Here is a 1,153,433-nt window from a genome sequence, read left to right as displayed (position 1 = left end):
CAACACTCCTACCACCTCCTGCCACTTCTAGCTGCCTCCTTTCCCACTCCATTTGCCATACAGCTTTTGCTCCAACAATTCTGAACTATGTTTTGTTTCCCAAACACATAGTTGAAGACTCCAAGAGGCTCAAATATACCACCCTTCTTCCTTATGAGCTGTGAGAAAATAAATTTCTGTTGCTCAAGCCACCCATTCTGTGGTACATTATGGCAATCCAAGCAAAAGTAAAACATTGAATATGTCCCTCCTCAGTACTACCTCCTTACCATCACAAGTTTTGCAACATAATCATACAACTCCAAATGCTATTTTCCATATAGCTCCATCATTAATCAGTTCAATTTTTGTTTCTGTTCCTGTTATCATATTTTTGATGCTCATGAGTTTTATACCATTCTCCTAATATTCCATCTTTTTAAAATATTTTGGGGAAATAATTATATTTAAGAAAAATGTTGCTAGGTGTGGTGATACATCCCTGTAATCTCAGCTACCCCAGAAGCTGAGGCTGGGCCACATAGCAAGATCCTAAATTTAAGAAAAAAAAAATCATTAAACCTAATTGAATGTAGGAATTTGTTTTACATTCCCAGTAGATTTGTATTTGTTTTATTTTTATTAGTACATATTTGTAGTAGCTAATGCTTACATTCCTTGTGTGGAGCTGGTACATGCACCTAACACTCTTAACTTTTTTATCCCCTTCCCTTCCCCTTTCTCCCCTTCTCTCCAACTCTTGATCTCCTTCTCATTTGAGAAACATCTCCCTGCTTCCTACCATTTATTTTGCTCTTTACTTATAATTTGGATTTCTCACATAAGAGAAACCATAAGATATTTAACCTTATGTATCTGATTTATTTCACTTAACATACAGTTCCAAGATGCATCCATTTTTCTACAAATGACTTAAGTTTATCTTTATGGCAGAGTAGTACTCCATTATGTATAAATACCACATTTTCATCATATAATATGATATCTATAACTCTCTGGGGAAGATACCTAGAAGGAGAATAGGTGGGTCAAATGGAATTTACAGTTTTAGTTTCTTGAGGACTCCCTATACTGTACTGATTTCCATAGTGTTTGTGCTAGTTTACATTCTCACCAACAAGCCCTCCCTCCCCCACAGCCTTGCCAACCTTTATTATTACTGTATTTGATTCATTGATCATGGCCATTGTTTCTGGGGTAAGTTGGAATCTCAGGGTTGTTTTCTTCATATGGCAAACTTCTTAGTTTAGGGATGCTTTTCTTCTCCAAGGCTATTAACTATAGGATTTTTGTTTGTTGTTTTCTCTGTTTCTCTTTGCTGTTTATTTTGATATCTATTTTCCATGATAAAACCTTTCTCAACTGATTGCAGACACTTGGCCATTCTGTAAACCTTAGTGTTGATCAAGGCTCCATGTGCATGGAGGGAGGTGCTGTGTGTGCGCGCGTGTGTGTGTGTGTGTGTGTGTGTCTGTGTGTGTCTGTGTGTCTGTATGTGTAAGGTGGAGCTTGTAGTGTGATTCAGGAAGACTTGGCTTTTTCTTTCTTTCTTTTTTTCCAGAAGCCCCACTGTCACTGTCAGAGTGACTTCTCTCTGGGGCTGTTCACTTTCTCTAGAGAGAACCCATCAGCCTCCTGCCTGAGGGCTCTAGTCCGATGTCTGCCTCCTATGAGTGGGAATGAAGAGGGATGGGTGTCTCCTAATGTGTATGTCAATATTCACTCTAAGAATAGACTGTGCCCCCTCTTTTGAGGCTGCACCCTCCTTCTGGGTCTTGCTTTCCAAGAATACATCTCCTCCTTGAGTAGGTAAGGGAGGCCCCTTAGATGCTCCAGATGGGCAAGTAACCTAGGATCTAATTTCTCCTTAAGAAGAATTTCTATCAAATCCCGTTTTTTACCTCATGTCCAGCACCATCTCCCGCAGATCAGTGTCTGATCTTCCACCCTTGCCATGGCTCTGTGAAGCCAGTTCTTTGATCCAAATGACCTCTGCAGGCATTTGCAGACAGGTTGTCAGATTTCTCGGGTCCTCTACTTCCTCTGTTTTCCATTCTACCAAAATCAGTAATTGATCTCGTTTGTTGTGGTTTCTTCCCCAATTCTGTCCATCCTTTTGGGTTTGTGCATATTTATTTTTATTCCTTTATCTCATTTTGGTGTGGGTTCAGGAGGGATCAAGAATGAGCAGCCATGTCCAAGTTGCCATGTTTAATCAGAAGGTCATTCCTTGTACCCTCCTGAGCTTCCACATGCTCTGTGCTCCATCTAGTCTTCTGGGACTCATCTACTCCTCAGGTGTGCCTGGGGACAATGATCTACTGGCATCCCAGCCCTAGTGTAGATCCACAACAGGCAATAATTATTGATTCAGTTGAATGGAATGTCCTTTGGAAAATGTACCACTTCTCTCGTTTTATGCTTCTCTTTTAAGCATAGCCCTACTGAGAGGAGTTTTTTAAAGACTGATCAGAAATAGCAAACTCCTACTCATATAGTGGCATGTTTACAGTGCATACATCTTTTCCTGGCTCTTTCAGAGATGTGCTTTTTTACTTAGAAGTAATTGCTTTTCAAAGGTTGGAAACTCTCCTTAGTTACCAGGTGAGTGAAGCTAATAAGCAAGGTCTTCTGACTGACCTAGCAAAAGCTACAGAACAAAGTGCATAGTGCCCCCCACACCACAACCAAACAGTCCTGTGTTCACAGAATTGAAAGAAAATTGACATGTATTATCTAAAATGCACTTCTCCCCTGCACACAGTGAACCAGACACTGGGGGAGTCCTTTGAGGTTGAGGAGAGAACTGTGCTAAGAAAACTTACCTCTTCCAGAGATGTAATGGGGCACTGTCCCACGCTTCTGGGGAAACCTTTTGAAATGGCCTGTATCTGGCTCCTAGGGCTTCTGCACTAAATTATTACAAAATGGGTGGCTTAGGATAATTACTTCTCTCACAGCCCAGGAAGCTACATCATGGTGTGAGCAGGGCTGGTCCTTCTGGAGGCACAGCAGGAAAATCCACTCCATACCTGTGTCCCATCCTGGTGGTGACAGGTGATCCCTGGAAGTCCTTGGCTTTGAAAGAGAGAAAATATAATTTCTTTTCTCAGCCCTCACAGCTTCTTAGCTGAAACAGATTTTTGTTGATAGAAGGCAAATTAACACAGAAAGACAGGTAGTTTTAATAACACATGCTCTGTCATCCGAAAGAGAAGCAGCTCTCTCCAGAACTTAACCTTCTCTCAAACAGGTGGTTCAGGTCTTGGTCTTAATGTACTTTAACAAAGAGCAGTAAATATTAGGGTGACAAGATAGAGGAGCAAGAAAGTTGCAGCTTTAAGGCAGGAGAACTATTGGGAGATCATCCAGTCTGCTCTCAGATTCCTCTGGCATCTGCTGGGACCAGCTTGCGCCAGGAGGATAGATTTACATCCCTTTCCCTGCGAAAGGAAAGCCAGGGAAAGCAGGGAAAGACAGGGAGGGGTAGTAGGACCTTTTATCTGTGTGAATCTTCCTCCATGCTGCCATCAGGCCAACAGGGAGAAAGGGCAATGAGACCTCCTGCTTGCTGCTATTTTTAGCTTGATAATCCTTGATATTTTAGGGCGAAATACTTTAGATTCCTTTAGCTTGCAACTGTCTCACTCTAGTTTCTGCCTCCATCTTCACACAGTTTTCTTCCCACAGTGTGTTAGGGTCTCTCCAATTCTTCCTCTCATTGTAAGGACACCACTGTAAGGGATTTAGGGCCCGTTCTAATCTACAGCATGATTTCACTCTAGCTTGATTACGTGCAAAGACCCTAATTTCAACATTCTAAGGTTCTGAGTAGACATGACTTTTGGGGGGATATTATTCAATCTAGTACACTGCCTAAAACCTATATCTTCCTGCTCCTACTTCTTATAGTTTTTGAGACATTCATAGTCCAATACTTTTGGACAATTAATGTGGGAGAAGATCCTTTAATAGGGAGAAAGTGCTGGAAGCTGGGCTTGCAGGTGAGGCACCCTCTTGGACAGAGGTTCCTAACCCTGGCTGCATGTTGCAATCACTCCTGCTGCCCAGACATGGGTAGTTTTTGGAGAATGCCAGGTGGATACAGATCACACTCCAGGGACTCTTCCCAATACCTTTCCCGATAAGGCTGCCTTTCCTGAGCTCCTCTGGACTCTGCTGATGTGATGATGTGATGATGCACATGTGTGCTCTTGCTGACTGTGGAGAAGTTAGCACCAGCACTTTATGTCTGCTCCTTCATTTGCTTTGAAGGAGAGAGACTCTATCAGTACTGCAAACTCAAGTTAATAAGGACAAAGAATATTTGTCTAAGGGGGTGTGAGTAACATACCCACATTCGATTTTTATATTACAGAAAACAATTTGTATTTATCACAATAACATGCTTGTCATAAAAATTTCAAAAGCCCACAAAGCATAGGGAAGAAATCACCTATGATTCTAGCCAAATGTTTTTGTCTTGATAAATGTTCTTCTAATGATTTTTTTTGTGCCTCTTTAAATACAGTCTGTTGTTCACAAATGTGGAGTGAAATGGTTTCGGTGCCTAAGTTCTCTGTTTAGCAATATATCATTAATATATGCTAATAGTGCATATAAATAAATATTCTCCATTAAGTAGTCCTCGTATTTTGAAAGGATACATTTAAATCCTCCATAGAGAACATCCTTTAATTATTTAACCAATCACCATAAGAGAATGAAGGAAATTTTCCCACTATCAAATCATTGAGACTAAAAGACAAAGAGCAAAGGAGCAAAAGCCCTGCCCATCTTCCATCCCTTGCAAAGATATCGTCTAAGAACTCTGCCACTTCTATGTCTGTCCCCACCTCCGGCTCCACTCCAGTCTCTATATGCCAAGATAATGGAAGCTGGAGGAGGCATTGGAGAGGGAGCTCCTGACCTGGGGGGAATTGTTCCTGGGCTCCCATACAAATGAATCACAGGGTTTGAAAATGTCTGCAAGGAGAGTCAGGCATCTTGTTCCCTCATCATCTGCTTAAAGAATGAAATTGATGATTTGCATTCTGTACTGAATGAACAGGAAAAAAGAACTAGATAGAGAACTGCAAAGAGGAGGACCTGTTGCTGCCCCCACCCACCTCCTTTGTAGGCCAGGGATGAGTGAGAAGCCAGGCTTGTGCTGCCTTGTTGGCACCCTGCCCACAGGACAACCGCTTGCAGGGAGATGGGCTCAGCAGCAAGAGCCTGTGGGGTTTTCTAGTATAGACTGGATGTAAGGGGGATGGAGGGGCACAGAAGCACACCTCCCCTTTGAAGGAACTGTCCTGAGGGGAGAATCTTACCTAAGTGCTCATGAGAGACTGAGCATCCGATGCCTAATACTCAGAGGACATGGATCTCAAGAAAGGGCCACACCAGGCAGACTTTTGTCCCTTTCCTACCTCTTCCAGTCCCTGACACATACCCCCAGGACCTGGAAGCAGCAGAGTGAGAGAGGAAGGACAAAGAGCAGCCCATATCCCATCCCAGAGCTGGTCCCCTGCCTGGGCAAAGGGAGGACACTGAGTTAGAGGACAGAGATGACCACTTGGTTACGTGAATCAATGGCCTTTAATGTCAGCATCCCATGAACCCAGCAGATCCACCTCTAGGGATTTATCTAGGGAATAATCAAAGGTATGTTTATGTAGTGAAACAATTGTCATACACCAAAAATATTTTGCTGCATCCTCAAAAGCTGTAATTTTTATGTTAAAAAGTACACATTCTTTCAAAGTTCATAGTATTTTGAAGATCTAATTTTTACACGCATTTGTGGCATAATAACCTCTATAGTATACAGGAGCATTCAAAATAAAGAAAAGAAGTTTTAAATAGTTGGTCATTATACAGTGTTGAGGACACCATGTTCCCAGGTACTACAGCTGGGAGGAAAAACTATCTCAAAAAAGTGGTGTAAAATTATAGCTGTGGATTATGCTCAGGGGTTCTGTGGGCCATGCATTTGGATGTGGCATAGCAGAGATGGTATGTCTTGCCTTCAGCATTGTGGGGCCTCAGGTGGAAAATCAAACAGAGTATCTCAAATGTTTATAGGCAGAAACATCTGGGGCTTCATTTATATGGCTGGCACCTGTCACGGATGACTGATTGTTAGACTCATTTGGGTCAGTTGACCAAGGAACCTCCATATGGCCCTGCCTGATAGATGGAGTATCTCACAGTATGGCATCTTGGTTCTTAAGGGATCCCCAGAGAGAGAATTCCAAGAGAGACCCAGATGGCAGATGCATGAGTTTTGTGACTCAGCTTTGGAGGTAAATGGTGTCACTTCCACCATAGCATACTGGTTGAAGCACTTATAAATACCTGCCCATATAGAGGGAAGGGGCCATGGCCCTATTTTTCAAAAGAAATAGCATTAAATTACCATAGACAGAATTCTTAATGTGTAACAAAATTGGCGTACAGTGTTCTAATACCAAGCAATTCTCCAATTCTCTATACCAACTAGGTATCCAACAATTCAACTCTGACACTAAGTACGTGCAGCTAGTACAGACCCCCAAAATTATAGGCTCAGCCCCACAAGACCACCTGCACTTTAGACCCCAGTCACAAGTGCCTGATCCACAGCCCACAGCCTACTTGCACTTTTGTCTGATTTGACTATAAATGTGAGGATTCATATGACTGTCCCTTCAGATTTGACAATTTGTTAGAATGATTCAGTACTCAAGAAAGCATTTAGCTTACAACCACCAATTTATTACAAAGGATACAACTCAGGAACAGTCAAATGTAAGAGACTCATAGGGCAAGGGAAGCAGGATCTGCCCACCAACCTGACACTCTCTAGCCTCACGGTTTGTGAATCGTAACCAAACCTCATTACCTAGACATGATTGACTGAATCATCAACCATTGGTGATTGAACTTCATCTCCAGTTTCTCTGCCCTCTTGAGGACGAGGGGCTAAACATTTTAGCCCTCTAATCACATGATTAATTTTTCTGGTGGCCCAGCCCCCAGTCAGTTTTTTAGGCAAGAGACATTCCAATCACTCAGAAAATCCCAAGAACTTTAGGAGCTCTGTACCAGTAACCAGGGACAAATACTAAATATACTGTACATGTATTTTTTATTATACCACAGCAGAATACTCATTATTTATATGCAAAGCATGGGGCTGGAGGCTGGAAATCTAACAAAGAGGAAGCTCCCATACCTACTCTTGAGGATCTCTAAACCTTGTAGGGGAGACAGGAACATAAACAAATTTCAGCAAAGACTGCAAAATAAGCACCTATGGGGACTCAGAGGAAGAGTGACTAATTGCACAGTGAAACGTGCTTTTAAATATTTTTCCAGTAATGAAGGAATTATTTGCGTGTTCACGTTCCCTTGACTGTTCAATACTGCCATGGGAGTATTGTTCACAAAGTGACTGTTTTCATCAAAGTGTCATGTGACTGGCAGGATATATGCATTTCCAAGTCAAGCAGTGAAAAACTCGACAGGGATGAAAAGTGAGTGTTACTTGGCCAATAGCAATGGTCTATACCAGTTATGGCAAACCTTTTTAGAGCTTTCAATGATAACAAAGACCCGCCACACCCTACCAAGGTTTCCAGTCTGAGCGGAACACACGCCCAATCAGCCCGCTGCAGACAGGCAGGTCTGTGCACACCCTGCTGAGGTCCTAAGTCCCACAGAAGACACCAAATCACCCCGCTGCAGACAGGCAGCCACCTGATTCCACACTACAAAGACGCAGAGGACACCAGACCACCAGACCAAGGTACTGAGTCCCACTGTTCCCGGCCCAGAGGTAGGGGCTTCTGCGCTGTCGCCCCACTGCTCCCGGTCCAGAGGAAGGAGCTTCCCAGTCACCATCCCTCCCGCTGCTCCAAGCACAGAGGATAGGGCTTTTGGGCCACCTTCTGTCCCACTGCTCCTGGCCCAGAGGAAGGGGTTTCCAGGCCACCATCCCTCCCACCTAAATGAAACAATTCATTTGGAGCAAGAAGAGACCCAGAATAGCAAAAGTAATTCTAGGTAACAGAGACATGGCAGGGGGTAGCACAATCCCCAACCTGCAACTATGCTACAAAGCTACTGTGATAAAAACAGCATGGTACTGGCAAAGAAACAGACCTGAGGACCAGTGGAACAGATTAGAAGATGCAGAAACAATGCCAGACACACTCAACCATCTCATCTTTGATAAAGGAGCCAAACACCCTCACTGGAAGAAAGATAGCCTCTTTAATAAATGGTGCTGGAAAAATTGGGCTTCAACTTGCCAAAGATTAAAACTACACCTATATCTCTCACCATGCACTAAACTAAAATCAAAATGGATTAAAGATCTAAATATTAAAATAGAAACTCTGAACCAGTTGGAACAGAGGTTAGGTAGAACCCTTGAAGACATCGGTGTAGGAAAAGATTTTATGAACAAAACCTCAGTTGCCCGTGAACTAGCACAAACAATCAACAAATGGGATCTCTTCTCATTAAAAGGCTTCTGCACAGCAAGAGAAACCACCAGCAGTGTGAAGAGACAATCCACAATGTGGGACAAAATCTTCACCTGCTCTTCCTCAGACAAAGGTCTACTATCTTGAATCTATAAAGAACTTCAAAAGATCAGACCTCCCAAATTTAAAGGCCCAATCCAAAAATGGGCATCTGAAATGAACAGACATTTCTCACACAAAGAAGTAGAAATCGCAAATAAATACATGAAAAAATGTTTAATGGCACTGGTCATTCGAGAGATGCAAATGAAAACAACACTGAGATTCCACTTCACTCCAGAAAGAACAGCTGCTATCATGAAATCAACCAATAACAAGTGCTGGTGGGGCTGTGGGGAAAGAGGAACCCTGCTCCACTGCTGGTGGGAGTGTAGACTGGTGCAACCACTGTGAAAATCAGTATGGAGATACCTCAAAGAACTAGGACTGGAAGTCCCATTTGACCTCGCTATTCCACTGCTGGGGATCTTCCCCAAAGAATTAAAAGAATCATACCACAGTGATATATGTGCACCCATGTTCATAGCAGCACAGTTTGTAATAGCTAAAACTTGGAAACAGCCCAAATGCCTATCAACTGGAGACTGGATAAAGAAAGTGTGGTTTTTTTATAAAATGGAGTACTACTCAGCCATAAAAAATGAGAAATTCGAGACATTTATAGCTAAGTGGATGCACATTGAGGCAATACTCTTAAGTAAAATAAATAGGACACACGTGTATAAATACCGAATAGTTTCTCTGGTGTGCGAAACTGAAAGTGTAAATAAGGACTAAATGTATAATAGGTAATGTGAAATAGGAAGAAAGGGGGCAAAGGGGAAGGAAGTGGGAGGGCTAGGGGAAAGGATAGAAGGGAATGGGATTAATATGAGAAAATGGAAAAATAGGAACAAAATCTTTGTAAATAGGGAGGACTGGAGGGGTTGAAGGGAGGGCTGGGCAAGGGTGAAAAACAAGAACCAAGAGAGACTATGTAAAGGTGCAAATTTCCAATGATGAATGTCATTATATTGTATACCTAAAATGTACCAATGATTAGAATGAATAATCGGTAATGCACAATAGGAATAAAAGGTCCAAAGGGGTAGGGGTAGTGGGAGGGGCAGGGGAAAGGAAGGAAGGGAAAGGAAAAATGATGAGAAATGGAAAAAATGGAAATAAAGTCTTTGTAAATAGGGAAGGGTGGAGGGGGTGAAGGGAGGGCTAGGAATGGGGAAAAAATAAGAACCAAGATGCATTATGTAAAGGTACAATTCCCAATGAGAAATGTAATTGTGTTGTATACCTACAATGTACCAATAAAAGAATGTAATACAAAAAAAAAAGAAATCAAGGCCCCATTCTCTCTGAACACTACCTCCCAGCCAACTTGCTATTTAGTACTGTGACTGAAACTTTTCTTGAGAGCAGCAGTTCTCCTTGGCTTCTCACCACCTCTGCTCTGAGCTTCTTCTACTCTTTTACTTTAAACCAGAGAGGAACTAAGTGCTAGGATATAAAGGATGTCTAACTTGTGTAGACTTCTCACATTTTCAGCAAGGTTTCCCTAGCTGGAGAATCTCAATTGCCCTGTATTTTCTTAGCAATAATATTGACACATTAAAATGCTTGCTATGGGCCAGGAATTCTTCTAAACTCTTTTTATGAAATGTCTCATTTAATTCCTCAAAATAATGCCATGAAACTCATATCATTTGAAAAGCCATATCCTTGGTCATTGAATAGAAATAAATAATAAAGCAGACAGAGGTTGAGCATTTTCAAAGTCCCTTGTTTGCTAAGTGCTGGACAAAAGACTTGAACCCAGTTTCTCTAACTCTACCTCATGCATCTTAATCAATTATTTGACACAGATCTGAGTTGGCACTGAATCTGGACAGTCAATGTGTCCTTATACCCCTGCTAGAGGGCTCAGCTAGGTCTGGTGATGAATGGAGTCCAGGCCATACTCTTACTCACTATGCCCTGCTGGGTCTGTGGTGGTCGTTTCCCCAGAGTGAGCTTATAATTGGATACAGTTGTCCCACAATATCCATGGGGGAGTGATTCTAGCATTGCCCCACAGACGCCAACATCTGTGGGTGCTCAGTGCCTTATACAAAATTGTGTAATATTTGTCTATAATCTACTCACATCCTCCCAGGTACTTTTAAATCTTCTCTAGATTACTTATAATGCCCAACAACATATAAAGTATATGTAAGAAGTTACTATACTGTCTTGTTTAAGGAACAATGACAAGAAATAAGGTCAGTAAATGTTAGTACAGATGCAATTTCTTTAACTCTCAGGTGCAGAACACATGGATTAGAAGGGTGTGCTGTACTTCAGTTGTAGTCAACTAGAGAGAGCTTGGATCTTAAATGTCCCTCAAAGGCCTACACATTAAAGGACTGGTTCCCAGCTTCATGCTATCATGATGTGGTAGAAACTCCAAGAGGTGGGGCCTATTGGGAGGCCTTTGGATCACTGGAGGTGTGCACTTCAGGGGGATTGTAGAAGCCCAACCCCCTCCTTGCTCTCTTTTGCTTCTTGCCCATAAGGTGAGTGGTTTTTGCTCCCCTACAGGCTGACCCGTCACATGCCCAAAGCAATGGAGTTAAGCAGTCATGAACTGAAACTTCCTGAGCTGTGAGTCAAAATAATCCTTTTCTCTTTGTAAGTTGATTTATCTGAGGTATTTATTATAGTGCTGGAAAGCTAACACACCCACATCAGGTCCTTGAATTATGGGTTAAGAATGAGAAAGGCCAACTGAAAACCTTTGAAATTGCTTCCTCCCCTGAAACAAAATGGTGAATCAAAAAATAGCATGTTCTAGGGCATACAGAGTTTAGTGCCACTATTAAAGGAAAAAGAAGTTTTCAAATAGCACTGGATTGGTCTTAACCCCTAGGGGGATATCAGTCTCCCACATTAGTGCCAGTGTAAGGCATTTCCACTTGCAGCTGGTTCTGACACGAGGAGAGCCAGAGGAGCCCCCACACCATGGTGGTCAACCCCCAGTTAGTTGATTTTATAGAAAAAACAAACCCACCCTGATAAGAATATAAAATAGGAGCCCTTCATACAGATAATATTTGAGTTTCCTGAATAAACAGTCATAATTTTTTAAGGGCAGAAGACTCTCAGAGGGTTTATAAAGACATCTGAATTAATTCTATCTTCCAGGATTTCATGAGGAAAAGCTAAAATATATTTTTACACAAGCCTAATTGACCTGAAATGATGATTAGAAAGGTCATATACTTCCATTTACTAAATGTTTTCTGTGAACAAGCTGACCTGTGAATTTCTTTCTCTGAAAATACCGACAAAATTAAATGTTTTATTGAACTGAGTTAAAGATGACTCCATAATTAGAGAAGAGAGATTCATAAAGGAGTTTTTTTAATCACACGTGATTTGCCAACACGTGGTATCTTTTCTCAAATTATGTTTCAGAGGCATTGGATTTTATTGAGACAAAACCAAACTAAGCAAAATTGTTATTCTTGTTCTCTTGGACAAAATCAAATCTTTGTGGCTAGTTTGTCAAGTAACTAGTTTAACAAAAGAAATAAAGAAAAAAAAAGCACATTAATATGATCTCTAGCTGACCTTCTCCTACTAAAAAGTCATCATATGTAAATAAAGATGTAAAAAGACATCATTAAGAATTTTCAGCACTGTCAACACAATTTTTATTACATTTCAATGATCAAATCCAAAGAAATTAAAGTTCTGGACTTGCTAAATCTTTTGATGTGATAAATAAAAGCAAATTCTATACTCACATAAATGTCTTTTCTCAACAAAGACATGGCACTCAGTCTGGGTCACAATAGCTGATAGAGGTGTGCAACAGGCTAGAATGTAAACAGTCACATCTCCTGGAGAGGTCTTTTAAAACAGGAATGAGTTAACATCTTTCTAAATAGATTAGTTAAAGTCAAGAGGATGATTTACATCCCCTGCTGGGTCTGAGACTCCAGAGTCGCCATGCTTCAAGAACGGTCCCAGAGCATTCAATGAGCAGCATTTATTGAGTGAGAGCCAGGAGGGCTCTGGGCTTGGGAGAAAGAAACAAGTATGAAGTAGTCCCTGCTCTCTGATGCTCTGTCTTCTCAAGAGACAACACAAACACAGGCAGAGTACCCTGATTAGTGCATGAGCACCCAGAGGACAGTGTATTCAACTGAGGCATGCCTTCAAGAGCTGCGATGTGCCCAATTGTCAGCATGTTAATACCAGAAGTCAGTGATCCCTGAGCAGTAGGTACTCACAATGTGGACCTTACACCCATGGGAGTTCCTGAGACCCACCCAGGAGATCTACCAGCTCAAAGCTACTTTTGAAATGGTATGAAGATATTATTTGCCCTCTTTTCACTGTATGGTTATTGGCATTGATGGTTAAAAGTAATGAAGGTAAAACTGTTGGGAGTCTTAGCACAAATGAAGGTAGGGACACTGAGCTATATGGGCAGGTGCTGTGGTTTGCATCTAGAATGTCCCCCAAAGCCTCATGTTTCAGTAGATGGGGTTTGGGGATGCTGATTGGATGGATCACTGCGGTGCTGTACTCATCAGTAGACAGCTGACTGTGCTGTTAGGAGTTGGGGCCTGGTTGGAAGAGGTGGGTCACTGAGGGTGTGATCCAGAAAGGTGTCTCTCCCTCCACAGCTCTTCCCTTCACCCTCTGCTTTCTGCACGCCATGGGTCAGGCACCTTCTCCTCTGTCATGCCCCTCTGCTACCCTTCTTCTGCCTTGGAGTTAGCCATCCATGGACTGAAATTTTGAGCCAAAATAAACCTTTCTTCTTTTAAATTTTGGGTGTCAGGTGTGTTGTGCCCCAAACAGGAAGGTAACTAAAACAGCAGGATACTGTGCTTCACCACCACATGCTCCTGGAACAAATTAATAGACTTTGAATATGGTTTTTTGAAAGTATTCTGTGGGCTGGAATGAGTAGTTTGCCTAAAGCAGTTCAGCGGCAGATCCAGGCACAACAGTTGCCTTAAGGCAACTGTTGCTGTTGTTTGATTCATCCAAGGAATTAGCCATTTGTTCATAGAATTATATTTTTACATGAAAGAACAATTGCCAGACAAACTATAGTTATTCAAACCAAGGTATTTGGCAGACTTTTTCTTGAAAATGAACAAAGTGAATCTGCCTATCATTGGAAGGAAAATGGGCAGTATTTATTGCTAATGATAAAAATTGAGCTTTCAAGTAAACATTAGAATTTTGAAAAACTTGTATTCATCACTATGAGCCTAGCAGCTTCCCAGTACTTAAAAGCTTTTCTAGAAGATTGGTTGGCTATGAATGAATATATCAACCTATGGAAGATATGCCTGATTCAGTGAACTAAGTATTTTTCAAATGATCAATGTATGTTACAAAATCATGCACGGGTAAAAGATCTAAGTTCAAATAGACCAATGGATTTTAATGTCTCTGCTGCCTTCATCTGTCAAGTTTCTACTCATTGTCTTCAAACCAAATTGTGTAAAATTTCCCCTCAGTACCCTATTAAGTTACACTCTCCTTGGGGTGCAGGGAGTTTGTGCAGAGTCAGTGATCTTGAGAATTTGTTATGTGTGAGACTGCTTTCACATCTATCTTCCCTCTGTCCTGTAGGATCCCTGGAGTGAGGAAAGGTCTTCCTCAACCTTAAAGGATTAAATTCCAGCCGCTAATCTGGCTCCTAGTACACTGCTGTTGCTCAACAAATTCAAAACAAAGGAGAGGAAATTTTATCTCATTCACCTGCCCTGACACAATGAATCTGTCAGAGGGAGGGATCATGTTGCATGGGGTAGAGAAGAGGGGACATGATAGAATGGTGGACACATACTTGAACCCTTACCTGCCCAGCAGTCACATAAGCCTTCTTCCTTTCCCACACAATTCCAGGCATGCCTTCTTTCAACATAAACAAAAGATGCCCCCACACAAATTTAGTTATATATCCTCCACTCCAGAGGAAACCACTGGGAGACCTACCCTGCTATTGTAGCCACATGTGACATTACAATGCCATTGTTCTGTAAGTGCACGATTTGGGGCATGCATTTGTCTTAGATATTCTGCCACCCTGGGACCATGGTAAATTTAACTAGCAGCCCATCTTTAAGTCTTTAAGGTTAAATGACTCAGGGATGGAGACTGGAAAAAGGGAAGAAAAGACAACTTTAAGTTTTTAAGTTCTAATTTCCCTTTTCAAAGGAAAAATTATAACGTTAGGGAGTAATGGAATTTGCTTCATATTCTTAGCAGCAAAGAAAATGCCAAAAGAAGCACTTTTCTTTTTTTTTCCATTAAGTTTATTGGTACATTTTACGTATAAAATACAGTTACATTCATCATTGGGATCTCGTACCATTACATGAGTCTCTTGGTTCTTATTTTTTCCCCTTCCCCTGCCCTCCCTTCACCCCCTCCATACTTCTCTATTTCCAAAGACTTTGTTTCCATTTTTTTTCTTTTCCATTCTTTCCTTTCCCCTACCCTTCCCACTTTCCCTGCTCCTTTAGACCTCTTCTTTCTATTACACAATATCAATTATATATTTTTTAAATTACAATATCAAAATTTAGAGGACATTACCACAGATTTAACAGAATTTAAAAGGATATAGAAAGCATATTACAAAAATCTGTTTTGAAATAAATTTGACAACTTCTATGAAGTACCTTGGAAGACAAATTAATGAAACTGACTCTGGAGAAAATATAAAATTTGAATAGCACCTATTAAAGAAAGTATATTCCTAGCTTGAAAACCCACCTATATGACCACAACAGGCTCATGTACATTTTAACTGATAAATTATATCAAACATTTAAAGCAGAAAAAAGAAGGAACACTTCTCCCCTCATTTTAGGAAATCAACATTGTGCTAATCCAAAAACTGGATAAAGATAATAGAAGAAAAAAGTATGAACATACATAGAAATTTGTTTAACAAAACAAACTATTAGAAGTCAGATCTGGCAGTATGTAGAAGGTGGTTTTGTTATAGGGATGGCAGTGTTGGTTCATCATTGGAAGATCCACTCCCATAAGTTATCATTTTAATAGAGGAAAGGAAAAAGCCATATGATCCTGTCAGTAGTTGCAGAAAAACTATTGGACTAAATTCTACAGCTGTTCGTGGTAAAAGCTATCAGGAGACTAGAAGTAGAACAGAACCTTCTCAACAGATAAGCCATGTGCTCCATACTTCCAGCAAAATTGCCTTATATGAATGGAGAAGATACAATGCTTTCTTCCTAAGGTGGGGAACAAGGGCAGATATGCTTACTCTTTATCTGTCCATTAAACTTAGAAACATAGGCCCAAACTAAAATAGTCTGGCAATAAAATGACACAATTAGGATAGGATTGGCATGGCAGAAGCAAAATCTTTCTATGTAGATGAAATGATCATCTACAGAGAAAATACTAAGAAATCTCTAGAAGCCCCTAGAACTTGTATTTGAATTTAGCAGGATTAAAAAACACAAGGTATATATAAAAATTCAGGTCTATGTATACTTGCTATAAATGAAGAATTGGATATTGAAATTTAAAAGTTATGTAGGAGTACAAAGGACCTAGAAAAGTAAAAAAAAAAAACAGTGTTGGAAGACATTTAGTACCTAATTTTAAGACTTCCTCTAAAGCTACAGTAATCAAGGTAATGTTGGTGTAAGGAAAGACATACAGATCATTGTAATAAAACAGAGAATCTAGAAAAAAAACCACACATATATGGTCCACTGAGTTTTGAAAGATTATTTAACATTGACATTTTATAGAACATAAACTCAATTCAAGAGCAGAGGACTAAAAAATAAAGAGCAGAGGAAAAGATAGTGCTTTCAGCAAACGGCACTAGAACACCTGGTATCCATATATAAAAAATTAACCTCAACCCTTTATTTCCATACATAAAAATAACTTGAAAGGATCTGTGAACCTAAATATGAAAGACTAAAACTATAAAACTTTAAGAAGAAATTATAAGGGAAAATGTTCATGAATTTAGGGTAGGCAAGAATTTCCTAGGATACAAAAAACATGATGTATAAAAGAAAGAAATTGATAAATGAGATTCCATCAAAATTTAGAACTTTAAATGACATCATTAAGAAAAAGTAGTCCTTAAACAGACCATATTTATAATACATATAACCTAAGACCAGAATATATAAAGAACTCTTACAGCTCATTAATAGACAACCCAATTAAAAAGTAGACACAAGATGATAAATAGCCAGTACAGATATGTATCGACTTATCATTGTTATGCTTTTTCTTTTTGTTGGGTTCTCCCCCTTTACATTTAATTTCTTGTCATGCCCATTGGATTCATTCTGCTGGGCTTCCTGGGGTTGTGATCCTCAATGTCTGTTCCTAGGATATTGGCTAAAATTTTTTGGAGTGCTGGTTTGGTATTCATGAAGTTCCTAAGGTGCTCTTTGTCAGGAAAGTATCTTTTTTCTCCATCAATTTTGAAAGATAGTTTTGCAGGGTACATCAATGTGGGTTGGAGGCTGTTTTCTTTTAGGCCTTGGAATATGTCACTCCACGCTCTTCTTGCCTTGATGGTTTGCATTGAGAAGTCTGCTGTGATTCTGATGGGCTTTCCTTTGTATGTGATTTGTTTCTTTTCTCTCACTGCTTGTAGAGCTTTGTTCTTCTGTTGTGTTTCTGGAATCTTAACAATTATATGCCTATGTGTAGATTTTTTTTGATCAAGGCTATTTGGAGTCCTATATGCCTCACTTATCTGTATGTCAGGCTCTTTTTCCCTGCTTGGGAAGTTTTCCGCCTCACTTCTGTGAACAGTTTATGTCGTCTGCACTCTCTCCTGTTTCTTCATTGACTCCAGTCAATCTTATGTTATTCTTCTTTGCATCGTCTAATAGCTGCTGGATTGATTTCTCATGGTCCCTTACAATTTTAAAGCAATTTTTCTTTTCCTGGTCACTAATTGCAATCTTATCTTCTATGTCTGAAATTCTTTCCTCACCTTGGTTCATTCTGCTGCATAAGCTTTCAATGGAGTTTTTAATCTCCTGGAAATCTGTTTGAATCTGTTTTATGAATTCCATTTGTTTCCTATGTTGGGATTCCATCATGTTCCTCAGATCCTCTATTTTTTTTATCTGTGTCTTCTCTAGATTTATTAAGCATGTCTTGCACTATGGGCACAATCTGCTGTTATCTGAGAACTTATTTATGATTTTATTTTTACCAGATCCTCTTTTGTTGCCAGTTCAGGGAGTCCAGGTGGTTGAGTATCAGAGTGTTCCATCATATTTCCCTTTGGGGTTGCTTTAGGTAATCTTGAAGTCTGGTTTTAAGACTTGTTTACATGTCTTCTTGTTTTTACGGGGCAGGGGGTGTTGCTGGCACCTCCTGAAGAGGCACTTTTTTTGATTCTGTAACTAACCTTGTGGCAAGTGATTGTGATTCTTCTCCCCCATTACCCACAGCATGTTTCCCTTGCTTTTGACTGGAATCTTGGCTGCTGCCTAGTTTAGCAATCCTATTTTCCAGGCCTTCTCCTTCTCTATAAACAAATGCAAGTGGTTTCATTCTGTAATTTTATGAAAAAGTTTCTTCAACCACTGAGTATCAATTCAGATTATAATTTTTCTTTACCAATTGAGTGACAATTACATTGGAGTCCACTCAAATGAATGCACTGAAGAAATGAACACATAAAAATATTTTGTGTGTGGGTAGTAAGAGTTAAGTGACAGCTTAATGTTCTGTATTAGTAAATGACACTCCTGGCTCTAAAATGGAAAGGGAACTCAAGAGTCTATCGAAAGAAGCTGCCCACGTGCAGACCAAGAAACCAGGCCCATGCTAGGAGCACATCAGAACACATGTATTTTCCAAAATAATCTATCTCTTCTTCCAAAGGGAGGGCAATAAGCCTCAAGAAGCAAAAGAGACCATGCTTTCTTCAATAAAAATTCATTTAACAATAACAATCATCAGTTAGTTCTATTGTTTTATAGGACCAAGAAGTGGTTCTTAGAAGAAATAAAAAATGCTAGGGGGGCAAACTAGAAAAAAAAGAATCCATCTTTAAATTGATTTTCAAAGAACAAAATGTGCTTTCAAGAAAAAACATGTTTGGGACATTAGGACAACTTTACCTTCTCTGGTCACTCTAAGCAATTTCATTCTGATGTGTTAACTTCACAGGCATGCATTGAGGACAACCAAGAGGCGTATTATTTTCCAAAAGAAGAAAACATCTCTAGGCCAGGGATTTAGCTCAGTGGTGCCACCACCTGCCTCACAAGTAGAAGGTCCTGAGTTCAATCCCTGGTACCAATAAAAAAGAAAAAAGAAAAGAAAAAAAGACACTCCTGACTCAGCACTTGGCAAATTCTAGGAAGGAGAAAACTCACAGATTTAGGGAAAAAAGTTTTACTGTGAAACATGTAGTAAGATATGGGATTTTTAAAAAAACTAAAATAGGAATCTCATTTTCAAGTGAAGGGCAAAGTGAGAGGAGTCACTTTTCAATAGAGAAGTGGAGCTCACATACAGTAGTTTCAGTTTGGATCCACAAAATCTAAGATTAAAGTTAAATTCTTCTGAGAATAGAGCACAGTCACATAAGTTTTGCCTCTTGATAAAAGATGACTTCTCATGCCAAAATCAATTGTGAGCCCATTCCCCGCCTCAGCCCGACGCCCCAGCTCTGTGAAACGCGGACCCCACCAGTCCTGACGGGCAGAACTAACGTGCTCCAGACCGCACGCCCCGGAAGCCACGCGCAGATTCCTTGCGATCCCGGCCAATACCTGCAGCCTTCCTCGGATCCAGAGAAAACAGTGCTACAGCTCACGTGGAGCCGAAAGAGACCCAGAATAGCCAAAGCAGCTCTGGGCAGCAAAGGCCAGGCGGGGGCACACAGCCCGGCGCTGACATGGTCTCAATGACCAAACAGCGGCCCAGGCGCGCTCAGCCACCTCATCTTCCACAAAAGGCCCAACGCCCTCACTGGAGGAAGGAAGAAAAGCCTCTTTAATAAATGGCGCTGGGAAAACCGGCTTTCTGCACGCTGAAGACTAAAACTAGACCCATGTCTCTCAACACGCCCTGAACTAAAATCAAAATGGATCAAAGATCTGAATGTTAAAACAGAAACAAGCTGCTGGAAGATAAACTAGGTAAAACTCCTGAGGACACAGACATAGGCAAGAACATTCTGAATAGAACCTTAATGGCACAAGAAAAAGTACGGAGAATCAACGAGTGGGATCATGACAAACTGAAAAGCTCCACACAGCACAGGAAACAACCGAGTGAAGAGACGGCCTACAGGTGGGGAAACATTTTTGGCAACTACTCATTGGACAAAGGACTAACATCTAGAACATATAAAGAACTAAAAAAATTAGACCCCCCCCCAAAATAAAAGATTCAATCAAAACATGGGCAGATGAAATGAATGGACACTACATACGCGAAGAAATGTTCAGCATCAGAACTGGCCATTAGAGAAATGCAAATTAAAACAACACCGAGATTCCATCTTACCCCACAACCATTGGCCATCATCAAGAAATCCGATAATAACAAATGCTGGAGAGGCTGCAGGGAAAAACGAACCCTTCTGCATTGTTTGTTGATGGGAATATAAGCTAGTACCAACCACTATGGAAATCAGTATGAGGATTCCTCAAAAACTAAATCTAGAAATTCTACTTTCCTTCTAGGCATCTTCCCAAAAGAGTTAGACGTCATATCACAGTGATCCATGCACACCCATGTTTGTAGCAGCACAATTCATTATAGCTAAGTCTTGGTAGTGGCCTCTATGTCCATCAACAGATGAATGGATAAAGACAATGTGAAATTTACACACAATGGAGTACTACTTTGCCATAAAAAGGATAAACTTGAGTCATGTGTAGGAAAATGGATGCACTTTGAGACCATAATATTAAGTGAAATAAATCAGAGACACGAGGTTAAATATCACACAGTTTCTCTTATATGAGAAACCCAAAATATAAAGACCAAAATAAAAGATAGACAATAGGAAATAAGGAGGTCTTTTTCAAATGGGGAGTGGATCAAGAGATGGAGGGAAGAGAGAGGGAGAGAAGGGAAAGGATGAAAAAAGAATTGAGGAAACAGGAATAGAGCTTTTGCAAACAGGCAGAGGACCAAGGGTGGGAGCAGGGTGGGGGGGAGGAAAGGGGACACAAGAATGGGGCCATGTCCTGTCCATGCTCCCATGGCCCATGAGGAACGTGATCATTACGTACCGCAACACGGACTAATAAAAATAAATTTAAAACAAACAAACAAAAAACAAAATCAGTTGTGAATAAATGTGCCCAACAACCCAAGTGCCCATCAACTGGAAACTGGATAAAGAACATGTGGTTTTTTTATAAAATGGAGTACTACTCAGCCATAAAGAACGAGAAACTGGAGTCATTTATAGCTAAATGGATGCATATTGAGGCCACACTTTTAAGTGAAATAAATAGGACACACGGGTAAATACCGAATAGTATCTCTAGTGTGAGAAACTGAAAGTGTAAATAAGGATGAAAATGATTAAAACGAATAACTGATAATTTGAAATAGGAAAACGTCCAAAGGGGTAGGGGTGGCAGGAGGGAAAGGGGAAAGGGAAGAAGGGAAGGGAAAAATTATGAGAAAGGAAAAAAAAAAGGAAACAAAGTCTATGTAAATATGGAAGGCTGGTGAGGGTGAAGGGTGCATAGGTAATGGGGGAAAAATAAGAACTAAGATACATCATGTTCAGGTACAAACACCCAATGATAAATGTAAATGCATTGTATACCTAAAATGTACCAATTAATATATAAATAAAAAATAAATAAATATACAATAGCAAAAAAGAAAGCTGAGATAGTGTTCTCTGTGAGATGGAAGGAGAGAGGGCTGCATTAAAGAAAGCAAAGTGACAGGCCTCGGGGAGCTGTGGTCTAGAAGCATACAACCTGGAACGAGCCAGCTGCATTCCCCTAGTGGGTGGCTTCCTCCTCAGCAGGGCAGGACCCTCTGTGTCCCCAGCCTGTGTGAACTGATGTCTGCACCCCATCTGCCTCCCCATGATTCTGGGACTGTACCCACGGTTAGCTCTTTTTCCTCAGCACTTGGTGAGTACCCAGGGGCTCATCAGGGAAGACTGAAAAGGAATCACTCAAGGAGAGGACCCTAATAAATCCTACCTCCCACGGATGTTGAGAGGAGTAATGAGTTTGTATCAGTAAAGTGCTTGCTTGGCACAGTGCCTGGCACACTGCAAGTGCTCAGTAAGTATGAACAATTGTTAATGATTACAGGTACATAATTTCTTATCCACAATTTTGAAATCCTAAAAGCTTTAACAACCAAAAGTTACTTTGCCTGCGAGACCCAACCCAGACAAAACTCACTAGTGCCCCATCCTAATCTCAATTAACAATATTCAGCCCTTTCATGTGAATATTAATGTCACCTATTGGACATGGCTTCAGATCTCGTTGGGGGTGTTGTGATGAGGTACACATACTGCTTCTTAATTCTGTAACACATCTGGCACCAGGCTTTGGGTGAGGAAGTGTAGAGCTGTAACAGACAGCTTCCACCTTTTCTGGGGTGATTTGAAAAGCATCCAAGAATCTTGCTATTAAAAAATCTCTCTCCATTCCCACCCACTCATGCTACCATAGTGCTTGAAATTTCCACCCATCCCTTGGGTGCAATGCAATGTCTCTACAAAGGCCTCATCAAAATGCAGCTTGGCATCTGACACATCCTCAACTTATCAACTCCAGCACCCACTGGTTGTTACATTCTTAGCTGAGGGCAATCCACAAGGGATGAGTCAACTAACAAGTCAGGTGTGATGCAGAGTGCATGTGTGTAAGTAGTGTGTGCTTACTTGGCCAAAGGTCAAGGAAAGGCCACTGATGGGGGAAGGATGGTAAACTAAAAAGACATCGTGAGGGGGTAGGGTCATGATGTGAACATCCTTCATCATCTGCCCTAGGGCTGGCCCAGTAGAGGGGGATGGTTCTCTATACCAGGGCACCCAGAATAACAAACCGAGAGAGAAAACTTGCTCATGTGCACCTTATCAAAGGCATCCTGTTTGCTCACTTATTTGGTTAGCTGGGATATCTATAGAGCTGGGGGAGATTCTCCACAGCCAGAGCAGAACTGGACCTCAAAGCCAGCAGCATCTGTTCCTGCTTGGCATGTTAACATTTCGCTGGACTCTAGAGGGGCAGTGCCACATCCAGGAAGAAGGAAATAGTACATTAAAACACCTCAAAGGACTTTATCTTTATAGGATGTAACACAATTAAATGGGACTTTTTCTTACTTTCCCAGAAGACTATCATGGTAGCTCAGTGTACTTTACCTTTATCTATAACACTCGCACTGTCCTGGGGTTGCCAGAGACTATATTATATTGCATCAAAATAAAATAAAACCTGAAATAGGATAGTCTTTCTGGAAACCAAACACAATTATTTCACTTCAGGGTAATATACTTCAATTCAAATTTGGTATATTATTTATGAAATATATGCCCTCTCTTAAAGCACTAATAATTTCACATAATCTTAGGATACATCCTTACTGAAGTAGACAAAAACCAAAGGGTAAAGTGACTTAAATTTCCAAAAATTGAAAATAAATAAGACTGAGTTGAAAACAACTCAAGAAGTCTGAATCTCAAAGTAACACTTACTCTAGTATATTACTACAGGAATATTTACTAGTATAACTAGTAATAGTTATCTGTGGCTAATATATTATAATGGTGAGTGGCTGGGACGATTAACATTCAAACTCTTTTTCTCAATTTTCCCTCAGAAATATATAGCAACTCCACAGTCACTTACATAATTCAAGGAGAGATGCCAGAATTCTTTAATGATTGATAATTTCAGGGCCAAACCATTTTTACCAGGCCCTTTAGGAAGGTGACTCCATTAGCAACCACAGAGCAGCAGCTGCAGTGACACCTCCTGCACCACACTGTCTACACCCGTGTAGCACCCACCATTTCTCAAAGCCCTCTTGCATATATTTATCTTCACATCCACTTTGGGGGCAAGAAGCACAGGGGTTATAACATCCATTTGACAGATGAGATGCTTAAAGTCTATTAGTACAATAGGACTAATAGCCTCTGTCCTGTCTTTGAAGTCACACCTTTGCACAGAACCCCATGTGCATTACAAAATGTTTCTGGAAAGAATCATGTCAGACATCCCATGGATGTTCAGATACCTTTGGGCAACTAAATACGCAGCTGAGAAAGAGAATACTAAAGAACCAAGTTGTTACTTTATCCTTTATGGCTCCTGTCCTAGAAGCCTCACCTGAACACATACCAGGCAGGCAGTGTGGCAACAGGACCAGAGCCCATTAATGACCCATAGAATAGGGTTAGGACAACAACCAATGTGACCTCATGCCAGTCACCTCCACCCAGAGCTTTGGATTCTTGTCAGGAGTCCTCATACTGCTTCTCCTAAATGACTTCAAGGTCATTGGGAGTAATGGGAAATGTTTACAAACAATGTAATTGTAAAAACCCAAATGGTTTCAGACTGAGTGGCAGGTGGGTTTAGGGTCTTGACACCACCTCACTATAGTCTCCAACCCATTTCTGAGGAGAGTCAGAAAATACAACTATTCCCTTTGTCCTTTTTGCTCTGCTACATAAAAGACATTGAAAAGGACCAGGAAAAATGGATTCATAAAGAAACATTTGTTTCAATATGAAGCCAGTCATAGTGAGTTCTTTACCTGCCATCGCTATTCTCTTGCCCAGTGGCTACTCTGTAAGACAGGTAAGGTGCGGATAGGCTGACTTGATCTCTAGTTTTCAAGGTTATTTTCTGGTGAGGTCTTATTTTCAGGGAAACCCGGTAGTCTTAATACAGTGGTTCTCAAAGTGTGGCCCCTGTACCATCAGCATTAGTCAGACCCTGGGACTTGTCAGAGCAGCTCCCATTCCAGATCTACTGAGGCAGGAACTCTGAGGGTGATGTCCAATAAAAGTATTTTAACAAGTCTTCCAGGTGATTGTGAAGCTGGAGAGCCTCTGGCCTAAGGCATCTACAGCCTATGGGTGAGCTATGTAACATTCTAAATAAGACCTTATTTATATGTGGTCAATGCAATATTGCACATTTTTGAAGAATAAGCTTTCCAAGGGCTGGGGATTTAGCTCAGTGCTGCCACCGCCTGCCTCGCAAGTGCAAGGTCCTAAATTCAATCCCTGGTACCAAAATAGGTGCAACAACAGAAAGTAAGCTTTCTTTGTAAATGATATCATACTACTAATCCTACATTGGGCAGGCATCATTTAACAATTACAAAGATAGGAGCAGCAACATTAGATTCACCACACCTTTTCTAATGAGGAAACACTTGATTTCGTTGTTGACTTATGTATTCCCAAAGTAGAAAAGAAATACAACTACCTCCAAGACCCGCACCAGGGTCTCTGCCTTGTCTCTGACAGTACTGGAAAGAAATGACAGTAACCTCAGTAATGCTTCCAGTACTGCTCAGAACAGTCTTTTTATTAGCCTAGATGCATCTGTTTTTGGATGAAAGACCAATATTTAAACATCAAATGATGTAGAAATTGTGAGACTACTTTCTCTTATTTATTCCAGTGGAAAAGACCTATTGTTCCTCATTCAAATGCCACCAGTATTTTTGGAGATAAAATATTATAATTACAACATTTCAGGCTCATTTCTTTTTATTTATAAAACCTAATTCCATCTTCAAGGAGAGTTCTGTGTTTTCCCTCAAGGGATAACATTAGTCTTATTTAGGATAATATACTTGTTTTCTCATTTATGGGCTACTTAACACTTTGTTTGGTGCCTCCAATGCTGAGCACGATGACACTTAGCTTTAACTGCACTTCCCATGCACACAAGAGAAGCACTTTGGGCAGAAATTCATTAGACATACCAGATGTTTTCAAAGAAAATCCTCATTGGTGCCCTTTTATGCTCTTAAAGAGTATTACTCACTTGGATGATTATAATATGACCATTTCTGATAATAACTGTGTCTTATACTTAAAGGCAGAACTAATGTTTGAGTACCTTTATAGTTCAATTCTTATTGAGCTTTTTTTTGACTTGCACATATTGAACAACAAATAAACATATGCTGGTTTGACAAGAAAATATTTCAGTGGTCTGAGTGAAATGTTTCTGAAATTGTCATGTCATGATCATTTATAGTTGTTGACTGAAATACTAAGCAATATTTGCATAATTTCAAATAATTTTATATGTGGTACTTTGTATATATTAAAATCATATGCTTTTTCAATGGTTAGCATTTTGGCATATATCAAACTGTAGTTAGCCTTTCCAGATGGTTTAGCAATAGTTCTAATTGCAGAATACACTTCCTTTCCTAGTGACTTTTGTGTTGCGACCACAAAGGGTTCCCACCTATATTGTTATATTCACAACACCAAATGACTCTCTACTGGTCACAACAGGGTCACAGAATCAAAAGAATATTCTAGCTGAAGACCTACCAGAAGACCTTGGCCTTGACAGTTCATTTTCAGCCAATGGTCATCATTAGGTCATTCTCTCATTATTTCCCCTGGTTTCTGGGAAAAAACTATAATTAGGGCAAAACTATAATTTTGCTTCCCTAAGACATTTCAGTCCTAATAGACCAAAACCTCAGTAAATGCCTTTGTACTATTGTCTTCCTGCTGCTTTTGTAATTTCTATTAGGAAATAATAGCTCTTCTCACTTGACCTGGATGTATATGCTATGATATACATTGCCATGAAATGATTCTATCTTCAATGTTGCCCTGTGGTTTTAGCCTTTGTGGATGTTCTAACATTGTTTTTGTCAGTTTCCAATGCTTCTCTCATCAGACTGCTTATTTCTTTCCAACAAGGCGCTCACACTTGGAAGCCTAGTTTTGTAAATAAATAGAGTCTATTTACCAAGATTATACAGTCAGAATGTTTTCTTCTTCATATTAAAAACCCAAGCTACTACTACATGTTACCCACATTCTGCAAACCAGTATATAGACACTCAAGTCCAAAATGTAGTTCTTAGACTATACTTGTCCAATATGGTAGCCATCAGCCACGTGTGGTTACATTTAAATTAATTAAAAGTAAATTTAAAACAATTCTTTAGTTGCACTAGCCACATGTCAAGTGCTTGATAGTCACATGTGGCCAATGGCTACTTTACTGGACAATGCAGGCATGGGACATTTCCATTACTGTAGAAAGTTCTATTGGAGAGCACTGTTCTACAATGTCTTTCCAGTTATTTTTTCCCTCAGAAATTCTGAGTATCTTTGTCTTTCTAAGACCATTATCTTAACATATCTCTGCACAGAATTTATCACTATTTAACCCTTTAATTATATTTATAGACACTTCATGTCTTATTTGGTCATCCAATGGTTCAGTGCACATGAAATCAAAGAATCATATATTTGATCTTTCTCTTTGCCAGTTTTCCAAATAGTTGAATGGTTCCCTATTATTCTTCTGATGTGTCCAGATTTTTAAATTATCATCACAAACATAACTTTAAACATACTTGAATTTTATTCTACCACAATTATTATTCTATTGAAGTTCAAATTCTCCTATCTTTGTCCAGTGGGAGCTTCTTCAAGTTAACTCCTGGGTTCTCTTGATATGAACCTAGTAAGCTTTGATAGCTTTCTTGCTATCTGGACTGCAAGAAGTTCCAGGTTTATTTTTGTGTGTTTACCAACACAGACCTGGTATCAGCCACGTAAGCCTAGAAGTTCTGGTTCCTTTTAGTGGGGAATTGGCATTTTAATATCACAATGTGGGTACTAGGAATTCTCATCATTATATAGGACCACTGTATGTGAGCATGCATGTGTATATAACTGTTTGTGTGCATTCCACATAAGGGAGAATCTTGTTTCTCAAGGACAAAGAAGAGACAGAATTAAAATACTCCATGATTGTTTATTTGCTTTCCCATATTAGTTATACAACACCTTCAGAATAACAATACTAATATTACCACCATCAATGTGATTTCTGAAAACAGACTTTGTATTTCCATATTCTTCCTTATTGTCTTTGTAATTTGTTTCAGTTATACTATGTTACACACTGTAAGCATATAACCACAGTACATTCCCTCTCTCTTCTAACACTCATTTTAATTCTACAGGTAACTATACCTTCAAGCTGGACTTCATGTCAATGTTTGTATTCATCAACTTTGTGTCATTGTGACAAAATATCTGAGATAATCAGCTATAGAAAGGAGAGGTTGATTTTGGCTCATAGTCTTAGAGGTTTCAGTCCACAGTCAGTTGGCCATTGCTTCTGGGTCTGCAGCAAGGCAGTACATCAAGGCAGCTGTTCACCTCATGGCAGCTGGAAAGTAAAGAGAGAGGGGAAGAGGAAGGGCCAGAGTCCCAACATCCCCACTGAAGGCCGCAACTCCCAGTGACCTCACTACCTTGCCCTGGGCCCTATCTCGTAAAGGTTCTGTCACCTCCAGGAGCAAAATGAACTGGTGACCAATCCCTTAACACGTGTGCCCCTGGGGGGTCTCCTATCCAACCCATAGCAGTGTCTGCAGTCACTCTGATTGTACATAGCTCATTCCCCACAAGACTCCCCGAGGAGGGCTCACAGGAGCAATACTTTCAGTTTTTACTTACTGGTAACAAACAGGCTCTGCTTTTATACTGAAAAGCTTGGAAAATAACATCCTCAACTCACATTTTCTTTTCTTGAAAGTCTGAAATATGTTACTTTGCTCTTTTTTTCTGGCCTACAGTATTGCATCCAAAAAGCCTTATGGTGATCTGTTTTTCTTCCCCTTTAAAGTCATTTGATCTTTTTGTCTGGAAGTCTAAATAATTTTTTCCCTTTAAAGTATAGTTCACTTATACTACATACTGATGTTACTCATTCTGGGTCAGTATTCTCAGGTATGTGGTATGCTCTTTCAAGATGCAGTTTTAAGTAGTTTTTTTAGTTCCAGAAAACTTTTTTTCTTTGGATTACTGTTTTTAGATTTTTTTTCATTCCTTTGCTTTGCCTTACTTTTTCAAAACTTTTACTATCCATGTTTAATCTTCTTTGTCTATTATCAGTATTTTACAATTTCTCCTAAACTTTTTTTTTTTTCTTGGTACTGGGGATCTAAGTCAGCACCTCATGCTTGCCAGCCAGGGTCTGTGCCACGGAGCTACATACCTGGGTTTTTCAATTTCTTTTTGAATTTAAACTTTTACATTTATTTTTAGATAATATGTTGCACTTCTTGGCAAGACTCTTGGCTTGTCTGTCTGTCATGATTTCATTGGCTGTTGGGCTGTTATTTTGCTCTGTGCTCTGTTGTTCTTCTGACAACTTTATATGGGATTGGCTCTTGGTGCTCTTCCGTTGCTCAGTAAGCAAACTTTAAAACTGTACAGCTTGCTTGCTGAGACTCTCTCCACATTCCTTTCTCCCACATTCATATTTGTTGTCAATGTCCTATTCTTTGACTTCACTGTCAGCAGGTGGGTTCCTGTGCTGGAAGGGACTTTGGCCACTTGATGTCAAGAGTTTATGTGGTCCAAATGGCCTTAGTCCCTGTCAGGACTCACTAAGAATCCCAGCACTCACCTGGTGTTCAGTTGGAGAACCCTTCCCCGGGTCAGTTGAGGGTTTGTTAGCTACTCCGTGTCCTCTTAGACTCTGGCTGTCAGAGGCCCCACTGCTCTCTCCTCACCTCTTCCTTTTGCACCAACACTGATACCATGCAGGACTGTGTCTTCTGGTGGCTTTCTCCGCCACCTTCAGATAGTTTGAGATTTGGAGGGTACCTTGTGCAGTTCTGAGGTAAGTTTGTCCATGGATATTTGGTTTTTTCTCTTAGAAGTTCTACTTTTGTGTGTAGATTTAGAGAGGTTTTTAAAAACAAGGCTGCTGTTATATTCTTCTCAGAACCCACCAGACATTATCACCATTAAAAATAATATTTTTCACTCATCCCTAAACTGACCCCTACATTTTATGGACTGTGGCCTGAATGGTTCCACTTCCTCTGCTGCTGGGAGGCATTGCCACATTCTCTCCTCGTCCAGGGCTGCGCTCTCAGAAGCTCTTTTCCAGTTCAATTCCCACTTGTCCTCTGGTGGGCCTTGCCCACTGCAGATGTCCAGATGCAGCAGCTCTCTTATCTCCCCTTCTAAGAGTTTTTATCTTCCTTTGCCACCAATGAATCTAGGAGGAAATAGGCAATTTCTATGTTTATAGGTCATAAGGTTATGAGAAGCCTCATGCAGCCCTGATGATGAGAGCTGCACACGCTCAGAGATCTTGGACTTTCAAGTTCTACTATAACAAGAAGAGAAGGCACAGTTAGCAGGGTGGTTGGAGGGACAGAGTGTGCCAGATAACACAGATTCTATTCTTCTATTTCCACTTGAACTCTCCCTCCAGTGTACAAACGGTGAAAAGCAAATACTAATATTCCAGACCCCTTTGAAATTTGGGTTCAAAATGGGACTCAGGATCTATCTACAGCTCTTATCTACAATATGCTTTGTTTTGAAACAGAATCACATGGAGAGAAGCGGGATATAGGTACCTGTTTTTGCAGACTGTGGCAAAGGCAACACATTCTTCAGTTGGCCAGCTCAGTGGCAGCTTTTTGAATACAGCTGAGGTGGCTGGTTTTGAAGCCAGCAGCTGCTGTGCTAGCTTCCTGATCAAGGCAGATCCAGTAGTTACTCTGATGGCTCATCATATGGTTTGGGGAACATTCCTGAAGGCCCTGTCAACAGTCTGTTTCTTCAGCCTCGAGTGGTTCTGAAAGCCACCTAAAGTCCTAGAATCAATCACTTTCTGTTTACTTTGCCAAGAGTGGATTATGCTTTCTACAACTGACCTCGACCAACACAGCCAGTTAAAACACATATAGCACACCCAGCTCCAGCGCTCTGTTCCTGGATGGCTCTGGCAGGGAGGAAGTAGTTCCAGATACTGGCAGAGAAGAGATACTTCCAGCAGTTGAACACACATTTGTAGCCACCCAAGGAGACAGACAGGCAGTGTACACAGGCACATGTATGAGTAGCAATAGCAGTCTTTTTTATGTTTTAGCCATAGTCATTAAAATTTTTATTAGTCCAGGTATAGCAGAAAATACTTTTTTACATTCTTCCTGAGAACTATAAAATAAAATTGTCATTTATGTTCTTTTATAAAACTTTTAGTTTTACAGAAATGAAACATGATGATTTTTCTGACCTGAAATAGGCAAAATGTTCTCAATTTAGGATGTAATTCATAAGTTATATGATTTCTCTCCCATTTGTAGGACACATTATCTACCTAAGGATAAAAAGACATTCAGTTTTTTTACGTTTCAGCTGTGTTATTACAAACTGTTGGAGGGGCCACTGACATTTGGCTGTATTGTTTTGCAGGCTTGAACTTGAACATTCAACTGCTGTGTAATGAGCGTGCCCTCAGCTTTGAGATGCAGCAACAGAAATCAGGACCCAGTTATCTCGCAGAGCATGGGGTCTGTTCTGAGAAGGCATTTCTCCCAGTAGAGGAAGCAAACAACAGCTGGCACAGGAAGCACATAACAGCTATTTCCAAAGGGCAAAGAAGACAACTGCTCTTTATATAGCCTTCCTTTCTACCTGCCTGTACACAGGGCCAGACACCCCCTCAAGGTAATTGGTCATCTATGAGGTATTCACAAAGTAACCTTTGAGAGCTGTGTCCCTTCTGTCCTCATATTTCCTGGAACAGCAGCAGCCATGGCCTGTCATTCCTACAAGCTCAAACCAATGAGATGTAGTAATTGCCATGTGTCTTATCTCTCACGTGCAGGTGATGACACCCTGCTTATATTCTTCATGCCCATTCTGGAAGACCCACAATTTCCTGGTAATTTAAGAAGTGTTACCATTGAGCCTCTCATGTCATATCATTACATCTCTTGCAATCTGGATCTTTTTTCTAATAACTTTTAATATAGAACCATTTTAACTTCATTAAATTACTGTGCAGAGTATACAGTTCTCACATGCCATACAATCAGGTTCCTATATTATTAACATCTTCCATTAGTGTGGCACAGTTTTGCAATTAATAGACTGATACTAATACATTATTCTTTTTTTTTTTTTGTACCAGGGATCAAACTTGGGTCCTTGCACTTGCAAGGCAGGTGGGGGAAGCACTGAGCTAAATCCCTGGCCCCAGATACATTATTCTTAGCTGAGGTCCACATTTAGTTGTTAGCTAATGTCCTTTTCCTATTCTTGAGCCCCATCCAAGACATACTACATTTAGTCATCATGTCTCCCTTAGCTCCTCTTGGCAGTGACAGTTTTTCTGACTTTACTTGCATTGATGAGCTTGACAGTTCTGAGGAGTACTTAACTTGCATCTTTTCAAAGGTTTCCTTCATTTCACTAACAATAAGAATCAGAAAAACTGTCTTTTGGCAAAGGGTGTTAGCAGGCTTCTGAGTCTTCAAAATAACATCTATCTCTCCTGAGTTTTCAGAAAGATGCTTGCATGGCTTCCTGGGTCACTGTTACTCTGTGAAGGATTGCTGGGTGCTCTCCCACTGGGTATTCAGACAGCTGTGTGCCACAGGCCTGGAAGGGTCCAAAGGGGCAATGGCTCCGACTGGCAGATCACTACATTCAAATGGAGAATTTTATAAGGTATGCATTTCCAGGCTCAACCCAAGAGTACTGGATCAGAATCTCTAGCAATAAGGCTTTGAATTCTGTTTCCCTCTTTAAAAAAATAAGAATGATGCTAATTGTGTTTTTTATACTGAAAATCATAAATAAAAGATAGTCTATAATCTGTTAGTACTATTAAGATAAAGGCAGATGTATAGAGATTTTAAGGAGTCCAAAAGTGTGAAATGAAAACTGAGCCCCCCCACACACCCAGTTACTTAATTATTTTCTAGGGACACTTTGGTTGCTCCTATTTTTATTATTGTTATTTTTTTTCTCCCACCCCCCTCACTTGCTTTGGAATTTGTATTTCAACAAGCTTTTCAAGATATTTCAGTATAACTAGAAATCTGAAACCCAGACTACAGAAGAAATTAAAAATTCAGCTGTAGGGGAACAGAATGCCCCCTTCAGTGCTGACATCCATTACATAATTATCAAGCCCTGTCCCTCCCCTTCCTCCTGCACAAGCCAGTCCTAAAGCTATAAGACAAGAAGACATCTGCTCAAGGATGGAGTCTGTGACAACCTGGGGCATGTCAGAGTTCACATGGTATGAGAAGGGCCTCCATCTGGGATAGGAGGCACCTGGAGTGGGAGCCAGAGGCCAAGCAAGGCAAAGAGGACATCCCTGCAGAGGGTAAACCCAGAGTGGGAAGTTAAAGCCTGAATGGCATGAAGGGGGACCCATGTGTAGGGGTGGCAGGAAGAAGACATGAGAGCCTATGTAGACAGAGGGAGCCATGGGATTCTACATGGAGGGTGTGGTGGAGGCTGATGAGGAGGGCATCCTTGAAAGCTCTGACCCCACAACAGAAGCCAGAGCCTGAATGGAGGGCACCCATGTGGCAGAAGGGGGTGGACACAGGGCAACAGGAGATTGGTTACATTAGGGGGTTAACCAAATAAGTAAATATAATAAGGTAATCAGAGCCAAGTTTATCACTGTTGGAGAAGATGGTTACTAAAATGGAAAGAAAGTGAGAAGGATGGAATAAACCTGGATACCCTATAATTATAGGTATCAGTATAAATTTATGGGTTTAAATATGTAATCTACATATTACTTATATTTATTAAAGTATTAACATATTTATATATAATATATAAAATAGATACGTATGTATATACTTATATATACCTTTATACATACATACATATATATACATGTAAATATGTATATTTCTTTTAATGGGCCTGGGAACAGTGACCCTCCAGTGACAGGCACACCTAGTGCCCAGATCGTAGCTTTAATACTATTTTCCATTAAAAAGAATCAGGGATTCTTGGAGAACTGACTGATTTCAGGGCTAGGACAAAGAACATGATGAGCCTAAAACATCTTGTGCCAGAAATCAGGGAAGTGCTCTAAGAATGATGAGGACATGTCCAAAGGACACAGGAGCAGGCTTGAGGGGACTGGTAAAATTGGGAACAATTTGAACATCAAAATAAATAATGTCAGTAACAGATTATAGTCCACTGATAATAAATAAATATCCCATTGATTTAATAGTAAATCAAGATCTCATACTAGGGAGAAAATGGAAACAAAGTCTTTGTAAATAGAAAGGGATGGAGGGGTTGAAGGGAGGGCAGGCGAATGGGGAAAAAATAAGAACCAAGAGAGATTATGTAAATGTGTAAATTCCCAATGATGAATGTCATTATAATGTATACCTAAAATGTACCAATAAAATTAATTTTTAAAAAGATCTCATACTGGGAAAATTACATGAAAAGATGAAAAGTTTGGTGAAGAACGGATATTTACATAGTTTTGAAATACCTTTCATATTCATTAATTAAAAGAAAAAGAAGGGCCAGGGATTTAGCTCAGTGGTTTCGTTGCCTGCTGTGCAAGTGCAAAGACCTAAGTTCAATCCCCGGTACCCAAAAAAAAAGAATAACTTCACAAAAGAAAAACTCAGAAGATACCATATTAATCAACAGATCAAATAAACATCATCAATAATAGGACAGATTGAAATGTGTGCTACCTGATAGGATAAAATGGAAAGAACTCACCATTCATCTATGATACTCCTGTGTGTATTTATTATGTATCTTAAACCAACAAACATTTATTATGCCATCAGTTTGTGAGGCTCACTAATCTGGGAGAGGCTTAGCTTGATGATCCTGGTTCAAAGTCTCTCACAAGGTTGCAATCGACTTGTTGCCTACTACCACCACCTACTTAAGGGTTACCTGGGCTGGAGAACCCACTGCCAAACTCATTCACTTGGTGGACAAGCCTCAGTTTCCCACTGGGTATAGGCTCCATGCTTCAGGGTCTATCAGTAGGGGTGTTCTCAACAGGGAAGCTTTGTCTCCCTCTAAGCAAGCCATCAAGGAGACCACTTTATACCAAATCACTTCTGCCATATGTTCTTTACTATAGCTTAGATCGTGTGTCCCTCAAGTTCCATGTGTTAAAAGCTTGGGTTCCCAGCTGGTGGCAATATTGGGAAGTAGTGGAACCTAGTAGAAGGCCCTTAGGCCACTTCGGGGGTGTCTCTCAAAGGAGTTTACGGGACTCCAGCCTCTTCCACTTCCATTTTTGCTCCCTGGCTTGTAATGTAAGCAGGTTCACTCTGTCCCATGCTCCCACCATGATGTGGCATCTCAACACAGGCTCACAGCCACGGGGACAACTGATCATGGACAGGAACCTCCAAACTCTGAGCCAAAATAAACCTTTTTTTATAAAGTAATTATCTCAGGTATTTTGTTGTAGTGACAGAAAGCTGACTAGTACAGTCTTGGTCACTAAAATCAACCAGGCTACAAAGTCATAAGGGTATGAAAGTCAGGAGATGGGGCCAGTGGAAGCCTGACAACCACACTGTCATAACCTGATTTCTAATATGAAGATACTCATGACAAACTGAATCAATGGCTGTTCTACAAAACAATGCCTGCATCCACTGCATGCCTCGCAAGCACAAGGTCTTGAGTTCGATCTCCAGTACCAAAAAGAAAACCAATGTCCTGCATTCCTCAAAGTGTCAACGTCATGACAATCAAGGAAAAGTGTGGAACAGTTTGGGAATAAAGGAGACTAAGAAGACATAACAACTAAATGCAAAATGAGATTCTGCACTGGATCCTCTTGCAGTTAAAGATGTTATTGAAACAAGTGGGAAAAAATGAGTTCTGAGGATTAGATAGTTGCCATATATTGATATTAATTTCCTGTTTTAATATTATAAGGTGATTTTGTAGGGGAATATTCTTATTTGCATAAATAAGGAAATATTCACTAAAGTGTAAGGGAAAGAGGATTATCAGGTATGTAATTTATCCTCAAATGATTGAGAGTGGGGAGTCACTGTTCTATAGTTGCAACTTACTATTGAGATTATTTTTAAATTTAAAAATAAATTCTAAAGATCTGTGAAAGAAATTTAAAACTAAGTTAAATTATTACATAGAATTATATGAAATTGCTGTTTTATAGTTAAGAAATATGTGAATATTGGTAATTACATATGATTTAACTTAACACAAGAAAATTCCGACAAATTAATCAACACCAAAGATAATGAAATATTGGTTTTCAATAAAAAGGCAACCAAATGTCCTTTTAAGGGTCTTCCTCCTGCAATGCTCACTCTTTGTCCAGCATCTGGCCCTCTGCAGAGTCCTTTCCATCAGCGCAGAGAGCATCTGCTGCAATAATTCATATCTTAGAAATGATACCTTGAATTCATAGTCTCCTCCAGATCTACTCCTGCTTCTTTGGACCCCTTTATAGCAGCATTTTCTGAAAGAATGGTTTCAACTCCCCATGTCATTTTAGTCACTTCCTATTTTTTTCCTAAATTCCCTCCAGGTGGGCTTACAAGGCTACCACTCATAGAAATTCACCCATCAAGGCCATAGATAACCTCCTTATTGCCTAAACCAATAATCATTTCTCCATATTTAGCACTGTTGCCCACTCTTTCCTTATAGAAACACTTTTTCTCTGGGTTGCTGTGAACCCACACTCTTTTTGAGTTTCCTATTTCACTTCTTGCTTACATCCTTGCCTCCTGCAATTCCTCTTCCAGAAAGCACCTGTAGACATCTTATAGTGATATAAATCAGAGAATGCCACTCTACATGTAGTCTCCCAGCAGCTTCCCACTGGGTGGGTTCAGAATTACAACTAAGCTCCAGGAAGAGATCCTTTGTCATCTGGTCCCTACCAAACCTTACTCCATCCCACAGCACATTCCTCAGTGCCTCTCATCCCGTATTCCACTTGCTTCCCAAATGTGCTAAGCTTGTTCCTGCCCTGGCCTTTTGCTCTGCCCTCCTCTCTGTTTTGAACACTCTTTTCCAGCCACCTCATGAAAGATTCCCCCTTCCCATTCAGATCTCAACTTAAATGTTAACTCTCTAAGAGACCTGCCCTCAAACTTAATCTAAAACAGCACCTGATTCTTACTTGCCCCAATCACTCATTTCCCTGATTTGGGTTCCTCAAGGAAACTGAGGAACATATGAAACTGTTGTATTTATGTGTTTATTAGTTCAATGCCTGTATGCCTACCCTAGTACAGAGGAGCCCTGGAGGACTTCGTCAGTCTTGTTCTTTATTATATCAGTGTCTAGAACAGTCCTTGACACATATACCAGTCGGTACTTAGTAAATATCTGAGGTATAAATCAATTGCCTACTTTCTGTTTCAAAGTATTATTGATCCTAGCTACTAGGTGACTTGTGGTTATGATTATGACAATTATAGAATCTTAGAAATGACCTTCACTCCAAATCACCTTGGCCAATCTCAGACCAAATGAGGAAACTCCACAACATTGTTGTAGGAGGTAATTCAGCCTCTGCTTGAATACTCTCAATGGCAGGAAGGTTACATACCATTGTGTACACTTCTAATTGTTGGAAAGACTTTCCCTTCAGCAACCCCAAGTTTTCTCCTGATATATTCTATTTACAGGTCCCAAAAGCAACTCAAAAAGTTCGGTCTCACTTGTCTACTATGAGCAAAGGCCCATGTTTGATCCCCAGCACCACAAAAGAAGGAAGAGGAGAAAGAAAGAGAGGGAGAGAGGGAGAAAGATGCAGAGATGAAGAGGGAGAGAGAGAGAGACAGACAGACAGACAGACAGAGAGGAAGGAAGTCCTCAATGTCTAGTCTTTCATGTTTGGAATCCCCATAACAATGGAATAGAATAGAATCTTTTTCTCTTCAAATTATTGTTTCTTGAATTTTTCTAGGTAACATGTATGAATTTCATGCAAAATTCAAAAGAACTGCATCTTTGGCATAAATGGGTTAAGAAAAAAAAAGAGAACAATCTCTGCTTCTCTTGACAGTGATTCAAATATTACTCAAAGGAATGATCATGACTCCTAATCCTCTTCTCAGGCATCAATACTCCCAGCTATTTCAACACTTCACATGACATGAAAAATTAATTAACACTGCAGATGGGAAAGCACTGTAACATTTTGGCAGCCTGATTTAAATACATAGACCTTCCTAAGCATCGTGTCTGAGGGCCACAGCATGAGGGCATCCATGGATATTCAGGGCAGCCATCTCAGTTCTGTGGCTCTCTCTGCTCTCCTAGCAGCCTGCTTCCCTGCACTGCTCTGTCTGATACCGAGGGAACCAAACAGTCACAGCCAGGCGGGCCCATAAACATATTTCCAAGACAAACACTTATCTTTTTCAGAAGACGTTTAAAGCCCTGTTTTCATTTCTGAATAAATTTTGCATTTTAATAAGATGAAAAAAAAATCCTGTAATGTAACTGTTTGCTGATGAGCTTTGTGGCGAGGACACTTTGCCGAGGGCACTAAACTATCCATTCCACAGCCTCCTATCAATGAAAGAACAGTTTGGCTTTCACTGCCATTGGCCCCAATTAACAGGATAGCTAACTCCACTGGCTCAAATAATAAGACAGTTATTATCTTCCTGGAAAGATGGTAGGTAGGACAGTCTCACTGTGTGTCCTTCCTGTCCTCTGCTGTGACTTATACTAGAAAGTAAGTATTCAATAAATATCATTAAGGGGTGAGCAAGTGAATAAATCAACTAGTAAGCCAGAGATCATACAACAATGCTGTCATTCAAGCCCTCATTTTGCAGACAACAGAAGCACAGCCCAGACAGGCAGGACTGGGCTCAACAGGGCCAATGTGGGACCAGATTCCAGGATTTCCAGGTCTCAGGCCTAGAATTCTGTCTCAGGCTTAGACGTTTTTCCACAGAATTCTTTCCTTTCTTATTGGGCTCTTATGCAAATCTCTTATGCAATTCTCAGTGAATTGGGAAACCATGAAGCATTTTTTAATTTTACTTTTAATAACGGGTCATTGTGGTTGCTTTTATACATCTATATACTACAAATGATCATTTTAAGTCACTCACAATAAACGAATGGTAGTAACATGCTTAGCAGGTGGGTTTGAACCAATCCTGCTGAGGATGGGACGACAGAGCCCTGGAAAGAACCTGAGAACCAAATGATGACAGGAAGCTCCTGAATCAGCTCAAGCTGGAGACTGTCCTACCTACCATCTTTCCAGGAAGATAATAACCTGTCTTTTTATTTGAGCCAATGTAGTTAGCTATCCTGTTATTTGGAGCTAAAAGTATCCTAAAAGGGTCATCTCATTTTTTGAGAGGAATTTTAGAGCAAAATAAAAGGCAGATAATAGGAAGTAGGAAGATAGATCTTTTTCAAATAGAAAGGGGACCAAGTGATGGAGGGAGGGGAAGAAAAAGGGATGAAAAAAGAATTGAGATGTGATACGTACATGTACCAACTCCTCACAGGGAATGTAATCATTATGTGGTACAAACATGTACTAATAAAAATAAAAACTGAAAAAAAAGAGAACATTGTGTTAAAGTTTAAATTTAAAATGTCACCCCAAAGTCTCATATGTTTAGAGGAAGGGCTTTTGGAAGGTGATTGGATCATAGTAGTGCTATATTCACCTGTGAATTAATCCACTGAGGAGTTCATAGCTGAATATGCTGTGCAGAAGTGAGAACTGGTGGGTGAAGGTGGGTCACTTTGGGCTGACCTGGAAGGGTGTATTCTTGTCCACAGCTCCTGCCTGTGTCTCTGCTTCCTGGCTACCATGGGTTGAGTATCTTTCCTCTGTCTGGCCCTTCTACCACGCTGTTTCTGTCTTGGAGCCAGGTGACCATGAACTGAAACCTCTGAAACCTTGAGACAATAAAGCTCTCCATCTTAAATTGTGGGTGTCAGGTAGTTCATTCCAGTGACAGGAAAGTGACTAACACAACTTGTTTCTTTAATTCCTTAAACAACAGAAAATAAGTATTTCTTCAACGAGTCAAGGATATCATTCTGCTGGCAAACACTGAGCAAGGCTATAATGTAATAATGCTCTTAGTAAACTCAAAGCTGCATGTTGACATAAATGGCCAAATACTCTGTGCCAACTAGTTCTCAAATTGGTTAGTCACAAGATCCCTTTAGAAACATTACTGAGGACCCCAGTAAGGTTTGGGTTATGTGAATTATACTTACTGATATTTACCATATATCATTACCATAAATATTTTTATGTAAAATAACAAACCCAATAAACATTGCCACAAACATATTTTAATAAAAATTAACTATATTTTCTAAAATAAAATATAGTGATGAAATAAGCAATGTTTTAGAAGTTTGCAAGTCTTTTCTATATTAATGGAAGACAACTACATTCTCAAATGCTTCCAAATCAAATGCTTTGGTTGAAGGATATAAAGAAAAGCTGGCCTCACAGAGATACACAGTTGGAAAAGGGAAGAGGGATTTTAATGGGCTTTCAGATAATTATAGATATTTTTGTTTGATACTATCTGACAAGTCTCTTAGTTTAGTTGCTATGTAGAACTGAAACCTTATCAATGAACTTGTTGTACTATATTATCTTAAAATCAGTTGGTCTATCTCACACGTAGAATAGATTTCTTTATTCACATATGATTTATAATGGCATGTATCAGTCATTTGAAAAATATTCATTCACCAAGTTAAGATCTTCCAAATGGTAACATATTTCATTATAGATGGTGAAAACATCACATTTGTTAAGGCTGCTTCTGATCTTATCCAGAAAAGCTGTAAGTAGTACTCATGGTGGTAGATAAATGTTTTTAAAAATTCTAATCTTCCCTTGAAAGATTTATCATTGGTAACAAATGCTGTCAATTGTTTTCCTTGATGTGACAGACTTGCTATGTTCATTTTTTTTTTCATTCTTGCTATGTTCACTTTTAAGAAAGTGTCTGCCAGATGCCAAATCTGGAGAACTGTGATGAACAGCTGTCAGTCATTATTTCAGTTGGCATTTTGTGAAAGTAGTGACAAGTTTGGCTCCCAGTTTACACAATCACACAAGTCCTTTTCCTCAAGACAACCACAGTACTTTGATATCAACATAGGTGTTTTACATATACTGTATCTCTCATTTTTCACAAAGAATATTTAAAAAATGAGCATTCAAGGGTTACTTAATTTATTACTGCTCCATCAGACTCACTTAAACATAACTGGCTGTCTGTCTGTCTGTCTGTCATACAAGACTCACTGAAACAGTCTTGGAACCTTCAGGAACACACTTTGAGGACTGTTGCTATATGCTTTGCATTTTTCTTATTTTATTTCTTTGGTGACAAGCTGCTTGCTCTCTGCTAGCAGGGCTATTTGCTACCCTGCATCCCATAGGTACTCCCCTACTTTTAGCTACACTCAGGTCAATTCCGTCTGCTGGACTCTGGAGATAATGTTACTGGACTTTAGTTTGAATGTGAAAGAAATAAATTTGAGTCTCAGCTTTACCTCTTAAAACTTCTGCAACTCTCAATGAGCTTCTGACCCTCTTGAGGCCTTCTTTTCTTATGAGATCAGAAAAATGAATCTCGTGATCTCTAAACATTTTCTAGAAAATCTCACGGTGCTGTCATCACACACACAGGCACACACAGACACACACACACACTCTACAAGTGCCATCTCACACCTCTCCACACAAGTCTGATTGTATCTGTGTATCTAGAGAACCCATAGACAAGCTTGGAGAAGGAACAGTATGTAAAGAATTCAGATAACACTAATTGATTTTCTCATTATGAGGCTGTTGGGAAACACATCCAAGGTATAAAAACAAAACTTAAAGGCTAAAAGAAAACAATAAACTTAGTAAAAATATATAAAATAATTATATTAGAGTTAATACCAATTTTTTAAAAACTAGGCAAAAACAAAATCTTTGGGTTAACAGTAATAACAATGAATAGAAAAAAAGCGTACAACACTAACTTACTGGTCTGAGAAGCTTCAAATATCATTTTATGTAGAGTTGCCAAAAGACACCTAAAATTACATTTTTTTGCCCTTTTTCTATTTGTTAAATATTTCCTGATGCTTCCAAGATTAGCTCTGTTCTATTATAAAAAAAAATGTATTTGAGCATACTAATTCTAGTTAACTTTTAAATTTTAACTACATGATAAAGGAGCTATTTGCCTTTTGAAATAAGCCTAAAAAGGTTTATTTTTAGAAAAGAAATACACTACTCTGAAGTACAATGCTTCCAAAGCACTGATTTTATCTTGACATTAAGTAATGAATTTCTAGCATAATTATAAAAAGTAAAACAAAGTAGTTAAGAAAGTCAAGATAGTCTCAATTACTTTTTTCTTCTGGATAAGGATAGGATACATTTTATTCAGACATTTTTGGATCTAGTTGGTATTTTGAAGACATCACAATACAGAAGAGAAATTGTGACCCTTTAGTAATAAATATGAACCACTTCATAAAGAATGTTTTTCACGTGAATGAAAAGTAGGTTTGAGGGGGAAGATTTTAAAAGAAAAATTTCCACTCTTAGGTAAATGCAAAAGCAAAGCAATCTTTTTTTAAAGAGCTCTTTGTATTTGGAAGCAACAGGCAAAGGCAAATCAGGAAATCCTGGTTTTAGGCATGTTGATCAAGGGATTTCAAGAACTAGTTACATAAGGAAGCACATTCTTTCAAGGGCTTGGAAGCAGGAGGGAAGCAATCAGAAAAATCACGGTCCATAGTAGTCTGTCTTACTAACAATGTATAAGTTAACTAGTAAGGTAGTTTATTAAGCAATTTCTCAATTAAGAAAATCATGCCTGCCAGGAACTCTGAGTTGCTACATCTAAAACAGAAGATAAACAATAATAAAATTAAAACTTGACAAGTATTTACTATTTGCTTCAGTTTGTTAATTCTGGCAGTTCTCCCCCACACTTAATTATTACATAATATTCCTGAAAGATGTAAAACTATTCAATGCCAAATATTGCTCATTCATATTTTATTTAACACTCACTATGTACCAAGTATCACGATAGTGACTGGGGTTACAAACACAGATGCACCCCGCCCTCAAGTAACTCATGGTCCCTTTTTTAAAATCAGTACTGTGTCCCTCAATTGATTTTTTTATTACATGTTTTCAGTAAAGATTATATTTATCATGGAGAGTTTGTACGTGTACTCAACACATCTTAATTCTTTTTTTCTACCCTTCCCCTCTCATCTCTTCCTGCTCTTTCCAATTCTTGTTTCCCTTCCCATTTGCAAAAGCTCTTTTTCCATTTTTTTCTTCAATTACCTTTTCATATCCTTTTTCCCTTCCCTACTCCCCACTTCCTCCATCTCTTCTTCCCCTTCCCATTTGAAAAAGCTCTCCCTACTTCCTATTATCTGTCTTTTATTTTGCTCTTTATTTATATTCTAGGTTTCTCATATAAGAGAACCCATGTGACATTTAAACATGTGTATCTGTTTGATTTTTTCTACTTAATATTACAATGTTGAGGTGCATCCATTCACCTACAAATGCCTCAAGTTTATCCTTTTTGTGGCCAAGTAATACTCCATTGACTCATAGTCTTTTAAGATTACAGTGGTACTTTGGTTCAAACTCAATTCTTTCCATGATTCTGCTCAAAAACTGAACTGGACAAGAACCAAATCAAATTTCCTCAGAAGGTCAAGATTGAACCTAACCACTGAATTTTATTCTGTTCTCATCCAAGTTGGCTTGAGACCAGAATCATGGAAAGAATGAAGTTCATGAACCAAGGTACTAGTTAATCCATAAATTGAACCCATAGTTAGTTCAATTTACTGAGGACTTTCTGTTCCCAACAAAAAAGGAGAGAGGCTAGAAGTATGTTTATAAAATATGAGCAGGGCCAGGGATTTAGCTCAGTGGTTCCGGCGCCTGCCTCGCAAGCACAAGGTCCCGAGTTCGATCCCCGGTACCAAAAAAAAAAATATGAGCAAACTTTCAACTATGAAAACATTGTGTAATTGATTTTCATGGTCTTATGCATCAAATTTCTTCCTAAGACCATAAGGAAAATGAACAACATTAAAATATTAAACATAAAAAAAAAATTAAACATAGGAGGTTGCTTATATAATAATGAGATACTTGTTGGTGAACCTGAAACATAATTAAGACTTACTAGGTTTTATACCCCTTAAAATTCATGTGTAAAAGCCCCAAGGTGTTCTGGATCACACATAGGACAATATAGCTCTATTTACATGTAAAACTCAACTGCCAATATCGCACTTCCATGGCTCTCCTGTCCTGATGTTTCTAACAGCTATATTGCTTATCACCCTGACTCCAATCCATTCTTCACACTATTTCCAGTGTGACCACTCTACAATGCAAATATCAGCCAATCACTTCCCTGACTGAGGCGTAGCTTTGAGGAGAAGGGTGACACACTCTCACTCAGCACCTCTCCCTCATCCTGTTGTTCCCCATCTGTCTCTTGCTGTCCCACTGACTATTCTCTCACACTAGATGCATAAAATTACTTCTGGGTCTTCTTGTGGTCTGGATGTGGTTTGTCCCCCACTCTTCTTGTGCTGGGCCCTAGATCCCCAGTATGGCAAGGTTCAGCTGAGGAACTTAAGGTAGGGGTAATGGGTCTCCTACAGCTCCTAGTGGGAGTTGACTAGGACGGGATGAAGAGGGATGAAGGCTTTTCTTAGTGTTTTGTTTCTCCCTCTCCCCTCCCTCCCTTCTTTCCTTCCTATGTGTCTTTTCTTTGTGGTTCTGGGGATTGAGCCCAGATCTTTCACACTGAGCTAGAGCTCAAGACATTTTTTTTTTTAAATTTTGAGACAAGTTCTTGCTAAGTCATTAAGCTGCCCAAGCTGGGCTTGAACTTCCAATTCTCCTGCCTCAGCCTCCCAGGGTGCTGCGATGACAGGTGTGTGTCACCAGGGTTGGCTTTGGTGGGTTTTTATAGAGTGAGCATGGCTCTTTCCAGTCTGGCTATGTAACATCTCTCCCTCTTCCTCGTGTTCTCCTGTCCTCGTGTATGATACCATCCACCACGATCCCCTTACCACAGCTGCGCAGATGCTGGCACATCCTCTTGAATCTCTAGAACTCTTTATATTCTGTTATAGCAACACAAAGCAGATCAAGACAGGTTTGTAATAAAAGTGGAACACGCGATTCTCTGCACGCTGGTCTGCTGGAAGCACTTTCCTGGAGCAACGCCCTGCGCCCCCGGGGAAATTCTCCTGGAGTCCATCTTTTCCTACCCAGCAGTAGAGGATCCTTTACATTGATTCCAAAAACCGCCCACTCTAGGCAGCCCTTACCCCTTCTTGTTTATGTAGCCTTAGTTCAGCTCCACAAAGGAAGAGTGAGCAACCAAATCTGTATCACACAGCAGTGAGTCCTTCAGTCCATAGTCCTGAGAATAGTTCTTTTTCCTCCCTGGTCGTAACTCCTCACTATGCAGGTCCCATGAACAGTTAGCAATCCCTTTAACCCTACTGCTTGACTACTTCCCATTAATGCGCCTCAGGACAGGCAAGGGTCCACTTCTAGACACCATTCTCCTTTGCCTTTCTCAAAATAGGCATTCCCCTGACCTAGAGAATTCTTACATCTGCTTCTGCATGCATTCTAATACACAGGCATCCATTGTGTGCCCAGCATTGTGCTCAAGCTAAGATGGTGATCTCAGTTGAAATGGTGAATGTGCTTACAAGCCCCCTTAGAAAACCTTATTTACAAATGTGCTTCCTCTAATCCTTGCTATTAAAATCCCTTCCTGGGCCGGGGACTTAGCTCAGTGGTGCCGGCACCTGCCTCACAAGCACAAGGTCCTGATCTCCATACCAAAAGGGGGGCGGGGCACACAGGGCAGAGGCCCAAGACCATGCACTCATGTGAAGAGGGGTACTTAACACTTCACAAGAACCTGTGAGAACTCCAATAAGTGGCATTTTGTGCTCACCAAAATGAAACAGCCATGGCACTGAGTTTCTATTAAATTCATTTTGGATACACTGTCAGTAATATGAGGAACTACAATTACATTTCATTTATTATTTCTTATATGGCAGAAACCTTTCAAGAGAGCCATCTCTAAAGTTTTAACAAATTCATCCTGTTTCAATAAATTTGTCTCAATAATAACAGGTAATATTCAAATGAAAGGCGTTCTCTTTTCCCTCTTTGTCTGATGCCTTTTTCATTGTGACTTTCAGCTGTGGCTTCTTGCTACCTAATTCTTTGACATGCTCATCCAACTCCCCATTTTCTGGAAATAACAGCAGTGTCTTTTCCCAGGCCTGCATTTTTTATCTACTGTAGCTGTACCACAGAAACCTCTCTTGTCCCTGCCTTTTCATTTCCTAATTATCCCCACAGGAATGATTCATATATATGTTCATTCATTCAAAAAATGTTTAAGAGCCTAGATGCCAGGAACAGAGGTCAGTTTTTAAATTCATGTGGTTCCAGAACAAGTGCATTTATACAAATCCAAACTATGATCACCACCCAAAATAAGAAATGCACTTTACAGAGCAAACCAGAACACGCATACTATACTTATGCATCAAAACAAAGTTTCCTGAAACAAGATTTGCCCCTACTATGAGCCCTGCACTGATACTTCCTATTATATTCAGTTCAGCTCTATTGCATTTTGTTGCATGGATACCCACTAAATTAATTTCATAACTCACTACAGAATCAAGAATTGTAGTCCCCAAAACACTGACTTAGGACATTCGAAAGGAACTGCATTTGGCAATATTATTGTATTTTTTTAAAGCTAAAGATATCCTGAAGGTAATGGAGAGAGGATGGAGGAGAAAGATGGAAACCAGAGGAGGGTAAAAATAAAAGGAATGATAGAGGCCAGAAAGAGATGATTACTGAAAAATTAAAGATGGTAAAGAAAAGAAGAGGGGGAAAAAGTAGAGTCCAAAACGAAGAGGAGAAAAGCCTAGCGTGGTCATTTCTGGGGTGAGGGAGAGATGGCACCTAATGTCCTTGAGCTGTGGAGCTGTTGTCCCTGTTATCTCCCACCTGTGGAGGGGATTCGCTGACTAATCACTGATCACCGAGCACTCTCAACTGCTCTAACTCTTACACCTTTAAAAATGGGAATAAGGGATCTGGGAAAGATAACAAGAGCATCAATTAAGATAGAAATACTTATTCTTTTTTTTTTGGTATTCACTTTTTTCTGATTTATGAAAAAATAATTTCATAACAAAATAGTAAGAGAACAATACTTATTTCCTATGAAGCATAGAGACCAGAACATGATCTATGGAGGACCAGTCAAAACTGATGGAAGGGTGCTGGCCCATGGGTGACTTGTAGAAGAGAACTAGTGAAAATCCTCATGAAAAGTAAATGGAGTTGAGTCAATCCTGGCCATGTGCCATGCTCATCTCAGCAGTGTGAGGGCCCTAACTCTAACTGGGTAAGACCAAGCTCTGATTTATGGAACATGTCCATTCCCAGGGGCATTCACTCTAATGTCAATAAATACCACTTATGAGGACCTATTAGTAGAGAATCAATGCCACCTTATGGCCCTAACACACTTGTCTATACTGAATTATACCTCACCTTATCCTGTGTTAGAAGAATCCTAAATTAGACAGTATTTGTACAAACTCTGCATGTTATATTTTGAACCATATCTTAGAGGCAATCTTTAAGGGAATGAGAGATAAGGTAAGTCACAGAAGAGCAGGTACTAATAATATGAGTGTTCATGTCTTTAAGCCTACTACTGATTGGCATTTGTTGCTTAAAAACTCCCAGAGAACTTGTGTGACTATAAAATGAGAACATGCTGGCCTTGCACAAACACAAGATGACACCATCCAGCCTACAGCACTCTACCCACCAGGCACAGCAGCCAGCACTCGAGTCCTTCTGCTTAACTATGGTCCCAGGTACTGTGGAAACAGGAGAAAGGTTAAATTCTAAAAGCTTGGCATGTTTACTTTTTTCTCCTGTTAGAAGGTAACAAGGAACAAAGGAAAAGGAGCAGGCAGAGAGCAGATGTAGAAGAAACAGAATGAAGAGATGGGATGCTCCAGGATGGGAGGAAAAGGAGGTGGCATGTAACTAGTGGTGAGCTAAAGGGTATTTTAGGACACTCAGGGGGCCTCATACATATTTTGATAGTAACAGGTGGAATGGGAGTGAGGTTCAGTACATTTTTAAAAAAATTTACTGGGGCCGGGGATTTAGCTCAGTGGTTCCACCACTGGCCCCACAAGTGCAAGGACCCGAGTTTAATCCCTGGTACCAAAAAAATTTACTGAGCACTCAATTTAAGGTCTGTTCAGGGGACAGCAGGAGATACAAAGGTGGGATGCTCTCTCAAAATGAGTAGCCTGGTAGGACTGCAACAATTCAAAATATCAGCAACATTGCTCTAGTAGTGGCTGAACAACTCCTACACCATGTTACCAAATCATTCAAGCAAGGTACACCTTCCTAGGAAGTTTCAGTCTGCCTATGTGAGGGACAATATTCTCTCTGGATAAAAAATAAAGTACATTCTCTTTAAATTATTATATACAGTAATTCAAGATCATAGAGCAAAGATATATGCAGGTATCTACAAACACCAGCCACGTCAGAGGAGAAAAGTAAGCTGTTAATGCTAATAACCCAGCATTTCTACCCCAGGGGTTATAAAAGCAGTGGGTAGCACTAGGCAGTTATAGCTTAGAATTAGAGAGCATGGGCTCTGGAGCCAGCCCGTCTGAGTTTGCATTCTGGTTCCTCCACTTGTCTGCTGTTTGAGCCTGGGCAAATTACATAATTTCTCCATGTTTCAATTTCCCACCTGTAAAGTGGGGATGATGATAAGAACTACTTCCTAGGGTTATTGTGGGAATTGAGTTAAGCCAGGTTAATGTACACAGAACAGCGCCTATCACAAGCTGACTGGCTGATGTCATTTCTCCCAGATCTCGTGTGCTCCCAAAGTGGTGCCATACATATTCCTCTCAGGTTACAACCAGACCAAATACAGCTCTGGCATCTGAGCTGACAAAGTAGACACTGACCAGTTGTGGGTTTAACATCCACTTCTAGGCACCCTCCTGCATGACCCTGGGTGAGTGTCTAGCTTCCCTGCATAGGTTTCTGTACCCCAATTCAGGAGCTCCCATTCCATGGGCTTTTAAGCAGTTATTTACTGTCAATAATTTAGATATTTGTGTTGGAAATACCTCCTGTTTAGAAAAGGAAAATTGGTATGCCTCATAATTCCAAGAAAAATTGGTCAGATGATGAACTATCCGGAGATAAGTAGATACAGATGTATATGAACTTAAAATAAGATTACTGCCATTTTAAAATATAGTAGAACCTAAAATATACGAAGAAAATTTCAAAAGTCTCATATAAACCTAATTTCTGTGGGTTCGGGCATAGCTTTATAAATCTAAAAATGAACAGCTGACATTTTAAGAACCTGGTCGCAGAATTCCAATTTAAAGGATGTGTGCGCACACACACACACCAAAAACACTCTTGGGCAGTTGCCATGACAACATAAGATGGAGCCTACCAAGCTCTTTGTTATCCTGCTGAAGATGCTGTACAAAAACACACTTATGATAGCTTCTTTACTAATTAAGTGGAAAAGGTTAAAAAATTCTAGATCCACGATTTTGTTTGTGCAAGGATTCAGAAAAGCAAATACTACATATTTCAAGAAAAAATGTGAAAGCAATAACCATAAGACCAATTACAGATCAAAGTAGAAATAATGCTGAAGAAAATGGGAGAAATCTTTAACTTTCATTTCATTATCATCTCCAAATAAGTCATATCATACCATTTTAAAAGAACAATCAATTTGTAAAATACAATTTGCCTAACAGAGTCTCTTATTTTACTAATGCATTTACATACTTTCTTTCTCTGGCTACACAATTTCAACTCATTTGGGTACCATACTTCCATATGAGAAATAGCTATCACAAAGAAAAATGGTCTCTAAATTAAGAGGAATTTATATGCCCCAAAAGAAAGGAAAAATACAGTGACAGAGGAGAGAAAGAAGGGTTAAACAAGCACTTTTGGGGCTGTGATAAAATGTCTCCTTTTCCTTCCACTTCTCTGATTGGCCATCTCAGTCTTCCTTGGAGGTTTCTCCCTCTGTCTCAACTTTTAGTCCCAGATCCCTACTAGGATTAACTATGAAGTCTCCTTCTTGTCTCATTAGGTGGTCTTAACCTTAACCAGTGGCTTTATGATCACTCATGAACATCTACATCCCCATGCCAGCCTCTCTTTTAAGCTCCACATCAGTTGGTCCAATTACTTCCTAAACCCTTCCACTTTGATGATATTTCACAGGCACATTGGGTCCTGCTGCAATGCTCTTTACTTCAGTAAATGACAGCTTTAAATGCTCCCAACACAGACATACTCAACTATCTGCTGAATGAACACACAAATGAATTAAGCAAACCTGTTATACAAACTCAGAAACCTAAGGGTCATCTTTGATGATGCCTTTTTATCCCCCCTTCATGTACCAGGCTCTAAATCCTATCAACTTTGCCTCCTAAATATTACCCATATCCATCTTTTGTCAAAATACTTACAGCCACTACTTGATGCCCCAGTCTTTGCCTGGGTTGCTATAATAGCCTCTGAACCATCCATCAGGAATGTACAGATATAGGACACAAAGAAGTTAGGCAATCAGTACCTATCAAATAAGCAATTCATGGAACAAACTGATAAAGCTGGTCTAAGAGACAGGAAGTGAACATTTACTAGCAAGGATGTGCCAAGTCCTGATCTAGACACCTTACATATATCAGTGACCCATTTTACGCAAAAAACTCAACTGAGTACTTGGCATCAGGGCTCCTTTCCTGGTCACCACCTTTTGCTATCTTTGGTCCAAACAAGCAGAGAGGATGAATGTGAAGATGATAATCATGATGACAGCTTACTGAGAACTTCTTCCAGACACTGTTCAAAGCACTCTGAATGTATTATTTCACTTAAGTCTCACCATCCTCCTTTAAAGGAGGTGCTATTATTATCCTCCTTTTGCAGATAAGGAAACTGAGCCACATAGTGCTTAAGTTACTTGTTCAAGGTAATAAACCAGGAAGTGGCATGATTTGGACACAGTTGTTTTTAAGAACTTACTAAACATTGTTTAACTAGCAGCAAGTTTTTGTTTTTGGTACCAGGGATCAAACTCAGGACCTTGTGCTTGCCGCACGCAGGTGAGGTGCCACTGAGCTACATCCCCGGCCTTTTGCAGCAAGTTATTAGAACTAATGGGGACAGAGAGCTAGATGAGATCATTCTATCCATGCTTTCAAAGTACATGAAGGGAAGCCTCTGCCAACTCCAATCCCAAGTCTAGTCAAGGCTGCCATCTCTTTCCCATCCCCCCCAGAAACCAAATTTTCCTTGAATATAGTACCAGAAGATGTGGTAGTGTATCTAATTATACTAACTTGGGGTCAAGAGTGGATAGTTTTCTTAAAAAGTGATCAAAAAGCACTATAAATACTATCAATGTAAAGATTTTTTAAAGGTCTAATATAGCACTTACAATTTTATAATTCCACCAGAGTCCTGTAACAGAGCAGCTGATTGCTCTTGTCTTGTTTATGCTGACTCTGTCCCAGCTAAGCAAATCTACAAATTACAACAGATAAAGATAAGCCAAAGACAGAAGTAGTTGCAGTTAACTTAGGTGCTCACACAAAATGCTGTACATGTCCAAATGACTAGGACACTTATTTCAGAAAAGCATAAAGGAGTGCTTATGTAACACAAGACTTTGCCTGACTTTTCAGGGAGTTTGTTAGAAGTAAAAGAGATAGGACTCTGGCTCAACATTTAAGTCATAAACACAGATATAAGAATGAAACCACATGTGTACTTTATTGCATTTCTATGAACTTAAATGTGATGCAGAACTTGAACAGAAATTGTCCTAACAGCAGATGCCTTACAGGGCTTCCCACACCTGAGGGTGACACAATCTAATGCATGGAGTGCATGAAGCATAGGGAAGCATGGGGGTGGTGCTTGCAGTGAAACAAATGACCTGGAGAGGTTGAGATCAGGCTAGGAATCCACCTCCTGAAAGCAGGGATGCTGCCGAGAACTCCAGACGTGGATTCAGTTTCCTTAGGACCATAAGGACAAAGCCCCACTCCCAAGTACACTCCAGCCCTTCCTAAGAGGAGCACCTTCAACCAAGCTGGATGGGCCAGCTGAAGAGCATTACTGCCACACTACCCTCCCAGGAGAAGACTTGAATAGCTTTAATCCAGGCTCTAGGGTAAGAACTAATGAGACCAGGCCACACCAGTCTGGAGCACCACTCATGCCATACGCATCCATCTTCGCTCAGGTACACCATTTTGTTCAAATGTGCCCTTAGAAGCTTCCAGGGCAGGATTAAATAACAGGTTTTCTATTTTTCTACTATTTAAAAAATACCTCCTTGATGACTATGGATTTTTCATAAGCTTTTTTAAAGGTCAAGGCAAGTGCCTCAGATGCTACCAATCACAAAATTACAATGCTACTGAAAAACTTTCATTGAGCTTACTTTTATCTTTAGCAAGAGAAAAAGTTTGATCCATTTTTGGGGAAGAATGTCACATAATATTGATGATTTGTATAGATCTCTGAACTTCCTAAGTCACGTACAGAATCACTGTCAGAATGTTTTTTAAAAATTGTGGCAAGTATATAAGACTTCAAGGAAGTAAGCAGGAAACTTCTAGGTCTGGTCAAGATAACAAATCAAGGACAGTAGAAAACATGTGGGAACAGAAAGACAGAGAGAGCAGGGCTCAGAGATTTGAACAAAACCATAAGACTGAGAAAGCTCAGGACCCTAGAGGCGACCAAGGCCCAGTGTAGAGAAATAGGCAGGAGATCAGGAAGTTGGAAGATGGGCTGTGGGAACCAGGTCCGGCTGCATGGCTCCTTTCCCTAAGGTATTCTGGGGTGGCCCAGCAGGAGCTGTGATCTGCAAGTCAGCCAGGGCACTACTCTACACACAAACTTCAGTGAGTACAAGCTGACTGCTTGTAGAACTAGGGTGGGAGGGGCACCTGCCAACTCTCTCCACAGCCTCAGGGTCAGAAGAGGCACTAACACATCTCCAGTGCCCAGCTGGAACCAGAGTGGGTGCCAGGCAGCTCCTGAACATCCCTTCACTATTCCCAGGCACAGATAACTAACACCAAAGCTGAAAGATCTGCCTACAGCAATGCCCATTGTTGAGAAGCAGCATCTCAGGCATTAGGACCTTAAACTCCTAATATAAATTAATGTTCCAGATTTTGACTTCTTAAATGCTACTATCATGTCCCAAGTAGAAATTAATTTCTTTCTGTCACTATTATCACTTTTTAAAAGTTATAGATGTTATTATAATAATAAATGTTCATGTTTTCCCTTCTTCTATATATGAGAGTATTTTACCTTGAATAAATGCAGAAATCTTCTGAGAGGCCATCTGAGAAGTTAATTCCATATACCTCTTTCATGGGCTGCACCATATTCTGGGATTTTTTAAAAAGCCAGTTAGAGTTTTTAGACACTCCGTATATTAGTAATTTCCAAAGACAAAGAAAACAAGCCTGTGAACTTTTCCACAGAAGCAGTCACAATGTTTCTTCAACCTATTCATTAAACTCAGTTAACGATTTTTAAAAACCTGATTTCCATTTCTCACTAAAATATGTTAGGGTAAAAAAACCAGTAAATATCATAAGTTGCTTTTCTATAATGCAGGCATTGGCTAACTTTTTCTATAAAAGGCTATATAATAAATAGTTTAGGCTCTTTGGGTTATATCATGTCTATTGTGGCTATTCAGCTCTGCTGATATAAAAGCAGCCACACACAATACCTAAACAAGTAGGCATGGCTGGGTTCCAATAAACTTTATTTACAAAAACAGGCAGCAGGCTGGATTTGGCTGATTAATCATAGTTTGCCAACTCCTTGAATAATGAATCCAATTCTTATCACATTTTATTTGCCTTATCCATCTCAAAATGACTTTTAGCTATTTCTAGATGATAAATTACTCTAAATCTAGGTTTATTTCTTTTGTTGTTAACTTCTATTTTTTCCTTTAATATGTTAGTAATACTGAATTGAATAGTATGAATTTCCCACTGGGGCTATTCAAAGACTGTGAGGGCCAAGTTGAACCCCTGCATAGCCACAAAGTGCAGAGAGAGGGAACAAATGGACCTCAAGAGGATGGGCTGCTCAAAGAGGAACAGGATTCTCTTTAAAATTCTGAAGTGGTAAGAAATTTGCTATTATGTAGGGGAGCAAAACCACCCACCTTATTTCAAAATGGAACCATTTTCAAGGCCTATGCTAAATGTATTCATCCTCTGTAGTGCCTTAGGCACCAAACATTAAAATGGTGTGAGCGAGATAATGTGACATTTTCTTACTTTCAGCTTTTTAACTGAAAGCAGAATTTTAACATTATACTCCAGGCCCTCATGCTGGATCACGTAAGCCTCCATTCCCTGGCACCTTGGTCACTTTGGCACTGTCTTCCATGTCCATCATCTTCACAGGGATGGAGCACTGAGACACAGAGCCCTGCTCTTCACAGTATCCCAGAGATGCTACACACAGTCTCTTCACTGGGAGATGGCAAGGTATTGGCTGCTGTATTTAATGTGGCTTCTTCTCTATTGCTCTGGTTTCTTTAAAAAGATGAATATAGACCCCGCTGCAGACAGGCAGCCACCTGGTTCCACACTATAAAGATGTAGAGGACACGAGACCACCAGACCACGGTACTGAGTCCTGCTGCTCCCGGCCCAGAGGGAGGGGCTTTGGAGCCACCGTCCCACTGCTCCTGGTTCAGAGGAAGGGGCTTCCCAGACACCATCCCTCCCGCTGCTCCCAGCCAGAGGAAAGGGCTTTTGGGCCACCTTCTGTCCCGCTGCTCCTGGCCCAGAGGAAGGGGCTTGCGGGACACAAACCCTCCCACCGCTCCTGGCCTAGGGGGAGGGGCTTCTGAACCGCCATCCCACTGCTCCTGGTCCACAGGAAGGGGCTTCCTGGTGACCATCCTCCCGCTGCTCCCAGTCCACAGGAAATGGCTTTTGGGCCACCATCCCTACCGCTGCTCCCGGCCCCTGTCCCACTTCTCCCAGTTCAGAGGAGGGAATCCATGCAGGCGCTAACAGCTCCCCGCCCCGGGAGAAATGAGAAAACATGTAAATAAGTCTCAAAACCAGACTTCCAGATCACCTACAGCAACCCCAAAGGGAAATGAGATGGAACACTCTGATACTCAACCACCTGGACCCACTGAACTGGCAACAAAAGGGGATCTGGAAAAAATGAAATCAGAAATAATTTCTCAGATAACAGGAGAAATTGTGCCCCTAGTGCAAGACATGATTAATAAATCTAGAGAGGAGCTGAGGAACATGATGGAATAACAACATAGGAAACAAATGGAATCCATAAAACAGATGCAAATAGATTTCCAGGAGATCAAAAACTCCATTGAAAGTCTACACAGCAGAATGAGCCAATGTGAGGACAGAATTTCAGATATAGAAGATAAGATTGCAATTAGTGACCAGGAAAAGAAAAATTGCTTCAAAATTATAAGGGAACATGAGAAATCAATCCAGCAGCTGCTAGATGATGCAAAGAAGAATAACATAAGACTGATTGGGCTCAGTGAAGAAACAGGTGAGAGTGGAGATGACATAAAAATCTCTTCACAGAAATAATGGCAGAACACTTCCCAAGCAGGGGAAAAGAGCTTGACATACAGATAAGTGAAGCATATAGGACTCCAAATAGCATAGGCATGTAATTGTTAAGATTCCAGAAACACAACAGAAGAACAAAGTTCTACAAGCAGTTAGAGAAAAGAAACAAATCACATACAAAGGAAAGCCCATCAGAATGACAGCAGACTTCTCAACACAAACCATCAAGGCAAGAAGAGCTTGGAGTGACATATTCCAAGCCCTGAAAGAAAACAGCCTCCAACCCAGATTGATGTACCCTGCAAAACTCTCTTTCAAAATGGATGGAGAAATAAGATACTTTCATGACAAAGAGCACCTTAGGAACTTCATGAATACCAAACCAGCACTCCAAAGAATTTTACACAATATCCTAGGAACAGACATTGAGGATCACAAGCCCAGGAAGCAAAGCAAAATGAACCCATCTGGCATGATAAGAAATTAAATGGAAAGGGGGAGAACCCAACAAAAAGAAAAAGTCATGGCAATGACAAGTCAATACGTTTCAGTTATAACCATCAATGTTAATGATCTCAATTCACCAATCAAAAGAAATAGACTGGCAGAATGGGTCAAGAAGCAAAATCCAACAATATGCTGCATACAAGAAACACACTTAATTCAAAAGGAAACTCATAGACTGAAAGTTAAAGGGTGGAAAACAATACTCCATGCAACAGGAACCCGATAAAAAGCAGGAGTAGCCATCCTCTTGGCAGATCAAGTAGATTTCAAACCAACACTAATGAAGAGAGATGAAGAAGGACACTACATCCTTGTAAAGGAAACAATCCAAGAGGAAGAGATGACAATCATAAATATCTATGCACTAAACACTAGTGCACCCAACTATATAAAACAAATACTAATGGACATGAAAAGTCATATATGCACTAATACAATGGTAGTGGGAGACCTCAACACCCCACTGTCACAAATAGATAGATCAACTAGACTAAAAATAAGTAATGAAATACAAGAACTCAATCGAACTCTTGAACAAATGAACTTAACAGATGTTTACAGAGTCTTCCACCCCACAAAATCAGAATACACATTCTTCTCAGCTGCACATGGCTCATTCTCCAAAATAGACCACATACTCACACATAGAACATGTTTAAGTAAGTGCAAAGGAATTGAAGTTATCCCCTGTATATTATCAGACCATAGTGCGATGAAATTGGAGATCCATAGCAAAAGAAACTCAAAAAATTTCATAAACACGTGGAAATTGAACAACACACTTCTGAATAACCAATGGGTCACAGAGGAAATTAAAGAAGAAATCAGACAGTTCCTTCAATTAAATGACAATGACAATACAACATATCGGAATCTATGGGAAACAATGAAAGCAGTCTTACGAGGGAAATTCATAGCAGTGAATACACATATTAGGAAAACAGAACGAGCCCAATTAAACAACCTGATGCTGAACCTCAAGCTTCTAGAAAAAGAAGAGCAGGACAACCCCAAAGCTCATACAAGGGAGGAAATTATAAAGATCAGAGGAGAAATCAATGCAATGGAGACTAAAAGAACGATACAAAAAATCAATGAAGCCAAGAGTTGGTTCTTTGAAAGAATCAACAAAATTGACAAACCCTTAGCCAACCTTGTCAGAAAAAGGAAAGAAAAGGCCCAAATCCATGCAATTAGGAATGAAAAGGGTGAAATGACAACAGACCCAGCAGAAATCCAGAGGATCATTAATACCTACTTCCAGAACCTATACGCCAATAAGATGGACAACACAGAAGAAATGGGCAGATTCCTAGATACATATGAATTCCCAAAGTTGAACGAAGAAGACCTAAAAATTCTGAACAACCCAATATCAACCAATGAAATTGAAAATGTAATTAAAAACTTATCAACTAAGAAAATCTCGGGCCCTGATGGCTTCACTGCTGAATTCTACAAGACATTTAGAGAGGAACTGCTGCCACTACTGTTTAAACTCATCAATGAAATTGAAAGGGAAGAAATACTCCCAAATTCATTCTTGGAAGCAAACATCACCTTGATCCCCAAAGCAGAGAAAGACCCAACTGAAAAAGAGAACTATAGGCCAATCTCACTAACAAACATAGATGCAAAAATCCTTAATAAGATAATGGCAACCAGAATGCAGAAGATCATCAAGAAGATCATACACCCTGATCAAGTGGGATTCATCCCAGGGATGCAGGGATGGTTCAATATATGAAAATCAATCAATGTAATACACTATATCAATAGAGCCAAGGACAAAAACCATATGATCATCTCCATAGATGCAGAAAAAGCATTTGACAAAATCCAACATGCATTTATGATAAAAACCCTACAAAAAATTGGAATAGATGGTCTCTACCTCAAATTGATAGAAGCCATCTATGAAAAACCAACAGCCAATATCATACTAAATGGTCAAAAACTGAAATCCTTCACCCTCAAATCAGGAACAAGACAAGGATGTCCACTATCACCACTCTTGTTCAACATAGTTCTGGAAACATTAGCCACGGCAATTAGACAAGAGAAAGAAATAAAAGGAAAAAAGATAGGAAATGAAGAAGTCAAATTGTCAGTATTTGCAGCTGACATGATACTGTATATAGAAGACCCCAAGAATTCCACCAAAAGTCTTTGAGACTTAATAACCAAATTCAGACAAGTAGCTGGTTACAAGGTCAACACACAAAAATCAATAGCTTTCCTCTACATGAATGACAGACTCACTGAGAGAGAAATAGGGCAAATAATTCCTTTCACAATAGCATCCAACAAACTGAAATACCTAGGAATCATCCTAACGAAAGAAATCAAAGACCTCTTCTCTGAAAACTATGGCACTCTGAAAAGAGAGATTGAAGATGATATCAGAAAATGGACAGACATCCCGTGCCCCTGGGTAGGAAGGATTAATATAGTGAAAATGGCCATACTTCCAAAACTGCTATATAGATTTAATGCAATTCCAATTGAGATCCCAGCAGCATACCTCATAGACCTCAAGAAAACAATCCAAAAATTCATTTGGAACAAGAAGAGACCCAGAATAGCCAAAGCAATTCTAGGTAACAGAGACATGGCAGGAGGTATCACAATCCCCAACCTGCAACTCTACTACAAAGCTACTGTGATAAAAATAGCATGGTACTGGCAAAGAAACAGACCTGAGGACCAGTGGAACAGATTAGAAGATGCAGAAACAATGCCAAACACACTCAGCCATCTGATCTTTGACAAAGGAGCCAAACACCCTCACTGGAGGAAAGATAGCCTCTTTAATAAATGGTGCTGGAAAAATTGGGCTTCAACTTGCCAACATTAAAACTAGACCTGTATCTCTCACCATGCACTAAACTAAAATCAAAATGGATTAAAGATCTAAATATTAAAATAGAAACTCTGAACCAGTTGGAACAGAGGTTAGGTAGAACCCTTGAAGACATCGGTGTAGGAAAAGATTTTATGAACAAAACCTCAGTTGCCCGTGAACTAGCACAAACAATCAACAAGTGGGATCTCTTCTTATTAAAAGGCTTCTGCACAGCAAGAGAAACCACCAGCAGTGTGAAGAGACAACCCACAATGTGGGACAAAATCTTCACCTGCTCTTCCTCAGACAAAGGTCTACTATCTCAAATCTATAAAGAACTTCAAAAGATCAGACCTCCCAAATTTAAAGACCCAATCCAAAAATGGGCATCTGAAATGAACAGACATTTCTCACACAAAGAAGTAGAAATAGCAAATTAATACATGAAAAAATGTTCAACATCACTGGTCATTCAAGAGATGCAAATGAAAACAACGCTGAGATTCCACTTCACTCCAGAAAGAATGGCTGCTATCATGAAATCAACCAATAACAAATGCTGGCGGGGCTGTGGGGAAAGAGGAACCCTGCTCCACTGCTGGTGGGAGTGTAGACTGATGCAAGCACTGTGGAAATCAGTATGGAGATACCTCAAAGAACTAGGACTGCAAGTCCCATTTGACCCCACTAGTCCACTGGTGGGGATCTTCCCCAAAGAATTAAAAGAATCATACCACAGTGATATATGTGCACCCATGTTCATAGCAGCACAGTTTGTGATAGCTAAAACTTGGAAACAGCCCAAATGCCCATCAACTGGAGACTGGAAAAAGAAAATGTGGTTTTTTATAAAATGGAGTACTACTCAGCCATAAAAAATGAGAAATTAGAGACATTTATAGCTAAGTGGATGCACATTGAGGCAATACTCTTAAGTGAAATAAATAGGACATACATGTATAAATACCGAATAGTTTCTCTGGTGTGAGAAACTGAAAGTGTAAATAAGGACTAAATGTACAATAGGTAATGTGAAATAGGAAGAAAAGGGGCAAAGGAGAAGGAAGTGAGAGGGCTAGGGGAAAGGATAGAAGGGAATGGGATTAATATGAGAAAATGGAAAAATAGGAACAAAATCTTTGTAAATAGGGAGGACTGGAGGGGTTGAAGGGAGGGCTGGGCAAGGGTGAAAAATAAGAACCAAGAGAGACTATGTAAAGGTGCAAATTTCCAATGATGAATGTCATTATATTGTATACCTAAAATGTACCAATGATTAGAATGAATAATCAAAAATGTAAAATAGGAAGAAAAGGTCCAAAGGGGTAGGGGTAGTGGGAGGGGCAGGGGAAAGGAAGGAAGGGAAAGGAAAAATGATGAGAAATGGAAAGAAAGGAAATAAAGTTTTGTAAATAGGGAAGGGTGGAGGGGGTGAAGGGAGGGCTAGGAATGGGGAAAAAATAAGAACCAAGATGCATTATATAAAGGTACAATTCCCAATGAGAAATGTAATTGTGTTGTATACCTACAATGTACCAATAAAAGAACTTAATAAAAAAAAAGATGAATATGGATGGAACCATCTTTAAATTGAAGCTTCAACACTCAGTATGTATCCCTCTGTCTCAAAGTCTGTGTGCTAGCGAAGCCTAAGAAAATGACTGAGAAATCAGTTTCTGGATTCAAGCTGTGCTAAAAGGAAAAGCTTATCATCTCGCCACACATATGTACAGATCTTGTATGATTTCAAGCCCTGTTGTAAATTCAAACAGTAAACCAAAATGTACTTGCAGAGTAAAGGAAAGTCTTCTTACCTCTTGGCTTTGGTAACTAAAATCAGTATTTCAAAATTTATGGTACAATAATAGATTGGGGGCTGGGGATTTAGTTCAGTGACAACATGCCTGCCTCACAAGCACAAGGTCCAGAGTTCGATCCCTGGGACCAAAAAAAAAAAAAATACAAGTGGACCGGGATTTAGCTCAGTGGTTCCACCACCTGCCTCGAAAGCTCAAGGTCCCGAGTTCGATACCCGGTACCAAAAAAAAAGATTACATGGTTGAAATACGAGTAAAATTACTTATAACTTATAAAAGCTTCAACAAGAGGTCAAGAAGCAGAGCAGTTTAGTCATTTGTTAGAAGAGCATCTTGGTGACTGGGACTCTTGCTTAGCCAATGGTACAGTAGCCAGAGTAGCCTAAGACTTCTGTGTTGGGTAAAAAAAAAATGGTCCAAACCAAGCAGATTTCTTGTAAGTCCACTTGTGGGAAGCAAAGTTCCACCCAAACAGCCAGCACTCAAGGTTCCAGGAAAGGTGCTTCCTCTACTGGCGGGGTAGAGAAACCTCATTGGTATAAACCCAGGATGTGACTCTTTTCAAGAGATTCCTCATTACCAGAAATCAAGCCAATTTCTCATCCAGAAGTTGCCTTCCCAGAAGTTAGCAAGAGAGATCACCTGGAACTTCAAAATGGTCTTGAAATTTCAGAGTGCAGTCACTGGTGTGCTTCAGGAGGCTGGTGAAGTGTACCTGGGAGTTATTTGAAGATGCTAATCTGTGTGCTGTCCATGCTAAGATAATCACTGTTGTGCCCAGAGACATCCTGTTGGCTTGCCCACATGTGGGAAAAGAGATTAAATGAAGTCAATTTTATGGCATTTTGTAGTAAAATCTTTTGGTTTAGTTTATGGCTCTTTTTGTAAGAAATTGTTTATAATATGTTATATTTGTACTTAAGCCATTCCATCTTTCACTCAAGATGAATTTGAAAAGTGACTGCACAGACTCCAGTTGCTCAGGAGTTACAGTTGCTAATATGCAGAAGGGATATTTCTTCTTCTCATGTTGCGTGATTCTGTCTGTCTGACTTGTTGCGTAGTTAAGGTACTAGAATTGATAAATGTGTACAGGGTCCTTTGCAATAAAACTGGATATGACCTGAGACAAATTTTTAACAATTGGAGCTATTAAGTCTCACCATCTATCACTGTAATAGAACGTGAGCTTTTTCAAGGGTGAAGATATAAGTCTTAACCACAGTATAACTTACGGTTTCCAGGAGAAGAAGGGGAAGGGGGGGAGGGGGAGGGAGAGAGAGAAGGAGAAGAAAACTTGGAAGCCATAGAGTATACTATGTGCATTTATAATAACTCATATATTATAGTATAAGCATTTTTAATTAAATGTTTACATTCATAAGTGGTGGAGAGTCTTGTAATTAAGGTATGTGTGATATAAAGTCCAGTTGGTTTTCTCTTAACTAGACTGGACTTGTTTTCACAGCAGTAAAATGCTCTGCGTATACCTTGCATAAGTCCCCATTCTACTATGCTAACTAACCCTCTGGCTGATAATGCAAACACTAACTGGGAAATTTTATTAAAGGGGCACTAGGATAACAAGTTACTCATACCATCTCTATTACTAGTATTATAGTTAATGCAGCTTGTCATTGAATTGTAGTTGATCTCATAACTAGGATTTTTCTTCTTTACTAAGAGGAAACAACTTCAAAGTTTGTTCTTTTTCTTTTGGAATTTAGTAAATTTGCCATGGGGGGGGATCATACTGCTCCTCTGCAAATTAAGATGGTGATGGGTAGGGCTGAGGATTTAGCTCAGTGGTTCCAGCATCTGCCTTGCAGGTGCAAGGTCCTGAGTTCAATCCCCGGAACAAAAAAAAAAAAAAAAAAAAAAGATGGTGATGGGTTAGTTCACATCTGATTATTGTCCTGGAAAACCCCTTTTATAGAGATGGCCCTTCAAGTGTTTTTTAAATTCATCCTATTGAAGTTTTTAGGTCAATTATGCATGTTGACCAAACTTACAAATAAACTTATCAAAAGAAAGAGTCCAGAGTCAAATCTACATTTCCCTTCCTATGAATTTTACATTTTTAAGTAATATTCATAGCATGTTTCCCTCCCTCCTATGAATTTTTATAAATCATCATAGTGTACCAAAATAACAAGCAACCATGACTATAAACTAAATTTTAAATTTTACTTTGTTATTAATAAATAAGTACATTTGTTACAAGTTCCCTCCAATAATAAAAAAGAGATGAGGTAGAAAAAAACAGGGAAAAAGCCTCCATACTTATAAAACTATTCACTTTTATTTTTAAAGTCAAATTTGAGAGTAATAAGAATATTGTAGTTTTTATTGAGAAAGTATTTTATAGTAATACCTTGCTTTTATAAAAACTACTTAATATTTTACCCTTGACTGAAATAGAATTCTCTATAAGGTTTTGCAACTGAAAATTAAATTTGATAGAATTTCTGTGCTACACACTAATAAGCTATTCATTTACTTATTTGTCTTGGGAACTTCCTGAATTCTAAACTCTGAGGACTTTCCTTGTTTTAAATGTCCATTAATATCAGGGCTTAACATCAAGCTATTTGGAAAATATAAGTATATATTCCATTGTATAAATTACATGTAGCTAGACTCCAATTAAGATTCCATACGCATGCCCAAATACAATTAGAATGGTGTATTTACAGTCTCACCAGGGTTTCTGGTCAGAGACTGGAAGAAATCATATCACTGGGACTAGGCAGGTCCGTGAAGGGGAAAGAAGTTCTCAGGCCAGAACACAACACAGTTCACTCCAGTCTCTATGCATCAAGAGGCAAACATGGGGTGTCTTCTTTATAGTGTTAGATTTAATCATAACAGTATCTCCCCAAATAATGTTAAAGTAATAAACAGAAAATTTAGTAAGTTCTCTATCAGAGTATATTTGCTTTTATATTCCTCAGAAGACCAACAAAAATAAATACAAATATAAATTTTTATTTAAATATTTTATGTTGGGGAAAAAAAGAATGCTGAGTTATTTACAGGACATAAAACATAATACCTGCTACCTGTCTTTATGCCATCTGTTATACTACCAATTTAAAATAAAATATTCCATGTTGCTGAAATTCTCATAAATTCTACTTTTAATATTGGACAGTTTAACGATCTCGGTGCTATAAATGAACTACCTGTATAGATGCAATAAATGGTCTATACCCCAAACTATGCGACTTGAAGTTATTAGTTTTTGGTGGAGATTCTATTGCAAGTGCTATTATTTTACATGAATCTTTAAAATTTCATTCTATATGCAAATCTTACCCAATACTGATTTTCCAGTTTCATCTGATTTCTACACAGTAAATGGACTTGGATCGATGCCAACAGTCTTAGGTAAAAAGTCACTACAAAGAGATGAAAAAAGGCAAAATACCATATGAATCACTGTCCATCAGATGATACTGGCTCTCATCTCAATTTGCACTCATAATATTCCTTCTTAACCTTTGGAACTGCACATATTCTGAGTCAAATTTTAGGGGAGCTCCAGGTGACCTGGGCCATAAAAACCCATGAGTTATCGGCACTAGGTAACTTCAGTATTATCAGTTTTCACCGTGAATTCTCTATGATTCTGGGGCCTAATAGTTTGAATGTTAGGTTTTGCTTAGTGGAACAGAGCTTATAATTTAAGCTATGGCTAGGATGTACGCCATCTGATTATATATCACAGTTACTTCTCAGGTCAAATTACTCATAAAAACCAATTGCAAAGCACTAAACTGTTTAGTTGTATAGACATTTTTTAAACTATACCAGTGAAGGAGGTAGACATAATAATCAAAACAGTGGTATGAATTGAAATTTCAATGTCTCCCTCATTAGGCTGAAGTTAATTCATTAAAAAACGGTTGGAACACTTTACATAGAAGCAGTTTTAATTTACCACTGACTGAGATATGCTAAAGCTTCTTCCTCATTATGCAAGGGCTACCTCGCTGTTACCATGGAGGTGGACCAGTTTCCCACCAGATGCCAAGGCAGAAGCAGTTCCATGAGTTATGCCAGGACTCAGGCTTGTGGCAAGGATATCGCACCCAGAGTGTGCCTGAATGAAGGTGCACTTTGTTTGAAGGAAGAGAAATTAATATTGAGTCTGGCTCCAAATATCTATTTTAACAGTTTGAAAGTATTTTAACAATGTGATTGGTTAATTCTTTTTCTTTCGTTTTGAATACATGCAGGTGATCCTCATCACTGACAGGTCCTGTGTTTTTTAATTTACATACTTGCTAAAATTTATTTGTAACCCCAAGTCAACACTTTCAGCTCTCATATAGTCAGTCTCAGCCGGTATAGGCAGATCATGAAAAAACTGGAGTCAACCCAAAGTTTGTGCTGCCAGCTGAGGGTGAAGAAAGTGCATGCTGTGGCTTTTTAGCTGTGCTCTTATGCTGTCAACGAGTAGCTTTTTAGCCATCTATTTAATGCTCCTTTTTCACACAGTTTTTGTGCTTTCTGTTAGTAAACTTGCTGTTCAATATGATCCCAAACACAATACTGAGGCTGTCTAGAGTTCTTAAGCATAAGAAAACTGTGATGTGTCTTATGGAGAAAATATGTGTGGTAGATAAGCTTCGTCAAGTGTAAGTTACAGCACTACTGGCTGTGAGTGAAATGTTCTCTAAGGTTTCTTTGTGTGTGTGTGGTATTGGGGATCAAACCCAGGGCCTTCACACAGAGCTATCCCCACCTACCACACCCCTTTTCATTTTTTGAGAGAGGGTCTCACTAAATCACTAAGCTGCCCAGGTTGGGCTTGAACCTGTGATCCTCCTGCATTAGCTTCCCATAGTGCTGGGATTACAGGCATGTGCCACTACATCCAGCTTGTCAGTGCAGTGTTAATGAATCAATAATATATATTAAACAAGGTGTCTTAAATAGGAACATGCATGAAACTAGGTTATGTACTGACTGGTTGATAAAAATGTTGTGATCAGAGGCTCATAGGAACATACTCCTGTACTTCCCATAGTAGCAATTGTTTAGTATTTACCAACTCAGTGTTTGCAATGACTTTATGGGACAAAACTATCATAAATAAAATCAATTATATATCTATATAAACATATATACATAATGTAATTTATTCCTTGCTAAGTTGAAAAATTCTAGAAATGACAAAGATATTACAAGAAAAACTCCAAAACTTTAATAAGTTTAAGTGAAAAATCAAGTAAATAAAAATTTCAAACTTTTCCTCACCATCTAAACCTGAAGCAAAATGTGGATTTCTAGGGAAAAAAAATCACAAAATATGTTACTATATTTACCACACAATGTTTAAGCATACTTGTATCACATCTGAAGAAAATGCAAAATATAGACTTCTGCCATTTGCTCCACGTGCTAGTCTTTTAAAATCTAGTCTGGAGCACAGAGGAAGGGGTTTCCGGGCTGCCTTACCACCACTCCCAGTGCAGAGGTAGAGACTTCCAGGCTGTTGTTCCACTGCTCCCAGCACAGAGGAAGGGGCTTCTGGCCCACCATACCACCGCTCCCAGCACAGAGGAAGGGGCCTCCCGGCCACCATTCCACTGCTCCCATCCCAGAGGAAGGAGCTTCCAAGCCATCATTCTACCACTCCCAGTGAAGAGGAAGGGGCTTCCAGGCTGCCATTCCACCACTGCCAGCACAGAGGAGGTCAGCCATGTGGGCGTGAACAGCACTCCTCCACACCCATCAAAATGAGAAGGTATGTAAACAGGTCTCAAAATGAGACTTCCAGATCACCTACAGCAACCTCAAAGGGAATCCAGATGGAACAATCTGATACTCAACCACCTGGACTCCCTGAACTGGCAATAAAAGAGGATCTGGAAAAAATGAAATCAGAAATAATTTCTCACATAACAGCAGAGATTGGGCTCATAGTGCAAGACGTAATTGATAAATCTAGAGAGGAGCTCAGCAACATGATGGAATCCCAACATAGGAAACAAATGGAATCCATAAAACAGATGCAAACAGATTTCCAGGAGATTAAAAACTCCATTGAAAGTCTACAGCGCAGAATGAGCCAATGTGAGGACAGAATCTCAGACATAGAAGATAAGATTGCAATTAGTGACCAGGAAAAGAAAAATTGCTTTAAAATTGTAAGGGAACATGAGAAATCAATCCAGCAGCTGCTAGATGATGCAAAGAAGAATAACATAAGACAGACTGGAGTCAATGAAGAAACAGGAGAGAGTGCAGATGACATAAAAAAAATTGTTCACAGAAGTGATGGCAGAAAACTTCCCAACCAGGGGAAAAGAACTTGACATACAGATAAGGGAGGCATATAGGACTCCAACTAGCCTTGATCAAAAAAAAATCTACACATAGGCATATAATTGTTAAGATTCAAGAAACCAAACAGAAGAACAGAGTTCTACAAGCAGTTAGAGAAAAGAAAAAAATCAAATACAAAGGAAAGCAATCAGAATCACAGCAGACTTCTCAATGCAAACACTCAAGGCAAGAAGAGCTTGGAGTGATATACTCCAAGCCCTAAAGGAAAACAGCCTCCAACCCAGATTGATGTACCCTGCAAAACCATCTTTCAAAATTGATGGAAAAATAATTTCATGACAAAGAGCAACTTAGGAACTTCATGAATACCAAACCAGCACTCCAAAAAATTTTGGACAATATCCTAGGAAAAGACAATGAGGATCGCAACCCCAGGAAGCCCAGAAGAATGAATCTGTCAGGCGCAACAAGAATTTAAATGCAAAGGGGGAGAATACAACAAAAAGAAAAAGTCATGACAATGATAAGTCAATACAGATCAGTTGTAACTATCAATGTTAATGGTCTCAACTCACCAATCACAACAAATAGACTGGCAGAATGGGTCAAGAAGCAAGATCCAACAATATGCTGCATACAAGAAACACATTTAATTCAAAAAGAAACTCATAGACTGAACGTTGAAAGGTGGAAAACAATACTCCATGTGCCGGGAAACTGAAAAAAAGCAGGAGTACCTATCCTCTTTGCAGATCAAGTAGATTTCAAACCAACACTGATTAAGACAGACAAAAGAGAACAGTACATACTTGCAAAGGGAAAAATCCAAGAGGAAGAGATGACAATCATAAATATATATGCACCAAATGCTAGTGCACCCAACTATATAAAACTAATACTAACAGACATGAAAAGTTATATATGCACGAATTCAATAGTAGTGGGAGACCTCAATACCCCACTGTCACAAATTGATAGATCAACTAGACAAAAAATAAGTAATGAAATACTAGAACTCAATTGAACTCTTCAACAAATGAACTTAACAGATGTTTACAGAGTCTTCCACCCCACAAAATGAGAATACACATTCTTTCCACCTGCACATGGGTCATTCTCAAAAACAGACCACATACTTGCTCATGGAACATGTCTAAGTAAGTGCAAAGGAATTGAAGTTATCCCTTATATATTATCAGACCTTAATGCAATGAAATTGGAGATCAATAACAGCTGAATAAACTGCAAGACTTTCATAAACACATGGAAATTGAACAGCACAATTCTGAATAACGAATGGGTCACATTGGAAATTAAAGAAGTCAGACAGTTCCTTCAATTAAATGACAATGACAATATAACATATCAGAATCTATGGGACACAACAAGCCCAATTAAACATCCTGATGCTGAACCTCAAACTTCTAGAAAAAGAAGAAGAGCAGGACAAACCCAAAGCTCATATAAAGGAAGAAATTATAAGGATCAGAGCAGTAATCAATGCAATGGAGACTAAGAAAACAATACAAAAAATTAATGAAGCCAAGAGTTGGTTCTTCGAAAGAATAAACAAAATTGACAAAGCCTTAGCCAACCTTATCAGAAAAAGGAAAGAAAAGGTCCAAATCCATGCAATTAGGAATGAAAAGGGTGAAATTACAACGGACCCAGAAGAAATCCAGAGGATCATCAATACCTACTTCCAGAACCTACCTGCCAATAAGATGGAAAACACAGAAGAAATGGACAGATTCCTAGATACATATGAATTACCAAAGTTGAAAGAAGAAGACCTAAAAATTCTAAACAACCCAATATCAACCAATGAAATTGAAAATGTAATTAAAAACTTAACAACTAAGAGAAGCCCAGGTCCTGATGGCTTCACTACAAGACATTTAGAGAGGAACTGCTGCCACTACTGTTTAAACTTTTCAATGAAATTGAAAGGGAAGCAATACTCCCAAATTCATTCCTGGAAGCAAGCATTACCTTGATCTCCTAAGCAGAGAAAGACCCAACTGAAAAAGAGAACTATAGGCCAATCTCACTAACAAACATAGATGCAAAAATCCTTAATAAGATACTGGCAAATGCAATGCAGATCATCAAGAAGATCAGACACCCTGATCAAGTGGGATTCATCCCAGGGATGCAGGGATGGTTTAACATATGCAAATCAATCAATGTAATACACTATATCAATAGAGCCAGGGACAAAAACCATATGATCATCTCAACAGATGCAGAAAAAGCATTCAACAAAATCCAACACAAATTTATGATAAAAACCCTACAAAAAATTGGAATAGATGGTCTCTACCTCAATCTGATAAAAGCCATCTATGGAAAAACCATTAGCCAATAGCATACTAAATGGTCAAAAACTGAAATCCTTCACACTCAAGTCAGGAACAAGACAAGGATATACAGTACCACCACTCTTGTTCAACATAGTTTTGGAAACATTAGCCACAGCAATTAGACAAGAGAAAGAAATAAAAGGAATAAAGATAGGAATTGAAGAAGTCAAATTGTCATTATTCGCAGATGACATGATACTCTATACAGAAGACCCCAATAACACCACCAAAAGTCTTCTAGACTTAATAACCAAATTCAGTAAAGGAACTGGATATAAGGTCAACACACAAAAATCAACAGCTTTCCTCTACACGAACAATAGACTCACTGAGACAGAAATACGGCAAATAATTCCTTTCACAATAGCATCCAAGAAACTGAAATACCTAGGAATCAACCTAACGAAATCAAAGACCTCTTCTCTGAAAACTATAGCACTCTGAGAAGAGAGATTGAAGAGGATATCAAGAAATGGAAAGACATCCCCTGCTCCTGGGTAGGAAGGATTAATATAGTGAAAATGGCCATACTTCCAAAACTGCTATATAGAGTCAATGCAATCCCAATTGAAATCCCAGCACCATATTTCATGGACCTTGAGAAAAAAATCCAAAAATTCATTTGGAACAAGAAGAGAGCCAGAATAGCAAAAGCAATTCTAGGTAACAGAGACATGGCAGAGGGTATCACAACCCCCAACTTGAAGCTATACTACAAAGCTACTGTGATAAAAACAGCATGGTACTGAGAAAGAAATAGAACTGAAGACCAGTGGAACAGATTAGAAGATGCAGAAACAACTCCAGACACACTCAGCCATCTCATCTTTGATAAAGGAGCCAAACACCGTCACTGGAGGAAAGATAGCCTCTTTAATAAATGGTGCTGGAAAAATTGGGCTTCAACTTCTCAAAGATTAAAACTAGACCTATTATCTCTCACTGTGCACTAAAGTAAAATTGAAATGGATTAAAGATCTAAATATTAAAATAGAAACTCTGAACCAGTTGGAACAGAGGTTAGGTAGAACTCTTGAAGACATCAGTGTAGGAAAAGATTTTATGGACAAAACCTCAGTTGCCCGTGAACTAGCACAAACAATCAACAAGTGGGATCTCTTCTTATTAAAAAGGTTCTGCACAGCAAGAGAAACCACCAGCAGTGTGAAGAGGCAATGCACAATGTGGGAAAAAAATCTTCACCTGCTCTTCCTCAGACAAATGTCTACTATTTTGAATCTATAAAGAACTTAAAAAAAAAATCAAACCTCCCAAATTTAAAGACCCAATCCAAAAATGGGCATCTGAAATGAACAGACATTTCTCACACAAAGAAGTAGAAATAGCAAATAAACACATGAAAACATGTTCGATATCACTGGTCATTTGAGAGATGCAAATGAAAACAACACTGAGATTCCACTTCACTCCAGAAAGAATGGCTGCTATCATGAAATCAACCAATAACAAATGCTGGCAGGACTGTTGGGAAAGAGGAACCCTGCTCCACTGATGGTAGGAGTGTAGACTGGTGCAAGCACTGTGGAAATCAGTATGGAGATACCTCAGAGAACTAGGACTGGAAGTCCCATTTGACCCAGCTATTCCCCTGTTGGGTATCTTCCCCAAAGAATTAAAAGAATCATACCACAGTGATATATGTGCACCCATGTTCATAGCAGCACAGTTTGTGATAGCTAAAACTTGGAAACAGCCCAAATGCCCATCAACTGGAGACTGGATCAAGAAAATGTGTTTTTTAATAAAATGGAATACTACTCAGCCATAAAAAATGAGAAATTAGAGACATTTATAGCTAAATGGATGCACATTGAGGCCATACTCTTAAGTGAAATAAATAGGACACATATGTGTAAATACCAGTTTCTCTAGTGTGAGAAATTGAAAGTGTAAATAAGGACTAAAAGGTATAAGAGATAATGTGACATAGGAAGAAAAGGGGCAAAGGGGAAGGGGAAGTGGAAGTGGTAGGGGGAAGGAAAGAATGGAATGGAATTAATATGAGAAAATGGAAAAATGGAAACAAAGTCTTTGTAAATTGGGAGGGATGGAGGGGTTGAAGGGACGGCAGGGGAAGGGGGAAAAATAAGAACCAAGAGAGATTATGTAAAGGTGCAAATTTCCAATGATGAATGTAAATATATTGTAAACCTAAAATGTACCAATAAAATAAAATTTTTTAAAAGAAAATGCAAAATATAAACACTTATAAGTTTATTATAAAATATAGTCTAAAAGTGATTTGCTTTGCCCAGTTTTCTTATTCTGGTCCCATCATTTTTCCTAAAATGTCTCATCAAATTCTAAGAGAGACACAGGAAAAGAATGCATGTCCAAAGGTGACAGACCAGGAAAGAATCTAATAGCCATGTCACATGAGTTATGAAAGAAAAAATAAAGACTACTTGCCCTGAAAAGAAAAGTACGGCTCAAAAAGTTGAACAGCATTCTCAAGATCATGCAGTTAGGCACTGGCTGATGTAAGACGCCTATCCCAGCCTCTCTAGTATGGAAGACAATGCTTTTCCACTCTTATGTTGGCTTTCAACTTCTACATTAAACAAAAAGAGCTTAGTTTATTCAAAATGGCAAACTAGGCTGAGGATGAGTCGGACGCAGACTTCAACTTCTCAGCAAGGAGAAATGAACAGGAGTTCACTAACAAGAGAAGAGACTGCATCATGAAGCAGCAGGCTCCTCGACACAGGAGCTATTCAGACTGACTGAGTACTGAGCAGGCTTGCAGAATGGATTTCTGGTAAAGTAAGACACCTATATGAAGTAGGAAAACTACGGTTCCCAAATGCCTACAGCAGGTGATAACTCACAACATACTGTGCTAAACTTTTTGTAGCCAAGCACAAGTTATCACCAAAACTTCTCAATTCATACTGCCAAAAGAATCTGCTGCAGATATCAATCCCTTCTTCATATCCATGAAATTTCTTCACTATCAACTTCCTTACATTCACAGCACAGATAACTAAGAGAAATGCTGCCTGTTACTCAAAAGTCTTTAGATTGCATCTTACAGACATTTATTTAATATCAACTGTGCTCACATAGAGTGCTAGGAACATCATTCTAGTGTATATTACACATTTGAGGGTTTTCTGTTAATAAAAAATTTTTTTGCTTCTGACAAGTTGATAAAATTTAATTTAAATGTGACTAAAATGTACTTTTATGCACACATATGTACCTCTCATCACTTTCTTTACTAATTAGATATAGGAAAGGCATGTTTAATTTCTCCTTGTGAATGAGCACTCAGTTCCTCCCCATTTCCTGAAACATGTAGGAATATAATCAGCACTAGTTTAAAATGATTAATTAATATATTGGCTAAATGTTTGAGACACATACATAATTAATGTAAGGCACAATTCAAAGTATAGACATATTTACATAAAAAGCATAACACAATCCTTGCCCTTTAAGAAGCTAACAGATGATACAATCCTCTATCAAAAAGCAACATCAAGCTGAATAACAATTCATTTCTCTCTAATAAAATATAATATACAAAGAAAGAATTGCATGATTCAAGTTCATTTAGGTATAATTGAAAAATATGCCCATTTAAAAACTGAAAGAGAACCTTCATCTGACAGCTGTGGTAAATGCTTTACTACCTCTGGTGTCTACCAGTAAGTGTAACGATATAATTAAAAACAAAAAATCAAAAAACAAAAATGCATGAGATGGACCAAATGTAAAGGTTAATTTTTCTGCAATTCATCAGACAAAAGGAGTTGTATGGTCTTTTATGGTCTGTGTTAAGATGTTACCTCAAAGATTTCTCTTTTTAAAATATGTTTTGACACAGTAGGTCTTCCACATGTTAATTTCCTTCACAACCTCCATGTCTCAACTACATAACAATATTTGCAAAACTGCCAAAAATATACCTAAAAGTCAAAATGCTTTGATATTACTTTCTTTTAGCAAAAAAAAAAAAAAAAAAAAAGAGTAAGAATGGGTAGCTGGGGATTTAGCTCAGTGGTTCTGCCACCGGCCTTGTAAGCACAAGGTCCCAAGTTCGATCCCCAGTACAAAAAAAAAGAAGAAGAAGGGGGAGGGGCAGGGGGAAGGAGAAGAGAAAGAGAAGGGAGTAGAAGGAGAAAAGATAAACACCCAACTGTGTAGTTTACTTCTCCCAGGGCCTCTGATTCCAGGTGAGCAGTGGGATCCTGAGTCTTACAACCACAACTCCTTTGCACTTAGTCATCTGACAGTTAGATTACTTTTCTACTCTACCACATGTCTGTATGTACAGTTAATTAAAACAGTTCAGCAAAATCATCAAGGAGAAAATTGGATAGTTCTAATGAACATGATCCCTCAGAAAACAGTATGGGCCCTGTTAGTCTCTAACTGTAAATATTCACCACTCAATTACGAAGGCCAATAAGAGTACCGGCAGGGAATTTCTATTATTGCATTTCTTCTGGAAGATTCATCTGGCTCAACCACAGCATCTGAAAGAATTCTGAACTGCATTATCTCAGACCAATGGATTTAATTCTAAATCAAATTCTGATGACAGATATTTAAGAGAAAAGTGCTGTATCAAAGTTCACAAGAGCAAAGAAGGGAAATAATACAAAATAGTATATCAGAACACACACACACAACCAGATTTCCAAAGGTTAAAAAACAAAAGCCTATTATGGTTTATATTGAGAATGTCCCCCCAAATGCCTCATGCCCTCACAGGCAGGGCTTGTGGAAGGCAAGTGGACCATGCGGGCACCGTACTCATGAGTGGACTCATCCACTGGAGAGCTCAGCATCTGAGTGTGCTGTGGGGTGGTGTGGCCTGGGCAGAAGAGGTGAGGCACTAGTGAGAATATCTCCCCTCCTGGCCCATTCCTTCTCTCTCTGCTTCCTGCCCACCAAAACATGAGCAGTTTTTTCTCCTCTATGCCCCTCCACCATGTCACTCTGCCTTGGAGCCAGCTGACCATGGGCTATAATCTGCAGCCCAAATAAATCTCTCCTCCTTTAGTTGAGCATGTTGGATATTTGTCCCAGAAATGAGGAAATTGACTAAAACAGAGCATAAGGCCAAAAATGCTATGTGTATAGATATATATATATATACATACATACACACACACACACATACATGCACACATATACACACACACATATGAGAAAGGCTTTCTCAAAATAAAATGCTGAAACTGCAAATCTTGAATAATCCTAATTATGCAGAATTGGAGGAGCACCCAAGTGAAACTGGCAACACAAGGAACTCTCCTAGAGATGACAGAATGTATCAAGGGTGATGAAAAACAGAACAGGAAGCCTAATGAATTGTGGGGTGGGAACAGTGCTGCGATAACAAGAAAGGCTTCCAAATTTCTGTTTTTGTCTGAAGTTATGCTTTTGAGTAGTGCTTGTCAAAATTCCCTGTGCTTAGGAATCACTTGAGGAGATTGTTAAAAGGCAGGTTCTGATTCAGTGGATGGGATGTAAGAGACTACATTTACAAGAAGCTCTGAGGTGAAGCTGAAGGACTGGCTTGCAAACCACTTTTTCAATAGCAAGGTCTCAGAGCATGAAAATAACAGAGAAGGATAAGTTTGCTGCTTGCAAAGAATTCATTCAGTTATTCAACATTTATTAATCACCTAGTGTGCATCACACACTGCTGTAAGTGTTGGAAGTGCCATGTTGAAATAATGACAAGAAAGTAGAGCTATTTAATTCCAGTATTGTTTTTATCTTCAGCAGCCATGACAAGTTTCATGCTTGAAAGAAGGATACACAGCAGGGAACTGTGTGCAGTCAAGACAGAGAAAGCAGCAGGACATCGCTAAAGGTGTTCAAGTGTCTTGGTGCAGCTAGGATCACTAATCTTTTAGGAATAGTGATGAACAAAACTACACTGGAAATAGGCAAATGCAGCCTTGACTTCAAAAGTGAAATAGTGAGCAATTCTAGGTAACAGGGTCATGGCAGGGAATATCACAATTCCCAACTTGAAACTGTACTACAAAGCCACTGTGATAAAAACAGCACGGTACTGGCAAAGAAACAGGCCCAAGGACCAGTACAATAGATTAGAACATGCAGAAACAACTCCAGACATACTCAGCTACCTCATCTTTGACAAAGGAGCCAAACACCCTCACTGGAGGAAAGATAGCCTCTTTAATAAATGGTGTTGGAAAAACTGGATTTCAATTTGCCAAAAATTAAAACTAGACCCCTATCTTTCACCACACACTAAACTAAAATCGAAGTGGATTATGGGGCTGGGGATTTAGCTCAGTAGTTCCAGAGCCTGCCTTGAAAGCGCAAGGTCCTGAGTTCGATCCCTGTTACCAAAAAAACCCAACAAAGTGGATTAAAGATCTAAATATTATGGCTGGGGATTTAGCTCAGTGGTTCTGTCGCCTGCCTTGCAAGCCCAAGGTTCTGAGTTCAATCCCCGTTACCAAAAAAATTTTTAAAATCTAAATATTAAAACAGAAACACTAAACTTGCTGGAAGATAAGTTAGGTAGAACTCTCAAAGACATTGGTATAGGAAAGGACTTTATGAACAAATCCTCAATAGCATGGGAACTAGCACAAAGAATCAACAATTGGGATCTCATCTTATTAAAAAGCTTCTGCACTGCAAGAGAAACTACCAACAGAGCTAAGAGACAACCTCAATGTGGGAAAAAATTTTTACCAGCTGTTCCTCAGACAAAGGTCTACTATCTAGAATATATAATGAACTAAAAAAATCAAACTCTCCCCAAATATAAAGATCCAATTTAAAAATGGGCATCTGAAATGAACAGACATTTCTCAGGCAAAGAAGTAAAAGCAGCAAATAAATATATGAAAAAATGTTCAACATCACTGGTCATTCAAGAGATGCAGATGAAAACAACACTGAGATTCCATCTCACCCCAGAAAGAATGGATGCTATCAAGAAATCAACCAATAACAAATGCTAGAGGGGGTGTGGGGAGAAAGGTACCCTTCTCCATTGTTGGTGGGAGTGCAGACTGGTGCAACCACTGTGGAAATCAGCATGGAGATACCTCAATGAACTAGGGCTAGAGGTCCCATTTGACCCAGCTATTCCCCTGCGGGGTATCTTCCCAAAAGAATTAAAAGAATCACACCACAGTGATATATATGCACCCATGTTTATAGCGGCATAGTTTGTAATAGCTAAAACTTGGAAACAGCCCAATTGCCCATCAACTGGAGACTGGTAAAGAAAATGTGGCTTTTTATAAAATGGAGTACTACTCAGCCATAAAGAATGAGAAGCTAGAGACATTTATAGCTAAGTGGATGCACATTTAGGCCATACTCTTAAGTGAAATAAATAGGACACACATTTGTAAGTACCAAATAGTTTCTCTGGTGTGAAAAACTAAAAGTGTAAATAAGAATCAAAATATGTAACTGCTATTGTGAAATAGGAAGAAAATGTCTAAAGGAGTAGGGGAAGTGGTAGGGGTAGGGAAAAGGAAAGAAAGAAAGAAAAAGAAAAAATATGAGAAAAGGAAAAACATGGAAACAAAGTCTTTGTAAATAGGGAAGGGTGGAGGGGGTGAAGGGAGCGCAGGGGAATGGGGAAAAAATAAGAACCAAGATACTCATGTAATGGTACAAGATCCCAATGATGAATGTAACTGTACTGTATACCTAAAATGTATCAATAAAATAAATGGAAAAAAAAGTGAGATGGTGATAGATTCTAAAAGCTATACATTAATGAGGGTGATGTCAATCCCAGCAAAAACAAGAAAAACAGAACCAAGTAATTATAGAGACTTGCTATGAGTGAGCTAAAAAGATGACCAGCAAATTCTGTGAATTCAAATAGTCACTAATATAAAGTATAGCAGGATACTCTCATTTGTTTTACTGCTTGGAGAATCAGGCTGTAAGATCAAGAGAATGAAAAAGATATAAAGTTATTGTTTAAGAAGGTTGTATGTATGTGTGTGTGTGTGTGTGTGTGTGTGTGTGTGTGTATGAATACCAGTGAGTAACTTGTGTTCTGTGATAACCTAACTTGGGTAGAGGAAGAAAACAGAGCAAGTATCAGCTAGTGCATAAAGCCTTCATTTGCAAGAATAATTTATTCTGCTTGTAATCCAAAGCCCTTGTACATCAAAGCAGAGAGACAGAGAGAGGAATCAGTGGTGATCATGTGACATTCAGAGTAACATACTATTCATATTGCAAGACATCGCTCTTCATTAAGTTAAAATTTCTTAGAAATGTTTGCTTATCTTACAGAACACTCGCATACCAAGTTACTCGCAATCCAAGGTTTGATTGTATATGGAAAATGTTGCTTACAATTAACTTGCTTAGGAAAAAGAAGTGTACAGTGTAAAAAATGTGTTTTAACTCAGAATGCCCTATGCAGAAAACAAAAATTAAGAGATAACCTTGTATTAGTTATTTGAGACCAAGCCATTAACTTTTAAAATATATTACTCATCTTAATTTTTCTAAGCAATTTAACAATACTTTTTGAAAAGTCAGAGTCCTCTGAGTGAGTCTCAGAAGCACAGAAGCCCATGAGAAATACCTGCATTGGGGAGGATGAGCTGAGATGGACAGAGGATGAGAGGACTAAGTGCACAATAAGGGTAACCTGCATCACTTCCATCACTTCTACTACCAGGCACAGGTACTCAGAAAAAAAGAAAAACACCTGCATCAAAACAGAAACCTGCTTTGGGACAAGGGGTCAGAGAATGGGCGATTGATTGCATATTGGTGCCACTTTCTCCTTTTTACATAATACCCATAATCCCCTAGAAGTCAGATTCTTTTCTTTTCAGTGCCTAGTAAAAACAGTGTCGAGTTTCATTAGATTTCTTAGAAAGGTTAGGGAGAATTTGTCCCTAATAACTTAGAAGCCCTCTAAAACATTATGAATATAAGCAAAGCATTCAGTTTTTGTAAACAAGATCAAGAAATATGGGCAAATTAATAGTATAGGTGGGTGGGCTTATAGTTGTTTAAATAATTCCAACCAGAAGGCACTAAACAATATTAGATGAAAGTTTATCAGACGGTACACTTCAGGGTTCTGCCATCTAGTCCATTCTAGCCAACATTTTTCATACAAGACTTGTATTGGGATCAAGATAGCCAGCTGATTAAATCTGAAGAAACTACAAAGTTAGAAGTAGTTGTCAGTAAAAAGAATGCATACTTAAATACTTTTCTTGGAATTAGGCAAAGCATACATGAGTAGAATGGGAGCAGTGCAGATACGACATGGCAGCAGGATATGTTAAAAAGACTTGGAGGTTCTAATGGACAGAGATCTCAGAAAGATTGTAACAACAATGTTGAAAATAGCTAATGTGATATTATGCTTAATGAACAAAGCAGGATACCCAGGAAAGGGGAATGGTAGTTCTAGGGGCCCCATAGACTCACCCTTGTGGAGCCCGGATATGAACAAGAGTCTTAACACTGACACTGATTAAAATACATACAGAGAAGATCCACCAAATGCTGGAGGGACTTCAAACCACAGACTGAGGGACAGCTAAAGAAACAGGGGCTAGTTAATCTGGAGAAGAAGACATTTTGAGAATGTATGAATGAATGAATTCATCTTCAAATATGTAAAAGAGACTATCAAATGGATGAGGAAATCATGTTCTGAAGGGCTTAGCAGGCTAGATTAGGATTAGTTGGTAAGATTATAGGGAAGCAGATCTCAGTAGGATGAGAGGAGGAATTTGAACTGTCCACAACAGCGGATGTCCCAACAACAAACCCAGGTTTGTCAAGCATAAGCCAGAGGGTCTTATCCCAGAGAGAGAGAGAAAGAGAACTCACATATCAGATAGGGAGTAGGGACAGAAAATCTCACAACTGTAAGAGTCAATGAAATAATTAAAAATATCTAAAAACAGCCTGTGGCCATTATAAACATTTAAATATATAATAGGTGATATATGACATTAATCAAATTTTGGACAAATGTTCAATGAATACTTTTGAACAGATCAATAAATGTGGGATTTGGGGTAATAGAAGTACTTAACCTCAAGAAGTCCTATTTTAGATGAATGCTAGGTAGAGTTAAGCTTATCCTCCTTTCCTTATTATTCAATAAAAACGTTATTTCAGAGTAAATCATTTGCAAACACAGTGTAAAATAAGGAGGGGTTCCAAGTTTGACAACACAGAATGCAAGACAAAGTGTTTAATGATATTGTATTATTATTCCACATTTTATGGGCATCCTGTATGTGTTTTAGTGAATATTAAAAACTAGGGACTATAATCTCCTTAAAGAATAACAATACGAATATTTATTGGCCTTCCTATGTACAAAGCATTTATATGATCTCATGATTCTCAGAGAAAACTTATTTTTACTGATGTGGAAACACAATTAGGCCAATTGAATGACTTTGCCCAAGGTCACCCAGGTATTAACTGGAGTCAGGCACTCCCTGGTCTGCCTGTTAGGACTGTGTTTATTCTTGTTAGTTGCAGTACTAAGTATTTTCCACATCTCATTTAAGCCTCAAAAGGACCTTGAGAGTATGAAGAGTCATTTCCAACATACAGACAGAAGACGAGGGGTTGAGAGCTTAAGTGAGGTTCTCAAGTGACAAACCCTGTAGAAATTTTGACTCAGCTTTACCTGAACCTGAACTCCATACTGACCTATGACTCTCAGCAGCCAAACTGAGTGACGGGGGTGACAGGTTATATGCCATTAGTGTCACTGCTCTGTGTCCTGTCTTTGCCAGCATCACCCAGAGGTGATTATGTTTTCTGGAGTCTAGTATACACTAGACTTACAGTTTATACTGCTTATTTGCTAGACTTGAAAAACTGAAGGTCGGCGCTTTAAATGTTAGAGATCATAAGGGTTTCTCTCACATTTTGTAGGAAACACTAAAAAATGATGCTGCCAGTTTGCTTCAGTGGAGCTGTCTTTATGCTCAATGATGAGTTCTGAAGCTTTATCTGTACTTAAGGAATGTGCAAAACACCAGTTGCTAACTACAATTTCCCCAGCTGACTATCAGGACATTGACAATACTAAACACGTGGCAGACATGTGGTAAGACTAATTTAGCATACATAATTACTTCTCGAGAAGAAAAAAAATCATTCAGAGTAACAACATATCTGAGTCAACATACTAGACTAGAAAGAAAATACCTTTTTCTTGTTGGTAAAAGTTTCATAGGTTTTTTTGTGATATGGACAAAACTCTGTTTGAGTTCCCAGAATGGAAGTTTCCTTCGGGAGGATGGAAAACTCCCAGGAAGAGATTAATGGAATCTTGACGATCTGCATCTAAAAAGCAGAAAGACATATTTCAGAAAATACATTACATGCATGGACCACTTAGGAGAACATCTCAGAAGGATAGTGGTATGCATGTGACTTCATAATACAGGTCTTGAAAAATAAAAGTGGCATTTAAATTTCAAACTTAACACAATATACACAATCTAAAACAGTCACCAAAGAATTGAGCAGAATTAAAACCTTGCTTCAAAATGTTTCCTTTTTGTTCATACCTCCCATAATATAAAGGATAGCAAATATAAATGCCTCTTGAATATAGAAAGACTCAAAATCTTTACGAATTACTCATAATACCTCAGAGACATATTTTTCTTTAAAATAAAAACATATTCTCACATTTTCAGTTTGCCTATGATAAAGACAAGCAGAGTTGTCAAAAACAAATAAAACAACCCAATTCCTACCCATATTCTGTTGCACAACCTTGAATGAGTCAGTTGCACAGTTTCCACTTTCAACCCTTCAAAAGATATTCTTCCTTTCTTTAACAGAGACAATGTTCACATTTTCTGTACCTCTCTGCTGTGAGCCTGGCCCGTTCTCTTTTGTGGTTGATATCAAGATAGCAAGTGCTCATTCTAACTATTCATACTCCAAAATTTCTTTTCAAACTATACTGTGAACTAATACAACTGACTCAACATTTATTCTTCTTCTTTCTTTTCCTGCCTATATTTTGGTATAAGTGATAATTAACACTGACGTAGCCTCACGACCACCTTTTCCATTCTACCATTCTCCTTCCCAGAACCCTCTGTTTATTTCCCTCATTTTCTTCTTCCCACTTTTGAGCTCTGCATGTTTAAACCCAAAATAAATAATAACCTCTTCCCAAAAATCAGTGTAGGACTAAACAGCACAGAAGAAATGACTACTTTGGGAATAAGATAACATTATCATAAAATCAATTTTCTTTCAACAGTATAACTGTTGCATACATCTGAACTTAATAGTGGATTATTTGATCATTTCAGCAAAAGCAAATAAATGAAATATAGTAGACCAAACATGTATTCCTGTTATTAGTATTTTGATAGGAAGAATCCCATTAAGATAGCACTTACCTTTCAGGCTAAAAGTAATATATGAAAGAGATGTGTTTATGTGCTGAACATATTTGGGGCCTTTTGTCCACTTGTTGAGAGAAAACATCAAGTATTAGATGATGCAGACATTACTGCCCCAATTTGCACCTCTGTGTACAATACAAAAGTAAACATGCCGCTCTTATAGTAATTATATTCTTTATGCTCTTTGAATGGCCTTAACAGCACTTAATAGTTCATCCCATGTAATGACTCAAAATATCTCAATACCATCTAAAGAAGCTTTCCATTTGCAGTCATGTTTTCAAGGGTTTCTTTCATCCTTTAAAACCTAATAGCAACTTCCTTTAAATTTTAGCAGGTATGGTGTATCGTAAGATGTGAGAAGCATAACCAAGAAAAGGATATTCCTTCAAAGGATCACAAGGAAGATTTCTTGAATGCACTGCTGTTATTGTAACTTAAAATACATCTGTGATATTATGGTCACGTACTGAGTTTACCCTCTAAGGCCACTCTTAAGACCAAGGATCTTCTTGCTACTTTTGACTGGAAATAAGACAACCTTCTCCAGGAATATGGTAGTACCTTCAAAGTGGGAAAAAGCTTTAAAAGGTAGGTTCTCTGTATTTGTGGATAACAAGTGGGTAAAATGATTACCTGCTTTTAGGCACAAAGGATACAAACCATCATATGCCATTTGAACAGTTAGGTATTAACCAGTTTTATTATTAACAATACTTAAATAGATCAGATATGAATACAAACTTTAATTAGACAAAAAATTGTTTTCATCTCAAATTTTTTGCTCTAACATTAAGTTTGTGACAAAGCATGCTCTGAAAGCAGTAATACAAGGAAATACTATTCAGGAAATGGCACTGTTGAACCATTAGGGAGAAAGAACAATGACATTAGATTTCTGCCTTATATCATACATTGAAATACATACTAGTCTAACATAAGAAGGACACAGATCAGGGCTGGGGATTTAGCTCAGTGGTTTCGCCACCTGCTGCGCAAGCGCAAGGACCTGAGTTCGATCCCCAGTACCAAAAAAAAAAAAAGAAGGGCACAGATCAACTCTTGATAGAAAAACAGGTACACATAACTTTCAAAAGAAGCAAAAATAGCCAGTGAATATACAAAATCCAACTTCACTAGTTATCAAACAAATCCAAACTTTCTACATAAATTGGCTTTTTTCTACCTAATAAGTTGGCAAATATTTTTCAAAATGGGCACTTCCACATGCTACTGATGGAAGCATTAGTTGTTTAATTCTTCCTGAAAGGTAATTTGGCTATATATACATATATAAAAGCCCTAAAAAATATTTGTACCTCTGACCTAATAAATATGCTTCTATAATTTTCATAAGATCAAAGATATGCAAAAAAGACCTCTGCTCAAAGATGTTTACTTAGAAGGACTCTAGATGCACAATAACAACTAAATTATGATGCTTCCAAAGGGTAGAGTACCAAAAGGTCACTAAAAAGTCGTGCTGTAGAGGAATATTTAAGGCCATAAAGATTATTCACATTATATAGAAGGGCAAAAGCAGCCTATAAGTATAAATTTCATATATAGCAAAAGCAGCGATCATGTTCTCCTAAATTTGAACAAGTGACTATCTCGAAAATGGCAATTTTATGATTTAGTTGCAAGCTATTCTGTACTTTCTATAATTAATATGTATTGCTTTAGTATTTGAAAAATATATAATTCATCCATTCAAGAACTTACAATGTCCCTTGGGAATACAAGGCTGACTAGGGGCTTACAATTCACAGAAGGAAACAAAAATATACAGAAGTAAATAATGGACAAAGTCATTTCAGAGAATGAAGTTCAAAAGAGAAAACAAAACAGTGACACGAGAGTGCTGAGAGAAGAGAAGGAGATTTAGGTCAAGCAGAGGCTGAAGCATCTGAAGAAAGAACATTTGAACTGTAAGGATACAAAGAAGGTGGTCACACAGAGCTCCAAGGGCTATGCCTTGCCCAAGGAGAAGGACAAACTGCAGAGGCCTGAAGGGGGAACAAGGAAGGCTGGAGGACAGTGGAAATGGGAAAGAGCAGAGTTTTAGAGACAGATGGAGTGGGATCACAGGAAGCCTTATGGGTTGTGTAAGGAATTTTATTTTAAACGCAGTGGGGAAACCTGGAAAGGCTTTTAAAAAAAGAATCAGGTCAGGAGGGATTTTAATTTTTTTTTTAAACCCACTCTGGTTGCTGTGAAGAGTTAGAGATGAATCTGGCCAGGCAAGAAGTGATGATTGTGTAGACCAGTGTGGCAACAAAAGGGGTGAAAAGCAGTGGAAGGATTTGGGATACATTTTGGAGGTAGTACCAACAAGATTTGTTGACATTTGGGACTACAGATGACACCAATGTGTCTGAATCAAAGAACTGGTGTGGTAAAAACAATAGGAAAAACAAGTCTAAGGAAGTTAAGAATTTTTTGTCTCAGGAACCTAAGTTTGAGATTCTTATTAGGTATCTATATGGTAGGAAGAAATTTGGCCCCCATAACCTTTGCTCCCTAATGTCATCTCCATGAATATTTTATATTATCTGGCAAAAGGGACTTTGCAGTTGTAGCTAAGGTTACCAATCACCAACTTCAAGATAAGGAAATTATCCTTGATTATCTGTAATCAGGTGAATCTTTAAAAGGCAGAAGAGGAAGGCAGAGGAAAGCAGAGAGATTCAAACCATACAATGGATTTGACCAACCACTCCTGGTTTAAAAATAGAACAAGCCACAAGACAACAAGTGCAGCAAGTCTCTTGAAACTGGGAGCAACCCCTAGCCAAATTTCTAGGGAGGCCATGGAACACCATCTCACAACAGCATGGAATCCTATCAACAAGCTGAATGAGCCAGGAGTTCTCCAAATAAGAGCCCAGGTTGACATTTTGACTCTTTATTTTTAATGCATTTTGACTTCAGTCTTGTGAGATCTTAAGCAGAAAACACAGCTGAGTAATTCTGTGCCCAGTTACTATGGAAAACTAATACAATATTCAAGAGGAGATGCTAGATAAGCATTTGGATAGGTCTGGAGTTCATGGAGAAGTCAACGATAGAGATAAAAATCTGAATGCCAAATGCATGGTGCTTAAAAGCTAGACAAGATGTCCTAAGAGTAAAAATGTACAGAGAGATTAGAGGGAAGAGGATTTAGAGATAGAGCAGGAGAAAGTCAACAGAGAAACAGTGATGTCACAGAGAGCTATATGAAAGAGGGAGTGGTGAGCTATGACAAAAGTTGTTGAAAGAGTAAAATGAAGACAGAAAGGTGACCACTGGATATGGCACAGTGGAGACTACTGGAACTTTGATAGGCACAGTTTCAGTGTCATGATAGAGCAGATGCCTGGTGGAGCAAGTGGAGACAGCAGGAACACACATGTATGTGGCTCTTTCGAGAGGTTTTGCTCAGGAGAGCAGAGCCATAGACAGCACCTGGAAGGGGATGTGGGATTAGAGAGATGGAACATTGGATGGAAAACACTAAGATGTGTCTTTATGTTAATGGAAGTGATGGAGTCGAGAGGAAGAAACTAATGGTGTACATTAGATGGGAAAGCAAGAAAGTACGGTCCAAAACACAGGAGGGCTTGGCTTAAGGTGGAGGAGGAACACTACAGGTACTGTTACACGATGTAAGGCATAAACTCTGCGTGCAGATATGGATACGGACAGTTGGTAGTAAGAGGGAGTTCTCCTCCAATGACCTTTATTTCCTAAGTGAAGTATGAAACAAAGTCAGCAACTGAGACTGCTGTAGAATTGAAGAGAGACGACAAGGCATAAGACAGTCATTTTGGAGAGCAGGAGAATCAACATACTAGGGAAATGTAGTAGGACAGTCTGGCTGTTTTGACTGACATTTGGAGAACTGTAATCAGTCAGAACTGAGAGTAGTAACATGTAACCTTTCTCTTATGATGTTTAACTGCTTTGGCTGTAGGAGAGGTAAAGAGAGTTGTTGGGTTTTAACCAGTTATCAATGTTATTTTTTTTTAATTTTTTCAACTTTCAATTACAGGTTGTTCACAAAAATCTACTGTGGGAAGGATGACATTAGAAGGCCATCTTATTATTCTTAGTAAGTTGAAATGTTCTCAGCACACTCTCTTACATCCCCTCTTTCAGTGGTGGCAAAAAGGGAAAGAACTATTGAGGTGTCTCAGACCACTTCATAATGCTAGGTGAAACCAGCTCAGCACCATCTTCTATGAGCGTTTCTTTCTAGAAAGCTTAGAAGTCTTTACCTTATGAGCTTTTTTTTATTTTTTAAATCTCTGAGGACAGAGTCCCACTGGCATACACACGCACATTTACTACATTTAACACACACTTGTGAGGCATGTATGTATATGTAGCAAATCTATTATATATTCTACCTATGTTACCAACATATATATATACCTATTAATTCCTAGAAGTAACTTATCTTTTCTTCTCATAATAGAATTTAAATTCAATGAGCTTCAGTAGGAAAATCCAGACTTATAAAATTTGAATGCAAAAAAGAATTAAGAAGAGCTTAACAAGGTCATTAAGGGAATTAAAAGTTCTTTCTAACCTCTGAGAAGTGTGCCTAGCTAGGTACCTATGCTTTTCTGGTAAGCCACCTTCTAACTGTCTATGTAACCAATTATACTAAAAACCAAAAGATTTCTCTGAAGAAAGACAATTTAACATGCTAGTATGTGAAGCCTCAAAAACATGGTTTGTTTGGTTTTTGGTTTTTTGAGGTGAGTTCTCATAGTGTTACCAAGGCTGGCATCAAATCTGTGGGCTCAGTGATCCTCCTGCCTCAGTCTCCCAAGTAGCTGAGACTACAGACTGCACTGCTGAGCCTGCCTTTAAGAAAAAATTTTTAAATGACCCAGAAAAAGGGTTAGGTGAGTTGCCTACATATCATCTATGTATACAAATTAAGAGTAAAATTCCTAACCACCTAATTTTATTATTTTGGTTTCTTAATCAGTATCTTCCTGCCCAGCCCAGAGACATAAAAGGAGACACATTAAGTTTTACAAAGTTATCTTGAGAACTTTAAAGAAAACTGTTATATACTATCATCATTATATAATGCTCACTGTGATTTTAAAATAAGTTGTACATCCTAATGACACCATGCTTCTTAAAATAACGAAGTCTGCTTTCGCTGCATTATTCATAGTACCTTTCAGAGTAGTTCATCTTCCAGTAGTGCAAAATTTTGCCTTACCTTTGCATGGATGCACACCATTTCTCATGACCATCATTATCTTTCAATATTATGCCTTCTTCTTTAATCATGTATAGCTACACATTCATTGTTTTCTAGTCTTATTTAAAAAAACCTTGGTCCTAGCCGGGCATGGTAATGCACATCTCTAATTCCAGTACTTGAGAGGCCAAGGCAGGTGGATCGCTGTCAGTTTGAGGCCAGCCCTGAGCTACATAGTGAGTTCAAGAACTACATAGCAAGAACACCCTGTCTCAAAAAAAACAAAACAAAAAAGCCTTGGTTCTTAAGTGTCAATGGTGATCTTCATTACAGGACAATGATGACAGGAAAAGAGTAGAATGGCTACCCCTTCCATAAGGGCAGTCCTAAATCTTTCTTAGGGTGACATACATCCACAGAGAACCAAAATTGCTGGCACATGACTTATAATTACACCCAGAGCTTCCTCCTCCCCACAGCTTTCACACATTGAATTGTGTCTCCCAAAGAGCCACCTTGAAGTTAGCCTGTGAATGTGACCTTATTTGGAAATACTATCTTTGCTGATATAATCAAATTCAGATGTGATTACACTGAGGTACAGCAGGCCCTGAATTCAGTATGACTGGTGTCCTCCTAAGAAAAGGACAGAGAGACAGTGAAAGTGAATGCATCAGGGGAACATCTAACTAGGGAGACAGAGGTTGATGTGTTGCCATTGCAAGTCAAGGAACACCAAGCATTCCCAACAACCACCAGAAGCTAGAAAGGAGCAGGATCCTCTATGAGTTTCAGAGAAACATCGCCCTTCTGATAGTTTGATTTTTCTTTTTTGCATTTTTTATATTAGTACATGTTTGCAGTACATACTGTTTACATTCCTTCTGTTGAGTTGATTTTAGACTTCTAGCTTCCAGAACTGAGACAATAAATTCAAGCCATCAGTTGGCATTATTTTGTTACAGCAGCCCTCAAAACCTACTACAGACTTCCCTGAATGCATTTGGGGCCTGTGATTGCTTCTAGCCAGTGGGATATGGCAAAGATAATGGGATATCACTTCATGATTACATGACCTCACGTAAGACTCTTGCCTTTTTAGTAGCCTCATTCTGTAGATTCCCTTTCCCATGCCTGCTGTGAGGAAGCAAGCTGCTATGAGTCCTATATCCACAAGGAACTGAATTCTGCCAACAAACACATGATCCAGGAGGAGGATCCTTTTCTATCCAGCCCTTCAGATGAGATGACAGCCTGGCTAATACATTAACAGCAGTCTTGTAAGAGAGTAAGCAGATGATCCAGCTAGGCTGTACTTAGACTTCTGACTTGGAAGCTGTGAGATAACAAAAACTGTGTGCTATTTTAATCTGCTAAATTTAAGTAACTTGTTACACAGCATAGAAAACTAATATATACAAAGGGGGGGCATAGCAGTCTGACGTGCATTCACTCTGGGCCAGAAACTGTTGACAGCCCACTCTTAATGGATGCATCTGAGGCTCCCACCACAAGGGGCTCTTGCAGTTCTCTTGGTATGAGTATATGCATCTTTTTTATCGGGCAGTTTCTTGCAACTCCTTCTTTAGCTCCTTAGGTTCCCAGTGTTTATCTTCTGACTCTTACTACTAAGGTCTCTGTCCCTCAAAGGATCTTACTGACTAGGACTCAGGCCAACCTCATGCTTATGGCTTCCCCTGGTTATCAGCAAACAGTCACATTTTCTTTGGCCCAACTAACTCAGGAAGTGCAGGCAGCTCCTTTAACCTGTGATTTGTTGAATAGCGACACAAGGCCAACCCAAGACACCACATCAGGCTCATCCAAAATCCTGCTGAAGCTTCTCGCTTTTTCCTGAGGTGAAGGAGTGAGAGTGGGTGACAGTGATTGCAAGCAACAGTTCAAACCAACTCCTTTACCAATCATCTTTTTCACATTCTCTAAAATTTGTTTACCCTTACTGCTGTTTAAGAGATTAAGACTCATGGAACTGATCATTGAGCACTTCCTTTGTAAATTCTGTGCACAGGGATTTGTCTCACAGTCATGGTCTGTGATATGATTCTACGGCAATGCTATGGAATGTTGGCAAGAAAAGTACTACTATAACAACCTATCACATATGGTATTCACAAGTCATAAAAAGTATAATTTAATGAGTTTAATTTAATGCTAACATTACTATTCATTTCTAGTTGACAGATAAGAAAATCACTAATATTTACATTTTAAGACAACTATCAAGCTGTTAATCTCTATTTGAAAAAAAATAATTAATAATAACACCCTCAATTAAATTTATATATATATACAGTGCAAACAGAAATATAGGAGGGATCCCTGGTACCAGAAAAAAAAATTTTTTAATGTAAAAGAAATATAGGGGCCAGGGATTTAGCTCAGTGGCACCACCACCTGCCTTGCAAGCACAAGGTCCTGAGTTCAATCCCCACTACCACAAAAAAATGAAAAAAGAAAGAAATATAGGATACAGAAGCCAAGAAATCAAACCATGGTGCATTATATAAAAGCTCCAACTGAGCCCGCTTCACAAAGACAGGTCTGTGCACACCCTACCGAGGTCCTGAGTCACGTGGAAGACGCCGAATCATCCCGCTGCAGACAGGCAGGTCTGCCTATGTCCTACCGAGGTCCTGAGTCACACAAAACACACCGAATCAGCCTGCTGCAGAGAGGCAGGTCTGTGCACGCCCTACCAAGGTCCTGAATCGAACAGAACATGCCAAATCAGCCCGCTGCAGACAGGCAGGTCTGCCCATGCCCTACCAAGGTCCCCAGTCATGCAAAATATGGCGAATCAGCCCGCTGCACACAGGAAGGTCTGTGCACGCCCCACCGAGGTCCTGAGTCACGCGGAAGACACCAAATCACCCCACTGCAGACAGGCAGCCACCTGATTCCACATTACCAAGGCGCAGAGGACACCAGAGCACCAGACCAAGGTACTGAGTTCCACTGTTCCCGGCTCAGAGGTAGGGGCTTCTGAGCCATCGTCCCACTGCTCCTGGTCCAGAGGAAGGGGCTTCCCGGTCACCATCCCTCCCGCTGCTCCCAGCCCAGAGGAAAGGGCTTTTGGGCCACCTTCTGTCCCGCTGTTCCTGGCCCAGAGGAAGGGGCTTCTGAGCCACCATCCCTCCGGCTGCTCCCAGCCCACAGGAAAGGGCTTTTGGGTCACCATCCCTACTGCTGCTCCCTGCCCCTGGCCCACCTCACCCAGCTCAGAGGAGGTGATCCGTGCAGGCGCTAACAGCCCCCCACCACAGTCGAAATGAGAAAACACATAAATAAGTCTCAAAACCAGACTTCCAGATCACCTACAGCAACCCCAAAGGGAAATGAGATGGAACCCTCTGATACTCAACCACCTGGACCCACTGAACTGGCAACAAAAGGGGATCTGGAAAAAATGAAATCAGAAATAATTTCTCAGATAACAGGAGAAATTGTGCCCTTAATGCAAGACATGATTAATAAATCTAGAGAGGAGCTGAGGAACATGATGGAATCCCAACATAAGAAACAAATGGAACCCATAAAACACATGCAAATAGATTTCCAGGACATGAAAAACTCCATTGAAAGTCTACACAGCAGAATGAGCCAGTGTGAGGACAGAATTTCAGATACAGAAGATAAGATTGCAATTAGTGACCAGGAAAAGAAAAATTGCTTCAAAATTATAAGGGAACATGAAAAATCAATCCAGTAGCTGCTAGATGATGCAAAAAAGAATAACATAAGACTGATTGGAGTCAGTGAAGAAACAGGAGAGAGTGCAGATGACATAAAAAATCTCTTCACAGAAATAATGGCAGAAAGCTTTCCAAGCAGGGGAAAAGAGCTTGACATACAGATAAGTGAGGCATATAGGACTCCAAATAGCCTTGATCAAAAAAAAAATCTACACATAGGCATATAACTGTTAAGATTCCAGAAACACAACAGAAGAACAAAATTCTCCAAGCAGTCAGAGAAAAGAAACAAATCACATACAAAGGAAAGCCCATCAGAATCACAGCAGACTTCTCAACACAAACCATCAAGGCAAGAAGAGCTTGGAGTGACACATTCCAAGCCCTAAAAGAAAACAGCCTCCAACCCAGATTGATGGACCCTGCAAAACTATCTTTCAAAATGGATGGAGAAATAAGAGACTTTCCTGACAAAGAGCACCTTAGGAACTTCATGAATACCAAACCAGCACTCCAAAGAATTTTACACAATATCCTAGGAACAGACATTGAGGATCACAACCCAGGAAGCAAAGCAGAATGAACCCATCTGGCATGATAAGAAATTAAATGGAAAGGGGGAGAGCCCAACAAAAAGAAAAAGTCATGGCAATGACAAGTCAATACATTTCAGTTATAACCATCAATGATAATGGTCTCAATTCACCAATCAAAAGAAGTAGACTGGCAGAATGGGTCAAGAAGCAAAATCCAACAATATGCTGCATACAAGAAACACACTTCATTCAAAAGGAAACACATAGACTGAAAGTTAAAGGGTGGAAAACAATACTCCATGCGACAGGAACCCGAAAAAAAGCAGGAGTAGCTATCCTCTTGGCACATCAAGGAGATTTCAAACCAACACTAATGAAGAGAGATGAAGAAGGACACTACATCCTTGTAAAGGAAACAATCCAAGAGGAAGAGATGACAATCATAAATATCTATGCACCAAACACTAGTGCACCCAACTATATAAAACAAATACTAATGGACATGAAAAGCCATATATGCACTAATACAATTGTAGTGGGGGACCTCAACACCCCACTGTCACAAATAGATAGATCAACTAGACTAAAAATAAGTAATGAAATACTAGAACTCAATCGAACTCTTGAACAAATGAACTTAACAGATGTTTACAGAGTATTCCACCCCACAAAATCAGAATACACATTGTTCTCAGCTGCACATGGCTCATTCTCCAAAATAGACCACATACTCACACATAGAACACGTTTAAGTAAGTGCAAAGGAATTGAAGTTATCCCCTGTATATTATCAGACCATAGTGCGATGAAATTGGACATCCATAGCAAAAGAAACTCAAAAAATTTCATAAGCACGTGGAAATTGAACAACACACTTCTGAATAACCAATGGGTCACAGAGGAAATTAAAGAAGAAATCAGACAGTTCCTTCAATTAAATGACAGTGACAGGACAACATATCGGGATCTATGGGACACAATGAAAGCAGTCTTACGAGGGAAATTCATAGCAGTGAATACGCATATTAGGAAAACAGAACAAGCTCAATTAAACAACCTGATGCTGAACCTCAAGCTTCTAGAAAAAGAAGAGGAAGACAACCCCAAAGCTCATACAAGGGCAGAAATGATAAAGATCAGAGGAGAAATCAATGCAATGGAGACTAAGAGAACGATACAAAAAAATCAATGAAGCCAAGAGTTGGTTCTTTGAAAGAATCAACAAAATTGATAAACCTTTAGTCAAACTTGTCAGAAAAGGTCCAAATCCATGCAATTAGGAATGAAAAGGGTGAAATTACAACAGACCCAGCAGAAATCCAGATGATCATCAATACCTACTTCCAGAACCTATACACCAATAAGATGGACAACACAGAAGAAATGGACAGATTCCTAGATACATAGGAATTACCAAAGTTGAATGAAGAAGACCTAAAAATTCTGAACAACCCAATATCAACCAATGAAATTGAAAACATAACTAAAAACTTATCACCTAAGAAAAGCCCGGGCCCTGATGGCTTCACTGCTGAATTCTACAAGACATTTAGAGAGGAACTGCAGCCATTACTATATAAATTCTTCAATGAAACTGAAAGGGAAGCAATACTCCCAAATTCATTCCTGGAAGCAAGCATCACCTTGATCCTCAAAGCAGAGAAAGACCCAACTGAAAAAGAGAACTATAGGCCAATCTCACTAATGAACATAGATGCAAAAATCCTTAATAAGATACTGGCAACCAGAATGCAGAAGACTGTCAAGAAGATCATACACCCTGATCAAGTGGGATTCATGCCAGGGATGCAGGGATGGTTCAATATACGAAAATCAATTAATGTAATACACTATATCAATAGAGCCAAGGACAAACACCATGTGAAGATCTCCGTAGATGCAGAAAAAGCATTTGACAAAATCCAACATGCATTTATGATAAAAACCCTACAAAAAATTGGAATAGATGGTCTCTACCTCAAACTGATAGAAGCCATCTATGAAAAACCAACAGCCAATATCATACTAAATGGTCAAAAACTGAAATCCTTCACCCTCAAATCAGGAACAAGACAAGGATGTCCACTATCACCACTCTTGTTCAATATAGTTCTGGAAACATTAGTCACAGCAATTAGACAAGAGAAAGAAATAAAAGGAATAAAGATAGGAAATGAAGAAGTCAAATTGTCAGTATTTGCAGATGACATGATACTCTATATAGAAGACCCCAAGAACTCCACCAAAAGTCTTCTAGACTTAATAACCAAATTCAGTCAAGTAGCTGGTTACAAGGTCAACACACAAAAATCAATAGCTCTCCTCTACACGAATGACAGACTCACTGAGAGAGAAATAGGGCAAATAATTCCTTTCACAATAGCATCCAAAAAACTGAAATACCTAGGAATCAACCTAACGAAAGAAATCAAAGACCTCTTCTCTGAAAACTATGGCACTCTGAAAAGAGAGATTGAAGATGATATCAGAAAATGGACAGACATCCCCTGCTCCTGGGTAAGAAGGATTAATATAGTGAAAATGGCCATACTTCCAAAACTGCTATATAGATTTAATGCAATTCCAATTGAGATCCCAGCAGCATACTTCATAGACCTCGAGAAAACAATCCAAAAATTCTTTTGGAACAGGAAGAGACCCAGAATAGCAAAAGCAATTCTAGGTAACAGAGACATGGCAGGGGGTATCACAATCCCCAACCCGCAACTATATTACAAAGCTACTGTGATAAGAACAGCATGGTACCGGCAAAGAAACAGGCTTGAGGACCAGTGGAACAGATTAGAAGATGCAGAAACAATGCCAGACACACTCAGCCATCTGATCTTCGACAAAGGAGCCAAACACCCTCACTGGAGGAAAGATAGCCTCTTTAATAAATGGTGCTGGAAAAATTGGGCTTCAACTTGCCAAAGATTAAAACTAGACCTGTATCTCTCACCATGCACTAAACTAAAATCAAAATGGATTAAAGATCTAAATAAAATTATTTTATTTATTATATCTAATTAAAATAGAAACTCTGAACCAGTTGGAACAGAGGTTAGGTAGAACCCTTGAAGACATCAGTGTAGGAAAAGATTTTATGAACAAAACCTCAGTTGCCCGTGAACTAGCACAAACAAACAACAAATGGGATCTCTTCTTATTAAAAAGGTTCTGCACAGCAAGAGAAACCACCAGCAGTGTGAAGAGACAATCCACAATGTGGGAAAAAATCTTCACCTGCTCTTCCTCAGACAAAGGTCTACTATCTCGAATCTATAAAGAACTTAAAAAGATCAGATCTCCCAAATTTAAAGACCCAATCCAAAAATGGGCATCTGAAATGAACAGACATTTCTCACACAAAGAAGTAGAAATAGCAAATTAATACATGAAAAAATGTTCAACATCACTGGTCATTCGAGAGATGCAAATGAAAACAACACTGAGATTCCACTTCACTCCAGAAAGAATGGCTGCTATCATGAAATCAACCAATAACAAATGCTGGCAGGGCTGTGGGGAAAGAGGAACCCTGCTCCACTGCTGGTGGGACTGTAGGCTGGTGCAAGCACTGTGGAAATCAGTATGGAGATACCTCAAATAACTGGGACTGGAAATCCCATTTGACCCCGCTATTCCACTGCTGGGGATCTTCCCCAAAGAATTAAAAGAATCATACCACAGTGATATATGTGTGCCCATGTTCAGAGCAGCGCAGTTTGTAATAGCTAAACCTTGGAAACAGCCTAAATGCCCATCAACAGGAGACTGGATAAAGAAAATGTGGTTTTTTAATAAAATGGAGTACTACTCAGCCATAAAAAATGAGAAATTAGAGACATTTATAGCTAAGTGGATGCACATTGAGGTGATACTCTTAAGTGAAATAAATAGGACACATGTGTAAATACCGAATAGTTTCTCTGGTGTGAGAAACTGAAAATGTAAATAAAGACTAAATGTATAATAGGTAATGTGAAATAGGAAGAAAAGGGGCAAAGGGGAAGGAAGTGGGAGGGCTAGGGGAAAGGATAGAAGGGAATGGGATTAATATGAGAAAATGGAAAAATAGGAACAAAATCTTTGTAAATAGGGAGGACTGGAGGGGTTTAAGGGAGGGCTGGGCAAGGGTGAAAAATAAGAACCAAGAGAGACTATGTAAAGGTGCAAATTTCCAATGATGAATGTCATTATATTGTATACCTAAAATGTACCAATGATTAGAATAAATAATCAATAATGTAAAATAGGAAGAAAAGGTCCAAAGGGGTAGGGGTAGTGAGAGGGGCAGGGGAGAGGAAAGAAGGGAAAGGAAAAATGATGAGAAATGGAAAAAATGAAAATAAAGTCTTTGTAAATAGGGAAGGGTGGAGGGTGTGAAGGGAGGGCTAGGAATGGGGAAAAAATAAGAACCAGGATACATTATGTAAAGGTACGATTCCCAATGAGAAATGTAATTGTGTTGTATACCTACAAAGTACCAATAAAAGAATTTAATACAAAAAAAAAAAGCTCCAACTATGGACACCAAAAATGTTAAAGTACCTTCTTTAAAATATGAAATATTTATTCATTCATTTACTGAACAAGTATTTATTTTTTTATTGTTTTATTCATTAAGTTTATTGGTACATTTTAAGTATACAATATGATGACATTCACCACTGGGAATTTGTACCTTTACATGATATATCTTGGTTATTTTTTTCCCTATTGAGCACTTTCTATGTGACAACCTGTTTTGCTTAAAATTTTAAAATGTTTAATTTTAACCAGTAGCTTGAAAATTTAGGGTGTTAGAAATAACTATTATTTCAAAATTACCTGCAAATCATTGCTGCTATATCTAGACAGAGTCTCCATGATGTCTTTTGAGTGCTGAGCCCATAGCTCTATCTTCTTTTAGGTTTTACCAGATGAACAAGTTGAGAACCACCATATTAAAGGGACATGGTATATAGACTCCCTCAAACATAAGCATAAGAAAAACCCACATTAAAGAACTGTTACCAAAAATATTATTGCACAAGTTACTCACTTGGCCAAAGACTCAGAACAAATCTTTTAGTTTATGAATTCATAGGAGCTTTGTCTTTCAAGTAGACTCAACACAATAAAAATATATGCAAGTACAAGCTGGGTGTTATGGTGCACACCTGTAATCCCAGCACTGAGGAGGCTGATGTAGGAAGATCTCTGTGAATTCTAGGCCAGCCAAAAACAAAAAACAAATGTGGTGTGTGCGTGTGTGTGTGTGGGTGTGTATGTGTGTGTGTGTGTGTGTATGCAAGTACAAGATCTCAGACTAATTGTCTCTTTTGGGGCAGTTTTGGCAGTGCTGGATATTGAACCCAGGGCCTTCCACTAAGCTACATCTCCAGCCCTTTATATTTTTTACTTCGAGGCAGGGTCTCACCAAGTTTCACAGGCTGGCCTTGAACTTGCAATCCTTCTGCCTCCTGAGTATCTGGGGTTACAGGCATACACCAATGTACCTGGAAAAAATATATTATACAATGGTACCTCAGTTCAAAAACTTAATTTGTTCAATGATTCTGGGAAAGATGGCTTCATTTGTGTTTGTAGTGTTTGCGTAGGGAAGATTGCCATGCTTGTGTTCATCACCTGATGTGGAGTTTGTGAACAGAAACAAAATTTTACCAAATGCTTCTGTTTGCAAACCAAATTGTTTGCAAACAGAAGCATTTTTGAACTGAGGAACTACTGTATTTTATGATATTCTAATAAACAACAGAAAACACTACAAAGAAAGCAGAGGCATCAAAAACGTAACCCATCAAACCCAGACCAAGCTGTTTTCTAACTCTATTAAGACTCGTAACACTGCAGCCTGCAAGATCAATTCCCCTCCCAGGATAGAATTCTGTTCCTTCTGAGCTGCCTTTGAAACAAGATGTGCTCTTGTAATAGACCATACTTTATTCTACTGGGGCTGACATAACAAAATATCATAAACTAGGTGGCTTTATATCTTATATTTTTTGGTTCAAAATGTATGAAGGCATAATACTTTTGGTTACTGCCACATGGATATTTTTAACCTACTAGTTTATCTAAGTGTGGGGGTACTGGCCAGAGGCATATGTGAGATGGATATACAGAGATAAAAGGACCTTTGGAGCCACAAGCGCCGACCTCCTAGAATGCATGATTAAAGATTCAAAGATAGCCTACAGGGCCACAGTCCAAATAGGATCAAAACACACTGCCTTAAGGAATGTATGTTCTGGTCCTTGTCCTCCCCATATTCTGACTGATTACTTAGATTAGCCCTAAGGTTAGTCACATGACAGACTACCCTGTCCTTCCCCTGTCCCCTACATGAATTCTTGCACAGGTGTCCTTCTTCTGTCCTTTATCCTTGCTTCCTGGTTCTATCAATAAAAAGCCACAAAGCTTCAGTTTGGGGCTGTTTTTTACTGAGTCTCTCTCATGCTGAGGGGTCCAAGTAAAAAGCAGTTCCTCTGGGCCTTCTTGAAGGTTAAGCTGAACATGGACTCTGAGTAATCTTTCATCCTTTGTGCTGCCACAGACATGAACTATGACACTAAGTACTAAGTACTTCTCCAGAAAAGTGTTTACTAATAAAACAAATACAGTGAACCCTTAACTTATGAACTCAATTCATTCACAAGATCTGGTTATAACTCAAGTTGGTCAATTGAAGGCTCAGGCTCCTCTACACAGCCTTCAAAGTCTCCCTCCTGTATACTGGCAGATCTCAGTGTCCTTAGAGAGACATTGGCCCAGGATTTCTCAACCCCACCCAGGAAAGGATGCTGTAATGTTCCTTCCAGAACTCTTTAAAAGGGTTAAATCTGTATCTGAGACCATCTGAAATTACATGTGACCAGCATTCAGGTCATAACTCAAGACTCTGTTAATAAGTTAAAACTAAAATTCTAGTCATCACCCAAGTTGTTCATATGTCAGGCCAGTCGTAACTTGAGGGTCCATGTAAAATAATTAAAACCAAAACCATGATGACAACACAAATCTTTAATAGAAATATTCATTACAATATTAATTTGAATACTATCTTCTAACAACATCGTCTTTGAGAAGCTATAAATAAGAATGAGTTCATAGGCTGGGGATTTAGCTCAATGGTTCCACTGCCTGTGCTGTAAGCACAGCTACCCAAGTTTGATCCCCAGTACAAAAAAAAAAAAATGAGTTCATAAAATCCTTATTATTAATCATGTTTCTGTCATGCTGGCATTTAAAGAACAGAAATGAGGCTTACCTATCTGTATCAAACTATAGATTAGTCTATCAAGTCCAAGGAATATGGCTGATTAACCATGAACTACACTGTGTTGGTGCAATCTAAACAGCCCACACAGTCCATCTAAAGAATGACAGTCTAAAGAGGAATACCTTAAGATTTTTCAGTCATTATGCAGTTGCCAGGTATTTCCATACTACATGAGGATTTTTTTCTTAAAGAAACAGAAAAAAGACTGTGGGCAAATGTTATTCCTCAACAAATATTAATTACAGTGGTACTTCAGTTCACAAACTTAATTTGTTCTACGATTTTTGGAAAAGATGCCCACATTTTTATTTGTGTGGGAAAGAAGGCTGTATCTGTGTTCGTAAACTGATGCAGTTTGCAAACAAAACCAAAGTTTTGCAAAACACTTCTGTTTGCAAACCAAAGTGTTCATGAAACAAGGTACCACTGTACTCAATAAAGTGAAAGGTTAACATAATGAAGAACATTTTGAAAAATCATACCACATCAAATTTGCTGCTCCCTATTGTCATAACAGCATCATTAAACCTAGTATCTATGCATAACTTTATTTCTTTGAAAGTTTAACAAGATAAAACAAATAGCTAACATTTCTACATGTACCAGTTGTACAAGATAGACTTTCTCTGATATATTTCCTTTCTGGTACAAAGCAAATATTCAATGGTTGAAGCCACAGCCACATCATTCCTTTTTTTTTTAAGATAATCCTGTGGTAATAGAAGGATAGTTTAATACTTCATTCTTCTTACTGGATAGAACAGACAGAAAATCAATAGGGAAATACAGAACTTGAATAACCCTATAGACCAATTGGACCTTAGATGTATAGAGAACACACTGCACAATACAACAGAATATTCATCTTCCCAAGTCCATGTGAAACATTCTCTAGGATGAACAATATATCAGGTTATAGAATAAATCAATATGTGTGAAAAAACTGAAGTCACATAAAATATCTTTTTAAACACAATTGAATAAAACTAGGAAATAAGAGGAAACTAGAATGTTCACAAGTATGTGTAAATTACACAGCATATTTCTTTTTTTAATTTTTTATTAGCATATGTTTATGATACATAATAAGTACATTCATTGTGGGGAACTGGTACATATACATATTACATCTGGATCCTTTTTATTTCCCCTTTCCCTTCCTCCCTCTTGTCTCCCCAACCACATCATTCTTAAAGCATCACTAACAAATATAATATATACAAATATAATGCCTGTTTTCCAAAGTCACTGTTACGGCTTGTGTTTAGATGTCCCCTCCAAAGCCCCATGCAAATCAGGTGGGGCTATTTCGGAGGTGGCTGAATCTAAAGTGTGTGGTTCATGGTATAATGCTAGTTACTAGAGCACTAGGATTAAGGGTGTGAGTGCTACCTACCCTAAGTAGTCTGAATAAAATGAAAGGGACAGGAAGACGCTGTTAAGGTCTCTTGTTACTTTGCTACTGTCTGTCTGCCATAAACTGTAGCCCTCTGCCACCCTGCCATGGAGCCAGCTGATTATGGACTGAAACCTCTATAAGGCAAATAAACCTTTCCCCCTTTTAACTCTGTGTACTGGGTATTTTGTCTCAGCAACAAGAAAAGTTAACTAATACAGTCACTCTAATTTATTCTTTTCACATTTCTATTTGTGTTTCTATTAAGTTTCCAATAATGAAACTTTATAGAAAAATTCATAGGCCGTATTATTTTGGCTATACATCCTTCCATAAGACTTAAATAGCAGCAGAAGGGCTTTTAAAAATCATTCTCAAGTGATTAATAATTTTACATTAAATAAGATGTATCTCTTTCCACAGCTGCTCTTAGAAAGCACAAGCTGTGGATACAAGTTTTATTCATTATAAATATATAAATATCTATACCTGCCAGCAACAAGTGGGAATCACAAATCCTCCTCGTTCACTCTATTTGGGTGTAAAATTAAATACTTTAAAAGAAAATTTGTTCTTCTGCTGGTGATTGAGCCTGGGGCCTTGAGCATAGTGTGTGCTGTACTACTGAGCTACACTCCCAGCCCTATGTTTTTTAAAAAACAATTTTAACAATATAATATGTATTTATTTTTGCTACTACTCTTTGTTTAGAATTTACAGAATCAAAGTAATAGAGCTGAAGGCACATGAAGCTAATTCTACCTGCTCTCATTCTTTTGGGTAAGTGAATAGACAAATAACTGAGATGAGCTCGTCACTATGTTATTCTCAAAGAAAGCTCGGGAAAGGTACATCTGAACTCATCCCACTGCCCTCTACTCTGGCACTTTGTCACTCATGTTCAGCCAAAATCTCCTTTCCTTTCACTTAAACCCATTTCCTGCTAGGTCTCTATAGATAATGTGTAACTGCAGGGAATCTGTCTATAAATCTCCCATGTCTTAGCCATCTCCACTCAACACAAGGATTCTCTACCTCCTGTAGCTTTTCCTCAGAAAGCTTTTGTTACATTGTATGGTTGTTTTTGCAGTTTCTTTTACAAACTATTTCCTTCATATGCTAATGAATGCTTGGGAATCTTTTCTGTTATGAAATACTATGTTATGACATTAACATTTTATTTTAATTATTTAAAAGAAGGTGCAAAAAAAAAAAAAGACTCAATTGTTTGGGCCACAGATTTAGCTCAGTAGTTTCGCTGCCTGCTGCGCAAGCACAAGGACCTGAGTTCGATCCCTGGTACAAAAAAAAGAAGGTGCTAGGCAGGTCAGAGCTAACACAATAGGTGTTAACTATCCTTAGAAAGGCGGGCTTACAAGGTTGGTACTTGACTGGCATCTGGACCCTGGATTTTAGGAGAGTTCCCAAATGCCCAGATCTGATAAGAGCAGTTCACTGTGCCTATTGCCTAAACTATTTGTAAAAACAATATGGCTTCTGCTGAATATATGCTTTCCTTCAGGGAGTCAGGAATTCTGGTGCATGGCAGACTGAAATCGCCTTTGTGACCAACCTCTAGTAAAAAACCCTGAATCTCTAACAAGCTTCCCTGGCTGGTAATGCTGTAAACCTGCTGTCACACACAACTTGCTGGTGGTGGGGAGGGGAGGGGGTTGGTGTGAATTCTCTGGAAGAAGGCTCAGGAATTTATGCCTGGTTTCCTTAAATCCTGAATAATAGAATTCACTATAGAAAATTTTACTTTATGGAGATACCTTATGTAACGTTTATGCTAAAAAGCAAGAAGTAAGACCCCTTTGCTTCTTTCTCAATGTATATAACCACCAGAGAGATTCCCAGGGCCACAGTCCTCAAAGAACTAAATTCATGCATCTTCCAATTAGCACAAACTGTTCACAGAATATTTTTGTCCATAAGAAGAAAAATCTTGATTTATTTTAAGTTTTTAAATGCCATGCATACTTTTCATCTGGCTGTAAAATGCTACAGTAAGAATTAGGGAAGTTTACAAAGAAACCTGTTTTCTTCACCATACTTTGGGCAGTCACATTCAGTTGGTCAAGAACATTGCACAGCTTACTGGGGAGAGAAGAATGGAAAAGTGAGAAGAACCCAAATTCATATTTACCCTGATATCTAAAAAATTTCTATTACAATGATATTTAGGGATTTTTTTTTAAATCTGTTGCTTTGTACTTATAGAAACATTATAATGCCAGGAATATCATGTGTACTCAGTAACTAACAAAATTCCATGTTACTGAAGGATGTGTAACTTATTATCAAGTATTATCATTCTTTAATCTTGGCACAGGCCATTCTCAGAAGAGCTTTCTCAGAGCCTTTCACTCCTTAGGAGTTGTCAGGTCAATATGCATCATAAAATGACTATGCCAAGAGCACAACACACAGCACAGCTGGCGGAAGAAGAAAAACTTGGAAAATAAGTTGATATGAATTGGAACAACCAAAATCAACTTATACTCTGGGAAAGCGTGTGTGCACATGTGTGTCTAACTACATAAAATTCTTTAGAAAAAAATTACAAGAGTTAAGTACAAAACAATATGGTAACATCTTTTAAAACCTTAAAATAAACCTTGTGCTTATACAATGCATAGTAAGACAATGCAAGGTTTAATGGAAGTTCCTTAGAGGACATGAGTTTGAATCACACCTTGAAAAATAAAGAGGGTGAACAATAGGAACTAAGGTTCAAGGATTGGATCGTGGCTGCTACATTTGGGACAGAGGATAAAGATTTGGTTTTCTGAAACAGAAAATCCCTGAGAATAAATAAAAAGTTACTTCATTCTGGAAGCAGCCAGCTGACAAGGCTTTAACATTGCCCTAAGGAGCCCGGATGACAGACCACAATCAGGGTCTAGTAGGGGTTCTTCCACAAGGGAAACAGGCTGCAAGTGGAATCTGAGAAGGAGGCTAAAAAGTGAGATAAAATGAAACAGAATAAAAGGAAACAAAAGCCTTAAGAATAGTAGATTTAAAAAAAAAAAAGAATAGTAGAGTAGAGATGTTCTGAAATGAATTCACAAATGGTATAAATGATAGGCAAAAATAGAGTTTGGTCAATTCATTTAAGGACTCAAAAGAGCCCCTCAACAGGTTCATGAAGGAAATTAAGAGAGAAACATTCATTTAACCACAGAGACCAGCTCCTGTTATTTGTTACAACAAGAAAAGGAAACCATTACAACCAGACACCCCAGTGTCATTCACCTTTTGGTGTAGTAGTTGGCCATATTAACAAGGAATATAGACAACAGAGCACAGAGGAGACCAAGACAGATTAAGATAGGTCACAGCCACAACTAGTACTTCACTCAGAAGGCTTTCATGCTTTCCTTTGTGAAAAAAAAATTTTTAATTTTTAAAAAATTTAAATTAAATTACAGCATTATAATTACCTTAAATCAGAAAAAGTCTTTAAGCATTTTTACTTCTCAGCTAAAGTAGGACAAAAAAGCCCAAATCTCAAATAAAACCTATCTACTAAAATGAAAATACCGTAAATGCTAAATAAGCCCTTCATTGAATTAAAGTCAACAGATAATGTGCTTTCAAGAGCTAAGGAGATCAGTTTTCTCCCTGCTAATCTCCCTGCATCCCCAAGAAGCCAAGCTCGCCCCACCCAGGCCCAGCTCACACACTCCACAGCCCATCCAGGTGAAGGAAACACTCCATCCACCAAGGACCAGACGAAGGGAGTCCCAACTGCAGCCAGCCGTGGGCCTATGAGAAATCAACTGGGTCTGTGTACACAATCCCCAAACTGGACTTGCAGAGAACACTTGCACAGCCTTCATATGCTTTTGAATTTGACACACAAAACATCCTGTGAGAGAGCGAAGGCAGACATTCCTTCCCGTTAAACATGGCAGCAGATGAACTGAGACTGAGAGCTCCCTGGGACTAAGCCTTGCCATCTGCCTCCCACATCTGCAGACTCTCCTCAGCTGTTAGAATGCTTTATTATGTGGCTCTTCAGGGAATGCAGGTCTGATAATTACTATTCTTGGGCCAGGATGTCAATTCCCTTGGTCTCTACTTTGTCATCTATAAAGTGGGCAACCAGAGTATCTCCATTAATGCCTTAATGTGAGATCTAAGTGAGTCAAAGGATGGTAGGCTCTTATCAGAGTATCTGGCACACGGTAAGTACTCAATAAATATTAGCTATTTTTATTGTTATCTTGATCAGGCCTTTATTGAGAAAAACAATTACTTCTGTGACAGCGAAACTAAAAAAGTGTTAAGGCACTACTATTGGCATCAAAGTAGCTCTGTGCTATTTTCAATCATGGAGATTACTTTTTAATTGCCATGAATTTAATTACATAACCACTGTGGAAACAAGCCAGGGTATCTGTTCTGCAAAGCTGAATTAATCAAATGGGCAAACTCAAATTATCTATCTGGAATTTTTCTCATAAGCACTTCATATCAACTAAAGAAAAAACATTTGAAATTGTATTAAATCTGCCATTTTATGGAGAGAAAAGTTTATTTAATCAAACCTCAATTGGCTCAATGTAAAGAATCTGCTTTATATAGTTTTCAGAGAGGATTAGTGTTAAATCAATGGATTATTTAATCAATCTCCATAGGGCCATAGAGCCCTTTAACAACCAAGTGAAAACTTCATATACACAAGTAAAAGGGCTCAGAGACATCCCTGTGGCCACCAGGGCCCCCCAAGTTAAACTCCTCTGATGTAAGGCTTAAGCTGATCTCAGGTTGGCTTCCTAGTGCTACACTGAAGGCATAGGGATTGCCACCGAATGTCTTCTGCCATGCTTCAAACTTCCATAACTATGGAGAAGTTCACAACACAGGGTGAAGAGAAAAGAAATCAAGAGAAGTATTTCACTTTAATAACTTCCTATGGTGGTAGAATACAAAATTAACATGCCTCAATATCACTCCATATATACATGCATTCTTTGACTCTTTGATCACAAGTTACTAAGGTCTTCAAAGTGAACAAAATAAATAGCTTGGCCAGGGATTTAGCTCAGTGGTTTCGCCACCTGCTGCGCAAGCGCAAGGACCCGAGTTTGATCCCCAGTACCAAAAAAAAATTAAAAATTAAAAAATAAAATAAAATAAAATAAATAGCTTATGAACAAAACAACCAATAACAAAAACAACAGAATTTTTTTCTATTCCATTAGACAACAACAATCTCCAACTCACTCTCTAGTTAAAATCCAGTTACATTCAAAGGAATTTTTTTCACAGTGAAATAATAAATAAGTATAATTTTAAAATCTGGGCTTAAGTACCTTTGAGAATCTGGGAAGGAATGACACTGAGAAAAAACCTGAATGAACCCTCTAGTGTTACTTGGTTTTTAGTTACTAGCCATTACCACTAATTTTAGAGGCCATGGAGATAACCAATATATTCCCATTAGCTTTGTAACAGATAAAACCTCTGAGGTATGGGCCACGATCACAGCTGCCTACATTGTTTTTTAGGAACTTGGAGGCTGTTTTTGTCTATCTCAAATGAGTTGAAACTATCAACTCTTCACTTGGGCCTGCACAAGTGTCTAATGAGTGACTTTTTGATGTTAGGGGCCCAAAATCCCACCCTCAGAACATGCTAATGCTGCCATTTTCTAAACATAAATCCTATAAAGAGCTATGAAGAGGCTTCTGGGCCACTGTACCATCCCTGCCAGCATAGAGGAGGTGAGCCACTCCCAGCACACAAGAGGAGGCTTCCAGGCCACCGTACCACCCCTGCCAGCAGAGAGGAGGTGAGCTGCTCCCAGCACACAAGAGGAGGCTTCCAGGCCACCGTACCACCCCTGCCAGCGGAGAGGAGGTAAGCCACACAGGTGCCAGCCACACACACTGCTGCCCCCCCCACCATCAAAATGAGAAGACATATAAACAAGTCTAAAAACCAGACTTCCAGATCACCTACAGCAACCCCAAAGGGAAACAAGATGGAACACTGATACTCAACCACCTGGACTCCCTGAACTGGCAATGAAAGAGGATCTGGAAAAAATGAAATCAGAAATAATTTCTCACATAACAGCAGAGACTGGACTCATAGTGCAAGACATCATTAATAAATCTAGAGAGGAACTCAGGAACACGATGGAATCCCAACACAGAAAACAAATGGAATCCATAAAACAGATGCAAATAGATTTCCAAGAGATTAAAAACTCTACAGAAAGTCTACACAGCAGAATGAGCAAATGTGAGGATAGAATTTCAGATATAGAAGACAAGATTGCAATTAGTGATGAGGAAGAGAAAAATTGCTTCAAAATTGTAAGGGAACATGAGAAATCAATCCAGCAGCTGCTAGACGATGCAAAGAAGAATAACATAAGACTGACTGGAGTCAATGAAGAAACAGGAGAGAGTGCAGATGACATTAAAAAACTGTTCACAGAAGTGATGGCAGAAAACTTCCCAACCAGGGGAAAAGAACTTGACATACAGATAAGTGAGGCATATAGGACTCCAAATAGCCTTGATCAAAAAAAAAATCTACACATAGGCATATAATAGGATTCCAGACACCCAACAGAAGAACAAAATTCTACAAGCAATGAGAGAAAAGGAACAAATTACATACAAAGGAAAGCCCATCAGAATCACAGCAGACTTCTCAATGCATACCCTCAAGGCAAGAAGAGCTTGGAGTGATGTATTTAAAGCCCTAAAAGAAAACAGCCTCCAACCCAGATTGATGTACCCTGCAAAACTATCTTTCAAAATTGATGGAGAAGTAAGATACTTTCATGACAAAGAGCAACTTAGGAACTTCATGAATACCAAACCAGCACTCCAAAATATTTGAGATAATATCCTAGCAAAAGACAATGAGGATGACGACCCCAGGAAGCCCAGCAGAATGAATCTGTCGGGCACGACAAGAAATTAAACCCAAAGGGGGAGAATCCAACAAACAGAAAAAGTCATGACAATGATAAGTCATTATGTATGAGTTATAACCATCAATGTTAATGGTCTCAATTCACCAATCAAAAGAAATAGACTGGCAGAATGGGGCAAGAAGCAAGATCCAACAATATGCTGCATACAAGAAACACATTTAATTCAAAAAGAAACTCACAGTCTGAACGTTAAAGGGTGGAAAACAATACTCCATGTGACAGGAACCTGAAAGAAAAAAAGCAGGAGTAGCTATCCTCTTCACAGATCAATTGGATTTCAAAGGAAAATCTGAAACACTCTTGCCCCAAGAATTTCAGATAAGGGATACTCAACTTGTATGTACAAATCTATTGTGAACATGTGTTTTCACTCCTCTCTAGTAAAAACTTAAGAACAGGACTGTTGGTTCTTAACAGTAATACAAGAAATTTCTATATTGTTTTCCAAAATGGTTTTATCATTTTTCATTTACATTAGCAGTATTAGAAAGTTCTAACTGGTTCACAGCTAAACTGACATTTGTTCTTTTAAAACTTTTAAGTTCATCTCCCTAATGAGTGTATAATTCAATCTTGTTATTGTACTGATTAGTATTTTTCTGATTCTAGTGTTGCACACATTTCCTTGTGCAGTACTGGCTATTTATCATCTTCTTATGTCTACTTTTTAATTGGGTTGTCTATTAATGAGCTGTAAGAGTTCTTTATATATTCTGGTCATAGGTTATATGCATTATAAATATGGTCTAAGGACTACTTTTCATTTTGTTAACGATGTCATTTAAAGTTCTAAATTTTGATGGAAACTCATTTATCAATTTTTTTCTTTTATATATCATGTTTTTTATATCCTAGGAAATTCTTGCCTACCCTAAATTCATAAACATTTTTCCTTATAATTTCTTCTTAAAGTTTTATAATTTTAGTCTTTCATATTTAGGTTCATAGATCCTTTCAAGTTATTTTTACATATAGAAATAAAGGGTTGAGGTTAATTTTTTATATACATATACCAGGTGTTCTAGTGCCATTTGCTGAAAACACTATCTTTTTCACTGCTCTTGAATTGAGGTTATATTCTATAAAATGTTAATGTTAAATAATCTTTCAAAACTCAGTGGCCCAGGCCGGGGATTTAGCTCAGTGGTTCCGCCACATGTCTAGCAAGTGCAAGGACCCGAGTTTGAGGCCCGGTACCAAAAAAAAAAAAAATTAAATTTTAAAATACTCAGTGGACCATATATGTGTGATTCTATTTGTAGATTCTTTCTTTTATTCCAATGATCTATATGTCTTTCCTTACACCAACACTGCCTTGATTACTGTAGCTTTAGAGGAAGTCTTAAAATTAGGTACTAAATGTCTTCCAACACTGTTTTTTTTTCTTTTTATTTTTTACTTTTCTAGGCCTTTGTATTCCTATATAACTTTTAAATTTCAATATCCAATTCTTCATTTATAGCAAGTATACATACACCTGAATTTTTATATATACCTTGTGTTTTCTAATCCTGCTAAATTCAAACACAAGTTCTAGGGGCTCCTAGAGATTTCTTAGTATTTTCTCTGTAGATGATCATTTCATCTACATATAAAGATTTTACTTCTACCTTGCCAATCCTATCCTAATTGGGTCATTTTATTGCCAGACTGTTTTGGTTTGGGCCTATGTTTCAAAGTTTAATGGACAGATGAAGAGTAGGCATATCTGCCCTTGTTCCCCACCTTAGGGAGAAAGCATTGTATCTTCTCCATTCATATAAGGTGTTTTTGCTGGAAGTATGGAGTACATGTCTTTGATCTGTTCAGAAGGTTTTGTTCTAGTCTCCTGATAGATTTTACCATGAACAGCTTTAGAATTTAGTCCAATTACTTTTTCTGCAACTATTGACAGAATCATATGGCTTTTTCCTTTCCTCAGTTAAAATGATGACTTTTGGGGGTGGATATTCCAATGCTGAACCAACACTGCCATCCCTATAATAAAAACACTTTCTAGGGGCCGGGGATTTAGCTCAGTGGTTCTGGCGCCTGTCTCGCAAGTGCAAGGGCCCGAGTTCAATCCCCAGTGACCCAAAATAAAAAATAAAAAAAAATTTAAAAATCACTTTCTACATACTGCCAGATCTGACTTCTAATAGTTTGTTTTATTAAACAAATTTCTATCTATGTTCATATTTTTTCTTCTATTATCTTTATCCAGTTTTAGGATTAGCACAATGTTGAGTTCCTAAAATGAGGGGAGAAGTGTTCCTTTTTTCTGCTTTTAATGTTTGATATAATTTTTCAGTTAAAATGTATATGTACCTGTTGTTTTCATACAGGTAGGTTTTCAAGCTAGGAATATACTTTCTTTAATAGGTGATATTCAAATTTTATATTTCCTCCAGAGTTAGTTTCATTAATTTGTCTTCCAAGGTACTTCTTAGAAGTTGTCAAATTTATTTCAAAAAAGATTTTTGTAATATGCTTTCCATATCCTTTTAAATTCTGTAAAATCTGTGGTAATGTTTCCCAGATCTTGATATTGTAATTTTAAAAATGTATAATTGATATTGTGTAATAGGAAGAAAAGTTCTAAAGTAATAGGGGAAGTGGGAGGGGTAGGGGAAAGGGAAGAAGGGAAAAGAAAAAATATGAGAGAAGGAAAAAATGGAAACAAAGTCTTTGCAAATACGGAAGGGTGGAGGGGTTGAAGGGAGGACCGGGTAAGGGGGAAAAAATAAGAACCAAGAGACTCATGCAAAGGTCCAAGATCACAATGATGAATGCAACTGTATTTTATACCTAAAATGTACCTATAAACTTAATGAGAAAAAAAAAGAGCTATGAAGGTTGATTATCCTAAGTACAGAATAGCAATGACTTTTCCTTATTACCAATCACCTTGTCTCAGCCTTAGACGACCAGGTTTCTTTATCCCATTCATAACCCTAAACTCTTGGCTGAAGATGCAGATTTGAGGCAAGCTCTCCTATTTCCACACAAATGAACACTTCACAAATAAACTCTGTCACTTTCACAAAATTTCTTGCTACAGCGGTTGACATACTATGGGGTGGGCAAAACAAGCCTGGTTTGGTAACAGGAATATTTTACAATCACATGTGTACATGATAGTATTTTTTGAATGTGCATAATTAATTGAAAATTGTTTCAAGTACTGCAGACCTGAATCTCCAATAACAGAGCTTTTCAACCACACTCTAAGGACTCTGTAAGACATGAACAAGATCCACTAATTTAGCTGTAGATTTATATTTCAGTAATGCTTTGACTTACAAAGCACTTATTTCTATACTAATAGCATCTTATTTTCTATATAGTTGCTGCAAAAGAGTTCATTAGTGTTTTCATTATGAAAATTTTCTTCCCTTAATTCTCCAATTATATTAGATACTGTTCGATACTAAGTTAAAGTTAGACTATCTATTATTCTGAGTTGACAGGGAGAGATATGAATGTGAAACTTCTGATTTAATGTGAGTAAATATCTAGAAAATGTTTTTAATATCTGAATGATTTATTTTATAAAGTCCCTGGTAGAATGTAATTGTATAAACCAAAGACCAACAAAGAAAGAAATGGAACAAAAACCATATGATCATCTCAATAGATGCAGAAAAAGCATTCAACAAAATCCAACTTGCATTTATGATAAAAACCCTACAAAAAATTGGAATAGATGGTCTCTACCTAAATCTGATAAAAGCCATCTATGAAAGACCAACAGCCAATATTGTACTAAATGGTCAAAAACTGAAATCCTTCACACTAAAATCAAGAACAAGACAAAGATGTCCACTATCACCACTCCTGTTTAATACAGTTTTGGAAACTGCTATATAGATTTAAGGCAATTCCAATTGAGATCCCACCAGAATACTTCATAGACCTCGAGAAAACAATCCAAAAATTCATTTGGAATAAGAAGAGACCCAGAATAGCAAAAGCAATTCTAGGTAACAGAGACATGGCAGGGGGTATCACAATCCCCAACCTGCAACTATACTACAAAGCTACTGTGACAAAAAACAGCATGGTACTGGCAAAGAAACAGACCTGAGGACCAGTGGAACAGATTAGAAGATGCAGAAACAACGCCAGACACACTCACCCATCTCATCTTCGATAAAGGAGCCAAACACCCTCACTGGAGGAAAGATAGCCTCTTTAATAAATGGTGCTGGAAAAATTGGGCTTCAACTTGCCAAAGATTAAAACTAAACCTGTATCTCTCACCATGCACTAAACTAAAATCAAAATGGATTAAAGATCTAAATATTAAAATAGAAACTCTGAACCAGTTGGAACAGAGGTTAGGTAGCACCCTTGAAGACATCAGTGTAGGAAAAGATTTTATGAACAAAACCTCAGTTGCCCATGAACTAGCACAAACAATCAACAAATGGGATGTCTTCTTATTAAAAAGCTTCTGCACAGCAAGAGAAACCACCAGCAGTGTGAAGAGACAATCCACAATGTGGGAAAAAATCTTCACCTGCTCCTCCTCAGACAAAGGTCTACTATCTTGAATCTATAAAGAACTTCAAAAGATCAGACCTCCCAAATTTAAAGACCCAACCCAAAAACGGGCATCTGAAATGAACAGACATTTCTCACACAAAGAAGTAGAAATAGCAAATAAACACATGAAAAAATGTTCAACATCACTGGTCATTCGAGAGATGCAAATGAAAACAACACTGAGATTTCACTTCACTCCAGAAAGAATGGCTGCTATCATGAAATCAACCAATAACAAATGCTGGCGGGGCTGTGGGGAAAGAGGAACCCTGCTCCACTGCTGGTGGGCATGTAGACTGGTGCAAGCACTGTGGAAATCAGTATGGAGATACCTCAAAGAACTAGGACTGGAAATCCCATTTGACCCTACTATTCCACTGCTGGGGATCTTCCCCAAAGAATTAAAAGAATCATACCACAGTGATATATGTGCACCCATGTTCATAGCAGTGCAGTTTGTAATAGCTAAAACTTGGAAACAGCACAAATGCACATCAACTGGAGACTGGATAAAGAAAATGTGGTTTTTTTATAAAATGGAGTACTACTCAGCCATAAAAAATGAGAACTTAGAGACATTTATAGCTAAGTGGATGCACATTGAGGTGATACTCTTAAGTGAAATAAATCGGACACAGATGTGTAAATACTGAATAGTTTCTCTGGTGTGAGAAACTGAAAGTGTAAATAAGGACTAAATGTATAATAGGTCATGTGAAATAGGAGAAAAGGGGCAAAGGGGAAGGAAGTGGGAGGGCTAAGGGAAAGGATAGAAGGGAATGGCATTAATATGAGAAAATGGAAAAATAGGAACAAAATCTTTGTAAATAGGGAGGACTGGAGGGGTTGAAGGGAGGGCTGGGAAAAGGTGAAAAACAAGAACCAAGAGAGACTATGTAAAGGTGCAAATTTCCAATGATGAATGTCATTATATTGTATACCCAAAATGTACCAATGATTAGAATGAATAATCGAAAATGTAAAATAGGAAGAATAGGTGCAAAGGGGTAGGGGTAGTGGGAGGGGCAGGGGAAAGGAAGGAAGGGAAAGGAAAACATGATGAGAAATGGAAAAAATGGAAATAAAGTCTTTGTAAATAGGGAAGGGTGGAGGGTGTGAAGGGAGGGCTAGGAATGGGGAAAAAATATGAACCAAGATACATTATATAAAGGTACAATTCCCAATGAGAAATGTAATTGTGTTGTATACCTACAATGTACCAATAAAAGAATTTAATACAAAATATATATATATAGTTTTGGAAACATTAGCCACAGCAATTAGACAAGACAAAGAAAAGGAATAAAGATAGGAAATGAAGAAGTCAAATTGTCATTATTTGCAGATGACATGATACTCTACATAGAAGACCCCAAGAACTCCACCAAAAGTCTTCTAAAAACAAAATTCAGTAAAGTAGCTGGATACAAGGTCAACACACAAAAATCAATAGCTTTCCTCTACATGAACAAAAGACTCACTGAGACAGAAATAGGGCAAACAATTCCTTTCACAATAGCATCCAAACTAGGAATCAACCTAACAAAAGAAATCAAAGACCTCTTCTCTGAAAACTATAGCACTTTGAAAAAAGATACTGAAGGGGATATCAGAAAATGGAAAGACATCCCCTGCTCCAGGGTAGGAAGGATCAAGATAGTGAAAATGGCTATACTTCCAAAATTGCTATATAGATTCAATGCAATCCCAATTGAAATCCCAGCACCATACTTTATAGACCTTGAGAAACAATTCCAAAAATTCATTTGGAACAAGAAGAGACCCAGAATAGCAAAAGTAATTTTAGGTAACAGAGACATGGCAGGGGGTATCACAATCCCCAACCCGCAACTATACTACAAAGCTACTGTGACAAAAAACAGCATGGTACTGGCAAAGAAACAGACCTGAGGACCAGTGGAACAGATTAGAAGATGCAGAAACAAATTCAGACACACTTAGCCATCTCATCTTCGATAAAGGAGCCAAACACCCTCACTGGAGGAAAGATAGCCTCTTTAATAAATGGTGCTGGAAAAATTGGGCTTCAACTTGCCAAAGATTAAAACTAAACCTGTATCTCTCACCATGCACTAAACTAAAATCAAAATGGATTAAAGATCTAAATATTAAAATAGAAACTCTGAACCAGTTGGAACAGAGGTTAGGTAGCACCCTTGAAGCCATCGGTGTAGGAAAAGATTTTATGAACAAAACCTCAGTTGCCCGTGAACTAGCACAAACAATCAACAAGTGGGATCTCTTCTTATTAAAAGGCTTCTGCACAGCAAGAGAAACCACCAGCAGTGTGAAGAGACAACCCACAATATGGGAAAAAATCTTCACCAGCAGTCCCTCAGACAAAGGTCTACTATCTCGAATCTATAAAGAACTTAAAAAAATCAGACCTCCCAAATTTAAAGACCCAATCCAAAAACGGGCATCTGAAATGAACAGACATTTCTATCACAAAGAATTAGAAATGGCAAATAAACATATGAAAAAATGTTCAACATCACTGGTCATACGAGAGATGTAAATGAAAACAACACTGAGATTCCACTTCACTCCAGAAAGAATGGCTACAGTCATGAAATCAACCAACAACAAATGCTGGCGGGCTGTGGGGAAAGAGGAACACTGAGTCACTGCTGGTGGGAGTGTAGACTGGTGCAACCACTGTAGAAATCAGTATGGAGATACCTCAGAGAACTAGGACTGGAAGTCCCATTTGACAGAGAACTAGGACTGGAAGTCCCATTTGACCCAGCTATTCCACTGCTGCGTATCTTCCCCAAAGAATTAAAAGAATCATACCACAGTGATATATGTACACCCATGTTCATAGCAGCACAGTTTGTAATAGCTAAAACTTGGAAACAGCCCCAATGCCCATCAACTGGAGACTGGATAAAGAAAATGTGGGGTTTTTATAAAATGGAGTACTACTCAACCATCAAAAATGAGAAATTAGAAACATTTATTGCTAAATGGATGTACATTAAGGTGATACTCTTAAGTGAAATAAATAGGACACATATGTGTAAATACCGAATAGTTTCTCTAGTGTGAGAAACTGAAAGTGTAAATAAGGACTAAAAGGTATAATAGATAATGTGAAATAGGAAGAAAAGGGGCAAAGGGGAGGGGGAAGTGGGAGGAGTAGGGGAAAGGAAAGAAGGGAATGGAATTAATATGAGAAAATGAAAAAATGGAAAGAAAGTCTTTGTAAATCGGGAGGAATGGAGGAGTTGAAGGGAGGGCAGTGGAAGGGGGAAAAAGTAAGAACCAAGAGAGTATGTAAAGGTGCATATCTCCAATGATGAATGTCATTATATTGTACACCTAAAATGTACCAATAAAAGGATATACAAAAAAAAAGAGAAAGAAATGGAGCTGACTGCTTCACTGTCTCCCTCCTTTCCCAACCCTTGCTACTTTGGAACCATATGCATCCATCTTCTTAAACATACACACACACACACACACACACACACACACACACACACAGAGTTCCTTTGAGCCTATGCACTAAGTTATACTGCACAGTCTACATGGGAACTGTTATCTTACTTTCCCAAGATTTCTCTCCATCCTGGATGACTTCAAGCACCTCTAGCTTCTGTTGTACTCTAGCTGTATCAGTCAGATTTCCTGTTTCTGGACACAAAACCTAACACCACAACTTAAAGGTGGGGAGGTTTAATTTGGCTCATGGTTTCAGTCTATGGTTGGCTGGCTCCAAGGCAGAAACATCATGGCAGAAGGGCACAGTGGACCAAAGCTGCTAGGTTCATGGCAGTCAAGAAACAGAACAGTGCTAGAGAGGAATGAGTGAGGGACCATCTACAGTAACCAAGGTCACACCTGTAGGACCCACTCAGATACATGAAGGGTGTGCATAAAATCTGATATGCATTTCTTAATCCAATGGAGTAGACAAATTATGATTAATGGTCACATTTGTTAATCCCTATTCCCACCTTCATGGATCAGGTCATCATCACAGGGAACTGCTCTATCTTCAACATTTGTCTAGAACCTCTTTTATTTGCAGATTGCTTTTGCTTTAAGTGCCCCCACTTCACAAGGACCTCGATCCACTGACAGTTCTACTTTCCAGCAGCCCCTTCCTTTACACACCTCCTTACCAGTTCAGCTTTCATGGCCCACTTCAATCATGCTATTGCCAATGTCCAAAATGCCTTTGATCCTGCCTTTTTAGGTCATACCTGTCAGGAAAAAACAAATGGGCCTAATTAAGTAACTCTTTTATCTGTGCTTATACCCACACACAAGCCCCGCTGGAAAAGGGAGGTAAGAGCAGAATGGTAACAGTGAAGAAATCATAATAACCACTTTGAAATTGGCTTTTAGTACTGCCTGGATGTTTCTAGACAACTTCTACTCTCGTGTACATGAGACTGTTAAACCTTCTCCACTATCTTTCAACCTCCACTCTCAGCAGATGACACAGGCTTTTTTTATTGAATTGACTTATATTTATTAACAAACCTCTAAGAATAACCTTAGATATCACCGTGTTGTCAGCTACTCCTACAACCATAACATAACAAAGTTTTTGTTTTTCATAGTCTCAGGGTCTTCTTGGCTGCTGGCTGAGATTCTTTCAATTCACTTGACTGCAATCAATGCAGACAAAGTCCTAGGCCTGTGACTTGTATGCCACTCATGAACACTAGATATGTTGACCAGTCAGGGTACTCTAACAAGGAAGCAGAAAACTATGAGGCAAAGGATAACACCTTTTCTGAGTTTCTCCCACAATTGTGGAGTCACAAAAGAATTCCAACTTCTGAACCTAGCCTTTTGATTCTATTACTGCATATTAATTTCTTCATGGATTCATTCTTACAGATTGTCAAAGGAGATGGCTATATGAAGGCAAGACTGTGACAGTTTGATCTTCAAGCTTCCTTCTCCGTGTTGTCCTGGAAACTAAGGCAGAAACCTTTCATACACCTAACTCACACAAGAAAATCAAGAGCTTGATATACCGAATCACTCTTTTCCCTCAGAAATTACTATTGATTCTTCCAGGTACATAAGGAAGAGGCCACATGGAACCCAAGGCCAAATACAGTAGTGCAGATGACTCAGACACAGTGAGTTGTCACAGCATGATGATCTACAAGTTTCACTTATAGAAAGGTAAGTGTAACTGCTTGTTACATGTCTGTGTTCTCAGAAAAGGGCTTGCTAGTGTGTTTGATGAGCACATCATACCTTCACTAAATTCAAGATTATGACAGGGGAACCAGACCTCTGAAGTATCTGGCCAAAGCACACAACAGCCACATGGTGGATTGACTTGGTCCACTGAGGAGGAAAAAGGGTGGATAAATATCTGAATGAAAATTATAAAGCAGAAATAAAGAAAATGTAATGTTTTAAAATATTTATAGAAATAAAATTCAACTAATCTAGCAGTTTTACTTCTCAAATCCTTCTCAAAGAGCTGACATTCATTCATCATGTATTTATTAAATATAAATGTTTCTTACATTTTTGAAGTGAAATATAAATAATTTACAAATCAAAAGTAAGTATAAATTTATTACATAAATGGGCAACCCATTTTCTGGTTCCCTTTCTCTCCCCCTTAGACAGAATCTATCTTTCTCTCAAATTTTTCCTACTCTTAACCTCCATTGTTCCTAGAATTCTTCAATTTTAGAGAACACAAACTCAAATTTTGAATATCTAGCAGGTTTGGGAGCTACATGTACTCCCCCTATATCATTTTGGAGATCCCACTGAGATTACTGGTCAGACACAGTCAGAAGACTGATCCACCTTCAATATTTGGTCCCCAACATGGGAGCAAGCAGGCCTGAGAGGGAAGTTCCACTCAAGTGAAGGAAAGGATGCATGATATGTTAGGTGGTAAGCGGACTCCATGGGTGATCTTAGAAGACTTAAAGCACTTAGTGCCATGTGGAAAGTTTCTGTAGCTGGGATAATGGGGAAGAATCAGTCTAGAGCAGCAGAATTACATCCAACTCTTGCATAAGCTGCTTAAACAGGCTGGAGCTCAAGTTAGTGCTGGCACTTTAACCAGAATGGTGCATGAGATGAAGTTCACAAAGGCAGGAAGCTTACATTTAGAAAATTGGAATATGATTGGTAAGAATTTAAAAAAAGATCACAGCAGAGGAGAGCCTATCTCTCCTAAAACCTTTTCAGCTTGGGGCCTAGTAAAATCAGTTTTGGGTCCTGTAAACACTACCCCTCCCAAGGCTCCTGTCCTCAGTCAGGATGAGGAAGAAAAATGTACTAAGGAAGAAAAGTCACCTAACCTTCTGGATCCTGGGAAAGATCCAGAATCAGATGAGGCTTATAAAGGGACTCTTTTGCCTACACCACCAGGCTACTTAAATATGAAACACTCTGCACCTTGTATGTCTAAACATCAACAGATAGTTAAGGAAGCAGCTATGCATGGGGATGTTCATGGGCCTTGTTGCTTCCCAGTAACAGGCCATCTAAACAATGAAAATCAATTTATTCCTGAACACCAGGTGTTTGACTTCAAACTGGTTAAGGAATTAAAACAAAGTGTTATTAATGGAGCTTAGGGACCATCTACTTGGGTATTTTGGGTTCTGTGCTGGGTACTTACTATCTCACCCCATGTGATGTTAGATAACTTGCTCATTCTTGTTTCTCAATACTTAATACCTTTATTTTAACGTGTAATAGCAGGAGTTTGCAATAGACCAAGCCAGAGGTCTCTCTAATTGACCTATAAAAGTTCCATTTATACTTACAAACCTAAAAATTACAAAAGGGTTATTATAATTCAACTTGGCCAAATACATCAGAGTGCACTCTGGATTATAAACAAGTCATTTTACGTGCGTGTTTGTCTGTCTGGCTATTCAATTTGTTACAACACATACAGCACTTTTCTTTGAGCTCAATGACTTTTTTTCCCCTTTTGGATTTTTTTAAAGGACATTTGCCTGTAACTTAAGTTGGCTTATAGATAAGTGTCATTAAAGATATGCTTCCCTTATGTTGCCCAATGATCAAAATGATGTCAAGACTGGTTTTACAAATACAGTACATATTGTTGTCGGTGTATAATAACTCGGGAATCATTCACTGATTAAATAATGTGTTAATTGTTAGGAAAACTACTAGCCAAGACTCTCTTTGGTAAATACAGGAGCCTAGAAAATTTTGTTCCAGCCTTTGTTCACAAAGGAAACCCCAACAATTTCCATATCCTTTTGGGAAATACATTCTAAACATTATTGTGATATATATACATTAGTCATGGTCAAATGGCCAAGTTTTCTGTGGGAAAACAAGGTTTTAATATAAATGCTCTTGATACGAAACTAAATTTAGGGACAAAGGGTCTCATATAACTATGATACTCAGTGTCATTTCATGGTGTACTAAATACCATTCATGCATTCTGGGTGTACAAATCTTCTACGATAATGTTTATGGTAATGATCTTTTTTTTGATTCAGGAATCTGCCTTTTTCTTATGCTCCAACTACTTGTGATAAGAGATACATGTCAAGCCTGCATGAGATAACCAGTCAAATAGTTTCTCTCAAGAATTTATGTGATGTATATGTTATATGTGTCACCACACTTTTAGCTCAGATGCCAAACAGTCCAAACAAGGTTACACTAAAATTAGAGGCTAGACATTATGAACTTCTAAGGTACATTTATAGGCTAATATGTATGTTTTCTTTAAATGGCATCCCATTGAATGATAACAAATAAGAGTTTTCTTTATGTCATTTAATGTCTTGTGATCAGATGGAGGTATTTGACTAAAAGACTATTCCATACTAAGATGGACATGTAAGTGTTATAAAGATAATGTCATCATGATTGTCATGCTAAATAAAATACTATGTGTGGTTCTTTTTTTTGTTGTTTTGTTTTGTTTTTACTTATTAAATTCTTTTATTGGTATATTGTAGGTATACAACACAATTACATTTCTCATTGGGAATCGTACCTTTATATAATGCATCTTGGTTCATATTTTTTCCCCATTCCTAGCCCTCCCTTCACCCCCTCCACCCTTCCCTATTTACAAAGACTTTATTTCCATTTTTTCCATTTCTCATCATTTTTCCTTTTCCTTCCTTCCTCTCCCCTGCCCCTCCCACTACCCCTACCCCTTTGGACCTTTTCTTCCTATTTTGCATTATTGATTATTCATTCTAATCATTGGTACATTTTAGGTATACAATATAATGACATTCATCATTGGAAATTTGCACCTTTACATAGTCTCTCTTGGTTCTTATTTTTCACCCTTGCCCAGCCCTCCCTTCAACCCCTCCAGTCCTCCCTATTTACAAAGATTTTGTTCCTATTTTTCTATTTTCTCATATTAATCCCATTCCCTTCTATCCTTTCCCCTAGCCCTCCCACTTCCTTCCCCTTTGCCCCTTTTCTTCCTATTTCACATGACCTATTATACATTTAGTCCTTATTTACACTTTCAGTTTCTCACACCAGAGAAACTATTCGGTATTTATACATGTGTGTCCTATTTATTTTACTTAAGAGTATTGCCTCAATGTGCATCCACTTAGCTATAAATGTCTCTAATTTCTCATTTTTTATGGCTTGAGTAGTACTCCATTTTATAAAAAACCACATTTTCTTTATCCAGTCTTCAGTTGATGGGCATTTGGGCTGTTTCCAAGTTTTCACTACCACAAACTGTGCTGCTATGAACATGGGTGCACATATATCACTGTGGTATGATTCTTTTAATTCTTTGGGGAAGATCCCCAGCAGTGGAATAGCAGGGTCAAATGGGACTTCCAGTCCTAGTTTTTGAGGTATCTCCATACTGATTTCCACAGTGTTTGCACCAGTCTACACTCCCACCAGCAGTGGAGCAGGGTTCCTCTTTCGCCACAGCCCCACCAGCATTTGTTGTTGGTTTATTTCATGATAGCAGCCATTCTTTCTGGAGTGAAGTGGAATCTCAGTGTTGTTTTCATTTGCATCTCTCAAATGACCAGTGATATCGAACATGTTTTCATGTGTTTATTTGCTATTTCTACTACTTCGTCTGAGGAAGCAAAGCAGAATGAACCCATCTGGCACAATAAGAAATTAAATGTAAAGGGGGAGAACCCAACAAAAAGAAAAAGTCATGGCAATGACAAGTCAATACGTTTCAGTTATAACCATCAATGTTAATGGCCTCAATTCACCAATCAAAAGAAACAGACTGGCAGAATGGGTCAAGAAGCAAAATCCAACAATATGCTGCATACAAGAAACACACTTCATTCAAAAGGAAACACATAGACTGAAAGTTAAAGGGTGGAAAACAATACTGCATGTGACAGAAACCCGAAAAAAGGCAGGAGTAGCTATCCTCTTGGCAGATCAAGTAGATTTCAAACCAACACTGATTAAGAGAGATGAAGAAGGACACTACATCCTTGTAAAGGAAACAATCCAAGAGGAAGAGGTGACGATCATAAATATCTATGCACCAAACACTAGTGCACCCAACTATATAAAACAAATACTAACGGACATGAAAAGTCATATATGCACTAATACAATTGTAGTGGGGGACCTCAACACCCCACTGTCACAAATAGATAGATCAACTAGACTAAAAATAGGTAATGAAATACTAGAACTCAATCAAACTCTTGAACAAATGAACTTAACAGATGTTTACAGAGTCTTCCACCCCACAAAATCAGAATACACATTCTTCTCAGCTGCACATGGCTCATTCTCCAAAATAGACCACATACTCAGACACAGAACATGTTTAAGTAAGTGCAAAGGAATTGAAGTTATCCCCTGTATATTATCAGACCATAGTGCGATGAAATTGGACATCCATAGCAAAAGAAACTCAAAAAATTTCATAAACATGTGGAAATTGAACAACATACTTCTGAATAACCAATGGGTCACAGAGGAAATTAAAGAAGAAATCAAGACAGTTCCTTCAATTAAATGACAATGACAATACAACATATCGGAATCTATGGGACACAATGAAAGCAGTCTTATGAGGGAAATTCATAGCAGTGTGGTTCTTGATCTTAAGTTTCTCTATATAATGTATAACTACTGTCTGTTAACATTCTGCAGGGATTCAACTACTAAAACAACCATGGTTAGTAAGAAATAACAGAGTCGCGCAGAACATGCCAAATCAGCCTGCTTCAGACAGGCAGGTCTGCACACGCCCTACCGAGCTCCCGAGTCATGCGGAGCATGCCAAATCAGCCCGCTGCAGACAGGCAGGTCTGCACATGCCCTACAGAGGTCACGAGTAGCGTGGAACACGCCGAATCAGCCCGCGCCCCAGCAACAATCCACTGGACACCCCCTGCCCCATCCTCTGTACAGCCACCTGGTTACACATTACAAAGATGCAGAGGACACTGGACCACCAGACCATGGTACTGAGTCCCGCCACTCTCAGCCCAGAGGGCAGAGAAGCTCAGCCGGTCCCAGAACCAGGAAGGAAGCTCCCCGCCCCCATCCCAGGCTCCTAGGGCAGAGAAGGTGAGCTGGTCCCAGCACCTGGAAGGAAGCTCCCTCGGGAAGGTGAGCCGCATGGGCATCAGAAGCAAACCCCCCCACACCCGTGGAAATGAGAACACACATAAGCAATCCTCAAAAACAGAGTTCCAAATCACCTACAGCAACCCCAAAGGGAAACAAGATGGAACAATCTGATACTCAACCACCTGGACTCTCTGAACTGGCAACAAAAGAGGATCTGGGAAAAATGAAATCAGAAATAATTACTCAGATAACAGCAAAGATTTTGCTCATGGTGCAAAACATGATTAATAAATCTAGAGAGGACACAGATAAAAAAAATAGAGGATCTGAGGAACATGATGGAATCCCAACATAGGAAACAAATGGAATCCATAAAACAGATACAAACAGATTTCCAAGAGATTAAAAACTCCATCAAAAGTCTGTGCAGCAGAATGAACCAATTTGAGGATAGAATTTCACATATAGAAGATAAGATTGCAATTAGTGAAGAGGAAAAGAAAAATTGCTTTAAAATTGTAAGGGAACATGAGAAATCAATCCAGCAACTGCCAGACAATGCAAAGAAGAATAACATAAGACTGATTGGAGTCAACGAAGAAACAGGAGAAAGTGCAGATGACATAAAAAATCTGTTCACAGAAATGATGGCAGAAAACTTCCCAAGGAAGGGAAAAGAGCCTGACATACAGATAAGTGAGGCATATAGGACTCCAGCTAGCCTTAATCAAAAAAAAAATCTACACATAGGCATATAATAGTTAGGATTCCAGAAATACAACAGAAGAACAAAATTCTGAAAGCAGTGAGAGAAAAGAAACAAATCACATACAAAGGAAAGCCCATCAGAATCACAGCAGACTTCTCAATGCAAACCCTCAAGGCAAGAAGAGCGTGGAGTGATGTATTTCAAGCCCTAAAGGAAAACAGCCTCCAACCCAGATTGATGTACCCTGCAAAACTATCTTTCAAAATTGATGGTGAAATAAGATACTTTCATGATAAAGAGCACCTCAGGAACTTCATGAATACCAAACTGGCACTCCAAAAAATTTTAGACAATACCCTAGGAGAAGACAATGAGGATCACAACCCCAGGAAACCCAGCAGAATGAATCCACTGGGCGTGACAAAGTAAACGCTAAGGGGAAGAATCCACCAAAAAGAAAAAGTCATGACAAGGCTTTTAAAACTTTTAACTTCATCGCCCTAATGAGTGTATAATTCAATCTTATTATTGTACTGATTGGTATTTTTCTGATTCTAGAATTGCACACCATTCCTTGTGCTATACTGGCTATTTATCATCTTCTTATGTCTACATTTTAATTGGGTTGTCTATTAATGAGCTCTAAGAATTCTTTATATATTCTGCTCATAGGTTATATGCATTGTAAATACAGTCTGTTTAAGGACCACTTTTCATTTTAATGATGTCATTTAAAGTTCTAAATTTTGATGGAATCTCATTTATCAATTTTTTTCTTTTATACATCAGGTTTTTTGTATCCTAGGTAGTTCTTGCCTACCCTGAATTCATAAATATTTTCCCTTATAATTTCTTCTTAAAGTTTTATACTTTTAGGCTTTCTTATTTAGGTTCACAGATCCCTTCAAGTTATTTTCATGTATGGAAAAAAAGAGTTGAGGTTAATTTTTTATATAGCAATACCAGGTATTCTAGTGTCGTTTGCTGAAAACACTGTCTCTTCCTCGGCTCTTGAATTGAGTTTATATTCTATAAAATGCTAATATTAAATAATCTTTCAAAACTCAGTGGACCATATATGTGTGGTTCTATTTCTAGATTCTGTTTTATTCCAATGATCTATATGTCTTTCCTTACACCAACACTGCCTTGATTACTGTAGCTTTAAAAGAAGTCTTAAAATTAGGTACTAAACGTCTTCCAACACTGTTTTTGTTTTTTTAAACTTTTCTAGGTCCTTTGTACTCACACATAACTTTTAAATTTCAATATCCAATTCTTCATTTATAGCAAGTATACACAGACCTGAAGTTTTATATATTCCTTGTGTTTTCTAATCTTGCTAAATTCAAGTACAAGTTCTAGGGGCTCCTAGAAATTTCTTAGTATTTTCTCTGTAGATGATCATTTCATCTACCTATAAAGATTTTGCTTCTGCCATGCCAATCCTATCCTAGTTGTGTCATTTTATTGCCAGACTATTTCGGTGGGGACTAGGTTTCAAAGTTTAATGGACAGATGAAGAGTAAGCATATCTGCCCTTGTTCCCCACCTTAAGGAGAAAGCATTGTATCTTCTCCATTTATATAAGGCATTCTTGCTGGAAGTATGGAGTACATGTCTTTAATCTGTTGAGAAGTTTCTGTTCTACTTCTAGGCTCCTGATAGCTTTTACCACGAAACAGCTGTAGAATTTAGTCCAATACTTTTTCTGCAACTAGTGACAGGATCATATGGCTTTTTCCTTTCCTCTGTTTAAATGATGACTTTTGGGGGTGGATATTCCAATGCTGAACCAACACTGCCATCCCTATATCAAAACCACTTTCTACATCCTGCCACATCTGACTTCCAATAGTTTGTTTTGTTAAACAAATTTCTATCTATGTTCATATTTTTTTCTTCTATTATCTTTATCTAGTTTTAGGATTAGCACAATGTTGAGTTCCTAAAATGAGGAGAGAAGTGTTCCTTTTTTCTACTTTAATTGTTTGATATAATTTATCAGTTAAAATGTATATAAGCCTGCTGTTGTCATATAGGTAAGTTTTCAAGCTAGGAATATACTTTCTTTAATAGGTGATATTCAAATTTTATATTTCCTCCAGAGTTAGTTTCATTAATTTGTCTTCCAAGGTACTTCTTAGAAGTTGTCAAATTTATTTCAAAAAAGATTTTTGTAATATGCTTTCTATATCCTTTTAAATTCTGTAAAATCTGTGGTAATGTCTCCTAGATCTTGATATTGTAATTTTAAAAATGTATAACTGATGTTGTGTAACAGGAAGAAAAGGTCTAAAAGAGCAGGAAAATTGGGAGGGGTAGGGGAAGGGAAAAAAGAGAAAGGAAAAAATTTGAGAAGAGGATAAAAAATGGAAACAAGGTCTTTGCAAATAGGGAAGCGTGGAGGGGGTGAAGAGAGGGCAAGGGAAGGGGAAAAAAAAATAAGAACCAAGAGACTCATGTAATGGTACAAGATCCCAATGATGAATATATTGTATACCGAAAATGTACCAATAAACTTAATGGGGGGGGGAGAAATAACAGCCCTCTACCTATGCTCTTTATTTCAAAAGTGCTTAATGTCCAGACAAAATTATAAAAGTCAAACTCACTGCTCCTACTGCACTACTTATGACACTGATCTTCTCTTTTGGGTGTTCAACAACTAAAGTTTGAAGACCAAAACTAATAAGGTAATGGAGCTAAGAAGACAACTAATACTTTGGCCCTGTCCCCTCAAAGTCAACAACATTTTCCTCCAGGAAATAAGGGAACCCTTTCTATAGGATCCTACATCTTTGGTAAGTCACCCAAGCTCTTCAACAGGGAGATTGCTGGACACCAGAAGACAAATGTACCATGTGCCAAAGGTGGGTCACCAAGAGAGAAAAGTCTCCCATGCTTTCACTGAAAGCAACATGGTCAAGTAAGGCCATGACCCATGCTGACGGCTCACACTGATGGAGGAGTGGAGAGGCTCTATGCATGGTTCCAAAGTAATGCCTAAAGAGACTTAACAGACCTTGATAGACAGCAAGAGGTTAATTTTGATTGACACAGGTCTCACTTTAACTTGGTCTTAAACACACCACAGAAAAGAATAACCAAAAGAAGTATAATAATAATGCCATAGTAATAAAGTGAGATATACAAAGGGCTCCAATTGATGACCCCTTCTGGCAGTTTCCAGCTACAAACCAGGAGCTGACCACGGTTATGCATCATTAGGAAAAATCTACAGTAGAATCTATAAGAGCTCAGCTAGTTTTTAAATCTCTTAGCTAAAATTGTTCTTCAAATTGTCTCTATCATGGGCTGGGGATGTAGCTTAGTGATGCCACACCTGCCTGCCAAGTGCAAGGTCCTGAGTTCAATCCCTGGTACCAGAAAAAAAAAAAGTGAAAACAAATTGCCTCTATCTTTTTTACAGCTAAAACTAGAGAGACTTATGACAAAATATCAGACTTAAGAGCTAACAGGTTACAATCACTATTTCAGTTTCTAAGTATGACTCTTTCTCCAGCCTGTCCTTTCATTCCAGTGCTCATGCTTAGATTATGTATGCTCTAATTTCTTTAAAATTTTGTTTATTCTTGACTAGAGGCTGCCAAACTCCAAGTGGTCATACAAATGGAACCAATGACAAATGTGCTAGACTTCTTTTACCAGGATCCACCAGGTCAACCTTGTCAACTGCTAAACTACAGTATGAATTCTATGTTGGATTCTTAAGTCCCCTGGACCTTCTCCTTACCCTCTTTGTGGGAGGCTATTGTTGGCTATATTCATATCAATCCTGCTATTATTTGGCCCATGACTTCTTTTTTTTTTTTGGTACTGGGGATCGAACTTGGGTCCTTCCACTTGTGGAGCAGGCAGTGGAACCACTGAACTAAATCCCCAGCCCTGGCCCATGTATTCTTAACCATTTCTTTGGCTTTGTCTCTTTCAGACTTAAAGCTATACATCTACACAAGACAACAATGCCTGGCACCTATGGTGGGCATTAGATAGACCCTCTGGAGAGTAATGCTGACTGATGATCCCAACTACAACCATCTTCTACCAGAAGTAGCCAGACGGTCTTTGCCCCTTGCCAGCTCACTGCAGTTAGGAGTACTTCTTCAGAGGGGAGAATACTGTAGAGTAGGTAAGTTAATTAAGGATCTTTTCTGGAAGGGAGAGGTAAGATTTTGGTCCCCCATCCAGGTGGTACCTATTTAGAGTATCAATCACTTACCACAGAGATATATGCACACCCATGTTTATAGCAGCACAGTTTGTAATAGCTAAAGCTTGGAAACAGCCCAACTGCCCATCAACTGGAGACTGGATAAAGAAGATGTGGCTTTTTAATAAAATGGAATACTACTCAGCCATAAAGAATAAGAAACTAGAGACATTTATAGCTAAATGGATGCATATTGAAGCCATACTCTTAAGTGAAATAAATAAGACACACATGTGTAAATACCCAATAGTTATCTGATGTGAGAAACTAAAAGTGTAAATAAGGATCAAAATGTATAATTGATAATATGAAATAGGAAGCAAAGGTCTAAAGGGACAGGGGAAGTGGGAGGAGTAGGTGAAAGGAAAGAAGGAAAAGGAAAAAATATGAGAAAAGGAAAAAATGGAAATAAAGTCTCTGTAAATAGAGAGGGGTGGAGGGGTTGAAGGGAGGGCAGGGGAATGGGAAAAAAATAAGAACCAAGATACATCATGTAAAGGCACAAATTCCCAATGAGGAATGTCATCATACTGTATACCTAAAATGTACCAATATACTCAATGATTTTTTTTTAAGTATATAAGGATATGACCAAGAATAATGTTAGAGGGCCAGGGATTTAGCTCAGTGGTTTCTTCGCCTGCTGCGCAAGCACAAGGACTCGAGTTTGATCCCAGGTACCAAAAAAAAAAAAAAAAGAATAATGTTAGAGGCATCAATAACAAGACTGTTTGATCATTCTTTGAATATTCAAAAGTAAATCATATTGCTGCAAAATTCTGATTTTTCTTAAGGAAACAATACAGCTTTCAGTGTGGACATTATTTTAAGAACAATGTTGCTATTTTAAACTAGAATCAAAACCCAATGCCTCATTCAATCTGTCTAGTCAATTACACATTTGCTCAAGATTAAACTGCCCAAGAAGAGATGGGTGGATTTGCTGTTTTTGTTGTTATTGTTGTTATTTTCCAGGTGTGAACATAAAAGAAGTCTGGGGGGAAAAGGAGGAAAAGGCAAAGGGTTTCCCATGTTCTACTCTATTTTGCCTTCTCATGGTGAATGTAGTTCCAACATTGAAAGCTGTTTTCTACTTAATCCTTGACTGGTAGTGCTTTGCTGTTTTGTTTTGTTTTGTTTTTTTCTATACAAATCATATATTACATTTTTTCCTATATTTCAAATATGTCTCACCCTCCAAAACATTCCATAACTACATTGCATAATTCAGATAGCTGATTTTTTCATAACGTGTATATTAGTCATATTTCTCACATGTTTCACCTACTCTGGAGAATTATTCTTTTGATAACATTCAAAACTAAGAAATTCCACTTTTTAAAATTCCACTTTGCTTCACCTATGGCATTGTTATGGCTTGTGTTTAGATATCCACCCCCCCAAAGTCTCCTGTGGTCTTAGGTGGGGCTTTTTCAGAGGTGGCTGGATCTAGAGTGTGAGAGGCTGAGATCAATTCATGGTGCAAGGTTAGGCTCAAGGGCACTAGGATTAAGGATATGAGTGCTACCTACTCTACATAGTCTGAATAAGATAAAAGGGGCAGACCAGTGCCTATCTCGCAAGCGCAAGGTCCCAAGTTTGATCCCCGGCACACAAAAAAAAAAAAAGATAAAGATAAAAGGGGCAGAAAGACACTATTAAGGTCTCTTGTTGCTTTGCTCCTGTCTGTCTGCCATGAACTGTAGCCCTCTGCCACCCTGCCTTGGAGCCAGCTAATTATGGACTGAAAACTCTATGAACTATAAGCCAAATAAACCTTTCCCCCTTTTAATTATGAGTGTTCGGTATTTTGTCTCAGCAACAAGAAAAGTAACTAACACAGTCACCAAAGCTGGTGTAACAGGTTAAAATGTCAGGAGTAATGCTGTCTAATATGCCTCACAGTTTGCAACTCTCTTGAGAAAATGTGTTCCAGCAAACTTACCGGATTTTGTAGCTATTAGAATGACATACACTGCTCACCCATAGATCAACAGCTCTTAGAAATTAAGTTAAAGTTGTTCATCATTTATGACAGTCACACAAAACCAAAAGAATCATACCTTAAGTATGCACTTAAATACATCTTGGCTGAAGACACCAATAGCTCCACCTGAGAATGGAACAGTACTGGGTCTACCAATTCTTCAGAATTGTGCAGGTATGATGGCCAACCAAACCTGCCTACTAAGTGTTTTCTATGAGTTTCAGAGGAAATGGTAACCAAGTACAGTGTTTCTGGCCAGGGGAAGCCCTACCTCTCCTAGTAGCCAAGTGAAGGATGTAAACAAGTACAATAAATCCATCATTACTCTTCAGTCATAACCTCAGCAGAGGGGATGTCTCATTTAATGGGACACTTAAATTATAAAGCAATACCTTTTTTTTTATTCTTCCCTCCATTAAGTTTATTGGTACATTTTAGGTATAAAATACATTTACATACATCACTGGGATCTTGTAACATTACATGAGTATCTTGGTTCTTATTTTTTTTCCCCTTACCCTGCCCTCCCTTCACCCCCTCCATGCTTCCCTATTTGCAAAGATTTTCTTTCATTTTTTTCCTTTTCTCATATTTTTCTTTTCCCTTCTTTCCTTTCCTCTACCCCTCCCACTTCTCCTGCTCCTTTAGACCTTTACTTCCTATTACACTATATCAATTATACATTTTTAAAATTAAAATATCAAGACCTAGGAGACATTACCACAGATTTTACAAAATTTAAAAAGGATACAGAAAGCATATTTCAAAACTCTGTTTTGAAATAAATTTGACAACTTCTAAGAAGTACCTTGGAAGACAAATTAATGAAACTAACTCTGGAGGAAATATAAAATTTGAATAGCACCTATTAAAGAAAGTATATTCCTAGCTTGAAAATCTACCTATATGACAATAACAGGCTCGTACACATTTTAACTGATAAATTATACCAAACATTTAAACCAGAAAAAAAAGGAACACTTCTCCCCCGATTTTAGGAAATCAACATTGTGCTAATCCTAAAACTGGATAAAGATAATAGAAGAAAAAAGTATGAACATAGATAGAAATTTGTTTAACAAAACAAACTATTAGAAGTCAAATCTGGCAGTATGTAGAAAGTGGTTTTGATATAGGGATGGCAGTGTTGGTTCAGCATTGGAATATCCACCCCCAAAAGTCATCATTTTAAAACAGTAAAGGAAAAAGCCATATGATCCTGTCACTAGTTGCAGAAAAAGTATTGGACTAAATTCTACAGCTGTTCATGTGAAAGCTATCAGGAGACTAGAAGTAGAACAGAACCTTCTCAACAGATTAAAGACATGTACTCCATACTTCCAGCAAAAATCCCTTATATGAATGGAAAAGATACAATGCTTTCTCCTTAAGGTGGGGAACAAGGGCAGATATGCTTACTCTTTATCTGTCCATTAAACTTTGAAACATAGACCCAAACCAAAACAGTCTGGCAATAAAATGACACAACTAGGATAGAATTGGCAAGGTAGAAGCAAAATCTTTATAGGTAGATGAAATGATCATCTACAGAAAAATACTAAGAAATCTCTAGGAGCCCCTAGAACTTGTATTTGAATTTAGCAGGGTTAGAAAACACAAATTATATATAAAAATTCAGGTCTGTTTATACTTGCTATAAATGAAGAACTGGATATTGAAATTTAAAAGTTATGTAGGATTACAAAGGACCTAGAAAAGTAAAAAGAAAAAGAGAGAAAAAAACAGTGTTGGAAGACGTTTAGTACCTAATTTTAAGACTTCTTTTAAAGCTACAGTAATCAAGGCAGTGTTGGTGTAAGGAAAGACATACAGATCATTGGAATAAAACAGAGAATCTAGAAATAAAACCACACATATATGGTCAACTGAGTTTTGAAAGATTATTTAACATTAACATTTTATAGAATATAAACTCAATGCAAGAGCCAAGGAAAAGATAGTGTTTTCAGCAAACGGCACTAGAACACCTGGTATCGCTATATAAAAAATTAACCTCAACCCTTTATTTCCCTACATAAAAATAACTTGAAAGGATCTATGAACCTAAATATGAAAGACTAAAAGTATAAAACTTTAAGAAGAAATTATAAGGGAAAATGTTTATGAATTTAGGGTAGGCAAGAACTGCCTAGGATACAAAAAACCTGATGTATAAAAGAAAAGAATTGATAAATGAGATTCCATCAAAATTTAGAGCTTTAAATGACATCATTAAAATGAAAAGTAGTCCTTAAACAGACCATATTTACAATGCATATAACCTATGACCAGAATATATAAAGGACTCTTACAGCTCACTGACACCCCAATTAAAAAGTAGACACAAGAAGATAATAGCCAGTACAGCACAAGGAAAGGTGTGCAACTCTAGAATCAGAAAACTACTAATCAGTACAATAACAAGATTGAATTATACACTCATTAGGGAGATGAAATTAAAAGTTTTAAAAACTTTGTCATGACTTTTTCTTTTCGTTGGATTCTCCCCCTTTGCATTTGTCACGCCCAATGGATTCATTCTGCTGGGCTTCCTGGGGTTGTTATCCTCATTGTCTTTTCCTAGGGTATCGTCTAAAATTTTTTGGAGTGCTGGTTTGGTATTCATGAAGTTCCTAAGGTGCCCTTTGTCATGAAAGTATCTTATTTCTCCATCAGTTTTGAAAGATAGTTTTGCAGGGTACATCAATCTGGGTTCGAGGCTGTTTACCTTTAGGGCTTGAAATGCATTACCCTAAGCTCTTCTTGCCTTGAGGGTTTGCATTGAGAAGTCTGCTGTGATTCTGATGGGCTTTCCTTTGTATGTGATTTGTTTCTTTTCTCTCACTGCTTGCAGAATTTTGTTCTTCTGTTGGGTTTCTGGAATCCTAACTATTATATGCCTATGTGTAGATTTTTTTTTAATCAAGGCTAGTTGGAGTCCTACATGCCTCACTTATCTGTATGTCAACTTCTTTTCCCCTGCTTGGAAACTTTTCTGCCATCACTTCTGTGAACAGTTTTTTAATGTCATCTGCACTCTCTCCTCTTTCTTCATTGACTCCAATCAGTCTTATGTTATTCTTCTTTGCATCGTCTGGCAGCTGCTGGATTGATTTCTCATGTTCCATTACAATTTTAAAGCAATTTTTCTTTTCCTCTTCACTAATTGCAATCTTATCGTCTATATCTGAAATTCTATCCTCACATTGGTTCATGCTGCTGTGCAGACTTTCGATGGAGTTTTTAATCTCCTGGAAATCTGTTTGTATCTGTTTTATGGATTCCATTTGTTTCCTATGTTGGGATTCCATCATGTTCCTCAGATCCTCTATTTTTTTATCTGTGTCCTCTCTAAATTTATTAATCATGTCTTGCACTATAAGCACAACCTCTGCTGTTATCTGAGAAATTATTTCTGATTTCATTTTTCCCAGATCCTCTTTAGCTGCCAGTTCAGGGAGTTCAGATGGTTGAGTATCAGGTTGTTCCATCTCGTTTCCCTTTGGGGTTGCTGTAGGTGATCTGGAAGTCTGTTTTTGAGGCTTGTCTATGTGTCTTCTCTTTCCACGGGGGGGCACCTGCATGGCTCACCTTCTCTGCCCTAGGAGCGAGGAATGGTGGTGGGCGAGCCTCCTCCCAGGTGCTGGGGCTGGCTCATCTTCTCTGCCATAGGAGTGATGAATGAAGGTGGGGGAGCTTCCTTCTAGGTGCTAGGACTGGCTCACCTTCTCTGCCCTAGGAGAGTGGAATGGTGGCGGGCAAGCCTCCTCCTGGGCACTGGGACTGGCTCACCTTCTCTTCCCTAGAAGTGTGGAATGGCGGCAGGTGAGCCTCCTCACAGGTGCTGGGACTGGCTCACCTTCTCTGCCCTAGGAGCATGGAATGGCAGCGGGCGAGCCTCCTCCCGGGTGCTGGGACTGGCTCACCTTCTCTGCCCTAGGAGTGTGGAATGGCGACCTACAGAGCAATATCTAATACTGAGTGAGTGGGGTATAATACTATAAAAGCAGCCCAAAACCTGAACACTGAATGAATTACTGTGAACTGCTTACCCAACATACAACTCTGTGCTTTACCACTTTAACTTTATGAGCCACAATCTCATCTGCTATTTTTAAAAAAGGAAGTGGGGAGAGCAATTAAAGAGTAGATATAGGTTGAATAATCCTAATTCAAAAATCTAAAATCTAAAATGCTGCAAAATCTGAAATTTTTGAGCACCAACATGAGCCACAAGTAGAGGGCTGGGGATTTCACTCAGTGGTGCCACCTGCCTCACAAGCACAAGGTCCTGAGTTTGATTCCCGGTACCGAAAAAAAAAAAAGGGGGAGGCCAGGAATTTAGCTCACTGGCACCACACCTGCCTTGCAAGCACAAGGTCATGAGTTCAATCCCCAGTACTGGGGGAAAAAAAAAACAAAAACATGAGCCACAAGTAGAAAATAATTCCATATCCAACTTCATATAATAAGTCACAGCCAAAATGCAGGTGTTCTAAAAAATATTGCATAAGATTACTTTCAGGACAAGTGTTTAAGGTGTATATGAAAAATAAATGAAGTTCATGTTTAGATGGGTCTCATTCCCAAGATGTCACATTATGTTTATACAATTATTCTAAAGTCTGAAAAATTAAAACCTGTGGTCCTGAGCATTACAGGTAAAGGATATTCAACTTGTACTTTTGCTAGGTGGTTAAGAAGGTGAGGTAATGTGTAAAACTCCTCGTACCTAGCCTGTAGTAAATGTTCAATAAATAGCAATTACTTTCATCATCATATAGACTTCCAAAATTCATTAAATGCTTGACAGCCAGGAGATTAGATTCATCATTTAAACTAATGAGCTTTAAAATGATAATCTATGATGCTGTTCATTTACTACTTTAGAAAACAAACATTTACATGCCAGGCCCTGAGCTAAGTCTTGAAAATACAAAACACTAGCACTAGCTTTTAGAAATTACCTTTAGAAACTGTAGCACATTCTCTTTGGTATCTCTGATAGTGAAAATTTTGAGTTCTTCCCAGGTAGACTTTATTTTTGGAAACAGACAAAAGTGATTTAGGGCCAAATCTTGTTATGCAGTGAATGATCAAGCAGATAATACCACTTACTGTTGAAAACGATTATAAAGTAATGAGCCTGATTCCTAAGTGCAGCACATCAATCTCATTCATCTCCATTTCAAAGTCTCTGTGTCTGAATCTAGTCTTTCCTCTCCCTACTTGCCACAAAAGCAGGACTGCCACTCTTTGAGGCCACCTCTCTGCATTCCTCAGTTTCTCTCTATACTCCTCCCAAATGCTCAGCGGAAGCAAATGATGGCCAGTCACATGGCTTTTTCCACTTCTTCCTTCATGGTGCTTCCCATAATCTCTCTCTCTGCCCACTGCTAAGGCCTGACTTTTGTTTAGTTCCCAGGTCAACTTCTGTTCCCATGAGTCTGTCCCATCTTCTCCTCCTGCTGGGGACGCTGCTCTGTCTCCCAGATAGGCATGGTCCTTATTATCTATTTCACTTACTATGCACATAGCATATTCTTCCTGCTTATTTATTAAGCTTTGTGTACACAGCACAGCTCTGTTCAAATTATTTTCTTTCTCTTTTGTATGTATGGCATGGTGGGTGAGTTTTCCTATTGGGATTCATGGAGAAATAAAATCTTATACTTCATATATAGCTTTCTACAAATTGGTACAACATTATACAAAAAGGATACTTCACTGCCCACAGAACCTATGACTAATATACAACAGCTACAGGATTTTAATAATATTTAACTATATTTTAATTATATGTATGTTGACCATTCTGTACATGCTTACTGTAAGATTCACTAGAGATGCCAAAAACACCTGAAAAATAAAACTTTGTAACAGAAAGATAAAAAATGAATTGGCAATCAACTCACTTATAAGTTCTTCCACTTCTGTTTTTAGCTTCAAAAATAAGACATATTGCCACTTTCAGTGGACATCATTCTTATCAGCATCCACAGCCTGTGCCAATTCCATACAAATCAAAGAAGAAACATATTTTCTGGTCTGTGAGAGTTTCTGCTTAAGAGACAAGAAAACAAGAGGGAAGTTAAGGGCACATGTACTGTCCCGGCCCACGGGTAAGTCAACGGAGACCCTAGAGGGGGAGTGAGAATGACAAGGGACAAGAGACACAAGAGATGGAGACAAGACAGGTTTCTGATCAAGTCTCGTTTATTGTGGAAGCTGCTACAGCATATATACCGTAAGGCTAGAGGGGAGGAGCAAGGGGAGGGTACTGGGGCTACTTCCTTGTTGCCGGGTAGACTTGCTGCAGGCCCAGACATGCCCGTAAAAGGCACTCAAGAGTTCTAGCGGGGGGGGGCCAAGGCCCCCCACAGGTCCTCCCTTTAAAATTATAACTATAGTAGAAAGGCGTCAGGAGAGCCAAGCCTGTGGGGGCTGAGCCTGTCTTGGGTCAGAGCGACATACATGTCTGCACCGTGCACCTTACCCGTCATCAGTTAACCAGAGAATCAAGGCTCTGGCACCTGTCTTAGGCAGTGCACGAGGGCTCTCTCATTGCATGGCACGCTTGCTCAGTTGCCCGTCATTGGCTTGCCAGCCCACTCACCAGGTGGGGCGAGAACACTTCGCCACGGCAAGGGCCTAATCGACGGTCCGGCATTCGTTCTGGTCAGCCATTGCCAACCTATGATAGTGGACCTGTATGGGCGCTGTTTTTATTGCCTCTATCTGGGCTCTAAGAAAGGCCATGATTTTGTTGTATATTACGGGCCCCAAAGAAATGAGCAGAAGTAGGCCCAATAAGGGTCCCAGCAAAGGGAGAAGATAAGGGAGGAAACCATTGAGGCCAGTCCAGAGGGGATTTTGAGCGAATTCTTGTCGTCGTCTGTTTAGATCTTCCTGAAGTTCGTGAATTTTTCCCCTGATGATCCCAGATTTATTGGCATAGAAACAGCAATGTTCTTTTAGGGCTATGCAAATCCCCCCTTGTTCCACCATGAGGAGGTCCAGGCCCCTTCTATTTTGAAGGACCACCTCAGCCAAAGAATCAATCTGATCTTGTAAATCTGTAAGAGTGTTGGAGAGAGCTTGAACATCATTAATCAACTGGTTGGATAATTTGGCATAGGAGTGTAACACCACTCCGATGCCAGCAGAGCCAGTGGCAAGGGCGCCGGATACCCCTAGCCCCACAAGCAAGGGGACCAGTGAGACGGCCCTTTTATGTCGCCCAGCGATATAGTCAAAGCTGGGCAAGGGCACTGGCTCATCTCCAGGAATGAGGGCGATGTCCGGGAGGACAGTTGCCACCACACACAGCCCAGTCCAATTAGTGGGGAGGGAGGTGAATGCCAAGCTCCCTCCACAGATGAGCACATGACCCGGGGCAGGGCAAATGGCGGCAGAGCCATTAAGCGTTACAGAGCAGAGAGAGAAATTTTGGACTTCGACAGGTATATCGAAGCTATCGTTGTGGCCCGAACTTAGATAACAAACTGAGGCATTGAACTGTACTGGCTGGACCCTGAAGGGCAGAGAAAAACTGCAATTGTAACTAGAACTGTTGGCATAGTCAGTTTGGTCAACAACTGGCAAGGCGAGGGGCAGGGGTGTGCCAAGCGTCAGGCATAGCCAACAATCCGCAACAAAGGCTGGGTTGGATGTATTGATCAATTGATAAGTGGCCTCTAAGACACTCAGGGTTTGGACATCAAGGTCTGGGCCTTGAGGTTTGGGAAGGGCCAGTGGATGATAATTTAGGGAGGGGTACATCTCTTGGATAGTCTTGAGCTGTTTTTGTACTCGCCCTTCCCTGAGCTGATCTGAAGGCCAGCCACCATCAGATATATGAATTGGGGCCTGTGGCGGCCAGCAGACATCTTTGCCAGGACTGCCGCTGCAGGAGGCTTGGCCAAATTTAGGATATCCAGTGGGACTGGAAAAGTCCCAGTCACCCCCGACGGAGCCCCTGTAAGTTCTTTGTAGAACAGTAGTTAGATATATTTTTCCATCGGAATGTGCACATTGTTGGACTTCAGTGTAACAGGTAGAATGCAACTCTGTGGCCATGGCACAGCCGGTAGGGCATGGCCCTGGTTTGCCATTGATTGTTGATATGACTTTAGGCTTAGTGACACAATCCCATTTTTGGTTATATCCTCCCATTATCGAGGCCTCATAAACCAAGTAGGCAGTCTTGCTGCCGCAATCAGTACTACGGGTGTAACTTGTGGGTACGGGCCCGCCAGAACCCCCGGCACAGTCACAGGGGTTACCATACAGGGCAATGAGCAGTTGTTCCTTGTTAACTGGTTGAAATCTGCTTTCTGCTGTCGGTGCCAGGAGCAGCAACAGGCCATGTAACAGAATCAGGGATGTCATCTTTTTAACCTGGAAGCAAAATTTCGTCCTGCGATGTAAGCAAGGCTGGGCTGTAGATAAGAGAATTAGGCTAACCTGATTAAGCTTTTGAAGATAACCAATGTGAACATATTACAATAACATATTTAGAACTTAACCAATGTAAACATTTTGTAATAACATATTCAGTGCTTAAATATCAAGGATAACCAATGTAATCAATTTATAACATATTTAGACAATATTCGTTGTGATGTGTCTCCCATAAGATTATAATATAAAATTTACTAGGGGGTCCCTTTAATGAATTAAGACCAGAATAATCATTTTCTGGGTGGCCACTTCTATATTCATCAAAGGGAGTCCCCATAGTCTCTAATCATTTTGACAAGCAATTAAGAATATATATATCTTTTTATTTTACAACTGTTTATTGCAATTTGATTATTGCATGTAGGTGACAATACACATTACTTTTATAAAATAAATCTCAGTGGCACTTTGATCAATTAGCAGCCTGGGAAGGAAGGCATGCCTTTAATTTAATAACATTTATCTGTAAGCCAATTTAACAATAGGTGAATATCTTTTGAAAAGGAAGGAAAAGAAATATTGAGCTCAACTGTACAAACACAAACAACAGACAACAGACAAACATATGAGACAGTTTATAAAATTAGGGTGCACTCAAATATATCTGGCCAAATTGAATTATACTATTCTCTTTATGATTATTAGATTATAATTGTAGGCGCCATTGTTAACTGGTTGAAATTGGACAATATTAGGTCATCGGTGTCATCAATACGCTTATCAACTTGTTTCACTAAGCGTTCTGGAAGCCACCTGGCCGACTTCATTTCCTTGGAGTAAACACACACTGACCCTCGGCTCCAGATGAGTACGGGGTCAGGCCCATGCCATGAGTGGTCCAGGGGGTCTCTCCACATCACAGAGGCAAATTGTTTTTGCATCTCTGGTTGCCAGAAACGGTTAGCTGCGGATAATCCCTTAGCATCCAAATTTAAAAAGTTAAGAATAAATAGTGCATGTGATATTAGGTTTCTGGGTGACCCCTTGATAGGGTACCATTCCCCCCTTTTTATTTTATCTAATGTAATTTTGAATGTGAGGTTGGCTCTTTCTATAATGCCTTGTCCTTGTGGATTATATGGGATTCCTGTTATGTGTGTTATATCTAATTGTTTGCAAAACTTCGAGAAGCCAGAGGTGGTATAGCCTGGACCATTGTCTGTTTTAATTTGTTGTGGACATCCAAGTACTGAGAAGGCAACTAGAAGGTGGGCAATTACATGTTTAGTAGCCTCCCCGGATTGTAGGGTGGCAAATATAAATCCACTATATGTATCAATGTTGACATGTATATATTTAAGATTTCCAAATTCAGGGTAATATGTGACGTCCATTTGCCATAGGGCATTTGGAATTAAGCCACGAGGATTAACTCCCAGATGAGGTGTGGGAAGATGGAGGGTGCACGTAGGACAGGTTTTAACAATTTGTCTAGCTTGTTCCCTAGTAAGTTTATACATGAGGCAAAGTGTGTGGGCACTAAGATGATGTAACTGGTGCGCCTTCTGTGCCTGGTCAATCTGAATGGGGGCATCAATATTTAGTGAGTAGGCAGAAGCCTGAGGTCTTGTGGCCAGGTCTGCTAGTCGATTACCCTCTGTAAGCGGCCCAGGTAGGTTAGAGTGGGCACGAAGATGTCCAATAAAAAAGGGCTTAGATCTTTTTCTAATTAGACCTTGTAATTGGATAAAAAGGTTACCTGTCTGGGAAACGTTTTTTATCTGTCCACATGTTTCTAACAGAGGTACCGATTGGGCAATGTAAGCACTGTCTGTAAAAAGATTAAAGGCCTCTTCAGGGAAGGCCAAAAAAACCGCTGCAACCGCATGTAACTCGGTCATTTGGGTGGAGGAACAACTGGTCTGGAATTGGACGGTGTTAGTGTCCCACACATAGGCAGCCATCCCTGTGGAGGAACCATCTGTGAAGATCAACAGGGCCTCAGTTAATGGAGTAGGCGAGGTGACCTTTGGAAAAATAAAATCATGTCTATTGGCAAAATCAATAAGTTTATCTGGAGGATAATGATTATCTATAAGGCCTGCATAAGAGGCGAGGGCAATTGGCCAAAAGTCAGTAACTTGCATAAGCCAGTCAATTTGTTCTTTACTGTAAGGTTGGAGGATAATGTCAGGCTCCTTCCCAAAATGGCACTTTCCAAGGTGTCTGCCCCGGGCAATAAGGTCAGAAACGACCTTATAATAGGGGGTGATGATCCATTTGGGCAAAACGGGAAGGTGCACCCACATGAGGGGTGCGGTCTGCCAAAAAACAGCAGTGGGGGAAAGCGTGGTCTTGCAGATAATATATTGTAGCAGTAAGCCATCATCCATAAAGGTAACAGTTTGACGAAGAATTGCTTGCTCTACCAAGGTGATGGCCTCGTGACCGGCGGGGGTGAGCTCCCGAGGTGAGGCGGGGTGACTATCCCCTTGTAGGATATCATAAAGGGGCCTTAGTTCCCCTTTAGCAAATTTAAGATAGGGCATAAGCCAATTTATATCTCCAAGCAATTTTTGAAAATCATGAAGAGTTTTTAGGGTATCAAGGTGAAGGGTAAGTCTTTGGGGCGAAATGTGGGGTCCAGCCATTTGGAAACCTAAAAAGGTATAAGGTTCCTTTAACTGTACCTTATCGGGGGCAACCTGGAGGCCACGAGCCTCAAGGGCTTGGCGGAGCTCGGCATAACAGGTTAAAACCTCATTGCTATGTTGTCCAGCAAGCAGAATATCATCCATATAGTGTATAACATACATTTGGGCCCAAGATTCACGTACGGCCTGAATAGCTGAAGCTACAAAGGACTGGCAGAGCGTGGGGCTATTTGCCATGCCTTGAGGGAGCACCCACCATTGGAAGCGTTGCATTGGAGCACAGAAATTGGTCGCCGGAAGGCTAAATGCGAAGCGTTTTTGATCAGCAGGGTGTAAGGGAATGGTGAAAAAACAGTCTTTTAAATCAATGACAACCTTATAATATCCAAGGGGGACGGCTACCGGTGAGGGAAGACCGGGTTGTAAAGCTCCCATAAATACCATGGTCTTATTGACTGCTCTAAGATCTTATAAAAGTCTCCATTTTCCTGACTTTTTCTTAATGACAAAGATGGGAGTATTCCATGGGGAATTGCTGGGGATGATATGGCCAGCGTGAAGCTGTTCCTGCACCAGCTGCTGAGCCGCTAATAACTTATCTTAGGAAAGGGGCCATTGATCGACCCATACCGGATCATCTGAGAGCCGGGTGATCTTTTCAGCATGGTCTGCAGGAGTGTCAATGACCCCTATGGAAAATGGCCTAACCCTGCTCAGGGGGGTTGAAGGACCAGCTCAATGGGCTGTATAATACCTGCAGAGTTTTTACCTAGCCCTTTTCCTGGAATGTACCCATTTTTAAACATCTGCATAGTGACGACTTCATTAGGGCTAGAGATAATTATCCCCATTTGTGATAATAGGTCTCTCCCCCATAGATTAATGGGTAACCCTGAGATGATATAAGGTTGAATGGTGCCCTGATTGCCATCTTGGTCTTTCCAGGTCAGATCTTTGGCACTTTGTTTAGGGTTTTGACTCTGACCTATACCCTTGAGGTGGGTGAGGGTGTCTTTTAATGGCCACGCCTGAGGCCAATCTTCTCCTTTGATGATGGTTACATCAGCACCGGTGTCTACCAATCCAGAAAACTGTCTCCCATCTAACCATAAGGTCATGAGAGGCTTCTGGGCTGAGAGTATTTCCAACCAGTAGACATCGGATGAGCCGAATCCCTGGCTGCCTCTGACGTTGCAAAGTTGAGTGCCCTGTAAATTTGTTTGGGTCTGGGGGCCCGGGGCTGGCTCCCTCTCCCGTTTCCCTGGTCCGGGTTATGGGCAAGCAGGAGGGGCTGGCCCTGAGCGTCCGTCTTGGACCTGCACTCATTCGCCCAATGTCTCCCTTTATTGCATCGAGGGCAAGGCCCCGGAGGTGTGGCCCTAGAGCCCTTCGCGGATTTTGTTCACCGCCTGCTCACAGCAGCGGGTCGGATTTTTGGGAGCACAGAAACAAGGACAGATTTTGTTAAACAGCTTGCTTTTGAAAATGCCAATGCTGCTTGCCAGGCCACCATCCACCCTTATAAAAAGAAAACTGATCTCTCAGGTTACATTCGCCTTTGCTCAGAAATTGGGACTGCCTACCAACAGGGGCTTGCTATGGCTGCCGCCATGCAGGGTTACACGGTCAGACAGTTTTTGTCGTGCCGCCCGGGTAACAAGTGTTTCCGGTGCAACGTTGTTAAGAGCCTTATTAGAGGTAGGGTGAAGGGGAAGGAGCAACAGTTGAGCAAATCTTTGGCCTGACTGAATGGTGTTAATGGCTTTGGGGGAAGAAACCATAACTTTAATCTCTCCGGAGTAATCACTATCAATCACCCCAGGGTAGATCAGCAGCCCATCCATAATGCTAGGGGCCGATGCCCTAGGGGCCTGACATTCCTTGGCAAAGTGACCCACTGCCCCTCACCGGAAGGGCTCATCAGGCCCCTGTCGGATATTGGTAAGAGAAGCACTCACATCTCCTTTAGAAGGGAGCTTTCTCCAGGCTCTAGTGGCCACAGTCTGAATCTAGGCATACAACCCCACATCAAATTGCATCTGTTGATCGCTGGCGGCATAGGCTCCATCCCCCAGAAGCATATCGAGTATCCAACCATTACCCGCCTGAGCATTGCGTCTAGCAGTATCTCGGCAATTTTCCACATATTCAGATTTCCATAGTAAATAGTCACCTCCTGTAAGGGTGGCGCAGGCCAGAGTCTGCCAATCGATTGGGGTGAGCCAATTTTCTGCCACCGATTCTAAAATGGCCATTGTGTAAGGCACAGTGGCCCCGTATTGAGCTGCAGCCGTTTTAAGTTCTTTAATGACCTTAAAATCGAAACCACTGTGGTGTCTCCATGCCTGTCCCTGCGCGTCAGTAGTTTCAGTTACGGGAAAGGCTTCCACATTTTCAAGTTCTAGGGATACTCCTGACCCGGATGGCACCCTAGGGGCCGCCCCTCTAACGGGGGGTCATGGCTTAGGTTTCTCCTCTCTATGGACATTTTCATGGGTTTTGCCTGTTCTTAAGCCCTCGAGCTGGATAATAAGTTCCTGGCATTCCTTTTCTAATCTTATTTGTTCTTTTAGAAATTCTATCTTGTCCCGGAGTTCCTTTTGGGGATCAACAGCAGGGCATGCCAAAGCGGGCACACTGGGAGTGTTGGGTACCAGAACATAAGGAGGCGGACATTGGACTACGGGCGGCCAGTCAGGATTATGATATCTGGCTGCCTCCTCCTCAAGATTGGCCCAGTCAGCCTCCCCTGGATCATTCTGTGGCAACGGGGGGTGTCTGAGGTGGCGGAGGGAAGGGTACAAGGTCGGTTCCTCTTTCACTGGCGGGGCGGGGTTAGAGGCAGGGGCTGAAAGGGCGAAGGCAGAAGCTGAGGAGCGCCGAAGCTTTTCCTTAAAAGGCTTGGATGGGGCAGAGCCCGCCTGTAAACCCTCATCGGTTGCATTTTTTTTGTCTGACTCATCGTCACTATCAAAAGACATCAAGTCTTCTTCCTCATTCTTTGAGGAAGTCCCATCCCGCAGGGGCTCGGGCCTCTGTGCCATCTTGGCATCTCAGGGGGTATTTACACACTCCTCACTCTGAGGGAGAGTGACCGACCCTTCCTCTGATCGGAGAGCTGTCTCCCCAACCTGGATGGCTTGAGCCACCACTGGATCTTTGGTTTTTTGGGAGATAATTTCATCAATAAGATTCCAATAAGAAAATGCAGTAATCGGGACCTTTCCTGGTCCACAAGTAGCATAATAATCTTTAAGGGCCTCCCCTACTCTTTTCCATCTCCTCTCGTCGATGGTACCCTCGGCAGGAAACCAAGGGCAGAGATCTCTAATATGATCAAAATATTTTAACAACTGTTTGACTGTAACCTTTACCCCTCGTGCCTGTAAAGTTTTTTTAAGACCTTCTACAAACAACTCATGTTGGCTAATCTCCTGTCCCATAATCGCTGCTCAACTCACCGAGGTGCAGGAAAGATGGCAGGTTCACGTCAAACACAATCCTCTTTTTTCTATTTTATTTGTCTCTTCTATTTTATTGGGCCCCCGAGCAGCGTTCTTCACTGGATCCCCCGTTCTCGGGCCCCACGTTGGGCGCCACTTGTCCTGGCCCGCGGGTAAGTCAACAGAGACCCTAGAGGGGGAGTGAGAATGACAAGGGACAAGAGACACAAGAGATGAAGACAAGACAGGTTTCTGATCAAGTCTCGTTTATTGCAGAAGCTGCTACAGCATATATACCGTAAGGCTAGAGGGGAGGAGCAAGGGGAGGGTACTGGGGCTACTTCCTTGTTGCCGGGTAGACTTGCTGCAGGCCCAGACATGCCCGTAAAAGGCACTCAAGAGTTCTAGCAGGGGGGGCCAAGGCCCCCCACAATGTACAACTACATGAACAAAGCCAAGGGATGGCACAGCGCAGCAGCTGAGAATCCAGTGTGGAGTCAGAGTGCTTGGTCCAGGGCACCCTGGCTCTGTCCTTTTTCACCGGTGTGACCAGCATGATCAAGAGTGTTAATACCTATCTCAGTGCTTCTATTTCCTCATCTGTACCTGCATCGTGTGGTTGTTGTAAGGATGAAATACATTAATAATGTCCATAACTTGCTTAGAACAAGCCTGATGTGTTACTCATACTTGCATTAGTGCTACTTCTTATTGCATCAGGTTTTTTCCATACAAGGGAGTTAATTTCATCAAAAATGATTTCAGCATTTTCAAATAAATTTATTAAATAGCAATGAGTTTCACAAAACTTACTACAAAGTAAAATATAAGGAGTAAAGATATGTATACATTATCATTTTTCCCTCAAAACATGATTTGTCAAATACACACACACACACACAAACAGACTTCTAGGTTCATTTTATATTGGATACTGCCTCTACACGCACATCTTCATTATCAGTTGCATGGAGCAAGGGGGTACAAAGACCCTGTTGAGTTAAGACTGTTTCCAGAGTTCATCCAAATCAGCTAAGGTACCTTAAGTTTGAAATTATTCCTTCACAGCACTCACATTAGCAATGCCTCCAGCTTTAGAGTTGTAGAGAGACCCAAGAATCTGGCAATGAAGGTACTGATAAAGATTGATAAAGGTATTGTGTGTCTGGTTTAGTGCAGGATTTCCAGAGGCACCTGGACTAGTGTCACCCAGTGGTGCTACTGTAATCCAACAGTGGTCCTGAAAAGAAACTGATCTTAGGAAAGACTGATGGGTCAAATTAGGAGCAATTAAAGTAATCACAGTCTCTGGCCTATTCCACTGATTCCCCTGGACACTGGCCATATGATTTTCATCTCTGTGCCTCAGTTTTTCTTTCTTTTTTCTTTTTGGTACCAGGATCAAACTCAGGACCTTGCACTTTTGAGGCAGGTGTGGTGCCACTGAGCTAAATCCCCAGCCCTGTGCCTCAGTTTCTTAGTCTTTATTTTTATAAAACTGGTATTATACCTACTGAGCAGAATTTTAAATGAGACTTAGAGATATTATACATGAATATCTAACATACATTAGGCAACTCGTGATAACTTTTTCCCAAAACTCAGCCCACATTGAACTGGTCCCCAAGGAAGCAAAGTAAGATCATGTGCATTCTCCAATATTCAAAAAAACAGTTCTCCCTTAAACTTCACCAAAAGTGTAGAGCTGAATGTATCCATTAAAAGTACATGAATGACTGCTAGAAAATGTCAGCATGCAATTTTCTGCCTACAAGTGAAAGCACGTGATTAATGACCTCCATGAAAATGAATTGGTGAAGGGGCCAGGGATGTAGCTCAGCGGCACCCCCGCCTGCCTAGCAAGTGCAAGATCCTGTGTTCGATCCCAGGTACCGGGGGGGGGGGGAGAGAAAAGAAAATGAATTGGTCAAGTTCATGTATTCAAAACAACCCCATGTTAGGATGAAGAACACTGGGGAAGGGGAAATGTAAGTGAATTTAATGAGATGCCATCTCATGGATGCTGCATTAACATACACTAAACATGCTGAAACCACTGACTGCTTTCAACCTGTATAATTAATCCTTCCCCATCAAAGATATCAAAACACCCCTGGTGAGTCTGATCTGTTTCTGATTTTAACATGGCCACGGGCATTCACAAGACAGTAAGATCATTCTGAAGTGGGACAAATCATAACCATAACTGAGAAGAGAATTAAAACTTCAGAATTACAAAAACAAAACATATTTCACAGTATTAGTTCCCATATGGAATTAAAACGTGTGAACTAAATTACTTACCACCTGTTACTTCGAAGCAATACTGTTTAAAGAGGCACTGTAAAACACAACAAAATATGAACATGACTGGAAATAAAAAACTGACAGACTTAGGAATTTACAATACAAGGTGAGCAATGTATATTTATTGATGTGTATGACATGCATTTTTTGCTTCATGCTAAAATTGACTGCAGTTCAACTGAAGTTGGAGGAGACAGACAGACAGACATCTGAACAGAACTCTATAGATATCACAATAGCCACTGCAGCAGTACATGGTTCTGTAGCCTGGTTTATTCATGTGCAAAAATAATTCCACTACTGATTAACAGTGGTATCATAAATAGCTTCATATTAAATAGGAATAAGCAAAAAAAAAGCTATTACAGTAAAACTCATTTTAGGAGAGTAAAAGCCATATTGAAGTTGTAAGTTTCTGTGCAAATAAAATTTGGCCTTTAGGTCAAACGAAACCTGTTACAATTCTGATTTCACATAATTAATAACTTTTAAGTAGCTGTAACTATATACTTTAGCATAGAATTTTAGAAGGTGTCCTGAATACTTTGGGCTTATATATTTGTTTTTTAAGTATTTTAGTAATATCTTCAGATGGTTACAGTCCTGTCTATAGTCACACCTTAATTAACATTTCTTCTTTAATTTACTTAATCTACTTAATTTACCTATGTAATTTAATTGAAACTGATTTCAGTTTCATCTGTGAAATTCAATTTTACCATATTTGTTTGATGGATCCATTCATTTTAGTAGCATTAATCCCAAAGGGATAAAAGCTATATTAAGAAGTTGGTTTCTTTTAACAGTCAATTCCTCCTATTTAAAACAATTGTTGTAGAGCCAGGGATTTACCTCAGTGGTTCTGCTGCCTGCCCCGCAACCACAAGGACCCAAGTTTGATCCCCGGTACAAAAAAAAAAAATTGTTGTATTCTAGCTGAGTCTTAAGAATGTAGTGTAACTTTAACAGCTTATTTATGAGACACAACTTTAACCTACATATTTTTACTTTTGGAATACCCAGTTTGTGGAGAGCGGTGTTAGCCATAGAGGCTCCATATTAAATCTTACCCTCCACTGCATAGAGCAAGGAGACTGTGTTATGAGGAACCGCGTCCCTGCCAACCTAAATGTTTACCTTCAGAAATTGTCCTGGAAACATGATGAACGTTCTGTAACCCCGAGAAACAAAGAAGCCCATGAGGGTGGGGAATTTCCAAAGAACTAGAGAACAGGGAAGTAGGTGTCTCTGGATAAGGGTCATGATTAATGACCAAACTCACCAAGTGTATAAAAGAAAGGTGAAAAATAAACTTGGGCACTCGATCTCTGGGAGCCCTCCCGGCTCTATCTCTTTGTCTTTATTTTTCTTCATCCTCATTCCCCCATTCAGGTACTGTTCGACAGGTGACGGCGGGCTCCGTCACGGGTGGCACCCGAACAGGGACCTGAATACGGGGGACCATAGTGAAGGACACCGCGGATTGTGAGCTCGGATAAGTCAAGGGCGGTGAATACACTCGGGAGTAGCAAGATGGGTAATAGCAGTAGCCCAATGCTTTTTGCGCAAATACTTAAGAATATGCTTCGGTCTCGTGGAGCAAAGGTAGGGCATCAACAATTATGTAATTTTTTAAAATTTGTAAAAAAAGTTTGTCCTTGGTTCCCTGAAAAAGGCACAGTAGATTTAGAAATATGGACTAAGGTGGGAAAACAACTTCAGGACTATTATGATGGTCATGGACCCACTAAAGCCCCTATAGATACTTTTAGTTTATGGGCTTTAATTAGAGATAGTTTGGATCCTCGGTATGAGGGAGAGAGGGTTGAAAGACCCTCCTCAAGTCCTTCCTCTGAGGAGCCTGGCAAGGCTGATGTTCCCGAGCTTGTCCCTCCGCCTCCTACAAAAAGTGAAACTAAGCCATCTGCTCCGCCAGTGTATGCTGATGCGAAGCCTGCATTAAGGAAGGGTCTTCTTCCAGATGAGGGTCCCTTAGATCCGGGAGATGCTGATGCTTTGGAAAAAGAGGCTGCTAGATATAACAATGAGGACTGGCCCTCCCTCCCTATTGTAGCTGTGGCCAGAAAAACCGGAAAATCCAGACAACCAACAAAGGAGGACGTGACTGAAAAGATTACTAGGTTAGAAAAGACATTGGAGTTTCTTTGCCAGCAGTGGCAGACAGGCTTAAAGGTGGAAGAGGAGGGCCAGAAGGCTCAGGGCGAGGGAGGCATAATTCCTAGTATAATTGCTGGTCTTGATCCCCCGCCGGTTGCAGGTCCAAGATTAATAATAAAAAAAACTGACCCTCTTATAGCCATGATCAAACATCCCCCAGGATCCAGACCTTTGTCTGTCAATTCTTGGTCTCTGTCGCCACTACAAACTGTTCTGCAACATGCGGTTGACAGAGGGAAAGATACCCAGGGCTAAAAATGCTCTTTTTATATTTACAGGTATAAAAGCGCTTTTGTTCCTTCTGATTCTAATCTCAAGAGATCTCTGTTAATTGACTATTCCAAAGTTTTTGTCCAGTCATACAATTATAAATCTAATAATCATAAAGAGGATATTAGAATTCAATTTGGCCAAATATATTTGAGTGCACTCTAATTTTATAAATTGTCTTATATGTTTGTCTGTTGTCTGTTTGTACAGTTGAGCTCAATTTTTTTTTTCCTTTTCACCTTTAGGAAAAAAAAAAAAGATATTCACCTATTGTTAAATTGGCTTACAGATAAATGTTATTAAATTAAAGACATGTCCTCCTTCCCAGGTTGCTAATTGGTCAAAATTTCACTGAGATTTATTTTATAAAACTAGTGTATATTATCACCTACATACAATAATCATATTACAATAAACAGTTGTAAAATAAAAAGATATATATATTCATATTATTTGTTCGTCAAAGTAAATAGGGACTATGGGGACTCCCTTTGATAAATAAAAAAATGGCCACCCAAAAAATAATTATTCTGGTCTTAATTCACTAAAGGGACCCCCTAGTAAGTTTCATAATCTTATGGGAGACAGACTACAATAAACATTGTCTCAATATGTTATTATAAATTGGTTATATTGGTTATCCTTAAAGTTTAAATTCTAAATATGTTACTGATAGGTCTTCAAATGACATTGCGGCATATGTTATTCAGGGTGAGCCACAGATTGTTCATACAGCCCCCGCCTCCGCTCAGATTGCTGAGCTTCACGCCGTCGCTACGGTGTTTAAACTCATGGCCCATTATTCTTTCAATCTGTATACAGATAGTCATTATATTGTTAAAGCTTTACAGGTACTTGAAACAGTTGCTTATATTGATACTGCCAATAATCAAATACAGAAAATCTTTGCTCAGATACAGCAGTACATACATGCCCGGACCTGTCCTTGTTATGTAGGTCACATTAGGGCTCATTCTGGGCTTCCCGGACCCCTGGCAAAGAAAAATGATCTTGCGGATCTAGCTACACAGCTGGTAGCTTTCAGTCAATTAGAATTAGCTCAACAGTCTCATGCTCTACATCATCAAAATAGCCAAAGCTTAAAAAAACAATTCCATATAACTTGAGAAGCCGCTCGACAAATAGTTAAACAATGTTCTGCCTGTCTTACACATTATTCTGTCCCTCATTATGGGGTAAATCCCCGCGGCCTTAAACCTAATCAGCTATGACAAATAGATGTTACCCATATTGCTAAATTTAAAAAACAAAAATACATACATGTAAATATTGATACCTTTTCAGGATTTATTGTGGCCACTACACAAACTGGAAAAGCTACAAAACATGTAATAGCCCATTGCTTAAAATGCTTTGCCACAATTGGAGTACCTACCATTCTTAAAACTGACAATGACACAGGATATACTAATAAAGCTTTTCAAATCTTTTACAGACAGATGGGTATCGCCCATAAGACGGGTATTCCTTATAACCCACAAGGCCAAAAAATTGTAAAAAGAGCCCATGGTGCTCTAAAAAATCAACTGCGAAAAATAAAAAAGGGGGAGTTATACCCTTTATCCCCACAGAATTATTTACATCACGCTCTCTTCATCTTGAACTTTCTGATTGTCGATGCTCATGGATTGACTGCAGCAGAACGGTTATGGCATCCTAAAACTAAATCATCATATGCTCAAGTGAGGTGGAAAGATTCCCCTCACGGGTGTATGGAATGGCCCCGACCCGGTATTAATATGGGGTTGAGGGCATGTTTGTGTTTTTCCACAGGACGCTGAAGGCACCAGGTGGCTGCCTGAAAGATTGGTCTGTTTCACGGGGAATTCTCTTGCCCCTCAGGATGATTCTGACAACTGTCCTGCTGATGAATCTAATGATGATGCTTAATGGGGAAGTTTATTGGACTTATGTACCTGATCCACCTGTGGCGGCCCCTGACAAGAACGAGGTTCGATCGTTCAACTATACGGGATCACTGGAGTCCATCTACATCTACCTGTGGGTATGGAGACCACTGGAATGCTCCAATAAGACTATTCCATGAAAGAGACGTGCAGCGGATGCCCCTGTGAAATATAATATTACTGGGCTTGATACTTATGTTTTGGACTGGTCTAAATCTCAGGATTATGCCTCTACCCAGATGTATAATTCTCTCTTTCCTAGTCCCCCATAGTTAAGTGAAATAGCACTCTCTATAGGGTTATGGTGGAGTGACAAAGGATATGCTCAAACATATATTTGGAAATTGGCTGCAGCCTTAGATAAGGCTAAGGCCCAATCTGAAAATTCTTATCATCACCCCCAAAAAAATGTCATTGCATGTGTAATGTGCTCTTATATATTGCTTGTAGAAAATATTAGCCTTCAGATAGGTAATGATTATTATGATGTAATTTGCTTTGTCAAATAAGTAATTGTGTCACCCGGACAGAAAATCAGGTGATGGTTTTGCAAATGTGTCCTTAGATTTAGTACAGCTTCATAAGGATATTACAGATCTCCAAAATGCAAAATTCCTAAAATTTGATGCAGCCTAGGCTGCACAAGATTTTATTGGACAAATTTAAAAAGTTCTGCCATCTACGTCTGCATTTACGCGGTAACTCATTTCTATAGTAATCATTGGAGGAGGGCTACTTCTTGGATGCATGATCCTTTCAGTGCTACTACAGATGTTTCTGCATTCTTTGACGAGAATGGCTGGAAGTATTCATGGTCCACAATTACATGCTATACCGCCTAAGCCTAAGGTGTTATCCTCTGCAGAGGCTAGTAGTCAATGATGGGTAAGAGGAGTACAGGAAATCACCAACCTAAGACAGAGCAAGAGTACTGTGACGCTCTTGACTCGATGACGGGTAAGAGATTTCTTTATATTCCTCGCCTAAGACAGGCACAGTCTATCTGCGTGATCAAGGGACCTTGGTCATAATATATAAAACGGGGAGATGTGGAGAGCGGTGTTAGCCATAGAGGCTCCATATTAAATCTTACCCTCCATTGCATAGAGCAAGGAGACTGTGTTATGAGGAACCGCGTCCCTGCCAACCTAAATGTTTACCTTCAGAAATTGTCCTGGAAACACGATGAACGTTCTATAACCCCGAGAAACAAAGAAGCCCATGAGGGTGGGGAATTTCCAAAGAACTAGAGAACAGGGAAGTAGGTGTCTCTGGATAAGGGTCATGATTAATGACCAAACTCACCAAGTGTATAAAAGAAAGGTGAAAAATAAACTTGGGCACTCGATCTCTGGGAGCCCTCCCGGCTCTATCTCTTTGTCTTTTTCTTCATCCTCACTCCCCCATTCAGGTACTGTTCAACAGGTGACGGCGGGCTCCGTCACCAGTTTGAATCTAGTATAAGAAAGCAGATAAAACTGAGAAACATTAAGCAAAATACCATTTCAAACTGTATCACAGAGCCTCGTAATAATTCAGACATGCAAGAAACATAAAAGTAAGCGATAAAGACCAGCAAGTAGAGACAAAAACAATGGAAAAAAAAGTTCGATAAACATTTGTGGAAGTGAGAATTACTTTATTATTTGTCTCTGGATTGACTGGTTTGCTTGTTGGGCTACCATAAACAAACATCCATAAAATTTTCCATACTAATAGGAATTTATATTTTCTCTCCTGATATGTTTTCTCAGATTATATTTTTAAATACACTACTGCATTCCTCTCTGGAACAATTATTAATTTACAATGCCACCAGCAACATATTGGTATTACAAATATTAGATTTTTTAAAGGAGTAAATACCTGTATTTTAATGCTTTTAGGTGAAATAATTCTGCTGCTAGAAAAAAAGTAATACAGGAAGTACTACTATGTACTACTCCAATTCTGTTTTTAGGCTCTGAAAAATAATATAAAAGTTTAAGTTACTGTTGGAACAAGACTGAGCCCAAACTTACCTAAAGTAAAAATTTATATTCTGGTCACGTTATATGCATTGTAAGTATGGTCTGTTTAAGCACTACTTTTCATTATAACGATGTCATTTAAAGTTCTAAATTTTGATGGAATCTCATTTATCAACTTTTTTTTATATATCACGTTTTTTGTACACTAGGAAGTTCTTGCCTACCCTAAATTCATAAATATTTTCCCTTATAATTTCTTCTTAAAGTTTTATAGTTTTAATCGTTCATATTTAGGTTCATAGATCCTTTCAAGTTATTTTTATGTAGGGAAATAAAGGGTTGAGGTTAATTTTTTGTATACAGATACCAGGTGTTCTAGAGCCATTTCCTGAAAACACTATCTTTTCCTCTGCTCTTGAATTGAGTTTATATTCTGTAAAATGTTAATGTTAAATAATCTTTCAAAACTCAGTGGACCATATATGTGTGGTTCTATTTGTAGATTCTCTGTTTTATTCCAATGATCTGTATGTCTTTCCTTATACCAACACTGCCTTGATTACTGTAGCTTTAGAGGAAGTCTTAAAATTAGGTACTAAATGTCTTCCAACACTTTTTTCTTTTTACTTTTCTAGGTCCTTTGTACTCCTATATAACTTTAAATTTCAATATCTAATTCTTCATTTACAGCAAGTATACATACACCTGAATTTTTATATATACCTTGTGTTTTCTAATCCTGCTAAATTCAAATACAAGTTCTAGGGGCTCCTAGAGATTTCTTAGTATTTCTCTGTAGATGATCATTTCATCTACCTATAAAGATTTTGCTTCTACCTTGCCATTCCTATCCTAATTGGGTCATTTTATTGCCAGACTATTTTGCTTTAGGCCTATGTTTCAAAGTTTAATGGACAGATGAAGAGTAGGCATATCTGCCCTTGTTCCCCACCTTAAGGAGAAAGCATTGTATCTTCTCCAATCATATAAGGCATTTTTGCTGCAAGTATGGAGTACATGTCTTTAATCTGTTGAGAAGGTTCCGTTCTACTTCTAGTTTCCTGATAGCTTTTACCATGAACAGCTGTAGAATTTAGTCCAATACTTTTTCTGCAACTAGTGACAGGATCATATGGCTTTTTCCTTTACTGTTTTAAAATGATGACTTTTGGGGGTGGATATTCCAATGCTGAACCAACACTGTCATCCCTATAATAAAACCACTTTCTACATACTGCCAGATTTGACTTCTAATAGTTTGTTTTATAAAACAAATTTCTATCTATGTTTATACTTTTTTCTTCTATTATCTTTATCCAGTTTTAGGATTAGCACAATGTTGATATCCTAAAATGAGGGGAGAAGTGTTCCTTTTTTCTGCTTTTAATGTTTGATATAATTCATCAGTTAAAATGTATATGAGCCTGTTGTTTTCATATAGGTAGGTTTTCAAGCTAGGAATATACTTTCTTTAATAGGTGACATTCAAATTTTATATTTCCTCCAGAGTTAGTTTCATTAATTTGTCTTCCAAGGTACTTCTTAGAAGTTGTCAAATTTATTTCAAATAAGATTTTGTAGTATGCTCTCTATATCCTTTTAAATTCTGTAAAATCTGTGGTAATGTTTCCTAGATCTTGATATTGTAATTTTAAAAATGTATAATTGATATTGTATAATAGGAAGAAAAGGTCTAAAGGAGCAGGGGAAGTGGGAGGGGTAGGGGAAAGGGAAGAAGGGAAAAGAAAAAATATGAGGGAAGGAAAAAATGGAAACAAAGTCTTTGCAAATAGGGAAGGGTGGAGGAGTTGAAGGGAGGGCAGGGGAAGGGGGAAAAAATAAGAACCAAGATACTCATGCAAAGGTCCAAGATCACAATGATGAATGTAACTGTATTTTATACCTAAAATATACCAATAAACTTAATGGGAAAAAAATAAATAAAGTAAAAATTGCTAGATAGGTCTACACTTTGAAATATTCATAAATACCATTAAGGGCTGGGGATTTAGCTCAGTGGTTTCGCTGCCTGCTGTGCAAGCGCCAGGACCTAGTTCAATCCCCGGTACAAAAAGAAAAAAAAACCCACAAAAGAAATTTGTACATAAATACCTTTAAAAGGGCATATTACATTCATATAATACTATTACTTTGCACAGTTTAACACACTGTACACTAGCAAATACACTCCTTAAACTGAGGAAGTAAAGTCAGCCTGGAATAAAGGCCTCAGCTGATGCAGATCTGAGTCTGCTGATCACCCCCCACAGACTCCTCACTGCAGCAAAGCCATGAGCCTCCGCTGTGGGGCACTTAGACAGAGTGCATGACAGAATTGAACACTGTTTTCATGTTTACAATGTACTTTATAATACTTTGAGGACAGAAGACAGAAACAAAATGTTTATGGGTCACCAAAATTTTAAATTGGAAATTATTTTTAACTGAAAAAAACCATATAGAATAAAATATCCATATGTCCACCACTCAGGAATATTAAATGGTCACATTTTTTTCATATTCATTTCAACTTTTTAAAGATCAAATAACTAAAAGATATTTTAAAAAGTTAAAATGCCCTTCAGTCCTCTCCAGTCCTGTGCTCTCCAGAGTTGACCACATTCCTGTTATCAATAAGCTCCTCTGCCCACGTGCCCCTTCACTTTCATAACACTGCAGACATCTTTAAATGACATGCAGTGTTATCTTGTGTTGAATCTATTTACACAAATAGCTTCAAATTTTGTATATTGTTTTGCAACTCTTCTTCATCCACTTTTAAAATATAGCTATGTTTAAAGGATTTGATTTGCTCACTTCATCATATAATACATATTTTATTTATCCATTCTTCAACTGATGGACCCTCATGTTCTTTCTAGTTTTTCACTATAAGTTACAATGTGCCAATCACATCTGATTTTCCTGTACACATGAGTAAGGGTTGCTGTAGAGCAGGGGTGGCAAACCTATGGCACTCGTGCCACAGTGAGCTATTATCATTCAAAGTTCTAAAAGGTTCGCCATCACTGGTCTAGAGTAATGTACAGGAGCAGAATCACTGAGCTGTATAGTGTGGATTTCACTTTTTCAGTTTTACTAGAATATGTCAAATTATCCCCTTAGGGTCTAAAATAATGTCACTCCAACTCATAATGTGTTACTCATTTATATACTCATGGTGTACAGCTCCTAATATAAATTGTCTTCTCATATCTCAAATTTGATGACATTTTAATTATTTCCAACCTGACTAATGAGAATGAAATGGTACCTCTTAAATTAGCAATTTCAAAATTGCTAGCTAGCAAGATTCATCGTCTCTTCTGTGAGTTTGTTAATAACTTTTAACCATCTCTCAGGTTATATTTTTCCCACTGATTTGTAGAAATTCTTCAGATATACTAAATATGAATTCTTGTTATTTGTTGTAAATATCCAGCTTCAGACAGCTGCTTGTTTACTAAAGTCAGCCTTGGTTGTAACGATAATTTTAAATTTTACTTTTATTTTTTCTTTTTTCTGTGCTTGGCATCAAATCCAGGGCCTTGCGCATGCTAGGCAAGCACTCTGCTACTGACCTATATCTTCAGCCATGATATTTTTAACATTAGAAGCATAAAATATATCATTGCTTTCTTTACAGTTTGTACTTTTGCATTTTATTTATGAAATCCTTCACCATGCCAGATCACAAAAATATTTACCTTTACTTTCTTAAAGTTGTCTTTGTACTTCTGGTATAGCTTTTTGAATACTGCCAGAGATTGGAATCTAATTTTGTCCAAATTGAAATCTAATTTTAAATTTTCTTTAATAGCACTACTTAGCCTGTGTTTTCCCCAGCGGTTTGTAGTGTTCACTCTCTCATATGCCTAAGGTCATATAACAAACAGAAATATTTATTCATGAAAATCTACTAAATCTTGGTAAGAACAGCATGTCTGTGGCATTTAAATCATGGCCTGTTTCCACACCCTCCTCCCAGTTACAAGTGGCTGGTACCTACTTCAGCAGGTACAGCCAAGAAAATAGGGCTCCTTCCTCTCTCCTCAATTTCCAGTCGAGGACCATGGCTTCTGCTCAGGAGGGACAGGTCACCAGCATTTCTCCTGCCCTCCAGTTCCATGTCTCGGAAGCTCCATCGCAGGCAGGTGTGGCTGCAGTCTGAGATCTTTTATTCTCCCCGGGTCCCACTTGCAGGAGAGAGGCTCTACCCTGGGCAGAACAAGCCCAGAACCCTTGGTCTCAGCAGCCTTTCCCTCAGCTCACTCACAGGTAAATCAGATAAATCATATACACCTGACTTCTCATCAGCAGCAATGGAGGCCAGCAGGCACGGGTGACATATTCAAAGTATTGAAAGAAAAAGCTGTCTACCAAGAGCCTTACGCATAGCATAACTATCTTTTCAAACTAATTTGCACACATTCTCTTCTTTCACTCCTCTCCAGCTCTTCCTCTCCTTCCTCTCTCATTTTCTCATCCTCTCTCTCCCATATTCTATAAAGTCTAAGCTAGGATCCCAGTGCTACAATATTTTTTTTTCTTTTTTTTTTTGGTACCGGGGATCAAACTCAGGACCTTGTGCTTGCAAGGCAGGCGGCAGAACCACTGAGCTAAATCCCCAGCCCCAGTGCTACCAATTTTTGTTCTAAAATAGAAAATACCTATTGTCTATACCTTATTATCCTCAACTGACAAAAAAGGGAAATTATTAGTTGAATATATTAACATAAAAGAACTGAAATCTATAATGGAAAGATGGATCTTATGAGCCATGCTTCTGAGGAAAAAAATGGTATTAAAACAATAAAAAAAGTATATATCTTACATATCAACAAAGCACAAAGAACTTTTTAACAAATGCCCACTCCTTCCCTTAGAACTCCCCTTAGAAACTAGCTAAAACTTTCCTTACTAAAGCCTGAGGGAATGAAAGGGGGAAAATCTAGTGATCATCTCATTAAAAGCAGGCTTAGGAAGTAGTAATTCTTTTAGAAAGATGAAAGATATAAAAGTAAGGCTCTTGGAAGCAGCATAAAAAAGCTCCAGAAGAGAATCTAATTGGATATAAGTAATAAATTTTTCCAAAATAAATTATTTTCCTTTTTTCTTGTTATATACTTACTTTTTACACAAAAAATTCTCTGTAACAATTTCTCTCAACCTGAATTCTGACTAAACTTTAACTTTATGGTTTTAGCTCCAGCCTATTTATATCATTCTCTATCTCCCTTCATAACTGTACAAAGGAAACTAAATATATTGCACAAATGAGACTTTTCTAGCACAAATGTCTTTAAGTGAATTATTTTCCTCTTCCTCTTTACTGTCAATTGGGAATGTCTCTCATTTTAAGAAGATTCCTGTCAAACACAGCCAACAATTAAAGACTTTAGTTTGGCACAGACATGTACCAAGAATGGGCCTGTTCAACACACTGACACAATGAACAAGTTCTTTCATCTTCATTCCAAGTACTCTGACTCCAGACTGATTGCACAATACCATCTGCAAGACACGATGATGATCCTCACAGAAAAGTGACTTTGCTCTCTCTCTCTCTCCAGAGTGCAGAAGACTGTGTCACTGAAGAGGGACACCAAGCAAAGTCTGAGTGGATGGAATGGTGGGGACCTCTGGGGGCTGCAGGGAACCCCAGGAGCCCACTAATGGCAGAATGCAATGTCCTGCTGGGGTGACCCTGCCAGCCAGCTGTTATCCCACATCCTTCAGTGAGAACAGCACTCTAGCAGAGAAATGAGAAAAAGCTCTCTAAGGTACCTCAGGCCTCATCTAACAGACTCTCAGGAACCAAAGTGATAACATCAAATCATACTGATCACTAACTGTCCTGAGGCCCTCACTACCTTGTTTTCACTTGTTACCTTGAATCTGTGATCTACACTTAAGAGTGTCAATTTAAGGACCAGCTTAGTCCATCACTTAGTTTAGCATTCCCCTCCAGTGCACTAGCAGCTTCAAAGAGAATCCTCTGACAGGTGACAGGGCAAAAAAGGACACAGACCTAAAGATGTGTATCAAAAAAGAAGCTGGGATGGTTGCAGAGTTGATAATAGTAAGAAATCCAGGCCACCAGCCACCTCCTCTATTCACCTGTACCAGGACCAGAAAAAAACAACTTTGTGATAGATGCACATAATCCCACCCAGAGGTTTTCCAAACTTCTTGCTGGACACTGGATATCAATGGCACAACTCAGGAACTGGTAAGACTGCTATAGGATTGAATCAATCCATGCTTATAGCAAAGAAAGTCCTCTAGGTCAATAACACTTAAAATAGAGTCTAGGGCCCAGTGCTGCTCCATACAATGTACTTTCAGCACCATGTAAAGACAAATAAACAAATTGAGAATAAGGATTTAGAAACTTTGGAGCAATTTGAGATCATAACATCTTTGTGTATGGTCAATAAATTTACCTCAAATACAACACAGACTAGTTGGAGTGTGACCTGCATACAAGTTATGCATCATAGATTAGTCTGTGACATACAGGGGTGGAGGGAGAATTAGTCCTTCACTACAAAGAGTTGAGAAGTACTGCTCCAGATAGATAGACAGACAGACAGACAGACAGATATAATTTTTGTGGTGGTACTAGGAATTGAACTGAGGGTCTTTGTACTGAGCTACACTCTCAGCCCTTTTCATTTTTTAAATTTTGATACAGGGTCTCACTAAGTTACTAAGTTGCCCAGGGTGGGATCAAACTTGTAACCTTTCTGCCTCAGACTCCCAGAGTGCTGGGTCTAGCTTCATATAAAAATATAATAAGAAGGTAATAGTTCAAAATATTCCAGTAAAAATGTCCACAAATTAAGCATGCTGAAAGTTAGTAAACAGAGGCAGAAGAGAAGACAACCAGTGTAGTCATTCTGTGTCATTTTGACAACTTGCTGATGCATTTTCAAAGTGTTTTGTGTTTTGTAATTTCAGTGCCCTTCATTACAAGTGTATTTCTAAGATAGTACTAGAAATATCACAGACATTTATTAACTCTGTTACTCTTCACTGATCTACACTTTACTTACATGGCTAAGGTAAACTACAAAAAGTGCATCTCCACAAAAATATCTGTTGCTCTATCTGTAGGTGGGGCTTTCAACGATTCACCACCCGGCAGTCTCAAACCAGAACGGATTCCAAGTATAAGAGAGGTAGCTAAGAAGGTCACCTTTAAGAGGAACATGGAGGCACCTTCAGCTCTCAACCAGAGTTCATTAACTAATAATTGTGTATAAATTTCTGGCTATAAACTTGGCTATCAATTGGTTCAAATAAGGCTTATAGTTTTGTAAGCTTGGTTATCAATAGATTAAAAATTAGAATAATTAAAGAATAATGCTAAAAGCACATTTGTCAAGAACAATGAAAAATAACCAAGATGCCATATAAACAAACAGTATAGCAATCTAGGGGCCACTGAATGTAAAAGCAAACACCCCAGTACTGCCCCTGAATACCCAAGGGTCACTACTTCTACAAAGTTCTTTAATTGATCTTCATCTGCTACACTTAATCATCAAGGAAATTTTGGGGGGGTTCCCCTGGTACTGGGGATTGAACCCAGGAGGATTGAACTCAGCTACATCCTCAGCCCTTTTTTATTATTTGTTCTTTATTTTGGGGCAGGATCTCACTAAATTTTCCAGATTGGGCTTGAACTTGCGATCCTTCTGCCTCAGCCTACCAAAGTGCTGGAATTATAGGCATGTACCACAACACCCAGCTGAAATTTCAACTATGAGTAATAGAACCTGGCTAATATAGGCATTCATTAAAAAAATTTAAAAAATATATAGGCATTCATTGTTACACCTTATGAAATTTTCATCCAAAAGCTGTAATAAAATATCAACATTTAAAAAATTAAACTAAGGGTCGAGGATTTGGCTCAGTGGTTTCGCCGCCTGCCATGCAAGCGCAAGGGCCCAAGTTCAATCCCCAGTACCAAAAAAAAAAAAAAATTAAACTATTAAGTAGCTAATATTTAAATTAAAGCCTACTTAAGACATTATTTTCTTAAATTTAGACTTTTTAAATTTAAAATATAACCATGATTTAGGATAGAATTTGATATATATGGAAGTTATGGAATTTAAACACAGAACTCACATGACATAAACAGACATCCAGACAACACACAGTCCCAAGGGCCTGGGACAGACTGAGCAGGAGGCCTATCACAAGGGCCAGGCCTATGGAGGAGCACTTCCTGCCCTGTCTGCCACTGTAACCTTCCCTGACAGTCACCAAAGACCCAAAATAGACTTACAAGGGTTACCTAGAAGCCTTGTAAGCATTGTAAGAAAAACAATTCCAAATATGGCAGAATATAATCAGTTTTGGCAAATACAGTCAAAACAGGCAGTGCTGATCAGAAAACCTAATGAAAGAATTTGGAACTACATAGTCAAGTCCATATTAATTGTTGATATCTGGATAAAGTATTTAGTCAATATGATTGATGCATAGTACAGTGGATTTAAGAAACAGAGATAGTTTTATAAGTATTAGAAAAACCCCTGAAAAAGGTTCAGGCAGCAGAGATGCTGAGATGCCACTGCCCTCCCTCTACTTCGGTTCCATGTTTTCCAAGGCCCTGAGCAATCTGGCCTCCCTGACCACTCACCAGTATTCCAGACCCCAGGCATCTTCATACCTGCATCTCTGCTGTCACTCCTCCCAGGGTCTGCTCGTTTCTTCCCTATACCTACCCACATCCTACTCCACCCTCAGGTTCTAGCTAGTCTCCAGTACTCTAGGAATTCTTTCCTGCCTATTTCAGGTCCAAGTAGCCCACCCCTTATGTAATTTCCAACACAGTTTCACTTACACAGCTTGACTCTTATTTATAATCTTGGAACTGCTTTATGTGTACTGATTTTTGTCCTCATCCCAGCCCTACCCCACAATACAGTAAACATAGGTTTACTGCCACACCACAATGAGGGTACTGCAGGATGTCTCCCTAAAGAAAAGGAAAGGGAGGCAAAGGTTAGGTGAAATTTAAATGAAGAGGCACAAACCAAAGCAGACTGTATTTTAAAAGATCCATACCAAGTCTGGACTACAAAGTAGACCTAGGGTTCTGTTTCCTTGAAAACAAGTTAGTATAACTATGGAACATAGTGTCCAAAAACTTTTTTAAATTAATTTTATTGGTACATTTTAGGTATACAATATAATTACATTCATCATTGGAAATCTGCACCTTTACATAATCTCTCTTGGTTCTTATTTTTTCCCCATTCCCCTGCTCTCCCTTCAATCCCTCCATCCCTCCCTATTTACAAAGACTTTGTTTCCATTTCTCCATTTTCTCATATTAATTCCATTCCCTTCTTTCCTTTCCCCTACCCCTCCCATTTCCCCTTCCCCTTTGCCCCTTTTCTTCCTATTTCACATTATCTATTATACTTTTTAGTCCTTATTTACACTTTCAGTTCCACACACTAGAGAAACTATTCGGTATTTACACATGCGTGTCCTATTTATTTCACTTAAGAGTATAGCCTCAATGTACATCCATTTAGCTATAAATGTCTCTAATTTCACATTTTTTATGGCTGAGTAGTACTCCATTTTATTTTTTAAAAACCACATTTTCTTTGTCCAGTCCCCAGTTGATGGACAATTGGGCTGTTTCCAAGTTTTAGCTATTGCAAATTGTGCTGCTATGAACATGGGTGCACATGTCCAGAAACTCTTATCTGAAATTCTATACCTGAGTTGTAAGTCAAAACCACTTTTCTCTGTCAAGTGAATTAGACCATACAAGTAAGAATGGTATGTTTTATCTTCCTGTGCAATATCAAACTGCAAAGTTTCTGATGGTTGGAAATTTTCAAGGAAGTTTTTTCAGTGAAGCCAGACGTAGTGGTGCACACCTTCAATTCCAGCACTTTGGAGCTGAGGCAGGAGGATCATCATGAGTTCAAGGCCAGCCTGGACTACATACTAAGCTCAAGGCCACTCTTGAAACCCTGTCTCAAAAAGAAAAAGTCTGTCAATGAATAAGAAAGAAAGCAGTCATCCAAAGATAGAGGTTATGATATTAATTTTAAAGCTAGCTTTACCATATCTGTTATCCCAGCTAATAAATGCCAAGAGCAGATGTTTACAAACCAAGTCAGTTTTTACTTCTTCATTCCACAGCAAGCCAGACATCAGACTTCTCAAAAGCCCCCAAAACATTTCTATATTTGTTATATCCTATATAAAACTGAGTAGTGCTAAGGTCACAATCAGATGATGTATAGATTTAATTTGACATCTAATTGATAATGAAGCTTTAAACAACCAAAGCTACAGGTGCTACATTATAACTATAAAGCTATATAGCCTTATAAATTCTTGTCAAGTACTCTACATGGGAGGGGGCATCAGATGGAAGCACGCTTCCTACCTGCAACACCAAAAGCTAAGGCAGCTCAAAATAACCCAGAGGATCCTTTCTATTCCATCTTCTGTTCCATTTCCAAGATCCAAGCAGCCAAGAACTTCCCACCCTTCTGGTTGAGTATACACATGCTTTTTAAAAAGGCATAAGTAATCTGTGAGGCATTTACCCCAGAAAATTAAGTTTCCTACAAGAATCATTAGCTATTTCATAAGCAACTATATAATAATGTGTGATTAGCTATAATTTTTAAAAGTCAACAAGTCCTTTAACGGTAGCAATTAAAGTTGGTTATCAGATCATTTTGGTCTACTAAAAAATCTTGTCAAAACCTCATACTCTGAACTACAGATTCAGAAATTTAAGGGTTCTGCAGACATATCTCAATAAGTCTGTGAATTCCTTAAAACTAAATGCAGAATTTCAGATAGATATACTTTTTTTATTTTTTCATTTTCTTTTGGTACCGGGGATTGAACTCGGGTCCTCGCGCTTGCGCAACAGGCGGCGAAATCTAGATGTGCTTTTATATGTGAAGCTCCTTAGCTGTTAGCTTCTCAAAAGGCTCCCTTATCAATCATTCCCACCCCCAAATAAAGCCAAGAACCATGCATTCAATTAGTAAAAACTCCCAGAAAGATGGGGGACAGAGAATGGACTCCCAGGAGTAATGCAGGAAATCATAATAAAGAATTTACTCAAAGTTTTTGCAACACAAAAAATAGTTTTTTAAAGAATTTAATGAAAATGAGTTCCAAATTATAGCTACTACTATACTTGAAAAACCACGATTCCATGTGGATGCAGAAATATTCATTGGCAGGAACTTTAATCCAAAGGGTAAATTAAGTTCTTTCATTTGAAAAAGCCAAAATTAACCTTTCAATACCGCTATGTTGTATTTCACCTTTGACTAACAGCTTCATGGTTTTTTTGCTACCTGAATTAAGCCTCTGTACCCTTGACTATGGATACTATATCTGGATAAGACATTTCATTAACATCTCAGAAGAGGACCTAGTGGTAATTTTTAGCAGCGTAATAAAACGTTTGTAGTAGTTTTCTCTGACTTCAAGCAACTATACATTAAAACACAGTAATAGATAATCTCTTTGGTAGATGCAATGTTGTTACGCTGAATGCTTGAAAATGTCAATTCTTTCAGAAAATACATTCTTTATCTGAACAGAGTGCTTTCACAAACCAATCAAATTGAGGAACAAAGTATAATTCTGGCATACTTCTCAACATCAGTAATTTCTAGAAGCCACATTAGAGATTCAAATTTTAGCCAACAAAGAAAAATACTGTAACTTTTAGATGCCTAAAAAATATTAGTATGTACTAAAAGCTGTAAGGTATTTCATATTCTTTTTTTTTTTTTTGGTACCAGAGATCAAACTCAGGACCTTGTGCTTGTGAGACAGGTGTGGTACCACTGAGATAAATCCCCAACCCATATTTCATACTCTTTAGACAACATATGTGAAAGTTTCTGTTTGGAAGATACCCTGTCATCAATTATGACCAAATCCTGTGGTTCTATTCTATCAATTTTCATGACATGCTATTTCCTGTCTGCATGATTGCTCCCAACTAGAAAGTAGCTCTATAAATAAAAAGAAATGTCATTAATTTTTAAAGGCATTTTGACCTATCCACATTTTATAACCACTTTAGGTTTTGAAAATACATTGATAAAGTCAGGTTACTTTTTAAAGAATATTTTGTTAAGTGAAACCGGCAGATTAAAGAAATACTGATTCTAAAAGGTCAATTTTAAAATTGAAATATTCTTAGTGGCCTCCTGATAAGTATCAGTCTGATGTCTGAAATACTCCCAGTAATCAGGTCAGATGAATTTAATTATATTATAAAATTTGGGATTAACCTAACTGATTGGAGACTGATATTTAAGCTTTGCCAGGAAGAATCAGCTCTGCTAAGAATTAGAAAGCTCAACATATAATTAGAAAGCTTAAAGAACTATAGCTATTAAAATGTTGATAGTTCATCAGATAAATCTTCAAACATTTTCTATAGAAATATGAAAATGACTTTAATACAGGAACTACAGAATATCCACCCCAAAGTCCTCTAAAAGATTAAAGTGGTTGTACTTTCCCACATGGCCTTTTATAGATAAGCTATAAGAAGTACTGTGATTATTTCTTTCCACAAATACTACCTTGGAACATTATACCTGAACACTAACATTAGTCTTAAGTGAATACTGAGAATGAAATGAATAAAAATGTGGAAAAATAATAATCATATATTTAAATAAAACTGCTTTTAAGAAAAACTAAGTGAGACCTTTGTGTGTGTGATGCTGGGGACTGAACCCAGTGCTTCCCACATGCTAAGCGACACTCTACTACTGAGCTACAAGCCCAGCCCCCAGATAAATCATTTTAAATTATTTTTAAGAAGATCCCATTAACAAAATAAATTATTTAAAGAAGTTTTGCTTTAAATATGTCCTTCAAAAAATGACACTTTTTAAACACTGCAAAAATTGAGAAGATGCTGCCACACTCAACTGGTATTTTACCATCTCACTGTCATATAAAGAACAGAAACACAAAGCAATTAAATAACAAATACAACTTTCTAGATTAATGGCCAAACTGAAGAATGTAGGCCATAGGCAATCAGGTCAGAAAAGATTAGTGTGGGGGCCAGGGATTTAGCTCAGTGGTGCTGCTGCCTGCCTCACCTGAGTGCGACCCCCAGTACCAAAAAGCAAAAAAAAAAAAAATTAATGTGGGTTACCATAGATATAGAAAGTAACAGTAGAGTCAAGACTAGAATTGAGACTTCAAAAATGGGTAAGTGGGCCGGGGATTTAGCTCAGTGGTTTTGCCGCCTGCTGCGCAAGCGCAAGGACCTGTGTTCAATCCCTGGTACCAAAAAAAAAAAAAAAAAAGGGTAAAATTTTAATATATATCAGAATATGAATACTTGGTTTTACTGTCTTAGCTATAAATCTGTAGAACTAGATGGGGTTTATTAAGTATACATACAGCCATATGACATATAATGTCATTTTGATCAAGGGCATACACATACAATGGTGGATCTGTAAGATTTTATCATCCAATAATGTCACAGCTGTCAGTTTGTGTACATTATACTCTATAACATTTGTGCAATGATGAAACTGTCAAATGACACATTTTCAGAACATGTCCCTGTTGTTAAGTGACTTTAAATCTGTTTAGAAATTAGGTCTAATCTACTTATAAGTAATGAAGAGCAAAGCTCTGTTAAGAGATGATTGGTTAGTGTAGTCTCAAGAGGAAGATGAACCAAAACACTCAATCCTTCACTTAGAAGAGGTCGGATATACATGGCACTAGTTATAATGATGTAGAGATAAACCAATTCTAGTAATAATTAGGAAAATAAGTTGGGACATGTAGTAACAGGTCTTAATTACTGGAGGAGCAGCAAGAAGGGCAGGGAAAGAGGGAGAAGGAAGTCAAAGAATCTCAGTGAGGCCTCAGCTCATTCCTTGCTCTTGCCCAACCCACAGCCGAGAGGTTAGGGTTAACCAACCTACTAAAGCCAAGAAGAACAATTTATAAACGTTTCATATTTGTTAACAGAAAAGGGAGTCCTTCCTTGAGGGCTTGAAGAACAGCTCCCAGAAGGGAACATAGCAAGAATAAAAACCAGAATTGGGAAGAAACTTGCTGTGTTTGCTACAGGAACAAGATTAAAGGAGAAAGTGCTCCTAAAGCATCTAACACAGTGAGTGGAGTGTTCAGCAAGAAGCAGGCACTCAATGGGTGTTAGTTCCTTTTCACTACTCTTTAAAGGCGTCACGAAGTCCATGCCATTGTATTTGACTGTGTACTGAGCCAAAACAGGACAAGCAACAGCCTCCATTTCTACCTGCAACAATCTTCACTCAGCGCTGTCTCCCTCCAAAGCATTTTTGTTCCTATCTCCAAAGGCCCTGTCTAAATTTGTTTGGGGCATGCACTCCCCCTTTGTCTAATTTTAAGTGTGTCAGGTGCCCTAGTTAACTCTAATAACCTCTGTAGATTTTAATTCCTAGTCTGCTAGGAATTGTGCAAGTGTTAGGAAAAAGAACCACCACATAATTTTCTAGTTTGTTGAGTAATTTTCTACAACATTTATACTAATCCTTCTTTTCTGGTATAAGTACACAGAAAGAGGGCTCTTGTAAGTCAACTATTCAGTCAGACAGCAATGTTAAGGAAAGTAAAATCCCCAAATTAAAATTCTAGAATTTTTACAGATCCTAAGATATGCAAAGATCAACTGCAATAAGAGTATGATTTTCTAATTTGTAACAAGAAAAAAACCAGACATAAATCCTGACATGCTGTTGGACAAATGTGTTACTGGCCTCTGAAGTACACACGAAAAAGTCCACCTCTCACATCAGATCCTTCCAAAGATTCCATGAATCACAGCAGTGAAAAGCTTAAATCCACAGAATTTAGAAACAGATCCGAGTGGGGAGAAAGAAACGGGAAGCAGCAGAACTATCCACTCTTTCTCTCTTCTAAAATGGTCTAAGCGGGGCCGGGGATTTAGCTCAGTGGTTCCCCTGACTGTCCCACAAGCGCAAGGACCCGAGTTTGATCCCCGGTACCAAAAAAAAAAAAAAAAGTCTAAGGGATGTAAGAATCCCAAAATGGTTTTGTGCAGAGAACAGCGGCCTCACGTGGTCTTTGGGTGGGCCTGCGTGGACGCAGAATCACTGTCTGCACTGCCCTCTGGTGGGGAGAGGAAGTCGACTTTCGCATCCTTTTTTTTTTTTTTTTTTTTAAATAAAACTTGGGTATACAGGACCTCAGCGGTGTCATCACATATACTGGATTTCAAGGCAGGACTTATCTCCAAAAAAAAACTAGACTGAGTGCCTTTTATTATCTACAGGCTGGATATAGAGAAGCCAGCTGGGACACTAGGAGGAATGGCCATTTGTTTTTCAAGGGGCTCGGGAAAAGGGGAAAGACATCATTAATCAAAGGAGGCAGCAGGCACGGTCACATAATCAGCCGCTGAAAGTCAAGCAGAATGAGGACAGAGACGTGCCGGAACATCTGGCAACAGGAGCTTGTGATGGGTGGCCTTGCTGTGGCAGTCTTGGGATGGGTAGGGGCAAAATCCACAGCACAGCTGCCTGAAGAGTAAATAAGTAGCATTCTGAATAAAGATGGAATAGTGAACACTTCTGTTTCCAAAACATCTCACCAAAGCCATAGTAAGTTTTTTTAATGTTTGTTATTAGGTATAATCCCCAAGAGTAAAGGGAAGCACGAAGGAGATAGCTGCAAAAATACTGCTAATAATAATAACATTAACTTAAAACTTTGTGCTTTCGTGGCAGGCGCCAGAACCACTGAGCTAAATCCCCAGCCCATAAGGACATTTTTAGATGTGCACAGGCTCAAAAACATTATGAATCCATGAATTATTTTTCATGAAGCAGCTGAAAGAGGTGCTCCATCAAAATGAGGGAACAAATCAAGAAACAAGGAAATTTACCACAAAGAGAAATGAGAATGATGGTAAAGAGAGAACCCAGAATGCGTCATGCTGCAGGGCTTGGGAATAGCCGATCCGGATTTGAGACAATGCTTTAAGATGAAACCTCTAGAGCAGTGATGGTGAGCCTTTCAGGGCTTTCGATGATATAAACAGCCTACTGCAGCACACATGCCATAGATTCGCCACCACTGCTCTAAGGTATCTATGAAGCGTGAATGTGTTGAGAAGAGAATTACATATCTGGGGAAAGTTGGGATTACACTTACTATGAATTCAGAGGTAGAGCTAGAGATTATAGGAAGAAGGAAAGGTCATGTCAAATATTGGCAGTCTCATGTAGTGAAAGGCCTATAGTTTATGTAGTAAAGGCAAAAAAGATAAATAAAATCCCCAAGAGCACCAGGGAAAGAAGGAGAACAGTAACCGGAGAACAGTAACCGGAGAACAGGAGGTTTCCATACATCAAGTATGCATCAGCCTGAATGTACATACCATGCAAATTGGGGCATGTGCAGTCAACACTGCTGGGGAAAATGTTTCTATGTTTGTTTATATATTAGGGGATGGGGGATTGGCAGCAGCTGAGCTGGAGAACTGGGATAGTAAAAAATGCTATATTAAAATACTCTTTAAGATTGAAGATAATCAAGCTGGCTCTCGTATAAAAGTTAACTTTCACTGTGCAAGAAAAGCTTAAAATTTTAGTATGTAACATTAACAGTGGCAACTTGATATAAAGATGAATGTGTTTCTGAAATATATACATGAAATCCAAATGGAATATAACAGATAATCCATTTAACAGGAAATTTGGTATCTACTAACATTATTATCTCCTTTTACAATGACAGGCTAATTAATCATTCACTTTTCATCTGAGGGAGAAAAGCAGCCTTATTCAAAAGGAAAAAATTTTAGGTTGTATCACAGCTTCAATTAATGTTAAACTTCACCTGAACTTTCAGATTAAATATATTTTTTAAAGTACATCTGCCTGCCTCTTTTCTTACTCTAGCAATCCCAATTAATTGGTAAAGTAGTTCAGAAAAGAGAAGTGAGTTTCACTGTCTAAAGAGATGTCCAAGTCCACTTGCTGGAGCTTCAGGAAAATGTAAATGCCCTGCAGAAACAAACGTGAAATTTATCACTTCCAACCACACCTTTTAAACTCACTGTAATCACCATGCTTCTCACACACTGTACATACTCTGGTCCCCTGCTCCAGTCCCTCAGCCAACACTCTTTGTACTGTTCTCTCTTGTTCCATAAATTAAGACTAATTAATTAAGGTGTATTCCTCATGAGGTGGCTCTCATTTTATTCTATTTTGTGTGATGGTGGGTAAGTTTCCTTAAACACTTTTAGAACAAGACAAGAAATAAATACATACATAAATAAATACATACACAAACTAACAATTTTGAGCCAGAGACTAAGATTATACTAACATCTTTCATCCCTATAAAACAACATGCATGAGACATAGCTCCTGTTTAGCTACCAATTTTTAAACCAACCCCTATATGTCAATGTCGTTAAGAAATAGTCATTTCTTGTGGTGCTAAGACCCCTTGGGCATCACATATTAAGCAAGGGTACCTATAAACTGAAACCTACCTCAGGTAAACTGCAATTTTATCCAGAATAACTTCAAGTTGCTAAATTATCTGTGAACAGCTCTTAGCTGCAGTAAACAGTATGGCTGTTAGGGCTGGATTAGGCCTGAGCCACAGGGCAGATACAGCCTAGAGCAGCGTCTCAGGAGCCAAGCCAGGTGCCAGAGAGAACAGGTAAATTTGGGAGGAGGCTGACCCTTCACGGACCACAACTGTACCTCCTGCATGCCCTCTACCACCCCACCTCCCTTTCCTCTCCAAAGACTGGTAACAACAACAACCTGAAATTGATCTCTGAAACAAAGGTACTCAATTATCCTCCTAGATGAAGACTCGGGATGAGAAACAGCCACGCCATCTTACTGTCATCTCTTTTGTTTCTTTCTGTATCCTGAAATTAAATTCCTTCATAATCATGGCACTCTTACCAACCAAAACAAGAATACCCATTTCTTTCAAATACTTGTCAATAATGATTTTGAACAATCTTTCCCTTTATAACAGCTTTAAAAAATGTGAACCCATTTTCATTTTATAGTTTTACTAGCAAGTGGAACTTTTCCTATTCATACTTCTTTCTTGGTGAATTATCTATTCATCATTTTGTGCTCTTTACTGAGTGTTCTTGTGATTTATATGTAGATGTCCCTCAAGGCCTCATATACTCAGATGGGGGGCTTTTAAAGGTAATGAATTGTGAAGGTGTTACAGCCGGGACTACTGTTACAAGGTGGGGTTCAGTGGGAAGAGGGGTCACTCAGGCATGACCGGGAAGGGTTTATCTCCCTTCACTGTGCCTCCCTTTTCTCTCTGCTGCCTGGCTGCCATGATTTGAGCAGCTTTCCTCCACCCAGGTCCTTCCACCAGGGTGTGTGCCTAAGCCCGCTGAGCACAGCTGGAAACTTCTGGACTATGAGCCAAAATAAATCGCTCCTCCTTTAAGTTAGGTGTCAGACATTTTATCCCAGAAACAGGGCAACTGACTAAGCCAAGGGTTTAAATATCTATTTATGAAACTAGAAAAAGATGAACTGATAGCTAGTCTAAATGTTAGTGTCCCCATTTTTAATTTTAGTGTTAATTTAATGAACAATTTAGGAATAATGCAAAACTAACTTCTGTCCACTGATGAGAACAGCAGTATGATTGGAAAATTTGCTGATTGGGCTTTAAATGAGTGATTGTTTTATCTTCTTTAGTATTTCATAGACTTTACATGATACAATTATGCATTCTTTGGTTTCCAAATCTTAACATATGACACCATGTTGTTGGTAGCAGAAGAACTTTTTAGCCTGTTTCTCTCACATACACACACTTTGTTTTATGAATTATGCAACTATAAATGCTGTTTTTCATTACTCTGAATGAAGTAAAACCTCTTTTAAACAGCACGCTTAACTCTATACTCACACAAATGACCATTAGGGATAATTTCCTCACCCTGCTCCACTGCTGGTGGGAGTATAGACTGGTGCAACCACTGTGGAAATCAGTATGGAGATACCTCAAAGAACTAGGGCTGGAAGTCCCATTTGACCCTGCTATTCCACTGCTGGGGATCTTCCCCAAAGAATTAAAAGAATCATACCACAGTGATATATGTGCACCCATGTTCATAGCAGCGCAGTTTGTAATAGCTAAAACTTGGAAACAGCACAAATGCCCATCAACTGGAGACTGAATAAAGAAAATGTGTTTTTTTTAAAAAATGGAGTACTACTCAGCCATAAAAAATGAGAAATTAGAGACATTTATAGCTAAGTGGATGCACATTGAGGCGATACTCTTAAGTGAAATAAATAGGACACACGTGTATAAATACCGAATAGTTTCTCTGGTGTGAGAAACTGAACGTGTAAATAAGGACTAAATGTATAATAGGTAATGTGAAATAGGAAGAAAAGGGGCAAAGGGGAAGGAAGTGGGAGGGCTAGGGGAAAGGATAGAAGGGAATGGGATTAATATGAGAAAATGGAAAAATAGGAACAAAATCTTTGTAAATAGGGAGGACTGGAGGGGTTGAAGGGAGGGCTGGGCAAGGGTGAAAAACAAGACCCAAGAGAGACTATGTAAAGGTGCAAATTTCCAATGATGAATGTCATTATATTGTATACCTAAAATGTACCAATGATTAGAATGAATAATTGATAATGCAAAATAGGAAGAAAAGGTCCAAAGGGGTAGGGGTAGTGGGAGGGGCAGGGGAAAGGAAAGAAGGGAAAGGAAAAATGATGAGAAATGGAAAAAATGGAAATAAAGTCTTTGTAAATAGGGAAGGGTGGAGGGGGTGAAGGGAGGGCTAGGAATGGGGAAAAAATAAGAACCAAGATGCATTATGTAAAGGTACAGTTCCCAATGAGAAATGTCATTGTGTTGTATACCTACAATGTACCAATAAAAGAATTTAATAAAGTGCAAAAAAAAAAATACTGAACAGAAAAAAGAAAAAAAAAGGATAATTTCCTCTAAACCAGGCATGGTGGCGCACTCCTGTGGTCCCGACATTCAGGAGGTTGAGGCAGGAAGATCTCTGCAAGTTGGAGGCCAACATGGGCTGCATGGTGGGCTCAAAGCCAGCCTGAACTACATAGTAAGACCCTGTGTTAGTTACTTTTCTCTCATTCCTGAGACAAAATACCCCACACCCGAAGTTGGGAGGGGAAGGGGTTTATTTGACTTACAGTTTGTAGAGATTTCAGTCCATAGTCGCCGGCTCCAAGACAGGAATGGCAAACAGGCATCACAGAGGAGAAACAACATGGAGCCCACAAGGTAGCAAAGGCAACAAGAGAGAGTTTAACAGCATATTTCTCCCCCTTTTATCTTACTCAGGCTACCAGGATTAGGGTGGTGCCAAACTAATCACTCACAGGTAGTGATTTAGTAATCACACACCCTTAGCCCCACTATCACACATTCCAGATTCAACTACCTCTGAAAAAGAAAGTCCCACCTCATCTTCATGAGGCTTTGGGGGGGCATCTAAACACAAACCATAACAGAGCCTTTCTCAGAAAAAAAAAAAAAAAAAAAGAATATTTCATCCAAAGTCTGAGGCAGGATGATTGCAGGGTTGAGGCCAAACTAGGTGCAATTTAGTAAGACCCTATCTCAAAAATAAAAATGGTAGGAGATGTAGCTCAGTGCTCCCTGGGTTCAATCTCCAGTACTGCCCCCCACCCCGGGAATATTTCAGAGCTTACGGGCTATGGGCTGCTGGTGCTTCCCTATAGTTTGTACTCTCAGCTACCAAGAGTTTGAGACCAGCCTGGGCAACATAACAAGATTCTGTCTCAAAAAAACAAAACAAAACACAAAAACTCCACAAAAGTAAAATTATTTAATGAGAAATCATAAATCTAGTTTACCAATAGTAAGTGCTTAATATGGGGCTTACTTTGGGGAAAACTTTAAATTGGTCCTCTTAAACTTATTATAATCCGCTTTAAAGAAAGAAATTATTTTAGCTAGTGAAAGCTGAAGACACTTTCATAAAAGGAAATCTTTGAGAGCATTTTTTCTTCCAAAAATGAGAGGATGTTATGTCAAGATTTATACTCTCAGATATCAGCAAGCATAAAAAAAATTTAAATCCCTGACTTTTATAGGATTCTCTCTGTAAAATTCTGAGTGTGTGAGAAAAGTAATCTTTGGCATGAATTCTGATGGAAGAGTTGAAGACCTTTCAAACAATATGAAAAATTCATTGGAAAGTGTAATGTACACACATTTCAGAGACTCTCAGTTACCAAGATTAAGGCACTGTTCACATACGGTACTCCCAGATAACAGGAGTATTCTTTCATCCTATATTTTAAATCCAAGACATCACTTAAGTATTAATGTTGTGTGTACAGAATTTTGTTTTGGGATGGGGGCCTAAATAAATGGTACAAATTTTATGCCAACAAACAAACAAATAAATAAATGTTAGTGTCCCTCAAAATTCCTTTTGAAATTTAATCCCCAATGCAACAGTATTAAGAAGCGGGGCCTTCCAGGGTGACTAGGTCACAAAGGTGGAGCCCTTCTGAACAAGATTAGTGCCCTTATTTTAAAAAGGTGCCTTCTGTGCAACCACAAGGACCCGAGTTCAAGCCCCAGTACCAAAAAAAAAAAAAAAAGGCTGGAGGGAGCTTATCTGCCCCTTCACCCATACTGGGACACTGCAGGTCTTGACCAGACACTGAACTTGTTTGTACTTTGGTCTTGAACTTCCCAGCCTGGAGAACTGTGAAGAATACATGTTTATGGAATTTTATTAATGCAATCCAAACATATTAAGATATTGAATGATTCCAAATAAATAAGGGGAAGTAAACAATAAGTCTAAGAGAAAAGAAATTGATTAAACAGAAAACAATAAAAAATTAACTCAATTATTTAGTTCTTTCAAATGATTAACAAAATTCATTATGTCCCCAGGAGATGGCTCAAAGAAAATAAGAACAAAAAATATCAATGTCAGGAGTGAAACAGGGAATTTTACTACAAATATCAAAAGGATAAATAAGGAAATAATTATGAACAACTTGATGCCAATAAATGCAACAACTGAGATAAATGGACAAATTTCTTGAAATATACAGTGTATCAAAACTGAAGATCCACTGAACACCTGTTTAGCTCTACGTCTGATACAGAAATTGGTTCATTATCAAAATTCATCCCACAGAGCAACTTCAACCACAAATGTTCCACTATTGTATTTTAGCAAACATTTTTTTAAAAAGTCAATCTTACACAATCAGTTTCAGAAAATAGAACATTTCTCAACTCATTTTATGAGCCTAGAAGTATCCTGGTATCAAAATGAGAAAAAGATGTTAAAGGAAATGATAGATCAATATCGTAAACATAAAGGCAGAAATTCTTAGCAGGATATTAACACACAGAATCTATCAAGATATAAAAACAATAACATAGCATGACTAAATAGGATATATTCCCAAAATTCAAGGTTTGTTCAACATTTGAAAATGAATTAATGTAATTGGCCATTGTAAGCAAATAAAGGAAAAGGTATATGCAGATGTGGGGTGAGGGGGACAGTTGACAAAATTCAACATCTATTCATAATTTTTTTTTTTGTACTGAGGATCGAATTCAGGTCCTTGCGCTTGCGCAGCAGGCAGTGAAACCACTAAGCTAAATCCCCGGCCCCTATTTATAACTTTTTTAAAATCTTAGCAAACTAGGAATAGAAAGGAATCTTCCTCAACCTTAAGAAAGCATCTATGAAAACCAACAGCTTACATTACACTTGACAGTGAAAGACTCCTCCTAAGATCAAGAACAATGTCTATTCTGTCCACTTTATTCAACTTTGTCCTAGCAAGTGCCATAAGGCAAGAAAAAGAAACAAAACACATCCAGATTGGGAAGGAAGAAGTAGTCCTCATTCTGAATAATATGATCTCAATTATTCCCAAATTGATCTGGTGAATTTGTGAAATCCAATACACAATCACAACAGGCTTTTTAGTAAAAGCTAACAAGCCTACTGTAAAAAGTCATAAGGAAAAACAAAGGCTCTAGACTAGCCACAACAACTTGGAAAAAAGAATAAGTCTTATTTCAAGACTTATGATAAAGCTACAAATCATTTAAAAGGTGGTAATGATATAAGAAAACAAAGTTATCAACGGAACAAAATAGTAGTCAAAATAGACTTTCACTGGTTAAGCCAACTAATTATTCATAAGGGTGCCCAAAAGATCCAATAGAGAAAGACCAGTGTTTTCAACAAATGATACCAGACATTGATGTATGGAGAGAAGAAAGTGGCTTCCAAGGATCCTTCATGATTCCCATGTCCTGATATCCATGCCCTTGTGCAAGCCCTTGCATCAAACAGGGCTCTAGGTAACCAACAGGGTAGTGTAGAAATGATGGCAGGTAACTTCTGAAGCTAGGACACAAAAGGCACTGCAGCTTTCTCATTTCTCTAAGATCACTCTCTGTATGAAGCCAGTTACCACATCATAAGTACACTCAAGGAGTCTTATGGAAATGTCCACCAGGTAAAGAGCCAAAGTCTTTTGTTCAACAATGACTTCACTTTACATGCAAGTGAGCAATCTTGGAACAAGTCCTGCAATCCAACCAAGTCTTCATATGACTGCGTCCCAGGTGACATCCTGACTGCAAGTTCATGAGATTCTGAGCCACAACCCTGACCTACTGAAACTGAAATATTAAATGCTTATTCTTGTTTAAACCCACTAAGTTTTAGGTTAACGTGCTATAATAAATAAGAGATGTAATTCCTGTATCATGCCACACATAAATTAATATAATATGAAATATAGATCTCAACATAAAAGTTAAAGCTATAAATCTTTTAGAGGAAACATTAAAATATCTTTGTGATCTGAGTAAACAAAGATACAATATGGAAAGCAATATCCACAAAATAAAAAGTGGATAAGCTAAACTTAATCAAAATTAAAACTCCTATTCATTAAAATATCATTTAAAAATGATTTGAAAAGCCATTAACTGAAATATTTATAAAACATGTGACAGAGGACTTGATTACAGAATATATAAAGAATTCCTACAAATCAATAATAAAAAACAACTCAACTTCAAGAAGGAGGCAAATGACTTGAACAGACACTTCACAAAGAAAGACCAAAATGATCAATAACCACATGAAAATTAGTCATTAGGGGAATACAAGTGAAAAGCACAATGAGATACTACTATATGCCACTAAAAGGACTAACAACAATAAGTGTTGGAAAAGATATGGAATAATTAAAATTTATACACATTGCTGGTGGGAGTTAAAATGGTAGAACTACTTCACAAAAACAACCTAACAGTTCTTCAAAGTGCATGAATCCTATGGCACATTTATATGTATTTACCCAAAAGAAATGAAAACATATGCCCACTAATATACTTGTTCAAGTATGTTCATAGCTGGCTTATTCACAACAGTCCAAATCAACAGGAAAAATATAGATAAGCAAATTGTGGAACATGGTCAGTAAAAAGGAACACACTACTGAGCCAGACAACAACATGGATAAACCTCAAAGACATTATGCTGAGAAAAAGAAGCCAGACCTAAGACAGTGTATATTGCACAACTCCATTATATGAAATTCTTGAATAAACATATCTAAGGTGAAAAAAATTTTAAAACATTAGCTGCCAATAAGGGAATGGGGCAGTTAAGTGGGTGGAGACACAAGGAAATGTCCTGGAGCTATAGAGATGTCTCATAACCTGACAGCAATATGGACAACACATGTATATTTCTGCCAAATTCTACAACTTAGATTTGTTGCATTTCAATTTATGTCCTTTTTGCCTAAAAAAAAAGAACTTTGAAAAATGACAAGTGGTAGATGGGGAGTGGGATGAGTCATAACCCACAAAGAATGACAGACATGTTAGTACTTTGAGAGATGTTACATGGGACTTTTTATACTATCCTGTTTACTTTGTATATTTTTGAAAGTTCCACAATAAAAAGACAAAAATAAAACAGCAAAGGTATTCAAATTCAAGCCTAATTTTCTAAATTATCTGATTCATGAGAAATAAAGCTGTCAAACTAATATTAGAAGTTCTAATCATTTAATCTCAGTATCTACATGTAATTTGTCTTAGTTCAGTTATAAAGATCTATTCCAGGAACCAGGTAGCACTATACTAAAGTATAATTTAAGTAGCACTATACTAAACTCTTTCTGCCTCAATTTTTCTTCACCAAATAATAGGAACAGTGGTAGTAACATTAGTAATATTATTGACTTCTAGGAAGTTTTATGAGGGTTAAATAATAAAATATATGTAGAGAACTTTGAACAATCCCAATGCCTGGCCTAGAAGTACTCTCCAAGTAGTTGAGTGTGGCAGCATATGCCTGTAATCCCAGCACTCAGGAGGCTGAGGCAGGAAGATTGCCCTAAGTTTGAAGTCAGCCTTGGACACATAATGAGTTATAGGCCAATCTGAACTATATAGTGAGACCCTGTCTAAAAAAACTAAAAGAATTACTGTGTAAGTACTAGCTATTATTCTCATTGTTATAGTCTACTATACATTATTTTTAATTCCTAAAATGTATTTGTTGCCAGCAATTATATGGCTTTTTCTGAGTCATGTTCTTCAGCTCTGAAAGTATAACTCAAATCTTTTTTGCTTATATCTTTTTTTTCAGTCAAAAATATGTGTATTTTTTAAAGTATCTACATAACCAGTAAGGAAATGGGTTTAGGGATTCAGTGCAACATACATGTCTCCAGGAGGCTACCCTGCCCAGCCTTCCCTGTGAGGAACATGGTCCCACAGCCATGTCATCACTGCTAGACTGTCTTTGGCCATGATGACTGTCCACTCAGCTCTGTTAGACTCTTTTTCTCCCAGCACCTATGCTGCTTCTGGCGGCACTCTGAGATGGTTCTCAAACTCGTTTCTTGTTCCTGCTTTTTCAGAGGCTACAGCTTCCCTGCATCCTTCTGATGAACTTAACCTTTTATCTCTTAGCTGACCAGAATTAATGCCCACTACTAAGGGGCAGAGAGGAGTCACTGGTGAGTTCTAGGGCACACATCTCTTTGTGTTAACCCTCTTAACCAGCATCTATTGAGAACCCACTGTTTCAAGGTATATACCAGATCTGCGCCATGAAGAACAGCAAGACTGGACAGGAAAAGAAGCGGAGAGATTTTACAAGAGAGTACAGCAGAAAAACATGGAAGCTGCAAGGAATGGGATGCAATATAATTTTCCTGCAAAATAAAGCACAAAAGGCTCACAACCACCCCTCACTAAATGTTGGCTGGATTGATATTAAATTAGATGTAAGACTAGACAGACAAGTTGAGACCCAATCATACATGGCTTTGAATGCCAATCTAAGAGATACAGGGTACACTCTCCTTAGAATGAGGGCCACTGCAGGTTTCTGGGCAGAAAAGCTTGGAAAGAACATGACTCAGTCAGGCTTCAGGAATACTCAGCTTATTAATTAGCTGAAATTTCTATGCTTTATTTATGTTTCTAACCAGCAACGTGTACTAGCACATTTTACAGAAAGTACAAAGTTTTCTTTCAATGGCAAAGTGATATTTTGGTATGACTCTTCCAAGAACTGAAGATACTTGCAAATAGAGTACATTGGATAATTTCATCTATTGGTCTGGATTTAAACAAATGACGGTGTCAGCAAAATTAATTTAGAATCAAAGATTCTACACTTGTGACTTGAAGCAGACACACTATTAGACCTGTGTTACAAATGAGAAAAATGTCAAAATAAGTTACCTTCTTGTACTCATCTAATGGAGACAACCCAAGTTTCATTGAATGTGCCTTGTAAGACACTCTACAGAGCACAGCAGGGTGCTAAGTATTCAGTATATGCAGTACTATGATCATGAAGTAAGGAACCTTAAACATAGACCCCAATATCACTGTGGTACCCCAATTTAGCAAAAGCTATATTCTATCAACTTTGCTTTCCAACCACAGAAATGCCAAAGTATGAAGTTCTATAAACACCACTCCCTAAACTATGGAATTAGTAACTTAATCATAACTGATCCGCTTATTTACTATTTCTATGGCTATCTGAAGTAATATTGTAATCTTCTTAAATTTTTAATTAAACATTCACTGAAAAAAGTAAAAAAAAAAGATATTATCCAAACAAACTAGCACATACAGTTTTTCTTTCATCTGAATAAGGAAAAAAGAGAACGAAAAAAATCGGCAATAAAAGTGCACATAATAAACATCAATCACAATGATGGCATACCGTGGAGTGGGAAAATGAAGTTTGTCGGATCCTCCTGTAACGGTGAACTCTTTCAAGAGTTTCTGCCAGCTGAAAAGAATCCAGAACTGCGTACAGACCTCGTGAAGTTACTGAAGTATCTCCGGCACCTGTTTGCAGGTGTTCCGCCCAAGACTTGCAAGTGAAGTACGTACCTACAATCACAGCGCTCCCTGAGGGCGAAAACAGGGTGAAGACCCGCGGGCACAGCCCAGGAGGGCTAGCTTCCTCCAAGGCTGTGTTTGATTAGGGTCGGGGAACGGCGGAGAGAGGGAGGAGAGGCGGGGGTGGACACCCCTGTGGACACCGGCTAGGAAAATTACTGCCCGCGAACTCTGTAGAGAACACGCCTCAACTCAGACGTTTCCACAGTACAGAGCCCCGCCTCCAGTCAAACCCCGCCCAGGGCATGGAGGGGGCGGAGCTGGCGGATATACCATAGAGATGTTGTGTAGAAGCTCCCGGGATCTGCGTACTGCTTAGAAAGGAGGCCAAGAGCGCCATCATTTGTGAGGGCAAGAGAAAAAGTGGGCGCGGGGAAAATCTGAATTCTTGGAGTCTTTTTTATTGAGAAAGAGGATCTGGGTTTGGGTTGCTTTTTTCTTTTTGTACCGAGGACAGAACTCGAGACCTTGCACTTGCGAGGGAGGCGGCGGCACCACTGAGCTAAATCCGCAGCCCCTGGGTTGCTTTTTTGAAGCAGCTTCTCCAATTTGCAGGATAGACCCATATCCAAACTGGCCTTTTTTTCCTGCCTCCACTATTTCAGGCTTATTTTCCTAATTTAAAAAATTTTATTTAAATCACTTCAGGAGATGAAGTATATGCAAAAATTTTAGATTAAAATAAACATAGGGTTTGCTCCTCATTTTTAATGGAAAAAAAATTAGTGTATTAGTAAATATCAGTAGAATAATTAAAAATTGTTGTATCTGTTTCATGATTAAATGACTGGGTTCTAAGTAACATTTCTCTTTTTAAAAGGTTAGGAAAGGGGCTGTGGATTTAGCTCAGTGGTTCCACTTCTTGCCTTACAAGCTCAAGGACCCAAGTTCGATCCCTGGCACCAAAAAACAAAAAACAAAAAAAGGTTGGGAAGACCTCATTGGCCCACCAGTTAGCATAGGTATAGAGATGCATTTGTATTGAAGGTAAGTTTTACGCCCCCCCCATATTTTATTGTGAAAACTTTCAAATGTGCATAAAATGGAAATAACTGTACCATGAGCACTCATCTACCCACTATCTAGAGCCTATAATTAACACTTTGCCATACTGTATTTTCTATGTCATATATCTGTCCATCTATGACCTAGTGAATATTAGCTTCATTGTATCATTAATCCAATTGTATTTTGCTCTTCTGTTAATCCTAGCTTTGTTCATAGAATTTAGAACAATTTGTGATATGTGCCTCCAATTCTCTAATTTCATAGTTTAGAAGTATTTGTGATATGTGTATTTTGAGGATGTCTTTTTATGAGAGATGAAAAAGGAAGGAACTCTCCCAGTCTTTTGGAAACATTTTTCAGAACTTAATTATTTGATGATAAACTTTATTTTTTGCTTACAAAATTTCTTAGATTTTTATAAGATATAAGACAATAGGTTGATACATATGAGTACTTACATACATACACACATATATAATCATTCTTTTTCTTTTTTTTTTTTTTTGGTACAGGAAATCAAACTCGACCTTGTGCTTTCGGGGCAGGCGCCGGAACCACTGAGCTAAATCCCTGGCCCTATAATCATTCTTTTAAGCAGTACTACTATGTATGTCCCAATAGAAAAATAAAGAAAAACAAATAAGAAATTCATAAAAGTACACATAAAAATAGATACCATAAAAAAATGGAATTTAACCTCACTGTTATTTTTAAAAGTTAGTTAAAATAACACCGATCCATATTTGCCTGTCAAATTGGCAGTATATTTTTTAAATTACCACAATACTGTTGACAAGGATGCTAATAACTGGGTATTTCACGTTACTAAAATTAAGATCTAGTACAATTCTTTTTGGAGAACAGTTTGGTAGCATGTAACAGAGAACTCTAAAATTTTCCTCTTTTTTGATTAAAAAAATCATTTTTTGAACTCTAAAAGAATGCCAAACATTTCACAGACTGTTAACAACTACTGACACAGCTGAGCTCCTGACTCTTCCTCCTAGATCATGCCCTTGTCATTCCTATCCCAGAATGTCTTCCATCAAAAGATGACATGTTTCTGCTAACAAAGGAAACAAATCATTGGAACTTCAGGCTCAGAATGCCTCTTTTGAATCTGAGTTGATACATTTTAACATTTCTTGATGCATACTTTTCTTTTATACAATGTGTGCAAAATTAATGGGTTCTGAACATAACCATATGGTTATAAAAGGATCTGTAAGATTATAAACAGATCTGGTCTAATAATACTGAGCCTGAAGAAAAGTGCCTGACTTTCATTTTTCCCCTGCAAGCTGGAGGAAAATGTGGCTTGGCCAGAGGCTGGCATGCCCCGCCTCTCACCACCCCACCCCATGGACTAGGACAATTTGCTTCATTGTCCTCCCCTGGCTATCAAGCTGCTACTTTCCACTCCAACATGAGACCAGTCCACTCTGACACTTCAGATGATACTATTGTCTTTTTGAAGGGAGGTAGCACCCTGGTGTGGCTAAAATCAGGAAGGGAGGAATCTGGGCCCCTTATTTGCATATACAACACCTTCAGCAAGATTTCAGCCCTGCCCCTCACTGATATAAGCTTGCAGTTGCTATATTAACAGCACAGCCCAGCTACTGCTTGAGTTTTAGTTTAGGAGGGCTCTTTCCAGTGTACTGACTCACTTCTATGACACCCCAGGCCCTGTTAAAATACACTCACCTTGCTGTTCCTGTAAACCTGCTTGTGATTTATTTCTTGGGTAGTGTGAGCTTTAAAAATCCTGCAAATCTACTTGGGATTCTTATCCTTAATAGTGTGGACAAAGTGGTCATGTCAAAAGAAAGAGCAATAAGCACTGTTTCAGTTACTTTTCTTGTTGCTGAGACAAAATACCCAACACCAAAAGTTAAAAAAGAAGAGGTTTATTTTGGTTCACAGTTTGTAAAAGTTTCAGTCCATAGTTGGCTGCCTCCAAAGCAGGGTGGCGTGGCAGAAGGGCATCAGAGGAAAAACAACAGTTCATGCTGTGGGAGGTGGGAGGCAGCAAAAGCAACAAGCAGAAGAAGCAGCAGCAGCCTGCTGCTTCCTTTTATCCCTTCCAGGCTACCTGCATTTTGAGTGGTTCCACCCATTCCCAGGATGGCCCTTCCTATTATCCACACCCAAACCTATGCTAAACCAATCAGTGGACTAATTTAGTAATCACACACACCCTTAATCCGAGCATCACACACCCTAGATCCAGCCATCTCCAAAAAGCCCCACCTATGACTGACCACATGAGGCTTTGGTGGGGGGACATCTAGATACTGCACAAGCTGTAACAAACACTAAGAGCTGTTAGCACCAAAGAGTTCCAGAGACCATCAGCCAACAAAAAGCAGCATCTGAGAGTCAACCTGTGTACACTATCCAGCAAAAACCTGCATTGGATGATGACAGCCAGCCGCAGCAAAAACCAGCAAGTGCCTGTGTCAGCTGTTGGCACACAGCATTATCTAGTGTCATTTGGTGACATCAGGACTGCTAGCAGAGCTGCACTTTGCTAATTCACGAATTCAATCTGAATCAACGAGAACCCTACTGGCAACAATACTAGTCTTTACTATTGTATGATATGTTAAGATTTACAAATCACTGTCATATACACCCCTAATTTCATCTTCACACATTCTTCTGTAATGTACAGGGCACATGCATTCAAGGTACAGAAGTATTTTAGGGAGTTATCTCCCCCATGTTTCTTCAGCTAGTGAGTGGCTGAGACAAGTTCTCTATGGAATAATTCTGCTGCCTCTACTTTGATTAGGTTTAAATGACGAAATATATGGAAATATCTTTTGTGAATTTTAAAGTGACAAATAAATGTTCATCTTTGCTACCAGTTTCAAGACACTCAAATGTGTTTCTTATATTACAATCCTAATACCAAGTTGGGCTAACATTGTAGATTCATGTTTTAGTTTTACCAGTTTTAGAAAACAGATTGCTGCTGAGATTGAACTAGGAGCTATGATAAATCTAAATTTCAAAGTTATGATGATTACCAAAAAAGCTCTGAATCACAGGTATATTATACAGTATTGTACAATATCTTTGCTTCTTATCAGTTGCAGTCTATGCTGATCAGTCATCACAGCACTCCAAACAAGCTTGTCAAAAAACTAATGCTGGAGAAGCTCACCTCCTCAGAAATTGCTCGCTTTGGTATGTTTGTTCTCATACATCTACAGTGAGGCACATACAGTTTCTAGGGTTCCTCTTCCTTTTGCATTGGCAAAGGAATCTAAGTGTCTGTATTGGGTTGAGCAGCTCGGATAGTTTTGTGCATTTTTTTTTATTTTCCACTTGTTAAAAAAAATACATTTATGTGGCACAGTCTTATTTAGTATGGTGTTAGCCAACAAAATCATTTTAAAATGTGCTGAGAGCAGAGCCTTGCAGTGCCTCTGGCCTCTGCTGACTGCTTCTCTCTCACCCTGAGTGTTTTCACTAAGTCCTGTCAATGGTTCAGTTTCTCTGCACAAATCCACTCATAAGGCAGGAATGGGATGTGGAATGACACCAATTGTCCTCCAGCTCCAAATGTTGACAGGCTTCGGTCTGTTTATCCAGTCTGCTCTCTGACTCTGGACTCGAAAAGCCTCCCTCTACTCAAATGGATGCTAAGCAAGGACTTTGGGTCTAGAATTTCTCAAAAATCATTGAAGCTCAGAATGACCAAAAAAAAAAAAAGAAGAGTAAACTAAGACATTTGCAAAAGAAGGAAAAAGAATAAAAGGATAGAAGAACATTATCTACCTAAAATAAATTTCTTAAATGAAGGAAGAGAGGAAAGAAGAAAGGAAGGAAGGGAAGGAGGGAGGGAGGAAAATTTAGAAAACTGTTTTTTATATTCTCAGTAAGTTAAGAGAGGACATTATAGCTTTAAAAATAGAGGGATAATAGTAAAGCAAAAACCACATGTGCCAAAGCAAATCAATAATGTGTCAGGAGCAATGCTACATAATTTTAGGGAAAAATCACTTGGTTAGCCTAGTTCTCTTGCCTACAGCCCAGCTATGGAATTCCAAGACATAATTCCATTTTGGCCTCCGGTCACAACTGAGACAACAATGATCCGGTGATGGTGTGATTCTCCAGGACAAGAAACATCCTGGGAGCTGAAAACATCCTGGGAGGAACAAGCATCTACTCAGTTCCTCATTGTTCTTGGACTGTTACCATCTTGTTTAAGTGGATGTACTGAACTCTCTGCAAGTTATTTGTTACATTTGTTTCTCCCGATGTACTCAGTACTGAATAAAAGGTGCGGTAAGGTGAGGGCTTTCGTCTTTGCGGCCCAGAGCAGCACTGATCAGAATCAAAGCTCAGCTTCTTCTCAGTCTCATTTTTCTACCTTTCCTGTAATTCGCCGTGTACTGCCATGGCTCGCAGGAGACTAGCATTTACTGCAGAGGTTCTAGTAACGTTCCGTTTCCCTGTTGCCTACAATAATGGAAACAGCAAAGCCAACTTGTGAAGGCAAACTACATCTCTAAGAAGTCACTCTACATAGATGACATGTATATGCAGATGAGGCACAGCATGAACTGTATCCCAACATAGATTAGATCTCTATATATCATACGATGAGCACATAATTTTTAATTTTATATTATAGGTGTTATAAATGCATTTGTAATGTATATATGAATAAATTATAGTATAAATAGTTACAATTCATCTTTATATCTGTATCTGTTTATGTGCTCATCAATGATGAGGATAAACTTGGAGATTGCAAGAGGTTACAGAAGTGGCAAAAAAGACACCACAGAATTCCAAATTACTCAATAAACGACCTCAAAAACCATAACAATTGAAACTGAAATGTGTAGATGGGCACATAAGTAATGAGGTATATAAATAATTACTCCTTTAAAGACTTGTAGTGATAATGGTTACAAAAAGATGGCAAGAAAATTTGAAGAATTGCCAAAGGAGAAAGGGGAAAAACATGAAAAAAAAACCTTATTTGTGCCATTCACAGTTCATAAACATTTTAAATTCTTAATAGGGAGGAATTCAAACAAATATCAACAGGGATTTATATAAAGATCACACACACATCCATCACCCAGTTTCAACAATGACAACTCTTGACTAATCTTACATCTATAAATCTACCTACTTTACTCTCTGAACCTATTTTATTTTGAAGCTAATCAATACAGTATTAGTTCATTTGTAGGTTTTCAGTATATATCTCTTGAAGATAGGTACAATTAAATCTATTATCACATTACCATCTATTAGCACACCTGAAAAACTAATAATATTTTATTAACCAGTCTGTGGTCAGATTTCACTAATTGTCTCATAGATTTTTGGGGGGTTTTTTTGCTATTTTTTTTGGTTTAGTTGGAGTTTTTGGGGGGTGTGTGTGTGTGTGTGTGTGTGTGTGTGTTTTGGTTTGTTTGTTTTGTTTTGTTTTGTTTTTTCAGACACAGTTTTGCTATGTAGTTCAGACTGGCCTTGAACTCACTATGTAACCCAGGCTGGCAGCTGGCCTCAAACTCACAGCAATCTTCCTACCTCAGCCTCCCAAGTGCTGGAATTACAGGCATGCATGCACTATTTGTTTGTTTTGAAGCAGGATCTGATCAAGGTTTCACATATTGATTGATATGTTTCAAATATGTTACTCTAAAAATTTCCCTTACCTCTTTCTATCTTTTGATATTTTCTTTGTTAAAGAAACTGATTATTTGCTTGGTAGAGTTTCTCACATTCTAGATTTGACTGATTCCATTCCCCTGGTGTGGTTCAATGCATTCCTCTGTCCCCAGTACTTCCATACACTGGTACATGTCCTGGGAGCTAACAGAGAAAAAGTAGTATGAGTGATTTCTTGAGTCTGATTATCATTTGCTTGCATGGCCACTTTCTAGGCATGCACAACCAGCTCTGGAACTTGTTTTAGAAGGGGGCTGGGATGTCCAGACTTGTCAGTATTTATTGATCACACAAAATAGCAGGAGGTGTAAAGGCAGATGTAAGGAACAGTGGGACAAAGGCGCAAATGAGCCAGGCCTGTAAAAGGGAGGAAAGGACATTCTTGTAAAGGACAGGTTATAGTTAACAAGCCACCTGTGTTATCTTTAACTAGTGTGTGATCTGGGAGAGCAGCTGCACAAGACTCATAAATCCTCAGCTGTAGTATCATCTTGCCATTAGAGACGCTACAATATCATCAGTCATTGAGATCTCAATTGTGACTGTTGGCATAGGGAGTTCTATTTCTGAATGCTAGCCAAAGGCTCATCTGGAAAGTCACATAGGCCTTGGATTGACTCACAATTTAATCAATAGCCAATTGATAAGCCAATTCCATGATATTTTATAGCCTGCTCAGTGGGATTTCAATCTGGTCTTCCACAGGAAAACAGTGCTGGAAAAGAATAGGTCAGGGACCATAAACATCTATAGTACCCAAGGTCATCCATCCTTGACCCACCCAGACACACCCATGAACGTGCTTTTCCTAATCCAGTGAAGTTGACAAATCAAGATTAGTGGCAACAATCCACCCCCTGTCAACTTCACACCCAAACATATCTCCTTAAATAAATATCTCCTTCAAATAAAGACAATAGTAAATTCATATTCTGCCTAACATAATACAGCTATCCAGAATACAATAAAAATGCAATAATCCCTTTACTTTACAATCTTCTAGGCTTTTTTTAATCTGATGACATTGACAAACCAGGATTAATTGGCCTGGATGTCCAGGCATTGATTTTACCTTTTTCTCTTGCATCAGGAGCTGGCTGAGGCCAGCAAGTCATGAAATTGAAGAATCCAAAATCCCTGAGAAGAGATGTATACTGCCAGGGACAGTAAACAGTAGAGTATTAATTCTTCTTCTGAACCAGAGCTCTTTTTTATATTTGGAGCTTCCATCACTAAAAAGGAACTACACACTCTATAATTACAATCTTTTCATTCACAACACATCATACTGTTGGTCTTTAACCAAAAATAGCTTTGAGAACCACATACTCATGCAAGAGCTCCTTTTCCTCAGTGAATAATGAACAGCCCCAAACTGGGCACTTGTGCCCCAAGTGTATCACATTGTGGATGATCTTGCAAATTATTGTCACCAATGTGTCCACCCACGTAAGCCTGTTCTGAGGTCTGACGGATGGCAGGGCTGATTGGACACAAAGCTACCTGATGTTTCTGAATCTCTCACTTCTATCTGAAATCAGTAGCCTCCTTCTTCCCATTGTGCCAAGAAATGCGGGCAAAGTAAGAGTATGGACCTGGACCCATCAACTTGCCACAGGCAGTGGTCTGGACTGTCCGTTTTCTATTGGTTGGGATGACACAAGCTAGGAAGTTACCTACAAAGTGCCTATAGGAAGCTATGTTAACACGTGCAGAAACTTCTAGCAAGAAGTGGCATGGGACCCCCCTTCTTCCATCCTCAGCACAGGAGGGCAGGGTTTTGGTCATGGTCTCAGGGAGCAGTGATGAAGGGAGTTCCTTGTCTATGCTTCCAGAGACGGACATGTCTCTGGGGTTAGAGGAATTAGCAATGGGCTCATCAGCTCTGCTTATTTGCTAAGCAAAGTCCCCGAGATCTTCCTAGAATTGGGTTTAGAGGACTTGGCAATTTCACACTAAGTCTGCATTAGTTAGACAAACTTAAATCCCACACCCTCCCTATAACTATATTGCTTTCATTGAGGTACGTAAAAAAGATCTGGATTCACAGATACATAGCTACAAAAGGGAAGAATAGTTTAATAGACTTTGAAATAACTGTAGATATTCTTAAAACTATATCAAAACTCACAAGTGGAAGGTTTTTTAAGAGTTAGTTGCATTGTGCCATCAGAAACCACATCAGTGAACTTTTCAAACTCTTCCACAAAAATCCATTGGTCTCCCTTGCACTTGGAATGAGTCTCCTTCCTGCGCATGATGTTGTGATGCTTTGTACTGGTCATTTTCAATATATTTGTTCACAGAATTATCAAAATCTTCCAATTATAATATTCAATATAAAATGTCAAAAATCACACTTGTTAATTTTTATTATCTACCTTAACAGGAAAAGCTTTAAGAATTAAGAAGCTGTTGGGCCAGGGATTTAACTCAGAGGCACCACACCTGCCTCACGAGTGCAAAGTCCTGTGTTTCATCCCCGGTACCAAAAAAAGCCAAAATAAGAATCTGTTAAGTTTATGGCAATGGATCACGCAGAAGACGCCGAATCACCCCACTGCACACAGGCAGGTCTGCCCACACCCTGCCGAGGTCCCCAGTCGCGCGGAACACACGCCAAATCAGCCCGCTGCAGACAGGCAGGTCTGTGCACGCCCTACCGAGGTCCTGAGTCACGCGGAAGACACCGAATCACCCCACTGCAGACAGGCAGCCACCTGATTCCACATCACCAAGGCGCAGAGGACACCAGACCACCAGACCAAGGTACTGAGTCCCACTGTTCCCGGCCCAGAGGTAGGGGCTTCTGAGCCATCATCCCACTGCTCCTGGTCCAGAGGAAGGGGCTTCCCGGTCACCATCCCTCCCGCTGCTCGCAGCCCAGAGGAAAGGGCTTTTGGGCCACCTTCTGTCCCCCTGCTCCTGGCCCAGAGGAAGGGGCTTCTGAGCCACCATCCCACTGCTCCTGGTCCAGAGGAAGGGGTTTCCCGGCTACCATCCCTCCGGCTGCTCCCAGCCCACAGGAAAAGGCTTTTGGGTCACCATCCCTACCGCTGCTCCCGGCCCCTGGCCCACCTCACCCAGCTCAGAGGAGGTAATCTGTGCAGGCACTAACAGCCCCCCACCCCAGTCGAAATGAGAAAACACATAAATAAGTCTCAAAACCAGACTTCTAGATCACCTACAGCAACCCCAAAGGGAAATGAGATGGAACCCTCTGATACTCAACCACCTGGACCCACTGAACTGGCAACAAAAGGGGATCTGGAAAAAATGAAATCAGAAATAATTTCTCAGATAACAGGAGAAATTGTGCTCCTAGTGCAAGACATGATTAATAAATCTAGAGAGGAGCTGAGGAACATGATGGAATCCCAACATAAGAAACACATGGAATCCATAAAACACATGCAAATAGATTTCCAGGACATGAAAAACTCCATTGAAAGTCTACACAGCAGAATTAGCCAATGTGAGGACAGAATTTCAGATACAGAAGATAACATTGCAATTAGTGACCAGGAAAAGAAAAATTGCTTCAAAATTATGAGGGAACATGAGAAATCAATCCAGTAGCTGGTAGATAATGCAAAAAAGAATAACATAAGACTGATTGGGCTCAATGAAGAAACAGGAGAGAATGCAGATGACATAAAAAATCTCTTCACAGAAATAATGGCAGAAAACTTCCCAAGCAGGGGAAAAGAGCTTGACATACAGATAAGTGAGGCATATAGGACTCCAAATAGCCTTGATCAAAAAAAATCTACACATAGGCATATAATTGTTAAGATTCCAGAAACACAAGAGAAGAACAAAGTTCTCCAAGCAGTCAGAGAAAAGAAACAAATCACATACAAAGGAAAGCCCATCAGAATGACAGCAGACTTCTCAACACAAACCATCAAGGCAAGAAGAGCCTGGAGTGACATATTCCAAGCCCTAAAAGAAAACAGCCTCCAACCCAGATTGATGTACCCTGCAAAACTATCTTTCAAAATGGATGGAGAAATAAGATACTTTCATGACAAAGAGCACCTTAGGAACTTCGTGAATACCAAACCAGCACTCCAAAGAATTTTACACAATATCCTAGGAACAGACGTTGAGGATCACAACCCCAGGAAGCAAAGCAGAATGAACCCATGTGGCATGACAAGAAATTAAATGGAAAGGGGGAGAACCCAACAAAAAGAAAAAGTCATGGCAATGACAAGTCAATACGTTTCAGTTATAACCATTAATGTTAATGGTCTCAATTCAACAATCAAAAGAAATAGACTGGCAGAATGGGTCAAGAAGCAAAATCCAACAATATGCTGCATACAAGAAACACACTTCATTCAAAAGGAATCTCATAGACTGAAAGTTAAAGGGTGGAAAACAATACTTCATGTGACAGGAACCCGAAAAAAAGCAGGAGTAGCTATCCTCTTGGCAGATCAAGGAGATTTCAAACCAACACTGATTAAGAGAGATGAAGAAGGACATTACATCCTTGTAAAGGGAAGAATCCAAGAGGAAGAGATGACAATCATAAATATCTATGCACCAAACACTAGTGTACCCAACTATATAAAACAAATACTAACGGACATGAAAATTCATATATGCACTAATACAATTGTAGTGGGGGACCTCAACACGCCACTGTCACAAATAGATAGATCAACTAGACTAAAAATAGGTAATGAAATACTAGAACTCAATCAAACTCTTGAACAAATGAACTTAACAGATATTTACAGAGTCTTCCACCCCACAAAATCAGAATACACATTCTTCTCAGCTGCACATGGCTCATTCTCCAAAATAGACCACATACTCACACATAGAACATGTTTAAGTAAGTGCAAAGGAATTGAAGTTATCCCCTGTATATTATCAGACCATAGTGCGATGAAATTGGACATCCATAGCAAAAGAAACTCAAAAAATTTCATAAACACGTGGAAATTGAACAACACACTTCTGAATAACCAGTGGGTCACAGAGGAAATTAAAGAAGAAATCAGACAGTTCCTTCAATTAAATGACAATGACAATACAACATATCGGAATCTATGGAACACAATGAAAGCAGTCTTACGAGGGAAATTCATAGCAGTGAATACGCATATTAGGAAAACAGAATGAGCCCAATTAAACAACCTGATGCTGAACCTCAAGCTTCTAGAAAAAGAAGAGCAGGACAACCACAAAGCTCATACAAGGGAAGAAATTATAAGATCAGAGGGGAAATCAATGCAATGGAGACTAAGAGAACGATACAAAAAATCAATGAAGCCAAGAGTTGGTTCTTTGAAAGAATCAACAAAATTGATAAACCTTTAGCCAACCTTGTCAGAAAAAGGAAAGAAAAGGCCCAAATCCATGCAATTAGGAATGAAAAGGGTGAAACTACAACAGACCCAGAAGAAATCCAGAGGATCATCAATACCTACTTCCAGAACCTATATGCCAATAAGATGGACAACACAGAAGAAATGGACAGATTCCTAGATACATAGGAATTACCAAAGTTGAACGAAGAAGACCTAAAAATTCTGAACAACCCAATATCAACCAATGAAATTGAAAATGTAATTAAAAACTTATCACCTAAGAAAAGCCCAGGGCCTGATGGCTTCACTGCTGAATGCTACAAGACATTTAGAGAGGAACTGCTGCCACTACTGTTTCAACTCTTCAATGAAATTGAAAGGGAAGCAATACTCCCAAGTTCATTCCTGGAAGCAAGCATCACCTTGATCCCCAAAGCAGAGAAAGACCCAACTGAAAAGGAGAACTATAGGCCAATCTCACTAATGAACATAGACGCAAAAATCCTTAATAAGATACTGGCAACTAGAATGCAGAAGATCATCAAGAAGATCATACACCCTGATCAAGTGGGATTCATCCCAGGGATGCAGGGATGGTTCAATATACGAAAATCAATTACTGTAATACACTATATCAATAGAGCCAAGGACAAAAACCATATGATTATCTCCATAGATGCAGAAAAAGCATTTGACAAAATCCAACATGCATTTATGATAAAAACCCTACAAAAAATTGGAATAGATGGTCTCTATCTCAAACTGATAGAAGCCATCTATGAAAAACCAACAGCCAATATCATACTAAATGGTCAAAAACTGAAATCCTTCACACTAAATTCAGGAACAAGACAAGGATCTCCACTATCACCACTCTTGTTCAATATAGTTCTGGAAACATTAGCCACAGCAATTAGACAAGAGAAAGAAATAAAAGAAATAAAGATAGGAAATGAAGAAGTCAAATTGTCAGTATTTGCAGATGACATGATACTCTATATAGAAGACCCCGAGAACTCCACCAAAAGTCTTCTAGACTTAATAACCAAATTCAGTCAAGTAGCTGGTTACAAGGTCAACACACAAGAATCAATAGCTTTCCTCTACACCAATGACAGACTCACTGAGAGAGAAATAGGGCAAATAATTCCTTTCAAAATAGCATCCAAAAAACTGAAATACCTAGGAATCATCCTAACAAAAGAAATCAAAGACCACTTCTCTGAAAACTATAGCACTCTGAAAAGAGAGATTGAAGATGATATCCGAAAATGGACACACATCCCCTGCTCCTGGGTAGGAAGGATTAATATAGTGAAAATGGCCATACTTCCAAAACTGCTATATAGATTTAATGCAATTCCAATTGAGATCCCAGCAGCATACTTCATAGACCTCGAGAAAACAATCCAAAAATTCATTTGGAGCAAGAAGAGACCCAGAATAGCAAAAGCAATTCTAGGTAACAGAGACATGGCAGGGGGTATCACAATCCCCAACCTGCAACTATACTACAAAGCTACTGTGACAAAAAACAGCATGGTACTGGCAAAGAAACAGACTTGAGGACCAGTGGGACAGATTAGAAGATGCAGAAACAACGCCAGACACACTCAGCCATCTCATCTTCGACAAAGGAGCCAAACACCCTCACTGGAGGAAAGATAGCCTCTTTAATAAATGGTGCTGGAAAAATTGGGCTTCAACTTGCCAAAGATTAAAACTAGACCTGTATCTCTCACCATGCACTAAACTAAAATCAAAATGGATTAAAGATCTAAATATTAAAATAGAAACTCTGAACCAGTTGGAACAGAGGTTAGGTAGAACCCTTGAAGACATTGGTATAGGAAAAGATTTTATGAACAAAACCTCAGTTGCCCATGAACTAGCACAAACAATCAACAAATGGGATCTCTTCTTATTAAAAAGCTTCTGCACAGCAAGAGAAACCACCAGCAGTGTGAAGAGACAATCCACAATGTGGGAAAAAATCTTCACCTGCTCCTCCTCAGACAAAGGTCTACTATCTCGAATCTATAAAGAACTTCAAAAGATCAGATCTCCCAAATTTGAAGAACCAATCCAAAAATGGGCATCTGAAATGAACAGACATTTCTCACACAAAGAAGTAGAAATAGCAAATAAATACATGAAAAAATGTTCAACGTCACTGGTCATTTGAGAGATGCAAATGAAAACAATGCTGAGATTCCACTTCACTCCAGAAAGAATGGCTGCTATCATCAAATCAACCAATAACAAATGCTGATGGGGCTGTGGGGAAAGAGGAACCCTGCTCCACTGCTGGTGGGAGTGTAGACTGGTGCAACCACTATGGAAATCAGTATGGAGATACCCCAAAGAACTAGGACTGGAAGTCCCATTTGACCCTGCTATTCCACTGCTGGGGATCTTCCCCAAAGAATTAAAAGAATCATACCACAGTGATATATGTGCACCCATGTTCATAGCAGCGCAGTTTGTAATAGCTAAAACTTGGAAACAGCACAAATGCACATCAACTGGAGACTGGATAAAGAAAATGTGGTTTTTTTATAAAATGGAGTACTACTCAGCCATAAAAAATGAGAAATTAGAGACATTTATAGCTAAGTGGATGCACATTGAGGCAATACTCTTAAGTGAAATAAATCGGACACAGATGTGTAAATACCGAATAGTTTCTCTGGTGTGAGAAACTGAAAGTATAAATAAGGACTAAATATATAATAGGTAATGTGAAATGGGAAGAAAAGGGGCAAAGGGGAAGGAAGTGGGAGGGCTAGGGGAAAGGATAGAAGGGAATGGGATTAATATGAGAAAATGGAAAAATAGGAACAAAATTTTTGTAAATAGGGAGGGCTGGAGGGGTTGAAGGGAGGGCTGGGCAAGGGTGAAAAATTAGAACCAAGAGAGACTATGTAAAGGTGCAAATTTCCAATGATGAATGTCATTATATTGTATACCTAAAATGTACCAATGATTAGAATGAATAATCGATAATGTAAAATAGGAAGAAAAGGTCCAAAGGGGTAGGGGTAGTGGGAGGCACAGGGGAAAGGAAAGAAGGGAAAGGAAAAAATGATGAGAAATGGAAAAAATGGAAATAAAGTCTTTGTAAATAGGGAAGGGTGGAGGGGGTGAAGGGAGGGCTAGGAATGGGGAAAAAATAAGAAACAAGATGCATTATATAAAGGTACAATTCCCAATGAGAAATGTAATTGTGTTGTATACCTACAATGTACCAATAAAAGAATTTAATACAAAAAAAAAAGTTTATGGCAGTGAATTCAAGTTTTCCAAAATTCAAAATTTTATATGAATCTTTTAAATGGCAAATACTGTCAGCTGTTTTCCTTAAAGTGACAGATTCAAAAAAAAAAAGTGACAGATTCACTTCATTTATTTTTTACAAAATTTTTGCCAAACACTCAAGGCTGAGACATAGTTTGTCAGTTGTTCCACCAAGAAAAACAGCAGAAAAATAGTTTGAGTTCCCACTGAGGGAACTGGGCCTTTTTAATGAAAGTTTCTTGAGGAAAAAGGTGACATAATTAAAGAAATATATTAAAGAAATTAATGCAATGGTAACATAGTTTACCAATCCTCTTGTAAATGTCCCTATGATTGACAGTTTCTGTTGAGGCTTAGACTCTGGGAAGTCAAGTACTGTACATGGTAATCATTTGTCCAGTAGAAAAAATAGCCCCCAAAAGCCACAATTTTATTGTCACCTAAGACATTCAGCAGCATTGTATCCAACTTAGCAGTCTTATCTCTGTGATTATAAATACTTTTGCTTTATCACCTTGCTGGTTCCCTCACTAATGAGTTGAATAAATCTTTGACATCATTCTTACATTTTAAAAATGTTAACATAATAAAGCCTGTATATAAAATAGGGCTGAAGATGTAGCTCAATGGTAGAGCACTTGCCTAACATGTCCACAAGGCCCTGGGTTTAATCCTCAGCACTGCAAAAAACACAAAACAACCAGAAAACAGTTTCATCTGTGAAAATAAGGCATTAGACAATTATCAGCATCTATTCTAGATTTTTACAAGGAAAACTTCATAGCAGAAAGGAATAAAATGCATCATTTTAGCATGAATAAAGCATATCATCTTTAAACCAACATGAGCACTTAGATAATGAGATACAAGGGTCACAACTCAGTTCCAGGGGCCAGATCCGTTATGACAACTGGTGACGTCAGCCAGGGATACAACTGGAAAGAGTGGGAAAGGGTAACTAGGGATTCCCTGTCCAACATGGTAGCTACTGGTCTATGTGGCTATTTAAATTAAAATCAATTAAAAATTACATAATCAAGGGCCAGAGATTTAGCTCAGTGGTTTCGCCTCCTGCTGCACAAGTGCAAGGACCTGAGTTTGATCCCTGGTACCCCCCCAAAAATTACATAATCAAATAAAAATTAATTCCCCAGTAATACTAGCTCCATTTCAAATGCTTAGTGGCCAAATATGTCTGTCCTCCTAACGGGACGGCACAGACACAGAACATTTCCATTACTACAGAAAGCTTCGTTGGGCAACTAGAGAACAATCACCCCTCTTTAGAGTGCAGCTGCTTCTCAACGCTAGCCCAGCAAGCTCTTGCCATGTGAAATGCCAACCTACATTCACCAGAGAGCGGGCAGGAAGGAAGAGAGAAGCCAGGGTAGAGATCAGAGGGTCTGGGTCCATAGCTTTATGAGCCATGTGAAGATTTGGGGGTTTTAATCTAAAGGTAATGGAAATTTACTGAAAAAAAAATACATATATATATATATATATATATATATATATATATATATATATATATAAAATGTTAATGGGTCCAGCTTCTCTAAAGAATGGAATAGTATGGGGAGAAGAGTGGAAGCGAAGAGAAAATTTACAAAACTATTGCAGCAATTCAGAGAGATAGTTTAGATTTGGGAAACCTAAAAATGTTTTATTCAACTAGTGTTCATAGACCTGGGTGGGCAGCAGGTTGCCTCATCTAACTTCTAGATCTGGCTGTGTCGAAAGTCAAGGATCACAGCAAAAGGTCCTCAGAAGTTGAATCTAGTTCAAGCACACAAGTTGACTACTTCCCACAGCACTGATCCACATTGTATTTGAAATATTTTGGATTTATTGCCAACTACTTTTATTTTGAAATCCTGCCCACTATATTCCAGCCACATCAGCCTTCTAGCTACTCTTCAGCTGTGCTGAGCTCAGTCCAAACTTCAAGTCTTTGCATTTACTGTTTCATCTCCCGTCTGCCTGCAACACTGTTCCCAGAGCTTCTTCACAGGACCACTGTTCTCCTCAGCCTGGCCTCCTCCTAGGCATCACATACTCAGAGGCCATCGAGCAAATGACTCTAACCCAGAGCCATGCAATAGAAATATAATGTGAGCCATGTGTGATTTCAAATGTGTTAGTAGCCACCATGCTTTCAAAAAGTGAAAAGAAAAAAGTGAAAATAATTTCATAATACATTTTGTTTAATCCAATATATCCAAAATTTTATTTGAACCTAACAAGCATACAAATTGTACATTTTATTTTCATACTAAGTTCTTAAAATCTGGTAAATATTTCACACTTAGAGCACATTCCAATTTGATTTTTGTCAAATATTCACTGTTAAATAGGTACATGTGGCTAATAGCTCCCGTGCTGGACAAAACAAATCTCATCCACTTACCCTGCTTACTTTCTCATAGCACTTATCACTTCCTGAAATTACATTTTCACTTGCTTCTGAGTTATTCCACTGAGTGTAAGCTCTGTAAAGCATGACTATAACTCCAGTGTCTGTAACAGAGCTTGCCAGATAGTAGGTGATTAATCTGAAGTTATGCAATGACTGAATGAGTGAATTCCAGCAGCTAGCAACATCCACTGCTGGAAAGAGAATGGACGTGTCTTTTGGGGGATGGTGAGCCACTTTGAGATATTTAATCTTTGGTACAGCAATTCTAATTTTAGGAGCTAGTCTAGGGGAAATGTTGGCAGTGTAAAGGTTAATCTGCAAAGCTGTTCATTGCATTATTTATAATTGTAAAAACCTAAAATAGTCTTCTTTCCCAGCTATAATGATTAAATAATAGTATATTCAAGGAAATTAATATACTGTTAGACCATTAAAATAATATTTAAGGGCCAGGGATTTAGCTCAGTGGTGCCGTACCTGCCTGGTAAGTACCAGTCCTGAGTTCAATTCCTGGTTCTGGGTAAAAAATAAAATAAAATAATATTTAAGACAAATTATAAAATGCCTTATATAGATAATGTGATCCAAATTGTATAAAGTATGTATATGCCTAAATTGCTAAAAAACTGGAGAGTGACTAATAATTCTAAATATGATATAGAACACTTACCATGTGCCAGGCCTTGGGCTGAGAACTTTTCCAAGTTCTGTTCCCTCTGTCTTGAACTATTCTTTCTCTAAAAAATCTGTTTGGCTCTCTCCTTTCCTTCTGGGTTCAACTCAAACACCACCCCATCAGAGAGCCTCTCAAGACCACCTGATATAAATGGTACTTTCTTCTGTTACTCTCTGCTTTATTTTTCTTCCTAACGCTTACCACCACCTAATGTTATATATTTATTTCCTTACTTGTTTATGCTGTCTTTCCCAATTGCAATGTGAGCTTTATGAGCTCAGAGTGTTAAATGATTTTGTTCATGGTGTATCTCAAGCTCCTAGAACAGTGCTTGAAATATAGTAGTCACTCAATAAATGTTTCTGAATGAAGGTATAAATGAATGGATGAAATACAGTCTCAGGTATTCAGAGAAATACCAGTTTCTCTATTTTGTCTTTAAAACCCTGACATTTTCCCCCTACTCTTCCTTATTTGTTGAGGAGCAAAAAAAGAAATTAGTAAATATCTGGTAGATACTTAACACATTTTTTTGAGAGAGGGTCTTGCTAATGTAGTCCAGGCTGGACTTGAACTCACTATGTAGCCCAGGCTGACCTCAAACTCATGGTGGTCCTCCTGCCTCAGCCATCAAGTGCTGGGATTACAGGCATGCATCACCATGCCTGGATAGTATTCAAGTCATTTTAGAGATTTAATCTTAGGTCTCTAGTCTTCCCTTGCAGCAGGAAACTTTGGGGGAATCCCAGACAGAGCACTCAAATATGGAGTTAGGAGCAAAAAGCAGCTTTGATAATGCTGGTGGCTCAATGTGTACCCCAAATAGAAGTTTGTTTTTCTTTATATCCCTCTTTTTACATCTATGAGGCTTACTTTCATTGGAGTTTCCCTGGGAATATAGCAAGCAAGATTTACACAAAGCAGAGCAGTGGATATGGGGGAGGGGAGTGCAAAGAGTTTTGGCAGGACTTTCTGAGTCCATTATGCTCCTTTGGTGACAGATTACAGAAGTTGTCATGGTTACTCAGATACATTCCACAAACAGCATAGTTACCCTAGTTAATCCATAGTTGCCTAAATAACACGTTAACCCATAATTGCCCAATTCCATATGGAGGGGTTGTTTCCTTTTTCATCCTTTCCCCCTTCTTTTCACCCTAAAATGGCATAAAAGATGGGTCTTATAAATTGGATAATCACTGATCAAAAGATAGTTAAAATCTCTTCTTTTCCATTTAGCCATATGTTGCTGAAATGCAGATGGTAGCTAAAATTCTTTATCATCTAGTTCAGAGGCCTGAGGATTATTAGAAAAACATTGAAAATGCTATTAAACTTTATAGGGAAATAGTTCTTCATGGTTTACAAGTAAGAACAAGATATACTGCTAAAAATGAGATGATATATGTTTTGGCTCTGGTTAAATAGCTTTCACATCTTTATCTCTGCTTAAAACTGTAAATTCACATTCTGTTTTGATTCACCTCTTGAAGTTTGTAGAAAGCTATTAGGAAAAGGGCTCCTTCCCAAAAGCTATTTCCACAATCTTACCTGTTACTGAAAAGTGACAAGTGAACTGCACTTTCAAGTTTCTAGTGGGACTCATTTATGGATTGGGGGCTGGAAAATTCATGTTAAGAGACTATTTTGTAGAAAATATTTTTAATCCATAATGTATGGGTTCATCAAAACAATTGCATATTTAAAATGCACATTTTGTTCTAAAGGGAATTGTTACTTTAATTAAATTGCAAACTAAAAAGTTGTTAGCCCTAGATTGGTTTCTGTGGTTACCTCATGCAAAGTTGATTATATGTCAACATGATAAAATCATTATATATTGTAATTAGGAGAGTTTTAATTAAAATAATTAGTATATTAAAGCATGATTACTGAGATTGCAATTAAGTGAGAAGCTTGTTTTTCATGTTTAAAATCCAAGGAAAACGTTGCCAAATATAATTACTTGTACTGGAGATTTAGTCAACAAACATTTATTGATTTAGGATATTTCAGCAAATATTATGCTAAACAACAGAACTATAATGACAAATTTTTTTTAAAACGGTCCTAAGAATATCTCCTCCCATATGACAGAGAAACTAGAATAATTTGTTTCATGCTCTTTTATATTTATTTTTAAAGACAAATTAACATTTTCATTTATATCTAACCCACAAAATGTGAACCAAATTTAATTCTCCTCTTAGGCATGGCTTTTATTACTCTCTATTTCTTCTATCACTGGCCTTTAAACATAGCTCCTTAAGAGTAAGTTTTATGGCTATTAATTCTTTCTTTCTTCCTATCTTGAGTATTCTTCAATTGGTGAACACTGAATAAAAAGAAATGCATAACCGGAATCAGATTCAGAACATTGGAAAATGATATTCATATGGGGAAAAATACAAAGGTAGTCTCTTCAAGGACAGGGACCAAGTCATGCATCCTCAAATTGCTCACCATTGGTGCAATACTAGAAACTTGGAAATTGTAAATGCCCAAAAGATGTTCAGCTGAACAAATCAGACCATAAAGGAAAAGAAAATAACATCAATCTCATTAAATATAAAACTTCTGAAAAATGAATACACAGATTAAAAACTCATTCAAATTAAGGGGCAACAAACTGAAAAATCATGGTGCCTACAATATAATACAAGATTTAAAACTTTGCTATACAAAATGTCATAGATTTTTAAATTTTTATTGGTACATCCTTGCGGTACATATTGAATACATTCATTGTGGGGAGTTGGAACATACATATATATATATATATATATATATATATATATATATATATGTCTTAATTCTTTTTACAACCCCTTCCCCTCTCCTAGCTCCTTCCTCCTTTGAAGATCTTGCAATGTTAAAATTGAGGAAGAAAATGCGAAGGAGGGTGAAGGGAGGGCTGGAGAATGGGGAAAAAAATAAGAACCAAGATACATCAGGTAAAGGTACAAGATCCCAATGATGAACGTAACTGTATTGTATACATAAAATGTACCAATAAACTTAATGGGGGAAAAAAAAGAAAATGCAAAGAAGCAGATAATCCTATTAATCTCTATGCAGATAGTTGTACTTATTGGTGTTACCTTGGATAAGTGGCATCAAAGTAGTCTAAAACTCTAAAAAGTTCTTAAGAAGGGTGAAAAAATATAAAATATAATATAATATAAAAGGGTGAAAAATATAAAACTCACTTAAAGGGTTGGGGTTGTAGCGGTGAACGCCTGTAATCCCAGTACTTGAGAGGCTGAGGCAGGAGGACTGCTGTGAGTTGGAGGCCAGTTTGGGCTACATAGTGTGTTCAAGGCCAGCCTGGAAAACATAGCAAGATCCTGTCTCAAGAGACAAAAAAAATAAAATAAAGGGCTAGAGTATAGCCCAGTGGTAGAGCACTTACCTAGCATGTGCGAGGCCCTGGGTTTGATCCCCAGCACTCGTAAAAATAATTCATTTCAAAGTCATCTTCCCCAATGTTAAATGCAGATCTTATAGCTCATCTAGAATATGAAATACTGAATTGTATTTGGCTGCAATAAAAATTGAAAAGCCTTCCTTGACAAGACTGTCATATGGCATTTATTTAAGACTATATTATTTGCTATGTCTGACCTAGACTACAAAGTTTTTCCGCTATTGCATCCTGTTTTTTATCAAATAGCCTAAAAATATGCCTCAGTGGCAATGGAAATCTCAAAACATTGATCTATCAGGTTGTCTAATAGGAAATTTTTTGTGTATCTCTTAGTTTCTATCAAGAGCTATAAAAAAAAAGAGCTATAAAAAAAAGAGCTGTAAAAATTCTAATTTAATTCTAATTCATTTGTTTAAGCATTTCTGATGTAGGTAAGCTATTTTTTCTCAAGTGAGCCACCATAAGTGGACCCAGGTACAGTTATATGGTATCGTATAGGTAACGTGTCACACTTTCAAACATATTCTTTAAATGTTTTCCACCTATATTTAGTTGAGCCAGGAAGAAACTGATATTCTATTGATGTTAAAAATGTATATTGATCCAGATTTTTTTAATTTAACAAGTCTAGATTTTTAAATGGAACAAAATATTTCCTGCTCTTTGATGGTTCTTTCATTTGCTGTTTTCTGAATCACTTAACTTCCCAGGAGGCATATTAAGGAAGGTTATTTTTAGATAATAAAGTTAGATCCTATTTCCTGGTAAGTAGCAATTTGTCATACCTTGCTCATTCTCAAGATTTTGGGTAACAAAAGGACCTAACAAAAATAGTTTCATTCCAGTAAGAACTATTTTTTTCACTATCCATTCAAGGGTAATCTTACTTCAGAAAGAGTTAACAAGTTAATTATCACAATATTGTCTATCCATTATCATGATGTTGCAATCCCCTTACCCACTGTATTTCAGATGGCTGCCTGGTTGCCCCATCTGCTAGGTTGAAGAAATTACTACCATGTAAATATAGAATAGATGACAAAAATTAGTTAAAGCCAGGCTGGGGATGTAGCTCAGTGGTGCCAAGCCTGCCTCTCAAGAGCAAGGTCCTGCGTTCAATCTCTGGTACCAAGAAAATAAAAATCAGTTAAGCCTTATAGGTATGTAAGGTAAATTGAACAAAGTTTTAGCAAAAACAGTAGTTATGGCCTTGAGACCATTTATAAAAGTCAATCATGTTATCACTAGTAATTCCTTGTAGCTACAGGAGATACTATTTATAACATTAGTACAAAAAAAAGCTCAAATTTTAAAACATTTACAAGCAACAGTATAAAAAGTGACCTCAGAGAAAATATAGGTCCCATCCTAATCAATGATGTAATACAGTATTTTTTATTAATATGGTGGTGTTTTTTACTTTGTTTTGTTGTTATTATTTTGTTTGCTTTTGAGGGTCTCACTAGGGTCTCACTATGTCTTGAACTCCTGGGCTCGAGTGGTCGTCCTACCTTAGCCTCCCAAATGCTGAGATCACAGGCATGAACCACCATGCCTGGCTAGACTTTTAAAATTTGTTTTATTTTCTGATTTTTGTCTTTGCAGAAATACAACTTACAGAATAAGAAGAAACAATCAAATCAAGTCTAATAGAAAATAACCCACTGCCTTCCAAAATTCTTGAAGTAATTTTTTCTGAGTCAGAGGTAAAGAATCAATATGGCATCCTAATTTATGTAGGATTATGATTTATTTATTTTCATTTGCTTTATTCTTTCTTTCTTTCTTTCTTTCTTTCTTTGATAAGGATCTCTCTAGGTTTTTCAGGCTGGCCTTGAACTCACTGTGTAGCCCAGGCTGACCTTGAACTGGCAGCAGTCCTCCTGCTTCAGTTTCTCCAGTACTGTGATGACAGGCATGTGCCATCATGCCCTGCTATTTGTTTTATTCTTAAAGGTAAAAATGTAGTACAATGTAAATTTAATAATTTTGTCTTTTGCATTCATGTAAACTAGTGATTCTCACTCTCCTCATTAAACACATCTGTGGAGTTTTTGAAATATAATGATGCCAGCATCCCATTTCAAAACAAATCAGAATTTGTCAAAGTTTGAGGCTGGGACCCAGACACCAGCATTTTCGTGTACTCCCCAGGTGAATCTAAATGCACAGATGTAGCTAAGAACCTGTATTCTAAGTCCATGTGTCGTGATATGCTGAACACGTTCTCCCGAGGCCATTTAATAATCACAGTTAAGACCACTTAATATTCATCCACAGTGTGGTCCCTTTACCAAACATCAGGAACAGTACTGACCCCAGACAGCACAAATCTCCGGTTCACTAGAGCTTTAGACTTCACCCCAGTTTCCTGACCAAAATGCTTGCCTCAGTATCCCAGAAGAGCATGAAATGCTTCCAGCACTATTACAGCATACACAGATTTGCAGCTTACTTGCAGGAGTACTGTTCAACTGTGTTTTATTCAAATTAGTTTATTTGATTCTTAGAATAATCCTACAAGATAGGAACTTTTATTATCTCACTTAAGAAAGGAAATTGAAAAAAAAGCTAGATTATATTATCTATAATATTTCAGTCCTCCACAAGCCAAATAAATGTATCAATGTTACTAGTATTTCAAAGAAGAAAAAAAAAAAAAAAAGAAAGGAAGAAAGAAAGAAAGAAAGGAAATTGAATCAGGGAATATAGATAACTGGCTAGTTCCCGTGCACCTCCTCAGTTTCTGGGGACTCTCTTTCACCTAGTCAGTCCCTGGCCAAAATGAATGAGTGGGATTATTAGTCATTAACTTTTTTAAAAAATTTCTTGTTCCTTCATTCTATGAATAGTTGTAAGAAATTTAGCTTTCCTGCATCTGTATAATCATGGGTTATTCTTCATTAACTTAGCTCCTGACCTCCCACTATACATTAAAATATATATCTAAATAGAGATATGAAGAATTTAAAGAGTGAAATTATAAAAGATTAAATAAAACATCTGAGGGCCGGGGATTTAGCTCAGTGGTTTTGCCGCCTGCTGTGCAAGCTCAAGGACCCGAGTTCGATCCCCGGTACCAAAAAAAATAAAAATAAGAATAAATAAAACAGCTGAATATTATGCAACCATTAAAATTTATTCCAATGAATAATTTGCAATAGCATGTGAAATATTATGTTCCTATGATATTAAATTTTAAAAAGACAATCCAGAATTACTTATAATATGATAGATGGGCACATGAAGAACCACTGTAAAGGTGTAAAACAAAATGACAGTAATCTCTGGGATATGAGATTATGGATAATTTTGTATTTTTTCATCCTTTTCCCAATTTTTCAACTTTTCTGCAGTGAGATTTGATGCTTTGTGATCTCAAGAAAACAATATGCTCTAAAAGGCATTCATCCTGAAGAGAGGTACCAAGGGCCACACTAAGGTGTGGTACAGAAATGGCAGTGTGAGTACAGAGGAGGCACACCCAGATTAGGCTAGTATTTGTGAGAAGCAAGAGGAAGTTGAGAGAGAAGTTCATACCTCTCTTTAATTTGGACTGAGGACTGGTGAGTCTGAGGAACCTCAGTTAGAAGGACGGCAGCATGATTTTTGACAGTGTTATGTATATACCTTTCCTGAAGGGCATTCAGAATGAGAGACTAAGCGGCTTTTTGAAAATTCCAAATCATAGCCAGGTATGGTGGCACACACCTGTAATGTCAGCACTCTGGAAGGCTGATACAGGAGGACAGCAAGATCAAGACCAGCCTGGGCAACTTAGTGATTAGCAAGACCCTCTCTCAAAAAAAAAAAAAAAAAAAAAATTCCAAATCAAAACTCAAAAGAATAATTGAGTTTAGTCTTAGGAGCTTGGAAGTCATTGACAAAAAAGTGACAGCTGTAACTCTAAGAATGAAATTGTTCCTTCTAGTAAAGGAATCTCTGAATAAAAAGGACACACATTAAGACCAATATATGAAAATTTGCATACTTAATAAGAAAGGAAAATTAACATTTTAGATTTGACATCTTTGAAGGATGAAACTATCAAATGTTCATAAAAGTGCTGTTGTATTAAGAAGAAAAAAAACGTTTAAATTTAAATACCTAACCCAAATTTTAAGTGAGTGAGATAAACTCATGCAAAGGGGGACTGATATTGCCTCTGTAATTTTCCACCTAATTCCACAGGCTTTTTACTAGATAGTTTCAAGGTATCCAGAAGAGGCCCAGCCGGGAATTTAGCTCAGTGGTTTCGCTGCCTGCTGTGCAAGCACAAGGACCTGAGTTTGATCCCCGGTACAAAAAACAAAAACAGAAGAGGGCCCATTGCTGAGAGGCCATGAATTTTTCCCAGATGCTACTGTTTTTATACAAATTGATGATCAAGATACTTCTGATTGTCTCCTCTTCCAAACTGAAAAGGGGAAATTGAAACAGAATTAGGAAAGAAAAAACTCAAAAAAGCCATGAAGGCAAAAATCAAGGTACATATCCAGTACAAATGTGAATGAATCTGCTTAGCATTTATTTAAGTTATAAAGTGGTCTCCACGAGAATGTAGTTTTTCAATATTAGTACCACAGCGAACATGAAAACATTTTCCCTCAAATATTAAAAATCTTTGTAATAAACATTAAGAACTATTTGAGGCTTATTGATAGTCATTATGTTACTGCCTCTCTGCCTAAGGCAAACCAAAGACAGTGCAAAAAAACCAAACCATTGAGGTTTCCCTCTGCCAGAGCCAGCCGAGTGGAGGAGGCAGCCTCCACATCCCATGCTGAGACCTAGGGACCAGAGCAGGAAAGCAGAGATTCCTGGAGCTAGTTCACAACCTCATGCATTCACGCCTTCCTTTGCATGCCCCATAACTCTACCCTGCTTCAGACCCTTCTTGATTCACACTGGCTCTCCTAGTGACCTTCCTGTTAGCCTTTCTGGCTTCATCTCTGCCAAGCTAGCCTTCGGGATAAATCCAGACTAATTTTTCTACAACTCTGTCTTGGACAAGTCACCCCAATAAGGTCTGAACTCCCAAAGTGCTTCCAAACTCTCTTCCTAACTGCAGTTTTCAGCTGAGACAAATGCAACTCCTTCTCTTTAGCAACCTCTAAACCATATGCTTCTCCATTCCCCCATCTGGGAGTTTCTTAAACCATCTTCACACACTGTGTGACATGTGACATTATATGAGTTAAACCTCTGAATTTCTATTAACTCACCTTTAGAGTGGGCTAATACTGTCTGATTTGCTGATGTATTTTGAGCAGAAGATAAAAGAATGTAGATTATAATGCTCAAGATATTTCTGGCATCTGGTAGACACATAGTAATTAGTTATACTTCACAGCCTGGGTATTTGAACAACAGAAGGAAAGGAAAAGCAGATTCAGAACATGCATGTTAAGATTAAATATTTTGAAAAGGACTCCAGGTTGGACAGTTCTGAGCCAACCAGCACTAAAACTGAGGGGAGCTGATTAGTTTTCACTCAAACCTTGGGGGCATATCAGAATCCATTGCATTAATTTTAGAGAATCCTAGAAAAACTGGAGGACTAACATTCCAAAACTGTACAAAATTTTAGGCAGTTATATTTCAATGAGACAAAAGATTACCGAACATTTTCAGCCCATCACCTCCAAGTATATTTATACCTCTTCATGTCTGAAATCCATTTTTATCAAAAAACAAAAAAGTGTATAATAAATTTTAAAAAGAACTACTAACATTTGTGGGAGGAGTGACTGATCCCAATTGCTGTTTCAAGGGAAATAACTGATTGTGAGCCCCAGGAGGACAAGGATGCGGACAACGTAATTACCACCAGCACATGCTTTCCTCAGAAGTCTCCTATCCTTCCTTCCACCCACATCTCCGCTTTGGAAAAAAGACATTAATATGTGGAAAGTAATTTTTATCATTTTCTATCAAAGATTTTAATGTTTCTTTAGTGGGAATATATGATTACTAAAAGAAGAGCTGAATTTATTTTAATGAAAGAGAAAAAAGAAGAGAAAAGGAGAGATAAGTAAAATTACTGTTTTTTTAAAAAAAGTAAAACGTGGCACAAGGTCCCAAGTTCAATCCCCGGTACCAAAAACAAAAAAAGCAAAACGTTCTCCATGATCTCAACAGTGTAAATAAAAAGATGCATTTAGAAATCTTAAAGGAACTGAATAGGTTTATACAGGATTGGTGAAATTGCACGTCATTTTTTATTGTCTTTTTGTATTTCTCAACTATTTAAATGACTTTTTATTACATTTATAATTGAAAAAATAAATAGTCCTTAAAGAAAAGAAGACAATGAAACATGTTTAAATAATTTAATACAAAATATAATATGCACTGGCCTGTGCTTCTGTAGGATTTTCATCTTTGCTTTTCACATTTCCATCAAGTCAGTGTCACAGGGAGACAAGCTGGCAGCTTGGGAGTAGGAGAGACAGACTGTGGTTCTGAGCAGGAACTAAACTATCGGTTATCTCGTGTTGACGAATGAGATAGGAGAAACCCTATGAACCCCCACTGGCAGACACCTGTGCAAGATGTATAGTTCCTTCTCTCCATCTACTGATATTTTTAAGGAGAAACCTTAATGATCATGAATTTTGTTTTATTGAGAGAGCACCTATTGCCAAGTCAACCCAAATACTATAGCCAAGCAACTCAAGGATGTAGAAGTCAAAGAGGAGGTGAAACTAGACAAGCTGGTCTATAAAAGAACTGAGACTCAGGTTTACACAATCCATCTACACGTAATACTTGTGTCCAAGGCAAATGATAGGATAGATCCTGCCTTCTTTTTTTTTCCTTCTGGTTTAAGACACCCTTGTAATATCTTTTCAAGTGTGACTCTCCCATAATGTGATTTACATCTATATAAAAAATGCTCAACCAAACAAGGCAAAGGAGAAAAGAGAAATAGCAGGGATGTGCAACCACACAGTACCCTGGTGTGGATGTGCTGGGCTTCTGTGCAGATGACTGATGACATAATGCACCTGTAACTGTGGGCAGGAAGCCTTGCAGGAGACAGCCAGGACAATGGTTGCCTTATAAGGCAACAAAGTGTGCACAACCAAAAGAAGACTTAAAGCCTTCAGACTGAGAAAGCTATGGCACCATCTAAAAACAAAAAGCCTCCTCTTTCTTATTTGCCTTGATCTTCCCTCTCCCTTCCCCATTAAGCTTATCTTCCTTCTTTTCTTCTTTCTTTCCATTAACAATCATTAATGTAGTTTTGTACCTGATATTGTTTTAGACTGGGGCAAATTAGCCACAAACAGAAGTGACAGTAAAATCTGGTCTCCTTCCAATGCCCACTCCCTTGTTAAACATGTTCTGAAAGCCTACCCTGTTCAGGGTGACTTGCTAATATTGACAGTGGAAAAGACAGATGGCCTAACCTGGAATCAAGTGCAGTGAACTACTTCAAGTCCTTGGGACTCTCTAGTGGTCTGATGCAGAATCACTTTAAATGGCTCAGCAATGAGTAAACAGGAGTCAAACTTTAGCATTGAGCAGACCTGAACTGGCCTCCTCTCTCCAGTTCTTGCTGACTTTCTTCCCTGCTAGCCTAACATATTGAACTATGTAGGCACTCAACTTGTAGTTCTTTTGTTGTAGTAATATAGCATTGAGTAAGTCACTTAACTTCTCTGAGCTTAGGTTTTTCATTGTAAAATGGGAAAATAATAATTTTTTGTTTCACTAATCAATAATACTTTGATGTCCTTTCTTTGCTGCTCTGTAGTAAAACTTTTTCTCAAGAATTAGTTTTCAGAATAAATCTCTGAAGTTCTTAATTTATGATTTTTCTACTTGTTAGAGTGGTACATTGCACTCAAATATCCAAATATTTATAGGCTAAATAAGAATTTGTAAGTCATTTCTTCTAAGGCATATTCTTTTATAAAATTGGCTATGTGTCTAGATGTGGCGGTGCATATCTGTAATCTCAGCATCCTGAGAGGCTGGGGCAGGAGGATTGCAAGTTTGAACACAACCTGGGCAACTTAGTAAGACTCTGTTTCAAAATTTTAAAAAATATTGGGCCGCAGATTTAGCTCAGTGGTTCCGGCACCTGCTTTGCAAGCGCAAGGGCCCAAGTTCGATCCCCAGTACCAAAAAAAAATTTTTTTTAATGTTTAAAAGGACTGGGAATGTAACTTAGTACAAAGACCCTGGGTATCTCTCCCCACCAAAACAAAAAATTGACCATATATCTCACAGAATTTATATAACAAGTTTTTAAATTAAAACTCCTGAGATTTTTGATGAATTCAAGATTAAAACTATGTATTTACTTTTTTCCAATATCTCTTATGGAAATTTCATAGATTATGTTCTGCTACTACCTGGATAAGAAAACACCGAACAAATTCAGCACCTACAGGACCACTCAGTGTGATGGTCATAACTAATGTGACACCTGAGTTGAATCCATCCCGACTCCACATATACCCTGGAGCTTGCTGTCATGGACAGAGGCAAGAGATTTCTCATTCTTCCCTTCTGTGTGCAGAACATGTGGCTCCAGGACTCACCATTTTAAATCAGTGAGGGAATCACATGCAGCCAAAGCCCTTCCCATATTTGTCCTCTTGCTCTAAATCAAAAGCATTGCCTTTACCTTCTGATTTTTTTAGCAGCAAATAAAACATTTTAACATTAGAAACCACTTCAACATCACACTGACTGCTTGCATTAATTTTATAGGAAAATGTTGCCATCTTGTGGACTTCCAGCCTCACTGTGACTAAAGAGTGTTGTATCTATCAATCCCTGGCCTTGGTTCTATTCTGTTCCTCTCTCCACACTCTCAGCTGTCTTCCTGTCCACTGGTGGTGGGTCTTTTCTATCATGTGCTGAATAGCCACTGTAAGGAGAAAGCTAGGAAGACCCAGGACAAGGAGCCAGAGAATTGTTACACTATACCTAAGATGCATGTCTCAAGTACCAAGGAAAAGTCAAAGTCAGGGTCCAAATGAGGTTGAAACAAGGTTCAGGATCAAGTACTAGGCCAACACCATCTGATATATTCTGAGGAGAAGGCAGAGAGTTTAGGCCCAAAGATTAACATATGCAGAAGGTATTCTGGGATGAACCAGCAAGCAAAAGAGTGCAGAAATAAACTGGAGATTGTGACTCAAGACATTGGAAACCAAATAGGTTTCAATAGTATCTCAAAATCAAGAATTAGAAGACAATCTCATTCACTGCACAGTGCAATAAGGAATCTGGAGATCTGAATAATATGCATCTGTGTCTGGAAACCCTTAGAACCCAGACGGGTCTTTTACTTCTATGTATTGTTTTCCTCTTCATCCTTTTCCTAAACATAAGCATTCTGGCTATAATCTCTACCACTGTCCTGCATAACCACCTACATTTCCCTACTGATAGGAAATTATGACACAGCTTATCCCAAACCTAGTCCTTTTCTCTGAAACCATGAATTTTATTTGTTTTTTGTTAATCCCGTCCAAAGATTTCTCTCTTTACCCTTGCCAGCCTTCTTTTGATTGTTTGAGTAAATTTTAGAAATCCATTTTAACTATCCATTGGATTTTTAATTATACATGTACACTTTATTTCTTTTAGTGGTCATTCTAGAATTACATATACATCTGTTGTTTTCCACATTCTTCTTAAAATCAGCCTCTATTCCAGTTAATATTGTAGAAGCCTTGTAACTGTAAAGGTCCACCTGCCCCACCCCACCCAATCGCCTGTCAGCATCCTCTATGTTCCAGTTTTCATGTGTTTTATGACTTAACATATTATAAACCATTCAAGAAAAGGCTATAGTTTTATTTTTAATACTAATAAGTATTTCTAATTAAGAAGTAAATAAGCCCACTTTTACATTTATCCAGACACTTTCCATTTCTCGTGTTCTTTGTTTCTTCCTCTGATATCTGAATTATTGTTCCCTTGCATTGTTTTTTCCTGGCTTTTTTCAAGAATTTTCTCTGTATTTTTGCTTTTCAACAGTTTAATTATGACATGCCCACATGCGACTTTCTTTATATTTTATTTACTTCAGGTTTTACCAAATTTTTTAATTTGTAAGTTTATATCTTTCACTAAATTTGAGGACATTATTTCATCAGATACTTTTTCTGCCTCAGTTGCTCTTTGTCTTAGCCTTCTGAAGTGGTAATCAACAAAATTGATTAGACCTATCTCATTGTTCCACATGTCTCTGGAACTGTTAACTTTTTTCTCTTTTTTTCTCTCTTTTCTTTAAATTAGATAATTTCTCTTGATCTATCTTCAAATTCACTAATTATTCTTTCTGTAATCTCCACTATTAACCCACCCAATGCTATTTTTTATTTCAAATATTATAATTTTTTGTTCTAAAATTTCTAATTGGCCTATTTTTATATTTTCCACTTACTCCCTGAGATTTTCTGTTAATTTAGTGGAAGGGTTCTTTCCTTTTCTTCATGGATTATGGTGATTACAATGGTTTTGAAGTTCTTGTTCAGTAATTCCAACACCTAGGGTGAGTATTTGATTATTATCTTCTTCATGTGAATGGGTCACAGTTTTATGATCCTTCATATTTTAAGTAATTTTGTATTATATCCTAGAATTATAAGTATTGTATGTAGGGATTCTGGAATCTGTTATTTGCCTCCAAAAAAAACTGATGTTTTTGTTTTAGCAGGCAGTTAATGTGGTGAGACTATGAAAACTGCCATGCTTGCAATGGGTGGCAGCTGAGTTGATACTCTTCTTGGGTTAGTATACATGACTGGTTCACTGGCTAGCCAGACACTTGGACACATTTAAACACTGAATTTGGCATCCCTTCCTCTGGCTCCCTCGTGGCTGGGGCTTGGCCTGCTGTCCAGTGGCCCTGTTTATGACTCCTGCCACAAAGAGGTTGCTTTCTGGTTTCTTCAGCCAGAAAGAGAGTAGACTTTCTGTCCAAATTTTAGTGATCTGAACCACCAGTATTCTAATTTACACAAATGTACAAAATCAGGCTTTCCATTAACTAATTTAACACTCCCTAAATCCCTGTAAGCTACCTTACTTTTATTATTCCTATCTTATAACTAACTTCACTGATCTTGTTTTAGTTAATACACCCAGTGCTGAGGCAGGGTAAGAGACCATAGCAGAGCATGCTCACCTTTCAGTTACTGGAAGCCTCGCTTAGGAAAAGTCCATGTAAATCCTCTTTTGCCCAAAGATAACATCTATGTAACCTTGGACAAATCATTCTATTCTAGTGGGATTTGGTTTCCATCATTTATAAAATTAGAATTCCAATATACATTCCACTCAGGTGATGGAATCTTTGAAAATTTCAGTAAGGTTGAAGATGAAAAATTGCCTCGTCAGCTATAAATCACTATTAAATTGTTAGGTATGCCATTATAATTTTTAAAAAATTATTTCCTAGAAGACTAAATGAGATCTAACCATATAGGCAATGCTATACTGATTGCAGCATGCAATTCATATATGGCCAGACAGGAAAACGGTGTGCCGTTATTTTGCATATAGTGCCAAATGTTAAGAGTACACATAGGACTATTGCAAAGCTCTCAAAATATTGCCACTTCTTGCAGGAGAAAAAAAGACATTTAAATATTGTTTTGGTCATGAAAACACACACACACATACACAAACACACACACACACACACACAGTTGGCTTATTAACCAGATCCATCAGCCATGAACCTGAAGTACTAATAATAAATGATCTTTGATAATTATTAATTCAGTAATATGTGGCAATTTTATTTGCAGAATATTTTTTGAAGAATACAAAGATTAGCTTGCTGTTAATATAATTAACCAGAGTCTGAAAGTCAGCTGATGAATATGTGAAATAAAATAAGTTTAATGTTTTATGCTTCACAGTTGCCAAAAAACTTCCAAGTGAACATGGCTTAAAACATTTATCAGTAGAAGCTTTGAATACTCTATTGAACCACCACCCAGCAACAGAGCTGGCACTTATATTAAACTGGTGTCATCATAAAGAGATGAGAATGCCTAATGAGCTGACTGTCCCAGCCGAGAGCTTTCTCTAATGGAAAGAATATGCAATACTGCGCAGTAGATGAGCAGGGCAGGAGGAGGGGGCCCTCACCAGTAATTTAAAATACCCTAAACAGGGTTTAAAGCTCTTGTAAAGGACATAAGCTACTTTTCAAACTTTTGAGCACCTATGTGGTTACATCATGGTTATATTTTATCCTGTCAAGGTAAATTTTGACTTGAATACTAACATGCCATGAGAAAACAGGACACTGCACTCTCTGCAGTAGTGTGAGCCATGCAAAAGCCTCCAGACCTACACAGTCCACAAAGAGGTCAATGTGACATCCACACCTGAGGAGTGCATCTCTCCCTTGTCCCTCAGATGGGGCTGGTCTCAGAGGCATGTTCTCTCTCTCTATCCCAGCTACCTGCGTGGGTACAGTGGCCTTGCCCTTTGTGCCACATTTTGACAAGAGAGCTACGTTCTTGGGCTGTCCTTGACGTTTTCCCTCCTCTGCTTCACCATGCTCTTCCAGCACAGCCACTGACCAGCTGCAGCCGGTAGTAAAAGCTCTCCCCAGTGAGGTCTAAAGCCCTGGTCACTGACTTAGAATCCCCTGATTTTCTCAAGGGCCTCTTGGTCCTTCCTTGCCAATGGCCCTGTGTCAAGTCTTCAAACAGTTGTCCTAAATTTAGTTATGGACAGCAGATTCTGGGGTGCTAGACTTTTCACCCAGAGAAGGCCCTTTGGGACATGTTCACAGTGAGTTCCCTCCTCCCTGGTGTTTAAGGTTGCATTGGACAAACCTTGGTGAAGGCCACCCTAATTGAGTCACAAAGGTTTTATTTCACTTTAATGCCAGGATAAAGATTGCTGATCCACACCAGACTTCCCTAATGCTGATGGCCACTCAAGTGACCCTTCATAGGACAAGGAACTATAGCTTCTCTTTCTCAAGAAAAAAAAAGGAATGGACCCTCATACATTCTCTGCTACAGTAGCCTCGCTATGCTCATTTGCAAACCTCTACACCATGAGACTTTTCTGGAGACCACTGGGGAGCACATCCAGTGACTCAGGACAGACAAACCCCTACTGGTACCTGTCAACCTGCATGCCCAGCTTGCCCCCACCTCCCAGTGAGTTGCCTGACTTCTGAGTCCACTCTTCCCAGAATTTATGAATGGGTCTTCTCTGAAGATGAAAGGTTATCTGCAGAAGCTTCATCAGAAAGCACTCTGAGGAGTAGAGTTAGCCAGATTTAGCAAATAAAATTTCAGGCCCAGACAAGTGTGAGGTGCACAGCTATAATCCCAGCTACTCAGGAGGCTGAAGCAGGAGGATCACAAGTTTGAAGCCAGCCTGGGCAATTTAGCGAGACCCTGTCTCAAAATAAAAAATAAAAAGGCTGGGGACATATCTCAGTGGTAGTGATAGAAAAGTGCTATACAATAAGACAGGCCCTTGCCTTGCCTCCATTTTTTTTCCACAGAATGTTTTGTTTTGGAAATGTAAGTTTGTATTGCTGGGCTCCTGCCCAATGTATCAAAATGGTTTGTGACCTTTCAGGAATGTTCTGTTAAACTCTGCCCCATCATAAGAAGGTTCTGTTAAGCTCCACCCCATCTCAGGAATGTTCTGTAACTCCGCCCCTCTGCTTCAGTAATGTTCTGTAACTCCACTCCCCTGCTTCATTGAGCATGCTTGCCTACCATGTCAATCCCTGTATAAGGAGGTTCTCATTTCTGGAAGAACACTCAGACTCCTCTGAGTCCACCCAGGGCTTGTGGGCATAATAAAGGTTTTTTTCTCCACCTCTTCAACTGACCATCAGGTTCTTGAGTTTTCAAATTCTGAGAGCTGAGTTCCAGAGCTGCCACACTGAGCTGTAAAGCTCATCTATGCCTCAGAGCTGTGGCACTTGGCTGCAACACTGAGCTGTGACACTTGGCTATAGCACTGAGCTGCTCTCCTCTGCTGCAACAGTAGAACACCCCTGGGTGTTAAGTAAAAAATACACAGTTAAGTCTGATTTTCAGATAATAATGATTTCCTTTATAAGTAATATCTTTTGAGGCTTTAGCTCATGAGATTGTAAATTACACTGTCACTAAACCTGTTGAGATTAATGAGGTTCTGAGCTAAAGAGCAGCTATTAATGTTATAATACTACATCATATAATACACTATGATGCATTATGATGCAATATGACGCATTTATATATTGTGTTAGTCAGCTTTTCATCACTGGCACAAAATACTTGACATACTCAGTTTAAAGGAGGAAAGATTTATTGTGACTCACAGTTTCAGTGTTTTCAGCCCGTGGTTGGCTTGCTCCTAGACAGAAATGTCATGGCAGAAGGGCCTAGCAGAGGACAGATACTCACCTCATAGCAGCCGGGAAGCAGAGAGCAGAAGGAAGAGCCAGAGAGCGAGAAGGGGACATTTTTACCTTCTGTTATGGCTTGCGTCTAGATGTCCCCTCAAAGCCTCATGCAGTCTTAGATGGTGGCTGAATCTAGGGTGTGTGATGCTAGGATTAAGGATGTGTGATTGCTAAATCACTCCCTTTGATTGGTTTGGAACTGCCCTAATCCTAGTAGCCTAGATAGAGTATAAAAGGGGCAGAAAGACCCTGTTAAGGTCCCTTGTTGCTTTTGCTGTCTTTGCCTGCAGTGAGCTGCTTCTCCACTGCAAAGCCCCTCTGTTGTGTGCCACTCTGCCTTGGAGCCAGCCAACTATGCACTGAAACCTCTACAAACTGTAAGCCAAATAAACCTCTCCTCCCTTAAATTGTAGGTGTTGGGTATTTTGTCTCAGCAACAAGAGAAAAGTAACTAAGACACCCTCTAATGTTGTGAGTTTGGTAATCCTTGAATATTTTATAACTGGTTTTTTATGGAAAGCCCTAACAAATCAGAAGTCTGTAAGGTCAAAAATCAAAATTTAAAAAGAGGCTGGGGATTTAGCTCAGTACTTCCACTGCCTGCCTTGTAAGCGCAAGGTCCTGAGTTTGATCCCAGGTACCAAAAAAAAAAAATTAAAAAAGAAAATTGATATGAGCTCAAATGTTTTAAATGAAGCAGCTGCAGGTACTTTAACCAATTATTAAAAACATAGACTAGCAGACAAGCAAAACATGTGTAACACAAAACAATTACATTATTTAGATGCATTAGCCATGCTGAATTATAGTCAATCTGAATTTTTCTTTGTTGTAGGTTTATAACTATAAATAGACTAGTCAGAATTTCTCAAGGAGGTATCAGTTGCCACTTCTTTTTCTCTTATGTAAGTCATAACAGTATTTTCTTTAACACTCTAAGCTACGCTGAGTACTTTATTTTTTTTCTGTTACATAACACTACACGCAACCAATAAGACCCTGAAGATAAAGAATGAGAAATTAGGGACATTTATAGCTAAATGGATGCACATTGCGGAGATGCTCTTATATGAAATAAATAGGACACACATGTATAAATACCAAATAGTTTCTCTCGTGTGAGAAACTGAAAGTGTAAATAAGGACTAAAAGGTATAATAGATAATGTGAAATAGGAAGAAAAGGGGCAAAGGGGAAGGGGACGTGGGAGGGGCAGGGGAAAGGAAAGAAGGGAATGGAATTAATATGAGAAAATGAAAACAAAGCCTTTGTAAATAGGGAGGGATGGAGGGATTGAAGGGAGGGCAGGGGAATGAGGGAAAAAAAAGAACCAAGAGAGATTATGTAAAGGTACAAATTTACAATGATGATTGTCATTATATTGTATACCTAAAATGTGCCAATACAATTAACTTTTAAAAAGACTCTGAAGAGGGAAAGAAATAAAAGCTATAAATTGTTAAATAGCATCTTTATTTTCTCTATTATAAAACCAAGTTTGAGGCCATGTCTTTTTACTCTTTAACTTACACTTCAAGAAAATATAGAGAAGTCAATCCATTTTAAATCTTATTTTAAATCAGTCCTAAGTTTATAAAATATAATCTAAAGGTATTATTTGTTAGGGGTAGACATTGGGTACCCGTAATCATTTTAAATGCTCTACATGCCTTTAAGAGTTTCCTTGTGTACTTTTGGAAAAAGAGCAAGAGAGTAAGGGGAAAAAAAAGAAAAAAGAAATATCCCCAGGTTAGATTCTCTAAGTGCAAGTCTGCTGTCTCCCAGGGTTGGAGCTGCCCAGGGAGGCAGTTCTGCTTTGTTTCTTGCCATGACTAGTCCAGGTGCCCCTGGCAATCATGCTGAAATCTGTTGCTGTCATGATCAGGACAAGTGTCCTTCTTTTTGGCACACAGCTCTGCTAATCTCCATTAACAGATCAGAAAAGACAAGAAGAGGAAGTCATACACAACAGCAGGGCTGTACTCTAAAAATCACCCGGAAGGTCTTTTTAGCTAGTGTCTTAGGTACTTTCTCATGGCTGAAACACAACACCCGACACCCACAACTTTAAGGAGGAAAGGTTTTATTTGGGCTCAGTTTGTATAGGTTTCAGTCCATAGTTGGCTGACTCCCAGGTAGGGTCCCATGGAGAGGGACATGGCAGAGGAGAACTGCTCAAGGCATGCCTTCTGCCTCTCTCCAAGAGGTCTCTTCCACTGAGTAAATCTTTGCAACAGAGTGCAGCAATGGTAGGAGCTGTGGGTGGTGTATGGGAAATTGAATTTCCCAAAGTACCGTAATTTATAGCTCTAGAAATTGCAGGTCCATGACACTCACGTGCAAATACAGTTAGTTACATATAAGTTCTCCTTTAGAAAAACTATAGGCAGGGATACCATTTCCAGGCCATTTGCTATGTGTCAGTGTATTATTGACTTGACAGATAATCTTAGATAATCTAATCTTACACATTGCATTTATACACATGAGAAGAGATGCTTACCCAAGATCACAAAGTAATAGAATCCAGATTCAGACCCTGATCAGCCTGACTCCAGAGACTTGCTCTTACTTTTATCCTGTAAGTGCATTCTGCAATCCAACTGAACAATCCAGTGTACTGAAGGTGTGTCATTGCTCAGGATGTTCGGAGAGCCTCAGCATATGTGTGCACATTAGAGTACAAAAAATATTATGGAAAACCCTTGAGGAAATCTCCTTGGAGTCTACAATTCTCTCCCAGGCCTACCCCACAGAAGCACTTACACCCACCTATAATGTTTGCTTGCCTTCTTGGGGGACCAAGTTGTACTTTCTTTAGTAAGTAATGGCAAGGGTGTCGTGTCATTAACAAGGGAGGGTGACGTTTCTCCCATGAGAAAGAACACATATCATTTAAAATCCTCTTGTTGGAAATCCCCTTCTGTTTTCAGGTTATGTTTGCATGTTATTACAAATAAGCCATTAACTAGTGTCCCAAACCTTACGTAAAAATATCCTGACTGGGTGTCCAAGGACCCTTAACATCTTCCCTGGAATGAAATCATCAGCCTGGGTGGTCAGCCCAGGGCGCTGGCTGGGGCTCAGGGAGTTTGCAGGGTCCACCCCCAGCCAAGCTACTACCCTGGCTCCATCCGCAGGAAGAGGCTGAAGTGCAGCAGCTAGCCTGTGCTCACCTTGGCTTGTCCAGATGTCATTTTCACTGCTACTAAAAGGATGTTTAATTCCACCCAAGGAGATGTAATCCTTGTTTAACAATCCCTAAGATGAAGAGTAATATAACCACAGTAAAGAATGTGGACAAGTAGGGGAAATATTTAGGAATACTTCTTGCCTTTTTTTTTTACATGGTTACATGCAAATCTTTAGAGTAGATATACTATATTTGACCGTTCCTATTGCTGGATATGGTCTATTGCCCTAAAAATATTAAAAAGTACTGTGATTAACCCTCCCTCATTTTTGTGATTATTAGCCTGATACAAATTCTAGGAAATAAAATTGTTGGGTCAAATGTCACGAATTCACAGTTCATATTACCCAAACTACTTTCCGCAAGATTGTAGAAATTCATACTGCTTCCAGGAGTGCCCAAGAGCACCAGTTTTATTTCCCTTTTTTTCTATCATTTGGTATTACCCTCTTAGTTTTTGTTTTGTTTTCCTTAATGAGTGTAAAACAGAACCCTGTTGTTTTCATCTGAATTAAGTGAGATTGAACATTATTCTATACGTTGGTCACCAGCTGCATTTTCTCTTTTGTGAATTATTTCCTTTGCCCTCTGATTCATTGTCATTTTAAAAATCGTTTCATTAATTCTTTATGTAACTTTGTAGTAAATAAATTCTATACATTCGGTACCAGAGTAAAACCTATTAATCATTCCTCATTCTGGTGACGAGGATGATCAAGATAGAGGTGATTTTGTTTTTTGTTTTTGTTTTTTTGTACCGGGGATCGAACTGGGGTCCTTGCGCTTGCGGGGCAGGCGTCGGCACCACTCAGCTAAATCCCCCAAGGCAGAGGTGATTTCATTCGTTCACTACGCATTCGAGACCTTATCGTCAGATTCAGCGTCTGGGGAGAGATAAAACTAAGGGACGGACCCATGAAGAGCCCTAACATGACAAAAATCCCCTCAAGTGCAGGGTTACAAGGCACTTGTGATCCGTTGCCTTCACTGTGTGGCAAACACCATACTTGGGACTCAGGGGCAAACGCCGGGCTCCGGGCCCCACCCCTTCTCGCCCCAAACCACGCCCTCATCCCGCCCCTCCATTCAACACGGCCAGCCAACCACAAGGCTCCCTCCGCGGGCCACGTGGTCTGGCGTCAGCGCGCCGGGGCTCGCGCCGTCGCGCTTCCGGGTTGGCGGCCGCGGCGGTGGACCCCCAGCGGCGGGGCTAGGCCAGGTTGGGCTTGCCGTTACCGGTAACCCGCCCGGCGCCGCCGAGAGGTAGGTTCGCCGCGAGCCGCCGTCCGTGGGCTTGGCTCTGGTGGCCGCGCCGACCTTTTCCCGGCCGTGCCCTCCCCCGGCGGCCCGCGGATCCAGCCTGAGGTGAGGCCTCCCGCGGGCCACTCCTTGCTTGGGGTGCGGACCGAGGGAATGGAGCTCCCCGGGCTCCTCACCGCGCGCTGCCTGGTGCTCGCCAGGCCCTGCTGCGCCGCCCAGCAGTGCGAGGTTCCACGCGGCTTACGTTATGCTTCCCCAGATTCAGTTTGCGCATATGCATTTTTTTCGCCTTTTAAAATATTTGTTCCTACAGATGAAATAGTTAATAATGTGTGAGATCAAGGCAGTATAGTTATCACTCAATAATTGTGCAGGCCTAAAAGTTAGTGCGGGAAGGGCTTTACAGATGATTTGATCCATTCCTTCGTTTCCAGATGAGAAAGCTGAGAGGTTACATGGATAATGGGAATTAGCCCAGCTGTGTTATGTGCAGTAGGAATGAGAACCCAGAGCTAAGCTTCTAAGTAGACTTTAGAAAATGGTAATATTAAAATTCAGGGAAAAAATTCACTTAGCAATATAAAGGCTATAGCACGTTTCTGTAGGTGGAGGTTAACCTTGTTAAACAGTGCTTAATCCCGTTTATACATTGTCTTCTTATTTCAGATTTAAGCCTTCTTGGCTTGTGAAGAAAATGGCAGAAGTGGGGCCAGGGACATAGCTCATTGGTGCAGCCCCTACCTGGCAAGCATGAGGCCTTGAGTTCAATTCCCGGTACCAAAAAAAGAAAAAAGAAAATGGCAGAAGCACCACCAGAGCTTTCTGAAGGGAAGCTTGTTGTACACTCAGACACTCACAGTGCCACTGTCCTAGCCAGTTTTGAGGATCAAAGAAAGAAAGGTTTTCTCTGTGACATTACTTTAATTGTAGAGAATGTGCATTTCCGGGCTCACAAAGCCTTACTTGCTGCCAGTAGTGAGTATTTCTCCATGATGTTTGCAGAAGAGGGGGAGATTGGACAGTCCATTTATATGCTGGAAGGGATGGTTGCAGATATTTTTGCTATCCTCCTGGAATTTATCTACACGGGTTATCTCCACACTAGTGAGAAAAGCACAGAACAAGTCCTGGCTACTGCTCAATTCTTAAAAGTCTATGACCTGGTAAAGACTTACACAGACTTCCAGAATAATCATAGCTCCCCAAAGCCAGCGACTTTGAGCAGTGCTGGTGCTCCCGTGGTTGTTATTTCTAATAAGAAAAATGATCCTCCAAAGCGCAAACGGGGCAGACCAAGAAAAGTCAATAGTTTGCAAGAAGGAAAATCAGAACTGGCTGCAGAGGAGGAAATACAGCTAAGAGTGAACAATTCAGTTCAGAATAGACAAAACTTCGTGGTTAAAGAAGGAGACAATGGAGTACAGAATGAACAGATTCCCGCAAAAGAAAAGGAAGAATCTGAACCTGCTTGTGAGGCAGGTGGAGTGGAGCAGATGGCAGCTGAAAAAGATGAGAACTGTGATCCCAAGACCCAGGATGGGCAGGACTTCGAGAGTCGGTACAGCAAGCGGAGGATTCGGAGGTCCATCAAACTTAAAGATTACAAACTTCTTGGGGATGACAATGACCAGGGTTCAGCCAAGAGGGTGTGTGGAAAGAGAAAACGCCCCACTGGTCCTGAGGCCCATTGTAAAGACTGTGGCAAAGTTTTTAAGTACAGTCACTTTTTAGCAATCCATCAGAGGAGCCACACGGGTAATTACATTTTCAAAACTTACTGCGCTGCATTTTGGAATTTGAAATGGTAATGATATAGCTCTCGTTACCGCGCAGCCTCTATGTGACAGCCTTTGTACAGATTATTGCATTTAGTTTTTAGGATAGTCTTACAGGGTAGATAGTAGTATCCTTATTGTACAGATAAACTCAGTCCTAGAGAGCTTAAATAACTTGCCCAGGAGTACCCATTCTGTGGTAGAGCTAGGATTTGAACCCAACTGGCCTCATTCCAGATTTGGAGTTGTTGGTTAGCAGCTTTAGCCTTGTCTAGTTATCAATTGTTAGTCCAGTTTACTCTGCTTTCTGATTGTTGAACATTCTTTGTCTTAACCATGGCATTCTTTTGCCCAACGCTCTGGCATAGCTTTATAACCCAGCCCTCTAGCTGCAGATGCTTTTCTCCTTTTTGGACCCCCTGGCACAGCACACTGTCCAGTAGACCCTTTTGTGATGATGGAAATATTCTCTGTTCATATTGTCCAACGCAGTGGCCACTAGCCACATGTGCATTTTGAATGCTTGAATTGTGGCTAGTGTGACTGAGAAACTGAATTTTTAATTTTGTTTTTGTTAATTTAAATTCCAATGACCATGTGCAGCTGGCTGATAGCTAACACTTATTATTGCAGCACTAGCCATGGGGATTTCCACAGAAATCTCTTGAGCCCTCTCTCAAGCATTTAACTCACTCCTCTTTGGGTCAGGTTGTAGTTGCCACTTATATATGCCTCAACTGAACATAAGCTTCCATAGGAGCTGGTACTGTACTGAAGTTTTCTCCTGTCAGCAGCTTGCTGTCATGTGACCCATAGCATCTAGTGCAGTGGTTCTCAGCCTGCGTATTAGAATCACCTGGAAAACTTCTAGAACTTCCTGTGCCCGGCCCCGCACTCAGGCTTCTGATTTAACTGTCTCAAACCTTGGTGTTTAAAAAGGGAAAGTGAATATACATATAGGATGAAAACTCTGAATTCTGGTACTTTGTCACACTTCTCCCACCCTGTCTCTTTCCCCTACCCTAAAAGTCCCTCTTCTTTCAAATCATCTTTTTTCCCCCCCAATTTCCACATACAAGAACAAATGTGATACTTGTCTTTCTGTATCTGGTTTATTGCACTTAACATGATCTCCAGTTTCATTTACTTTTCAGCAAATGACAGGATTTCATTCTTTATGACTGACCAGCATCCCATTGTGTATATGTGCTATACTTTGTTTAAACATTCATCTCTCACCAGGCATGTAGATGGTTCCATGTGTTGTGAATAGCCCCACAATAAACTTGGGTATGCAGCTATCTTTTTTGTACGGTGACTTCATTTCTTTTGAATATAGTACAGTATTCTCAAAAATGGGTAGCTGGATCATATATTCTATTTTTAGGTTTTTGAGAAACCTCTGGCCTGTTCTCCATTACGGCTGTACTAATTTACATTCCCACTGTACATAAGAGTTCCCCTTTCTCTGCATCCTCGCCAGCATTTGTCTTTTCAATTGTAGGCATTCTGAGATGAGTTGATATCTAATTATGGTTCTGATTTGCATTTCCATTTGAATGTCCAGTGTTGGTTGAGATTTTATATAATATATATATATATATATATATATATTTGCCATTTGTATACTTTTTTCTTTTTTCTTTCTTTTTTTTTTTTTTTTTGGTACCAGGGATCAAACTGGACCTTGCGCTTGCAAGGCAGCCGTTGGAACCACTGAGCTAAATCCCTGGCCCACTTTTTTCATATATTTTTTAGAAAATGTCCCATTCATGTCATTTGCAAATTTTTAAATTGAATTATTTTGTGTTGAATTCTTTATATGTTCTGGATATTAATCCTCTGTCAGTGAATAGTTTGCAAAGATTTTTTTTTCCCATTCGTTGGGTTATTTTCTTCACTCTGATGATGGTTTTTGGTTTTTGGTTTGGTTTGGTTTGGTTTGGTTTGGTTTGGTTTTTGCTGTACAGAACCTTTTCAATTTGATCTAATCCCATTTGTCAATTCTTTTGTTTCCTGAGCTACTGGAGTCCTATCTAAGAAATTCTTGCCTGAACTAGTACCTTCAAGTGTTTCCGATATGTTTTCTTCTAATAGTTTCAAAGGTCTTACAGTAAAGTCTTTAACCATTTTGAGTTGTGTAGAGTGAGTTAGGAATCTAGTTTCAGTCTTCTAAATGTGGATGTCTAGTTTTCCCTCTTTGATAAAGAGTCTGTCCTTTCTCCAGTGTATGTTTTTGATATCTTTGTCAAGAATCAGTTAGCTGAAGATGCACGGACTTCTTCCTGGATCCTCTGTTTTGTTCTGTTGGTCTAAATGTCTGAGTTTCTCTCATGACCACACTTTTTATTACTGTGGCTCTGTAGTATGTTTTTAAATTCAGTACTATTGTGCTTCCAGCTTAGGATTGTTTGGGCCATTTGGAGGTTTTTGGGCTTCCATATGAAAGGATTGTTTTTTTCTAGTTCTGTGAAAATTAGTATTGGTATTTTGGTGGGTGTTGCATTGGCTGTATAGATGGCTTTGGGTAGTGTGGCCATTTTACCAATATTAATTCTCTAAATCCATAAACACGGAAGATCATTCTGCCTTCTAGAGTCTTCTTCAATTTCTTTTTTCAGTGTTTGATAATTTTCTTTTCCTTTCTTTGTTTTTGTTTTTGGGTGTTTGTTTCCAGTACTGGAGATTGAACCAGGCATTTTGTGTGCTAGGCAAGCATTCTACCACTGACCCACATCCCCAGTCCAGAGTTTAGTAGTTTTCATTGTAGAGGTCTTTCACATCCTTAGACAGGTTTGTTTCTAGGATTTGGGGGAGGACGGGCTACTCTGAATAGAATTAGTTTCCTGGTTTCTTTCTCACCGAGTTCAATTGATGTATAGAAGTGCTACTTATTTTTATATGTTGATTGATTTTGTGTCCTCCTGCATTACTGAATTAGTTTATTAGTTCTAAAGTCTTTTGGTGGAGTCTTTAGGATTTTCTTTGTATTGAGTCATATTATTTATAAAAAGGAACAGGGCCGGGGATTTAGCTCAGTGGTTCCAACACCTGCCTTGCAAGCGCAAGGTCCAGTTTGATCCCCGGTACCAAAAATAAAAAAAAAACACACACAGGAACAATTTGCCTTCCTTCTTTCCTGTTTGCGTATCTTTTTTCTTTCTTTCTTTTTTTCTCTTGCCTAATTACTCTGGCTAAAATTTCAGATCATCTAGTCCAATTTCTCCCATTTGACCCATATCAGGTACAAATAGGTTAGAACATTGATTAGTTCCAGAAAACTCTCTTGAATTACTTCATAGATGATTTCTTCCCATCTGTTTTCTGTTCTTCCTTTCCAGAACTCCTGCTGTTTGGATGTTGAACCTCGTGGACTCCACTTCCAACTTCCTTATCTTTTCATTCATATTTTCCATTTTGTTTGTTTTCCTTCTGGCACATTCCTGCTGTATCTTTTTGGGGGAGTTTTGTTTTGTTTTGTTTGAGTCAGAGTCTCACTGTGTAATTCAGGCTGTCCTTGAACTCACTGTGAAGCCCAAATTGGCCTCGAGCTCACTGATCCTCCTGCTTCAGTCTCCTGAATGCGCCACCAAGCACAGCTTTCCTGCTTTATCTTTTGGCCCTTAGATTTTCTATTTCTACTCTTTTTTTCCCCTTTACTTTAGAAGCTCATTTTGTTCTCTAAATTATTTTTAAAAATTAGAATATTTTTTGTATTTTTATTGTTTTTTATTTTTATTTTGAGATACAGTCTCAACTAAGTTGCTCAGTTGCCTAGGCTGGCCTCAGACTTGTGATCCTCCTGCCTCAGAGGCATGTGCCACTGTGCTCAGCTATTTTTATTTTATAATGTAATATCTTGTGTGAGAATGTTAATAATAACAATTACTTCATCTTGAGCAGTCTCTTTTCTGCACATTGCTTTTTCTCTTCTTGTTTCTCTTGGCATGTTATTACTACTAAAGATTTTCCTTAAATGCTGATGCCTTTTGTTTTTTGAGACAGAGTCTCGCTGTGTAGTCCAGGCTAGCCTTGAACTCACTGTGTATCCCAGGCTGGCCTTGAACTCATGGTGATCTTGCAGCCTCAGCCTCCAAAATGCTGGGATTACAGGTGTGTGCCAACATGCCTGGCCGAGAATGCTGATCTTTTTTTTTTTTTTGCTGATGATTTTTTTAAATTCATACTTGATTATATGTAAGAGTGTGTCACTGAAAGCTACTGATAGCTCTGAGGATATGAGGAGAGACTATAAAACAGTGGCCTCATTGGAGTTGTGGCTGCACCTCACTTCCTTGCTGATGCCTGTGTGGGCATCTGCAGCTCTCTTACCTCACACCCATTACCTTCCAGGAAATGTGCTTCTACTCTTCTACCTGGTGGCAATAGGCCTGGCTACCAGTGTCTGAGCAGAAGGGAAGATCTCTCATGTAGACTTTGACCATGTCTCCCTGTAATAGGCCAACTCACCTGTGCCTGGCAACCTCAAATCTAGAGACCCTTTCTTTTACCTTCTTTGGAGAATAAGCTCCATCTTCTGTTGGAAGAGGGCCAGGCTCTTGGCTGTGTGGAATAAGGAACTGGTTCTGGAGGTCTTAACTACCTTTGAAACAAAACTGGTCTTTACTTCTCTCCCATATTTTCAGAGGTTGTAGCTGCTGCCAATTCCTTTTGGAGGCTCTGTCTTAGAAATTAGGTTATATCTCATTGTTCCTCACTGCTGGTTTTGAATTAATCTGTTTTAGCTCCCAAATTTTTGTTGCTGATGTTCTGTCCTCCTATTCCTTGACCTTTGGATGTGGGCTCTTTAAAATGAATTCCTTTACTGTTATTTTAGTTTGTGCTTAACCCTGCTTCTGGACCTCTCATTCTAGGGGAACGACCCTTCAAGTGTAATGAGTGTGGAAAAGGCTTTGCCCAAAAGCACTCCTTGCAGGTCCACACCAGGATGCACACAGGCGAGCGGCCGTACACCTGCACCGTGTGTAGCAAGGCTCTGACCACCAAGCACTCGCTGCTGGAGCACATGAGCCTGCACTCAGGTAGCTGGCCTGCACCAGAGGGCCACCTGTCACCACATTCCCACTGCCCAGGGTGGGCATTTCTGGGATCTGAGTGGTGTTTTCTTAGCCTAGTATCATTTTCTACATGGTGTCTTTTGAAAGATAGTTCTAGACCTCTCTTGGAATGCGAGTTCAGTGTGCAAAGGTGCTTTAACTACCAGAATTGAAATTATTTTAATTTGAGTGCCTTTGGAGGAGACTTGAATTCTTCAGTTGTACCCCAGTTTCCACCAGTCCTATTGCTTTCCATACCTTTGCACATTACTGTGTCCGCAGTTGACTGAAGGCTTCCGGGAGTGTAGAAAGTCACTTGTATCCTTTGTAGTGAATAGAAATCTGGGCCCACTGTGTTATTTACCTCTTTAGTGAGTATTCTAGATATCTACAGTTTTATGCATGGTTTAAGTATTTTATTTTTTATTTGGCAGGACAGAAATCTTTTACCTGTGATCAGTGTGGAAAATATTTCAGCCAGAAAAGACAACTAAAGAGCCATTACCGAGTTCATACAGGTACAAGAATCATAAAGTGAGAGAAAATTTGGATTGGTGGAAAAAAATGCAAATATGAATTGTTTTGGAAATATTCGGTTCATATTCTAGAAGATAAATGGATATTTTGGGAAAATATTCTTAAAGTCGTGTAAATTAGGGGTTGTCATGTCTTGTACTACCATGTGACTTCAATTTTTATGCCACTTGCCCAAGAGGGCTTTGTCAGATTGGTTGGTAGTGATGCCTAGACAGAGGCACCATTGCCATGGTGATCAGTCCAGGGTTCAGCGTGGTCAACCGCATGTTCTTTTCTCCTTCCTGCCAAATGAGTAAAGAATGAAAAGAGGTGGGGTGCATCACTTGAGATCAACTAGGCAGTCACACCAGTGCTTCAAGGATAGGGATCCATTTATGACCACTGGGAGGGTCCCAGCTCCCTCAGGGAGGCAGTGAGCTGAAGTACATAAGGGAATAGCAACTGTTACTGAATTGATAAAAGAATTGTGTTGTTGTTAAAGTACCATATTTAAAGTGATTATTTTTCAGGGAAGTGCTTTAACACAAATCACTGAAGAAATGCAGGGAGAGCATATATGCACTGACACTTTTTTTATTGTTGCGACAAGGCCACTCATTACCGGAATGTAACCACTGCCATCGAAAATTCATGGATGTGTCTCAGCTAAAGAAACACCTCCGAACACACACAGGTGATGTGCCATCTATTACCCCTCCTAGCATGCGTGATGTTTGCAGCAAAAGGATGTAAATAGGATTCGAGTTTTATAAGTAGATCATTGGGAAGCCCAAGGGAGAGTGTGGTCAGCACTGTTCTGTGGGGACATCATGTCTCTCTGTAGGCTAGCAAAACAGGGCACTTACTGACCACTGCTCATATATGAAAATTCATTTCATGCTGAAGAATAGTACAACTCTTGAGTCTGGTTCCGTGTTTCACTTTTAATTTACCTCAGCACCGAAGGTGACAAAAGTACTTTGTGTGAAGACACAAAGGCAGCATAGACAGTTGGAATTCCCCATGTTTTTCCCTTAGAACCAGCAACTACCACCTAAACATTACCACCTCCAGAAAAACCAGCCACAAGACTAAAGAAGAGACAGGATTTGTTAGGACATGTTGTATTTTTTCACCAAAGATCAAAAAACTAAAACCATGATCCTCTTGTACGTTTTGGTAAGAGGTGCATGTTATAAGTAAGCATGTTAGATTTTCTAAAAAAAGCTTTCCAATGTAGATTGATCAATGATTTTGTTAAATAGTTTACAAAAGTTTGTCAAAGTGGTTTAGAGTATTTTGGACTTTGTGTTTTAAATGCAGGTTGAATATCTCTAATTCAAAATCCAAAGCGTTTTGAGTGGTGATATGATGCCACAGGTGGAGAATTCCATTCCTGGCCTCATATGGTGCCTCACACTCAAAACTCAGATGTACTAGAAACATTGGGGTAGAAAGCTTCGGGCTATGTGGATGAGGTTTGTATGAATAGAAATGAATTTTGTGCTTAGACTTGGGTCCCATCCCCTAGATGTCTCATGCATATGCAAATATTCCAAAATATTTTTTAAAAATCCAAAACACATAATGGACACTCAGCCTGTACCAGTTTTTCTTAAATTATCTCAGAGGGTATGGATTTTATGAAAAAGTTCTCTCTATACTCTTTCTGTAGACATTCTCGTAATAAGTTCTGTGAAATTTATCCATTGAGTACATGTTTCCTGAGCAGTTAATGGTACCAAGTCCCAAGGACACAATGGTGAATGAGAGGGACAGAGTCCCTGCATTTGAACAGGGAGACAGAATAAGTGAGTGTATAACATGTTAGATGTTGTGAGGGCCATGAAGCATGAAAGGCAGGAAACAGTGCAGGGACTATTCTGGGAGTGACACCGATGTGTGGCATCTTGGACGGAGATCAGAGTATGGTGGGGCACAGCCAGTCACTGTGGATATCCAAGTGAGAGTGTCCAAGGTAGGGGAGCGTTCTGACATGCTAGAGAAGTGCCAGGAGGCAGCCATGGCCAACACAGAGCTGGGAGGAGGAGGAGGTGGTGTAGGTGGACCTCAGGGACAACTGGAGTACATGTCATGCAGGGGTTCTCACTTTTTTTTTCTTTTTGGCTTTTTTGAGACAGGGTCTTGCTGTGTAGTTCAGGCTGGCCTTGAACTCACAGCTATCCTCCTGCCTCAGCCTTCCAAGTGCTGGGATTACAGGTGTGTGCCACCACACCCAGCTCGCTTCTGACTTTCAGACACAAACTGTACCCACAAAACTGGGTTCAACCCTAGAGGTTCTGATTCCATGGCCTGGGCAGAGCCTCACAGTACCCCTCTGTAATTCGCAAATGGATGCAGACTTAAGCACTTGGAGCAACAGTGAGACTCGGGTTTTATTTTGAATGAGATGGCTTCACCAAGAGGAGGGCCATGACTCGACTGTTTTTGTAGGATCACTCCTGCTACCTTGTGGGCTGGGATGGGGCAAAGGTGCAGCAGACACATTAGGAGGCTGTTGCAGTGACAAGGGCTTGCAGTAGTGGTGGCAGATGGGCTAGGTCTGAACAGATTCTGAGGAAAAGTCAGTGTGGTTTGCTCATAATTACATGTGAGGGTGAAGAGGAAGAAGCAACTGGAGGGAAGAAAAACCTGGGAAACAAACTAGGAGTTAGATTTTGGTCACTTGGACTGGGCCTGCTTGGCACCAGGTGCAGATACAGAGTAGTCAGTTGACTACTTGAGTGTGGAGTTTGGGAGATGCTGGGAGAGCTGTAAACATGCACACCTACTCATGTGCTTGTAAATAGTGTGTGAGACCTCGAGGAGCTCCCCAGGGAGATGGTCCACTCATACTGCTTGTCCCCACCTTTCTGAGGTGTGAGGCTCCTTATGGAGTCTGCACGCCATCACTTAAGAATTTCAGGATGGGGGTGATTGCTGTGGCCTCACTCTTTCCGAACCTGTGTTTCAATGCTCCCATCTGCAATGAGCTTCCTCAGAAGTTTTCCTGCCGCCGGGGTCAGCCAAGGGGCTCCGACACCGGCAGCCAGATACCGAGGCTGTGTTGAATGAGAAGAGCCTTGGCACTGGCACCCTTTACATCGCGGAGAGCCGCCTGTCTTGGTTAGATGGTTCCGGATTAGGATTCTCACTGGAATACCCCACCATTAGTTTACATGCTGTTTCCAGGGACCTAAATGCCTATCCACGAGAGCATTTGTATGTTATGGTGAATGCTAAATTTGGAGAAGAAATAAAAGAATCTCTTGATGATGAAGAAGAGGAAGACAGTGATGATGATATTGAACCTATTACTGAATTTAGATTTGTGCCTAGTGATAAATCAGCATTGGAGGCGATGTTCACTACAATGTGTGAATGCCAGGCCTTGCACCCAGATCCTGAGGATGAAGACTCAGATGATTATGATGGAGAAGAATATGATGTGGAAGCGCATGAACAAGGACGGGGGATATCCCACATTTTATACCTATGAAGAAGGATTATCCCATTTAACAGCAGAAGGGCAAGCCACATTGGAGAGACTAGAAGGAATGCTTTCCCAGTCTCTGAGCAGCCAGTATAACATGGCAGGGGTGCGGACAGAAGACTCAATAAGAGATTATGAAGATGGCAAGGAAGTAGATACTATACCAGCAGTTGCAGGACAGTTTGAGGATGCAGATGTTGATCACTGAAAATGATTTATGTTGCTTTAAGGTTCTGCTTGTAACTGTAGGAGAGAACTTGGTGCCTCTTCCCTCTAAAGAGAGGCTGATGAAAGTCTTTTTCCTTCTCCAAAACTCACTTAAACCAGTTCTTCCTCAAGATAAACTATACTGAGACAGCAAGTTGTCACCAGCGGAAGACACTGTGACCTTTATTAACAAAGGTGAATTAGCTTAACCAAGGGGTATTTGTAGTTTATCATTTACCCTAAAACTTTATGTCTAGGTAACCTGCTGACTAGGCCTGTAATTCCTGCCTTTGCTGTATGCATTGTCTATGCTAGCAGGCCAGTGTGGTAGAAATGCACAGGAATTGGGCAAGAAATAGGATAAAGTTAAGATGGGCTGGGGCGGCTAGAGATATCCTTATCCTTATCCCTAAAAGAAAAGGCAGAGGTCTCGGAAGGATCAGTCTCTGTCATTCTCCACAGGGGCAAGAGTCTCACTAATTTGGGGCCCAGATTAATTCACACCCGTCTAGGCGGTCTCTTGGGAAACATCCCAATTGCAAATCCTACCCTACCATAAAAAAGTGCTTCTGGGTAGCTTCCGTCCTTTCCACCCTGTTTTTTCCAGTCTGCTTTGTTATAGCCTCTGAGGTTATATCCTTTGATTTCTGCCTTCTTAGGTTTTCTGTAACAGAACAAGCGAACTGGGATAAGGTCCTTAAAGTACTCCTGATGATAATTGTTTTGTCTTTGTAATAGTTTAACAAATAAATCTAGATTTTCTATTAAAAAAAAAAAAGAATTTCAGGATGGGAACAAAGAGAGGGGATGGGTCTTATTCCCAGAAGGTCTGGGAAAGCATTCAGAGGACAGACCTGATCAGAAGCCAGAACACATGCTAGCTGACACAGGAAGCCAGAAGAGGCGACCCAAACAGGAGCAGGGAGTGTGAAGCTTGAGGGAATGAGGTCTAGTATCCAAGACTGCATTGGGAATTCCATGTAGACAGGTGGCTGGGGGCTTTGAGATGGCAGGGCAGAGCACTGTGAAGGCAGGCCCCACTTTCAGACAAAGAGAAGGAATGTTTTAATTTGTGTCTTGAAAAGGTCTCAGGCCAGCCCCAGGAGGATGAGCAGAGAGGGAAGGACCTGGATGTGCCTGTTAGCAGACCTTTAGGGAAGGGAGATAAAGGCCATCAGGTCAAGAGCGTGGAATGAAGAGATGAATTGAGATTCTTCACCTGGGGGGCAGGAATTGTTGCTGCATACGTGACAAACTTCTAGTATCCCAAATAAGAAAAGGTGTACCCCAGGAAGAAACCTGGCAGAAAACAATAGGAATGGCAGGTAGTCAGCTATAAGACCATGGTAACAGCATTGGTCATTGAAAAGGAGTGTGCATGGTTTTTGTCCATTAGATTTGCAAACACATAAGGAAACGGACATCATTATGTACTGTTGATGGAAATATAATATGGAAACTCTGTGGGAAGAAACTTCGACAGTATTTATCAGGTATCTTTCCGTTTGTAGAAAGATGTTTGCATAAGGCTGTTCATCATAGGTAGGACTGATTATAATGTCACAAGCTTAGAAACAACCTAATGTCCCTCAGTGAGGGATTCAGCTGGTAAGTTTTGGCCAATATACATGATGGAACACAGAAGCAGCCTTTTTTTTGTTGTTTTTTGTTTTTTGTTTTTGTTTTTGTTTTCGTTTTCGTTTTTTGTTTTTGAGATGGGGTCTTACTCTGCATTCCAGGCTGGCCTTTAACTCACTATGTAGCCTAGGCTGGCCTCAAACTCACAGGGATGCTTGTGACAATCCTGCCTCAGCCTCCTAAGTGCTGGGATTACAATCTTATGTCACAGTGCCCGGAAGCACAGCCTTTTAAAATGGTGGTATGGCTTGAGATGATGGCAGCATGCTCTGGTGCTCTCATGTGTGAGCTGCACACTCCCATGTCCACAGGGTACCAACAGATTGGTCTGTAAAGATGTTCATCACCTAAAATGTTAGGTGGTTATCTTAGGAGACTGAGGAACAGTTGATACATTCTTTATGCTTTTCTGTTTCTTAAGGAACATGAGTCATTTTTTAAAGGACAGGGCTGTGCCTTGCAGTGGAGGCAGGGTTCTTTGGCATGAAAGTATATGGAACTGATTAAAACTAGAGGGTCACTGTGGGGCCAGGGCTGAGCGCCATGCCGTTAACCAAGACAGCCACCCCAGGATTAAGCAGATGGAGAACAAATCCTGCCACTTGCTGTGCTGCTAAATAAGCAGACGCATGAGCCTGGATTTTCAAAGCATCTGGTGGGGGGTGGGGGTGGGGGGGGTGGGGGGTGGTCTGAGAAGAGGCCCCAGCACACCGTGAAGCAGGGTAATACTCTGTGGCCACACCCCGGGGGAGCCTCTATCCTTACCTTAATCTATGTGGCCTGCTTCTGTAGCAGACTGCCTGCTGGTCCCTTTGCCACTCTGCTCCTGTCATCTCACCCTTTTGTCCATCTGCCTCCTGCCACCTCCCAGTCTGGGCCTCAGCACCTTGTGTGTCTGTTGCAGGAGCGCTGGCCTCCAGCCCACTGTCCCCTCCATTCCCAGGCTCACTTTCTTGTACTTCTGGAGGCTCATCCTTCAGCTAAAAACCTCAAGGGGTTCTCAGCCTGGCATTTATAGCTCCTGGAGGTGTGGCCTCATCTTTGATTTCTGCCGCTGCTCAGAGCAAATCCCTGCCCCTCCTAGGCTATAGTACATGGACATTTCCTACACAGGCCAAACAGCTTGTGCTGTTTGTAGCAGTCCCCAGTCCAAGTTTCTCTCCAGTCTAGCCCAGTCCTGCCTCTGCACACTTCACTGTCCTACTGCCACTCAGCAGTGTTGCTGTCACTCTTTCAACACTTAGCCGAGGGCAGCCCTACTTATCTCTCAAGTAGCCATACCTCCTTTTTTGAGATACATCGTGCCCTTGTTTTTCTGTTTCTTTTCTCTTTTGTTGACAGTCTATATATATTTCAGAACTTGAATAAATTTAAAGAGGAATGGGTAACTCAGTTGAAGATTGCAGGCGTGTACACGGGGAAGCAAATAAAAAACCAGGGAGTTAGAAGACCTTTGTCAGTACTGTAGTTTGAATATGTCCCCCTAATCCATGTGCTAGAAATTTCAGGGGCTGGGGAATGTATCTTAATGGTAGGCAGCTTGCCTAGTATCCGTGAGACCCGGGGTTCACTCCCCAGTGCTGCAAAAAAATGAGAAAAGAAACCAGAAACTTCACAGCTAATTAGTCTGGGCATGGTGATGCACAACTGTAATCTCAGCACACAGGAGGCTGAGGTGTAAGGATCACCTGGAGTTTGAGGCCACCCTGGGCTACTTAGCAGGATCCTGTCTCAGAAAAATAAGAAACAACAGCTGATGAAACTGTTGAGGGGTGGGCCCCTCCTCATGAGTGGGATGACGGTATCCCTGGAATGGATTCCTGATGGGGGAAGTGACAGCCTCACTGGAAACGCAGCAGGTGAGCAGAGACTGGGAGACAAGGCAAGTGAGTCCCCTGGGAGACACCTTGTGATGGGGCCAGGAAGTTGGGGTGGGGAGCATGAGCCTCTGTGATCCCTTGTAGGCCTAGAGTTTTGACTGTAGTCAGGGGCTGAGGAGCCATCAGCGTTTAAAGCCAGTGTGAAGTGATCCGACCATATCAGGACACTTCCGATTGCCACACTGACAGTGCATGGCAGAGAAGCTGCCCTTTGGGGAGCTGCCAGTGTCCAGGAGGGAAGGTGGTGGTGTAAACCAGGAGAATGGGCAGCAAGAAGTGGTAGATATATTCAGATTCTGAATATATTTGGAAGATAAATGTGAGAAGTACATAAATCTCCCTGGTGCACACGAGTCCTTTTGAAGGTCAAGTGAGCCACCTAACCAGGTGGTACGGCAGAAGCACAGAAGTCACTGTCATACCAAAGCGTGGAAGATGCGGGAGTAAATATATTGACTTCCTTTTGTTTCCCTCATATAGATGCTACCTTCTTATAAGAGTTTAAGGGAGGCCAGGCATGGTGATGCATGCTTATAATCTAAGCACTGTGGGAGGCTGAGGCCTTAGGATGGATCACAAGTTCAAGCCACCCTAAGCAATTTAATGACTTACTTAGTAAGGCCTTGTCTCCAAAAAAAATGATGAAGATGTAGATCAGTGCAAAGGCCCTGGTTCAATCCCCAGTCCCAGACAGAGACAGACTGTCAGTTGAAGGGAGAGACCCACACCTGCTTCTCTGTCTCTGGGCTCCTCATGATGCTCCTTAGCCTTGGGGTAGTGCAGGGCAGCTGCCTGGTTTGTTTGTTTCCAAATGTATATTTCTAAATGTGTTCCCTTTTTTTAGGTGAAAAGCCATTTACTTGTGAAATTTGTGGCAAATCTTTCACAGCAAAGAGTTCTCTTCAGACCCACATCAGAATTCATCGGTAAAGTTTTGCAGATATTTCAATGTTTTAGAGGCTGCGTTTAACTCTGGGTGTTCCATGGGGTGACATGTTACCTATATACTCTTCACCTAAATTATTACTGTGGTATTTTTCTATGTAGTTTGTTATCTTGTTTTATTTTTTCTATAATAAAATTCCTTACACAAAATTAACAACTGATTCTGGCCAGTAAGAATGTACATTGTTGATTTCATTTATTGAATTTTTATTTTGTGTTGGGAGCTGGCCCAAAGCTTAAACTGTCAATCAAAAATAACCATTAAGGTATGCTGGCACATGCCAATAATTCCAACAGTTGGGAGGCTGGAGACTGAGCTGGGAGGATCACTAGTTTGAGGCTAGACTGGGCTATATATTGAGCTTGAGGCCAGCTTGGACTATATAGGGAGACCCAATAAAAGGCATTAAATTTAATTTTCTCTGAATGAATGTTTTGTCCACAAAATTATTCCCAGGTTGGATTTAGGTGTATTTCTAACAACTTCACAAATTTTTAATATTTATATTAATTATATATATTTATTTGGCCATTAGAGTCTAAAAATTGGCTGTAAAAACTAAAACAAAACTGGGCTGGGGATGTAGCTCAGTGGCACTGTGCCTGCCTCAGAAGTGCAAGGTCCTGAGTTCGATTCCTGGTACCAAAAAAAAAAAAACCTAAAAAGAACTACATATGTAGTGTATAAATATTTACTTTCTTATCTGAAATATATTCTATGAATCATAAAATTTTATCACATCTAGCCCAACCCCAACTGTTGTCCTTCCTCAAATACCACTCTACCCTTTGTTATATTTTATTTTTTAACCAGCCCCCCTTGTTTTTTTTGGTACTGGGAATTGAACTTGGGACCTTGCACTTGTGGGGCAGGCAGCAGAACCATTTATTAACCCTTTTTTTTTTTTTTTTTTTAAGATTAGAAACTGAAGCCCATAGAAGTGTGACTCAATGTAAGTCCTTAAGTTAGTACGGGAACCCATGACTATGACTCACAGTCTAGTCTAATTTGTGTTTAGCAGTTCCTCTATTTTTGATTGCTCCTCCCAGATAAACAGGAAGTGATAAATAGGTATTTTGGGGGGGTTGTTTTGTTTTTTTATTTTAAGAGTAGGAAAAAATTATTGGGATAAAGAAAGCTTCTGCCTAAGAGAGACAGAAGGGGGACCAGAAAGTGGGTTGTCCCTCTGGGTTCTTTTTTGGTTATTTTTGCAGTACTGGGAATTGAACCCAGGGCCTTTGTGGTGAGCTACATCCCAAGCCCCCTTTCTTTTTTTTGTTTTGAGATAGATAGGGTCTTGCTACATTACCAGGTTGTTCAGATTGTGCCTAAACTTTTGATCCTCCTGCCTTAGCCTCCCAGAGTACTAGGATTATAGGCATGCACCAGCATATCTGGCTTCTGCATTTAAAATAAAACGTATTTTCTTGTAGAGGAGAAAAGCCATACTCCTGCAGCATATGTGGCAAGTCCTTTTCTGACTCCAGTGCCAAGAGGAGACACTGCATTCTCCACACCGGCAAAAAGCCTTTCTCCTGCTCAGAGTGTAACTTACAGTTTGCTCGCTTAGACAACTTGAAGGCTCACCTGAAAATCCACAGCAAAGAGAAGCACACACCAGAAGCCAGCAGCATTTCCAGCAGTAGTAATGCCGAAGAGATCAGGAATATTCTTCAGCTACAACCCTACCAGCTCTCTGCCTCAGGAGAGCAGGAGATTCAGCTTCTCGTGACCGATTCTGTACACAACATCAATTTTATGCCAGGTCCTAGCCAGGGCATCAGCATTGTGGCCTCTGAGAGCTCCCAGAACATGACCGAAGACCAGGCTGCTAATCTCACTCTGCTCACACAGCAGCCAGAGCAACTGCAGAATTTAATTCTTTCAGCTCAGCAGGAGCAAACCGAACACATTGAGAGCCTCAACATGATCGAAAGCCAGATGGAACCTTCCCAGACGGAGCCAGTACATGTAATCACGCTATCCAAGGAAACTCTGGAGCATCTTCATGCCCATCAAGAGCAAACCCGGGGGCTCCACTTAGCAGCAAGTACTTCAGACCCTGCCCAGCACCTGGAGCTGACGCAGGAGCCTGAGGTGCCACCACCTGCTCACCATGGGCCCCAGCCCCCACCACTTGGCCAGGAGCAGAGCTGACCTGAGCGAGTGTTGACTGCTCCCCGGGCCCTGCCCATAAACCAGCTCTAACCAGGTGGGAAAGGTGCCCTGTCTGAGATGCCGGATTACAGATCTCTGGAGAGATGTGCTGGCCAGAAGATAGATATAACTCGCTATATCTGGGCGAGGGCATGTGTGTCTGAGCTATAGTAATGATTTGTATTTAGCACTTCAGTATCAATGAATGCTTTTCATTTTCATCTACCATGTCTCTTAAAGACTGGGGCAGTTTTTCTTTGGGGTCACTGATTTAGAGTTTTCTGTAAGTATTTAATGTTCGCAGCCATATGTGTGGTCTTGCAGACCTAGGTATATTTTTTATTTTTGGGAGGCAGAGGAAGTCATATAGGTTGTTTTGGATAGAGTTCCCCTTCTTTCTTTCTCTGAAGCAGCACAATTGCCAGTGCAGACAAGTCAGAGCTGAGTTTAGGAAATGTGTCCATTAAATAACTTCCAGTCCCCTAGGACAGAGCAACTTGACATTTAATCTTTGTGGGGCACCATAGAGTAATTGTGTCACACTGAAGGCAGATTCAAACTCATTAAAACTATATTTGTAATTCAATAATTATATACCAGGAAAACCAAAAGTATACTTTTTTTTAAAAAATTATGAATTCAAGTTTCCTGTAAAACCCTTTATCTATTTTAATAGCAAGCTGTTAAATTTTTAATTATTAAAATATGAAATTGGATCAAAACATTTATTCCAAATGAACTGTGAATTTTGTCAAAAATGATATTTGAATTTCATGATGAAGTTAAAGGCTTCTTAATTATCCTGGGACATAAAACTATTCAATGTAATTTAAGTGTTTAATATACTCTACCGAATTCTAATTGATCTCTGAAGATACTGATCTGTTTGTGTGTGTCTTGGGTCTGATAACTTTCTGGATGTGGAAACTTACAATCTATTTTTATTTCAGGTTGCCAAATCCTATAAAAATGGATCCATCATTTTTAAAAGTAAATATCTTTTTTTAACATTAAAAATAATTTTAAGCCTCAGAGACTTAGTGGCCAGCATGTGTCTATAACCATGCAATTTTTAAAATAATTCTCAAAATATTATATTTGGGTTAGGTTGCCCAGTACACTGTATTTAATTGAATTTTGACCATTTTTCTCTTCTAAACTGGTAGGGGACTTTTGAGAAAAGAAGGTCCCCAGTATATGAAAGTTAACACGGGTGCTGAAAGTAGGTTTAAAATTAATAGAATCTTGGGCCAGGGATTTAGCTCAGTGGTTTCACTGCCTGCTGCGTAAGCGCAAGGACCCGAGTTTGACCCCCAGTACCAAAAAAAAACAAAACAAAAATTAATAGAATCTGGGACCAGGGATTTAGCTCAGTGGTGCTGTGCCTGTTTCGCAAGCACAAGGTCCTGAGTTCGATCCCCGGTACCAGAAAAAAGAAAAAATTAATAGAATCTTCACATCCGTTGTTTTCTTGTTTTAGGCATCTTTTTATTTCCACCTGAATAAGATGAAAATATTTTTGTATTTGAATATTGCGTATTTTCCCAGTTACATTTTATTATATGTAATTCACAAAATTTCTAAAATAATATATGTCTTATATACATCAACCAAAGAAATATTAAATCAGGCCTGACTGGAACAAAGGTGTAATTTTTACAAATACTGTTATACCTCAGTATTATTCAGGTTCTTGATTTAGTTATTTAAGCTATTGAACTTTAGAACTAAAGTTTTTACCAGCTTTTCAAAGCTTCCTGATCCACATTTTCTTCAGGACATACATCTTATTAGAATAAGTGAATTTTTACTCACTTTAGATAGTTAGGTGCTTATCCAGAAAGCATGGTGATAGGGCTGTTTATTTTGGTGCTGGAGATTGAGCCTAAGACTTTGCGAATGTTAAGCATGAGCTGTACTGCTGAGCTGCACCTCCCATCCCATAAAGTGTTATTTTTTTCTTTCCTTCCTTTCTTTCCCATTTTCTTTCTTCTTTTCTTCTTCTTCTTTTTTTTTTTTGGTTTGTTTGTTTGAGAGAGGGACTCACTATTCGAGGCTGGCCTTGAACTCGCTACATAGCCCAGGCTGGCCTCAAAACATGCTGCAATCCTCCTGCCTCGGCCTCCCGAGTGCTGGGATTACAGGTTTACGCCACCACACCTACCTCTTTCTGTCTCTTGACAGTTGTCTATCTGTATTGTCCAAGCTGATGTCTAACCCCTGGCCTCAAGTGATTGTTGTGCATCAGCCTCTAGTGGCTAGGATTGTAGGCATGTGCCACCGTACCTGACCTACGAGGCTGTTTGTAAGACAAGATTAAGCAGAATTATAAAAGCCTCCCGCTGAACGAAGAGAAATATAACATGAGTCACATTGCTAATTTTAATTTCCTAGTAGCTACATTTAAAAATGCAGAAAGAGGAGGGCCAGGGATTTAGCTCAGTGGTTTTGCCGCCTGCTACACAAGCACAAGGACCCGAGTTTGATCCCTGGTACCAAAAAAAAATGCAGAAAGAGGTAGGTGAAATTAATTTTAAGTTTATTTAATCTACTACAGTACTTCCCAAATATTTCAACATGTAATACAAATGCATTACTGATATTTTACGTCTTCTTTTTCATATGATGTCCTCAAAATCGGGTGTATATTTTACACTAGTTGCACATCTTAAATTTATATGCTAATGTTCATCTGTATTTAGATTTCGTACAATTTACAGTTGAAAATGTAGATTTATGTAGCATACTTTTTTAACAAGTAAAACATGAATCAGTTTCTCAGGGCCCAGGGATTTAGCTCAGTGGTGGCACTGTGCCTGTCTCTCAAGTGAAAGGTCCTGAGTTCGATCCCTGGTACAAAAGAAAAAAAGAATCAGGGCTAGGGGTTTAGCTCAGTCTCATAGCACCTGCCTGGCAAGTGTGAGGTCCTGAGTCTGATCCCCGGTACCCCCCCAAAAAATCAGTTTTTCATATTTAAGTTAATTAAAGGTGAAATCCAGTTGCTGAGTTGCACTGCCCACGTCACAAGTGTGAGTGGTGCAGGCAGCCAAGTGCTCCCTCGGGACAGCACAAGCCCTGTATCTCGTGTGGGCTCCGGTACAGCCATAACCGGCTGATCAGACCAGTCATCGGAGCAAAGCAAGCAATAGCTTTGCATTCTAGCCTCCCTTTGTGCCCCTTGAATGAAGTCACTTCCATAAAGTTCAGTGACTTCTATTTCTGTAGGAAATGTACATAAAAATGCTTTTCTTTAGGTTCTTGAATAATCTTTTGGTTAGTGCAATGCTTCACAATTCATTTTGTACAATTTACAGAATGAATTTAAAAATTTACAGTTTACAGTCTTAAAAATTCTTTTAACAAGCACAGAAATACGAAGTATTTTGTAGGAAATACAGCATGTTTTTGAGCTACCTAGATTCAAATTGCTTTGAAGGTGGATGTTTGGTCTTTTAGCAACTTGGCCCTGGAAAGGCTCAAGCTCCATCATGAAACACATTATTCACATGCTTGCCCAGGGTTTCTTGAAAGTACTCTTTTTTTTCATCAACGCTGTACTTTATCCATTTGGTTTTTGTGTTGTGAGCAACAGGTTCATTGATGGTGAGGAATAAAGGGAGGTTCTTATAGCTGCTTACATTCTGGTTTTCATAAATTAGAGTATGATGTTGCTACACATGGACTTTTTTTTTTTTTTTTTTAGTACTGGGGATCAAACTTAGGATCTTGCACTTGTGAGACAGACACAGTGCCAGTGAGCTAAATCCCCTGGCCTTTTTTTTTTTTTTTTTTTTTCATGAAATGAGGTCTTGTTAAGTTTCCCAGGCTAGTTTCAGATTTTCAGCCCTCCTACCTCAGCCTCCTCCTGAGCATCTGGGGTTATAGGCATGCACCACCAAGCCTGCTCACATGGAGTCTTTAGGCCAGCAGTGAAGCTGTGTGTTAGGTCTGTATTCTTAGTGCTTCTTAGACCTTCCCCGTCAGGTGTGTCACACGGAGAGCAAGATCTTTTAAGGTACCCTGTAGCCAGGAAACTCCAGTCTCCTCTGGCTGTGATGTATTAGTAATTTATGCGGCCATAATGAGTAGCACAGACGAGTCAGTTTAAACAGATTTCTTATTCTGAAGGTTAGAAATCTGAGAGCAGAGTGGCAGCAGGGCTGGGTTTTCCTGTGGCCTCTGCTGGGCTTAGAGCCCACTTGCTGTCTTCTTCCTGTGCATGCACACTCTTCTGGCCTGTCTGTGGCCTCATTTTGTAAGGAGGGCCCATCCTAATGACTTTATTTGTAACTTAATTACCTCTTTAAAGGCCCTGTCTCCAAATACAGCCCCATGCTGAGGTATGAGGATTAGGGCTTCAACATGAATAGGGAGGGAGGATGATTCAGCCCAGAACAGTCAGCATCTGGAGTAAGGAGGGGAGCCTGGGCCAGGACACAACTGTAACTCGTTGAAGTAGGTCTTCATTTTCCTGACATTCCTGTGAAGTAGGTGCCATTATGATCATTATCCCATTTTACAGATGAGAACATTGAGGCCCAAAGAGATGAGGCCTGTTGCTGAAGGTCACATGATGAGTGGCAGAGCCAGAACTGGGGCACAAGCCTGGTTGAGCTCACTGCTGCTTCTAGCAGATGGCTTGAGGCTAGAGCATCTGTGTCTGAAATGTCAGCATGCAGTCAAAGTCTTAACATAAAACAGATGAATGTTACAGTTTCCAGAAATGGGTCATGACTGCTACTGATTGACTTCAAGCATAATCAAACTTTACTGAATGAATAAAAGTTACTACTAAGGTGAAAGTGACTTAGCTGAGCTTGTCTAAGTGAGTCCTTTTTTCTAGGGCTCAGTAAAACAAATTTTTTTTTCAGTACTGGGGATCAAAACTCAGAACCTTGTGCTTGCCTGGCAGGTGCAGTGCCACTGGGCTACATCCCCAACCCAGTAAAACAAAATTTTAAGCTTAGGGCAGATTTGTTTTGTAAGTATTAACATAAAGTTTTTGTTTGTTTTGTGAGACAAGGTCTCATCTTTTAGCTGGGTTGGGCTCAAATTTGAGATCCTCCTGCCTCAGCCTCCAGTGGACTGGGGTCACAGACATGTGCCACCATGCCCAGCTTATGATAAATTTTTTTTTCTGGCTTTTTGAGATGGTCTTACTATGTAGTTCAGGCTGGCCTTGAGTCACTTGTTGCTCAGGCTGGCCTCAAACTCATGGCAATCCTGCCTCAGCCTCCCGAGTGCTGGAATTACAGGTGTGTGCTACTGTGCCCCGGCACTTTATGATAAATTTTTATCTGTTTCCAAATTTAGGCCTAGATTCTTATAAACGAAAAGAAAACCCTTTGTCTTTCGTAAATAGGAATTATTTATGAAATAAATACAATTTGGGGAGGTGTGACCCATAAAACATTTCCCTTGCCTGCCTTTTGTACATGACATGTATCAGGAGTGACCTCTAAATGAAGCCAGGATGTCATTGTGAGTTTTATCCTGCCTTATACACAAGTAAGTAGCAAAGACTTTAGTTGACTGTACTATATGTGTCATTCTCACTTGAAATGTACCACTTTAGGAGAGTGTATCTATCACATATAAATCTCAGTTGTGTTTTCAACATAAAATGTGGGAACTTTAGGTAACAGCAAGGAATCTTAACTTTTAAAAAAATGAGTCTGAGAAGTGGTGCTATTTTCAACGTGAAGTATGGAAAGGAAAAAATTTGAACGGATATCTAAGGGAAATTGCTGAGTTCTGAAACATGACTTTTTTTTTGTTTTTGAGATAGGGTTTCACTATGTAATTCAGGCTGACCTCAGACTCACAGCAATCCTCCTTCCTCAGCCTCCCAAGTGCTGGGATTACAGGTGTGCACTACCCACCTTTAAATTCTTAATATCCATAATATATCACCCTAAACATGAATTTGAAGATGATTTTCCAAAAGACTAGTTGGGCTCTTAGTTCTAGTTCACTCCTAACTTTTATCTTATTAAATGCAAAGTTATACTGAAGCTCCCTTAGGCTAATTAGATTTAAAAACAAAATAGTGTTTAAAAGATTTTTATTAGTACATTCATCATGGGGAGTTGGTACATGCATATGACACATAATTCTTTTTAAATCCCCTTCTCAAAATTGCATTTTAAAAATCCACGTCAGATAACTTTTGTTAGGTTTAAGTTGCTGTTGGACAAATTCTTCCTAATCTTAATATTCATAATGAAGTATGAGAAAGTAAACTCGCCAGGGATTTAGCTCAGTGGTGCTGCCGCCCTCTGCAAGCGCAAAGACTCGAGTTTGAGCCCCAGTACCAAAAAAAACCCAAACAAAACAACAAAAAAGTAAACTGACCTAAGCCTCTGAGAGTTTAACCTGTGCAGCCTCTCAGGGTAGACTTCCCTGGTGTATGTAGGCTTGGAGGCTTTGAGGTCATGCTTTGACTTTGGAAAATGCATTAAGTAAAAAGCAGCAACTGAGGGATGAGATTGGAGGAGAGAATAAGAGAATGAAGGGCTAAAATGTGTGTATGATTCATCTAATCTAAACCCAGAGAGAAAGCGGGAGTCATTCTTGACAGGCTGACATCATGCCCCACCAAAAACCCATCACCAAGTTCAGATACCTTTTGAAGCCACCCCTTTCTCCCACCCATGGTGGACACTGTGCATCTTGCCTGGATCCCTGCCTGTTCTATCTAGTCCAGCCCCCTCACCCCTTTCTCCACTGGAGGTGAGATCTGTCCATTGGCGCTCACCACTGTCCCCTTAGCAATAAACAGGATGGCTCGATAGATGAGCGGATTTGCATCATTTACCAAAGCGCACACATGGGATCACGTGGCTGCTCTGCGGTTCCAAACTGCACAAAGTCCCCAGCCCTGCTTCCTCCTGGGTTCCTCTTCCCCATTCTCATTCTGGCCACTCTGGCTTCCTGACTTTTGCCCAGTAGACACACCCAGCTACTTCTTGCCTGCGGGCTTTGGGGCAGGTGTTTCTCAGCTTTGAAAATTCTCTGCCCTGACTCAGGACTGCTCATCTAGAATTAGGGGAGTCCCTCTCTGAGCCTTTAATCTTAAGCAAGCCACCCTGTCATAATCCTCCAAGCACTCTCTACACCTCTGTAGAAAGTTGGCTCAGGTTGTAGTTACATGTACATCAGGAGCTGCATCTCCCTGGGCCATTCTGTCCTAGACCAGAACCATGGTTCATTGTCTGAAGGCACTTATGTGCTGGTGCAAGGCCATACTGGCAGCTTAAACACTATCATCTGCAATGTTAGGAATCTAGTTTCTGGCTCCAGGGCCAGGAGATGAAATGCTATATAAGGATGGCAGTCCAGAAAGATAGATGACATAGGACAGAGCAAAAGCAATACTGTCTCAGGTTTTTAACATGGGCCACTGGTGTGATTATTTGCAAAAAAAAAATTAGAACAGGATGCTTTTAAAGCTGACTTTTAACTTACCTGATCCAATATGAACTGGCAGGTGTAACTGTGCCAGTATTTTTAGTACTATATAAAAGCATGCAAGGTGGACCATGACTCGAGACTCTACAGAGAGAAATGCCTAAGACTTAGTGTGAAGCCAAGCTGGAATCCAACAAGACCTTCTGGATTCCAGCCCCAAGTGTCCCCTACAGCTTTATGCTCTGGGGTAAGTCTTCAATTAGCATAAGCAAAAACTCCACTCCAAGTTAGCAGGATTTCTAGCACTGATGAACACGTTACTCTTCTGTGATCTTATTAGAGTCAAATTTTACATTCATTGTTGAGAGCCACATAACCCCATTTGGTTGCAACTGAACGTCAGGCTAGACAGACCCTGTTTGCCTTTACAAACAATTGAGTTGGAGAAGCTAGCTGCTATCTGCTAGTGCAGGGAAATGAGTTAATTTTAAAAGCCGGGTAAACCATTTATAGTGGACTTCACAGAGTTTTTACACTATGTATTCAAACATGGGTGTGTCTGATATTTGGTAAATTAATTTCAAGCCAGATGATGTGTCACACTGGTGTAGAACGGGCCCAGCTCTACACCAGTGAGGCTGCCCTAGTTTCCTGAGTGTGGCCCAATGAGTCGCCTGGCCTTTTCTTGTAGAGAGCTAGCATTTCCGCCTGCTTCCCTCTCCTGCTGGCTTCTCCAGCTCTCGCCAGGGCACTTCAGCTGTCACTTTCTCTGAGGTCCTCCTGACAAAATGCAAAGTGAGAATAAAGACAAAGGGAGAGCACCTGGAACCCCCAGCCTTTTCTGGTCCCTTCATTTATTCCTGTTACATTAGTGTCTCTTCCTGTAAACAGGAAACGCCTTCTCAAAATTCCAGCCTCTCATCTCATCCATTATATTGGGTCAACATTGGTGTGTCTGAGCCCTGATAGTCTCGGGCAGGATATCAGCTCTGCCACTTGCTGTGTAACTTGTGCTGCTCATGGAGCCTCTGTGACCTTCAGTTTCCTTTTCGGTAAAGTTAAGACTGGTAAACACTGAGATTAAGGCAATATTCACAGTATTGTGTTCAGTATGAGAATTGATGTTTTATTAACTAACTGAACGATTTTTGGACGACTGCTTTTACTGCGGGTACTGTTTTCTTATTGGGAATAGGAAGAAGTAGATCCCAAGGGTCTTTTCAGCACTGCCAGTTTCGTGAGCCCTCATTTTAAGGCATTCCTGAATGGTGGAGACCTCCCCCCCCCCGCCCCATTCCACCTAACACTACCTCTCAGGATCCCAGGTCCCTTCTGCCCAGCTGGAAGCCACGGATTGCTGGGTTCCCAGGACTTTAATCCGCGCACTTTGTCCTTGGCCCGTACAAAGGAGCAAAGCTGTCGCAGGGGAGGCCGACCTCGCAATGGGATCCACTGTGGGGCGCCAGTGTTTTGGATCTGCTGGTGGGAATGGGGAAGAGCGCGCAAGAGGCCCGCGCCACCCTGGACCCGCCAGCTTCATCAAACTTCTTTCTGGGCCCAAGGGCGCTCTGGACCGCGGCCCCGAGGCCGCTCGCGAAGCTGGCACCGCAGGGGGCTGGGGATCCTCCGCCCGCCCGCGGAAGAAGGGAGCCGGGTCTGCGCAGACAGCGGGTAAGCGGCGAAGCAACGCGCGCCCCGGCGCCCCCCGCCTCCTCAGGCCCGCAGGGCCGACTTGCTCGGGGGCCCCAGAGCCAGCGCCCCGCCCTCAGACGCCACCCTGCAGGCGTGGGCAGGCCGGGGCTGTCCCGAGCGGGGGAGCGCAGGGTAATGACTTGCTAAATAGGCTCGGATAAAGCCTCAGAGGGGCCAGCGCTGCGCGCCCGAGCCCACACCTCTTGGTCCTCTGCCCGGCCCGCCTGGGCGCCCAGCATCTCGGCTGCGGCCCCCGCCTCCTCCTCCCCCCGCCCCGCGCCCGCCCGCCCGCAGGGAGCGGCCCCTCCGCCTTGGCCCCAGGTAAGCTGTGCCAGCGCCGGGGTGGGGCGGGCGCTTCCGGGAAAGGCGTCGCTGGTGCTCGGGGACCTCGCCCGGCCGGGCCAAGGCTACCCCGAGCCCCTCTGCATCCTGGCCGCTGACCGTCCAGCGCTCCATCCCTTCGGACCACTCCACCCTTCGCAATTCTTTGTCCCAGCGTTTCCAGGCTGCGTTGCCCTTTTCTTACCCTTCGTGGGGAACTTAGCCCCGGCAACCCCTCTTCCGAGAGGAACCATGGCCTTTCGCCTCCTTCTCCTGCCTCAGCGCCGCCGGCTGACAACAGAAGGGGCATCTGGGGCTGGGGACTCAGGCCACGGACCGGTCCCCACTGCAGTTCCACCCTCCCTGACTCAGCCGCGGGCAGCCCTGCCCCCCCAACCCCGGACCCTTCCTTTCGCAGCAGGACAAAGCCCCTCCAGCGCCCCGCTCGCGGCGTGTGGGTGGAGTGGGGAGAGGGGACAAGGGAAGTCTTGTCTCTCGAGATTCCTGGGAGAGCGTGCCCCGGAGGGCGCACTGGGAACGGGGCTGAGCTGGATTGGGGTGGGAGGAACCGAGGAGGGGCCAACCCAGCTGCCCTCGCCCCAGCTCTTCCCCACGGCCCCCTGGAGCAGCGGCGAGATCACAGAGGAAATGTTTTGACCGAGGTCGGAAATAGACTCGCGCCTGGTTCACACAGTCCCAACAGTTACTCCGGCTGTTTGCGTGGGGAGTTTGGGTGGTGGGAAGTGGAACCTACACAGGCAGTGTGTCTCCCTATGTCAAGAGGTAGGTACGAGTGCCGAGGAGGAAAACTTTGTCCTTGGCATGTGATACATTCCACATCCAGCGTGGCGCTGAGGCCACCAAGGGGCAGCTGCACAGCGAAGCTTCGGGTGAGACGGATGAGATGGGACAGTATTCGTGTCAGGCGGTCGCGCTATCACGTCTGTCCCTATCTACCGGAAGTTAGATGTAGACAGCCTGGCAGTCTGCCCTCGTCACATCTGAGAAATTGCCGCGCTCCCTGCTTCCAACGCCCGGGGGAAGGCAGACACAATTCCTGCCCCATGGGCTCCAGGAATCCCACAACAGAGAGGGTGGGCTGGAGACCCCCATAATTTCCTGTGCCAGGGACTGCTGCTTTTTCATTTCCAAGTTTGGCAAATTTCACTTGAACTGGACTATAGTTGTATCTGGAGCAAATCCCGGCAGGAGAGTGGGCTGGGAGGAGGAACAGAGCCAATCAGAGGAGGACCTACAGCTCCCGAGGGAAACCAGCCTGCTCTCTCCTCCTCCCCTTCCTTTTCTCTTCCTCCCTTCTAAGGCTCCTCCCCTGCTTTTCCTTCTTTTCTCTCCGGTAGCCAGGGGCTCTGCCCAGCTGCTCCCCCCCCCCCCGGAGCCCCAGGGGAACCTCCATGGCTTCTCCCACCTCCATCAATCCAGCGCATGCCCACTTTGAGAGCTTCCTGCAGGCCCAACTGTGCCAGGATGTGCTCAGCAGCTTTCAGAAGCTGTGTGAGGCCTTGAGGGTGGAGTCTGGTGGTGGGCTGCCCCAGTACCACAAGATCAAGGCCCAGCTCAACTACTGGAGTGCCAAGTCGCTGTGGGCCAAGTTGGACAAGCGAGCCAGCCAGCCTGTGTACCATCAGGGCCAGGCCTGCACCAGCACCAAGGTGGATACATGGAATCTGGGAGGGAGGGTGGAGAGCAGGGAGTCAGAGGACGGAGACAGGATGCCATGCCTGCCCTGTCCTGTGTGTTTGCAGTGCCTGGTAGTGGGTGCTGGACCGTGTGGGCTTCGGGCTGCTGTGGAGCTGGCACTGCTGGGGGCCCAAGTGGTCCTGGTGGAAAAGCGCACCAAGTTCTCTCGCCACAACGTACTCCACCTCTGGCCCTTCACCATCCATGACCTTCGGGCACTTGGCGCCAAAAAGTTCTACGGGCGCTTCTGCACTGGCACCCTGGACCACATCAGTGAGTGGAGTGTGGAGGCCTGGAGGGGTGGGTGCACTGGGCCTAGAGGCAGGCCAGCGGGGGCTGCTGGGTCAGCCAAGACGCGGAGTAGACAAGATTCACTTTGCCAGGTGACCCTGAATACCCCATCCATCATCTGCAGAATGGGGAGTTGGCAGATTGGCCTCTGAGACCTTCTTCCCCTCTGGCCAGGCACACACTGGTACTTGGGGAGGCTGTGCAGCCCTGGGTGCCCCCCCCCCCATTCCTAACGTCCTCATCCTTTCAGGCATCCGGCAACTACAGCTGCTTCTACTGAAGGTGGCATTGCTCCTAGGGGTGGAAATTCACTGGAGTGTCACTTTCACTGGCCTCCAGCCTCCTTCTGGAAAAGGTAAGTAATTCTGTGTTCTGTGAGCCACACCCACCAAGGAGACCTTGGCCAGTGGATGAAAAAGTGAAGGGCAGGAGTCAGTTAAGTCTCCCTCTCTCAACGTCAGCATGGTACAAAATGGCAACAGCATTTCTTTCCTTACTGACATTACTTGGCTGCTGTGAAGATATGGTCTGATGGATAGTGAGTGTATCACTGCTTATAAACCATGGAGTCCCTCACACATTTATTTTAAATCATTTCATTAGCTTGACCTGGCAAGGTCAAGGTTGCTCTGAGTTCTACACCTTTGTGCCTCTCATACCCTCTGCCGCAGGCAGCAGCTGGCGTGCCCAGCTCCAGCCCAATCCCCCAGACCAACTGGCCAACTATGAATTCGATGTCCTTATCTCTGCTGCAGGAGGTAAATTTGTTCCTGAAGGTGAGTGACCTCTTCCCTCAAAAATGCCAGCGTTTTGGGCTGTTCTGGGGCCTTTCTAGGAAGTGATACTCTTGGTCCTTCTGCCATACCCACATGTCCCTACCACTAGGCTTCACAGTTCGAGAAATGCGGGGCAAATTGGCCATTGGCATCACAGCCAACTTTGTGAACCGTCGTACGGTAGAGGAGACACAGGTGCCCGAGATCAGTGGTGTGGCCCGGATCTACAACCAGAAATTCTTCCAGAGTCTGCTCAAAGCCACAGGTTAGACCCTCTCTTGCTGGATTTCTCTTCCCCTAGCTTAACAGTGAACTGGTTCCCACCTCTCCCTCCCAGACCTGTCCTTCATCCAGGGAATCCCACACTTGACCATCATTGTGGTCTGGGAAGGGAAAAGAACCATCCTCCCAAGGGACCAAGCGACCACAGCCCCACTTGGCCATCCAGCTTGAAATCTCACAAAATACCTGAGAATTTTACTTTGTACTCCTTTATGTTTTAATGTGAAAATGATGTCAAATGAAAACAAAAGTGGCACTTCAAAGGGATCCTGTTCTTACTTTGGCTTCCTACTGTGATGTGACCATGTGATACAAGTCTCCCAGCTGCCACTCATCTGAGTTTCCCTGTTTGTTCCAAACCATCAGGCCTCCTGGGCCTGGGACAGATGGTCCCTTGTGTCACCAGGACTCCTGGGGCTCTATCCATGGCTTAGCCCTGCAGCCTAAGCTAGGATCCCAGCTCTGAGAGGTCAGCCATGGCGGGAGTGTTTGTAGAGGTGATGCAAAATCAGGAGGGGCTCATCTGTCCCCTGCTCTATCTCCCCAGGGATTGATCTGGAGAACATTGTGTACTACAAAGATGACACCCACTACTTTGTGATGACAGCTAAGAAGCAGTGCCTGCTGAGGCTAGGAGTACTCCGCCAGGTGGGGCCTGGGCCCAGGTAGGGAGAGCTAGGCCTGAACAGTCTTCCCTTGGGTGTGGAGGGACCCCATGCTGTCCTGCCTCTATCCTGGCATTAACTCTGTCGCTACCAGCCCTGCTCCCTGGGATTAGAATGGCGATGTGAATCATACTCTTATACCAGCCATAGTACTATAGAGCTCCACAAGGGCAGAGATTATTTTCTCTGCTTCTTGCTGCTAATTCCCAGGGCCTAGAAAGGTGCCTGTTATGTGTCAAGCACCCAGTACATCTCTGCTGAGTGAATGAACTACTTGGGTGCCCAGAGTGTCCTAAGTGCTGAGAACTTATTTTGCATTTTCTCTAATTTTCCTAAGTACCTTATAAGTCAGATATGTTGTCTCTAGATGATACATAAGCTGAGGCTCTGACAAGTTCATGTCAAGTGTGTGACAGTAATGATACTGAGATTCATGGGCAGAGCAGAGCCTAGGACTCCCAGCAGCAGTGAGAGGCAGGCTGAAGTCTAGTCTTACTTCAGCTATTGACCACGCCATGAGGTCTGGGCAGCGTCTTCCCTCCTCTGAGCTTTAGTAGATGTACCTTCTACAGCCAAGGTTCTCATCTGTTGGTCCCTAGGACTGGCCGGAGACTGATCGGCTGCTGGGCAGTGCCAATGTGGTGTCTGAGGCTCTGCAGCGCTTTGCTCGGGCAGCTGCTGACTTCGCCACCAATGGCAAGCTGGGGAAACTAGAGTTTGCTCAGGACGCTCATGGGCAGCCTGATGTCTCTGCCTTTGACTTCACAACCATGATGCGGGCAGAGTGTTCCGCTCGTGTGCAAGAGAAGCATGGTGCTCGCCTGCTGCTTGGACTGGTGGGGGACTGCCTGGTGGAGGTGAGGGCTTCCGGAGGCCCTGAGATCTGGTTGGGATAGGAAATCACCTATTGATGGGGGGTGGGAGGGCGGTATTTGCCTGTTGAGGGAGGAGCTAAAGGCTGCTTGGTGGAGGTGAAAGCTGCCCAGTATAGGGATCATTCCCACCCACCCCCACCCCTGCCCCTGATGACCTTGGGAAGCTCCCACTGGATTGTCATTGAGCTGTTTCCTGTTCCTCTGACCCTGTAGCCCTTCTGGCCCCTGGGCACTGGAGTGGCCCGGGGCTTCTTAGCAGCCTTTGATGCAGCCTGGATGGTGAAGCGGTGGGCAGAAGGGACTGAGCCCCTGGAGGTGTTGGCTGAGCGGTGAGGCCTAAGTTGGAAGAGTAGTACAGGCTAGGTGGGATATGGGGAAAGGAGCCAAGGGTGCTGCAGGAACAGATAAGGGAACGGGCAAAAGGAAGTACAGACAAGGGCTGGCGGTTCTTGAGGGGCAAGTGCTAATGGGTGCTCTCCTTTTCATGCCCACACCCCACAGTGAGAGTCTATACCAGCTTCTGTCACAGACATCCCCGGAAAACATGCACCGCAACGTGGCCCAGTATGGGCTGGACCCAGCTAGCCGCTACCCCAACCTGAACCTCCAGGCTGTGACCCCCAACCAGGTCAGACCCCCCAACACACCCTCACTCGCTTCCTAAGGAAGTCCCCTTCCTCTAGGCCAGCCCTTTCCTGCCCAGTCACAGTCCCCTGGGCAGGGGTCAGTCCTACCCAAGGCAGGTCCCTCCCCCATGGACACAGTTTGTGCAGTCAGCTGTCTGGAGAACTGAGAGGGGCTGGGCTGTCTTAGGTGCGAGACCTGTATGATGTGGTGGCCAAGCAGCCTGTGCCAAAGAAGAGTGACAAGCCTGACACAGGGAATCTGACCACTGGTGAGCAGGCCTTCCTCCTGGGGGATGTCCAAAATATTCACCGACCTGAATGCTGCAGCGTAGAGACACTCAGCCTGCTGGAACATTTATTGTTTGCTGAGGCAGTTGGGCCTTGGGGGAGTGAAAGGGCAGTGACACAACTTTATGGAAGTATTTCAGTATGTTATCAACTACCATACCAGCAGTGGGGCTTAGCATTAGCTGTTCTGCCAACTTCTGGCCTTGCAAACTCAAAACTGCCTTTATTTGAGCCTTCAAGCCTGTTCATAGCCTTCTGCCTTCTGTGTGGCTAATAGTGATTTCATTCTACCTTATGCATTCCCTCACCTTATGCCAAAAGGGATTTTTTAAAGAATGGAGATGAAGGAGGTGCTTCTGGCTGTGAGCATTAGGCTGATGCCCCAGAACAGATGGGTGGGTCCCTGATGCTAGCTCAAATATCCAACAACTAGGCTACACGCCAGGGGTGGGGCAGAGGCGGCCTTGGGCACAGCACAGCCTTGCTTCCCAGGGCCAGCAGGCACCCAAGAGGAGCTGCTATGCTGGTGCCAGGAAAAGACGGCTGGGTACCCAGGAGTCCACGTCACCAACTTGTCTTCCTCCTGGGCCGATGGGCTTGCTTTGTGTGCCCTGGTGCACCGGCTGCAGCCCAGCCTGCTGTGAGTCAGGGAGCAGTACAGGGGTCCCCTGGAGATTTTGCCTCTCGTGTGCCCCTGCCATTCCTCTTACTTCATGGTAGGGACAGCACTATGGAGAATCAGCACACCCAGAGTCCTAGCCCCACCCCCGCCACCCACCTCTCTTCATGTCTGTGGAGAGGGCATCCTCGCCTGACTCTGCCTGCCCCAAGTCTTGACAGAATCAAAGGCAGGGGGAAGAACTGTGAGTAGGTCAGGGGCTTCCAAGGCCAGAAGGGTTTGTCATTGGGAGGGAGCAGAGAACAAATAAACCATGCCCTGGCCTTCCTACTGGGTCCCCCAGTTCCTGCCTGCTGCTTCTCTCACCCTGCCCCTTTTCCCCTTCAGTGAACCCAGGTTCTTGCCTCCCATTGGCTTCTCTCCCTCACACCCTATAGGGAACCCTCAGAGCTGCAGGGCTTGGGGGCTCTGGAAGCAACTGCCTGGGCACTGAAGGTAGCTGAGCATGAGCTGGGCATCACACCAGTGGTGTCTGCACAAGCAGTGGTGACAGGCAGTGACCCCCTGGGTCTCATTGCCTACCTCAGCCACTTCCACAGTGCTTTCAAGAACACACCCAGCAGCCCAGGTGACCTGAAGGGTAGGTGGGTGGGACTGGGTACTGGGGGATGAGAGGGGAGAAGGTGCCTGCTGCAGGCCTGCTTGGGCTGGAGAATGGCCCTCCTACACTGACCCAGACCCGACCTGCAGGTCCGGTCAGCCAGGCCTCTCCTGGGACTTCCAGTGCGGTATTATTCCTTGGCAAACTCCAGAGGACACTGCAACGCACCCGGGCCAAGGTGCAGTCTGGACAGGGTTGGGGCTAGGGGAGGGAGGTACCCAGTGAGGTCCATGGAGGGATGGCAGACATTCAGAATGGGAGATGGGGAGGCTGAGGCTGACAGCCTTGTGCTCACAGCTGTAGGACTTGTTGCAGGAAAACAGGGAGGATGCTGGTGGCAAGAAGCCTCGCTTGGAGGTAAGTGTAGGCAGGGGCAGATGGTTTACTTCCCCAAGTTCTACTCTTCTTCCCTGTTTTGCTCCCTATCTTGCTCTCCACCCCAGATCTTACAGCCACCCCTACCCCGTCCTCACTCCCTTCTCTTCGAGCCCTTTCTGTAGATTTGCAGTATCCTCTCAGGTGACCCTGCCTGCTGTGCACTTACCTTCTTAGGTAGAGGCTGACCCCCCAAGTACTGAGGAGCCACCTGCACTGGGGCCCAGTGTACCCCTGAAACCCCCATCCCAACAGCAGAAGGTGAGAGCACTGCTTGTAGCAGAGACCTGGGAAAGGCAAGGATGAGGGGCTTTTGGGAAGAACTGCAACTGGCCTCGGTTCTGGTTCTAGGAATTGGTGCAGGCTGGTGCCAGGGACCTGTGTGCCCTTTGTGGGGAGCGCCTCTACATCCTGGAACGCTTCTGTGTAGATGGCCATTTCTTCCACCGGAGCTGCTTCCACTGCCATGCTTGTGAGGCTACATTGTGGCCAGGTGGCTATGGGCAGCACCCAGGAGATGGTGAGCAGGCGTAGGAGGGATTTTGCGCATGGGTCTGCCTGGGGGCAAGGAGCTTGAGGGTGGAGAGAAAGAGGGGTCCTGGACATGAGGTGGAAACAGGCCCAAGCTGGCACCTTCTTCCTGAATTCTGGGCCTTCTATCCCCTCTAAAACCCTAGTTCTAAAGACCAGGGCTGCCAGAAATGTACCTGTAAGTCCATCGTCCTGTGGCACCCCCCTTCCTGGAGAAACTGAGCGTCTGGCATTAGGTTGCCGTAACAAATGCTTTCACGCCCTCCCCGCTCCCCAGGACATTTCTACTGCCTCCAACACCTGCCCAAGACAGGCCACAAAGAGGATATCATGGATGGAGGCCCCGATAGCCCAGTAAGGACTGTGAAAGTGGTGTGTTAAGGCATGGGAAGGAGGGTAAGGGGTCTCTCTAGTGCAGCATTTTGCTGGGGCTAAAGGAAAGCTGTACTCCTCTGGATTAGTAAACTGCCTGAAGGCTGAGATACTTGTCTAGCTTCACTTAATGCTGTAACCCAGTATCCAGAACACTGCCTGGGACAATATCCACTAGATGGTGTTAAGTGAACGAATGCCAGAGCAGAGCCCATATTGGCCTCAATCCCCACATTGGGCAGATCCCTAACCAGACCATGTGGTGGCTTTTCCAGGAACTCCCTTTACCAGATGAGAATAGTGTGCCACCAGACCCCTTGACTCCCACAGCCCCAAAGGAGGCCAGTCCTATCCCATGCCCCAGCCAGCCTGCCCGTCGGCTGATCCGTCTCTCCAGCCTGGAACGCCAGCGACTGTCTTCCCTCAACATTAACCCTAGCCCAGAAATGGAGCCTCCACCGAAGCCTCCCCGTAGCTGCTCGGCCTTGGCACGCCAGGCCCTGGAGGGCAGCTTCGTGGGCTGGGGTGTGCCAGTCCAGAGTCCGCCTGGTAACTACTCTTCCCACAGATGTGTTGACCCAGGCTGTGGACAGGGTGGGGGTCCTAAGACTCCTTGAGATCATGGGGATACCAGGTTGTGTCTCCCTCTTATCTGTTCAGTTTTTGAGGCCATGGAGGAGGAAAAGAGTCCCTCCTCTAGTGAAGAGGAAGAAGAGGAAGACGAGCCTTTGGACTCAGACTTGGAGCAGGTGACTGGCAGGAATCTGGCCACCTACATGGCTGTGGCCAGCATCTATCCCTTGGGTATTGTCCGCCCCCACCACAGGAGAAACTTTAGCCCACACCTTCCTCTGGGAAAGTTCTCACCCAGTATGACTTTTATGCCTTTGAGCCTCCATCTTGCCTATCAGAACTTATCCCACTTCCAGCCTAGATACTTTTCTGCCCCTCCAAACAGAGCTTCCCCCACTCATTGCCAGGCCCTATCCCTGACTGGCCCAACGCTCCCACAGGCTCTGCTGACCTTGGCTAAGAACGCAAGGACCATGAATAAATACCCAACATGGCGCCGGACTCTGCTGCGCCATGCTAAGGAGGAGGAGATGAAGAGGTTCTGCAAGGCCCAGGTGAGGCTCTGGGGTTGTCAGATGTTCTGACAGGGGTCACACTTTTGATCCGTGTATCAGAGCTCCTCTAGTGCTCTGTTCTCAAGGGAGCAAAGACTCTAGGGTCTCCTGTCTTGTACCCCTCAGGCCATCCAGCGGCGACTAAATGAGATTGAGGTTGCGCTGAGGGAGCTGGAGGCTGAGGGCATGAAGCTGGAGCTGGCCTTGAGGAGCCAGAACAGTGAGTAGACAGGAAAGGGACAAGCTAAGACACCCCCACCCCCCTGTTCAGCCATTAGCAATCCCCTGACCCACCAAGCTCTGGTCCACAGCAGGGCCCATGGCCACACTACATAGCTCTGACACGCATACCCACAATACCCTCTTTTCCCCAAGCCTGTTCCCCAATATACTCCTGTGACCTGTCCCCTAACTCCTCTTCCTTCCTGTCAGGTTCCCCGGAACAGCAAAAGAAACTGTGGTTAGAACAGCTGCTGCAGCTGGTCCAGAAGAAAAACAGCCTGGTAGCTGAGGAGGCAGAGCTCATGATCACGTAAGCCAGGGGGATGGTGACAGTGGCACGAGACAGGCCCCAGCACGCTTCACAGCTGTGCCTCTTCAATCCCTGACCTCCACAGAGTACAGGAACTGGATCTAGAGGAGAAGCAGTGGCAGCTGGACCATGAGCTCCGGGGCTACATGAACCGAGAAGGTAAGTGGGATGCCTGTGACCTTGGATACTGACCAAGCAACAGTCTTCTAGTCCATGTACTTGGCAGTTCAGAAGAAAGCCACCGGATGTAACTCCACAGCCCCTATTCTCCTTTCCCTTCAATCAGAGCTGCACAGTTAGGGGTCAGCATGGTGCCTACCTGGTGTGGACGTCTTCTCATATTGCAGGCTAGGAAACAAAGCCTGGTTATGGAAATCACACAGGCTGGGATTAGATTGAGCCTCTCCTGCCTCCCTGCTCTCTAAGCTTTGCCTTCTCCTTTTAGAAACCCTGAAGACAGCTGCGGATCGGCAGGCTGAGGACCAGGTCCTCAGGAAGCTGGTGGATATAGTGAACCAGCGGGATGCCCTCATCCGCTTCCGGGAGGAGTGCAGGCTCAATGAGCTGGCCTCAGGGACAGGGGCCCTGGGCTAGAAGAGGCTGGGCTGCCTGCCTTCTTCCCTACAAAGAAGATGGGCTCATGCCAGGACAGTGCCACCCCGACTCATTTGGGCTGCCTGGAAGGGGGCCTCATTGTTTACAATAAAAAATGTTTCTGTCACAAACAGGGTTTAGGCTGCATGGAGGTGGGAGCCCTAAGCTGATCAATGCAAAAGTCACACTAAACCTTGGCTTCTATTACTGGCTCTACAAGGAAGAAGGCAGACCACTGAAGTGTCAAGCTTTATTATTCCTCAGCTCTGTCCTCCTCCTGCTGGGCCAGGAGTGGGGCTAGCTGAGGCTCTGGGCCCAAGTCCTGGGCCTCCTTTGCCTTTCCCAGCACATGCTGGAGCTCACCCTGGACCCTACATAAGCCATTGGCTTCCTGCATGTGGAAGAGGGAGACTGCGCCTGCCCCTAGCACCAATCCTACACTGGGGCTCCAGAGCAGTATGGCCACTTCCCTGGCCCCTTCCCCTGCTACCAGGACACACAGTAACACCAGGAGAAGCAGCCCCAGACCAACCACATAGCCAGCGAAGGCAGTCCACCAGCGAGCTCGAGCTATGCCCAGCTCCAGCTCTATCCAGGTGTCCCTTAGCACTCTGATCAGTGATGACTTCTCTGCTGGTCCTAGACAAGAAAGGGCAGTGGGCAAGACAAGGTCAGAGTGGAGGGGCTGCCTTGAGGTGAGGAAGAGTCAGGGAAGAGGGCAGGGTGACTCACCGTGGGAAGGGCTGTGGTCCTGCTCAGGGGGACCATGCCTTATACACAAAGTTGTCATGAGGGCCTCATGATCAGAGAGTGGAGTGCCACTGTGAGGGTGATGGCCAGTAGTGGTCTTGAGCGTCTTACAGGAGATGTAGAACCCAGAAACCACCTAGGAAAAGTGAGTACTAGAGAGCTTACACTGGAGGGCATCTGTCCACAGAAGGCCCTCCCAGCATTCCATTCTCAGTCATCAGTGGCCTGACAAGACTAGGTGAACGAGGGATCAGCATAGGCTGCTGACAAAGAGACAGTGGGTGAAGGCATGTTGGGGGAATGATCCTGACCTTGTAAAGCACATAGTCAATTCGAATGCCAAAAGGAAATTGCCCCAGGTCCTGCTGGCTGACGTAGCAGTTCTGCTTTATCATGGTGTAGCCTTCTTCAGGGCCCTAAGGGAACACAGCCAGCTAGCAGTAGGACTTGGGGGCAGGAAAGGGGTGAGAAGCTAGGGACATGGGCAGGAAATAGGCAGGGTCTCACCTTGAAGTCTTGGGTCTTGAGGTAGGCATCATGTAGGCCTGTGTACTCGTTAAGCAGGCAGCAGCCCAGGTCTCCTGGGTGCATGTTGAGGTCCCCACACAACAGAACCACATCTGCCTTCTTGGATGTATGGCTAGGGGAGCCAGGATGGTGAGAAAGGAAATCTCCCCTCTCCACCTCTACAATATAAGTGGAGCCCTGGCCACCCCTCAGGTCCTGGGTCCCATCCCACTTCCCCTGTCAAGCCCAGGCTCACACACTGGATGAACTGGGCCAGTTCCCAAGCTTGGGCCACACGATGTGTTAGGTAGATGTCCTTCTGTCGACTGTATTCAGCATGCAGCTGAGTGAGACAGATGAGATTACAGCAGATAGGAGGACTAAGGGTCCCAGGGCTTGCCTGAATCAGTCACTTGCCATGGTGTCTGAGACAGGCTGCTGCTACCTTAGGAAATCTGGATCCCACACCTCACCCTCACGCAGCATAGCTAGAGGAATCCAGTCCCTTTGGGCACTGCTGGCTTCACTCACATGGGTCACGTAAGCATTCAGCACCAGTCCACTGAGATGGAGCACCAGCAGCCCCACAGCTTTCCCACAGAACCAGTCACCATGATGGATCTGCAGGGAGGAGGAATCAGGAACTCAAGGCACTGCCACCTTCCTGCCCAACCCCTGCAACACTAGGAGGGCTGTCTCTTCTGCCTTGTGTTAACAGGGTGAAAGAGGGAAGGCTTACCATGTAGGGGTAGCCATTGAGGGTATAGACGTGCTGGCAGATTTCCTGGATTGGGTGTTTGGAGAAGACACAGAGGCCACTGCCAATGATTCCGCTGAAAGCCAAGCCCTGCTTAATAACCAGAACAGCAAGGAGGGAAATTCCCAGCCCTCTGCTCCTCTCTTTTCTCCACCTGAGATCAGCTGCTTTTCTCTTTCTACTCCTGGGACCAGCCCCAGAACAAAACAGAGACAATAGCCTTTGCAGGGGATGAGGGGCCACCTGCTAATAGGCTGGGAAGGGTTGACTAGAAAGGACCTCCCTGGTTCAGCCTCTCCTGCTCCCACAAGCAGAGGATTGGAAGGGTGCAGGCAGAATAGGAAGGGCTGGCAGGACCAAGAGCCTCCTGGTTGAAAACAGGCTCAGGCCTGCAGGCTTCTCACCTCCTGAAGTAGTGTGCAGCTGGGTATGTCACAACCAGCTTCTGCCTCAGGTATTGGAAGTCCTGCTCACTCCACACCTGAGGGAAGCGTGAGGATGTCCGCCTGGCCTCTCTTCCTGCGGGCCCTGCTGCCCTCCTCCCAGCCTGGGATCCCCACCAGGGCCTCACAACCCCACCTCCTCCAAGAGGGCCAGGTCGAAGCTCTCCATGTTCAGAAAGTCTCCCAGGCGCTTAATGCGGTCAGCCCGGTGCTTGCTCACGTAGGGAATGTCCCTAAGGAAAAGGGCAGGGCCAGGAGAGGTGACTGCTGGCACCATCAGAGCTGGGGCCAAGGTGGGAAGGGGCGGTTGGGGCTCGCCCCGCACCCCAAGATCACAGGACGGGATAGGGTTGTGGCCCGGCAGGAGGAAGGCCGGCCTCCTTCCTCTGGATGTGCAGGTGCGAAGGGAAGAAGCCCTCAGGCCGCACCCGCGGGCGCACTCACCAGCAGTTGAGGTTGAAGACCCTCAGTTGGAGCGAGAAGTTGGGCTTCATGGCGCTCAGGGACCGGACCGTCGACCTCCCCAGCCACGCTGCGGAGGCGGCTCGCACAGGTGGCCGGCGGTGCGCACAGGTGGCCGGCCGCGCTCCGCCCCGCCCAAGTCCGGGCGGCTGCGGCGTGGGGCTGCCCCGCGTCACCCGGACCCCGGCGCGCTCGCTGGCCCAGCTCAGGCGGATCACCAACCCGGAAAGGAGAGCTGCTGTAAAGTTCCGGCGCCGCGGGTCAACGAGGGCGGCGCGCGAAGCCCCTGGAGGTCCCAAGAGGGGTCCCAAGCTGCCGCTCTCGTTTTCTCCGGCCCGAAGCGCACCCCTGGCCGCCGCCGCCCGCGAGACCCTCACAGGCCCCTCGCCCCGCTCTCTAGCAACAGACGACCAGGGAAGAGAGGCCCCGCCCATGCCGCCCGCCCCTGTGGGCGCTGGGGGTGGTGCCGCGCGGTTGCCGTGGCGACACGCTGTGTTTGGCCTCCGGGCGATCTCCGAGCGTCTCGATGGCGGGCGTTCAGCAGTGCCTGTCCCAACTTGCCGCGTGCAGCTCGCCGTCGGCGCCCGAGCGGCCGCTGCAGGTGAAGGTGGTGGGACTCTTCAAAAGCTCCAGCTTTCAGATCGCGAAGATCATGGCCGAGGTAACCGCGGAGAAGCCCCAAGAGTGTTGTCCCCGTCGCCCCCCAGCTAGGGCAGCTAGGACCGCATTCTTGGTTCCTCGGTGTCGTCAGGGGTCGCTGTTCTATGGAAAGAAGGGGAGGGATGGACTGGCTCTGCTGGATCACGCCGAGGAGTGTGTGGGAACAAGTGCCGGTCTGGAGAGGCTTTGACTTAGAAAGGCGCACCCTATAAAAGGAGATCTGGGGCCAGGGATTTAGCTCAGTGGTTTCGCCGCCTGCCTCGCAAGCGGTAGGTCTCAAGTTCGATCCCCGGTTCCAAAAAAAAAAAAAGGAAAAGGAGATCTGAGCGAAGGAAGCATTCAGAACCATCCTGGGAAAAATGTTAATTCCCACCCCTGTGTGTCCAAACGTTTCATTCCTTATCAACACCATCATCATCATAACCATTATTATTTGGGGGTTTGGGGGGGGGGTTGTACCAGGGACTGAACTCGGGTCCTTGCTCTTGCGAGGCAGGCGGCAGAACCACTGAGCTAAACCCTCGGCCTATTATTTGGGTTTTTAAAAGATAGGTCTGAGGTACTTGCTATGTAGTTCAAACGGGCCTTCAATTCACTTTATAGGTCAGGCTGACCTCGAACTCTTGGCAGACCTCCTGCCTCAGCCTCCCAAGTGCTGGGATTACAGGTGTGCACCACCACTCCTGGCTCCACATTAATTTTTAAAATTGAATTATAGATTTTTAAAAGTCATGAAAAATTGAAGGGAAATGTTACTGTGTAACAGGCTGATTTTACAAACTCCTTCCCTAACTATTCATTTGAGAAGGTTCTTTACTTTAAATTTTCTTTAGTAGTCATTGCATTTCAACAGAATTAGCTGTTTCACAGATTTCTTAATAGCCCACCAGTGCTTTGAGATCCACATATTTCTTTGTAAACATGCAGAACGATTTAAAAGGAAAACTCTCGAAGAAACTGAAGAATTTGGCCAGGTCTGTAATGCTGCAGCACACCTTCAACCCTAATGCAGGAGAACAGTAGCAATGTATGAAATGTTGAAATATAGAATCAGCTGATCTTTGGGGTTTTCTCCTAGGCCAGAAATGCTGCCTAGGCCAGGCTTCTCTCCAGAGCCTCACTAGACATAGTCATCCCTTATTCATGTATCTTACGAAGTACTCAGCTGGATACTGCACAACAAAATGTTCCCTTCAGAAATCCCTGCCTTCTTGCCTGCTCCAGGGTCCACAAAATAAAAGAAGAGTTTTTAACTATGTGAAATGAGAAAAATAATTTACAAAATAGGTAAAATTTGTGTCAAGATTGAAAAACAAGTGTTTAGAAGTCCATTAAAATGATACAGGGATCATCAAAAGAAGTAGAAATCAGAGATTATGTTGACCGGGCAGATAGGACCAAGAATGTTTTATGACAAAAGTTGTATTTAATAAATTTAAGATTTTGTTGTTTTATTTTGGTTTTTTTGGTACCAGGGATTGAACTCAGGACCTTGAGCTTGTGAGGCAGGCGCAGCACCACTGAGCTAAATCCCCGGCCCAAGATTTTTTTTTTTTCCTTGTTTTTCTTGTCTCCTTTTCTGAAGACACATTTTCTCTGCCTGCCCCACACTGTAAGAAAAGTGTTGGTATTTTTTTTTTTGTTCTGTGAAGTGCAGATAATCTTCTGGGCCATAGGAACTCAAGTCACAACTATTCATCTTCATCCTTGTATTGCAAAAGCAGCCAAAAACATGTCAATGAATGTGGTATTACAATTAAACTATTTTATAGACACTAATTTTCAACTTGCATATATTCTTCACATAACATGAAATATTAATCTTTTAATTTTTTGTCAATAATTTAATAAAAATCTAAAAATTAGGTCTGTGGCTGTAGCTCAGTGGTAGAACACTTGTCTAGCATGCACAAGGCTCTGAAATTGATCCCCAACACCACAAAAACAAAACAGAATCTAGAAATTAACCTTGGCTTTTTGGCCTTATAAAACAAGCAAAATCACTGGCCACAGTTTGCCAACCTCTGCTGTAAAATACACTAGGCCATCGCTTCTCGGCCTTTTGGCTAAGATCAAGTGTAGTAAAATACACTAGGCCAAGAAAACAATATCTTGGGCCGGGGATTTAGCTCAGTGGTTCCTTTGCTTGCTTTGCAAGCGCAAGGACCTGAGTTCGATCCCTGGTACCAAAAAAAAAAAAAAAAAAAGAAAAGAAAACAATATCTTTAATATATTAATAATATAATTTCCCCTGTTACTCTATTCTAATATGAAAACATATCAATGTAAATTCAGTTTGTTCTCTTTTTTTTTTTTGTGGTACTGGAGATCAAAGTTTGTTCTATCTTAATAGAGAGTATTTGAACATATTCCCAACACGATCATTTGTGAGCAATCCCAGATGCCTGATTCACTGATAAAGATTTAGATCTGTAAACAGTAAATGTTAAGTATGTATTACAGGTATTTTAATTTGAATGTACTGTAGTTCATTCCAGAACAAATACTAAATTATAAGAAAATAGGAAGTGCTTAATTTGAAAACTGCTAGGCTTATTAGTTTTTCCGGATAGTTCCTCAGAAATAACAGCAGAGTTGTGTCAAACTGAGCACACAGGAACCAGAGAAACAGCGCACACCATATTTGTTGGGTGCAGTAGTTTAGGAAGGAAATGGGCCAATTGCTTTCTCCTTCTTCTGCTACCCCTCATCATAAAACAGGACACATTCACATCCTGGCTCGCTTGTGCTCAACAGGCTTACTTCTGATGAAGTGTGCTCGGCCAGTGCCATGTCAGACCATGACAGGGCCTCCAAGCCATCTCTTGGCATCGAAGATACCAGTTGGAGCAGCTGACCTTTCCCTGTTGACCCATTAGTTTCTCATATCCACTCAGAAAACTCAGGTCTAGTTGTTACTGCTTCAGCTGCCTTCTCTTCCTTTTTCAAGGGAGGCAAATTGAAACTAATATCCTCAAACAAAAAAAAAATTTTTTTGACAGGGATTTCTAACAAGTAAGAGTTTTCTCTGATTCAAATGAAACAATGTATGTTCAACCAAAACACTCAATACCAAACCTTAACTCTAAACCTAAACTTATTTAGTATTTACTTCTCTTCTTCCTAAGGAATATAACTATAATATCCTTTTTGCTCATTTTCCTTAAATCAGTGAATGAAAGCAATAGCATTTATTTATTTTCACTACAAGTATGGCACCTAGATCCACTGAACTTTAGCAGGAATTTAATTTAGGGAAAGGCAAGTCCAGAAGAACATAGCAGATCACAAAACTGTTGACAAAAACTTATTTAAGTTGCTACATGTGGGTGGTCCACGATGTATCAGAAGCAGTGAGAGGTGGACTATAGGAAGAGGAAGGCAATCGTTGCCCTCAGGAGCTTAGAGACAAATAAGCCAGAGCCCCAGTGTGACTTGGAGGGGTCTCTGGGACCAGGCAGGTGGCATCTCAGACTGTGTGGCCTGGGTATGTATTGCATAAGGCTCCCTGGAGACCCCAAAAAGAGAACGTACTCAACTAATTGTTTTATTTTGAAACCTAGAGTCTGAAGAATACTTATCCATCAAAATTTGAAGATTCTATAATAATTCCTCTTCAAGAATTTTCCTGGGATCAGTATCTACAGGAGAAAAAAAGGGTAAATGATATTTGGGGTGTGGGGCATGCTGACAACAAGCAAAATCTGCCTGAATTTTTTGTTTATGGATTTTTGGGGGAAAATACAATAATTTTAATGGAATGAGATTTCCATCCCTCCATCCCCACATCCCCACTCAGCTACATCCCCAGTCTCGCTCTCACTCTCTCCACTGAGCTGCAACCCCCATCTCTATCTCTCGCTCTCACTTGGTAAGTGTCACTTGGAGGGCTGCGGCTTGAGCTCATGCCAGAAGATTCGTATCAGGTGCAGGGCTTCACTTGATCTCGTGAAGTTCCAGAAGAATAGAAGGCAGGATCCCCTGATTGGTATTAGGTGGAGGGCATGGCTCAATCACACTTTTCCTTAATTAGTTCTGTTATTTGACCAGGCTGATTTTTTTTGTTTTTTGGTACTGGGGATCGAACTCAGGTCCTTGTGCTTGCACAGCAGGTGGCGAAAGCACTGAGTTAAATCCCTGGCCCCAGGCTGATTTTTTTTTAAACTGCAAAATATTTCCAGAATTTTCCCTTGGAAAGCATGTGATAAAGGTAATCTCAGTGGTGCTGTCTACCCATGCTGAGGTTACCCCTCTCTCCCTGCCTGTCACTCTTCCTGTGACACCCTGGCTGGTTCCTGTGACCTGGCCTTTACTCTGGGAAGTAGGGGTGGTGTAGAGCCCAGAGATCACAAGGGGTTTGTGTTGGCTGTTTCCCCGAGGAGCTCTAGTGATAGTCACACGGCTCCTACAGGGCAGCTTGTCCCAGTTGATGCTTCCTGCTCCCAGTTCTCCCTCTAACGGTGCCTTTGGGAAACCCCAGAGCTCAGTGCTATCACAGCATGTCCTGGGATGGTAGATAGGTTTGTTACTGGGCACTGCTCTGATCAGATGGTACTGCTGCCTGGAGCATGTGCTAAAGAGGAAGTAAAGTGGCATTTGCTTGTCTTTCCTGGTGCAGTCTTAGTCGTCATTTCTCTGCCCTACCTCATCTCTCCAGTGGTTGATGAAATTTCCATTTCCCTGATCAGAACAGTTTTTATTCCTCAGTGTTGGTTGCACAAGGATGTGTTGTGACCCTGTGATTAAGTAACATATATATGGTATTGCTTTATGAAACCATTTCACTCAGTCACATGAATGGTGTAAAACTGAGTCAAGAATACCCTTTGCTAAGTCTCATACTTTCAAAGCCATAAATATTTCCATAGGAATTTAAAAAGAACCATAGGAAAAATAAAATAAAATAAAAAGAACCATAGAAAACACTTAATATATGGTGCTTATTTTATGCCAGGCACTATGCTAATTGCTAAAACTAGGACAGTCCTAGCCAAACAGGGACAATTGGTTAACCTAACATAAAACAATACATTTTAAAATTGTTATCATCAAGCTTATGATGACTGCCTATCAGTCTTGTGTTCTCTGCCTACAGAAAAGCCATGATCTCATAGTCTGTGGATTGCAGTGGCTCCTCTTGCATATTCCCACTGTCCTCTTAAAGACTCCTGTAGATTCGATCCCCCCACTTTCCTCCCTGCAAGCCTGGGCTACCTGGAGATGTCTTGAGTGCTCTTTCTCCTGCCTTTCAGGAATCCTGCATGAGACCTTCTAATTAATCATTGTTACTTCTTGCTTCCTATTCTTCATTCTTTATCTTTCCTTTCTTTCATCTCTGTCTTCATCCTCTGAAAATTTGTCAACTTAACCTTTTCTCCCTTTTCAGGCCAATTTTTTTGGTCCTTCAACATAAGCTTTTGTGTCTTGTGTGTCAGTGAATTAGTTCATTAGATCTGGCTGGGCTTGTGCCTCTGCAGAATGTAATGCCACTCATAAGAGAAGGGCTTTAGGGTATTTAGGAAGAACTTTCTATCCCCTCCAAAAGAGACAGCCTCATAGGTCTCAGTGATGGAAGGCCCTAGAAACCATCTGGTCCAGCCTGTTTTCTTGAGGCAGAAGAGTTCTCCTTATGTATAGAAGAGTCAGAGACACGCCTCAATATAATGTCTCTTCCCATTTCTTCCATCAGGCTGACTAAAGTGTCCACAATTACATTTTTTTTTTCCTTTTTAGATTGGGGTCTTGTGAAATATAGCACTGATAAATTTGACCACTTCATGGAGTATTGACACATTGGGATTTATCGGTGGTTTATGATTAAGCACAAACAAGTTTATTCTCTGCCAGGAAGCAGGTTTTGAGAAGGGCACAGAAAGCAAACAACAGGATATTAAATCTGAGAGGAGCTGGGAATGGAGGAAGTCACAAATTGGATGCAGACTGTACCCCTCACTTGTATTTCTCCAAGTGTGGTCTCCAGGCCGGCAGCATCCCCATCTCCTGAGAGGTTGTTAGCAATGCACATTCTTAGACCCCATCCCGTGGTAGGAAGTCTGGTGGGCTCAGGACTTTGTGATTCTGACTACCCGCTGAGGTCTGAGAATGGTGGCACCAAGTAGTAATAAACCAGGTCTCCTCAGAGGGGACCTTGCTCCATGTCCACACACTGGGATTTAAGAGATGATCATCAGCATTGCATGGATGAAAATACTAACTTCATTTTTTTTTTTTTTGGTACCAGGGATCGAACTGGGGACCTTGCGCTTTTGAGGCAGGTGGCAGAACCACTGAGCTAAATCCCCAGCCCTACTAACTTCATTTTTGAGGGGACTTAAAGTGTTAAAGATGAGTTTTCTTCCTCATTACCCCTGACTGTTCTGGAAATCCCTGCTAGCCCTTGAGGAGATGCCCTAAATATGACCCTACAAGCACACATATAATAAAATCTTCTCAATCCTTTACATTGAAAACCATCTCTTAAAAAAAAAAAAAGAAAACCATCTCTTACCCGGAATCCCTGACACTTCAACGTATACATGCAGTAAAATGTGCTTCATAAATAAAGACAGGAACTGTGTTTTCTTTGCAAGTTAATACAAGTATGCTATGCACAGAGTGATTTTTTATTATCAGATTACCATCTGTCTTCTATGATTGTAACTTTTTTAAGATTGCTTTTTAAATCATTCTGGTATTTCAATGATGTTAGACTCTCTAAAATAGTCTTAAATTCTTTTTGACAGCAGAATTCTGAAAGAAGGTTAAAAAAAAAACATTTAAAAAATATTCAACCCTAGGGCCAGGGATTTAGCTCAGTGGTTTTGCTGCCTGCTGTGTAAGTGCAAGGACCCGAGTTCAATCCCTGGTACCAAAAAAATTAAAAAAAAAAAAAAATCAACCCTAGAGTTGACAAATTCAGACCTAGAGTTTATCCCAAGCTCTGATTTATGGGTTTAGCAAATTGTTATTTTTACTTTTTTCCTTTTTTTTTTTTTTTGGGTCCTTTTCCTTTATAGGAACTCAAGGGTGAAATCTGGGAGTATTCTTCCCATGTGATGTGTTTCCTCAATGACCAACTCCTGGGGGATGCACTTGACCTACAGAGATGGGCCCAGAAGGTGTGGGATGTTGTGGATGTGAAGCCCACTGCACTATATGAGGCACTTACTTTGGATTATTCCACTAAATTCTTAAGAGACACCAAGGCAAGTTACACTGATTTTTAAAAATAATAGGGGAAACTGATCAATTCTACTGATTCAGTATTAATTTTCTATATCCTAACTAAAGGGGTAGAAAAGGTAGGAGATTAGGTTGTAAGTCCTCAGATTATAGCACAGCAAGGTTTGGTTGGTAGTGTGTAAAGCAAGTATATCTCACCCCAGGTAGGCTGCACAAGGAGAATATCCCTGTTCAAATAGTTTATATTCCCCTTTAGAAATTTGTGTGTATGAATCATTCATTTTAAAATATAAAGACTCCTTGGTGTGCACCTATAGCCCCAGCTACTCAGGAGGCTGGGGCAAGAGGATTGCTTTAGCCCAGGAGTTCAAGGCCAACCTGGGCAACATGGTGAACACAAAACAAAACAAAAAATATATAAAGACCTCCCTCCAGAGCAGGTTGAGCCCAGTGTTCATTAATCTGTAGTATGACAATTTTAAATCAATACGTTTTAACACCTGAGTACTAATGCACTGAGAAACAGAAAATTTGATTGGAAAGAAAGGGGACATTTTAAAGCATGTCAGATAGATGGCAAGAGCAGGCTGGGACACGCTATGGGAATTTTCAGTGGCAGAGGATAGTAAGAAACATGAGGTCTAGGGGGTGTTCAGATGGTAAAAAACAGGGAGAAAACTAGAAAAGATCCTTAAAAAAGATTGAGACCAGATTTTGAGACAGTCACTACGTTTGTATGGCAATCAAAGTAAAAGTATGTTGCTCAGAAACAACATCTGTCACCTGCTAAAAGTTGTTCTGTGTCTTTGGTGTCCTGTGTCCATAGAATGACCCAGTTCTGGGATCTGAGCAAAGGCAAGGAACGGAAATGAAACATAGTAGGTGATCTGTGAATGCTTGTTTGAATAAACAGTGCATTTTGAAAATGCTAGAAACTCTGGAGAATGGAGAAGAATTTAATGTTCATAGTTGATTCACAAAGGGACAGGAGTTTAGAAGTACATAATATATTCTGGGAGTGTCAGGGGACAGCAAGGAGGCCAGAATTAGCAGGAAATAAATGAGACTGTAAAAATGAAAAATCAGCTCAGGATTCTTGGTGCCAACAGTACTGAAGGAGAAAAGATATGTATTGAAACGATATTGGCCGTCTCACAATTGACAGGAAACCTGGAGAGCCAGCTTTGGAAAACAGATGGGAACCAAGGGAGGCCAGACAGTGGGAAAACATGGCCAGAGTCAGGCCACAGGAATGTGTGGCAGGATGTACTGCTGGCCCAGAGTCCACTGTGCCACAATGAGAGTAACTTTTCAATTCTCCTTGTGTCTCTGCATTATTCCCTAGATCTCCAAGGCCCCGGGCAGGAGCGCCTCTGGCAAGCCTGCATCATATTCTGCACCCTGGCTGTCACAGGGAGGGAAAAGGAGAATCTGGCCCCTTTAGGTTCTAGAAAATGTGGCTGGCAGGACCCTATGGGAGATCCCAAAAGGAAGAGGATTCAAATGTTAAGAAGGGAGGAGAAAACTACGAAAGATCCTAAAGAAAGGCTGAGAGTGGATTCTGATTTACTGTTCACTCTGAGCCAAAGAGTTAGATTTTATCCAGAAGAAAATAAAGCCAACAGGGCCTTTTAGAAAGAATCTGATACATAATCCTCTTTATTGTTTTTGGGAAAAGAATTTAGTACTGTGCCAAAGCAGGCTGGTAGCAGGGTGGCCCCTTGCTAAGCTGCTGTAGCGGCATGGGTGAGGGATAACAGAAGCTTGAATTCATCGGTGGCGGTAAGGATGTGGGACCTGGATTCTAGAGAAAAGCCTGAGATGGACTTTGCTTGCAGAGTCCAACCCAGGGACTTGTTCACTTGGAGGCTAGAACCATATGCTAGCTAAGTACGGTTGTGTGTTTGGCAGCGAGTGACTGTGATGTTACCTTGTGGTGCATTTGCTTGATCTCTCTTCATCAGCACTTTCAGGACTGTCTACTCTGGATAACTCCGTAACAATAATCGGTTGATGTGCAGGGAAAGTTCATCATGTCTGGATGGACCTGTGTCCTCAGTCAACTGCAATTTCCAGTACAGCCCCCTTTCCTTCCTATGGCTGTGAGATTTACTATAGTATGCTTCCTGTTGTTCAGTTATAATAGTCTCTTTTTATAAACTTGTAGTACAGAAACTAAAAGACCCAAACGGATTAATTATAATTAGTATGGATGTGATACTTCCTTATTGGATGCCAGATAGCAAATATTATTTTAATCTTTTGATTTAAAGAAAGGTTAGAATAATATAAAATAATGACATGATACATTTAAAGTCAGATTGTTTATGTTTCCCAGACCCTTAAGAAAGAGGGCAGGGCACACTGAGCCAGAAGTCACCAGTGGCTGTCCCAGTTCTGCAGCAGGTCCCTGGCTCAGGTCTAGGGCAGGCTCAAGGTCCCATTTACACTTGCGTGGAGGTGGGCTGTCCGAAGCTTTGGGAGAGTGCAGAGGGTGGGCCGGCTCCTCCCCATGCCTACACCCATTCCTGCCTTGTGTGGTGTGCATGCAGCTTCCTCCTGGCTGGCAGCTCCTGCATGCACCTGAGAGTGAGAACGCTGATGCTGTAAGATTTGGGAGCTTTTGCTTCCCTAGGCCGTGGGAATCACTTAGGAATCCACTCATAAATGTCCAGCTCCTTGCTGGTGGCCCTGGCCTGTTTCCTTCCCAAACCTCTTCCCTGCTGTGCTTGGCCCACCTGTCCTCAGTGCCTCAGAAAAAAAGCAGGAGTGCCCACCCAGTACTCCAGTGCTAGTAAAATACACTCTTCTCTTTAAACCAGCCCAATTTGAATGGAGCAAGGTTGCCCAAATGAAACCTTCCTCACCATCAGGAACGAGCCTCCTCACTGGGACTCGCTGGGGACAGGGAGGCTGGCCTGACCATCATTGCAGTTCACTGCAGCAAGCCGGGTTGCCTGCAGAACACTGATCTTGACAGAGGATGTTAATGTCTGAATTCAGATGTTATGTCCGAATTCAGGTGGAGCCACCAATATTGCACGAAGGAGACAGATCATACCATTTGCTGTTGACCTCTTTTGCGATGAACTCCACCATGGGACCTGCCAGACAGCACTGAGGCATGGAGGAAATTCAGACAGAAGATGGTTCACCCTGATAGGGAAAGAGTGACTGTGTTTTAAATTAGACTTGCTTTCTCCAAAAAAAAGAGGGCAGAGCAAGTTATGCACCTCATTAAGTAAGGTGGCATTTGGACATGTGGGAATGGTGTCCAGGACTTAAAGTGCATTCCATGACATGTGCTCTGGTCCCCAACTGAGTGCCAGTGTGGTGAAAACCAGTGTTTTCATTTTGGATCTAGACAAGGGTTTACAAATGGCTACCTCTGCCAGAAAGGATAGCAAGTGAAAAACAAGGGCTGGGCATATCTGTGAATTAAGGGCATTATTGAAGATGTGCTAAAAGCACAGTATCCTTCTCTTCCCTACTCCTGGTGTTGTACTTCATATAGCTATCGCGGCCTTATTTTCCCACTGAGAGAGGATGTGGCCTGTTTCTGGCTAACTAATCTGTGCTGTCTCTAAAAATCCAGCATACCAAAAGCCATGGCACTCGCAGTGGATCTTTTCCCAAAACTACTCAGGACAGAAAAGAGAAGTAGAAATTCCCAGTCTATTTCCCCAAGAGGAATTGACCAGTGTTCCTTTCTACATTGAGTTTGTGGGGAGTGGACATCTAGACCATGTGTTCTCACTCCTGTGTGGTAAATTAACAACCTTCAAAGCTTTACTACTGAAGGATTTTTAAAATATATAATGAAAAAAAATTCTTAATGTAATGTAGGTTGTAAAGACTTGGTGAAATATACTCGTTTAAATCATTCATTTAATTTTGCTATTACATTATTAATTGGTAATTCTGTTCAAATCTAATCACCAAAAACAGAATATCTGTCATATTTTTAGTCACTTCTAGAACTTTCTTGAAAGTTCTAAAACTAGAGCTGGGAATTTAGCTCAGTGGCACTGCGCCTGCCTCGTAAGTGCAAGGTCCTGAATTCGATTCCCGGTACTAGAAAAAAAAAGTTCTAAAACTTTCTTGTGAGATATTGACCCATATTATCTTTTTCTCCCTAATTTTAATAGCATGATTTTGTGTTCTTGGACATTGGTATCGATTTTTTTCCAATTGGAAGATTGATTTTTGAGGTAAGAGGATTTTTTAAAAAGAGGATTTTGATGTTTTTATTTTAATAAGTTAGGAGTCATCTATACTTGTTGAAATATTAAAATTTAATCTTTGAAACCTTTCATCTTTATTTTGTAGCTGTACTGTGATACATGTCCCAAAACATGTAGAAATTTTCAGACGTTGTGTACGGGAAAAGCAGGGTTTTCCCAAAGAGGCATAAGGCTACATTACAAAGGGTCAATTTTTCATCGAGTAGTACAGAATGGCTGGATACAAGGAGGAGGTGAGTTTAAAATTTTATATAAGCCTCATTGCAGCGTCAAATCAGAATGTCAAAAATTTCATTTATCTACCTTTATAAAATGAATATTAATTATATATTTAATATTTAATATATAGAATGTTTTATATGGCCAGATGATAATTAAGATGTTCATATTCTTTCTTTTATTCCAGGTCTTTGTAATCGTCCCACTCAGCTTTCTGAATTCTTGAGATTATAAGTATGTGCCAGTATGCCTGGTTTATTTGTATTCGTTTTTTCTTTTTTGTTTTGTTTTGGTACCAGGGATCGAACTCAGGTCCTTGCGCTTACGAGGCAGGCAGCATAATCACTGAGCTAAATCCCAGCCCTATTTGTATTCATTTTTTAAAAATATATAATTATTAAAGTAAATAAATTTAACTGGGCATAGTGGCACATGCCTGTAATCCCAGCACTCTCGGAGGCTGAGGCAGAAGCATTACAAATTTGAGCCCAGGGCCGGGGATTTAGCTCAGTGGTTCTGCCTGCCTCGCAAGCACAAGGTCCTGAGTTTGATCCCTGGTACCAAAATAAAATTGAGCCCAGCCTGGGCAATTTAGCAACTTAAGTTAGACCTCATCTCAAAATAAAAAATGAGCTGGTGATGTAGCTCAGTACAAAGGCCCTAGATTCAATTCCCAGTACTGCAAATAAATAACTAAATAAATACATTTAAGTTAGGTTACCAGGAGCATTCCAAATTAAAAATTGACATAAGAGGGCCAGGATTTAGCTCAGTGGCACCGCACCTGCCTTGCAAATGCAAGGTCCTGAGTTCGAGCCCCAGTACAGCCAAAAAAAAAACAACAACCCCGAAACAAAAATTGACATAAGAGAGTAAAGTGATGTTTTTAAAATCAAAAAGTAATTTTAAATGCTCAACTAAATACATAAAAGTATCTGGAAATACAGTACTTTTAAGAAACACTCTATGGATGAGAATTTGAAAATAGAAGAAATGGAAACCATTTCTTGCCATAGATGTTACATTATTACTAATGAAAAGTATTATCTGAAGGACTTTGGTCTTCATTTTTGCTTTCTTTTCAGATCAGTAATTTGGCTATGCAGACAGGGTGCCTGATTAACAGCACAAAATTAAATTCTGGAGGGCTGCTGGGAGAAAATCCATAGGGAGCAATCAGGCAGCAATTTAAAAATAATTGGCTTAGTGTGGTAGATTTGCTTGAATTTGATGACATACACAGAAGCTTAAATTGATATTTAATTTTTTAGAATTATCTGGAACATTCTGAGGCTGATGAGGGAGAAAATGTAGATCCATTTCAGGTATCTTGTATGGGAAGGAGCTGTTTTTCCCTTAGTCTTTCCAAAATGAGATCAGCCACAAATACTGTTATCTAACCTCATTGTTTTTCCACTTAATATGTGGTATTTATCTTCCTGTGTCAATAAACATACAATATTTTTGTAATCTTTTCTAGTTTTTTGTAACATTGCTAAACCAATTTAATTACCCACTGATGAACATTTTTCAATTTTTGTTGGTTTATAACAGTCCTCAAGGGGCCAATGTTAAAGGCTTCTATTTTTGTTGTTGTTTTGTTTCATTTTGTTTTTTGAGACAGTGTCTCACTATGTAGTTCAGGCTGCCCTTGAACTCACTATGTAGCCCAGGCTGGCCTTGAACTCATGGCAATCCTCCTGCCTCAGCTGCCTGAGTGCTGGGATCTCAAGGCAAGCGGCACCACACCTGGCCCAGAGGCTTCTAATTCTGAGTCCAGTGATGATTCCAGAGCTAAGATCTCAGCTGCTGTATTCTTTTCTGTTTTGGTTTTGGTTAAATTCTCCCAGAGCAATGCGTGGAAAAAGTAGGTCATGTTATTTGTTTGTTTATTTCTTTGAGGTAAAATTTCCTAATAGTAAAGTGCACAGATTTTGAAACATTTTTTCAGACAGGCAGCAATGTCAAGGGCAATTTGGAAAAAATGAGATTGTTAGATTCAAACCCAAACTCTGACACATATAAGTTGGCTATGGCACATAGCATCTCTGAATTGATTTCTTAATCCTAAAGTAAGGACTATTATAATAGTATGACAGAATGTGGCAAGGATTCAGTGACAGAGTGTCCTTTAAGTACCATGCTCTGGAAGCTGTCTTTTCCCTTGAGGTGCTCCATCCCCTCAGGGCAGAGGAGAATTTGGAGCATAGGAGTTAAATGTCATTTTGTACACAATTTAGGATTCTTCGGGCACTGTTGCTTGCCCTTTAGGACCAACCAGCCCCACACAGTCCTCACTGCCCCATATCTTTTCTATACCATCTCCCTCTTGTTCACTCTGCCCCACACATGGGCCTCCTTGCTGTTCCTTAAGCACATCAAGCATGAGGTCTTTTATCCTTTACTAGGTATCCACTTATCTGTCTGATTTTTGCCCAAAGTGAATCTCGGCAAGGACTCACCTAACTCTTTAAAACTACTACTTTCCTGTCCATATTTCTCTCCTAACCTGTCTCTTGCTACTGTCTTATTCCTTTACCTTGCTTTATTTCTCTTTATACCGCTTTTCACTATTGGAATTGCTGTTGTGTATTTATAGGACATATTGTTATATGGACCTAGTATTATAAGATACTTGTTTGTTGTCTTTTTCTCTTCACTAGAATATAAATTTCATGAGGATGGGGATTTTTATTTATTTTTTTAGTGTTGCATCCTTTGTTCTAGAACAGTGTCTGGCATATAGCAGATGCTTAATAAACATTTGTTGAAAGCACTGATGAATAAATAAGAGATAGTTGAAAAGGAAGTGTATATTCTCTTAATTTTGAAAGGGAATTTGAAGATGGCTTCCTATGTAGTGACAGCAAGGTCACAGGTTTCAAACCAATTAAATTGAATATGTTGAAGTGGTAAACAATATCACAAAAATATTCCAAACAGAAATCCTAGAGATAAAGAATTCCATTGCAAGCATAAAGTCCCGAGTTTGATCTCTGGTACAAAAAAAAAAACAAAAACAAAAAACAATTCCATATAATTCATAAAAGGCAGAAACAACTAGTGTGAGGATAGGGTTTCAGAAGTTGAGGACAACATGGTAATCCATGATGAATTGCTCAGAGAAGCTTTAAAAATGATAGGAGAGCAAGAAAAATTTATCCAACAGCTACTAGATGTAAGAAGTCTAAGAAGAGTAACCTAAGGCTAATTGTAGTGAGAAATTAGAAGACAGCACACATGGAATAAAAATCTGTTTACAGAAATAGCAAAAAACTTACCAACTGTGAGGAAAGAACTCAACATACAGGTAAATAGAGCTTACAGGATGCCAAATAAGTGATGAAAAAAAGAAGCTTCTCACAACACATCATATTAAAATCCCAGATGTCCAACAAAAATTCAAAATCTTAAAAGCTGTCAGAAAAAAGCAAAAACCAATTAGGATATGCCAGACTTCTCAACGTAAAGTTTAAAGGCTAGGAGAGCTTGAGAATAAAGTGTTTTAAGCCTTAAAAAAAAACAACTTCCAATCCAGACTACCTTTCAAAATTGATGGAGAAATAAGAACATTCCACAACAAAGAACAGGTTAAGAGATACATTAATACCAAACTAGGACTCCAAAGAAAATACTCCAGAATATTTTAGACAAAGACAGTGAATCCAACAAAACCAAAAAGTCAGATGGCATGAATACATCAAGCAAGGCGAATAGTTAAACAAAAAAGGAAACAAAGGAGTCAACAACAGAAAAAAAAAACATAATGATGGGAATAAGTCAGTACCTTTCAGTGATAATTCTCGATGTAAATATCCTCAAAGCCCCAATTAGAAAACATAGATTGGCAGACTGGATCAAAAAGCAAAACTTAAGAGTCTGTTGCATTAAATAAATACATCTAATTCAAAAAGAAATTCATAAATGACATATCAAAGGATATGTAACAGTATTCCATTTACTAGGATGGTGAAAGCAAACAGGAATAGCAGTGTTACTCTAAGATAAAGTAAACTTCAAGCTAAAAGTGATCAGAAGAGGAAAAGAAGGTCACTACATATTAAAGGAACAATTTGGCAGGAAGAGATAACAATTGTAAATGTATTTGCACTCAATATTGGGGCACCTAACTTCATAAAACAAATAGGTGGTCATAAAAAAATCAAATAAACACCAACACGATCATAGTGGTGACCTCAATACCCCACTTTCAAAACTAACCAAACAAAAAATTAACAAAGAAATAGCAGAGTTGAATCACATCTTGAACAAATGAATTCAATGGGTATCTACAGACTGTTCTCCTCTACTACAACGGTTTACATTCTCAGCAGCACATGGAACTTTTTCCAAAATAGACCACATAGTAGTTCACAAAGTTTCCTTAAATAAACACAAAAGAATCAAAAGCATCCTATGTATACCATCAGATCATAGTATACTAAAGCTAGAAATCAATAATAAAATAAACCACAAAAAATTTACAAACATTAAATAATACATTCCTGAACACTCAGTGGATCACAGAAATCAAGGAAGAAATGAAACAATTCCTAGAATCAAATGATGATGCCAGTGGAACAAATCAGAACCTGTGGGACACAATGAAAGCAGTCCTAAGAGGGAAATTATTGCTGTGAAGGCTCACATTAGAAAAAAAAAGAATGAGCTCAAATGAATAATCTAGTGATACACCTCAAGAAACTAGAACAGTCCAAACCCAAACCTAGTACAAGGAGGGAAATCATAAAGATCAGAGCAGAAGTTAATGAAAATGAAACTAAAATGCAAAGAATCAATGAATCAAAGATCTGGTATTTTGAAAGGATAAACAATGAAAACTTGAACCTGAATTCTTTTTAGAGCACCTGTTCATGTTGTGAACAGAACTTAATTACTGGGTGTGGTGGTACATGCCTATAATATCAATACTTGAGAGGCTGAGGCTGGAGGAACTCAGATTTGGGCCCACCCTGGGCTGCTCAGTGAGTTCAAGTGCAGCCAGAGCTACACAGGAAAACCCTGTCTCAAAACAAAACAAATTCAAAGAACTTACTCTTCCTATTTCACTTCCTCAATTTAATCTTTCTGTTTTTCTGAAAAGCAAGATAGCCTGTAGAATAACTTGTACAGTAAGCAGTATCTATGTGAACACTTACTTTAAATTGTGACCCCAATGATAATTTAATACTTCAGTATTTCAAAAGTTTGCATTAGGATTGAAGCTACCTCTAAGAGAAGACAAAATGGAATCATGAAAGTAAAACCTATTGACAAAATACAGCTGAAGCTATTATAGTAATATTTTCACAGTATGGATATTAAACAAATAGGTGACTTACTGTAGTCATTGGGGTACAAGTGGAATCATAATTTAAAGCATCTTTCCCCCATGACTATGGTACTCTCATCTTTTTTGGCCTCAGAATCCTGTTTATTTATTTCTCAGATATAGTAGCTGGAAAAGGAAATGACGGAGAGTCTATTTATGGACCAACATTTGAAGGTATGTATCTTTACATTTTGTCCTATATTAGTGGATTATTCAAATTTAAGAGGAGTGAATTTTTCACAATTCCAATAAGATGGTGTTGTGGTTAAATATTTAGTAAAAGTGGGAGTTTAAAATGATGGGAGGAAGGCACCCTGGTCCAATCCAGAACACGGATTAATTGAGCTTCAAAAGGAATACCTGGGGACTTAACTCAGTGGTGCCGCTGCCTGTCTTGCAGGCATCAAGGTCCTGAGTTTGATCCCCGGTACCAAAAAAAAAAGGGGGGGGGAATAGGAATTTAAATTGATCAGAGCCCAACCAATTTTAAATCCATGAGTTCATAATAATAAAATAAAGTAAAACCTAGTTGGCTATCTTTGGTGGAATGATAGGAAAATAATTCATTATCTTAAACCTGATAAATATAGGGAAAGAATCAAGCATTTATCCTGCCTTTCCTATGTGAACCATCCCAAATTGTAGAAGACAAACATCTCTTTATAAAAGTATTCCAATTAATAAACAAAAAGGAAGGGCTGGGGATATAGCTCAGTGGTTTTGCCGCCTGCTGCGCAAGCACAAGGACCCATGTTTGATCCCCGGTAACAAAAAAAAAAAAAAAAGAAAAAAGAAAGAAAGAAACAAAAAGGAAATAGTAAGACTAGCATGTGTGTTGCTGCCCATGGTGAAATCATAGGTATAGGCATTGGCTGCATTAATATCTACTAATTTTACAAGAACAGAGACGACAGATATTCTGTGGCTTCTGTGGAGAGAATGCACCACCTCAGGGATAGAACACCCATCTGATGAGGGGAATCAAAGCCAGGCCCTTGTGCATGCTGAGCAAGTGCTTGGCCACTGAACTATACCCCAGCCTGGCATGTCTTTTAAAATAGGAATGGCCAAACTCTAGTGCTGAGGGATGCACAGCTGGATGATAATACTCTTGTAGAAGGAAACGTGTGTGATTCTATAAAAGCCTATAGAATTGTTATGTTGAGTGAGAAAGGGGCTTGAACTAAAATTTAGGGTTTATAAGTCAGGAATGGTGGCAATGCTTGTAATCCCAACACTTGGGAGGCTAGGGCAGGAGGATCGCTGCAAGTTCGAGGCCAGCCTGGGCTGTGCAGTCAGTTCAAGGCCAGCCTGAACTGCAGAGCAAGACCTTGTCTCAAACAAAACAAAACAGAAAAACCAATAAAATAAAATAAAATTTAGGGCTTGATAACCACAACTGCTAAGCTCATTCTAATTAAGTTTAAGTCAGTGAATTAAAATGAATGAACTAAATAATATATAATTTAATTAGATTATTCTATAAACTGGTTCATTTATTTTAACTTGAGGAAAGGCTGTTTTGCTTTATTGTGAATCAAAACTTTTAAAGCCATAAATAAATAGCTTCTCTTTCTGCTCAAGCACATTTCACCTGTTGGGTTATGTCTGACGGTTCCCACTTACTCTCTGTCTCTGGCAGAAATATTCAGGGAGAACAGGCTCAAGTCAGGCCTTTCTGTCATAGTGGTTTAGTGCTCACCAACCAGAGAGTAAAAACCCCTCTGCTTGGGCTACATCTATTTAGATGAATCTAAGGAGGCTCAGACCCCTCAGCAATGCTGTGGAGGCCACAGGGTCCTTTGTTGTTGTTATAGGAGTGAAAAACAACTTAATTTAGTGTTGAAGTGATAAATATACCAACAATTGGCTATTTATAATCAGGATAAAAGCCAGGGAACTTTATATCAATAGTTTTAAAAAAAATGTATGTTGAAGTTTAGACCTTCCTGGGAGCTTTTAGTGAACTATAAAGAGGTGGAAGGAAAGAAGAGGAGTTGGTAAAATCAAGAAATACAGGGAAATAGGTAGATCAGAGAACCAGTCTGAGAAACAAGATAAAACAAGAGAACATTGATCTCTCTCCTGTAAAGCTAGCTAGAGTAGAATTTTTTTATACATAATTTTTTTTTTTTTTAATTTAAGGGCCGGGGATTTAGCTCAGTGGTTTTGTTGCCTGCTGTGCAAGCGCAAGGACCAGAGTTCAATCCCCGGTACCAAAAAAAAATTAAAACATCTTTTATTTTCTTGCTGTGTTGCCCAGTTTCGACTTGAATTCATGGGTTCACGTGATCCTCCCCAGTCAGCTCCCCAGTACTGGGACTGAGGGACGCGCCACCGTGCCCCACTCTTACACAGTACTTCATCAGCTCCCTCAGAATGACCCACAGAAGGCCTGATTTGGTCCACCACCGAGCAGCTGTCTTCACCCCTGCTGTCACTGCCCATGTGGGAGCAGCACGGCTTCAGGTCCCTAAGATCACATTTTTTGCTTCACATTGTATATTTGAAATTTTTAATCAAGAACTACCTACACTTTTAAAAACACACTTTCTTTGGTTCCCTTATATCAGTGGGGGTTTTTTGTTTTTTTTTTTTTTAAAGACAGGGTCTTGCAGTGTAGTCCAGGCTGGTCTCAAACTCACAGCAATTCTTCTGCCTCAGCCTCCTGAGTGCTGGGATTACAGACATGTGCCACCATCCCCAGCTATATCAGTGGTTTTCAAATTGTCCACTAAGGAGTTCCACTGGGGTCCTGAAGAAGAGGTATCTGCAGGCTGTGAGCAGACGGTATCCCTTTTTTAAAAACTTTTAGCCAAGTATGATGGCGCCTGCCTGTAATCTCAGCATGCTGGGAGGCTGAGGCAAAAAGATTGAAAATTTGAGCCCAGCCTGAGTAACTTAGTGACTTAGTGAGACCCTGTCTCAAAATAAAACATAAGATGTGGCTGAGGATATAGTTCAGTGCAAAAGCCCTGAATTCAATTGCCAGTAACACACACAAAAAATCTATTTTATATATGGACTCTCATACAGGTAGCATTTATTTTATGATAGATATTACAACTACTTTTAAAGTTCTTCCAAAATCACAGAATTTTTGGTAAAAATGTTATAATGCTATAGATTCTTTCCTATTGCTTATAGAATTTAAGAAAAATCAAGCATATTATAGCAATGATAAATACTATTTTTCAAAAACTCTTTGAATTTTTGCATTGGGCAGATTTCTGTTCCATAAATGGATTTATTTCTATATTCCACTGAAATGACTATGGAGCATTGATATAATTATATAGACTCATTGATGTAAAAAATGTCTTTGTTGCATTTTATAGGATTTCAGAGGTCTTTATTCAGCTTATAATTTTTTTGGTACCGGGGATCAAACTTGGAACCTTGTGCTTATGAGGCAGGCACTGGAACCACTGAGCTAAATCCCTGGCCCTTATTCAGCTTACAATTTAACAGACTAAAAGTAACTACCACCAATATGGCTTCACTGTTTAGTGTGCTTTGTTTTGAAACTTAAAATGATAGGAACAGTCAGCAAGTGCAGTTAAATAAAATCTTATTAACAGTATTCATATTTCTCAATTATTCTCTGAACTTTATAAAGTTGCTAAGTAAAAACTCTTCCTGAATTTCTAACCCATCACTTCTTTCCGTGCATTTGAACTTAGGGGAAAAACTGGAAGTGATATTTCCACCAGAAATGATATTTCTGGAAAATGGTAGCTTGATCACCACTGTACAATTCTTTTTACTTGTTAACTTTACACTGAAAGAAAACTTGCTTGCCACAAAATCTTGGCCAGTCTACTTGAGGTTTGAGAGTAAAATTTATTGAAGATTGTAACAATAAGCATAAATGATTTTCATTATCATCAATTATGTAGGGTCACAACTAAGCAAGTCAATGTGTTAGGAGGCTTGGAGCAAGATCTATAGGGGTCATGGTTCCTGCCTTCCCACACAAGGGAGGAAACAATGTAAACCAGTGATTCCACATGAACAGGACTGTCAGAGTTAAATGGAAGATGCTACTAGGCAAGGGGAAGACCTAGCAAACACTTCTCAGGGGAATTTTTTTGTTGTTGTTGTTACTGGGGATCAAACTCAGGACCTTGTGCTTGCCAGACAGGTGGCAGTCAGGGGAATTTTTTTTTTAATTGCCTTTATTTTTAAAATTATTGGTATATGTTTAAGATTCAGAAGAAGTGTTTTTAATGCTTACTTTGGTAGTTTGAATGAGATTCTGCGGCCAAAACAGCAACAAGTTTTTCTGACATTTATTAGTAAGCTGAGTATATGATTTTTACATTATTTTCTTAGCACTTATTTTTAGTTATGGTAAAGATAAACTAGAACCAAATGCTCAAATAGTTCTAAGATTTTACAACATGTCTTTTCACAGTCCATGTGAACGTCTGCAAGTAATGTGAAAAAATAGTATATTTACAATTTGAAGTATATTAATATGTGTGATTGAGGGCCGGGGATTTAGCTCAGTGGTTTCTCTGCCTGCTGCGCAAGCACAAGGACCCAAGTTTGATCCCCGGTACCAAAAAAAAAAAAAATGTGTGATTGAGATTATTACTGAAGTCCTATTTCTTCCTCACTGTTAAAATCAGTTGAGAAATATTTTATTGATCTACTGATTATTGTCTTTTCTAGATGAAAACTTTTCAATTCCTCATAATAAAAGAGGAGTTCTTGGAATGGTCAACAAAGGCTGTCACAGCAACGGGTCACAATTCTATATTACACTACAAGCAACTCCCTACCTAGATAGGAAATATGTGGCATTTGGGTATGTACTTTGTATGTGTGTGTGTACCTCATTCGCAAAAAGTTCAAAATGGTTTGGATGAGTGGTTCCAGCGCCGGCCTCACAAGCGCAAGGTCCCAAGTTTGATCCCCTGTACCAAAAAAAAAGAAAACAAAATGGTTTGGATGGCATTGCACACAGTCTCAGAGCAGCCTATGATAGAGTAGAAAAACAAAAGTAGTACAAATATAGACAACCATATTTACAAATATTCTGCAAGATTAGCTTAGTATGCATAAAACCGCAGAGACCATTTAGACACAGCCATGGTGATGCTGTGTTTATCTATCCAGGTACCGGTCTATCCCTCTATCTATCATTAGCCCCAAGAACATTACCAATTCTGAATTACTACAAGTCATACTACAGCGCTTCCCAGCGTAGGAGTATTTACATGCAGAAGTGAGAGATAATTGCCCATGAACACTGCAGAGATTGATGGAAACTATCAGTGTTAACACATAGCTTTCTTTTACTGAACAATTTTAAATACAGAATTTGCGAACAGTTATTATTATGTGAATATTATTAGCCAAATATTTATAGGCATGTGCCCTGAGATTAGCGATAGATATACCTTTTACCTTTCCAGTGTTTCATATTTGTTTAATTACTGAAGTGAATATGAGATAGAACTTACTTTTCCTTCCTTGAAGTAATATAAAGTGTTAGATTTTTCTGGTAACAGATTACTTCAGTCACTCCATAGGGATATTCACTCTTCACCTCAAAAAGGAATTTCATGTCCACATTAGGGTGTGTGTACGTGTGTGTGTGTGTGTGTGTGTGTGTGTGTGTGTGTGTGGCCAACAACTACACCTAGGGTCTCGTGCTTCATGTGCTCTACTAGTAAGCTACAACCTGAGCCCTTTTTATTTTTTATTTTGAGACATGGTCTCACTAAATTAATCAGGCTGACCTTGAACTTGAAGCCCTCCTGCCTCAGCCTCCTGAGTAGCTGGGATTATAGGCATGTGCCACTGTACCCAGCACCAGTGTTAATTTTAACCACAGTAACTCCTTTAGTGAATGGTTTCTGTGGTATTTCCAGGTTGAAAAAGTAGAAAGTAGATTTCTATCCAAAAGGTAATCTTTAAAGGGTTACTTTACCTTCATAAATTCATAACCTAAAGTAATGAATTGTCTTCAGTTTCCCCTCATACTAAATTTACTGTATTCTGATTTTGAAAATGCTTTCTTGAATTAAATGTAAATCCAAATAACCCTTATCTTTTCTTAGATCATTTAAATCTTATTTCTGTCTTATTGCTGACAATCTACCCTTTCTACCAATAGCTTGGTAAACCTTTTCATATCATTATAGTTACCCTTCCCAAACACACACAAACATGACTGCTCTAAAACTTATAATGCCTCCGTTACCACCCTCTCCTGCAGGCATCTAGAGCCCCCAATCTAATGTGACATTCCATGTCTCCCACTTCCTGGCCCTGCATCTTTTTTCCAGCTGCCATTTCTGATACCTTCCTAATCCATTCAACCAAAATTTTTTTAGATATCTATAATCTTCCAGTCCTGGTGCTCAGTGCTGGGGAGAGAAAGATGAGGCACAGCTCTTTCTCTTCAGGGAGCTTAGAATACATTAGGGAAGACAGATTTAAAACAAAACAAAACAGAGCAATTATATGACAGTGAGCCATCAGCCATGCAGGCTCAGCAAAGTGTGCACTGGGAATGTTTGAGGCCAAGGTAATACAACACTCAAACCTTCTTTAGTAAAAACAAATGTGGATCCTTACAGGATGGCAGTGGAGTGAAAGAGTGCTTGGGTTTGTTTTCCATGATTCCTAGTCTCTGTGATTCACTTTTTGAGGAAATATATAATTTTTGCTGTCATCACCACTCTGGCCTGAGGGAGGCACTGCACTCTTTCAAGTGCTCTGGCCCAAGAATGGTCTCAATTGAATCTCCAAGCCACAGTTGAAGCTGAGCTGGAATACTTAAGACATTACAGAACACTAAGGGAGATGCAGAAAGGTAATAGGATAATAGTCAGACAATCTAGTTAAACCAGGTGAAATATAATTCCTTCGGGATCCAGTTGTGCTGCCTGCCTCTTCTCTGTCATCTCTTAGCTTCCCTATGTGTATCTCAGCTTCTGGAAGCCCAGATGTGGCTAGCAAGATCCAGAGAGATACAGAAGTTTCTTCTTCATCTATGACAGGCCCTTTTTCTAAGCTCTAGCTTCTGGCAGATGAATCTGTCACTTCTTCAGATGGATGGTTTGGGGAATACCCTTCCATAGAGGATGGCTTTTCGCCCATGGCCTCATAGGGGAAGGATTTTAAAACTTGTAAGATGTTTCTCCCTTCATATATATAAGGTAGAAATGGGTGTACGCTGGGGAAATAATTTCATGTTAAGATGGACTTAAGGTGGGAGGGAATCACAGAAAGCTTCATAAGAAGGTAAGCTGAGTAGGGAAAGTAACACAGAAGGATGTAAGTCACATTTAGTCAAATCATTTAATGAAAAATGAAGGAGTACTTGCAGAAAGGCCTTGAGCAGTAAGAGAGAACCTCGTCTACAAGTCTTCTGGTCTAGTTTCAGCTTGCTGCTCCATGGGGGCCTCTCCCAAAGGTGATAGGGAGCCACAAAAGAACTTTGTATCTAAAGGCACAAGATCCCAATGATGAATGTAACTGTATTGCATACCTAAAATGTACCAATAAACTTAATGGAATTAAAAAAAAAGAACTTTGTATCATGGGCAACATGACCAGCATCCCATTTTGAAAAGATCTTTTAACAGAAATGAAGAGTGAAATTAAAAAACCGTGAAAACAAAGAGAATCCAGTTAAGAAGCTCTCAGTCATAACAGGCTGTAATTGAAGTCCTGATCTAGGGCCCTGGCAGTACAGATGAGCTGGGATGAGTGGACAAATACAAGTGGTATTGAGAAGTTAGAGTCACAGGTGTAGATGTTGAGAGGGAGGACATGGCAGGAGTCCAGATCAGTGCTATTCAGTACAATCTTCTTTGCTGATGCAAGTGTCCTATAATCTATACTGTCCAGTATGATAGCCACTGGCCACACATGGCCACTGAGCTCTTGAAATGTGGCTCATACAATGAAGGAACCCATATTTTATTTGATTCTAAGTAAATTTAAATAGTCACATGTGGCTAGTGGCTACTATACTGGCCAGTGCAGGTCCATAGCAACTCTTAGGACTTGGGAAGTGAACGGTTAGGTACCATTCACCAAAATAGACAATAAAAAGGAGCATTGGGGAGAGAAGGTCAGGAGTTCAGGCTGGACAGGTTGTATCTCAGATTAAGATATCTATAGGACAGGGCCAGGGATTTAGCTCAGTGGTTTCACCGCCTGCTGCGCAAGCACAAGGACCCGAGTTCGATCCCCAGTACCAAAAAAAAAAAAGATATCTATAGGACAGCCAGTAGGCAGCATCCCAGGCTGGGTCAGAATTAGAGATATAAATTTGGATATAATTTGTAGACAGTCAGCTGCATGGCAGCCAGATCATAATGCTGTCACTTCTAGAACAGTCTCTAGGCTTTGTTTATCTTGTTCCTTTCTGCCTCTCTCCAGTTGGCTGAAATACTGTTCTAGATTTAGTTCAGAAACCTTTCTAATTACCAAAAACAGATGATTTCTTTGTTGTCTCTGGCACACTATGAACAACTCAAATCAGGGACTACATCTCACACATCTTATACCCTGACACCTGTTACAGTGGACAGGTACACATAGTGAGTACTTATTCAATATTTGCAAAATCTATTTGGAGAATAGGCTTCATGCCCTCTTCGGACAAGAGCACATCTGTCCATTTCTCCTTTGCTTTTCAGCCTTGGAATGTACCTTGTGCTACCGTTAGTGCAGGGGTCCCCAACCCATGGGGGTAACCAGGCCACACAGCAGGAGGTGAGCAGCAAGAAAATGAACAAAATTTCATCTGTATTGCTTGCATGATCACCTGAGCATCAGAACACTGGTAGCATTAGATTCTCATAGCACAAAACCTGTCAACTGCACATGCGAGGGATCTAGATTGTATGCTCCTTATCAGAATATAAGCCAGAAACCATCACCATTATCATCATCATCCATCCATCTCCACTCCTACTCTGCTCTGAAATAAGGGGGACATATGTAGAGTGACTTAAGACATTTATGACTGCAGTTAATTGAATGTGTAACAGCCTCAGCTATTTGGGAATGTAAGGTAAATATGGAAATTGATGACTGACTCTATGTTTTGCTCTTTCTCCTATGTAGGCAATTGATTGAAGGAACAGAAGTTCTTAAACAACTAGAATTAGTTCCAACAGAGAATGAAAGACCAGTACAAATATGTAGCATTACTGACAGTGGAGATCTTTATGCCTGATTTTCATATCAATATTTTCTGTGATGATTTACTACTTTCCATCTGATTAGCTGCTTCTAGATTTAATTAAAGAAGTGCTTAATAACATTTGACTTGAAAACTGTGGCTGACGCTGTAGTTTGGCTTATTTGACTCCAATCCCTCCCCTCTTTCCTTTCCTACCTCAATCCCAGAAGACTGTAAAAGGAAAATACTCAATTTCCCTGACTCTTTTGCAGCCAGAGGTGGCCATGAGATAGCAGTCTGGGGAATAGAACACCTGTCCCTTCCCCTTCATCCAATCTTGAATGCAGGCTGGCTGGAGCTGCACCTGTTACCTTGTGACCACAAAGGAAAGGCCAAGGGGATTGCTGAGATATCAACTCCACCCTCCCGAGCTATGGGACTGATACCAACCACACCTGCCTGTTTCTGGACTTCTTACTACAAGAGACAAATAGACTCTCCTGTTATTTGTGTTACTTACTAATCTTTTTTTTTTTTTTACTCACAGCCACAAAAAAAAGAGAAGTTTTTAGTTTAGCAGTGTACCTAATGGTCTTTGAATTCTAAAACATACGTAATAGAATTATGTTCTTTTTATAATTAAAAAAAAATTTTTTGGTACCAGGGATCAAACTCAGGACCTTACACTTGCAAGGCAAGTGGTGGAACCACTGAGCTAAATCCCCGGCCCCTAGAATTATGTTATTTATAAGTACCATAAGAAATTAACCAAGTAGCAGTAATGCAAGAGAAAAAACAATTTAGTGTAATGTTTAATTGTTTATTCATAGCATTCAGCAAGGGTTTATATACTTTGGGTGCTTTTCTATGGCATAAATATAATCCGTGGCTCTCAGCCACACCAGCCATATAAAAATCAAGGGCTTGGGGGCTTGGGATTTAGCTCAGTGGTTCTGCCGGCTGCCTCACAAGCACAAGGTCCCGAGTTCAATCCCCGGTACCAAAAAACCCAAAAAAAATCAAGGACTTGGGTTACAGTCTCTGTGGTGGTTGACCCATGTGACATCATCAGAGATCTACTTTATCAGCTGCTCCTTAATATAAGGTTCTCAAACTCACACATCACTTGGGGAGCTTTTAAAATACAGACTGCTGAACCCTGTCCTTGACCTACTGAGTCAGAGTTTGTAGGTGTGGGAATCTCTAGTTATAGCCCAAGGGTTCTTGTGTTCATTTAATGCTCTGCCTTGTGGTGTTGCGTTTGGTTTGGGTTTTTGTTCTTTTTTTCTTCTTTTGCTGTATAGTTCAGGCTGGCCTCGAACTTGTGGTGATCTTGCCACAGTGCCTCAGCCTCTCAAAGGCTGGGATTATACTCAACCACTACACTTGGCTTCCCAGTGTTTCTCATGTGGACAGCTGGGCACTAGTCCATTGGGAATCACTACAAGTCAGAAGTATTACGTCTGGTTCCAGCCCCCTTGGAGCAGTCAGTGAACAGCTTGACTCTCACTGGTGAGGTTGCTCAACGCCTCTACCACCCCTACCCATGTGCCCCTGCCCTCCCTAAAGCCACTGTGCTCTGCTTGCCCTGAGCAGAAGTTATATGGCCTTCAAGGATAATCTCTCTTTAAGCCAATCTTTTTTTTTTTTTTTTTTTTTTTGGTACGGAGATCAAACTCAGGACCTTGTGCTTTCGAGGCAGGCAGTGGCACCACTGAGCTAAATCCCCAGTCCATCTTTAAGCCAATCTTAAAGGGTGGTATCTGTGGTGACAGAAGAGTTTAAAGTTTAAAGTTCTGGCACCCATGTTTCTCTGCTAACACAGTCCTGCCTATCATGTGGGCAGTTATGAAGCACTGCACTGATACTAGAAACAGCACAAGATAAAGGTAAATATAAGAATTGTTCTTTCCTTCCACTGGTCTAATGACCCATCTTTCTCCCAACAAAAAGTTAATGCATACAGATATCCTTATCTGAGTCTGAAGGGTCTTTTGTGAAGCCTAAACACAAGGCCTTGACAGTTTGCAACTTTTGTGTGCAACTTTAGAGACAGTGATGATGTTCCTGAAGGATCAGCAGAAACTGGGCAACCCAGAAAAAACATTCCTGAGATTTCTTGATCTGCTGTCCAGATCCCTTTTCCCACATGTTACCCCTTACAAAAACCTCAATTATCCTGACTGCATGATTCCTCGTTTTGGGGGGGGGGGGGGTTTGGCACCGGAGATCAAACTCAGGACCTTGCGCTTGGGAGGCGGGAGGCAAAACCACTGAGCTAAATCCCAGGCCCTGCTGCGTCCTCTTGGCAGTGCACTCTGACCTTGTTTTCTCTATATTCCTTGATTGTTGGTAAATTTTTTTACCATCCACATCACCAGTCTCCCATACACCATCTGGCACAACAGTATCTACCTAACGGACATTATAAGAATTCAGGGAACTAAGTTGTATATGGGACTAGTGAAGGGCCTGGTGTACTGTTAGTGCTCAATAGATGTGTGTTCAGTAAATTTAATACTCAAGAAATCATTAATATATTACCTTCAGGGTGTGGCCTCAGAACTTGCACTTTTTAAAATGCTCTTCAGTGACTGACAAATAGCCAGATTTGGGAACTACTGAAGCAGAGCCTTTGCCTCTTCCTACATTCATAGAGTTCTGGGCAACCTGATAACCCAGGCCATTGTATGACCTTCTCTCCGGGCCTTTGGTCAGTTCTCGGGTCACCCTGTGAACATCTCAAACACAAGGAAGTGGGACTTGCCACCACTACTGAAGCAATCGAATGAAAACCAATGTTTTGCAGGGATTCTAGTTGAAACACTTTACAGGTGTTAATCATGTAGTACAAGTAGCAGAGAAGTTCTCACTGGTGTTGAAGCTGTATATTAATGGACATAAGCATTTTATCTGATCTTATGAAAGAACTGGGATATTTGCATGAGTGTAAGACAATGATTATAGGTCCCTTTGTGTAGCAATGTAAAGGTAGGACTGGCAATCTTCTCAAAGATGGGCAGTTCATGGTCCCTTTGTTGTTGCTAACTTTCCACTTCTCAGCTCTGGAAACTTCAACCATAAGTCTACATGTGCAGACTGTACATGTAGTTTTACTGTACATACTAGTTTTACTGACCACCATTTAAAAGTTCACGGTGATGCTTCTGTTAGAATGATTTGTATGTTTCACTGTATAGTTTCAAGTAATTGATTGTTACAGAGGACTCACAATTAAATTATCCAATTAAATATGATTTCAACTTAATGAAATTCATATGTTGCTTTAAAGAATTCTAGGTTTTTTTTCTGAACCTAGGAATAAGAGTAAAGACATTGTGATAATTTATACAAAATATTCATTTTGCGATAATTCTTGCCCAATCTGCTGATGTGACAAGTCACATATATATACTATATCTTACAGTAGACCATGTGAATAATGGAATGCAGTGCCCCAACTGCAAACAGTGCCAATTATTTATTTGTTGGTGAACGGATAGTCTTGCAACCTAAGGATTCCAGACTCTGAATTTTTATACTTTATATATATTTTAAGTTAAACATACATGTTTTAGAACCACCTATGCAGCACTGTACTGATCAAATCACTTGACTTTTCACCGTTTTCATTTGTAAAAATAATGGAAATAAGTTCTTAGCCATCTTCTGGCCCTAAAAATGTAGTGACCAAGTAAATTTATAAAATCAAGAACTACACTATCATTTATTTCTGGGCTTCAATTTTATTAGTTTAGCGAGGCACATCTATTCCATAGAGTTTTGAGGACTGAAACAACCAGTAAAGACACTTCCAGTGATGCCTGGAACATAGCAAATATCTAATAAAAATTAGTTTCCTTTCTAAAATGTCTCTCCACAAAAATCAGGCCAGCTCCCACTGACAGAATATCATTTTAAAAAACATCAAGTCCCTGTTTTGCTCAGTGTTAGCTATTCTAAGATCATGAACTTTCAATTGACTGAGCTAATTAAAAAGCATATCTCTAGCATTAAATTGTTCTCTGCTACAGCCAGCAATACTTGCACCCTTATGGAAACCCTTTTTTTCCCTGGTACCAGGGAACTCAGGACCTTGCACTTGCCAGGCAGGCACCAGTACCACTGAGCTAAATGCCCAGCCCCTGGAAACCCATTTTTTAAAACTGTATTGATCACTGGGTGTAGTAGCGAATGCCTGTAATACCAGCCCTCGGGGGACTGAGGCAAGAGGATTGCTGTGAGTTCAGGGCCAGCCTGAACTACATAGTGAGACCCTGCCTCAAAAACAAAACAAAACAAAACAAAAAACTATATTGATTGTATTGTCCTCTACCCCTCCCAAAATGGAAATACCACTTCTTAAATCTGACAAATCTTGGGCAGGGGATTTAGCTCAGTGGTTTTGCCGCCTGCTGTGCAAGCGCAGGCGCAAGGACCCAAGTTCGATCCCCGGTACACACACAAAAAAAACCTGACATCTTAAATCCCTATCAAATATTATATATTATACAAATATTGGTAACCAACTCAGTACCATATAAACATAAATCACAAACCTGAGTATTATTAGATCAGGCCTTTGTAAATGTAATGAATCACAGGTTCTCTTTAGTGTTCATTGCAGCATTTGGACCTCTCAAACAGATTCCTTGGTCTCACAGAACTTGTGACTCAGAGACTGCTTTACACTATAACCTACAGAAAATATGCATTTTTAACAAGTTCAAGGCTGACACTGCTGGTCTGGAGACCACAATTTAAGAATCCCTAAATTGGGTGTGATAGCACATGTCTGTGATCCCAACTACTCAAGAGACTACAGGAAGATTGCAAGCTTAAGGTCAACCTATACAACTTAGCAAGACTCTTGCAAAATTTTTAAAAAGGGCTAGGAATATAGTTCAGTGGTGGAGTGAATGCTTTGTATGCACAAGGCTGTCATTACACAGCATGGAAAAACAAAACAACAAATGCAGCATTGGGATATGTTAAGAGACGTGAAACTATGAGAAAGTTGTAGCACACAAGGAGATAGAAGAAAGAGAAAAGTTGTAACACACCAAAGTGTGACCTACAAAGGAAAAGAAAGAACAGCGAGGGCCAGGAATGTAGCTTGTTTGAAGAGTGCTTGCATATGCTCCCCTTGGGTTTGACTGTGCGGGGGGGCAGGGGGGGGATAATGGAACAAAACTTCAAAAATTTGAAGTAAAGTATGTAAATATTGACTGCTCAGAAGAGATAAGGTCCCGAAGTTCTTGGCTGGGCAGGATGTGATCCCTGAGCTGCTGTTCAGTGGCAACAGGGCAATCTCAGATCTTGGGGGGAGAAGTGGAAACACTTGGACTTCCCAGGGCATGCTCTTTACTATTCGGTACAGAATTACTTGAATATTTTAATCACCACAGTGACAACTTTGGTGTGTCTGGCTGAACATTAGTTATCCAAGACAGGATGATGAAGAGAACCATGGATGCCTGGGTACAGAGGGATTTCATAGGTAATATAAGACCTCAGAAAGCTGTTTGGGATAGGAAGAGACAGGAGGTCAGTAGCTATTTCTACTTCTTTGTCTGAGAAATGTCTGTTCATTTCAGATGCCCATTTTTGGATCGGGTCTTTAAATTTGGGAGGTCTGATCTTTTGAAGTTCTTTATAGATTCGAGATAGTAGACCTTTGTCTGAGGAAGAGCAGGTGAAGATTTTTTCCCACATTGTGGGTTGTCTCTTCATACTGCTGGTGGTTTCTCTTGCTGTGCAGAAGCCTTTTAATAACAAGAGATCCCATTTGTTGATTGTTTGTGCTAGTTCACAGGCAACTGAGGTTTTGTTCATAAAATCTTTTCCTACACTGATGTCTTCAAGGGTTCTACCTAACCTCTGTTCCAACTGGCTCAGAGTTTCTATTTTAATATTTAGATCTTTAATCCATTTTGATTTTAGTTTAGTGCATGGTGAGAGATACAGGTCTGGTTTTAATCTTTGGCAAGTTGAAGCCCAATTTTTCCAGCACCATTTATTAAAGAGGCTATCTTTCCTCCAGTGAGGGTATTTGGCTCCTTTGTCGAAGATGAGATGGCTGAGGGTGTCTGGTGTTGTTTCTGCATCTTCTAATCTGTTCCACTGGTCCTCAAGTCTGTTTCATTGCCAGTACCATGCTGTTTTTATCACAGTAGCTTTGTAGAAGAGTTGCAGGTTGGGGATTGTGATAACCCCTGCCATGTCTCTGTTACCTAGAATTGCTTTTGCTATTCTGGGTTTCTTCTTGTTCCAAATGAATTTTTGGATTGTTTTCTCGAGGTCTATGAAGTATGTTGCTGGGATCTCAACTGGAATTGCATTAAATCTATATAGCAGTTTTGGAAGTATGGCCATTTTCACTATATTAATCCTTCCTACCCAGGAGCAGGGGATGTCTGTCCATTTTCTGATATCATCTTCAATCTCTCTTTTCAGAGTGCCATAGTTTTCAGAGAAGAGGTCTTTGATTTCTTTCATTAGGATGATTCCCAGGTATTTCAGTTTTTTGGATGCTATTGTGAAAGGAATTATTTGCCCTATTTCTCTCTCAGTGAGTCTGTCATTCGTGTAGAGGAAAGCTATTGATTTTTGTGTGCTGACCTTGTAACCAGCTACTTGACTGAATTTGGTTATGAAGCCTAGAAGACTTTTGGTGGAGTTCTTGGGGTCTTCTATATAGAGTATCATGTCATCTGCAAATACTGACAATTTGACTTCTTCATTTCCTATCTTTATTCCTTTTATTTCTTTCTCTTGTCTAATTGCCATGGCTAATGTTTCCAGAACTATATTGAACAAGAGTGGTGATAGTGGACATCCTTGTCTTATTCCTGATTTGAGTGTGAAGGATTTCAGTTTTTGACCATTTAGTATGATATTGGCTGTTGGTTTTTCACAGATGGCTTCTATCAGTTTGAGGTAGAGACCATCTATTCCAATTTTTTGTAGGGTTTTTATCATAAATGCATGTTGGATTTTGTCAAATGCTTTTTCTGCATCTATGGAGATAATCATATGGTTTTTGTCCTTGGCTCTATTGATATAGTGTATTACATTAATGGATTTTTGTATATTGAACCATCCCTGCATCCCTGGGATGAATCCCACTTGATCAGGGTGTATGATCTTCTTGATGATCTGCATTCTGTTTGCCATTATCTTACTAAGGATTTTTGCATCTATGTTCATTAGTGAGATTGGCCTATAGTTCTCTTTTTCAGTTGGGTCTTTCTCTGCTTTGGGGATCAAGGTGATGCTTGCTTCCAGGAATGAATTTGGGAGTATTGCTTCCCTTTCAATTTCACTGAAGAGTTTAAACAGTAGTGCCAGCAGTTCCTCTCTAAATGTGTTGTAGAATTCAGCAGTGAAGCCATCAGGGCCTGGGCTTTTCTTAGGTGATAAGTTTTTAATTACATGTTCAATTTCATTGGTTGATATTGGGTTGTTCAGGATTTTTAGGTCTTCTTCTTACAACTTTGGTAATTCATATGTATCTAGGAATCTGTCCATTTCTTCTGTGTTGTCCATCTTATTGGCGTATAGGTTCTGGAAGTAGGTATTGATGATCCTCTGGATTTCTGCTATGTCTGTTCTAGTTTCACCCTTTTCATTCCTAATTGCATGGATTTGGGCCTTTTCTTTCCTTTTTCTGACAAGGTTGACTAAAGGTTTATCAATTTTGTTGATTCTTTCAAAGAACCAACTCTTGGCTTCATTGATTTTTTGTATCGTTGTCTTAGTCTCCATTGCATTGATTTCTCCTCTGATCTTTATCATTTCTTCCCTTGTATGAGCTTTGGGGTTGTCTTGCTCTTCTTTTTCTAAAAGCTTGAGGTTCAGCATGAGGTTGTTTAATTGGGCTCGTTCTGTTTTCCTAATATGCGTATTCACTGCTATGAATTTCCCTCATAAGACTGCTTTCATTGTGTCCCATAGATTCCAATATGTTGTATTGTCATTGTCATTTAATTGAAGGAACTGTCTGATTTCTTCTTTAATTTCCTCTGTGACCCATTGGTTATTCAGAAGTGTGTTGTTCAATTTCCATGTGCTTATGAAATGTTTTGAGTTTCTTTTGCTATGAATGTCCAATTTCATCGCACTATGGTCTGATAATATACAGGGGATAACTTCAATTCCTTTGCACTTACTTAAACATGTTCTATGTGTGAGTATGTGGTCTATTTTGGAGAATGACCCATGTGCAGCTGAGAAGAATGTGTATTCTGATTTTGTGGGGTGGAAGACTCTGTAAACATCTGTTAAGTTCATTTGTTCAAGAGTTTGATTGAGTTCTAGTATTTCAGTACTTATTTTTAGTCTAGTTGATCTATCTATTTGGGACAGTGGGGTGTTGAGGTCCCCCACTACAATTGTATTAGTGCATATATGACTTTTCATGTCCATTAGTATTTGTTTTATATAGTTGGGTGCACTAGTGTTTGGTGCATAGATATTTATGATTGTCATCTCTTCCTCTTGGATTCTTCCCTTTACAAGGATGTAGTGTCCTTCTTTATCTCCCTTAATCAGTGTTGGTTTGAAATCTACTTGATCTGCCAAGAGGATAGCTACTCCTGCTTTTTTTTCGGGTTCCTGTCGCATGCAATATTGTTTTCCACCCTTTAACTTTCAATCTATGAGTTTCCTTTTGAATGAAGTGTGTTTCTTGTATGCAGCATATTGTTGGATTGTGCTTCTTGACCCATTTTGCCAGTCTATTTCTTTTGATTGGTGAATTGAGACCATTAACGTTGATGGTTATAACTGAAACGTATTGACTTGTCATTGCCATGACTTTTTCTTTTTGTTGGGTTCTCCCCCTTTCCATTTAATTTCTTGTCATGCCAGATGGGTTCATTCTGCTTTGCTTCCTGGGCTTGTGATCCTCAATGTCTGTTCCTAGGCTATTGTGTAAAATTCTTTGGAGTGCTGGTTTGGTATTCATGAAGTTCCTAAGGTGCTCTTTGTCATGAAAGTATCTTATTTCTCCATCCATTTTGAAAGATAGCTTTGCAGGGTACATCAATCTGGGTTGGAGGCTGTTTTCTTTTAGGGCTTGGAATATGTCACTCCAAGCTCTTCTTGCCTTGATGGTTTGTGTTGAGAAGTCTGCTGTCATTCTGATGGGCTTTCCTTTGTATGTGATTTGTTTCTTTTCTCTGACTGCTTGGAGAACTTTGTTCTTCTGTTGTTTTTCTGGAATCTTAACAATTATATGCCTATGTGTAGATTTTTTTTGATCAAGGCTATTTGGAGTCCTATATGCCTCACTTATCTGTATGTCAAGCTCTTTTCCCCTGCTTGGGAAGTTTTCTGCCATTATTTCTGTGAAGAGATTTTTTACATCATCTGCATTCTCTCCTGTTTCTTCATTGAGCCCAATCAGTCTTATGTTATTCTTTTTTGCATCATCTAGCAGCTGCTGGATTGATTTCTCATGTTCCCTTATAATTTTGAAGCAATTTTTCTTTTCCTGGTCACTAATTGCAATCTTATCTTCTGTACCTGAAATTCTGTCCTCACATTGGCTCATTCTGCTGTGTAGACTTTCAATGGAGTTTTTCATGTCCTGGAAATCTATTTGCATGTGTTTTGTGGATTCCATTTGCTTCTTATGTTGGGATTCCATCATGTTCCTGAGCTCCTCTCTAGATTTATTAATCATGTCTTGCACTAGGAGCACAATTTCTCCTGTTATCTGAGAAATTATTTCTGATTTCATTTTTTCCAGATCCCCTTTTGTTGCCAGTTCAGTGGGTCCAGGTGGTTGAGTATCAGAGGGTTCCATCTCATTTCCCTTTGGGGTTGCTGTAGGTGATCTGGAAGTCTGGTTTTGAGACTTATTTATGTGTTTTCTCATTTCGACTGGGGTGGGGGGGCTGTTAGCACCTGCACGGATTACCTCCTTTGAGCTGGGTGAGGTGCAGCGGTAGGGATGGTGACCCAAAAGCCCTTTCCTGTGGGCTGGGAGCAGCCGGAGGGATGGTGGCCAGGAAACCCCTTCCTCTGGGCCAGGAGCAGGGGGACAGAAGGTGGCCCAAAAGCCCTTTCCTCTGGGCTGGGAGCAGCGGGAGGGATGGTGACTGGGAAGCCCCTTCCTCTGGACCAGGAGCAGTGGGACGATGGCTCAGAAGCCCCTACCTCTGGGCCGGGAATAGTGGGACTCAGTACCTTGGTCTGGTGGTCTGGTGTCCTCTGCGCCTTGGTAATGTGGAATCAGGTGGCTGCCTGTCTGCAGTGGGGTGATTCAGTGTCTTCCGCGTGACTCAGGACCTCGGTAGGGCGTGCACAGACCTGCCTGTCTCAGGAGTTTTGTGTTGTTTGTATCTCAAACATACATATCTCAAAACAAAAACTATAATTTCTTGCTTTATGTAATTTTATAGATGATTTACTATTTTGTATATATGTGTATGTGTGGCCCTGGGTATTGAATGAATCCAGGGCCTAAATTGTTATGGTTTATATTTAGATGTCATCCAAAGCCTCATGTGGTCATAGGTGGAGCTTTTGAGAGGTGATTGGATCATGGAGGTAGTGTAGATAAGTAAGTTAATTAGATATCTTATAGGCAGCTAGACAGCGTTGGCCCTCGAGTAGCCAACATGGAGGACAACTGAAACACATTCACTGAATGCCAGCATTGTAAAAAGAGAGAAACTACTACTACTACTACTACTACTACACACACACACACACACACACACACACACACACACACGCACTTCACTTCCCCTAGGGATGAACAGCAGTCCTTGATATTCTAAATAGGTATCAATCACTTGGGTGGGGGACCAAGATCTTGGCCACCCCTTCCAGGAAAGATCTCTGACCCATCCCTTTCCAAAACATCCTTCCTCGTTCCTTGTACACTTGCTCCTTGTCTTGCTTCCCCATTTGATCCTCATTTTATCAATCTTACCTAAGGAACTATATTTGTCATAATCTTATTAGTTGATCATAGTTTTGTCCCACCTTGTGATTTCCCATAGGATCAATATTACCTAAGGGACTGTACTTGTAATCTTACTAGTTGACTATGGTATTGTCCCACCTTGAACCCGCCTCACCTCGTGGCTTTGTTCCACAAAACACTTTTGAGAAGCAGGTTGGGCACACAACCCGTTTTCCTGTCCACCTTCTGTCTCTCTTAGACAGGAGCTATCATTAAATTTTTCCTACTCTTAACCTCTGTTGTTCCTAGAATTCATTCTTCAATTTTAAAGAACATGAACTCACTTTTCAGATATCTAACTGGTTTGGGAGTTGCATCTATTCCCCCTATATTAGAGGCATGATATTCATCAGTGGATTACTCTGCTGATGAGTTTATATCTAAATGTGATGTTGGGAGGTAGAACCTAGTGGGAGGAGGTGGGTTGCCAGTGGCATGGCCAGGAAGGGTCTATCTCCTTCCCTCCTTGCTTGATATCTCTGCTTCCTGCCATACCTTGAGCTGTTTCTCCTCTGCCATGCCCCCCTGCCAGGCCACCCTGCCTTGGAACCAGCAGACTCTAGACAAAATCCCTACAAACTGTGAGCCAAAATAAACCTTTCTTTCGAAGAGTTGTGGGTGTTGGGTATTGTGTCTCAATGAAGAAAAAGTAACTGAGACACTTAATACAAGCTCGACAAATACTATCGCTGGGCTATATCTCCAGCCCCTGTAGATGATTCACTATCAAGGACAGCAACACGTTAGAAGGTTAGAAGAGTTCTCTGTAGCTTATAGTATAAAGCAGTCTTTTTTTTTTTCATCTTCTTCTTGTACTGGGGATTGAACTCAGGACCTTGTGCTTGTAAGGCAGGTGTGGTGCCACTGAGCTAAATTCCCAGCCCCCTACAGTCTTCTTAAACTTTGATAATATGCATATGTAAAAGATCTGTAGATCTTGTTAAAATGCAGGTTTTGATTCAGAAAGTCTTCAATGAGACCCAAGATTTTGCATTTCTAACAAATTTCTAGGTGATATAAATGAAACTTGTTCCTGAACTACACTCAGAAACAAGAGTAAAATGGAGCTTTTCAACCTGAGCTGAAGATTAGAAACACCTGGGAAGCCTTTAAAACTCCTGATACCCAGGCTTTTTCAGGACCATTAAGTCAGGACCCAGGCATCCATATTTGTCAACACTGCAATGTGTAGCCAAGGGTGGGAACTGAAGCGTAATGCTCCCCTCCAAAGCTCTGGATCAGTCTTCAAAGAAATATCCACAAAGGTTGGGGATTTAGCTCAGTGGCACCATGCCTGCCTCAAAAGCTCAAGGTCCTGAGTTTGATCCCCAGTACCCAAAAAAACTAAAACCAAACAAACATACATATATATATATATATATATATATATATATATATATATATATAGTGTTAACATTAAGAATCTGAATACAGTTTTAGTGTACTATTAATCTTTGGTTTGTTACTATATTTCTCTATCAAAACTGATTTAGAAGCAAGAGACTTAATACATGTAAAAATTCTAATACAGATGTAGTCTTTGCCTCCCACCCAGACCTCCCCCCTTGCCCTAAACACCTCGAAACATTGTCCAAGGAGCTGCTTGCAGCTGCTATACCCTCTTAGCCACAGCTATTTTTGGGAAGGATGGACAACTGACCAAAGTGAGCCAGTTTGTTCATTTACCATTCTTTTTAAAAAGTCAAATGAATTAAATGCCTGCTATGAGCTCAGCATCTTGACTGGAGCAGGGAATAAGTTGGTGAACCTGAGTTCGATCCCCAGTACCAGAAAATAGAGCTATCAAGAGTTGGGTGTCTAGGGCCGGGGATTTAGCTCAGTGGTTCCGGTGCCTGCCTCGCAAGTGCAAGGTCCTGAGTTCGATCTCCGGTACCAAAAAAAAAAAAAAAAAAGTTGGGTATCTAATAGAGTTGGCCAGATCTGTCTGGCCAGACAGAGGAGCTAAGAATTATCTAGGCAGAAATCATATTACAAAGGTGCAAAAGAAAACGAGCAGTTAGAATTTAAAGTTCAAAGAGCTCTAGTGTAGATTTCATGAGATGGACGCAGAGGTAGGTAGGTATTTATTCCAAGAAGTGTAAGGGGAATAACGGGCAATGGAGATAGCTGGTAAGCTCATGTGGAGTCAGTCCTGAAACTGTTCTAGAAAGCCAGGTCCATGTATCAAGGATTCTTTCAAATTAAAGGTGCCATTGACCTACACATACCTGGCTTCTCACTTCTGAATGTAAGATTAACTGTGATATTCTTACAATGAATCCTCTTTAACATCAGCTAATTCAAGAGGGTTTGAATTCCTTGGAATTAAATAATGGAATCAAGCTTTTGATTCTTAAGGACTACTCAGTACTAGTTATAACTTATGGCAGACTCCTTAGACTGGGTAGTGTTTAGGGGAAGCAATTTGTTTTTGTTTTTTAAAAGTACGGGGAGCTCATACTGCTAGTAGATTCACAAAACTAAGCAGTCTTGTTGCTTTCAAGAAAAATGGTTAATCGGAAGGTGGCTCCAACAACCAATCAATAATCTAATTGTAGACAAAGTATCTGTAAAAATAACTTGAGCAGCAGCTGACCTTGCAAACAGAAGTTTCTTGGACAATGGTTCTCAACTGGGGCTGATTTTTTATTTTACCTCAGGGACACAATGCCAAGAGGTATTCTGGGTTGTCCCAACTGAGGGAGTGCTTCTGGCATCTGCGAGGCTAGGCTTGCTGGTAAACAGTCTATAGTGCAAAGGACAAGCAAGAATTGCCAGCCTAAAATCTCAGTCGTACCAAGGTTGAGAACTGCAACAATATTTTAGTTTCAGGAACTGAAAAGAAAGCTTGTTTTCAGAATGGTGAAAATGACTTTGCAACATTTCCTTGATCTAGTTCTATAGACATCATGTAAAATATAATGAGCAAAAGTTTTATAATACTAAAACGATAAAGTGAAATGTCCTCTCATCAAGACTATGGGAAACTTGACCAGAATCAAACACTGAAGAATTGTTAAAAAATGGCTTCCGCATGGAGTGTGTCCTAGAATGGAGGCAAGGTAATTCATTGAGAGTATAAAGAGAAAACAGAACTTCTATTATACTGTCAGTCTGGAAAGACTAAAATTGACTAGTGCCTTCATCTAGCCTGGATGTCAGACAGTTAAGTGCTAAACAGGATGTACTAAGCGTCCTGTGAGAAAAACAGATGTTTCTTTGATTGATGGCGGGACCTCATCTACTTGAAACATGGTTTCTGGCCATAGGTTCGATTAGCCAAAACCTATTCGTTTTTTGTTTACATCCGACCAAATCCCCAACTGGGGTAGTCAAGGAAACAAATGTTAATAGCCAAGAGGCATGGAAAGATCACACTGATTAGACTCCAGGCAGGAATGAAAACTTTGTTAGCTTAGCCCCCCCCCCCCCAAAAGAGTAAGTGCCTCATTTTTGGTGTTTAGGGCATAGTAAAACAGACCTTACAAAAGCAATACTCACATTATTTTATTAAGTATAATTTAAATTACTCATAAGAATTAAAGAGCTGAAATAAACAGCCTTTTTTTTTTTTGGTACCGGGGACCGAACTCGGGACCTTCCGCTTGAGAGGCAGGCGGCGGCACCACTGAGCTAAATCCCCAGCCCTAAACAGCTTTTAAAGTATTTTTTACCACCTTATAGAAGTCCATCAAGCATTTTGTGAGTCTGGGCATCAGATGGCGCTCACCCTTACTAAAAGCCTGAGCAGCGCCGGAACACATAACGCTGACAAGTCCAGCTCCGACATTAGGCAACTAGGTCTGGTCAATCTCCTAAATTTCCATTTCCACACCCGCGCGATGGGGACGGAGGAACGACGGGGGTACGGCCTTTGATTCTGACTGATTGCAATGAGACGGACCCACTGCTGTTTGAAATATCAATTGAAAAGAGTACAACCAGTTGCTCTAGGTGGGCGGCAGAACAAAATTTCTTAGCCGAATAGTCCAGCCTCCATTACCCCGAGAAGTCCCGTAATAGGGTCACGGCCAACAAAAGTGATCTTCCAGGAAGAAAGCGTGGCTCCCCTGAGGAGAGACATAAGCACTCTGGGAACGCCGCAACAAGGGACAAACTTAGCTCTTGCTAGGTGGTGCCGGGCACGGAAGCAACTTCCGCCCCGGCCCGGGAGGAGCCGCCCTGCAGTCACGTGGGTTCACCGAACCAGGGCCTACCCAGGCGCTCAGGCGGCCGCCGCAGGCGCCGGCAAGTGGACTGTTCCAATCAAGACAAGATGAGGACTTCTCTACAGCAAAAAAGAGACCGAGAACAGTTGCGTCGCGTCCTGTGTGGTATTCTGAGGGCAAAGAAAATAATTTGCATCGCATGGAACGCTTTTTCTCTGTAGCACTGTCGCCCTGAGTTTTCCTCTGGATGTCCTTGGTCCCCCCAAAGAACTCCCGTTGGTCTCGCCTGCGCCCCGCCCCTTCTAAACATCGCTCCACACGCCTCTGGCCCGAGCCCCTCACGTGACCCCTGCGCGCTCCCGCGGGGGAGCGAAATCTTGGAGGCGGTGCCGCAACGGGCGGAGGCACGAACGGAACGTAGTGCGCAGCGGCTCTCGCCCAGAAACCAGCGCCGAGGACACGATGTCGGGGGTCTCCCGCCTGCTCCTTTGGGCCGCCACCTGCCTGGCTGCGCTCTGCCTGCAGAATGCGCTCTCTGTAAACCCCAACGTCACCGCGACCCCAACCGGGACAGCAAACACGACTTTGGTGCCCACTAAGATTGTCTTGACGACTGTGACGTCTACCCCGTCGCCAACCATCCCAACACCAGGTGGGAGCCGGCCCTACGGGCTTCCCGCTTCCGCGCGCCCGGCTGAGCCGCACTCTTCCGGGGCGCGCGAGGCCAGGCAGACGCGCGGGTGGTGGCAAGTCCCGCAACATGGCGTCCCGGCCAGCGAGGAGCGCCGGGCGGGAAGGGGAGGGCGAGCCCTTGTGGCGTTCGGGCCGCCGTGGACGACGGGGCTGTGCACGCGGGGGAGCCTTTTAAAAGTGCCCGGTAGCTCAGTCTCGCTGTAGGGTGGCGAGTGGGGACGTGGCTTTCTCCCGCGGCGTCAGTCTTGGGCTTAGTGATGAGGCGAGGCGACGCTCTCCGAAGTTGGCGAGGAGACCTAACTTCCCCCTCCCCGGGGCCAGTGGTTCATCCACCCCGGGCCTCGGCGGAGGGAGACCTTCCCGGAAGTGGCGAAAGGGGGAAAGAGAAACTTAAAGACTGAAGAGCGCTACTGTCTCCGACTTCGGTTAGGGAAGTGAAGTCGCTTGCAGTGTCATGACCGATTTTGCACATGGACATGGGATCTCTCTGAGATTTCAACATGTGGTTAGTGAAAACTTCACGTTGTATGGTATGTACGAGGAAAGAAAAATACCCACGCCCGTACTTAGTATCTCCCAATATTTGAGGCGAAACTGGAAAATGAGTGGTGAAACTAGGAGAAAGATGGAGACAGAGATAAGGGAACGCTCTCGAGGCCTGTGTTCTGAGTTCAGTCGGCCATGGAGTTGGGTTGGAACCCAGCTGTGTCGATTTTCAAAAACTCTATCAAAGAATACAACTTTTGTTAAACTGCAGTAGAGTAGGTTTGGGTAAGATATACAAAGATTTTAAGCCTGAAATTGGAATGTGCTGTGACAACTCGAGAGAAAACAAACGAGGTAATAAAGCAAAAAAATACTAGATGTTTAATTTGTTTTGTATCATTGCTCATTCTAGTTAATAATGGGTAAGAAACTTGACTCCTTAACCGAAGGATTGCTGCAGTGTATTGACTTACGGTGACATTTTTCTCCTGCTGATCGAACTGTTTTCCCTAGTTGGTGTTTTATAAATTTTAAATAGTATGCTCGATAAACTTAAATTTTTTTTTTTTTTTTGGTACAGTGATCAAACTGAGAACCTTCCACTTGTGAGGCAGGCACAGTACCACTGAGCTAAATCCCCTGCCCTAAACTTAATATTTTTAGTTACGTTCAGAAAGATGGTAAAATTTAAATATTTTTCAGGAAGAAAGTAAATTGTAATGTATTAATGGGAATTCCAACCACGCCATGTTTAAGGTAATAGAGCAGAATATTTTTTGTCTTCTGCTTATTTCTCAGTTTCCTCAGAATTGTAGTGTGTGGTTTGTTGCTTTAAAAGAGGCTTGGAAATATACTAAGTTAATTGCCTTTGTGTACTTAAAGTAAAAGCAAAGGAGATAATTTGTATTTTACACAAAGTAAAGCAAAGGAGATAATTTGTATTTTCTGGAAATCATAGTTGAATAAGCCGCGGTCTGAAAAGTACTTAGCAAGTTCAGTTCATTGTAAATAGCATTCACTGTGCTACACCTTCATCTAGTATCAAAGGTTTTAAATGGGTAGCATAAAATCTGAAGACTTTATTTCTATTTTGTGATCCCCCTTCTGCCCCAAGATACTGTACATGCTCTAGTGTTCAATAAATCCTAATAATAAAATTATTGAAGTAAAACACTTCTGCAGAACTTTAGGCAAGGGGAAAGAAAGCATATGAGAATGTTGGAAGCATTTAGCTTTAGAAACATGAACAGAGCTCAATTCTATAGATTATTCATTTGTCTAAACATTAAATTCTAATTAGCCCTATTTGGGTTCTTGTTTATGGACCATGTGGCCCAAACTATTTGCAAACACCTCGCAAGCGTGTTAAATTTACATGTACATTGGGCCGGGGGCTCAGTGGTTTCGCTGCCTGCTGCACAAGCACAAGGACCTGAGTTCAATCCCCGGTACAAAAAAAAAAAAACACCACAAAGTTAAATTTACATGTACATGTATAAATGTGGCCCTTTTAGATGTTTCCAGTTGTGGAGAGCCCTGAATCTCTGGGAAATTAACTCATTTTCAGAATGCAACATCAGAGTTTGAATTTAACCTGTAATAAAAAATTTTTTTATGTTTAAAAAGTCTTGGGTTTCATTTGATGGGCAGTGATTCTTCTGGCTGTAGTCTTGATCATAGCCTTTTCCCCAATGTTTTTATCTTCTAGGGACACTTTAAAATGCCTTAAGAAACCAAATAGCTCTAGGTATCTTTCAAATAGTTGCCCTGTGTGAAAGGATTATTTGATAGGGACCTCCAAGTACTGAACTTGCCTACTAAGTTTTTATGTATGGCTTTATAGTTTATAATTCGTTTCTTAGTAAACCAGTTTATAAAGTTTTATCCTTTCTCTGATTTAACTAATTTTGGTACTGTATATAATGCTTATTGTTCAAAAGAGGTAATTAGAACAAACTCAAATGAGATACCAACTCATAGATCTAATAAATTTTCTCCCCAGAAACCTGTGAAAACCACAAAAGCTGTTTTTCCTGTTCTAATTCAAGTATTGCTAATACTACTTGCTATTGGATAGAATGTAAAGAAGGTAAGAAATTTTGGGCTTGCTGTAATTTTGAGAGTACAGAATTGTTACTTTTTTTAAAAAAACAACTAACGGTTTTCGTGAATATTTGAAAATTCTGTAGAGTAAGATACTGTGCATTACTTTTTTCAAATGTAGTACTTTAAAATGTCAGTGGTTTAACACTGCCCTGTAAATCTCTTGTCTTCCATCCCCCCTTCTTTTAAGATTTCTTAGACTTGGTGATTACCACACAATAAGTTTCCAAAGAAGAGATTTTAGATTTTTGTAAGGTTTAAGATGTGTTAATATGCTGGAATTAGCTGTGAAATAACATATAATTTTCCTTTGAAAACTGAGATGTTTTAACTGTCTTCTGTCCTGCAAGATGAACTACAGTACATAAAGAGACCTTATGAAATTTTTGTTGGATGCTTAGATACAGTGGAGGAATAGGAAAGGAGAGTTGACTCTTGCGGTTTTAAATTTTAAAACATACTGAGGGATAAAGAGCTAGATGGAGGTACGTTGAAGCGTGGATAAGATTATTGTTAGAATTATAAGATTACACCATAAATTTCTGAATGTAAGATGGTCAGATTTTTTTTTCTTAGTAGCAAAAGTCTATTTGGGTTTTTTTTAATTTAAATTTTTGGTACCGGGGATCGAACTCAGGACCTTGTGCTTGCAAGGCAGGCGCTGGAACCACTGAGCTGAATCCCCGGCCCTATTTGGATTTTTTAAAATAAAGAAGAAGTTGTGTGTTAAGTTTCTTTATTCCCCAGTGAAAATTAAAGGTTCTAGAAAGACTCTTGAAAACAAAAGTATTAACTTGGGGTTAAATTTACATTTTGTTTTACTTTTTTAGATCATAAAATGGAACTTAAGGGTGCGTGCTCTCACTTTATATGGTAGTATATAAGAGTTGGCAAATTTTGAAGATTGGGTGTTCTATTTTAAGATTAGTTGGGGAAGTTCGATCCACAGTACCAAAAGAGAAAGAAAGAGATAAATATACAGGAGGTCATAAATATTATTTTTTTAAAAAAAGATTAGTTGGGGAATGCTCTTCCCTTACTCTTTTTTTGAGGGGTGGGTGGTATAGTGGATTGAACTCCAGGCCTGGGCTAGGCACAAACTTGAAATCTTCCTGCCCCAGCCTCCCCTTACTCTTCCTTCTGGGCTGCCTATCCAGGAAGCTGTTTTAGAAGGTATAAAAGACTAGAGCCAGAAAATTTGCAACACATAATCTACTACTGCTAGAGGGCACTTCCTATGTTTACTAATCCTTAAGCCTTTATTAAAAGATCTTGATCACTTCTTACTGATTCCACCTTCTTGTATAGATTTCTGGCTGCCTTTGTTGGTGGTATAATAGTTATAGCATAATTCTTAAGATCTGAATGTTTCATTTAGATTTTAGAAGGATAAAATTTGGAGGGTTCACATGTAGTATCTCCAAGACAATGGGAAAAGGAATACTTGACCAGTATTTGTGGACTTCTAAAGTATTTATGTTGGAGTTTGATTCTGTTTTAGAAGCTGTTCTTGAGCTTAGTAACAAACTGATAATATAAATGAGTGATTGATGTTTGTCTCTTTTTTTCCATAGCAAGTAAGAGCTACTGTTCTGATAATTCAACAGTAAGCGTTAGTAATTGTAGCATGGTGAACAACATTTCCTCGTGTTCTGGTAAGTTTTCATGTTGGCGGCTGGGGAAAATAGCCACAGAATGAGAAAAATCGTTGCCTCAAAGCTGTGTTTCAGTGTTTTCTTTGAAACATTGGTGTAATTCTAATCTTGTTATAAATAGGAATAACATTCATATTGATTGATAAAAGGTTGATATGTTGAAGCTTGGTTTAGTGATTTACTTACACTAAATGTGGAGTGCTGTAAGTGTAGATACTTCCATCTCCTGACTTTCCAGGACTATACTGGCATTTAGACCTGTACTTGTTTTTTTTTTTTTTTTTGGTACCGGGGATTGAACTCAGGACCTTGTGCTTGAGAGGCAGGCGCCAGAACCACTGAGCTAAATCCCCGGCCCCTACCTGTACTTGTATATTGCAGGCCTAGACAACCTTGTTCTAACAAATTCTAGTTATGATATTGGTGATGGTCACATTTTAGTCCCTAGCCTAGTTCATGTTATGGCTAAGTAAACAGCTGTGTTTATCTACTTTTTAAACTTTAATTTGAGGAACTTGATTACTCTTACATTTTGTGCTGCATATCATTAAAGCGTCTAGTTGAAACAGCTGATTTTTCTAATGAGATTATGGATGAGTAAGTCAAACTCTTAATTTGACACATAGATGATAATTGAATAGAGTAAAAGATTTTTGCAGGGTGTCAGTAACCTTCACAGACTACTTTTGACTTTAATTTTCGTGAGGATTTCCCCATCCCAATATGAACTTTGTAACTAGGGATTTTATTAATGTTAGATGAGCTTACCCTATGTAGAGTCCTTATAACCCACATTGGTTTTACATGAACAAACATTTTTAATGAGTATTAGAAAAACTATGGGGTGGTGATTTAGCTTAGTGGTTCTGCTGCCTGCCTTGAAAGCGCAGGGTCCGGAGTTTGATCTCCAGTACTGAAAAAGAAAAACTAGCCAGACCTTGGTTTAATACTGCTTTGGTGATATAACAGTTAGAATTTGTTTTGACTGTAAAGAACATAACCCCCCAAATTAGTTACTTTTAAGCAGTGGATAAATTTACTTCTCCCTCGAATGAAGAAATCTGGGCTAGAGTACAAGTAGAAATCTAGAGCTGTAACTCTACAACCATTACAGATTCAGACCCCCTTTAGGTTTCCACTGTATCATTTCTCAAAAATAGCTTTGACCTTCCTGTCCAAGGTGGATGCTTGTGTTCTAGCTATCACCTTGATTTTTCCTGCTAGTAGGGAAAAATGGAGGCCCACATTTATGGTAAGGATGCTTGTTAGAAGTTACCCATGGCTACTTAGCTGCAAGTGAGGCTAAGAAATACCTGTCTTAGGGGAAGGGAAGTGTCACTGAAATTTGGTGAATCCATTTGTAAAGTAGCAGGGAAACTGGTATTTGGTGAGGCATCTGTCACTCTCTTCTAAAGGTAGTACTTAACATTGTAAGCATTATGAAAGTAGTACTCATGATTGCAGGTTGTGAAATAGTGTTACAGGTATTGATGCTTCAGACTGTTTTGATGTATATTGTTTTGTTTTTCAATAGTGCCGCCTCCTCCTCCAGTACCAACCAATACAACAGGTAATTCAAGACGATTGACTCTTCTTCCTTGATCTTTCAGGATTTTAAAGCTTTTTTTTCATTCAGTACCTAAGAGTGTAATTTTAAAGATTTTTAGAGACTTTGGCCTTGGACCACAGTAATTACTTTACACTTTACAATAATTAAATACACTGTAACACTGACCTGTAACCCCAGTGTTTCACAATCAGTGAATCTCAGCAGATTTGATACAACTTTGTACATTGAATTTATAGACTACTTTTTTTTTGTACCGGGAATTGAACTCAGGACCTTGTGCTTGCCAGGCAGGTGCGGTGCCATAAATCCTTGGCTCTTTATGGATGTGTAAATTTTGGGGAGATAGAGAAGCACAAAGGAAATTATAATTTTTGTCATCCAGGGGTTCAAAGTATTTTTAGTGATCTCTTCTGGTCTTTGTCTAGTCATTGTCCCCCTCCCATATATATATTTCTAGATCTAAATATGCTTTTTTTTTTGGTACTGGGGATTAAATTCAGGACCTTGGGCTTGTGAGGCAGGTGCAGTGCCACTGAGCTAAATCCCCGGCCCTAAATACGCTTTTTATGAAACTAAATGATATGCTTATATACCTTTAGATTATTTTCTTCCTTATTGTAAGATTGTGATACTCTTTACACATTGTTTTCTTGTTTGTACAGTTAGGTAATATTTGTTACTGCTGATAGGATCATTCAAACAATTTGTAGGTCAGAGGACATGACTAAGGCTTAGTAGTGACTGCAGCACCAACACAACAATGCTCAAGTCCTTTAAACCTATTTGCATGTATCTAGCCCTTCCTGTCTGTGTGCTAGAATTAATTTTCCCCCTAACATTTCAAAATTGGTAATAGTGGTTTAAGATCAAAAACTTGATATGTTTAATGTGAAAAGTTCTATAGGTTTTTTGGTTACACTGAATATACCCTTAATACAAACAATAAAAACCTTAAAGGGTTGTATGTTGTATGTTTCAGTCCTGTGATAAGATGTTTATGGCTTAGAGGAATGAGAACTGTTCAGTGAAAAGCAAGATGAAAAAAGTATGAATAGCATTGCTCAAAGCAGATTGGGGGCCGGGGATTTAGCTCAGTGGTTTCGCCACCTGCTGCACAAGCTCAAGGACCGGAGTTCGATCCCCAGTACCAAAACAGATCGGAAAAGCTACAAACATGTGAATATATCCATCAGTATTCTCTTGGTAGTACCAGTCCTAACAGGAGTCTGATCAGATCTTTCAGAAATAGCATTAAGCTCCCTGTTTACTCTAAAAATAAGAATACCTTAGCCTCCTAGGATCCTGGTAACCTTAGAATAAGGGCAGTTTGCCTGTAGGAGAATCCTAGTCTTTGTAGCTCTACTTTGCAATGACATTCTGTGTCTTAAAGGTGTCTCAAAGCCAGCTTTTGGAGTATAATTACTGTTACAGTACAGAACTTCCTATATTAGTGGAATTTGGAAGATGCTTGAAATTTTAATGTTGATTGTTTTAAATCGCTAACAGGATTTAGTCTTGGTGCTCTGAGAGTCAGAAGTCTAAGAATCATGGTGGATGCAGTGGCCTGTAATCCCAGGTTGAAGCAGGAAGATCACAAGTTGAAGCTCGCTGAGTCAATTTAGAGACTTAGTGAGGCCTTGTCTCAAAAACTTAAAAGTGGCGTAGGCATGTAGCTCAGTGAGAAGGCCCTGAATTGTATCCCTGGTACTGCCTTACTTATCTGTGCCAAACAATAGAATGCTGGTACCAAAAAGAGTTTCCATATTCATGAAATTTTTCCTCTTAGGACAAAGGTAAGAAAATATAAAGGTAAAATATAAAGGTAAAATATAAATAATATAAATAATAAATATATAAATAAAATATATATATATAAATAAAAAATATAAATAATATAAAGAAAATATAAAGGTAAGAAAATTGCAAAATGCCTTATATTTCAGTTAAGTACTTTAAACAGAAGTATTTGTTGCCAACTTGTTAAGCCATCAAATCCCATTTTCTGAAACAGTGTAACACCTTACATTTTTTATAAGAATATAAGCTTTGTGTACTTAATCTTTATCTTTCCCCTGATCATCCCTAGCTGCCCACCCTAGTATGCACATCTTTGTAGTGAAGCCCCTCTACTGTGAGGCCCCTCTACTATGAAGCCTGACCTAATTACTTCCTGGAACATGATAAGGAAACTGAGCCAGCACCTCTGTAGCCCCTTGCCTAGAAGGAGGGTTCATAAGTGTTTCAGAAAACTGAACCCTAATTTTAAGGACAGTTTCTTAAACCTTTCTCAAATGGTCCAGCAAACTTTGAAATCATTTAGTAGCTCTTTGGTCATTTGACTCTAAGAAATATAAAAGTATCTATAAATCCTTCCTTTCAAGTACTGGCATGAGAAACCTTACAGATTACACTTGGCGTAATAGACATGAATAGTTTCTGAAGTTCCTTTTAGTAGAGTGCGTCAGTTCCTAAAATTAGTTTACATTTAAACTAATTCTTCTCGCACTTTAAGAAATGTCATCAGTTTTTTGGCTTCTTCAAACTGGTACACTATTGCCCAACTGTAGGCTCTTGCCATCTACATTGAGGTAACTTTATCCCTGGGACAAGCTACTCATTCTTAATATGCTATTCCCATTTATTTGCATAAAATTTATTTGTCTTTGGCTGCTTTTCCTTTGCTCAGTACACAAAGACTGAAATATTTACTGACGGCCCTTACAAGGAAAGTTTACAAACCTTGAAGTGGAGAACACAGGCAAATCTGATACCCACATAAGAAATACTATGTCGTAATTGTTTCTTTTATGACTTAACAGGTTTTGTCTTTTACTCTGTTTGTAAAAGAACTTGCCATTTTTGCCCTTCTCTACTTTTTTGCAAACTATCTGAATGTATACATAGATTTTTTTTTTATAGTCAGATCAAACTGACTGGGGATCAAACTCAGGACCTTGTGCTTGCGAGGCAGGCGCGGCGCCACTGAGCTAAATCCCCAGCCTCTACAGTCAGATCTTAAATGTAATTTTAGGGGTTTTTCTTTTGTTGGGGTTTTTTTTTTTCTTTTTTTTTTGTACCAGGGATCAAACTCAGGACCTTGTGCTTGTGAGGCAGGTGTGCCGCCACTGAGCTGAATCCCTGGCCCTTAAATATAATTTTATAGGTGCTGAATATTTAAAAATACACTTAAAAGCCATTATTCTTGGATGTATAGATACTGTTCTCTGAAATATTGAAAACATGTTAAAGTTGGTAGCATTATTTTTAAAAGGTAATGTTAGAGAACTGGGAAGTTAGAAACTCAAGGCTTTAAATACATTTTGTTTTTTAATTCCAGCTAAAACCACAACTCCGCCTTCCCCTTCTTCTACCACAGTTACCACAACAGGTAATTGAGGCTTTTTAAATTAATAGCATGTAGAGTGTATGTACATTGTTGCCTTTTAGTGATTCTTCATCAGGTTCCAGTTTTATTCATGAATGTGTGTGGACTGAGACTCAGTTTTGAGTTGATACTTAGGGGATCAAGGTGGTAAGCTATTTAAGCAATAATAGTAGCTAGAGATTGAACTAGCACATGCCAGGCAAGCAGAAACAATAGACCACTGAGCTAAATCCCTGGCCCATCCCAGTTGTAATTAATCTTAAAGCTGGTTATTGTTTCATATTCTACTGAGAAAAAATTTAATACTTCTATTAAATACTTTTTATGAAATTGATGTTTCTTTTTTAGTATTTTTCCCTTGAAACATTTTACTCCTTGAAATTCTAATTTTCATGTTGTTTTCCCTTATGACTTGGTAATACTTTTTAATATCCAAAATTAACTGACAGTGCTACTTAAGTTATTTTTCTTGTTGAAATTGTAAGTTAGCATTTCAGGTTGCAGTAAGTACTGGACTTACAAATGAGTTTGTTCCAGGAGAATGCTGCTAAGTCTGATTCATTCATATCTGACAGTGAGTTATACAGTACACCTGTGAAAGTTTATAAATTGAGTGTTTTGTAACTTGAAAAATTGTTATTATTTGTGTAGTATAATTTAAATGTCATTAATTTTTAATACATTGACTCAGCTTAACAAAATCACTGCATATTTTTAAAGTGCTTGATAAATTTCTTGGGCACAATTTTTATCCCAGAAAAATATTTTTCTATCATCTTCATATTTGACGCATTATAGCCTCATTGACCATTTGATATCACTAGATAAGATGAAGAATGATAAATGGTTATTTTCCTTAACTGTGGATGAAATCTAGCTGTAAAGACTTATTTTATAGACATACGCATGGCAAAATAGAATCAAGAGGGTCTTGAAATTGCAATAGAGGATCATGAGACTTATTAAGGATTGTTACTTTTGTCTTACCAGGTGCAGCAAATACCACTTTGACTCCAACCTTAGAACCTGTACGGAAGTCTACCTTTGATGCAGCCAGTTTCATTGGAGGAATTGTCCTTGTCTTGGGTGTACAGGCTGTAATTTTCTTTCTTTATAAATTCTGCAAATCTAAAGAACGAAATTACCATACTCTGTAAATGGACCTATTAAATTAATGATGACTGGCAATTCATTTGTGTAACTCACTGAAGCCAAAATAGTCTTTCAAGAAGTCCCACGTGGAAGACGCTATTCCAGGATCTTTAAATTTACAAAGGATGCATAGGATATTTTGGAGCATTGTTCCTGAAGAAAAATCAGTTAAACCGTTTTGCTAAAAGGATTATTTAAATATTCTGCATGAATCCTTGGAGCTGTCTTCTTTTATTTTAAATGGCTGCTGCTGTGGGAATATGTTTCTTTTCTTGACATGCCAAATATAACTTTCTGTAAGTAATGGAAAATGTTATCCTGTGCAGACAAAACCTCTTGACTCTTAGCAGATTAAATTTAGTCATCTTAAAGTCTGAAAGCTGCATTATTTTCATCCTAACTCTCCAAGATGTTACTCGGTGGCCAGAATTGAGAAGTGTGCCAAACAAGCATCAGTTGGGTGGATTTTTGGCTAGCATTTCAAAAGTGGAATTAATCTATTAGTACTAAACTGTATCCTTATAAAATTTTTTGCTCAATAAGTTGTTTTTTTCTACATTAGAAATAAGTTGCTACATAGGGAATTACATTCCAGACTTAAATGAATGGAAAGGATACAAATCATTAATGTATAATGAGTTCTTGTTCATACTTGTAAAGCACCTTATGTCGTTGAGAATATAAAGAACAGTGCCTTAAAAGACAGACTGAAAGGTAGGCTGTAACTTAAAATGTTTGTGATTTGTTCTTTTACGTTAAGGAAGGTAAAGGTTCAGAGGATATACTGTTGAAGTAAGCAATAGTAAACCTGCTTCTAGATATACTGTTAATATTTAATTAAAAACAATTTTGTTTCATAGCTGAGAAAGTTAAGCTGAAGAATATTATACAAAGGTGAAAGCCTTCATATTTTGAACCTTCCAACATTTTTCTTAGGGCTATTGAAAAAAGAGAGAAAGCTGATTAGGTAACTTTTTTTTTGTACTTAAAAAAGATATCCTAATACTATTATACTTTGAAAAGATTTCTCCCAAGCTTTCCTGGAAAATAACTTTTATGAGGGTCTAACAAAATAAGTTTTAGAATCATTTATTAGATCTTTAAATGAGACATCATCTTCAGTTTCCAGAGCAAATGTGACCAGTGTAATTTCACAAAACCTATGGGTTTAAAACCAGGCATGGTGGGGCACGCCTGGCTTTGGGAGGAGAGGCAAGGAGGATCTTGTGTTTGGGGCCAGCCTGAACTACAGAGTAAGGCCCTTTCTCAAAAAAAAAAAAAAAAAAATCTCTGGGTTTTTGATCAGGTTAGATTTTTAATGATTACCCTGGATAGATTGTGCTTTGTCATTTTTTTTTGACTTTCTCCTTGATTTCAGTATCTATAGAACAATAAGCATTGTTTCTGTCATTTATCAAGCACTAATTTTCTTAGTTTTAGGAGTTCCTTCTTTGCCTTTGATACATTGGATTAGTTCAGAGGCCTTAATTAGTTTAAAACAGGCTTTTGTTTTCTAAGTCTTTTTTTTTCTCTTTAGCCTATAGTAGCTGAGTTTAGCACTTGGTTTTCAGCATTTTATAGTAGAAAATGATTGCTTTGGTTCATTTCATAAACTGAAACTCCTTATATTTAGGTGATTATATTAAAGGTTCTCAAAATGAAGAGTTACTGTTTCTTTGTCATTGCTGATACAGTTAAACAGCTAAAGTTTGTTTTACTTGCACATTTGTACATACACCTAATGTTTTCAAGTGCCTTAATTGTTTAAATCTCTGGCTTCAAAGATTTTTGGAAAAGGCTAGGCTTACCTCACAATTTTGTGTTTCCATTAGTAATATTTTAGGTATGTCACAAAATTTATTATGGTGCCATGGCTGGTAGTATTTGGTGAGTGCTGTAAGATTCATTTGAAAATACACAGAATTTCCATCCTCACAAGGTGGCAAAAATGAGCTGCAGTGGTATAATTGTCACTTACCTGGATAGGAATTGGTTGCCACACGTTATTGTCAACACATGTAGGAAATTTTGTGGAAATAAATGGAAGCTTCTGTAATTTTGAGCACTTCTCTAACAACAAAACCATATGAAGTTAGATTTTGCAAGTCTAATGCGCTCTTGCAACAGAATTCACACCCTCTTTTCTTTTTGTCCCTTCCTTTTAGCAATGTATCTTGAGCCATTAATGATTTTTGGGTTTTAATCCAGAAGGTATATTAGAAACCTTTTCAGATTTTTCATCTGATTTGTTCATGCTGATATTGTCAGATACCTTATTTTACCTTACAGATTCTTAATGCACAGGCAGATACTGCTGTATTTAGAAGTTTCTATTTCAGTTCGTTAAAAACTTCAAAACCGATCTGTATCATGTACCAAAATGATTTAAAATAAATCTACATGTTTATTGAATTAGCCTATTCTTTATTGACTGGTGTGTTGTAGTATTTTAATTATGAATTTTAACCCTATTGGATTTGCTTCACTAGTCTTATTTGGGGGTGGAGTGTCTACTATCGTTACTGCTCTTCTAAGCCAACATATGGTAACTAAGGTGTGAATTAATCAGTGGGGAACAGAGCCCAAGATTGACAGTTGGAAGGAGGATGGGAGTGACATGTAAGTTGATGCCACAAATGAATAGAAGTCAAGCTGAAGTTGAGCAAGAATTTATAAGAATACTGTTCTGTTTTTATATTTCTGAAATCTTAATTGTGGCTTCCTGCCTTTTTAGTTCAAAGTACATGTGAAATAAAACTGGGCTTCTGTTTAGAGTACTTGTTACCCGTATCTACTACCACATGCTACCACATGAAATCTGGTTCTATTGGGCCAGGTTGTGGGCAAAATTACATTGTATATTTAACTATTCCCCTGCAATGGTGAACTTAATGATTTGCCTTAGAAATTATCTACTTTCGGTTTCATATTAGCCTTATATATGGTTGTTTGCTAAATATTATATAAAACTGTACCAAGTTACCTAAAACATTGTAGAGAGTTACTATGATAAGAATAAGGTGCAAAATTGGTTTTCTAGATGAGACGTCCTATATGTTTACCTGTATACTGTCCTTTAACCATTACCTGTGCATTACTTAACATGCTTATTGCTACTAGTATTTTCCTTTCCGGAGGACTTCCATTTTCACTTTAACAGTTTTAGAAAGGTCTACTGTTTTGTTACTTTTTGGTACAGCTATTGAATTCTTTGGGTGTGTGTGTACACTTTCCCCCCCTAATTTGTGTTTTGTTTAAAATGCAAAAACAGTTATGTTTCTTACAGACATTAGTTTACACTTTGATTTAGAAAGATTTTCATTGACTGTAGAATTCTAGGTTGACTTTCAGTGCCTGAAAAATGTTGATCCATTGTCTTCTTGCTCCTCTTGTGTTCTATGACATATCTGCTGTGGACATATCTACTAGACATGTCTAGTTGTCTCTGCTGTTTTATTGATTACTGGTGTTAAACTGATCATGATGTACTATGGTATTTCCTCATTTTTTGTGCTTGGATCTGTCCTTTTCATCACATTTGGAAAATTTCCACCCAGTCTTCAATTTGAATAGTGTGTATGGGGGGGGTAACTCCCCTGTGCCCTGTTGAGTGGTACAGTTAGACAGCTTACAGAAATTTATCCACTGTCCTTCAATGAATGCATTGGGTTTTTTTGGGTTTTTTTCACAAAATCTTCAGTTTGTTTTAGATCAGTTCTATTATCTGTCAGTCTCTGTTTTTCATTTCAGATGTCATTTATGTTCATTTGGGGGTCTTACATCTTTTATGTCTACATACAGAATCATTTTGTAGCTTAGAAAAGTAAGAATTTTTAATGTCCATATCTGCTAATAATAACATCTGGGTAAGTTTCTGTTGGTTGATTTATTTCTGCCCAGGATGGGTCATATTTTCCTTCTTTGTATGCTTGGTAATTTCTTACTGGATACAAGATGTAAATTGTTTTGGTGGGTGCTGGATTTTTTTGTATTGCTGTAAATACTTTTTTTTTTTTTTAATTTTGCTACCGGGGATCGAACACAGGACCTTGAGCTTGCGAGGCAGGCAGTGGCACCACTGAGCTAAATCCAGCCCTGCTGTAAATACCCTTGAATATGTTCTGAGACATAGTTACTGGAAGACAGTTTGATCCTTTTTGGGCCTTTGCAGCTTAGTGAGGTAAGGATAGCATTTGTTCTAGGGCTGAAGTAAGACCTTCCTGGATGCAGTGCCCTTTAAATTATAAACTATCTTGAGTGGACTTGTAGAGCAGACTAATCCTAACCTTGTGTGAGCCCCAGGTACTGCTTCCTCTAAACCTTTTCCTCAGATAGTTTCCTCATGCATGGCCCTTTGCTTGAGGGCTTCCCGCATATTTCTGGAGTTGTTTCTGCATCTCTGGTCCTCTACCACAGGAACTCTAGCTACCTTGATCTCCCTTGATTTTCAGCTCCTCCTTAACTAAAGAATTCCATTTAGCTCTGTCTGGGTTTCTACTCCCTCCACCAAGACCTGAAAATTCTAGGCAGGGAGCTGGGGCAATGTTTCTTGTCTTTCAGAGATCACTGTTCTTTCTTTGCCTAATACCCATGTATTGAAAAACCACTCTATACATTTTGTCCTTTTTATTTGCTTCAGATTTATTTTATTTATTTATTTATTTATTTATTTTTGGTACCAGGGATTTAACTCTGGACCTTGTGATTTTGAGACAGGCGGCAGAACCACCAGCTAAATCCTCAGCATGCTTCAGAATAAATCTAGTCTCTTCATCTTTGCCAGAAGACAAAAGTTCAAGACAGGAATTTTAATGTCTCAATTTTCAGTTTCAAGCAATACATCAATACATTTGTTAACCTTCATTTTTAAAAATGTTATAGATAAGGTGTACATCTGCTTTAAACATCTCTAGTCCCTTTGTCCTCTTCTACTTTTTGAAAGTAATTCCTGAAACTGGCTTGATACTCATGCCTCTTGTAACTATATATACATAGCTATATATCTTTATAAAATAAGTGAGAGGGATTTTTTTACACAAGAATATCCTGCAGGATTCTTTTTCCCCCAGTAAGATATTCAGCGGTCTGTTGCCACAACAGGTGCACATTTTTTCCTTGGCTTTTCATTCTTTGAAAAAATTTCATTTTTAACAAAATTTTATATATTAATGACTCATGTTTCAATAGATGTATATGTTCTATAATGTTTAAATCAGTGAACAGTCTACTTAAACATTTATGGTAAGAACACTGAATTCTAGCTTTTTTAAATAGTATATACAGTGGTACCTTGGTTCACGAATTTAATTTGTTCTGTGAGTTTGGAAAAGATGGCCACATTTGTGTTTGTGTGGGAAAGATGGCTATGGTCATGTTTGTCACCTGATGCAGTTTGCAAACAAAATTTTAGGGCCAAGGATGTGGCTCAGTGGTGCCACACCTGCCTGGCAAGCGCAAGGTCCTGAATTCAATCTCCAGTACTGGAAAAAAAGATTTAAAAAATTTTTGCCAAACCTTTCTGTTTGTGAACTTAGTTTGCAAACAGTGTTCGTAAAGTAAGGTTCCACTGTAGTTGCTATTCAGTCACCCTACTGTGCAACATAGCACCAGAACTTTATCTGCAACACAGTACTCATCAGCCCTTGTTTTGGCCCCCTTTCATTCCTCTGCTAACCACCATTCCACTTGCAACTTCTGAGAGATCAACTTTTAGATTCCACATGAGTGAGATCATGCATACAGTACTTATCTTTCTGTCCCTGACTTCATGTAACAGTGATTTCCAAAGTGTGTTGCAAATGGCAAGATATTCTTTATATCTGAATAGTATTCCATTATAGATCTGTACCATATTTTCTTTGTTCATTCATTACTGAAAACTCAGGTTGTTTCCATTTGGCTGTTGTGAATTCTATTCACTCCTTTTCTCCTAGGAGACATTTCCAAGTTAGTGTATGTGACCATACACTGTGTTTGCATATTGCTTTAAAAGCTTGGTCCCCACTCATGTTACTTACTACTGGGAGGTGGTGGGGCTATTAAGAGGTGGGCCTAATTGTGACCTCCAGTCATTGGAGGCTTGTCCTTGAAGAGGATATTGGGACCCCCAGCCCCTCCTCATCCTCTTCTGGCTGCCATGGTTGTGGGCAGCTTTCCTGCCGAGCACTTCCGCCATGGTGTATTGGCTCACCATGGGCCCAAAGGCAATGACGCCAACTGGCCATGGACTTAGATGTTTGAAACTGAGCCAGAATAAACCTTTGCTCCTTTAACTTGATTATCTCAGGCATTTTGTTGGAGTAATGCGATGCTGACAAACAGAAAATTGGTACTGAGAAATGGGATTGTTGCTATGACTACCTGAGATGATGTGCATGAGCCTTTGGATTTGGTATGCAGGAGGAGTTTGGAAAAGTTTGGAGAAGCAGATTAGAGAAAATCTAGGGTGCTATCAGTGGAGCTAAGTGGGCAATTCTGGTGAAGCCAAAGACCATGGTGCTAACAAAATGAAGACAGTAAATGTTATTTTCATGAGGTTTCAGATCAAAATAAGTATAGGGAACTGAACTGAAGGCCAGCATTTTTATTCTGTGGCAAAGAAATTTGACTACATTTTGCCATGTCCTGAGGGTTTGGGGGGCAGACCTTAAAGGTGATGGACTAGTTTCTCTGGCAGAGAAAATGTCAAGGCAGCACGACATTCAGGCAGTAAGATGAGTATTATTGGCTGCTTTTAGCTCCATTTACCGTGAGAAGCAAGAACAGAGGAAAAAATTGGAAAACTTGCAGTTTGGGAAGAGGAGGAGCACATGTAAAGGTGTTGCCATTGAGGGTGCATTTACTAAAGTGGTTATGGCCATTAAAAAGCCATCTAGGGCTGGGGATTTAGCTCAGTGGTTCTGTCGCCTGCTTCAAAAGTGCAGGGTCCCATGTTCGATACCTAGTACCAAAAAAAAGCCATCTAAAGGCAGGTGTGGCACACACCTGTGATCCAAACACTTGGGGGGTTGAAGCAGGAGAATTGCTGTGAGTTCGAGGCCAGTCTGGGCTACATAATGAGTTCAAGACCAGCCTCAACTACACTGCAAGACCCTGTCTCGAAAAAACAAAAACACAAAACTACTTTGCATTGGGATATGTGTTAGTTTCTTTTCTGGTTGCTGAGTCAAAATACTCAACACCCAGAGCTAAAGGGGGAAAGGTTTATTTAGCCCACAGGTGTAGAGGTTTCAGTTCATAGTTGTCTGGCTCCAAGGCAGAGGGGCACATGACTGAGGGGCAACAGGTCATGGCCACAGAACATAGCAGAGGCAACAAGAGACCTTAACAGAGCCCCTTTTATCTTAGACCAGTTGGGGTAGGTAGCACTCACACCCTTAATCCTAGTGTCGTGGGCCCTAGCCCCACCATGAGTCAGTCACACAACCTAGATTCAGCCACCTCTGAGAAAGCAGGAGGCTTTGTGGGGACATCTAAACACAAGCCATAATATTCAGCCCCAGGCCCCCCAAAGACTCATGCTTATCCTTTTATGCAAAAAAGCGCATTTAGTCCATTTCCAAGAGTTGCCAGTCTGTATGCCAAAGTTAGCAGTTTCAGCATTGCTGAAAAGTCCAAGTCCAAAGTCTCTTCTGAGATTTAAGGCAAACTCTTAGCTGCAAGCCCCTGTGCAAATGAAAGAAAGTTAAATACTTTTAACATTCAATAGATGGACATTTCCATTCCAAAAGTTACAAATAGGGATGCAAAGGAATGGGACCAAAGCAAGTCCAAAATCCAGCAGGGCAAACATTAAATCCCACAGTTCTACTTCCAGCATCCCCAGCAATCTGTGGTAAGTTGTAAACTCCAAAGGGCTTGAGTGGCTTGGCCCCTACTGCACTGCAGACAGTTGTTGCTTCCAAGGCTTCTCTCTTGGGCTAGTTCTGCTCCCTCCGTTTTCCTCAGAGGATCCACGTTCCTGGCTTCTCCAAACTCCTAGGGTCTCCACTGCACCTTTGGCTTCACACTCACATCTTCACCCACTGCCCACTCGGGCACACTGCCTGCCCTCCCAGGCCTTCTTTTGAAATCTGGGTAGAAGCTTTTCTGACCTCACAGCTCTTTCATTTTGCATGTGCCTAAAACCAGCACCACGTGGTTGATACCCGGGTTTGCTGCCAGCTAGAGCAGTAGTAACCAGGGTTTCTTCTCTCTTGGCTGTAGGGGTTGAGTGCCTGGATCACTGAGCACTCTCAACCCAATCCCAAGGGACAAATTATCTAGGCTACTGCCATTCTGGAACATGGTGTTCTGGTGCTTTCCTCTCAAAGCAAAGTCACTTTTGCCATTTTGAGGCTGCAAAGGGTTGAGTCCTGCTGCTTGTTGTGATGCCCTCAGGCCATCTTTTCTATTCTCCTGTTCCTTCTCAGCAATCAAGATCTCCCCTGTTCTGTCTTTGCAGTCCACAGCTTCACTGGCGCTTCCTTTCTGGTCAAATTTAAAATGTTTTAAATCATTCTGCTGGGTGCTTTGCTTTTTTTTTTTTTTTTTTTAAATTTAAAGAAAAAATTACGGAAGATCAGAAAAACAATTCCTAAAAGATTGACTTTTCCAGAAAACTGTAGCTACACAATGCATTGCATCTATCATGTTAAAATGTGCATTAGACAAATACAAAAACCATGAAACAATTCACCTTTCTTCAGCAATTTGAGCAAAGAGAAAATGCCTAAGGAAAGACATGGATGACTTGCAAAGGATGGGCTCTTTAGGCGCCATTTAAAAAAAAGCATAAATGGATGAGTGTGTTCAGTTATATACACTGAATTGGACCTTTGGCACTAGGAATCAGAGCATTTTGTCATCTAACAGTAACACGTATTATAAAAGTGTGTAGTGTCAAAGGAATACAACCACCAGCATTCAAAAGCAGCTTTGTCAGCTAGGCAATAAAACACTACACCATGTCTTTGTTGTCCATCATTGAATGCACTGGTAGCAACTTTGAAATGAAAAAAGCTGCAACCCCTTTTATTTTCTCTGTTTAAAATCAAAACAAACAACTCTGTTGTACACTAATATCTTCAAAGTACATCATTTGTACAAGAGAAGGACTAGGAACAAAAATGTGTTGACAGAGATCCAAACATGGGTGAGAGCGCCTCACACTGTTTTCGGGTGGCACTCAGAAGGGGCCACTTCATAATCACTGACACTAAACAAAGTTGCTGAATTCTTCACCAGATGCTTAAGGAAATCATGAAGATACCCAGTAATAAAGCAAGGCTCTTCTCGTCCAGAGATGTGTAGGCCCACATCGTTCCAATTTACTTGATCTTAGCCAAAAGGCCAAGAAGTGATATATCACTCCAATTCATACAAATAATCTCAGTAGATGTGGGGCTCCGTACACCTGGGACGTAGGTGTATCAGGGTGACCAGCAAGGATCTCAGTGCACTGTGGTCTCTCAGATTTGTAGAGGGGCTGAGTGCCCAGCATCACACTGAAGAATTCTTTTATCCCTGCTACAACCCCATTAACAGCATACTCCTTTTTATCCATGTTTTCCCAAGATTTCTTATAATTTGCATAGTCCTCTAGAATGGAATCCACATTCTTGGCAGGAAGGTAAAAGAGCTGCTTCTGTCTGGTAATTAAGTCCCAGTCATCAACAAGCCATGGTTTTAGCTCTTCAGGGATCTTTACTTTAACTTCAACTCTGTTCATAAATGTTTCTTCATTTTCAACAGTAGGATCTACCCAGGCCCTCTTCTTCTGAGGAGGCTGCAGTGTCTCACTGGTACCGCCACCATCTCCATTACCAGGGGTTTTTTGTTTGTTCTTTTTTGTTTTCGCTTCAACATTTTTCTGTTGCAGACCAGATGTCTTCTTTCCTGGAGCAGCCCCTCTCATCTTCCCCTCTGCATATTGCTCCTGATTGGCTTTTTGAAGTTCTCGCTGTTTCTGAAGATTGGAGTCCACATATTTGAGTACTCTGCTTTCTGGAACCCATTCATCGCAATTTTTTTTTTTTTTTTGGTACTGAGGATCGAACTCGGGTCCTTGGACTTGTGCAGCAGGCGGCAATACCACTGAGCTAAATCCCCGGCCCCAGCGTCCCAATTTTTATTCCAATCACTGTAATGTATAAAGTATTTTACTTGTTTGTCCTTTATGGCAACCTTTACACACTTTGCTTCATAAAGAAGAGGCCCATGAAAGCACAGTACTCGTTCACCCTCCTGGAACTTGGGCTTCGGGTCCTGCATAGGTGCCGTTTGTAAGTGATTTGCCGCCTCCTTCTCCCACCCACCCCACCCCCCCCCGACTACCGCCCCTACTCTCTACCCCACCTGAGCTAGCATCAGATGCGCCATCAGGCACAGCCACTCTACTCTTCGCTATTAATTCTCAACATAGATCTGGCTGAAAGCCCCCAACAGCAGCCATGGCACAGCCTTAACAGACTGCCTTGAAATTTCTTCTGTGAGATTAATTGGTCCACAGCCCTTAATCTCAGTCTCAGGTAAGGTCTCTGGACCTGAGCAAAATGCAGACAAACTTTCTGCCAAGGTATAACACACATTGTCTGGAGTGCAGCAGCCAATGCAGTTTTTCCCAGCAGAAACCTCCCAAGCCTGGTCTTTATTGGCTTTCTGGTCTTCTGAGCTCTGACCAGAATCTCCCATACAGAACAGCCTAAGGCGTTCCAGCTCTACTTCTTTAGTCCGCATCTCCAAACCTTTCCAAACTTCCCACAAGCTAGCTCCAAAAACTCCTAAACCACACGGTCAGGTACAGTCACAGCAATGGGACATTAGGAATAGAGGGTATCTCAGAAATCAGCAAGGCTCTGTCGCAGGCTCATAGATATAAAATTATAAACTTGATCCAAAAACTTAACATTTGAAAAGAGAACCTCAGGGCACCCTGCTGGCACAGGGCTAATTAGAGAATTATTTCCCTGGAAATTGTTCCTTTGTGTTTGGCCATCAAGGCACTCAGACTATTATATTACATCTGTGGCTTCATCAGTCTCCAGTAGAGCTCATGCTGGCATCAAACCTTGGTATTGTTCATGTGAGGCTGGTTTTGTAGCCATGCAGAATGCAAGAGTTATGGGGTTCTACTGAGACTTCAAAGGAAACCTGGGAAGCCAGGCAGTGTGTGGCAGGTTTAGAGTTCCTGCAAGTAGCCCCTAACAGGGAAGTGCATAATGAAGCTGTGTAAATGAAGGCAAAGGCTTCAGTGGAAATCCAAGGAAGTTAGAGATCCCAGGATCATGGAAGGTCTGTCAAGGGAGGCTACAGGCAGCAGATCAGAGCTAGCCCAAGATGGCTATATGGGCTGTAGCCAGCAAGGCCATAGGGACAGCGTTCCTCAAGCCCTTATGAGCCCACATTCTGTCACTGGATCCAGGCATGGAGGTTTGGGATTTAATGTTTGCTCTGTTGGGTTTTGATCTAGCTTATGTTCAATCCTTTCTTTCTATCCCCACTATTCTTCAGTTTGGAATGGGAATATTTGCCCTATGCCTGCCCCAAGAAGTATATTAGAAGTGTATAATTGTATATTAGGAATATTTAATTGTATATTACATACAGTATATTAGGAGTATTTATATTAGAAGTATATATAGAAGTATGTAATTTTCAGATCAAATTTTATTTTTTTGTGGTACCAGGGATCGAACTCAGAACCTTGCACTTTCGAGGAAAGGTGGCAGTACCACTGAGCTAAATCCCTGGGTCTAGAAGTATGTAATTTTCTTTTGGAGTCCCCCCCACCCCCGGTACCAGGGATTGAACTCTGGACCTTGCGCTTGTGAGGCAGGCAGCAGAACCACTGAGCTAAATCCCCGGCACTTTTTTTGAGGTTTATTTATTTATTTTAATTTTAATTTTTTTTCTTTTTTTTTTTCCTTTTTGAATTTTGTAGGGTCTTACAACTGAGTTTGCCCTGAGGCTTGGAGGAAACTTTGTTTTTTTGTTTTTTGGTACTTTTGTTTTGTTTTGTTTTGGTACTGGGGATCAAACTCAGGTCCTTGCGCTTGTGCAGCAGGCGGCGAAACCACTGAGCTAAATCCCTGGCCCCTGTTTTTTTGTTTTTAAATTAAATTTTATTTTATTTTATCCCATTCCCCCCTCAAACCCCCTCCCCTCCCTATGTACAAAAGCTTTGTTTCCATTTTTTCCTTCTATTTTCACTTTTTTTTGTTTTGTATTTTTTGTTTTTTGAGGCAGGGTTTTCCTTTGTAGTTCAGGCCAGTCCTGAACTCACTGTGTAGCCCAGGCTGGCTTCAAACTTGCTGTGATCCTCCTGCCTCAGCCTCCCAAGTGCTGGGATTACAGGCATGTGCCACCACACCCAGCAATTTTCAGTTTTTTTCTTGTCCTTTTCTTTCTGCCCCTCACTTGGAGGAGATTTTGAATTTGACTTTTGAACAATGCTGGAGTGGTTAAGACTTAGAGATGGACTGTATTACAATTAAGATTTTAAATATTCCCCAAAGCCCATATGCCATAGTCTTGGTTGACAGTTTGTGGTACTGTTGTGTATTAGTTTTCTTGTTGCTGGACACAATACCTGATACAGTTTAAAGGATGAAAGATTTAGTTTAGTTCATGATTTCAGGAGATTCAGTACATGGTCAGCAAGCTCGAAGGCAGAAACATTGGGGTGGAAGGGTGTGGCAAAGCAAAGCTGCTTTGTTCATGGTGGCAAGGGTTCAGAGCAGGGGAACAGCACCAAAGTAGAACGGGCTAGGAACCATAAATAACACCCAAGGTCATGCCTCTGTGACCCACCCCAACACATCGTGGAGCATGGTTTACTAATCTAGGCATTTCTTAATCCAATAAAATTGACAAATCAGGATTAACAATCACAGTTCATCTCTTGTCAATTTCTTACCCAAACATATCTTCTTACACGTATTTAATCTCCAAATACAATAGCAAGTTTATATAATTCTACCTAACATGATACAACTATCCCATGCACAACCAGAAACATGATAATCACTTCCTCAGAGTCTCAATAGTTCCAGCATTTGTGAAAAGTCCATTTCTTCTGAGACTCAGGTGAATGCTTAGTTGTGAACCTCTGGAAAAATAATGTAACAATCTTAAGGTACAATGGCACAGGGTAAATATTTCCATTCCAAAAGAGAGAATGAGATAGAAAAGAATTGGACCAAAGCAAGACCAAAACCCAGCAAGGCAAACATTAAATCCTATAATTCCATGTCTGACATTTGGGGCACATGGTGAGATGTGAGGTCTACAGTGGCCCCACCCCTATAGCCTTGCTGATTGCAGCTCCTAATAGACTCTCTCTTGGGCTAGCTCTGCTCTTGGACTGCAGCTTTTCTTGGAGACATTCTATGTGCATGGCATCTCTAACCTCCAGGGGTCTTCACTGCACCATTGCCTTCATTTCCACAGCTTCACACACTGCCCCCCTTAGGGGCTCCTTGCCTGGCCCGCAAGGTCTTCTTTTGAAATCTGGATGAAAGCTCCCTGACCTCACTACTCTTGAATTTTGTGTGCCAGTAAAATCGGCATCAGGTGAATGATGCCTAAGTCTGCTGTCAGTGGAAGCCCTAGACAGGCCCCTGAGTGCCTGCATTACTGAACAGGATGAAAATGAATCTTTTCAAACATAGGTCCTAGGAACTCTCTTCTAAAGAAACTTGAGACTTTTGTACCCTTGAGTCTGCAATGGGTGGGGTATTGATGATTCCTGAGATGCCATCAAAATGTATTTCTGCTCTGTACAAAGTATTTGGTTTCTTTTTAATGGTGCTAATCTTTTTGGCAGCCATACTTCCTTTGGCCCCAACTTTACTCATGGTTCCTCCTGGGCCAAAACTTAAGTTTTCCAAATTTTTCTGCTCTGCCTTTTGCCCCTGATTCTCTATAAATGTGGCTAAAAGCAGCCAGGAATAACCACACCACAGCATGAATGTTGGGCTATTTTGAGATTTTCTCTGCCAGATTAATCCACCATCCTCAGTTTCAGTCTCCTGCAAAGTCTCAGGACATGGGCAACATGCAGACAAATTTTCTGCCAGAATGTAACACACATGCCCTCTAGTCCAACTACCAATGGAACCCTTCTTCCCAACTAAAACTCCTGAGCCCAGCCTTTGCTGTCCACATTCCTATCAGCATCTTGGTCTTCTGAGCTTTGACCAGAATCACCCATCAAGTTCTTTTTTTTTTTTTGTATCGGGGATTGAACCCAGGACCTCACACTTGCCAGGGAGGCTCTGTGCTGCTGAGCTACATCCCTGGCACCCATCAAGTTCTGTTTACAGTATTCTATGGCTTTCTAGTCTACTTTTTTAAAGTCCTCTCATAAATCAGCTCCAAAGGCTACTAAACCATGTTGTCAGCTACAGTGACAATGACAGTAATGACCCCCCTCCTGGTACCAATTTTTAATTTTTGAGACAGGGTCTCCCTATATAGTTCAGGCTGGCCTTGAGCTCACTATGTAGCCCAGGCTGGCCTCGAACTTGAGGCAATCCTCCTGCCTCAGCCTTCAGAGTGCTGGGATTACAGGCATGTGCCACCACGTCTTGCTCCTGGTACCTATTTTTTGTAATAGCTTTCCAGTTGCTGGACCTAAATACCTGACACAACTTAAAAGAGGAAAGGTTTGGGCTGGGGATTTAGCTTAGTGGTTTTGCTGCCTGCTGCGCAAGCGCAAGGACCTGAGTTCAATCCCCAGTATCAAAAAAAAAAAAAAAAAGAGGAAAGGTTTAATTTAGCTTACAGTTTCAGGAGATTCAGTACATGGTTGGTAGGCTCCCAAGACAGAAATACTGTGGAAGGATATGGCAAAGCAAAGCTGCCTTGTTCATGGCAACTGGGAGCAGAACATGGTCTCCATGACCCACCTAGACACATCAGGAACATACTTTACTAATCTACTAGATGTTTCTTTTCTTTTTTGGGGGGAGGGGGTTACCAGGGATTGAACTCAGGACCTTTCATTTGCAAGGCAGGCAGCAGCGCCACTGAGCTAAATCCCCGGCCCATCTACTAAATGTTACTTAATCCAAGTTAACAAATGAGGATTAACACTCATACTTTGGGCTGGATGTGGTGCCACATGCCTCTGCACTCTGGAAGCAGAGGCAAGAGGATTGCTGTGATTTCAAGGCCAACCTGCACTACATAGTGAGCTCAAACCCAACCTGAACTACACAGTGAGACCGTCTCAAAAAAAAAAAAAAAATCACACTGTGGGAGATGATGAAGCCTTTAGAAGTGCAGTCTACTTGAAGGAAGTTAGGTCACTGGGGGCATGCCTTTCACAGAGATTTTGGGTACCTCACCTCCTTCCCTGCTTCCTTGCTGCCGTAGGGTGAGCAGATCTTCACCATGTGTTTCTACCATGATATACTGTGCTGCTACAGGCCCAAAGTGTCAGAGCTAAGTGGCCATAGACTGAAAGTGCTGAAACCATGGCTGGCTTATCTCAGATATTTGTTAACAGTGACAGAAAACTGGCTAACGCAGACTGCATTTTGTATTATGAGATGAACATGAGTCTTTGAAGGCCAGAGATAGAGTGCTATGGTTTAGATAAGTGTACTCCACAGGCCCATGTGTTAAAAAGCTTAGTGCCAGGCTGGGGATTTAGCTCAGTGGCACCAAGCCTGCCTTGCAAGTACAAGGTCCTGAGTTTGATCCCCGGTACCACAAACAAACAAATAAAAACAAACAAACAAAAAGCTTAGTGCCAAACTCATGGTGCTATTGGAAGGTAGTTGAACTTTTTTTTTTGGTACTGGGGATGTCCTTGCACTTACAGGGCAGGTGGTGGAACCACTGAGCTAAATCCCCAGCCCCTGGTAGTTGAACTTTTCAGAGGTGGGCCTAGAGGAAGGAAGTCCAGTCATTGGGGCTGTGACTTTGAAGAGGATCTTGGGAGGCAAGACTCTTCTCTTTTCTTGCTTCCCAGCCACCATGAACAGGTTGCTCTACTACAAAGCAATTCACATAGCTTTGCAGTATAGTGCCACTAGTGTGGCTCTTCCTATCCATGATTTACCCACACTCCTCTGAATAACTTCAAAGTGCACTTACCATGATATGCTACCTTAACACAGGCCCAAAAACAATGGAGGCAACCAACCACGGACAGAAATTTCCAAAACTAAACAAAAATTAAATGTTTCCTTCATTTGAGTTGATTTTCTCAGGGTTATTTTTGTTTGTTTGTATACAGTAACAAAAAGGTTTCTGAAATATATGTATATGGGTATAGTAACTGATAGAGGTATTTTTGGATATAGACAGGGAAGAATAGTTAGACTGTTTATAATTTTCAGTTTTTATCCACAATTTTGCAAAGAATGTGTTTGTTCCTGCTACTTTGTTTATGTGTAACTATTTCTCTAAAGTAACTGTGGGGAAGTGGGAAGCTGCATGATAGGGTTTCCACATCGAATATTTTAAGAGAGATTGACTTCCAGTTTTCACCAGCCTGGTCTCAGTGGTTTCATTACCATTACCACTTATATTCACAAAGTTAAAATTTTCTTCTGGTGATGAAATAATTTATTGATTCCTAACATTACTTTGTACTTCCTCTATGAACTGTCTGTCTGCATTATTCCTTATTAATTTGTAGGGTTTTAAAAAATACTAAAATAGGCTGATGCTAACCCATAGGTAGAGTTTTCGTTAACATTTTCTTCAAGTCTTTGTCTATGATTATGGTGTCTGTATCAACCAGAATTCAATTTGGAGACTGAAGTCACACAATATGAACAGGAGAAAATTTGACATACAGATATACAGTATTAGCTATAACAGTGGACTGGAGTGATGGGGCATATTATTTGTATAATTTTAAGAAATTAAAATTTGCAGAGCAGTAAAGAGAATTCTAAAGAATACAGGGACTGCAGATAAAGGAAGCAGCTTTTTCCATTGTTGGGTGTGTTAATTACACTGTTTCATCAAATATCGATGACCTAAAGATTAAATTGTAAATTTAACCTACAAAAGCTTGCATATAAAATTAAAATGGAAGGCAAAAATAAAATGGTTAGAAGTTACAAAGAAAATACATACAAGAAGAAAATGGAAAATACTCAAAGCTTTAACAGTTCTTGTTTTTATAAACCTATGCTCTCTTTCCACTACCATTTTGGTATTTCTTTACCCCTTGTTTACAGCCTTAGCTGGTCAGGCTGCACAGGCTGGTGGAGTGAGCCATATATTCTTTCAAAAGGTTCTGAGTCCTGCAACTGTCCTACCTGTGTTTGGTTGATATGGTTTTTTCATTAATCTTAACTCTTGGGTATGAAGTACTAAGGCACCCAATGAAACCTCTGTGTTCCAGATGTAGTGCTTTTTACCTCCTTTGTGTCCTAGCAATATAATCTCCCATAGGGCATCAGGATTGACCACTCCAGCTAGTAGAGATACATGTTTTGCTGCATTTTGCTGCATATTTTCTTATGTCACTAGACATAAGAAGCCCAGGTAGTAGTCTCATCTTCGATCTTACATTAGTGGAACCATTGTTGTGTCTCTGGTTGAAGCAGCTCCTGCGAACTAAGATCTCTAGACCTACATATGCAAGATTGCTGGAATAAGAAGTATCACCATCAGTTCAATTATCAAAAAACCTTTCATCTGAAGCAGACTTCCTACATCAGGCATAGGTATCTGTGTCATTATATAAAACAGTTCTAGGGGGTTGAATTACCTAGTAAAAAATAAATAGTACCTAGTGTAAAATAATTTTATAAATGATCTTTTGTACTTTAGGACATTAAATTGTACAACTTTTGTATATATAAAAGCTTAGGAACTTTCTGTTTAGCAGGAGGGCAACACATTCCTACACTTTTAATGTATATATTTGTTATAATGTCCATGTAAACATGAACTATGTTTGTGCCTTTTAATTAGTCTCAATAAACAAAATATAGAAAAAAAAGTATCATATGAGGAACAACTTCCATTACCCCTCTGGGATTCTTGGGCCCGTATACTGTGGTGCAGAGCAGGTGCTTCCAGAGTGGAATCTTCCAACTGTTGTCATAACTAATTATTCAGTGAATCTCTGCATCTTCCAATTAGAGCAGCTGCTGCTTGGTGTTGGAGCATGTTGATTTCATGCGCATGAGCTCACTGTAGCACTTCCTTTGCTGTGATACTGATTCCTTGCTTAAAATCAATGCCATAGTAAATGCCCTGATGGTGGAAAAGGCATTCTGCGAATACATGGATTCAATGATGCTGGCAGGAGCTTTATAGGCAAGGAAGGCAATCCATATCTAGATTATGTAGCTATTCCAGTGAAGATGAATCTGGTACTCTCTTGATGACAGAGTTCAGTGTAACCCATCTGGCACAAGGTAGATGATTGTAGCCATGAGATTGGTACCATATGGCAGTCTTGGTATTAGTCTCAGCTCTGGACAGATTAAGCACTTGGCAGTAGGGCATTGCAACTTTGGAGAAGGGGAAGTCTGTGTTTTCAGCCCATAAATAATCTATATATTTGCCATTATGGCCATATTCATGGGCCCATTGAGCAAGCAGTGGTGTATCTGGGAAATGAAACTGATACCCTCAGCCCAGAGCATATTGTTTTATCATCTTGATTAATAAAAGCCTTCTCTGTTATAAATGCCCTTTGGTTGACATTAACATAACAATCTGTGCCCATTCTAAGGGTACTATCTTTGTTACTTTCTCATTGTTGAGAAAAGATGCCCAACACCCAAAGTTAAAGGAGAAAAGGTTTATTTTAACTCACAGTTTGTAGAGGTTTCAGTCCATAATAGGCTGGCTCAAAGGCAGGGTGGTATGGCAGAGGGACATCACAGAGGAGAAACAGTTCATGGCAGGTGAGAACAAGCAAGGGGCTTTATCAGCTTCTTTCTGCCCCTTTTATATTGTATCTAGGCTACTGGGATTAGGGTGGTGCCAAACCAATCAGTGGGTTGATTCAGTCCACTCACTTTAGTCCACTTTGGTGCCAGCATCACACACTCTAGATCCAGCTGCCCCTGAAAAAGCCCCACTTATGACTGCATGAGGCTTTAGGGAACATCTAGATACAAGCTATAACAAGGGCAACAAGTCCAGAGGTCCTGTCTTTATGAGCCTATCCTCAGGAAACACCCTACACTTGCTACCAATTCTGTATCATTTATGAGCCAATAAGGAGACAGAAATCACACAATAATTCAAACAGGGAAATTTTAATATAAAGAGTTATTAACTATAACAAGTGTGAGGCAGAGTGGGGAATTGTCTGATAAGTGATAAAGAAAACTCTAAAGAATATAAGGATAGCAAATATAGGGAGCAGCCACTACCTTCCAGAGCTGAGATCCAGATGTCTTTGGAGAGGATCTAGCCAAGGCTTACTGGAGGGCAAAGAAGTTCACTGAGGTGGCAAAGCCACCCAAATAGGTACTGGAGGAATGCTTCCTAAGAGGTGCTATGCCCATGGAATGTGACCATAGAGTTTATGTATCACTGGTGCCAGATATTGCAGAAGCTGCATGCACTACAAGAGTGTGGGGCTACAGACACTATACACAGTGCATAATGTCTATGCCTGCCTAGAATTGCATACTGGGCCCTGGAAGATAAACCCTTCTTCCCACAGGGTCACTCTAGCACCCTCTCCTGATGGAGCTTAACAGCTTGCCAAGTGGCAAAGAGGAAACATTTACAGGCTCCAGACTAGTTATTGCAGAGCAAACAATGAAGGGTAAATTTGGAGCTGATATGTAATGAATTGATAACTAGTATAGTATCACCATGTTGAAGTTTTAGTTTTTTTGAGACAGGGTTTCACTATGGAGTCCAGGCTGGCCTCACAATCATGGGTGTTCTGCTGCATCAGCCTGCTAAATGCTGGGATTATAGGCATGTACCACGATGCCCAGCTAAAGTTTTACTCTTTTTTTTTTTGCAGTACCAGGGATCGAACTCAGGACCTTGTGCTTCCGAGGCAGACATGATGCCACTGAGCTAAATCCCCAGCCCTAAAGTTTTACTTTTGATATCAGTTAATACTTTTCTTCTTGGGTCTTGTAGGTTTTTTAATATTTTGTTTCAGAAATGTTTGAGTGTTTGTGAAAAATTAGATCTTTAATCTCTTTAGAATTCATTAGTTTAATTATTTAATTTACTCCAAATAGACTCAGCCTTCTCCATAACTTGAAAACCCTCATATAGCATGTATGTGTTAGTTTTCTGTGACTATAGCAAATACTTGAAATAAGTCATCTTAAAAAGAAGAAAGGTTTATTTTGCCTCACAGTTTTGGAGATTTTAATCCATTATAAATTGACCCTATTGTCTTTGGGCCTGTGTGGGACATTATATCATGGGAGGAGTATGTGGTGGAAGTGGCTGCTTATCTCATGGTAGCCAGGAAGTGAAAGAGAGGAGAGCTGTGGTTCCAATATTCCCTTTCAGGGCATATTCCCAGTGACATAACTTCCTGCCACTAGACCCTATCTTTCAAGGTTCCACTACTCCCCAACAGCACAATGGGCCTCCAGAGGACATTTAAGATCAAACTATAGCAATATATAAATTTATGTATGTAAATATATTTCTTCTGGTCCATTCTGTTCCATTCATCTATTTATTTCTTTACCCAAGATAGATTTTCATATCTGAACAATAACAAGAAAAACCTGGATTAAGACTTTACTGAATTCTGAGGCTAGTTTTGATATTGTTGAGAGAGGATGGTGTTCTTTAAGTGAAACATAAAAAATGCTTTGAAGTGTATGTGGATGAATCACTGTTCAAACACGGTCGTTTTTCACTTTTTAGCAGACACAGCCTAGCAGCAAGGCCTTCTGTCTTGACTATTCCACCTACCTAGTAAGGTGCCTGCAGAGCCTGTGGGGTGACCAATGGAAAGAAGCAGCTTGTAGCAATGCAAAGCAGTGCTTGTTTTAAAATCTGGGGCCAAAGCCCACTTTATTTACCTAGGTAATTCAAGATGTAGTCATCTCAGTTCTTCAATACTATCTTCTAAACACTGATTAAAAATTAGATAAGACAGGGGGTGTGTGGGGGGATTTAGCTCAGTGGCACCATGATTGCCTCACAAGCTCAAGGTCCTGAGTTCGATCCCCAGTACGAAATAAATAAATAAATAAATAAATAAATAAATAAATAAAATAAAAATTAGATAAGACAGTTAATGGAGTTTAGAGTCATTTTTATTCACTTCACTTGAGTGCTCACAGAAAAAAATTTTGGGGAAAAAAAGGATTACCAGTTGAGTTTGAATGGGATTCTGGATGTAGCTGTTTGGACTTGAAAAGCTGTAAGTTGAACATTTTTTGCCACATTGGTTAGGAAAACTTCATCAGTCCTTTTTTTGTGTTTAATAGACACCTGTAATATTAAATAGATATTGGGCTTTTAAAAAAAAGCTGGTGAGTAATTCTTATTATAGCGTCATAGAAAGCCACTGTTATTGGTGAGACTAAAATCATTTGTTCAGTCTGAGGTCTTTAGTGTGGCTTCTATATTTTGCCACTTGTCAAGAAGGGAACTGGTCAGAATTAATCCATCAATGGAAAGCCATTTCCAACTAAGGAAGAAAAGATTTTCCTGTTTGGAGCAACCCCAAAATTTCTTAATATTTTATCATTTATGTTACCACAGTGCTATTGTTTTTTTAGGGTTTTTTTTTGGTACTGGGGATTGAGCCCGGGTCCTTGCACTTGCAGGGCAGGTGGCAGAACCACTGTGTTAAATCCCCGGCCCATACAGTGCTTTTTTAGAAATATGTTCTTACATTCCAGCCATGTATAAATTCCTCTTTAGTCAGTTTTTATCTGACTTGACTTATGGGCTTTGCTTCAGAAGTCAGATCTTAGATAAGTTTGGAGCAGCTCCAATTATTATTATTTTTTTTCCAATTACTTTTGTGCCTTTCCTGCCCTAAAGTTTTTTGCTTGGGGCTTCTACATTGTATGCAAGCTAATGAATCACAAGACACTTCATTAAAGGGTTTATTTATTTAGTAGGGCAATGGCCAATGCCTTAGACCATGACCCTCCTAGGTCTCTCAAATATGGTGGATCTCTACTCATGCACTTAGCTACTTAGCAGCCTTTTCAGCCCTCGGTCGTGATCACTAACACCTGCAAAGTACTCAGAATTCTCAGCAGAGAAATGGAAATGGGCTGGATCTTGTGGTCCCACAATACAAACAGAACTTTGCTTCTTTTTGTAAAAGTCTTTTGCAGAAACAAGTAGACATATACAGTTGGCTCTCTGTATATGGCACTGCATCTGTGAATTCAATGGACTATGGATCAAAAATATTTTTAAAATATTGTACTTGCATTGAACATGTAGAGTGTTTCCTGTCGTTATTCTTTAAACAATACAGTAAAACAAGTATTTGCATAGCATTTGCTAATATAGAGATGATTTAAATATATATGGAAGGGTGTGTGTAGGTTGTATGCAAACAGGACTTTATGTGAGGGTCTTACTCAAGACCATGTATTATGTTACCGTAGGGTGCCCGGAATCGTTCCCTCTGGACACAAGAACGACTGCACTAGAATTCACATTTTGGAGAAAGATGACCGTACACAGATTGGTGAGTCCAGCAAATGGTGAACATTAATAACATGGCCCTGATTTGGTTAAGATCTCAAATGGATATGTTCCCAACCTTTGTCTTCCCTCTCTTAACAGCACATATGGAAATACTGCCATAAACTTTTGGACCATTAACTAGACCATCAGTTTCAGAATTACACCTTCAGGGTCAGGGATTTAGCTCAGTGGCGCTGTGCCTGCCTCATAAATGCAAGGTCCTGAGTTCGATACCCAGTACCAAAAAAAAAAAAAAGATAACCTGAATAATCTTGCATCTATTAAATTGAATTTATAGTTTAAAATCTTTTGTGATAAAATTCCAGGCCAAGATAGTTTCACTAGGGAAACTCCACTAGTGAGACCCTGTCTCAGAATTACACCTTCAATCAACTTCTTAGAATGGCATCATTTTCTTGATGAAAGGGTTGGGCCGGGGATTTAGCTCAGTGGCATTGCGCCTGCCACGCAAGTGCAAGGTCCTGAGTTTGATCCCCAGAACTGCAAAAGAAAGAGAGAAAGAAAGAAAGAAAGAAAGAAAGAAAGAAAGAAAGAAAGAAAGAAAGAAAGAAATGGTTATATCTTTTCCTGTTAATTTTTCTCAAGGTAAGAGGAGAACTTTTTTTTTTTTCCAAGAAGAGGAGAAATTTCTTCTTTTTTTTTTGGTACCGGGGATCAAACTCAGGTCCTTGAGCTTGCGCAGCAGGCGGTGAAACCACTGAGCTAAATCCCCAGCCCGAAGGAGAAATTTATTGAGAGAAAGATAGCATCTGTCTAAAAGAGACAGAAAGGGGACCGGAGAGTGGGTTGCCCCGAGAACTCTTAAATGTGGTGGTTAGATATGTAAACCTCTAGAAGGGACTTGAAAGATACTGGAGCAAAGAATAAAATATTTATTAAGGTAATATGGAGGAGGTCATAGAAGAAAATGTAAATTTTTAAAAATATAAACTCAAAGCTGGAATTTTTTTTTGGTATCGGGGATCAAACTCAGGTCCCTGGGCTTGCGCAGCAGGTGCTGAAACCACTGAGCTAAATCCCTGGCCCAAAGCTGGAATATTTTAAAAAAGTTCTTCAAATATGCAATAATCTGCATTCCAAGAGCTTTGTTGGAGGATAATTTCTCTAGTTTAAAATAACTTCTGAAATTATTTATTTTTGCTCTTCAAGGAACTCAGATAAAAGATTTGATTGCTAACCAGTTACAGGTGACATTTGAAAACGAAAGAAATTTAGAGATAAATCTCAGAAAGTGTTGATATTGGCTACCACACCAACTGACTGACTTGTGATAGAGAAAGTGCTGTTGAGCTTAACTATACCAACATGAAGAGTTTTGTTATCCAGATCCAAAGTATCTAGAGGGATCCTGGTATAAAATTTTTTGAACGTAAGTTTGAAGTATCCCTAAAGCCATAACATCAGATTTAAATTTTTGAAATTTTCATACATATAATGAAACTTACTTTTACTTACAGTCTTTGGTCTTTGACTCCTTCCTGTTATTTGACTGCTCATCAGATTAGTCTTTATAAAGTGTGGGTGGGAGTATCTGGATGATGTGGAAGGGGAACGTAGGGATACAAGGCCTATAAAGTTAAACATTTTATAAGTTAGATCTCTGTGGGAAGGTGTAGGTATATATTTAATTTATGAAACTTTAGAGCTTAAAATGGGCATCTAAATTGACTTCATCAATTTTGAGTGAAGATGTCAAAACTTGGATGAAGTTGGGCATGGTGGCACATGCCTATAATCCCAGTACTTTGGACAACTGAGGCAGGACTATGAGTTTGAGCCCAGCATCGCAATTAGTTATTTAGCTAGACCCTGTCTTCAAATAAAAAATAGAAAAGGGCTGAGGATATAGCAATGTGCAAAGCTTTGGGTTCAATCTTCAGTGCCGCAAAAACAAAAATAAAACAATCTTGGGTGGAGTGTTTTGCCTGAGAATCACATTTCCAAGTAAAAGAGATGATGAGAGAATTGGACTCTGGGAGATAGAAGTGGAGAGACTGGGGCTATTCAAATTAATAGTGTGTGGTAATTAACTGGGTTCGCAGGGTCAAGAACAGCTCTCAAGTTTCTGGCTCAGGCCACTGGATCTTTGGCTAGGCCATTTGCTGAGATGGTGCCTCCTCTACCCCTAAAGGAGTCAGCCTGGAGGAGCAGAGAAAGGCAGGTTCTGTTCGACCTGTTGAGCTTGTGAGCCGGAGACGCCAGAGTGGAGACATCCAGCAGTCATCAGATATGTGGGTCTAGAGCCCAGAGGAGAGTTTCAAGCTGCAGGTGTGAACTTGGCAAATATTAAAGCCATGGGAACACAGACAAGTAGCATCCAGGAACAATGTAAAAAGAAGAGGCCAGAGGCCTGAATAGCTCTGATATATACAGAAGTTAGATACAGAGGGAAGAACTAGAAAGAAGACTTAGAAGCAGCAGCCAGAGAGAAAGGAGGAAAATCACAAGGTGCAGTGCCATGGAACTGAAGAGGAGAGAGCAAAAAAAAAAAATTAAAAAAAAAAAAGCAGAAGAGAAGGGTGTGGCCATCTATTTCCAGTGCTGTGTAGGCAGGAAGTGAAGACTCTCTGTATCTAGAAATGTGCAAATCATGGAAATCCTGGCATAAGCAGTTTCAGTGAAGTGGTGGGGATAAAACTGATTGTTGGTGGCATGATGGAGACCTATATTTGGCTCCCAAGTACCATTCTTCCCTTTCTTCTTTAACAATAGAACCCTAGGGCTGGGGATTTAGCTCAGTGGTTTCACCGCCTGCTGCGCAAGTGCAAGGACCCGAGTTTGATCCCCAGTACCCCCCCCAAAACCCCCAATAGAACCCCAAACTTTTTGTTAGACACATAGTGTCCTGGAGTAAAAGCTACATTTTCTCCTGTCTCCTTTGTGTGGCTTTTTGGCTAAGTGTTGGCCAATAAGATATATACAGAAGTGCCATACATGACTTCCAGGAAGGAAGCGGTAGACTCTTGTTGTCTCCCTTCTTCCTGTTGTCTAGAGACCTTAAGCAGCCATCTTGACCCATGAGGTAGAAGCCACAAATTGAGAATGGCAAATTGTGAGAGAAACGTGGGTTTCTGATGGTGGCAGAGCCACCGTCATAGCCAGCTAGATAGCCTACCTCTAGCCTTTGTTAATCAGAAGTGACATTCTCATAATGTTTAAGCCACTGTTACTCATTAACTTATTTGTGTGAGTATAGGTAATTTTTTTTTTTTTTTGTACCAGGGATCAAACACAGGACCTTGTGCTTGCAAGCAAGCAGCGGCACCGCTGAGCTAAATCCCTGGCCCAAAAATAGTATTTTATTTTATTTTGGCACCAGGGATCAAACTCGGGACCTTGCACTTGCAAGGCAGGCAGCGGAACCACTGAGCTAAATCCTTGGCTAAGAAGTTTTGTTGTTGTTTGCAGTGTTGGGGATTGAACCCAGGGCCTTGTGTACTCCTGGAAAGCTCTCTACCACTGAGCTACATACCCAGCACTCTTTTTAGAAGTTTGACTGAAGGAAAAGAGGAAGGCCAGTAGCAGGAGAAGAAATATGTGGTGAAAGGAGGCTTTTAGTTTACAGTGGATTTTATGATTTTGGCACAAACATGATTAACATATAATTGTTGGCTGCAAGATTAGAAGGATGCATGGATGGGACATGCAAGTGTGTAGAAAGGAAGCAGATAAAGAATATTTCAAGATCCCTGAGAAAGTAGGAGCAAATGAGATCTTGTCCACAGTGATTGGCCCCAAGGAGGAAAAGGGGCACTGTATTAGCCTATTTTGTGTTGCTATGATGAATCCCTCGAGGTAGGACGATTCTATAGAGAACAGAGGTTTATTTCATTCACTGTTCTGGAGGGTCAATGTCCAAGATCCTATGGTGGGGGTGGAGTCTGGAGTCCAGTTGTTCCAGACCCCACCTAGCGAGAGCCTTACTGCTGGGCACTCAAGGGAAGAAGAGATCACATCTGGAAACATGAAGCCAGGTTAGTCCTAGTGACCTAAGGACCTCCAACTAGGCCCCATCCCTTAAAGGTCCTGTTGCCTGTTAGCAATCCCACACTAGAGACCAAGCACCCCACACATGAAACTTGGGGGCCATACCCATACCACATCCACACCAGAGCAGGCACCTTCTTCCATTTTCGCTGGAAGGAAGGCAAAGCATGACTATCCATGTAGTGGACTAAGATAAGAAATAGAGGGAGTACCTCTTTTTAGTTCCCCTGAAGTTGGAGATGAAGGGTTGGGGAGGTGTGTGAGGGCTAAAGAGATGAGGGACATTTAAAATAGTTGCTGCAGAGAGGACAGAGTGAGCTGATCCACCCTCAGCTCCCAGGGAGAAATGGTGAGCTGGCCCAAGACAATCAGATATCTTACTCCCTGGCTTCAGGGATTTTTTCAAAACTGGGCACATGGCCCATGTCAGCTTAGTCAGAGCCCAATTCTTTATAGCTGTCCCATGTCCACACCCTACCCCTGTCTTGCTGTGTTTGAGCACAGGATGGAAGCTTCAGAGGTGGTAGTCCTCTTACTGCCTGTCACTGCCTCACTTCCTTTCTGCTCCCAGCCTTCTCAGAGCCTAGGGACAGAGATAAAACAGCTCACAAAACAGCTCAAAGTTTGCTCAGGCTGCCTTGACTCAGTCCACCTATGAACATTTTATAGTTTTGTGAGCCAGCTGACCTCATGTTTTCCTTAAGAATTTCGAGAGTAACTACTCTAGAACAAATTAGAGTTTCTCAGGAATTGCAAGATCCAGGGGAATCCACATTAAAGCGAAATAAAGAGAGCATCACTTTGACTGTGCCTGTGTTTTGATAGGGGGCACAGGGAAGCTGCTGTTGCTGCTATAGGAAGCAGAGATCTGGAACTCTTTAGGATTCCAGCTGGCCTCAGCTCACAACTGGAATCTCAGCACTCAGGAGGCTGAGGCAGTGGGATCACCGAAGAGTCCAAGGCCAGCCTTGGCTACATAGTGAGTTCAAGGCCAGCCTGGACAACATACTGAGACCCTGACTCAATTAAAAAAAAAAATTCCAGCTGGCCAACAGCCAAGGAAGAAGGAGTGGGATATATGGCTGATTTTTACCTTTCATCACTGTTGTTATAGTTGATGACTGTCCCCTTGGAGTATTAGGCACCAAAAGACAGCTATGACCTAGTTCCTCTTATGACTCTACATGGACAAAATCCTCACAAACCCCTCTTCTCACTGCAGAGGGGAACAGATGGGGGCTGAGGCCGGGGAGTAACTTCCCCTCCAGTCCCTGGGAAGAGTCTCCCTGACATTCATGCCCCACCCCCAGCTTGGGAAGGAGGGTTTCCTACCTGCCTTGCACCTCACTCCAGATCTCCTTCATATCTAAGCATCAAATATGCATTATTTCCTTAATCCTAGAACAAGCCTTTGAGGTTGGCATCTCCGTTTTGCAGAGAGACTAATTAACCTATCTAAGGTCACAGCCAGCAGTAACAGGATTCTGGCTTGTCTTCTTCCCAAGCACAACCACCAGGCTACGCTACATAATAGGAAGGAAGAGGCTTGGCTGATCCTAACGAAAGGCAAATCCTGATGTTTGGAGATATTTCCCATAGTCAGAGTTAGAGGAGAACCAGGAATTTAGTCCTCATCTGACAGAGGAGGAAGCAAGTGTACTGTCATCCAGAGAATTTCAGCTGCCATTTTTGTGTGACACCCCTAATCCTCCACACCTAGGCATCATAGTGCACTTTATGAATAACATCTGAGTTACGTGATCATCAGTGTCCCAAGCCACTAAGATGCTTCAAGATCAGTGAAGTACTTCGTGTTCTTAGGGGATGTATTATGAATTTCTGGGACCAGTTGTTATGGATCGAAACCTCTTGGAATCGATGTGAGTACTCCAAGGTAAGGTAGAAAATTATGACTGCAAATTAGAATTAAGCTTTATCCAGAGCTGGGGATTTAGCTCAGTGGTACTGCGCCTGCCTCACAAGTGCAAGGTCCTGAGTTCGATCCCTGGTACCAAAAAAAAAAAAAAAAGAATTAAGCTTTATGCATTCATGTGCTATTCATTCACTCAATGAACATTGGGGAGGACCCACTCAATAGCCCCCAGCTTGTTACCATCAGTCACGGAGACCCCCCCAGACTGGGTGATTCCTGAGACAGAGACAGGTGTGCTTACCGCCTTGGGAGCTCATCTGGACGGATGGCTGCTCAGGATGACTCAGCTGACTTTGTAGCTCTTCCACACGCTGGAAAGCATCCAGCTTCATGCTTTGCTCCTGGGCAAGCCGGCTTCTCATCTGAGGGGAGGGGGGTTGGGAAGCAGAGATGCTCTGTGTGCTCACTTTAGTTCCTGAAGTTCATAGTGGGCCTCTGAGGAAGAGTGTGAATCAGCCCCAGGCCACCCCAACAGCACAGGTCTTCACAAAGGTCCGGATAGGCTGAATTTAGGCCTAACCTTGTTCTAAGAATCAAGGGCTTCAGGAAGACCAGAATTTAATATCTAATCAAAGAGAAACAAAAGTAACTCTTGGAATCCCTTATCACATTATAATATCGAGGAGCTTATTTACATATATATGTATATATTGACATATATTAAAAAGGACATATATATATATATATATATATATATATGTATGTATATGTATATATTTGGTGATACTAGAGATTGAAACCAGGGAACATCAAGCTACATCTCCAGCCTTTTTATATTTTGAGACAGGGTCTCACTAAGTTGCCTAGGCTGGCACTGAATTTTCGATCCTTCTGCCTTACCTTGTATATTTTTTATGTTTATTTCCCAGATGGGTAGAGGAATAGGAAATTTAGCACTCAGCTCACACAGGGTCAAGTCACAGAGTCTGCTCAAAGGACCCACGGAGCCCCTGCACTGTTGACAGTGGGGGAAAGACTGGATCCTAAACTGCTATCTCAGCTTGGAACCTCTGGGAGGTCCCTGGGCATCACTCCCTGGGCTGAGACAAGGCCAAGCCCTGGCATCAGGCTCTGGATTTCTTGGAACAGCTCTCCCTTTGCACCTGACCCTGGTCCCCCAGCCGGACAGGAGCTGGGTCCAAAGTGACCTCATCTACAGAGACCTTAGGTATTTCTTGTTAAATTTATCATCTCCTAATTACCAAAAAAGGAATACATTTTGGATTGTGGTGAATAATATCCCTCAAAATTCATATCCTCCTAGAACCTCAGAATGTGACTTTATTTGGAAATGGTGTCTTTGCAGATACAGTGAAGTTAGGATGAGGCCATACTGAGTTTACAGTGAACTCTAAATTCAATACTTTGTTTTTTGAGACAGGGTCTCACTAAGTTTCCTGGGCTAGGCTTGAACTTGTGATTCTCTTGCCTCAGACTCCCAGAGTACTTGGATTACAGGTATGCACCACCATACTACCCTGACCATTGTTTTTTTAAGAGCACAGGAGACACTGTTATGGCTTGTATCTAGGTGTCTCCCCAAACTTCATGAGATCATAAGTGGAGCTTTTTAGAGGTGGCTGGATCTATAGTGTGTGATGCTGGGATTAAGTATGTGCTGCTGGGATTGATTCATGGTATGATGCTAGGATTAAGGGTGCCCCACCCTGGGCATAAGTGTTATCTATCCTAAGGGCAGGTAGCCTGGATAGAAAATAAGGGACAGAAAGAGAGGTGCTATTCTCATAGCTTTTCACTTGCTACTCTGCTGCCTTCTGCCTGCCATGAACTGTTTCTCCTCTGCAATGCCTCTTTGTCATGCCATCCTGCCTTGGAGTCAGCTAATCCTGGACTGAAACTTCTACAAACTGTGAGCTACAATAAACTTTTTTTCCTTTAACTTTGGGTATTGGATATTTTGTCTCAGCAATGAGAAAGTAAGACAGATACAGAGGAGCACATAAGGGAGAAGGCCATGGGATGATGAAGAGAAATGGGAGTGATATAACTATAAACCAAGGAATGCTGAAGAGTGCTGGCCATTTCTAGAGGCTAAGAAGAAGACCCAGGACAGTTTTCCCCTGAGATTCTTTAAGGAACCAATCTTACCAATACCTTAGACTTCTGGCCTCCTGAACAGTGATAAAATAAATTTCTATTTTTTTAATTTCTATTTTTTAAGTCATCCAAATTGTGGTAATTTATTATGGGAACCATGGGAAACTAATACACATGCTCATTTCAAAAATTCAGGCACATATGTTTTAAATCTTCCTCCCATGTAGACTTCACCAGATGGCCCTGCATACAGGCAGCTGTGGCCACAAGCTTTCCTAAGGTGTTAGGAACTGTTTGGGGTGTACTCCCAGATGTAATTTAAATTTTAGTAGATTATCAGAGTCCAGAATTAGGAAAACTTCTTAATACAAACTAGGTCCCATGTTTTTCTATGTACCCTAGGTGTTTGGATAGGATCCTCATTCTCCATGGGTAGGAGCCAGGGGAAACATATCAAGATTTCTTGAACCAGACCAGGGATAAATAAATTTGAGAAATACTAGGAGAGGAAACATGTTTACTGAGGACTGATCTTGGGGTAGCTTCCTCCACATCCATTTCACAGAGGTAGAGGCAGTGATTTGGCCAAGATTACTCAAGAATCAGAGTTTGAGTCCAAGCCTCCCTACCTGTTTCTGAGGCTTCTCTGCCTTCATGGTCTTGACAAAAATATAAACATTTATTGAGAGCTGTGTATCAGGCCCTATAGTAAGTACTTTATTTATCTAATTTAATCTTCCCCCAAATCCCACGAAGAGTATTATCTCTCTTGTACTCATGAGGAAACTGAAGCATAGAGAGGCCACAGACCATGCCCAGAGTGACACACCTGGAGGGCTGGGAAGTCTGAACCAGGCAGTCTGACTCCAAGGCCTATGCTCCAACCACCTCTCCAGGAGCAGGAGGCAGGTGAGGGCCTCAGTGTTTGGCCAGGTCAGTTGTTATCACACATGGGGCCTGAGGCTGGAGAAGGGTAAAAAAGCCACTGGGTGCGGGGCTCTTATTGGCAAGGGTTGATTGCTGTTTAGGGCGGGGAGGACCAGGGTACATAGGCTGTCAGGAAAGCTGCAGAGGGAGTTTAAAGAGGGCCAAGGGTTTTGATGTCTATATGGTGAAACATGTATTTATTGAGAGAAATCTGAAAAGATTTGTTTTGACTACCTCTAGAATCTTTGCCATTAAAAAAATAATTAGCTATTAACCAGAGAGAACTTTGGAGAACCTAATCTATGAACTTAATTTTGTGATGACTTTTAGAAAAGCATAACTTACAGGACAAATGGGGGATGTCAATTTTTTTTAGAATTTGGTCGTATTTTAGTGTATTTTTCATAAAATAAAAGTAAAGTTCTAATTTTCTTTTATTCTAAAGCTACTTGTTTCTTCTCTCCATTTCTACATAAAGATTGTCTTTAGCATTTCCTCAATTCAGTTTTTTTGTGGTTTTTTTTTGGTGCTGGGGATTGAACTCCTCCTTGCGCTTTCGAGACAGGCGGTGGATCCACTGAGCTAAATCCCCAGCCCCTCAATTCAGTTTTAACCATAGAATTCTCCTTATTTATCTTCTCTTTGAGTACTTGAAACCCTTAGCTACTAATTCAACTTTCTAATTACTTTTCTGTCTCCTACTCTGGCTGGTGAAGGAGTTACAGGCTTTCCTCAGCAAGTAGGTGTATGTGAAGTACCTTCTCTGTAAGGCAGTTCCTTTTTTGCTTTTTTATTGAATTACATTCTATACTGCGCTTTCTTGGGACTTGGATTAATATTATAATAGTCTTCCTTTTTTTACCCTTTGGGAAAAATTTAACAAAAATATATTGTGTCTGCAAACCATTTTTGCCTTTCATTTTTGTCTGCATTTCGGAAAACGTGTAATAGCCTGCACAATACTTGCTGCCTAGGACCCTCTCCAGGATCCCATTTCAAAGATGAGAGCTGGGTGGAAGGGTGTTTTCATGTGTGTCGCCCAGGTCCGAGGGGTCACCCCAATGTGGTGCACATGTGACCATTTTCCAGTGTGCCCAGAAGTGAGGGAGATGGGCCGCTGCTGTGGAGGACAGGAGGGGCAGGGGAGAGTGGGAAGATGCTGCGCTGGGGGCCCCACCTGGCAGACTTCCCTCTCCAGCTTCCTGCGCTGCAGTTGGCCCAGCTTGGAGGCCCGCTCTGCCTCTTCAGTCAGGAGCTGGAGCTGCTGTTCTTTTTGCCACACATCTTCCAGGAGCTTCTCCATGCTGGAAGTTTTTATGACGTCCAGCTGCTGTCGGGTGAGGGCCTCCTGGGTGGCTCTGTGTTCCAACTCCTTCAGCAGGTGAGCCTGTGGCAGGAAAGGGCCAAGGCAGACAGGAAAGGAACCCTTTCTCCGGGGGCAGTAGCAGGTCCCTGTGGGGTGACAACCCAGCTATTCTGGCCTGTGTCAGCCAGCAGCAGGGTCATAGGACCTTGCCTGGCCTGATGCTTAGATTGTGAGCCCTGAGGCTCAAAAGTAAACAGAACAAACAAGTAAACAACAACAAAAACCAGGTAAGTGGCGATGCCACCATATACCAATATGAGGCCAATAATGATTTATTCCTGTTTGTATGGTAATTTACAACTTACCAAGTAATTTATATAACCAACTCATCTGAAGCTACTCATGGAGGAATTACGGCACAAAAAGCACAAATTACATTTCATGCTTTAAATATGCACTGCTTTCCTGGGCTGATATTTAAACTCAGCAGTTCTAAGCCTAGGACAAATGTGGGGTGTCAGCTTATTCTTATGGGTTTAGTCATATTCAGTGTATTTTTCATGAAATAAATGAGTCTAAACCTAGAGTCTCCTGCTTCACTCCTGCTTTTTTTTTTTTTGAGTCTCCTGCTTCATTCATGCCAGGGGGTTGACACCATTGTGAAAAGCGTAGGCTTAAAACCCTTTATCACAGTACCAGCTTCCACTGTGCAGCCTCACTTCTGAAAGTAAGACAGTGTAGCTCACTGGAAAGGACTGGAGACTCTCCACTTGGGAGCTCATACTGGAGCCTGGACACACTCCCTGGGCATGGAGAGAGCACTTTGACCACGAGACTACTCAAGAGACCTAGATCCTGAGAAATGCCTTTGATACTGATGAGTAGTATCTTTACCTCATAGCCAAATCCAAGTAAGAATAAAAGCCTCCTGGACACTGGCCTTAGTTTCTGGGCTGGAAAGGAGGGAGAAGGGGAGGCCGACGGCAGAGATATCTTTCCTGGCTGTGCCATCAGCCTAGCTTCACACTGTGCAGCCCTGGTGGCTGCTACTGACAGCCATGGTGCCGCACATGTGGCCACGCTCAGCTTTGCAGACTGTGTCCAAAGAGAGGGAGGAGGAGGTCCTGAGGCAGAGGTACCTGCTTTTCCTGCTGCTTCCATAGCCTTGCATTGTCAGCCTGGGCCCTGGCCAGGGCCTGCCTGAGAGCCAGTAGCTGCTGACGAAATAAACCTGCTTCTTGTTCTGCCATTAGCTTGATGCGCAAACATTCTTTTTTACTTTGAACAGATTCCTGTAAACATCCCAAACACAGTAAGGTAGGAGATAAATTTCCTTTCTGTATTTTTAGTTTCACAATCAATATCTAAACCACTTAGGGCCAGGGATTTAGCTCAGTGGGGTCTCACCTACCTTGCCAAGTGCAGGGTCCTGAATTTGATCCCCAGTACCATAAAACCCAAAAACCAAAAAACCAAAAAAAGCCCCAAAACCAAAAACTAAACCTCTTCATCCTCCATCCATCCTCCTTTAAAACTCCTGGTGGAACAGATCTCTTCTTGGTCACTGCTTTTGTGACTTTAATGAACAATAGCACAATGATTCAGAGTAAAGACTTTCAGAAACGGTAAATGGAAATTTCCAAACCTATATCAATATGTGCTTTGGTTTCAATTTGCCTTCAGACAGAACTTCCACTTATTATTTTGTTACTTCATTTTCCTCAGATTATCATGCATGAAACTCAAAGAAAGGTCATATATATATATATATATATATATATATATATATATATTTTTTTTTTTTTTTTTTTTTTTTTTTTTTTTGGTACCGGGGATTGAACTTGGGTCCTTGCGCTTGCGCAACAGGTGGCAAAACCACTGAGCTAAATCCCCGGCCCTAGATAGGTCATATTTTGACAAAGCAGCTTCAGTCCTTGGGTAAAATCTCTCCATCTTTTCACTTCCCTTGTGCTCCATTTTCTGCTCTATTCTTCCTTGCCAGTTGCTTCTGTTTCTATCCTGTTTCTCCCTAGGTTCTGATATCGCCTCTTCCTGGGAAAAATCTCTAGCTGTCAGTTTGAGCTGTGGCTGCATCAGTGCAGGAGCTGCAGTCAAGGGGACACAGGAGCACCCCCTGAGGCTACTGGCCACCCTCTTGGGTGCACTCACCTTCTCTGCCCTGCTCAGCTGGCCATGGAAGTGAGCCTGCTGCACAGCCAGCCTCCAGTGGCCCAGGGTCCTCACTTTGCACAGCAGGGCGGTCAGGTGGCTATTGTCCTGCTCCACGGCCTGCAGCTGTTCCTGCCAACAAGGCTCACTTTCAGAAAAGCCTCCTTCCAACACTTGTCCCTGAGGAAGGGATGAATCCCAACATCAGAAACTTGCCTTCCAGAAGAGGACAGACTGCAGTGAATCCCAGTGCCTCTGTATTTACTTACTTTTTATTTTTTTGCAGTTGAACCCAGGGCCAAGTGCTACAACCCCAGCCTCTGCTTAATTTTTTTGAGACAGGGTCTCTCTATAGTCTAGAGTGGCCTCAAATGTGTGATCCGCCTGCCTCAGCTTCCCAGGCTGAGATCACAGGCATGAACCACTTGCCCTTCTCCCAGTACATTGTGTTCTCAGGGAAACCAGACTGGCATGTTAACAGTGAACAGTGGGGCAAATGCTCAGATGAAATGCTTAATAAAATCACGTACTTTGGCTGGGTTCTCTTTTAGCCCTTCATCAGGTCTGGCAGAGCCCCATTTTTTCTTCAGCGCTTTCATATTGGCAATCCCCTCTGTTCTGACTTCGCCGATGAGCTCACGCACATTCTGGATCAAATTAAGTTGATTCTCATCCAGCTTCTCCTGCAAATTGCAGGCTCAGGTCAAGGTGGCAGGAAGGACAGTGGAGAAGAGCTAGTTTGCCTTCTAAAATCTAACTTTTGGAAGTGATTTCACACTAGACTATCCACCCAGACAATTTCTCCACCATGTATTACATGGAAGTCACACTCATGGTCCTTGAGCATTGTCTGTAATCCACAGGGCTCCGGACATGCTCGAGCACCTTGCTTGTCACTTACAAGGCAAAGTGAGCCAGGAGGGCAGTGGGGAGAACAGTGGGAAGGCACAGCTAGAAAACCTGCTGCCCATATCACCCTGGGAGGGTTACAGGGAAAGTGGAACTGAGGAGTTTTGCTGCTAGGTTGACTCAGAGTAAATCTGACCACAGAAGACACTGTAGCTGAGGTACTACCAAGGAATTCCATTAAATATGGACAAGTAGAAGAAGAAATCAGGCTGGTTGACTTCCTTTTACAGGCTCCAGCAGAAACCACATTAGGAAATATTCCATTCAGAGCAGCTTATGGCTAATGGTTTATGGTGAAATAGCACGATGAAAGCTAAGTCTAACTTTGGACAGGGCTATGTACTCAAGAGTGTCTCCTCCCATATTCACATGCTGAAACCCTAACCCCAAAGTGACAGTGTCCAGAGAAATAAGATCTTGAGGAAGTTATTAAAGTTAAGATGAAGCCACAGGATGGGTCCCTATTTTGATAAGATTATAGCATTACAAGAAGAGAAAGACATGGGCTGGGGATTTAGCTCAGTGGTTCTACCACCTGCCTTGCAAGTGCAAGGTCCCAAGTTTGATCCCCGGTACCAAAAAAAAAGATAAAACAAGAAGAGAAAGACAGAAAGTAGTCCTTTTCTTTCTCTCCACCTTGTGAGGACAGGAAAAGGCAGCCATCCGCAAGCCAGAAATAGCTCATGCTGGTCCGCGATTTCCAGCATCTAGAATTTTGAGAAAATGAATTTGTTGTTCAAACAGAATTTCTGTTGTTTTTAAATGGCAGCCTGAGCAGATTTGGACACCCAGAGTCCTTAGGTGAGAAGTAGGGGTGTCTTCTCACTTCTGAGGCACTTCCCCAGACAAGAAGGCAGATAGTGGTACCCAGCTCAGAACTGAGGCAGAGGCCTGGCTGCTGGGCACAGTGGAAGTGTTGCCATCTTCATGGGATTCTGGAGCAGAGTAGGGATGCCCTGCTCTGGGAAGTGTGGTGGAACTACTTTAACCTGGGAAAAGTAGAGAGTCCATTTTAAAAATTATTGTTATCTAGAAATCTGGCAGAAGCTAAAAGCAATTTGAGAAAATTCCCAATAATCTCACATCTGAAAGACTGCTTAACAAATTCCTGCCTTCACTGTCTATTTATCCCTCTTTGGCAGCACTAGGCACAGTGCATTTTGGTTTTGATCTTTTAAGATCTTGTACTTTACAAATAAGGGGAAATCTCTAATCCTGTCTGGAATGAGCAGGCCAAAGCAGAGTATTCCTGGGATTGTCTGTTAACATAATGCTAAAGACCCCTCTAAGAAACTCAGACAGAGAGAGAGAGAGAGGGAGAGAGAGACAGACAGAGAGAGAGAGAGAGAGAGAGAGAGAGAGAGAGAGAGAGAGGGGTAAGGATCCAAATAGTGGTTTCAAGGGCAGGGAAGGGGTGGGGTTGGAGAAACGATAGACTTGGGGGGTTGTAGGTTTGTACTGAAATTTATCCTTGTAGGGCAGCTGGGTCAGGTTCCTGGATGGCTCATTTTAGGCACTGGCATCTATCTTACAGCTGTGGGACACTGTAAGAAAGTGACTGGCTGTAGACACTCCTCTCCTGGGATCGCTCTTTGGTAACAGGTCAGCAGCTCCCTGACAATGGATGGAGAGAAAGGCTGGTGGGCATACTGAGGGCTGGAAAAGTCTCTGAAAGCTGATTCCAGGTCTGACATGACATGACCCAGGAGGTGACTGCTGCTCTCTCCACTGGAGTCCGGCTGGGCCCAGGCAATGTGTTTGCCCATCTGAGTAGCTTCTCTCAGTAGGAAGAATGGTGGTAGACACTGGTGGGGATTCGAAGCAGAGAGCACCCCTGCTTATAATATAATTTTTTTTTTTTTTTGAGGTACCAGGGATTGAACTCAGGACCTTGCACTTTTGAGGCAGGTGTGATGCCACTGAGCTAAATCCCCAGCCCTAAGCCTGCTTCTTATTAGTTTGATGTAAGTTCTTTTTTTAAAAAAAATAAATTTTATTTTATTTTATCCCAGTCCCCCCTCAAGCTCCTTCCCCTCCCTATGTACAGAAGCTTTGTTTCCATTTTTCCTTCTATTTTCACTTTTTTTTCTTGTCCCTTCCTTCCTTTCTCCCTCCCTCCTCCCTATTTGCCTTTCCATTTGAACACTTTCCTCCCATTTTCCAACATCCATTATACATCTCAGTCCTTATTTCCACATTCAGTTCCTCACACCAGAGAAACAATGCAGTATTTAAACATCTTGTTAATTACAGACAGCTAAGTTAGTTAGAATATTATAGGCAGTCAGACTGGGCTGGGCCTTTGAAAGAGTTAGTGCAGAAGGTAAGAACATATTACAACTGTGGCTGGAGGTGCATTTGCTGAAAGTCACGTTTTAAGATCAGGAAAAATGAGTACACCCACACACTTGCCCTAGGGATCAACAGTGATTGATATTCTAAATAGGCACCAGGGTGTTGGGTGTTGGCAGAAAAGTCCCTAGCCCATTCCTTCCAGGGAAAGTTCTTGACCAGTCCATGTAAGATTGCCATGTGACTTGCTTTCCCATTTGAGCCCCATTTAATCAATATTACCTAAGCGACCGTACTTATAATCTTATTGGTTGACCATAGTTTTGTCCCACGTTATACCTACCCTGTGATTTTCCATTGGACCGGATGTTACCTAAGCAACTATACTTATAATCTTATTAGTTGACTATAGCTTTGTCCCATCTTGTACCCCCCTCCCACCTCATGGTTTTGCTCTATAAAACTCCCTTAAGAAGCAGGGTCTGTGGGCAACCCACTTGCCTGGGTTCCTTTCTTTCTTGGACAGAAGCTATCTTTCAATAAATACTTCCTACTTTTAACCTCCATTGTTCCTAGAATTCATTCTTTGATTTTAGAGAACACAAACTTGGCGTATTGGACATCTAGCAGGTTGGGAATTATATTTCCCTTATATTATTCAGAGGTCCATATTATCATCCTTATATCATAATACACCCTGTATTAGTAACACACCCAGATAGCAACAATAGCAACCAGCAGGAGAGTGTGAAAAATAAACATCTAAATTATCCTATGGGCCAGGGGTTTAGCTCAGTGGTTCCACCGCCTGCCTCGCAAGTGCAAGGTCCCAAGTTCGATCCCCGGTACAAAAAAAAAAAAAAAAAAAAAAAAAAAAAAAAAAAAAAAAATATATATATATATATATATAAATAAATTATCCTAAAGCATCTAATGCAGAATAATGATAATTTCTCTCTCTCTCTCTCTCTCTCTCTCTCTCTCTACCCCAGTGAAACTTACAGCTGGAAAATTCTTGGTCCAAAGAATCTCTTGTGACCACAAAGTTCATTCTGTCATTGAACGCTTGGTGTAGCCATAGGGCTGCCCAGAACACATACACAGGACACTTACTTTCATGTGCAAACAGGTCACAAACAAAGCTTGGACTAATGCTTGATATTCTTCTTGGATTTCTTTTCTAATCTGCTTTTTGAGATTCAGATTCTCCTCTTCTAAATCCGTGAGTTGAGCTCTCAGACCAGTGAGTTCCAGGATTACATCATGACTGAGCTCTGCAACCTAGTGTTACAGACAGCTGAGTTAGGTAGAAGTATTACAGGCAGCCAGACAGAGCTGGGCCCTTAGAGAGTCTCTCCAGAAGAGGAGAACACATCACAACTGTGGCTAGGGGTACATCTGAAGAAGATTAAAATCACAATGGCCAGATTTACATACTTCCCTAAGGGATAAACAAACAGAAACTTCAGATTATTGGTACCACCCTTTTGAGATTTCCCATATAAATAAACCATTATTTTATTAGGGTGGGCCATCCTCTCCCACCTACTAAGACTAAAGTTTATCAATGAAGGTTAATGATGGCATACATATGCCCTTGCTACTATTGAATCAATATTTGTTAAGTGGCTATACTTGAAATTTTATTAGTTGATTATAATTTGACCCATGTTGTACCCACCCCTTGTGATGTTGCTCCATAAAACTTTCTCAGAGAAGTGGGCTCCTTGGCAACCCATTCAGGACCCCTCCTGTCTCTCAGGAACTATTTCTATTCCCCAATAAATTTTCCTACTCTTAACTTCCATTGTTCCTTAGAATTCATTCTTTGACCGCAGGGAACACGAGCTCCGCATATCTGACATCTAGCAGGTTGGGAGTTACATATTTCCCCCTATATCACTAGCAGCAGAAGTGCACATACACAGTGTATACATCCATATATATGTATTTCCAAACTGCTACTGAAGAAACAGTTCCTTATAGATTAGTATAAAAAAATTGCACTTCCATTTGAATCTAATGATGAAGATAAATACCTCACTGTGCAAGTGTGCACAGAACAATCTTGGGATGCTTCAGAGGTCTCACTGCAGGGTCATTCACACAGCGTACACTCAAAAGATGGTCACTGAATAAATAGCCCCAAAGGAACTACTACTTAAGCACTTTTCAGTTGGAGAAAATGCTTCACCTGTCTTGACCTCTGTCTCCAAACTGGCCTTCCTTTGACACCTTCACCAACATACCTTTTTATTTTTGGAATGAACTTCAATTGGCCTCAAAAGAAAACAAACAATATCCCCCAACAGCAGCAACACACCCCACCCCAATATAAAATTGCAAAAACAACCAAAAAAAAAAAAGGCTCACGGCCCGGGATTTAGCTCAGTGGTTTCGCCACCTGCTGAGCAAGCACAGGGACCAGAGTTCAATCCCCGGTACCAAAAAACCAAAACGAAACAGTTTGATATCTTTCCTCCAGAGTGCTGGGATTACAAATTTGTACCACCCTTCCCAGCTGGATTATTCTGACTGATGAGAAGGGGACCCTCGGGCACACTCACGCTCCAGGGGAAGTTGGGGAAACGCGTATTAATGGAAGTGAAGACATTCATTCATTTAAAAAAAAAAAAAAAGGCTCCCAAGGCAGATTGCTTACAAAGTAAAAGCATACTCTTTGGGTATTTCTTTCTTTTTTTTTTTTTTTTTTGCAGTACCAGGGATTGAACTCAGGGCCTTGTGCTTGCGAGGCAGGTGCAGTGCCACTGAGCTAAATCCCTAGCCCAGCTCCTTGGGTATTTCTGCAGGGACTTTCTGGACAGGTGACTCAAGCAAATGACACTCTGAAGTCCCACCCTGGCCAACTCTGAGAGTGTGGATGTGAGGAGGCAGAAGAGAGCCTTTGTAGGAACTGACCTACCTGACCAGCGTGGTCTTCAGGTGGAACTTGACTTCTTTGCAGCACATCTAACTCCTGAGAAGGGAAAACCAATGCACTACCAAATTCAAATGTTTACTCCTTTAGCCAATTCAGTACAACACCCTCCTGACATGTCCCATTTCTCAGTGGAACTGAATTTTGAGACCCTCTGGTCAGTGAGACTGGCCCATGAGTAACATTCTGAAAAGAATTTCCTCAAAGATTCCAACTTCATGTTTACACCAAGAATACCACAAGGTGCTTTGGGTTTCATAAGGGAGGAAAGGTCAGTGATGCACCTTCCCCAAGGGGCCCAGTCCATTTGTGGGTCACCACTTGTATTCCCCGATGGATACCTCCAAAGTACACAACCCACTGTTGCTGGAGCCACCATGATTGCAGCTGAGGAGTGAATGAGGAGAGAAATCTGGGGAGTACCACCCCCTTCAGTTCAGGCCCCAGAACCACCCCACCTGGTCCCCTCTCCCTCATTCCAGTTTTACTTTCTCTTCTGCTTGATCCTGGGCCTCCCCTCATACCCTTTCTCACTGCGGGCTCCCTGGGCACCTACCTGCTCCCTCTGATGCAGCTTCTGCCTTGCGTGCTGCAACACATGCTCGTAACACATGGAGTAGGTCTCAAAGTTGCTGCGCTCTCGTGCCATCACATCACAGCCCAGGGAGAGCAGGCAGGCCTCGAGGTGGTCTTTCCCGAAAGTGATCTGACAGGCAGGGCATCATTCGCAGCAGCTCTGACAGGGACCCTAGCAGCCTCCCCATGCCAGGCCTCAGGGCACATGTGGCCTTGGCTTACAGACAGCATTCCTTTCCCCTCTGCACTGAAACGTTGGCTCTGGAGCCATGAACAGGGCCAGCTTCAAGAGGACAAATGGAGGCTACCCTATCCTTTGGTAAATGTTTAAAGGTTCTAAGTCAAATCACAAATTATTAGAACACAATGTTTAATTGTCTGACCTTGAAAGACAGACCTTTGAAATGATCTGGAAGATTGAATTTATTACTTACAGACTATTCTTAAGTTCTGTTCTGAACTGTGGTCATCTGGGGAGAGCTGTCCCCAACCTAGAGTTTGCAGTATGACCCTCTTCTGTTCCCACCTCTGGCCTCATAGCATATTATGAGGGCCTTCCTATGTATAAAAATAAAAGATATGTACTAATTAGAAGGTGTATGTGTGTATGTGTGTGTGTGTTACTGGAGGTTGAACCCAGAGCCCTTCCACTATGCTCTTTCCTCAGTCTTTTTTTTTTCTTTTCTTTTACTTTGCTTTTTTTTTTCCTGGTACCAGGGATCAAATTCAGGACCTTGTGCTTTCCAGGCAGGTGCTGCGCCACTGAGCTATATCCCTGGCCATTTCTTTTTCTTTTGAGACAGATTCTTGCTAAGTTGCCCAGGTTGGGCTCTCTTGCCTTAGTCTGCAAGGATGCTGGGATTACAAGTGTGCACCACCACATTGGGGTTACTATTTATTTATTTATTTACTGGTACCAGGGATCGAACTTGAGTCCTTGCGCAGCAGGTGGTGAAACCACTGAGCTAAATCCCCAGCCCTTGGGGTTACTTTTAAAAAGGCATCAATTGTATCAGCTTGGAGGATGCAATTGGAATGGGCAATGGAATCTGATGGAAATCTCTGCTTCTATAGGACTGAATGGGCAGCAGCCAGGCAGCTGGGGGGAGGAGCCCAGCTTTTCCTGGCTTACTCTCCAAGGCCCTCTTCAAGGGCCGCTTCAGTCCTCCATCACCCTTCTGGTCTCCACCCAGCTCCTGGAAAGTGAGCACCAGGATAGCCATCATTAGCTGTTGACACAAATCAAAGGGAATCAGGGCACGGTGGCTCACACTTGTAATCCCAGCACTCAGGAGAAGGCTGAGACTGGAGCATCAAAAGTTGGAGGCCAACCTAGGCAACATAGCAAGAGTCCAGCTCACACAAAATGAAACAAAAAACAGACACAAAGCAAAAGGAACTCCAGATTCTCTCTCTTGGACTCTGACTTCTTTGTGGTAGAAGGGCTTAGTAATGACAAGGCAAATTCCCAGCTTGAGTTTGTTGAAAGCCCAAAGCTATGAGAAGTCACAAGACCACTTCTGAGTCTAGCCAGGTGTGGCCAGTGGCCTTATCTGGGTCAGTGCTTGGAGCCAGCCCCAGTGACTCACCCTGTACTGTCCCAGGGACCAGTGCCTGGTCATGGGTGTGCCAACAGGGCTTTTGGCAGCTCCTTAAGGGGGCAATCATGTCTCAAACTAATGTCACTATTGCACTGCAGATATAGACGGCAGAATTTGAATTATGGTGGCTGCCTGCCATCCTCTCCTAGCCAACATGATGTTTTGCCTAGCGAGGAGGAGAGACTTGCTAAGTGAGTCTGTGTAATACCACACTGGCAGGACCGGCCAGGACTCTCCTTGGGCAACTCCAGGGGCCAGAGAAGCTGTGTTGCTTCCTTCTCTCAGTGGCTGTGCTGAAGCCCAGGGGTTGGTAGAAATGATCAGCTCAAGGATGGCCCAGAGAGTGTCTGAAGGGAGGGAGGTGGTGGAGGTGCAGGTAGAGCCCTTGGAGGGGAACATGAAACAGGAAGTGTGTTCTAGGTGGGGCCCCCAGGTGAGGGGCTGCCCACCCTTCAGGTGAACTTTGTCCTGCACATATGTACCTGACCTTCCAGAAACAGCACCTGGAGTGTCTGCATCAACAGCTGCTGGGATATAGCCTTGGTGGCTTCTGTTGGCATAATCCTTGAGCTCTCAGTGCGGCTCTACAACTCGCCCTGCCTTCCTGGGTCACTGTAAATGTAACCTCTGCTTGTGTCAAAGTTCAACGTGGGCTTCATCTGCCCACTTTCCCTCAGGGTGTGTAAGAGCCACAGAGTCAGCCGACTGGCCCAGTTCTGCCCAGTAAATGGTACCACCCTCTCTGGGCTGATTCCATCACCAGAATTTAGATCTGAGCCATGATGGATGGTGCTATCAGAAGAGCACTAAATTGTCCCAGGGATTTTTCCAGACAGCCAGTCTGTGCACGGTAGGTACCAGGCTGCATTATAGCAAGAGTCTGGTCCTGTACCCTGTTGGGAGCACACTGTGGTCCTGCAGTTTGCTTCCTCTTAGAATCCCATGTAACAAGGTATTTTGAGGCTGTTTCTAAAACACCCAGTTCTGCTGACAAAATGCTCCAGTGGCTTCCTGTTCACTCTGAGATAAAAGGATGATGCCCAAGGATTGTACACAAGGCCACTGAGCACCTACCCTATCCACCTTCCCGGTGTCCTCTGAGCCCTGCTATACTCCTTTCCCAGATTGCTCTGCCTTCCCTCCTCTGCCTTTCTGTCTGGCCAATTCCTACGTGTACTTTAGATGTGGCCCAAACACCGCCTCTTCCAGGAAGCCTTCTCTAACTTCTAGTTGGGTGTGTTTTCCTTCTCTGAGCTCAGGTGGTATCCTGGGCATCCTCCTTGGGACTTTCTGTTCACCTAACTGGCCATAAGCTCTTCCAGGGCAGGGGCTATACTTTTTTCCTTCAGGTTTGTAATAAAGAACCTGGGGAAAAGGAGGAAATTGATAAATGGGTGCTGAATGATTGAATAACCCTTGGCATACAAATGAAAGTGGCTCTGGAACCCATAGAATAGGCTATTAAGAGTTCTGAGTTTTGGGCCGGGGATTTAGCTCAGTGGTTCCAGTGCCTGCCTTGCAAGCACAAGGTCCCGAGTTCGATCCCTGGTGCAAAAAAAAAAAAAAAAAAAAGAGTTCTGATTTTTGAAAAGGTCGGTTTCTTCAGGCCAGAGTATTTGGTATAAAATTTGGAGAAGACATTAGAACTGATTAGGAAAGTCTGATTTTCTGAAATTCAAAGAAGAAAGCAAACACCACTAAAACTCAACACAGGCTCAAGAAAAACTGGTCAGCGTAATGGGATACAGTGTACCTGGAGTTCAGCAGGACATCTGATCAGGCAAACAGGGACAGTAGCCAGATGGCTCCTGGCTACCGAAAGACTTTGTCCTCTGCATGGGCTGGGGGCACCTAGAGGGGCTGCATGGCTCGGGCCTGTCCTGTGTCCCCCATGTTAATAATTTGATGACACCAAGGGCAGGCTGACGTAAAATTGAGAGAAAGAAGGTATACTAGATGACACAAGTCCATATGTCTAGAGCTCTCAAGAAGTCCAACAAGTGGAACAAAAGGAAGAAAAACAAAGCAAATATTACAGAGCAGCAGAATGTTTGAGGGTGAGTGTGCGTTTCAGGTGAAGTTCAGTGCATCAGTGTGATGAGGCTGCCCAAACCCAACACACTCATAGGCACAGATTCAAGCAAAACACCCAGGACAAAGTCACTGTTTGTGGTCTAGACAACCTTGAACCTACAGAAGACTGACCAGGATGGCAAGGGTGCGCCTACAAAAAGATAGAAGGAAATGGAGCCGTCTTGATCTGAAGCAGGGCGGGGAGAGCCTTGATGTGTGCTGCGTGCGCAGCCTGTGCCCTGCTAGAGGCACCCAGGTTAGGGAGGAGCCAGCGCCTGCCCCATTTTCCAGTCCATGTGTCCTGGCATGGAGTCCCACCATCTGGAGGGAAGGGGAACGATATGTAATCCACCGCCAAGCCAGCACCTGCTTTGCTTTGTCCTCCCAGAGTGGGCCTCTGCTGGAACTTGCAGTCTTCACACACGCTAGCAATGGCTCTAATGAGTTCTCACTGAGCTGCCCAGACACTGAAGGCTCGTTATTGGGGGTCAGTACCCTGATCTGTGGTGGCTCAGGCATAGAGGATCCCTTTCAGGGATCTATAGGGGAGGCCAAATCCCACTCAGTAGTGCTGCTAAAACACAAGGTGCCCAAGGCAGGGGACAGTTTGGGACTGAGTTCCTGGTCAGTGCAGGTGATCCCAGAGAGGCTGGAAGCCTGCCAGGCACACGCTCGGGATGGGGGTTCCGACACTGGTGGCCCAACACAAAGCTCCTCGAGTGTTTGCCAAGCTTCAGTTGAGCTGATGTGGGTTTGCCCTCCTGCGCATGCCCACGTTTCCTCCCTACATGCTCTCATCCTCAAGGAGGGGTGAAGCTTACAGAGAAGGGTGGGCAGAACTTGAGCCACAAATTGTTTGTTTTTATTGTTTATTTTAATATATATATATATATATATATATCTTTCTCAACATATATCTCACATAAATTTTGCCATATTAACCATCTTCAAGTGTATGGGTCAGGGCATTAAGTACATTCACTGTGTAAACATCTCCCCCTTCCACCTCTAGGACTCTTTCAGCTCAGAAAAGGAATCTCTGTGCCCACTAAACAGTATCTCCCTATCCCTCTCCTCTCCCTGGCCCCTGGCACCCACCTCGATACTTGTTGTCTGTAAGAGCTTGACTATTCTAGTGGGCTCTATAACTGTTCTTGCGAGTCTAGTAGGACGTCCTCTGGGCTCATCTATGTTGTGGCATGTGTCAGATTTTCCTTCCTCTTCAAGGTGAGCCATAATACATATTTCTTGATCACAGCATTTTTCTGAGCATGCCCTGCCCTGCTTGGCTCTGTACCTTAAGGATGGAACCACTTCACCGCCCTCTCAGAATACACAGTACCAAGTTTGTGTATAACTAAAAGCTAAACGAATACATGGAAATCATCAAGTTCTGATGAAAAATGTATCTCCAGTCAAGATGATGAATTTTCTACTTCATAATTAAGAACTGAAGCTGGGCATGTTGGTGCACTCCTGTAATCCCAGCACTCAGGAGGCTGAGGCTGGAGAATCACTGCAAGTTTGAGGTCAGCCTGGGCTACATAATGAGTTCGACACCAGCCTGAACTTTGTAGTAAGACCCTGTCTCAAAAAAATAAAATGAAAAAAATTAAGAACTGAAGTGTTTACTATAAAATGATGGAGGACATTTCCAAAAACTTAGAGAAATGTAAATTTGGAGAAAACAATGTTTTTTAAAAATTAAGCACATTTTGTTTGAAAAATTGTTTAATTTTCATGATTCATGTCTACCCAAAGAATTTATTAATGGTCTTAAAAGCCTATTATGTCCAAATATCCACATTGACTCCCTTATCCTACCTTTTCAATGGATTCCTTTGATTTAGTAAAATATTTCTTTTCTTTTTTTTTTTTGGTACTGGGGATCGAACACAGGACCTTGCACTTTTTAGGCAGGCGATGGAACCACTGAGCTAAATCCCCGGGCCAGGAAAATATTTCTTGTCAAGAATAAACATGTTTCAAAATTCCAAGAACTGTGTATATGCATGTGTATCAAATAATGTTATAAAATATAAGAAAATATAGAATTGCTATGGATTTAAATATCTTCCTAGAGGGATATACACACACAAAATTATTGATGCAGATTTCTTTGCGGAGAGTTGACTGGGGATGATGGCGGAAGGGTAAAAATGTTACCTTTCTGTGTTGTTGGCCTTTTTTTGGTGACACGTTTTGAAAATTTTTGTTTTGTTTCGTTTTATTTATTTATTTTTTTGAGACAGGGTCTCTCTTTGTAGCTCAGGCTGGCCCTGAACTCACTATGGGGCCAAGGCTGGCCTCCAACTCTCGGCAATCCTCCTGCCTCAGCCACCCAAGTGCAGGGATTACAGGTGTGTGTTACCACACCAGGCTTGAAAATGTTTTCTCATTGGTGATACTATAGGTATTTTGGTATTCCTCTTTTAAATTTTAAATACTAACAAATCAACACAGATGATGCTAAAAAATGAACTCATTCACAAACAGGTTACTTTAAAAACCTGACAAAATTTGGAATTTACCAACATGTATTTTTTTTCTCAGATCTTTATACACAGTCATCTTTTTTCTGATGTCAAAATGATAATACATGATTAGTATTTCAGATTCAGCCTTGGTATTCATTATATTGTTCTTTGGAAGCAAAGCATTAAGAGATGTGTTAAATGACAAGATCTTCCTTGTTGGGGTTTATGTTAAAAAAGCCAGAATGATTAATTTTCAGTACGTACCTCTGATCCACGATCCTGATGATTCTGCATTAATCTCTGTATAAATTTTTCAACTATCTGTGGCCTATTAACTGAAAAGTTTTCTTTCATGACTTGGTGTTTCCAAAGATCTAGGGTGTAAAACATACCAACATTTGTATCACAAAACACTGAGCATCATCCATGGCTATAAAATGGCAATTCTCTGAGACAATGTTGGGCAAAACAAGCTGTATTTCCAAATACAGAGACCAGTGGGTGAGGCAGCTGGGGTGGGGGCAGTTGAGGGCCCAGCACCCTCTGGAACATGGAATAACAAAGATCTCTAACAAAAGCCCTAATGAAAAGGTTTGGAAAATCACCTCTCAAGTCTAGTGAACAATATTCTGTTACCATAACTAAAAACCTCGAATGAAATGCTATTACTGACTACATATGATGTCTGTTTTCATTAATATCCTGTATGTTTCTGGACAATTATCTTAGTCTAACATGTCTAATACAAATAGAGAAATATGACTGGTATATATGAAATGAGGCACACACAAAGTTATTCAGAGTAACATTGTTTATGGTAGCAGACATTGAGAGCCAATCTACATAAATTTTGGGGAAAAATCATTTCATAATTAAAGTATGAGTATAGCTATCTGAGGCTCAATGTACCTTGCCATGAGCTGGATATAAGGCGGAAATGTAACTCCATTTCACCTCAGGTCACAACTGAGGCCTCAATGGTGCCTTGACGCTGTGACGTTCAACAGCAAGACTGCAACAGCTGAAGACATCTTGGTTCTTTGAGAACCGAGTAGTAATAAAAAAAGAGAGAGAAAGGCTTCACCTGGGGAGGGACAAGCTCCTTATCAACTCAACTCATCCCCCTATTATTGTAAGAATGCTCTCCTTACAATCCTCCTCAATATAAGAACCCCATGACTTAAGATCTTCATCAGCATAAATTCCTCACTGTCCTAGGATTACCACCACCCGCTAAGTCACCTGGTACTCCCTTCAATTATTGTGTGTACCCAATAAATGATGGCTAGCTTGGAGAGTCTGTCTTTGCCCACTCTGAGGCACTGACCTCCCAGCCCTCCATATACTTTGAAATTATGCAAGTCTCTTGTCTTTTTTCTTCTTTAGCCCTCACCACTCCCTTTCTAGGCAGTTGGAGGATTGATTGCCCTCTGATAAGCAGAAGCTTGGAAACATAAGTGTCCATTGTTAAGAATCTAGTTACTTAAACTATAGTATATCTTTCCAATGGAAGAGTATGCAGCTGTAAAAGAAAGACATTCTTCCTATACTGATATGAAAAGAATGATTTAAAAAAAAAAACAACTACCATAATCATTAAGGATAAATGGTGCAGAACACGGGTGTGATGGGTAAGCTTAACTGCTAACTTGACTGGGTTGAGAGACTCCTGGAAAGATGATTCTCACCAGTTGATTAAACTCACTATGTTCACGGCTGAATGTATTGTAAGGAGCCGAAGTGAAGGTGGGTTCCTGGGAATATACCTTTGGAAGGTCCTTCACTGGTGTTTTCCCCTGTGCTCCGCTTTCTGGTTACCAAGAACTAAGCTGCTTTGTGTCATCAGGCCCTTCTATCACAATGTTTCTGCCCAGGAGCCAGCCAACTATAGACTAAACCCTCTGAAACTGTGAGCCAAATAAACTTCTCCTTTTTTAAGTTGTGAGTGTCAGATATTTTGTTCTAGCAATGAGAAACCTGACCAATACAAGTGTTTATAAACTTTTATAAGAAAGAAATAATAAATACAACAAAGTGGGAGGATATCTCCTCAAGGCTACTCAGGGTCATTGCTTGAGAAATTGTCCTGTCTTTTTCCTATGCCATCAGTTCTTTTTTCTTTCCTGGATCCCTCGCTGTAGCACATGTTATCTCTTCCATTTCATAAAAGTCCTTCTCTTGACCCCCACTTCCCCATCAGATGATCCATTCCTTTGCATCCTTTTGAAGCAAAATTTCTAGAAAGAGATGTTTACATGCAAACTGTCTTCAGCTGCCCGCAAATTCCAACTGGTTTTCACTTCTACCTGCCTCCTGAGGGTGCTTTGTCACAAACACCGATGGTTTTCTCACAGCTAACACCAGTGGCTTTATTGCCTACAGCAGCATTTCATACAGTTTACTTCCTTTTGTTTGAGAAGTTTCCTTCGCTGGGCACTGGGACACCACTCTGCCCTGTTTTGGTCCTAACTTGCTGTTTGTTCCTTCTAGATTTCTTTAATGTTTTCTTTTGCCCTCCTAAATGTCTCAGGGCCCTGCTCTAGGTCCAGCTCCTCCATTTTATACACTCACCTCCTTGGGTAGCTCATCTTACCTCCCAGCTAAACACTATTCATCTACCAAGGACTCTCTAACTTATGTCCAATACTGACCTGGCATTTCTTCTCAAAGTCTAAAAGGCATTTGAAATTTACTTTATGCATAATCAAATTCCCAATTTACCCACTCTAACTTGCTTCATCTACAGAGTGCCCCATCTCAGAGGACAGAAATTCTTTTTTCCCAAGTGCTCAGGTGAAAAAATCTTAGAATCACGATTGGCCCCTTTCTCCCATTCCAAGTTGCACCCAGTCCATTAGTGCCTCCTTCAAAATACACCCAGAAAGTGATTGCTTCCTATTTTATCTTCTGTCCTCTTTCACCTTTTCTTCTTTCACACTCTGTTTTCAACAGAGCATCCTGAGAGAGTCTATTAAGATATAAGGCAGATCCTGTGACTCTAACTTAGAGACAGGCTCCCTGTTACTTTGAGAATAAATACTAGAGTCCTTGCAAGGCCCTGTATGATCTGCTCTCCTTGCCTCTCTCTCTTTGACTTTGACTCCTGTTAGACTTCCCTCACCCTTTGCATTCCAGCCACATGTGCCTATTGCTCGTCCTTAACTATGACAGGCATGCTCTGCTTGGGTTCTTTTTTATGGGGTGTTCCTTCTGTCTGGAATGTTCTTCCTCCATATACTCTGTTATGGTTTAGATCTAGAATGTCCCAGCAAAAGCTCATGTGTAGCCAGGCATGGTGGCACAAGCCTTAATTCCAGCATTGGGGATGTTGAGGCAGGAGGACCACAGCAAAGTTGAGGCCAGCCTAGGGTACATAGTGAGTTCAGGACCAGCCTAAACTATATAGTGATACCTTGTCTCACCAAAACCAAACTACAGGGCTGGAGATTTAGCTCAGTAGTGCTGCTGGCTGTCTCTCAAGAGCAAGGTCCTGAGTTCAATCCCCAATACCAAAAAAAAATGGCATTAAAATAAAACAACAACAAACCAAAACACACACACACACACACACACACACACACACACACAGTCAGACTTGAGTTCTTGTGTCCCTAAATTCACATTTAAGATGTTTAAGACTTTAGTCTAAGTTTTTTGGGGTTTTTTGGTACTGGGGATCAAACTCGGGTCCTTGTGCTTGTGCAGCAGGCGGCGAAACCACTGAGCTAAATCCCGGCCCTTTAGTCTGAGTTTTGATGAGACAGAGCTTATGTGCATTTCAGAATGCTTTTCTGACTAGAAGTCAGATACATACCTTTTCCAGGGTACTATTATGGCAGGTCTCTGGTTTACAGAGAAGGCTGGTGAGGGACTCTGTCACACACCTTAGTCTGGGGACTGTCACCTGGGAAATGCTCCTGAGCAGTTTGGGGTTTAGTTCTGGGCTCAGCTGGAGGGGAAGTACTGTGTTTTACCAGATGCTGGGTGGGTTTCCCAGCACTGGCCTGGCTTGTGAGTTCAAGTTCAAACATTTATCTGCATCTGCAGGCAAGGAGTACAGGAAGCCAGGGAGAGTGCAATTCATCCAAGAAAAGTAATTCCTGGCAAGGAGGAGTTAGCTAACTCCAAATCTGTCCTATTTTCACTGTATGCATATGGTCATGGCTTTTTAAAGATGAAGCAGGAGGTTTTGAAAGAAGCATGGAAGTTGGACAGCACACTAGGGGTGAAATTAGGATTTTGTTCTCCCCTGTCACTCTGTTCCCAGGTCCTTTCAGTAAAGGAAACTGACTTCCTGCTGGCCAAACCACTTCCCCTACCTCACTCTTAACAGCACCCAGCCCAGCCTCCATCCTGAGGAAGAAAGGCTCAGCTTGATAACAATTCACTCTCCTAACCAACCACTTGACTGCAGCTGGGGGGGTTCCTGGCTCTGAACCCCAGGCAGAACTGAAACCCGAAGGCTCACAGCTGCCAGTGAAGGCTGTTTTCCCCAGTAAGCGGGTAGGTGAAGCGCTCATTGTGTTAAATACATGCCTGTGTTTCATACTCCTGTGTTTTCAAATTGCTCCTCAGAACACTATTTCCTTGAAGTAATAATTAATGTTTCCAAGAGGAAAGAAGAGTTCTATGGTCAAATAAATTTAAAGACATTATATATTTTTTTTCTTTTCTGGACGCAGGATAGTAATAGACAGTTGAGAGTAAAGGTTCCAAAGAATATGAGAAAAACAAAAAATGGAAACAAAGTCTTTGTAGATAGGGAGGGGTGGAGGGGTTGAAGAGAAGGCAGGGGAATGGGGAAAAAATAAGAACCAAGATGGATTATATAAAGGTGCAAATTTCCAATGATGAATGTCATTATATTGTATACCTTAAATGTACCAATAAAAATTAATTTTAAAAAATGTTCCAAAGTCTAGAGTAGAAGAAATTTTTCAAAACATAATTTACCTTGATTTTCCCAAACTTACTTTGACATAAAACAAATAAACAAAAAAATCCTTCTGAAAAAACAGCCCCTGAGAAATACAGTAGAAATTCTCCTGCCTATTGTAATCAAGACTAAAGGGGCTGGGGATGTTGGCGCATGCTTGTAATCCCAGCACTTAGGAGGTTGAGGCAGGAGGATTGCCACAAATTCGAGGCCAGCCTGGGCTACAAAGTGAGTTCAAGGCCAGCCTGAACTACATAGCAAGACCCTGTCTCAAAAGAAAAAAAAAAAAAAAAAGACTAAGGATTGGCTAGTCACTAGTCAAAAGAAGCCAACCTTTAAAGCAAAGAATGCTTCGTGAGTAACATGCACTATCTACATTTTATTTAATTTAAAAATACATAAATTTGGCCAGGCATGGTGGCGCATGCCTGTAACCCTAGCACTTAGGAGGCTGAGGCAAGAGGATCGCAGTGAGTTCAAGGCCAGCCTGAACTGCACAGGGAGACTGTCTCAAAACAAAACCAAACCAAATAAACAAAAAAACCTCATAAATTACAAACATTTATTAATCATCTAGGCCATCTCTTTACATCTGCCCATTTTTTGGATCATTGCACCATCTTTCTTTTCTAAATCAAAATATAGTGTATGGTTTACAATTTCTAGTTTTACATATTTGGCTTTGGAAAAAGAACTTAAAGACTATGGAAATCTAACTACATCATTTTGTATATTTTCACCATTTTTCTTGGTCCTTTCAGTCATCTGTTGTGTAATGAATTTGATAAACAACTTTTAAAAAACAACTAGTCTTTTATTGAGTTTTTCCAAAATTTCCAACTTAATTTTTTAAAACTTGTTTTCTTTTAAAATGAAGCTGAATTTGTAAAGAGCAGTTTTAGGTACATAGCAAAGTTGAGGGTAAAATGCAGACTTTGCACAGCTCCTGGTCCTTACACACACACTGGCCTCTGGCACCAACACCCTGAACAAAATGGCACATCTGTCACTCAGTGAGCCCACGTTGACTCACCACTGACACCCGTGTCTACAGTTCTCATCCTGGCTCACTCTCGACATTGTGCATTCTATGGGTTTTGAAAAATGAACAGTGGTAGACACCTGCCACTGTAGTATCATACAGAAGAGCTTTGCTGCCCTAAAAATCCTCTGTGTTGTGCCTACTCTTCTCTCCTACATGTCTCACACCTGGAAACCACTGTTATTTTTACTGTCTTTGCAGTTTCCAGAATGTTATATATCAGAGTCATGTAACATGTTGTTCTTTCTTTCTTTCTTTTCTTTCTTTCTCTTTCTCTCTTTCCTTCCTTCCTTCCTCCCTCCCTCCCTTCCTTCCTGCTTTCTTCTTTCTTTTTGAGATAGAGTCTCCCTATGCAGTTCAGGCTGGCCTTGAACTCTCTTTGTAGTCCAGACTGGGCTCAAACTCACAGTGATCCTCCTGCCTCTGCTTCCCAAGTGCTGGGATCACAGATGTGCACCACCATGCCTGGCTACATGTTGTCTTTTCAAATTAGAATTTTTGATATGGTAATATGCATTTAAGCTTCCTCCAGGTCTTTCAGTTCATGAACTGCTAGCTCATTTCTTTTGGTTTATCTATTTCAACTTAGTTTTTATAGGAACAATTGTTTCCTTTCTTTTTGTACTCCTATTTTATTGGTTTACATAATTTTTAATTAGATTACTCAAATTCAATAACAATTAAAACTGGCCTGCACAGGTTTAGAGCAAGCCATGTTCAGCAATGTTAGGTCAACCCCAAAGAATGGGATTGCTGAGTGCTTAGCTGGCTTGTGTTACCAAAAGCTTCAGGTAACCCATGAGTCATGAGTCTGCTAGTGAAGGGTGGTTGGTAAAACTGCTGCTTTAACATCTTGAGGAACTGTGTTCCATGGCATTCTACTGAGGAAATGCTGGCCGAGTCTATATCTTCTAAGTGTTTTTCTTTTCTTTATTTCTTTTTATTGGTACAAGTTTGTAGTACATAATGTTCACATTCCTTAGGAGGAATTGGTAGATGCACACAACACATCTTAATTCCTTTTTCCATCCCCTTTCCCTTCCCCTCCATGCTTCCCTCAAGCTAAACATTTTCAATCACTCACTTTTAAAATTCGTATGTATTTTATTATATTAAATTTATATTTTATTTATAACCATTTACAGCACTATCACTTTCCAATATCACAAAGCATGATATATTTAGGATGAGTTCATCCATGAGAATGGATCTTAATCCATGTTCCAAATAGTTTCCTTGACCCTGTACAATTTCTTATCTGACTTCTTACCAGTTATGGTTAGATTATCTTTTTAAACTTCATAATGTGGCTGAAGCTAAGCATGTACCAGAATTAGAAATGTAACCTCCACTACTTTCTTATTTACCTCAGAACACCTCAGCACGGAGTGTGACATTTGACTCCTCATACCTGGCCTGAATCTATTTAGAAGTTCCAACAGTTTCTTCTCACACCCCTGGGATATATGTGTAACTGCTCAGGGAAAATTAGAAAATCAATTAAAGACCACTTTACTGCCAAAAGGTCAGAGATGAGGATAGTAGGGCCTTTCTGAAGCAGTGGAGCCCATCTCTATGCGAAGGCAGCCCTGATACTGACAAGGATGTCTGGATCCGCTTTGGTAACTCCCAGGGCAGGATTACTTTAGCTATTAAAACATTGTCATAGTTTAGTGTTGGGGCCTGTGGGTTGAAGGGAGGCCTGGTCAGGTGAGGTTCCAGAGAAAAGAGCATGTGTGGAGCAGACATTATGAAGCAGGAACCAAACTTTAATTTTATAGCATAGAACTAATAGTAGTTCTTTATCAGCTTAGCTAAGACACAGTAAGACAAAACATTTTGGGCAAACTTGCATAGCTGTGTGGTACATGTGTGGTCATCCATGCTGATTCATTATTATTATAACAAACTCTGTTGTATGCCTGCATTAATCAAGAGTGGTGTCCTCAGGTGCCTTTAAGTGCCCTCAGATGCCTGGGCTTTGACACATCTGACAGCAGCCTCCTACATGTAAAAAAAATTTTTTTTGAGACAGGGTCTCACTATGTAGTTCAGGCTGACATTGCACTCACTATGTGGCCCAGGCTGGCCTTGAACTCTCAGCAATCCTCCTGCCTCAGCCTCCAAGTGCTGGGATTAGAGGCGTGAACCCCCACACCTGACCATGGTTTAGATTTTAAATGTCCCCCAAAGTCTCTTGTATATGGAGGGTGACTGGATCATGGGGCCACTATCCTCATCGATGGATTCTTCCACTGATGAGCTCAGTAGCTGAATGTGTTTTAGGAGGCAGGGCTTGGTTGGAGGTAGTCATTGGGGATGTCACCTGGAAAGCTGTAATCTTGTCCCGGGCTCCCCCTTTCTCTCTGCTTTCTGACCACCATGACGTGAGCAGCTTTTTTCAGCCAGGTCCTTCCGCCATGCCATTTCTGCCTTGGAGTTGGTTGATCATCAACTGAACCTACTGAAACTGTGAGCCAAAATAAACCTCTCCTTTAAATTGCAGGTGCTGGATATTTTGTCCCAGTGACAAGAGGCTAATACAAACTAGTAGCTGGACCACGTTTGGACGCTACATTTCCTGAGCCTCCTTGACAAACTGTAAAGTCATTCAGAAACAGTACAAAAAGATTAAGCTCCAAGACTTGATGAAGAGAAAGGAAGGAGGTAGAAGGAGAGAATTATTCCAAGGTTCCCTCTGGCAGGTATAAACGATGACACCAAAGTTGGCCAACAGGGCAAGCCTGAGGGAAGGGATGAGAGCCTCTGCTGTCCTCCTGGTCCTCAGTACTCACCAATCCAACTCCTGCTGGAGAAACTACTCGCCCAGAGCTAAACTTGCCCATGCAGGTTGATCTCTGTATGAAGAAGTGGCCCTGGCAGGAAAGCCCCACTACTTCTTGTGGCTGGCAGGAATGTAAGCAGTGGGGTCCCAAGGTTGTAATCCCTTCCTCAATGGTGCCCAGCCCACAGAGATCTGAGAAGACGAAACTGAAGAAATGGACACAGAGCAGCCTCAGCACATTAGAGACTGAGTTGTTTGCACTGGAGGAACTCAGTAGAGGAGGAGACCCTCACCTTCCCACAGACCAAAGAAGAAAAAGAAAACCAAAGCACTGACAACAAGACCCCGTCAATATTGGCACTTATTTTAAATAGGATTAGTGTACTCTAGCCAAGGCAAAGTTTAGTTACGTTAACCTGACCACTGTTGAAAATAACTCTACCTTTCCCCACTGGGCCCTGGTGGAAGCCCCTTTTCAAGCACAGCTGACAAGCACCATGCGCAGGGCACAGGGTGGCACAACCACAAAGCAAATGTGCTCCACCCCATCCCAGGGAATGTGCAGATGGTTGTACCTTCCCTGTGCTTGTGGATTTTCTCCAAGAACCCAGAAGGGAGTCCCCTGATGCAGCAAACAGAGCACAGACAACAGGAGCTTTGTGTCTTGTGAAGCATTCAGTAACTGTAACCGGAGCTCAAGGGCACCCAGCGCTCTGGTGACATTTAGAGACCCCCATCACTGGGGGCAGTGGTTTGCTCTCTTATGGCACAGCCTTTTACCAAAGCCCTGTTATGGAATTTAGTTACTTGAAGCACTGATAAAATGACAATGTCTTTATCTGGCAGTGGGAAAAACAAAAAGACATGTCTTCCGTGAGAAATTAGGCTATCATTAACATTACAATGTCCATGGTCTTTGTCTCAAAATGAAAACCAAATTGGTTTTGCTAGTCAGACAACTCCTCCCTAGCTCAAAAGAGATGGATTTTCCTCTAGAATTATTAGGTGTCAGGGTTAGGTATTTGTAGTTCAAACAGGACAGCTACATGATCTGCAGGACCTCGTGCAGTAAAAATGCAGGGCCTTTCCTTTAAAAAGATAGGGAAAAGGTACTTTTACAAGTATTAAAACATAAAGTTTTTTCCTTCTGCAGGCTTTCTGAGCCGGCCTTGGTATTTTTATCTGCTTTCATTTTGCACTCCCTTAGCTATATAAATACTCACAGGGCAAGGGAGACGCTGATTAATGCCCAGGGCCCTGCCTGTGACTCAGTGCCTGAATGAACAGGACCCAGCAGCTACCAGGCTGAGCCACTGTGTCTGGGGAGCGTCTTCTGTTCTCCTGCAACCCCACCCACTAAGCACAGGCAATGCCCAGGGTACTGCAGCCCCTGACCTGGCACAGTTTAGGTACCCAGGGGTGGGAGAGGATCACCCTCATTGTGTTACCCACAGAACACACTGTGGTCCTGCCAACCTGGGGCTGCCAGGTACACATTCCCAACCCTGAGCCATCCTGTGCCCAGGGCCCAACCGGAGTTGGAGGGTGGCAGTAATTTTGGCTGGGAGTGGGGAGGAGGAGGTTAGTGATGTCAAGAGCAGAGAAGCAGGCACTGAGAACCCCTCCTGGTGGAGGAGAGAGGTTGCAGGAGGTGGCAAGAGCCAAGGCTTCACGCCCTCAGTGCATGCTCCATGGCTCACTGGGTTTCTTCTTTCAAAACAGACTCTCAGCTCCAGTGACTAATAGTTTCAAGATGGTGACCCAGGTGCCCCTCTGCATCCCATGGGAGTGCTCTGGTCACGGGCCCATGAAGTTGCCCTGGGTTTAGACCTCAGAGGAAAGGAAAAAATGTTGATTGCTATATTTATGTGTGTACATATATATTTGTATATATACATATATTTGTGTATATGTTTATAAGATTTTTATATATAAGGGGTGATCAAAAACTAGTGAATGTTTAAAATTTTTTTAAGTTATTACAGTAAAAGACATTGCCATTAGTCCCCCTCAAAATATTTTCCCTTCCTTCAAACTCACTTATCCCATTGTTCTTACCACATTCTGAAACAGTTCTCAAAGTCCTATTTCATGAATGTCTTTAAGAGATGTGATCAAAAATACAATGAATGCTGCTGCTCAGTGCCATGCAACAGAAAGGCAGGCTCATAAAAATGTCATAAAGGGCCAGAGATTTAGCTCAGTGGTGCCACCGCCTGCCTTGCAAGTGCAAGGTCCTGAGTTCGATCCCCAGTACCAAAAAAAAAAGTCATAAAAATGGTGAATAAGGTGGGTCCTCATCCACCTTATTCACCGTATCTGGTACTGTGTGACTTCTGACTCTTCCTCAAAGTCAAAATGACCATGAAAGGTAAGTTTTGGATCAATTCAGAACATCAAGGGGGCCACAACAGTGCAACTAAAGACACAAAAAAGGACTTCTAAAACTGCTCCAGAAAGTGGCAAGAAGGATGGGATAGTGTGTTTGAAACAAGGAAGAGTATTCTGAGGGGGATTAATGATAACGTGTCTTTTACTGGAACACATTTTTTTTTGGTACCAGGGATTGAACTCAGGACCTTGCGCTTACAAGGCAGGCAGCGGCACCACTGAGGTAAATCCCCAGCCCAACTGTAATACATTTAAAAAAATGTAAACACTGTGCTTTGATCACACCTGTATGTCATATATATTACACCTAAGGCTTCATATGTGTCCTTTATTTCAACTTTATTTCAGTTGTGAGTTAATTGCAAGAGTTGAGACTGAAGTTAAAGGATGTTTTCTATTTAAAATCTTTTTAAGTGGTAGTACACATCTGCAATCCCAACATTCTGGAAGGCTGAGGCAGGAGGATCACAAATTTGAACCAGCCAGGGCAACTCAGCGACACAGTGAGACTCTTGTTTCAAAATAAAAAAACAAAAGAGGACTGAGCATAGAGCTCAATGCAAAGGCCTGAGGCTCAGTATTTGTTTTGTTTTTACAATTAATGTAAATACACGAGTTGTTTGTACCATTAGAAAGAACAATAAATGCTATTTTTTGAAGTAATAAAGTAAGTATGCTTTACCTGTTGGGAGAATACTTTCCTCCTTGGACTTTTCTGATAAAACCAGTGTCATCTCTTTATGGACTTTTCTTAATACCTCCTGGATCATATGAATTTCAATATTTTCCAGAAGTTTCTGGAGCTAGAGTAAGCACAGGTTGAGCATCATCTCCACATTCAGCTTACACTCTGGGCTCCCATGCCTAATCCTAGTCCTCAGCTATTTTCTCCACAGGAAGAATGAAGGGTTCCTTTCTTGGGCTCCTAACTGCTTCTGGGGGTTAGGTTCATCTTTTTCTGGAGACCAACAACATTTCTTCCCGGGCCCATGTCCTGATGGATAAAATATAACCCTTTTTACCAGATTCTGCTAAACTGCAAAGCACTTCAAGCCCCAGAGTTTCATCCTGCCTCTGGGGTCTCTGAAGGTGGCCAGGGTTTTCCTGAACGTTACTTTTTTTTTTGGTGCTGAAGATCAAACTCAGAACCTTGCGCTTTCAAGGCAGGTGTTGGAACCACTGAGCTAAATCCCCGGCAACCGTCACTTTTTAAGAGAAGCCTTCAGGTTTGAAACTTAATTTTGATACCAAGGAAGATTTAGTACATGACAAAGAGAATGGTCTGCTCCCCTCACTTCGGGACTAGTGTAGAGCCACCATTTTCCCTCACTGAGACCAGGAGCTGAGAGGAGGTGGAGTTTAGCAGGGTATGTACCCAATAGTCTTGTTTATGATTTTTTTTTGGTACCGGGGATCGAACTCAGGACCTTGCACTTGCGAGGCAGGCACCGGAACCACTGAGCTAAATCTCCGGCCGTACCCAATGGTCTTGGCTGTGGCCCCGGGGCCTGGTGGGGGCCTGAATGTTGCCTGTTGCTCAGTGGAGTGCCAGTCTTTTCCTGCCTATAAAATAACCCCAGCCACTGGGAGCCTAGTCCCAAGACCGAGCTGAGGAAAGACTTGGAAAAACCTGCTTCTCCACATCAAATAGGTTAGTGCATAAATTGAACTTTCTTATTTTCAGAAGAATATTTACCAGACCCATATGCAATATTTCATTTCTATGTGGATACTTGTGTGCTGGATTTTATGTTTAGGACAGTAGCATTCCCAGCACTCAGAGGCTCAAGCAGGAGGATTGCTTGGACTTTGAGGCCAGCCTGGACTACATAGTGTCTTCAAGGTCAGCCTGAACTACATAGCTTCCATGAAGAGTTTTCTGTCCTCTTCCTGCAGGTGTACCTCAATTTCAGGAAAATCAAAGTAATGAAAATCTAGACTTATAGGACTGAGACATTTAAGGGTTAGTTTTTTGCTTAATCAAAGTCCCCACATACCTTTAACTACTTACCCCCTACCTGGTCCCCAGCAGACTTCTCAGCAATTTACAACCCTTCCTCCAGTTTACACTGAACTTCTTAAAAAACCACCATTTGTATATATCTGTAGTTTTAATCCTAATACTACCAGAAAGCAAGTTTTCCAAAGCAATGTAAAATGCTCCTGTGAGGGCTGGGGATTTAGCTGAGTGGTTCTGCTGCCTGCCTCACAAGTGCAAGAATCCTGAGTTCAATCTCCAGTACCAAAAAAAATAAATAAATAAAATGAATGAATAAATAAATAAATAAAAGGCTCCTGCATACCTGCTGAGTTTTTATTTCAATTTCTGATGCTCCTTTTGGGGGAAGAACAGGCTGACTGACTATTATAAGTCCTTCAAATTCATCTTCTTTTCCCATCTGCCTTGCTAGAGCTTTCATGCTGGGGTAGAAAATGTCAGCTCTACAAAGAAGAGAGATAGAAATGAGCAAACAACATATTTTTTTCTTATCCTAATTCTCTGGTAATTATTTTAATCATTTCCTGCTGGTTTATCAGCATGTACAAACTTCCCAACCTACTTATAGACACAGAAGCATCTAAATTCACCACTCCCTTAGTCAATATTAAATCCTGAGGCCTTTTCCTGTTGGGTACATATAATTTTAGACTCTAGTCTTCAAAATATTGGCCAGTCTTCTAATTGCCCAATTACCAGAAGCTCTGGGTGCAATAATGCCACCAGACAGGCAATCCTGACTGCAGAAATGCGAATCTTCCGAAGCCTGGTAAGGTCCTGGCTGGTGGTCAGTGCAGAGTAAGTACTTGATCAGTCAGGAAGTGAACTAACCAGAGCTTCGGGCACTTCCTGCTGGCTAAGTCCTCCCAGCCAAGCCTACAGCCAAGGTCTGCACTGCCTCTCAGGTCTAAGGCCTCATGGCCCTGCTATATTTGGGCTTCGAAGGCTGCAGTGCTCAGAGACTGTGCAGGCCACAGCCTTCCCCTCAGGCTTCCCGGGGCCTTGTGAGCTACAGAGCTGAGTCAGCGCTGTGGGGTGGCTTGGTAAGCACAAGTTCCCAAGAACAGACTCCAGGGACAGGGAAAAGATACACAGTGTAAATCCATGAACACACAGGAGAAAGCTTACAGAAGCTTTGTGAAATTAACATTTATCCACAATGCTATTTTTCTTTTTCTTTTTTGAGACAGGGTCTCAGGCTGGCCTGGAACTCTACCTAGCCCAGGATGGCTCTCCTCACTGACCCGGTTCCGCTTCTGCAACACTCACTCATAGAGTTCAGAGAACTGTTTGTGGCGGGAGGCCACATCAATGTCCTGGCCCGGCAGCTTGAGTTGGCCCCAGTGCTCCTTCAGCACTTCCAGCTGCTTCCACAGTATCAGAAAGGATCTCAGCAGAGCAAGGGATGCCACTGTGTCGCACGGCCCGAGTCGTGGTCCTTTGAAGCCATCTGGCTGAAAGCATTGCAGACATCCTGCTTTATTCACCAGGGTCCAATATAGGATAAGATTTTACACACAGCCCACGCAAAACACAGGTTCTGGAAAGCGACTCTCTCCCCAGGAGGAGTGGTTTGTGGGCCTGTAGCACATGTAGAGCAGAGGTTGAACACCCTCCCTGAGCAGATGCTACACAGATGGGACATAAACAGCTCAGTCTCTGCTTGCTGGGTGGGTCTGGAATCATTCACTGAAAACCCCCTGACTTGCCTACAAACATTTTTTTCTGTCATTAAAAAATTGAGCCCTTCATGTTTAGCCTCTGCATTCTGCAAAGTGCATACCTGAAACTTAAATTCCCTCTAGCTCCATAGTGGGTCTTTTACCCGCTTTTCACTGGGGATCTTACCCACTTTATAATTAAGGAAATGGAAATTTATGTTTATCCTACCTTTTATTCCTTCTACCATCCTTTAAAAATAAAGCAGATAGCTGGGAGTGATGGCACGTACCTGTGATCCCAGCACTAGGGAGGCCAAGGCACGAGAATCACAGCAAGTTCAAGGCCAGCCTGGGCTACATAGTGAGTTCAAGGTCAGCCTGAATTACATAGTGTCTCAAAAAACGAACAAACAAAAGCCAAAAAATGCAGAGGACATTTCTTTTCATTTGAATTTATTATTTAATAGGAAATTTTACTTTAAGATTATGATTTATTCTTTTGTGTGTGTGTGTGTGTGTGTGCGCTCTACTAGGGACTGAACTCAGGGAGCACTAAGGTACATCCCTAGCCCCTCCTCCTTTTTAAATTTTATTTTGAGACAAGATCTCACTAAGATGCCCAGGCTGGTCTCAAAGTTGCAACCCTCCTGCCTCAGCCTCCTGAGTAGCTAGGATTATGGGCATGTAACATCATTCTTTAGTGATGTTTTCCTGAAATAAGCATTCATTGAAGGGGTGCTGTGATTCCTGGAGGATGTAGAGTCTGGGAGAAAGTTTCAGGCCCTACTCTCCTGCAGCCAGCAATGTGAGGGCCAGGGCCATCCAGAAAGCGAGAGATAAACCATGGATTGGAGTCCAGGCCCTTAGCCCGATCACAGGCTCTCAGTCACAGGAGCTTCCTTAGCAGACCATGTGGTGAATTCCATGATTTGAGTCAGGACATTCAGGTGACAGTACCTTAGACACTCCAGTTCCTTGGGTGGAGAACAACCTCACGTAACTGGATCCTAGATTGGTGCTATTCACATGTGTTAAGGAAGATGTGTGTGCCAGAAGGAGGGTCGCTCAGTGTCCAAGGAAGAATTGGCAGTGCAGACAGCTGATGACCCCTGATCCTGGGCCTCCTCAATAACCAGCTAGCCCATGGATTTTCAGGTCTTATTTTTCCCTCAGAACCCTTTCATCCACTGAAATCTTAGGCATGGGCCCAAAATATCCAACAGACTGTGGCCAAGAGCAGAGACAAGGAGGGCCAGCCTGGAGGCCAGTTAATTGGCTCTCTGTGATCAAAAAGCCCCAAGGGCTGGGTGTGGTGGTGCATGCCTGTAATCCCAACACTATGGAGGCTGAGGCAGGAGAAGTGCTGTGAGCTTGAGGCCAATCTGGGCTACATAGTGAGTTCAAGTCCAGCCTGAACTACATAGCAAGACTCTGTGTAAAAGAAAAAAAAAAAAGCCCCAAGGGTTCCTTGGAACACAATTTTAAAGACCCCGAGATAATCCATTTCCTTTACTTTGGAGTTTTGCAGACATATATAGGGAAAGATCATATAACTTGTATCAGGGCTGGAATCTAGGAGTCTGGGCTCACAGGGCAGTATAAATTCTAGCGCTGCTTATTCTCTAACAATTTTTTTTTTTTGGTGGTGGTGGTACCGGAGATCGAACTCAGGACCTTGTGCTTGCAAGGCACGTGTGGTGCCACTGAGCTAAATCCCCGGCCCAAGTGCTGCTTATTCTCTATGAATAAATCCTCCCAAATAAAAAATACATCAGGAAACAAAAGTAATTAAAGTAAGCGATAATATGTTCATCTTATGAGAAGTTTCCTTTACCTAAATGTTGTAAAGGATGGGAGAAGGAAGAGGAAACAGGATAAATAAGGTGGAGGAGGGTCAGAGTGTCAGGAAAGGATGGTAATCCATCAGAAACAGGACCAGACAGTGGCACACAGAGGGACCAAAGGACCCAGCCTGCTTCTTGGTCTTGGCACAGCTTGGGCTACACCCAGATTTGCAAATGATCCTTCTGGGTGAAGCATCTACTTGTGTTACGGAATTTAGGCAGCACATATAAACTTACTTTTTCCCTACCGATTGGCCTAGAGTGGACTTATGACTAGTTTTAGGCAAAAAGACCCAAGGAAAACATATTGGGAAGCTTCTAGAAAATATTTCTCTCCTTGATAAGAAGCTAGTGCTCATCAAGGAGAAAGCACTTTTGCTTCCCTCTTTTATCTTCAAGGACAAGGAAATATTCTGAGTCCTTGGGGTAGCGGCTGCACCAGACTGAACCACTTCCTCCTAGGCCCCTGGAGATCAAGTCATGGCTAGCGGGACAACTTGTTATTGTGCCAGGAACACTCTGGATGGCACAGAGGAGCAGCAGCTTAGAGGTGGGAGATCAGAAAGTTTCCTAGAGAGTGGTTTGGAAGTTGAAACCTGAAGGACAGGTAGGAGATGATCAGGTGATGAGGTGGGAAGGGCCTGCAGGAGGCACAGAGAGGAGCAGGGTGCACTTGACAAAATGAAAGAGGGTGAGCTAGAAATATTGCCAAGGGCCAAGTCAAAAGTCTGGTTAAGGTACATGGATTCTATTAGAGTGTTTGTAAGCCATTGTGGAGGTTTAAGGAAAGTAGTAACAAAATCAGGTTTGCATTTAAAAAACATTGCCCTGGCCGGGTGTGGTGGTTCAGGCTTGGGAGGCAGAGGCAGGAGAATTGCTGCGAGTTTGAGACCAGCCTGAGCTACATAATGAGTTCAGGGCCAACCTGAACTACAAAGTGAGACCCTGTCTCGTGGTTATGATAACAGGACAATTGGAGCTGATAACATTTGCACAGGAGGCAGGCGTGGTGAAGGAGGATGGAGAAAGCAGACATGCTCAAGAGATTAAAATAACAGAATAGTTGGTGCAAATTTCCAGTGATGAATGTCATTATATCGTATACCTAAAATGTACCAATAAAGTAAAAAAAAAAAAAATAACAGGATAGTAAAACTTGGTGTCGGGCTGTGAGCATAATCCAAGAGGAAGAGGAAATTTTAGGGGAGTAAAGTGAGGTCTGCTTGGGACCTTGTCTCTGAGCTGGAAGAAGTAGGCAGTCAAATATGTGAATCTGATAGGATTGAGATTTAGACTAGTCATATAGATTTTGGAGGCAATGCCTATAAATGTTATCAAAATTAGAACAATAGAAGGGCTTGCCTAGTGAGAGGGTTGGAAAGGGACAAGAGTGTGAGGGAGCTGCAGGGCCAGACTGTTGCACTGGAATCTGGTTTTCTTATTAGCCATGTGATGTTGGCCATGTTATTTAACCTTTCTGAGTCTTAGCTGTCGCAACTGTAAAATGAAAATAATAAAAGTACTTACCTCCTGGAAACGCTGTGAAAATTAATTGAATTAAATAAACAAAGCACTCTGAACAGATTTTAGTTCATAGCCAATAATGGTACTAACAGTATTTGGGACTGATTTATAGCTTTAGGCAAAGAAGGCTCAGTTCCTGAGGTCTATAAAATATTTTAATTTCTTTTAAAGTCTGAAAAAGTGGACTTTTGGGTTAAATAAAATGCTTTAATATATGATATTGATATATTTTCCTTTATACTAACAATTATAAAATATAACTTTTACTTTTTGAAGGAGAAAAAGGCCGGGCCCACAAACATGCTAGAGCCTGTAAAAGTCAGTATGTGGTCCTCCCACCATAGAAGAAGGAGGAAAAAACCTGAATTTCATTGTTTTAGGGATTGACAGAGGTGAAGACCCCACAGAGGAGTCTGGAAAGGAGTGGGTAGTGATATCAGGACAGCTAGCAGAGTCGTGCTGTGGAAGCTGAGAAGAGAGAGGCTGCAGGAAGGGCTCTGTCTCAAACGTTGCCAAGAGGTCAGGTAGGACAAGGAGCAAAAATATCCAGGGGATTTGGTGACAAGGACCAAATAGGAGCTGACACTCTTGCTGGGAATGGTTTTGGGGCTGAGAAGGGAAAGAAGACAGAAGTAGGGAAACGGGATGATAGGCTTAGGCATCTCTCAGAAAGTTTGGCTCTGACAAGGAAGCTCTTTAAAAGGAGGCATTAGCTAGCTTAACTGACACCCAAACATATCTCTGCTGGATCTAGATACACGCAGAATTGTTCATGGTACCAGATGGGTAAATGGCTCTTGTTCCTTAGCGCATCAGAGGGGTAAGTTGAGCGAAGGGAGTGCTGGCCTAGAATCCACAGATAATTGAGGAATGAAGACAAAGATTCAGCCTGAGGTGCTCATCTGTGATTTCTCTCATGGACCTTGGGCTTCCCCACCTCTAGTTCTAAATAACTGACTCACAGTGAAAGTGCTGGCTGGAGTAAGAAATGGAAATATGATCATGGGTTTGTGAAAGAAAATACCTTGAAGTAGCTTTCACAGGCTACCTGTGGCATTAGCACAGTCCTGGGGCCCACTGGGAAAGGCTATGGGAAAGATATGGTTATCTAATCCATTTCCCAAATAGGAAGGGGCATTAGTACAGTACAGAGCTGGCCAATTATGTAGACTGTTCATCAAGAATACCTGTCTATTTTTATCCACTGTGGCTTGCCATTCAGGAGAACCCTCCATGATTGTAAGATGGCTGCTCGAAAGTACATCTTCCATTAGCAGTTGCATGCCTAGCAGCTCTCCATGAGCCACCCTGTGGTCACTGTCACTCAGCCCACAGAGGCACAACTAAGAACAAACAGGGGAAAACAAAACAAAAAAGACTGTCTCACTTTGAAAATGTTTATGAATCCTTTACATGTAATTTTTTTGGGAAAAATAACTATTTATGTGTCACCTCTCAGCTATTAGAAAAATCCATAAAAACCAGAGTAACATTTCCAGCTTAAAGTCCTCCTTGAACATGTCAGACTTTTAATCCTATGCAGAGGTACCAAGTTTCCCAGCCCTTACAACAGTTTTGTATGATGAATATATAGTGTGATATTAATTTTCCTTTAAAAGTACAAATATAAACATGTGTATGCTGAGGCTAAAGACTAGAAAAAAATTCCCCAAAGGTAAACTATGGTTGTCTCTCTGTAGTGGGGCCATAGTTGTTTTCTCTTTTTTTCAACTATTCTTACTTTCACTGTAAAAAAAAAAATCTTATGCAGATTTTTTTTTTGGTATGGGGGATCAAACTCGGGACCTTGTGCTTGTGAGGCAGGCGGTGGCACCACTGAGCTAAACCCCCGCCCCAGAATTTTTAACATATATAAAAGCAAACAGCCCCAGCAACTAGCTACTTACAGACAATCCCATCCCATCCACTCCTCCCTCCATATTTTGAAACAAATTTATGATTGATTTTTCTGTTGTCTTTAACACTTTAATATATTTTAAAAAATAGAAATGAAACAATATTTACTTAGATAACCAGTAGAAAACATATAATGATTAAAAGAAACTAAAAGTTTAAAGGAATTGAAATAAGTCAACAATGAAAACTAAAATAACAGAAACTCTCCTAATGAGTCCTGCCTAGAAAGTTCCCTTCTTACCAGAAGAGTCACACGCTGGAGCTGCCAACCTGGCAGTTTGGCTAAGAGGCCTGGATGGTGATTACAGATGAACGGGCACTCCCCTAGATCACCATTCCATAGGAACCCAGGCCAGTGCCTGCTGAGACCCTGAATCTTCCACAGTAAGAAAACATGACTCACCTTGTGGCATCAGGTTTAAAGCTTCATAATTGAATACCTGGCTTATCTCATAAATTACTCACTCTTGGCTAGAGTATGAGGCTCTGACCCGTGGACCTAATGACACCCTGTTTTGCAGTCTGCACTCAGCTCTTTCTCCAGAACATGGGAAGATATACCTACCTGCATGTCATACTCAGTGGTGTCCGGGCTGCTTATAACTGGAAATGGACCCCCATCTTCCAGAAATGCTCTCCAGGGGAACAGTGCAGATGCCTAAGACCAAATAATAGACATGATAATGGCATACTGTCTCCTTAAGTTAAAGACATCTGTATATAAATAGGATTTCTGTGTCTGTACCCCAAACCACTATCGGATGACTTATTGTGTAAAAGAACTCCTTGATGGGCTGGGGATTTAGCTCAGCGATGCCACGCCTGCCTCTCCCTGATAATGAAGAGAAGAGAGCAATAATTATTTTAGAGTTGTTTTTGCAGCAGATGGTTTCAGCATAACTAGTTAGCATTAGTGTTCAGAAGTTTCAGTACAGTATAATACCACTGGGGCCTATTTATAATCCACAAAAGCAAACTTACTTAAATGTTCTCAATACTGAGAACATTAAAAAGTTGTCCTTCCATACCCTTGTACCCCAATTCTAGATATCAACTCAAGACCAAGGCCACAACTTACTACACGTGTGCCTGTGCCTTCTCCATAGCTGAGATCCAGCCCTGGATCCAGAGGGCCTCCCTATCTAACCCTATTCTATACATCTAGACCTGGTTCTGGCTTCAGGCAATTCCTAGAGATGGCATCGATTTTGGCAATAGGGAACCAGGACACCTGTGTCAACCTAATCCTAGGTAACACCCAAAGGCTACAGGAACAGTCCAGTAGTCATGGTCTGCTTCTGTTTTCTGGTACAAGAACTACCTTGTAGCTTGGGGTCAATGTTGGCATCACCAATTAAAATGTTTATAATGTTCAAACATTAAGTGGGAAGTTTTCAAGTAAAAATTTTGAGCTTGTGAGGTGATTTTAAAAATATGTTCACAACTTCTTTTTTTTTTTTTGTACTGGGGATCGAACTCGGGTCCTTGCACTTGCAGGGCAGGTGGCGGAACCACTGAGCTAAATCCCCAGCCCCACAACTTCTTTGATACTCTTCTCATCAAGAAGTGGGGCTGAGCCAGATGTGATAGTGGATGCCTATCATCCCAGCACTCAGAAGGCTGAGACAGAAGGATTGCTGCAAGTTCGAGGCCAGCCTGAGCCACATAGTGATTTCAAGGCCAGTCTGAACTACAGAGTGAGAGCCTATTTAAAAAAAAAAAAAAGAGCTGGTTCCTCCTCTTGAGTGTGACTGGACTTAGTGACTCACTTCTAGAGAGTAGAATATAGCAGATGTGATAGATTGTCACTTCTGAAATTTGGTAATGAAGTCTAGGCCTGCCATCTTGGGTTCTCTCTCTTGCTCTTTCTTGGATTGCTTGCTCTGGGGGAACCCACCTACCATATTGTGAAGAGCTCTGTAAATCAGTCCATGTGAATAACTTGGAAGCAGACATTCTGGTGTCTACTGAGCTTGGAAGCAGCTTTTCTTCCAGTTATGTCCTGAGATATTTACAGCACTGGCCAACATCTTGACTGGAGCCTGGTGAGAAACTCTGAGCCAGAACTAGCCACTTCAGCTCTTCTCAGCTTCCTCATCCTCAGAAACAATGTTGAGAGGATATGTTCATTGTTTTAGCCTGTTAAACTGGAGGTGGTGGGTATGATTTGTTCTATAGCAATAGATAAGGAATATAATTTGTGACCTGGCACTGCCTTGACCCTCCGGTAACCCAATCTCTGGCTTTCCTAAACCTTGACCCTTTGGAAAGTGAATAATGTTGTTCCTGCCTAGGGACAATAATAGTTGCCAGGATTTCATTTGATAACATATACAGTAACCAGGGCTATTCAAAATTCAGCTGCTGACCTAATTATGTATTACAACTGCTATCATTATTTATTAAATGGAAAAGATCAAGTGTTTGTCTTGTTACCAGCTGTGAGAAAATAAGCTGTTGCCTCCATCAGCCTGTTAAGCATTTGCAGACAAAACCGAGACTGGAAGTAACAGCAGGCCATGGAAGCCCAGGCTGCTCCACTATGTGAGTGACAAGAAACCAGGGAAGACCGAAGGGCATTAAAGTATGGAAACTTGTCGGGAGCCATGCTACATAATTTTGAGGAAAAATCATTTCATAATTGAAGTATGACTGTAGCTAAGGTTCAATGTCACCTTGCTCGTGAGCTGGCTATGGAATACAGAAACATAACTCCATTTTTTGCCTCTGGTCACAGCTGAGACCTCAATTGTCCCCTGATGCTGTGATACTCGAGGGCAAGATTACATCAGCTAAAGACATCCTGGTTCCTTGAGAACCTAGTGGAAAGAGAAAGGTTTCACCTGGGGAGGAACAAATTCCTTATTAGCTTAACTCATCCTACCTATTGTAAGAATGCACTCCTTACTGCCTTCATTAACACAAGATCTTAATGATCTAAAATCTTCATCAACATAAGATCTGCATCAACATAGGATTACCACCACCCCTAAATCACCTGATGCTCCTTCCAATTATTTTTTTTTTGGTACTTGGGATGGAACTTGGGACCTTGAACTTGAGAGAGGCAGGCAGCAGGCAGCAGAACCACTGAGCTAAATTCCTCGGAGAGTCTTTGTCTTTGTCCACTCTGAGGCACTGATCTCCTGGCCTCCCATATACTTTGAAATTATGGAAGTCTCTGTTGTCTTTTTTTTTTTTTTTTTTTTTAAGTTCCTTTCTAGGTAGTCCTAGGATTTCCAGTTTCTTTTTCTTTTTGGTACTGGGGATCGAACTCTGGACCTTGTGCTTGTGAGGCAGGCGCCAGAACCACTGAGCTAAATCCCCAGCCCTAGGCAGTCCTAGGATTGATCACCCTCTGATAGAGACTTGCAAAATTTAAACTAAATAAAAACGAAGTGACAAAACCCCTATATACAGCACATTTTATAGGTATAAAACTGTTCTAAAACATGCCTGGAGGCTCCGTGGATCCAGTGGTTGAGGCAGGCCGAGTTGTGAAGCAAAAATGCTCTTCATGAGAGAGTTGCTCAGTGGTGGTAACCCATGGTGCATGCCGTCTGTGACAGACTGGTAGGCAGGGATGTTTCCAGCTGCCAAAAACGTTCTTCTACCAAAACATGGGGCAGGGGGAGGATTTCATTTAAAGTGGTTACTTAAGCTTCTCAAGTTTAAAACTTCTTTCAAAGCTAACACTATGCCATAGTAAGAAGTTTCTTCAGCCACACCCCTTCACACCCTGCCCTCCAATCCCATTGTCGACAACCCTCAGGGAAGGGAGGTTGACAGACTGGACTAGCACGGCTCCATAAAACTGTCTGCAATGCCAGAAGCTACTGTATTGCCCAATACAGTAGCTGCTGGCCTCCTATGACTGCTGAACCCTTGAAATGTGACTACTGTGATTGAGGGATTAAACTTTACATTTTATTTCATTTAAATGCATATTAATTGCAATGAAATAGCCACATGTGGCTACCAAATTGGACAGTGCACTTGTAGCTCTGGAACAAAGCTATCACTTGTTTAACTATTTAAAAACCAATAGCTGAGAAAATACCTCTTGATGTGTAAAAACAAATTTTGAATTAAATAATAAGAGCTAGAAGTTAGAGAAAGTTTTTTGTTTTGTTTTAAACAAAACTTGGCTTTACATATCAAGAACTGCAAAACCTGAAGCAGAGCATGAAATTTATACCATAAGTAAAAGAGAAGGAGGTATGCATGATAAATTAGGATGATTTTCCTGCCCCAAAGGAAGTAAGAATTTAGCAAGGAAGGAGAGACTGTTTCTAGAGCTTAACTCTAAGGATACCTAAGAAAAGTGCTGACAAAGGATAAGCGAGGGGAAAGGTATCCCAGAGTTCGAGGGACTTACTGCCTGATCCTCTGTGAGTGTGGCCCACATGTGACATATGGGATACACCAAAGAAGGGGATAAGCAATGGGGGAGAGAGATGTCAGCACGGGGGGAAGTGAGCTGGCCCCAGAGACTAGGAGATCCTCAGTGTGTGTGGGGAATAAGACCTGGAAGCACCTGAGCCCCATACATGGGTGTCCACCAGAGATTCTAACCCACAACAGAGTGGGTAAAGTGGCTGCTGCTCCCTGATGTCAGGATGATTTATAGGTACTCCAAGAACTGAGATCACCTCTCAAAGGGATGAATAAGGAGAAGGATGTGACATGAGGCCTAAAATTAAGGTCAAATACTATGTCTTCCTTGACATCTGACCTAACTACAAGCTCCCTCCTCACTGTGCTCCCAGGATAAGGTCCCTGTTTTCCAATAATGTTCCTTATCAAGGGGACCAAGTGCATGTCCTCCTTATCCCTAAGCAGTGGCTTTGGTTTCTGACCATGGGATTAGTGAAAGAAACCAATCAAACCCTCCTGAGGCACCAGGGAAACCACACCTTGTTGTTACTATAAAGCCTGCCTCCCCTGCCCCTGCTCCTTCACTTTGTTCCCAACTGTTCCCTGCATGGTCTGCAGCTCCACCCCTCCTGGGCTGTGAGAAAATGTGACTTAGGATTTGCTGCAGACCTCATCTGTCCATGCTGAATGCTGTGTGTGCAGCTATCACCACAGTCTAGAGTGGACTCTTTCCTCACCACGGTGTGAATAGGAGGCAACTAAAACAAAGGGTAATGGGGAGAATCTTGAATTAGATGATTTTAGATCAGAAGCTGACCACTTTTTTTTTTCTTTTTTGGTACTGGGGATCAAACTCAGGACCTTGTGCTTGCGAGGCAGGTGCGGTGCCACTGAGCTCTGGCCCGTGAAGCTGACCACTTTTAAATTCCCAGGGTAATTCATGGATCTGGTATTGAAAAATTTAATATTTTTGCCATTAGCAGTAAGAATTTAAGACAGATAAAAGGAGCTCTATATCTGTACCTTGAACAATGCATAAAAACACTTTCTACATTTTAATAAGTATTAATAATAAATAGTTCAGGTTCCAGCACCTGCCTTGCAAGTGCAAGGTCCCAAGTTCGATCCCCTGTACCAAAAAAAAAAAAAAAGTTACAGTGAATAATAAATAGTTCAGACAATGGATAGACTATTGATTTGTGATTCTTTCTCTCTCTCATTTTTTTTTTTCCTGGTGCTGGCAATTGAACTCCATGAATGGATCTGGGAGTTATCCAAAGAATTATAAACATGATTTCCTGTTTCTTATATCTTTCATATGTTTGCTCATGATCCTCAGTGTGCCTTGTTAAGGAACAAACAATTCACTCAATCCCCCTGTGACAGTGATATATCAAGCACCTAATATCTACTGGGCCAAGAACTAACTCAGGTGTAAAGAAGAGTCCCACACAGTCTCACCAGTGCAGTTTGCCAGCAGCACTCAAGATGGAACAGAAAGGTTGCTTGTGCTCATGCTGTACCCACCACTTGCCAGGCCTTATTAAAGTCAGAAGCCTGCCAAAATACCTGAATTCTCTACCTTCCTGCCACACTTCAGCAGCTTAATGTTAATATCAATAAGCAATCATGGTTTCCTAGGAGGCCAGCCCTCTTATGTATGAGTGTCATGCTCACAGTGTGATACCAGGCAAGCTGGTTCAGACTGCAGGGAGCAGTGAATTCACAGGATGGACCTTGGCATTTTTCCTGGGCAGGGATAAAATAAAGTCTGCTGAGTAGTTCTGAGCCGGACAGGCAAAGTTGTGGCTCTCAGATATTAGAGACAGGGGCAGTAGGCCCAGCTCCCAAATGAGGCCTTCTGTGTCTCTTGGAAACTCCCAGATGACCCTGAAGCATACTTTAACATCTGAGTGGTTAGACCCACTTATGTTGGTGTTATGGCTTGTATCTAGATGTCCCCACAAAGCCTCATGCGGTCACAGCTGGAGCTTTAAAGAGGTGGCTGCATCTAGGGTGTGTGATACTGGGTCAAAGATGTGATGGGATGCTGGGATTGATTCATGGTTTGATGCCATTAAGGGTGGCCCACCCTGGGTGCGAGTGCTGTCCACCATAAAGGTGGGTAGCCTGGATAGAATATAAGAGATAGAAAGAGAGCTGCTATTGTTGCTTGCTGCCTGTTGCTTGTTGCGTTGCTGCTCACTGCCTCCTGCCTTCTGCCTCCCATGAACTGTTTTTCCTCTGGCATGCCCTCTGCCATGCCACCCTGCTTTGGAGTCAGCCAACTATGAACTGAAACTTCTACACACTGTGAGCTAAATAAACCTTTTCTCCTTTAACTTTGGGTGTCGGGTATTTTGTCTCAGCAATAAGAAAAATAACTAAGACAGTCAGTGAACATGAAAATAAGAAAGAATTTTAAAATGAAGGGAAATTAAGAAACAGTCAAGGCATGAGATGCTGATGTTACTTGTGTGAGCTCTTGAAATCCTCCAATATCAGGCTTGCTGCAGGAAATAGTACAACTTCAGCATTTCTTCTCCTTCTTGGCCAAATCACCCTGAATGTCAGCAGTACATGCAGACTAGAGACACTTTTTATGCCATAAAATTTGTTCAGTTCTTCAGGGTATTTCTTCATATTTTTTCTTTTTTTTTGTACAGGGGATCAAACTCAGACCTTGCACTTGTGAGGCAGGCACAGTGACACTGAGCTAAATCCCCAGCTCCTTCAGGATACTTCTTAAAGACTTTTCTCTTTCCCTTCTTTTATCCCTGAATGGCAAGGGAATTCTATCTTTTATTTTTTTCCCTTAAATTCTTTTATTGGTACATTTTAGGTATACATTACATTTATCATTGGGAACTTGAACGTTTACATGATGTGTCTTGGTTCTTATTTTTTCCCCATTCCTGGCCCTCCCTTCCCTATTTACAAAGACTTTGTTTCAATTTTTTCCTTTCATTTCTTTCCTTTCCCCTACCCCTCCCACTTCCCCTACCCCTTTGGACCTTTTCTTCCTATTTCTCATTATCAATTATTCATTTTAATCATTGGTACATTTTAGGTATACAGTATAATGACATTCATCATTGGAAATTTGCACCTTTACATAATCTCTCTTGGTTCTTATTTTTCCCCCTTCCCCTGCTCTCCCTTCAACCCCTCCATTCCTCCCTATTTACTAAGACTTTGTTTCCATTTTTCCATTTTCTCATATTAATTCCATTCCCTACTTTCCTTTCCCCTGCCCCTCCCATTTCCCCTTCCCCTTTGCCCCTTTTCTTCCTATTTCACATGACCTATTATACCTTTTAGTGATTATTTGCACTTTCAGTTTCTCACACTAGAGAAACTATTCAGTATTAAACATGTGTGTCTTATTTATTTCACTTAAGTGTATCACCTCAATGTGTATCCATTTATCTATAAATGTCTCTAATTTCTCTCTCTCTCTTTTTCTTTTTGGTACTGGGGATTGAACTAGGGTCCTTGTGCTTGCACAGCAGGTGGTGAAAGCACTGAGCTAAATCCCCGGCCCTAATTTCTCATTTTTTATGGCTGAGTAGTACTCCATTTTATTAAAAAACCACATTTTCTTTATCCAGTCTCCAATTGATGGGCATATGGGCTGTTTCCAAGTTTTAGCTATTACAAATTGTGCTGCTATGAACATGGGTGCACATATATCGCTGTGGTATGATTCTTTTAATTCTTTGGGGAAGATACCCAGTAGGGGAATAGCTGGGTCAAATGGGACTTCTAGTCCTAGTTCTTTGAGGTATCTCCATACTGATTTCCATAGTGGTTGCATCAGTCTACATTCCCAGCAGTGGAGCAGGGTTCCTCTTTTCCCACAGCCCCGCCAGCATTTGTTATTGGTTGACTTCATGAAAGCAGCCATTCTTTTTGGAGTGAAGTGGAATCTCAGCATTGTTTTCATTTGCATCTCTCAAATGACCAGTGATGTTGAACATTTTTTTGTATGTTTATTTGCTATTTCTACTTCTTTGTCTGAGAAATGTCTGTTCATTTCAGATGCTCACATTTGGATTGGGTCTTTAAATTTGGGAGGTCTGATCTTTTTAAGTTCTTCATAGATTACAGATAGTAGGCCTTTGTCTGAGGAACAGCAGGTGAAGATTTTTTCCCACATTGTGGGTTGTCTCTTCACACTGCTGTGGTTTCTCTTGCTGTGCAGAAGCTTTTTAATAAGACGAGCTCCCACTTGTTGATTGTTTGTGCTAGTTCATGGGCAACTGAGGTTTTGTTCATAAAAATCTTTTCCTACACCAATGTCTTCAAGAGTTCTAACCTCTGTTCCAGCCGATTCAGCATTTCTATTTTAATATTTAGATCTTTAATCCATTTCGATTTTAGTTTAGTGCCTGGTGAGAGATACAGGTCTAGTTTTAATCTTTGACAAGCTGAAACCCAATTTTTCCAGCAGCATTCATTAAAGAGGCTATCTTTCCTCCAGTGAGGGTGTTTGGTTCCTTTATCAAAGATGAGATGACTGAGTGTCTCTGGAGTTGTTTCTGCATCTTCTAATCTATTCCACTGGTCCTTGGGTCTGTTTCTTTGCCAGTACCATGCTGTTTTTATCACAGTAGCTTTATAGTATAGTTTCAAGTTGGGGATTGTGATGCACCCTGCCATGTCTCTGTTACCTAGAATTGCTTTTGCTATTCTGGGTCTCTTCTTGTTCCAAATGAAGTTTTGGATTGTTTTCTCAAGATCTGTGAAATAGGGGTGGGGGTTTAGCTCAGTGGTTTCGATGCCTGCTGTGCAAGCACAAAGACCTGAGTTTGATCCTTGGTACAAAAAAAAAAAAAAAAGATCTGTGAAGTATGCTGCTGGGATTTCATTGAATCTGTATAGCAGTTTTGGAAGTATGGCCATTTTCATTACATTAATCCTTCCTACCCAGGAGCAGGGGATGTCTGTCCATTTTCTGATATCATCTTCAATCTCTCTTTTCAGAGTGCCATAGTTTCAGAGAAGAGGTCTTTGATTTCTTTCGTTAGGTTGATTCCTAGGTATTTCAGTGTTTTGGATGGTATTGTGAAAGGAATTGTTTGTTCTATTTCTGTCTCGGTGAGTCTGTTGTTCGTGTAGAGGAAAGCTATTGATTTTTGTGTGTTGACTTTGTATCCAGCTACTTTACTGAATTTGGTTATTAAGTCTAGAAGACTTTTGGTGGAGTTCTTGGGGTCTTCTATATAGATTATCATGTCATCTGCAAATAATGACAATTTGACTTCTTCATTTCCTATCTTTATTCCTTTTATTTCTTTCTCTTGTCTAATTGCTGTGGCGAATGTTTGCAAAACTATATTGAACAAGAGTGGTGATAGTGGACATCCTTGTTCTATTCCTGATTTTAGTGTGAAGGACTTCAATTTTTGACCATTTAGTATGACATTGGCTGTTGGTTTTTCATAGATGGCTTCTATCAGTTTGAGGTAGAGACCATTTATTCCAATTTTTTGTAGGGTTTTTATCATAAATGCATGTTGGATTTTGTCAAATGCTTTTTCTGCATCTGTTGAGATGATCATATGGTTTTTGTCCCTGGCTCTATTGATATAGTGCATTACATTGATTGATTTTTGTATACTGAACCATCCCTGCATCCCTGGGATGAATCCCACTTGGTCAGGGTGTATGATCTTCTTGATGATCTTCTGAATTCTATTTGCCAGTATCTTATTAAGGATTTTTGCATCTATGTTCATTAGTGAGATTGGCCCATAGTTGTCTTTTTCCGTTAGGTCTTTCTCTGCTTTGGGGATCAAGGTGATGCTTGCTTCCAGGAATGAATTCAGGAGTATTGCTTCTCTTTCGATTTCATTGAGGAGTTTAAACAGTAGTGGTAGTAGTTCCTCTCTAAATGTCTTGTAGAATTCAGCAGTGAAGCCCTCAGGACCTGGGGTTATCTTAGTGGGTAAGTTTTTAATTACATTTTCAATTTCATTGCTTGATATTGGGTCATGTAGAATTTTTAGGTCTTCTTTCAACTTTGGTAATTCATATGTATCTAGGAATTTGCCCGTTTCTTTTGTGTTTTCCATCTTATTGGAGTATAGGTTCTTGAAGTAGGTATTGATGATCCTCTGGATTTCTGCTGGGTCTGTTGTAATTTCACACTTTTCATACCTAATTGGATAGATTGGGCCTTTTCTTTCCTTTTTCTGATAAGCATGGCTAAGGGTTTGTCAATTTTGTTTATTCTTTTGAAGAACCAACTCTTGGGTTCATTGATTTTTTTGTATCATTCTCTTAGTCTCCATTGAATTGATTTTTGCTCTGATCTTTATAATTTCCTCCTGTGTATGAGCTTTGGGTTTGTCCTGCTCTTTTTTTTCTAGAAGCTTGAGGTTCAGCATCAGGTTGTTTAATTGGGCTCGTTCTGTTTTCCTAATATGTGTATTCATTGCTATGAATTTCCCTCATAAGACTGCTTTCATTGTGTCCCATAGATTCCAATATGTTGTATTGTCATTGTCATTTAATTGAAGAAACTGTATGATTTCTTCTTTAATTTCCTCTGTGACCCATTGGTTATACAGAAGTGTGTTGTTCAATTTCCATGTGTTTATGAAATTTTTGCAGTTTCTTTTGCTACTGATCTCCAATTTCATCGCACTATGGTCTGATAATATACAGGGGATAACTTCAATTCCTTTGCACTTACTTAAATATGTTCTATGAGTGAGTATGTGGTCTACTTTGGAGAATGACCCATGTGCAGCTGAAAAGAATGTGTAGTCTGATTTTTTGGGGTGGAAGACTCTGTAAACATCTGTTCAGTTCATTTGTTCAAGAGTTCGATTGAGTTCTAGTATTTCATTACTTATTCTTAGTCTAGTTGATCTATCTATTTGTGAAAGTGGGGTATTGAGGTTCCCCACTATAATAGTATTAGTGCATATATGACTTTTCATGTCTGTTAGTATTTGTTTTATATAGTTGGGTGCACTAGTGTTTGGTGCATAGATATTTATGACTGTCATCTCTTCCTGTTGGATTCTTCCCTTTACAAGGATTTAGTGTCCTTCTTTGTCTCTCTTAATCAGTGTTGGTTTGAAATCCACTTGGTCTGCAAAGAGGATAGCTACTCCTGCTTTTGTTCGGGTTCCCTTCGCATGGAGTATTATTTTCCACCCTTTAATTTTCAGTCTATGAGTTTCATTTTGAAGTAAGTGTGTTTCTTGCATGCAGCGTATTGTTGGATTTTGCTTCTTGACCCATTCTGCCAGTCTATTTCTTTTGATTGGTGAATTGAGACCATTAACATGATGGTTATAACTGATACGTATTGACTTAACATTGTCATGACTTTTTCTTTTTGTTGGATTCTCCTCCTTTACATTTAATTTCTTGTCATGCCTGATGGGTTCATTCTACTGTGCTTCCTGGGGTTGTGATCCTCAATGTCTGTTCCTAGGATATTGTGTAAAATTTTTTGGAGTGCTGGTTTGGTATTCATGAAGTTTCTAAGGTGCTCTTTGTCATGAAAGTATCTTATTTCTCCATCAATTTTGAAAGATAGTTTTGCAGGGTACATCAATCTGGATTGGAGCCTTTTTTCTTTTAGGGCTTGGAATACACCACTCCACGCTCTTCTTGCCTTGAGGGTTTGCATTGAGAAGTCTGCTGTGATTCTGATGGGCTTTCCTTTGTATGTGATTTGTTCCTTTTCTCTCATTGCTTGTAGAATTTTGTTCTTCTGTTGGGTTTCTGGAATCCTAACTATTATATGCCTATGTGTAGATTTTTTTTGATCAAGGCTATTTGGAGTCCTATATGCCTCCCTTATCTGTATGTCAAGTTGTTTTTCCCTGCTTGGAAAGTTTTCTGCCATTACTTCTGTGAACAGTTTTTTAATGTCATCTGCACTCTTTCCTGTTTTTTCATTGACTCCAATCGGTCTTATGTTATTCTTCTTTGCATCATCTAGCAGCTGCTGGGTTGATTTCTCATGGTCCCATACAATTTTGAAGCAATTTTTCTTTTCGTGGTCACAATCTTATCTTCTATATCTGAAATTCTGTCCTCACATTGGCTCATTCCACTGTGTAGACTTTCAATGGAGTTTTTAATCTCCTGGAAATCTGTTTGCATCTGTTTTATGGATTCCATTTGTTTCCTCTGTTGGTGTTCTATCAAGTTCCTCAGCTCCTCTCTAGATTTATTAATCATGTCTTGCACTATGAGCACAATCTCTGCTGTTATCTGAGAAGTTATTTCTGATTTCATTTTTTCGAGATCCTCTTTTGTTGCCAGTTTAGGGAGTCTAGGCGGTTGAGTATCAGAATGTTCCATCTCATTTCCCTTTGAGTTTGCTGTAAGTGATCTGGAAGTCTGGTTTTGAGACTTGTTTATGTGTCTTCTCATTTCGACGGTGGAAGGGGAGTGCTGTTGCCTCCTGCACAATTCACCTCCTCTGAGCTGAGAGCAGTGGAACGGCAGCCTGGAAGCCCCTACCTCTGGGCTGGGAGTGGTGGAATGGCCAGGAATTCTATTTTTTAAATCAAGGGATGGCAAGCTTTGTTTAAAGGGCCAGATAGTAAATATTTCTGGTTCAACTCTATGGTTATAGTGGGAAAGCTTTTGGAGACAACCCATAAATAAATGAGTGTGGGGCCAGAGATTTAGCTCAGTGGTTCTGGCTCGTGCCTTGCAAGTGCAAGGTCCCAAGTTCGATACCTGGTACCAAAAAAAAAAAAAAAATGAGTGTGGTTTTATTCCAGTAAAACTTCATTTATAGACACTGAAATATGGCATCCATATAATTTTCATGTAGCACAACATAGTTTTTGGTGGCCAATTCTTTTCTCCAACCATTTAAACATGCAAAGGCCATCCTTAGGCAAGAAGCCATACCAAAACAGGAAGGAACCCATAGCAGTAGTTTGCCAGTTCCTGACTCAAGTAGATCAAACTGGTTAGAACCACCATGCTGCCCAGGTATTTATCTTCAACAAGGATGTTTAATTCACCAAGCATCACAGATAAGCACAGCTCTCAGCATTTCTTGAATTAGATAATAAATGTCTCCTGTAGGTTGGTGAACATTCCCAAAGGTAAATGAGATGGGCTGTGAACAGTGTGACTCCACCTCATTAGAGAACAGCCACCATTTTCCATCAGGGCTTTGCCCAAACTGCAAATGCCAAGTGGACAGAGACAGTGTGAAATGTTTTATGCTTATAAGGCAGTGTGATCTGATCTATGCCACAGAAAAATGAGCCAGATTTTAAGACAGGGCTTTTGTCTTGTCTCTGAGCCGCATCCTTCCTTCTCTCCCCTGAGTCTATGGAAGCATGGCAATCTTAATCTTTTTTTGGAACCGGAGATTGAACTCTGGACCTTGTGCTTTTGAGGCAAGTGGTAGCACCACTGAGCTAAATCCCCAGCCCTGTTTCTTATTTTTGATAAGTTTCTTTTCAAACTCTGGTGAAGCCTCCCACTTACATAAGCAAAATGTTTCATAGAGTAAACAGTAGTATTTGCTCAGTCTCTCTGAGCTCTGGGAAGGGCCAGGGACCTTTCCTAAGCTTCCTGTCTCCTTTGACTGTTGAAGGACTCTCCCTTGTTTGCAGTTTTGATGCTTGGTAACATTATTAAGAGGGGTGACATTTATCTTTCAGCTTCTATTTTCTTCCTGCCTCCTGCCTTCTCTTCAGAGTCCTCTTCTCTGACCATGCTGCTGCTCAGAATCCCTTGTAGTTCTCAGGCTTTGGAGCTAAACACACTTAGGTTCTAATTCTAGTTTGGTGCTCACTAGTTGTGCAATTCTAAATACACATAACACTAAGAGCTCTGAAAAAAGAATGAAAAGGCCAGAGAAATGCAATAAATGCAGAACTCCGTGGGGCTAAGCCACCTGGGTGATTGGAAAAGACCATGAAGGTAAACAGAGGACAGAGTGCTCTCCATTCCTGCAGATGGCCTATACCAAGACACAGCAACCCTGGAAAAGCAAGTCGGAGGCAAGCAGAGGGGTGCTGCTGGGAGAACAGTAATGGACTGAATCCTGCATGGCAAATAGCACTTCTAGGAGATATCCCTGTTTGTTCACCACATATAAAATTCTTTATAAGTTTTGACCTTGGGCTGCCAGAGCTCAGAGGTAAATGGAATAGCCACCATGACAATTAGAGCCTTTTTGTAGTAATGTGAAGTGAAATGAATCAGACACACAAGCTTAAATGTTGCATGGGTTCTCCTAGGAGAAGCCCAAAGTAAAAATAATTTAAAGGGCAAAATAAATGATAGATACAGTAATAGGAAACAGGAAGATAGGTCTTTGCAAAGGGGAAGAGGACCAAGAGATAGAGGGAGGGACAGAGGGGAGGGAAAGAGGAAATAAAAAGAATTAATATGTGTTGCATAAATGTGCCAACTCCCCACAATAAATATAATCATTATGTACTGCAAATATGCACCAATAAAAAATTTAAAATTAATAAAATTTAAAATATATATATTATAAAATTAATAAAATTTAAAATATATATTAAATAAATATATATTAAAATTATATATAAATTTTCTATATATAGAAAATATAAACTTCATATATGTAGAAAAATATATATAAATTATAGCCTTTATCTCTCACCTGCTTGACAAATAGGAAGCTATTTTTCAATAAAAAGAAAATAAATTAGCATGACTTTTTTTTTTGTCCCACTAAATTTACATTCTAAATCCAACAGTACCCTGACAGGGTAAAGAAAATGCAGAGTTAGAAAGAGAAAAATATTGTTCATTCAGTACAGCCCCCACATTTCCATTCTCTATGGACACCCAAAGATAATGGTGAGAAACAGTCAGCATCCATAGGTATCTGAGGTCCCTCATTGACTAAATATTTACACTATGAATTAATCAAAAGAAGTTAATGAATGTTGACAATTTAAGAATAAGCAGAGATGTTCAGGCCTGACTCAACTCCACTCCCCTTCCATATAAAATTTGTCCTGGGAACAGTGTGAACCTTAATTCAAACTCATTTAAAATCATATTGGAATCATGATTGATTAGCCAAATAAAACATTTTTGTAGTACTTAATAGTTGGTTCCTGCCAGGCCAGAGGGAGATTTACTTATTTATAAATTTAATTACAGTAGCCAATTCCATGAGCTTCAGAAATGCAGTGAAAATTCTGTCCCTTTGAAAGGTAAATAAAAATTGGGAAAAAATTCTCAGTAATAGTAATCTTCCGTATTATAAAATGTTTACTCTTATAAAACAACCTGGATATTGAAAGCAGAAATTGTTACACAATTTATTTTGGAATTACATTTAATACTAACAAGAGTATTAAAATATATGCCACATAGACAGCAGGACAGGTTTGGTAGCCGGCCTTCCGGATCCATCTGTGCCCTGACTATTTTAGGCTCATTATCTAGTCTGAGAGTGGCTCCTGAGATGTCACTCTGCACACCTGCCCGGCAGAACTGACTAGGCAGAAACAGAGCAGCCCTTACCGCACGAGGTGCCTCACTGCACTGTCAAACTGCAGAAACAGAACCTCCCTGTGGAGGAGGAGGGCCTGGGCCACCAGGGCTGGGTCATGTGGGTCCTGGAGGCTGTCAAGCATTTTCTGTAGCTCTTGAAGCTCAGCACCTAGAAGGGGACAACATTTGAGCCAGTGTGAAACACAGGTGAGTCTAGCCCACCCAGTGAGCCTGCATTTCACCTGCAAAGCTTGTCACCTAGATAGATTTCCCTTTCTTTGTGGATGTACTAATTATATGTTTTTGTTTTTATAAGAAAATGTATTCTGTCCAAGAAAATTCTTAGAGATCCTAAAGACAATCTGGAAATGAGTGGATAGTTACATCAGAACTAATTACACGTTTCGTGAGGGCAGCAGAAGCTTATGCTCTAGAATCTAAGGTCTGATTTGTCTTTTTTTCCTTCCTTCCTAAAGAAGATAAAAACTTGCTTACCTTTTCAGCACAATAAGAACATGCCACTGAAAGAAAGTTTTCTAATTTACATGGTTATGGTCTCAAAATAGAATGAAAAAGAGAAATTACATGGAATACAGTCTTCAGTGTATCCATTAGGGACATATAAATTATAAATTATAAGCCCGCACTCATTGTCACTGCTGTGCTACCCTAATCAGCGTTGCTTATGCCACTGGCTATGGACTAAAGAAGATTCAAGATGATCCAGAGTGAATAAAAAAGTATGTGTGTGCCAGGGATTTAACTCAATGGTTCCAGCGCCTGCCTTGCAAGTGCAAGGACCCGATTTCGATTCCCGGTACAAAAAAAAAAGTATATGTGGGTGTGTGTGTGTACACAGATATACAGATTCACATATGTGCATAACCTTCTGGGAGACTCTAGTCCTCTTCAGAATAGGTTGGGAGACCTCTTTTTGTTGTAGTTCTTGGACACTTACTGCAGAATTAAATTCTACACACTTTAGATGAAAATTTAATTTAGAGGTCTTTTAGAACACTCAGTGCTGGGTGGAGGAACCTGGCTTGCATCTGGATGGCTGCCCTGGGATCTCTGTTATTGGCACAAGGAAGGAATTGATCATGTAGAAAAAGTGGGAACACAACTTTCAGATGATTATGAATTTTGAATTCTAATGACCTGTTTTAACCTTCAGGAAAAATTGTAAAGACCTGTACATAGCACAACATGATTCGGATAATGTACATACTGTTCATGTACATCCACATATACACCTTGTACCAAATAATGCTTTCTTGTAGTAGAATAAGAATCATGTAAATTCTAAAAGATTTTAGCAGGTTTTCTTTCCTTATTCATTGTTTATCAGTTTTAAAAGACTCCTTAAAGCATGTCAGATGAAAAGCAATTAGGATTAAAAGTTTCCATTTAATTTCCTTTGAACCATTAAGGCTTCATTAAACCCCTTGCACTTACCAAACTTTTCTATCTTCTTTGTTTTGACACACTCCCTTTTGGTTTTGTCTCTTCTATCTGCCAGAAAGTTCTCAAAATCATTTAGTTCAAATACTGAAGTAGTTAATAAGCAGTTACTTGATTTTTAATGATGATACCAGAGGAGTGGTCATCACTAGGTGCTTTGTCCTTTTTGTATTCTAGTTGCACCCTTGGATTGGATGTAGCAATAACATTTTCTGGCTGTTGGGAGCTCTTGAACACAGTCATTATCCCCGAGAACTAAAAAAAACCCTGTTGGTTCTAAATTCAACTTACTGAAATTTACCCCAAATAATACCAAATTCTTGTTTGGTTTTATTTTTGCCCTCACTTGCCCAATATTAAAGGTGGATAAATAAAGGATGCATAGCTACTGGCTTTTTACCTCTGGGTTTGCTAGTAAAAATGCTCTTTGCTAGGCAGGGGATTTAGCTAAGTGGTTCCACCGCCTGCCCCGCAAGCGCAAGGTCCGAAGTTTGATCCCTGGTCCCAAAAAGAAAGAAAAAAATGCTATTTACCCGCATACCCTTCTTAGCCCTTCATATTTCTTTGCCTCTATTCTTCTACACTGCAGATTTTTTCTCACCTATTATACAAAGGAATTGTGATGTATATTTTCATGTAATTTGGTTTTGGAATTCTGTCACCTTATGTAGTAAGTTCTTCCAAAATACAATTTTTTCCCCAATAATTGTAAAAAAAAAAGAAAAGAAAAGAAAAAGTGGCCACAGCAAAAAATCATGAGATTTTAGGGAGGCAGCATGGTGGGCCCACACTTTCAGGGCTACCAGAATGTCAGGTGGTTGAAAATGCTTGTCAGTTTCCGGTGAGGACAGTGAGGGCTTTCTATCCCAAAAGGACATCCCTGTGTGGGAGGGACGCTGGAAATTGACCACTGTCCCTCTATGTGCTGCTCATGACAGGAGTGAGGAAGAAGATCCTCAGGGCCTTGCTGGAGTTGCCCTGTCTTGGTAGCTTACCCAGACACAAGCATCTTTCTCCCCTGACTGGCCCAGTGCTAGGCCTTCTCTAGCATTTAACTTTTGGGAAAGCAGAGGACTGTGAGAGTGAGGAAGCTACCCAGGAGATCTTGATGGGGCAGATCCAGGGCTGAGAAAGCTTGCTGCTACTTATAAGATTGCTGATTCTTGCCAGATATTCTCTTGGCTTAAGGAGAGGATGAGCAGTCTTCATATCTATTTGATATTTTATGTACAACAGTATAGTAGTTTTGTATTGTTTTTCAGCCCCCAAATAATTGGGTCCAACCATCAAATTTAAAAAAATTTTTATAACTCCTCTAAATCTGATGGTACTTTTGGGCTGGAGTGTCACAACCAAAAGAGGAGCAAACTGTACAAAAACTTTTGTGGTTGTTGGTAGAAGGAACAGTGATCACCGGGCCTCGTTTGTTTAAGATCTGGTGTGTCTGGTCTGAGGCAATAGGCTCTGCAGGCTACGTGGCAACTACAGGAAAATGTTTATAATCCTCTGCAATGACAATGAATAAATGAGAACATAAAGTTGCACATATCCTGTGACTAAAGTGCCATAAAATATAAATGTAAAATGTATTCGGGCAAAGGCTAGAAGGGAGTAAAGATAAATAAAAATATTGGACTTGTTAGAGTGGCTGGATTATAGGTGATTTCCCTCTTTTCATCATATTCAACACTGTGCCATTTGTACACTTTTGCAAGTGACCATTTTTCAGCAAGATAGTTATGTGCTGATATGTGGCATGATCATTAAAATACAGCACTGAAAGTGGGAACTGCCCTTCCTTTGTTATTCACTGATTTAAAACTCTTCTTTCTGGCTTTCTTTTCCTTGTAGGGTTGTGTTGCTTGGTGGGAGGGAGGTGGCAGAGGTGGGCAGATAAAGCAGCCTGGCTATGAGGATGGGGCAGCTGGTCACTAGGCAGCAGTGGGGTGGGACTAGGGCCTGGTGTACCCAGGAAGCATCAGGAAAGAAACATTTCTGGCATTTGCACCCAGGAGGTCTTGTTTGGAAGGAGATAAAGATGGCTGGGGGGGGGGTGTCACAGTGGCTCTGGTCCTGTCTACAGAAGATCCAGATTCAGATCCCTTGCCCCTCGATGGGTGTGGAGGCACCTATCTGTAATCCCAGCACTTGGAGGCTGAGGCAGGAGGATTGCCGTTAGTTCACGGCCAGCCTGGGCTGCATAGTGAATTCAAGGCCAGGCTGAACTACATAATGAGACCCTGTCTCACAAAGAAAAAAAAAAAAGACAGATCGAGTGCCTTTGTTTCTTATCTTGTCGTGAGTTTCTGAAATCCTAAATTCAGTGTGTTGCATTTCGGCTTTAATTGACCTCCTAATCCTTGACAAAGAAATCTCAGTGTTAAAACTCCCACATTCTTGGGAAGAAATATTTAACAGCTGTAGCTCAGACAAAGGTCTACTATCAAGAATATATAAAGAACTAAAAAAAATCAGACCTCTCAAATTCAAAGACCCAATTCAAAAATGGTCATCCGAAATGAACAGACATTTCTCAGACAAAGAAGTAAAAACAGCAAGTAAATATATGAAAAAATGTTCAACATCACTGGTCATTTGAGAGATGCAGATGGAAACAACACTGAGATTCCACCTCACCCCACAAAGAATGGCTGCTATCAAGAAATCAACCAATAACAAATGCTGGCAGGGGTGTGGGGAGAAAGGAACCCTTCTCCATTGTTGGTGGGAGTGCAGACTGGTGCAACCACTGTGGAAATCAGTATGGTGATACCTCAAAGAACTAGGACTATAGGTCCCATTTGACCCAGCTATTCCTCTACTGGGAATCTTCCCCAAAGAATTAAAAGAATCATACCACAGCAATATATGTGCACCCATGTTTATAGCGGCACAATTTGTAATAGCTAAAGCTTGGAAACAGCCCAAGTGCCCATCGACTGGAAACTGGATAAAGAAGATGTGGGTTTTTTTTAATAAAATGGAGTGCTACTCAGCCATAAAGAATGAGAAACTAAAGACATTTATAGCTAAATGGATGCATATTGAGGCCATACTCTTAAGTGAAATAAATAGGACACACATGTGTAAATACCGAATAGTGTCTCTAGTGTGAGAAATTGAAAGTGTAAATAAGGATGAAAATGATTAAAATGAATAATTGATAATTTGAAATAAGAAAAGGACCAAGGGTTTGGGGATGGTGGAAGGGAAAGGGGAAAGGGAAGAAGGGAAAGAAAAAAATTATGAGAAAAAAAAAAGGGAATCAAACTCTGTGTAGATAGGGAAGGGTGGAGGGGGTGGAGGGTGCACGGGTAACGGGAGAAAAAATAAAAACTAAGATGCATCATGTTCTGGTACAAACACCCAATGTTAAATGTAAATGTATTTTATACCTAAAATGTACCAATAAATATATATATTTTAAAAAATAAAAATAAAAATAAAACTTCCACATTCTGATTCTATCCTTTGTTCTCACTGATTCCAAAGGGAGTGGCTGGCTGCTGGCTCAGGGAAGGAGAGAATTTGGCAGGGTCCACAGAGCTGATGGACAGTGGCTAAGAGCTGCTTCCTTTGGTCAAGTGGGAAGACTAAAAGCTGAAATTCTGGGTATAATTTTAACAATGTTTTAAAGCACTTCAATCCATAAAAGTCATTGTATCTACCTCCAAATAGCTCGGAAATGGCTTAAAGGAATTCTGTCATTGCATCTCTCACTTAGTTCTTCCTGCTTCCTCTGGGAATCAGGCCATGAACTAAGAGGGTTTGTCTTTCTGAAAAGATGATTATCTTAGAGGGTTTTTTTTTTGTTATTGTTGTTAATTTGTTTGTTTTGTTTTTAGTTCAGTTTGCTCTTTCTTTGTTTTCAGTGAATCAGAGCATGCATATTCTCCCTGGAGTAGGAAAGTTTTTACTCACAACCACGCCATGATTCGCATCTCTAATTGCACACCTCAGAAGGACTGAGTTCCACGTATCTCCATGACTCCAGGTTTAGAGCATGTAAATAGTAAGAAAACAGCATCCTTCATCCTGGATTCTAGGTCCCCAGCACTCGGGCTTCATCTCCCACTGATTCTCAGTGCCATGTTGGTGAATTTGCCATGAGCAGTACTGCCTGCTGCCTCACAGGTCCTTCTCTTGTCCCTGTTTTCTTCCCTGATCCGGGTCCACTCCTTCTCAAGTGGGGGAAGGTCTGCCCGAGTGCTCTTTGCTGCCAGCTGCCATGGGATTAATGCAGCAACTCCATTTGGTTCTCAGCTTCTGTCTCGTTTCCATGTAACTAATATCTGCCTCCCCATCCCAAGGGCAGGAAGGTAGTTTGTATGATCTGTCTTTTCTGCTGTCCTTCTCTGAAGCTCAGTCCCCACATCCTTCCAGCAGCATCCCTGTGTCTTTTTTTCTTTTCTTTTCTTTTTTTTTGGTACCGGAGATCGAACTTGGGTCTTTGCGCTTGCATAGCAGGCGGCGAAACCACTGAGCTAAATACCCGGCCCAAGTGTCTTATTTTCTAAATCTCATTGACAACAGTTGCTGTGTTAGTCAAAGGAAAGGATCTAAAAGTGCTTTTGATCTTCTCTAACCTGTTGATGCATTCCTCGGCTAGTCTTTTTGAGCATTCACGGTCTGCATCAATTCTGTGCTTTCTGCTGAGGTGGCACCAACACTGCTCCCTTTGCATGCTGCCTCTCCTCAGATGAGCATTCACCTTCCTCCCAGATCACCATGCATGTCCTTCTCTACCCCCTCACTGGAATGTTTCCAGATTCCTTCTGGGTCTGTTAGCACAATGCAAGTTTTCTGGCCACCAAGTCCAGGGTCTCCCACAAACATGTTGCCCAAATGCATTGGCCAGAGGGACACAGATTCTGTTTATATCACATTTAAAACTGCTACGTTAAAATAGGCCTATTTCTTATTTCTCAGGATCTTCTCATTCTTAAAAATCCCCAGGTACTGTGTTATAATCTTTTGTTATTTATTGATTAAATTGACTTAATTTGGAGGAGGTCAAATTACTAAAATAGGATCAATATTTCTTCTCTGATAAACCCTACTATTATAGAGTGTCTTAATACTATAAGATATGAAGGGATTATTTTATAACCCATTGATGAGTTCATATTCACTGATTAGCAGTGGGCGTATGCAGCTAAAGCTTCAATCATTCTGACCACAGGACCATCAGCTGGTCGTTAGCTAACCAAGGACTTTTTGCAGGCTTCTTAAGTTCATGTTTGGCTTTGATCTTGTCAGGTGAGTTAAAAAAGAACAGGAAGGAAAGGGCATGAGAGAAAACTAATCTTTTTTTTTTTTTTTGGTACCGGGGATCAAACTCAGGTCCTTGCGCTTACGCAGCAGGCGGCGGAACCACTGAGCTAAATCCCGGGCCGAAAACTAATCTTTATTGGGGCTATATAAATTCTTCTAGAATGTTTGCAAACATTTCAATTCACAGAACATCTCTCTCTCTCTTTTTTAATTGGTACCAGGGATCGAGCTCAAGACCTTGCGCTTGCTAGGCAGGCATCCGAACCACTGAACTAAATCCCCGGCCCGACATCTCTCTGACACAGGAGTTATCAGCCCCATTTTGTGGGAGGACAAATAGAGACCCAGGGTATGAAGTCCTCAGCTTGTGGTAACCAAAACTCAGAGGCAAAATACAAACCTGGGCCCCCTGACTTGGTGCACTTTGTGGAGTGTGGAATCAATCAGGTAAACATGCAGTTTGGAAACAGGAACTTTTCCTTTGCTCCAATCACTGTCATTTATGAGGAAATACTATATTTCCAAGTGTTATGAGCTTCCTAGAGTTTCAACTGCATATTGAATGTGATTTTAATCACCCACTTACCAATGCCTTCCCAGTTGCCTCTCAAAGGGTTAGGACTTAGAGGGAACTCAAAGCATGATGGACAGTTGCTGAGTTTAGTGAAACTGAAAAGGTAGGCCACGATGTCATGGAGAGGAGCCATCAGCTGCAGAGTTAATTTTAAGGCTCTAAAAGCTGCCTGTGGGTAGAAGCAACACAAGGAAATACATTTCAGGAAGTTTCCAAGAGGCATATACAATATTTGAGTATGATTAGGAATAGTATCTTTAAGGATACAGTCTCCACTCCTCCCTAAGGGGATAGTTCTGGGGCTCCCCACAGGTACCACAGTGCACAGATGCTTTCCGTAAACTGGGGGAGCATCTGCGTCTGCACATCCTCGTGTAAGCTTAAATCATCTCTAGATATAATACCTAACACAAATGCTATGTAAATAGTTATTCCATGGCATTGTTCAGAGAATAATGACAGGGAAGGAAAAATCTGTACATGTTTAGTACAGACATAATTTTTTCCCAAATATTTTTCATCAGGGGTTAAGTGAATCCATGGAGGTGGAGCTTGTGGCACAGAAGATCAATGGTATTTAAATAAATAAACATTTTCACAGTGTATACAGGATAATATCTGTAAAAGAAAACAGCAAACCTATACACGACCCAGGGTTATATGCTTTTGGACAAGGGCACTTACTCCTGTGGGGAGTAAAGCAATGTGTTTCTCTTTGTTTAAAATCACTGGTGGCCATGACTACACCCAAATGCACTAATATGGCCATTGATAAATTACAAAGGTCACAAACAAATCCAGAGCAGGGACCACATTCAGATAACATTGTCCTGAGTGAATGCCTGTAAGCGGAGCACAGATATTTATTGCCAAACAGGTTTTCACTTAGGAAGAAAAATCAGAATATTCCTCAAATACCATTTTAACACTGTACTTTTATTTATTTAGTATATGCTTATGTGTTTTGTGTTTCTATAGTCTCTTTTTATGGTTACAAATACTAACCTCTATCTGTAAATTAGGTACTTAGAGTCACCCCGCAAACACGAATAACCAGCTGTGTTACAAGTGTGACCTCCACCTCTCATCAGCTACAGGGCAGCAGGGTGGGGTTTTGCTGAAGGGTTTGGGGGGAAATGAAGATTAGTAAAGAATGTCAGAAGCCCAAATTAGTATTTATTAATGACCAGGGGAAAACCAAACTCATGAAATAATGAAGCCCCAGAGAAATTATAATAAAGCAGGCAAAAGTATTAGAAGCTGTGAAGATTTCAGTTATTAGATGTCTCTGAAGAAAAAATATGCAAGACATCCTCTTAGATTGATATATTGAACTGGAGTCATAGGAAACAGCCAGTGTTTTTTTGTTGTTGTTGTTTTGTTTTTTTGAGACAGGGTCTTGCTTTGTAGTGCAGGCTGGCCTTGAACTCATGGCAATCCTCCTGCCTCAGCCTCCTGAGTCCTGGGATCATAGGTGTGTGGCACCACGCCCAGCTGAGACAGGTAGTTTTCATTCTGGCATACAAAAAAATACAAACCTTTTCTGGAAGAGTTTTGAACATAAGCAGCACTTCAGAAGGATGGGGGATGAACCACAAATTGAGGAAGATTTGTCCATCATCTGACAGCAAACTGTGAGGTCGGGGCTGAAAACTCCTGCAGCATTAGAAGAAAGGACCAGTGGAACAGCGTTTCCCTTCAAACCAGAGGCATCCTGAACATAAACTATTTAGACCCTGGCCACAAGCCACACAGGCTTGGCACCACAGGCCCCATCCATGTCCAAGCTCAAGGGCAATAACCTTCCTTTTCCCAGCTCTTCTCCCAGGTGCCCAGAGTTATTTATAAACAACTCAATGGGAAAGAGAGCAACTGGGCTGATTTTAGTCTGAGCTGTGTGGGAGGAAGGCATGGGTATGGAGGAAGGGGAAGGTGTGGTTAAGAAAGGAAAAGAAGGGCAGGAATTAGGTAGCTGGCACCATCCTAGGTGTTACATATTTTATGTCACTTAATGCTTCTAACAACCTTAGGATGGATCTATTTTTATTCCTGCATCACAGCTGAGGAAATTGAGGCCTTGAGAGGTTAGATCCTGCCTACCGAACTCCTGAGGCCTGAATTTAGGATTTAAATGCACATCTGTCTGGCTGTAGAAAACAGGCTCTAGACACTGGTTTTATTTTCCTTCCCTCCCACTATGTTTCTTGCCAAGTTCCTCAGCCTCTGGCCTCTCCTCCCCCAAATACCTTGTCATCTCTTGGGCAGCAGTGCCATCCATATATGTCTGGTGTAAGGATTCTCACAAAGCCAGGTAATTGGCCTGGGAAACAGAAAGTCACCAGCACCTTTAAAGCCTGGTGTGCACCTCCCTGGGGCCCCCAGATCAACAACCTTGAATTTTACATTGATCAATGCCTTGCATTTCTTTGTGGTTTTACCACAAACAGACACATCTGTAAGAGATATTTTGTTAGGTTTTGCCTGCTTTTGACTTTCATTCCAGTGGAAGCCCTGGGGGGAGGCAGCATTCTGATCTGATTTCTATATCATCCAAGGAGCGAGGCAGCCCACTATAATCCCACCTGAAGGACCCAATGTCATCGAGTCTAATTAATGTGTTCCTCTGGTGTGAGCTAAATCCCCGGCCCGAGAAATAATTTTTTAAAAATGTGTATGAAGGACCAGGGGTTTAGCTCAGTGGTTCTGCCACCTGCCCCGCAAGAACAAAGACCCGAGTTCGATCCCCGGTACCAAAAAAAAAAAAAAGTGCATATGAAAAATATGTGGTGGTCTACAAAGTCTGGTATTATGTAAGGTGTGGATGTCTGGTATCTGCAGCAGCAGAGTGGCTAAAGGTGGAGAGGAGCTGAGGTGTGCACGTGGAACCCTCAGAGTAATTTGTTAAGAACTGGGGACCTGAATGCGCTTTGAGGATACCCTAGGACTGACGGTTATGTGGGAAACCAGAGACCAGCACCACCTCAGGCCTGTCTTTGGTTTTGCTGGAACAGGCTGGCCTCACAGAGAGATAAACAGCAGAAGGCGGCTTCGTGGGTGTGGAGCCCTTGCCCCTGCCCTGTCTTCTGCTCAGGGCACTGGGGTCAGCCCTTTGCTCCTCCCACTCTTGCCCCAGCCCAGGGAATCATGTTCACTCTTCTGGATGCAACTGTCATCCATCTGCTGGTGACTCCTGAGCCTACATGGTCAGGGCCTGCTCCTCCCGGCTCTAGAGCTCCAACTCACTTCATCTTGGCCAACAGTGCCTCAGACCAGCTCCATGAAAAAAGGCAAGAATTGAGCCCCTCCCCCCTGCTGCCTGGATCCTGGGTCTACTGTATCAAAGGACACACAACCCCCGCCTGCGCCCCAGTCCCCAAAGCCAGAAGTCAGGCGTCATCTGCAGATTTTCCTTTCTTCTTATTCCTCAGGCCCCACTGATTTGGTACTTAAACCTCTCCCATGTTTGTGCCAGTTTTCATTCCCATTCCCACTGTCCATAGCCAGGACTCTCAATGGGACAACCTCGCCTTCTAAGGTACATTTTGGACAGCACAGGGGTAATTTTTTTACTGTCATGATGATTACCTATGAGGAATAAAATTATTTCTGGGTCTCTTGGAGATATTTACATATCTCTTCTCATTTACTGAAGAAAAATGTAACTCATTTCAGTTTTAAATGTTCTGAATATGAGTTTTTAAATGATTAAAAACTTGAAGTGAAGGTAAGTCTTAAGTCTACCTTTCAAGTCTCAGTGTTTTAATCTGTTACTTCTCAGCTCAAGCATAAAGCCTTAATTTGGAAGATTTCCTTTCTTAGCAATGACACTCAGGCTGTTTCTGTCCTGGAGCAGATCAAAGTCAGCTTAATGCAGTCTTATCTTTATTTTTCAGTTCATAGTATTTGATGTTGCACAAAAGAAACACTGAATATTGAAAATAAAAAGTCTAAAGGTCTGAGTCTGAGCTCATGCACCTGCCAGCCACAGGCCTTGGTCACTGATAAGTACATGTGTCCTTGGAACTTCAGGGCCATCTGCCAAGTGCTCATCTCTTACTTTCTGCCATTTCTACTCCCGCCTATGAAGATCCGATACAGGCAGAGTGCTCTCGGTGTTTTGTGCAGGGAGTGCAGCCAGGTTCTCAGCTCCAGAGACTTGTCCCTCCCCCTTGTGGATGGCCTATCAATTACCTGGGCTGACATTGCCTGGCCAGGTTAGTACTGTCTCCCTTTGTCATTATTCCTTTTGGCCACCCACTTCTGGGACATACCTCAGACCTTTCATCTCCTGGAACCCCATCACCTCCAAAGTCCTAACTTTCCCAGTCCAAGCTCATATTCTTCCGGTTTTCTCATTGGTTCCCACTAAATCTCCTTTATCATCACAAGATAAGGTCCTTGACATTGCCCAGTATTATGGTTTAGAGCTAAAATATTCCCCAAAAGGCTCATGTGTTCAGAGGTGGGGATTTTGTAAGGTGATTGGATCATGGGACTCTAATTGTATCAGTGGATTACTCCATTGATGGATTCATAATTTGATGGCATTATGGAAACTTAGCAGGTGGGGCCTAATTGAAGTGCGAGTCTGGGGGTGTGACCTTAGGGACTATATCTGGTCCCACACCCTTTTCTCCTCTGGCTGTCTCTCTGTTTCCTGGCTGCCATAAAGTGAGCAGCCTTCTTCTCGTGATATTCTGCCTTACATAGGTCCTGAAACAATGAAACCAATAGACCATGGAGTGAAACCTTTGAAACTGTGAGCCAAAGTAAAATTTCCCTCCTTTATGTTGATTTTCTCAGGTATTTTGTCACAGATATGGAAAACTGACTAACTCACCCAGCCTTCTGCCTTCCCCTTCCTTTTGTCAGTTCCTTTCTGACCTCAGTTCCTTCCCTACTCAGGTTGGATCTCACAGTCAAGCACAAAAACAACTCTATTACTAGCACTTTTGATGTTCTGCTTCTTTGTCCTCATACCTCACTACCGAGCAAGGCCCAACTCTGAATCTCTCCAGCAGTTCAGCTTTCTGCAGCAGTTCAGCTTTCTGCCTCTAGCTTAACAGTTGGAAGAAACTGCATCACTAATTACACTGATGCAACAAGTAAATGATTTCCAGCCTAAGTGACATCACCCTGGGACAATTCCTCTTCTTTCCTTTTATCAGATATCATTTCCTTGTTCAATAATTCCAAGCCTTCTTTAACCCTCTTACCAATTCCTGCCAGAAAATGATGACAGGGTCTGCCGTTGCATGATTGAATTAAACGCCACTGCTCCCTCCACTTCCTTCTGCTCCCCTGCCCCTTTCAATTGGGGTCCAAGTCAGAGGGACACAGCTGAGACACACAATGAAGACAGCCTCTGTCCTTGAGGGTCACGGCTCTCAGAGATAGCTAGATGTGCAAACCTCACCCTATGAGAGACCTGGCATGGTGGAAGTAAACAAGAGTGCAGAGAACACTCAGAATATACAGAAAATGGGGGAAGAAATTCACTTCTTCTGAGTGGGATTTAACATCTCCCTCCATGTCTGCCTTCCTCATGGCGCTGCCATGTCCCCATTTAAAGAACATTTTGGTGAAGTATAGATAGCCCCGCTTTACCCTGTATCCATTTTTAAGTGTATAGTTCATGGCACTAGGAACATTTACACTGTTGCACAATCATCAGTACCACCCACCTACAGAACCTTTTTTTAATTTTCCAAAACTTAAATTCTCTTCCTTTAAACAATAATGGTGTCCCCCCCGCCAAGATTCCTCCTTTTTCCCCAGCTCTACATCAATTCTGGCAGCTGGCCTTGCTGATTTCACCTCCTAATTATCTCTCGTCTACACAATTTTAGAAACTTTCTAAGTGGTGTCACTGATAATCATCGTGCTTCTTTCTCTCTGATGGACAAACTCCAGACTTCTGGATCTCCCCCATCTGTGTATCTTCCACTTCCCATTGCTGTCCTCACACACCCTGAGTATGAGCCCCACAGAGGTCCACATGCATCCTCACATTTCTGTACCTTTGCCCCTGTGGCTCTTCTAGTGTGAACTGAATTTCCTTTCTTGCCCCTAGAGCACTACTCATCACTGAAGACCCAGGTTAAGCATTCCCTCTTCCTGAAGCCTTCCTTGAACCCAGGCCTGTTTCCTCAATCCTTCTGATAATACTGAGCAATGCTTGGTGCGTGCCTTTGCTAAACATTTCCTTTATTTTGTTCTTCATCACAGTGTGCTGTTATTATCTATTTTCCCTTGCTGGACAAAGACCATGGCTATTTCATTGCTGTACAGCACTTGGCACTAAGACTGTCAAGTACTATTGTTCAAACTGTGCCCTGAGGCAACCAGCAGTGGCCAAGATCCAGCCTGTACTTTACTTGCCAAACCCTGCATCCTGGTGTGGGGCTAACATGCCCAGAAGAAAGGGCACCTTTTAATTTGCATGAAATAACTGTATAGGATGACAGTGGCCCCATTTGTCAGAGTAAGTGTTCACTCTCTCTCCTCCTCCTCCTCCTCCTCCTCTTCCTCCTCCTCCTTCTCCTCCTCCTCCTCTTCTCCTTCTCCTTCTCCTTCTTCTTCTTCTTCTTCACTCCTTCATCAGTCAATGTCACTGCTCCTCAAGTTGCAGTTGAATGTCATCCTAATCTTCAGGCTCCAGTCTCCTCTGGAAACATGAAGGGAATGGAAGCCCCAAGGGGCTTCTGGGAAGAGAGCTCCCCTTCTACACTCATCTTCTATAGAGAAGGACTACAGGAAGACTCTGCTAAACTGAGCACAGCACATAACAGTCACTGAAGAATTAAGCTGCTTCTTGGAATCTTAAATCTACCGAATTTATGGGGCTTTCTGGTCAGGGGGTGGCAGTTATTTAAGTGGGAGGCTACATCTTTCCCTTTCCTTGACTATGGCAGATTTTGCCAATCAATTATCACACTCACACAAACTTGAGATGTCTCAGAATCCTTAGCAGGCAACTAATAAACTGTTGGAACTGAGATTTAAAATAAGCTTATCTCTTATTCTCAACATAACCCATCCCTCATTTTATAAGTGAGATGTGGACTTTCCTCCATGTCACTCATTTCTCAACTCTGTCCCTTTATCTCTGGTTAACTTTGCCTGGATGTTTCCCATTTAATATTTTACAGAAAGTCATCAAAGTGGCCCCTTTCTGGGATATCTTCCCCTATCAGTTCTATCTCTTGGAATCATGTTTAACTTCAGAGAGCTGCTTTAATTTCCTCACGCATTCATGAGAAGAGACAGAAAAAAAAAAAAAAAAAGAAGAGACAGAAGCCTAGAGGTTGAAGTTTTTTGATTTGCCCAAAACCTCAGGGTAACATATGACTGAGCAGGGTAAAAGTCCTAGTTATGAATTTCTCAGCTGCACTTTTTTGTGACTGATAGTTATGATCTGGATTTGGTTTAAGTTGTCTTTCCAAGGGTTCATGTGTTGGAGGTTCAGTCCCCAGCATGCCACTAGTGGGAGGTGGTAGGACTTTTAAGAGGTGAGGCTGTGGGAGGTGCTTAGGTGAACAGAGGGTATGTCCTTGGAAGTGACTGTGGGACCACAGTATCCATCTGCAGTCCTGGTTTTTTAAATGTAATTTCTTCTTTACATACGTAGTTCCACTGTGATTCAATATAGTCAAGAGGGCCCTACCAGAGCTGAGCTGATGCTGGTGCCAGGCCTGTGAATCTCCAAAAGTGTAAGCTAAATAAATTTCTTGATTAAAATGTAAAAAGTTAGCTTGCTCCTGGTGTTTTGCTATAGTAATGCAACACTAACACACTGATGTTTTTATCCATAGGTATTCATTGTGTGGAACCACAGAGTTTACAGAGTTAGAAAGAATCTTATACAGCACTTTTTCTTTTTTTGGTACCAGGGATTCAACTCAGGACCTTGCACTTGGAAGGCAGGCGGTGGAACGACTGAGCTAAATCCCCGGTCCTAAACGAATGTATTAAAAGGAACATATTAATATCTAGAGAGTTTAGGAAGCAGGAGATAGATGTAGTGAAGAAACACTGAATCTTTATCAACCAGAGTTCACCCTCTGCGCTGCTCTGTGACTTGGGTTCTAAATGAGCACTTTATTTACATTTTCTTGGCCCAAAACACTACCCTGAATTTGTCACACATTAACCACCCAGATGACTCAGGAGTCCAGGCTCTCTAGCTTAAATAACTGTTTCCCTTAATCTTTAGGAAACACAGTTACCTGTAAGAAACTACAGGAAAAGAGTAAAGACCTGCCAGGTAGAAAGATATTTCTCCCCATCTACATCCAGACTTCCTTGTTTGGTTGCTGCAATCAAACAGACCAGAAACAAAATAGACTTCATGAATACAGCTCATCCTAAACACAAATGTACTAAATTCATGGTTAGACTTCTGGAAAAAACTTTTAAAGTCTGATCCCAAATGTAGATTGGGTTTATAAGCAGTCCACTTGGATGGAGGGTAATAAAATAATGGAGTTAAGAAGTCTTAGAGGATTCTCTTGATACTGTATCAGAGAATGATGCATTCTAGCCTCATTGAGCCTCAGGTGTCCAGTCATCCCCATCAACAAAGTAAACCACTGCAATGTCTTTGCCTCACTCTTCTCTCAAGGGCATTCTTCCTTTAAGTAAATCCCAAAGACTACCCAAATGAAAGCACTGGCTGAGCTCGTAAAACAAAACGCTGGTACCTACAAACTGAGCAGCTTATAAGCGTCAAGGTAGGACTGGCTGCTCTGTTGATGTTTAGTTATCAATTAGTCAAGGGCTTAAGGACTTGACTTTTTGCCTTCTCTAGCCTTTATCATTCCATTTTCTTGAGAGAACTCCAACTTTCCTGTCATCTCTTCTTTGAATTTCTCTCTGGGGCCCCGGGGTTAAGTTAAACATTCCCTCCTTTGTGCCCTTACAGACCTTCCCACACACCTCTGTCATGTAACATTTAATGTCTCTGAAGTGACTTGTTTGCAGAGCTTCCTCATTAGACTGAATTTATTGCCAGTCAATGACGTACTCACTTTTGTAACTGTAACATGTAGCAAAGTTCCTGGTACTTGGTAAACACTGAATAAGTGATGGTTATATAGTGCATGCATGCATGAATGAATGAATGAGTGAAAGGGCGATATGGTACAAATGATATTTCAATTCTCTTCCATTTTTCCAGTCTATGATCATGTATTTTTTTAAAGTATCACTGTTACTGAAATTCCTATAAGGGAAAGAGTAAGAGGGGAGGCAAGCTCACCCTACAGGGTGTTTTTGCTCCTCTCCCCAGATACTGCACAGCTATATACCACATACATCCCCCCTTTAAAAAAGGAAATGTGGTTATGACCACCCAGGTGTGCTAACTCCTCCAGCCAGATGGGTGAACTCTAGGTAGAATGAAATAAGAACATTTGGGAAACTAGATAAACCATGCTAAGGAAGTAAAGAGGCAGTTCTTCTCTTATCACTGTATCTATGTCTACATCTACATCTATATCTATATCTAATCAGAGAAAAATAGGACACTGCTTTTTTCAAGGCACTGGTTTATCACTGTTTTTGTTTTTTGGGTTTTTTTTTTCTCCTTGGTATTTCTTCTACCCCACTGAATAGAATATTTGAAGCTTGGATAGCTCAAAATCAAGCTTATTTATTTTAGAAGCCAGTTTATATAAAAGGTTGTGACTGATGAAAATCTTTGAGGTCCCCCAGGGAAAAGAAAACTGCATCAATTGAAAAAAACAAACAGCCTATAAACAAAGAACTCATTCTAGATTCTTTTTTTTTTTTTTTTTTTTGGTACTAGGGATCAAACTCAGGACCTTGAGCTTGCGAGGCAGGCAGCAGAACCACTGAGCTAAATCCCTGGCCCTCATTCTAGATTCAAATACAAAGACGCTCTTATTCTTGGAGTGTTTACTTTTCCTTTTGCCTTTCTAGACCAGAAGATCAAGGTTAAGAACAGTACAGGGAGCAAAGCATGTTGGTCAGATTTCTGTTACTATAAATATCTAACCAATTATAAATAAAAAGGGTTTATTTTGGCTCACAGTTTTAGAGGTTTCAGTCCATGATCAGTTGACCTAGTTGCATTGGGTGAGGCAGTGCATAATGGTGGGAGTATCTGCTGGAGCAGTACCACCCACCTCATGGACAGGAAGTGAAAGAGAGGAAGAGGAAGAGATCAAGACCCCACAGTCCTTTTCAAGGACACAACCTCAATGGCCTAAACACCTTTCACCTCTTAAATGCTATACCACCTCTCAATAGTGCAATTCTGAGGAGCAGGATTTTATCACATAGACCTTTGGGAATACTTAAGGTTCAAACTGTGGCAGGAAAGGTTTTTATACTAAACTTAACACAACTCTTCCTGTGGAGAGGTAGGGCATAGCAATATACTCTAAAAGATCTTACACACCTGGGGTCAGCCTTCAGGTCCTCTTTGGGATCCCTGGACCCCTTCTTTCCTTGTGGTTGTCCCACCATGAAGAAGGTATCCCTGATAATAGGGAAGTCTTCTAGCAGAGCTCTCAGGCTATTGCAGTATGCCATGATCTGACCCCGAAGAGCATAATGAGACATGTGGTGGTTAAATCTGAAAGTGAAAAGAAGAGATGATGTCCCAAAAAAGAATCCAAGTTAAAAAAGAAAAAAAGAATCCAAGTTGTTCCACCTCTCACAGAAGTTCCAGGATACACTTCCCTGCAGGACATTTAAAAGAGAATGAAACATCTTTGACAAATAGAAATTTCCATCTGAGTCAGGTTGGTATTGCCTGAAAGCAGAGGCATGAACCTCTCCCTGCTTCTCCTTTACTTCTAAGCCTCTTCTCATGTGAGAGGACAGTGCAGCTTGATTCTATGCAATATGCTTGTGGTTTATTAAAATGCAAACCACTTGACTCATTGTCTGGATTTTACATAAGATGCTAGAGATATGCTTACATAATATATTAATATGCTTACATAATATGTTAGAGAAGTCGGCTTATGTTATTCAAGTACACTATACTTACTTTTGACAATATTCAATTATAACATCCCTCTTGACCTTTCCAATTGTATCCTGTGATAAAAGAGAATGATGGTTCTCCCATTAGACAGTTGAATGTGAGGACCACCTATCCTAATGCACAAATGTATAGCCAACTTTAAGCAGGAAAAGACCACCCAGGTGAGATATTCTTTCTGGAGGTAAACTTCTTGGGAGATAGTCTTCTATGGTTCTCTTGTGTTTCTACCTATCTTGTTGAGCATGTGAAGCATGCAAGGCCTTGACCAATCTTTACTTGGGCTGTTTTCCAGGGTTGTGTTTGCAGAGAGCAATCTTGAGGGGTGAGGTGATACCTCCCTTAGGAAAAAGAGCAGGCTTGCTATCAAAGAGGTGGGCTCCTCATAGCTCAGTGTTTTTCAAATGTTACACAAACCCACTGGACACATGTAAGCTCCTTCATGCTGTCCCTATGAGACTTAGGCAGAGGGAACTGACAGAAACATGAAGCTCATGTTGCTTGCTCTGCTATGAATAATAAAGTTCTTCGTCTCTGACTTAGGAGTTTTGGGTCTTCTTCCAGCAGCCATGGAACAGTAACAGATTAACTTTCTAATTTGCAAGTAGTCTAAAATTCCAGGCCCTGATGAAACTGATCATTATATTGCCTGAACTCTTTCTGATCTGGAAAGTGTTGGATAATTCTGAAGGATAGTTAATGAAATGTTGTATTTTCCACTTGGTCAATTTTTTTTTCAGAATTGCTCATTAGAAGGGGCCCTTTGCCTCTGACATTGCTCATCAGTAATTAGAAGTTCTAGCCTCCATCATATCCCATTTGCAGAACTGGCAAAGTCCTTTCTTTCCAGTCACATGTAGGGAGTAAGTCTAGAGATTATAAATGTTATCATTTTTTCTCCCAGATAACTATGCTTTAGCACGATAATTTCCTCATGAAAAAACTGATGAATAATGAACTGATGTCCACACAATTAAGCAATGAGTTTAACTGGTGAAAAGCTTGAATTTTATAGTATTTTCAACTGATTAGGCTAATTTAAGGATTTTTAAACAGAAACATGTCAATGGTTCCTGAAAAACCAAGATAACAGGTGACCAGATGGCCAGAGCCTGTGCTATGAACCCCTATGGATGGCTTAGGAGTAGAGAAATGTTCCAGGAGAGGTGCTGAAACTAGACCCATTAGACAGTGCCAAAACCAACTACGGCCTTTCGAAAACATGCATTTTTAAAATCCTAACTGTAACTGTCTCGAATTGGTTCTCTTTCTTATTGTGCTTTCCTTTTCAGTTCTTCAGAATTTACTTTCAACAGGTTTACCCAATAGGTTAAAAGCAACAGATTCCAAGTTCAGGATTTTTATTTGTATAAATACAAAAGAGATCAGAGCTTTAGGGAGCTCTTCTCCCTACACACTTACAGCGTTTTTCATTCTGTCACCCATGGTCTGTTTCTGGAGGAGGAAGCTGTTTAGCATCATGTCTCGCAGCCCCACCTTTTCCAGTTGAATAGACACAAAAGCTTCTGGAGTCCTGACAAGTAAAGAGAGACACTGAGCCCAGGGCGGGGGTGAGTGGACATGTAACACAAGAACAGCTCATGTAACAGTAGTCAGCTGCTTTTGTCTTCCTGGTTCTCACTTGCTTCAAGTGTTTCTGATTATTCACCTGGGATGCTGATGTGCTTCCATGCCCCTTATAGATCCTACGATCCCTAAGGCATGCATCGGCTATTGTTCCTTAGTCCCAAATGTCATAGCCTGGCTTGGCCCAGTGTGCCCTCCTGGCCTTGACCATAGGGTACATGTACTGAAGTGGCCTCCCAAGGAGCCCATCACCTATCCACACTGACCTGAAATCTTCCCTCCACACACTGGTAATGTGGACTGAGGGCACTTGGACTCTGGCCATGTGTCAGATTAATGGCATCCTGAATAGAAGAGTAACTTTGTCTGTTATTATTTTTCATTCTACATTTTCTAGAATTAAATTAGAGTATCCTTGGTATACCAAATAAAATACTGAGAGTAAATCATAAGGGTTACAAAATAAATATCTCTGTCATAGTGAAAAAAAGATCAAGGCATAACAGGGAATTCCTGACGTACAGACATATCTCTATGCAGACCATGCTTCTCTTATAGCTCATCATCCTATTATTATAAACAGTGGCAAAATCTTTCTTAGAATAGTAATAGTTCCGTGTTTCTTAATTTAACATAGATACAGAAAATATGGAATGGCTTGTAACTATTCTGACTTATGAAGAATGGTGTGAAAAATATGCAGAGAAAGAAGGAGGGAAGGAAAGAGGAGAGAAAAAAGAGAGGAGAGAAGGGGCTGAAATTAGGAAAGGTTGATTCTCCTTCACAGACTGGAGTACAGTATACTGGAAGAAGCTGAGCCTTCTCAGTGTTCAAACAAGGTCTCCATGTATGGTCCTAAAAAATAAAACACACACAAATGAAACACCTACTAGTAACTCTGAGAGTTTAGGCTCCTCCAATTCCGTAGCACTATATCACTCACTTAAAAGAGGCCATTTTTGTTGTTTTTAAACAATCCTCCCACTGAATACAGTACCTTTTGGTAGTTTGAAGTCTTTCTGAAGAATGAGCAAGGGTATCTGGGATGCCTATTCCTTTCCCAGTTCTGGAACTTCTTCTGGCTGGACTCATTCTACAATGATTTCTCAGATTTGAACTTATTTCCTGAAACATTTTAAACTAAAGTGAATTAAATCTGTTGGCTGTGTAAGTCCTGTAGTGCTGGCTGTAAAATATCTCACAACCACAATGAATCCCAACCACAAGTATGGAAGGGGAGGAGGGAAGGGAGGAAAGGAAGACAGCTACTACTTTGCACAACAAAGGGGTGAGGCACTAAGTAGAACTATTTCCAGAACACAATATGGTGTCTAAAGTGCTCTGGGAAAAATTCTTCATGGTACAAAGTGGTTGGTTGGAACAGTCTGTATGGAGTGGCCTCTTAAGAAATACTACTGATGGATTTCATACCTACAAGCACCTAAACAGAAAGAGGTGGGCTGTATGCTGCCATGCACATTATACTGATGAAAGAGGGACTGAGGGAGCAAAGGAGAAGGAGGGAGAGGTGAGAGAGAGGGAAAGATAAGTGGAGGAATAAAAAAAGAGAATCAGTATTTTCCAATATTCCAACTCCATTTGTTATGGAGGTGCAGGGCATAATGACTGGAAGTCTAAAAATATATAGAAATATAGAAAATATAAATTTTTCTAAACTGCTAACTAAAAGAAAAAGGTCAGGTTTTCAGAACCAAGGCCATTCTTCCTCAATAAAAGAAACAAGGAGTTATCCATATCAGAATTACTAAAGGAGACATAAGGAGAGTAAGGGGAAAAAAATCATAGGTAAAAAAATTTTAAGTTGGGCTGGGGATTTAGCTAAGTGGTTTCGCCACCTGCTGTGCAAGTGCAAGGACCCGAGTTTGATCCCTGGTACCAAAAAAAAAAAAAAAATCTGAAGTTCTCAAATTTATTTTTTCCAAAGACCCTCTGGGTATCCCAGTCTGCTGGAAATAGGAATAAACACCAGTTCAAGAGACTAGGGAGGCAGGCTGGGGATTTAGCTCAGTCGCACCATGCCTGCCTCGCAAGTGCAAGGTACTGTGTTCGATCCCAGGTACCACCAAAAAAAAAAAAGAAAGAAAGAAAAGAGAGAGAGAGAGAGAGAGAGAGAGAGAGAGAGAGAGAGAGAGACAGACTAGGGAGGCCTTGTGAGGCTTTGAGTGGGATGAGAGAAGGAAAACACATGGTTTGCACAATCCTGATGGTGACACTCAGCTGGTGATCTCATCTCTTTCCTACACTTCAGAACCCATTTCCTTACCAGAGCAAAACCCATTTCATGGGATCAGGAGAGGATCTCACATGCATTTCTTTTTTTCTTTTCCTTTTTAAAATTAGGCATTTATAAACAAGAAAGCATACATTAATTACATAAAAATAGCTCTTGAACAGCAGAGTAAGCCATTGTATTGTCCTTAGCAGCAGCACAGGACACGAGAGGGGCTCTGGAGCATGTCAAGGTTGGAAATGGGGTTTTCCCCTTAATTGAAAAAAATGTCACTTGAGACTCCTGACTTAGAGCAAGAAGAGGTGCCCTCGCTCAGCCCATCCCACATGTATTTCTATCACTTAGCGCCCTGCAGCCTGGAGCGTCAAGGCTGCTGAATGAAAACATTGACTCCCTGACTTCCTCACCTACCCTCTCCCTTTTGACCATGCTCAGCTTTCATTTCTATCCTCAGTTGCTTCCTCTTTATTTCCAGTGCCTTCATACAAATGGGTCCACGTCTCTTTTAATTCCTTAATCATCTTACTCTCTCAAGTTTTTTCCTCAACTCTGATCAAACTTCTTTTGACTGAATGATTGTGTCCCTCCAAAAGCTCCTACGTTGAAGTTTTAACACTCAATGTGATGGTGTTTGGAGATGAGGGCTTGAGAGGGGACAGCTGTTAAATGAAGTTGTAAGGGAGGCCCTAACTCGATAGGGGTGGTGCCCATGTAAGAAGAGGAAGAGGCATCAGAGCTCTCCCTCACTTGTTTCTCCTCACCCCCTTCACTCCTTAATGTGAGGACACAGCAGAAGGCCACCCCCTTCATGCCAGGAGGGGAATCCTTACCAGAAACCAGAAATGTTGGCACCTTCATCTCAGAATTCTAGACCGTAGAACTGTGAGAAGATAAATTTCTATAGTCTAAGCCACTGACAACCTTAAAAGATGAATGCAAAAGAAACAAATGCACACTCTTTCTATATTTGTATTAGCCTCTTGCTTCTTACGGCTGGCACTCTGGCTTTCACCCTGACCCAGGCAGTAGAACTGCCCTCAGAGTCCACAGTGAACTTTTGTGAATGTTAAATGGCCCCATTTTTAATGCCCACCCATCTGATTTTTCCTGTGCATTCAAATTGATCAAATTCTTTCTTATTCTTTTAAAAATAATAGTTTGATTAGGAATAATTGACCTTTAGTAAACATCACTTTACAAGGTACAATTAGATAAGTTACTCTTTTTTGTTTGGCTTCAGCCACATGATGGTTATCAGTAGCTTATTTCTTTGTATTGCTGAGTAGTAGGTATTCCATTGTATGGACATACCACAATTTGTTTATCCATTCATCTGTTGATGGCCATTTGGGTTCATTCCAGTTCTTGGCTACTATGAACACAGTTGCTATGAATATCTGTGTACAAAGTTTTTTATGGACACATGCTCTCATTTCTCTTGGTTAAATACCTAGGAGGGGAATGACTACATCATATAGTAAGTATATGTTTAACTTTTTAAGAAATTGCCAAACCATTTTCCAGAGGGTGCTGTACCATTTGTACAGATGTGAAGGGAAGAGGCAGGTTGTGCCATTCCCATCAGTGGTACATGAGAGTTCCAGCTCCCCCTTGTCCTTACCAACACCTGGAATGGTCAGTCTTTTACATTTTAACCATTTTAATGGGTGTGAAGTGGATTTTCAGTAGAGTTTTAAATTGCATCTCTCTAGTGAGAAAGACGTGGAATACCTTTTCACACATTTGTCATCTCTACATCTTTGGTGACTCATTCCTTCTGGAAACTGCCTTTTTCTGGCTTTGGTGGCAGCACACACTTTTGTTCTTGGTTTCTTCCCTTCCTCCCTCTCTTCTTTTTATCCTCTTTCACTGTCTCCATCATGTCTCCTTGTTATGTCATCATCCCCTCGCTTGTTCCACACTTGTAAGAGAAGCTACCTATTTATCTAACAATCATTTATCCATCTATTCACAATATATTGTTTTATGATAAGGTCCTCACAAAATTCACTTTAGTAAAATTAAGAGTCATGGACATTTCCTGAAGATGTGATAACTGAGTTGAATATGGGAGGATGAGCAGCATCCTCTTGGACAAAAAGAACAGAAGCATAAAAATATGAGATAGTATGAAAAGTTGACGGCATTTTACACTTTTTTATTTGATTGGAATAGAGGGGATAGCAAGCTAGGTTTTGGAAGTAAAATTCTTGCATCCTAGCTAAGGAGGTTGAGTTTTGCTACTTGGGCTACAAAGAGCCACTGAAGGGTTTTAATCAAGGAGACACAGTTGCCGTGGTCACTACGTGGAGGATAGATTTGATTGGGAGCAGATATAATGGTGCAAGGCATGAACTTAGAGGGCTGGAGGCCAGTCAGAAGGCCATTACAATCATGTAAGTGAGATGACAAGAACTTGAACTAGAGCAGTGTGGGTGGAGAGACGGGGTCTGTCCTCTGGGTTTAATAATCAGGAGGTCACTGCTGACCTTAGTTGAGAGCAGTCTCAGGGGTATGGTAAAAGAGGAAGCTGCACAATAATGAAAAGGTTAGTAGGATATAAAGAGTTACAAATTGTCCTTCCAATAAACATGAATGAGAAAAAAACTTCATACTGAAGGTAATGGCCAGAGATTTCAGTTTAGTTTTTAGCAAGAATGAAAATTGTTCAGCCCGTCCAGTGGAAAGGGGAAAGTACCCATAAATGAAAAGAGGAAATAGAAGGAAATATGGTGCAAGTGATGACCTTGGCTGGGAAGAGGAATACTCACACTCTGAGGCTGGAGGGTAGGATGGTAGCCGATGGCAGGTAAGTTTTAAGGATGGGAAGTGGAGAGAGGCAACCTGAGAGGAATCTTCAACTTTTTCCACCAACTCATTCTTTGGCTTTGCCCCAAGCCTGTGTGGAGCATGCCACCCAATTTTATAAAAAGGCAAATGTCAACAGACATTTTTCTAACGAAGGCATATGAAGGGCCAATTAACACATAAAAATACAATCAACATCTTAGGAATTAGGAAATGCAAATCAAAACCACACTGAAATATTACTTTATACCTACTAAGACAAGTAAAATAAAAAATACAATAATAAGTATTGATAGAAATGTAGAGACATCAGAACTCTCATATATTGTTGACGGAAATGACAATGGTAAAGCTACTTAGGAAAACAGTTTTGCAGTTTCTCAAAATGTAGACAATTAAGTTACCAAATAAACTGGCAATTCCATTTCTAGGTACACACCCAGGGAAAATGAAAATGTATGTCCTTACAAAAGCCTGTACATGAATGTTCACAGCATCATTATTCTTGATAGCCAAAAAGTAAAAAGCAACCCAGCATACATCAACCTGATGCATGGATAAAAAAAGCAGTATATTTTTATAATGGGATATTATTCAGCAATAAAAAGGAATACAGTACTGAAATGTGCTATAACATAAGTAAACTTTGCAAATATTGTGCTTAGAGCCTGGGATTTAGCCCAGTTGCGCTGCCACCTCCCTTGAAAGTGCAAGGTTCCGAGTCCAATCCTCAGTACCCCCCAAAAAAAAAATTTGAGCTGAGTGAAAAAAAAAAATCCAGCACAAAAGGCCACATGTTGTATAATTCCACTTATGTAAAATGTTGAGGTAGGTAATCCTAGGGACAGAAAATAGATTAGTGGTTACTAGGGACCGAGGAAGGGAGGAGTGGGGAATAACTACCGGTGGGTACAGGGTTTCTTTTGGGAATGATGAAAATATTTTGGAATTACATAGTGATGATAGCTGCATGATCCTGTGAATATACTAAAAATACTGAATCAGACACCCTAAAGGCATGTAACTTATGTTATATGGACTACATCTCAATAACAAACATAAAGAGTATGTTTACATGGTAGCTTTTGTGGAAAAAAGAAGAATCAAACATGTCTCTTGCTTTTGTAAAAAGAATTATAGGATGGATAAACTAGAAAACAATGGAATCATTATCTACAAAGAGGAAGGGTTGAGGAATAGGATATTTTCCTTTTTTCTTTTTTTGGTACCGGGGATCGAACTCCAGTCCTTGCGCTTGCGCAGCAGGTGGCAAAACCACTGAGCTAAATCCCCTGCCCTTTTAGGATATTTTCTGATGGATAGTTGTAGCCATTCAATGTACAGAGTTAAATACAAAAGAAAATTTATTAGCATATCACTGAAAATTAAGAGACCAAATAAAAATTTGGTTATATGTTGATTCATAAATAGGAAAGACGTAAAGGAGCAAAAGGTAAGGAAAGAAGAAAGGAAAAACGATGTGATACACATTTTTTGGTTTCCGTCCATGGTTCCTGATTTACAATTCTCATAGGCGTTATTGTTTCCTAGGTGACTAGAATAATGTTGGGGTACTTTAGGCCTCAGAAGTCTCTCTCTCTCTCTCTTTCCCTCTCTCTGTGTCTCCTTCATCTTTTCATGATGTTTCACTTCCTCCTTTTTCTCCCCAAGGCAGGCCACAGACACAGGAATTTCTTTTCCCCAGGGGAGGTCATAGAAACTCTCTGACTGGCCTTGTCTGACAATAGATGATAAGACCCCATTTCAGGTGGGGCCCATGAGGAAGGAATGCTGAAGAATCTGAACAGACAGGCCTTGCTGGTTTCCCCACTCAGTGCTAATGAATTAGATCAGACTCTTTTGTCCAGTCACATTTCCATACAGTTTTCCATGCTTCAATCAGTAATAAAGTCTCCGTAAAAACCCAAACGCAGAGTTTCAAGAGCTTCAGGATAGCGGATCACATGGAAGCTGATAGGAAGATGAAAAATCATCCATAGCTCAGGAGGGTGGCACATTCCAACTCAACAGAGACAAAAGCTCCTGTGCTCAAGACCCTTCCAGACCTCACCCTACACATCTCTTTATCTTGCTGCTTATTTGCATCCTAAAAATACCCTTTACAACAAACAGGTCAACATTGTAAAATGGAGAATTTCTATGCATTCTGTGAGTTGCTCTAGCAAATGAACTGAACTTGAGGAGGGGGGTGTGGGAACCCCAATTTACACTCAATTGGTAAGAAGTTCTGGAAACCCAGACTTGCGATTAGGTCTGAAGTAGAAACAGTCTTAGGGACTGAGCCCTCAATCTGTGGGATCTGATGCTATCTCCAGGTAGACATAGTCAGCAGAGAAGTGAAATAGAGAATGTGCAGCTGGTGTCCTTTACAGAACTAATTGCTTGCTTGCTGGTGGGAAGAAATCCTCATGCCTCTCGGCCTCACAGAAGTGATCTGTCTTGTGAATATAGAGTAAGAGAAACTGAGTTTGAATTTTTTTCCTATACAGGAAAGAAAGAAGAAAAGAGGAGGAAGGAAAGAAGGAGGAAGGGGAAAGAGGGAAAAGAGGAGGAAGGAAGGAAGGGAGGGAGGGAGAAAGGGATGGAAGAGGATGGTCTGACATTGACTGGTGGTAGTGCCCATGCCTCTGCATCTCCCAGGCTGACCTTGACATCAGAAGGAAAGCCTGCTTGCGGGGTGTGATAGAAGAATGCCTGCTGAACAGCCACCATCAACGCATTTTTCTGAGCAGCTTGGCAGGCAAGAGTCACTTGCATATTTTCCACCCCTGAATGAAACAAGAGCTAAAGAGAAAATGTGAAAGGCATTAGAAACTGCTCCCATAAAGAAAGAGGTAAAATTGAGGGTTGAGACCATCATTTATTCAGCATGTAAATATGTATGTGAATTTAACTGCAGGATGAGCTGAGCTTCTTGACTCTCAGCCATCACACCAAACCTAGTCTGTCCCTGAGCAGCATTTCATGCCAGGCAAGCAGTTTCCAGGCCTGAATTGACACCATGATGTTTCCCCAATGGTCAGGAAAGGATGAGTAGGCTCTGATAAACTACATAGACTTGGTAGCAGGCTCTTGTAAGCCAAAGTTTAAAAATCTATCTATCTATCTATCTATCTATCTATCTATCTATCTATCTATCTATATATCTCCATATACAAATGGCAAGGTGTTTTGATTTAGATTTAGAATATCCCCAAAATGGCCATGTGTTCAGAGTTAGGGCTTTTGGAAGGTGATTGGATCATGGGGTTATGAGTGAATTGATGCACTGTTGGGTCCAGAGATGAATGTGGTGTTAGGAGGTGGGGTCTGTTTGGAAAAGACAGATCACAGGGGGCATGATCTGGAATGGGTGTCTCTCCCCAGGTTCATCCTCACTCTTTCCTTCCTGGTGGCCATGGCATGAGCAGCTTTCTTCCACTGGATCCTCTCACCATGTCCTTCCTGTCTTAGAGACAGCTGACTATGGACCTCTCTTCCTTAAAGTTGTGGGTGTCGAGTATTTTGTCCCAGTGATGAGAAAATGACTATGACACAGTGAAGAAATAGCACTTAAAAAGATCAGTTAAAAGTTCCAGTAACAAGTGTGTAGCTTAAAATCCTGCTGCAAAAATGGTTCACTACATGTGTTTCTTTTTCCTATTTACAGAAGTCATTATATGTGGTGTAACAGTCTCTGTGGTTCAAATCAGGCCAATGTGCACGTCAGTAGGCAAGGGCAACATTATTATTAATGAAGTAAAGCTTTTCTTATAAATGGAAGCCAAGTGTATATAAATTAATATTGATTTTTTTCAAGTTGCTTGTTTTACTTTAGTTTCTTTCTTTTTTGTGTGTGTGATAGGAGGCTGAGCTAATGAAAAGTCTTCCAATTTCAAGGGGAATGATCCTTTTATTTTTTTATACCAGGGATTGAACTCAGGTCCTTGAGCTTGTGCAGCAGGCGGCGAAACCACTGAGCTAAATCCCCAGCCCTACTTTAGTTTCTTTTAAAAGAGATAAATAATTTACCTCAAGGATGGCTTCTTTTGTATAAAAACTAAATTTGCCAATCTGGTTATCATCCACCTCAGAGATAGCTAAGACAAAAGTAGTAGGAGAATATCTGCAAGAAAAAATATTAGGTTGTTTTCATGTGACATGCTGCAAATCAAGAGACCCCCATTCCTGAGTGAGCCACCCCTGACTGCAGGAAACCTCAGCCACAGAGCAGGTGGCTTGCAGACTCAGAGGCCCTGAAACTCACCAGAGCCGCATTGGGACCTGGCCAACATCTGTAGACTCTGCAACCTGGCTGCCACCACTGCCCAACTCTGAATTGGTTTTGTATTTTGTTTCCCCTTGGCATGGGGCAGCAGAGGTGCTGACTGACTGACTCAATCATTGAAAAGGCCAACAAAGTGAGAGAAGGTAACCCTGGAGGGTCAGCAGCTCCAGGGAGAAATAACAGACTGGGGCAGAAGTGCTAGTCCCCCCCGCCCCCACCAAAGCCCATGGCTATTGTAAACTGCAAAAACAGCATTAGGTTTTACTCCAAAAGTGACTCCTTCCACATGGCAGGCTACAGTTGGAGAAGAAATCCAGAGCAGAGCTCACTGTATTTGAGAGGGTGTAATCAGGAGCCATTCTGGGAAGGGGATGGTCCTTTGGGACTGAGCCATGGAACAACCTCAGAAAAACTTCACTTCAGAGTTTCCAGTGTTACCCTAACACAGTGACTGGGTAAGAAACAGCCATAAAAGACAACCATGGAGATGATGCAAGCTGGGCATAGATCCCTTGAGAGGTTTGGGCTGAGGCTGGGAGGGACACAGAGGTCCATCTTCTGTATTGAGAAGCCAGGACTAGCATGTGTGGCTTTCAGAGGTGGCTGGATCTGAATGTGCTGGCATTAATAAAGTCCAGTAGTCTACTTGAATCCCCACCTTGCTGCCTCTATCCAGCACAGAGACCAGTAATCATCTGATTGATCTCCCTGTCTACCAACATGGGCAAGGACATTCAGTTTGGGTGGTTACCATGGCCTATGGTGTATGGACAAAGGGGCTTCTGGAGCAGAGGATCACCTTACAAACCTACAGGTTGAAAAAATAGGCAGAGAAAGCTGTGACTTGCTGGATTTGAAGACTGAATATCCTAGAAAGAAACCAGTCATTCAAAAATACAGAGGAATTTTTCTTCTGCTCATATTTTTTTCATTATTGGTTTTCTGGGGTTTGGGATTTTTTTCCTTGTTTCTTTTTTTTCTCTTCTTCTTTTTTCTTTTTTGTTACTTTTATCTAATTATATTAATTTCCTCTTACTCCTTAGGATCCTTTATCTCACTTTTTTCTCTTCTCTTCTACCATTGCCTAATTCTTCAAATTTTACTTTTTTCATTCTCCCATTCCCCACCGTCTTTATCTTTACTAGTATAATCACTAAGTTTTATTAATCCTTAGGTAGTTAACTTCATGCCACAACTGTTGGATTCTTTTCTATTGTTAGTGGAGGTATAGTTGTTGGAATTACAACTATATTTACTGTATTTTAATATTTGGTTTGTTTTAGTGTGTCTACTATAAAGATAGATCTTTTTTATATGACTAAATATGGTATATTATTGGTCTTTAATGCTATGGGTTTTTGTTTGTTTGTTTATTTGTCTGTTTTGAGATAGGGTCTCACTATGTAGTTCAGGCTGGCTTTGAACTTACTATCCCAGCCTGGCCTTGAATTTTCAGCAGTTCTCCTGCCTCATCCTCCCAAGTACTGGGATTACAGGTGTGTGACACCATGCCCGGCCTTAATGCTATGTTAATATCCAGTTTGTCATTGATACTATTATCGTTGCTGATTTTGTTGCTATTAGCAGGGTGGCATAATTGTTGCTTTTTTTTTTTTTTCTGTGTATGCCAATGCACAATATCTGGATTGCTTTTGTTTCATTAAGAATACTGCAGTCCATTCCCAGACAACTGGGTGCTGGGTCAATTACACTGCATTCTCCACTCCCAAATTAACAGAGGTGGTTTACACTTGAGACAGAGGCAAAGCCTGTAGTTAGCCATGTCCAGAATGCATGCTGGGAAGCAGACACTAACATGTATTTTTTTTGGTACCAGGGATCGAACTTGGGTACTTGCGCTTGTGCAGCAGGCGCTGGAACCACTGAGCTAAATCCCCAGCCCACTAATATGTCTTTATATGAGCAACAAAGTCTTTCCACCATAATCGACCCATAAACCTCAAGACACACACACACACACACACACACACACACACACACACACAGAGCAATAGAAACATAAGAAGACAAGGCAACAAAATGCCTCCAAAAACTTCCAACACTCCTAAAGCTGATTCATAGGGTTTCACAGGAGAGGAAATCAAAAGTCACACAGCTGAGTTATTCAAAATGATAAAAGAGGACATAAAAAATAGATCAATAAGGTGTTCAGTGAACTCAAAGTAGATATAGCTAAACAGATAATGGACTTAATAAACAGAATGATCAGAAAGTTTACAAAAGATGCTAATAAAAAGCTAGATGAGCTAAAAAAAATTACACAAAACATGAATGACAAAGTTAGTAAAGAATCAGAGTCTATGAAAAGGAATAAAGAGAGAGGTCTGTGCATGCCCTACCAAGGTCCTGAGTCACGCGGAAGACACTGAATCACTCCACTGCAGACAGGCAGCCACCTGATTCCACATTACCAAGGTGCAGAGGACACAAGACCACCAGACCAAGGTACTGAGTCCCACTGTTCCTGGCCCAGAGGTAGGGACTTCTGAGCTGTCGTTCCACTGCTCCTGGTCCAGAGAAAGGGGCTTCCTGCTCACCATCCCTCCCGCTGCTCCCAACCCAGAGGAAAGGGCTTTTGGGCCACCTTCTGTCCTGCTGCTCCTGGCCCAGAGGAAGGGGTTTCCCAGCCACCATCCCTCCAGCTGTTCCCAGCCCACAGGAAAGGGCTTTTGGGTCACCATCCCTACCGTTGCTCCCGGTCCTTGTCCCACCTCACCCAGCTCAGAGGAGGTAATCCGTGCAGGCACTAACAGCCCCCCCACCCCAGTCGAAATGAGAAAACACATAAATAAGTCTCAAAACCAGACTTCTAGATCACCTACAGCAACCCCAAAGGGAAATGAGATGGAACCCTCTGATACTCAAACACCTGGACCCACTGAACTGGCAACAAAAGGGGATCTGGAAAAAATGAAATCAGAAATAATTTCTCAGATAACAGGAGAAATTGTGCCCTTAGTGCAAGACATGATTAATAAATCTAGAGAGGAGCTGAGGAACATGATGGAATCCCAACATAAGAAACAAATGGAATCCATAAAAGACATGCAAATAGATTTCCAGGACATGAAAAACTCCATTGAAAGTCTACACAGCAGAATGAGCCAGTGTGAGGACAGAATTTCAGATATAGAAGATAAGATTGCAATTAGTGACCAGGAAAAGAAAAATTGCTTCAAAATTATAAGGGAACAGGAGAAATCAATCCAGCAGCTGCTAGATGACGCAAAAAAGAATAATGTAAGACTGATTGGGCACAATGAAGAAATAGGAGAGAGTGGAGATGACATAAAAAATCTCTTCACAGAAATAATGGCAGAAAACTTCCCAAGCAGGGGAAAAGAGCTTGACATACAGATAAGTGAGGCATATAGGACTCCAAATAGCCTTGATCAAAAAAAATCTACACATAGGCATATAATTGTTAAGATTCCAGAAACACAACAGAAGAACAAAGTTCTCCAAGCAGTCAGAGAAAAGAAACAAATCACATACAAAGGAAAGCCCATCAGAATCACAGCAGACTTCTCAACACAAACCCTCAAGGCAAGAAGAGCTTGGAGTGACATATTCCAAGCCCTAAAAGAAAACAGCCTCCAACCCACATTGATGTACCCTGCAAAACTATCTTTCAAAATGGGTGGAGAAATAAGATACTTTCATGACAAAGAGCACCTTAGGAACTTCGTGAATACCAAAACCAGCACTCCAAAGAATTTTACACAATATCCTAGGAACAGACATTGAGGATCACAACCCCAGGAAGCAAAGCAGAGTGAACCCATCTGGCATGTCAAGAAATTAAATGTAAAGGGGGAGAACCCAACAAAAAGAAAAAGTCATGGCAATGACAAGTCAATACGTTTCAGTTATAACCATCAACGTTAATGGTCTCAATTCACCAATCAAAAGAAACAGACTGGCAGAATGGGTCAAGAAGCAAAATCCAACAATACGCTGCATGCAAGAAACACACTTAATTCAAAAGGAAACTCATAGACTGAAAGTGAAAGGGTGGAAAGCAATACCCCATGTGACAGGAACCCCAAAAAAAGCAGGAGTAGCTATCCTCTTGGCAGATCAAGTAGATTTCAAACCAACACTAATTAAGAGCGATGAAGAAAGACACTACATCCTTGTAAAGGGAAGAATCCAAGAGGAAGAGATGACAATCATAAATATCTATGCACCAAACACTAGTGCACCCAACTATATAAAACAAATACTAATGGACATGAAAAGTCATATATGCACTAATATAATTGTAGTGGGGGACCTCAATATCCCACTGTCACAAATAGATAAATCAACTAGACTAAAAATAAGTACTGAAATACAAGAACTCAATCGAACTCTTGAACAAATGAACTGAACAGATGTTTACAGAGCCTTCCACTCCACAAAATCAGAATACACATTCTTCTCAGCTGCACATGGCTCATTCTCCAAAATAGACCACATACTCACACATAGAACATGTTTAAGTAAGTGCAAAGGAATTGAAGTTATCCCCTGTATATTATCAGACCATAGTGCGATGAAATTGGACATCCATAGCAAAAAAAACTCAAAAAATTTCATAAGCATGTGGAACTTGAACAACACACTTCTGAATAACCAATGGGTCACAGAGGAAATTAAAGAAGAAATCAGATAGTTCCTTCAATTAAATGACAATGACAATACAACATATCGGAATCTATGGGACACAATGAAAGCAGTCTTACGAGGGAAATTCATAGCAGTGAATACACATATTAGGAAAACAGAATGAGCCCAATTAAACAACCTGATGCTGAACCTCAGGCTTCTAGAAAAAGAAGAGCAAGACAACCCCAAACCTCATACAAGGGAAGAAATTATAAAGATCAGAGGAGAAATCAATGCAATGGAGACTAAGAGAATGATACAAAAAATCAATGAAGCCAAGAGTTGGTTCTTTGAAAGAATCAACAAAATTGACAAACCTTTAGTCAACCTTGTCAGAAAAAGGAAAGAAAAGGCCCAAATCCATGCAATTAGGAATGAAAAGGGTGAAACTACAACAGACCCAGAAGAAATCCAGAGGATCATCAATACCTACTTCCAGAACCTATATGCCAATAAGATGGACAACACAGAAGAAATGGACAGATTCCTAGATACATAGGAATTACCAAAGTTGAATGAAGAAGACCTAAAAATTCTGAACAACCCAATATCAACCAATGAAATTGAAAATGTAATTAAAAACTTATCACCTAAGAAAAGCCCATGCCCTGATGGCTTCACTGCTGAATTCTACAAGACATTTAGAGAGGAACTGCTGCCACTACTGTTTAAACTCTTCAATGAAATTGAAAGGGAAGCAATACTCCCAAATTCATTCCTGGAAGCAAGCATCACCTTGATCCCCAAAGCAGAGAAAGACCCAACTGAAAAAGAGAACTATAGGCCAATCTCACTAATGAACATAGATGCAAAAATCCTTAATAAGATACTGGCAACCAGAATGCAGAAGATCATCAAGAAGATCATACACCCTGATCAAGTGGGATTCATCCCAGGGATGCAGGGATGGTTCAATATACGAAAATCAATTAATGTAATACACTATATCAATAGAGCCAAGGACAAAAACCATATGATTATCTCCATAGACGCAGAAAAAGCATTTGACAAAATCCAACATGCATTTATGATAAAAACCCAACAAAAAATTGGAATAGATGGTCTCTACCTCAAACTGATAGAAGCCATCTATGAAACACCAACAGCCAATATCATACTAAAGGGTCAAAAATTGAAATCCTTCACACTAAAATCAGAAAGAAGGCAAGGATGTTCACTATCACCACTCTTGTTCAATATAGTTCTGGAAACATTAGCCATGGCAATTAGACAAGAGAAAGAAATAAAAGAAATAAAGATAGGAAATGAAGAAGTCAAATTGTCATTATTTGCAGATGACATGATACTCTATATAGAAGACCCCAAGAATGCCACCAAAAGTCTTCTAGACTTAATAACCAAATTCAGTCAAGTAGCTGGTTACAAGGTCAACACACAAAAATCAATAGCTTTCCTCTATACGAATGACAGACTCACTGAGAGAGAAATAGGACAAATAATTCCTTTCACAATAGCATCCAAAAACCTGAAATACCTAGGAATCATCCTAACGAAAGAAATCAAAGACCTCTTCTCTGAAAACTATGGCACACTGAAAAGAGAGATTGAAGATCATATCAGGAAATGGACAGACATTCCCTGCCCCTGGGTAGGAAGGATTAATATAGTGAAAATGGCCATACTTCCAAAACTGCTATACAGATTTAATGCAATTCCAATTGAGATCCCACCAGCATACTTCATAGACCTCGAGAAAACAATGCAAAAATTCATTTGGAATAAGAAGAGACCCAGAATAGCAAAAGCAATTCTAGGTAACAGAGACATGGCAGGGGGTATCACAATCCCCAACCTGCAACTCTACTACAAAGATACTGTGATAAAACCAGCATGGTACTGGCAAAGAAACAGGCTTGAGGACCAGTGGAACAGATTAGAAGATGCAGAAACAACGCCAGACACACTCGGCCATCTCATCTTTGACAAAGGAGCCAAACACCCTCACTGGAGGAAAGATAGCCTCTTTAATAAATGGTGCTGGAAAAATTGGGCTTCAACTTGCCAAAGATTAAAACTAGACCTGTATCTCTCACCATGCACTAAACTAAAATCAAAATGGATTAAAGATCTAAATATTAAAATAGAAACTCTGAACCAGTTGGAACAGAGGTTAGGTAGAACCCTTGAAGACATCAGTGTAGGAAAAGATTTTATGAACAAAACCTCAGTTGCCCGTGAACTAGCACAAACAATCAACAAGTGGGATCTCTTCTTATTAAAAAGCTTCTGCAGAGCAAGAGAAACCACCAGGAGTGTGAAGAGACAATCCACAAGGTGGGAAAAAATCTTCACCTGCTCTTCCTCAGACAAAGGTCTACTATCTCAAATCTATAAAGAACTTAAAAAGATCAGATCTCCCAAATTTAAAGACCCAATCCAAAAATGGGCATCTGAAATGAACAGACACCTCTCACACAAAGAAGTAGAAATAGCAAATAAATACGTGAAAAAATGTTCAACATCACTGGTCATTCGAGAGATGCCAATGAAAACAATGCTGAGATTCCACTTCACTCCAGAAAGAATGGCTGCTATCATCAAATCAACCAATAACAAATGCTGGTGGGGCTGTGGGGAAAGAGGAACCCTGCTCCACTGCTGGTGGGAATGTAGACTGGTGCAACCACTGTGGAAATCAGTAAGGAGATACCTCAAAGTACTAGGACTGGAAATCCCATTTGACTCTGCTATTCCACTGTTGGGGATCTTCCCCAAAGAATTAAAAGAATCATACCACAGTGATATATGTGCACCCATGTTCATAGCAGCACAGTTTGTAATAGCTAAAACTTGGAAACAGCCCAAATGCCCATCAACTGGAGACTGGATAAAGAAAATGTGGTTTTTTTTATAAAATGGAGTACTACTGAGCCATAAAAAATGAGAAATTAGAGACATTTATAGCTAAGTGGATGCACATTGAGGCAATACTCTTATGTGAAATAAATAGGACACACATGTGTAAATACCAAATAGTTTCTCTGGTGTGAGAAAATGAAAGTGTAAATAAGGACTAAATGTATAATAGGTCATGTGAAATAGGAAGAAAAGGGGCAAAGGGGAAGGAAGTGGGAGGGCTAAGGGAAAGGATAGAAGGGAATGGGATTAATATGAGAAAATGGAAAAATAGGAACAAAATCTTTGTAAATAGGGAGGACTGGAGGGGTTGAAGGGAGGGCTGGGCAAAGGTGAAAAACAAGAACCAAGAGAGACTATGTAAAGGTGCAAATTTCCAATGATGAATGTCATTATATTGTATACCTAAAATGTACCAATGATTAGAATGAATAATCGATAATGTAAAATAGGAAGAAAAGGTCCAAAGGGGTAGGGGTAGTGGGAGGGGCAGGGGAAAGGAAAGAAGGGAAAGGAAAAAATGATAAGAAGTGGAAAAAATGGAAATAAAGTCTTTGTAAATAGGAAAGGGTGGAGGGGGTGAAGGGAGGGCTAGGAATGGGGAAAAAATAAGAACCAAGATGCATTATATAAAGGTGCAATTCCCAATGAGAAATGTAATTGTGTTGTATACCTACAATGTACCAATAAAAGAATTTAATACCAAAAATAAATAAATAAATAAAAATAAAAATAAAAAATAAAATACTGTATATACAACAAAAAAAAGAAAAGGAATAAAGAGAAATCCAAGAGATTAAAAATTCTATTGAAAGTATAGGCAGCAAAAGTGACCAGTGTGAGGATAGAGTATCAGAACTAGAAGACAGGGCTGAGGTTGGTGTCTAGTTACTCAGGGATACCTTAAAAATAACAAGAGAACATGAAAAATGGATCCAACAGGTGATAGATGATGCAAAAAAGACTAAGATTAATGGGAATTAGTGAAAAATCAGAGATCAGCACAAATTGCATAAAATACTTGTTTATTGAAATCATAGCAGAAGACTTTCCAAATACAAAGAAAAAATTTAACATATAGATAAGTGAGGCATATAGAACCCCAAATAGTTACAGTCAGAAAAGAACCTGCCACAACACATCATAGTCAAAATACCAAAAGTCCAACACAAGCACAGAATCTTAAAAGCTGTTAGAGAAAAGCAATGAATCACTTGTAAAGGTAAACCCATTAGAATTACAGCAGACTTCTCAATACAAAGTTTAAGGGGGCCGGGGATTTAGCTCAGTGGTTTTGCTGCCAGCTGCGCAAGCCAAGGACATGAGTTTGATCCCCAGTACCAAAAAAAAAAATTTCCTACTCTTAATACAAAGTTTAAGGCCAGGAGATCTTGGAGTGAAGTGTTGCAAGCCCTAAAAGAAAACAACTTCAAGCTTAGACTGATATATCTTGCAAAACTAACTTTCAAAACTGATGGAGAGGGCTGGGGATTTAGCTCAGTGGTTCTGGCACCTGCCTTGCAAGCACAAGGTTCCGAGTTCAATCCCCAGTACCAAAAAACCTGCAAAAACCAAACAACAACAACAACAAAAAACCTGATGGAGAAATAAGATCTTTTTATGACAAGCAGCACGTTAAGAAATTCATGACCACCAAAGCAGCACTCCAAAAAAAATTCTCAAGGATGTCCTAGAAAAAGAAAATGAAGCTACAATGCCAATGAATATAGCATGCAGGGTAAGCTGTTAAACATAAGGGAAAAAAAAGAATCAGCAACAGGAAAATAATGTAATGACAGTAATAAGTCAATACCTTTTAATAATAAGCCTCAATGTTAATAGTTTTGATTTCCCAGTCAGAAAATATAGATTGGCAGAAAGGACCAAGAAACAAAATCCAACAGGATGCTTATACAAGAAACATATTTAATTCAAAAAGAAATTCATAGACTAAAAATCAAAGGATAGTAAACAATATTCTGTACAACAGGAACCTGAAAACAAGTAGGAATAGCTATCCTATTTTCAGACAGAGTGGACTTCAAGCCAAAACTGATCAAAAGAGGCAAACAAGGTCATTACAGTAAGTCCTTGACTTATGAATGAATTCCATTCCAGGAGAATGTTTGTAAGTCAGATTTGTTTGTAAGTCTGACAAAGTGAATCTTATTCACCTTTGACACAGGTGTACAACATAAAGCATAAAAAAACCAAACATAAAAGAAGGTGCAGAATGTGGTACCAGTATTGTAACATTGTGAGGCATCAGTGGAGAAAAAAGAAGAAATGGTTTAACAAACAAACAAACAAACATATACACACAAAATACTATAAATAAACTATTTTCACTTTTATGGTTACCTAAAAATGGTAAGGTAGACATGTGAGCTACTTACACGATTTGTTCCCATCTATGAATGTTCATAATACATGGTCCATTCGTATCTGTGAACATTCACAACTTGAATGTTCTTAAGTTGGGGACTTACTGTACTTATTGGGTAATGGAACAATTCAATAGGAAGAGACAACAATTACAAACATATATGCACCAAACACAGATGTGCCCAACTTCATAAACAAATACTATAGTGGTACCTCAGTTCATGAACGCTTTTGTTTGCAATCAATTTGGTTTGCAAACAGAAATGTTTGGCGAAATTTTGTGTTTGAGAACTCTGCATTGGGCGATGAACATGACCACAGCCATCTTTCCTGCACAAGCATGAATGTGGCCATTTTTTCCAGAATTAAGCCCATGAACCAAAGTACTACTGTACTAAACATAAAAAATCAGATAAACTGCACTTTTTTTTCCATTAGATTGGTCGTGCAGAACACCCCAAATCAGCCCGCTGCAGACAGGCAGATCTGTGCATGCCCTACCGAGGTCCCGAGTCACGCGGAAGACACCAAATCACCCCGCTGCAGACAGGCAGCCACCTGGTTCCACACTACAAAGATGCAGAGGACACCAGACCACCAGACCAAGGTACTGAGTCCCGCTGCTCCTGGCCCAGAGGTAGGGGCTTCTGAGCTGCTGTCCCACTGCTCCTGGTCCAGAGGAAGGGGCTTCCCAGCCACCATCCCAACTGCTGCTCCCAGCCCAGAGGAAAGGGCTTTTGGGCCACCTTCTGTCCCACCACTCCTGGCCCAGAGGAAGGGGCTTCCAGGCCACCATCCCTCCCACCGCTCCCGGCCCAGAGGTAGGGGCTTCTGAGCTTCCATCCCACTGCTCCTGGTCCAGAGGAAGGGGTTTCCCGGCCACCATCCCTCCCGCTGCTCCCAGCCCACAGGAAAAGGCTCTTGGGCCACCATTCCTACTGCTGCTCCTGGCCCTTGTCCCACCTCTCCCAGCTCAGAGGAGGGAATCCGTGCAGGTGCTAACAGCCCCCCCACCCCAGTCAAAATGAGAAAACACATAAATAAGTCTCAAAACCATGCTTCCAGATCACCTACAGCAACCCCAAAGGGAAATGAGATGGAACCCTCTGATACTCAAACACCTGGACCCACTGAACTGGCAACAAAAGGGGATCTGGAAAAAATGAAATCAGAAATAATTTCTCAGATAACAGGAGAAATTGTGCCCTTAGTGCAAGACATGATTAATAAATCTAGAGAGGAGCTGAGGAACATGATGGAATCCCAACATAAGAAACAAATGGAATCCATAAAACACATGCAAATAGATTTCCAGGACATGAAAACCTCCATTGAAAGTCTACACAGCAGAATGAGCCAGTGTGAGGACAGAATTTCAGATATAGAAGATAAGATTGCAATTAGTGACCAGGAAAAGAAAAATTGCTTCAAAATTATAAGGGAACAGGAGAAATCAATCCAGCAGCTTCTAGATGATGCAAAAAAGAATAACATAAGACTGATTGGGCTCAATGAAGAAACAGGAGAGAATGCAGATGATGTAAAAAATCTCTTCACAGAAATAATGGCAGAAAACTTCCCAAGCAGGGGAAAAGAGCTTGACATACAGATAAGTGAGGCATATAGGACTCCAAATAGCCTTGATCAAAAAAAATCTACACATAGGCATATAATTGTTAAGATTCCAGAAACTCAACAGAAGAACAAAGTTCTCCAAGCAGTCAGAGAAAAGAAATAAATCACATACAAAGGAAAGCCCATCAGAATCACAGCAGACTTCTCAACACAAACCCTCAAGGCAAGAAGAGCTTGGAGTGACATATTCCAAGCCCTAAAAGAAAACAGCCTCCAACCCACATTGATGTACCCTGCAAAACTATCTTTCAAAATGGGTGGAGAAATAAGATACTTTCATGACAAAGAGCACCTTAGGAACTTCGTGAATACCAAAACCAGCACTCCAAAGAATTTTACACAATATCCTAGGAACAGACATTGAGGATCACAACCCCAGGAAGCAAAGCAGAGTGAACCCATCTGGCATGTCAAGAAATTAAATGTAAAGGGGGAGAACCCAACAAAAAGAAAAAGTCATGGCAATGACAAGTCAATACGTTTCAGTTATAACCATCAACGTTAATGGTCTCAATTCACCAATCAAAAGAAACAGACTGGCAGAATGGGTCAAGAAGCAAAATCCAACAATACGCTGCATGCAAGAAACACACTTAATTCAAAAGGAAACTCATAGACTGAAAGTGAAAGGGTGGAAAACAATATCCCATGTGACAGGAACCCCCAAAAAAGCAGGAGTAGCTATCCTCTTGGCAGATCAAGTAGATTTCAAACCAACACTAATTAAGAGCGATGAAGAAAGACACTACATCCTTGTAAAGGGAAGAATCCAAGAGGAAGAGATGACAATCATAAATATCTATGCACCAAACACTAGTGCACCCAACTATATAAAACAAATACTAACGGACATGAAAAGTCATATATGCACTAATATAATTGTAGTGGGGGACCTCAACACCCCACTGTCACAGATAGATCAACTAGACTAAAAATAAGTACTGAAATACAAGAACTCAATCGAACTCTTGAACAAATGAACTGAACAGATGTTTACAGAGCCTTCCACTCCACAAAATCAGAATACACATTCTTCTCAGCTGCACATGGCTCATTCTCCAAAATAGACCACATACTCACACATAGAACATGTTTAAGTAAGTGCAAAGGAATTGAAGTTATCCCCTGTATATTATCAGACCATAGTGCGATGAAATTGGACATCCATAGCAAAAGAAACTCAAAAAATTTCATAAGCATGTGGAACTTGAACAACACACTTCTGAATAACCAATGGGTCACAGAGGAAATTAAAGAAGAAATCAGATAGTTCCTTCAATTAAATGACAATGACAATACAACATATCGGAATCTATGGAACACAATGAAAGCAGTCTTACGAGGGAAATTCATAGCAGTGAATACGCATATTAGGAAAACAGAGCGAGCCCAATTAAACAACCTGATGCTGAACCTCAAGCTTCTAAGAAAAGAAGAGCAGGACAACTCCAAAGCTCATACAAGGGAGGAAATGATAAAGATCAGAGGAGAAATCAATGCAATGGAGACTAAGAGAATGATACAAAAAATCAATGAAGCCAAGAGTTGCTTCTTTGAAAGAATCAACAAAATTGACAAACCTTTAGTCAACCTTGTCAGAAAAAGGAAAGAAAAGGCCCAAATCCATGCAATTAGGAATGAAAAGGGTGAAACTACAACAGACCCAGAAGAAATCCAGAGGATCATCAATACCTACTTCCAGAACCTATATGCCAATAAGATGGACAACACAGAAGAAATGGACAGATTCCTAGATACATAGGAATTACCAAAGTTGAACGAAGAAGACCTAAAAATTCTGAACAACCCAATATCAACCAATGAAATTGAAAATGTAATTAAAAACTTATCACCTAAGAAAAGCCCATGCCCTGATGGCTTCACTGCTGAATTCTACAAGACATTTAGAGAGGAACTGCTGCCACTACTGTTTAAACTCTTCAATGAAATTGAAAGGGAAGCAATACTCCCAAATTCATTCCTGGAAGCAAGCATCACCTTGATCCCCAAAGCAGAGAAAGACCCAACTGAAAAAGAGAACTATAGGCCAATCTCACTAATGAACATAGATGCAAAAATCCTTAGTAAGATACTGGCAACCAGAATGCAGAAGATCATCAAGAAGATCATACACCCTGATCAAGTGGGATTCATCCCAGGGATGCAGGGATGGTTCAATATACGAAAATCAATTAATGTAATACACTATATCAATAGAGCCAAGGACAAAAACCATATGATTATCTCCATAGATGCAGAAAAAGCATTTGACAAAATCCAACATGCATTTATGATAAAAACCCTACAAAAAATTGGAATAGATGGTCTCTACCTCAAACTGATAGAAGCCATCTATGAAACACCAACAGCCAATATCATACTAAAGGGTCAAAAATTGAAATCCTTCACACTAAATCAGAAAGAAGGCAAGGATGTTCACTATCACCACTCTTGTTCAATATAGTTCTGGAAACATTAGCCATGGCAATTAGACAAGAGAAAGAAATAAAAGAAATAAAGATAGGAAATGAAGAAGTCAAATTGTCATTATTTGCAGATGATATGATAATCTATATAGAAGACCCCAAGAATGCCACCAAAAGTCTTCTAGACTTAATAACCAAATTCAGTCAAGTAGCTGGTTACAAGATCAACACACAAAAATCAATAGCTTTCCTCTATACGAATGACAGACTCACTGAGAGAGAAATAGGACAAATAATTCCTTTCACAATAGCATCCAAAAAACTGAAATACCTAGGAATCATCCTAACGAAAGAAATCAAAGACCTGTTCTCTGAAAATTATGGCACTCTGAAAAGAGAGATTGAAGATGATATCAGAAAATGGACACACATCCCCTGCCCCTGGGTAGGAAAGATTAATATAGTGAAAATGGCCATACTTCCAAAACTGCTATATAGATTTAATGCAATTCCAATTGAGATCCCAGCAGCATACTTCATGGACCTTGAGAAAACAATCCAAAAGTTCATTTGGAATAAGAAGAGACCCAGAATAGCAAAAGCAATTCTAGGTAACAGAGACATGGCAGGGGGTATCACAATCCCCAACCTGCAACTCTACTACAAGCCTACTGTGATAAAACCAGCATGGTACTGGCAAAGAAACAGACTTGAGGACCAGTGGAACAGATTAGAAGATGCAGAAACAATGCCAGACACACTCGGCCATCTCATCTTCGATAAAGGAGCCAAACACCCTCACTGGAGGAAAGATAGCCTCTTTAATAAATGGTGCTGGAAAAATTGGGCTTCAACTTGCCAAAGATTAAAACTAGACCTGTATCTCTCACCATGCACTAAACTAAAATCAAAATGGATTAAAGATCTAAATATTAAAATAGAAACTCTGAACCAGTTGGAACAGAGGTTAGGTAGAACCCTTGAAGACATCAGTGTAGGAAAAGATTTTATGAACAAAACCTCAGTTGCCCGTGAACTAGCACAAACAATCAATAAGTGGGATCTCTTCTTATTAAAAGGCTTCTGCACAGCAAGAGAAACCACCAGCAGTGTGAAGAGACAACCCACAATGTAGGAAAAAATCTTCACCTGCTCTTCCTCAGACAAAGGTCTCCTATCTCGAATCTATAAAGAACTTAAAAAGATCAGACCTCCCAAATTTAAAGGCCCAATCCAAAAATGGGCATCTGAAATGAACAGACATTTCTCACACAAAGAAGTAGAAATAGCAAATAAACACATGGAAAAATGTTTAACATCACTGGTCATTCGAGAGATGCAAATGAAAAGAATGCTGAGATTCCACTTCACTCCAGAAAGAATGGCTGCTATCATGAAATCAGTGCACATTGAGGCAATACTCTTAAGTGAAATAAATAGGACACACATGTATAAATACCGAATAGTTTCTCTGGCGTGAGAAACTGAAAATGTAAACAAGGTCTAAATGTATAATAGGTAATGTGAAATAGGAAGAAAAGGGGCAAAGGGGAAGGAAGTGGGAGGGCTAGGGGAAAGGATAGAAGGGAATGGGATTAATATGAGAAAATGGAAAAATAGGAACAAAATCTTTGTAAATAGGGAGGAATGGAGGGGTTGAAGGGAGGGCTGGGCAAGGGTGAAAAATAAGATCCATTTGTTTTTCTTTTCTCAAAAAAAAAAAATCAGATAAACACCAACACAATTATAGTGGGGAAACTCAAAACTACTGTCAGAAATAGGCAGATCAACTAGACAAAAAATCAACAAAGAAAAATCTGAGTTGAATCAAAATATTGAACAAGTGAAATTAATAGGTATCTTCACAGTATTCCACCCAACAACAGAGTACACATACTTCTTCTTCTTCTTTTTTTTTTTTTTTTGGTAGCGCGGATTGAACTCAGGAACTTGTACTTGCGAGGCAGGAGTGGTACGACTGAGCTAAATCCCCAGCCCTACACATACTTCTTAGTAGCCCATAGAACTTTCTCCAAAGTAGATCACATATTAGCCCATAAAGCATGAGTTATTAATACAAAAGAATTCAAATTATCCCATGTGTGTTATCAGATCATAGCACAATGAAACTAAAAATCACAAAATAAACCACAGAAATTCTGCAAGCATATAGAAATTAAACAATTTACTCTCAAAGAATCAATGAGTCACAGAAGAAATCAAGGAAGAAATTAAATGATTCCTAGAATTAAACAATAATGGCAGTACAACTTACCAGAACCTATGTGACACAATGAAAATAGTCCTGAGAGTGAAGTTTATAGCTGTGAATGCATACCTCAGAAAAATAGAGTGATTCCAAATAAATAACCTAAAGATGAACCTCAAAGTCCTAGGAAAACAAGAAAAATCCAAATCCAAAGCTAGTACAAGGAAAGAAATTATAACAATCAAAGTAGAAATTAATGAAATTATGACCAAAGAACAATACAAAGAAGCAATGAATTAAAGAGCTAGTACTTTGAAAGAAAAAGCAATATAGACATATCCAAACCAATCTTATCAAAAAATGGGAAGAAAAAGCCCAAATCAATACAATTAGAAATTTTTGAAGACATAGTTGTAGGCAAGCACTTTTTGAACAGAATCCCAGTTGCATGAGAAATAACAATACAAATATGTATCATGTCAACTTAAAAAGTTTCTGTATAGCAAAAGAAACAAACAAAAGAGTGAAGTAAAAAAAGAGACTTACTTTTGATACATGGCTCTTGTCCATCAGACCCCTTTCTACCTGGAAGCACGTGTTCTACCTGGGAAGCTACTTAGCCTGTGGTTCCATTTGAGTTTTCTGACTGGGTTCTTGCACTTTTCAGTGACTCAGTATTTTTAAATTCAATTGTTCCAGAAAGAAATAAAGAAAGAAAGAAGAAAGAAAGAAGAAAGAAAGAAAGAGAGAGAGAGAGAGAGAGGGAGGGAGGGAGGGAGGGAGAGAGAGAGAGGAAGGAAGGAAGGGAGGGAAGCCAGGTGTGGTGACACACGCTTGCAGTCCTAGCACTCTGGCAACCCGAGACAGGAAGATTGAAAGTTCAAGCCCAGATAGGGCTTGATTTAGCAAGACACTGTGTTAAAATAAAAATAAAAATGAAAAAAAAAATGGACTGGGGATGTATCCCAGGGAGAAGGCCCTGGTTTCAACCCCAATATTGCAAAACAAAACAAAATAAAACACTGGCATAATGACAATAGAGCATATGTGAAAGAATTTAGAAATGCAATTGCACTTGTGTTTCCAGTGGTGACAGGAATTATTTTCTCCGGTTGTTTATTCTTCCCTCAGCACATTTTCACTTTGACCCTTTCAAGGCTCACCTGTCTACTTGACCACTGTCCTCCAGCAGAGAAGTTATAAAGACAGGAGCTGATTGGTCCACCTTGTCTTTGTGTGATGCAAATTCAAAGTGAACAGGTCTCAGATACATGTGGAACTCTTCAAAACCCATCTCCCATGCTGATTCCTTATAGAGCCTAGGAAAAAAAAAAAAAAAGCCAAGACAGTTGCTAGTGTTTTCTCCTGAAAGGAAAAATAAATGGTAGCCAAACACAAAACCTGAATAAGAACAAAAGCAAAGGTCAAATAAGAGTAAGCCAAAGTCGTGTGCGAAGCGAAGGCGCCCCAGAGGCTGAGTGTCCCGCTCTGTGGTGACTGTTGCTGACATTAGAGAACAGCTGGAGGAGATGAGCTTGGGACTGTCATTTCCTTAGGATGGCTCCTCTCTGCTCACTTCTTGAAGAATATCTTAGTTCTCCTGAATTCAGGATCTCCATGCTCCTGCTATACAACCATTCTATTTCAGTCTTCAGTGCTTTTTCCTCCTTATTTTCAAATACTGGTGTTTCCTAGGGTTCCAGATCACTGGTCCTCTTTCTACTCTATCTTTTTGAGTGCTTTAACCCCAGATACTTAAACCGTCCCATCACATAAGAACTCATGACCCTTGTCTCTGTTCTGATTTCATTCTGAGTTCCACATTTCCGTAGCTTGCAGTGTGTGTATGGCTGAGTTCAGATATCTCTCTGGCAGCTCAGCCTTATATGTCTACAATGCTTTCCCCCTCCTGGCACACCCCTACTGTAACACGTTTCTCATTTTAAGAAGTTGGTGTGTTAAGGCTGAGTCCAACTGACACCACTATTTGTTTGCCAGAGCCGCTGTAACAAAGGAGCACAGAAATACAATAGCTTAAATAATAGAAATGTATTGCCTCACAGTTCTGGAGGACAGAAGCCTGAGATTTCAGTGTCAGGAGAGTTGGTTCCTCCTGAGGGCTGTGATTCTAGCCATTCTCCCTGCCTTGTTGATAGCTGTCTTCTCCCTGTGCCTTCATACAGTCTTCCTGCCCTAGTCTATGTCAAATTTTCTCTTATTTATAAGGACATGGGTCATATTGGATTAGGGTCCATCCTAATAACTTCAGTTTAGCTTGATTACCTCTCAAAAAGATCCTTCAAATAAGATCACACCCTGAGGTATTAGGGATTTGTTCTTAAACATATGAAATTTGGAGGGATATAGTTCAATCCATAATAGTCCATCTTACATAAAACTTTCTCCAATCTACTTAGAAATAATGAGAATCCTTTTCCTGTACTCCTGTAGTATTTTGTTCAGATGATAGAATGTCATTATTATACAGTATGTTGGGTAATTTTCACACTGTGAGCTCCTTGAGAGCAAGGATCATAAATTATGGAGGGGTGTGGTTGGAGAGGTAAAAATATCTTGACTAATAGTTCAGAATTTGAATTTTCTACTTCTTTTAATATGATCTTGGGGAAATTATTTAACTTTTATAAGCTTCTATTTTCTTGCAGATACTCTGAGAATTAAATTAAATATTCACATAAATTTCCTGGTAAGGATTCTGGCCACAGCAAGTCCTTGATAATGGCCAGTTGACGATTGAACTCTGTCTATAGGACCTTATATGGGGACCAGAACATAGTAACACTCATACATGTTCACAACAAACCCTCTAGCTCCACAAGCCTCCTGCTTATGTTCATCTGATGTCTTACATCATCTCACACTTGTAACTGAAGCCTAACTCATTAACCTCTCTTTCTCCCTGCCTGCAGAACACCCCATACCTCTGTCAGACCTAGAGACTGCCACTGACTCTTTTCTCTCCTTACCCTAAGCTCTCTAGTATTCAACTTCATTATATTCAGGAGAAATTTAACCAACACTCCTGGAGTACCAGGGTGGCATGGGCCCCACACAAGTGTTACAATTTCAATGTGTCTCCAAAGTTAGTGTTGGAAACTTACTCCCCAGTACAGTGCTGAGAATGGGAGCTGTAGGAGGTGATTAGGTTGTGGGCGTGGGCTCCTGATGAAAGGATGACTTTGGCTCCTCTCCCTTTCCTTCTTCCCTCTCTCTCCCTCTCCCCTCCCTCTTGTGCATATACATGTGATAGCGTGCTCTGTTGCTCTTCTGCCTTCCGCTGAGAGATGATGCAGCAACAAGGACACTGTGAGCCCCTCAGCCTTGGACTTTCCATCCTTCAGAACAGTAATGAATAAATCTCTGTATTGGGCTGGGGATTTAGCTCAGTGGTTTCGCCGCCTGCTGAGCAAGTGCAAGGACCCGAGTTCAATCCCTGGCACCAAAAAAAAAAAAAAAAAAAAACCAGACATAAATCTCTGTATTTCATAAATTACCCATTCTTGAGTGTTTGGTTATAGCAGCACAAAATGGACAGACACCAGGTAATAGAATGTCATGGTAAACATGCACAGGGCTTTTGCATTTGGGGAGCTTATGCTAGCTGGAAAACTGATAAACCAATATTAAACAACTAATTAGAAGGACACATACTGGATGGAAAGGGTACCTGGATGCCACTGGGAAGATCTAGCAGTTGAGCGGTCAGAGAGGCATGTGGGGAGGGTCAGAAGAAAGGGCAGAGGGGCTGGGGATTTAGCTCAGTGGTGCCGCTGCCTGCCTCGCAAGCACAAGGTCCTGAGTTCAATCCCCGGTACAAAAAAAAAAAAAGAAGAAAGGGCATAGGAGCAAGGTGGCTAATTAGAAAACTCACTTTGGCTATTCTAGGGGCAGAGAGGGGGAAGGTCTGTCGGCAGGGAGAACTGGGGTCTGCTAGTTATTCACCACGTCTTGCCAAAAGCTCATTTCACCTGGCTCCTTGGCTCCCCCCACTAACCGAGCTAAGTGTGCACTCTCCAGACTCATTTCTATCAGCCGGTGGCGGAGGGTCAGCAGTTCCAGAAGCTTGGAAAACGTCTCCAGGAGCAGTGCATGAGAATCATGGCCTTGTTTCTGCCCTTCATTTGTGACAGGCTTGAGTGCAAGAAGGCCTATCTTCTCCACAAGAAACGGATCTCCCATCACTTTAGCTGAAAAGAGCTGAAAGAAAACAAAGTACTTTTAAAAAACACAAAAGAAGAAACCTCACTTTTTTTTGGTGCTGGGGATCGAACTCAGGACCTTGTGCTTTTGAGGCAGGCAGCGGAACCACTGAGCTAAATTCTCAGCCCCAAACCTCATATATTAAAAAAAAAATGCTATCAGAGTCATCAACTCTGGATCTAAATTTCCTGGGCTTAAGTCCAGCTCTGACACAAACTGGAATTTTGAGCAATTTACTTAATTTTGCTGTCTCTCCGTTTCCACGTCTCTAGAGTAGGGGTAAGGACAGTAACAGTACCTACTGGACACTATCAGATAATAGCCATCTAATAGGGGTGCTGAGAGGGATGAGATAACATGCAAAAATATTCACTGCTATAATTATAAATGTTTTGAGTCTTAATAAAGAACAGAAATGGCAAAATAATATAAATAGAAGTCCCTGACTTAATGCAATATTTCACTGGCCAATTTTTATAAACTCCTCTAATTGAAGTTTCAAAATTCCAAAGTATTTTCACACATGTCTACTCATTTTTATTTCCCCCAAGCCCTCATGTATAGGCACCACCAATACCATATTCTCCTTCACCAGTGAGGGATGTGAAGGAACTTTCCCAGGTTCACACAGCATTACCAAGACTAAACTGAGATTCCCAATTCCGTGTGCTACACCCAACTGCGTTCACAGTTCTCCTTCCCTCAGAGCCAGGCTGGATGATCTGCAAGTGAGCACATGTCCTTGAATGCACCCTGCCTTGGTGGGCACCTCTGCTCTGACATCTTTGCTGTCCTCTAATACCACTCCCAGAAAAAACCTCGTTTGTAGACCTTCTTTCTGCCTTTCCTGGTTTGGGCCCCCAAGTGCACCAGCTTCCTATATAACCCTTATCTACTAAAGGACTTGTCTGCTCAAGGATGCAAGTTCTAGGCTCTTACAGTTTTCTACCTTGATAACTAAGAGAGTTATATTAAATTTTTGCGTGTCTTCTGAGGGCAGCACTTCCTCCATTTTTTAAGCTAATGCAAAAGATTACTCTGAACATTTAGCATTTCTTGATCCAAATTTGAACATATTTGAAAAATAATAATCAAAACTGGCATCAATAGGAGAATAAATGGGTATTTCACATATCCATTATAATTCATAAAATAATTTCAAATAGATTTTATTTTGAGGCAGGGTCTCACTCTGTAGTTCAGGCTTGACTTGAATTCACCATATAGCTCCAGGTGGCCTGGAACTTGTGGTGATTCTCCTGCCTCAGCCTCCCAAGTGCTGGGATTACAGGCATGTAACACCACTCCTGGCTCAAATAGATTTTTAAAATGTAGCATAATAAGACAATGTGAAAAAGATCCCTGATAAATAGTAGTAGGATAATTTGATAATAATAGTAGTCTGGTAATTTGAGAAAAAATTCACTTTTGATCATGACTGACACAGCATACATATATTTTCTCTATGTAATGAAATAGTAAAGGAGTTACATATTTTATTTTATTTATTTATTTTTTTGCCACAGGGTCTCACTGTGTAGTTCAGGCTGGCTTCAAACTTCTGGCAATTCTCCTGTCTCAGTCTCCTGAGTGCTAGCATTACAGGCACGCACCACCACACCCGGACAGGAGTTACATATTTTAAAAATAAAAACAAACCTTTAAAATTAGAGTAAAATAAGATAATAAAATTAGAATAAAATACGAAACATCTGGAGAAAGATTTTTTTCTGCATTTACGAGGATAGAAGAAATCACAAAGGAAGTGATCAACAGATTTAATTATGTGAAAATAAGAATTTTCTGTTAAAAAATAGAAAGACAGGGCCAGGGATTTAGCTCAGTGGTTCTGGCGCCTGCTTCCCAAGTACAAGGTCCCGAGTTTGATCCCCAGTACCAAAAAAAAAAAAAAAAAAAGACAAATGGGAAAATATTTGCCAACAATATGATGGACAAAAAGACTAAAGTTTTCATGTAAGTAAAGTTCATGTAAGTAAATAAGAAGGACATTAGTATTCCAACAGATACATGAACCAAAGAAAATAACAGAAAATTCTCAAAAATTACAGATAACAAAACATTTGCAATAATAATCTGAATAAAAGCAAAGAAAGGTAAATTAGGAGTATAATGCCACCTTTTATGTATATGTGTATATCCGCACATACATTATATGCTCTCATCTAACATTGTACTGCACACTGAAGCAGAAATGATTCTCTTAAATGTTATCGGTGGCATTATGAGTTGGCATAACTCTTCTGGAAAGTAATCTACCAATATGTATCCAAAGATTTAAATTTCATTTCAGCAATTCTCCTTCCAAGATTCTATCAAAAGAAATCAATTCAAAATATGGAAAAATTTGTAAGCACAAAAATGTGCCTTTTAGCATCTTTAATAATGAAAAACAAAACTACTTGAATGCCCCCCAATAGGGAAATGGTTAGAGGAGTATGATTCATCATGTAAGAGAATTATATGGTCTTGAAGCTGCACTAAATATTAATTAGTAATATGGAAAATATATAATATTAACTGAGAAAAACAGTAGATGTCAGTTACAAAGTACACGCTTATGTAAAATAGTCATATGAAGAATATTTGAATTCAGAAAAATTATAATGAACACATTTGAGTGGTTAGTTATATTTAGGCTAACTTTTGTTCTTTCTTCTTTTGCTAAAATTCTCTATAATTTTGTATTTTTCATCAACTTAAAATAAAACTGAATTCTAGTTTGGGCAGGAAGGGATAGGAGGCCAAGGCAGACCCACAGAGCAGATAATTTTGTCAGCTGGGGCCTTGAAAGCTGTCATGCAGCAAGTGCCCACAGAGTGAGGTGAAATTGGAAACCATGTTCAATCTTTATAGCTTTCATAGAAAAAGATAAGCATTAAGGGCTGGGGATTTAGCTCAGTGGTTCTGCCACCTGCCTTGCAAGTGCAAGGTCCCAAGTTTGATCCCCCAGTACTAAAAAAAAAAAAAAGAAAGAAAGAAAAGAAAAGAAAAGCATTAAAAACCCAGCTACAGACACCACCGAAATCACTAGGCTACAGTTTGAACCATCAGACATTGGAGGAAGGGATATTGGAGAGCATTAAACTCATTTCCACTGACTTCTCCCCAGATACACAAATATTATTTTACATGAAAGGAAAGTGAGACCCAGAGAGGTACCATACTTGCACAGTGTCACATAGCAAGTTGATGGCAGGGATGAACTTGAGTCTAGGTCCTTGCCTCCTGACTAAGTATTTTCTCTCCTGAATCAGAGTTTGACTCAAGGCACAAAAAGCAGATTTTAGGAAGAGGCTTAATGGGAAGAAAATATGAAGTTTTAATTTAAAAAGCATATTGTCAAAATGTAAATAATAAATCAGAAAATATTTTTCACATATTTATGTAATCCATTTATTTTTTAATTTTACCAGCATTCTTATATACTAAAAAATTTGACCCCCCCCCACCCAAGAAAAACACATAAAAATGTTGGCAAGGCCCTTGACTGTTCTCTATCCCTGGCCAAACAGAGAAGAATAAAGCCAAACAGAAATAAAGCTAAATAGTAACATCTGGAAGGAAATGTTCTCTTTGTTGAGGACCAACCATCCCCCGCAGGAAAAACCCACATCTCTCTGGAGCTGCGCGCTGTACCAGGCCTCGGGCTTGCTCGGGGTGAGCCACAGGTTCAGGGCCTGCTGCAGGACACGGCGCTCCAGCAGGGCCAGGCCGCTGGGAGTTACCGGCCGGTGGGAGTGGCGGGCTGCTTTCAGCAGGTGCTCTAGGGCCCTGGGGAGGAGCCCTACTAGGCCAAGGGAAGGGTGAATCTCCAGCAGATGAATGTTACTCCAAGTCGGGCTTGAAGAAGAGGAAAAATGAATGACAATCTTACATAACAAGAAACTTACTAAAGATAACTGAACTTTATATTCTTAAAGACTGATAATGCAGCTTCTGTAGGTTCAGAGCACTGTAAAGAATCCAGCACTCAGAGAGACTTCAGTGATTTTTTCAAGGAACCTCTGGCTTATACAACATGCTCTTTGCTTTAATGTGAATCCTTCAAAATTCAAAGAAATAAGTGTATATTCTAAGAGGCTAATAAGAATAAGACTGTATACAGCAAAAATGTCAAATCTCAGTAATTAATACATAGTCATAGATCTGAGAACAAAATAATGTACAATAAAAATGGCTAAATAAAACATACTGTGTGTGGTTGTTAGTTTCTATTTTTCACTTGAATTTTTATCCTTTCCTCTCAACATGTTAATGGACAAAGGCAATTTTTAAATTCTGTATGCAACTCCTGGAATTATTCATATTTGCTGTAAAGATGTTATACTTTAGAAATGAATGAGTCCAGAAACAATTAAATGCTCACCTCTGGGTTATTCCTTTGCAAATAAAGAATACAACATAAGTCAAAGGTCCTTCAATACCTGAAGACCATAAATATTTCCCTTTAATCTATGCAAATGGAATTCTTCTTAGGGCTAGATCTTAACAAATATAGCACAAAGTCTGCAAATGGATCTCATCAAGCAAATAACATTTGCTTTTAAGACTATTTTGACAGGTTTTAGTATCCATATAGCCTTAGCCTGTTCTGCCAAACATCATTTCCTGAACAGTAGACTCTTCCCATACTCAGCTGCATACACACAGCTGGTGTCTCAAGTTCATTATAGTGAAGAAATCAGTCCTGAGAAAAGTCTATGGGAAAAATACAGAGCTCTTCCCCAAGAAACAAGGTTAGAATCTTAGCTGTTTACTTTCACAGCACCCTGCCTGTCCCCAACATGACCCATCGTGGGCATTTCTTAGATAAGGTCCACCTTTGCTACTGCACTGCACACGTCACAGGAACACGGGACCATGTCCTTGTTCACATCTGTGTTCCCAGCCCCTAGCACCCTGCCTGGTACATGTACCTCCTCAGCAAGCACTTGCTGGATATTGAAAGGAGCTAGACCAGTTCTCCATCCATTCAAAGGCAACAGAGAAATTTTGGTCTAGGGCTACACAGATCAACCCGGGGCTTGTCACCTTCTTCCCATTTCCCACTACCCTCAAAGCCTGGAAGGGAAGTTATCATGTTGTATATCCACTTTGAGAGGTCTCAGGAAATTAAACTCTGCTCTTTAAAGAGTGAGGTCATAAGACAAATCTTCAGAAACCTCTTTGATGACACACATTAAAAAAATTCCTTTTTGAGAAACTTTTAAGCACACCTAAATTTCAGATGTGGGATGTGTGCATTTGAAGAGTAACTACTTTTCTCACCAGAACTTTTCAAGGGAATGACAATTCTGCACTCAATGACAAAAGTTTAAATTCTAGCCACCTAGTCTTTTTATGTAAAAAGCAAACAGATTCAATATTCAAGGGAATCCCTCTGCTGTGGCTTTTAGTTTCTTTTTTAAAACAGAATCTAAGGTCTAGCTTGTCCCTCAGGCTGGCCTTAAACTCTTATGTAGCCTGCTTGTCTTAAACTAGCTATCTTCCTGCCTCAGCCTCTCAAGTGCTGCTGTGGCTTTTATACATACATCTCTCATCTCTTCAAACACTTGAGAAGTGCTTTATAGAGTAGTATTTACATTTAATACCATACCCTTAATTAATCTAGAAGACTAATCGTAAAATGCTTAAAGATAACACCAACTTACCAGATGTCACTGATAGAAATAGGTTGCTTACAAATTATTTTAGGGGGTATTCCAAATGTATTCTGATCATCTGGACGATCTTCTGACCAAAGCCGTTGGACATATTCTGTCTGGTTCTCTATCTAAAAATGTAGCATAAGCATTAAAATTAGAAGAGTTGACCTTTTCCATAGACACAAGCTGGCCTTGATATGAGAAGGCTATCACCCTTTTGAAACTATCATTTGAATAATTTTCACCCAGACATTGTTTTGAAGACTCATTTGCAATGAAACATGCTGGTCTGAGAAATCTGAACCAAGTGTCAGCCACAGAAAGCAAAGACAACTAATTTCTGTCTGTCAAATAATTCACTGTATGGAAAAATTTCCAACCCGTTTGCAACATCCTTTGGGTCCTGGTTGCTTCCTGGAAGACGTAGAATGTGATTGCTTCTTTTAGTGGGTCAATTTTTTAAAAATAAACACCATTTTATACACTAATGTCTTGAAAAGATGTATCATTAGTTCTTCTTTCACTACTGACAAACTCTACAGTCTAAAAACTGAGGTGATCAGTTTTGTGTGGACCATCAACTATAATTAGGATCAAAATTCTCCCTTTAAGACCAAAGTTATGCTTGGAATTCAGCAATGCAAATGAGCTTACAAATAAAATCGTTGTACATGCCCCCTAGAAAACCAAGATGCTGGACCTGCAATGAAAGGAAAATGCTATGTTCATTTTTGGCTCCTGTTGTTTGTTCTCTTTGAACATGCGTTAATTAATTAATTGGTGGTTTTTTGAGACAAGGTCTTGCTATGTAGTCCAGATTGGCCTTGAACTCACTATGTAGCCCAGGCTGGCTTCGAACTCACAGCAATCCTCCTGCCTCAGCCTCTCAAGTGCTGGAATTACAGGTGTGTGCCACCACACCTGGGTCTGAACATGCAATGCAATATTTAAAATCCTACTCACATGATGGTTGAGGATGCTCCTTACTAGCTGCAGGTGAAGCCTCAGGCAGGTGCATTCATCTTGGTAGGCCTTAATGAAATAAGGGTGGCTTAGATCGAACTTGGGGCGCTGGTGCATAATGTCAGTCATCACTTGTGCTAAAGCAAACCTCTCCTCAGGGTCCAGTGTGTGTTGGTAGGCTTCAAAGTAACAGCCTAGAAGCTGAAAATGATGTTGATAGTCAGGAAACAGCAGAGGCAGCCCTGGGACCCAGTAAAGGGAGGGGAGGCCCCACCCTAGGCTTTGGCAAGCCAGGCCTCAGCAGGGGACACAGCTCTGAACCTCAGGGACCTAGTGGCTGTGAGATGGCCAGATGCAGCCCCTATACTAATTGGCACAGTTAGTAAACCCGTAGACAGAGCCAGGGAAGGAATGGGAAAGAACACACACTCTGGAGCCAGAAGTGGACTTGAGTTCTGCCTTCCATTTTGTCCTCTCTCTCACTATCTACAAAAGGGTGGCCATGTAATTAATAACATAATTATGCAATAGTTATAGATTCCAGTGAGACAATGCATTCAGAGGTGCTTCACCATGTGCTTACCACTCCTAGAAGCCCACCTCCCTTTTCTTTCGAGGCAGGTGGTGGAACCACTGAGCTAAATCCCTGGCCCCCACCCCACTTTTCTTTGCCTAGTTACTTCTCCACAGTTTCTCACTCTTGTTAAAATGGTATGCTTCTGCAGGTCTTTACTTCCTTTCTATGAAGGCTTCCATATGGATACACAGTAAACACTGCTACTATCTTTTGTCCATTTAATTTTCTGCACCCAAGCACTGAATCTGAGAGGGTAGAGGAGAAAGGTTTTCTTCCTCTAGGTAAGACAGTTGAATGCTTAAGAATGAATAGCACACTAAGAAACAAATACTGCTTTAAGAGAGGCTCAGTGTCTGACTACTCAGTGCTAAGGCTCATAGAGGAAGTGCCTGGATGCTTTATTTATCACTCGATCTTATGTGATGACGCTTAGTATGAAAAGGAAAATTCCAGAGGAGGCTAAAAGCTGAGGCCATGGAATGTGCTGTGCAGGTTAGAAACTCACACATCACAGGTGTAGAAAGGTAAGTGAAGGAAGATGGTGATGCCCTGGACCTTAAGTGAGCACTGGGGAAATGAAGAAAGCAGGGTGATCTGAATTACTTTGTTCCACTAACCAGACCACCACTCTAGCATAACATTTGATTATTAAATAGCAGAAGGTAAACAGAATGAAGGAGAAGTTATTAGAAGGGTTAAGATTTGTGTCATTTAGTAGACCCAGGGGGAGATTAGGAAAGAAACAATTACTTGCCTAATTCATTAGGGACGAACTTGGACCCTTTTGTCTGGGCCAGGCAAAGCCCAGGAGCTGGTGTATGGTATTTATACTTCCTTGACCTGTTTTTGGACAAGGAGCCCAATTGTTTGATCATTTGGCAGGGGAGGTTTGTAGGGAGCTTACAAATGATGCCCATCCAGTGATGCCAGGTTGCAGAGGCCTGTGCTAAATGGCATGGTCACTATTGTTAATAGGGTTGTCAGATTTAGCCAATAAAAAATAGGACACCCAGTCAAATTTGAATTTCACATAAATAACAAATACATTTTTAGTATAATATGACCCAAATATTGCAATATTTTATCTGGTAACCTTAGCTGTTGAGAAGGAAATGTGGCTCTCTTTTTAAGCTGATAAGACTTTTTTCAAGCTTTGAGCTCAACCTCGAAAAGCTCTCAGGTGGACCCTCATATGATTTTATTATGAATTCTTTCCCAACAGCAATGGGACATGATCTTTCTGCCTCATAGGTTGTATTTATTGTCTGTTTGCTAACTGGCCCATTTCCATTTAGACTCTGGGCCGGTATTTGTCTAAGAAGTCTTCCCATCCTGTCAAATGTCACCTGTGTGTGTCAAGGACCAACTCTCAGGCAAAATAATATGTTGTACACACTGATAGTAGGCAGAACAATATTGGAGAAATGGGAAAATAGACAAAATGAATAATCTCAAACATTACTGTGCTTATATTATTTTTACCTCAGACATTTTTCTATTTCTGGGATTTGAAAAACTTTTAAAATAGTGTTTTAGGTCAAATGAAAGTATAAAACAGGAAATCAGTGCTATGCACAACTTGTCAGAGAACTTTTTCCTTTTCAAATGAATACATGAAAATTTATCTAGTGCCATGTATACTAATTTAAATTAACCTGTAAATGTGCCTTTGGTGGCCATTGAGAGAATTAGCAGACAATACAGTATCACTTAGGAGCTGGTGCAGCAGATACCTGGCTTCTCTGAGTCCTTCAATCTACTTAACTTGTCATCAGTTCTAATTTTATGAATCTTCATACATAATATGGTTATTTTAATGATTTAAAAGAACCCAATATGTCTGAGCAATTCTTAAGCAGTGATACCAATATATTTAACAATCAAAAACAGCAGGGAAAACTTGGCAATGGACTCAGTACTGGGGGAAATCAATTGTACTTTAGATAGAAATCTGGCTTAGCCCTTAAAAATAGGCTCTTTTGACAGAATTTCTAACTTGGAAGGCCATATTTTACAGTTTTGGCACAGATATCTCAGTTTCTATAGGGAACTTTTTCTCAGGATAGAAAGGAGGGAGATATTTTCAGCAGTTGTTTTAATTCAAAATAGTTTAGTTTGCCCTAAAAGGAACTAGTGAACAGTCCTGATAGCTTGGCTTAGTATGAACTGTAGGTTAAAGTTTGGAGAAACTGGTTTGACTTTTAGCCCTATTTTTCTATCATCATTGAGTTCTGCCTGGGGACTCCACAGGAGACCTAGAGGCAGTAAAGGGAAGGTGGGGAGAAAGAGAAAGAGGGGTTGTTTAAAATTCATGTCTGGACCAAAACTTTCCAAGTTTAGGATTTTGTCTTTTAATACAGATTTTCCAATTACTGTACTGAGTCTAAATCTCTCATTTATTTACTTGATTAAAGTAAAGTTGTAACTGGCAGGTCAAAGTTCCAGACAAGCTGGTAGAAACAAGTTATTTTTGAAAAGAGGAACAGTTTTTCAAATTCTAAGTCTTGCACCTTTAAAACCTAGGCAGCTGTTTAAAGAAAACAGGCAACCTGTATCTCCATGAGTAGTAGACCAGAGAGTAGGTGAAATGGCAAACCATCTATTTTACCAGAAAAACAATTCAAAGAAAACCATCTCCACTTCCTCATCTTCAAACCACATTACAGTGCAGTGTAATCAGGCTTCCACCCCCACAGCTCTCCCAAGAGTCCCTCAGAGCTGCCCCTGGCCAGCTGAGTGCTGCCCCTACTGCCTTGCTTTCAGGAGTCATCTCTCTTGATATTTCACTGTGCTCTGTACTGGCAACTTACTCTTCTAAGTAAAACTCTCCTTTGGCTGTCACAATACTGTCTTCCTGGATTTTCTCCAGTCTGTTTGGCTACTCCTTTTAGTTGTGGGACCTGCTCCTAAACTGTAGGCATTTTCTGGGACCCATTCAGACATCTCTAGCTTTCCCTACTTGTTTTGACCATTACTTTGGTTCCACTCCCACATTTATACCTCTGCTTACACCTGCTCCTGAGCTTCAAACCTATAGCTCCCCACAAAACATTTACCCCTGTTTTTTTAACAATCCCCCTCAAATGCCTTGTGTCCTACAGTCAGTATTATCTTCCCCTTTTAAGATGCCTTCCTTCCTCCTGCATTCGGCTTCAGGCTCCTTCTTGACCCTGAGTAAGTGCTGTAAAATCCACTCTCACTCTCTTACTCCAGTATCCAGATCTGGTCTCCAAATCCTGCCATTTCTACTTCAAAGTATTCTCAAGTTTGTTCTTCTCTCCTGTTCTCACTGTCACGTCCTTAACATAAGGGTCTCCCCTAACTCTTCAGGTCGCTCTTACAATAACTCCACTTCTTTTTCCCAGGGCCTTTCTATTCCAATCCATTCTGCACTCTGACACCAAGACAGCTGGAAACAAAGCTACGCACACGTTTCTTATCCATGGAAGCTTACCAATGGTTCTTCTTTGCTTATAGGATAAACCTAAATTAGCATGATTCAAACACTGTTTATAGTCTATTCCCAAAACACGCGTTTAGATCCTTTTCTGTCATGCCTTTATGTCCTAGCCACAGCAGTCTACTTATGATTCTAACCTTCCATTACCACGTGACACTGCCATGGCATTGTAAATGACACCTCTTCTGCTTAAAAATGTTTTATTTTCTCTGCCATACAATGTCTTACTCTTTTAATAACAGGATTAAATACCTATTCTTCTAAGAAGACTTCTTAGCACTTTCTCCACTCTGACAGCCCCCCTCCCCAAGGCAAATTTCTCCCTTCAGGGTCCCCATGGCTTCTGAATGTCCTGTTCACCACTGGTTTATACTTTTTGCTTAGATATTGAATCAATTTTTATAGACTATAAATTCCCCAAAGATAGAGATCAGCTCCTATTTAAATGTCCCTAATGCCTGGAACAGTACCTCAAAGTCCTCAGTGTTTGATGAATAAACTCCTAACAACTGGTGATTATCAAAAGGGCAAATAATCCATGCTAAAGACACAAGCGAAGAGCAGCACAGCAGCAGTGTTTCATTTATTATTGAGATATGAACCACTAATGACATGGTTGGTGATTTTGTAACCTGCTGTCTCATTGCTTTAAACTCACCCTGTAACACTCCACTCAACACTCCTTGCCAAGCTGCTTTCACCGAGGGCCATAGTTTTAAAGGCCATGACTCGGTCAGTAGATTTGTGTTTAGCAAGGCGAAACTTGTCCTTATGACTAGATAACAAGTCATGATGTGGGTGGCATCATCGTGGGTCCTCACTGAAAGCACACTATGATAAGAAAGGCCTAAGTCATCGGGCCCTCTAACAAACATGCATGCAAGATAAAGAGCGTCCTTCACATTTTATTTTTTGTGACAAACAACCACAGTAAAGAAAACCAATTTATTACATCCTTATACTGTACTTCGCTAAGACTATATTACTTGCTCTGTTGAGTTTCCCTAAAAGTCCCACTGAGTTTAAGAAAGAAAGAATGAATGAATGAAAGAAAGAAAGAAAGAAAGAAAAGAGAAAGAAGGAAAGAAAGGAAAGTTACCAAATTTTATAAGAATGACTTTTAACAGTTGTTTTGTCTTCAGAAAAAAAATACCTGGTGTTTGTTTTCTAGAAGAGCTGCTTCCCAAGTCCACAGGTCATACAGCACAGCAAATCTATCCACTTCTGCATGGGTCCATCCCCAGGCCTGGTTACCCTTTGGCTTGCTGGCCTCTTTGTGACCTGGCAGAGGAGGTTGGAATGGTTAGAGACAGGGTTTCCAAAGAAGCTGTTTCTAGCAGGGTGTGCCCCTCAGATTGTCAATGCCATCTCAGGAGTGGACGTAATGCTCCAGTCACCAGAATGCCTAAAAACCAGAGAAAGTGGCCTTGGCAAAGATGAGGTATTAAATTATACTTGTTGATTCTAAGTCAATAGGAGTTCTTATTTTCACTTACCCAATTAGAAGCCATTTTAGAAATAAACTAAAAATTTAGCTAACATGAAATCTATGCTAAAATGTCCTTAAACTATAATTTTAAACGTAAAACATACATTTCTCCTTTTTGAAGATGAGTCCTTGATGGTTTAACAACAAACTGAGTTTAATGTACTATCTCCATTAATATTAGCTAAGTCAAAAATTTTCAGAGAAGTTTCCAAGGTGATCCTTACTTACATTAATCACTAAAATCAATAATCATTGTCATTATCCAGCTGAATTATTTTTTCCATTATGTTGATGTTAGTTTGCAATACCAGCATTATTATTGCTTTAAATTTTTAAGTGACCTATTTTAGAGAAATTGTTAGAAAGTAAGAAATTTACAAGTGCTAAAGTCTAAACTGAATACTTATCAAGCACGCGATAGGTACTCAGCAAGAGAAAGACTTTGATCAGGAACATCTCTAGTCCAATTGGGAAATCATTTCACAGTGTGTGACTACATACTTACAAGCTCAGGTGAAAGATGCCCATGTGGTTAAATGGCTACTGACCAAGTGTTTCAGTCAAATTAAATTCTTAGTAGCATGGCATTTATAAATTAATATGGACAAAAATGTCACATTGGTATGTAGGAAAATCTGCACAGATAAAAGCTAAGAGCTGAAATTAAATACCCTGGAATACTGGGTAGAATCGCTGCATCCCATGGTTCAGATACCAATGGCTGTAGCAAAGAGGACAGAGTTCAATCTTAATTTTGTCTGGGATCTGAAAAGCTAACTGTCAAACATTCTTTAAGCAGCATTTTATAGCATTATGAACATGAATTATCCTTAATTATAGTCTATAAATATTACAAAATAACACAGACCCTTGCTAAATTCCCTTTTAGGTGTTTCAACGTGTCTTAAGCTCTTTCCAAGTGTAATGCTAATGGTATCATATTATTCCAAAAGAAATATTCTTACCTCATCTATTTCTAAAATTGGACATTTTAGATGATGGTGCCAAAAGAAGAGAGAACACCGATTATGGGTTACTTGATTACCCTGAGTAATGGTTCCTCCCTCTGGGGCTTGTTTGGCATTTTCCTCGCCAGATCTGTTTGCATCCTGGTGGTTTCCTGTTAGGAACCTGAGGATGTCTCTGCTTCTAAATGCAGTTTCCTCAAGGTCAGTTGCTTAGAAAAAAATCATTCATTTCATTAGCTTACTTTGCTTCCTTCAGGGACCAGCAATGCTTCCCCTGGATTCAGTGGGTGATACAGAAATGTCCCTGCAAAAGACTCGTCACAGTCTGCCTCAAAAAGAGGCTTGAGCTAAAAAAAGAAGCGTATCTTTTCTAAAGTCAATGTATGTTGGGGATGGGATGGTGTGTACTTATTGAATTTATGGGCACTATTGGATATGTGTTTATATGTTGAGTGGAAAGAATTAAATACAGCTCTTAGGGATATTAGTTTAACCAGGTGATTTTTTAAAATTTGACTTCTTACCTTTTTCTTTCTCAATATAATGGCTGGCCACAAGCAGTAGCTCTGCCTCTAGTTCCTTCAGATCCCTCAAGGCTTCGTCATACATGACGTATGCCCCTTGCTGGTCCTGGGTGTGGACATAGCCAGCTCCTATGCTGTAGTAATCATCCTGGTTCTCCACTTCGGAGAACTCCATGAATTGGATGCTATGGACCTGAGCAAAGAAAACCAAGCCCAGAAGTTACTGGAAAAGGGAGAGCTATATTTTTCCAGACCAAACAGACCAGGCAGCAGGCTTCTCCCACTAGTGGGCTGTCAGCACAGAGATGATACTCTGAATGTATAAAAAAGCAGTATGTAGAGAAAAATATATGACAAGGAATGGTGGCAAGAAGAGGTAGCTCCTGAAGCAGATGACTAGCTGATGAGTTTGTTTTTCTGATCAATTCACGAGCAACTAGAGAAGGGTGGCTGAAAGAGCCTATTGCTGAAGGCAGTCTCTGGAATAAGAATGCTGGTTCAAGTCCTGGCCAGGACTTCACCCTGGGGCAGCCGCTTGACTACTGTTAGCTCCCATTTTCTCATCTGTAACATGGGGACAGTGCAAACATCATACACCACAATAGCTGTGGGGAGTGTGTGACACTACACAGGCAGGGCACTTGGGATCATCAACATTAGCTCTTAAAAACAGTTTTGTTTAATTCTATAAGCACTTCTAAAATGCATTAATTAGTACAGTCTCAGATACTGAGTTGAATAGTGTCTCCCAAAATCCATGTCCACCTGAAATCTGTAAATGAGACCTTAGTGGATGTAATTTTCTGTAGATGTAATCAAATTGAGAAGAGGTCCTTACAAGTGAGGGAAATGTTGGAAGCACACTTAGGGGATAAGCCATGCGAAGACAGGTCAAAATTAGCACCATGCATCTGTAGGTCAAGAAGTGCCATGGATTGTTAAGGATTGCCAGCAACTACCAGAAGCTAGGAGAGGTAAAGAATCATCTCCTGTAGATCTTTCAGACATCATGGTCCCACCAACACCTTGATTTTGGACTTGCAGCCTTCTGATCTATGAGAAAATAAATTACTTAATGTTGTGAGCCACTCAGTTTGTGGCACTCTGTTATAGCAGCCCTAGGAAATTAGTACCAGGAAGGGGTATTTCAATCATGTTATTTTTCTTGGATGCCTGAGGGCTTACTGCTTCCTAAGAATTGCTGTCCTAATAATTCTCACTCCCTCTTGTCCCTGGTAACTCCCCACTCCCAGCAGAAGCCATTCAACTTCACCACTTTTACCATATTCCCAGCTCTCTTCTCTGCCTTCCTTTCTTCAAGGCATTGCCCATGCTTTGAATCCCATTCCTCCTCCCTCAGAAGCATCCCCTCCCTTTGTATATCTTCCTAATAGACACTGAAACATGTTCACATTCCTGCTGTTTAAAAACATCCTCATACCCTTCACCAGTGTCTCTCCTCTCTCTCATGGTCTAACCTCTCAAGATGTAACCTATGCTCTGTCTCCATTTCCTCACCTCCTACTCCTCAACCCAGTCTCATCTGATTCCTGTCCCCATCAAGCCACCTAAACCACTCTCCAAAGAGACCAACCAACAGTGACCTTTGCTCTATCTCCAACAGACATCCTTTAGTCATCTGTGGCATTTTCTTTTTCCAGTACTGGGGTATCAGGAATCAAACTCAGGACCTTGCACTTGCCAGGCAGGCATTTTGCCACTGAGCTAAATCCCTGGCCCAAGTCATTTGTGATCTTTCGGTACCTGATACAAGTTAGTACTGTCTGCTTCTTTTTTTTTTTTTTTTTTTTTTGTACTGGGGATTGAGCTCCAGACCTTGCACTTGCTAGGCAGGCAGCAGCACCACTGAGCTACATCCCCAGCAGTACTGTCTGATTCTTAACTCACTCTCTTCTTGGGCATCTGGGTCTCCACATTCTCCTGAATCTTGGCAGCTTTTTAGCCCTTCCTTCTCTGCACCTTGAGGTGTGGTTCTATGAAGTCATTAAATGATGGCCACTCTCAAGACTTACTCCTAGGGCTTCATCTTTTTCACGTGTATTCCTTACCCAGTAGATGACATATATTTTCACCATGTTCACAGCCATGATACCACCTTCAGAACATTTGTTCCACAGTTTATATCTGAAATTGCAGCTCCTAGAGCTCCAGGCTCACATATCTAATTATTTGTTTGGCATGTGTTCCTGTGTTATTTTGAAGGTCCCTCAAATTTAACATGTTCAAACAATGCAATATACTTCCAAAAACCTAGGCCAATTCCTATTTTAATAAATGACACCATCATCCACCCACTTGCTTTGGCACAAATTGTTCCTGACGTCTCTCTGCCTCACCCTGTGTGTCCAATCTATCACCATGTCCTGCTGGTTTTCCTTATCTCTCAAATTCATCCGCTTTTTTTCATCTCCGCCAGCACCACCCCAGTCTCATCCCAGTCACAGCCCAAGCTGTGATTATCTTCCACAAGTACTAGTCTAGGAGTTTCTAAGATGAGCTAGCATGTTAATTGGTCTATGTCCCCTCTGGCCTGGGCTTTCCTTCTTCCCCATGTTACTCACTGCTGGCAGAGGAGTGTTCAGAAATGCAGTTCTGATTATGTCACCTTTCTCTCCCCTTTAATTTCCCTGAATGGCTTCCTGGCTGCTCACAAATTAAAGTGAAGCTCCTTAACAAGGCCTATATAATCTGGCCATGCCCATCTCTCCCTGCTTCTCAACTGATAGTGCCTTTGCCCTCCAGAGTACTTTGGTCCACATATGGAGATGTTTGGCGGTCACAACTCAAGGGGAGGTGCTACTTGGAGATACTCTACCCCAGTGATGCATACTACAGGTATGCTGCTAAATATCTTATAATGCATAGAAAAACTCACAATAAACAATTACCAGACCCCAGACGTCAATAGTGCCAAGATGGAGAATCCCTGAGCTACTCCCATTTTGCATTACTTTCTACCAGGTTTGCTATACCTCTACCACTGATGTCTTCTTTTGGTTCCTTGAAGGGTTCATGCTTTTTCTGGGCACAGATTCTCTGCACAGGCTGTCCCTGATCTGTGGAAAGGTCTCCCTTTCCTCTCTGCCTATTTAAGGTTTCTTTTTGTTTGTTTGTTTGTTTTGGTACTGGGGATCAAACTCAGGACCTTGAGCTTTCAAGGCAGGCAGTGGAACCACTGAGCTAAATCCCCGGCCCATGTTTAAGGTTTCTTTATCTTCCAACCTCAGCTCAATCACCATTTTCATAGGAACTCCTCCTTCCTGCACCCCTTATAACACTAAAAATCTCTCTCTTTTTCAGCTGTCTCTTCTATTTTTTGATGTTACTGTTTTACATTTCTTTGTGTGACTTCTGACCAATATTTACTCATTGAGTTCTAATGTACAATGAACATGTCTATTTTTGTTCATCATTGTATTCCCATTGCTTAGCACAGAGACTAATACACAGTAGGTATTTATAAAATATCTGTTAAATAATGTAGATGAATGTATAAATTTTTAAAATATAGTTTTTGGACACAGATGTCTTTGAGTTTATGATTTATGATATTTACCTTTATGTTTGCATATACCAGTCAAAAATTCTGTGCTTTTTTCTCATAAATTTTTATTTCATGTCACTATAGCCTAATACAGTGGTGGTGAGCCTATGGCATGTGTGCTGCAGCTGTCATACAGAGCCCTCTCTGTGGGCACATGTGCCAAGTCACCAAATTATCAGCCAAGGTTTGACAAATTATCAGCATGCGGACAACAGCAAAGATTGCATTAATTGTGCAAAAGCACACCAAATGCAAACTTTTACCTTTCAGTAAAAAGATGTTTGTATCATTGAAAGCTCTGTTAGTGTGTTTTTCTTTTAAGACAAAAGATGTTAATGTAGAGTTGTTTTTTCTAAACTAAAACCTCAACATTCAGTATAATTGCAGTGTTGGCACTTTGTGATAAATAAGTGGGTTTGGGTTGCAGTTTGGGCACTCGTCTGTAAAAGGTTGGCCATCCCTGAGCTATTATATATATTCTATATGAGAATGATAATGTCCAGGGTGGAAAGTGGTTCTTGGAAGGAAAAAAATGAAACATTATTCTCTCTCTATATATAGCATAGATGCACACACTGTACATAAATATAGGATATTTCTCTGGTATCGTTTCTTTGGAGAAGGGTGAGTAGGGAAAAAATGTATCTGTGAGATACAGAGAGTATCTACATCTGTATCTGTATCTACAGAGAGTATCTGTGTGGGGATCTATAATGAAGGAAAGGTTAAGAGACATTGCCTAGTTCTTTGCTATGTAAATATTAGTATAATGAAATGCACATAACATAAAACTTACCATCTTAATCATTTTGAGTGTACATTTCAATGGCATTAAGTACATTCACATTGTTGTACAACCATGGTTATCATTTATCCCCAGAACTCTTTTTTTTGTTTTGTTTTTGGTACTGGGGACCAAACTCGGGACCTTGTGCTTGCAAGGCCAGCACCGGAATCACTGAGCTAAATCCCTGGCCCTCTCTAGAACTCTTTTTAAAAATCTTGAAAAACTGAAATCTGTATCCACCAAGCAAGAACTCTACATCCTACCACACCCCACCCCCAGGCCCTGGCAATCACCATTCTACTTTCTAGCTCTATGAATGTGACTACTGTAGGTCCCTCATTGTTATGGTTTAGGTCTAAAATAGCCCCCAAAGCCATGTGTGTATGGAATGTAAGTGGATTATTGGGATATTAGAGCTGACCTGCTGTTAGGAGATGGGATCCGATCAGAAGAGGGAGGTCACTAGGGTGACCTGGAAGGGTGTGTCTCCCCTCCCAGCTCCTCCCTCCACCTCCTCCTCCTCTCTGCTTCCTGACCACAATGAGGTGAGCAGCTTTTCTGTCACTGTGCTCCTCCCATGCTGTCCTGCCTGGGAGCCAGAGGACAAAGGACTGAAAACGTGAGCCAAAATAAACCTCTCCTAAGATTGAAGACTCAGCCAGTGAGGTGAATTTCTAAATGAACCAGTTGTTGAAATTATTGGAAGTAACTGAGCCAAAGAGATTATGCATTCTTCATCTATTTAGTTAGCATTTTGTATCATTATATACAGTTTACAATACCTGTATAACTTGTAGCTATAAACATTTTGTGCCATTAAAGCTCTCACAAAACTTAGAAAAAAAAATAAACCTCTCCTCCTTTAAGTTGTGAGTGTCAAATGCAGTGTCCCAGTGACAAAGCAGTGACTAAGACACTTACATAAATGGAATCATGTAATACTTATCCTTTGTGATTGGGTTGTTAACATAATGCTCTCAAGGTTCACTCATAGCATATGTCAAAATTTCATTCTGGTTTAAAGCTGCAAATTATATTTTACAGTACATATATATTATACTTTATTTGTCCATTCATTTGTTGATGGACACTTAGTTGCTTCCATTTTTTGGCAATTGTGAATAATGCTGCCATGAACATAGGTATACAAATGTCTGTTTGAATCTTTGCTTTTAGTTCTTTTGAATATATACCCAGAAGCAGAAGTGCTGAATATTATATAGTAATTCTATTTTTAATTTTTTGAGGAAATTCCACACTGTTTTCCATAGTAGTCACACCATTTTGTATTTCAACCAAGAGTACACAAAGATTTCAGTTTCTCCACATCCTGGCTAACATTTTTTATTATCAGGTTTTGATTTTTCTTTTTACAATATATATTTTATATTTTAAGAAAAATAACCCAATTTTCTTAGTTGTTATTCATGAGTCACTTAAGCTATGAAACAAGTGCTCCAAATGTTTCATCCCACATCTATGCATTGTTATAAAAACTTTTCTAAGTAATCAGTTGTTGGATAGAATATATAGAATTTACAATTTTAAGCAGTCATATTCTGGTTCTCCTGATTTGTGGATATAGCATTGCCTGTTGTACAAACACAGGAACCCTTTGGAGCCTTCACAAATGGCAGATTATCCTTGGTTTAGATGGCTAATCATCAACATAAAAAATGTGGATAGAGGCTGTCTGAGTCACTTCAGTTTTATTGTTCTACAATTGGTTTATAAGGTCCTAGATTCTTAATTACTCATGTGGAAACTTAGCAACTTTCCAATAAATAAAAGTGTGAGCATGTCTAAATGACAGCCACCATTCATAATATCTCATCAAAAGGATATTTCATAGTTAAACTTTCCTGTAGAAGATTGTGATTTTTGTTTTGTTTGCTTTTTGCTATCTTTTAGTCATCACTTTAAAAAATAATTAGAGTCTTCCTTTGATTAGAATTCCAAAAGCTAAATTACTGATTTTTTTTTTTTTTTTTTTTTTGGTACCGGGGATCTAATTCGAGTCCTTGCGCTTGTGCAGCAGGAGGCGAAACCACTGAGCTAAATCCCTGGCCCTAAATTACTGCTTCTTATAAAATGATGTACATGTATCTTAGTACCAATAGAAAACAGAAAAGATGCTGAGAAAATGACATGTTGCACACAAAAATTAACAGCTTTCTTAGGTTTATAAACTACCATGTTGGCTTCTATTGACATTTAACTGTTGTCTCTTGTTGAGGGAAGAAAAGGAACAATTTAATGTGTTATACTTTATCCACTTTTCTGGAAAAGACTTTTCCCCTATTCATGTTTAGGGGAATTTTATAAGACTTTAAAGAAATAGCTACTGAGTTGAGTTCTGAAGCTGAAGGAGTGCAATAATAACGCCAAGATGCCAACTGTAATGCCACTGTTTGTTTAAACAGTCATTTTCCCTCTCTCCCCACCTGTGTTTCATTGTTCAAACCCTCATAAAGACCTACTTATTCCTCCTTCTTTTGCTATATGTTGCTCTCTTTTCCTCCCTTATTTCCTGCCTCTGGAATATTCACCTGTGTCTTCAGAAGGTGCATTTTTAAGACCAAATGGCCAAATTGCTTCATGTAGGATTATAATTCAGTCACTATAATGTTTTCTTATTAAAAAAAATTTTTTTTTCCATGGTCATGTGGAAGACCCTCCTTCCAAAGGTTTTGTGGTCTAGAGATTTGATCCTTCAATATTATGCTTGGAGGAGTGGCAAGAAGGGGAGGGCAATAATTATCTGTCTGAGTAAGAAATAATATGATCTTTGGAATGACTCATATGTGTTTTTAAGTCTGAAAATTAACCAATGCCAAGATAACTATTTGCTGAAAAAAGTAACCACAGGAAAGTTGGACCTTTTCCTAAATTATCTTGCATTAACTTAAGATAATATAGTTCAGCCTAAGAATCCAATCAAAATTTTTTGGTAAATGATTTAATCATTTGGTTACAATCTTTTATAAAGAAGATCAAAGCTATCTTTGACTTTATTTTTCTTCCTATAATGTCAGTATAATATTTTTAGTTACAGCTAATTGTTCTGCATTGGAATATTATGATACACTTTGTAAAGCATTTTCATGTAAGGTTCTTTTGTAATCTCACAACCATTCTTTTGTCAAGTAAACATTTATTAAACACGTACTATGTGAAAGACATATACCTAACTCTTTATTTCCTTTTGCCTCCTAAATATCCAGCATATGCTAACGCCCCCAACAAATCTGCTCCAATCATAACTCAAGACGGCAACTCTAAAATTCCAAATGCTCAGATCAAAATTTTAGTATCAACCTTGACTTCTCTGCTTAGAAATAATGTTAGCTGTATCTTTAAAATTCAGTCATGTATTACTTTATGACGAGGATAAATTCTTATGTGTCATTAGGTGTTTTTGTTGTGTGAACATCATAGAATGTACCTACACAAACCTAGACAGTGTTGCCTACTACATATGTATGGAGTCTATTGCTCCTAGGCTACAAAACTTTGCATGTTACTGTACTGGATACTGTAAGCAACTGGAACACAATGGAAAGTAAATTTATCTAAATATATCTAATCAGGTTTATTTATACCAGCATCTCCACAAAGACATAAGTAATGTATTGCACTGTGACATGACAATGACTATGATGTCACTAGGTGATAGGAACTTTTCAGCCGATAATTTTATGGGACCACCACTGCACATGTGGTTGGTTCTTCACTGACTGGAAAGTGGTTATGTGGCACATGACTGAATATTCAGAATCTGACCATTCTACATGAGGCAGTTTCTTTCTTTCTTTCTTCTTTCTTTCTTTCTTTCTTTCTTTAGTACCTGGGATCAAACTCAGGACCTTGTGCTTGAGAGACAGGCACGGTGCCATTGAGCTAAATCCCCGGCCCTACGAGGCAGTTTTCTTAGCCACATCATCTCTGGGTTGATTAATGCAATAACCTCTGAAGGAGTCTCCCTGCATCAGCCCTAAAGTACCTTCTGTCTGTTCCTACTACATAAGCATAAGTGTTAAAACGTATGTCAAATCATATCATACCTCTGCATAAAACTTTCTAAAGTTTCCCTTTTCACTCAGCCAAAGCTAAAGTTCTCACAGTTCTCACAGGCTTGACATAACCTTCTCCCCTCTCTCTAGCCTCATTGTTTACCACTTTTTCCTTCATCCACTCTAATCACATGGAATTCATTGCTGTTCCTGCAACCCTGCTGGACACAGTGTCCTGCCTCAGGGCCTTTGCACTGGTTCTCTCCTCTGTCTGCATTCTTCTCATTCCTGTGGTTTGTTTCCTGACTTTCTTCATGTCTTTACTCAAACTGTACTTTCTTCATAGGCCTTCCCTGACTATCCTACTTACAACTACACCATTCCATCATCCACTTCCAGCACTTTCTATTTCCCTCTTCTACTTCATTTTTTCCCACAGCACCTCCTACTATCTTCATTAGTCCACAAAGGCTAGGTTATTCTGTGATAAACAACCTCAAGGTTCAGCACTCAAACCCTAAAAATGAATTTCTCATTCATCCAGAGCCTACTGCATAACCAATTGCTCTCTACACTGCTACCTTCCAGCAGTGACCAGGGATCCAGGATGTTTCCCAACGTGATCTGCCCATTTTGACACATGCCTTCCACTGCCGGAAGCAGAAGAGAACTGGAGGGTATGGACCAGCTCCTAAGTGCTTTGGACTGACACTTACACATGTCATTTCCACTCACAGCCCACTGTCCAAAGCTGGTCATGAGGTCCCATACAACTGTAAGGCTAGAATGCGTGGGAAAGCTTTGGTACTAAGTTACCCAAGATTCTATATGTTGCTTACTTACTGTCTCTCCCTCTCCTCCAGGGAACTCCCCTGATGGCAGGAGGTCCAGGCCCCACACCATGAGATGGAAGTATAGAGATAACAGGGGAAATGAGGTCCAAGAAGTTGGCAGGGCCCAGATTGTGCTCAGCCTTGTAAATGTCACCAAGAAGCCTGGACTTTACCTTATGAGAAACAGGAAACTTACAGAGGACTTCTAGTAAGAGAATAACTGTGATTACAATTGGGCAAAGATCCTAGAGAAATTTCCAAGGCAATGAAGAGAGACATTCTCCTATTTATAACTCTTTTCTGTTCCCCGCCAACCTTGGCATTGCTCACACACCCCAAGGACAGCCTAACCTTTCACGGTCTGGCCCACTCCTCTCTGCAGCCTCATTTCCCACCGCTTCCCACAGCTGCCTGTATTACCGGCACACCAAGTTGCAGCAGACCCTAAATATACCCCAGGCTACCAGGCTCCATGGCTAGGAAACCCAGTGGTCTTGTTCCCAGCAATCCTGCCTCCAGGTCTGGTGAGATCAGTGCAACAGATTAGCATCTGCACTTTTCTTTCCTGTACATGAAAATAATCACACTGTCCAGAACTGGGCACACTGGTGGGCATGCTGGCAGGGCTGCCTCCAGGGCGTATGGCTAAGCCACACGATCATACCAAGGACAGAAGCTACTGCCTTGAGGGTCTCACCCTAACATAATAGCAGTGGTTAGCTTTTAAAGGTAATGTTATTCCTGTCATTTATGTGAGATAGGAAAGAAGTATCGCTCCGAGAAGCCCATACTACAATGAATGTGGCAGGATAGTCCTTGTCACTTCTCTCATCCTTTATTTCTACCCTCTCCCAATCCCTATTCCAGGAAAAACAAACTGGGAGAGGGCCTTATGGTAAAAACATTTTTAAAAGATCTATTAGCAAAATAGCATATGACAGCTGTGGTACAACCAATGTTAGTAAGAAAAAGATGTTCTATATGTATGTTTATTCAAAGCATCTTAACTCCTCCTTTCTAGCTCCTCTGAGAGGTGTATTAACTGGGTTTGATGAGCTAGGATCCAGGGAGGAAAGAAGGGTAAGGAAAGTTCAGAGAAGTCTGTGTGTGCTGAGGGGATAAAAACTGGAGGATGCTTGATGGGGAAGGAGACCAAAATGAGAAGCCTGGCTAGGAGATTCAGTGAAGGACTCCGGGTGACTGAATGGGAAATAAAATATTTCTTAATATCTAGACTGAACCATTCAATATAGTAGCTTATAGGGCCAGGGATTTAGCTTAGTGGCACCATGCCTGCCTCATAAGTGCAAGGTCCTGAGTTTGATCCCTGGCACCTCAAAAAAAAAAGGTAAATAAATATAGTAGCTAATAGCCACATGTGGCCATTAAGGACTTGAAATGTGGCTTGCTTGAATTGAACTACATTATCCATATAAAATATACATCAGCTTCTCTAGACTCAGTATAAAAGAATGTACATGAGTTGGATGTGGCGGCATATGACCGTAATCTCAGCACACACGAGTCTGAAGTAGGAGGATTGTGAGTTCTAGGCCAGCCTTGGTTACACAGTGAATTCAAGATCAGCTGGACTACGTAGTGAGACTCTGTCTAAAAAAAAAGTATGCATCTTATCAAAAAGAGTTTTTAATATGGATTACATGTGGAAATGGTATCTTGCATACATTGGGTTAAATAGATTATATTATTAAAATCAAGTTCACATGTTTCCTTGCATTTTTAAATGTGGCTACTAGAAAACTTTAAATTATGTATGAGGCTGGTATTACACTTCTACTGCACAGCACTGCTCTAGGCTGTGTGCATACAAGCAATGGTTACCAGTAAGATTTGACACCCTTACAGACACAACAGGCACAGAATACAGCTTCGCTGGCAACTAAATGCGTTTTGTTTTTACATTTGTCAATGTAGCCTCTTTTAAGAAGGTTACATTCATATTAAACTCTGTCTTCAAGGAATATATTTTCTAGAGGTTGAGATGAAAATCCTGCAGAAGCATCTACAATAGTCCACTAAAATGTAGGCATTCTCAATTTTATTCTGAAGAATGAGATTTAATATAAACTTTGTCTTATCAGTCTTTTGTTAGGCAGGGCTGAAGTTTTAGACAGTATAGAAAAATACGTTCAAGAGACATCAAATGCACCAGGCAAATAGGTTTTTAGAGTGAAAGAGTTTCTAATTGTTTGATTCTGTTCGTTTGTTTTTTTGAGACAGGGTCTTGCTATGTAGTTTAGACTGACCTTGCACTCATTATACAGCCTAGGCTGGCCTCATACTCACAACGATCCTCCTGCTTCAGCCTCCCAAGTTCTGGGATTATAGGCATGTGCCACCATGTCAGTCTCAGTTCAAATTTTTCTAATTTTTATTCTACCTTTGTTTTTAATCTTTTCTTTTTTTTTTCCATTTAGTGCTTAGAAAACAATAAAGGGGCAAAAAGTATCTCTTCTTTGTAAGAACACGTGGTCCTCAGGCCAGTACTGTATAACAGAAAGGGCCCTTCCTGCTTGCTCCATTCACTATAAAATCAATAATCCAACAACTAACATGTTTCCTTCTTGTAATCTCCAGAGCTGCTTTCTGATGCTCTCTGCCTGCATCCTGCTTCCATATGGACACTGTGTCTCACTGTGATTAGAAAGTAATTTTTTCCTTTTATTACAATTTTTTATATGCCATTTTTCTGGTAAATTCCCCACTTGTTACTCTATCATGTTAACTGATTCCAGATGCTAAGAAAAAGGTGTTTTGGGAAACAAACTAAACAAGGAAGAAAAACTCACAGTACAATAGCTCACCTTGTGCTCCGCAGCTGTCCCATGGACAAAGTGCTGAGCTCCTAGGCCTTGCGAGGTGCCCAGGCCTCCTTTTGCAATATTAACCCAAGAACTATCTTCCGAAGTTGGGACCAGTTTCCCAGAAACCAAGGTAAGGCCTGAAGTATTGATTGTCAAAGTTCGCTCAACAGATCTGAAATAGTTCAGAATTCCTAAGCAGATGCGCTGAAACAAAGAAAGAACAGAATCAGCCCTCCACCCTTTGCTTTGCTCCACCCCACAGAGTAAAACTTGTAGGGGTCTCAAGGCGGGGTGAGTCAACCCAACTACGGAGAAAGGAATGCATCATCCCAGAAAGGGGTTGATTTCCTGCAAAAAATCAGAATAAAGACCAAAAGCATAAAAATATATCACTCCTGAAAAACAGGAATGCCCCCTTTCTAGACAGACTTCTGGATACCTGAAACTAGTGTGCCAGGTCATCCACATACCTGTAGCTCCCGGATTCGCAGGTGGCGCAGGTACAGAAAGGACAAGAAGGCCCCTCTCATTAAGGCAGGGTTCTTATCACTGGGCCCAGTCCCATCATCCAAGCCCAGGAGTTGTAGTGCCACTTTATAGTTGTATCTTTAGCAAGCAGGAGAAATATAATAGATACCTTTCACTTCAAAGTAGTTCAGAAAATTCATATCAAATTGAAGTTAATTTATCTATCTTAAGGGAGTTTCATAATAGTTGTCCTTTAAAATGCACTGGAGGGAAATTAACTACTCTACATGGGTAAAAATGGAAATTTCTCTTAGCAATCACTCCTGTTAAAAACAGTCCTGCAGTGAAACATTAATTGTTGTTTGACCTGTTTTAACAGTCTTGCTTTCATTCCAACTTCAAATACTTTTAGTTAACATATATTAATCAGTCACTCAACTTCCCCCACAGTTTTTAAATCCGTTTCCTTGAGTTACCAATGATAATTTTTTACCCTGTGTCTTTTCTCTGTTTGACAGGCCCGTCAGTAGTGGAGACTTGGCTGAGACTTTGTGCTAGGATGTTTTCATTTCGTTCCATTGAACAGTCATTGTCCTTCATATTCTATCAAAAAGTTAGTGTTAGTTCAATTCCATAAACATTTGCAATATTATTAACAAAATCATAGTCAAGTCATCATAAAATTAAGTATCATGAGCCATTGCACATTTGAATGCGTTAATAGAAGAACATCTTGATCCATTTCAACCTGACATACAAAAATTTAGATTTCAACAATAAATTAAAGGCTCAATGTTTTTACCAAGCAAGATTTTGTTTTTGCAGGACTAAGCCCAGAGCCCTCCCACTGGGCTACATCCTTGGCCCTTCTTTAAATTTTGATTTTATATTTTGAGACAGGTTCTCCCTAAATTGTTAAGTTGCACAAGCTAGGTTTAAACTTGTACTCCTCCTGTCTCAGCCTCCCAAAGTGCTAGGAATACACATGTGTGCCACCATCCCAGGCTTCAAGATTTTGTTTTATGAAAATATTCACAGCTTTTTAATAGCAGGCACCCCACTTCCTGCTGTTTTACACAATTCACTTTACAAAAAGCCAATCAAATAAAATTTTCAATATACACTGGAATCTTGAAGCTCTCTAGTTCTGTTCTGCACTAAGAGAGATCAAAGGATTTAAACCCTCTTTCTACTTATTAACTATGTTACCCTTGTTTAAGGTCTCAGGCCTGTTTCTGCATTTGTCAGATGGCACAATCATGGAAAATGATACTAAGTTGCTGTGAGGAGTGAATGCGGAAGGTATGTAAAGCCTTTAGTTTAGGGCCTGATGCCTGGTAGGAGTTCCAGGCACCAGTCTTCTCCTCTGTGAGTCGCAGTAGTCAGTCAGCCCTGTGGGATCTTTCATGGAATTCATGATTATGCTTTTCTTACGTCCTCATCTTCCCTGATGCTCAGAAGTTTGTGGAGATGCCATCTGGGCCCTGGGAGAAACCGTGAAGGAGGTGATGCTGTCTAAGGTCCTGCCCATGGCCTTGGCGGTGTTTTCTTAGTTACCCTCAGCCAGTCCCTGGAAGTACTCCCTATTCCCACAAGGTCTGCTCTGGTCCCCACAACAGCATTGGATGCCAGTGGCTGAGGTCAAAAATCTCCTCTCTGGGTTACGTATGTTCTAGTAGTTGGGTCCTGGAATTTCAACAACTCCTTGTGGCAGAAATTGCTGGTTATTCCCCAAAGCTGATTTTCTCCTTTCCTATGACAATTAAATATAGTATTATCTTGGCACTTGGCCACTCAGATAAATAAAACATTTCTCAGCCTCTCCTCAGCAAGGTGTAGCTATGAGACTAATGAGACAGGGGTGACAGTGCTCTGCTGTGGCTTCCGGGAACATCCTGAAGAGGCTGCTCCTCCACCTGCTGCTTAAACCAGGAGTGTGACAGTGGCCCTCCAGCTCAGACCAGGTGTTGAAGTTGAATTGGAGACCTCATCTGTTTGAATTCCAGGACAGACAGAGCTGAGCTGCCCAAGGACTCACTTTGTTTTACCACAACCAACAGCCAAACCTAATTTTAACTAATATAGTCCCCAAGACTCTAAGACAGTACCAGGCTTTATGACAGGCAGCGGGGAAGGAAGAATTTGACAGGGACATGAGGAAGGGTAGGTGGGAGAAGACATTGGTTATCCTTAAGTGGTGATCTGCTCTGCCCGTGAGTAGTGTTGTTCCTCAGTGTACATGTCAGTGAACTTCTGTGTCCGCATACTACAGTTCTAGAACAGAGAAAGACCTGGGAGGTGACATGGTACGCTCCTGTTCCAATGACAGAATCACAGAAGCATCATGAAGAACATCTTCATTTTTAAAAATCTGCTGGAAAACATATACTCTATGAGGGAAGCTGAATTGATACAATTTTGGGTGAGAGGGGTCCCGAGGAGCCTTTTGCCTCCTGGACCTGAGTGTTCTTGGGCTGCAGTTCAGCACTGCCCTACATACTCTCAGAAGGAAGGCTCAGAGCCACATCCTTTTTCTGATGGGATTGTGACTTTTTCAGCTGCTTTTAAAATTACCTAGAATTACATAGGAAAGAACAGAAAGTGACGTCAAGTCACAGCGAAAAACATTTGAAGGACTGACTGAGCAAACCACAAAAGTGCTACTGGACTAGCAAATTGCCAGGAAGAAAGGAAGGGGGCAGAGACAAACTGGAATGAGGAACGGGTGATACCTTGGCATACTCTGGGAAACAGGGTCAGCCACAGCCCACAAAAGGAAACTGCTTTGGGAATATCAAAAGCCCAGGGAGGTGTCCCCTTAGGAACTTTAGTACATGCAGGTAAGCAGCAAAGCTGCCCCAAAACTAGAATGCCAGTATCTTCTGTGCTCACTCTTTCTTCCAGGCAAGTGAGTCATTAGACCTTTACCCAGTCTGTGGCTGGGCCTTAGCCAGCATGACCAGGTTCATGTAAATTTGAGTTCTGAGATTTCCAGTGATGACAAATCTCATTTCTTGCTGGGAAGCTGGCAGAGAGAGCAGATAGGGAAGTAGGATGGGAGGAATAATTACAGGAAAAGTAAATCTCTTCTGTTATTTTCTCCATCCCCAAAACATGTCTACAATTTTGTGTGTTTATTCACAGGGAGAGGAAAAGACCAGAAGGCTAATATACCAAATATTAACAACAGTGTTATTTTAGGAGGTATAATAATGGTTGATTTTAAATTTTTCTTCCTTGTACTTTTCTGTTTCCAAATTTTCTATGATGTCACTATTGTCACCAGAAAATATTTGTTTTTAAAAGTAAATGTTCCCTGAGTTCAATCCCTGGTATCAAAAAAAAAAAAAAAAGTAAATGTTCTATCGAATTTGATGAGAACCAGAACTTCTTTCCTAGAACTTCTTGCATATTGAAGCTACTGTATACAACACTCTCATAAGGGCACGCCTCATGCTAGCATTATCTCTGGAAGTGGAGGAGAGCAGTAACACACTGGGGATAAGTGGCTGCTCTTTTCCCCTTGGGTTGTGGTCAGTGAGTGAGACACAGGAAGAGGTTCCACCACTGCTCCCTGACTGCGTAGCTTGGATGTGGTATTTTCTGCCACTTCACTGCTCTCTAAGGTTAAAGAACAATGATCAATTTAATCCACATATTAAAAAATATGAATATAACTTCCATCTATAGTTATTTGAATGAATGAGTGCTTTCTTGGGAAATGCCTGGGACACAACTAACTTGATCCAGCAGAAGATCTACATAGGCCTTGCTGGTCCATTCCTTATCCTGATCAGGACTAAAACTAAATATTTTTTAAAATTTAAAAAGAAAATAAAAAACTTAACTTAATAGTCCTTCTTGACCAGAACTATTTTTTCTGGTTAAATATTTTCATTAATTAACATTTATAAGAAAAAATGATATTTTTATTTATTTCCGAATCCCAGACCTTTAAATAAATCTGAAATTAGAATTGTGTTAGAGAAGGTTTACCTTTCAATGCCAATGATAAATAAAAGCCTAATTCAAAATGTGATAGAAATATTATAAACATTGTCAGTGTTCAGACAATTATATACAACGTTAAAATGGATGTGGGAAAACAGGGATCCTCATAAGTCTCCATTGGGGGAAAAATGGTATAATCACCTTGGCAGGAACCATGGAAATATATTTGCCTATTCTGTGACTTAGAAAATCTACTTCCAGGCCAGGGATTTGGCTCAGTGGTTCCGCTGCTTGTTGCAAGCTCAAGGACTCGAGTTCAATCCTCGGTACCCGCCCCCGCCCCCCACACACAAAGGTGACTATTACTGGGTTGGGGATTTAGCTCAGTGGTGCCATGCCTGCCTTGCAAGAGTAAGGTCCTGAGTTCGATCCCCAGTACCGCAAAAAACAAAAACAAAAAAAATCTACTTCCAAATATCTACTCCAAAGAAACACGTGTACAAGAAAGCTCAGTAGGCATGGCTTTTAATAGGAGAAAAATTGGCAACTACTTGGCATGGGGACAGCTCTGTAATCTGTGACATACAATAAAATACCATGTAGTCATTAAAAAAAATAGCAGAGGCAGATCTTCAAGACATATTATTGCATGGGAAAAAATTGCATGGTATCTACATGGTGTAACATGTCATTTATATAGAAAACTTAAACTCAAAATTATTATATACACACATATATTATATATACATATCCCCCAGCCTCAGATCCAGTACTAGGGACTGACCCCAGGGCCTTCACTCTGAGCTACTTCTCAGCCTTTCTTTATTTTGAGACAAGGTCTAGCTAAGTCACTGAGTTGCCCAGACTGGGCTTGAACTTGTGATCCTCCTATTATAGGCAGCAGCTAAGTTAGATAGAAGTTAATACACAGTTAGAGAGGGGTTGGGCCATAAAGGAAATCAGCACAAAAAATAGAGACATCAGAGTTGTGGCTAGAGGCAAATCTGAAGAGATCTAGGCCTCAGGATGCAGATGCAAAAGCCAGGCCTGCAAGATAGACAGCATCTTGAGATTATACTGTAATTAGCACCACCTGGTCCAGTAAGTCTAGATCCACATCAGGTGCATACATAGGTGGGGGATCAGAACTCCCCACTCTTCTCCCCAAATGCTTTTGTTCTTTCCATGTACCCTTGCTACATGACTCGCTTCCCTATTGGATCAGTACTGGCAAAGCAGCTATGCTTGTAATCCTATAGGTTGATTGTGGTCTGATCCACATTGTACTCACGTAGTGCTTTTGCTGTACCCCTGACAAAGATCTTAGGTGGCCAGCCATTCGGGAGACCTCCTGGAGATCCAGGAGCTATTTTTTTCCCCTGACTTCCAATAAGATGCCTAACTTCCTCCTTTGGTTTGAGACTTCATTCCTCAATGTTGTGAGGCCACAAATTTAGCACATTTGACATCTAACAAGCCAGCAGTTACATTTTTCCTATATTACTCCTACTTCTGCCTCCTACCTTGGATTAGAGGTGTGCACTACCACACCTGACTACTATATTTACGTGGACATATGTATGTTTACCAATTATTAAAATACCTGCAAGCAATGATAGTGCTTATCTCTGAGGAGATGCAGTGGAGACCAGTATTAGAAGATATGACAATCAAAGAAGGATTTAACTTTTCAATTATGTATGAATTTTTTTACAAAGGCGAGGGGTATGTAGGAATTCTTTGTACTATCTTTGAAACTTTTCTGTAAATCTCACAGCAGAATGTATTTATTACTGCTAGAGTTTAAAATAAATTTGAAAGAATTCCTTAAGGAGAAAAAATGATCATTAGAGTGGAGAAACCTAGCAAACATCACTCAATTAACCAAATGAACATAATAATTAACCAAAATTAACATAACCAGTGATGTCATGTTGCCCTGAAATGATCTGATGAGAAAGAGTATTGTTTTCTCTGTGGTATTTTCCTTTGCCTAAACCTATAACCCCAGTATAACTATGAGAAAAACATCAGACAAAACTCAAATTAGAGATCCTTCTACAAGTTGCCTGGCCAGAACTCCTAAAGGCTGCCAAGGTCACGATAAACATGGTAAATCTGGAAAACTATCACACACCAGAGGAAATCATTAAACTCAATATCATGCCCTGGATAGGATCTTGGGCCAGAAAGAGAGCACTGTGATGAGATCCAAATAAAGTTTAGTTTAATAATATGAGATGTTAATAACAGGAGAAACTCAGTGAAATGTATATTGGTAACTCTCTGTACTACTTCGCAACTTTTCTATACATATCAAACTATAAAAAATGAAATTTTTATTAAAAAACAAAAACCCTAAATAAAAGTTACTGATGAACAACATTCACTGTGAATCAACCAGAAACTGTTCTCATGTTGTAGAACTATTAGTGATTGATCACATTCTCTCATAGTCGTCAAAATGGACAGCCCTATGAGATTTGTTTTCCTTTATGCAGCAGGCCCTTAAAAAGTTATTTGTCATGAGATATTGGTTGACATTTGCCAACCTCAGAATCAGACTGCTGACCAGCATACAGGTGCTACATTTTGAACTTGACTGCTACCTGCTTGCAAAATAGTAACAGAGCTGTAAGATTCATATGCACATTCCTGTAACTCCTCCTAGCTGCCACATGTTTTACTCAATCCTAATCTCATCTGACTGGCATTTAACATTCAGAATGGCAATAAGCTACCATCGGGGCCCTCAGGCAGTATAAAATGATGGAAATACCCAAAGAGGCCACAAATTATCAACCACAGTAAAATGTGGAGGGAAGTAGAAAATATAGTTTTATGACCTCAAAATTTCCTTTCTTAAACTCAGTGCTATTTCTCTTCTCTGCTTGGAAAGCTCTCCTGTAGGCTGTTTTCATGTCTGGCTCCATCTCATTCATTGAATTTCAGCTCAAATGCCACCCCCACCCCTACCAAGCCACCTTTGTTGACTTCAGTAGAGGGCACCTCTCTGCACCCACTGTTCTCTGCCCCCCGTGGTCTTCATCATGGCTCTTACAAGGTAGAGAAAGGGATTTGCTTCTTTGTTTACTTATTTATTGTATGGTGCTCTCCTGGGGCAAGGACTGGGTCTGTTCATCGGCTGAGCGCAGTCCAATTCTTGGCACAAAGGGTTACAATTGCTAAGTGACTGAGACAAATATGTAGAGTATTTTGTGTGTCTGTTACATGTCTCCCTCATGCCCCACCTCTGGAACCTGGAATCTGAAAATATACAGATATTCTAAGCCTCTTTATGGTCTGTTTATCATAAATCACTTCAAAATACCCAGAAGTCTCGGTCTCCCTCTCTCTTCTCTCTCTCCCAGAACATCAGGCACAAGCATCTGCATCCTACCTTTTTGCACCTGAAAATTCTGTCTTATTCACTTTAAAACAAATGGTATCATTCTCCTTTCCTCCAAATTACTCTTTCTCCTGATTTCTTCTGCCTACCCTCTTCTCATCCCTAAGAGTCATCTGTTTCTTAGTTTTCCCCTTCCTTTTCTTCCAACTCTTCTTCTTCATTTCTCCTTCCTCTAAGACTATAAATACATTCAGGTCTTCCCACCTTAAATAAGCAAATGGAGCAAAACTTCCCCTTACAGCAACAAACAAAGAATAGCATAGTACAGCCTCAAAAGCACGTTATCATTGTAAAGATAAATATCTCCCAGCTTTGTGTAAAAACTTCCTTTAACTGCCAAGCTCCATGCCTACCCTGTGCAGCAGCTGCCTAATTGGCTTCAGTCATTCCCTCTTTTAATTCATCATCCTAGTTTTCTTTTTAAAAAAATGTATATGCATATGTCACCTCCCTTGCAGGATAAAGCACAAATTTCTTTGTCCAGAACTTATAGGTATTCACTTGTACTACCACCTCCCCAAATAAAGCACAATTTCTCTCCACTATATTTCCACATGAATCTTCACGCACCTGAGCTGGATTTGGAGTTATCACCTAATATACCCCTGGTTCATCATCATGCTTTTTTTTTTCTTTGCATCAAAGTCATTCCTTTTTATTACTGAGTGGTATTCTGCAGTATAGATATACCATTTTTAAATTATTCATTAATTTTATTGGTACATTTTAGGTATACAATATGATGACATTCATCATTGGGAATTTGTACCTTTACATGATATATTTTGGTTCTTATTTTTTTCCCCATTCTCCTGCCCTCCCTTCAACACCTCCACCCCTCCCTATTTACAAAGACTTTGTTTCCATTTTTTTCCTTTTCTCATATTTTTTCCTTTCCCTTATTTCCTTTCCCCCACCCCTCCCAGACCTCGTCCCCTTTGGACCTTTTCTTCCCATTTCATATTTCTTTCTATCAAAGTACATTTCTTGCTTTTTTTTCTGAAGTACATTTCTAAGAGCTGTACACAGATGCCAGGTTGAACAGAAAGGCATATTGGTTATTTCTTAATGTTTTACCTGGTAGAGGTTGATGTTGCTATAAATATTCTCCCAGATTTTATCATAATTGCACTGATGCAAACCTTGGGGAGTCATGAAAGATGGATGATGTGGATTCAGTATGACTGTCTTAGCAGCGTGATCTTGGAGCACTTGCATTACTCGCTTAGCGTCAGAGATCTTAGAACAGAGAGGAGTAGTAGTTAGTAGAACCATTATTCCCTTCTTCTCAGCAAGAAATTGGTCACATACCCACGAACAAGGAAGAAGCCCTAGATGAGACTTTATTCAACTAAAAAGTAAAATTAGGGCTGGGGATTTAGCTCAGTGGTTATGGCTCCTGCCTCACAAGTGCAAGATCCTGAGTTTGATCCCCCCGTACCAAATAAATAAATAAATAAAATAAAAAGTGAAATTAAACTCAAGCATCCTGATTATCCAAATATGTTCAGCCATTCCACACCATAAGCATTTACTTGTATGTAGCAGCTCATTTAAAATTCTGTGACAACTGTAAGATAACATGAGATGGCACCTCCACAAGTGTCATGGCATCAGTGAAAAACACTCATCAGCTTTGGGTGCAAACTCTGTTCACTGTTAGAACACTGCCACAAGAAGGAGAAAGAAGGTGGTAGCAGGGTAGCACAGGGAGAGCCCAAGCTTTGTAAGGATACAGACTTGGGCTCATATTTCCATTGGAACTCTGGCTTTTCCATACACAGCAGTGCATGTCAATAAGAATACTAGTAATATTTCTCCTCAGATTGCTGCAAGATGCCCAGCCTGTAATGGGAGATGAATAATTGCCCCCTTTCTTCTGGAGATAGAGAATTGAATAACAATTCTCGACTTGAACTTCTACTTTAATAATATGCACATCATTACACAACTTCAACATCACCAAGTTACGGATTTATTCCAATCCCTATCAATATCTCAGAGACATTTCCTGCAAACAGAAAAATCCAGCCAGCCAGGCATGGTGGCTCATGCCCATAATCCAAGCACCTGGGAGGGTGAGGCAGGAGGATCGCCATGAGTTCAAGGCCAGCCTCAACTACATGGTGAGTTCAAAGCCAGCCTGAACTACATAGCAAGATCTTGTCTCAAGAGAAAAAAAAATCCTAAAATTCATATGGAATCTCAAGGGACCTCCAAATACCCAAAACTATTTTGAAAAAGAAGAATAAAGCTGGAAGATCCCAATTTCCTCAGTTTTACAAAGCTGTAGTAATCAAAACAGTATGGTACTAGTATAAAGACAGACATATAGGCCAATGGAATAGACATTAGAGCTCAGACATAAATCTTTACAAATGCAGTCAAGGATGCAACATCACCCAATGAAGAAAGGACAGTATCTTCAATAAATGGTGTTTGGCAAACTGACTAACCACATGTGAAATAATGTTTTATTCTTATACTATAGGTAAAAATTGACTCCAAGTGGATTAAAGACTTAAATGTAACACCTAAAACTATAAATCTCTTAGAAGAAAACATAGGGAAAAAGCTTGATGGCATTGGACTTGGCAATGACTTTTGGCTATGACACCAAAAGCCTAGACAACAAAAGCAAAAGTTGACAAATGGGACTACATTAAACTCAAAAAGTTGTGTGCATCAAAGGATATAATAAATGGAATGAAAAGCCCACCTATAGAATGGGAGAATTTTTACCTAATTATATATTCAATAAGTGGTCATTAGTCAGAATATATTTTTTAAAACTACAACACAACAAGAAAAAATCAAATAATCCAAATAAATAAATAATAAATAAGCAAGCCAGCAAATGACTTGAATAGCCATATCCCTAAAGAAGATACATAAATGGCCAACAAACACATGACAAGATTCTCAGCATCACTAATGATCAGAGATATGCATATCACCTCATACCTATTAAGATCGCTACTGTAAAATAAATAAAAACAAAATAACAAGTGTTGACAAGGACGTGGCAAAATTGGAACCTTTCTGTATTGCCGGTGGGATTGTAAAATGGTATAACTGCTTCAGACAACAAACATATCTAGTTTTCTCAAAAAAATTAAAAATAGAATTAACATATGATCCAGCTATTTTACTTCTGGTATATTCAAAAGAAAGCAAGATCTCAAAGATATATTTGCATATCCATGTTCATGGCAGCATTATGCACAATCACTACAAGGTGGAAACAACACAAATGTCAATCAACAAATGAATGGATAAATAAAACATAATATGTACTTAGAAGGCAATATTATTCAACCTTGAAAAGGAAGGAATTCTGATGTGTTCTAACACAGTTGAACCTTGAGGACATTATACTAGGTGAAATAAGCCAATCACAAAAAGTGTTATATATATATGTATATTTATATGCTATACTAAATATACACTATATAAATATATAATAAGTAGAAAAATTCATAGAAACAGAAAGAAATATGGTGGTTTCCAAGAGCTGGGGTTGAGGGAGTGTGAGTTGTTTAATGGCTATAGAATAGTTTCAGTTTTGCAAGATGAAAAAGTTCAGAGGACCTGTGAATTTGAATTCACAATGTGAATATATTTAACATTACTAAACTATATACTTAAAATGGTTAATATGGTGAATATTGTGGGGGTTTTTTAAACCACAATAAAAAGTCATTTAGTCTAATATTTTTACTTCATTGATGAGGAAAGTAAGACTCAAAGAGTTTACATTACTTAGGCTAATGTCACAGCAAGACTTGGTTGGTCTAAAATGGCACTTCTTTTTTGGGGGGGGGGGGTACCAGGGATCAAACTCAGGACCTTGCACTTGTGAGGCAGGTGCTGTGCCACTGAGCTAAATCTCCAGCCATAAAATGGCACTTTTGACAATTTTGACTTTATACTGAAAGCTCACAGGACCTTTAAAATCTGATAATTAGACTAGAATGTTCCAAATAAAGTCTTCATGGTGAATCCATGCCAATATTTTAAAAAGAGAGAATTCCCTTTTTTAAGGATAATTTTTTATCAAAAATTATATCTACAAGAGAACATGCTTATTTTTTTTTACCTTCAAAAACTTTGCTTGGAGTTGTATTAATACATCCAGTCTTTTTCGTTCTCTAAGTTTGGTCAACATCTTCTTTTGCCAAGGATCACATTTTGGTTTGATCTAGTGGACAAACATGTTCACATAAAGTTAAAACGTAATAGAGTGGTCGGCAATGAAAGTTGCAAACAAAATGTTTCAAGGACTTTCTGAGGCAGGATCTGATCTTGGTGCCAAAAGGTTGGCTGAGCCAAATCAGGTCTTGGGAAGGGTCTCCGAGGGATTACAAATTCATTGAAAGAGACAGCCATTCTTGTTGGTACCTGGCCTATGAGATGCAGTGACTTGTTCTGGACTATACTGTGTGATCCGTGAGCAGGAGGGACCCTGAACCCATCAGTTCTGGTCATTGTACTTTATTCATGAAGCAAGAGAGAAAGAGTCTATCCACAGAATCCTTGTGACTCCATATTTAAAACTTCATCTTTCTCATTAATGAACTGTATTTTAAAAATCAGTTATGTAGGGCTGGGGATTTAGCTCAGTGGTTCCACCACCAGCCTTGCAAGTGCAAGGTCCCGAGTTTGATCCCTGATACCCAAAAAAAAAAAATCAGTTATGTTGCTGAGAATATCATCAAAATGCTGGTACTTTCAGGGCCGGGGATTTAGCTCAGTGGTTCCACCACCTGCCTTGAAAGGGCAAGGTCCCAAGTATGATCCCCAGAACCAAAAAAGAAAAAAAAAAAAAAAAAAAAAGCTGGTACTCTCAAACATGTCTTAGGCAGCTTATTATACCCACCTACCTCCTTTATATCTAAATTTGATGTAAAGCTGATGAAAATAGATTTTCTAAAATAGAAAATCCAGCTTTCTCTCCACTAACTGCCCTGTGCTCAAGCCCCAGATGTAGGATTAATATTTGATTTCTCTCTTTTTTCTCAATCCACCAGTCAGAATGAACTATACTCAGAATGTTTGTGTCTCTCTAGAATTTATATGTTGAAACTTAACCTCCAAGGTCATGCTATTAGGAGTTGAGAACTTTCAGAAGAAGTGAGTAGTTTGTAAGAGTGGAGCCCTCATGAATGATTAGTGCCTTATAAAAGAAGCTTGAGGGAACTTGTCTGTCTCTTCCAACATATGAGGACACAGGGAGAAGTCAGAAATCTGCAGTTTGGAAGAAGAGTTTCACCAAAACTCAACTGTGGAGACACTTTGATCTTAAGACTTCTCAGTCTCCAGAGTATGGTAAATAAAATTCTGTTGTTTATAAGCTACCTAGTCCATAGTATTTTATTCAAGCATCTTGAATGGACAACAACAATCAAGACCTTCTTTCTTTCTTTCTTTCTTTCTTTCTTTCTTTCTTTCTTTCTTTCTTTCTTTCTTTCTTTCTTTCTTTCTCTCTCTCTCTCTCTCTCTCTCTCTCTCTCTCTCTCTCTCTCTCTCCCTCCCTCCCTCCCTCCCTCCCTCCCTCCCTCCCTCCCTCTCTCTCTCTCTTTCTTTCTTTCTGGATACAATCAATTTGCAGCATTCAGAATATCCATATTCAATTTTACTTACTAAAATTAATTTGTAGCCCAAAATTTAATACTGATAGACCTTTCAGGGCCATTCATGGACATGCAAGAGAGTGGTGAACAATTTGAGTTGCCCAATGGGCATATTCCCAGCTAAGGCTGAACACAGCCATATTCTCCCTTCTTCTTATTTTAAAGCATAAGAAGCAAGTATCCTTTTTGTGGTCTATTTAGAGCCACATTTTTCACAGATTTTGTGATTTTTGGTGATTTCATCATTGAAAATGTTCCCTAAGCGAGTTCTAAAGTGCTGTTTCTCATTAGCCACGGCAATTAGACAAGAGAAAGAAATAAAAGGAATAAAGACAGGTAATGAAGAAGTCAAATTGTCATTATTTGCAGATGACATGATACTCTATATAGAAGACCCCAAGAGCTCCACCAAAAGTCTTCTAGACTTCATAACCAAATTCAGTCAAGTAGCTGGTTACAAGGTTAACACACAAAAATCAACAGCTTTCCTCTACACCAATGACAGACTTACTGAGAGAGAAATAGGGCAAATAATTCCTTTCACAATAGCATCCAAAAAAACTGAAATACCTAGGAATCATCCTAATGAAAGAAATCAAAGACCTCTTCTCTGAAAACTATGGCACTCTGAAAAGAGAGATTGAAGATGATTTCAGAAAATGGACAGACATCCCCTGCTCCTGGGTAGGAAGGATTAATATAGTGAAAATGGCCATACTTCCAAAACTGCTATATAGATTTAATGCAATTCCAATTGAGATCCCAGCAGCATACTTCATAGACCTTGACAAAACAATCCAAAAATTCATTTGGAACAAGACGAGACTCAATAGCAAAAGCAATTCTAGGTAACAGAGACATGGCAGGGAGTAACACAATCCCCAACCTGCAACTCTACTACAAAGCTACTGTGATAAAAACAGCATGGTACTGACAAAGAAACAGGCTTGAGGACCAGTGGAACAGATTAGAAGATGCAGAAACAACGCCAGACACACTCGGCCATCTCATCTTCGACAAAGGAGCCACACACCCTCACTGGAGGAAAGATAGCCTCTTTAATAAATGGTGCTGGAAAAATTGGGCTTCAACTTGCCAAAGATTAAAACTAGACCTGTATCTCTTACCATGCACTAAACTAAAATCAAAATGGATTAAAGATCTAAATATTAAAATAGAAACTCTGAACCAGTTGGAACAGAGGTTAGGTAGAACCCTTGAAGACATTGGTGTAGGAAAAGATTTTATGAACAAAATCTCAGTTGCCCATGAACTAGCACCAACAATCAACAAGTGGGATCTCTTCTTATTAAAAAGCTTCTGCAGAGCAAGAGAAACCACCAGCAGTGTGAAGAGACAACCCACAGTGTGGGAAAAAATCTTCACCTGCTCTTCCTCAGACAAAGGTCTACTATCTCGAATCTATAAAGAACTTAAAAAGATCAGACCTCCCAAATTTAAAGACCCAATCCAAAAATGGGCATCTGAAATGAACAGACATTTCTCAGACAAAGAAGTAGAAATAGCAAATAAATACATGAAAAAATGTTCAACATCACTGGTCATTTGAGAGATGCCAATGAAAACAATGCTGAGATTCCACTTCACTCCAGAAAGAATGGCTGCTATCATGAAATCAACCAATAACCAATGCTGGTGGGGCTGTGGGAAAAGAGGAACCCTGCTCCACTGCTGGTGGGAGTGTAGACTGGTGCAAGCACTGTGGAAATCAGTATGGAGATACCTCAAAGAACTAGGACTGGAAGTCCCATTTGACCCCGCTATTCCACTGCTGGGGATCTTCCCCAAAGAATTAAAAGAATCATACCACAGTGATATATGTGTGCCCATGTTCATAGCAGCGCAGTTTGTAATAGCTAAAACTTGGAAACAGCCCAAATGCCCATCAACTGGAGACTGGATAAAGAAAATGTGGTTTTTTAATAAAATGGAATACTACTCAGCCATAAAAAATGAGGAATTAGAGACATTTATAGCTAAGTGGATGCACATTGAGGCAATACTCTTGAGTGAAATAAATAGGACACACATGAATAAATACCGAATAGTTTCTCTGGTGTGAGAAGCTGAAAGTGTAAATAAGGACTAAAACATATAATAGGTAATGTGAAATAGGAAGAAAAGGGACAAAGGGAAAGGAAGTGGGAGGGGCAGGGGAAAGGAAAGAAGGGAATGGAATTAATATGAGAAAATGGAAAAATAGGAACAAAATCTTTGTAAATAGGGAGGACTGGAGGGGTTGAAGAGAGGGCTGGGCAAGGGTGAAAAATAAGAACCAAGAGAGACTATGTAAAGGTGCAAATTTCCAATGATGAATGTCATTATATTGTATACCTAAAATGTATCAATGATTAGAATGAATAATCGAAAATGCAAAATAAGAAGAAAAGGTCCAAAGGGTAGTGGTAGCGGGAGGGGCAGGGGAAAGGAAAGAAAGGAAAGGAAAAATGATGAGAAATCGAAAAAATGGAAATAAAGTCTTTGTAAATAGGGAAGGGTGGAGGGGGTGAAGGGAGGGCTAGGAATGGGGGGGGAAAAAAAGAACCAAGATGCATCATGTAAAGGTCCAAGTTCCCAAAGAGAAATGTACATGTGTTGTATACCTACAATGTAGCAATAAAAGAATTTAAGGGAAAAAAAATTAAAAAAAAAATAAAGTGCTGTTTCTAAGCACAAGACAGTGACATGCCTTCCAGAGAAAATCGTTTAGGTAAGCTTCATTCACACATGAATTATAGTGATACTGACCATGAGTTCAATGTTAATGAATCAATAGTGTGCACTAAATAAGGTGTCTTTAAACAGAAACACACAAAATAAGTGTAAGCATTTGTCAATATTGTGACCAGGAATCTAACCCTGTCTTTTGCCTACAGCTAATGACTCTGTAACTGCTAAGTCAGTGTTCCTGGTGACTTTCTAGAACATGACTTCCTTGAATGGGAACTGATTGTACTTAGGATGACCTAAAACCATCTTATTTGATCTTCTTACTTATATGTTGCTTGTGAACTGTGGATATGTAGCACTAGTGATGGTGCATGGCACAATATATATCCATTAATAGTTTTAATCTAAAAAGTTGAGTTTATACAAGTCAGTTACACCTTGGGGTATTATTCTTTGTTCTTGCCAAGTTTCTGAGATCATTAACAATGAGAAGGGAGTTTTGAATATAGTGGGGTTACAGAAATCTGCAGAACCTCCAGACAACGTGAATCAGCATGGTTAACTTCAACCTAGGGCTAAGGCCAAGGTCCTCAGGCCCAAGGTCAGGTTCTCTGACTGGTCTTCCCTCTTGGTCCCACAGGACAACTGGTTGAGGCCACTGAGGATATGGGACTATAGGGACTAACAGACTTGCTGCCGCAGATTGTCTACCCTGGTCAGAGGACAAATTGTGACACTGCTGACACCACTGACAGGTGAATGTCACCATGGGCCTCCTCACCTTTATAAAGGAAATCCAGTTGGCTCGCTTCTTCAAAGTCATAGTAGGTCCAGACAAACCCAAATTCTCTGCTTTAGTGATCTCAGCTTCATAGTCCAGAAACGTTTGCATTTGCTGTTGCACCATGAAGATGCTTTGAAAGCTTTGGGAAACCTAAACAGAATTAGATTAAGAAGAAAGAAGTGGAGTCCAGAAAAATCTCAGAAAATGTCAAAAACAGCTACTGATTGTCTCTGAAATAGCTCTAGAATCCAATTAATTCATAAAATAGGGCTCTGTGACAGTAATAGGACCTTATATGGACATATGTACCTGTGTGACACATGTACTCAAATGGCTGATTGCCATAACTGTGCCTGGGTTACTCATTCTGAATGTCTGCTCTCCAAGACTGAAAACACTAACATGTTTATTTATACTGTCTTTGAGGTGGGTCCTAAATATAAATAGGAAGTAAATTGTCCCTCTGGAAATGTATTCACCTTTTCTGAACACCTGGCAAAACAGAAAATCTAAGAATTAAATAAATTTTCTCAGAAGCTTGACTAGTATGTTGCTAGAAAGAAGAATCCAGATGCATTAAAAGTTTTAAAGGTAACTTGTTTTATTCCCTTCACATCTCAACTTCAGACCAAAGCTACAAAAGCTTTCTATGACCCAACTCTCTACTACCAAAATGCTAAGCACTTCCTCTTCCCTTCTCCAGAGTGGGCCTAGGCACTTGGCTCATGGTGACACTGCCAACAGTGGCCACATTGTGTCATGATTTCCCTATTATGTAGTGACGGCTGCACTACGTGAATATTCCTAATGCTACTGAACTGGACACTTAAAATTATTAAAATGACAAATCTTATATGTATGCACACGTGCATGTATATATACACACACACAGAAACTTCCTCAGTGCTGGTACATACTGAAGCCCCAACAAAGCTTTCTAGAATGAATGAGCAAGTTTGTGAGTTAGAGAACTGAAGATTCTTCCAGTTAATGCTGGCACTTTTGAAGTTTCACTGTTGTCCCTAGCCATATGTGGCTGTTTAACATTTAATTGTGACTTACTAAATGACAAATAAACTTGAACATTTAGTCCCTCAGTTGCACTAGCTACATTTCAAGTGTCCAGCAGCTGTATGTGACTGATGGTTAGCACACTGGATGGACAGGGCAAGCGCAGAACATATCCATCACTGCTGAAGCTCAGTGAGACAGTCGCTGCTCTAGGTCTGAGTTGCAAATTTTTTTAAAATTTAACTAATTTTATTGGTACATTTAAGGTATACAATATAATGACATTCATCATTGGAAATTTGCACTTTTACATAATCTCTCTTGGTTCTTATTTTTTCCCCATTCTCCTGCCCTCCCTTCAACCCCTCTACTTCTCCCTACCTACAAAGACTTTGTTTCCATTTTTTCCTCATATTAATTCCATTCCCTTCTTTCTTTTCCCCTACTCCTCCCACTCCCCCTTTGCACTTTTCTTCCTATTTCACATTATCTACTATATCTTTAGTCCTTATTTACACTTTCAGTTTCTCACACTAGAGAAACTATTCCATATTTACACGTGTGTCCTATTTATTTCACTTAAAAGTACTGCCTCAATTACATTCATTTAGCTATAAATGTCTCTAGTTTCTTGTTCTTTATGACTGAGTAATACTCCATTTTATATTTAAAAAAACCCACCACATTTTCTTTATCGAGTCTCCAGTTGATAGGCAATTGGGTTGCTTGCAATTTTTTTCTTAAAGGGCCAGACTGAAAATATTTTAGACTATATAGACCACAAGGTCTCCATCGCAACTACTCAAGTCTATCACTGCAGTGTGAAAGCAGTAATAGACAACAGTACATTAATAAACATGGTGTTATGGACTGAATATTTGTGTCTGCACAAAATTCATCTGTTGAAACTAATTTACAATAAGCCAGAAAGCAAGCCCTTCCCAGGCACTGAATCTGCCTGAATTTTGGACTTTCCTGTCTCTACAACAATGAGGAATAAGTTTCTACTGTTTGTAAGCCACCCAGTTACGGTCTTTTGTGATAGCAGTCTGAGCGGGCTAAGAGAGCTGTGTTCTAATAAAACTTTATTTTGAATAAACAAATGGTCAGCTGTAGGCTATAGTTTGCTGACCCTGCTCTAAGGCATCTGAGTACAAGAATAAACAATATCTAAATAAATGAACTCTTCCTACACAAATATATTGTTGTAATTGATTATCTTGGGAGCATAATTAACATTTCACATCCCAGACCTGGTGGTGCATGCCTGTAATTGCAGCATCCAGGAGGTTCCAGGTCAGCCTGGACTACAAAGTGAGATCCTGTCTCAAAATGAAAAAAAAAAAAAAAATGGAAAACTATCACCATATAAAGGATACAAGTTGCTATTTGGGAACAAGGCTGCTTTGTTGGAGTGTTCAGCTGGCCTCATGTCCTTTTGTTTATTGTTGATAATAGTCTACTGTGCTATAATTTATTTTTACTTATTTTGATGTGTGTGTGTGTGTTTGTGTGGTGTACAGGGGTTCAAACCCAGGGCCTTGTGCATGGTAGGCAAGCACTCTATCACTATAAACTACATCCCTAGCCCTTCTTATTTTATTTTGAGACAGAGTCTCAAAATTTATGATCCTCTTGCCTCAGTCTCTCAAGTAGCTGGGATTACAGACAAGCACCATCACACCTAGCTTATTTGGGTTCTTTTATTTTTTATTTTTTAATTTATTTTTTGGTACCGGGGATCGAACTCGGGTCATTGTGCTTGCGCAGCAGGCAGTGAAACCACTGAGCTGAATCCCCGGCCCTGGTTCTTTTAAACACTATATTATTCCAACTCTATTTTGGCAACATAATACTTAATGATAATAAGGAAAAGACTCCCATAGAAACTTCTGTAAGGATACTGCTGTTGTAGAAAGGCAAAACCTAAGGATCATCATCTAAGAAATCAGAGGACTGTGATATCATTGGTTCCAGTGAGCTTAGAGTCTGTTAAATACTAATAAAAATATCCTAGTAAAATAAACAAATGCAAATGAAACTTCAAGGTCAAGCAAATGCTATTAGAAAGCTATTACGTACTTCCCCCCACCCCACTCCCAATTACTGGGGATTAAACCCAGCACCTTGGCTAGGCAAGTGGCTACCTTACATGTAGAACATTTTAAAAAACATTCTGATTTGATTTTTGCCTGTTTGGATCAACTTACTATTTTTATCTACCAAATATATATACTTGCAAATAACATGCAGCTAGAGCTAGAATAATATCTATAGTTGAAACATGCTGAAAAAAATGTTAACATAAATCTGATTCTCTCTCCCCATAGATCTATTTTTCCCTTTGAAACAAGCTATTCAACAGCTTTTGGTAATATGAGTTTCTTTGTAAGGAAGTACAATTGTGTTATAATAGAGAAGACTGCATGACTTTAAACATTACTACACAATGCACACTTTATTGAATATAAAGTATTTTGCCAATAAGGAGAATATTTCAATACATTCTGAAAATTGGTGGACTTTAGATATTGGACAACTGTGCCATGCAAATTTGCCAAATTTTTGATACATTTTTATCATCTACTACAAACTATACTGTAGCTTTTTCTTTAAATTTTGCAGGAAAATAAATCATACACTTCTTCTGGGTTTGTCACATTAGAAGGTCTCATTACTCTTACAGAAAGGAAATTCTTCCTAACTGCTAATCCAAATATCATCTACTACTATTTTATCTTATAACTCTAGAAACAGTTGTTGGCAGTAAAAATATGCAATTTTGTGGGAAATAGTAGTATTTTCTGTCACAAATATCTATATTTGTGGTAAGAAATAATGCATCAAGTACCAGTGAAAAAAGTTCCATTTCCTTCGCAGAGTCCCTTAGCTCCTGCACTTCATATGGGATTTGGAAGTGGGAAAGTAAGCATTTCAGCTGAGGTTTCAGTTCTCCTGCTTCTGTTGTATGTTGGGGCAGGATGAAAGCAGCATCTGCACACATTGGCCCTGAAAAAATCCAGAATCAATAGCATGAAGACCAATGGACATCAGTCAGGCAGAGGAGGCAGGGGGACCTTTGAGATAGCTGGAGCGGGCCTCCTCTGCTGATGGACGAGCCATGGTTCTCTTTGCTCAACCTTCCCTGCCACAATTTATCATTCACACCACATTTGGCCAGGTATACCTCGTAAGTCCTTGAGCTAGGTTTCTACAGGAGGTAGTAAGGGCTTCTCACAATCTTGTAGCCTACAGGAGAGACCCAACAGACCTTTGTGGGAATGAGTTGGTGGGAGCAGACCTGTCCATAGTCCTTTGTAATAAATGAATTATATCATTTATAAATTAACCAACAAATTTAAATGTGACAGCTTTCACCTGACTGATTCCCATTCAACTCTAAGGACTCAGTCTGGACTCCTTTCCTTTGGGAAGCATCCCCCAATCCCCACAGCAAGGGGTTGGCCACCTCTCTCAGGCACTCTTGTGACCCTCTGTATATACCCTAACCAAGAATGCTACTCAAAGTAGAAACCTGATCGAGTTTCTTCATCATCTGTAACACAAGGGCAAGAAGACTGTACTAAATTGATTCTGGGGAGGAATTTTTTTTAGAATTGCATAATATTAAAACGTGAAGGAATCTTAGAAATCACTGAATCTGAAAGTTTCATTAGGGAGATGAGTAAACTGAAGCACAAGGAGATGCAATGCAGACTCAAATGCCATGACAAGGAGTAGACCTAGAACTCAGTGCTCCTAGATACAAGTCCATTTTTTATCTTTCTTAATTTGTTAGAATGATAGAGATAAAAATGTCTAAGAGAAGTGGGTGACATGTTTTCTTATCAGCAAATATTAATTTAAAAACTTGTAACTTTTTGGTACATAAAAAATTTTAGCAAGATCATGGATTAAAATAAAATAAGCTTCTCTTCTCCACATTACCCTAAGGGAAAGAAGACTAATTTCTTACCTGAAATGCTGGTATCCATAAAGCCAGGGGATGCAGGATTCTGGGTGTCAGGGTTGATGTCACTGACACACTCCTTTTCCTTTTCCTGACCAGCCTCGGGGAGTTGGTTGTTGGTTAGATTCAGCACTTTGGAGACTGGCAAATACTGGAGGGCCTACGGAAAGATGTAACCAAGAGGCCACATGTCAACTCAATTCTCATAGAAGCTTCCAAACTGAAGCTCAGGAGCAGCCTTTTGCTTTGATAAGGAAGAGAGGTAGAGATAGAACCTCCTCAGTAACCTGCCCCATCTTTCTAAAATGGAAATGTGACTATGTGATTTCTTTGTGATGCCACTAGCCTGAGTTTGGCCCTCTCCTCTGTGACAATCTTTTCCCTATAATTATGCTTAGTCTACTCTTTCTTATCCCACTATCTTTCAGTTGACAAATTACTTGCCCATCTTCTACCTGGGCTGCAATCCAGTCACTTTTCCACAAAGACCCCCTCTTTAGTACATGGAAAAGCACTGGAGCACACTAGACCCTCCTTAAATATTACTGAATAAAAAAGTGTATCTAAATTGGAGAGCATAAATCTTGAAAAAGATGGTGAAGACAAGAACTTACATATGAAATAGTGCATCACAAACATCTATGAGAAAGCTAAATTAAGGGAGTAACTTCAGTTGGGCAAGGTTTCAAAAAAAAAAAAAAATCCAGTGACTCCTGTCATTTGTAAGGCAGGTAGAGGACACAAACAGTGACGATCCAAAACTAGGTGACAATTGTGAGATAACAACCCACTGACCATTCCTGGGAGGGCACCACGTCATCACATGACTGTCACATACCTGAAGGTAGTGGTGAATAGTCCTGAGGGAGTGCAAGTGACACACTAACCACTTTGTGTAAATAGTCAGATCTTCTTGGGTCACTAGGTTAGGAGGATTTTTTTTCCCCATAAGGAAGTTTTCTCGAGCAACAGACAATCTTTCAGCTCTCTGAACAGCATCACTGAATTCTTGCATGATGTAGGCAACTTGTTTCTGTTTATAGGAGATACAAAGACAAACCTGGCTCTTTGTGAGCTTATTCTCTGTATCTTTTGCTTCCAAGCATAGGGTAATGCAACCCCAAAGTTCTTCCACATTCTGAATTTGATTGACAAAGGCAATGTCATACTCTTAGGACTTTGAGAGGGAAAGATTCCAAATAGTGCATGAGGATGTGGAGTAACTGGAGTTAGCTTCTGAGCTTTCTACATATACCAAAGATGACCAAGTCTATAAAAAAATGTATGTGCTATCATATAAAACTTCCTTCAAATCTCACTCTTAAATATAGGAACCATTCGTTATCTTCTGCCACTGGCAGAACAGGAAAGAAGGTACACTCATTAGTTCCTTCCCTATCTTTAGCTATGACTTTTTAAAAAATCCAGAAGCTTATTGACCATTTTGTTTCATTGTAAAAAATAGCCCACAGGGCCAGGAATTTAGCTCAGTGGAATCATACTTGCCTTGGAAGCACAAGGTCCTGAGTTTGATCCCTGGTACAAAAAAAAAAAAAAGCCCACTGGTCCTGTTCATGGTCTTCCTACCTTATAAAGAGGATAAAGTTGCTCCATGGCTGTACTGTGCTGGCAAAACCTCTTCCACCTAAGCATGTGTAAATATTTACTCTGGACAAGCTGGGTAATTCTCTCTGTGTAATACTTTTAACAACAACAAAAATAAGCACTTAGAAGAATACAATTATAGTAAGAAAATTGAATTACTAACAATACGTAAATCAATATCTGGCTATTTTGGAAAAAATGCATTTTTCTACATGAAGACCATAAAATTAAGAAATTTGACTCAAAATACCATTCCAATTTAAATAAAGCAAATAGATATTTCTAAATCTTTAAGATCTGTTACCAAGTTGATAGATGTAAGCTAATTTATTAGTTGCTGAGCAATTTTAGCAGTGATATTAAGGTCTGACAAATTAAAGTTGAGCTTACATTTCATATCAAAAACTGAAATTATGAGTCAAAAATACAAAGTACATTACAGGAAAAATTTTAGCTTTTAATCTCAACTCAGAAATTTTATTTACACTTAAAAATGAGCTCTGTTGCTAGGCATGGTGCTTCACACCTGTAATCTCAGCTATTTGGGAGACCGAGGCAGGAAGATCACAAGTTTGAGGAAAGCCTAGGTGGCTTAGTGAGAACCTGTCTCAAAATAAAATGTTAAAAGGCTGGGGAGACACCAGTACTGCCAAACAAATAAACAAACTCCAGAAACAAAAAAAAAAAACAACAGCAAAACCTTTTTAAGGATTTTCCTTCTGATAATAAAAATAATACTGGCTAGTTCCATTATAGTGTTTTATTATGAACAAGTAGAAAAATCGACAAACTATACAAGGCAACTGTTTTTTGACATTGATAATGCAGGACCGTGGTCCTTAGGAGAAGGAAAACTAATTATGTAAGCCCTACCATCACTTTGCAATTTATGAGCTATGGTGAAGGAAAGGGAATCCTAAGCAGAGTACATTATCTCTCTAAGTTAAAAAAAGAAACTGAAGTTTGGGAAGTGGAGTCAGCTAAGGTTTGTGGGGTGGAGTACTGGAGAGGTACTCCTGAGGGATATGCATATAGATTCCATTTGAGTCTGTTGCTGAATACTACTAAGCTAGGCATGCAAGATGGTGAAGCTCCGGGATGTTGTGCAAAGAACCTAAGTGGGGCATTGTAAAATAAAGAGTTTCCAGAGTTTTCACAGTCTGGGAAATGTTCACATTCCAGTTGGCTAGAGTGAAGGATCTTCATGGAATTCTTGGGTCAGCAGAGAAATCAGGGCTTCAGTAATAAGGACAAACTATGCCTAGAGTAAAGACTATTCTAAACCCAGTCTAATGAAGCTTAAAAGCAAGTCTTGAAAGGATTAAGTTGAGGTGTAAGTAAGTTAAAAGCCTGCCAGAATAAAGTGCAACACTCTAAAGAATATAAAATATCTGGCACTCTAAATGAAAAATCAACAATTTTCATTATTCACTTAAAATTTACTAGACATGTAAAATACCAGGAAAGTATTATCCATGAGCAGAAGAATAAGTAGTAATGAGAAAAAGACCTAGAAATGACAGAGGTAAAGAAATTAGCAAATAAGCTGGGGATTTAGCTCAGTGGTTCCAGTGGTTCCCGTGCTTGACTTGCAAGCACAAGGTCCCAGTTCGATCCCTGGTACCAAAAAAAAAGTAGCAAATAAGAACATTTTGAGAACTATTATAAATATCTTCAGCTTGCTTGAGGATTGAAAGGAAAATATGAAAAAATGAGATGGAAAATGCAAAAAGGAATCAAGTGGAATTCCAGAAATGAAAATATAGTATCTGAAATAAAAATTGACTGAATGATATCAAAAACATATCAGATACTGCATAAGAAAAATTGGTGAATTTGAAGACATAGCAGATGGTATTATATAAAATGAGGCACCAAGGAGAAAAAAAAGAGTAAAAAAAGTAACAGAATCTTAGTGATCTGTGGAATAACATAATGTGGTTTAACATAGGTATAATGGGAGTATCACAAAAAGGGTGCAGACAGGAAATATATTTGAAGAAATAATAGTTAAAATTTTTCAAAAAAACATGAAAACAAATCCACAATAAAGGAGTTCATTCAATTCCAAGCAAGAGAAACACAGAAGACATATCATAATAAAAAAATAATAAAATAAATAAAAAACATTAAGAGAAAATCTTAAATGCAGCCAAAGAACAAAAAGATGTATCATGTTCTGAAATGAAAACTATGCAAGCCAGATTGAGAACCTTTTTGTTGTTGGTAGTGGTACTGGGGACCAAATCCAGGTTCTCATGCCTGCTAGAGAAGTGCTCTACTGTTGAGCTACACCCCAGCTTCCTGGTGTAGTGGTGGTGAGAACTCATGGCTTGTGCGGTATTGTGTTTTTCTTTTAAGGCAAAATATGTTAAAGTATGAGTTGTTTTTTCTAAACTAAAACCTCAGTATTAGATTTAATTGCAGTGTTGGCACTTTGTGATAATAAGTGGGTTTTGTGTTGGAGTTTGTTCAGTTGATCTCTAAAAGGTTCACTGTTACTGCCCTAAAGCAACATCTTTAAAGTGACAAAGTGAAAAATCAGCCCAGGATTCTACATTGAACAGAAATATCTTTCTAAAAATGAAAGAATAATGCTTTTTGAAAAACAGCAGACTGTGAGAATGTCCATGGTAGACCTGCAGTAAAGAATTGCTAAAGGAAGTTCTTTGGACAGAAGGCAAGTAATATCATATGAAAATGTAGCCGAGAGTTTCTAAACCTCAGTACTACTAACATTTGGGACTGGATAATTCTTTTGTGAGAAGCTGCCCTGCACACTGTAGAATGTTTACCAGTACCCCTGGCCTCTACGTACTAAATTTCAGTAGCAACAAATCATATCTCCCTGTCCAAACTTTGATAATCAAAAAATTTCTCCAAAGATTTCCAAATGTCTGGTAGGGAACATAACATCTATTATCTCTACCCTTCCATTCTCTCAACTGAAAATCACTGATATTCACAAGGAAATGAAGAATGCAAAAAAACAACAACAAAAAAACCATAGGGAAAGAGAACTCTGAATGAAGATGACAACAGTTTGACTTGCAAATTGAATCTCAGTGTCATTTGTTTCTTTTTGATTACTTTAATATTTAATTGTTAACTATTTGCTAAAGCATTTATTTGCATGCACAGAATTTTAAAGACTGAAATTATCCATGCTTATTATAGACAATATATGGGTGTGTGGCAAAGAGGTGGTGTGGCCCTGTACTCCAAGCTGCTCCAGAGGTTGAAGCAGGATCAAAAGTTCAAGGCCAGGGCTGGGAATTTAGCTCAGTGGTGCCACAACTGGCTCGCAAGTGCAAAGTCCTGAGTTTGATCCCCAGGACAGAAAAAAAAAAAAAAAAAAAATTTCAAGGTCAGCATGAGGAATTTAGGGAGACCCTATCTCAAAATAAAATTTTGAGGGCCAATTACTCAGTGCTAAAGTGTTTGCTTAGCATTTTTGAAGCCCTGGGTTCAATCCCCAGTACAATAAATGAATAAATAAATAGGTAGATAAATAAAATTATACTGTCATCCCAACATAGCAATTGTTAACATTTGGGATTTTGTCCATCAAGTGACTTTTCTATATGTTATTTAATCTTTATATTCCCTCTTCTTTGTTTTTATTAACTAAAATTACATAATATAATAATTCCTCATGCTGAAAAATGTTTAGTGGCAGAAAAATATTCTACCAAGTACCACACTGTTTTTCTTAACTCTTTCTTTTATTAGTAGATTTTTAGACAACTCAATTTTTTTTTGCTTTTCTTTGTAATGTTGTGATAATAATCTTTATGGAAAACTTTTTTCCCCTGGTGTTTTGAGTTACTTTCTTAAAAGAGATATCCAGAAATGTTTTCCCTAGATTTGCCAACAGTTTTTTGAGATCTAAGACTGTCTTAATACTATATTGTTCCATAATATCAGCACAGGGAGCATCCAATAAAAGCTTAATTGTTCAGTGACTAAACTATGGTATAGGTCCCTAACAAAGAAGAGCATTTACACTGACCAAATTCTATAAATTATTTATGTATTTTTAAAAATCTATCCTGGCCAGAGAATATACTAGAGTTCTAGCTTTGTTCATTAATTTCTGCTAAATTTCAGATGTGTTTTTCAATTTACTAAAGGACCCTTACCTGCAACAGAAGCAAAGGTAAATTTTCAGGGGTGAATTCTCTTCTTAGGCAGCTCTCTAGCTCCCTCTTCATGACATCAGCCTGAATAACAAGGGGCTTGGACTCTGCCACCTAAACCCAAAAAACTACTTTTTAACATTCTAAATCAAGAAACTGTAAAATTTGAAATATCACAAAATCAGATATCTCCAAGGAAACAGTGGTCTACTTCTATCCAGCAATGAGTTGAGCCTTGGGCTGTTTTGTTTTCACACACATTGCCAATAACATCAGCTGTTTGCAAGAATGAACTTTTCTTGCTAAGTTTCCAAGTTAGGAAGATTGAATTTATTGTATTGAAATGGCCCATCCTCCTACTCACCTGTAAGGCTTTCTTCAATGCCAGTTCCCTTTCTCTTCTAAAGTAAGAGATGTCCCTTGGTATTTGAATAGAGCTGCAGAAATATTTGTGCAATAGAAGCTGTAATTATAGAAACTGCAGTAAACCAGATTACAGCTTGGCCCTGATTAATCTATAATTCTTCAAAACTTCTCATTTCTGAATAAGTATATCATATTATACTGGGTTACTGGGGGCATATAACGGCCACATTCTTCTGTCTTGGTCAAGATCTTTCTTTTGTATATATGATGGTTGCTAAACCTTTCCCTGGGCCAATTTCTCTCCCCTCTTTCTCCCACACAGTCTTCCCTTCTGGATTTGATTTACCTCACTACTTCCTACTTCAGAATATAGGAGGAGACACATAATATTTGTATTTATTCCCCCACCATGTGTATTCCTTCTAGTAACATTATCTCTGACAGGCACTGTGCTTATCAGACCTCATTCTCACCCTAGTTGACACATATGACTGGCATCTTGCAATTTAAACAAAATTTGTTATTTTTATATTCTTGTTGAATTATCTAGGAGTGAAGATGAACTTTAAATATCAAACCAGAAATACTTTAGGAATTATTGTAATCAAATTTGCTGTTTCAGGAAGATTATTGATCTCAAAGAAGAACACGTATAGCAGAAGTAGCTGCTGAAGCACCTTGTGGACCCCTTTTCCATCCTTCATGAGGGAGTTGCTCTCACCAGATGCTGACACAAGCAGCACAGGCTGTGGGTTCCCATAAGGAGATGGGGCCCTGGGCCAGGAAGTACAGAGCTCTGCCCACTTAGCTTAAAACACACCAGAAGGCAGGTGTGGTGGGGCACGTCTCTAACCCCAACATTTAGGGGTTGAGGCAGGAGGACCACAAGTTCAAGGTCAGCCTGGATTACATAGAAAGACTTTGTTTCAAAAAACAAAAAAAAACAAAAAAAGATACACCATAGCTTGGCAGCCTTGGGAATACCAGGGGACAGCAACTCTGATGAAAATGTCACTTTCTTAGGCTAGGATTTTACAGACACTGGCAAAGGAGCAGGTAGTTCTGGAGTGTATCACAGTAACACTTAGGTTAATATTATTCCTACCACCCTGTCAATTCCCACAGATAGGTTTTTTTGTGTGTTTTTTTTGGTACCAGGGATCGAACTTGGGTCCTTGCGCTTGCGAGGCAGGCAGCAGAACCACTCAGCTAAATCCCCAGCCCTTCCCACAGATAAGTTTTTAACTACACTCTTAGTCTGTATACCTGGCAGCCAGTGGTTCTGTAAAAAGAACACTAGGCTGACACATGAGCCGAAGCAACAGTTTGTGTCATTTCTCCCATCTGAAGTCAGGAATAATACCTTCCTTAGCTCCCTGCTCACATTTTGGCTTTGACAAAAAAATAGAGATGCAAGCTCTCAAAAAGTCTTGAGAGTAGAAACATTACTAAATCAGAAGTATAAGCTCTGTGCTTACTGGCTGCAGCCTCGTGGAGGTGGAGAAATAGTAACCAACCAGAAAGGGAATCCACTATGAGACAGATAGTTAAGGACACAGAGGAAAGCTTTCCTTGCCTCTTGTCTCCTAATATTTGGCATAGTGGGAGATTGGGCAGGGCCACCAGCTTGGCTGCCCAACCCCTTCTTACTCAGATCATATTTTTCCCCTCAGTTAAGCAAAAAGTGACTGTGAATGATCGAGAAGAGGCTGGTGAACATGGTACAGATATCAACCCACAAAAAGAGATTCATCATTTGTTCATCAAATTGTTCACTTGATATGCATTCATTCACTTATCCAGCAAGAATTTATGAAACACATTGCAAAGTCTAGGACTTATGGGAGGTAAAATAAAGATAAGAATGCAAAAAAGGAGAAATATTATTTTTCAATCAAATGGGAAATGAGAATTCCAAAGTGATTTTTCAGGAGTGGATATTTCCATTTTTCTTGCACTACAGAACCTAGCAAGGTACCTGGAAAACAGAGGATGCTCAATAAGTATTTGTTGGAATTAAGGTAGATTCTTCCAGATGGGCATGGTGTTGTGTGGTTGGAGTAGTAGAGAAATATGGGCATCCAGGATTTGCCCTCACTGTGTCTAAAAGGCCCTTTAGAAAGCCTCTTATCAGAGTGAACAGTGAGAAGTAGCTTGCCTGACACTGACATTTAGGCTGCAATTTAAGCAACACATAAAAAAATAAGTCATAGAGCAGAATAAAATTATAAGATCTTAATAAGAGATTGGCCAATGCCAGTGACAAAGAAGAAAGAAGAAAATAACAGAAGGAAGAAAGGATTGAAACCAGTGTATTTGGGGACTGGAATAGGAAGAAATTCCTAATGGAATTATGTGCAAACAAAATTGCTTCTGGAAGCAGCTGTGCCAGAAGCTGCTGCTCCCAAATTTGCAGATTTGTTATAGAAGTAAAAAAACCAGAATGCCCAGCATCAGTTCCCTGTTCCATCAGTGGCCAAGTGCATGATCTAGAAATGCCATTAAATAGTCTGCATTTATTTCCTCAGATATATATTAAGAGCAATTACCACACACCCCCTGACTTGTCCTACTGAAATCCATGAAATAAAAATCTTTGAAAGTCTAAAAAAAATAGTAATAGCAACATGTGAACTTTGCATGGTATTTTCCAGTTTTCAAAATGTTTAAACATGCTTTATCTTATGAGATAGGATAGGTACATATTTTTTTTACCTAGTTTTTCAAAAAAAAGAAATCAAAGTTGAAAGAATTTACATGGTTCCATAATCTTTCCATCTCATCACAAAATCCTTAATCTGCTTCAGATTCTGAGTCTTTAAAGATTTAATAAACCACTAAGCGCTGGTTCTTCACAATGATCTCTGGACTCAAGTACTAATCTATCTGCTTACTGCCTCTTCTGATCTCTCCACATGCCTCACCACTCACACTGTGCTCACTCAACCTAAAATGTTCCCATGTTCTTTTTGGTATATTGAGCAGTAATAGAAATAAAGGGATAGGAAGGTCCTAGGCCCGTGAGACTCCTCATTTAAGGGCTGATCTGGCTACCCTGCTTCTCTAAAGGAGCTTGATGTCTACCCTCGGCAGCCTTTACCTAAAAAAAATAAAAAATAACAAAAGCTCCTAATAGAACATTATCTTGCAGAAATCATGATCAAAAACCAGCATTAGGGCTGGGGATTTAGCTCAGTGGTTTTGCTCCCCGCTGCCAAAGCGCAAGGACCTGAATTCAATCCCCAGTACAAAGAAAAACAGCATTATTTCAACTTTTAAATGTCTCATCAAAATCAAGGTCAAATTCATGAAATGAAATCTCTTTTTGTCAATCATGATCTGTATAAAAGCTTTGGGAACTTTAAGATGATAGCATTTGTGAACGCTTAGTAGCATATTCCCACAAGATTCACTCTTCTTTCTGGCAAGACATTGCCTCAATCTGCCTTGATGGTTCTAGAATATAAACCCATGGGGCAACAGCCAGGTTGGAAAAGGCAACTGGCCTATGGGATACTACCCTGAAAGCACCAGATCTTGGAAACTAAGCCGAGTCAGGCCTGGTGGAAACTGCTGTGGTATACCATTTAATTGACTTGAGATAATTGTCCAGGTAAGAAGAGGGGTGCTAATGGAGATTATGGAGTGAGAAAGGGAGGTAAAGCCCCTGAAGGCCACACTTTTTCCTTGTCACTATTAACCTGTACACTCTATGAGCTGCTCCCTTTAGGATCCCGCATTCTTCTATCTCAGACTTCAGCTCACTCAGTTGCACAGCCAGTTCTTTCTCCAACAGCTGGGTCCTTTCCGTAGATGTGATCTTATAAATTTCATCCATGGCTGTCTTTCTGAATCTCTGAAAAAGAAGAGCACAAAGCTTGTGGCTGACTCCCTCCGTGACCCTTACACAATACATGGGGCTTTATTTTACTCCAAGAAATCATATCAACTTTATAGGAATGTATACCTTTATAATTTGAAGGAACAGGTTAGACTTCGTCATTTATGATTTAATTTCCGTTTAATAAACGTTACAGAAAAAGTAGGTTAGGATCTCCATTGGCCATGTCTTTGTTCAGCCCAGTTCACCTTCAAAAATGTCTGCTCCAGCTTTCACTGTATGAGTTTATTAAGTGAGAATGCATGCCCCTGACCCACCTCCATGTCTTCACAAAGACTGTGGAGATTCCACACTAAATGCTATGAATGGTTGTTATTGCTGACTTCTGTCACTTCAACTGGAACAAACTTCTGTATAGCAAATATTTCTCAATGAGCTTTGTTTAAGCCGTGAACTTATGGTGCATGAGAAAATATATCAAGGATGGAGAGCTATTTAACATAAATATGACCTATGCACACCGGTTTGGAAGAAAATTATACTTATTCATTACAATATGTTTTCTTCATTTGGACTGTCTACAACTGATACACTGATTTCACTATTAAATAAAAATAGTTGTTAATTTCTAACTCAATTCTGTGTGGCTCACAGCCTGTCAAATTCAACATATTGTTAAGTACTAAGCGTCAATATTTTAATTAACAATTATAGATTAACAGCATAACCCAAAAGTCCTGGAACCCTTGAACTGCAAGGGATTCAGTAGATGATGTATTTCTGCTGCCTGCGCCTGTCCTGGACAAGTAGGAGTAACATCACTCTTGGAGAGATTTACAATATTTAAACCTTTTTCCCTTTGATATTTCTAGATTTTCACCTTTCCTTTCAGAAATATTTAATTTTCTCAAGTTAGTCTGCCACTATTTCAACAAATAATTTAGCCTGTAGGGATATTTTGTGCAGAGACTTCCTCTGGGAGCCCATTTACTCTTTTTATAAATATTAAAAATGGAAATGAGCATTCAGTCCTGTCTAGATTGAGTGCCTGCTGAGTAATAAATCTGCCATGTTTGGCACACTGCTGGAGCTAAATAAAATGCACTGTTAATGTTCTTAGCAAAAGTCAAATGTTGTTATGAAAAATATTTGCCTTTTGGCAGTGTGCTTTCAAGTTAGGCAAACAGTTGAACAGCTGCCTTAACAGCTGCATTCCAACCAGCAGTCAAAAGCCATAGCAACACGGACTGGCTGATTCTTCTCCCAAAGGATAGACATTCTGCTCTCACTTCCTGGTCAGTTTCAACACTTCACAGCTCAGAAATAAGAACATTTAATCCTACACTGTTGAGTTTGCCACACTGTCAAGTACAGTATTCAGAAAATTAACATGAAGAAAGGTTAGTGCAAAAAAAAAAAAAAAAAAAAAAAGAAAGGTTAGCCTTTGACAACTGCCCGTGGGATGGCCCCAACTCAGAAGAGTCCATGGGTGCTGCAAACTCAGATCTAGCTCTAAGGAGTCAAACAACTTTTCACTTACAGGGCTAGGGAGGGGGTGGTTTTCAGTTACTGAGCACCTACTCTGTTTCAGGCAATTACCGAGACCTAATTTAGGCTCAGGAAAGAGATTCTCAGGAATTTTGTCCGTAGTAACTATTGATTATAAAAATGCTTTTTAAGTGTTGAAAAAGTGATAATACCAGTTGTGTCCAACCCATGGCCTGTGGGCTACATGCAGCCCTGAACCACTAGTAATATGGCCCCACGAGATCCTGTTAACAGTGATTTCTAGCAATGTTTTTGATGGCTGGATTGTGAGGTGCCAGAGCACAGATTGACTGGTAAGCAACAAAGGAATGCTGTGTAGGGGAGGGGACAGTACAGTGCTAACTCCATCTTCTGCACCTGCCACACACAGTTTATGTTGCCCTCATTTTTAAATGTTATAATAAAAATATATATTAACAAGTGTTTTGTTACTCATGTACATTAACTATATTATGTATTTTATATGTAACCCAGAAAGATAATTTCTCTTCACTCAGTGCAACCCAGCCACCAGAAGGTTAAATACCCATGGTTTCAACTCTGACAGAGACACTAAGATTAGCTTGAACAGAACTTGGGAGTGTATGTAATGGGTGACTTATGTGGGATTAGACAGGGGATAAAAGCAGGCATTTTTAGAACAGCAGAGTAATTTTACATTTTGCTAGGAAAGGTATAAGGTATATTAAAAACTTCAAGCTAACTATATCACTAAAAGAACAGGAATGCAATTTAGAGTTTCCTAAACAAATGGGAGTGAGGTGTGGGATAGGACTTTTAAGTCCAATAAAAGGCAGCAAAAGAGAGAGAAACAGGAAAGAAAAAGAAATACAACAAAAATAAGTTCCAATATATCAGTAATTATAATAAATATAAATGGATTATACCTATCTATCAAAAGAGATAGCTTCAAGTGTTTTTTTAAGGCCCCTAAAATTTGGTGATTAGCAGAGTCTGGTTGCACACACCTGTCATCCTAGCACTTGAAAGGCTGAGGCAGGAGGATCACTGTGAGTTTAAGGCCAACCTGGACTACATAATGAGTTCAAGCCCAGCCTAAACCATATAGTGAGACTCAAAAAGAAAAATTGGTGATGTCATATGTACCAAAATAAAACAGTGGTTTTTATTCTAGCAAATTCCAGAATTAAAATTGATAAGCATGCTGGCCTCACATCTCTGGAACAATTCAACCCTCTTCATAAATATTTGCACCAATAAATATAAAATACTCTGTAAGCTCTCTGATCTATAACATTTTTTATGTATGGTCATCATGGTTATCAAATGTTCTACCATATTTTTAAATGAATTTTTCTCTTTTACATTACATTAGGAGGGATACAGTTAAGCTATTTTAATAAAAAGACAACAATCAGTGGCTAAAAGAACAAAATGTTGTCTCTAATGTAGTAGTTCTAATGTAACGGTGCTAACATAAATGGTCTTAGGAAGTAAAGCAGCTCCATTACTTGGATATTTGAGAGCTGTGATGGATAATCTTGATTTTATGATGGTTAATCTTGATTGTCAGCTTCATTGGCTTGAGACACCTAAGAGATTCATAAAGCATGCTTCTGAGTGTGTCTGGGTAGGGAATAGTCCCTGGTCCCTTCCTCTTTGGCTCTTCCCCTGCTCTCAGCTTACCTGATGCAATGAGTTGATCATGCCACAATCTTCTACTATGATGTTTTTACCTTTGGGCCAGCCAACCATGCATTGAAACCTCTGAAATCCTTTAAATTATGGATGTTAGGTGTTTCGTCACAGTGTCAGAAAGTTAGTACAAGAACCCAGGTGCCTTCCAAACCTACTCCATCATTCCCTAGGAACTGTTCAGACAAACACAATGTTGCTTTTCATTTCTTTTTTTTTTTGGTACCGGGGATCGAACTTGGGTCCTTGCACTTGCGAGGCAGGCAGCCGAACCACTGAGCTAAATCCCTGGCCCTAATGTTGCTTTTCAGTGTGGCTGTAGAATATGACCTTTGGAGTGGGGTACATGAGACAGATAAGAATATATCTGGTGAATTAAATAACCTGCATCTACTTCTAGTTTTCAGAATTTTTCTTTTTTTTCTGAAAAGGTCATTCTTTTAAAATTTTTTATTAGTACATATTTGCAATACATACTAAATAAATTTATCATGGTGAGTGGGTACATGAACATAATATATCAATATTTTGTCCCCTACCCTTCCTATCTTTCCCAGCTCCTTCCAAATCTTGTTCACCTTTTTATTTGTAAAAGCTCTATTTCCATTTTTTCATCCATTTACCTCCTCTTCTTCCATCTTTTCCCCCCTTAATCCATTTGAAAAAGATCTCCCTACCTTACATTATCTATATTTCATTTTGCTTTTTATTTATATTTTAGGGAGTTCTCATATAAGAGAAACAATGCAATATTTAAGCTTGTGTGTCTGATTTCACTTAATATTATGGTCTCAACATCCATCTATTTATGGATGAATGTCTCAAATTTGTCTTTATAACAGAGTGGTATTTTATTGTGTATAAATATCACATTTTCTTCATTCATTTATCTGTTGATATTCATATAGGCCGTTTCCAAGGTTATGAAGCTATAAACATGAGTATGTATGTATCGCCGTAATATGATGTCTTTAACTTTTTTGGGAAGATACCTAGAAAGGGAATAGCTTGGCCAAATGGAATTTCTAGTTTTACCTTTCTGAACAATCTCCATACTGATTTCCATAGTGGTTATACTAGTTTGCATTCCCACCAACAATACAGAATGCCTCGCCAGGACTTGTTACTGATTTCATGATGATAGCCATTCTTTCTGGAGTAAGATGGTATCTCGGTATCTCAGTGTTGTTTTAATTTTATCTCAGTGTTGTTTAATTCCTCTAAATGCAAAGATATTGAGTGTTTTTATGTATTTACAGGCCATTTGTACTTCTGAGAAGTGTCTGCTTATTTTGGTTGCCCATTTTTTGATTGGATCTTTTGTTTAGGGGGGGCTAGTTTTTTTAGTTCTTTATATATTCTAGATGTTAGTCCTCTGTCCTAGGAATACCTGGAAAAATTTTTTTTCTCATTCCATAGGTTGTCTCTTCATTCTGTTAGTTGTTTCCTTTCCTATCCAGAAGCTTTTCAATTTGATATGAACCCATTTGTCATCAAGAGTTTTACCTATTTTATCTGCCAGAAGATTGTATTAACATTTAGATCTTTGATCCATTTTGATTTTAGTTTAGTACATGGTGAAATATATGTCTAGCCTCAATCTTCTACAAATGGACATCCAATTTTTCCAGCACCATTTAGCAAAGAGGCCATCTTTCCTCTAGTGTGTTATCGGCCTTTTATTAAAGATCAAATGGCAGAATTGCCAGGATTGTCAAAAAGCAGAATTCTGCTCCCTCTATTCTGTTTCACTGGTCCACATGTCTTATTTTTTGTGTCAATACCATGCTGTTTTTATCACTATATGTTTGTAATATAACTTTATATCTGGGATTGTGATGTCTCCTGCTTTGCTCTTGTTACTCAGGGTTGCTTTTGCTATCCTGGGTCTCTTCTTACTCCATATGAATTGTAGGATTGCTTTCTCTAGATCTGTGAGGAATACTACTTTTATTTTGATTGGGATTGCATTGAATCTATATCAGTTTTGCAAATATAGTCATTCTGATTATATTGTTTTTGCTTATCCAGGGAACATGGAGTAAGCTTTTAATTTTTTAATATTTTCTACCTTTTTTTTTTGTACCTGGGATCGAATGCAGGACCTTGCCCTTGCAAGGGAGGCAGTGGCACCACTGAGCTAAATCTCTGGCCTTCTCAATGCTGTTTTGAATGACATTATTTTCCTAGTTTTTTTCTTGGGACGTTTACTATTGGTTCCCAGGCATTCTAATGATTTTTGGGCATTGATTTTGTATCCTACTATATTACTGAATTTGGCTATTCTAGGAGTCTTTTGGTGGAATTTTTTTGATCTTCTACTGAGGATCATATAATCTTCAAATAATCATAATTTGACTTTTTCCTTTCCTATATGTATCCTTGTTATTTTCTCTTTCCTGATTTCTCTGGCTAATGTTTCAAGAACTATTTTGAACAGGAGTGGTGATAGTGGACATCCTTGTCGTGCTCTTAATTATGGAGGGAAAGCTTTCATTTTTTTCCCCATTTAATATAATGTTGGCAGTAGGTTTGTCATAAATGGCTTTTATTAGACTGAGACAAGGTCCTTCTTATTTTTTTTTGTATTAAATTCTTTTCTTGGTACATTGTAGGTATACAACACAATTACATTTCTCATTGGGAATTGTACCTTTACATAATGCATCTTGGGTCTTATTTTTTCCCCATTCCTAGCCCTCCCTTCACCCCCTCCACCCTTCCCTATTTACAAAGACTTTATTTCCATTTTTTCCATTTCTCAGCATTTTTCCTTTCCCTTCTTTCCTTTCCCCTGCCCCTCCCACTACCCCTACCCCTTTAGACCTTTTCTTCCTATTTTGCATGATCGATTATTCATTCTAATCATTGATACATTTTAGGTATACAATATAATGACATTCATCATTGGAAATTTGCACCTTTACATAGTCTCTCTTGGTTCTTATTTTTCACCCTTGCCCAGCCCTCACTTCAACCCCTCCAGTCCTCCCTATTTACAAAGATTTTGTTCCTGTTTTTCCATTTTCTCATATTAATCCCATTCCCTCCTATCTTTTCCCCTAGCCCTCCCACTTCCTTCCCCTTTGCCCCTTTTCTTCCTATTTCACATGACCTATTATACATTTAGTCCTTATTTACACTTTCAGTTTCTCACACCAGAGAAACTATTCGGTATTTACACATGTGTGTCCTATTTATTTCACTTAAGAGTATTGCCTCAATGTGCATCCACTTAGCTATAAATGTCTCTAATTTCTCATTTTTTATGGCTGAGTAGTACTCCATTTTATAAAAAAACCACATTTTCTTGATCCAGTCTTCAGTTGATAGGCATTTGTGCTGTTTCCAAGTTTTAGCTATTACAAACTGTGCTGCTATGAACATGGGTGTACATATACCACTGTGGGATGATTCTTTTAATTCTTTGGGGAAGATCCCCAGCAGTGGAATAGCGGGGTCAAATGGGACTTCCAGTCATAGTTCTTTGAGGTATCTCCATACTGATTTCCACAGTGCTTGCACCAGTCTACACTCCCACCAGCAGTGGAGCAGGGTTCCTCTTCCCCCACAGCCCCGCCAGCATCTGTTATTGGTTGATTTCATGATAGCAGCCATTCTTTCTGGAGTGAAGTGGAATCTCAGCATTGTTTTCATTTGCATCTCTCGAATGACCAGTGATGTTGAACATTTTTTCATGTATTTATTTGCTATTTCTACTTCTTTGTCTGAGAAATGTCTGTTCATTTCAGATGCCCATTTTTGGATTGGGCCTTTAAATTTGGGAGGTCTGATCTTTTGAAGTTCTTTATATATTCCAGATAGTAGACCTTTGTCTGAGGAAGAGCAGGTGAAGATTTTTTCCCACATTGTGGATTGTCTCTTCACACTGCTGGTGGTTTCTCTTGCTCTGCAGAAGCTTTTTAATAAGAAGAGATTCCACTTGTTGATTGTTTGTGCTAGTTCATGGGCAACTGAGGTTTTGTTCATAAAAATCTTTTCCTACACCGATGTCTTCAAGGGTTCTACCTAACCTCTGTTCCAACTGGTTCAGAGTTTCTATTTTAATATTTAGATCTTTAATCCATTTTGATTTTAGTTTAGTGCATGGTGAGAGATACAGGTCTAGTTTTAATCTTTGGCAAGTTGAAGCCCAATTTTTCCAGCACCATTTATTAAAGAGGCTATCTTTCCTCCAGTGAGGGTGTGTGGCTCCTTTGTCGAAGATGAGATGGCCGAGTGTGTCTGGCGTTGTTTCTGCATCTTCTAATCTGTTCCACTGGTCCTCAAGTCTGTTTCTTTGCCAGTACCATGTTGTTTTAATCACAGTATCTTTGTAGTATAGTTGCAGGTTGGGGATTGTGATACCTCCTGCCATGTCTCTGTTACCTAGAATTGCTTTGGCTATTCTGGGTCTCTTCTTGCTCCAAATGAATTTTTGGATTGTTTTCTCAAGGTCTATGAAGTATGCTGCTGGGATCTCAATTGGAATTGCATTAAATCTATATAGCAGTTTTGGAAGTATGGCCATTTTCACTATATTAATCCTTCCTACCCAGGAGCAGGGGATGTCTGTCCATTTTCTGATATCATCTTCAATCTCTCTTTTCAGAGTGCCATAGTTTTCAGAGAAGAGGTCTTTGATTTCTTTCGTTAGGATGATTCCTGGGTATTTCAGTTTTTTGGATGCTATTGTGAAAGGAATTATTTGCCCTGTTTCTCTCTCAGTGAGTCTGTCATTGGTGTAGAGGAAAGCTATTGATTTTTGTGTGTTGACCTTGTAACCAGCTACTTGACTGAATTTGGTTATTAAGTCTAGAAGACTTTTGGTGGAGTTCTTGGGGTCTTCTATATAGAGTATCATGTCATCTGCAAATAATGACAATTTGACTTCTTCATTACCTATCTTTATTCCTTTTATTTCTTTCTCTTGTCTAATTGCCATGGCTAATGTTTCCAGAACTATATTGAACAAGAGTGGTGCTAGTGGACATCCTTGTCTTGTTCCTGATTTGAATGTGAAGGATTTCAATTTTTGACCATTTAGTATGATATTGGCTGTTGATTTTTCATAGATGGCTTCTATCAGTTTGAGGTAGAGACCATCTATTCCAATTTTTTGTAGGGTTTTTATCATAAATGCATGTTGGATTTTGTCAAATGCTTTTTCTGCATCTATGGAGATAATCATATGGTTTTTGTCCTAGAGACAAGGTCCTTCTATACCTATTTTCTTCAGGGCATTTTTGGTATTTATTTATTTATTTATTTTGGTACTGGGGATTGAACTCGGGTCCTTGCACTTGCACAGCAGGTAGCAAAATCCCTGAGCTAAATCCCTGGCCCTCTTCAGGGTTTTTTAAAAATCATGAATGGATGTTGGATTTTTTCAAAGGCTTTTTTTACATCTATTGAGATAATATGTCATTTTTGTCCTGGCTTCTATCTATGTGATAGATTACACTTTTTGATTTGTGTATGTTGAGCCATCCTTGCATCTCTGGGATGTTTATCTGATCTTTTCTGTCCAATTGTGTATGTGCGTGTGTGTGTGTGTGTGTGTGTGTGTGTTTGAGACAAGTTCTTGCTATGTAGCTTAGGCTGGCCTGGAATTCACTATGTAGCCCAAAGTGGCCTTGAACTTGTGACAATCCTCCTGCCTCAGCCTCCCAAGTGCTGGGATTCCAGGCACGTGCCATCACGTCTGGCTCATTGTTTGTTTTAGGAAGTTGAGCATCCTAGTGTTTGCTGCATATATGTTTACAATTGTTATCTCTTCCTGTTGAATAATTCCCTTAACCAATATGTAGTGCCCTTTTTTTGCCTTTTCTAATCAGTTTTGGCTTGAAGTCCATTTGAAAATAGGATAGCTACTCCTGATTGTTTTTGAGTTCCCATTGCAAGGAATATCGTGTTCCATCCTTGATTTTCAGTCTATGAATTTCTTTTAGTGTTAAATTTATTTATTGCATACAGATACCATTAGGTTTTGTTTCTTCATTCATTCTGCTAACTTGCTTCTTTTTTTCCCATTTTAATTAATTCTATTGGTACATTTTTGGTATACAATATAATGACATTCATCATTGGAAATTTGCACCTTTACATAATCTCTCTTGGTTCTTATTTTTTCCCCATTTCCCTGACCTCCCTTCAACCCCTCCATCCCTCCCTATTTACAAAGATTTGGTTTCCATTTTTTCATTTTCTCATATTAATTCCATGCCCTTCTTTCTTTCCTCTACTCCTCTCACTTCCCCTTTGGCCCTTTTCTTCCTATTTCACATTATCTATTATACCTTTTAGTCCTTATTTACACTTTCAGTTTCTCACACTAGAGAAACTATTCGGTATTTACACGTGTGTCCTATTTATTTTACTTAAGAGTATTGCCTCAATGTGCATCCACTTAGCTATAAATGTCTCTAATTTCTCATTTTTTATGGCTGAGTAGTACTCCATTTTAGAAAAAAAACACATTTTCTAAATTTAGAATATTTTTTTGGTACCGGGGATCAAACTCAGGACCTTGCACTTATGAGGCAGACAGCAGAACCACTTAGCTAAATCCCTGGCCCTAACTTGCTTCTTTTGATTGGTGAATCAAGATCATTCACATTGATAGTTATAACTGATGAATATTGACTTAGTCCTATTATTATATTATTTTCCTGCTGCTGAATTCCTTTCTTTCCCTTCTACTTCATTGGTTGCCCTACCTGGTGTATTTATTCTATTGGGCCTGTTGGCATTGTTAGCTTCATTGTCTCTTTCTAGGGTATCCTTGAGAATTTTTTGTAGTGTTAGTTTGGTGGTCATGAATTTCTTTAAGTGCTCTTTATCATGGAGATATCTCATTTCTCCATCAATTTTGGAAAATAGTTTTGCAGGATGTATCATTCTGGAAGTTGTTTTATTTTAGGGCTTGAAACACTTCACTCCAACCTCTCCTTGTTTTTAAGGTTTGTGTTGAGAAGTCTGCTGTAATTCTGATGGGTTTTCCTTTGTAAGTGATTTGTTGCTTTTTTTCTAACAGCTTTTAAGATTCTGTTCTTGTGTTGGATTTCTGGTATTTTGACTATGATGTGTTGTGGAGTGGTTCTTTTCTGAACACCGCTAATTGGGGTTCTATATTTCTCACTTATCTGTATGTTAATTTCTTTTTCCATGTTTGGCAAGTTTTCTGCTATTACTTCTGTAGGCTGGTTTGTTTTGTTTTTTATTTTTATTTTTTGGTACAGGGGATGGAACTCAGGATCTTGCACTTGCAAGGCAGGTGTGCTGCCACTGAGCTAAATCCCTAGCCCTGTAGGCAGGTTTTTACCCCCTTATTACTGTCTTCTGACATTTTTACTAATTCCAATTAATCTTAGATTAGTCCTCTTTGCACCATCAAGTAGCCATTGGATCTGTTTTTTCCTTTTCTCTTTTTGTTTCTAAGGTATCTCTCATAAATCGATCACCAGCCACACCTGTGTCTTCTGGATCTGACACTCTGTCCTCACACTGGTTACTTCTGCTGCCCATGCTTTCAATAGCATTTTTAATCTCCTCAGTTTCTGTTTGGAACTTTTTTGAGAACTCTAGTTATTTCCTATGCTGGGCATTCATGTTTTACATCTCTTTCTGTAATTCTGATAGGTTTTTTTTTTTTAACTAGTGTCTTCTGTAAACTCACTATTCACTTCATTTGGATCATTATCTGTTCACTTACACCTTCTTTGGGCTTTTTTTTTTGGTACCAGAAATCAAACTCGGGACTTCACGCTTGTGAGGTAGGCGGTGAAACCATTGAGCTAAATCCCCAGGCCACTTACATCTTTGAATTCATCAAGCACCTTATTGATCTGTTTTGTTACCTCCACTGTTATCCTTTCAGATATTTCTGCTGTGTGGCCTGATTTCTTCTCCCTCATTGCCTTCTGGATTGGCTTTGGGGATCATTCGCAGTTTTTGGAGATGCTTTGTTGCCTTGTCTTCTCATGTTTGTTTTTGCTTCTTTTTTTTCCCTTAAATTCTTTTATTGGTACATTTTAGGTACACAATATGCTTACATTTATCATTGGGTGCTTGTACCTGTACATGATGTATCTTGATTCTTATTATTTCCCCACTACCTGTGTGCCTTTTACTCCCTCCACCCTTCCCTATTTACATAGACTTTGTTTCCATTTTTTTCTTTTCTCATAATTTTTCCTTTCCCTTCTTTCCTTTCCCCTTCCCCTCTTACTTCCCCTACCCATTTGGACCCTTTCTTCATATTTCAAATTATCAATTATTCATTGTAATCATTTTCATCCTTATTTACACTTTCAGTTTCTCACACTAGAGAAACTATTAGGTATTTACGCATGTGTGTCCTATTTATTTCACTTAAGAGTATGGCCTCAGTATGTATCCATTTAGCTATAAATGTCTCTAGTTTCTCATTCTTTATGCCTGAGTAGTACTCCATTTTTTAAAAAAATCCACATCTTCTTTATCCAGTTTCCAGCTGACGTTCTGTGGCTTAATCCCACACAATCAACCCCTTCTCAGAATGGTGCCTGACAATATGATAGGTGCTGCACTGGATTTCTTGAACTCTATCCTGCTGTGAAGAAGTCACTCTCAGGGTAAAACCCCATGCTGTTTTTTAGTTTACACCAGCTGTGGGATTCTCTTGGGGCTAGTGCTGCTAGCCCATCTGTTATTTCTCCCTGAAGCAGCCCACTCTTCCAGGCTTACCCCTTCTCCAGGGTGTTGGCCTCATCAGGTTGGTCATTTGGTAGTCACCTCTGCAGCCCTGTGCTAATGGGAACCAAGTTACAGTGCCAGGTAGGTATTAGCAATTTGGCACCTGCAGTGGGTGGGCAGGCTCCTTTTTACAAGGCACCATGGTGGCAGGCAGGCCTTGAGATTTTTCTTGAAAGGATACTGAATTGTGTCAAATGCTTTTTCTGCATTGGGATAATCATGTGCTCTTCATAATATTTGTTAATGTGGTTAATTTCACAGATTTTTAAACATTGATCCCACATGTTTTTGGAAGAGACTTTATTTGGTCATGATTAATATCTTTTTTAAATAGAAAAGTAGATTGCATTTTCTACTAAGTTGTTTAGGATTTTTGTATTTATGTTTATGAGGGATATTGGTCTGTCATTTTCTTATGATGTTTTTGTCAAATTGTGGTATCAGGATTGTCATCGTCACTTTCCCATAGCTGGAGCACAATGCCCAACAAATGTAACTGAAAGGAACAGAGATTTATTTGGGTTCATGGTTTCATTCCATGGTTGGCAGGCTCCAAGGAAGAAACAGCATGGCAGAGGGGCTTGGTGAGGGAAAAGTTGCTCCATTCATGGCAGCCAGGAAGCAGAGAGAGAGAAAGAAGGAGCTAGGGACAACAATATACCCTTCCGGGTCATGTCCCCAACGAGGGGTCAACGCCCCCAATGCCACCTCAACCAGGCCCCACTTCCTAATAGCAAGCCTGCTATAGGGCCCCCGTGATCCAATCACCCTCCAAACATATGAGACATTTGGGGGGCATTTAAGATCTAAACTATAACAAGGATTATGCTGGGCATAAAAGAAGTTGTAAAGTGCTTTGTTCTCTCTTTTCTGGAAATTATTCCTTATAGTATTTCTTCCTTAGATGTCTGGAATAAATCACCTGTGAAACAACTTAATCTAAAGTTTTCTTTATGGGAAAGTTTTCAATTACAGATTCGATTTCATCAACAGACATATGACTTAGAAATATTTTCTCACATTCTGTGGGTCATCTTTTCATTTTTTTGCTGTTTATAGACTGCGTAGGGCTCTTCTTTTACATTCTTGCTATTAGTAATTTCTGTACCTGCTCTTTTTTCTTAATCAGTCCTATTAGGAATTTATCAATTTTATTCTTTTCAAATAGCCAAATTTACTTTTATTGAATTTTCTCTGGCTTATTTATGTCTGTTTTCTCTCATGTCGATTTCTGTTCACATCACTTATATTATTGCTTTTGCTATCTTAGGTTTAATTTGCTCTTTTTCTCACTCTTGAGTTTAGATTCATAGTTTCCTGATTTGAGACAGGATCTCACTATGTAGTTCAGGTTGGCCTTGAACTCACCGTGTAGCCTAGACTGGCCTCGCATTTGCAGCAGCAATTCTCTTGCCTTGGCCTCCTGAGTGCTGGGATTATAGGCGAGTGCCACCATGGCCAGCTTAGATCCTGAGTTTTTAACCTCTCATAATATTATGCATTTAACACTATAATTTTTCCCTCTATAAACTGTTTTGATTGCATCACACAAGCTGTGGCTACAGTAAGTCCCCACCTTATGAATGAGTTCTGTTCTGGGAGAACATACCTAAGTCAATTTCATTCATAAGTCTGACAAAGTCTGAAAAAGAGTCTTATACACCTTTGACACAAATATATAATGTAAAGCATAAAAAGATCAAACACAAAAATACAGTAAGTCCCTGGCTGTACTACTGTACATTATTGCACTGTACAGTAAGCACACAGCAGCACAACGGTAACAATGTCTGGCAGATACGTGAGGTACTTCCAGGACTTGTTCACATCTACTCATATTCGTAATTCAAGGTCTGTTGATAGCTGTGGAAGTTCACACTCAAATGTTGCTAAGTTGGGGACTTGTTAATGAAACGTTTTCCAATTTCCATTGTGATTTCACCTTTGACTATAGTCTACTTAAAAGTCATTTTATTTCCCTTTTGTTTCAAGTATGATTCCATTGTGGCCTGTAAACATACTCTGTATGATTTTAACTTCTAAAAATATGTTAAACTTCCTTTATAGTCCAACACATGTTCTATTTTGATAAGTTCTATGTATTCTTTTTTTTTTTTTTTTTTTTTTTTTTGAGACAGGGTCTTGCTATGTAGTTCAGGCTGACCTCAAACACACTCTGTAGCCCAGGCTGCTCTTGAACTTGTGACAATCCCCCTGCCTCAGCCCTGTGAATGCTGGGATCACAGGCATATGACACTACATCTGGCTTAAATTCCACGTTTTCTTGAAAAGAACATGTATTCTGATGTAGCGAGCAGTGCTCCATATATATAAATTAGATCAAGATGTTTAGGCATGTTGTTTAAATCTTTTATATCCATACTGACATTTTGATCTGAGTTTTTTAAAGGAGATGTCAAGATAGTTATATTAAAATAATTGACAACAACTGTGCATTTATCTATTTCCCCATTTAGTGTTAGCACTTTGGTTTTATGTATTTTTAACTTGTTATGGGTACAAATGGCTTATCACTTTTTTCATTGACTTGAAAGTTTTATCACTATAACATGTCCTTCTTCAACTCTAGTGAGACATCCTAAAGTCAAAATTACCTATTAGCAGACCAGGAATTTAGCTTGGTTCTGCTGCCTGCCTCACAAGCCCAAGGTCCTGAGTTTGATCCCCGGTACCAAAAAAAAAAAAAAAAATTACCTATTAGCAATACAGTCACACAATTGTTTTTTGTTTTGGGGATTAGGGTTTGCATGGTATATTTTAAAAATACTTTTAAATAAACTGTGTATTTTTGTTTAAAGTGTATCTCTTGAGCCCAGCCTAAAAAGAATTGTTTAATTGGAGCATTTAGTTTATTTACATTTAATGTGATTACTGTTGTAGTTGGCTTCAAGTATACCATCTTGTTATTAGCTTTATTTTATTTTTCTGTTTGCCCTATATGTTCCTTGTCCCTTCACTATACCTTTCCTGTATTACTTTGGATTAATCAAATATGTTAATTATTATGCTTACCTCTTCTATTAGATTTTTAATTTAATTATACTAAAATTTGTACAACTGTATTTAATTTTACTTCTACATATAAGTCCCATAGTGCATTTTATTTTTGCAGTCTTAAGGGTGAAATTTATCCCCAAATGACCATATCAGAAAAACAGAAAGAGCACAAATAAATAGCCTAATGATGCACCTCAAGGCCAAACAGAAACAAGAACAACCCAAATCCAAAGTTAGTACAAGGAAGTAAATTATAAAGATCAGAGCAGAAATTAATGAAATCAAGACTAAAAAGTAATTAGAAAGAATCAATGAATCAAAGAGCTGGTTCTTTCAAAGAATAAATAAAACAGCCAAACCCTTAGCCAATCTTACCAAAAAAGGGAAAGATCCAAATCAATGCAATTAGAAATGAAAAAAGTGAGGTCTGGGGATTTAGTTCAGTTGTGCCGCCACCTGCCTTGCAAGTACAAGGTCCTGAGTTCAATCCCCGGTACCTGCCCCCCCAAAAAAGAAATGAAAAAAGTGAAATCACAACAGACTCTGCCAAAAATCCAGAAGATTTTTAGTAATTACTTTGACAACCTGTAGTCTAATAAAATGGAGAATTCAAAAGAAATGGCTAGATTCCTAGATACATATGAACCACCAAAGCTGAAACAAGAAAACATAAAAACCCTGAATAATACAATATCAGTTAATGAGATTGAAGAAGTAATAAAAATAATTAAAAACTACCAACTAAGAAAAGCCCAGGTCTCAGTGAATTCACACCTAAATTCTACAAGAACTTCAGGGAAGATCTAATGCAAACTCTCCTCAAACTCTTTAATAAAATTGAAAAGGAAGCAACACCCCCAAAGTCATTCCTGGGTTCCTTAGCCTTTTGGTTAAGATCAAGTGTAGTCATTCCTGGAAGCTAGCATTACTCTGATTCCAAAACCAGAAAAGGAAGCAACTAAAAATGACAACTATTGCTCAATCTCTTTATTGAACATGGATATAAAAATCCTCAATAAGATACTAGCAAACAAGATGCAACAAATCATCAAAAAGAACATACATCACGACCAAGTAGGATTGATCTCAGATATGTAAGAATAGTTCAACATATGCAAATTAATAAATGTAATTCATCACATAAACAGAAGGACAAAAATCATATGATCATATCAATTGATACAGAAAAAGCCTTTGATAAAATTCAAAATCCATACATGACTAAAATCTCAAAGAAAATAGGTATAGAAGGTCCTTATCCCAATCTGATAAAAGCCATTTATGACAAACCAACAGCCAACATTATATTAAATGGGAAGATGCTGAAAGCTTTCACTCTAAAATCAGGAACACTACCACAACTCCTGTTCAACACAGTCTTCAAAACATTAGCCAGAGCAGTCAGGGAAGAAAAAGAAATAAAAGGAATATGTATAGGAAAGGATGAAATGAAAGTATCATTATTTGCACATAATATGATCCTCTATTTTAAAAACACAAATAATTCCACTAAAAGACTATTTGAATTAATAACCAAATTCAGCAATGTAGTAAGATACAAAGTTGATACACAAAAATGAACAGCTTTTCTATACACTAATAATGAACTCACTGAGAAAGAAATTAGGAAAATAATATCATTCACGATAGCATCAAGAAAAATTAAATACTAACCTAACCAAGGAAGTGAAAGACCTCTACAGTGAAAATTACATCACCCTGAAATAGGACATCGAAGAGAAAATCAGAAAATTGAAAGATATTCAATGTTCCTGGATAGGTAGAACGAATATAGTAAAAATGGCTAAACTCGTAAAACTGATAAATAGATTTAACATAATCCCAATAAAAATGCTATCAGCATTCCTCACAGATCTAGAGAAAACAATCCTAAAATTCAAAATGAACCAGAAGAGACCTAGAATAGCAAAAGCAATCCTAGGCAATAAGAGCAAGGCAAGAGGAATCACAATTCCGGACTTCAAGTTATACTACAAGGTTACCACAATAAAAACAGGGGAGTATTGGCAAAAAGAAAAAAAAGAAAGAAAGGAAGAAAGGAAGGAAGGAAGGAAGGAAGGAAGACAGACAGACAGATATGTAGATCAACGGAGTAGAATAGAGGATGTAGAAACAACTCCAAGCACATTCAGCTACCTGATCTTTGATAAAGGGGCCAAAAATTTATGCTGGAGGAAAGATACCTTCTTTAACAAGTGGTCCTTTGAGTGGCAGGGATTTAGCTCAGTGGTTTCGCGGCCTGCTGCGCAAGCGCAAGGGCCCAAGTTCAATCCCCGGTACAAAAAAAAAAAATTGTCTACCTTTTCCAGTGGAACAGATTAGAAGATGCAGAAACAACGCCAGACACACTCAGCCATCTCATCTTCGACAAAGGAGCCACACACCCTCACTGGAGGAAAGATAGCCTCTTTAATAAATGGTGCTGGAAAAATTGGGCTTCAACTTGCCAAAGATTAAAACTAGACCTGTATCTCTTACCATGCACTAAACTAAAATCAAAATGGATTAAAGATCTAAATATTAAAATAGAAACTCTGAACCAGTTGGAACAGAGGTTAGGTAGAACCCTTGAAGACATCGGTGTAGGAAAAGATTTTTATGAACAAAACCTCAGTTGCCCATGAACTAGCACCAACAATCAACAAGTGGGATCTCTTCTTATTAATACGCTTCTGCACAGCAAGAGAAACCACCAGCAGTGTGAAGAGACAATCCACAATGTAGGAAAAAATCTTCACCTGCTCTTCCTCAGACAAAGGTCTACTATCTGGAATATATAAAGAACTTCAAAAGATCAGACCTCCCAAATTTAAAGGCCCAATCCAAAAATGGGCATCTGAAATGAACAGACATTTCTCAGACAAAGAAGTAGAAATAGCAAATAAATACATGAAAAAATGTTCAACATCACTGGTCATTCGAGAGATGCAAATGAAAACAATGCTGAGATTCCACTTCACTCCAGAAAGAATGGCTGCTATCATGAAATCAACCAATAACAGATGCTGGCGGGGCTGTGGGGGAAGAGGAACCCTGCTCCACTGCTGGTGGGAGTGTAGACTGGTGCAAGCACTGTGGAAATCAGTATGGAGATACCTCAAAGAACTATGACTGGAAGTCCCATTTGACCCCGCTATTCCACTGCTGGGGATCTTCCCCAAAGAATTAAAAGAATCATACCACAGTGATATATGTACACCCATGTTCATAGCAGCACAGTTTGTAATAGCTAAAACTTGGAAACAGCACAAATGCCTATCAACTGGAGACTGGATCAAGAAAATGTGGTTTTTTTATAAAATGGAGTACTACTCAGCCATAAAAAATGAGAAATTAGAGACATTTATAGCTAAGTGGATGCACATTGAGGCAATACTCTTAAGTGAAATAAATAGGACACACATGTGTAAATACCGAATAGTTTCTCTGGTGTGAGAAACTGAAAGTGTAAATAAGGACTAAATGTATAATAGGTCATGTGAAATAGGAAGAAAAGGGGCAAAGGGGAAGGAAGTGGGATGGCTAGGGGAAAGGATAGAAGGGAATGGGATTAATATGAGAAAATGGAAAAACAGGAACAAAATCTTTGTAAATAGGGAGGACTGGAGGGGTTGAAGTGAGGGCTGGGCAAGGGTGAAAAATAAGAACCAAGAGAGACTATGTAAAGGTGCAAATTTCCAATGATGAATGTCATTATATTGTATACCTAAAATGTACCAATGATTAGAATGAATAATCGATAATGTAAAATAGGAAGAAAAGGTCTAAAGGGGTAGGGGTAGTGGGAGGGGCAGGGGAAAGGAAAGAAGGGAAAGGAAAAATGCTGAGAAATGGAAAAAATGGAAATAAAGTCTTTGTAAATAGGGAAGGGTGGAGGGGGTGAAGGGAGGGCTAGGAATGGGGAAAAAATAAGACCCAAGATGCATTATGTAAAGGTACAATTCCCAATGAGAAATGTAATTGTGTTGTATACCTACAATGTACCAAGAAAAGAATTTAATACAAAAAAAAATTTAAAAATTTTTTTAAAAACCAAGTGGTTCTTTGAAAATTGCCTACCCATATGCATAAGCTAAGCATAAACTAGACCCATATCTCTGACCATGTACCAAACTAAAATAAAAATCGATCAAAGATCTAAATTTTAAAATAGAAACATTTAATCTGCTGCAAGATGAAATAGGCAAAACTCTTGAAGATATAAGCATAGACAAGGACTTTCTGAATAGGGCTTCAATTGCACAAGAGAAAACAAAAATGATCAACAAATGGCATCGTATCAAATTTAAAAATCTTCTGTACAGCAAAGGAAACAACAGAGTGAAGAGACAACCTACAGAATGGGAAAAAATTTGTTGCTGACGATTCCTTGTCCAGAGGACTAATATCTAGAATATATAAAGAACTCCAGCTGGGGATTTAGTTCAGTGGTTCCACCACCTGCCTCGCAAGCATAAGGCCCTGAGTTCAATCCCCAGTACAAAAAAAAAGAACTCCAAATAAAATAACATAAAATTAGGCCCCTGAAAAGAAAAGTCCCCATCAAACAATGGGCAACCAAAGTGAACAGACTTCTCAGAAGTACAAATGGCCAATAAATACATGAAAAAATGTTCAGGGTCTCTAGCCCTTAGAAAAATGCAAATTAAAACAATACTGAGGTACCATCTTACTCCAGAAAGAATGGCTATCATCAAGAAATCAGATAACAACAAATCCTGGCATGGCTGTGGGGAAAACAGAACCCTTCTTCATTGTTGGGAATGGAAAATAGTACCACCATTATGGAAATCAGCATGGAGATTCCTCAAAAAACTAAAATAAGAAATTCAATTTGACCCAGCTATTCCACTCTTATCTTCCTGAAAGAGTTAAAGTATCATATTACAGTGACATGCATATCCATGTTTATAGCCACACAATTCACAATAGCTAAAAGTGGTCTATATGCCCATCAACAGATGAATGGATAAAGAACAGCTGAGTATACTATTGACATTGTTGACAATGTTGTATGTGGACTGGGACAAAGAAGGTGAGCAGTTGTAGTTTTGTTAACGAAATGGGATTGGAGCACAGGGAAACAAGACAGCATTAAAAAGAAAAGAAAATGCGGTAATGTGTAGATAATGAGTACTACTCTGCCATAAAGCAGGATAAACTTGAGTTATTTGCAGGACAATGGATGCACCATGAGGCCATAATGTTAAATGAAATAAATCAGACACACAACTTAAATATCACATGGCTTCTTATATGAGAAACCCAAAATATAAATAAAGAGCAAAATAAAAGATAGATAATAGGAAAATACAGATGGAAGGAGTGAGGAGGGAGGGTAGGGGGAAAATGCATCCAGGAGGAAAGTGAAGGGAATGGGATGTAAAAAGAATTAAGATATGTTATGTACATGTACCAAGTCCTCAAGATAAATGTCATCACTATGTACTTCAAATACATACTAATAAAAAAGTATACTATGGTAAAAATGGCTAAATATTATACAAGTAAAGTTCCTTTACTTTTCATAGTCCTGTGGCTATTTGCATAGGTTCAGTGAGAATCTGTTTTCTTTTGTATAGGTAATAATTAACAAATCAACTTGTAAATCATTATCATGCCAAAACTCTCATGAAAGTATGCAGAGCAAGTTCATTATCAACCTAGTCCAAGCAACTTGGCAGAGGTGAATTGAATGGTTCTTTGCTCCTAATTTGAGTATGTGAGCTAAGATAATGTTATGGACTTCACAAAGCCTCAAAAAAAAGTTAACTTCTAAATTGTAGTTATTGCATGACTCTAGTTTTATGAACCAGACCTACAAGAAGGTCTTTATGAATTAAGCATTGCTTTTATTACACTTACATAATAAAACTAAGCATTAAAGTAATAATGCTGAATCAGAAGCCCACTAAGCAAATTTATGGTCAAATCCATGCTTTAAGGGAAATACAGTGGCAAACTGACACCTTCACTAGGGGCCATGTGGTAAGCAATATACAGCACATTCAACTGATACAAACAAAACACCACTGCAGTAAAGGAGGTCTTGATTGTGCAAACCTTTCACTTTGCAGAAGAAATGTTTGGCCCTTGCTTGGCTCCTGGAAGATAACCTCTAAGTCCTTGAAATATACTGCCTGATAAGAGTGTTTCTGATTACCTGGGGGCCTTAGATCATGCTTGATAGTCTAAGATAACAATGTATGGTGCAGGACTTGAGCCATGTAGTGTATCAGTTTGACCTCTGCAGGGGCTGAAGACTGAAGAAAATCCACATGGGCTCTCAGGCATACCTATATGCCCAGATACCAAGACTTTGAAGAACAACTTTCATTGGCAATACTCTGAGAATGTTGCCATGTATTTTGGGAGAACAAAGCTGTAGCAGACATCCCTGCCCAGAACTAGCAGGCTATAAGTGGCACATGCTTCTTGGTTTCCATAATTTGGCAACATTGTTTTATATTAGGGGATCAGACTGAAGCCCTACTCAAACGGACATGTCAGATGGCAGACTGGGTGAGTATAGCTCCTCCTCCAATGGCTCCACCAAGGCCTAAGCCCTGATCTATGAAGTGGCAGGGCTCTGGTGAGTTACCTGCAGCTGAGGTCAGTGTGACCCCAATTAAAATCCTTTCCCATGTCTTATGGCTTCTCACTGACCCGATGGGTTGCTTGCTAATTGCACCCTGTCCCAGTACCTGTTTGCTCTACCCAAGCAAGATAAACAGTGCTTCCTCCCTCAGAGCCCTGCCTGGCACTATCATGCCAGGTGTTTGGCAGTATTTCACTAGATGCCTTCAAAGCACACCCTGCTCCCTATTCCTTCCCATGGTGGTATTCAATAAATACTGGATGTGCTTGGGGGCCTTTGTCTTTGCTGCCCAGAGCAGCACTGATCAGTCCTAAGACCCAGATTTTTCTCTAAGTCTTGTTTCTTGTCTTTATTCTTTAATTAGCCTTATGCTGTCATGGCTCAGAAGAGACCAGGACCCACTGCAGGGATTCTAGTAACTTCTTTCTCGTTCCCTATATGAAACTGTCTATATGACTTCACTGGAAGAAGACAATTGGAAGCTTCTGCCTGCTATCTCCTAGATTTTGCCCTGTATGCATTTTTTAGTTGATTTTAGCCCATATCTTTTTGATATAATATACATGAATATAAAAGCTTTGAAAAAAAAATAAATAAAAGCTTTGAGTCTGTGAATCTTTTAAGTCACTGAAAATGAAGGTTGTTTTGGGTACCACCTGAGGTAAAACACTAATTGATGTAAAGTAGAAACAAAATCTCTATTCCAGTTTTCTTTTTTTTTTTTTTTTTTGGTACCGGGGATCAAACTCAGGACCTTGTGCTTGCGAGGTAGGCACTGGAACCACTGAGCTAAATCTCCAGCTGTTTTTCATTTTTTTTTTTCTATTCCAGTTTTCATTTCCCACGTAGATGAAACCTTGAGTTGTTCCTATAAGTTACTCTTTAATAACCATACTCCTCCTGATTTTAGCAATGCTGATATCTAAAAGTATAATGTGATTTTTTTCCACATATGGTAATTATTTGAGAAAACCACCATTCCACTGCTCCCAGGGCAGAGGAGGTGAGCCAATCACACCACCCAGGAGGAGGCTCCCTGGGCACCATTCTACTACTCCCATGGCAGAGGTGAGCCGTGTGGGCACCAGCAGCACCGCCCGCCCCTGTGAAAATGAGAAGATATGTAAACAAGCCTCAAAAACAGATTTCCAGATCACCTACAGCAACCCCAAAGTGAAATGAGATGGAACACTCTGAGATGGAACACTCAACAACCTGGACTCCCTGAATTGGCAACAAAAGAGGGTCTGGAAAAAATGAAATCAGAAATAATTTCTCACATAACAGCAGAGATTGTGCCCATAGTGCAAGACATGATTAATAAATCTAGAGAGGACACAGATAAAAAGATAGAGGATCTAGGAACATGATGGAATCCCAACACAGGAAACAAATGGGATCCATAAAAAGATACAAACAGATTTCCAGGAGATTAAAAACTCCATAGAAAGTCTATGCAGCAGAATGAACCAATATGAGAACAGAATTTCAGATATAGAAGATAAGATTGCAATTAGTGAACAGGAAAAGAAAAATTGCTTCAAAATTGTAAGGGAACACAAGAAATCAATCCAGCCCCTGCTAGACAATGCAAAGAAGAATAACGTAAGACTGATCGGAGTCAATGAAGAAGCAGGAGAGAGTGCAGATGACATAAAAAAAAACCTTTTCACAGAAGTGATGGCAGACAACTTCCCAAACAGGGGAAAAGAACTTGACATACAGATATGTGAGGCATACAGGACTCCAACTAGCCTTGATCAAAAAAAATCTACACATAGGCATATAATAGTTAGGATTCCAGACACCCAACAGAAGAACAAAATTCTACAAGCAGTGAGAGAAAAGAAACGAATCACATACAAAGGAAAGCCCATCAGGATCACAGCAGACGTCTCAGTGCAAACCCTCAAGGCAAGAAGAGCTTGGAGTGATGTATTTCAAGCCCTAAAGGAAAACAGCCTCCAACCCAGATTGATGTACCCTGCAAAAATATCTTTAAAAATTGATGGAGAAATAAGATACTTTCATGACAACGAGCACCTTAGGAACTTCATGAATATCAAACCAGCACTCCAAAAAATTTTAGACAATACCCTAGGAAAAGACAATGAGGATCACAACCCCAGGAAGCCCAGCAGCAGGAATCCGTTGTATGTGACAAATTAAACACAAAAGGGGAGAATCCAACAAAAAGAAAAAGTCATGACAAGGCTTTTAAAACTTTTAACTTCATCTCCCTAATGAGTGTATAATTCAATCTTGTTATTGTACTGATTAGTATTTTTCTGATTCTAGTGTTGCACACCTTTTCTTGTGCTGAACTGTCTATCATCTTCCTGTGTCTACTTTTTAATTGGGTTGTTTATTAATGAGCTGTAACAGTTCTTTATATATTCTGGTCATAGGTTATATGCATTGTAAATATGGTCTGTTTAATGACTACTTTCCATTTTAACGATGTCATTTAAAGTTCTAAATTTTGATGCAATCTCATTTATCAATTTTTTTCTTTTATACATCAGGTTTTTTGTATCCTAGGAAGTTCTTGCCTACCCTAAATTCATAAACATTTTTCCTTATAATTTCTTCTTAAAGTTTTATAGTTTTAGTCTTTCATATTTAGGTTCATAGATCCTTTCAAGCTATTTTTATGTATGGAAATAAAGGGTTGAGGTTATTTTTTTATATATGGATACCAGGTGTTCTAGAGTCACTTGCTGAAAACACTATCTTTTCCTCTGCTCTTGAATTGAGTTTATATTTTACAAAATGTTAATGTTAAATAATCTTTCAAAACTCAGTGGACCATATATGTGTGGTTCTATTTCTAGATTCACTGTTTTATTCCAATGATCTATATGTCTTTCCTTACACTAACACTGCCTTGATTACTGTAGCTTTAGAAGAAGTCTTAAAATTAGGTACTAAAGGTCTTCCAACACTGTTTTTTTTTTTCAACTTTTCTAGGTCCTTTGTACTCCTACATCACTTTTAAATTTCAATATCCAATCCTTCATTTATAGGAAGTATACATAGACCTGAATTTTTATATATACCTTGTGTTTTCTAATCCTGCTAAATTCAAGTACAAGTTCTAGGGGCTCCTAGAGATTTCTCAGTATTTTCTCTGTAGATGATCATTTCATCTACATAGCAAGATTTTGGTTCTATCTTGCCAATCCTATCCTAATTGTGTCATTTTATTGCCAGACTATTTTGGTGGGGACTAGGTTTCAAAGTTTAATGGACAGATAAAGAGTAAGCATATCTGCCCTTATTCCCCACCTTAAGGAGAAAGCATTGTATCTTCTCCATTCATACAAGACGTTCTCACTGGAAGTATGGAGTACATGTCTTTGATCTGTTGAGAAGGTTCTGTTCTACTTCTAGTCTCCTGATAGCTTTTACCATGAACAGCTGTAGAATGTAGTCCAATACTTTTTCTCCAACTAGTGACAGGATCATATGGCTTTTTCCTTTCCTCTGCTAAAATGATGACTTTTGGGGGTGGATCTTCCAATGCTGAACCAACACTGCCATCCCTATAACAAAACCACTTTCTACATCCTGCCACATCTGACTTCCAATAGTTTGTTTTGTTAAACAAATTTCTATCTATGTTTATACTTTTTTCTTCTATTATCTTTATCCAGTTTTAGGATTAGCACAATGTTGATTTCCTAAAATGAGGGGAGAAGTGTTCCTTCTTTTTTCTGCTTTAATTGTTTGATATAGTTTATCAGTTAAAACGTATATAAGCCTGCTGTTGTCATATAGGTAGGTTTTCAAGCTAGGAATATACTTTCTTTAATAGGTGCTATTGAAATTTTATATTTCCTCCAGAGTTAGTTTCAGTAATTTGTCTTCCAAGGTACTTCTTAGAAGTTGTCAAATTTATTTCAAAACATTTTTGTAATATGCTTTCTATATCCGTTTAAATTCCGTAAAATCTGTGGTAATGTCTCCTAGATCTTGATATTATAATTTTAAAAATGTATAACTGATATTGTGTAACAGGAAGAAAAGGTCTAAAGGAGCAGGGGAAGTGGGCTGGGTAGGGGAAAGGAAAGAAGGGAATAGAAAAAATATGAGAAAAGGAAAAAAATGGAAACAAAGTCTTTGCAGATAGGGAAGGGTGGAGTGGGTGAAGGGAGGGCAGGGGAAGGGGAAAAAATAAAAACCAAGATACTCATGTAAAGGTACACGATCCCAATAATGAATGATGAATGTAACTGTATTTATACCTAAAATGTACCAATAAACTTAATGGGAAAAAAAAAAGAAATGAAAGTCTCCACCATACAAACACATGTATAAGAATGATACCAGCAAAAAAAAAAAAAAAAAAAAAAAAGAATGATCCCAGCAGCTTCATTTTTGAGGTCAACACTGGAAACAGAGCAAAGAGATGTTTGTAGACGGATGTAGGAACAGTTTGTTTGTGCCCCACCCACACAATGGCCCATGATGGCTCCGCCCCTGACAAGAAGAAGCACACATGAAACCCAGCCTGGTTTTACCGCAATAAAGATTTATACTGAATGGTCCCAGCTCCATCCCCTCTAGAAAGGCAAACTCTCTACCACAGACACAAAGCACATAATCTGCTTGGGATGGGAGGCCAGGAGGGGATAGCAGTGGCCACAAGAAAAGTTCTCAAGTGATGTGTGAATGTGTTCTTTGGCGATCGATGACCTCCACAGCCCCACAAAGACTGCACCTTGCACTCACCATCTGCTGTCCCCTCACACTACGTCACAGCACTGAACACTGCACTTTGCGACTGAGTTCAGTATCTGAGCATGAATAGTTATCCATGTGTACCTGAAAGTGAAAACCTGCTATGACCCCTCCACTCAGGGACATCCAAGGGTTATAATTTGAAACTTTTTTGTCCTTGAAGTCCCAAGTTTGGGCCGGCAAACCCTGTTACAGGAGAGATGAAGGAAGACAAGAGAGACAGAGAATATCTTTGTTGGGGGCCAGAGGACTTCCTTGGAATGGAGTGAAGCCCTGAACTGACTCAAACCCCCAGATTTATTGAAGAACAACACAGGCATAGAGTCCTGCTAAACACAAATGTGTCTTAGGTAGCAAGACAGGCAGGCAAGCCATGATGACAGTTTGGCTGAATAATTAACTTTTACCTGATTGTCCCCTAGGGAGCTTCCTTGTTTTCCCTAAGGTCTATCTCTGTCTGAGCTGACAAAACATCTCCTCTTAAACATGTTTTAGTCCCTTGGAGTTAGTAGTCTTGTGCCTCTAGTCAACTCAAACAGACATTGACTATTGGGTGTTGCAAGGAACTCCACATTTAAGGAAAATTATGATGGACATTTTTATAACATCTCCATAGTCCCTATTGGAATTGAACTCAAACTGAAGTCAATCCAAGAAAGAAAATCACCCTAAAATCCAACAGATCTCTAAGTGCTGACACTGAGGCCTGTGTCTTAAGAGAGAATGAACCTTTTAGATGGAAAAGCACACTGCCCACTGTGCCTGCTGCATCTTAAGCATTTATGTATTTGTACATTAAAACTTAAAGTTCATCTGGCCGGGGATTTAGCTCAGTGGCACTGCACCTGCCTCGAGAGTGCAAGGTCCTGAATTTGATCTCCAGTACCAAAACCAAAACCAAAACAAAACCAAAAAACTTAAAGTGCATCAAACTCTAGCACCACACACAGGTTTTCTACTCTTCCATTGCTGTTTCTAAGGAGCCCACAGATTTATTCCAGTGTGAAAGGGAAGGGGGCCACAGGGTCTTCTAATTAGAGTGGGAGGCTCAGCTTATGGACCCCAGCACATGACCTCACTTCCTTGGCAACAGGTCCAAACAGAACTCAGAACAGTCTAGCGACGGTCGCCTAACAGTCACTTGGCTGGAGACAGTCAGCAGCGAACATGCTGTGCTGCTTTCCCAGGCCTCCAGGCCGCAGCCTCAGGACCCCGCCCAGGGAAAGCACTTGGGAGTGAGTGAGAGGATGGATCACTGGGTCCAGACGCTCCAGGCCACTGGCCAGGAACCTTCCTGCCCTCATGGGCAGCACAGGGCAGGTCTCACCAGACCCAGCGACCACTGGCCCTGAGATGAGAGGGAGCCCAGGGCAGGTCTCCCTGGGCCTGGCCACCACACACTCGGAGCCACTGAGTCCAGGACAGGACCATTTAGGATTGGCCACCTCTGTGAGTCCCCTGCAAGACTCCCACCCTTCTTCCTCAGTGTCTGAGTGGTGGGGTGTGATAGGGGACCCAGTATGAGTGAAGTTCCTCCTGGGCAGGAACTGGTGCCGGGAGGCTGGGAGCCTGGGGTCCTGTCACATGGCCCCCCATGGCAGGGCTGGCAGGAGGAGAAGGGCAGTGCCCACTGATGATCCACAGCCGGCAGAGCCATCTCCTGTCCTCGTGGGGCAGAAGCCTATAACAGAGCTGTCTGTGTTTCGAGAGCACAAGGTTATCTGGGGCAGAAACCTCACAAACTGTGGTGAGGCAGAGCCTCGTGCTTCCTGCCAGCTGCGGGCACTGTCCCAACAGAGCTGCACACAGGACATCAGTCTGGAGCTGGTCACTGGGGCCTGTGTGCCCTGTGCTGGGACAGACACCGGGGCCCATGACAACAACAGGTTCCTGATCAGGCACAGGGTATGTGTGTGAGCAGAAGGGGTTCTGTACTGAGTCCACAGGACGACAGAGAGGACCCTTGGGGGACAGATAATACCTTCACTATCTCCATGCAGGGCTTGGTAAACAGGGGGCCAGGGTCCTGGTGCCGAAGGAATCCGGGCCCCTTGTCCTCAACCGACACATCCTCTCTGCTCAGCCTCCACCATGGCCAGGGGCAAGGTCACTGTCCACATGTTGGTGGGAACATCAGAAAAGGGACAAGGACAAGGTGTCACTTCGATCCTCTCATAATTTCATTCTGTCATTTCACCTCCTTGTATCTCCTGGCCCAGGTGTCCATGTGGCACTCGTTAGATGTCCAAGATCCCCAGGCTAAATGACCTTCCACAAGGGAGCAGTGAACACAGCCGTTCAGCCTCACATGGGAAAGGAAGCTGGACCTGACTCTTCCTGGGCCATTTCAACAGGAACCTGGGGAACATTCTGTGTGGCCTCATAAATGGCCCTGGGGTCCCAGGAGGAGCCTCTGTTTATTCATCTCTACCCTGGGAGGGGTCGCGGGACTCGTGCGTTGTTGCTCTTCACGCACCGATTTACATACAGCCTCTTCTCAGCTAACAAGCAGCCTGTATATGTTACTATTTCTAGGTGTCCCTTCCGAAATTTTTTTTTCTTTTGTACCGGGATCGAACTTGGGACCTTGCACTTGTGAGCCAGGCACGGTGCCACTGAGCTAAATCCCCAGCCCTCCCTTCTGAAATTTAGCTTTTAATATGAGGCTCATTGTTTTCAGCTGGGGCCTCCTGTGCTGCTCTGGTACGAGCCATTATGGACAATTTAGAGTTTGATCAAGTTTTAATCCACAAACCTTCCTAATGATTGAGACCTCATTCCATGTCTCCCCACTGTCCCATCACAGATTGGAAATCAGGTGGCGGAGAGCCTGTCACAGGCCTGCCTGGTGAGGATAGTGAAGACAGGCTGGTGGTGCACCCCATCGAAGCCCCTGGAGAAGCCCATCCCGGGTAGCTGCCCCGTCTGTGGCGTCTCCTTCCCAGACTCCTCCGGGATCTGCATCGCTTCCCTACATGACAGGATGCTGGGAAGGTGAGTTCTGCTCTCAGCAGCACAGTGAGCCTTGGCCACTGTGGCTCCAAGTCTTGGAATGAGCAAGCACCTGCCTCAGCCTCAGCCTCAGTTTGCAACTCGGAACAGACAGGTGCGAGGAGAATCATACCACGATTGTAGGATGAAATGGGATCTCTGTCATAAATGTCCACCCTGGCCTTGGCCCTGTGGAAGACAAGCTGATTCTTACAGATGATTTTCATCCCCACTGGGAAGCTTTGCCTCCCCTACACTGACCCCTGCCATTGGGAGAAAGGTGTTGTGTTCACTGTGCAGGAGATTGCAGAGTCACTCTATGGGGTTCAGGGTGGGCACAGCACAGGAATCCTTGGGGGATGCAAAGGGCCCAGGCCCACTCAGAAGAGCGGGTGGGTACATCAGTGAACAAATGTACATGAAGACACCCTATTTGCAGACACTTTTCTGGGCACTGACCATGGTCAGATAACCAGAGCAGATGCGACCCCTGCCCTCTGGGATTCCAATGCTATTTGGGGCCCATACAGTCACCCTGGCCAGCAGAGCAGGCATTACTCACATTGCAGTAGATGAGACCCCTCCTGGCCTCCCTAGATGTGGATTCACAACAGTGCAAGAGGAGCCCAGAGGAGGCACAGACATTGGGCACCACATCGCTACATGAGCGAAAGCCTGAGGAGAGGAAGGGTGGAACAGTTGCAGAGTGTCTCTCACTTCTCAGATAGTGAGTTATGGAGCAGCAGCCCTGTGCCCTTGAGTGCAAGCAGAGAGCAGATGCCAGTCTCTGTCCTCGTGGAGCTGACAGTGGGGACAAGCAGAGAGACAGTGTCTCAGGCTGCCCTGAGGAAGGCAGAGGTGGTCACAGCACAGAACAAGGACTGCCTCCCATGGAACCTTCTCTCAGGCTCTCAGGACTGCCTGGGCCAGGACTGCTCCACTGGACATGGGGAGAGGATGGGGCCAGACCATGCACAGACTGGGCAGGAAGCTCATGTGTCCATTGCTGTGGGTGCCCCGAACAGGTAGTGTGGGAGGAAAGGCCAGGCCTCTCATTCTGCTGTCCACCTGCCTTCCCCGGATCCACGTCTTCTGTCCTTGACTCATCGCTGGAGCTGCACTCCCAGGAGAATATCCTAGCTGAACTCCTGGGCCAGCAAGAGCAAGCTGAGCCCATGGAGGCAGAGCCCATCGATGAGGAAAGGGGTATGGGTCTGTGTGCATGTGGGTAGGGGATGGGCCTTTGGACACAGAGAGAGCTTCCGGGTTCTGGGTGACCCGGGAATACTGAGACCCTCAGCAGTTGGTGGGTGGATGCAGGCTGAGAAGACTTCCTGGGGGTGGCTGTGTGCACAGAGCTCTCTGGCAGGCAGCAGGAAGGTTTGGTCCCAGGAAGGAGCATGGACAATTTGTGATGATTTTTTTCTCTTGCAGCTGCAGGGCCAGCTGCAGCCCAAGCTGAAGTCCCACCTGTAGAGCTTGTGCCAGCTCCACCTGCAGCTCCCTCCCCAGCTCTGGCACCACAGCCAGAGGCAGCGCCAGGAACCCCTTCTCCACCAGCTGCACAGCTGGGGATCCTGGTGGTTGCACGGCGGGCATCAGCTCCTGAGCTCCAGAAGGGGCAAGCTCCTGCCCCACCCCTGCCATTCCCCTCCATTACTCTTGGTCATGTTTTGGCATATAGTTTTGCTCTTATTTTCTGGGTTTATGTAAATAATAGAACTATTTTTTAAATAAAAGATTTTGGTTTTGTTCTAAACAATCAGCTTGGTGGCATGAAGTGCCTTCTCAGTGCTGTGCCCCTGTCACCGCTGTCCAGTTCCAGAGCATTTTCCTCAGTGCTGTACCCGTAAGTGATTCCTCCCCTCTCCCCTGCTGCTATTCCCGGGCCACCACTCATGTTAGGACCCTGTCATTTACCTAGTCTACATGACTCACAGTACTGCAATCCCTGTTCTCTTTGGCCACAGAATCGTGGCAGGGACTGATGAATCTTGTTTTCTGTAGAAGAGAAAATCCTAGATAGATCCTATCCAATTTTCATTCACCTATTCAGTAAGTCATCCAGGTGTTGTTGTCCACCAAGAAGTATTTATTGCAGTGAAATAATCTAATATAAATGAAGGATGAGAGAAAGGACATAGCCACTGTCATCCCACCAGGAACAGTGACTTTGCCCTAAGGTGCTCCCCCTTCCTGTCTTCATCTTAGAGTTCATTCAGGTCTGTGTGTCTTCGCTGTTGTGTGGGGGAGTGTGTCAGGCCACAGCTCTTTTGTCGTCCCATTTACACACTGGGAACATGTGGACACAAAGAGTTCACTGCCCTACTGAACTCTGCAATTTGAGTGAGAATTTCCAAGGAAACGTGAGTTCAAAAGGCACTGGCAGTGAGGGACAATGCAGCCTTTTAACCTGGATCTGAACTGCAGGGGACTTCAGCCCAGGAGCTGGGGACAGACTGCTGCATCTATTAAGAAGCTACCTGAGCACGCAACGAACTCGGCTGCCTTCGAGTCCCACTCAGGTGGCCATGACTCCAGTCTCCCAGCAAAAAAGAGGAATAGAGGTGGGGATGTTGCAGGCCTCAGAATGGAGAGCAGGGGCTGGGCAGCCCAGGTGGACGGAGCCACCTTAGGGCTCTGAGGAAGGCCCGTGTGGGGAGCTGGTGGGTGGGCCTGAGCTGGCCCAGGGCTCTGGGGATCAATTCTCCCTGGGGAGTGTGTGGTTCATGAGGTCAGTTCCCAGGAGGAGCCAGCCTGGCTTCCCCGTCAGGCCAGCAAGCACTAGACGCTGTCCTGAAGACTCTCAGGGGACCTGGATCCTCCTCAGCACTATGCAGGTGGATCTTGTCGCACTCTCAGGCAATCCCAGGGAGGCCGGGTGCTTAGGAAGCACAGAGGAGGGAAAGTGAGGCCTTGTCCCAATCCCTCCGTCCCAGCTGGCCGGTGGCTTTGGGGACTTACATGGCTCATCAGAAAAAGAGGCCATGAAGACCCCTCGGTGACTAGCTGCTCTTTGGGCCTGGGTGTCCCTGACCATGAGTATTATGGGTGCAGAGTTATGAGGAGTGTGGCCCCTCTCAGCCCACTGTGCAGAGCCCACCCTGCAGCTCTGTGTGCAGCCTGTGAGTCTCCAGAGGCATGTGTGTCTCTGCGCTGTACTCAGATCTCTGTGAGGCCTGAGGGGCCTCCTAAGGGGCCCCTCTGTGTCGGCCTGACAGCTCAGCACCTCTGCCTTAGGCCTCCCTTATTGCCTGCTTTGGTGAAGCACACAGCCATTTAGAGGACGGGGGACCCAGGTTCCACTGCACATAGAATCGACTGTCAAAGCCCTTCCCGTGCACACCCCAGACAACTGCCGCAGATTCCCTCCCAAGACGCCACCTCAGGGGGTCACAGCAGCACATTCTGCCCTAATCCATTTGTTAATCAGGTATTTAATATGCCTGAAGATGTCTCAGCCCCTACCCTCTTGACATTCTACCTCTGAAGGGGAGGGTAAATTAGGTTTGTCATCCTGATCCCCTCATGGAAAGGAGCTGGTAAGTGGGGCACTTCACTTTTGTCTTTCTTTCCCCGTTATCCTTTAGGGATGTTTTAGGATTACTTCCCTCACATACACACCACACCCTCCATGCACTTTGTCCCAAACCACTTTTGGGATAGAGCACCATGAATGTGAGATTACTAGGTTGCATAATGCACAGGTTTTATATCAATATTTTCAGTGTTGTCCTAAGAGGTAATCCCAGTTTTATCCTAGATGCATTGATTTATAAAATGCATTTTAGATGTTGTGTTACTTTTTCTCTGGTTGCTGAGGTGAAATATTATGACACCCAAAGTTAAAGGGGAAAGAACTTATTTAGCTCAGTTTGTAGAGGTTTCAGTCCATAATTGGCTGGCTCTAAGGCAGAATGGCAAGAGGCAGAAGGGCATTACAGAGGAGACAGTTCTTGGCAGGCAGGAGACAGAAAAGCAGCAAGCAACAAGAGATAAGACCACAGTTCTTTCTGTCCCTTATATCTTACTCAGGCTACCCACATTTACACTTTTCATCTTAGCATTGCACAGTGAATCAATCCTAGCATCACATCCTTGCTCCCAGCAGCAAAAACTCTAGATTCAGCTACCTTTGAAATGTCTCCACATATGACTGCATGAGAGTTTCGATGGGCATCTAGACACAAAATATTATTGCAGTTTTTTTTCCCTTGCATTGCTTTTCTTTGAATGGTTTTAATTTCTGTATGTGTGTATGTTTGATAATAGTTATTTTTTTAAAAAAAGCTTCAAAAAGAAGTTTACTCTCATTTTTATACCTTTATGTTTCTATAGGAGGGGGAAACAGCAAGTGTAGTCACTGAGGAAACAGCCATCAATCTAAACACAATTACATAAGCAAAGGGGCAGTGACTGGTGGCGGGGGCGGGGGGGGCAGAAAGCAGGAGGTTTGGCAGGGCTTTCTGAGATGGCCTTGCTCTACTGAGTTTGCATTACAGTAGTGACTATAGTTACAATATATCTCTCTAAGCAAGCACAGTTACACTGTTAACCCATAGTTACCCATTTCTACAGCCGGAGACAGTTTTCACCCTCAATAAAAGTAAAAATTTGCTAGTATTAAAAACTTCAGACCATGCCAGCATGCATATTCTCCCATACTTAAATTTTCAAGTAATCAAAAGTTTCAATGATTCTCCCATACCAGTCATTTTCAATAGCTGCATTATTTTTATTATTAATAGAAAGCACTTTATTTAATTAGTACCCTGTGAATGCTTAGGCCTCAGCTTGCTTCTTTTTGTACTTTTATTATAAATATTGTTTTGGGAAGTTTTACATATAGACATTTGCACATTTCTCTAATCCTTTCCTTATTTCTGTAGTATTTTAATACTCTATAAGTATAAGGGTAATATATATATGCATTATAGAAACTTTTGAAATAATAAATAATATCTTTATCTGAGGCAATTGGGACCAGCAGACTATTGGCTAAATGAAAAAGTCGGTAAAACAATTATTTAAAAAGATGAATTTTATGCAAGAAACAATTACAATGGTATTTGAACTGCTCCAGAGCATAGTAAAATAAATATCTAAACTATTTGATGTAAAGTGAACATAACACTGAAAACTATATGCAACAATAATTTCACAGGCAATCCTGGATCCATTTTATTTATAAACATCAACACAACAACATAAAATATTAATAACAGGAATTTAGTAGCACATCAAAGAATAACATTAACTATTAGGGTTTATTCCAGCAACGAAGAACTCTTCAAAATGGAGAAATTTATGGGGCTGGGGATTTAGCTCAGTGGTTCCACTGCCTGCCTTGCAAGCACAAGGTCCCGAGTTTGATCCCCGGTACCAAAAAAAAAAAATAGTACCTCTCCCACAGATACTAAGAAGGTCCTATAGAAAGTAAAATCTAATATCTATTTCTGGTGAAGATTCAGTCAACTAGTGATAGGTGGATATTTTTATGAGTAAATATATTTATCTCAACCTAAAAGCCTGCAATAAGCATAATGGAGAAACACTATATAATTTCCATTAATGTCTGAAACAAGGCTAAAGATGTCTAGTAACCCTACAGTTACTTAACATTTTTGTGCAGGTACCATTTAATTCAATTAGATAAAAGCAATAAGATATATTAAAAAGTAGTAACATGATTACTGTTTGCAGATGATATATCTGGGAAACTTCAAAACATCATCTGAAAAATTACATCAAATAATATGGTAAATAATTTGGCATGGTAAAAAATAGACAAAAGTAAACAGTCTTTTAAAAATTAAAGCAGTAGTCAACTAGAAGATGTGATGGAAGACACTAATTACACCATAACTGACAATGTAGACTAAATTTGAAAGATAATTAAGTTCTGGAGAAAGAGCGAATGTGGATAAATGGAAAGGCATGTTCTCCTCTTGAGCAGAGAGGTTCAACATCAATCATTTCAACTGTCCTTGTTTTCAATGCAAACTCAGTAAAAACCCTTTAAGGCAGATTTTTGAGACCAATGAAGATGCCACTCAACTTAATGTGAAAAATAATTGGGCAGGAAGAGCCAGGAAATTTTTGAAAAATAAGAGGTGGGAAACATTCCAGATATTAAAATATAAAGAAATTGAAATTTACACAAAGCAGGCCTAGCCTACTCTAGGCAAGTCAATGGAGCACAGTATAAAATTCCAAAAAGTGATTACATGATATAGTACTTGACAGTTACTGTTGTTTCAGTACCTCATAAAATGCCTTTCAAACGAGAGTAGGAAAATGGGTTATTCAGCTAATGGTATTGAAGCAATTTGCATAACTCTCTGGAAATAAATCAAGTTGGATCCATATGTCATAACATATCAAAAATCAATTTCAGATGGATCAAAGACTCAAGTGTAAGAATTAAAGAGAAGAAAGCATGGAGATATTTTCATCTTGGAATGGAGAAGGAATTTCTAAGATTGACAGAAAACTCAGAAGTCTTTAAAAAAGTTCAATAAATGGAGCCATATCAAAATGTAAAAGTTCATTATGACAACAATCACCATAAGGAAATCAAAATTCAGACAACTGAGGGAAAGTGTTACATAAAGAGCTCCTACAAAACAATAAGAAAAGTATCACTCAACAACAACCAAAAGGAAAAAAAGATATCAAGTATAGAAGGAAGACAAAAAAGGCTTTTAAACATATGAAACTATGCTCAACTTCACAGGTAGAAAATGAAAAAACAAACTATAAACAAATGTCTTAGTTACTTTTCTCATTGCTGAGACAAAAATGCCTGACACAAGTTAAAAGAAGAAGGGTTTATTTTGTTTCACAATTTGTATAGGTTTCAGTCCATAGTTGGCTGACTCCGAGGCAGGGTGGCATGGCAAAAGGACATCGCAGAGGAGAAACAGTCTGTGGCAGAGCAGGCAGGAGGCAGCAAGCAGCAAAGCAGCAACAACAACCTCCCTTTCTCTTTTATCCCATCCAGGCCACAAGCCTTTTGGATGATGCCACCCACACCCAAAGTGGGCCTTTCCATTATCTCCATCCTGAACTATGCTAAACCAATCATGGGCTAATTTAGTACCACATACCCTTACTTTCAATATCACACAACCTAGATCCAGCCAACTCCAACAAGCCCCACCTATGAGAGTATGAGACTTTGGGGACCATCTAGATACAAGTAATAACAACAAATATCATTTTATATGTCAGTATGGCAGACCTCAAAAATTTGCTAACCTACTGTGGAAGTGAAAGTGAGGGGAAAATAAACACTCTTTCGCATACTGCACAGAGTGCAAACTGGCACTGTGACTAGGAAGGGTATCTTGGCATCATCTATCAACATTATAGATATGAGCATACTGTCACCCAGCAATGCATTTCTAGGAATCTGGCCAATAAATAGCTCTCAACTATGCGAATGGCATATATTTCTAAGGCAAAGTTGCTCATCATAGCATTATTTGTAATCATGAAAGTTTGGAAACAATGTAAACACCAATAAAATTTGGGTAATGAATTGCAGTACATTCATATTATGGAAAAATATAAGGCAACTATTTATATTAAAAAACCCCATGTTTACTCAGGCTGTTCTCTCAGAGAATGGCAAATTGCAGAATCATTTGTGTAAAAAAAGGGAGGAAACTAATATATTCACTTTTTCCTTGTTTATGCATAGAATATTTTGTAATGGGCTACCATAACAAAGTACTGCCTGCTGGATTTTGTTTTCTAAGTCAGGGTTTATTAAGTAGTCCAGGCTGGCCTTGAACTTGCTGTGTAGCCCAGGTTGACCTCGAACTTCAGAGTGACCACCTACCAGTCACCGTCCTGTGCTATCCTTGTCAGCCAATGCAACTGTAACTGTAACACTGCAGCAACATTGCAACTGTAACATTACAGTTTGGTGTAACCTAGTTTTTTTCTTTAATGTTTAAAAACTCAGTCCTCTGAGAAGGCATTTTGGGCTTCATTATTCTGAATGGCTAAAGTTGTGTTTTCTCCCTGGGTGGCCATCTACATCTCCATCTACATTTCAAATAAACTCCTCTCATATTTGTTAAGCCTTAACTTGCCTTTTAGGTTCACAGTACACACACACACATACACACACACACACACCTCTGTGCAGGACAAACACATATATTAAAATAACTGGGGGAAGCATGCTTGGAAAAAATAAATATACACATTTAATTTTTTTTTCAAATGACATCATTAAAATGAAAAGTAGTCCTTAAACAGACCATATTTACAATGCATATATCCTATGACCAGAATACATAAAGAATTCTTAGAGCTCATTAATAGACAACACAATTAAAATGTAGACATAAGAAGATGATAAATAGCCAGTATAGCACAAGGAAAGGTGCGCAACTCTAGAATCAGAAAAATACTAATCAGTACAATAATAAGATTGAATTATACACTCATTAGGGAGATGAAGTTAAAAGTTTTAAAAGCCTTGTCATGACTTTTTCTTTTTGTTGGATTCTCCCCCTCTGCGTTTAATTTGTCATGCCCAGTGGATTCATTCTGCTGGGTTTCCTAGGGTTGTGATCCTCATTCTCTTTTCCTAGGGTATTGTCTAAAATTTTTTGGAGTGCCGGTTTGGTATTCATGAAGTTCCTGAGGTGCTCTTTATCATGAAAGTATCTTATTTCTCCATCAATTTTGAAAGATAGTTTTGCTGGGTACATCAATCTGGGTTGGAGGCTGTTTTCCTTTAGGGCTTGAAATACATCACTCCAAGCTCTTCTTGCCTTGAGGGTTTGCATTGAGAAGTCTGCTGTGATTCTGATGGGCTTTCCTTTGTATGTGATTTGTTTCTTTTCTCTCACTGCTTGCAGAATTTTGTTCTTCTGTTGGATTTCTGGAATCCTAACTGTTATATGCCTATGTGTAGATTTTTTTGATTAAGGCTAGCTGGAGTCCTATATGCCTCACTTATCTGTATGTCAAGTTCTTTTCCCCTGCTTGAGAAGTTTTCTGCCATCACTTCTGTGAACAGTTTTTTTTATGTCATCTGCACTCTCTCCTGTTTCTTCATTGACTCTGATCAGTCTTATGTTATTCTTCTTTGCATCGTCTAGCAGCTGCTGGATTGATTTCTCATGTTCCCTTACAATTTTAAAGCAATTTTTTCTTTTCCTGTTCACTAATTGCAATCTTATCTTCTATATGTGAAATTCTATTCTCACACTGGTTCATTCTGCTGCACAGACTTTTGATGGAGTTCTTAATCTCTTGGAAATCTGTTTGTATCTGTTTTATGGATTCCATTTGTTTCCTATGTTGGGATTCCATCATGTTCCTCAGATCCTCTATTTTTTTATCTGTGTCCTCTCTAGATTTATTAATCATGTCTTGCACCATGAGCAAAATCTTTGCTGTTATCTGAGTAATTATTTCTGATTTCATTTTTCCCAGATCCTCTTTTGTTGCCAGTTCAGAGAGTCCAGGTGGTTGAGTATCAGAGTGTTCCATCTCATTTCCCTTTGGGGTTGCTGTAGGTGATCTGGAACTCTGTTTTTGAGGCTTGTTTATGTGTTTCCTCATTTCCACGGTGGGGGCGGGGTGCTTCTGGCACCCACATGGCTCACCTTCTCTGCCCTAGGAGCTTGGGATGGAAGCGGGGGAGCTTCCTTCCAGGTTCTGGGACCAGCTCAGCTTCTCTGCCCTAGGAGCTTGGGATGGTGGTGGGGGAGCTTCCTTCCGGGTGCTGGGACCGGCTGAGCTTCTCTGCCCTAGGAGCCTGGGATGGAGGCGAGGAGCTTCCTTGTGGGTGCTGGGACTGGCTGAGCTTCTCTGCCCTAGAAGCCTGAGATGGAGGCGGGGAGCTTCCTTCTGGGTGCTGGAACCAGCTGAGCTCAAGACCTATTACTCAATGTGTCACAGGGGTGTCAGACATCTGAAGTCCTGATGGAGGCAGCTTTCTCATTCATGAGAAGGTATCTGAAAACTCCATACCCACACTGTCCACCGGCCATTATTTCATCTTTTCAGGAAGGTAAAGAATACTGCTTTTTACATCATCCTGGGGTCTCATCTACCTGAAGCCCACCATCAGCCAATCGCACACGTGTCCAGAGCTCTGCAGGTGGAAGCAGCCGGCGCAGAGGCCGTAGGTGAAAGGGATGGTTCATTCTGTTGCACAGACTTTCAATGGAGTTTTTAATCTCCTGGAAATCTGTTTGTATCTGTTTTATGGATTCCATTTGTTTCCTATGTTGGGATTCCATCATGTTCCTCAGCTCCTCTATTTTTTTTTAATCTGTGTCTGCTCTAGACTTATTAATCATGTCTTGCAGAATGGACACAGTCTCTGTTGTTATCTGAGAAATTATTTCTGATTTCACTTTTTCCAGATCCTCTTTCATTGCCAGTTCAGGGGGTCCAGGTGGTTGAGTATCAGATTCTTCCATGTCATTGCCCTTTGGGGTTGCCTTAGGTGATCTGGAAGTCTGGTTTTGAGACTTATGTGTCTTGTTGTTTCAACAGATGCAGCCTGCTTCACTTTTGTTGTGGTGACTTTGTGCTCGCCCAGTGGTCTTCAATTCTCAATAAGCCACCAAGAGGCATTTTCTCTGCTGCTCACCACCGCACCAATTCCTGGGTTCAGAATGGTGGCCTTCTGGATCCAAGACTGCCCTATTTTCCGTGTGGGGTTCTGGCTGGGGCCTATGCACACTTGGGTGGGCCTCTGGGTGTTGCTTGTGCATCTGTGAAGCTCTTTTACAGGTGGGTCTTTGGCTAGGGACCATGGGGCCAAGCTGCTGGGGTCTGGGCGGGGCCCTGCCCAGCGCAGCTCTGGTCCATGTGGGCTTCTGGCTGGGATATGTGTGCACTTACTGATGGGGTCTAGGTGGGCCTCTGGCTGTTGCTTGTGCACATGTGCAGCTCTTTTCAGGGCAGGGCCCTCGCTAGGATCTGCATGTCCCAGCACAGTTCTGGTCCATGCAGGTTTCTCACTGGGATATGCGTGCATCTCTTAATTCACTTTTGAGAACTCTGTGGAGTTTTCATGCATAGAATTGAATACAGAAGCAGAAGAAACCACCATAAGCCTGTACTGCTGCTGGTATTCCAGCATCCTAAGCCCAAACAGCACCCCTTGGTAGTAAGTCCAAAAGTTGTTAAACAGGTAGGTCATTAAAAGAGGAATATCTGTATACCACTGTCCAATTAAAGAACCCTTGGCTCTCAAAAACTCCTCCTAGAAGCATCAGTTTATCAGAGAGAGCGTCAGTCTGAGTGGCTTTGTCTATAAAAGCACCCCTGTCCTGCCTCAAACAATACTGAACTACTCTTAAACACTGGTTATGTAAAATCAGGTCATGTATGGTTGTTACATGAAATTGCAGGACAGTAAAACTAAGTGCCTGAAACAGCAATAGCCAATCCAATGCTTAGATAAGACCACAGCAAGGTTAAACTTTCATGAAATGTGTCAAAAGACAAAAGTACAATAAATTTAGAGATCTCAATTGGCTTTGTGAATTTTTAAATTGGACAGTATTTCAAACCACAAAAGAGAATAAATGTTCTAGTGAGCTGCACAAGGAAATTAGTATTATAGCCAGGAAATAGCTAAAGAAAGCAGAAACAAAGAACAAAAAGTAGACTGGTCATTTCCAAGTTACTTTCCCTATAAGGTGGGGACAGAGAAATAGAATAACAGGAAAATAACTAGTTAACATTAGTTACTTCAGGTAACTTCCTTTTGGTAAGTACTGAAGGAGAGGAAACTTCATTACCATGTTGATTGAAACCAGCCTCCTTGGGAAATCTGTCTATTTCTGTATCTCTCTCAATTATCTTGGAAGATCAGATAACAACTTAGTTTTGGTTTGGTGACTTTAGTTTGAGTAACCAGTTTGATTTTTAGTTTGGTCTGTTGGAACACAGTGCAGTAGATGAGTCCAAAGCAGTAGCCTCCTATAACTGTTATTTTGCAAATGTAATTATCAAACATTTATTGAGAGGCAACTTTTGGGCCAAGTACTAAGCGAGGTGCTTTGGGCTAAGGTAGTGAGCAAGAAAGAACTTTGCCCTTACATAGCATTCAGTCTGTGGAGAAGATGAAGAATAATAAGAAGAAAGTGTGCTAAGTAAAAAGAAGGAAAATAACTAGAAGAGACAACAGGCCAGATATTGGAAGAGGCAGTATGGTGACAGGAGATAAAAGAGGGCTTCTTGAAGTTAAGTTAAAACATGAAAAACGTGGAAAAGGTAGCTAAGTAAAGTGAAAACAGGAAAAATCTGGACAGTCAATAACTCTACCTTTATTTTAAAAGATTTTATAGAGCACTGATTATCTCACAACTTTTTGTCTGTCCTTTGACGGGCAACTCACAACATCCCTGAATCCCCTGGAACCTAATCCCCGCTACACCAACATATGAACTAGACTGCTGAACTGGTCATTAGCAAGTTTTATATGTCAAAAGTTGCTTCACAATATAAAGTTACTGGAGATCAATTTTCTTCTCTTATTTTCTGCTAAAATTATTAATATATAGTTACGCATTGAACTCTGCATCTATAATAAAACTAAACTTTTTTAGCGGCATGGTGCTAGTTTATAATTCTAATGATTATCTATGGCATTTAGTAGGATCTTGAACTAAATGGACATGACTTTATACCAATAAGAATAACCTCAGTAAACTTATTATGAAAAAAAATTTACTTAATTCCATAAGTATTCAAGCTACAACTATAATGAAAACAAACTCTGGCCCAGACATTATTTTAAAGCTTTAACTTTGCAATTATTCTAATTCTCCTTAAATGATAAAATACAATGATAGAACTAAAAATAGAAGTTCCACTGAAATAAGTACATAAGATATGAAGTCAAAGATTGAGGCACTGACCAGGTCTATTTGGTAAGAAGTAAATTTATCTTCAGATGAATGACAGTCATTATTATTTATTTACCCTTGTCTCACTTTTTTTTTTTTTTGGTACTGGGGATCGAACTTGAGAGCTTGCGCTTGCGAGGCAGGCAGCAGAACCACTGAGCTAAATCCCCAGCCCAGTAAATAAGAGGTCTTGTTTTTTGGTACCAGGGATCGAACTTAGGTCCTTGTACTTGCACAGCAGGCAGTGAAACCACTGAGCTAAATCCCTGGCTGTCTCACTTTTATTAAAAGGTAGAAGGGCTGGCGATTTAGTTCAGTGGTTCTGCCACCTGCCTCACAAGTGGAAGGTCCTGAGTTCGATCCTCAGTACCCCCCCAAAAAAAGCCACTTTAAATAAATTCTGGGGCTGGGGATTTAGCTCAGTGGTTCTGCTGCCTGCCTCACAAGTGCAAGGTCCCAAGTTCGATCCCTGGTACCAAAAAAAAAAAAAAAAAAAAGGTAAAAGAGCACCTATAAAGAGTATTTTTTTTTTTAGTCTCACAAATGCTATTTTGCCTTAGAGAGGCTTGTCTTATGTCTGGGAGTCAGCTTGTACTTATCTAAATTTCACATACAAATGTTCTCAGTTGTACACCTATAGTTAGTTACTCTTTAGCTAGAGTTCCAGGAACCCCCATTAAGAGTTTCATATGTACTCTACACCAATAATGGCAGCTGGTGCATTTTTGGCCATGATTTTGGTCATGACACTCACCTTCCACTGTGCATGATAAATTGGACTTTTCCCCCTTAGACTGATTTCTTGAATCATTTACAAGTCAACATTTTATTTATTTTTTGATATTTTAATCATGGATTAAGAATAACTATTTTATAGTTAAAATTATACTTTTAAAGAAAGCTACAAAATTTCAAAAAATAATTTTTCAAGTACACGACCTCAGCCAGTGTACCTCCCATTTTAATCTTACTCTTTAATCTTATATACTGAAAACTGAGCTTGTCTCTCCAACACTCTTAATCTTTAAGCTACAACACAATAAAAATTGCTGGTTGCCAATGACTCACCCAAATCAGTTAATTCAAGATTCAGCTCTCATTTCCAGTATTAGAATATTCACAGTATCTTCCACTTCAAACACTAAAACTGTCCGATTTCATAGTTTCATCAAAGTTGAGATCTGCTTTGGTTAGAAAGTTCCAATTTCATTTTTAAAATTTCTCTTTAAACAAAAACCAAGTAATTCTGCTTTTCACTGAAGTGAACGAAATCAATGAAATCATACCATGTTTCTGTTAGGCAGAGCACAGCAGTGGGATTGCTACAGCAACTGTTGTACACTGAACACAGAATGCCCCATCCAGGAAAGAAAGCTTTTGCTCCACCCACCGAAGAGTCAGTGGCCCTGACAAGCAGGCTGTCTGTGAACAAAGACATGTTTTTAGTTCAGTAGCTGTGATGGAGCAACAAAGCCCCATTCTTCACTGTCTCCCAGAAATAAATGTTACCTCAACAACCAAAACAAACTCCACACCAAGTTGCTGTGTGTGATTATGTATTTCTACGGCGTGGTAGATTTGTATTCTTCACCCCAACCCTGTAGAAACCTGGGGATAGGAAAGTAGTCAAAGTGATTTTCCTTCAGGTACAGGGGGAAAAAAATTAGAACATTTCCACTTTTGTGTTCTACAGTAATTATTATTATTTTGGCCACTCAGATTAAAAAACATTTATTGAGTCTTAATTAAATGTCAAGCCTTCTGTTGGATGCTTTTGGATGTTAGTTATTTCATTTAGTCCTCACAACCACCCTGGCAGTAGGATTAGTATAACCCCAACTTTACAGATGAGAAACTGAAGCTCCAAAGTTACTTGATTATGTAAGCTAACAAACAGTGAAGTCAAAGGACCAGGGATTTAGCTCAGTGGTTCTGCCGCCTGCCCCAGAAGCGCAAGGTCCCGAGTTCGATCTCCGGTACCCCCCCCCAAATTAAAAATAAAACAATGAAGTCAGAATTTAAATCCAAATCTCTTAACTCAAAGGTATTGTGTTCTTTTCTACTATACTACAATAATTTTATGAGAAAACACTCAATTCTTAACTGAAATATTTAAGTGTTTTTAAAATGATTTTTGCATTTTACAGTAATTTGTTTTAGCAACACATTTTCATAAGTAGTAACTTTTCTGATAAAAAATGTATTTGCTGGGTATGGTGGCACACATCTGTAATTCCAGCACTTGCACTTGAGAAAGTGAGGAAGTAGGATCGCTGTGAATTCAAGGCCAGCTTGAACTACACAGCATGACTCTGTCTCAAAAAAACCAAAATCAAGCTGCCCTCCAAATTAGCCACCTTCCTAAATGCATAGAAGAAAAGGGTTGCATTATAGTCTTGGTGAGTTTTGTTTTTAGTTTCTTTTTTCTTTTTTGCTAAGCTTAAATTATAGAACTTGTATCTTTGAGGAGGAAAGGTAAAGCAGAAAAATGGATATGGTGCTAAAACTGAATTTAGATGGAACATTCGGGGGAACACCTCCAGGGCCAAGAAGCTGATAGGGAAGGCAAAGTAAAAGCAAGTTAAGGACACACATCACATGTATTATTCAAACCAGGAGAGAAACTTTGATCTGTGCCATTAATTACTTTCAAATTCAATTCCAAGGATCAGTCTGCCCATTTTCAGTCAGCTCATTTTCAGGTATGGAAATGCCTCTACCATGGCATTTCTTCTCACCATTAGCATGAAATCATAGCTCTCCTCTTCCCTAGAAGATTCACAATTACTCACTTTTTGAGAATTTCTTAGGAAAACAGAAACAAAGACCATCTTTTAAAAATTATTTTTTTTAGCTCCTTAGGTCCAACCTAAAAATTCTTTCACATCCAAAGCCTGAACACTCCTACTGGTGTGAATTCAGAGAATTTGGTAAATTCTTAAACTGCTACCCTATATTCCAAGCTTTTCTTACAGCTTTTCTATCTGTCCTCTATTTCTACTTTAGTTGATGACTTTAGTTCTCTAGTTGCATCAGAGGATTTGAGTGAGAATCCAAGAGTTCAAAAAAGTTGTACTAGTTATCACAGGCTTCTAAAAAGCCAAGTGTAAATTTATTATAAAGCATGCATACATAAAGAAATTATTACATCACTAATTTTAAAATATAAAAATAAAGATATGCCACATCACCCTGATTTTTTGCTGGATAAGGTAATTAAATACCTCTCTTTCTAATAAAAATATACCACCTTTTTAGATGGTAGAAACTCATGTTCTCAATTTAGATTGAGGGACATTATATATAATCCAAAGAATAAAAGTCAGCAAAAGTTATAAAGATAAATCAGATCATGGGTATTAAAAAAAATCTAGATTTGTATAGAGAATAGGAATAGTATTCTGTCAGTGAATTACTGTCTTGTACATATTAGGTAACTATGGATTCCTACTTGTAATTGTCACATAAAACCAACGTTAAAGACTTTCACAAAACTGTAGAAACAAGACAGGGAGACAGCGCCAGACAGCACTAAGATCTTTCTGTACTCTGTTCATTTAATGTTGGTTCTTAAGGTTATAAGTCTACTAAAAAAAAAAAAAAGGTTATAAGTCTACTAAATGAAAAAGTGGAATGGTATTGATATCTCAGATTTAACTCAATTTTGAATACTGAGCAACCCAGTATAATTTCCTAGCTTTAGCTTAAGATATCTACAGAGTGAATAATGTTTCTAAAAGATGATGAGTTTATGGGCTTTGGTCAGTAAGAAAAAGAAAAAAAGATATCATATTATTTGGAACTCTTAGTTGGTCACTAAGCATTGATTTAAAAACATACAACTTCATGTTTTATAGAGGCCAGAAATGTAATTTAAAATTTCACAAACATATATTAGATTAAAACCATTTTAACAATTCAAATTCTTGCTGACAAAGTTCATTTAAGCTGACAGTTTTGCTATTGTATTACTGTTCCCACATGATATCATCTCTTCTCAATTTCGCTTGAATATTATGAACTCGTATTGGATGAAAGTTGCTGCTTTTCTGAGAAGAGTTAGCTTCATTCAAACATTTTCTGGGGCTATTTTTCATGCTCTTCAATCCTTGGTTACTGTCTTGCTGAATACCCAAAGCTTTACTTTTCTTTGAGTTTTGAACTTTTTGCTGCAGTTTATGGACCTGAGAGAGAGAGAGAGGGAGGGAGAGAGAGAGAGAGAGAAAGAGAGAAAATCTAACATTTTAGTAAAAGAGATAATAAAAATATAAAATAGATGAATTGTTGGCCTAAAGATTACATTAAAAAGTTTAGTTCAGTAAGTTTTTAGTTATAGAACATTTATTATACGCCAAACACTGTACTAGTTGTGTAGGAATATAAATAAAATAGTCCTTGCTTTCAAGGAGCTTATTGCTCTGATTAGTGAAAAAAGACATATACTTGATAACTATGGAATACTTCAAGCTGAGGTAACTCTGAGTAGGAAAAAGTGTGTATTTGAGAAGGCTAAAGTAGAATGAGATCAATGTAGGCTGGAGAAGTAGAGGGAAAGACAGTATGAAGATATGAAACTGGTAAAAAGTAAAGAACAGAGAAAAGAGAACTTTTCAGGTGATACTAACAGCAAAGTGCTAGGAATGAGCACTGAGTTTATACAGTACATATATAATCTTGAAGTATGTCTGAATTTAAAGACCTAGTGAATTTAGAAAAAAAGTCAAAAGAATAATTTTACTGAGGAGTGTCTGCTAATAATAGAATAGATAAAATTAAATAAAACAATCCTATCAACAAACACAAATACATTTCTTTAAAGTCTGACCCATTATTTATTATTTCACTTATGCACAGGTCTAATTTGTAGAGCTGATGCAGATATTGTGCGAGTAACTGGTTGTCTCTTTGCCTAGGAGGCAATTTTTATTACAGATTAAATTTGCCATGATAAAATGCTTAAAAATTTAACTGTTATACCTATTATGGAATATAAATTATAATTTTAAAAATATAAAATGTACAGGCTGCCTAAATTCTAAAAACATGATTATTCTTCTATTCAAATTTCTCCTATTCAATTATAAGAAAGTGTACAAATTGAATCAAGTTTTATAATCGTCACCCCTAAACAAGCATATAAAATTTTTTACTTACTATAGCCTAAAAAGCCAATAAAGTGAAAATATTTGCTTCGAAAGTTTCATTTCTTTCTTTTTTTTTTTTGGTACCAGGGATCGAACTCAGGTCCTTGTGCTTGTGAGACAGGCGATGGAACCACTGGGCTAAATCCCCGGCCCTCATTTCTTTCTTTCTTGGTCATAAGCAGAATAAAGGCAATAGCATTCTGCATCTTTATTACTTTCCTATAAAAGTGGGGGGAGGTTTATTTGTGAGATTAATATATTATCAACTTATATGAATGATTATTCAAGGTTTAAGGAAAAGTTCCCTTGCCTTCTGCCCCAGCAGTATAATAGTGCTGAAAGGTAAACTGCGGAGTCACTGTCTTGAGAAATAATATATTTGTGATTCTTTAGTTAAAATGTTAAAAGTTATGCCATTTTTAGTTATTAAGACTTCACACATAAGTATACAGTCCTTAATACCTATGTCCTAACTTTAGCTACCACAGCTGAGCATAGGAACATGAAATGGAACAGGAAACGGAACATGGCCCAGCTTGTTTTGGGAAAGTCGTTTCAGAGTTGGGGTACTGTTTAAATAGCCAGGTATAGGGCTGGGGATTTAGCTCAGTGGTTCCACTGCCTGCCTTGCAATCCCAAGGTCCAGAGTTCGATCCCTGGTACCAAAAAAAAAAAGCCAAGTATAAACCTGCCTTAGAGACCTGAGGTCATAGGGGCATCATTAAGACATTAAAGGAGAGATGACAAGGGAAAAGAAGGGCTGAAAGGTTAACTTGGAAGGCTACTAAGGCCTTTCTCACAATTTTTCCAAAGCCTAAATACATAATTCAATGTTCTTGCTCCTTTTTCTTTACATTATCTTGGAGAGTTAGCTAGGAGGCCCAGGTCATCTAAATGGGGAAGACGGCTCTATATGAGACTTAGATGACCTTAGTTTTTCACTAACCCACACAAAGAGAATTTAAATTAGGAAAGTCATATGGAGAAGTAACACCGAATCCAGATATATTATCTGTTTGCTAAAATTTTTTACTAAAACCTTACACTGTCCTGATGCTTCTTCAGTTTGGAAATTTGTTTTTCTTTAATTTCCATTTTCTTGACTAAACACTCTAGTTCACATTCTATGTCGTCACACATGGAATGGCTTTCAGTTTCCTTCATTTGTTTCAGTAGTTCTTCATGCTCCCTATCAAAGAAAAATACCAAGGCCTATAAAAGTCCATATAACTTGAGATTAGATACATTTAGGCTGCTAAACATCCTTTAAAAATTTGAATTCCTGATGTTCACGGTTAAACTTTCTAATGACTTTGGCTAAAGGAATTAAAAGGTTCTCTTCAATTCAAACTCTGGAATTTGAAATATTGTAAATAGAACTAGTTTATATGTATCATAGAGGTCTCACTTCAAGGAGCTGGCCAGACAAATCACGCAGTTCTGGAATTCCTGTTGAATATATATTTAAACATGGGGCATAATATAATGTGCCTTATACAGAATCTTCTATGGATGCATCAAAATTTATAATGCAGACCAGCTAGAGTCTAAAAGAAGGAATTATATTCCCACTTGTCTAATGAAATAATTCATTTAACTAAAAGACTCTAAAAAACAAAAGAATTTTTCTTACAAAAGCTTTTGTAAATTATAATGTAGGTTACCAGACCTTATTTATTAGATTGACAGTAACATGTCTATCAGTCCAAATCCTGGGAATACAGAAACTCCTTAGATTGGAGAAGTAGTAATTACACAGTAAAACACATAAATATAGTACAATGAATACAGTGAAAAATAGTGTCAATAAATCTGCAGATCAAAGTAAAGTAAGTCCTGCTAACCATGGTGGTACATGACTATAATCCTAGCTACTTGGGAGGCTCAGGCACGTGGATCAAGATTGAGGCCAGCCCGGGGAATTTAGTGAGACCCTGTCTCAAAATAAAAAAGAAATGGGGAAGTAGCTCAGCGGTAGAAAGTTCAAATAGCTAAACAAAATCTTCAAGAATTTATAAGTGGCATTTTTCTGGGGAATGAAAGAAAAAATGTTATCTAAAAACCTTGTTACTTCTGTTGATACAGAATAAAAATACTTACATGCTCATTTGGTCCAGCTCATCTTGCATTGCCATCAAAAGTTCAGACAAATTGTCACAAATGGAAACAGACTTTTCTGATTCACAAGGTACAGCGTTATACTGGGAAACTGTTCTAGGTGGCTTACAGAGACATCGAGGCTCAATCACATGGGCATGTTTTGGAAAGACATGTGGGCTGCAATGATACATCTTGTGCTGAAGGCTTTGCCTACCTGCATTCACAGAACAGCCTGCACTGGCAGACTTAAGGGAGAAAAAAACAGCTGAGGACAACTTGCATGATGGTATTTGAACAGCACTTACAAATAAGTAGAAGCCTTCTTGAACTATCTTCATTTTTATCCTCTCACCTTTTTAGCCTCAAAAAGTGGTGCTCTAAACTTTGAATAAATTTGTGGAGGTGGTTCTTTTCTTAAACATTTAGTTTTCTAAATATTGACAGGGGGAAACGTAAACATATTTTTAAAAATATATTTACAATATGAAGAACTCTCAAAACTGAACAGTAAACAAAAATACAATTTGAAAAATCATAACATTAAAAGTATATTTTTTCTTACCATTATATATCACTAAGGTTTATGTAATACAACTATCTAAAATGTCAACTGATATAATAAACAAGATATTGATCAATCTATAAAGTATTAACTACCCCATCTTTATTATTAGGCAAATTGAAAGAATATGAACATAGGATAAATAACAATAAATTCCCTATATAAATGACTTTACACACCTACAAATTAAATCTCTAAAACTCATTTTTAGTATGTACATATATGAAACTGCATTCAAGATTTGTTAGCATCCACTGTGTTCAGTGTCACTTCAAAAAAAGTATCACCAAATAGAGTTTGAAACTATAAAAATGTTTGCTTTTCTAGAAAAACTGAAGGGGTTCCTATTATTTCACAGACACCTATAGCACCCACTATGTGCTTTTTTTTGCTTTTGTTGTCAAGTAAATTTAGAGCTGATTTTTTTTTTTTTTGAGATACTGGGGATCGAACTGGGGACCTGGCCTTTGCAAGGCAGGCAGCAGCACCACTGAGATAAATCCCAGGCTACAGCTGAGTTTCTTACATGACTGATGTTACTTCTTTAACCCAGCCTTTATATAATTTTCTGTTCTTATACCTAAAACCATCATCATTTGACTAATTTCATGGCATTATTGCATGTCTTTTATTATAAGTTCTTGAAATACCTTCTGGAAAGAGGTAGATATAAGGGTTTAAAGGGTGAAAAATGGGTGTTAGAAAATAAGAAAGTTGTTTGGAAAAAAGTTTTATATGCATACCTTTGAAGATTTTTTCTTTTCCTTGGAGTGTTTTGAATTTGAAACTGAAGACATTAAAATTTTACTGATTTCAAGTCCAGTTTGAAGCTATATCAAAGAAACAATCCATAAAATTGATTTGGAATAAGCTTCTTCAAATACAATAAAAATCAGTCTCAGTTTATAAGCAAAAAAAGTTTGAGAGACAGGTACTATGGGACATGCCTATGGCTACTCAGGTAGTGAGGCAGGAGGACTGCTTGAGGCCAGTTCAGGGCCAAAGTGGGCAACAGAATGAGAGACCACATCATCTCAACAAAACAAAAATCTTTTGAGAAAGAAAAGAAAACCCAAAATACTACTTTCTGTGTGCATCAAAAGTCAGTAAGTCTATTGGTAATTATAATTATTTGCTGTTTATAAGGGAACAGATTATTTATATATACATGCATTGTACATACACACATATACCAAACTGAAAATAATCTATTGTAGGCGTTACTTCAACTGAAAACATTTGTATCTGCTGGGATTTCAAAAGACAGAGACCTCTTGGCAATGGATTCAAGTGTATGAATATTTTGGCTAACTGCAAATTTCATTATTATAGCAAGAACAGGCAAATTAACAATTTAGGAAGCAGAAATTAGAGTCTGAGATATAGGCTTCCATTAATAAAATATAGAATAGGGAGTGGGGATTTAACTCAGTGGTTCCAGTGCCTGCCTCACAAGCGCAAGGTCCCAAGTTCGACCCCCAGTACCAAAAAATATATATATATATCTATATATATAGATATATATAATAAAACATATATAGTTTATTGTAATAGATTAATATTATTTACCTCAGCAGCTTTGTCTTGAAATAGCTTACGCTGATGTTCTTCTTCCTGAAGTTTTTCCTCTAGATGTTTAATCTTGTCCTGTAAAGAGGATAAAAAACTAGGATTGTTATATAAAAACCAGAGACAAATACCCTTGTTTAATTTTCCAAACAGTTCTAAGGGCTTGTATTTTTAAGAGTTGGCAAATTAAAACAGAAAGTAAGAAAAGGGAAGGCAAAAGATGTTAAGATTTTTCTTGGTTTTCTTCCTATGCTTCCTTACCTGCTATTATACATAAAGAGAAGAAAAGCAAAGCAAAGAATGTACACAGACTTCATCTATTTTTTCCTTTTTTGGTACTGGGAATCAAATTCAGGGCCTCGTGCTTGCCAGGCAGGTACTGTGCCACTGAGGTACATCCCCAGCCCAGACTTCATAAACTTCTATCAACAAAACCATTACGATAACATTTTTGAAGGTATTAAAGGTCTAGAAGGTCAAACAATTATAGTCTTGGGTCTCAATGTTTCAGCAACAGAAAAATAACAATGAATACCTATTGTGTGCTTGTGATAAGAGCCTGGTTGTTGGGGGAAGGAAGACAAACATGGTCCTTCTCACTTGAGAGCCTATATAGTATTGTAGTTAGGGAAATGAGCAACATACATGAAACAAAGAAAGCAACGACTATGATTAACATGGACCATGTGTACACTATATAACCTTACACACCTAAGTATTACATCTTATACCTGTGATGTGGTTCAGAATAGGATAACAGTGTTATTTCAAAGGGAGAATTTCCCAAGTGTTGCGTAACAGAAGAAAGGCTTCAAAGAGAGAAAATTCCATGCAATGGAAAAGATTTTAGGAAGGGATCTAGGATAGGTTTAACTTCACCATAGGTAGTAAAAGATAATCTTTTCAATATCCTTTAGGTAAATTATCTGACACATGAAAATATTTTGCTGTCTTAGAAGCAGCCAAAATTATAATTTTACATCAAAAGACAAACTCATTCATGTCATGACAGAACATATTTTTACTTTTATCTCTAAAGACAGGAATAGCTGGATTACTAAAAGTTATAAATGAAATTTTATAAATCTAAGATTTGCTGTATGAGTATACAGTAAACAATGCCAATTTTGATTACCACTAAAGATTTATTCCTGGAATCATAACTTCAAAGAAACAAGTAGAAGCTTACCTCAGCAGTCTTCTGAGTGGTTGTCAGTCTAAAACACTCTTTTTCTAAGACATCAAGCTTTTCAAGTTTTGCATGCAGCTTCATCTGATCTTGTTCTTTTTCCCTTTGAAGCTGGGCCTGGAAAAGATAAAAACAAAACCTGAATTTGGCAAGTGATGCCAATGAATCAAGAATAATACAATTTCTGTGAATTCAAAACACAATATACGTGTGTTATAAGAATGTACATATGAGGTATGACTGAAAAGAATGGTGAATGTTTAAATTTTAAAAAGTATTACAGTAAAAACACACTGCCATTAAGTTCCCCCAAAACACCCCTCCCTCCCAGCTTCAAACACACTTATCCCATAGTTCTTGTCCAGTTTCCCACGTAGCTCTGGAAGCCCTCTTTTGTGTCTTTAGTTTTGCTGTCATGGCTGCCTCAATGTCCTAAATGGATTCAAGACGTTTACCTTTCATGGTCATTTTGTTTGGGGAAAAGCTGGAAGTTGCATGGTGCCAGATCCAGTGAATAAGGTCGATGAGGATAGAGACTGTAATGTTTTTTACAACTCTGCCTTTACACTGGATGGCACTAAACAGCATTCACTGCATTAAAAAAAAATCATATCTCCTAGAAATACTCACAAGGGACTTCCAGAAGTACATCAGAAAGTGGCAAGAACAATGGAATAAGTGTGTTTGAAGTGAGTGAGAGTATTTTGACTGGATTTGATGGAAATATGTCTTTTACTGTAATAATATTTAATTTAAACATTCACTATAGATTTAATTTTAAATTTAGACATTCACTGTATATTTCAATTAGACTTCTTAACTTTAGGTGCTTACAAGCAGTTTCTGAGAATTAAAAAAGATATAAATCTGTTATAAGAAACGTACATACTTTAAGTACTTAGAAGTCAAAAATAAGCATTATGATTTTGGGGTTTTTTTTGGTACTGGGGATCAAACTCAGGTCCTTGTGCTTGCGAAGCAGGCAGCAGAACCACTGAGCTAAATCCCCGGCCCTTAAGCATTATATTTTTAAGGAGCAAATAAAATGTGCCCCCTCAAAAGATGTGCTATATTAGCATGAATGGAATAAATCCCACTATTCATCTTATATAACATTTCTACTAAGGGACACATCATTAGCAACATCTGTATTAAATAAAGGGCTATTCAGAAGGTGACCAAACTTACTTACTGACTTAATCTCTTTCTAACATAGAAAAGCAGCTATCAAGGAATAAATCATAAGGAATACATGGAGAAAAAGAAATTCATACATATATATGCTTTTCTATACACTATTTGGAAGTACTATTTACCACACTAATGAAAGATATTAATAATATGGACAACTGTGATGGTACTATCTGCCCTATTTCCTATAAATCTAAAATGGCTCTAAAACATAAAGTCTATTAAAACAAACAACCATGATAAACAGAGTCTTGGTGGGCTATGGCATAATATTTCATTGGAGTCTCAGAAGGAGAGAGAAGTAAGAGAAAAATTATTGAAGAAAAACAGCTAAAAAGTTCTAAATTTTAATGAAAAACACTAATAGATTAAAAAAATCTCAGAAGTCCCAAGCAGAATAAGTACAAGAAAATTACACGTAGGGGTATCATTATCAAATTCTCAAAGCTGGATGTGGTGACATATGCCTGAAAGACTAGCACTCAGAAGGCTGAAGCAGTAGGATCTCAAGTTCAAAACCAAGCCGGGCTATATAAAGAGACCCATCTGAAAAAAAAAAAAGGCTGAAAATCACTGATGAGGGGAAAAATCTTAAAAGCAGCCTGAGAAACAATGACACAATATGCACTGGCGGGGGGGGGGGGGCATGGATTCTTGCCAGGCATGGTGGCACATACCCATAATCCCAGCTTCTTGGAAGGCTAAGGCAAGAGAATAACAAGTATGAGGCCAGCCAGGGTAACTTGGGGAGACCCTTGTTAAGGGCTAAGAAATTTTTTTTTTTGGTACCGGGGATCAAACTCGGGTCCTTGCACTTGCAACGCAGGTGGCAAAACCACTGAGCTAAATCCCTGGCCTGGGCCCCGGCCCGGGCTAAGAATTTTTAAAAATTTAAATATAAAATTCAAATTGAAATAAAATTTAAAATGAAAAAATTTTAATTGGTGTAGGTTTGCAATACTATAATTACTATACATACATATGTAGTATGTATATATGTAGTGTGTACACACACACATATGTAGTATATTAATCATTTTCCATCCCCTTCTTTCCTTCCTCCCTACCCTATCCTCTCTCCTTCCTCTGGTCCCCTTCCCCATCTCTAAAATGTCTGCTTCTCTGTTCCTACTATTTCTCCTTTATTTTACTCTTCATTTATGTTCTGGATTTCTCACACAAGAGAAATCCTGTGATTTTTAACCTTCTATATCTGACTTATTTCACTTAACATTGTCTGAAGATCCATCCATTTTCCTATAAATAACTCAAATTCAACCTTCTTTATGGCTGAATAATACACACAACAGACACACACACACACATCACATTTTCTTTATCCATTTGTCTGTTGATGGGAGCATAGGCTGTTTCCATAGTTTACCTATTATGAATTGTGCTGTTATAAACATGGGCATAAAGTAGCACTATAGGATGATGTCTAACTTATGGGAAAAAGAGTTAGACATCATAAAGCTAGGTCAAATGAAATTTCTCTTTTTAGTTTTTGAAGAATTCCATATTAATTTCAAAAGTAGTAGTAATAGTTTACATCCCCCCAACACAGAAGGGTTACTTTTTCTCCACAACCTTGCCAGCATTTGTGTGTGTGCGTGTTCTTGATAATAGCCATTTTGCCTGGAGTAAGACAGAATCTGAGTTGTTTTGATTTGTATTTCTTTAGTGGCTAAATATACTGAACATTTTTTTCATGTACTTATTTGCCACTTGTACTTCTTTTGAGAAGTGTGTATCAATTTTGTTCACCCATTTTTTTGACTGATTTGTTTTGGGGGGTCTATTTTCTGAGTTCTTTAAATAATCTAGATATTAGCCCTGAGTTTGAGGAGTAGGTGGCAATTTCCTCCCATTATTTAGGTTGTCTCTTCACTCTGTCCATTGTTATCTTTGCTGTGCAGAAGCTTTTTAATTTAATATAATCCCATTTGCTGATGGGATACTGAATCTACATAAATGAAAAAAAAATGGAAATGATGGAAATGTGGCTATTTTTTGCTTGATTTTCTTTAAAGAATATTTAAAGCAAAGTAATTATGCATTATGAGTTTTATAACATACACAAAAGTAAAATGTATATAAATTATAGTATAAATGGGAATAAGTAAAAGTGTACTGTAGCAATAAATATCTTAACACTATATGTGAAGTCTTTTAACATTAATATATGGCAGACTGTGGTAAGTTAAGAATACATATTTTAGCCCATCCAGCAACTGTTATAAAGTAGAAGGACCAGATGATAATATAATTTAAAAAAAAATCACCAGAGCAGTTGAGAAATATTTTTAACTGAATGATAGTGAAAATATAAAATATCAAAATTTGTGGAATGAAAGTAAAGCAATATTTAGTAGGAATTTTACAGCTTTAGACACAAAATATATCTAGGAGAGATGAATAAAAGGTTTAAAATCAATAACTTAAGCTTTCAACATAGGAATGAAGAAGGGATCCAACATGGTTGAGTAGAGGAGGAGCTTTATTGGAGAGACTCAAGAGAACATTAACTAGAAACACAGGTAACTTAACTAGGGAAGGACATTCTGATACAAAGAATAAATTTGAAAGAAGATACTTATAGATCAAACAAGATACATAGGAGTTAAGAAGAGGGGAAGTGGTCCCTGAGGGCCAGCCCCTGTGCCCCCATCTTTGCCCACTCTGGGAACGGCCATTCTGAGAACTTGCCAAATAGCCAGAGGGATCCAAGCAGTGAGGCATTGAAGGAGAAGAAATCAAATGCCACATAGCTAAAATTTCTGCAATGGTAGCAGTGGAAGTACCAAAGCAGATGAATAAGACCCCTGAAGAATTCAAAGCAGACATAATACAGATAATTGAAGAGATGATGACTATAATGAAAGAAATGATTAGTGAATCTAGAGTAGATACAGGTTAAAAAAAAAAAAAGAGGCACTAAGGAAAGACATGGAAACCATGAATGCCCAACACAGAAAAGAAATGGATTCCATAAAACAGTCTCAAACAGAAATCCAGGAGATTAAAAGTTCTATTGAAAGTATATGCAGCAGAGTCAACTAATGTGAAGACAGACTATCAGACCTAGAAGACAGGGTTGTGGTTAGTAATCAACAAGTAAGAGATTCCTAAAAAAATTGTCAGGGACCATGAAAAATCAATCCAACAGCTTCTAGATGATGCAAAGAAGACTAATTTAAGATTAACTGGAAACAAAGATAAGGCAGAAGAAAGCACAAAGGATATAAAAAAACCTGTTTATAGAAGTAATAGCAAAAAACTTTCCAAGCATGGAAAAAGAATTTGACATAGAGATAAGTGAGGCATACCGAACTCTAAATAGCCATGATCAGAAAAAAAACTACACCAAGGCATATGCTGTAGTCAGGGTTTGCAAGGGAACAGATCTAATACAGGACACATAATTTACCGGATTATTCTGTAATATTCACCCAAAAAGTCAAATGCAGAGTGCAAGAGATCTGTCCAGATGCTAGAGACCCATAGAATCCAGCCAAGGGCCTGCATCCCATGGTCATGTCCCACACAAGTCCAGCTAAAGGCCTACCGCCCAAGGCAATGTTCTTATAGAGGATCTGCACTGGGAAGGCTGAAAGGCCAGTGGTGGAGAAAGCCTGTGCTGACAGGGTGAAGAATTTGTGCCACCAGGCTGAAGGATTGGCACAGAAGCCAAGAAGCAATGCTCAAGGCAAAGATTAGAGCTCCCTTGGTGAGAACAGTCACTCCCAGCGACAGTGAGGACCAGACCTCCTCTGACAAGAACAGCCAAGATTGCATCAGGAAGACCGGCTGAGGCAAGATTCTCCAAGAAAATCAACAGCAAACAATCTTCCCCTCCAGTTTTCTTTTTATGTTGTTGGTAACAATCCTCAGGTGGGTCATCCATGCCCAGAACTATGGTGATTCAGTTCACCTAGGTGTTCCAAGCTGACCATTAGTTAATCCACCACAGCACATGATAGTCAAGATTCCAGAAATTCAATATAAGAATACAACCTTAAAAGCTGTTGGAGGAAAGAACTGCAATGCTACCTCAGTTCACAAACTTGATTTTTTCCACAATTCTGGTTGCAAACCTAGTTGGATGAGAACTGAATCAAATTAAATGATTAGGATGGGTGTGGTGGCGCATGCCTGGAATCCCAGCACTCAGGAGGTTGAAGCAGGAGGATGCCGAGAATTCGAGGACAGTGTGGCTATACAGCCTAAACTACAAAGTGAGGTCACTTTGCCTCAAAAAAAACCAACCAACCAACCAACTGGCAAACCAACCAACCAACTGACAAACCAACAAACCAAATTCAGTGGTTAGGTACAATGTTTACCTTATGAGGAAATTTGATTTGGTTCTCATCCAATTCAGGTTTTGATCAGAATCATAGAGAGAACTGAGTTCTAGAACCAAGGTACCAGTGTAAATCACCTATACATGAAAACCCATCAAAATTACAGCAGACTTCTCAACACTAACCCTAACATCAAGGAGAGCTTGGAATGAAGTATTTCAAGCCCTAAAAGAAAATAACCTCCAACCCAGACTGAGGTACCCTGCAAAATAATCTTTCAAAAATTAATAGAGAAGGGCCAGGGATTTAGCTCAGTGATTCCACCGCCTGCCTCAGAACTGCAAGGTTCTGAGCTCGATCCCCGGTACCCGCCCCAATAAATAAATAAAATTAATAGAGAAATAAGATACTTCCATGATATAAAGCACCTTAAGAAATTCATAACCACCAAACCAGCATTCCAAAAAGTTCTAGGATATCCTAGAAAAAGACAATGAAGATAATAATTCCAAAAATCCCATTAGAATGAATCCACCAGGCAAGGAGAGCAATTAAATAGAAAGGAAAGAAAGGGAACCAAAAACAGGAAAATAATATAATCACAAAGATGAGTCAATACCTAACAGTTATAACCATCAAAGTGATTGGTCTCAATTCACCCATCAAAAGAAACAGATTGGCAGAATGGATACAGAAACAAGATCTAACAATATGCTGTGTACAAAAAACACATTTAACTCAAAGAGAAATTCACAGACTGAAAGTCAAAGGATAGAAAACAATTCTTCATGCGATACGAACACAGAAAAAAGCAGGAATAGCTGTTCCAATCGCAGAAAGTAGATTTCAAGCCAAGACTTAACAGAAGAGTCAAAGAATGTCACTATATACTGGTTAAGGGAACAATCCAGGAGGAAGAGATAACAATCATAAAAATATATGCACCAACTACATAAAACAAACACTAATGGATATGAAAAACCAGATAAGCACTAATACAATTGTAATGGGGGACCTCAACACCCCACTGTCACAGCTAGACAGATCCAATAGACAAAAAAAAAACAAACAAAATATCAGAACTGAACCAAACCTGTAACAAACGGACTTAATAGCTATCTATAGTGTTCCACCCAACAACAGAATACACGTTCTTCTTGGCAGCACATGGGACTTTCTCTAAAACAGCCCGCGTAATAGCTCACAGAGCATGGTTTAGCAAATGTGAAGGAACTGAAATTATCCTATGCATTATTATCAGATCACAGTGCAATGGAATTGGAAATTAATGGCAAAAGAAACCACAAAAACTATGTAAACACATGGAAATTAAATAATACCCTCTTGAATAACCAATGGTCACAGTTACTATTAAATAAGAAATGAGACAGTTTCTACAATTAAATGATAATGTCAATGGAGTACCATAATCTATGTGATGCAATAAAACCAGTCCTATGAGGGAAGTTTATAATAGTGAATTCCTACATAAGAAAAACAGGGCAAGCTCAAATAAATAATCTAATGTTGAATATCAAGGTTTTAGAAAAACAGCAATATAAACCCAAAGCTAGTATGAGAAAGAAAATTATAAATATCAGAAATTAATGCAATTGAGACTAAAAAAAAATACAAAGAATCAACAAATCAAAGAGTTGGTTCTTTGAAAGATTAAATAAAATGGACAAACCCCTAGCTAACCTTTTCAAAACAAGGGAAGAAAGACCCAAATCTATGCAATGAGGAATGAAAAGGGCAAAAAACAATGGATCTTGCAGAAATCCAGAAGATCATTGGTACTTACTTTGAGAACCTATATTCTATGAACAGGAAAAATTCAGAAAAATGGATCGATTCCTAAATACATATAAATTACCAAAGCTGAATCAAGAAGATATAAAAATTCTAAATAATCCAGCATTAATCAATTAAACTGAATAAGTAATAATAAAAAAACTACCAACAAAGGTCCTGATGGATTCACTGCTGAATTCTACAAACACTTTAGAGGAGATCTAATGCCACTACTCCTCAAATTCTTTAATGAAACTGAAAGGGAAGCAACACTCCCAAACTCATTCCTGGAAGCAAGCATTCCTCTGATACCAAAATCCAAAAAGTACTCAAGTTAAAAAGAGAACAACAGGCCAATCTCTTTAATGAACATAGATGCAAAAATCCTCAATAAAATACTGGCAAACAGAATGCAGCAAATAATCTAAAAGATTATACACCATGACCAAGTAGGATTTATCCCAGGGACGCAGGGATGGTTTAACATACACAAATCAATAAATGGAGTATACCAGATTAACAGAACCATGGACAAAACCCACATGATTGTCTCAAAGGATGCCGAAAAAAGTCCAACATCCATTCACGATAAAGACCCTAAAGAAAACTGGGATAGATGGTCTTTATCTCAATCTAATAAAAGCCATCTATGACAGCAGCCAAACTCATACTAAATAGACAAAAACTGAAAGCTTTCACTCTAAAATCAGGAACAAGACAAGGATGCCCACTATCACCACTCCTGTTCAATATATGTTCTGGGAACATTAGCCAGAGCAATTAGACAAGAGAAAGAAATAAAAGGAATAAGGGTAAGAAAGAAAGTTATTAAATTATCATTATTTGCTGATGACATGACTCTATATAGAAAACTGCAAAAACTCCACCAAAAGAGTCCTAGAATTAATAACCAAATTTGGTAATATAGCAGGATACTCAAAAAACAACAGCATTCCTGTAGACCAACAACAAATTCACTGAGAGAGAAATTAGGGAAATAACCCCTTTCACAATAGCATCAAGAAAAATGAAATACTTAGGAATCAATCTAAGCAAGGAAGTGAAAGATCTCTACAATGAAAACTACAGTACTCTGAAAAAGAAGATCAAAGAGGGTATCAGAAAATGGAAAAATATCCCCTGTTCTTGGATAGGCAGAACCAATATAGTGAACATAGCCATACTTCCAAAACTATAACTCAGATTTAATGCAATTCTAATCAAAATACCAATATCATTCCTCACAGAACCAGAGAAAACAATCCTAAAATTCATATGGAGCCAAAAGAGATGTAGAATAGCAAAAGCAATTCTGGACCACAAAGGCAAGGCAGGGGGCATCAAAATTCCTGACTTGAAGCTATACTACAAAGCTACAGTGATAAAAACAGCATAGTATTGGGGAAAAAAAATCAACAACAACGAAAACTACCAGACTTGAGGATCAATGGAACAGAATAGAAGACGGAGAAACAACTCCAAGCACACTTAGCTACCTTAACTTTGACAAAGTGGCCAAACACCTTTACTGGAAAAAAGCCTCTTTAACAAATGGTGCTGGAAAAGTGGCTTTCCATGTGCCAAAGACTGAATCTAGACCCATATCTCTCACCATTTACTAAACTAAAATTGAAATGGATCAAAGATCTAAATATTAAAACAGAAACAATCTGCTGGAAGACAGAAGAGGTAAAACTCTTGAAGACATAGGTGTAGGGAGACTTTATGAACAAAACCCCAACTACACAGAAAATATTACAAAGAATCAACAAGTGGGATCACATCAAATTAAAAAGTTTTTGCACAGCAAAAGAAACCACCAACAAAGTGGAGACAAACTACAGAATGGGAAAAAAATTTTGCCAGTTATTCCTCAGTAGAATATATAAAGAACTCAAAACAAAATCAGAGCCCCCAAATTTAAAGACCCAATCCAAAAATGGCACAGGCAAATAAGTACAAACAGCAAATAAATACATGAAAAAATGTTCAACATCAACGGTCATTCAAGAAATGCAAATAAAAACAATACTGAAATTCTACCTCACTACAGAAGCCAATCAATAACAAATGCTGATGAGGCTGTGGGGAAAAAGGAACCCTTCTCCAGTACTGATGGGAGAGTAAATTTGTACAACCACTATGGAAATCAGTATGGAGATTCCTCAAAAAATCAAAACTAGAAGTTTCATTTGATCCAGCTATTCCCCTTCTAAGTATCTTCCTGAAAGAGTCAAAGTCATCATACCACAGTGATACATGCATACCCACATTTACAGCAGCACAATTTAGAATAGCTAAACCTTGGAAACAGACCATATGCACATCAACAGACGAATGGAGAAAGAAAATGTGGTATTTATATACAATAGGGTACCACTCTGCCATACAGAAGGGTAAATGAGAGACTTTTCAGGTAAACAGATGCATCTCAAGACCCTAATCTTAAGTGAAATAAATCAGACACACAAGTTTAAATATTCCATTATTTGCTCGAAAGTGTAAATATGGAACAAAATAGAGGATAGATACAGGGAAGTAGGAAGAACTTGTTCAAATGTGAAGGGGAAAAGGGTGGGAGGGTGAGAAGGAAGGAAAAAGGGATTTAAAAGAGAAAATTGAAGGGAAAAATGGAAACAGAGCTTTTGCAAATTGGGAGGGGGAAAAGGGCTGAAGGGAGGTAAGGGGAATGGGAGAAAAAAAGAATTAAGATATATTATGCAAAGGTATAAATTCCCCACGATGAATGTGATCAGTGTGTATGGCAAACAAACAAATAAATAAATCTATGAAGAAAAAAGAGCAAATAGCATGGTTTCTATATGAAAAACCCAAAACATAAATAAAGACCAAAATAAAAGATGAGAAGAATGAGAAGTAGGGAAATAGATCTTTTTAAAAGGGAAGGGGATCAAAGGATGGAGAGGGAGCAGGAAGACAGGCGAAGGGAATGAAAAAAGAATTAAGATGTGTTATGTACATGTACCAACTCCCCACAAACAATATAATCATTTTGTACTGCAAACATATACTAATGAAAAATAAAAAATAAAAATAAAAATATATACATTCCCTACAAAAAAAAGAGCAAGTTAAGCCTTATATAAACAGAAAGGAAGAAATAAAATTGGAATCAATGAAATAGAAAGTGAACAAAAAACCCTGAAAAACCGAAAACAAATTTTACCTTAAAAAATCAATAAAATTATAAAGTGATAGGTGGATGGGATCTAGTAGAACAAGATCCTTACCTTTTTCTTCTTCAGAACAGGTTGGTGATTCTTGGATCTTTGTTTCTCTCTATAAATTCCATCAACCCCTCAAATTCCATCAGCACACTAGTGGTGTGCAACACTATGTCCAGCTCTTAGGAACATTACAAATAGGGCTATTATGAACATTTGCAAAAATGTTTTATGGACATGTTTTAATTTTCCTTCAGTAAATATCCAGGAGTAAAATTGCTGAACCATAACAGATGAATATTTAACTTTGTAAGAAACTACCAAATTATTTTCTAAAACACTTTCTTCTATAAGCTTTTAGTTTTCATTTTTCTATTTAGGCCTGTCATTCCTCTGGAGTTAATTTTTGTATGGTGAGAGAACATGTTCAAGGTTAAATTTTATCTATGTGGATGTCCAGTTGTTCCAGCACATTTATTAAAAGACCTTCCTTTTCTCTACTAAATTGTTTTGGCACATTTGTCAATCAAATATAGTTGATTATATGAGTAGGATCTATTTCTGTTACTCTCTATTACGGGTCTCTCCTTATACCAAGACTATCTGGGTTTATAAGAAGTCTTAAAATCAAGTTATATGAGTATTCCAATTTTGTTCTTTTAAAGATATTTCCACCAGGCAGAGAATTCTAGGTCAGTATTTATTTTCTTTTAATATCTTAACTTTTATCAGCTTCTGTCTTCTGGATTCAGTACTGTCAGTTGAGAAGTCAGCTATCACTTTAATTGTTTCTTTGAATGTAATAATTTTTTCTGGCTGATTTTTTTGTCTTATTATTTATTTTATTATGAGGTATCTATGTTTATCTTTGTTCATATTTATTTTGCTTGATTTTATGGAGCTTCTTGAATGTGTGGTATGATTTTATTTTTTAATCAATTTGGGAAAACTCTTACCTATTACTTCTTTGTATGTTGATTCTGTTTCATTCTCCTCCCTTCCCTTTGAAATTCCAAGTACACTAACTCAGACTTTCTCACTCTGAAATGATGCTTCTTACTGTTTTCTGAATTTACTATAATTTTGTCTTTTCATTAATATGAATGGTTTCTACTTCCATTTAATTGTCTTTTCTAATCTGCTGTTACATCTATCCACTGAGTTCTAAATTTCAGTTACTATATTTTTTTCAGTTCTACAATTTTTATTCGATTCTTTCTCAAATTTGCTTTGCCATTTTTAAGGATTCTAATACTCAACTGAAAAATGCCATCCCGTCTTTATCTTCTTCACTAATGCAAGCATGATTATTTTAAAGTCAGTGTTTCTTACAGCCAATACTAGCTGAAGCTAGTTTGTAGAGTTTGTTGTGGATGCTGTTTCTTGTTCATTAATTCTTACCTTCTTCTGCCTCATTATATTTGATCAAAAGCTACTCACTATGTTGAAGCAATATTTGTAGAAACAATTTAAGGTCCCTGAGAATGCTAGTACTACAGGATCATTTTAATCCAATTTCAGGGTTTTTCAGGTTTTTGAGGCCACCCTGATAACATGAAATAGGGTTGTAATCTGGATTGGTTTCCTTCTTGCTCACCCTTTCAAAGCATTCAGAACACAAGATTTGCTATTATTCTTGGTAGGACCTGTACTCTAATTTTAATTTTCTTAGCCTCAGAAAGATGGCTGCCAGCAGTACTATTTAGCCTCTCAACTCTCTCTTCTGGAATTCTAAATGCCCTCAGAAGGCGTCTGAAATGTCAAGCCAAACTCTTTGGATTTAAGTGTGTACAAAGATTTTGAATTGGTCACTTTTCACTGACTTATTAGTTCTCCAATGCCTTTGTGTATCTTTTGTTTTTTCATTTCTTCTTTTTTTAAATTATGTCCAGTTTTTCTTTGCAAAAAAGTTGGTATAAATGATATAGTCCATCAGTAATGTAAGTGGAAATTTCCTATACATAGCTTTATATCCTAGTTTACAATTTTCTCATATTAAGTAATCTTTAAAAACATATAAAATTATATTATCATTCCTTATAGAAAATATGCTCACCTGTTGTTCTAGTATCATATTTTTTTCTCGTTCTACATTGAGAACCATTCTCTTTGTATATTCTAGTTGTTTCTCTAGAAGAGTACAACGAGACTGGGCTGAGCTTAACTGTATACTTATATCTACGAAAAAGACAAAATAATGATTCAGTTAATTGTTTATCACATAGAGATACAGTAAAGTTATAAGAAATGCATTATGAAAATTCAATTAAGAGCTTAGAGTTCAAGCTTCTTTTATCTGTAAGTCTTGACTTTATTTATTTTTTTTTATTTTATAGAACAAAACAGGTATATTTCTATTGGACTACCTGATACAGAAGATAGTGTGGTATGATGGATGGATAGTATGAATGACAAATAATACAAATATATTTTATTTGAAATAAACAAAAAATGCTAACACAGCTTTCACTTAGAAACAAACTCTTGCATGACTTTTATTATTGAGCAAAACAAAGCTGAAGCATAAACAGCCTTCTTTTTTTAACATGTATCTGGAGACAGGTAGGAAGACACTACTTGGTTTTTAAAAAAACTGACCTCCCTTTAAGGCCTGGTCATAGAAGTGTAAACAATGTAAATGAATCCAGCATTATCAGTTGTCCTATCATATCTCTGTCACCTGTGTATTCTGAGATCACACATTTACCTGTCAATATACCTAGGAAGGGTTGCTATATCACAGTTACTTTTGAGTTCTTGGTAGGCAGGACTAAGGAAGAGTAATTTGGAACAAATTTTACATCCTATTTAGAAAACTCTAGTATTCCCTTAAATAACAGGTTACAACAGAGAGATACTGCCTGGAAGTTACTTTTTTCACTTTGGTTTAGTTTTAGTTTTTGTGATTTATAGAGCTGTTTGACTCATTTGCTTATAGTACAATCCTGCCACAAAGTATTAAAGGACAAGATATGCGTGATTCCTTCAACACTGCATTTTTCAAGTTGTACTACATCCACAGTATGTCAGCAGTTCTAAAAAAACCCCAAAAAACAAAACAGAAAAACAAAAATGTAAATGGGTAAAATTCTTCTAAAAATGCAGGTGTCGATACCTACAATAGGGAAGACCATGAGAGATATCCCTCCTCTCCAGAAAAGCAAACACGTTCATGTGCAGGGAATGTGGTTCAAGTCTTTGGATTAAAAAACAAGTTCCCCCAGAAAAGCTGACTATCATGGAATTTCCAGAACGCTTATTTTGGCCCTGCCAAATGGACCCAAAAGGCCCCAATGCAAAGTTTAAAAAAATAACAGTTATGAGATGTTACAACTGATGATCAAAGCAGTCAGAGGGAGAAGAATGAATGTATCTTCCATTTAGCTGGTTTGTAGCACAGCCTCTTTGGCTGTTGGATCAGTAAAAACCATTGAAATACCAGAAGTGCTTTGAAGCATAGGGGTAAAAAAGTACTGAACATATTATCTAAACAGTAACAGGACTTCATGGCTAGGAAAGTTTTCTAAATAGTAAAATGACTCCAAGATAGATCACTCTTTTCAACAAAAAAGATAGAAAAAAAAAAGATTTACAAGTAGATATAGTAATAACAGAAAATTACAAGGCAGAGAACACAAGGTCAAGACAATGCTATAGGTTCAACAGTATTCTATGAGGCTAGAAAATCTGTTAACTTTGAAAGCCCTAGCAAAATATCACTTTTGTTTATAAATCACTTATCATATGACCATGTGTTGAATCATTTTCGTTCCACATACTTAAGAATCCTACAGTCAGCCTTTAAGCATTCTGCATTTCTTTACTGCTCTTGTAACTATCTTGTTCCAGTCGATTTTTGTGCGGGTAACTGGAAGCTGCCGGCACAAGGCCTTGAACATGGTGTCTGACATTGTTTGACAGTTTTCACTAATCACTGTCTGATACTCATTTTCTGCATTCTCTATGATTTTAATAAACTCCTTTGCAGTTTGGACTTCATTTGAAACATTTATTGAATCTTGCACATCTTTATGACTAACCAATTGAACATTACCATCTTCATAATAGTGAACCTGGATCTTGAGCACTCCAACTACCTGGGCTGTAGATGGAGTGATGGTGAACTTCCACTCTGATCTCCAATGGCCATTCCAGAAATTTTCAGGCTGGAACTTGTGGCTTTCAATACATGCAATAATAGTCTGTTGCCCATCTATAGTTTTACCATATACAGTACAGAAGCCGTTGGAATAATGATCTTTTACATAGGCTCTTAAAGCACTGTCACAGGATTCTCTCCAAGACTTCAAACTTCCATCTATTTCCTGTGGCTGGGGGTCACTTGCTTCTTTCCGTAAGTGATCAAACTTAAAGGAAACTTTGTTTCTTGGATCTAAAAATCTGCTATTACCCAGATCACCATGCTCTGTAATTAAAACCTGATTTTCATATCCTCCTATCTTCACAGGTGTGAACTGATCCATGTTATACTGGGCAAATACATGAGCTGCCCTTTCCCTGAGGAGACTGTCATTGTTAAGTAGTAGCCAGACATCATCGAATACTTCATTAAACTCCCCTGGAGGTGCATGAGTGATAAATTTAGCAGCTATGCGTACCTTCTCCTCATCTGACACACGATCCTCGAAGTCCGCCATCTTGGGCTGCTCTCTTTATTTTATTTTTTAATGGTAGCAACGTTTATTTGAAAAAGTAAAAGTGAAGAGTAAAGAAGAAACTGGCTCTGGGGAACAAGCTTAGGCTGAGCAAAACAGGAAAAAGCAAGATAAAAGTACACCCTGGAGGATACAGGGTGGGCTATCATGAGGAAAGCCACAATAGCCTGTAAGTACTGACTTTAAACACACATTCTGTGAATATCTCATTTTTTGTTGTAACTGGTTTAACACTGTCTTCTGTCTTCTCCTAAAAACCTGTAAGGCATACTTCTGAAAGGGGAGGATGCCAGTGACTTTTGGGATGATAAATAACTACCATCTATAGAAACAGAAGATGTAAAGTCCCTTAGTTATCAATAAGCTTCTTCTCTTCCAAGAAACACAGGAATACACTCTCTGCTACTCCTATTTTCCTCTGCTTTGATTACTAACCATACAGTTAATTCATAAGAAGTAAGCAACCCATTTTTAATTTTTTAACTTTTTTTTTCCCTCCTTTCTCCCTGTATAAGTACTACATGCTAACTGATTGTGCCACTGGAGCTCCCTTCCCTCCTTTCTTCTACTTTTCTCCTGGTGCCTCAGACAATTTTTTTCTCCATTCTTCTCTATTTGTAAGGTGAAACACAAATTTGAACTTTGTTTATAGGAATGAGTGTAGTGTTACAAAGAAAAAAACTATAGTGGTGAAGTTAAATTATTTAAAAAACTTACATTCTAAATTTCCAAAACCCTTGTGTCTTAAATCCTTTTCATAATTTCCACAGAAGTCTCTACTTGCTTGCCTATTTGTTCTAATTAATCTTGTTTTCCTTTTATGTTAAAGAAAATTATTTTTCATTCATTTTGTTTAATTACTACTGTTGGTTTATATTTTAAATTTTAAAAATTAGTGTTAACTGAAAGTATAAAGCATTTAAATTATATGCTAAACTTGGTTATTCCGAAAATATTCTAATTTCTAAACACAACTTATCTAAAAATATTTTCTTTTAATCTCAAGAATTTCTGAACTTGGATAACAGATACAATAGAGATAAGTTCAAAGTTACATTAACTTCCCGCAAATATTAAAATATCTGAGAATAAGTCCTCAAAGTTTCAATGTATACAATAACAAAGATATTTGAATAAATCTGCCTAGACTGGGTTTATTATTTTCAAATTGTAAACTTTGATATCCCTCCCCCCCACTTCTGAGAACTACTGCATTGCTTACCTTTCTTCTGCTTTATCAGTTCCTGGTGTGCCAGATTCCTCTCATTTGTTTCATTTTCCAAGGCCTTTTTGTACTGAGCCGCTTCTCTAGAAAGTATGTTCAGGTTATCTTCAGCTTGTGTTCTCTCAAGCTCTAAACGATGAATCTTTTCCTGAAGAGTTTGTAAGGCCCAAGTAAGAGCTGTTGAGAAAAAGAAAATTTACTTCATGTTTTAAGTGAAAGTTTTTGAAAATCTGTAATCACAGTAACATAGAATAACATAAAAAATTTTTTGCTAGTGGTTAGAAAAATATGCAAGTCATGTATATTCTTCAAAAAATATAACTAAAACTCCAAAGGGGGATAAATTTCCTCTAACATATCTCATGAGTTATAAAATTTTCAAATATTATTTTATACTTATTTAGTTATAATGTCAAACTATAAAATTACTGATGAGTAGAATATAAATGTTTTAAGTTAATTTTTATATAGTTTATATTCCGTTAGAAAGATATTTGCTAGAAGTTATCATTTTTTTACAAATGAGATTAAAAAGTTATACTTATTTTGTCCTTATGGTACATGTAGCTGGCTCATTGATTTATTATTTCTTGTCATTTTCTCTACAAAGCTAATCTATTTATTAATGGCAACCATTATTAGAGAATTTTTAAAAAGAAGGCGGCAATCAGTATCTTATAAGGTAATTTATATAGCATAAGGTATGCCTGGAGTGATAAATATTTTCCTAATTCAATTTTAAGATCTTCCTAAGTTCACATTAAAAAAGTTACAATACTCATATTGTGTAGTTACTTGGAAATAATAACTTCTAAAATAATTTTAAAGGATAATTTTGGATATATGCAATTTCTGAATCTAATCATGGACTAGCACACACCACTATTTAATTCACTAGCATTCTAATCAAGTAGTTTAGAAAGATTCCAAATCTGACCTTTTATTCTTTAAAGAGTACTGTATTTTGTTTTATAAATTATGCTTCTCCTCCTCCTTCTCTTTCTTCTCTTCTTTCTTCCCCTCCTTCTCCCTCTCCTCTCTCAGTAGTCCTGGGGACTGAAGCCAGGGACTTGAACATGCTAGGCACGATCTACAACTGAATTATCCTCAATCATTAACTGGTGTTTTTATGATAAACTCGTGCTATATAGTCATCTTACAGATTAAGAAGCCAAAATAAAAAATAGTAAGTTGTCTAAGTTTATAGAACTTCAGAACAGAGTAAAAGTTAAGAGTTTTATAGAAATTAAATACACAGTCATATTTTTTTCTACATAAAAATGGCTGAGGCAAAAGGATTGCAAGTTCAAACCCAACCTAGCAACTTAGTGAGACCCTATCTCAAACAAAAGGTGTTGGGGGAAGTGGGGCAGGCAGGGACATAGCTCAGTGTGAAGGCCTTGTGTTCAGTCCCCAGTACTACTAAATAAATAAATGAACAAACAAACAAATAAATAACACAAGTTTTTATACTTTGTTCCATTCCTCTAGTTTTGTGTAAAGTTTTTTTTTATTAGCATTACCTTGGCTATTTGGACTATGAAGCATTTTAGGAGCAGTAACTTCTAAGTTCACAGGGTGGCATTTCTGAGACGTTTCATCTTGGATAAATGGTGGAACAAATACTCTTTCTGGAGGTTTAAAATAGCTTCCTACTATACTATGCATTAATTCAGAATCCATTATCTGCAAAAAATAAAGGAATGATATAGTATAGCATCCTTTTTTCTTATTTGAAAGATGAAAACATACAAAAATTCAGGTAGAACTTTTTTTTTTGGTACCAGGGATCTAACTTGGACCTTGTGCTTGAGAGGCAGGTGGAAGCACCACCTGAGCTAAATCCCCGGCCCTATTAGAACTTTTAACATAATAAAATAATCATATACTATGGAGTTGTATCTTTACAAACCTAATTATCACAAATTCAACTACAATAAGCTCAGCAATAATAGAAAGAAAAATGACCATTTATGTGTAAATAGTATTGGCAATTCTGCTTGACTTCTGATAAGCACATAGTCTTGAGTAAGCATGATATAGGTGATATGAATTTGCCAATTTCTCAGTTGCTCATAAGTCCCATGCTCCAATCATAGTCTGAGCCCCTCGCCATAGAAAATATGACTCTCAAATGGAGTACTACTCAGCCATAAAAAATGAGAAATTAGAGACATTTATAGCTAAGTGGATGCACATTGAGGCAATACTCTTAAGTGAAATAAATAGGACACACGTGTAAATACCGAATAGTTTCTCTGGTGTGAGAAACTGAAAGTGTAAATAAGGACTAAATGTATAATAGGTCATGTGAAATAGGAAGAAAAGGGGCAAAGGGGAAGGAAGTGGGAGGGCTAAGGGAAAGGACAGAAGGGAATGGGATTAATATGAGAAAATGGAAAAATAGGAACAAAATTTTTGTAAATAGGGAGGAATGGAGGGGTTGAAGGGAGGGCTGGGCAAGGGTGAAAAACAAGAACCAAGAGAGACTATGTAAAGGTGCAAATTTCCAATGATGAATGTCATTATATTGTATACCTAAAATGTACCAATTATTAGAATGAATAATCGATAATGTAAAATAGGAATAAAAGGTCCAAAGGGGTAGGGGTAGTGGGAGGCACAGGGGAAAGGAAAGAAGGGAAAGGAAAAAATGATGAGAAATGGAAAAAATGGAAATAAAGTCTTTGTAAATAGGGAAGGGTGGAGGGCGGGAAGGGTGGGCTAGGAATGGGGAAAAAATAAGAACCAAGATGCATTATATAAAGGTACAATTCCCAATGAGAAATGTAATTGTGTTGTACACCTACAATGTACCAATAAAAGAATTTAATTAAAAAAAAAAATATGACTCTCTAAGGCAGTGATGGAGAACCTTTTGGAGCTTTCAATGATACAAATAGCTCTCTGTGGCATGTGTGCCATAGGTTCGCCACTGCTCTAGGGTTTAAAGAGAAAGTACACATTCTAAAAAATAATACTGCTTTTAAACACAAGCTTTTAAACACAAACAATATAATCTGATTTTCTAATATTGATTATTGCATGTCCAAATATTGGCTTATTAAGGGATTTTTCAAGAGTAATTTTGAATATATGAAATTTATTAATCTAATCATCGAATAAAACATATCTCTGCTTACTGCACCGACATTCTAATTATCTAGTTTAGAATAGCTGTAAATCTGAAGAATCTAGAGTAGACTTATTTTGTTATTTATGTTTTAGTAGATGAGTTTTTTAAACAGCAGGCAATTCTTTAACTTTTCTAAATAAATTTATTTTCCTTTTTGCAATTTAAATATTTTAGAAGTATATGCTATTTAATAGAATTAGTCAATATTAAATTAATTCATAATGACATTGGAGGAAAAAGGGTAATAATTATTCATGAAAATAACTCACTGGCACAACTGTAAGAAAGCTTGTTTTAAATGTAAACCCAAGAATTCCATTATAAAATTAGCTTATTTTGATTTCTGAGAATTGCACATTTTTCATGATTTAATTCCCTTCTCAATTCACAAGACAAAGGGTATGCACTTCCTGTGACTATATTTACTAGAAGGGCAAAGGGCATATTTAACTTTCTAGAATTTTGTACTTTGTCCATTGCCATAATTGGCTACCTTCTTGAACAATCACATTGGTCTAAATTAAAGATTATGTAGTGTTATGGTTTATATCTACCCTCTTTACCCAGATACCATAAGACCTAGCTAGAAAATAATCAGCCTTGAAAACTAACAATCAAAAATGCCAGCCCCAATTAGCCTACCCTTGTCTTACCTGCAATCACTATTCTCTTGCTCAGTCACTACTCTGTAAGACAGGTAAGGCAAAGATAGGCTGGAAATTTTGATTGCTAGTTTTCAAGGCTGATTATTTTTTAGTTAGGTATTATTTTCAGGAAACACAATAGATGTCCCCCTGAAGGTTCATGTGCTGATAGGTAGGACTTTGTGTGATACTCATCTCTGGATCAGTCCGTTGATGCCTTTATAGCTGGGTATAATATTTAGAGGTAAAGTCTGGTGGGAAGAGGTAGGTCACTGTGGGTGTGGTGGCCTGGAAGAGTGTGTGTGTGTGTAATATACAAAGATATATATATATATATCCCTCCTCTCTTGATCCCTCTCTGCTTCCTGCCTGCTACGCCATAAACTGTTTCTCCTCTACCATGCCACCTGCCTTGGAACCAGCCAACTATAGACTAAAATCTCTACAATCTGTGAGACAAAATAAACCTGTCCTCCTTTAACTTGTGGGTGTTGGGTATTTTGTCCCAGTAATAAGAAAGTAACTAAGACATGTAGCTTAAGATTTGCTAAAATACTAGATGCCCTTGTTCTTTGGAGCCAACCATATCTTGCTAATGTTATTGGCACCAGCTCCCTTTTACCGATCATGTCTCAATCTGTCAGTTGCTGTTTTTAGATACTGTCTCTCCCATAGACTATTTCATTTATCTGAAATACTATTCCTTCCAAATTAAGAAATAAAATTTAGACACAGCTGGCTCACTGCAAAGTGGTGGTAGGACCCCAAAGTATGGTTGTATGTCTTCAGAGAGAGGTAAGTGGTTGAAGCTATTCCAAAAACACTGGAGTTACTCAGTTCTTAGCCTCTGGCAGGTTTCTTCAATAATTAAAAGAGTAAAATTTTGCCATTAGTTCCCATGCACTGAAATCTTTGGGAGACTCTTCTTCTTACCCAAGTATATTATTTTACAAATAGGATTTTTGTACCAATTTAAAAAATTCAAATTTGGGCTGGGGGTTTAGTTCAGTGGTTTCGCCACCTGCTGTGCAGGCACAAGGACCCGAGTTCGATCCCCAGTACCAAAACAACAACAAAAAAATTCAAATTAAAAAGTTCAAATTTTGAGTTTTTTAATGTAGGTGAAATAATGACTACTCAGAAGATTACCAGTAAGTTAAGGATTAAACTTTACTTAAATGTGTAAATATATAACAAAGTGTGCATAAGCAGAGTAACAACACACTGGTAGAATGACTATAAGGTAAAGAGAAAGAAAAGAAGGGCCAGGGATTTAGCTCAATGGTTCCACCTCCTGCCCTGCAAGTGAAAGGACCTGAGTTCGATCCCCAGTACCAAAAAAAAAAAAAAAAAGAGAGAGAGAGAGAAAGAAAAGAAATGGTGAAGAAATGAGGAAAGACTTATTATGGTTTGGATCTTCGATATCCCCCAAAGACTCATATGCTAAAGGCTTGGTAGCCAGCTTGTTGAACCACTGGGAGGTGGTAGGGCCTAGTGGAAGGAAATTGGGTCACTACATGCTTGCCCTTGAAGGAGATAGTGGGAACCCTGGCTCCTTCCTCTCTCTGCTTTCCCAGGCACCATGAGGTGAACAGCTTTCCACTACCACACACTTCTGCTGTGAGGCACTACCGCACCACAGAACTGAAGATCAATGTACCGAAACCTCTGAAAGTATGATCAAAAATAAATCTTTCCTTCATAGGCTGATTGTCTTGAGTATTTTGTCACAGTGATGGAAAGCTAACCACGAGGCTATGCTGTGACATAGCACTCAGAGGTTCTCATGTAATAGAGGTCTCGTTTTAACCCTTACAAATCTCATCTTGTGTTATGAACAAATGTATAATCTCATTAAAATCTTATTTACATACAATGCTGAGGTATTCTGGAAAAAAATTCACTCTAAAGGAAGATGAAAGAAGTATAAAAATCTTGATCCAAAATCAAAGCCTTACTTGGTTGAGAAGGAAAGTGATTTTGAGTATGGTATGATAGTAGTCATTCTAATCCACTCTGACCTAGTTTTATGGTCTTACATATGGTTCCCGAGAAAAGAGAGGGCTATAGGTAGAAACTGATAAATATTTCACCAATAGTTCTAAGGGTTGTATCATTAGCTTCCCTGCTTTTCATATGATGTTATATTCCAAACGATAGGTAAGTTTACAGGGACTGCTTTGGATTTTGATCCCTTAAGGATTCTGGCACTTTAGTAGTATTAATCAGTGAGGGAGAGAAACAGAGCAACTGGACAAAACATGTTCACAGGTATATATGAGAAAAATTTTTGGAGAATACAAATTATGCACCAATCTCCATTCTTAATGTCTGATTGGGGCCTAGCTAGAATTAAAAAAAAAAACCCTCAGGATTCTTGTGGAACTTTTTGCATCTGTAAGTGAAGGCAAAAGCTATAAGATGGGGGCCTCATTTGAATCAACCCTGGCAAAACTTAGGGAAACTCAGGTTATGCTTGAAACCGTTTTTTAAAAAATTTTTTATTAATAAATGTTTGCAGTAAATAATGACATTCCCTGTGGTGAGTTGGTACATGTACATAATACATCTTAATTCTTTTTTCAGCCCCTTCCTCTCTCCTTCCTTTCCCTTCCTTAATCCTCTTCCCATTTGAAAAAAATCTCACTCTTTCCTATTATCTATGCCTTATTTTTCTCTAAATTTCTATTTCAGGTTTCTTATAGAAGAGAAACCATGCAATATTTAAGCTTGTGTGTCTGATTTATTTCATTTAACATTATGGTTTCAAGGTGCACCCATTTTCCTACAAATGAGTTAGGTTTATCCATCTTTACGGAAGAGTAGTTTTCCATTGTGTGTAAATACCACATTTTCTTCATCCATTTATCTGTGAATGGACATATAGCCTGTTTGAAAATTTAGCTATTATGAATTGTGGTGCTATGAACATGGTCATACATATATCACTATAATATGTCCTTAACTCTTTTGGGAAGATGTTCCGGAATCACAGAAAGAAACGTACCGAGACACAGAATTCGGGTAAAATAATATAATTTCTACTCGTGAGCAGGCGGGACCGCCAGAAATGGGTCTGGTTAGTATCCGGGTCCCTTTTATATCCTTTTTAGCCATTATCTCATCCCTAGTGGTCTTTGATGTGTAAATACAATTCCAGTTCCTATTTACAAGTCACAGACACAAGATAAGCACATACACATTGTAAATTCACCCTGGCATTGCAACTTTGTTAGGTTAATGAAGTTACTGGTTAAAGAGTCAGATTACATTCATCTTAAACAAGGAGTTATGGGAAAAGCTAATCTTAAAAGAACATATTACTTATTTTGCTTCTACAACTACTTTAATATTCAGTCTATTAAGTTATCTAAAACTTTTCCCTGTCAAGATACCTAGAAGGGGAATACCTGGGTCAAAGGGAATTTCGAGTTTTAGTTTTTTGAGGAATCTCCAAATTTCTATAGAGGCTGTACTAGTTTACATTCCCACTAAAAATGGAGAAGGGTTCTTTTTTTCCAAATTTCTGAGAAATCTCCACATTTCCATAGTGGTTGTACTAGTTTACATTCCCAGAAACAATGGAGAAGGGTTCCTTTTTCTCCAAATATTTGAGAAATCTCCGAATTTCCATAGTGGTTGTACTAGTTTGCATTCCCACAACAATGGAGATCGGTTCCTTTTCCCCCACAGCCTCACCAGCATTTGTTATAATTTGATTTCTTGATGGCAGCCATTCTTTCTGGAATAAGATTGAATCTCAGTAATTTGCATTCCTCCAATGGCCAGAGATGTTGAATACTTCTTCATATATTGATTGGCCATTTGCACTTCTTCTGAGAAATGTCTATTCATCTCAGTTGCTGTTTTACTGAAAAGGGTGTCTAAGTTTTTTGAGTTTATTATATATTCTAGATATTAGTCCACTGTCTGAGGAATAACTGGCAAAAATTTTTTTCCCATTCTGTAGTTTGTCTCCACACTATATTGGTTGTTTCTTTTGCTGTGAAGAAGCTTTTTAATTTGATACAATCCTATTTGTTGATTTTTGATACTATTTTCTGTGCAACTGGGGTTTTGTTTAGAAAGTTCTTGCCTATAACTAAGTCTTCAAGAGTTTTACATATTTTATCTACCAGCAGATTAAATGTTTCTATTTTGATTTTAGTTTAGTACATGATCAGAGATACAGGTTTTGCTTCAATCATCTGCATGTGGATAGCCAGTTTTCCCAGCACCATTTATTTAAAAGGCTATCTTTCCTCCAGTATACATTTTTGGTCCTTTTATCAAAGATTAAACAGTTGAATATGCTTGGAGTTGTTTTCTGAATCCTCTATTCTGTTCCACTAAACCACACGTCTGTTTTTGTAACAAGTACCAAGCTGTAGTTTTGTAATATAACTTCAAATCTGGGATTGTGTTACCTCCTACTTTGTTCTTGTTATCCAGCATAGCTTTTGCTAGTCTAGGTCTCTTTTGGTTCCATATGAATTTTACGATTGTTTTCGCCAGTTGTGTGAAGAATGCTGTTGGTATTTTGAATAGGACTGTGTTAAATCGGTACATCAGTTTTTGAAGTATGGCCATTTTCACTGTTTTGGTTCTACCTATCCATGAACATGGGATATCTTTCCATTCTCTGATGTCCTCTTCAATCTCCTTTTTCAGAGTACTGAAGTTTTTACTGTAGAGGCCTTTCACTTTCTTGGGTAGGTTAATACCTAAGTACTTAATTATTCTTGGTGCTATTGTGAATATTTTTTTCTAATTTCTTTCTTGATGAGTTAATTATTGGTCTACAGGAATGCTATTGATTTTTGTGTATTTTTGTATCCTGCTACATGCTGAATTTGGTTATGAATTTTAGAAGTCTTTTGGTGGAATTTTTTGGGTCTTCTAAGTGGAGGATCATGTCATCTGCAAATAGTGATAATTTGACTTCTTACTTTCCTATACATATCCCTTTTCTTTTTCTTGCCTGATTGTCCTTGCTAATTTTTTTTTTTTTTTGGTACCAGGGATCGAACTTGGGACCTTACACTTGTGAGACAGGTGGCGGCACTACTGAGCTAAATCCCTGGTCCCCTCGCTAATGTTTTGAGTACTATGTTGAATAGGAGTGTTGATAGTGGACATCCTTGTCTTGTGCCTGGAACCATTCCTGACAGATTGTGAACAATCAGGGAAATTACCTATTATCTCTGTGGTCTATAAAATGAATATATCCTAAATGGCTATAAGCACTGAGTGACTCTATAAATAAACTTCCCCCAAATTTAGAATGTTCTAAATGTAAATACTTTACTGTAAAGCATGTTCTCATTTTAGAGAAAAATATTTATTCCAAAATGGTCTGTTAAACAACTATTGTTTCTTCCTGTTGGGCTGTACATCATCTTTGCATAATTCCATAGGACTCTTAGGGGGATGTCAGGAGGCAGTCAGAAATGCTACAGTGGGTTCTTATAAAGGAGAGCATCTTGAAACTGCAATGAGCAGGCTTTAGATATTACTGATTTGGTGTATAATTCAGCTATTGATTAAAATTATGACACTCTGAGGCCTAAGTATGAACTGCTAATTGACCCTTTAGATAATGTATGAGACAGATTTTCCTATGCCAATGGTCACAATTGAGGTCTCAATGATTGATGAGGTTGTGATGTCTCTAATGGCAAGAAAACACTACAGCTGAGGAATTATGACTCTGTGCAGCCATTCTCCAAGATCAAACATTAGCTGAAGATAACACAGGTGGCTTGTTAACTGTGACCAGTCCTTCACAAGTATACATAGTTACTCTCCTTTTACAGTCTGGCTCATTAGTGTACTAGTTCTGTTATTCCTTACATCTGCCTTTACACCCCTTGCTATGCTGTATAATCATAAATACTGACTAATCCAGAGCTCCTGGTCTTTAGCCAGGCGACAGCTAAGAGTAACTCCTGGCCCCCCAAGTAATAAACTGTTGTTTATTCTTTATTCCTTGGTTCTTTGTATAATATTCTTTCATCCCCTGGTATACTCTCACTCAGGCAACTGGGCATGCCCCAGTAAATGGTCAGGCTATCAACCTGACATTCTTAAAGGGGGTGGGTAATCACTGTTTCCTATACTGTTTTTTTGGTACCGGGGATCAAACTTGGGACCTTGCGCTTATGAGGCGGCACTGAAACCACTATTTCCTATACTATTAATTCTTTCAAGTTTTCCTTAGAGAAATTTGAGAAAGATCAACATCTTTCTTTTATCTGTATGTGTGTGTGTGTGTGTGTGTGGGTGTGTGTGTGTGTATTAACTTACCTGTTAGCTCTACCTTTAAGAGCAAACACAGTAAAATTTAGGGTAACTCTACTTTTTAATGTATAGTACTTTGAAAGTACTACAGTACTACAACTGAGTAGGATAATTTATGGTTAAGCAACTTGTCTTATAGATGCCCTATACTAATATAACCTACTATGTACTTACAGTAAAATGTTTACATAAAACCAACTGTTCAATGGAAACCAGTACATATAAGAACATAAATATTTCCACTGGCTTCAACAAATGATACATTTCTGGATCATGCAATAAATGAGTTAGAAAAGCTGGGGGTGGGCAGTTAAGCTTTTATCTCATTGCATATATCAATACAAATTTCAGACAAATTATAGTCAAGTAAAAAAAATCAGTGAATCTCAAAATAAAATGTTTTATGATTAAAAGCAGGGGAAATAAAGGAAATGATAAAAAGGCTAAATTAAAATTAATGCAATATAAAAAGTATAAACAAAAGGCATAAGTAGAAGTAAATACTGTAATGAAGAACAAAGACTATTGTTACTATAACAGCTTTTATAAATTGGAAGAAAAATACTATTTTAGAGAAATGGCAATGATTATAAATTATTAAGTCACAGAAGAATGTGGCTAATAAATAATCAATGTTAGCAATAATCAAGTAAAAGGGGTTATATCCAGATACAATAGTAGAACCTTTAGAGTTAGATCTCAGTTCAAATCCTGAATATAGAACATATTATCTGACCTCCAAAAAAAATTCTTTTTACTTCTCTGGGTCTCAATTTTTTTCCTACATATAATTGGGATTAGCAATACCTTATTGGGGGGGGTACTATTATTACACAGAATGAAAAATTTATATAAAGCACTTAAAACAATATATGCCTGCAGGAATATACTTTCTGTAAGCAAAATATGTACTCGATAAAAGGCAGACATTTATTTTTAAAGAAAACGAGGAAATGTCACTTTTTACCTTTCAAACATGGCAAAGTTCTTTTAAGGGACATTAGATAATGTTGGTAAGAAAGTATGTATACCATCCATCCCACCGTTCCCAGCCCAGAAGAAGAGGTTTCTGGGCTGCCATCTGTCCTACCGCTCCTGGCCCAGAGGCAGGGGCTTATGAGCCTCTGTCCCACCACTCCTGGCCCAGAGGAAGGGGCTTCCAGGTAACCATCCGCCCCACCGCTCCCAGCCCAGAGGTAGGGGCTTCTGAGCCAATATCCCACTGCTCCTGGCCCAGAGGAAGGGGCTTCTGGGCCACCATCCACCCCGCCACTCCCGGCCCAGAGGAAGGGGCTTCTGAGCCACTGTCCGACTGCTCCCAGCTTAGAGCAAGGGGCTTCCAGGCCGCTGTCTGTCCTACTGCTCCCGGACCAGAGGAAGGGGTTTCTGAGCTGCTGTCCCACCTCTCCCAGCCCAGAGGAGGTGAGCCGCAAAGGTGCCAGCAGCACACACACACAGCCGGTTGAAATGAGAAGACACATAAAGAAGTCTCAAAACCAGACTTCCAGATCACCTACAGCAACCCCAAAGGGAAATGAGATGGAAAACTCTGATACTCAACCACCTGGGCCGACTGAACTGGCAACAAAAGAGGATCTGGAAAAAACAAAATCAGAAATAATTTCTCAGATAACAGCAGAGATTTCTCCTAGTGCAAGACACAATTAATAAATCTAGAGAGGAGCTGAGGAACATGATGGAATCCCAACATAGGAAACAAATGGAATCCATAAAACAGGTGCATATAGATTTCCAGGAGATGAAAAACTCCACTGAAAGTCTATACAGCAGAATGAGCCAATGTGAGGTCAGAATTTTAGATGTACAAGATAAGATTGCAAATAGTGACCAGGAAAAGAAAAATTGCTTCAAAATTGTAAGGGAACACAAAATTGTAAGGGAAATCAATCCAGCAGCTACTAGATGATGCAAAGAACAGTAACATAAGACTGATTGGAGTCAAAGAAGAACAGGAGAGAGTGCAGATGACATAAAAAAAACTCTTCAAAGAACTAATGGCAGAAAACGTCCCAAGCAGGGGAAAAGAACTTGACATACAGATAAGTGAGGCATATAGGACTCCAAATAGCCTTGATCAAAAAAAATCTACACATAGGCATACAATTGTTAAGATTCCAGAAACTCAACAGAATAACAAAGTTCTACAAACAGTTACAGAAAAGAAACAAATCACATACACAGGAAAGCCCATCAGAATCACAGCAGACTTCTCAACACAAACCATCAAGGCAAGAAGATCTTGGACTGACATATTCCAAGCCCTAAAAGAAAACAGCCTCCAACCCAGATTGATGTAGCCTGCAAAACTGTCTTTCAAAACTGATGGAGAAATAAAATACTCTCATGACAAAGAGCACCTTAGGAACTTCATGAATACCAAACCAACACGTGAAGAAATTTTAGGCAATATCCTAGGAACAGACAATGAGGATCACAAACCCAGGAAGCAAAGGAGAATGAACCCATCTGGCATGATAAGAAATTAAATGGAAAGGGAGAGAACCCAACAAAAAGAAAAAGTCGTGACAATGATAAATCAATATGTTTCAGTTATAACCATCAATGTTAATGGTCTCAATTCACCAATCAAAAGAAATAGACTGGCAGAAGGGGTCAAGAAGCAAAATCCAACAATATGATGCATACAAGAAACACACTTAATTCAAAAGGAAACTCATAGACTGAAAGTTGAAGGGTGGAAAACAATACTCCATGTGACAGGAACCTGAAAAAAAGCAGGAGTAGCTATCCTCTTTGCAGATCAAGTAGATTTCAAACCAACACTGATTAAGAGAGATGAAGAAGGACACTACATCCTTGTAAAGGGAACAATTCAAGAGGAAGAGATGACAATCATAAATATCAATGCACCAAACACTAGTGCACCCAACTATATAAAACAAATACTAATGGACATGAAAAGTCATATATGCACTAATACACTGTAGTGGAGGACTGCAATACCCCACTGTCACAAATAGATGGATCAACTAGACAAAAAATAAGTACTGAAATACTAGAACTCAATCGAACTCTTGAACAAATGAACTTAACAGATGTTTACAAAGTCTTCCACCCCACAAAATCAGAATACACACATGGGTCGTTCTCCGAAGTAGACCACATCCTCACTCATAGTACATGTTTAAGTAAGTGCAAAGGAATTGAAGTTATCCCCTGTATATTATCAGACCATAGTGTGATGAAATTGGAGATCCATAGCGAAAGAAACGAAAAATTTCATAAACACGTGGAAATTGAACAAAACACTTCTGAATAACCAATGGGTCACAGAGAAAATTAAAGAAGAAATCAGACAATTCCTACAATTAAATGACAATGACAATACAACCTATCAGAATCTATGGGACACGATGAAAGCAGTCTTAAGAGGGAAATTCATAGCAGTGAATACGCATATTAGGAAAACAGAACGAGCCCAATTAAACAACCTGATGCTGAACCTCAAGCTTCTAGAAAAAGAAGAGGACAACCCCAAAGCTCATACAAGGGAGGAAATTATAAAGATCAGAGGAGAAATCAATGCAATGGAGACTAAGAAAACGATACAAAAAAATCAATGAAGCCAAGAGTTGGTTCCTTGAAAGAATCAACAAAATTGACAAACCCTTAGCCAACCTTATCAGAAAAAGGAAAGAAAAGGCCCAAATCCATGCAATTAGGAATGAATAGGGTGAAATGACAACAGACCCACCAGAAATCCAGAGGATCATCAATACCTACTTCCAGAACTTATACACCAATAAGATGGAAAACACAGAAGAAACGGACAGATTCATAGATACATATGAATTACCAAAGTTGAACGAAGGAAGACCTAAAAATTCTGAACAACCCAATATCAACCAATGAAACTGAAATCGTAATTAAAAACTTATCAGCTAAGAAAAGCCCAGGCCCTGATGGCTTCACTGCTGAATTCTACAAGACATTTAGAGAGGAACTACTGCCACTCCTGTTTAAACTCTTCCATGAAATTGAAAGGGAAGCAATACTCCCAAATTCATTTCTGGAAGCAAGCATCACCTTGATACCCAAAGCACAGAAAGACCCAACCAAAAAGGAGAATTATAGGCCAATCTCACTAATGAACATAGATGCAAAACTCCTTAATAAGATACTGGCAAATAGAATGCAGAAGATCATCAAGATGATCATACACCCTGATCAAGTGGGATTCATCCCAGGGATGCAGGGATGGTTCAACATGGGCAAATCAATCAATGTAATACACTATATCAATAAAGCCAAGGACAAAAACCATATGATTATTTCCATAGACACAGAAAAAGCATTCAACAAAATCCAACATGCATTTATGATAAAAACCCTACAAAAAATTGGAATAGATGTTCTCTACTTAAAACTGATAAAAGCCATCTATGAAAAACCAACAGCCAGTATCATAAGTATCATACTAAATGGCCGAAAACTGAAATCCTTCACATTCAAATCAGGAACAAGACAAGGATGTCCACTATCACTACTCTTGTTTAATATAGTTTTGGAAACATTAGCCATGGCAATTAGACAAGAGAAAAAAAAGGAATAAAGATAGGAAATGAAGAACTCAAATTGTCATTATTTGCAGATGACTTAATACTGTATATAGAAGACCCCAAGAACTCCACCAAAAGTCTTCTAGACTTAATAACCAAATTCAATAAAGTAGCTGGATACAAGGTCAACACACAAAAATGAACAGCTTTCCTCTACACCAATGACAGACTCACTGAGAGAGAAACAGGGCAAACAATTCCTTTCACGACAGCATCCAAAAAACTGAAATACCTAGGAATCAACCTAACAAAAGAAATCAAAGATCTCTTCTCCCAAAACTATAGCACTCTGAAAAGAGACTGAAGATGATATCAGAAAATGGACAGACATCCCTTGCTCCTGGGTAGGAAGGATTAATATAGTGAAAATGGCCATACTTCCAAAACTGCTATATAGATTCAATGCAATTTCAATTAAGGTCCCAGCAGCATACTTCATGGACCTTGAGAAAACAATCCAAAAATTCATTTGGAGCAAGAAGAGACCCAGAATAGCAAAAGCAATTCTAGGTAACAGAGACATGGCAGGAGGTATCACAATCCCCAACTTGCAACTATACTACAAAGCTACTGTGATTAAAAACAGCATGGTACTGGCAAAGAAATGGACCTGAGGACCAGTGGAATAGATTAGAAGATGCAGAAACAACGCCAGACACACTCAGCCATCTCATCTTCGATAAAGGAGCCAAAGACCCTTACTGGAGGAAAGATAGCCTCTTTAATAAATGGTGCTGGAAAAATTGGTCTTCAACTTGCCAAAGATTAAAACTAGACCTATATCTCTCGCCATGCACTAAACTAAAATCACAATGGATTAAAGATCTAAATACTAAAATAGAAATGCTGAACCAGCTGGAACAGAGGTTAGGGAGAACTCTTGAAGACACTGGTGTAGGAAAAGATTTTATGAACAAAACCTCAGTTGCCCATGAACTAGCACAAACAATCAACAAGTGGGATCTCTTCTTATTAAAAAGCTTCTGCATGGGGCCAGGGATTTAGCTCAGTGGTTCCGGTGCCTGCCTCACAAGTGCAAGGACCCGAGTTCAATCCCTGGTACTAAAAAAAAAAATGCTCACTAAAAAGCTTCTGAACAGCAAGAGAAACCACCAGCCGTGTGAAGAGACAACCCACAATGTGGGAAAAAATCTTCACCTGCTCTTCCTCAAAGGTCTACTATCTGGAATCTATAAAGAACTTAAAAAGATCAGATCTCCCAAATTTAGAGACCCACTCTGAAAATGGGCATCTGAAATGAACAGACATTTCTAACACAAAGTAGAAATAGCAAATAAACATACAAAAAAATGTTCAACATCACTGGTCATTCGAGAGATGCAAATGAAAACAACACTGAGATTCCACCTCACTCCAGAAAGAATGGCTGCTATCATGAAATCAACCAATAACAAATGCTGGTGGGGCTGTGGGGAAAGAGGAACCCTGCTCCACTGCTGGTGGGAGTGTAGACTGGTGCAACCACTGTGGAAATCAGTGGAGATACCTCAAAGAACTAGGGCTGGAAGTCCCATTTGACCCCGCTATTCCCCTTCTGTGTATCTTCCCCAAAGAATTAAAAGAATCATCCCACAGTGATATATGTGCACCCATGTTCTTAGCAGCACAATTTGTAATAGCTAAAACTTGGAAACAGCCCAAATGCCCATCAACTGGAGACTAGATAAAGAAAATGTGTTTTTTTATAAAATGGAGTATACTCAGCCATCAAAAATGAGAAATTAGAGACATTTATAGCTAAATGTATGCACATTGAGGTGATAATCTTAAGTGAAATAAATAGGACACACATGTATAAATACCAAGTAGTTTCTCTGGTGTGAGAAACTGAAAGTGTAAATAAGGACTAAAATGTATAATAGATAATGTGAAATAGGAAGAAAAGGGGCAAAGGGGAAGGGGAAGTGGGAGGGGTAGGGGAAAGGAAAGACGGGAATGGAATTAATATTAGAAAATGGAAAAATGGAAACAAAATCTTTGTAAATAGGGACGGATGGAGGGGTTGAAGGGAGGGCTGGGCAAGGGTGAAAAATAAGAAGCAAGAGAGATTATGTAAAGGTGCAAATTTCCAATGATGAATGTCATTATATTGTATACCTAAAATGTAGCAATGATTAGAATGAATAGTCGATAACGCAAAATAGGAAGAAAAGGTTCAAAGGAGTAGGGGTAGTGGGAGGGGCAGGGAAAAGGAAAGAAGGGAAAGGAAAAATGATGAGAAATGGAAAAAATGGAAACAAAGTCCTTGTAAATAGGGAAGGGTGGGCTAGGAATGGGGAAAAAATAAGAACCAAGATGCATAATGTAAAGGTACAAGTTCCCAATAAGAAATGTAAATGTGTTGTATACCTAAAATGTACCAATAAAAGAATTTTAGAAAAAAAAAAAAAGAAAGTATGTATACATTACTAGTAGGAATATAATTTCTAATCATGTTTATGGAAAGTAATTAAACAATATCTGCCAAGAGCCTTAAAATGTTTATTATAAGAATTTATAGTTTAAAATAAAAAAATCTGCAACAATTCTTATGAAGACCATCACTTCAGCATTTAAATTTAAAAAATGTTATCTTTGATACCTCTCTCTCACATTCCAAGTTGAATCCATCAGGAAATATATCAGTTTTGTCTTCACAATATATCTAAGATCTGATCATTTGGCTTGTGCCACCATCTCTGGCCTGGATTATTATAAAAACTTCTCTCCTAGTTCCTCTGCAATTTAATCTTTATGCAACAACCTTTTAACAATAAGGCTTTTAACATAATAGCACATGTCATTCATCTGCTCAAAACCTTCCCAATGGCTATCTTACTCAGAGAAAATGCTAGTCCCAATCTATCAACTGGGTCCCCTGCCTGCCACTTCTCCTTCAGAATCTCTCTACTCAGTCCTCTCCAGCCTCACATTGTCCTTTCTGTACTTGTTATACACCAAACATGCTCCTGCCTCAATATTTTTTTTTTAACTTCTGGTTTCCACTTCACAGAACAGTCTCTGGGTATTTACATAGCTTATTCTCTCACTTTAATTCTCTGCTCAAATATCACCTGATCTACTTCTACTGAGCATTCTGCATGAAAGACGAATGCTATTTTTGTCCTCAGAACTACCTATCTCCCTTTTCCTCTGGCTCTTCTCCATTTAATATAAAAGTTCTATTATTTGTCTCGCCATTGCCCCAACTAGTAATAACAATTAATTAAATGAAATCATATGTTGTAATAATATATAGTCATTTCAAGTTATATTTTGAAAATCATGATATAACTGAGAAAAACTACAATAGAAGGCTATACAAAATTGTGAGTAGTATTGTAAATAAAACAAAATCAACAAGGAAAAAATGGAAATATGCAGTTTAGTATATTTTACAAAAAAGTGAAGTTTTAAAAAGTTAACTTTACGGACATTGGAATATAGCAGTGCAGGGAGTAGAAGGAGGAAAGTGGGTCCCTGGGACCCAGGAAGGATCTGAGGCAAGAATTGAAGTCTATAGGGAGAGTGAAGAGACTTTAGTGAAGAGGAGGGAGGAAAGAACCAGTGCTCTCTCCCAGAGCCCAGATTCTCTGCAAGGGAATGTTGGGCTGAACCCGCAGATGCACAGTGACTACTGATGACCCCAGAGGCCTCCATGGAGAAACACATGAGTGGAACAGAGCAGTGGATGCACCAGACTGCAGGAGCTGGTGAGTTATCTGGATTCAGACATCACTCAGGAGAGGGATTGGCTGATAGCCATCTTGGAGAGGGGCCAGCTGAGCCCAGAACTCAGAAGAGCTGGGGCTATTCTCCATCTGGTGGTTTCCACTGCCTCGGTGCGGAAGATGAGTTCAAGTTAGCAGAAGGTCAGGGAGCAGAGCTCAAGCCATCAAGAGACATATAAACTGTTGTAGGCTCAAGGAATCTAGTTCCAGCCTCATAGCCAGAAACTGGCCTAAACTTCAGAGGAACTAAAGGTGCAGACTGGCTGGGAGTATCCACTACCCCACCGTGAAGCTGCAGCTAGCTTATTGACATTAATCAATTTGGTTCTGGACTCTGTTTGCCCACACTGCCTAACAGTGACAACAGAGACATACTTTGAATTGGACATTTTTGGGTTTTTAAAATCTTTTTTTTCCTTTTCTTTTTTCTTTTTTTCCACCTTTCCAGTTCTTGTTTTTTTTTCTTCTTGATGGTTTGAACAGTTTCTAGTTTTTTGCTGTTGTTGTTCTGTTCTTGTTTTTACTTTTTCTGTCTCTTTCCGTGTCTTCTTCATCAGTTTCCTAAAGTTTGTCCTCCAGCCTTGCTTCTGATCTCTTCCTCTACTTCTGTTTTTTACCCCCAACCCCTTTTAAATCCCCCGTAAGGATAAAAATGCCATATCAAGGGCTATAATTTGTCATTTTCTAGGTTGTATTTGATGCTATTGTTACTGTTGATTGTACTACTTTAGGTAAGGTAACACAATTGTCCTAATCAGTTGTTCCTCCTGGAATACCAAGACTGAGGAAAAAGAACAAAGCAAACCCACAGACTAGTGCCAAAGAACTAGCAGTTGGGCCAAGGAAGCAGAAACTTCTCATTCCCAATACAATGAAGAGGTAGGGTCCTACAACAGACTCAAAACCCAAAAGCTGCCTACACCCGGAAGATGCTTCTGAGAAGTAGTCATTTCCTAAGGGTTCTGAATACTGGCAAGAAAGCTACTCACCATAAGCAATTTACAAGCATCAAGTCAGGAAGCAAACTTAAAACAAAATAAGAAGTCACTTAAACAAGGTGCAACCCCAATAGATTTTCACCTCACCAAAAGCAAAGCCCAGGGGCAATGAAGTGGAACAATCTGAAAGCCACCCACCAGGACTCTTGGAAGTGGTAAAAGCAGAAGTAACAAAACATATAAACAAGGCTCTAGAAAAAAATCAAAGCAGAAATAATTTTCCAGATAACTACAGAGATGGTGACCGGAATGAAAGATATAGATAATAAAAATAGAGGAGCTCAGGAACATGATGGAAATTGAATGCCCAGCATAGGAAAGAAATGGAATCCATGAAACAGGAGATTAAAAACTCCATAGAAAGTATATGTAGCAGAATAAGCCACTGTGAGAACAGAATATCAGATACAGAAGAATTGTGGTTAGTGATCATGAAAAGAGAGACTTCTTAAAAATAGCAAGGGAATATGAGAAATCAATCCAGCAGCTGTCAGATGATGCAAAGAAGAAAAACATAAGATTGATTGGCGTCAATGAAAAAGCAAGAGATAGTGCAAATGACATAAAAAACCTGTTCTCGGAAGTAATAGCAGAAAACTTCCCAAATAGGGAAGAAGAATTTGACATACAGATAAGTGAGGCATATAGGACTCCAAATAGCCATGATCAAAAAGAAAATATTCCCCAAGGCATATAATAATTAATATTCCAGAAATTCAACACAAGGACAGAATATTAAAAGCTATTAGAGAAAATAAACAAATCACCTGTAAAGGAAAGCCCATCAGAATCACAGCAAACTTCTCAACACAAACTCTCAAGTCAAGGAGAGCTTGGAGTGGAGTATTTCTAATCCTAAAGAAAAGCAAGCTCCAATCCAGATTGATATACCCTGCAAAACTATTTTTCAAAATTGATGGAGAAATAAGATACTTCTATGACAAAGCACACCTGAAGAAATTAATGACCACCAAACCACCTCTCCAAATTGTTCTGAAGGATGTGCTAGAAAGTGACAATAAGGATTACAACTCCATGGACCCCAACAGAATGAATCCACCAGGCAAGGCAAGAAATAAAACAGAAAAGGAAAGAAGGACACCAACAGCAGAAAAATAACATGATGGAGATAAGACAACATCTACCAGTTATAAACATTATATATCAGTTATATAATCAATGTTAATGGTCTCAATTCACTAGTCAAAAGAAACAGACTGGCAGAATGGATCAAGAAGCAAGATTCAAAAAAGAAGCAAGATCCAACAATATGCTACATATAAGAAATACATTTAATTGAAAATAAAATTCACGGACTCATAGACTTAAAGTCAAGGGGATGAAAACAATTTTCCATATGACAAGAATCTGGAAAAAAGCAGGGGTAGCTATTCTATTTGCAGACAAAGTGGATTTCAAGCCAAGACTGATTAAGAGAGACAAAGAAGGTCACCACATCTTAGTAAAGGGAACAATCCAAGAGGAGAGATAACAATCCTAAATATATATGCACCAAATAGCAGCACACCCAACTGTACAAAACAAATATTAACAGAAATGAAAAATCATATAAGCACTAATACAGTTGTAATGGAGGACCTCAATACCCCACTGTCACAAATAGATCAACTAGACAAAAAAATCAACAATGAAATATTAGAATTCAATCAAACTTTTGAACAAATGGACTTGTCTACAGAGTTTTCCACCCACAACATCAGAATGCACATTCTTCTTAGCTACACATGGGACTTACTCCAAAATAGATCATATACTGGCTCATAAAACATGCTTAAGTAAATACAAAGGACTTAAAATAATCCCATGCATATTATAAGACCATAGTGTAATGAAATTGGAAATCAACAGCAAAAGAAACCACAAGAACTTCATTAACACATGGAAATTAAATAACACCCTCCTGAACAACCAATGGGTCACAGAAGAAATTAAAGAAGAAATCAGATAATGTCTACAACTAAATGATAATGACAATACAACATACTGGAACTTATGGGACAAAATGAAAGCACTTCTATGAGGGAAATTTATAGCAGTAAATTTCCATATCAGGAAAACAGAGCGGGCTCAAATAAACAACTGAATGTTGAACCTCAAGCTTCCAGAAAAACATCAAGTCAAGCCCAAAGCTCGTACGAGGAAGGAAATTATAAAAAATCAGCAGAAATTAATGCAATAGACTAAGAAAATTATACAAAGAATCAATGAATCGAAGAATTGGTTATTTGAAAGACTAAATAAAATTGACAAACCCTTAGCCAACTTTATCAAAAAAAGAGGGGAAAAAAAGACTCAAATCCATGCAATTAGGAATGAAAAGGGTGAAATCACAACAGATCCTGCAGAGATTCAGATCATCAATACCTACCTCAAGAACCTGTATTCTGGGATGAGGATTGAGCTCAGCAGCACAGCGCCTGCCTCGAAAACATAAGAACCTGAGTTCAATCACTGGTACCAAAAACAAAAACCAAACAAAAAAACAAAAAAAACAAATTCTTTAATAAAAAAAAGTAAAAGAACCCATATTCTAATAAGATGGAAAATATGGAAGAAATGGACAGATTCTTAGATACATATGAATTACCAAAACTGAATCAAGAATATATAGAAATTCTAAATAAACCAATAACAGTCAATGAAATTGAATATATAATTTAAAACTACCAATAAAGAAAAGCCCTGGTCCTGTTGGAGTCACTGCTGAATTCTACAAGATACTTAGTTTGTTTGGGTTTTTTTTTTTGTACTGGGGATTGAACTCGGGACCTTGTGCTTGCGAGGCAGGCGGCAGAACCACTGAGCTAAATCCCTGGCTATCTACAAGATATTTAGAGAAGATCTAATGCTGCTGCTCCTCAAAGTCTTTAATGAAATTTTTTTTTTAAAAGTGAAAATAGAAGAAAGAAATAGAAACAAAGCTTTAGGACCTAAGGAGGGGAGAGGGCTTGGGGAGGGGAATGGGATAAAATAAAATTTATTTTAAAGAAAGAAATTGACAGGGAAGCAATACTCCCAAATTCATTCTTGAAAGCAAGCATTATCCTGATTCCAAAACCATAGAAGGACCCAACCAAAAAGGAGAATTACAGCCCAATCTCCCTAGTGAACACAGATGCAAAAATCCTCAATAAGATACTGGCAAATAGAATGCTGTAAATCATCAAGAAGGTTATACACCATGACCAAGTTGGATTCATTACAGGGATGCAGGGATGGTTCAACATATGCAAATCAATAAATGTAATGCACTATATTAACAGAATCAAGGACAAAAACCATATGATCCTCTCAATAGATACAGAAAAGGCATCTGACAAGGTCCAACACCCATTCATGATAAAAACCCTACAGAAAATTGGTATACGTGGTCTTTATCTCAATCTGATAAAAGCCATCTATGACAAACCAACAGCCAACATCATACTAAATGGACAAAAACTGAAAGCTTTTGCTCTAAAATCAGGAATAAGACACTGTCCACTGTCACCACTCTTGTTCAATATAGTTCTGAAAACACTACCCAGAGCAATTAGACAAGAGAAAGAAATAAAAGGAATAAGGACAGGAAAGGAACAAGTTAAATTGTCATTATTTGCACATGACATGATACTCTAGCTACACAGAAGACCCCAAAAACTCCACCAAAAGACTTCTAGATTTGATAGACAAATTTAGTGGCACAGCTGGATACAAAGTCAACACTCATAAGTCAATAGCACTCCTGTACATGAATAACAGACTTATAGAGAGAGAAATGAGAGAAATAATCCCTTTCACAATAGCATCCAAAAAAATGAAATACCTAAGAATCAAACTAATGAAGAAAGTAAAAGACTTCTACATTGAAAACTACAGCACTCTGAAAAAGGAGATTGAAGAGGATTACAGAAAATGGAAACATACCCCTTGTTCTTGGATAGGAAGAACCAATTTAATAAAAATGGCCAAACTTCCAAAATTGTTACACAGATTCAATGCAATCTCAATCAAAATCCCAACAGCACATCTCATAGAATTAGAAAAAACAATCCTCAAATTCATTTGGAACCAGAAGAGATCTAGAATAGCAAAGGCAATTCTGAGCAACAAAGGCAAGGCAGGGGGTATCATAATCCCTGACTTTAAATTATACTACAAAGCTATGGTGATAAAAACAGCATGGTACTGGGAAAAGAACAGACCTGAGGATCAATGGAACAGACTAGAGGATGCAGAAACAAGTCCAGACACACTCAACCACCTTATCTTTGACTAAGGAGCCAAATATGTTCACTGGGAGAAAGATAGCCTTTTTAATAAGTGGTCCTCGAAAAACTGGCTTTCCACATGTCAAATATTGAAACTAGACCCATATCTTTCACCATGCACTAACCTAAAATTGAAATGGAAAAGAGATCCAAATATTAAAACAGAAACACTAAATTTGCTGAAAGAGAGAATAGGTAGAACACTTGAGGACATAGGAACAGGCAAAGACTTCATGAACGAAACCCAGATTGCATGGGAAATACTACAAAGAATCAACAACTGGGACTTCATCTTATTAAAAAGCTTTTGCTCAGCAAGAGAAACCACCAACAGACTGAAGAGACAACTCACAGAGTGGGAAAAAATTTTTACCAGCTATTCATCAAAGGACTATTATCTAGAATATAGAAAGAACTCAAAAAAATCAGGACCCACCCCCACCCCCCAAATTTAAAGACCCAATGTAAAAATGGACATCTGAAATGAAAAGACACTTCTCAGATGAAGAACTAGAAAGAACAAACAAATATATGAAAAAACATTCAACAACACTGGTCATTCATGAAATGCAAATTAAAACAATGCTGAGATTTCATCTCACTCCAGAAAGAATGGTTGCTATCAAGAAATCAACCAATAACAAATGCTGGAGGGGCTGTGGGAAAAAAGAAACCCTTGTCCACTTTTGGTGGGAGTGTAGACTGGTGCAACCACTGTGGAAATCACTGTGGAGATTTCTCAAAAAATTAAACTAGAGGTTCCATTTGACCCAGCTATACCTCTTCTTGGTATCTTCCCAAAAGAATTAAAAGCATCATAGGGCTGGGGATTTAGCTTGCTGGTCCTGTCACCTCGAAAGCACAAGGACCCGAGTGCGATTCCCAGTACCAAAAAATAAAAGAATTAAAAGCATCATACCACAGCAATATATGCACACCCATGTTTATAGTGCCACAGTTTATAATAGCTAAATCTTGGAAATAGCCCAAATGCCGTCAACCAATGAATGGATAAAGAAGATGTAGAGTTTTTAATGCAATGGAATACCACCCCGCCATAAAGAAGGACAAGCTTCAGACATTTATAGCTAAGTGGATGGACCCTGAGACCATACTTTTAAGTGAAATACATCGAACACAAATTTTTAAATGCTGCAATGTTTTTCTGGTATGAGAAACCAAAAGTGGAAATAAGGACTGAAATGTGTAATGGATGCTGGGAAATGGGAAGATGATGTTCAAATGGGAAAGGGAAAAAGGGAGGAGGGAGAAAGGAAGGAAGGGACAAGAAAGTGAAAATGGAAGGAAAAAACAGAAACAAAGCTTTTGTACATTGGGAGGGTGTGGGGGGCCTTGCCCCCCCGCTAGAACTCTTGAGTGCCTTTTACGGACATATCCGGGCCTGCTGCAAATCTACCCGGCAACAAGGAAGTAGCCCCAGTACCCTCCTCTTGCTCCTCCCCTCTAGCCCTACGGTATATATGTTGTAACAGCTTCTGCAATAAACGAGACTTGATCAGAAACCTGTCTTGTCTCCATCTCTCGTGTCCCCTGTCCCCTCTCATCCTCGCTCCCCCTCTAGGGTCTCCGTTGACTTACCCGCGGGCCGGGACAGGAGGGGAGGGAAATTGAGAGGAGGGTGGAATGGGAAAAAAGGGGTAGGATTTTTGAAAGTTTTTAAAAATACGTAGGATTGCATGGGCAAAAGAATTGAGAGAATGGGTGGACGAAGAGATCTAGTGTACTCAAGTGTATTGTTATAGTATGGTAATAATAAAGGTAATTATAGCTCACATTTATTGAACACTTCTTATGTGAATTAACTTACTAAACCCACATATTAATGCTAGGAGGCAAATTATTCCCATTTTACAGATGAGGAAACTATGGCAAAGAAGAAACTGTGCTGTACATAAGGCTGCACACCTAGCTAAGCAGCAGTCAGGTTTTGGCAGCCTGGCTCTCTTGCTCATACTCTTACAGCACACTATATATGTATCTATGTAAAATTATGAAAGCAAGAGATAATCCAGTCTTTTCAGCAATCTACTACAAGTACTTTTCTAAAACCAGAAGACTGTATATGTGCTTGAGTACTGCAGAGAAGGCAGAAATTAGATCTGAAGAGCCTTTCACGCCAGGCCTGGGTATTTGGATTTTATCCTATAGCATTAAGAACCATCTGGCAGAGGCGCTCCAAAATCACATTGCCTTTGACAAAGATTTTTGTGAAATTAGAACAGACAAAAATGACCAGAGGGTAGAAGTACAGGTAGGAGACTATCCCAGAACTCTGTGTGAGAGGGGGTAAAAACTTAAACCAAAGCAATGGAAATAGAGTTGGAAAGGAGATAAATAAGATGTTGAATCCATAGAACTTATGACCTGAATGAGGAAAACTGGCGATAGAGAAAAATAAAAGTAACTGTAGCCAAGACAGGAAACAGATTTTTTAGGGAGGGATAGAGGTGGTAGAAAAGATCCATCTTAGACATATTTGAGGTTCTTATAGGATACAACAATCTAAAAATAATGGCTAACCCTTCCATTGAGTTTCTTATGTGCTATACACTAGTCAAAGAACTTTACATGTACTGATTCACCAACTTGTCAAGGTAATTCTATGAGATATTACTATTAGTTTATTTTTATGTGAGAAAACTGAGAAGTAACTTGCCCAAGGTCATACAGCTATTAAGTACCTGAGCTGGGTTTTGAACACAGGTAGCCTAGATCAGATTTTTTTTTTTTTAAACCTTAAAAAAGCCATGCTGGCACTCAGAAAAATGGTTTGGACTAAAGATAGGAAAGAAGTCATCAATACATAAAGATGGCAGCTGAAGTCATTCAGCAGTCTAACTGCATGTGGTCCTTCAATCACTTAAGTAAGAATATCTTGAGAGTCTTTAAAAAGTACAGATTCCTGGTCCTCACTCAAGTCCACTGAAACAGCTCTGGGGGTAAGGTCCAGAAATACATACTTTTAACTAACTGTCCAACTGAGTTTTAATGCAAATTAAAGCTTGATGTTCACCAATAAGGAATAAGCAAAGAATGTATAACATGACATTCAGTTTATTAGAAGTACATACAAAAAGAGTAAAAAAAGTTCTGAAAGGGGAGCAGTAGGTCCTAGGCAAGTGTCTGACAGGTTGATCCAATTAAAGCCATCATTTATTATATATCAAAGAAAAAAATTTCTAAAATTGAAAAGCTGGAATATTGAAAGGGCTACAAATGCAACAAAGGATAAATGAAAATTAAATCCACTGCTCAGAAAGAGACAAAACGGAAACTTGAAAGTCTCAACATGGTCACCAGATAGAATCTTATCCAAAATGTATCTGTATGGTAAAAAATTTTATCACACAGCTTTCCAACCTGAATTCATCCTACCGGGAGGGGTCAAAAACAAAACAAAATGAATAAAAAAATCTTTCAGGCAGACAATTTAATTTAAAATGGTACCAAGGGGATAGGGGATGTGGCTTAGTGGTAGAAGGCCCCTGGGTTCAATCTCCAACACCAAAATAAATAAATAAATAAATAAATAAATAAAAGCCTCAGGTTAGTAGTAGTGCAAAAAACTGGCAGAGGCAGATGCAAATCCTTTCTGAAGTAATTACTTCAATTTAGGCCAATTGTGATCATAAGGTGGCTCCCAACTTGAGAAATTTTTTAAACTGGAAAAAAAAAAGTTGTATGTCTGAGAACCACTGAAATACAGCACGAGTATATACCAGGCTATTCTAAAAGCTCGCAATTTTGGGGAGGCAGAGGGCTGCTTTTTGTGTGTCTCAACCTTATTTATTTGTTTTTTTGTTGTTTTTTTAAAAATATATTTATTGGTACATTTTAGGTATAAAAATACATTTACCTTTATAATTGGGTGTTTGTACCAGAACATGATGCATCTTAGTTTTTTTTTCTCCCATTACCTGTGCATCCTTCACCCCCTTCACCCTTCCCTATCTACACAGAGTTTGATTCCATTTTTTTTTTCCTCATAAGTTTTTTCTTTCCCTTCTTCCCTTTCCCCTTTCCCTTCCACCATCCCCAAACCCTTGGACCTTTTCTTATTTCAAATTATCAATTATTCATTTTAATCATTTTCATCCTTATTTACACTTTCAATTTCTCACACTAGGAAAACTATTCGGTATTTACACATGTGTGTCCTATTTATTTCACTTAAGAGTGGGCTCAATATGCATCCATTTAGCTATAAATGTCTCTAGTTTCTCATTCTTTATGGCTGAGGAGTACTTCATTTTATAAAAAAAACACATCGTCTTTATCCAGTTTCCAGTCGATGGGCACTTGGGCTGTTTCCAAGCTTTAGCTATTACAAATTGTGCCACTATAAACATAGGTGCACATATATTGCTGTGGTATGATTCTTTTAATTCTTTGGGGAAGATACCCAGTAGGGGAATAGTGGGGTCAAATGGGACCTCTAGTCCTAGTTCTTTGAGATATCTCCATACTGATTTCCACAGTGGTTGCACCAGTCTGCACTCCCACCAACAATGGAGAAGGGTTCCTTTCTCTCCACAACCCCGCCAGCATTTGTTATTGGTTGATTTCTTGATAGCAGCCATTCTTTGTGGGGTGAGGTGGAATCTCAGTGTTGTTTCCATCTGCATCTCTCAAACGACCAGTGATGTTGAACATTTTTTCATATATTTACTTGCTGTTTTTACTTCTTTGTCTGAGAAATGTCTGTTCATTTCGGATGCCCATTTTTGAATTGGGTCTTTGAATTTGGGAGGTCTGATTTTTTTTCAGTTCTTTATATATTCTTGATAGTAGACCTCTGTCTGAGCTACAGCTGCTAAATATTTCTTCCCACATTGTAGGTTGTCTCTTAGCTCTGTTGGTAGTTTTTCTTGGAGTGCAGAAGCTTTTTAATATGATGAGATCCCAGTAGTTGATTCTTTGTGCTAGCTCCCGTGCTACTGAAGATTTGTTCAAAAAGTCTTTTCCTATGCCAATTTCATCAAGAGTTCTACCTAACTTATCTTCCAGCAAGTTAAGTGTTTCTGACTTAATATTTAGATCTTTAATCCACTTCGATCTTAGTTTAGTGTGCGGTGATAGGTATGGGTCTAGTTTTAATTTCTGACAGACAACCCTATTTATTTGAAAATAAAAAAGGGGGGCCAGGGATTTAGCTCTTATGGAATTTATCAAACTAACCTCTACTGGCTTTAAATGTATCACTTGTTACACTTGTAGAGGGATTTTCTTTTTTTTTTTGGTACTGGGGATCGAACTAGGGTCCTTGCACTTGTGAGGCAGGTGGAGGAACCACTGAGCTAAATCCCCGGCCCTGTAGAGGGATTTTCTTATAGTAAATCACTGTGCAATTTCCTGGCTTTTTCATAGATCATAGCTTCACTAATGCTATTACCTGCCAGCTGTTTCCTCATTAAACCATACTAACAAAATTTTTCCACCTCTTCCAGCACTTGTGTCCTCTCATTTACACTGTTACTCCTTTTGCCACACCAGTTCCTTTGATAACATCTTTATTCTTCAAAATAGTTCAGACTGTCGACTTTGCCATCTTGTACTGAGGTCAAGATCAGCCACACAAATACCACACTCACGCTTTTCTACAATTTCCTTCTTCAATTCAATGGTTATATTCTTCAAAACTTCCTTTCTACCATTTTTGCTCTGCACTTTCTTGTTACCTTCATTATTGCTTTGCACATTCTTGTCACTTTCATTACCACCCTGTACATTCTATTTACTTCCATTACTATTCTGCATTTTCTTTTTACCACCATGATTGCTCTGCACTTTCTTTGGAGCCATGCTGGATTGAAAAATAACTGTAGAATACTGTATGTGCTAAAAATTACGCAAAAAAGCTTCACAGCAAGTGTGCACAGGTATGTCTGCAACTGCGATCTCAACCAGAGGAAGCCACAACCACATGTCAGAGTGGAGAAGATGGACACATTGGTGTTCATGTGGGGAAGATAGTCACAGTCATATTTCTTACCTGATGAATAGTTCGTGAACAGAAGCAAAATTTTGCCTGAACACTTCTGTTTGCATTTGTGAACTGAGATATGGTACTACTGTAGGTATGGTATTACTGTAGTAACAAGCTGTGGCATCCTAACTACAGTAACTTTTGACACATATACCTGAGATCAACAGTTGTCTGAAGGGCTGAGGTAATCAACTGATGAACAGAGATACTGACAGAGACACCAGTAAGACCTCACTTCTCTTCTTTTTTTCTTCTCCAGCTACACTTGGCACAATTGTTAAGGTCCTAACTTGAAGAATAGCATATGTTGTTGCCTATCACCTAGGGCAAAAGGACAAAACCTAATTTTCCTTCCCACCTGAAACAGAAGCTTAGTTAAACTGATCAAAATACATTTTACTTAAATGTTATCTACAAAAACTTCTATTATTCTATTAAATGTTTTAGTTCTTCACTTCTAAGTGTGCCCGTTTTAATTACAGCTGACTGTGCAAAGTGCTGAGGGCCTCCAATGGACCCCTAGCAACCAATCTGAAAAGCACTGAAAAGACTCCATGAGAGCTGGGCATGGTGGCGGGCACATGTAGTCCCAGCACTTAGGAGGCTGAAACAGGAGAATCACTTGGACCCACTAGTTTGAGGCCAGCCTTGGCATCTCTTGAGACTTTGTCTCAAGAGAAAAAAAACAGAAAAAGATGCCATGAAACCCTAAGTTTAGAAATAGCTAAATATAAGAGATTGTTGTTGTTCCCCCAAACATCCCTTGATCTACAGAGGTTGCCTAGGACAATGTCTGCATAATTTACATCATTTAATGTTAATGTTAGGAATCTGAAAACTTTCAGTTTTTATTCCATTTCAATTCCAACAATGCCTAACATGTGCCAAATGGCTGGCAGCTGGAGGCTAAGAGAGGAAAAAGTCATAGTCTGGGTGGAAACAAATACAATGGCTAGGACCGTGAATTTCTTCTACACTATTATGAATTTGGTGCTCCATGAAAAATGGTGTTGAACCTCCAATGCTGTCATCACAGTAGTTGGTCTAGTTTGCTAGTCCTGGCAAAGTCCTGTCTAAAACATATGACCACTAATCTGACTAGCCCTGGCTAAAACATATGACCACTTTTTTTTCTCCCTTATGTACTAGAGATTTAAGCTAGGGCCTCCCACATACTAGGCAAGCATTCCACCACTGAACTACATCCCCAGCCCTTTTTTATTTTGAAATAAAGTCTGCCTAAATTGCCTAGGTTAGCCTAAAACTTAAGATTCTCCTTCCTCAGCCTCCCCAGTAGGTGAGATTACAGGCATGTGCCACTACGCCCAGTCTAATGTAATCATTTTTTATCCTTTAGTTAAAAACTTATTGGCTGCAAATTCTAGTCCATCAAAGCATTGAACATAGTTGCAAAAGAGCAAAGCCAAAAGGTATAGCCAAAGGTATCTACAGTGAGTTCATAGATAATATTCTTTTTATATATATGAATACTGCCTATAACTTCTCATACTTAAATTATAATTATGTAAGTTCATGATATTTTACTGTGCTAGCTGAGATACTAAGTATTTAAAGACATTTGAGAAAAAAATAAATTATATATATATTCATATATAGTCCTGATTCCAAAGGAATACATGCTCATTCTACAAATTGGGAAATTACAGTAGAAACTAAAAATCACTATGAAATCTACCAATTTACTAAAATGATTTTTTTTTTGTTTTTGGTATTGGGGATTGAACTCTGGACCTTGCGCTTGCAAAGCAGGGTGATGGCACCACTGAGCTAAATCCCCAGCCCTAAAATGTTTTTAAACTTTTTTGGTTTATATTAAACCAGTCTTTCATTATTTTAAGTAAAGTTAGGATTATGTTGGTATCAATGCTTTTCTACTTAATATCACATGGTAAACATTTTCTTGTATCACTATTCATTTAAAATGATTTTTTAAATGACAGCACATAGATGTTTATGTAAATTATCACTTTTATTCAGATACAGTTTGAAATTATATTGTTCAATCAATGATAGATGTAATGCTCTGCTACTTATTGCCAAACTGTCATAATGCTTTGGGACTGTTTTAAATTAAGGCATTAGTGGAGCTTTTGGGAACTTGGACAAAAGTTCTAATTCTTCCAATGTCCTAAAATTAGTTTTACAGCCAATAATATTTTATTTTAGAAAAAATCTCTTGAGTACCTCTTCTCAAAAGCATTAAGGCAACAGATTTCAGAAAAAAAAGAGGTACAGTACAAATAACTCTATATCTACACTAAAAGGCAAAATCTAAAAAGTATTTAAAAAGTATTATCATTTACAAAGCTTTATAAATCAAATTTAGCCTTTAAAAGTGCCATTACTAATATTACAATCATTTTTTAACACATAGGGAAATATACAAAGTGATTAGGTGACTAGGTTAAGGTCACAATGTCTAAAACAATACCAAAGACAGAATCCAGACTTGGGTCTCCAGGCATTACACTTGATGTCTTTTCTGTTATTGCACTGTGCTTTCCATAAATGATAGGTAATCCTATGTCTTCTGTTTTGACCTCAGATTTTAAAAACTTATCAGATTTGTTTTGTTAATGGTATTTATTTAAGCCAAAATTACAGTAAGTTTACATTCCTAAGTGGACATACTGACAGTGGGTGGGCCAACTAATACAAATGCTCATAGCTGACAGATGCCAGCTTAAAGTTAACATATTTCCATTGTGTAAATCCACATACAGAGTAACATGTATGGCTGAGCATAATTCATTGTAAATTTTCCAAAGAAAAACAAATATTACAACTACTAGAGTTGTTTTGCCTACAAATAGACCTACTGCAGAGGAAAACAAAATATTTTAAAAATGACACTCAAGGAAACCCTATTTTCTCCTTATAAAAATAACACATATACACCCATAAATATTTTCTTCCATTTTTCCCTCTACCAAACCCTCCCTCAATTTTCTCTCATTATGGAATAATAAAAAATTAACAAATGTTTTTTGTAGTTGGTAATTTATACTTTTTTACAAAGCCAACAACTGTCATTAATTTGATTTTAATGTATTTATTAGTGTATGTGATTTACTATAGTGCTTTAACGAACACAGCTTTATTTTAGCAACTCTGTACACATTTACCCCTTGTATAGTTCTTTAAGACCAAGGACCACATCTAATTCATTAACTTATTATCCAGTGGACTTCTTTCTTATGTAACAGTCACTCAATAAAACTTTGTTATTCTTAATTCAATTTATATAGTACAAATAGATAAAACAAAATACATCTAGGTCTAATAGCTAATAAATATTTAGTACTGTATCATATTTCACATTTAACATCTCTGAAATCAGGATTCACTTTAAGTTATATTTGGTGGCTTTTTTCTTTCTTTGTAAAATATAAAATAATGCTGTGATTTACAATCTGATTTCTTAGATTTAATGAATAAAGTCTTTACAAAAATATACATTAAAAACATTTTTATCATGCTGTTTGATACGTAGGTAAAAGTAAAGTGGTGATCATGGATCTTTACAACTATGCAAAAATGTGAGGAAGCATCCCTATGCTGTATACGATAGATGATTCCCTTGACCCATTAAATCAGGGTTAGAGCGGTAACAGCATATTATTCAGCTTTATATTTCTAGTAGCTCCCAGGGGCTCAGTAAAGACGAACTAAATAACTAAATGCATACAAATATTTAATATATGCTGGGCATGTAGCTCAGTGGTAGAATGTTTGCCTGGTGTGCATATATCTGCACCCCCTCTCCTTAAAAAAGAAATGAAAACAAAAATATATTCATTGTTCCAATATTTTAAAAGTATCTCCTGCCCACAATAGACTCATACTATTAAACAGTACGTGAGTTGAGTGAAAAAAGGCAAGTTATAGAATGATGGGTACAGTAAGATACCGTCTACATAAAAAACAATTTTTTTGAGGCAGGATCTGGCTATCTCCCCCAGGCTGGCCTTAAATTTATGATCTTTCCACCTCAGCTTCCAGAGTACCAGGGTTATGTAAGGCATATACCAACATGCCTGGCATCTATGTAAAATTTTTTAAAACACAAAGACAATTCCTATGCCAAGGACACTTCCACAATATATGAAATATTTTACTGAAAAAAAGAGACAAATGTTACAGTTGTTCATTCCAGGAGGCAGTAAAAAAAAAAAAGGTGTTTATTATATTATTGTTATTTTATTTTTATTTGGAATAATTTTTTTTTTTTGTACTGGGGATTGAACTCGGGACCTTGCACTTTCAAGGCAGGTGGCGGAACCACTGAGCTAAATCCCCAGCGGAATAATGTTTTTTAATGACATGAAATTTTAATGCATTACACTTCTATATATGTATATATCCATGTAAAGCATGGATAAAGAAAATAAGTAGAAAAGTAAAAATAAAGCCAGTAAGATAGGTTTATAAAATTCAGGCTGAAAACTGTGTAGTATATTTAAGAGACAGCTCAGACATCTTTCAAGGAAGGTAAAATATAGATTTTTTGCAATTATTGTTTTTAAAAAAAATCTAGCCATTAACTATGCCCAGAAATACTGTAGATTTAGATGTTAAAAGTGTACTACAATGAATCTGGAAACACAACAGTAGAAAAATTGAGGAAAATATTAGTGAACTTGATTTAGTGGTTTATTTATTTATTCCTGAAGGATAGAAGCAAAATAATATAAAAAAGGGGGATTGTACTTTAAGAATATGTGTGGCTGTTTTTCAGAAAGTAGGCTTTTGAAGGCTCACAAGAATGTCATTCAAGTTAATTCTGTTAAGAAATTCTTTGTTAAGGAAATGTTGAAAATAAATTTTAAATTTTTTTATTTTTTATGATTCATCTGGGCAACACATACACATAAAGATACACGTATAATACTTGCTTGACATTAACAAGACATTAGAGTAATTTCCTTTAAAAACTTGAAATCAGTCAATACAGAAAGGAATATTTTAAGTTCTCATGGCATCAGTGTTACACTGTATAAAAAAATCAAAATATTGGAGAAAAATCATGGGTAGACTTTAACAAACATGTATGAGGAGATAGAAGAGTAGCAAATAAATACCAATGTGGATGAATAACAAGGTAATTAAATTGGAGAATAATATCTAACTGAAGGAAATTCCATAACAATTTGTACATATAGCATTCAGCCAACTTCACGTGTTAACAATAAATAAACGGAAAAGTAGCCCTATAGTGGAATGGTTAGTTTTGTCTCCAGATGGATTCCAGATGCTTTTCCTTGCCTCATCTTTAGTCAAAAAAGATGATATTCAGGCAGCAAATAAGCATATAAAAAGAAGTTCAACATGTCACTAGAGAATGACAGATACAATAATGAGATACCATTACATTTTTATGAGATTAGTTAAAAATCCAAAACTGAGTGTCTTAGTTACTTTTCTCCTTGCTGGGACCAAATACCCAACAACCACTAGTTAAGAAAGAAAGGCTTATTTAGCTCACAGTTGTAGAAGTTTCAGTCCATAATTGGCTGCCTCTAAGGTAAGGTAAGGCATCACTGAGGAGAAATAAATAGTTCATGGCGGGTAGAAGGTAAGAAAGCAAGCACAGGACGATCACAGCTCTTTATATCCCTTATATCTTATCCAGACTACTTAGGATGTGTAGTGCTTACACCCTTAATCCTAGTGCCCTTGATCCTAACATCTCTCTAGATCCAGCCACCTTGAAAAAGTCCCACCTATGACTGCATGAGACTTTGGGGGTACATCTAGATATAAGCCATAACACTGACAACACTAAATCCTGACAAAGACACGGAGCAACAGAAACTCTCATTCATTGGTATAAGAATACAAAATGGTGGCTTGGAAAGCTGTTCTGCAAGTTGCTTAAAAAACTAGATACAGGGTTACCAAGTGAACAAGCAATTACGGTCCTAATTATTTATCCACATGAGTTGAAAACAAGTTCGCAAAAACCCTGCATGTGAATCTTTACAAGTTTTATTCATAATTGCCTAAAGCTGGAATCAACCAAGACATCCTTCAAAAAGCAAATGAATAAACACAACTATGGTATAGATATACAATGGATTGCTATTCAGAAATAAAAAGACATGAGCTCTTATGCTGAGAGAAGATATAACAGTCAAATCCCCAAACAGGCTATTTTAGCCAGTATAAAGAAGTCCTCTTTGCTTTAACCCTTAAGGAAAGTAACCTGAAGTAATCTGATACTAACCAATCCATTTTTTGTTTCTTTGTTGTTATTCATGGCACCCATCATTCTGCTATGCCCAGGATAGCACCTCCATTTTTTACCTAATTCATGAATAATAAATGAAAGTCAACTAGACCATTTAACTAAATTCACTGAAATTTTGTCTTTTGACACCTCTTGAGGATTAAAGTGGTATACAGCTGACCAGTGAACAACATAGGCAACAACCCCCTATACAATCAAGAATCTCTGTATAACTTTTGACTCCTTCCAAATTTAACTAATAGCCTGTTGACCAATAACATAAGCAGTCAATTAACATATATTTTGTACAATGTATGCATTATATAAGGTGAAAAACAGACAAGAACTTCAAGAGATCACTTTTTATTGTGACAGTGTATTGACTGGAGAAAAAAACTGCTCATGCAAAGATGATTCGTTATACTGCATTTTAGGTCAATACTCAAAAAACACTTGAACTCACACAATAGCAACAGGAGGTGGCTACAAAATTATTAAAATAGTGCGGCATTACTACAGTTAATCTTTCAGAGTTGACTTAACACTGCATCTTTATTTGGTTCACATTTCTCTTGACAGCAAATTATGTCACATACGGTTTGTGTGCATAAGTTTGGATAAATTTTAACTTTTTTTTTTTGTTACCAGAGATCGAACTCGGGACCTTGTGCTTGCAAGTCAGGGGGTGGAACCACTGAGCTAAATCCCCAGCCCGATAAAGTTTAACTTTTTAATAATAGATTTGTGTATATTTTATGGTACTAAGTTATAGACTATACATATATTTTATGCACTTCTTTAATTTTTTTCAATATTTCTAGGCTATAATATTTTTGAATTTTTTCAAATTGTCACAGATCTCAAAAAACAAAAACAAAGAAACTACACAGACCATGCAGTTAAACCTGTGTTGTTTAAGGGTCAACTGTATAATGGACCAGAATGGAGATACATATGCAAAGTTAGTTTATAGAAACAAAATGGCCATAGGTCCAGCCAGGAATGAGATTGTAATAAACACGTTAACTTATTTAAAAGGAGAATGTTTTCATCAAAAACAAGAGTTAGAAATGGGAACAGAGAAAAAGCGACTCAAGAAGAGGTAAACTAAGTGCCATTAAGGTTCTTTTGTGGTAGTTCTTGTAGTTTATCTATTAAGTTGCCACATTATATATCTAATTTCTTTTGCTCTGGTTACAGGTTCTTAGGTAACCTGATGATTTCTCATGAAATTTTACAACAGAAACAAAAACAAGAGGTTATCTTTCCTCCAGTGAAAGTATTTGGCCCCTTTGTTAAAGATAAAGTAGCCAGGAAAAACTGCTCATGTGAAGATGATACATGTTACACTGCATTTTAGGTGGATCCTCAAAAAACACTTGACTCACACATGACACACGACAAAGATGAACTGAGACCCATATGTATCTCTCCCCATGTACTAAACTAAAATCAAAATGGAGTCAAAGATCTAAATATTAAAACAGAAACAATCTGCTGGAAATCAAAATGGTAAAACTCCTAAAGAGGTGTAGGCAAGGACTTTGTGAACAGAGTCTCAGCTGCACAAGAAATAATACCAAGAATCAACAAATGGGTTCAGATCAAATTGAAAAGCTTTTACACAACAAAGGAAACCAACAGAGTCAAAAGTGTGAGAAACATTTACCTCTCAGATCAGGGTCACTTTTATGAGAAAATGATATCTGAGCTAAGATTTCCATGAAATAGAGTCAAAATCAAGCTGGAACAGTCTTCACAAAGAAGGAGTAGCAGAGGTGCTACATTCATATTCACTACCTCCAGTTCTCCCATTCTCTCTTAAAATGTTCATCTGCCTTCTGGACCCTTCAGTCCACCAAAACTGTTCATATCAAGATCTCCAATGACCTTGTCAAAGGACAAAATTATAATTTAAAGATCTTTAGTTTTAGAATCAGGCAACACTTAATTCCACAAAACAGAATATATGTTCCAATGGGCTGAGAAGTTGCTGGTTTTACAAAAGGGCTGAAGAGAGCAGAAACAAAGAACAAAAGTCAAATTGGTCATTTCAAAGTTACTGTCCTTGTAACATGGGGACCAGAGACAGAACAATAGAAAAATTACTCATTAGTATCAAATTATTTCAAATTACTATTTCTAAAGGTTAAAGATGAAGGGATTAAAGCAGAGGGAAGTTCACTGTCAAGCATGTCTGGAAAATTTGGATCTCTCCCAGCCTATTTCTCTGAAGGCCAGATAACAACTTAGTTTTGGCTTGGTGATGTGACACTTCAGCATGGGTGACTCTAGTTTGATTTTAGTCTTATTTGTTTTGGCCCAGTGCAAGAGCTTAGTCCAAAACAATGGCCTTGGAAAATGGAGAAGGGTCGAATAGCAGAGAAACAGCCTGTCTGAGATTTGGTATCCAGACACTGGAATACAGCAATGTGAGGAAAAGAAGAAGGCAAATGGGACTCCGGGACTCAGCAAGTATCGGAAGTGAGAATTGAAACCCACAGGGAGAGCAAAGAGAGATTTCAACATAGGAGATGGCAAGTGGCCCTTTCTCCCTGAGCTCTGACTCACTGCGTGGGAAGGGCAGCTTTAACCTACAGATGCCTGGTGACTACTGGCAACCCCAGAGGATTCCACGGAGAAATGCACCAGTGGACCCAGCAGACTGCAGTGGCTATTGAGTTATCTGGGTTCAGATGTCCCCCAGGAAAGGGCGATTGGCCAGTCACCATCTTGGAGAGTGGCCAACTGAGCTCGGAACTCAGCAACTAGCAGCACCCAGTGTTATGGTGAAATGGAACTAAGTCCAAGTCAGCAGGAAGTCAAAGAGGGAGTTCAAGCTGGCAGGAGACACACGGAGTGCTGCAGACAGAAAAAATCAGTTTCCAGTCTCACACTCACAGCCAGAAATCAGCCTGAATGCCAGTGGAACTAAAGGTGCAGATTTGCTGGGATTATCCATTACCCAACTATAAATCTATAGCTGGATTTCTGGGATCAAGCTGGGCTCTGTCTGCCCAATCTATCTACCAGTGACAGCGGAGACACACTTTGAAGTGGCTATTATTTTGTTTTTGTTTTGTTTTCTTTTCTCTTGTTTGTTCTTGTTTTTATATGAGTGTGAACAGTTTCTAGGTTTTTTGTTGTTGTTCTGTTTTGTTCTTGTATATATTTCAGCCTTCTCTCTACCCCTCCTGTCTTCTTCACCAGATTCCCAAAGTTTCGGTAATCTTCCTTTGTCTTTCAGCCTTGCTTCTAATCTCTTCTTCATTTTCTATTTCTCTACTTTCTCCCCTAACCCCTTGTTAGGGTTTGTGTTTAGATGTCCCCTAAAAGCCTCATATGGATGAGGTGGGACTTTCTTTTTCAGAGGTAGCTGAATCGAATGTGTGATGCTGTGATTAAGGAAGGGTGTGTGATTACTAAACCATTACACATGAGTGAGTGGTTCAGCACCATGCTAATCCTGGTAGCCTGGACATGAAAAAAGAGGCAGAAAGACACAGTGAAGGTACATTGTTGCCTTTGCTACCTTGTGCACACTATATTGTTTGTGATGCCTGTTTGCCACTCCTGTCTTGGAGCCAGCCAACTATGCACTGAAACCTCGACAAAATAAACCAAATAAACCCCTTCCCCTTGTGTCAAGTATTTTGTCTCAGCAATGAGAGAAAAGTAACATACCCCTTTAAAATTTTCTTCCCTGAGGGTAAAATTACCATATTCAGGGTATATTTACTGTATACAATTTTCTGGCTTGTTTTAGATTTTGTTGTATAACCACAAATATAGTTCACATGGTTAAAGGTAGAAAATCAAAAGTTACCAGTGTGTCATTTTCTAGGCTATGCTTGATGCTATTGTTATTGCTGACTGTACTACTTTAGCCAAAGTAACATAACTGTTTTAATCAGTTGTTCTTCCTGGTATTGCAAGACTAAAACTGCCTCAGGGTCATAAACAATACTATAGGCCAGTACCAAAGAACCAGGGGCTAGGCCAAATAGGCAGCAGCTTCTCATCTCCAATAAATTGAAGAGGTAGGATCTTGCAACACACTCAAAACCCAAAAGCCAACTACACCTGGAAGACATCTCTGAGAAGTAGTTATTTCCTAAGGGTTCTAAATATTAACAAAAAAGCTACTTGTCTTAAGCAATTTACAAGAATCAACCCAGGAATTAAACTAAAAAAATAAATTAAAAAAAAAATGAGAAGACACTTAAACAAGATGCAACCCCAGACTTCCAGCTCACCAAAGGCAAACCCAGAGGGCAATGAGGTAGTACAATATGAAAGCCACCCACCTGAACTCTCTGAAGTGGTAAGAGCAGAAGTAATAAAGCAGATGAATGAGGCTCTCAAAAAAAAAAAAATCAAATCAGAAATAATTTCTTAGATAATTACAGGGACAGTGACCATAATGAAAGACTTGGTTAGTGACTCTAGAGCAGGTATAGATTTAAAAAACAAAAAGCAAAAACAGAGAAGCTTAGGAAAATGATGGAAACCATGAAAATGGAATCCATGTAACAGATTCAAACAGATATCCAGGAGATTAAAAATTCCATTGGAGGGCTGGGGATTTAGCTCAGTGGTTCCACCACCTGCCTTGCAAGCTCAAGGTCCCAAGTTTGATCCCCAGTACCAAAAAGAAAAAAAGAGAAAAAATTCCATTGAAAGTGTACACAGCAGAATGAATCAATGTGAGGACAGAATATCAGATATAGAAGAAAGGATCACAGCGATCATGAAAAGAAAGATTTCTTAAAAATCAATCCAACAGCTGCTAGATGATGTAAAGAATAACATAAGATGGATTGGAGTCACTGAAAAAGCAGGAGATAGTGCAAATTGTATAAAAAACCTGTTCACAGAAGTAATGGCAGAAAACTTCCCAAGCAGAGAAAAAGCATTTGACATACAGATAAGTGAGGCATATAGAACTCCAATTAGCCATGATTGAAAAAAAAAAATCTACACCAAGGCATATAACAGGCAAAATTCCAGAAATTCAATACAAGAAAAGAATATTAAAAGCTGTTAGAGAAAAGAAACAAATCATCTATGAAGAAAAGCCCATCAGGATCACAGCAGACTTCTCAAAACAAACATTCAAGTCATGGACAGTGTGGGGTGAAGTCTTTCAAGCCCTAAAAGAAAACAACCTCTAACCCAGACTGATGTACCCTGCAAAACTGTCTTTCAAAATTGATGGAGAAATAAGATACTTCTGTGACAAAGAACATCTGAAGAAATTCATGACCACCAAACCAGCACACCAAAATGTTCTGAAGGATACTCTAGAAAGAGATAACAAGGACTCATGAACCCCAAAATAATGAATCCACCAGGCAAGGCAAGAAATTACACGGGGTGGGGTGGGGGATGACACCAACAACAGGAAAATAACACAATAAGGATAAGTCAATACATATCAGTTATAATCATCAATGTAAATGGTCTCAATTCACCAACCAAAAGAAACAGACTGGCAGAAAGGATCAAGAAGCAAGATCCAACAATATGCTGCACACAAGAAACACATTTAATAAAAAACAAATTCACAGACTGAAAGTCAAAGCCTAGAAAACAATATTCTATGCAACAGGAACCTGGAAAAAAAGCAGGGTAGCTATTTGCAGACAAAGTGGATTTCAAGCCAAGATTGATCAGAAGAGACAAAGAAGGTCACTACATCCTTGTAAAGGGAACAATCCAAGAGGAAGAGATAACAATTAAAAATATATAAGAACCAAATACCAGCATATCCAACTATATAAAACAAATATTAATGGACACTAAAAATCAAATAAGCACTAATACAATTGTAATGGGGGACCTCAATACCCTACTGTCACAAATAGGTCAACTAGACAAAAAAGAAATCAACAAAGAAATGTCAGAACTGAACCACACTTTTCAACAAATGGACTTAGTAGATCTCTACAGAGTACTCCACCTCACAACATCAGAATACACATTCTTCTCAGCTGCACATGGAAGATTCTCCAAAACAGACCACATACTAGCTCACAGACCATGCTTAAGCAAATATAAAGGAACTGAAATTATCCCATGCATATTATCAGACCATAGTGCAATGAAGTTGGAAATCAGTGGCAAAAGAAATCATATGAAATTCATAAATACATGGAAATTAAATAACACCCTCCTGAACAACCAATGGGTCAAAGATGACATTAAAGCAGAAATTAGACAGTTTCTACAATAAAATGATAATGCCAAAACAACATACCAGAATTTACGGATAAATAAACAACCTTATGTTAACCTCAAGCTTCTAGAAAAAGAAAAGCAATTCAAGCCCAAAGTTCATATGAGAGAGGAAATTATAAAAATCATAGCAGAAATTACTGCAATGGAAACTAAGAAAATAATACAAAGAATCAATGAGTTGAAGAGATGGTTCTTTGAAAGATTAAATAAAACTGACAAACCCTTAGCCAACCTTATTAAAAAGGGAAAGAAAAAACTCAAATCCATGTAATTAGGAAAGAAAAGAGTGAAATCACAACAGATCCTGCAGAAATCCAGAAGATCATCAATAACTACTTCTAGAACCTACATTCTAATAAGATGGAAAACACAGAAGAAATGGACAGATTCCTAGATACATATGAATTACCAAAGCTGAATCAAGAAGATATAAAAATTCTAAATAAATCAGTATCAGGGGATGAAATTGAAGTTGTAATTAAAAACCCACCAACAAAGAAAAGTCCAGGCCCTGATGGACCCCCTGCCGAATTCTACAAGAAATTTAGAGAAGACTTACTGCCACTATTTCTCAAACTCTTGAAATTGAAAGGGAAGCAATATTCAATGAAACTGAAAGGGAAGCAATATTCCCAAACTCATTCCTGGAAGCAAGCATTACCATGATTCCAAAACCAGAGAAGGATCCAACCAAAAAAGGTCCATCTCTCTAATGAACATAGATGCAAAAATCCTCAATAAGATACTAGCAAACAGAACGCAGCCGATTATCAAGATTATAGACCATGACCAAGCAGGATTCATCCCAGGGATGGAGGGATGGTTCAACATATGCAAATCAATAAATGTAATACACCATACTAACAAATCCAAGGATAAAAACCACATGATCATCTCAATAGATGCAGAAATAAGGTAGGAAAGGAAGAAGTTAAATTATCATTATTTATAGATGACATGATACTGTACATAGAAGACTCCAAAAACTCCACCAAAGACTTCTAGATTTAATAACCAAATTCAGTAGCATAGCTGGATATAAAGTCAACACTCAAAAATCAATAGCATTCTTGTACACAAATAACAAACTCACTGAGAAGTTAGAGAAACAACACCTATCACAATAGCATCCAAAAAAATGAAATATCTAGGAATCAATCTAATGAAGGAAGTAAAACACCTTTACATTGTAAACCACAGTACTCTGAAAAAGGGGATCGAAGAGGATATCAGAAAATGGAAAGATATCCCTTGTTCTTGGTTAGGAAGAAACAATGTAGTGAAAATGGCCATACTTTCAAAATTGTTATATAGATTTAATGCAATTCCGATCAAAATACCAATACTATATCTCACAGAATTAGAAAAAACAATCTTAAAATTCATTTGGAACCAGAAGAGATCCAGAATAGCAAAAGCGATTCTGGGCAACAAAGGCAAGACGGAGCATTACAATCCCTGACTTTAAATTATACTACAAAGCTATCATGATATTTTTATTTTTTATTTTATTTTATTCAGCATGACATTGGCCCAAAAAAAGACTACAAGATCGATAGAACAGATTAGAAGATGCAGAAACAACTCCAAATATACTCAGCCTTCTTATCTTTGACAAAGGAGTCAAACATCTTTACTGCAAGAAAGCCTCTTTAATAAATGGTGGTAGCTTTCCATATACCATAAACTGGCTTTCCATATGCCGAAGATTAAAACTAGACCCATATCTTTCACCATGCACTAAACTAAAATCAAAATGAATCAAAGATCTAAATATTAGAACAGAAACTCTTAATCTGCTGGAAGACAGAATAAGTAGAACCCTTAAAGACATTAGTGTATGAAAAGATTTTATGAACAAAAACCTGATCGCACAGGAAATATCACAGAGTCAACAACTAGGATCTCATCTTATTAAAAAGCTTTTGCACAGCAAGAGAAACTACCAACAGAGTGAAGAGACAACCCACAGAGTGGGAAAAATTTTTGCTAGCTGTTCCTGAGACAAAGGACTAATATCTAGAATATATAAAGAACTCAAAAAAAAATCAGCCCAACCAAATTTAAAGACCCAATCCAAAAATGAGCATCTGAAATGAATAGACATTTCTCAAATGAGTAAGTGAAAACAGCAAATAAATATATGAAAAAATGTTCTGTATCACTGGTCATTTGAGAGATGCGAATTAAAACAACAATGAGATTCCATCTCACAAAAGGAAGAATGAGAGCCACCAAGAAATCAACCAATAACAAATGCTGGAGGGGCTGTGGGGAAAAAGGAACCCTTCTCCACTGTTGGTGGGAGTGTAGACTGGTATAATCACTGTGGAAATCAGTGTGGAGATTCCTCAAGAAACTAAAACTAGAGGTCCCATTTGACCCAACTGTTCCCCTTCTTGGTATCTTCCTGAACGAATTAAAAGCGTCATACTAGAGCAATATATGCACACCCATGTTTATACCAGCACAGTCTGTAATAGCTAAATCTTGAAAACAGTCCAAATGCCATCAACCAATGAATGGACAAAGAAGATGTGGGGGTTTTTTATACAATGGAGTACCACTCTGACATAAAGAAGGATAACCTTGAAACATTTCTACCTAAAAGGATGCATGTTGAGACCATACTCTTAAGTGAAAGAAATTGGACACATTGTTTCTCTGGTGTGAGAAAGTGAAAGCATAAATAAGGACCAAAATGTATAATACATGTAGGGAAACAGGAAGAAAATGTTCAGAGGAGAAGGAGAACAAGGCAGGGGAGGGGGAAAAGGAAAGAAGGGACAAGAAAAAAAAGGAATAAAAAAAAATGGAAACAAAGCTTTTTTAAATAAGGAGGGGAAGAGGGGTTGAAAGGGAGGGGAATTGGGTACAAATTCCCTATAATGAATGTTACCATTATGTTACCAATAAAATTTTTTAGAAAATGGTCTCCTATAATTTTTATTTAACAATCTCCACAATGGTAAAAGTAGTGGTCAATTATTAATCTTCATCTCACTTGACCTAGATAGACACTTAACATAACATCACTCTTTTCTCAATCTTTTTCATCAGTTGGCCTTTAGGATACCACACTTAAAAAGTTTTCCTTCCTTCACTGACTATTCCTCCATAACCACCTTTCAAATAAAGTACATGCAAACTCCCATGAACTGCTTCCTTTGGTTATATCAACAACTACTATCAAAATATGACTAATTAAGTGCTCACTTCAACAGCACATATACTAAAACATCACTAATGCACTTTGGGAGGCTAAGGGTGACAGATCACAAGTTTGAGCCCTGCTGTGAAGGCCCTGGGTTCAATCCTCAGTCCTGGGGGAAAATAGTATGATATCCAAAATTACATCTATAGCTAGATCTTCTCCTTCTTCTGCAGATTCATTTGTTGAACTCCCTCTATCACACCTCAACTTTAATATTTTAGAGGCATCTCAAACTTAGCATAGCCAAACTAAATCACTGACCTATTCCTTGCTCCACATACAAATCTGCACTTTTCCAGGACAACAGATTCCCTCTATTTGCTCAGGTTAGACTGCAGACTCATTTTTGACTCTTTCACTCTCACTTCAATCTTCTAGCAAAATCTTTTGGCTATGGTATCCAAATAAATCTAGCTTCTAGCCTCTTCTCACTGCTTCTATTGTTACCACTCTGGTTCAAACCACCACAATCATCTCTCACCCGGATTATTACTTTGGATTCATAACCAGTCTCTCTGCTTCTACCTTTGCTTCCATGGTTATGCTAAACACAATTTAAAAGAAGAAATTATTTTTAAAAGTCAGGTCATACCTTCATCACTTAAAATCCTCCAATGGCTTCCCATCTCAATCAAAGTCAAAGGCTTTTCAATCACCTACATGACCCCCTACCAGTATTGCTTTGGGATTTCATCTTATTTTCTCCTGCACTCAGTGAACTTGAGTCTACTCATGAGACTCAATCATTGAGTCTCATTAGTCTCCTTGCTATTTCTCAAATGGCCAGGAATGCTGCTGCTCACAAGGCCTTTGTGATAGCTGTTCTTCACTTGAGTGATCTCCCAGAAATCTACCTGGTTACTTCCCCTCCTACCTCATCTCTCTGACCACTTTATTTAAAAGTGAAAATTGCTCCCCACAACTTGGCACTCCTCATTCCCCTTCCTAGTTGTTTTTTATTTTTCTCTACTGGATCTGCCTTCATTCCACTTACTACAGTATATATTTTACATACTTTTTACTCTCCCTGCTTAGTTGAATGCAAGCTCTATGACAGTATGGATATACAGTACTGTACTCAATGCTACCTTTCAAAATATTGCTATAGCAGGGACTCAACAGGTATTCGTTGACTGAATACACAGGGGCTGTTGTTTTGGTCCTCACCCTTCCTGGGGATGAAGATTTCCCTATCTTCCCAAGAGTGGGCAAGGGATATCCTTCTAGCCAAATTCTATGTTTAAGCATTGGTTTCTTTAACGAGGTAGGACTGTGTCTGTTTCACTGTTGTATATACTCAGTCCCCAGAAGTTAAAAATACATCAATTCTGCAATGTGAAGAATTAAAACCTAATCTATCAATCCATTTATAGCCACTCAAACGTGAATCTTCTCAAGAATAATGACTTTTGGGCCGCGGATTTAGCTCAGTGGTGCCGCCGCCTGCTTTGCAAGCGTAAGGTCCTGAGTTCGATGACCAGCACCAAAAAAAAAAAAAAAAAAAAAAATATATACTGACTTTGAAAAACACAGGAGTAACTTTAAAGAAACGGCTAAATCGTTTAAAGATAATAAACTCGGGATTTTTATAGGGCACTTATTATTATTCACAAAGTATCCTCAAAGCCTGCAATAAGTCATATCTAAGAATACTGGGAGTTCTTTCATACAAAACGGACTTGACCACTTGCTTTCAAAACCCTGTTTAGGATTTCATTTGACTGAGATCAAAACAATCCTATGCAAAGGCAAACAAATTTGCAAGTACACAAGGACCCCGTCCATCCCGCGCTTGTCCACATGAAAAGCGCAGAAGCAGAGGTAGCAGCGCGGGGCCCCCATTTCCACAGCATCCTTCTTGCTGGCCTTAGGCTGCTCCCTTTGGCCCCCGGGGTCGCGACCCCTAAATCCTTGCCTCGCCCCTAAATCCTCGCCTTACCACACCCGCAGGCGTGGGCACGTGTAATAGTCCTTCTCACATAAAGACGTCTTGGAAAAAGTCCCAAAAGAACGACGTAAAGGCAGCAACCCTATATGGCTTCGTCTCCAAAATCTCAGAGGAAACATTCCTATCAAAGGAAAAATAATAACGAAGGCTACAATACTCACCAGACCGACCGACTCAACTCCTGCCTCCAGAACCTTTGATTTGCAGGCTGCGACAGGCGAAGTCGCGGTGGCTCCTGGGGGTTGTAGTTTCCGTCGCAAACAGTAGCGCAGGCTGTAGCAAAACTACATTTCCCAGAAGCCAACGCGAAGCCTAACCCTGCCTACACCACTTAAATCTGGACTTTAACATAATAAAGAAGCCGTCACTGTATTTTTTAGGCTAATCCTAAACTTAGATTCAATTTCTTCAAGGAGTGTCGTCGTGCCCTTTATGTGCGTGCTTGTCTGCTGTGATAAAAATCTCAGTGTACTTGTACTTCTACTGCTTACTTTTCCTTCCCATTCTCCAGGGCGACGACTCCAAAACGTCCGGGAACCGAAAAGCCTTCAGCGGCAAGCTAAGTACCTCGAAGGCGCAGGCGCTCTGCTCGCTTTCACGCATGCGTAGCAATCTACCGCGACTGGTGGCTGCGCACGGCGGATTTAGGGTCTGGAGGTAGACGGCCGGAGGGCGGGGCTTTTTCCAATGGTTTTTCCTCGGCGGGTCGCGTCTGCCTGGGCGGGGAAGAAGGCCCTAGGGCAGAGGCAGCTCCCGGTTTGGGCCCGGCAGAGAAAAAGGAGGGGCTGGGGGCAAGGACCCCATCTCTCCTCCCTGCTCCCGCCCTCTGGGCCGATCCCACCGATGGGGCTGGGCAAAGGGGCGGGCTCTGCGCCTCAGGCCTTGCAGATCCTCCAGCTCGGTGCTCGAGGTTTGTCGGGGCTAACCTGTGCCCTCTGGCTTAGTAGCAGTTGGCGAGGGCACAGGGACCGAAGCGGCGGGGCCAAGGACGCCCTTCTTCATTGCCGCCGACCCAGACAGGGATTGCTGGAGACTTGCTTTGCTTTCCCTCAGGTCCCCCTCAGGAGCTCTGAGGCTCGGCCGCCGCAGCCCGGAGCCAGGGTTCTAGGGTTCAGCAACACTTCGCCCGCGCCTGGCCGGCTGCTGAGGTTTGGGGAGGAGCTGAGGAGGGCGGGGACTATTGCCAGAGGAGGGGCGGAGTGGGAACACCAGAGAGAACTGGTGGCTGCACTGATAAAAAAAAGGAAAGACCGAATGGCTGGAGAGCATTCAACTGTTACCAGCCTTTTTGCACAGAGCACAGATTTGACAGCTCCACACCGTGAGGATATCCGTTGACCCGGCGAGACAGAGAACACTTCGCCGAGACTACCTGTCCAGCAAAGCCAGCGCTGTAAGATTGCAACTTTCCAACTTTGTTTTTTTCAATCTTTGTCCAGAAGACCGCCCCTTCGTGTACGAGAGAGTAAGAGGATGATTAATCTTGTAGATCAGTTCAAAACATCAATTTAAAAGACACTTCTGATTCCTAAATGAAACCCAGACGTGTGTTTTCGTGACGTTTCGATTTCTCTGAATTTATTGGAAATTTCATTAAAAAAAATACTCAGTGCTTTTGGGGCATGCTGAAGGGTGACTGAAGACTGGAAAGAAAAAACTGATTGACATGGCTGAAGGAGAGAATGAAGTGAGATGGGATGGATTGTGCAGTAGAGATTCAACTACTAGAGAGACAGCACTGGAAACCATTAGGCAAATCATTTTGAGAAAAACCGAGTGTCTTCGTTCAGTGAAAGAGACAACTTACCGTCCTTCAGACGAGCTTTCAAATGCTGTTTCTTTGGATGAGTTGAATAAGCTTCTTGCACATCTGCTTATGCTGTCTAAGAGGTGTCCCTTTAAAGATGTAAGAGAGAAAAGTGAGTTTATTCTGAAGAGCGTCCAGGTAAGGAAGAGTATTAGAAGTACAACTATAGAGCAAAAATTTTTGTTGTGATTATTCACATTGATTTTGTTTCTAATAAGTTACTGTATAAACTCTTACAGTGAATTCACTACTTTAGAGCGTTACGTAGAACATTGAATTGGGGGCCAAAATTAGACAAGAATATAAGTAAACAAGTACAGCACTGTTTTTCTAGAGTTGGGCAAAAACTGCATTGCTCCTAAAAAAATATGTATGTGACAGAGTTAATTGTAGGATTTTTCTTTGTTTCTTTTAACATGTTGTAAGAGTAGCAAAAAAAAAAAAAAAAAGTAGCAGATGTGCTTTTCACATTGTTACAAACTATTTTCTGTGTGGAAAGTTTCTAAAAATCATAAAGGATATTAAATGTTTTCTAGCCTGCTTCTTGAAGATGCTTGTAGAACACTTTTCTCTTATTCTTAAAAACAAAACAAAAACCAAACGGGATTTGCTCTTTAAATGCAACCTTTTCTTTTTCCAAAAAAAAGGGGGTGGGGGGAACTATATAAAGTAATAAAAGGTTAAGTTATAAAGAAACTGACATCTTCAGGTTGAAAAGTCAGGCCTGGGTAGGGTGTAGTCAAAATACATTGATGGTAAATTACTCAACTAGTTTTGTCTGTGATTGCCTGGATTGGTTCCTTTGTTTTTCATATGAATACCTATTTAAACGGAGTGCAGCAGATTAAAAATATTAGGGTCCCCCTCTCACCCCTGTTTTGTATTTAATCAATTTATCTTGTTTTATTAGGTTTTTAGAAAATGTTAAAGACTGTTCAGTGACACTTTTATGTTTGTCAGTCTATATGTGTTGTTCAGGGTAATGTATGAGAAATATTTTTTTTTTGTTACCAGGGATCAAACTCAGGACCTTGTGCTTTCAAGACAGGAACGTTACCTCTGAACTAAATCCCTTGCCTGAGAAATTTCTTAAATGTATAATTTACTTGGGTGTATATTTAAGCTAGATTGACAGTTTTTCTGTACTGGCTTGAATTTAATTTATTTTTGTTGGGTTTTTTTTGGGTACTGGGGATCGAACTTGGGTCCTTCCGCTTGCACAGCAGACAATGAAACCACTGAGCTAAATCCCCAGCCCTCTTGGATTTAATTTAAAGCAACAAAAAAGTCATCATATCCATAAAATGAAAACCCTAGGATACTGGGATTTTTTTTCTCATGAATACTTTGGAAACAATCATTACTATTCATTTTATCAGAGACGAATTAACTTTATAGATACCTAAAGTTTACTGTTTTAAGTATAAAAAGTTATTTTTCTGTCTCGTAGACAGTAGTCACTATAACAATCATTTTTTTCATAGTAGGGTCATCATTATACACATCAAATACTGTTGCAGAACATATAGAACTTTATGGCCCATGTGTTTTAAAATTGTGTCCAATTTTTTATAGTTTTTCTCTCCTTTCTCTTGCTGTTAGTATACTTCGGTCTCTTCCTGACCTTTTGCTTATTTATATTAGAGTGAAAACTAGGTAATCAATTTTGTTAAGAATTGTATTGAAAATAAAAGTAAACAGGCTCTGGAGAGTACTGTGTCAAAGGATTGCAATATAAATGGTAATAAATGGGCACTGGAGTCAGTCTTGGGTTCAAAATTCTACTCCTTTATTAATGTACTTCTATAACCTTGGACAGGTTACTTGATCTTTATTAGCTTGGACTTTCTCATCTATAAGGTAGAAATAAGAACAGAACTGTTGTGAGAATTAAATGAGATATAAAGTGCCTAGATATGTAGTAAATGGTGCTTCTCCCCTTGCACAAGTAAAATACATGGACTATTGTGAAATATATTTCAAGATTCACTCATCTTGCAAAAGTTTCAACAATTTCCTCTACTGTGAAGATTTCCTATAGATTTACACTTTTTCATTTCTGCATCTAATGTGCTTTATTCCTCCCATGATTATAAGAGGTACTTTATGTATATTGTGCTATAATTGCATATTTATGTGTCTTGTCTCCCCCAGGAGGTCTGTAAATTCTCAAGAGTGCTGGCTGGGACCTGAAAGCTACAAAATAAATATCCAGTGGATGACCAAATTTATCTTTGCCTTCTTTCTGTTTCTCTTCAGTCTAGATAGATGAAATTTCCATTTTAGGGAGTTTCTACCCTCACATCATGTGTGCATTCCTGAAACAAATGTTAAGTGAACCCCTGGAGAATCCTCATACTAAGAACTGAGGACCAGTGGTAACAATTTTGATATTCTACTGGAAGGAGACAGACTATAAAGAAGTAAATGAATAAAAACTTTAATTGTGGATAATAAAGAAAGACTATCCCAAGGCAATGATTTAAGCAGAGACTTAATGAATAAATATTGTCTAGATATAGGGGAGAGTATGTGTGAAGGCCTCATTGCAAGAGAGAGAGAATGAGTTCTAGGAACTGAAAGTGGTTCAATATGGTAGACAGTTTAACAGTAGTGTGAAAATTTAAGAGCAGATGTTGTGGAGTCAGACAACCAATATTAGTTGTACAACTGTGGATAAATTACATAATCTCTCCTTGACTCAGTTTCCAAATATGCAACAAAAGGATGATGTTAATAGTTCCTGCCTCGCAATGTTGCTGTGAAATAATGTTTGCAGCACATAGCACAAAAGAATTGCTCAGTAATGTTAGGTACTCTTAACTGTTGTTAGGTAGGATCCAGACTTCAGAGGGCCTGTAGGCCCTGTTAAAGATTGTAGACTCTGTCCTAGGAATAATGGGACGTCACTGAGGACTTCTGAAAGAGATGATGATAAGCTTGATAGTGAGTTAGAAGGATCATTCTGGAAGCAAGGTGGAGAAGGAAGTGTAGGGTCAGTGGTGTGTACCACATTAATTAGGAGGTTGTTCCATGGATCTATGGCAGAAATAATAGTGGAAGCCAGGTGTAGCACTGGCCTATAATCCCAGCTCTTAGATGCTGAGGCAGGAGGATCACCAAGAGTTTAAGGCCAGCCTGGGCTATACAAGGAGTTCAAGGCCAGCTTGAACTACATAGTGAGACCCTGTCTCAAAAAGAAATTAAAAGAAAAAGAAGAAAAAGCAAAAATGATGGTAGAGCATGATGTGGTAGGGGAAGGTGACAAAAACAAATGGATTTGGGAGATATCAGGGAATTAGAAACCACAGGATAATAGTATTTAATTAGATTTTAAAATACAAGCATGATTGGCTCTAAAGTTTTTGGTTTGAACTAGTTATCAAATAGTGCAATCACTTCCCATGACACTGAGTGGCAGGGGGTCCATTTAGGAGGAAAGTGAGTTCCATTTTATACATGTTGAGATTAAGTTGCTTATGAGATATCCAAGTAGAAATAGCTCAGTAGATTTCTGTCTTTGCTACCACTGTTGTAGTTCTGTTGTCTCTCACTTGTCCAGATTTAACTCATCCTCCACCTTTTTGTCTATCCTCCACCTGGCCATAAAGCTATTTATCTAAGATGAAAATCTAACCATGTTACTTTCCTGCCTGAAGCCTTTTTTAAGAGAATAGAATAGACAAGTTAGAATGTCACATGATGCCTAGCATCGTCTACCTTCAACTTACCTTTCCACCCACCTCTCTGGCTCACTGCTCACTCCTTAGCATCAACCTCACATGGAAGATTAAATAGTAATTCAAATGTGGTGCTCCATAATGCTTCCTGTTAAAATTAGTAAAGCAGCAAAAGCTGAACTGGATAGGCAATTCTTGCAGCTGTTCCTGAAGGCCCTGAAATGCTTGTTTTAGGTCAACTCAGATGACTATAATTGGCAAGGGAAAAATGATGAGATTGTGCTAGGATGAATTCAAGCAAATGGCTAACCCTGTAAAAAACTAGCACATTGAGAGACAGTGTCTTTGGTTTATACACCTGGTCTCTATTTGAGTTCATATTAACATATTTAAATCTATTCAACACAAGTCCCTATAACACCATTTTGATACTCTTAGTATCATAAACAAAGAAACAAAGATGTTAACTGAGGCTCACTTTACTAATACAACCCACTAGTGAACTTGCTTGTTTATTTGAGACAGGGTCTCATTATGTCGCCCAGACTGGTCTTGACATTCTGGGCTCAAGTGATCTTCCTTACTCAGCATCCCAAGTAGCTGAGATTATAGGCAAGTGCTACTGCACCTGGCTCCAGCAAATGTATTTTTTTTTTCCGGTATTGGGGATCGAACTCAGGACCTTGTGCTTGCCAGGCAGGCACCGGCACCACTGAGCTAAATCCCTGGCCCTCCAGCAAATGTATTTTTAATAAATTTTTTCAGCCTAAATTATCTAAAATTATCTTTTGAGACAGGGTCCCACTATGTAGCCCAGGCTGGCCTTGAACTCACAGGGATCTTCTTGCCTCAACCTCCCAAGCACTGGGATTATAGCTGTGAGCCACCACACCCAGCCAGAATATTTTCTGATTTATCACTGAAAATTCTACCTGATAAGGTGGGAAATGTGAGTGCATATCAGAAGCTTATAAGGAAAATCCCAAATAGGTACTTTTTCAAGAATGATATTTATTTATTTATTTGTTTATTTATTTATTTATTTTCTAAGAATCAAACCCAGGGCCTCAAACATGCTAGAAAAGTAATTTACCACTGAGCTCCATTGCCAGCCCTCATTTCATCATTTTTATTTCTGTATTATGAAAGGTAAAACTGTTAAGTTTTCTTATAAACTTACTAGCAGTTAACACCATGTGGAAGTAATTTGGCTTAAGGTAGGAAATTTAGATTAGATTACAAAAATACTTATCTTCATTAGATAAGTACCCACCCAAGAAGCAATTAATTATTAGGTATGATGCACTTTACAGTTGTTAGAATTGCACTTTGGAGTTAGAGTATATAGTTGGTATCCAGTTGGGCAATATATGGGTTTGTACATCTAACAATAAAAGTTTATTATTTCACATAATAAATTTGAATGTTGCACAGTTCCAAGCTTGATTAATTGATTCATTTGTTCAACCATGATACCATTTTGTTTCCTGTATTTTTCCTTAGCAAAGCAAATAAAATCTTCCTTCATGGTTGCAAGGTTGCTATAGCGGTTCAAGGCACCAAGCACAGTCACAACCATCTGCAGCCTAAAGAAAACTTTCTTCTCATGTTTCTGTCAGGGAAGAAAAGCTTTCCCCAGAAACCCCCAATAGATCCCTCTAAGTTTCTGTTAATCGAGATTGGATCATATGTTCTTTTCTAAACTAGTCATTGGCAGGGAAATTGGGCATTTGTATTTTTAGTTTTGATTAAAGAACAGTTCAGCCTCTAAGACTCAGGAAGACACTTCCCTCCCTGTCCCTGCCCCCTTGAACAGAGAATTTCTGCTGGTGAAAAAGAACTGGGGCAGGAGGAGGTCAAGTCTAGTTAGAGATGTTCTTTAAAACTGTACTGATATCTAACTAAATAATATTTCACTTGGTCTATTTATAATTTGGGTTTTATTAGATTAGATAGTTTGTATTTATTTATTTTTGGTACTGGGGATCAAACTTGGGACCTTGTACTTGCGAGGCAGGCGGTAGAACCACTGAGCTAAATCCCCGGCCAGATAGTTTTTATAATAGAAGCAGATTTGGTCCCTTCCTTTCACCTCCCTCTTCCTATATTTCCAGGGACTGAAGCCAAGGGCACATTATCACCAAGCTACCTTCCAGGCCTTGTTTTTTTTTTTATTTCAAGAGAGGATTTTGCTAAGTTGCCTCCTTAAACTTACAATCCTCTGCTTCAAGCCTCCCAAGTAGCTGATGTTACAGGTGTGTGCTATTGCACCCAGCTCAGTTTTTTGTTTTTGTTTTTGTTTTAATGATTGTTTTACTTTGATCTCTTTTTTACTGCCAGGTAGTCAAAGCCAAAAGTAGTGTATCTCAAACATTCACTGCTGACTCTTAGGTATCACAGCAAATATGAACATTCTCTTTCAATATTTACTCTAAGCTTCTCTCATATCCACTATATTCTGGCCTTTCTTATTTTATTGATACAGTAAGAACTCAGTCCCTTTCCCTCAGAAAGACTTGTGCCTTACTTCTCAGCTCTCTTATTCCTATCTTTGACTACTTTCTTGCCTTGCTTTTGAACTTAGAGAGAACTCTATTTACTCTGTGGTTTTCTGGACTTTCTTAGAGAATATGGAGAAATTGAAGGCATATCTCCCTCAAACCCCCAAGTGATTGGAGGAGGATAAACATAGAGCTTTTTTCCCTACCTTATGGCTGACAGGATGAATCCTATCTGTTCAATCTACCCTCAGTGTCTTCTTTATAATATTTATACATATATATATATATATATATATATATATATATATCTTGTCCTTGTCCTTGTCCTTGTCCTCTGTTGTAAATCTTCAAAAAGATTAAAACTAACAAAGGTACTCTTTTTAAAAAAGTTTTCAAGTTTTATATATTCCTGCTATAGTGCTTCAGATAACCTCTAATTTAAAAAACTTTAATTAAAAACATTTTTCTAACATTGTTATTTTGTTTATAAATGGGATGTAGTATTTTGTACAAAGACAGAAGGTTAGACATTTGAGTATTAAATTCCGGTTTAAGGTTATGAGTTATACATAACAGCAAGGAAAGTCCTCTAAAGCAAGCTTAACTTAATTAGAATGTTTTCTTATCTTTAATGCTTTGTGCCCTTAGTGTGCTATATGTAAACATTTGCAGAGTAAAAAAGTATAAAATAGATGTGCTCTTTTAGAGTTATATTTATTTTTCTTTTGGTAAGCCATAATACATTTTTAAAATATCTTTTTACCATTCGAATAAGTAATTGATAATTCATACAACTAACTTAAATGTTTATTGAAACTTTTATCTGAGTCTTGGCTGTATTAAAGGATTCTTAAACACTTAAGATTTTGGTAAGACAAGCACAGTTTAGGATTATGTATTAATCCTAGTTTTTGTAATTAGAAACCGGCAGTGTTTATGTTGTAGAAATTAGCAGAAAAAACTAAATGTGGGGAAAATCTTAGATTTTGTGGAAGGACAGAATTGATGCTGGGAATGAAGGCAGCAGCACTTAAAATGCATGAAAGAATCCAAAAGCTGCTGGAAGTACATCAGCACCAAACAAGCCTACCACCACTTTTAATCTCTTCTTTGTCAGAACTTCTCAGTCTGTTTTTACACCATGGGTAGAATATCTAAAAATTTATATGGAAGTTAATGGAAAATACAATTTATTTTAATCTGACTTTTTAAAAAAGCTCTTATTTATTAAATAAAGTGAATAAGACTTTAATTTGACTTCAAAGAAATTACCTAGTACTATAATTATACTGGAACAGTACACTCGGGAAATCAGATTGGGAAGATTCTTAAGAACATTTTGGTGATTGTATATTTTTGTTTGTTTGGTTGGTTGGTTGGTTGGTTGGTTTTTTTGAGACAGGGTCTTGCTATGTAGTTCAGGCTGACCTTAAACTCACTATGTAGCCCAGGCTGGCCTTGAACTTGGGGCAATCCTCCTGCCTTGGCCTCCCAAATGCTGGGATTACAAGCATATGTCACCACACCCCACAAGGTGATTGTATTTTTTTTATTGATTAAGTTCGCTGGTGCATTTTAGGTATACAATATGATGACGTTCATCATCGGGAATTTGTACCTTTACATGATATATCTTGGTTCTTATTTTTCCCCCATTCCCCTGCCCTCTCTTCAACCCCTCCACCCCTCCCTATTTACAAAGGCTTTGTTTCAGTTTTTTCCTTTTCTCATATTTATTCATTTCCCACCTTTTCTTGCCCCTGCCCCTCCCACTTCCCCTTTGGACCATTTCTTCATATTTCACATTATCTATTGTACATTTTGATCCTTATTTACACTTTCAGTTTCTCACACCAGAGAAACTTCGGTATTCACACATGTGTCCTATTTAGTAAGGTGATTGTATTTCTAAAGGCAGCAAGAAACTGGAAATGTAACCATCCTTGGCTTTCTACCTGTTGGTTATCATACTCAGTTAAACCACTGTTGATAAAAATACCATTAGTGTATACAAAGAAAGACTTTTAATTAAAAAATGCTTATTGAGCCAGACATGGTGGCACATTCCTGTAATCTCAGCACTCTGGATGCTGAGGCAGGAGGATCACATGCATGAACCTAGCCTGGGCAACTTAATGGCTTCTCAGTGAGACCCTGTCTCAGAATAAAAAAGTTTATAAAGTTCTGGTGAAGTAACTCAGTGTGAAGGCCTTGGGTTCAATCCTCATTCTGTATGAAATATGATAAAATATGCTTGTTTCTTTAGAATGCTTTTCCACCAGAAGTATTTTGGGAGTTTCTGTAGCATATCTATAGTACCATGTATTGGATTTTTCCAATCCAATACATGCATTTTAAAATCCAGGCATTTTATTGTTAAATGTCTATATTTCTAGTACACTGTTTGTGGCACGCTTTTCAAGTAAATAGATTAAAAACAAGTTTCAGTTTATAATTTTTTTTAAAGTATAAAATTTGCTAACACAAGAGTTAGTTTATATTAGTTATGGAAAAATCTAATAGACTGTAGTGACATACAGAATTATCTTTAAAAACTACTTCTGTATTTTATTTAAATCTCACCTTTTTTAAAATTAAAAGTTGAAAGGTCTTTCTTTAATTTTAATTTTTTTTTTTGGTACTGGGGATCAAACTTGGGTCCTTGCGCTTGCGAGGCAGGAGGCTGAACCACTGAGCTAAATCCACAGCTGTCTTTCTTAAATTATTAGTACTTATATTATAAACTTGCCTTAGGACAACTTCCTATTTTTTTTTCTTTTCTCTTTTAGTGCTGAGGATTGAACCCATGACCTTGCACATACCTGACAAATATTGTACCATTGACCTTCATCCCTAACCCTTCTTGAGCTTTTAAGTCATACTAAAGGGAAATAAAATTTATGATATGAGATTTGTGAGTTATACTACCCTAATTAATCACATCTATTCATTTGATAAACATAGTCATTTAGTGAAGTGTTTAAATTGACAAACTGATATAAATACATGCTTTTAAAGGTAACCACATGGCTAAAATAATTTACTAATTCTATGTGTAATATTCAGTAAAGTCTAATTAGAATCTTGGTTTACTCTACTAAAAGTGAGCATTTACTGTTTTGATACTTCAGTGTTTGACAAGCATTGCACACTTGTCTTTAAATTTTACGTGATTTCATTTTCTAGCAAGTTGGCAGTTGTTAGCTGTCTGTAATTATAACTGAGTAATTTTTCAAATGCTATTCATAGCCTAAACCCAGCAAGAAATTCTTCCAATCATGTGATAAAGATCAAGCCTTGCAAAATAGTGGTAGAGTGATTTTTTTCAGTGATACTGAAGGACATATTTTTAAAAAGCCATTCAAAATTAAAAAGTAATTTAAATGACAGGAAGACAGATTTTCTCACAGAATAAAATCTCTCAAAGTTGTCATACCTCAAATTAAGTATATCTACTTTTTCATCTAACAAGTTGATGTATATACTGCAGACCTAAATTATAAATAAAACCTGTATTTGTTTGTTTTTGCTGATGACACAGTGCTGAGTATGAAAAATAATTAAAATTTTATTGAGACAGTGTAGATTTTACCATTGATACTTATTTTTTGTTTGTTTTTTGAGAAAAGGTCTTGCTATGTAGTACAGGCTGGCCTTGAACTCACTATGTAGCCTAGACAGGCCTCAAACTCGTGATGATTCTCCTGCTTCAGCCTCCCAAGTACTGGGATCACTGGCATGCACCACCACACCTGGCAGATTTCACCACTGAACTTAGTGAATTATTTCATTTCATTTCATTTATCCAGTATTTATTGTGTACATCATATGCCAAAAACTGCTTACCTATTCATTGAGAGGGGAAAGAAAAGGCTATAAATTTAGTTTTAGTAAGCATTCTGTTTTAAAAAATGAAGCTTGTATTTTTTTCAGGCTTATTTTCTAACTACCTGTTCTAAATGTCTGTAGTTTCATGTTGAATTTCGGAGATACTATTTCAAAGTGGTTTAAAAATCAAGTTGGATTTTCTTTTTTTTTTTTTTTTTGGTACCAAGGATTGAACTCAAGACCTTGCGCTTGTGTGGCAGGTACCAGAACCACTAAATCCCCGGCCAAATAAATGTTTTTAAGGAAAACAGGTGATAGCTTGTATGCTAATGTAGTTAGTAAGCAACTGGATCTCTGCACCTGGTCTATCCTGGTTTTATATTCCAAGGTAGTTATCTCCTACTGAGACTGACTGCCTTGAAGGTCTGCGGACAACAGAGCTGCCCTATTAGTCTTGCTCTGTGTGCCTCAGTAGAATCCTGGCATATTAAGCACAAAGCCCACCAAATAGTTCTTTCACTCTTGCCTGATAATTGGCTCCACCCAGAGAGCTTGATATAATTTAGAACAAAGTAACTAGGTAGATAGTATTATATTACCAAGAAGATACCCCAGAAGAGGTAACGGGATTTGATGAAATTTTGTACCCAAGTTTGATATCTTAAATTTGCTTGATAGTGTTTTACTCTCCCTGAGGTTTCATGCCTGCCCCTCTCATAGTCTACAGACTGGGGATGAACACTGAAGGGTGTGGGAGCAGAGGGAGTAGTAGACTGTCCTGTCTACTTCAAAATGTGCCATGGGATTGGGACCAAGATATCTTAAATCATCTGCAGCAGTCTGTATCTGGTTTTTGTTTTTTCCCAAGTACTGGGGATTGAACACAAATGTTCTACCACTAAGCTACACCCTCAGCTCTTAAAAGAAAGTTTTAATTTTGAAACATGAATATAGGGAGAATAGGCATTCTTTTTGTTTGTTTGTTTGTTTGTTCTTTTATTGGTACATTTTAGGTATACAATTCGTTTACATTTATTATTGGGTGTTTGTACCTGTACATAGAATAGCCATTCTTTACGCCAGGCTTAGTTTTTATCCCTTATCATATATTAATTGAATCTTAAGAACATTACAAAGGTGTAGGTACATTATCATCTCCATTCCATGCATGAAGAAAAATCAAGGCCCACCCAAGTTAAATAACTTGCCCACGGTATCATACCAGTTAGAGGAGGAGCCAGGTTTTAAACCCAGGTTATGAGACTCAAAAGTCTGTACTTTTCATCCTTATACTATATTGTCTGGATAAAAATTTAATAAAATATCCTTAGTAATGAAAATATATTGCTTTCTTTTCCAAATTATTTTACTTTGAAGATGAAACTTAAAATTTGTTGTTTCTAGAGGGAAGGATATTATTAAATTGCATATCAAATTCTTACTTAGACCATGACCTATCTTGAAATTGCATTTGCACCCTACTGTATCTTCATATTTCATTGTGGTATATAATTTTCACCATATTGTCATTATAAATATCAGCTAACTGACAAGTCTGTGCACTGTGATCATGGAAATGTGGTGTATAAAAGGCATATCTTTACATTAAATTCCAAGTAATACGATTTCTTCAATGCACTGCCTAAAAGAAAAATTGGTATATTTCCATGAGTAATAGACTCAAGATTAGCTTTGAATGTTAAGAAAGCATTCTCCTAGCTAGTTCATTGTTGCTATGACAGTGCTGGCAGTGTGAGTGTTGTAGTAACTCCTTGCAATGATCTTATTTTAGACCCTAACGTTTGCAGTGCTGAAAGTCCCCTTACCCGCCCTGCAAGTAACTCTAGTGGAAAAATACTGGTTTTATAGCTGGCTTCTAGCTTTGCAACTGAAAGACTGCACTATTGTGAGCTTAAAAAAATAGTGTAGGAGTGTTGAGTATTTTTCCTGTGGATTATGAATGTTTGAAATTTCCAAAAATATGGTATTGCATTACAAGTCATCCAGCAAGTTGTTTACAGCTAAAGAAAAGGGCCCTCCATTGTCTTTTTAGAATTCAAGCTCAGATTTTATAATTACACTAAGCTCATTTAAAAATGATTATTCCATTTGTATGTCTTCCATGTATACTTTAAAGTCTTTAGAGTCCTTTTCTAGTTATGAAATATTGTCATTAGAATCATAAAGATTTATGTTTAAAGAGTGTAGAAAAGTACAATTCTACAGGACCTGCACATTGAGTTATATCCTCAGCCCTTTTAAAATTTTTATTTTGATACAGGATCTTGCTAAGTTGCTCAGGCTTGGCCCAAACTTGCCATCCTCCTGCCTCAGCCTCCCAAAGTTAAGGGATTATAGATGTGCACCACCATGCCTGGCTCGTAACTGCTATTTTATATGCTTTTGCATACCACTTCTTAAGTTTTGGTATCCATGACATGTACACTAAAAATCTATTATAGAATGATGACATAGTGTTTTTGGCAAATGATCCTGTCACCAAAAAAAAAAAGATGGAAAATCTAAATACTATACTTCCTCATTAGTGGCAATTACTAACAAATTATTACCTTTGCTTTTTTTTTCCTGCATTCTGCCTCTGTTCATGGGTTCTGCATCAGTGCTGTTAAACCAACTCCAGATCAAAATTACTTGGGAAAAAATTGCATCTATATTCAACATGTATAGACTTTTTTCTTGTCATTAGTCCCTAAACAATACAGAGTAACAACAATAGCATTTACATTATATTAGGTATTATAAGAATTGAGAGATGATCTAAAGTATGTAGGAAGATATGCATAGGTTATATGCAAGTACTACACTGTTTTATATAAGGGACTTGAACTTCTGTGCATTTTGATATCCTTGGCAGACAGGGGCCTTAGGACCAATCCTTTGCAAGTACTGAGGGACAGCTACATTACACTAACACAGTTTATCTCCCTGAGATGTTGAAGATTTAAATGTCTCATGATTTAATCTGTATCAAGTCTTGTAATACGAATGTCAGGCAAGCACTTTTGTTTCTTTGCTGTTGTTGTTCAGTTTATGTAGAAAACTTTCTAAACAAAAATTTGATCTTAGGCTAGAGTTTTAAACCAAGCAATGGAAGTATATTTTATTATTCTGTTACTGGTAATTATGTTTAAGTGGTATCTATCTTAATTCCAATCTACAATAATCTTTGCTGGCTTCCTCTTTGAATTTGGAAATCAATGGGTAGTAATATATGAAAATTTAAACCTTGAGGTAAATATTCTTTCATTGTCATACTATATATATTTTTACTGATTGGGATGAAACTAAATTTGGTTAATTCCTTTTCCTTTGTTAAAATACTTAATAAAAAAAATCCCACAACACCTTGATAGCTCACCTTTCTTTAAGGCTGAACTGAATATGCTTTTTTAAAATAAGAATTCATTTTAAATCCTTTTGCTTTGACATTCTTCTAGCACTATGAGGGATTTTTTTTTTAAGTACAAGACAGCCACCTCCCTAAGAGTTTTATAGTGACTTGGATATAATTTTAAGAACAAATCAAGGTTGTGGCTAAAATGTAAAATTTTATGGTAGAATGTTGATAACTGTAACTGCTGGTGGGAGTGTTACAGCCAGCCTTTCCAGAGACAATTTGGATATTAGTCAAAAGCCTTAAAAGTGTGTGTTGTAGTTCTACTTCTAGGAATCAGCTAAAAAAGATTTATGTACAAGGATAATCACAATAATGCTATTTACGATATAAGTGTTTTGTCTGTATGTATTTTATATACAATAGGTAATAATTTAAATGTCCAATAACAAAAGTGATTAAATTAAGATATGTGGGGCTGGGGTTGTAGCTCAGTGGTGCCGTGCCTGCCTGGAAAGGGCAGTGTCCTGAGTTTGATCACCAGTTCCATAAATAAGTAAGTATGTAAGTAAATAAATAAATAAATAAATAATGATATGTGTATAAAGGGCTATTGAAAATTGCCTTACTGAAAATATTATTGACATATCGAAATTATGCTATTGAATATTGTTTTAAAACATTTGTACATAAAATACATTTTAAGTTGAAAAAGCAGCTTTAAAATATGTGTCAAATTATACATTTTTAGAGGAGGGAAAAGTCAGGAAATCTGTGCACACTAAAATACTATAGTTCTGTTTGGAGTGGGACTATTAGTGATTTGAGTTTTTTTATGATAATCATTACATAACTTTATTGAATGCTTACCATTTGCCAGGCATCACAATAAGCATTTTTATATAGCATTTGCAGCACTTTGGTAGATTACAGGTTTTGAAGAAGAGATCTTCCCCAAACAGAATACATATAAAAATGTACATGTGCTCACTCACTATAATATTAGATGAAGTCTCTGATTTATTTAGCCGAGGAACCAGGAACTTCTCAGAATCTGTGCATTGTCACTGGGAAGTAGCACTTGTAGCCTCCTTTCAAGCTGCTTTGTTTGAGCCCCAGAGTTCCCAGAGGGGGTATAATAGCTAGTGACACCTCTGAACACATAGGGACACACGAGATCTGTGAAAGTCATTTCTGCTATACTACTGTCTTTCACAGTTGGGTTATTCTGGAAGAATTTATTCAACTCTGTATATACTTTCATCGAAGACCTATTGCCCTGAAACCTCTAGTTTTATACCTACAACAATTTATATTGTGCTTTATATTTTATAGGTGAGAAAGCAAACTCAGAAAGATTAAGTAATTTAAATCAAGTAGTGAACACTGAAGTCACAAGGCATGATTCCTAACTCTATGTTCTTAAACACTTACCATTTTCTACAGTTTTTCTCCTTTCTTTGCAATGAGCATATTACTTTAATACTGAAATTAAAATCAATGTGGAGAAGATAGTGTTACAGTAATTCAGAGCAAGGAATGCTCAGGATTGGTTAGAATAATAAGGACAGATTAATAGAGCAAGCAAGTTTTAATAATTGAACTTTTCTTCTCAGTTTAGCTGCCAGTTTATGCAAGCATGAACTGCTTCTATCCCCTGCAAGCCCAAACTAAACCTCTCATGACTGGCTGGAAGTAATTACTGCTCTGTTGTTCTTTCCTGCAGACTTAAGTTTTGACCTCATTTTTGTTTCCTTTTTGTGGTCCACTTTTATTTTCTTTGTGCCATCTGTCAGGGGATGTGTGAACTTGGAGCCATAACTTTTTTCAAGGCTCCTTCTCACTACATTATTATACCATCATAATTTAAAGATTGAGGTGGTTAAAAGAAGTTGTAAAAATTATATTAGAGAACTGATATTTTTCTAGAATGTCACTATATTTGGCATTCAAATTCATGCATTCATGCTGTATTATAAAACTCATTGATAGATGATAGAACTGATAGAACTAGAATCTTTTTTTATTTTGGTACCAGATCGAACTTGGGTCCTTGCACTTGCGAGGCAAGTGACAGAACCACTGAGCTAAATCCCCAGCCCATAGAACTAGAATCTTGAATCTTATCAAATCTTACAGCCTAAACTAGGATGAATGTTCAACCAGTATGCGTAGCACAACAATCCTTGTTAAATTACTGAAATATTTCCATACCAGCTGGCAAAGAGTAAATAGAAATTGCACAAAGCAATGCAATTAATAATATATAACTGAAATGTATGGTTTATGTTAGAAATTACACAGGCATTTAGATTCCAAACTGGTCTGGTTTTTTTTTTTGTTTTGTTTGGTTTGGTTTTTTGTTTTAAGACACAATCGCACTATGTAGTTCAGGCTGGCCTTGCATTCAATATGTAACCCGGGCTGGCCTCAAACTTGCAGTGATTTTCCTGCCTCAGCCTCCCAAGTGCTGGGATTATAGGCATGTGTCATCATGCCTGGCTGATTTCGTTATTAAAGATGGAGCTAGGAGTTTGTTCAGGTGTCGGATTGTTTATTTCAGATGTGAAAGGTATAAAAGCCCTTGGATAGGAAATAGAGACAATGAAGGTAAACTGGGGAAGATCTAATCTGTAAGCCTACAAAAGAAGTGTCAGTTATGCCAAAGAGAGAAGCAGGGTTTAGGCTTATTTGATGACTGGGGGCTGCCACAAGCCAGGGGTGGGGGAACATTCAGGTTCAGTTCCTCAGATTAGTTTGAAGAGCTTTTGTTTAACAACTGAGTCAGTATCTAATCATAACAAAGTTTGTAGTTTAAAATAATACTTTTTTTTTTTAATCTCAGTGTCTGTGGGTCAAGAGTCTGCTATGGTTTATCTGAGATCTCTTCTTCAGTTTCCCATGAGGCTGGAATTAAGGTGTCAGCCAAGGCCATGGTCTCATCTGACGGCTCATGGGGAAGGATCTGCTTCCACACTCACGTGATCACTGCCAGAATTCAGTTCCTTGATAAAGTGAAGAAATGTTTCTTATTGGCAGGTGGCCAAAGGCTTTTCTCAGTTCCTTGCCACTTGAGCCTCTCCATTTGCTTCCTTAGAGAAAACATGTGAGAAGAGCCAGAAAGAATACTAGCAAGACAGGAGTTAGAGTTTTTTCTAACCTAATCTTGGAAAAGACATCTCATCACTTTTGCCTTAATCTTCTCATTAGAAGCAGATCACTAGGTCTAGCCTGTACTCTAGGGAAGGAGATTACATGAAGGAATGAATTTTAAGAGGTGGAAATTATTAGGAGTGATTTTTAAAGCAGTTTACCATGAAACCTATCTCCTGAAGCAAGATCGTGTCAATTAAGCTTACTTGTCAACTTGATTGGCTTGGATCTGCCTGGAGGATTAGTAAAGCACACTTCTGGGTATGTCTAGCTATATCGTTATAGACCTTGGGGTTTATATCTGGTCTCTAGCCCTTTTTCTATGTGGCTCTGTTCCCCACCTCTGCTTCCCTGCCATCATGAGGTGAGCAGCATTCCTCCATCAAGCTCTTCCACCATAATGTGTTTATGCTTTGGAGCCAATCACCTATGGACTGAACCCTCTGAAACTGAGGGAAAAAAAAAATCCTTCTTCAAGGTGTGTGTATCAAGTACTAGTGCCAATAATAGGATAGGTGACTAATAGGCCTTGAGAGGGAAGCAAATACTGTGAAGAGAGCCATGATTTAGATTATGTGCTCAGGAACCTAACAAACAAAGAGAATATGTGGCTGCAAGTAATTGTGTGAACTTAGTCTCTGACTTCTTCCCATCCTTACAAATAGTATGCAGATAAAGATGTCACAGAATACTCAGGCTAATGGATGTCCATCCTTGGGCTCTGCTCCATTTGTTGGCATCCCCCAAACCTCAGTGGAAAAGGCCTGCCTGCCTCTAGCAGCTTCCTCTTCCTCTTCCCTTTCCCTTATGGCCCTTCTCCCTTATTCTTATGCAATCCTAGGAAGTTTCCCATTTCCTATTTGCATTAAAAATAGCATTTATCCAAAAGGTAGGAATGTGGCAGACAGCTTTCTTTTCATCACTTAAGTATTACCTAATGAGCTGTGAATCAAATCTCATCTGTACCTATGATTTAGGGTGAAAAGAAATTAAAAACAAATCCCAAAGTTTTTGTGAGCATCCTCAAATGAATAATGGAGGAGATTAAATATTATGCTAACTCAAATTTCTATTCTGATCTCCCAAACTCAAGTTGGTATACTTTACTATCATAATATTTTCATTTCATTTTTAGTATCTTGGTCAAACATTGTTGAACTATTTTATGTATACTTTAAGCTAGGAAGGCAATAGGTAGATATAGGCACACACACAAAATGCTGTTTATCTCAGCAATGATTTACACTTTCCAACATTTCTTTTCAAAATTTTTATGGTGAGTCCATCCCTTTTTATAAGCCCAAACAATGCTATTAAGAAGAAAATAACCTCAGTACAATAATTTTCCCTATCTTCAGGGGATATTTTTCAGCACTCCTAGTGGATGCCTGAAACCTTGGATAATATCAAATCTTACACATATTTTCTTCCTATACAAAACTATGATAGAATTTAAGAGATTAACAAAACAATAAAGGATGTTATAATCATGTACTGTAATAAAAGTTATATGAATGTGGTATCTCTCCCTTTCTCAAAATGTCTTATTGTACAGTACTCACAATTGTTTTTGTGATGTCAGATAATACTACAGTGCCCACATGAGATGATAGTGAATGGTATAGGCATTATGACATAGCATTAGGCTCCTATGAATTCTGAACATAGCACTGCAGTAGGCAATATCAGTGATCTGATAACTTGAGATTGCTACTACGTGGCTAACAGTGGGTAGCATATATGGCATGGGTATGGTGGACAAAAGGATGATTCAAGTTCCAGAGAAGATGAAGCAGGAAGTACATGATTCCATTATGCTACTCAGAACAGTATAAAAGTTATGAATTGTTTATTTCTAGGATTATCTATTTAATATCTTCAGCCATTGGTGGCTATCGGTAGCTAAAAACAGAGGAGGAAAAACTATAAATAAAAGGGAAATCCTGTGCACCACTTTTTATTTGTAGAAGAATTATCTTTAGGATAAGTAGAACTTCATGTACTCTGAAATGTTTCCTCTAATATGGTATATATTAACTTTAAAAGTGGGAGTTCTTTGATTTCCTTTAGAAATGCCTTTCTTTCCAAGACTTTAACTGTTAAGGGAGAGTAGTTTTCTTCCCCCCTCCACGGAATATTACATTTGTGTATGTTTTGTTTTGAGGCTTCCCCCACCCCTTTATCTTCATCTTGAATAAAAATTTACTCTGAATTCTCAGCTTGTAGCTTTTATGAGCACTAGATGGCACTCTTGCCCAACTAAACTCTAGTTTATCATATTTTGGTGCTGTGGGCCTTAAGAAAAGACAAGTTTATAATTCAAGAACACTTATGCTCCATTTTGGTTAGGAGGGAGTTTAGGGGAGAAAGGGAAAGATTCTGAATTTAAATATACAAACTTAACCAGTTGCATTTTTTCATCCATCCAGAAAATAACCATATTAATAATCACGTCAATCATTAATTCCACAACTATTTATGGAACACTTACTATCTCTAGGACTGTTCTAATTAGTCATCTACATGAGTGAGAAAAAGATGAAAATCACTATCCTCAGAGTTTACATTCCAGTGCTTGGATATTTTTTCTAGGTGCCAGTCTAAGTTTTGTGTACATGCATTCACTATTTATCTCATCCACTTAATAAAAGCAGGTATAGAGAATTTATCTAATTTGCCCCTATTCATGTAGCAGATCTAGAATTCAAACTCAGGCATTTGATCTTCAATTTGTTCTATTAATTTCAATGCTGTACTGCCTCTTGAAGCTAAAATGTACTTTATTATTTATCTGTTAAGTGCAAATAATATAAATCTACCATTTATAATTATTCCTAGATCTGTTCAGTTCAAATATTTTTGCCATTTTTATTGAAAAATATTGACTAGAAAAAATACTTGGATTTTGAAATGATTTCGTAGTCAACTATATCATATTTGGCTTATAAAATAATGTAGATAAAGTCACAAATGCAATTGGCTTTGTTCAAGTATATATTTAGACATTGTTATAGCCTTATTTATTTTAAACTCCCTGTATTATCTGTTTAATAATTGGATATGTTATGTCAATGAAACCTCTACTAGATTGTGTTTCAGTTGTGTAAGAAAATGTAGAGCACATCAAATACCAACAGTTATTTTAATTGCTTTCTCAATATATGATTATGTATTTTGGTAGTACTGTACTCGTTGTTAAAAAGTAGACTAAGTTCAACAGTATGCCATGAAACTGAAAAATGGTACAGAACTCTAAATTTCTTAGTCTAGGGTTGCATTTCATGATTTGGTAAGCAAGGGACCAACTTACTTTCCTCTAAAAAAAGTTATATCTGGTTTGGTGAAATTATATCTGTGTTTCTCAAGGACCAGAGTTGTATTCAAAATATATCTATCACAAGCCACTACGTATAACAAGGCAAATCACTTACCATACAGTAAAAATATTTAGGGCTAATTCATACATAATCAATAAGTAAAACTTGCCTTCAGGAAAGATGAAATAAGTAGTTCTTAACAACTAGCTAGATCCTTTGTCTTTTTTTGTTGCAAAACTGTTTAAATGAAAAAGCTTTTCAATGTGCTAACAATTAGTTAATGAATTAAATGAAGTAATTAGTAAAAGAGAAACACTCATGTTGACTAGTGAATAGAAGAACATTTTCAAAACAGATTTATTTTGAAAGATGCTACAATTTAAGGGTTTTCAAATTGAGGATTATGGCTTTTTAAGGAATCCTGCCCTTTTATCTGCATGCAAAACTGCATACAGGACTGGTGGTGTAGCTCAGTGGTAGAACACATTGTTAACATACACAAGGCCCTGGGTTTGAACTCCGGTGCTACAAAACAACAATAACAACAAACCCTGTGAATACTTACTTGCCCTTTTAGGGGTAAAGAGGCCAAGTTTTTTCACGTTTTCAAAGAAATTGTGATCCCCAGAAATTTAAGAACCACTGCTAAACCTTTAGTGACTGCTGCATGTAAAACTTACTTTTCTTAAATTTCAGTGAAAATTTTAAGTGATTGAAATTTGGGAGTTTTAAACCAATAGAGGGGAATTTTATTGATTAAACATTAGTTCATCCCTGTCGGTCTGCTGATAATCTTGTAATGTGTCTGGTGATTATTTGTACGTGGATTTCTTATGATGCTAGTCATAAAGTGGATGGCCCAAACATGACAGTTTACAGGTTAAAAGTTCAAGACTGGCTTCCAGAATATGAAGATGCAGGGATCCCAGCTGAGCATATCAGAGTTGTAGCCCTCGTGTAACATGAGAAAGAAATACATATTAATATTAAAATTGGTATTAGTCTGTCGGGATATATATCTTGGTTTTCTCCAAGTGTTTAGCCTTAAGTAAGTTATTTAATATCTCTAAGCTTTAGTGTGTTTTGTTTGGTTGTTTGTTTTTAATTTTTAACTTGCATAGAAATAAAATTACATGTTAATGAAGTACCATGTAATATTTTTGCATATGTATATCTTGTGTATGGTTTAAATCAGGTTAAATGTATCTGTCTTTTCTAAGATCTATCATTTCCTTATGGTGAAAACTTTCAAAGTACTTTTTTCTAGCTTTTTGAAATGTATGTACATTATTGTTACCTATAATCACCATACTCTGCAAGAGTATAATAGGGCTACTTGCTCCTCTATCTGTAACTGAGTATGCGTTGATCAACCATTCCCTGTCCCTCTCTTTCTCCACTAAGTTCCAGTTTTTTCACCAGGAAAATAATGATAATAGCACTTTGATCCCTTTAAGGCAATTAGCATTTTGCTTGCCTTAGTTTTTAGTATGATAAAAAACTTTATCCTTAAATTTGCCATAGTAGTCTAAAATAGTACCTCTTCTTACCCTCAGTTCCTTATCTTGATTTATTTTTCTTCTTAGCCCCAAACACCACCTGACCAATATTGTTAGTTATTAATTAGTTATTAGTTAGTTTTTATCTGTCCTACTTGATTGAAAACTCCATGATGATTATTATTTTGTTGTTGCTCACTGCTGAACCCTCTAGGCCAGTGCTAGTATATACAAATGCCAGATGAATGAATGAATAAATGTTAGCTATTATTACTTGGTAGTTCCTGCCCACCTTCCCTCCCATCTGCCTGAACTAGCTGCAGCTGCTTCTTTTTAAATGGGATGGGTAGGCCAAGAGGAGTCTCCTTCCCTAACTGGGTAACTGAAGTCATAGCTTCAAAAGGAATATGAATCTCTTATAGACCCTCTCTACTCAAGATGTGTCCTATGGACCAGCAGGGTACATATCACTAGAAGGATATTTGAAACACACAATCTCAGGCCCCACTCCACCCCATTGAATCATTCTTCAATCCCCATGTGATTCTAATGCATGTTATAGTTTGTTAAGTATTGACCATTTAAAGGCTTTGGGTTTTAACAGTAATGGACAACCACCAAAATATTTTAGTTTGGATATTATGTTTTTCAGATTTGTGATTTAAAGTGATCACTTGTGCGATAAACAATGGTTATCTGGCTGGGGACAGTAATAGGACCAAGGGTTTTCATCATATATCTTTTTACAGGCCCGTTCTGATATGGTGAGCCTTGCCCAGCATGTGGCCTGTGCATACTCCAACCCCAACTCCATTTAGTCCTACCCCACATCTGCCCTTTGTCTTCTCCCTGGGTGTAGGGGTGGGCTATGACCCTATGGTCAGCCATAGGGAGGACAACCCATGAATAGGCACTGGGTGCAGGCTCAGTCCATTGGGCAGAGACGCCCAAGATTCCATGTACCTGAAGGTTATCTCTGGTTAGGCACAGGCCCTAGTCTTGCTGACTTGTCTGTTGAAAGGGTGCAACTGAAGGAGGTCCATGGCTGGCCCTCTAAAGTTCAGGGGACTCACTGTCCGCATGTCAGGGATCTCACTGTCCACATCTCAGGGACATAATTCCCTTTGTACCTTCTATTTTCAATCCATATGAATGTATTTTATTTAATGTGAACCTATTATTAAATTTAAAATTAAGTAAATGGAACATTAAATCATAATAAAATAAACACATTGGCTTCTGTGTGGAAACAGATGGGAAGGAAACAACAGTAGAGACATAAAGACCAAGAAGAGGGCTTTTGCAGTGTTGCAACACTAGATGATAAAGTGGTTGGTCTAGGGTGATAGTAATGAAGATGCAGTTTTGACTAGTTTTTCAGGTATTTCATTTCCATGCCGTGTAAGTTGCACAAACTCAGTATTTTTTTTTTCTTAAAGAGTTTATGGAAATTAACCTTTCTGGCCTTTGAATGTTTGAAAATGTTTTTACTTTGCCCTCAGATTTCAGTATAGAATATTATAATATTAGGTTAAAATCATTTTTTCTGAAAATTCTGAAGATATTATTCTATTATTTTCTAACATGTTGTGTTTATAATGAAAAATCTCATTCTTTTTGTATAAAAGCTATTTTTGTTTGTTTTATTTCACTCCTCCTTAGGGGCCTTTTTTTTCTTTTTTCTCCAGTGTTTAAAAAAAAACTATTGAAAAGTTCATTAAAAACTAGTAAGTAAATACCATATGCCCTTCACCTAAATTAACAGATTGTTAACATTGTGCCATAATGGTTTTCTCTACTTTTTTCTCTTCTCTTCCCAAACACTTTTGCCCCTAAATGCATTATCATGTATATCACCCAAGAACAGGATGCATTTTTAGAGCTTAAGATGTTTTTATTTATCCTTAGAGTTTTGAAATTTCAATGTTACACGTCAGTGTGTATGTGTCCCTTATCTCCCTTTTGTTATGAATCTTTGCACACAAAATAAACATTTGAATCTCAAATTACTAATTATTTTCCTCTATTATATCTTTATCTTTCCTCTCCCCCTCTCCTCTCCTGCTCCCTTCCCTTATCCCACTTTTCTGCCCCTTGCTTTCTTCCTTCCCCTCTCTTCCCCTCCAGTTCTGAGGATGGATCCTAGAGTCTTGTACATGCTAGCCAAGTGTTCTACCACTGAACTATATTTCCAGCCTGTGTCTTTCCTTTTTGGCCTTTAGTTAGATACATGTTGGACCTCCATCTTAATCTTTTTTGCATATGTCCTTTTTTGTCATTATACTTTGTGTCTTGGAGAGCTCCCTGACTTACCCTTCAAATTAAAATTTTGCCTTTCAGCCTGGATTTATTCAAGAACTCTTTCTTATTCTGATTGTTCCTTTCTCAGAGCAACCAATTCTTGTATTGTGAGTATTTTATTCATTGAAGATGTCAATTATTTTTTTTTCCCATCTTGGCAATTCCCCTTTATTTGTTTGTTTATTTTATTTTTTTATTTTTATTTTTTTATTTTACAAAAAATTTATTGGTACATTTTAGATATATATAATGATAACATTCATCATAGGGAATTTGTACCTGTACATGATATATCTTTTTTTTTTCCATTAAGTTTATTGATACATTTTAGGTATAAAATACAGTTACATTCATCATTAGGATCTTGTACCTTTACATGATGTATCTTGGTTCTTATTTTTTCCCCTTCCCCTGCCCTCCCTTCACCCCCTCCACCTTCCCTATTTGCAAAGACTTTGTTTCCATTTTTTTTCTTTTCTCATATTTTTTCTTTTCCCTTCTTTCCTTTCCCCTACCCCTCGCACTTCCCCTGCTCCTTTAGGCCTTTTCTTCCTGTTACACAATATCAGTTATACATTGTTTTAATTATAATATCAAAATTTAGAGGACATTACCACAAATTTTACAGAATTTAAAAGGATATAGAAAGCATATTACAAAAATCTTTTTTGAAATAAATTTGACAACTTCTAAGAAGTACCTTGGAAGACAAATTAATGAAACTGACTCTGGAGGAAATATAAAACTTGAATAGCACCTGTTAAAGAAAGTATATTCCTAGCTTGAAAACCTGCCTATATGACAACAACAGGCTCATATACATTTTAACTGATGAATTATATCAAACATTTATATCTGCCAAAGGTGGCAACCACAACAATTTTTTTTCTTTTTGGTACCAGGGATTGAACTCGGGACCTTGCGCTTGTGAGGCAGGCACCGGAACCACTGAGCTAAATCCCCAGCCCTATATTTTTGGTGGTTCTGTTTTGTTTTGTTTTGTTTTTTTGGTACTGGGGATCGAACTCGGGTCCTTGTGCTTTCACAGCAGGCGGCGAAACCACTGAGCTAAATCCCGGGCCCTCAAACATTTAAAGCAAAAAAAAGAAGGAACACTTCTCTCCTCATTTTAGGAAATCAACATTGTGCTAATCCTAAAACTGGATAAAGATAATGGAAAAATAAAGTATGAACATAGGTAGAAATTTGTTTAACAAAACAAACTATTAGAAGTCAGATCTGGCAGTATGTAGAAAGTGGTTTTATTATAGGAATGACAGTGTTGGTTCAGTATTGGAAGATCCACTCCCATAAGTTATCATTTTAACAGAGGAAAGGAAAAAGTCATATGATTCTATCATTAGGTGCAGAAAAAGTATTGGACTAAATTGTATAGCTGTTCATGGTAAAAGCTATCAGGAGACTTGAAGTAGAACAGAACCTTCTCAACAGATAAGCCATGTACTCCATACTTCCAGCAAAAATGCCTTATATAAATGGAAAAGATACAACGCTTTCTCCCAAAGGTGGGGAACAAGGGCAGATATGCCTACTCTTCATCTGTCCATTAAACTTTGAAACATAGGCCCAGACCAAAATAGTCTGGCAATAAAAAGAAACAATTAGCATTGGATTGGCAAGGTAGAAGTAAAATCTTTATATGTAGATGAAATGATCCTCTACAGAGAAAATACTAATAAATCTCTAGGAGCCCCTAGAACTTGTATCTGAATTTAGCAGGATTAGAAAACACAAGCTATATATAAAAATTCAGGTCTATGTATACTTGCTATAAATGAAGAATTGGATATTGAAATTTGAAAGTTATGTACATGATATATCTTGCTTCTTTTTTTCCCATTACCCCGTCTTCTGCCCTTCATCCCCTCCTTATTTACAAAAGCTTTGTTTCTATTTCTCCTTCTACTCTCTCTATTTTTCTTGTCCCTTCTTTCTTTTCCTTCTCCCACCTCCCTTGTAATTAGCTAATGGGCGCTGTGGGCAGGGGGTGCCAGAAAAGCTCAAAGAAGTGTGGTTAGTATAGTGGAGCCTTGGTGGAAGGGACACAATACCTTTGTGGCCCAACCGACTGTAGATTTGTAGACAGAGAGGGGAAGTTGTAAGAAAACATTAGGGTTTGAACTATTTTGTTGAGTAATAAGAGCTGAAAAATGACAGGATCTCTAGACTGCGGGCTTTTAGGGTTATATGATCTCTCATGCACCAGAAAAACAACCAAGTCAAATGGTATTAGAATGAAGGAGTAAAAGGCATACATTCGGCTGGGAATTTAGCTCAGTGGTGCCACCGCCTGTCTCACAAGCACAAAGTCCTGAGTTTGATCCTTGATTAAAAAAAGAAAGAAAGAAAGAAAGAAAGGAAGGAAGGAAGGAAGGAAGGAAGGAGAAAGGAAAGAAAGAAAGAAAGAAAGAAAGAAAGAAAGAAAGAAAGAAAGAAAGAAAGAAAGAAAGAAAAGCATACATTCTAGGTGGGGTTGGTGGCAAACTCCTGTAATCCACTTGGGAGGCTGAGGCAGGAAGATTGTCATGAGTTCCAGGCTAGCCTGGGCTACATAGTGAGTTGAAGGCCAGCCTGAACTGCACAGAGAGACCCTGTCAAAAAAAAAGATATATATTTATTTCTAAAAATTAACCTGTTCAAGGAAACAACATTGATTTTTAAAATATTTTACCAGAACAACCAGGTCCAAGGAGATAATGAGATGTTGATAACTTTTTCTTGTGTTTTCCTGATCTGAATGTTTTGTATTCTGGTATCACCTTGCTACTTCAAGCATGATTTATATTTACTGCATTATAAATCTTCATTGACATTTGGCTCAGGCAAAGTTTTCTCTGCATGGACTCACTCAAACTTTTTTTTTATTCATTAAGTTTATTGGTACATTTTACATATACAATATGATGACAACCATCATTGAGAATTTGTACCTTTACATGATGTATCTTGGTTCTTTTTCTCCATTCCCCTGTCCTTCCTTCCACCCTTCCTCAGACAAAGGTCTACTATTCTAGAATATATAAAGAACTTTAAAAAATCAGACCCCCCCAAATTTAAAGTCCCAGTCCAAAAATGGGCATCTGAAATGAACAGGCATTTCTTAAAGAAGTAGAAGCAGCAAATAAACATATGAAAAAATATTCAACATCACTGGTCATCCGAGAGATGGAAATGAAAACAATGCTGAGATTACACCTCATTCCAGAAAGAATGGGTGCTATCAAGAAATCAACCAGCAACAAATGCTGGCAGGGTTGTGGGGAAGAAGGAACCCTTCTCCATTGTTGGTGGGAGTGTAGACTGGTGCAACCAGAGTGGAAATCAGTATGGAGATATCTCAAAGAACTAGGATTAGAGGTCCCATTTGACCAAGCTATTCTCCTGCTGGGCATCTTCCCAAAAGAATTAAAAGCATCAAACTTTTAAGTTCAGCACTGTTTTTCACTATTGCAACATTTTCCTTTTTGAGATGGTCATATTTTTTTTTTGGTACCGGGTATCGAACTCGGGACCTTCCACTTTCGAGGCAGGAGGCAGAACCCCTGAGCTAAATCCCCAGCCCAGTCATATTTTTTATCTTTCAAAATTAGTGTTAATTTGTATCTGTTAGTTATAGTTTCTACCATATTGTCTTCACAGATCTCTCTTCTTCAGTTTGTGCAACACATTACTGAAAATAGAATACTATCTAGTTAACTTCTTTGGCTTCGTCTTTTATTAAATTTTAAATGCCATCAGATGTCAGTCCTATGTCCAGATCTTAGTTACTCAAATTGGCTAAAATTTTCTAAAGGAAATAAAGTAGATCATGTAAGAGTCTTACCTGCTTTCTTTTTCATTCTGTCCCAAAGGGATTCATAGGCTTCCCTTACTCTTGCTGCAGGGGAAAAGTAGAATGAATAGTGCCTCCCCTAAAAAAAAAAAAATCACATCAAACTTTAGTCACAAAAAAAGGCACCCAAACATTATTGACTTAAAGTAAGTGGGCTTATGTTTTGCTGGTCCCTCAATTAAGAAGTTATACCTGCTTCGCAAGCGCAAGGACCCGAGTTCGATCCCCAGCTCCAAAAAGAAGAAAAAACAGAAAATGTGGTTTGCTAGGAATGGGGAAAAAATAAGAACCAAGATGCATCATGTAAAGGTACAAGTTCCCGATGAGAAATGTAATTGTGTTGTATACCTAAAATGTACCAATAAAAGAATTTAAGAAAAAAAAAAAGAAGTTATAGCAAAGGTTAAAGGTACAAAAAGACTTTGATAGAAATTGCAGGTTTATGTATTTTTATTATTAGTTCATAGATATATTATTAAGCCAGAAATAAAGATACAAGAGGGCCTTAAACATGTACTCTACCACTATAATTATTTTCTTTTTTTTCTGGTACCCGGAATCAAACTCGGGACCTTGTGCTTACAAGGCAGGCATGGTGCCACTGAGCTAAATCCCCGGCCCCACAATAATTATTTTTAAATCGTCATAGTAGATTTAGTAATATGAAAGTTTACATGCAGATAGATGAGTGTAGAAAGTATAAATGAGGGGGCTGGTGATTGGTCTCTAATGTAGAGAAACATTGCTGAATTGTTACTAATTGTTACAGTTTATATCTAAAATGACCCCCAAAGCCTCATGTGCTCCCAAGTGGGGCTTTTACGAGTGACTGAATCATGGGTGTCATAACTGAATCAGTCCACTAATTGGATTAGCATAGTTCTGGGCTTTGCTGAATGGATTTACTGAAGGCAGAAGACCCATCTTGCATGTGAGTGGCACCAACTAATAGGGTTGTAGCCTGAACGGAATATAAAGGTGAAAGAGGCTTGCTGCAGCTGCTTTCTGCCTGCCATGCCATCAACTGTCTCTTCTCTGCCATGCCCCTCTGCCATGCCACCCTTCCTTGGATCCAGCTGACTATGGACTGAAACCTCTGTAAACTGTGAGCTGTAATAAACTTTTCCTCCTTTAATTTGGGGGTGTCAGGTATTTGTCCCAGCAATGAAAAAGTAACTAAGACACTAGTTTACCATCATATAGATTTTGCCAACATTAAAGAATATTGTCAGTGATGTAGACTTAATTTACACTTAGCATATTCTCTGTGGGTCCGTCCTTCCCTCCCTCCCTTCCTTCCTCCCTGCCTCCGTCCCTCTTTTCCTTCCTAGTAGTTGACACTCACTGAGCTGGTTTTTTAAAAAATTGATATTGACCCATGTTTTGATTTGGTGGCTGATGATGATTTCTGGCTTTCAGATCTTCATTTTATCATCTAATACATACTATCCTAAAACATTTTCTGTCTTGATGTTAATATATCATTGGGCAGAGTTTGTCTAGGTAGCTGAATCCATGATGCTTTGGAGACAAATACTCTCATAGGCCATCTTTAGGTTTTATTGACCCTAATCCTGGAGTCATCTATAATCTTTATATGTATCTTCTTAGCATATAATTCAAAATCCTAAAGGTATAGCTGAGGATTTCAGTAACTAGTGCCTTGGGGGCAGTTTGGTGGCAAGATTAAATATTAGTTTTTAATATTCTAAGACTATTTCATGATTTTATCTTTCATTCTTAAGTTCCCTGTCATAAACATCAGTTCCTTGGATCCAGAATTATATACATGGCTCAATTTTATTTCTTTTCTTTTTTTTTTTTTCTTTTGGTACTAGGGATCAAACTCCGGACCTTGCACTTGTGAGGCAGGCAGCAGAACCACTGAGCTAAATCCACCTGCCCTCAATTTTATTTTTTCTATTTAATTCAGCACTTATATGAGTAAAAGACTGATTTTTTTAGATTTTTAATTTTTTTCATTGAAAATATGACATTTTCTGATATTTTTAAGTAGTAAGAAACTTGTGAAAAGCATTTCCCCTCTGAAAATAATTTATGAGCTTCACAATATAAAATGAGTATCTTTTATGCAAAGAGATGAAATTCCTGGTAAGGAATTTATAGATTGAGTAGAAAGACATACAGTAGTAAAAATGATAAAACCACACTCACCCAATACAAAGTATCACTAAAAGTTTAAAAGCAAATTGGATGTGGTGGCACACACCTGTAATCCCAGCTACTCAGGAGGCTCAAGTGAGGCTGAACCAGGAGGACTGAAAGTTCAGGCCAACCTTGGCAAATTAGCAAGATCCTGTCTCAAAATTAAAAAGAAAAAAATGTACTTCAGTGCTCCCTGGTTTTAGTTCACCAGTACCACACACACAGGCTCATAAGAATCAGCAAATGTACACAGGAAAATGCAAAGAGACGACAGCAGTAATCACAGTATTATAATCTCAGAAGAGACTTCAAGCTTCAAGGATTAAAAAAAATTCATCAGTGGCATGATAGCAAGTGGGGCAAGAGTAGTTCCTCACTTTAGTTCACCTTAAACTTTCTCTTGATGGCTCTCACCTTCTTGAACATTTCCACATCATTCCCATCTTTCTCCCATCCCATTGGGATTGAACTGCCTCCTGGGTAAAGCCCATGGAGAATTTGAATCAAGCCATTACTTGCTTTTAGCTCTGACTTTTCCCCTTACCACTCTACCCAAGAGAAGCACTCCCCTACAAACATGTGAACACATGCACACCCACACACACTTGTTTCTCTTCAAATAGTTACTCTTAGCCCTATCTCTGCAGTTCTTTCCCCTCTTCTATCTTAATAGAGAGGTGCACCTCCTCACTGACACATATTCCTCCTCCCTTCTTCGGGCCAGAAGCCTGCTTGACCTCTGCAAGGCAGCCAGGAAGTGGAACTCAGGGCAGTAACCAACTATTCAATGGCTGCTTCTCTCTGAGGGAAGTTTTTTTTTCTTCCATTCATTTGGTATAATTTCATATCTTGTTCTCCCTGAGACCAACAATGAAGTATGTTTCAGACTTTACAGATGAAGGGATCTCTAACAGGAGGTTTACCTTCATATTTGAGTTCATGTTCTTCTCCAATTCTCACTCCTCCTCCCCATGGGCACAGATGCACACACATACAGACACTCTTATATGTGATTTATCATGGTGTCTTGGCTAAGGATAAGATTCTGCATATGGCCTTATAAAATTTATCTTCCAAACTGGGCCATTGTAAGAGGAGGGACTATTTAGGTTAATAGGAGTAAACCAAAATGAAGAGTCACCCTCCCTAAAGACCCTACCTGATGTGTCTTGCTGCTGATCTCTACGGCCTCATCTTACAATATTTTCTTCCTTTTCTGTGTGTCCCAGACTCAATGGCATTCTTCAGTTACCTTTTTGAGTATACTGTACTTTGTAGTGCTTGCTCTTGCCTGTGTTTTTTTCCTCTATCTAAACAAAGTTGCTCCTCTGCTCCTTTTTACTTAATAAATTCCTCCTATATTGGTCAGCATCTCCATTGCTGGGACAAAACACTTGACACCTGCATTTTAAAGGAGGAGAGGTTTAATTGGACTCATAGCTTTGAATGTCTCAGTCCATGGTCAGCTGGCTCCGAGGCAGAAATATGGTAGAAGGGTATAGTGGAGGAAAGCTGCTCATTTCATGGCACCTAGGAAGCAGAGTACAGCAGATGAGCACGGGAAAGGAATGGACCAGGGACCAGATATAGTCTCCAAGGTCACACTCCCAAAACCCATCCAATGCTTTACAAAAGACCTAGGTACCTCTCAAGCCAATCAACTTGACAATGAAGACTGATAAGATTATGGTCTTTCAGATTTTTCCTGGCTGTAACCTCCTCAAGGAAGCCTTCTCAGACTTTCCTGTCTAAATCCATTCTCTCCTTTATTCACAAAGCATTCATATTTTGTCACATTTAGATAATTCTTGGATTAATGTATGTCCCCTACTAGAGTGAGGCTTAATGTAGGTAAGAATTTTTCTTAACATTTATTTCTCTGTCACTCAGTAGGCACACAGTAAAAGCTAAATTTGTTAGATGAATTACTTTAAACAAGGAAAGTTAAAATCAAGTTTACTGCATATCCCAAAGTATTAAGGTAAAATTAATTCTAGTATACATCATTTAATTTTTGCTAAAATAAATAATACATCTTAAATTTATCATTAAAAGTGTTCAAAAATTGAATTTTTCATTTTTATATGTTATACAAAAATTTTTAATTACCACATTCATTAAGTTTATTGAAAAAATTTTGGTCAAGGCTTTTTCCTTATATGATATGCCTTTCAGTTATTTAGGTTTAGTGCATGGGTCAAATGTGGTTCACATGTATCTGTATTAGTACCTTGTTCTTTTTTCCTAAGGGAACCATATAATTAGGAAAACTTATTATGGCTTTCATTTTAGATTATGCCCATTTTAAAGTCAGATTATATATGAGTTATATGTGAAGTAGTTAAAACAGTAAAATGCATTTTTAAAAAACTTAACTTTCTTTTTTTTGTTAACTTTCTGAGTAGCAATTTTGATAACAAAAACTGTACATATACATTTATTAAATTAATAATTTAAATTTATTTGATTTGAAGTTGATCTATGCTGATGGAAAGATTATGAGGGGAAAATAGAAACACAGCATGAACTTTCAAGACATTGAAAGGTGCCTGGCATAAACTTAACTGAGGGAAGGAAGAGCACAAAATTATTCCTGATTCTGTTGCTTGTTTGTCTTGGGGGAAGTTTTCTGCCTTATGTTAACAGATGTCCTCAGGCTTACTAGTACCTCCATGAAACAATCCATACTGATTTTACTTAACCATAATTTAAATGAGATTAAATTATTCTATGTAGTTAAAGTAGAATTGAGCATCCTACAGATGCTGTACTAATTATAGTCACTGAAGAACTACTTTTTCTGACCTAAAAAGGTAAACGAGGGAAGGAATTATCTACACCTTTCAGAGAATTTCCTTCTAAAAGAGATTATTAATTATTAGTTCATTGTCATTGCTGTTTATTTTCATGTGGCACTTTTCCAGAATCTTTATAATAAAATCTGCAGTATTGTATTCATCAATTTTCTGAGGAAGAATTAATCTCTTACCAAAGGAGGAAAGACTTGGCAAATGAAATCTAACAGGTCAGATCTCTCATCCTACTCCAATTAGAACTGGTGAAGTTTTATAACAAGTGCTTTAAACAAAAGATAGGATCTATGAATCAAGAAGGCACACATAAGACATTACCTTAAAAAACCATTACATTTCTTGTAAGCCTTGTCTTAAATCTCCAGGTTCTATTCTAAACCAAAATAAAAAAACCTCAACAAATTATCCTTTGTTAATGTTTTATTTAATAGTGTAGGTTTTTCCACAGGTTGTATGATATTTACTCTCTAATATAAATAAATGCATGTGTACTACACGTGTTTTTGTTTGTTGTCTTTTTTTTTTTTTGGTACCAGGGGTCGAACTCGGGCCCTTGTGCTTTCAAGGCAGGCGACAGAACCACTGAGCTAAATCCCTGGCCCTGTTATCATTTATTAATACACAGTGATTAATAGAGGCATCACTTTGGTGCTTTCAGGCTAAGAACAAAAGGGGTGATTTGTAGAAAACCAAAGTAGGTTAAAGAGTACCATGGCACAGCGAAGGGGAAGTCCCTAAGTTTATTTACATTGTCTTGCCTCTGGTGGAGTTCACTTTCATTGTTATGGCCTAGGCCTGTCTTCCTGTGAATGAAAGAAATACTCAAATTGCAGAAAAGTCTCAGGAATATTATAAATATTATAAACTTTTTAGAATAATGTTATTGTAAGGGCCAGTAGGGGCAGCACAGGGGAGAATAAAGATTATGATTGAATTTATTCCTAAATGAATTCCACAGATCAAAAAACAAAAGCATACGTGAATATGACAGCTTCTAGAGGTATGATATAGGGAGTGCTGTGTAGATCTCTATGGATAGGAACTAGCATTTCAAATTTTACCCACCTCTTTTGCTTTTTTTTTTCTTTTTCTTTTAAAAAAAATAAATGTAGACACTGTAGAAGTCCCTGTGTTGTGAAATCAAGGAGCTGTTCCAGACTTAGAAAGCCATGACATGTTAGTTGTGAACATGTGCAAATGAATAAACATTACAAGCAAATTTAGTGCTCATTAGAATAGCAGCTATCACATTTCTATGAAATTCCATTTTGTGCCCAGTTGACTGTGATGAAGCAGTACTATTAGAATCCAGGAGTGTACTCCTAGTAGGCTTCAAGGCTCCTAGACTTTTTTTATAGTCAAAGTTACAATGAAATGGCTTCCTTCAGCTAGGTAAATGTTATTATCTATAAAGTTGATATATGTAAAGTGGTAAGTAAAGAGTTATATAAATTTTGGAAAATTTTATATTAAATTTGATGTTTCCTTAAATAGAGTGTACTGAGTAGTTTGGATTGTATTATCTCATGGAGCAGAAGGTTTGTTCTTGGCTAAATTTCCTTTCTTGGGTAACCACCCCTGATCATTTTTAAGGGCAGGAGATCCGTGAGAACATGAAGCCTTTTAGAACTCAGAGTTTGCTGAGCTTATTTTCTATTCTTTGCCAAGAACTGCTGACAATTTAAAAGTCATGAGTGAAAACCAGTTGCCTAGATTGTTTGATGATTTTGGACAAGTGTGGATCAGGATTTCCTGTCATTTTTCTTCCTCTTCTGGGGCTGTGTTGCCTCTATCTCTGAGCAGTTATACACTTGGGAAGAAAAAACAAAGCAAGGCCACTGGGTTTAAATTACTTCTACTTCTGTGTCAAATGAAACTTTCCTTCTGTTATGTGTTACCAATTTTTGGCATCTTCTGGCATCTAACGAAACAGAGACAGAGAAAGTGCCATGGTTGAGAGGGAAATGTCAGCTTTTTAGGAGAAGAGATTTTTCTGAGCTGAACTCTCACTATTGTTTCTATACTTCATCCAGAGACAGCTAGTCCCTGCTCCTCAGCTGAAACATGTTCCTAGAATCCTTGTAGTGAAGTGGATTGCTCTCAAGAGAAACTCACAGTTGAGAATATGTTCCCGAATTATTTTTGTTTTAGGGGTAAGGCTGAATAAAGTTGTAAACGTGTTTGTCAAAGGCAGACATGTTTTAAAAAGTTGGCCTGGGAATTTAGCTCAGTGGTGCCGCCACAGACCGCCGTGCAAGCGTAAGTTCCAAGTTCCCGATCCCCAGTACCAAAAAAGAAAAAAAGAAGAGTAGGGATTGTGCTAAAAGAACTGTAACCACTTGCTAATTAAAGGGTATGGTCCTAGCCACTGTCTTTAAATACCAGGAGTGCCTATAGGACCACCTGGCAGTTTTTTTCTGAATCAGGAAATGAACAACTGAATTCCAAAAGATAAGAGAAATACCAGCTTCCGAGCAGAGACTGATTCTTGAATAAATGAAGCCTTTCTTTGGAAACTGTAATTGGGTTTGGGTATTGTTGAGTATATTAGTCAGGAATGTATTTGACTGCAAATAACAAAAGATCCTACTCTATGATGGGAACAGAAAGGAGTCTCCATCTATAAGACATCTTATTTTAGGCAGTCTAGAGCTCATACCGATGCTCAGCTGTATTAAAAATGATCCTTTTCTGTCTTTAGAATGTGGTTTTCATCCTATAGGTCACAAAATAGCTATTGTTCCCTTCAAGAACCAGTATATTCGTTATCTACTGATCTATAACAAATTATCCCCAAAACATATCAGTTTAAAACAATAGAGATTCATTATTTCACATAGTTTCTGAGGGTTGGGAAGTTAGGAGGGGCTTAGCTGGGAGGTTCTGGCTCAGGGTCCCTCACACCTTCTGAAGATGTTGTTGAGTGAGAGATCTGCTTCCAAACTAATTCATGTGATTGTTAGCAGGAAGGTTCAATTCCTCACCATATGGACCTTTCCATAGGGCTCATGGAGTAAGCTTTCCCCAGAACAAACGATGGGGGTGGGGACAGGAGAGGACAGGAGAGGGATCCCAAGCATGCAAGGGAGAGTATGAAGGTAAGAACAAGACAGAAGCCGCCAGTGTGTTTTATAATCTAATTTTGGAAATGAGATATCACTTCTGCTATACAAGCCTGATTTACTATAGATGAGAAACAACACAAGAATGTGAATATCAGTGAATTCAAGGCTAGCCTACACTACAAAGTGAGACCTGCCTCAGAAAAAAATCCCATAAAGCTAAAATATAAACCACGAACTAAAAAAAAATCATATATGAAAAAATTAATATTTTAATATATTAAAAAGTTTATAAGGTCAATAAGAAAAAGCAAGACAAATTCAAAAATAGATGTTATAAACAATTTCAAACAAATGTGCAAAAAAGTTTAATTTCACAGTAACAGAAGAAATTTTAAGGAAAACTATTTTCTGCCTATTAGTAGAACACCCCCCTCTCAGTGGTAAAATAGATCAAGATGTTATGAAATGGACTTTCTCAGACACTGCTTATAGGAATATAAATAGATGTAATATCATAATTATGCTTATTTTTAATTTAATAACCCCACTTACAACAAAAATGATAATTCAGTAGATCTGTAAAGGAATTCTTTAACTGTATTTTAAAGGATAATTAGAAATCAGATAAGAGGGTCCAGGGATTTAGCTCAGTGGCACCCCGCCTGCCTTGAAAGTGCAAGGTCCTGAGTTCAATCCCTGGTACCAAAAAAAAAAAAAAAAAAATCAGATAAGAAATCATGTAGACAGAATATTAATGGACAAGTTGTTCCTTTCTTCCTTTCAGTAGTGCTAGGGGTTAAATCCGAGAAATTTGTGCAGACTATGCATGCCCTCTATCACTGAGCTTTTTTTTTTAATATTCTTAAGATTTATTTAATTATGTCACTAAGTCTAACTTCCAGAGTTAGTGTTAGTTCTATATTCAAGTAAACTTGTTTATCATTCATATGAATACTTAACAGAAAATTAAATTGCCAGTAACTTAGGATCTATGTATGAAGAATTTTGCCTAGACCCACCAAAAATTAACAAAAAGAAAAGAAACATCCTACCAGTAACATTATTAATAGAAAATATTGACAAGGGAAAACTTTGGATAACAATCCCCAAATAAAGGTAAAATTATTACAATTTTACAAAATAAATTTAATTACTAGCGAAAGAAAAACAATCGGAATTTTCTTGTCACATTTGGTGAAATGTGAGTTGGTAAAAATAATGGCCCCAGGGCTGGGGATTTAGCTCAGTGGTTCCAGCGCCTGCCTACCAAGTGCAAGGACCCAAGTTGGATCCCAGTACCAAAAAAAATAAAATAATGGCCACAAAAGACAATTCACAATGGTGGAACATTATAATTGAGCAAATATAGTATGGTTGATCATGTTTGATATGGATAAAAATCTGATGAATGAATCAGATCTTCATTTATGAGAAAATAATTTCAGTAAAATTTTGGGGAAACTGAAAATGGAAAAAAATGAATATAATTCCACTATACTATATAGATAATTTATTTTTAAAATTTTATTTATTGGTACATTTTAGGTATACAATATAATGACATTCATCATTGGAAATTTGCACCTTAACATAATCTCTCTTGGTTCCTATTTTTTCCCCCTTCCCCTGCCCTCCCTTCAACCCCTCCATCCCTCCCTATTTACAAAGACTTTGTTTCCATTTTTTCATTTTCTCATATTAATTCCATTCCCTTCTTTCCTTTCCCCTACCCCTCCCACTTCCCCTTCCCCTTTGCCTCTTTTCTTCCTATTTCACATTATCTATTGTACCTTTTAATCCTTATTTACACTTTCAGTTTCTCACACTAGATAAACTATTCAGTGTTTACACTTGTGTGTCCTATTTATTTCACTTAAGAGTATGGCCTCAGTGTGCATCCATTTAGCAATATATGTGTCTAATTTCTCATTTTTTATGGCTGAGTAGTACTCCATTTTATTTTTTTAAAAACCCCACATTTTCTTTATCCAGTCTCCAGTTGATGGGCATTTGGGCTGTTTCCAAGTTTTAGCTATAACAAACTGTGCTGCTATAAATATAGGTGCACATAATATCACTGCGGTATGATTCTTTTAATTCTTTGGGGAAGATACCCAGCAGGGGAATAGCTGGGTCAAATGGGACTTCCAGTCCTAGTTCTTTGAGGTATCTCCATACTGATTTCCACAGTGGTTGCACCAGTCAACACTCACACAAGCAGTGGAACAGTGTTCCTCTTTCCTCACAGCCCCACCAGCATTTTGTTACTGGCTGATTTCTTGATAGCAGCCATTCTTTCTGAGGTGAGGTGGAATCTCAGCATTGTTTTCATTTGCATCTCTCCAATGACCAGTGATGTTGAACATTTTTTCATATGTTTATTTGCCATTACTACTTCTTTGTCTGAGAGATGTCTGTTCATTTTCAGATGCCCATTTTTGGATTGGGTCTTTAAACTTGGGAGTCTGATTTTTTAAAGTTCTTTATAGATTCTAGATAGAAGATCTTTGTCAGAGGGACAGCTGGTGAAAATTTTTTCCCACATTGTGGGTTTTCTCTTCACACTGCTGGTGGTTTCCCTTGCTGTACAGAAGCTTTTTAGTAAGAAGAGATCCCACTTGTTGATTGTTTGTGCTAGTTCACAAGCAACTGAGGTTTTGTTCATAAAATCCTTTCCTAAACCAATGTCTTCAAGAGTTCTACCTAACCTCTGTTCCAGCTGGTTCAGTGTTTCTGTTTTAATATTTAGATCTTTAATCCATTTTGATTTCAGTTTAGAGCATGGTGAGAGATATAGGTCTAGTTGTAGTCTTTGGAAAGTTGAAACCCAATTTCTCCAGTACCATTTATTAAAGAGGCTATCTTTCCTTCAGTGAGGGTGTTTGGCTCCTTTGTCAAAGATGAGGTGGCTGAGTATGTCTGGAGTTGTTTCTGCATCTTCTAATCTGTTCCACTGGTCCTCAAGTCTGTTTCTTTGCCAGTACCATGCTGTTTTTATCACAGCTTTGTAGTATAGTTTCAAGTTGGAGATTGTAATACCCCCTGCTATGTCTCTGTTACCTAGAATTGCTTTTGCTGTTCTGGGTCTCTTCTTGTTCCAAATGAATTTTTGGATTGTTTTCTCAAGGTCCATGAAGTATGCTGCTGGAATTTCACTTGGGATTGCATTGAATCTATATAGCAGTCTTGGAAGTATGGCCATTTTCACTATGTTGATCATTCGTACCCAGGAACAAGGGATGTCTTTCCATTTTCTGATATCATCTTCAATCTCTCTTTTCAGAGTGCTATAGTTTTGGGAGAAGAGATCTTTGATTTCTTTTGTTAGGTTGATTCCTAGGTATTTCAGTTTTTTGGATGCTATTTTGAAAGGAATTGTTTGCCCTGTTTCTCTCTCAGTGAGTCTGTTGTTCATGTAGAGGAAAGCTATTGATTTTTGTGTGTTGAGCTTGTATCCAGGTACTTTACTGAATTTGGTTATTAAGTCTAGAAGACTTTTGGTGGAGTTCTTGGGGTCTTCTATATAGAGTATCATGTCATCTGCAAATAATTTGACTTCTTCATTTCCTATGTTTCTTCCTTTTATTTCTTTCTCTTGTCTAATTGCCATGGCTAATGTTTCCAAAACTACATTGAACAGGAGTGGTGATAGTGGACATGCTTATCTTGTTCCTGATTTTAGTGTGAAGGATTTCAGTTTTTGACCATTTAGTATGATATTGACTGTTGGTTTTTCATAGATGGCTTTTATCAGATTGAGGTAGAGACCGTCCATTCCAATTTTTTATAGAGTTTATGTCATACATGCGTGTTGGATTTTGTCAAACGCTTTTTCGGCATGTATTGCGATGATCATATGGTTTTTGTCCTTGGCTCTATTGATATAGTGTGTTATATTGATTGATTTGGGTATGTTGAACCATCCCTGCATTCCCGGGATGAATCCCACTTGGTCAGGGTGTATGATCTTCTTGATGATCTTCTGCATTCTATTTGCCAGTATCTTATTAAGGGTTTTTGGATCTATGTTCATTAGTAAGATTGAGCAGCCTATAGTTCTCTTTTTCAGTTGGGTCTTTCTGTGCTTTGGGGATCAAGGTGGTGCTTGCTTCCAGAAATGAATTTGGGAGTATTGCTTCCCTTTCAATTTCATCGAAGAGTTTAAACATCAGTGGCAGTAGCTCCTTTCTAAATGTCTTGTAGAATTCAGCAGTGAAGCCATAAGGACCCAGGCTTTTCTTAGTTGGTAGGTTTTTAATTACGTTTCATTGATGGACATTGAGCTGTTTAGAATTTTTAGGTCTTCTTCATTCAACTTTGGTAATTCATACTTCTTTAGGAATCTGTCCATTTCTTCTTTGTTTTCCATCTTCTTGGCGTTTAGGTTCTTGAAGTAGGTATTGATGATCATCTTGATTTCTGCTGGGTCCGTTGTAATTTCATCCTTTTCATTCCTAATTGCATGGATTTGGGCCTTTTCTTTCCTTTTTCTTTTTTTGGTTTTTTTTTTTGTTTTGTTTTTTGGGGGTACCTGGGATCGAACTCAGGACCTTGAGCTTACGAGGCAGGTGGCAGAACCACTGAGCTAAATCCCCAGTCCCTCTTTCCTTTATCTGATAAGGTTGGCTAAGGGTTTGTCAATTTTATTTACTCTTTCGAAGAACCAACTCTTGGCTTCATTGATTTTTTTGTATTGTTGTCTTAGTCTCCATTGCATTGATTTCTGCCCTGAACTTTATAATTTCCTCCCTTCTATGGGCTTTGGGTTTGTCCTGCTCTTCTTTTTCTAGAAGCTTGAGGTTCAGCATCAGGTTGTTTAATTGGGCTCGCTCTGTTTTCCTAATATGAGTATTCAGTGCTATGAATTTCCCTCCTAAGTCTGCTTTCATTGTGTCCCATGATTCCCATATGTTGTATTGTCATTGTCATTTAATTGAAGGAACTGTCTGATTTCTTTGTTAATTTCCTCTGTGACCCACTGGTTATTCAGAAGTGTGTTGTTCAATTTCCATGTGTTTATGAAGTTTTTGTGCTTTCTTTTGCTGTTGATCTCCAATTTCATCGCTCTATGGTCTGATAATATACAGGGGATAACTTCAGTTCCTTTGCACTTACCTAAATATGTTCTATGAGCGAGCGTGTGGTCTGTTTTGGAGAACGACCCATGTGTAGCTGAAAAGAATGTGTATTCTAATTTTGTGGGGTGGAACACTCTGTAAACATCTGTAAAGTTCATTTGTTCAAGAATTTGATTGAGGTCTAGTAATTCATTGCTTTTTTTTTGTCTAGGTGATCCATCTATTTGTGACAGTGGGGTATTGAGGTCCCCCACCAGTGCTTATATGATTTTTCATGTCTGTTAGTATTTGTTTTATATAGTTGGGTACACTAGTGTTTGGTGCATAGATATTTATGATTGTCATCTCTTCCTCTTGAATTGTTCCCTTTATAAAGATGTAGTGTCTTTCCTTGTCTCTCAATCAGTGTGGGTTTGAAATCCACTTGGTATGCAAAGAGGCTAGCTACTCCTGCTTTTTTTCAGGTTCCTGTCACATGTAGTATTGTTTTCCACCCTTTAACTTTCAGTCTATTAGTTTCTTTGTGAATTAAGTGCATTTCTTGTATGCAGCATATTGTTGGATCTTGCTTCTTGACCCATTCTGCCAGTCTATTTCTTTTGATTGGTGAATTGACACCATTAACATTGATGGTTATAACTGATACATATTGACTTATTATTGTCATGACTTTTTCTTTTTGTTGTATTCTCCCCCTTTGCTTTTAATTTCTTGTCGTGCCTGGTGGATTCATTCTGCTGGGCTTCTTGGGGTTATGAGCCTCATTGTTTTTTCGTAGGATTTTGTCTAAAATAAGAGTGCTGGTTTGGTATTCATGAAGTTCCTAAGGTGCTCTTTGTCATGAAAGTATCTTATTTCACCATCAATTTTTAAAGATATTTTTGCAGGGTACATCAATCTGAGTTGGAGGCTGTTTTCCTTTAGAGCTTGAAATATTTCTCTCCAAGCTCTTCTTGCCTTGAGGGTTTGCATTGAGAAGTCTGCTGTGATTCTGATGGGCTTTCCCTTGTATGTGATTTGTTGCTTTTCACTGCTTGTAGAACTGTGTTCCTCTGTTGGGTTTCTGGAATCTTAACAATTATATGCCAATGTGTACATTTTTTTTAATCAACGCTAGTTGGAGTCCTATATACCTCACTTATCTGTATGTCAAGTTCTTTCCCCCTGCTTGGGAAGTTTTCTGCCATCACTTCTGTGAACAGTTTTTTTATGTCATCTGCTGTCTCCTTTTTCTTCATTGACTCCAGTCAGTCTTATGTTATTCTTCTTTGCATCATCTAGCAGCTGCTGGATTGATTTCTCGTGGTCCCTTACAATTTTGAAGCAATTTTTCTTTTCCTGGTCACTAATTGCAATCTTATCTTCTATATCTGAAATTCTGTCCTTACATTGGCTCATTCTGCTGCATAAAGTTTCAGTGGAGTTTTTAATCTCCTGGAAATCTGTTTGCATCTGTTTTATGGGTTCCATTTGTTTCCTGTGTTAGGATTCCATCATGTTCCTCAGCTCCTCTATTTTTTTTTTAATCTGTGTCCTCTCTCAATTTATTAATCATGTCTTGCACTATGGGCACAATCTCTTTTTTTATCTGAGAAAATATTTTTCATTTCATTTTTTCTAGATCCTCTTTTGTTGCTAGTTCAGGGAGTCCAGGTGGTTGAGTATCAGTGTTCTATGTCGTTTCCCTTTGGGGTTGCTGTAGGTGATCTGGAAGTCTGGCTCTGAGGCTTGTATACCTGTCTTCTCATTTCGATGGCAAGGGCAGTGGGGGGTCACTGCTCACCACCTCTGTGCTAGGAGTGGTCATAGGTTGACCCATAAGCCTCTTCCTCTGTGCTGGGAGCTGTGGCATGTTGACCCGGAATCCTCTTCTGTCCTGGGAGCTATGGCATGTTGACCCAGAAGCCTCCTCTGTGCTGGGAGCTGTGGCCCATTGACCTGGAAGCCTCCCCTGCACTGGGAGCTGTGGCCCGTTGACCTGGAAGCCTCCTCTGCACTGGCAGCTGTCTACATAATTTATTATAAAACTCAGTTACTTCAGAAAATATTTTGTAGATAAAATTCATTACTATTGATAATTCTAATTAATAAAAATTAATTTAGAAATATGGAGTCAAAACATTATGAACCTATGGGATTCAAAAGAGTACATGAATAAATGAATATTGCCTCTGTTCTGCATGTCAACAGGGATTATAAAAGATTTATTATCCAAGAGTCCAATCTATTAAAAGCAATACAATTTCTACCAGCATACAATCTTGTCATATTACAGTTGTTGGCATTAGAAGAAAATGTTTTAAGACTATTTTGAAAGCACTTTTTACTATTTTTCCTCTATCTTTACCACCCATAACTTGATCAATAGCTAATTTTTCCGGTTTATTCTCAATAGTATATTTAGTGTTTGTATATTCACAACTCTAATCATCATCCCTGGACTATGTTAACTTTCCTACTCATAGACCAACTGTGGGACTGATTGATCCACTCCTGTCTCAACCTAGCCCAGAGCCTTTTTCTCCTACTCTCTATTTATAAAATTCTCTTCCACAGCTGATACATCTCAGTCCCAGAAGGAAAAACCAAAGCTTTGTTAAACTTATTTTAAAAGGTGTTTAAAGCCACCACTTTTATTCCTGAAGTGTTCAGACAACGCACAAATGACGTAGGTTTCAGAAAATATTTCAAAATTATCTGAAGCAAATATTTCCCTTCTAGTTATTACTCCATTAAATGAATTTTCTTCTCCTTAACTATTTGAATTTCAAATAAAAATAGTAAATGCATCTTCTGCCTTCTCATTACATTCAGGAACACCAGCATCTTTAGTGTGGCCAATGATAGCTTTCACTGGTCCAGGCCTCATCTTCCAGTCTCAACTGCATGATTCCCCTTACTTTTTATTTTATTACTCAGTTTACTGGTTATGCTATTGTTCTCTTTTTAATTCATTATTATGTCTCCTATCTTGGAGGCTTTTTCCTGCTTCTCAGTCTATATAGAATGTTCTTCCTTTGCACCTCCTACCTCATACTTTTTAAAAAACACTTATTTATTCTTTATGTCTTAGTATAAATGTCAGTTATGCAGGACAGCTGGACATATAGTATCAACAGCTCTGCTGTCTTATTATCTATGTTTCCATCCATTATTTACTGGCTGTATAATCTTAAGTTATTTGATTTCTCTCTGAACCTCAATTTCTTCCTCTGTAAAATGAGAGGAAAATAATTCTTACTCAAAGGATAGTATAATTATTAAGTGAGAAAATAAGATAATCCATGTAAAGTACCCAACATAGGGCCTAAGTGGTCCTAACTAAAGTACTTAATAAATATTAGATAAAATTATTTCCAAGCTATCTTCCTGAATGTGTGAATACTACTACCCGTCTAATACCAACACCTTCTGTATAATGACATATGACCATATACCCCATATTCCTAACATTTACAACTTACCACAGTTGTGATTTTAAATTGATTTGTTGATTAGTTGATTAATATTGGTCTTCCTCTGTACTAGTCACTTTCCCTTTGGTGGACAGAATACCCAACACTGACAACTTAAAGGAGAAGAGGTTATTTGGCTCTCAGTGTAAATGGGTTCAGTTCATGGTGGCCAGCTCCAAGGCAGAAATGGTGTGGAAGAAGAATATGGCAGAGGAAAACTGTTCATTATGTGGCAGCCAAGAAGCAAAAAGCGAAGGAAAGAGCCAGGACAAGAATATGCTCTTCTAAGTCGTATCTCCAATGACCCACCCATTCTGAGAAGGCCCCACCACTGATTATGAGACTTTTGGGGGATATTTTAATCTAGACCATACCTTTGACTAGATTGTAGGCTCTCTAGGGTAGGAATTTTATAGTTTTGCTCACCATAAATGTTTGTTGAGTGGATGAACAAACAAATAAAATACTCTTGTCTCCCCTCCAAACTGCAAACTTGATGGAAACAATGTTTCCTATAGGGTAGTTTTGCCTTTAAGTTTGAAAATCAATACTGATGATGAAAGAATAATGTAGTCTCAGTACCTCATATAAAATTTGACTCTAAAAATTATCTTTGAGCCTTTTTGAATGTTTGAATATAGCATTTTAAAGTGTTTAAATTGCCTTCATTTTTAATAACTTTGGAAAAGGCTTATACTGAACATTTAAGTAAACAATAAAGGCTAGATAGACTATTTTAAGTAATGTTTAATCTCAACTTTGTAAAAAATCCATAAGAAAAAACTGAAAGTATATATGTCACTATGTTAGAGTGCTTTCTCTGCATAGAAATATGCTCAATTTTAACCATTTTGAAATTATATTTATATATGGTATTTATTTTCTCATAATAAACTTATAGTAACAAAAATTATTGTTAAAATTTTCTCAATGTCTGAAATATACAGAAGGATACTTTTTGTTCACTCATTCATTCAACAAATATTTACTGAACAGTTACTAAATTCTAAGCACTGTTTTAAACCAAGGGGATAAGGTTGTAATACAAGTAAAATATGTAAATATCTTTGTGAATTTTCATTTGGCTATATTTGCAGCTACCTGTCTGACTTTAGTTTGAAACTTCCCTTACATATCTGTCCTTAAAACCATTGATAGTTGCCATGGTTTGAATGTAGCCCTTCCAAAATTCCGGTATTCCCAGTACCCTATTGAAAATCAGGTATTGCTCAGACCCTACTGAGAAGTAGGATCTTTAAGAGGTGATTAGGTCATAAAGGCTGCTCCCTCACTAGCCGAATTAAGGCCCCTACAAAAGAGGCTTCACATAACATTTAATTAGCTTGCTCTTGCTGTGAGGACACAGCAAGAAAAACCTTACCAGACCAAATGCCAGAGCCTCGATCCTGGACTTCCTAGCCTTCTGAACTGTGAGAAATAAATTTCTGTTTTTCTTACAAAGCACCCAGTCTCTAAGACAATGTCACATTAATTATTTATCATTTTTATCTTGTATTCAGTTACAGAAAAGAAACCCGTAACTGTGATTCCAAAACTATTTGGAGTTCGACAAATTTTTTAATGTTCTTCATACCTTAGAACTTTATCTTAGAACTAATAGCAAGTATAAAGGTGATAAAGAAGGACCTAGTTTAAACATTCTTTAAGTGATTACATTTTCCCTTTCAAAGAGTCAATTCATGTAGTGTTACTCATTAATTTACAATATTGCAGCTTGTCTAACTCCTTTTATGTTAAAAATAATTAAATTATTTGTTACACTTTCACTAAAGAAGCACTATTATAGTCACACTCAGTTCCAGTGTTCAATAAACAAAAATTTTTAAAATTTTTCTAATAAAATATTTTGATCCTCTTTGAAACTTCATGGAACATTGCTGTTTTATAAAACCAACTTTAAAGCTACTGATCAAAAAGAAATTATAAATCATTGTGAAACAGATCTCTGAAATGAGTTCTTCTGCTTTCTTAATATTTCTCTTTTGCTTCAGAAGTCAATTTCCAAATCACTTGTTTGGGATTCATTTTATTTCTGTATGAAAGCTGTATTAATACTTGGTGATTGTCTTCAGGGATCAGCTCAAAAACTCTTCTTGAAAAGTTGTGCTAATTGAATCATTTTTACCATAATTACCACTTATAATATTATTTTTATGAAAGTGTACATTTTGAGGGCCACATCTCCTAGGCTGTGTTTGTTCCCTTCCCATGCTAAACTAGGACCTGAAAACTAGAAAGTGAGTATGGAAATAAAGGGAAGTTAGTGGTGAGTTGATTTCATATTTGTTGGCTCCAATATGTATTTTATTACTTCCCCATTTTTTTCTCTTAGAAAGTCCTATGGTTAGAGTGGAACATAGGATTTGCCCATAGGCTGAGAGAACTTGGCTAAGGATTGTGTAAGTCTGTGTTGTAATTTGGGAGATGTAAGGGAACATGTGCTAGCACATTTGTATAAATATGTTATTTGAAAGTTTGGGGCTAAGGTGGGCACAATAGTACACCCCTGTAATCCCAGCACTCTGGGTGGCTGTGGAAACTGAAGTAGCAGAAGCCAAAGTGACTTGATCGTGGCAGAGCCAGAGCTTCCTCCTGGCACAGTCCTCCCTGGGGCCTTTGCAGGAAGAGCACAGTATATTCAAGGGCAGGGAGGGCTTCACACTCTCTGCCCCCTTCCACACTTCCCTCAGCTTTACCGTAACCAGTCCTGGATGACCCTTCCCCAGTTTTCTTGGGAAAGAACTTGTATAATCCCAGGCCAGCAAGGACAGATGGCTGTCATGTCCTACCCACAGCCCAGGCCTGAAGGGTTCCTCCCCTAAGACCCTTTCCAGGGGTTGTGGGGCTCAGCACAGTCTTCCTCACAGATTCAAACTCTAGTCTGCCTCACCTGACTGGAGGGTGGCCCCTGTGGGAGATGCTGGCTATGCCTGCTGCCTGCTCCTGGCAGATGGTTCTAATAAGAACTGCAGATTCTCACTTGTAACAAGAGCATTTTAAGCATATTAAAAGGGAAGGAGGGCTCGTGTGTTAAAGGCTTGGTCCCCAGGGTAAATTAGAATGGGAATTGACTAATTTCATTTAAATTTTCAAATTTATGAATATAGAGAGTTCACAAGTTTTCCTTTGTCCCAGCACGTTATTTAGTAATAATCCTCTTTCATTTGTGATACTGGTAATTTCTGTCTTTTCTTTTTCTTCTATATCAGTCTTGGTAAAATTTTGTTTTATTTTTTTTCTTTTCAAAGAACCAGAACCTTATTTTACTAATTTTTCTTTTTTGTTTTCTGTTTTTAGTTTCATTGATTTCTGGTCTTTATTATTTCCTTCCTTTTGCTTCCTTCGCTTGCTTGTATTGCCCTTTCTCTAGGCTCTTAAAGTCAAAACTTAGATTATTTATTTGAAATTTTTATCTTTCCTTACATGTACATATAGAGTTAGTATAAATTTCCTCTGCTTTAGCTGTGTTCCAGTTTTGATGTATTTTCATATTCATTCAGTTTAATGTATTTTGAAAATTTCCTTTGATACTTCCTCTTTTACTCATAAATTATTTATAAATGTATTTAGTTTCCATATGTATCCAAATTTCCATTTTCCTGTTACCTATTATTTATTGCTAGTTTGGTATTATTGTAATCAGAGGCATACTTTGTATGATTGTAGTTCCTTTTAAAATGTGAAATAGGAAGAAAAGGGGCAAAGGGGAAGGAAGTGGGAGGGGTAGGGGAAAAGAAAGAAGGGAATGGAATTAATATGAGAAAATGGAAAAATAGGAACAAAATGTTTGTAAATAGTGAGGAATGGAGGGGTTGAAGGGAGGGCAGGGGAAGGGTGAAAAATAAGAACCAAGAGAGATTATGTAAAGGTGCAAATTTCCAATGATGAATGTCATTATATTGTATACCTAAAATGTACCAATGATTAGAATGAATAATCGATAATGTAAAATAGGAAGAAAAGGTCCAAAGGGGTAGAGGTAGTGGGAGGGGCAGGGGAAAGGAAAGAAGGGAAAGGAAAAATGATGAGAAATGGAAAAAATGGAAATAAAGTCTTTATAAATAGGGAAGGGTGGAGGGGGTGAAGGGAGGGCTAGGAATGGGGAAAAAATAAGAACCAAGATGCATCATGTAAAGGTACAAGTTCCCAATGAGAAATGTAAATGTGTTGTATACGTAAAATGTACCAATAAAAGAATTTAAGAAAAAAGTAAAATAAAATGTTCAGGACCTGGGGGTATAGCTCAGTAGTAGAGCTTAGTATGACCAAGGCCCTGGATTCAATATGAACTGAATTGAATGGGAGGGGACTGAAGGGCAGGGGTAGAAGGGAGGAAAAATTAGGTTTGTTTTATGACCATGACTTAGTCTGTTTTGGTATGTATTTCCTGGACATGTTAAAAGAGTGTTATTTTTTATTTTTAAGTAAAATGTTCTACAAATGTTGGTTAGATCCTGTTGGTTGATGGTTTTGAGTTCTACATCTATTGATTTTCTTTCTAGTTTTTCTCTCAGTTGTCAAAAGAGGCATGCTAAAGCTTCCAGCTATAACTGTGGATTTGTTTTTCTCTTTTAATTTCTGTAAAGGGCTTACCTCTGCACCTGTGTTTTATGCATGCACATTTGGGATTGCTCTATCACCTTGGGAGATTGGCCTTTTTATCATGTTATAAAAAATGCCTCTCTCTGTCTCTGGTAGTTCTCTTTGTTCTAAAGTCTACTTTATTTGATATTAATGTAGTCATTCCTACTGTTTAAAAACATTGTGTGGTAAAATATCCATAATATGAAATGTATCATCTGCTATATCTTGGATCTTGAATGTCCCCCAATGGCTCATGTGTTAAAGGCTTGGTTTCCCAGGGAGGTAGCAGAACCTCTGGGAAGTGGGGCCTGGTAGGAGGTCCTTTGGTCTTTGGGGACACACCCTCTCATGGATTTGTAGGATCCCAGCCCTTTCTTTCTTTCACCTCCTGGCTCATGAGGTAAGCAGTTTGCCTTGTCCCATGCTCCCACCATTATGTGCTGCCTCGCCAGAGGCTCAGAACAATGGAGCCACTTGATCATGCATGGACTGGGACCTTCAGAACCATGAGCCAAAATAAACCTTTTCTTTTTATGCATTAATTAACTCATATATTTTATTATAATAATGAAAAGCTAATACAGCATCTTAACCACTTTTACAGTTTAGTGGAATTAAGAATATTCATATTGTTGTGCTACCAAGAAGTCCTTGCTTTATTTTGATTATTTGCATGGTAACTATTTTTCTTAACTTTTAACCTACACATATGGTTATATTTGAAGCATCTTGTAGATGCCCTATAGATGGGCAGGTTTTAAAATCCATGCTGCCAATGTCTGTCTTTTAATTGGTGTTAGATAATTTATACTTAATATAGTTATTGGTATGTTAGGGCTGCCATTTATTTTATTTTATTGTTTCTTCTTCATTATTGTTTTAGTTTCCTACCTTTTCGTGGGTTACTTGAACTTCTTTTAGAATTCCATTTTTATGTACTTACAGTTTTTAAAAGAATGTCATTTTGGGCCAGGGATTTAGCTCAGTGGTTCCACCGTCTGCCTCACAAGTGCAAGGTCCTGAGTTCAATCCCTGGTACCAAAAAAAAAAAAAAAAAAGAATGTATTTTTGTGTAGATTTTCTAGTGTTTGCTCTAGGTATTACATTATGTATGCCTATTTTATCATGGTATACCACTGTCAAAATTTTAGCAATTTGCAAAAGTATAAGAACTTTATATCATATTATGTCCTTTTTCTCTCTCATTTATTATTATTTTAAATATTTTTTTCTGTATCATTTTAGTGCCACAGCAGGGACACTATTTTTACTTCAATCATCAAACAATCTAGAAAACACAAGAAGAGAAAGCCTATTAATTTAAATATATCTTTGCTTACTGTGTTCGTCCTTCCTCCCTAATGTTCCAAGTTTCTTTTATTGTTTTCTTTCTGTTTAAGAATTTTCATTGACCATTCTTTTTAGAGTTGGTCTGCTGGTAACTCATTATCTTTATTTTCCCTTTCATCTGAGAATATCTTGATTACCTCCTTCATTCTTGAAGGATATTTTCAATGGATATAGAACTTTGGTTGGCAGTTCTTTTCATCACTTGGAAAATGTTGTACAACTTCCTATAGCTTCTGATGAGCAATCTGCTATCTTTCACATTGCTTTTCCTCTATTGTAAGATGTCATTTGCTTTCAAGATTTTTTTTCCTCTCTTTATTTTTCAGTAGTACATATTATATGTTTTTGGGTTGAGTTTATCCTGTTTGGGGTTCACTCAGCTTCTTTAATTTGTGGGAACGTCTTTTACCAAGTTTGAGAAGGGTTCAGCTATTATTTCTTCAAGTATTTCTTTAGCCCTGGTATCTTTCTGCTGCCCTGAACTCTGATGACACAATGTTAGATTTTTGTTATTGTCCCGCATATAGTCTGAGGGTTTTGTTCATTTTTTGTCTATTTTCTTTCTGTTCAGACAAGACAGTTCTTATTGCTTTATCTTCCACTTCACTTGATTATTTCTAATGTCCATTTTGCTGTTGAGCCCATCTATCTACTTTTATATTTTGTTATATTTTTCAGTTCCAAAATGTCTATTTGGTTCTTCTTTGTATCTTCTGTTTCTTTGCTGATACTATATTTTTCATATGTAAATTTATTTTAATTTGTGGTGCTGGGGATTGAACCTAGACACAAACTAGACAAGCACTTTGTCACTGAATTATACTCCCAACCTCTCTATATTTTTTCATTTGTTTTAAGTATAAATGAAACTTGAAACAATTCTAACATCTCATGTCAGTGTTGACATCTTTTCTTTCAACATAAAATCTTCCTGGTTCTTGGTGCAATGAGTAATTTTCAATTGACACTTTTACATTTTGAGTATTATCCTATGAAACTCTACATCTTATTTACATATTCTGTTTTAGTTGGCTTTTCTCTGATACCTTTCCAGCAAGGTAAAAAGTGGGCACTGAACTGAGGATGGTAGTGTACACCTATAAATGCACCACTCTGGGAAGCTGAGGGTCACTCACTGAAAGTTTGAGCCTAGCCTGGAAAACTTAGTAACTTAATGAGACCTGGTCTCAAAATTTTAAAAACGGGATTGGCTGGGGGCTTGGCATATAATGCAGTGTGAAGGCCCTGGTTTCAATCCCTAATACCACACAAAAGAAGAAGTGCTTTGTTACTGCCAAGTAGAGGTAGAAGTTCAAGTTCCCCACTTGGCCTTCAAGGGTAGGAGAAACTTTGTTACCTGGGCAGGGGTGCAAGTTTCAGCTCTGCAGTAGGCTTCCAGTGATAGATACCTCCTTGTCTGGAATGCCTAGTAACACCTTTTCACTACCCCCGTGACATCACAGGGTGGTGGCTTCAGTACCACTGGGCACTGTTGAAAGTCCAGACTTCCCTTAGGCTTCCTTGATACTACCCAGGCAGGGAACAGGAGACATGTATATTACTTCTAGGTGAAAATGGAAGAGAGGCTTCCCATGTGGTCTCCTGTACTACCAGTAATGAGGAGTTACTGTCCAGAATGTTCCTTAGCATTCTCCGACACCACTTGGCAGGGGACTGGGAGTTCCTGGTTACATATCCTAGCGAGGGTAGAAATGTAGGCTTCCCACTTAGCCTTTGTTGGTGTGGGTGTGGGTAGGGCCACAGTTGTTTTTGTTATTCTTATTGCAGAGTTGGTGATATTTGTCTGCGGTAGAGTGGTTATTGTCTAAAAGTACTATCTTACTAGGTTGTTCCTCTCCTTGTCATTTGGCTACAGACAACAGGCTTTTATATTTCTTTTCTATAGTAACTTATCTATAATATTGCTAGAAAAAATCTTTTTCAAAGTGGGTCCTAATTTATAATGTCTGTGTTATTTCAAAATTTTTTGTGGTAGAAGTGCACAGGCAAGGTAAGCGAAATATTTTTGATAGATTTTCTTTTTACCATATAGATGTGTTTAATAAAATACAGAAATGTTCCCATTTTTCAGTGATACTTTGCACAAAGCTTGAAATATTTGTTTTTAACTAAGCAGCTATACATTCATCATTATTCTAAATGGTTTGTATAGGCTCTTGAGTATAAGGACATTAAATGCTTGGAAAATTATCTACTAGATTGAATAATTTATATTTGAAGTATATTGCCTTTTTCTTACTATTATTTAAAAGATTCTCAATATGATATTGAAATATTTTGTTACAAAATTTAATATTTTAAAAATTTACACATGGTTTAACAGAGAAAAGATCCCAGGATTTTGAATTAGTTAAGCAATTCTGAAACATCATTGCTGCCTTATTAAAATATTTGGTATTATTCACATATTAACTATGGGCCCTGTTGTTTCCTATGATTTGAGAAATTTTTGATTGAACTTTGATTCCCTGTGTTCTGGAAACTTATGTCCTTTATTCATTGCCCTCAAAATCCCTTATTTGGCTTAATAGTTACTTGTTTAGTGGTACATATTTGTATAAGTGGGTTTGGCAGATTTACTGAGTTCTTAGAGAAGTAGCAAAGGATTTTCTGCTGTTTTTATTTTTCAATTTAAAATGATGCACACTGTAAATTGAGGATATATTACTTTAAAAGTTATACTCATTTGTTACTTAGATGGTTAAGAATTCATTTGTTTTTAAGAAGTTAAAATAAAATTGAGGAAGTGATACCAGTGACTCCTGTTTTAATTTAATCATTGTAGCAAAACACCTGATGTAATTTTCTGGCATTGTCCCAAGAATTCTTGCACAAATGTTTACATAAAGAATGAGAATGGTTTTGGCTCCTTGTATTTGGAAATCGGTGATTAATGTTTAGTCCAATAAATCATGCACACTAAATTGTTTATTAATAGTCATGGTTAGTATTTCAGAAGACTGAAATGACAATGATAATAATGAGGCCTGTTTAAACACTAGAAATGTTTTAAATGTATATATGTTTATTTGGTCTGTAGAGATCAAAGGCAGTCATATAAATATGTTTCTGTTTCATTTCTGTTTTAATGTCATTACAGGATTTTTAATGAAACAAAATTCAATTGAAATAAATGACAGTTTTCATCTCCAAAAAAAAAAAAAAGAAGAATGAGAATGGCACAACTAAAATAATAAATTCATAATAACATTTAAATTTTTCCCTTTTTTGAGGGGTGGTACTGGGGATTGGACCCAGAGCCTTGCACATGCTAGGCAGTCACTCTACCATTGAGCCACATCTTCAGTCTTACTTTTTCCATATTTAACAATTAAGTTACAGAGAAATCAAAAGCTCAAATATTATATGCAACTTTTTATCCTTTCTCTGTCCCCACTCTGCAGTCCTTAGTCTAATACCTCTGTGCCTCACTAATTCAAAGAAATGTACATGAGTATAATAAAAAAGAATGTCCTATAAATGAGAGACCTAACTAAAATTTCTTTTGTGAAAGAAGGGAGAGTTGTTTTTGATGTTGTAACTTAAATAACTTGTTAATGCTATAGTTGAAGATTAGCAATTCAAATAATAATCTCTAAGCCCATAACTGGGATTTACTTGCTGAAGATAATATTTGCCATCAATAGATCATGTGTTTCTAGTTAGTTGTTTTCCCTCTTATGGTTCCTAAGTGAACTCAACCATCCACATTCTGTCCCAATCCTCCATTTGACTGATGGTACATACCCATTTGCCAACCAAAGCTATGGCCATGAAGTAACCCCCTTCATCTGTGTTTTCTCCTTTCATCCCTGCTTCTTTCAGATTTTCAGCTACAGTAATTCACTTGATTAATTTATCTTCTGCATGAACAAGGTTACATTAGGAAAAAAAGAAAAATCAACAAAATCTTTGAAAAGCTGAGTTGGAAGCTAAAAAGACTCTTAATAGGAACTTAGTTTGTTAATTTATGAAAATACTTGCTCTCATTTCTAGTAAATCATTTTGCTATTTGGGTCAACCAATTTATAACCTGTAAATGTAAATCACCTTTATGTAAAATTTGGAGATGTAGGGTTTTTATTAGCCCTGATGGACTATGACCCTTCTCCTTGAGATACCTTGGCCATGCTTATCAAGATAAAGATAGCTGATGCTTCCTGCCATTACCCAAGAAAAGTCACAAGACAGCTCTGTGATTTGCAGATTTGATGTTAATACCTCTAGTTACTTTGAATTGGACCTGATGTTGAACTGAAAATAGTAAAACACAATGATGACATGTTGACATTAATATTGTTTGTAAAATTAAAGGGAAATTAAGGGAGATTCTTAGTTTACTATTTGTCATGTTTAAGCATAAATAAAATATTATGACTTAATGGTTTTTATGCAGCATATGGAATCTATAGTCAAAAAAAACTTATAAAGTAGGTAAAATTTATCTTTAGCTATGAACATCTTGCATCCCCAGGGGAATCCCTTCCTTGCTTTCAATAGGCTCAACCGAGCCTATTGTTACTTTTCATGCTCTAAATCTGCTCTTAGGATAACAGCTAATTCCTACAATGGAGTTTATATCATTCATACATTTCACTTATACAAATTTAACCATTCTTACTAGTCAAAAATATTTTGAGGAAAGAAAATATTTTAAATGTAAGTATTATAGATAATTCTGTTTCATATCTGACTCAGTGAGCATTTGCACTTAAGTGAATATGAAATGAGAAGCCAAAGTCTGCTCTATTCCCTTTAGTCTGAGTTTCTGCTTGCTTCTCATAAAGTGAGCATTTCATTTTCCTGAGAGTAACTTAGGTGTTAAAGAGTTGTCCTTTTTTATATGAGGTTCCCAAATGTTCTAGTGCTACAGGACGAAATGTCTGCTTTGGACTTACTAAGAAATGATTTGTTCTTCAGTAAGGTATCTTCTGAATGCGATTTTCAAGGTGAATTGTATATATGTGATTTTGATCTGTCATGCCTACCTGAGGTTTGAAGCCGTTATGTAGCTTAATTAGTATCTTAATCCTTTTGTGTTGTAACAAAGTACCTACAGTTGTATAACTTATAAAGAGGTTTATTTAATTCATGATTTGGGTGACTGGAGTGCTGAAACACTGAGGTACCAGCATCCTGGTAAGGGATCCTTAGATATAGAGAAGCAAAGTGGGAGCTAGCAGTTGCAGAAGGGGCGAAGGCGTGGAATGGCCTTATTTTTAAAACTGCTCTCTCAAGAACTAATCCAGTCACAGGAGATTTGAGCAACTCTTGCCAAACAGTATTAACGCACTCATGGGTAGAGCCCTCCCCATGATCTGATCACCCTCAGTAGGCCCCACTTTTTAAAGTTTGCACCACCTTTTAACATTGCCACACTGAGACCAAGCACATTAACTTGTGGGAGACAAACCCGGTCCAGACCATAGTAGTGAGTTTACTCTTTTATAAAATATTTGTTCTTTAACAAAAGATAATGGAATTAATCTGTCTATAGAATTTTAGGCATTATTAAACTTCAACTGAATATGTAAAGGAAAGATGACTATCACTTTACCATTTTCATCCCTAAGGAAGAATCTGAGTGACAAGATTTTATGGATTTTTGTTTTGTTTTACTAATAGCACTTCTTAAATTATGCCAAGCAAGCAGCTGTTTACTCTAGCAAATTCTAAGCTAGTCGTAATTTTACACACAGTGGCCCAACCTTTGAGAAAACCTATGATACTTATATCAATGTTAAAACTATGTATTATATCTATGATTCTCACTTTATGTATAAAATGAGTATTATTAGTGCTTAGCCACTACAAATTCCTGTTGTAGTTTCACCCAGATTATTTTATAATTATTTTAGCTCTAAGATTCTGTAATTATTACATTGCATGTAGGCTATATGCTGAATATGATTGCATTATTTAAGGGATCTTATCTTGGAGTACTTAAAAGTCATCCCTATGAATTAAGGTTGCCCTAACTATTGTTACACAATGCTATTAACCAACAGAGACTTTTGGTTTCTAGGGCCAATGGTATTTACTAGTTGAAATAAAAATATACTTCTTCTGGGCTCTAAATCTAATTTAAAAGCACCAGAAAAAAAAATATTTTAAAAATCTTGCCAAATAACATTTGAGCTAAGATTTTAATTGAAAAATTACATTTTTATAGAGAATAGTAGTACAATATTGTTGCATCATAGAGTCTTAAGTAGCATGGTTCATGAATGAGGTAACTTGTTTTTTCAGACTTATGGCCCACTGGGGAGGGAAAGATTCTCTTTATTGCATAGACTGTTTTGTGCCCTTTTTATAGTAGATCAAAAATACAGTAGTGTTACAGTTTGGCCCTATGTTATGGGCAGGGACTCTGTAGAAAACAGACGGGAAAAATCAGTGAATTTCTTGATTCAGGTGCTAAACCAAAGCCTCGGAAAGTTTTGAACATCTGTAAACCTTTTTCTTACTACTGATGGGACAGTGTGCCTCTTTTCTGTCTCAGTTTTATGATTTTACTATAATTATTTTAAGAACATTTTAATTAGTTGGAAAGAGAACTGTATGTGAACTTACGATTCTTTACTAATGGAGAAAAGATGAGTATAATAGCTCAACTGGAAACAAGAAAGCTAAAATTGAGTTAGCACTTCCTCCAGGTACTTAGCTCAGAATTGTCTGAAAGATAACAAGAAAAGAAACTACTTGTGAAGTGTTAAAACCACAATTTAAGAAAAAGTTTATAATTCAGAATATTAAGAACTACATCTCACAAATAGCTTTATAGCATTTATTAAATTAACTTTCCCGCAAACCTAAGATAAAGACATAAGCAAAAAATACCAGATCCCAATACCAGTAGCTGGTTTGCTTTTTTTTTTTTTTTTTTTTTGGTACTGGGGATCGAACTCGGGACCTTGCGCTTTCGAGGCAGGCATCGGAACCACTGAGCTAAATCCCCAGCCCTGGTTTGCTTTTTTTATTCTTCTGGAGCAATGTGTCTGACAATACCATTGCCATCATTATATTAGACAAAGAATAATATTTAGGCTTTCTGTGTCTCACAAAAGGATTACAGCTCAAAGTTAAAATTCATATTATTTAAAATTTTGGGCTTACTTTCTCACTCAGGCAAATCCTAAAGTCAACCCATAAAAGCTGATTTTAATAGTATAGGATTGCTGAACTAGCAAAATTATGCTTAGATTCTATTTTAGCAGTGTTTCTATGAAAAAATTAAAGCTAAGTTTTCTTTTGTTTTTTCCCCTGGTACCAGGGATTGAACTCAGGACCATGCACTTGCAGGGCAGACGTGGTGCCACTGAGCTAAATCCCCGGCCCAATAAAGCTAAGTTTTAACTAGGGATTTCAATAATACTGCCTCCCTCCTCATTTTGCTAAATATCCTCATCCCTCAAGGTACACTTTTAGACCAGGTTCCAGTAAGAGGTAGAAATGGTACAAATTTTGAATGGGGACTAGACTTGGAAAGAATGGTAGAGGATCTCCTGAGGGCTTTCTGAAGATATTTATTTTAGCAATGCCAAGGGCAGATACAACAATAAGGAGTGCAATTGCTATATTCTAGAAGGTCTAGAAAATTAACCATAAGTGTGTCCCTATCAATCATTAAGTTGTGAAAAAGTTGTGAGGATAAAGCAAACAATATGAAGCCCAATAATGTCAATATTGTGTTCTTTTCCTTTTTCTTTTTCCTTTGCTATAGAGCCACATCTTTGCTTTTTGCCCTCCTCCACACTTTATTTCCTATGCTAAGGCTGTTCCTCTCTCTCTCTCTCTCTCTCTCTCTCTCTCTCTCTCTCTCTCTCGATATATATATCTGCTTTCTCCCAATCTTTTATAGTCATCCTTTACTCTGATCCTATAGGAAAATTCAGGACCACAAAGGTATAGAGCACAAAATAACAGAACAAAACTCAGTGTACATTTTAAAGGACTGGTTTAGCTCTCTGTGTGATCTATTTTATTGTTCATTTAACAATGCCTAACACAGTAGACAATCAACAAAAATTCGTTGAGTAGTGAACAGATGAATGTTGATTAGAGCGAAATTTGATTTTGGAACTGAACTTCTAGGATAGTGGTGGGGAACCATAGCACCTGTGTTACTGTGTTTTTCTCTTAAGGCAAAAGAAATGCAGAGTTTTTTCTAAGCTAAAACAGTATTGAGGTTTAATTGTAGTTTTGGCACTTTGCGATAAATAAGTGGGTTTTGGGTCACAGTTTGGCACTCTGTCTCTAAAAGGTTCGCCATCACTGTTCTAAGATAAAGAGCAAAATGGACCCTAAAAGATGTGGGTAAGTTAAGAATATGATATGAGCTATGGCAGCAGTGGGGCAGCTGAATGAGTTTGCTTGCCACTTTTGTCTTCCCTCACACTGTGGAAATGCATCAAAGAGAAGAGCATCTGTAGGAATGCAGAAGTCTGCAGAGGAGATAGAAGGAAGGGAATAGAAAAAGATCAAGTATATAGAAACTGAGAAAAAACTTAAGAAAATAAGTGACCTTGGATTTTGGATTTCATTTTGTCCGTTCTTAAGATTAGATTAGACTCCAGTGACAGAAAACTCAATATAAGACTTTTAAAATAGGAAAGTTTATTTTTCTCTCATATAATGGAATCGGTCCAGGACTGCTTTAGAAGCTCCATAATCAGTAGGAATTCAAATCCCTATTTCCAACAACCTGAAGTTGTGCTTGTCTCTAAGACACAAGATGGCTGCTCCAGCCCTAGCCATCACAATCTCATTTCAGATAAAGAAAAAATTTATTGCAAAAATGAGCATATGTTTTCCCACTTCAGTAACATTTACTATGCACACTCCATTTCCTTTTATATCTCATTAGCCAGAGCTTAGTAACTTGGTCACATCTAGCATTCAGGAAGGCTAGATAATACAGTCTTTATTCTGAGTAGTAATGTGCTTGGCTAAAGATTTGGGATTTTATTAGCCAAGGAAGAACTAGCCTGTTGACCATAGATTTTCCTGGAAATGTATCAATAATAAAAGATGGCCAAAAAATGGTTAGATACTGTTTTATTTTTAAAATATAGAACCTAAAGTATAGGGTCTAATAGTTTTATTTCTAAAATATAGGTTTAAAATATAGGTTATGGTATGGGGGTGCACACCTGTAATCCTTGCCTGAGGCACGAGGATCATGAGTTCAAGACCAGACCTGGCTATCTAGCAAGTTCCTAGCAGACTGGATCCATGATGACACTGTCTCCAAAAAAAAAAAAAGTTCTATTATCATATGTAAAGTCAATGAGGCTAGATTGTGCTTAACACTATATACAGACACGTAGTAAATATTACAGTATAAATAGAAAAAGTCATACACCATTACAAATATCAAAATTTAAAAAGAACATCAACACTTAATAATCTCTGTCTTACATACATATCATTCAAACCAAGATCAGAGAAAAATTAAGGTATTTCACAAATGCTGTGCTAAAGAGTTGTCATTTATATTCTAAATAAGAGAAGACTGCTGGTTTAATGTGCTGTAACTCTGTGTAGATCCCTGGCTAATTTTACCAACCCATTACTGTTGATGAGTCACTGTGTATGATTCAAGTAATCCTGTGGCTCTAAGACCACTGTGTTATCACTCCCATTGTGCAGCTGAGGACATTAAGGCTAGGAGGGATTCACTTTGCCTTGGAACCTGGGTTGTTGTACTCTAATATTAATATTTCTAGCCATTATAGTGTACTTTGCTTCTGCTTCTATATAAATGATCAGTAGTATATAGTCCATCTGATTGTCATCTTCTTGTTCCACAGAGTACAGCTAGAATCAATTATAAGAGGCAGTATTAAATAAATGTTCATTCTTAATATGTTATAAATATTTATCCAGATGGCAGTCTGATAATATGAAGATGCCAAAATATGCTATCATATAGTAACTTGTTTCTAGCAGTTTTCATATCAGATTTTGCTCTTAGAGCCACCTTATGAACTACTACTGCTCCTGTGTTACAAATGAAAAACTCTAAGGATGAGGAAATAAAAGAATATGCTGGGGTCGGAACTCAGATCTTTTCATTTTAAGTTTAGATTCTTTCCACTTAATTGTGCTGCCCTAACCTCTGAAGACAATTGCCTAGGGAGATTATGGAATCACAAATGAACAGTTACAAATAAAAATAACTTTATTATCCTATTCCAAAACACTTCCATCAAAATCACTTTTGACAGTGCCCCATTTATCTTATTTTGGTTAGAGTATAAAATGGAAAGAAGCAAAAGACTTCTTGGGAAGTACATTTTCTACTTCTAATCATCATCGTCATCCTCCTCCTCCTCCTCATTATTATTATTATTATTATTTTGGTTTTTTGAGACATGGTCCCACAGTGTAGTTGAGGCTGGCCTTGATCTCAGGCTGGCCTCAAACTTGTGGTGATTGTCCTGCCTCAGCCTCCCAAGTGCTGGGATGACAGGTGTGTGCCACCACATCTGGCTCTACTTCTAATTAATAATCAATTTTTAAGAGTCTACCTTCTTAATTTACTGAATATGTTTCCTTCATTCCATTCCACCACATCATTCTGGTATATTCCTCAGGTACCTCTTAATTAGGCCATTGCATTGTCTTTAACTGGAAGTCTACCTGTCTTTAGTTTCTTCCTACAACTCAGACCATCCTAGAGATTTCTCATAATCTTCTAAACTCACAGCTCAATCACCTCATTTCTCTGATTGAAACATTTTTTATAACCCCTTGGCTGTTTCCCCTCTTCTAAACTCATAGCACTGTTAGAATTATGTTAGCCTAATTCTACTTTATGTGATTCTTTATTGGATTATAAGGATTGTTAGAGCCAGAATTGTGATTCATCTTTGTATGCTCTGAAATACCCTCGTGTGGATTCCTGCAAAGCACTGTGCTCTTTGTAGATGGTTGTTTAATGACAGTTATTGAATTCTTTGTTCCCTTTTAGCCAAAATGTATTTTTAAGAAAATTATAGCCTTATTTTCCTCAAGTTATATTTAAAGAATGTGTCTTTTTTCTACCTTATACCTGATCCTCCTCCAGCCCTCCCTTTCTCAAGGGTCTTAGGTAGACAAAAGAAACGAAGGCTTGAAATATCTCCTTCCATGAGGTTGAGACTATCTTTAGATCTACATTTCTCTTTATTTTAGCATGCCAGTATATGTATATCTTCTTACCTGTTCATATAACCTCAAGGAAAGTTAACCCCTAATTCTGTCTCCTGATCATATACCCCTCCTTACTTCATGTGATTGACCCGTTAGATACTGAGTCAATGCTGGAAAGGATGGGCCATTTCCTACCCATTAGAGCGTTCAGTCTAATAACAGAGACTGGCTGGTACACTGGGAATTACAGTGCCCTGAGATAAATGCTGTAGCACAGGAAGTTTATAAAGGAGGAAATCTAACTCAGACAGGGAGGGGCCGCAAAGGCTTCTCCAAAGCAGTGCATTCTAATTTCAGGTTGAATGTGAGTTGGCCTGGGTTAGAGGAGAAAGACCTTAGTTAGAGGGAAGAGCACATGCATAAGTCCAGGAGTGATTCTTGTGGGTAGATCATGACGTTTGGTGGAATTAAGAGGAGTAGTAACTCTCCCTACTGTTTCTTTTGATGTGTACAGATTTCTTTTGCTTTGAGTGAATCATGAACAGTCACTGCCTATCTTACTTTATACAACTACTCAGAAATCTTTTAGGGCTCATTATTGTTCCTTGTAGTATTCAGTTTCTTTCATGGAGCCTCTCAGTTTCCTCAAACTAGCCATGGTTTCCACTACTTAGTCATCCATATCCCCTGCTGGAGCTAAGGCAATCTCCTTACTGGCTCTCAAGTTCTTCCAGCTTTTTCTGTCCTCAATGCCATTCCCTTCTACCCATCTTTTAAGTCTTTACTGACGCTTCACTCTTGGATTTTGCACTTTATGCCATGTAATTTAACACAGAATTGCACATTTTGTGTCGTTCTCTGTTTCTGAGACGTTTTATGATCGATTTGATTATAAACTGCATTTTAAACTTTTGATTGATGGAAAGGAGAAGGCACTGAACCTGAAACCAGAACAAACCTGTATTTGACTTGTAGTCCTGCCACTTACCATTATATGACAGGTTTCTGCATGGGTAATACAAGAATAGTGATCTATATCTCACAGCTTGTTGTGAGAAATTGTACAAGCCACTCTGAGTGAAATTGGTTTGTGAATCATAAAACCATGTATGTTTTACATGTTGTTCCACAATTCTTACATAGAACCATATTCATTAATTAACATGATATTTTATTGCCCCTTCCAAGATACTAAGATTTTTGAGAATTCAGACATACTTTTTCTTTTGTGACATATTTCTCTCTAACCAGGGCTTGTTTATTTTTATTCTTCCTCTTTTTTTTACTTATTCCCATTTCATCCTTAAACTTATGGATGAAATCATTTTAGGCAGCTGAGAAGAAAGTATTTTGAGACATGAAAAAGAAATCTCCCATTTACTCTTCTACCCTGACCCCATACTTTGCATGCATGGGAAAGAACTTACTAGGAATCTGTGCCCTAAAATAAATACTGCAGATGCAGAGCATTGATCATGCCTGTATGGAAATTCATAGTCCTAATACATTTTTTCTGATATTCTTGCTTTTTCAGAAGCAGAAAATGTTCTGTTTTTTTCTCCTTATTTGTTGTCAAACCTCTACCAACCAGATTTGCAGGTCAGGGGATCTTAACAATGGGTTTTTTGTCAAGTACTAGTTCTCAGATTCTGAAGATTTCACAGCTGTGGATCTTCCTCATGCCATTACAAGGTTAGAGAGTAGAGAATCAGAGGAAATAGACATTTGCCTGTATGACACAAGTTTCTGAGAAAACTGGCCAAGTTAAAAAGCCATTTTATTTTTACCTGACACTTGTAGCAGGTGAAAGGACACCTCACATTTTAAGGGCTGGTTATTTTAATATCAAAGAACCTCTGTTATTTGCCAGTCTAACTATACCTAAGAACCTTATAAGAGGTCAAAGCTCAGAAAAATAGACATTAAGTGGAAAATAACTCGGACATTGCCTTCCTTACTAAGAAAAACAGAAAACAGACAAATCTGCCTGTTATTGGGGAAAAGTAGTGGATTGTGAAGAGGATAGGTGGTAGGAAGGTGGCTACATTTTGAAATTCAGTTCTCACAGCTTAAGCAATAATTCATACTCAATAAAAGATGTAATGAAGCAAAATCATCCTTGCTTCTCATAAAAATTATTTTGAATAATAACATTTGGCATGAATCAAATGTATTTAATCTGGAGATCCAACTTTTTGGTTAAACTGCTGTGTTTTAAACCATAGTTTCCATTGTTTCTAATGGATTCCTTAGTCATGAGTGGTTAGAAAACATCTTTCTAGGATACAGAGCTTCATAAGGCTTAGAAATTGTAGGTCTTTGAAATTCCTTGTAAAATTTAGGGCCATTATTCCTCCTTTAGAACCCTGTTTACTTCCTACATTATAGATCTTCCATAGTAAATAATTTTCTGAAGCCAAGAGGATAAGATGATTCTAAAATCATCTTCATATACTAAATCTGTTTCAAAGTAATCATTAAGCTATAAGAATTTTAGGCTATTATCAAGTAAACAATTTAAACTCTAAATCTACATTTAGATTTAGTACATTTTAAATGTACTGTGAATGTACATTTTTAAAGGTAACTCTTAAATCCAGTTGAAAAATATGTTCCTCATGTCACCACATACACCATTGTACAATTCCAATACCTTTGTTTTTTCATTTCTTCAGCTGCATAATTACTGGAAAGTTCTGGGGGTTGTTCTCTGACAGAAATGGCCATGTACAGTATTACGAGGCTTTTTAAAAAGGATCTCTGTCAAATGCACTACTTGTGTGGCCCAGTCTTTCTGTTGTACTATTTTATCCTTCAGAAAGAATCTATATTAATTTCTGACTGGAGCCTGGAGGATGTAACCAGCCTACTTTAAGTTACTGCCTTGGTTTTTGTTTTTAAGGCCAGGTAGATAACAGGGAATTCAGCTCCCAACTCCTCATATGTATTGTTTGTTAATATTCAGGAGAGATTTTACTCTCTCCACCAAGAATAAAAGTTAAAACAGGCAAATTTTCTGTCTTCTTTTGTAAATGGGATGTTTTTCGTAGTTCATGATTTTAATGAGAGTTTAATTCTTTGAGTTTTGGCTTTGTGATAGATCCCTGGTCCACCTCCCAAATCCCAAAGTCCTCGGGTTTGTCTTTCCTTTCCTATATGTACTACTGCTCTAGGTTGTTGAGAATCCATAGCTGCCAGCCTCTTTGTTTACTACCTCCCTACATTCCTCCTATTGGTCAGTTTTGGCTTGTGAGGACTTCTATTACTTTGTTAGTTCAACCATCTAAATTATATTTTTATAGCTATTTTTAGATGTTTTGTCCAATATGTGGGTCAATTTTTAACCTAATGTATAAGAGAGTGGCACTGTCAGAGATCCTTAAGGCTTTATTAAAGGAGTATTTATAGTAAAGGGCCTCCTACTAATGCACTGTACACACTCTTCTGCTGTTTAGAATTTTTCTGATTCTTCCCATCATTAAATACTTGACTATCTCTTTTTTCTCTTCTATCAATATGACAGTATTCCCTACTTCCTTTTAAGTTACTATGGACCTGAAAACAAGAGAAAGAAGCTTGTATATAGTTTCATACCACATAATGCTCTTGAAGAAAGGCAGGCCAAGAGCTTCCCTCTGAGTAGAGCACATATGCTTTGGTATATAAATTCTGTGGCATCTTTATTTATTTATTTATTTATTTTGGTACCAGGAATCAAACTCAGGACCTTGTGCTTGTGAGGAAGGCAGCGGCACCACTGAGCTAAATTCCCGGCCGTATTTTCTTTTTTACTAGATTCTGTTCATGATTTCTATATTTATTTTTTGTGACAGGGTCTTGCTAAGTAGTTTGGACTGGCTTTGAACTCACTATGTTGCCTAGGCTGGCCTCAGACTCACAGCACTCTTCATGCCTCAGTCCCCTAAGTTCTAGGATTACAGGTATGTACCACCAGACCTGTCAAGGGGATCATTTATAAAGACAATTCAGACAGTGGTAGCGCACACTTGTAATCCCAGCTTCTCTCGGGAGGCTGAGCCAAAAGGACAAGGACAAGTTTGAGGCCAGCCTGGGTAACTCAGCAAGACCTTGTCTCATAATAAAAAAATTTTAAAGGCTAGGGATATAACTTAGTAGTAAAGTGCCCTTGAGTTTAATCCCCAGTACCTCAAGAAAAGAATAAAAGCAGTTCAGTTATCATAAGATACTACTCTATTAATAGTTACCATCTGTTTTAGCTAACATTACTGATCTTTAAAGGTATAGGAAAACATTTCAAGAGATGCAGGGGCATGTATGTCCATGCACACATATGTGTGATCATTAGATTTAATTCTATCAAGAAAAACCACTCTGAATGCTTTCATTTTTTGGAGTAGGCAATACCATATTTAGACACTAAGAAAAACATCTACAGTATTTTTTCATGTTTTAAAGCTATGAAAATGACTTTAATGATTATTTGCTTGTTTAAATCTCCATTTTCATTTTTCCATTTTATATAAAGTGTTGTCTTTTATTTATACTGAGATGATTTTACTCATTTAATTATTTTTATTAGATTCAAACCTATTGCTTTCTCTTTACTGTTTTCTTTGCATAATATAATTAAAATGTAAACACTTTCCATGTATGTGATATATTAGTAGTTATAATTTCAAAGCAAGATAAACTTGTGTCCACAGACATACTCCCCCAAATTCTTGCATATCTGAAATAGACTGTACTTTCAACATAGGCCAAAGGGACATATACCCTGTGGTTGTACCTTAAAACTAAACACAACATAGGTACATCCGTGTATACTATTTATAATGGTTTCTAAAACATAGTGGATGGTATTTTGGAGATTGAGAAAATACTAGTGTGGTAAATTGCCAAGTAGTAGAAGCTATTCCTCTTTCAGCATGATAAATTATATAAACTTTTGTCCAGAAGGTGAAATTATAGTAGACCTTTGAAGGGAGTGATGACAATACTGTATATATTTAGTGAAACCTTGAGAAGAATGTTTTCAAGTGTCAGGGAGAAATGTATAAAAGTTCAAAGGGTGGGCGGGGGATTTAGCTCAGTGGCACCACACCTGCCTCTTAAGTGTGAGGTCCTGAGTTTGATCCCCGGTACCAAAAAGAAAAAGAAAAAGTTCAATGGAAACACAAGTAGATGAATGAAATAAAAAGAAACTTGAATAGAATTAACATGTATAAAGAGTGAATTAGCCAGGGAGAAGGTATATTGTGAGATGCTATGGAGTGTTTTTATTTTGGTAACAGGTATAGATTTCCTGGAGAGTAATAGTGTTCTAAAGATTTGAGTGGTCACAGAGGATGGGGTGAGCAGTCATACAGAAGAGATTGCAGGGAAAATAATGGAGGAAAAACAGGAAGGGATGATGAGAAGAGCCACTTTAGTGGTGGAGAATTAATCACTAGGATACTAATAATGAGAAAGAAACTAAGCCAGGGTTAGACAGCATTATAGAGTAACAAAAAGAACATGCCTCTGTAGTCAGACATGCACTTCTTACCTTCACTTAGGTCCTTGCAGGCTCTGTAGACTTGGCCCTAGGTATTTAACATTTTTAAACTGTAGATAGCACCTGCCTCAAGGAATATTATGAGAGTGAAATGAGGTAATATATATATATAATGCCAAACAGTACCTAATACTTAATAACCACAACATTTTTGCTATTATTATCAAATTTTAAACTATGAATGATAGCATCTATATACTTAAGTCAAACATTAGACTAAAAATCTGAGTTAAAGTTCTATGTCAGTCCATACTTATTTACTTAACTGCTACTATTGCAGATAGCTGTTAGTTAGACATTATTATAAGGCAGTTAGACAAAGCCCGGCCCTCAGCATAGAAAAACAATTGAGGCACATTCACTGGTTAGCATTATAAAAAGAAAAGAGATACTACTTCCCCTAGAGATGAATAGCTGATTTATATTCTAAGTAGACCTCAATCTCCCTAGCCCATTCTCTTTCTGGAAATTCCTTATATGTGACTGGTTTTCCCACTTGATCCCCATTTAATCAGTATTACCTGGGTTACTGGGCTGGGGATATAGCTCAGCAGCACCACACCTGCCTGGCAAGCACAAGGTTCTGAGTTCGATCCCCCATACCCCCCCCAAAAGAAATTACCTGGGTGACTATACTTGTAATCTTATTGGTTGATCATGGTTTTGTCCCACCTCATGCCCACCATGTAATTTACCATCGGGTCTTCTAGTTTTGTATAGCTTTTTTTTTTTTTTGGTACCAAGGATCAAACTCAGGACCTTACACTTGCGAGGCAGGCGCTAGAACCACTGAGCTAAATCCCTGGCCCAGTTTTGTATAGTTTCATCCCACTTTGTACCCGCCTCACCTTTGACTTTGGCATATAAAACACCTTTGAAAGTGGAGTGGTCAGGCAACCCATTTTCTGGTCCCCCTTCTGTCTCTCTTAGACAGAAGCTATCTTTCTCATAATAAATTTTTCCTACTCTTAACCTCCGTTATTCCTAGAATTCATTCTTCGATTTTAGAAAACACAAACTCGTGTTTGGGATATTTAGCAGGTTTGGGAATTGCATCTCTTCCCCCTATATCACTACAATAACAATCAGCTTTTCAATACAATATGAAATTTTCTCCAAGCCTTTTGTACCTGTTCAGGTGCCCCTGTAGAAACAAAGATCACTATAGGAAATTATAAGAAGAAAGGAAAAAGGAAGAAGATACTGATATTCTTCTCAAAGAAAAGGTGCCTGGCACATTATAGGTGCTTAATTAACACTGGTTAAATGAATGTTGAATAAATTGGACCAATATATCCACACAGAGGTTTGTAAATTTAACCAATCCTTTTAATAGATATACTTGCGCTGATAAAATTTTCAGTAATATTTGAATGGGTATTTTAAATTATTAAGGATTTTAAGCACCCAAAGAAAACATGAGCTTGATGTAGAATATCTTCCATATGATGTAGTAAAAGTATCTTTTTTGTTTCTCAAGTTTGCACCAATCATGACAACGATGAACGCTTCAACTCTTTGAAAACCTCTTATAAATCCTAGGAAAATCTTTTTTTCTCAAAGGGCACATATTAAGAAAAAATTATATAGATTTACATGTGTAGTTTGTTAAGTTTTCTTAATCCTGTATTTGTTTTCAAGGTTGTATTTGTGTGTGGTTGTTTTTACTCAAATTTTATATTTTTGAATTTGGATTGTAGCATTTCATTGTTGGGGTTTTCTCCCTATGGATTTTAGAAATTGAGTGTTAGGAAATTTTTAAAAAGAATTTTTTCTTATACACATTCATATCCTTATTTTCTGTCAACAGCATGAAAGAAAATTTCCCATAAAATTCTATATTATAAAATGTATCTGTATTATAAATTAAATATATTTTAATAATAACTTTAATGTATATGTTATAAATAGCATGTAAGAGGCCACTCGGAGACAGGCTTTGAAAAAAAGCTTTATTCCTCCAGCTGTGAACAGAGACTGAAATCAGGGGCAAATTTCAGGAGCTAGCTGGGAAGAGCCAAATTTATTTCATTTATGTGCGGATGGGCTGACATATAGAGAAAGACATCAGCTGCTAGCTTGGAGAGAAATTAAGTTTATATAGGGCTTGGGAAGGGGCTATGATTAAAAGGAATATTTATGACTGAGGGTCCAAGTACATTCAGTGCAGGTGTGTAGACAATCACTGGACTTCTTGCCACCAGGGAGATTGTATACTCCATCCTAAATTTTCTTTATGGTCATCTGTTCTGTTTACTGAGAATTGCCTGTTGTTTACTGAGAATAGCCTGTTGTTTGCTGAGAGTGGCCTGTTTGCTTGCAAAGGTCTCATTCAGGCCAGGCATAACAGTATATAGTATCTGACATAATAAAGATTAAATAAGTTATCACTGCCTTATTAAAATTTGAAGAGAATGTATTTTCTCAAGGATTAATAGAGTTTTTTTTAATCAGTTACTTTTAGCCTGGGACAGTATATCCTGTTTTATAACTTGCTGTGTTCCACTCTGACACTATATAATTAAAAAAAAAATTGAAGGTTGGCTCTCATTGGTATCTGGTGCAGTTGAGTCCTTGCTTGTTTGTCTGCTTTGTGATTGGCTGAACACTGTTCCTAAGCTTGTTTTTTTTGTTCCCAGGAAAAGTTAAAACTTGAAGGTGACCTATTTGAATTGCATCCTGCTGCTTTTGACTCTGCTTTGCTCTTTCCTCTGGTCCACATTCTTTGTATCTTTGAAGTTTAGGTTTCTTAACCTATTTCTAAGCTTTGTGTTTAATATTTTAAGGTTTTAAAGTTTTAAGTGCATATTTATGGTATATAAACTACTATGGTTTAATTTTTTTCCATTACATTTATTGGTACATTTTAGGTATAGAACACAGTTACATTCATCATTAGGATCTTCTACCTTTTCATGATGTGTCTTGGTTCTTTTTCCCCATTCTCCTGCCCTCCCTTCACCCCCTCCACCCTTCCCTATTTATAAAGACTTTGTTTCCATGTTTTTCCTTAAATTTTTAAAATCTGGTTGAATAGTTAAAATTTGAACTTACTGACATAAAGCAAGTTCTAAATTGTAAAGAGCAAATACATTTTTAAAAATTCTACCTACAATAAACACTAGAGATTATGTGGATATCAGTAACACCCTTATTAAGAACAAATCCAAAGTGCTTCACTTAAAAAAAATTTTTTTTCAGTTGAAAAGTGAAGTGAAATATCATATAATAGCTATTAGGTCAAATTTTTGTGATTTAGGATAAAGGTTATTATTGACCTTACTGGCATTTTTGTCACTGAGGGCTGACTGACTTTGTATTTTTCTGAAGAGTGGGTAGAAAGATTGATAATCCTTTCCAAAACAGACCAGATCCAGGACAGGCTAGATGAAAGTTCTAGTGGAAAATGAATTTGGTTTGTAATTCAATAGACCATTACAAATGGTTGTGATTCTCAGAGTTTTTTCTCTTTGATGCTCCATTTGGGAATAAAACTTTGAACTAGATTTCTCCAGCACTCTGCTAGAACCAGTAGTTATTATCCATGAAGCATTCTCTGAACTTTAAATCCTGACCCAAATCTTAAGTAACTAATGTAAGGAGCTACAGATTGGCTTGTATCCTCCAAACTTAATGTGAGTTCTAGGATACAGTTCATTGTATATGATAGTATATATATAAATATCATATATATATCATAGTATATATATATATATAACACATATTTACTTGTCAGCATAGTCTTTAATCAGACAATATTACCAAAATTCTGACATATATATCTAAAATTTCCATTTTAATATCAAATGTTTCTTTAATTTAAAATAAAGTTAAATTATCAAATCAATTATTGTGAACACAAGCTATTTTACATTTTAATCAAATTTTAAATTAAGGGATTATGGGTGGTAGTTGCAGAATTATTCTTGTATTTTCTTGTATTTATACTATACTTCTATAAGAATATTAGATACACACACATAAGTCATTTTGAATTAAAACACTGGGGGCCGAACCAAGGACCTTAACATACAAGGCTAGGCAAGTGCTCTACCACTAAGCTATACCCTCAACCCTGAAAAAAAATTTTAATAGTTCCCTTTGCATTTTCAGGATACTCTGTAAACTGATCCAGGTGCCTGAACAAAAAGTTAGAATTATTGATTTCAAACATCTATTTGTATTCTTTATCATAATATAAAAAACAAGATGCACCAAAATTTACATTATACGATAAAACTAAAGAACCATGATAGAATGTATAGTCCATTCCTTTGACATTACAAAACTGTTATGCCCTTTCAAAAGCATGTGTCTAGCAAATGTCCCTGAGCCTCTCCTGGCATTTTAAAGAATAGTATCATAGCAGCACTCACTACTACTGTGGTTTTACTTAAGCCAAAGTAGACAGGCATAACTTATTTTAAAAACAGAACAGCCAGATGTAGTGGTTCACTCCTGTAACCTCAGCTACTCAGGAGGATGAGGGAGGAGGATCAAAAATTCAAGGCCATTCTGGGCAATTTAGCAACTTAGTGATACCATGTCAAATAATTTAAAAAAAAAACAAAAACTGGGAATGGGACTGTAGCTCAGTTCAGAGGCCCTGGGTTCAATCCTTGGTACTGAAGAAAAAACAAAACGAAACAAAAACAACTAGAAGACTAGAACATATTTTACCTGTACTATTTATTGACACATTGGTAAAAATGCTCAAATAAGCATTCACAGAGATGTCAAATAAGCATTCACAGAGTTAGTCCAGTAACTGAGTTCTTAGTGGCAACATGTAGGACTCTCTAATTAATGTTAATATACATTTGTAGGTTATTTTGAAAAAGAAAGTTTAAATCTAGTATTTCACACTATCTCCAAAGTACTTGCAGGGAATGGATCCTATGAAATATAATTTGAAGTTTCAGGATGTGCTCAGTGGTAGAGCACTTGCCTAGCATTTGAAAAGCCTTGGGTTCAGTCCACAGTCACACAGTCACACACACACACACACACACACACACACACACACAGAATATAATTTAAAAATCACTGACTTTTGTACAAAGAAGCCTGGAGCAGAAGGAAGCTAGTTAGCTTAAAACATAATTCTTGATAAAATCAGGAATTGTGTTAAAAGAGTAGAATTTCAGAGCTGAAATAAAATTCTATTTTAGTATTTTCCAGTTTCTGCCAAAAATTAAGAATACAGGGCCAGGGATTTAGCTCAGTGGTGTCACACCTGCCTCGCAAGTGCAAGGTCCTGAGCTCGATCCCCAGTATCGAAAAAAAAATGAAGACTACAAAAATTAGGAAAATCAGACTTATTACTACAAGTGAAGTAATCTTTTTGTTTTCACATTTGAGTTCATGTAATCGGCAATGATTTTTAAATGGTATTATCTCTTTTTTGAAAATGTTTTAGCTAAATGGAAGTTTATTTTTATTTGTTGAACTGCCATAGCCTTAATGTGCCTACATCGTTTGGATGAAGAGAAAATGGCCTGCAGAGGTGCAGTGAGGATTCTGGAGAGCAGAACAGATGGGAAAGTTCATTGAATAGCATTTGTTTCAACATGCAAGTAGTCTCCAAATGTGGCCTTGTACTTTGTGCTCAGGTTAAGAGTCTACAACTTAATACTCTCTTGGAAAGCGAGACCTCAGAAGGAGGTAAATAAAGAAGGCAATTTAAAGGATTAAAGGGCCTACAACTAAAGATTCTTACAAAGGAATTGAGTAGGGGTTCTTTGAGCTGTGGAAGTAAAGCACATAAGGCAGAATTCTTTTCACTTCTTCTTTCTAATAATCATAGTTTGGAAAGAAAGGGCAAGACAGCTGTTAGAAACAAAAAATAACAATATTTAAATTTTAGAATGCTATTAACATTTTGGTTTTTTGAATCAAAATTATTCTTTAGTATGAATAAAGCATTGAAAATTTGGACATGATTAAGCTAATGATTCATTAATATGCATTTAGTCCAAACATTTTAACCGTAGCTGAAATCAATTCTATAAAGGAAAGAGAACTTGAGAATTCAGTTCCATGGAGTTGGTGGGCACAGAATAAGTTAAAGATCATTATTTTTGGTCTTTTTTTTTGGTACTGGGGATCGAACTCAGGACCTTGTGCTTGCAAGGCAGGTGCTGTGCTGCTGAGCTAAATCCCTGGCCCCTGGTCTTACTCTCTTTTCAAAAGATAATTTTTAGGGCCCGGGATTTAGCTCAGTGGTTCCACCGCCCGCCTCGCCAAGCACAAGGTCCTGAGTTCCATCCCTGGTAGCAAAAAAAAAAAAAAAAAAAAAAAGATAATTTTTATATTATACCTGGGTAACCCTTTGTATTTAAAGTTATGTTATACACTAAACCTGTTTTTGGCTTGTTCCTACAAACAGAAGCAATATGAGAATTTAAATTTTTTTCACATATGTTCACTTTTTTTTGGTATAAATTAAATCCAGCCCCTCAAAAATAGTTTTAAAAAACAGACAATATAGTATTTGTACATAGTCTGAGAAATATTTCTACTTGCATATGTCATATATTTAGTATCTTCAATTACCTTTGTTGAGTTTTTAATCAGTACCCTTCTTTAAACCCTCCAGTATCTCCTTAAAACATATGACATAAAGTCTTCTCCATGTTCTACCACCCTCTTTTTTCTAACCTTTGAGTATTACAAATTAAACCCATTCCTTTTTTTAAACCCATTCCCTTTTAAGTCAACAATGATACTGAAAGTAATTAGCCTCAGAAAGTTATATTTCTGAATAAACTCTATTTAATTTTGATATTCTTTCCTATCATTTCACCTTAAATAGCCCTGAGGATATTTAAAGCCAAACTTCATAACAAAATGTTCCATGAATCTTGTCAAACAATGGTATGTATACAGCAGTGTCTGACTTGTACATACCTGCCTGATTTAACAAGTTATCCATATGTGCTGTTGCCAGAGCTCTTCTAGCTGCTATCTTGGTAGTGCAGAATAGGCACAGAAAAATCAAAGAAGCACAGAAGTTACCTGTGGATTACCAAGGCGGAAAAGGGGAGTGACTGAAAAACAGAAGTTGCTTAACAGAGCTGAATCCTGGGACAAGCTGATTCTCAGGCAGAGCCCACCTGCCCATAGAGTGGCCCTCCAGCTTCTAGAAGCATTTATCTAGACTGCTCAAATCTTAACAAAACAATATTGAACTTGAATTTATTATTAAGCATTCAATTAAGTTAGTTTTGTTTTCTAATGTAAATATCTCTTTGATTTCATCTCATACATATATGTACTGGGCAGTAAGTAAGGCACTGGAAAAACAGCAAAGAACAACAACAAGAAACACAAACACTCTGATTCAAATGGAGTTTACATTCTGTGGAGACATGCTAAATAAATAAGTCACTCACAATAAAAAGTATGAATTAGTTTAAGAAGCTTGCTTTCTTCCTAAAACCTACCACTTACTCACTTTTAAGAGGAATGGGGCAACATAAGGAGCATTTAAGGGTAATCTCAGGTGAGATACACAGTAAAAGAGCTTTGGATAGTATGAGGTCACCAGAGGTCTGGAAAAAGATTCTGAGAATGACAGATAAACAAATGGAAGAGAGAAGCTCTGAAAGACCAAGATCACCCATACCATGATTTCTTTCCTTTCTCCCTACCTTCCTTTCTCAGATCTCACCCTGAGTATAACCAAGGGGGATATTTTTTCTTTCTTCCAGCCTTCTCTTACCCCTAGAATCAAGAAATTAAGCTAATACATAGTTATAAGAATTTTAACGATATATATTCATTAAAAGAAGCAGCTTTCCTGGCCATGGTGGCACAGGTCTGTAATCTCAGCATTTTGGAAGGCTGAGGCAAGAGGATGGCAAATTTGAGTTCAGCCTGGGTAATGTAGTGAGATCTTGTCTCAAACGGTGCAAACGCCCTAGGTTCAGTCTCCAGTGCCCACCCCACCTACAGAAGACAGCCTTATGTACTGACTGCTGCTTTGGATTCAGACCTGCATTCAAATCCCAAGCTGCATTTTACAGTATCCTAACTTTGGACAAGTTACTCATAAGTGTGTTTTGCAAATTTGTAAAATAAAAAATTATATCTGCTTTATATATTTAAAATGTGTCTCATACATAGGACTTGATTAGTTACTGATCTTTTTTTCATTAGCCTGGAAAACCGGACCACACACTTGAGCATACTGAATCTCTGGGGTAAAACTATCTTTGTAATTTAAAACCATTAACACTGTGGAACACTGCTTATTACAAATATGGGTAATGGCCCAGATTTCTAAGACACTGTATAGAGATTTAAAACACTGGGTGTTTTGTTTTTTGTTTTGTTTTTGAGAAGGGTCCCACTATGTAGTTCAGGCTGGCCTTGAACTCACTATGTTGCTCACTGTGGCCTCAATCTCAAGGAGATCCTCCTGCCTGAACCTCCCGAGTGCTAGAATTACAGGTGTTCACCACCATGCCTGGCACACTGTGCTTTCCTAAAAGAAGAAATTCTAAATGAAAGAAAAGACCAAATATTTGTCAACAGTCTTACTTCTTTGAAGTAATGTAATTCTAAAAATTAAATTGAAGTGAAAAAAGAGAGTAAATAAGTATGTTATAAAATTAAAGTTAAATGCTAAAAGGCTCTTAATGATGCTTAAAAGGAAAAAAGTGCTTAGCAGACAAGTTATATATATAAAAAGAGGAAGATATGGGCAGGAGGAGAAAAATCTTGACAAAATTAGTAAGCAGAAGTAGTCTTATAAGCCAGCATTTATTCTAAATGAAATTCTTAAATGACATTAGGGGATTTTTCAAGAATATTTAAACAGCATATCTAACAAATCCCACTCCCACTCTTAAAAGAGTTCTTTGGTTTAAAAATTGCATCTTTAGAGTAAAACTGTCTATTTAAAACCACTAAGACTTTCTGGAATACTGCTTATATTAGTGTGTGTTTTCTAGACAATCAGTAGTTGTAATTGTGATTCCAATGAATAATTGTGCAAATTTATGTAAACTTTTTTAGTTAGGGAGAAACATCAAGGTTTAACACATGATCCATAAAAGCATGATATTCCTTTAGCCTGATTACTAATCTTTCTAATAGACCATACGTGGACCTTTCCATGAGTTTATTATAATTTTTAAAGACCTATTGGTTCAGGGAAGATGCTAGGTCAGGAGAGCAGGTAGTTTTGAGAGTTATCTCCTAGCTCAAAATCTGGAGTACAGGGAGGCATGTTCACCTCATTCAAGGAACTTACTTGTGGAAGAGACAGAACTCACCTCCACCCCTCATACTTTTTCTCCATTCCTGTTGTTCTTCAGACCACCCTGTTGCTTTGCCAAGACTGCCTCTGTAACAGCCTTTCTAACTCATCTCCCTGCTTCCAGTTTTGCCCTTTTCAATGTGTTTTTGTAAACCTTAGCTGAAATGCAAATCTGCATCACTATATTCTTCAAAACTTTTTTTTTTGTTTGTTTTTTTGGCACCGGGGATTGAACTCAGGTCCTTGCACTTGTGCAGCAGGTGGCGAAACCACTGAGCTAAATCCCCGGCCCTTCTTCCAAACTTTTGATAACTACACAGTACCCTTAAGGACAAGATTCACATTCCTCAATGAAGCCCCAACAAAGTCCCGCATTATTGCTTATCTGTTACTAAATTCTTCCCATTATTCTTACCCTCTTCTCCTGACCTAGTGAATTTCCTTTTTTCAGCTTCCCCAAAGTACCACTCTCTCTTGCTTCTGAGTCTTTGCACATTCTGGATCTTCTGCTAAGAACTGTGTCTGTTCTCCCAAATGCTGCCCTGCATTTTCCTATGGAGACCTCTCTGGCCTACTCAAGAAGTGAAATCCTTGGAAGAAGACAAACTTTTTACTGAATGATTTAAAACAAAACATCTCTAAGAGTGAAATCTACATAGTGATATTTGCAGGCCAATTAATACATTTGTTGGAACTCCTGGTCACTGTAGATTTACTTGGAAGATATATTTTATGCTGTACAGTATGCAACAGAGCAGAAATTAGTATTCTTTGAAGTCGTTAGGTCAGTCTTTATAGAGACCATAAAGGAATCCTGACATTTAATGCCTTGAAGGTTCTCTGTAAACCACTGACTTAGTATAAATTTATTTTTCTTTTCATGTAAGGCAACATTAAAATAAAGAATAAACTGAAACTTTCTGGGAAAAAAGGAAGCCTATTTGGAGCTTCCTATCCAATTTCAGTTTATCTGAAAATGTTTCTTTCATAATATTTATCCAGTTTTAAATATCAGACACTGCTTATTTATAAGGTTTTCGGATTTAACTTGCCTTTAATTATTTTAAACCATTCTGGGGTCAGTTGAATGTGTGCTTTTCCCTTGCTTCTCATTAGAAAATAGAAAGGCAAGCAATGGAGAATAATTTTAAGGTCACAAAAAAGGGTTATTCTTGCTAAATAACTAAAACTGTTATTCCTTCACAAAGAAAATAACAGTTTAACTTTTATAGGATGAGAGTTGTCATTTTTAATGTACTTCCCTCGATTTTTAACTAGTTTTTGTAGCTTACAACTCCATACATCAAATGCATTTCTATTTCCAAGTTACTCATTTACAACCAGTTTATCTCAGAGAATACATCATATTGCTGTAAATCGAATGACTTACTGGGTTTGTTTTGTTTGTTTATGGGTGAGTGAGCATTTGATTATATTGTTTGTTTTTGTGGCTGTGGTCAGTGGAAGAAATCTTAAAGGCCTCTGTAGCCTTTTTATCTGTGTTAACATTAACCCCAGTTTGCATCTCTTGACCAGTAAAAAAATATTTTGGCTGTTTTAGCTATTTTTAAAATCAGTTTATGAAAGCATATAATTTTTATTTATCTGGAGGAGATAAATAAAAGTAACCATGTTTAACCTGCTACTTTAAAAATATAACAGTTCAAGAGCTAGTGACTTAGTCTTCTCTGAGACATTGTAACCTCAGAGTTACAATGTTACCTCCAAAAACTGAACTTCCTTTCATTTATGAGTCCTGGTTCTGAGTCTGTTCACTTGTTTCCCACTGTCAAAATGTTCCAACTTTTACCCCCTCAACCTGAGCATGTCTGCTTTAGACAACACAAAGGCAAACATGGAAAATGAGATCTAATTTAAAAGTGTGTCTTTAAAAAAAGAAAAGTAGGTTTATGTAAGGAAGGAAATAATATTGACACAGGAATTGGGAGATTTGGGTTCTAATCAGATAATGTCAGTCATGTGTGCTCCGTTATACCTACACCTCTCCAGGTTCCTCATCAGATTTCAGAAAGAAATTCTTTATAATCCATGATGCTCGTGAAGGGAAACTGTAACATCTTCACTTATACTTGCGAAAAGACAGATTAGAGATTTGCTACCAAGGGTTATTATCTGTGTAGGAGATGATATTTATAGTTTCTACATAGCTTGCCAAAAATAAATTTTACATTGAATACAGGCCATGCTCTCATACTTGTTCTGTCTTCTGTGGCCTATTCAGCGTAGTTTGGGGATTATCTCCCGGAAAGAATAGAAATTTCCATAGTTTATAAAATTTAAGGAGAACTTGCTTCCTCCTGGTGCCATCAGTCAGTCTACAGAGCTTGGCTGGTGTTTGCTCCTAGGTAAATGGGACGAGCTGAGTCGGGGTCGGGATAGAGACTCGCCTTTTCCTGGCTTTTGCTGCATCTTCCACACACGTCTTCCGCTCATCCTCTGGCCCAGTGGGCCGGTTCCGAAATTGACAACTGGCTCTTCCTCCCGGGTTTGGCCTTCGGAGTTGTTTTTCGCGTGTCCGCCCGCAGCCCCCGGCCCTCCGCGCCGAGGGGCGGGGCCGTGCGCTCCCGCGGCCAGCATTGGCGGGCTCAGCCGCCACATCGGCGGAGTGAGGGGCGCGGGGCGGTGCCGCACGGCTTGTTTGTCGGCGCCGCCCGCCTCCGCGTTGGCTCTAGCGCTGCAACCCGGAGTCGCGGCCGGCTGCTCGCTCCGGGCTCTCCTCGTCGCGCGGCTGCAGTCAGTCGTTCCCGCACTGACATGCGCCTGGCTGCCGCGTCGAACGAGGCATACACAGCCTCGGTGGCGGTCTCCGAGCTCCTGGGCTGCAAGCAGTGCGGCGCGGGCCGCGGCCAGGACGAGGTACCGGGCACGAGGCTGGGTGGGCGGTGGGCAGGTTACCTGGCCGCGCTCCCCGTGCTGCGCGGAGGTCGCGTCGCTCCCCACGTTCGCACCCCGGCCGCCTCCGAAACGCTTTGCCGCCGCCGGGAGGAGGGCGCCGCGGAGCACCTCGGCCCGGCCCGGCCCGATCCCGGCGGGGCGCCTCAGCTTCCCACGCCGTCAGGTGAGGGGCGGCCTGTGTGCACCGGGAGACCTTTCCTGCTGAGGGTTTATTCCGGGCCAGAAAATGCTGAGCTGGGGGAGAAGCTGCCTCGGCCATTTAAATGAAAGTCTCCAGAACATAATAACGTTGCCTTCTGTACAAGTCTCCACAAGTCAGAAACCCAACAAAGCTTTAGTCTTACTGTAAAACAGCCTGTGGATTTTCTCTCCGTGGCGTCATGTCAAAACAAATTATTCAGCCACCCTCACCCCCTTTCCCTCCTATGTGAGAAAAAGAAAAACATATATTTGGGTCAGTTAAAAATTTACATTGCCTAGCATAAATAGATTCTGCAAGCGCTATGACATTGTGTACAGCGTTTACCCTTGTTTATTAAACCATCCCTGTTGGGTCTGAATTGACCTTTAGAGCTATTTAATTGACACATTTTGTATTTTTTTCTAAGTGGTTGCCAAAAAGACACCATCGAAAAATTACTAATGTGACCTTAGCTAAAATTTGAACTTTTCAAAGGCTTCGGTTCAAAAGGTGATGAGGGAAAAAGTAAGAAATATTAATTTAAATTTGAATTAAAATCAGAATGCAGTATTGCCTCAGTTCAAGAAATCTAAATGTGAATAATTTCTCTGCAGCTTTGCCCATTAAAATGACTCAGGTTTAATAATTATACTTTTTTTAAGGTAAATAGTCTCATCAGTACACCATGTATAGTAATAAAAACTTAAGGCTGTGGAATACATTTTTTCTAAATTATAATTTCATGGATACATTACAAGTTCCTCGCTTACAAATAACAGCATACTTTAAAAACTCTCTTGTAACATTGCTATGGAAACTACCAAGGAGAAAAAAAAATGTGAAAGTGTTGCATTAGTATTTACACTTTCTGTTTGCAGGCCATAACAAATCTTCCTCATTTTGAGTAGAAATGAGCCCAGCCATCATGCCTGAATAGATCTGTTATTTCTGGTGGTGTTTGTGTGCAGAATCCTGGTTCTTGCCCAGATCTAGAATTTCTAAATCTAACCATGTAAAATAGAAGATAAGGATATATTTTAGCTTGCTCATTGATTATGGTGCCTCTGGGATTGTGTTCAGGAAATCAGGAAGATTTGTACTGTTACATTTCATTTTTAATAAATCCAACATGTGGAAAGGTAAATTAGGAAATAAAGCTTTATAGAAAAACTAATCACCACAAAAGAATTCATCATACAGTTCTTTCGAGTAGGAAGGTTCTATAATTCTTTTTAAATTAAACACTGTCCAGGAATGGAACTCCTTAGCAAAGCATGTAACCTAAGTCAGTTTTCCTTAAAAAATGCAGTACTTTTTTTTTGTGGCGCTAGAGTTTGAACCTAGGTTCTCATGCATTCTAGGCAAGTGCTCTACCATTGAGGCACATCCCCAGCCAAAATGTAATACTTTGAAATAAGCTTTTATTTTCTAAAATATAATTCATAGAACATACACTAGAAATAGATACCTGAATATTCTTTATTTCTAAATACCCTAATAATGTTCATGATAATTTGGGACTACTAGTACATTTTGCTGTAATTGGACATTTTTTTGTAAGATCTCTTCATTTGTATTTAGGTTTTTGAAGGTCAAATACAACATCTAGAGAGGATTTGAAAAAATGCACAAAGTACAGCAAAAAAAAATGACTTAGATGATTATTAGCTTATTTTACTTTTCAACTATTTTAAAATAAGTAGACACCACAAACCAACAAATACTTTCATTTTGCATTTGTGGCAAATCATTCTTTGACTTAAGGATATTGATTCAGATTCATAAATGTTTCTAGCAAATTTGAAACATCTAATCTGAATAGTACTTTCAGTACACAAACACTGATTTATACAGTCATACAATACATACATAGTCTTTATGTGGTACCATCCACAACTACTAAGAATTTTCACACTCTGAAAATTAATGTTAGTATTATACACTAATGAGGAAACATACCAGAAATTGAAGCAGTATTGTTACCATCTCTTTTAAAGATGATGATTGGCATTTTTAAGGGGAGGGGATTGTTAGTTTTTCCAGCCACACCCTTAGAGAGCTAGTGAGATTTGTGCTGTGATTACCATCTACATCTGCTCTCCAACAAGGCCATTTTCTGTTGACAGCTCTGCTTCCTGGAATCTGGACTGATCAAAATTTGTTCAAAATTTTAATTTGGTTTCTAGCAGCTACAGATAGAGAAGTAACCCTAAGTAAGTTATAAAATGCATTTACTTCGGTTTAAGATTATCCACCCATTGAATACCTATGTGCCTTTTTTATCAACACCTGCTAGAAAACGGTCATAACTAATTTGTCATGAGGAAAATGTTTCAGCATTGAAACTTAAGCTTTTAGAAACCAAGAACATTGCCTTATATTAACAGTGACAACTATAAGGATCCCCTGGGAATCAAGAACTTTGAAAGAGACTCAAAGTAATAATTAAAGAATACTGACTAGACCCAGACTTTCTGGATACAGTACACCCTCCGAGCTGGAATACTTGTGTTTAAAACCAGTGTTTCCATAATTTACCTATACAAAATGCAGATAATAGTAGTACCTGTCTCATAAACTGGTGAAAGGATCAATCTAAGTTACTGACTTCTTTTTCATGAAGATTGTAAAACTGTACCCTTTTCCAGACTTCACTATCATAAATTACAAGCTCCTTGCTTATAGATAATAGAACTTCAAATAGTGCTTAGCTTATAGTACTTTGTGTTACTGCTATTGTTGTTATTATTTATTATTAGCCCTAGATTGATTTTTTTACATACTTTTATCAGTTAATGAATAACCAGAAAAATAAAAGACAGTCTGATTCTTAGACATCATTGACTAATGTTAGGGTGTCAGCCATAATCTGGGAATAATACTACTTCACTGCCCTCATCTACTTCTGATAGAGGGCTAAATCTGTTAAATCTTGTACCTAAAATAAGACTAGAATCTAATAAGACCCCCTGTGTGCATGTATGTATGTAATTTATAAAATATTCCATAGTTACATAATGTGAGGTAGTTGGGATTGCTGGTCTTATTATTTTATCATCATAACCACTATTTTACAGATTAAGATCCTTCAATTTAGAGGCTACATGTGACTGCTTTATACTTTTCTCTATTCCATGGGAGATGATATATAGGACAGTTAACAGCAACATTCCTATTTTGGGCTACCTTTTGGTGGTTTTCCCAACATGAGGTTTTGTTTTGTTGTTTGTTTTTGTGGTACTGGGCTTGAACCCAAGGCCTCACACATGCTGACCATAGCTCTACCTATAAGCTACATCCCTAGCCCAGATGAGCAGTCTTTATAAAATTCCAGTGAAAACAAATTCCACTGAATTCTCTAAAGGTAATTGTCACCTATTTACTTTTTCTAGAAGTTAATTTGTGTGCAGTGGAAGGCTAGATGGAATCATAAAATCTCAGGACTCATCAGGAATTCCCCATATTAGCCCTTTGTCTTCTACTGGACATGAGATTAAGTACAAAAGATCATGTCATATTCTTAGTCATGTACCCAGTCTATTAGCTTAAGGGGGGGGGCATCATCTTTTGAATCTAGCCTCCAAAGATAAGATAATACATTTATTTTATTCTGAAGTGGCTGTAACTATATTTCTTATTATGTCAGTGCTGATCAGTTTTTTTCTCTTTGGGAAAGAACTCTTTCATTTGTCTTTTCTCCCTTCTACAATTTCTTTTACTGTTTTTATGGAATAGCATAAACATTTCACAACCTCTTCAATTTAACTATAAATCAACTCTGGTAATCCAAGTATAAGATGAGTCAAATTCTGTTTCACCTAGAATTGCACTTGGATAATAATAAAATTGAAGTCTTGAATGTCAGGGACTCCCTTTATAGTTCTCTCTTTAGGTTTCTTGTTCTGTCCCCAGCTTTCATGGCAGACTGGTACCTCATCAGGGAATGAATGTAATCTTAACACTAAGAGAAATTGTATAAGGAGTCTCTAATCCATCCCAAAGAATGCTTCCCTTTTCTTAACACCCTATTTTCAAACACGTAGCTATTTTTTCACATTAAAAAGAAATACCTGACACTACAATTTAGAAGAGACGAGTTTATTCTAGATTACCGTGTCAGAAAGTTCAGTCCATTGTTAGCTGGCTCCAAGGCTGAAATGGCATGGCAGAAGGGCCTAGAAGGGAAAACCTGCTTAACCCATGGCAGCCAGAAAACAGAACAATAAGAAGTAGAGGAGGGGCAGGGGAGGGGGGAAGGGGAGAGGACAAGGGGAGAAGAGACAGACCCATCAAAGGCAAACCTGCAGTGACACACCTCCTCCAACCAGGCCCCAGCTCCCAACAGCATATTCAACATCATCTCATCAATGGTTGAGTCTGCTGATGAGCATACCATTCCCATGATCCAGTCACCTTTGAAAGTACCACCTCTGAACCAGTAAGACTTTTAGGGGGCTGTTTTAGATCTAAACCATCACAGATATGTAAATATATAGTACATGCTTGGTATAGAAACAAGACCAGAATAATATAATTCACCGTCTTTGTTTTGAAGCCCGTATCAATCCAGTCCCATTTAAAAAGTACCATCCATATGTTGCTATTGTGTTTGTAGGATAAAATCCTAAAATGAAATTACAGAGGATTTTTTCCTCCTCTACAAATATCATATATATGTATAAATATATGTATGTATGTATGTATGTATGTATATACACACACATACATATACAATACACCCTTTGCTTTCTCTTCCTTCAAACAATACATTTTGGAAATATTTTAAAATCAACCCACATAGAACTGTTTCATTCTTTGTAAGGACTGTATGCTTTTCTTTATCTTTTTTATTATAGTTTATTCACTTAACATTATGGTATCAAGGAGCATCCTCCAAATGATATGTCTATCCATATTTATGGCAGAATAGTACTTCATGGTATATAAATGCTACATTTTCTTTATCCATTAATGAATATATGGGCCACTTCCAAGATTCAGCTATTATATATTGTGCTGCTAGAAACATGTGTATGCATCTATCACTGTAATACAGTGTCAAGTCTTTCGGGAAGATACCTAGAAGGGGAATTAGCTGTGCCAAATGGAATATCTATTTTTAATGTTTTGAGGAATCACCATACTGATTTCCATAGTGGTTTGCTCTTTTACATTCCCACCAGCAGTGTAGAAGGTTTGCTTTTTCCCCTCCAGCCTCTCCAGCATTAGTTATTATTTGATTTCCTGATGATAGGTATTCTTTCTGGGGTAAGACAAAATCTCAATGTCATTTTAATTTGCATTTCTCTAATGGCCAGCATGTTGAACATTTCTTCATATATATTTTGGTCAGACTGAACTTTATTGAAACACACCTTGATTGACTTAAGTTGTTTTCAGTCTTCTACTATTAGGAACAATATTGCAGTGATTATCCTTTCACATGACATTTCACAAATACAGCTGCAGGTTAACACTTGTGATAGGATAGAATGTTGATTCAAAGGTATGTGACATTTTTATTCTGATCAGTATTACAAGTTGCTTTCCCTAGAAATTGCAGCAATTTATATTCTTCATAGTTTTTGTATTCTTGATTTTTCCCTCTCACACTTTAGAACACTCCCATCAGCATTATATAAGCAAAAGACTGTTTCTCCATGACCTTTCCAACACAGCCTGTTACCAGACTTTTTGATCAAAAGCAATAGTTTTGGAGAAAAATGGATCTACATGTATTTACCTTGTAGTTGTTGTTTTACTGAATTGAGCACTTTTTCAGCCATTTGTACTTCCTTTTCTTTGAACTCTTTGTCCTTTGCTCACTTTCTGTAAGATTTAGGATTTTCTAGAAGTCTTTAAAAATTATCCCTTTGTTATGTAAGTTGTAAATATCTTTCCCAGTTTTGCATTCATGTTTGTATAAATTTTTCACATGTGAAAGTATTTTTTAAAAAAAGAAAGTATTTTTGTCATCAAATTTATCAGTCTTGTATTTTATGATTTCTAGATTTTGTGGCATTCTTAGCCCCACTTCCTCACTCCATGAGTGTCTTCTTCTAATACTGTATATGTTTTAGTTCTGTTTTTTTCACATTTAATTCTGATTTGTTGTAAAGTATGATTTAGGTCTCCAACTTCACTTTTTTCTGAGTGGCTATCCAATTGCCTGAAGATCATTTGTTGAGTAACTCATTTCTCCCCTCTTTGACTTTTCATATACTGAAATCCAAGTATAGTATCACTTAAGTTATAAAATGAGTAATAAAACCTTAAACAGGTTTACTCTAAAGTACATTTTGTTTAAATAAGATAATTTTTCAAAGATTAAAGAAATGAGAAGGAATATTTATTTTAATCCTACAGTTTTGCCCAGTAAATTTTATTTAAAATGTATATATTTGTTTGTTTGTTTGTTTGTTTTTGGTACTGGAGATCTAACTCCAGACCTTGCGCTTGTGAGGCAGGCGGTGGAACCACCGAGCTAAATCCCCGGCCCTAAAACGTATTTGGATTAGAGATTCAGCTAGAAAGGCTAGTAGAGTTGTCATTTTGTATAAATGGCTGTGCTTGTGTCAAGATGATACACTGAATAACAGGAATATGTTTTCTGCTAGCATGTATTGTAGAATATTAAAATTGAGACGTATATATGGTCAGACTAGTGAATTGTGTTTCATCTAATGAAGGATAGAATTTATATACTATTGTCAGTATAAGTGTGGAATAACCAGGGTAAGAAATGACCTCCAGTATAAAAGATTTGACTTACATATAATTTTATGAATTTATTTGGAAAATATAGCCTACTTTGAATCTTGATTTCTCCTAATAAAAATTACTTTAAATTTTGTCTTGGCTGCTAAATTTTTAAAAATCCATTCTGCTCAAAAGATTTGCATTTTGTTTGGACCAGCTTTTTTGGATTGCTGTCATATATCCTCCTTTTTTGTGCCTCCTCCCATTTTTCTTTAAAAGGAGAGCATCTGCTATGTATCATGAAGAAGCTGTGGAAGCAGTAGTGAAAGAATAGAAATAATATTTGCATGTAATTTTATAAACAAGGGTTAATCTTTATTGCATAAAGTCTAAAACATTTTTAACACTAGATTGGTAAGACACAGCCCCCCTCTTGCCCTGTTAGTTATATTATTTAAGCTAGATTTAATGTCAAAAGTATAGAAAACCATTTATTTATAAATTACTTTAACTGTTCTAAAATAGAATATAAGCATGGTTGATGACATCTTATTATTAAAGAAAATTTAAACCAAACTCAGAAACAAAATGCTTTTCTCAGTTTGTTTTACTCAGTCACAGAGAAAACATGCCCTGTAGTACTTTCTCTTTTGTGAGTTTAACTAGTTTTTCATATTTCTGTGCTCACTGTGAGGTGTTATTATAGACATAATAATTATTATACTTCTCCCTGTTTAAGACTTCTGCATGAAGATATTTGCCTGACAAGATGAACAGGGGTTGATATTTTGGTTGTTTTGGATGTACAAACACATTGGTCTTATTTTGTATCACTGACAGCCCACAGGGTTGGCTGCTATGTGCTGAACTTTCTGTTCTAGACTTTCTGCCAAGTACTTTATGCAAAACTCTGGTTTTAGTGAAACAGGTTTTATTGTTTTTAGTCAGAGTTGTATTATAAGCTGTTGTTAGCTATGTGATGCAAACAGAAGAGTTGGTGTGTATATATAGCCATGAAAACAAAACACCACAACAAGCCTGTCTCTGTTCAACTAGTTGTTTTTCCCTCCCATTCCTGTATCCTTAGTTCATGTTGTTTACTGCTGGAAGCCTGATGGTGTAATTTTCTTTTCTAGGAACTTGGAATTAGAATTCCTCGACCACTAGGACACGGACCAAGCAGATTCATCCCAGAAAAGGAGGTATGTGGTTTGTGAAAGTACATAGTGAACCGTATGCTTTTAAGGAAAAATTTTTATGACCTGTATCTTGGCATCTGAACAACTGTTGGTCAACAACATGTTTTAGGCTGAGTTGATTGCAGTTAATCATGCTTTGGCAGTGAATCTGTGGTATTAGAAAGCTGTTGTAGTCATGTTGATTTCTAGTATTTCATGACACTCTTGTAAAACACCCTTATTTAATCAAGTAAAGCCAAGACTTGTTTTTGACCAATAATATTCTACTTGCTTATATTTAGATCATGCTTAGGTATGCCTGTAAACTGTGTTACTTGGGCTTGACTATCCCCACAGGCTGGTATGAACACTAGATTGGGTCTCTGTATGTAAAACGTCTATGCTTTGTTTTTATATGGATTGTTTGCTATTAGTTAATTTTGGTTTTTCATAATTGAGTGAAAATACTTGGTGGTGTAAGGAAAGACTTTATTTTATGTTTGCAAGCACTGCAACTTTGACACTCTAAATCTGCTTCTTTGTCTGGATTCTGTCCAAGTATACAAGCAGCTGATCTAGATGGCCTTTAACATTCAATCTTTGTTGTTTATCTCCTACTGTATAATGTAACCATTTATTCTTCTGTTTTGCTACCATTTGAGTTTAAATTCATAACGTCTCTCTTAAGCCAAATTTAATCTGCTTCTAAAGGACACCATGCAGCCCATGCATATTTTCTTTAATGCCAATTTACAACTTATATAACCATGGTTTTCTTCTCATTTATACAGATTCTCCAAGTGGGGAGTGAAGACACACAGATGCATGCTTTATTTGCAGATTCTTTTGCTGCTTTGGGTCGTTTGGATAACATTACATTAGTGATGGTTTTCCACCCACAATATTTAGAAAGTTTCTTAAAAACTCAACACTATCTACTGCAGATGGATGGTCCATTACCCCTACATCATCGGCACTACATTGGAATAATGGTGTGTAGACATTAAATGAAAAAAAAAAAACCTTTTTACTTGCTTTTATTAATCTCAAGAGATACTTAATGTTTTAAAACAGGGATAAATACTTGTATTCGTCTGTGTAATAGGATACCCTATTAGGTAGTCTTTTTTTTCTTTTTTAATAAACAGACACTCTTCTCAAGTATGACAAAAAGTATACCATATTTATATACAATGCTGGCAACCATTCTTCTTTATTATACATAGATGTATACACATTGATGTAAGTGATCCTAATCCTGTTCAATTTGTAAATAATATTCTCTAATTCTGTGGTTGAGAACTTGAACTTTCTTCTTGAAGTTCTAAAAGTTAGTATATAGGTAACATTAGATTCTAATTTTTTTTATCATTTATTTTGTTCATGGAATATTTCTGAGGTGTTTAGTATAAATTTTTATATGAAAATTTCATTTGTATAGTTCATAGAATATTTGAAAAAATACTAATCAAAAACTTAAGTGTTTTTCACTTTGTAAAGAAAATAGATTTGTAATAGTTCAAGATGTTAATATGTATAATTAGAATATCATTTTGTTTTCTCTTAAGGCTGCAGCAAGACATCAGTGTTCCTACTTAGTGAACCTGCATGTAAATGATTTCCTTCATGTTGGTGGGGATCCCAAGTGGCTCAATGGTTTAGAGAATGCACCTCAGAAGCTACAGAATTTAGGAGAACTCAACAAAGTATTAGCCCACAGACCTTGGCTTATTACCAAAGAACACATTGAGGTACGTAGTGAAGTAATATATCTTAAGCATCACTTAAAATTTTTTTGAAGATTTATTTTCTAGAGCAATTTTAAGCTTACATAAAAATCACACTGAGAGTGCAGAGTTCTCATTTTCTACCACGTAACCCTTCCCACAGACACACATTTTTCTCCTATTATTAACATCTTGAATTTGTGAGGTAGATTTGTTGTGAGTGATGAACCATTATTGCCATGTTGCTATTAACTAGTGTCCAAAGCTCACACTGGAGTTTGCTTTTGTGTTATATACTTCCATAGGTTTTTAAAAATGCATAATGTCATGATACCATCATTCTCTCATATAGAACAGTATAATAGAGAATAGTAAATAATCACTGCCTTGTGCTTCATTTATTCATCCTTCTCCCCTTTCTCCTGGACTCATGCAATTACTGGTCTTTTTATTATTTCTATAGTTTTACCATTTCCAGGATTTCATGTAGTTGATATCATATAGTATATAATCTTTTCAGATGGACTTTCATTAGATGGACTTTTCATTCAATTTTAAGATTCTTCCATGTATTTTTGTGACCTGACAGTACATTTTTTTATTGCTGAATTATATTCCATTGTGTAGATATACCACAGTTAGTTTATCCTTTCACCTATTGAAGGGACATCTTGCTTACTGTTAGTTGTGGATAATTATGAATACAACAATTAGAAACATTTATGTGCAGGGTTTTGTTTTTTTTGACAAAACCTTTTAGCTTATTTAGGTAAATAGGAATGTGACTGTTGGACCATTTGGTGAGCCTATGTTTAGCTTTGTCAGAAACTGTGACAGTCTTCTAAAGTGCCATACCAGTTTGCTTCCCACTAGCAATGAAGAAGCATTCCTCTTGCCTTTTGGTCTTGTCTTTCTTATAAAACATTTTAGGCACTTATGTAAAAGAAAATATTGTCAAGAAGACAGGAGATTTGAATATGATTAATACAGTGCCTCATGTTGTCAAGGAAAACACACAAAATTATAAAACAGATAAGGAGAAGGGACACCATTGAATTTGAAGAATTACAGATTTATGTATAACTTTTAAATAAATACAAGTTGATGATTTAGGAATATTTAGAGTCAAGTTGTCTTCAAGCCACTGTCTTAAAAATTCCTTGAGGAGGCCTGATAATAAACAATACACAGACATTTCATGTAGTACCTTCAACTTTAAATACAGATTTATTACATTTGAACTAAAAATGCAGTAATTCATTCATAATCCAACATCTGAAATATAGTAACTGCTTTTAAGTAAAATGTATTCTATTTTTAAATCAGTATTTCAAAAAAATCAAAACAATAATGAATGTGTCATTAATAGATGTTAAGCTCTATTTGTGAATATATTTTCATAAAATTAACAAATTGTGGGTTCTACATGTTAGAATTTACAGTTTTAGACTAGGCTTTATAGAGTGACTAATCCTGTTGTCAATGGATTAAATACTAAGATGAGCTATGTAGTTTCACCAACACCACACCGCAGTATAAAAATATGTTCTTCTAATCCTAGTTTTTTTGAGGAATCTCTACACTGATTTCCACAGTGGTTGTAGCAGTCTACATTCCAACAGTGGAGAAGGGTTCCTTTTCCCCCAAAGCCCCACCGGTATTTGTTATTGGTTGATTTCTTGATAGCAGCCATTCTTTCTGGAGCAAGGTGGAATCTCAGCATTGTTTTCATTTGCATCTCTTGAATGACCAGTGATGTTGAACATTTTTTCATATGTTTATTTGCTGTTTCTACTTCTTCATCTGAGAAATGTCTGTTCATTTCAGGTGTACATTTTTGGTCTTTTTTTTTAAGTTCTTTATGTATACTAGATAGTAGACCTTTGTCTGAAGAACAGTTGGTAAAGATTTTTTCCCACATTGTGGGTTGTCTCTTCACTCTGTTAGAAGTCTTATTGGACCCAGCTATTCCCCTGCTGGGTATCTTCCCAATGGAATTAAAAGCATCATATCACAGCAATGTATGCACACCCATATTTATAGTGGCACAGTTTGTAATAGCTAAATCTTGGAAACAGTCCAAATGCCCATCAACTGGTGACTAGATAAAGAAGATGTATTTTTTTATAAAATGGAGCACTACTCAGCCATAAAGAATGATAAACTAGAGACATTTATAGCTAAATGGATCCACATTGAGGCCATACTCTTAAATGAAATAAATAGGACAGACATGTGTAAATACCAAATAGTTTCTCTGGTGTGAGAAATTGAAAGTGTAAATGAGGACCAAAATGTATAACAGATAGTGTGAAACAGGAAGAAAAGGTCCAAAGGGGAAGGGGAAGTAGGGAGGGGGATGGAGGAAAGGAAAGAAGGGAAAGAAAAAAACATGAGAAAAGAAGGAAAAAATAGAAACAAGGTTTTTCTAAGTAGGAAGGAGAGGAGGGGTGGGAGGAAAGGGGATTGGTGAAAAAGCAAGAACCAAGGTATATCATGTACAGGTACAAATTCCCAATGATGAATCCGATCATAATGTTTACCTAAAATGTATCAGTAAAATTAATGAATAATGAATAAAAAATGAATGAATTCATTAAATTAATTTTAATGAATAAAAAAGACAAAAAAATCTGTTCTGTTTCCTCCTGACCCCCAGCGGCTTTTAAAAGCTGAAGAGCACAGCTGGTCTCTTGCAGAATTAGTACACGCAGTAGTTCTACTCACACACTATCATTCTCTTGCCTCATTCACATTTGGCTGTGGAATCAGTCCAGAAATTCATTGTGATGGTGGCCACACGTTCAGACCTCCTTCTGTTAGTAACTACTGCATCTGTGACATTACAAATGGCAATCATAATGTGGATGAGATGCAGGTCAACTCGGCCGGAAATATTTCGGTAAGTGTCTGTTATTTGTTATGGAACTATAATAAGACTAATCACAATAATTTCTGTTAATGTTATTTTTTCATTTGGTTCCTTTGAAAATCCACCCTGTTGAGTCCATAGAGATATTAGGCCCTCTATTCATTCAGTAAGGATTGATTTTCTTATTACCTCCAAATGCCCATCAGTAGTCTAGGTGCTAAGAGATATACAAAATTATAAGTCCCTCTAGAGCAGTGATGGCAAACCTTTTAGAGCTTTTAGTGATAAACGGCTGTAGCACATATGCTGTAGGTTCACCACCGCTGCTCTGGAATGGTACACAAGTAATTTTAGGGCCTACAGCCAATAGCCTGTACCCCATTAGGGCCAGATAATAATGAATGGCAACAGCAGTGACATGAGCAGAGGCTGAAAATAGCATAGTCTGGTATTGGAGACTTCCTGCTTGCATCCTTTTCTTCTCTTTTCTGCAAGAGAAACAGGCTGACTTCTAAACACTCATCTTTTGGAAGATTTAGTCAGCTTAGTCCTGGAAATTTCTCCCTTTAAAATTCTTTGTCATGTTTAACTTTGCACAAGTGTAGAAAATGACACCAGTGAATGTAAATTTGTTAAAATGCTTTCATCTCCATTCCTTCTCTTGTCTTATTTTTTTTCAGTTTTGTTATTTCTTTGAAAAAGATCATAACAAGTTGAATTTTCTATAAGCAGATTTTAATTCTTATATACCATGAGTCCAAATTTCCCTTGCATTCTTTTACTGTAATGGAAAAGCAAGGGTTTGTTTTTTTGCTTCAAAAGAGAAATCACAGAAAACCATCAAAGTTATCCTAACATACTTTGACTTATATATTTGACTTTGGGCAAGTTATCAAAACTTTCTAAACTCTTTCGTGTCTAAATAAAGGTAAAACATTAAGTTATTGAGAAGTCTAAATAAAATGTCTGTAATGAAGTAAAATGCCTACTACAGTACCTGGCATTTATCAGGTGCTTAATTAAAAGGTAGTATTTACATATGATGAAATTAGCTCATGCAGAAATAGCACTTCCCTGAGATTGATTACAGCACTGTTCTGACAGTTCCTGAGATGATCAGTTTCTCTTTCCATTGAGCTACCTGGATTCATACTACAGGCTTGCATATATGGCTACTGGTTATTTGTCAAAGCTTGGAGATTATAAGAGGATCTGAGAGAGAAAAGGGATGCTGAGAGTTGGATTTCTGTCTTTTCCTGCCATTGATTCAGTACACAGTCAAAGAAAATTTACTAGTTTCTACTTTTACTTGTTATTATTCTAGAGATAATAGGGCAAGGAGTGTAGCTCAGTTGTAGGGTACTTGCTTAGCATGCACAAGTCCCTGGTTCAACCTCCAATACTGGGGGAAAAAAGATAAGAATGAAAAGAATAGGATTTTTGAAATTTCTTTACATGATACATAGCCTTGAAACTCAATGTTCCAGTTTACATTCCTACCAGCAATGAAGAGGCATTCCTGTTGCCCCACATCTTTGCCAGCGATGGTGTCAGTGTTTTGGGTTTTAGCCATTCTGTTGATGTGAACTGGCATTTCACACCTACTGTGACACTTGACTAAGAGCTGACTACACTACACAGTCAGCTGATAAAGCTTGTCCTTTGTTTATATACCAGATATCTGACTCAGCTCTTCAGATAAAAATTGTAAAAAACAAACAAAAAATCTCTACACATAATATTAACATTTAGTATTAATATGTAATGCTGTAATTTTTTTTCTTTATCACTAACAACTTTAGCAGATTAGTTGACCAACAGAAACGTATTTTTTCCCTTTTCCCTCTTGTTTCAATACAATTTATCAAGAATTGTCTTTTCTAAGAATACCTAAACTTTGGGCTATCTTATGTAAGCTGATATCTGAAGGATCAGTAGGTAGAAGTTAGGAAAAGGATGGTAGATAGGAATTTATAAGAATATTTCCTGGCCAGGCATGGTGGAATAAATAATTTAAAAATAAAAATTAAAAATTAAAAAAAAAAATTTAAAATAACATTTCCAAAAAAAAGTAAATTTTTTGGCCAAAAAAATGTATAAAGGGAGAAACAATTGTTTTGTATTTAAACATTGATGTTTTAAGACTTATGTACTCATTTTGTAAAGTGTATATTCCGTGTGCTTGATCCATCCTTTACAGTAAGCATGCAGTAGGGTGTAAAAGTATAAATTATTTGTCTACTCTGTCACTCCTCATCAAAGCCTATCATAGATGTGACACTGCTGTAATCACACCAGCAAGTGACAGATTCTAGCATCATGCAGAGGTCGGGTGGCCAACTGTCCAGCCATGTGAGGACATGTCTTGTTTTTAATGGGTAAATTGTATAAATAGAACAATTACTGTTTAAAGATGATAGACATGTGGACAACATGCACAGTGTGCAGTTGGCACAAAAACCATTTATAGTTTGTATATCTTATTAACAGAATAAGCAGAAGTTTACTTTAAAATATGGTTCTACTTTAAATTGACAAGTGTTTAATTTTTAAAATAGCATAAATAGCAATGCCATTAATTTTATACGGTAAAAACATTAGAATGTGTTAAAATCATTTTTCTCATATTTTAAAGTCCTCTTACCTATGTACCTAAATTGTTTATTCTTGTACATTAAAATTATAGGAAATTCTGTGTTCCCTGTATTCTGGTAAGATACAAGTTATATGTCTGCCATCTGTAATACTGTATTCTCTCTTCAGGTAAGTGATTCCTTCTTTGAGGTGGAAGCCCTAATGGAAAAGATGAGGCAGTTACAGGAATGTCGAGATGAAGAAGAGGCGAGTCAGGAAGAGATGGCTTCACGTTTTGAAATGGAAAAAAGAGAGAGCATGTTTGTCTTCTCTTCAGGTAAGACCAACCACTATGTAGTCAATATAATTTCTATCACAAACCCAACATTTTTATTTAGAGAATTTAAATGTTTTAAAACATCAAATGTTTCTTTTCTTTTAGAGAGGCTATTGCATGGGAGTTATTCCTACTTGTAATTTTCAAAGCAGGCAACTAAAAAACGTTTATAAGTGAAAATAGCATTAGACTAAGAGGGGGGCCCATTTGGTTTGGCTTCTGGCGCTAAGGAGCTTTGTGAACTTACTTGAGTAAGTCACTTAACATATAAGTGCCTCTTTTTCTCTTTTGATATGAAGAAATTGTGTTCCTAAAGCCCTAAAATTGCTTTTTGCTTTAAAATTCTATGATTTGAGAAAAAGAGCTATTTATTAAATTACCGATAACAATGTATTCTTTGTTTAGCCTTTAGCTTTTACCTATGTGCAGGTAATTTGAAAACCATTCATATGACGTATCCAAATATATTTTGATAACAAATACAGTAAGAGAAAGAGTGTAAGTATTAAAAGCATCAAGTTTCTTAATAGCAAAGAAAAAATCAAGTGTATATAAATAGAGGTTTGGATGTGAGGGCGATCTGGCCGTGACATCTGTCACCCCATTGATCGCCAGGGTTGATTCGGCTGATCTGGCTGGCCAGGCGGGTGTCCCCTTCCTCCCTCACTGCTCCCTGTGTGTCCCTCCCGAAGCTGCACGCTCGGTGGAAGAGGGCGACCACCCCCGATAGGGGAGGACCGTTTCCTTGGTCAAGGGTATAGGAGTAGCTGCACTCCCCTGCTATAAATAGAGGTTTGGGTACTGGCTTATTTTTCCTCAAGGGACAGCTTTCATTTGTATCTGTGCCTAAAGATGTGGAGTTATCATAAAATAGTTTATATTTTATAAATTATATTTTATAAAATAGATATCATATTTTATAATTTATATATAAATATTTTTGATGTATTATATAATTTATATATTTTATAAAATATTAAATATTTTATTAAAAATTTATTTACTTAACTATAATCTCATGAACCCCTAAACATGATAATCCAAAAAGACTTAGCAATACAAGAAGCACTGTAAAAATTTCAACTCACAGGACCTGGTTCTTTCATCAAGTTATACATTATGTGGCATTAATATTTAACAAAAACAGTCAAGTGCTAAGTTTTAAAGCACAGCTGATTCTAGTAGTTATTACATCAAGAATTATCCAAAAGGATGTTACAGTGGACCCTTGAGTTACAAATGGCCTGATATACAAACAACTTGGGTTACAACTAGAATTTTAGTTTTAATTTATGAACTAAGTCTTAAGTTGTAACTCGAATACGAGCTGCTGTGGTTCTAGATAGTCTCAGATACAGATTTAACCCTTAAAGAGTCCTGGAAGGAACATTACAACATCCTTTCCTGTGTGGGGTTAACTGAGAAATCCTGGGCCAATGTCTCTCTAAGGATACGGAGATCTGCTTGTATACAGGAGAGATTTTGAAGGCTGTGTAGAGGAGCCTGAGCCTTCAATTGACCGACTTGAGTTACAATCAGCCCTTGGGAAATGAATTGAGTTTGTAAGTCAAGGGTCCACTCTATTAGTTTGAACATATACAGTACTTTTAAGAAGAACTTAACATGTCTAAATTGGAGTGGGGACAGAGAGGGAAAAGAGGATCTGTCAAAGAGGGAATGAAAGGTATAGAGAATTCAACTTTGTTCATTTTGTAACAGAATTTCCTTTTGTACTACATTCTGTTTAGTGATAAAGACTGTTTTGGTTGATATTGGTTACTCAGTGTCAGAGAATGGATTATCTTATTTTTACATGTTAAAGGTAAATGAATGTTAAATAGTATTTAGTTTGAAAAGCTCTCGATGACATTGTAAAAAAATTATTTCAGATGATGATGAAGCTACACCAGCAAGAGATGTATCTCGTCACTTTGAGGATACTAGTTATGGCTATAAAGATTTCTCTAGACATGGGATGCATGTTCCAACATTTCGTGTTCAGGTAAAATTACAACTTACTGTATTCATATGATTTTTTAGAAGTGTATCAGTCTGACCTGTGGGAAAGAGACACCTAAATTTAAGAAAACTATGCTAAGTGTTTTTGCACATAGTATCTAAGAAGCAACAGTAACTATATCCTCTAGTTCCAAAACTTGACAATCATCAATTAACAAATATCTGTTCTTATACTCTAATTTTGAAAGACTGCCTCCAATTCATCAGCAGAATCATACTGTAGTTTAAATGTATGTCTTAAATTTATTGCTTAAACATTTAGATAGGTCAGTATTTGAGCTGATCATCCCAGCTTTTCCAGCTATAATAAGGGAGCAGTGTTAAATAATAACTGTTTTACCAGAATTATGAAAATAGTTGAGAACTGTAAGATTTTGTTTCTTTGCCCAAAAAACTAAGATATTGTTCAAAGGGACAAAAGTTAGGCGCAAGGAAGAGGTAAAGAATCTACTTGTCAGTTAAACTGTGTCATGAAGTGTAACTCAAAATTGAAGAGATAATTGTGGATTGGAAATTTTATGGAGGATTAAAATTTAGAAATTTTAGAGAGTCAAAAACCAGGGTAGAGGAGTAGCTTACAAGTGTAGCTTAGTGACAGAGTACTTGCCTAGAATGTTTGAAGCTTTGGTTTGGGGACTCAGAACTACTCCCCCAAAAAATAATCATTGTAAGCAACAGAGAATAGGAAATAATTGAGCTTAGGTTTAGGTATAGAGTGAGGCAAAGAATCAAAAAGAGACTGACTGAGCTGCTGAAAGATTCAATCAAGCAAGGCTCATAGTTTAAAATTGTTCAAGTGTGCCTTAAATGTGAGAGCAGTTTGCAGTAAGTTAAAATGAGGTTTGTAGGTTTTGACCAGAGTAATGGCATAATGTCCAAGAAGGACTTTAGGACAATAAATGTGGGAAGAAAGGAGACAAAAAGATTTTATGTAGAGAAATAAATTAGGAGACTCGTTTAATAAGGCTGAAGTCAGCAGGAAGAAAAAAGAATGAATGATGGATATGTTGCATTAGAAATTAACAAAATTTAAATGGCTTTGGCGATGGAATATGAGAGTGGACTGTCAAGCTGGTGGCTCCAAAGGCTGAGTGAAAAGAGAGAAAGCTGAAAGTCAGTCCCCTGTGGGTAAACACACATGACTTCATTGGTGCTTATGCTCTCAGAGTTATAAAATACAGCCTTTTTCACATTGTAGTGTGGAAATTGAATACGTTGGACTGGAGCAGGAGAAGCTAAGAGGTAGAGATTAAGATTCCAGCTGCCAGTAAGCTCACTATGCTGCGGATATAGAACTGTATTTGGCTTCGTTTTGTTTTTTGGTATTTTTTTGGTACTGGGGATTGAACTCAGGACCTTGAGCTTGTGAGGCAGGCGGTGGAACCATTGAGCTAAATCTCCGGCCCGTTTGGCCACATTTTAATGATTTCATATTTGTTCTATCCTCTGTATTTAGGACTATTGCTGGGAAGACCATGGTTATTCTTTGGTAAATCGCCTTTATCCAGATGTGGGACAGTTGATTGATGAAAAATTTCACATTGCTTATAATCTTACCTATAATACAATGGCAATGCACAAAGACGTTGATACCTCAATGCTTAGACGGGCTATTTGGAACTATATTCACTGCATGTTTGGAATACGGTTAGTCTGTTTTCTTGTATTCACAGAGAGATTTTCCTGTATGCTAAATTATTCGTGTGCTTAGAGCACACACATACACTCACAACCATCCCCTCCCCCAATAGCTTATTTACACACTTCCTGTGATTCAAAGTATCACTTTATTACATCATAGTTGATTTCCTAGGGAGTAGAGTTAGCAACACTTAGAAGAGTTAAATGACAGCTGCCTCTAGGGAAGGGGAGCACAGATGAGCAGATGAAGAGACAAGGTTTGTCAGGAATGTCTGTGTCTTTTCTCTTTGTGTCATCTTCTCTCTCCTGACACATTCATATTTCTGCCTTCGTGGAACTCAATACCTTTATGGCTCCCTCTGGCTGTGTTCAGGCTCCTTATGGAGAGTACCTACTCCCATATTTTCATCATTATTTCAGAACTCCCAGGTTCTTACTGTTGGGATTTCAGCACATTACTGTTATATATGGAAAGTGCAACATTTAAACACCACCTTCTCTTACATGAAAACTCCATGCTGCATTACTTTCTGGTGGTTTTATCTATAAAATCAGCTTTTTCTTGCTGTTTGTTTTAGCAGTGCCTCTGGGCAAAACAAATCCTGTTTAATTTTCTCTAAACTGTTTGGGCATTTAAAGCACATCTGACCAGTCTTAAACTAATCGCCACTAACCAGTGGTCAGACTCTTGACCTAGCCTTCTGAATGGTTGTAGGACCAGCTTTGCCAAAAATTTCTTCCCTTTTCCACTGAAAAATCCTATGTGTTCTGGAATCCAAGTGGAGCAAGCAGACACTTGTCTTCATGCAGGATGGCTTCTCCTCATGTAGACATTGTGAGGTACTGTGTAGGCCAGCCTTCCTGCTCTATCCACCCGTTAATCTTCTCATCTGACCCCAAAAACCCATTACACAGTGATTACATTTTTTATAACATAAGATAATTGTCTAATTTGTTAATTTCAGCATTTATCATAAGCTTTGTTTTCATAATTGGTTCCCCAGAGTATAGTTCCTTGTTCGTGATTGTAAATATACACTCTTGCTTGATAGCCAAGTGCTGTAGTGCTAATATTGTCAGCTTTCGTGAATAATTTGTTTGGGCACTAGACTGTTTTCTGTTCCTTTTCCTAAGTTTACCTTTTTACCTTTATACTCATCTATTCACCCCCTGATTAAGCTGTATCATTCAGGAGGATAGCTGTCTACACAAAAAAGGAAAAAGAATATAGCATTTATTATTGATATGTATACTTGAAAACAGACCATTGTTAATTTATCTGTCTTTCCTTGTCTGTTATTATCTGTCTGTTAACAGATATGATGATTATGACTATGGGGAAATTAACCAGCTGTTGGATCGTAGCTTTAAAGTTTATATCAAAACTGTTGTTTGCACTCCTGAAAAGGTTACCAAAAGAATGTATGATAGCTTCTGGAGGCAGTTCAAGCACTCTGAGAAGGTCTGTGCCTATACTTATTGTGGCTTGTTTACTCTGAAACTTAGCAAAGATTTTTAAGAAAAACGTTCTAGGATGGCTATCTTGGGTACCTCTTGGAAGGGAGCCTCATTATGGTGATACGGTGAAAGAATAGAGAGACAGGTGGGCTGGCCCACATAGCTGTCATCACCACTTACAAGAAAGATGATTATTTTGCAAGAGCTCATTTTAATTGCTCAATGGTGATTTGACAGGGTTTACTGGTACTCTGACAAAGCAGTGTCTAGATTTTCTGAACTACAGTAAATATCCAAGAAGACATGTATCCAGTAAGAACATCAGATAGCTTTTGAGAAATATTCTGCACAGAACCCAAGTTCTAAGTTATGTGGTGGTACACAGAAAGTGTACAGTCAGCCCTCTATATTCATGGGTCCTGCATTCATAGATTCAGCAAACCCCAGATCAAAAATATCCAGAAAAAAGTCTGTACTAAATTGTACTGAATATATAGACTTTCTTGTCATTATTCTCTGAACACTAGAGCATAACAACTATTTATGTAGCATTTACATTGTATGAGTAATGTAGAGATGATTTACAGTATAGGAGAATGTACACTCCTTAAATGCAAATACTGTGCCATTTTATATAAAGGATTTCTCTAAAAGGAGTCCTGGGGCCAATCCCTGACAGATACCAAGGGACAACTTTACTTTTGGTGTTTACTAGATGTGCTTAAAAAACTGATTGTTAATGTTCTAATCCTCCTTTATATGATGTTGTGTCTTCAGGTTCACGTCAATCTGCTTCTTATAGAAGCTAGGATGCAAGCAGAACTCCTTTATGCTCTGAGAGCCATTACCCGCTATATGACCTGATGATGTCTTTCTTCCCTTAAAGAGGATTCTGGAATGATGAGCAGATACAGTCTACAAGGGGAAGGTGCCAAGCCCCAGGACCAATGGTAGATAAAAGAATTCAGAAATCCATTGTGCCACGATTCCTTTAGTTTCTGCTATTTTACTGTGGAAATACTACTGCTGGCACAAGCAGTGTGTGCTTGGCAGCCTCACATTTAAAGCTGTGAAGAAAGGCTGCTATCCACAGTATTTGCTTTTTGACAGTACAAGACACTGTGTAACTGTTTTAATACAGCAAATAGTAACTCTCCACATCCTGTTGCTTTTATGTTAAATAAGATAACAAGAATTGGAGCATGCAAAGAATGGCACTTGAATAATGACTTAAGATGTATACATAAAGAATTTTAGAAGATCTTGGTGCTGCTATCCTGGTTGGTGGAATGAATAGATCGTGGTTCCAGTTAAGCTATTAGTGATTAAAGTGAACATTGCTACTATCTGAGCCTACAAACATAATTTGTGTGGTTTCAAATTAAACTTGCGTACATGTTAATTTTTTGCATCTTAAAAAGCATAGAATTATTACAGTTCAAAGACCATTTGATGGTAACAGTTCATTTATTTCTTATAGTTTTTAAAATTCAGTTATTGGATGATATTAAATTACAGTGGTATTCTTAAAATATTTTCTTCAAAAAGCAATCTTAAATGAAAATATGTAGATTATAAGAAAAACTGGCTGTCTTCTGAAACACTGTTTCACAAGATTCTCTTGACACTGAAGGGCAGATTCTTCCTAGGCACTTTTGTTTCCAACACTGCACTTGTGGGATATCGCTGTAGACTGCTGTGCAGCCCCAGGCACATTCTGTCCCTGAGCTCCTGCCTGCCTCCCAAAACCTACTTTAAAAGTTGTGCAGCTCCTTAAATAATAAAGCTGGAAAATATTTTTAGTCAGGTTATCAAATTGGATTTACAAAAATGCTAACTTTGTTTGAAATGCAAACAAGTTTTGAGTACTTTGTATTCTGGAAGTGTGAATTGCTTTTGAAGTCTGTCAGTATTATTGGTATTTTTCAATAAAGAATTTTCTCCAATTTTATTTCCTGTTTCAGTCTCTTGATAAATCACGATTTCACAACTAGTAACAATTCTGAGTTTCTGTTTACTTTCATAAGCTAAGTAGATTCACGAATAACACTGTAAGGAGATGAGAGACTACTATTAAATGGCAAAAGTCTTGAAGCCATTTTGAAGATACAGAGAGGAATAGGTCTTCTTCAGGGTATTATTATCTAAAACCTTTTAGTGTGTGTCAGTGACGGGTAGGGTCTTTTGACTGGCCCATGCCTGTTACTCATCAAAACACTTATTAAGCTCAATCCTAGTGCCTACAAACGTATGAGGTAAGGAGAAAATTTTGAATAAAGGTGGCACTTGCCCTTAAAGATATTTTCTTAGTCTATTTTCTGCTGCTATAGCAGAATGCCTGAGAATAGGTAATTTATAAAGAAAACACATTTATTTTAGCTCACAGTTCTGGAGTCTGAAAAGATTCAGACCAAGTAGGCACATGGTGAGAAAATAGAAGTGGGTGCCTGTAAAAAAAACTACCTCTGGGCAGGTGGTGAAGTCCTGTAATCTCAGGACTAGGGAGGCTGAAGCAGAAAGATCACTGTGAATTTGAGGCCAGCCTGGGGTACATAAGTGAGTTCAAGGATATATAACAAGACCATGTCTCAAAAAAAAGAGAAAACTACCATGCTAACTCATGAAGGTATGAGTCCAGTTGTAGGGCTCCACCCCCTGGGCTACAACACTTCCCAACACTACCACATTGAAGAGTAAGATTCTTAACACGTGAACTTTTGGGGATACACTCAAACAGTAACAGACATATACCCATGTGAAAAACAAGACCTATCAATTTAGAAATAGATTATTTCCAACATTTTATACATAAAGAAATGTGTGAGTCTGTTTCTAGTTAGCTAACAATAATATATATGTTGTCCTTCCCACTGAATTTGCATCATGCTTTTGCTCCCTTCTGTCTGTTACCATAATAATACAGGTGGACTCAACAAGTATGGTTGCATTGGATACAGTTAAAATTTTACTAATTCTTCCTTCTGCTCTTTGTTATTGGCACCTTGTCTTGAAAATACAAAATTTCTGATTAGCAGTACAATTATCACAAAACAAGATCAACTAAAATGCATTATTGGCTTAAGTGCATTGCAGTTTATAATCATTTAGAAACCAGGAACTGATTTTGGTTTGTTTTGTTTTATTTTTTTCCAGTACCGAGGATTGAACCTAGGGCCTTCAAACTGGGCTACTTCCCTACCCTTTTTAAAAAATGTTTTATTTTAAGTCACTAAATTGACTAAACTGGGCTGGAATCTGCAGTCCTCTGGCCTCAGCCTCCCAGAGTGCTGGGATTACAGGCATTCACCACTCTGCCCAGCCTAAAAGTAAAATTTAACGAGTGAAAATGTTTATACCTAAAGTAATAAAAGTGCATGTGATACAAAGTTGGATGTTTCAGTGCTTCCCACCTACCAGGTGCTTCCTCTTACTCATAATGTTTTCTCAATGCTAAACACACAGGATTTCTAATGTTACTATGTAATTTTTGAAAGGAATAATTTCCAAAATAATTAGAAAAGGTACAGTAGAATAAGGGATATCAAAAATCCTCTCCTACTAGAGGAAAATTTTTTTTCTAAAATTATCATGAAGTTTCTGGTTGAAGTTTCCAGGATTCTGTTTTTTAAATATGTTTTGGGGTAAACTTTGAGGAACTTTTTTTATTATGCCAAACTCAAGTAGCTCATACTATAAGAATGGAATAAATTTCAAACATTTCTATAATCACAGTTACTTAAGTTTAACTTCCCAGGTAGTGATATTTTAAAAATTAAAAGGCTAATTGTAACAGTTGAGCTATTATAAATTACTTTTGATACAATGTGTACATAAGTAGGTAAAATGTGTTTAAGCATTGATACTATTTTCTAAGGTTTATTAGCATATTTGTGTGTAAATATCAGGAATAGCATAAGGCAGGTAGATGGAGAGTAACATCAGGAAGTTGGTAGACTAGGGAGCTCCATGTCTTCATTCTTCCACATCACCAATAATAAAGACTAAAATATTTTTATGAGAACTCTAGAAACCAATTAGGAAACTCCAGCACTCAGGCAATTGCAAAGCCAGGAGGAGGCTGCACCAAAAGGCATTTTGCTCACCTTTGCCCCTTTCTGGCTTAGCCTGGAATGATTGGCAGGAAACTTCCCAATATCTAGCTTCTTCAGGACAGAAAAAAAAAAAAGTGGAGTTTTGGTCTAGTGTTCTGCTGTATGAGCACTGCCTGAGGGACTGATTTATCAGGTGGCTCAAGGCACTGGTGGGAGTTGGTGGGATGATTTGTATGCTGACTAGACACTGAAAATGATAGGGAGTGTGCAGGTCTGCAGGTAGGCACTGGGGGAACCACCGAGTACAGGAGAATATAAGACACTGAAACAGCTCCTGTTTTAGAGAGACCAGAGAACCTCTTAGGGAAATTCAGACAGTTAAAAGCCAGATATACTGGAATAAACATACACATGTACACACAAAGCTCAGAAAAGACACATCCCCAGAAAATGCTTGAGAAGTTCCAGAACCTCTAGCCAGGTTGATTGCTACAGGGCTGCCCCTGCACAAAGCCATTCTGTAAAGAGGAGGAAAGTGGCTGTCTTACCAAATGTCCAAATTTCAACAAAATATCACAAGGCATACAAAGAAATAGAGAAACATGTTTCAATCAGAGAAACAAATCTCCAGAAACAAACTAGAAATTCAGATCTCTGAATCACCTGACAAGGAATTAAAACAACTATCTAAAAGTTGATCAGTGAGTTTAAAAAAAAAAAGCAGATAACTAAAATGAAATCAGAAAAGCAGTGCATGAACAAAATGAGAATGTCAACAAAAGAGAACAAAGAAAACCAAATTCTGGAACTGAACTGAAGAAAATTTACAAGAAAAGTTGACAGCAGGCTTCATCAAACAGAAAAAAGGACCAGTGAACTTGGAAACAAGTTACTTTATATAAAATCAGAGAAAAAGAGTAAGGAAAAGTAGAGGCTAGGGGACTTAGGGAAAACACACATTATGGGAAGTCTTAGAAGAAGAAGGAGAGGAGCAAGAGCTTATTTAAAGAAACACCATCTATTTAGTCTTCAAATACTCCACACCAAATTTGAAGAAAGAAATGGGCATACTAACTCAAGAAGATTGATGAATGAGGATAAAGCCAGGGACCCATACCAAGACACGAACTATTGAAAGTCAAAAACAATCCTAAAAGCATCAAAAGAAAGGCAGTTTTCATCACTTACAAGGGAGCACTGTAAGATTACCAGCTTTTCCAGCAGGAATCTTGTAGGACAGAAGGCAGAGAAAATATTTTCAAAGTGCCAAAAGAAAGAAACTGTCAACCAAGAATACAGTGTCTGGCAAAACAGTCCTTTAAAAATAAAGGAAAAGGGCCAGGGATTTAGCTCAGTGGTGCCACTGCCTGTCTCAAAAGCGCAAGGTCCCAAGTTCGATCCCTGGTACAAAAAAAAATGAAGGAAAGAACCAAGACTTTCTCAGCTAATTTAATGCTAAGGGAATATATTATCATTAGACCAGCCCTACAAGAAATGCCAAAAGGAATCCTTTATGTTGAAGAAAAAGGACACTACAGAGTAAGGCAAGGCCATGTGAAAATACGGTGTCCAGTAGTTACTGTGTGAACAAATACAGAAACTTGAATTATTATATTTTGGTAATTACATTCACTTTAATTTTTTTTTTTTTGAGACAGGGTCTCACTTTGTAGCCCAGGGTGGTCTCAAACTCCCAGCATTCCTGCTACCTCAGACTCCCCTAGTGCTGGGATCACAGGTGTGCACCACCATACCAGGCCACTTTTAATTCTTGTATAGAATTCAAATAACAAAAGCATTTAAATAACTATCAACCTCTACTAATGAGTACATAATCTATAAAGAGATAATATGTAAATTGAGATGCACCAGAGCTGTTGAGTAGTTTTTGTATATGGTTAAAGTTTAAAATAGACTGTTGTAACATTAAAATGTTTTATATAGGGCCAGGGATTTAGCTCAGTGGTTTCGCCACCTCCTGTGCAAGTGCAAGGACCTGAGTTCGATCCCCGGGACCAAAAAAAAAAAAAAAAAAAAATGTTTTATATAATTCCCCATGGTAATCACAAAGAAGGAAATAGGAGTATATAAAGAAGGAAATAAAAAGGGAACCGAAGCATATCACTAAAAAAAATCGATGAGACCCAGGGATTTAGCTCAGTGGTTCTGCCGCCTGCCTTGCAAGTGCAAGGTCCTGAGTTTGATCCCCAGTACCAAAAAAGACAAAAAATAAATAAATAAATAAATAAAAAATAAATTGATGAAACACAAAGGCAGTAAGGAAATGAGAGACAAAACACTATAAGACAGAAAATAACAAAACAATAATAAGTTCTTTCCTATCAGTAACTGTATCAAATGAAATGTTGAGCTCACAAATTAAAAGACATACATTGGTTGAATGGATTTTTTTGTTTGCTTTTGGTGGTTCTAGGGATTGATCCTAGCATCTTTGCACTGAACTATATCCCCAACCCTTTTGAGACAGTTTTGCTAAGTTACTAAATTGCCCAGGTTGGGCTCAAACTTGTGATCCTCCTGCTTCAGCCTCCTAATTCACTGGGATTACAGGAATGTGCCACCATATGTGTCAGACTGCAATATTGATTATTCCCCAAAGCAGGTTATAAAGAGTTAACTCCACAATTGGCTTGTTTTGAGAAGTGAGTCTGGCTGAAGCCTACACGTCAAGGTCAGAGTAACTTGCACCCAAATTCCATTCCCACACTAAAACCTTCTTACTGGAAGGACAATATTCTAATTACATATATTTTGTCTATTCTGTTCCTAATTTGAGAATGCTTTGTCTTGTCCTTTATGAGTCTTGCTTACATTAGTTTCCATAAAAATCCCATGATTGTGCTTCTTACATATTCCTGTCCTTGCGTGTAGCTTACCTTTACCCTAATTGATTACTAAAAAATCAGTGGCTTGGGCTGGCCATTTGTCATTTTCTCTGGCATTGGTCATTCTGGCACCTGCTTTTTATCTGTCTTAGTTCTGTCTTTTAGTTTTTTTCCTCAGGCCTGCGTTGTATACGGGGCAGAATCTGCAGGAGTCTCCAGTACCCATACCTGGCCTGATGGATATTTTTTAAAGATTCACCTATAATTTGTTTACAAGAGGACTACTTTAGGTCTAAGGACACACATAGGTTAACATTCCATGCAAACAGTAGCCAAAGAGAGCAGAAGTAGCTATAGTTATATTGGACAAAACAGACTTCAAGTTAAAAAAAAAAACATTATAAGAGCCAAAGAAGGGCTCATATAATGATAAAAGGGCAATTCACCAGTAAGATATAACAATTGCAAATTTATATGCACCAAATATCAGAGCTCCTAAATGTATGAAGCAAACACTGGCACAAATGGAGAGAGAAAGAGACAGTAATACAGTAACAGTAGAAGGTTTCAATAACCCTCTTTCAAAAATGGATAGAACAATCAGACAGAAAGCAATAAGGAAACATGTGATTTGTACACCACTGTTGTACCTAACATACATAGAATACTCTGTCCATTGACAACAAAATATCCAGTCTTCTCAAGTATACATGGAACATTCTAAAAGTTTGACTAAGTTAGGCCACAAGTCTGATTACAGTGGAATAAAAGTGGAAATCAATAGCAGAGGGGAAACTGGAAAATACATCGATATGTAGAAAGTACACACACTGGTAAACAATAAATAGGCTTCTTCCTCAGGAAAACACCAAATGGTAGATGATACTGGTGCAACAAGAGGGCCTGGAGGCCCTGGGGGCTCATGCATGGGAGGCTGCAATGGCTTTCCCAAAGGCTTCAGCTGCAGTCTTCAAGGCCACAGGCATGGCAGAGGGCAGGACCAAGGCCACATGGCTTGCAGTGGCAATGCTAAGCAGACTGAGTGGATCCATATCACCAGGCTGGGCCAGCTGGTCAAGCACATGAAGATCAAGTCCCCGGAGGTTTATCTCTTCTCCCTGACCATCAAGGAGTCAGATTACTGATTTTTTCCTGGTAACATCCCTCAAGGATATAGCTTCTGCCCATGCAGAAGCAAACTTGTGCTGGCATGTGGAACCAGTGGACCAGGTTCAAGGCATTTGTCACTACCGAAGACTATAATGGTTGTGTTGGTCTGGGTGTAAAGTGCTCCAAGGAGGTAGCCACTGCCATCTGAGAGGCCATCATTTTGGCCAAGCTCTCCATTGTCTCTGTGCAGAGAGGCTGCTGGGGGAACAGATCAGCAACCCCCACACTGTCCTTTGCAAGGTGATGGGTTGCTGTGGATCTGTGTCAGTGCATCTGATCCCTGCCCCCAGAGGCACTGGCATTGTCTCAGCTCCTGTGCTCAAGAAGCTGCAATGATGGCTGCATTGATGACTACTACACTTCTGCCAGGGGCTGCACTGCCACTGGGCATCTTTGCCAAGGACACCTTTCATGCCATCTCCATGACCGACAGCCACCTGACCCCCAACCTGTGGAAAGAAACTTTGTTCACAAAATCTCCCTACCAGGAATCCACTGACCATCTTGTAAAAACCCACATCAGACTCTCTGTCCAGAGAACTCATGCTCCAGCAGTGGCTACAATATAGGGTTGGGTTTTTTTTAATATAAGAAAAAAAAAAGAATGAAATATGTCCAAAAAATGGGTCAAAAAATCACAAGAAAAATTAGGAAATAACTCCAGACAAAAGAAAATGCATATTGGATGTAGTGAAAGCAATCCTGTATTAGTTGGCTTTCCTGTCACTGGGACAGACTACCCGATACCCACAACTTAGAGGAGGAAAGGTTTAATTTAGCTCATGGTTTGGGGGTTTCAGTCCATGGTCAGCTGGCTCCAAGGCAGAAATAGCCTAGCAGAAGGGTACAGTAGAGGAGAGCTGCTCAATTCATGGCAGCCAAGAAGCAGAAAGCAAAGAAGGGAGCCAGGACAAGAATACCCTCTTCTAGGTCACATCCCCAGTTACTTACCTTCAACCAGACCCTACCTCCTAAGGGCACGTTCAGCCATAAACTTAGCAATGGATAAATCCACTGGTGAGTATAGAGGCCCCATGATCCAATCACCTTCCAAACACTTTGGGGAGACATTTTGGATTAAAACATAACAAGTGCTAAGAAGGAAGATTCAGCTATCGAACCTTTCAGTAAAAAGGAAGAGCTCAAACCAATAATCTAACTTCATTCTTTAAGGAACTTAAGGAAGAAAAACAAATTAAGCCCAAACCCAGTAGAAGGAAAGAAATAAAGATTACAGCAAAGATAAATGAAATAGCAGGAAAAACCCCAGTAGAAATAAATCAAACTGAGTTAGTTTATTATAAAAGAGCAACAAAACTGACAAACCTTTAGCTAGATTAACTAAGAAAAATATTCAAATAACTAAAATTAGAAATAAAAAGAGGAGAGGTGCTAAGCATGGTGGTACACACCTGTAGTCCCAGCACTTGGGAGGCTGAGATAGGAGGACTGATGTTCAAGGTTGGTCTATGCCAGTGGTGATGAACCTATGGCACACATGCCACAGTGGGCGCACAGAGCCCTCCCTCTCTGTCAGCATGAGAATCAATAACCCCCAGCCAAGGTTTGATAGATTATCAGCATACATACAACAGCAAAGATCATATTAATTGTGCAAAAAGCACACTAAATGTAAACTTTTACCTTTCATTAAAAAGCTATTTGTATCACTGAAAGCTCTGTTATTGTTTTTCCTTTAAGACAAAAGATGTTAATGTAGAGTTTTTCTAAACTAAAACTCAGGTGTTCAGGTTTAATTGCAATGTTGGCACTTTGTGATAAATAAGTGGGTTTTAGGTTGCAGTTTGGGGATTCAGTCTCGAAAAGGTTTGCCATCACTGGCCTAGGCTATATAACGAGTTCAAAACCAGCCCGGACTGCATAGTGAAACCCTATCTTAAAAAAATCTAAAAATTAAAAAATAAAAAAGGAGAGATATTACAACTGATATCATAGAAATATAAATCATAGGAGAATTGTGAACGATTGTATATCAGCAAATTGGATAACCTAAAAACATAGAACCTACTAAAATCAAATCATGAATAGAAAATCTGAACATCTGTAACTAACATGGAGACTGAATCAGTAATTAAAAAGTTGCCAACAAAGAAAAACCCAGGCCAAATTGCTTCACTGGAGAATTCTACCAAGAAAAAAAATTTATTTTTTTCTGGCTTTTTGAGATAGTGTCTCACTATGTAGTTTAGGTTGGCCTTGAACTCACTATACAGATCAGGCCTTGAAGTAATCCTCTTCCTGCCTCAGCCGCCTGAGTGCTGGGATTATAGACATGTGCAATCATATCTGGCATTACCAAATATTTAAAGAATTAAACATCAATCCTCCTCAACCTTCCAAAAAAAATGAAGGGAACACTTCCAAATTTATTCTATGAGGAGAGGAATACCTTGATCCCAAATCCAGACAGACACCACAAGATCAGTATCACTGATGAATATTTATGTGAAAGTCCTCAACCAAATACTAGCAAATAGAACTCAAAAGCACATTAAAAGGATGAAACAGGGACGGGGATTTAGCTCAGGGGTTCTGCCACCTGTCTCATAAGCACAAGGTCCTGAGTTCGATCCCCAGTACCAAAAAAAAGGATGATACACCATGACTACATAGAATTTATTTCTGGAATACAAAGATGGTACAGCATACACTCAATATACCATGTGAACAAACTTAAGGGGCAAAAAAATCACACAATCATTTCAACTGATGAGGCAAAGTGTTTGACAAAATTCAACACTCTTTCATGATAAAAACAATAAGCTGGGAGAAAGAAACTCAACAAAATAAAGGCCATATATAAAAGCCCACAACTAACCTCAAATTCAGTGATAAGAATGAAGAAAGCTTTTCTCCAAAAATCAGAACCAAGACAAAGATGTCTTCTCTCATCACTTTTATTAATGAGTTCTGCAAGTCCTGGCCAGAAAAATTAGCCCAGAAATAAATAGCACCATTGAAACAGAAGAAGTAAACTTATCTTGCAGATAACATGTTCTTATGAGGAGAAAATCCTAAAGATTCCATTAAATAATTATTAGAGCTAATTTTTAAAATTCAGCAAAATTACAAAATACAAAAATCAGTTGCATCTCTATACATTAACAATAAAGACCACAAAAATGAAATTAAGTGGCTGGGAATTTAGCTCAGTGATGCTGCTGCCTGCCTCACAAGTGCAAGGTCCCAAGTTCAATCCCTGGTACCAATAAAAAAAGAAAGAAATTAAGCAAACAATTCCACTTAAATAGCATCAAAAAGAATAAAATACTTAAGCATAAACCTAACCAAGGAGATGTGCTAGGGTCTGAATATTTGTGCCCCACCCTCATTCATAGGTTGAAACTAACCCTCAGTGTGGTAGTATTAACAGGGAGGGCCTTTCTGAGATCAGCAGGCCAAGAGGGCTCCAACTTCCTGAATGGCACTGGTGTGCTTATAAAAGGGGTCTGAGGGAGCTTGTTCTTCACTTCCACCATGTGAGGACACAGCTAGAAGGCACCGTGTAGTAATAAGACAATCTTCATAATATACTATACCCTTTGTTTTAGACTTCACAGCATCTATAACTGTGACCAATAAGTTTCTGTTATATATAAATTACTTAATACAAGGTTTTTTATTACAGTGGAATGATGGAGACAAGGTGAAAAAGTTGTATGCTGAAAATTATAAAACACTGCTATCAGAAATTAAAAACACAAATAAGTGGAAAGATCCGTTCCTGGATTGGAAGACATACTATTGATAAGATGTTAGCATTACTCAAAGCAATCAATAGATTCAATGCAATCTCTGGGAAAATCTCGATAGCACAACCACATGCAAAAATGAAGTTGGACCACACACAAAAATTCACTAAAAGGCTGGAGTGTAGCTCAGTTGTACTGAACTTGCCTACCTTGTGTGATGCCCTAGGTCAGAACCCTAGCAACACACACACACACACACACACTCTCTCTCTCTCTCTCTCTCTCTCTTTCCCTCAAAGACTTAAAGACCTAAATGTAAAACTTAGACTGTAAAACACCTAGAAGAAAATGGGGAAATTTTCATGATGCTAAATTTGACAATGATTTTCTTAGATGTGATACCAAAAGTACAGATAACAAAAGAAAGAACTGGAATTAAATAAATCAGGCATAGTGGTACATGCCTGTAATCTCAGCATTGTGAAAGGCTAGGGCAGGAAGATCACAAGTTTGAGCGCAGCCTTCGCAAGACTCTGTCTCAAAATTTAAAAAGGCATAAAAACAACAACAACAAAACAGGCTAACTTCTGTGCAGGGTATGGGTTATAACTCATTTTAGAGCACTTGCCGAGCTTGCTCTGGGTTTGATTCCAAGTGCTGTGAAACAAAACAAAATAACCCAAAAAAACCCTGTATGTTATGGCTTACATCTAGATCTCCCCCTAAAGCCTAATGCACTCATAGGTGGGGCTTTGGGGAGTGACTGGATCGGGGTGTGTGATTCTGGATTAGTCTGCTAACTAGGCTTTAGTATAGTTTTGGCTGTGGGTAATGGACTTACTAAACAGGGAAAACCCACCATGGCTGTGGGTGGCACCAACCAATAAGCTTGTACCTGGATGGAATAAAAACAGAAGGAAAGCTCACTTGCTCTTTCCTGCCTGCCTTGCCAAGAACTGTCTCTCCTCTGCCGTGCTGACTTGCCTTGGACCCAGCCAACTATTGATTGAAACCTCTACAAACTATGAGCTAAAATAAACCTTCCTCCTTCAACCAGTAGGTGTTGGGTATTTTTTCCCAGCAACAAAAAGTAAGACACTTAAAATGACACAATTAACAGACTGAAAAGGCAACCTAAGGAATTGGAGAGAATATTTGCAAATCATAAAGTTAATAACAACAAAACTTCAACTTAATAACAACAAAAACAAATAACCCAATTGAAAAATTGGCCAAGGATTTGAAGACATTTCTCCAAAGATGATAGGAAGATGACCAGCAAACAAATATAAAACAACAAAATATGAAAGAAAAGATGCTGAATGTGACTAATTATGAGAGAAATGCAAATCAGTCCAAGGAAGTATCATTTCATACCCATCAGGATGACCACTAATAACAAAAAGAAGAAAAGTGTTGAGGACATGGAGAAAGTGGATCCTCTGTGCTCTCTTAGTGGGAGTGTAAAATGGTCTTGCCACAGTGGAAAAGAATATAGGAGTCCTTCAAATAATTAAAAACACAATTACCATATGAGACAGCAAATTGATTTATGAACTAAATGTGTTCCCTGAAAATTCACATGTTGAAGGGTCTTTGGGAGATAATTAGGTCACCAAGGCAGAGTCCTTCTGAATAGGACTAATGGAGAGGAGAGGTGAAATTTTCCATCTCATGTGAGGATTTAGCAAGAAAACATCCCTCTGCAAGTCAGGAACTAAACTGACCATCACCTTGACCTTGGAATGTTAAGAAATAAAATTCTGTTCTTAACCCAGCTCAACATTATAGTATTTGTTATTGAAGCCTGACTAAGACACCACTTCTGGATATATATATCATATACATATATATAGTATATCTATCTATCTATCTATATATATCCTATATATATAGGATATATATATATAGGATATATATTCTGGATATATATAGGATATATAGAGGATATATATATTCTGGATATATATATATTCTGGGTATATATATATATATATATTTATGAATTGAAAACAAGATATTAAAGAAATGTTTGCATACCCATGCTTACAGCAGCATTCACAATAGCCATTTGGAAGTAACCCAAAAATTCACTAAGATAAATAAACAAAATGGAATACACACAATAAAATATTATTCATCCATAAAAAGGAAGGAGTACTTGTCATGCTATAACACAGATGAGCCTGAGGACATTATGGTAAGTGATATAAGCCAACCACAAAAGGAAGTATACTGTATGAGTCCGCTTATTTAAGAGATTTTTAAGTGGTCAAATTCAAACAACCAGAAAGTAAAATGGTGGTTTCCAGGAGAGGAAGAAGTGTAGGGAGTTGTTTAATATGTATAGAGTTTCAGTTTTTTGGTTTTTTTTTTTTTTGGTACCAGGGATCGAACTCGGGACCTTGCACTTGCAAGGCAGGTGACAGAACCACTGAGCTAAATCCTCAGCCCTAGTTTAAGTTTTGAAAGATGAAAACATTCTAGAGTAAGGTTGCAGAACAATGTGAATTTATTTAACACTACTGAATTGTACAATTAAAAGTACTGTTGTACCATATGAGTACTTAAGATAGTAGATTTTATATATGTATTATGTTTTTTAGCACAAACAATTTTTAAAGGAAGTGAGTTATTGCAAATGGTCCAGTTTGTACGAGTCTGAAGGGGAGCTTTCTGACAAGGAGAATAGGTCTAATGGCATCCTACCATAAATTACTATAAATTCTGAGGGGAAGCAGGTTTTAGGTGAGGAAAGGTTTGATCTTTTTGTTGAAAGTAGGATATATAGCTTGCTATAAGATTTTTATCCTTAAATGTTTTGGAGATTAGCCCTTCAGGCTTAAACTGATTTCACCTGCCAGACTGGATTTATCAGCACCCACATATGGATTATGGACTACAATGAAGTAAATGTGCCTTTGGGATTTTGCTGAGCGCTAACTATGGATGAGTCTCAGATGACTGAAATGTAGCTTATTCTAAGGGGCCTCAACAGCCCATCCTGTCTGGGATGGCTGCCTTCCCCCCATGCTGATTGTTAGGGTAACAGATGAGCTGTTAACAGCTTTTCTCCAAGCAGAGTTGTAAATTTACTAAATCTTCATTTGGCCAGTATAGATAACAACAGTAATCTCAATTTGTTTGTCTTTTTAAATCATGTTTTCAAAGACCAAACCTATCCCACAAAAAAATGGCAAATTAATTGCCACCACAATGTTGTAATTTAGGAAGCCCTTCTACAAATCCTGCACTGGACTGGGCAACTTGCCCATCTAAACTACTTTATAATAAAACAGATATTGTTCTCATTTTACAATTTAAACTGAAGAAATTAACTTTGCTCAAGGCCAACCCAAGTAGCACAGGAGAGAGTTAGGGTTCAAACGAGTCTGTCATACATTGAGCCTGCACTCTTTCTAACCCATTATATTAACTCTCTAGACACACAGAGCTATGACTACAAGCATTGCTAGTCCACTCGCTTTATTTTAAATGAAGAGAAAGGTAAAATCCTCTTTTTCATCTACTTATTCAATAAAGAGCAAATGGCCCAGAGCATTATTCTGTTTTTCTGCTAATTCTTTATGAGCACCAGAAAAATGTTGGTATCTAATCAGAAAAATCTATTTTTTAGATATAGTAAGGATTAATAGATGCTATGTAGTAATGTGTCCCATTCATGTTCACCATCATTCTTTCCACAGTCAAAAATCTATTAGTCATAGCTCAGTGGTTCCGGTGCCAGCCTCGCAAGCACACGGTCCCAAGTTCAATCCCCGGTACAAAAAAAAAAAAAAAAAAAAACTATTAGTCTTCACTGCACAGTTCATTTAACTAATAAACTGACAAGCACTTGAATTCCCAAATTGTTAAATTGGAATTTCAAAATTAATAGTAAATTATTAGAGATTAGGAGAAAAAGTCATTTATTTTTTAAAATGCACATATTTTCACCTTATATTTCTCACATCAGAATATATACATGTTCTGAACATGTACATTAATTTTTCTTTTCTTTTCTTTCTTTTTTTTTTTGGTATGGGGGATTGAACTTGGGACCTTGTGCTTTCGAGGCAGGCAGCAGAACCGCTGAGCTAAATCCCCGGCCCATATATTCATTTTTCTATATCACCTAAGAAGTGCTTATTTATTTTAAAATACTTAGATTATTCACTACAATCTGTACTTTTAAAACTTTCAATATTTCTTTAATACTAAAAAAAGTTCACATCTGTTATCACTCCTTAAGAATGAGAGAGACTGGACTTCCTGTGTCTGTTGTTAGAAAGAAGAAATAGCCAGCGGTTCCAGGAAGGTGTGGTGACTCTGGATTCGGTTTAGAAGTTGCTGTGCCACAGGTTTGAATTCTCTTTCCCAGTGAAGTTTGTGATAGTTTTTTAGATCTTGATCAAAACTGCTATCCAGTGCTAGTTCTTCATCTGTATCAGAAAAATTAAAATTGGAGTGATTATTTGGAAATGTAATCCTATCAAATAGTTTAATTTTTGATGAGTAAAACTCATCCTGGGTCATCTTTAATACCAACATGACACAAGGTAGGCTTTGGGGATTACAAGGCTTTTAGTTTGTTTTTTAGAGAGGGGCTCCTTATACTGCCCAGGCTGGTCTTAAACTCCTCCTGCCTCCGTTTCCTAAGTAGCTGGGACTGTAGGTACAAGCTACTGCACCCAGTGAAAAAGGTTTTTTTTAAAATAGGAGTTCTTTACTCTCTTTATTCTCTGCAAATATTTAAAACAAATATATTTTAGTCTCTTAATTGAGCAATTATTTTTTAAATCCTAAATTGAATTGAACTCTTCTTTTAGTCTGTTTTTACATATAAATTTGCAACTAAAATGAGATTACAATTTCTCAGAATAAACAAAGTATTAATAGGTTACTTCCTTACATATGCATTAGAAAAGTTATTTACTTAAATGATTGACAGATATAAAAGGAGTCAGGAAATCCTTTGGGAAAGTTGACCAGTTGAATTTGATACTTTACTAAAGGGCTAGGGATGTGGCCCAGTAGTAAAGTGATAGCGTAGCAAGAGCAAGGGCCTGAGTTTAAGCCCCAGCACTACAAAAATAAATGAATAAACTTAACTGAAAATTAGAACTCTGCTGGCTTCAAAGCAGCAGGGATTTACTTCTTTGAAAGGACAACCCACACCCTCACCCCACACTCTCCAATTACTGATAACTGGGGAACTTTGAGAATTCCAAGGAGTGTTAAAGTCCCAAGCAAGTCTATAGATAATGCAAAAAAAAAAAAAAAAAATCACTTGTTAAAAAATGAAAAAAAATGCAAAATTGCAACTTTAATGTCATTCTTGATGAAAAGACATCCTAAATTCCATGAACACGACAGAGTATATTCAATCCAAGTAGGAAGATAAATGACCTCTAAAGTTTCTGTACCAATTAGCCATGTTTTCACTTGTTTATATTAGGCCTCACCTCACACTCCATGTGACAGACTTCAGGAAAGTGCACTGGCTTGCCAGTCAGAATATTGGCCCTACCACTTCCTAGGTCTGTGGCCTGAGGCTGACTTCTTAAATGGCAACCACTAAGTCCCAAAATGACCACAAATGTTGCTACTTACATAATTTGCGAACATATTTTTCATTACTCTGTTTACATTAGATTTTATACAGAGTGTTTGTGTATGCTCCATGTGTACTTTGGCACTATAGATATTACTGTCACCCAGCATAAGATAAGGGAATGTCCAATCCCAGTGTGTACCTCCCCCTCTCCCTCCCAACCAAGTTGTCAGCTATGCAACTCTGAGATAAGTTCCAGGCAGACAAAAACACTTCAGCAAGGCCCTCCATGGAGACCCTGAAAGCAAACTGAGCTCTCCCTGCCCACAAGATAACCAGGGCCTTGAGGGAGAATGCAGTGTTCCTGGAGTCTTCAAAGCCCTTCCTATTTGGCTACTTCTAGACTGATAGATTCTGAGTGACTTCAGATTTCTAGATCATCTTCCTGTTCACTCCTTTCTAGATCTGCTGAGTTCTAAACTTTGCTTAAGAAAGGAATCCTTTTGTTTTATGCCCTTCTTTCCCAAGCTGCTTAAGGCTGAGTAGTGTGGCCCTGAACAGACCCCTCCTCTGCCCAGGGCTTTGGTTGGATTTGATGATTTTTGCAAACTCTCCAATGGTTTTCTTTCCCCTCCTCACTTCCTGACTCCCTCTCATATACTGAGTTTGTTACTCTTCTTAAATTTCAGCCTACCGGTATTTAGAAATTAATCTATATTCAGATCATATTAATTCTAAATTGGTTTAAACAAGATACAAAAGTAGCCAAACAGCTACACAGAAGAAAAACCCAGCAGTCTGAAGTTTTAGGGTAAACATAGCAGACACTCAAAGTTACATTATACTGGGTATTAAAGTTTTGAACTTGTACTTCAAAAGGTAGTAGAGGACCAGGGATTTAACTCAGTGGTTCCACTGCCTGCCTCCCAAGTGCAAGGACCCAGGTTCGATCCCCAGTACCACAAAAAAAAGAAGAAGAAAGTAGTAGAGACTGACTTAATGAAAATTTATATATGTGATTTCAGACTTACTGTGACCCATAGTAAGAAATGCATTAAACATTATGATTCTGTATACATTACTTAAATAGTTATGTATAAATAATAAATGTTTCACAATAAAATTACTAGATGTAATACATTCTGATATTTTCTTTCTTTGCTACTTTTTTGGTCAGTATTGGGGATTGAACCTAGGGCCTTTACACTGAGCTACATCCCCAGACCTCATTTTAAAATTCTGAGATAGGTCTTGCCAAGTTGCCAAGTTGCCAAGTTGCCCAGCCTGGGCTTGCTGGGATTATAGCCATAAACCACCACACTTGACGAATTATTTCATTTTTTAAAAAGATGTGGGAGCCAGTGTGGTAGTGCACTTAGGAGGCTGGGGCAGGAGGATCGCCATGAGTTCAAGGCCAGCCGCCTGAACCACTCAGTGAGACCCTGTCTCAAAAAACCAAAAGACATTGGTTACAACCAACTAAACTGATTTCATGACTCACAGTGTAAAAAGGATTGATTTAGACAAGCGATCTTTCTTAAGCTTTCTTGGTACATCGCATACTTTCAAATACTAAAATTTGAGAGCCAAGTGAGGTAGCACACACCCATAATCCCAGCACCCAGTAAACTGAGACAGCAGAAGAGTCCCTGTGAGTCAGAGGCAGCCTGGCCTGCATAGTGAGTTTAAGGCCAGCCTGGACTACATAGCCAGATGCTGTCTCAAAAAAACAAAACAAACAGAAAAACAAACAAAAAAACAAATACAAAATTTGAAATAAATGTATTAGAAAGTATTAAAAGACTCGAAACAATAAATGCACCAGTGATGATTATAACACAATCATCATTCCAGTTCAAGTGTACTACAGCACCAGGGCACCAGTTTCTGACTTGTGCTCCAGTACCAGGCAGCTGTTGGAGGGATGCATCACTGCCTTGATGTTTCTCTCCTGAGCCAGAGTCCTCATCTGTTCCGGAAGCACCTGAGAGCTCCCTGGCAGAGGCCTGACGATGTGATCCTCAACTGGAACACTCGGCCCCATTTACACTCATCACAAAACCTGAGGGCCAGGTTCCATACCATACGGCGAGCACACAATAACCTAGTGTTCTTCACAATTGGGACAATCAACTGCGCACATCGCCCGCTTCCTGAGGGGCTCAGGGTGACTAGAGTGTCAGGTGCTACTACTTAGAACTTCCAGCTAAACACATCAATCAAGAGTTTATAAGAAGCAACTGCAGTACACCAGAAAGTTTTAGCCTCTTTCCAGAAAGACTCCACCATGTTAAGGATCATTAGTTTCTCCCTTTTTCTTTCCTAGTCACCATGCAAGAAAAAGTTAGGGAACTTTTATTACTATATCAATTGCCTTGCCATTATTTCTAAAAACAGCCCTCAGTTCTTCAACGTGGGCCTTTGTGATTTAATACCTCATCCTGTTTTCAAAATAAGCTTAGTTTTTTGTTTTGTTTTGTTTTGTTCTGTTCTTTAAGCTATCTTTGTAAAATAATTGAAATTCAAGTACACCATTATCCACGTGCCATCTCACTCGTGACAGGCCAGCTGTCCAGACACAACCATAGCCCTGTCAGAAGTAAGGGTCAAGTGCCCAAACCACTGAGAAAAAGACAAGAGTAGTGTAGACCTCAGAGCCTACAAGGTCCAGTCCTCATACTTCTTCATCATGTGAGAAAGCATCATACTTTGGACTGGGACTTGGCTCCCTGATCAAACTCTGTTTATTTTTGTTATCTATGCCACAGGTTCCTTCCATGGGGTGGGGTGGAGTCGGGGTCTACTATGTAATAGAACAGCAGAAAAACACAGGCTAGATGTTTATTTTCAGATGAAAAGTCCTGGATTTGATAAAGTATGTCCTTAGGCAAGTCATCTAACCCTTCCTGACTAACTTTCCTTGTCTGTCACTTAGCTACTGACCCCAGAAACTTTTTGTGAAGACAGAATGAACATGTTTTTTAAAGTATAAAACACTATCAGGGGCTAAGGGTATAACTCAGTGATAGAACACTTGCCTAGCATGCACAAGACCCTAGGTTCAATCTCCAGCACCACACAACACACACGCACAATCCCCAAAACGAAGGTATATAGCACTATTAAAACACTACTGTTAGCCAATCTACAAGCATTTATCAAGTATACCTGCTTTGTATGAGGCAATATTTTTTCCCTAAAGTAGCTGAGTTGGAAAGGGAAAGATAAAATTTATAAAACATTAATACAGGAGAAATCACACAAATCGTGATTATATAATTGCTATACAACAAGTAAAGGTTTTCTTATGACTATGAGCTTCAGAAGCTATAAAAAAGGGCCTGCTGGGTCAGCAGCACTTGCACAGCATATAGGGCAGAGGGCATGTGCAAAGGCCAGAGGCTGGAGAAGCCCAACATTGGGAACAGAATGATAGCAACAGACTGACTACAATGAAATGCCTCCCATGTATGCTGGCCCCTTCTCTGAAGCTAGCCGGGTCCATGCTGGACCTTACGCAGCATGGCCCCACTATCCTGGTTATTTATGGCCAACTGCCCCAGACTTAGGTAAGAAAGGAAGGCACAGGTAGCTTGTCTGTCACGGAGGCAGCTGTTGTCACCTACACACAAAAGCCTTAGGCACAGGAAAGTGACTCACTGAGCCAATCACAATTTCCTCCTCCAAGGGAGACACAAAAAAGTGTGCCAGCAACAAAGGAGACACAGGGACACACACTGAGTGCATCACGTGCAAGCTTTGAGGTAGTGGAAGCCATGACCAAGCAGGAGCCTAGAGGAAGCAAGGGGAGAAAAGTGAGAACTTTCTCCTCCACAGCAGAGCGGAAGCAGAGCTGGGTCTCCAGCACACTGGAGCCCAAGGTGTGGGGGGGCTCATGATGCCATGATGCCTGCTGCTGAGGGTCCCTGGGACTCTAGCTCCTGAGTGCCTCTCCCGGAGCCCTTGGGCAGTGTCTTACTTCCTGGGTTCTGCCCTGTGCATCCTCCCCTAAATTCCTTCATTAAGCAGATCCGAGGCTCTCAATCCTCACTGCACATCGCACTCAACTGAGGAAGTTTTTATTTTATTTATTTATTTATTTATTTATTTATTTATTTATTTTTTGGGTACCCGGGATCGAACTCGGGTCCTTACACTTGTGCAGCAGGTGGCAAAACCACTGAGCTAAATCCCCAGCCCATCTGGGGAAGTTTTTAAAACACAGATTATCAGTCTCCCCCCAGAGCTCCTGAATCAGAATTCCTAAGGATGGGCCAGGATGCGTGTTCTCTTTAATTCCATAGCTGACTTCAACGCCCTGCCCACATTGAGAATTTAAGGCACTAGGGAGGTAGCTCAGTGGTACAGTGCTTGCTTAGCATGCAAGAGGCCTTGGGTTCTATCCCGAGCACCAAATAAAAATAAAAATAAAATAAAATAGAATTTGGAGAACTGAGTTAGGCAGTCTGAGCATGGCCTTCAGCTTCCTACAACAAGCTTCCTGAGAAAGCCTTTGGCAGATTGTAAACCTCAATCAATCATTTTTTTCTTATCCTGTATTTTAAACACACACACACACAATTATATTTACCTGGAAAAAAGCAAATTTCACAACAGCCTAGTACACCTGATTCTTTCAAATAGCTTCCGAGTCCCAGTTCCTGTGCAGTAACATACTGTTACAACACTTAGTGTACAAGCACTTCAGCCATCTTTCAAGGACTTGCTACGTCTCAGGGTGAACATTAGGCTCTCTGTACATATATGTTCACTTATCAGCCTAACAGCTCTTCAGGGTAGATATTAACTATCCCTGCCTTAGAGATGATAAAATATAAATTCCAGGCAGGTTAAGCCTAAAGTTTAAAAATTTGCAGGAGGGCCGGGGATTTAGCTCAGTGGTTCCACAAACTGCTTTGCAAGCGTAAGGTCCTGAGTTTGATCCCCGGTACCAAAAAACAACTTGCAAGAGATAAAGCAAGGACCTAAACTTGGAACTATCTTGCCTATAGACCCTTTTAAAGATGGAAAGATGGGCTGTCAGAGATTCCTTTGTCCAAATTATACCACCAAGTGGAGGAAGGAGGATTTGAATCCATGGCTTCGGAGTCACACTCTTTCCCCAGAGCCTCGCCAATCGGTGGCTAGGCAATGATGGGGACGCCTCCTCCATTTAGGAAAAAGCATTACTGAAAACACTCAACTTGGGTACTGACCCAAATCATTGTTTTTAGAGACAATCCAGGATGAAAAAAAAATTATCCTCAAAACAGAAAAAAAATAACATAAGAAATTATCCTCTTTAGTCTGTACAACTTCAGTTTCTACCTTTTAAGAATATAGGCTTCACTGTGATTCAAATGGTCTCTCAGACCCTTTCCCATATAACATAGCTGCTAACTAAAATGTAGAGATCCATTTAAAAGCATGACTTAAAGCAAAGCAGCTTTTAGCCATATTTTCTCAGTTCTAACAGTGTCAAAATACTTTTAAACAACAGAGTTATGTGGAATTTGTGGTTATGCAGCCTACAGAGAAGAGAAAAAAAAAGTCATAAAGAATCACGACTGTATTGAAGCAGTTAAAAGTTCCATCCCTACTGTAGGTAACGTTCAGCTTCCAAGTTATAATAATCTTTAACATCTCTCATTGCTTATAGAAAAACAGCTACCCTAACACACATCAATACTTACACATGTCACAAAAAACCATTTTTCTTATCTTGCATTGATGAAACTCAGATTCACTTACCCAAAAATGATGACAGGAGGACTAAGAGTGTGTTGGTGTCTTCATCTCCAAAACACGCTGAAGCACTTGTGGTATTTTCACTAAAATTCCATAAAGTTTTGCAAACCAAGCAGGCCAGCTGCCAATCAGTAGGACCAAAATCTCTTAAGCAATCCACTAACCTAAGTTTATAAAAGTCAAATTGAGAAGTCAGAGTCTGCCTTTAACTTTTGAATGTTTAGTATGATGATTATCCTGTGATATTTAATGTGTCTTATACAATTCAATGATCATTAAAATAATTTAGTATCTATAAATTTAAATGATTGCAATATAGCAATAATTCACTTGTGAATGATTTTAAGCATCTAGTGGAACCTAGATTCCTTCTTTAGCCCCAGCCTGGGGCTTTCAAATGTTGAAATACCTCTGTTCCCAAGAAAGGATGGGAAAGCCAGCCTAAGAGCCTAGGAAGCTGTGTCCCCTGAATCCCGAGACAGGACTCCATGCTTAGACACTTACTTTTTCTTTTATTTATTTATTTTTTGGTACCAGGGATCAAACTCGGGACCTTGAACTTGCGAGGCAGGCAATGGAACCACTGAGCTAAATCCCTGGCCCCAACACTTACTTTTTAATGCCACCTCCCTCCTTTAGGACAACTCGCTTGTGCTTATCCACAGTGAGATTTAGGAGAACACCACAAGCAGAAAAGCAAAGGTCCTGGTGCTTAGTGTCCAGCAGTGCAATCATAAAGTTGTGTACTAGGAGGGCAGAGAACAAATGCAGATCAGTGAAAGCTTCAGGCTCACAGCTGTATCTTGTTTTACAAATGGCACAGCGGAAATGGGAAGGAGTGGCTTACAATACCCGAAGCTTGTCAGGAGATTTAACCCATTTTTCCTAAGCCTCCACCTCCCAGTATCCACCTCCCAGGAATGGGTTCCCCAGCACCTACTACTCCCAGAGTCTGCTCCCCGACTCCCAGGTCCCTTGCTTCCAGGTCTATTACTACAACTGACCCAGGCAGCAGCCCTGGCTTCGTGGCAGCATAGAGTTCTTGCTGGTAGAAAGGGAACAAAGGCAACACGGGTGTCCAACTCAGGTCATTCTCAAGGGCTTTTTTGAACCTCCAGGAGCAACTGTGTAAATGCACAGAGTAGGGCAGCAAAGTCTGTTTCTGATCTACCCTGAGGCCTCCCAGGGCCTTATGTAAGAGAAGATGCTCAGACTGCTAAAAACTGACCTGCTCCAGTGTGCAGTCATTTTGCCTCAGGGGAATTGTTTTCCCTTTTTCCTAGGAAATGGAACTGGGAACTGTTTTTCCCATTCACACACACACACACACACACACACACACACATACACACACACACACGCCTGCAGGAGCCTAGCAAAGGGTGGGTGAGGAGTGTGCTCTACCTTGTCCTGTTTGCTGTACTCCTGAAAGGGGCTGCCCTGTTCCTGCCTCAGCCCTACTGGCTGGGTTGGGCAGTGAACTTGGCAGAGGTGACCCCCCAAAGAACGCACACCCAGATGTTAACAGTTATCCCTAGGGCAGCAAAATGGTGGGTGGCAGTTTGCTGCTGCTGTTCCTTATATCTGCACCATCGAAATATTTTGTGATGAACATGGATAATTGAGTTTTAAAAATTATTCTTGCATGACATATGTGAGACATACAGTGCATGGTTAGTGTAAATACTTAGGTAGTTACCACTCACCAGTACAGGAAATAGAACAGTACATTCAAAACAACATGTTGTGTATAACAAATATATACAATCTGTCAATTAAAATAAATAAAACATTTCAGATCCAAATTTATATCTTTGGACATCTCTTCCTCTCCAAAGATAAATTCTGTCTTAAATATGGAGTTTATCATTTCTATGTTCCATTTATACATTACACCATTATTACATGAATACACATACATAAGCAATACCCCAAGATAGTTTATTTTACATTACTGGAGATTGAATCCAAAGTCTTTTCACTGAGCTATATCCCCAGCCATTTTTATGTATGTATGTATGTATGTATGTATGTATGTATGTATATATTTGTTTTGAAGCAGTATCTCCTTTAGTTGCCCAGGCTGGATTCCAACTAATGATTCTCCTGCCTCAGCCTCCATGTGACTAAGATCATAAGGCATGCACCACTGCACCTAGCCCCAGCATAGTTTTGCATGCTTTTAAACATATATTGGTGGCATTATTCTCTACATATCCTACTATATTACTAGCTTTTTTGTTCCTACATTATGTATTTTAGTTTGATGCATGTTGACACATGAATGTCTAAGTCATTTATTAATGGCTATAGAACAGTGATGGTGAACCTTTTAGAGATCGAGTGACAAACTGCAACCCAAAACCCACTTATTTATCACAAAGTGCCAACACTGCAGTTAAACCTGAATACTGAGGTTAGTTTAGGAAAGACAACTCATACGTTAACATCTCTGAGAAAAACTCAATAGCAAGCGTGCCATAGGTTCCCCACCCATGGTGTAGAACATTTTGTTACATGAGTACATATTTATGCAACTATTCTTTTGGGTGTTGGTGGACATTTAGGTTGTTTCTACTTTTTGTAATTATAAGCAAAATGGAATAGACATTCTAGCACATAAAGGGAAACATCTCTTGATTCAATTCCCTAGGTAGAAATGCTAAGTTTGTTTCCATTAGACACCCTCCCATCTTCCCCGGCACTCAGCAGGCCACTGGTGAGGGAGCCAGTCTAAGGCCCCTCACTGCCTGGGTCCATCTTGGCAACCTGAGCTGAGCACTCCCCTTCAGGACAGAATGCTGAGCGCTACCTCTCCCACAGCACAAACAAGTATCAGGTTATAATCGTCTAAGCTCCGGAACCACTTAGCTGATCATTGGCAAGAAGTACATGTTTATAAATTTAAGTGTCATTAACTCACCATTATTCTGCACAATGAAATCGCAGATGTCATGGTCCTGGGAGAGATTTCCAAAAACTCGCACAGCCTCTAGGATTCCATCCATGTTTTTACTCACAAGAAGTTTTAAGAGCACTGGATTTGGTGAGGAGAAAAACAAGATCAGTTGAGTTTTAATTTAAAGGGAAACTGATCTTATGCTAGATACTGATGACAATGTAAAATTCAGGCTGGTGATGTAGCTCAATGGGAGAGCACTTGCTTGGCTAGCAAGAGCAAGGCTCTGCGTTCAAATCCCTCATTACTGCAAAAATAAATAAATACAAATTAAATGATAATAAAATGTAAACTGTGAAGTACTTCAGCAAGAACTAATAAACTAATTGTCTCCATCTTCTAATTTCTTAAAATCAGATCATGCTCTAAGACATTTGTGACAGATGTCAAAAACCAGGAATGCCTCCACTTTTGTATTTAATCAAATCAAAACCTTAAACCCAGCTCTAAACCTTACATTCAGCAATATATAGTTTTTTGTCTTGGATTATGGAATTCTTCACTTGGTAGAAAGATAAATTGTTGATCGTTGCTGTAGTGTTGATCACCAGCTCCTCACAGTCATCAAGAGACTTGGATTCTGGAATGAAGTGAGGGTAAGGGAGTCAGAGATGAACTGCAGGGGAGAGGCAATGACACTGAAAGTGTGGCAGCGGCAGCAGCAGTACCAGGGACAAGCTGCTGTCCCTGGCCAGGTTTGTGCAAGGGCGCCAGAGGTACTGTTTGCTTCTCTACATCCCCATGACTTTTCCTGCAGGGAAATACACCAAATTCGAGGCACCACTCCCAGCCAGGGCAGGCAGGGGACTATACTCAGTCCCCATGCCCTGCAAATCTAGAAGAGTCAGGCCAGTCTAGGCCCTGTGCCTGAGGAAAAGCAAAGGGGTCAGCACCCCCCGATGAGCTGAGCTGTCTCTGATGCCACCAGTGTGGCTGGCTCAAGCTCTGCCAGAGGAATACATTCTCCACACCACTACCTCCCGAGAGCATGCTCTTTATGATCACCCATAACCACCCACTCTGCCTTCCAAACATGCAGAATTGATCACGTCTTACCTTCTCCATTACCCCACTCCCTCTTTCACTTTCTACTGGCTTCTCTTCTCCCACAGTTGTCTCAGTTGCCTTGGATAAGTCTACTAATACAGTGGCCTTCAAAAGTAAGTCAGATAAGGCCACTCACCTCCCAACCCTCCAATGGCTCCACCTCACTAAGCCCGCAGGCCCTGTCTGGGCTGCCCTGTCCTTAATTCCCCCAGCAGCCCCCAGACCCCCAGGGCCAGGCACACCTGTCTCCTGCTCTGTGGAGCATGTGAACAGGACCCGGGCTAGGACTCTGCACTGCTGTTCCCTCTGTCTGGAAGATACTCTTCTCTAGTTATCATGTGGCTTATCCCTTATGTCCTTCAACGGTTGCTTACACACCACCTTCCATATAACCTTCCTATATAAAATAGTATCTATTCTTCTTTCCCTCCACCCCCAACCTGCTTTTTCTCCGTAAAAAACCAACAGAAAACCAACTGATGTTACATGGCCAGAATGCAGAGAAGGTCAGAGGCAGACATTCTAGTTAGGAGTCTCCTGCAGTATTATAAATGATGACATTGCTTAGATGTGGATGACAGCAGAGAAGGAACAGAGTGGACAGAATGTACTTAGTGAAGACTGGACTGGGGTATGAGGGAGATGATGGCCCCAAGTTTCTGGCTTTCATAATTGAGTGATTGTTTCTATGGTTTGGATAAGTGTCCCCAGAAGGCCTCATGTTAAAGGCTTGGTTCCCAGCCTGTGGTGCTTTTTTGTGGTGGAAAAGAGAAGGAATGAAGCCTTCGAGAGGTGGGGAGTAATGGGATCATGTTTTATCACTGGGGATGTGCACTTGAAGAGAACACTGGGACCCAGGCCCCTCTTCTTCCCTTCTTTTGCTTCCTGGTTGCCATGAGGTGTTTGGCTTCTTCTGCCATGTGTCCTTGCCATGATGTACTGATTTGTGACAGGCCCAAAAGTAATGAGGCCAACTGACCATGGACTGGAATCTCTAAAACTGTGAGCCAAAATCAACTTTTTCTTTTACAGATTGTCTCAGGCAATGGAAAGCTGACCAACACAGATAATAACCACATTCTCTGAACTATGGGCATATGAAGAGAGCCAATTTGGGGGAGACAATTATGCTAGCTCTTAAACTTTTTGATTTGGCCTTTGGCTACCTTTCCTTTCCATGAAAGAGAACAGCTTTTTTATAACTTGCTATATTCAAAGGAAAATGTAGCTACAGAAGACACATCCTGGCCTTTAGCCAGTGTCTCTCTACATACCACAGCCAACATAGGGCCCAGGACACAGTAGACACTTCATGAGTACATGGAGAACTACAAAAGAAATGAGGGCCTGGCTTACCTTCTTTTTGGACTAAATACATGGGAAGCAAATAAAGATCTGATCTAGCTTGGGCTCCAATGCAGATTCTACAGCAAGGAATATCCTAGTGGGCCCAGGCTTTTAGGGAATAAAAAAAGGGCCTCTATTATATTTGAAGGATAAAAGGTAAAAGAAGTGAAATAGGACCCCTAAAAGTATCCTTGCTTGTTGTGACCATGACTCTGGAGCCCAAATCCTGCTACTTCCCCTATTGGCTGTGTGGCCTTGCTCAAAATATTTATCTTTCCTGGGCCTCCATTCCCTTGGTTGTAAAGTAGGGGTGAGAATTCCACCTATGTTGGAGAGTTGTCATAGAGTTTAAATCTCTTAATATTCAATGGGGCCTAAAAGTGTGCACAGTGCCCAGTGGGCACTAAGTAAATGTTTGTCAGATGAACAGACTGCCATCTTGCTTCTGAGAGGCAGCTCAGATGCATGTCTAACCCTTTTGCCTGGAGGGATCTGCAGCCTTGGTGCCCTCTATGCCCAGATCAATGATACCAGACCTTGTGCAGTGCTTGGGGATCTGGTTTTCCTCCTCCCTGGCAGAGGAATTAATGACTTGCCCTGAAAATGCAAGGTAGGTCCTAAGAGAGCCCGCTTCCATAGAACCACATGTCTGGGAAGTAGGATGGCCCCTGGCATCAGAGTGAGGGGTTGGCACTCACAGCAACTGAGCATCTACCATGAACACCACTGAGCACTTGGCATGCATTTAATGCCACAAAAGTTAATTACTGATAACAATTTAAATGCACTTATAAGCATTTAAGCCTATAACAATTACTCTTCCTAAAGTACATCTGCCTCAGTCATCTTGGGTTGCCATAACAAAACACTGTAAACTGGGTAGCATGAGCCAATAAAAGTGTATTTTCTCATAGTTGTGGAGGCGGCAAGTCCAAGGTCAGTGTGCCAACATGGTCAGTGGCTAGTGAGGGCTTCTTCCTGGCTTGCAGATGGCTGCCTTCTCTGTGGCCTCTCTCATGCCACAGAGAGGGACACAACTCTGGTGTCTCTTCTCAAAAGGCCATTAATCCTATCCTCAGGGCCCCACCTCACAACCTCATCTGAACTAATTATCTCCCAAAGGCTCCATCTCCAAACACTGCAACATTAGGACCTGAACAGATGAATTGGTGGGGACATAATTAAGTCCCCACCAGCAACCTCATATCTCATTGTATAGATGAGGACACTAAGGATTCAAGAGAGCATTTAACTTGCCTTCCACTGCCTGATTTCACAAAGCAGACACCTGAGCCCAGGTAAATGTGACTCTACTGTCCTGTATTCTCCACTGCATCCTGTTCAGGTCAAGGACTCTGTGTTCCTGAGTTCCCATCAGAGCTGGCTGGGCTATATACTCTGCTTTCTAGAAGCAAGAGAGCCGGGATCCTGTCTTAGATCACCCTCTGTGGACTCATGCAAGAGTCTGGAATTTGGATCTGCCACAAAGGCAGCAAATCTCTGCATCTGAGGATCAGTTCCTACTGAAAGTATTTCTGATTTTTAAAAACTCTCTGGAAGGAGATTGGCAACTGGAACTGAGTCCTGGGGAACAAGCAGCTCCTCTATGAGGGGAGCAGTATTGAAGGGAGGGGGAAGAGACAAACTCAAGGGAAGCCTCTGCCATGGGACTGCCAAGAGCAGTGAGGCCGAGTGAGTGCTCAGCCCTGAGGAGAACTGGGCAGCAGGTGCTCTGATCTTGAGCAGGCACAACCAGACCCATGGACAGCCCTCTTCTGCAGTCTCCATTACAGCCCCAAGCTGGCCCCGTGCTTGACCTAAGCTGCCTGTCAGAGGGGGCAAGAGCTTTGAGCCCCAGCTTCCTTTGTGGGAATCTGGGTCACCATTCCATACTGAGGCAGAGAAACCAGATGGGAAAGAAGCAGAGTTCGGGGTAGAAGGGCTCAGAAATTCACCCTAGCAGTTGAGCCACAGAAGGTAATGAAGAGAGGGGTGATTCTCTGACAAAGGTGACTTTCGCCCCTTGGAAGCTTTTTTCAGAGATAGAATCTTTCAGAAGATAGAACAGACAAACATTGCCAGGCACGGTGGTTACAACTGTAATCCTAGCTACTCAAGGGGCTGAGGCAGGAGGATTTTGAGTTCAAGCTCATCCTGGGCAACTTAGTGAGACCTTGTCTCAACAACAACAAAGACATCTCCTTGCCCAAGCAATTGCCCAAAGCATGATAGGTCAGAGAGCCTTGACCAATCATGGGAGAGCAGGGTTTCTTCACTGTGATCCACCTCCTATGGGATGGAGCCCTGACAGTGCACAGCATTTCTCAATGAAGGCCCTCCACCCAAGTGTCAGGACCAACCAGGGAGCACTCGAATAAGCACATTCCTGGATCCTACACCCTAGATGATGAATCACAACCTCTCCTCAGAGAGGGCCAAGAATCTGCATTTTTAGTAAGGCTCCTATATGTCTTATGTGCAAGAAAGTTTAAGAACCACAGAATAAAAGTTCCAATGATCACTTAAGAGTAGAAGAAAAAAAGTAGGTAATTCCTGGGTTCCATAACCTCAAGGAGTAACCCTGGACAGACCTCACATGGAAATCCCCCAAGTGACCAAGGCAGAGCACCCCCCTCCAAGAGGACTTGGTGATGGGAACAGGGAAGGGACAGACCCAAAAGCCACCTAAGGCTGCAGCCAGAGGACCTAGTAGGCTTGGCCCTCTGGTTTAAACCTTTTATTTCAGGTCAAATCTGCTTCTTGGAGTTTTTCTCCTGCCCAAGAGCATCATCTTCTTTTGAATCAAAAGCAAGTTAGTCATTCTACATTTAGTGTATGGGCACCTCATAAAATACAGAAGAGCGGGAATGTTTCCACTCTATATGTGAATATTAATAACTATGGGATAATGAATCATGTCTAACTCTACTTCTTAACTTGCCTGTTAGGTCTGGCTCTTCTCAGGTAGATGAGAAGACTGGGAGAGTTCTCATCTACTACAGGCTCTATTCTGTTATAGTTTGGATCAAAAATGTCCCTCGAAAGGCTCATGTGTTCAGATATAGGGCATTTGGAAGATTATTGAACATGAGGGCGCTAACAACCCACTGATGAGGTCACAGCTGAAGGGCTTATTAGGAGGTGGTGCACAGTTGGAGGAAGCAGGTCACTGGTGGAAGGCTATACAGTGTCTCACTCCTGGCTCTCTCTCTCGCTCTGCTTCTTGGCTGCCATGAGGTGAGCAGCTTTTCTCCACAACTCCCTTCTGCTGTGGCTTTTCTGCCTTTCCATAGGCCTAAAAGCAGTGGAGCCAGCTAACCATTGACTGAAACCATGGATTGAAACTACAAACTGAAACAAACTTTTCTTCCTTTAAATTGTTATTTTCAGGTATTTTGAAACAGTGATGCAAAGTTGACTAATACAATCCCTTTATCAGACATGTTCTTGTCTATTACAGGCTCAGTGCCTTGACCAAGCTGCAGTCAGGTAAAGGGACTGGGTATGGAACAGATAAGCACTCCCAGTTCCAGGCTTCTGCCAGCTCCTCAGGAGCTGGAGAAGTGAACAGTGATTTCCAGAAGCCCCAGGTCTTAACACTTAGTGGGGAGGGAAGAGTTAAGGGTATCCTACAGAGTTAAGTTTCTGGTAGGAAGCTGGAAGGGCTGTTTTAATGAGTCCCACAGCTGATTCAAAAGCTTCCCATCTCTTGCCTTGGGCTGAGAAGCACCACCCAGAAGGTCCTCCCAAAGGGGAAGGGATGTCAGCAGACAGGAACCTATTACACGCAAAAGATGAAAAGCTTGAGGTTGTGACAGACTGGATTTCTGTAACAGCTAGATGCATATTCTACCAAATGGCTTACCTACAGCCAGCAGCTGAGAGGAGAGTCCAAGGCTAACTGTAGATTTGCGGTTATTATGCAGAAGTGATAAGCCAAGGAAATAAATCCTTTCTTCAGACAGTCAACATTTGGGACTCCATGACTTACCACTTTGTGACCCATAAAGTCACTGTATCTCTTAGAGCTCATTTCTTCATCTGACCTCATTAACAAAAACTCAACCTCAAAGTGTTGCGAGGTAATCGATACCAGAATGCCTTTTAAACTGTAAAGCTCCATAATAAGATATGGCAATGTCACCTACAGAAAGCATAAGCCACACACCCACTGCTGCTCCATGGGTCTGGCTTGTCAGCCCTCGAGCCCCTCTGTGCCTTGCTCCTGGCACCTTTCAGAAGCTGTGTTTCCTGCCTGCATGCCTGTCATTGCTTCATACAGAGGCAGAGTTCCTTGAAAGCAGATGACTGCCTATGTTTTTAAAACCTGGTTACAGACTGAGTATCTGTGGCCCCCTCCACAAACATCAAAGCCCTAACATCCAAAGCAACTATCCTTGGAGGTAGACCCTGTGAAGAGGTGATAAACGTTAAATGAGGCCATAAAATCTGATAGCTGGAGCGCTGTGAGAAGAGGAGGAGACACCAGCCCATGCTCTCTTCGCTATGTGAGGGCTCAGCAAGAAGATGGCCTTCTACACACCAGGAGATGAGCCCTTTCACATACCAGCCCTGCTGCCAACTCAATCTTGGACTTCTAGTCTCTAAAACTGTAAGAAAATAAATTTCTGTGCTTTAAGCTGCCTAGTCCATGGCATTTTGTTATAGCAGTCTGAACAGACTAAAACAAACCAGCAGCACACAGCATAGGACTGATTATGCTGCAGTGAGGACTCAAAAAGTGGTTCTAAGAGTGAATAGCTGGGATGGGGTGAATTCACAAAAACACAATTTTTCTCACGGATTAAACTTCCATAGCAACAAGATCTACTACTCTGGTTATTAGTGGTTAAACTGATTATCTTGGACTACAATTAATTTTTCTCACACCAGCAGACAGAGTTGCTTGATTGGTGGGCCTAAAACATGGAAAAAGGAGCTGGGTGTGATGGTGCACACCTGTAATCCCAGCACCCTGAGGAGGGTGAGGCAGGAAGACTGCATGTGGGAGCCCAGTGTAGACAATTTAATGACTTAGTGAGACCCTGTCTCAAAATAAAAATTTTAAAAAGAGCTGGGGAGTTCAATCCCCAGTACTGGAGGGAAAAAAGGGGGTGCTATGGACTGAACCGTGTTCCCCTAAAACTCATATATTGATAGGGCTTCTAGGAGGATATAAAGTTAAATGGGGTCATAGAGTAGTTCCTATCAAAGTAGGATTGGTAATCTGATAGGAGAGGACCCCACCCCACACACACACCTTTTTCCTGCCAAAAAGGAAAGGCCCTGTGAACACACAGCAAGAGGATGCTTTCTGCAGGTCAGAGTGAAGAGCCCTCACCAGGAAAGGCCCTGGCTGGCTGGCATCTTACTCTGGAACTTCCACCCTTTGGAAGGGTGAGAAACAAGTTTCTGTGAAGCTGTACCATCTACAGTATTGTGTTAGGCTCCACAGCCCATGATATTGCGTGGTGGCAGCCTGAGCTAATGGAAGCAGGCAGATGTGACCCAAAGGACAGGGAGACTTGGTCACAGGTAATGTGAGAGCTGAAAGAAGGAAAGAGGAGTGAATTTGAGTCATGTGGGCTGCCTCAGGAAGAATTGGGGATTTTACATTCTTTGGGGTGCTCTTGGCTAGTTTTTGCTCATTTGATTGGTATAACTGTTTTAAGCTGCGATATAAAAAAATCCACCCTTATCAAAGTACACAATTCAGTGGATTTTAGTAATAAGGATCTACAATCAGCTGTAGCCTGCCCCTTTTTTTATTTTTGTAAACAGGAATTGTCTTGGGCTGCATTTAAATTATATAATAAAATTGACTGATGTAAGTAGCAAAATTTCCTTTATCTATTTTTGGTTTTTGAGATAAGGTCTCACTACAGCCCAGGCTGGCCTGGAACTCTCCATTTTCCTAACTCAGCCTCCCAAGTTCTGGGAATACAGGCATATACCGTCACTGCCTGGCTTCTTCCTTTACTTTTTATATTTTTCTATTATAACATGGGGGAAAAAAGAGGACAAAAAATATGGGTCACAGATTGACCATGGTTTTTCTTTCTTTTTAAAATCAGGAATACATTTAAGGCAGTTGTGAAGGGGAGAAGCATTTTCCTCACAGAAGTACAGGGTTTCTCCCAGCCTGCCAGGCCCTCACCACACACACACACATGCACACACACACACACACATGCACACACACAGCCCAGAGCTGCCCAGGCCACACTCTCACCCAGTGTGGTTAGCAGCAGCCCCACGACAGCCTGGTTGGCGGCCAGTGAGGGGCCCACTCGAGGGTGGATGGCTATGTTGGCCAGCACACGGGTCAGCTTGATGAGCACGTCCTCCGCCTCGGATGGCAGACTGGGCCAGGCAGGCCTCGGGGAGTGCAGGTCCAGCTGGTGGTACGTCTGGAATAAGGACAGCAGAGTTTGGATGCTCCCTTTCTCTTTAGAAAAGTGTTCTCGAGCCTGGTTGTTTTTCGCTGTCAGGTTGCCGAGGATAAAAACAATACGAACAACTAAATCCTGCAATAAATAAAAGAAGTTATGAGAGCAAAGCACGGGAACAAGTTGTGGGAAAGAATACACCCGGATTTAATTTATTCACAATTTAATTAATAGTAAAATGGAACATGTCTGGCTTTCAATAACTCATACAGTATTTGATTCCCAAGATGGGCATAAATGGATGGTGGAGATTAAAAGCACCTGTTGGCAATGAAAGATGACAAAACTGATTGATGTGATCAGCAAGGCCTATTAACTTCAGAGCCTTTATGTGAAATTCTGGGTGGCCTGTTTCTTCCCCTTCTAGAGAACAATTAGTGGAGTGGGATAATGTGTCATATAAATCTAAGTTCTGACACTAACAGGTTTCTCCAACAGCCACATTTTCCTCCAAGTCCATCTCCTGATGAAGCCTTGTGTTTCTAAAATGCAGGCCTTTCCCAATAGTGGATTGTGTTGCAGCAGGGTTTTGTGTGTATGTGTGTTTTATTTTGCATTGGAGACCAAACCCAGGGCCTTCACACTGAGCTCCATCCCCAGGCTTTTTTTTGAGACACTGGTCTAAGTTGCTGAACTGTACAGGCTGAGCTTGAACTTGTGGGCCTCTTGCTTCAGCCTCCCAGAGAGCTGGGATTACAAGTGTGGGCCACTGTGCCCAGCTCAGCAGGATTAATTTTATCACTATTGACATTTGCAGCCAGATACTGTAATTGTTGGGGGAGAGGACAGTCTTGTGCATTCATAGCCTCTACCTCTCAGATGCCTGCAGCATTGCCACTTGTGACCACTAAAATGTTTAAATGTTTCCTGGGGCAACATAGTTTTCAGTTGAGAACCACTGTGTTACATGTGAACACCACATTAAAGCAGTACCTGCCAGTTCTTCACTTGGATGATGGTTGAACGACACTTTTATAACTACTTGCTAAGTTGTACGTACGTGTTTTGTGCATTTATTTGTATATAAGGTCTATTTCACAATAAAAAGTTTTTAAAACCCTGGAGATGAGAACATTTTAAAATTAAAGATACAGAAAGAATTATGTTCTCAATTTGACAACAGTGCAGACAGAAGTTAAGATCGGCATTACTTCTAGGTGGCGTGGAGGTCACCTGGGATGAGACTTGAAAGGAATACTTAACTGAGAGCCACAACAGGCCTATGTGCTAACATTCATTGTGCCAGGCATCATATCCTTTTACAGAAAAGAAACTGGGTCCTGGAGAAGCTGTTCCAGACACATGGCTAGTGGGAAGGAGAGAGCAGGATTTGAACCAGGATTACCCAGACTCTGGAATTCTTTCTCTATCTCTGCCCTGCTTCCCTTGGGTGTTTTTTTTTTTTCTTTTAATAGTTATCTCCTCTTTTGCCTTTCTGGCCTGCAGACCAGTTAAGGAATTATCTTTTACGGGGCAGAGATTTAGCTCAGTGGTTCTGCTGCCTGCCTTACAAGTGCAAGGTCCCGAGCTTGATCCCTGGTACAAAAAAAAAAAAAAAAAGGAATTATCTTTTAAAATACAAATATGCCACCAGAAGCAATTACCATAAACCTAACTCTGTTAATCAGATAACAGTTATCAGGAGCCTTAAGGAAAAGAGACAAAGGCAAAAGGACTGGGCCCATTTTCCTGGAGAAGCTGCAGGACCAGGTGGGACCCTAGAGGCCCATGGCAGGAGAGTACTGGGTGTGGAAGAGACAGCTGAGAATTAAGGACAAAGGACAATTTTTGCATTTGCCTAGGACTACTCTGCCAATATCAACTTGTTTTTACTCGCTGAAAAAAAGTTTCCCCTGACACTTTGGCAGAGAAGTAGAGAGGCTGCTGTGTATAGCTGGAAGTCATATGCCAACATTAAGACAGGACAGAGCCTAACACTATTGCAAGAACTGGAGCTGGTCCAGGACAGCATTCATTTTCAGAAACATTTCAACTCAGAGCATTCAGCCAATCACAGTCATTGTCCAACTAGGATACTCTACTCCTCGCTCCACCCCAGCATTCAGCCAATCACAGACATTGTCCAATTAGGAGCTGCTACTCCCAGGAAAAAGTGTTAGTCCTTAGACAATGCTTGGAGGGGGTAGGAGAGCTGGGGGGAATACACACATAGACAAGTACATGACAGCACTCATTGAAGAGTTTATAATGTGAGACGACAATGCTAACCAATCTCTATGGGGAAACAAGAGACTACAAGGGCTAAGGAAGGGCTGGACAGTGAAAGGGATTATGAATTCTAGCTCTAGAGCCAGGCAGGCTGGACTCACAGGGGGACTGAGCCACTTTGGGTCACTACTGACTCATTTGCAAAATGGAGGAAATATTACATTGTGAGATTAAGTGAGATAAAACAGGCAAAGCACAAGTTGTACTGCGTAATGATCCAGGCACTGCTCTGAACATTTTTCACATATTAGCAATGAAATATTAGCTAACAGCATTGAACTGTGGCACACACTCAACAGTCTAAAAGAGGGCAGAAAAGAGGATGTTCAGTGAGTAGTGGAGGGGACAATAGAGTTACCACAAATAACTTGAATTCAACCCTGAAAATGCGGGGGGAGGAAGAGAGTCAGTTGGTGGGGAGGGGTCTTTTGAAGGGGACAATTTCCTTCCTGGAGCCTGGTGTCACCTTGTCATTCTTTGATCATCTGCCTGTGGGCCTTAACTCTGAAGCAAGCTTATGCAGTGTGATTGTATTAGTTGAGTCCCACTTGACATAAAACCAATGGTTACTTTCAGTAATTCCCAATGGCAAAAACCCTTCCCTGGACTCCAGAAGTAGGGCACTGAGGCGGTGGCCTGTCCTACACAAGAGCCAGACCCAATAGAAAAGCACAAAGTCAGCTTTCAACCCAGGACAGAGAGGCTTTCCAAGAATTAAGAACCTCAATGCAAAAATTCTGCTTCATATTTTCTAAGCTGAGGACTAAAAGTAAATTTTTTGTGGGAATTTCAATGTTTTGATTAGACACAATTCGAATACCACTTCTGAAAATTATAATAGTAACAGTAGTAGCAGCAACTGGCACATAGAATTTATGATGTGCACAGGCACTACTCTAAGGCTTTATGCACATTAACTCATTAAAAATAACTTCTGCTTTTGCCATCTGAAAAAGCTAGCCATGACCTCTTACAACCTGGACATCACCTCCCTCATGTACTTGACAGCAGAGATCTGTTAACAATTTTTAGACTTCATTGTGTTCCCTGGACTGTGTTCTTCTCCCATTTCCACAAAATCACATTAAACAAGGCAGGAAAGACTTGGGTGATTTTAATGCCTTCTTAAGGAATTTAATAGTAGATTCTGTTTGCTAAATCATTAATGGGATTAATCCGTTTACCCCTGCTCTGTCACTGCTGTGTTCTGAAGGATGCTGAGCTGTTTTGTTCTTCTTTCCCCCTCTTTCTATGCCTCGCTGCTTCACCTTACCTACCTGTGTTTGTTTTCCTCATAGTCTAACCCAGCAGGCTCCGGGGCCTTGCACCACCTCTGTGTGTCACTGTGGATCTGCCAGGAGTCTACAGGTTTTCTTAGTGATCATCATTCTTCAAAATTCAAATTACCTCTCCCCACTGTCACCTGTGGACTCGCTGGGGAAGACTTCAGTGCTGCTTTTCTTTTTCTAAAAATTCCCCCAGGCTCATTCCACTCACTTCTAAAATTCTTTAACTCTAACACCTCTGGGTGTCCTACAGTAACGTAGTTTATTGAGCTTTACATAGGGAAGAAGAGAGTCCAGGCTGTGGAACAGAAAGAGTTAACACTGACAAAGTATCTCTTCCCCTGCTTTCAGATGGAAAAAGGAGAAGGCGGTTCCTGGCAACAGCGGTGCCAACTGCAGAATGGCATGCGAGATCAACAAACGGGAATGGCAGATTGCGCCATTCGCAGCGCCCAGCTTCAGCAACTGCTCTGCTTCCTGGCTTGCTCCTCTTTCTTGGGGTTGGCTAAGGAGTCTTTTCTTTTCACCTTCCTTGAATGTGTCCTCCGTGGGTCCAGGGAGCCTGCCATGGGTCAGGCCAGAACAGAAGTGGTGTCATGGGTGGTGTTCCCTTGCCCTGTGCCAAGGCTGGACTGGGCTCACTTGGGATCCTGAGGGAGGAGCCCCTCACCTCACCACGGGTGGCCCTCCCCCCTCCTACACCCTAAGTCTCCGTAGCACCAGGACCTGCACTGGGCAGTATTTTGGAGAGAATCCAAACTACCACAAATCTATATAGTCTCAGTCAGTTACTTATCCTATAAAGACTTGTAGAAAGAAAACCAAGACCCAAATAATGGATTTGTAGAGACCACCAACTCTACAGCACAAAACTATTTCTTTACATTATACAGTTCTCCATTCCTTTTATTCTTAGACAATATCCAAGAACCATCCATAAATCAATGTTCCACTTTTATAACATTTTTATTTAATTCAATACACAGTTGCACATCATACCACAACTATGTGCTTTTGACATAGCAAAATGAAGATAAATTAGGAGAGAGAGCTTTTTCTTCTAATGAAAGTAGTCTTGTATAACCAGTTCATACTGACTCTCTAATTTTGTTTATAACAGAACCAGCCTAGCAACAGCACTGCCGGCTAGAGTTCAAATGGGAACTGCAAGGGGCCTGACCTCCACCAAGCATTCCGGTTGTAGCCAGTTATAGTCATTTTCCTTAGTTCAGCATATGCTGTGCCCTAGTGAACAAGCATGTTACTCGGTCAAACTGGACCCCACCCACCTGTAAATATTTACAACTGCTTTAACTGGGACAAAATATGGAGCAGGAGCACAGTGGTCTATGTCAGGATCCATCCATAGCAGCTGTGCAGCCATTGAGTGTTATTTTTCCCTTGAGAGAGACTGGCCTGAAGCCAATAGAAGAGGCCTTATCCCTACTCAGAGACAGGGAAACTGAGGCTTCAAGAGAAGTCAAATACTGGGGAACAGTAGAGGCAGGACTTGGGTGGTGTGGTAGCACATGTCTATAATCCCAGCTGGGTGGAAGGCTGAAGGTTTGAGGCCAGCCAAGACAATCTAGGGAGACCCTATCTTAAAGGAAAAAATAAAAAGTATGGTAGCATACTGGCCTAGCATGTGCAAGGCCCTGAGTTTAATCCTCAGCACTGGAAAGAAAGAAAAAGGAAAGAAAGAGAGAGAGAGAGGGAGAGAATCTGCACAATCTGAACAATCACTTCTGTAAATATAGATGGTTGGCTTCCAAAACCACCTTCAGCTCAATTCCTCATTTTCCCAAGGCCCCAGTCCTACAAGTATCTTTGTTTTCTCTTTCTCTCCCCTCACCAACCACTCGCCCAGCTCCCTGTGTTGTCATCTCAAAAATCTTCCCCAGCTCCCTCCTCCTTGTGCCCACTCCGGCGATCTTGTCTGCAAACTGTTGCCAGGGACCCTGCACAGGCTCCTCCCTCTGTGACCAACACAAACACTTCTTGAAGCACAGCTTGTCATCCCTCTTCTTGGAAACATCTACAGCCTGTTCAGTGAAGGTCAGAGCTGGCTTCGAATGTACCACCTGGCCCAGAGAGATGGCACCTGTGCTGCCTCATGTGGCTCCTCACCCCCAGCCAGCAAAGGGAACACACTACTCCCCAGCTCCCACACCCTTCCTACTGTACTTAAAATAGTTTATGTGCATAATGTTGATCCTGGAAAAGGACTGACATCAAGCTGTCACAGAAAGAGTAAACTATGTTCAGCAGACTCCACTCACCCAGAAGAGGACTACTACTAAGCGGAAGAAAACGCTGTAGAAAGTCTCAAGAATATGTAGAAACTGAAAGAGGTGTAAATGGGCCTAAACTGAACTCTCTCTTCATCAGAAAATTAAATTAAAATGCCTTGTTTTCAGTGCTGGTTAGAAATTTCTCACACCTGAGAGTTGAATCAAGATTTGCACTTTGCATCATGCATTCAGTTTTCCAAATGTGCACTACTGTGAAAATGTGAATTAACCCAAAGGTACAGAGGGTGGGCCAACATTTTGCTCGGGTGTTTATATAAAACAGAAGAATATGAGATGTTGGAGGCTCAAAACCAAGAATCCTAGTAGAAAGTTATTTTAAAACCAGAAGAGATGATATCTGATTTCTCAATTCAGCTATCCATTCTATCAGCAATCATTTCCTGAGCACCTACTGTCTGCCCTTGAACGTGGCTATCGCTCAAAAGTACTGGGGCAATTCGAGAATTTCAGTTTGTGTTTGATTTCTTTTCAATCCAGCAGACATAAATCAGGCATTTGGGTTCCGTGCTGAGTTGGCGGGGGAAGAGCCAGTTCCACAAGGGCAAAGCAGCAGGACCTGGAAAGAATGAACCAGTGCGGGGCTTATTGTGCTGTCTGCCTGGTCTGGGGTGCAGAGCAAGGCCAAAGCTGAAAAAAGGAGCAAGCTCAGCCAAATGTTCTGCTTGCCCACTGGGGCTGTGCCTGCAGAGGGGCCGGGAAGACAGCCCCGGGCACACTCTGCCAGGGAGAAGGCAGAGGCTGAGCCAAGTCCCCTTACAGAGGTGCCAGGGGAAGGGGTGGAGGTGCCTTCCTAACCAATCCTCAGTGGCCTCAAAGAGGATGGAGGGGAAAGAGAGGTCACGCATTATCTCTGGACTGTGGAATGGCAGTGGCTGCATTACAGATGCAGAGCTAAGACAAAAAAAAAAGAGGAAGTTTTTGCTTTCGGCCCACACTGTCCAGATATTCCCATACTACGACGCCTAAGTACTCCAAAATCAGTGTTCACTGTGTGTGCACCACAGCGGAAAACCTCTTGCCCCGAAAGAAGCTTAAATGGAATAACAGAGGTATGACTTTAAAAACAGCATGATGGGGCCGGGGATTTAGCTCAGTGGTGCCGCTGCCTGCCTCGCAGGCACAAGGTCCTGGGTTCGATCCCCAGTACCAAAAAAAAAAACCCCAAAAAACAGCATGAGCCAGGACAAGTCTGGCAATTCTCAGACAGTGTTGGCGGAGGCTCTGGCAGTGATCCTGCATCTGGAAGTTCCATTAAAAAAAACATATCTAGAAGTGGAGAGGGTTAAAGGTCAATGGACACATGGGATGGGAATGTAGATAAAGGTTGCTCTTTTGGGCCCATACGCGACCTTTGCAAAATATTGCCAGTCTTATATAAATCTTATTTGAGGCATATTAGCCAGATCTCTTGCCCAGTAGATATTTACAGAAGAAATGGGGAAAATCCCTTCATGTTCTTCCAAAAAACAAACCCACACGTATTTTGCTCAGCTGCTAAATGTAGCAACACTGACGTCAGAGGTAGTTCCAAAGGCAGGCTCCGATTCCCAAAGCTAATAGCAACCCCGCTGGCTCCTCTGTTATTAAGCCCATCTGTACATTTGGTTTGTACCAAATGTAGTTTACCCCATAAAAAAGACAGTATGTGCATATTTCTTAAATGGGATTTGTCATTTAATTGAATTTTGGTCAGTGTTTTTACCTAACTCTGAAGTTTAGCTTTCAAATTGCATCAAGCCAACTGAAATGCTGTTTTTGTCTCAGTTTTTGTGTATATGGGGACTAGAGTGATTAGTTATGTCATGGATTTTGAATAAATTAACTACATAAACATGAGCCAAAGAAGTTTTCCTTGTTCTTCCTATGGAAGTCCATCACGGGAGCTGGGGGAGTGGATTCCTTCTCGTTGACACTATTCTGGAGCTAGAAACTCCCGGCTCCAGACCACAGCCATCATGTGCAGACCCAAGCCCACTTCACCAAGTGCTGGGTTCAAAGAAAGGTGTTGTAAATCAGATCATGAACTAATTGTTCTCAAACTGATCTTTCTTAATTTACAAATTTTAGATATGGTTATTTACTGAACATTCTCAAAACAGGCCATCTGCAGGAAAACTTACTGATGTCCTTCCTTGGGCAGGCAGTTTAGAGGGCCCCAAGGGCCCTGTGGTCAACCTTCCTGAATCGGCTGCTCTGCAGGGTGCCTGAAGCCTCATTAACACCATGGATGTCTTGTCAGACTAGGTTTGGTCCAAGTAACTTGTTTTGACACAAATTTGGCAGAGAAACTTTAGGGAAGAGTCTAACCTACCATCCTGTTTTCTCTAGCTAAGAAACTGTCCCTCAACTGCTGGTGTAATAGGCAAAAGTCAAGCAGTTATCACCATTAATCGGCACGTATGTCAGCACTGGGCACGCTTGCCAATTTGGTTCCTACTTGGTGAGGGAGATCTGTCAGCCACAAGCTTATATGGAAAGACTGACCCTTTGTGGCTGATTTGATTTATCACTTTAAAATCTTCTGAGGTTTTGTGGGAAACCCAGTTATCAATACCAGAGAAAAATGTTTTATGAACCGCCTTAATAATTTATACCATACATTCCCAAACCCGCCACTCATCTGAATTCCTTGAGGAGTCTTTTTAAAACAGATTCTTGGGGCCCATTCCAGAAAGACCTGAATCAGAACCTCCCAGCCCTGACAACCCGTATTTTTAAAGCTCCCCAGGAAATTCTTATGATAAATCAAGTTTGAGTCATGGATTTAAATCAGAAAAAAATTAGAAATTCTACCACTTTGATACTCACAGACTTTTATAATATTGCATTAAAATATCTATAGAAATCCATGTTCCTAGTAAATAATTCTTGCAATACTGATATGTGGAAAGTAAAAGTGAAACCCATCTACCCACTTATTATCAATAGGTTTGATATAGACAGATGAAGTATATTAAAAAAGATCTGTTCTTATATGCTGAAATAGACTTTACCTTGACAAGAGATAGAACGAAAATAACAGAAAAGATTTTTACTTTTGGTGCTCTCTCTTTTTCTTTTCTTTCTCTTTCCTTTCTTTTCTCCTTTCTTTCCTTCCTCTCTCGCTCCCCCTCTCCCTCCCCCTCCCCTCCCTCTCCACCCCCCCCTTGGCTGTGGAAGCCACTGGTCACAGTTTCCCATGCTGCTCCCCACCACCTAGCTGATAAGATCACTTTCAGAAGTGTGATATTTTATCAGTATAAAGGATTTCTTTGGTCACTTTTTTTGTTTGAGATTTCTGTGTACATGTTCTTTAAAAACACAGCCACGAAAATGACATAATTTAAAAATGAGTCCATGACGATCAGGTTTTGTCTGGCAGCACAGAGTGTGAAGTTTCTGTGCTGCCCGGGGACTCACAGTGCACATGTGGAAGACGCTGCACCCCCAAAGCAGCAGTCCGTGACACAGATCTGTGCAGCTGTCACACAGAAAATAAAATCCTGGGGTCCAGTCAGATGCAGAATAGTGCCAGGAAAAGGACTAAAAGATTGGCAGTTCTGGGGCCGGGGATTTAGCTCAGTGGTTTCCGCCGCCTGCTGCACAAGCGCAAGGACCCGAGTTCGATCCCCAGTACCAAAAAAAAAAAGATTGGCAGTTCTGCTGTTCCATCAGGGAATGTCTTCACTTGTACCTGGATTTACCTGCTTAGTGTTTCTCATTGTTGTATAGCTTTTTTTAAAATTTAGCATATTTATGAGTACAACTGGTACACATAATTTCATTTTACTTTATTTTCACAATCATATTGTATTTAGGTATCTATTTATGCTTTGTAGGAAGACTTTCCTTGTTCAATTATGTGACTTTTAACTTAATTTTACTGTATGTGTAAACTGACACAGTAAAGGTTAAAACTGTTTCCCCAAACCACACTTTTAATCAAAGCCTAAAAGCAGCTGGGGTTCTTGTTAAAAATGTAGGTTTTGCCAGGGATTTAGCTCAGTGGTTTTGCTGCCTGCTGCCACAGGCGCAGGGAGCCGAGTTCAATCCCTGGTACCAAAAAAAAAATGTAGGTTTCTAGAGCCCTCTGAAAATCAATTAAGTTCTTTGAAACACACACATGCATACATACAGATCTTAGAAAAATAAAATGCTGTATATGCTGATTATAAATGTAATTCTCAGTGTGTTTGTTTGTTTGTTTGAGACAGGGTCTTGCTGTGCAGTTCAGGCTAGCCTCAAACTCAGGATGATTTTCCCACCTCAGTTTCCCAAGTGCTGGAATTACAGGCTGCATGTGCCACTATGCCCGGCTTCTCCTTTGGTTTTTAAAATAGGGGCAACCTAACCTCTCAGAACAAAGATAACACATACAGACCCTTTCTGATTGTTTAATCATTTGGTGATAGTTGTGTACACTAAGAGACTACAAAGCTTCCAAAGTGTATTTTTACAATCCAAGTTAACCTTGCAGAAACATCTCCTAGAGCTGAAACAAAAATAACTATAGGAAATAGTAATTTTATTTAGGTTACTGGAATATTGAATTGCATTTCAAAGATCAGCTCTAAACTTCAACAACTAAGCAAATCTCAGATCTAGCAGTTTTTAACCATGGTAGATCGGTATATACACATCAGAACATGGTGTGGGATTTCTGGAAATTATTTTTATCCTAAGAAACAAAGAAAAACAAATCATATTCAACAGGCCACCTGAGCCAAGGGAAACATGAACCTAAGTTGCTGTGCTGGTCTGAAGTAATTTAAAATCCATCATTTCTGTATTGCTGTTGTTTATGGCAGGCCAATATGAAAAGTATGGAGAAAAAGTCTTACTATTTCCTCCTCCAAACTAGGAAGAGGAAAGAAAATATTTAAGGAAGAAGCACTTGAGTATTAGAAAAACTATAACACTGTACAGATTCCAAAGCATTTCATATACTCAAAATTCATTCTTTAAGCACTTATCATCTCCTATGCTGAGCACTGTCCCCAGTTTATTGAGGGAAAGTCTGTCTCAGGAACTCTCACTAATGGGTGCAACATAGAGATGGCACCATATGGCAAACTACAAAAGAAATATTTTACAAAGACTTATTTGGTTAATGATTCTAGGAAGTAGTTGGGACACACAATTACTTCCTTGTAGCAAGAACTCTTGTTCTTCCAAAACATTTTGGTTTTGAGGAAAATACAAATTAGGAATTTTTCTTTTTTTTTAAATTTTATTTTATTGGTACATTTTAGGAGGTATTTTTCTTACTAGAAAGAAATCGAAGTGACGGCTCAAAGCTATTACATTTCAGTCTTTAATATAAGCAAAGGAAGGTACAAATGTGACCCTTCTTTGACTTGTTGGGACAAGGTGTTGCTAATCATCCAGTCTAGCCTTGAACTGAGGACCATTCTACCTCAGGCTCCTGAGTGCTGGGAATACAGGTGTGTGCCACCACTCCCAGCTATCAAAGTCTAATTTTTAAAAGTTAAGAATATGACTCTAATATAAAGATAAAATCTACACATTTAAAAAGCATGATGATAAAGTTGGTTCCAAGAATAATTGAATAATTGAAGAGCTGGGAATTTACAGCATTTAAAAAAGCATTAGAATAAGATTTCTAGGTTAAATATATACCTGGCTAATAGACTATAAGATAATAAGAACATAACTTTTGAGGGGATCTTGTCTACCAGAAAGAAATCTACAAAGTAATGTGTAGCTCCATAATGCCTGAGTTCTAATCAAATAGTAAATAGCAAATTCAAACACTGATATGTTCTAGAGATTGAAGCTCTGGGTGGCCTCAGTGTGACACTGTCAGGACATGCCTCCCCACACACATCTTATTTCTACATTTTAGATGTTTTTTTCTTAGTAACAGTATAGTGGTTAAGATCACAGGCAGACAGGTGGGGCTCCTTGCTCTGGTCTATGAGCTGGGTATACTCACTCCATTAGAATCTTTAAAATCATGCACTAATGAGGGGTGAACTGACTGGTCTTAGGAGGCTTCACAGAGAAAGGGAACTGAGAGCTACATCTTGAAATTTGAATTGCCTTTTAAAGATGAGAAATCACCAGAAAAACTGTGCCAGAGTCCTGTCAGTCCTTCTTCCTAGAGCTGCTATCTTAGTTTTTAAATTACTCTTACTAAGCTTGGTTACAAAGTTCTGGTCTTAGTTGCAAACAAATAATTGGGAGTAGAGATTACCAAAGGCAGAGGTAAGTAACCAATAAAAAGAGGGGACAGAGAAAATCCATAGAAGGAAGACAAACATTTAAAGAAACGATCAGTAGACTCAGGCTCCCAGTGTAGGACAGATAACTTCTCTGCAGCAATGACTGTTGCTTAGAATAATGGCCTTGTAAATATGTAACATATTTGAATATGACTGTCATCATAATGATTAAAATAAATTTGATGATTAAAGGAATAACAGGCAGTTCAGTTTGCAAGATGCTCTTCATTATTCTTGGAAATTAAAATAATTTGAATAGGAACACAAAATTATAATATCATCTGAGACATGGATTTTAAATACTAATTTTGCTTTATATATAACTAAAGTGAAAAACCAGTTTAGTGAGGAGTCGGGTAAAATTTTGTGCCAATTAGGCTGGGGATGTGCCTCAGGAGTAGAGTGCTAGCTTAGCATGTGTTAGCCCTGGGTTTGATCCCCCATATTGCAAGAACAATAACAACAACAACAAAAACAAATTTTTCCAGTTAGATGTTAGGTACCCGAACCATACTGACATCTCAATCTCATACTGGCAAGGCTACAGAATTGTTTCCATTAAAGAGGGCCATCATCTAAGCTACAATCAGAAACAAAACACCATCTATTAGCACTGCCATAAAATAACAGGGCTATTTGTCAGCAGTACTCAATGAAGTTAGTTCCTTTTTAAAAAAGTATAGGTTAGGTTATAACTTGAAACTGAACTACTAAACAGCAGTGTTTTCTTTCACACTCTTTGGAAAATTCTGGTGCAAGGCAAAGAAGTCTTCTCCAGTTAAGGTCACCTAAGTTATCAGGACCAAACCACTAAGGCAGGTTGGACATAGTGGTGTGCACTTGTCATCTCAGCATTTCGGAGGCTGAGGCAGGAGGCTCACAAGTTTGAGCCCACCGTGGGCTACCTAGTGAGACTCTGTCTCAAAAAAACTAAACAGTCAACCAAATCACCACACAAGAACATCAACAACAAAAACACAACAAGGCAAAAAGAACAATGGTTATAAAATAAAATGATAATTACAATTCTTGAAATTAATTATAAAATAAATACGTAAGTATATGTGCTGCTGAAGAGAGCACAAAATAAAGTATGTAAGTAACCCTTTTCTTTTAAACCGGGCGCCGGGGCCTCCCCGAGCGGGAGCCCGCGCTCCCGCGGGTTTACGCCTGCTCTTGGGTCTAGGCGTGCCGCAGATGGGGGCCGAGTAACTTTTTTTTTTTTTTTGGTACCGGGGATCGAACTCAGGACCTGCTGCACCACTGAGCTAAATCCCCAGCCCATAAGTAACTCTTTTAATGAAGTATAATATCTAAGAGATTTCAGTCCATATTACATTTTTTATCATTTAATTTTTTTCCTTAAAAAAGAAAATTAGGAATAGGAATAGCTAAAATTTTCATTAGGTTAAATCATTTGTCCAGAGACTACAGTTCTGATGATATGCTGTACCAAAATCTAAATTAATAAATGTTTAATAGTCACTCAAGTGAACAGCACATTAAGAATATTTTAAGGTAGATTAATCAAATTCATTCGTTACTTGACATGGCAAATTCTTGTACCTTGAAATCATTCAAAGCATGTAATTTATAGAAAATACAAAGTAACAGGTAAAGGTGTTTGCAATCCAAATATCTAGAATAAAAAAATTCAACTGTATCACTAAAAATCAGTATTTAAAAGTAAATAAATAAAACTTTATTAACAATTTAAACAAGATTTCATCATCTTTAAAATGTAGTAATGGGGCTGGGCAAGGTGGTGCACACCTGTGATACCGCAAAACACTAAGGAGGCTGACGCAGGAGAATCCTATGAGTTTCAGGCCAGCCTGGTCTACATAGTGAGTTCAAGGCCAACCTGGACTATATAGTGAGACCCTGCCTCAAAAAAGAAATGTAGTAATAATGTAATACAAGCACAGAAATTTCTGTCATCTATATAACTAAAATAATAGTTAATATAATATAAAGTGACAAATTCAGTCATTCTCAGAAATACTTGTCTTGACAAAAATAAATTGAATATCTTTTGGTAGCAATCAGAATTGATATTTTGAGGTGACTCATGGCTAATAAAAACAAAGTTTTAGATTAATATATTCTTAGTATGCATAATAAATTATTTGGTCTTGGGCTGGGGATTTAGCTCAGTGGTTTCGCTGCCTGCTGCACAAGCACAAGGATCGGAGTTTGATCCCCAGTACCAAAAAAAAAAAAGTTAATAAATTATTTGGTCTTAAACTAAGAAAATTTTTGTTATTTTGGGAACTTACCATATTTAAAATATTGAATTCATGTGTGAAATGTCTCACTTGAATCATTTATAAAGGTGAATAAATGTAGACTACATTGAATGGGCATTCAAAAACTTACAGTAAGAATTAATATTTGTACTAAGTATTATAATTCCATTAAGAGAAAGTCATTTGTGAGTTCTTTTTGAAAAGAAACATATACCGAGGAAGCTTCCCCGCCTCCATCCCAGGCTCCTAGGGCAGTGAAGCTCAGCTGGTCCCAGCACCTGGAAGGAAGCTCTCCCGCCTCCATCCAGGCTCCTAGGGCAGTGAAGGTGAGCTGCCTGGGCTCCAGAAGCACCCTGCCCCCCCCCACACGTGGAAATGAGAAGATACGTAAACAAGCCTCAAAAACAGACTTCCAGATCACCTACAGCAACCCCAAAGGGAAACGAGATGGACCACTCTGATACTCAACCACCTGGACTCTCTGAACTGGCAACAAAAGAGGATCTGGGAAAAATGAAATCAGAAATAATTACTCAGATAACAGCAAAGATTTTGCTCATGGTGCAAGACATGATTAATAAATCTAGAGAGGACACAGATAAAAAAAAATAGAGGATCTGAGGAACATGATGGAATCCCAACATAGGAAACAAATGGAATCCATAAAACAAATACAAACAGATTTCCAAGAGATTAAAAACTCCATTGAAAGTCTGTGCAGCAGAATGAACCAATGTGAGGATAGAATTTCACATATAGAAGATAAGATTGCAATTAGTGAGGAGGAAAAGAAAAATTGCTTTAAAATTGTAAGGGAACACGAGAAATCAATCCAGCAGCTGCTAGATGATGCAAAGAAGAATAACATAAGACTGATTGGAGTCAATGAAGAAAGAGGAGAGAGTGCAGATGACATAAAAAAAACTCTTCACAGAAGTTATGGCAGAAAACTTTCCAAGGAGGGGAAAAGAACTTGACATACAGATAAGTGAAGAAGATAGGACTCCAGCTAGCCTTGATTAAAAAAAATCTACACATAGGCATATAATAGTTAGGATTCCAGAAATCCAACAGAAGAAAAAAATTCTACAAGCAGTGGGAGAAAAGAAACAAATCACATACAAAGGAAATCCCATCAGAATCACAGCAGACTTCTCAATGCAAACCCTCAAGGCAAGAAGAGCTTGGAGTGATGTATTTCAAGCCCTAAAGGAAAACAGCCTCCAACCCAGATTGATGTACCCTGCAAAACTATCTTTCAAAATGGATGGAGCAATAAGATACTTTCATGATAAAGAGCACCTCAGGAACTTCATGAATACCAAACTGGCACTCCAAAAAATTTTAGACAGTATTCTAGGATGAGGATCACAACCCCAGGAAACCCAGCAGAATGAATCCATTGGGCGTGACAAACGCTAAGGGGGAGAATCCAACAAAAAGAAAAGGTCATGACAAGGCTTTTAAAACTTTTGACTTCATCTCCCTAATGAGTGTATAATTCAATCTTATTATTGTACTGATTGGTATTTTTCTGATTCTAGAGTTGCACACCATTCCTTGTGCTATACTGGCTATTTATCATCTTCTTATGTCTACATTTTAATTGGGTTGTCTATTAATGAGTAAGAATTCTTTATAAATTCTGCTCATAGGTTATATGCATTGTAAATATGGTCTGTTTAAGGACTACTTTTCATTTTAATGATGTCATTTAAAGTTCTAAATTTTGATGGAATCTCATTTATCAATTTTTTTTCTTTTATACATCATGTTTTTTGTATCCTAGGTAGTTCTTGCCTACCCTGAATTCATAAATATTTTCCCTTATAATTTCTTCTTAAAGTTTTATACTTTTAGGCTTTCTTATTTAGGTTCATAGATCCCTTCAAGATATTTTCATGTATGGAAAAAAAGGGTTGAGGTTAATTTTTTTATATACGGATACCAGGTGTTCTAGTGCCATTTGCTGAAAACACTATCTCTTCCTCGGCTCTTGAATTGAGTTTATAGTATTAAAAATGCTAATGTTAAATAATCTTTCAAAACTCAGTGGACCATATATGTGTGGTTCTATTTCTAGATTCTCTGTTTTATTCAAATGATCTATATGTCTTTCCTTATACCAACACTGCCTTGATTACTGTAGCTTTAGAAGAAGTCTTAAAATAGGGTGCTAAAGGTCTTCCAACACTGTTTTTGTTTTTGTTTTTGGCTTTTCTGGGTCCTTTGTACTCCTACATAACTTTTAAATTTCAATATCCAGTTCTTCATTTCTAGCAAGTATACACAGACCTGAATTTTTATATATACCTTGTGTTTTCTAATCCTGCTAAATTCAAGTACAAGTTCTAGGGGCTCCTAGAGATTTCTTAGTATTTTCTCTGTAGATGATTATTTCATGTACATATAAACATTTTGCTTCTGCTGTGCCAATCCTATCCTAGTTGTGTCATTTTATGGCCAGACTATTTTGGTTTAGACCTATGTTTCAAAGTCTAAGGGACAGATGAAGAGTAGGCATATATGCCCTTGTTCCCCACTTTAGGGAGAAAGCATTGTATCGTCACCATTCATAGAAGGAGTTTTTGTTGCAAGTATGGAGTACATGTCTTTGATCTGTTGAGAAGGTTCTGTTCTTCTAGACTCCTGATAGTTTTTACCATGAACAGCTGTAGAATTTAGTCCAATACTTTTTCTCCAACTAGTGACAGGATCATATGGCTTTCTCCTTTCCTCTGTTAAAATGATGACTTTTGAGGATGGATCTTCCAATGCTGAACCAACACTGCCATCCCTATAATAAAACCACTTTCTACATACTGCCAGATCTGACTTCTAAGAGTTTGTTTTGTTAAACAAATTTCTATCTATGTTCATACTTTTTTCTTCTATTATCTTTATCCATGTTTAGGATTAGCACAATGTTGAGTTCCTAAAATGAGGGGAGAAGTGTTCCTTCTTTTTTCTGTTTTAAATGTTTGATATAATCTATCAGTTAAAATGTTTATGAGCCTGCTGCTGTCATATAGGTAGGTTTTCAAGCTAGGAATATAGTTTCTTTAATAGGTGCTATTCAAATTTTATATTTCCTCCAGAGTTAGTTTCATTAATTTGTCTTCTAAGTTACTTCTGCAACATGCCGAATGTCATATGGAGTCCCAGAAGTTCCAGGCCTGTGGTGCCCCAACTCTAACTTGTGCCTGATGCACACAGGAGGCCAGGAGGGGTTGCTGCTAGTCTGATGGGGCAGGAAATGGCAGCCTGGAACTAAGGAAGGGACCCTGTCCCCTGGGTTGTGTTTGTGGTGGAGGAGGAGCCCTTTGATGCTGCTATCCCAGGATGGGTATGGATGGGCCCCCTCCTGCCCTGGGCTGTGCTGTGTCCCCATGGGGTGTGGGAAAGAATGTAATCAAAGAGGACCCAAGAGGGTAATGAGGGCTGTGATTGCTGTGCCTGTGCCTCTCTGAGGGCTGGGTCCAGACTTCCTCCCCTCAGGCCTGGCTGTGCCTGTGGGGGAATGAAACCATCTCATTCCCTGGCCAGTGCAGCCACCATGTGGGTCTGATTTAGTAGTTAGGTTCTTCTTCTTTTTTTTGTGGTGCTGGGGATCGAACTCAGGACCTTGCCCTTTCGAGGCAGGCAGGGAACCACTGAGCTAAATCTATGGCCGAGGTTCTTCTTGATAGAAACTACTTGTTAACCATAGAACTCAAAGTAAAAGAGGTCATATAATAGTGAGCTTTTTGTGAAGTAATAAATACAGAGTAAGAAAGCAATCCTTTGTGAGAACACGTGGCCTGAAGCTTGTAGGCCCCCCACTGTAGTAAGAAGCACGAAAACCTCGGAGCTAGAGACAGGGTTGTGGGGCTTTAGCTTCTCCTAGCTTTGGGGTCCTTATCTGTTTTGTGAGGGATAAACATAATTCTTCCCTTGAGGATTCTTATGAGGATTAGGGTTAATACATGTAGACCGCCTGCCTATCTATCTATTCATCATGTGATTCTGCACATATTTATTTTTTTATTTTTATTTTTTATTTTTGGTACCGGGGATCGAACTTGGGACCTTGTGCTTGTGAGGCAGGCGCCAGAACCACTGAGCTAAATTCCCGGCCTGCACATACTTATTGAAGGCCTACCATGTGCCAGTGCTGTGCTAGAGTTAGTGGTTAGTTAAGCTTTAGAAAAAGAAAAGAAAGGCAGTGGCCAGGCAGCTGGCTTTGCCTGTGTAATTTTATGTCAGTTACCTAAATCCCTGAGCTTCCATTTTCTTACCTGAAAAATAGACATTATAATAATAACAACCCCACTTTGTCTTATGGTGAGAATTAAATGAGATGATGTATGAACAGTATTTAATAACTTTTTTTTTGGTACTGGGGATCGAACTCGGGCCCTTATGCTTGCAGGGCAGGTGGTGGAACCTCTGAGCTAAATCCCCGGCATGGACAGTACTTAAAACAGTCCCTGATATATACCTGTAGCAAGCGCTTTATAAACTTAGCTGTATTTATTAGTACAGTGGAATTCCTCAATCACAGATCACAGATGTTGTAATTAGGTTTCCAAAATGTAATCATTATACACTGTCCAGTGACAAAGCAGCTTTTTATATGTGGCATTTGGATCATATGTATCAGGGAGGGATGAGGAAGCCTGCTAAAAATTCAGATACTTTAGACCAGTGGTGATAAACCTATGGCATGTGTGCTGAAGCGAGCTGTTTGTGTCATTCAGAGCTCTAAAAAGTTCACCATCACTACATTGCAGAAATACTGAATCAGAATCTGACAGAGTCTAAAACCCAACATTTGAGAATATTGTCACTGATGATTCGGAAATATACTAAAGTTTGGATACTTCTGAGATCAAAGGTAAAAATCCCCAGCCACTTGTAGGCAGAACAATGTCCCTCAAACACGTCCGTGTCCTCAAACCCTGAGATTGTATTAGGTGAGATAGAAAGGCAAATTAAGGATTAATCAGCAGAGTTCTATTCAAGATTATCTGGGTAGGCCCAATGTCATCGCAAGAGTTCTTTAACGGGGGTGGAGGGAAGCAGAAAAACCAGATTTGGAACCAGAAAGATGGTATTGTGAGAAAGACTCCACTGGCTGTTGGCTGTCACTGTCTTTAAAGATGGAGGAAGAGCCAGAAATGAAGGAAAAAGGCAAATGCTTGAAAAGGCAAGGAAATAGATTCTGTCCCAGAGTCTCCAGAAGGAACTAGCCCTGACAACTCCTTTAGCCCAGTGTGACCCACTCTGGACTTCTGACCTTTGGAATCACAAGATAATAAATTGGTTGCTGAACCAACACTGCCATCCCTATAACAAAACCACTTTCTACATACTGCCAGATCTGACTTCTAATAGTTCATTCTCTTAAACAAATTTCTATCTATGTTCATACTTTTTTCTTCTATTATCTTTACCCAGTTTTAGGATTAGCACAATGTTGAGCTCCTAAAATGAGGGGAGAAGTGTTCCTTCTTTTTTCTGCTTTGTTTGATATAATTTATCAGTTAAAATGTTTATGAGCCTGCTGTTGTCATATAGTAGGTTTTCAAGCTAGGAATATACTTTCTTTAATAGGTGCTGTTCAAATTTTATATTTCCTCCAGAGTTAGTTTCATTAATTTGTCTTCCAAGTTACTTCTTAGAAGTTGTCAAATTTATTTCAAAAAAGATTTTTGTAATATGCTTTCTACATCCTTTTAAATTCTGTAAAATCTGTGATAATGTCTCCTAGATCTTAATATTGTAGTTTAAAAAATGTATAACTGATATTGTGTAACAGGAAGAAAAGGTCTAAAAGAGCAGGGAAATTGGGAGGGGTAGGGGAAGGGAAAAAAGGGAAAGAAAAAAATATGAGAAGAGGAAAAAAATGGAAACAAGGTCTTTGCAAATAGGGAAGGGTGGAGGGGGTGAAGGGAGGGCAAGGGAAGGGGAAAAAAAATAAGAACCAAGAGACTCATGTAATGGTACAAGATCCCAATGATGAATGTAACTGTATTTTAAACCTAAAATGTACCAATAAAGTTAATGGGGAAAAAACAATTAAAAAAAAAAAGAACCATATACCCTTTGCCCTAATCAATTAAACTAAATTATTTTATTTAAATACTTTACCTAAAAATTTCATTGTCTAAATACAACATGGTCAAAGAATTAGACTTTAAGGGCTAGAAGAAACTTCACAGTATGTTCATTAGACAGGGATCCCAGACTTTAGTTTGCATCACAAATCCACAGTGCTGGGGTAGAGCCCACTGAGGCACCTATGAAATAAAAAGGGCGCCAACACTTGGCCCAAGATGACTGTCATGCACATGGTCTACGGGTCCCTGGGAGGAACAATACTCCTGGAGTCCACCCTATTTCCTCCCTAAATCTAGAGTGCTCCTAAGACATTTTCTGCCTCAAATTACTTTCTTTTCAACCCCTCCAGGAAACTCATTGCCTCCTAGGGAACAGGAACCAACCACTGAAACAAAGTCGGGTTACACAAATATGCAGTGCAAAGACACTGAAGATTAAAGAACTGACCTGCTTCTTCTGGTATTTGTTTATCAGATTCAAAAACAAGGCATAACATCTGGAACAGTTGGCCAATGCTGTACAGCAGTTACGGTAAGATGTTAGTTTGCTGCAGAAATGCCAAATAGGAAAGCAAAAATAAACTTTATTTTTCTGTCAGATTCTTAAAATTAAAAAAAAATTTTTATTAACACGTTTGTAGCACATAATGATCACATTTGCCATGGAGAGCTGGTACATGGGCATAACACTTCTTAATTCTTTTTATGTCCCCCATCCCATCTCTTGGTCCTTTTCTCATTCTTTAAAATCCAGGTAAATACGATATGATTTTAAATGTGGTTCTTCAAAGTACTGCCCAGTTAATAAGAAAGAGTCATGAAATGCTTTTTGAGCCAGTCTGGAGAAGCTATAAAGAGGCTTGCTGTCTGCTCTAGATTCTGGGGGGAATGGATCAGGGCAAGTTAGAAGGTCCTGTGAAAAACAGAAGCCTGTAGACTCTATATGACATGAATTCACACTCTCCCATGGGGTTCAGAAATGCAAGTTAAGAAATTTACACAACAGCTGGTTGGATTGCAGTGAATTCCTTGGTACTATATCAGAAGCAAATGTAAAATTGCTCTAGTGTACTAGGTCAGCAGTGCTATCCTAACATCAAGAAAAATAGGCCTTAAGGCAAAAATCCTTGAAAATATCTTCAAATTTTCAAAGCAAACAAAACCCACAAGGCAATACTGAGAAGCTCACATCAAATTGTGAGATGCTCATAAATTTCTTATTAATCAACAGATCAATAGGTAAAGCATCATTAATTTTTTTTTTTAAATTTGACTATGCACCAGGCTATTCACAAGCTTCAATAATTCTCAGAAAACTAGTATCTTGTATGCTATATTCTCTGGTCAAAATACAGCACAGCACAGTGGTGCCCACTTGTATTCTTAGCACTTGGGAGGCTGAGGCAGGAAGATTTCTGGAGCCCCTCTTTTCTGAGATCAGCCTAGACAATATAGCAAGATCTCATCTCAAAAAATTGCACTTTAATTAGAAGCCAATTTTAAGAGTTTATTTTAAAATATACTGTTAGAAATTTAAAACCACATATCTCATGGGTCAAAGAAATAAAATCTAAAAACGTTTGGATCTCAATAACAAATACTATAAATTAAAACTTATAAGATGCAGCTAAAGCAGTATTTAGAGGTAAATGTATAGCCTTAAGAAGATCATAAAGAAAGAAATTTTTCAAGAGCAAAAGGAATAAAACAGAAAACAAACATGCAATGAAGTGGATCAATCAATCCTTCAACCCTTTTCAAAAACTAGTAAGACGGGCAAACCTTTGGCAAGACTCATCTAGAAAAAAAGAGAAACATCATAAATAATCACAATTGGGAATGACAATCAATGCTGACAATAAAAGACAGTTAACCTAATGTGATGGTTCAAAGCATTCCAGAGCCAGAACAACTGGCGTGAGCAGCAGAGCTCCACAGCTCACTGTGTTGCTCTCAGGGAAACTGCTGCACTGCTCCTTGCCTCGGTCTCCTCACACAGCAAATGAACATGGTGATGATGGCACCTGTCTTCAAAAGGTATTGCAAGAGTTAGATGCATCCGTATTTAGAAAGTACTCAGAATATTGCCCAGCATGTAGCAAGTACCATATGAGCATTTGTTAAATAAGTAAAATAAATAAATGGGAATCTGATTAGAGATGGGACAGAGATTAAAGGGATAATACATAGAAGAACATTGGAAGCAATTTAATTTTGTTTTAAAACTTAGAAAAATGGACAAATTCCTACGAAAATACAACTTTTTGAAATGGAATCAAATAGAAATAAGAGATATGACTAGATATATAACCATTAAAGGAACTGAACCAGTGAGGCATGGTGGCACATGCCTGTGGTCTAGCTACTTCTGAGGCAGGAGGACTGTTTGAGCTCAGGAGTTCAAGATCAGTTTGGATAACATCGTGAGACCCTATCTGTGAAAGAGACAGAGACAGAGACAGAGATAGAGACAGAGAGAGAGAGAGAGAGAGAGAGATAACTAGAGGGATTGAACTGTGAACAATACACATACACACAAACACACACACGTTAAAAACAGCTTTTGAGCAAGCTCTCCAAACTTTTCAAGACACAGATTTAATTTTCACAAATTCTAGAAAAGACAAAAAGTTGAAATATACTCAACTCATTTTATGAGGCTGGTATAAACTTAACACTAAAACCAAACAAGGACAATACAAGAAAGGAAAAGAAAAGGTCAATCTACCTCATGACCATAGGTGAAACATCCTAAACAAAATATTAGTTAAACAAACCCAGCGATATGAACATGAGAAAATCTATTAATGTAATTTAACAGATTAATGGGTTGAAAAAGTAAATCCACACAATCAGAATGGATTCAGGGCAAGCATTTGAGATAACATTGCCTAATGGAAAGAAATCCCTTCATAACCTTCTAAAAGGTATCTGCAAAAACATACAATAAATATTATTTTTAACTGGTGAAACCATAAAAATACAGATAATTCCTTTAAAGTCAGGAGACAGGTAGCAGACCTACCTATCCACGATTTTGTATTGGACTCCTAAGTAATGTGATAGACTGGAAATGAGGCTAGGGGTGGGACAAGAGTTACAATAATTGGGGGTAATTATTCTTATTTGCATACAATTTACATAAAAAATCCAAGAGAACCTATGAACTCTTTAGACCAAATGCCCATCAAGATTCTTGGGTACAAGCTGGCTATTAATATATATCAGCAACAATCTATGAGAAAATAACTATTTAAAAGATTGCCTTCATAATGGCCATGAAGAACCTAGGAATACATCTAGAAAAAATGGGCAAAATCTTTACGGAGAAAATTATACAATTGTAGTGAAGGACATAAAGATGTTCTAAACACATGGTGAAAAGACCTGTGTCATAAAGTTGCCAATTCTCCCCATTCCAACCCCAGTTCCTATCACAGACTTAGCCGATTCTCTAATTCACAAGGAAAAGAAAAGAACAAAAGTCTGGATTTTAAAGGACAAAAAAGTGAGAGATTCATCTTATAGCAAGATTGTAATTAAATCTGTCACAGGAAAAAAGAAAAGTGATACCAGTCTAAAAACAGACCAAACAGAATGCCTAGCAACAGGTCTCCAAGCATTTGGAAATGCAGGTGTGAGTGACAAAGTCTGTGACAAAAGGTTGGCATATTCAGAAATGACATTGAGACAACTGACTATCCACGGTGAAAAAAGCTATGTTGGACACTTACACACCGCCTTCCACAAAAATAAACACAAACTTAACAGTGGTTCAAAATGGGAGTCAAGACCCAAAATATAGCTCAGGAAAGCATGGTGCTAAAACATCAAGACTGGACTTGTGCCCTTCACATAGGGTCAATTACCAATTCAGTCTTCAGGAAATTTTGTACACTATTTATTTGAACAACTACAATATTATAGTTCAAGAAAGGGCCAGGGTCCAGGCATGGTGCCACAGGCCTCCAATCCCAGCACTCTGGGAAGCTGAGGAGGATTGCAAATCCCAGCCTAGCCTGGGCAAGTCTGTGAGTTGGTGAGATCCTGTCTCAAAATTAAAAATTAAAAAATGGGCTGAGGATAGAGCTCAGTGTGGAGCCCTTGGGTCCAATCCTCGGAACAACAACAACAACAACAAAAACAGGCCCAGGTGTCTTGAGGAGAAGGGTCATAATGCAAAAATGCTGACAAAGAGCCAGGGGGAAAATACAAATTAAAGACTTCACTGAAATTTAACAACATCTAGCTTTGAGGCAACTGGATTCAAATGGTCACCACAAGAGAATGTGTGATCTGACCTTCAAAAAAGGCCAAAATAGAATAACCTTGGATTAAAACTAAATCAGATCAGACCTCTAAACAATGATCTGCTTTTTGAATTAAAACTCTTGGGCCGGGGATTTAGCTCAGTGGTTTCGCCACCTGCTGCGCAAGTACAAGGACCTGAGTTTGATCCTTAGTACCAAAACAAAAACAAAAACAAAAAAACCCTCTTAAGTATTGTTTCCAAGTATACCAGAAAGTTTGTCATGTCCCATGGTATATAGTCCTTTGTTGGCAGAGAACTGAAAAGATTTAAACAAACAAAAATATTAGGATAGCTCATAACTGACCAAAGAACTAACATGACTTATAGTTGCTGAGTTTAAAGTTGCATTACAATCACATGGGAAGTGGAATTCATTTACATCATGTATTTTAAACTTGGGGCACTAGATTTGCCTTTTTTGCTAGGTGAAGGAAAAAGCAAAAAAAATCTGTCCCAGACACACACACACACACACACACACACACACCCCAAATAACCCAGGCATTAGCATTTTTGCAAGGCTGCTTCACTTTTTTAGTCCACTTACCTGAATATTCTGGCAATATTGGTACAGACGTCCTTGTCATCCACATACAGTTCTGTCACTGTGCAGAGCTGGGGAAGGGTGTCGACACTCAGGCACTGACTCCTTGCTTGTGGTGAATCGACCAAGTTTCTCAAAGTAGCAGTTATCTGGAATAAAAGCATGTTTGTGCAGTTATTAAACACTAGAAAATAGAGCCACACTAAGCATGTGACACAATTCATCCTATAAATTTCATTACAGCACCAGGTAAACAAAGTCCCTATGATGATTCTTCCACTACAGAACATGGGCCTATGCACAAGTAGCATGAAATGAAAACAAAGAAAGACTAACATCGTTCAAAGGCAAAGAATGGAATAATGATAGGCAATTAGTGTATGAGAATTCAGGATTAAACAAATTATCATCTGGGTTTGAGAACAGTCATAAGCTCTTCAATTGACTGTGTGATAACCACATCAGTTCCACAGATTTGAAACTTCTTCCTCTACCATCCTGGTAAGTAGCATGAGATAATGATGTGGCCAAAGAATTTTTAAGGCTATAGACTTATTCTCTTCTAAGAGGCAAGCTTTCCACTTGACCATGGATCCATAGTGTAGTCTTCTTAGCTAAGGAACAGGCCTTTTGTGAAGACAGTTCTAGTGAAACAGTTCTAGGAAATCCAGGCCATCATTGCCATCAAATGGAAAATTTGCATCATCTGACCCAGGTCCGCCCGTTCTTCTTCTGAGACAGCCCAGGCACTTGGGCATTACTGGTTTACCCTCAACCCAAAGAATGACTCACACACTTTCCTCAATGGAGCCCAAAGTGCACAGATGCTCAAGTGAGTCCTGACGTGAATCCAGGCAGGTGGAAACCTGATGGATCGTGGAACACTCATTCCGACCCCAAGCACATGAACAGTTTATTTTCCCTGGTTCCAAGGGCTTCAAAGATTGGACTCCCCAATCTACAGTCATCTCCTTGCTCCCCTCATCTAACATCCAGCAAGGGACCTTGTCTGCAGAAGAAACCATCGTTTTCCCATGAGCTTTTATTTACTTGTTTCAACCTTAAATGTTTTCTCTCTCTTGAGCCCTTTTCTCACCCCCTTCAAAAAGGTTAAGACAGCTTGAGGATCTTCTGTCCCTAATATATTAGTTTTATTAATGGCTCAGATCAGGAGCAGAAGCATACACTGACACGTTATGTACCATCTGATTTTAATCCTCATCCATTCACTGCACATAGCACACTATACAGAGTGCAAGGAACTTAGTGAGGAAGACACGATACCTGGAACATTTCTAGACTTATCAGTTGTGGTGCTGGTAGGAAAAACCTGCATGAAACTTATACCACATATTGGAAAAGTACCTAGTAATACCTTAATCAATGACACTGCTATTAACCTAAGTGCTCAAGGACCCAAAGTCCTAGAATCCTGCATTTCTGTTTTCCATCACCTGAAGCCCTGCTGGCTTTTTAATCCATTGCTTCCAAGGTAAGATTCAGTGCCCTGACCACAGGCCAGGGGGCCTCTTGTGGTTGAGTTCTCACCAAGCCCTCAAGCTTAATCTCCACACCCACACTGCTTAGCATCAGTCTTGCTGTTCCTCCAGGCCCCAGCTTCAGTGAGGCATGAGCAGGAGGCCGTTGTCCATCTTGCTCATCTTTTCACCACCGTGCCAAGTCCAAGACCAGTGCCTGGCTTGAACATCCCCAGAGGGAAGAGTGTCTCGAACAGAAAGGTGAGAACGTCAGAAAGCCTCGAGTTAAGCAGACAGTATCTCTGAGGCACAGAGAATGTGAGGGGATTTTAGGAGCAGAGTAGTTTTTGAAAGTACTGTGAGAAAGAAAAATGGACTTCCTGAAAGGAGTGGCTGTCTGTGTACTAGCTCCCTATTGATCTCATTGGAGGCAGCAGCTCCCTCCCAGGCTCCGAGACTGCCTCACCTCCTCCCTCTCCACACCTGACTGGGCACCTGCTCCACTTCTCCATCACGAGGTCCCTGCAGCTTCGTCTCTGACCCAAGCTCTCTGGCACCCTGAGCGGGCTCCTTCTTTGGTCTCTGCAGGTCCAGCTCATCTCCCCACAGGTCTCGGCTCAGAAGCCCTCCTCCGAGGTCCCAGGCCCAGTGGGCAGCAACCACACCCTAAAGGCTCTTCACTCTCTGGAGCACACTCTACCCTTCCAGCTCACCTCCTCTCGCTTCCCTCCACCTACCCTTCCTTCTGACTCCACACCACACAACCCCCTCATCCTTTCACAGTGCCACACCTCTGGAGGGCTCCTCCACTCCGACATCCTCCTGGATTGTGATCCTCCTGTCCTTCCTACTGGTCACCCCTGTTCAGTCCTCAGTACCCTGTCAGGCTCACTGCTCCTCTGGGAGACTGCTCAGAAGGTGGTCAAGCACTTCCTCTTCTGTGTCAACAAGCACCGCTCCTGCCCCTGCTGCCCCATCACAGAGTCAAGTGTTTCATGGACTTTATCCCCCACGCTGGGCTTCTCTAGTGCACAAACTCTCATTCTTTCTACATACAAGTCAATCAAATGTGCAAATAAAAAGCTCTTCAGACATTCAGTTGCTGGCTGGCTGGGTGGGTGAAACTCAGGAGGAGGAGGGGGAAGAAGGAAAGGAGAATGGAGAGGGGAAGCTTCCCCTTAAAGCCTCTGGCAAGAAAGTTCAGGAGATTAACAGAGGCCTGGGTGGACCAGAGTTTAAAGCCCTGAGGGAGAAGTGTCTAGAAGGGGCCCCTGAGCAGATGCTGCCCTGAAGGCCCCCCACTTTGAGGGCTGCCCCCACTCTCAGGGCCAGGTGGGGGTGGTACGCTGCTTGCTCAAATCAGTGGCTTTTTCTGGGGAAGAAAAAATGTAGAAAAATGGGTGGGAAGAGAGTCTAGCTACAAAGCATTGTAACAGCAAAGGCAAGTTCCAGGTTGGTCCACTTAACTCTGAGCTTTGTTTCAAATGTTGAGCTCATTGTATATAAGTGAAAATTTAAAATCCAATACAACTCCTAGTTGAATAGAGGTAACTTTGAGATCACTAATGAGTCCTGCAGGAGCAGTCTGCAGCCTTTGTCCTCCCCACCCCCAGGAGAGCCACCCATTTGGCCTGCTCCCAAGGCAGAAGTTCACCCAAGTCCAAGTTTATTGAATCAATATAGTTTCTTAACTTTCCACTCTAATCTATATTCTTCCTAATTCTACTTACATGAATTTCTTTTTATTGTACATAATATTTTAAGCAACCTCAAATCCTTTACTTAAGAAAAGCATACGTTAAATGAACATACAGATACTTGTTCAGTTTTTAAAGGACTCCCAACCTCAGGAGTATCATTTCACCAAAAAATACCAAACTGAAAAACATGAGTTTTGATTCTTGCTTTTCCCACCTCCTAATCTGCATCTGTGTGGGACACACATGTGGAGACAGAAGGCAACTAGTAGGAAGAAGGAAGAAAGGCAAAATACAATTGATAATCAACAGAGTGGATTAATAAAAATTTGAGCATCCCCACTTATCAGCAGTTGTGAGATGATCTTTGGGACAAAAAAGCATGTAAATTTTTGGTAGTATAGTCAAGGAAGAAACATTCCATTATGATTCTGGCTACTAATTTGCTGAAATATGGCTGAGCCAAGCTCATTTTTTCTTAGGCAGCCATTTCTTTGTTCTCTACTTTCCTAATGATAAGAGGCACCTTCCTCAATCAGCTAAGATACCCTGCGAATCTGGCATAGCTGCCTATCTTGTATTGAATGAGTTGAGCCTTGAAGTTCTTGTTGTGACATCAACATTGGGAGGGCCATTTTATTTATTTATTTGCTTGTTTGCCTTTGAGATATGACCTCACTATGTTGCTCAGGCTGGCCTCAAATTCTTGAGCCTCCTGAGTGCTGGGATTATAGGTGTACACCACCTTGCCCAGTGGGAGATCCATTTTAGAATCGAATCTTTTTTTTTTGGACTGGGGATCGAATTTGGGTCCTTGAGCCTGCGCAGCAGGCAGCGAAACCACTGAGCTAAATCCCTAGCCGGGGAGATCCATTTTAAAGGGAAAAATTACTCTAAGTAGAGATCGTACAATTTATAAAGGCTCAAGCAGCATTTTAATACAGTAAAATTAGAACCCCAAAGAGTTAGCATCTATTTTTTTTTCCAAATTGAGTATTGGTACTTAATTATGAATTTTAAATTGTGTTTTCAACTACAAATTAATTGAAAAACTTGAGTAAACACAAGAAAACTTTGTTTTAAAATCTGTGTACCCTGACTTGGGTCACAACACAGGCCTGGCAGCTGTGGCCCTATTCCCAACATCCCCTGCTGCTGTGGGTGGGGGCAAGACAGAGAAGGTCATGGAGTAAACCTCAGTCTCCACATTTGGCCATTTCCAGAGTGGGTGACCCTCTCTTCCCTTTGCACTCTTTCTCCCTTCAAGCCTCAGTCCCCAGGGGACTCGCTGAATTGCCGAATTCTGCCCTAGATGGCAACCAGCCATCAGTGCTATCCCAGAGCAGGGTGGCTTGTGGTTCACCACGGAACTCTTGCTCAGGTGCAGCAGAAGTTACACAGGCTTTCCAGCCAGCCCAGAAGCGTCACCATCCACCGTGACACTGTTGTCTGGAGAATCAATTCTCCAATTCTGAAAAGATTTCAAAGAAACCCCTGGAACATAATGCAATTGAAAACTGCACCATTAACAGTCTGGAAATTATCCTTCTTCAACCCAAACCAGCATTAAGATTTAGTTTTATTTATTTGTATATATCAAGTACAACTATGTTGATATACTGAGCAGTTGCTTGCTGGGATATAAAGCTATCTCATGAGCTATATTTCATTTGCTTCCTAAGGCAACTCCAAGAGGCAGACAGGAAAGGTATTAATGTACCCTAGATGAGGAAACTGAGGCTCAGGAAGTCTACCAGCTTCTAAGTTAGTTGGTGCCCTGGGCTTCTGGTTCCTTGTCTGTTGCTTCCCCCATTGTATTTGGCATTTATCTGTAAATGCATGGATTTTATTTCTCAATTGTCTGACATGTCCAAAACCCAAATGCCCTGAGCTTTATCTCAACTTAACTGCCAAGTGCAAAATGGTTCACTTCCCACTGATGATGTGAAAGAATACAGCCGCGAGAGACTGCAGATGGTGTCGAGTGATTTAAAACCAAAGCCATGCTATTTTCCAACCTCAGCTAAACCATCTCCCTCTATTAATAAAAAGCACATTCATTTTTTGCATTTGTGCCCAACTGAGACCACATACATGCCTAAATGAGAGCCTGTGTGGTAACCCAAGAAGTTTCATATTGGCTCACATATGATTAATACAGTTCTGGCTGAGATGAAAGAAACCAGTGGCAAGATGCCCCTGTACACATGAAACTACTGGTACCAAAGATTTTTAAGCATTTTATTGGAATTTTCTAATATATATGCATATGAAAGTATTATTAATGCATAATCCTTGACAGCACTTGGCACCTGGTCACAGAGGCCTCTTTGGCACATTCCTACCATGGCTGTCCAACTTCAGCAGAAAATAGTTCTGTTCTCAAGCCCCCACCATGTCCTACTTTGCTTTATTCTTTCTCTATTTACTGTCTCTATGTCAGTTTCCTTGGCAAAATGAGTAGATAGCTGAGTCTTCTAATAAACACTAATATATATATATATAATATATATAATATATATATCAATACAGGAGACATTTTATACATCATGTAAATTATAGAGAATGGCAATAGGGCAAAATAAAGGAAAAAAATCTGAAAAATATGCATTAAGCACTACCAAGTTGGGGTTCAATTCCCAGCACCACAAAAACAAACAAGAATAACCTACCAAGTAATAACACCAATTTTCACAGTTACATATGCAAGTTTGTGATATTTCTTCATTGCCATGATGAATAATATTTATAGTAAAGAGGTGAGGCTTAGCAGATACGATTGCAATAGAAAGCAAGTGGCTGTATTTGGCAACAGCCTGCACAGATGCTTACTTCCCACCCTGAACTTCCTTGCTGTTGAGCAGGTGTCATTAGCATAACATGCCTGGCTATGCTCCTCCCTGCACTTCCTGACCGGTGAGCTTGGATAGGACCCAGGCATTGCAGCACAACCTCTTCCTGGCCCTCCTCCCTTTTCCATGCGGAAGTGTGCTGCCAACAGAACACAAAGTGTTCTCTGCTCTTCTAGAGAGACAGCCTAGGACTGGGAAGTGAATGTAATTTGGGGGTTGAGGATTAGAAAGTAGGCTTGTCTCAGCTGTAAGCTACAATCCTCCAACAGGATGATAGCTCCTCTTCCACCCATCCTCCTTAATCTCTTTATTTTCAGTTCAAAACCCAAGCTATTGCATGTTTAGGGCCTGAGTCTCCCAGGTCTTCAGATTCACTGTTCATGGAGAATCAGAAGCCAATCTGAGTTGCCTATGGGCAGCTCCTTCCCAAGAAAGGGAGGAGAAGGAAGAGGGGGCACCAGAACCCTGAATCCAGTGAGTGAGTGGTCAGTTACACAGCTGGGTATGGTATTTTTTTCTAGGAAATAAAATTCATGAATGGGAAACAGCTGTCCCCTTCCTACTAACAAATACATCATTAAAAATTTTACATCATTAAAAAGTTAGCAAGCTTTATAGTGATTAGTACCACAGACTGTGATCAAAAGAGTTTTGTCTAATCTAAGGAACAATATGCCAAACAAAATAAGCCAGGCATAGTTTATGTAGTGTATCCATATCAATTTACATGGTTTATGTAGTGTATCCATATCAATTTCCTGGTTTTGATAATGTTTCATAGTTATGTAAGAGGTCGCCATGGAGAGAAACTGCGTGATGGGTACAGGGGACCTCTGTGTACTATTTTTGCAACATTATGTGCATTTATACATAGTTCAAAATAAAAGTTTAAGAAATGGCAGACGCACAAAAAGTTCACACTGTATATTCCATTTAGATTAATTTTAGAACAGAGAGAGCTTATCTAGGGTGAGAGATTGGAAAAACGGCTCCCAGGTAGAGTGGGCAGTAGAGAGGTGATTGCTGGGAAGGGGTGGGAGAAAATTTCTGAGGTGAGAAAAATCTTCTGTATCTTGATAAAGGTGTGGGTCTCAAGGCTATCTATTTTTGTCAAACTCTTTGAACACACAAGACCTAAGTATTTCACCATATGTAAATCATACCTCAATCAAAATAAGTAATCTCATCTCCTTCCTATTCAAGCAAAACCTTCAAAAGAAATGCTTAAATTCTTTTCTGTCAAATCTCCAACAATGTTATTTTCCCTAAACTCTGAAAACAAAGTGAAGGAACAAAACTGGAACTGATAAGAAGGGAGGACCAAGCCTTCTGAAGACTTTCACTTAGGAAAAGGAAGAATGTGACACTGTAGGGTACTGAGTGAGGAAGGGCAAGGATTTGGATTTGAGGGGTTGCTGGCAGATGCTCGTAGGCTTAAAAGTTAGAGATGTAGAAGGGGACAGGAAAAAGAGGGGTGACTAAGCCAACCATGCTCCCTGGGGGTGCTATGGGACAGGTCTAACTAAAGCAGGGCTAGTACACCTTTCTTTAAGGACTTAATTCAAAATCAAATGACTTGGCTGAGTAGCTCAATGGTAGAGTGTTTGCTTAGCTTGTACAAGGTCCTGTGTTCTATACCCAGCCCTGAAACAATAAAAACTCCACAAAATCAAACAAATGACTATAAAGAAAAAAAAGTTGGAAATACAAATGAATGAAAAAATAGGAATGCAAATTAAAGTTAATTTGGTTTCAACTGTTACACTGTATAACTATAAATTGCCTGGCTGGAAATGTAAGTACACAGAGATTTTCTTTAGTTCCAGCAAAGCTGCTTTGTATGTGAATAGTCTCAAATGTGACACCTGGGAATTCCAGTTTATTTTAGATTCTGAGGCAGAGGGAAGGCTCTTCTCCAATTCCCAGGAGGGGCACAATGGAAGTCAGGCTTGCTGAGGGAGAAGACTCCAGGAATTTCCCTCAACTCCTGTGTTACGCCTTCCTGACTGTTGGTTGTTGTTCAAAGGTCAGAGGATGCGGAACACCTCCTGATAATCCATTCCAGACCAACATTGACAGATCCTTGTTTCTGTTGGTGTCACCTCCTGGGGTGATGCAATATACTACTGACCTTTAGGGGTCTTGTCTGTTAGCTGCCCTGTCTTTCTCTTTTTTGAAGGTTCAGGCAGTTCTCCCTAAGTTCTAGTATTCTTGAATTTGGTGAACATGAATAATTTCCCCTGCTTACTCTTACAATTTTATAGATAAACTCACTTCTCCAGCTTTGGCAGCCTGAGATACAAACACTTTGCCTTGGTGCACAGGCAGCAGCTCCTTGGTTCCTTGGATCACCTCTTCTCAAAGTGCTATAATGTAGAAGTGAGTGCGACACCGACCACGAGGAACCACAGCTTTGGAGAAGAATGGGCACTGGAATACTATTACCTGGTGTGGGGATCATCAGGAAGCTGGACCTTACTGGCAGCTGTCTCCCCGACCACTGTCTCACTCACCACCAGGACATGTCTGGCCTGGAACAAGCACTCCACAAACACTTGTAAAATGGCTCTTGGTTGCAGCCACATGGTGATAAACATATATGCATGCACAGATATACCCACAATCACACATAAGAAATAGCACCAACCCATGGATCAGTATATTTTCCTCTAAGTAACATCAGCCCATCTGGTATGAAGGACTTTACCTTCACACCATTTCTTCATCTTCATTACAATCAGCCCAACATCTAAGTGTGGCCGTGCCTCTTAACTGGGCCTTCGCCATCAGAGATCCTACCCTGGCACTTGTCATGTTCCATGGACACATTCTCCTCCTGTCACTTCCCAGCACTGTGGTGTTTATCAGTTTAATATCTTCTTGGATGCATTTGTCTTTCTGCCACTCTGACCTCATCTTGTCTTCCTCTCACTCAGCCCGCCCACTGCTCTTGCTGCCCCAGGCCATTTCCCATGGCCTGGCATTTGAGACACATGACTGTACCCTCTGAATCTCGCCTCCCACAACTCCTCCACAGAGACCCCAACCTCTTCAGCACCTCCCAAACACACCTTATTTATTTCCAACGTGAGTATTCAGCATCCACTTTCCCAAATCCTACGTAACACTCTGGATCCAGCTATAGCCGACACTTTCCACCCATTCGCTGGGCTCCTAAAGGACAGCTGTAGGGAAACAGGAGGACTCTAGCCCTGTGTCAGACACTAAGATGTGCAGAGTTTGGTAACAAGAGTTTCCCGCAAAGTGCTAAAGCTACTGATGTTCTCTGGGTTGCAAGTTGTAAAGGCTGGCTAATGTTGCTACTTTACCTTTTTTTGTCTTGGTCATGTTCTCATTCTCTCTGGCTTACAGGCATTATTTTATTATTATTACAACCTCAAGTGCTTTATTTATTTTTCAGTTGAACAGAGTTACTTTGAAAAATGTCTCATGAGCTGGAGTTGCCAGGTTCCGGAAGGTGGTATAGACAAACAGTTCTGCTCCTGGCCAGATCTGTCTGGCTGAATATGGGCCTGAGGTGGCTGGTAAAGAGCCAGGCAATGTTACACATTCACAAGAGTGGAGGTTTTCATCCACTCTCACAGTGAAGTCACGTGCGTATCTTATCACATATATGATACAAAACAGCTTTTCTTTGTTTGAATTAAGTATAAGGGAATGTCCAGTCTAGGGATTCTGTGAATGACAACCCTAAAACAATGCTTCCTTCCTCCCCAAATCTGTAAACACACACAGTTGACACAAATGACACTGGGTAACAACAGAAGGAGCATGTTCTCGGGTGGTATCAACAACAGGCTCCACATTTTCTTGCTGGACAAGGGTGTGGGGCGCTGACTGTGGCCCAGGCAGAGGCCCCACCCATGCCAGATCCAAGGCGGTTCAAAGGCTTTGGAGACAATGAGCTGCGTGTCTTTGGAAGGCAGTGAACAGGGAGGCGGAAGTTCTACAGTGCCCCCTAGAGGGAAGAAGATGAGGATCTGACCCAGTTGGCATCAGAGGATGCTGAGTCTGGGGAAAACAGAAAGAGGACAGAAGGGAGGAACGCCCTGAACTTACTGGCATACCAGACGCCCCATTTCTTGATCTGACATATTTTTGGCCACAATAACACTCAATTCTGCTTTATACCAATTGATTTTATAAAATATTACATATATAAAATAGGTTGGAAAGACTGTTTTCAACTAGACAATAAATCCACAAGCTGTTGCACAGAAATTTTAAATGGCATAAATATCTCAATATGGGGTAATATTGTGCAGTCATTAAAAAGAGTAAGTTTATAGAGTTGACACAAGATACTTGTACTATATATTGTTAGGTGAGAGAAGAGAAATACACAGAATATACCATAGTTAAAAACTTATATGTGTATTAAAAGGTATTGAGAACATTAAATAATGTTAGTGAACTTTGGACCGAAGGAGAAAGGGAAAGGAGGGAAGAGGATCATAAACAGCTTTTAGGGCCGGGGCTTTAGCTCAGTGGCATCAAGCCTGGCTCACAAGTGCAAGGTCCTGAGTTCAGTCCCTGGTACAAAAAAAAGAAAGCTTTTAAAATTAACAGGTTCCACAAAAGAGAGTTATGTAAAATTTAAATACATGTTATAGGTATTTACCAAAATGTCAAAGATATGTTATTACATCTCAGGGTAAAAATATTTCAGATGATTTTTCTATTTTTTCTTATACTTTCCTATATTTTAGCAGCAATTATAATCATTATATAATCAGAAATAACTGTTTTCATTGAGGAAAAAAATCTGAATCACTAGGAATATGAAAATAATATTTCTTAAGTCTTCCTAGCCAAAGCATAGCATACCAATAGAATTTTGCAACATTTATGACCAAAAGAGATTTTCACATTTGTCTTCAAAATGAAGAAAGTCCAAAGTCCTAAATTAATAATTATCATAAATATTTTAAGGATCTTGAGGCCAATGCGTAAATCTAATTTTTAACAGGCTTTCCCAAAGGCTTAGAGCACTCTGAGTGCTGCATCAATCCTCATTAGCTGACAAGCACATTTCAAATCACATGAATGATTACAATGAAAGATGCCATTATTTGATATACAAATGCTATTAAGAGTAAAATCTCATCTAAAAAAGAACATGAAAGCCACCATGCCTGGCTCTCCTCTGCTAGTCTCTTAAATAGTAACTGCTATTAGATAACATGAAAATTAATTTTGTACACCTAGCATTTCAAGTAAAATACTTACCTGGACTAACAAGTGGCCTGAATTAGGCAAACATGTACCACATGTCTTGATGTTCTCATTCATTTGCTTTATCAAATGTGCCAATATTCCCAGAGTACCTTTGATGATCATTTCATCAAGAAATCTTGGATTTCCAGATATGAATTTGATAGTCCCCACACAGTATAAAAAAGCTTCGGTGTTAGTCTGCAGGTCTTCACTTCTCAGAACCCCCAGTAATGATTCTGCCAAAAGATGAATTATTATAAATGTCTGAGTATAACAGAAATATGTTAAAGCACTTGTATGTGAAGGTCAAATACAATTTATAAAATATGTTTGTACAAAGCTACACTCTAATGCTTGTTACAAGTTACTCAAATAAGCAAAGCCTACTTTTAGCTATGACAAATCTCTGCAGCAGTAATGACAACAGGATGGGGGTTATTAATATACAAGTGAGAAAGTGTTCTTTTAACTGAATGCCATTTCTTGCCTCGTGCTCATATTTACCAGCCTTCATTTTTACTTATAAAAGTTCAAGTTAATATAGAATACTAATAATTAAAGCAATTGAAGAGTTAAATTTCAACAAACCTTTAAGAATATATTTCTATAGTTGATGATGTATTAATGAAATATAAATCAAATTGGGAGTTTTAAAAATCTCAATCACCACATAAAAGGGCCAATTTGGGTATAATATCCAATCTTTCCCAAGATAACTTAAGAATATTTATCCAACTACTAGTTTTAGAAGTAAACCAAGCAACTCTAAAAGGGTAATAATGCAAAACTTATATTTAAGTTTATTAATGTTAATGTGATCATTTGTCAGATTCTTTCTTTGTACGATTCTTAATTAGTTGATTTAGTGTTAGACATTTCTTTCAGCATTGGTTTTGACCCTGTCTGCTGGGGTTAGAAAAAAAGTATTGAGATAATTTAGATCATTTACCCTATGTTACCATAAGAAGACTGAGAGTGTCTCCCCTGTATCAGTAACATAAATTAATGAAATATTTCCATTTAGGTGAGTAAGCATCTTAGGTACTTAAACTGGATGTGGTGGCACACATGTATAATCCTGGCACTCAGGAGGCTGAGGCAGAAGAATGGCTGCAAGTTCAAGGCCAACTTAGGCTACACAGTGAGTTCAGGACCAGCTTGAACTAAATAGTGAGACCTTCTCTCAAACAAACAAAAAATTGTTTAGAAATACATCAAGAATTAGGTATTAATAGCTAGGTGATTAAAAGGTAATAAAACTTCTTTACCTATACATGTGAAATTTTGATGTCAGATTTCTGTAACAGTACAGGTGTCTTTTAATTTTTAGTCATTCTTACTATATCAAAAGACTAATATTTTAATTATAAAATAAACTACTAGGTGTTTTTTTCTAATAGTAAATTCATGACTAGAAAATGATTTTTTATAAATGCACCTTGAAAAGTCATGTAATATTAATAATATAATATTAAGAAAACAAAACAAAGCCCCATCTGTCATACAGGCTCCAAATGATCCATTAAACGTAATGGGAAAATACAGAGAAGCATATGAAAAATAAGCATCGCATACATGGGGAATAAAAATATAAAGTGAATGTCTAAATTTTAAAAATGTATTACAGTATAACAAACATCGCCATTAAGCCCTCTCAACTCCTTGCTTCAAACACACTTATCCTAACATTCTTGTCACTTTTAGAAGTCCTCTCTTTTTTTTTTTTTTTTTGAACCGGGGATCGAACTCAGGTCCTTGCGCTTGCACAGCAGGTGACAAAACAACTGAGCTAAATCCCTGGCCCTAGAAGTCCTCCCTTATAAGTGTGTTTACATAGTGTGATAAAAATATAGTGAATGCTACTGCCACATGTCCTGAAACTGAGGTTGTAAAAACCCTATGGTATGTCCTTGTCACCTTATTCACCAGCTCTGGCAACATCATGCAACTTTAGCACTTCTCCAAAGTCAAAATGACCATGAAAGTCGAACATTCTGAATGAATTCATAGGCAACTGCAACAGTGAATCCAAAGATGCTTACTGGAGCTGCTCCACAAGGTGGCAAGAACAAGGGGATCAGTTTTGAAGTGAGGGAGAGGGTTTTGAGGGGGATTGATAGCAACCTGTCTTCTATAGTACATTTAAAAATTTTTAAACATTCATCATGTTTCAATCACATCTCATAACTTCTGCTTTTACTAGAAAATAAAATATTCCTGCTATTATTAATTATAAATTTCTCTCCAAACTTTTCATTTGTACTCAAGTGTAACATTTGCTTAGTGGTGGCACTAAATGATACTTACCCAGAATGTTTTCATTTTGAATCAGAGAATCATTCTTCTCACTCCTGCTAATTTTAAATATAAGTTTGCAGACATTAAGAAGATTCTTTCTACTCACTTTAAGCTGCAGGGAAAGAAAACACTTCTATTTCTAATGCAGAGGGAAATAAAGACATGCCATATTTTTAAAAACACAAATATCTATATTAAAAATGCAGCAAGAGTATTTGTAAACATAATTAGTTTTACAGAAACCAGCTTTGAAAAGTTTAAATATGTGGTTTCTACAGAAACCACATATTTACTACGGTATCTATCTCAATTATATTAAATACAATATAAATGATCTTCAGAGTAAGAACATTTTAATAATAAGCATTTACTTCTTACTTTGTAATGTTTTATATTTACATGTGAGTTATTAGTTATTTTTAAGGAGTATGAGGAAGAAAAGGGAGGTAAGACAATTTTAATACGTTTAATCAAATGGGGTAATTGCCTTTAAACACAAAAATAAAGATAGATACCACAATGTCAGGGTAAAATAATTTCAAAAAGAATCTATAGTGAAGGAAAAAAGGAAAATAAAAAAGTACGTCCTGTCACCTTGTGTAAAAATATTAAAAATTAACGCTGTCTGATTAGACCATACATATATATTTATTTTAAGGCTCTTTCTGGAGTGCTTTGAGATAATCATTAATGCTTGAAATTGAAAATTACCTTCTAAATCATACAAAAACATCTAAGTAAATGAAATAGGGGGCAGTAAGAAAGTATATTTTCTTTTTAAGAAAAGCATAGTATAGGATGTCTAGCTGAATCAAATGGTCTAAAGTAGCTGTGTATTTACCACTTTAACAAAAGTAGTAAAAAAAAATCTAAATGTCTAATAATAGAGACTAGTTTGATAAACCGTGGAGCATAGTACTATTCATATGAAGCAGTCACAAAGATTATAACTGAACACTATGTCTAGAAAGAAAACCCTCCAGTTAGATGGGAACATCTAGTGCCTTCATTGCCACAGTGTAAAAATAGGCTCACCAGAATGAGTCATCAGGACAAATAAATATTTCTGTGTGAAAGGATAACATATGGGTCATTATTTTAGTATCAAAACTATCTTTAATATTGTTTACTAGTGAGTTTCTTTAGATTTTTGTAAAAGATAATGGAATTTGTTAACATATTTGTTAAAGGTTCATTCTTTTTTTGTTGTTGTTGTTAAAGGTTCCTTCTGTCTGATCCACAAATGCTTTCCGAGCATAAGCTCTGGGTGGCTCAGTCCCAGGCTGGAGGGCAGAGGTGGGGAATGTGGCCCAGGAGCTCCGGCACCTGCCCCCCCCCCCGCCCCCCTCACCTGAGTGTGTTGGGAATGCAGAGTCTCAGGCGCAGCCTTATGGAGTCAGAATCTGCATTTTAACAAGCTCCCTACTGGGTTCACATGAATATTAAAAGTCTGAGAGCCACCGTTTTTCTTTGAAGCCTCAGAAACTAAGACAGGCCAGAGGGGAGAATTTTTCTGCCCTCAGGCACAAAAAAGGTTAGGGCTGGAGAGCTGCCTAGCCTTCTTAAGCCCCCGGGGTTCAATCTCCAGCACTGGGAGCAGGGCTGTTGAGTAAATGGCAATACCATTCAAAAACCCAGAAAACAAGATGACTGGGGGTGGGGGGAGGTTGTGGCACATGCCTGTAATCTCAGCACTCTGGGAGTAAGGAGGATCACAAATTCCAGGGCAGACTGGGAATTCAGCGACTTAGGGAGAACTTGTCTCAAAAAAAAAAAAAAAAAAAAATGTTGGGGATGTAGCTCAGTGTGAAGGCCCTGGTTTGATCCCCAGTATGGAAGGGTGGGGAGGGGAGGTGGCGGTTTCTGTTTCATAGAAACACAGTGTATTTTGTTCTTAGGATTTGGAAATATATCTGAATCAGCTGACTATCTCCCACTAGATTGTGAGTGCCTGCGGTCATAACCATGATGCTTCTCTTTCTATGTGTGTTATGTGGCACGTGTTCTACACCTAACAAAGCTTGTTGACTACAACTTATGCCTCCTCCACCACATCTCACATTTAGTGAAAAATGACAAAGGGAAAAAAATTTGTTTTAAGGGTTTTATCAAAATAATGACAGCAATGAGAGAGAGAGAGAGAGAGAATACAGACCTCCCACAACTTCCAGGACTGCTATAACCTAAACCAGTTTATATTCAAAGCAAATTCCTATCACTTCTCCATTGAGAACTACAAAGTTATAACTTTAAGACATGAAAAGAGCTGGGCATGGTGGTGAATGCCTGTAATCCCAGCATTTGGGAAGCTGAGGCAGGAGCATCATCAGGAGTTCAAGGCCAGCCTGGGCTACATAGTGAGTTTGAGGCCAGCCTGAACTACATAGCAAGACCCTGTCTCAAAAAAAAAAGTATGAAAAGATAATAAAATATGGCATTATATGCAAGAATTGCAGACTACTTCATAAAGATGAGCACTTTCCCACTCCCTCCACTACCTCTGTCCAGCTTTTTCTCCCTATACTGCTCACTGTGCCCTTTGGCTGCTGGCTCCCCTATTCCACTGCCAGCCTTAGAGGACAGGAGCATTTTATTCACTTGTATTCCCAGTATTAAGGAAGAACTCTTGACAAAGTAAGTTTTCATATAGGATAGTTTTTTCTTCTTATACTGAAAATAGGACTTTATTCCATTCAAAGCAAATTTGGCAAATTAAAGAAAAATAAGCAAAGTTTAAAAATCACTCCTAATAGCCAAGCATGGTAGTACACCTATAATCCCAGCACTCTGGGAGGCTGAGTCAAGAGTATTGCAGATTTGAGCCCAGCCTGAGCTATTTTAGTGACTGTGAGAATCTGTCTTAAAAAAATAAAACAAACAAACAAACAAAAAGGGCTGAGACTGTAGCTCCGTGAGAAGGTCTGGATTCAATCCCCAATACTAATGCATGGGGTGCTAGATTTCCCCCCCGCTGTGGAATACAGTTCCATCCATACTATGCATATGTTTGTACTCTTTAAAATAATCTTAATATAGGCTGATGTATTTTTGTAAGATTTTTAAATAAAAAGATTAAAATTAAAATGAATGTCTGGCAAATTTCCATTTACCCAAAGAATGCAAGAAATCAGAACAACTAACATTATGTTCTCTGAATGTGCTTAACTAGAAATAATTCACATATCTGAATTATAATATTAAATAGGTAGGTAGAATAAATATTGGCAGAGGTGAAAAGCTTCTTAGTTCCATATATCTTTAGTCTTTGGTGATTCTCCTTCATCAATTCTTCTGATATGGCTTTTCAAAAACTGCACATGGAAACCCTCACAGAGGCCTAGCCTGCATAGGATCTTGCCTGCAATGACACAGTCAGGTCAAGTGGTAGACAGGAATTTGGACGTAATGGCCCCTTCTGACCTCATGGTCCTGTAGTTAACCAGAAGGCATAAGCTACCTAACCCTGTGCTCTGGTTTAACCCACAGTCTTATCTTCATTCAGCAAGGCACTCAATGTCACTGAGAGGGCTTTGTTTAATCACACACCCAGTTTAGAATTTGTTCACTGCCTGGAAGATCACTTAGTTTTGTTATTTGTTTTGTTTTGTTTTGTTTTGGCTCTAAATTAGTTAAATTGTGCCACATACAGTGGACCCTTGACTTACGAACTCAATGGGTTCCTGGGGGCTGGTTGTAACTAAGTTAGTACAGCTGAGATCTGGATGTTTACCTGGGTACATGCTATAGATTAACAAGAGGCCGATGAATCTTCCACTAGTCCAATTAACCCAAGTTGTTCATACATCAGGCCCACTTGGTCCACTGTATATAGAGTGACACCATTAATAAACAAAGTAAAATTTTCTCTGCAAAGCATTATAGAATTTGTGACTTGCTCATTTCTTTCTTGGCTTGATGTGGAACAATGTGTCCAGGATCCAAATGAAAAGTGTGAAAGGGATCCTTGGGTTTTGGCAGCCTGGGTCCTGCCCAGGGCAGCTACACCAACAGAGCCCTAAGGTTAAATCACTATCCCAAGGACTTTATGCTCTGAGTCACATGTCATGATTTCTAGTTTAGGATGACAACTAAGTAAGAATGTAGCTTTCTCAGAATTATGTAGAACATGCAGTCAGAATATTCTGCTTTATAAAAGACTTCATTATCTAAGACACAGTGGACACTCTCAGTAAGTACACCAAGACTCACCTGCACTGTGTACTTTATGATTTTACATAATGTGAATTATGGGGCGTTCACATAAGGCTCTTACTCTTATGAAACCAGGAAACAAAGCTTCATTCATTTGTTTTTGCGGCTCTCTTAAAACATTCTATAATAATTGTAGCTTATCTTTTGGTTCCAACTGTTTATAGCTTAACAACAAAGCGCTCTCCTCAAACAATGGCATCATTTTGTTCTAGATAAAGTTTTTACAGACTAGTTGGTGTCTAGACTTTTCTTCTAACATTTAACAAGAGAGACCTTCTGTGACCACTGAGGGACCTTCCTGTGGTCACATGCAGTCGTTTTCCTCTTGTACGCTGGTTCATAAAGCACTTGGCTCTTATATCTGTGATCCAAATTAAAGTTATATTCTAAATCATAAGGCAGAATCAAGTACCCAGGAAAAACAGGAGGACAGAGACCATGGCCTGCACTGCCCAACAAGGACCCTGGTCATGTTGCTTGCTTTGAATATATTTGACATTGTCACTTACTTCTTCCCTTTCTTACTTTTTCTTTTTTCTTTCTTTTCTTTAAAATCTAGTCACAATCCAAATGTAAGAATTTATTTGAACAGTTTCCATGTACTCAGCCTTAGTTCCTTACACAATACTTTTTAGTCAAATTCTTGGATGCCAGTTTGTTTACCTGAAGTTTTTCAAGATTCTAAACACAGGCACTGCATTTCTAATCTTCTTTGTAATATTTACAAATAAAGCATTTAACAAACAAAGCTTCTATGTGCTACAGTCTACTAGACCAAAGGAAAGAAAAACTTACTGCTAGGATAATTTTTGCAAGTTTAAGGCTGAGCAAGTCTGAACCAACGTCAACTAGTTTATAGAGTGTCTTCAGGAGAATACTTCTTCTCTTAAATTTATTTCCAAGCATGTTTCCTTCCTCTAAAGCATGTTGAAGTTCTGTGCAAGTGGCACAAACCGTTTCAATGTTTTCTTCTGTCAGAGCAAAGAGAGTAAAGTAACATTTACTAATTAAGATTAAGTTTTCAAGTTGTCAAGTATAGACTGCTGGTGAAAACCCTATAGTTATTTCCATAGACATTTTCAAATTCCTGAACCATATTTTTGCCATTGTGTTGTTGTTGTTTTATTTTGATTTTTTGCCACAGGGTCTTGCTATGCAGTTCAGGCTGGCCTTGAACTCACAGCGATCTTCCTGCCTCAGCCTCCCGAGTGCTAAGATTACAGGTGTGCACCACAATGCCTGGCTTTACCTTCTTATATCTCTTCCATCTGCTTGATTTTTTTTTCCATCTGTGATCCATCTCCTTTCATGTTGACTCATTTATTAATCAATTAGTCAATTAGCTTATCTAGAATACACCATCTTTCAACAAGTATATTAAAGAATGGAACTGCCACCTATTTCAGTTAGTCTCCTTTACTCCAAATGCCCTCCAACTAGACCTGCACACTGCTTGCATCTCTGCCTTCCACCTTTCTTAACAGAGTTCTACAGGCCTAGAATGTTCTTATCCTTTCCCTGCTGATTTTGGTTCTTTAAGTCTATGTTTTGGTGTCTCCAGAAAATTGTACTATTTCACACTCAACAAACAGTACCTTGTACCACTGCTTATTTTTCACATTTACGTGTGTGTGTTGGGTTGTGTACCCAGTGCCTCAATAGATCTCATGCTAAGTAAGTAGCATATCTTTGAATCAATAGCACACAGTATGGTGAGAATATTATTCACACAATCTATAACATAATTGCACACATATTCATTTTCTAATATATCTATTGATGAAAACAATATCAATATTTTCCTGTGAAAATGACTGTCATGTGATAAAAGAAGGCTTTCATGGAACAAAAGCTCAAAATGTCACCAAATCCACTATTATCAGAAAAGAGAAAAATGAAAAGGAGATTTTAGTTAGGAAACAGAGAGACATAGAACATTTTACTTTATAATTATGATTTTGAGGAAAGTCATTTTTGAAAGTGGTAGCCATCATGAGAGGCATACAGGAGCAAAAGTAGCACATAAAAGAGAACATGAGGGGAAATGAAAGAATCCAAGGTATAAGGTATTACATTAAAAATATTATCTCTGATAGATTCCATCACAAAATTTAAAAGTAGGAAACCAATCTTAAATAAATACCATAATGTGCTCTTAGAAGCCCACATAGAGGAAGTGTGTGCCTGCAGAAGGAAATGACTCAGGCCATTTTTAGCTCTTTTCAACAATAACATTTAAGAAAAAAATTTAAACCTCAATAGCTAAGTAACCTTCAATGCCATTTGGTTATGCACTTAAATAAATGAATTGATGGGAAATTACTTAGACCAACTTTAAATAAAGGAAAAAATCTGAACTCTATTGTATCAAACACTTTTATTGTGTTGTTTTATTCTTCTGTGACTGGCTGTTTCTTCATAAGCCCCAAGTCCAGGTATGGGCCACTCATGGGCTGTGGGTGGCCCCAAGGTCTTTTTCTAACACTTCTCCCCTTATAAACCCTTCAGCTTGCTTGGTTTTACTCAACAGTAGTAGTTTAAGCTTAAAAAGAAATTAAAGGGGCCGGAGATTTAGCTCAGTGGTGCCGCTGCCTGCCTCGCAAGTGCAAGGTCCCAAGTTCGATCCCCGGTACCAAAAAAAGAGAAAGAAATTAAAAAGCAAGAATCACAGATCAAATTTTAAACTAATGATCAAATAATCCCTCTATACCAATTAGTTATGATTGTTATACACAGTAACTTTCCCCTACAATATACTTAGTAGTTAAAAAGGGAAAATAACAACTTTACAGAAGACAACCCTAGCAGACACCACCTGGTCCAAGTGCCTGAAGTTCCCATCCCCAGCAAGGGAACAAATCAGCATCATGGACTTCCTGACACAAGGCACTGAGAAGCACACAGAATCTCCTGTGCAATGTACGGGCTCAGGTGCCTAACCTGTCTCGTTGTGAGAAAACACGAGTCAACCCTGGTTCATGGATCTATGCAATAAATGGCCTGTACTCCTCAAATATGTCAAGCTCATGAAAGAGATGGGACGAATGGCTGTGGTGCAGGATTTTCTTTTTCTACAAAGAAAATTACTGGGACAATTAATTATTATATGGTAATTTCTACCTATGTAAGAGGTGCCCTTGTTTATAAAAACACACTAAAATACTTAGAAATACAGGGCAACACATTGGTAACTTGTTCTCAAGAGGTCCTAAGAATATAAAAATAATGTGTGTGTGTGTGTGTGTGTGTGTGTGTGTGTGTAGGGGGTAGAGAAAGAGGGACAGAGAGGGAAGGAGAAAGTCATAAACAAATGCAATAAAATATTAATATTGGGGGAATCTGGGTAAAAAGTATATAGGAATTCTTAACTACACTTGCAACTTTTCTATAAACCTGAAATTATGTCAAAAGAAGTTAAAAAGCATCCAAAGGGGTTAAGTAATCCAGCCTCACCACCATTTGCTGCTCTTAAAGTTGTCCAGGAAGAACAATGCCACATTTCAGTGTAGAATGGCCCTTCTAAGGAGACACATCCACACTTTGAACCTCAACCCCCCTGGCTCCTCAGCTGGTGTCCTCAGTTCACTCTGTTGGGATGTGTGTGGGGCAGCACACTCAGCATCCTCTTAAATCCTTCTGTCTGAGAACTTCCTCCAAGACAGACCTCAGTGATCTCTCTCCCCACTGAAGTATTTTATTTTATTTTATTTTATTTTGGTACCAGGGATCGAACTTGGGACCTTGCACTTGTGAGACAGGTGGCAGAACCACTGAGCTAAATCCCTGGCCCTGAAGCATTTTATTTTTTACCCCTTCCCCAGTCTCACTGCTATTCTTACTAGTTTGTACACACATCTCCCCAAAACAGGGCCCAAGGTGCACCTGGCATGCTAATAAGAGGGTGAAAATTAATGACTCTGGAGGAGAAACGGCATCACGATCATATTCTTAGGATTTAGGGCTGCAGAGGACTTTGGAGGTGATCTGGTCTCATCTACCCCTTGCCTGACAGATAGACACTACTGAGCATAGACTGTAGACAATTCTCCACACTACATAGCTAGCGAGCAGCAGCACTAAGACCAGATGTTCTATCCAAGGCTTCCCCGCTAGTAGGAGCACAGCCTGGCATCCACAGGGAGCCAAGAAGGGGAGTGGCTAGAACATGTAGGGGAGGTCTTGTGCATGCCCTGTGTGCTTCTGGAGGGCTGATTTACCCTGCTTCTCCTGGACTGTCTTCCTTTGGATTCCATGTGATTTGTGCTTCCAAGGAGCATTCATCCAACAATTCTAACCCAGGGCCTGCTATGCACTGGGTGCTAGGCAACAAGCTTGACACTGGGGCTATGACCACAGCTCCAGGGGAGCCTGGTTCACCTTCAGAAATGGAATCTTTGAGGGGCTACAAAGAGGGAGAAAGTGGGGAGACATCCTCTACCTGGTTTCTAATACCCTTGAAGGGACCCATGAAGCATTGTGGACCTTTATTCCATAATGAAAAGGCTAGGCCCAGGCCACATCCTATGGTGTTAGTGGTCCCCAAAAGATGTGCTTAACCTGGAAGAGTAGGAGATCTTACACAGCTGGATCAAGAAAAACATGGGACAGTTGTGTAGGATGCCATCCATGAGACTCATTCTCATTCAATTTCAGAGTCCTGAAATCTTTTCTAATTCTATATAAGCAGTTTCCCTAGAGAGGTTAAATAAACCTTTTCTTGAGTAGAGGAGGTGATCATTAATTTGTATTATAGAGGAATTTTAGAAGTCAGCTTTTTGGTGCATTTGAAGTACAATTTTACTCACTAAATTTTTTATTTACATGTAATGTTTAATACAAACATTGCTGGGTAAATAAACAGATGACTTCATTTATTTTGGAACATGTTCACAGAAGTGACAGTCAAAGTATACTAAAAATATCAGGGCAATAGGGAATATATAAATAACCACAGATATTTTTGATTTAAAACAAGAATTATTTTTTTACCCTTTTCTAATTCATGCAAAATTGGTACGATCCTTGTATTCCAAAAGACTTCGTCTATTTCTATTTCTGTATCCTTTTCTTGCAAATTGGCTTTTGAGACTGCAAAATAAATCCACAGTAGGAGAAAGAGTCATGAAAAAGGAATTGTAATAGAGCACAGTCAAAAGCATTTCCTATTTATTACTAAAACTAATAAACTACAGAATTAAATTTCACTTTGCACCCAACCCAATTAATTTTGATTAGAACTACCAGTCTTCTAATCAAATTACCCTAAATTAAACTCAGGTAAGATAATATAAAATCAGAATGCTAAAATATGACTGTGACAATTCATAGTGTTAAGCTTTGTGGACGCTGATGACTATCAGCAAGGCAAACTTTTGAGTTTTGAGTCTTTCCTCCTTCTTTTTTTTTCTGTTGGTGAGACAGAGTGTCACTGTGTAGCTCAGGCTCACTAAGTGGCCAGGGTGGCCTTGAACTCAAAATCCTCCTGCCTCAGCTTTCCCAATGCTGGGGTTACAGACTTCAGTTATTTTTTCTTAAATGCACCCCTCTTCAATATAGAGTAGACAAATGGCTAATAAATACATGAAGAAATGTTCAACATCTCTGGCCATTACAGAAAAGCAAATTAAAACTGAGATTCCATCTTACTCCAGAAAGAATGGCTATCATCAAGAAACCAAATAATAAATGCTGGTGAGGCTATGGAGGAAAAAAGAACCCCTCTATGTTGTTCGTGGGAATGTAAACTAGTAAAACCACTATAGAAATCAGTATGAAGATTCCTCAAAAAACTAAAAATAGAAATTCAATTTAACCCAGCTATTTTCCTTCTAGGTATATCCCCAAAAGTGTTACAGGCATCATATTTCATACGATACATGCATACCATGTTTATAGCAGCAGAATTCATAATAGCTAAATTTTGGAAGAAGCTTATATGTCCATTAACAGATGAATAAATAAAGAAAATGTGGTCCTTATACACAATGGAGTACTACTAAAGAAGAATAAATTTGAGTCATTTATGGAAAATTGATGCACCCTGAGACCATGTTAATTGAGATAAATATTAGCTTAAATATCACATGGTTTCTCTTGTATGAGAAACTCAAAGTATAAATAATTTAAAGAGCAAAATAAAAGATAGGTAATAGGAAACAGGGAGATAAATATTTGTAAATGGGGAAAGGAGACAGGGAAGGGAAGGGAAGGGGAAGTAAAAAGAAATAAGATGTGTTATGTACATGCACCAATTCCTATGATGAATGTAATCATTATGTACTACAAACATATGCTAATAAAAATTTTTAAAGAAATTTAAAAAGAAATATCTAGATTTTAGAAAGGAAATGTAGTGTGCACAGTGCATATTACATATAACCCAATAGGGTCTTCCAGCAGAGCACCCTGTAGCAAAATACATGAATGCCCACCCTAACAAAGAGTAATTGGCTTCCCATCAGCTCAGATGAGGTATTGCCACTAAAAGAGTCTGAAGAGTATTTCAACTTTTAGAGTTTTGCGGACTTCAGAACTACAGATAAAAGACTGTAGACTATCAGCTCAATTTTTGACTCATTATCTTCATGAGTCTGTCTTAACTTTGACAAGTCATACATATGAATTTTAAAAGTAAACGTGAATATTCAAGCAATATAAAAATGGCCACTCACATTTCATTGTAAACTACTGAAAGTCCAAGGTATATGAATAAAATCAACATTAATCAAGGCAAGTGAAAAGCCAGAAGATGATAGGTCAATAACCATTAATTTAACCAATACACTCTTATGATGACTTGAGTTTATTAGAAATACAGATTTAAGCCCAGTGGGTACAGATCACCATTTTTACCTTCTACGCAATATGTGAATAAGGTAGTGTTATGAGAAACCATAATTACTAACTTGTTTCTCAGGACAAACAGAATCAAAAACATGTTAATCCCAAGAAGAGCTGAATTATAGGAGTGAGCTGGAAGTCACAGAACAGTTTATTTAACCCTCCCACAACCTTCTGAATGTTTCTCAGACTCGTTTTGTCTCAGAATAGCAGTTGGGCAGACATTGATATAAGGTTCCCGTCCCCTCTCCCTGCTGGGAATCCTTGTATGTAGTTGTGTCTGGCTACGGCTTTTCATTCTTCACCCCACGCATCTCCTCCACCTCCACTCTGTACATATCTGTGAGTTATGCTCCAAACTGAAGCACGGAACTGTGTGATTGCTTTTCAAGACACACACATGCGTGCACACATGCACACACACATGCACACACACACAACAATAGAGTTTGTCTCAGTCTTATGGAACAACCTAATATTTTAGAAAGCCCTTTCATCTAGGTTCATAGTTTGCTAAATATAAAAATTATGATTCAACAGGAAATTGGGTAAGTTAAGCAAAAAATTCAGCATGTTTTTGAAGATTTTGCTGTCTCAGTGGTTATAGTTGTTAACCACAGCTTTGAGTTCTGAGCACAAAAACCTGACACAATGTTAGGATTGGCTGATGTTTTTAGCATGTAAATGTTAAGATCCTTAGCAACAAAAATTAGAATTAGAAATTAGAATATCTAAGATTTTCCTAAGTGCTAGAGCAATTTCCAGTGGCCACAAAAGTCATTAATTGATAAGAAACTAGTTTTGAAGATAATTATTTTTCCCCTTTTTTATTAGTATACATTTGCAGTACATCATGTTTACATTCCTTGTGGGGAGTCGTCATATGTACCTAACACATCTTAATTCCTTTGTTTCATCCCCTGTACCTCCCCTCCCTACTCCCTCCTCTATCCCTAGATCCCCTTCCCATTTGAGAAAGCTCTATCTCCCTACTTTCTAATAGCTAGCTTTTATTTTGCTTTTATTTATCAAATAAGTGAAACCAAGTGATATTTAAGCTTTTGTGTCTGATTTACTTCACTTAAGATTATGGCCTCAAGGTGCATCCATTTTCCTACAAATGACTCAAGTTTATGTTTCTTTAAGGAACAGTAGTATTCCATTGTGTGCAAATGGCCCATTTTCTTTATCCATTCATTTGTTCATGTACATATAAGCTTCCTCCAAGATTCAGCTATTATGAATTCTGCTGCTATAAACATGCACATGCATTACTGGTAATTCTTAACCAAATATTAGTTTGGTGTCATAAAATTTCATGTGTACAAAAATATGAAGACTATAACAAACGCCTGTGTACCCACACTAGTTTGGTCAGATAGTAACACTGTACCATACTTTTACCCTTCTCTTCCCCTTATTTTGAAGAAATACAACTTTCCAGACACAGTTAAGGTTCTCTGTGTGTCTCCCTCTTTCCATCCTCTTCCTTCTTCCCCCTCTGGAGGTTACCAGTTTTCCAAATTGGGCAGCAACTGGAAACAATGCTTGGATTTGCGTACTTACCACATAGATCTATAACCCATAATTTATGTCATTGTTTGTGCAACTTAATTTTATATCTAAAATTATGGGTTTAAAAAAAATAAGTTTTATTTTATTTTATCCCATTCCCCCCCCAACCCCCTCCCCTTCCTATGTACAAAAGCTTTGTTTCCATTTTTTTCTTCTATTTTCACTTTTTTCTTATCCATTCCTTCTTAAAATTATGTTTATATTAATTTCATTTGATATTATAAATGTACATTTTTAACTTTTCTTACTGCCATATTCCACTCCTTTAATACATTTTGTATTATTTCTAGCCTATAATTTATATTGCCTAATTTTCTCAATTAAATAGTTTAAAGCCTGAAAGGGCTGTCTTAACATGGTTAATAGTTTAAGTAAGCAATGATTTCACTCAAGTTTTGAACCCAAGAACTATGATGATACCAACTTTTTTGCAATTTTCCAAATGCTTTGACTAAATAGTTTCTGTAAAATCATTAAGACTATAATCCATCATGTTTGAGGCACCAGAGTTAGGTAATGGTAAGATACTTTGTAAAAATAATAAAAACTCATAAAATTAAACACTGATTTCTGACCAAGTTGGACACAGTTCCTAGAGTTTCCACACAGTGAGCCAACACCACACATCTTCAGGGCAAACTTCCCAAGAGAGTAGCTGTGGATGAAGGTGTGCTGAGGACCACTAGGAACATAAGCATCTCACCCGCTTTGGTCTCCAGCCTGCTCAGGTCCGAAACGCTGGGGCATGAGGAAGCTCTGGCCCACCTCTTCCCCTGGTCCCTAGGAGGAAGAGGAAGATACAAAACACTCAGTGCACACAAGGTATTTCCATGTAGGTAAGTGACAAGTTGGCTGTGTTCAGTTTCTGAAGAAACCAAAAAGAACTGTTTGTAAGATGGGGTTTGGGGCTCTGTATCCTGTTCTAATTAGCTGTTGATTTCCAATTATGATTTATCTTTGAAAAACAAGTCATAGTGGCATCATAATATGAAGTACAGCTATTAGAAAGAACTGAAAAAAATGAATGCAGTTTACTTTGCAAAAGAATTGGTTACGGATATGACCACAAGAGGGCACTGTTACAATAAGAAATAACTGGTAGCCGGACACAAAAGCCTACCGTTCCCAGCTGGAAGAGAGACCTTGCTCCCTCTTCCCAAACTGGCCAGGTGTGCCCAAAGTCACACAGCAGGGTCACTTTTGGAAAGCGTTTTTTTCCAAATCACTGATCTTCACTTATCTTTTCATTATATCACAAGACGTCCTGTTTCCATTTGAAAATTTAATATTCTCTAAAAATATTTTCTTAGAAATACTTTAAAAGTTAAAAACTTGAAGGTACACTCAGGCAGTCCCCAGATAACAAATATGTTACGTTCCAAATAAAAGAGTGGCGGTGGATGGATGGTAGGATCTTATGCTCAGGTTTTAAAAATCAGACTTAATGTCGAGACTATCTCAGAAAGGTACAACTTCTCTTTGAACTTGAGCTGATACTTACAACCATTTACTTTTAAATATCTCTATAAAATTCCAAGGCAAAAAGCACTATGGAATATGACTGAATTTTACAACAAAATTTATCTGTTGGCAATCTGATATACTATTTGCTCTAAAAATGTGTCTAGATGTGGCCATTATTACCGTGAACTTTGGTTTGTATGTCTGTTGCTCATGCTTCCTGTGTAGCAACATCACCAGTGAATGTTCAGCTTGGCCTTTACCACTGCCCTAAAGATTAGCTTTTCCAAATATCTTCTTTTTCCATAAACATGTCCTTTAAAAATACTTAACATTTCTTTTTATCATAAAATAGGGAAAAAATGAAGCTAATTTTAAAAAAAGGTCTAATTAATTCTCCGAAGCAACTGCTCTGATTTTGTACAATAAAACATACAATACAATAAAAACATAGATCTGGTTGCAAAATGTTCCTAGACAACCAAACAAAGAATATAGAAAGGGGTCCTCTAAAAAGAAGGCACAGATAAAGAAACTCAATTTTATGAATAGGTAAAATATCAAAACTTTGATAGGGTATAAGATCAAGCAAAAGTTTCCATATTTACCACTTCTACAAAGAACAAGGGCATCTGAAAACAGAAGCAAGTCCTTTCTTTTAATAACATCTGTCCTAAACAACTATTGAAATAAAACAAGGGAATTTTTAACCAATGGCTTTCCAAAGTCTCTGGTCCACTCTCCCTGAGGTCATGGTCAGCGATGAGGTTGCCTCTGTCAATGCCATCCTTACAGTCATTATTACATGCAAACACTGGGCAGTGTCATGTCCTATTGGTTCTCAGAAGGGTACAGGATTGGGATTAACCACCGCTCTCTATGCTCCCAGCATGTAGACTCTGGACCCACCTGCCTGGACTCAAGTCCTGGATTCAAATTTTATCAGTTTTGTGACCTTGGGAAAGTCACTGGGTTTTGGTTTTTTCATCTTAAAACAAGGGTATTGGTTATACTGTGCTAATTAGAGTGACTGGCACACTAGAAGAACTTGAATTGTCAATGTTATTTTCTCTTCCTTTTGAGTCTGAGCAGTCCAGTGCTGGATGTGAACAGATAAGGTATTGCCCTGATGAATTTCAAAGTCTACTTGGTGGAACTGAGGAACTTTTTTTTTTTTAACATGGAAAAGCCCAACAGAGTCTCTAAGAAAGGGCTAGGAGGTAAAATTCAGTAGGCTACAAAACTAGAGGGTGCTGAAGAAAAAGTGATTAGTGAGTGGGAGGAGTAGACTGAAAAATGGGCTTCAAGAGAATAACAGATGAAGGAGCAAATGACAGCACCACTGTTAGAAAAGAGAGTAGTGAGAGTGAATCAGGTAAAGAGGGACACAAGAAGTCTGAAAGTCAGGGCAGTGAACACTCGCACAGAGCTAGCAAGATAGGCACAAACGGTTCTGCTGGGAAGAAATTGAGAACAGCTGCCTGGGCTGAGTAATGAACCCAAATTGATGGGCAGGAGGAATTGCCATAGGTTCTTAGAAAAGGACAGACAGGATTTGGATGTATGCAATGACTAGAGTATTAAAGAGACATGAAGAGCTGGGTGTGGTGGCACACGCCTGTAATCCCAGCACTCTGGAGGCTGAGGCAGGAGGATCGACACAAATTTGAGGCCAGACTGGGGTACCTAGTCAATTCAAGGCCAGCCTGAACTAGACAGTGAGACCCTGTTTCAGAGAGAGAGAGAGAGAGAGAGAGAGAGAGAGAGATAACAAGGACAAATATTTGGAGGGTGAGCTCACAAATGAAAAGTTGAGAGGATGTGGTAGTTGATTTCAGGCACTTGAAGAACAGAATATAGCTGTGCATAGTGGTGCATGCCTGTAACCCCAGAACTCCAAGGGGCTGAGGATCACAAGTTCAAGCTCAGCCTGGAAACTTAGTGACTTAATGAGAATGTGCCTCAAAATAAAAAAATCAATAAAGGGATAGGGATGTAGCTCAGTGTGAAGGCCCTGGGTTCAATTCCCTATACCAAGAAAAACAAAATACAGACTGGAGGAACAGGACAGCCAGGCTGCCCTCACACATGGGAGGCTTAGGGGGCAGAACAGTTTGAGGGCTCAAGCAAGTCTGAGTCTTGCCTTGTTGAGTCTCTGATGCCAAATGGAGCATCTGGAAAGGAGATGTGAAAATCAGGAAAAGGGCTCTGCTGAAGATCACAGTGGCATATGGGGAACAGAGTCACCAGAAGAGCAGCTCAGAGACCAGACCCTGGGGCCAGGCCTCACCAGACAGTCATAAGTAAAGGGCACCAAGGGGCAAAGGAGTTCAAAAGAGGTGGAGAAACAAAACATGACCTCAAACAGCCCGGGGAACAGTGACCGAGGACTGGGAAGAACATCCAGTCTGGCCAGCTGAGCTTCGTGGATTTCTGTGGAGCCGTGCAACTAGGTTCCCACAGGAAGAGGGAGTAGGAATGAGGGGCATCAGGAAAAGAAAATCCCTCCTTCACTGAAGAAGAGGAAGAACAACAGATGGGCTTTTAGAGACCCCAAAATCTGTTTCCCTGTCACATCTACTCACTGGTCTGGGTACTAACTGGAGCCGCAACAAACAAATTTTTATCCTCATTCCTCCTGAAAGCCTTTCTCATCTTTAAAGATGCTGCACTCATCACTTCAAGTTGTGTCCTGTGCTTTTCCTCCCATGGTTCTACCACTTATGACTGTGTGACTGTGGGAAGGCTTTGAACCTAAGCTTTGCTTCCCTCATCCGTTTATGAAGGGTGGTGAATGATGGCCCCCAATGTAAGACTGCTGTGAGGACAAAATGACATACTGTGTGACTGCTGACTACCGTGGGCACTGTCATCACCGGAGCATTAGCAGTCCTCTGGCTGCAGTTTCAAACTGTCTGCCTGCTCACTTACTCCGAGTGTCAGTCTCTCTGGATCCCTTTCAGGTCTGGACCCCGGCACTGAGCTAATGGTAGGACCTGAGGAGCAAAGAGAAGATATAGGAAATAATGCAGCCTAAAACCATGCCAGCAGTTTTGGTGGTCACGTCGTGGTACTGGTGAGTCCTTACTGGTTCTCATGGGTACCGCGAAGGTAGATGTGCCCATCTGTGTTCAACCTTTACCCATTCTTATTAAATTCCACTGTGTTGTGTTTGTCAATGGGCTCCTGCCTATCAGATGTTTTCCTATCTTGATTCAGTCAGGTAGTATAACTGTTCTTCCCATTTTCCTGTTCCATGTTATTAAAGACCATAATTAAATTTTTTACAATGATTTTTGATGTACCCAAAATAAAGTAATTCAGGAAATCAGCTCCTAAAGCTCTTCTGTAACATTCTTAGAGCCAGAACAACATCCCACCAGTTAGGGTATCTTAATTTGTTGGGAGCAATGCTACATAATTTTAGGGAAAAATCATTTGAATAGGCCTAGTTCTTCTGCCTACAGGCCAGCTATGGCATTCCAAGACATAATTCCATTTGGCCTCCAGTCACAACTGAGACCTCAGTAATCCGTGATGCTGTGATGCTCCAGGGCAAGACCACACCTTCGGGAGATACCCTGGGAGGAACCAAATCTTCATCTGCATAGTTCCTCATTGTTCTTAGTTCCACTGCCCTCCAGTCTTTTGTTACATCTTGTTTATCCCAATGTGGCTGGCTGCTATAATAACCTGGTGTCCCCCTAAATGGGGCCAATGAGAGTCTGTGGACTGTGGACGGGTGGGCGGGGCTGGGAAAGGATGCTGAAGAGTGGGACTGCATAACTCTGTAATCATACAACTACCCTAGCCCCAACTGTAATTGAATGTGAGTAAATAGATAAAGATGCTTCTTAGTTCCAGGATACTAGATAAGATCCATATCAGCTATAATTATCCAACTCTTTGTTCCGGACACCACTATCTATAGAACAATCTACAAAGCATCTGCTGACTATCAGTACTTGTCAGGCTAATTAACATACAAATGTAAGACCACTAACCTTTGTTCCTTCTTCTGTAAATTTTGCCTGTTAACTTCCCTGCAAGCCCCTATAAAAAGAGCCTCGGGCCTCTGGACTGACGCCTCTCTAAGCTACTTTGCTTTGGGAGTGCCGTCTGGCCAGACTAAGGTCTGTTTTACTTTCCAACTTGTCCGGTGTGTTCCTTCCCATGTGTTCTTCGCTGCAGTCAGCTCCTTGGAGCATTTGGTAAGGCCTTTGGTCTTACATTCTGGAGGCACCGCTGGGATCCCTGGGTGTGCTTCACTATAGTCAGCTCCTCAGAGCTTTTGGTAAAGACAGCGGTCTTGCAGGATGATTCTGAAGAACTGTGAGAGAGGGGATTTCCAGGTCTCAGTGGAGTAGTTCGATAACTGTATCCTGGAAACTGAGTGGGATGGGAGGCCAAAATGGAATTATGTCTTGGAATGCCATAGCTGGCCTGTAGGCGGAAGAACTAGGCCTAATCAAATGATTTTTCCCTAAAATTATGTATCATTGCTCCCAATTAATTTACATATAACAAAAACCTAAGTCTAATCAACTTAAGCAATAAGAAGAATTTAGTGACCCACATGACCCAGCAGTGGACAGGTAGGAGGAGCTTTAGGCATGGCATGAGCAGGATTTGGCACCATGTCTCTGCAATTTCCTCAGCTCTGACCTTCTCTTATTTCTGTCTGTAATAAGGCTGGAATCCTGATGAAAGCAAAATGTACCCATAGTGTTTGCAGGCCTCCCTCTGCAGCCCTTGTGCTTCAGGCCATAAGCAAGGGCTTCTGTTCCCAGTCACTGACAAGAGTCCTACATTTCATTTTGAACAACCAGCTCCAAGCTCTGTGGCCAAGGCCATGCTTTACACTGGTTGATGGAATCACTACTGCCCATCCATCAGTTGGTCATGGTGTGATTTCTACCCCTGGACCATGTATACCCCAAAGAAGTAAAATTAGTCTAAAAATAGTCTAAAGTGCAAATTTCGCTATAATTCAGCAAGTTCTTCCCATTATTATCACATGGGTCTTTATTCAGGGATCAGCAAACTTTCTTTAAGGGCTAGATAGTATATATTGTATAATCTGTGAGAGAATTGCAAAGCTGAGGCTATTTATGTATGTCCTTTTTGCAGCTACTTAAAATGTAATGATTTGAAAATGTTTATGTCATTCTTAGCTTGAGAACTATTTAAAAAAAAAGGATAGATTAAGCAAATTTGGCTCCTGGATGGTAGTTTACTGACTCTTACTTTAAAGCAATAACTACAGAAGGAAGAAGGAGGAGGAAGAGGAAGAAGAGAAGGAAGTGGAGGATACTCATTTGAAATTAAAGGAAAAAATTCAAAAATTTATTCCATTTTGGAAAAAATTACGTGTACAGAAATAGAAAAGGAAAATTTAAGCAATGCTTATGATACAAGAAAATTCATCAAATTTTGAGCTGAACTTTTCTTTGCCCTAAGAAAAAGACAGTTTAGTTTTAGGAATATATTCAAGGTATAGGGAACTAAAGTCAGGTAGTAAATATTTTAGACTTTGCAACCACATAGTCTCTATCACAAATACTCAATTATGCTGTCACATGTGAATACAGCCATAGGTAACAGGGAAAGAAATGTGTGTAGCTGTGTTCCAATAACACTGTACTTAGAACAGCAAGTGATGAGCTGGATTTGACCCATGGGCCTTAGGTTGCTGACCCTTGCTATATAGTTTCTTGATATTTTGACTGCAGTCTGGGAAAGTCACCATGTTGGGGCAGTCCCTTCACCATTTCTTCATGGCCTAAAGCACCAGTTTAAAGACAGATTAGTACTCTTTCTTAATAACTGAACTTAAAAACAGAATTCTGCATAAAATGGTAACACACAAACACAATGAAATGAAATGACCTGCTTTTTAAAAGGATAATCATAAGATTCAGATTTTAAGAAGGGCTTCCAAGGTACCCATAGTGTTGAGCAACAGCCCAAGATTAAACACACACACACACACACACACACACACACACACACGCACATACACAAATAAAGACATCCTAATACTTTTTCCCAATAATCACTACGGGTTATTATTCATGTTCTCCATATGTACACTTGATTAGATATTGCTCTGTAGCCAACTCTGCTAACTTCACTTAGTTAACTATAAATTCCCTTAGGTTAGAGTAAAAGTCTGCAGTTTCCTCCTTCCCTTAGTATTCAGAGCATCACAAGGTGCCTCATGTGAAAAGCCCTTGAACTTCACAGCAGCCACGAGGTTTACAGCACAGGGAAGAGTTGTGTGGTGGCCAAGGCCACGCCGGCCCCATCTCTGCTTTCTATCCCTAGTGCCCTAGCACACGCTTGGCCTCATGCTGCTGTCTCCCACCAGAACAGCTGCACCTGTGTTCTGAAGTTCTTTGTTCCAGTCTCCCCCTCCCAAATCGTCCTGCAGAGCACCTCCTGGCACCCCCTCATCTGAAGGATGGACGCCTGTGGCTGGGAGTGGCATGAAAGGCCATCTGTCACGTGTCCTTTCCTTGTCATGTGTCCTTTGCCTCCCCCCGGGCATACTGCTCAGCCCTATGGCACAGGATACCTCTTGCCACCACCAAGGCAAATCCCACCTCTGGCTTGTGCTGCTCCTCATAAAAACTAACCTTCAGGAGGTATTCCAAATCCCTCTCTCTCTCTGGGTAAACTTTCCTGATCCTCGGAATTAGGTCTGTGACCTCAGAACTGCTCAGATGGTTTCTTTGGATTCTCCTTTCATTACTCCTACATTAGAGCTAACTCCTGAACAGTGCATTCCTATCACCTGGAGATCGCATAAAAATGCAGATTTGAATCCAGTGGCTCTGAGTTTAAGTTGCTGTGAATCTAACAAGAGCCCAGGGGTTGATGCTGCTGCTGCTGCAGGCTCCACCCTTGGGCATCAAGGGTTGACACATGTTGAGGCTCCTCAAGGACAGGATCCATTTCTGCATCTCCCATCCCGACATCCTGCTTACCAGAAACACTTAGCAAATGGGAACTGTCAAATAAGCTTACCACTACACAATTACTCTGGCCAATGCCTATCTTTTCTAAATGGAAAGTTTCACAGCCACACTACCCTTGAATTCTTAAAAGAATAATGACTTCATTGTTTTTTTAAATGACATATTTATTGTGTTTTTAAGGGAAGGCAATATAAGAAAGTACAAAATTCATTTAAAAAAAAATCATCTGAGATGTAACCACCCAAAAAGAAACATCATTAATATGTGGTAAGTAGCATTCCAGACATATTTTTGCATATAGTCAGATGAATGAGAGAAGAATGAAAGAACAGAAGTGTGACAGAGAGGGAGGGCAGGTGAGTGTATACATTTAAATGGAATCATAACATACATGTTATTATCATGAAAAAGTATTAAGTATAAATTTTGCTGGAATTAAACAGAGAAACAGAAATTGACATGAAACTGAAGGAATTGTAGAACTTCAGATGAAGGGGTCCTCACAAGAGATATTAGTTTCTAAAATAAGTCTCTGAAGTTAAGAAAAAACAATGAAAATACATTAGGATGCTGAAATCATCATTTTTTAAAAAACTATAGATTTCAATTCAGACTATAACTACTAGAAAATCCATTCCTTACTATGAAAGTGAAGAAATTAATATTTACACTTCCTCCCAAGTACCACTTTTGGTCATTTATGTTGCTACTATAACGTCAAGGTTTCTGTTCCATAACCATCATTTTCAGAGTTGTTCAGTTTTAATTCAACATGAAAACAATGTCAATACTCAGCATGAATGCTTTCACCATGGTTTCTTCATTTCTGAGTTTTTTATTCCAACTCATCTTTTTTTTTTTCTTTGTCTGAGAGTTTTCTAGAATGTGTGTGAATATTCTAGTCCTCAAGTTCATATATGCTTTTTACTGAAGGTAACATGGGCTGGTGATATGATTCTTGGGTTATTCCTTCCTATCCCAAGGACTTCACACACATTACTGTCTTCTGGCACTGAATGATGTTCTAATAAAGCCACATGCCAGCTTGCCTTTTTTCCTTTTATGTGGCTTACCTGTTCACCCTTAATGGCCATAAGATGTTTTCTTCATATGCACACCTATTCAGTGATCAGTGAGCGTGTACTATGAACTGGGGAATATTCTAGGCCTGAATAGTTTTAAATTTCTTAGTGTGGATTATTCCATACCAAATTTTATTGGGATGCCAAGTCCCTGTGGGCTTCAGATTTGAGTCTTTATTCCAGAAATTTGTCTTCTATTATATTTTTCCTTTTACTTTGTTCTGATCTCATTCTCCACAGGTGGTTGTGGATGTTAAATGAGTTAATACAGGTAAATCATTCAGAAGAGTGCCTGGTGCTCAGCTGGAAGTAAAACAGTGCTAAGAGGAGAAGTAGAGGAGAAGGAAGAGAATTCTCTTCTTCAGTGGGACAAGTTCCTTCTTTCTGAGTCTATTTCAACCTAACTCATTTTCATAGCTTTATTCTTATTCTTTTCTTTTTGTATGGCTTTCTCTAGTCTGTTGAGCATGTCTCATTGCATTTTCAGCTGTTTTATTCCAGTTCTTTTTATTTCTAATGTAGTTTTCTCTATGTATTTATTTTTCTTCCTTTTTTTTTTATACTGGGGATCGAACTTGGGTGTGCTTGTGAGGCAGGCAGTGGAACCACTGAGCTAAATCCCCAGTCCTTCTATCTCTTTTCTGAGTATCTCAGGCTTATTTTTCATCTCTTTGTGTGGGTTTATAATCATGAGTCTTAATTCTTATAACCCAAAGAGAGTAATTTATTTTTTTTTAAAGAAAACGATCACATTATCTCTAATTTCTATGAGAAAATGGAAAACTATTTTAATTCTTCTATGCTTTTGCAAGGTACTACCTTTGGTGATTCTGCTGTTTTTCTGTTCTTTACATATCTAGGCTTAAGTCAATCTTATCCTAACATTATTTCTCATATTATTTTTCTTTATAGAATCCACAGTGGGAGAAAACTGGGGTACTCTGTAGCCTAAACTTTAATTCGTTTTCTTGAACATTCAATCACCAAATCCATTATTTTTGTTGGCCTGGGAGCACATGTTCCCTTGGTGTGTACAGAGCAGGTTGTTGTGACTCATTTTTATGTATGTTACCCCCTTTATACATGATAGGCTCCATAAGTTCTATTAACTGAGCCCCTTCTCTATACACACACACACACACACACACACACACACACACTAGCTGGTTCACAGGTAATGAGGGGAGTGTCACCCTCAGCTCCAGTTACTACCCGCATTTCACAATCTGTTTCTTTACAGGGTACCCTTACTTTTCTGTGGCTGGCCTACCTCATTGGATCTCACTTCTTTAGTTAATGGCTACTGGGTACACCTTTGTAAACTAAGACACTCACTTTTCATGAAATCTGTTTCTTACTCAAGGTCTGAGGAGGTTTGTGTCTATCTCAAATTATCCATTATTTTATCTATATTCTACAGAGTCTGGAACATTAACTAGACTTTTTGATTGCAATGTCCCAAGTAATAAAAACCTAATCTGAAGTAATAGAAGGAAGGAAGGAAGGGAGGAAGGAAGGAAGGAAGGAAGGAAGGAAGGAAGGAAGGAAAAGAAATAGAAAAAAGAACATACTGGCTCATAAAACAGAGCAGTCTACAATGTTGATGTGATGGATTCAGGCACAGCTGGATCTAGGAGTAATAAAAACCTAATCTGAAGTAATGGAAGGAAGAAAGGAAGGAGGGAAAGAAAAGAAATAGAAAAAAGGGGCAGAGGATTTAGCTCAGTGGTTTCACCAACTGCTGTGCAAGCACAAGGACCCGAGTTTGATCCCCAGTACCAAAAAGAAAAAAATGAAAAGAAATAGAAAAAAGAACATACTGGCTCATAAAACAGAGCAGTCTACAATGTTGATGTAATGGATTCAGGCACAGCTGGATCTAGGAGGGTAGCATATCCTTGAACTATCACCACCTCCATTCTCTGGCTCTATTTATTTACATACCACTTCTCTCTCAGAGCCTCTTTCTACAAGACAATAAAGGGGTCACAGTGGGCTCCAAGGCCACATTATATTGACAGCTTATGAATTTGGAGAAAGACTACTTTCCTCAAAGGTCTTGGAGAAAGTCTCAGGAAGGGATTCAGGTTGCCTGGCTTGGACCACCTGCCTGTCTCTGAACCAAGTGTGATAGCTGAAGGTTGGAGAGCTCCGATAAGAAGCCCTTGGACACACAGCTACCTGTGGGGAGGGAGGGAGGGAGGTCACCTAAACATGGTCTGAGTGGGATCCACTATACAGCGCAGGCTTGTTCCCCATATGGAAGTGTACCAGGCAGACAAAAAATCAAGCCTACACTAGGGTTCAAAGTTTGTTCCATGCCCTTTGGGGGCTCTATTTTTTCTGTTCCATTGACAATTTATTTCTGTTTTTCATTTTTTTGCTGCTTTTATTGGGTTTCTACAGAATGCTTTTGCTTTGCCAGCTTTAGCCAGAAGCCCCCTAGTTTTTATATTTTACTCCAACAATACTAAGGGCTTGATAGTTTTCAAATAAGGATCTCAAACCTTAGTAATCATCCCACAATTTCCATTAAGGCCCAGAGGAGATGAGAGTGAAGGAATACAGTTACTTTCATTTTTTTAGCTTAGAAAACTAAGCCTCTGAAAGTATTAGGAGACTTGCCAGGGCCATACAGCTAAATCAAGTAGCTGAGGGAGAACAGGACCTAGCTCCAGATTCTGGCTCCCAGGTAAGAGTTCTGGACTTGGCATAACTGACTGGTCTTGGGCTCCCCTCCAGGTCATTTTTCCAAGCCATGGCAAACTGAACAGCATTTATAAAGCAAGGTTTACGAGGTTTTTAGTGTTAGCTTGGGCCCTTGGGAGGATGGATGGAGATTACACATGTACTTCTCCTTAATCACAGTTTGATTATTTTCAATCCATGTGGTAATACTGAGCAAGAGATAAAGGAGTGTTATGGAGGAGCAACCTTCCAAGCCTTAAGTGAATTCCTAAATGGATACATGGAGATTGTCGTGATAAGCACCTGGATTGAGGATGACAGTTCCATAAGTTCTTTTTTGGAAAGATACATCATCCCCAACATATTTTTTCCCTAAGTGCTGGAGCTCAAACCCAAGGCCTGTGCATACCAGCTAAGCAAGCGCTCTACTGCTGAGTCACACCCCCACTCCAACTACCAGTTATGCTGTTTGCAATAATATCTTGCTTAGAAAATCCTTTTTCCATCATACTGAGCATAAAGTTAAATTCCAGGCCATACCATCCCTTAATTATACATATTTTAAATAAACGGTTCCTTCCTCTCTCAAGCCCAAGGAAGTGCTCAACACAAAGGCTACACAAGCCCGTGAGGACCCAGCGCTGGGAGTGAGTTTGTCCTCACTTGCTCTGTCCCCTTTCCATGATCTATGTGCTCATGCTTCTTCTTAGCCCCCTGTCATCTCCATTCCCTTCCCTCCCTTTTTCTGTCAGCCCAGCTCCCTGACAAGTTTTTATTTTCTACTTTATGGTCTCATGGTAAAAAAAAATGTTAATTGAGGGTAGGGCTCTCACATCAAACTGGGAATACTCCACTGCATAGCAAAGATCATTTCTTGGAATTATTCACTTAAATATTTACAAGAAACAATTATCAAGTGTCCCAGACTGATTCATAAATGTAATTAATGAGAGAATTGCTAAGAGTTTCCATTTTCTTGTTTGTTTTAATCCTACTGTATAAACTTTTTGGTTGGCACTACTTCAACAAAATTCCATCCAGTGATGAAAGGAGGTAAAGATTCATAAAGCAGAAATGTTATTGAAAGTTAAACTTGCCAGGGCGTACTGCAAACTCAACTCAGACACAGTCATCATACAACACGAAAACCATCCTTACAAAACACAAAGAAAACAATTAGTGCTGCTGCCAATGCCTCATCATTTTGGACAGTCAGGAAGAAGTGCTTCTATTCCCTAATTGATGTGTCCTTTGCTGCTTGTGGGATAAAATATGCAACTGAAAATGCCCTTGTTGTCCCAGAATGGGGAAGGCATAATGACCTCTGGCTTGTTGGATTGTTCTGTAACATCTGAAGGTTTGCAAAAATAAACAAACAAACTAAATAACTCGTCTGGTTTTTCTAGTCAACCTTCATTACTCCAAGGATGGATGCAGCAAGATAAATGTTTCCTTTTTGCTTTAGTCCTGAAAGGAACACAAGTTTTCCTGCTGCCTTTTATGTTTTGGCTCTGAAGGCCACAGCCTATTCTTACTCACCAACTGGAAAAGATGTGTCTGCCATGGCCAGTTTGATGTTTTGTGTTCAACTCCCAGAGTCCCAATTTAAAGTTGTTCTCTTCCACTTAAGGAGACATTTCATTTGTCCTTTAATTTAAAAAATGTTCTGAATGCAGAAGGACATCACAAGAATTTATATTAGGTTGCCTAATATAAATTCCATGTGTGTGGCACTCTTTAGGCTGTGTAGGCAGACAAGGTCAGCTCAGCTAAACTGACAGGCTGCCAAGCAGCCACTTTGGGGAAAAGTTTTCAGTTGTACATGTGGACAAGCCAAAGTCAGACCCCAAGTCTAAAGTGGGAACAAGGACTTGGTCTTAAAATGGCCCTTGGAATGTAACTTACTAAGCAAATTCGAACTGGGCAATTGTCCATGATGACCCAATGGAAAGTCCTAGAAGAAAATATCTAACTTAGTGACCCTGCCCAGTCCAAGACCTTCTGGATATCTTAGCATCACCACTGGCTAGGGCTGGGAAACAGCCTCTTCTCCCCAGTGTCTCCCTCACTCTGCCTTATTCAGGCTTTTTTAGTAACATGCAGGGGAAGAATGCACATGGCCCATTCAGAGAATGTTTGTTTGTCACAAGCCCAATCTAGGAACATGATATGAAATAAAGTCCTAAACATTCATTTAAGAGTAAAGGGAAAGGAAAAATTATGAGAAAAGAAAAAAAAATGGAAATGAAATCTATGTAAATAGGGAAGGGTGGAGGGGATGAAGGGAACACAGGTAATGGGGGAAAAAATAGGAACCAAGATACATTATGTACAGGTACAAGCACCCAATGATAAATGTAAACATATTGTATACCTAAAATGTACTAATAAAAGAATTTAAGAAAAAAAAAGAGTGGTTAATAGAGGGATAGCATAGGTAACAGAAACCCAGAGGACTCTACCGTTTTAACCACTCATTTGCACAATAAATATGTGGAGTTAAGCATCAGTGGACCAAACCCAAAAGAGGTAAGGGGAGATTCTAGGCCAGACAAGAATCCCAAATAAGGGCTGGGGATTTAGCTCAGTGGTTTTGCCGCCTGCTATACAAGTGCAAGGACTCAAGTTCGATCCCCGGTACCAAAAAAAAAAAAAAAAAGAATCCCAAATAACACACAAACAGAATGATCAGTCATCACTCCCGGGCTGGTTTGAACAGTCCAACCAAACCTAATCCTGAAAAGTTCTATGGGAGAAGATTAAAGATAAAAGATTCCCTGAGGATTAAATAGGAGAGGAGGGAAAAAATCAACTCCATCAGCCACAAAAAAAAAAATCTCTTCTACTCATGCACTAACTTAAAATTTGTTTATTATATAAAAGGGGGAAAAGCAAACCTACCTTCTATGTAAGACAAAGAACAACTGGTAAATGATATAGTTATCCTGACCCCAAAATTAAATAAAAAGAATACTGACCCTCCATTTTTCAGATGAGGTGGTAAGGATGTTCCTCTGAACAGTGCCTGCTCTTTGATTTCTCTGAAGCCTCCATCGTAAGTTAGTTGAAGTGGGTGGCTCTTTAAACTGCCAATGGCATTTGATTCTGTTAAATAAATCCCATTTGTTTTCACTGTCAAATCCCCCATCATAACTGTTTCTTTGGATTCCACTGTCTTCTTTGCTATAATAATCAAGGAAATGTTTTGTCAAAGCATTTCTTGTTTTAGGAATCACTACCTTTCAATATTTTTAATCTAAGAACTTACATAATTTAAAAATACATTATAATCCAGAGTTTTATGGAGTTTTACCGTCAAAGCCTTTCTGAACATAAACAAGACTTTATCACAATTGTAGGCTCAGCACCATCAATTCTAGAGGTAAAATGTACAGGATCGTGACCTATTCAGCATTGGCCTAGGCACTTGGGGTATATCAGTGACAAAACAGAAATCCCTGACTTCATGGGATTTACATCCTAATAGCTGTAAACAGGCAAGCAGTGTGAAATAAGGTAGCACATGATCTGTTTTAAGATAATAAGTGCCACAAGTAAAAGAAACAGTAGAAAAGTGGAGAAGGGTAGGATTGGATTGGAATTGGTGGAAGGAAGTCAGCACTTCTAAACAGAGGGGCCTGGCATAGCAAGGATGGTGGGCCCCAGTGCCATCAGAGGAGGGGCAGTAGTATTTTGAGCTGGGGCCCAGCTGGCACAGAGGCGCGGAGGCAGGAGCGTGCCTGAGGTGCTTGAGGAGCAGCAAGAGTGGAGTGTGAGGGGAGAGAAAAGGGGAGGCTGTCTGAGGGATGGGGCACAAGGCGCAGAGGCTCAGGAGAGCCTGTTATGCCTTGAAAGGGGAGGGGCGAGGGCACAATTACAAAGAAGAGTAAGAGTGTTGCAAGAAGATATCCTGCCTCTGAAATGAAGGATGTATTATGTTTATGAATGCAGATTCTTAGACTTACAACACTTTCTTATCAGCAAATTGTCATTAGGAATATGCTCTATTATATATATATATTATGTATTCTATGGAATATGCTATATAATAATGCTATATTAGGTACAAGCAAATGTCACTAGAAATACTTTCTATGCTACTAGTATGCTCTAGTCTGCGATAAAACACAGGGGAAGAGAGAGCAAAAATCTCATAGTATGGTGACTGTTATGGTCTGTGCCTGTATGTCCCCCCAAAGCCTCACGTGGTCATAGGCTATTTTGGAGGTGGCTGAATCTAGAGTTTGTGCAATGCTAGGCTGGAGGGCACTAGGATTAAGGGTGGGAGTGCTACCTGCTCTAAGTAGTCTGAATAAGATAAAAGGAGCAGGGAGAAGCTGCTAAGCCCCCGTACTGCTTCTGCTGTCTTCCACCACCATGAACTACTGCCCCTCTGCCACCCTGCCTTGGAGCCAGCTGATTTTGGACTGAACCTCTACACATTGTAAGCCAAATAAACCTTTTCCCCTTTAACTCTGGGTGTCAGGTATTTTGTCTTAGCAGAGAGAAAAGTAACTAAGTACAGTGGGGGATTGGGGTGAAATGAGCTTTGTATAGAAAATAGTGTTTTAAGCTTTCCCAAAATAATTCAAAGTTTCTTTTTCTACACTTATTTAAAAACCAACAAACCAATAAAAACTAACAATAACAAAACCACCTATTTTACCAAACTGACCAATCTCTTTATTTTATGAAAAAATCAAACAAAATTTTATAACCAAATAATAAGAGAATAACAATAGTTATACTGTATATCATTATCTTCAAAGTAGGTACCCAGTACAAGACATAAACAAGCAGAAAAAAAAAGAAACAAGCAGATAACACATAACTTTCTTTTCAATAAACTAAGACAGTAGCATAAATGAAACATCAGTATATATATTGAACTATTTTAAAACAACAGACTATGTAATTTGGAGAAGTATTTCAACTTCTCCCTACTTCGTATTTCTCTCTCTTCCATTTAACATTAGAGATTGTCCAGTCAAAATTTCATTTTTCAGATGAGAAAACCGATAACCCAAAAGGTCAAGTGACCTGTCCATGGGCACCAAGCAAGTCAGACTACAGGAGGGAGAAGAGCTAAGCTTTTTTATTCCATCAGACAGGGGTGCAAGTGCAGGCCCTGGAACACAGCTCTGTGATGTGGGCGAGTTGCTCAATTTCCCTCTCACCTTCCCCAGTGCCCCACCTCTTGGGGATGTGGTGAGAATGAGAGGATGTGGCCTAGCACAATGACTACTGTGGTGTTGGCAAACTGAAAACTCAGGAGTCATTGTCACTGTTGTTACTGGGACCTAAGAGTCCTGACTTCTGGTCTGTGGCTCATTCCCTAGCACCAGGCCACCTTAAATACCTTTGCTACAAAGCACACACTCTGTTTTTTATTACAACATACTTTTAGCCTATCACTATATTTTACCATTTCTTTCATTCAAAACTCGACATATTTCTTAAGCATCCACTACTATGGGCTGGGTGCTGTCCTATGCAGGAGTGATTCTAGGTAAACAAGAGGTCTCAACCATTGAAGCTTCCAGAAGGGGAAACACAAATGTACATAGAGGCAGAGGTGCCGTACCCCTCTTTCCTTATAATCTACTTATAAGGAGTGAGCTTGTCAGTTGTCACTACAGTACATGGCTGGTTGTGCTAGGGCTCACTGTGACCCTGAAGGAAGTCCACCATGCTTGGCTTAGTCCTGGCAAATATGTGCAAGACTAATTCTCTAATGGGTCGAGGGTAAACTTGCAAAGGACATAGTTCCATGTCACAGGCATCTCTTTCATACCTGCCATGCATCCCAAACTGTTAAAAGCTTTTGGGTCACAATTAAAGAAAACTCCTTTTCCTTCTAAAATTGCTCAGGCTAGTAGGGGAGAGAGAGGCAAATGTGAATAGATATTAATGCAGTACAGTACAGCACCAACCAAGAAACAAGGAGGTACAAAGTGGAGAATCCTTGAGAGGTTAGGAGTTGGTATGGGGGAGATTTGTGGAAGAGGTGAAGCTTGAGAAACACCTGGAAGGGTGGACAGGAGGCAAACAATTTGAAGAAAAAGGAGCCAAAGTCTGGAGACAAAGCCAACTTCATGTGTGTGTGCCCTGCACAGGATGGCTGGCCCCATGCTCAGTTTCATGCTCTACTGTTAGCATCTTGAAATTTTGAATTGTGAAATAAAGATCACCCATATTTCATTTTGCACTGAGCCCAGCAAATTATACAGAACAGGTCCGACCTGAGGCTTGAGAGAGCAGGGTGGGTGAGGAAACTGCAGGGTTCCACACCACTGGGGCACCACTGCCACTAACAGCCAAGGGCCTGCAGCCTTAGCAGAGAGCTATGCACACAGGCAGGACTTTATTCCCTCCACCAGGGATCACTGAATTACAGCTCCACCAAGTCTGGCCACCTCTTATTTTTGCATAGCCTGTACTATGGCTTGTATCTAGATGTCCCCTAAAGCCATATGTGTGACTTTTTGGAGGTGCCTGGATCTAGGGTATGTGCTGCAGAGATGAAGGATCCAATGCTGGGACTGATTCATGGTACAATGCTAGGATTAAGGGTATGAGTAAAACATGAGAGAGAATAAGGGTTGCTTGTGGCTTGTTGCCTTCTGCCTACCATACTTTGCCATGGACTGTTTCTCCTCTGTGATGCCCCTCTGCCACGTGACACCCTGCCTTGGAGCCAGCCAACTATGGACTGAAACCTCTACAAACTGTGAGCTAAATACACCTTTCCTCCTTTAACTCTGGGTGTCAGGTTCTTTGTCTCATCAACGAGAAAAGTAACTAAGACAGCCTGCAAACTAAGAATGACTTTTGTATTTTGGAGAGACTAGGCGGGGGAGGGAGAATCAAAGGAAGAACTATATTTAATGACAAGCAAAAATTACATGAAGTTCACATTTCAGTGGTCATAAATCAGGCAATGGTGGCTTCTACACTTTAATAAGAGTGGAATAGGCTGGACAGAAACCAAATGGACCACAGCGTCTACAACATTTACTCTTGGGCCCTTTACAGAAAAAGTTTGCTGACTTGTAGAGTAGGTTAGTGTTTCTCAAAGGGTCCCAAGAGACAGATTTCACAGTCTGGAAGTTTTGGGAAATGTGGACTGAATTAAAATTAAACAGGTTTCCTTCCTGGATGGCTTTCCCACCCATTTAATATGCCCCTGAGCACTGCAACCAGGAGGAGGCAGTGCTTCCCTGACTCACTTTTAACACTGAATCCCACCCCCTTTTCGTTGTTCAAAAGAAAAAGCCATGAACATTTTGCCAGATTTCCCTGGTAAATCCAACTGATCCGATTCCTGAGCTCTTGTGCTCGACGGGACACACAGAACATGATCACTGTTCATGGTTCACGGGGCTACAGGGTAAGGCTGCTGCTGACAGCCACATCCCATTGGGAACATGGGTTCCTCCGCCTCTGCTGGCAGCTCCAGAGACTCAGGCTTATTGTGTGGACCCTGGAAGGCTGAGGATGGCTGCAAGGGGCACAACACAGGAAAGAGGCAAGCAGTGACAAAGGCAGAGTAGCAGTGCTGGGACAGGAGAATGCAGACTCAGGTGGTCTTCAGGGGGCCCTGGAGGGCTTGGTGGTGAAGTCTGACAGGGACTAGAAAGAAGGTGGCATCTGCACCGAGTCTCAGTCTGCCTTGGTAACAAGGGAGGCATCAGCAACAGCACCTACCTGTGCAGCCTTAAAAGCCTCTGAGTACAAGCTGAAGACCTGCTGGCCCCACAGAGGTGGCAACACACTTCTCTTCCCCTCTCCTCTTCTGAAACCAGCAATTCCAAACCTGCCAACACACTCTGCCTATGGGGTGACTGACATCACCTACAAGTGACTTCACACCAAGGGAGAGGGAAAGGTATGCTCTCAGTCTCCAGGCACAGTTGGCTCCCAGGTCTCGGTTACCCAACAAAGTCTATCTTTTCTAAACAGAAGAGAGCCTCAGAAATAAAAGCAGGCAGCTCCAAAACAAATGACAGTAATTCCAAGGTAGAGAGCACACATACTCTACAAAAAAAAGATTGCTTAAAAGGATGACTTTCAGAGCTGTTATGTCCTGTGTGCAGACACAAGCCTCAGGGCTGTGGAGCCACTGACAACAGGGTAGATAAAAGAAGTGCACAGATGTCCCTTTGCTGTATGTGGGAGGCAGGCAAGGGTCTCAGTGCTGCCAAACAGGGGCTAAGCCAATGGGAGTACTGAAGATGAGGACAGCTGCAGACATCCACCCTCAGTCACCTTCACTTCCACGGGGACACATCCACAAGTGGCGGGGTTTTCAAATGTAGCTTAGGAGAGTTAAATGCATTAAACAACATTAAAGCTCAGAAGCAAGAACATCCTGTTTGTGAGAAGTAACCTTGGGCTCCAGAGCCTATGCCTTCTCATCTTGGCACACACTCTGCTCCTGTAATCATCAATCTTTTCTGATCCAACTGGTCTGACACAGGACCCCAGCAGGTGATTCTCTTGTGCAGCTACAATTGAGATCCACTGGTGAGCAGAAAACAGAACTGGTGTTGTCTCTGCCTTGCTTACACTCTGCCTTGGCTTTTCACTGCAGGCAAAATAAAGCCTAGTCCATTCCCCACATTCCAAGGCAGCCCTCTGGCCCAGCTTGTGTGCACTGCTGGCCTTTCTACTTGCTTTTCCTTCAGTGTGGTGCTTTGTCTGCAGATGTCTCCACACTGATTCCTTCTCATTATTCAACTCCGATGTCACCTTCTCAAAGACATCTTTCAGTGAGCCCTGAGCTAAAGCAAGTGACTCCTTCCATAGCCACTCTGTCTTACTTTCTTGTCCCTGTGACACCATACCTGACACAACCATAAAGAGGAAAGGTTTATCTTGGCTCACAGTTCGTAGAAGTTTTGGTTCATAGTTAGCTGGCACCAAGGCAGGATGGCACAGCAGAGGGGTGTGGCAGAGGAGAAACAGCTGGTGGCATGGACAGCAGGAAGCAGAGAGAGAGATATCAAGGAGAGTGGGAGGAAGATAGACCCTTCCAGGTCATGCCCAGTGACCCACCTCTTCCAACCAGACTTCACCTCCCAACATCACATTTAGCTGTAAACTTTTCAGTGGACTAATCCACTGATGAGTATCATGTCTCCATGATCCATCCACCTCCCAAAGGCCCCACCTATGAGCAAAATGAGGCGGGGGGGGGCATCCAGATATAAACCAGGACACACTTCCTACCTCATTTTCTTGTTTATCTTCCTCAGATCGTCCATTAGAACTCTAATTGTCGTTTTGTTCGTTTTCCATAGGCTCTCTGAAAGTGAGACTCTGTTGGCTCTGAATGGTGCCTGAAACTTGGTAGGGGCTCACTATGACTATGTTAGAACAGAAACAAACTGGGACATCAATGTAAAACTGCCTGAAGATACACCTAGTTACAGCATCACGGTGTGACACACAAACACAACTGTACTACTTCTTTGACCTTCCTTTCTCCTTGATTCTACCTCTTCATTGCTACCAGGAAACAAACAGGCAAGTGACTGAAGTGAACAGGCAGAGTGAACTGCAGATCATATTCCAGGGTATGGGGTGGATTCTACTGGGCTCTACTCATCCCCTCATGAATGGGGACCTGGTGTTGCCACATCTGAATTTTCAAGATAAGTCATAAATCTTCTACTTTTTAAAGATTAGTAACTAACTAAAAGAAAATCCTAGTATGGCAAACATGGGTGGTGTTCAGGTGGAGGCTTTTGCCTGCTGGGATCCATCTTTAGACAGCCTCTGGTTCTGTGGACTGTGCACCTGGCCCCTTGCAGCAGTCCCCGCTTGCTGTCTGAGCGACAGTTAGGCTTGTCAGCTCCCGGTAAAGCAGTTACCAAAGTTTTTGACCATACACAACAAGAAATAGATTTATCACATGACCCCGAGTGTTACACAACTGAAGTGAAGTCGCTTGAAGCAATACTTACCTTTATTGTAATGCCATGTATCCTGATATTTTCCATTACTTCTATTCTACATCATTTTTTTAAATGCCAGTGTGATCCCCACTTTTTTAGTATGATCCCATCAAATCCCCAAATTGATTCTTATCCACTAGTGGATCCCTTCTTGCAGTTTGGAAAACCCTTGGCATGTCTGGGTGGGAGGTGATTCTACCTATGAGGTCTGCAGCCTCTCTGTTCCATTTCTGGGAACCTGCCAGCATTTCTGGGAACCTGCCAGCATTTCTGGGGCAGGAGGAAAAGTTCTATTTAAGTTTTGCTTACATATTCAACAAAGATCAGAAAGGTATTAAAGCCTAAGCTCAGCGTACATTAGAAGAATCTTATAGTTCTCATATATTTCTAATAAAATTAACAACTTTGTGAACTCTGACTTACAGATTTTTCTGATATATATGAATCATCCATTTGGAAACACTTAACCTAATATTTTTTCTACCAAATAATGTTTTTAAAAACTGTGATATTTAAATAGTCCTTTTTATTTCTCCTGTGATGGGGATTGAACCCACAGTCTCTCATGGTAGGCAAGTGTTCTACCACTGAGCTACACCCCTAACTGTAGATACTCTTTATACATACCTAGAAAAATAGAGGAACAATGTGTTTTAGCCAGGTTTGCCCAATATTAACTAAGTCTTAGTTTATATAAAAATCATCTTGGGTGAGGAAGATTCATATAAAAATAGCTTTTGTACAAAATTCAAACAGCATGCCTGTCCCCAGGGTTTAAAGGACATTACATGGCCTTACACTCGGCAGACGGAAGGGATTTGTTCGGCAGAAGAGCCCCCTGGGAGGCTGCCCTGAATAAGCGTGCCCGGGCACTGCTTATTCTTCTAATCTTCGCAGGGTCCACGGGGGGCTTAGGAAAAGCAAGGCAGGGATCCTCCTCTACGGCGGGAGATGGCAGAGCTTTCGGTTTCTGGAAAGAGATATTTTAAATGATTGGCATGAGTTTTGGTTTTGTCTCAAATAAGATTCACTACCCTTGAGCTGGCCCCAATTCTTCCAGAAGAGCACAAAGTCTTTCTGCTTGGCTTGTCCTTGGCCCCCATGTTTGTACACACACACACACATTTCTACATGTGTGCACACAAGTTTAAAATTATTTGTGTCAATTATATTAATGGTTCTTCTATACTGGTTAGTATATTTGAGAAAAGAGATAGCAAAAAGGTATTATATGAGACTATGAAGTTAAGTATAATATGTTCAACATACTTTGAAAAGTTCTGAGTTCAACTTAGCTCAGAAATCATTTATTGAACACCCATATTATACACCAACACTTATGTGGAGTGTAAGTGATACCTTTACATATCTTGGACTCTATAGAACAATTTTTTAATGATGTCAAACTTTAAATTATTTAGATTAAAAAGTCATAAGACAAAAGCAAGAAGTTGTTTTGGACTTCTGATATAAAAAGTTTTATATTTTACATCTTAAGAATTATGTGCTGTTTTAGAACAGCAATATTTCTGGCAAAATTCCAATCCCTTAAAGACTAATCCAGGCTGGCCTTGAACTCTCCATCCTACTCCCTCAGCCTTCCAAGTGCTGGAATCACAGGCATGTGCCACCAGGCATGGCCATTTAAAGACTTTTTTTAAAGAGGCTATACCAAGTTCTGTGACACCGAAGGTTCCCTCTGGCCTAACCTTGAGATAGTCAAGGTCTCTGACCTGGTGCCAGAGCCTCACAGGACACTAAGCTCCCAATGTCAGTGATACCTAGTGATCCTGTCCTTCCTGACTTCAACCTTAGTATAATTATTTGTCTATAAAAGAGCAGCTATATGGCAGCAAAATACTTTTAGTGCTCTAACCAGTCATAATTAAAGTTGCTACTCACTTCCATAATGTATGAGATGAGTGACTATCCAATGCATTAATCAAAAATGTTTTAAATATCTAGTGTGAAATTCACATAATTTGTGAAAATGGGTGAGGTCTTCTACATATGATGCATCCTCTCAGATGCTTATTTTCTCATATACTTGTTTTTTTGGTACCAGGAATTGAGCTCGGGACCTTGCGCTTTTGAGGCAGGCAACAGAACCACTGAGCTAAATCCCCGGCCCTTTCTCATGTACTTTTGTAGAAAACAGTTATCTGTATTAGAGTTCTCCCACCAAGAATTTGCTTATTTCAATAATGATAACATGTTTCAAAATATTTTTTATTTTCTCTTACTCATCGGCATCCAGTATTGATTTGTAAACCTTAACAAAAACAATTAGTTTTATGACTTTAGAGACACATTTTAGAGACATAGTTAAAAAAAGAGTAAATAAAATAATCACCATAATACAGAGAGAAGAATAAATCACTCTGGTACCAAACAGTCCTGGAATGGTATCTACTTACTGGTTAGGTGGACATGGGGAGGCCATTTAGATCTTGAACTTGCCCAGCTATGACATGGAGACACCAGACCCTTTCTAGAGGGGTGCGCACATAAACAGCTCCTGCTTAGAAGCTCAGTAAATGCCAGCTCCCTTCCCCATGCTTGACTGAATTTGGTTCCCCATTACTTCTTTTTTTGGCAGTTCTGGGGATCAAACCCAGGGGTCCTCTACCACTGAACTACATCCCCATCCCTTTTTATTATTTATTCTGAGACAGTCTTGATCAACTGCCCAGACAGAAATCAAACTTGCCTCTCCTGGTGCTGGGATTACAGGCATGAGCCTTAGCCTCTGACACAACCTTGCCAGAATAAAGACAGTGTTTTGAAGGAGGGCACACTCATTTATCTACATACTTTACTTTTTAGTCCCCCCAGTCTGTTACAAAGTAGTCATAAGAATGTGACTTAGGTTGGGAAGCTAATAGCGACAGAAAAGCAAAGAGTATAATATGGAGAAATGAGTGCCTTATATACAATTATTAAAGGCAAAATTCAGAAGGATAACCTCAATATTGAAGGTTAAGAGGTTTCTTATCTCAAAATGTCTGTACTCCACAGTACCTTGAAACTGCAGCAAAGATCGAGAAGCCTGCCAAATAGTAAGGCAGATAAAGCAGGTAGCTCTTTTTACAGATGCCTCAATTGTTTTAAATGTTTTTATTACTAAATAAAAGAGCTTATTAAAGAGAAAATATGGTCTGGAAAGGTAATTTTTCTCTAAAAGAGAGTAACTGAATTATCTCTGGTAGGCATGATAAATACCATAACCACTACTGGGTAAAAGGCATTATTTCCCTACCACACATGTGTAACTGTATAATGAAATTTTAGTTTCATTTTACTGCTGACCTTTAACAAATTATTCATCCTATTTGAACATGTATCTCACTGGACTAGATCAACCATAAAGCACAGCACATAAAGCATTTTTAATTCTTTAAGGGAACACTACTAACCAAATCAGGAATTTATTTCATGCTGGGTTCTACAAAATATTCTTCTACTTTATGCAGAAAAAAAGTCCTTTATGAAGAAAATAAGTAAGAAAGCTTCTTTAAAAATCAAATTCAGATACTTTTAGAAATCAGAAAATGCTGCAAGTGAGTTTGAATCTTCACTTGAGAACCTTACCTCCCTCACAACACTAACCAGTGACTCGAGTACAAACAAGGACACTCCGTGGGATAGTTCCTCTTGATTGCCAACTTGATTGGCTGGAGAAATCAGTAAAGCACACTTCTTGGTGTATCTGGTTGGGTCATGGAGATGTGACCTTGTGGACCTTATCTGGTCTCTGGCTCTTTCCTTTCTGATTCTCTTCCCCATGATCTGCTTCCCAGCTACTATGATCTAAGCATAGCAAAGCATAACTTTGATCATAGCACAGCTTTGAACTTCAGATACTTCTACCATACTATTCCTCTGCCTTGGAATCAGCCAACCATGGACTGAACCTTCTGAAATCATGGCCAAATAAACTTCTCCTCCTTTAACTTGCAAGTGTCAAGTAATTTTTCCTAGCATCAGAGAGTTGACTAATACACTGGGAAGATCAGATTTTACAATTTTATCTAACTGATGAAACAATTAGTGTCTACTGAAGACACAGACTACTTCCATACAACAACTTAGTCAAGAAAGATGCAATTCATAGAACATTTAAGGGCTCTAGCTGGTCATGACTCATCCCATCACCATAGCACTTGTTTCTACCCTTGATTCCTCAGACACGTTAACAGAAGGCAGAGATTCTCCACTCTACATGAAGACTGAGGGAGTCAGTGAGCTCCCACTCAGAAAGCCACTCATGATATAACATGTAAAGCAATAAAATACACATAAACACATATGCAATACAAGACCTCCTGGAAGTCAGAAAGCAAACATTAAAAAATTTCCCAAGCTCCTAACTTTCGCAACATGGCAGCTCCGTGTACATTTCTGTCCACAGATACTCTGGACTCCTCTGTCAGCCTCACCATGTGACTTGCTGCTGTAATATTACCCTGCATTTCAAAACCAGCAAAAGAAAAAACTCTGTTTTAAAGTTCTCACTGTACTTTTTCTTACCCTCTATCTCCCCTATCCCCAAGATATATATGAGTTTCTAAAACCTTTTTTTAGAGAAATAAAATTTTGTTTCACCTGTCAAATACACTTAGAGCTTTGTTCACATAAAGTAATTTATTAGTAATCACACTGATCCTTGCTGTTAGGAGTCAGCCCAGTGCTTGCCCTGGTGAGGCACTGGCTGGGAAGCCAGTCTTCCTAACCCTATAATGACCTCTTTGATGCTGCTGTAGGATCTATGTTTTCTTTTTAAATGCTGGATGCTGAGTGTTTAGTTTGTGTATCAAGTTGTACTCTCATGATCTGTCTCTTTTCTGTACGTCAAAAATATGAATAAACCTATTTGGTGCTTAAATGGTGATGTGAAACAATAAAAATTTCCTATTTATTCATATGATCACATCTCTGCTGACTTCATTCAATCCAAAGTAATAGAGGAGCTATTTCTGTGCATATAAATTTGAACACCAGTTAATAGAGCGGCAGAATAAAAATAGGAATAACTACCACCGAACTGTTCCAGGTCTCAGGGCTGCTGTGAGATGTTAAGGAGCTGCTGAGGGAGAAAAAAAAATGTATCCTGGCAATCCTGTATACTAGGGAGATGAAAATGTTAATGGAAGGCTGCAAAGTAAGTGCTTCCCCTGTTTTACAAGGTTACAGGTGATAACAAGAGCCCTCGTGAGCCAGTTAGACCAGCAGCCAAGGCCTGAGCAGTCAGGAACCAGGAACATTTCTTCACCATTATTCTCAGAAGTCCTGGGCAATCTCAAATATGGGTAGCCTGTGGCCTCCTGGCGGATGTAGGGGAGCTTAGGCCAGATAGGAAGGGAAGAAACAACAGGTAAATGCCCAAGAGCACAGAGTTCAGCTAATCTAGTCAATGCAGGAGCTGGGCTGCCCTCTGGATCTGTCTTCCTTGACTGACTGTTGCTTAAGGAAATATGAAAAAGCAAAGTCATTAGACAAAGCCTCTTAGATACAAAGAGTGATCGGTTAGGATTCACAAACTCTTTTGGGAAATGTGTCCCTTAACCATCGGGCATTCCTTCCCTCCCTCCATCTCTCCCTTGCGTTTCCATCTCTCCCTCTTCCTCCAGTTGTCTCTTTTTACCCAGTCCTTCTCTTTCCACTCCAATTTCCCCTTACTTCCCTTTCCTTTCATCAGTTTAGTGGCTGCCAGGGTCAAAGGTTCCTTAAAACAGTGAAGTGAAAAAGAAGAAAGAAGGTGGAAAAGCAGGTAGTATGAGGCCATCTTCAGGATTTTTAATTGAGGACCTCAAATTTTCATTATTGTTTAAAATAAAAAATACTTAAGACATATAATCTACCAATACAAAATAATTTTACAGTAAAACAGTCATTTTACTTAACACAAGAATGAATTTCTTAGACTACTCTTATTTTGAACATAGCACCTAACCATCCTGCAGTAAAGAAATTTAATTTCATGACTCTAAACAGAGGCAAATGCCAATATTGTCTCACCTTAACACCTAATCCTGCAGGTTAAGACTGCATCACTTTGACATGGCCATGGGAAGTCTATAGAGACTTTCAGGAAAGAACAGGCCCAAAATGAGCAAATCTCAAAAATCTACAGTAATAAGTCACATACCTGGCTTAAAACTCAAGTGGTTCTGGAAGCTGTAGATGTGAGAGGCCATGTGCCACCCATAGGGGGCAATTATTTATTGCACATTGGTTTATGTTTCATATTTGGGGATTTAGTTTTTCATCTGATATATAAGAACAAGTATTATCTTCCTCAGAGGCATTATGACAAGTATTTTTAAATATAAAATACATTTTGAGACAACTGGAACATACGTTATTGGAATTACTGAGTAATGTTGATGTTCTGTGATGATGGTGTTGTGGTTATGTAGAAGACTGTCCTTGGTCACATGAGATGCAAACTGATGAACTGCTATGAACTTACTGTCAAACAGTTCATCAAAACTAAACATACACTCAAACACACATGCACGCACAGTAATAAATACTGAAAAAGAAGGTTGACTAACATTCCATCTCCATAGAAGTCTAAAGAACTGGTATTACTTTTGGTAGCAGAGGCCTAAGGGGAGAGTGGCCAGAATAAGGAAGATTGCCTGAAATTCTTTGTAATTCTTTCCCCTCCTAGCTTTGTGCAGTCAGGCCTTGAACCCAGGAGAAGGTAGAAAATTTATTATTGAGAGAAGGTAAAACAGACATCTCTAACCAGCATCACTAAGTAAGAGTTCCTGCTATAAGAGATATGTTTATTGTTGAATTCGGGATACTTATTATAAACGTGGTTATTCACTGAATATTTACATATTGATTTTAGGCATTCCTGCCTTCTTCCCCACTTGGCTCTGAAAGCCAGCAACCAGATTCTGTCTTCTAGGAGACAGCATGGAAGACGTCTTCTTTAGGGATCTGAGTAGCCCATGAGAGACTCCCTAAAGATATGCTACTGGAGGTGTCAGCAAGAATACAACCCAGCCAGATCCCCCTGACCACAGGTGTGGGTAGGAATAACTTATAAATTAACCAGCCCCATCCACACGACAACAAGCAAGAGGAGGTATTAGAGGAGAGCTTCTCAAGCATGAGAAACAGAGACCAAAGTAAGCAAAAAATGCAATAGAAGCTGTAAAGGGGGCAGAAAACTGAGCTAAAACAAATTAGCTGGGCATGGTAATCTTACCATTTGGGAAGCTGAGGCAGGAGGGCATCAAGAGTTCAAGGCTGGCCTGGACTACACAGTGATACCCAGTCTCAAACTCTTCCCACCCCCCAAAATCAAATCTATCACTAATATATTCAGATAAGATGCTGCAACCATGAAACAAGACATAAAAACACAATTCTTAAGAAAAACGAACTTTGGGAAATTAGAAATAGGATAGAAATAAAAATAACTCAATAAAGGGATTAGAATATAAAGTCTCTTTCCAAATAAGATGTACAACAGAAAAATGAAAGAGTTGATCCAGCAGATTATATGTTAGAATAATACATTTTAGAAGAGCAAACATTAGATTAGTGCACACTGTATGCATATATGGAAATACCACATGCAACTCAATTAGTATGTACAATTAATACACACTAATAGAAATGGTTTTAAAAGTGAGGGAGACATAATCAAAATAATTCAAGGATACTTCTCAGAGATTAAAGGCACAAATTCTACTTTGAAAGGGCACTTTAAGTGTTCAGCTACCAAAAGCCCATTACCATGAAATGTCAGAACAAACAGAAAAACCCCTACAAACTTCTAGAAAGGACAAAGAGAACTCAAGGGTCTTAAATAATTTACTTTCCATGCACTCTTTCTCAAGAAGCTGTGGGAGGGAATGCTCTACCAAAATCAGAGTAAATTAAAAAAAAAAAAGATGCAGAAGACAGGGAAAAGCCCCCACTGAGGGAGGAGTGGCCTCCGGGATAATGTGAAGAATGAGGCAGCAGATGCCCAGGGAAAGTGCAGGACATCCAGAGAGCGCCCCAGGGAGCTGAGCCCACGAACACCTCATGTGCCTGAACACACAAAGGCAATTCAGATTTTGGGGGAAGAGTCTGGGGTTGAAATAGGAACAACACAAACTAAAAACATAAGTCAACTATTAACACAAGAGAAAACAAAAAGTGGTGCAGGTAAAGCGAAGTTGTATCATTAGTCATCATTAATGACTCAGTACAAACAGGGTGTACATAATTATAGTTCAAGAAAACCGATCTAGCCAAAGTTATGATACATCTATACTGGTAGCACCAGCAGGGACAGAAAGGATGAATGTGTTGTGACGGGATGTATAGGGACAGACAAAAGCTGAATCTTTATCATGCTTAGTAAGAAGTCATTAGATAAATCCTTAAGCTCCTAAGTCAGAGAGCAGCAAGACAATGTGGTATTTAAAAATCTGGATGTAAGTACCAAAAGAAGGCCACTGGGAAAAGATAATGAGGAATAAGGGACCAGGACATCACTAGGCTTTTGGGGGGTTTTTTTGTACTGGGGATCAAACTCAGGACCTTGCGCTTGCAAGGGAGGCGTGGTGCCACTGAGCTAAATCCCTGGCCACCACTAGGTTTTTTATGTTGTTCTTTGTAACAAATCTCTGTCTGCCATCTATCTATTTCCTCCCATACATATATAGCAAAATTTTTAAATATAAAACTTTACATATAACTATTAAAAAGAAAATAATACATATGTTTTTTAAAAATAGAAATAAATTACTATATTTTTAAAAATTCTTCTTTATCAAACTAGAAGTAAATTTGAGAATTGTTTCCTTAGATATATTAACCATGATATTTGATAACTATAAAGGAATATGCTTTCATATTAAATTAACAGTACATTTAAGTCTATGTGATAATTTCCCTAGCACACAGAAGTGCTGATTCCAAGTGTCTGGGCCAGTTTCATTTCAACCCTTGTGGCAACAGAGTATAAAGTACTCACCAGCTCTAGTGGACTGAGACGGGTGCCAGAGATAGGTCTGCAATCAGATGACTCAAAACTGGATGCATGGAGGCTAACATAAGAGATAGTGCAGAGTTATAGTGTGTGAAGAATTATTTCTTTTATTTCTAGCATAGGTTAGCAACGTGTTGCTGAAAAACAAGTAAAAGCATTTAACTCATAAGCCTTGAGAAAACAGAAATTTTAAAATGTTATAGTACTTAAAATATTTTATTAATGAGCTTTTTACTACTTTGGGGAAGATTTTTAAAATATTAAATAATGAAAATAAATGTATATAATGATTTTTTTTAAAACTTTGTTCATATCACTTGATGAAGTTGGTATGACAATCACTACTAACCTTTTTATTCCAAAATAACTTCGTGGACCCAACATTTAGAATTATCTTTAGAAATCCTGAACAAAGTCAAACTTAAAAAAAATAACCATCTTGAAATCAATTAACATAATCCATCACACTAACATGCTTAAAGAAGAAAAATCATACGGGTCACATCAATAGATGCAGAAAGAGTACTTGATAAAATCCAACACCATTCACAATAAAAACTCTCTGTAAAAGAAGAATAGAAGGAAACCTTTTCAATTCAATAAGGAATATCTAAAAACATCATACAGCCAACATCATATTTCATGATGAGAAACTTGAAGATTTCTCACTAAGATCAGGAACGAGGCAAGAGTGTCCCCTTTCACCACAGCTTTCAATATCATACTGGAAGTCCTAGGTAATGCAATAAGACAAGAAAAGGGAATAAAAGGCATATGAGTTGGGAATAAAGAAACAAAACTTTGTTTGCAGATGGCATGATCACCTATGTAGAAAATCCTAAGGAACTGACAAAAGACTCCTAAAATAAGTGACTATAGCAGGGTTAGTCAGTTGCTTTTCTATATACCAGAAATGAACAAGTGGTAACTGAAATGATAACACAATACCACGTAAATCAGCATCCCCTTAAATGAAATAAATACAAATCTAATAAAATATGTACAACATCTGTATGAGAGAGATCGTAAGAATCAATGGAAGAATCAAAGAACTAAATAAATGGAGAGGCGTTCCATTTTCATGGTTAGGAAGATTCAATATTATCAAGATGTCAGTTGGTCCCAACTCAATCTAAGATTTAATGCAATCTCAAGAAAAATGCCAAGTAATTTTGTAGCTATCAATAAACTAATTATAAAGTTATCATGGAGAGGCAAAAGACCTAGAATAGTCAACACAACATTGAAGGAAAAGAACTAATTCAGAAGAATGACAATACCAGACTTCAAAACAAACTATATACTGTAATCAAGGCAGTGTGGTATTGGTGAAAGAACAGACAAATAGACTAATGAAACAGAATGCAGAGTCCAGAAATAGACCCACATAAATATAGTCAGTTGATCTTTGACAACAAAGCAAAGGTAAAGATTTACTTAACTTACAATGAAGTGATAGCCTGGGAAACCTAGCACAAGTTGAACATTTCCTAGTCAAAAATGCATTTAATATACCAGTACTGTACACTGCCAGGTATGGGTTGTTTGCCCTCACAATCATGTGGCTGACTAGAAGCTACAGCTTGCCAATGCTGCCCAGCATCACAAGAGAGTATCCCACTGCATATGGCTGTGCCAGGAAAAGATGAAAATTTAAAGTCCAGGTTCTATGGAATACATATCATTTTCACATGATTGTAAAACACAAAATTGTTAAGTTGATCAGGGACTTTGTGCACTACAGAAAGATAGCCTTTAACATATGGTACTAAGACAAATGAACAGCTACATGCAAAAAAGAAAAAAGAAATTAGACACAGAAAATACACCCTACAAAAATTAGCTCAAATTCTATCACAGACCTAAATATGAGACTTAAAACTATAAACTTCCTATAGGATAAAAGAAAATCTACATTTCCTTGAGTAAAGTAATAACTCCTATACAACACCAAAGCACGATCCATGAAAGAAAGATCTGGTAAGCTAGACTTAACTAAAATTAAAAATGTCTGGTCTGCAAAAGACGCTGTTAAGAGAGCAAGAAGAAAAAAAATGGTAGAAAACATTTGCAAAAGACATACAGTACAAGATAAAAGATGGTTATTCAAAATACTCACAGAATTATTAAAATTCAATAATAAGCCAAGTGTGGTGGCCTATACCTGTAATCTTAGCACTTGGGAGGCTGAGACAGGAAGACTGTGAGTTTGAGGCCAGCCTAGAATACAGAGAGAGACCTTGTCTCAAAAACAAAAACCAATTGATGACAATAACAAAAATAACAACATATATAAAGACACAAACAACCCCCCCCCAAAAACTGGGTCACAAATGCCAGACCAATGAAGACATGTAGATGGAGAAATGATGTTCCACATCATATATCACCAGGGAAATGAAAATTAAGAGAAGAGGTACCACTACACGCCCATTAGGATGGCCAAACTCCAGACCACTTACAACATCAAATGCTGGTGAGGGGATGAGAGGAACAGGAGCTCTTATTCATGTTAGTGGAAATATGAAATGGTATAGTCACTTTGGAGGACAGTTTGGCAGTTTTGTATAAAACCAAAGATACTCTTACCATAAATCCAGCAACTTTCTTCTTACTATTTAACCAAAGGAGCTGAAAGCTTATGCTCATATAAAAACTTGTACATTGATGTTGATAGCAGCCTCATTTGTAATTCCCAAAACTTGGAAGGAACTGAAATGTCCTTCAGTAGGTGAATAAGTAAGCTGTGGTACATCCAGACAATGGAATATCATTAGGCACCAAAAAGAAATGAGCTATCAAGTCATGAAAAATCAATGAAAATCACAAAAATCAATGGAGGAAATTAACATGCATATTACTAAGTGAAGGAAGCTAGTTTGAAAAGACTACATACTGTATGATTCCTACTATATGACATTCTGGAAAAGGCAAAACTATGGAGAAAAAAAAAATCAGTGGTTGCCAGGGTTTGGAAGAAAGGACAGATAAATAGAGCAGAATTAAGAGAAAATGTAATCTGGTGACCCAAATGTACCTAAAAGTAAAATGTCATATACCTGAAGGAGGAAGGAGGCCTACTTTCTGGTGTTCTTGATGATGCAGGTCCAAATAGTTTCCTTTGGACTTCCTGGGGTGTAAATGGTCTTTGGGTTCTAATTGTTCGTAATGCATTTCGTGCTTCACTTATGATTTCTGCACTGGTCTTCTGCTTGGACACTGAAGGTTGGTGAAATGGATCCATTTTTTCTAACTTCTTATCATTTGAAGACAGCATCTTTCCTTTTTAAAGTAAAATGGTTTTCAGACACCACACCCTGCAAACATATAATACAATAAATATCAACTGCTGCTGTCCAGTGCTTTAGAAAGGAGCGCTTAAGCCCTGCCATATATTAAACCATTCTTTTATATTAAGCTTTAAAAAAACCATAAATAATTTTTAATTAAAAATCTAAACAGAAGGTAAAGATGAAAGAATAGCTCTCAAAAACATGGGCTGCAAGTTGTGCCAATGTGTGATCAAAGAAAAGATGAGCAGGGAAGAAAGATGAGAAGAGAGAATCATCTCACTTTTGGGTGGGGATAGTACTGAGGCTCGAACTCAGGCCTCACACATGGTAGGCAAGCACTCTACCACTGTGCTACATCCTCAACCCATATCTTATATTCAACCTAAAAGACAACATTAGGGGATCTCTTAAAACTTTAACGTTTCCTTTCCTTCCACTAAATTTTAGACAGACGGGGCTTACTTCCAAACTACATTTGCTTTATAACAAACCTCTGGGAATGGCTCAGCCCCATAATTGTCTATTATATTTTTGAATGAGTTGATTCAAATCACCTTCAATTTGGGATAGTGTCCTAGAGGAATATATACCAAACATCAGTATAAACCATTCCTTTCCCAGTCATCTTGCTCAGTTAAAGAGTTAAAGTCATGGACAAAGATCACAAGAATGCAGATCCTTCTCAAAAGTTGGTGTATCCCATGAAGACCAATCTGGCTTTAAAATGGTCCAGATTTTTTTTAGTTTTCTTCAATTTTTATTTTTTTATTAGTACATTTTTGCGGTACGTGATTATTACATTTCTCATGGGGAGTTGGGACATACACTAACATGTATTAATTCTCTTTTTCATCCCCTTCTCTCTCTTCCCTCCTTCTCTTGGTCCCTTTCCCTTTTACAGAAGATGTAGCACCCTCAAAGTCATCCAGATTTTTAAAAGTTTAATTCTAATTGGTATATGGTATTAGGTATGCATTTCTTTAAAAAATCTTTAACCTTAAAAAATAAAAAAATTTCTAACCCTACAAAAATCTCTAAAGAGACACAGGACTATAAATTATTCACAGATTCCAGCTACCCAATTTTAGAATGGTTTTCACAAAAAAGAAAATATTGTGATATATGCCAAAGGAAACTAATAAGTAGCATGAACAGGTGACTCCTCAGAAAAGATTTACTACATACTGATTCTATATTTAAGTTTTTACATAACAATAAATAATAAGAACATTTGTTTAGTTCTACCCCGACCCTACCCCAAGAGTTTTCGAGGAAAAGACTTCGATAAAAACTACAAACAATATGTCACTCTTTTCATATGAAAAAGCCAGGTGTTGCATTAAAACAGGAAAAAGTAACTGGGTAACCAATACTATGCAAGGAATTACTCATACAAGATTTTGAACTTAAGCAAAGTTTCTAGAATTATGTATATTAACACAGCTATAAAAAATGAGAGCAGATCTAGTATATTTTACTTCTAATACTTCTGACATGACTGTCTCTTCATTTTATATTCAATATGATTTATTTGTAAATATATAAAATCTTTCAGGTATATACATATATACTTACATATATTTTTTTGATTCATTCAAATATTTATTGAGCAGCTAAGAAATACAAAGGTAATTAAAACAAGAGATGAGGCATATGCACAACAGAAAGCATTATGTAAGGTTCACTGAATCACAGCAGTCAAAAAAGTAAAGGAAAAAACGGTGCTTTAGGAAAAAGATTGCTTCCAGCTTGGAAGAGGGTCGTGGCAAATCAGGAAAGGGGACTGAGATTAAAATAGAAGACTTCAGTCTGGATCGTTGATGATACTCAGAATGGACTATTATTTGTCTCTCCTTTTCCTTTCTCTCCATCTTTGGGCTTAAATTTATCAGTAGTGCCCAGGACTGTTCAATGTGCCTTTTCTAAACTTGCTTGCATTTTTGCTTTAATATCTTCTACAGAACTAGGTCCTTTGGGTGCTTTAGGTGTCTTTTCTTGTTTTTTGAAGGATTCTTGACCTTTTGATCTTGGTGTTGATGGTTTTGACTCTTTTCCATTCTGGTTTGATTTTTGTGCATTTTTGGCTGGAGTATCTCATATCGATTTCTTCACTGGTGCTTTCTCTTTAGCTTCCTCGTCATCAAAATCATCACTGCCATCATCTTCATTATCATCATCATCGTCGTCATCATCATCATCTTCTTCATCAGCCGCTAGTTTTACTTTTGTCTGTGGAAGCTTGCTACCACTTCCAGGGGCAGATCGCTTTCCAGATATACTTAAGAGTTTTACATCCTCTTCCTCCTCCTCATCTGATTCTGCATCTTCCTCCACAGCCACTAAGTGCTGTCCACTAATATGCACAGGCCCTGAACCACACTTCAACCTTAAGCCCATGGGTGGTATAATTTCAAAGCCCCCAAGGGAAACCGTTGGCTGTACAGATATTTTCAAAGTTGCTAGTGTTACTTTAATTGGACTGCCTTCGTAATTCATTGCCTCTGCTTCCACAATGTGCAATTCATCCTTTGCACCAGCCCCTAAACTGACCGTTCTTAATGACAACTGGTGCTCATTTTCATCATTATCCACCTTAAAGTGATAATCTTTGTCGGCCTTTAGTTCACAACCAAAAAGATAGTTCTGGGGCCTCAGGGGGCTCATGTCCATATCCATCGAATCTTCCATGGATTGGTGGCATGCACTTAGGTGGGAGAGAACGCAGACGGAAATAAACAGCTACTGCCCCAGAGAACAGACACACAGGATGGAATCACGCCAGGGAGTTTACATATATTATTTTTGAATGCATAATATAAATTCAGTCCAGCAACATCTAACTAAAGTGGTCTTGACAGGTTTGTTGCTATGTTTACAAAAGACCCAGTGCTGGGCTGGGCATGTAGCTCAGTGGTAGAGCATGCATTTAGCATACAGAGGCCCTGGGTTTGATCCCACCACTCCCCAAAGAAAAACAATTGCAGTACAAAATTGTGCCCCTTACTGAGAAGAGGTTTCTTCTGTAGCCTAAATCAGATCTGCCACCCTTTAGGCCTCACATAGCACTAACAAGTCTAGCAATGCCCAAAGGAAACCTGGCAAACCTAATAAAGATTAAAGAAAGTGCTTTGGGGAGTAATAATGGACTCTCACTCCTGACCCAAAGTTCTTCCTGGCTCTTTTAGTTTGCATTGAAAAGTATTCTGCTTCACAAGTAATAAAGCAGGAATATTTACTCAGGGCACATTCTGTAAATTATCTGTGCCCACAGGAATTTAGGCTGACCAAGTAAGAGTGGACACAATGTAAATAATGGCCTTAAAATATTTTTGTCTGTAAAATTTTAGCACAAATTCTAGCATAGCTTTCTGTATCCCTTTTTTCTCTTCCCTCTAAATCTCACTTTAACCTTTACTTGATGAGAAACTGGAATAATATAAGATCTGTACTGTTAATTTTTTATTGTTACATTAATTAATATATTCTTAACTAACTCAATCATGGACATATTTAATAGTACAAGTAAATGGTTAAAAGTGGGATTCTTTGTGGGGGGAGGATTTTTTTCTTGGGTTAATTAAATTACAAATTATTATAGAAAGTTTTTACTAACTTGAAAAATAATCACTCAGCATGGAAAGCCTGTCCAATTACAGTAAAGCATCCTTGAACCATAACACAATATTACCATAGAAATTTTAACCTTACAAAATTTTCCTGAACAAATTCATTCAACTAGTATTGATCAACTATTTCCTATGTGCAAATCCCTCTGCTTGGGTCTCCAGGAACAGAGAAATAAAATACTGTTTTAATTCCCAGCAAGATAGATCACTAATACTAAACATTTATTTTAATACCAAGCACATCATCTCAATCCCTGCGGCAATTCTGTGATGTGGACAGTCTTATGCAATAGTAAAAGAAAAGCTGTGACATGTGCCAGAGGGGCTAATAATACTATTCCCTACTAGATGGTGTAGTGGGAGGCAGAAGGCCATGGGCGGCAACTGTTTACTCACTACCATAGGGACACACCAATACTCACACCAGTGTAGCTTTCTTGGTGTGCACCAGCTGAATATCAGCCCTGAATATCAATATAGGGTGATATCATTTTTAGGGTGATTTTATTATTTTTAAAATAAATTTTATTTTATCCCATTCTCCCCAAGCCCCCTCCCCTCCCTATGTACAAAAACTTTGTTTCCATTTTTTCTTCTATTCAGAATGATTTTAATACAAGGAAGAACTTGAGGCAGCAATAAAAATAAAGATAAATTACCACACGATTGCAAAGGAGGAAGAGAGGGCATCTGGCAGGATTATGGCAGAGGTATTAGTTAAACTAAGCTGGAAAAATGGGCTGAATTTGAACAAGTGGCAGTGGCTGGCATTGGGGCTGGAGTAGAGGAAGAACTTCCAGCAAAGTCAATGAATGAGCAAAGGAAGAACATCAAAAATACATGGGGTGTCTGTGGATAAGAGCGAACTCTAAAAGCAAAGACTGGAGCCAAACCAGAGAGAGAATCAAAGGTCATGTAAAGAAATAAAAGCTGATAAACAAATTTAAATAACTGTATGGTAGGGCATGCCTGAAATCCCAGCACTCTGGGAGGCTGAGGAAGAAGAAAAGGAAGGAAGAGAGGGAGGGAGAATGACAGGGAGAGCAAAGAGAATACAGTTCAATTCGAAGGCCATAGGTTAAAAAAAGAAAGATTTGTGATCTGCCAAGGAAAGATGGATAGGAAGGAGGGAAAGACTAGAAGTGGCAAAATCAGGCAGTTCTTTTACAATCACTCACCTAACTCAACTCTCAGAGGTCATTTGTTCAAGGAATCTTTCCTGGACATTTCTTTCCCACCCTCCTAGTCAGAGATTAGTATTCTTCATCTACTCCACAAGGTGTTCCCCCAGCCCCCAAACCCATCTCTGTCTCTACATCTTCCCATTGTGTCATAAGTGCTTGTGCACCTAGGGTTGTCCCATCAGAGTCTGAGACTCAACCTCCCATGGGAGACACAGGCAAGATCAGCACTTGCACAATTGCTCAAATCCAGTTTCCAATATAGACTTGAGCTAAGGGATTTCCAAGTGAGGGCTGCATGGCTTCTTTAATTGAAGATATTTGTTACAGAGGATTACAAAAACTATCAGACTTTATTTGAAATGGCATCGATTTATGATGCCATATGTAATATGAGTTCAAATTTAGCCCCCTTTCCCTTTCTTGTCTTTATTTCAAGTTGCCCAGCATAGAGTAGGACTTGATTAATGCTGTTCTCAGTGAATGAAGTGTGGGAAGCCTATGTCACAGAAGTGAAAAGAGAGAAGAGAGAAGGTGAGGGGCATAAGAACCAAGAAACTAACAGGAACTGGCATGCTAGAAGACAGGAAGAAATCAGAGATAACAGTGGGAATGTAGACCTGGGTAGGGAGGAGGGAGGATGGTAGGGAGGAGGGAGGATGGGAGGGAGGGCGGGGGGGGGGAGAGGGAGGCTGAGGATTTAGCTCAGTGGTTCCACTGCCTGCCTTGCAAGTGCAAGGTCCTGAATTGGATCCCTGGTACACACACACACACACACACACACACACACACACACAAACAAGCAGGGAGAAAAGCAAACCATGAAGGGAGAGAAGAGGTTGAGTTCTGTCTTGCATCAGTTGTCCTGAGTCTGTGTGTGGTGCACATAAGACTCTAGGGAGGGACGCCACCAGCAGAAGGCTATTCAAAACTCCAGAACTTTTTATTTAAAGGAAAATATTTCTCATTAGTTTCAGAGAAAGTCCAGAGTGTCATTTATAGAATCTCATACCTAATTATAAAAATCTGTCTTTACCTTTACTGCTAATAGCCACCAGAACAAAAGCCTTCTTGCTAAATGCAATTCTGTGTTATTAGGGTGTTGGCAACAGGGGTCAGGCTGGCCATCTGCACACTTTTCCCTTAAGTTAAACACTCAGCCCCTTTCCAGGACTTTGAACTACTTTGTGTTAATATAAGCCTCCCACCCAGCAGTGTTAATATAAGCCTCCCACCTGGCAGTGGTAAAGCGCTTAGATGCTGTGTCAGGGTTTGAGTCCTCCAACAGTTCAAGCCTCTGTGCTTGTGGCAAAGGCCTGTATAAAACTCTAAGCCTGTTTCCTCTTCTAAAATATTGATAGTAATAAGAATTCTCTCAGGATTGTTTTGAGAGTTAAGTAAAATGATCCATGTAAAGTGCTTTAGCATGGTGCCAGGCCATTAGAAAATATTAACAAACTACTGTCCAAGTGCTAATTTAATAAAGGAATACAGAAAAAATTTTCTCCAGTGAATGAAAACTTCATTTAAAAAGGAAAGGGAATTTTAAAAAAAGAGAGAAAAAATATTTGTTCAGTGTTTTCATTCATTTCATAAGTTTTAGAACTTAAATTGGGGTAATTTCTAGATACTTTTATTAAGTATTTTATTGAATATCACTATCCCAAACGTCTTATAAATTCACAAAATAGGATATAAATAAAGAGTACAACTTGTTCTTCTACCAAGTTAAAAGAATTCTAAATCAGGGTGGGAAGGAAGGCCTACTGTGATACTGGTAATAATCATACATATCCGTGTATTTTAATGCATGGTAAACATTGTTACATATACACTTTATTATACACTTTACTATCTGTTGCTACAAGACCCCAGGTACAGTCTATTTTGTTTTTGTGTTTGTTACCGGGGATCGAACCCAGGTTCTTGCGCTTTGGCGGCGAAACCACTGAGCTAAACCCCCAGCCCCAACCCCAGATATAGTCTGGGTGACCATGGCTATGTCGCCTGCCTTGACAAAACTCTTCAGTCTACCACCCTCTCATTCAACAAATATTACTGAGCATCTATTAAGTACCAGGCGGCTGGCCAAGAACTCGGTGTATAGAAATAGCTGTGCCCGACCTCTTCATCGCCTCTCTTCTGATTGAGGATAGCAACCCGGGGGGGTCACCTCACTTCCCGCGCAGACAGCGGCTCTCTTACTCCCGGCAATGCCCGCTGATCCACCGGTCCAGGGCAGGACAGAGCTCGGCGACATCCTCATCGCTCCCGCCCTCGCTCTCCTGAGCTCCGGCTCCTCCAGGCCGGCCATCGCCTCCATGGTAACCGTACACAAACCACCTCCCGCCAGGACGCCAACCTGTACAGGCCACCGCTGGACAGGTGGAGGACCGGGGAATGAGTTTGGAGTGGACACAGGGATGGGGACTCCAGACCTGACCCAAAGTACCTGTGACAGAGGTGAAGACAGAAACCCCCGCGGAGTTCAGCTCATCCTCCGCCTTTCCTACAGCAGCAGCGATGGAGCAGGCAGGCGGAATAGCAGGCGGGCGCTGCTCTGCTACTGGGCCTGCGCCGACCCACCGGCGCATGCGTAGAAATGCCGAGGCGTGGCGGCGTCAGGTACTGGAGTACAAGGCCGGAGGGAAGTCGCAGGGAAAGCCTGGGCAGGCGTCTTCTTTTAAACTAGCAATTTGCGGAACTACATTTGCTGATCCTTTGTGAGATTCCCGTACCGCTTATTAAATTACAGTAGGCAGGACGGCAGCTATAATGTTTGGGGTAAGAATCAGGATTTACTGCTTCCACTTGTGGCTCAGTATATCTTGGAGCCAGTTCCTTAACAAACTCTCAGTGTCCTCATACATAATTGGAGGGTTGTTTGTAGTAGTAACTACGTCTTGAGGTTTTCTGGAGATTGAGAAGATAGATCTAAAGCGCCATGCATGTGCCCATCAGTGTTCAGCTTTTGGCCATTAGTCCTTGCATCTGTGTAGCGCTTCAGGATTTACAAAGCGTGTTCACAGAGCTCTTAAAGAGGCTTTGCCACTTCTGAGGTGGGCAGCCTGGAAACTGTTCACAGGAGAGGACCTCGGCGGTCTAGTGAGTGGCAGAGCGAGATTCAAGTCTAGATTCCCTCTGGCTAGTCTCTCTCTCTCTCTTTTTTTTTTGTACTGTATCATCACGGTTGAATGTTTCAAAGAACTCCATTTTTTTGTTTCTAGTTTTAATTTTGTTCTCTCCTCTTATATAATTCAGCAACACTTTACAGTGTTAAATACAAGTGAGACCGTAATCACTCCCCACTCAGGTTTACACCACGATTATAAATATAGGGATTTTTCAGCTTAAGTGTTGTTGTCAACATTGGGGAAACGCCACATTCCTTGGTGCTAAGTATCTTGTAAAGAATATTTAAATTGAAAATATTTTTGAGCACATACTGTGTGCTTCGTGAGAAATGATACCCATCTTTCAAAGTATCCAATAAGATTTCACAGACAATAAATGACTAGTTGATTGATTTTAGGACCTGATACTAAATATTTGTGCTTTTTTGGGGTGGGAATGTTTTCTACTGACTCAGCATAAATTATAGCAAGTGCCACTTAATCGCCACCGGAGTCCATTGTGTAGAGACATTTATCTGTCATATAAAACCGTAACTAGTATTTGCATTCACAACTTGTGAGATGTGACAAAATGCAACTATTTTGGCCGCTCTTAGTCATTTAAAAATGTATTCAATGGGGCCGGGGATTTAGCTCAGTGGTTCCACCGCCTGCCTCGAAAGCGCAAGGACCCAAGTTCAGTCTCCGGAACCAAAAAAAAAAAAATGTATCCACTGATGGAAAGTTAGGTAGAATCCTTGAATTTTCTCCTCATTCCTAGATAACTGATGATCTGATAATAACCGTTTCAATGTCAGCTTCATTCCAAATTACATTGGGTGGGGCCGAGGATTTAGCTCAGTGGTTCCGGTGCCTGCCTGGAAAGCACAAGGTCCCGAGTTCGATCCCTGGTACCAAAAAAAAAAATTACATTGGGTGCAACAAATGTGTCAAACTCCACTTGAAATTAAGCCTTCATCTCCATATTCCCACCCTAGGCTTAAGGTCTGTAGCAAGCTTTCCCAGAAGAGATACAGTTAGTTTAGGCTTGCCCTCCTCTATGCCCCAGAGCAGTGATGGTGAACCTTTCAGAGTTTTCAGTGATAAACAGCCAGTTGTGGTGCCATAGGTTCACCACCACTGCCATAGAGACTATATAAGATTCAAAGGGGAATGGGGAAAAAATAAGAACTAAGATACATCATGTAAAGGTACAAGATCCCAATGATAAATGTAACTGTATTGTATACCTAATATGTACCAATTAACTTAATGAAAAAGAATAAATTAGACACTATTCTCTTAAAAATAAGATTCAGCATGGACACAAGTGGGCACAGAGAGGGATGAGAGGAAAGAAATGGAACCCTTCTTCCTGGATTTGAATGGTCTCAAGCTTGCTGTACTGGCCCATGTACGCATTTGGGTTCTTTGGAGTTCTCACTGATGAGGACCTCTGTCCTGGGGTCTCCTGATGCAATGGATACTGTACTATTCACTACTAGCCTTTGCTTCCTCCCCTGCACCTAAACCTCCAACGGTCACTCCAGCTTGTACTGGCCCTTTAAATGCATCCCAAAGAAAACCCCATACATCTCTTGCCCCAGTAACTCTGAGCATGCAGGCTCATCCCAATGTAGCCCCCTGTGTTGCTGCTACAGGACTGCTGTCTCTGGTAGGCCCACTTGGTTTGAGACACATCTCTTTCTTACTGATTTGAACAAAAGAAGTATCACTCCACATTCCTTTCTCCAAAAGTACTTTTCTCCAACATCCTCCCCTACCACTCTCTGACCCCTTATTGTCAGACTCAGTCTGGACAAGGGGTCCAGAACTGTGGTGGGGCTCTGGATGTTTCTTTGTGTGCTGCCCCTTTATGCTCTGCCTCATCTTCACTTGAAATTGATAATTGTACAATTACTATCTCAGTTGAAATAGCCTAAAACCCTGTTGCACAGCAGTTACTAGCTATGCTCTTGTGCCTAGGGTCTTGTCTAAAGTGACCTTGTAAATCTGCTACTGGGATCTGCAGCAAGCCATCCCAGAAAGCCAGAAGTCTGTCACGCAAGCCAGAACAATTGAAAAGGGTGACAGGGGCAGAATTATAGGAATCAATTATTTGAAGCAATAAAGCTGTACAGCTTACTTCACTGAAGAACACTACATGGGAAAATATTTAAGCTAACACACCAATGGCCTATGTATTATGCCTGTGTTCCTCTACAGTTGCCTGATGGCTGTTTAACAGAATTTTACATAGGTTTTGCAAGTGAAATTATTTTAGAAATAAAATTATCAACATCTTTTATATACCTTAGATAGATTAAAGACAAAATATTAATTATACATACAGTTTCCAAATTGCTTTCATCTGAAACATTTCATTTCTGTTGTCCATTTGGAGTTTAAAATGAGCCCCAAAGATTAATTCATGAATTGTTGCCTCGGCTTGAAAGTGGAGGCTCAGAGCTTAAGGGATCTGCTGTAAACACAGGTAGTAAAAAGACCTGAGGCCTGGTGGCCTCAATGCTCAAGTCCGGCCTGCTGTCCTGACATAGTACATGTGTGGATAAATGTTTTCAAGTCAATGCTTTTAATCTGTAAGAATAAGAGCTACTTCCTAGGCTGTATGGAGCTATAAAGATCAGTAGGAGCTTAAGAATGTTTATAGCCCCTTGAAAATACCTGCAGGATTCCTGGATTTCAAGTTAAGAAGAGAATTTTATGGGTGGTAGATTGGGTAATGGTAAAATCTTATCCACTCTTGGATGCAAAGAATTCAACAATATGATAAACTCATAGATGCTTTTTATCTGCAGGCTTAGCTCATAAAATTTTACATCATACTTTATATCATACATCCCTCATAGTTAATATATGTAGTCTATCTTGATATATCAGATATACTCTTGAAAAATACAAGCTAAATAAATAGTTTATTAATGCTCACATTTCCTCCCAATGATTTTTTTTTTTTTTTTTTTTTTGGTACCGGAGATCGAACTCAGGTCCTTGCACTTGCCAGGCAGGAGGCAGAACCACTGAGCTAAATCCCCAGCCTAATGATTTTTTTTTTTGGTACTGGGGACTCAGGACTTTGTGTTTGGAAGGCAAGCAGTGGAACCACTGAGCTATATCCCCATCCCTGTCATGATTTTTATAGCTATAACAGAGATGTGATGAAGATTTTTTTTTTCTGGCATGGAATAAAAATCAACTTAAAATTCTAATATTTATTTCAAGACATTCTGCTTTTGCCAGTGTGGAATTTCAGGGCTTTAATTATATTTCTCATACAGTCCCTGTGGAGGAGTTCATCAAATTGATAGCCTATGCAATCTTTGCATACAGATTTAAAAGCATAAAAACATTAAAGTGAAACTCACCGGACATTTACAAAGCAATGAAAATTTATTGCATGGAACTGGACAGACAAGACTGTGGAATTGAACTAAAACTTATCAGCTGAAAAATTATAGAAAAATCTTCTACTTAATGGGGCTCAGCTCTTACCTATGGATATTCAATGTTATTTTGCCTTACCACTTTATTCCTACCACATTACCCCAGGCCAGATGCTCCATGGAGCTCAAGCTGTTGACAAGGATACTAAGGAATAAGTGCCCATTTAGCAGCTGATTGCAAAGAATGCTAACTAGTTAGTGTTTCATTGGAGTGGAGAATATTCTAGTTGTCAGTAGATGAATCAATAAGATTCTGTGAATTGCTCCATCTTAGAACCTGCTTCACTACCTCTCCCAGGTGAAGAGTCCAACCAAGACCATCAGGAAACCTGCTATTTGTTGAAATCACTCATGAGACATTACTGAGTGTGTCTTTATCTCTTGGAAACTTTTGACTGTGAATAACAGAATATTCCATCAAAAGAAGTTTAAATACCAAGAACATTTATTATTTTGTTTAACCATAAGCCTGGAAGTGGACTGTTTAGGTTGCTCCTGCAGCTCAGGGAACAAGGAATGTCAGTCACAGCTCCCCACGAGGTCACAGATGGTTATACCAGTACTTAGCTGGGCATTTTCACATCACAGTATCAAAAATCAGGGACAAGTGAGCAAGGAAAGACCCTCTCCATATACATCTGTATAATGAGAAGGAAAAAATTTCCCAGAAGCCTCTCAACAGTGTTCTCATATCTCACTGGCCAGAACCATGTCACAGGTCCGCATCCCAGCCTCTAGCGCAGATGAATGATATTACTGTTACTAAGATTTGTTTACATCAATATGTTAGTCAGCTTTTCATTATTGGGACAAATACCTGGATAACTGACTTCAAAGAGGGAAAGGTTTGTCTTAGTTCATGGTTTCAGAGGTTTCAGTTCATGGTCAGTTGGCCCTGTTGAGGTAGGAGACTAGGGCATGGCACCGTGGCTGGAGCAGTCAGGCACAACCTGCAAACTGAAGAGAGTTGTTTACCATGGGTGCAGAGTAGCAGCTCTTGAGCCTGACATGGGACCAAGTCAAGCCCTTGTCTGGTACCAATCTTCTGACATGAGAACAAGCTGAGCCTAGCACCTGATAGCAATCTTCTAGCACGAGATCAAGTGGCACCATCTAGATCTAATGCTAAAAGGTTGATATTAAAAAATGGCAGCAATGGTTCTGCCGCCTGCCTTGCAAGCACAAGTTCGATCCCCGGTACCAAAAAACAAACAAACAAAAAAATGGCAGCAATGGACTTCATGGCTACTGCCCCCCTGTTCTTGCAGTGGCCCATTCTGCTAGCAGGACATATCTTCCCCTTTTCCTCCCAAACACCCTTTCTTCCTTGAACACTTCTCTTGTGCTTCTTTTCTTTTTCTTCTTATTTTTATCCTAAAATAAATGTCAATCTTCACCATTCACCAATCATTCTGACCAATTCATTGAATGGGACAGTAAGAGCCTGGAAAGCACGGCTGGTCCCTGCAACACCCAATAATATTGCTGCTTTGGGCTTCTGGCAGGATCGTGGTGGGAGCACATGGCAGAAAAGACTTGTTCACCTCATGGTGGCCAGGAAGCAAAGACAGGGAGACAGGAGAAAGTAGAGTCCCAGTGTCCACCCCCACCATAGTGTAACTTCTCCCACTAGGCCCCTCTCTAAAGCAGTAATGGAGAACCTTTTTGAACTTTCAATGATAAATAGCCAGCTGTGGCATGCATGTCATAAGTTCTCCACCACGATTCTAAAAGTTCTGCCACCCCCCAATATCGCCATGGCCAAGAATCAAGCCTTTAACAAGTGGGCCTTTGGCAGGGCAGCCCAGATCCGAATTATAACAGTAATCATTCCATCCCCTGGGTTTTGATCTTGGGGGAGGAACCCACTTTTACTGAACATTTTGCTGCCTCAACCTGTATCAACCTACAGTTTGTTTAGCAGGACAAAGAGGCAATAGCTGTTGGGTAGATCCCAGTGATCATTGTAATGGTCTGGTGTGGACTCCTAAGGTGAAGCCATAGCCTCTGCTCTCATGAGAAATTCTGGCTGCACAGTAGGATCACCTGGGGAGCTTAAAAACTCACCTCTGGGGCTGGGGATTTAGCTCAGTGGTTCTGCCACCTGCCTCCCAAGCGCAAGGATCCGAGTTCGATCCCTGGTACAAAAAAAAAAAAAAAAAAAAAAAACACCTCACCTCTGCCCAGCACTGACCTGGTGTTCTGAGTTAGTTGCTGGCAGGTGTGAGGATGCGGGAAATGGCTCAGTGCTTTATAGAGTTGCTGAGAGAACTCCCAACCTAAGGATGACCAGAGCTCGCCTTTGAAGCAGAATTGTTGAAAGAACCCTTGGCTTTCAAAACAGAAGGAATAGAGAAGCACCTAATTACTCATGGTCCAGAGATTAAAGCCCCACTCACAGTCTCCTGGTGTTGTCCTTGAAGTTCCATCCCCTGTTGCCATGCCATTTTTACATCTAATATCCAACTGACTCCTCTAATCCCACTCCACTTTCCTCCTGCTCCAAGACCAACCTACACTCAACAGTTAAATTGGCAGTCATAAAACACAGTCCAGGAGATGTTCTCCCCACCCCCTGTGCTTAGGAAATCCCTAGTTGACCATCAAATGAAATCTCTGACCTTCCATGATCTGTGTGATAGTGTATCAGTCAGTGTTTACTAGAGAAACAGATATAACACAAGATGTACGAATACATAAGAATTTACAAGATTGACTTCCAGTGGCCACCCCCAGAGTCAGATGTGGAAGAGTGCAGAGGGTCAGTCTGCACACTGGAGACTGAAGGATTCAGTTGAAGGTCTGGAGCTCATTGCATTGTACTGTGTGAGTCAGTATTAGGTGGCCGACAGTCTGCGATGGAAGCCTAAAGAGTCTGCACTGGAAGCCAGGAGATGACGTCCAAGGTGATGACAAAGACTAGAGTTACTCTGAAGAAACAGAAGCAGATCTGTCCTTTATCTCCCCTTTATACCATCCAGGGAACAGGTTGCCCTAGGGTGGCTCTGGGCTGAGTCAATTTAGTTGAGCTTCTCTTACTCAAAGTTGATAACAATTTTTAAAAAAATATTTATTTATATATTAATTGGTACATTTTAAGTATACAATACATTTACATTTATCATTGGGTGTTTGTACCTGAACTTGATGTATCTTAGTTCTTATTTTTTCCCCATTACCTATGCGCCCTTCACCCCCACCACCCTTCCCTATTTACATAGACTTTGTTTCCATTTTTTTTTTCTTTCACATAATTTTTCCTTTCCTTTCTTTCCTTTCCCCTTCCCCTCCCGCCACCCCTCCACCCCTCCACCCTTGGACCTTTTCCTATTTCAAGTTATCAATTATTCATTTTAATCATTTTCATCCTTATTTACACTTTCAGTTTCTCACACTAGAGAAACTATTTGGTATTTACACGTGTGTCCTATTTATTTCACTTAAGAGTATGGCCTCAATATGCATCCATTTAGCTATAAATGACTCTAATTTCTCATTCTTTATGGCTGAGTAGTACTCTATTTTATAAAAAAACACATCTTCTTTATCCAGTTTCCAGTTGATGGGCACTTGGGCTGTTTCCAAACCTTAACTATTACAAACTGTGCCGCTATAAACTTAGATGCACATATATCGCTGTGGTACGATTCTTTTAGTTCTTTGGGGAAGATACCCAGTAGGGGAATAGCTGGGTCAAATGGAACCTCTAGTCCTAGTTCTTTGAGGTATCTCCATACTGATTTCCACAGTGGTTGCACCAGTCTGCACTCCCACCAACAATGGAGAAGGGTTCCTTTCTCTCCACACCCCCGCCAGCATTTGTTATTGGTTGACTTCTTCATAGCAGCCATTCTTCCCCCCCCCCCATTAACTTTATTGGTACATTTTAGGTATAAAATACAGTTACATTCATCACTGGGATCTTGTACCATTACATGAGTCTCTTGGTTCTTATTTTTTTTCCCCTTTCCCCTGCCTTCCCTTCACCCCCTCCACCCTTCCCTATTTGCAAAGACTTTGTTTCCATTTTTTTCCCTTCTCATATTTTTTCCTTTCCATTTTTTCCCTTCCCCTACCCCTCCCAATTCCCTTGCTCTTTTAGACCTTTTCTTCCTGTTACACAATATCAGTTATACATTTTTTAAACTACAATATTAAGATCTAGGAGACATAGCCACAGATTTTACAGAATTTAAAAGGATATAGAAAGCATATTACAAAAATCTGTTTTGAAATAAATTTGACAACTTCTAAGAAGTAACTTGGAAGACAAATTAATGAAACTAACTCTGGAGGAAATATAAAATTTGAATAGCACCTATTAAAGAAAGTATATTCCTAGCTTGAAAACCTACCTTATGACAACAGCAGGCTCATAAACATTTTAACTGATAAATTGTATCAAACAAAGCAGAAAAAAGAAGGAACACTTCTCCCCTCATTTTAAGAAATCAACATTGTGCTAATCCTAAAACTGGGTAAAGATAAGAGAAGAAAAAAGTATGAACATAGATAGAAATTTGTTTAACAAAACAAACTATTGGAAGTCAGATGTGGCAGGATGTAGAAAGTGGTTTTGTTATAGGGATGGCAGTGTTGGTTCAGCATTGGAAGATCCACCCCCAAAAGTCATCATTTTAGCAGAGGAAAGGAAAAAGCCATATGATCCTGTCATTAATTGGAGAAAAAGTGTTGACTAAATTCTACAGCTGTTCAGGGTAAAAGCTATCAGGAGACTGAAATTAGAACAGAACCTTCTCAAAAGATTAAAGACATGTACTCCATACTTCCAGCGAGAACGCCTTATATGAATGGAGAAGACACAATGCTTTCTCCTTAAGGTGGGGAACAAGGGCTGATATGCTTACCCTTTATCTGTCCATTAAACTTTGAAACCTAGTCCCCACCAAAATAGTCTGGCAATAAAATGACACAACTAGGATAGGATTGGCACGGTAGAAGCAAAATCTTTATATGTAGATGAAATGATCATTTACAGAGAAAATACTAAGAAATCTCTAGGAGCCCCTAGAACTTGTACTTGAATTTAGCAGGATTAGAAAACACAAGGTATATATAAAAATTCAGGTCTGTGTATACTTGCTATAAATGAAGAATTGGATATTGAAATTTAAAAGTTATGTAGGAGTACAAAGGACCTAGAAAAGTTAAAAACAAAAACAAAAACAGTGTTGGAAGACATTTAGTACCTAATTTTAAGACTTCTTCTAAAGCTACAGTAATCAAGGCAGTGTTGGTATAAGGAAAGACATATAGATCATTTGAATAAAACAGAATCTAGAAATAGAACCACACATACATGGTCCACTGAGTTTTGAAAGATTATTTAACATTAGCGTTTTTAATAATATAAACTCAATTCAAAGCCGAGGAAGAGATAGTGTTTTCAGCAAATGGCACTAGAACACCTGGTATCCGTATATAAAAAATTAACCTCAACCCTTTATTTCCATACATGAAAATATCTTGAAGGGATCTATGAACCTAAATAAGAAACCCTAAAAGTATAAAACTTTAAGAAGAAATTATAAGGGAAAATATTTATGAATTCAGGGTAGGCAAGAACTACCTAGGATACAAAAAACATGATGTATAAAAGAAAAAAATTGATAAATGAGATTCCATCAAAATTTAGAACTTTAAATGACGTCATTAAAATGAAAAGTAGTCCTTAAACAGACCATATTTGCAATGAATATATCCTATGATCAGAATATATAAAGAATTCTTAGAGCTCATTAATAGACAACCCAATTAAAATGTAGACATAAGAAGATGATAAATAGCCAGTATAGCACAAGGAATGGTGTGCAATTCTAGAATCAGAAAAATACCAATCAGTACAATAATAAGATTGAATTATACACTCATTAGAGAGATGAAGTCAAAAGTTTTAAAAGCCTTGTCATGACTTTTTCTTTTTGTTGGATTCTCCCCCTTAGCGTTTGTCATGCCCAATGGATTCATTCTGCTGGGTTTCCTGGGGTTGTGATCCTCATCCTAGAATATTGTCTAAAATTTTTTGGAGTGCCAGTTTGGTATTCATGAAGTTCCTGAGGTGCTGTTTATCATGAAAGTATCTTATTGCTCCATCCATTTTGAAAGATAGTTTTGCAGGGTACATCAGTCTGGGTTGGAGGCTGTTTTCCTTTAGGGCTTGAAATACGTCACTCCAAGCTCTTCTTGCCTTGAGGGTTTGCATTGAGAAGTCTGCTGTGATTCTGATGGGCTTTCCTTTGTACGTGATTTGTTTCTTTTCTCCCACTGCTTGTAGAATTTTGTTCTTCTGTTGGATTTCTGGAATCCTGACTATTATATGCCTATGTGTAGATTTTTTTTTATCAAGGCTAGCTGGAGTCCTATATGCCTCACTTATCTATATGTCAAGTTCTTTCCCCCTCCTTGAGAAGTTTTCTGCCATCACTTCTGTGAAGAGTTTTTTTATGTCATCTGCACTCTCTCCTGTTTCTTCATTGACTCCAATCAGTCTTATGTTATTCTTCTTTGCATCATCTAGCAGCTGCTGGATTGATTTCTCGTGTTCCCTTACAATTTTAAAGCAATTTTTCTTTTCCCCCTCACTAATTGCAGTCTTACCTTCTATATGTGAAATTGTATCCTCACATTAGTTCATTCTGCTGCACAGACTTTTGATGGAGTTTTTAATCTCTTGGAAATCTGTTTGTATCTGTTTTATGGATTCCATTTGTTTCCTATGTTGGGATTCCATCATGTTCCTCAGATCCTCTATTTTTTTTATCTGTGTCCTCTCTAGATTTATTAATCATGTCTTGCACCATGAGCAAAATCTTTGCTGTTATCTGAATAATTATTTCTGATTTCATTTTTCTCAGATTCTCTTTTGTTGCCAGTTCAGAGAGTCCAGGTGGTTGAGTATCAGATTGTTCCATCTCGTTTCCCTTTGGGGTTGCTGTAGGTGATCTGAAAGTCTATTTTTGAGGCTTATTTATGTGTCTTCTCATTTTCATGGGTTGGGGGTGCTTCTGGCACCCACACGGCTCACCTTCTCTGCCCTAGGAGCTTGGGATGGTGGTGGGGGAGCTTCCTTCCGGGTGCTGGGACTGGCTGAGCTTCTCTGCCCTAGGAACCTCAAAGTTGATACAATTAATCAACCATCACAGACAGCTTGCATTCTATCTGGTTATAATAACAAGAATGTCTTTAGAGGTTCAATGGAACAGGCCCTGTGCTAAGTGCTTTACTTTAAATCAGTAATCCTTCCCAACACTAAATTACTATCATCTTCATTTTACAGGCATGAAAACTAAAGTTTAATATCTAACCCATAGCCATACAGGTGGTAAAGTGGTGGGTCTAGGATGCAAGCCCAGCTTGATAGTGGCCATGTTCCTATAGACATCATACACTCAGCCAAATTGGATTACCACCATTTCCTGAATATTCCCTATGTCTCTCCACTGTGTGCCCTGGCTTTGGTTGGTTCCACACCCCAGATATTCAACAAGGATGTTTATTAATCACTGGCTGTCTAGAAGGATTGCCAAGAGGAACTTGCTACTCCAAGTAGTCCATGGGATGGGGTAGGGGCTTGTATCTGCCACTTTCTCCTGTCTCCTCCCTCTCTTTGGAGCAAGTTTGTGGTGGAGCCAGTCAACATCTACCTTTTGTGGCTTTTGGTGGCAATGCCCCATGATCCAAGAGGAGAAGCAGAAATTGTGGTGAGGAAGGTTTGAATAGCACTGGGGACAATGCTAAAGGGACAGGCTACAGGGCTAAGAATGGATGGGGAAGTAAAGGAAGAGGAAGAGATGGCCTGAGAGGTTGAGGGGAGGCTGGAGGAGACAGGTCACACAAAGGTACAGAGCAGAAAGCTGAGTGAACAAAGAGAGAGAGAAATGCCCTTAGTTGAAAGAGCTCTGGGCTGGAAGTCAGGACACTTTACTGCAAATGCGCTTCTATCACTCCTTAGCTGTGTGCCCATAGGCACTTAATAGTTTCAGCTGTCTTGTAAGATGTGAAAGTTGAACTCAGTGACCCTCAAAAGTATTGCTGAATTCTGGAACACTGTAGGAGAAGGTTGTGGTCAGATAAGGAGCTGAGGGCTGAGGGTTTTGGAGGTGGCTCAGATGTGACAGCCAGATAACAAGACCCACAGTGAGACCCGGCTGGTTTCTTTCCTGGAAAAAGTCAGGGAGGTGGAGACCCAAAGAGGTGGAGAGGGGACAGAGGGAGAGAAAGCCTGACCGGTCAGTAGATTATCCTGTAACCAATTTGTGCTGTGCATATAACACCTGTGTGACTTGTGTGTGCCACCTCCCTGAACTTGTGGCTGCAGAAGAGACCTACCTTTTGATTCCCTTGGGTTGCTACAGCAAGTATTACCCAAGCTCACCCAGGAAACTTATTTTGTTTTGCCTTGGTACTCTCAAATTCAGGGTATTTTTCTTTTTTAAAAAGTAGACTTATGTGCTATTGAGATGCTAGCCCAAGAATATATTACCTTAGCAATATGACAAAAAGTAAAATTTAAACAAAGAAAAGAAAGGTTGAATTTAACTGTAATCACTCAAGAAAATGTAGAACCTAGCTTCAAGTTTAAGACAGAAGGAAACATAGCAGGTCCCAGATCTAGATGAATGTACTCAGGCTTCCATTAAAAGATATTTAAGAGGGCTGGGGATTTAGCTCAATGGTTCTACCGCCTGCCTCACAAGTGCAAGGTCCCGAGTTCGATCCCCAGTACTGAAAAAAAAAAAAAAGATATTTAAGAGCTATAGATGTTAAACACACATCTTTATTGACATGAAAATTGTTGTGTAATTTGTTATATGATTTGGATAATAAGTATTTTAAATCATTTGGACAAAAATTTAAAACTGCATGATAAACATTGTAAAAAAGTGCAATGTACTTTTTTATCAGAGCTTAAAATACTTCATATTTCATAAAACCAAATACATGCATGATATGTAAACAGAGAAAATCTAAATTTGGTAATGGATTTGCCCTATAGTTATGATATTGCTGAGTAGTTCTGTTGAAGCAGGAAAATGAGAAGACTCCCAAACGGCACTCTAACACGGAGATAGGAGCAAAGCAGCTTTATTAGCCAGTGGCTCAGCAAGGGATTTGTATCACCTCACCCTGAACAGCAGTTTACTCCCATTTTTATATTTCTATGTTACTGTGGGAAGGGGAAACAGCGGCCATGGTTGCTGGGGAAACACCCAGACTCAAGCAGAGGGGTGGAAAAGGGGGACCAGGGAGGTTTGGCAGTGTTTTCCAAGATCATCTTGCTCTAGTCAGTTTGCATCACAGCTGTGGTCATAGTTATACTATATTGTTCACAATGAGGGGAGTTTCAGTTTCCTCTCTCATTATAAAATGTTAGGGGGAAGTGGGCAAATGGGACATACAGCTTCTCAGGACCTCTCAAGATTATTTCTTATAACTACAAGTGAATCTACAATGATCTCAAAAAGTTTAAAATAAATCACTTCATTCTCACTTCCTATGTCACTTCTTCAGGGCTCATAGATGAAAAGTTGTGATGAAAACAGAGGAAATAACATTTCAGAAATGTACAGGATGCTTATCCCACAATACAATGTGGCTAAAACAATTCCTTTGTGAAACTTGAAAGCCAATAGTTTGGTCTTAACTGCCTAGGAAAAGTGAATTTAGGTGTTAAAAGTTATTTCATAAAGTGAATCTTTCTGGGATTTTTCTAAGTTCACATGAAGAGATTGCCTAAATGAATAGTGGTTCCATCATTGTTTTTATTAAGACATGGAAGGAAATAGAAAATTTACTGATCTTATTTTTATTTTGAGAGTTTGAATTCAAATTAAGAAAAGAAATTCTTGACTTAAATGGCAGGGTCCAAAGCAGCTCATTTCTCTCAGGAATGGAGACCCCTGGCTCCTCTAGGACCCTGTTGCTCTCTATCCATTAGCTGCAGCTGTTCCAGGCCCTACCTTACACCACCCTCTAATGAAGTGGCAGAAGCCAACCACCCAGTAAACCACTTGCCCGATATGTGATGTGCCATCTCCCACTGCAGCCCAACACTCAGTGGTTATGTTCTTATGAAGCACTGTGATTGCATCTTGGGCCAACTGGTCTCTTAGAACAACTCCAGGCAGAGCACACTGCAGGTCGCCCACCAGGAGCCTCCCCATGGTCATGGGCAGCAACGAGGAGAGTGCCTACTGAATGGGACAGCATCCCTTCCTGTCCCAAGCACCCAGTGCAGGAGGTCCTTCACACAGGCAGGCCTTACTGTCAAGAACCTTGCCAAAGAAAAAATAAATGCCTCTGTAAGCAAAGTTGCCCAACGTTTCTTTTTGGTCATTGTTGTGTGGATTTTTAAAAATTCTATGATATACTTCTTGATCATATGGTCCACAGGATGGAGAACCTGAGGAGAAGAGAATGCAAATGAAAAGCGGAATGGAATGGGAGTAGAGATCTTGTTCACCTTTGGTTTTCTCAATATGATGCTCAATGAATGTTTGTTGAATAAACGAATAAATGGTTGTGCACTTAACAGTGAGAGTCAGGGCCAGAGTCATAGCAAGTAACCTGCTGTGTCACGATGTAGTTCCACTGTCCCCCCTCCAACCCCTTGTGCTCTTGAAGTGACATCTGGGCGGGGCATGTCTGTGACTGTGACCCTTGCAGGTCCGCATCTGCGCTCAGGAACAAGTCAACTCTCGCCATCTCAAGGGCCCCTCACTGCCCCAGCTGCAGTGCCCTTGTGTGTGGGGGGCCTCTCCCAAGTCCACAGTACATGTCCAGCCACTTGAGCTTCCACAGACTTCCTGGCACCTCTCACAGCACAGGATGGTTAAGTGACAGACAGAAGCTCCTCCATCCCTCGCATTTTCTTATTTTTCATTTCTTCCTCAGGGCACTGATAAACTCCTTTTTCCTTCAACTCCAACCCAAACCTCTCCTGCAAACAGCACCTGCAAGGGTCACCACCCTACCAGATGTGAAGCCAGCAAGGCCTGCAGGGAAAGGGCCACACCTCTGCACTTACGTCTGGAGCTCTGGCCTCAGGGTCCCGGTCTGTGGTACCATGAGATTTGGAGAGAGAAGAAAGTTGACTCAGAGGCATGGAAGGAAGCAGGGAATGCTAGGCAAGTGCTCACTGCTCGTTGCTCCCAGGGAGACAGCCTCTGCCCCAAACAGGGTGGGTAGCTTGTGCCTCCTCTGGCGGGCTGGAGAAGGGCTCAGAGTTTGAAAAGGAAGCCTCAGTTCTCTTTTCTCTTGCTCTTCTTCCTCCTTTCCTTCCTTTTTCCTTCTCATTTCTCTCCCTCTCTCCCTATTTCTTTCTCTTTTGCCCTCCCAGTTTCCTCCCCTTGTCTCCTTCAATCAAACAAGGTAAACTCAAAGCACTTTCTCTTCTGGCCATTCATCTTTACTGGTTTCCCTGATTACACAAACTCTCCATGTAGTCCTGAGGATCATTTCTTCCATTATGCAGTGAGACCTAGGTGACCCTAGGGACATTTTCTTTCCCCTTTCCACTTCATTAGCTGAGGTCCCAGGGAGATTTCCAAAAGAATATGAAAGATGGCTTCCTAGACTGAGGTTCAGGCAGGCATTGCTGAACTTTCTTCTGGGGAATGCACAGCTATGTATGGGTGGGATGGGGTCTGAGAATACAGTGAAAACACAAACTCACTTTTTCCCACTATGTGATTCTGTTATGGAGATGAATTCTTCTTCAACTGCCTGCAAGCCTCCACCTGTTCAGCTTTCCACAAGTTCTCCAAAGCCCGTCTTTTAATGGCTTTGTTGCATAGGCCTTGTTGAAGCCTGGACAACTGTGTTGCAAAATGATTGAATAAAAAGGGTCTGATCTAATGCATTGGCACTGAGTGAGGAAACCCAGCAAGGCCTGTCTGTTCAGATTCTCGGCCCCTCTGTGCAACATTCCTTTCTCATGGGTAAGGGCCAGGACCCCTTCTGAAATGGGGGTCCTATGATCTACTCTCAGACAGGGTGGGTCAGAGAGTTTCATGGCCAGCTCTAAGACAGAAAGGCAGGGAACGATTAGAATGCAGTTTTAGTCTCTTTGTCTGCCTCAGGGAGAAAAAAAGAGCAAGTGAAAGAAGGGAAGAAGGCCAGAGGGAGAAGTTCTGCTTTCAGAGACCTAAAGAAATCCAACATGACTGTTTTTCATCTTTATTGAGCTCATGCTGTTCCCAAACTGCTTCAGGAACCAAGGATAAAAGGTCAAATACTTTAACCTTATCGTTCCAGTCATTTAAGAAATAACAAAAGCTATGGGACTTATAACCCAGGAATTACAGATGAATATATATATATATATATATATTTTTTAAGTAGATAGTTCAGAAGCATTTATTACATTCACAATGCTGTACTACTGTTACACCATTTCCAAAACATTTTCATCACCTCTAAAGTAGTCATTTTTAATTTATTAAGTAGTCATTTTCAATTTTCCCTTCCTTCTAGCCCATGGCAACCATTATTCTGCTTTCTGTCTGTATAGATTTATCTAGTCTGATCTTTTATATAAGCAGAATCAGATAATATGTGACCTTTCATGTCTTGCTTCTTTTATTTAGCAGAAAGTTTTCAGGGCTTATCCATGTTGTGGCATATAATCAATACTTCATTTCTTTTTTAGGATTGACTAGTATTCTACTCTAAGGATCAACCTACATTCTGTTTACCTATTTAGTAGTTCATGGACATTTGGGTTGTTTACATTTTAGCTATTGAGAACAGTGCTGCTTTTTGCATACAACTTTTTTTGTGTGGGGACATAAATTTTTACTCCACCTAGGAGAAGAATTGCTGGGTCCTATGATATTCTGTGATTAACATTTTGAGGGGCCATCAAACTGTTTCCAACAGTGGCTGCGCATTTCACATTCCCATCAGCAGTGTGTGAGAGTTCCAGTTTTTCCACATCTTAGCTAATACTGCTATTTTCTCTGTTTTGGATTACAGTCATCCTAGTGAATATGAAGTGATATCTCAGTGTGATATAGTGTGCATTTCCCTGGTGACTAATGATATTGACTATCTTTTCAAGGGCATGGTGGTCATTTGTGTATCTTCTTTGGAGAAATTTCAATTCAAGTCCTCTGTCTATTTTTAAATTGGAGTGTTTGCCTTTTTATTGTTGAATCATAAAAGTTCACTGTAAATTCTGTATATTAGAATATATATGATTTACAACCATTTTCCTCCATTTTGTAGTTTTAATTTTCACTTTCTTGGTAGTGCCTTTTGGATGTAACAAAAGTTCTTGATTTTGACGAAGTCTAATGTATCCTTCTCCTACCACAGTGTGCTGCTGCCTGTGCTTTTGGTGTCATAGTCAGGAATCCATTGCCAAATCCAAGGTCACAATGATTTTTCTCTTGTTTTTCTCTAAAAGTTTCATGGTTTTAGCTCTTACATTTAAGTCTGACCCATTTTGAGTTAATTTTATATATGATGTAGGTAATCATTAAACTTCAATTGCTTGTGGCCATCTAGTTATTCCAGCTGTGGAAAAGGAGAGAAACTTTTTTGAGGCAACAAAAGATTGTGTCACCTAAATGTCCTCTGCAGGGGCAGGGGAATTGCGGTTGAGCAAGTTTTTCAGGAAAAGGGGCCATAAGATCCTGAGAGTATGAGCTCCTCAGAGAGTGGCTGCACTGTAATGGGCTGTAATGGGCTGTAATGGGCTGAGAACACAAAGCCCACTCCTCACAGTCACAGCAGTTTTACCAGATATCTTGAACCATGGCATAAGGGTGGGGACAGTTACCGGAGAGGTGCTTCTACAGCCTCAAGGTCAAATTATGCTGAGGCAGCGCAGTAGTAGCCTTGGGCCACCAGGGGGCGGAGCAGAGATGGATACCTAGTGGGACTACATTAAATGGCCAGTTGGGTGTTGTAGCCAGAGGGGCCAGATCCTCTGTTAGGGAAAGAAAAAAAATTTAGAGGCCATGGGTGTCAGCATTTTCACGGACCCCAAAACTGTTTTTGTTACTTTTTGTTTGTCGTCCCCCAGGACAGCACAGCCTGGAAAAGCAAGAACTATAATTAATTTCCCTTTGCAAAATGCAGTTCAAAAAAAGAACATTCTGTTTCCAGGTCTCTGATTTTCTGTGAGAAATTCTATACCAGCATTCAAAATTAAGCCTGTTTGCCAAAATTTAAGTTTCTTTCAATGGTTTTTTTTTTTTTTAAAGGAGGAGTAATTCATTTGAAAATTAGCAATTTTATTTTTGGGAAGGGATGTCACAAAGCACTGATGCAGTTCTGTAATATTAATCTATTTCAAATTTTTCAAATGTCAGAATTACAGTTTATGTTTACTACCACACATTTGGTAGACATTTTTCATTATACACTAAGCAGAAAATTTGAAATTAAATGTTCAGCAATGTTCAGACAAATGAAGAAATCCCCTCCCCCAGGCCCTCCTTTGACATAACTAGGACAATCCAATGTAATAACCCTATAAAAGGATTAATTCTGCCTAAAACCAGCTCCTGAAGAAAACCACATGGCACTTTCAAAACATTGTTGATAATGGCACATCTTTATTACATTGACAACCCATGAACCTGGTGTTGTCCCTGAACAGCAGAGGAAAACTATGACAAGGCTGTCTGAGGGAGTCTTCTCAGAATTACAGGAAAATCTCAATAATAATGAAAATTTACAAAACAGAATAGCAGTAAGGCTCACTTTCCTTCTATTAAGTAAAACATTTAAAACATACCATTGCTGGCAATGACATAGTGGAACTCATCCACATATACATTACTAATAGTAACATAAAACAGCAATCCAAAGCAAAAATAGTTTTTTGTTTGTTTGTTTTTGTTTTTGGTACCAGGGATCAAACTCGGGACTTTGCACTTGTGAGGCAGGCACCGGAACTACTGAGCTAAATCCTCGGCCCCAAAGCAAAAATACTTTTATGATTTAGTGATTTGCATTATCCAAAGAAGGGCCATGTTTTATGCCTGTTTAATACAAAATTAATACAAGAATGTTTGGAACCCAGAAGTCTCCTAAATATCTATCTAAATATCTAGGTTAGACAAAAATATATTGCACCCAATTATGGAGTATAAAGGCAAGTAGAGGTATTGAGATATGCAAATAATGCAATGTTAAGAGGCACTAGTAGTTTCATGGAGTCCGGAGAGGAGCAGAATTATAAATGTAGTTTTTCCTTCTGTTATTTAAGGTACCATTAATGTTGCCATAACATTTTTATTTAATAAAAGTGCTAAATTACAGGAAATGTACATTCCCTTTTAGTTTTATGTAAGAAGGTGCAATATCAAGCATATATGGCATTTCATCTAAAAATTTTTTTGAAGCTTGGCTTGGTTTGGCTAGACTGGTTTGTGATTTCTTCCACACAATATTAAATTACATTTACCCATTGTATGTGTTGGGGGAGGAATGCTGAGGATGTCAAGCTACTGTATTTGGTGGAAATGCTTAGGGAGAGAGACAAGACGGCCAGACTTCCAGAACAAGTCCTTAAGCCACTACAAAGAAGCTGGGTTTGGCAGCAGAGAACAGCTTCTGGGGCAATCTTCATATTTTGTTCTGTAAGTGGCACATAGGAGTACACCACAGAGAACACACCCCTCTGGTGTTTTGCAGTGTCACATATCTACTGAGCTCTCTGCAGTAAACACAGTTTGTTCCACACTGCAATTCTTCACTTCTTCCTTGCAGAATTCCTGGTAATGAGCAACAGAACTCTCTCAGGCTAGTTTAAGAAGGAAAGGGATTTATTCAGGGAAACAGGGAGCTTAGGATTCCCCAGAAGGCTGGAAAATAAGGCTTGCTGGCACAAAACTTGAGAGAATACTTAAACTGATGCAGGAAAGACCTATGAATGTTGCTGCTTACTATAGGGATGCTACGATGTATAGGATGTCAGCACTCAGCTGTCTCTGAAAACTGTTTTTCTGCCATGCTCCCTGACCTGAAACAGAAAGTAGTTTCTGAGTGACACCTAATTCCTCACTTACTTCATTTTGAATTCAAGTCTCATCCACATGTGTATTGAGGGGGTGTACATAACACACCCAGGCCCAAAACATCCTCTACTTCTGCTTCTATATTTGGTAGGCAGGGCTGATAATGTGGGAAATTCCTCAAATATTGGGAGCAACAAATGCAGTGAATGTCTACTATTTGCTAAAAAACAAAACAAAACAAAACAAACTCAAACAAAAAATCTTCTAGTTGTCCTATTTACTGTTTGTGGCCATGCACTTTTGGGAAAGCTGGCCCCTCTCCCCAGCTGTCTTGATTAAGCCAATCATGGAAATTCCCGTCATGGTAACTCACAAAAGAGACATGAGACCCAATTGTGACCAGTGAGTCATGAAGACACATCATGGAGGGATTTCCTGGAAAAGTTTCTTAGTTCTAAAAAGAGACATAAAGACATGGTAACACCTTTGTTTTGCCTCTGGGTAGTGGTGTGGAGGGATTTGAAGCCTGGAATTGGGGCAACCATCCAGTGACTGGTACACTTAACACAGCAGAAAGATGGAAATAATATGAATCATTGACAACGTCACCTGACTACTGAATCAACCAACCTGTGTCCATCCTATCTGAGCATTACTTATGTGAAATAATATGTTGCCATATTGTTTGAGCCAGTTGAGATTTTCCTGTTACTTGTAGCCAAAAGCATCGTGAGCTCCTCACTCTGTACTGGGTGCAGTACTGCCAAGATGGTTGTTTTGGAAACTTAAGGCACAGCCATCTCCTTGAACGCTAGGACGCTTATTTTCATTATCAGTGAAAATAAAATGGAAGCAAAGTGTGGCCATATGCAGAAAGTCCCTTCTGAACAGGTTTCCTTCTTGGAAATGGGTTCCACATCTGTCCTCCCTCTGCAACAGCACCCTATTTCCTTTATGGAAGTCTCCTTCCCCCATTTGCTCAGTAGCTGGAAAAAACCTGCCCCTGAGAAGGCTGAAAAGGACCCTGGAGACACTTCTTGTTACCCTGGGGCAGCCACGTGTAGGCTTAAGACCTGATCACAGTTGATCTGACTTTCTTTCAAGACTTTACATCTCCAACCAAGTGACTCAGGATAGAAAATAGTGGTGAGGGGATGGGGGTGTAGCTCAGTGGTAGAATGGCTGCCGAGTATGAATGAGGCCCTGGGTTCCATCCCCAACACTCTTGCCCTATAAAAAGGAAAAATAATACTGGTGAGTGTCCACTTATTCCAAAACACCCCCACCGTGGTCCATCAACTTGGCCAGGACTGCTGAGTTGTTCTAGCTCCAAGTTGCCCTGGAGGGATATCTGCTTTGTTGCTAAAATCATCATATTCACAGGAAAGAGACTTCAAAACCTCTAGTAGCCCAGCCAAAGAACATTCCAGTGTGGAAGCTCACACACTTGAAAAAGATCCAAATTAAAACCTTATGAAAATTCAGTTTACAATTCTACCCCTTTATCTAAAGATTGTTTCAATGAATTTATCTTGAAATGATTTATGGATATGAAACCCATCCTATTTCTCCTTCATGTCCTCTTACTGAAATCAGGATATTTAAATTATGAAATAAAAAGGCTGATATAAAGCAAGCTGCTCAAATTATACAACTCACTAAAAGAAGTTTACAGATGAACCAACTGTTCGTGAAACATTTACATTTATAAATTTCAGGAAATATTGGTAACCCAGATTGTTGCATGTTGAGAACTTGAGGACACTTATTTGAAATATTTTTTCAAAAGTATTTTATTTCCAGGAACTGTAATGATGAGTATGATGTGACATCCAAGGGCAAACAAACAAACAAACAAAAAAATACTGAGGATGTGGAACTTACAAAAGTTATTTCATCCCTTCTTTGGAATTTTTTCATTTTTATATATATTTATGATACACAACTTAAAATGTACCATTTTATCCATTTCTAAATGTACAGCTCAGCATAATTTTTAAAAAATTATTTTAGTGTTTTGGATTTATCAAATATATTTTCATGTAATGTATTAACATAAGACCTCATGAATTTTCAAATGAAAGCAAAATTCTTCAGTTTATTCTTTGAAAAAATGTTAGTTATAAAGCTCATACTGGTACCACATTAGAGTGGTGACCTAGCTTCTATTTTTGAACATTGAAACAAATGAAAATTATCCAAGAACTAAAGAGACAGATTCATAGTTCAAGACACTTCATTTATCATTTTTTAAAATTTAATTTCATTGGTACATTCTAGGTGTACAATATAATGACATTCACAATTGGAAATATGCACCTTTACATAATCTCTGTTGGTTCTTATTTTTCCCCCTTCCCCTGCCCTCCCTTCAACCCCTCCATCCCTCCCTATTTACAAAGACTTTGTTTCCATTTTTTCATTTTCTCATATTAATTCCATTCCCGTCTTTCCTTTCCCCTACCTCTCCCACTTTCCCTTCCCCTTTACCCCTTCTCTTATTTCACATTTTCTATTATACCTTTTAGTCCTTATTTACACTTAGTTTCTCACACCAGAGAAACTATTCGGTATTTACACATGTGAGTCCTATTTATTTCACATAAGAGTACTGCCTCAATGTACATCCATTTAGCTATAAATATCTCTAATTTCTCCTTTTTTATGGCTTTCTAAAATTTAAAAAACTCCACATTTTCTTTATTCAGTCTCCAGTTGATGTGCATTTGGGCTGTTTCCAAGTGTTAGCTATTACAAATTGTGCTGCTATGAACATGGGTGCACATATATCACTGTGGTATGATCCTTTTAATTCTTTGGGGAAGATATCCAGCAGGGGAATAGCTGGGTCAAATGGGACTTCCAGTGCTAGTTCCTTGAGGTATCTCCACACTGATTTCCATAGTGGTTGCACCAGTCTACACTCCCACCAGCAGTGGAGCAGGGTTCCTCTTTCCCAACAGCCCCACCAGTGTTTGTTATTGGTTGATTTCATGATAACAGCCATTCTTTCTGGGGTGAGGTGGATTCTCAGCATTGTTTTCATTGGCACCTCTCGAATGGCCAGTGATTTGAACATTTTTTCATATGTTTATTTGCTATTTCTGTTTCTTTGTCCAAGAAATGTCTGTTCATTTCAGATGCCCATTTTTGGATTGGGTCTTTAAATTTGGGAGGTCTGATCTTTTTAAGTTCTTTATAGATTCTAGATAGTAGACCTTTGTCTGAGGAACAGCAGGTGAAAAAATTTTCCCACATTGTGGGTTGTCTCTTCAGTCTGTTGGTGGTTTCTCTTGCTGTGCAGAAGCATTTTAATAAGAAGAGATCCCACTTGTTGATTGTTTGTGCTAGTTCACAGGCAACTGAGGTTTTGTTCATAAAATATTTTCCTACTCCAATGTCTTCAAGAGTTCTACCTAACCTCTGTTCCAGCCGGTTCAGCATTTCTGTTTTAATATTTACATCTTTAATCCATTTCGATTTTAGTTTAGTGTGTGGTGAGAGATAGAAGTCTAGTTTTAATCTTTGGCAAGTTGAGACCCAATTTCACCAGCACCATTTATTAGAGAGGCTATCTTTCCTCCAGTGAGGGTGTTTGGCTCCTTTGTCGAAGGTGAGGTGGCTGAGTGTGTCTGGAGTTGTTTCTGCATCTTCTAATCTATTCCCCTTGTCTTCTGGTCTGTTTCTTTGCCAGTACCATGCTGTTTTTGTCACAGTAGCTTTGTAGTATAGTTTCAAGTTGGGGACTGTAATCCCCCCTGCCATGTCTCTGTTACCTAGAATTGCTTTTGCTATTCTGGGTCTCTTCTTGTTCCAAATGAATTTTGAATTGTTTTCTCAAGGTCCATGAAGTATGCTGCTGGGATTTTAATGCTGCTTGGGATTGTATTGAATCTGTATAGCAGTTTTGGTAGTATGGCCATTTTCACTCTGTTGATCCTTCCTACCCAGGAGCAGGGGATGTCTTTCCATTTTCTGATATCATCTTCAATCTCTCTTTTCAGAGTGCTATAGTTTTCAGAGAAGAGGTCTTTGATTTCTTTCGTTAGGTTGATTCCTAGGCACTTCAGTTTTTTGGATGCTATTGTGAAAGGAATTGTTTGCCCTATTTCTCTCTCAGTGAGTCTGCTGTTCGTGTAGAGGAAAGCTATTGATTTTTGTGTGTTGCTCTTGTATCCAGCTACTTTACTGAATTTGCTTATAAAGTCCAGAAGACTTTTGGTGGAGTTCTTGGGGTCTTCTATATAGGGTACCATGTGATCTGCAAATAATGACAGTTTGAGTTCTTCATTTCCTATCTTTATTCCTTTTATTTCTTTCTCCTGTCTAATTGCCATGGCTAATGTTTCCAAAACTATATTGAACAGGAATGGTGATAGTGGACATCCTTGTCTTGCTCCTGATTTTAGTGTGAAGGATTTCAGTTTTTGATCATTTAGTATGATACTGGCTGTTGGTTTTTTGTAGATGGCTTTTATCAGATTGAGGTAGAGACCGTCTATTCCAATTTTTTTGTAGGGTTTTTATCATACATGCATGTTGGATTTTGTCAAATGCTTTTTCTGCATCTATTGAGATGATCACACGTTTTTTGTCCTTGGCTCTATTGATATAGTGTATTATATTGATTGATTTGGGTATGTTGAACCATCCCTGCATTCCTGGGATGAATCCCACTTGGTCAGGGTGTATGATCTTCTTGATGATCTTCTGCATTCTAGTTTCCAGTATCTTATTAAGGAATTTTGCATCTATGTTCATTAGTGAGATTGGCCAGCCTATGGTTCTCTTTTTCGGTTGGATCTTTCTGTGCTTTGGGGATCAAGGTGATGCTTGCTTCCAGGAATGAATTTGGGAGTATTGCTTCCCTTTCAATTTCATGGAAGAGTTTAAACAGGAGTGGCAGTAGTTCCTCTCTGAATATCTTGTAGAATTCAGCGGTGAAGCCATCAGGACCCGGGCTTTTCTTAGTTGGTAGGTTTTTAATTACGTTTTCAATTTCATTGATTGATATTGGGTTGTTTAGAACTTTTAGGTCTTCTTTGTTCAACTTTGGTAATTCATATGTATCTAGGAATCTGTCCATTTCTTCTTTGTTTTCCATCTTCTTGGCGTATAGGTTCTTGAAGTAGGTATTGACAATCCTCTGGATTTCTGCTGGGTCCATTATAATTTCATCCTTTTCATTCCTAATTGCATGGATTTGGGCCTTTTCTTTCCTTTTTCTGATAAGGTTGGCTAAGGGTTTGTCAATTTTGTTTATTCTTTCGAAGAACCAACTCTTGGCTTCATTGATTTTTTGTTATCATTCTCTTAGTCTCCATTGCACTGATTTCTGCTCGGATCTTCATAATTTCTTCCCTTGTATGAGCTTTGGGTTTGTCCTGCTCTCCTTTTTCTAGAAACTGGAGGTTCAGCATCAGGTTGTTTAATTGGGCTCAGTCTGTTTTCCTAATATGAGTATTCACTGCTATGAATTTCCTTTGTAAGACTGCTTTCATTGTGTTCCATAGATTCTGATATGTTGTATTGTCATTGTCATTTAATTGTAGGAATTGTCTGATTTCTTCTTTAATTTCCTCTGTGACCCGTTGGTTATTCAGAAATGTGTTGTTCAATTTCCATATGTTTATGAAATTTTTGCGGTTTCTTTTGCTATTGACCTCCAATTTCATTGCACTATGGTCTGATAACGTACAGGGGATAACTTCAATTCCTTTGCACTTACTTAAACATGTTCTCTGAGCGAGTATGTGGTCTATTTTGGAGAACGACCCTTGTCCAGCTGAAAAGAATGTGTATTCCAATTTTGTGGGGTGAAAAACTCTGTAAACATCTGTTAAGTTCATTTGTTCAAGAGTTTGATTGAGTTCTAGTATTTTGTTGCTCATTTTTTGTCTAGTTGATCTATCTATTTGTGACAGTGGGGTACTGAGGTCCCCCACTACAATTGTATTAGTGCTTATTTGATTTTTCATGACTGTTAGTATTTGCTTTATATAGTTGGGTGCACTAGTGTTTGGTGCATAGATATTTATGATTGTCATCTCTTCCTCTTGGATTGCGCCCTTTAAAAGGATGTGATGTCCTTCTTTGTCTCTCTTAATCAGTGTTGGTTTGAAATCCACTTGATCTGCAAAGAGGATAGCTACTCCTGCTTTTTTTCGGGTTCCTGTCACATGGAGTATTGTTTTCCACCCTTTCACTTTCAGTCTGTGAGTTTCTTTTTGGATTAAGTGTGTTTCTTGTGTGGAGCATATTGTTGGATCTTGCTTCTTTTTTTCTTCTTTGGTAAAAGTTAATTTTATTCATATAGGCCAGCAATGAACAGTAAGAGTGTGAAGTTTTTGGGGTTTTTTTTGGTACCGGGGATTGAACTTGGGTCCTTGCGCTTGCGCAGCAGGTGGTGAAAACACTGAGCTAAATCCCCAGCCCTGGATCTTGCTTCTTGACCTATTCTGCCAGTCTATTTCTTTTGATTGTTGAATTGAGACCATTAATATTGATGGTTATAAATGGTACATATTGACTTATCGTTGTTATGACTTTTTCTGTTTGTTGGATTCTCCCCCTTTGTGTTTAATTTCTTGTCGTGCCTGATGGATTCATTCTGCTGGGCTTCCTGGGGTTGTGATCCTTGTTGTCTTCTCCTAGGATATTGTCTAAAATTTTTTGGAGTGCTGGTTTGGTATTCATGAAGTTCCTAAGGTGCTCTTTGTCATGAAAGTATTTTATTTCTCCATCAATTTTGAAAGATAGTTTTGCAGGGTACATCAATCTGGGTTGGAAGCTGTTTTCTGTTAGGCCTTGGAATATGTCACTCCAAGCTCTTCTTGCCTTGAGGGTTTGCATTGAGAAGTCTGCTGTGATTCTGATGGGCTTTCCTTTGTATGTGATTTGTTTCTTTTCTCTAACTGCTTGTAGGATTTTGTTCTTCTGTTAGGATTCTGGAATCTTAACAATTATATGCCTATGTGTAGATTTTTTTTGATCAAGGCTAGCTGGAGTCCTATCTTCTTCACTTATCTGTATGTCAAGTTCTTTTCCCCTGCTTGGGAAGATTTCTGCCATCACTTCTGTGAACAGTTTTTTATGTCATCTGCACCCTCTCCTAATTCTTCATCGATTCAGATCAGTCTCATGTTATTCTTCTTTGCATTGTCTAGCAGCTGCTGGATTGATTTCTTGTGGTCCCTTACAATTTTAAAGAAATTTTTCTTTTCCTGGTCACTAATTGCAATCTTTTTTTCTATATCTGAAATTCTGTCCTCACATTGGCTTATTCTGCTGTGTAGACTTTCAGTGAAGGTTTTCATCTCCTGGAAATCTGTTTGCATCTGTTTTATGGATTCCATTTGTTTCCTCTGTTGGGATTCCCTCATGTTCCTCAGCTCCTCTATTTTTTATCTGTGTCCTCTCTAGATTTATTAATCATGTCTTGCATTTGCGCACAATCTCTGCTCTTATCTGAGAAATTATTTCTGATTTCATTTTTTCCAAATCCTTTTTTGTTGCCAGTTCAGAGAGTCCAGGTGGTTGAGTATCAGAGTGTTCCATCTCATTTCCCTTTGAGTTGCTGTGGGTGATCTGGAATTCTGTTTTTGAGATTTGTTTACATGTCTTCTCATTTCAATGGGGGTGGGGGTTGCTGCTGATACCCTTGAGGCCCACCTTGTCTGTGCCGGGAGCTGTGGTAAGGCAGCCCAGGAACTTCTTCCTCTGTGCTGGGAGTGGTGCTAAGGTGGGCTCCGAGGCTTTAAAAAGGGTGACACTGGCCCTCAACCCCCAGGCATACCAGGGATCTGTACAAGCCTGCTGACACCGAATGCTCCCTCCCCCCAGCTGTGGCCCTCACTTGCAGGCTGCTCCTCTCCTTAGTGGTGTCTTTTGATGAACTAAATATTTTACTTTTAATGAAGAATAATTTTTTAATTATTTTCTTTTTTGGCTATACTCACACTTTTTTTTCGAGCAATTTTTACCAAGTCCAAGGATATAAGGATACTTTTCTGTTTTCTTGTACATGCTTTTTACTTTACCTTACCTTTACATCTATAATCCATCTTACAATAATTTTTGTGTATTGTACAAAGTAGGGGTTAAAGGTTCATTTTTAAAATGTGGACATCCAGGTGTTCCAGCACCTTTTTGAAAATACTTTTATTTTCACCTTGTAAAAAAAACTATATGGGGCTCTATTTCTGGATTCTGTTCCATTTCATTAATTGGTATGACTATGTCAATACCTCACCCTGTGCATTACTGTACCTTTATGATGTATGCCTTGATTGTAAATTTATTATATCCTCATTCTGCTGAAAAAATTACCATAAACAACACAAATTTATTCTCTAAAAGTTCTAGAGATCAGAAGTCAGAGATGAATGTAAAGGGCATTAAAATCAAGGTGTTGACACGATTAATTCCTTTTGAAAACTCCAGAAATAATCTATTACTTACCTTTTTCAGCTTTTAAAAGCTGCTATTGTTCCTTGGCTTGTGGTGACATCATTCCAATCTCTGTTCTGTCACCTTCTCTGACTCCAATTCTACCATTTCCCTCCTACAAGGACCCTCACGTTTATCTCACCCAGGTAATACAGAATATTCTCCTATTAGGAAACTCTCATATCTCAAGATCTTTAAAGCATCTGGAAGATTTTTTTTTTTTGCAACATAAAGCAACATAGTCATAGGTTATGAGCATTAGAACATGGACATCCTTGGAAGGACATTATTCAGCCTACCACAGTAGCTAAATCCTTTGTTCTTATTTATTTGATTATTTTAGATCTTTGGCTATTTTAGATCTTTTAAGTATTTCCACAAATGTTTTAGAATGTGTGGGAAGTCACATCTTGAAAGTATTAAGTCATTTGATGTACAAACTTAATATAACTCTCTCTTCATTTAGAACTCCCTTAATTTCCTTTAGCAATATTTTATAGTTTCCAGTGTAGAGGTTTTGCATCCATATAGAAGCCTTTGATTAAATTTTTTTCTAAACATTTTTAGATTTGTTACTATTATTAATGAATTGTTTTGGTTTTTAATTTTTTTCCAATTATTTCCTGCTAGTAATAGAAACATGAATGATCTTTATGGAATTCTGTACCTTGAGACCTTGCTAAACTCATTTTTGAGTTTTATATTTTTGCTGCTGTTATGCTGATTCCTTGGATTTTCCTATGTAAGCAATCATATAATCTGCAAGTAGTTTTTTATAATTTTTGATTTTTTATAATCTTTGTAATTTTACTTTTTTCTTGCCTTATAATAATTTCTTGTCTTATACCAATTCTAGCAATAGTTAAAATCAGCAGTGCAATGTTGAATAGAAATGGAGAGAAGATAGTCCCTAAATTTAGGGGAAAATATTCATCTTTACAATAGACATGGTAGTGGTTGTAGGTTTTTCATAGATGCCCTTTATCAGATTGAGAAAGTTCTTTTCCAATTTTCAGAGTTTAGGGGGATTTTCTTGGACTATGAATGAATGCTGAATTCTGTGAGATGCTTTTTCTGTATTTTGTGATTTTCTCTGTTGTTATTCTCTTACTCTAGTGGAACATATTTGTTGATTTTTTTAACAGTGCTTGAGATTAAACCCAAGGCCTTACACTGAGTTACATCTCCAGCCATTTAATTTTATTATTTTAATTTATTTGTTTGAGACAGGGTCCAGCTGAGTCATTAATAATTGCTAAATAAACTGGGCTTGAACTTGCAATCCTTCTGCCTCAAACTGGAGGCTAGGATTATAGGTATGGACCACCATTCCAATCTTATTTGTTGAAGTTTTGAACATTAAACCAACTGTATGGCTGTGTCTAGATGTCCCTCAAAGCCTCAGGTGGTCATTAGATGGAGCTTTTTCAGAGGTGGCTGGATCTAGAGTATGTAATGCTGGGACTGATTCATGGTGCAGTGCTAGGGTCAAGGGCACTAGGATTAAGGGTGTGAGTGCTACTTGCCTTAAGTATCCTAGATAAGATATAAGGGATAGAAAGAGCCATGGTTGTCCCTTGTTGCTTTGCTACCTTCTGCCTCCCATGAATTGTTTCTCTTCTGCGATTCTTGTCTGCCATGCCACCCTGCCTTGGAGCCAGCTGATTATGGACTGAAACATCTACAAACTATGAGCTAGATAAAGCTTTTCCCCTTTAACTTTGGGCGTTGGGTACTTTTGTCTCAGCAATGAGAGAAAAGTAACTAAGACTCCAACTTGCATACTTCAAATAAAATCTTCGTCATGATGTATCCTTTTGTTCAGAATTATTGTGTCATATTCATGATGTATACTGGTCTTTAATTTCTTTAATGCCTTTGTTAGATTTTAGTATCTAAGTTATGCTGTTCTCCTAGAAGATGTAAAGCATTTCTTCTTTCTATATACCCTCTTTCCTTCTATTGAAGGATTTTTGTATAAAATCAGTATTATTACTTCCTTAAATATTTGATGGACTTCACCAGTAAATGGGGTTTAGGGGTTTTTTTCCTTCAGTCCTTTAAAGATGTTACTCCATTGTTACTTGACCTCTACTGTTTCTTATTAGAAGATGTAATCTGCATAATATGTACTCTGCATAATTATTCACTTGTATGAAATGTGTTATTTTACTTTGGAATCTTTCAATAACTTGATTTTATAGTTTTTATATAATGTGCTGTGTGAGTCAGCTTTCCATTGCTATGGCAAAATACTGGACATAAATTAAAAGGAAAGATTTTGGGCTCACAGTTTCAGAGGTTTCAGTTCATGGTCACTTGACTTTGTTGTTTATGGTCCTGTACTGAGGCAGACATCATGGTAGGGAGCATGTGGTAGAGAAAGCTGCTCAGGCTCATGGTGGCCAGGAAGCAGAGAAAAAGAAATGGAGTTGGAGAGGAAGGGGCCAGGGACAAAATATATCCTTCAAGGCATAACCCCAACACCTTCTTCCTCCAACTAGGCCCACCTCCTAAAGTTTCTGTCACCTCCCAATAGCCTATGAAATTATGAATCCATAAATTAATACATGATTATCCATTCATGAGGATGAGATCAGAGCCCTCACTATCCAATCACTCCCCCAAAACCTCACCTCTGAACACTGCTGCTTTGGGGACCAAGCCTTCAATATATGAGCTTTCAGGGAACATTTCAGATTCAAACCATAACACGTATGTAGTTATTGTTTCTATGTATCTACCCTATTTAGACTTTGCTTTAATTTCTTGGATATACCAATCCCAATTTACTATCAAGTCCACTGAATGAATTTATTATTTCAGGTAGACTTTTTTAGTTAACAGTTTCCCTTGTTTTGTTTTTAGAGTTTATTTTCCGATTGAATTCCTTCATCTTTTTTAATGTACACTTTTCTTTCAGTATTTAAACATATTTATAATAGTTGAGGTCTTCTCAGCATTGGAATTAACTTACTCTTTCTCCTTAGGTATGAATCACATTTTTCTGGCTTTTTTCATATTTAGTAATTATTAAATTGAATCTGGACATTGCAAATGATTCACAGTGGGAGCTCTAGATTCTGTTACGCTATTCTGAAGAGTGATTTTTTTAAAAAAACTTAGCAGACAGTTAACATGGCTAAAATTTTAAACTTTATTTTCCCTGAAGTGGTCTGCCACTAAAATTTAGGCTTTTTAAGAAATAGAAAATGTTTTTGCTTTATTATAAAAGGGTATATAATATATATATACACACACATGTATTTCTGTTATAGAAAATAAAAAGCAAAACAAAAGAAAAAATTAGATGGTACAAAGAAATAAATATCTATAATTTCAGCATTCAAAGACAATTACTACTAAGTGTATATACAATTATTCCTTAAAATTGTATTCTTAAAAACACAATTGTATTTTAAAACTTCTTTAAAAGATAAAAACAGGGCTATATTTTGTATTCACTGAGGCCAGGTAAATAGCCTCTTACACCCATGCTAAATCAAGTAAATTTCATTCTTATATATTTATCATGTGATAAGTGTTTGGCAGATGCTATTGGTCCAGTGAAACCTATTTAAATCGCCTTCTCCCTTGCTTTCCTCGAGGCATTTTTTTTTAAACAACAGTTTTCAGCTGCTGTTTTTTTTCACCTGTGTCTTAAGTCCCTTCACACAGGTATCATCTAGTGGTCAGCCTAACTCCTTTTCTTTTCTTTTGTGTCAGAGCTTTGATATTCACACTCTGGATCTCCTTTGTTTACTAAGTCTCCACTTCCCCACTCCCCAGACTCTACCATCCGACTCCACTCAATGAAGCTGTGAATATCTGCTATTCCTAAGATGCACACAAATTTGGGAGCTATCTAAAGCAAAAACCTGCTTCTACCTTGTCTTTTTTCAGCTTTTGGTTATTTTTCAGTGCTTTGAAATAATCATTTCTACAACCTTTACCCCCTGATATCATAATTATTATTTGGGAGGGCTTACCCAAAGTACTCTGTTGTAACCATTTTTAAAAATGTTTTAAAATGTTGGACATTTCTCATTGAGAAGTTCAAAGTTACCCAAATCCTTACAATCTGGAACCCAATTGTGCATAAGATGAAGTGAAGCATAATTTTGGCATCAGTACCAAAAAAAGTGTTTATAATATTCACAAGGTACTATCCCCTGATGATTGCTAACAATTCTTTCTATTCGCAATGTGAAGGTGATAGAGGACAAAGTAGTCTGGGGCAGGTGGCACATGCCAGATCACTCTGAATGGTGAATGGTGAGTATTCCACATTGCCTGGACACAGCAAGCTTATCAGAGGGCTGATGGCCTTAACTATGGGACAACACCAGTAGGGAAGATTTGTGCACAAGGAGGCCATGGAACGATATGTGAGCAGTTGCTATATACTGTCCAGGAAATCAGAGTAATTATGGGCAAGGTGAGAAGAGAAGTGCTTTTAAGGACATATGACTTCAAGCATAAGACAAATTGTTACACCTGATAGGGGTTTGAAGGAGGGAGGCTAAGTGATTAGAAAGGAGGGAATAGAAAGTATCCCTATATGCCAGTTACTTTTACATCCAAATGTCCTAAAGTGACTCCTATCATTATTTCCCTTTATAAACTAAAACTGAATCTCTGAGATGTAACTGGCCTAAGTGATTCTAGTATGTTTCACATGAGAGCAGTGGTTATACACTTTTAGAAGGTAGATCTTTGCCTTTGACAGATGGGAACGTGGTCACTAAAGACATTCACGAGAGACAAAGAAAGTACCATGGTTTCAAACTCTCTAACACAATCTATTAATCAATCAATCCTCTAGACAGTTAATTAGAGTTTTAAGTGGGTTAAAAAGCCACTCTTAAGAAATAAAGTCTGTTCCTGGGAGGCTTATCTATCAGTCATGCCCATGATGGCAGTAATGATTTTATTCACTTGGCTTTCCTCTAACAGCCATCTGATAGAGGAAGGGGTTATTATGGGGGAGCAGGGCAATGGCAGAGCCAGGGTACTTGATAAAAGACTCTGGAGGAAGCAGAATGGGGCTTTAGGCACCAGATAACATCATGATTTTTGAAGGGCAGAAAGAGGGAAGATGTCAATTGTGAAGGAGGTGTTAAGAATTGTTGTGCTTCTTTGGACTTTTCCAGGGTCTTTGTGATAACAACTCTCTCACTGTCATAACCACTGCTGAAAATCTTGCGTGTAACTATGCCATGGAGAGCGGTTCTTCCCTGATCTTGGGTTGTCTCAGGAAAAGAATGGGCATTGTACTTACAGAGAGCTGGAGCACCAGATTAACCCTCAATTAAGGGCACCATTAAGATGTGGGTGCAATCTTTGGCATACAGGCACTAAGGAACTAGGTTTTAATTTTTAAACACTGTGAAATTTATAGCCAATTATGTTCCTTTCTTCTACTTGGTTACACAAAATCCAGTGCCAAACTGGGAAGTTCAAGAATTTCTGGCATAAATTTCTGCACACCAACTACCTTGTCTTTATATTACTGTTCTACTGTTGTTTTCCCTTTGCTCCATCTCTTTGTCTGTTTTTAGTTGATATAGTGTATGTATTTGCATAAAGCCAACTCAACCCCTTTGGGAAATAGGTGGGGGTAATAAATAAGGCCTCTTTAGGTTGTCTTTGAATAACCTGAGTACGTATCTTTATTTGGCAAGAACTAGAGCTATTTGAGATCCTTTGTCAAATGAGTTATGAAGTGAAGCATGAGCCTGGCTTTTAAATGTAAAAAGCATTTTTAAATGTATCCAGTGGTCCCAGCACTTCTCAAAATTGAGTCTCCTTTATTGTTGTTTTTGCTCTCCTTGCCTTTTTTGATTCTAATTTGGGTCAACCAGCTTCTAATTTTATGAAAATTAAAAAGAATATAAGTTAAAATTACAGAAACATCATGCCAAAGTTTCTTTGATTTGCCAAAATAATGAGGTTTTTGTCCTGAAAAGTGATTAAGCAGTAGGTTTATGTGGTACGTGGTGAACTTCTACCCCTGAGGGCTGAAAAAAACTTGTACAAACAACTTCTATGAATAGTTTAAGCATACATTTCTCGAACGTATCCTCACAAAAAATGTTTGTGACCATCATCAATGAACATACATTTATCAAGTCTCATCTGTGACCAAGTATTATTTGCACTTCAGGGGTACAAATGCAGGTAACTCCAGTGCTTGCCCTCTGACAGCCTACAGCGTGAAGGTTGGAAGATGGAACACGTAGGGAGGTTAAAGGAACAAGTAAGTAGAAATATTTTGAGACAAAATGAGAGGGACACCACCAAGACAAGTTGCTGTGAAAGCCGAAGAGGAGATGGTCTGGTTTGGGGACTGAGATGGGTGCAGGCTTCTCAGAGGAAGCATTTGAGGAGGTCATCATTTTCATATGGAAAACAGTGGGAAAGAACAATGAGGCTCTGGGAATCTGCCACCCTTCAATTCCAGGAGAGGTGTCCTTTCTCAAGTTTACTTGTAAGGGGGAGCCACCGAGGGCTTTCAGTGGAGAGTGGTGTGCTTAATCTGATGGCAGACATTTAAAAATTTTATTTACACACCAGCTAGTTTCAGATTAGGATTTTAGGGGGTTTATAGCAAAACCATGAAACTATTGAAAAAAAAAAAAGAAGTGGAATGAAAAGTGTAAGCTCCAACTTACACTCCTACAAGCTGAGGATGAAGCAGTCTATTCTTGAGCCATTGTGGCCTTGTTTTGATTCTATGAGGCACATAAATAGCTGGAATCATACAGAGAAGTAACCAGAAGTCAAATAGCATGTTTTGGAGTGTAGTTCCCCTTAGCTAAGCAATGTGACATTTTAACCTCCTTGCTTTCATTTAGATTGCCTGGGTCCACCTCCAAGAAGGGTGCTGACATTTTAATAGTATTGTTACACAATCAACTTCCTTTTATTTTACTGAATTTTCCCTCTGACTTGTAGCTTTTCTGACACTACCAAATTCCCTGTCAGGAACAGCTCTTAAATTAAATTGTCCCCTTGATTTCTCCAGAGTCAAAAGTTAAGGAAACAATATGTTTCTAATTCTCTTTTGAATTCTTATTCACAAAGTCAAAGCTTTTGCTCTAATTATATTATTGATTCTATATTTTATGTCCCTCAACTGCCTGCTGCAAGTTTTCCATAAATGAATACCTCTATTAACAAAAAGGATGATTTTAAATGACACATTTCCTTGGCAGATATTTTATTACTAAAGATAAAAATAACATGGATGTGGAGGGGAAGGAAGGGACAGGAAGTAAGACCAGGATGTTTGGTACCAAGAAATCATTAAATATGACTAAAACACTGTCAGGTGTGTGATAACATATGTATCTAGGGGTCTTGGGTTAAATAGGCAAGGCAAGCCCTGACCGAAGGAGACAGGAAGGAGATGACTGTCTTTGTGTAGGGAGATGGTTGCATCTTTGGGTTGGGAAGGGAATATAAAGAGGCTCAATAAGGCAGGAGGTCCTCCTTGCACTATTCCTTCAGTACCAGGCCCCATTCCTGGTGGGTTGTCATTGTTGGAGGAAGCAGGGGACCCTCAGGCTTCTGGCTTCCTAGCTTCTGCTTCTCTAAGGGCCTCAAGATCACTACACAGCCCCATGACATAGGAACACTTACACACCCATGCTGATGGCCCAAGAACAGATCATCTCCACTTTTCCCTACTGAGGCTTAAAACCCTTTTAAAGAGGGAAAATGCCTTTCATTCCAATTAATGACACAAGCAAGACAGAGGGCATCCATGGGAAATAGGCTGGTTACTTCATCCTTCCTTCTAATTGAAGGTAACATGGCTGAAGGCTCCCATGAGGTGAGTGATCAGAAGAGCGGAAAGGGGATTGGAGAGTAGACAGTCTGTGACAGAGAGAGAACTGGAAGTCATCCCAAGTGGGGAGTTGCCCTGTTCACCTTCAGTGGGTCCAGAATAGAATAAGCTGTGCCTGAAGCACTTTGGTTCAAGGAAAGCAACAATGGGTCACATAACACCCCCCTTTTTTGTCATATAAATTAACCCATTTATGAACCAACAATGTTCCTTCAGTCCCTGATGGCAGGCTTCACTGTGGTGGTGTCAGTCCAGCTCCACCAGCTGTTTCTATGCCAGAGCCCCAGTGGCAGTCCCCACAGCCTGTCTCTTCTTTCTGATGTGATCACAGAAGGAACAAATACTAGGCTGCAAGTTTCTTCACCATTCTCCTGAAAGAGGCACTAAAATTGGTTCTGTATTTACCAATGATTCTCACCTTCTGGGCACATTTAGCTATGTCTCTCCAAATCAGGGAGTGGTATTTCAAGCACTGAAACCCTAATAAATAGACAAAGCAAAACTGGGGCACATCTCAAGTGCAGGATGCCGCATAGGTACGGGGTCAAGCCAAGCACGAGAATTCTGGTTTGTTTGTTTTTGTTTTTGTTTGTACTTTCAGTGAAGTACAGAGCTAGGGATTGAACCAGGGCTTCACACATGCTGGGCCAGCACTGTACATCCCTGGTCCAAGATGAGAATTCTTAGGGTGCAATCTCATAGCCACCTACTTTGCAACCAAAAGATATTTCTTTCTTTTACTCACCAGGTCTCTATGAGCTTTATAGAAAATGTCTCATTTATTATCACTGATTCTGTCTCTGGGAGGTGCATATTACTGCCTTCCTTAGACAGCGGTTAAGGCCCTGCCTCGAAGCCACACCCAAAGTGGGGGTTAAAGCCAGGCCTGTGACATTGTGGACCCAACAGCCCCAAGTGCAGTGCATAGGTGCTTCTGGGGCCTCCTCTGTTCACTCAGAGAAGACTTCCTCTGGGAGACATCTACCCCATGCATCCAACCCCTAAGGTAGCTAGGGTCACACTTACACAGACGGCTCCCAGGAGGGCTGACTGGAGGAGATGGGTTCTGCCTACTTCTCACTTTCCTTTTGGAGTGGGACCCACTTCCACTTCTGGCCTTTAAAAAAAAAAAATCAAAATTTAAAATTAACATTATAATTTATGTAGTCTTTTCCACTATTGGGCATCATTCCAGTCCCTGGGATCTGCATTTCCCTAACAACAAATCATAATGTTTGCCTATTGATCAGCTGTAAATCAAGCCTTTTACAGCCTACTAAATCACATCAGATTGACGAGGCTGTTTTCACAAAGTCAGCGTTTTAGGCAAATACTGTTCTTCCTTCTGTCCACCAACATGGAAGCTGGGAGAGAGTTCTCCACATGTTGTGGACATCAGAACTGACCATATTTAAGGCTCGAGTTAAATTTAGCCCTCCCAGCTGGTTGTTATTCCAGCAACTAAGTGTGGGCTTGCCCAGCTGTATTTTAAGCTGAGCCCCAAATTTTCCTGCTTGGTTTTGTTGTGTTCTGAAAGATTCTGCTTTAGCTACCAAAAATATACAGGTTTTTTTGCAGATTTTTAAGTAAGTTTAACTACAATGAGTAAGTACAGACTGTCTAGCAGTGACAGAGGAATTTGTGATTTGAAAAGACCCATTCAGCTAGTGAAGACATTGTCTGACCACCCCAAGTTAATTGTCTAAGCCCAGGGAGGAAAAGGATGGCTAATCTGCACATTTAGAAAGGTTACTGTTAAGAAGCACTTCCCAAATGTCCAAAACCCTAGGCGTAAAGACAAAACAAGATATATCATACGCTACCATCTGTGTAGGAAAATAGAAAATGTGTGTTTGTGTATGCAAATAATATTTCTGGAAACATTCACAGAAATTGGCAATGCTGGTTGTCTCTGGAGCAAAAATCTGAAGACTAAAGGCCAGAGGGTCAGGTTAGGATTTGTTTTTTACTGTGTCTCTGCATTACTCACAGTTTTCATGCTATAAAAACATGTTATTAGAGCAATACATCTATACATTGCCATGTAAAATCTTGGCTTCATTATTCCATTATCGCCACAGCAGTTTATAGCATAGCCCCTTCCAACACAGAGACTCTAGGAAAGGGCAAATGAATCACAAGTGTGTGAGTTCACTGTATACACACATATACATACTTCATATTTTCCAGCACATAATTGTACTACTGTAGGTTTTAAAGATAGAATACTGAACAAAAAAGTTGCAAGTGAAATTGCCAAAATGTTAATAGATTTTAATTCTATATGGTGGGAATATGGGTAATTGCTGTTTTCTTTTCTATGTTTGTCTGTATTTAAACCCAATGTTTCAAACCAATGTTTTTTTCTTAAAAATAGTTCCTGAGCCTGTATTTTTAGAGTCTTATAGGAAGACTGCAAAAGAATCCACATAGAAGCATGATGCCACATATTGATGTTTAGGTATCTTATTAGCAGCACCTGGATTTCTTCTAATTTTCTGTTATTTGAAATCATTCAGGGATGACTCATATTTGCTAATGTCTCACTCTTAGGCTTGTTTCAATTCAGTAAATGCTTATTGAACAAGCTTTCTGAGCTCAGAGTGGTCTGGGTGCTCTGGGTGCCAAATGAACGAGACCTGATGTACCTCTATTCATGCAGGAAATAACAATCTTTCTCTGAGAATTTTCTGAAGGAAGAAACATTTACATTGACACTAAGCTTTAAATAAAATACTTCTCAGGCCGAGGATTTAGCTCAGTGGTTTCACTGCCTGCTGTGCAAGTGCAAGGACCCGAATTCGATCCCCCATACCAAAAAATTAAAATAAAATAAAATAAAATAAAATAATTCTCACTTATCAGAGTTACATGCAGCTATGGGCTTATGATCTCCTCCTGAAATCTTCTCACACTGGATTATTATTGTAAGTACCATCCTTCCTTGAAGGAAGGAAGATGGACAGGATGACCTTCAAAGGCCATTGGATGCTTTTCTTTTCTTTTTTTTTAAAGGAGGAAGTGTACATTTTATTTGGGGTTTTTTTGTTGTTGTTGGTTTTTTTTTGGTACTGGGGATGGAACTCAGGATCTTGCACTTGTGAGGCAGGTGCTGGAACCACTGAGCTAAATCCCCAGCCCTGGATGCTCTTCTTTTGCAGGATTAGCCCTATTTGATGATGAAATTAGAGGACTAAAGAGATGGTGTGGTCAATAAAAAGACAACAATTCATCCTGGAAATTGAGAATCAAATTTTCTTGACAAATGCAACACAGTATCTTCTCTAGGATTCTCTTACTCTAGCATTTTCATGGCTTAACCAGTTGTGAACTACAGGTCAATTTATTGACTGGGTGAATAACTCACTCTAAGCTATATCTGGAAAGAGGCTAAACACCAAAAGGAGCCTGACAAACACTGTGGCTATGGTAAAAGATGAAGGTGGTGGCCACAAGTGAGGAAGGTCTCAGAACTAGGAAGAGGGTCGATGAGAGCCTAAGGAAGCACCAAGTGGCACTTGCAGGCAGAGAGGAGACTTGGAGGCCTCCAGCTGTGGGGTGAGGATGAAGAGGTTCTGGCTCCACAGAAAGAGAGTCTGTTTTGCAGTGCTCCCAGTGGGGTCACTCAGAAGCTCTGCCAGAACCTGACTGCATCATAGTGAACTCTGGCCTTCACAGAGCCAGGCAGAGTCAGAACACTCAGACTTGCTGGCAAAGTAGAACTGTGGAAGTAGGAAGTAGAAAAATGACTAAGTTACTGGGATTTTTTAAAACAAGCACCATAGACATTCTTGACCCTCATCTTTCATTTTTCCCACCCATCCTCCAACTCAGGCCAGTCTCTCCCTCATTTGTTTTCTGACTGAAATCAGGGCATTATCTATTACTGGAACAAAGTACATTCCCAATAATTGGCCCAACAGCAAACCCACACTTTCAAATCTGTGAGACCTCTCAGCTTAGTGCTATATAGAAACCTCCTACTTTACCCATGGATGACTCCTCATCACATTTTCCTCATTGTACTATTCATTTATGCCCTTGATTTCTCAAGAAATGACCCCATCTCCTTTCTCATTAGGAGACAGACCATCTATTGTGCCTTGCTCCCTCACTTATCCTTCTTTCTACCCAAAACCTGTGAATTCACCCATTTTTCTTTGTGGCAGGCAGAATATAAAATGGCTCCCAAGAGCTGCCCCCAGCGCTGAGGAGGAGCCCTCTGGGTCCCTGTACCACTGCCCCCAGTGCCAAGGACCAGAGCTGCACCCAGCACCGAGGAGGTGAGCCACGTGGGCACCAGCAGCACAGACTGCTTCCCTGACACGCCCCACCCATTGAAAGGAGAAGAAACACAAACAAGTCTCAAAACTAGATCTCCAGATCACCTAAAGCAACCCCAAAGGGTAATGAGATGGAACACTCTGATACTCAACCACCTGGACTCTCTGAACTGGCAACAAAAAAGGATTTGGAAAAAATGAAATCAGAAATAATTTCTCAGATAAGAGCAGAGATTGTGCGCAAATGCAAGACATGATTAATAAATCTAGAGAGGACACAGATAAAAAATAGAGGAGCTGAGGAACATGAGGGAATCCCAACAGAGGAAACAAATGGAATCCATAAAACAGATGCAAACAGATTTCCAGGAGATGAAAACCTTCACTGAAAGTCTACACAGCAGAATAAGCCAATGTGAGGACAGAATTTCAGATATAGAAAAAAAGATTGCAATTAGTGACCAGGAAAAGAAAAATTTCTTTAAAATTGTAAGGGACCACAAGAAATCAATCCAGCAGCTGCTAGACAATGCAAAGAAGAATAACATGAGACTGATCTGAATCGATGAAGAATTAGGAGAGGGTGCAGATGACATAAAAAACTGTTCACAGAAGTGATGGCAGAAATCTTCCCAAGCAGGGGAAAAGAACTTGACATACAGATAAGTGAAGAAGATAGGACTCCAGCTAGCCTTGATCAAAAAAAATCTACACATAGGCATATAATTGTTAAGATTCCAGAATCCTAACAGAAGAACAAAATCCTACAAGCAGTTAGAGAAAAGAAACAAATCACATACAAAGGAAAGCCCATCAGAATCACAGCAGACTTCTCAATGCAAACCCTCAAGGCAAGAAGAGCTTGGAGTGACATATTCCAAGGCCTAACAGAAAACAGCTTCCAACCCAGATTGATGTACCCTGCAAAACTATCTTTCAAAATTGATGGAGAAATAAAATACTTTCATGACAAAGAGCACCTTAGGAACTTCATGAATACCAAACCAGCACTCCAAAAAATTTTAGACAATATCCTAGGAGAAGACAACAAGGATCACAACCCCAGGAAGCCCAGCAGAATGAATCCATCAGGCACGACAAGAAATTAAACACAAAGGGGGAGAATCCAACAAACAGAAAAAGTCATAACAACGATAAGTCAATATGTACCATTTATAACCATCAATATTAATGGTCTCAATTCAACAATCAAAAGAAATAGACTGGCAGAATAGGTCAAGAAGCAAGATCCAGGGCTGGGGATTTAGCTCAGTGTTTTCACCACCTGCTGCGCAAGCGCAAGGACCCAAGTTCAATCCCCGGTACCAAAAAAAACCCCAAAAACTTCACACTCTTACTGTTCATTGCTGGCCTATATGAATAAAATTAACTTTTACCAAAGAAGAAAAAAAGAAGCAAGATCCAACAATATGCTCCACACAAGAAACACACTTAATCCAAAAAGAAACTCACAGACTGAAAGTGAAAGGGTGGAAAACAATACTCCATGTGACAGGAACCCGAAAAAAAGCAGGAGTAGCTATCCTCTTTGCAGATCAAGTGGATTTCAAACCAACACTGATTAAGAGAGACAAAGAAGGACATCACATCCTTTTAAAGGGCGCAATCCAAGAGGAAGAGATGACAATCATAAATATCTATGCACCAAACACTAGTGCACCCAACTATATAAAGCAAATACTAACAGTCATGAAAAATCAAATAAGCACTAATACAATTGTAGTGGGGGACCTCAGTACCCCACTGTCACAAATAGATAGATCAACTAGACAAAAAATGAGCAACAAAATACTAGAACTCAATCAAACTCTTGAACAAATGAACTTAACAGATGTTTACAGAGTTTTTCACGCCACAAAATTGGAATACACATTCTTTTCAGCTGGACAAGGGTCGTTCTCCAAAATAGACCACATACTCGCTCAGAGAACATGTTTAAGTAAGTGCAAAGGAATTGAAGTTATCCCCTGTACGTTATCAGACCATAGTGCAATGAAATTGGAGGTCAATAGCAAAAGAAACCGCAAAAATTTCATAAACATATGGAAATTGAACAACACATTTCTGAATAACCAACGGGTCACAGAGGAAATTAAAGAAGAAATCAGACAATTCCTACAATTAAATGACAATGACAATACAACATATCAGAATCTATGGAACACAATGAAAGCAGTCTTACAAAGGAAATTCATAGCAGTGAATACTCATATTAGGAAAACAGACTGAGCCCAATTAAACAACCTGATGCTGAACCTCCAGTTTCTAGAAAAAGGAGAGCAGGACAAACCCAAAGCTCATACAAGGGAAGAAATTATGAAGATCCGAGCAGAAATCAGTGCAATGGAGACTAAGAGAATGATAACAAAAAATCAATGAAGCCAAGAGTTGGTTCTTCGAAAGAATAAACAAAATTGACAAACCCTTAGCCAACCTTATCAGAAAAAGGAAAGAAAAGGCCCAAATCCATGCAATTAGGAATGAAAAGGATGAAATTATAATGGACCCAGCAGAAATCCAGAGGATTGTCAATACCTACTTCAAGAACCTATACGCCAAGAAGATGGAAAACAAAGAAGAAATGGACAGATTCCTAGATACATATGAATTACCAAAGTTGAACAAAGAAGACCTAAAAGTTCTAAACAACCCAATATCAATCAATGAAATTGAAAACGTAATTAAAAACCTACCAACTAAGAAAAGCCCGGGTCCTGATGGCTTCACCGCTGAATTCTACAAGATATTCAGAGAGGAACTACTGCCACTCCTGTTTAAACTCTTCCATGAAATTGAAAGGGAAGCAATACTCCCAAATTCATTCCTGGAAGCAAGCATCACCTTGATCCCCAAAGCACAGAAAGATCCAACCGAAAAAGAGAACCATAGGCTGGCCAATCTCACTAATGAACATAGATGCAAAATTCCTTAATAAGATACTGGAAACTAGAATGCAGAAGATCATCAAGAAGATCATACACCCTGACCAAGTGGGATTCATCCCAGGAATGCAGGGATGGTTCAACATACCCAAATCAATCAATATAATACACTATATCAATAGAGCCAAGGACAAAAAACGTGTGATCATCTCAATAGATGCAGAAAAAGCATTTGACAAAATCCAACATGCATGTATGATAAAAACCCTACAAAAAAATTGGAATAGACGGTCTCTACCTCAATCTGATAAAAGCCATCTACAAAAAACCAACAGCCAGTATCATACTAAATGATCAAAAACTGAAATCCTTCACACTAAAATCAGGAGCAAGACAAGGATGTCCACTATCACCATTCCTGTTCAATATAGTTTTGGAAACATTAGCCATGGCAATTAGACAGGAGAAAGAAATAAAAGGAATAAAGATAGGAAATGAAGAACTCAAACTGTCATTATTTGCAGATCACATGGTACCCTATATAGAAGACCCCAAGAACTCCACCAAAAGTCTTCTGGACTTTATAAGCAAATTCAGTAAAGTAGCTGGATACAAGAGCAACACACAAAAATCAATAGCTTTCCTCTACACGAACAGCAGACTCACTGAGAGAGAAATAGGGCAAACAATTCCTTTCACAATAGCATCCAAAAAACTGAAGTGCCTAGGAATCAACCTAACGAAAGAAATCAAAGACCTCTTCTCTGAAAACTATAGCACTCTGAAAAGAGAGATTGAAGATGATATCAGAAAATGGAAAGACATCCCCTGCTCCTGGGTAGGAAGGATCAACAGAGTGAAAATGGCCATACTACCAAAACTGCTATACAGATTCAATACAATCCCAAGCAGCATTAAAATCCCAGCAGCATACTTCATGGACCTTGAGAAAACAATTCAAAATTCATTTGGAACAAGAAGAGACCCAGAATAGCAAAAGCAATTCTAGGTAACAGAGACATGGCAGGGGGGATTACAGTCCCCAACTTGAAACTATACTACAAAGCTACTGTGACAAAAACAGCATGGTACTGGCAAAGAAACAGACCAGAAGACAAGGGGAATAGATTAGAAGATGCAGAAACAACTCCAGACACACTCAGCCACCTCACCTTCGACAAAGGAGCCAAACACCCTCACTGGAGGAAAGATAGCCTCTCTAATAAATGGTGCTGGTGAAATTGGGTCTCAACTTGCCAAAGATTAAAACTAGACTTCTATCTCTCACCACACACTAAACTAAAATCGAAATGGATTAAAGATGTAAATATTAAAACAGAAATGCTGAACCGGCTGGAACAGAGGTTAGGTAGAACTCTTGAAGACATTGGAGTAGGAAAATATTTTATGAACAAAACCTCAGTTGCCTGTGAACTAGCACAAACAATCAACAAGTGGGATCTCTTCTTATTAAAAAGCTTCTGCACAGCAAGAGAAACCACCAACAGACTGAAGAGACAACCCACAATGTGGGAAAATTTTTTCACCTGCTGTTCCTCAGACAAAGGTCTACTATCTAGAATCTATAAAGAACTTAAAAAGATCAGACCTCCCAAATTTAAAGACCCAATCCAAAAATGGGCATCTGAAATGAACAGACATTTCTTGGACAAAGAAACAGAAATAGCAAATAAACATATGAAAAAATGTTCAAATCACTGGCCATTCGAGAGGTGCCAATGAAAACAATGCTGAGAATCCACCTCACCCCAGAAAGAATGGCTGTTATCATGAAATCAACCAATAACAAACACTGGTGGGGCTGTTGGGAAAGAGGAACCCTGCTCCACTGCTGGTGGGAGTGTAGACCGGTGCAACTACTGTGGAAATCAGTGTGGAGATACCTCAAAGAATTAGGACTGGAAGTCCCATTTGACCCAGCTATTCCCCTGCTGGGTATCTTCCCCTAAGAATTAAAAGGATCATACCACAGTGATATATGTGCACCCATGTTCATAGCAGCGCAGTTTGTAATAGCTAACACTTGGAAACAGCCAAAATGCCCATGAACTGGAGACTGGATAAAGAAAATGTGGGGTTTTTAAAATAAAAACTCAGTCATAAAAAAGGAGAAATTAGAGATATTTATAGCTAAATGGATGCATAATGAGGAGGTACTCTTTTTTTGGGGGGGGAGTACTCGGGATTGAACTCGGGACCTTGTGTTTGCAAGGCAGGTGGCAGAATCACTGAGCTAAAAAAAAAAGGAACCCTTCACCCTTCATGAATTTACGTATCATCCTTGTGCAGGGGCCATGCTAATCTTCTCTGTATCCTTCCAATTTTAGTATATGTGCTGCTGAAGCAAGCATGAGGCGATACTCTTAAATGAAATAAATAGAACACACATGTGTAAATACTGAATAGTTTCTCTAGTGTGAGAAACCGAAAGTGTAAATAAGGACAAAAAGGTATAATAGATAATGTGAAATAGGAAGAAAAGGGGCAAAGGTGAAGGGGAAGTGGCAGGGGTAGGGGAAAGGAAAGAAGGGAATGGAATTAATATGAGAAAATGAAAAAATAGAAACAAAATCTTTGTAAATAAGGAGGGATGGAAGGGTTGAAGGGAGGGCCGGGGAATGGGGAAAAAATAATAGCCAAGAGAGATTATGTAAAGGTGCATATTTCCAATGATGAATGTCATTATATTGTATACCTAAAATGTGCCAATAAAATCAATTTTAAAAATAAAATAAAATGGCTCCCACCTAGCCTACCTTCTGTGATTTGCATCCTTGTGGGACCTCCTCCCTTCAGTGTGTGTGGATCCTGTGACTTGCTTCTAAACATAGAACATGGCTTGGTCCCCATATCATGGAACTGTTGGGAATTGTTTTGGAACCTTTAAGAGGTGAAGTGTATAACAGAGTTTTAGGTCATTGAGGCTTTGCCCTCAAGGGAATTAGGGATCCCTAGCATCTTCCATTCTTCTCTTTACATCCCAGACATGAGATGAGTGGCTGTTTGCTTGACTACACATCCCTACCATGATGTGGGGAATTTTGCTCACCACTGGCCAAGAAGCAATGGGGCCAACTGACTATAGACTGAAACCTCCAAAACTATAAGCCAAAGTCAACCTTTTCTCTTCACAAGTTGATTTATCTCTAATACTTATTACAGTAATAGAAATATAATATTATTACAGTAATAGAAACCTAATACAGTACTATTCCTGTGGTATTGTTACATAAGATTGTGACTTCCTTTTTTGCTAGCAGACCATCCATTCTCTCCTTTGCTGGCCTTGATGAAATAATCTACCATAGAGACCTCTGTGGCAAAGAACTAGGAGCCGACTCCAGCTAAGAGCAGCAGGGAAGTAAGGCCTGTATTCTGATAACCCACAAGGAACTGAATCCTGCTGACAACCATGTGAGCTTAGAAATGGATCCTTCCCCAGTTGAGCCTCAGATGAGACTCTAGGCTTGGCAACTTCTCAATTGCAGCCTTGTGAGAGACTGTGAAAGTGAAGCACCACTAAGCAATGCCCAGACTCCTGACCCACAGAGATTGTCAAATAATAAATGGGTGTTGTATTAAGCTGCCAAGTTTGGAGAAGTTGGGCTATGCAACTGTAGAAAACTAATGAATTCCCTTTTCCTTCATTTCTCAAAATAAGTGCCCCCCTATAGTACTCAGTTTTCCTATTACTGGGACACAATACCTGACACCCACAACTTAAAGGAGGAGAGGTTTAATTAAACTCAAAGTTTTAGGAATTCAACACAAGTTTAGCAGGCTCCAAGGTAGGAACTTTACGGTGAAAGGGTATGGCAAAGAAAAGCTGTTTAGTTCATGGTACTCCAGGAAACAGAAGGGGAACAGTACCAGAGATGAAGGAGTGAGAGAACAAGATTTAATACCCAAGGGAACAGTGGAACACAATCCACCCATATATACCCATTAGTGTTTTCCACCATTTCTCTGGGTAGATCTGAAAGCCAATCAAGCTGACATTCCACCCTAATCACCACATCCTATCTCTTGTCAATTTCATACCCAAACATATTTCTTTAAACCAGACTTAATGCACAAACATAAGGTCATAATTCTACCTAACATGATACAACTATCCTACATACCATGCAAAATGCAACAATACTTTTCCCAAAGTTTCAAGAATTCCAACATTTTTCAAACATCCAAGTCAAAGTCTCTTCTGAGACTCACAGCAAATATTTAGCTGTAAATATCTGTAACAATAATAAACAAGTTATATAACCCCAAGGTATAATAGCACAGGATAAACATTCCCATTCCAAAAGGGAGGAATAAAGACACAGAAAATAAACAGACCAAAGCAAGACTAAAACCCAGCAGGACAAATTTTAAGTCCTATATTTCCATATTTGGCACCCGGAACACATGGTGGTAAAATGTGAGTTCTAAAGGGCCTAGGTGGCCCCACCCCTCTGGGTTTGCCAGTTGCAGCACAGATGGCCTCTCTCTTGGGCTAGTTCCACTCATGGGCTGAAGCTTTCCTCAGTAGACATTCCACATTCTTGACATCTCCAACTTCCTGAGGTCTTCACTGAACCTTTGGCTTCATTCCTATAGCTTCACACACTGCTCTCTCAGAGGTTCCTTGCCAGGCCTCCCAGACCTTCCTTTGAAATCATGGTGAAAGCATCCCTGATCCCACAACTTCTGCATTCTGCATGCCAGTAAAACCAGCATTAGTAAAAAATGCCAAGGTCTACTGTTAGTGGCAGCAGTAGCCAAGTCCTCTTGAACCATAGCTACAGCACTATTGAGCCTTCAATGGGTGGAGTCTTACTGATTTCTGAGATGCCCTCAAGGCATCTTTCTTTTTGTCCCTGTACAAAGTACTTGGCTTCTTTTTAATGGTACTAATCTCTTAGCAACCATACCTCTTTTAGCCCTAACTTTACATATGGTTCCTTCTGGGCCAAAATATAAGTTGTTCAAATTTTTCTGCTCTGCCTCCCCCTTGCACTATTCTCAGTATAAATTTTGTTAAAAGCATCCAGCAGTACTGATGCCACATCCTGAATATTGGGCTGCTTTGAAATTTCCTGCATCAGAATAATTAGTTCACTGTTCTTAAACTCGGTCTTCAACAAAGTCTCAGGACATAGGCAAAATGTAGACAAATTTTCAGAGTATAATATACATAGCCTCTAGTCCAACTTCCAGGTAGTCTTTGTTCTCAACTGAAACCTCATAAGCCTGGCCTTTACTATCTTCATTCCTATCATCCTTCACATTTTTGGAGTTCTGACAAAAATCATTCATCAAGCTCTGCTTATACCATTCTAGGGCTTCTCTATGCTATGGTCAGGCACTGTCACAGCAATGACCCCATTCCTGGTACCCTTTTTTTTGGTCAGGTTTCTCATCACTGGGACACAATACCTGAAACACACAACTTAAAGGAAGAGAGGTTTGATTAAGTTCACAGTTTCAGGAAATTCAGTACAGGCTCCAAGGTGGGAACATCATGGTGGAAGAGCATGGTGAAGCAAAATTACTTAGTTTACAGCAGTTAGAAAGCACAGTAGGGGAACAGTACCAGAGAAGAAGGGGTGAGGAACCAAATATGGTTCCCAAGACCACACCTACATGACCCACCCAGACCCAAGTGCTCTCTATCAATCCCCTAGGCAGGTCTCAAAGTCAGTAAAGTTGACATTCCACCCTAACCATCATACTTCAGCTTTCCTTCACAATTCTTTTCCAACTCCATATCCTACCCACATCTTGACCCCAAGCCTTCCTTATCCTTTCAATTTGCTTCTTCAGCTTCTGTGTTATTAAATCCACCTCCTTACTCATGCTGAAACTGCACCCCCAGTGTGGAGTGTAATGTATAGCCCTGCTGCTCATTTCACCAGATTTTGTGGCCACTGAACTTGGGCATCTTTAAAGGCTGGCCTGGTACTCTATAAACCAGTGGTGGCAAACCTATTCCACTATGCAGCAGCAGGCTCTTTGTATCATTGAAAACTCTAAAAGGTTTTCTATCACTACTGTAAACCATCTACCCTCTCCCTCCCCTGGGTTACTAATTCATACCTTTCCTCCATTCTCAAATTTTATAATCCCTTTTTCCACCCTCTCTTTCAGCTGATAATCTTGCTTCCTCAGAGAAAAAAGAAGACATTAGTAGAAAACAGACACCCATACCACCCACATATACCTGCCAAGTTGCCTGCATCCATATCTAGTAACTCTGCCTTCCCCTTCTATTTCTCTGAACTATGAGCTTAGACTTGACTTAAGGCCACTCTCTCCATCTGTGTAATATAATCCTATTTCCTTTCACCTATACAAGTCCATATCACCAAACATCAAACATTCTCTTTATTTAACCTGCATCCTCTTTCTCTTTCTCTCTCTCCCCCCACCCCCAATAGGTTCTTTGCATTCGCATATTGACCACTGGAATTTATCCCATCTAAAAACAAGAGAAAAAAAATAATTTCTTGGACTCATATTTCTCTCTAGCTACCATTCCATTTTCCTAATCTCTTTTGCAGCAAAATTCTCCCCAATAGGTTGTTTAAACTCATCTCCAATTCCCCTCTTTAAGTTCTCTTTGGAACCCCAGTCAGTCGGCCTTTTCCACCCACTCCTCTCCATTCACTACACTGCTTTTCTAGGTACCAATGACCTCTACCTGGCTGAATCCAATGGACAGTCTCAGTTCCCATTTCACATGGCCCAGAAGTTGCAAGCCTTTTCCTAGGAACACTTTCCTTACTTATGTTTGGAACTCTAGTGACCCCTGGTTCCCATCCCTTGCTGATGAGTCAGTCGCTCATTCATCACTGGTGGTTGCTCTTTCTCTCTTTTGCTCTAAATGTTGGGGGCCCTGAGGCTCAAAATCCAGACTCCTTTCCCCCTGCATTTACTCCCTAGGTGATCCTGTCCTTTTTTGTAACTTAAATGCTACCTATATGTTGAGATCCTCAATGTCATGTATCCAGCCTGAATCATTCCACCAAGCTGCAAACTCACATTTCCAACCACTCAGCATCTGCACTTGCGTGTTTCAGGGCATCACAATGTTATTGTGTCTAAACCTGAATCCTTATCTTCTACCCACTGCTGCTGCACCTGAAGTCTTCCTTCCTCAGCAACTCCACACTCCTAGTTGCTAATGCCAAAAACCATGGAGTTATCCTTGACTCCTCTCTTTATTTAATGTGCCACAACAAATCTATGAGCATATTATGTTTGTTTTGCACTTGTAAAATAAATCTAGTACCTGACTTATTCCACTGATACCACATCAGCCTAAACCATCCATCTTTTATCATTGTAATAACCTCCTTTCTGTCCTCCCAGCTTCTATCTTTGCCTTTTGCCAGTCTATTCCCAAGATAGTCACCAGACTGGTCAGTTTAAATTATAAGTCAGATTTTCTTACTCTGCTAATCAGATTTCAGCAGCCTCCCATCAACTGAATAAAAGGTGGACTTCTTTCAGTAGCCTGTTAATGGGTCTTATGTCCGCTTCCCTCCCACTACTTCTCATTACTTCTCTGAACTCTTCTACCACTGATCCCCTTACTCATTCTGCTCCAGCCAACCTGCCCTTCTTGCTTTTCCTCTAAATGAAGTCCTGTTTCCATTTCAAGGCCTCTACCCTTTCTGTTCCACCCATTTGGATGATTCTTCCAGCATTCACAAATATCTTGTGCTGGCCAAAGATATTATGCTCCACTGTCATATCCTGAGCAAAGGCTTCCTTGACTTACCCTGTCCCTTTCCCTCTTCCTTGTTTTATTTTTCTCTATCACAACAGCATATACTTTGTGTCTTTTCTGCTTAGTTATTGGTTAATATCTGCCTACCATCATACAATATAAACTGCTTAAAGGTAGATTTTGATATTTTTATATAATATAAATACTATAAATTTTGATATTATTATATAATATAAATACTATAAATTTTGATATTATTGTATAATATAAACATATTATTATATAATATAAATATTATATAATATTTGATTTTATAGTTCACTTCTCTACCATTAGTACCTGGCACTTGGTAGGTGCTCAATAAAAATTGTAGAATGAATATTGTTAAAAAATACTTGGATGGGGCCAGGGATTTAGCTCAGTGGCCCAGCCGCCTGCCTTGCAAGCGCAAGGACCTGAGTTCGATCCCTGGTAGCTATACAGTTGCAATGGAACTCTGCCATTGAGATCCTCCTTGTTCTTCTAGGTCCAACTCAGAGGCTTCACCCCACAATGAACCACATTTCTTCAGCACTCTCATAGCATTGGCTTCATCACAATCTGCCTCATCTCAGAATAACAGGTATATATGTCTGTTTCTTTCACTAGATGTTAAGCACCTTGAAGCAGGAATCATATCTACCTACAGATAAAGATATTTTATTTTTCTATGCTCAAAATAAAGTGCTCAAGAAAGACGAGCTACTGTTCCTTGATTTGCAGTATTGTGAAGTTAGCACCTTTGCAGTCCCTTCCTTGCCTGTGTTGTCCTTTTGTACCATTTAAATAATCTGGTGAACCCTGCAGAATTCATGTGAACTTATTGATCAAAGGAGTATGAATAGTTCTGCTTTCCTATGCTAATTAAAATTACAGCAGCAATAACATTAACGAAACAAAATGGCAAATAGGTATTAATTGCTCCCTTCATACTCCTTAAAGGAAGATTATTGCAAGAGAAACACAAACCAAGTGTAATAATCACCTTAAATCCATATTATCATCAAGTTTTCCCCTCTTGTCTCTAAGGCGAGAGGTACAGAATGAATGGTAGTTAATCTTTAGGAACAGAGCTGTGGGAACAGTGGGGGGCTGAAGCTTGGAACAATGCCATGGCACCAGGAGCTTGCTAATGATCTAAGAGAGGGTCTTGCCCTAAGTACTCCAACACACAAGCATTCAGGGTTGAAAAGCTCCTTTTCACATGCTCAGAATGTTTAAGAGTGGCAAATAAAAATGGATTTCTAATCAACATTGCAATTCAGGAGCACATTGCTATGAAGAAAAATTCTTCCCTGCCACCAAGGCCATGCCATCCAGAAGAAAAGCCACCTTCTATGCAGATCAGCCACAGGTTCCACAGCACGGGGTGGATTTGCTCAGAAATAGGCCCCATGGCTTCATTAACTTACCCTGACATTAACAGTAATCGGTATTGTCCTTTCCAGCTAATTCCCACTGAGCACCTGTGTATGTGGCATTGCATGACTCTCCCCAAGAGACATGAAGGACAAATGCTGCAGCCTTTCTTGTCCCAAAGCCAGCGCTGTCCACAGCAGGCCCTTTGGAAAAATAGGTGTGAGCAAAACCAAACCAAATAAATAGGTGTGAGCCAAAACCAAAGAAACCTGAAACATTTCCCAAGTGTCCAGGTGCCCTGTTGAGTTCTGGCTGGTGAGACAGTGTTCTCAGGGGGCTCCCCCTCCTACCTCCTGGCCTGCGGGCCACCCCACCCCGTCCCCTCAGTAGCACAGCCAGATTTCTGCCCTCACCCTGCAGAGCCATCAGGCTCTCTGCTCAGTGCACTGAGCCTACTCCTGCAGCAGGGACCCGGTCTGGGGTGTGAAAACGGCTCTCAGTCTGGCCACAGGGACCGTTATCACCACTCACCATACCGCTTCCTGTCACATATCCTGTGTTAATGCTGTGTCAAGCCCATCTTGCATTTTTCAAGTGTATTTAGCATTATTTCCTGAGCCAGAATATTTGCTGGTGCTGTGAAACAGCCTCCAAACTGAGAACTCTTTTGTAAAGTTTCACTGGCATTATTGGGACCACAGACTTCCAGAGAGGTAGTGTAAATGGTTATTACTCTCATCAGCACTGGCGGGACAGCCCAGCCTTCCTATGGCATTCCAGTACTTTGCAAAGCAGAGCAGGTTTTGTGTGTTTATCTAAGTAGAGACCTGCTCTGCCAGTAAAATACACATACGTGTATGTATGTATGTATGTATGTATGTATGTATATAAATTAAATCATACCCTAACCCCACACACTTCAGCACCAGATGAGTTTCTGTGACCATTCCTTCCTTTCTCAAGGGTGAGGAGGCAGCAAGGAGGTGCTCAGGAGCTTGGCTCAGTGCACAGGTGGCGGGTGTGTTGGTCTCTGCTTAGCCTCAGCCCACCTCACCGTAAATAATGCAGCCTGACAAGATTTCTCCTTTCCTCTCGCCTTTTTCCTAACCCTTTCACCCCCGCTTGCTTACATCATCCTTGTTGGATTTAAATAGCTAACTGGGCCATGTTCTCCTGGATACAAACCCCCGGATTAGTCACCTCCCAGCCAGCCTCTCCCCACTGAAAGGCAGGAGATAGGGCGCTAGGGCCAATGGCTGCCAGAGCTGGGCTTTCACTAGAGTCCAATGGGTTTTCTGTCACTAAGGGAAGGGAAGACATAGAGGCACAAGAGATCTGGCCATGCGTGGCAATACATGCATGCCTAGACAGTGAATTGTGTTGTGTTAATCTTAACTACATCCTTGGTATAAGGGAAAAGATACTGCATAGCCTTCATTCGCTTCTATTCAACAGTGGGATTATACAATCAAACTTAGTGGTTAACTGATGGAATAATTCCAGTTCAAAGGAAAAACAAATAAAAGACAGATAGGAAATCTCTAGAAACTATAGCTTTCCCCTTTTCATTTTAAGGATAAGTTAGTTACATCCTTGGAGCAGTGAAACATGGCATAAATATCAACCTGAATTTAATCTCATTGTGCTTGGGAATGAACACTTAATTATTTTAATATTTTTATAGTAATGAATTATGAGTTAGGCTGTCTGCTAAGATGTCATTGTCTTCACTAAGAGCTCTTGCAAAGAAAAATGCTGTAAGAAAACTGAGGAAGGTAAGGGTGGGACTAATGTAACCCACTGGAATCATATCAGTCTAGAATTTTAATTAAGTAAATTTAAAAGCCTTGAGAGCCATCTACACAAATAACAGCTAAAAGTAATGAGGCTGTGTTAAATATGACAATCATGATTCAAAGGAAAAGTAGAAAATCTTAGCTGTATATGCAATTTGCAAAACAAAGGCACACACTCTGAGCATGAGAGGGGCACAGAGAGAACTAGGCTTCCAGGTCAGGACAACAGCACCAAGATCCTTGTATGAAGTATAAGAAAGCATGATGGAATTTATACAAACACATACACCCTCAATTTAAAAGATAAGAATAAAACTGAAAGCTCATTCTGTTTTATAAAGAATAAAACTAATCCCTGCAACGTCATTACTTGTCTGACAGGCTACATACAGTAGATATTGCCTGTCCACACAGTTATCTGGTAGATAATTCAGGCCTTTTTTCCAGGCCACAAACCTTCCCAAGCCAGTCCTGGGTACTTCCAAAAACACACTAAAGAACTATATCTGGGAACACACTGGTGATGGTTACAAAAACAATTCCCTTTGGACGAAGCTGAGGCCACTAGATGGAATATATTTACAATCCTAGCAACACCTGAATATAGGCTTCCAGATCTTAAAACAAAATCATATAACCACTTTATTCCAAATAATTAATATATAACCCATGAGTTAGTGAAATTTTGCTTTGATGCCTACCAAATTAAATGTGATTTTCTTTGTCTAGATGTAATAATGCTGGGCATACTACAGTATTAGTTACATTTTTAAATATTTTTGGATAATTAAACTAATTCACAGTTTTGAAAGTCTACATACAATCTGATCCAGTAATTACACCTATAGAAATTTATTCTATAGATAGGCTATATATAAGCATTGCCCCTAATAGCAAAAGATTGCAAACACAAGGTTCTTTGTAAAGAGCTGATCCGAACATCATGCTCTGTCCATGCAAGGGAAGATTATACTGGTATGTGCCCAAGAAAAAGGTAGCACTGCCTATCTCCACACTCCATTATTTAGAGACAAAAGCAAGGAGAAGAACAGAGTACAAAATGCTGCCATCTGCCTGGGGATTGAACCCAGGGGCCCTCATACTAAGCTATAGCCTCAGCTGCCCCCTCCTCTTTGATAGGTGCTTGCAAGTCACTACACTGACCAGTTGGGGTTTGAATTTATGATCCTCCTGCCTCTGTCTCTCAGAGTGCTGCGATTACAGGTATGTGTTTCTTGGTCTGGCTTAGAAATTTCTTTATATCAAACCACCATATCAAAATACTGTATCACTCTAAGGAGATCTTTCTGAAATCCTTGCTTATTACCCAATGTTTCTAGATCCCTTCAATATGCAAGAATAAGTCTGTGTGCTAAATGAGGCCAGTTTAATGCTCCAAGTGTACCTTCTGTTAATTTAGAAGGTGAAATTCCATTTCACCTCTAAGTGGTTTGAAATTCACTGTTGACTTGGCCAGGGGACTTTAGCCCTTAATCTATCAAGAAGGCCCTGTCCATGGAAGGTGTTTATCTCAACCTGATTAAGGCTATCTATGAAAAACCAACAGCCAATATCATACTAAATGGTCACAAACTGAAATCCTTCACACTAAAATCAGGAACAAGACAAGGATGCCCACTATCACCACTCCTATTCAATATTGTTCTGGAAACATCAGCCACAGCAATTAGAAAAGAGAAAGAAATGAAAGGAATAAAGATAGGAAAGGAAGAAGTTAAACTGTCATTATTTGCTGATGATACGATACAATACTTTACATAGAAGACCCAAAAAACTCAGCCAAAAGACTTCTAGACTTAATTGACAGATTCAGTAGAATAGCTGGATACAAGGTCAACACTCAAAAAACAATAGCCTTCTTATACACAAAAAGCAGACTCACTGAGAGAGAAATTAGGGAAACAATAGCATCCCAAAAAATGAAATATCTAGGAATCAATCTAACAAAGGAAGCAAAAGATCTCTACACTGAAAACTACAGCACCCTGAAAAAGGAGATCAAGAAGGATATAAGAAGATGGAAAGATTTCCTTTGTTCCTGGGTAGGAAGAACCAATATAGTGAAAATGGCCATACTTCCAAAACTACTATATAGATTCAATGCAATGCCAATTGAAATTCCAAAAATATACTTCACAGAACTAGAGAAAACAATATAAAATTCATTTGGAACCAGAAGAGACCTAGAATAGCAAAAGCAATCCTGGGCAACAGAGACATGGCTGGGGGTATCAAAATATGCAACTTGAAGCTATACTACAAAGCTACTGTGATAAAAACAGCATGGTACTGGGAAAGAAACAGCCCCAAGGATCAGTGGAACAGATTAGAAGATGCAGAAACAACTTCAGACATACTTAGCCACCTCATCTTTGACAAAGGAGCCAACCACCCTCATTGGAGGAAAGGTAGCCTATTTAATAAATGGTGTTGGAAAAACTGGATTTCAACCTGCCAAAGATTAAAACTAGACCCATACCTATCACCATGCACTAAAATGAGATCAAAGTGGATTAAAGATCAAAATATTAAGACAGAAACACTAAACTACTGGAAGGTAAGTTAGGTAGAACTCTTGAAGACATTGGCATAGGAAAAGACTTTACGAATAAAACCTCAATAGCACGGGAACTAGCAGAAAGAATCAACAACTGGGATTTCATCTTATTAAAAAGCTTCTGCATAGCAAGAGAAACTGCCAACAGACCTAAGAGACAACCTACAATGTGGGAAAAAATTTTAGCAGCTGTACCTCAGACAAAGGACTACTATCTAGAATATACAAAGAACTGAACAAAATCAGACCCCCCAAATTCAAAGACCCAATTCAAAAATGGGCATCTGAAATGAACAGACATTTCTCAGACAAAGAAGTAAAAGCAGCAAATAAACATATGAAAAAATGTACATCACTGGTCATTCGAGAGATGCAGATGAAAACAACACTGAGATTCCACCTCACCCCACAAAGAATGGCTGCTATCAAGAAATCAACCAATAACAAATGCTGGCGGGGGTGTGGGGAGAAAGGAACCCTTCTCCATTGTTTGTGGGAGTGCAGACTAGTGCAACCACTGTGGAAATCAGTATGGAGATACCTCAAACAACTAGGGCTGGAGGTCCCATTTGACCCAGCTATTCCCCTGCTGGGGATCTTCCCAAAAGAATTAAAAGAATCATACCACAACCATATATGTGCACCCATGTTTATAGAGGAACAGGTTGTAATAGCTAAAGCTTGGAAACAGCCCAAGTGCCCATCAACTGGAAACTGGATAAAGAAGATGTGGGGTTTTTTTATAAAATGGCATACTACTCAGCCATAAAGAATGAGAAACTAGGGTCATTTATAGCTAAATGGATGCATATTGAGGCCATACTCTTAAGTGAAATAAATAGGACACACATGTGTAAATACCGAATAATTTCTCTAGTGTGAGAAACTGAAAGTGTAAATAAGGATTAAAAGGATTAATAACGAATGATTGATACTTTGAAATAGGAAAAGGTCCAAAGGGGTAGGGGTAGTGGGAGGAGATGGGGAAAGGAAAAATTATGAGAAAATTTTTTAAAAATGGAAACGGGGGCCGGGGATTTAGCTCAGTGGTTCCACTGCCTGCCTCGCAAGCACAAGGTCCTGAGTTCAATCCCTGGTACCAAAAAAAAAAAAAAAAAAATGGAAACAAAGTCTATGTAAATAGGGAAGGGTGGAGGGGGTGAGAGGTGCACAGGTAATGGGGGAAAAAATGAAAACCAAGATACATCATGTACAGGTACAAGCATCCAATGATAAATGTAAACATATTGTATACCTAAAATGTACCAATAAAAGAATTTAAGAAAAAAAAAGAAGGCCCTGTGAAGTACTTTACTTAGCAGGAAGATAAGGAGGATTGTGACAGAATCATGACAATGGACTAGCAAGGCCACAGAGCAGGGACATGGTGACCTGACTCCACCCGAGTGAGGCAAGGCTAGAGGCATTAAAATGGTCCTACCTGAGCTACCTAATGTGAGATGTGATGACCAAACACTGTCATGTCATTCTTTAGATGTTTCACATTTATGGAGCCTGTTTCCTGACCTAGAATGCAAGCTTCCAAAACAAAGAGAACCCTTTCTCTTTCTTAAGTTTGGATCTTGAATGTGCTCCAAAGGCCTATGTGTTAAAAGACTTGATTCCCAGGGTGACTACTGGGAGTTGATAGGAACTAAGAGGCTGGGGCTAGTGGGAGCTATTAGGTCAACAAGGCCATGCCCTTGAGGAGGATTGTGGAACCTCGGTCTCTTTGTCTCCCCTCTGTGTCCTGCCCAGGAGGTGCAAGGCTTATTCCTCACTGAGTTCTTCTCACCATGATGCACTGCCTGACTACAGGACCAAAACAATGGGGCCTACCAATCAGGGAGTGAAACTTCCAAAACTGAGCCCAAATAAACCTTATACTTTTATAAGCTGATCATCTCAAGTATTTTATTATAGTAACAGAAAACTAACACACTTTCCTCCTTTTTCCTATATCTCCTTCTCCTTCTTTTATTCCCATAGCATTCAGAAAATATGAAGAAAAAGAAGGGAGGGAAGGATGGATGGGCAGAGGTATTCCTAGCACCATTGGAATTGTTAAGGTACATGTAGGTAAAGTGTGTATTCAATTTAAAGTAAAGCTAAATTTTCTGAATGTTAGCCTTTGGACAGTATTTCTAGAGGAGTCAGATACTACGCTGGTGAGTATAAGAATGGTTTCCACGCATCAGTTCACTTCAGGAGTCACTGGACATAAAGATTCAGCCCTCTGGATCTTCCTGGACTCTGTCTACATGGTCACAAGGTGAAAGGAAGAGCACTTTCCTGTGGTTCCTGCCTGAGTATGGACCCAGCTCCTCCATGTCTAGCTGCACAACTTTGAGGAAGTATTTAACTCCTGTGCTTCATTTTCCTCCTTTAGAAAATGGGGCTAATAAAAGTATCTCCCTTACAAGGTTATTGTAAAGACTAAATTTAACTTATAAAACACACATAAGCATACATTAATACAGGTATGTGCTTAGCATATTTCAAGCCTACAGATAATATATGATAAGTGTTACCTACTATGATTATAAATAGCACTAAATTATTTAAGATTTTCCCCACCTTTAATAAGTTAGTGATGTGAACAATGGAATCACCATTCTGCCCTTGGTGTAAGCATTGTCTGTGTTCTGGTTAATGATAGTACATGCAATATTAGGTTGTAAGAAATAGGCTAAATGATATTGTTTAATAAGATGGGTTTCATTCTACATCCTGATTGCCATACAACAAGAAGGAAAAGACCTGAACGTACTGCACATATAGGGATGTTAGTCATTAAAATGTGCTTACGGGAAAATGCCATTTCCTGACATGAATATCACAAGAGAAGAAATGTACGAGGCCAGCCTTGGAAAGGCAGTACTTGCAGAAGGTAACCTTATCTTTTAGAAACACCAACTGCCCTCACCATAAGCGAGTGATTACTGTATCAGTATATTATCTTCTTCCAATGGACTCATCTATCTAATGTGAATTAAATTTAGAAACTGCTGCCAGACAGAATTAACTATATTAGTTTGAAAAATTACAGGGAACATGTGTTTATAACAGTTTCCTTTCAATTGTATCAATTTTCTAAACGTTTATCTTTTAAGAGTCCTAGAGGTCCTCCTCATAGGGTGTGGTTCCCAAATAGACTTTGCACTACACCATATGCTGCAAGAAAGAACCCCAGAATGTTTCATTTGGGGCCAATTAAATGAAATAACTGACCAAGGGGACTGCTGCAGATGAAAAGTGTATAAAATATCACCACAGATATTTCCACAAGGAATCATTCCATCCCTCACCCAGTTAATTATTAATCTGTGTGTTCTAGGGAGGTCAGGTCACAGCCAAAGGGCTATGATGGATGTGACTAGTGAGGTCTCAAACAGGATAAATGAAAATAACCACATGAGGATGCTAGTTCTGATTAAGATTCTTATACAAGAAACAATGCCTGTCTGTAGAAAGTGTCCATGATTGTCCAGCCTTTACACAGGTACTTTATATACACTATATCATTGTTTATTCATGACAGTGCTGCTGGATTTATTTTATACATGATGAAATTAAGACTCAGAAAAAAATGTAGTGAGGGTAAAATAAGTTGCCCAAGTCCCATCCCAGTCTGGTTGACTCAAAAGCCCATGCTCTTTGCATCCTACCAGCCTGTCAAATGCAACAGGAGAAACTGGGACAGCAAATTATAATCATGAGGGCCGGGGATTTAGCACAGTGGTTCCACCACGTGCCTCGCAAGCTAAGGACCTGAGTTTGATCCCAGGTACCAAAAAAAAAAAAAAATTATAATCATGAAATGTGTCTTTTCCCAAAGCATCTTCAGAAGTATTTCCTTAGCATGAATCTAGTAATTTAACAGATAATGACATTTAAAAAGCACATTTCTGTAATCCTAGCATTCTGGGAGGCTGAGGTATGAGGATCACAAGTCTGATTGCAGCCTGGGCAAGTTAGTGATTTGGTGAGTCTCTGCTTCAAAATAAAAAAGGAAAAAGGGCAGTAAATATAATAGGGCAAAGGTTCTAGTTTCAATTCCCAGTAACAATACACACACACACACACACACACACACACACAAACACAAACACATGCCACAGTCACCTTAGGACCATTTTCTGTTTTTAAAAGGTATTAGGGGAATGAGGCATGGTATTTTTTATGAAAAAAATTTCTCCTTGAAAACTCTAGTTGTTTTAATATTTGTGAGGAGAGTTAACTCCCTTACTTCATATTAATTTTTAAAAATCACAATAAAAAACTAGAATATAGAACTGAAAAGTATTCAAAATACAGTTAAGAATGAGATTTTTATGACAAAAATAAATATATTAGAAGAATAAAATGAGAAAATGTAATATATCCAGGAGTTCCAGAAGAGAAACTAGCAAGAACGTAATACTCAAAATGTTAATAGCTGAGGATGTTCTAGAATTGAAACACAAACCCTCAGATTGAAGAACCACAAAAAACATTGAATAGAATACAGTAAATCCCATTTAAATACAGTGAAATTATAGAGCCTAAAAATAATCCTTAAAACAACTTAAAAACAACTGTGAAAGAAAGGCATATTGTCTATAAAAGACTCATAGACTGAGAGTTGACATCTCAGTAGCAAGAATTAAAGTCAAAATGTAATAGGAAAATGCATTCAGAACTATTGACCTAGAATTCTGTACCCAATTAAATAATCACTCACAAGTAAAATAAAAACATTTTGAGACAAGGACTAAGAGAACGTTCCATTCACAAATTCTTTTCTGAAAGAACTACTAAGAAAACACTTCAGGGAGTAGAAAAAATGAATCCATGAGATAAGAGTCCAGAAGCAATAAATTAGCCACAAACAACCTGAAAATAAAATTAAGAAAGCAATTACATTATCACTAGAATAAAAACATACTTAATAAATTTAATAAAAAGTATAAAAATTATCAAGATGTGATATGTATATGTACAAATCCCCATGATTAATGTAATTACTATGTGTTGCAAACATGTATTAATAAAAAAAAATTTTAAACTTATATTCTGAAAACCACAAGACATTTTGGAAAAAAAAAAAATCAAAGAATTCCTTGGCCAGATATGGTGGCACACACTTGTACTTCCAGCTACTCAGGAGGCTGAGTCTGGAGAATCCAAGTTTGAGGCCAACCTGAGCAACTTAGTGAGACCTTGCCTCAAAATAAAAATTTTTAAAGGAGTTGGGGATAAAATTCCTTGCCTAGCACGCAGGAAGCCCTGGGTTAAACCCTAAGTACTTGGGGCAAAAAAATTTAACAAATACCTAAATAAATAGAAAGACATCCCATGTTCATGGATTGAAAAACTTTTTGTTTTGTTTTTCACTACTAGACATTGAACCCAGGTCCTGCAAATTAAGCTACATTCCCAGCCCTTTTTAATTTTTTTTTTTTTTTGACACAGGGTCTAAATGAAAGACATTGTTAATGGCAGTACTCCCACATTCATCTAGAGATTCAATCCCTACCAAAATTCCAGCTGATTTTTTTAAATGTAAAGAACAAGGAATAGTCAGAACAATCTCTAAAAAGAAGACTGAAGTTGGAGAATTCACAGTTCCATGTTTCACAACTAGTAATAGACTTTCAGTAATGAAGATAATATGATACCAGCTTAAGAATAGACATAAATCTGTAATTCCAACTACTTGGGAGGCTAAGGTAGGAGGATCTCCGATTCCAGGCTGGTCTGAGCAACTTAGTGAGACCCAGTTTCAGTCTCCAGAAAAAAGGAAGAGGTGCTGGACCATAGCTCAGTAGTAGAGCACTTATCTAATGTGCACAAGGCTGTGGATTCAAAACTGTGAAACACACACACACACACACACACACACACACACACACATACATGACATATAGATTAATAAAACAGACTTAGAGTCCAGAAATATTTTATTTTTAAAATAATATTTTTATTTTATTTTATTTTATTTTTTTTTGGTATTGAATTCTTTTATTGGTACATTGTAGGTATATAACACAATTATATTTCTCATTGGGAATTGTACCTTTACATAATGCATCTTGGTTCTTATTTTTTCCCCATTCCTAGCCCTCCCTTCACGCCCTCCACCATTCCCTATTTACAAAGACGTTATTTCCATTTTTTCCATTTCTCATCATTTTTTCCTTTCCCTTCTTTCCTTTCCCCTGCCCCTCCCACTAGCCCTACCCCTTTGGACCTTTTCTTCCTATTTTACATTATCGATTATTCATTCTAATCATTGGTACATTTTAGGTATACAATATAATGACATTCATCATTGGAAATTTGTACCTTTACCTAGACTCTCCTGGTTCTTATTTTTCACCCTTGCCCAACCCTCCCTTCAACCCCTCCAGTCCTCCCTATTTACACAGATTTTGTTCCTATTTTTCCATTTTCTCATATTAATCCCATTCCCTTCTTTCCTTTCCCCTAGCCCTCCCACTTCCTTCCCCTTTGCCCCTTTTCTTCCTGTTTCACATTACCTATTATACATTTAGTCCTTATTTACACTTTCAGTTTCTCACACCAGAGAAACTATTCGGTATTTACACATGTGTGTCCTATTTATTTCACTTAAGAGTATTGCCTCAATGTGCATCCACTTAGCTATAAATGTCTCTAATTTCTCATTTTTTATGGCTCAGTAGTACTCCATTCTATAAAAAAACCACATTTTCTTTTTCCATTCTCCAGTTGTTGGGCATTTGGGCTGTTTCCAAGTTTTAGCTATTACAAACTGTGCTGCTATGAATATGGGTGCACATATATCACTGTGGTATGATTCTTTTAATTCTTTGGGGAAGATCCCCAGCAGTGGAATAGCAGGGTCAAATGGGACTTCCAGTCCTACTTCTTTGAGGTATCTCCATACTGATTTCCACAGTGCTTGCACCAGTCTACACTCCCACCAGCAGTGGAGCAGGGTTCCTCTTTCCCCACAGCCCTGCCAGCATTTGTTATTGGTTGATTTCATGATAGCAGCCATTCTTTCTGGAGTGAAGTGGAATCTCAGCATTGTTTTCATTTGCATCTCTCGAATGACCAGTGACGTTGAACATTTTTTCATGTATTTATTTGCTGCTTTTACTTCTTTGTCTGAGAAATGTCTGTTCATTTCAGATGCCCATTTTTGGATTGGGTCTTTAAATTTGGGAGATCTGGTCTTTTTAAGTTCTTTATAGATTCGAGATAGTAGACCTTTGTCTGAGGAAGAGCAGGTGAAGATTTTTTCCCACATTGTGGGTTGTCTCTTCACACTGCTGGTGGTTTCTCTTGCTGTGCAGAAGCTTTTTAATAAGAAGAGATCCCATTTGTTGATTGTTTGTGCTAGTCCATGGGCAACTGAGGTTTTGTTCATAAAATCTTTTCCTACACTGATGTCTTCAAGGGTTCTACCTAACCTCTGTTCCAACTGGTTCAGAGTTTCTATTTTAATATTTAGATCTTTAATCCATTTTGATTTTAGTTTAGTGCATGGTGAGAGATATAGGTCTAGTTTTAATCTTTGGCAAGTTGAAGCCCAATTTTTCCAGCACCATTTATTAAAGAGGCTATCTTTCCTCCAGTGAGGGTGTTTGGCTCCTTTGTCAAAGATGAGATGGCTGAATGTGTCTGGTATTGTTTCTGCATCTTCTAATCTGTTCCACTGGTCCTCAGGTCTGTTTCTTTGCCAGTACCATGTTGTTTTAATCACAGTAGTTTTATAGTATAGTTGCAGGTTGGGGATTGTGATACCCCCTGCCATGTCTCTGTTACCTAGAATTGCTTTGGCTGTTCTGGGTCTCTTCTTGCTCCAAATGAATTTTTGGATTTTTTTTCTCGAGGTCTATGAAGTATGCTGCTGGGATCTCAATTGAAATTGCATTAAATCTATATAGCAGTTTTGGAAGTATGGCCATTTTCACTATATTAATCCTTCCTACCCAGGAGCAGGGGATGTCTGTCCATTTTCTGGTATCATCTTCAATCTCTCTTTTCAGAGTGCCATAGTTTTCAGAGAAGAGGTCTTTGATTTCTTTCGTTAGGATGATTCCTAGGTATTTCAGTTTTTTGGATGCTATTGTGAAAGGAATTATTTGCCCTGTTTATCTCTCAGTGAGTCTGTCATTCATGTAGAGGAAAGCTATTGATTTTTGTGTGTTGACCTTGTAACCAGCTACTTGACTGAATTTGGTTATGAAGTCTAGAAGACTTTTGGTGGAGTTCTTGGGGTCTTCTATATAGAGTATCATGTCATCTGCAAATACTGACAATTTGACTTCTTCATTTCCTATCTTTATTCCTTTTATTTCTTTCTCTTGTCTAATTGCTGTGGCTAATGTTTCCAGAACTATATTGAACAAGAGTGGTGATAGTGGAGATCCTTGTCTTGTTCCTGAATTTAGTGTGAAGGATTTCAGTTTTTGACCATTTAGTATGATATTGGCTGTTGGTTTTTCATAGATGGCTTCTATCAGTTTGAGGTAGAGACCATCTATTCCAATTTTTTGTAGGGTTTTTATCATAAATGCATGTTGGATTTTGTCAAATGCTTTTTCTGCGTCTATAGAGATAATCATATGGTTTTTGTCCTTGGCTCTATTGATATAGTGTATTACATTAATTGATTTTCATATATTGAACCATCCCTGCATCCCTGGGATGAATCCCACTTGGTCAGGGTGTATGATCTTCTTGATGATCTTCTGCATTTTGTTTGCCAGTATCTTATTAAGGATTTTTGCATCTATGTTCATTAGTGAGATTGGACTATAGTTCTCTTTTTCAGTTGGGTCTTTCCCTGCTTTGGGGATCAAGGTGATGCTTGCTTCCAGAAATGAATTTGGGAGTATTGCTTCCCTTTCAATTTCATTGAAGAGTTTAAACAGTAGTGGCAGCAGTTCCTCTCTAAATGTCTTGTAGAATTCAGCAGTGAAGCCATCAGGGCCCGGGCTTTTCTTAGTTGATAAGTTTTTAATTACATTTTCAATTTCATTGGTTGATAGTGGGTTGTTCAGAATTTTTAGGTCTTCCTTCATTCAACTTTGGTAATTCATATGTATCTAGGAATCTGTCCATTTCTTCTGTGTTGTCCATCTTATTTCCGTATAGGTTCTGGAAGTAGGTATTGATGATCCTCTGGATTTCTGCTGGGTCTGTTGTCATTTCACCCTTTTCATTCCTAATTGCATGGATTTGGGCCTTTTCTTTCCTTTTTCTGATAAGGTTGGCTAAAGGTTTATCAATTTTGTTGATTCTTTCAAAGAACCAACTCTTGGCTTCATTGATTTTTTTGTATCATTCTCTTAGTCTCCATTGCATTGATTTCTCCTCTGATCTTTATAATTTCTTCCCTTGTATGAGCTTTGGGGTTGTCCTGCTCTTCTTTTTCTAGAAGCTTGAGGTTCAGCATCAGGTTGTTTAATTGAGCTCGTTCTGTTTTCCTAATATGCGTATTCACTGCTATGAATTTCCCTCGTAAGACTGCTTTCATTGTGTCCCATAGATTCCAATATGTTGTATTGTCATTGTCATTTAATTGAAGGAACTGTCTGATTTCTTTTTTAATTTCCTCTGTGACCCATTGGTTATTCAGAAGTGTGTTGTTCAATTTCCACATGTTTATGAAATTTTTTGAGTTTCGTTTGCTATGGATCTCCAATTTCATCGTACTATGGTCTGATAATATACAGGGGATAACTTCAATTCCTTTGCACTTACTTGAACATGTTCTATGTGTGAGTATGTGGTCTATTTTTGAGAATGACCCATGTGTAGCTGAGAAGAATGTGTATTCTGATTTTGTGGGGTGGAAGACTCTGTAAACATCTGTTCAGTTCATTTGTTCAAGAGTTCGATTGAGTTCTAGTATTTCATTACTTATTTTTAGTCTAGTTGATCTATCTATTTGGGACAGTGGGGTGTTGAGGTTCCCCACTACAATTGTATTAGTGCATATATGACTTTTCATGTCCATTAGTATTTGTTTTATATAGTTGGGTGCACTAGTGTTTGGTGCATAGATATTTATGATTGTCATCTCTTCCTCTTGGATTCTTCCCTTTACAAGGATGTAGTGTCCTTCTTCATGTCTCTTAATCAGTGTTGGTTTGAAATCTACTTGATCTGCCAAGAGGATAGCTACTCCTGCTTTTTTTCGGGTTCCTGTCACATGGAGTATTGTTTTCCACCCTTTAACTTTCAGTCTATGAGTTTCTTTTTGAATTAAGTGTGTTTCTTGTATGCAGCATATTGCTGGATTTTGCTTCTTGACCCATTCTGCCAGTCTGTTTCTTTTGATTGGTGAATTGAGACCATTAACATTGATGGTTATAACTGAAATGTATTGACTTGTCATTGCCATGACTTTTTCTTTTTGTTGGGTTCTCCCCCTTTGTGTTTAATTTCTTGTCATGCCAGATGGGTTCATTCTCCTTTGCTTCCTTGGGTTGTGATTCTCAATGTCTGTTCCTAGGATATTGTGTAAAATTCTTTGGAGTGCTGGTTTGGTATACACGAAGTTCCTTAGATGCTCTTTGTCATGAAAGTATCTTATTTCTCCATCCATTTTGAAAGATAGCTTTGCAGGGTACATCAATCTGGGTTGGAGGCTGTTTTCTTTTAGGGCTTGGAATATGTCACTCCAAGCTCTTCTTGCCTTGATGGTTTGTGTTGAGAAGTCTGCTGTCATTCTGATGGGCTTTCCTTTGTATGTGATTTGTTTCTTTTCTCTCACTGTTTGGAGAACTTCGTTCTTCTGTTGAGTTTCTGGAATCCTGACTATTATATGCCTATGTGTAGATTTTTTTTGATCAAGGCTATTTGGAGTCTTATATGCCTCACTTATCTGTATGTCAAGCTCTTTTCCCCTGCTTGGGAAGTTTTCTGCCATTATTTCTCTGAAGAGATTTTTTTATGTTATCTGCACTCTCTCCTGTTTCTTCATTGAGCCCAATCAGTCTTATGTTATTCTTTTTTGCATCATCTAGCAGCTGCTGGATTGATTTCTCATGTTCTCTTATAATTTTGAAGCACTTTTTCTTTTCCTGGTCAGTAATTGCAATCTTATCTTCTATATCTGAAATTCTGTCCTCACATTGGCTCATTCTGCTGTATAGACTTTCAATGGAGTTTTTCATGTCCTGGAAATCTATTTGCATCTCTTTTATGGATTCCATTTGTTTCTTATGTTGGGATTCCATCATGTTCCTGAGCTCCTCTCTAGATTTATTAATCATGTCTTGCACTAGGGGCACAATTTCTCCTGTTATGTGAGAAATTATTTCTGATTTTATTTTTTCCAGATCCCCTTTTGTTGCCAGTTCAGTGGGTCCAGGTGGTTGAGTATCAGAGGGTTCCATCTCATTTCCCTTTGGGGTTGCTGTAGGTGATCTGGAAGTCTGGTTTTGAGACTTATTTACGTGTTTTCTCATTTCGACTGGGACGGGGGGTTGTTAGCACCTGCACGGATTACCTCCTCTGAGCTGGGTGAGGTGGGACAGGGGCCGGGAGCAGCGGTGGGGATGATGACCCAAAAGCCCTTTCCTGTGGGCTGGGAGCAGCTGGAGGGAGGGTGGCCGGGAAACCCCTTCCTCTGGACCAGGAGCAGTGGGATGGTGGCTCAGAAGCCCCTCCCTCTGGGCCTGGAGCGGTGGGAGGGATGGTGGCCCAGAAGCCCCTCCCTCTGGGGGCAGGAGCAGTGGGACGATGGCTCAGAAGCCCCTACCTCTGGGCCGGGAACAGTGGGACTCAGTACCTTGGTCTGGTGGTCTGGTGTCCTCTGCGTCTTTGTAGTGTGGAATCAGGTGGCTGGCCGTCCGCAGCGGGGCGATTCGGTGTCTTCCGCGCAACCCAGGACCTGGGTAGGGTGTGCACAGACCTGCCTGTCTGCAGCGGGCTGATTCAGCGTGTGTTCCGCGCGACTGGGGACCTCGGTAGGGTGTGGGCAGACCTGCCTGTCTGCAGCGGGGTGATTTAGCACGCGACTCAGGACCTCAGTAGGGCGTGCACAGACCTGCCTGTCTGCAGCGGGCTTATTCGGCGTGTTCTGTGCAACTCAGGACCTCGGTAGGGCATGGGCAGACCTGCCTGTCTGCAGCGGGGTGATTCAGCCAATATTTTTATTTTAAAAACAAATGTTTTAGCTGGGCATGGAGGTGTGCGTCTGTAATCCCAGTGTTCAAAAGGCTGAGGCAGGAGGACTGTCTCGAGTTTGAAGCCAGCCTGGGCTACATAGTGAGTTCAAGGTCAGCCTGAACTACAGAGTGAGACCCTGTCTCCAAAAAAAGTCTTTATTTTTAGAAAATTTATTTTTATTAAATAATACTGTTATTTAATAAAAATAATTTGTTTTTTTTAAAGTTCATTTTTACTAAGTATATTATGTTTTTTTCTATTTATGTTACATTTACTATCAATTGAGTTTTGACAAGGATATAAGACATTAGGTCTAGAAAGAAGTATTTTTTTTCAGCAAGTGGTATTGGGATAACTGGATAGCCATGAGGATGAATTAGGACCCCTTCTTACTTCATACACCAAAGTTAACTAAAAATAGATCGTAGTCATAAATGTAAGACCTACAACAATAGAATTCTTTTTTAAAAATAACTCTTAGGGGGCCTGGGATTTAGCTCAGTGTTTCCGCCTCCTGCCTCGCAAACACAAGGTCCCGAGTTTGATCCCTGGTACCAAAAAAACAAACAAAAAACAAAAATAACTCTCAGGGATAAAGCTTCATTACTTCAGGTTAGGCAAATCCTTCTTAAATATGACATTAAAAGCATAAGAAAATGAAAAGATAACTTATGGAATGGGGAAAAAGTGCCATATAATCATGTATCAGGTAAGGGACTTGTACCTTTACTATATAAACAACTCTTACAGCTCAATAATAAAAAGATAAATAACCCAATTGAAGAATGAAGGACCCAAATCTCCAAAGAAAATATACAAATGTCTAAAAGACACATGAAAAGATGCTTCTGTAGCTGTAGTCACCAAAGAACGGGAAACCAAAACCCAAAGACAAGCCATTTCACACACACTTAGAAAAGCTGTAATCAAAAGGCCCTTGTTGGCAAAGGTGTGAAGAAGTGGGAACCTTCATGGGAACCCTCATGTTGGTTGTACTGTAAAGTGGTACAGACTCTTTCAAGGACAGTCTGGCAGTTCCTTAAAAGGATAAATGTCAAGTTACCTTGACTTAGTAATTCTTCTCTTACATGCATACCCAAAAGAAGTTAAATATATATGTCCACACAAAAACTGTCACAGAAGTATTCATAATAGTCCCAAAGTGGAAATAACCCAAATGTGCATCACCTGATAAATGGGTAATAAAATGTGGTATATCTATAAAATTATTCAGACAATTATTCAGCTATAAAAAGGAATGAAGTACTGAATCATATTACCACATAGGTGGATTTTGAAAATGTTATGATGAATGAAGTCAAACAAAAGACCGTATATTGTATGATTCCATCACTCCAAATGACTTGGAATAGATAGCTTTATAGAGACTAAATGTAGATTACTGGTTGCCTAAAGCTGAGAAAATTGGGGGAAATGACTACTAATAAGAATAAAGTTTCTTCCGGGACTAATGAAAATGTTCTATAATTGATTATGCTGGTGGTGGCACAACTCTGAATATACATTGAATTGCATAGTGCATCCATTGGATTTGGATCATAAGTTTGAGGACAGCCTGGGCTACGTAGTGAATTCACAGCCTGCCTGTACCACTTAGGGAGACCTTGTCTCATAGATAAATACATACATACATACATACGTACATACATACATACATACGCAATGGAAGATTATTGATAAATGTGTAGACAAGTCTAAGTAAGTATTCACTATATGAAACATAGTAAAAGCACTAGCAGAGGTTATTGTAAATGGAAGTGTACTTACTAGAAGCAGTAATATGTGAAGCGAAATGAAGAATGATTAGATAAAACATCTTTAGATCTTTATTTCTTTCTAAAAGAGGGGTATTAGGGCCGGGGATTTAGCTCAGTGGTTTCGCCGCCTGCTGCGCAAGCGCAAGGACCCAAGTTCGGTCCCCGGTACCAAAAAAAAATAAAAATAAAAAATAAAAATAAAAGAGGGGTATTGAATAACATGCAAGATTATTGAACAGTAAGTTTGTTAAATTTTAAAATAAGTATAAAATAGAAATATAATCATTTGGAGGACAACATTAATAAGTTGCATAAAAGACAGAAAAGGAAAAAATGATGAACAGAAAGCACAAAATAAGATTAAATAATAAATCCATCAGAGTATGTAATCATAAAAATGTAGAACTAAATTAAAGACAGATTTAGATTTAAATTGAAGACTGATTTAATTTAAATAAATCCAGCTATATCCTGCTTTTTTTACAATTGCATTTTATATTTATTCTTAGCAAGTAAAATAAAATTACCTTTGAATATTTTTTTGTCTTGTTCTTGACTTTAATGTTATTGTTTAGCATATTTATTTTAGACTTTTGGTAGATAAGTACCCTTTTACAAGTTAAGAGATTTTTCTTCTATTCCTAGTTGTCTAAGAAAAACTATACTCAGAATGTTGAAGGGAAAATAACTTAATTTAGAATTCTATACACAGTTAAACTAACATTCAAGAGTGAAGATGAAATTAAAATACAGTAAAATCTTGGTTTGCAAGCATAATTCATTCTGGAAACATGCTTGTAATCCAAAGCACTTGTATATCAAAGCAAATTTCCCAATAAGAAATAATGGAAACTCAGATGATTTGTTCCACAACCCAAAAATATTTGTATAAAAATGAATACAATACTGTTATATGATGTAAAATAATAAAAAATGCAAAGTATAAAAAATAAACAAATTAACCTGTGCTTATCTTTGAAAATCTTTGTGGCTCATGCAAGAGAGATGAGAGAGGAGGGACATTGTGTAGGATGACTTTCACTATCACTAACAGAATCACTGCTACCTATTAGTTCAGTGAAATCTTTTTCTTTTTGAGCAACTTTAAAAAGGAACCTATCCGATGACACTTGCTTTTATATCTTTTGAGGCTGGCACAGAAATGTGACATTGCATTGTCATTGAACAGATTCATGACTCACACTACTCCAGCCTTATTCAGGTGGTGCTTTTCTACAAAATATTGCACTGTTTCCCACATTTTACACATCTCCCTAATCTCATTTGAAGTGAGGGATTCTTCCGCCTTTTTGTCCTCCTCCTCTACAGAGGAGACACTTCCAGAAGCCCTTGCTGTTGGGAGATGATCACCCACAATCTTATAGCGAGAGAGAGAAAGAGAGAGAGCCAGACAGACAGACAGACACAGATAGACAGACAGACACAGATAGACAGACAGACAGACAGAGACAGAGACAGACAGAGGAGGGGAGAGAGAACCACTTCCTGGGTTGTGATCATGTGACGTTCAGCATCTCCTACTACTTGTATTGCAAAACATCGCTTTTTATCAAGTTAAAATTGTTAGAAAAGTTTGCTCATCTTGTGGAACACTCATGGAACAAGTTACAATCCAAGGCTTTACTGAATATATCATTTATAACACTACTTTAAAAAAACTATAAGGTACCTAGAAATAAATCTAGCAAAAGATGTGGAAAGCTCTAAAACTTCATTGAGAGAGCTAAAGAAAGCCTATATATAAATGGAGATACACTCTGTTCATGAATGCAAAGACAACAGTATAATAGTACCAATTTTCCTAAATTTACACTATAAATTTAAGAAATCTTCTTCCTCTTCTTCTTCTCCTCCTTCTCCCCCACCCCCACCCCTTCTTCTGTACCAGAGATCAAACTCGGGTCCTTGTCCTTGTGAGGCAGGTGGAGGAACCACTGAGCTAAATCCCCGGCCCCAAATTTAAGAAATTTTATTAAAATTCCCTGGGGAATTTTTTTCACTGATCTTCACAGATAAGAACAAAACCTATTCAGAAAAACAGTGGTTCCGAGAATAAACAGAACAGTTTTGAAACAGTAAAAAGAAATAGGTGTCACCCTAACAGATAACAAGGCTCACAGTAAATTATAGTATTCTGATATCATTTTGGGGATAAATAGATCAATGGAATATGTTCTCTGAAAAACTTAGAAATAGGAACTTGGAATGCGACAGAGGTGACATTGTAGATCAAGAGGGAAACAATGGCTATTTAATAAATGACACTAGAACTTTTTAAAAATGGAGTTAAGATTTATTGATGAACTTGATTTGAAGGAGAGGCAACAGAGTGGAAAGCTTCTACAGTACAAGGCAGGGTGGCACACACCTGTAATCCCGGCACTGGGGAGGCCGATCCAGAAAGATCTCCATGAGCTCAAGATCAGCCTGGGCTACATAATGAGACCTTTTCTCAGAAAAGAATACAAGGCCCACCACTTGTTCAGGGGACCATGATTTGGGATATATTTCACCCACAGCCTTGGGGATGAGGCGCTTCTCAGCCACCTTGTCTTCAAATTCATCTGCATTACCCTTGGTGAAGCTCCACTTCTTTGAGATGTGGGTCTTCTGGCAGCCAGGGAACTTGAACTTGGCCCTGCACAGGGCCTACCTTGCTCTGGGGAGTGGTGACTTGTCCAATGTGAACCCTCACCACCGTGTCCTGGGGCTTCCCAAAAGCATCCTGCATGTCTGGAGCCTAGAACGTTCCACTAATAACAATTTCAAAAGGAAAAATTAGATTCATATGTCACTGCAGGAACAAAAATAAACTTAAGGGTGGGGGATTTAGCTTAATGGTGCCGCCACCTGCCTTGCAAGCACAAGGTCCCGAGCTCAATTCTCGGTACCAGCAAAATAAAAATAAATAAAAAATAAACTTAAGATATGTTAAGGGAAAGCTGTAAGCTTTTTCCCTTAAAGATATTTATACAATCTCCAAGAAGGGCAGGACTTCAAGATAAAAAACAAAAATCATCATGAAAAAGTGATAAATTGAACTACATAATTTAGAAAATTTTCCTAATGACAAGTAATACTAAAAATAAAATGACAAATATGGGCCTGGAGAAAACAGCTACATCTCTAATTTCCAACAAACAATTATTATCCAAAATAAACACTAAATTCTTATAAATAAGCAATAATATGAAAATATAACATATGATCAATTAGCAGAAGACATTTAATGTTCTAGAGACAAGAAAGGTGTTCAATGAAAAGTCAAGGATATAGGGCCGGGGATTTAGCTCAGTGGTTTCGCCGCCTGCTGGGCAAGCACAAGGACCCGAGTTCAGTCCCTGGTACCAAAAAAAAAAAAAAAGAAAGAAAAGAAAAGAAAAGTCAAGGAGATGGAAATTAAAACAAACATAATATTGCATGTCTATTAGCATAGAAATTTTTTTAAAAACTGACAATACCAACAGAAATGAAAACTTCCTCCACTGTCACTGGGAGTGTGAAAGGATTTAGCCACAGGAGAGAACAATTTGGTAACACCTGGTAAAGTTAATGCTTAACCTATGGTCAACAATTCCACCCCTCTGTCACTAAGTCCCAAGAGACTCACTGCCTCAAGAAGATATGAAAGAAAGAATGTTCTTGTTAGTACTCTGTGTGATACCAAAAAAAAAAAGTAGAAACCGGGTACCTGATCTGCAGGAATGAAATAAGCAAGTTAGATTATTCATGTGGGTCAACACTGCACAGTCATTAAAATGAGTGAACCAGATCTATACCACCTGCATGGATAAATCTAAAATACATAATGATAGGTTAACATAATGCAAAATAAATACATATATGATATAATTTACATAAAATTTAAAATGCATGAAACAACCTCTGTGATAAAGATATCAAAATCTCCCTGGTTACAATTCACACCTAGGAAGGGGAAAGACAAGGCCCTCCTAATTCAGGTATCCTAATACTACATCTTCTAATGAGGCTGTTGAATTTATGCTTAAGCAAAAATTTGAAAAGATGATTGTCTTGAGGATAGCTGAGCCACTAATGAAAATTTGGCATTATTTGTGTGGTTATGCACAAAGACCCCTGGAAGACTTTTGGTGGGTTCTGGTATCAGTCACTAGTTCTCTTCACTAAAGAACTGATGGTGGTCATCTTCAACCAGCGGGCTTCAAACACCATTTGGCCTTCTTCCACAGGTCCTGGGTTATTCTCCTTGCCCAGCCTGTTTGCACTGCAAATCTCCTCCCTCTTCCAAAGGATTCATTCTCCTGTTTCCTTTGGCACACACTGGAGAGACAGGCCTGGCCCCCCAGGGCTGGCCTGATTTCTATAAAAGCCTTGCTTAGCCTCTCTGCTCTGTACTTGGGCCTGTATTGTGCCTGGCTGGGGGTGCTGCCTGCCTGGGAAGCTTTATCTTTTCTCTATGCACTGCAGAGTCAGGTGCAGGCCCTCTAAATCCACTTTAGCTTAGAGGAATAGAACAATATTCTCTCCTTAGTTCCTCCATTAAATATCACACACGTACACACACACACACACACACACGCTTTCTTTTATACACAAACATATATACACCCACACACATTCATATGCAAATACATGCACTGCACAATCTCATACACACAAACACACACAGATACCTTTACTATTTCCTTTTCTCCAAAAGGAGTTGGGGCCACTTAATAACTCAAAATCCAATATTGTGTAGATACTTTGTAGTGGATTTGATTTTATAATGCAAGACAATAGGAATTTGCTGTCCACAAACACATTGATCTCAAATATCAAAAGACAATTGTATGACACCATTGAAACCATTTTAGCACAAAGGCTCTCCCTCTACTCCCCCCACCTCCAGCTCAAATTCTGTGCATTTTCTTTCCTATTTTAGGAGCAGAGTTAATTACATTTTTCAGTTCTTACCCAGTTTTCCTTACTGTATGCCTGGTCCCTTTCTATTTTTATTATACTTTATTTTCCCCTTGATTTTATTCTTATCTCCCAACCCTCATTGGAATCCGCTGAAATGCATGTGATTTTTGCCCAGTTGTTATTTATCCCGTTGCTTTTCTACTGTGATTGCACTGAAAGATCACTCTTGTCTCTGACTCTCTATGCTGTTTTATTTTTATTGGGCAGCCATAAAATTTTAGTTGTTGGTCTGAGGATTTAGCTCAGTGGTTCCGCCGCCTGCATCTCAAGCGCAAGGTCCTGAGTTCGATCTCCGGTACCAAAAAAAAAAAAAAATTTTAGTTGTTGAGGGTCAGGGATGTAGCTCAGCAGCGCTGCGCCTGCCCAGCAAATGCAAGGTCCTGAGTTTGATCCCCGGTACCAAAAAAAATTTCTTTTTAGTTGTGTGAGTGTGGGGTCTGCCGTGGCACCATGTAGCCAAATGATGTGAATATCTGTTACAGATGGTGATCCAGAACTGTCTGTTATACAGTATTATTTTCCTTGTACACAGAATTTAGCTTGCAGAATGGCATGCTTGTGAGAGAAAAGATCTAGGAAATGCTTATGTGTCACAAATGATTTAAGAGTACTTTTGATTTTTTAATTTTTAAAATTTTTATTAGTACAAGTTTGCAGTACACAATGATCACATTCATTGTGGGGAGTTGGTAGCAAGTCTTAATTCTTTCTAATTTCCCTTCCTCTCCTCTCCCTACCCTTCTTGGTCCCCTTCCCATTTGCAAAAGATCTATCTTCCTGTTTCCTATTATCTACCTTATTTTACTCTTTAAATTGTTTATACTTTGGGTTTCTCATACAAGAGAGACCATGCGATGTTTAAACTTGTGTGTTTGGTTTATTTCACTTAACATTTCTGTCTCAGAGTGGTTTTGTCTGAAAGCCAAGGAAGTGGTGACTAACTGTGCCACAAGCCTTGGCCTCTGCCTGGCCAAACCGCTCGTGCTTGGAACCTGGCCCATAGGTGGCAGTCTCCCTTCATCATTCCCAGACTGCTTGTGTCACAGTGTGTGATGCCTGCTTCTTTTGCTCTTTTTAAAAAGTTTTCCTAATTAATGTTCCCTGCCCTCAACTTTCCCCTTCTCCCCACAGAGACAGTAGAGGCCAGATGACTGGAGTGAGCAAATGACAAAAGAAACTTCACCTATGGCCAGCCGAAGTCAGAAGACCCGGGCCATCTGGTCTGCTCTTGTTTTGGGGTTGCCACGGAAGCCCTCTTGCAGAATTGCTCTGTGAGTGGCAAGAAGTGTCACTAAAAAATAGAAAATAAAGGCTGCAGATTGTCATGTTTGTAAAAAGCAATCATGTTAGCACAAGTCTTTGCCTGTTCTGTCGCCTCCCCTCCATGCCCACAGATTTTGGGGCAGTGAAGCGGCATCTGGTATTCTCCCCTAAATATGCCCCATTCCTCATGCAGCCCATCACAGAGCCATTCAACAGGAATAGGACAGGGCTAGGCAGAGATGAAGTGTGTGTGTGTGTGTGTGTGCACGCGTGCATGCAAGAATCTGCCTGCCTTGTGAATCCTTCCATTGAAGAGAATTCTTGATGGGATAGGAGATCAAAGGGAAACCAAGAAATCAAAAAAGGAGCCACCTTCCTACTCATCACTGGCCATGGTGGGAGGCACTAACTCAGCCCCAGGCCCTTCTAGGCAAATCTGCCCATGGGGTTTCTAAGCAGCCGGCACCACTGGTCTGGCCCTCACTGTTTGTGGAGCCAAAGGGCAATTAAATCATTAGCAAGTGTCAATATGTCTCAGGATTGCGCCTGTCTAAGAAGTCAAATGGAGTAGTTCATTAGCATTTGTAAAAACTGGCCTCAACAAAAAAGACTGAACTCAGTGCAGGGTGGATTTTGTGTATTCTGCTTGAATTAGCAAGTCTTTTTACACCTTATCAACACCTGGTTCTGAAAAGGACACCTGCCAAAGAAAGGGCTCCCTGTCTGGACTGTTCCAAGGTGCTGCTCCATCCCAGAACAGGGCTCTCATGCCAGACGTGGGCAGGGCTCTGTGTGTTGCAGTAGGCCTACCTGCTGTTCTTCCAGAAGACTAAAGCCTGGGGTGGCTGAGAGTGGAGAGGGTGGATGTTGGAGGGGTAGGGAGGGAAGGGAAGAGTGGAAGTGACCTGTTAGAAGCCTGGCTTAGCAGCCAATGGCCATGACAAGTGGGTTCTGCCACACAGGGGTCTTCCTGTCTGAGCCATTTGTCCATTTGATTGTACACACCTAGACTCATGGGATGTATGTGAGTCTGAAGGACCAGAGCTCATCTTTCCCTCAGGGGAGACAGTCCCATTTGCCCCATCTGATTTGTGCAGGTCTTGAGAGCCAGGCTTGGTTCCACATCTCCATGGTTTCCATCCCAGTCTAGCCCAGTGCTCTGATCAGCCTAAATCTGAGTTTATCTCCAAGGAAACTCTCATCCTTCAGAGCAAGTGTCCCAGCCTAATTGATGCTCTGGGGCTCTCTGTAGGTTCTTGGCAGCTCAGGGTTCACCCGGCTCTGAGAGCATGTGTGTGTGTGTGTGTGTGTGTGTGTGTGTGTGTGTGTGTGTGTGTGTGTGTACCTTTCTCCTTCTGATCCTTAGGGGTGGGGAAAGTGCTGGGGCTTGAGCCCAAGGCCTCACTCATGGCTAGGCACAGCTCTACCCTGAGCCACAACCCCAGGTTCCTCCAGATACTTGAGCTTCCTGAGAAGCCTCTGTATCTCTGGGTTTCCTCTGACCCCCAGGACAACTTGTGGAATTGGAAGTCAAACAGAAGAACACAAGTATCAGGCCCAATCCAACCCTACTCAATGAAAGAGATGACATCAATTTACTTCTAAGAAGAAAATTAGTAATATACAACTAGAAATGAATTTGCTAATGAAGAGAGGGACAAAGAATGTTCTCTAGAATTCAAAGATTTTTTGGTGAAAATAAGGAAATCCCATCTTTGGCAAATCAAATTAACAAATGTGAAGGAAATTACATCGGTCATCATTGCCCAAGTCCCAGTGAGACATACACTCTCAGGATTGCTGTCAATGTGGATGAGTATGGTACTTCTGAGGGTGATTTCATAAAATGTCTCAAGAGCCTTAAAAATTCAAAAACACACACGTGGCTCACATTCTATTTCTATTGGCTGGTGTTGTATTACACAACTGCATTTAGAGAAGAGTAAGAAACTTCGGAGGTTATCCCCAGGTGATTTTAGTTTTATCCTTTAGACTCTTCTATGCTGGACTCACTGAGCATTTTTAGTATATCATTTCCTTCAGAGCCTTCTCCAACCTTCCCAGACTGGCATCGGAGGCATCGTGACCTTCTGGACCCTTTCTCTACAGCAGTGAGTAGAGTTGGAAATGATGTGCTGTTTGGTCATTTGATTATGTCTTCCTGCTCAGAAGACAACAGGCCCATGAATCTGGGACCTTTGAATGTTTTGTTTACCTTTCCAGCATATAACTTCGTGCATAGCATGTAGGGTATAATAAATATGGTTGGTTGGATGAATGAATAAATGAATAAAGAGAAACGTTTCTAAACAAGAAAAGTCCAAGTTGCTGTAACTACAAAATCAAGGTAAGTTATTACTTGAGAGCAGTATATTTGCAAATTTCAGCTATGAGATGTGCTGCAAGGGGGTGCACGGATCCAGGGGCCTGCTGCTGCTCTTGGAATCCATCATCAGTTCTGAGGATGCACATCTCAGAGTGGGGAGCTGCTCCCAAGCAAATGGTAAGAACAGCAAGAATATGAGGGCCTATTCCTGAAAGCAGTGGAACTCTATTTTTAGTGTATGTATAAAAGACATAATAGTTACATCTATTTGGGGGGAATTGGTACATATATGTAATGTATCTTGATTGTTTTCCATCTTGTTACCCCCCTACACTCCCTCCTCCCTGGTTCCCTTCCCCATCTATAAAAAGTCTGCCTTTTTGTTTCCTATAATTTCTTCTTTATTTTACTCATTTTATTTCACTTAATATTATGGTCTCAAGTTCCATCTATTTTCCTGTAAATGACATGATTTCATGTTTCATTATCACTGAATAATATTCCATTGTGAATACATACCGCATTTTACTTATCTATTTGTCTGTTGGTGGGCATTGAGGCTGTTTCTGAGCTTAGCTATTGTGAATTGCACTGCTATAAACATGGGTATCCATGTATCACTATAGGATGATGTCTTTAGCTCTTTTGGGAATATACCCAGGTTAAGTGTAATTTTTATTTTTAGTTTTTTGAGGAATCTCCATACTGATTTCCACAGTGGTTCGACTACTTTACATTCCCACCAACAATGTAGAAGTTTTCCTCCTCCCCGCCACACACAATCTCACCCATATTTGTTGTTTTTTGTGTTCTGAGTGAAGTAAGATGGAATTTCAGGTGTTTTGATTTGCATTTCTCTAATGGTTAAAGATATGAGCATTTTTTCATGTATTTATTGGCCATTTGTAGTTTTTCTTTTGAGAAGTGTATATTCAGTTCATTTCCCCTTTTTTCTATTAGGCTATTCGTTTTGGGGGACAATTTTTGTGAGTTCCTTATGTAATCTAGCTATTAGTCCTCTGCCTAAAGAGTAGCTGGAAAAAATTTATTCCCATTCTGTAGGTTCTCTCTTCACTCCATTGTTTCTTCACTGTGGAGAAGCTTGGAGAAGCTTTTTAAATTGGTATAATCCCATTTGTTGATTCTTGACATTATTTCTTGTGCTACTGGGGTTCTTGCCTGTGTATATGGATTCAAGTGTTTCCCCTACATTTTCTTCCAGCAGTTTCAAGTTTCTGTTTTAAAGCTAGACATTTAATCCATTTTCATTTGATTTTAGTTCAAGGTGAGAGATAAGGATCTAGTCTCAATCTTTTTCATGGGGATAACTGGTTTTCCTAGTACCATTTATTAAAGAGACTGTCTTTTCTTCAGTGTATGTTTTTGGCCTCTTTGTCAAAAATCAGATGATGGAAGGTGCATGGGATTATTTCTGTGTCATTTACTCTACTCCATTGGTCTATATGTCTATTTTTGTGCCAATATCATGTAGTTTTTGTTACTGTAGCTTTGTAGTATAACCAAAATCCAGAACCCTGATGCCTCCCATTTGTTCTTTTTGCTTTGGCTATTCTGGGCCTCTTTTGGTTCCATATAAATTTTAGGGCTGCTTTTTCTAGTTCTGTGAAGAATGTTATTAATATTTTAATAGAGATTGCATTAAATCTATACAGTATCATTTTTTGTAACATGGCCATTTTGACAATATTAATTCTGCTGATCCAGGAACAGGGACTGCCTTTCCATTTTCTAACATCCTCTTCAATTTTTTCTTTGGAGTTCTGTAGTTTTCATTATAGAAGTCTTTCACTTCCTTGTTTGGCTTATTCTTAGGTATTTAATTTTTAAAACTATCATGAATGTAATCATTTTCCTAATTTCTTTCTTGGTGGGTTCATTATTAGTGTATGAGAAAACTATTGATTTTTGTATATTGATTTTGTAACCTGCTATTTACTGAATTTGTTTACCAGCTTTAAGAGTCTTCTGATGGGGTTTTGGGGTCTTCTATGTAAAGGATTATATTATCTGTGAATAGAAATAATTTGACCTTTTCTTTTTGTATCCACATCCCATTTATCTCTTTCTCTTGTGTGATTACTCTGGCTAAAATTTCAAGTACTCTGTTGAGCAGAAATGCTGAGAGTGGACATTGTGTCCTGTTTCTGATTTTAGAGGAAAAGCTTTCAGTTTTTCCCCATTCAGTATGATGGTGCCTGAGACTTTTATCAGTTTAAAGTAAGGTCTTTCTATATCTACTTTCATCTGTATTTTATCACAAAGGATGTTAGATTTTGTCACAGACTTTATCTGCATCTGTTGAGATGATCATGTGATTTTTGTCTGTGATTCTACTGATTCATCTATATTGAACTATCCTTGCATCCCTTGGTCATAGTGTATGATTTTTAAAAAATGATGTGTTGGATTCTTTTTGCCAGGATCTTAAGGATTTTTGCATCTAACTTCATCAAGGATATAGGCCTGTAGTTTTCCTTTTTTGTTGAGTTCTTATCTGGTTTTGGTATCAGGGTAATGCTTGCTTCATGGAATGAATTTGGAAGTATCTCTTCCATTTCAGTTACATGGAAAAGTTTGAGGAGTACTGGTGTTACTTCTTCTCTAAAGTTCTGGCACAATTCAGTGGTGACTCCATCAGGTCCTGGGCTTTTCTTAGTTGGAAGTGGTACTCTTCTGACTGGTGATTTGTGCTCAAGGACTCCCTCTTGTCAAAACTTGTCAAAACTTTCTCTCTTCCTCTTCTGTCTCACATCAGGGGCCAAACCTTCCTCTCACCATCTGGGGCTCTCCCTGCTGTCTGGCTTTTTTCCCATTTTCCCTCCCAGGCTTTTCTCCTGATAAAGCACTCCCACATTTTGAGGTTTGCTTCTCATAGGACAAAAATAATACAAGAGGATAATATTTGCTTCCAAAACTTAAAAATGCACACTTAACTTGGTGAATGGGCAACACATTCACACTGCATAAAGTTCAAACAGCACAACATTTAAGAAGTAGATATACTATGAAAGGAAATCTGTTCTCTCATCCCTTCCCCTCAGCCACCTGATCACTTGTGAATTCTCATTCCTGTTCTGGAAGTCAGTCTTGCTCTACTCCTCTGTAATATACACATTCTCCTCATGTTGCTTTTGTGACTAAGAGGATAGCATGGAAAACTAGTCTTGGCTATACATACTATGCCTCATTCTTTTTTTGGTTCCATAGTATTCCATTTCATTTAACTGTTTCTACCTGGAGGAACATAGAGGTATTTTTGATTGTACTATTGTAGATTGTCTTTTCATTTTGTGCCAGTGTATCCATGGGATAAATTGCTAGAAATGGACTTACTGGATCAAATAAGTATCATATGCTACACTTTACTGCCAAATTGCTCTTCACGGATATTAGAGCAATTTATACCACATTGGCATGACCTCACATCCTTGCCAACATAATGTGTTATCCATTTTTAATCTTTGCCAGACTGATTTGTAAAACATATAGTTTTGCATTTCTCTAGTTATAAGGTAAGTCAAGAATTTTTACATACTTTTAGCAACCATTTTATTTCTTTTCTGTGAACTATTGGCTCACAACTTTTGTTCATTACTGTCTTAGATACTTTTCTGGTAGCTGAGACAAAATATCCAATACTCAAAGTTAAGGGAAGAAACATTCATTTGGCTCACAGTTTATAGAGGCTTCAGTCCATAATCCGCTGGCTCCAAGGCAGGGTGGCATGGCAGACGGGCACCACAGAGGAGAAACAGTTCATGGCCACCAGAAGGTAGCAAAGCAAGCAAGATACTTTAGCCACTTTTTTCTGCCCCTTTTATCTTATCCAGGCTACTTAGGGCAGGTAGCACTCACACTCTTAATCCTAGCACACACTCTAGATCCAGCCACATCTGAAAAAGCCCCACCTATGACCACATGAGTCTTTAGGAGCGGGGGTGGGGGGGTGGGGGGGGTGGGGAGTGCATCTAGACACAAGTCATAGCAATTACCTTAATGCTTTGTTTTATTTTGTTTTCCAATCCTGAGAGTTAGACCCAGGGCTGTGCACTTGCTAGACAAGGGCTCTACCTTTGAGCTACAACATCCACAGACCTTTTCAAATTTTATTTTGAGACCACATCTCCCTAAGTTCCCCAAACTGGACTTAAACTTGCCTCTGACTTTGGAATAGCTAGGATTAGAGGCATAAATCACCATTCCTGGCCTTTACTGGGCTTTCCTGTTCTTTTAAAATTCATTTGTAAGAGATCTTTAGACTTTACAAAATTTATACTTTGGCTAGGATATCAATGTGCTAGATTTTTTCCAGTTAAAATGTGACATGTCATACTCTAGTTTCTCTTCAAATCATATAAATCTTTCACCTTTTAAAAATGTGACATGTCTTTACTTTGTTTATTGTGTTTTGTTTTGTTTTACCAAAAGAATTTATCATTTTAAAATTGGCTGAAATTTTCATTTTTCTTGTATGGGTTCTACATTCTGAGTGAATTTTAAAAAAATACTTCCTAAAAATTATTTTTGTAAATTTTTTTTACATTAAAAGAAAACATCTCTCCTGTTTCCTTCTGGCTCTATCTCTTCCTCCCTCTCTTCCTGTCCTTACTCCTCCCTTCCTGTCCTTACTCCTCCCTTTCCTCCTTCCCTTCCTTCCTAGCATTTTAATTTCTCATCTCTTTATAGTTTATTTTTACATAAGGTTTGGCTTAGAGATTTGTGGCAGACTGGCCAGTTGTGAAACAAATCCATCCCCTTTGCTCTTGGGCACACAGCTAGATGACAAGTCTCTGCTTTTAGTTAGGTGGCCGTTGTCTGAGACCAAACATATCCTGCCTGACAGCTCGACATTGGTCTTACAGGGCCTAAGCTGAGGCCCCTACCTTGCCACAACTTCTACAAGCTAATAAATGGCTATTGTTTTAAGCCACTAAATTTGTGGTGATTTTTTTCACATAGTAATAGAAAACTCATACAACCCCTTATATTTATTATTTTTCAGATTTGTTCTGGTTAGTAATTATTTTTTCAGGTAGACTATACAATCAACTTGTTTAATTCTAAAAAAATCTTATAGTATTTTTACTGCCATTTTTGTTGCCACTTTTATAAATTAATGAGAACTGACATCTTTCCAATGTTGAATTACCTACCCAAGGATATATGTCATGCAACTTTTTAAATTTACATTTTAAAATTTTCTCTACAAAATTTTTTTTTCCATACATAGTCTTTGCACAATTTCTTTTTAATTCTCATCTGGAATACTTGATTTTTGTTCCTATTATACATGAAGTTTTTTCTGCCACATTCTAATTGGTTGTTGTTTCTGCATAATTAGACTATTAATTTCCTAATTTTAGCTCTGTAGCCAGCTTGTCAAGTAAATTTTATTATCATTTATAATAGATTATTATTTGATTCTCTTGGATTTTACTACAAAAGCTATAATTCTACTTCTTATTTTCAAGATTTTTTTTCAATACTGGGAATTGAACCCCAGGCCTTCACACTGAGCTACGTTCCAAGCCTGTTACTCCTTTTATCTTCTCTTATTTTGACATAAGGTCTTGCTAAGTTACTAAGTTGCCCAGGATGAGCTTAAATTTAAGATCCTCCTGCCTCAGCCTCCCAGAATTTGTGCCACTCTGCCTGGTTCCTACTTTCTTTTCTTTTTTTTTTTCATTTTTCATTTTTATTTATTTTTTTAAATTTTATTTTATTGGTACATTTTAGGTATACAGTATAATGAAGGCTTCCTACTTTCAAGGTTTTATACCTCAATTTTTTCTTCTGTTAATAATATATTAATAATACATATCTTTATTTTTCATTTTAGTGGCACTGTTTTCTTTATTGTGAACTTTAACATCAAAGTTCATAGATGAGATTGGATTATGATTTTATTTAGTTTTTGTTGCCATTTTTTGGTGGCATTTGTTGGTGGTGGTTTATTTGTTTGTTTGTTGCAGGGCTGAAGATGAACTCAGGGCCCTGTGCATGCTAGTGTTCTACCACTAAGTCACACTCCAGTCCTTTTCACTGGGGGATGTGACTCAGTAGTAATATCAATTTAAACCAAGAAGAATTTGCACTTTTTATCCTTTTTGTTTTGTTTTAAAACAATTTGAATATCCTCTACATGAATAACAGACTCACAGAGAGAGAAATTAGAGAAACAACACCTTTCACAATAGCATCGAAAAAAATGAAATACCTAGGAATCAATCCACAAAGGAAGTAAAGGACCTCTACATTGAAAACTACAGTACTCTGAAAAAGGAGATTGAAGAGGATATCAGAAAATGAAAAGATATCCCTTGTTCTTGGATAGGAAGAACCAATGTAGTGAAAATGGCCATACTTCCAAAATTATTATACAGATTCAATGCAATCCCAATCAAATCCCAATAACATATCTTACAGAATTAGAAAAAACAATCCTAAAATTCATTTGGAACCAGAAGAGACCCAGAATAGCAGAGGTAATTCTGGGTAACAAAGGCAAGGCAGGGAGTATCACAATCCCTGACTTTAAATTATACTACAAAATGATAGTGATAAAAACAGCATGGTACTGGCAAAAGAACAGACCTGAGGATCAACAGAATGGACAAAAGGATGCAGAAACAACTCCAGACATACTCAGCCACCTTATCTTTGACAAAGGACCCAAACACCTTCACTGGAAGAAAGTTAACCTCTTTAATAAATGGTGCCATGGCCAAGGATTTAGCTCAGTGGTGCCACTGCTTGCCTCACAAGCGCAAGGTCCTGAGTTTGATCCCCAGTACAAAAAATAAAATTAAATAAATAAATGGTGCTGAAAAAACTGGCTTTTCACATGTCAAAGATTGAGACTAGACCCATATCTTTCACCATGCACTAACCTAAAATCAAAATGGATCAAAGATCTAAATATTAAAACAGAAATACTAAATCTTCTGGAAGAGAGAATAGGTAAAAAGCTTGAGGACACAGGAGTAGGCAAAGACTTCATGAACAAAACCCAGACCACATGGGATATACTACAAAAAATCAACAACTGGGACCTCATCTTATTAAAAAGCTTTTACACAGCAAGAGAAACCACCAACAGATTGATGAGACAACTCATAGCAAGGGAAAAAATTTTTACCAGCTATTCATCAGATAAAGGACTATTATCTAGAATATATAATCAAAATCAGAGCCCCCAAATTGAAAGACCCAATCCAAAAATGGGCATCTGAAATGAAAAGACACTTCTCAGGTGAAAGAACTAGAAACATCAAGTAAATATATGAAAAAATGTTCAACATCACTTGTCATTCCTGAAATTCAAATTAAAACAATGCTGAGATTCCATCTCCAGGAAGAATGGCTGCTATCAAAAAATCAACCAGTAACAAATGCTGGAGGGGCTGTGGTGGGAAAAGGAATGCTTCTCCACTGCTGGTGGGAGTGTAGAATGGTGCAACCACTGTGGAAATCAATGTGGAGATTTTTCAAGAAACTAAAACTAGAACTAAAACTATACCTCTTCTTGGTATCTTCCTGAAAGAATTAAAAGCATCATACCACAGCGATATATGCACACCCATGTTTATAGCAATACAGTTTGTAATAGCTAAATCTTGGAAACAGCCCAAATGCCCATCAACTGACGAGTGGATAAAGAAGATGTGGTTTTTTTATACAGTGGAGTGCTACTACTCTGCTATAAAGAAGGATGAGCTTCAGACATTTATAGCTAAATGGATGGACCTTGAGACCATATTCCTACGTGAAATAAATTGGACACACATGTTTAAATACTCCATTGTTTCTCTGATGTGAGAAACCTAATGTGGAAATAAGGATTAAAATGTATAATAGATGTTGTAAAATGGGAAGAAAGTGTTCCAATGGGAAGGGGAACAAAGGAAAGGGGAAGAGAAAGGAAGGGACAAGAAAAAAGTGAAAATAGAAGGAAAGAATGGAAAAAAAGCTTTTCTACATAGGGAGGGGAGGGGGAATGGAGTAAAATAAAATACAATTTATTTAAAAATAAGTGAATATAGCAAGCACAAGGTCCCAAGTTCGATCCCCGGTACCAAAAAATAATAATAAATAAAATAAATAAATAAATAAATAAAACAGTTTAAATACCACTGAAAAGAATCTCTTTGCCAGGAATGTTGGTACAAGGCTGTAATCTCAGCACATGGGAGACTTAGGCAGGAGGATCACCACGAGCTACATAATGACTTCAAGGCCAGTCTGAACATAGTGAGATCTCTCTCTCAAAAAAAAAATACTAATAATCAGTCCCTTCCTTTTTCTTGGTACCAGGGATCTAACTCAGGACCTTGCACTTGCAAGGCAGGTGGCAGAACCATTGAGCTAAATCCCCCACCCCCTCTTACATGTTTTGTAGAATTTGCCTGAGACATTGTATGGGCCTGTTACTCATTGGAGATTAATAACATTTTCTAATTCCTCCATGTTAATTTTTCTGTTTAGATGTTCTTTCTGTTCTATTTAATTTATATTTCCCAGAAAATCCATTTAGCCATTAATATACATAGAGTTAAGTAAAGCAGCTATTTATGATACCTTCAATATCATTTCTTAAAATTGTGTATATGTGTTCTCTTCTTTTTTCTTGAATTGATCAACTAATAAATATACATATGTAATTATTATTTTTACACTAAAGAACCAGTTCTTGAACTGATTTACTTTTTAGTATTATCATTTCCATAATTTCTAATGTAACAAATTAAGCTTTTATCTTTAGCATTGTTTCTATCTGTTTACCTTCATTTTATTCTTCTTTTCAGCTTATAGAACTGGATGCTTAATGTATTTTTATCCTTTCTTATTGGTTGATGTTAAGACTGCATTTTTGAGCACTGATTTAGCTATATCTCATAGATGCTAGTATATGTGTATTATGAAACTACTTTGTAGATTTTCTATACTTTTTAATTTCCTTTTTGACCAAAGAATTAATGGGGTATTTAAATTCTCCAAATGTTAAGGATTTTAGATTTATAATTATTTAAAAATCAGGTTGGAGATTTAGCTCAGTGGTCCTGCCTCCTGCCTCACAAGTGCAAGGTCCCAAGTTCGATCCCCAGGACCAAAAAAAAAATCAATTTCTAGTTTATGGAATTGCTATCAGAAATTTTACCTACAATATTCCAGTTTGCAAGTAAATGAAGTATTATTTCAATCTAATATAGAGTCACATTTTTGTTACTATTGAATAAGTGCTTTAAGGAAGATATATTCTTTTATTCAGCATTTGGATATATACTCATAAGATCTATCTTACTAATTATGTTATTTTGGTGCTCACTATTCTTATTTTTCTCTGCCTGTCATAAGCTCAGATAAAAGAATTAAAATCTTCTATCATTAATATTTTTCTTTACACTTCCCTTTGTGTTTTCTGTAGTTTTTGTTTTATGTGGGTTTTTGCTACTTAATTTACTTTAAATCTATTTATAACTGCTAGCACATCGCAATTTACACTTTCATCATTATAAAATGTTCTGCTTTGCCTTGTTAATGTATCTTGCCTTAAATTCAACATTATTTGATTTTAAGAATGCCAATTCCTGGGTTTTTGTTTGTTTTCTAATTTGCCTTTGTATGTATGTATTTGTTGATACTTTTATTTTCAAGCTTCCAAGACACTGGTTAACACATGGGGCACTTTACTTTGAGATCTTGTTTGAGCTTTTTCTTTCATTCAGGTAGATATGCTGGTCACTTCCAAGCAAACTGCTGGAATATCTTCCTCCCTGCTTTCTTCCTCTTCCTCCACAAGCCTCTAACACCAGGTTCATACATTTGTTTGTGTCTCCCTTCAGGAAAACTAGCATGTCAGCCTCCTTCACCACAAACCTCGTAGTAGACCACAGTACACTCTCTCTGAGCCTTGGTCATGACTTGAAGATGAATGTATTATGAGATGCTCCTACTTCACATTTGTGAGTAATGTTTATATAAACCACACATTATAACGGACACCTATTTAACATTTTGTGAGGAGAGTTTGTGTTTGGGGACTTTTCAGAATTCCCCAATGGTGACACTGACACTATTGACTACTTAGAGTAAATAAAAACTATTAGATACTCGTTAGATGTGTATTTGAAACACGAAATATAAGCAACCCCGAAATCACTGCACCTTTGGCATTCTTGCTATATGAGTCATGTTCCTTGTGATTTAAACTATTTTTAACTGGGTTTTCTATTACCTGCACCCACCTGTTTCTTCAGAAGAGCAGTTACTTCAAACTGTTAAGGTGAAAGGGCATCCTGACTACTATTCCAAATATCTATGCTGTGTAACAAATGATCCCAAACCTGTAGCAAAAGACAGCCATTGCTTTACATTCAGAGTTCCCTGGGAGTTGGCAAGGGCTATGTGGGGCAGCTTGACCTGGATTCATATTTACAATCTCATCTGGGAAGACATGGAGGCTGGGATCAACTCTGTAACTGAGGACAGAAATCACCTGGAAGTATCTTCACTGGTGTCTAGTAGTTGGTGGCAACTGTTAGTTGAGACTTCCATTGTGTCTAATTAACAAGAAAACCTACACCTGGGCTGGGACGTCCTCAGAGCCAGACAACCGTGGACTTCTTGTATGACAGCTAAGGGGTCCCAAAGCCAAGTATCCCAAGAGACTCAGGTAGAAGCTGCATTGCTGTTTATAATCTAGGGTCAGAAGACATAGTATAATCTTTGCCTTATTCTATTGCTACTCAGTCACTGAAGTTAGCCAGCAAATCACTAAGAGCCAGCATTGAGGGTAGGCAACAAAGAATTCACAGATGTGTTTTACACCCACTGCATTCGCACTGCCACCGCTCACCACTGGGGTCTTGGCCAATCTACCTTTCTCCCTACCCCACCACTCTTGTTTGTACACACACACACACACACACACACACACACATCATCTCATATTCTCACACACATACTCACATGTAGTTGCTTGTTTACTCTAGCTTTAAGCATAGGTAATTAAACTGTAGTTGTGCAGAACTTTGTAAGAAATAATACCAAAAAAATTTTAAAGAAATATATTAGTTATTGACTAGTAACAAATGTAAGGTTATTTCAATTCTTAAAATGTCTACAAAATCCAGGGACAGAAATTTTGAATGAAATTATCCGAATCTTCAGGAGGGTATAACTGTGTCACTTTCCATGGGTGTGGCTGGCTTCAGAGTCAGCCCAGCTTCATCTGTCTTAGCCTTTTCCTTGTACCTTCCATGGCTCCACTTTCCTTGATGTAAGGATTGTGTGTCTTTTACAAAAAAAAAAAAATTTTCTCTAGAATGATAGTGTTTTCACTCTCCCTAATTCCATGATAAGTGCCTTTGCTGTCATCCCACAAACCTGTCACCCACTGCTATCACTTTATTCCCCTTCTCAATAAGTCATTGAATAGACATTTATCAAGAGGTGACCACATGGCAATCTCAGCAAATGACACCAAAATGAATAACATCTGTTCCAGGCTCTCAAAGGTTTTACAAGGAACCATTAGAATATGGGGTCAGCTATATATGGCAAAGTTGTGGGTGAGCAAATGAACGTGGCAGCAGGTTCCACTGGATGCTCACCTGGCCTCCATTCTCCCCTGACTTCCCAGCTAGCAGCTCTCCAGCCTTGTCCAGAAATTGGGTTGTCTATGTGCCTTAGAAGGGTCTGGATCCCTCCCCTGCTATAGGGGCAGAATCTTGCTTTGCCCAAACCTCTCATGAGGTTTTCCTCTTCTATTGAGAGTCAGGATGCACACTGGCCAATAGATGGGAGATAAATGCAGTGGAGGTTTCTGGGAAAGTTTTCTTCCCTTCTTCAAAAGACATCTAACCTCATGGAGGAAACATTCCTAATGTTTTATAGCACAGTAGAGTAATTATGGTTGACCACAATTAACTGTATATTTCAAAATGGCTGTCAAAGGGATTTTGAATGCTCCCAACACAAAGAAAGAATAAGTGTTCAAGGTGATGGATATGCCAATTATTCTGAACTGATCATTACACACTGTACACATGTATTAAAAAGTCACACGGTGCCCTGTAAATGTGGATACTTATTAAGTTATTGGGTCCTATTGGGCACACAAGGAAGCTACTATCTTGCATCCATGAGGGGAGTGGTCAACATGCTGAGGTTGATGTAACTGAAAAGTAGAAGGAATATGGATCCTTCATGATGTGGTTGAGCCTCTGAGTCAGCCAACTCCGAAATCACTGCACCTTTGGCATTCTTGCTATATGAGTCATGTTCCTTGTGACTTAAACTATTTTTAACTGGGTTTTCTATTACCTGCACCCAAGATAAAGGAGAGAGGCATTGTTGAGTACAAATGGAAGGAGTGGTTCTGGAGGCTTCATATCATTCAGGGGCAACTCCCTCCCCCCAGAGATGGACCTTTGCAGGATGACTAGGATTCAGACAGGGAGAGAGGCAGGTGTAGGGCCTTTCAGGCAGCATCAGAGGCTGAGAAGAATAAAAAGAAAAGCATCTTCAGTTGCAACCCTTGAAAGGAGCCCCTATGCCCACACTGGCTTGAATCCTTGAGATGCCTGTGCACTCTGAAAGGTGAAGAACTTGGTGACAAATCGGACCACTAGGGGTCTAAGCTGCCTTGCTGAGGGATCCTGCCCCAAAGAATAGGACCCAAGAAAGCTCAGGATTCTCCCTACCAGTTGTAGTGGAGGTAAGCCCCACCAGTCAAGGATGGGGCCTCAGTGGCTGACAGTGTGGTCAGTACAAGGTAGATGGGGGCTCGCAACGCAAAGCTCTGGAGACCTGGAAGAGCTGGATTAATGAACAGATATAAAGTGAAGGCAATTACCAAAAAAGGGGACGTGATTGGCATCCCCCAAATCAAGCAAGATTGAATTTAAGGCAAGAAGCATTCAGCAAGAAGATGTTTTAAAATGGAAAAGTTATAAACCACAATGAAGATCTTGCAGTTATAAATAGATATGTAGTACATGATACAGCAACAAATTCAAGGCAGCAGAAACTACAGAGAACACAATGAGAACAAAAAGAAAATTGTTAGTATTGGATATATATCTAGGAGTAGAAGTGTTGAACACAGGGATTGTTTAGCTTTGGTAGCCACCACCAGATAGATTTAGAAATTAGTGTGCTCATTTATATCCCAGCAGCAGTGAATGCACATTTTAGGGGCTCCACATCTCATCAATCATTGGTATTATCCATTGTTTAAATTTTAGTTGTTCTAGTACATATAAAGTAGTATCTCACAGTCCTACTAACTTGTATTTCCTTGATACCAATGATACTGAAAATCTTTTAGTATATTTACCTTCCTTTTGGATTTCCTCTTTTGTGAAGGACATGTAAGTCTTTGGTCACCCCCCACCTTATTTATTTATTTCTCTTTTTTTGGTACCAGGGATTGAACTCAGGACTTTGTGCTTGCGAGGCAGGTGTGGTGCCACTGAGCTAAATCCCCTGCCCCTTCTAAAAAATGAATTGTCTCTGGGGCTGGAGATTTAGCTCAGTAGTGCCATACCCGCCTGCTTCAAAAGCACAAGGTCCTGAGTTCGATTCCCTGTACCAAAAAAAAAAAAAAAAAAGAATTATCTGCAGTCTTCTTATGAACATAGGGGAAATCTTTACATAGCTAAATACAAGCCCATTGTCAAATATATACATAGCAATGGTCTTCTGTTCTGTGGATTGTATTTACAATTATTTGGTGGTTTCTTGTAATAAATAGAAATTTTATTTTTAACAAAGTCCAGTTTAGTCAGCTGGATGATTTTTCAGTATTTTGAATGGACATTTACAATATGTTTTACTGTTTTCCTTTAACATAATTAGCAGGCTTTCTGGCCTGTTTAAGAAATGAATGCTACCACCAAGGCTGTGAAGATTGATGTGATCTTTTAGAAGCTTTATTGTTTATCTTTCACATTTATGACTGTGATCCATCCAAAATTCATTTTTGTGTATAGTGTGGGATAGGGGTCAAGGTTCATTTTTTTCCTCAAATGTACATATATGCAATCAACTCAGCACATAACTTATTGAAAAGACTTTTTTCTTCACTGCATTACAGTGATGATTTTGTTGATAATCAAATGTATTTCTGTGTATGGATTCTTCTGTTCTATTGGCCTATTTTTTATACTTGAAGCCATTCTAAGTCTCCATGTTTAATAGTATCAAAAAATATTTTTTTTTCTTCAAGACAGTCTGCTGTTCCTGGGCTTTTGCTTTTCCATATAAATTTTAAAATTAGCTTGCCATTTCCATGAAATCTGGGGTTTTGATTAGAATTGTATGTCATTCTCTCACACATCCTAGCCCCTCCAGTCCTGACTTCCTTGACATTTCTCCATGAGGCCGAACAGCTGTGTTATGGCTTTTATGGTTGTACCGAGAGGAGGATAGTCTGATACTAGCCACTCCATCACAGTCAGAGGCAAAGCCTTCTGCAGGTTTCCCTAATGCAATTCTACATAAGAGAAAGAGTTTTATGATAGTAGATCTATGTGACCAACTCTAACTCTGCAGATTATTTATATAAGGTTAAAAACCTTACTTTATGAAACAGTATCCATTTGTCTGCCACTGAAAAAGACATGACCCAAATTGGCTTAAACAAACAAAAAATTATTGGCTCATATAACTGAAAAATTTAGGAGGAAGGTCATTACATAGAAAATTTTGAATGAAATTTCTCAAGATCTAACTTATCTCTGTCTTTCTGCTCTGCTTCTTGTTCACTGGAGTTGTTCTCAAACAGGCTTCTGAGCATAAAATGCTACAACAACCCCCAGAACTACACTCTTACAGGTGCAAACCCAGCAGAAAGCCTATTGGCACTAGTTGGGTCACTGCCCATTCCTGAGCCAATCACTTTGCTGACATGGCTAGATGATCTTACGCCCAGGTCAGGTTCCTGATTCCTGAGCCAAGACTAGATTCAACTCCTCTAGAAATCCATGGGTGAGAATGGGGTTAGTGGTAATTCCCAAGTAGGATGTTGGGCTGATTACCAATAATGGATACTGGATAACTAAAAGGGCAAATACTCATTTCCTTCGCCATAGTCAATATCTACATCCACCACTTAAAGCTACTTGTGGATCATAGTCTTCCTCCTCTGGCCTCCATGATCCTGCTTTGAGGACAGTAACCCCCCACTCCCTTCACATTGCCATGTCCTCTACCATCTCCAACACCCCCCACACACACCCCCACCCCCGCTCCAGGGCACAGTTCTTCCAATCCCAGCATGTCCTTATCCACATGCACCTTCCTCCTATTACCTGCCTTCTTGGTAAGGGCTGGGGTAGGGGCAGCAGAAGAATGAGAAGGGTTTTATTCCCTCATTGTCACCTCATTGTCCTTTTCTTTCACAATAGGGAAAGATCAGGCTTAGCTTCCTACCTAACTTTACCATTTACTGCTGTGATTCTGGAAAAGTCACTTACCACTCTGAGTCACCATTTCTTCAGCTGCAAATGGAGCTAATAATGTCCTCTATCTCTTTCCAGGCAATATTTCTAAAAAGAGTTCTGTAATAGAAAGAAAGAGGATGACGATTCTGGAGACTACATATTTTGAATGGCTGTTGAGGTTGCTGCTGAAGATTCTGCTAGAGAAATCTTCAAATGTAGGGTTTCAATTCAAAACTATTTCAATGACTGTGGAGGTTAAGTAAAATGTTTTGAAAGTGTTTGATAGATGGAGCTCTAAAGAGAGGCTGGATTGTATTACGGGCCCCAGACAGATGCTTGTAAAGCTTTTGTTCCTCCCCGAGTATTGTTTGTGTATTATACTTGTCAAGGGTTTCCACCCTGGGGAACAAAAGCACAAAAGTTTCCCTGAAGCCTGTTGGCCTAATCCTCTCAAGAGTCATTGAAGCCTCTTGGAATTGATCAGAGGTAGTCAAGGATCTTCTTAAAACAGACGGCACTTTCCTATGTTCTTACTGCTCTTCATTCTGACAAGCCCACATGATTTGCCTTGCTTCCCCACCGCCACTGCCAGCAAACAACTGGGAGCTTGGGAGTTTGCCTTAGGATACAGTGGCAGGAAATGCCTGCACAGGGACCTTCCTAGAATCTACTCTTCTCTCACAAGGCCAGGAGGAGCTAAGATGGCATGATTACTATGGCTACAGGGAACAAAGGCTGCTGAAAAACACAGATCTTGACTACACCCCGGAAGTAAGAAGACAGTGTTTAAGCAAACATTGTGTGGCTAAGTAGAGGGACAGGTTTGGCAATGGAACCAGGAGACTCAGCTGTCCTCTAGGTACAAGTACATAACTCAGTACTGAGGAAATAAAACCAAATTTCTTAATGATCTTCTCATATACAGAGTCTAGCACAGTGCCTGACTTAGGGGATGTTCAGCTGAATTCATGGTTGGGGTGAAAAAGGAACAGATAGATTTGACATTTCCCTGATAGATAAAAATCTAAGTCTGGCTGAACATGAAGAATGAGGAGAAAAAAGGAGTAAACTGGCTTTAGCGACAGGGAACTCGGCAGATTAGAAAGAACTGGCTTTGGTGGGATGGTTAAAAATTCAAAGTATAGCTTTAGATCAGCTTTGGAAGCCCTATCAGAGATTTTACTATGGGGTGTGATATCCTTAACAAAAAGTTTAGATGAAATTCAAATAGGTTTTGATTATAGTGTTAAGCCATTAGAATCTTTCTTACAGAAATTTTCCTTTACACATATACCACAGACTGCTAGACACCTCTCTCTACTTTCTTACAAATAGATCTTTAATTTTGTTTGAAGCAGCAATGAATCCTGCTCACTATTTGCATATTCCAGCCCTTCTTGTCCATTTGACCATGGGACTAAATCTAGCCAATGTGACCAATAGAAACTTGGGTGTGACTCATGGGAAAACTCCTCAAAAAGGAGGATTCACTAAGCAGAATGTACATATTGCTCTTGGATCTTCCTCTTTCCATTTGCAACATGGACTCTATGGCTAGTGTTCCTGCAGCCATCTGATGACCATGAGGCCACTGTGAAGATGGGAACTACAATGCTAAGGATGGCAACAAAAAATGAAGGACCCTAGACCTCTCAGCATTGTGAATCCCTGGGTGCCCACCCAAAAGACTGATATTTTATGTGAAAAACTTAGCGTTGATTTGTTTATGATCCTGTTTTTCAGATCCCTAACTTACAACCAAATGCAATTCCTTCTCAATGTACCATATTCTTAAAAAGTACAAGAATTTTAATTTCAGAGTGAGTTTTAGGACTTGCAAAAATAATTACAAGTATGTTAGTCCATTTAGACAGCTATAACAGAATACCACAGCCTGAAGGGTTTAAACAACAGACACTTATTTCCTTTAGCTGTGGAGGCTGGGCGGTCCAAGATCAAGGAGCCAACAGATTTGGTGTCTGATGAGGGCTTGATTCCTGGTGTGTAGATGGAGGATCCTATGCTTGCTGTGTCTTCATATGGTGAAAAGTCCAAGAGAACTCTGTAGGGTCTCTTTTTTTTTTTTTCAAAGTTTAATTCACATAAAGTTTAATCAGTCAAGTTAATGAAAATATCAAAAGAGTTAGTGTATGGCAGCGGAAATTTAACTTCTGCTGCAAACAATACAATATTTAGTGTTTCCATTGACAATCTATGCTGCAGAAAGAGCAATTGCATTAAATCTTAATTCATCAGGGTCACGTTCCATAAACTTCTTGCAAACTTCTATGGCATCCTCTAGTAAAGTCTCATCACTAGTTTCCCCATGGTTAATTGGAAATGGTTTCCACCCATCTAATTCATAGAGATGCCCATCTACATGAACTAATGCAATAAAATGAAGGTCTACTTTTTCATCTATATTTGGTACCTCAGTCTGACCTTCGTGGGCACTGGTCTCATGAGTAACTCGAACAGCGTCATAGTTCTCCAGGTATCTGGCTCGTTCTTCAGAGCTCATTGACACAGACTCCTCCAGGAATTTTTTCAAGGTTGATCTGGATTCAAAGTGCATCTTGTCTTCATTGTTCGCAATAGCATGAATCAGTCCAGTCGTGCCACAGGCATTGCTGATGGTTTGCTTCATGAAATACACTGATGATGTAACATCCTGTCCCAGAGATTTTATTTTTTCTTCCTCTTCTGTTCTGAATACTTCATACTTTTCTGTAATAGAGAAGAGAAGTAACACTGCACAGACTGGTCTTGGTACCATGCTAAGGAGTTCAGGATCCATTCCATATACATCAACAAATTGCCAGTTAGGATGTAGACCTAATTGTTTGAGAAACTGGTTGGTAACCTCAGGGTTGGCCTCCAGCTGCAACCAGCGCTGCCCCTCCATGGCCACTGCGTCCAGACCCTCGCCACCTCTGTAGGGTCTCTTTTATAAGGGCACTAATACCATTCATCAGTACTCCACCCTCATGACCTAATCACTACCTCCTAATACCATCACGTCAGGGATTAATGTACAAATTTTGGAGAAACACAAACATTCTGAGGCAGCAAGAATAAGCTTGATGCAAAACAATAATAAATATATTATTTTAATTATTTAATATCATATATATTAATTTGATATTTTATATTAACTTAATTTATGTTATATTAATTTAATATTTATATAATATTTTTATTATTTAATAAATAAATAATAAATATTGCATCCTTGATGCAAAACAATAATAAATATGAACTCTATATGCATGTCTATAATTTTAAGGCTCTCAAAAGGAGCCTTTGGGAACCCTGTGAGATTAGTCACAGGGGCAGGGTCTGGGAAACCACTCTGCAGATTTGGTCAATGCGCAGTAGCAATTCTTAGAGCTGTGGAGGATGGGCTAGGGGTGGGGAAGGAGTCTAGCTGAAACCCAACCATGGCTTATGAAGAACAACAGTATGGGTGTGTAGCCACAGATCTTTTTTCTCCCAGATTGCATGTACGCCCTACAGGAAGTAAGTACCCTCTGGAGGAAGCCAATCTGGTTTTGTCCCCAAAACTTGGGGCCTCATTTCTCCAGTGTTCTCAGGCTTAAGCTGCATTTTCCCCATAGCTTCTACTGACACAAGAGCTCACTACTTAGGCACCTAATAGTTCTGTTTAAATTTCTTTTTTTTCTTCAAGATTAGTTAAAAAAAAAGGCACAAAAAAGGAAAAGAAAAAAAATCAACCTTTAATTCTCCAGATCCCTTCAAAAAGAAAGAAGAAAAAAAGAGAAAAAGAAAAAAAAGCATATTAAATAAATCCATGCTTACAAGTCCCCCAGCTCACTGGATTTGCTTAGTGTAGATGCACAAGTTCTCCCATTTACCAGTTGTAGAGGACAGCCAAGAGACTTTCTTTAGCTTCATCCTACCCAGTGCAGGACCCCTGCTGGCTCCTGCCAGCAGACCAGGCTGTCCCAGCCCGTCCAATGAGAAGGAGCTTCCCACCCTATAACACAGCCCCATTTTTACAGCTAAACTCTGTAAAAGTTCCATTCACTGGCCCAGATCTGGCCCTGCAGCTTGTGCATAGATTATGTGCTTCCTTATGCTCCTGACCAGCCAGTTACATGGAAAACAGCATTCCTTGAATATTCTCTACAAATTACATCATTCCTGGCATGACTATGATTTCCTGGCCGCTCAAGCTGGCTCCAGTTTGTCGATGAGCTTATTGAGAGCATTGAGATTACAGGGCCCAGTCCTCACTTGGCTATGCACTCAAGCCCACAGGGGTCCTGACTGCACGCCCCAGAGATCTGCTGGGAGAGTCCATGGTATGCTACCTTTCTCATCTGCCCCAGGCATGTTGAGCCTTGAGTCAGTTGAAACGCTTAAGTCTTCTGCAGTTAAGACATGTGTATTTAGTTTTCCCAAATCTTTCCTAGAAGAAGCAAGATGTGGGTCAAGAACAACTGCTGCCCACAGTGCAATTATTGTTAAACCCAAGTAAATTCTGTGTTCCAAATCGCAGATATTCTACAAATTTCATTTATCATTTGTCATTAGTTATACTCTCTAGCTTTGCAGCATTTGCAAACTTGACCAGCCTGCTTTGATAGGGTATAATGTGATTTGGTTGTGTATACTGGGGCTGTAAAGAGATGTGACCAAATCTCTCCTACAGACTGTGGGCCTTGTTTCTTCAAGGTCATACAATGAACCTATGTGCTGTGGAGCTGGCCCTAGAACTCTGGGCTCCTGAGGCTCAGAGTGGAGACTTCCCCACAGTGCCACTGGGTTGCTGCATGGAATACTTGCCTTCCCTCAAGACCCAGCCACACCTGAGCAGGATATCAGCATCCACTCAGCTGGTAGGATCTCCATAAGGTTTTCAGGGTAAGCAGCTGTATTCATTGCTTTGTGTTAGCTGACTTGGAGGGATATAGCTAAGAAAGTTGCTCTTCATGCACATTCTTTTCTGGGGTCTCTGACCAAACCCAGCTAGATCTTTTCCCACCATACACCCTGGGATAGTCACCATCAAAGCTGGGCATAAGAGATTTGTGTCCTAATGCTTGTTCTGCCATGTTTAATTCTTCAACCTTGTTGGACACAAGCCATTGAATTTCCTTGAGCCTCAGCTTCCTTATCTAAAACTGGGAGTCATATCACTCTATCTTGAAAAATTGATTTGAGCATCAAAGGAAAGAATGAGTATAAACATTTGTGAAACTCATCCATTGCTTTGCAAAGGTAGGTACACTGTTACCATCAAGTGGGTATGAAAACCTGCAAAGTGAGTCAGTGCCACTTAAAATTCCTTTTTAAAGCAGTTCATTGTATTCTAACCTTATTCATTGCTTTCTCTTTTTTCCTTAAAGTCCCAATTAAAAAATGGAATATTATGAGTGCATGCAGGGAGAACCTTACATAAAATTAGCCACCCTGTGTTCTTTAGTCACTTTGGCAGGGAAGTGATATGCCTATTAAAATACCACTGTTAGAGCTGGGGCACACACATTGCTGATAACCCCAGCTGGCAATGACCTTGGCACCATGAAAAGGGCAATATTTTCAAATGGATGACCTACTCCTACACAAAGTGTCCAGTGTAATAAGAATAAACAAGCTTTTCATAAAAAAAAAAAAAAAAAGGCTGCGTGTTTTCTGTTTCCCAGAGATGGTGATAGAGAGGAGGAGCCCCAGGAAGCAGCACCTCCCCAATAACCTACTATGCCTTGTTGATTCCTCCTGGAGAATCCTGTGACTGAACAGTCCTCCAGGCTACATATCCATGATAGTTTCATGATTTCTTTTCTGCACTTCTGCAAAAGTAGAACCCCTTAGGCTGCTGGAGAAACCTGAACAGATGGGGGTCAGCCCTCTCTGTGGTTTAAAATGGAGCCCTGGGACACAGGAAGAAGAATCTTGCTGGAGACTCAAGTACGCTGTCACCAAGTATCAGCAAGACCACCTCTTGAGAAGGTGGACAAGTCACCCAGGAGAGTCCAAAATAGAGTCCCCATGAGGCTTTGAAGACAAGATCCTTGAGATGAAATTAATTGGGGGAATTGGATGGACTCTGGATTCAGCAGAAATAAAGCACGTATGAAAAATTTACCTGATAAACTTGCTTTGTTACTGGGCAATGAGGCTATAGCTGATCTATTTAGCTCTTCATTCCTTTATTCATTCCACCAATGTTTATTATGCACCTACTATGTAAACTAACACCATTCTATATTCTGGGACACAGAATAAACAAGGCAAATTCCCTTCCCTCCTTATATTCTAGTGGGAGTAGAAAAGCAATGAACAAATAAATAAATACACAGGTATAGCTGAATGCAAAGAGCCATAGGGAGTGTTGGTTTGGGTGGGCACAGCTCATAGTAGGGAAGGCCCCACTGTCAGGGTGAATCTGACCAGAGGTCTAAAGGAAGAAAGGGGTGAGCCATGAGTGTCTGGGTGAGTGTATTCCAGGTGTCTCAGCAAAGCAGATAGACTGAGTAAGGAGACAGCTGAGAGATAGTGTCAGGTAGGTAGGAGAACCCTGGTCATGTTGGGGCTTAAGGACTTTGGTTTTAATTCTGAGTGATCTTGGACAATACTGGGGAGAGGGAAGATGATGTGACTGCACAGGAAGGTCATCTTGGCTATTCTGTTGAGAACAAAACATGGGCAGGAAAGCAAGTGGACAGACAGGAGTTAGGAGGAGCCTGCAGCAAGCCAAGCAGGAGATGATAGTGGCAGTGGCTTGGGCCATGATTGTGCCAGTGTAAGGATGAGATGAGGATCTGGATATTTTAAGGTAAGACCTATAGGATTTGATAATGATAGGATGTGGGAAATGAGAAGTGGAGCTAACAGTACTGAGCTAAGCAATGGGAAGAAGTTACACTTACTGAGAAGAGGAAGATTACAGGTGAAGCAGGTTTAAAGGCATGAGGAGTTTGGTTTTGAATATGCTAAGCTTGAAGTGTCTGTTAGAGTCCAAGTGGAGGTGTCTGGAAGGCAGGGGATAATCAAGCTCTGGGGCCAGGCTAGAGATGTAAACTTGGGAACCATCATTGTAGAGAAAGTGTTTAAAGCCATGAGCCAGCTTGATATTCACAAAGGAGTGAGTATCAATAGAGAAGAAATCAACCGAGCCTGGGGCATCTTACACAATGGAGAATTAGCAAAGGATATTAAAGTACGTTTAAAAAAATTTAAAGGGAGTCTCTGCCACCCACTCTGACTGTTGCCAGAGTGCAAGCACCACAGATGACAGACTCATGTGCTGGGAACAGAGACAGTTTCCCAGGTGAAGAAGCTGCTCTTACAGGCAGATGTTACAAATAATTATCTACTCTAGGGATTCATTCTGAATTTTGCTGTGGAATGAATGACAGCCCACAGCCAAAGATTCACTGGCTTGGGAACACAAAGACAGGTCACGAGAGAAGGATTCCTGGCATGAGAAACCCGAGGAGCTCCATGGACACACTCCCTAGGGAAAATGGTGAAAATTAGTTTTTTTAAAAAACCAACAATTTAAAACCTCTGGTAATGATCCTAAGGACATATAGCAAATGAAGAAATATTTATTCAAGAAAAAATTCAGTATGAAGCACAAAAATCTGCCATATTGGAGTCTACACAAGCTCCATACCTCCACTTTCTCAATTCAGTGAGATGGAAACTCCACTCCAGACTTGTTTATCCAGGGACACTGCTCCTCTTGACACCTCTCAATTATAGGGATATCTTCCTAAGAAGGGCAGGACATCAACATTTCTCATCTATGCCCAGCTACCCATCCCTGGTCAGCATGGCTGACCAGTGGAGGCTTCTATCTTCTACCCAACCTTCATTCATGGGGTGGAGGTTTTACCTTGGATGTGACACTACTGAGAATACTGGGACTAAACTAAGCCATTTGCTCTTGCCCTAGCTTGGATGGCAGTGATTTTATGGAAGGATAAACAATTCAAGAATATTGGAGGGTACTGCCTTGCCTCCTCCAAAAGCTCAGCTCCTAAATAGGGTGTCACTCAAAGAGAAGAGAGGCACTGCCTCCCCCCTCAGCTCTAGAGATATGGCCCAGAGATTTCCCCCCACTTCCGCCCCCGGGGGGAAAAACAGACCAGAAGACAAATAGCTCCTAACTTCTTCTCAAGGAACTGGCATTATTTGTAATGGAGTATGAAGTGCAAGCCACTCTCAAAAACAGCAGAGGTTGTGGTGAAAGGCAGTCTGAGATTTATAGACCCATTGGACATATAGGATAACTAGAATCCAGTTGGTTTTCCTGAAAGAATAGTGGAAGGAGACAGCTGGGAGTAACTTTCCTGGGATCAGAACAAATCTCTTAAAGAATTTGAGAGCTATCCTTCAAAGGAGCGGAACTTTATTGGCTTAGTTTTTGAAGCAAATTATCCCCCAGGATATATCATCTGACAATTAAGGGAGCCAGTAGCAGGGTGCAGTCATGGAAAGAGAGAGTCAAAGAGCTCTGCCTGAATTCGCGTCCCTACAAATGTACCCTCTAAGAAGCAACACCCCATAACTTATGGGATGTTGCTAAAATGGTACCCAGAAAGAAGTGTATATAGTTGTAAGAAAGATCTAAAATTGTAACCTCATATTCCATTTTAAGATCTAGAAAAAGGAGACCAAACAGCCTAAAGAAAGCATAAAGAAGAAAATATTGAAAATTTGAGCAGAAAATAATGACATGGAGAATAGAAAAAAATTAGAAAAATCAGTCAAGCCAAAATTTGGTTCTTTGAAAGATGAACAAAATTGACAACTTTTAGTTAGATTAGTCAAGAAAAAAGAGAGAAGACTCAGATGACTGACATCAGAAATAAGACAGAATATTAATGACCATACATAAATAAAAATAATTATAAAGGGATGCTATGAACCATTGTATGCCAATACATAAGATTACTTAGATGAAAAGGACATTCCTGGAAAGATAAACTATCAAAACAGACTCAAGAGGGCTAGGGAGTTAGCTCAGTGGCACCACGCCTGCCTCACAAGCTCAAGGTCCTGAGTTCAATCCCTGGCACCAAAAAGAAAAAAAAAGACAGACAAACAAACAAAAAACAGACACAAGAAAAAATAGATAATTTTAATAGGCTTATAACAAGAAACTGAATTAGTAATCAAGACTATGAACAAAACTCCAGGCCCAGATAACTACTCTTAAATTCTACCAAATATTTCTAAACATTAATGTCAGAGGTTAGGTGTATATCTTAATGGTAGAAGGTTTACCTAACATGCATTAGGGCCTGCGTTTGATCCCTAGCAACACACACACAAATGCACACATGCATACAAGTGCACACACAAATTAACGTCAATTCTTCAAACTCTTCCCAAAAAATAGAAGAGGAGAGAATATTCCTAATTTGTTTTATAAAATCAGTATTATCCTGATATCCAAGCCAGTCAAAAATACTACAAGAAAGAAAATTACCAATCTTTTATGAATTTGGGCACAAAAAATTGCTCAACAAAATACCACCAAACATAAACTAGTAGTATATAGGAAGAATTTTATACCATGAGCAAATAAGAGTCATTGCAGGAAGGTATGGTTGGTTTAACATCCCAAAATCAATTGGTGTGATATGTCATATCGATAGTAAAAAAACCAAAAACTGCATGATTATTTTGGTAAACATAGAAAAACATTTGACTAAAGTCTTAATACATTTTCATGGCGAAAACACTAAAAAACTAAGAATACAAAGGAATTTAATCTTTTAAAGAACACCTCAAAGCAACCTGCACTTAACACCATACTTACTAGTAAAAGACTGCATGTTTCCCCTTGAGATCAGGAACAGGACAAGAATAACCCATTCCATCACTTCTATTCAACATTGTACTAGAGATTCAAGCCAGGCAATTATGCAAGAATGAAAAATTGAAAGTGTTAACTTTAAAGCTATAATGTCTGCCAAAGTCTCATGGATTCTGAGGTGGGGCCTTTGGAAGGTAACGATTGGGGGGCACTATGTTCATCAGTGGATTCTTCCATTGATGAATTCATAATTGAATGTGCTGTTAGGAGGTAGGCTGGAAGAGGTGCATCACTGGCTGTGTCACTGGATATGTACATCCCCCTCCCTGGCTTCTTATTTCACTCTTAGCTTCCTGACTGCCATGAGGTATACAACTTTCCTCCACCATGCCCTTCACCATGATGTTTCTGCCTTAGAGCTAGCAAACCATGGACCGAATCCCCCGAATTGTGAGCCAGATCAAACCTCTCTCCCTTTAAGTTGTGGATGTCAGGTATTATGTTCCAGTAATGGGAAATCTGTCTAATATAAAAGTCACCCAGATTGGAAAGGAAGTAAAACTGTTTCTGTTCACAGGGCACATGATCTTGTGTATAAAGAATTTTAAGGAATTCACCAAAAAATTATTAGAATAACCATTTACCATGGTTGCAAGATATAAAATAAATAGGAAAATTAACTGCATTTCAATATACATGCAATGAACAATCCAAAATGAAATAAAAACCAATTTTAGTTACAATAGCATCAAAAAGTAATAAAGCACTTTAGGATAAACTTAAGAAAAGATGCACAAGGGCCGGAGATTTAGCTCAGTGGTGCCATTGCCTGCCTTGCAAGTGCAAGGATCCAAGTTTGATCTCTGGTACCAAAAAAAAAAAAAGAAAAGAAAAGATGCACAATATTTACAGTCTGAAAAACTATAAATCATTGTTAAAAAAAATCAAAAGAAAATTTACATAGATGAAAAAAACCCATGTGCATGAATTGGAAGACAATATTGTTTGGAGCAATACTTCTCAAATTTATCTACAGATTCAATTAGATCCCTAGCAGAATCCCAGTGTACTTCTTTCTAGAAATTGACAGGCTGATTCTAAGATTCATACAGAATTACAAGGGATTTAAAATAGTCAAATCAATCTTGAAAAAGAGAACAAAGTAAAAGGATCAAACTTTCCTATTTCAATACTTACTACAAAACAGCATTAAGCAAGACAGTGTGGTATTCATATAAGGAAAGAGGTAGAGATTGATGAAATATGATTGAGCGTTCATAAGTAAAACCTTGTGTTTATTGCCAACTGATTTTTGGCAAGATTGGCAAAATCATTCCAAGGAGAAAGAATAATCTTTTAAACAAATGGTTCTGGACAACTGAATAGCCACATGAAAAAGAATGAAGTTGGATGCTAATCTCACACTATATATAAAAATTAACTTAAGGGACCTGAGGGTATAATTGAGTGGTAGAGTGCATGGCAAGCATGTACAAGTGCCTAAGTTCAATCCCAGCTCTGCCTGTCCTCCACCAAAACAAAAAACAAAACAAAACAGAATGCTCAAAATGGATCAAAGACCTAAATGGAAGAGTGAAGATTGTAACTCTCTTAGAAGAAAATATAGGTGTAAATCTTCATGACCTTTGATTTGGCAATGGATGTTTATCCTAAGTGTGAGCAATAAAATAAAAAGTAAATAAACTGAAAAAAAAAAGTTTAAAGGCCTAGAGCAGTGATGGTGAACCTTTTAGAGACCAAGTATCCTAACTGCAACCCAAAACCTACTCATTTATGGCAAAGTGCCAACACTGCCTCTACGTGCACTGTTATCCAATGCTCGGCTGCTGGGGCAATGCTTGGGCGACATAGCATGCGTGCTGACAGGGCCCTGAGTGCCCACTGTGGCACACTTGCCATAGGTTCACTACCACTGGCCTAGAGAATGTGTCAAGAATGTTTCTGAAAAAGGAACCACTGAACAACTTTGCCAAATGATGCTATTTGGTCACATGTGAAACTAACTGAGAACTTACTGTTGGATTTAGAAATGTAGAGATCACTAGTAAATTTATTATAGCAAGCTTATTTCTCTAACAAATCACTCCTAGTCATAACACAATAAACAGCTTATTTCTCACTCAGATCGCCATCCACAGAAGCATTGGGTAGATGGCCCTCTATGAGGTGATATGGGTACCCAAGCTCTTTCCATCTTCAGTGTGTGGCCTCCAGAGTCACCTTGGAATGAGGAGGAATGGCTCATGTGGAAGCACCCATGCTCCAGTGCTTCAGCCTGAGTGGGCAATCAACCCCACTCAACTTTGTATGGCAGGAACTAGCCACAGGGCCTCATTTAGATGCAAAGTAATTGGGAAAAGTTGCTTAGTTGTGTGCCTAGGAAAAAGAGGTTTGAGACATCCAGCCAGTTTCTGCCTCAGTGAGCAGGGTAAGAGTAGTTTTAGGGGATGGTGGAAACCAAAACTGGTTGAAGGGCATTCAAGAGAAAGGGGGAAGTAGAAAAATAGGATGGTAGTAAGCAGGATTTTGAGCATTGAGTGCTTAGGAAATACATCCTTTGTTTTAGGAGAAAAGGCAGTGTAGGTGGGCACAGATGGAAGTAGTGGTGGAAACATGGGGCACTTGTCAGCCCAAGGTTCCGTTATCTCAGTGAAGCCATCACTCAAGAGTGAGGATGGGGGAGGAAGTGTTGAGGGTTTGGGGAGGGATGAGAAAATGTGCAATCTTTGTCTTGGAAAGTAGCAGAATAAGTGGTGTAGGGAGACACAACAGGAGTGCCAGACAAACACCAAGCACCCACCCACAGGTAGTGAAATTGACCTTAAAGTAAATGAGACTGTCAGCTGCACCCAAGGGCAGGTGCAGGCACAATAGGTGAGCAAGATTCAGCCATGGCAGGGTTTTGTTAGATCGGTACAATGAAGGAAGAGAGGGGTCAAAGGGATTTGATTGTGTATGGTGGGTGGGATGTTAGAGAGGGACAGGTGTCAGCATCTAAGTGGGTACAAAGGGCAGTGAGGTCCTGCAGGTGTGGTGAGAAAGTGGAAGGATCAGTGGTTTATGTGTCCCCATTAGGTTGAAGAATCACTGGCGATAGAAGACTGAGTTGGAAGGAGACCATTGTGACAGAATGGGGCATTTAATATTGAGATTGTGGAGGAAGCACAACTTTTGGTAGTGCCAAAGTCAAGGGCATTCTATGGGCATGAGTGACCATAAAAGACCAAATGGTTGGAGAAGAGCAAATGGAGGGACTAGGAAGCTGAGTGCCAGAAGGATCATAGGTAATGGGATTGCCAAGGATTATTAGCATGAGAATTGTTGGAAAGAGCAGTGAAAGATTTTGTTTTCAAATCCTCCTCATGGAACCTGGTGTTCTGAGGAAGGGAAGATGCTCTGAAAAGTAAAATCTGGGTCCCCAGGCAAAAATATTCCTATGAATCTCCTTCTTGTACTAATTGCAAAATAAACAGAAAACCATCCAGGCTACCTGGGGAGAAGGTAAGCCTGCAGAACGGAGCATCCTCGAATTGGCCAGGGTCAGCCTCAGAAGGGCCCGACTTGGCTCAGCTGTTTTCTATGAGTACTTTGAAGAATTAAGAGTGATGGTGAGATGCTGAGAAAACTGAGGTGATTCATCTGGGAGAGTGCGCACTGCATTTCCCCACATATATTAAATGGAATAGTAGGCTGCTGGCTGATGACGTTTTAGAGTTCATATTTAACTACTGAGCATGTTCCAACACTGAGGAGACTAAATATAGACTTAGGATGAGGCAATCTAAAAAGAATAGCAAAGCTTCACCAATGGCTCACGCTGGAGGGGGCATTCAGGGCTGCAAGGTGGACACCAGCCAAGAGGGCGGCACCTCCTGCCAAGTTCCGCCTACGTGCCCACTGTGACAGGGGCGTGCCCAGAGAGGCCACAGTAGCTGCATTGTTACTGAAGGAAGACATGGCTTTCACCTCACTCACACAGTACAGCTTCAGAACCCAAGATCCTCACTGACAGAGCCGCCCTGAGTCTTGCTCAGAACTGCTGAGCAGGTTCCAGTATCTGCCAGGCCATCTGCTTCCCTGAGGTAGAAAGAGGACCACAGCCCGTGCTCTCTTCACCATTTACCATCCAGGCCAAAGAATCCAAACACCAAATAGGTCCCCTTCCCTGAAGTAAAGCACTGATGACACTCAGTGCTCTGGGGAATGGCCACCAGTGCCTGTAATCTCAGCACTGTGGGGAGGCTGAGGCAGGAGGGTCATATATTTGAGCCCAGCCCAGGCAACATAGCAACTTAGTAAGATCCTGTCTCAAAGATAGAAATCAATACAAAAGCCTTGGGTTCAATCTCTAGTGCCAAAAGTCAAACAAACAAGCAAACAAAACGCCAAGTTGGGTAGGTGTTAGTCTTGACAAGGGCATGCCAACCTTATAGCACCGTTCCAGGCAAGCAGCTAAAGACCCTCCTTGCACCCAATGGGAGCTGAAATTCAGCTCCAGTTAATTACCATTATACTTGCACAATGAAGGCAGGTGTAAAAGAGTTGGACAAGGCAGTATCAACATTGCCTGACAACCATATCATCTGGGTCCCTGATTACTGGTAGCCAGAACCCCCAAAGCTGAGAGAATAAGAGAGACAAGACATGGAGATGTCGTGTTTTCGGGGAAGAGAGGACCCACAGTGTTCCCTGCAGTTTGTGATTCTGAATCTGACCTCGATTGTGTTGCCTGGAACATACTTGTGCCTGCCTTGTGAGCAAAGCACAGGGGGACGTGCACTTGGCCAGCAAGTTGGACCACTAAGCCTGCAGTAGATGTCGTTTTTCCCATCTGGGCTGGCTTGTTAAATTAGAGTGCAGCACTTCAAATGCCTCATTAGCCTTGATCTGAGATTTGAGGTCAGGTTCAAAGACCTGTGGTCTAGTGTAAACACACAAGGAGCTTGGGTCAAGGGAAGGCCCTAAATAAAATTGTTATATAAATATATCTTTGGACATCTTGCATCAAAGGAAAAAGTGGCTGCTCTTGTACCCTGTACCTCACTTCCAAGGGTCCAGCAACACTTTCCCATCCTGCCCCGCTCTGCCCTGGGAATTCATGCTGAGATGGAAGTGGCCACCGCATCTACACACCTCTCCTTGTGCTGAAATTCCATCTTAATTCAGCTTCTCTCTCAAAAGACGCCACATTACCCAAGGAACAATATGCTAATGACAGACATTTTGGATTGGTCTCTAGGATGTTGGTAGGGGAGAATTTTCAGGATAGAGTGAGGTGTCAGGGCTCCCCTGATAATATAACATCTACTTAAATGGTATCTGTCAATAAGAATAGAGTTACTGAAAGGCTACTTTAAATCTTCTGGGGAACAAGAAGGAATTTTTTTTTCTCCAAAATTGATATCAAATCTGTGGGTGCTCTATCACTAAGCTCCACCCTCTGCCCTCTTTATATTTTTATTTTGAGACAGAGCCTCTCTAAATTGCACAGGTTGGGCTTAAACTTGCAATCCTTCACTGCTGGGAACTTGACATTCTCTACTGCAAGTCTCCAGAATAGCTGGGATTACAGGCAGGTGCCACCATGGCTAACCCAACAATGGATTTCTAAATGAAGCAGAAGATGGAGAAAGAGGAGGAGGAGGAGGAGGAGGAGGAGGAGGAGGAGGAGGAGGAGGAGGAGGAGGAGGAAGAGGAGGAGGAGGGTTTGAGGACAAGGCTTCCAAGCTCAGGCCCAGGCTAGGTGGAGGCTCTTTCCTGCAGTGGCACTTCCCTGGCACCTCCTTGTACAGTGGCTTCGGGGACCCTCTCTGTGGAAGGGGTGTGGGTGAGGGCTCAGGGCCGGGGTCCTAGGTCACCCTCTTCAGGAAACCCCAACCTGCAGGATTCTGGAAGACAGATGAGTCTCAAAATGGATTTTTTCCCATAAGCTCCTAGGGTGACTTCAGTGTGGCATTTATGTGTATGAGTGAAATATTTTATTTCTTTAAAAAAATACACAACTGCTTTTGTCATCTAATTGAGTTTTTCAGAGACTACGTGATGTATGATAACATCATTGCATCAAAAAGGATTCTATGGTCCAAAAAGATGGGGAAATGCTTTTTGACTCTGAAAATTCACATCTATTAACTTATTACAGGTTCTGAGAAGTTCTGAAGTTAAAAAAAAACCATTTAACTTTGTTTAATACATTTCAAATGTATTTAACTATACAATTTATCTTTGTTTGCTTTTGATTAGTTTAATACCTGTTGCTATCATATTTTGGCAAATCCTCCTCCAAAGGTAAGAGGTTGAGCCAGAATTCTTCTGATCAAAGAGTTTATTAGAGAGCTCTTATCTGGCCCTGAAGGGAATAGTCAACAACAGAGCACAGAATATCAGTGGTCAAGAGCAGAGCCAGGTCTCCTCTGGATTCTCTTTCAAAAGGGTGCTCGAATCCCAACTCTGCTGCTTCCTAGCTATGACTTGGGAAAGTTACTTAACCTCTCTGTGCCTTATATTCTTCATACATAAAATGGGAAAGATTAGATAAGTGAATATCATAGAAGGGAGACTCGTACACAGAAAATGCTATGGAAGAATTAGTTTAGTAGATTATAGATTACGGTCCCAAACCTGCCGGTCTAGGGTTGAGGCTCAAAAGTAGGCCGCTAACTAGTGTGACCTGAGACAGACCTCCAGTCTGCCAGGACCTCAGTTTACCCAAGCATCAGATTAGAAACTGAGCCCAGCAACTCCGAGGTCCCTTCCATCCCGTGTTGATGTGGTGATTTTGCACTTTCCTTACAGTGGCTGAGAAGAGAGGGAAGACATGGTAGCCTAAGAGACTCAGGTCCCTGGCAGTGGCAGCCACAGGGAGGAAGTGTCAACCTTTGAGGATGGAGTTCATCTTCTCCAGGGTTCTGTTTCACACCTACCCAGGTGTGAAGGAGCAAGGAGATGGAGTTTGACCCCCTCCCCCTGCACACCGCCCCCCATATCCCTATGCAACAGGGTCTTTAAAAGGGGGACCCCACCCACTCACCCCAGGCTCAGGGAAACCTGTGGACAGTTGGGCCTTGGTAAGACACAGCAGCTGCTGCCTCTATGCAAATCCTTGCAGTGTGGCTCAGCACAGCTGGGGATGAGGAGAATGCACTGGCTGAAAAAAAGCCCAAAGTGTCGAAGAGCTCTGAATTGCTGACAGCCATGGGCCAAGGTGGAGGAGCCCAGCATAATGCTTCAGGGGCTAAATGGGCACGGGTGAGCATTTGGTTTCACTTGTGCTTCAAGAGAGCAAGTAGTAGCTCAGCTGCCAGATGTTAAGGGGCCCAGGCATGGCACAGCCATACTTTTGCAGGTGACTACACACCACAGGGAGATGATGACTTACTTTCCCAAACTGCTTCTAGGGAGGGAGCCTGGCGGCTTTCGTGTTTCACTTTCAGTGGAGAAGTTAAATTTGGGAACACCAAAAGAATCTCACTTAACTCAGAAAAGACTGGCTCGAGGGCTTGTCAAAGGAAGTATTTCTGAGAACATCATGTTCTGTAACTAAGCCTTTGAGTAACCACCCAAATACCCTTTTTCTAATGCAGTGTATCAGTTAGAAATGCTTTCAGGTGCCAGTAACAGAGAACTAACTATAGCAGCTTAAACATGTAAAGGTTTATGTTTGTCACATAATGAGAAATGCAACATGGATAATTACTGGCATAGGTTTAGTGGCTCAAGAAAATTGGGGCTGAGTCTTCGTGATTCTTTAGTCTTTTTTTTTTTTCATAGCGTCAATATGGCTATTGCAGCTCCAACCATCATATCCATATCCCAAACAACAGGAGGCAAGAAGGATGGAATGACAAACGAGGCTTTTCTAGAAGTTCCAGTCAGTAACTTCCATGTTAATCTTTTACAAGACAGGCTGGGAAATAGTGTTTTCATTGAATACATGCTAACTAGAATAACCTTGGGTCTCTTACTAAGAAAGAAGGCAGAGTGGACATCAGATAGGAAATCAGCACCCTGCCTGGGATGCCTAGAGAGATGTTTAAACAAGAAGCTGCTGCCAGGACTGGTCCTTCTGGGAGTGCTTATTGTGTGAAAAAACAACTCATCAATGGACCTGACCTCCAGATCTCTCTCACTCTAAGAGGGTTGAGGTTGTCTTCCATTCTAGGAGCACCCCGTGTTCCCAAGTGAACTTGGATAGGAAAGGAGAGGATTTGGGACACAGGAACGCCCAGCCACCACTTGCTGAGGAGAGAAAATATGCTCCTGAACCTTCAGAACCTCACAATTTAGAAGACAAAGCACATCAAGGGGAAACAAAAGCTTCATATGAACTGAAAAAATAAGAGGTTTAGCAGTACTGTTAATAAATAGGAAAAAAAGGTCCAAAGGAGTAGGGGAAGTGGGAAGGGAAGGGGAAAGGAAAGAAGGGAAAGGAAAAATTATGAGAAAAGAAAAAAATGGAAACAAAGTCTATGTAAATAGGGAAGGGTGGAGGGGGTGAAGGGAGGGCAGGGGAAGGGGGAAAAATAAGAACCAAGATGCATCATGTACAGGTACAAGCACCCAGTGATAAATGTGAATGTATGGTATACCTAAAATGTACCAATAAAAGAATTTAAGCAAAAAAAGTACTGTTAATAAACTTCAAAAAGATGTCTTTAAATGTGGGTGCTTCATCATCTTACTTCTTTTAGCTTTCTCCAGTCTGCATGTAAGTTATAAATATCCATAAAATATCCAGTGTGGGGGTGCACACCTGTAATCCCAGCACTGGGAGGCTGAGATAGGAGGGTGCCATGAATTCCAAGCCAGCTTGGCCTACACAGAGAGAGTTCAAGGCCAGCCTGAATTACAAAGCAAAATCCTGCCTCAAAAAAACAAAAGAGAAAAAAGAAAAAAAATACATGAAGTATAAAGTAGCTCTAAAAGATTTAAAGCCAAATGGGACATACCTATCTACTTTGCCTGTAATACCAAATTCTGTTCCCAAAAGCAACTACTTTCCATTCCTGTTTTATATATATGCACTGCAGTAAAATGCCTAAATTTCTGTCAGCTGATAGAAAAGGAGGATTTTCGAAACCATCATACTGCCTTCCTCCACCTCCCAAATGTGGCTACGCTAAAATTTCACTTAAATTCATATTTACGTTTCTGTTTTTTGTAAATAATCTTGTAAGTTTTTCATGTACTTATTATGTTTCTTTGCATTTATGAGTAAATCTTCCTATAATTCTGTGGTTGGTTATATAAGAGTGGGATTACGGAGTCTTTAATTTTCTACCTTGTATATTTCTGTACAGTTTAATGCTTTGTAAGAACATCTACATTTACCTTTTTTTTTTTGATACCAGGGATTTACATTTACCTTTTTAATTACTAAAAGCAATAAAATATTTCCACTTTGAAACTGCAAAAAAAGGGGGAGGAGCTAGAGGGGCAAAGACACAGGAGTAGGCATCCCCCTGGGGACAGCCCAGAGCTGCCAGACAGGAGAAGGGAGATGCAGCTTTGCTAGATGACCATGGAGGCAGAACCATGGCAAGAAAGCAGCCCTGGCCTGAATTCCCAGGGACCACTGTGGATCCCAAACAAAATGTCGTCCCAACATTCCAGCTCTCCATCAGCACCAGAAAACAAGGAGCTGGATCTTACCAAGACCCAACAAAAACTATAAAAGGGCATAGCACTTAAAAACACCATCACCAAGAACCAAAATCCTCCTTTCTGTTACAAGATGGGGGGAAACCCTGGAACAGATGTATGGGGGGACAGATGGAAGAGAAGGGGACACTTTGTCCCAGACTTTGTTAGATTTGGGAGCACAGAAGGGTAGCAGGACAAAGGCATTTGGCAGAGAGGTGAAGTGGGGAGTACAAGCGTGGCTGGTTTTTCCTTAAGTCTGTACATGTTTCCAACTGCTATTCCTTGCTTCCCGCCGTTACCATATGTTCACAGATTTTAAAGTCACAGTAAATGCCAGGGTGAGCAGCTGTGGAATAATTCACACCTTTGTCCATTTCCAGCACTCCCATAGATCACAGAGCTTAAATAATGACTCACCTCTGCCCCTGGCCCCTTCACTGTAAGGGTCAAGCGGAATGGCCCATGGCACTCCTGTGGGAAACCTGTAGAATCGCAAACTGACTGCTGGGCTTGGGGTACTTGTGACAGTTTTAATCCCTAAAGCCTGCTTTTCCAGAACTCTTCTTTTTTTTTTTCCAGTACCAGGGATTGAACTCAGGACCTTGCACTTGCCAGGCAGACGTGGCACCACTGAGCTACATCCCTGGCCGTTAAGGCTTGCTTTTCCAATGGTTAGATTTTCAAAACATTTCTTCCCCCAATGCTATCTTTTAGTCACGCAAATCTTCACGGGTACACAGGACACAGACTGATCCTTCTCGTCTTCAGTGTTTCATTTCCAACACAAGAGGCAGATAACTGGGAGGAAGTATGTGTAGCAACTTCATGGGTTTGAGCTCAGGCTTTGCTACTGACTTGCTGTGTGACCTTGGGCATGTTATTTAACCCATGTGTGCCTCAGTATTCTCTGGTAAAAGGAAGCTAATAACATAGTATGCCTCGTGTCTCATAATGTGGGGATTAAATGGATCGACACAAGAAAACTGATGGGAACTGTGCTAGTTATTGTCATTAAATAACTAGCATGTATTCTTTACCTCTTTGGCTTTGTAAGGGTTGATCCTCAAGGGTTAAATCCTGCAGGGGTGTGTTGGGCCAGTTAAGTTCTGGCAAGGGACAGGCTTGGTGTTCTGCATATCCCCTCTACTTGTCTACCTGTCCTTGTCCTCACTAGAATCTTCCACAGCACAGGGCACAGGTCTCCTGCTCCCAGTTACATCCTGGCCACCTGTACCTCATAGCTGGGGAGGGTGGATGAGGGGATGAAGGAAGGTGCACAGCTGAGCGGAATCAAGGCAGTGTCTTCAACTCAGAGTTCTCTTTTCACTTCCTTGCCAGGCTGTCAGAGTTGCTCCCTCAGCCCATCGCAGTCCATCCAAGGCATCTGATTATTTGTACATCACTGGAAGAGCAGCTTGCTCTCAGGGAAAGACACGAACAGGCCAGGCCTGTTTGGACCCCAGACTGCTCTCGGGAAAGCTGCTCAGGACTTGAGGAGCTGCCAGCTGCACAGGGGAAGCTGGAGCCTCACCAGATAGAGGTTGACTCAAAAGGGACAAAGTTGCTTCCAACACCTGCTAACCCTCTCACAGCTCTGAAGGTGGGAGGAGAATGGGCAATTGCAGGCCACAGCAATGAAGGAAAGAGGGGGGCAGGTTCAGCAATCCCCCAAGCCCATCCTTTCAGGGGTGATCACGGCAGGCCTCACTAGGCCATCCCAGGTGGAGCCACAGGTACAGGGCTGGCCCAAAGGGCAGCAGGACAGAAAATAAGAGGGATCCAGAAATGCAGATCCAGAACCATCAGGTTTTGGGTTAAGTCTGCTTGAAAGAACACCTATGACTTGCAGCCCCATTCATTGGTGAGAAATGCAGCAGCACCCCAGCATGCCAGGAAGCTTCAGGGCCCTCTGTGCCTACTTTTGCTCACTTTGCTCAGCTGCTCTGCCCAGCCACAGCCCCCATCCATGTAAGGGAACTCACGGAAGACTGCCAGATGGTACTCTAGAAGGAGACCCTCCAATCCCATCCTTCCCCTCCCATTGGCTGTTGTGATCCCACCATTAGGAAGACTGTAGAACACACTTCTCCTGGTACCTGCCTGGGACACAGCCCCAGGACTAGATAAGGAATGGCTGAGTTTGTCCTAGTGACCCCTGCCCGGCCTCGTGACTCACTGGTCTAAGAGGCCACACCCAACTGAATGAGGACTCAAAACTGGGCTTTTGCTTTGAACGGAGGGGCAGCCATGCTGGCCCCTGTGATTTAGGACAGCAAAAACCAGTCTGGAGAGGGGAGGAAGACAGGAAGAAATGAAAACAGACGGATAAGCAGAAAGTGGCTCCAGGAGTGAGCTTCTGAAATCCTGGCTCTCTGGATCTCCTTTCTGAATTCAGCCTCACGTCCTGCCACAGTTTCTGAGAGTATCCAATCCCCTTCCAACTCAGCATCCCCTTTTTGCTCACTTGATTGGGTTTCTATTCCTGTGTGCAAAAGCACTCCCTGTGAGGCAGTGATTCACAGTTTCCCGAATGTTTCTTTCCCGTGTTATCTTGTTTGGATTCTGCTTCTCAAGCTACTACAGGGAGAGGGTAAGGGAAGTATCAGCTCAATTTATGGCCAAGGACGCTCAAGCCATCACACAAGGTCTCCAGGCAGAGAGGCAGGTCTTTCTCCCTCTCCCCCTTTCTTCTTTTCTCCTCTCCCATCCCCCAAAGGACAGAGAGAGAGAGAGAAAGTCCACTGTTCCCCCAAAGGAGAGAAAAATCCACCTCCCCTCCAGCCCTGGCTCTTTGCAGGCACACAAATCCCCACTGCACTGCATTACACCCCTGTACTGGACCAACAGAGACCAGGGCTTGAGAGCAAGAGATTACTTGACGGTATGCGAATTCCTGCCTGCTTCCAGAGAACATGCTGCTTCTGGAACACTCCTTAGGTGCTAAACTCCCCGCCCAAAAGGAAGCTGCTGGGAGCTTCAGTCTGAGATCCCACCTTTGCCACTGGGTTCGGTGATGTCACCAGGATCCCCCAACTATGCTAACCCAGGTGCAAGCACTTGCAGGGTTCCTCCAGCAATTTCTTCCCAGCTAAGTGTTGAGCTTTGAACATTTCTTTTCTTCCTCTCTTCATCATCGGTTTGGCTTGTCTCCTTTTACTTCTTATTCATCCTTACTGGTGTGAGAATAGAACCTTCTGGAAATGCAGTCTGATTGGATTCCCATGCGAGCTCTGTATTTGATGCTCTTCCCGCTGCTGGTGGGGTAGGTGTTGGATTCTTATTTCTGTGTTTGTGGAGGGAAAGGGGGTTGCCTCCTGTCCTAGAAATCCATTCAGAGAGGAAGGAAGGGAAGAAGGACAAGCGTTTCAGAATGGAAAGCCTGGTGTGCAAGTGGAGCCCTGGGCTGCCTGTGCAGGACTGATGTAGCACTTGCCAGGAAGACTCTCATTAGCCCTGCCTCCTCTGCTACCAAGTGCCAGCCTTTGGGGTGTCACTGCTGTCACTCAGCATAAGTATGGACAATCTGTAGCCCAGCCTCCTTGTGAAGATCTTTTGTGTAATCAAATGCACTAGCCTGGTATTCCTCCAAACTGGGGGCAATACCTCCAAGCTGTAAATGCCTTTTCTCTGATCCTGAGTGAGCACATGTTGTTGCTAGGTGCCTAGTTTTCTGCCTTTCAAATAATAAGTGACTAACTGGGTATATTTCACAACACATCTGTAAGTATGTAGTTATTCTTATACTTTGATGCCCTTTAAAATATTACCTGCCAACACTTGGACTATGTGCCAGTATGCAAATTAGACATAATAAAGAAAGAGAGAAGTTCTTTGCTCTTGAAAAACCATATTTATAAGGTTAATGAGATTTATGTATTACATCAGGGAACTGAGGTTAGAATGTAAGACTTTATAAATATAATATTTGGCAATAATAAAGATTCTCTGGTGTTTTTCCTGCACAAGATCAAAACTTTTCATCTTTGTTAAGGTTTAATTAGATGAAAAACAAAATTTCCACAAAACCAAAATACATAGACTCCAACTTCAGGAATAAGGCAGGCATTCTGAGTTGAATGTTTGTGATTAGCAGTGCCAAGAACAGGAGCTGGGTCTTTAAAAATACATTTAAAAATCCAGTTAAATTGACCATTTCCATGAGTTACCCATTGAGTTACCCTTTTTTGGATAAAAGGGAAAATATCAGGAAAATTCAACCTAATAAAAGAAAACTGACAAAAAATAAAACTTACACACACAAATGTGTACATAAAACCATCATCTAATCATCATCTAATCTACAAATAAACAAAGAGATTTCTGAATCCAGCTTGGTCACTTAATGGTGTATGATCTAGCAGATATTCTGGCGACAAGGAACCATCTCCATCTTACAGTAAGAGTCTGTTTAGTATTAAAATACGAGCATAATTAAGTTTGTACTTGCTAAAGAATTAGATATCCACAAAATATACTTAACACTAAAATAATTCTGATGGTTAAATTATCAGAGATGACTTAACAGCACTTTAGGATCTTGAGCACTTAAGACCATAGCTACAAACATGAAGCAACACCTGTCTTTGTAGTCATGCACTAGGGAAGAATAGCTGTGAGCCGGTTGATGGGATGTTGGCTTCTTCCAACTGAGATGTCCTGAAAGGCTTGAAGGAACCAGAAATTGGTGGAATCCCCAGCTCACCTTAAAGAGGGAAGAGTTCATGTCAGTGTTGCCCTTTATGGGGTGCATCGTGGCATGGTCCCTTGGCACAGGATAAATATTTGTTAAATAATATTATGAATGAGAGAATGACAGGAAGTTAACTAGGAATTTTCCCATGTCTTGAGAATTTTTCTGATGCACAAAACTGACATGTGTGACAAGAGATGCAGCTCACCATCCTTGAAGGACTTGTCGAGAGCCATCCAAAACAACAGATAGACAGACACACATGTAGATACAGTTTGGGGGGTGTTGTAAGGAATTTCTAGTAAAAAGTTTTATGCACTTGTTTTTCTTTTCCTCTCATTGAGGGAATGCACTGGCTGCCTCCCTCACAGTGGGAACAAGTCAAGGTGGTTTCCTGATATCACTCAGAGTGGGAGCATTGGCCAGGAGCCGAACCCAAAGCAGATGCTTGCTGAATGGCAGTGTCTCCATGGCTGCTCTGGCTGCCACTATACAAGAAGCTCTTGGGCAAGGCTTGTACTTCTGAACTTGCTAGAACAAGATGTGTCTTCCCATGGGCTATGTGAGCTCAGAGGATGGTAACTAAGCTTGGGTCTTCTTGATGGGAGTACAGCCAGGGTGAGGAGAACCTGGCATTCGATGGCCATGTGCGATGTGCTATTGGCACTGGAGAGTCCACCTTCGGAGAAGGCTCTCTTTCTAAGGCCAGGAACTGCAGGGCACAGGACATGGACCCACTTAAGTGCCTTGCAAAAGACAGGCCCAGGGGGCCGACCCAGAATGGGGGGGCTCGGGGCCTGGGTCCGCGGTAGTGGCTGATGGTCAGCTGCAGCAGCATAGGTAGAGGCGGAGGCTGTGAGCTTCTTCGGGCAGCGGGCAGGTTCGAGGGTCTGGCAGGTGGGATCTGACGCGTGCTGCTTCCCCTTCCCAAACTCACAGCGCGGACGGTCCCATCCTCGCCATGAGGCCGCAGCAGGCGCCTGTGTCCGGGAAAGTGTTCATCCAGAGAGAATACAGCAGTGGCACACGCTACCAGTTCCAGACCAAGTTCCGCGCGGAGCTGGAGAACCGGATTGATAGGCAGCAGTTTGAAGAAACTGTGCGAACTCTAAATAACCTTTGGGCTGAGGCAGAGAAGCTCGGGGGCCAATCCTATCTTGAAGGCTGTTTGGCTTGTTTAACAGCATACACCATGTTCTTATGCATGGAAAACCATTATGAGAAGGTTCTGAAGAAAGTCTCCAAATATATTCAAGAACAGAATGAGAAGATATATGCTCCCCAAGGCCTCCTCTTAACAGACCCCATCGAGAGAGGACTTCGAGTTATTGAAATTACCATTTATGAAGACAGAGGCATGAGCAGTGGAAGATAAACCATCAATTTAAAGATCCCATCTCCCACTGGGACCCTCATCTGACCACTGACTGATCACAGAGTGTCCCTACCTCCTCTCCAGAGCATCATTCCTTTGTATCTGCTGCCAGAGCCATGGTGCCATTTACTCCAAGGACTAACTTTCTAAAATTCCATGCCTGAAGTGACCTCTAGTCACTCAGCACCCACTTTGTGTCTCCAAATTGTATAGGACTCTGTAATCTTTTGATTAGTTTCTGAGAAAACACAATGAAGCATTTCATTTTTTAAATTCAAAGCCATTTAGTAAAATATGCAGTTGGTCAGCCAATGCAGTTTTGTTTCTTACCTGTACCAGTACCAGCTTATTCCCCAGGCCAGTTCCCTGGGTGGCTTTTGACTTCAATAAGTCCTGTTTTAGGCAGTGTTTAGTCTTACTCCCCTAAATTGATAAAAGGCTTTGTTCCAGGTGGGGGTATGTATATCTGTGGTTTTGCTAGTACAGCTCCCAGATTTCAAAGAACTACACATTTTGCTATGATTCAAATCCTAAGATTGATTCAAACCAAAGCTCATTGAAGAAAATAATGTATAATGTGATTTGTCTCATTATAGCAACTATTCCTAATTAAAGCAGTATTTAATGCAGTTTTCAGTTAATTTCTTTGGAGACTTTTATATTATTGCAATACTTTGAATGTTGGGAAGATGTGGTCTGTGTTGCTTATTCATTACACAAATAAGTAAGCACAATAAAGTGGATGCTAAACCATCAAACACGTAAATGTCTTTGCTGTGTCCCTGAGTGTGTAATAAGCAAGCATATTACATATTGTAACTATAGTTTTGTTATAACTTATGAGAGAGAAATTTGATAGGAATGATACTGTATATTGCTAATTTTTAACCCTACTTGCAAACGTGATTCATAGACTCCTCATATACAGTATTCAGTGCACAGAAATCTTATGATTGGTTAAGTGAAGTGACTTCCAAGTTAAACCCCCAAGTCTGAGTCTATATTTCTAGCTCCTCTTTTGTCTGTATGATCTTAGTATTGGGTTTCTGATGCCCTTCATTCTTTGGGGGGGTTAAGAGCACTGCATATGAGAAAGTTAAGAAATACATTAGGAAAGAATGATGCAGTTAAAAGTTTTATTTTCAGAGCTATTGTAGGCGCTGATACTAGATTTAGTTTCTTTTCTGCATCTGGTGGTTATTCAGTAAATCTCATAGGTCTGTGTAATATTTTAATTGTATAAAACTCCTTTATTACTTTATAGCCTGTAATAGCATGTCTGTCTGCCTTTTAAACCTGTTGCAATAACTTTGCTGAAATATTAACACATTAGTAAAACTTTACTTAAACAACAACAACAAAAAAGACAGGCCCAGGATCCCAGCATTTGTATTCAGAGAAGACCAATGTCTAGGTTACAGCAGCCACACTAAGGAAAATTATATTTTTACTTCTTTTCATTCTTTCCCCCACACTGCCATACCTTGGGAGCCAGAGCAGCTAGTGAAAGGCAAGAGACAAAGCAGTAATGCCAGACAGACTGTGCAATCTTTTTGATTGTGAGTCAGGCCTGAGATGAGCAGAAAGGGAAATAGTTTGAAATTTTATGGGAAGCATTTTAAATGTATATTGGACTGAGCTTTTCTGCTACTCTAACAGCTCATTAATACATGAAAGGGGCTGGACAGTCTTGGGACTGCTTGGGTATTGACCAGATTAAAAAGATCTGGCAGAGCAGGTTGAAAGGGAATGATGGGAGAAAACGAAAGAAAGATGCAACAGCTGCAATTTCCTGGTTATACTTCATCAAGTCCTGCTCTTTTGATTAATTCTATTCTATTTGACAAAGAAAGGAAAGGATGAATGAATGAATTTCCATATAATTTGCCACTGTGGGACCTACCTGTTCCATGTCCCTTGCCCACCGTACATATGATAAGAGTCCAGTTGATGTTCCCCCCTTAGCTGCAGCCAGAGGATAGGACGTGGCCCCGCCATCAGCTTGGAGGTGCATCTGGGAAGTCACCATGTTGGTGAGTCAGGGAAGGTCAACCTTAGGCCATTGTGTGCTTCAGGTTGATCATTCACCACTACTTTATCACAATTGCTGAGTGAGAAATGATTTCCAGGGGTCACGTTAGCAAAGTATATAGTTGTGACATCATCCTATCATCAGTACAGGGATGAGAAGGCCTCCACGTTGGGACAGAACAACCCCTCACGGTAAGTCTAAGAATGCTGCAAAAAGTGGGAGATCCCCACCCAGAGCCCCCCATGGCTCCATGCATAGTGGGTGACCAACCCTGGCTGGGAAGAGTGAATGTTCACATTTTACCCATTTCTCCCTAGATACGCATACCACACTCTTGTAGAGGCCTTGGTGAACATAAGTTGGAAAGATCCCTTCTAACCCCAGTCTTTAGGGCAGGGCTCGTGGTTGGCTCCATGGTCTTGTCCCTGTTTTCCTTTTGTAACCTGACTGTATTGTCCTAGAATGAATGATCACTTGTCTCTCTCTCTTCTTCTAGGTCAGGAGTTTTATTTTATTCATGATTCTATCTTAAGTGCCGGGCACAGAATAGACCCTCAATACATTCTGACCAAGTGAATGAACTGGATTTGTTCTGATGGATCTCCCTGAGAGAGATTGTACCTTAGATGTTGGATGTCCCCAAAGACCTGTGTTTTAAAGACTTGGTGATATTGGAAGGTAGTGGGGCCTCGTGAGAGGTCCTGAGGTCATTGGAGGTATGCCCATGAGGGGGACTGTGGGACTCAGTCTCTTCATCCCTCTCCTTTGTATCGCAGCCATGAGGTGAGTGGCTTTGCTCCACTAAGCTCTCCCTGACATTGCCATCAGGCATGCCCACAAGAGCCCAAAGTACTGGGTCTGCCCCACCAAGCTGTGGGCCAATATAACCCTTTTCTCTTTATATACTAATTATCTCAGGTATTTTGTGACAGTAGCAGAAAGCTGACTTCCCACACCCATTTTTAGACGTAGTAGCTGACACACAGAAAAGTGAGGTAACTTCAGCCAGGGTCCTGTGGTGAAGCAGGTGGAGAGACTGAGACCAAAACAGGTAGATGGACCTCAAAAATAACTATGAAGCTAGTCCAGGGATTTAGCTCAGTGGTTCCACCAACTGCCTCGAAAGCGCAAGGTCCTGAGTTTGATCCCTGGTACCAAAAATAAATAAATTAATTAATTAATTAATAACTATGAAGCCAAATGTCTCAGTCAGTATGGGCCAGAAGCAAACTGACTAGAGGCCAGGGCCCCTGTGCAGAGCACAGGAGTCAGTGCAGATCCTGGACAGTCATAATGTCATCACCTCTGACTCATGGATGGCATTTTGCTGGTTACCAAAGGGTTTTATAGACATTAACTTGCTTATTCTTTACAGCAACCCCCAAAGAGGCAAGGCAGTCATTATTATGCACTTTTTAAAGAGTAAAGTATGTGTCTGTAGATGTACATCTGATCATGTGCTCCCAAATCTGTGAACTTCCCACTAAACCTGGTCAGTCACAGCTAACCAAAGAAAGCACATGGAGCATCTTCAAAATCCAGGAAGATGTTCCTTTGAGCCATGGACCAGTGTTTCGAGGAGAAATGGCTTCTCATTTTCATACGTCTTCTGGAGGTTCCTTCGGTGAAGCTTGTTCTCAAGCTGGCAAAAATGCCACTCTGATTCCCAGGAGACATGTTGACTCAGTTCCACCTCCTGGGCCCCCAGCTGTGTCCCAGATGTTTGGAGAGTCCAGCACGACTTTGGGCCTCCATACCACATGCTGTACTTGGCCAGGTCAGATTGCTACATAAAGAAGTGGCTCTGGGTTGAGAGGTTACTGCACTGACACCATCATTTCCACTCCCAAATGTCAGACAAGAATGAGGCCAACAGCATTCTTCCTTGGTGTCTCAAATGCACACACTTTTGTTTTGGCTGCCAACATCCAATATTTTCATTCTTTTTGGAGGAATGTCTTCACCTAGAGATAAAAGAGCTCCTAAAGTCTGGCATATTCTGGGGTCTAACTGACAAAGCTGGGACTAGAAGATGGAACAGCTTTCCAGGTTTTGTTCAGGTTGTATAAAGAGATGTCAAAAACTGTCTTTTTATGTTCACCTGGCTTCATCTTTCAATCTCAATGTCAGCCTGATGCTGAAAGTAACAAATGGCGTACTGTACTATGTTGCCCAGTTACTTTCTACAAGGAAATTCAGGAGGAGGGCCTGAATTTCCTTTTTTCAGTTTTTAATGACAAAGCATTTTGGGTTTTTTTGGTTTTTTGGTACCAGGGATTGAACTCGGGACCTTGGCGCTTGCGAGGCAGGCACAGGCACCACTGAGCTAAATCCCCAGCCCAACAAAGCATATTTAAACAGGTTAAACTTGGCAAAATAAATAAATAAGTAAATATAAGCTCAGAGGCTTCAATTTACCAAAATTCATTTTAAAAGCTGGAGGAGACATGAAAGGCAAAAATTCTGCTCAAATAGTTTCCAAGGAAAATTCCTGTAACCTTGAAGAATAATAAAGGCTCATGGATATATTTGGAATTTCTGAATGGCAGGACTGTTTCCTAAGAGCATTTTTTAACATCTCAAGTGAAAAATGAGAACAAGGCCTAAATTGTTTGGTAAAGAGCAAAGAACCCTTTGGATTAAGAAAAAAAGGCGCCTGGAAGTCAAAAATGCTGTAAGGGGCTGGAGTTTTACAAGAAATATGAACAATGGTAGCTTTGGCAGAAATCTTTGCACTCCGTGCCTCATGTAAAGAATGTACATCACAATCACCTCTGTTAATATCTTTAAGTCCATTTCATGCCACCTTGAATCTTCTGAATTTTCCTTTTGCTTTTAGCACAGAATGCTAGGGTCTAGGGCTCTGATCAGTGGGACCTCCCAGGCACATGGGGCCAATCAAACCCTCCTGTTTGCAAGGGACTCTGGGCCATCACCCCCCAATCCTCTTCAGACACACAGTGGGAGATGGGCTGAGCAAGGAGGTTGGTACACCATAGGAGAGCTGAACCACGGTAAGGACTTGAGTTGATTCAGGATGGGAATGGAAGCATCTTTGGGAACACAGGAATAATGTTCTCAGGGCCTGTGGGTGGACTTAGAGGCCCCCCAAATCCTCTGAAACTGTCCCCCATTCCTCCATTCATGCATGCTATGTGGGAGTGAACATGAGGAAACATCCACTGCTCTCTCGAGGTTCTTAGAAGCTGGTATTGCGCAGAGTTTTGGGAGCCAGGCTGGAAAAGGTCCCCATGACCACCCTCTTGCCCAGCTGTGTCCCATACACAGGGTACCAAAGACACCTGGGAAGCTTCCTCCCCTGAACTCAAATCAGCCATTAAAGCAGAAACCCATGGGGTTCCAGAGGCCAGGGCCCTATGCAGGCTTCTCTGGGATTAACTCCTGTTATTAGGTTTCCAAATTACCCAACAGTGTTTATTTATACTATATTTTAAGGTCAAATGAATGAAGGGAGAATTGCTGAATGGCTTTCCCAACATGGTTCAGATTTTAAATTTTTTTCCCCTTTGCCAACGTCATCTCAATTGTTTAACAAAGCAGCAAACTCTGCCAGGGATTTCCACTCCTCTGGTGACTCCAAAGGACACTCCAGGCTCTCATGTCAGTCTCCTGCCTTCCTGAGCTCTGTCAACAGCCTCTGGTCCACCAAGGTGGGCCTCTTCTACCATTCATGTAGCAGTACTAAATGTAGCCCCTCCCCTTTCTAAGACCCCTTTTCTAGGGCTGGGCTGCAAACTCCCAGTCCCTAGTTCTAGAGAACCATAGTAGCATTCAGGGCTGCCCAGGCTAAGCTCAGGCTTCACCTGAGAGTCTTTTTGCTGCTGTTGTTGTTAACAATCACTACCCATTGCTGCAACAGTAACAGTTTGCTAATGAGAAGCCCTTTGCTTGCAGAGCTGTGAGCTTCTTACTGTCATCCCCAGGGCTGTAGGGAATGAGAAAGAGGTGTCACAGAACCCTCATGAGGGCAGGTGAATCCTATTCAAAGCCCCTTCAAAGACTCTAGAAAGCCAGTCTCACCAGAGTACAGCTTCTGCTGCAGTTTGGCTAACTTCAAAAGTATAGAGGCTGGACAGCTGTAACATGCTCAGAAGTGAATATACACGTATCTTGGGCTTTAAAGCATGCAAACTTAACCAATAAGTGTCTCTGATTATGTACCAAGCACCAGGCTAGAGTTAGGCTCAATAACATGTGTGTGCACACACACACCTTGGTCTGTGCTTTCTGCAGGCACTGGGTGTCATTTCCATGTTGCCCTCTCCCTCACCTGACTGTAAGACCTTGGGAGCTGCAGGTGCCCCCCCACCCACCCACACACACCTTCACAGTGCTGGGCTGAGTCTCACACACAGGTGTCAGTAACTCTACTGATACACTGAAGAGAATTTGCTCATTCAAACATTTGTTGAACTCTGGTTATGTTCCAAACACTGTATCAAGCCCCTGAAGGGAACTTGGATAAGTAAGTCCAGGCTCTGAACCCCAGAAGGCAATATAATCATGGTGGTCATGAAGAGCAGCTAACATTTTGATAATATGACCAAAACAAAGGAGGAAATAAACAAGTGAAAGGGCAACAGAATGGGTCTGATGGATAATTTGCTTTGATTGGCAGTGCACAGCTATTCGTATTACCTGGGACTAAGGATAAGAACTTACTCTACTAACTTCCTCCACTGCCAGCAAAGCCACCGGGCAGAGAGAACTGGCGCTGTTGCCACTGGCAGAAGCACATGTACCTGGACACAAGCCCTTTGCCACCCAGCTCTATGGCTCTGGCAACCAACACTCACCCCCCATGGTTTTGCTCAGAAACACAGAACAGTCACACCTCTCCAGTGTCCTAGAGACAGGAACACCAGGAAGAGTGAGAAGGAGGTCAATTTGTAGGAAAACTTCAGACATAGATTACATGTTTTCAGAATATATCCAATATTAAACATGCACACAGTCCACCCAACCATCTACCTATCTACTTAGCTTCACATCCATCCCTTCATCCATTTATCCATCCATCCATCTGACCATCCATAAGTCCATCCTAAACCCAGCCTTCTATTTCCATTTCCACTTTGCCTTTAGAAGTAAAAATAAAGAAAACAGAGACCCAACATGTTTATTGGGTGGGAGGCATGGAGTGGCTTCCGGGGGCTTCCAGTTTAAACACAAACTATCAACAAGGAACAAAAGCTTTGTCTCCTCATATCCTCCCTGGGAGTACATGTCCCCTGTTCTCTTCTTTAAAAAGTCCTTAGGTAGGGCTGGGGATTTAGCTCAGTGGTTCCATCACCTGCCTAGGAAGCGCAAGGTCCTGAGTTCGATCTCAGGTACCAAAAAAAAGTCCTTAGGTTTCAGGGGAAAATGAAACAAACCACCTAACTTCTGAAGGTCCCCTCTCACTGAAGTGTTGAGGAAATGCAGTCAGTGCTACACCCATCACCCAGCTCTACCCCCACCCAATACTTCCTAATTTTTGAGCAAAGAACATGGAACTTGACACAAGATGTGTTTCCATTTGCCATGAAAAGCAAGTGTCTCCACCAGCAAGGAGGGCAGGCTTGGAAAACAGGTTCACAGACCAGAAATGCAAAATGCTGGCACAGCAATTCTCTGGAAATGCCTACTATCCCACCAAGAAGGAAGTATGTGAATAAATGTGTGTTTTGGCTTCTTTGAAATAAAATGATTTAATTTTAAGAGTTTCAATTCATAAAATAGCCTCCAGCTAATTTTCCAAGGAAAATAGGAACATTTTTTTTCTTCAGTCTTCATGAAAAAAAGTTTAGACTGATTTTCCTTGAAGGACTTACTTGAGAAATGTGCCTTAAGAAAGAATACAGGATGGTGAAAAAACAAGTTTAATTTTTGTAGTTTAGAAATTAGACATCAGTTTAGCGTATGTGGTATTCACAAATTTTAAAAAATATGACCACACATACACACATATACACCAGTTTCTTCCCATTTTGGAAGAAAACAGTTCAACCAGACTATAGTCTAGTTTTATAGTTATATAGATTCATAGATTAAAGAGCTATCTTTATTTTAAATTTTTACTTATTTAGGTGTTTTGAGACAGGGCCTCATTCTGTAATTCAGACTGGCATTGAACTTGCAGCACTACTCCTGTCTCAGACTCCCAAGTGCTAGAATTATAGGCATGGGCCACCACACCCAGCTTTCAGGGGCTATTTTTAAAGGTGGAAAAGCACCTTCTACTGTGAAGCTGACATTTTCATACCTACATGGAGGTCCTCTTTGCCCAAACTATAGGTCAGACTCTTTTATTTGTAAATATATAATCAAATTACCAATATTTCCCTTTAATCACCATTGTAAAAAAGGCCAGAAGACAGTCTCAAAGTAGTTTTGTTAAAAAAAAATCCCACAGGACTCTCACCTGCTCAATTTCTCTGGGACCGCCCTCCTAACTGCCCACTTCCTCTGTCACCTGTCCTCTAGGTGGGCTGAAAGTATCCTGTCTGTTTTTCTTCCTATTCTAATGCTGCTCCCCCACCCCACATCAACAAAGAGCTTTTTTCTACCTTCATGACCACTCCTGGGCAAGGTACAATCTCCCCAGCTCCTCCTTTCTACCTCATTCCTCAAAACAAGTAAGTAAATAAACAATCTGTTCCCGTTCATGTAAAGGCCTTACTGCCAATCCCTCTGTGAAAACCAATGGTGGGTGGCCACGGTTACAAGCATGAGGAAGCTGTGAAAGTTCAAGTTCTCCAAGGTATCCCCCTGATGGCAGCCTGGCTTCTTCCTTCCTCTGTGACCTCAAGTAGCTTCTTTTAGTTGGTGTTGGATGTGGGGTAGACTCCCAGAGACTGGAGCCCTTGTTAAGTTTGACCTGGGCTCTTGCTGGAAGAACTGATCTCAGACTTAGCGGCTATTGTCTATGACAGGCCTACCCAGGACACTGGAAGCTGCTATCCCTCCATCCTGCATCTGCAGCAGGCTCCTCTAGCCCATCACAGTGCTGTTTCCCAGTGAGCCTGAAGGCTGCCCGAAAATCCTTCTTAACAAGGAACTAGCAGCACTTTGGCAAGTGACATAGACTTATTTGTCATGCCCGCTTTGCCTGTCCCTGATCCTGGTGCTCTGAGTGAAGTGTGCTCATCAGCCCCTTATAAAGGCTGTGCCCACCTCCTAGCAAAGCTTGGCTTCTTTGTCTCCCATTTTAGGAAGAGAAATCCCACAGATAGGCATCTGGCTTACTGGTCCCAACAATGCCAGGGTGCTTAAGGACTGAGGTTCACAGCAAATCTTAATGTTTACCTAATTAGTGCCTACTGAGTAGTCAGGGGCTAACTACCTACTCACTAGAAATTTGAGGCACTTGGTCTAAACACAGACAGGTGAGTTCATCTGATGCAAAGGAAACAATTTTTCAGGTTGGGGGTGCCACTTCCTATGGGGTCCTCCTCAGAGCCCTGGAGGACTTGGACAGACAGGCTCCTTGTGTGTGGGAAGTGGTGAAGGACGAGTAAAATGGTGAGTTTCTCTCAACTCATGCCCTTCCCATGGGGCCCTTGGAAGAAGCTAAAATAGAGTGTGCATGTCAGCTATTTTAATGCAGGCAAATGGCTGGGTCACAGAAACGTGGGGAGATTTACCTAGTGGCATCCTCAGGCCCACATCTTTTTAGAATGGCTCTGATGTGCTTCACGTGATTGTATCTTCTTGCTATGACACAAGCCACCTGAATGCACCGAATGTAAACACAGAAGGGCAGGGGTGCAGGTGTACAGGAGCATGGGGTTTGAAAAGGAACAGAGAGCCCTTCTCTCCCGGTCCTAAACTGCCCTGGGTGCCATGAAGTCACAGAGCTGAAACACTGCAGAGCTATTTAGGGGCAATGAAGTCACAATTTAAGAAGATAGTCATAGATTAAGAGATATGAATCATGAGTAAGCTTCTCTGGCTGCCTCCTGAGTCTGAGCCCGAGGGTGTGGCTGATTTACCAAGCATCTGTCCAGTAAGTGAGCATGACTCAGTTTCACTGGGTTGACCCCTGAGAACACACAGCATTTCCTTGGAGTACCTGCTTGATCAGAAATGGCCTCCCAAAGGCCTGTATGTTAAAGCCTTCATCCCCAGAGTGGCGCTATTGGAGATTGCAGAACACACTTGTAATCCCAGCACTTCAGGCTGAGGCAGGAAGATCACTGAGAGTTCAAGGCCAGACTGGGCTACATAGGGAGTTCAAGGCCAGCCTGAACTACAAAGCCAGATCCTATCTCAAAAAACAAAAAACAAAACAAATTAATGCTAGGCCTCTAACTGCATATTATGAAAGAAAAGTTCTTTGGACTCCTTTTGTGTTACTGATACATATCTACATTTGTGATTATATAAAACCATTTGCCATCAAAAATATCATGGGACAGCATGCCCAAATGTGGATTTCTGATGATATAGTTCATCAGAAAAAATTTTTAAATTAAAAAAAAATTTTTAAACCCACTCTTCTCTGAAGGTAGTCTGAGCCTAACCTCTCTGAATGCTATATATTCCTGAGGATAGTGTTTGTCTTTTAAACTCACTTTTCTTTTAATTTCAAGCCAAATAATTTTTTTGATATACAATAAATCTTAAAGCTTGGGTTCCTAATTCCAGTGGGAACGGTTCTTTTAGCTTCACTGCCATTTGTCAAATTGCTATGATTGACACGTCCGATGGCTAACAGGGGGCCCAGCCTTTCCAGTTTCCTATCATCAGCCCCGCCTCCACCCCCCACCCCCCATCACCACCCTCAGGTTTTCTGCTCTGACGAACTCTGCTGCTCACAGTCCTCCAGCCCGTTTCTTTCTGCAAGCGGTATTTTGGAATTAACATTTTGGTGGGTAAAAACAGGTGAAAGAAATGAACATCTCCCAGAAGAAGGAGAGAGTTTTCCAAGCACATCCCTAACAAAACACTTGGGCTCTTCGCTTTTATCCGCCACCATGTTGCCCTCCATACCCGGTTAAACCTCTCCCGTCTTCCCAGACTAGTTCTCTGGCTTTTCTGTATACTTAGTCTCTCTGCCTAGTGAACTTCAAGTCTCCAGAAAATGTGGCATCGTTTTCGCCTTTGTGTATAAGAGGAAGAATGGGGAAAAGAGAATTCCTTGGAAGAGTCCGAAACAGTAATTCCTGGATCTGCCTCTACCTCCTGGAGAACGCGGAAAAAAAGGGCAGGGTTCAAAGTCCCTGGTTTCGTTCCCTCCTCTCTCAAGGCAGAGGTGGGGCAGAAACCCTCCAAGGCCCCGCCCAGCTCTGGCGAGGTAGAATCTCTCCTCCCTGGGGAATCCTGCAAAGTGGCCTCCCTGACCTGACCCCGCGCCCTTGAGGACTTAGTAGCTGCAGCTGCTCTGCGGATGGGCAGGAGGGGCGGTGAGAGGAACGAGCGGAATTACAGGCCCTGGCTGGGCAGCTAGCGCTTTGGAAAAGGACAGATGGGGCGGGAAGGAGGAAGGTGGTCGGGCACTTCATAGGTTAGACAGGCTCTCATTTACATGATCTCATTTTAAAGAGGGGGCAGCGCTTTGAGCATAGAATCCCCCTTTTATAGACAAGAAAACAGGTTTAGAAGCCAAGTGAGCTGTCTGAAGTCGCACACCTAGGGAAGGGACAGCAGAGCCTGGCAAGTCCTTTCCACTCACCCGGACCACCAAGTTCTTCTCGACCACAGGCTGTGAAAGCCTTGACTGGCCATTACAAGGGGAAGGGTTGCTACTGGGGCTCTGGGACCCTTCATCTGGTCACCTTTCAGGCCACAGTGCCTTGTGGGAAGGTTTCTTCTTTTGGATACCTTTTTCCTTTAATTTACTGATTTATGTTCTTTCGTTTCACTTATCAAAGTTTGTTATCACATTCTTGCAGTTCAGTTTCGTCTCTTGAAGAAAAGTCCCAGTACTGGGGGGGGGCGGGGGGGATCCCACCAGCGAGATTTGGCCTCTCCGTCCCTTGGGATCACAATCTGGGATATATATTTATTAGGACCTTATATGGGGCAACATAGTGCAGTATTTCTTAAACTTAAGTATGGTGCTATGTTTAAAAGAACAAAAAAATCCTCAAACCTTTTATTATTGATTTAAATTATTTTGTTTCTTGACTATGTCCAAACTAAACATAAACTAAATGGGAACTCCTTTAGCTTATGACTCTTAGGTATGTTATTGGATTTGGGGGTGCTGGCATCTCCTTCTAGAGGTTGTTTCTGGGTTCCTTCTGTCCTGAGCAAAGAACTACTCAAGACAAGGACAAACAGTAGCAAAGTTTTATTAAAGGTAGGAAAAGAAACAGGCTCTGCAGAACAAGTTGGGGCCAAGTTAAAGTAGGAAAATACGTACACCCTGCAGCAAGGGGGCAGGCCACTGTGCAACAATGAACACGGGCAAAAGCTCAATGTGGACCGCCCTGTTTGCATCTCCCACTGCTCGGGCTGACATCAGGTCCAGGCCGTCCTGTCGAAAACCTGCTTAAGTTCTCCAGAGAAGTTCTCCAGAGAAGTTCTCATGCAGGCCTTTGGGAACTGTTCTGCGCATGTGCTCTGGGATTTTGTAATTAACAGGTCAGGCCTACTTCCCCTGCCAGTTTTGCACACCCTAATCTCCTGCTGGAGGTAGGTGTCTGGCTTTGCTGAAATTGCCAACCATGGATTAAGGAGCAGACTGTGTGACTCCACTCTGTTTCTGTACTGGAGCCCAGTAGAGGTAAAGCTGTTAGCAGGGCACACCTGTACACCCAGGTGAACCTTGAGCACTAATAAATTCTGGCTTCTTTGTGCCTCTGGAAGGTCAGGCTCGTATTTAACCAAAGGTCAGTTATGAGCAGTCCTGGAAAGCCAGCTCTAGCTGCAGCTGTCTGAAACCTGTCCCTTTCCCACTTGAAAATAAAATCCATGTCCTGACCGATTTTTTTTTTTTTTTTTTTTTTTTTGCCATACGAGGGATTGAACCCAGGGCCTTTGCACTGAGCTACATGCCCTAGCTCTTTTGTGTGTGTTTGTGTGTGTGTGTGAGAGAGAGAGAGAGAGAGAGAGAGAAAGAGAGAGAGAAAAGGTCTCAGCAAGTCACTAAACTGCCTGAGCTGGGCTCAAAGTTTCCATCCTCCTACCTCTGCCTCCCAGAATGCTGGAACTACAGGCATGAGCCACCATGCCTGGCTTCCTCCTAGTCAATTCTTGCTGCCAGCTGTTGGATGGCAAAAAGGTACAGCATGGGTATGTGTGCTACATCTGTACAGTGCATGTGCCCTTTTGAGTCTGGTCTGCTCCTGCCACGTGCTCTGGGAGGGCTGGGCACCCCTCACTGTGGTAGTGCCTTTATGCAGAGATCTTTGCCCTGGGGTGCAGGCAGCACTCAGGTCCTGGTGGTCATCCTGGTGATCCAGAGGTCCAGGTAACTTTTTTGTATCTTCCCTGCAGGAATCTCAGTACTGCACAGACCTGTGGAGAAGTAATGGCATAGGCTAGAAGGTGAGTCATATCTTGTGTTAAAAGTCCTACCCCAGACTTCGATAACTTTGTCACCCAACCACAAGCCACCTAACCTCCCTGCACATCAAAGCCTTCTTGTAAAAAATGGGAGCAATAATGACTAGTCTTCTAATCTGATGGGGTTGCTACAATGCCACAGTTCTCCAAGTGTGGTTCCCAGGCTGACATCACCAGTAACACCTGAAATGCAGAATTCTCAATCCCACCCCAAGCAGCAGAATCAGACACTCTGGATGAAGCCAGACATCTATGTTTTAGTAAGTCCGCCGGTGACTCTGGTACATACTGAAGTTTGAGAAGGATTGCTATAAAACAATGAGATAACCAAGCAAACAGTGAATACTAACTACAACATCTTATCATCACTTTGAGAACCACTGCTCTGCATAAATGTTGGTTACTTCTTGTCTCCCAGGCTCAAATTAAATCATAAATGCCCCAAGGTAGGCACCACCTCAAGCCTTAATAGGTGTCTGTCATTCTCAGCAAGCCTAGGCGACAGTCAGCTGAGAACAAAGTCTTTCCAGAATTGAAAATTAGGGAGGACAAGAGTCTCTGCATGTAGGACAAGGGATCAGAAGGAGAAAAAGAAAGGAGCTCAGAGTCACCCCAGCCCTGTGTTCTTATTCCAGCTGTGTGCTTACTAGCTCCATGACCCGAGGCCGAGACTCAAAGGACATCTCACGGCTAGGCTGCTGACCTCCACAGGGTTATGGGAAGGATTCAGACATGTGACACATGCAAAGCACACAGTACAAGGTATTCAGTAAGTGAGTCCCTTCATTAGCAGCAGATGTCCTTACTACTTGAAATGGCAGCCCAGGACTGTCCACATTGCTCACTGCCAGAGCCTCCCTACCATCCTATTATTGTTATTCCTATCATTATCGCCACCCTTGTTGCCTCTGCTGCCAGAGCTTCCTGGCCTTAGGCCTAAATTTGCCACCCTGAGATTAACCACTAAGGAAGGGGTAGGCTGGGTCACACTCTGGTCCCCCCCCCACACAAGGGGATGACCCTGTATGTGCCACATTTTGACACCTAAAAGATATCAGGCAACTAGAGGAACAGGTCCTTCTTCTGTGTCTAATCTTAGACTGATAATCTTGTGATGGGCCCAAGGGTATGTTCAGGAGGAAAAGCACCTGGAAGATGGAGGGAAGGGGCACCTGGGTAAGGGCCATGCCCTCAAAGACACACAACAGGGCACTTCTTGCAGGGGGTGGAGGGCAGTGACATGAACAGAATGGAAAACCAGCCTCCAGTGAGAAGGAGGACAACCATGTCCCAAGGTTAAGACAGGTATGGTCTGGTAGGGAGGCCTCCCCTAGGGCAGCACTCACACTCTGTCCAGGTGTGGAGGTGTGGCAGGATGGCCCAAAGTAGGCAGAGCAGACAGCAGCTGACCCACAGCCATTGTCAACACTGGTGGATCCAGCCCATCCAGATTTTCTCTCTAGGGTGGCTCCAGGCACCTGTCTGCCCAGGTTAAGTCCTCTGAGATGGGTCATGTGGGCTTGGCTTTCTTCCCTGGTGTGACTCAGAGCCAGCAGGCCTAGAGTGGTCCTCAGTCCACTCCCAGTAATGAGAAAAGGTCCATTCCTTTCAATCTAGTAAGGGCACTCCTTGAGGGAGGCCTTTTGTTACCTATCCATAGTGAGAATGCTGCTTTAATGAATGGAGAACCACACCTTTCCCTCAGAATGGGAAGCAGATGGGGCAGTGGCCTTTCCAGGTGGCACAGGAGCAGGGCTGATTTCCCAATGGCCAGCCCACAAGTGAAGGACCGAGGACAGGGCACGCCTGAGAAGTCTGGGAGGGACACACACCTCCTGGGCTTGCTTGGTCAGTCCTCCTTGGCCTTCCCTCCCTGGCTTTGACGCCTCCATACTCCACCTGCCCAAACAGCTGGAGGGAGAAACTGATGTAGGAAAGGGAGCAGAGGAAAAATGGAGATGCTGGGGAACCCAGTGCCCATAGTATTTGGCTAGAAACTAAATGAAAGTGCAAATGGGAAAGGCATTGCTGGAATGTTCCTGCTTCAACCATCTCTCCATTTACTTCTGGGGAGGGCTCCAGTTGACACACCTGGTCACATATTGTTTCAGAGTTTAATCCAACCAACAGCAGGAAAGTAGTAGGACCCTCACTGGGGGTGGCTCAAGTGGTCAGGGTCCCATCCGGGTCACAAATGTTGGTAAAAGAGACAATGGACTCAATGCTATCCATTTTCTATTATACCACTGGTTTTCAAATTTCTTTTCTAAAAGATTTTTTGAACATTAAAAAAAATATAAATCTCTGTGTTTTCTTTGTAACTTCCTGTGAATTTATAATTGTTTCAAAATTTAAAAGCTTTAAAAAAATCCCTTGTGGGTGACCCCTGCCTCAAAAGCGCAAGATCCCGAGTTTGAGCCCCAGTACCAAAAAAAAAATCCCTTGTGGGACCCCGTGGATGAACTCCATCAATTAGATGCTGTAGGAAGCATGAGTTACTTCTGGGGCAGCATGGAAGGGGAGCGTAAAGGGGTCTTGGAGACAGGAAGTGTCCTGATTTTGGAGCTGGGTGGAGTACACAGTCCAATGTGTCCAGTTTGTAAAAACTCACCAAGCCATGAATGTATTTTTGGTCAGTGTACTTTTCTGTATAAATGTGAAACTTAAAAAGATCAAAGTGGAGGGATGCGGATTTAGCTCAGCAGCACAGCGCCTGCCTGGTAAACGCAAGGTTCTGAGTTCAATCCCCAGTACCAAAAAAAAATCAAAATGGAGGTCTGTAATTTTTCGTGCAGAGGGGTTGGAATTTGCTTAGTATCTCCCAGTTCCCCTGCTGTAACCTGTGGAGGACCCCAGGGTTCTGAGGAGTAGGATTTGGTATGGACCTCTGACGTCTTCCATCTAACACAGTGGCTGGGTCAGAGGATTTCAGTTTTGCAGGCCCCAGATGTTCTAGTGACATTTCCCAATATTTAGTTACAAACCACTGAAGGGCAGTAACCCTGAGGAGGAATATAATGGGACGCTGAGTGCAGAAGCAGAAGGCACGCATGTGGTGTCCTGTTTGGGCAGAGCAGCCTCACACTGAAAAGTAAACTTAGAATGAAGGATTCCCGGAGAACGCTGGGTGAAAAAAAGGCTTGCATGACTTGAAAGGACTTAGTTCAGACTTACAGACGGCTGGAAATAAAGTCCCTTCCTTACGTTCTGCAAATAGACAGAAGCTAGTAACATAAAACAAACAACACACAAGCCTCACTCCCATTCTAAGTTAGTGTGGGCCTTCTTTCCACTTTATTTGGCTTTTGTGATGCTTCCTGGGTTGAATACGCCCTTTTGCTCAGCATGCCTTGGCGGGGTTGTTTCTCCCCTCATGCATGGAGAACGTGGCTAACACTTTTGCCTTTAATATACCAACTTAGTTCCTGTGGTTACCTGCCCACTGCTGTACCTGGAGTCAGAAGTAGCTGCCAACCCATAGCTGAGGGCAGAAGTTAGCCCAGTGTAAGGTTAATTGGACCAAATTGAAGCCATTGCAGTTTAACAGACTCTCTCAGAGATCTGTCAGATGAGAGCTTAAGTGGGCACTCCCGGGACTTTGAAAAATTTGGAGCAAAGTTGCTCTTGCTGTCTATGGTAGCAGGGTCCCCTGTTTTATGTGTCAAACAGCCACTCCACAGAATGCTGCAAAATGACATTATTGGACAAAGGAGAACCTTTCATATGATCCTGTTTCTAGAAGAGGCTCTTTTCTGAGGTGTTTGGGAAATGATGTAAACAGAGTAAATCAAACCAATGACCCAGACCAGGAGATGAGAGGAGGTGGCCGTGGTCAGGATATCCTACCTGGTGAGATGGATTTTCTGTGAGGTTCTTTCCAGTTCACTGCCACTCAGTCTCAAAGAAGGCAGCATTTTGTTTCACTGAGTTTTTAGGCTAAGTGGAAAACTCTTTTGCAATACAGCGTTTACCATCAGAGAGCCATGTTCTCTGTGATGCCTTCCCAGCACCCTTTCTTCCATGGGACCCCCTTCTCTGCTGAAGAGAGGCTGGAGTTCCAGCTGATCAAAGCTGAAGTGGCCAAGGGCAGCACTCAGCTCACCAAGCCAGCCCCACCAGCCCCATTTCAGATGGCCTTCACCAAACTTGGTCTCCAAGGAGGGGAACTGTGCATGCCCACCTCACTTTCTCAACAGTGGGTTTGCTCGGTACAATCCTGGGTGGCTCATTTAAAAAGGACACTGACACATCAGAATCCTCCCGGGAAAGGGACGGCATAGTAAAGTGTCTTTGAGCTGTGTCAGTAGAAGGGAATAGGAATGGGAGCGGGCTTATGAAATGTGGTTCCTGGGGGAAGATCTATAACCTCTGCTGACAGTTCCAAAGGGAGGATTGGACCCAATCCCTACATAGGGTCTCTCACTTCTCATAGGTTTCAGTCACTGATGTAAAAAACAGAATATACTATGAACTTGTTCAACAACCACAACAACTTTATGGGGTACTAACTTTTATCACCATCTCTCTTTTACAAATGTAGAAACAAGCAGAGTCATTTGCCTGTTAATGGCAGAGCTGGAATTTGAACCTAGCTTTCTTATTAGCTCTGATCTTTGTAGCCACAGTACTCTTGGCTTTGAGGGTTGGGTGATTCTGTGATGCTCTGAGGGGTCGTGTTTGGCATTGCAGTGTGTTTAGCGGTATCCCTGGCCTTTGCCTACCAGATGTGTGACATTTCCCAGTCATGACAATCAAATGTCCCCAGATATTGCCAAATCTTCCCTGGAGGGAAAACTCACTGAGAACCACTAAGGGAAGTGTCTCCAAATGGGATGCCTGCCCCATGCAGGAGAAGGAACTTCGCTGCTGCCCTCCTAATCCACACAGCTGTGCAGAGCACTGAGGCCCTGGGTACCCTCAAACTTTCTGATGCTCATCCTAGTGGAGCAGTATAATTGCACTGAACCCTGCTTCCACCTGAAAAGATGCCTGCCATGAAGGCTGTTTGAATTTTAACATTTCCTAACTTGATTCTCATTTGCCTTTGTGTCCAAAAGTTGAGGACCAAAAAGTAATTCTGGTTCATTGGGGCAAAAGTTGGGGAAGGGCCTAAAATGTACCTGATACTTTACCCATATAATTTCATGTCCTTTTCCTAATAAGCCTACTGAAGTACTTTTATCCCCATTGTGTAAGTGAGAAACCTGAGGCCCAGAAAGTTGCCCAAATTTATCTGTAACTAGATCTGTTGACTCAGAAATCTATCTGCTCTTCTGAGAAGCACGAGTGTGGCAGATGCTCAGAGATAAGCCTGGACACACAGTGCTCACAGTGACACCCAAGGACAAGGACAGCATGACAGGGAGAGGTGGGGATGCAGGACAAGAGGTCAGAGATCTGCTATCTCCACTCTCCTGGGACATGGCTTAGTGTCACAGCCACTGTGACAGGGCAGAGGCCAGGATGATGGGTACACTTGCCACACCTCATGTCCTGCTCAGGCCCCTTTTCCTCTCTATCCTGGGCCCAGGTCCCTCTGCCTCCCTGACTCCTCTCCAGCTCCCACAGAAATCTTCTAGCTGAAAAGGGACCTCATCTCATGAATAAGGAAAAGCCCTCATGGACTAATGGCCTCCTGAAGGCCTCACTCCTCGGTACTACCTCATCTGGAATGCCTGAGTTTTGTAGGGAACTAAGTTTCAACCTGAATTTTGGAGGGGACTAACACATTCCAGTCACAGCAGGTAGAATCGCCTGGGCTCCCTGTCTTGGTTCCTCCATCCCCCACACTCACCCCTTGCTGTTCCTAGAATCCCAGACTCTCTCTGTTCCAAGCTCTCTTGTCTCTCTGAGCCTTTCTGTATTGTTTCACCTCTAGGTCTCCAAGTTCTGTCCTCCCAAGGTCCGTCCCTTGTAGGACTGAATCAATATCTGCTGACAGTATATTTAACTAGCATATAATTTATGCTCTCATCGAAGTAACAGATGAGCATGCCAAGCAGAAGTGGCCAAGGCTCTGAGGGAGGACAACAAACTCCTCCTAATGGTGGTCCCTGGATTGTAGAGGTCGCTTCTCTTCCGTTCTTGAAAGCCTTTTAAAACTGCTAGATGATTTGACCCTTGGGAAACCAGGGAAACAAATGGATGCAAGAGAGGTATAATGTTTTTCAACTTTCTGAATATATAACTGACATTCAAAACATAGCAAAAATTAAAACTGTACAATTTGATGAGTTTTACCAAATATTTACACTCGTAAACTATCACCACAGTCAAGATAGTGAATGTTTACATAAACCCTAAATGTTTTCTGCATCTGTGTATAATTTACCCCTTAATGATGGAGTACAGCCATGATACACTTCTTTTTATTTTTGTAGTGCTGGGAATTGAACCCAGGGCCTCACATATGCTAGGCAAGTGCTCTGCCACTGAGCTCCAACTCCTACTTCACTGATTTATGCTCTAGTACGATAGATTGTGTGCATTTGAAGAAATTTTAAATGGAATCATATATATATATGTAGGGAGGAGGGGATAATCTGGCTTCTTTTCCCTAGAATAATGATTTTAAGATTTGTCCATGTTGCATATTTCAATAGTTTTTCCTTTTGATTGCTTAGTAATATTACATCAGTATGCCACAATTTGTTTAGTCATTTACCAGTTGCTAGAAAATTTGGGTTGTTTCACATTTGAGATTATTTCAAATAAGGCTGATATTAATGTTTATATGTAGTCTTTCTGTGGAGATGTGTTTTCATTTTTCTTGGGTAAATACCTAGGAGTAGAATGGAAAGTGGATATTTTGTTTTTTAATAAAGTATCAAATTGTTTTCAAAGTAGTTCCATCATTGCTTTTTCCCACCAACAGTATGCAAGAACTCCATGGACCCCATGTTGTCACCAGAACTTAGCATGACTAGTCTTTCATTTTATTCATTCTAATAAGAGTTTAGTGGTATCTTGTTGTGGTTTCAATTTGCATTTCCCTGATGACTGATAACACTGAATACCTTTTCATATGTTTATTGGCTATATTTATATCTTCTTTCAGGAAGCACTTGTTCAGATAGTTTGACCATTTTTAATTAGTTGTCTTTTTTTACTTAGCTGTGATAGTTCTTTATATGTTGTAGAAATAAGACCTTTATCTGATATATGTGTAATGAATAAGTTTTTTTCTAGTTTGTGTCTTGGCTTTTCATTTTCTTATCAACATCTCTTAAAGACAGAGTTTTAAATTTTGATGAGGCCAATGTATTTTATCATTTATGTGATACACCTAAGAAATTTTTCCCTGTTCCAAGGTCACAAAATTTTCTTCTGTATTTTCTTCTAGTTTTAGGTTTTACAATTAGGTTTATGGTCATTTTAAGTTAATTTTTATTTGTTGTAGGAAGTGAGAATTGATACCCACTTTTTTCCCTAGGTAGTACTGAGTTATGTTGCACCAGAAAGCTTTCCTTTCTCCATTGAATTGCATTAGGATCTTTGTTAAAAACCTCTTATTAGTATATGTGTGGATGTATTTCTAGACTCTATTTTGTTCCATTGTTCTACATGTCAATCTTTTTGCCAATACAAAAACTCTTGATTACACTGGTTATATAATAAAAGCCTTAAAATCAGGTAGGAAAAGTCATTCAAATTTGTTCTTTTTAAGATTAATTTTATTGTCATATGTTCTTTGCATTGCCACACACATTTTTTTTGGTACCAGGGATCGAACTCGGGACCTAGTGCTTGTGACGCAGGTGGCAGTACCACTGAGCTAAATCCCTGGCCCTGCCATACACATTTTAATGTTAGTCTCTCAGTTTTGGCAAAAGACTTCCTGGGATTTTGACAGATAACATGTTGAATCGGTAGATTAGGAGAGATTTGCCTTTTAAACAATATTGAACTTCCACTCTGTGAACACAGTATGCCTTTCCATTTAATTGTGTCTTCTTTTATTTCTCTCACAAATAATTTATAGTTCTCAGTGGAGAAATCCTGGACAATTTTTATTAGATTCATTTCTACTGTTTGATGTTTTGGAATTACTTTTTAAATTCTCATTTTCCTATTTTCTATAATAATTCACATGAGAATACAATTTTCTTTTTTTTTCCCTATGAAGTTTATTGGTACATTTTAGGTATAAAATACAGTTACATTCATCATTGGGATCTTGTACCATTACATGAGTCTCTTGGTTCTTACTATTTTTCCCCTTCCCTTGCCCTCCCTTCACCCCCTCCACCCTTCCCTATTTGCAAAGACTTTGCTTCCATTTTTTTCCTTTTCTCATATTTTTTCTTTTCCCTTTTTTCCTTTCCCCTACCCCTCCCACTTCCCCTGCTCCTTTAGACCTTTTCTTCCTGTTACACAATATCAATTATACATTTTTTAAATTACAATATCAAGATCTAGGAGACATTACCACAGATTTTACAGAATTTAAAAGGATATAGAAAGCATATTACAAAAATCTGTTTTGAAATAAATTTGACAACTTCTAAGAAGTAAATTGGAAGACAAATTAATGAAACTAACTCTGGAGGAAATATAAAATTTGAATAGCACCTATTAAAGAAAGTATATTCCTAGCTTGAAAACCTACCTATATGATAACAGCAGGCTCATATACATTTTAACTGATAAATTATATCAAACAATTAAAGCAGAAAAAAGAAGGAACACTTCTCCCCTCATTTGAGGAACTCAACATTGTGCTAATCCTAAAACTGGATAAAGATAATAGAAGAAAAAAGTATGAACATAGATTGAAATTTGTTTAACAAAACAAACTATTGGAAGTCAGATGTGGCAGGATGTAGAAAGTGGTTTTGTTATAGGGATGGCAGTGTTGGTTCAGCATTGGAAGATCCACCCCCATCATTTTAACAGAGGAAAGGAAAAAGCCATATGATCCTGTCACTAGTTGGAGAAAAAGTATTGGACTAAATTCTACAGCTGTTCATGGTAAAAGCTATCAGGAGACTAGAAGCAGAACAGAACCTTCTCAACAGATTAAAGACATGTACTCCATACTTCCAGCGAGAATGCCTTATATGAATGGAGAAGAGACAATGCTTTCTCCTTCAGGTGGGGAACAAGGGCAGATATGCTTACCCTTTATCTGTCCATTAAACTTTGAAACCTGGTCCCCACCAAAATAGTCTGGCAATAAAATGACACAATTAGGATAGGATTGGCAAGGTAGAAGCAAAGTCTTTATATGTAGATGAAATGATCATCTACAGAGAAAATACTAAGAAATCTCTAGGAACCCCTAGAACTTGTATTTGAATTTAGCAGGATTAGAAAACACAAGGTATATATAAAAATTCAGGTCTGTGTATACTTGCTATAAATGAAGAATTGGATATTGAAATTTAAAAGTTATGTAGGAGTACAAAGGACCTAGAAAAGTTAAAAAAAAAAAACCCAAAAAAACAAAAACAGTGTTGGAAGACATTTAGTACCTAATTTTAAGACTTCTTCTAAAGCTACAGTAATCAAGGCAGTGTTGGTGTAAGGAAAGACATATAGATCATTGGAATAAAACAGAGAATCTAGAAATAGAACCACACATATATGGTCCAATGAGTTTTGAAAGATTATTTAACATTAGCATTTTATAGGATATAAACTCAATTCAAGAGCCAAGGAAGAGGTAGTGTTTTCAGCAAACAGTACTAGAACACCTGGTATCCGTATATAAAAAAATTAACCTCAACCCTTTATTTCCATACATGAAAATATCTTGAAGGGATCTATGAACCTAAATAAGAAACCCTAAAAGTATAAAACTTTAAGAAGAAATTATAAGGGAAAATGTTTATGAATTCAGTGTGGGCAAGAACTACCTAGGATACAAAAGACATGATGTATAAAAGGAAAAAATTGATAAATGAGATTCCATCAAAATTTAGAACTTTAAATTACATCATTAAAATGAAAAGTAGTCCTTAAAGAGACCATATTTACAATGCATATATCCTATGACCAGAATATATAAAGAATTCTTAGAGCTCATTAATAGACAACCCAATTAAAAAGTAGACATAAGAAGATGATAAATAGCCAGTATAGCACAAAGAATGGTGTGCAGCTCTAGAATCAGAAAAATAGTAATCAGTACAATAACAAGATTGAATTATACACTCATTAGGGAGATGAAGTTAAAAGTTTTAAAAGCCTTGTCATGACTTTTTCTTTTTGTTGGATTCTCCCCCTTTGCGTTTAATTTGTCATGCCCAGTGGATTCATTCTGCGGGGTTTCCTGGGGTTGTGATCTTCAATGTCTTTTCCTAGGGTATTGTCTAAAATTTTTTGGAGTGCCGGTTTGGTATTCATGAAGTTCCTGAGGTGCTCTTTATCATGAAAGTATCTTATTTCTCCATCAATTTTGAAAGATAGTTTTGCAGGGTACATCAATCTGGGTTGGAAGCTGTTTTCCTTTAGGGCTTGAAATACATCACTCCAAACTCTTCTTGCCTTTAGGGTTTGCATTGAGAAGTCTGCTGTGATTCTGATGGGCTTTCCTTTGTATGTGATTTGTTTCTTTTCTCTCACTGCCTGTAGAATTTTGTTCTTCTGTTGGATTTCTGGAATCCTAACTATTATATGCCTATGTGTAGATTTTTTTTGATCAAGGCTAGCTAGGGTCCTATATGCCTCACTTATCTGTATGTCAAGTTCTTTTCCCCTCCTTGAGAAGTTTTCTGCCATCACTTCTGTGAAGAGTTTTTTTATGTCATCTGCACTCTCTCCTTTATCTTCATTGACTCCAATCAGTCTTATGTTATTCTTCTTTGTATCATCTAGCAGCTGCTGGATTGATTTCTCATGTTCCTTTACAATTTTACAGCAATTTTTATTTTCCTGGTCACTAATTGCAATCTTTTCTTCTATACCTGAAATTCTATCCTCACATTGGTTCATTCTGCTGCACAGACTTTTGATGGAGTTTTTAATCTCCTGGAAATCTGTTTGCATCTGTTTTATGGATTCTATTTGTTTCCTATGTTGGGATTCCATCATGTTCCTCAGATCTTCTATTTTTTTTATCTGTGTCCTCTCTAGATTTATTAATCATGTCTTGCGCCATGAGCACAATCTTTGCTATTATCTGAGTAATTATTTCTGATTTCATTTTTCCCAGATCCTCTTTTGTTGCCAGTTCAGAGAGTCCAGGTGGTTGAGTATCAGATTGTTCCATCTCGTTTCCCTTTGGGGTTGCTGTAGGTGATTCAGAAGTCTGTTTTTAAGGCTTGTTTACATGTCTTCTCATTTCCACGGGGGAGGGGGTGCTTCTGGAGCCCCCACAGCTCACCTTCTCTGCCCTAGGAGCTTGGGATGGCAGGAGGGGGAGCTTCCTTCCAGGTTCTGGGACCAGCTCACCTTCTCTGCCCTAGGAGCTTGGGATGGTGGCAGGCGAGCTTCCTTCCAGGTCGAGAATACAATTTTCTTATAGTCACCTTATGTCCTGCAAACTTACTAAATTCACTCATTTTATTAGTTATTTTAGAGACTCCTTGAGGTATGAGATCAAACCAAGGGCCTCACACATACTAGACAACTGCTTTACCACTGAGCTATATCCCTAGCTCAAGATTTTAAATAAAAACAACTGTACCATCTGCCAATAGGGACAGTTTTATTTGTTACTTCTCAATCATTATACCTTTTATTTCTTTTTATTGACTGATTTCAATGGCTGGGACAGGGATAGCAAACATTTTAGGGCTTTCAATGATACAAACAGCTAACAGTGGCACATGTGCCACAGGTTCACCACCAGTGGCCTCGAACCTCCAATACAATGTTGAACACAAGTAAAATAGGCACGGTTGCCTTGTTCCTATTTTAGGGAGGAAGCTTTCAATCTTTCATCAAAAAATATGATATTTGATGTTGGCTTTTTGTATATGTAATTTATAAATTTGAGGATGTTTTTTCTAGTTGCTAAGAGTTTTTGTCATGAATGAGTGCTGAATTTTGTCAAATTTTTTTGCATTGGTTGAAATAACTGCACATGGTTTTCTTCCTTTACTAAGATAGATGTAATTTTACAGAGGTGAGGGACGCTGTGTAGTAAGAGATCTTATCGTCATGGAAAGCCCCAAACAGCTGGGGGAAGAGGAGCAAAGATAATGTAAGGATTACAAAGAGCACAAGCCTTGCATTCAGTAAAACTGGCCTTTACATCTTACTATCAATGAGTGGATTTAACCATTATGAGTCTCAGTCTTCTCCTCTATAGGATGGAAAAAATAATGCCTAACTTAAAAGGTCGTGGTAAGGATTCAGTTTAAAAGTACATGTACAGTGCCTAGTACATATAAGCAATAGAGACTACTGCACCTGCTGCTGAATGTGAAAATCTAGAGGCCCTGGTCCTTGAGAACAAAGATAGAGTGCTTTGTACAATCATGATGACAAAGACTAACAACCCAATCCACCTTCGTTGAAGGTAGTAAAAAATACTTACAAGAATATATGGATAATTCTCTCTACCTCTCTTCTGTGTGCCCTGATACTCAGTACCAGGCAGACTAGGTAAAAAGCCATATAGATCCAAAATGAATTTTCTTTTGTTTTGTTAAACGAAATGCTCAGATGATGGTGTACCTGAATCCAGGAGAGGCAGAATCTTTTGCAAGAAGGCTATGAAAACTATTCAATCATAGGTTTAAAAAGAATTCATCATTGCTAAATACATAATCACAGCCCACCCTCATTTGAGATTAATCACAGCAACTGGGTCACCCAACCCATGGAACACCCACCCTAGGAATAGACTAGGTTAGCATATCTCAAAGTATACAAATGGTGTGACAGGAATAAAGGGTCCCAAGGTCAAAAAATTGTACCAATACTGGGTTCATCATAGTTAGGCAATCTTTTTAAGTCACAGGATGTTAAGATATGTGCAATGTGAATCCTTCCTGGGGAAGGATTTATCATAATGTGTTTATCATAATTCACTGTCTCTAAAGTTCCAAAAAAAAGAACTTTCAGAAGGCCTTATAGAGTTCTTATGTTTCAGTGACACCATATTTCAGAAGTTTTAACCACATTCAAACATGTTTCAAAGAACTCAGAAATATTCACTTCTTGCCACCTGCCACAGAGCCCAACCCCCAGTGGGCTATGAATAAGTATTATCCCCATTTTATAGTTGCAGAACACACATGTGTTTCACCTAAGTTAGTCATCTCAGCCTCCCTGTGACATGGGCATCATTATCTCCATTGACCACTGGGGAAGAAAACTAGGTGACATGCAAAGGTCACATAGCTCATGGAAGAAAAGAAAGGGTGCCAGTCTTCTGTCACTAGACTAAAATCTATTCTCATTGCCTCCATCTACCTGAGGTGAACCAGTCACTGGGACAAAAATGCACTAAGAGACAGGTGCAGGGCACACCCATCTGGAGGCCAGCATCACACAGGTGCAGGTGGCTCCCCCACCTCACTGCCTCCCAGGTGGAGCATGGAGGGAAAAAGGAATGAAGGTGTAGGTGTATGAAGAACTCTGAGCTCCCCGAACAAAAGGCCTTTGTTTTCTGGAGACACCAGATCTCTTCAGGAGCTAATTGTCACTCAGCTACAATCCTGACATGACAGCTAAGACTCTTCACCCAGCCCTTATAGACCTTGTTGCTGAAAAAAAAAAAAAAAAAAGAAAGAAAAGAAAATCAGGTTAAACACATTTATTTGGCTGGGGATTTAGCTCAGTGGTGCTGCCACCTGCCTTGCAAGCACAAGGTCCCGAGTTTGATCCCTGGTACCAAAAAAAACACAAAATCATGTTAAACCTTGTTGCTTACATGAGACTAGTTCATTTCAGAAATAAGCAGACACAAGCCCTTCATCAGCTGTTCACAGAAATGTTCCTCACTGCCCCAGCCCTGCCTAGTCTTAAACTGAGTGACAGAGGAAGTGGAGAAAGCTCAAGCCTTGAAATTTCATGAAACGATGGGTGGAAGAGAATGAGGAAAAATGTTAACCTGACATTCAAAATTAAAAGTTGTTTATAAGGTGGTTACTTGATTGTATTAATTGGGAGGTAATTGGCACGTGTGGAAAGACCTCATTGGAAGAAGCTAAGTGGAATTTAGTAATCTTACTGAGGCATGAAACAAACTTTACATGTAGCTTGTCAATGGAAGAGAGAACTTAGTTCGCCTTTACTTTGAAGTCACTAGACCTTGTCATACTATTTCCAGGTTTAGATTGAAATGTGTTCATGTTGGGCAGGGATGGGGTAGGGAAGAATGGGCAGTGAGATGATAACTTCTCAGACAGATGATGTCCTCTTTCTTGGTTTCAAAACCTGTCTGATAAATGATCCAGCAGCTTTCTTGGGTCCAGTGGTCCATATTCAAAGACCAACTAGAGGAAGGGAATAAAAGCAAAAGTGAAAAATGAAACATTAACAAGATTATGGAAACATCTGTAAAATGGCACCAAAAATCCAGGCCAGTTTTTCATCCTCTAAAGCAACATAGATTCACTTAAGAATCTCATGGAAACAGATACAAAGTCACATAACTTGGTGTAAAACCTAAAAGTGCTTACTGTCCCTCTGTGACTTGATCATGGACTTCCTGGGCCTAGATTAAGAAGCCCAGCTCTTGGCAGAAACCAGATTTAAGCTGGCAGTGGCATTATAATTCTCCCCTTTAGCTTTGAAATAATTAGCTGAGACAACTTCTAGAGCTATCTCTGGGACAGCTCCAAGAAATCATTTCACTTAATCATCCAAGGTAGTCTATTAAATATTGGCTGCTCTGAAACATTGGCCTGCAGCCTGCCAATATTGGTGACTTATTAGAATTGATAAAAGACACTCACCTCCAGGGTAAATCTGGGTCCTATTAACCCCTCCCTGGCTGTGGTGTGGATATTGAACACAAGGGCCACATTTCATGAGATGGGATTGGGGTAGAATCTTCAACACCACCAGCTATTAATTCCTGGGGAAATCTTTGTTGTCATGGGCAAAGCATACAGCTAGATAGGGGGGTCTGAGTTGTGCTGTGTTTGACAAGACTCCTCCAGCACATATCTGGGGGTGAGGACAGGAGAACTGAGGCCTGGGCATGAGGGGTGAAGACTAAAGGGGTGAGCTGCTAAATGGTAAGCTTTAACAATCCACTCAGAGGTCCAGCTGCCTTTGCGTTAGTTCAAGGAGTAAGAAAGAGAAGGAAGACATTGACCAGTGGCAGTGCAGCAAGCGTGCCATGCCCACCAGAGAACAAAACCCTGCTGGATATGTGCGGTGCATCCCAACTCTGGCAGGTTACCTGTCCCTGGAATAACAATGTGATCTAAACCAAAATGAGGTCTGGGGCACTTGTGGTCCTATGCACTATAATGTATGTGAGGGTCCATATATGGGCGAGTCTGAACAGCTAAAGGCCCCATGTCTGCGCCCCAGCAGGGCCCCTTCCTGGAAGGAATCTCAGGGCACACGTAGCTAAGCATCATGGCACGCTTTTGAGGCCATCCTTGTTTTTAGGGCAGAATGACCCCTCTGCAACACAGCTTCAGTTATTCAGAAGTGAACAGATAATATATCAGATCACATCTTGTATTAGAGTCTAGATTTGAGTTCACATACATTTGAACTGATTTTCAAGTGACTTTTAAGAAAATTCAATGCAAAAAACTCTTTAAACTGAGAAAAAATTGTATTATGACCCTGATTCTTCCCTCTCTTCTTCCACTCACTCCCACTTCTCAGCACCCCCTTCCCAGAATTGGGAAAGAACTGTATTCTTTGCTTTAAGAACAAATCACCCCAATCTAGTTTATGATGCAATACCATTTGCTAGGAGCCACTGGCTTAAGGTTTTAGTATATGTGCTGCTAAAGCAAGCACCAACTTAAGGTTTTAAAAGAGAGGTAAAGGGAGAAAAATCAGAGACAGAGAGGAAAACTATTTGCACTGGTATTAACTGGATTAAAATGTAATATTGTCTAACTGTAGCAGGCATTTCCTTTTAGCCTGGCTTCTTATTTCTCAAAAATATCATAGTGTCTCACTCAGCTTTCCATTAAGCCTAACAATTTAAATCTATTTCCAGCAGTCTGAATGATAGTCTTGCGTGGACTCAGTAAGATTTCTTTCTATTCAGATTTTCTGAAAGTATTTGAAATGAGAGTTTTAAAATTTATATTTATTCATGGCTTCTAGCAATGAGGAGGTGACTGCTGGAGTGATTTTAGGAAGGAGAAGCCATTCTTGCCCCATCAACACACCTTCAGCTAGCTTTTCACACTGCCTCAAATGTTGCCCAAAATAGTTGACCAAGTACTACTTCCAGAAGACAGTAAGGCATATCAGAAAGAGAATAGAATAGGGAGCAAAGCAGGTTTAGATTTCAACCCTGTCTGTTCTACCCCTTATTAGCTGGTAACATTAGAAAATCAACTAGCTTCTCTGAAGCTCAGTTTTCTCTATATATTAAAGGGTGAAATTATATACCTTAATTGTGATCTGAATACTAAAACTGATGTATGAAATTGAGGATATAGAACAGGAGGGATTGAATGCAGGGAATTGATTACAGTGGTGATTTCAAAAAGGTTAGGAAGTCAACCAGGGGACAGTGAGGCAACCCAGAGAGCAGTAACAACAGGAAGTCACCACCACCTGAGGCCAGAAGGACAAAGGTGTGATGAGCTCACCAAGGTCACCAGAAGTAAGCAGCTAGAAGGGCACCTGAGAGAATGCAGCTGCTTCCAGGGGTGGCAGAAAAGGAGAAAGAATACTGTACTTCCTCCTGCCCCCACCCACCCTCCAGTTTTTTACAAAGCCTCCAGCTTGCTGTATCAGTGAGCAGGCTGCTGGCCAGGAGTCCCGGGAAACACAGCCTGCAGGACCCACACCCTGCCACTCAGAGCTGAAGGGAGGCTAGGAATGAATCTGTGGACAAATAGGGCCAACACTAACAGCCAAAAGTCCTGAAGTCCTGTGGGTTTCCTGCAGCACCCTCCCAGGCCTCGGGGAAACCTTTACCCTGCTGCAGCCCCAGCTATTGCCCCTGTTCTCCTTTGCTCTTTTTTTTTTTGGTACTGGGGATCTAACTCAGGACCTTGTGCTTGTGAGGCAGGTGGAACCACTGAGCTAAATCCCTGGCCATGTTCAACTTTGCTCTTTAAAGCTGCTGTCACTCTGTATCTCTCTGTACACTGACCCTGAGCTGAAGAGCTCAGCCACTCTTCCTAAAGCAATGCTGCTCGCAGGAGGACATGGGTTGAAAGGAACAGTACCACAGTCTGATCACACAGAGAGGTGGGGCTCAGGGTTCTCTGTTGTCCCTGACCTTCTATAGCAAACTACCTCAGGCTTTGGGGATGGCACACCCTGGGGTTTTTTAAGCTAATGTTTACTGAATAAGACAGACTTTGTTCTAAACACATTTCCTGCATTGCCACATTTAAGCTTCCTATGGGTGGTAATAATTTTATTTCTGTTTCACAGATAAAGAAACAGATAAGAAGGCAACTTGCCTGAGGCCACTCAACTAAAAAGTGTGTCCCCCAGGATTGGGATGCCCAGTCTGAGTCCAGCCAGGCCCTTCAGCACCACCCCTGGATTGCTTCCACTCCAGGAAAATCATGTATGTGTAGGTACATGTGCAAGGGCTCATCATGTGAAGCCCCTGACCCCTAAACAGTGAGGGGCCACACAGGACATTCTCTCAATCACCCGAAGACAGCCCCTGCATCCTCAGCTGGGCCTTCCTTTTCCCTGGCTGAACATACCCACCTTCCTCACATGAAAATCCTTCACCACCTCACCTGCTTTCCCGGGGGATCTCTCTGCCCTGCCTCATACACCCTTTGAAATAGGAGACCCAAAATGGAAATCCACGTTTGAGCTCTCTGTCGTGCCCTGTATGAGCAGAAGTAGGAAATCAATTCTGCCCATCATACCTGTACAAACACAAAGGGCAGAATTAGCCATTGGGGCAGCCAGACCCATCCTGCAGGCATTGGTTAGCAGGCATTCTGTGGACTATCACCCTGTTCTGTGAAGGGAGGAGTTGGTCATTTTAACAAAGTGTGCTTAGCGCCACTGGGAGTACAGGTGAGGGAGTGGTCCATGCCTTTGCAAATGGTTCCACCCAGGTTGGGGTGGTGAGCCAGATCCTAAAGAGTAGATTGGAATCCAGTACGTAAGCTGGAGGAGGACATGGAGTACCCTGCAGAGAGGTACAGAGGTGTGCAAGAACATGATGCATTACAGAATCTGCCAAATGATTGGTAGGCAGATTGCATGAGCTTTTATTCAGCTAAAATCCTTAAATCCTTTCCACCCTTTGTCATTGATTTGTTAAACTGAAGTTCAGAACTTTCCGTTTATTCCACTTAAATTTCATCCTCTTAGATTCTGCCGATTATTTCAGTCTGTCTGGGCTTCCAATTGTTAATTATCCCCCTCCCATACCACATCATCTTCAAGCTATTGATTACAAATGTCCAAAACAACAGGGCTCAGGGCAGAGCTTGCTGCTCACCACTAGAGACTTCCTCTGAGTTACTGTCAAGCAGCATCCTCAGTTTCATGCATGCTTCTGACTAAAAGTGCCTCTTCCTTCCGTTTTTCCAGTTTTGTCTGCTACGAATCACAAGAGACTGTCAGCTGTCTTGCTAAAATCTAGATGTACCACATCATTGATGTCTCCCTGATCTACAGGCCCTGTCACTGCATTAGAAGAAGGGTGGAGATGAGACTGGCAGGACTGGTTTTCCAGTGGACCCTGTAGCTCTGTAGCAAGCTGTACTCCTCTTCCTTGGGGACACAAAATGTTTGCTCAATAGCATGCACTACAGTTACATCCATGTTGCCCTCACATTTGTAGGTTTTCAGTTTGCAGGACCCAAAGTGTTTTCCCCCTGGAAAATCAGAACCTCTGCCCACTCCATTCTCTAGGGCTGTCTCACATTTGCTACAGTTTATGAAAGATGAACACCAGCCACTGAGCAACCTTACCTGCTGGTACAACTCTTTTTGAAGGCTGCAGTTCTTCTCAGGCATCTTCTCACCAAGCATGAACTCAGTAGGGTTATTTTTCCCTGTCCAGACTGAAGAGCATTCTTGAGACAAAAATGGAGACCAGAGTTTGACATCTTGTTGTGTTCTCTTTAGTATTGTTTTGCATGCTAAATAATTTGAACTTGATCTGGTAAGTAGAGAAGCCACTGAGGATTTTTTTTTTTTAAGGAGTGATGAAGGTACAGGCAGTAGTGCCATGGACCATGCCAGGGGTTGCTTACACCTGAGAAGAACTACACAGCAGCAGGTGTCAGAGATGGAAGTCAAGTGAAACATGAAGAACAGCCCCCTTGAGCAACCAAGGGTGTCAGTTGTACCTGAGGCATTCTCAGCAGCAGCAAGTTCCTGTGTGGATATCCAGGCAGAGCTGTGATAAGCGTTTTTAGCTAAGACACTGAGAGGTGGTTAAAGAATATTGGAATATTGAGACTCCATCTGCTGTTTGTGAAACTTCTGAATAACTTGTGTTGTCTCTAGGAGAATCCACATCGTACCTTTATAGCTGTCCCCTAGGTATTCAGGCTCCTGAAATTTTATCATTGATGTTGGATTTCGTGGCACAGCAATAATGACTGCGGACAAGAGCAGCAAGATGCTGCACCACATTGACTATTGAATTTGGTGCATCCAGCAAGATGGTCAGATCTTTTACTGGCACTGTGGAGATGCATATGAATTTGAACCTCTGGGATTGTGATGAGTTCAGGAAGATCAAGCCAAAAAATGCAAAACAACCAGAGTGTGAAGAAAAGGGGGTTTGGGGTCTGGTCTTGCTGCATGGGGAGAGCTTGGTATCCATGACTATGGAAGGGCCACCCCCTAAAGATACTGGCACTGCTTGGGTACCACTTGGTGGAGCTGCAGGAGGTCCTGGGGTTGGGAGGGCAGCTGGCAGAGGTGTATCAGCTGGTGTACCAATTCCTCAGGCTCTTGCTGGATTAGCAGGCCCTGTCCAAGGAGTTGTTGATCCATCCCAGCAGTAATAAGGAGGAGGAATTGTGGCAACTGCCAATGTTCCTGCAACTGCCAGCATTGCTGGAGCCCCAACCCAGTACCTAGCGGGAAGGGGGACTCCACCGCCTTCTGTAGGCAGAGCAACCCCACCTCCAGGCATTATGGCTCCTCCACCAAGTAAGAGACCACCCATGGGCCCACCAATTGGGCTTCCTCCTGCTCAAGGGACACCACTGGGCTTGCCCCCTCCAAGAATGAGACCCCACCCCTAGGAATTAGAGATCCATCTCCCCCAGGATGCATCCACCAAGACCCTAGGATACTGTTGATCCATCTCAGTTACTTTTTTCTCAACAGTGCATCTTGTGAAATTGTGTGGGTTGTGAGCTTTCTGACCCCTCTTTATGCATTAATAATAGCTAATAATAAATGTATAGAGCAACTAAAAATGGAGTGATATGTTAAGTGGAGAGTTTTAAGGTTTTGAGTGTTTTATGTCATTAGTATGTTGCTCTTATCAACATCTAGCAATTTCCTGTATGAGCAGGAGTACAAAATAGACTAGCTAAGGTTAGCCACTTTGTTTCTTACTGTGAAATAGAAAAGAGAAGCAGCCATGGGTAGGATTTAGAGTCTAACAGACCTGGTTTTAAATGCCAGCTCTATCACTCAAAGCCTGGGGACTTGATAACCATTGTAACACCACTGAGCCTTGGTTTCCTCAACTACAAAATGAGAATAATAATAATGCATCTGCCTCACAGGATGGTTATGAGGATGGAGACAGTGAATGAGGGCTGCCTGCCCAGCACCTCCTCCAGACCCTAGTCTTTCAGTGTTCTGATCACACAGCAGTCACCTTGCAGGGTTCCCAGGCTCCCAGGACTGAAGGACAGTCCCCTGGAACAGCCTGAGCAGAGAGGCCCCATCAGCTACAGGCTCTGAGCTCCTGCCTATGGCTCACCAACACTCTAGCCCCCAGTGACCTGCCGGGAAGGCTGGCACCAAATTCAGAGTCCTGATCGCCATCCCACCCTAATTAGTGCCACCTGGGTGTGGGTTTACTTGGGAGTTGCAGGGTTAATGGCTAGAAGAACCAGTTTTGAAATGCACCCTCCAGAATTGTCTTGGAAGTGATTCTACAGAAGAGACTGGAGCCTAGATGGGAGGCACCAGGCCCCAGACATGGCAAGTGTCCCAAGGCCCCAGCCTGAGGCACTTGCAGCTTCTTGCATGTGTGGCCTGTCACCTCCCATACACCTGCACCACCTCCTCCCACCCAGCCGTGGGTGTGCAGAGAAGGAAAGGCAGGCTGCCTCGGGGAGGCATTCTGGAGAGGTGCCAGCCACTCCTTTATCCTGCTGTCATGCCACTGCTACAGGCTGGCCCTCCATGGCTGCGCAAAATGGCTTGGAACAACGCATGCTGCTCTGATCACAGATGAATCAGAACTTGGCTCCTTTTAGGTACTTCATATAAATGGAACTGTAATATTTATCTTTTTGTGACTGGCTTATTTCAGCCACCATGATGTCCTCAAGGGTCATCCTTGATGTGGCATGTGACAGAACATCTCTCCTTTTTAAGACTGAATAATATTCCACTGTATGTATATAAACATGTGGTATATTCATTCATGTACCTCTGGTCATTTGGATTACTTCTGCCTCTTGGCTACTTTAAACAATTCTGTTATGAGTACAGATGTGCAAATATCTCTTTGAGACCTGCTTTCCATTCTTTTGGATATATACCCCAAAATGGGATTGTTGGGCCATATGGGAGCTTAATTTTTAATTTTATGAGGAACCTCCATACTGTTTTTCATGAGTTGCATTGTTTTAAAGTCCCACCAGCTATACATGAGGGTTCAGAGTCTTTGCATTCTCACCAACACTCACTATTTTCTGTTTTCCCGATAGTGACCATCTTGGCTGTGGAGCTCGGATCCCTGCACAGACTAACTGGAGCTCTGTGCCTCCTGATGCCAGCATGGAGACTCACACATGGCAGTAGCAGTGTGTGCCAAAAACTTATGGGCACATTCACAGCTTCACATCGGAGAACTCCTGGGGCATTTCTGTGCATTCAGTGAACTCTTTCCTGGGTAAGCACTGTTTTCAGTGGGTGGTGGCTAGACAATGATGGTGCCTCCAGGTGGGTGGAGACATTTGACCTCTGCCTTTCCTGCCCTTGACACATAATAAGTGTTGAATATCTTTGTTGAATGAAGAAGAACTGAAGAGCTTTCCATCCCTGTGAAATGTAGTCCCTCTCAGCTGAAGGGATCCACAATGGCTGCCATTTGGCCCTGTACTTGGTGGCTTATACTCTTTTCCACAAGGGCCTGGCTGTCCCTCCCTCCTTTCTTGCTAAAGCATTCCACATCTGACTTCCAGCCACCATCCCATTCCTGTCACTCTTCTTTCTTGAAAATGGCTCTGGATTTCATCTTTTTGGCTAGGCCTGGCAGGGACAGTTTTAAAAGTTTGAGAAGTGATGCCTGAGAGGGAAGTTTTGGCAGGTAGTGGTAAACTGTCAGCTATGCTTTAAAAAAAACAAAAAAAAACAGGAGTGAGGTGTCTTTTCTCATTTCTCACAAGAGAGATTTTTTTTTTAATCTCAGTACTTTTTTCTGCAAAGAGTGAGATCTTGCAGTCTCCCCGCCACACCTCTAGACAAAAAGACACTTGTAGGAGGGCCGAGGAGGAGGGTTTTTCAAGCCATGTAAGCCAAACAAAACTCTTGTCTTCCAGTATTGTACAAGAAGGAAACAATATCACACTTTAATATCACAGTCAGTGAAAAACTGAGAAAGCACTGTGTGCTCAATACTCCACAACACATACTGACTTTTAAATCTTCCCATAAGTCTTGAAGGAGGTCATACCCATTGAACAGCTGGGGAAACTAAGCTACAGAGAGGTGAAGTCATCAGCCTGTGATCACACAGCTGATCAGAATATGATGTCAAACTATGATGACTCTTTAGTCAGTTGTGACTTACTAATGCAACTGTTTGTAGAGCACCCACTGTATGGCAGGGCTCCCTGCCAGCAGCTAACACCTCACAGGCCCCAACCTCAAGAGCTTTCAGTCTAACAAGGACCCTAATTCGGTACAGAGTCTTGTCAGTGAGCATGGACCACAGAAAGTCAGTCGCTAAGCCAAATTCAAATTCATTTAGTGATCAAGAATGACAAACTACTCAGGAGCCAAAATTTAATCATTCTCTTTGAGCAAATCAAGCCTAGGTCAGGTCAAGATGTGTTTTAATGGCTTCCAGAGGAGGGTTTGGAACATCCTAATCGATGGGGGCGGGGGGTGCTGTTAACACTGCGGCAGCACCCACCACCAAACAAAGCTGACTTCCTCAGGAAAATGCCAAATGAAACCATCCGTAATATCAACTAGTATTAATATTTTTTTCCTATATTGGAGCAGGCTCAAAAGGGCTCCCACTCTTGCCCCTGGCTCTTGTCAATTCAAATAACCCATGGGCTGTGTGGGTGAATTTAAAATCAGGATGCCACAGACATCTGAGTTCCTCAGCTGTGGACAGAGGGACTGAGTGTGTCCCTACTGGAGGCACCACAGGGCAGTCAAGGGCACAGGCCTGAGTTTAATCATGGTTCTATGCCTCATGCAGGTGAATCACTTACTACCTACCTCTCAGTCTCTGCACCTGTAAAATGGAGCTTATAACAAATGTTCATATGGTCCACACAGTGTGGTTGAAAGATGAAAGAGAAGAACCCTGTAGTTTAGTGCGTGGCCAGAGGAGCACAGGGAAGTGTTAGATATTGCTATATGCAGACGTATTATACTGTCTTATTAAATGATACATTATCTGCAAATAATTTCATCGATTTTGAAATTCACTACATTTACATGTGCTCTGAATCCTTTGGGGAGTATTTTTTGACATTGCTCAGTTGAAAACATTGTCCCTATCTTGTCTAGTAGCTCAAACCTCCTCCCTTTACCTAACCTTTGCCCATCTCATATATTCAGAATTCCCCACCACACTCACCATAGCTTTCTGTTCTATAGTAGGCTGGCTTCCCAGAAAGCAAACATTGAGTGCAAGGAATGTACTCAGGAAGTGCTCCCAGAGGTGACCAGTGAAGGAGGAGGGGAAGCAGAACAAAGGAGAGAAAGCCAAACGAGACCTCAGCAAAGTCTCACAGAGGGCAGCTCTAGACTGACCCTCAAAGGACCACTGAGTGTGTGCACCTGAGCCGGCCCTGCTGGTGGAGGGAGCAGGGAAGTAGCACTAACTGAAGGGCAATTTGTAGACGTAGTTGAGGCCTGCTCCCTGTCATGCCCAGTGCTTCCTCTTGCCACAGCCATAGGTTATATGGGTCAGGAAGTCTTAATTCCCAGAAAGGAGGCATTTCCACCAGGCACACAGAGTCCCGAGGAACCTAAATCCATGGCAACCAGAGGGCCATTCAGAGCTTCTCATTCTGGTAGACCATTAGGCGAAGACATGTTTACCATACTCCTGGGGATAAGTAAACTCAGTAGGTACAAAGAGGTTCTGGTCCTGCTCCAATGAGGTCAGGCAGGAGGATGTGTGGAATGCAGGGCACATCTGGGTCACTCCCTTGCCCAAAGTTAACTGTGACCAGGTCATGCCAGCAACCACAGCCATGACAACTGGGGGCTCAGACTCCCTACAGATAAAGGCCTAGCTTACCCCATGAGGGGGGTGAGCAAGCAGCCAGCTGCGGAGGAGGGGGACAGAAGGATTGTGATGAAGGTCTTTTGCCTCTGGAGGAGCTATGGCAGTAAAAACTTCATGACTAACTTTCCTCTTGTTTTCTATAAATTGTGGAGACTCCATGGTGGGCAGGTGTGAACTTGAATGTGAGATGGGGTGAACAATGTCTATGCTGCCCAAAGCTCTCTTGGGCAAGACCTTTGAGGTCTTTGGTTGGCCTGAGCTTCTGTGAGTTTTGTTTGCTACTCCAGTCCTGACGCAGCTTAACTCAGGTTCCCTCGAGACAGGTCCCTGGATTTGTGTGGACACGATGTAAGGGCATTAGTAAGGGAGAGGAGGGGACAGGGCAGGGTCTCAAGCCAGTGTTCACAGAGGTGGCCCAGCCTGATGATGCCACAAGCAAAGGAACTCTTGTCGAGGATGTCTGGCTCCAAGCTCTGTCCCCACAGCCAAAGCAGCTCCAGAGCCCCCAGGGGCTGCATACCAAAAAGGCTGATGGTTCTGGCTTTGCAAGTAAAAGGATGTCTGAATCTGGGTGCATAAAAAATGGTTAAAAGGATTGGGAGGACTGGGGATATAGATCAGTGGTGCTTGCCTACCTTCAGTCCCCAGCATAAAAAAAAAAATTTTTTTAAAAAGGATTGGGATACTGATATTTTGTGCTATAACATGACAAATTGACATGACAAAAGTGGTTTTGGGAGCTGAGGATGTAGCTAGCAGTAAAGCCTAGCATGAGTGAGGTTTGATCCTCAGGACTACACACACACACACACACACACACACACACACACACACACACGGTATTTGTAGAGTTCCTTTGCTCCCAGTAAGAATGAATTCAGGTGAATTAGAACCCAAGAGAGGATAGTACAACTGTTCCAACAAGCTCGGAAGACAGTGTCCCAAGCTAGGGCACAAAGAGTGTGCAAGCAGGGACAAAGGAAGAGGAAGGCCTGATCCTGCCTACTAGAACATCCTGTCCAGCTAGGAGAGAAGAAGCCACCTGTGAACTTTTTAAACCACAAACCATCCAGCCTTCCTCGGGCGCCTACCATTACAGGGCAGGAGGAAGTGCGTGCCCCAGGAGATTAGGGACTGAGGTCACTGGGAACCGCAGAGGTGAAAAAACAAATCAAAACAGAGAATTGGCATTGACAAGTTCAAGACACAATTTATTTCTTCAAATTGCACTTTCTTCAGTTTTGCTTGGACTTAAGAGTTATTTTTAAGCCAGGCAACTTTCCAAAGGTCCTAAGCTGTTTTTGGAGCAGCGACCTTCACTGGTTCATGGCTTCTCCCTTTCAGCACACATCCCAAGACTCCTGCTCTGTGAAAGAGACTCGCCTGCCCTGCTCTTTTGCTGTTTCTAGTTCAGTAGGGAGACAAGTATTAAACAAATAAACACATACATAAATGTGGAAGTGCAAATCGTGGTGATGCTTAAAGGATAATGTGGAGTGCTGTGAGTGAACTGAACGAAATCGACTTGTGGGGCAAGGTCCCTGAAGGAAGTAAGTGGCAGAGGGGTTGAGGCTTAAAAGATAAGTAGGGGTTAAGCCTGGCGAAGGAGGTGGGGTATAGGGCACAATGGGCTTCCTGGCTCACACAGCCGCCCATGCAAAGGGCTGCAGTTGGGCAAGATGAGGGTTTACCAGGAACCAGACACAACCACAGAAAGCAAAGCCAGCACTCCATTTTCCCCAGGAATGCAAGCAAGGCCTCAGAGGCTGCTTGTGTGTGAGTGGTGAGGGTGAGATTTCAGTGGGGAAAGGGCCCAGGATAATGATGCAAATGAGCCTAAAAGGGCCTAAGTCAGATACTCAAATCAGACAGAAACAATAACCTTTGGATGGAAGACAAAGCAGCAGGGTCCTGGGTCACAGCACTGCGTGATCCATGGTGCCGTGCACACTGCACAGGACCTCTGGTGGGAGGGAGAAGCCTGTGCAGCAGCCAAAAGGAAGTTTGAAAATTGGAACAAGTGGCAAAGAGGCTCTTTGGAGAAGTCTGTAAAATAGTTTACTCATTAGAGAGATAAGAAGACTGGGGCCCCTCTCAGAGGTGGGGCAAGTGCTTGGTGTACACAAGGAGAGAGGGAGAGATGAAGGGTGGGAGAGGGAGAAGAAGCCAGAGGAAGCCAGTGAGACAAGAGAACAGAAACAGAAGTGCCAGATATGTTAAAAAGATGAGGTGTTTTTTTTCCCCCTACAACAACAAAAATTTGTGGAGTTTTCAGGTAGATAATCTTGAGTAAAAAAGCAAGGTCCTGCCCTCATGAAGTGAGTGACAGTCCAGTGGGGAAGGGTGTTAATTTAAAGAAAAATGAATGAGTAATTATAAATTGAGTAGAGACATGAAGGAGAGGGCCCGCCACTGGGGAGCTGCGCCAAGGGTCCTAAGATGAAGGAATCACCTTCCTTGAGGAAGTGGTATATAGATTGAGATCTAAAAGATGAACAAACATTAATTAGGCAAAGGGGGTGGAGTGGGGACAGTGTGCTAGGCATTGGGCATAAGCAGAGATCCTATGGTAAGGATAGCTGAAGAAATAAAAGAAACCTGGAGATTAGGGCACAGAGAACATTAAGAGCAAGGAGACATCATTCAAACGCCCAAGGCAGGAATTAAACTTGGCTTCTGAGTTGATAGACTGTGGAGACAAGAGAGTGAGTGAGCAGGAAGATTAGTTAGGAAGCTCTTATAATGGCCCAGGTGAGAGCTTGTGGTGGCCTGGACCAGGCTGGGGCAATGGGGTTAAAGAGAACAGGATAGGTCTGAGACATATTTAGGGCATAATTGTAGGAAATAAATTGACTGAGTGAGGTAGATGAAGGGATGAGGAAAGTAAAAGAGTCAATGTTTGGGGCTCATGGGACCAAGTGGATATTGGGCCCTTCATCAAGCTAGGGAACCTGGGAAAAGATTCAGGTTTATGATGGAGGGTGCTGATTTTGATTTTAGACGATTTGCACAGATTGAGTTGTGTTCTCCTGAGACATCTACATAGAAGCAACTGGGTGATCACGTTGAGTCTCAGGGGAGAGGTCCCACAGAGGAATATCAGCATAAAAGTCATGATAGTTACTAAGTGGTGGGTCAGGATAAGGCCACACAGGAAGAGTGTGAAGTCTGACCTTGTATGGAGATGTAGGGGTGTCACACAGAGCCTTTATCATCAGATTCACTTGTGAAACACTGGATAAAAGATAAACTGATCTCCTCTCTGAAGGACTTCTCAGGGTATTTCAAAGGCTAATTAGTGTTTTTGCTTCTGGAAAAAAAAAAAGAAAAAGGCTAGAGGGTACTGGGACTCTCCAAAGATAGTAAGACATTCAGAGATTCCTAAACTTTTTGACCACAAAATCCTTCTATCACAGGACACCTTATTATACTAGACAAGTCTTCCTGATTATAAAATATGGTAACCAGAGCACCATGTTTTTTTAAATTTCATCTCATTTTAAGAATAAAATGAATCATAATACCTCATATCTGAACAGTGCTGAGTTCTTCTATGCCACTTCAGATTTAACTTCCAAAACAACTTGGTAGAGGTGATCTTTGTATCCCCATCTGGGGACAGTGAACTGAGTGGCATGTCCTGTGCCCAGCATCCCCCAGCTGATTAGGGCAGACCCAGAGCTCTAGCCAGTGTCTTCCAGGTCACCAACTCCAAAATCATTACAGTTTTATGGCCTTAATTGCTCCCATACACAAACATGTGTGGTCTTTAGCAATATTATTAATTTAATAGTAGGGAAGCCAGTGCTTATATGATGTGAGCCTCCATCCTGGTAGCAGAAAAGCCTATATTTCTAAACTAGATTGTGAGTGTGCTCACTCTTAAAAATCTCAGAATAGCTATAGTGAGTCAGACCCACAGTCCACCCATGAGTGCCCATGAGTACATGGTTGTCCTCAGCGAGGTCAGCTTCAATGGTTGGAGCCACATGTCAAGCATCCCAACTTTTTCATAGTCAATTATAGATCTGTAGTCACAAATTTATCCCAAAACATTAAAATATATATATATTAGTATTTATTATCATTGGTATACTAAAATCTATAAATTTATTCTTCTTGTTGAAAAATTTTTTATTCATCTTTTTTAAATTGGTTGAAAATTAGGCTATTGGAAGAAATAAATTTCCCAAGAGGATGTACTCAAATCAAGATCATCTTTTTTTTGTTGTTTTTTTGTTTTTTGAGACAGGATCTCACTGTGCAGTTTAGGCTGGCCCTGAACTCACTATGTAGCCCAGGCTGGCCTTAAACTTGTGGCAATCCTCCTGCCTCAGCCTCCTGAGTGCTGGGATTACAGGCATTTGCCACCATGCCCGGAAAGAACATCTTCTAACATGATCCAAGACTCCTCTTTTTGTAGAGTTAAGTATATGTTTGTAAACCCAAAGATAACAACAGGCATCCTTGACTTATTAAAAACCAATATAGGGCCAGGGGCTTAGCTCAGTGGTTCTGCTGCCTGGCTTGCAAGTGCAAGGTCCAGAGTTCAATCCCCGGTACCACAAAAAAATAAATAAATAAATAAATAAATAAATAAATAAAACCTGATATAAATTAATACTTTTTAAAATCCTAAGACAATGTTAAGGATATTGGAACATTTTAACTCCATTTTCCTCCTTCATGTATTGTATATATTTAAATTCTACATATATTCTAACTATTAAGGATATTATTTTATATGGTCAATATGACTTTAGATTTCCCCATTTGTTTAACTTTACAACAGTTTTCATTCTTTTCTTCAGTTCTTTTCTTCTATTTTGAATTCTTTTCCTTCTACCTGAAAAAACGTTTTTTTTATTGTCTGTCAGCTGGTTATGAATCACCTCAATTTTTATTTGACTGATCATGTCTCTATTTTGCTTTCATTTTTAAAATGATATTTTCTGTGGGAATAGATTTTTAAGTTAGTGGTTATCCTTTTTTCATTTCGTTATTTTAAATAATTTTATTATTTTTTATTAGTACATGTTTGCAACACATGATCGCATTCCTCATGGGAAGTTGGCACATGTACATAATGCATCTTAATTCTTTTTTCATCCCCTTCCCCTCCTCTCTCTGCCCCTCCCTTCTTCTCTTGGTCTCCTCCTCTTTTGCAAAAGACCTATCTTCCTAATTCTTATCTTTTATTTTTTACATATTATTTTGAAAATATCATTTTTCTTTGACTTTCATTGTTTTGTTGAAAGATTAGCTGAATATTGTATCTCTGAACATAATGTGTTTTTTTATATTAACTGCTTTTATAATTTTTGTTTTGTTTTTTAATTGTTTTATGTACCTCATTATTTTCCTTGTATTCACTTGCTTGGAGTTTCTAGTATTTCTTAAATCAGTAGGTTTATGTTTTTGTCAGTTTTTAAATCCTTAACCATTTTCTCTTCAATTTTTAAAAAATCTAACACTGTTTCTCTTTTCTTCTAAGACTATACACAAATGTTTACATTAGGTTTCATGTGTCCCTCAGACTCTTTTCAGTATTCCTTGAATTTTTACATTGCTTACTTGTAATGAAGTTATCTATTTTCTTCTCACCTATGGTCAAGATCATGAATCATCTCTTCAGTTGTAGTCTAATCTGCTTTTAAGCCTTTCAACTGAGTTCTTAATTTCAGTCCTAGATTCTCATTTGATTCCTCTTAAAATAGATCCTACATATACATATAGTCATTTGCTACAAAATGACATTTCAGTCAACAAAAGGCTGCATATATGATAGCCACATAAGATTATATTGTAGCTGAAAAATTCCTATCCCTTAGTATTGTTACTATAAATTTTCTATGTGTAGATAAATACTTAACAATTGTGTTATAATTACCTATATTCAGTACAGTATCATGCTGCACAATTTGTAGACTAGAAGCAAAAGCCTGTATCATATAGTTTAGGTATATAATATATACCATCTAGGTATATACCATTTAGGTATATACCATCTAGGTTTTTATAAATATACCTTATGATATACTTACACAAGGATGAAATCACCTAATGATGCATTTCTCAGAAAGTATCCCATTAAGCAACACATGATTGAATCTTTAAATTATAACTGTTTTCCTCTTGGTTTTCAGTCATTTGATCCTATCTTCCAGTATGCCCAGTAATTTTTAAAAATGTAATGCCAGAGATTGTGTGAAAAGTTGTAGTGATAATTTGAGGTTCTAAGTGGTATCTTCATCTAGAGTATATTAACTTTTGTTTATGGCAGGCAGATAGCTAGTAGATTATCTCTATCTAATTTGAGGTTGAAATAATTCAGATCTGAGTTTCAATTTCTTTAAGTATCAGTACACTAGTAAGTTCACTAGCTAATACCAGTGTATAGCCCTTTAAAGTTATTAGCTGAAAGTCTAAAAGCTATTAGGAGTTCTCCCCACATCGATAAGCCCAAATCATAATGTTGTGTAGTTCTGTAACAATCCCTCTCAAGTGCTTAGCATCTCAATACTGCTTTGGAATCAGCAAATACTTTATGGGGAAAATAGTTGCAATTGTCAAACTGCTCACCTTTCTGTGTTTTCTTTTCTTTTTCTTTTTCTTTAGCATCTTAGACCCCATCTTAAAAGCCCTATAATGAAGTGTTTCCCACTTTAAAAAAAAAAAAAATTCTAGATTTTCTAGCTGTTTTTATAAACAATTATCTAACTCATTCTTCTCTGTCTTAGAAGAAGTCTCCTCCTAAGTAGTTAACTGGTTCTGCTCTATTTAAAATTTTTAGTCCCCACACATTAGTAATTATTTTATTTATATATTTAAATTTTTGTGGTACTGGGGAATGAACCCAGGGTTTTCACACACTGAACTATATCCCCAGCCTTCTTTCCCATTTTTTATTTTGAGACAAGTTCTTGCTAAGTCATTGAGTTGCTCAACCTAGGCTCAGACTTAGGATCCTCCTGCCTTGGCCTCTGAGAGTTCTGGGATTACAGACATGTGCCACCATCCCTGGTTCTCTTTAGTAGCTTTTGCTTTGCTTTAAAACTCAGTCCCAGACATTATAATGAACAATCTCTAGACAACAAAATATCTTAAAATAATTAATAATAGTTAACAGTTATCAAGTGTTTTCTCTGGGCTAAGCAATGTCTTAATAGTTCACATGCATTAATTCAAAGAACAGAATGCAAAAAGAAAATAAAGCTGTCCATATTCCTTAGTTACAGATTTTGACCATGGATAGGTCATAGGTGAAAGATTACATGTAATTTGACAAAGCCAAGGCCGAAGAAAATCATTTAAACATAATCTTGACTCTCAGACTAGAAAAAATACATATGCAAAAAGGTAATCTCCAAGCCTCAAATACTCTTCCACTAGTTTTTCTTTCCCAAGTTGGAACTACTAACAAAAATTACTTGAGAGCAAAACATTAACAATGAGCATGCTTTCCTCTCACTATATCCTTCCTAGTGGAGGTGATGATTTTCTAAAGCAAGTAGAGAGAAGTAATAGAAGGAGGAGGAGGAGGAAGAGAAAAAGCAACATTCAAGACCTTGTGGCAGCTGTCCCTGGGTATCAAGAATCAGCTTTATTTGCACTTAAAAGACATCAAATAATTATAGGTTTGGGCTATAGAAATAAATTGGATGACAGATATGAGACAAAAATGGAATGAGGGTGATATGCTATGAATTGCCCATAGGCCAAAGGGAAGTGCAAAGAGAAGTGAAGGGGCAATTTTGGCTCCTTACCCAGAGAGGCAGAAATGTTTGCCAAATGCAGGCAAAAATCATAGAATATGCCAGAGCCACTCCAACTCCAGCTCTCAGACTCTCTTTACTCTATGGACTCCTCTAACCTAGATAATAAACAGTATGCACCTCAACAACATTCTATATAACTCCCTATGTACTTCAAAGAATTTCATTTTCCACCAGTGGAAGAAGTATAGGGTGGCTAAAGCATAGGCTCTAGACTAAGTCTAAATTGGTTCAGATCTTGGCCCTGATATATGTATCACAAATCATTGGGCAAATCATTCAATTTTTCTTAGCCTCAGTCTCCTCATTGTGAAATAGGAATGACAATGATAGTTACCTAGAGGACATGAGATAATGCTAGTGAAGTACTTGGCAAAAAAATGAAAACAGACATAAGTGTTGGTCATAGCTATTATTTAACTTACCCCAGGGCCCTACAGTGTGTAGGAAGATCTTACATGGCTTTCCTCATGGTTCCTACAGGGGAAAGAGCCTTAGGAATGAAATGGGAGAGGAAGTTAAGGGTAGGAAACATAAGAGGTTCCTTGACTTCATGGACACGTGAGTGGGTACAGTAGAAAACCAATAATAATGGTTTTCCAAAGGTTGGTATCTAAAGCTTTTTGGAGAAATATTGCAAAATATATGAATATAGGAGGTCATTAGCCAGGTGCCCTCTTTTCACTCCTCCTTGAAAGGAGCTGGCTCTATTTCAAGGACACCACAGGTCTCAGCTTCCAGAAGTCCTGAGCTGGACTGGCTCAGGTAGCTTAGGAAGTAGTTATCTCCCTACTCATGGTCAGAAGTGCTCCTGGGTAGAGAACAGAGGTCTCTTGTTCATCAAAATCTCAGTAAAGTAATAAAAATCAATTATTTTTCTGTTAATGTGAAATGAATTGTCATTTTACCTGATTGCATTTGCATTTTATGCCTTACCTTCACTCTAGAATGGAAAAGCTTATGCTCCCAGGAAAGCCAAGGAACAGCAATAAGAAGGGGAGATTTAGTGCATGGCTATCCAATGAGTCAGAAGTGCCTACCCCAACTTCCTATTCTCATTTGCTGTGTGGCTTTGGGTAATTTAATTTCCTTCTGTTATCCTTAAAACCCTCATTAAATAGTCTCTAAAGTCCCTTTCAGCCCTAAAACCTGTGTCTATGGCAGTAGTTTTAGTTGGAGGACCTGAAGCCAGCCAGAACTGACCTAGAGGTACATACAGTCAGCCTTTACCAACCCACCCAGGCAGCTTTGAACACACACACTGTGCCTCCCCCAGCCCGTGAGGCCCCACTCCACCATCAGGGCAGGCTCTGAGCCTGCCTCACTTGAGTCAGGCTATGGGGGGGTTAGGATTCCAGCCTCAATTCCAGCCTCATTGTACTGCCTCTTCTGTCCCCCTTCCTCCTGGCCCAACCCCCATTTCCTGTCTAGCAGATTTATGATGTTCAAAGAAGCAAGAATGATATAACAGCTTTCCTGCTCCCTCCCTCTTCCAACTGACTTCGTCTAACTGGCCCAGGGCCAAGCAGTTTTGTTCTCCACAGCCTCCCAGATATAAAAATACTCCAGGCCCCAGCCCTCCCGCCTGAAACATGGCGTCAGCTTACAAACCCAGTGGTCAGGCCTTTCTTTGTTGATGGGAAGGAGACAGCCCAGTGAGGCACTGGAGTCTAATTAAGTGCTGAGGAAACAAACCATGGGCTTCAATTTTCATTCTGAAAATAGCAAGGGCCCAGGATTCCTCTCTCTGTCCTGAGCTGTGAGAACTGTCTCCCTTTGCCTGCTCAGTGGGGAGGAGAGGAAAAGACAAGGCGGCTGTATCTGGTGGCTAAGGACTGGAGAACCAGTTGGGAGAAGCAGTGTTCTGGGAAAGGAAAAGGCAAGCTGGGTGGGGGGATGGGACACTCCATTCCTTCTGTCTCTACTTTGCATCTTTTCCCTCAGTTCTGGAACAGAATGAGCTGATATCCAGGACTGCAGGTCTGTTTAATGTAGCTCTAGGCCCTGTTGTGGCTAAGAATGTTATGATCTGGGTGAAGTTGAGATAATTCTCTGGAAAGATAACTGAATACACATTACAGTTTCATGCATAGTCAATCCTCTTAGACAATGAGAATGAGGGAAAAAAGCCAACAAATTGGTGCATGGAAATAAATGCTTCTACACTTACTGAATGTCTACTTGGCCCAGAGGTTAGATGGGTTCCTGAGCCTCTTCCTGCTCACCTCTCCACTTGGATGGAGAGAAGGCAGCCTGCTGAGAGGTGGACAAGGAAATAGTTAACCACACAGATCAAGAAGGGAGGAGAGGGAGAGTGTGTATGACTGGAATGAAAATGACCATCTGTCCATCAACTGGAGACTGGAAAAAGAAAATGTGGTTTTTTCTAAAATGGAGTACTACTCAGCCATAAAAAATGAGAAATTAGAGACATTTATAGCTAAGTTGGTGCACATTGAGGCAATACTCTTAAGTGAAATAAATAGGACACATGTGTAAATACTGAATAGTTTCTCTGGTGTGAGAAACTGAAAGAGTAAATAAGAACTAAATGTATAATAGGTAATGTGAAATAGGAAGAAAAGGGGCAAAGGGGAAGGAAGTGGGAGGGCTAGGGGAAAGGAAAGAAGGGAATGGGATTAATATGAGAAAATGGAAAAATAGGAACAAAATCTTTGTAAATAGGGAGGACTGGAGGGGTTGAAGGGAGGGCTGGGCAAGGGTGAAAAATAAGAACCAAGAGAGACTATGTAAAGGTGCAAATTTCCACTGATGAATGTCATTATATTGTATACCTAAAATGTACCAATGATTAGAATGAATAATCGATAATGTAAAATAGGAAGAAAAGGTCCAAAGGGGTAGGGGTAGTGGGAGAGGCAGGAGAAAGGAAAGAAGGGAAAAGAAAAATGATGAGAAATGGAAAAAATGGAAATAAAGTCTTTGTAAATAGGGAAGGGTGGAGGGGGTGAAGGGAGGGCTAGGAATGGGGGAAAAAATAAGAACCAAGATGCATTATGTAAAGGTACAATTCCCAATGAGAAATGTAATTGTGCTGTATACCTACAATGTACCAATAAAAGAATTTAATATAAAAAATAAAATAAAATAAAAATAAATTTGAAAAAAAAAAACAGAAAATGACCATCAACTGTGCCATTTGGGTAACTCACTGGCCACTCATACCATCGCAGCTCTTCTGCCACCACACTGCCATGACTGTGCACCTCCCCCACTGGACCATGGAGCATAAGTCCTATGAACCCAGAGCTCTATAGCATCTCCTCCTCTCCCCTAGTATCCAGTGCAAGGTAGGCAGCTAGCTCAAATGCTTTGCTTCTTTGCGGCCACCCCTTGGTCGTAGCCAGTGCAATAGAATTTGCTTTCTATTGTCACAAATACTCTCACCTGTGATATCAAAGGAGAACAAGTGAAGCTATGATGAAGAACAAGCTAATAAGGTCAGTGAAGAAGCTTAACCTGTTTACCTTTTGCACAAATGAGTCTACCAAGAGGGGACAGGAGAAGTGGGATGAGGCCCCTCGTGTCCATGGTATCTGTGAATGCAAATGTACCTACAAGGAAGCCTGTACTCACCACTACTGGGGAATAGTTGGAATAAAAAGAAAGAAAGAACTCAAAAAAGCTCTTACCTGCTACTGTTTTGCAGGACCCACCCCTCATGGCAAGGTTGCCAAGTGGGCAGATCCCTGTCTCAGAGCCTCCAGCTCCTTCTTAGAGGCACCTTCAGGTTTCTGGCTTTTCTTCACGTTCTTTCAATCACACCATCAACATATCCCGAGCACCTCCCACAGCTACCTAGGGTCGTTACAGGACAGTGTGACTGATGCCACAGAGCGGAGGGAATACAGAGCCAAGGGAGGTCAGGGAAGACGCCACCTACGGCTACATGGGGGTCATGGAAGCCTCACAGAGGTGGATCCACTCAGGCTTTCCCAGGTGGAGCTGCTTCCCCTTCTGGCTCTTCTGCCTGGCAGCTGTAAGTACCTGGGTGTTGTGGAGGACAGAGGCTGTCAGAGAACACAGTTCACTGTCCAGGGTGCCTCTGTCACCTGGTCTTCCTGGTGTGCTCTCAGGAGCCTCTTCAGGGGCCAGCTGGTCCCACCACAGCCCCTTTCTTTCATCAGTCTGAGGCCAGATGCAGGCTACATTGGGGCCACAATAATAAGGCCCAGTGTGTGTGTGTGGGAGGTGATGGCTGAAGAGAAGAACTTTGCCCTGAGCCTCACCCTGTGGGTAACTGTCCCAGCCGTGGCCCTACTGTGGAGCCATATCCCAGTGTGGCCAAACCACACAGTCTCCATTTGGAAGGTCCCATTTTCTAACTACCTTCGCCCAACATCAATAGTAACATCACCCCACAAGAAGTGGCAAGCCATCAGCTGTGGGAAGCACCCGACCCAGGGCTCCCAAACCAAATTCAGATATACTAAGAACTCCCCTCTGGATTGTAAAACCCAGTTCAGAAATAAGAAAAACAAAGTTTGTGGCCCAAGTTTCCTCCACCCTGACAGGCAGGCCGGGCCCTTCCCAACAGCTGTGAGGTCCCCTCCTTCCCAGGCTGGCCCCTCATTAGGAACTAATGATCCCCAGCTGTGCCAGCTTCTAGGCCTCCTTGTTAACCCCTTGGTTTCTTCTGCTACTGGTGGGGGGAAAAACTGGGCCTCAGAAATCCTGTGCAGTGCTGAGAGGCAGAGATTGCCCACTGCAGAGTTAATGGTGTGCACATCCCACAGTTTTTCTAATAAACTAAATTAATAATTGCTGCCATTTGTGGAGTGCCTGCTATGCTTTATCCACCTGCATTATTATCTCTACTGTCATCTCTTATCTTTGTTACACTAGGAGGTGGGACCATTTCACCCATCTTGTAAATGAGAAAATTGAGGCTATGCAGCTTGTAAGTGGAGGCATGATTTAAACTTGGCTCTCTTCTCACCCACCTGTCACTTACTTTGGACAAAATTAGATCCTCAAATGTTCAGATTAAAGAGATCACCATCCTTGCATTGTCCATCTGTAGAAGTTTTAAACTTTAAAATGAGAGCGTTTGAGAATGGGAAGAACCAGTTTTCTCCCCAACCAAGGGGACGGGTTGGCATAGACAAGTATGTTTCCTTGAAATTTGGCCACCTTACCTTCAGAATAGCACAGGCAATAATATCTGCCTTGTTTCTCTCTTGGGCTTGTTAGAAGTCCAGATCCTGATAGGCAAAAGCATTACATAAACTATAGAGGGCCATGAAGGACAGTGACGCTTGATGACTCCCCACAGGAGCACATGACATAAGATTGGGAGCTCAGGGCTGGAGGTGTAACTCGGTGCTATAGCACTTGCTTGGCATGTACAAGGCCTTGGGTTTGATTCCAAGCACTGCATGCCTGGGAGACTCAAGTTATTTTTATGATTTTTTGAGACCAGAAATTTATCATGGCTGAATCTCCAAGTCTTCATAGGAAGTGAAAGAAGCCAATCCAAACACTACATACTGTATGATTCCATCTATATGTCCTTGCCTCGGCCATGCCCACCCTGGGGATGAGAGTGGAGAACTACTTCTCATGTTTCCAGCTGAAAAGAATATGGGAGAGGGAGGGGGAAGAGTTCCTTACTCTGGTCAGAAGACTTCTGGCATAGTTCTTTCCTCGGGGTTCTGGGAAGAGCCAACTGGGCCATTTTAAGTGCTCCAGGCCCTCTGGGGTGAAAAACATGATCAAGATCCTTTGGGCTTCCAGTCTGTTTGCAGTTTATAGACACTCAGCCCCTGATATGAAAGTCTTGCTCAAGGCCTGTCTGAGCACCAACATAAGTGAACAGGAACAAATGGCAAAGGGAGGTCAGCACAGCCGTGAGGACAGCCTCTGAGCCATGCTGCTCTCTAAGGCCAGCTATGGGCCTCCGCAGCTCTTCCAAATCTGCTGGCCTAAATCCAGCCTGGTGTAAGAGGACATATTTCCTGTTGCTGACTGTAAAAGTCACCAAAAACTTAGTGTCTTAAACTAACACCAATTTATTATCTTTTTTTTCCCCCCATTAACTTTATTGGTACATTTTAGGTATAAAATACAGTTACATTCATCATTGGGGTCTTGTACCATTACATGAGTCTCTTGGTTCTTATTTTTTTCCCCCTTCCCTTGCCCTCCCTTCACCCCCTCCACCCTTCCCTATTTGCAAAGACCTTGTTTCCATTTTTTCCCTCTTCTCATATTTTTTCCTTTCCCTTTTTTCCCTTCCCCTACCCCTCCCAATTCCCCTGTTCTTTTAGACCTTTTCTTCCTGTTACACAATATCAGTTATACATTTTTTTAAATTATAATATTAAGATCTAGGAGACATTACCACAGATTTTACAGAATTTAAAAGGATATAGAAGGCATATTACAAAAATCTTTTTTGAAATAAATTTGACAACTTCTAAGAAATACCTTGGAAGACAAATTAATGAAACTAACTCTGGAGGAAATATAAAATTTGAATAGCACCTATTAAAGAAAGTATATTCCTAGCTTGAAAACCTACTATATGACAACAGTAGGCTCATAAACATTTTAACTGATAAATTATATCAAACAATTAAAGCAGAAAAAAGAAGGAACACTTCTCCCCTCATTTTAGGAGCTCAACATTGTGTTAATCCTAAAACTGGATAAAGATAATAGAAGAAAAAAGTATGAACATAGATAGAAATTTGTTTAAGAGAATGAACTATTAGAAGTCAGATCTGGCAGTATGTAGAAAGTGGTTTTGTTATAGGGATGGCAGTGTTGGTTCAGCAACCAATTTATTATCTTATGATTCCAAAGGTCAGAAGTCCAGAGTGGGTCACACTGGGCTAAAGGAGTTGTCAGGGCTAGTTCCTTCTGGAGACTCTGGGACAGAATCTATTTCCTTGCCTTTTCAAGCATTTGCCTTTTTCCTTCATTTCTGGCTCTTCCTCCATCTTTAAAGCCAGTGACAGCCAACAGCCAGTGGAGTCTTTCTCACAATACCATCTTTCTGGTTCCAAATCTGGTTTTTCTGCTTCCCTCCACCCCCGTTAAAGAACTCTTGCGATGACATTGGGCCTACCCAGATAATCTTGAATAGAACTCTGCTGATTAATCCTTAATTTGCCTTTCTATCTCACCTAATACAATCTCAGGGTTTGAGGACACGGACATGTTTGAGGGACATTGTTCTGCCTACAAGTGGCTGGGGATTTTTACCTTTGATCTCAGAAGTATCCAAACTTTAGTATATTTCCGAATCATCAGTGACAATATTCTCAAATGTTGGGTTTTAGACTCTGTCAGATTCTGATTCAGTATTTCTGCAATGTAGTGATGGTGAACCTTTTAGAGCTCTGAATGACACAAACAGCTCGCTTCAGCACACATGCCATAGGTTTATCACCACTGGTCTAAAGTATCTGAATTTTTAGCAGGCTTCCTCATCCCTCCCTGATACATATGATCCAAATGCCACATATAAAAAGCTGCTTTGTCACTGGACAGTGTATAATGATTACATTTTGGAAACCTAATTACAACATCTGTGATCTGTGATTGAGGAATTCCACTGTACTAATAAATACAGCTAAGTTTATAAAGCGCTTGCTACAGGTATATATCAGGGACTGTTTTAAGTACTGTCCATGCCGGGGATTTAGCTCAGAGGTTCCACCACCTGCCCTGCAAGCATAAGGGCCCGAGTTCGATCCCCAGTACCAAAAAAAAAAGTTATTAAATACTGTTCATACATCATCTCATTTAATTCTCACCATAAGACAAGGTGGGGTTGTTATTATTATAATGTCTATTTTTCAGGTAAGAAAATGGAAGCTCAGGGATTTAGGTAACTGACATAAAATTACACAGGCAAAGCCAGCTGCCTGGCCACTGCCTTTCTTTTCTTTTTCTAAAGCTTAACTAACCACTAACTCTAGCACAGCACTGGCACATGGTAGGCCTTCAATAAGTATGTGCAGGCCGGGAATTTAGCTCAGTGGTTCCGGCGCCTGCCTCACAAGCACAAGGTCCCAAGTTCGATCCCCGGTACCAAAAAATAAAAAATAAAAATAAAAAAATAAATATGTGCAGAATCACATGATGAATAGATAGATAGGCAGGCGGTCTACATGTATTAACCCTAATCCTCATAAGAATCCTCAAGGGAAGAACTATGTTTATCCCTCACAAAACAGATAAGGACCCCAAAGCTAGGAGAAGCTAAAGCCCCACAACCCTGTCTCTAGCTCCGATGTTTTCGTGCTTCTTACTACAGTGGGGGGCCTACAAGCTTCAGGCCACGTGTTCTCACAAAGGATTGCTTTCTTACTATGTATTTATTACTTCACAAAAAGCTCACTATTACATGACCTCTTTTACTTTGAGTTCTATGGTTAACAAGTAGTTTCTATCAAGAAGAACCTCTGCCATAGATTTAGCTCAGTGGTTCCCTGCCTGCCTCGAAAGGGCAAGGTCCTGAGTTCGATCCCCAGCACCACAAAAAAAAGAAGAAGAACCTAACTACTAAATCAGACCCACATGTGGCTGCACTGGCCAGGGAATGAGATGGTTTCATTCCCCCACAGGCACAGCCAGGCCTGAGGGGAGGAAGTCTGGACCCAGCCCTCAGAGAGGCACAGGCACAGCAATCACAGCCCTCACTACCCTCTTGGGTCCTCTTTGATTACATTCTTTCCCACACCCCATGGGGCCACAGCACAGCCCGGGGGCAGGAAGGGGCCCATCCATACCCATCCTGGGATAGCAGCATCAAAGGGCTCCTCCCCCACCACAAATACAACCCAGGGGACAGGGTCCCTTCCTTAGTTCCAGGCTGCCATTTCCTGCCCCATCAGACTAGCAGCAACCCCTCCTGGCCTCCTGTGTGCATCAGGCACAAGTTAAAGTTGGGGCACCACAGGCCCGGAACTTCTGGGACTCCATATGACATTCGGCATGTTGCAGGGCCAACAGCTATGTAGGATGCACCACCTCCTCTGAAATGAACACCATAGAACAAGCCACCCTCTTTCCACTCTCACTGCCACACTCGTTCTGCCTGCTGCATGCCCATGTCCATCTCTAACTTAGTCTCCATCTCTATCCCCACCTCCAAGCGTCCCATTTCACCTTTTTCCTTTATTATTCTTTCTTCATCCCTTCAGGACAGACACTCTACCGACCTCTGTCTCCAGGGTGTCACTACATTAAGCACATAGCTTTGGAGACCTAGGCCAGTAGGACATATTTCCTTATGGAACAGTGAACCTCTGAGCCCATGTTGGACTTTTGCCTCAGTTTCCTTTTAGGAGAATCAGTGGATCAACATTTGCCAACTTCCTGACTCAAGGTAGCACCTGTGGTTCTGACCTGTGCCTGGCAGTCTATAGAATGTGTGCTCCATGCCTGGGCTCAGCATGATCACTTGATAAAGCACTGGATGTTCGTGAAGTAGAAATTACAGATGGGGGAGGTGACGGCAAGGGACGTGGAAATGACTCATTCAGGGATACATACCTCTGGGTGACTAGCTAGGAGCAGAAACAAGTCTTCTGATCCTCTCTTTTCAGAGACGTCTTCTGAACCTCTTTCCAGGACATTTGACACTTTGAGATCATGACCTTGACTGTATAATACACACTGCTTGGAGGGAGCTGAAGATGAGCACCGCATCTGCCAACAGACCCTGAAGAACATCAGGGAAAATGAGACCAGAGAACCCTCAGAAAACCCTTATTTTTCATTCTTGGTCTCCATGCGATCTAATTATACTGATGGGTTCATTCATGTCAGATTAATTTTGTTGCATGTTTTCATATGATAAAAAACACACCACCCATGGAGTGTGGGCCAAGGAGATGTGTCTACAGAGATAAAGACCTAGCTGAAAGGCTTGCTCTGGACTTGCCTGAAGTATGCGCAGACTTGCAGGCAGGCTCTCATGTCATCCACACAACCCTTCAGGACAGGCAGGTTTAATTCCATTTCATCAACCACAAGACAGAGATTCAGAGAAGTTAGTCAACTTACCAGCCATCATTTGCCTGGTGACCTGCCAGGCGGGATTCAAACTGAGGCAGCTCAGTCTCCATACCACTCTCCTTCCCACTGACTCCCTACAGAGATATAAAGGGCTTATTCTCCACCCAGCTCCCTCTGTAGTAAACCACCTCCTAGCTTGTGTATGCAGGAACCAAATCCCTGCCCCTTGACACCAACCTGCACAGTGCGCGGCAGGACGTTATAGAGCTTCTCTATGGAGGGGCAAGTCTCCCCCATGGGGGAACAGCCAGACTGGAGAGGCCCCCAAGCCAGGGACAGCTCTGCTCAGAAGGCTGGCAGACTTGCTCAGGGACCAGTGGCCCCAGGCCTGGCCCAGGAGCATGTGCTCTCCCATGTCCCAAAGGGCTGTCCTCCAGCTGGTTGTGCAATCTTACTATGAATAGGTCTTGGTGTGTGGTTTGGGGCCAAAGAGCACAGACTTGTTTCATTTGGGGTGACAGCTTCCCTCTGGAATTCTGGGAGGTGAGGGAGCCCAGCTGTGGGGTCAGGATGCTGACCCAAAGGCAGGGCGGTCCAAGCTGGTGGCGTGAGGGGAGGAGCCTGTGGCCCAGACTGGACGGACAGGTTGGCAGCATGACTCTTCAGAGGGCAGAAATCACCTGAGTGCTCAGAGCTCCTTCTCCTTCCTGGCCATCATCAGGTCACCCAGACTCCACCTCCTAAAGCTCCTGCTACCTCCACCCTCATCTTTGCCTCCTTGTCCAGGTTTGCCTTGGCTATCAACTTAAAGTTTGGAAGGGAAGAAGGAAACAGAGACATGCAATTCACTTTAAAAATATTAAAAATATGAGGCTGTGAGGAAAATGGGATTCTCACATATTGTGTTGGTGGTATGAACTGGTAACACTGGAGGGCAGTTTGGTCAACCTCTGTCCAAATTATGATTATCTCTATCCTTTGACCCAGCAAATCTGTTTGGGTATTAATCCTACAAAGATTCTTGCACATGGATGTATTAATGTATGTATAAGGTTATTTGTTGCAGTGGGGTGGTAACAACAAATGCTTGGAAACAATCCAATGTCCAGTGTTATCAATAGAGGCCTCCTGGTTTAATCAATCATGATGCATTCGTATAATGGAATTCTATGTAACTATAGGAAAGAATGAGCAAGCTTTTACGTACTACTGTATCTCTTCCATGTGTGAGAAAGTCATTCAAAAAGCAAAATGGCCAATAGTGTGTTATAATGTACTTCTTGTATAATAAAAAGGGAGCAATAAGAATATTTTAATTACTCAAAGGTATGTAAGAAATTTAGACAGGACACAAAACATCCTTTGAGGTGAGAAGAACTACGTAATAGGGTTCAAGGATGGGAGGAACACATTTCTTATATTCTTTTATTTTCTGGCATATAAATCATGTGGATGCATTCTTTTGCAAATATTAATTTAAAGTTACAGTACAACAAAATGAAGATTTGGACCAAAAAAAATCCATATCCCAATTCCCCTCATACAATGAACATGTGTCTTTTGAGCCATGTTCTAGAATGAGCACCCCCTTTTTACATGGGGAGGGGTGGCTCCTCAGGGGCATCTTGGTGGAAGGGGGTGTGCTCCTCCCCTGCTGGAGAAGGTCCTGGATTCTGGTCCCTGCTCCTGCCAGCTGGGACTCAATTGGCACATGGCTCAGATGTTCCCTGATTTCAATGGCAACAGCAAGGGCTTAAGTCTTGTGGTAAGATTCACAGTATCCAAAACACAAGAATTATTTCTATTTTTATATTTTACTTTTAATACTTCTCCCCAATTATAGTTTTTCACTCATACATGCTACTTGTAATCGGCATTTTATTTTTCTTGCATCAATCTGTAAGATCGATGAATAATTACATTTTTTGTTTGTTTTGGTACCAGGGAAGGAACTCAGGACCTTGCACTTGCAAAGCAGGTGGTGGAACCACTGAGCTAAATCCCCAGCCCAATAATTACATTTCTAAGCACCCGATATAAGCATTTCCTATGTACTTGAATAGTCTTCATAATTATTATGTTAATGGATGCATAATACTCCTTTATTCAGATTAGGTACTCCTTTTTTTTTTTTTTTGGTACTGGGGATCAAACTTGGGTCCTTGCGCTTGCAAGGCAGGCAGTGGAACCACTGAGCTAAATCCCCAGCCCAGATTAGGTACTGCTTATACTATGATATTCAAGAAATTAACAGGGAGAGGATAAGGAAACCTAAGGTTGTGGAGACACAGAGTTGCAATGATACTGTTCATTTATCAGTCAGATTCCTTTTAAACAGCATAGTTACCTTATTATCTCCACATCTATTTCCCAATATCCTTCTCCCACCTATTCCTTATTCCCTCCAGTCTCAGAAGAGGAGGCATCAAAGCCAGTCCTCCTCCACTGTTCCAAAGCTATATTTATCCTTATAAAAGTAATACATTCCCACTTTGCTAAGTTAAAATAGTACACAAGGTGAAGAGTTGAAAGCCAAACTCTCTCTCCTGCCTCCCCTAGACTTACCCACTACCACGCTTCTCCTGACTTCTAGTTCATAGCATTTCACCTTGATTGGAAAGTCATGGAGATGGGAGCTGCTGACTGCTCAGCCCTTGGGGCTGCCCGTAGGGCCTGTGGCTGTGGGTGACCAGAGTAGGTCACCGGAGACCTGAGGCAACTTTCTTGGCCTTTCCAGTGGGCCATTATAAACATCTCATTTTCTGTGGATGGCCATTGTTCAGAGTTCTAGATTTACCATGGCTTCTCATTTCCTTGACATCTTTCCTAGGATCCACCTCTCAGTACCACAGGGGTCTTTCTTTTAAAGGCAAACTCAGCTCTAATCAGGTCACCACCTTGCTGGTTTCCCACACCTTACCAAAAAGTCCAAGCTCCTTGGTCTGGAAATATTCTGGCAGCCTACTTTTCTTGCCTGACTCCTCTTCTATCTTATTTGAGGTCTTTAAGTCCTGAACAGGTCCCCTACTCACTGTTTCCTGAGGACGTCCTAGTTTTCCCTAACTCCTGCCTTTGTCTTGAGAGTTAGCACTTCAGCTAGAAAGCCTGATCTATTTCGCCCTTTCAACTCAAACACCAACTTTCTTTGCTGTCCCAGCTCTACATCTCTCTCCGTGACTTACCCTCAGCAGCACACATGGGTTGTGTTCATCTAGGAGTGTACCAGTGGGCCTGCATACCTCAGCTTGGCCCCTTTAGCCATTTTGCCCTGACAAGCAGCCTGGCAAATGGTAGGTGTTGTGGGTGAATGGATGGAGGCTCACAGAAGAAACCTGGTACGAACCTCAGAAAGGCATTGTGATTTCTCTTCACAAGCACGAGTGGGGATTTTTGTAGTGTGTTTCTACCAAGTTCTCAGAGAAGGGAGGCAAAATCTAACCATTCTGAACCATTATCATTAGGCAGAACCACACACATGTGCAATCTAATTTCCCTCAGGTCTTAACAATTGCTGCTAGTCTTCCTCTTTCAACTTTCAAATGAGGGAAAATCCTGGGGAAAGGACCCTCCTTCCTCCAGCTTCACTTACATGGTCCTGTGAGCCAGACCACTGCTCTCTGTGGTGATGGCCAGAGCTGGAGTGGGTCCCCTTTCTGCATGACTCCCTCTTCACACACCTTCAATGTACTTCCCGCCCATCCCACCACCAGGCCAAGCTGAGTCACCCACAGCACCAGCGTGCTCCCTGCCCTACCTTAGCCATCTCTCTGCTTTTCTATCTCAGGGGAGTGGCTATGTGTGTAGGTGTCTGGAAGACAGTGGCCAGGACCCCCACCTTCCTCCAACTGTAGTCTTTGCACTAAAACCATGGTATGGGTGACTTGGCTGACATGTGTCAGAGAAAATTTTGTTCTACTAGATCATCTGCAAAACCGAATTCCTCAAGTGTTTTAGAGACTAGTTCAATTTTCCTTTTAACATTGATGCTGAAGCTGGGACAGTCAGCCAGGTCACTTGTGAAGGCAGAGCAGGTAGATTACACTAGAGAGCATAACCTTGTGGAGGGCAGGCTCCAGGTCCATGGTTTCCTTGGTGCTGTGACAGGGTCTGGCCACCGTCACACTTGAGGCTGACCTAGTAATTGTTGATCATTAAATTAATTAGTTTTTGGTTGCATTTTTACCTGGTTTGGGGGTCAGTTTTCTACTGAGAATCTTGGGACAACTGAAATTAGCTTTTCATCTTTAATCTGTTAAGAGATTACTGCTTTTTGAGAGATTATTACTTTTTGAAATGCAACTGCAAGTGAAATACCCTTTCCAGATGATACTAGTATTTGAAGATGGTGAGGTTTTACCTTTGTAATAATTAAAACGGTAAAGAAAAACTGATGAAAGCAAGACTCTATCAATATGGAACTTACCCCAAAGGGCCGACTTAAACTTTCTCACTTCCTTGGTCTAAAGAAAGAGCCTGTCATGTTGCTTGGGGCCTTTAAACCAGATTTGGGGAGGGGGGATTCTGTAAGTTCAATAATTTTTATGTCTATTAAAGAAAGAAACATAGTCCAGGCTACTAAGAATTGTTTTACAATAGGGTGGAGTTCACATTAACTGAGGAGGCCCTAAATGTATACCTAGAGGAAATATTTATGTGGTTGCCACCAGAAGCCTGAAACTGACTTTTGATGTGCAGGGTGGCTCTGTGGATGACTGATGTTCACATGCTGGGATCATGTGACAAGGACCTAACTCTGGTCAAACCAGTTGCAGGTTAAACCCCTGGTACTCATCGATGGCAGAGACTAATTCCTGAACCCCATACTTAAAAGCTCCTCTGGGAGCACATGACTCAGTATACATGAGTGGCTATCAGCCAACATGGACAACTCCATAAACCTGCTTTTATTAAATTATCTGGTTGTCTGTGGAGGTCAAAAGTGGACCAGAGAAAAAGTTTAGTAGGTTCACTTCACTTAGAGATCTCATGACAGCCTCTCAGCTCTGTGCCTCTCCCAGGCTGTGAAGTAATCCCACAGAAAGCCCTTGAGATAAACTATTTCATTCCTAGGGTTAAAGAAAGGGGTGGAGAGGTCAAAAAAAACTTCTTAGAGTAAGACACGAGTGTCATTGATGCTTTATTTACATGCGTCACCATCTCTTTTACAAACTAGATTACTGTTTTAAATGGAATACACAAGGCAGTATCTACAAACACCAAGGAAAGTAAGTACTGTATCTTCATTTCATTTGGAAAGGGGAAGATTCCCAAATCAAACTGGTTTTGATCCTCAAGAAGAAAGGCAGCAGAGTTAATTCATGTCAACATATGATTAGACAAAATCCAAGGTAAGAATGCAATATGATAGTGTTCGCTTCAAAAGAAAGGATGAGGTGCTTCAAACCAAAGGGTGAACTGCTGGATTCTTAGGTGTTTGAATATGGCCATGCACCATATTTAATTCTAGTTTGTATGGGTTGTGAGCAAGAAATTGAAACAGATAAGACAGTTTTACAGCTACTGTATACAGATTTTTTTCATTCATGCAACTTTTTTCCTTAAAAAAAAAGTTAAAACATGTGAAGCCAAAATGCACAATACAATTTTTTTTAGAACTCACTAATTTTTCTGGTCCTTTTTCACATCTGTTTACATTTCCCATGGATATCATGTGCTAGGTCAAGTACACAAGAGAAGACTGATTGCCAGACAATGAGATAATTTTAGAGAAATAAGTGACAAGACACACAGTTGTTTTTTGTTTTTTGGGGTTTTTTTTGGTACCAGGGATTGAACTCAGGACCTTGAGCTTGCGAGGCAGGCATCGGAACCACTGAGCTAAATCCCTGGCCCAACACAGTTTTTTAAAAGCAGTTGCACAACTATTTCTGGAGTGTGGTAGAGGCCTCATAATCATTCTTCAAAGGGACATACATACAAATAAAAACAAGAGGAAAATGTTCAACCTGCATAAAATGTTACCTACTTAAGATTTATATCAAACGAGACACTCTCTTTAGCTGCCTGGGCTTCTGCTTTCAGATCTTGTTTGACAGGCATGATTCTACAAGAACTTATTCTCCTCTTGTACCCTGCCTCCACAAGGCTCCAGGAGGGGCTGGCTTTTTTGTACTTCTTTACTAGTGATTGCATTTCTACAAAAAGTTTTGTTTCTCTTAATTAAGAAAACATTATACTGAATCATATGATGTTATCCAAATACATCAAGAAAAAGAAAAATCAGAGTTCAGAGCCGTCAAGGGTTTTCTTTTTTAATACTCACATTTCCCCTCATCAGCCCTTGGCACCAGCAAGTGGATCACAATATTTGTTTTTTTTAAACTACTTTACTCTTGATGGATTCTTCTAAGAGGTTCAAATGTTCCTTATTCTTTAAGTGGATCATATATTCATTACCTAGAGGCAAAGTCTGTCCTTACAGTCCTTAAACTGTACAGGTTTGGAAGCCACCTGAAGTCACACCCTGAGATGGGGCATACCTGTCCTGAGTAGTGAGCCACAATATCCTCTCCTCAGGGCGAGGAAGTAACACACAGATACTAAACATCAACACCAAAAACAAAGTCCACCTTGTACTACATGTGTGTGCATGATTCTCTCATTATCAGGAGAGTCAGACTTTTGAAAACGACTTTTAAAGTGTACTTCAGCATTCATTATGTTGCAGAGGCTGGAATAAAGGAAACCAGATGCATTCACAGTTAATGGAGTACACTGAACCCAGTGGCCACTCCTTACACCAGGACAGTGAAGGCTTGTGATAAAGCTCTTTTCTAGCTTTGGTACAAATATCAGGCTCTGGAGACTGAAGAGAGTCATGGGGCCCCAGGAGTGCATGCATCACATTTTCAACAGTAGGTCTCCCCTTCCTAACTTCCATTACCAATCAGGTAGCTAGCTCCCTGGGGCAGCTTGCCAAGAGGCTGAGGGGCAGCTCCCAGCGTTCTTATCACGACTCAAACACTACCACTGATGGCTGGAGGCTGCTAAGTAATCCACTGAGATGCTCCAGATCAGAACATTTATTACTAGGGACACAAGACACTCAGGGGGCAACCTACTAGTCACCAGTAGACCTATCCAGAAAGCAGGGTGCCAAATTAAGGAAGAGGCCTCAGGCTGCACTTCTGCCCAGTCAGCTACCTTAGAACTTGGCTTGTCTAGGTGAAGCTGGCCTCTCTAGTGGACAGCTAGAGCAAGAGTGCAGGGATTCCAGACAGGCCTTGCTATCTGATTCCTGACTGACCTTCTCCTAGGCCTGGTAGGTCTCACCATACGATACTGCACTTGATGTGGCCCTGGTCTCCGATCTCCAGAACACTGTACGTGTAGATGCTGTTTGAATTATTTAAAAAAGAAAAAAACCCCCAAAGCATCCCCCTTTCATTTTCTCAATCCATTCTGTGGTTGCCCTCTCCTCATACCACTGTTTCTCCTTCAGCTGTTTCAGATTAAATTATAACACGATTCTAGGACATTTTGTAAGACATTGTTCCTGAAATCCAGTAAACACTGGAAAAAAAGAAAATAAAGGAGATGTCACGTTTCTGAAAGGAAGTCAACATTTTAAAGCTGGAACACACTGGAAGGCTGCCTTTCTTGGTCCCAAAGCAGCTCTGGCCAGAGTCTATAAAACTGCATAGGCAAGTAACTAGTTTGTGAGTTAGTTTGCTTGTTTCTCTGAACTCAGGAGAGAACTCTCAGGGCCCTTACACTGGAAGCACTTTGGGATCCTCCCTGTCTCTGACATCTTTCCACACCCCTGATTCCTCTTCCCCCACACTGCCTCTTTGATACATCTCCACCCAGGCAGTGTCACTCAGGAAGCCAGAGAAGTAGTCCTCTTGTTGATTTGGGACAGTTCTTGAATACAGGAGACTACTGAAGAATCAAGAAAGCAGCTAGCATTATTATAAAGGAATATAGTAAGCAAGGCTAGCTCACTAACAAGCAGGCCACATGAATACATACTTTAAAAAAAATCATACATACTTTTAAAATGAAGATTATAAATGTGTAGCAGTTTAGAAAAAGTGATATGCTTTAGGTCTATAATAACCACAATTGCACAACAATTTACAGATTCAGTAAAAGGCAGGGTGAAATCAATAGGGCCTTGCTCAATCATGACAATCTAAGCGAGGCAGGAGAGACGTCTAACAATACCAGATGGAACTCTCATTATGGTAGGAGCTGTGATCACCACCAATATGACCCCCAAAGGAGTTATAAAGCAAAGGTGCACAAGGGGGGCCCTGGCAGCTGCTGCAGGGGATCAGGTGGCATGTCTGTGTTGGTGTCCACTGCCACAGTGAAAGCATCAGCAGGATCAAGCAGGGAAGTCTGTGCTGAAACACTAGCCTGTATTCTTAATGCCCATGCACAAGTTTCCATTTTTGTACTGTACATGATAAAATATACATTTATATGCCTAATACTTTTTATGCAAAGAAGAGTCTTCATATATCACTTTGGAGACATATGTATATGCTGTGCTAATTAGAGCGGCATTACACCACTTTTGTATGTACCAATGGCGTTCCCAACTATTCTGTCTACCAAAGAGGATAACAAATATAATCACACTTCCGAAGTTAAACAGAAAGCACCTATACAGCACCATAATGTTTTGAAAACAAAACAAAATGAAATCCACAGAAGCAGAAAGTTTAAAAAAAAAAAAAGGGAAAAATAAAAGGTTAAAACTGCCTTATCTTATACTTTCACTGTGTCACTTGTCCAATTATAACTTAGGCTTATATAAAAAAACCAGTTTGTATGCTATTGACTTTCACTCATGTACTTCTAGAAGACTAGATTATACACAGCAAGGCTGAAAATAATCAAGGATGTACATTTCAAAAACAGAAAAGTTAGATCTGCCTCAGCATTGCCTCAGTTTGTCCTTTTCACACGTCTCACTGCAAGCTTAACAGTCACTTCTAAGTTCTTTTGCAAAGCAAAACAGGACACTATATTTTCCTTTTTCCTCTCTCCTTAAAAAATAAATCCTTTAGTGGCATTTGGCAATTGAGTGGATGGCTGAGCTGATTTCTTTCCTGAAAAGATCCTAGTTTCTACCCGACAGGCCCACACTGTCCACCATCTTAGCAGAGGACCCTGCAGAAGGCCACAGCCCTGCTGACCTGGCCACTGCAGCACAGGCACCAGGGGCCTCATCCTCAGATGGTCCTGACTCAGAACTGGAAACACACTGGGCCGGACGCCATGCTCCACTCGTTTTGCCTATGTGTGGTTCAGTCCTGTACAGGTGCGCATTGGAAACAATTGTGCCATTGTTCAGTTTTTAGAAAAGATAACTTTCTACCAAACAAAAGAAAGAAAAGCCCCCTATAGTTTGTGTAATATGTTAGTTATGGAGTCCCATGGACTCAAAAGCTTGTGATGCCCACAGCCAGAATGGTAACGGGTACAACATTTTCCTTGTTTTTAAATTTGCCAGGCGAAGGATGATTAACATTTTAACAGAAAAATACTGCAAGTTAATGCGTGTGGAAAACTCAGAAGATCAAAAGAAAACAAACAGAAAAACAACATTTAAAACATCCCACAAACCACTGCGATATTAAAACACCATGGTGTGCTCTGAATGAGAGTGGGCGGTGCTGCTGGGGTGCTGTCCTCTGCTGGCAGGTGGCTCACCAACCCCGGACAAGGAAGATTTTGCATACTTTATAAAGTTCTGTTCCAAGGGTAAGTGCTTCACCCAGGGCGAGGGGCCGTTAACAGTCTCTGCTGGGTTAGGAAAATGGCGCGGGATTCACAAAGGTGTTAAGCTGTAAACGGTATCACTGTCCACTTGTTGAGAGCAGATTTGGCAAAGGGTTTTCTCTGTAGGTCTTGTGTCAGTTTGAGGGTCTGAGGAAGGAGAAAAGAAAACCAGAGATGATTAAGGGCTTCAAAAAGCACTCGGAGGCATGCTGCATTGGCCTCCTGTTCCTCATCCTACCTTTTTGGAGCTCAAGGCGTATGGAGTAAAAGGTGTTTTGCTACTGCATTTCAAAGGCCCCCAAATCTAAGGACAAAGTACAAGTATTACTTACCTTATTTCTTACTGTGTCATTACTACAGATGCTCTAAAGTTGAAAAGTCCAAAGAAATGGGATCATTCACTTCAGGAAGTTAACAAAGAAAGGCACATGGGGGTGTTAGTGGGTCTGGTTAAGATAGGGACCCAGGGTACAGATGGGGTCTGCTGGGATACAGGACTTTCGTGCTAAAATCAGGCAAAACAGCTCTTCTCTGGTTCTCCTCCACTGGCCAGGCAGACTAACTGAACTTTCTTGACACCCTGTTAGTACCTGGATACCAGGAGAGATGACATGGGCCTTTCCACAAAGGCTTAATAAGTCTGAACTGCAGGGTGTGAGTAATCTTGACTTCCCCACCATAAGAGAAACAAGGCTTCTCCAAGAAGGCTATCTTAGAATGTGATTTTTATATTAAAAATCTTTAGAGAAAAAAATTACACAACACACTCAGAGCCAAATCTCCCAAAACATCTTGTTAACAACTAACATTTATGTTGTCTTCATCAGTCTTCAAAGGAAAGGCACAGCAGATGGCCTCCCAGAGCATCAAATTTGGACAAGTCTTATCAGATTTCATGTGGCCACTGAACCCAGAAAAGTTAAGAGGATTAACAGAAAAAGTATTACTCAAGAGATGCAGCTAAAGGAACTGACAAGACAGGCCTCAAGATGTACGATCTTTTGTTTACAGTGTCAGCTGTCAAGGTAGGAAAAAAAATAGCTCTAGGCCAAGACATGGACAGAAAAGTGGCAGTAGAGCACCAAGAACACAAGATCTTCTCACCAAAGGGAACAGAATGAAAATTACATCAATAAACTATCTCTCACACTCACTCACATACACACACACGTGGTACATACATCTGCCTTTTGCCCCTCTAACACGAGTTCATTTGGAATTCCATAAGTGCCCTTGTGGCTTCAGTCTCATCTCTGACTACCCTTGCTGACAATCTTACCTTTCGCTACTGACATCTGCAAAAACAGCAGGACTCAGTATGTAGAACATCACAGACCCATGGGCCTGTTTTCCTTTGCTACAGCTCTGAAGAGAAGTGAGGCTGTTTTTACTGGTGGCAGAGACATTCAAGCAGGAAAAAATAAGGCCCTCTTCCCATTAGTTGTTAGTGTTTAGTTTCCCTGACTGGGCTTTTTGGGGGTATTCTCTGCTTTATGAAGTGACTAGACAATATTATCTTGGACCATAAAATAATGGCTTCTTAATTTCAGAGGGACAAAAAGCTCAAATAAATCCTAGATCTGTCTGTAAGGAATGTGGCCTGCTAGACCTGGTGCTATGATAAGTACTTCAGCGGGGCCCTGAAGCATTATTGGACAGGGGCTCCCAGACACAGTACTGTGAAGGGAATTCTTTTTTCCTTCACAATAACACTTAATAAATCACAATTTAACATCACTATGCAATTAGTCATTGGGGGCTATGGTCCCCAAGTGCCAGCCCTTACTTTCTGTAAGTATCAAGGGAAAAGCAGCAAGGTATTACCTAATTCAGACTGCCTCCCTGTTTCCCTTTGGTGTTAATTATCGTGCCACAGAAACCAGTGCTGAGTAGGAAAGTGACATACTTCATTCCCCCAAGTACAGACAGTAGAGCATGCAGTTTGCTCTGTGGCTGAGGCTGGACCTGCACAGCAGGGACAGAGTCAGAGGGCACCTAGGCACTCTGACATGGCATCATTCCAGGCAGGATAGACATCAGCCCTAAAATCCAGGGGTAGGGGGCTCACCCAGGGCAGCCTAACACAGCATCAACAACCCATTCCCTCAGCAAAAGGCCCAGAATCATCTGGCAGCATCATTAAGGAGATACATTAACATCACTCTTTCCCTTTCTGCAGAATGGAGTGGGCGATGTGATGCCACACCCTGAAGCTTCCTCCAAGGTCTCAGGCAATGCACTCCCAGGGAGGCCTGCACAGGAAGCCGCCTCTGAGCCCATGCCATGAACCAGTAGAGCCAGGCCAAGGTACAGAGGCAGTTCCTACAGAGGGCACATTTAATATGGAATCTCACTCCACACAACTGAAAGGGACTGGTGTTGGTGTTGGGGTGTGTGTGTGTGTGTGTGTGTGCTAGAAGGAAAACAGATGTAAAATACTATGAAAACAAAACACAATCAGATACAGTACATATTGAATAGGAATACAATCATCCCACTAAAAGGAACACTAGGACCACTACTCACAATAAAGACCAAATAATAAGAACAATCTTGTAGAAAGCAGCAACTCATCTGCCTTAGACCTCTGAAGGCTCTTCTGCAATTCAGTCTTCACGTGTTTATCTGACTCAGTTAAAGACACAGAGTGGAGCATGTTCAGTGAGAAAACCAACTACAGCGCTGGGAATTTGCTGATACTTAGTTTGGGTATGAGATCCATGGATTTTAAGGGAGCTCATGTCATTCTCACATGGGTTTAAGAATGGCTCTTTAGCTAACTGTGATGTTTGTGTGTGTGTTGATATCCTTCTAGTTTAAAAAACAGATTAAGCAAAACCTTTGTAAGGAAAAGGAAGAAGCTAGCTAACAGAATTACAGCTGTTACTCTACACTTACTAGGCAAAATACCAATTAACAATAAATATGAAAATGTCCCTGCCTCATCAGTGACTTTAGGATGATCCCTTCCCCTCTCCCTGCTCAATAAATAAGTTTGCAATAAGGCTGTAGATGGAAGGAAAATGAAACGGAGAAACTAAATGAATGATGAGACCCATTCTAAAAATATCTGTGGATGCTGTCATCCGGTCTCTGATGAGAGTCAGGCCCTCTGTAATACTGGCATCTGCAGGGAAGACAAGCTTTTGTCTAATTATCACCATTAAGTTACATGATGCTCTAAGGAAGGGAAACGCCTCCAAAACCACACCAAACATAACCACCCTAATCAACTTTAATCTGGAAATGGAATGTAACTGTCCCATTGCTGTCCCCCCCCAACTTAATTCCACTGTGAAAAATGTGCATTTGTCAGTTGGGTTTTTAATCTTCTTGGCAGAAAAAGAAGGAACAGGACCCCAGTACTAAATATGACATGGAAGGAAAAAGAGATGGTAGAATGAAACCCTCACATCCAGAAATCCACTAAGGTTATCAACCCTTTTCCAAGTTAGGACTAATTGCGTTTGAAGAAAAGTCTGCTTGAAAAATCAAAATGAAAGTGAAACGCCATTTTCTTTACTCTTTAGAAATAAGGACAATTTAGGGCTGGGGATTTAGCTCAGTGGCACCGTGCCTGCCTTGCAAGCGCAAGGTCCTGAGTTTGATCCCCAGTACGGGGGTGGGGTGGGGTGGGGTGGGGTGGGGGATAAGGACAATTTAAGCAAAACTTGCAACTTCTGGACCCAGCTGGGGACTAAATATGGAGGTTTCAGGGCAGAGAAGGAGCAGATCCCTCAGTCTGATGGGGCAGCCTCCTGTGGGGTGACAGAGGCCACGTGTGGCTTTCAGAGCTTGCATGTTTTCAGTCCAGTACAGACATGGCAGACACATCTGCCTGCCTGCCACCACCTCTGCTTCACTCCCAGGAAGACCAAGGGGATAGTAACCCATTATGAACCAGTCATCTGCCACCATCCTCAAGGGTTGGTGCCACCTGTCTTTTGCAGGTCTTGGGTTAGTTAGCCAAGTCCTATTTTGAAACTCCAAAGCAGTGGCAGCTCCCATAGAGTGCAGCTCCACAGCAGGCCTGATGCATTGCTCAGACAAACAGGCTAACACTTTGGCCTGGTCATCTTTCACTATCTTCTAGCTTGGAACTGATAATGAAAAGGAGTTGGTGACATTCATGAAAACCAGCTGGGTGGTCAGTAATGACATGGGCCTGGCTGATGCAAATCTAACCCTCAGCCTGCAAGAGGGGAGAACCTAGGACCTGCAGCTCTACAAAAATCCATTTTGGCAAATGCTGTCCACTTGCCATTCTAGGCACTAAATAGTTTATGAGGGAAAGAGAACAGGTAGGGACATTTCAGCCAGGCTGAAGGCCAGGTTTGTATTCAGTTGAGAAACCTCCGCAAAGGCAAGTCAAATTTCCAGGAAACCTGGCTCCCTGGCTCTGGTACTTTCTAACAGGCAAGTAAATACTTAATGTAGAAGGTGAGGGTGTATTAGGGAAGCCAGAATGAGAGACTTTTAGTGCAAAGGTGATGCTTGGAATGATACACAAAGGCACTCAATTATACCACACTAGTTAAAAAAAATTCTTTTTAGCAGCTTAGTGTAGGTAAAAAGTACAGGCTGACTTGTGGAAGTGCCATACTATGCTGCCTCCCAAGAATGCCTAGGGCTTTTCAGGGGAACAGAGAAAGCCTGCTTGAGAGGCTCATGAGAGTCCCCTCAAGAGCCTCTGTCTCCAGGGCACTTCAATGCCTAGGCCTAGTGTACACGGCCCTTCTGGCCAGCCAGCTTTTGTGTTGTGCTGACAAAACACGAGGGAAATGAGAAGGGACCTCATAGCCCTTCATGGCAGAGGGACAAGGAGCTATGCAGAGAGGCGCCGGCTCTTCTGTTGCTTAAACTCTAGGGATTACTGATGGCTGTATAAGTCTAACATGAATGGCCTATCTCTGCCTTTACATGGGCAGGAATTACATCAACCAACTTTCCTCACGGACTCAGAGACTGACATGGCAGAAATATGATAGGTATTGATTTGCTGTTGATAGAAGGTTGCAGAGATTCCACATTTTCTTGATTCTCAATTTTTTCAAACTATGAAGATATGTAAAGCTTGGGATTATATATTCTCCTAAAGAATCTTTTTTAAGGTAAAAAGTCCACAGGCCACTTGGATCCTCTCTAGTTAATTATCCTTAATTATAGTATCAAAAAAACTTCAGCTGGGAAACACCTGTGGGATCACTGTCTTCATGCACACTTTATGGAGCATGTGCACTAAGGCGTAACACATTCCACATTTTGTGCTCCAGTACTACTGAGAACAAACACTCTGCTCATCAGAGGGCTTGGGTTCAGTGACCCTTGCCTAGACGGCTCTTCTCCCCACCCATCTGAATCATGTCCAGAATGCTCCTCCAGCCCCAGCCATCTAGGCAGTCCTGTGCTGAACGCCTGTACCCCTCACCTGGCACCTAACCACTCAGTGCCCAGAATGGCTACTTCCTCATTGACTTCTGACTCCCAATATGTTGAACTTCTTGAAAGCAGAGCAAAGTCTTCAAGTCATCTCACTTATGGAACATCTGCTATTTCAAGAACTCTGCCTTAGATACGGCATTTGTCTCAAGCAGCAGATATTCCAGTAAGGGTAATAAAATTTTCTTGATGGTCCTAGTAGCCTAGAAAGTGCAAAGTATAAAACAGGTGCACAGTAAGTATCAGCTGAATAAAACATCCTCTGGAAGAGGCTGCTCTTTTCTGCCCATTCAAGTGTTTAGCATCCTTTCACTGCTACTGTTTCTATGACCTATGTACACTGCCAAGAGTGCTCAAGGGACAGATCTAGGATTTGTAATGCTTTTTTGGAGAAAAGATGGTTTCCAATTAAGTTTCTAAAATTCCTATTCTATATAAGAAATGCAACCACTGTGGAAATCAGTATGGAGATACCTCAAAGAACTAGGACTGGAAGTCCCATTTGACCCTGCTATTCCACTGCTGGGGATCTTCCCCAAAGAATTAAAAGAATCATACCACAGTGATATATGTGCTCCCATGTTCATAGCAGCACAGTTTGTGATAGCTAAAACTTGGAAACAGCCCAAATGCCCATCAACTGGAGACTGGATAAAGAAAATGTGGTTTTTTTTATAAAGTGGAGTACTACTCAGCCATAAAAAATGAGAAATTAGAGACATTTATAGCTAAGTGGATGCACATTGAGGCAATACTCTTAAGTGAAATAAATAGGACACACGTGTAAATACCAAATAGTTTCTCTGGTGTGAGAAACTGAAAGTGTAAATAAGGACTAAATGTATAATAGGTAATGTGAAATAGGAAGAAAAGGGGCAAAGGGGAAGGAAGTGGGAGGGCTACGGGAAAGGATAGAAGGGAATGGGATCAATATGAGAAAATGGAAAAATAGGAACAAAATCTTTGTAAATAGGGAGGACTGGAGGGGTTGGAGGGCTGGGCAAGGGTGAAAAATAAGAACCAAGAGAGACTATGTAAAGGTGCAAATTTCCAAGGATGAATGTCATTATATTGTATACCTAAAATGTACCGATGATTAGAATGAATAATCGATAATGTAAAATAGGAAGAAAAGGTCCAAAGGGGTAGGGGTAGTGGGAGGGGCAGGGGAAAGGAAGGAAGGGAAAAGAAAAATGATGAGAAATGGAAAAAATGGAAATAAAGTCTTTGTAAATAGGGAAGGGTGGAGGGAGTGAAGGGAGGGCTAGGAATGGGGAAAAAATAAGAACCAAGATGCATTATATAAAGGTAAGATTCCCAATGAGAAATGTTAATTGTGTTGTATACCTACAATGTACCAATAAAAGAATTTAATACAAAAAAAAAGTTTAAAAAAAAAAAAGAAGAAATCAATATAATATTCAACCAATTCTTAATAAAGAATCCTCCTTCCTTTCTGCATATCCCAGCATACACACCCTTTCATCACTAGCCCCCAAATTAACAGTCCTACTCTAAGTCTCAAGTTGTTGACATTGATAAAGTGACAAAAGAGAACTGTAATCCAGGAGGAAATCTTTAGCATCATAGCCATGACCTGAATATCACACTGTTTACCTTCACTGGGTACGACACTGTCCCATGTGACTTTTCCTGCATTTACCAGGTGTGGGGGTTATGGTGGAGGGTGAATGATGGGAGTGTGCAGACTGGGATGCCCTAGATCTCCTCAGAGTGGGTGGAAATGTAGGTTCAGTCACTGGTCCATTGAGTCCAGCTACCAAGTAGGGAGCAAGGGTGGTAGTGGTATCCCTTCTTTTCCTTGTTTAGATATACAGGCTTTTGAGAGATCATCTAATTTTTCCCAGTACTGAAAACCCAATGTTAGCCCTTGGAGTTCCATAAATAGTTCAAACCACTCATCCATCTGTAATTGACTAGGACGTAGAGTTGATAGATGGTAACTAAGAAGTAACCACCACACCAGGGCAACAGCAGAAAGAAAACAAGGTGGCTTCAGAAATGAGAGCACAAGCCATCCTGCGTCAGCATGGCAGGTCAGATGTGCAGATTCCAAGAGTGAGTCTGCATTTGAGCAGTTCAGGTGGCCTGGCTGCTCTCTGGGTGAGCACCACGGCTCCCAACCAGTCTGAGCCACCCGGCACAGGGCAGCCTGAGCAGAGGATGGGGATTTGCAGAGAAAGCTCTGGCTTGAGGTACCCAGCCAACAGGCAGCAGAAGGGCTGCCTTCAACCATACCAACACAAGTTTTCCATTTATGACTATGTTTGGCTGTGTGGCTTTCCTGATCATTTCTGGGCATACAAATGACCTGGATGTGCCAATGAATTACAGTGACACATATATAAATGTAGGCTAAGTGGAAATTAATTTAGAATTTTGTCCTTTAACCCTTAGCCTTCTCTTCCTGGCCACTAATTTCCCCTGAGGATTCAAATCAAACATAGATATGAATGCTTTAAAAAAATTCTTATAGTCCAGACTTCTTTCATAAAATAAGGGGAGGGAAAGAGAAGGGAGAAGGAGAGGACACACCAACACACAAACCTTTAATCAAACCAAGACAGGCAATTAAAGTTCATCCTTCAAAAAACACTGGAATAGCCCTCTGAAACTTCATGAAATGATTCTCATCTCTTAATAAATGAATGTCATGAATTTTTTTTTTAGCAAAAAGGTTATTTTAAAAATAGAAAATATGTATCTATTGCTAGGAGAGAGACAAAAGCAGACCCAATATCTGCAAGACAGGCCAGTGAGCCTTCATGGATGGAGCTTTTCAGTCCCATCTGGCCGCTGCTTTCTATGAGGACGCATCTGGAGGAAAGAGAGCAGCCTCATCTCTCAGGGTTCTCACCCCAATGAGAGCTGGAAGAGATCTTAAGGGTAGAGTGACTGTTTCCTGACCCCCCAGATTGTGTCCTGAAAGGAAACTACCAGCTTTTAAGAGCTCCAAGGCCAGATCATTGCCAGAATCATGCCCATATTGGATGTTCCTCTGCTCCCAAGAAAGCCCTAGGAGTTCTGGGAGCAGCTCTTCATTTTTAAGCAGTCTGTCGGGGGGAGAGCCAAGATCAGACATCTTGGTTCCCTCCCAACAGCAGGAGAGCCACAGACAAGACAGATAGACAGGGCAAGTTGTCCCCTCAGGGACTGGATATCAGCCCCTGGAGAACAACAGCTCCCCCAGGAAAGTTGAAGTCAGAAAGCCAGGGTGCTGGGCGAGCCTTTAGGGGTGCTAATGGATACTCTGGTACCACATATGGCTTTCTCACTCCATCTGTGGTAGCAGAAATTCCCTGTGAAAGTGGGAAACATCAGCCCCCCAACAGGTGCTCAGATATTGGTAGGCAAGAGTTCTAGGGAGCATCAACTCCAGAGGGCACAGGTTTCAGCTAGTAGGCCAATCAATCCTATACCTGTTTAATGAAAAGAAATCTGACTGGTTCTAATTTACTGAGGAGAGCAGTCACTCATGGTGTCAACAGTGTAAGACTAGGCTGGCTGCTTCCTATATTCTCTATTTAATTTGGGGGACCAAAGTCACAGTACACATTAACTTTAAAAGGGTGACAAAAAGACAGTAGCCCACATCAGAGCTCATCCTTGTAAGGGAGGTTTAAATTTTAACTCCATTTTGCAGATGACCAAACTGAGGCTCAGAGAGATGAGTGACTCGGCTCAATGACACATGGCCACAAAAACAGCAGCCACCTACTACAAATCTCATAGGCCGTCTGCCATAACACGGGTCCTTGCTCAACTCCAAGGGAGCTGCAGGAAGGCTTTTTAACTCTGCAGCTCCCCTCAGAGTCAAGCCCCAGGGACCATGTGCTGGAGTGGGCAGCTGGTTCACATCCAACAGTGAGGAGCTGGCTCTAGAAACCAAACACAAAGTACAGCAAGGGTCCTGCTGGGCTTCTAACAGAAACTACTGTCTGGATTCAGCCTCAGCTCTGACCTATTCGTGTGGAGCTCCTGAAGTGGTAGGGTCTGTGTTTTTATGCTCCAAACAAAAGACACGGGGGAAACACCAATGTGATAAAAGAATGGGGCCCTTTAGAGCAAGGCTGCCCAACAGAGTCGGCACACGAGGTGATCACACTGCCTGGGCCCTTTGCTCCAAAGGCAGGCTTTGCTCCCATGTAAAGCAGTCTTCACTCCAGGACAAATGGCCACTGCCACTGCAAAGTTTCCCCATCCAGCCACGCATTTATTGAAGGGAAGATACTATTTGATTCACCTCTGTCCTCTGTGTCCAGGAACTCAAATTTCAGTTAATGAATTCAGCCTTTCCTGAGGATTTTCACCAACATAGAGTCTACTCCATCACCAGGCTGCCAGCTCACTCACAGGCAGAACACACTCCACAGTGAGGGACACTTCCTACCTGACAAAGGCGAATCAGGAGGAAAGGGGGAAAGGAGCCAAAGTCCTCAGGGGGTTGCTGACCCCTTTCAGCAACACTCTGGAGCAGCATTTCTTAGAACACTTGTGTTATGGTTTCTTGAGGAAAAAAACATTTATTCAAGATACCAAATTTAGGAAACATTATATGGCATGTGCTACTCTATATAAAGTTCTCAAAGTGTATTCATTTTTAAGGCTTTAAGAAGTCCTGTTGGAAATATATATAACTCAGTTTCTCTTTTACATTTCCCAAACTTATTTGATCACAGGATCTACTTTTTACTTCATATTCATGAATAGCTTGTGGATAAGTATTCTGTGGGACACTTAGAAATGCTGACCTATGGGACCTTTAAATATCTGAAGCATCACTGATTCACAAAACAAACTTTTAATTCATTTTAATTTCTGCAACTTTAAATTTCAAGACAATCTGGAGGACAGAGTAAAGCAACACTTTGAAATCAAATGTACACATCAACAAAACCAGGGAGAAAGTGAGTGATGTCTCTCACAAGGTACAGAATCCTGGGCCGGGGATTTAGCTTAGTGGTTCTGCCACCTGCCTCGCAAGGTATAGAATCCCCATTTAGGAATGAAATCCAGTATGTTTCTCTAAGTTGGGGAAGAAAGAGCAAAGCCACGGAGGCTGCTGGAAGGTCATCTCTTCTGTCATGGCACCAAAGGGCCTTCCGGCAAGCTCTTTTCTCCTATCTTCCCACAGAGGGGTATGCCTGTGAGAAGCGCAGGCCACCCCAGGGAAGACTCCACTTACAGAAAATGTTACATACAAGAAGCTGACTGTTTAGCATCATGAATGCACTAAAAGGAAGCACGTAATGAGATCTTAAAGTTCATAAGAATTGAAAGTAGTAATTTTGGTGATATTTTTTACCCCATATCTGTTTCATGTAATTTCTGTGGCCAAAGGAGACCTCCCCCAAGGCCACTTACAAATGAACTTGCTTGAAGTGGGAGCCACAGAGGTTCTGACCTCATGCTTACCAGGCTGGTCAGAGGTGAGCACAGGTGCAAGATAAAACCAACAAGCCCAGGAAGAGCAGAGGCAGTGCTGGATGCCACTGCTTCCCAGGAAAGAATAATGTATGCAGAGACGGTACTAGTCTCTGCAAGGAAAGCCCTTTTCATGGCTGCATCAACCTTTACTGTCATCAATACTAAAAGATCCTGTCAGTAATCCTCTCCAGGAATGACAAGTCAGACTTCAGGCTTTCTGAAAAATTAAGAATAAAGATCTCAACAGACACAGAGTTCTTGAGGCTGGCATCCTATAACCAAAGGCTACCATCACAGTTCAAATAATAGTATATTCTCCAGGCAGTATACAACAGGTTGATATTTACTATGCATTCCATTCCCTAAAACAGAAATATCTACTTCAAGAAAAACATGACATAGTCAATATTACCTGTATTTGGTTAAAATTAGTCTTATCCCCCACACAAAGTGTAAAAACATGATAGAATCACAACATTCAAACATCAGTCAAACAGGCAGCACAAACTTACCCCTTTTGGGAGGTAGTCTACATATAAATTCTAAGTGGCTTCCACACTAGCATACCCCTATATTTCTTTACAGTTCCATATCATCACACAGCCCCTCACTAGGGCCATTTCACAGACAGAATGAAGGCTTCAAGTTAAAACTGCATATACTCTGCACATTTAAAACTATGATTCTATCCTCTTTGGACAAAGAGAGAACAAGTATTCTGAGAGACTTAGGGATAATGTGGCCAGTGGCAGAAACAGGAAGAAAAATACCTCTCCCCTCCCTATCTGACTTCTCTTGATGGATGTTTCCCAATTCTTACCATAAAGTAGTAAGTACAACATATTCATGATGGGGTTGTACATGCATGACTGTCCCCTGGGGTGGCTTATGGGACTGTCTTATGCCACCCAAGGGGACAGTCACACACGTACCATTGGTGGTTCAAGCTGGTGGGAATGTGTTAAACACAAAACTAAATTCTGAGCTACTTGCTGTTAGGGTCCCCAAATGCCACAATGAAGACTAATGACAGAGCCTGTGAATTTAGACATCTTTCGACATCAAAACTAGGGTAAGACTGAAGCTACTTTCCTTGTGTGGGGAGACATATGTCCAATTCCAGAGGATTTACTGGAAGCTCGGTCTTGCAGTCACCCCACCAGCTCATGGCCACCTCTCTGTCACCAGTATGTATGTGTACCCCAAGCTTCTGAGCACTGAAGGAAGACAGTGTTCTGCACACCCCAGCAACTGGCACTCATGGAAAGGCATGGCTGTTTTTCTTCTAGAGACAGACCCACAAGTCAAAGGATTTTACATGTTCTCTAAAATAAACAGGTGTGAAACTCCCAGCCCTCCAGAGAAGCATCTCATTGTTTCTTCAGCTAGACATCAACTGGTTAGAGCTGCTCCATGAGCACTACAAGAAGGTTCCCACTAGGGCCATGTGACCTTCTATGATCAAACAAGAAAATCAGTATGAAGAAATACTAATAAAAAAGAGGCAAACCAAGAAAAGTTGCTATAGAACACCTCTTGGGAAGCAAGGGTGCTTAATTCCAGAGAAGTGACATCTGAAATTCTGACCTCAGGCCTGTTTTCCCAATTCAAGATTGCCTTTAAAAAAATGAAAGTCACTAATTTAAAAGTAAAAGATGGGTCTGGGGATATAGCTCTACAGCAGTGAGTTTGCCTAGCATGTACAAGGTCCAATCCCCACTTACTGGGAGTATGTGTGGGGAGGGATAAAATGCTTTGGGCTAAAAGTGCTCCCGGTTGCTTCGAGCAGCAATTCATTCCAAAGCAAAATGGAAATCCTATACCCAGAAACCAGACTTCCTCTTATTCCTCACCCCTGCCCCCACTGTCTTTATGATGGTTTTTTTCTTGCTCTGTGGTCATACTGAGCTAGTTTACTTTCTGGAAAATTTGGTAACTTTTCATTTTTAACTGAAGGTCACACCTTCTCAAAATGTTCTAAGGAAAACATGACTGAATGATCCCAAGTTCTGTTAGAGAAAATAATGAAATATATGACCCCAAAAGTAGTAATTTCTCGTTATCAAAAACCAGTCATCAAATAAAAATTTTAAACCTATGTATTTAAATCTTCCTTAAAGGATTTTTGTATAATGTTTCATAATTATAGACATGTAAGAAAGGTCTACTATTCAATTAAAAGGGAATTTACAACTGAAAAATCATGGAGAAACTGATCCTACCTGTTCTTCTGAACTCATTCTTTTCCAGTGAACTAGGAATTGGCTTCCTTCTAACTACAGCCAAATTAACACTTGAGTCTTTAGAAGCCACAATTGCACTCCGCCTCTTGAAGGAAAAAATATCACTTGTTTTTCCAAAAATCAAATATCTAAATTTCTAAAGTCCACCTTCTACCAGCCCAAGCTCTGGTATGGTACTAAGTGGCTGGCATGGAAGTACTGTCTTCCTCTTTAGCTTCCATTACATTCTTTCACCAGCTCAAGGGCTACTAAATGACAAGAACAGATGTCCAGGTTCCACTAGGGCCCTGCTTATGCCTGGCAAGCTGAGCTTTAGCCTCCCGAGGCTGACATTCCCTTTTCTACAGCTGCCCACAGGCTCCAGTGAGCTCACCAAAGGGGACCCTTGTAATTCCTTCACTATGGAGAGGGTTAAACAAGGCTGGATTTTCATGGCTTTGAAATCCTTTTTTCTTCCACACAATTTAAAGAAGGGGATAAGCAGTTTGGTGAACTGACTTAGAAAAAAGAAGAGGGGAGGGAAGGGGAGGGGGGGGAGGGGGAGGGGGAGAGGGAGAGGGAGAGGGAGAGGGAGAGGGAGAGGGAGAGCGAGAGCGAGAGCGAGAGCGAGAGCGAGAGCGAGAGCGAGAGCGAGAGCGAGAGCGAGAGCGAGAGCGAGAGCGAGAGCGAGAGCGAGAGCGAGAGGGAGAGGGAGAGGGAGAGGGAGAGGGAGAGGGAGAGGGAGAGGAAAAAACCCAAGAGTGGTAGGGCACAGAACAGAACCCTTTATCATGAAGGTGTGTGGGGTGCAAACCTGTGGCAGAAGCACCCAGTGCTCTCCTTACTTCTTGAGAAAAACACTGCAGAGCAAGCTCATCTATTATCTGCTACTCTGGCTCCATCCAGAGCACATCTTCTTTTGAGCTAGAGAAAATTAGGAAGAACTACTATGGTTCAAACCATTTAAGCAAGATGAATTTGGGGTCCAGTCATGTGACCCTGAAAACTACTTAAGCTCTCTGGGCTCTGCTTGGTCTCCGGTCAATGTGTTTACCTAATTGCACTATACATATTTCAACCTGCTGCATTTTACAAAGCATTTTCACATACTACTGTGAATGTGATTCTTGTAATAACTCTGAAACAAGGGCAAGTACCTTCATTTTATACAACAGGAAACTGAGGCTCAGTGGGTAAGTGACATGCTCATGATGGCAGCTAGAAAGGAATGTATGTGGGACTAAACCGTCAACTCCTGATTCCAACCAAATGCTTTTCTTACCACACTTCTTGCTCTTCCTGGTTACAACAGCATTAAAATGGCTACCACTTTAAAATTCTCTGTCACTGTCACAACTCATGTGACGCTGATGTCATTTATAGGTTGCGGAATAGGGAGAAGCACATGTGTAATTGTTCCCTCATACAAATCTTGTATTTTTAAGTTTTTGTTTTCTTAAATGTTTAGATCTTGAGTGCTAACTAACAAAGATGCCAATTATTATGCTAATAAAGATGAAAAACTAGATCTTGGTTCTGGTGGAAGTATTCATATATATGAAAGCATCCAGAAATTTACATTCTGCAATTAAATGAAAGTCACTGCAAATTGTCACTTTACTGGAAAAAAAGATGAAACCACAACACCACAGATTAACAAAGGTGGTGTTGGATGTGACCCCTTCTAAGAAAGTCCTCTGGCTTGCATCCTTCACCTTTAAGTATGGCCTAAACTTCTCCCTCCTTTTCATTTTACTCTCACCCATACATTATGCAGGGCAACCTGTGTCACAGCTCAGTGAGCGTGATAGATACAAAGAATGAGATGGGGGGGGTGTGGGGGGAGAAGAAAGAGAGAAAAGAGAAGAGAGAGAGAGCATTTGCACTCTTCTTACTGGAATCCCTGAGGTGTCAGCAAACTGTGGGAAGGGTGCCTGATACCCCTATCTGACGGCAGGTAAAACTTTGAGATGGACTGACCAGGAGCCACATTACTGTGCCCTGCTGCTCCACAGTTCTCCACATGAAATTTAAAGTAAGCAGAAAATAGGGTCCCCATCACCCCATCTTGTTACGTCATAGTGCTGGGCACTGACCTGCTTTGCCCACTTCCCCTTTCCTCAGTGATCCTTCAGCCTGGCACCCAGCTCTGAGATGAGGCCTGCTTAGCACCTGTGAAGTTCCCCACATTCAAACCAACAACATTCTGTGTGGAGATGAGGGAATCAAAGTTAAAATCCAACCCATCTGCATCCATGAGTTCACTTCGGATAATGGACTCCATGTCACATTCCAAGCTCCCATTGAACATGTCCAGGTCCAAGTCGCTGGGGAACTTCTCATGGCCCATGACGGGAAGGTTTGCACTAGCTGAGTACAAGGAAGAGCCTGAGAGGGAGTCCGAGAGGGTTTGCATAGACTGGCTGACAAGAGACTGCTGCTGGTGTTTGGCTGACCCGAGGCTGCTGGAGTCACTCAAGCCCATGTTGCTGACAGAATTCGACAAGGCACGGCTGCCACCTAGAGCGCCCTGGGTTTGGTGCTGGTGGTGGAGCAAGTTCTGATTGACCAAACTCCCCTGATTAGGCTGGGCAGCAAAGGACATCATTGGGTCATTGCGAAGCATCACATTCCGGCGGGAGTTCTGGGCAGACACAGCAGTGCTGGCCTGGGACATCAAGGGATCTGACTGAGTCATCATGACATCGCTGTGGCTGAGCGAGTCAGAAGTGAGCAGGTCTTGGAGTGTCTGGTTGCCATAGTGTGACATGGAAGAGAAGGTGGCTGGCTTGTTCTCTTGGATGGTCTGCATGGGAGACTGGCGCAAGGAGTTCAGAGACGAGGGTCCAAACACTGTGCTGTTAAAGGAGCTGGTTGGAGAGCCTAGGCCAGAGCCCTTGGTGGTGTATGGGAAGCTGGAGCTGCGCTGCATGAGCGCCCCAGTGGGCGATGGCTGGGATGACTGCAGCGTGATGTTATCCAACAGGTCATCCATGAGGTTATCAGCCAGCCCATCATTCAGATTCATGGTGCCTGCCATGTCAGTCAGCCGTGGCAGCTCCACGGTGCATGGCTTGCTTACAGAGGGTGACAGGCTGGCTGAGCTGCTGTAGAGCATTGGGGAGAGCGGTGCATCGTCATCTTGGACATCATCCAGCTCTGTGGTTGCCAGGATGGGTGACAGACGGCCGCTCACTGTGCTGGCATTGGAATTGGTACGTGAACGGAAGTCCGTCCACGCATCAAGCTCGTCGCTGCTGCGTGAGGTGGGGCTGCCAGGCCACTTAGAGAGCTGGGAAGGACTGTCATCTGCAGACTCTGGGGCAGTCTGCAAGGCCGCCTTCTTCTTGGCTGCTCGGCCACGGCTCTTGGTATACTTGTTGCTGTTGTCCATGGAGACGGCCCGCCGCCGGGGAGCCTTGCCACTCTTGCCCCCATCAGGATTGATGATCCACCATGAGCTCTTGCCAGTCCCCTCATTCTGGACCCTCATGAATCGACTGTGCAGAGACAAGTTATGCCGGATAGAGTTCTGCAGAAAGAAAAGGGAAAATTCACGATACGAACCAGAATGGTCCAAACCACCCTCCTCCAATTTCTGAGGCAAAAGATAACTAAAAGATAAACATTAGCGCACTCCTTCTTGACTCACAATAAAATGACAACATGTTACAATAGAAGGTGTTATGTGTAGGAGGTGGGCAGACGGTTTCATATCCAGGAGATGTTAGGAACATATAAGCGCAATAACATCGTTTTCCCCAAATTCCTAAGTTTTATTGTTCTTTTTCTAATTATATGTCCTACATTACAGTTCATACTTGTACTTTATTACCCACTACTCCCCCCCCCTGCACTTTGCAACAAACATCCCTGAGTCGCTGAGGATAATTCATTACCTGGGTCTCTTCCCCCATGAGCACGGAGGCAACATTTATCTTTTCTTAACCATTTCTATGGAGACAGAAATTATATAACTTTTTTTTTTTGGTACTGGGGATCGAACTTGGGTCCTTGTGCTTACACAGCAGGCGGCAAAACCACTGAGCTAAATCCCCGGCCCCAGAAATTATATAACTTTTATCTATCCTTTCTGTGACTCCATCATGACCCAATTTCACACCTTATTCTATAACATCTGGCAGACATAAGAATAGTAGAACATGATTTTCTACGTTGATAAAAGAAGTAGGCAAGCCTCCTGTGTAGGAGAATTCAAATAATTTATATAGATACTCTTCCCTCAATGCAGAGTAGCTTCCTTGCATAGAGTACAGTACGAAAAGGGGGAGGAAAAGTACTGGTGGAGAAATGTGACAGACAATATCTCAGCCAGGTGACCAAGGTCAGTATCAGGAGGTACAAGCCACGTTGACAGTATATGCTCTTGATACAACGTGGTGAAAATGGCACTTCTGTAGTTTTCTTTCTCAAACCATAATCCCAGTCAAATCATGAGAAAAACATCACACAAATCTCAATTAAGGGCCATTTACAAAATGCCTACTCTGTTTTCCTTAAAACTGAGACAGCCAAGAAGAACCCCAAAGACATGACAGCTAAAGACAGTGGAATACTCAGTGGAACAATATTGGAACACACAAAGAGTATTAGGCAAAGATGAGGACAGTGTGACTAACACAGGGACTTTAACTCATAATAATGTACCATAATTAGCTCATCTGTTGTGACACACGTACCACACTATATGATGTTAACAACAGGAAATTTAATGCTGAGTACACGGAAACTCCATACTGTCTTCTTATAACTTTTCTGTATATCTAAAACTATTCTAAAAATAAATGATGTTTTAAAAGTAAGGCAAATACCCTCAAAACCCTAATGACTACTGTACCCACCTTGCAAGAATTTTCCTCCTAGCTTAGTAGATACACCCAGTTGATAGGGATGACCCAGATTCAGCCCTATCTCTGTCAATAACCTACCATATGACCCTGAACAAATAATCTAATCTGTCTGCAACAACTGTAGCTTTCCATTTTCATTATGGCCTTAATAATATCCAAGTGCCCTCCCTGTTAGGAATGACATAACCATGCTAGACAATAATATACTCCAAAACGAGTCATGCTATGAAGTCAAGGTGTTTATGTTGCTTTTATAAAGTGCAGAGGCTGTGGTGAAGACAGCTCATGGCCTGGGACAGATTCATTCTAATCTATAAAATGTCTCATGTATAGTACAGAAGAGGAGTGGATGGTATTCTCCACCTCTGGAGCAGCACCTGCAGGCCAGATCAGTTTTCATTTGGAAGTTAAAGATAAAAGGTATTGCCTGATACTATAAATATGAACAATCTTAAAAGTTACCATATTTTTTTAAAAACTGGGAATCATTAACTATATTTATGTAAAAGATACAAATACATGTGTTCTACCAGAATGATTTTAAAATACAGAGTCAGTAGGATTTTTACCACAAGCAAATACCCGACTTTGATCCCCGGTACCAAAAAAAGAAAAAAAAAACACCCCAAAATATTCAGCCTCTGCCGTGTATGTTCCCTTGCAAAAAGGGATGGCAGTTCAGGCTGGGCAAAGAACATCAGCAATCCTAGGTCATAAGTCGCCATTTCTACAACTACAGTACCATCAAAAGACATGTGAAGGGCCGGGGATTTAGCTCAGTGGTTTTGCCGCCTGTTGCGCAAGCATAAGCTCCCAAGTTCGATCCCCGGTACCCGCCCCCCCCAAAAAAAGACATTTAGGAGAAGCCAAATAGGCAACAAGCTGCGCATCTGATGGAACAAATGTTGCCCAGAAGACTATATTCTGCTTCTTTTTTACTCTTACAGTTTTTGGAAAAGAATAATGGTATATCTACTAATGGTTCAGAAATCACATTTCTTTAAAAAGTAAAACAATGGGCTGGGGATTTAGCTCAGTGGTTTCACCGCCTGCTGCGCAAGCGCAAGGACCCGAGTTCGATCCCCGGTACCAATAAATAAATAAATAAATAAATAAATAAAAAAAAAGTAAAACACTTTATGAAACAGGTATGAAGTATGCTCTTGGTGTACATGCTGCATGTTCAGGAGTGGTAAGTGCAAGGTGGTTCCATTACTGAGAACTTAGATGACTTGAGGTATTGAATAAAAATATGAACACACGAGCTTTGGGAGTTCCTAAGGCCACGGGAGCAATGTGGATACCTCCCTGGTTCTTCCCACCTGGACAGCCCCCTTCGCTCTATATTCGAGGTGAGTCACACCAAAACTCACAATGAATGAGCAATCTTAAAAAAAGCATCCAGGAACAATATTTTAAAAATATATTTTAGTTTCACAATTCCAAGCCTACTAAGAAAAAGAACAAAACATTGTATAGAACTCCAAAATATTCCATATAGATTTTCTGATGGCTGTCTCTTACTATGCCTCTGACCTCCAATAACATATGCGTGTAATTTTATGTAATTACAAGCTCCAACTGGTTAACTCTGGAGACAGATAATAAGCTTTTCTAAGGGAATGTGGTAAAGGGCCTGGAGCACCCACACTGAGAGTCAGAACCACAGAGTGTCAAGGGAAGTACCATGAAGACTGCCCACCCACCCGGGTCCCAGTGCAAGCGTGAAGAACTAAGGGCATGTCAGGCCAGATTACAGCATGCTCAGTTACTGAGCCACAGGGTTTAGGGTTGCTGTGCCTACTTGCAGTTAGTATATCAGTGCCCTAATTTTACATATAAAGGTTCAGGCTAAGAGTCAGTGAACAATTGAACACAAAGTCCTATAGCTATAGTACCTAAAGAACCAAAACTGAAATTAGGTTTCTCAACTCTAATTCAATGCTTTTCCTATGACCCTTCATAGTTTCACCGCCCAATTATTTATAAGTCACTACTAAATCTATCTGTGCTAACAATTCAAGTAAAACATCTAAGAAACTAACATTTAAGAAGGATTCAAAAGCATCTTACTATCATTATTTTATGAAATAGTTTGTGCTAATAAGTTGGTAGGTCCTTCCTCAAAAATTCCGTTAAGGATTATTTTTCCCCAAAAGAAACTCTGTCTCTCAGAAGAGCAAACATGAAAATGTAAGCTTGCTCTGTAGCACTTGCTCACCTTTCTTCAGGAAGGTAGCCATCAGCCGGGGGGATTTAGCTCAGTGGTTTCAATGCCTGCTATGCAAGCGCAAGGACCTGAGTTCGATCCCTGGTACCAAAAAAAAAAAAAAAAAAAAAAAAAAAAAAAGAAAGAAAGGTAGCCATCAAAGCACTCTAAGCGGAGGATGGTGGCTACCACACAAACTGATACCAACCACCCTCGGCTTCTAAAGCAAAGCCTACCTTATTAAATGGGTGATTAGTTTCGGTGTTCAATCTTGCTTGATTCATTTTAGAGGTTTATTAGTGGCAGAATACACTCCCTAAGGCTTATTATCTACAGAATGCTCAGACAGGTTTTTCCAGTTACATTACTAAGACAACACATACAAAAACAGGGCCACTACCATCCTCACAGTCCTCCTCTTAGCAGCCTTCCACTCACACAGGCTGACCAGCTTTGCATTTAGAAAATCCGTAACCTGAAAGTGGGGCAGAGACAAAGGCCAATCAATATGGCTCACCTGTCCATTTCTGGTACAAATGCCCCAACTGTGCCAAGGTCAGATGCCAGAAACATTCTACTATGTTCCTCAGAGGTCGGGATTCTAATGACTAGCTTCTCTACCTAAGTTCTGGTGAAGGAGGAAATGTAAATAAGCATCAAGTAAAATATCAGCACTGGAATGTTTTTCCACATCTTATTTGATAACAAAAATTAGTGACAAAATGATTTCTGTAAGATTTTGAATGATTCTTCTCTTCCTTCAATCCCAGGACAATTACTATTACAAATATTTCTTAGTTTTCCACTAATTCATATTATCATCCTACTAAAAAATCTAAATTTCTAAGATTTTACATTAGTTTGGAGATTGGAAGCTGAAGGTAATAAAATGGTGTGATAGAGATAGAGTAGTTTTTCTAATCATACCTAAATATACTTGGCAAAATACCCTGTGAGGCAGGCCAATGTTAACTGGCTAGAGAACAAGGCTTCAGGCTAAGGTGATCAGTTACATATTACCCACTAGAGCTCCTACTGCTACAGACAATGCCACTGCCTCATCATGCTTATCTTCTACTGGAGGCAAGAAGCCACCCAAACCCCAAACCATGGGAATAGTTCTGGTTATTTAAATACACTACTTACAAAATAAGATCCTGATGAATTAATAGGAAAGCAAGCATCTCTAGGAAGAAACTTCAGCGTCAGAGACAACACCAGCAGTTTCCCTCTAACTTGGATCCAAGGATTTATAAAACCTTTAAAACAACTCTACCACAATGTGTCTGAAGAAAGAGCAAAGAATACACTACTTCATTTTTATATCGATCTCTTACAAAATGACTTACAATGAAGCAGCCCTGCATGGGGCCAGAACACCATCAGGTATAGTTAATTAGTAATAGAACTGGCACCCCTCTGTCCTCCACTGTGGAAGCTGCAATTACTGGCAAAGCCCTCCAAGAAGCACCTGCAGGAGGTGCATGAAGGTGCTAGCATGAAGGAATTCACACCGCACAGTCATGCTGACTGCCCTGTGTAGCCCGCTGCATAGAGATTCCTTTGCTTGACCCACCTTGGAGGAATCAGCATAACGATAACCACACTTATCAGAATCTGGTAATTTTTAAAAAATATAATGAATAGTTTTCTACAGCAAGATACATTTCTTGCTGATGCTAAAGTGTCCATACTCCCTACATGTACATCAAGCCATTTAGTTGTGAAGAGGAGCTGACCTAAGATTAGCTGTCCAAGACAAGATTCCTGAAATGAAAGAGTATTCCAGCAATAATTCACAAAGTGGATAATCTAACACACAATTTAAGGTAGCCAGGGGGAAGGAGCACATGATGCTGAAGAAAGACCCCAGGCTTTGATGTGTGTGTGTTGGAACCCTGGCTGTGGCACTTGCCTGCAATCTTAACCAGAGCTGCCTCTTTGGAAAAATGGAGGTTGAAACGTTCCTTGTTCACTGTTGGGACCTTTGGGAAGATAAATGAAGCTCTGTATGCATACTACTCAGTAAACTGCCAAGCACAAAGAAGCTCCCGACAACTGTTAGACCCCACACATGGAAGCAGTGACATTACAAATGTTAACTTACTGTTTTCCGAGCATTGTATACTTTGAGCCAAAAGGCAGAGGGTAGCTCCTTCTAAGAAAGGACCACAAACTTCTTAAAGTATGTCAAAGGTGCTGTACCAGTTAAGAGTAACTGGAAATGTCTTAATTGTTGCTACCCTATGTCTGTCCGCTTCAGCCCCTTGCAAGCCATGTTTACCTTGTGAGACTGTCCACTAACCCAGACACCAGCTGCATAAGCTTCCCCTGGAACACAGAGGGTTTTGTCAGGGAGCAACATGTGGTATCAATTTATCTTTCTCAGCAACAGCAACAAGAACTCTACTCATTTTAAAAATAAAAAAGGAGTTGTGTAATTTAACTCTTAACACTCCTTGCTTTTTATTTTTTAAGACAATCCCCTCCTCTTTCTTTTTCGGTTGCCTGGAGAATAACAAAATGAGTTGCGATTGTCAATTCTGGAGCCAGGCCCACCACTTCCCACCAGGTGACTGCAAATGTCTCCTGGTCCTTACACAGCATTTTGGGGGACGGATGGCCAAAGGCTTCCTTTGAATGCAGTGTTCATCTGCCTCTTGGACAAGACTAGCATTTCAATCAAATAGGGCTGAAATGGTATGGGCCTGGTGTGTGCATTGACAACTCAGGATGAGGGTAGCAAACACCTGGAACCTAACATATGCACCTGCTGAACCACAGATGACAAGGTTACACAAAAAGCCCAATGGAGGATTGGAGGTCAGTGTGCCACAGCAGAGGAATCCAAAGAGACAGCTCCAGGAGAGAATATGAACAGGTGCCTTTGGTTTATGATAACAGGCTCTCTCAAAGACAGGCCCTTGATTTCTTTTCAGAAGCTCTTCACCCTGCCTGCCCATTAGAATCACCTGGGGAGACTTTAATCATTCACATCTCCCAGAACTTGATTCAACTGGTGTAGTAAAGGCACAGGCACATTTTTAAAACTCTTCAGATTATTCTAATGGACTAACTGAAACCACTGGAATGACCCCCTAATAATCCACTGAGATCTGAGTCCAACTTAATGATTCCTAGTCTTTCCCAAGTTTGGTGACACAGCAGTGATGTCAGGTTCAAGTTTCTACCATTTAGAAGGGTGAGAGCTGGGTCAGAGATTAAAACTGTGATTATATGAGCAAAATAAAGCAGAGAAAGCAACTGATTCAGATAACTGAGGTCCAGATCTGCTTTTTCTTAAAAAAAAAAAAAGATAAAGTTCAAGGAAGGCTCCTTGACCTTGTACTGCCTTGAGGAAAGTAGCTTCTTTCTGCCTTGTGGTACATGCAGAGGCCTGGACAGAGAGGACCAGTGGGCTTTCACAGAATCAGGCATTGATGCCAGTTGAAGAGGAAGGCTCTAGGACAGTACCATTTCCACAATTTTCTTAGACACTGCTGGAGTCTAGTTTTTAGCTGCCTTCTCTCTCTCTTCTACTAGATTTTATCGACTTTGGGGTTAACATAGTCTTTAAAAGCAAGTATAGACAGTATGACAGAATAAAGCAGACCTGAAGTCAGAAGATTATTATTTCAAATGTAATACCACCTATAATGGCCAAAAATAAGCCTATCAGGTTAAGAAAATGTAAATAGGCCGGGGATTTAGCTCCGTGGTTTTGCCACCTGCTGCGCAAGCGCAAGGACCCGAGTTCGATCCCCGGTACCAAAAAAAAAAAAAAGTAAATAAACCTTCATAAAAACTACTGCATAATCAACTGATATCTAAGATAAGTCCCAGTCTAGTTTGACTCTTATACTTGTCTGAAACTCTTTAAAAAGTTTAAACCACTAGGGGACATTTTTTTAAAAAACAATGTTTTAAAACAAATATTTTTGGGAACTTAGCTGGAGGAATACATTTCCAACTAGAAACATGATTTCCTGTTAAATTTGCTGACAATAAATTCTCTACCCACAGAGATCTCTGGAAACATTTGTTTTAAGTTTTCATGCAGTAGGCAAGTGACAGGTTCTGATCCCTCATTAGGAGGAATAAAATAATAACCATCTAGTGATGCCAATAATGAATCCATTTTCTGTCCAGACAATCCTAGCCTTTCCTAGGGGAGGAAGGTGCAGCAGACAATTTATCCTGCCCTCAGTGAAAAAAAAACCTTAGAAGGGAAGTTAACTCCCCTAAGCAGCATGGAAAGGTGGCTACCACTCCACTGCAGTTTAGTTGGATTTCTAGTGTGAGTTTTACTTTCATACTCATTTTTATTTTCTTTTTCTTCACTTAGCAAGCTTCTTTTCAAGCTCTTCCACAGCTGTTTCTGCTCTTGGAGGGCAAAAGGGAACATTCCATTCCTCACAGCCAAACCTGCACTTCCGGCACACACAGAACCCTGGCAGCCTTGTAGCCTCTGCCCATATCCACTCCCTGCAGCTCCTTCCCGGCCCCCTAGCACTCTGACTCCCCACTCCATCTTTCTCCCCTCAAATTTAGCAAGCAGAAGCTATGGGCACACAGTCAATGGAGGCCAGTCCTCAGAAGACAGGTTACAGTGGCAGCACTTGTCTGACTCTGCTCTCTTTCCAAGCTTCTCCTCAAGTGGGATTGAATTCATTTCCTTTCCCCATCTCATAAGGGGCTCATCAAACATATGTTACTGAAATTCCCCGTTAGGTCAATGTACAGATAACCACATAAAAACCAAAGAATTATAGAACATTCTTGAAACTGGCTTTGTAAAGTAGAACAAACATAGTTTTATTAAACTAATCCTCACTTAGATTAAAAATAATAATGCACTTTTTTTCCAGTTTGAAATCTTATTGTGTGTGAAAATGGAAATAAATGGATATTAGAAATATACATCCAAATTCAGAAACATGTCAGAGAGTTTAGAATCACTTTCATGACTTTAGACAAAAGGAAGCTCAGTAAAAAGTGATACTGGGGAAAATAGAGAAAGCTGTGAAGCCCTCTTGTGCTGTGAAAAAGTAGCCCCAACTTTACAGTGAAAGGAAATGAGGCCCAAAGACATACAGGACCACACTTGAATTCAATCAGCTGGTAAATGGTAGCACTACTGAGACAAACTCAGATCTCTGTTCCTATGAAAGTGATACCATTCAGAAACTGTCTGGATTACCACATAAACTGAAGGAATAAAGTGAAGGAAGTACAAAGGATAGATAATATCCACCATCCATCCACCCATCCATCATCTATCTGCCTTGTTTTATAACTGAGGAACAGAAGTCTGTCTTCTAACACAAATTGAGTTCTTTAGATAAAACACCTTAACTGTAGCACCTGATATGGGGCCTGGTACATCAAAAGTGTTAAAAAATAATTTAATCAATGAATTAGTGAAAAGGAGGGAAGGAGCCACAAAACAGACTTGAACTGTACTTTAAAATAAGATGATAAAACATGAGGCCAATATTGATCCTTGCCTGATAAAAGAAGAAAGCTCCCACTATTAAGTTTGAAGTAGCATTTAGGTTACTTTCAAGTTGTTAAGTTTTACCCAGGATATTAAAACATGAGGATGCATTCTAATATGTAGGCTCAAGATTCTCTATAACAAGGGATGGTAAGAAGAGCAAACTGACCAGGTGCAGACTATTCAATGGAGCAAGGCCTTGGTAGAAAGTGTCTAAGATACACCCAAGAGGAAGAGCTGACTCCCTGTCTTGGGATGCTATGAGATTGGCTCTAACTTCTCACAGGCACACTCAAAACCACAGATAACAAATCCTGGTTCTAAGTGAAGCCATTTGAAGGAAATTAATTTATTTGGCAGCTACCAGGATGATTACTCTGTGCGTGATAAATCTGATCTCATTTTGTTTTCATCACGAGCCTGTCTGGAGGAAACTGAGGTGCAGAAAGGTTAAGCAACTTGTCTAGTAGATAGTGGTGCTAGAAATCAAGCCTGAGGCTAATTCCAAAACTCTCACCATGGAACTCTGTTTCACTCTGAAGTCACCAAACTGGCCAAGGAGGGAGGCATTACTAACAGGTGATGAAGAAACAAGAAGCTTTAAAGATTTCAAATCCAAGTGACTGAATTAAATATTTTGCACCCGTTCCCTTAGGTTATGAAAGGGAACGAAATGGTGGGAAAATGATAAGCTATGAAACCAGCCTTACTGGGGCCAGATTTGCCCAGCTGCCATAGCACACTGTTTACAAATGACACCTTTTGGGTGGGGAGGGGAAGGTAGTTCAGTGTGACAGCATTTGCCTAGAATGCATATGGCCCTGGGTTCAATCCCCAACAACAAAAACAAACAAACCAATCAACCAACAAACAAACAAATCATTTTTTTTTTCCCACACATTCCCTGAAAGAGGCACTACTGGCATATCCTAATCAGTAGTGGGACTACCACTTTTAGGCAGTAACCAAACATGACTACAGCCATAGTAAGTGTCCAGGCTTTTCCTGGTGACCTAACCAATGGGTTCCGTGTACAGGGAGAATGAGCCCCCAACAGAGTCAAAGCAGTATTACCTGGCTGTCCCTGGCAGGCCTATTCAGGCCTTCAAACAGCTAGCACCTCACATGCTACAGATCCTAAAGCCAGAGACACTGGGCAAATGTCTGCTAGCATCCTGGACCATGCTATTACAAGGCTTAATCTGAAACAGGGATTCTAGCCTATACTATTTAAAACAAGTATTTAGACTATTATTAATCCACAAAAGGCTAGCTTGCTTTAAAACTATATCAATCTTAAAATAAGATGTTTTGTGCCTGCCAACCAGCAATGTGATTTTACCTCAGTCAAAAACTCTAGTAGAAAACTGCTTTGGTTGCATATGCATGCTATTTTGTTATTTGTCTTCTGGCATCAAAACCTGCAGCAGAAGAAATCACTGACAATACAAGCACATTAAAGGGATGGATGTGGAGGTGCTGAGTGGGTGGGTTAAACAGCCTGAGTTTGACATCTGAAATCCAGGAAAGCTGCTGTTCTGTTCTTAGTTTACAGTCACTCCCTTCGCATGAAATTTACTGGCTTTAGCTTCACATATACAAACACAACTGTTTCCAGGTCTTCAGATGTTTCAACTCAGAAAAACAGTTCTTTTCTGTCTTGTTATTTTAAGAGCAGCCAATTTCTTTTGGTGGCTCTGAAATATATGCCAATGCGTGGGCATAGTCAAACAGCTACACACAGGCCCACACCCTGGAAAAATGGGGAGGGGTGGAGACACCTTTCGGAGCTAGAGAAGGAAAAAGATTGGGCTAGTATTTAAAAAACAAACATGTGTACACACATCTGGAAGCAGGCTATCTTCCAAGTGTCAGTGTTAATTATCCTAATAGACACCATACACATCAAGGTGTTAGTGGAGAAAAAAGCTGAGAAAGTAAGTGAAAGCCACACACCAGAATAGCTCATGTTGCTATTACAAACCAACCAACCAGTGGACTTTTTCCTTAAGGAGATAAAGAGTACAATACAGTCCTGCAAAATAACTCCAGCCAACAGTACCCTCTGTCTCCCCCATACTCCACTGAAATTCAGCTGTGTGGAACCTCCTGAGGAACTGCCTTCTCTCCCCTGTAACCTCATCTGCATGTCAGTGTTTCACTGTACTGGTTTTACAACTTTTTTTCTTGTTCAAAACCACAGGATACAAAAGTGGTTGATGACCAATTGAATGATATTGTTAAATGCAGAAGTGAATCAACCACTCATCCCAGGCTACTCCTGCGTGCCAATTATACACACAGATGAGTACTAGACAGTCTGAAGGTCCACATAAAATGATCAAATAAGGAAAGTGCATTTCCACTGACTACAGAAAGTCACTCATTCCATTTTTAAAAAAGCTTCCACTGAGCCACTCACATATGTATACATTTAACTTAAAATTTCCCAAATGCACAAATTAATATTGGGATGTTCCCTAAACTATGATGAATGAAGTAGGCTGAGTGTGCATGGCCACATATCAGCTCTTCAAAGGCCATGCAGGAATGTAATAGCTTAGTATTAATATGTAGTAGGCGCTGATCTATTTCATGTACTCTCATAGGTAAGCTTGACAGCATGTCACAAACTGGAAACATCAGTATTAGCAGCATAATAGCTATTACTCAAAGGCCAGAAGGGATAATAATAACTGGCAAGGGGAGTCAGAGAAGAAACTATAAAACCTAAATATATAATAGAAGCAGAAAATTCTTGTACCTGGGTGCTTCAAAAGATAAACGAATTTAGAGACAGTTCTTTCGTACCCTTCTGGCAAAGACAGAAGAGTCCAGGAGGAAGTCAGAGCATGAGAAGGCTGGGGGTGGTGTTGGGGTGCCTAGTTCTCAAGCAGCAGGTGTGATAAGGTACTAGGATGCAACGGTCTCCACACACCGGCTACTGATGATTCTAGGCAACTCCAGGAGATGCAGTATCCCTACTATGAAACTACTTCCTTGGTAGAGACTGACTTGGCAGGTTTAGCCCTTAGATTCTTCCCCCTAACTTCCTGGAGCCCATTATCTAGGCCTCCTAAAGTTCTCAACTCATTCCCCTTTGGTTGTCCATTTGCTATAATAGGCAATGCGCTGGACTTGTAGCACAACCAACTAATAGGTCTTTCCCTAAGCTTAACAAATCACTGTACATGTGGGCTGAGATTAACCCCTTTACATTAAGACAAGGGGGGAAAATACATAGGAACAGATGCTGCTGAGCCATTTTCAGGTTCAAAGGTATCTACAAGTAACATACTTCCAATCCTCTGAGACATTATGTGCAACAGTATTACCCTATATTATTGGCTGTTTCTCCAGAAACAAGTCTATCAGGTTCTTTCAAACAGCTATGACCTCACTAGTCTTCCTAAGTAAGAAAGACAGCAAGCCCTGATGATAATTTGTGGACAGAAAGGGAAATGGGGGTACCAACTTCTTTTTTTTTGGTACCAGGGATCGAACTTGGGTCCTTGCGCTTGCAAGGCAAGTGACGGAACCACTGAGCTAAATCCCCGGCCCAGTACCAACTTCTTGTAAGAGTTACAAAACTCAGAGGAGGTGAGCCTTCCTGGCCACCAAACCACCACCTTGAGCACAAAGATGCACAGCCGCCCCCAGTGCCAAGGAGGTGAGCCTTCAGGGCCGCCGTACCACTGCCCCCAGCACCCAGGACTACAGCCACCCAGGCGCTGAGGAGGAGTCTTCGGGGCTGCAATACCACCAGGAGCAGAGGCCCCTTGCGCCAAGTAGCTGAGCCATTCGGGTTGTCATACCACTTCCCCCAGTATAGAAGAGGTGAGCCCTGCAGGCGCCAGGAGCACCGCCCCCCCCAATGAAATGTGAAGATATGTGAACAAGTCTCAAACAAGACTTCCAGATCACCTAAAGCAACCCTAAAAAGAAACGAGATAGAACAATCTGATACTCAACCACCTGGACTCCCTGAACTGGCATCAAGACAATACGGAAGGACCCAAGTTTGATCCCTGGTACCAAATCCCCCCCCCCAAAAAAAAACAAAAGAAAATCTGGAAAAAATGAAACCAGAAATAATTTCTCAGATAACAGCAGAGATTGTGCTCATATACAAAATATGATTAATAAATCTAGAGAGGACACAGATAAAAAAATAGAGGAGCTGAGGAACATGATGGCATCCCAACATAGGAAACAAATGGAATCCATAAAACAGATGCAAACAGATTTCCAGGAGATTAAAAACTCCACTGAAAGCTTACGCAGCAAATGAGCCAATGTGAGGACAGAATTTCAGACATAGAAGATAAGATTGCAATTAGTGAGGAGGAAAAGAAAAATTGCTTCAAAATTGTAAGGGACAATGAGAAATCAATCCAGTAGCTGCTAGAAGATGCAAAGAATAACATAAGACTAATAGGAGACAATGAAGAAATAGGAGCAAGTGCAGATGACATAAAAAAACTGTTCACAGAAGTGATGGCAGAAAACTTCCCAAGGAGGGTAAAAGAGCTTGACATACAGATAAGCGAGGCAGATAAGACTCCAACTAACCTTGATCAAAAAAAAAAATCTACACATAGGCATATAATTGTTAAGATTCCAGAAACCCAACATAAGAACAAAGTTCTACAAGCAGTTAAAGAAACAAATCACATAAAAAGGAAACCCCATCAGAATCACAGCAGACTTCTCAATGCAAACACTCAAGGCAAGAAGAGCTTGGGGTGATATACTCCAAGCCCTAAAGGAAAACAGCCTCCAACCCAGATTGATGTACCCTGCAAAACTATCTTTCAAACTTGATGGAGAAATAAGATACTTTCATGATAAACAGCATCTTAGGAACTTCATGAATACCAAACCAGCACTCCAAAAAATTTTAGACAATATGCTAGGAAAAGACAATGAGGATCACAACCCCAGAAAGCCCAGCAGAATGAATCCGTTGGGCATGACAAGAAATTAAACACAAAGGGGGAGAACCCAACAGAAAGAAAAAGTCATGACAATGATAAGTCAATACGTATCAGTTATAATCATCAATGTTAAAGGTCTCAATTCACCAATCAAAAGAAACAGACTGGCAGAATGGGTCAAGAAGCAAAATCCAACAATATGTTGCATACAAGAAACACACTTAATTCAAAAGGAAATCCATAGACTGAAAGGGTGGAAAACAATACTCCATGTGACAGGAACCCCCAAAAAAGCAGGAGTTAGCTATCCTTTTTGGAGATCAAGTGGATTTCAAACCAACACTGATTAAGAGAGACAAAGAAGCACACTACATCCTTGTAAAGGGAAGAATCCAAGAGGAAGAGATGACAATCATAAATATCTACGCACCAAACACTAGTGTGCCCAACTATATAAAACAAATACTAATGGAAATAAAAATCAAATAAGCACTAATACAATTGTAGTGGGGGACTCAATACCCCATTGTCACAAATACATAGATCAACTAGACAAAAAACAAGCAATGTAATATTAGAACTCAATCAAACTCTTGAACAAATGAACTTAACAGATGTTTACAGAGTGTTCCACCCCACAAAATCAGAATACACATTCTTCTCAGCTGGACAAGGGTCGTTCTCCAAAATAGACCACATACTTGCTCACAGAACATGTTCAAGTAAGTGCAAAGGAACTGAAGTTATCCCCTGTATATATCAGACTATAGTGCGATGAAATTGGAGATCAATAGAAAAAGAAACCACAAGAATTTCATAAACACATGGAAGTTGAACAACACACTTCTGAATAACCAATGGGTCACAGAAAAAATTAAAGAAATCAGACAGTTCCTACAATTAAATGACAATGAAATTAAAGAAGAAATCAGACAGTTCCTACAATTAAATGACAATGACAATACAACATATCAGAATCTATGGGACACAATGAAAGCAGTCTTTCAAGGGAAATTCATAGCAGTGAATACTCATATTAGGAAAACAGACTGAGCCCAATTAAACAACCTGATGCTGAACCTCAAGCTTCTAGAAAAAGAAGAGCAGGACAAACCCAATACTCAGACAAGGGAGGAGATTATAAAGATCAGAGTACAAATCAATGCAATGGAAACTAAGAGAAAAATACAAAAAATCAACGAAGCCAAGAGTTGGTTCTTGGAAAGAATCAACAAAATTGACAAACCCTTAGCCAAACTTATCAGAAAAAGGAAAGAAAAGGCCCAAATCCATGCAATTAGGAATGAAAAGGATGAAATTACAATGGACCCAGCAGAAATCCAGAGGATCATCAATACCTACTTCCACAACCTATACGCCAATAAGATGGACAACACAGAAGAAATGGACAGATTCCTAGATATGTATGAATTACCAAAGTTAAACAACGAAGACCTAAAAATTCTAAACAACACAATATCAAGCAATGAAACTGAAAATGTAATTAAAAACTTACCAACTAAGAAAAGCCTGGGTCCTGGTGGCTTCACCACTGAATTCTATAAGACATTTAGAGAGGAACTAGTGCCACTACTGTTTAAACTCTTCAATGAAATTGAAAGGGAAACAATATTCCCTAATTCATTCCTGGAAGCAAGCATCACCTTGATCCCCAAAGCACAGAAAGACCCAACTGAAAAAGAGAACCATAGGCTGGCCAATCTCACCAAGGAACATAGATGCAAAAATCCTTAATAAGATACTGGAAAAGAGAATGCAGAAGACCATCAAGAAGATCATACACCCTGACCAAGTGGGACTCATCCCTGGAATGCAGGGATGGTTCAACATACCCAAATCAATCAATATAATACACTATATCAATAGAGCCAAGGACAAAAACCATATGATTATCTCCATAGACTCAGAAAAAGCATTTGACAAAATCCAACATGCATTTATGATAAAAATCCTACAAAAAATTGGAAGAGATGGTCTGTACCTGAATCTGATAAAAGTCATCTATGAAAAACCAACAGCCAATATCATACTAAATGGTCAAAAACTGAAATCCTTCACACTAAAATCAGGAACAAGAAAGACAAGGATGTCCACTATCACTACTCCTGTTTAATATAGTTTTGGAAACATTAGCCACAGCAATTAGACAAGAGAAATTAATAAAAGGAATAAATATAGGAAAGGAAGAACTCAAACTGTCATTATTTGAAAGATGACATGACACTTTATATAGAAGACCAAGAACTCCTCTAAGAACTCTTCTAGACTTAATAGCCAAATTCAGTAAAGTAGATGGATACAAGGTCAACACACAAAAATCAATAGCTTTCCTCTACACAAACAACAGACTCCCTGAGACAGAAATAGGGCAAACAATTCCTTTCACAATAGCATCCAAAAAACTGAAATACCTAGGAATCAACCTAACAAACAAAATCAAAGACCTCTTCTCTAAAAACTATAGCACTCTGAAAAGAGAGATTGAAGACCATATCAGAAAATGGAAAGACATCCCTTGCTCCTGGGTAGGAAGAATCAAAATAGTGAAAATAGCCATACTTCCAAAACTTCTATATAGATTCAATGCAATCCCAATTGAAATCCTAGCAGCATACTTCACAGACCTTGAGAAAACAATCCAAAAATTCATTTGGAACAAGGAAAGACTTAGAATAGGAAAAGCAATTCTAAGCAACAGAGGGTATAGCAGGGGGTATCACAATCCCCAACTTGAAACTATACTACAAAGCTACTCTGATAAAAACAGCATGGTGCTAGCAAAGAAACAGACCTGAGGACCAGTGGAATAGATTAGAAGATGCAGAAACAACTCCAGACACACTCAGCCACCTCATCTTTGAGAAAGGAGCCAAACACCCTCACTGGAGGAAAGACAGCCTCTTTAATAAATGGTGTTGGAAAAACTGGGTCTCAACTTGTCAAAGATTAAAACTAGACCTTTATCTCTCACCATGCACTAAACTAAAATTGAAATGGATTAAAGATCTAAATATTAAAACAGAAATGCTGAACCGGCTGGAACAGAGGTTAGGTAGAACTCTTGAAGACACTGGGGCAGGAAAAGATTTTATGAACAAAGCCTCAGTTGCTCGTGAACTAGCACAAACAATCAACAAGTGGAATCTCTTTCTATTAAAAAGCTTCTGGGGCTGGGGATTTAGCTCAGTGGTTCTGCTGCCTGCCTCGCAAGTGCAAGGACCCAAGTTCGATCCCTGGTACCAAAAAAAAAACAAACAAAAAACCACCAACAGACTGAAGAGACAACCCACAATGTAGGAAAAAATTTTCACCTGTTGTTCCTCAGACAAAGGTCTACTATCTAGAATCTATGAAGAACTTAAAAAAATGAGACCTCCCAAATTTGAAGACCCAATCCAAAAATGGGCTTCTGAAATGAACAGACCTTTCTCACACAAAGAAGTAGAAATAGCAAATAAACATGAAAAAAGGTTCAACATCACTGGTCACTGGAGAGGTGCAAATGAAAACAATGCTGAGATTCCACCTCACCCCAGAAAGAATGGCTGTTATCATGAAATCAACCAACAAGAAATACTGGCAGGGCTGTGAGGAAAGAGCAACACTGCTCCACTGCTGGTGGGAGTGTCGACTAGTGAAACCATTATGGAAATCAGTATGGAGATACCTCAAACTAGAACTAGGACTGGAAGTCCCATTTGACCCAGCTATTCCCCTGCTGGGTATCTTCCCCAAAGAATTAAAAGAATCAGACCATAGTGATATATGTGCACCTGTGTTCATTGTAGCACAATTTGTAATAGTCAAAACTTGGAAGCAGCCCAATTGCCCATCAACTGGAGACTGGATAAAGAAAATGTGGGTTTTTAATAAAATGGAGTACTACTCAGCCATAAAAAATGAGAAATTAGAGATATTTATTGCTAAATGAATGCCTATTGAGGCGATACTCTTAAGTGAAATAAATAGGACACACGTGTAAATACCGAATAGTTTCTCTAGTGTGAGAAACTGAAAGTGTAAATAAGGACTAAAAGGTATAACTGATAATGTGAAATAGGAAGAAAAGGGGCAAAGGGGAAGGGGAAGTGGGAGAGGTAGGGAAAAGGAAAGAAGAGAATGGAATCAATATGAGAAAATGAAAAACTGGAAACAAAATCTTTGTAAATAGGGAGGGATGGAGGGGTTGAAAGGAGGGCAGGGGAATTGGGAAAAAATAAGAACCAAGAGAGATTATGTAAAGGTGCAAATATCCAATGATGAATGCCATTATATTGTATACCTAAAATGTACCAATAAAATTAATTTTAAAAAAAAGTTACAAATCCATGACAGAAAACAATTTCCCCTGGGCCTCTTATGTTTCTGCATCATCTGACAAGTAATTTACAATGATCCTTTGTTCTGCACTGTCTTTCAAGGGTATCTGCATCTGTAGTCAACAACCATAAAAGATAATTGAGTGTCTCTTTCCAGAGCAAAGGACAGACACACTTTCTGCCCATTAAAAAAGATTTATTGTTCATACACTCAGTTTCTCAACAACCAACCAACCAACCACATGTGCAGGGATCAACCTGGACCCATCTGTGTTATCCCTGTTCGACTTGGGGGCAAGGAGTAATATGCAAAATATGCTGTTGCTTATGCTGCTGCTGTGCCATGAGGGAGCAATGAATTCCTGTGCCTCTGATCGCACAGTCCTGAGACTTGGTGGGCCAAATCTCAGACCCCTGCAGTTCATCATCAGTCCACTACTTCAGCTTATGAATGATTTATAAACTACAAAAGATGAAATTGGGTATCACTTCCCTAGCCAGCTTCCTACTCTACCCCTTCATGAATGAGAAGAAATCAAAATAAATGGATGTGGAAGAAAAGGAGCTACAGCACGAGAAGCAGACATACAGGGCTCAGGAACCTTGAACATTTTGGCCTAGCTCTGCTGGGGACCCTAAAGGCTTTATGAGAATAAGCTATGAGGAAAAAGTGAGGGAGAAAGAGTTCTTCAGATACTGCCATTTTACTGCATTTCATTTCCATCATTATCTTTTTTAGCTGCTGTTCAATGTTATGATTTGCTTGTGAAGACGAGTTGATTGAGCAGTAGGGTTTATTTTTTCTTACCTTCCTCTTCTACCAGACACAAAAGAGTAGACCACCTTATGTCCACCCCTCCCCATCTCCCTGGCCACTGGGATGCCCCATCTCAAAACAATCCTCAGTCACATTTGTTGAGTTCTGCAGATTTTCATTATGGAGCCACGAGCCATTCTCAAGAGGAAAATAGCTCCTTAGTTCCTTGATTTGGCTATGGGCTCCGCTAAATTTACTCTTGGTGGAAATGTTTTCAGGTCTTTGCTCCAGCCACAGTGACTCTGTACCTTTAACAACACATTATGCATGTGGAAACTCAGGATTTCTTCCCCTTTCTATGTTAGCTCCCACACATAAATTTTCTCCACTCTTTTGACAGTATTTAACAGCTCTGGACCCATTAAAAAGGAAAATGGACTATGTAGTTCCTGTTAACCAATACCAAACACATGCAATACACATTTATATACTCTCTGCAAGTTTCCAAAAGAAGAGTTAATTTTTTAGCTTATTAACTATGAACCAGAAGCCTTTGCTATAAAATAATGAAACCTTACATGTTTTCATGAGCCACAGTTTTAACTACTGATTTAAGACAGACATGTTCTGGTACAGAGGAAATTGGTATTTTCTTTTCCCTCCCCTTTCCTCTTGGATAACCTATTTCCATTTTGGCAAAAGGAGGAGTATATTTACTATGGTGGTCACATGCTTCTACAGGTCCAATGACTCTGGAATGATATTGGGTTGTTGCCACACACCCAAATAATGTGCTCTTGAGAAATAATTATCCATTAGAAGGATATAAAATGGGCCAGCAGTTCCACTCTGCTCATGCTGTGTGGCATTTTGGCCACCAGACACAACAAGCTTTCTTGAGTTCCTCCTTACAAGCATCAGAAAATTAATTTGCTGTGATACTATTTGTGGACATGCACAGAAAAGAATATAGACCTTCAGGAGGAAATCAGGGTCAACCCACTAGCGTACTGTGGCAATAGGAAACCAGCACAGACACTCTAGATACAAACAGCACATGGGGACCCTAGCGTAGCCAGTGTGACAAAGGTTGCAGGCATAAAAAATTACTAGAACAATTTGCAAGTAATCAATTTTTAGGTTTTTTAGTCTAGGGTAGCTCCCAACAGAATCTGTCAAAAGCCATTATTTTAAAACACCGATTTAAGTTATAGCAAGGAATTATCACCTAACAAATAGGTTTTAGTTTGTCTATCTTCATCTATAATATGAAGTTTAAAAACAGAAGACAAAATACGGTTTAAGATTTAAGTATTATTTAGACTTTTTAAAAGTTTTGTGGCTTTTCTATCCTCTGCTTGACAGCTCTTACTCACACAGCACTATATTTAGTGATGATTATTAAACTATTTCTTGGAGGGAAAAAGTGCCTAAGGTACAGATAGGTCACATAAAGATTGTACAACAAGGAATTGGGAAGAGTTAAAAACAAGAATGAAAGCACAACTCCCCCTCTTCCTTTTCATCCTGAAGAAGCCTAGCTTACAGAAGATTCCCAAAACATCTTCTTGAAAAGGTAAATGAATTCCTTCCTCACTTTGTCTTTTCAGCTATTCATGCTATGTGAATTTAGCATCTGTAACAAGCAGGAAGGACCCCACTAAAGGGAGAGACACTGTTCCTGGATTTTCCATCATTAAAGAAACCTACTTTTCACACCAAATCACAGTAATAAAGTATCAGATTTAAATAAATTAGGTTGTCTGCCTTAAACTTCAGAAGCATTCAGAAGTTCAAAATGTGGATGTTTTACTTCTATTAGAAGTCACCCCCATGCTTTAAGTGGACCACACAATTCAAATACAGTAATAGAGAATATTTTATTTTAAATTAAGATTGAGGATATCTTTTGACAGATGGAAAAGAAACATTTGGATTCACTGGTGAGAGTGTTGAGCAGAAAAATTTGGAGAATATTTATCAATATCTATTGGTATAAAAAATGCACATAACTTTTGACTTAGCAGAACAGATCATTCCATTCTCCTTTTCTTCCTAATAGACTGCTGATTTTCAGGTGGGCACAGAAAAATGACTACATTTGCCCGCCTTCCTTGAAGTAGGATGCAGCCATGTGGCTGAGTTCTGGAAGAAGAATGGCATGGAGGTGTAGTTGTTTGGTACTTTTAGGAAGCTGACTCAGGAGAGAAGGAAGCCTTTCTGTTCTATTGCTTTTCTTCCACCTATGAACTACACTTGGACGGACCATGAAGGGACCCTGAAAATAAAAACTACCAGCTCACATGGAGGGCAAGTTAAGAGGAGAGTGACCCTCAATTGCTTCTTATAGGGGTCACATTAGCCCTGGACTTTATTTTGTTTTCATTAAAATATAAAATCAAAACCAAAAAAACAACCTAGGGCCTTGCTATGTTACCCAGGCTAGTCTAGAACTCCTGGGGTTCAAGTGATCCTTCTGCCTCTGCCTCCCAAGCAGCTGGGACTATAGGCATACACTATTATGTCTGGCTCCATATATATATGTATGTTTTCTTTTGGTGCATTTGTAGTATATGATTACATTCTTTGTGAGGAGTTAGTACATGTACCAATATCTCAATTCTTCTTTTAGCCCCTTCCCTCCCTCCATCTCTAGCTATCTTTTACATGAGAACAATGCAATACTAAATTTGAGTGCCCTGTCATATATAGAACTCTAGTTTTAGAAATTAACCTTACTGATAAATCCTTCTGCATGTGATTTGTGTATATACTTTTCTAAGCATTCTCTTTGCAAACACTGGATTCCTAACAAGCTAATTATAGAAGTCCAAGTATTAATAATGATGATAAGAGAGTTCTGTTCACATTAAGTATGATAAGGACAGGGACTCGCACCTTTGGAATTGAAGAAGCTGTGTTACGATAAGGCTTTTAACACTTCTTGTTTTAAGTCAACCCAAGTTTCAAAGGAAAAAGTACTTTTGGGGATTCGAGACATAAAAACGAATCATGAGAAAGATGGCTTGAAGACAATGTGGTCTTAACTTTTATGGTAACAGAATATATAAGGTTATTTCTGCCAATCATGAGAATTACATCTAGGCTTCTGTCTTGGAAATAATTTTCACATAACTATCAGAAAATAATATCACCAGCCAGTGAGCCCAGAATATCCACAACACAGCACAATGTCATAACCTGCATAAAGGCTTATACTCTTCCAGCTCTGAAGCAAAATGAAATAAGCAGAAAGGTGGACCCTATTCAAGCCCTGAGCATCAAATCCAAAATAAAAATGCTACCCAATAAAAAATGAATAGTCTCATATCTTGACATTAAGGGGTGGCACCCAATATTAGCTTTTTAAAAATTCTATACTCCCACTGAATCATATTGTGGTCAGTTATATTTCCCTTAACTGAATTTTCAAAAATCAGGAAATGAGTAAATGAGAAATCTGTTATAAAGCTACCCCAATATTTTGAATAATGATGCTATGTATATAAAAATAAGACATAAGATGCCTAACAGCTTGGAAAGTGATTTTACTTTATTAAAGTATTTTTCCTTTCATATAAATGCCCTATACTTGGGTCCCAATTTCCACTGGCTTAGGAATTTAAGAAAAGTATCCAGAATGCTCCATCCTCATTGTTTCCCAGAATCTAAAATCTAGTGCTTCCTTTGGTCTTCTGATCACACTTTGAAGATTCTAGGATTTCAGCATGACTATGGCCCAATTCCAGAGAAGGATGTATTCTGATGCAGGGAAAAGATCTAGGCTGCAGGTGGTGGAAGGAATAACAATGACGGTGCAGGCCCTGCTCCCAGCCTCAGCTAACCCTGAGGGCGGGAGCAGTAGAAGAAGTGGAGGGGCCCTCATCCCCGGTCATTCAAACAGGTGTTGACTGAGGTCCTCTTTGCCCTAGGCGTACAAACACCTGTAAACAAACAAACACAGTCCTTGTGTCTCATTCATGGATGTTACAATTTCGGTGGGGTGAAGGGGAGGTAAGTGACAAACATGAATTAAACAAATACATATGTGATTACAAAGTGTGAAAAGTGCTCTTGAAGGAAAACAATAGAGTACCATGAGAGAAAAGAGTAAGGTGGGTTGGGTAGACCTGAGATTTAGACTGTAAAGTTAAGAAAGACCTAGAGTGTAAGCAACCAAGGAATGAAAGTCACCCAAATGGATGACTTACCTAGAGAGAAACAGGGACAAGAGAACACCTGAGATTCTCCCTGAAGTCATGCAACATGAATTCAGGTATATGACAGGGACTAGGGAAAAGAGAACGAACAAGAGCTGATCTAATGGAAGTCTTCTGGGAGTGCCAGGGGCAGAAGCCAGGGAAGATGGCAGCATGGGATCAATTACAACAGTAATGCTAATAAAAGAGAACATTTGTTAAGTGCTCATTACATACCAAAAACGGTTCTAACTGTTTCAGATACATTAGCTCTTTTAAATCCTCACACCTCACAACAATAAGAGCAATATTGCCCCCATTTGATCGATGACAAAACTGAAGTTTGCAGAAACCTGCACAAGACTACATGGATGAGAACTCAAAGGTCTAGCTCCAGAGTCCAAGCACAATGCATTGGGGAGCTCAGAAGATGAGGGGGAACAGAACCCAGAGCTTACAGAAGGGGATAGTAGTGTCCTGTCCCGTAAGTCACATGCTAACTTTTTCCAGTAGAGGACACAAGATGAGACAAAACAATTCTACGAGCTTTACTAGTAAGTAGCTTAGATCCAGGTTTTCCCTCAAAGGCCCATGTGTTAAAGGCCTAGTCCCCAGCCCAAAGCACTATTGGGAGGTGATGGGACTTGGAACCCCACCCTCTTCCTCTTTTGAGTCCCAGCTTTGAGGTGAACTCCTTTGCTCCATCACACATTCCCTAGCAATGGAGTCAACTAACCATGTACTGAATCTGCCCTCACTGTGAGCCAAAATTAATCTTTTCTCTTAAATCAATTATCTCAGGTATATGTAATAGTAACAGAAAGCTGACTAACATACCGGCATATCAGCAAACAATGAACTACCAGATCAGTCCTTCCAGGGGTTAGTGTATTCCTGGAAGTAAACTTTGATGATGTCATACTTTTCACCTATGAAAGACCCCTGAAAATGATTTCATCTTAGAGACAACCTAAGGGGCAGACACAGCTGAACTCTGTGATATGGTCTGGCTTTCACTCCTGAAATATCTGCAGTTCCACACTGGATGATCCCTCACATAAAGTAGTGGGCACTACTGCCATGGCTGGGCAGGCCAAAGCAACACAAAACACAGAACCTTCTTGCTATCTCTTTTCCCCTCCTATAGTACGGTCAGAGGAAAGTTGAGTATGGTGAAGAAATCACTTGACTGCTGTTGAACAGTCTTCTCAGTCCATAATCAGGAACACAAACAAGAACCAAGTGGAATGGTAGTTGATTTCTTCTGAGCCCTGCTCATCTTATTTTCAAAATCCAGCAATCCCGCTGCCTTTACATCCACCTAGTAGAGTTTCCTAGTACCTGAAAGGGTGAGTGATAGTTTCTGAAGTGACCCTAATATTCAAAACAAGCTATGCAGTAAGCAAGATTTGGGATTTGACTGGTCTCCCTAGTCCTTTCCATTTATTTCCCTAGCCCCCTTCCTTGTCCTTTCTTCCTCCTGCCAGTTTAATTTACATTAAGTCTGAAAAGGTCAAGCTGGCCATGGGTAAACAACTTATTGTTCACAAAATAAAACTCGAAAAAAGGACTAAAAATGAAGTCATCCACTGTGGAAGAGTATTACGCAAAAACTGGAGCGAAATAAAATTCTTCTGATGGTAAAGCTTTCTGTATATATTACAAAAAGGTGGGCCTAAAAGGTAGGCAGAGAATTTGAAGATCTATTTACATTTATGACTAGGATTCACAGTAGAGACCAAATTCTGAAGCTAAGCAATTTAAATATACTTAATAAATTACATGAAATACATGTTTTGTTCTGGATTCTTACAAATGACCACAATCTATATCCAAAGACCAGAAACAAACTGCAGCAGTAACAAAAATTAATGTAGCATTACTTGGGGATGAATTAGCTTTATGAATCACTAGCTGGACTTTTACAGGACCATAAACTGGACTCAGCTGGACAGAGACTAGAAAATCCTACCTGTCGTAGTATCTTTGTACCATACACAAATTATTCTAATTTTTCCAAGATCTTTTTTGCTATTTGCAAGCCTTGAATTGGGTGACAGCTGCTCAACTATTTTGTTTTCAGTCTTTTTCTTAATCACCAAAATAATAGATGCTTATTCCACAAATCTGGCAAGATAAGAAAAGTGTGAAAAAGCAGAAAAAATATCATGTAATTGATCCTCTGGATACAACCTTCACAGATTTTGCTACTTGTTTTCTATTGTTCTTTGTTTGTTAGAATGAATAGCCATCCTGCTTGCTGTCCTGATGTTATATCAGATGCAGGTTCACCCTTCTAAGTATATTCCTAAAATTTCAATGACCTGTATTATTCACTGTTTAGTTGGACACTTCTTTCAATGTCTAAAGTATTATCAAATTCCATGTATTTTTGGATTCTTCTTCCTAATTCCATGAAGAATGAAAACATAAGTATAGTATGCAGAATGTTCTTCCAATTAACCCATTTGTATCGCCAAGTCTTAATATGCTGGGTAGCATTTGCAATCAACGTACAAAGTCCTTTTTATAAAGTTCATCCTTTACAAGTAAAACACTACACAGATTTTAACCACAGTATGTTTTTTTCATTTGTTTGATTTTGTTTTTGGTGACAGACACCGTACATATCAGCCTCAAGGACATTTCTCACAAACTTATTTTAATGCTTGCTTACATACCCACCTGTCCTCATGCCTCATCCTGCTTGCTATATGAGTAACCAAGCCACTATGAGGAAGAAAACACCCCCAAAATGCAGTAGGGTTAATTATACTTTCAAGTTGTGTCAAGTAATTATTATATCTCTGACTGGTTGATTATTCTACTTGATACAGGAGAAACATGGTACAGAGAAATTGGGACAGAATTTTAGCATAGGAAGAGACTTCAGACCTCATCCAACCCAGTCATTTCCAAATGAGGTTCCTCAGAGCCCTACACAGGAGAAACAGACCAACTCACTAAAATTCAAGGCACCTAATTTACTAAATTGCTTTCTAAAATATTTACAGAAATGTTTTAATAGCATTAATGAGAATGCTCAGGTTCTATATTGCTGATGAAATATTTTACATTAACTCAGTAATTTATATTCAAAGCCATCTTAAAGAAATCAAACTTAGCTAAAACAATCCTCTCACACTGAAATACTGAGTTTCAAATATGTAAAAATGAGTCATTCGACCTGGGGATTTAGCTCAGTGGTTCTGCTGCCTACCTCACGAGTGCAAGGACCCAAGTTCAATTCCTGGTACTATATATATAAGTCACTCAATACCTACAATAGTGCCCAACACACAGTAGCACAAAATACAAATTTATTTATTTTTAGCAAAAATGTTTAATCTCTCCTTAATGTTTATGTACAAGTACTAAATCTGAAACATATGGAACACTTCACGAATTTGCATGTCATCCTTGCGCAGGGGCCATGCTAATCTTCTCTGTATCGTTCCAATTTTAGTATATGTGCTGCCGAAGCGAGCACCAAAATATAAATTTATTGAATGAACTTATGAATGAGATTCATCAACTTTGCAGAAAAACATAGCACAGAAGTGGAAAATCAAAGCAGTAGAAAGGAAGTTACCTAGAAGGCATTACTACAATAAGTTATATGATTAATCACCCAAATTTTATATACGTATACTAATTGTACATATAAAATTCTGAAAGATCAAAAAATCTAAATTGAGTAAATATCCTAAATATGCTAGAAAATGGATAGAAAATTCTTACAACTGAAAATGATGGATTAAAAATATTAAAAATCAGGATAAATGGAAAACAAGTCCACATGAAATGCTGACATTTGTAAATGATGAAGTACGCATCTCTGTGAATTTATTTGCTATGTGCTTAGTACTCATAAAAGTATGTAGTTGGGGCCAGGGATTTAGCTCAGTGGTTCTGTCACATGCCCTGCAAGCGCAAGGACCCAAGTTCAATCCCTGGTATCAAAAAGAAAAAAAAAAAAAGTATGTAGTTTATCATCTGTGATCCAAACCGTACACTGCTTTTAAACATTCAGTACTCTAACCCAGAAGCCTACATGAGAAAGTTCATGCCTACGCAGAATGGGGCTTCCCATTTCAATTCAGCCCACCTGTACTGCTGCCCTAAGTGTGGCATGCTATGCCCCTGGCCAACTATCCACAGCCCTCTTATTATCCTCCAGTCTCAATCCTCCTTTCTTCTCTCTAGGAGCACTACCCCCTCCCCCTCAGACCCATCCAATCCTTCAATTTCCCACTTGAAACTCACTACCTTCAGCAAGACTGGCTCCACCCCATTCAGATCATACTGTGCTGCCTCATTTTAAAAACAGAACCATCTTACAATGGGCGCTCTGCCATTTTGAGCTGGTCTCTGTTGCACAGGTATATGGGTTTCTGCTCCATGTTGCCTCTCCTAGTGGACTGTAAACTCAGAGACCAAAGAGCAAGTTTCCTATTTCTGTACCTCAGCATGACTGGCACAGTTTGATGCACACAGTGTGGTAAAATTTACAAAAGGTAAAATCTACAGCTTTATGCTACTGGATCAACTGGACCATACTGTATTAACTGACCAAATTTTGTCCTCTTAAAATGGAAATGTACTTTTCAGAAAAAGCCAGCCCACACTTAGTTATTCAAGTATAGAAGGAAGGTGCCTGAGCAGTTGTAGTAGCTGGGTGGTTTTTTTTCGGGGTGGGGTGGGGGGGCTCAACCAGAAGCAAATTTGAATCTGTCTAAATCAGGGTCCAGATCCACCTGTTCCTTTCAGAAGAGCCCCTGCCACTAATGTCACCAGAGGTCACTTGCAGCACCCAGGGCACCCAGGCTTCAGCAGGGCTTTTCATCCCAGGGAACACTGAGAGCAGAATATAGTAAGAAATAAAACAATCTTATCTGGCTTTCTCTCAGTTCAATGCACATGAGACCAACAAACTGAGCTCTTGACTTTATTTACAATACCACATATTTTATGTACCGGGAGATGACAGTTTCCCCCAAAAGTAAAAAAGCTAGTGCTTGAATAGTATGGCAGCCAATGGAGCTCTTACTTCCTAGTGGTGGGTGCTTTGCATATGAAAGGAAACAGGAATTGACTTCAACCAATGCAGCTGTGGGAGCTTGGACCAAAAGGGAAGATCCCAGTCTTGAGGTCAGAGGAGCAAACTGGTGCCAGGCCTGCAGGCCATCTCCAGTGAGAAAAGGCAGATGCTGAAGTTATCTTTCCTCATGGTCCACTACCATGAAAGGTCTCCTGTTATAAACCAGAGCAAGCTCAGCCTCCCGGCTGGGTTCTCTACACAGTGCTGATGGCCCAGCAGATAAGGAAGGCTTCCTGATGGGCCATGAAAATGAGCACCCCGGACACCCTTAGCCTGGACATGCTGCCTCCTCTAGCCCTCTTCCAACTAAAGATTAGCAAAGCTTCAGGAATAACTTTAGAATGAGAGAAATTACCATCCTTTTTTTTTTTTAAAAGCCTGACATTCTAACCTAAAAATAATCTTCTTTAAAAACAGATCCTGTTGCTCCTCCTTGTTATAATGACACACTACTAATAGGAAAAAAAAAAACAAAACTCCATAAGTTAAAGAAGCAAAACTTCCATGGTAAGATGCTTGTCTAAGTCATCTGTTTTCTCTAGGTGCCTGGAAAAATCACTGGGGCAGTGGGAGGAGGCTGGGAGTCACAGCTCTTTTTTCCTGGAGTTATTTTTCCATACCACTTTCATAGAATCTATAATGTCAGAAGTGTAAGTACCTTTATATCATCACCTAGTGCAAACTCATCATTTCAGAGATGTGAGCAGAGTGCCCAGAAAACTGAAGCAAGCTGGACAGTCACACAAGTAAAGGCTGGCCCAAGATCTGTGTTTCCTTCCTCTGATCCCAAGGTGTATTTTTGTCCACACCACTGGTTTTCAAATTCTGTATTCACCGCTGAATCCTTTTCCCAGATGAAATCCTGAGCAAAATTTGATATATAAAGCAAACAACAATGGAAATGCTTGGTTATACAGCAGTAGGAAATAGAAGGCCTGGCCCTCCTCCCCCAATCCCAATCTTCCTTCACAAGTGCCTTGGTGGCCCCCCTACAGAGCTGTGGGGTTTTTAGGGCTACATTTGAATTGCTGCTTCCTACCACATTCCTCCCTTACACCCCTCACCCTATCCTACAACTCTATAAATGCCATATGGGTGTGTGCAAATGATACATATATATAAGCATGTGTAGAATAAAGCTGCTGAAAATGTGGATAATAGGGGTAAAAAGTTACTCCTATTCCACTTCTAACAACCATTTTTTGACATTTTTATGTTTTCTCATTTTTTTAATCTTATGTTTATGTTTCATAAATCTGAAAACAATTTTCTGGCCTGTTTTTACTGATTTGACACTGGACAAGTTTGCTTAACATATTAAATTTTTATTAATACTTGTGAGGATTTCAAGATGTTCTTTTTGATAAATGGCTACCTTCTGAAATATGTCACAAACGGTGAACATTATAATCATTCAACAGAAGTGAGGAAAATATTTTAATGAAAACAATATGGGCTAAAAGAGGAAGAAAACCAAAAAGCTGCTGGAGAGGAGACAGAAAAGAGGAATAGTCAAAGACTAAGATAAGAAAAAAGAATATACTGCTGACTGTTAGGTGGAGAGAGAAATTCTCGAGGACACTAAAGAAATTCTTGGCGGAAATAGTCTCACATAGCCAGAACTCCAGAACTCCAGAACTCTAGAATAATGAATCATCTTATTTTTATCAGTAGTCTGATAAGTATAATAAACCTATGCAAGAATATATATATATATCTCAAATCAAGTTCAATGGTTAGGTTCAAGGCTGACCTTAGGGGGGGAAATTTGATTCTCATCCAATTCAGTTTGCAACCAAAATTGTGCAAAGAATTAAGTTCATGAACTGATATATAAATAATTTCCATGAAACCAATCAGAGGCTAATCACATCATTCAATTACTGACCGCTATTGTGGGGAAAGACTAAGGGCTAAACTTAGTAGACCCTCTAAATCCCTTCTGCCTAGTTTCTAGACTGGTTCTGTCTCTCTAACTTTGTGTCCAATTGTGTCACTGGACCCAGCAGTATCTCAAGAAACTACTTGAGTTCAATATGCACATGGAACTCATTAGCCTTGAAAGTAAAATTATTTTTCAAGTGGTGCTAAACCAGCAAAACAATTAAGAAAGACCAAAGGACAAAAAAAATAACCTCTCAGTTATAGATGTGTTCCTTCAATATCTCTATTTTATTTTTGGCAACTTTGGGGAAAACTTTATCAAAGGAAGAGATAAAGCTATAAGCTGTAATAAAAGACAAAGGCCATGTGACCGAACTATGCCTACCACTTATAAAACCCCCTTGTTCTGCAAATCTCTTTATAGGACTGCTCATGATTTAAAGGGAGGTGGTTCAATGGGACTGCCTGAGAAGGTGCTACAGAGCCACCCAGGTACCTTTCAAATTCTTCCAGCAAATGCAAATAAAGCTGTTTGAATACAGAACAAGAAATCATCTGGGAGATCTATTTCCTGTGGTTTCTCACCTGGCAAATATCAAAAGAAGATGCCTCGTTGGGGACTAAGCTCACTCCAGTCCTCATCCTTATAAACTTCTGGACCATGCCCCAGAGTCCTCCATCCATATGGAGAGTACTTCCCAGTGTGCACAGTGATGAAGGGTTGGGCTAGGCTGGGCTGGTCTAGCCCCACTTTTCCTCAAAACCCAGGATACTTGTTTTAAAATACTGCTGCCAAAAATCCAAGGCCCCAGGACACTTGGCACCTGCCTCATGGACCTCTCTTCACTCCAGGTAGGCTCAACATAGGGTTTCCCTTTCCCTCTGCTAAACAAGCTCTCTCCAGATTCCCTGTTGACAGGTCTAGTGATGAGAGAGCTAACAAGTGAATACCACACCTGTGCTCCCTGTGGGCCCAAGCTAACACTTCAGGTGTGCATAGCACACATGCACACTAACCCCTCAATATCTATAAAGACATTAAGTCATACACAGAATGGGACCTGGGCACAGGATTGCTTCAGTTTCTGGATCTCTCTCTCCAGAAGCAGGGAGCAGGCAGGAGGTACTAGTCACGTTTGGAAAGCAGCCCATGGACTAAGCCTCAGAACAGTCTTCTCATTGTTCAAACTGAGGGCCTACCTCTAGGCTGATGGCTGAGCCAGCTAATCCTGCTCGTCTGGTGTGGGAAGGCTGACATGATGAGCACAAAGCCAGCCAATCAGGAGGAGAAACATCCTTCTCTGTCCTGATAAGTCTTATCTGTGGACCCAGCTGTTACAGGCAAACACTATGCTCTTTTTTAATAAAGTTTTTAAAAAAAATGTATTATTACATGTTTGTAGTACATAATGTTTACATTCTTTGTGGGGAGATGGTACACATATAGAACACATCTTTATTTCTTTCTTCATACCCATTCCCTTCCCTCCCCCTCTACCCAATGTAAATACTATGTAATGCAAACATGTACAAACATGATGCTTTTTAAAAATATTCCTTTTTGGGCTGGGGATTTAGCTCAGTGGTTCTGCCACCTGCCCTGCAAGCACAAGGACCCAAGTTCGATCCCCAGTACCAAAAAATAAATAAATAAATAAATAAATAATAAAAAAGATTTGTTTTCCTTGTTGTTTCTAAACACTCGAGTCATTGTAATCCCTCTGATAACTGTAACTAATCCCTCTGATAAAGGCAATCAGTCAGCATGTTCCAGAAAACACAAATTCTGCTGCATCTACCAGCCTTGAATTCGGTCTGCCTTCCCTCCATTTCTCTTGACCCATGAGCGCTGCCGTCCTCATTATGTGTTGGTACCAGTGATCAAGTGGCTGGTCATCTCATCCCAAGGTGCAGAGTGCAATGCCTCAACAGGAAGAAGAGGTTCCTTAGTTCCTCCACAGCACCTCCTATGGCTCAGCTCACAACATGCCTAGCAATACTTCTTACGGAGACATTATTCCTGTTATTGTAATATATTTTAAACAGATAAAAAGTTACACAGAAAATAACACACATCCAAGTAGCCACTGCTCAATTTTAACAAGTCTTAGCATTTTTCTATATTGGCTTCAAATAATTTTTTAAAGGAAAAAAATATTAGAGATACAAGTTAAACAGCTTATGTATCTCCTGTTCAATCCATTTCTTGTCTACCATCCTCACAGTTAATCAGTATCCTACAGTTAGTATTATTTATCTAAGATTTGTTACATGTATATATATGCACAAAGATATATAATAGTTTGCATATCTTAAAACTTTTATATAAATGGTACCATGCTATCTATATTGTTATATAACTTGCACTTTGCTCCATTTTTAAAAAATTGTTAATGGAAAGTTCACAATATATACAAAAGAAAAGTGTTGTGAAAAACTCATGTATTTATCATCTAGCTTCATAGGTCAATCTTACAACTATATATACTTATCATCTCCCTCAGCCCTCCAATCAGTGAAACAAATCCCATACTTGTAAAATTTTTAAGGGTTTAGTTTGTGTTGCAGCTGGCTGGCTTTCTAAATAGAAGGAAAGCAGAAGGGGCTAAGGATCCTAGCATACAATCTCAATAATCTTGGGAATAACAGCCCAAATCATCAGCAGATGGATGCAACAGGACACAAAGGACACTGGGTGTGTTTGGATACAGCAGTCTGAGTGGGAGCTTCTCCTATCCCATTGGCTTTGGGAAAGGGAGGAGGGCATCCCTGAACCTTTCCATTGCCTACTACCTTCACCTTCTGCTCACTCATATCTCTGAATTTGTTAATTACTTAAGATAATATCCTCTTGTCATTAGAGAGAAGCTCCATCTTTCCCCTTCATGTACTCAATATCTGAGTTATATCTTTAAATAAATTTATACATCCACATGTGACAGCAGTTGCTAATGTTTATCAAGTGCTTTCTTTGTGCCAGTCATTTTTTCATGCCTCATATTGCACTATTAATTCATTTTACAGATGAGGAAGCTCTGGCATGCAGGAGTTAAATAATTCCTCACCGAAACAGCCTACAAATAGAACCGTATGTTTTTTATTTTATTTTATTGGTACATTTTAGGTATACAATATAATGAAATTTGCACCTTTACATAATCTCTCTTTGTTCTTTTTTCCCATTCCTCCCCCATTTACAAAGACTTTGTTTCCATTTTTTTCATTTTCTCATATTAATTCCATTCCCTTCTTTCCTTTCCCCTACCACTCCCACTTCCCCCAGAACCATGTTTTGAGCCCAGAGACAAGGGCTCCAAACCCACAAAACAACTCACTCTGCTTCTTTGGCTAAAGGACCTGTTCCAATGGAAGGTAAAGAAGCCATACACTTGTTGGCCATTTTCCACTAGCGAGAATGTGGTGAAAATTTGAGTGAGCCAGATCGAAGGTTGTCTGCAGATTGCTCTGCTAAGTTGGCTCTCAGCTCTAGGGCATTCAACTTTTCCTTTGAAGAGGCTGCAAGCAAATTGACTTCTGTGTAAGAAAAGTAAAAAAATAGTACAAAGGTATACAAAAGCCATTCATTTGTTTAGGCTCTCCCTGAACTTTATATACTCAACAGCCACTTAAAAACAGGGAACAGAAAGAGAGTAGATCATGCTCCTAATGCCTGAAAACACGTGACTATCCCATGGTGAGAACTGGCTTCACCATATCAAAGAGCACATTGTACTACACACACAAAAGGGGGTAGAATTATACTGATCTAAGTATTTGACCTTCAGGCAACAAATGCATCAAAGCTTGGTCCCCTAACAAATTTTTATCATTCACAATAGAAACTTGTTTCTGAAGAAAAACAATCACTTTCCTTTTAAAAACAAAATGCAAAATTTTACACAGTAGTTTTTTAAACTGTATACTTAAATGCTATTTTATTTATAATAAACATATAATCCTTTTCTTGAAAATCAACAGATAAGATAACGCTCCAATTTGCCAATGCCACACATGCATGTACACACACTGTCTCTTTTCCTCCTTCCTTTTTCTCATGCATGAGTCAAGTTTCTTATCCAAAGTTTCTTATCTAAAGATTGGTTACTGGGATCACTGTTTACTTGTAATTTCTAAATGAGAACAAACAATATTGCCCAGTGTCTCCTTTTATTTATCCAATCAGTATTTATTGAGTGCTGAGTACTCAGTATTCTAAATAAATGCTGAACTACAACAGTGAATAAGATATCCGAGGGAAGGTTAATGTATGTATGTATGTAGCTAGCTGGGGATTGAACCCCAGAGTCTTTGCACTGAGGTACATTCCTAGTCCTTTTAAAAAATTTTCATTTTCAGACAGGGTCTTGCTAAGTTGCCCAGGCCGGGCTCAAACTTGCAAGTCTATATGGAGGATTTCCCTCGTTTGCTTAAATTCCTGGTTTAGGGCCCCTCAATGGAGAGACCATCCTCCAGCTAAAATTCTACTTTCTTATGAAAAAGAAAAATTTCTAAGGGTGGCAACTGTAGACAGAGAAAAAGCTGTGATATATTATTCTATTTTACAGGTTTTTAAATCAGTTTTATAAAATATGCTTAAACCATTTTAAAGCTCCAGTTTCATGTTAAGTATAAACTTCTCCATAACATCTCTTAAAAGGCAAAATACTAAGGCTGTCACTAGCATCTGAAGCTTCCTACCCTGTCAGTACTCTGTTCCTGTGCTCTTAACTTTACACAGTTCAGGCAGGAGGACCCAGAGAAACAGCTGGATGATACCAGGGGATCACCAGTTCAAGCATGGTGGCAGCTGTCTCTTCTGTGAGCCTCACCAGAATTTCTGCAGGTCCTGTCCTGACCCAAGCACAATCAAAGGCATCCATAGCCATACTGCAGTACCTCAAACAGTGCAATACACACAATGCATTAGAGGAGAAAAATTACTAAACAAAGAACTGAATGGAATAGAAACAGCTGAATGAAAGAGTGCAGTTGCTATTGCACAGGAAAGTACTACATTTTCGTATTAGCTTTTTTGGAATGCTAAAATGTCCAAGGCTTGGGTAATCTCTCTCAGATATGGAGGTATTCCACCTTGGGCTAACTCCTGACACGGCCCCTCCCTGTTCCCCACTATACTTCATGGATCTTCTGTCAAACTGCTGGTCGTGGTCCTGCTTCCAAAAAGAAATTTAAGGCCATGGGACTATACTTTACTCATCTTTGTAGTCTTCATACTGCCTAGCACCATGTCTATACCAATCTTTAGCTCACTAATATTTGTATGTTTAGTTAATTAAATGAAGGAGGCTTTCCCTACTGTGATGTAATGGGAAGCACACAGCACTTTCAACTAAAACGGGTAAACCTGAATCTAATCAAGCCTCTAGAGTTAATTTCCAGGTTCAGGAAATTCAGGTGATAGAACATGATAATGGCATCACAGGAAAACAGATACATCTAGAATGTGGGACATTCTGCAGGACAACTGACCAGTTTCTGCAATAAGTCGGTGGCATAGAAAAAAGGGGCAGAGAGGATTTATGGCTGGTAACTGTACTTGATTAAAAGATAACATCCATGTGCCACGTATGGCTCTTGTTTAATCCTGATTCTAACAAAACAACATAAAAGGGATTTTCTTCACAGAATTGAGAATTTTTAAAATTTTAAACTTAGTATTAGATGATACCAAAAAACTGTGGGAACTACAGTTAGCTGTGATAAATGGCACTGTGACTATGTAAGAATATATTCATATTTTTCCAAGGCGCACATTTAAGTATATAGAGGCGAAAGATTTGTTTTAAGATCTGCAATAAAGGGAAAGCAAAAAATCAAAAAGAAAAAAAAAGGAGACAGATTAAGCGAATGAGGCAAAATCGCAATAACATGCTTTTGCATATGATTGGTTTCTAAATTAAGGAAGGTCAAAGGCATAATGTTAAAAAAGTGTATGCATAAACTAAATGAATACCTTTAAACCTCTCTGACCACACTTTCAAACTTATCAGCCAGGTAAATTATACTGGCAGAATCCCTAGATCAGTGATAGCGAAGTTTTTAGAGCTTTCAATGATACAAAAAAAATAGCCCACTGCGGCAAGTGTGTCATAGGTTTACCACCACTGCCCTAAAGCCTGTGTCTGAGGTCCGGGGAGAGAAAATGGGACCCACAGGCAGGTCCTAGTCAGCCTCTCACAAGTCTAGCTGGTACCCAGGAGGAAGGTGAAAATCACCCAGAAATGACACAACATTCTCTTCAGAGCCAGTTCATCCGACAAATGATAAAACCAAGCTTTTTTTCTGATTACCTCGACTATTTTTTTTAATAAGGGCAAAACATTTTACATGCTGTCAAATAAGTAATAAACAGTGGTTCTATCTGCAAAGTCCACCCTTCAAGAGCCCTCTACTATGTTTCCAGCAGACTCTGGCACAGTTCCCATTCCAGGAAGGGAAGCAGTTACACCCAGACCCTGGAGGCAATCAATTGGGAAAGAGAAATGCTGGCAAGAGCAACACTGAAGAAACTTTTCACTAGATAAGAGGGGTCAGAAGGCCCTTCACTGTTGGCACAGCAAGCACTATGCTTTTCACAGGCTGATTATCTTAATTCTCATCAAAGGTGCTTAAAGACAAGTGCTACTTTATTCATAAAAATGCCTGAGAAAACCACACAAAAGAGCTGGCTCCTCATTTATTTAATGTCTTCTGTCAGGGGAAAAAAAGGTTTTTAAAAAAAAATATTACAACATAATCATTTAGAACGTACACTATCCTATGTTCATGCAAATCAACACACACCTCTTTCCTGACCCTCTTCCAATCCCACTCCAAGAAAATAAAACCCAATATTACATACGGATTGAGGATTGAGGGGCTAGGCATTTGTAGATCAAAGGTGGAAGTGATCAAATGTATACAAGTCAGCGTTATGAAGAGAGCAATGTTTCATTTATCTGAAGGCAGCTTGACCACCCCAACTATCCGAACAAAAAGAGCCCTTTCTACATAGTTCAGGTCCAGATCACCATTGAGAATTGATAGACTAAGCCCTAACAGAGCAGGGATGGTGTCTGTCTTGCTTGCCACTATATCCTCAGGTGCCCAGCACATAAAACATACTCAGATGAATGTGAATAATTATACTCACCATCCTAACTACCTCAGTCTTCTATTCCTTAAAAACCAGACAATTTAGAAAATACCGATGATGGTCCATTATGATAAACTAAGCTCCAGGCTTGAAGAAAGCAGCATGATTTTATACATTTAGAAGGACTAAAAAGTACCTAAAATAAATGGACTTGGGCATTTATGTTTAAAACAATAAAAACTCTTCCGTGTAATGAAAAGTAACAACTTATTTAAAGCCCAAGATTATTTTCTGCATTCTAATCATTTAGTTAACAAATACCATCTCTTTGTAATAACTCCTTGAAAAGGAATACAATGACCATTGGTAGCAAAGAGAGAAAAGAAAGGGTGGCAAAGTGTGAAGTCTAATAAGAGCTGTTTCCTCTTTCCTTGAAGGATTCCCTTGAATGTCTCACGGACACAATAACATCCTGGAAGCTCTGCCCTCTCCACCCTCCTACCTACCCAGGTCCCTCTCCAAGTCTAATGTACCCTCTTTTTTACCCTGTTTGTCCAGTTCTTTTGTCCGGTACTGGGGATCGAACTCAGAACCTTGGACTTGATAAGCAGGCACACTGCCACTGAGCTAAATCCCCGGCCCTATCCAGTTCTACCCTTATGTCTCAATCTGATCTCAGGTCATTTCTACCTGATACTTTATCTGGCCTCTCAAGGTTTGTGTCAGACTTAAGTCACTGTGACAAAATACCTGTGACAGACAACTTAAAGGAGAAAAGATTTATTTTGGCTCACAGTTTCAGAGGTTCCAGTCTATGTTCAGTAGACTCCATTGCTTTAGGCCTACGTAAAGCAGAAATACCATGGCGGAAGGGTGTTGCACTACAGGGCTGCTCACCTATTGGCAGTCAGAGAGAAAAGGCAGGGGCGGGGCCTTCAAACTCGCCTGCAGTGACCTACTTCCTCCAACTGGGCCCCACAGCCCAGTAAGCTATTAAATCATCAATGTATTAATCCACTGACAGGTTAGCATCCTCATGATCCAGCCACCTCTCTACACTCCGCTTCTGACCACTGCTGCCTATGTGCACAGCATGCATTCAATGCATAAACTTTTTAGTTTAAGTTTAGAAATGTCAAGGAACTACAAGAAAAATCTTATGTCTCTATGAGACACCAGCACACATTTCCACTCAGGGATGTACTTGTGATTTATTGGACCTCCACTTTTATTCATAGAAAAAAAGTTTAAGAAATATAAAATATATCATCTAAAGCTTCATCAAAATCAAACACTAATTTTTTACTTTTTACATTTTGACTATTTCCTGCAAAAATGAAGTGACAATTTAATTGATTTCAAAGCCCACATACAGTTTGCCCTGAAAACTACAAATAATCTTTTCAAAACAGCGCTCCCATACTGGATCCACGACTTTCTTGCTATTATTTATTAAGCAAGAAATCTACTGGTCAGATAAACTTGATAATTTCCCCTGTGCATCTTGAATTATATAATCTTCATTTGGAATTCCTTGACTTTGTACCAAAAAACATTATCTTTCTAAAGAAAACCAAGATTAAAAAAAAAATTAGTCTTGAGAAATATCACATTAGAACAGTTGACCCCTAAATTCCATCAACCACAGGCCTCAAAATCTCTGGCTGATAACCCCTGAAAATATCAGGGTATCTGTGACCAGGATATACAAACTTGGACCTTGCTCACCAAGTAAAATAATTTCTTTTAGAACATTCCTGAAATATCAAACATGTTCATGGGAAGAATGAAGTTCCCTTCTATATCCCCACCAAACCCCTACACTATTTTGTTATGTTCCTGTCACAATTTATATATAATCCAGATGAAAATCTTGGTGGCAACAATTACTGCAACCTGCCCAATAACTTTCCCTACTTTCATGGATGCATGCGATTTTCTTAATCACTTCTAAATCCAGTTAAAAAATGATCAATCAAAATGTGCAAGCTGTTCTCTCTTTTTTTAAAGGAGGAAACTCTCATATTGACTATTCACAAAGAAGGAAACACTGAGAACAGTTAGCATCACACAGTGAGAAAGATTCTTCTTAAACCCAGTTCATATACCCATAGCTAAAAACTAGAATTTCTTTCCTTTGCCCTTCATTTTAGTAGCTGAGATTATTTACTCTTTAGGGAGATCCACACAGTGGCATATATACTCTGTTACCACTTGTTACAATTACATTTTCTACAATGATCAGGGGTGTGGCAAGTGTGTGTTTTGCTTCTCTGAAAAGAGGCTATGTGATTTCTGTACAGTCAGTACATCAAAAAGGCACATGCCCAGGGGCAAAAAGTCTGACAAGGTCTGCCTGTGGAAAAAACAAGTCCTTTCAAAGATGAAGGCCAGACCTAGTATACCCTTACAGGAGAGAGCTAGTAGTGTCTACCAGTCCTAGGATGATGCTTAGGGAGGAACCTATAGGCACCAATCTTCTCTACCCTCTGAGGAGGTGAGACACTAGGAAAGAAAAATTTACATGTGCAGGTAGGTTTGCTAAAACTTGCCTGCTCCAAGTATTTTTTACTCACCAGCAAAACTACAACTCCTACGCACACTTAGCAATGATCCAGAAATCACGAAAGGAGGCCATTTATAAGCTCATTAAATAAGGCTCTGGAGACATCTAGGGTTCTCAATGTCTGTGCCTGCCCTGTCACTTCTTGAGCTCCACCACAAACCTCTCCAAACTCAGGTGCTGGGAAGCAACAGCAGATCCTGGTAGACTTCTGAGCATGTCCTGATCCTCAGGCACATCCACAACGAGAAAGAGAAGGACCTGAGCCAGAGAAGGAGGGTGGACACATAACACCTGTCTCAGCTCAGACCTCCTTCTATGCCCTCTCACGCTGTCCCAGAAGTGACCCACCCTCCTCCAGCTTCCACTGCAGCTCAAGTTCGGGAAAGCTTCTAATATTTTTAAGGCTCTTTAAACAGAATACCAGAAGAAGCAAGCTTCTGAAAGAACACCTGAAAGAGAGACAAGGTATGTGGGGGGCCCAGTTCTCTCTCAGACATCACACTCCACCCTTGCTCAGAGTAAATGAGCAGGGCACACCGATCCACATGGAAACTGGATGTGTAAGGTTATCTCCACAGTGGCAAGGGGGAGCCCATCAAGAACTCCTGCTGCTTGCTTCCCAGGAGAGCCTTTCTGCTCCCCTGCACGGTGGTTGATGGGGGTGGGGTGGGGTGGGGCTGCAAACAGGGGAATGACAGGAGAGGAAGGAAGCAGAGACGTTTTTAAAAAGAAAAAAAAATCCAATAAAAAATTGGTGGGGCTGGGGATTTAGCTCAGTGGTTCTGCCACCTGCCTCACAAGAGAAAGGTCCCAAGTTCAATCCCTGGTACCAAAAAAAAAAAAAAAAAAAAGTGGCAGGGAGCAGAAAACACAACCAAATCTTCAGAATTCTCTCCAGGGGGGAGGGACACCTTCCTCAGATTCGATCCCATGAGGAAATTACTCTGAACTAGATTAGCCCTAACCCTACTTCTCCTGCCTCTCCAGGCTGATTCAGGTATAAAGCAACACTCAGAACAGAGAAAGCTTTCTAACTCTTTTGCTCTCAAGAGGAAATGAAGGAGAGCCACTGTGACCTCTCCTGGAAGTTTCAAAGGCCTCTGCTTCTTCCTTCCCAACAGTCACACAAAACTGATGTTTCAGCTTCAGCCACATCTAGACCTCCCACCTCCGCTGTCCCCGTGAAGAGGAGGGCTACGTGAGGCCTGAGGTCAAATTCTAGAAACCTCTTTCTTCTAGTGGGTCTTCTGTGTTACTTTCTGGCAAGCATTGGAGGGTTGTGACTTCAGGGATGCTGAAACCTCTCACCTCTGACTTTATCCCCATATAGTTGTGAATGGTCTGTATCCCTGTCTGCCTTCAAGCACGGTTTCCCAGTCTTGACACTATCAGACTGGGAGCCAGCTTATTCTGTGTCAGGCTGCCTGTGCATCATAGGATGTTTAGCAACACCCTGGCTGGCTGTACCCACTAGACTCTAGTACACTGTCCCTCTCCACCCTACCATGTGACAATTAAAGTGCCTAAAGGTATTCTGGGGACAAAGCTGCAACATCCCAAACCAAAATCATTGGCTTAAGATAACCTCAGCATATTTTGTAAATTTCCATATTATTAAAGGGAGAAGACCTGAACTGCTATAACCTGCTAAGTCTTCAGTGTGAATTAATCTATGCTTTGAAAAGAAAAACTAAACTGAGGCTCAGCATCGGAGGCAGGACTGAGTGGGACATAGCAGTAAGAAAGGTAGTACACCAAGGGGAAATAGCTGACGCCCACTCAAAACACTTGACCTGCTAGAGTTGCTTCTCCTATTTATGAGTAAGAAAAACAATTCAAGGGCTGTCTTATCCAACTGAACCTCAGCGAGAACAAACCACATCAAACATCCATAACCAAAGGATCAAATGGGACCTAACCAATGAAACGAAGCCAGAAGCCCCCCACCCCCAAACCCCAGCACAGGATCAAGCACCCTGGTGCCCTATGTGGAAAAACTGAAGTGGTGAGGCAAGATCGCATAGGCAGAGTGATTCTGTTGGTGGCCTCACAGGGACTCAGGACCACATTTAAAAAGTAACCAGCAATTATTATTCTAGGAGATCTGGATAATACACAAGAAATTAAGGCATTCTTGCCCTCAAGTTGCTGACAATCAAGTTGGGGAAAGATTCACATTCATCAACATCTTTATCACCACCTAATAGTAGCAGCTAAAGTTTATGGGAAGCTTATAATTTACCAAGCTCCATGCTACGCACTTTATAGCCATTATCCTCTTTTAATCCTTACAGCAGCAACCCTGTAATACAGGAGTAGTAATATCCTCATTCTATTTTTTTTATAAAGTTCAAAAACACTAAGTGACTTGTTCAAGGTTACACAGCTGATACATGGTAGAGCTGGAATTTAAATAGACTCCTTCAGTTCCAAAGGCATGTCTAAGAGCACTGTGTACCGCAGCATTGGAAACCACAATGCAAAAGTGCACAGGGCCAAGTGCTGAGGCTGAGAGACAGCTGGGATCTCAGAGGAAAGCAAAAGCCTGGGATTAGCAAAGAAGAAAAAGTGCTTCTAAGGCAAAAAGTTATTTAAAAATTAGCTCCGTGTCTCATGGCCACTTAACCAGCTGTTGGAAAGGCTACTTCTCACAAGGGAAATCAAAATCTTTCCTTAAAACAACTCAAGGATTAGAGGAAAGGGGTACTGCAGGCAGATACAGATGAGGACCAGTGAATACTCCCTCTTCAACCAAAGTGAAGAATCTTCGCTTCTAGTGTGTTTAAAGCATTAGCTTTCATTTTACACCAAACCTATCTCTCCAAGTAAGCAGGTCATAGTTTCTTGGAATCATGGATACGTCTGATGGCCCAGGGAATGCTATGCACCTAAGTCCTAGAAAAATATCCATACTCATAGTCTTTGCACTCTATTATCTCTTAAAAGACCTTTCCATGTTATAAAGTCAAGGAAACGTGAACTCCTAATTTGGCCCTGGGTTTATATTTTACTTTTTTAGACATTTTCATCCTAATGATCCAGAGCTAAAGAAAACTGACCAATAGAGTAAAAGATTCATTCCAAGAATTTTTCACTGCAGTAACTGAGGTACATCTTATATACACTATAAATCCTTTCTTCTGTACATTGTCTTGGGAATTTTATTTTGAACTTTTTCTCCTGCCATAATCTTAAGAATTACAAAGGAAGTCCCTGGTTTGACTGAATGGCATCTGATGCCTTTTTGACTCAGCAAGGCAGCCGGCTGGGTCACATGAGCAAGGCACTCCATGCATTGTCCCATGACTACTGCCTGAATGAACTGCTGCTCCTTACAGGTACTCCTAGCTTTTCATGCACATCAAGGATATACAGCCTTGTTCCCAAAGTGCTTAATGGTTATTATGCTCCTTTGGTGATTTACTAAGCAATACAGGATGTGCCCAATTATACATTCTTATTTTTTTCCAATCTTATTTCACAAGAACATAGATTCTCCATCCAAACAAAATTATCCAACTTGAACAATCAAAATACTACTAGTTATCCTCAAAATTCTCTCTGGAAATGAGGCTAAAAATAAGACATGATTTTAATAGGATCTGCAATATTTTTGGTTGTATCATTCATTCAAAAAGCTAAAAACTATCTACATTTTGGAGACTGTTGGCTACAGGCACAGAGCTTAACACTGTGCAATAAAGACACCCTGTATAGGCCCTGTATCAAATAAAACCTTTACCAAGTAAAATCATTTACGATGTTAATTCTGTTTTCTACTCCCATTCCAGAGTAAAAACTACAATTTGAAATCCTAGTAATAAGCTCCCAACAGAAGCTGGTATTGACTGAAAGAATAAAATTATTACTATAAACAAATTATTAGTTCTTTCCAAGATAAATAATGACTTGATGTTCTCATCCTCAGAAGCACAGCTTCATAACACAAATGATCCCAGCTCCACCAGAAAAACACCTTGCTCTCCAGTGCATTTGCTATGTAGAGCAACTACTACCTCTAAAGTACTGTGGAAGAAAGAAACAGGGCCCTGCCTTCAAAAAGCAGCTAACTTGTTTTTAGGGGAAACTTCTGCATCTCACATGAAATAAAATGATGTCACTTAACCACTACATGCTTACCTACTGAAGAAATTTTCTCTCTTCTATTTTAGGAAAAGTATAAGCACAAAAATTATGTACTATTAAAATATTAAGGAAAAACATTCAACATATAAAACTAAATCAAAAAGAAACATAAAACCATATTAACCATATTAAGTCTTCTAAGACAAGAATTAATCAATGATGCTGTGTATTTCTGGGTTCCTGAATATAAGCATGTTCTGTTTTTTCTGACCCCAAAAATTACAATATTAGGATTAATAAACCTAAAGATCTAGCAGAGGAAGGGCCATGTTAAATTATTTGGGGAATGAACTACGCTCTCAGTCAAGGAAAATTATCTAATTATTCTGCATTAAGAAACCTGTGGAGAGTCCTTCTGACTCCACACAAGCTTGGCCCTACTTTGTGAATCAAATCTAGAAGGATCCCAGGCAGGGTTAGAAATGAAGCCTCAAAAAGGTAGTGCCGTGTTTTAGCCTGGTATGCACGAAAGACTCATTTGTCAGGCTCTGCAACCAAGTTTCAGTAGATTCAGGTGTAAGATGTGCCAAATTAAAACCCTTAAAGACCATTAATCACACCCTCATGACTTTAGATACAGCAATACAACATACGCTTATGTAGGTCTGGTCTTTATTCTTAATTAGGGGTATTAGTCTCCTACTGCAACAGTCTACAGGAGGAATTGTTTCAAAAGTGGGGCAAGTATGGTTCAGCTCTTATTTTTAGTAATTAAAAACATATAGATACAGAGCTAAGGTAGAGAACCTGCCTAGCACCCATGAGATCCTGAGTTAGATCCCAGTATCGCAGGAAAAAAAAGAAAGAAAAAGAAAAGAAATACATATATGACTATGAAAGTTGTTATTCTTGAACACAAATAAACAGGTGGCTAGTGAAGAAATGAGACCAACCTTGCATCTGAGAATATACTGTATTCCACTTTCATCTTCTGAATGTCAAAACTTGGGAGATAAATTCAAGAATTCAACCTTGTCACCAGAATAGGAAAACTATTCTAATTTCATTTGTTTGGCACATTCCAACTCTTAAGAAATAGGAATCAAGACAGATGATGCCTAGCAAATATTTCTATGCATATTTCACATTATTATACTGTACATACACTTAAGTAACCTACTTTGCCACTTAATTTGTAAGCATTTTAATGTATTACTGAATCTCTTTATGTTTCCTTTTTTATTTTACTTCTATTAGTGTATATTTATATTATAGTAATATTTGTTTTGTAGAACTAGTATATGTATATAACATATCTTGATCACTTTTAGGCATAAGTTATGCAAATCATAAATGGTCTAAGTTAGAAAGTAAAAATAACCATGACTTTCTGCTTTGGCTCCATAGTTACACTGACTTCTTTTTTTCCACTTCTTGTAACAGGCTCTACTTTAAAGGGTTACTGTAGTAACAGATTTTGGCACTTGCATTATTTATCATGCTTTCTATCTATGGTGGAGTAACAACCAGACAAAATTGTAAAGCAATTATTTTCAGACACTGGCCATCAGGCAGCATGGAACTTAATTCCGAAGAAAACTGAACAACTGAGGTAGGCCCTATAACTGCTAGAAGGCAGTTTCCAAGCTACAGCACACAGAATGGGAACTCAGGAGCATATCAGGTTCACAGAGTAGAGGCAGCTGAGAATAGGAATCAGGAAGGCCATGTTCTAGCCCAAGATGCCTGGAGTTGGCAGAACAGAGCACCTGGGAGCAGAGAGTATCACAGAGATCCCTTAAAGTCTTAACAGTGATCTGCCTATGTGTGGGAGGAAACTAATTAAAGTTTGGAATACAAGCACCAGAAGGCAGCTGGCCTAAGAAGTCCCAAAGCTCATCCAAGGCTAGGAATAGTCCAAGTTTCACTGGCAAAAACAAGTAATACATCTGATAGGAGGTAAAGATCTCAGAAGACTCACTTTAGTAGTATGGCTAAATCATTCCTAGGAATAATGGCTACTTTGGACCTACTGTAACAGAACTTACAAGCTGGCTTCAAAATGATAGAACTGATTCCAAGTAATTTGGCTGCATGCTAGAATAATGACTAGCACTTTAAAAATACTACAACAAAAACTAGCACTCAACATAGTAAAATTCACGATGTCTGGCAGCCAAGCAAAAATTAACAGGCATGTAAAGAAAATGGAAAATGTGACCCATAAAAGGAGAAATAGCACACAGACACAGAAATGACAAGAGATGGCAGATTAGCAGGCTAGGGCATTAAATAAGCTATTAAAATGGTATACCTCCTTTGAAAAAACATGCTGGAAGTTCTTCAGAAGGTCAAAAAGTGTTATCAAATGACCCAGCAATTTCACTCCTAGGCATAAATCCAAATAAATGAAAATAAATGTTCAAACGAAACCTGTAACAAATTTCACAGCAACATTATTCATACTAGTCAAAAAATGAAAACAAATGCCCACTAACTGGTACATGGATAAATAAAATGTGGTATATCCATACAATGGAATATTATTTGAGCAATAAAAATTAATGAAGTGCTTATAAATGCTATCACATGAACCCTGTAAACATTATATTAAATGAAGGAAAAGTCACAAAAGATCACACATTATATGATTATTTAATTCCACTGATATGAAATGTCCAGAATAGTTTCTATAGACTGAATGCTTTATATGAATACAAGCTGGACATGAGTGGGGAAAATCAGGAGTGACTGCTAAAAAGTACATGCTTCCTTTCTAGGGTGATGAAAATGTTCTAAAATTAGATGGTTACATAAAGCTATGAATATACAAAAACTCACTAATGTATATACTGTAAATAGGTCAATTATATGGCAATGTGAATTGTGTCTAAATAAAGCAGTTAAAAATTATAAATATAATCCATGTAGTAAGAAGAGCAAAAAAGGAAGCTTTTTTTTTTGTACTGGGGATGGAACTTGGGATCTTGTGCTTGCGAGGTAGGCAGCAGCACCACTGAGCTAAATCCCCAGCCCAGAGGCACTTTTAATGAAGAAAACAAGCTCTCTGAATTGAAAAATATATGAGATAGGATCAAGAGCAGATTAGATATTGCATAAGATCAGTAGACCTTAAGACATAACAATAGCAAGTATACAAAACAAACCAAATAGAAAGAAAGAACAAATCACAATCAATTGAGATTTATCCCAGGAATGCAAGGTTGATTTAATACTGAAAATCAGTCTAAACTGGGTAGGGGTGGGAATGTGGCTCACTGTAAAGGCCCTGGGTTCAAGCCCTAGTTACTCCCCGACACCACACACACACATATGCACACATACAAAAACAAAAACCCCAGAAATCAGTCAATATATTTAATTGTATTAAAAGAGAAAAATATATTTCATTGTATAAAAAAGAGAAAAACCCCTGCTTATCTAAATAGAGATGAGAAAAGCATCTGACAAAATGCAATACCCACTTATGATTAGAGGAAACTTCCTCAACCTCAAAAAGGGCATATGTGAAGAACTTACACCTAATATCACATTTAATAATGGAAAACTGAGTACTTCCCTTTTCAGACCGAGAATGTAGCGAGGACCTCTTACTACTGCTACTATTCAACACTGTACTAGTGGTCCTAGTGTGTAAAATAAGGCAAGGAAAAGAAATGAACACACACAGACACACACACATGCGTGTGTGCATGCACAAAAGGAAGATGTAAAACTTTACTGACATAACCATCTAAGTAAAAAAAAAAACCTTAAAATATCTACAAAAAAGGCATTACAAATAAAATATGAATTTGGAAAAAATTACAAGGGATAAAATAAATATATAAACCAATTAATTAAATTTCTATATACTAGAAAGAACAATCAGAAATTGTAATTTTAGCATAATGTGAGGTTCTTAGAAGTAAATTTTACAAAAGATATATAAGAACTGTAGGATTTGGGGGCCAGCAGTTTAGTTCAGTGGCACCGCAGGTGCCTCTCAAGTTCAAGGTCCTGAGTTTGATCCCCAGTACCAGAAAAAAACAAAAAAAGAACTGTAGGATTTGTAAAACATTGCTGAGAGAAATTAAGAAGACCAGATATAGGGCAGCCCAAATAATTTAAAACCAGAACTAAATCTGGTTTTTTTATACTACCTGATCTTAAGATTTACTATAAAGCTACAGTAATAAAGACAGTATGATACTGACATAAGAAAAAACATATAGACCAATAGACCAGAACAGAAGGTCAGAAACATACAAGGGTGTCCAAGTAGTTCAACGGATAAATGAATCTAGAGTCTCATATAAAATGTTAAAATTTAAAAATAAATAAATAAATAAAATGTTAAAATTAGCTCCAAATGGATCAAGGACTTAAGTTTATTAAGAGCTAAAATTTGGTAGCTTGGGCAAATATGTGGAAAAAAATTGTGACCACAGATTAGGCAAAAAAAATCTTAAAAGCAGAAAAGGCACCAACTGGACTTTAACCAATATTTAAAATTTGTTCTTCAAAAACAACAGTTAAGAAAATCAATAAGAATTCACAAATAGGAAAAAATATTTGTAAATCTTACACACACAACCCAGTACTAGGGAACCCAGAGCCTCTGCACTGAGCTACATTACCACCCCACCACCCCTTTTTAGCTTCAGAGACAGGGTCTTAATAAGTTGTCCAGGTTAGGCTTAAACTTGTGATCCTCCTGCCTCACTCTCCCAGAGTACTGGGATTACAGGCACATGTCACCATACTTGGTTTGTAAAACTTGCTTCTGATTAAAAACAAGGTCTTAAGAATACATAGGAACTCCTAATAATTGAATAGTATAAACACAAATAATCCTATTTTTTAAAAGAAGCAAAAGATTTCAACAGACACTTCTCCCAAGAAGATATAACAATTACAAATGAGCACTTGCCCACTGCTGAAACAAAATACCTGACACCCACAACTTTAAGGGGAAGAGTTTTAATTTGGCTGATGGTTTTGGGGTTTCAGTCCATGGTCAGCAGACTCCAAGGCAGAAACAGCATGGCAAAAGGGTACAGTAGAGGAGAGCTGCTCAATTCATGGCAGCCAGGAAGAAGAAAGTGAAGGGAAGAGCCAAGGACAAGAATACTCCCAGGTCATACCTCCAGTGTCACTTCCAACTAGACCCCACCTTCAGCACATTCAGCCATAAACTCATCAATAGATTAATCCACTGGTGAGTATAGAACCTCTATGATCCAATCACCTTCCATAATCCCCACCTTGGAACACATGACACTTTCGGGGACGTTTTAGATCTAAACCATAACACAAATGAAAAAATGCTTAACATACCAGTCATTAAGCACCTGTAAATGAAAGCTACAAAGAGGTATCTACCAGTGCAAACACATTACAGTCTACAATAAAAATAAAAAGACTGAAAAAAAATAATTAAAAAAAATAAATAAAAAGACTGGCAACCACAAATTTTGGAGACGATGTGGAATAACCAGAATTCTCAGTACACTGCTGGCAGAAATGCAAAATGCACATCTGCTCTGGAAAAGTCTGGCTGTTTCTTATAAAGTTAAACATATACTATGTAACATACTGTGATGTAGCAATCCTTCTAGGTATTTCAAAGAAATGAACACATATATCCTCAAAAAGAGTTAATCACAAACATTTCTTGTGGCTTTATTCATAATATGAATGTTCATCTACCAGTGAATGGATACAATATGTGAGAGATTTGTATAATGGAATATCCATAAAGTGGTACTTCTCAGACACTGTTAAAAGGCATAAGCAAATCTCAAATGCACTGTGCTAAATGAAAGATGCTACCACCACAAGGGCCAGGGATTTAGCTCAGTGGTTCCACCACCTGCCTTGCAAGTACAAGGTCTTTCGATCCCCGGTACCAAAAAAAAGATGCTACCACCACAAAAGGCTACATCAAGTATAGACTATTCAGATGAAATTCTAAAAAGGGCAAAAGTGGCTCTGCCATTGTGAAGGTACACGAGTAAGGGGAGGGAACTGATGGAAAACAATGAAGGATGAAAATATCTGAAATGTTTCATATCATGATTGTGATCTTGCTGTAGAACTGTGCACATTATCAAAACTCAAATTTTACACTTAAATTCATAAATTTTGTTTTCAAATTATAAAAATAAATCTGATTAAATTTTTCCCACAGGTGAATTTCACAATAAATTGCCATAGTTAAAGAAAAATGGGTAACTTTATTTCACTGTGAAATTAGTCCAAATGCCTCAAAAACAGCAGGGCTGTTGGAAAGTCTTCATTCTCTCTGGGTCACAAGATAGGGGAGGAGAAACAGGAACAAAAATTGCAAGTACTAGAAAAATGTGAGGGGGCTGTTCTCTGAATTGTTTCAAATGCTTCAGATTTTGCTCAATTTATAACTACTTACAAAGGCCACAAACTATGAATATATATCCTCTCTTTTAAACACATACACACACACACACACACACACAAAACGAAAAATCTCCATTCTTTTCTCCTCCTTGACTCAGAGCACAAAGGTGAAAGAGCCACAGCCCATTAGGCTGACAGGGCCAGTCTTATAACTCTCATCTGTACTTAAGAACACTTTTGATCCTGCTGAGTTTTCTGTAGGACAAATTACCTTGTAGCCAGTTTACGGTGAATTCCTGGACAAGTGTCACAGTTAGAACCTAGATCATTTACAGGACTCTTTAAATTCGCTTATTTTAAAATTATTTTAAAAACCCTCAAAATAAATTTAAAAACCAAGAGAAGTAGTTAAATTATAAATCCATCCAGCCCTTGCTCCACTGAAGCAATAATTTAAAACAGCAATTATTAAGCCTACATATGTGGTAGGGATGCATACAAAAACAAAGAACATGAAGTCTCTTACTACAACTAATAATACATACATATATATATATATATATATATATATATATATGAGTAAATCCGCAAGGAATGCATGTAAATTAATTAGGAGAGGTGTCTCCATCCTTTTTCTTTGAGAAAGAGAGAGAAGAGAGAGAAATTTTAAAGTCCAACATGTATATCTCCTGAATTTAAAGAAAAGACTATAGGCTAGGCAAAAAGGAGCCCTGTGACTGACAGTAAAGTCCTCTAGTCACATTAGCAGCACATTCATATGATTCATATGTGCGTTGTTAACCCCGAAGCTACAACTGAAAGACTTGAAATGTTATGTGCCATTAATGAAATGCTGACCTGAAAAAACAGGTGAAAATACCAAATTGCCTTAAAGTTTAAGAAGGGTCATTTTGTTGGTCCATTCGGCTGACCTAGACACATCTTAGCTGAAGGTAATCCATAGTGTTACAGAGAGATGCACTGATAAATTCCCTTGCCCCCTTCCCTTCTTGACAGTACCACCTCAATTTATATTTTCACCACCACTTTGACAAGCAATACAAAGGAAAATGAGTATTTTGGCTAATTTTAAAGCTAAAAAGATTAAGAACAGAGCTTTACAACTTTGCCCAAGGTGTCTAAGCTACAAAGCAGCAAAACCTAGACTAGACTAGAATCTAGTCCTGTTGCCACCAGCAAGTAACAGTCTGGTGCCTGTCTAGAGCACACACTGCCCCTGTAGTTAACACAACCATACCAACCCTCTGCCTTCTCTAGAGAACAATTCCTGAGATGTCTAGTCTCTAAACACCCACCAAAACCAAACCTTTTAGAGTGACGTGACGATTCACCATTCATTTTAGGAGTAAAGCTAAAGATAGTAAGGCTTAGAGATAATCCATTTACTCAGCTTACCAGTTAAAAAGCATAGCTTTACAGAATGTGAGTTACAATAGGCTGATCCTAAAGACATTTAATAACTAACCTCCAATAACCTCTTCTGTATTACGTCCTCACATAACTGTCCAGCTGGACTAAGGTGAAATCAACCAAAGATATTAACAGCTTGAGGGGTAGCAAACAAACCTTCATTGCTGAAGAAGAGCCCTGGCTATCTCCACATTAGCAAAGGGAACATGCTCTATACTGCTAAAGCATTAGCTGTGTAAGCAACTATACTGAGGTTAAAACAAATCTGTCTAGGAATTTGAGGCCACTTTCTTGACTCTGGGTGGGAAGGGTTAGAGGAAAAATAGCATCTCTCTTTCTCTCTATCTCTTTGTCTCAAAAGATCCTATTTCTCTTCAAACTTTCTGAAGACTTTACTATTAAAAATGCCAGATCCTACAAAAGTCCCAAGGCCAAAAGAGGAGCCTTTAAATTGTTTTCTACTTATAAACACACTGGAGTGGTTTTTAAATAAGCCCAAAGACAGACAAAAGGGATGTTAAATGGTACACTTTGTTCAGAAACTGTGGAGTTGGCTAGCAGGTAGGATATTTGGTTTCCTATTTTCTGTCAGGGTATTTTTGTTTCTGGATTTTGTTTTGAATGAGAAACTGCAGTAGCATCAGAAAAGGGGTTTTTTGGGGGTTTTTCCTTTTTTTTTCCTTTTAGTATCTTCTACTTTATTTGAATTGTGACTACTAGCCCATGCTCCATTTCTCTCTAGGGACAAAAAGATAATTCCCAGTTAGAAATTACTGTCTTTGGCAGAACTACTTAGTCAATCCTCAGCCATCTTTCAATGAAGTAGGCAAGTCCATTACCTGATCCTAGCATCAGATTTCCAAGGGACTGAATGAGATAGCTATCTCACTCTGCCCAAGTATTCTAAAGATGACTCTGAACAGCATGACTTTTATATATTACAACATTTGAAACAGAGAAACTTGAGGTAGTCTTAAGGATGACTAGGAATGCGCATATGAGGTTCTTACTACTTCCGATGAATAAAGTGAGGGAACTGGACATCTTTCAACTCTGACATTCTATGATCTCAAAGTCCCTGGAAAATGATAGCAAAGGGGGCAGTACTGAAGATGAGACCTGCCAGTAACTCTCCAAACGCTAATGCCCTGATCTGAGAAACTGGTGATAACACAGATCAGTTCTTTCAGGACAGAACTCCATTAAAGAGCACACACGGTTTTAACAACCTATCATTAGAGAATATACATTTCTATTAGGATGCAATCTTCTCCGAGGGGTTATGTCTCTTTTTCACTCATGGATTCCCCATACTGGTATGTGATGAGAACCAGTAAATATTTATTGAGTAAACTAACAAATTTCTTCTAAGGTAAAGCATTCTGTTTTTAATCTGTGATCCCTTAAAGGAAGGGGATGCTTACATCCCACTACATGTCAAATGGCAGAAAAATTAGGATACAGGGACTATCTTCAACTTTTAGAGACTGAGGAAAATCTACCCCCAATTATTTGGACATGTGAATAGAGTGAGACAAACAGGGTTAGAAATATACATTTTATAACCCTATTTTCATGATATAACTTTTCTATGACCAGAAAACACAGTATCTGCAAAGTGAGTTTCTGAGGGAGTATATAAAGTATTCTACAGTATTTAAATTTTTGACAAATATTCTATCCCCTAAGTGTGCCCTTTTGCATATGAAAGACAAAACATTCAAATTAATAATTTCAAAGTCAATGAATTCTAAATTCCCTGAGTCTGAGAACCCCTGACAACACCTTGCTTCAAAATATTCTAATATCCCAAAGGTTCATTTGTGTTTTTAAATATAACAAAACAAAAAACCAACATGTACACCTGCTGGTTGAATCAGTACTGTCTTCTTCAACTCCCACTGAGCTATCTTTATGGGACTCCCAACTACTATAGCAGGCAACAATAATAAAAACTGCACACAGTGGTCAAGCAGCCCACTTACATGAGGTTTTTAAAACGGATGTACAAATTAACATGTGCTAATGATGATCAAAATACACATTTTAACAACTTAATATGTGCAGATTGATCACTAAGCCCTGGTAAAAGTAGGACAAACTGCTAAAAGGTTTAGGGAGTTTGTTAACTCCCTGCCTTTCTGAAGCTGCATGTTCACAAAGGCACGTCCTGGGAAGAAGAAAGTTTTCAATAGAGTTTCGTGTAGACAACAAGCCTTAATCACAGCATGGCAGAACTGCAGACATACCAAATTTGAGAAGACTGTTTTTCCTTTTCTCGTGATTTCTGTTCTACCAGTGGCACTGCCACTGTGTGTCAAGAGCCCAAAGAATTTAGGGTGAGGAGCGGGAATATCACAATTGCAGGGGCCTAATTACTATGCAGAAAACACCATCCTCCCAGACAGCCTTGCCAATGAGCTAACCCTGCGAAGAGGAGAGAGGGTACAGTGTGTGACACTGAACAAAAGGGTGAAGCACTGTGGAATTAGTTTCAAAAAGAATTCCCCATTTCCAGAGGTTCTGGATATCCAGGGAGGAGTAATAATTAATCATTAACCAGAACACTACTGACAACCATGGAAGAAGTACTGAGGAGCTTCTACTATACTACATACAACAGAAATCCAGTCTTTGACCATCAATAGCAAATCAGTTCTCTCACTCTGCCTCATCTCCTTTATATTCTGTTTCACAAGATTTTCTTGTGGTATAAGACATCTTAATTTATTTGTAATTCTTACATAATACCTCCTCCCCTCAAAATAAAAACATTTTACCAATGATAATTTGCAAAGCAATTATGAGGTGTGATTAAAAAAAACCCAGCGCAGGGGCCAGGGATTTAGCTCAGTGGTTCTGCTGCCTGCCTCACAAGTGCAAGGTCCCAAGTTCAATACCCGGTACCAAAAAGAAAAAAAAAAATACAGTGCATGTTCATTTTTTTAAAAAAAATGTATTACAGTAAAAGGCATGTTATTAATCCCCCTCAATGTATTCCCCCTCACTTCAAATACATTTATTCCATAATTCTTGCCACTTTCTGAAGCAGTTCTGGAAGTCCTCTTGTGAATGTCATTAAATTGTCCTACTGTGGCTGTCTTAACGTCCCGAATCAATTTAAAATGTTTATTTTTCATGGTCATTTTGATTTTGGGCAAGAGTGGGAAGTCACTGGGTACCAGATCCAGTGAGTAAGCTAGAAGAGGGCAAACCATAGTATTTTTAAGCCTGTTTTTCCACTGGATGGGACGTGGCAGCAGCATTCACTGCATATTTTGATCCCACCTTGTAATTACCAAGTATTACTAACATTTACAGGATGAAACTTTTGGGGGAGCATCTTTGGAGTGATCTGAAAATAACACATCTTAAAACAGAATTGGATCTTACAGATCTTTCCTTCAACCTACTTTTAATTTGCTGTCCCACAAGCTAGTTTGCCTCCTCCTGCTCACCCTTCTCAGGGACTGCTCAGCCATCCTTACTTTATCTAAGCAGGTAATCAAATGAGGACACATCCTGATGTTGTCTGTGCTAAAACAAACATATCTTCTCCTCCTAAGATAATTCAAACCATCCCTGAGCCATCTACGAAATAAAAGAAAATGTGATCTATAGTCCCAGTTTTATTTAGTAGAAATGGTATCCTAGGCAAGCTTTTAATTATTCTAAACTTACGTTTGCTGTGCAGAGAAAAGAGCAACTTTCAAAGTGTGGACTAGAAAGGTTCTATGTAGGGGACTTACCTACTACAGTGTCTGACACACTGTAAGTGCTCAAAAACTTAGTGGTAAATATAAGGATCTCCATAATAAAATGTAACTATGAACTTCACTTATCTCAACTATAAAGTTTATTTTGGCTTAAGCAAATATTAAATTTAAAAATAAAAATTAGTAAAGCCAAGAGGTCACACTTTGTGGTGGAACAGTGTTAAGAAAGCTGCAAAATAGAAGCATTTGGCTTTAAATACCTTTTTTTCTCTTTTCATCATTATAATCCACAGGTAAGCTAGTCACAAAATGGAGCACAATGGAGCACACCTATCTCTGGGAGACTGACGCAGAAGGATTAAATGTTTGAGTCTGGCGTGAGCAACTTACCAAGACCCTGTCTCTCAACAAAAAATTTAAAAAGGACTGAGGCTGTAGCTCAGTGTGGAAACTCTGTTTAATCCCCAGTACCACACACACACACACACACACACACACACACACACACACAAATCACCATGCATAGGTGACATCAGATATGGCACATGAGGGCATCTCCATAGGGATGGAAAGAAAAAAAAAGCTCAGATCATACATACAGAAAAGCAACAAACAAAAAAACAAACAAAAAAAACTAACCTTCACAAACTTGAGGAGGCCTAAAACATCCAGACTTGCTGTTTTCTTTGGCTAAACAGACAGGCTGTTGTTCAATTTCAGTTCCAGTACAGACTCTAAAACTGTAACATTTATTTGTTGTTCAAACACAACAAACAATGAAAGCAAAATGATTATTCCTTGTTCGCAAATAGGTCAGTGTCAAAAGTAATACAGCCATTCCTCATCAGCTGAGAGGAATGGGTTCCAAGATCCCCCCACTCCCTGGGAGATATCAAAATCTGCAGATGCTCAAGCCTCTTTCATGAAACACCATGCTCCCTGCACAGAACCTACGCACATCCTCCTATACACGGTAAGTCACCTCTAGATTACTTGAGATGTCAATATAAATGCTATGTAAATACCTGTTATACTGCATTGTTTAGGGAGTAATGACAAGGGAAAGCCCTGTTCATATTCAGGACATGGAGACAGAGGGTAGACTGTATTGCCCAGGAGTAACTCCTATGAAGTATCTACATTTTGATACACTCGCTCACTTCAGGTAAAAGTATATGAAACATTATCCAAACCCAAAAAGAATAAAATTCATCTTTTGGGAGTATAGTAATCCCCATAAACTTAATGTGCCTCTGAAGAGGGCAAAGGAAACCAATGAATTTCATCTCATTTATTTACCAAGAAATATAATAAGAGTTGATATTGTCATCTTCCAGTTTCTCTTTATTACTTAAAATATCTACCATAATTTTAGATTTTCATGCATAAATCTTTTCTAAAATATCTATGTAAGAAATCTTGTTTTAAATAAAAGTGTTTTTCTCTTTTCTAGCTCCCATCTGACCTTCTAAATAAACTAATAGTGCAGGATGACAACTTCTAACAATCACTAAGATGAGAATCAAACGTCACCGATTTACTGAGAACAGTGTGAGGGTCTGACACTGCTGTTGCTGGCATGTGATCATCCTCAACACCACATTTTCAGAGTAGCTTAAATCACTCTTCCTAGACAATTTCACAGTCCAAGGTCATTCTAGACATTCTTGGACCTGTGATGTTTCCATGATCATTGCAAAAAACTTCATTTTTAAAAAAGTCTGTAATACCATGCAGAGAAATTTTATTTCAAAACCAGAACTAAACAGTAAGCCTCAATAAAGCTGACATTGTCCAAATCCCATCTTCTGCCCTGAAGGAAACGAAGGAACAACCAGCTGGGAAAGCCTGTGCAGGGTCACAGAAAATGCTCCATCCAAAACTCCTCCACTTCGGTCACACTTCAAAACAGTCACACTTCTCTGTTTAGCAGGGTGTCCTCTCTACATCCTCTTTATACCAAAAGTCATGCTTTGGAAGTCAGATAGATAGTGTATAGTACCAGAGCCACAAATGCCCTTTGTGATTTTTTTTTTAAATTGGTACTGGGGATCGAACTCAGATCCTTGCGCTTGCAAGGCAAGCAGCAGAACCACTGAGCTAAATCCCCGGCCCCTAACATTCTATATTGAACTTTCTTTCCTAGGCCAAAATGGGTGTCAATGTCCTAGATAGTTAATGTTCAGATCTCCAGTGCTGTCAGAATCAAAAAGATTGGGAAAGATGACATGAAGATAAAGGGGTTTCTTCTGTCATCCCAGAGAACATAACAGTTTTCATGGATGATGCTTCATTTGATCTGCTCACTTTGTTACAATTATTAATGTAGTCTTTAGCTACAAATTTTTACAAAGTACTTAAGTGGCTGGCTAAATGAGTAAGAGTTTGTTAGAAAATTTAAAATGGGAAATGCCAGATCATGCCAGTCTCCTTTATAGACCTGTAAGAATGGGGTCTTTGTTACAGGACATTAATTTTGGTGGCAAAGCCATTAGTCAGTAAGCACCATCTCTCCTGAAATCATTCAACCTTTTATTACTGGAATGATAAACAAACAAACAAACAAATATTTACCGAAATTGGTCTAGTTCATCTTTTCTTCGAGGGGGCAGTGTGGGGGATTGAACTCAGGGCCTCACACCTGCCACTGAGATACATCCCTAACCCTTTTTAAATTCAATTTGAGACAGGTTCTTGCTAAGTTGCCTAGGATAGCCTCCACCAGAAAGTAATTTTCAAACCAAAGATTTAATTAACTTGCAAAACAGAAATACATTGTTGATCCAGGTGTTGGTACCTATCTATTATTAACTCTATCATATTCCTCAAAATCACTGCCTAGTCGCACAAACACTAAAATACCTTTGTGTACAAAGGGAAGGAAAAAGCATCTCACCACTCTACCTTCTCATAGCAATTCCATCAAATGAAATCTCAGTCCTAACAGCTTCAAAAGGGCTCTTGCACTATGTAACACACACACATACACACCTCTATATGGTATATACTGTGTTAGTCTTCATAAAGTAATTCATATGTCAAAATGTTTTGTTGTTGGCCTCACACATGCTAAGCATGCTCTACCACTAAGCTACTCTCTCAGTCCCTCTTTTCTTTCTTTTTAAAAATTGCCACTAGTTATGATAATATATTCTTGTCTAGTTCTGGATGAATATTACAGACAAATAAGAAACAACACCAAAAGAGCAAGCATAAGCTAAGCAATTTCTTAATACCTGTTTTTCATACCCAAATCCAAATCAAAGATGTGATCTTTATGGTAAAATAACACATATGGTGGTACCTCATGTTACAGACTTAATTCTTTCCATGTTTTTGGTTGCAAACTGAATTGGACAAGAATCAAATCAAATTCAATGGTTAGGTTCAATGTTGACCTTATGGGCAAATTTGATTTGGTTCTTGTCCAATTTGGTTTGCAACCACAATTGTGGAAAAAAATTAAGGTCATGAACTAAGATACCACTCTATCGACAAGTTATAAATTTGAATATTTGTAAGAGAATATTTTAAAAGAAAAAAAAATAATACCAAGTTTAAAGAAAATACTTCAATAGAGCCCCAAACTTCAAGTAAAACAAGATTATAATAGTGTCTGGAAAAGACACCAGAAGATTTTCTTAGGCCAAGAAGGTCTGGAAAATTAATAGTCAGGATCCAAGAAAATGGTGCTACAAGAATATGATAGAAAGTTACAAAAAATTTTAAAGATAATAATGCTGTGGTTAGCAAGGTATAAGAAATGGGCACTTCTTACAGAAATTTAAAAGGTTTTAGAAAAGAAAAATGAAAGGTCAGAAAAACAAAAGCTTTAAAATTTTGCAAACTCTGAAGTATCAATTTCAATTCTAGAAATAAAGGCAGGTATCCATTTACGTTTATCTACAAGAATTTCATCAGTGATATTTATTATAGAAAAACTAGAGTGAAAAAATATTAATAATCCATCTAGAAGTAACCGGCTAAATAAATGAAATATATCATATAATGAAAAGCAATGCCACACATTGAAATATTATGCCATCATTAAAATTAAGTCAATGGGCATTTACCTTAAAGAAATGGAAACTTATATTCACACAAAACTTGCACAAGAATGTTCACAGCAGCTTTAAAAAGTCAAAGGGTAGAAAAAAACCCTAAATACCATCAATTAATGGGTGGGTATATAAAATGTGATATATACACAGAATGGAACACTATTCAGCAATAAAGCAAAACTACTGATCTACATGACAACTTGGATAAATATCCAGAGAATTAAGATTAATGGGGAAAAGCTGGTCTTGAAAGGTCACTGTTACAGTTTAAATATGAAGTATGCTCCAAAGACTCATGTATTGAAGGTTTGATTCCCAATGCAGCAATACTCAGAGGTGAGGCCTAGAGAGGTAATGGGATCATAAGGGCTCTAACCAATCATTCATAGTTGAGTTGGCATAGCTGACTCATACAATACATGGTTGAGTTTATCAGCTTTTTGTTACTGTGACAAAATTCCTGACACAAACTTAAAGAGGAAAGATTTGTTTTGGCTCATGGTTTCAAAAGTTTCAGTCCATGGCTCATGGGAAGTGGGAACTGGTTGAACGAGTAGGTCACTAAAGGCAAGCCTCTGAAAAGTATTATCTTGTCCCTGGCCCCTTCCTCTCTGTCTTGAGCTCTCACATTCTCTGTTTGCTGGTTGCCCTGAGGTGAGCAGCTTGCCATTGCCCACCCATGCACCATGATGTTTCTGCCTTGCCACAGGCCTAAAAGCAATGGAGCTGGCTGACCAAGAACTAAAACCTGAAACCATGACCAAAACAAATCTTTCCTCCTTTAAGATTTTTTAGGTCAGGTATTTTGTCACAGCAACAGACAGGTAAGTTAATCACATAGTATATGGTTCTACTTATAAAGTATAACGTTCTTGAAATGACAAAAATTATAAAAACAGAGCAGATACATGATTGCTGGAATTCAGAATGTGGGTATGGGGAAGGGGATAGGTGTGGCCATAGAATTACAGGTGATCCTTGCAGAGATGGGAACATTCTGTATGTCAACTATTGATGTCATTATCTTAGTTGTATACACTAAAGTTTTGCAAGATATTACCACTGGGGTGGGGGGAATTGGATTATGGTTCATGGGATTTCTCTGTATTATCTCCTACAATTGTACGTGAATCCATAATTATCTAGAAATAAGACATTTAATTTTTAAAGCTACAGATGAGTATTTAATGATGTAGAAAAGTATCCATACCTCCCCCTTTACGAAAATTAGCCAAGGCATCCAACCAGGAAGTCTCTGAATGTTAAGTAAAAAACCAAGTTTTAAAATCACATGTATAATACCAGTCAACCAAACCACCAGGAAATAAGTACAAAGAAATGTTAACAGTAATTAACTACAAAGTTTTAGGTAATTTTTATTTGCTTCATTTTGTAATCCATGACATCTATATTTTCTATAAAGAATATATATATTTTAATAAGGGAGGGGAAATAAAGTTTTAAAAGCTTGTATCTATGGAATATCCATCTGTGTGGGGCTAGTAACACAGTTAGGTTTTGTCAGTAGTCTTTTTAAAGAAAGAAACATAAAAGCCAGAAAAATCTAGGGGTAAAGAGTGCTGGGAACTACAACTCAGTCTTGCCCAAACAGGGAGTTGACACAGATTTAGATGATTCTTAAAGAAACCAGCCACCCACTATTTTCTTGTTGAAATGCTGAATGTAGCTACATTCTAGACAGAAACTTAAGATGGTACAATGCATACTCACAGTCAAGAGCAAGTAGAATGGAAGGAAATGGCTAGAATCTGACATGGGATAGCCCTTACTAAAAACCATTGTATATGGTGGGTTTAGGGTAGGCTTACTTCTCATACACGTACTTAACAGCATTTCTGTTTGTGTATCAGACTTTAATGAACTAAATTTTTTAAAGGGGAGGGAGAAGGATTTTAGAAGTGGGTCCACTGAACTGCACTCAAAAGTTGGCAGGTTGAAAGCTGGGAAAGCCTTCTGTAGCTGTGAGGAGAAAGACCAGGAAAATGCATCTTCATGGACACACAAAGGTTCTATGAAGTCCCTGGGCAAGGCAAATTCTGATGAAAGGTCAGTATGAGAAGTCAATAACCTAAAACTATTTGTGCTGCTTTCTAAATAAAATATTGGACACCATTCAAACAATAAGAAATATTTATATTATAAACATAAATGTATAAGCTGAAAGCATAGAAATGTACAAAAGTTAATATATATCTTGGTCTTAGACTAAGCAAGAAATGTAGTACTTAGCAAGATTATATTTTATTCTTTTAATAAACTTGCCTGTCTTTTTTAAAAAATCCAATTTAAAAGGCTATGTTTTTAAAGGATAGTTCCAAACCTGTTTCAACTCAGGTTATTAACTTACTAACTGGAATAATAATAGGAAAATGGAAGACAAGGAATAAAAAACCAATGTACTAACCAGACATATTCCTATAATACCAGCTACTCAGGAGTCTCAAGCAGAATTTCCTGGGCAACTTAGTGAGACACTGTCTCAAAGTAATAAAATAAAAAGGGCTGGGATGTAGTTCAGTGGCAGTGTCCTTGGTTCAACACCCAGGATTGCTAGAAGAAAAAAACGCTCCCATAAAGTTACTCTGATCTAGGAATAAACACACAGCTCTCAAAAAAAAAAAACAAAAAAAACAGCTCTCATCCTGACAGCTCTCATCCTGTTTTATAATGAACTGTGTGTATGTATCTTCAGTTTCTTCTGTAACCTTTATATTAATTACTTATAGAAAGAAAAAGGAAAGAGGAAGAACATGCACACATAAGAATTTAGAGACCATCCTTGCCGGCTATCATGAAAAATGGACAGTGGAGAAGGTGGAGGAAATTGGAGGCTGAGGCTAGACCAGTGGTGGTGAACCTATGGTAGGCATGTTGCAGCGGGATGTATCATTGAAAGTTCTAAAAGGTTTGCCAATCACCACCAGACTGAAGTATGAGGAAAACAAATTATGAACCATCCACATCTTGCTATATAAATCGGGTTGGGCATTCCTGGAAGCCATTTGTCTTTGCTGAATCCATTCCATGAATGGGAGCCTTCCCAGAACATATTTAGAGTTCTTTCTCTAAATTTCTGTTTCCATGATTAATTTCCAGTAAGTCAATGACCATAACATGTGTAACACTCCCCTCTACAAATCTGTACAGTCCCAAGCCTTTCGGAATTATGCTTCTGACTCAGATTGTACTTAACTTTGTTCAAAAGAAAGTTCTACACTTTTCCCCGTTTTCCAGCAGGCCCCAGCACGGACAGCTGGTTCAGAGTAATGGTCAGTGCATTCCAGCAGCTCTTTCTCACACATCCTGCCTGTGGTTGCCTCAGTTCAGTTTATCACTGGGCAACTGTTTGGTAATCCCCTGTCATCCCCACCCTACAAATGTCTGTATCAGCAGAGCTGGGTAGCAACAAGTCAGCAGAATTCAGCCAATCCATACCTTCTCTGGAGCTGTGGTGACTCAAGCAAAGATGAAGAACCTACTGAAGAATGCAATTCTAGAGCATAATGACTGAGAAAAGCATGGGAATTTTTTCCTTCCCCAACTTGGGGAAGATGAAGAGGAAGGGTCAGGAGGAAGACGCCAAAGATTAAAACAGAGAGACCTCCATAGGAACTGGATTCTGAAAGGCAATCACATGACTCATACCAAATAACTGGGAATCTCCGATTCTATGAAAGGAGTGATGGCTTTATTTTTTTTTTGTAAGCTTTTTCTTTCTTATTTTAGTTTAATATTCATAAATTCTACTTTCTAGGTTTTGGAGAGTTTATCAAATAACCTCTTAGTTTCACCAAAAAAGAATCACTAACTTTAAAAAAATGAAAACACACACACGAAAAAGAAAACATACATCTTAATTTTAGTACCTCTTTACAACTCCTGTAGGTGGCATGTGATGGACTCTGATATACCTCAAGAGTCAGGCAGACCCAAGTGCTTATTAAAAAGTAGAAGAGGGAAAATAATAAATAAATAAAATAAATAAAAAATAAAAATGAAAATTAGAGGAAGGGCCAGGGATTTAGCTCAGTGGTGCCACTGCCTGCCATGCAAGCACAAGGTCCCGAGTTCGATCCCCAGCACCCAAAAAAAAAAACCCCACAAAAAACTATAAACCTAAAATAGCTCTTTGGCTACCTCACATGCTGTGGCTGGATTCAGCCACATAGAGGTTTAGATTATGAGCCACCAAAGCCTATAGAATATCTGTGTAAAAAAAAATCTTAAAACATGGAAATGTGGAATATGTAACCAAGACAATCCTGAGGCTCAGGGGACTGGCAATGCAAGGCACAGTTCAATCAAAGTAACCCTCTGCTTTGTAATCTTGTATTGCTAGCTTCAATTTAGCCTACAGAATCCAGAATTTCACACAGCCAATATCCAAAATGAGTATGACTACCACAAGGCAGTATGCAGATATTCTGATACAATTAAAGACAGCATAATCACTTTGTTTAATAAGAAAGCAACTCTGAAATGTACATCATCAACAGCTGAAGATAAAAGTAAATTCCCAGGTCAAAATCACAAGCCATTTCTACATGATTACAGTTATTACCTATTCTCAGCCTTGCATGCTTCTGGATCTAATGGGAACAAAGAAGTTGACACTGTTTCTAATGACTCAACTAAATACTCTTGGGCTGGCTCTCTTTCTCCTTTAAACACTGTAAGACTTACACAAATCCTAAGCTATGTGTCTCTAACATACGCCAGTAGCACCATCACATACTAGCATTTTCCTTTTGGGATAAGGAAACACACAACTGCAGGCCTACTGATATTCTCACTTAGTCATCTCCAGAATAAATTTTCTCTCTAGTCCTTCAGAATTTTCTCTGATTACTGTGGTTCAGGATATGATCCATGCTTCAAGATCTAAAAAAATCTGGAAAGGACTCTAGTTTATCTAGTCCAGCATTTCACTTCCAGGGTGTGCTCTGCTGATAACTGTGTTCTGCCAAAAACCATACCTTGAACCTAAAGTTGTTTGGGATATGCTGGGTTCAACTATGTAAAACAAGTTTCTTTAATGCTGGACTTGTGAGGGGCTTCAGCCTGCTGCTACATATCTTAAAGCACCTAAAAAGTAATAGGGTACTCAGAATTTCCCAAACTCATTCAAACATAAATCCCTTTCATTCATTCATTTATTTATTTATTTTTAAATCCCTTTTAAATGTGAGATTAAGCTAGTGTTTTAGAGTCTCTTGAATTCCTTGTAATTCTGTCTAGGGATAGGTACACATTTACCTTCTTCCTCGTTCCTCCAAATGTCTTTTCTTAGCACCAGATCTCTGATTTCCATTTCATGCTTAAACTCCATTTCCTTTGCAATGTGTGTTTTCTTTTTCTTTTTTTGGTACCAGGGATCAAACTCAGGACCTAGTGCTTGCAAGGCAGGTGTGGTGCTGTTGAGCTAAATCCCAGGCCCTGCAATGCGTATTTTCTTTTCCTGCTTACGAAACATGCTTGAAGAATCATTCATTCAACAATTATTAACTTTTCCCAGTAATCTGGACATTGTCCTCTATTCCTCTAAGTCAACATTACTTTTATTTTGAATATTTTTTAAAAATGTGCAGTACGAACAAGGAATCCATGGATGAGTCCATAAACCCCTGAAGTCATGCAAATCACACACAGAATGTCGTATGTGATTACATTTATCTGGGGGATAACCAATACAACTTTCTCAAAGGGATCCATTATTCTTCAAATTCACTGGCAAATAACAGCAAACAAGAGTACTAAAAATGTTTTTTTCATGCTAAGGGATAACAGAACAGAGAGGAGAAACAGAATACAAAGCACTTGACTTTTATGCTGAAGTAATACATACAGCCACTACTATATAAATTTGAGGAACATTCTTTAAAGCAAGGAGTCATCTTAGGAAGAGAAAAAAAGAAATACAAGTTTAAACAAAAAGGACAGGAGGAGGGAAGCAGGGTTTAGCTGGTCTGACAGAATGACACAGGGCTGTCATCATTAAAATATTTATTTTACTCAAATCTTGAAGTATCCTACACTTGGTCTGTTAATGCAAAAGCCATGCCCAGCAGAATCATAACACTCATCACTATAAGATAAAATGGCACCATGCCATTTTACCACTAGCAGACTCCACGCACCCAAGCACGAACACAGAGATCACTATGACTTCACATGTGCAAAAAGCTCCCTGGGACAACAATTCCTTAAAACAAACGAACAGGTATTATCCTGAAGTCTTAGGAATGGGAGACATAAGAAGACAGAGTATTCCTGCCTCGAAAGCACAAAGTCCTGAGTTCAATCCCCGGTACCAAAAAAAAAAAGGACAGAGTATAAAGTTTCTGCTTTCTTTGATCTCTTCTTTCCTAGAGTAAGTAAGTGCTTTAAGATTTATATTAACAAACTGCCTCCCCCCTAGAAAAATAAACTTCTCTGAGAGGGTAAATATCAAATAATAAGTTATAGAAACTACAAAAACATATTTAAATGGTCTCAATGAAAAGGCAAAGGAATCCTCAGCACCGGTGGGTTTCTTAAATACAAAAACTGATGTTTGTAAGTTGTATAAAACAATGAGTAGGCTTGGGAAATAAATTCAATATAACAAGCACCAAAGTTTTTCTATATCATTAGCTATTTACATTAAGTTGAAGAGCAGAAAGGTAACGATTTTAATGAAATTTTTGTGAATGTTTCATAGGAATTTGAAAAGAAAGTACATGTAGTGTTTATGATGCAAAAGACTATATAATTCTTAAATCAAGCTTATTAATGTTGCCATTTAAATCTCAACCGCTTTTTCTCCGTGTGTATACATCCTGCTTTATGTCATCTACTTTGTCAGTTTAAAATTTTCTTACCATTAAAGATCTTTAGAAATACTTCCAGTACTCCTGAAAACTCAATTTGCATTCCACATGGCTATTTAAAAACACTATTACTCTCACACCCTCCATAAACTCAACAGAAATAAGCTGAAGGCTTTGGCCTCATCAACCTGTGGCTTGACAAGGGTTTGCAAAACCCAGCTGCTTGGAAGTGGGGGAGTGGGAAGGGGAGAAGTCACACCTTGGGAGGAAAAAAAAACCCTCTCCTTGAGTACAAAATTAAAATGTCAGAAGGATAAACTGAACCCTCAGTTTTGCTAGTGTTGTTTGGAGGATCACCATGAAAATACCTTGGATTACAAGCTTCTGCACCAAAGTCACAGTTTTCCTGACACATATAGTCAAGCAGCACACATGTGCTGAAAAGGTTTCCTAAGGACATAAAAGGAGAGCTGCCCCACAAAACTTTGCTCAGTGTAGTCTATCCTTATCTCACAGCTTAGGGGCTGGCAAGAATCAAGTTTGGAAAGAGCAGGAGCCCTGCCAGATTCAACAAAGCCTGATTTGGGGACAAGAGCGCATGCCCGTTGCTTGTGGTCCTGCCTTCATTCTCTGCTAAATCAGTTACCGAGACACATCCTATCTACAGGGTCCAGGGGCACAGGCACAGAGGACCCAGGCCACCATCAGCAAGACAAAGCTGATTTTGTTTTTACCTCTTTGTAAACATGCAATTTAAACTGAAAATCTCAAGCTATCTTTTGACTTTCACTAATTTTTCAACCCCTTTGGGAGGGGCACAAAAGAGGGGGTAAAGCATATAAATATACAGCTTTCTGCCATCTCCTTTCTCACCACAGCAACAGTTTTAGGAAGTCAAAGTTAACACAAACACAAGACACAAGACAGAGATACATACAGCTAAGGAAAATGTATTTACTTTTCTGTTCCACACCAATTATTTAATTTTCCTTAAGACCAGTTAACCTTCTGACACAAGCCCTTTTGACCCTTTCAAATCCATCTATTCAAAACACGGTAAGATCTAAAATATCTGCACAACCCTATTTCACAATCATCTTTTGATAAACTGAGAAATAAAAGAACATCTTGTTACTATAATGTGTAATCCTCCCTTTTAAGAAAAAACACTTGTACCAAATTCAGCTAACATGGTCCATTAATAACAAGCTCATTCTTTCTCAGAGGCTAACTCTGACTGGACACATAGGACTTGAACTTTAAAACAAACACACAACAATAATATTCCCAATACCTACATGTTCACATTGCCCACTAAATTATACATTCCTAAGCATACATCCATTTCTCTGTGGGCTCCCTCTCTAAATTCTAATGGTACTGAGATTGACATGAAAGACCAGAGAGCAATGAATGCACAAAGAGTCCTTCTTCTACCCTCTCAATTACTACCCACACCAACCATATTCAGCACCCTCCCAACCAATGGCTTCTCAGAGACTGAAACCACAACAAATGTACAAGGGAGGCCCCAGCTGTGGCAGACAAGTGCCAGAAGCAAAATGCGGGTCATTCTCTTTGGTATGCACAGTTGCTTAGACAGGTGGGAGAAACCATGACACAATTATCTGAGGAATATACACCTTTCCACACATAAGCATCCAAGCTTCCACCACATTTCCACTGCAGAAAACCACCTTTCTTAAACAGTAATTTGAGGTGACTGTTGCTTACTATTAAAAAGGACTTAAGTTTCTGAGAGGAAAGTTTATGGAAGGGAGAAGAAGGCAGAAGAGAGAGGAGACTTGAGTGACGGTCCATAAAGGAGAAGCCGAGAAGATGTGAGTGCAGAGGCCCTTGCTGACAGTGCTCTAAGAACTGGCATACATGTACTGTTTGTTCAGAATGTTACACAAAGAACCTTCATTTCTAAACCTTTTTTCTCTTTAAATCAACTTTACGAGGTATAATTTATTTAACAAAAAAAATGCACCAATTTTAAACACATTGTTAAGATTAATTTGGCCAAATATACATAACCAATGTAATTACAATCAAAATAAACACATAACATTTTCACTTCTCCCCCAAAGTTCCCTAATGCCCTTTTTTACAATCAGTTTCTTTCCACTACCAACCACCACCCCAGCACCCCTGGCAATCACTCATCTGATTTCTGTCATCACAGGTTAGTTTTTCCCTTTTCCAGAGTTTCACAGAAAGAGAATCAAATGGTATGTGCTCTTCTGTGTTAGGGTTTTTTCTCTCAGTATATTTTTGAGATTCATCTATGTTATGGTTTATTCACTTCTATTGCTGAGTAGTATCCCCTCTGTATCAATATACCATAATTTTCTAACTTTTTTTTAATAAAAAGACAGTGTTCAACTTTAAAATAGGTACATAAAACTTTCTAAGGATTATTTCTTTCTTTCAAGGTAACTGAATCTACAAGTAACTCTGTATAAAGTAGTGATCCCAAAATTTAGGCTTCAGGAACAAAGTTTTGTTTCACCTTCCTTTACAATAATTTGTTCAGTCAGATGGAAAGAAAACAGATAACCTGCGATTTTTGTTTACTGCCATTTCAAGATATTACTTCAAGCAGCTGAACAACTATGAGAAAACTGTATCCAAGCAAATTTTCATGTCCTGCTTCCTGAATGCCTGACCAAAAAGTGAACTTTAGGATTATAAGTTTAATTTGGGTTCTGATTCTTCTGCTCTTTCAAGACTGTTCAGGATTTTGGATTCTATGATGACTCCTGAGTTACCCTACCCCCAGAAGGACGTGATGGGCTTTCCCTTGAGAGAGGAAATGTCCTGTGAAGTCCTGTTTAGAAAATAAATAAACCATGTAAATTTTGCTGAACCTAACCTGCCAAAATATGCAAGAGTACTAGTGTTTCACAAGGAACAAATACATGAAGTGTATGCCTCCTGCGGCAATTAGTTTCGCGATGGTCACCTGTCTGTAACAAGCATGGCTGACCTCAATAGAAATGGACTGCCCTTACCCCATGTGAAGTACAGAAAAGGAAAGAAAGGTTGTAAACAAGAGTCTCAGCTATACCAGTTATGAATAAGACAATCTAATACCCCCAGACACAAAACGGAAGTATTCCACCCGCAAGTTCAAATCCCTAATCATGCCCCTAACAGGTCTTTATAATAGTCACAAAGGTAGGCTGCAACATTTTCTGAAAGAAAGGGCTTGGAGTGAGCAGACTATTTCCTGATCACCTTGCCTGACAAACTAGCTTGGCACTCCAAGCTCTGGCCTCAGTCTCCTCTTCTGTCAAATGGGGAAGCTGAACTGGAATGGGCTTTAATGTTTCCTCACAGACTAAAATTTATAACACAAGGCTCATAAATGAGTCACAATTCCAAAACTAAAATGAGAGAAGTTGTCTTTTTAAAAACCACAACAGAATTTGTGAGCAAAGCATCCACAATTCTGACAGAAATAATCAGTCTGGATTCTCAACTAACTCTTGGGCATTGTAGTCTCTAAGTATTCTTTTGTCTGTTCATTATCTATTTCCTTTTCTCAAATGTGAATATTATCCCTCAAATAAATTTATATGAAATCCTTTAATGAGTTCGTCTTCACATTTGACTTTTTACATCTATGTGCCTGTTTTTGTCTGAATACTAATGTTTTTCATTATGATGTACAGAACATAATATCCTTCGATTAAATCTCTTACTGTCAATAGCATAATAGGAAGATGAAAAAAATTCCTTGGAAAAAAAGACCACGTGCTTTTGCAACAATTCATCCTGGAGACATGCTTTTGTTTTGGTTACTCGTGAACATGCAAAGAATCACTCTTAAATATGACTAATATTCATTATTAAAATAGTTTTCCTATACACATGCAAAAAGAAGATTATCTTAAGAGTTGGGATAAGGCAACACTGCATACAAAAACCACTTAAATTTTTCCTAGGCATCTGAAGACACTGCTTTCCAGATATTAATCACAGGAACTAGTACCGAGCAACTAGCCACCCCTCTGACTCCTCCTCCTTCCCTTCAAATTAAAGGCCGCTGAAGCCCAGGCTCCGCCCCTGGACTGGACTGCAGGGAGAGGGCCTGCAGTCCTGGAATCTTGGATAGTGCGTGGCTGGGGAATAGTGCCTGCACTCTAAGAGCGAAAGCCTGCCTCAGGGATGTGGTGCTTTCCAAGACAGTCAGGAACAAGAAGGCTGAGAGTGTGCTGGCAGGAGTGTTTGTGCAAGCACACGATCATTCTTAGTACTGAATGTCCCCAGCACTCGGAGAGGAAGTAAACAAGGATCCGGGTTGTGCCTGTATCTGTGTAGTCCAGGGCAGCCAAGGCCTGGCCCTGACAAGACTCCCAGCACCCAGGCAGGGCTTGCTTACGTCACAGAGCTCCAGAATGTGGGCTGCACATGACCAGGAAAAATTACAAAGGCCAGTTTAAATACAGCCTGTACTTCTCACTACCACTTATTTCCCCCCCCCAAAACCAGTAATTTTCTGAAGTTAAGATGGATCGCAGAAAACAGCTACTTGTGGAATTGGCCACAGGGAACAGTACCCAGACCTTGTCATGCCATCCATTCTCCTCAAAATGGTTGGGATCAAGTACTCCTACCTTACAAGACCAAGGCCAAAAGCAAAAGCAAGTGTGGCTATTTTGTTTTAGGAAATACCCTTAAGAACATCAATTTGTAAATGTAAAACTGCAAACCCTGCAACTCTATGTTTACCTAATAAATGCTGGAACTAAGATACTGTCATTACTTTCCATTAAAAAAATTTAAGTAATGTATTTCGTATTTCTTCAAGCTTTTCTATATTCCCACCAGAATAGATGAAGGGTTGTTTTCTTTCTTTCTCTCTCTTTTTTTTTTTTTTGCTTAGTTGCAGAAAATAATCCCAGCATAGCAGAAAGTAGTGCTAAAGCTCTAGCATCCTGCTGAGGCTTTGAGAGTGAGGGCAAGGCCCAGTCAAGCTGCATTCTGTTTCTCCAGGCTACTACGGCTACTGAAAAAGTTTTAGGAGGCCCAGCCTACTGTTTCCCAGCCAGCAGGGAGAGTACAGAGGCTTGGCTCACCACAAAGACAGTCTCAGTGGGTATTGATATTTTAAGTTTCTTCTTAGCCTCTGCCTTTTCGGGGATACATGTGGGGATAGACTGGGGATACAGAGTAGAAGCCAAACTGAAGGATTCCTCCAAAGGAAAGACGAGAGGAGGCATAGTCTGTCTCTATTCATACACATCTCTTTTTGTACGATACTGTAAATATAAATTTGATTATAACAATATCTGAAAGAGTACAACAGCTCACTAATTAAAAATAAAAAAGATAACAGCTCATTAAAGAAATTAATTTTAGGGGCTGGGGATTTAGCTCAGTGGTTCTGGCGCCTTCCTCGAAAGCACAAGGACCCGAGTTCAATTCCCGGTACCAAAAAAAAAAAAAAAAGAAATTAATTTTATAACAACCTCAATTTATCTTTTCTGCAAATCTTAATTTTTTCATATAATTTAACTTTAAAAATGTAGTACCACATTCAGTTAATGGTCTATGCAAATGAATGGGCAAACTAGCAAAAAGATTAGGCCCAAGTGCAGAGAAAAATATAAAATGAATTTTAATAGTTCTAAACAGTTTGACTACCTAACAACTCAGATATTATCTCTACCTTTGCTGAATTTGTTGATTTAAAAATGACAAAACACATTATTAAATGAGGTTACATGCACTGCAACTGGCTAGCGGACTGTCATAGAACTCAAAGCTTTTAATTCTGTTAAGGTAACTTTAAAGTTATCTTCATTTTTAGAAAATTTTACATTTATGAAGCAGGTCCCTTTTGCCTTACTGCCAACAGCAGACACTGAAAAGCACAGCTATATGAAGGAAAAGCAAGAGGAGGAGGGATGGGGGCTGCTCCTGTGTGTAGCCCAGTTACTGTTACTAGTTTGGAAACACTGGTTTGAGTCATCTCAAAATGCAGGAACCCTTAAGTTTTCTATAAAAATATTTATACGTGTCCCCTGACTGACTTAACACAATACAGGTGGGCAAAAGGAAAGTTTCAGGTTCCAGAACCAAATGTACCAACAGACAAGTCAACTAAGTACAGATAACCTCAGAGAGAAATTAAAACATTTCATCAAGGGTTTCTGATGACAATGAAAAAGCAGGAGAGTACACTGTACTTTAAACAATGCCTCCTCTGTCTGCTGGAACATAGACTGGTCTAAAACGGGAGAAGAAAAACAAGGCCAATTCTGAGCTATGGCTCTCACTTCTGAAGCAAATGCACACTGTGTGTGTGTGTGCATGTACTCATACACACATTTTTACAAGAATCTGCATACTCTGTGTAACAGAGCCAGGCACACACAATTTGTAGCCTCCAGTGGATGCCTAACAACCCACCCCATCAATCCTGTATGTGATGGTCCTAACAAATACTCCCTGAACAATCTGGGACCAGTGCTGCCCCAGAGAGAAGGGGCAGGGACTCTTCCCCTGTCACTGAGAGGCTTGTGCCAGCCCTGCACAAGTGGGAAAATCAGGAAGGGGAAGGGGCACACTACACTCACTCACTCTGCATCTCAGAAGCCAGGTGTGTGCTCAACAGGCCCACCACACACCTACTGCACTAACCAGGGCCCAGACCCAGCTCTAGGGCTCAGTTTCTTCAGCAATTAAAAAGGGATTAACATTTACCTTCAGTTTTACTGTGACAGTAGTGCTCAATAAATCTCATTTATTCTCCAGCCCTTTTCCTGATGCCTACTATATCAGAACCAGAGTCTTGTCTCACACCTAGAATCCTGCTAAAGGCTTGAGAATGCCAACACACTGGTGCTGAGCACCAACTACATACCAGTCCCCTGATTTCGCCTCATCTACCCCCTTCTACTGAGTCCTAGACACTTTCTGGTAAACAGTTTCTTATGCCAGAGCTTTTGGCTTCTGCTCAACCTCTTTTTTTTTTTTTTTTTGAGACAGGGTCTTGCTATGTAGCCCAGGCTAGTCTTGAACTCTCGAGGATCCTCCTGCCTCAACCTCCCAAGTGCTGGGATTACAGGTATAAGCCACCACACCCAACTGCCCAACCTCTTCTGCTTCCTCAATTGCACACCTGTCTGAGGTTTTCCACCATGGGCTATTCCTTCCCAAAGCACCTGATGCATACTGCTTTGTGTGCAAGACTTGGTCGCTCCTAGTCAAACTCCTGGATGGTCACAAAAGGCTAAGTACATGGCATAAATAACAACCGAGGGAAGAACACTCAAACCAATGGACTGGATTGTTATCTTAGAGAACTACATTTTAAATATGCGAATGCCATCAGTGCTCTCCTTTGATCCCCTAAGAAAAAAACATTTCTCAGTAACAGAAAAAGCCACACTGCTTCTATCAATGGATTTGTTGTTATTTAAAGGCAGTTATAAGTTTAGAAACAAATCTTATGTCTCTTTTTGCTTCAGCTGCTATAAAAGTCAAGATCCAAATATGTGACCTAACTGTAGTACCTGTCAAGACTAGACTATCCTTTACTGTTCAGCTTCTCCATTTAGTGCTGCATACTTTTGTAAACTGCTACTGTGGCTCAAGGAGCATAAACAAACATAATCTGGAATTAGGTCTGTAGGGTGAAGTGATCTTTGCTTTTCTATAGACTGCCTCATCCAGGAATGTGTCAGCAAGGAGCCTGCTGAGCACATGGAATAGGAATGGGGTAGAAACAGAGCTCAGGCATGTGCCTCTCATCTCTGCAATGTCCCCTGAGAAGGATGCCTAAAGGTGGCAGCTGAACAAAGGGCACAGAAGCTGGTGTAGCACACCCCACCACCCTGTGAAGCCAATGAACCCAGAGCTGACTGGATGATGCTGAGTCCAATGTGTATTTAAAGTGGTTCAGATTTTCATTTGGCCAAAACCCAGGAGGCCACAGACTAACAGAATGCAGAATAATGACATCCTTTCCTAAGGGGCCCCAACAGCCTCTAATGGGAGGTAAGAGGCATCTGAGTGGAGGGAAGCAAGGGTACACCTTGCAGAGGCTCCCGGCTGCCCCTTCCGCAGAAGTGCTGAGGAGAGTACCAGAGAGCCCTCTTCTAACTGGAGTCCAAGCTCAATATCGCATCGCAGGTCCCCAGACCAAAGAACTTATGAGCCCCAATCAACTTTGAGACCTCTGAGGCCTGGATTTAGGTGCTTTTCAGCAAAATGTAAATTCCAGGTTGGAAGCTGGAATTCTACTCTCCAGAAGCTGGAACAATAAACAGCAAAGATTCTTCTGGGTCTCGAGATTCTGGAGACCACAAAAGTTGGTGGCAAAACACACACACACACACACACACACACACACACACGAAGCCATAGACTGGGGATTCAACTTCTCATTTCAAATGAGGCCAGCCTTAGGACTGTGCAGGCCACAGGCTTCAGTTTCATCGCTATGAAACAGAATAAAATTCCAGCCTTTTACCTCCCATTAGGGTGGCTCTGAGGCTGTTCAGGGCTCCTTAGGAAAAGCTATCATTATCATTCTATTAGTCTACAATGTCCTAAGTTTTAGCCAAATGACAATCTAAACCATTCTAAATACATATTGGATTCAGTAACATCCAAAATTGGCTCTGAATCCCAGTAAATGCAAGTTTCCAGATGGCAAGACTGTAGGTGAATTCATCAAAAAACTACATAAGTGCAACATACTATTATGTGCCTTGCACTCATTAATTTATCCAACACTCAGTATTCTTTCACTGATACACAAACAGCAAAGCCAAAGCAAAAGGAAGGACAACTCTCACCTCCCTACTCCCTGAAATCTATCAAGCAGTGTCTGTGCTGTGTCACTTTTCCTTGAGGGTTGCAAAAGTTCTACAAGGAATTCTTTGATCACTGTAATACTTTTATCAACAAAAGAAAATGAACATTAACAACATACTGTATCGTTAGAAATTTCATTATCAGAGGTAAACACAATGAACAATAGCAAAGACAGATGCTAGGATACACAGTTCAGCAAAACTTTCCTTCTTTCTAGTCAAGGTAGATTAGTGCCGTCTTCCAAGAAATACTGTAACTTTCTAAGTGTCTACCCCTATGTATAGTAAGTCCTCAATTTAGGAGAATGTCTGTAAATTGGATTCATTGGTAAGTCTGACAGAGTGAGTCTTTTACACATTTGACACAAATATACAAGGTAAGCATTAAAAAACGAAACACACACAAATAAAATAAGTCCCCAACTGTACTGTATACTACTGTGCACTATCGCACTGTACAGTAAGCATACAGCAGCACAACTGTGACAATGTCCAGTAGACACTACTTCCATGATTTGTTTGCATCTACAAATGTTCGTAATGCAAGGTCCATTCTTATTTGTGAAAGTTTACCACTTGAATGTTCTTAAGTCAGGGACTTACTGTACTACAGAATCATCAAAAGGAAATGCTACACCAGGTGTGAGAGTATACACCTGTTAAGCCCAGCTACCCAGAAGTCTGAAGGAGGAGAGCGCCAGCTCAAGGCCAAGCTGGCCAACTTAGGTGAGATCCTATCATAAAATAAAAATAAAATATTAAATTGAAAATAAAATGGGCTAGGGATGTAGCTCAGCAATAGTGCACTTGTCTGGCAAGCTCCAGGGCCTGGGTTTAATCCCCAGCACTGATCAAAAAAAACTAAAAGCAATGACCACTTGTATGTTCATCTTTATACATTACCATATGTTAGCTGAATGAAAGCAGATGGATGAATAATCATGGCAGAGGCCCAAGTGGCATGTCCTCAGGCCCTGTCCCCAAACAAGTCATGTGAGTGCTGGACATGTACACTTTCCCATGGTGTTAGGCCTGGACCTGGCTGGGGCTGCAAAAACTAACACCAGTGCTACTAATCTGCTGCTGAGGAACCAGAACATCTAACCACCTGAATGACTAACAAAACTCTCTTCAAGGAAATTATATTCAAATAATTTGCTGTGTTATTTTACCTGTGAAGGACACGTGGATTAATTCACCACACTAAAAATCCTATTTGCACAAAACTTTCAATAGTCAGTGCTGAGACTGAAGACTCCTGCTAACATTAACAGTGACTAGCAGCGCTAATTCGTTCTCAGGGCCAAAGCCAAAGAAATTCCTCATTCCAAAGACTGCCAAACTCCTCTGGTGCCTGAAGAGGAACTTAGCCTTATCAATCAGACTTTTCATAATTATAAAAAGCTGTGTTGGGGGCTGAATTCCCAAAAACAACAATATGCAAGTCTGCCCAACAGTACTCCATGTATGTGCTGTCCAGCATTAAGACTGGTGGAATTGTAAATTTCCCCTGCAGCAATCGGCTGCCAATTAAAGCCACTGATCCGGCTAACTGTGCCCACTCCTCTGGAACAGAGTAACCAATTCTTGGAAACATTACATGCAGCGTAATTCTTTCCCAAAGTCGCAATCCCAAAAGTTACAACCACTTAGAAAGCTCACGCTGAATTAACTCTGGCTGATACCAGGCACTCATTCTTCAGGGTCTACAGTTTTAGAAGTGGCATTTTGGCCTCAGAGGAAGGGTCTCACAGCTGCCCTTCCATAAAATGCTTCCACACCAGTAGCGCGGTGAAATAAAGAGCCTCATTCCTCCTAGGGGAGAAGTCAGTGGGGTCTGAAGTGATCACATTCAGGCAGAAGCAGGCACGGCACAGGTCTTCAGGAGACTGCTGGCTGATCTTCCTCAAGAATTGCCCAGAACCACTGTGTCAGCTCGAAATCAAGAGCAGCCTCACTGTGTGCTTTCAGGCAAGGTCCTTTACACTGCTGGACCTTAATTTCCTCACTCAGACACTAAAAGGGCAAATTAGATTGCATCCAAGGCATTCCATGCAGGAGCTTCAGGGGTTCTATCCTCAACTTAGCAATGATTTATTCTCAGCTCAGTCTTTCCCCTAGAACACCTCTTAGCAAAGAGGCCCAGGGGAGATGACACGGGAATTGAGAGACTTACAGCAGGGCTGGGAGATGTGAGAATGGGTCTGGGCCCCCAGAGGCAAGGGGTACCAGGCAGTCCATCCAAACCTGTCTGTGCAGCCACCTGTAAGGGTGCAGGAGCCCACTGCACTCCTCTCTTGGATCAGAAATGGCTCTCACTGCCTATACAGCTGTACATATGAAGCAAGAGAAGGTAAAATACTGAGTTTGTCCTAAAAACTGCTCTCTAGGAGTCAATCAGCATCACGTCCATGACAAACACTGAACTCAAAAGGATTAGGGCAAGGAATTAATGCATTACTTGACAAATGGCTCCTTTTAGGTATTTTAGGATAGGTCCAATTTACATGCAGAGGAACACTAGTTTTTTTTTATTTTAAAAAGCCTAAGCACCAGGCATGATGGTGCATGCCTATAATCCTAGCACTCTGGAGGCGGAGGCAAGGGGATCACCTGGAATTTGAGGCCAGCCTGGGCTATGTAGTGAATTCAAGGCCACCCTAAACTACACAGTGAGACCCTGTCCCAGAAAATCAAAACAAAATAAAACATTTTTAAAAAGCCCAACCACTTTTGAAAATGTTATCTGTGACTGAGAAAAAGATGTTTAACTCCTTACCACTGAATGTTAGGATTCCAGGTGACTGGAAAACTGGGGGGGCTCGGGGGGAGAAAGAAGACAGGAGAGATGATGGAGGAAGAGAGGAAAGGAGAGAGCGAGAGAAGGGAGAGAGGGAAGGAGGCAGAGGAAGTGAGAGAAAAGCCTAGAGGGGAGGGAGGAGAGAGGTAAAAGGCCAGAGGGAAGGGGGAGGGGGGAGAGGGAGGGAGGGAGAGAGAGAAAACCAGGGCTGGGAGCCCTAGCCTCACCTTCACTTCCCTCACAAGCCCACAGGCCGCTTCTCCTATGAAGAACACAAGCTGTCTAAGGCAATCCATGCACTGAATATCAAAGTGGCTGGTAGGCACTTGCTTAAGTAGCTAGTAAATAAATGGCCTCTGCCAGTGATGGTCAATCTTTCAGAGCTTTCAACAGTAACAAACAGCTGGCTGTGGCATGTGGGCCATAGGTTCACTGCCACTGGCCTATGCCTACCCAACAAAGAAAAGGCGCTGGTTTCTTGTTTTTCCTGCAAGAGTTTAGGAGTGCAGGAAAAAATATTTTCTCATGTGATAGTTGAAACTCTGTTTATATAATATTCCAAAAATAGCTTACATGTTTTTAGGGCTTTTTCTTGGACAGTGTGCAGCCTATATTTTAAAATATTGGGAAAGCTTTATCTCTACCATTAATCTCAGGGAAAAAATGGAGAGACTATTTTTCATGCAGATGAGAAATACCAGACAACCAAGTTCTTCTTGGCAGCAAGCACACATTACTTTTCACAAAAGGGTGACAATGGGGGAAAGACGGATGGCAGTTTCCCATTTCTTTCCTCTCATTCCTTCTCTTATCAAACATTATGGGCTTTGGAAGACGCAATTTACAGATGGAATGCCTGCTTCCCCCACCTTGACAAAGAAGAAATGATTCATAATTCTGAATGCCTTAGAAGACACTGCCAAAACACAATTATTATTATTATTATTATTTACTATTCCAGAAGGTCAAAATAACTCTGCTTCCTTTTTTCCTTCCAGTATAATACAGAAGAACTACAATTGTTCAGTTTCCTCCCAAAGTGTCTTGATGGTTCCATGTGTGACGGAGACTGGAAGCAAATTCTGTTTGCATTTTAATTATAAATATACTCATTAGTGACAGTATTTAACTGGGACATCATATGTGTTGTTTGATAATGTTCTTTAAAGAAATTACACATTGGCTTAACACTCCTAAACCCAGCCACTGCCCCTAACATTTCATCACAATTACACAAATACAATCCTCCAGTTCCTGCCAAGGAATTTTTACTGGGCCATCTCCCGCACCCCCAGACCACCATCTGCCAGTCAAGTCAGCAGTCATACCCTTCTCCATGACTCAGCCCCCTCCCTCCTGCTCCCATCATTCAACATCTGCTCACTGTGGCCACCTTCTTGAACCACTATTCAAAATGTTCTGGGCCTTACAGTGTGAAGAAGAGCCTAGCAAGTGACCCACCTACTTCCCATATGATGTGGCTACTCATCAAGTGATGGTATATAGTTAGGCCACTTCTACTTCTTCAGGGAAGAGGGAGGCAGAGGGAAAGTGAGGAAGAGAGGGAGAATGAGAGGGGAAGGGGGGGTAGAATGAACAGTGACAACAGGGCAGCTTGTATGCAGTCTAATAGAAGCGGCTCTGTGTCTCATTTCTGACTCTGCAGAAGTGAGATTAGTCACTGAGTCCAAGTGTTTACATATTTCCTCTGTGAGCAAGGATAGCTTTGGAAAGTACCCCATCGTCCTGAGCACTTCAAGTTGCCACCAGCGGTATCTGACCAAGCTCTAATCTTTAACAAGGCCCTAGCACTCTCCTGCAGTCCAACCGTGAATGCTTCCAGCAGTATTAATGGCACACTACTCAGGACTCTTCTCAAAGTCTGGACCCAGACAGATGTCTCTCAGTGCAGCTGCCCCTCCGGTATGTAGCTTCTGATGGAGTTCTAACCTTTAAGCCTGCCTTGTAGACCATTCCCAACGATCTTGGTAAATTTGAGGAGAGTGACTGAGCTGCCCTTCCTACTCCCCTGAGAAGGGAACCCTAACAGGTACCTTGTGGAAACACAGTCTTCAGGCCACATCATCTTGGAGTGTCTTCGCACAGGAGAAATGATGCTGCTAACAGCAGAATCTGTTATCCAACTAGTCTTGGTGGATTTAGTCTTGGCAGTTTTTTCTTTTTTAATGTGTCGGGTACACAAGTGTTTATGAATCTCAGGCAACACTGTAAAGCAGCTGCTAAGAGATCCTGAAATGAACTCCATCCTGGACAACCCACAGTTCTCTGCACTATTTATATTCCTAAAGCCATCAGTTATGTCTCATATGGCTGATCATGAGGCCTTCCTTAATGGACTACAGAATCCAATGATAGTGGCAGGCAGCAGTGACTCCTTCGGCTCTATCCCTGGCTTCATTTTGTAGAGGAGGGACCCAGGCACCTTTTAGGACCCTAAGCCAAGACAGATGTCACCTCCTCACCACCGCCTGGCCTCTGACTTCATTATGAAAGCTGCATCACTCTCCCCTTCACTTCCTACCCTTCTCACCCCAATTACACCCAGCACATTTTAATCTTATCTTTCTCTCACATGTCCCACAGCCATCTGGGGATGAGTCAGTGCAGCTACTCCCGTCTGATGCTAGTCTTAATACTAGAAACATACCCAAAAGATCAAAACAAACAAACAAACAAACAAGGGGAAAAGATCACCAAACAGAGTCCAATCTAAACACGACCCTTTGAACACAGTATATGTCCTAGGATGAACATTTGGTTTCCCCTGTACACTTGAGTAGATCTTTTGTTATCATAACTGTCATCCTGGAATGATGTTGGTACGCTTGCTTTGTATAGACAGGTACACAGCAATAAGGATCTGTGGGAAGTCTAGAATATGCTTTGTTACATTTCAACAGATCCCACTACAAGATGTCTGTTCATTTTCTCCCATTCTTATCAGGATTCTGAAACCAAGATGGCATAAGAATTATGATTTATCTGTAATTAGAAGTCCACGGTTAGCAAATAACTTAAAAAGAATGGTTCTGGGCCAGGGATTTAGCTCAGTGGTTCCACCGCCTGCCTCGCAGGCGCAAGGACCCAAGTTCAATCGCCGATACCAAAAAACAAAACAAAACAAAAAGAATGGTTCTCAAACCTTAGCTTCCAGAACTACCAGAAGGGTTGTTAAAACCATGGAATGCTGAGTCAATAACTTCTGAATTAGTGTGTCTGGGCTGGGCCTAAGAACCTGCATTGCCAACATGCACCTTTGTGGCATTGATACTGCTAGTCTGGGAGCCACACTTTGAGAGCCACTAGCCTCAAGCCTCAGAATGTAGTGGAACTCCTGGTCTACAGAGTGTGTCACAAAAAAGGACAGCAAGTTTATGGGTCTCAGTTTTCAAGTCTTATGCAATATCTTGAAAGAGCTCCGTCTCTTCTTACAAATTCCTGAAAACTTCAAAATAAATTAACACAGGTCCAGTGAAGACTAGAAAAACAAGTGGGAGCCAGAACCTTTAAATAAACCACATCCAATTATAAAGAAGGAGAGGAGATTCTACTTAAATACAGTTTGTTAAGAAATGATGCCCTGTCCTAGAAGCCAGTGTGCACTTAGATCCCAGATCAACAGCACTTCTTTTGATTCAGGGCTTCCAGGAGGTAAATTCTACCTTGTAATCTTTCCATGGAGGAGAGGGTTTAAATGGATCCAAAATTCAATACTAGTTGATAACTTGCACAGCTAAAATTACTTTAATTTCTCTAAAATAATGCTCTTCAACATCGGTGTAGGAAAAGGTTTTATGAACAAAACCTCAGTTGCCCGTGAACTAACACAAACAATCAACAAGTGGGATGTCTTCTTATTAAAAGGCTTCTGCACAGCAAGAGAAACCACCAGCAGTGTGAAGAGACAACCCACAATGTGGGACAAAATCTTCACCTGCTCTTCCTTAGACAAAGGTCTACTATCTCGAATCTATAAAGAACTTAAAAAGATCAGACCTCCCAAATTTAAAGACCCAATCCAAAAATGGACATCTGAAATGAACAGACATTTCTCAGACAAAGAAGTAGAAATAGCAAATAAATACATGAAAAAATGTTCAACATCACTGGTCATTCGAGAGATGCAAATGAAAACAACGCTGAGATTCCACTTCACTCCAGAAAGAATGGCTGCTATCATGAAATCAACCAATAACAAATGCTGGCGGGGCTGTGGGGAAAGAGGAACCCTGCTCCACTGCTGGTGGGAGTGTAGACTGGTGCAAGCACTGTGGAAATCAGTATGGAGATACCTCAAAGAACTAGGACTGGAAGTCCCATTTGACCCTGCTATTCCACTGCTGGGGATCTTCCCCAAAGAATTAAAAGAATCATACTACAGTGATATATGTGCACCCAAGTTCATAGCAGCACAGTTTGTAATAGCTAAAACTTGGAAACAGCCAAAATGCCCATCAACTGGAGACTGGATAAAGAAAATGTGGTTTTTTTTTATAAAATGGAGTACTACTCAGCCATAAAAAATGAGAAATTAGAGACATTTATAGCTAAGTGGATGCACATTGAGGCGATACTCTTAAGTCAAATAAACAGGACACACATGTATAAATACCGAATAGTTTCTCTGGTGTGAGAAACTGAAAGTGTAAATAAGGACTAAATGTATAATAGGTCATGTGAAATAGGAAGAAAAGGGGCAAAGGGGAAGGAAGTGGGAGGGCTACAGGAAAGGATAGAAGGGAATGGGATTAATATGAGAAAATGGAAAAATAGGAAGAAAATCTTTGTAAATAGGGAGGAATGGAGGGGCTGAAGGGAGGGCTGGGCAAGGGTGAAAGATGGGAACCAAGAGAGACTATGTAAAGGTGCAAATTTCCAATGATGAATGTCATTATATTGTATACCTAAAATGTACCAATGATTAGAATGAATAATCGATAATGTAAAATAGGAAGAAAAGGTCCAAAGGGGTAGGGGTAGTGGGAGGGGCAGGGGAAAGGAAAGAAGGGAAAGGAAAAATGCTGAGAAATGGAAAAATGGAAATAAAGTCTTTGTAAATAGGGAAGGGTGGAGGGCATGAAGGGAGGGCTAGGAATGGGGAAAAAATAAGAACCAAGATGCATTATGTAAAGGTACAATTCCCAATGAGAAATGTAATTGTGTTGTATACCTACAATGTACCAATAAAAGAATTTAATAAAAAATAAATAAATAAATAAATAAAATAATGCTCTTCAACCCAGGCTATAACATTATAACCACCCGGGAAGCTTGAAAAAATATAGATGCCTAGATCCTACACAAGAGACTCTGACCTAATTGTTTCAGGATGGGTCTGAGACATTGGTATCTTTTAAAGCTCTCTGGGTGACTCTCAAATGCAGCTAACATTGAAACCACTAATATTGGAAAACAGTCAGAAAGAGGTAAAAGGCAGATGGGGAGAAGAGAGGAAGTCCTCCTTAGACAGTGTCCAGTAGCTATAAAGAAAAAGGAAGGAAAGAGAGAGAAGCCAAGAACAATCAGGACAAGCAAAACGGAGGCTCTTAGAGTCTAAGGCTGATGTGGACATCTACCCAACACTGGTTGTCTCAGGTTCAAAAATCAGAAATGACTTCATCAAAAAGGTGCCCTCATTTGCCAAAGAACATATCAAGAAACACTTTTAACAAGGTTCTTTTGTACTAGAAATTGAAAGCAAAGAGTTTTAACTTCTCACAAATCATCTAAAAGTTCAACTCTGACATCAGAGTGCCAAAGAAATAATATTTCTCTCTCAACCAAATTAAGTATTTTTTAAAGAGAGAAGGAAAAGATTAAAGAATTAACTCCCACAGCACTAAGCAGCTGAAATTATCCTCCCAGTTACTACACTGACAAATGGATTTTCAAAGTTGTAAAATCATGTGACACAAACAATAAAACCAAGATATTTTCTTCTCTTCCTTCTTGACCAGCACAGATAGATGCATGAGGTAACAAGCTGGAAAAAACTTTTTTCTTGAAAGCTTTATGATCCTCCTTAAGGTAGAATGATGAAAATAAAAGAAACCAATTAAAAGAACAAGATACAGTACTAGAACGGAGAGAGCAAAGATTCTCAGGGCAGGTAACAAAGATGTCATGTGAAAATTATCTCTGCTTATATCAATAGGGAAATACTGGGAGCCCAGACGTAAGATTCCAGACGTATTTCTCCTACATGAAAAGTTAAAAAACAAATTCATCATTTCAAAAGGTTAAATCTGATTAGAAAACTTAGATGCGGACAAAACTGCATATATATATAAACACTCACTTGGTAAATAATCACTTTAAAACCAACTTTGAAGGCACAGTAGTTTTCACTACCACCACAAGATACTGTGCTCTTCCTAATTTAATACATGGAACCTCTCTTATTTGGCACTGGCTGCCCACAGTTAATTCAAAGCATTCTCTGATTTATGAGACTACCAGAATAAACCTCTTCCCTTCTGCCAAAGAACACCTACTAAATGATGTCTGCAGTTAAGTGCTGTATAATACCTAAAACATGGCCAAAATCACCTAGATTTTCAGTCTGAAAGAAGGATCTTTCTTCGAAAGGGAGAAGACTAACGAGGACTGATTTAGATAATTCAGTTCAGGAGAGGACATGCACCTATTCAGACAGAAGGCTGTAAACTTATCTTTATTGGACAGGCTTGGAGATAGAAGGCCTGATCTAGGATACTAATTTCAAGAAACAGTATACTGGCTCACCTAGGAAGTTATCTATGAGGTGCTTAAGAGCCCAATCATGCTAAAGTCAGCACATAAACCAGTATCTGCTCAAAGACAGTTTTAAAATATCAGGCCCATGACATTTTCATAAGTCAATTATGAGCTTGCTTCTCAGGGTTACATAAATGATGCATCTGATCTAAATGATCATTATTCTTCTAATGAGATTTAGAACAATGGTTAAGCTCAGTTTCCATTTTTACTTAAAAAAAATGTATCATCTTACATTAGTCTGTGGGCCATAATAGGTATAATACCTATATTCATAACAGGTATGTTGGATAGTAGTTATTTCATATATGGCAAGTTAATGATGTAATAATTAATATGCATAATATATACTCATAAGTATATTGCATACCAGGTATATTCATACATGGCAAGTCAACGCTGTTCATGAGACTGCCCTGGAAAACAGCTAGCAGAGATAAGACCCTTCTCATCCTATCAAAGGAAAGGTCTACTAAAAGAAAATGAGGAAGAAAGAAAAAAAAATAACACCCAAGTCAGATTCAGCTGCAGAAGTATGAAGGGTAAGATTAACAAGTCCTTGAGTTGGAAATGAGTGCTAACCAGAAACTCCACAACAGCTTTGTGTAATGTAAAAACTTTGGAAGGCCTATGGCAACACTGAATTTTAAATTACGGAGAATTTCTTTTTTTCCTCTTCCTCCTCCTCTTCATCATCTTCTTCCTCCTCTTCCCCCCCCCCTTCTAACTTACCAATATAAAAAGCTCAAATACAGAGATCTAGGGAAAGTATTTTATTTTATAAAGCCATTACAGTATCAGAAGAAAATTAGACATTTAAAAAATATTTAAGTAAAATAAAAATTGAATAAAAAGAGAGGAAGGTAAACAGGAGGTTTTAAACATTACTCAGTCCAAGCCTACTGTGAAACATGGAACCAAGGCAATTATCCAGGTAACTTATAAGAAATACCATTTTTGCAATCAATTAGGACACTTCAAGAGAAAAGCAGTTTTGAGATTTCAATTATCTGAATTAATATCTTAACTATCCACTTGATTTTTTTAATGTAAAGCCAGTTTCCAAGGAGACCTCTAACAAACTTAACTGGATATAATTTTATGCCCTTAAAAGTCAGGCATCCACCCAGAGTTGTACCTCTTTTAAAAGACGACCATGGAAGTGGTACATGCCTGTAGTCCCAGCACTCTGGAAGGCTGGAGGAGGAAGATGGAGAGTTTGAGCCCAGCTTGGGCAATTTAGAGACCTAATGTGATCCTGTATCAAGATAGAAAATTTTCAAAGAGCTGGGAATGTGGCTCAGTGTGATCCTTGGGTTCACTGACCAGTACCACAAAGGGAAAAAAGCCACCATGAGCACTGCCACCCGCTATCCTGACTGCCGCTAGCACCCCACCCTCCCTGCACACCAGCTCTGCCCAGTTATCAGGCAGACCATCCCACCTGCTCACATTTATCACAGAGTGTCAGCTCATCCTCTGGACACCTTCCAGATACTATATACTTATACTTGCTATGAAACAGAATTCCAAAATTTTTTTCCCAACATACAGAAAATACCATGGGATAAACAATTAGTATTCTGCTAGTCACATTTTATCTTAGGACACAGGGCTAATACATTCCCATGGCCAACTAAAGCCACCATTTTCTGTCCTACTCATACATATTACCTTGCAGACAGCAGCAGTAGACTATTAAGTAGAAATAAACATTTTAACTGGCCAGCAACTTATATTATGCAACATTTTCTGTTTCTGGCTTGGCTGCCTGCTTTAAAGCCCACTAATAACTGAACTGCAAAAAGTCGACCACTTCAGAAAAAAAAATTTTTTTTTTGGTTTTTTAAGACAAGGTCTAGTTCTGCAGTTTAGGCTGGCCTTGAACTCACTGTGTAGGCCAGGACAGCCTCAAACTGACAACAATCCTTCTGCCTCAACCTCCCAAGATGTAATCCCTCAGCTGGGATTACAGGTGTGCACCATGCTTGCCCCCTAGAAAATATTTTAATGCTTTTAATTATGAGATCTGATTTGGCAGACAAACTTCTGCCAGAAACTTTTAAATGTGTTTTTTCTTGAAATCTGCTTTTCTAGATGTTGCTGTCCCCATTCATCTACCTGGTCGAAGCCTGTAGAAGTACAGATGTCCTGTTGTCCCAAAGCAAGAGTCTCTCCAAGATTTCTAAATAGTGCACTGTATCCAAACCATAATAAATCATGATACATAAGACAGGGACTAAACAGAAATAAGAACCCCAAACCAGCAGATTTTAGGTAGAATTCACAAGTCACTTCCACTCCTTTACCGAAGGGGGCCCAGGTATTGCCTGATGCCTAAAAGCAGCCTATGCAAACCATCAAGGGACCGAGGGTACTATCCTAGACCATGGCCCACCTTCATAGCCCCACCAACACACAGAGAGGTGTTAATTACCCGGAGTCTGCCACAGCTCTGCAGATAAGCATTCAAGACATCCTCTAAAGGATTAATGTGATGATTAGTGGTAATATATGTAAAGAATGTGGCACACAGTAGAAACTTTCAAAATGGCAGCTGTTTAATTTTTTATTGCTGTGCTCCAGGCACTCAAAGCCCCACCCACACTCCAGGAGACAGGAGAGGATAATGGAAAAGGCAAGAGCTCTCGAGTCAGAGAAACCTGGTTTGACATCCCAAGCAAGTTGCTTTCACCTCTCTGAACCATCTCCTTGTCCTGGGGTTTACATTTAAATGCCTGTTTTGTAGGATGGATATCAGACATAAAAACCTACCTGAGGGCCAGGGATTTAGCTCAGTGGCACTAGACCTGCCTCACAAGCACAAGGTCCCGAGTTCAATCCCTGGTACAGCCAAAAACCCCACAAACCTACCTGAGAATTTGGCACACAGTAAGCACCTGATAAATCACATCTATTATTATTGCTATTATTATAACTATTAATAACCAGGCCTGACAATATCTATGTGTAGACTCCTCTTTTTATTGTAGAAACCAAACTGTCTTCTCTAATAATACCCTGGCTCTTTCCCCAAAATACTATTTTAAAATATGAGAATAGACAGATACAGTTCTAATTCTTAAATATGTCTGAATACTTTAAGCCAAACACCTACTAAGTACCTAGAAAATATCTGCTGCTCTATCTAGGACAACCAGTATGTGTTCTATGCTTCATTAAGATAGCTGGGTTTTTTGGATATAAATGTGTGCCTGAAGCCTCAGGTGTTTGGGATTCTAACAGGCTTGAATCAAACCCAGAACAAGCTGAGAAGATGCCAGAGATATTCTGGAGTAGTCCTACTACCACCACCAATGGCAACGAACCACCTTCCCAACAGGCACAGGGAAGGGAGAGTTCTCTTTCAGCCCTGGATCTATGGCTCCTTTCTCCCCACCAAAACTGACTCTCAGCCAGACCTCTTAGTCTCAATGTAAACCCAAGGCCACACTGATAAGAACAGTCATATCATCAGCTTCACAAAACAGGGCAAGAAAAAGAATTCAAGAGAGTGGGGGCAGGACACAATTTATTCAAAATGGGAGAGAGGGACAAGTTGGGTATTTCTAACTGGGAAACCCTGGGAAATACATGTCTCCCTTCAGTCCCTTACAGGAGAAAGAAAGAAGAAATTTAACTGACAAGATGGTAGCCTATGAAAGATTATTAACATTTTAATTTGAATCCAAACAAAGTCTTTTTATTCTTCTCTTGCCTCTGCAACCCTCAGTCCTTCTCCTCTATCCCAGGCTCCAGGGTTAGTTTCCTTGGGCTACCTCTAACAAATAACCACAAATCTGAGGGCTTAAAACAACAAAACTTTCCCTCCTGGTTTGGATGGCTAGCAATCTTGATATCAATGATGCTGGCAGGCCATGCCCCTCTGAAGGCTCCAGAAGAGATCATTTCCTGCCACTCCCCAGCTTCTGGTAGCTCTAGGTAATCCTCCTACTCCCTGGCCTGTGGCCTCAATACTCTCCGCTTCACATGGCCTTCTTTGCTCTTCTTTTAGACACCGATCATTGGATTTAGGGCCCACTGTAATTCAAATGATCTCATCTAACTTTAATCACTTCTAGAAATCTCTTATCTCCAAATAGAGCCATATTCTGAGGTCCCACATGGCCATGAAAGTGGGGGGCCTTAACACGATTCAATACACTCCAATGGCCAATCAATATAAACTACCACCATCAAAACATAAGGTAAAGTGGAGGGAAATGACAAATTATACCATTACAAAATTACAAAAAATCCAAAGTTATACTCTCCAGTAGATCCCGGACTACTAAATCTGAATTGAAAAATGTCATTTTTGCCTTTCCCTCTATCAGAAACTGTGAAAGCTTGGGAAACAGCTTAAGTGCCATGATCAAAATAGCACTAAAACAAAGACTATTCCACTGGTCCAAACCCTCAACATACTCCGTAAAAAGTTTAGTGTTACGTATAGCTGAACATTCATATACATTATCAGCAGCAGAATACCAACCGAAAAGATGAAAGGCAGGGGAAGACACCTTCAGTTAAAAGTAGTCTCTTTTAACTATTTGGGGTGGGACGTGGCCCATGGGTCTTAGAAGATCAAGGTTTCCTTTTAAAAAATTATCTTTGTTTTTTAATCTCTAACCCCACCCAAACTTATCATTTTCAAATAATGACAATTTGCCTAAATGGAAGCACTATATACCAGAATTCTCTTTTTTAATCATAGTATTAGTTTAGCTTTATGGAGATCAGTTTAAAGACTTGTGTACTCCCTCTGCTGGCTCTGGACTTAAATTTTCAATGGGTTCAGGAGCTAAATTACTAATTTCACTGATGTCTAAAACACAAGGAAAACCACTAAATGCATCTCACTGAGTTTATTAAAGATTCCACTCTAGAAGAAAGCAAATGTGTATATTGTTTGGGGGGAGATGTCACCTCCTGCCTCAGCTTTGCCCCCTACAAATGTGCCACATGCTTTCCATACTCTGTGCTCAGCTCTCCACTGCAGGACTAGGGTAGATCTGGGCATCCAGTCATGAGCCTCCAGAAGATAACCCCACAGGAGTAGCAAAAGTGCTAGAAGGACCACAGTCCACCAGAGAAGTTAGTTTGTTTCACTTTACAATGTTATCCCATCATAGTAACTAAGGCACTCTGGGAAAAAGACTGAAGATCAGAACCTCAAAAACAATCCATGAAAAGTAGAATTCATGCACTCTAGAAAATCACAGCTTGAAGCATACTCTAAAGAGTGATACCTCACAGTCCTCTACAGACGCCTACTAGGCTGGCTCTTTCTCCTGCCCGACAGCATCATTTCACATTTATTATATCAATGCAACACTAGCAGGTCTAAGGCTTCCAACACTGAAACTTCCAGCAAATCTCCAAAACCTCCTCACATGGGATCAGCTCACTTGTGAGTCAGAGAATCAATCCCCTTTCAGAGTCACAGACACAGAACAAGGCCATCCTCATGGGCCAAGGAAACAATGATCCAAACTGCAGCTCTAAGTATTAGAAGCATTTCAAGCTTCATATCCTGTACTTAGGAATACACAAGAATCATAGGAAAATGACAGAAGAAACAGGCAGGCATCCTGGGCAGAGGAGGGTGGACTGATAAAGATCTTTTCAGCAAGTTGAACCAAGAGTGCTGATGTAGAATGTAGAAAGGGAAACAGAGCCTCTCTAGTGCAAGTCAACTAGAAGAGGGGAAGAAGACAGCAACTGAAGCAAGAGCCTGCAAACCTGAGGGGGAACAGCACTGACACCAACAGCTATGAAATCACAACGGCTGGCAGCAGACACTATAGAATGGTGGCAGTGCCCAAGGCTCACATGGACACACTCTCAACTCTAGCCTGGCTAGCTGTGAGACCGCAAGACTCATGTGGTGCCAGCTTTCTGCCTCACTTATAAAACAAAGTAAGGTTTGGGCCAGGGATTTAGCTCAGTGGTTCTGCCGCCTGCCTCCCAAGCGGAAGGACCCGAGTTCCATCCGTGGTACCAAAAAGACCCCAACAAAGTAAGGTAGATGATCCTTATCACCTTCTCTGGTCCTGAATTTCAGTCAACAAGCAATGCATATGAGTCAGCTACAGGTTCCCCATCCATTCTGAGGTAGGCCAATCCTGCACCAGGTACCAAGAGACAGAACTGGGGATCCCACATCAGCCTGGGGCCACAGGCCTGCTCTAACATAGGTGGACCTGGAAAAACCCAAGCTTCTCTCTAACAGACCCAAGAGGACCCACGTCACAGTGGCCTTGCATCTCTACTAAAAGCTCCAAATGATCTGCAGAGAACTAAAGGCCACTGCAAGCCATGCCCAGAACCTACTGTGTGCCTTTTGCTGGGAACTTTTCTGCAGAGTTGAGGCAGTGAGGAAAGCAGAAGTACAGATGTAAAAAGGCAAAGAGAATAGGCAACAATGACAAGTTCACAAAGCACAGCCTTGCATGCTTACTGTTTGTCTCTTCCCTGCTGGAATGTGAACTCCTATACAGTGGAACCTTATCTGCCTTGCTCCACCACCACACTCCTGGGGGATGGCTGTGCCCTGTGTGCTTCTGATAAGTACTTGTTGAATGAATAAAACAGGATGTGATGCAGACAGGTAAAAAAGGTTTTTCTTTTTGCCATCATTTATTCACTTCCTATACACCAGCTGTAACATTCAGTGATACTTTTTTTTTTGGTACCAGGGATTGAACTCGGGACCTTGTGCTTGCAAGGTAGGCACCGGAACCACTGAGCTAAATCCCCGGGCCCCTAACTTACTTTTATATGTATGTTTCCAAGCCCCTTCTACAGCAACAACGAAACGAAGTGGTTCCTTGGGACCCCTCAATTTGTGAGGCAGAAAAAGGAGAGAAAAGAAGGGCCCAGAAGAGGATCAGGTTTGTTCCCCACAAGCAAGACAAGTGAGCAAGAAAATAAATTCCATTTTCTCTGCAGCCCCAAAAATCTGGGATCTGAGGCACCAGCAGTAGGCAAGAAGGGTACTCATAGAATGCATAGTCCTACACAATCTTATCTTTGCACTGTCACCAAAAGCTTCAGATGGATGGTGCCCGCTAATTTTTTTTTTGGCACCCTAAGTAAATAACTTTTTAGTTGGCCAAGGCCTATTCATTAATTTTCCAAACAAAAATATGTGGTAGAGGTTTTAAGTAAGACTCACAAACAGAATACTAAAAAGTTTAAGTACAAGATGTTCTTCTATGGTGTCATTTTCTTAAAATAGAACCCTCCTAAAATCTCCTAAAAATAAGTCTGCTATAGTTTCATTTCATTTTCTGAGAAGGAAATAAACACATGAAAACACACATTTGGCTTCTTTTTTAAAGAGTCTCTCTGCTACATAGGCTCACAGATCAAAGACTAAAAGGGCCAATTTCTTCACTTCATAGGTCAGTGACACAGCTTCCAAAAAGAGGAAAAACAGTCCCCCTAGTGTACTGCTGCTGTAGAAGGAGGAAGTATGTTAGTAGAGAATCACTGAGGAAGACAGTACTGCCAAAGGAAATTACAAAACAGCATTTTGGCAACACAGGGAAGCAAAAGACAGATTCTTCACACACAATCGTAACTAGACCTTTGGTGAGTTACTCCAAAAGGTGACAGAGGTCAAAATTATCAGCCAATGTAGAATTAAGTTGACATGATCATTCTGAAATTTAAAAATAAATTTAAGGGCCAGGGATTTAGCTCAGTGGCACTGTGCCTGCTTCAGAAGCACAAGGTCCTGAGTTCAATCCGCAGTACCAAAAATAAATAAATAAATTTAAAACAAAGTTACACTTAAAATAACATTTCTTAATTCAGTATGATGAAATAATCTGAAGAGCAAAAATAGTAAGGACATAATTAAGCAGTACATGGCAGGTAAGCCCTCATCTTTTCACCTTGTCAAGAAGCCATAAAAGTACACATTCTCACATGAAAGAAGACTCATGCTCCAATGATTAGCCTCTGCTGCAGCAGCAGCCACGGCCTCTTCACACAGTATCCTACAGGAACTCAATGGCTGCCTAATACGATCTTGCTCTGACCTAAGGGAAATGTAAGTGTGTCGGCATGGACAGACGGGTAAGCGATAAACAGGCTTCCTGGTAAGCCCTACAGTCCTTAGAGGTCTCCCCAAGACAAGAGGAACTGAGAGAACTAGATAGTTCAACTAGGTGTGCACTGCAAGAAAACTTAATCTGAATTAAAGGAAATGTAACCTCTTCCCCTCATAACCACATTTTATTATTCATTTCTACTTTAATGTCTGAGGCAAGGGAACCTGTGAGATAGCCATCATCCTTCTCACTGGCACAGTATGCATCTGACAAATGTACACTGACCAAGGGCTTCCACTTTTTGTTAAAATGCTATCTCTCCTGCCGCTTTTCTTACTTTGTAGTTCCTAAGCACCCACACTAAAAGGCACTGTGCAGCTACACGAATACGGTACCCCATTCACATGTGCCTGTCCTTCTGATGCTGGAATAATAAGCAGGGCACAGACTGAGATGCAATGTGTTGTTCCAGAAAGCAACCCCTACTTATTTAACACTCCCCATTACTTAGTACTTTTTAAAAATTTCAACTTAAAGAAAATAGTATGATAAAGAACAAAGACCTCTAGAAATGCAACTACTAATTACCTTTATGCTAACTAGCTGTGTGATCTTAGAAAAATCATTACCTCCTAAAAGAATGGTTTCTTTGCCAATAAAGTAAGAGGGTTAAACTAGACCACCAAACTTCATTCTGATTACACTTTAGGATCACCTGAGAAACCTCGACCAAAACCAAACCACCACCACTAAGCCACATATTGGCCCAATAAAATCAGATTCGCTGGGTATTGGTATTATTCAAAAACCCCCAGACGATTCTGGGGTGCAACCAGGTGATGAGAATCACTGGTCTACATTCCAGCCTCCAAGGCTCCTTTTCTAATTCTTTCATTCTGACATCTTAGGGTGATAATTCTGGCTACAGGATCTTGTACAATTGCCCAAAAAGCCACAAAAGAAGTAAAGGCCTAGCCCCTGCATATACCCCGGTACGTATAAATGACTAGAAGAGGTTAACCTGAATTCCAGACATTTTTAGAAGTTAAATGCATAACTCAGAATGAAAGTACTGTGGTTTAAATGTATATGCATGCTTCCAATATGACTAACCATGACAAGGATAGACTTCTAAACCTGGATGCATGGAAATGGGGTCACAATTAGCTCCTGACCTCTCCCTTTTCCCTCTTCTCCCACCCCAACTAGACAACAAGCACAAGGAAGATCTATTAGTCATAATCAGAATATGAAACCAGCCCCAGTTTCAAAGGGCCCACTTCATCATCAAAGATTTGGAAGTTCCTGCATGGCTGCACCTTTTGATGAAGGTCATCTTACAAAAACTGGAACTAAATTATATGCCTTTTGTCTTCAAGGATTAGTTCCCACGAGACATCCCCAGAATGGAACTGATAAAAATATTTCAAAGAATAATCCTAAGGTTTTTAGCTGAAGAGAAATGAGATAGCAGGGACAGAAAAAGAAACCAAGAGAGAGAAAAAAGGGATATAACATAAAGCCATCTATGACTAGGTCCAATATCTCTACTGCCAATCCAGCAAGCTATAGTAAATATAGCCCAAGCCCACTTCATGGCTACTTCTAGTAACACCACTTTCTCACACCAGTGTTTAAAAAAAATCAAATTTATTAAACTTATTTTAACTATAAACACAGTAGCAATAAACATTACTTGTGGAATTCAATTACTTTTGCAACTACTTCAAAATCTTAGAAAAGTAGAAACTCTTTCTACATTAACTTTTTAAGTTAAAAGTTAATTTTTAACTAACAGATTCCCTACACCATATTCAAACATGCAGGACTTAATTTCAAGTGTAAGAAATTTGAAAAACACTTCAAATCACTAAATCTATCTTCTCAGATTCTGTACATGGAGATTAACCCTTGCCAGCCACTTGGAAACCCAGTTTTTGAAGTTATCACATTAGCAATTCTTTGACAGGAAACTCTTAATGCTTTCTGTAAACAGCCCTCAGATCACACAACTGGCATTCCTTTGTAAAGCTGTAAAATTAGACCAACTGTAAGATTCATAATGTCAGCATTTGTCTCATTTAAAAATGAGACAGATCTGTGGCATTTATATCAAAGCACATCATTTGCTTTTAAAGTATCTAAACAAGACCTCTCCAATACCAGCTGTGAAAAAAGAAACTCAGGCACTGGGTTTGCAAGGCTTTCCTAAAAGCAAATTAAAATGTTTCCTTCTCTAAATTCTTCAGCTTTTTCATATACAAGCTCTTCTCCAGTGCCTCAATTCCATTCTTCAATAAGATTACAGCGTTCTTATATTATACAACTAGGCAGCTTGGAACCCAGGAAGACACAGGGTTTCCTGCTGAAGATTAAGGAAGAGAAGGAGGAAGCAACTACCTCTTTCATTTAAAAAGAAAAAAAGATGAAACTGCAAATAGGAGAGAGTGATAAGAGATTTCGTATCACGCAGGACTCCCAGGACTCCCATCTGCCAGATTCTGGCACATACATATCTTGGGGGTAGGAGCCAGGAAGGTGCCCAGGAAGAGGTACTTGACTATCTGCTGCCCAGCAGGGACAAATGGGTTAATCTCTTTGGATGCCCAACTGCAGGAAGTTATTACATCATAGGCCTTTCCACACCTCTCTCCCTACCACGTGTCGGGTGCCCCAAGAGGCTGAAAAGGAACAGTAGAGAGTCTCTCCTCAGGTTCTTCTACAGGTAGAAGTCATTATGGCCCAGTCCTGCCATCAAACCTCCCTCTCACCTAAGAGTTCACTTGAGTGCAGGCCCAGGCCCCTACATGGGACACCCGTCAACAAACAGTGCCAGAGTCCAAGACTGGGAGGGAGCAGCAGGTGCCACCAATCTACGTGTAGGTGGCAAGACTGGCCCCAAAACATTTCAGAGGCTACCCCAGGCAGACTGGACCGACCTCTCTGAGGAGTAAAGGTGTTGGCCCCAGTGAGAAGCAGCCAGGCACAAAAGGTTTACAATCATTACTTTCTCTACTAGGATCGATGTGCCTTGGGAGTTAACACCCACAATCCGGAAGCTAGGATGCAAGGGTTGTCATTCATCCAGCACCAGGTTCCTGCGACCCACTGGAAGCCACAAATCCAGCCCCTCCTCTGGCATGGAGTGCCAAACGCCCCCAAGCAACCCCTTCACTCCACCCCACCCCACAATGGTAAAGTCTATTCCAAAGTTAGCCAGGGACCTACCACCTTGCCGCTGTCCCAGTAATTCAGCAAACGCAATCCTATTTGTTCTTCCCTCGTCAGTGTCCCTTGGCCCCCGAAATCTGGTCCTGCCTGAAGCTTTCCCGGGAGCTCCAAGCCGGTCCCCAGGTTACTCTCCCCCAAGGGTCAAAGAGAAGCCCCCTCCCAACAAAGTCTCACAGGGAAAGCTCCCCTGCCATCCCTCTCCCCCGTGCCCGCCTGCGCGCTAGGTCCGACCAACTCTGGGCGCGTCTTGCGCTGCGCAGGAGGCCTGGCGGGTCCGGCAGCCAGCCCAGGGTGGGTACGTACCTTCCAGCCCGCAGAGCTGTTGCTGTCGCCCTTGTCTTTGAAGTAGGGCACACATCGCACCATCCATTCGTAGATCTGGGACAGAGTGAGCCGTTTGTCCGGGGAGCTCTCGATGGCTCGGGTGATCAAGTCGGCGTAGGACAGGTTTCCCCAGGCGTTCCGTCTCGAAGAGCACTTCCTCGGCTGCCCGGAGCTCCCAGCTGCCCCGGGTTGCGGCGCTGGCAGTGGCTGCTGAGGCTGCAGCGGCGTCTGGGTTCCCCCGCTCAGCGCGCCCACCGCGGGAGCTGGCCCGGACCCGAAGTCCTGCCCTCCGGAAGCCAGCAGTCGGGCCGAGTCTTCAAGAAGCAGCCCGGAGCCCAGGGTTCCGCTCCCGCCACCGCCGATCGCCATGGCCGAGCTGGTCCGGCCGCTGTCCTCGTCGTCTTCATCGTCCTCCTCCTCCGGGATCATGGAGTCGGCGGCCGTCTCCCCCGAGGGCTTAGCCGGGCTGGCCTGGAGCTCCGGCCTCTGCAGGGGCCACGTACAAGAGCGCGGGCGGCTCTGGGGCTCAAACTCGGGGTCCACCTCCACTTCGGGAGGAGAGAGCGGGATCGGGGAGGCCGATGTCTCTGCCATCTTCGCCGCCCGCGGCTCAGGCTCTTCTCTCGTGCCCGGGCGGGGTGCGGCGGGGGAGGGACGGGGGCTCCGCTGCTGTTGCCGCTGTTGCCGCCGCCGCCGCCGCCGCCTGGGGAAGCGCGCGCGAGAGAAGGAGAGTTGATTATCCTGGGGCTGGAGCCCAGTACTCGGCGAGCCCTTGCCCGCCGCGGCCGCCGCCGCTTCCAGGAACAGACCTGGGGACGTGCGTCCCGCGAACCTGGCGCAGCAGACACCGCCCCCTGGCCGGGCCGCTGGGGAGACGCGAGCGAATCGACTGCCTCGCGCGGGGCAGCCCCCTCCCCCGCCGCCACCAGCCCTGCAGGTCTCTCCAAGGCTAGGTGGCGGGGCGGGGGGAGGGGCGGGCCGCGCCTTTCAAGTGGGCAGTGGCAGCGCCCGTACAGCCGATCCGCGGTCTGAGCCCGAGCGGGCGTGCGTTTGTTTATGTTTCGCTCCAGCCCGCGCGAGTGCCTAACGCGGCGCTGCCGCCAAAGTCTGTGGCGCCCGTGTTCTTCTGCCCCTCCTCGGCCCTGCCGCCTCCGCGACCCCCCAGCCCAGTGGCCCGGGCAGCCCCTTCGCCCCACTCTGCCCGCGGTCGGGGCCTGGGCGCAGACGTCCCCGTCACTTCCAGGAAAAGAGAAGGGAAGAAGGGGGCAGGCGTCCCGGCGGGTGTTCGCAAAGGGTCGAGCCCCGGGAACGGCCACTTCGGGGGCTTGTGTGGTTTATTTTCTCGCGGACGCGGTGCTCTCCGCCCCCTTTCCAGACAGGAACGGGGGGCGGGGTGGGAGCAAGTCGGAACATAAATCTTCCAACAGGTCGGGAAGCGCCAAGTCTCCCGGGCTGCCAGAAAACCCGGACAGCACGTTCATAACCTCCTCGCTCCCGCTGCTGCCATCTTGACAGTTTCCCCCTTCCCTCAAGTCCTTTAAAAACACTAGCGGGAGGGAACGGGGCGCGCACACCGAGTCACGGGGAGGAACAAGGGACGCGCCTGGCCCAGCTCGGAAGCAGATCTGGAATCGCTGGGAAAGCGGCCGCCCCGCTGCACAGCTCCGGCGCCTACCTCGGTTCCTTCCCCTCAGGGAGCAGGCGGGAGAACGCACAATCGCGCGAGGAGAGGGCGCGCGACCCTGGCGAAGGAGAGGCGCTCGGACCGCCGCCACAGCCCGCCCGAGGAACCGCCTGTCAGCCTGCGCGCCGCCACCTCCCACATTCCTCCTCCTCCCTTGCACGAGCAGGGCGGCCGCAGCAGAGGCACAAAGTTATAGACACACGCAGGGAGCCTCAACCTAAGATGACGGCGAGCGGGCGGATCCCCGCCCAGGGGGAGGGCTGGGGCGGGGTCCGGGTGTGCTACCGTGCGTGCGTGTGTGCTCGCTCTCGTGCGCCTGCGCGGCCCGGCTCCGCGGAACTGCGGGCATGGGTGTCGGGTCGCGCGACGGGCCGGGGCTCAGCAGGCTCCTCCTCCCTAGCGGGAGCCTCTACAACCACGAAGCACCTCGCTGGCCCGGGAGAGTGGGGATGGGGCGCGGGGTGTGAGCGCACACGCGTGGCCTCGGAGATTCCGGGCAGGCGCCTGGCACCAGGGGTCCCTGGCCTGCGGCGGCCCGCCCTGGTGTCCGATTCCCCAGTAGAACCTTACACCGGGTAACACCAGAGATAAGATGCTGACCGCAGATGGCAAGGGTTGCCTCGGCATGGAAATACTGGCTGGCGTAGAGGTTGGTGCCTGCAGGACTTTGATAAACTGATGACCTCAGATTAGATCGGGCACCAAAAGGTGTGCACGGAGTCCCTTACCTTGGACGTGTTTCGCTTTTCGTGGATTTCGGGAAAAGTGGAACTCCGGAAGAAAGTACCCTAAATTTAAGAGTGGATTCCAAACAACTGAAAGTGTAAAACAATTTTACTCTAATTTGTAAGTAACCTCAAAACAGCTACACTTGATCTTAGCTAAAAGGCCGAGAAGCAATAACCTCAAAACAGCTAACTCTGCATTTCTGGCTTTTTAGAGAAGAAACAGGCCTTCTTCTGCTTAGAACAAGTAAAGGAGCATCTGCACAAGTCCTTATTATCCGTGCCCCGTATCGTTCATTTGTATCTTTAAAATGCACCAAATGGCAACATGCCCATTCAAAGTCTATCCACTTGGTTAATATCTTTTTTTTTTCACAAACTCCTTTTAAGTCACTGGGTGGATATGTCCGTCTAGAAGTGAGCTCCGCGACAACTCGATACACAAAAAGGTCCAACCGCGGAGCTGACGCACGAGTTCGCCCACCACGCCGGCTCCAGGCTCCGGGCTTTGCGCAGGGCCCGTCACTCAAGTGACGCGCGGCCCCGCCCCTGCACCAAGCTAGTTCGACGCGTACAAACAGATGATGTCATCGTCTCCACGCGCGCGTGACCCCGGAGCTCTGCGCTGCGTCGCCATTCGCTGCGCTGCTTACTCGTCAAGCCAAGCCGCGCGCTGACTGGCCGCTGCCACCGGTCTCCAGGCCCCAGAAGCCCCTCTCCGCCTCCCGAACCCGCCCCACAGCAAATAATAAACAATCGAGTAAAATCGAAGAAGGAGGGGAAAGAGGACTGGAGGGGAGAGAGGGCGCTGACGGCGGGAGGATTGAAAGGGCGGACCGGAGAGGGCGGATCTGGGGAGAAAGGAGCATCCCCGAGGTGGCGGGTCCCTCCGTGGTGAGCGGGCGTCGGCGGAGGAAACTCGAAGAGCCCTGGGAGGGCGCACGGTTGCGGCGCGCGGCGCTAGGGCCCGGGAGCCCTGGGATGGGGGCGGGGCGCGGCCCGCGAGGGGCGGGGTCTGGGCTGCCCCGGAGCCGCGCGGGTGGAGCCGGGCAACACGTGCGGGAGGAGGGCGG

At 39.8% G+C, this 1,153,433-nt stretch overlaps 13 protein-coding genes, 3 long non-coding RNA genes, 1 other non-coding gene and 10 pseudogenes across 51 annotated transcripts; 14 read left to right on the top strand and 13 right to left on the bottom strand.

Moving 5' to 3' along the window:
• The first annotated feature begins 197,950 nt into the window (after positions 1 to 197,950).
• Positions 197,951 to 210,018, top strand: LOC110347339 (uncharacterized). The gene is made up of 3 exons (XR_002391907.2): positions 197,951 to 198,060; positions 202,940 to 203,040; positions 209,683 to 210,018. It is a non-coding gene; the product is annotated as an uncharacterized LOC110347339 (long non-coding RNA).
• Positions 210,019 to 220,070: 10,052 nt separating this feature from the next.
• Zbtb24 (zinc finger and BTB domain containing 24) lies at positions 220,071 to 238,900 on the top strand. Of its 2 annotated transcripts, none has more exons than XM_004873972.3 (7): positions 220,071 to 220,200; positions 220,864 to 221,952; positions 226,847 to 227,014; positions 227,464 to 227,547; positions 228,156 to 228,239; positions 235,608 to 235,689; positions 237,143 to 238,900. In XM_004873972.3, the coding sequence occupies exons 2-7, from the start codon at positions 220,995 to 220,997 to the stop codon at positions 237,864 to 237,866; spliced, it is 2,100 nt and encodes a 699-aa protein (XP_004874029.1). In that variant the 5' UTR covers positions 220,071 to 220,200; positions 220,864 to 220,994; the 3' UTR covers positions 237,867 to 238,900. The 2 variants fall into 2 exon arrangements, with proteins under 2 accessions (XP_004874029.1, XP_004874028.1); XM_004873971.4 differs by having other exon boundaries at positions 220,087 to 220,302.
• Positions 230,349 to 231,423, top strand: LOC147828709 (methylosome subunit pICln pseudogene; annotated as a pseudogene).
• Positions 238,901 to 246,690: 7,790 nt separating the features above from the next.
• Positions 246,691 to 257,732, top strand: Mical1 (microtubule associated monooxygenase, calponin and LIM domain containing 1). Of its 4 annotated transcripts, none has more exons than XM_013068955.3 (25): positions 246,691 to 246,947; positions 248,648 to 248,959; positions 249,053 to 249,260; positions 249,529 to 249,633; positions 249,950 to 250,054; positions 250,164 to 250,319; positions 250,884 to 250,984; positions 251,601 to 251,858; positions 252,090 to 252,205; positions 252,378 to 252,504; positions 252,690 to 252,771; positions 253,283 to 253,430; positions 253,847 to 254,037; positions 254,160 to 254,248; positions 254,386 to 254,427; positions 254,623 to 254,706; positions 254,797 to 254,965; positions 255,254 to 255,330; positions 255,624 to 255,897; positions 256,009 to 256,097; positions 256,362 to 256,475; positions 256,602 to 256,695; positions 256,908 to 257,007; positions 257,093 to 257,166; positions 257,453 to 257,732. In XM_013068955.3, exons 1-25 carry the CDS (start codon positions 246,765 to 246,767, stop codon positions 257,599 to 257,601), a joined length of 3,447 nt encoding a protein of 1,148 aa, XP_012924409.1. In that variant the 5' UTR covers positions 246,691 to 246,764; the 3' UTR covers positions 257,602 to 257,732. The 4 variants fall into 4 exon arrangements, with proteins under 4 accessions (XP_012924409.1, XP_087064850.1, XP_087064851.1 ...); XM_087208724.1 differs by lacking the exon at positions 246,691 to 246,947 and adding an exon at positions 247,073 to 247,289 and having other exon boundaries at positions 253,847 to 254,049; XM_087208725.1 differs by lacking the exon at positions 246,691 to 246,947 and adding an exon at positions 247,163 to 247,289.
• Positions 257,733 to 257,837: 105 nt separating this feature from the next.
• On the bottom strand, positions 257,838 to 260,954 carry Smpd2 (sphingomyelin phosphodiesterase 2). Its single transcript, XM_004873968.3, has 10 exons — positions 260,503 to 260,954; positions 260,195 to 260,291; positions 260,020 to 260,096; positions 259,598 to 259,691; positions 259,390 to 259,479; positions 259,119 to 259,201; positions 258,859 to 258,991; positions 258,663 to 258,767; positions 258,334 to 258,487; positions 257,838 to 258,240 (listed from the first exon to the last, which is right to left on the bottom strand). The coding sequence occupies exons 1-10, from the start codon at positions 260,952 to 260,954 to the stop codon at positions 257,855 to 257,857; spliced, it is 1,671 nt and encodes a 556-aa protein (XP_004874025.1). The 3' UTR covers positions 257,838 to 257,854.
• A 51-nt stretch (positions 260,955 to 261,005) lies between these two features.
• Ppil6 (peptidylprolyl isomerase like 6) lies at positions 261,006 to 287,470 on the top strand. Of its 4 annotated transcripts, XM_004873969.4 has the most exons (8): positions 261,006 to 261,181; positions 264,744 to 264,839; positions 268,197 to 268,385; positions 272,511 to 272,573; positions 272,692 to 272,839; positions 278,275 to 278,331; positions 282,835 to 282,970; positions 287,254 to 287,470. In XM_004873969.4, the coding sequence occupies exons 1-8, from the start codon at positions 261,047 to 261,049 to the stop codon at positions 287,363 to 287,365; spliced, it is 936 nt and encodes a 311-aa protein (XP_004874026.1). In that variant the 5' UTR covers positions 261,006 to 261,046; the 3' UTR covers positions 287,366 to 287,470. The 4 variants fall into 4 exon arrangements, with proteins under 4 accessions (XP_004874026.1, XP_021107193.1, XP_012924419.1 ...); XM_021251534.2 differs by lacking the exon at positions 272,511 to 272,573; XM_013068965.3 differs by lacking the exon at positions 264,744 to 264,839 and having other exon boundaries at positions 261,025 to 261,181.
• LOC147828708 (U2 spliceosomal RNA) lies at positions 263,227 to 263,356 on the top strand (annotated as a pseudogene).
• A 15,027-nt stretch (positions 287,471 to 302,497) lies between the features above and the next one.
• Positions 302,498 to 315,914, top strand: Cd164 (CD164 molecule). 2 transcript variants are annotated; one of them, XM_004873964.4, is made up of 6 exons: positions 302,498 to 303,110; positions 305,640 to 305,726; positions 307,315 to 307,395; positions 308,930 to 308,965; positions 312,303 to 312,353; positions 313,341 to 315,914. In XM_004873964.4, exons 1-6 carry the CDS (start codon positions 302,921 to 302,923, stop codon positions 313,505 to 313,507), a joined length of 612 nt encoding a protein of 203 aa, XP_004874021.1. In that variant the 5' UTR covers positions 302,498 to 302,920; the 3' UTR covers positions 313,508 to 315,914. The 2 variants fall into 2 exon arrangements, with proteins under 2 accessions (XP_004874021.1, XP_021107195.1); XM_021251536.2 differs by lacking the exon at positions 302,498 to 303,110 and adding an exon at positions 303,167 to 303,681.
• On the bottom strand, positions 315,559 to 323,769 carry LOC101714194 (mortality factor 4-like protein 1; annotated as a pseudogene). The gene is made up of 2 exons (XR_015450314.1): positions 322,864 to 323,769; positions 315,559 to 322,819 (listed from the first exon to the last, which is right to left on the bottom strand). The product of XR_015450314.1 is annotated as a mortality factor 4-like protein 1 (transcript).
• Positions 323,770 to 334,699: 10,930 nt separating this feature from the next.
• Positions 334,700 to 547,947, bottom strand: Ccdc162 (uncharacterized). 2 transcript variants are annotated; one of them, XM_087208651.1, is made up of 47 exons: positions 547,832 to 547,947; positions 504,417 to 504,571; positions 500,714 to 500,786; positions 500,353 to 500,463; positions 496,193 to 496,306; positions 495,444 to 495,665; positions 494,612 to 494,765; positions 493,487 to 493,644; positions 489,622 to 489,774; positions 484,616 to 484,717; positions 481,594 to 481,755; positions 473,650 to 473,759; positions 473,159 to 473,294; positions 472,689 to 472,892; positions 460,666 to 460,858; positions 458,838 to 458,965; positions 453,648 to 453,848; positions 452,691 to 452,812; positions 450,651 to 450,879; positions 446,813 to 447,015; positions 443,961 to 444,116; positions 426,339 to 426,432; positions 424,974 to 425,111; positions 418,245 to 418,372; positions 417,083 to 417,194; positions 415,667 to 415,716; positions 415,070 to 415,246; positions 406,185 to 406,302; positions 404,659 to 404,815; positions 397,368 to 397,506; positions 384,939 to 385,092; positions 382,048 to 382,140; positions 380,753 to 380,908; positions 375,806 to 375,990; positions 374,841 to 374,979; positions 373,220 to 373,340; positions 361,648 to 361,757; positions 355,213 to 355,362; positions 354,642 to 354,695; positions 352,832 to 352,999; positions 349,048 to 349,200; positions 348,518 to 348,697; positions 347,488 to 347,640; positions 346,220 to 346,429; positions 342,299 to 342,419; positions 337,593 to 337,705; positions 334,700 to 334,895 (listed from the first exon to the last, which is right to left on the bottom strand). In XM_087208651.1, the coding sequence occupies exons 2-47, from the start codon at positions 504,551 to 504,553 to the stop codon at positions 334,770 to 334,772; spliced, it is 6,567 nt and encodes a 2,188-aa protein (XP_087064777.1). In that variant the 5' UTR covers positions 504,554 to 504,571; positions 547,832 to 547,947; the 3' UTR covers positions 334,700 to 334,769. The 2 variants fall into 2 exon arrangements, with proteins under 2 accessions (XP_087064777.1, XP_021107174.2); XM_021251515.2 differs by having other exon boundaries at positions 495,444 to 495,638.
• LOC147828707 (uncharacterized) lies at positions 531,979 to 535,835 on the top strand. 2 transcript variants are annotated; one of them, XR_015450315.1, is made up of 4 exons: positions 531,979 to 532,325; positions 533,683 to 533,870; positions 534,465 to 535,073; positions 535,302 to 535,835. It is a non-coding gene; the product is annotated as an uncharacterized LOC147828707 (long non-coding RNA). The 2 variants fall into 2 exon arrangements; XR_015450316.1 differs by having other exon boundaries at positions 531,982 to 532,325; positions 534,893 to 535,073; positions 535,302 to 535,825.
• Positions 538,885 to 621,737, bottom strand: Cep57l1 (centrosomal protein 57 like 1). Of its 8 annotated transcripts, none has more exons than XR_015450313.1 (11): positions 621,613 to 621,737; positions 575,229 to 575,391; positions 573,703 to 573,882; positions 569,861 to 569,982; positions 557,328 to 557,444; positions 556,139 to 556,216; positions 555,313 to 555,399; positions 554,008 to 554,252; positions 552,952 to 553,096; positions 548,050 to 550,947; positions 538,885 to 547,944 (listed from the first exon to the last, which is right to left on the bottom strand). XR_015450313.1 is itself a non-coding variant. In XM_087208665.1 (11 exons), exons 1-11 carry the CDS (start codon positions 621,646 to 621,648, stop codon positions 550,732 to 550,734), a joined length of 1,467 nt encoding a protein of 488 aa, XP_087064791.1. In that variant the 5' UTR covers positions 621,649 to 621,737; the 3' UTR covers positions 538,885 to 550,731. The 8 variants fall into 8 exon arrangements, 7 of the variants coding, with proteins under 7 accessions (XP_087064791.1, XP_087064789.1, XP_087064787.1 ...); XM_087208665.1 differs by adding an exon at positions 554,360 to 554,437 and having other exon boundaries at positions 538,885 to 550,947; XM_087208663.1 differs by lacking the exon at positions 621,613 to 621,737 and adding exons at positions 595,505 to 595,553; positions 621,207 to 621,358 and having other exon boundaries at positions 538,885 to 550,947.
• LOC147828706 (F-actin-capping protein subunit alpha-1 pseudogene) lies at positions 570,007 to 573,694 on the bottom strand (annotated as a pseudogene).
• A 456-nt stretch (positions 621,738 to 622,193) lies between the features above and the next one.
• On the top strand, positions 622,194 to 724,382 carry Sesn1 (sestrin 1). Of its 4 annotated transcripts, none has more exons than XM_004873958.4 (10): positions 622,194 to 622,990; positions 709,762 to 709,827; positions 710,595 to 710,795; positions 711,372 to 711,554; positions 714,190 to 714,432; positions 717,166 to 717,313; positions 719,203 to 719,315; positions 720,789 to 720,979; positions 722,291 to 722,435; positions 723,209 to 724,382. In XM_004873958.4, the coding sequence occupies exons 1-10, from the start codon at positions 622,712 to 622,714 to the stop codon at positions 723,293 to 723,295; spliced, it is 1,656 nt and encodes a 551-aa protein (XP_004874015.1). In that variant the 5' UTR covers positions 622,194 to 622,711; the 3' UTR covers positions 723,296 to 724,382. The 4 variants fall into 4 exon arrangements, with proteins under 4 accessions (XP_004874015.1, XP_021107184.1, XP_004874016.1 ...); XM_004873959.3 differs by lacking the exon at positions 622,194 to 622,990 and adding an exon at positions 701,453 to 701,706; XM_087208660.1 differs by lacking the exon at positions 622,194 to 622,990 and adding an exon at positions 701,505 to 701,908.
• A 139-nt stretch (positions 724,383 to 724,521) lies between these two features.
• On the top strand, positions 724,522 to 732,220 carry LOC147828705 (small ribosomal subunit protein uS5 pseudogene; annotated as a pseudogene).
• Positions 732,221 to 736,191: 3,971 nt separating this feature from the next.
• Positions 736,192 to 850,619, bottom strand: Armc2 (armadillo repeat containing 2). 12 transcript variants are annotated; one of them, XM_087208655.1, is made up of 19 exons: positions 842,997 to 843,185; positions 842,527 to 842,681; positions 842,102 to 842,157; positions 839,923 to 839,995; positions 831,732 to 831,903; positions 823,953 to 824,157; positions 809,467 to 809,543; positions 805,338 to 805,436; positions 801,144 to 801,319; positions 796,146 to 796,248; positions 793,851 to 794,074; positions 782,577 to 782,722; positions 778,166 to 778,265; positions 757,100 to 757,394; positions 748,931 to 749,053; positions 748,438 to 748,551; positions 746,128 to 746,260; positions 745,518 to 745,678; positions 736,193 to 738,654 (listed from the first exon to the last, which is right to left on the bottom strand). In XM_087208655.1, exons 6-19 carry the CDS (start codon positions 824,123 to 824,125, stop codon positions 738,497 to 738,499), a joined length of 2,082 nt encoding a protein of 693 aa, XP_087064781.1. In that variant the 5' UTR covers positions 824,126 to 824,157; positions 831,732 to 831,903; positions 839,923 to 839,995; positions 842,102 to 842,157; positions 842,527 to 842,681; positions 842,997 to 843,185; the 3' UTR covers positions 736,193 to 738,496. The 12 variants fall into 12 exon arrangements, with proteins under 12 accessions (XP_087064783.1, XP_021107204.1, XP_021107205.1 ...); XM_087208656.1 differs by lacking the exon at positions 842,527 to 842,681 and having other exon boundaries at positions 842,057 to 842,157; positions 842,997 to 843,175; XM_021251544.2 differs by lacking the exon at positions 842,527 to 842,681 and having other exon boundaries at positions 842,997 to 843,175.
• Positions 845,115 to 846,001, bottom strand: LOC101698384 (nucleophosmin pseudogene; annotated as a pseudogene).
• A 45,731-nt stretch (positions 850,620 to 896,350) lies between the features above and the next one.
• Positions 896,351 to 896,464, bottom strand: LOC147828704 (U6 spliceosomal RNA; annotated as a pseudogene).
• A 906-nt stretch (positions 896,465 to 897,370) lies between these two features.
• LOC147828703 (uncharacterized) lies at positions 897,371 to 927,873 on the top strand. Its single transcript, XR_015450338.1, has 5 exons — positions 897,371 to 897,527; positions 902,354 to 902,449; positions 906,162 to 906,245; positions 909,589 to 909,668; positions 927,630 to 927,873. It is a non-coding gene; the product is annotated as an uncharacterized LOC147828703 (long non-coding RNA).
• Positions 927,874 to 947,664: 19,791 nt separating this feature from the next.
• Positions 947,665 to 948,509, bottom strand: LOC101697761 (ubiquitin carboxyl-terminal hydrolase isozyme L3). Its single transcript, XM_013076040.3, has one exon. The coding sequence runs from the start codon at positions 948,457 to 948,459 to the stop codon at positions 947,767 to 947,769; it is 693 nt and encodes a 230-aa protein (XP_012931494.1). The 5' UTR covers positions 948,460 to 948,509; the 3' UTR covers positions 947,665 to 947,766.
• A 22,140-nt stretch (positions 948,510 to 970,649) lies between these two features.
• LOC101698136 (golgin subfamily A member 7) lies at positions 970,650 to 971,441 on the top strand. The gene has a single exon (XM_004855420.3). The coding sequence runs from the start codon at positions 970,665 to 970,667 to the stop codon at positions 971,076 to 971,078; it is 414 nt and encodes a 137-aa protein (XP_004855477.1). The 5' UTR covers positions 970,650 to 970,664; the 3' UTR covers positions 971,079 to 971,441.
• Positions 971,442 to 998,317: 26,876 nt separating this feature from the next.
• On the bottom strand, positions 998,318 to 1,032,091 carry LOC110344096 (uncharacterized). Of its 2 annotated transcripts, XM_087208647.1 has the most exons (5): positions 1,027,339 to 1,032,091; positions 1,027,150 to 1,027,235; positions 1,026,637 to 1,026,805; positions 1,003,627 to 1,003,730; positions 998,318 to 999,014 (listed from the first exon to the last, which is right to left on the bottom strand). In XM_087208647.1, the coding sequence occupies exons 1-5, from the start codon at positions 1,027,396 to 1,027,398 to the stop codon at positions 998,867 to 998,869; spliced, it is 567 nt and encodes a 188-aa protein (XP_087064773.1). In that variant the 5' UTR covers positions 1,027,399 to 1,032,091; the 3' UTR covers positions 998,318 to 998,866. The 2 variants fall into 2 exon arrangements, with proteins under 2 accessions (XP_087064773.1, XP_087064774.1); XM_087208648.1 differs by lacking the exon at positions 1,003,627 to 1,003,730.
• LOC101698528 (SNRPN upstream reading frame protein pseudogene) lies at positions 1,003,660 to 1,004,098 on the top strand (annotated as a pseudogene).
• On the top strand, positions 1,004,258 to 1,004,961 carry LOC101698892 (small nuclear ribonucleoprotein-associated protein N pseudogene; annotated as a pseudogene).
• A 134-nt stretch (positions 1,032,092 to 1,032,225) lies between the features above and the next one.
• On the bottom strand, positions 1,032,226 to 1,151,878 carry Foxo3 (forkhead box O3). Of its 2 annotated transcripts, XM_004855421.4 has the most exons (4): positions 1,151,627 to 1,151,865; positions 1,149,931 to 1,150,654; positions 1,052,060 to 1,053,495; positions 1,032,226 to 1,037,001 (listed from the first exon to the last, which is right to left on the bottom strand). In XM_004855421.4, the coding sequence occupies exons 2-3, from the start codon at positions 1,150,543 to 1,150,545 to the stop codon at positions 1,052,095 to 1,052,097; spliced, it is 2,016 nt and encodes a 671-aa protein (XP_004855478.1). In that variant the 5' UTR covers positions 1,150,546 to 1,150,654; positions 1,151,627 to 1,151,865; the 3' UTR covers positions 1,032,226 to 1,037,001; positions 1,052,060 to 1,052,094. The 2 variants fall into 2 exon arrangements, with proteins under 2 accessions (XP_004855478.1, XP_087064746.1); XM_087208620.1 differs by lacking the exon at positions 1,052,060 to 1,053,495 and having other exon boundaries at positions 1,151,627 to 1,151,878.
• Positions 1,080,157 to 1,080,263, bottom strand: LOC147828702 (U6 spliceosomal RNA). The gene has a single exon (XR_015450344.1). It is a non-coding gene; the product is annotated as a U6 spliceosomal RNA (small nuclear RNA).
• Positions 1,151,879 to 1,152,373: 495 nt separating the features above from the next.
• Positions 1,152,374 to 1,152,536, bottom strand: LOC147828701 (U2 spliceosomal RNA; annotated as a pseudogene).
• Positions 1,152,537 to 1,153,433: the final 897 nt, after the last annotated feature.

The sequence above is a fragment of the Heterocephalus glaber genome, unplaced genomic scaffold (assembly GCF_053883595.1).
Source record: "Heterocephalus glaber isolate CG9 unplaced genomic scaffold, H.glaber_assembly_v1.0 deba00000942, whole genome shotgun sequence".
NCBI lineage: Eukaryota > Metazoa > Chordata > Mammalia > Rodentia > Bathyergidae > Heterocephalus > Heterocephalus glaber.
Note: the sequence above shows the minus strand (reverse complement) of the source record. Positions and strands in the feature narration are given on the sequence as shown.

Excerpts from the sequence above, each read along its gene's own strand:
- Zbtb24 (XM_004873972.3), top strand. The coding sequence starts at position 220,995 with ATGGCAGAAGCACCACCAGAGCTTTCTGAAGGGAAGCTTGTTGTACAC. Across the intron at positions 227,015-227,463 it reads GCACATGAGCCTGCACTCAG|GACAGAAATCTTTTACCTGT; the intron begins GTAGCTGGCCTG and ends TTTATTTGGCAG. Across the intron at positions 228,240-235,607 it reads ACACCTCCGAACACACACAG|GTGAAAAGCCATTTACTTGT; the intron begins GTGATGTGCCAT and ends CCCTTTTTTTAG.
- Mical1 (XM_013068955.3), top strand. The coding sequence starts at position 246,765 with ATGGGGAAGAGCGCGCAAGAGGCCCGCGCCACCCTGGACCCGCCAGCT. Across the intron at positions 254,038-254,159 it reads GAACACACCCAGCAGCCCAG|GTCCGGTCAGCCAGGCCTCT; the intron begins GTGACCTGAAGG and ends CCCGACCTGCAG. Across the intron at positions 254,966-255,253 it reads TGGGCAGCACCCAGGAGATG|GACATTTCTACTGCCTCCAA; the intron begins GTGAGCAGGCGT and ends CCCGCTCCCCAG.
- Smpd2 (XM_004873968.3), bottom strand. The coding sequence starts at position 260,954 with ATGGGCGGGGCCTCTCTTCCCTGGTCGTCTGTTGCTAGAGAGCGGGGC. Across the intron at positions 259,692-260,019 it reads GCTGCACACTACTTCAGGAG|CGGAATCATTGGCAGTGGCC; the intron begins GTGAGAAGCCTG and ends CTTGGCTTTCAG. Across the intron at positions 258,768-258,858 it reads TCAAGACCCAAGACTTCAAG|GGCCCTGAAGAAGGCTACAC; the intron begins GTGAGACCCTGC and ends GTGTTCCCTTAG.
- Ppil6 (XM_004873969.4), top strand. The coding sequence starts at position 261,047 with ATGGCGGGCGTTCAGCAGTGCCTGTCCCAACTTGCCGCGTGCAGCTCG. Across the intron at positions 272,574-272,691 it reads TTGGAAGATTGATTTTTGAG|CTGTACTGTGATACATGTCC; the intron begins GTAAGAGGATTT and ends TTTATTTTGTAG. Across the intron at positions 272,840-278,274 it reads TGGCTGGATACAAGGAGGAG|ATATAGTAGCTGGAAAAGGA; the intron begins GTGAGTTTAAAA and ends TTTATTTCTCAG.
- Cd164 (XM_004873964.4), top strand. The coding sequence starts at position 302,921 with ATGTCGGGGGTCTCCCGCCTGCTCCTTTGGGCCGCCACCTGCCTGGCT. Across the intron at positions 307,396-308,929 it reads CAACATTTCCTCGTGTTCTG|TGCCGCCTCCTCCTCCAGTA; the intron begins GTAAGTTTTCAT and ends GTTTTTCAATAG. Across the intron at positions 308,966-312,302 it reads AGTACCAACCAATACAACAG|CTAAAACCACAACTCCGCCT; the intron begins GTAATTCAAGAC and ends TTTTAATTCCAG.
- Ccdc162 (XM_087208651.1), bottom strand. The coding sequence starts at position 504,553 with ATGGATGAAATTTATAAGATCACATCTACGGAAAGGACCCAGCTGTTG. Across the intron at positions 473,295-473,649 it reads AAACAGAGAAAAGACACAGG|ATACAACTATAAAGTGGCAC; the intron begins GTAAAAAATTAT and ends TGCTTGCTAAAG. Across the intron at positions 460,859-472,688 it reads GGACAGCTGCGGAGCACAAG|GTCCATAGCATCCAATTCAT; the intron begins GTGAGCTATTGT and ends TTCTTTGCTCAG.
- Cep57l1 (XM_087208665.1), bottom strand. The coding sequence starts at position 621,648 with ATGCGTGAAAGCGAGCAGAGCGCCTGCGCCTTCGAG. Across the intron at positions 575,392-621,612 it reads AGAGCGCCTGCGCCTTCGAG|ATAATGGATTCTGAATTAAT; the intron begins GTACTTAGCTTG and ends TATTTTTTGCAG. Across the intron at positions 554,253-554,359 it reads CACTTTTTGAGGCTAAAAAG|TCTGCCAGTGCAGGCTGTTC; the intron begins GTGAGAGGATAA and ends TTCTCCCTTAAG.
- Sesn1 (XM_004873958.4), top strand. The coding sequence starts at position 622,712 with ATGGCTGAAGGAGAGAATGAAGTGAGATGGGATGGATTGTGCAGTAGA. Across the intron at positions 714,433-717,165 it reads ACTCGGCCGGAAATATTTCG|GTAAGTGATTCCTTCTTTGA; the intron begins GTAAGTGTCTGT and ends TTCTCTCTTCAG. Across the intron at positions 720,980-722,290 it reads CACTGCATGTTTGGAATACG|ATATGATGATTATGACTATG; the intron begins GTTAGTCTGTTT and ends GTCTGTTAACAG.
- Armc2 (XM_004873956.3), bottom strand. The coding sequence starts at position 843,214 with ATGCTGTCTTCAAATGATAAGAAGTTAGAAAAAATGGATCCATTTCAC. Across the intron at positions 809,544-823,952 it reads CCTCATCTGAAAAATGGAGG|GGACCAGGGGAAGAGGTGGG; the intron begins GTCAGTATTCTT and ends TCTTCCTCCTAG. Across the intron at positions 796,249-801,143 it reads TTGCAAAAATTATCCTAGCA|CTTAAAGTGAGTAGAAAGAA; the intron begins GTAAGTTTTTCT and ends CTTTCCCTGCAG.
- LOC101697761 (XM_013076040.3), bottom strand. The coding sequence starts at position 948,459 with ATGGAGGGGCAGCGCTGGTTGCAGCTGGAGGCCAACCCTGAGGTTACC.
- LOC101698136 (XM_004855420.3), top strand. The coding sequence starts at position 970,665 with ATGAGGCCGCAGCAGGCGCCTGTGTCCGGGAAAGTGTTCATCCAGAGA.
- LOC110344096 (XM_087208647.1), bottom strand. The coding sequence starts at position 1,027,398 with ATGGGGGAGACTTGCCCCTCCATAGAGAAGCTCTATAACGTCCTGCCG. Across the intron at positions 1,026,806-1,027,149 it reads CACCAGGCAAATGATGGCTG|GGTCTGTTGGCAGATGCGGT; the intron begins GTAAGTTGACTA and ends GATGTTCTTCAG. Across the intron at positions 999,015-1,003,626 it reads AAAAAGAGTTGTACCAGCAG|TTGGTCTTTGAATATGGACC; the intron begins GTAAGGTTGCTC and ends CCCTTCCTCTAG.
- Foxo3 (XM_004855421.4), bottom strand. The coding sequence starts at position 1,150,545 with ATGGCAGAGACATCGGCCTCCCCGATCCCGCTCTCTCCTCCCGAAGTG. Across the intron at positions 1,053,496-1,149,930 it reads ACAGCTCTGCGGGCTGGAAG|AACTCTATCCGGCATAACTT; the intron begins GTACGTACCCAC and ends TTCTTTCTGCAG.